Source organism: Sorex araneus, chromosome 6 (assembly GCF_027595985.1).
Source record: "Sorex araneus isolate mSorAra2 chromosome 6, mSorAra2.pri, whole genome shotgun sequence".
NCBI classification, from domain to species: domain Eukaryota; kingdom Metazoa; phylum Chordata; class Mammalia; order Eulipotyphla; family Soricidae; genus Sorex; species Sorex araneus.
Window position 1 is genome coordinate 67,101,597 of NC_073307.1, and position 1,033,239 is coordinate 68,134,835.

The 1,033,239-nt window shown below is 39.3% G+C and overlaps 5 protein-coding genes and 1 pseudogene across 12 annotated transcripts; 3 read left to right on the plus strand and 3 right to left on the minus strand.

Moving 5' to 3' along the window:
* Positions 1–112,448: 112,448 nt before the first annotated feature.
* TMEM117 (transmembrane protein 117) lies at positions 112,449–642,962 on the minus strand. The gene is made up of 8 exons (XM_055142141.1): positions 642,829–642,962; positions 630,736–631,040; positions 526,345–526,477; positions 354,304–354,403; positions 293,083–293,180; positions 220,040–220,199; positions 130,388–130,517; positions 112,449–114,142 (listed from the first exon to the last, which is right to left on the minus strand). Exons 2-8 carry the CDS (start codon positions 631,010–631,012, stop codon positions 113,496–113,498), a joined length of 1,545 nt encoding a protein of 514 aa, XP_054998116.1. The 5' UTR covers positions 631,013–631,040; positions 642,829–642,962; the 3' UTR covers positions 112,449–113,495.
* A 48,245-nt stretch (positions 642,963–691,207) lies between these two features.
* TWF1 (twinfilin actin binding protein 1) lies at positions 691,208–703,069 on the plus strand. 2 transcript variants are annotated; one of them, XM_055143197.1, is made up of 10 exons: positions 691,208–691,358; positions 692,693–692,770; positions 695,018–695,196; positions 696,578–696,673; positions 697,326–697,430; positions 698,268–698,288; positions 699,240–699,365; positions 699,574–699,724; positions 699,867–699,988; positions 700,953–703,069. In XM_055143197.1, exons 1-10 carry the CDS (start codon positions 691,334–691,336, stop codon positions 701,121–701,123), a joined length of 1,074 nt encoding a protein of 357 aa, XP_054999172.1. In that variant the 5' UTR covers positions 691,208–691,333; the 3' UTR covers positions 701,124–703,069. The 2 variants fall into 2 exon arrangements, with proteins under 2 accessions (XP_054999172.1, XP_054999173.1); XM_055143198.1 differs by lacking the exon at positions 698,268–698,288.
* Positions 703,070–721,222: 18,153 nt separating this feature from the next.
* Positions 721,223–770,826, minus strand: IRAK4 (interleukin 1 receptor associated kinase 4). 4 transcript variants are annotated; one of them, XM_055141608.1, is made up of 13 exons: positions 770,696–770,824; positions 765,040–765,245; positions 758,915–759,084; positions 748,193–748,338; positions 746,844–747,017; positions 745,931–746,091; positions 744,682–744,746; positions 743,521–743,635; positions 743,004–743,113; positions 738,376–738,559; positions 733,598–733,660; positions 722,832–722,990; positions 721,223–722,714 (listed from the first exon to the last, which is right to left on the minus strand). In XM_055141608.1, the coding sequence occupies exons 3-13, from the start codon at positions 759,073–759,075 to the stop codon at positions 722,679–722,681; spliced, it is 1,374 nt and encodes a 457-aa protein (XP_054997583.1). In that variant the 5' UTR covers positions 759,076–759,084; positions 765,040–765,245; positions 770,696–770,824; the 3' UTR covers positions 721,223–722,678. The 4 variants fall into 4 exon arrangements, with proteins under 4 accessions (XP_054997583.1, XP_054997582.1, XP_004617110.1 ...); XM_055141607.1 differs by having other exon boundaries at positions 765,040–765,248; positions 770,696–770,819; XM_004617053.2 differs by lacking the exon at positions 765,040–765,245 and having other exon boundaries at positions 770,696–770,826.
* LOC101547262 (RNA-binding protein EWS-like) lies at positions 755,759–759,037 on the minus strand. Its single transcript, XM_055141605.1, is given in 3 exon segments — positions 755,759–756,587; positions 756,589–758,078; positions 758,915–759,037. Coding segments are annotated over 2 exon segments (1,884 nt in total). The 5' UTR covers positions 757,807–758,078; positions 758,915–759,037; the 3' UTR covers positions 755,759–755,921.
* Positions 770,827–771,199: 373 nt separating the features above from the next.
* On the plus strand, positions 771,200–824,136 carry PUS7L (pseudouridine synthase 7 like). Of its 4 annotated transcripts, XM_055141602.1 has the most exons (10): positions 771,369–771,851; positions 772,401–772,530; positions 777,929–778,853; positions 788,001–788,160; positions 798,564–798,756; positions 803,823–803,921; positions 806,941–807,022; positions 811,417–811,691; positions 816,216–816,269; positions 822,350–824,136. In XM_055141602.1, exons 3-10 carry the CDS (start codon positions 777,944–777,946, stop codon positions 822,674–822,676), a joined length of 2,100 nt encoding a protein of 699 aa, XP_054997577.1. In that variant the 5' UTR covers positions 771,369–771,851; positions 772,401–772,530; positions 777,929–777,943; the 3' UTR covers positions 822,677–824,136. The 4 variants fall into 4 exon arrangements, with proteins under 4 accessions (XP_004617122.2, XP_054997578.1, XP_054997577.1 ...); XM_004617065.2 differs by lacking the exons at positions 771,369–771,851; positions 772,401–772,530 and adding an exon at positions 771,200–771,332; XM_055141603.1 differs by lacking the exons at positions 771,369–771,851; positions 772,401–772,530 and adding an exon at positions 771,320–771,332 and having other exon boundaries at positions 777,929–777,972.
* Positions 824,137–983,841: 159,705 nt separating this feature from the next.
* On the plus strand, positions 983,842–983,996 carry LOC101546998 (60S ribosomal protein L39-like; annotated as a pseudogene).
* Positions 983,997–1,033,239: the final 49,243 nt, after the last annotated feature.

Here is a 1,033,239-nt window from a genome sequence, read left to right on the forward strand (position 1 = left end):
CTCTCTGAAGACCCATCCCCATTCTACAGGTCTCAGGCTTCTGGGTCTTGTGGCTCTGTATGTGTGTGTGCTTGCCAACACTCCTCACCTGCAAGTCCCACAGTACTGAAATTCCAGTAGGAGCGCCAAATTAGATGGGAAAGTAACTGAGAAATCAACTAAACCCTACAATAGCAACAAAACAGTAACACAGACGGCACAAACAGCAACAGCTTAGTAAATTCTCAGGTAAGGATTTGAAATCCTGTGGTGTGATATAACAATTTGTACAAGTTTTCCTTTACTGAAGTATTTTTGATAATTCCTTCTGCACCTTGGCTGTAGCAAGCAGTATAAAACCAATTATTGTGTGCCTATTGAGGGGGCAGGCCTGAGGGCTGGCTGTAAATTGGGAAAACAGTGAGGGAAGGTCATAGTGGTGGGACTGGTGTTGGAACATTAAAAGACCCTAATAACTGTATTAGGAACAACTTTGTAAACCATGGTGTCTAAATAAAGTATTGTACTTTACTTAAGTATTCTACTTTTCTTTATGTAAGAATTAAATACATTTTAAAATTTTTTTTCTGTATTTTCATTTTCATCAGTTCTGGGCAATTACTAGAAATGGCCCTTGAATATGTTAATGTGTGTGTATGTATGTGTTTATTTAGCAGCATGTTCAGCCTCTAAATTGGAGCTGGAGATTTTTCCTCCATCTTCTTTTTCTTGGCTAATTTCTACATTTATAACATTTTAGCCTAAAAAAAGAAATTGAGCTTCCATGTGACCCAGAAATACTACTTCTGGGTGAAGGAATATACCCTCAGGGTGCAAAAACACACAGCAGAATGCTATCTACACTGGCATGTTCATTGCAGCACTGCACACAATAGCCAGAATCTGGGAACAATACCAGAGCCTGAGAACAGATGATTGGTTAAAGAAACTGGTTCATCTGCACAGCAGAATACTAGGTAGCTATTAGGAAAAATGAAGTCATGAAATTCACTTATAAATGGAAGAACATGGAAAATATCATGCTGATTGAAATAAATCAGGAGAGATGTAGAATGACTGCACTCATTTGTAGAATATATGTATAAAAAAAGCACATAGAATGAGACTAACACCCAAGGATAGTAGGAATTAGGACCAGGAAGAATGGTCCTAGGTTGGGAGCCTGCCTCAAGGCCTGGGAGTGAAGGCAGTTGGGACAGAGAAGGGACCATGACAATGATTGATGGTTGGAAGGGATCACTCGATGTGAGATTTGTGCTGAAAATTATCTTTATTGGAAATCATAATTCTCAAAAGGAGAGAGAGACAAAGAGAGAGAGACAGGCAGCCAGACAGAGACAGAGAGAGAGACAGAGAAGAAAAGTGAGTGCCATAGAGGCAGACTGTGGGAGGGGTGGGAGGAGGGACACTGGCAATATTGGTGGTGGGAGAAGCACACTGTTGGAGGGATGGGTGTTGGAACACTGCATGACTGAAATCAATCCTGAAAGCTTTGTAATGTGATGTAAGTTCAACTTTTTTTTAAAGGAATAAAATTTAAAATAATAAATTGAAAGAGACACACACAAAACTTTTTTTTTTTTTTTTTTGCTTTTTGGGTCACACCCATCAATGCACAGGGGTCACTCCTGGCTCATGCACTCAGGAATCGCCCCTGGTGGTGCTCAGGGGACCATATAGGATGCTGGGATTTGAACCCGGGTCTGCCGTGTGCAAGGCAAATGCCCTACCCACTGCGCTATCACTCCAGCCCCACACACAAAACTTTAAAAGAAGAAACTTGCTATGATTTTATTTATTTATTTATTTTATGGTTTGGGGGCCAAACCCAGCAGTGCTCACGTGTTATATGCAGCTCTGAGCTCAGGATTTTATCCTGGAGGTGCTCAAGGGACCATGTTGGATGCCAGCAACTGAACCTGGGTAGGTAGTATGCAAGGCAAGTGCCCTATCTATGTATTATCTCTCCTGCCCCAATTTCTGTTTTCAACTTTATAGATTTTTAAGTTATGCTTTATCATCTAATCTACCTTGGAGAATGTTCCGTGTGACTAGAGAAGAATTTGTACCAAGCTTTTTGAGGGTGAAGAATTATGTGCATGTCAATTGATATTGCTTTATAATTTCTTACTTAGAGATCTTGCTTCCTTACTATTATCCTGTCTCGTAGACCTTTCCAATGACGAGTGCGATGTTAAAGTCTCTTACTAGTAATGTGTTTCCATCTCAGTGCCCTTGTGGGTCTGTTTGTATGATCCCTCATGCAAACCAATCTGTAAGCAGTAAGGCTTTTCCTGTGATATGAGTTGTACTTTAGCAAGGAGTCTTATTTGCCAGTGTGTAATACAAAGTCCTGCATTTGGTAATATCTTCTTGGTATTTCTCCTTCTGTCTGACTTTTTAAGTAAAATTACTTCGTTATTATTTTACCTTGTGCAAATTACTTATAAATATATTTGATTTATCAGAACATTAAAGCCATTTTTTAAATTTTTGCCTATTAAAACCTGATTTAAAATTTTTATTTCTTATTTTATCTGATACTTTGCTTTTGTTTGTTTGTTTTGTGTTGGGTCATACCCAGAGGTGCTCAGGGCTTCCTCCTGGCTCTGCACTCAGAGATCATTATCCCTGTTTCATTTAATTTGCTATCCATTTTATCTTTTGCTCTTTATTGTCAATTCCATTGTCCTCTTCTATTATAGGTATTTGTCTTCTCCTAGATGTGAATGATTCTTATCTATATTTACTAGCAAGACTTTAAGCTCTTCGGCTCAATACTCTCAATGAATTGCTTGTCCAGATCACAGGATAAAACGCCTTTTGCCATTTTCTCCTCTCACGTGCCAGCAGAACTTGTGGTTTGACTTTTTCCACCATCCAGTAGATTCCAGTGGCCATTTGAATCTGGAAAACTGAACCATTTGGAGTTGCCCAGGAGGGGAACGGGAGAGCATGCAAGCAGCTGTGTTTCCAGAATTTCTTCCCAACGTTTCTCATTTTATGCTTCTACAAAACATTTTCAAAGAATTTATTCACTCCTCACTGATCTGCGTTAGTCAGGATTAGCTGTGTCACACCACATAGAAGAACAGCTTTCGTGGAACTGAATTGAGGCAGTGGCTCGGACACTTCTCTCAGCTGCATTTCCTTGGGGTGCAATTTGAAGTCTATTCATTCCTCTTGGCAATCTCTTCACTTCATTGAATCCTAAGTTAGAGTAATTGGTTGTCTTTCCCATCTAATTTTTCCATACGACCTTGTTTCAGGAGTTCCACGATTCAGTTTAAAGAGTTGCCATCTCCGGGAATCAACTGAGTTTTTGGGTTTTTTTGCATGCTTGTTTAGGGTGGAAGGGGAAAATTGGCTAGTGGCCAGTGATGCTCAGGACTTACACCTGACAGGGTTCACTCCTGACCATGCTAAAGGGTCGACCATATGAGGAACTAGAGATTGAATTGGGTCAGCCTCATCAAGGCAAGCTCCTTAACTCCTGTACTGTTTGTCTAGTCCAGGTTTCTTAATGCAGATATGACATTACCCAAATGTAGGAAACAAATTAATATTGGTTGTCAGTTATAGATTTCTCATAGGGCATAAATAAATATTAATCAATTATAGTTTTCTCAAACATCACAAAGAAAATATTAATCTCTTTGTTTTTTAATTTGTTTATTAATTTGTACATTAACAATATTAATGTACAAATATTAATTTGTACAACTTTACAGGGTTGTACAAATACTGTATTACTATAGATGAGGTTAATGGAACTTATCCAAGTTCATTTGACTTTTCAGTGAAAGCAAATCAACCTAGTTTGCCTGTCTTTCATTTCCCTGAAGCACAGGTGCTAGGTTTGGGTTTGAAGAAGTTTCAGAGTCACCTTGGAGCTCCCTCAGGGTAGGGAAGAACTGAAGTGGCTTACTTCAGCTTGAGCCAGCATGGTTCCATTGGAACAATGCAGCCGGAAAATCTCAGTAGACAGGAACAAGGGGAGAACTGATATTGAGGAAGGTATGTCTCACCTCCTTTACTTGGACTTCTGTTCTCCCGATTATTGTTGTATATCTACCTATGCCAGGTCATAGGCTGAAACATCTTTTCTCCTTAGATAATGCTGCCATTTTTTGTCATCCTTCTGTTTCCTCATTTCTACTATGAGCTCTAATATTCATTTTAACTGCTTAAGTATTACGAGATCACTGGGGGGGGGGGGCAGTAACAACCAAAGTTCCCAGAGTCCTCAGAGAGAAGATTAGCAAGCCTCCTCATCTGAGTAAAGTTGGGGTGATGCCCTCGAAGTTCCTAAGAGATAGTTTGACTTCATGAAAGCGAGGCTCTGACTCTTGCTTCTGACCCTCCCTCACCACACCTCGCCTTTGTCGGGGTCCAGTAAACCCCGCACACTGGAGTATGATCCCCCAAAGTCCCCGGACTTACTCCCCAGGGGAGATGCCTCTGCCCTGGCCCTCTTCGAACCACGAACCAGGAGAAAGAAAGCCACAGAGGGGGGAGCCTGGTGGTCAAGCAGTTCTCCGTTTATTGGCCCTTACACGCGGGTTTTTATACATCTATTCAGGGTGGGATTCTCACGTAGGACACATAGGGCACGTTCATCCCGTCGCACTCGTACAGATGTCAGCTAGTGATTTGCATATCCTGCTTAGAGCAGGGCCCTCATCCTCAAACAGGGTGCCCATGTGTGGGGAGTGCTGGAGCCAGCCCCTGGGCCTTTGCAAACAGGGCCGGCTCCTGCTCCCAGGGGCAGGGCACTTGGTCGAAGTCTCAGGCCAGCTGCTGAGACCCCAACAGTCTTGACACAACACATGCTCCCTCCTGGAGACTAGATGTCTGTCACTCACGACTTAACATGGTTATGCCAGCACATACTATTGGTGGCTCACAATTGAGTGTGGCTTAATTAACACAAACTACAGCACTGGAGTCGAAATATTTGTTTTCTCTCAAGGATATTAAGGAAAATTCTTGAAATTGTGATGACTCGGAAGCATCAGGCTGAGGCGGCTACCTTGAGCTTGGTCTGTTTCCTTACTCACCCTGTCATTTTTTTGCTTGTATTTTTTTGGGGGGGCACACACACAGGTGTTCAGGGTACCCAGGCATCACTCCAGGTGGGGCTCACGGGAACATAGTGGTGCTGAGAACCAAATTCTGATAGTGTGCTTACAAGGCAAGTGCTATACCCGCTATACCCACTGTTCTATTTCTCCAGCCACATTACCATACCACTCAAAAGGGCCTCGCCTTGAGGAAACGCAATTCATATTTTGGCATTTCTCTGTTATACATACCATAATAGGCAAGTGAAAAATTAAGGCTGTAAAATTAAGCCTGGTAGATGCATGCCTATCAATGACTGTCACTGTCTACAATTTATATATTCTATTTTTAATAATTTTATTTAAAATTTAATTGTACTAACCAAATAAAATATTTAATGGAGGTTTTTCCTGGTGCAAATTTCAAGTGGAGTTTTATTTATGTCCCTTAAATTACTAAAACTCATATGATTTACTGTTAAGACTCAAGCCCTAAAGGAGATAAGAAGAGATCTTGGGAAACATCAAAATTCCTAGTCGGTATTTCCTTTTCATTTTCTCTCTTTCTGATCACAAATGCCCAGTGATTCTCCTGAGGAAAGAGAAACGACAGTTTTCTTCAGTTTCAAATTAGATAGAGGTTCGAGATATCAGAATTTTATGTGTTCTGTCTGAAGCAGGCTGACTCGGTTCCCCTGGGAAAGTGCCTTAGTTGGTTTGTCCCAGTTCGTGTCACGCGGCGTTTAGCCGAGCAGTGTCCCCACTGTCGGCTTCCCTCCTGCGCCTCAGTCCCCCCTACTCCCCAGGACCCCGGGCTCCCATTCTGTGATGGCAGTAGAACGTTTTACCTAACTCCCTGCGCAAAGGGTCCCGAGGGTGGGAGTGTGTGTGCTGTGGCAGGGTGGGTGCAAGAATACAAGGCTCCTGGAGTCCAGCTGCCAGGGCTCTCTCTGAACCGCCTCTGTGTCCCTCTGACCGTTAGAACAAGCTCCACTCTCTGCTTGTCCAGGTGTTTACTCTTCCATTAATTCTTTTAGCAGTCTATCTCTAGGTCTGAGGGAAGCCCCCCTATCCTTTGCTCTCAAAGGAAAGAGCAGTACTATTCAATTAGGATATTTTGTTTGATGAAATGCAATAATGCAAGTTTGTAATTGTATCTCACAGTGATCCAATAAACTTATTTAAAAATAAAATAAACTGAACACATTTCCTAACCTCTTTATATCTGTTGCTCCGATTGCAAAATAACATTAATAGTCTGACTAAATTAGTTGATGTGCATAAATTGTTCTTCATGTTGTCTGGCACATAGCTAACTTACAAGTAGGTCTTTCAAGTATTCACTCAACAAACATTGAACACTGCTATGTAATAGGTGCAATATATTCAACTCTGAAAATAAAAAAAAAAGCCTCCTAAATTTTTAGGTTATTAAGGAAAAAATTATTTTGAAAATGAAATACTATGAAGATTATGACCCTGTCCCAAGTGTTTATTTTCACAGAAACTTTCACATTTAGCAGAATGATCTACAGTTTGAAATTGGGGAAGGTGATGCCACCTGTAAAACAATAAGGCACGCCGAGGGGCATGTGCACTCACGGGCTCTCCTGGCGGCTCTGCCTCAACGCTGCTGTATGTAAAAAACTAAAGCACGCCGAGGGGCGTGCGCTGTGTGTGCTGTTGGTCAAGGGCAGGCGGCAGAAGGAAGAATGAGGACCAAGCTGGTTGCTCAGTTTTCGGGTCCATCCTGCCACCCTGTGTCTTTTAATTGGTGCATTTAGCCCATTAATATTGAGAGAGATTATTGTTATGGGGTTTTGTCCCATATTTCTGTCAAAGTTTGGGGTATTTGGAGAGCTGGTCTTGTCTTAAAGTAGCCCTTTTAGTTGCTCTTGTAGCCAAGGTTTTGAGGCAATGAAGTTTCTGAGTTGTTGTGAAACCGTGTGTAAAGCTATGTGTTGTTCCTTCTGATATGAATGAGAGTCTAGTTGGGTAAAGTATTCTAGGTGGGGTGTTTATTTCATTGAATTTGTTCACTGTATCTCTCCACTGTCTTCTGTCAGATAGGTCTGCTGTGAATCGTAAGGTTGCTCCCTTATAAGAAATTTCTTTCTTTGATCTTGATATTTTCAGAACTTTATCACTGTCCGTGGTTTGGTCATTCTGATCAGGATGTGTCTTGGAGTATTTTTATTTGGACTTCTTTTAGCTGGAACTCTTCTGGCCCCCTGGATCTGGTTGCATGTGCTCTTCAGCTCTGGGAATGTCTTAGCAATGATGTCTTTGACAGTTTATTCTTTGTCAGGGTTTTCTTCCTGTCCCTCTGGGATTCCAATGACTCTTATGTTATTCCTCTTGGCTTCATCCGGATTTTCTCTTGACATCTGTTGGTATATTTTGAAGTTTTTTAAAACATTTTCTGCTGTTGTCTGGAGAGTCGCTGCACCTCATCTTGGAGCTCACTGATTCTATCCTCATTAGCTGTTACTCTGTTGCTGAGGCCTTCCACTGAGTTTTTCATTTAACCTATCAAGTATTTTTAGGTCTGTCATTTCTGCTTGCATTTTTGTTTGCATTTTTCTCACCTCCACTTTCATATCATCTAGTATTTTATCAGCAGTGCTGCATTCCATTGATTCTTTGAGCTTCTAATACATCCTTAAAAGTTATGTCTTAAATTCCTTATCTGAAAGGTTATATATAGAGTTTATTGTTACTGTTTGATTCATCTGGACTAGCAAATTCAATCATTAGGCTTGTTGAGTTTCTGTGTTGTTTTACCATGGTGACCTTTGTGTTTTGGAGTTTTATCTCCTGTTTTGTATGCTATGGCCCCTACAATCAGGCTATCTTTCCATGGCTTATTGATAGGTATGTGTGAACTCTGGGATAACCTGGGATAACAACCTCAAATGTGGGGTACAGAGAAAATAAGTGGTTTTGTCGTTAGGGGTTTAGAAGTTGTTCCAGATGAGTAGATTGCAGAGCAAGGATATGGGTTCACACACCTGGGATAGGAAGGTAGCGGCGAGACACTGGAGAGGTGGTGGCTGGGGACAGGGTGCATGGCCCATGGGATGCTGGGAGGAGTTTGGTCTGGGTTCCCAGGTGGGCTCAGGCTCAGGGAGTGGGTCATGGGCCAGGGAAGTTGACACACCTGGGAAAGGAAGTTGGTGGGGCAGTGCTGGAGGGGCTGCATGTAGGGGCATGATGCATGGCCTATGGGACGCTGGGAGGATTCAGGTCAAGATGCCCGGCTGGGGTGCATGCTTGGGGAGTGGCTCTCCAGCCAGGGAAGTTGACTCATGTGGTAGAGAGCGAAATGTGTTCAGTTTAATAAGAATAAATAGTGTCCAGCAGCTTGTCAGTCTAGACGTGATCTAAGAAATGGGAAATGCCTTAAATCATGTATTCTATTACTTGATATATGCTGCCTCTTTCATTTCAGTTCATTAATCATGAAACTGAATTTTTTTATGCATATAAATCTATCATGGAATAGCAGAACAGAAACTGAAATCTGTGTTCTGTTGTCTTCATCTCTATCTTTTGTTTTCCCTTTTTCAAAATTTGTTTTTGGCCATGGAAAACAGTGCTAATGGCTTACTCCTGGCTCTCTCCTCAGGAATCACTGCAGGTAGGGCTTGGGGGACCATATGGGATGCTGGGGATTGAACTGCATGCAAGGCAAGAGTCCTAATCAATGTAATGTCTCTCCAGATTTCTTGTAGCTATTTTAAAAATTGTTATACAGACATATATTTGGTGAGATATGAATTTTTGAGGAGAGCAAGTATTGTTATTTAATGAATATTATAATAGTCCATGGGCAGATACTTGATTTTAGAAAATATGAGAAAATGAAACTATTTTTCTATTTTATTTGCAAAGATGCAATTTCCATATAAATAATCCAGTTCCAAGACAGAAATTTTACACAGAAGAAACTATTCATCCTTGAGATTTTCTTTTAAAGAAAAATGTTGACGGTTACTAATTGGCTAATTAGTGCTTAACTAAAATGACTCAAAATTTGAGCACTCCCAGATGAACAGTGGAAAGTAAGCAGCAAACAAACCTAATGTGCTTGACGTGGGAGGCATGTAAGGTCAGTCAATAAGCAGCGGGCTAATGTTGCCCATCCCCTTTTGAGGCCAGGCTTTCCTAAAGTAATAGAAAATCCATAGAACAAAGGGATACCGGTGAACATAGCCGGCTCACTTTCCGCTGTCAGCCAATTTTTATTCCTACTCTACAGAGAGGATCTCAGGATACTCCATCTGTTATTAACAGAAATAGTGCATGTATATGCCTTTTGGGCAGCATCTTCCAGGCATAGGCTTGCTGTATGTTAGGTGACGTGTTAGACACTGAGAAAAGACTATAAGCTAACTGATCTGATTCCTGTTCTTATTGGCCTTATTGTCTTGTATAGGAGTGGATTTTACATCAGTGGTGGCCAAATCATCTTCATGATGAAAGCAGTGAAGATGAAGGAAAAGTTTAGAGAGGAAAGGAAGTTCAGACCAAGCATTTCCCTCTCACCTCCTTCCTTCACCAGCGATCTCAAACTTTCTTTGTGCAAGAAGCCAGGAACAGATGCAGTCTTGCCAGTGCTGGCAAAATCAAGTTGTATCTTGTTTTCAGGTTAGACTCAGAGCAATGCTCCCTGACAGTAGATGAGGAGTTACACTATGTTCCTACTGAGTACAGGTGAGGTCAGTCACTCTCACTGTCTTCTTCAAGAATTTGGCAATGAACTTGAAGCCTGAATCCAATTGTGTTTAGAATAAGCCAACAAAGAGTCGAGACAGCATCTTCTTTTGTTTTAATGTCATCGAAGGGCAAAGGGGGTTGCAGAGCTACCTTCTCTCTAAAAGTCCACAGGGATATTTTTAATCAAACATTGTTCTTTTTGAAGCACTGAGCTTTGGAGCGTCTTTATATCAGAAACACGGTGGCAGATAAAAGCTGTTTAATATTTGCAAGAAACTAAAAATATTTCTTAATAATAACTGTAAATGTTTAAAAGTTAATGTTATATAACATTAAAATATGGTTGTATGCCAACCACACTTTTTAAATTTTACCTTATTTTTTATAAAGTTGCTCATGATAAATTATTATGTTCAATATTCCAACACCAATCCCACCACCGTTACACCTTCCCACCACCATATTTGTAATGTTTCCACCTGACCCCCAAGCCCTGGCCCCAAAGCAAGACATACATTTTTTACTAATGAATCACCATAAGGCACAGCTATAGATTTACAAACTTTTGTGCTTATGTTACAGTCATACAACGATCAAGCACTTGTCCCTCCACCAGTGCCGATTCTCCACCACCAATATTCCCACTATCTCTCCCACTATCCCCACTCCATCCCCCCACCCCACCTCACCCCCACCTATATGTTAGGTACATCCCTTTTACTCTCTTTCTCTTTTTGGGTGTTGTGGTTTACAATACAGGTATTAAGTGGTCATCATGTTCGTCTATAGTTTATTTGCAGCACAAATCTCCCATCCCAAGAGGTTCCTCCAAGCATTCTTTACTTGGTGGTCCTTTCTCTATCTCAGTTGCCTTTTCTCCCAGCATGTGAGGACAGCTTCCAAGCCATGGAGCAATCCTTCTGATCCTTATCTCTACCATCCTAGGGTGTTAGTCTCCCATTCTGTTACTTTATATTCCACAAATGAGCGCAGTCCTTCTATGTCTGTCCCTCTCTCTCTGACTCATTTCACTTAGTATGATACTCTTCATGTTGATGCACTTATATGCAAATTTCTTTACTGCATCTTTTTCAACAGCTGCATAGTATTCCATTGTGTAGATGTACAAGGGTTTCTTTAATCTGTCATTTTTTCTTGGGCACTTGATTTTTTTCCAGATTCTGGCTATTGTAAATAGTGCTGCAATAAACATACAAGTGCAGAAGTTACTTCTGCTGTACTTTTTTGCATCTCCAGGATATATTCCCAAAGTGATATTGCTGGGTCAAATGGGAACTCAACTTCTAGTTTTTTGAGAAAAATCCATATTGTTTTCCAAGTAGGTTGAACCAATCGGCATTCCTACCAGCAGTGAAGGAGAGTCCCTTTCTCCCCACATCCACATCAACACTGGTTGCTTTTGTACTTTTGGATGTGTGCCAGTCTCTGTGATGTGAGATGATATCTCATTGTTGTTCTGATCTGCATCTCCCTGGTGATTAGTGATGAAGAGGATTTTTTCATGCGCCTTTTGGTCATTCAGATTTCTTCTTTGAGGAAGTTTCTTTTCATTTCATTGCCCCATTTTCTGAAGGGATTGGCTTGGCTGTTTTCTTCTTGTAGAGTCCAAACAGTGCTTTGTATATCCTTGATATCAACTTCTTATCAGATGGGTATTGACTAAATATCCTTTCCCATTCGGTAGGCTATCTTTGTATTCTGGTCACTGTTTCTTCTGAGGTACAGAAGTTTCTTAGTTTAGGAGAGTCCCATTTGTTTATTTCTATTTCCACTTGCTTGGCAGTGGCGTATCGTCTTTGAAGATACCTTTAGCTTCAAAGTCATGGAGGGTTTTGCTGACATTTTCTTCACTGTACCTTGTGGATTCTGGTCTGATATTGAGGTCTTTAATCCATTTGGATCTGACATCTGTGCATGATGTTAGGTAAAGGTCTGAGCCCCCCCCCACCTTATTTTTTTGCATGTAGCTGTACAGTTTTGTCAGCGCCATTTGTTAAAAAGGTTTTCCTTGCTCCACTTCACATTTCTTGCTCCTTTATCAAAGATTAGATGATCACATATTTGAGGATGTGTGTTAGGATATTCAACTCTGTTCCATTGGTCTGTGGCTCTGCCTTTGTTCCAATACCATACTGCTTATTTATTAGTACTTTGTAGTAAAGTCTGAGGTTGGGGAAGGCGATGCCCCCATCTTCTTTTTTCCAAGAATTGCTTTAGCTATTGTTTATTGTTCCGTATGAATTTCAGGAGTGTTTGATCCATTTCTTTGAAGAATGTCATGAGTATCCTTATAGGGATCGCATTGAATTTGTATAGTGCTTTGGGGATTATTGCCATTTTGACAATGTTAATTCTCCCAATTCATGAACAGGGGATATATTTCCATTTCCTCATGTTCTCTTTTATTTCATGAAGAAGTGTTTTGTAGTTTTCTTTGTACAGTTTCTTTACCTCCATAGTTAAGCTGATTCCAAGGTACTTGATGTACTGTGCATGATTGTGAATGGAACTGCTTTTTTCCATGTCACTTTCCTCTCTCTCACTGTTTTTGTATAGGAAAGCCATGGACTTTGGGTATTGATTTTATACCTCTGGAGCCTAGCCACAGCCATGTTCAAGGCCCCTCTCCACACATTCAGAGAAGCCTCACGCATGAAGGAACTGGCAGAGGAACCCAAGTTGTGTTGGACCCAGGGCTGAGACCTCCAAGCCTGCTTGGATCGGGACTGGGTCTCCTCCGCCCAGATTTCCCATTTCCCAGTAGCTAGGCAGTCACACCCAGGGACTGCTCCCGCACCGTGTAATCCTGTCAACGGCCAGCATCCAGAGACTTAAAAGCAAGCTCCCGGAAGTGCTCGACCTCAAGATATCTTATAGCCTGCTTCTCCCTTTGGGAGAATCTGGCAAACTACTGGGAGTTTCCTGCCCACATGGGACAGCCTCGCAAGGTACCCATGGTGTATTAATATGCCAAAACCAGTAACATGCTGGGTCTCATTCCCCTGACCATGAAAGAGCCTCCAGTACGGCATCACTGGGAGGACGAGTAGAGAGAAGCTCCTAAAATCTCAGGGTTTGGACGAATGGAGACATTACTGAGACCGCTTGAGAAATTCGACAATCAATGGGATGATGATGATGATGATGATGATTTTATATCCTGCAACTTTACTGTATGAGTCTATTGTTTCTAGGAGCTTCTTGATAAGACTTAAGGGTTCTCTAAATGTAGTATCATATTGTCTGCAAATAGTGAGAGCTTAATTTCTTCCTTTCCTATCTGGATGCCCTTAATATCTTTTCCTTACCTAACCGCTATTGCAAGTAATTCAAGTACTATATTGAACAGAAGTGGTGAGAGTTGGCATCCTTGTCTCATCCCTGATCTTAGATGGAAGGCTCTTATTTTTTCCCCATTGAGGATAATGCTTGACATAAGCTTGTGGTAGATGGCTTTAACTATATTGAGGAAAGTTCCTTCAATGCCCATTTCAGTGAGAGTTTTTTTATAATAAACCAGTGGTGGATCCTGTCAAATGCTTTCTCTGCATCTATTGATCTGATAATTTGTTTTTTATCTATTCTTTTGTTGATATGATCAATTATGTTGATTCATTTCCAAATGTTAAACTATCCTTGTATCCCTAGGATGAATCTCACTTGATCACGGTGTATGATCTTTTTGATGAGTTGTTGGAGTCTATTCACTAGAGGATCTTGGCATCCATGTTTATGAGGGATATTGGTCTGTAACTTTCTTTTTTTGTGGTGTCTCTGTTTGCTTTTGGTGTTAGGGAGATATGTGCTTCATAGAAACTGTTTGGGAGAGTTTTTGTTTCTTCAATATCCTGGAAAAGCTTGAGAAGAACTGGCAAAATTTCCTCTTTAAATATTTGGAAAAATTCACTATTGAACCCATCTAGACATGGGCTTTTGATTACAGTTTCAATTGCCGTGATAGTAATAAGTCTATTCAGATATTTCAAATCTTCTTGATTCCTCTGTGGGAGATTATAGGAATCCAGGAATTTATCCATTTCTTCTAGGTTCTCTTGTTTCGTGGCATACAGATTTTCAAAGTAGTCTCTGATGATCTTTTGAATTTCTTTGGTTTCTGTTGTGATGCCCCCCTTTTCATATATATATATGTATATATATATATGATATATATATACATATATATATATATCTCCCTGGCGGTGCTCAAGGGACAGTATGGGATGCTGGGAATCGAACCTGTGTTGGCTGCGTGCAAGGCAAATGCTCTACCCCCTGTGCTATTGCTCCAGCCCCATCCCCTTATTTCTGATTCAGTTTACTAGGGTTCTCTCTCTTTCTTTGTGAATTTTGCTAGTGGTTTATCAGTCTTGTTTATTTTCTCAACGAAACAGATCTTAGTTTCATTGATCTTTTGAATTTTTTTTTGGTTTCTATGTCGTTAATTTCTGCTCTATGTTTTATTATTTCTTCCCTTCTGCCTGATTTGGGCTCCATTTGTTGGTCCTATTCTAAGATATTGAGCTGTGAAGTCAAGTTATTTATGTAGCCTTTTCTTCCTTCCTGAGAAATGTTTGCAGTACTATGAATTTTCCCCTTAACATGGCTTTAGTCGCATCCCACAGGTTCTGGTAGCTCATATCTTCACTCTCATTTGTATCCAAGTACCTTTTGATTTCTTTCTTGATTTCTTCCCTGACCCACTCGTTGTTCAACATTGAGTTGTTTAATTTCCAGGTGTTTTATTTGCTTCTCTGTGTCTTTGTGTGATTAAGTTCTATGTTTAGTGCATCGTGGTCTGAAAAGATAGTTGATACAATTTCTATCTTCCTGATTCTATTGAAATATGTTTTGTGACCCAGCACCTGGCCTATTTTGGAAATGTTCCATGTGCACTGGAAAAGAATGTGTGTTCTTTTGGGGGGATGTAAATCCCTGTATAGATCTATTAGCCCTCTCTCTTCAATTTATTCCTTCAAAACCAGTGTTTCCTTGCTAAGTTTTAATCTTGTTGATCTATCCAGAAGTGATAAGGTGGTGTTGAAGTCTCCAACTACTATTGTTTTGCTACCAATTTCCTCCTTAAAATCTTAACAGTTGTTTTAAGTATTTAGCTGGTCCCTCATTGGATGAGTATATGTTTAGGAGTGTGATTTCTTCCTGCTGTACATATCCCTTGATTATTAAAAAATGGCCTTTGCTGTCCCTTCTTATCTTTATCAACCTGAAATCTATGTTATCGGATACTAGCATGGCCACCTGGGCTTTTTTGATGAGGGTGTTTGATTGCAGGATTTTTTCCTATCCTTTGACTTTGAGTCTGTGTTTGCTCTGACTGGTTAGATGTGCTTCTTGTAGGCAACAGAATACTGGGTTCAGTTTCTGGATCCATTTTGCCACTGTGTCTCTTCCTTGGTGGATTTAGACCATTGACATTGAGAGAGACTATTGTCATGGATTTTGTGCCATCTTTCTGTAGAGGTTTATTATGCTTGCAGGGGTTTGGCTTGTCTTTCAGTAGCCCCTGTAGTCCTTCTAAGTTTGATTTTGAGTCTATAAAGCTCCTGAGCTGTTGTTTATCTATTAAATAGTTTTTCTTTCCTTTGAGTTTGAGTGAGAGTTCAGCTGAGTTAAGTATTCTTGGTGAAGAGTTTGTTTTATTGAGTTTTTTCATTATACCCCACCATTGTCTTCGGGTTTGGAAGATTTCTTCTCATAAGTCTGCTGTAAATCTAAGGGGTGCTCCTTTGTATGTGATTTCCTTCTTTGACCTTGCTGTTTGCAATACTGTGTCTCTATCCGTGCCATCCATCATTCTGATTATGATATGTCTTGTAGTATTTTTATTGGGGTCTCTTTTGGTTGGCACCCTTTGTTTCCTTGCATCTGGATGCTTGCATTCTCCAGCTCTGGGAACTTCTCAGCAATGATATCTTTAACTGTTGCTACTTCATTGGGGTTGCCTCCCTGTCCTTCTGGTACTCCAATGATTCTTCTGTTGTCCCTCTTGAATTCATTCCCTATGTCTCTGATTCTCCCTAGAGCTATTTTGAGGTCTTTTCCCATTGTATGTTGTTACCTGTAAGCTTTCTGCAGCAGCTCATCTTCAAGCTCACTGATTCTGTCTTCAGCTATTGTCATTCTACTGTTGAGGGCACCCGCTGAGTTTTTTATTTCATCTACCGAATCCTTAATTAGTGACATTTCTGTTTGTAGCTTTCTTATTTATGCTCTCATTTCTTTCTGTATTTTCTTGGCTGTCCATTTCACTGCTTCTTTCATGTCCTCCTTTAATTTACTGGATGCCTGTTCCATCATTCCTTTGAGCTCATTGAACATTTTCAACATTTCAGCTCTGAATTCTTTATTGGTGAGATTGTATTCAACGGGTTAACCCTTATTGGTGTTTCTGGACTCTTTCTTCATTCTTTCCTCATGTTGGGGGGTTGCGTTGTTTCTTCATGTTGTTGTGATAGTATGGAGGTGGGATCTTCCAATTCACCATTAGTATTCCCCTCTTGCTGTGAGAAAGAATTCTGGATGAGCTTCGTTGATGGTGGTCACCTTTTTCCCCTTCTAGAATACAACCTTCCCCTTAGGTGCTCCTCTGTGACTTATGTGAGGCCTGTAGTGAAGCTTCAGAGGATGTGTTCTTGTATATTACGCTTTACAATTTCTTGTGTTCACCAGTATTTTGGTGAAATTGAAATACGCTAGTGAATTATTGGCCTATTGTGTTTGAGACAGCTAGGATATTCTCCGTGGAGTTAGGAAATGGAGATTGAGGTGTGAGTCCAGAGTGCTAAAAGGGGAAAATAACTGTGGCTGTGCGATTGGCCCCTGCCCCCGGAGGCCTTGACCCCTGCTGGTCCAGGGAGTTCAGATCCGGGTGGTGGGCTGGGGTGTGGGCACAGGGTTGGGGAGCCTCTGGGAGTCACACACCTGAGGAGCAAGCCGGAGGCACTGGAGGGGCTGTGCTGAGGGGCTGGATGTCAGTGCCAGGAAGCTGGGAGGAGTTCTGGTCTGGGTGGTGGATTGGGGCATGGGCACGGGGTCGTGGAGCCTGGGGGGAGGGGCACACACCTGAGGAGCAAGCTGGGGGAGGGCACTGGAGGGACTGTGCTGAGAGGGCCAGATGTTGGAAAATAATTTATTTTGTATTGCTTGTGATGAATAATCTGCTAGTGCTGATCCAAAAAATGTTTCCTCAGAGGAAAGTATGTGAAGATTGTTGTATTTCACCCTGGAGCCATTAAACCCTGGTCTAAGAGATTGTTAAACCCTGGTCTAAGAGATTGCTAACATGTTATTAAGGGCTGAGCCTTGTGAGCTTGTGTGTGTGTGTGTGTGTGTGTGTGTGTGTGTGTGTGTGTGTGTGTTGTGTGCACATGCATATATTTTTTTCTCTCCCTGAGATTAGTTGCCTTCTACTTTACACCTCATCAAATGTGTTGTGATACTCTTGGTCCATCTGTGGTATAGGGTATTAGATATCCAGGAATTCTAAAATTTTAAATACTGTTATACAGCTGAAGTTAATTTCAATTTTTTAAAAATTGGATGGTCACTTTGGTTATAGAAACATGTGTTCAGCGTGTTGTTCTGTGTTGCTCTCTTCCGAGAGATTTATTTGTGAGTCTGGATTGTGGATGTTAGTGAGTTTATTTATATGTCCAGCAATTGAGTTCTGGAGGTTTGTGTCTTCTGGGGTGCTGTTGGGGCAGGGAGGGGAACTCACTCATCCCCCTCCAGGTTGTCTTGATAAGACTGCCTGGTGCGGGGTCCAGAGGCATGTCCGTGGCATGTTGCCTACTTCAGGATATCTTGGAAGCAATTTCCCATGTCAAAAGATGTAACAAGCCAGGTAGTAAACAAGAACTACAGTTTTGTTGTTCCCATGTCTATGATTTGTCAGATCTGAAGTACTTAAATATTTAATTATGTCAGAAGAGTTTGAGTCAGGATCTCAAAATCATATATAATTTGAGGGTAATTCATTTTACCATATCTTGTAGGCAAGTTATATAGCTGTTTAGATTGCACAAAAAGTTTAAACTATATAAATTCTAAGATGTTTCCCAGTTGTCTCACTTTTCTGATTAAAATGGATTAATCTTCCTATTTACCTGGAAGAGTCTAAACTCATTTGATTTTTCTATTCACGAGAATACATGGAAAGACAAAGAGAAACTGATTTTAATGATGCCTAGAGGAAGCAATATTTAATTTTTTTTGTTATTTCAAAAGTGTTTTCTAATTCTATTTAGGCATTTTTATAGCTGGTTAAACTGAAAGCTTAGGAGGGAAATGAGTCCTTTTCAATGAATTTAAAATCAAATCCTGATGAGAGTATATTCTATATATATGAGGTTTGCAGTTGGGGTGGGTGGCAAATTTTTCCTTAACAAATTTACAGAAAGGTTAAAAAGTTTGCAATTTAGAGATAGCCCTTCCAAAATAGCTTGAATTCAGACCTCCAGCAAATTAAAATGAGTATTGTCCTCTCAGCCAGAGCATAGAATCAAGCTCAATTTTCTGCTTTATCCCAGATTTTTACATAATTTTTTAAAATGTCTCTTGAAATAATTCTTGAACATTTTATAGCTCCAAATAGAAAAAAAAATGAGTATTTTGTGCCTCACCAGAGGACTGTGAGAACTCCTTTTTTGTTTGTAAATGTTAATCAAATGATAGGCACGGAAGTCTGCAAAGCATAGTTTCTCTCTAATTAAAATGGCCAGGTTATTGACTAAGGTCTGAGTAATTACTGCAGCTGGAGTTAGATATGTAATTGGACCCATTCTGCCCTTTGCATTAATTTAAAGCTAGGTGGAAATTTGAGGGCATTTCGTGGAGACAAGGGCTAGAATGATTTATTTAAATTCTGACCATGCTTTCTAATTATGTAAATATTCAACCACTTCTTTGCTGACTCGACTCTTAAGATGTTGGCAACATTTTCTTTACATAAAAATGCGACTAAGATTCCTGGTCCCTGTGTATTAAATGTTATGAAAAAAATGTGTGTTGCAGTGGGAAAAAAAAGAGAATCAAGCTGAGTACTTTTCAATAATCTATCATTTTTCTGAGGTGAAAACTCCAGCACTTAACATTTCAAAATGCTAACTTTATATCCAACAATGCTTATGTTGTTTTTGTTCCCTAGAAAAGCTGGAAGCACCCCAGCTCCTGCCTTTGTTTGAATATGCTAACAGCTGTGTGCTGGTATCCAAGACAGAGGTAAACTTCTTTGGCTAATGGAGGTGCCAGGAAGAGGACACTTGTGTCTTGAATAAATTCATGCTGGTCAGTTTGGGATGGCCATTTTTTTCACATACCACTCTAAGAGAAAATAACCCAATTTTTCAAATCTATTTATTCAAATAGATTTCAAATTATTCAAATTTTTCAAATCTAATTATCATCATTATGTCCTGTTATCTCTTAGTACCTCCCAAACTTTCTAATTCCAGCACTCTAAATCTCTCTGCTCCCTGCATGGCAGCTAGAAAACGGAGCACCACCTTTCCCAATAATGGACCTTCCCTCGCCCCACTTCTCTATTATACTACTTTTTCCTGGTTTCTTTATTTGGTACATTATTTGATAGAATTTATTTACCTCTCTCTACTTCTTACCTTAACTTAGTCCTCCAAAACTTAGCCCAATCTGACACTTGTTTGTTTTATACATTTTTTTTGTTTTTCTTCCTCCACTGCATCCTCAATACTTAAAATACTGTAATCGTTCAGCATTTGCTGACTAATGGATGACTGATAAAAGTCTCTTCAACTTAACTCTGTGAAAAATGTCCCTGTGATCTAAAGCAACAATAACAAGCAACCAAGTTTTCAGCATGGCATTCAACATCTTCCAACTGTTGGATTCTAAACTTCAGATACAATCTTAAAGTCTCCCTTAGACTATGTGACATCTGTCCAATTCTTGAGAAGTATCAGCTGTTCTGGTGTCCACTCAGCATCTTCCAACTCTGTAGTTTCCTCAGGGTGTGTGGGGCATTTTAGATATTTGATTTAGTATTTAACTTTAAGTTTTTGTAGTCCTTTGCTATTACTAACAAAGTCCTAACAACTGGGTCACTTATACCCCACAGAAATTTGTTGTATACAGTACTTGAGGCTCAATATCTGACATCAGAACTTGGGAAACCTGGTGTCTACTGAGCTCTGTGGATAAGAAACTATTCCATACCTCTCTCTCCTTGTTTCAGGTGGTTTACCAGCAATGCTTGGCAGTTCTAGAACTCTGCCACAGTGCTCTCACCTCTCTATCTGTGTGCCTGTTTTGGTATCCAAATTTCTACTTTTTCACATCAGTTTTGCATCACATGTCACATTACTTCATTGCAATAAAATTAGTATTATTGATTTCAAAAATCCAAGATACCTGATTATATCAAATAATCTGATATGATACTGAAGTTTTAAATTTTTCCTGTTGGTCTCAGTCATTTATCTCTTGTCTTTTCATGGTTTGCTAAACAATGATTCTGTGTATGATTTTGGTTTAAAAGTGTTTCTATAAACAATTTGAGCCATAAAACTAAATTATGGTCTTCTAGGTTTCACTTGCTTCTACAGGTACTTGAAAGTGCTGACACTGGACTCATTTTAATCCAGTTTTAGGATGCATTTTTGGCTTGTTCTGAATAGTTTGAGAGTCAGTTGCAGAGATAGAGCTGACATACTTCTGGGCTACTCTTTCTTTTGAAAAATAGTTTGTGTTTTGTTCTACTGCAAAATTTAAGTGGTTTTCCAAACCTATCCTTGCACTTCCTACCTATTTAGGGTTGTGAAAATTCTGTTTAGACTTAGCTGTCTCCTGAGGATCAGCAAATGCCTCCAGGGAAAAAACAGTTATTAGAGAAAGAAATATCATTCTTGGACTGGTGGTTCCTATTGTGTGTTTTCTCTCTGAGTCTTTAAGGAGGCAGTTTCTATCCTGGATCCATATTTTTTAGTTGTTCTTCGTGACAATCCTCAGCCTGATCTAAACATAGCCCATCTTTACTAGGAGCTAAGCCATCGAAAAACGCGATGTAGAAGTGACAGTGCTTTTTTTTCTAACTCTAAAAGAATGGCCATCGGTTTGGGCAGATTTTAAATTAGCCAGAGAAGGATTCCTGCATTGCTTCCTGAGTTCTGAGGAATATTTTTAAAGCTACCAGGAAATGTTAATGAAATATCAGATTCTAAACCTCCAGAGTTCAGCCAAGTGTTGCCTCAATTTCACACTGATACAGAATATATTTAAGCTTTCATGCAAGTCAGTTTTAATTCTTTATAAATCTCTTTTCATCATGGTTATGATAAAAAGTGAGTAAGAATTAACACCAGAGCAATTTAAATAGCTTCCAAGTCCATTTATCAAAACATCAGGATTTGCATATAAGCAAAATGGGAAAAAAAAAGGACAATTGATGCTAGAAAGTCAGAGCCTAATGCAAGACTTCTTTCTGTAGAAACCTCAGGGCTATTTATTACTCCAACAAATACCCACTGGGGCCCTGAGCGTCCGGGTATGCTGAGTGTTCCTGGTGAGGGTTCCCCGGGTGGCTGATGGGAAGTGGGGAGAAGAGAACATCCTTGAGAGAGAATCTACCACTTCTCTCTCTCTGCACTTCTGTCGCCCAGAAAAGTGACATCTGGGAGATTTGGGACTGATGAAAGTCTGCAGTGAGCCCCTGCCTGGCACAGCACTCAGGCTCCGCCAGCCCACAAGCAGCCATCAGGCTGTGCCTGGCATCTACTTGATCTCCCCCACCCCTTTCTCAGGGAACTGTGACCTCTGGTTGCAGCAAGAAATTGCTTTTCGCAAGAAAGGAGCTAGTCCCGAGCTGACCCAGGCCTTTGGGCCCATGCTTTTCCCTCACAGGAAACAATGGCTGAGACACAGAGTAAGTATGACGAGCTTCCCAGGAACTCAGGAGAGAAAGACATAAATTGAGGACGTGCTCAAGAAAGAACACGGGCTCTTCACTGCTGAAGTGGTGGCCAAGGGAGAATAGGGAGCAGCTGCAGTTGATAATCAGGAGATGGCCCTGATGTCCAGTGTGGACCCTCTCCTCCCGGCCACCTCTCCGCTCAGGACCTCCCCTCGCATTGGCCTGGAATTCTGCATCTCAATACTTTTCTGGACTTCTGAGATGGGTCCTTTGGTTTTTGGGTTTGTTTCTTTGTTTTTTGTTTTTTGCAGTACACCTGGCGATGCTCAGGGGTTACTCATGGTTCTGCACTCAGTAATTACTCCTGGTGGTGCTCAGGGGACCATGTGGAAAGATGGGGATTGAACTCAGGTGCAAGGCAAACACCCTCCCTCCTGTACTATCTCTCTGGCCCAGAGATGGGTCCTTTGTGTCAAAGACTTCCATGCCTTCGTGCTGTTCAGGTTCCAGAGACTCTTTTTCTCAGCACATGTTACAGCTTAGGCCAACCCCCACCCCAACACCACCTACCTGCTTGCAGCATCAGGGTGGGAAGCAAACATCGAAACAGGAACCAGTGTGCACAATGCACAGCCCAGCACCCGCTTACTGTGTTAGCACTTCTCCAAGTCCAAGGGGCAGGAAAAGTGATAAGTACGAGGGCTTTTGGTTTTGTTTTATTTTGTTTTAGGGCGGGATACACCCAGTAGTGCTCAGGGCTTAGTCCTGGCTCTATTGTGCAGGGATCACTCCTAATGGGGTTCAGGGTATCACACGTGGTGCGGGGGAGTCAAACCCTGGTGAAAATACATAAGAACAAGTGCTTTTCCTGCTATACTGTCTCTCTGGCCCAAGTACGAGGTTTTAAGGTGCTTATCTTGCACGTAACAGAACTGGTTTGATCCCAAGTGAGCTAAGGACTACTGGCATAAAGGACTTAATCTTTATTACTCTCCATACCTGCCAGCAGGAAGGAAACATCTCTCTAAATGTCAGGTGTAACCCGTTAAGAAGAATAGTCCCCAAACAAACAGTTCAGCCCCCAGGAATCACTACACCACAACCCGAAAATCCCCCATAACCACAGGCCAGTTGTTTCCCATAACCTAAGCCAGCCTAACCGTTAATGAGCTGGTTTTCCTTCTATAACTTGCTTTGCTGATCACAGCCCTTGCAGCCCCTCACTCATTGCATCCATTGTTTGAGTAGGATGTGATTTTTGACTATTTAAACTCACCTCGGACTGTACTGGGGCTGTGGGTTCTTTTGGATGTTAGTCCATTCGTGGTTTCAGACTTCTTTAATAGACTCTTGATTTGGCCTGGACTGGAACGATAACATAGCACAGTGGGTAGGGCATTTGCCTTGCACATGGCCGACCTGGGTTCGATAACTTTGTGCCTCTCTGAGAGCCCGGCAAGCTATCAGAGTATCCTGCCCACACGCCAGAGCCTGGCAATCCACCCGTGGCATATTCGATATGCCAAAAACAGTAACAACAAGTCTCACGTTGGAGACGTTACTGGTGCCTGCTAGAGCAAATCAATGAACAATGGGATGAAGTGCTACAGTGTCACAGAGCAATTTGGCCTGGGAGGCACTCATCTGTGTCTCCTGAAACTTCCTTTCAGCACAAGCACCCCAGGAGTGACCCCAGGTGTAGCACTGTAGCACTGCAGCATGTGGAAGAATAGCGTTTCAAGAGAGGGGGGTTTTCTGCTGAGCCGGATGGTACAGGCAAGGAAACGGACGTGTGTAGCCACTCTGACCCAGTTTGCACTTCAGTTTCACTTCAGTGGTTTTCGTTTGTGTTGTGGATCTACTTCTGTGTTTCCCAGTGGAATTCATGCAGCTCTAAGAAATAATAATTTAAAAAACCACACAGTTTGCAGCAACAAGGATGGAACTAGGGTATATAACTGCTGAGTGAAGTCAGAAGGAAAGAGGTACAGAATGATCTCGCTCATATGTGGAATTTAAAGATGCACATCAAGAAAGCAACAATGGTCGAAAGGCAACACAAGAAGAAAAATAATCCACACAAATTGCTGAGGTGTGTGTGTGGCGGAAGGTTGGGTGGGGGGAGTTGAAAGGGAAGGATTTTTCGGTCTTTGGGGAAGGTGCGTACTCTGGCGATAGGTGTGGTGATGGAATATGTGCATAAAGAGCCATAATTAAGAGTACTGTAAACCACGGATTCTCAGTGTTTTTTAAAAGTAGATTTCTGGCAGAGTAATTTTCTGAATATAGGGTGGTAGGCTCAATAAGTTTGGTTACTTGGTCAACTTTCTGTATGAGAATTCTTTCTTCCATTTCACCTCTCTTTTCAAAATGACAAAGACAGGGTATCTTAGAGAGAGTTTAGCTCAGATGAGACAGCTATTATCTGCAGTGAGCTACAGACAAGACATGACACTCTTCCCTTCATCTTGTGATGCTTAAAGGCTAAAGGAAACTAAAAAATTTCAAGTTTACTGCCTTTACTTACTCCCTAAACCATTTCCAAGAATTCTAAATCTATTGAAGAAAGTCCTCTTAACCACTTCTTCGACACATTTTTTTTAAAGTTTTTATTTTATTGAATCACCTTGAAAAAAATACAAAGCTTTCAGATTTAAGTCTCAGTCATATAATGATTGAACCCCCATCCCTTCACCAGTGCACTAGTTCCACCACCAAGAACCCCAAAATACCCCCCTCCCACCCAGCCCCCACCTAAGTAGCTAATGATCTTCACTTTATTCTCTCTATACTTTGAATACATTCAATATTTCAATAGAGAACTCACTATTATTGTTTGGAATTTTCCCCCAACAATCGAGCCTGCTGAAAAGGCATAATTTAATTATTTCTTTTCATTGCTGAGAATGAAGACTCTGAACTTGTGGCCACACGTTTTGGGATTTCTGATATTTTAGCTCAGTTCACAGTCTAGATGCATTTCTGTAAGAAGCCGTTCTGGGTACCAAAATGGGTTAGAAGACCTCTCGGATCATAGTCTTTAGGAGCAGAGTTTCTTCAACGCTTTAAAAGCATTCCATGCTGGTTAAGAGGATGAAGAACCTCTGACTCCGGGCACATCTTTTCAACTCCACTTTTCTTCCTGCACTAAAATATGCCTCAGAGACCTGGGCCCTACAAAAACAGGATAAGAATACTATTCGGGTATCCCAAAGAGGAATCGAAAGAGCTATGCTAGGAGTGTCACATCTCACTCAAGTGAGAAAATGAATCTGGTGTTCTGACCTCCGTCGAGGGTCAAGAATAAGGGATGCTGTCTCGTTTGCCAAGGCACCAAAAATCAGATGGGCCTGACATGTAATGTGATTCAGAGATGACCGCTGGACTAAAGCTGTTACTGACTAGATTCCACAGGATGTGAAAAGACCGAGTACCACCCACCAATGAGATGGTCAGACTTCTTCTTCAAAACCTTGAATGAAAGGTTTGAGGCTCTTCCTGTTCCTGGAGAGAGCAGATATCATTGGGCTACACTAGCTCGAGACAGGGACAAGTGGAGACATTACTGGTGCTCGCACGAGCAAATTGAAGATCAATGGGATGACAAGTGATACAAGTCATTGAAGAAAGTAAATTTTCTAAGTATGAAACAGACTTACAAAGTTAAATTACCAAAATTCTCTAGAAATTAGTCAATATTAGGTTTTGCTTGTATTTCAAAGCAGTTTATGACTGAGAAGTTTCAAAGTATCTCTTTTCTCTCTGCATTTCTCTCTCTCAACCAAAATGACACTCCGTAGTGAAGTCCAAATATTTGTGAGTAAGTTGATAAGGAAAAAAATCCCACCTTCAATTTGTATGTGGAAGCTAAATTCAAACATGCTATACAGTTAGTTGATAGAAATAAATACTAAAATATTGTGGTGATACAAGTGTGAAAGATTGAGAATTAATGGGCAAAATATAAAAGTAAATACTACATTAACACACAATAATTAATTCATATTTCTTGAAGAAGCTAATCTGATATTGACGGTCTTGTACAGCCTTTTTTTTTACCCTAGGTTTTCTTTTATGTCAGTTAATTAAGTAATTGAAACTGAGCTTGCTTATTCAATTAAATTTTAATTAATACAAATATTGGAACTAGTCAAATAAAGCATTGCTTACCAGGAGCTCTTTGGGACCTGCTTTGATGACTAGATCAGAATGAGTTATAATTAGGTGTCAATTATTTACATGCAAATAATATTTCTAGAGGGCTAGAAGACATCTTGAAAATTTTATTCTCAAAAGGTTTCCCACCCATTACCTTACTTTATAAGTATATTTCTAATTTTATTGGCTGTGGAGAGCCACCATGGGACCATGCTTTGTAGCGCTCTTTGTAATCAACACCTGTGTGCTTCGAAAACAACTCCTAATAAGGAAACAGGATGTCTTGCCACGCCCATAAGCTGTGACTAACCTATCAGATGCGGACACGTGGGCATAAGCAGGCAGCGAGAGGTATATAAGGGGGAAGGTCACCTAGCTAGTGGGTTCTCCCTCATGCGTCCCTTTTTCCGCCTTACTCCACGTCTCCCCGTTCCTGATTTCTTCTCTAACGCATGAGAAAGTTCCTAAATAAATCGCAGCCAAAAGGATCTCCGAGTTGCGTGTTTCTTCGTTGGACGAAGCGGCGCGCGACAGCTGGTGGCCCGTACGGGGAACCCGACCTCCAGTACCCCCCCGGTGGATTCAGAACTTGCTGCGATTTATTCAGGACTAAGGTTCACGAGAAATCGTGACGATCAGGTTCCTGTGGTAAGTCAGGACTAAGGTTCACGAGAAGTCATGACGATCAAGTTCCTGTGGTGAGTCAGGACAATAATATCCATGGATGTGTATGTTTCGTTTGTTGGTTGGATGTTTGTTCGTCTTTCCCTTTGTCTTTTCATTTTTGCTTTCTATGCTTACTTTAAGGATCAGAAGTGCGATAAGGCCGTACAATCAGGACAAGTAGTGTTAGAAGACACAAGGAAGGACAGAGGCAGCCGTCATGGCATTGTAGCCTCTGAGCTAGAGGAGGGTTCGGACGTGGAAAGCGAGGCCTCTAGGGGAACCCCGCTGATGGAGGGACGCGCCCCAAAAAAGAAAGGAAGGCCCCAAGAACCATCCATGACCCGTCCGTCTCTTTATCCCTCGCTACGTCAATTTCAGCAGGGATGGGCTAACAGGGATTCTGACCCCCCTATTGAAGAGGAAGCTGCGACATATGATAGTGACCGATACTTACCACTAAAGGGCTCTGAGGATGACCCGCCCCCTTATCTTAACAAAGCGGAAGGCGGACTTTCTTTTGCAAAACCCAGGCTCTGGGCAGAAGTTAGGCGAGAGCTACAGTTAACTTACCCAGTTTTTGAAGATAATAATCAACAGCGATATCATGAGCCCCTAGATTTTAAAATAATTAAGACCTTGGCAGAATCAGTAAAGACTTATGGAGCCAACGCCGCATTTACTATAACTCAAATAGAAGGCTTATTCAGATATTGTATGACCCCAAATGATTGGCAACAGGTGGCTAGAGCGGTGTTGACGCCTGGACAATACTTGGACTGGCGCACCTTCTTAATGGAATTTGCAAATGAGCAAGCAGCAACCAATCTAGCCCAAGGAGGGGCACGAGCAGCCTGGGATAGGGACATGTTATTAGGACTTGGCAGATTCGCCAATCAGCAGACCGGGTACCCCCCAGAAGTTTATACGCAGGTGAACCAAATAGGATTGAAAGCATGGAAAGCTCTACCCAACAGAGGGGAAGTCCGAGGCAACCTTACTAAAATAGTTCAAGGGCCCCTGGAACCGTTTTCCGAATTTGTTGCCCGTGTAGTCGAGGCTGCCGGAAAAATCTTTGGAGATTCGGACACTGCGATGCCTCTCATAAAGCAGTTAGTATTTGAACAATGCACTGCTGAGTGTCGCAAGGCTATCGCCCCCTATAAGAGTCTGGGACTGGAGTATTGGATGAAAATATGCCGAGAAATAGGGGGTCCCCTAACCGCCACAGGCTTAGCTGCGGCTGTCATGGATATTACCAAGAAAGTTACGGGACTCGCTATAACCTGCTATACGTGTGGAAGGACAGGACACCTGAGGAGACAGTGTCCTGTCAATAACCAAGTTGTAGGACCACTTACACACGCTTAATGATTTCCAACGTTTGTTGGGAGACATTAATTGGATAAGGGGATACCTTAAATTACCTAACTATGACTTAAAACCTTTATTCAATATGCTTCAAGGTGATCCTTCTCTTTCTTCCCCACGGACTATCACACCCGAAGCTAGAGAAGCCCTTTGCAAAATTGAGCAAGCTCTTACTGCTGCTGGCAATACACGCGTGCAGCCTGAGTTTCCTATTTTACTTTGTGTGCTTTCAACTTATGGGCAACCTACTGCAGTCCTATGGCAGGAGGGACCCCTTCTGTGGATTCATCCTAGGGTCTCTCCGGCAAAAGCCGTGGAATTATACCCTGCAGCTGTAGCCCGTTTGGCTATGATTGGTATTCAGGACTGCTTGCAATACTTTGGAAAACTTCCAGATGCTCTTATTACCCCCTATAATTCCACTCAAATAGTTTCTTTGTGTAACTTACATGATGATTGGGCGATTCTCCGATTTTCTTTTCCCAATGTTATTGATAATCATTATCCCAAACATCCACTAATGATCTTCTTTAAAACCCATCCGGTAATTTTCCCCAAAGTCACCTCTTATGTACCCCTTCGGGATGTTCCAAACATTTATACTGATGGTTCAAGTACAGGCTGGGGGGCTTATATGATAGAGGGTCAAGATCCTATTCGTATGCAATTTCCAACTACGTCTCCTCAAGTTGTGGAACTCCGCATTGTCTTGACAGTGTTTGAGCATTGCCCCTTTGCTTTCAATTTGATATCTGATTCACGATACGTTGTAAATGCTCTTTGCTCACTCGAGGTAGCAGGACCCATAAAGGCCTCCAGCTCGATAGCCTCCTTGTTATCTGCTTTACAGCAAATTCTTTGGACCCGTGAAAAACCATTTTTTGTCACACATATCCGCTCTCATACAGGCCTTCCGGGTCCCTTAGCAGAAGGCAATGCTTATGTTGATGCACTCACTAGACCATCTTGTTTTGTTATTCAGTCTCCTTTACAATTAGCAAAAAATTTTCATGACCGTTTCCATGTTTCTTCTCGGACCCTTCAACATAGATTTCAAATCCCTCGAGCCGAAGCTCGGGCAATTGTTTTACATTGTCCACACTGTGTCCCTTTTCTTCCTGCCCCCTCCATGGGCATAAACCCTCGTGGTCTTGTGCCTTTACGCATTTGACAAATGGATGTTACACATTTCTCGGAATTCGGCAGGCTCAAATATCTCCATGTATCTGTGGACACGTGCTCCGGTATCATTCATGCCACTCCCCTTTCTGGGGAGCGGTCCACAAATGTTATCTCTCATTGCCTTGAAGCATGGGCAGCCTGGGGCATCCCAGCCCAACTGAAAACAGATAATGGTCCGGCATACACCTCTGCTAAATTCACCGCATTTTGTGCCCAGATGGGAGTCTCTTTATCTCACGGCCTCCCGTATAACCCACAAGGACAGGGCATTGTTGAGCGTGCTCATTCCACCCTTAAAGCATGCCTAATAAAACAAAAAGGGGGAGTTGGCCTGGGACGGCCCCCTCGAGAAAGAATCTCTATTGCACTTTTTACTTTAAATTTTTTGATCATTGATGATAAGGGCACCTCCTCTGCAGACAGGCATTCTTCAAAGATTCCTGTGTGCCAAGGATATGTTAAATGGAAAGATATCCTTTCTGGTGAATGGCATGGCCCGGACCCCGTGTTAACCTGGGCCAGGGGTTCTGTTTGTGTTTTTCCACAGGACAGGGCAGAACCAGTGTGGATTCCTGAACGTCTGACACGGAAGACCGCGCCTCCAGTAGACCAAGAGGTGGAAACTGGTGCTCCTGTTCAGCCTGGTTTCTGTGATGATACGAGCTGAAAAAGCAGCTTTTTGGGCCATTGCTACAACTTGGCCTGCTTTAATCCCTTCCATACCCACCTTAATAAGACCAGAGTAGAAGTCCCCTCTATTTTATAAAAGAGTGGGTGGGGTGGGAGTAGTACTATCCTTATTGCTTCTCGCTGCTTTGGGTTTTTGCCTGGTGTCTACATAAAATGCAGCAAGTACAACTATTTACAAAGGCGTGATATTTGCAGGTATCCCGGCCCTGGAGGCACAGCAATCCCCCAAGCTTTGGCTTGCAACTTCGAATCAATGATCTCGCTCAGAACAATCAGGTCTAGCTGGACGTAGCAAAAGGTATTATGCAGCTGAGAGCCCTTAACTGCAGGGGACCTCCTGTAGTTGAGGAGTTTGAAAGGGTGCATTATACCCACCTGACCCTTGGACCAACCTAAGACAGGGACCTACAAGCGAGAGGGCTCCCAATGACGGGTAAGGCCAAGGGGGCCGAGGTCGCTACGCAGACTTGCTGTTCTAAAACAAAAAAGGGGGAATTGTGGAGAGCCACCATGGGACCATGCTTTGTAGCGCTCTTTGTAATCAACACCTGTGTGCTTCGAAAACAACTCCTAATAAGGAAACAGGATGTCTTGCCACGCCCATAAGCTGTGACTAACCTATCAGATGCGGACACGTGGGCATAAGCAGGCAGCGAGAGGTATATAAGGGGGGAGGTCACCTAGCTAGTGGGTTCTCCCTCATGCGTCCCTTTTTCCGCCTTACTCCACGTCTCCCCGTTCCTGATTTCTTCTCTAACGCATGAGAAAGTTCCTAAATAAATCGCAGCCAAAAGGATCTCCGAGTTGCGTGTTTCTTCGCTGGACGAAGCGGCGCGCGACAATTGGCATGGCATATTCATAGAGAAAAAGCAAGACTATAAACCAAATTCTACTCTTGTTGATGCTAATGATGCACACCTAAAATTTCTATGAACTTGTTACATAATGTTACTACTATATAAAAAAGAACATGAAAGAAAGTAAGTAGAGACATTGCTTAAAGTTGGGAGAGAAGATAGATGCTATTTTATTTAATATGAAACATCCAATTTGGCTAAACTTATGGGAAAAGAGTTAGCAGAGTTTTCTTATATTTTGTTTAGCTTAATATTCTCAACAGGAATACCATTTATGCAAAGTATTGTGTCTATTTATTGAAAACAGTTTGACTAAATTAAATTTAAATCTGTATTTAAAAAATTTATTTGAAATATGGTGGTTTACAATATTATTAATGATAAGGTTTCATACATATACCATTCCAATGCCACACCCTAAATGCATATTTTTAATTTTTTTATCTAATATAGTTATTATTTTTTTTGCCACAGCCAGTGGTAACCAGCACTCACTTTTGGTTCTGTATTCAAGTGTTACTCATAGCCGGGCTCAGGGATCAACTGGTTCCACTGATGGCAAGACAAGCTTAAAGACATAATCTCAATGAACTATTCTTCCTTTTCCTTTCTTTATCCTTCTTTACTTACTTCTTATTGCTTTCCTGCTCTTTCCATCTCTTCCTTTTTTATTGCTGGACCTTTATGTTTCTTTGTGTAGGAGGACACATGAATCAAGAGTTTGTTTATTATAGTTTTTCACAAATATTTTTATGTTAATATTAAACTTGGAGGGATATTTTTCTACTTAATCTTCACAAATTTTGATATATTTAGAGATAGCTAATTTTACATTTTGTCACAGATAAAATCTCAGATAAACAAAGTAACAGACTCAAAATGAAAAGTTTTCACAGAAACAAATTATTATTAATAATTTATTAATTAATAACTATTATTAATTAATAAATAATTATTATTAACAACTATCATTACAATACCCTTGCCAGTGTTAACACATCTTATGTGTTTAAGTTATAAGTTTCCTAGGAAATATTTTTTTATTTCTATCAAATGCTTCTATATTCTGCAAAAAAGATCTTATGACAGAATCTGTTCCGCCTGCAAATATGTATTTCTCCATTCACTTTTTTTTTACTATGCTCTGAAGTTAAGAAAACATGTTAGATGAACTTAGACACTCTCCAGTTCTTGTCTCCAAATTCAGTATTCTCTGAAACAGAATCTAAAAAACTCAGTACATTTTAAAATGTCTACTTACTCACTAATTTTGCCTTCAAATCGTCTTTTTTTTTTTTTTTTTTTTTTAGCATTTTGGGTCACACCTGGCGATGCACAGGAGTTACTCCTGGCTGTGCACTCAGGAATTACTCCTGGTGGTGCTCAGGGGACCATATGGGATGCTGGAATTTGAACCAGGGTCGGCCGCGGGCAAGGCAAACGCCCTACCCGCTGTGCTATTGCTCCAGCCCCAAATCATCTTTTTTTGAGCCTCTGTCAAGACCTTTTATTTAATGTCTCTTATAAGACTTGGATCCTTATCCTAATATTCTAATGTTTGTTCTATAAGGCTGGAGGAAAGGATCACACAATTCAGATCTAATTTTAACGTGTATATTGATTAATGTCCTTAATGAGCCAGTGTCACCTTGCATATTAGAATTTTACACTTTAATTTCTGTAAGTCCCCTGGACTTTTTCTCTTAAAAAATAACTAAAATCATTTTCTCTAACAGGCATGTAATCTCTACAGCTTTTCTTCTAACCTTTCTGAAAATGTTAAAATGTTATGACTTGAAAGATTAGGAATTTTGTAATCTGTAGATTAACGTGTTCCCCACTAACCTAGGACAAAAATAGTTTATTCATTAAAAAAATCTGACAACAACATTCCACAGAAATATTTCTGAAGTCAAATAAAATCACTCTTCAAGAGTTAATACAAAAAATGGGAAATATTATTTTAAAATACACATTAAAATATATGTATATGCATTTATTTTAAGTAAATGTAAATTTAAACATATGCATGCAAACTAAAATAATTTTTCTCATGAAGTAAACATCTAAATATTATAAGTTTATATATTATATAACATGTTCAGATTATATATGTATATATATACATGCATATGTGCATATCTATACACATGCATATATGTAATATTCTAAGTTGCTAATTTTTCCTCCTAGGTAAGCATTAAAAATAAATGTGTTGCTTGATTTACTCAATAATCATTTGACAGAAGACAGAATGTTTTTAGTTAAGCTCATATCAATTGTTTTAATTGACATTTTGTTGCTAGATCTACAGAGACCCAAAATTCTATAATAAATGGGCATAGAAACAGTAGATACCTTAGAATCCTAGAATTGCACTGATAATTAGTGGAAGTTGATAGTTGTATACATTCCAATGACGTCAATTTCAATTATGGTCTAATTAAATTTTGTTCATCGTGACATGGGTATTTGTTAGCTAATTGGAAGTCCTACCTTATTCCTGTTTTCCCTCATAATGATACAAACTCTAAGGAGTATGTATAAAAGTTAATCTGCACTTCCTATGCATTTCCAGGTTGTAGATGGAAGCGAGTTGCAATTTATAAAGTTATAAGTTCTTATTTATAATAATGTTTATTGTATCACTGTCATCAGGAATTGGGAAGAAAAGCAGTGGTAAAACCACCCCCTAGGACTTTACTACTGCTCCATCACTTTCCAAAGATTCCTTTGGGCAACATCATAGCTTTCTTGTAGGTTCTGCCACTGCTCCATTCAGTGATACCCAAGAGATCACTGTCAATACCATACTCACAAACTGGAGATTAGCAGACAGGAGTCAAAGCTTCTCTTCCTTAGAGGGTTCTCCAAGCAGCCCTACCTGGACACCAACACTATCCAAACTTTTACAGAACTGCTTTTCTCAGTTTCATATTATGTATACTTCATTTTATTTAGAAGTTTTCCTCTTTCTGATCATGCTTCCAGGCTGAAGAAATTAAGTGACAGCCATTATATTTTATCCAAAATTCTTTACTTTTAATGACAAAGGTTTTCCTCCCAGAGCCTCATTCTTAATTTATCCTGTTGAGTGAAAAGTTTTCCAGAAAACTTCTTAGATCTTATGAAAATAGACTTGAGATGGAGTCATAGTATTCCGTGGGTCATAGGCATGCCAGAATGTTCACACTTAAATGTTTTAACTGAAGATAAAATCTTTGCTGCACATACATAAATGCATTTGTAAACTGATGGCACTAAAAGTCGATTGATACTCTGATGGTTGGTAAAAAATGAGGGTAATCCTGATTTGATCCCTAACTGCATAAGTTCCCTCAGGCATCATCAGGAAAGATCCCTGAACATAGTGAAGTGTAAGCCCTGCACACCACTGAGGATGATCCACCTTTGAACCCTTCACAGAAAAAAGGGAAAATAATAACTGTTTCAAAGAAGTGTAACACAATGCTAAATAGTCATCTTCTTTGAACAAAAACTAATTTGGAGTTTGCAGTTTAAAAGTAAACTGCCAAAGTGGGGGAGGTAATCTTAGAGTTAGAGGTCTGCTTCATCTCTTGTTATGAAATCCCTTATGTCTTTAATTTTCTCAACTATACAGTGGCAATTTCATGGAGAATACAGATAAAGCCATGAAATTTTATGTCTTATGGTCCTTTGTGGAAGAACCTAGCAGAGTGCTTACTTTAATCTATTTTTGTTTGTCAGAGATCACATCCCGGGCCTGATATATGCAAGACATATGTTCTACCACTCACTGCGCTATGTCGACATCAGAATGTAGCTTCCACAGCAACAATATGAGGCAGGCTACACATAAACATCTTTTAATAAAAGTTCTCTAAATCTAGTTTTCCTCTACTGGTTCTTCAGAGTGGCTCTCCTTGGCCCCTAACCGTGGCCTGCTTAGGATTTCTGTGGTTCTTCGGCATCACACCCCCCAAAATGCTAAAGGTAGAGCAGTCACATGATCCTGAGACCCTACTTTGACCAGCTATCCCAAGAATATAAAAACAAAACACACGCCATAGCCATGCCCCCAGATCCCACGTCAGGCTGTTTCATTCAGGGCAACCCGGAGGGTGATGGGTGAGGCCCTCCCCCACCCCAGCGGAGCAGACCCAGCAGCCAAAACCTTCCAGAACTCAACCACCACACGCTCACGGCTGCTCTCCACATGCTTGGGTCGAGCCTCCCCCATGAGTGAAACTATTCCTGGAAATCTCATGCTTTACACCACTGATATACCAAGAGTAGCACACCACATTTGATGGGGTTTAAAGGAGAAGACAACCAATCTTAGGGGGAAATATATTTTTACAGATATGTATACACACACACACACACACACGACTCAACCTTCAACAACGTGTTACTAATCTCATAGAAGGGCTTAATGGCTCCTGGGTGAAGTTCAATAATCTTCACACGTATTCTTCTAAGAAACAGTTTTGGATCATTTTTAGTGGATTATGATTATTCACAACAAATAATCAAAATAAATTATATCAGTTCTGCTTTGGGGGCAGGGGTTGGTGTTTGGTATAAAAACATCCAAAACATGGTGGTTGGAAGGTGGGATTGATATTTGAATATTAAATACAATGAAATAGTGTGAACTACTTTATAAAATGAAATGAAATTAAAAATAAATAGAAACATAATACAAACTTTTTTCACACCAATGTTTAGAGAAGCACCTTGAGAATATACAATAGTTAATATGTGCAAACAGCAAATAAATCAATAAAAGGAAATTTCTTATGATTGATTGCTATATGATTTTTAAAATAATATAAAGATCTTTTCAGAGATATCTAAAAGCTAGTAATGAAGGAATTCTATATGTGAATCCTACTCTGTAGCTTGAATATTAGTCATTTTTGTTCTCCACAGATTGGTTCATTTCACTAGTTACGAACTTTTAAAAATTTTTTATTTATTTATTATTTATTAGTTATGAACTTTTAAGTTGATATCAGTTAATATCACTTACCTGTTTGTGCAAGTTGTTAATATACATACAACTCTAAATAGTTAGGTCAGACGAATCAAAAGAAAACAGTATTTTTCCACTATGGAACTGGATATTGACCTCTCAAGATGGGGCCCCACTATCCAGACCACTGAGGCCTCTCGGTGTTTTAATAGTTACAAAATGAAAACAAAGTTTCGTTTCCTGACTTCGTTAAAAGAAAGAGAATGATCAAATGGTCAATTTTCTTCTTTCTTTTTGGGTCACACCCAGCGATGCTCAAGGGTTACTCCTGGTGGTGCTCAGGGGACCACATGGGATGGGGGGATTGAACGTGGGTTGGCGGCATGCAAGGCAAATGCCCTACCTCCTATACTATCACTCTGGCCCCAATACTCAAAGTTTTAGTGTAACATTTATCTTAAGTTTTATTCATATTTAGTTCATTTTTCTCAGCATCAAATTAGTATTTTCTTCTAATGAGAAATATAAAATTGACCCTGCATTAGTTCAAGTGAATTCAATGATTTCCTGCACATTATGTTTCAAATGTGTCAAATATCTAAGAATATTTATTTAATAAATATAATTATTTCTGCAAAACATATTAAAATAAAAACATTTTAAATCAATTTTACAAAGAAAACACAAACATTATAAAAAACTTAAATATATGAAAAGCATCAAAACATTAGAGAAATTATACTGACAGCGATATTAGGAATATATATATATATATATATATATATTGGAATTGTACGATAGAGTGCTATTAGGTACAGTCAAAATTAGTGGCAAGATACATGAACTTTGAGGCTGGGTTAAGAGCAATTGTTAGTTTTAGACTACTTGCAGATCAAACCAATGATATTTCATAATGTCTTCAAGAAAGCTTTATCATTCTTAGGTGAAAACAATCTAATTTCTGTGGTCCTTGGTAACTTGGTCATGAACAGGCAAATGATATGATTAAAAATCTTTACTTGGACGGCACAAGCTGGATTTCTCACCCACCGTCCAAACATACCCCGCTAGCTGTCACAGAATCATTTACCGTATATTGCTTGCAAGTATAATGGCAAATGAATTTGTCAAATAATAGTACAATAAGGTAAAACCTATGAAACTTGTTAAATCTCACAATGAGGTTACAAATTGTCTAAGGATTCACTTGGCTGGCTGAACTTCCTGTGTTACTGTTTCACTGTGACCTTAATAGGCTTCTCTGTAACTTTCCCATCAAATTTCCTGTCCTACTGGGCTGCCAGCACCGTGAAATCTGGAGTGCACATGGCAGCACATGCGGTGCACACCCCATCAGCTGTGGGACCGGGTGATTACACAAATTAGCTGTGGAGCTGGCCCATTTATAAGTGGAGGGTGTCTGGTGTGGGTGGGGCTGCAGGGTCTTTAGTAGGGTGGCACCTGGCCCCACCCTGAGGAAGGTCTCCCTGAGACAATTCAGTGACATGACATCTTATCAAGATTAGCTGCTAAAGTGTTTCCTTTTCCTTTTTTTAACAACTCGAATCATCTTTTTTTCCCCAGGTATTTACTTTTGCTTCAGGCAGGCAGAATCCCAATCTCAGGTTCTGGTTTTATATTATTCTCTTTATACAGATAAAGTGGTGACACATTTGTCCTTTCCCTCCTGCAGGTGAAAAATGTGCCACGCCCTGGTACAAGTCAGACCCCACAGCAGACAAGATGGAATTTCGGCCACGTTGTTTGTTCCAGACTGTTGGTGATAGTGGGGGAGGGGGGACAGGGTTCCCTTAGGTGGTTTTCTCCTAAATGGTCAATAACCAGGGATCCCAAAGCCATTTCAGGGCCTAGAATCTTCCCCTGGAGTTTCCTAGTGTCAAGGGTCACTGGAAATGGAATCCCTGAATTCTCAGCCTGCATTTCTTGGCAGGCGTAATTTTTATTTATTTATTTTTTTATTGAATCACCATGTGGAAAGTTACAAAGCTTTCAGGCTTAAGTCTCAGTTACACAATGCTCAAACACCCATCCCTTCACCAGTGCACATATTCCACCACCAATAACTACAGTAAACCTCCCCCCAAGCCCCCACCCCACCTGTGTAGCTGATAAATTTCACTTTACTTTCTCTTTACTTTGATTACATTCAATATTTCAACAAAAAACTCACTATTATTGTTTGGAGTCCCCCCACCCCTGCCCAAAGTCAGACCTGCTGGAAAAGAAGCATTTGATGATTTGTTCAAATGCTTCATTGCTGAGAATAAAGAGATATGAGGTTATGTGGCCACAATAGCGGCTGCAAGATTTTGAATTTCTGTATTTTAGTAACTAAGTCCAGAGAAGTTTCTGCCAGAAGTTGCATCATTGCAAGCTCGTACCTCTCTGCTACTTTATATTCCACATATGAGTGCAATCTTTCTATGTCTGTCTCTTTCTGACTCATTTCACTCAACATGATGCTTTCCATGTTGATCCACTTATATGCAAATTTCATGACTTCATCTTTTCTAAGAGCTGCATAGTATTCCATTGGGCAGGCATAAATTTTTGACATTTTATAATACTTGCTAATTAGTTCTACAAGTTGTAGAAATTTTCCCAACATCTAATTTTTCCTATAGCACAATAATCTTATCCTGCTCTTATTAAGTTTATCCTAGCTCTTATTTTTTCAATAGATTGTATGGCGTGAAAAAAATCAATTATTCCTTTTTTCATGCCAGTGAAACGAATATGCCCAGGACATATTTAAGTAAAGTTTCATGCATTTCAGATAAGGAAATACATGCATTAACCTATTTTAAACTGCAGAGTTTACAATCAGCAATTGACAGTTTTGCAGAACTTTTCAAGGTTGGATCTATTACAGAGCTCTTTAAGATCTTACTGAGTGTGCTATGAATGCTTCCTTAACTACCCTTTCCTGCCAAGTTTAATTCCATAGAGCTTACTATTCTTAAGTGTGCTCAATAAATGTTAAGGTTGGATAAGTAAGTGAAAGGAGGCTGTTAATCACCTGCAAAGCCAGGTGGTGGTGATTGAATAAAGAAAAATAGAAATAGTTTCCATATGCTAAAGGTGCAGATTTAGTGCAACTGTGCTTTTCATTTGTATTGATGTCAAAGTAGCATGGATTACAACCTTCACAATTCTGCTGATTGTTAGAGAGTGAAATAATGGGGGGAGGACTCATTTAATCAGAGCTGAAAGCTTTTCTCATACAATGGAGTAGATATTGCTATTACTACTTTTTCAATTTAAAAGAGACCATATTAGTAGCAAGTTACCTTGAAGCAAAATCTCTGTAATTCCTATACTACTTATAATATCAGTATGCATCTTCATTGAAAAGATGCATCTTTATTAAAAACAATGACTTTTACATAGAAACTGTAGTATAGTAGTTATAATCCAGAATACAATGGAAATGAATATCGCTAGGAGTAAGAAAATTTGAGAATAATCAGATTTTTGTTGTTTATTTTTACTACTCATTTTCACCTTTCCAAAGAAAAATGTCATTTATGACTTTCTTACTCCCTTTTTCTGAACTAAATCTTCCAGCTCTATAACTTTCATTGGATTTCCACTTTTTTATACTGAAATACCCCTTCCCAGAAACACAATTCTACTTAGTTATGTATGTAGTTTTATCTCTATTTGAATAATATCCTTTTTATTTCATAAAGCAGTCCTTTAAAGGCAGAGCTTTTTAATTCCAGATACACATGTAATGAAACTGAGATTCCAGACATGGAAAGACATGTGGCTATGCTAATATGCTAGTTCCCAGAAGATCGGGTAGGAAACATGTCACCACAATTATTTACCACAATTATTTTCTTCTAAGTAATTCTGCACATGTGACTCTGAACCATATGTATGAGTAATTGTTATAAATACCAATTTCTGGGCTTCACTTCAGAAGTATTGTATCTCTTGCAATACCAACCAATAATCTCATTTTAAATAATTGCTATCAGCAATTTCAATGCATTAGTGAGTTGGAAAATTCCCATGTAATATGCAATATTTGAGAAAGATCATTGAACATTAAACTTTCAAACAATTTGTGTCTGCTTTTATCATCAGAACAAACCTCGTTGTTCATAACACGTATTGATTCACTCCCTTTTCTCTTGTGCCTTCTAAAAAAGAGAAACTTAGAGAGAAGGGGAAAGTTATTTGCTTAAAGACACATAAAGTCCTAGATTTGAAAACATTTTTGCTCTTTAAATATAATATACTGCTACTGGAAGTCATTTGAATAAGATTTCCTTTTGTAGTGAGTCTGAATTATGATTCTGCCTTCTATACTTCTATACTTAAACTACTTATGTTTAAGTAATGCTCATTTCTGTTGTGTAATCTGTGCCACAGCAGACATTGCAAATGGAGTGTAGATTTTTCAATTATGAGCAAATCTTGACAGGAAAGGCAATAATGAGTTTCTAGAGCTAGTTTCTGCTCCAAGTTTCAATTGATTGTATTACTTGCTTAGGTCTCCAAAGGTCTAATTAGAGAAAAAAGAGGTAACAAATTCAAAGCTTCTGTGATGGGTCAAGAGAAATAAACTCTTCTGTTGTGACTGTGAAATTCAATGATCTTCCCATTAATATGAAGACATGGCTATTGACTAATACCACCCAGTAGTATACCTCCCTGACTCTGGTGTCACTTTTGAGAACTTTCCTATCTGTTGCTCTGAGGTTTAAAGAAATCAGTTGGATATTTACCTATGATATTTTTATTTTTTATTATAAAAGTTGGGTGGGATGAATAGCAAACTGCCATTTTAAAAGGGAAGAGGTAACAGAAAAAAAGAAAGAAAAAAGAAAGAAAAAGGGGCTGGAGCGATAGCACAGCGGGTAGGGTGCTTGCATTGCACACGGCCAACCCTGGTTCGAATCCCAGCATCCCACATGGCCCCCTGAGCACTGCCAGGAGTAATTCCTAAGTGCCGAGCCAGAAGTAACCCTTGTGCATCGCCGGGTGTGACCCAAAAAGCAAAAAAAAAAAAAGAAAAAAAGGAAGAAGTAAATCAGAAAATGGTCATACATGCACTTTTTCTTTTTTCTTGAATTGTTAAGTAACTCATCTCTTATGTCTTACTCCTCCCAAGGTTATTTCCCTTTCTGTAGGGTTCAAGTTCTTATTTTAATTTGGAGCAACTCTGTAGGGGCTTTTTTTCCCCTCTAGAGTTGGATGAGAGTTTTTTGAAACTTTATCATTGCTGTGTCCAATTCCGCTTGACTCACCACTGAAAGTAGACTTGAAGTGTCCTGCAGGCAAATCTCAGAGACTAACATGTAACTGAACAGTTATATTTCTTATGAACATTGTTGATCGTTCTCCCAAAATCTAATGAGGGGTGATAAAAATAATAACCAGGAATATAAATAAGGTAGACATTAGTGTGTGGGAAAGGTATGGCAATGAATTTTAGGAAGCCATAAAAACAAGAAATAATTGGAGACAAGAAATGATAGGGGCTGGAGTGATAACACAGTGGGTAGAACATTTTCCTTGCATGCAGCCAACCCGGGTTCAATTCCCAGTATCCCATATGGTGCCCCAGCCACCGCCAGGAGTAATCCCTGAGTCTATGAGCCAGGAGTAACTCCTGTGCAACAATGGGTGTGACCCAAAAAGCAAAAAGAAAAAAAGAAGAAGAAAGAAGGAAATGATATATAAAGGAGTTATTCTTTGGCTAATACTAGGATGAAGAATTATGATACCAGCTCAAACCAGAAAGCTCTACCTCATCCTAAGTTGATAAGACAGAAACAAAGATAACTATGAGACTTCATGAATGAAAATAGCAAAGCTATATTTTTTGTTGTTGTTTTGGGGCTACACTTATATTTTCTCAGGGCTTACTCCTGGTTCTGTGCCCAAGGACCACTCCTCGTGGGGCTTCGCTGGTTCCTGGGATTGAACCTGAATCGGCTACATGCAGGGCAGAGAATCTATCCACTGCACTATTGGTCTCACCCCCAAAGCTGTTTTCCTAGACCAAACCTTAGAAATGAGTTCTATCTGTGCCAAGAGTCCCGTGCCAGGCAGTTTAGGAAAGGCCCGGGTATATTATAGCTACTATAAAATCAATCCAGGCTCTCTTCTCTTCTCTTTTTTTTTTTGATTTTTGGGTCACACCTGGCAATGCACAGGGGTTACTCCTGGCTTTTCACTCAGGAATTACTCCTGGCGGTGCTCAGGGGACCATATGGGATGCTGGGGATCGAACCCGGGTCGGCCGCGTGCAAGGCAAATGCCCTACCCGCTGTGCTATCGCTCCAGCCCCAACCAGGCTCTCTTCTCTTAGGAGAATCCCACATTCTTTTTTTGGATGGATTTTATTTTATTTAATAAAACGCTTCTCACTTTCTCTCTCTCTCTCTCTCTCTCTCTCTCTCTCTCTCTCTCTCTTTATTGAATCACTGTGAGAACAGTTACAGGGCTTTCAGGATCAAGATTCAGTCATACAATGATCAAACACCCATCCCTTCATCAGTGCACATGTTCCACCACCAAGAACCCCAGCATACCCCCCCCCACTCCTCCCCTGCCTGTGTGGCAGATGATTTTCACTTTACTCTCTCTTTACTTTGATTACATCCAATTTTCGACAGAAACCCACTATTATTATCTGGTGTTTCCTGCCCAACAATCAGACCTGTCAAAATGGCATCATTAGATCATATGTTTTCTATTGTTGATAACAAAGAGCATATGATGTTGCATGGTTGTGAAAGCGGCCGGACAGTTTTTGGGATTCTGGAATTTTAGTAATTAATCCCAGAGGTATTTCTGCCAGCAGCCACTGCATTCCGAGATTGGTTTATGTGCTTCTGGGATCATGGCCGTTCAGGAATGGAGGAGCTGTTCGTGGGTGGCTGCTCGGGGTCTCATTTGGGCAGGGAGCAGGGCTGGTTCCGTCTCCCCCATCGCGAAATTCCCCGTGCATCCCATCACTGCGAGCTCTTACCTCTCTATCCAATTGGCGCTGAAAGGCGGCAGTCTCCATGCTGCCTCAAGGGGAAAAGGTCGAGGAACAAAATCTTTTCCCTCTCGGGGCTGCACGGGGTCATAGCTTAGTTCACAGTTCAGGAGTGTATCTGCCAGCAGCCATTGGGTTTCGAGATTGGTTTCTGTGCCTATGGGATAATGTTCACTCAGGGGTGGCAGAGCTGTTCATCAGAAAAGGTTTGGAGAAATGTTTCCAGTCCCACATACTGGCGCCATGTTAGTAGAAGCTCAGTGACACCGGGGCTCCATGTGGAGAAGGCGGGTGGCTGCACCTTCTCCATCTGGCAACCCAGTGTTGTAGGCCCGGTCTGGGGTCTGGAGCATTCTCCAGCTTGCGGTGCCCACCGGCCCAGATTCTTCACTTCTGGCTGCAGTGGCAAGATGGCCTCTTCTCACTTTCTTAATAAAACTGTTCTCACTTTCTTCTAAAACTCTTGTGTGTCTGTGTGTGTGTGTGTGTGTGTGCATGCGCATTAAAGACAAAGAATGTAAAACTCCATTGACTGAAAGTAGATCACTTGTGTCACTTGTCATCCCATTGATCTATGATTTGCTCTAGCGGGATCCAGTAACTTCTCCATTCGTCCCTGTCTCATGCTAGTGTAGCCCAATGGTATCTGTTCGCTCCAAGAATACAAAGAGTCTCAAACCATCTGTTCAGGGTTTTGATGAAGTCTGACCATCTCGTAGATGGGCAGCCACACGGTTGTTTGACGTCCTGTGGAATCCAGTCCAGTTGATAACAGCTCTAGTCCAGTGGTTGTCTCTAAATCGCATTACATGTCCGGCCCATCTGATTTTCAACGCCTTGACAAATGAGACAGCGTCCCTGATTCTTGATCATCGACGGAGGTCGGAACTCCAGATTCCTTCTCTCACTTGAGTGAAATGTGATATTCCAAGCATAGCTCTTTCAATTTCTCTTTGGGATACCCGAATAGCATTCTCGTCCTGTTTTCATAGGGCCCAGGTCTCTGAGGCATATGTTAGTGCAGGAAGAATGGTGGAGTCGAAAAGATGTGCCCAGAGTTGGAGGTTCTTCGTCCTCTTAACCACTTCTCTTACTCTCTTGAAGGTGTTCCATGCTGCTCTCTTCCTCCTGTGCAGTTATGGCACCAAGTCATTCCTCATGTTGAGTTCTTGACCCAGGTACTGCATTCAAAGACATTTGTTCCATTGAGAGTAAATGGAACGTCAGGGACTAGTTTGTTTTTCATGAACATTGTCTTGGTGAGATTCAGCTGTAGTCTGACCTTTCCACACTCATGGTTGAAGTTGGCCAGCTTTTGTGCCGCTTGGCAAATGTTTGGTGTTATGAGAACGATGTCATCAGCAAAGTAGAGGTGGTGTAGTTGCCGACCATCTTCACTCCCATTCCTTCCCATTCCAGTCATCGCGTGATGTTCTCTAGGATGGCACTGAAGAGTTTCGGTGAAATGGTATCTCCCTGCCGAACCCCTCTTTTTGATAATCACTCTCGTCGATGATCACTTCCTTTTAGAATGATGAGATCCTGGTGGTGAATCCGTAATACAGCTCGGGGAGGTTCTTGATGTACTGAGTTTGAACACCCTGTTTGTCTAGGGCTTTGATGAACATTTCAGTCTCAACAGAATCAAATGCCTTTTTTAAATCATGAACATTAGACAGAGTGGCATCATGAACTCTCATGAAACCTTAATGTCACTGTGTGGATATGGTCAATCATGACAAATTCTTTTTGGAACCAGGCTTGCTTGCATGATTGTCCTTCATCTAGTGTTCTTCCTAGTCTATTCAGGATGACTCAAGTGAACAACTTGTAGATGATTGACAGAAGACAGATTGGGTGATAGTTGCTGATGTCGTGAATGTCTCCCTTCTTGTACAAAAGAACGGTCCCGCTAATTTTCTATTGGGATAGAACCTTGTATTCGAACAGTTAGCGTGTAAAGAGCTGAGCCAGTGTATTGATGAGTACTGGTGGCAGATTCTCAGGTTTTTGGGTCTTACCTTGTCTGGACAGGGTTGTACGCCTCTTTACTGATGAAATGGCATGTTGGATTTTGAAAAGGAGAACATTGGGAACAAAAATATTCATCTTGCAGAATTTGGTATGTGGGGAGGTGGACGTGGCTGTCAAAGAGATCCAAGTAGAAATCGTGAATAATCCTCTCCATTACCCTTCTGAAAGATGCGAGGACATCGGAGGACAGTCATCTTGGTCTTGTAGTTGGCGAAGGACAGGTGAGCATTGCGAATCCTTTTCCCGGCTCCTGTCGCGTCGGCTGACAATGCTGCTCTTCTCTCCCAGTCCTTACACTGTCTGTTCGGCAGACAATTGCTCAGATACTCTCTCTCGAGTTTTGGGCGTTATATTTTGCTCGGATATTCCCACCACCATTCAAACCTGCCTTCCAGGGGCAGATGCTAGATCATTTATTTTCCATTGTTCACTTTCCTTATCAGGAAAGGTCACACTGTGCACTTTATAGGAACAGTTCTGTAGCCACATACTGGAGCCATGCCTGTAGAAGTTCATGGTAGCCAGGATTCCTTCTGGAGAAGGTGGGGAGATAGCACCTCTTCCATCTGGGACATCCTGGTGATATTGGCTCAGTCTGGGACCCGGAGAGTTCTCTGGTGTTGTGGTTACTGCTGGGACTTTTAACTGCTGTGTCTGGCAAGATCGAGCCAGGGGCAGTTTGAGGGTGCGACTTCCAGCTTCAGGGGCAGACTGGGGGCTGGGATGGAACTGAGAGAGCATATTTTTGAGACGAGAAAGGAGCAGGCAGGAGAAAGAGCAGTGCACGGTGTTTTTCCATATTCCAGGAAGATGCTAAGGTTAGTAGCTGTGCTCCGGTTGTTTTGATGTAATTCCATCAAGTAAAAAGGTCAAGGGGAATCAATCTAAGAATCACAGTTGTGGGACTGCCAAAGAAGATCCACTCCAGGACATAGCACCATGTTTCCCCCAGCTCTACAAGGGTTACTAGGCTGGATACTTGGTGAAATCTTATGAGGAAATTTCACTGGCCATTGCTTCAATCTGAACTCAGTCCTTATTATATACATATATATGTAATTGATTATATGTATATATAAATTATATGCATATATATAACGATCCTTAGTATACACATTCTTTTGTTCAATTTTTTCTCTTTTGTCTTTCTTCTCCAAAATCCTTTCTTTCCAAGCCTTCCAAGTTTTTATTCATTTTGTTAAGGACAGAAATTTAGCTAGCTCTTTATTTTACTCCTTATTTATGTTGCCTGTAAGCTTTCTGCAGCTCATCTTCAAGCTCAGTGATTCTGTCTTCGGCTGTAGCCATTCTACTATTGAGGGCAACCACTGAGTTTTTTATTTCATCTACCGAATCCTTTACTCGTGACACTTCTGCTTGTACCTTTGAAATTTCTGCTCTTATTTCTTCCTGTACTTTCTTGGCGTTCTGTTCCACTGTTTCTTTCATGTCCTCCATTAATTTACTGGATGTCTGTTCCATTTGAGTTCATTGAACATCAACAGTTCATCTCTGAATTCCTTATAGGAGAGATCATATTTATGGGTAACCCCTGTTGGGGCTTCTGGAATCTTTACTTTATCCTCTCCTCATGGTGGGGATTTTCACTGTTCCTTCATCTTGTCATGGGATTATGGAGGTGGAACCTTCCAGTTCTCTAACCCTATTCTCCCTTGCTGTGAGAATGGATTCTGGATGAGCTCAGTCGATGGTGGGTGCCTTTTTCCACTTCTAGGGTACTTCCTTGCTCTCCAGCGCTCCTCCCTGGCTTGTGGGAGGCCTCCAGTGAAGCTTTGGTGGATCTGCTCTCTTATACCTGGTTTGTGCAGCTTCTGTGTCCACTGATAGTTTGGTGGAATTGGAGAAGGCTACTGGGTTATTGACCCACTGTGGCTGAGAAGGCCAAGGTGTTCTCCACAGAATCAGGCTGTGGAGACTGTGATGTAAGTCCTCAGTGCTGGGAACGGAAGGGGAGGAGCTAGGGGCGCAGAGGGGGCTGGAACCTGGGGTCCTGGGGTGCTGCAGGCACTCTGCTCTGCTTGGTCGGGCGGAGCAGCTCCAGTGGGCGGGGCCTGGGGGTCCCAGCACCCGGGAATGAAAGAGTGGACTGTTTTACTCATTATTTATGACTGAATTATCTTATAAACTTTTTGATTAACCCAGAGAGTCTCTATTATTTTGAATACAGAATTTCTTAAAATATGTACAGAAATGCTTGAAGTTGTCTTTTTGTCTTTACTCAATATGGTTTTTTCTTATTCATTTACTTAAAGATGCCTTCAAGAAAAATGTGTTAGAAAAAGAAGTTCCCTGTATTTATTAAGTGTGCAGTGTCAAAATGCTTTTTATTACCATAATTTGGCATTGCATTTGACTGAATTAAATTTCTTAGCAATAAAGAAAAGAGCAAGTTTGAGACATATGAAGTATTGATATTCTGTAGTGAAAGTGTTTAAACAAAAATTTTAAATGACTTATGAGTTTATTACATGTGGCATTAAATAAGAGATGCTACAACCTGCAAAATATATATCATGTATACAAATGTTGTTAGTACAAATAGTTTTTCAATTCACATTCAATAAAGTATGAGGGCTTCACATTGAAAAAGCAATTCTGTGAAATATTGGAAAACATTGAACCTGGTTTCAAAAATATTAATTTTAATCCTAGTGCTACAACTTTGGAGAACTTTGTAAAAGTGGTTTTTATTGATCTCTCAAGCTACATTTTCCTTATCTAATACCTGCTTGTAGACATGTGTGTGAAATAAAATAAGCAAAATCAAAGTGCATAAATTTGCCTTTTTTAAACACCAATGTGTCTTAAACGTTAGCCTTGGAACAGGAAGAAACTGTGGCAATAAATTCCTCTGACAACTACAGATATTTTTCACATAGTATGTAATTACATTTCTATGTTTTGCACTTTATCTGTTACCTTCTCTCAGGATCTTACTACATTTCAGACAAGTAAAGTTAGATTTTGGGTCATGTATTCATCATGATTCATAGAGATCCATAGACTTTAAAAACAACAACAAAAATAAATCCAACAAGATTAGTATATCTCTGCCTAGATGTTTAGGAGGAGACCCAGCTAGCCTCCTTTTCTGAAGTGCTCCTGAGGAGTTAACCTGAGTCTCCTTTACTCTGGAAAGTAAGACATGTAGGCTTAAAAGATTTATAAGAAATGAGGTCTTTAATCCATTTTGATCTGACTTTTGTGCATGGTGACAGATCGAGTTCTAAGCCCATTTTTTTGCATATAAGTGGATCAACATGGAAAGTATCATGCTAAGTGAAATGAGTCAGAAAGAGAGAGACAGACATAGAAAGATTGCACTCATCTGTGGAATATAGAATAATAGACTATAAGACTAACACCCAAGAATAGTAGAAATAAGTACCAGGAGGTTGTCACCATGGCTTGGAGGCTGTTCTCTCATTCTGGGCAACTCAGAGAAGGGAACAGCAAGTAAAATGTGGTTGTTGATCATGTGGGGGAAAGATGATGCGGGCCAAATATAGACTAGAGACTGAACACAATGGCCACTCAACACCTTTATTGCAAACCACAACACCTAATCAGAGAGAGAGAACAAAAGGGAATTCCCTGCCATAGTGGCAGTGTGGGGTGGGGGGAGACGGGACTGGGGAGGGGGGGAGGGATGTTGGGTTTACTGGTGGTGGAGAATGGGCACTGGTGAAGGGATGGGTTATCAAACTTTGTAAGGGAGAAACATGAGCACAAAAATGTATAAATCTGTAACTGTACCCTCACGTTGACTCACTAATTAAAAATAAACTATTAATTAAAAATAAATAAATAAATAAATAAAAAGATTTATAAGAAATGAGGCAGAGCATTCTTTCTGGAACCTGTACAACTTTCCAATAAGCACACAGTTACAAACGCACCTTACTCTCACGGGCACACAAGGAAATACTAACTTCCCTAAAGTTAAATGTCTCGGTGTTTAAACTATAGATTCTCACAGGATTGGCTTTTAACTTAAAACTTAATAAATAAATTAAAAGATTTGTACTATTGATTCCCCAAAACTAAAGTTTAAAAATCAATAGAATAAATATTAGAAAGGAAAACCAAGGCTTGAAAGTTTCAAGGAATTAGAAAAGACTGAGAGGTCAGATCTAATACACGTAACATATATCATGGGGGTTTCATGAGAAGGAGATGGACTAGCTGGAAGAGCAGTTGCAATCGATTTATTTATCTTTTGGTGCAGGCCCGTTCCCAGGGATGCTCAGGGCTCGCTCCCGGCTCTAGACCCTCCTGGCCATGTGGGAACCACCAGATGCAGCGCCAGGAATTGAGCCAAGCTTGGCTGCTTGATCAGCTGGGCTAAAACTGCAACTTGAAAGAAATTATTTATAGGAAATATCCTTGAGACAAAGTGATAAATTATTGAAAATAAAACAGAATGGTTAGTTACGCTGGCAGTGTAAGGTAAGGAAGAAAGACGTCACTTAGGGGGGCTTTCCCGAACAGTGCGCAGGAGGCTCAGAAACCCCCCCTGCCCCGCCCCCTAGTGATTATTGGCCTTCAGGTCCCGCGGTTTCAAGCAAGGGCCCAAAGACACGGTGCTGCAAGGTCCTGCGGGCTGCCTCTAGACTCTTGTCTCTAGGGCTGCACCACAGTGTTCGAAGGACCATGTGGTGCCGGGTATTTGCACTTTAATCTCTGTTCATTCTCTCTAGTTTCAAGGAAGATTTTAAAGCTGCAAGTCAAAGATACTGCAATATCTTTTTGTAAAGGCAGTTAATGAAGTCAACATAATAGTGTAGTATATATAGTCATCAGTAACACTGCACTGCGGCACTATCATCCTGTTATTCGTGGATTTGCTCGAGCAGGCACCAATAATGTCTCTATTGTGAGACTTCTATTTACTATTTTTGGCATATTGAATATGCCTGGGTAGCTTGCCAGGCTCTGCCGTGCAGGCAGGACACTCTCGGTAGCTTGCCGGACTCTCCGAGACGGACACAGTAATCAGTACTGCATACAAATATATTCATAAATTATTATAAGTGCAAATAAAATATGCCACAAGTAAGATATTAACAGGAAATTGTAATATAATATTTTAATAACTAGACAAATGCTGCCAGAACAATATAAATAAGAATAGCACTCAGAGAAATTCAATAAAAAATAAATTACACTGGGGGCAGCTTGCCCAGCAAGCAAACCCTGAGAACTGCAAGACCCCCTCTCGGCTAAGGTGTGTGCTGAGCACATAGGCCAGAGGGGATTCAAGCAAGTTTTAGGACTGTGCAAAGAGTGGAGTTTAATCCTGCACAGGCACCAACGCGGCCATCTCCTCCACAGGTACAGCAGCTGCTAGGACCATGGCCTCCTGGGCAGCGGCAGCTCATGTGGCCACAGTTATTTTCCCCTTTCACAGAGCTTTGGACTCACATCTCAATTTCCATTACCTGATGCTGAGGATAACAGCCTCGCTATACCAAACACATTAGGCCTATAGTCCACTCGCCTATTTCAATCTCACAAAAATAATGGTGAACACAAGAATCTGAACAAGCCTAAAATAAAAGAACACATCCCCTGAAAGATGCACTAGAGGCCTCGCATAAGTCACAGTGGAGCACCGAAGAGGAAGTTAGTATTCTAGAAGGGGAAAAGGAGACCACCATCGACGAGCTTATCCAGAATCCTTTCTCGAAGTGAGAGGGGGACACTAATAGTGAACTGGAGGGTCCACCTCCGTACTACTACAGCAACATGAAGAAATAGTGCAAATCCCCTCGACGAGGAGTGGATGAAGAAAAGAAGCTAGACGTTCCAACAGGGAATACCCACAAATGCAGTCTCTCTGATAAAGAACTCAGAGATAAAATGTTGAGAATGTTCAAAGAAATGGTGGAACAGGCATTCAAAAAATTATAGGAGGACATAAAAGAAACAGTGGAACGGACAGGCAATAAAATACAAGAAGAAATGAAAGCAGAAATAAGAAAGCTACATACAGAAGTGTGACTAACAAAGGATTCAGTCAATGAAATAAAAAATTCAGTGGGTGCCCTCAACAGTAGAATGAAAACAGACAAAGACAGAATCAGTGAGCTTGAAGATGAGCTGCAGAAAGCATACAGAAAATAACATATAATTGGGAAAAAACTCTGAAAATAGTGTCAGGGCGAATAAGAGACCTAGGGGATGAATTGAAGAGAAACAACATAAGAATCATCAGAGTAAAGTGAAAGAAAAGTGAAAATTATCATTTACACAGGTAGGTGGGGGTTGGGGAGGTAGGGGGTGGGGGGAGGTATACTGTGATTCTTGTTGGTGGAATATGTGCACTGGTGAAGGGATGGGTGTTTGAGTATTGTATAACTGGGACTTAAACCTGAAAGCTTTGTAACGTTCCACATGGTGATTCAATAAAAGAATAAATTAAAAAAAAAAGAATCATCGAAGTACCAGAAGGACAGGGAAGCAACCTGAATGAAGCAGTAACAGTTAAAAATATCATTGCTGAGAAGTTCTCAGAGTTGGAGAATGCAGGAATCAGATCAGATCTAAGAAACCCAAAGGGTACCAGCCAAAAGAGATAAGACTCCAAGACATATCATCAGAATGACAAATACCACAGAAAGAGACAAAGAAGGAAATCACATACAAAGGAGCACCCCTTAGATACACAGCAGACTTATCAGAGGATATTGTCTAAGCCCGAAGACAACAACGGGATATAGTGATAAAACTCAATGAAATGAAAGCCTCAACAAGAATGCTTTATCCAGCTAAACTGTCACTCAAATTCTAAGGAACGAAAACCTATTTCTGGATAAACAACCGCTCAGGAAATTCATAGACTCAAAAACCAAACTTAAAAAAAGACTAAAGGGGCTACTGTAAGATAATCCCCTACGAGCATAACAACCTCTACAGAAAGATGGCACAAACCCCATGGCAAGAATCTCTCTCAATGGCAGTAGTCTGTCAATAGTCTGTCACTGTCACTGTCACTGTTATCCCACTGTTCATTGATTTGCTTGAGCGGGCACCAGTAACGTCTCCATTGTGGGACTTGTTGTTACTTTTTTGGCAATATCGAATATGCCATGGGTAGCTTGCCAGGCTCTGCCCTGCAAGAGGGATACTCTCGGTAGCTTGCCAGGCTCTCCGAGAGGGATGGAGGAATTAAACCCAGGTCAGCCATGTGCAAGGCAAATGCCCTACCTGCTGTGCTATCGCTCCAGTCCTCAGTGGCTAATAACTTGATCACTTGATCACTTGACATCCCATTACTTATCGATTTGCTCGAGTGGGTGCCAGTAAAGTCTCCATTCATCCCTGTCACATGCTAGTGTAGCCCAATGGTGTCTGCTCGCTTCAGGAACACGAAGAGCCTCAAACCATTCATTCAGGGTTTTGACGAAGAAGTCTGACCATTCTCCTACGTGGGCGGCCACATGATCTTTAGACATCCCGTGGAATCCAGTCGGTAACGGCTCTAGTCCAGCGGTCATCTTTAAATCGCATTATGTGTCCAGCCCATCTGATTTTTGACTCCGTGGCAAACGAGACAGTGTCCCTGATTCTCGATAGTCAATGGAGGTCAGAATTTCGGATTCCTTCTCTCACTTGAGTAACAGTAACAAAAATATCAATATAAAAATAAAAATAACAAAAACAGTAACAATAATGGGCCTCATTCCCAATGGATAACAACAACAGCAATAATCTCTGATTTATGGGAATACCAGAAGAAAAGAAAAATGTGACGGGGAAGAACAAGTGTGGGAGAGATTACAGCTGAGAACGTCCCCACTCCCAGAGGAAGGCAGATTACAGACTCAAGAAGCCTAAAGAGTACTAAGCAAAACAGACCCAAAGAGAACAACACTAAGACACATAGTAATCAAAATGGAAAAAAAATCAATGAGAGCAGACTTCCTAAAGCTTCTATTTACATTCTCACATATAGAGAAAATGACATAAGAATCTCAACAGATCTCTCATAGGAATGATATAAGACGGAAAATAGTGGAATGACATATTCAAATTACTTCCTGAAAAAAACTTTCAAACTAGAATTCATTACCCTGCAAAGCTTTTATTTAGATGGGAAGGAAAGATTAAAATTACTCTCAGACAAACAAGAGCTGACAGCATTTGCTAAAATTAAGCTGGCCCTGAATGAAATACTGAAAGACTATTTATATAAATCAAACAGCCAATTGTAGCAGCAACAACCCCACATAGTATAATGTCAACACAACCCTTTATATCAATAATTTCTTTGAAAGTCAGTGGACTGAAGTCTCCCATCAGAAGACAGAGTGGCAGTTGGATCAAGAAAAAATCTATTCATATTCTGCCTACATGAAACATTTAAAAATCACAGGAAAGATACAGATCAGAGTGAAAGGGTGGAATACAAATATACAAGCCAATGGTGAATAGAACAAAGCTGGGACATAGTACTTATATCAGACCAAATAGTATTCAATCTTAAGAAAGTAAAGATGGGGATGGATATTGTTCATTGGTTAAGGAAACAATAGATCAAGAAGTACTAACTTTAATCAACATATATATACCAAATGTAGGACTAAAAAAGTTTATGACTTTTGCTTGTAAACCTAAAAAATCATAGGCATGAAAACAAAGTCGCACTGGGGGACTTCAGACTCCACTGTTATTGCTGACAGACATACTAGACGAATGTCAGTACAGACGTAAGAGCTCTAAACGAAGAATCAGAAAAGCTGAGAACACTGGGCAGAGCGTACATCCTCAAAAAGCTGAAAAAGCTTTTTCCAGTGCACACGGAACATTCCGCAGGATAGATCACATGTTAGGGCATGAGACAAACCTACAGACATAAAAATCAGACAGCTTTCTGTCTAATCACAAGGCCAAAGGTAGAAAGTGATCATGAAAAGATGAGGAGGAGCACTGCCATCTGGAGACAGCACGGTATGCTACTAAATAGCAGCTGCATTAACAAGAGAATCAAGGAAGATGTTATAAAATTCATTGAGACTAATGATCTAAAGAAACAAGTTATCAAAACCTCTGAGACACAGCAAAAGCCATACTTAGAGGAATCCAAAGAGTAGCAGAAGGAAGAAAATAATAAAACCAAGAGCAGAAATCAATGATATAGACACAAAGAAAGTGATACAAAAATCAATAAAACCAGAAGCTTGTTTTACTAGTGATGAATAAATTAAGGTAAACAAATCTTTGACTACACATGGGCAAATTATTAAAAAGAACTCCAATAAATAGATCATAGAGGAAAGGGGAGAAATTACAACAGACTCTCAGAAATCTCGGACATCATGAGGGCTTACTATGATGGGCTTACTGTCTCCAGTTGAGTTGGAGAACCTCAAAAAAATGGACAGATTCTTAGAAACATAATCTTCCAAAACTAAAGAGGAAATAGAAAGTTTGAACAGATCATCACAAGCAAGGAAATTTAACGGTAATCAAGAATCTCCTCCAAACCAAAGCACTGGTCCAGACTGGTTTACTTATGAGTTTTAACAAACCTTCAACGACTTTCTGCCATTGATCCCGAAGCTCTTCCCAAATATTAAAGAATAGAAATCCTTTCTAACACCTCTACAAAGCTAACATTGCTCTGATACCCAAAGCAGATAGAGACTGTTCTAAAAAAGAAAACTTCAGATCTCCTCCTTGAGGAAATCCAAATTTATGCCAAAATTCTCAACAAAATCTTAGCAAACCCAACCCAACAGCATATCAAAAAAAATCATACTTCATGGTAAAGTGGAGTTATCTGAGGGATACAAGAATAGTTCAATATATGCAAATCAACATAGCACACCAATCAGTAAAAGAAAAGATTAAAAATCATATATCAAGCAATGTGGAGACAACTTTGGAAAATATTGAATATTCATTTATGATAGAAACGCTCAACACAATGAGTGGAAATAACTTTCCTTAAGATTGTAAAGGTTATCCACAGCAAGTCCACAGTGAACATTATTCTTAATGTTGAAAAAATGAAAATATTTCTGCTGAGATCAGGTAGACAGCAAGAATGTGCACGCCATTACTCTTATTCAACATTATGTTAGCAGCAGAAATCAGGCAAGAAAATGAAATCAAAGGGGTCCAAATTGTAAAAGAAATCAAATTATCCCTGTTTGCAGATGGTCTGATGTTATACACGGAATACCCAAAAGTATCTACAAAAACTTCTAGAACAGTAAAATAACACAGTAAAGAGACCAGCTATAAATACACAAAAATCCATAGCATTCTTATATACAAATCATGAACCAGGGAACAATAGTACAGTGGATAGGGCACTTGCCTTGCACACAGCTGACCTGAGTTCAGTCGCTGGAATCCCATGTGTCCTATGAGCAGAGCCAGGCATAATTCTTGATTGTAGAGCCAGGGGTAACTCCTGAGCATTGCTTGGTGTGGCCCAGAAACAAACTAAAAGAATGCATCAAAAGATAAAGAGATCAAATAATTTATCTACTCAAAATAGTGTCCAAGAACATCAAGTACCTAGGAATCAACTTAACAAGAGTGGGAAATGTATTCCAGGAAAGCTTCAAAAATACTTAAATAAATAGAAGACCTTAGGAAATAGAAAAATATTTCATAGTCTTGGATTGGAAGAATCATATTGTCAAATGATCATTCTATATAAACTACTATATAGAGTCAATGCAATCCTTGGGCAAATTTAGATGACATTCTTCAAGGACTTAGAAAAGTCCATAATAAAGTTTGTAAGGAACCATAAAAAACCCGGAATATCCAAATACATACTGAAAAATAAGAAACTGGGTGAGATCATCTCATTACCTAATTAGAAACTGTCCTATAAAACCATAATGATCAAAACAATATGGCATTGGAATAAGGATAGACTCTCTGACCAATGGATCAGAAAAGAATATCCAAGAACAAATTCCCACACACAAAGAGAGTTAATTTTTGACAAAAGAGATGAGAGCATGAAATGTAGTAAAGATAGTCTCTTCAACAAATGGTGCTGGCAAAACTGGATATTCATGAGTGAAAAATTAAAACTGGATCTATTTCTCACAACTTACACAATTGACAACCCAAAGTAAGATCTTTGAGATTAGACCAGAATCTATAAAATGCACTGAGGAAAATGTAGACAGAATGCTCCAAGATTTGGCTCTCAAAGATATCGTCAATGATACAATGCGACTGGCAAATTTGACAGAATCAAAAATAAGTAAATGGACTACATAAAATAATTTGAGAAGTTTTTGCATGGCAAAAGCAAGACAGTCTAAAACTAAAAAAGAACTAAACCTAATAGGAGGAAGTAATTGTGGTCAACATGTCAGATCAATTTTCAGAATACAAGTACACACAAATATCTACAGAAACACCCAAAATTCCATTAAAATTGGGGAAAGAAAATGAACAGCCACTTCTCTGAGTAAGACCAATTGGATAGGCAACAGGCAGTGGGACAATTTCTCATCAATACTTATTACGGAAATACAAATCAAGACAACAATGAATTACTATCTCACATCAGTGAGAATGGCACAAAATTTATGGGAACAATCTGTGTTGGCAGGGATTTGGTGAAAAATAAACTCTCACCCACTGCTGGTGGTAATGTTGTCTGGTTCAACAGGATTTTCAGCAGACATAAAATAGAGTTGCCATATGACCAAGAAATTTCAATTTTGGGTATCTGCCCCAAGGACAGAAAAACGTTTATTCAAAAGGACATATGCACATTGTTTACACTATTCATTGCAGCACTCAGTACAATCAATAGGTGTCCAACAGCAGATCAGTGGATCATGAAAATGTACTACATAGTCACAGTGGAATACTACACAATTGCAGGGGATGATGAAATCATGCAATTTGCTGCAACATAGAACAGTTATCAATCATGCAACTAGAATATATCAGGGTAAAAGAAGTAAGCCAGAACAAGGATAAATACAGGGTGAGAGCATTTATTTATTTATTTTTTTAGGGTGAGAGCATTTATATGTGGTATTTTGTTGGCTATTAACTCTAAGGGTTTTAGGCTTCATCAATAAATTGCTGTTTTCTCTTCCCAGACAAGTTTCTGCTCTTGCTAGCGTCCCTGACTTAGATAGAGTTTATCTTTAACTTTAACCTTTCCCTTGTGTTTTGCCTCTCATTGTCACAGTTCCCCAAGTCAGTCTTGGTTACTTACAAGCCAAAACTTTCTGGTAATTCTGGATTTTGTATTTGTAGTGAATTACTTGTTTTTCATTTTTATATATAATTTTTTATTTTATAAAGTAATTCAGAATATTTAATTACATTTAATATTTACCTACCAGTCCCACCACCATTATACCTTGCCACCACCATATTTTGGGTGTTCCTACCCCAAAGCCCAATCCCTGTCCTAAAGCAGAGCTGAAATAATATATTTTGTATTGTTTGACATGAAAACCTGCTGAAATGTCAGCAGTTGAACCTTGTGTGCGTATGTATATGTAGCACTGTAGCACCCCCCTGAAGCCCCATTGTTCATCGATTTTCTCAAGTGGGCACCAGTAACATCTCCATTGTGAGACTTGTTACTGTTTTTGGCATATCAAATACGCCACCTTGCCAGGCTCTGTCGTGCAGGTGGGATATTCTCGGTAGCTTGCCGGCCTCTCAGAGAGGGATGGAGGAATTGAACCTGGGTCGGCTGCTTGCAAGGCAAATGCCCTACCTGCTGTGCTACCGCTCCAGTCCATATAATGTATGCATATACATGTATATATACATATATGTATATATTTGTAAAAAAATATTTCCCTCTAAGATTGGTTGCCTCCTACTTTGAACACCATAAAATGTGGTGCAGTACTCTTGGAGTATAGGTAGAATGTGTGGTTTGAAGAATCTCACGATTGCGAATGTGGCCAGCGGTCAAGTAATGGGCTCACTCATGGGTGAGGTTCAGCCCAAGATTGTGGAGAGCGGCCGTGAGTGTGGCGGTGCTTGATTTCTGGAGGTTTTTGGCTGCCAGAGCTGGGTCCTGTAGGCTCTCACCCACCCCGCTCTGGGGCTCCCCAGAACTACTTGCCTTTTACTTCACCTATAGTCTTTTCATATTTTACTCTAGAGCAATGTTCTTTGCTTAAACACAGAAAGACATCAATGCCGTGCTCCTAATATTTGGGAGCTGATTGACTGAAATATATCTACTCCTGGGCATCTGTCATAATTACTTGACTCAGGCTTCAGTTGCTGTAGTTCCTAACACCCCAAAAGAGAGGTCCCACTGTGGAACTGGGGTGGATCCCAGGTGAATGACAAAGCTGCCCCGGCATCAAAATGGGACAGTCTAGAAAGCATAAGTGCATGGTCTTGATGTGAGCTGTTAGGACTTAAGAGACAGGACCGCCGTGGGGAAGGACAAGCTGACCTGACCTGCAGACTTAATCTGGGATTTACTGTAAAAGCCTTGCTTGCTCTCAGAGCCCAAAGAACTAATTTTTGGAATCTTTATCTCTTACTGTGCTTATCCAAATGACTGCACGTATTGATAAGTAGAATTAATTGTTTGACTATTAGACTTAATTGTTTAATATATACAACTAGAAGGAAAGAAAAAATCAATATAGATATCCCTGGGAGACAGAGCTTCCCCTTGAGTTTATCTCCCCCGGAGAATTGCCTCTGCTAGAATGTTTTACCTCTGCAAGTCACACAGACACACGGTCCTACACCTCTCCCCTCGGATGTTCTGTAAGTATGTTAGCAGCTCTGCACTAAACAGGCCATTTTTCACCATCATACTGTGGTCCCCATCTCTGACTCTCTGTTGGGGAGGCCTGGGAGGCCGGGAGGCATCTCTCACCCACCGAAATGCAGGCGTCACACAGCACCCACATATTATTTTTTAAATTAGTATTTAGAGTAACTAGATGAGTAAATGCAATGGTTTAAAGGGCGGATGCCTAAATTTCCCTTGTTTCCAAAGTACAAGGAGGAAAAGAAAGACAATGAGAGGAGGAGGGGGAGAAGAAACAGATGATAAACAACAGGCGTCACGGGGCAAGGTATGTTGACGGGGCTAAGGAATGATAGAGTCGTATATCCAAGCCACTAAGTCAACAATACTGAGATCATGATACCCAAACTTTAACAATCAACTAAGGTGCCTTTGTTGATGACAGGCTAGGGGTGGGGCTGTAGTAGAGGGGTCCTGGGAGCACTGGTGAAGAGAATTTGACACTGGTGGAAGGATCCATGATGGAAAATTGTATGTCTAAAACCCAGGTATGAATAATTTTGTAAATCATGATGATTTAGTAAATAAAATTTAGGAAAAAATAAGATCATAATAATTTGAGAAATAGTATGTTTTCTTAAATTAAGAACTCAAATTTGAAATTTTCTGAAGTCATTTAAAAATATAGCTCTTTAGGGCCAGAGAGATTATACAGACAGGCTTAAGGGACACACTTTGCCTGCAGATGACCCCTGTGTAACCTTCATTCCCCAATGCCACACGGTCCCCAAAGCATGGCAGTGCAGCCCTGGGGGATCCCAAACATCACCTTCCCAAGCAGCAGCACAATTTTGGTTCTCACATTGTTTGTTGAAAAAAAAATTTTTTTTAACCAATTCAGTGGAAATTTCATTTTTATGAAAGATGCTTAAAGCAAGAGAGAGAAGATCTGTGACCTCCAGGAGGACAACGGGATTGGGATTTAAAACAGTAAAGAGCAGGGGTGTACGATCAAGCTGGGTTTTGTCTTAACCTTGTCATCCACCAACTCGGGAATTCGCAGCTCACGTCTCCTTCCTGAGTCTCCTCTTCATCTGTAAACTGGTGCTCTAGGTGGTCCCCACCTTGGGCTGACAGATGTGTAGCCATCAGCCTAATGTGTGTTCTCATCATCATTTGGGCTTAGGCCTTCAGTACTGAATGTTTGATAGTGGATTCTCAGGGTGGCAAGTACTGTGGCCCTTGCTACAACCTTTCCCTTTGCAGCTGCCCCTTCCTATGAAGGATGGCTAGGAAAGAGCGAGACCTGCCCTAGGCCCTACGGGGAGGGAAGGGACAAGGGTCTGCCAATTGCTAAACAGCTTTTGGGCAGAAAGAATAGTGCCCCGGGGTGTGGGAAAAGGAGATTTAGGATTTTGTTCAGATGGCCTGATAACAACAACAAAAATCCCCAAACAGAAAATAGCAGCAAGAGTATGTATTCAAAACAAAAGCATTGCATTAGTAATCAAAGATACATAGAACAATTAAACCTTTAAGGGACTTTTTCCATTGGACTTTACAAAAAGATGAATGAGGCCAAGATGGTAGCCAGGTACTTAGGTTAGATTCTCTAGATTAGATTCATCGCTAATTCCCTCACTACAGAAAAACACACCAGAAATAGCCCCTGAGACCACTGAGTATGCTGTCCACTGTTGCACTGTCGTCCTATTGTTCATCGATTTGCTCGAGCGGGTAACAGTAACATCTCTATTGTGAGACTTGTTACTGTTTTTGGCATATCGAATATGCCACGGGGAGCTTGCCAGGCTCTGCCATGCCGGCGGGATAATCTCGGTAGCTTGCTGGGCTCTCTGAGAGGGACGGAAGAATGGAACCCAGGTCGGCCATGTGCAAGGCAAATACCTTACCTGCTGTGCTATCACTCCAGTCCTGAGTATGCTAACAACCAAGATAATACTAAATAAGGCAAATAAATAATGAGTTATAGTCAGAAAACCTGTCTTCAAAAGAACTCATTTCTCTGATTTCTGGAAGATTCAATATGTATGTTAACTATTTATTTTACATGTAGATATTGGGAGGTGTGCTGTTCCTGGGATAACCTCTCTAGGTTCATCCAACCCTGGAGAGAGTAACAGTAATTCATTTTAGCTCCTTGGGTCCTGCTTTGACCTGCTGCCCAGTTAGTTCAGAGTCGCTGGTAGGGCTCGCGGGCCTCTGGGAACCACTGGGAACACTGCACTCCAGCAGCAAAACTGAATGAGTAAATAAATGAAATTTAAAAATTAAAACATGTATTTTAAAAAATTATTTTAGTAATGTATCATCATTTTTTCATTTTTAAACATTCATTAGGTAACTTCTATTTTATAGGAAAGCTGCTATAATTAAATCTGAATTTGTTTTAATATATTCCTAACTTCTTTAAAGCCTTCTCCCTCTCTGTATCTATCTCTTTCTCTCTCTTTCTCTCTTTGAGGGGCCACACACACAACAGTGCTCAGGGCTTATTCTTGGCTTTGTACTCACGAATCACTCCTGGTGGAGCAAAGGGGACAACTGGGGTGTTGTGGATTGAACATGTGTTGGCACCCAGAAGGCCACCTTGACCCATGTACCATCTTTAAGTTTTGATTCTCCGTCATTGTACTTGATCTGCATTTCCAGTCCCATCATGCTTTACTTGGCTTCATAGTCAATCTTCAGCCAGTTACTAGTCCCTTCCATGTCCATTCCTTTCATTGTCTATGCTCTTGTTTTCCCTTCATTTTTAACAAATTCACTTGTTAAATTTAGGTTTCACCTTAAGGAATCCTTTACCCATAAGTTATGTTATTCTATAGTTAGACTATATGTACATTGCCTTTCTTACTTGACTATAATTCTATACCATGTCTCCTTATTTACAATCACCTAGGATTATAGCAATGTAGCACTGTAGCACTGTCTTCCTGTTGTTCATATTTTGCTCAAGGGGCACCAGTAATGTCTCCATTGTGAGACTTGTTGTTACTGTTTTTGGCATACCCAATAGGCCATGGGTAGCTTGCCAGGCTCTCCGAGAGAGACAGAGGAATCGAACCCAGGTCAGCCTCATGCAAGGCAAATGCCCTACCTGCTGTGCTATCGCTCCAGCCCACCTAGGATTATAACACTGTAATATTGACATCCTATAATATCCCTTATTTTGGGGTCTCAGTATCCTATTTCTTAGCATTTGGCTCCCTTTTGCATTTGACTCTCCAAAGGTACCTTTGCCATAAATGTGATAACTCATCATAAAATTTCAGCAACTGAGAATTTATGCCACCTAGTTTTGTGTTTCTACCCCTTAACTTTCTCAGCAGTAGTATAATCTTCCTAAGTACACACTCAGGCCACAAATCTTATCATAGGAAAGTCTATATGTATTAGTGATGATTAATGTACTATCTTCATAACATAAATTGAGGTTATCCACCTATTACCACCTCCATTTAGTAAATTGCTGTATGCCATCTAAATTTCACAACTTCTTTAATTTAATCCAAGAAGTACTATCACAATCACCTTTATACCATCTCTCAATTAGTCTATGTTCTCTCTTTTCTTCTTCAATGTTTAATCCAGATTTTATCACTTATTTTTTTCTTTTCATAAACTTCTTTCTTTCTGTACATCATATTTGTCTGGAAGAATTTTAACTCAAGTTTTATGTCAACTTCTTGTCAACATTTATAGAGTTTATGTTCATGTTTGAAGTTCAAAGACAGAACTATGTTGACTCTTCTCCCTTTAAACTCCGAACTGATCCCATGCTTCCTGCTCATCAGACAGTTTTCACAGTGCAGCTTCTCTCAAATCCTCTGAGAAAACTAAGTCACAAGATATCTTCTTTTATTTAATGCGAGTACCGCTCTCCCCTCTTCACTGATGAGCCTTACTTTCACTTTCATTGAAAAAATAAAAAAATTAAAATGTCCAGAAACTCATACCACATCTCCCTGCTTCATGAGGTTTAAACCCCTACATCTGTGCTAGAGTCTATTGGTGTGACTCTCCGTCTGTGCCTGGATTAGGCCCAGATGGTTTATCACCCCTTTAAGGTCTTTACTCACCTAATTTAAATTACTTCTAATTGCACTTGCTGGGATCAGACCTAGGGCTTCAGAAATGCAAGGCAACTGCTCCACTGCTGAGCCGCAAACCCCCGCAAACGTTTTTCTCTACAAGATATGCTTATTAAAATACAGCACATGGTAATATTTCCCATCATAAAAGATTCTTCTCATGGCACTAGCATAACTTCCAGATTCATCTCACTTTTTTTCCTTATATCAGAGGTGAAGAGTTGTAGAAACTCACTATTTCATCACCCTTCTCTGTTATTGTTTCAAAAAAATACCAACCAGATTTTCATTCTCACCATCCTAGCAAAACAGTTCTAATCAAGGTCAGTAATGATTCCTATCTTGTCAAATGTCATGATTCTCAGCTCCCATTGCTTAATCAATTCCAAGATTTGATACTCTGCTCACCCTTTTATAAAAATAATTAAAATGCGGTCGATGGAAACATCATTCTCTATGGGTCGTTTTGTTTTGTTTTGTTTGGGAGGGCTCGCCCAGTTGTGCCAGGGACTCTGCAGTGCACTGCTTTTGAGTTGCTGGTGTGGACCGTGCAGTACCTGGATCAAGAAGTCCTGCATGGAAAGCACATGCTCCCAGTCTTCAGAGCCATCTCCCGGGATGGTTCGCGCCCTTGACTCTGCTTGCATTTAGACTCACTATCATGTACTCACTCAAATCCTGAAGTAATCCTGATTTGGTGCTGGGGAAACTCCTCTCTCCTTTTGCCACTCCATTTTATGATTTCAAGTTTTTATTTCAACCATGGCAGTTTTCTCTAAATTTCCTAATATTCCACTTGCTAGGGACACATCTTTGGAGTAACTTTTTTACCTCTCCCTTACTCTCACGTCAAAAGTTTACTTGTTAGGGGTGTCCTTCCAGTTTTATTTATTTATTTATTTATTTATTTATTTAAATTTTATTTTATTGAATCACCATGTGGAAAATTACAATGCTTTTAGGCTTAAGTCTTAGTCATACAATGCTGAAACAACCATCCCTTCACCAGTGCCCATATCCCACCACCGAAGACAAAAAAAAAAAACACAGTACACCCCCCCCCCCCCGCCTTGTAACTGATAAATTTCACTTTACTTTCTATTTACTTTGGTTACATTCAATATTTCAACACAAACCTCACCATTATTGTTAGGAGCACCACTAGAGTCAGACCTGTTGTGAAGGGAAATGAGGTCGCGCGGTTTTGTATTTCTGTGCTTTAGCAACTAAGTCCAGGGAGATTTCTTCCGGATATATGATCGTTGCAAGCTTGTAAACCCCATCTGTGGTCATCATAATATGGCGGTCCCCACGCCCTTCATCCCCAGGAAGGGACAGGCGCGCGAGAGAAATACCTTTCCCCTCCTGGGCGGGCATGGGGTTGCGGCTTAGTTCTCTGGCTGGAGACAATCTTCAAGGAGCTGCCCATGTTGAAGTTGGTTCAGCTGGGTCTGGATTCATGCTTGTGCAGCTGCGGAGGAGCCGCATGCGCGTGCGGCCCCCGGGGTCACATCTCCCCAGTTTTATTTTTTAAGGAACCATTTTTTCTCCTTCTACATTGCCATCCCAATTCAACTAATTATGATCTCTTACAATTATTTCAATAACCTTGCTTTCCTGACTTTGCTTTTAGTTCATTTAGTAAATACTCCTTCTCCTTAATGTATCTTCCAAGGCATACTCTCTCTCCCTCTCTGTCTTTCTGTCTCTATCTCTCTCTCTCTCTCTCTCTCTCTCTATATATATATATATATATATATATATATATATATATATAAAATTTGTCTGTAGGGCCAGAGAGACAGCACAGGGAGTGAGTACTTGCCTTGCATGACGCTGACCTTGGTTTGATTTCTGGTACTGCATATCTTTCCCCCCCAGCACCTCCCAGAGTATCTGTGAGCATAGAGCTAGAGGTGAACCCAAAGCACAGTTGAGTGTGGCCAAAATAAGATAAAATTTAAATTAAGCAACTAAAATGAAAGAAAGTGGTGTGTGAACCAGGAAACATTGTGTACTATTTGATCAGAATTTAAAAGTTAATAAGAACCCCATGTGGTTCAGATGACACAATAATGAGAAGTACAGCTCTATGAGTGTGACCCCTCTGATGTCCCATACTTTCCTGAATTCCTTCCAAGGCTCCCACCTTATCCCTGTCCTCCATCTCCCTGAGTTACCCATTGGTGCCCTCGAGTATGTCGATTATGTGTCTTCTCATAGGTCTTTGTAGTAACTATTTCTTATCTTTGATATTCGCTTTTTCTAGGTATACTTTCCTCTGATTTGGGTTTTTATTTTTTGGAGGGTGGGGGTGTGCATGGCAGTGCAACATTCAGCCTACTCCTGGCTGTCATCAGAACCATTCCCGGCAGGACCACGTGCAGTCCATATCCAGAGACTGAAGCAGCGTCGGTGGCATGCAAAACAAACTCTTTAACCCTCTGTACTATCTTTCCAATCCTGCTGTGATTTTTATTAGAATTCTTGTTGGCCCTCTTAGAGAGACTTTTTCTGGTTACCTCATGTAACAGATGAAAACTGAACCTTATTCTTGGATTCCTTTTCCTTTTTGCTAACTTGCTTTGTGTATGTCTTTTCATATTAATTGTAAGGTTCCTCATGGATTTTTTCTACTAAGGGAGTGGCATTACTAGCATTTCATTAATAAAATATTTCCTGAATTAGTACATGATTATAACACACATCCTTGCCATGCCTGAATCTTTGCTATATCCAGTTGCAGACTATTCATGCTTCTTTTACTACCTTCTACTGAAATGCTATCTATACCCAAAAATTCTACTTATGCATTGCTTTTAAAAGAATTTGAGTCACCATGAAACACACAGTTACAAAGTTGTTTATGATTGGTTTTCAGTCAAACAATATTCAACACCCATCCCTTCAGCAGTGCGCACCTCCCACCACCGCCCATGTCCCCGGTTCCCTCCCACCACCCCAGCTCCATCTCTTGCCTATGGTACAGTAGGCACCCCCCCCCCCCGCTCTCTCTTTTCAGGCATTGTGGGTTGCAATACAGGTACTGAAGTGTTATTGTGTATATCCCTTTTTCTAAACCTTTAAAAAAAACCTTTTAACTTTAGCACTCAGTTCTTGTCCAGAGTGATCATTTCCATCATTGTCACTGTGGTCCCTTCTCTGTCCGAACTACTTTCTCCCATAACCTCCACTTGTGTAAAGCTTTCTTGGACCAGGCCTCCTGGTCCTCATGTGTACTGTCCACTGTCCTTGGGTATTAGTCTCATACTTATGTTTTTTATATCCCACAATGAGGAACGTCTTTTCTAATTTCTCTGGGTGAAAAGAATATTTCTCACCTCCATTTCTATTTAGCTTTTCATCATCATTATCATCATCATATCATCAACATCATCATCATCATCATCATCATCATCTCTACACTCTGCTCTATGCTTTGTATACTAAAATTACATTTAACTTTATTGAGGTATAATTTACATATAATAAAACACTCAAATTATAAGTTTGTAATATACATTCCATCTAACCACTAACTCAACTGTAGCAATTTCATCATATCAGAGATCTCTCGCATGCCCTTATTAGTGAGTTTCCCTGGTTCCATTGTTTCCTGCACTAGGTAAACAAAAATATGATTTCTATCACTAGAACTTATTTTGCTAATTTTAGAGTAAGAATAAACATCTAGTGAAACTATTTTTATTCCATGGAGCATTTGTAATTTAAAATCCATGCTATTTTGGTGTTAGTAGTTCAGGCTATTTTGAATACAGGAACAAAAAGATTTATGTATATGCCTTTTGAAGATATACAATTTCACTTATTTCATGTAAACAACTTAGAATAGATAGAAGTGAATTTTATAAGTATTTTTTATCTTCGTAAAAATTGATAAAATATTTTTGAAAGTGGTTGTCTAATTTATATTCTCCCCAGCAGTATATGAGCACTCATTCTGTATTTTATTGTGACTAATATAGTGATGCTATTGCCTTTCACAGACATTCTTTTGTGAAGCATTTATTCACGTACTCTTGCTTTATATTTTGCTAAGTTGTTACAATATTTATTTTTGATGTGTGTGTGCATATATATTCTGGATATAAGTCATTTGTTAGAAATTGCAAACATTTCTCCCAATGCTGCTTATCATTTATTTTATATAAAAAAGACCTGTTAGAAGCAGATATTTAAATAATTTTTTACTAGTAATTTTTATAATCTAAAAAAATCTTTACCAATTCCAATATCGCCACTTTAAAGTCATGAATTATTTCTGATTTAAGGCATTAGTCACAGGTATTCAGAAGTCTTGTTTATGCAAGTGTTGAATTCGTGGTTACTTGAGTTAGTGGTGCACAAATCAATAAAGTTACTTGTCCCCCACTTGCTTAGTTGATAATTAAGCACGTAGGTGCTTGGTTAAAACCATATGTAGCACCATCAAAATGTGATTCCATGGTATTGCATGTGTCATAGTATTTTCATTAATTATGATCTGAGAAGTTACTGTTCCACTAGCACCTAAATGGCATAAACACTATGTAAATTGCATTGTTTAAGCAACAGAAACTAGATCCATTTTGTTGTATTTTTTTACAACTGTTTTGTTAAATAAGTCTAAATTTATTTAATATAGACTTGTTGATTATTGTCAAGTAGGGTTCTAGTGCTGGCACATACTAGTAAAAAATATATAAAATTCTATTCCATATTCTAAAGTTTATGGTACTGGATATATTATAGAAAATATCAATAAATTTAATAAATGGAAATTTATAATATAATGGAATACTTATTAGTGACGATTAAGAGTTTTTCTTTTCTTTGGGAGGCCTACCTTGCATTACTCCCAGGTTACGATAGGCTCCACACTCAGGAAGCTTTTAGAGGACCATATGGGATGCCAGGGATTGAACCTGGGTCAGCAACCCTAGGTGTATCTTTTAATTTTGAATAATAAAAGTTAGCATCTAATTGCATATGTATAAATAGGGATTTTCCAGGCTGGGGAAGGTACTAGGTAAGAAAACTTAAAGATACATATTATAATATTGATATTTAAATTAAAGCATTAGTGGATATTTTCCATTATTTCATATTATCTAATATTATTTGCTCCCTATTTGTTACAGATATTGTATGTCTGTGAAATATATACAATTTAATCTGTCATCGTCATCATCATCATCATCATCATCATCCTGTTGATTGTCGAATTTCTCGAGCGGTCTCAGTAACGTCTCCATTCGTCCAAGCCCTGAGATTTTAGAAGCCTCTCTCTACTCGTCCTTCCAAGGATGCCGTACTGGAGGCTCTTACAGGGTCAGGTGAATGAGACCCAGCTTGTTACTGGCTTTGGCACATTAATACACCATGGGGACCCTGCGAGGCTCTCCCATGGGGGCAGGAAACGCCCAGTAGTTTGCCAGGTTCTCCCAGAGGGAAGAGTAGGCTGTAAGGTATCGCGTGGCCACAACGTGCTTCCAGGAGCTTGGTTTTAAGTCTCTGGATGCTGGCTGTTGACAGGATTACACGGCGCCGGGGGGGAGGGGAGGCAGTCCCTGGGTGTGATCGCCTGGCTACTGGGAGATGGGGAATCTGGGCGGAGCAGGCCCAGTCCCGATCCAAGCAGCCTTGGAGGTCTCAGCCCTGGGTCTCACACACTTGGGTTCCTCTGCCGGTGCCTTCATGCATGAGGCCTGTCTGAACGTGTGGAGAGGGGCCTCCAGCATGGCTGTGGCTAGGTTCCGGTGGTCTTTGGCGGGAGCTTTGCTTGGGGCCGGGAGGGAAGCTGGAGCCCATCCCCTCCTAGGGGCCCCAGGGAAGACAGCCAGGCGCGTGGGCAAGAGACTCTGAATTTAATCTTTATTCTTAAAATAATATCATAATTCTTTTCGTGTGTTTTGTTTTGGGCTACTGGAATGCTTGCAGGATCTCCTGTGATTTGGGAGATTTGAATTGGAGTCCATCACATGCAAGGCAAGCACCTTAACCCCAGACTATCACTCCAGGGTCATAATCCCATAATTTTTAAACTACCATTCAGCTTTTTTTGAAATTAGGCAATTGGAAGTTGAGAATGGTAACTTAGCTTATATGAAATTGGAGGACAGAATTTATACCAAATAAATTTTATTTTTGTCTCATATGTTTTATTCGTAATGCTATTCTCCATGCTTATAAAGATTTTGGTTTTTTGCTTTTTGGGTCACACCCAGGCATGCACAGGGGTTACTCTTGGCTCTATACTTAGGAATTACACCTGGCGGTGCTGGGGGACCATATGGGATGCTGGGAATTGAACCCAGGTCAGCCGCGTGCAAGGCAAATGCCCTACCCACTGTGCTATCACTCCAGCCCCAAGATATTTGAAATTGGAACCTCAAATGATGATTTATTATGTCTTCATCTACTTTCACATTATTTCAGATCTCTACCTTCATATGTGATAAAATCTACAAATGTCTCCAATTTGTAGAATGAAAATTACTTTTCCTATGTCCCTCACCAACACTTGAAAATAACTGGTCCATACCACAACTTAGGACTGATTATTTCTACTTATGGGGATAAGACTATTAGAAGCAATTATTGTATCTTGTACTAACTGATGAAGTGCTTCCCATTCATATTAAGTTAGATCATAAAATACATTAAACTGCATTTAAAAAGTTTTAGCAAATTAAAAAGTGTTGTTCTTCTGACCTCAAAAGCACTCAAGGAGTCACTGGTCTGGGGGTCAAAAGAAGATTCATTATTGTGGCTTGTTTTCTTCCATTAAGTGTTTATACTCTGTGTTCTACTTGGCAATAAGCTCAAGGTTACACTGTCAGTGCAAGACCATTAGCTTTACAATTTTTCAGAAAGTGTTTGCCTTAGCAAATGTTCATTCCAACTTTTGAACATGTTTATGTCCAGGTGTAAATCCTGTTTCTGGAAGATATGCTTGATAATTACATTGACTTCTGTTCTATATTTCTCTGTGCATGAGCTGGGCAACAAAAATTAACCAGAAATCCTTTCTTCCTGAACAATTGTCATGTGCAAAAGTGATCGTGCCTTGGTAAGAGTCTCCAAGGCAAGGTCTGAGGCGCGGTGCCCCCTCCACCCAGCATTATAAAGCAACTAACAAATGTTTAGTTATTTTTGGTTAAGGTGACGTGAGTTTCATTTAAGAACGTGTGCAGTGTGAAATGTATCTTTTTCCTTGAATGCATTTTGTAAAGAAAGTAGATATGGTTTGGTGGTGATGGTAACAATTGTGTTGCTTAGCAGATGTATATAATATTTAGAGTAACTAGAATATGGTAAAAACTGTGTTCATGGATTTAACTATAAGAATTACATGGTGCCAGACAAGGATATAAAAATATAGTGATATTATGTCTACCTGCAAAAATATCTATTAACAAACAGGAGAAAGACAAGAAAGGGGAAGGACAAAAATGGCATAAGGACAGTAGTGGGTGTCGTGGCTGCTTTGTGGAGGGCTGGGCAATAGCTCTGTGCCATAAACATCAGCATTAACCATATTACCTAAACTTTTTAAAAATTTTATTGAGTCACTTTGAGATAGTTACAAGCTTTCATGTTTGGGTTACAATCACACAATGATCAAACACCCATCCCTCCACCAGTGCACATTCCCCACCACCAAATACACCCTCTGCCCCCCTCCCCCCACCCCCACCTCCATGGCAGACAATATTCCCCATACTCGCTCTCTACTTTTGGGCATTATGGTTTGCAACACAGACACTGAGAAACTTTAATAACAATTTTTAAAAGTAACAAACTAAGGAGGAAAAAGGAAAAAAAACCCTCTCAGTCAAGGGGCCAGTAGACTTCATAAGAAATTACTGTATGCTATTAACACAACAGTGTGTTCTATGTCATGTAGCAGAATTAAATTTTACACAAGAGCAAAAAATAATGACTTCCTACTGAGAAGCACATTGTAGCAATGTCGTCCCATTGTTCATCAATTTGCTCGAGAGGGCACCAGTAATGTCTCCATTGTGAGACTTGTTGCTACTGTTTTTGTCATATCAAATACTCCATGGGTAGCTTGCCAGGATCTGCCATGTGGAATGGGATACTCTCAGTAGTTTGCCGGGCTCTCCGAGAGGGATGGAGGAATTGAACCTGGATCAGCCGTGTGCAAGGCAAACGTCCTACCTGCTGTGCTATCGATCCAGTCCTGACATTCAGAACACTGGGCAGATTAGATGTATTAATTCGTGTTCTCTAGACAAAGGCAGTGTGTGTAGGGGAGAGAGACAGAATGGGGGAAAGAGAGAAAATAGAGGGAGAGAGAGAATGGGGAAGAGAGAGAAAGAGAGAGAAAAGAGAGAGTTAGGTTTCATGAGTGTGGAACAGATACATCCCATTCTCTGTGGTCTACAAACTGGAAAACCAGAGCAAATGGCAGAAACACCATTTGTTTAGGGCAGCGGTCTCAGAGAGCAAACTCCTTGCCATTGCCTCTGCCTGTGTTCTATTCCGCTCCTCAAGGGTAAATCAGAGGGACCCAGCCCACCCTGCATCCCAGATTGTTGAAGGCGATCTTCTTTACTCAGTCTAGCAATTCAATGTCTCCCAGAAATATGCTCACAAACACATGCAGAAACACTGTTTATCATTTATCTGGGCATCATAAGACACAGTCAAGCTGACAATGAAGTTAACCATCATATAAACTTCTAGAAAGTTTCTTGTTTCTAGACAAAAGTCTAGAAGGATTTTTGTTCATCTCAGTGACCTCTGAGATTTGGTTTTGAATTTGTTGTGCTTTTCATATTTGCAACGTTAAATTAAAATTATTTAGCTACATATATATTGCTTTTTCCAAATTTTCTGTGAAAGTGACAAAAATGTATTTTGCTTCTTATATATTAAAAAAAAAAAGGATTGGGCTGGAGCGATAACACAGTGGGTAGGGCGTTTGCCTTGCATGCGGCCAACCTGGTTTCAATTCCCAGCATCCCATATAGTTCCCTGAGCACCGCCAGGAGTAATTCCTGAGTGCAGAGCCAGAAGTGACCCCTGTGCATTGCCAGGTGTGATCCAAAAAGAAAAAAATAAAAGAAATGAGCGCTAAAAAAAAAAAAAGGACTGGAGTGATAGCACAGTGGGTAGGGCATTTGCCTTGTATGCAGCCAACTCGGGTTTGATTCCTCCATCCTTCTCAAAGGGCCTGGCAAGCTACCAAGAGTATTCCACCCGCACAGCAGAGCCTGGTAAGCTACCTGTATTCAATATGCCAAAAACAATAACAACAAGTCTTACAATGGAGATGTTACTGGTGCCCGCTCAAGCAAATTGATGAGCAACGGAGCAACAGTGCTACAGTGTATCAAAAATATAATTATATATAAATTTATAATTATGTATGTTTATATAAAAATTAAAATAGCTATAGTTTCAATTTACAGATTTGCACAGTGATGCATAGAAAGCAATTAATTGAGTAGCTTACATCTACTAATAATTTTAGGTTAAAGTTTATATGGAGGCTCTGAAGTGGGTCAGAGGGGTTGGTCCAGAAACTTGTTAGAGTTGAGTCACAGGAATTACCTAAGGAGAACCGTATCTCAGGAATAATAAGTATATGTAAGTAGTGAATAATATCTAATGCTATATTAGGGGTGGTATAGGAATATGAACCAACAGAGCAAGGCTGAGAGAATCAGAAAGAGCGGTAATGAGGGCAGTGTCACTATTTTAAATAGGATACTTAGGTTCCATCTCTTTGAGAAGGGAGAATTTGAGCAGAGGCTTGAAGGTGATAAGAGCTGGCTGTATTACATTGGAAAAAGAAAATTCCAAGCTAGTGTTAAGGCACACACTAGTGCTAGACTATACACTAGAGATAAGGCACTTACAATTACAAAAAATGTGTTTGAGAAAAAGCTATGAGGCCAGTGACTGGAGTAAAATGTGAGCAAGAGATTTCAGAGAGGCGTTGGAATAACAACATAGGTGCAAAACAGAGAAAAATGCTTTATAGAGCTCTCTGGGTTAGTCTTCATAACAACACCACGAGGAGAATGCAGTTACCTGAATTTTACAAAGGAGAATAAGCTCCAGGGTTTTAAAGGATCTAATTCAAAATCCTGTTATTCATTAATTCCATTCATCCAAGGACTGGAAGAGACAATGAAGTGTTATGGTTAAAATGTAACTCCTAGGGCCTAATTGCCGCAGTTTGATTCCTGATTCTGCTTACTCAAAAAGTATTAGTCAGTGCATTGAATTCCATTCTGAGTATTTGTCTAAGCAACTACTGTAATTCTTTTTTATCTAGAAAATAGTGCTACCTATGTCATTTCCTAGTATACAGAGAAAGAGAAAATTTCCATGAGTTTCTTCAAATCTAGAAAATACAAATAATGTCTGATTAGGACAGATGCTGGTTAAGTGGAAAATAAAGTGATGGATGCAGGGTTTTCAGATTTAATTATATCGATAAAGGATATTCTTTGAAAAACTTCAGTCAGTGAAATGAGGAATAAAGGTGTATTGGTGAACATAATAACTTGTTAAGGATGTTAGAAGATATATAGAGATGTCAGATAGAGAAACTTTTAGCAATAATTTTCTAGAGTTCTAAGAGGGAGAATCTGAACCCAGATGAAAATAGCAAGGATGCCATTTAAGAAATACTGAGGAGACCATAAGTATGTGGACTAATGAGTGTCTCAGAGAAAGCGAATATCTCTGACAACTCCTATATTCACAATGAGCTTTTGGATGAACTTAGGTCCAGCCCTCAAACAGGAAATTGATGCTGATAATGTGAAATCAGAAGACTCGGGATGTTTTGGTAATCATGCTTGCTTCTGATGGAGCAGAATTAGGTGGTCGCTGATTTCTCTTATTTACTACCTTGCAGGATTGGAGTGATAGCACAGCAGGTCGAGCGTTTGCCTTGCACAAGGCCGACCTGGATTCGACTCCTCCATCCCTCTTGGAGAGTTTGGGCAAGCTACCAAGAGCATCCCACCCACACGGCAGAGCTTGGCAAACTACTGGTGGCATATTGTATATGCCAAAAACAATAAAAAGTCTCACAGTGGAGACAGTACTGGTGCCCACTTGAGAAAATTGATGAACAATGGGATGACAATGCTACAGTGCTACTACCTTGCTATGAGATAATGCATTCTTATAAAATCAAATTTTAAGACAAATTCTACTGAATGTCCAAACTCGATTTGAAAGAAAGCACAAGAGCAGTGCCAGGTTGCAATAAGACACCTGACTAACATTTTGCAGTAAGTCACAGGAGATTGATTCTGAGCTCTCTGGAAGGGCAGTCACTTCTATTCTGGTGAAGTGAGAGGAATAGATAAACGTCAGTGTGTTAGTCCAAGGCTCCTGCTGGGTTCATATGTGATGTTTGTGCCAGGGTAGTGGAAACTAGAATGTCCCTGAATAGTTATCTTTCTTGATTATATTTTCCATTAATGATTAAACACAGAATAAAAGTTTCTAACATCCCTTAGGTTAATTACATAATCTAGGGTCTCAAATTTTGATAATGCAATTTAAATGTTTAATAATAATCTGAGCCTGGCAAGCTACCCATGCCCTATTTGATATGCCAAAAACACTAACGATAGGTCTCATTCCCCTGACCCTGAAAAAGCTTCCAGTCATTGGGAAAGACGAGTAAGGAGAGGCTGCTAAAATCTCAGGGCTGGGATGAATAGAGACGTTAATGATGCCCGCTCGAGTAAATCAACGAACAACAGATGACAGAATAATAATCTTTGGAGCATGATTTTTGATGAGGTTCTTAAAATGATAACAAAATCCTTTATAAGATATAGAGCAGAAAAAGCTTGAACAATTAGTTAAAAGTTAAGAATACTTAATAGCTTTTATACAGAATTGTGTGTATAAAGGTGTGGGGAGCAGAGGTTAGACTGTATCTAGCTCTACTCAGTGTTTTACTCCTAGCTCTGTGCTTAGAGATCACTCTGAGAAAGGTTCAGATAACTACGTGCGGTATGAGGGATCAAATCCAGATCTGTTGCATGCAAGGTAAGTTTCCTTTCTGCTGTACAAAAATATTTTAATGTTACTTGTCAATATAGTGGGAAGGTCTTTGAAGAAGTTTTAAACACAATAGGTATTAAAAAAAACCCTATGTAGTCCATGAATATATATCAGTAGATATTTGTGTGTTTAAATGTAAAAATCAGATTTAAGGCTGGTCTCAGAAAAGATCTAAACAGAAGATCTAAAAACTTAAGCAAAAATAACATATCTGGTTATTACACAGATAATTAATAATTTGTTACTTAATCTATACTGCCTATATCCTTGATTTCTAGTTTTCAGTCATAACAATCATAATAGCACATTAACTACATGTGTTGATTTGTCTGTGTTCATAATAACCCTGAAGTATCACTTGTCATCCCGTTGATCTTCGATTTGCTTGAGCAGGCACCAGTAAAGTCTCCATTCATCCCTGTTGTGTGCTAGTGTAGCCCAATGATATCTGCTCACTCCAGGAACACGAAGAGCCTCAAACCATTTATTTAGGGTTTTGATGAAAAATTCTGACCATCTCCTACGTGGGCAGCCATGCGGTCTTTTGACAACCCATGGAATCCAGTCCATAAAGACTCTAGTACAGAGGTCATATCTAAATCGCATTATGTGTCCTGCCCATCTGATTTTTGACACATCGGCAAACGAGACAACCTCCCTGATTCTTGATCATCGATGGAGGTCGGAACTCCGAATTCCTACCCTCACTTGAGTGAAATGTGATACTCCAAGCATAGCTCTTTTGATTCCTCTTTGGGATACCTAGATAATGTTCTCATCCTGTTTTCGTAGGGCCCAGGTCTCTGAGGCATATGTTAGTGCAGGAAGAAAAGTGGAGTCGAAAAGATGTGCCCAAAGCCGGAGGTTTTTCATCGTCTTAACAACTTCTTCGATGCTCTTGAAGGCATTCCACGCTGTTCTCTTCCTCCTACGCAGTCTTGGCACCAAGTCATCCCTCATGTTGAGTTCTCGACCCAGGTACACATAGCTGCTGCATTTAAAGATGTTTGCTCCATTGAAAGCAAGTGGAACGTCAGGGACTAGCTCGTATTTCATGAATATTGTCTTGGAGAGATTCAGCTGCAGTCCAACCTTTCCACACTCAGGTCAAAGCCAGCCAGCATTTGTGCTGCTTGGCTAATGTTTGGTGTTATGAGAATGATGTCATCAGTGAAACGAAGGTGGTGTAGTTACAGACCATGTATCTTCACTCCCATTTTTTCCCATTCCAGTCATCACATGACATTCTTGAGGGTGGCACTGAAGTTTCGGTGAAATGGTATCACTCTGACAAACCCCTCTTTTTACATCGATGATCACCTCCTGGTAGAATGGTGAGACCCTGGTGGTGAATCCGTAATACAGCTCGTGGAGGATCTTGTACTGAGTTTGAACACCCTATTTGGCTAGGGCTTCGATGACCGCTTCAGTCTCAACAGAATCAAAGGCCTTCTTTAAATCGATGAATGTTAGACAGAGCAGCATCTTAAACTCTCGTGAAACTTCAATCAGCTTGGTCACCATGTGGATATGGCTGATTATGCTGAATCCTTTTTGGAACCCGGCTTGCTCGCATGGTTGTCCTTCATCTAGTGTTCTGCCTATTCTATTTAGGATGACTTGAATGAACAACTTGTAGACGACAGACAACAAGCAGATTGGGCCATAGTTGCCAATGTCATGGATGTCTCCCTTCTTGTACAACAGAACGGTCCTGCTGGTTTTCCACTGGGATGGAACCTTGCATTCAGACAGGTAGCGTGTGAAGAGTCGGGCCAGTGTATTGACGAGTACTGGTAGTAGATTCTTCAGGTGTTCGGGTCTGTCCTTGTCCGGATCAGGTGCTGTACTTGTCTTTACTGACAAAATGGCGTGTCAGATTTTGGAAGGGAGAACGTCGGGAACAACATATCCATCCTGCGGAATTTGGTATGTGGGCAGGTGGACGTGTTATCAAGGAGATACAAGTAGAAGTCATTAATAATCCTCTCCATTGCCCTTCTGGAAGATCTGATAGATCCATCAGGACATCGGAGGGCAGTCATCTTGGTCTTGTAGTTGGCGAAGGACACGTGAGCATGGCGAATACCTTTCCTGGATTCTGCCGCAACGGCCAACACTGCTCCTCTTCTCTCTTTGAGGTCTTCCTTTATCGCTTCTCTGTGCAGAGAACAGAGCATGTCCACCAGTGTAACACCCATGTCCACCAGTGTAATTTCCCAGCATCAGTGTCTTGCAAGCTGAGACGTTAGCTTGTGATTGCCTGAGGCTTGCGCCAAGCCACATTGGCGAATGAGCCCAAGAGTTTCTGGAGACAGGCGTCTGTTTGTGGCTTTCCCGTTCTCGGCATTCCTCGAGCAGTCATGGAGGTGCTAAACCAGTCAATCATATTCCTCGTCTATGTTGTCAAGGACTTCCCACGTTGCTGCAATAGTTAGTGCCAAAGAGCTCCCAGTTGGTGGTCATTCTGGGAGTTCTCTTCTTAAACTTAAACGTTGCAGTCTTTTCTCCCCGCTCTGTGAAGTAGAATTTTACATGAAGGAGATGGTGGTCTTATCCCATTTGGAATTTGGGACAACAGCAACATCAGTCAGGCAAAACCATTGATTGAATATGATGTGGTCAAGTTTGTGGTGGAACTGTCCACCGAGAGACTCCCATGTCCAACGTTTAGATTTGTCCTTCTGGAACTGTGAGTTACCATGGATGGTCTTTGTCAACTTGATGAACTCACCCTGTTCATTTCATTCTAGGCCATGGGTCTCAATGTAGAGTTCTTTGGGCGACTTTTTCGGTCCTATCCTGCATTAAAATCACCAACAATGATCTTATAGAAGATGTGGTCTTCTTTATAGAACTTCTCCAGCTCCATGTAGAACTTCTCAACTTCTTCTTCATTGTAGTTGGATGTTGGTTTTTGACGAAGACAAAAACTACCACTAGTGAGCCACATCTATTCAAGCGTAATCGTCCAGTTCGGGTTGTTGGCATTCGAATGAATCAATGCTGAAGTAGTTGAAGTAGTAAATGCTGAGTACTGAAGTAATTATTATTATTGCACTAATGTAATTAAAAACCAATGCACCAATATGTTAAGTAATTTGTCCACTATCAGTTAATAAAAAAATTATGATACCTATTAAAAGAAACACTTCAGCCCTCTAGCAATTATGACAAGGCAGGTGATTTTATAAGGTGGGTGAAACATGGGTTTTTGGAAAAAATTTCTTATTTTTAATGCAGAAAAGTTTACTTATTCTTTTTAAAAAGGTCATTGAAATCTCTTCTCCTAGGCCCAATTTCCTCTTAAAATTTAATGAGGCTTTTAAACTAAATAATGTGGTAATCAGAAAGTGGCATTTCTAAGTGGTAATGAAGCAGGAGGGTGGACTGGGGCAGTACACAGAGGCCAGGCTCTCAAGAAAGGATTCCCGAGCCTTCCCGAAGGGAATTAGATGTTTGTGAGGTCAGGCACTCTGGAGTAACGATATTTGTACATCAACTTCTACTGTGCCAACTTTGCTGAGCTCTTCTCTGTGGGTGCTGTGCTGCTTCTCTCTCTGCTGTATGCGAGGTATTGAACTAAGTATCTAGCCTTCTGTGGTACCCAGCTAGAGAGAACTGAAGCTCCTGGGCACAGTCATGAATCAATCCTAGTTCCACGGAGAGAAAATTAGAATGTGGGTTTTCCCTAGAGAAGTATGCTACTAGTGGTTGTGTCTTTTCTCCTTAAGGTGGTCTCAGCAGGAGGTTTCCTCTTCTATGTTTTTAAATTTTATTTTTATAGAATAACCTTGAGATAGAGCATTACAAAACAGTTCATGATCAGGTTTCAGCCATACAATGTTCCAACACCCATGTCCACCAGTGTAATTTCCCAGCATCAGTGTCCCCAGTTTCTCTCCCACCCCTTCCAGTCACCCCCTACCCCAGCCTGCCTCTATGGCAAGGCACCTCTCTTCTCTCTTTCTCTCTAATTTTTGGCATTATGGTTTGTGGTACAGATGCTGAAAGGTTATCATGTATATCTCTTTACCTACTTTCAACACTCAGTTCTTGTCCAGAGTGACCGTTTGTTGTCATAATGGACTCTCCTCTCTCTTAACCACCATCCACCCCCGACAGCCTTGTGATAATTTCCACCCATTGACAAGTCCTCCTGATGAGGTTTCCCTGGTCTTGGATATTAGTTTCATACTATTTTTTTTAATATCCCACTAATGAATGCAGTCATTCTATCTCTCTCTCTCCTAACTCATTTTACTCAGCATGATTCTCCAAGTCCATCCATTTGTAGACAAATTTCACTACCTCGTCTTTTCTAGCAGCTGGGTAGTATTCCATTGTGTATGTACCATGCTATGGATTCCCCTTTAAGCTAGCTCCACTCACCAGAAAGAGTTGAGAATATAATTGGTATCTCATCATCACAAGAGGCATTAATGTTAGACCCCTTCTTGTTCTTTTCATATTGTTTTATTCACCTGGTTAGAGACAGAGAGTCTTGAGTGGGAGATTATGCACATCTTCTAGGGATGAGAATGCAGCTTCATCTGCAAGGGTGTCACACCTTGGGCACATGATGTCAACTCTCTAGGACTAAATTTACTCACCAGCAAAACAAGGGCGTAAAAATAAATTAGATGTAGCAGTGGCTTGGTAGTTCCTAGGTAGAAGGTAATAATTATTCATTAAGCCTTAGCTGCTATCATCATCATCATCATCTACTAAACACTGTAAGATTGAGATGAGGCAGTCACCATATTTTACATCATGAATCACCTTTTCTCAATTTACTATAAATGAATGAATATATTTTACAAATCCTATTATCTGGTAAGAATTTCAATATAAGTTGTATAAGTGTATTTTTCTACTGAGAAAATTTTACCTAGGACATATGCTCCTTTGGGGATTATAAAGTATTTCAGAGTCCTAATTCTGTTCCATCTTTATTTTTTTATTTGAGTTAAATTAGAAGCGGGAGAAGGAGTTTCCTTAAGTGAACTATGTCCATGAAAACATAATTCTAATGTTTTAAACTGCTGAAAACTTTGATTTCCACTTATTTAAATTTTGATTTTTAAATTTTTCCCTAGCTTTTAAAAATATAATTGACATATAACAATGTAAGGGTCGGGTTCTATTCCTCCGCCCCTCTCGGAGAGCTCGGCAAGCTACCCAGAGTATCTTGATCGCACGGCATAGCCTGGCAAGCTCCCCGTGGCGTATTCACCATTCCCAAATCAGTAACAAACCAGCCTCACAATGGAGACATTACTGGTGCCCGCTCGAGGAAGTCTATGGATGATTCGCTCGAGGATGACAGTGACAGTGATAACAATGTAAATTTTTTTACATAAATATAGTGGTTTTAGGTACTTATGGATGTACAAATATATCGCAGAGTAATTAATATACTAAGTTAACGCATGCATCACTTTAATACTTGATTGGACATCAATACTATCAACTTTCAACTGAGTGGAAAAGTTTACTTATATCTCAAGTGAATCACATATCATTACAATATAATGTATTGTGGGCAATCTGTTACAGTCCTAGAAATATATAATCCAGTTGGCATTGTAACGTGAATGCGATGAGCTAAGATGGGGTCCAGCCGAAGGGTAAGAACAGTAGTTTTCTGAGTGGATAGTTTCCAGGTTCTCTGGTGTTGGAAGAGTTGTGATGCTTCTCCAGGCAAGGCCTCTGAAAGCAGCCGCTAAGATCTGGAAGAGGTTTTGGATACCCCATAGGCATAAGGTTTTAAGTGTCTGATACTGACTTGCTTCAGCTCCTATATCATATTGTGCCAGTTTATAGTATATATAAATGCTATGTGTATTCATAGAGAGTCTCTTGCCCGCACGCCTGGCTGTCTTCCCCGGGCCCCTCAGAGGGGATGGGCTCCAGCTTCCCTCCCCACCCTGAGCAGAGCTCCCGGCGGCCGAAGACCACCAGAACCTAGCTACAGCCATGCTCGAGGCCCCTCTCCATATGTTTGGACAGGCTTCATGCATGAAGGTACCAGCAGAGGAACCCAGGTGTGTGTAATCTCATCAACGGCCAACATCCAGAGAGACTTAAAAGAAAGCTCTCAGAAGTGATATCTTTAGCCTACTTCTCCCTCTGGGAGAAACTGGCAATATTCTGAGAGTTTCCCGCCCACATGGGACAGCCTTGCAAGCTTCCCATGGTGTATTCATATGCAAAATCCAGTAACAAGCTGGATCTCATTCCCCTGACCCTACAGAACCCCTAGTGCAACATCGTTAGGAGGGCCGAGTCGAGATAGACTTATAAGATCTCAGGGAAAGGACAAAATGAGATGTTACTGCGCCCACCCGAGAAATCGGTGATTAACGGGATTTTGTGATCGTGATGTAGATTCATAGAATTCATTTATTTTTATATCTGACCATTATACACAGCTAGGCCTTTATCTTAATTAATATTAAGTATGCTATGCTATGCTATTGCATAGCATAGTGGGTAGGGCATTTGCCTTGCACGTGGCTGACCTGGGTTCGATTCCTCCATCCCTCTCGGAGATCCCAGCAAGCTACTGAGAATATCCCGCCTACACTGCAGATCCTGGCAAGATACCTTTGGGGTATTCGATATGCCAAAAACAGTAACAAGAAGTCTCACAATGGAGATGTTACTGGTGCCTGCTCAAGCAAATCGATGAGCAATGGGATGACAGTGATACAGTGATACAGTGCCTAGTGTGTTTATCAATAACCTCGTAGGCTAGGGGATATCATGTCCATTTTGTTTTCTGTTCTTTTTTTATTGAATCACTGTGAGATATAGTTACAAAGTTTTCATGATTGAGTTCAGTCATACAATGATTAAACACCCATCCGTCCACCAGCGTACATTTTCCACTACCAATGTTCTCAGTATCTCTCCCGCCATCCCCACCCTACCCCACAACCTGTGTCTATGGAAGACAATTCTCCTTTCACTCTTTTTACTGTCTCTCTACTTTGGGGCACTATGGTTTTCAATACAGATACCGAGAGCCATCCTTTTTGGTCCTTTATCTACTTTCAGCGCTAGTCGTCTATTCCCGGGCACTTGGGTTGTTTCCAGATTCTGGCTATTGTGAATAGTGTTGCAATGAACATACAGGTGCAGATGTCATTTCTACTGTGATATTTTACACCCCCTGGATGTATTCCCAGAAGTGGTATTGTTGGGTCCTATGGAAGCTCAGTTTCTAGTTTTTTGAGGAACACCCGTATTGTTTTCCAGAAGGGCTAGACCAGCGGCATTTCCACCAACAATGAAAGAATCCTTTCTCCCCAAACCTGTGCCAACACTGAACGTTTCTGCTCTTTTTGATGTGTGCCAGTCTCTGTGGTGTGAGATGATATCTCATTGTTGTTTTGATTTGCATCTCCCTGATGATTAGCGATGTAGTGCATTTTTTCAAGTCCTTTTGGCCATTTTGTATTTCTTTTTTGAGGAAGTTTCTGTTCATTTCTTCTCCCCATTTTTCAATGACGTTGGAGGTTTTGTTCTTGTTCATGTTCATTTTAAATTATTTACAGTACTGTAAAACAGAATCTCAATCAATAAAAAAATTTCAATAGTGTAAATCATTTTATTTAAATTACTCCCATTTCCTAATCAGTCAGAACAGAATCAATAATATTAATATATTTAAGAGTTACAAATATTTTCAGTACCGAAAACTTGCAAAATTACTATCTTAGCACCTTTCAATACATCACAAAGTATTAGTAACTATGGTTGCCATGCTGCATATATTAATTTTTTTCAGTTTACTCATTGTTTAACTAGAGGCTTGTACCTTTTTACCACCAGTATTCATTTCCCCTATACTTCTTGCACTTAACAATGATTAATCTGATTACTGTTTCCTTGAGTTTGTTTAATATTCCTATGTAAGTGAAATGACATAATATTTTCATTTTCTGATATTTTTTTCCTTTTTTTTTAAATGGGGGCCACACCTGGTGGTGCTCAGGTATCACCCCTGGTTCTGTGCTCAGGGATCACTCTTAGAGGTGCTCACAAAACCAGGAATCAAAGCCAGGTCATCTGCTTGCAAGGTGTGCATGTTACCCACTGTACTATCTTTCCATCCCTCTTTCAGATATTTCACTTAGCTCAATTCCCCCATGTTGCTGCAAATGAAATTACATCCTTTAGTCACTTAAAAGGCACAGTTAGTCATGGGTCAGTTAATGACTTTCTGTTACTTTAATAAAGAGCAACTATGATGTGATCCCAATAGGCATACAATGTGGCCTAAGGATCTAGTGGATTACACTACCTAGGTTTCTATGAAATATTCACAAAGATAGCTTTTCCAAGCAACACATTTCACAAAGCATATCTCCAATTAAGCAGCATACATGTCACTTTCCCCTCATAGTCTTAACTTTTCAGAGTAGTTTTAGATGAACAAAAAAGACACCAGAACATGTTCTCATTCTTCATCCTTTAGTTCTCCTGACTATAAGTGTTTTACACTAGCTCAATACCATTAATGAGCCAGTAGTAACACATTATTAGCAATTAAAATACAAAGTGTAGATTTTCTTAATTTTTATCTAATGTTCTTTTGATTCATTTTCCAGAATCCCATTCAGGATACCAAATTACATTGAGTTGTCACATCTCTTTCTGTTCCTCTTGGCATTGACACTTTCTCACTTACTTTGATAGGTTTGAAGAGAACTGGTTAGACAGAATTCCCTCTGACATATTTCTCATGGTTAATCTTCAGTATAGGTCCTATAAATGGAGACTACAAAGGTATCACTTTGAGCATATCATATATGGATTATGAACATGACTTATGTCTGATTCTTCATGTTTACCTCAATCATCTGAGTATTATTTGTTGAGTTTCTCCAGTATTTCTCTAATACGCTTTCTGTGTTCTGTGTAATAGTTTTCATTTTTATTTTTTAATTTAATTTTATTTTTATAAAATTGTTCACAATAATTTTCTACCTTTAATATTACAACACAAATTCCACCACCATTACACCTCCCCACCACCATATTTCGAATGTTTCCATCCTGACCCCTAAAGCCTGTCCCTGAGCACAACCTAAAATTATTTTGTATTACTTGTTATGAGTAGTCTGCTGAAAATGATTCAGAAAATATTTTAGAGGACAATGTATGAGGAATGTATTTCACCCTGGAGCCAGTAAGTCCTTATCTTGGCATGAGTGGTGTAGAGTATGAGATGTTCTGTGCAGCTGCATGACCCAGGAATTCTAAAATTTAAATATGGTGATAAGGATGAGGTCAATTAATTAATTAATTAATTTTAACTGGATGGTGACTTTTGGGTCCAGAGGTATCTCTGCGGCAGGCTGCTCCCCTGTAGGTCTCTTCTGAGAGATTTATTTGCGAGTCTCTGGATCATGGCTGTTATGAGTTTAGATGTGCCAAACACCGTTCATGGGCCTGTCTGCCAAGCTCCCAGAAGCACAGGGAGATGGGGGGAGGTCTCCCATTCCTGGACCCCCTGCTACCCAAGAAATTTCAGTCCAAGTCCCACATACCTGGGTTTTGCAGCAGACTTCCTCATGGATGAGGTTCACTTGAGCCTGTGAAAGTTGCCCATGAGAATTGTGGCGATTAAGTTTTGGATGTTTTTGGCCGCCAGGGCTCTATTAGGGTGGGCGGGCGAACTCCCCTCCGTACAGGTTGCCCTAGGGCCTGGAGACATCTCTGTGGCATGTTGCTCTTTTAATTTTTTAATACTATTTTTAAAAGTTCTTCATAAAAGTTGTTCAGAGAGTCTCTTGCCCACACGCCTGGCTGTCTTCCCCGGGGCCCCTCGGAGGGGATGGGCTCCAGCTTCCCTCTCCAACCTGAGCAGAGCTCCTGGTGGCCGAAGACCACCGGAACCTAGCTACAGCCATGCTCGAGGCCCCTCTCCACACGTTAGGACAGGCTTCACGCATGAAGGTAGGTACCGGCAGAGAAACCCAGGTGTGTGTAATCCCATCAACGACCAACATCCAGAGAGACTTAAAAGCAAGCTCCCAGAAGCGCACAGCCACGAAGATATCTTGTAGCCTACTTTTCCCTCTGGGAGAAACTGGCAAGCTTCTGAGAGTTTCCTGCCCACATGGGAGAGCCTTGCAAGCTTCCCATGGTGTATTCATATGCTAAAGCCAGTAACAAGCTGGATCTCATTCCCCTGACCCTGAAAGAGCCTCCACTGCGACATCGTTGGAAGGGCTGAGTCAAGAGAGACTTCTAAGATCTCAGGGAAAGGATGAATGGAGAGGTTACTAAGCCCGCTTGAGAAATCGACGATTAACGGGATTTTGTGATTCGTGATTTCGTTCATAATGCGATTATTACAGATATTTGATGTTGTAACATTAATCCAACCACCAGAGTGACATTTCCTCCACCACTGTCTCCATTTTCCCAACTACCCCATAAACAAACTCACTTATCAGGCATAATTTATTTTATATTGCTGCTGGAGAGATAGCACAGTAGATTGGGCATTTGCCTTGCACACAGCTGACCCAGGTTCAATTCCTCTGTCCCTCTCAGAGAGCCAGGCATGCTACCAAGAGTATCCTGCCCACATGGCAGAGCCTGGCAAGCCAAAAACAGCAACAACGAGTCTTACAATGGAGACATTACTGGTGCCTGCTTGAGCAAATCGATGAACAACAGGATGGCAGCGCGACAGTGCGATTACAACTAATGACTAAAAGAATTATAAAAATTACTTCAATAGGGGCTGGAGTGATACAGTGGGTAGGGCATTTGCCTTGTACCTGGTGGACCCAGGTTTGATTCCCAGCATCCCATATGGTCTCCCAAGCACCACCAGGAGTAATTCCTGAGTGCATGAACCAGGAATAACCCCTGTGCATCGCCAGGTGTGACCCAAAAAGAAAAAAATGTTACTTCAGTATAAGAAAATTTGTGAAAATTATTATATCTCACCCCTGGATTGTTAAGTCTTTGTCTAAGGATTTACTAAACTCTTCATACTACAGCCTTCTGTTTTACTTATTTTTTTACTTTTTTCCCCGAGTTGAGTTGGCATCTGTTACTTTCCCGTCTACGTTGGCGTGCTTGTACTGGGATTTCTGTATTGTGGGATTTGACCCAGCTCCACTGCTTCACTCATTTCTGCAGAGAAACCAAACAGTGAAAATTCCAGTTGCTTGGGTGTTCAGGCTGAGAACTCTGAGGGCTTTCCAGAGAGGGGCCAGTCAGCCTTCCCCCACCCGCTGTACTTCAAGAAGCCCTGAAACCATGTCCCTTTCTCACAGCCACAACCAGGTGTCTCGGATCCTCAAATTTCTGGACTACGGATACAAGGCTGCACGACACCCCCAGTACTCTTTTCCTTCTTTGGCAGGCAGTCAGCATGTGTAGCCCACATCAAAGCGGGGAGAGTCATGCTTCAAACTGATTCTTGATGTTGCCTCTGCATGAGCATTTTGGATTTTTTTCTTTTCCTTACTTACCTGTTCATTCAATAATTCATTTTTATCAGCATAGAATCAAATATCATGCTTGGAGCATGATTCAATACTTTATTGGCCAAATTGCTTCAGCTTTGAGCACTGGAGGGATTTTCTTCCAGCCTTTTTTCCTTTTGTCACCTCTGCCTCTTAATAACCTGTGCCTGTCTTTATTTTTGTTGTGGTGGTGGAGGTACATTCTAGTCTTCACTCGTTCTGTTTGTTTTTGCTTTGTTTTGGCACTAAACGATGCTTCAGTCTCATATTGAATCTTTTCTTCTCCAGTCCTAGAACTATCCATTTCTCAAAGGAGCTTATTTCTTTTTATGAAAGAATAGCGTGTAAGTTATGACTTGAATGTATGCTAAGTGTGCCCTTGTTACTGATGGGTCATTTAGTTTAGGCCCTCTCAGATAACGCAATAAAATTGTTTACATGGGGGCCGGAGCGATAGCACAGCGGGTAGGGCGTTTGCCTTGCACGCGGCCGACCCGGGTTCGATCCCCGGCATCCCATATGGTCCCCCAAGCACCACCAGGGGTAATTCCTGAGTGCAAAGCCAGGAGTAACCCCTGAGCATCGCTGGGTGTGACCCAAAAAAGCAAAAAAAAAAATATTTACATGTATACTAACCTCTCTGTATGTCTGCATGTAAACATAATTTTGCTTTTAAAATTTTATTTTTCGGTCACATCCAACAGTGCTATCAGGATTTACTCCTGCCTCCAGGTTTAGTGACCATTTCTGGTGGACTCAGGGGACCATATGTGATTGGGGGATTGAACCCGGTTCAGCCGTATGTAAGGCAAGCACTCAACTAGCTATGTTTCCTTTCCAGCAAAATAGCATTTTCATATTACCATTTGTGATTTAATTAAATTAATTTGAGTTTATACTGCTCTTTCCAATCTAATCCATCAGTCCTTTGTTCATTATAACCTTCTCACCTTTTTTTTTGTCAATTTCAGCTTTAACAATAGAAGCTGAAATGGCTTACACCATTAGATAGACATATACCAAATCAGAATTGTTAAAACTGAGGCAAAATTGTTATGTATAATTCACTTTTCTTTTAATTTTATAGGATCCATTCATTACTAATATTACATAGGTCAGCAACTTTTATCACCAATTTATTTAGGATTATTGTTTTATAAATGTATATTATATTTTTCATATTATGCATTGTTTTATATTATGTTTCTTATGTTGTTTATGTTTCATACTATATTGTTCCATAAATTTGTGTTTCATTTTATGTTGTTTTTCAAATTTATGACAACTAGAAATTGATTTACTTTGTTACCATATTCGTTCTTTCAAGGGATTCCCAAAGCTCCTAGAATAGTTTTTAAGCATTTACATATGTTAAGCTTCACAGTTAAGTATAAACTTTAGTTGGCACCTATCCTACCCAAGGCAGTATTATTTATTTTTAACCTTTATTCTTTTAAGGTAACAGGGTTACAGTACTGTTAATCATACTTTTTAATTCATGCGTCATTGCAGTGCTGTACCTATCACTGGAGAACCCACTTCCCTCTACCGTGTCCCAGTGACTCTGCCCAAATGGCTCCTCTCTGCAAGGTCAGTTCTTTGGACAAACTCTTTCATCCCAGTGATATTGGTCACTTGTTGTTCCCTTGTTATGTTCCTTTTCATTCCACATATGGAGAAAGATCTTTTTTAAATTGTTGAGGTGGTATTAGGATAGATATTATCACCTAGAATTCCACAAAATTTTATTCAATAAGAAATAGATAATATACATTTTTTCCAAAATTCATTCTCTGTCACTGTCACTGGCATCCCGTTGCTCATCGATTTGTTCAAGCAGGCACCAGTAACATCTCTCATTATGAGACTTATTGTTACTGATTTTGGCATATTGAATACGCCATGGGTAGCTTGACAGGCTCTGCCATGAGGGCACGATACTCTCAGTAGCTTGCCGGGCTCTCCAAGAGGGGTGGAGGAATTGAACACGGGTCGGCTGCGTGAAAGGCGAATGCCCTACCACTGTGCTACATACATTTTAAAAAGTAATATTGAAAATAATTCCATGCTAATACTATTAAAAGTTACATGAAACAGCAAAATCCTAGAAATACAAAATCTAGTAAGAGTGAGAATAATCTAGTAAGAGTGGGGAAAATCTGAATAGGCCTATAAAAGTATAAAAATGTGTTTCATCTAAAGAAACGGTATTTATATTAGAAAATATTATATTATAGATACCGTTAAAATGTATGCAGTATAAAAGATTTAAATAATAATCTTGATGAATAAAATAATTAGAACATCTAATTAAATAAAATGTTAATTTTTGAAAATGTATTAAATTCCATGGCAACCTAGGAGTAAACATCTTTATGCCAAAGAGGGCAATGTAAGCGCCATCTGGTCTGACATATCTATGGCTATCCCAGGTTTATGGTCTAATTGACCATAAATTAGACCATTTATGGTCTAAGTGACCCCAATCATTATCCTGTATGATTATTTTCCACTCGTTCATCCTGTTTGTGTTTATTCTATAGCTATAGATGTCGTTCTTGGCATTGTGTGTTAGGCCTATTTTGAGCCTTTGTTATCTGAGCCTCTGAGCCTTTTGTTTCCATGTTCAAGTCTCACTTCAATGCCTGGGAATATTTTCAGCTATTATCTCTTCCATTGTCCTTTCTCCCCCTTTGTTATTCTTTTCAATTTAGATCAGTGTCACTGTCATCCCGTTGCTCATCGATTTGCTTGAGCAGGCACCAGTAACGTCTCCATTGTGAGACTTGTTGCTACTGTTTTTGGCATATCCCAAATGTAGCTTGCCAGAATCTGCCATTCAGGCAAGATACTCTTGGTAGCTTGCCGGGCTCTCCAAGAGGGACAGAGGAATCGACCCCGGTCAGCTGTGTGCAAGGCAAACTCCCTACCCACTGCACTATCACTCCAGCCCTTCAATTTAGATTATTAATATTATCTAAAGATGAGTCCTCTACTATTATTCATTAAACATTTTATATTTTTTATAAAATATTTATTTACCTATTGCCCCTTCTTTTGCATGCTATCATGTGCTGTGTATTCAGGATTATTGTTACATTTTTTAACACTCTGAACTCTGTTGCCATGGCTTACCACTGCATTCGTTGTTTCTATCCATTTAATTTCAATGTATTCTTTGCTATTTTGCATACATTTTTCTTTGAGTTGATTTAATTTCTCTACAGAGCATTCTATATTTCCTCTACTATCATAAAGGTGTTGCCCTGGGGCCTTCCCATGTGCTTTTTTAAGCAAAATTATTTGGATTTTCCATTGTTCTGTGCTTTGTGGGCAGTGACTCTGGAGCTATACATAAGGATGTACGTCCAACCATACAATGCCCAGCCAAGAGTGAAGGGTCCGGCTGCCAAAGATGGTGGGCCACAAGGAGTAGGACTCAGTCACACAAAGAGCAGTGGGTGGCAGGCTCAACAATTTAACAGGGGGAAGTCATCAGAGTGAGCTGAATATGTAGCGAGATCCAGTGGTATTTTAAGAGATACCTGAGGGTGAGCGGTTGAGCACATGAGGTTCGGGGGCCCACTTACACTGCCCTGTGATTCCTATCAGAGTTGGAAGAAGAGGTGCTCAACTGAGAGGGACACCACACTGCAAGGAATACTGATGAAGAAGCCAAGTAATAAATTTCTGTGTACTAACTATATCATTGCTTATATCCCCAGAGTAAGTGTATTCCCATCTGTAATAAGTTATATGTTTAGCAAGAATAATTTTATTAACAATAAAACAACTCTTCTGAAGAGTTTTTGAACGCCTGAAATAGATAGATGTGCATGAAGCTCAAATTGCATTCCAACACCCTTCTCTCCACCAGTGTACATTTCCCAGCACCAGTGTCCCCAGGTTCCCTCCCATCACTTCCTACCCCCACGCCCTGTCTGCCTCTATGGCAGGTGTTTTTCTTCTCTCTCTCTCTCTCTCTCTCTCTCTCTCTCTCTCTCTCTCTTTCTCTCTCTCACTTACCCTCAGCTCCACGCACACCTGTGGTTAGTTCCAGTCATTGGCCAGTTCTCCTAACTCCTATCTTCCCAGGCCATGGATATTAGTCTTATTATATATTTTTATATACCACAAATGTACATAGTCATTCTGTATTTGTCCCTCTCCTGACTCATTTAACTCAACATACTCTCCATGTTCATCCATTTATAGGCAAATTTCATGACTTCATTTTTCCTAACAGCTGCATAGTATTCCATTGTGTAGATGTGCCATAGTTTCATTATCTATTCATCTGTTCTTGGGCACTCAGGTTGTTTCCAGATTTCTGGCTATCGTGAATAGTGCTGCAATGAAAATAGGAATGCAGATGAGTTTTCTGCTGTGTGTTTTTAGGTCACCACGGTATAATCCCAAAGTGATATTGGTAGGTAAAATGAAAGCTCAATTTTTAGTTGTTTGAGAAATGTCTGTATTGTTTTTCAAAAAAGCTAGGCTAATCAGCATTCTCACCAACAGTGAAGGAGAGTCCCTTTCTCCCAGTATCCATGCCAACACCTCTTGCTTTTGTTCTTTTGGATGTTTGCCAGTCTCTGTGGTGTGAGGTGGTATCTCATTGTTGTTTTGATCTGCATCTCTCTGATGATTAGTGATAAACAGCACCTTTTCATGTGTTTTTTGGCCATTCAAATTTCTTCCTTGAGAACATTTCTGTTCATTTCATCGCCCCATTTTCTGATTGGATTGGATGATATTTTTTCTAGTAGAGTTCAAACAGTGCCTTGAATATTTATGATATTAATTCCTTATCAGAAGGGTATTGGTTTAATATCCTTTCCCATTACATTGGCTGTCTTTATATCATGATGACTGTTTCTTCTGAGGTACAGAAGCTTCTGAGTTTATGATAGTCCATTTGTTTATCTTTGCTTCCACTTGCTCAGTCAGTGGCGTTTCATCATTGAAGATACCATTAATTTCAATATGGTGGAGGGTTTTGCCTACTTTTTCTTCAAAGTACCTTATGGATTCTGGTCTGATGTTGAGGTCTTTAATCCCTTTTGACCTTACTTTTGTACATAGTATTAGGTAAAGGTTTGACCCCATGTTTTTGGACACAGCTGTCCAGTTTTGCAAGCACCACTTGTTAAAGAGGATTTCTTTGCTTCATTTCATATTTCTTGCTCCCTTATCAAAGATTAAATGATCATATATTTGAGGGTCTGTATAAGGATATTCAACCATATTCAATTGGTCTGCAGATAATGTATTTATTCCAATAGCATGTTGTTTTAATTATTACTTCTTTGTAGCACAGTGTGAGGTTGGGAAAAGTGATGCCTCCAATCTTTTTTCTCAAGAATTGCTTTAGCTATTAATGGGCACTTTTTGCTCCATATGAATTTCAGGAGTGTTTGATCAATTTCTTTGAAAAATGTCATGGATATCCTTATAGAAATCACACTGAATCTGTACAATGATTTTGGGAGTATCGCTACTTTGAATATGTTAATTCTCCTAGTCCATGAGCATGGGATGTGTTTACATTTCTTTGTGTCCTCTTTATTTTTTGAAGCATTTTGTAGTTTTCTTTGTATAGTCCTGTACCTCCTTAGTTAAACTGACTCCAAGGGACTTGATTTTCTGAGGCATGATGGTGAACAGGATCTTTCTGATGAGTCATTGGGTTCTATATGCTAATATTTTATTGAGCATCTTTGCATCTATGTTCATCAGGCATATTGGCCTGTCAGCCTGTAATTTTCTTTTTCTGTAGTTTCTCTGCCTGTTTTTGATAATAGGGTGATAAGTGCCAAATAGTAACTGGGAGTATTTCTGTTTCCTCAGTTTCATGGAAAAGCTTGAAATGGGCTGGGCAAAATTTCTCTTTAAAAGTTTGGAAGAATTCACTAGTGAATCCATCTGGACCTGAGCTTCTGTTTTTGGGAAGATTTTGGTCCCTGTTTTTCAATTTCCTTGATACTATAGGTCTATTCTGGTATTCTAAATCTTCTTGGTTCAACCTTGGGTTGTTTAAAGAATCCAGGAATTTATCCATTTTTTTCTAGGTTCTCTTCTTTCATGGCATGCAGACTTTCAGAGTAATCTCTTATGATTTTTTGAATTTCTTTGGTTTCTGTTTTGATGTCTGCTTTTAATCTCTGATTCGATTTATTAGAATTCTCTCTCTCCCTCTCATTGTGAGTCTTGCTAGTGGGCTATTAATCTTGTTTATTTTTTTCAAAGATCCAGCTCTTGGTTTCTTTGATCTTTTGGCTTTTTTTTTTAATCCAGCTTGTTTATTTCTGCTCTAAGTTTTATTATTTATTTCCTCCTGCCTGGTTTAGGTTCTTTTTGTTGATGATTTTCTAAGATCTTAAGCGGTGAAGTCAAGTTATTTATGTAGGCCCTTTCTTCCTTCCTGATAAAGGCTGCAGAGCTATAAATTTTCCCCTTAACACTGATTTAGCTGTGTCCACAAGCTGTGGTAGCTCATATCTTTATTCTCCTCTCTTTCCAGGTATTTTTTTATTTCTTCCTTGATTTCTTCTCGATCTTCAATGTTTGTTGAACATCGAGATGTTTAATGCTCAGGTTCTTGATTTGATACTCTGTTTCTATGTGATTAACTTCTATTTTAAGTTCATGGTGGTTTAAGAAGATAGTTGATACAATTTCTATCTTCCTGATTCTATTGAGGTATGTCTTGTGACTTAGTTTATATAAGGTCTATCTTGGAAAATGTTCCATGTGCACTGGAAAAGAATGTATATTCGATTTCTGGAGAATGAAAAGCTCTGTATACACTCTTGGACCTCTCACATCCTTTCTTCTTTCAGTGCCAGTACTTCCTTGCTGAGTTTTAGTCTTGTTGATGTATCCAGAGGTGATAAGGTGGTGTTGAAGTCTCAGACTACTATTGTGTTGCTACCAATGTCTTCCTTGCAGTCCATTAGTTGTTTTAAGTGTTTTGCTGGACTCTCATTGGGTGCATGTATGTTCAGGACTGTGATTTCTTCCTATTGTACATATCCCTTGATTATTAACAAATGGCCTTTGCTTTCCCTTCTAATCTTTTTCAGCCTGAAATCTGTGTTTTTGGATACTAATATGGCCACCCTAGCTTTTCTGAGGGAGTTGTTTCCTTAAAGGGTTTCTTTCCATCCTTTGAGTCAGTGTTTGCTCTGACTGTTCAAGTGTGTTTCTTATAGAAAACAGAATGTTGGATTCAGTTTTTTAATCCATTTTTTCCTCTCTGTGTTTCTTTATTGGTGCATTTAGACCATTGCCATTGAGAGAGATTCTTGTCATGGGGTTTTGTGCCATCTTTCTCTAGAGGTTTGTTGTGCTTGTAGGGGTTTATCTTGTCTTACAGTAGCCCTTTTATCCTTTTCTTAAGGTTGGTTTTGAGTCTATTAAGTTCCTGAGCTGTTTTTTATCCGTGAAATAGGTTTTTATTCCTTTGAGTTTCAGTAAGAGTTTAGCCTAGTAAAGTATTCTTTACTAGGCTTTTCATCATGAATGGGTGTTGGGCCTTTCAATGATTTCTCTGCATCTATTGATATGGTCACATGATTTAATTTACAAATTATCAAAATAATCCTATGTTCCTGGGATTAAATCCCAATTGACCATAATGTATTCTTATTTTAATATACTCTTAGATTCAAGTCACTAAATTTTGTTGAGGATTTTTGCTACTATGTTTGTCATTAAAATTAGTTCATCATTTTTTCCTGATGTTTCTATCTCCCTTTGGTCTAAAGGTAATGTTTGACTTGTCAAAACTATAGGGATAGTTTCTGGAAGAGCATGGACATGGAAATAGGTATTCTTTATGTTTGGGAGAATTTTCTGATGAACCTTCCAGAACAGACGCTTTTGTTTGGGGGGAGATTTTCTAATTTCAGTTTCCTTGCTAGTTATTGGTCTTTTCAGGTGATCTGGTTCACTCTAATTTAGTCATGGAATTACAAGACTCCAAGAATTTATCTATTTCTTCTAAGTTCTCCAATTTTGTGGCAAATTTTCATAGGCATCTCTGATGATCTTGTGAACTTCTGTAGATATTGTGATATCTCTTATTTCTAATTTGGATTTTTAGAGTTTTCTCTTTCTTTGAGAATATAGCTGATGACATTGTCATAGTTTTATTATAGCATCTTGTTTTGCTATATAGGATGCTATAATAAAAACACATAAAGGATGAGTTAAACAATATAGCATCAAATACAAAACTCTAAATACCATCTTGTTGAGTTAGATTTCAATATCTTGATTTTTGTGGCAGTGCAAGAGTTCTGTCCATAAAATATGCATGGGGAGGGGGCCTGGCTTCTGTGGCTTATTTGTGTTTCCTAGGGCCTTTCTGTGTTAAATACCAACTGTGCCACTTTTATCTTCTATTGAATAGCCAGTTCATCTCATTTTTATGACTGGAAATGACAGGATATACCCCATAATAAACCACTGGATTGTGAGGTCATGAGACACTCACTGCAAATATTCTGTCTCTACCAGATTTCTACTTAATAACATATCAGCAGTTGGTTTTGTTTGTTCTGTTTTGGGTCCACACCTCACGGTGCTCAAGGAATTCTGGCTGTTCTCTTGGTGGGGCTTGGAGAACCGTATGGTGTGTGGAGATGGAAACTGGGCCAGCTGCATACAAGACAAATGTCCTACTTGCTGAACTATCACTCTGGGCCTTAAGAATTTTTTAAAACATTTTTAAAATTTTCTGCTGAAGATGAAATTCTTTCCTTCAGAAATCCAAGGGATTCTACTTTCCATTTTTACTGGGGAATGGCACAGACTCTAATTAGCCTCCTTTTTGACCACTCACATCTCTAACACAATAAGGATTCTGGCTAAGTGATGGTGTAGTTTTTTGCTCTGCATCTTAGATCTTCTGCAGGTTCCTCTCTTATTCTAGATTTATAACAACTTTAGTAACTTTTATACTTTTTGGCATATGAACTATATTTGGGCTATATATATGGGTTATATTTCCTTTTTTCTTTTTAAAATTTTAAGAGCTATGATTAACAATGCTGTTACTGGTAAGGTTTTAAAGGTACAATGTTTCAACACCACACACTCCACCAGAGTGCTCAATTTCTTCCTCCACCATGGTCCCAATTCTCTGTCCCTAACCAACCAATTCAGTTTTGTACAGATCAGTTTACAAATTCTGTTGCCTTTGGAAATTTGTTATTTCCTTACTATTTCTCTTTACAACCAAGACAAATTCATGCAATTTGCTTCCACATGGGATCAGTCATGCGAAGTGAGGGTGGTCAGAAGAAGAGGGACAAATACTGAATAATTTCTCTTCCTAATGGCCATCTGTATGTCTTTTTCGAGGAGATTTCTGTTTATCTCTTCTCATTTGTTGACGAGGTGGATTTTTTTCCTGTTCAATTTTACAAGTACTTTATAAATCTAGTATGTTAGCCTTAGTCAGATAATGGGAAAATAACTTATCTCAATCTGTGTGGTATCATTTTATTCTGATCATTGTCTCATTTTCAGTGCAGAAACGTCTTGTTGGATGTACTCCCAGTTATTTATCTACTGTTTTCTTTTCCAGTGAAATTGAAATAATTGAAGATAAAGCTAGATTCAGTCCCATGATGATCTGCCTATGTTTTAGGAATATATTTTAGGAATTTCAGTCTAGTATTGAGGTTGCTAATTATTTTTAATTGACTTACGCATGGTGTAAAAAAGGAGAAAGAGTTTGAATTAATTTTTCCTTAAAGATGATCAGCCAGTTTTCCTAACACCGTTTGTTAAATATGTTATTTTTGTTCCACTTCATACTCTGCCCACTTGTGAAAGATTGGCTTGAGGATCTGTCTCGAAGTTCTCATTTCTATTTTATTGATCTGAGAACCTGCTTTCATTCCACTATACTGTATCATTTACTATAACTTTGCGGTATAATAGAATGTTAGAAAATTCAAAAATACCCTCTACATCTTTATATATATGTACATATATATCACTTTTATCACAGTCATCCCATTGTCCGTTGATTTACTCGAGCAGGCACCAGTAATGTCTCTATTCCTCCCAGCCCTGAGATTTTAGCATCCTCTTCTTATTTGTCTTTCCCAACGATCTTTTAGGGTCAGGGGAATGAGACCTATCGTTACTGTTTTTGGCATATCGAATACGCCACAGGTAGCTTGCCAGGCTCTCCAAGAGGTGTGTGAGTGTGTGTGGCATATTCAATACAAGTAGAGACGTTACTGGTGCCCGCTCGAGCAAATCAATGAGCAACGGGATGACAGTGTTACAGTATTATCATTCCAGCCCCTTAAAAAAACATATGAATGTGTGTGTGTATATATATATATATATATATGACTGCTTTTCTAGGATTTCCCCAGGATTCTTAAGATTGTATGTTTCAGTAACCTCATTGGCTCTGTATAGTTCTTAGGGTGCAGCTGTTATTTTGATAATGTCGATCCTTATGATTCATGACTAAGGCATGTGTTTCCATTTCCTTGTGTCTTCTTTTATTTCTCTTGGTAGTTATTTATAGATTTCCTTGTAGAAATCTTTTCACCTTTTATTAGGTTGATTTCAAGGTACTTGATTTTTTTAGATAAAACAATGAATGGGATTTTAAAAAATTATCTCTATTTGCTCTTTGCAAGTAGAAATATCATGGATTTTGATAGCATGACAATTTACCACATGAGTTTATTGGTTTTGGTAGCTTTTTCTGTATAATCTTTAGGATTTTCTATATATGATATCATACCATTACATTATGTCTGAAAATTGTAATAGCTTGATTTCTTTTCTAATGCAGATGCCCTTAATATCTCTTTCTTTCCTAGTTGCTATGGCAAGTATTTCCAACCCTACATTGGTTTGAGGAAACCAGGGTTTAGAGGAAATGATGTTTGCTGTGGGATCATAATAAACTACTTTATAAGTAACAAGGTTTACATTTCTATTTGTAGAACACAGTTCATAAGGGGTAATTCTTTCTTTCTTCTTTTTTTGTAAATAGGGGGTGTACTATTTACTAATTTGAAGGGGATTTTTCAGCATATTTCAATCATTGAACCCCCTAATCATTTTTATAAATATGTTAAGCTTCTGAATTTTTCCAGAGCCAATATCCATCAGAATGGAGAAATTATATTACTTACAATAGCATGTTATTCACTGTTTTGCTTAATGGCCCCTATAAACATACTGTCATTGATAAAATGAATCAATTCAAAATTCTGTAGGATGTTTAGAAAATCAAATTTTCTTTGGATTTTGTTTTGACTGAGGGAATATGAGTTATCTTTGAGTAATAATGCTAATAAATGGTTTTGCATGATCCAAAATAATTTTCCGATATACTTTCTGGTTAAGATAAAAGTAATGTATTTGACAAATTACTGCTACATACCACTTATCTGAAGACATATTAAACTGTACTAGCAAATAGACTGCATTTTGTGTAGCAGTTGAATTAAAACTTCAATTTAATGGGATTTGTAATGTTCTGTCTCCTCTAACATTCATTTTAGTCTTCAGAGGCTAGACTAATGAATTAGAAAAAATATGATAGAAAATTAGTTGTCTCCTTCGTCTAGAGAACTTCAATAGTAATATTAATTTTCTATTCCCCTCTGATGTTGTATTTAAAAATTTTACTATTTTGGCTAGGTGTTTGAAACAAAATATGTCTCAGAAACTTCTCTTTGACCTAACTATGAAGTTTCTTGACCTATTTCCTACGATAACTCTTTTTCCACAAAGGCCACAATGTGGAGGTTACTTCAAAGACTAGCATGTCAATCCCAATCATACATTGAGAGGTGAGAGAAATGACCAGACATCCAGATCCAAAACTGCAAGTCAGACTTTGTGCAAGACTCCACTTGTTACTTGGCCCTCAAATTCTCCCTATTTTAACAATAGGCAATTAAGACTCCTTGGGTCCCCAGGTAAAACTGTCTATTCAGATCTCGTGTCCAATAAATTCTTTTAGTAATACACATTCCTGTTGTGTAGTCATCAGTCTGATTTGAGAAAAGCTTAGTGGGATTATTACCTGACAAATAATATGTTTTCATTTTTTAATTTTTGTTTAATTTATTTTGAGAATCAAATTCAAGGCCTCACATAGGCATGGCAAATACTCTGCCTTAAACAAGCATTTCTGGTTCGTATGCTATGTGGTTTTAGGATACTCTTTCTTGGGGATCTAGTTCTTTCTTTGTTCTTAAACTTGACTTTACAGTATTGTGCGAGTGTTATGATTTATTAGGATGACCACATAGATTTTTAGTCATCAGTTTTTAATTTCCATTGAAGGGACAGTTTGAGTAGTAACCCATGAAGCTATTTGACTATGAAGCTATTTTGCCACTAAACAAATAACATCAACAAAATTTTGACTTTCTGGGTCTGCTGCTTAAGCCTCATTGCAATTTCTCTAAGTCAAGACCCTTTCTTACCATCAGCTCTGGTCTGCAGATGAGAGCATTTTTGCACCACAAACTTTAACAGGTGTGATTGAATCTGACATAACTGATGTAATGAAGCAATTATAGGTTTGGTGTGTCATCATTTGCTTTTAAATTGCACCATTGACTCTATCACTATGTATTCCTTTTTTTTTTTTGAGAATGGCATGTCTTCTGGAACGTCTATGGCACTAATTCTTCCAGTGACTCTTCTGGTCTTATATAGTTTTCTTAGTCATATATGTTTATTGCTCCAGAAAGGGTACACAGGTGACCCTCTGAAAGAGAAGCTGGCTCGGAGACAGTGTCAGCCAGAGGTGTGCACTCTGTGAGAGATCTGGGCAGCACATCTCCTTATCTCTAAATCACTAAAGGACTTTTATTAGTATTATTGTTAGTTTTGTGACAACTATTTGTAGAGCTGATTTAAAAAAATAGAATAGAGATAGAACAATAGCACAGTGTACTGGGGACTTGCCTTTAATATGATAGACTCAGGTTTGATCCTTAGCACCACATGTAGTTCCCCAAGCCCTGAAAAGAATTATCCCTGAGTGCAGAGCCAGAAGTAAGTCATGAGCACTTCCAGGTATGACCACCACCCTTTCCAAGTCAGAATGGAAACATGTTAGGGAGGTAAATAGCATGCTATCTGTGAGATCATGAGAGCATCAATATAGGACAGAGAAGTATAAGCAATATTAATAGACTACCTGACAGTGAATCTCCAAGTCAGACACCTGTATGTGATGGTAAATATCACCTATTTTTTACGACATGCTGAGAAGTTTCCTTCCATAGCTACAGCCAAGGGAGAGCAAGTGTAGATCAGCCCTAGATGACTGCTGAGAGATCTCTAGCTAATATATAATCTTTATAATATTTTAACCTATCTAGACCATTCAGTTTATAGTTACCATTGAAACCCAGGAAAGGGGCCGAGTACAGCACTTCAGACCCTAAGTATTTGTTTGGGAGGAGGTAAAAGGAAAGATGGAAGAAGTCTGAAACCATAAAAAGAGGTTAAACATAGTTTGGTGCTCCCTTTTTAGGCCCTCTCCTGCCCTATGCTTGTGAGAGTCTTCTCGCTGTCTTGTCTTTCTCTTAATAAACACTTTGACAGGCATAGAATGACTTGCACTCATTTGTGGATTATAAAACAACATAATATCAGACTGACACCCAAGGACTGACACCCAATATTTTTTGCTTTGTAAAAAATATTTTTATGTTTGTAAATATAAATATTTACTGGAGCAATAGCACAGCAGGTAGTTTTTGCCTTGCACACTGCTGGCCCAGGTTTGATTCCTCTGTCCCTCTCTGAGAGCCTGGCAAGCTACCGAGAGTATCCCATCCACACGCCAGAGCCTGGCGAGATACCCATGGCATATTTGATATGCCAAAAAAACCCAGTAACAACAAGTCTCACAATGGAGATGTTACTGGTTCCCGCTTGAGCAAATCGATGAACATCAGGATGACAGTGCTACAGTGCTATATTTGTAAGCAAATGGATCTGCTTGTGTTTTCTTATCTTAAGCACCAAGATTAACATTTTGAAGAGTGGCAACTTTGCTTTTATCTTAAATTTTATTGTACTTGGGGAAGATGGTTGTATTATTAAAATATTTGGTATTCTTCATTACATGTCAACATACCAAACCATCCCCCTCCGAGGGTGCCCCGGTGATGAGGGCCAGGCGCGGGGGGCAGGAGATTCTGTGTCGCTCTCTTCTGGGAACTTTGCTTTATAGTCTCTGGATCGTGGCCATTGATGAGGTTACATGGCGCCAGGTGGAGTTTGTGGGTGTGACTGCCAAGCTACTGGAAAACTAGGGATCTGGATGGAGGAGGCCCAGTCTCGATCAGAGCAGGCTTGGAGATCTCAGCCATGGGTCTGCATTACTGGGTTCCCCTGTCGTCTGTCATGGGTGAGGCTCGTCTAAGTGTGTGGAGCGGGGCCTTGAGCATGGCTGTGGCTGGGTTCTGGAGGTTTTCGGCTGCCGGGGCTCTGCTCGGGGCAAGAAGGGAAACTCAACCTGCCCCCTCCGAGGGGGCTCCAGTGAAGACAGCCTAGCCCCAAGTCAACTGAGCTGTTGACTTTCAGTGTTTATCAGGGTTTTTAAAAATTTAAAGATGATATATTTAGTGATACCATTTTCTACTTTAATTTCTTTGAAAGCTTTTATTACTATCTTGACAAGACAGTGCTGCAGGATAATGTCCAGGATGGAGGCTTTGAGCTAAGTTCAAAATTCCGTCCTAAAGAGCAAGACACTCACCATGTGAAAGGAAGCAAAGAACTGTCAAGTAAAATGACTGGATATCACCTTCTCCCTTGCAACCCCCCCCCCACCAAAATACCCATCTGAAAATTTTGCTTAAAAATAAACATCCAATACTTAGCTTTTTTTGGTGGTCTAATTTTTTTTCATATTTTAATGAATCACCCTGTGATTCAGTTACAGATTTACAAACGTGAATGATTCTGTTTTGGTCATGCAATGTTCAGGTGTCCAGCCCTCCACCCTGCCCATTCTCCATCACCAACATTCCCAGTATCCCTCCTGCCACCTTTTGTTTTTCTGTTTTGATGTTTTGATGGACCCCATCATCCCCCACACACTCCGTACTGTTTTATTCTGTACCCACCAGATCTCAAGCCTATTATTTCGTGGTGCAAAAACTGTGAAGATCAATCTGCTTGAGACCTTAGCCTCACCCTTCTCAAGTTTCTTTTGGTTCATACTTTCATTTTAGACTGGAACACTGCCAGGACTGGAGCTGTATTTCGCTTTTATGATGAACTGGGGCCAGTTCCCAGCCTCCCAAACTCTCCATTTGACTGTGCAGTCCCAGGATTATCCTTAAAATCAGATATAAATGCCTTTAGATAACTCAGCCTTCTAAAATATTGGCCAACTCCCTTCATATATTCTGGAACACTTAGAATGTCTGAGTTAAGTTCACTCCTTTCTCTAGTTTTCTTCTTAGGCCTTTTTTTCCCCTTTAACTCATGTCGATTCATACTGGGAAATCAATCCAGCAAAACCCTTCTGTAAGATATCTGAAAACTCACCAGATGCCTGACCCCTCAATCTGCAACCCTTTTTTAGACTAAGACATCCGTTCCTCCATTCCTTGTTTTCTATTGTAACCTGGCTTGGCTTCAGGTCTGGCTCCCTGGTGGATCTCATAACACTCCGTTTCAACTCTATTTGTAAACCAAAAATTTGTTGTTGCTTCATTTTGTCCTGTTTTGTTTGGGGGACCACCAGGGATACTCAGGTATTTCTGCTGGTTTTATTCCTAGAAATCATTCCTAGGGATTGGGGGGTGGGGAAGGGGACCACGTGGGTTGACAGGGATCAAATCCTCATGGACTACATGCAAGACAAGTGTCTTACCTGAGGTATTATCTCTCTGGCCCCTAATTTCATTTTCTTTGTGGGGAGGCTACAACAAAGGTACTCAGAGGCTACTATGCTTCAGGGCTTAGTGGTCACCCCACAGTGGCCTGCTCAGGAGGCCAGATGCAATGCTAGGGACAAGCTCGAGTCAGCTGCACACTAGGCCAGCAACTTAATCCCTCTATTATCCTTGCAGAACAAGGGTGAACGTTTTAAGCTTCCTGTGCCTGCCTTCGTTGATCTAAAGTCTATCATACTCTTGTCTTTCTCACTTCTAAAAATCACACGAATCACGAATCACGAAATCCCATTGATCGTCGATTTCTTTATCGGTCTCAGTAACCTCTTCATTCGTCCTATCCCTGAGATTTTAGAAGTCTCTCTCCACTCGGCCTTCCCAATGATGCCGCATTGGAGGCTCTTTCAGGGTCAGGGGAATGAGATCCAGCTTGTTACTGGTGTTGGCATATGAATACACCACTGGAGGCTTGCGAGGCTGTCCCCCGTGGGCAGGAAACTCTCAGTAGCTTGCTAATTTCTCCCAGAGGTAGAAGTAGGTTATAAGATTAAGCTTCTGGGAGCTTGCTTTTAAGTCTCTGGATGTTGGCCATTGATGGGATTACACACACCTGGGTTCCTCTGCTGGTACCTTCATGCATGAGGCTTGTTGAATGTGTGGAGAGGGGCCTTGAGCATGGTTGTGGCTAGGTTCCGGTGGTCTTTGGCTTCTGGGAGCTCTGCTTGGGGCGAGGAGGGAACCTGGAGCCCATCCCCTCCGAGGGGCCTCGGGGTAGACAGCCAGGCGTTCGGGCAAGAGACTCTCTAAAAATCCTTTTAAAAAAATAATTCTTTTTCCCATCTCTTAGGCATATTCATGGTTATTTTCCCTCAGGCACGAAAGAAACCCTTCTCCCTCTCTGACTTGGCACTTCCCTTAGCAAAGGAACATATGATGGTACCATGGGGTTTATTTCCTCCTTTTCTGAACTATCATCTCAGATCAAATCCCACCTTGACAAAAGAAAACTACCCACTTTGACCTATCATGGTCATTGTAATCAAAGTATGATCTGAGTCCTCTTTACTTCTGTAGCACTGTAGCACTTTCGTCCCGTTGTTCATCGATTTGCTCAAGCAGGCACCAGTTACATCTCCATTGTGAGACTTGTTACTGTTTTTGGCACATCAGATACACCATGGGTAGCTTGCCAGGCTCTGGCGTGCAGGCGGAATACTCTCGGGAGCTTGCCAAGTTCTCCGAGAGGGGCGGAGGAATTGAACCCGGGTTGGCCACCTGCAAGGCAAACACCCTACCCTCTGTGCTATGTCAACCAAAATGCACTTTAGGAGACAAAGGTAGGAGCCCTACAAAAATATAGAGCATAAGATATGCTTTGTTTGCATAATTACAAAAATAACCACTTAATTATAGCTGTAACAGGTACTATCATTACTCTTTTTAAAAAGTACTTGTAGTAAATTCAGTCATTCTTGCCACATCAATCCCTCAACCCCTGAGCCTCCTATTTCTTCTCCCAGAATGTTTTATGCTTCAATTTGGACTTTGAAAGTTTTAGCACAACTCGCAGCTTTTACCTATCTAGAGATTCTTGGATTAAGAGTCTTTTCTGCCTTCTTGGACATCCACAGTTTGAGTTTTCCAAATGGAAATGCATAAAAAGTACATCTTTTAGTTTTCTGACTCATTTTTTCCTTAATGTCCAGATATGTTTTTGTTTGGATCTGAGCAATAATATAATATTTGAGTCCCTGCATTTCAAAATGAAAAATATCTGTCCTATTATCTGGAAAGCCCTATAAGGAATTGGTTTGGCATACATTAGGAAAATTGCTTATTGTTAACAACTTGAAGAAGTGACTAATATTAAAATGTCATGGAGGTATAAAGAGAGAACATAAGAGAAGTTTTCCTTAATGTTTGGCTCTCGACCACAGCTATCACTCATGTTGCATCTCAGTCTGGCAGAATGGCTAAAATACTCACACTTAGATCTCACTCTATTGGTTCACTTCAGGTCATACACCAGTTTTCTTTACTAGCCTACACACACACACACAAAAATGGGTATTGCTGGTAGGTCTCATCAAATGCCGTTAAAATAGAACTCTTTCATGCATAACTCTAAACACTGACTCAAAGCAATTACTTACACGAACTATGTATTTCGAATAAGAAGAACAATTGATTTATAACATATAAATAAGCATCTAAAGGTTCTGAGGTACCAGTTCTAAGATGACAGTTATAATCACAGTTCATTTGAGTTTTAGAGCTTCTGACTTGTTTATTTTTCCACTTGGGCTTTTAGAGAATAATATGTAAAATCCTGCAAATGCGGGGCTGGAGCGATAGCACAGCGGGTAGGGCGTTTGCCTTGCACGCGGCCGACCCGGGTTCGAATCCCAGCATCCCATATGGTCCCCTGAGCACCGCCAGGGGTGATTCCTGAGTGCATGAGCCAGGAGTGACCCCTGTGCATCGCCGGGTGTGACCCAAAAACCAAAAAAAAAAAAAAAATCCTGCAAATGCATCTCATATCTCTTCGCTGTCTAGTCCTGGTGTGGAATATCTCAGTGCATTTGGTAACACTCGTAGAGTTAGGACCTACTCATAAAACTGTGTAGAATGGGAAGATAAATTTTCCTTAAAAACACCAGCATCTTAGGTTACAACAATCACCATGCTTACTTAATCACAGACAATTATCCCATGCAAATTTATAACATAAATAACTGAATGGTCATCTTTGTTTTAGAAACTAAAATAGTAGACTTCCCGTTGCTGCTCTGATTTGTTGCTCTTAAAATATTATCCTGGTTCACGTCTCAGTGACTGTAGTGAGTTCCTGTACCTGAAGTATAATTTGCACACCTTTGTTTGTAGTCAACTGTGATACTTCTCTTTAATTACTTTTTGGATTTATTATACTTTTCCCTTGTGAAATTTTAAATGTCAACTTAAGTGGGCCATGAGTGCCCAAATTCAATATTGCTTCTGTGTGTGTAGGGAGTATATGTAAGAGTAGCATCTGAGTCCACAGACTCAGTTGAGTAGATTGCCTCCTAATGTGACTGGACAGCATACAATTCTTTGAGGTATTGAGGAGGAGAACAAAGAGCAAAGGTAAGAGAAATTCAGACTTTTCCATCCCTAGTTAGTTAATCAGGCACATCTTAGCTCACATTTTGTCCTGAGTTGTCAGGCCTTCAATTTAACACTGACTTTCATCAGTACTTGTCTTGGGTCTCTAAATTGCACATGTAGATGTGAAGCTTCTTTGGCTTCCAATTTCCATGACCTAATTTCTAACAGTAAATTATCCCATATGGTGCCTGAGCACTGTCAAGAGTGACCCCTGAGTACAGAGCCAGAAGTAAGCCCTGCACACCACTGGGTGTAGCCCAGAAAGGAAAAAAATAATCTTTCTATTTGTCCATCCACTGTTATTTTTGTTTTGTTTCTCTAGAATCCTTGTATGAATCACAGCTTCCATATCAAATATAAGTAATGAATATTACTAATGATTCTGTCTCCCACCTACCCTATCTTATTAGTCTTACCCACTCTCATCTTGCGATGTACTCAAATCTATGTTTACAAGGAGACAACTCTGAAGTGCTGTAGCATTAGATCCTGGCAAACAAAGAAGTATTGTTTTGTTCCTGCTGGACAATTAGCTGTGCTGTGTGCAGGAGAGGCCCCGTGTAGCCCAGTGCCACGGCTCAATTCTTAGATTGGCCCAGTCACTCTCTTCTCAGTAGAGGCTCAAATTATTTTGTATATGTCTTCCTGATGAGGTATTCGTTTTGTTTAGTTTTGTTTTATATCCTTCACACTCTTATTTCTATCAGAATTTTATTTTATATATTTGCTATGGGCTGGAGTGATAGCACAGTGGGCAGGGCGTTTGCCTTGCATGCGGCTGACCAGGGTTCGATTCCTCCGCCCCTCTCAGAGAGCCTGGCAAGCTACTGAGAGTATCTTGCCCACACAGCAGATCCTGGCAAGCTACCCATGGCATATTCGATAGGAAATAAACAGTAACAAGTCTCACAATGGAGACATTACTGGTGCCCACTCAAGCAAATTGATGAGCAATGGGATGACAATGATACAGTGATATCTTACTCCATTCACATAATAATTTTTGCAACTTATTTTATATACAACTCATTCTCTTCCTACAGTTAGTTTCATATCTCTTTTTCAGCCAATTACCAAAATTAAAAAAATCTTTAGAAAACAAAAACTTTCTGCCCAAGCAATCCAGAGGCATGTAACGAAAGACTCTTTAAGACTGCGATCAAACCTGGATTGGCCACGTGCAAGGCAAGTACCCTGCTCATTGTACTATCTTTCTGGCCCCCAGATAAATTTTTTTTTTTTTTTGCTTTTTGGGTCACACCTGGCGATGCACAGGGGTTACTCCTGGCTCTGCACTCAGGAATTACCCCTGGCCGTGCTCAGGGGACCATATGGGATGCTGGGATTTGAACCTGGGTCGGCCGCGTGCAAGGCAAACGCCCTACCCGCTGTGCTATCTCTCCAGCCCCCAGATAAATTATTTTTAAATACAGGTTTTTTTTTTGTAGTGTGGTATTTGTAGTTTAGTTATCAAATGGATTATCCAGATAAAACTTGCATTCAAAGCAAATAAACTGAATGGAAAAAAATTATACCATTTTACAAAGTATAGAGGCTTTGGGAGAAAAATATTGCCTTGATACCATGGTTTACTAAAGTGGGCACTACCTAAAAATAAGGATTAGGTGACACCATAATTGAGAAATAGTTGCCTCCATCGTTTCCAAAGATAGCCATGAACACTGTGAAGTGCTAGGACTCGTGTATTTATTGCTTCTTGTTTAAATGCAGAAGACACAGACACTTTTACTTCAAGGTTGACAAAAGGTGGCAAATTACCAGTTCAACAAGAAAGTTCTGATTAGAGAAGCTGCTGAAGTTATCATAAAGGCACGCAAATGATTAAAAAAACCCTAGAGCGAAGGAACCCTTGGGAAATTAGTTTGGCTTAGCATCTGCAAGGGATTATGGCCATTGATTTCAGACAATTCAGTCACTTGCCTTAAATGGAAAGATCTGAACTGTTAAAAGTGAAAAGGGATTGTGCGGAGATTTTAGAGTTCAAAAGCAACTACAGGAATACAGAAAACTGTGTGCACACAACCTTATTATATTCTGCAGCTCTTGGGAAAGGCAAACTGGATGTCCACGTTGTCCAAACGTGGACAGTGGAGGTGCCTGGAGTTCGTCCTCACTGCTGGGAATTCCTTGTATCTGCATGGCTTGCTGCGACCCACACAGTGACTTCACATATAGTCTTTGTTGAACCTTTTCAAAACTGTGAAGTAGCTCATTTTGAGTACCAGAAATTATTTAATTGTTCAAGATCAGGGTTTATCCTGTCACAAAATAACCAGTTTACATTGATACAGAATTTGAAATAGTAGTAAATATTGGATTGTTATTTAATTTAAATTTAATTTAATTTTCAATTAAAAATTTAATTTTTTCTAGAGATAATATTTAAATTGTTCTTTCTAAAACTGTCTGCTAGATAATCATGCATCCTTGTTTGAATATTCATTTCCATCTATTCTTCCCTGATATTTACTTGAGGATGTATTCAAAATATGCAGAGAACCATTTTACCCCCTCCCCTGTGAAAAATGAAATGATGAGAGAGACCAATTCCCATGCTGGAAATATTATTAGGATGTATTTCTATTGGACTAGGAGCGATAGCACAGCAGATAGGGCGTTTGCCTTGCACGTGGCCTACCTGGGTTCGATTCTTCCATCTCTCTCAGAGAGCCCACCAAGTTACCGAGAGTATCCCGCCCACAAGGCAGAGCCTGGCAAGCTACCCGTGGTGTATTCGATATGCCAAAAACAGTAATAAGTCTCACAAAGGAGATGTCACTGGTGCCCGCTCGAGCAAATTGATGAACAACGGAATGACAGTGCTACAGTGCTACAGTATTTGTATTGCAGCTTTATAATTGTAGCTTAAATAGAAACATCAGGCTATGAACTGAATGTTTCTTCTATTTCATTCAACCATACCTATTTCAGTTATAAAATTTAGCTCATAATTGCATCCAGATAGTTGTCACAAATGATTTGACTTAAACTCTGGAGAGAAAACAGTTCTTAAGAAATAAATTGTCTTATATTGTAAATAAGTTCTTTGGGTAATCCTCACCAGAGTCAACATGAAATGAATTGTCCAGTTTGGAGTGAGCAGAAAACAACATGGCTTTGGCATCAGATAAAACTCAATTCTGCATTCTGTGATTTTGTGACTTTGGGCAGGTAAATGTAAATCTCTGAATTCATCATCTATAAAATGAAAGCAGTCGTACTTACCTTTAATGACTGAGAGGATTGAAAGGCATAATTTATTTCTACATAGAAAACCATTGAAAAGGGCTGTGCCATTTACATGAGTAAGTAAAGATCTGGAGAGAGTGGAAAATTTCTTAGAGTGAGGAGCATCTGTATATTTATGTAGCTACTATAGCACTGCCGCACTGTCATCCCATTGTTCATCCATTTGCTCCAGCGGGCACCAGTAACATCTCTATTGTGAGACTTGTTACCGGTTTTGGCATATCGAATACACCACGGGTAGTTTGCCAGGCTTTGCCGTGCAGGCAGGATACTCTCGGTAGCTTGCCGGGCTCTCCAAGAGGGACAGAGAAATAAAACCCAGGTTGGCCACATGCAAGGCAAATGCCCTGCCTGCTGTGCTATAGTTCCAGTCCTATGTAGGTAGTATTATTCTAAATTCTAAATTCTAGTGGTCCTTTCCAATAATGCAGAGAAGTCTTCAAAAATCCCGGGAGCTAAATTATTTGTTTCTAGGCCACAGGAAAGATCACGTTGGATGGCATAATTAAAATTAAGGCTGTGGTACCAGAGTGATAATACACCAGGTAGAGCCTTGGTCAGCTTTTCCTGGGCAGAGAGCCAGTAATAATGCACAGCTGGGTGTGGCCCGAAAACAAGAACAAAGAAAAAAATTAAGCCTGTAAAATATATTTTGTGTGCTGTGTATTCTTAAATAAAAGAACATACCTACACTAAGATAATGAACTGGAGCAATAGCACAGTGGGTAGGGTGTCTGCCTTGCATGCAGCCCACCCAGGTACGATTCCTCTGTCCCTCTCGGAGAGCCCGGCAAGCTACCGAGAGTATCCTGCCCTCACAGCAGAGCCTGGCAAGCTACTCGTGGAGTATTTGATATGCCAAAAACAGAAACAACAAGTCTCACAATGGAGAAGTTACTGGTGCCCGCCTGAGCAAATCCATGAACATCGGGACGACAGTGCAGTGCTACACTAAAATAATAACTGTGCTATATTATACGTGTTGAATGTATAATAATTCTTTTCTCACTGAAATTGTCAGAATGTCTCATACAGCATTTCAAGATTCTTTATCTCTGCTTTCATATGCTGGTGAGAAGCTTACTGACTTTGCCTCAATGATTGCTCTTCTGCCAAATACGTTTTAGTCTCTCTGAATCATTGTTAAATATTAACTTGGACACTCTATTCTCATGTGTTACTTCCCTGCTGACATGACATCCCCCCCCACACACACACATAGATGCACAATGCTACCTCTAAATACATACACATTTCCTTTTTCAGGTCGCACGATCCTTATCGAGACAGACAGAACGAACTTGAGACCCAGGGTGTTTAAGCTTTCAACTAACCAGTTCTTTAACCATCCTCCCATAACCCTCAACTATGTTGACTCTGTTCACTTGAGTCATCTCCCTGCGAGAAGATCCTGTATTCCTAACAGCTGTATGTTTCAATTCTTTCCCCTTGTTTGCCCTTTCTTTCTGAAACTCTAATCCCATTGATGCTAAACTTGTCATTTTTCATTTCCAAGACTTACTTACAGAAAATTCCATTCGCAAATCACCATCTACCTAACCTCTTTCCACAACAAATACCCATTTTTCCTATTAATTTCAGCAAGGGAACTTCTGAGCTACAAATGTTATATTTAAACTCTCCTGGTTTTTTTCACATTATAATACAATTCTAGTCAGGTACACATGGTAGTAGAAAAAAATATGTATATTGATAGTATTACCTATATTGATTCACATCAACCATAACCTTATAGTAAGGAATATGTTTAAAATGAAGGTAGTGAAAAAGTGAGAAAAGTGCCAGATAAGTTGTCACAAAAATAATTAATTTTCTCTTCCCTCTTAAACACATTAGTGACTAATAGAATTGAATTGGGTTCTGAGGGACAAAGGTAATGTGAGGAGGGTTGATAATCAAGATTTTTAATTTAAAATATTTGGTCAGGGACTGGTGACATGGCTCATGTGATAGAACATGTGATTAGTAAGTATGATGCCCTGAGTTCAATTCTAGATACAGCATGGTACCCCAAGCACTGCAGATGTGACCCCTATAAGAAAACAAAAATAAAATAGTGAGCTCATTGTGAAAACAGATGAAGAGCAAAAGTGGTTATGAATCTCTTTTTGGTGTTATTTTTTTCGGGGGGGGGGTCATACTCTGTGTTACTCAGGGTTTACTCCTGGCTTCATACTCAGGTGTCACTTCTGGTGGTGCTTAAGGATGTAAGTGGGTGCAAGGGATCAAACAGGATGTGTGTCTATTCAAGGACAATGCCTTATGCACTGCACTACCTCTTTGGCTTAAGTTGCTGATGACTATCCAAGATTATAAAAGAAAACATTGTACTTGACAAATGCTTAGGGACAAATGGAGAAGAAATACTTCACATTTATAATAAAACTCATTGATGATTGTAGATATGCAAAAGGATAAGTGAACATAATAAGCAACCACCATTCAGAGAGAGATAACTATGTTTATGTAATATAGATGGACATGTGGTGATGAGATTTATGTTTAGGCATATATGATCATGCATAAATGTGTGCTGTTTATTTAATTTTCTGTTTAATCTGATAACAACATGTTCTAAAAATAGAATACTCTAAGATTGTGTCAGATTAGTTCAAATTCTGCATTGTATTGAGGGAAATACTATATAATTACAGAACATAAGAAATCTAATTGTTTATAGTCCTTAAGCATCATTACAATTTAGATATCACATTTGTTATGCTTTCTTTACAATCTGAGGATTTTTAGTCCTTTTAATTTAACTTCTCATTTCCTTAGTTTTCTATGCATCTTAAAATTGTTCTTGATAGTGTATGATGTTTGATATTTAAAAAGACTGTCAAATTGTAGTCTACTGGCATATAATTCAGAATTCAAAACTAAACATAAATAAATCTGATTCTTATTTTGATTTTAATTCTTATTTTTGGTAAATATAGAGAAACTGGAATACACAATACATAATTCAAAAGGTGATGCAAAAGAAGAAAGGAGACTCATATATAGACAAAAGGCTAAGATTGGAATATACACTTGAATTATGGAGATCTTCAAGAGTTCAAGTATTTTTTGGTTTCAAAATGCTATCCCTAGTTGTAATTCTCCTAGTAAAGTCATGAATCTTTAAATATCTACTTCCATATCAGTTGATTACCAGTTTCCCTAGTAAATCCACAGAAATATATAAGTATTATACCTAAGGTTTGTTATTTTTTCCTGCACTTTTGCTGAAATTTTCTGAAATTCCCTCATTGAAATTTTCTAAAAATTAATTTTTAAATGCATATAAACATCTTAGATATTTTCAAAGTGAATGTACATTGATAATGAATGCACACTTTATAACTTTTCTGTATATGTTCTTTAAGACAGAAACTCTCATGATAAATAAAAACTGAGTCCTTATAGATAGCATCATTTTTTTGCTCATGAGTCAAAAGTTGAATATCTATGTAAATTTGCTGATGCTAATGTTACTATACATCAGCAACAACATGCCCAGTATAGGTTAACTGGTTACTATAGGAATTTGATCTCTGTGTTTCCAGTGTCTGGCATACCTCTGATTCTAAGCAGCACCGTGAGTGGCTATTGAAGGTAAAAGAAGCAGCAGGGCAGAGTTCCAGCTGTTCGGTAGCTATGTAGAAGGATGTTTATTGAAGCCAGGTCTCAAGTGACATACAGACATACTATGCACATGAAGTCAGCGTGTTGCAAGCATATGATAGATAACAATGAGCAAGATTTTTAACAAAATCATAAATGTAACATACAGCTATGTCTGTCTGTGGCAAGAAAATAATTTTTCTGGTGTGATCTCTCCCAACCCTCTTATGAAGTGTGTAACCAGTCTGTGGAGCAAAATTGAAAGTAAACTGGGAATACCTTATATCTTAAATTTCCTAGCATTAATTTTTTTAAAAAGACTTAAGATATTAAATGAGCTCCTGTTAAACCAAGATGCAATTCTTATTCCTCTAATAAATAAAAACCTGCACTACAAAATCACATTTATAATTTTTATTAATGTGAGGTGTTTAATTCTTTAGAAATCAAAAACAAACGCACACACATAACAAGCCACAAAACAGATTCTTTCATGCACATCTTTTTCTACCTCACAAGGCTGTGCTGCATGATCTGGAGGAGTTCCCTTGCTCGGGATTGGAATATGCTTTCAGTTCTCACTATTCAGAGCCATGTTTACAGAAAGATGTACAAATATTATAGATGGTACATTGTGAAACCCTCTCATGATTAAAACTTCAGTTCCTTGGTCTTCTAGGGCTTTGTGTAAATGCTAATAAATTTGGTAGTTCATTCAACTGTGCTTCTTAACCTTTGTCCCAAAGGTGAAGGGCAAGGATTTTAATCAAGTAGCAATTTATCTTTAATTAGGACAACATAATTAAGTATTATCATCTGATTGCAATTACTGGTTGGAGAAAGTCACATTTCACAAGTAGTGACCCATGTTGGATTATCATTCTCCTATTACTGAATTTTTGTGCCTGTATTTGTTTTTGGCAGACAGCCAATAAAATTCAAAGGCAATCACCATGCTCTCTACAGTTCAGCCGTCAAAGTCACTAACTCTGCAGCTGCATAAGAAACTAAGAAATACTTCCTGAGCCATGTCTTGACTGTATCTGTTTCCTGCTTAGACATCAAGTGTAGATCAAAATAATTGCATACAAAAACTATTCCACACTTCATTTCTGGTACAGTTAAAAACAGTTAATGTCTCAAGGCACCACTATGGTTGAACATCAGGTATGCAGGAAATGCGCTAACCTATGCTGTAAAGTCAGTGAGCAGCCTGTGCAGTTGTGAAGAGCAGTTTCTAGAGGACTGTTAGATATACAGTAGGCACATGTATCATAATACGAATAGAAGACAAGGAGTCCTAGAAAAAGCATGTTGAGCACCGTTGTGGCTTTGTTTGTATTTCTGAACCTAGTACTGCGTAAACCTTACATGTACAAAAGGAAACACTAACTTAAAGTTACACTCAAGGTTGCTCTGTGTGCTATCTTCAAGTAATGAGTGACTCTAGTTCGTAGGTGTACTTATAGAGATTGTTGGGTCTGGATCAGCTTCTATGGGGCCAGTAGGTTCATTCAAGTGTGAGCTCAGGTTTTCTGACGTTAGGTGGGAAGACTTGTAGACAATCTCATTGAAATCAGACCTGATGCTAACCAAAGGAGGGTCATTCAATGGGTCTTCCACTGAGGCTTGCGTGTTTTCTCGAGTGATCCCCATGTCTTTACTATGCTCTGATGGAGACTTTCTTTTCATGCGTGTGTATGTTTTGTCTTGATTCTCCATGCCTTGTTCATTTTTCCGAAATCGTCCAAAGAACCAAATGAAGAATCCAAACCACACAAAAGCCATCAAACTTGGAACAAAAGCCAGACACTTGACGTCGATACTAGCCCCAATGAATCTGCTGTGTAAGAACATGTCCCCTTCAACATATGTTTTATTAGTCTCTGGGTTGGTGTGATTGGATCTCCATTCCCAGGAGAGCTTAGTTCTGTTCAAATCCTTTAAGCTTTCTGAGTCCTTTACTGTATATATCTTCTGCCCTGGACCAACATACTGTCCATATTCGTGAGGTATATAAAATATCTGAGTCTTCCACATGTTAAGGTCCAAAATCAAGACGATAAAGATAATTCCATAGTTAAACCATTTACCTGCATGAAATAGAAATATTGTATTAGTCAAAATGATATAGATCTGTAAAATTATAATAGATTTTTCTTCATAATATGAATACATTATAATAGTATGAACTGTTAAAGTTTTCAACTTATAAAAATGTTTGTAAAGAGTCTTATGATGCCACTGAGTGAATTCGTCCAAATGAATTGAGTGAATTTGCAAAGAAAATTTGCCAAAGTAAATCTAGGCATATTAAAATTATAACATTCAGTCCCAGAAACAACAATTTAGAATTTTTAAACTAACCAGATTAAATATCCTTGCTTTACAGGCACCACTATATTCATATTTTTTTCATATAGGCTATTCTCTAAAACATTTCAATTAATGCTTGTAAAAAGTTCAAATAAAATTCTTACAGAAATTCAGTGGATGATTGAACATTTCTTGCAGTTTTATAATTATGTCTGGGCCAGAAATAAATCATTTGGTAATGCAAGCATGACAGCATATCAATTGAATTTATATTGCTATTTGTAGGTGACCTGTAGATTTAAACCATCAATTATGTGATTCAGATCGATAACACTGATTATTCAAGATGAAATAATTGCACTAATTCTCACTGAAGAATATATTTATCATACAAATAAATATAACCGAAGATAATGAACAGTTTTAGTTTTTTTTTTTAAATATGATTTTTCATATTTAAAAATCATATATGAATAAGATATTGTTTAGAAATCATTTGTCTATAACAGCTTTACAAATAAATGGAAAGGGGACAGTGTAGCAAGAGGCAACAGTGAACAGAGAGGCCTTATCTACAGCCACAGGTGCCCAGATGGCACCTAGGCAAAAGGGGACACCTGTGTTTTAAGAAATGCGCTGGGAGTGAGACTCAAACTGTAGTCCAGAATTCGAGCCATGCATGGCCCCTCCCCACCCCAAGGTACACTGGGGGCAGGGGACGTGGCCTCCTCGGTGGCAGCCAGCTGCTGCCAGTTTGATATTGGACCTCTATCCAATGCAATATCATATTCCTTTTGATGTTGCATTGGACCTATGTCTCGGCCGCCTACACCAAACTTAGGATGGCAGCCTGGCTACCCAAACCACATTAGGCCAATAGTCTACTAGCCTATACTGATCAAAATAACCCCAGATTCACCGAAATCACAGTGAACACAAGAATCTATATAACCCAAATCTAAAAGAACACATTCCCCAAGTCAGCCCTGGAGGCCCCATGCAAGTTACCCAGGAGACCAAAGAGGAAGGTAATATCCTTGATGGGGAAAGAGAAGACCACCATCCACCAAAGGCCCAGAGTCCTCTCTGGCAATTAGAGGGGCACACTGGTTGTGAACTGGAAGGATCCGACTCCAGACTACACGGGGAATAGCACAGACCCCCATCACAATCAAGAACTATGGCATATCTACACCATGGAATACCACAGCTGTTAGGAAAAGTAAAATCATAATATGTGCTTCTAAGTGAATGGACATGGAGAGTATCATGCTGAGTGAAACGAGAAGGCAAGGGACAGGTATAGAATGACTACATTCATTTGTGGTATATAAAAAATATACATAGTAGAAGACTAATATCCAAGGCCAGGGAAAACAGGTTAGGAGGACTGGTCAATGGTTGGAATCTACCACAAGTGTGTGTGTGTGTGTGTGTGTGTGTGTGTGTGTGTGTGTGTGTGTGTGGTGAAGGATAGGAAAGATAGAGAAGGGATCAGTATTACAATAATAGTTGTAAATGACCATATTGGACAAGATCTGAGTGCTAACGGTAGGTAAAGTGATATACACAAGAACCTTAAGATCTGAATGTTGAAAGTATGTAGGTAAAGTGACGTACACAATAACCTTTCAGTGGGGAGAGAGAGAGAGAGAGAGAGAGAGAGAGAGAGAGAGAGAGAGAGAGAGAGAGAGAGAGAGAGAGAGAGAGAAGAAAAGCGCTTGCCATAGAGGCAGGCTAAATGAGGAGGTGTTGGGAGGGAACCTGGGGACACTGGTGCTGGGAAATGTCCACTAGTGGAGGGATGGGTGTTGGAATACTATATGACTGAAACCTAATCACGAACAGCTTTGTAAGGGTCTATCTCACAGTAATTTAATAAAAATTGTTTTATAAAAACCCAAAACAAACAAATAAATGTAAAGAAAGTGAAAATATTTTGAACGGGTAGTAAATTCCATGATAATTTTCACTATAATTTAAATTTCATAGGATTAATGAGGCTGGAGCGATAGCACAGTGGGTAGGGCGTTTGCCTTGCACATGGCCGACCCGGGTTCGATTCCCAGCATCCCATATGGTCTTCTGAGCACCGCCAGAAGTGATTCCTGAATGCAGAGCCAGGAGTAACCCCTGAGCATCGCCGGGTGTAACCCAAAAAAAAAATTTCATAGGATTAAGTATATGATAGTAACACAATAACATCCCCCTCATAATTTTTGTAGAAAATCAAGATATATAATATGTTATAAAATCTTTATAATTATCAGATGTATTATGTCCAAATTACTATTATAATTATTATTATCATCAGTATTATTTGGCTTTTGGCCCACACTCAGCTGTGGAGTGATTACTGCTGGCTCTGCACTCAGTGATTACTCCCAAAGTGGGCTCAGATGACCATTTGTGGTGCTGCAAACTCCAGTCAGTTAATGCAAGATTCGTTCCTTTCCCACCTCATTATCTCTCTCATCTACTCTCAAAATTATTTTATTTTGTTCTGAAATATAGTGTTGAACATTATCTATTTACTGTTTCATATGATGATAGAATTCTTGGACAAGAAAGAGGTTTGTAGTCGAACATATTAAACCAAGATTGTAATTTTCAATTTGTATTTAAATGATAAATAAATATACAAAAATAAACTTATGAAAATTTAGTAAAATATTGATCATAATGATATATTTTAAACTATTTTCACTCAGGAGGCAAAATGATTTTAATTTTTATTTCAAAACTGTGATTTTGAGCTAGTTGTTTAAATGATCAAAATCTCAGTTTCTTTATATGCATTAAAATGATTTTAATTAAAATTATAATATTTTATGAGAGTATATGTGCTAAGTATAGTGCTTGGTACAGAATATAAGCTTTATGATAATAATTTACGTAAACCAACGTAAGGGAAATTATTATGCTGTTGTATCTAAAACCAATCAGTTATACAGAGTTCATATTTGTTAGTAGAATCTCTTACATAATGATTTTATTTTATTATGTTTTATTGCATTTTGGACCACACAAGCTCTGCGCAGGGATTACACTAACTTTGCTCAGAGATCACTCTTGTTGGGCTTGGGGACAATATGCACTGTTGGGAATTGAACCCCAGGGAGGCCGCATGCAAGGGAAACACCCAACCTGATAGACCTTTGCTTCAGCCCATGAATGTTTTTTGTTCTTTTTTTTGCACATCTAAATAAGAGGACTGGCCACAGAGGATGGGAACAGTAGCCCAGCAGGTAGGGTGTTTGCCTAGCACATGGCTGACCCGGGTTTGATTCCTCCATCCCTCTCAGAGAGCCCAGCAAGCTACCGAGAGTATCCAGTCTGCATGGCAAAGCCTGGCAAGCTACCCGTGGCGTATTTAATATGCCAAAAACAGTAGCAACAAGTCCCACAATGGAGACATTACTGGTGCCCGCTCGAGCAAATCGATGAACAACGGGATGACAGTGCTACAGTGCTAAATAAGAGAGTAAGTTGGAATATTAGAAATGTTTTTAGATACCATAAAATATTTATAACATCTGGCTCTATTAAGTTTGAACCTTTTTTCCCTCCTTGATCTACAAAACCAAAACAAATACACATTAAGATTCAACCATTAAAAAAAATAAAACTCAAGCAGAGAAATCTAATCAAATACAAAGATGAGTTCATTATCAAGCACTTATTATGCTCATTGTAAACTCTGTGAGATACCTTAGTGTATGCTAAGAATGTATGTCTCTGCTTTCCAGGAGGGAATCCATCATTGTGTGGAATTAAGACAGAGACACCAAAAGAAAGATAACAGGCCATATTTGAGAGGTGTCAAACAGTTACAGCAGTACTAAGTGCTAAAGATGCTGAGAAAGTGGAATAAAATTAAGGAAAGATTTCTAAATAAATGACTTTGTAGGATGTAACAATTTGTGTAGTTCTTGAAAGAAAATTAGGGAAAAACTGTCTTGAAATTTTAGTTTATGTCTTTATTATGTTGTAGATGTCATACATAAACAGATCAGTGCTGTGTAAGAGAGGGGCTGAGGGACAGAGAAGGAACAGAGTGGGAAATAATACATATATAGAGAGAGGTATAGAGGGGAATGGGGAACTGGTGCTATGGAACTACAGCGATTCTCACAACAAAAGGTCAAAGGCAACAGATTTGGAACTGGTCTACAGACCTGAGCTTACCATAGTGGAGAAAGTGATGGATGGGGCTCAATAGGAGATGGGAGTGGTGTTGGGACACTGTGTGCATGAAAGCACACCACTAACAGTATTGCAAATTATGGGGCCAAACATAGTTGTTTTTTTAAAAGAGATTTCCATCTAGTACTAGGGAGGCATTAGTTTTTAGTTTCCAGGACATAAATAAATTGTGAGAAGATATTTGTGTGTTTGTCTATTGTAGGAAATACATATTTTATCGCTCACTAGAAACTGCCTGTTATAAAATCAGATGGGATGGCAGGAGAAAAAGGTCCTTGATCTTGCACAACAGACCACCACTTTCATGACTCACACTTTCCTTTGGATTAAAACACACCTTTTCTAGGTCAATTTTTATGATTTTCTATTTAGGAAAACCCAGAATAAAGGGGTTTCTGTTAGTAGGATTTAGAGCATCAGAAACTGAAGATCGGCAGTTTCACAGACTTAAGGAGGAAAAAGATGACGGCTCAAGTACCTTAGCAAAGAGTGTTTTTCTGGTGGCAAATACAAATTAAACTAAAATGGAAGTGAATATACACAGATAAAAATAAGAAAGTATGATAGGATATGGAACTTTTAAATAATTTTTCTACAACCTAGTTCTGGGTGAACTTAACCAATGAACTTTAATGCTAAATAATTGCTTTCTATTATGTCTCACATAATCCTCATGTAATTATATGGAATGGAAGAAGATCAAATAAAAATGCATTGCATGACATCAGTTAATGGATGGCATCACCCTGGTCTACACATGTTTGCTGATTTGTTAGAGGGAAAGCCAAAGTGACCAAACAGTAGGCAGGAGGCTGGAGATCAGCAAGTGAAGATAACACTAAAATAACATTGACTGATCTGTTCAACCTCTCTACGCACTAAAATTTTTATTTTAAATTGAAGAAAGTGACCTAGCTGAATTCAAGTTCTATGATTTTTTTCTTTCCTTCATCCTGCTACTTATAGCCATATGAATCTGTTTTTTTCCATTATGTGAAATGGAGAATAATATCAGTGTAACTGTCTGCAAGGATTATTGTGAGATAAAATTGGATGTTGTATTTGAAATTTCTTTCAACTATATTGTTTTCCAGACTTGTAGATATAGTATTATCCCAATAATTTCACTCTACCTCTTCATTTCATTTAATGTCGTGTTTAGTAGAGAGAGAAGAGCATGTTAAGGTGATTATCTATCTCATTTTGATAAAACAACCTGTATGCATTACTGAAATAGGACTTGCTATCCAAGAAGGCCCAGGATGTAGTTTTATAAAATACGTACATATATATATATATATACATATATATGTGTGTGTATGCTTTGTGGATTACATGTTTGTATGCCCTATGTGTAATATATATATGTGCTTTATGCATTAGCATATTTATCATGTTAAAATAATTGTTAATCTGAAATTTTTCTACAGATTGCAGTAGGATTGGCATTGGAGAAAAAGGCTCTTAAATGCACAAAACCTGAAGCTAAAGACAGGAATAGCACTCATGCCCACCACCCCACAGCAGAGACTTTATCTGTAGGGTTTATAATACACGGTCTTTATTGAGGTGAGTTCTTTTTCTTTTTCTTTCTGGGGTTACTTCTGGCTCTGCACTCAGGAGTTACTCCTGGCAGTGCTCAGAGGACCATATGGGATGCTGGGAATCAAACCTGGGTTGGCTGCATGCAAAGCAAATGCCCTACCTGCTGTGCTATCACTCCAACCCCAAAGTAAGTTCTTTTTATTCTCATTTTATTGTGTTCTTTAAAATGATATATGGGTGTTGATTCTTGTTAAATGGTTTCTATGCACCTATTAATATTATCACAATTTTTTTTTATCTTATTGATGTGGTGCCCCACCTTAATTGACTTGTCACTTCCTAAGTTCAGGACCATTCCTTGAGGAAATAAAGTCAGTAGAGATAAAATTGTGCTAATGAGAAAAAAGAAAGAAAAGACAATGCTACTGTACTGGATTTTATGATCATTAGATTGTGATTTTAAGATTAAGAACTCTCATGATTTCTTTCTGTATTCCATAGATCCTCATATCTCTAGATATATATTGCCTCAGAAAATATTTGTTAACTAGTAGGTAAACATCAGAAATATTGTGTGCACAAAAATAACAAATAAAGTTCAGGTTGTTTAAATAAAATAAATATATGTATCCACAATTATGGGTAAAACTCCAGGACACAGCTACAATAGGATACAATCTATAAAATTTGGAAAAGCAAAATAGTCCTGTTGCAGAGATTGTGGTTTTAAAATAATATATTCAGTATTTTTTTCTGACTGTGAGAGCAATTCTTGTAGTATGCCTGAATTTTATTACAAAATCCTCACATACACAACAATATCTGCAAGGGCCCCTTGTTGAGTCTGAAAGCAATGACTGATTGGCAAAATAACTATAGTCTTGAAGAAGATAAGTTATGGACAAATAAAAAAATTCTGTTTTGTGTAGAAGTAAACATAAAATCTTGGAGCTGTACAAATGCATTAAAATTGGAAACTGCTTCAGAAAATGTTTCAAAAAATTCACAACTGAGAAAGGAACAAGATATCCTCATTAACTTTCTGTTGTGAACAAAATATAACATATTTTTCTATAATAATCCCTTTGCTAATTTTGTGAGACAGAAGAATCTGCTAGACAGACCACTGGCCTGTTCTCCCTGGCACTTGCCACGATCTGATTGACACAGGGGAGCTCCTTAAAGAACAATCACTAGAAACCCCTCTGCCAGAAATTATGCAGCTCTAGAAATAGAATCGAAGGGGTTTTATTCACGTTTTCCACATTCTCTCCTTCGTAAAGCACCTGTGCCCTCACACTGCTCAGAAAACTGAAATAGAACACAGACGTTTGGAGACTTGTTTACTGCAACATTTTCCTTTTTTGCCAAAAGGGTTCCCATGGGCATCATTGTGCCAACAGTGTGAATTCTCTGCTCCTGGATGCACAGGCCTTCCTTCTGGCCTTTCCCCCAACCTCTTCCTAATTTACTCAGATGATGACTACCAATGGGACACTTCCTTTGTCTGGCTGGAATGACAGATGGCAGCGCTTCCACGGGGATTGGCACTAATAGGGCTCCGAGGAGCTTGTGAGACTGAATTGAGAGGCTGTTTCTTTCTTGCCTCCAGAGTCTTAGTATATCACATTTTGACTCCAGCGTTTCACTTACCCTATAAGTAAAGAGGAAGAGGGCAGAGAAGATTGTTATACAGCTGCATTCAACATTTACTTTTAGGAAAAGAACAAAAGATTTGAGTTAAAAACGCTATCATGGCCTGATCACTAACCATTTATCCTCTTTGTCACTGAAGTAAAAGTTCCCAGAAAAAACATTGTATCACAGTCTTGGATAGAGATGATTTATTTTTATAAACTGTGGCCCAGATTATAAAATTAAAGCTCATACACAGTGCAGGAAACCATCTGTTAGGGGGATCCAGATGAGCTTAACAGATGCAACAATTCAAGCTACTTCTGACAAGCAGAATAAAACTAGCTTGGAATTAGAATTGAAAAATTCTCAAATACTAAATAAATGCTTTTTGAACGTCAATGAAAACTCATCAGTGTCATATAACCCTGTATATTCATATCATCTCATTGGGAGAGAAGTTGCTTTCCATTATTCCCTTCCTCCTTCTTGAGGACTCTTAACAGGAGCTTATAATAGAGAGTTCAGATTCATACTGAGACCCCTTTCTTAGGCTACCAAATGGTTTTGGATTAAGTAGGAAACAGAAGTTCTAGATGAATAATAGGAAAAGCTCTAGGTAAAAATAGTGAAAAGTTTTTCAGTGCTTTCTATATTTTAATAATCTTATACCTGTTGATTTCATTATTAAAATAATCTTGTGATATAAATCATATTACTGTTCCCATAGTTTTTACGAGGACAAGGAGTTTGTCAGCACTCAGGAGCGAAGTCAAACCTATATACCAAATCTTCTACATAGTAATGCTTCAGTACCAACGTAGTTTCCAGATCATAGAGGAAAAATGTAGGTAGGACCCTCTTAGATGCTGAGAGACCCCTGGTGTTCCATGCCCAATTTCTTCTGCTGCAGAACAAATATTAGCAAATAAATCAGACAACAAAAATACTGAGCCATCTGGTATCCACAGAGTCACTTCTGACACTTGCTGCCAGCTTCCTCTGTGGTCATCCCTAAGTTTGCCAATTGGGATATCATTTTTGGCCTTTGTTCTTAGAATAGTCAGTAAAGTCTGAATATTTTAGTTCCTAAAAGACTTGTTCTCACTGACCACCGAATTCTACTAAATTTGCATTCTTCATCTGGATTTTTCATTTTAACATTTTATACAAAAGAACAAACTGTGATGAAAGGGATTCTGATTATAGAACCTGTTTTATAGCAGCAATATTCCTCAAAGAGAAGAATGGTCCTCTGGCAGCTTGTGTGGGCCGTACCACCATGCATGAGAGAAGGGAAGTTTCCAGGCTCTTTTTCATATTTTAGGCATCCCATTCTGAGTATGTCCCTGGCATGCCTTTCAAAACAATGTTCAGGAAAATTCAGCTTTCCAGCTTCTCTACATGTTCTAACTTTGTCCCCTTCCTTAGCAGAAAATAATTTCAGTTGAAATGAAATTGTTTTATTAGAAAAATATGGAAGAATGAATAGAGGAAAGGAAATGAAAGGGAGAAAGAGAGGGGGAGAAGGGGGAGATTTATATGCTCAAGAGAGAACATGGAACACAGGCGACATGCTTCTCACAAAGGAAGAGCCACACAAATGCCATGGTGAGATGTGCATGAACCTCCAAGACAGAGCATGCCTTCTGAGAAAAATATTTTTATTATACATCTTGTGAGATGTACAAGCATCTTAGCACAAATAGAATTTAAATTGCCAGCTTGAAGTCCTTTACCCTCAAATTTACATGTGCCCTATTATATTTTTAGTTTTGATTTAAAAATTCTCAAAAACTCTTCTAGATACCCAACCATTCTGTCTTAGGGCAATAGTATGTCCTCTCCTTTGGCCTCCTGGAAAGAAAGGAGAAATTCCTAATTATCAACATCATGTGGAGAAGATTTTCAAAAGCCCTAATATCTTATCTTTCTTCAGATCTACTGGATTGACACTATTATGAGTGGACCCCGGCAATATGAAAATTTGTAAAGGTCTCCCATAACTTCACAAGCACTATACCAAGACCTTTACTAAACTATATTTTCATGTTCTGACAGACTTTATTTACATGTGGTCTCTATTTTAAAACCTGAGAATTACAGTATTCCTTTCTTTCAAAAATATTGGAAAAATAATGCTTGGTACAACAAAGGTTTTCAATAGGACATAGGAGACTTTATTTCCAAGATAATGACACTAAAAATTTTAGGGCCTCTTATTGTAATGGTCTTTAAAGTTGCCACTTCTTTAAAGGCATCTAATAAAATTTTAAGGTGCAAATTTTTGATAGTCTTAAATAGAACATGTAAATAATGTGATCATTGGGCACCAGAAATATGAACCATTGTGCAAATCACAGCATAGATAACAAAGTCATGCAAAACATGCCAACATTAAATGTTGCCAACAGATTGAATGTATTGTATGGTCTTTTAAACCAATGGGTTCTCCAAATATTTTTTAATCTCTTTTTTTTTTTAACCTGATGTTTTGCTCCCAAGCAGTACAATTTTTATAGGGATTCTGATAGTCAGAGATAATATTAGTGCCATAATGGCTTGGGACAAGAGCTGATCGCAAGAACAGATGGTTCACGCAAGAGCCCACCCAGAGGACTATGATGATGCCATGTGTGTTTTAGAAGGCCAAGAGGATCGCATGCTGCAGAGATTAAGCGGGGACTCTGAAACCACACTATGTGACCTGAACTCAAATTGATTGATTTATCCGGTGAATTTAATAGATGGGCCTCATTCATTTTGAATCGGAGAGAGACCTGCTGCATTTTCCCTATTCATGAGCTCATTCTCCAATTTAGGAAAGGTCGCCTTATGCTTAGAGCGAATAACAGCCTCCAAGTTGGGAAGCAATGTGTTTTTTCTTCTTACAGTACTCAGATGCTCAGGCTATTTTTATTCGACACCACAGTCGGTAGTGTAACCACAGATTTCTTCAGGATTTTTATTATAGCAGGTAGGCGATCCTAGGCCATTGTCCTTAAAACACACACACACACACACACACACACACACACACACACATACTCACTACTGACATTTCCACAGCTTGGAAGCTAATTACATCTATTATTTTTAATCATCCAACTGTCTTTCTTGTTACAAAGAAAGGAAGGAATAAAATAACTCCAGGAAACCTTTTTTTTTCAGATGAAAATGACTGAGATGTCATGAAAGAGTATTACAATAAATCACATCAGAACTCTTTCAAAGGGAGGGCATATCTAAAAAATGAAATAATTTAAGATCCACAAGAGAATCACTTGAGACAGACATGAGCTCTGCCACTCAGTTTTAATCAGATGAGAAGTGGCCCAACTCCCTGAAGGCAGATGGTCTGAATGGAGATCTAGGAGACCTCTATTTTTATTTCTACAGTAATGAAATCATAAAGAGGATGGATGTTGCAATAATATACTGAGCTATACGTGGTGAAAAGCAATCCATTCAGTGAAAAAAGCAAGATATAATAGCATTTAGGGTACAGCAGAGATGCTTAACCACCCCGAGACTGTGCCCTCTCCCCCCAGTTCTCATGATCAATCCTACACCAGCCTGGACACCATAACGGTCTTGCTGAGAAACCGTCCTCCTTTCTCCGTGAGAGTGGTGCCATCTGACAGTTACCGACAGCAGAATATGAGAGGAGGTAACATTTCCTTATCCAGATCAGCATGCTTTTGAAATAGGAAGGCCTTCTTACTACCTTCCCCATTCTTTTTATTCCCATTTGCCGGCTGCATGCGGAAGTTGAATGCGTTAAAAAAAACAACAGAAGCAAAGCACAAGCAGTTTAAATAGCTCAGATGAGCTTTAACTGCTCAGAATAGGAAGACAGGGCGGTGCTGGGGACAAGCAGGAAGACGGCCTGATAAGCTCTGGGGGAAACAGCTTCAGGTACCTGACCACGCCGAGCATCTTTCCCAGTGGGAAACCACTGTGATGCAGAATCCCAGGCTCCATGCAAAATGGTTTCTTGAGAGGAGAGGAGGCAGGGCCCCTGGAGAGAGACTCCACCACAGGAACAAGAGCCAGGTGGAAAAGAAAAAGAGAAAAAAGACCAAGGGCAGCCACAGGCCGGGCTGGGAGCAGGGAGGAAGGCGCTTTGGGAAACTCGAGCTTGAACAAAGGAGGAGCTGCCTGTGGGATGCCCGTGCCAGGCTGCCCAGGGCCACGCTACCGGGCACCTGTGGCTGGCACACAGTCACCTGCGTCTTCCCTGAGACGTCACCCTCAGCCTGCTCCTCTGGTCTGACAAGTCCTTGTTCTCTTTTTCAGCTTCCTGTTTTGTGGTTTGGGGTCACACCTGACAGTGCTCAGGGGTTACTCCTGGCTCTGTGCTCAGCCAGCACTCCTGCCGATGCTCAGAGGACCACATGCGATGTCAGGGATCAAACCCGGGTCGACTACATGCAAGGCAAATGCCCTACCTGCTGTACAATCACTCCAAGTCCCCACCTTACTCTCTTCTGACTGTGCGTTACTCTATCTCGCCTCTATCTTTCCCTCTCTCTCTGGTTTCATTATTAGTACAAAATCAGTGTTTGTTTCTATTTTCTATAATCTGTAATAATTTCAAGATAAATAAAAGAAGCTTATTCACAAATCAACATACACACATAGATATGTTGGTATAAATTTAGGCAAAATTTGTAGATTTCATGTGAAGAAACCATTCTAAATTATGGCTGGAAATATAAGAAAAAATATATATGCTGATAATGAGATTGAATATAAACAAAGTTTTGATTACATTAATACATATTTTGGTAAAATTGGCCATGAAAAACTTATTTTACTGTGTTGATACTGAAATTTATCATGAACCCACAACCAATATCGGTTATGCATTTAAAAAATGAATTTTTTAGATTTAGATTTAGAGAGCATCTAAAATATATAAGATTAAGGTAAGATTTCAGATAAACAATGGATGACAAATTCAGTAACTATTGGGCAGAGTCTCTTGCCCCCATGCCTGGCTGTCTTCACTGGGGCCGTTCAGAGTGGGTGGGTTTCCCTCCCTGCCCGAGCAGAGCCCTGATGGCCGAAGACCTCCAGAACCCAGCCACAGCCATGCTCAAGGCCACTCTCCACACGTTCGGACAAGCTTCATGCATGAAGAAACTGGCAGAGGAACCCAGGTGTGAGGGACCTGGGGCTGAGATCTCCAAGTCTGCTCAGATAGGGACTGGGCCTCTTAAGCCCAGATCCCTCATTTTCCAGTAGCTAGGTGGTCACTAGAAACTGCCCCCCTGGCGCCGTGTAACCCCATCAACCGCCAACATCCAGAAACTACAAAACCAAGCTCCTGGACATCTTATAGCCTAGTTGTCCCTCTCAGAGAACCTGGCAAGCTACCGAGAGTTTCCTGCCCTCATGGTAGAGCCTGGCAAGCTCCCAGTGGCGTATTCATATGCACAAACCAGTAACAATGATGGGTCTCATTCTCCTGACCCTGAAAGAGCCTCCAATGCGGCACCACTGGGAAGGACGAGTAAAGAGAGGCTTCTAAAATCTCAGGGCTAGGATGAATGGAGACGTTACTGAGACCATGCAAGAAAATTGACGATCAATGGGATGATGATGATTGAGACAAAATTCCTTATACAAAATTTACTTTTAGGTAGAACGTATATAAATAAAAGTGGAAGAATCTAAAAAAATAGCTTATTAATAAAAATGGGCAAATAATCACAGGCATGAACATTCAACCTCACTTACAATTAAGTAAAATTAAACAAAGATGTTCAGTTTTTACCTATATTACAATAAAGGTAATACATAAACCAGGACCACATAAACACTATGAATTTTCTGTGTTCTCTGCTTTTTTGGAAAGGTTAGGGAGGATCACCACAGCTTAGTTTCAGTAATATCTGTGGAACTTGCCTGCTTGCTTTGAAGCCAGTTTCTATCTACTTATACCCATTCCCTATAAAACATACATAAAACTTGGAGAAGAAACAGCTCAGTCTCGTATTTATAATCATATAATTGCTTATTATGAAGGTCAAGAATTTTGTTTCTCTTTAAAAGTAAGATATGGAGTAGTCGTCCTTGAAAAGGATGGAGTTGAGGGTGAGGACAGAGTCTACAGGTTGTCCAGGAATGGGCACCTTTATGCACACAGGGATACTGTAACTTCTGACCACATGAATATTCATATGTTGAGAGAAGCAGAACGTTTAGAACATGACTAAGTTGTAGTCCTGCTCTGTCTTTAGTAGGGAACTAGTTTGAGCTTGGATCAAGATACAGGCCCCACCTCCTGAGAAAGGTTTGTGTAGGATCCTGGAAACAGAAACAGTGATGATACAAGTGATTTGCAGTCATTCCAAGAACATGCACCCACGCAGGCTATACAGTTGAGTAAGGAAGAAACTACAGCACTTCATGGAAATGCTGTGGAAAATGGCGTTACAGAGTATTGGCTATGGTTTCAAATGATATGGCTGCAATGGAGAGGACGTGAAGGAAAACCAGTTTTACGACAAAGGAAAATGCTGAGGCCTCCAAGGGGGCTGCTGTGACAGGGACGGGCTCTGCCAACATGAGAGTGCTCAAAACTAGCCTCTTGTCAGAGTGAATAATGAGAATGGAAGTGATAGAAATCAAACTCTGGGCTTCTAGAGGCTATCACAACCCTAACTTGTATCACTGTAAGAGATCCTAGATAGCTAAAAAAATACTAATTCTAGATAACATTAATTACATGTATTAGTAGAATTACTAGAATACTAATGCATACTAGTATTCTAGACAAATACTAATTCTAGACTTGAAATAAGTTTTACAATTATAAGTCAGTCACCTAGTTTTCTCAATTATTCTGGATATCAGCCATTTATTTTTTTTATTTTTTTTTCTGCACACCTTAACCAATACTGATTTCACTATACATAGCCCTTGAGACTATGAGTTTGGTTTTATTTAGCTTAAATTTTTTTTAATGTAACAATATATTTTTGGAAAGCTTTTAACATTATTAGTAGATATTTCAAATTGAGCAGTTGAATAGGCTTAATTTTTTTTTAATTCTTTTCTTAAGTCACCATGTGGAAAGTTACAAAGCGTTCAGGTTAAGGTCTCAGTTATACAATGCTCAAACACCCATTCCTTCACCAGTGCACATATTCCACCACCAAGAATCATGATATACCTCCCCCTTTCCCCCCACCTCCCCAGCCCCCCACCCCGCATGTGTAACTGGTAAATTTCACTTTACTTTCACTTTACTTTGATTACATTCAATATTTAAACAAAAAAAATTCACTATTATTGATTTGGAGTTTCTCCCCCCCTAAAGTCGATCTGCTGAAAAGAAAGCACTTGGTAATTTGTTTTCCATTGCTGAGAATGAAGAGATATGAGGTCAGGAGGCCGCACTAGCAGCAGCATAGTTTTGGATTTCTGTATTTTAGTATTTTAGTAACTAAGTCCAGAGAAATGTCTGCCAGAAATCTCAACATTGTAAGCTTGTACCTCTCAGCTACTTTATATTCCACATATGAGTGCGATCTTTCTATGTCTGTCTCTTTCTTTCTGACTTATTTTACTCAGCATGATACTTTCCATGTTGATCCACTTATATGCAAATTTCATGACTTCATGTTTTCTGACAGCTACGTAGTATTCCATTGTATAAATATACCAGAGTTTCTTTAGCCAATCATCTGTTTTCGGGCACTCTGGTTTTTTCCATATTGTGATATCAGCCATTTAAAGCAGCCATTTAAACCACTTAAAACATCATTTGCCATGTCCACTTTTTATTACCCTTTCAATTTGGCTTTGCGCACTCTCTCTCTTCCCACCTTCCCTTCTCTCCCTCTCCCTTTCCTCTCTCTCTTCCTCTCTCCCTTCATCCCTCTCTCTCCCTCTTTCTATCTCTCCCCTTTTCTCAGATTCTCTAAATAATACTGCTAGTCTGCTACTGAAATTCTTTGGCAAAGCAATTGACCCAAAAGCTCCTTGGTAGGGTCTAAGTTTTTTTTTTTTTTCTGACTTTCCTTTCCTGCAAAGAGCAGTTTCTCAATCCAGCTCCTTGGGGTGGCAGGGCTAATTTCGCACGCAGCAGAGAACAAATGGACATCAAGCACAGTTTGATGACTGATAATGAGATTGAACATAAATAATGCTTTGATTACATTAATAAATAGTTCGGTAAATTTGGCTGTCCTTTTTTTTATTGAATCACTGTGAGATAGCTACAAGCTTTCATGTTTGGGTTACAATCTCACAATGATCAAACACCCATCCCTCCACCAGTGCACATTCCCCACCAGCAATATCCCCGGTATACCCCCCTTTCCCACCCTCCCCCTGCCTCCACGGCAGACAGTATTCCCGATGCTCTTTCATAGTCCGAGGTTTCCCAGTCTCCCTGGGGAGAGAGGCTGAGAGAGAGGGCAGAGATGGCCTCCTCCCGGCCGCCCGTCTCCTTCCCACTTCACACAAGTCACCAGAGAATCCCACTGACAACACAATCACCGCGCATCATGTGAAAAATAAAAGCATATTTTAGTTTTCTGTCTCAAAAATATCGCCTTTTTTTTTTAGCAGCCAACACGACTCTAGCTTGGAAATAAATTGTGTTGAAAATCACGACATACCTGTTATGCGAATACTATGTTCCTTTTTAAAGATCTTCCCGAAGAAAGGAATCTTGAACTGCATTTGAGTGGTGTGTAACCCAGGAAGGTTTACATCAACCATTCCCATGAAATGTGGAAATTCCCAGTCCTGTCAAGAAAAATCAACATAAAACTTGTTTGTGATGTGTCTTTGTTCTTAAGCAGCAAAACACACCAAAATTGACTCTTTATAAGCACTGATTTTAAAATCATCTCAGTTTGGCCAGCTGTTACATATATCAGTTTCATTCTGTGATTGTTATGTTATGTACATTAGGTAGTGGTGTGTATTCAAAATCAATATTTAGACACAGCTTATGTTCTCAGATTCTTCTTATTTTGGTAATAAGAAAGTGATACACATTTGATTTACATCTATATATGTTCTTTTCTTTCATGTGTAGAATCTTAAGTTTTATTGAATGTAAGTGATCCATATTTTATCAATACAAGGCAAGTTTTCCACTACTCTTAAAAAAGCATAAACACTATAGAAGCATATTTTTCTGGAGAAGATAAAGTAAAGATCTGATTTATCTAAGCAAGATCTTTGATCTATTTATTTTACTAATCACATATGCCAACAACTATATGAAATGTAAATTTTTCAAAGACTGCTATAGTTTAGCATCAATATAATCAAGTTATGAAGGGCCAGAAATGGTAGTGTGCAATATAAGCAATGGATTAATTTCAAGATTGTCATTAGTTATTTCCTTGCTGTCAAAACAAAATCAAGAAAGAGGACATTCTCTCTTGTTAGGAAGGAAAACAGATGCAACTGAAGATTTTTTTTTTTTTTTTTTTTTTTGCTTTTTGGGTCACACCCAGCGATGCTCAGGGGTTACTCCTGGCTTTGCACTCAGGAATTACTCCTGGCGGTGCTTGGGGGACCATATGGGATGCCGGGGATCGAACCCGGGTCGGCCGCGTGCAAGGCAAACGCCCTACCCGCTGTGCTATCGCTCCGGCCCCTGAAGATTTTTTTTAGATTTCTCACCTACTCTTGGATTTTGAATAAAGGCACCAGTTAAAAGTTTATAACTAGCATAGGAAGAAATAATATGCTAATATGCAGGAACATTTGAGGCAATTGATGTGTAGGCATCGACTGTATGTGTATATATGAATATGTGTATATCACTTTTTGCTAAATAAATGATCATTAGATTATTATTCATTTAAGTGTACATTAAAAATGACTTGAAAATAAAATTAATTTAATACTTAATCCAATTTCCCAGTATGAATAGGTCACATTTTTTCATGATTTCTGTATATGCAGCTGATATAGGACTTGAATATTTTAGGAGTTTTCACATTGTTTTGGTCCTTTTGTTATGAAAAATTTGTTAAAACCTTGAAGGGAAGGAGAAAGTGTGAACTGTGGTAACCAGGACAGCTTTCATTGTTTATTGCATTAATTTTATGATCTATAGATCATTTCTCTCACCAGCCCCCCTCTGGGGCGGCCCTAGTGGAAACAACCTGGTGTGGAGTCTGGTGGCATGGTTATGGGGCCTCATTTTATGCTCCCTTCCGGGAGAAACAGCCGTGAGTTCTGGACGGTGGCCAATAAGGAAATTATCTGGCGCCGGCAGGACGTGGCTTATGGACGTGATCCCTGGGTCACCAGGGGCTTGGGGAAGCAGGCAGAGGATCTTTGCTCCCGGGTCCCGTTGAGCCCAGAGTTCAAGGTCACAAAGTTCCGTATTACCTGGTTTCCGTGGGACTTCGTGCTTGTGTGAGGCTCTGCCTGAGCATGTGGGAAGTGGCATCGGCCACCATAGAGCTCCCGGCTCCCGGAAGGGAACATAAATGAGGCCCCCATAAACATGCCACTGGACTCCGAGCCAGGCTGTTTTCACTCAGGGTGCCCAGGAGGGGGCAGGTGAGAGCTCTCCCCTCCCCAAGGGACCCAGCCCCGGCAGCCGACCTCCACAACCTAATGGCCACCATGCTCCAGACTGCTTCCCACATGCTCGGGCCAAGCTTCACACACGAGTAAACGTATTCCTGGACTGCGTGGCCACTTTCACATCATAGGACACATCATAGGACACGTCATAAGACACTCATACTCATTTTCCATACCTCTCAGAGAGCCTGGCAAGCTACCAAGGATATCCCGCCCACAAAGAAGAGCCTGGCAAGCTACCCATGACGTATTTGATATGCCAAAAACAGTAACAATAATGGGCTCTTCAGGCTCCTGGAGTGAGCAGACACTATAGGGCTACACTAGCAAGAGATAGGGACGAATGGAGGCATTACTGGCGCCCTCTCGAGCAATTGATGAGCAATGTGATGACAGTGACAGTGACAGTAATAGATCATTTCAAGTAATAAGAAACAAATATATAAAAAGAAAAATAGTGATGTGATTTCATCCCTTCCTTTTTGCATGTATCTTGCTGACTTCATTATTATTTCCCTGTTATTTTTAGACAGAGCAGCAAACAGACATGTATTGAGGGATTATAAAAACCCAATGCATCAGAGCTAAATAAATTTGAAATATTAAAATATTTTATCTTCTTCCCGCTGCCGTCTGCGTCCCCTGAGTTTCTGAAGTCACTCCCTGCTCGCCCTGCGCACCCCGTCTCCCGAACCGGCGTGTAACTGCGCACATCCATCAGGTACGAGGACCATCCCTCGGCCACGCCCTCCCATTCCCCCACTTCCCGCTGCCGTCTGCGTCCCCCGAGTTTCTGAAGTCACTCCCTGCTCGCCCTGCGCACCCCGTCTCCCGAACCGGCTTGTAACTGCGCACGTCCATCAGGTACGAGGACCATCCCTCGGCCACGCCCTCCAGTCCCCCCCATCAACAGGAAGACACTGAGGGCATGGCCTGTGTCTTAGTGGGCGTGGTCTAAAAGTGGGCGTGGGTTCCTCTCAGAGCGGCCAACGCTAACGCGGCCGCAGTTATTCTTTGCTACTTCAGCTCAATCGGTACTGTGTATTCCTTTGAAAACTCACTTTTGCGATCTCAAACACTTACGCAAAATAGCCATTAGCTTAGGCTGACAGTATAAAAGCTATCAGTGAATAAGGGAAGTTTAGCACAATCGGAGCTCCTTCTTCCCACAAAAAGGAAGAGGAATAAATAACTACAAGGTTCCAACTCTACACTTCCGTGACAATATGAAGAAGCAGCAAAAATCCCCCCCGCGAAGAGAGGGGGAAGAAGAGATACCAGAAACCTCAACAGGGGCTTCTCACATCTACGACCTCTCAGATAAACAATTCAGAGAGGAAATCTGGAGGAGAGTCGACCTACTCCAAGCAAATATGGAACAGACATCCAATAAATTAAGGGAGGAGATGAATGAAGCGCTGGAACGGTCTACCAAGAAAATACAGGAAGAAATGAGAGCAGAAATGAGAGCAGAAATTTCAAACCTTCGAACGGAAGTCTCACAAATAAAGGAATCGGTAGATGAAATAAAAATCTCACTAGATGCCCTCAACAGTAGAATGACTACAGCCGAAGACAGAATCAGTGATCTGGAAGATGAGCTGCAGAAAGCTTATAGACAGCAACAAATCATGGCCAAAGACCTCAAAATGGCTATAGAGCGAATCAGAGCCCTGGGGGATGACTTCAAGAGGAACAACATAAGAATCATTGGAGTACCAGAACCGCAGGGAAGCAACCCCAATGAAAAAAACACAGTCAAAGATATCATTGCTAAGAAATTCCCAGAGCTGGAGAAGGCAGACATCCAGATACAAGGAGTCCGAAGAGTACCAGCAAAAAGAGACCCGAATAAAAAGACCCCAAGGCATATCATAGTCAGAATGACGGATACCATGGATAGAGACACAATTCTGCAAGCAGCAAGGGCAAGGAAGGAAATCACATACAAAGGAGCACCCCTCAGATTTACGGTCGATCTGTCAGAAGAAACCCTCCGAGCCCGAAGACAATGGTGGGACTTAGTGAAAAAACTCAACGAAATGAATGCCTCACCAAGAATACTTTATCCAGCTAAACTCTCACTCAAACTTGAAGGAACCATACACTATTTCTCGGATAAACAACAGCTCAGGAACTTCATAGACTCAAAACCAATCTTGAAAAAAGGTCTAAAGGGGCTACTGTAAGACAAGGAGGAGCCCCATAAGAACAACAAATCCCACAGAAAGATGACACAAAACCACATCACAATAATCTCGCTCAATGTCAATGGCCTAAATGCACCTATCAAGAGACACAGAGTGGCTAAATGGATCCGGAAATTAAACCCAACATTCTGTTGCCTGCAAGAAACACACCTGAACAAACAGAGTAAACATAGACTCAAAGTCAAAGGATGGAAAACAATCCTCCAAGCAAACAACCCCCTTAAAAAAGCTGGAGTGGCCATCCTGGTATCCGACAACATAGATTTCAGGATGAAAAAGATCAAAAGGGACAGCGAAGGTCATTTTCTGTTTATCAAGGGATATGTACAACAGGAAGAAATCACACTCTTAAACGTATATGCTCCTAACAAACGACCAGCTAAATATTTAAAACAACTCCTAACAGACTTCAAAGAGGACATCACTAACAGCACAATTATAGTCGGAGACTTCAATACGGCCTTATCGCCTCTAGATAGATCCACAAGAACAAAACTCAACAAGAAAACACTGACTCTGAATGAAGAAATAGAAGAGAGAGGCCTAATAGACCTATACAGGGCCTTACACCCCAAAAAGAAAGAATACACATTCTTTTCCAGTGCACATGGAACATTTTCAAAAATAGACCATGTACTGGGCCCCAGAACATACCTCAATAGAATCGGAAAAATAGAAATTGTATCAACCATCTTTTCAGACCACGATGCGCTGAAGATAGAAGCTAACCACCCACAAATACGGAAAATCAAATCAAACACCTGGAAATTAAACAATTCCATGTTGAACAATGAGTGGGTCAAGAAGGAAATCAAGGAAGAAATCAAAAGATACTTAGAAACAAATGAGAATGAAGACACGAGCTACCAAAACCTATGGGATGCAGCTAAAGCCGTGTTAAGGGGAAAATTTATAGCTCTCCAAGCATTCCTCAGGAAGGAAGAAAGGAACCACATAGATAGCTTGACTTCACGACTCAAGACCCTAGAAAAGGACCAGAAAAAGGACTCCAAACCAGACCGAAGGAAAGAAATAATAAAAATTAGAGCAGAAATTAATGACATCGAAACCAAAAAAACAATCCGAAAGATCAATGAAACAAAGAGTTGGTTCTTTGAGAAAATAAATAAGATTGATAAACCGCTAGCAAGACTCACAAAGAAAGAAAGAGAGAAAACTCTAATAAATCGAATCAGAAATGAAAAGGGGGACATCATAACAGAAACCAGTGAGATTCAAAAGATCATTAGAGACTACTTTGAAGGTCTTTACGCCACAAAAAAGGAGAACCTAAAAGAAATGGATGGATTCCTTGATTCCTACAATCTCCCAACACTGAAGAAAGAAGACCTGGAATACCTGAATAGACCCATCAATGTTAAGGAAATTGAAACTGTAATCAAAAACCTCCCCAAAAACAAAAGCCCAGGCCCAGATGGTTTCACTGGCGAATTCTTCCAAACATTTAAAGAAGACCTATTGCCTGTTTTCCTCAAACTTTTCCAGGAAATTGAAAAAACAGGAACTCTCCCAAACAGTTTCTATGAAGCACATATCTCCCTAATACCAAAAGCAAACAAAGACACCACTAAGAAAGAAAATTACAGACCAATTTCCCTGATGAACACCGATGTGAAGATCCTCAACAAAATACTAGCAAATAGGATCCAACAACTCATCAAAAAGATCATACATCACGACCAAGTGGGATTCATCCCAGGGATGCAAGGATGGTTTAACATTCGGAAATCAATCAACATAATCCAGCATATCAACAAAAGTAAAGATAAAAACCATATGATCATATCAATAGATGCAGAGAAAGCATTTGACAAGATCCAACATCCTTTCATGATGAAAACCCTCGCCAAAATGGGGTTTGGAGGAACTTTCCTCAAGATAGTCGAAGCCATCTATCACAAGCCTACGGCAAGCATTATACTCAACGGGGAAAAACTAAGGGCCTTTCCTCTGAGATCGGGCACAAGACAAGGATGCCCACTCTCACCACTCCTCTTCAATATAGTACTGGAAGTACTTGCGATAGCTATTAGACAAGAAAAAGAGATTAAGGGCATCCAGATAGGAAGGGAAGAAATCAAACTCTCACTATTTGCAGACGACATGATACTATATCTAGAGAAGCCTAAAACCTCTACTAAGAAACTCTTAGAAACAATAGACTTATACAGTAAAGTTGCAGGCTACAAAATCAATACCCAAAAATCCATGGCCTTCATATATGCAAACAATGAGGCAGAGGAAAGGGACATGAAAAAAGCAATCCCATTCACAGTCGTGCCCCAGAAAATCAAGTACCTCGGAATCAGCTTAACCAAGGAAGTAAAAGACCTTTACAAAGAAAACTACAAAACGCTACTCCATGAAATCAAAGAGGACATGAGGAAATGGAAACATATACCCTGCTCATGGATAGGGAGAATCAATGTTGTCAAAATGGCAATACTCCCTAAAGCATTATACAGATTCAATGCGATACCTATAAATATACCCATGGCATTCTTCAAAGAAATGGATCAAGCAATCCTAAAATTCATATGGAATAACAAACATCCAAGGATAGCTAAAACAATTCTTGGGAAAAAGATGATGGGAGGCATCACCATCCCCAACCTCAAACTTTACTACAAAGCAGTAACAATTAAAACAGCATGGTACTGGAACAAAGGCAGAGCCGTAGACCAATGGAACAGGGTGGAATATCCCTACACACAACCCCAAATGTATGACCATCTAATCTTTGATAAGGGAGCAAGAGATGTGAAGTGGAGCAAGGAAAGCCTCTTTAACAAATGGTGCTGGCACAACTGGACAACCACATGCAAAAAAATGGGTTTAGACCTTGACCTGACACCATGCACAAAAGTCAGATCAAAATGGATTAAAGACCTCAACATTCGACCACAAACCATAAGTACATTGAAGACAAGGTCGGCAAAACCCTCCACGATATTGAAGATAAAGGTATCTTCAAAGGTGACACGGAACTAAGCAATCTAGTAAAAACAGAGATCAACAAATGGGACTACATTAAACTAAAAAGCTTCTGCACCGCAAGAGATACAGTGACCAGAATCCAAAGACTATCCACAGAATGGGAAAGGATATTTACACAATACCCATCAGATAAGGGGTTGATATCAATGGTATATAAAGCACTGGTTGAACTCTACAAGAAGAAAACATCCAACCCCATCAAAAAATGGGGCGAAGAAATGAACAGAAACTTTACCAAGGAAGAAATACGAATGGCCAAAAGGCACATGAAAAAGTGCTCTGCATCACTAATCATCAGAGAGATGCAGATCAAAACAACCATGAGATACCACCTCACACCACAGAGACTAGCACACATCCAAAAGAACAAAAGCAACCGCTGTTGGAGAGGATGTGGGGAGAAAGGGACCCTTCTTCACTGCTGGTGGGAATGCCGACTGGTTCAGCCCTTCTGGAAAACAATTTGGACGACTCTCAAAAAATTAGATATTGAATTCCCATTTGACCCAGCAATACCACTGCTGGGAATATATCCCAGAGAGGCAAAAAAGTACAATCGAAACAACATCTGCACATGTATGTTCATCGCAGCACTGTTTACAACAGCCAGAATCTGGAAAAAACCCGAATGCCCCAGAACGGATGACTGGTTGAGGAAACTTTGGTACATCTATACAATGGAATACTATGCAGCTGTTAGAAAAAAGGAGGTCAAGAATTTTGTAGTTAAGTGGATGGGCATGAAAAGTTTCATGCTGAGTGAAATGAATCAGAAAGAGAGAGACAGACATAGAAAGATTGCACTCATCTATGGTATATAGAATAACAGAGTGGGAGACTAACACCCAAGAACTGTAGAAATAAGTACCAGGAGGTTGACTCCATGGCTTCGAGGCTGGCCTCACGTTCCGGGGAAAGGGCAACTCAGAGAAGCGATCACCAACTACATTGTAGTCGAAGGCCATGTGGGGGAAGGGAGTTGCGGGCTGAATGAGGGCTAGAGACTGAGCACAGCGGCCACTCAACACCTTTATTGCAAACCACAACAGCTAATTAGAGAGAGAGAACAGAAGGGAATGCCTTGCCACAGTGGCAGGGTGGGGTGGGGGGGAGATGGGATTGGGGAGGGTGGGAGGGACGCTGGGTTTACGGGTGGTGGAGAAAGGACACTGGTGAAGGGATGGGTTCCCGAACTTTGTATGAGGGAAGTATAAGCACAAAAGTGTATAAATCTGTAACTGTACCCTCACGGTGATTCTCTAATTAAAAATAAATAAATTAAAAAAATAAATAAATAAATAAAAATATTTTATCTAAATTTCAGTAGGAAGTAGATTGTAAATTCTTGTGTTTTATTTCTAAACTACTGCATTTCATTAGAATATATATTTTTTCTCCACTGGTACTATCTTGTTCTTTGTATGTGACTTAACTCTTGCAAAAAGAACTAAAATTAAATTTCAACTTTTTTTTTTTTTTTTTTTGCTTTTTTGGGTCACACCCAGCGATGCACAGGGGTCACTCCTGGCTCATGCACTCAGGAATTACTCCTGGCGGTGCTCGGGGGACCATATGGGATGCTGGGATTCGAACCCGGGTCGGCCGCGTGCAAGGCAAACGCCCTACCCGCTGTGCTATCACTCCAGCCCCTAAATTTGAACTTTTTGTGAACTATAAATGATCTCATCATTAACACTATGTAAAATTATTATTTAAAAATTTAATGTCATGATTTAAGAAAAAGAAATAATCCTACATTATTACAAGACAACATTATTACTGAGAAAAGAGAAGAATAGTCAGGGTGAGATATGGTCAGCTAATCTTTGATAAAGGTGTTAAAAAATGAAGTGGAGTAAGGAAAGTCTTTTCAACAAGTAGTGTTGGTAAAACTGATCAGATACAAGAACAAAAGATAAAACCATCTTGCATGTCTTAAGTCCAATGCAGAATATTCACCCATCCCCAGAGTAAAAAGAATATAAAGAAAATGCTTTGCATGATTCCTAAGCTTCCTACCTAAGAATATACAATTCCCCAGCTTCCCTACTCTACCCTTCCTGTTCTCAAAAGCAATAGCTACTGAATTTGCCATCTTCGTTGGGTCTTCTACTTTCCATCTTGACTTCCTGAAGACAAGAGCATGAGCAACACATTAATAATAGTAATTACACTAGAGTAGTACTGTTTGGAAGGACATTTATGGACTGTTCTCATTAACTTTTCATTTCATGATAGTAAATTTTTTGTATTGTGTGTGAAACTGCTTTTAGTTTGGAATTAATCTCTAGAGATAGCTTACAAACAATGATTAAAAGTTAAATTACCCCCCCCAAATTTTAGTTATTTCACACTTGCACTTGAAGATAGATGAATTTAGAAAATTCAGAATAGAAGATGTAGGAGAAAGTCTAGCTCTTTATATTATAGGAGATGAGAATGATATCTTTCTTTTTTTAAAAAGAAGGAATTAGAAGAATTAGGATACCCATGAAATTCTTCAAAGAAATGGATCAAGCACTCCTAAAATTCATATGGAATAATAAATGCCCACAAATAGCTAAAGCAATTCTTGGGGAAAAGGCGATGGGAGGCATCACCCTCTCCAACCTCAAACTCTACTACAAAGCAGTAACAATTAAAACAGTATGGTACTGGAACAAAGGCAGAGCCTCAGACCAATGGAACAGGGTGGAATATCCCTACACACAACCCCAAATGTATGATCATCTAATCTTTGATAAGGGAACAAGAAATGTGAAGTGAAGCAAGGAAAGCCTCTTTTACAAATGGTGCTGGCATAACTGGAAAACCACATGTAAAAAAAATGAGTTTAGATGTCGACCTAACACCATACACAAAAATCAGATCAAAATGAAGACCTCAACATCAGACCAAAATCCATAAGTTACATTGAAGACAAGGTCAGCAAAAGCCTCCACAACATTGAAGCTAACAGTATCTTCAAAGGTGACACGCCACTGACCAACCAAGTGGAAACAGAGATAAACAAATGGGAGTACCTTAAACTGAGAAGCTTCTGCACTGCAAAAGATACGGTGACCAAAATACAAAGACAATCTATCTACAGGATTGTCTTTGTAGAGAAAGAATATTCACCCAATACTCATCTGACAAGGGGTTGATATCGAGGATATACAAGGCACTGGTTGGAATCTGCAAGAGGAAAACATCCAACCCCATCAGAAAATGGGGTGAAGAAATGAACAGAAACTTTCTCAAGGAAGAAATACGAATGGCAAAAAGGCACATGAAAAAATGCTCTGCATCACTAATCATCAGAGAGATGCAGATCAAAACAACCATGAGATACCACCTCACACCACAAAGACTGGCCCACATTCAAAAGAACAAAAGCAACTGCTGTTGGTGTGGATGTGGGGAGAAAAGGACTCTCCTATACTGCTAGTGGGAATGTCAACTGGTTCAGCCCTTTTGGAAAACAGTATGGGCGCTTCTCAAAAAATTAGAAATTGAGCTCCCATTTGATCCAGCAATACCACTCCTGAGAATACATCCCGGAGAGACAAAAAAGCATAGTTGAAATGACATCTGCACTCGAATGTTCATTGCAGCACTATTTATAATAGCTAGAATCTGGAAAAAACCCGAGTGCCCGAGAACAGATGACTGGTTAAAGAAACTTTGGTACATCTACACAATGGAATACTATGCAGCTGTTAGAAAAGATGAAGTCATGAACTTTGCATATAAGTGGATCAACATGGAAAAGATCATGCTAAGTGAAATGAGTCAAAAGGAGAGATACAGACATAGAAATATTGCACTCATCTGTGGAATATAAAGTAACAGAATGGGAGACTAGCACCCAAGAATAGTAGAGGTGGTATTAAGTAATAAGTAATTAATAAGCACTAATTGCTTGTTAACTAATAAGTACCAGGAGGTTGGCTCCATGGCTTGGAAGCTGGCCTCATATGCTGGAGGAAAAGGCAGCTCAGATAGAGAAGGGAATACCAGGTAAAGTGTGGTTCGAGGACCCGCTGGGGATGGCAGAGGCATGCTGAAAGTGGACTATGGATCAAACACGATGGCCACTCAATACCTCTATTGCAAACCACAACACCCAAAAGGAGAGAGAGAACAAAAGGGAATGCCCTGCCACAGAGGCAGGGTGGGGTGGGGTATGGGATGGGGGGTTGGGAGCGATACTGGGATCACTGATGATGGGGAATGGGTAGTGGTGGAGGGATGGGTAGTCGAGCATTGTACGACTGAAACACAAGCATAAAAAGTTGTAAGTCTGTAACTGTACCTCACAGCGATTCACTAATAAAAAAAAAGAAGGAATTAGGAGAGGAAATTAATTTGGAATAGAAGTAGCTTGTCAGGCAATGAATAAAAAGAAAAGATTAATAAAACGATGCAATGTATACATTTTCTTAGATCACCGCTGTAAAAACATCTGGCAGCGGACGACTGGGAGAAGAGCCTGGGCAGTTCTCCCTGTCGGCCGCCCCCCGGGCCCGGGGGTTTGGTCCCGGGCCGCTCACCCAGCCGGAGCAGCCTGGGGCCACGGGGCGGATGGAGGAGGAAACGAGGGCCAAGCTGGTTGCTCGATCAGTTGCCGTTTATTCCATTCTCTCCTGACTCTCTCCGCTTCTCTCTGGACCCACCCTCACAGCCTAGTTAAATCCCCCAGCAAGAGGTTGTTGGGGCATACACAATCAACAGGGTTAAAATTCTTTCCCTCAGGGGATGCTGCTTCTAGGACAGATTCTCTTTCACCAGGATGACCCATCCGAAGGCAAATCCCATGAGTGTGTTTCTCCTCTCTTCGTCCAGCAAACACATAAGCATTCATAATATTAATCATTTTGTATGGACACAGAAAGAGATGCATTAAGCTTATAGAATTGCTCTCCTGGGGCCATCTCGATCTCAGACTACAGTGCTCAGGCCAGATTAGTCTTTCCTATTCCTAGCAGGGTCCTAGTCTCGTCGTTACTTTTGGACCATGACAGCATTTGTCTATGATCAAGCTCTTAACTTATAGTTAAGAATTAGGCACTTTGGCCAGGCCCATCTCGATGCCAGGGTAGCACACAACTCACCGCTTGCCCTGGGTCCATCCCGTTCCTCGTCGGGACCCTGCTTTTGGGGTGGTAGGAATTGAGGGCAACTGAGGCTTCAGTGCAGAAAGCAGATGCCCGGGAATAAATAATATTCGAAGCCAATTAAATCCCAAGTTACAAAAGCATAATATTGTCTTCTTGTGTCTATACAAAAAGGACATTGCTTTAAAGCAAACTATTCAGAAGACACAAGGAGAGGAGAAAGGCAATATTAACTTATAATATAAGTTCAGTGTCTGATTAGGGGGAAAAGCTGATTAACTGTTTGGGGAAGAGAGCATAGAGAAGTGGTTACAGATAGACAAAGGAATGGGAGTGACCCGGGAGCACCTTGATGGGTGTGACTGTGATAAGCCTAAGCTCCTTGTGGCAAAACGGGAAAGGACAAAGCAATGTCATCCTACACACCCATTTCACATTATTATTATTATTATTATTATTATTATTATTATTATTATTTCCTTTTTGGGTTACACCTGGCGATGCACAGGGCTTACTCCTGGCTCTGAACTCAGGAATTACTCCTGGAGGTGTTCAGGGGACCATATGGGATGCTGGGAATCGAACCTGGGTCGGCTGCGTGCAAGGCAAACGCCCTACCCGCTGTGCTATTGCTCCAGTCCCATTTCACATTATTTTTGATAATCACCACACATATTTTGGTTCTCAAAATTCTCTAGTCTGGTTCCATTCCCTCTCAAATTTGTCCCTGAATAACTATTTTGCTTTGAAAAATATAAGTACATTCCTGGCTAAAGAAACTGCTTTTGTTGAGTTTGCACAGTCTCTTCCAGTCTACGTGGAATTTTTTTCCCAGGATATTTCAGTTTCCTCCAATATATCAAATATTATGCTTCTTGGTATATCTAAATTCCCCTGCTGTGAACTTCTGAATTAGCATTGTGTGATTGTGTGTGTGTATGTGTGTGTGTGTGTAAGTGAGCTTGGCTGTGGAAGGGAGTCCTTTACAGAACTCTGAACTAGAACAAGTGGGTTAGAAATAAATCAATATGGATCATTGTTTAATATATAAAATATATGAATTACTGTTTCATATACTTTATGAAGTTGATGGTTCACCACCTCATCGTGGCAGGGGGTGGCAAGGTGCCAACCAGCAAGAGTGAACCAATAGATGCTGCCCAGAGATGCAGGCAGGTGTGTGTTTGTCACCGTGCAGATCTTTACAACATGCCAGTTGACCAAAAGCTTGCATTCAGTAGACTGTGAGCACGTGTAAGGGCGATTAGAGGCCACCCTAAAAGCCTCCACCCCTCTCGGAGAGTCCAGCAAGCTACTGAGAGTATCCTGCCCGCATGGCAGAACCTGGCAAGCTATCTGTGGCATATTTATTTATTTATTCATTTATTTTTAAATTTTTTATTGAGTCACCATGTGGAAAGTTACCAAGTTTTCAGGTTTAAATCTCAGTTATACAATGCTCGAATACCCATCCCTTCACCAATGCTCATATTCCACCACCAAGAATCCCAGTATAGCTCCACCCCGCCCCCTCACACCCCTAACCCCCCCACGCCCCTAGCTCCCCCACCCTAAGCCCCCCCCCGCCTGTGTAACTAATAAATTTCACTTTACTTTCACTTTGATTGCATACAATATTTCAACAAAACTCACTATTATTGTTTGGAGAGTCTCTCCCCTAAAGTCAGACCTGCTGAAAAGGAAGCATAATTTGTTTTCCATTGCTGAGGATGAAGAGGTATGAGGTCGAGTGACCACACTTAGCGGCCTCTCAGTTTTGGGTTTCTGTAATTTAGTATTTTAGTAACTAAGTCCAGAGAGATATCTGCCAGAAGTTGCATCGTTGCCAACTTGTACTTCTCAGTTACATTATATTCCACATATGAGTGCAATCTTTCTATGTCTGTCTCTTTCTTTCTGACTCATTTCACTCAACATGATACTTTCCATGTTGATTCTGTGGCATATTTAATATGTCAAAAAAAAGTAACAATAACGTGCCTCATTCCCCTGATCTTGAAAGAGCCCCCAATATGACAGCATTGGGAAGGATGAGCAAGGAGAATCTGATAAAATCTCAGGGCTGACCTACACTGCCAAAATGAAGAACTAAAACAGCACACGTACGCTGGCATCGGAAGCACCCATTGAGGACCTGATGGTGCAAACGCAGAAGATCAAGTACGACGTCATTGGGCTGACAGAAACAAGAAGGCATGATCACATCACACCGTTTTTGACACAGGAGAAGAACTGTTCCTCGGAACATGCGACAGTAGAGGTATCGGTGGTGTCAGTGTCCTCGTCAACAGGAACTTGGCCATGAGCTTTGAGTAGCTGGAATGCCTAACTACAATCGAGTGCTTACATTTCAATAGATGTGGCTAGACCAAGACGACTGCCCTTTGGCGCCCTGATGGATCTATCACATCTTCCAGAAGGGAAATGGAAACAGTTATCTACTCAGATCTCTTCTATACCCATGTCCACCTGTCCACATACCAAATTCTGAGGGATGCATATGTCATTCCCAGCATTCTCTCTTCCAAAATCCAACACGCCATTTCGTTGGTAAAGAAGCATAGAGCACATGGTCCAGACAAGGTCAAACCCAAACATCTGAAGACTCTGCCACCAGTACTCGTCAATAAACAGGCTCAGCTCTTCACACACTACCTGTATGAATGCAAGGTTCTGTCCCAATGGAAAAACCAGCAGGACCATTTTGTTGTACAAGAAGGGAGACATCCATGACATCGGCAACTATTGCCTGATCTGCCTGTTGTCTATCGTCTACAAGTTGTTCACTTGAGTCGTCCTGAATAGGATTGGCAGAACAGTAGACAAAGGACAACCATGCCAGCAAGCCAGGTTCCAAAAAGGATTCAGCACGATCGATCATATCCAAACAGTGACCAAGCTCATTGAGGTTTCTCAAGAGTGTCTGTGTTGCAAGCCATAATGCACAAAAATAGAGTGAGAATATGGGGAATATTGTCTGCCATGGAAGCAGGGGGAGGGTGAGGAAGGGGAGATATACCAGGGATATTGTTGGTGGTGGGGAATGTGCATTGGTAGAGGGATGGATGTTTGATCATTGTGTGACTGTAACCCAAACATAAAAGCTTGTAACTACCTCATGGTGATTCAATAAAATAAAAAGAAAAAAAAGTTAAGGCAAAAAAACATGCTGCTCTGTCTAACATTCATTGAGTTAAAGCAGGCCTTTGATTCTGTTGAGACTGAAGCGGTCATCAAAGCCCTAGCCAAACAGGGCGTTCAAACTCAATATGTCAGGATCCTCTTCGAGCTGTATTACGGATTCACAACCAGGATCTCACCATTCTACAAGGAAGTGATCATCGACATAAAGAGAGGGGTTCAACAGGGTGATACCATTTCACCAAAACTCTTCAGTGCCACCCTCGAGAACGTCATGCGACTACTGGAATTGGAAGGAATGGGAGTGAAGATAGATGGTTGACAACTACACCACCTTCACTTTGCTGATGACATCGTTCTAATAATACCAAACATTAGCTAAGTGGCACAAATGCTGACTGACTTCGACCATAAGTATGGAAAGGTCGGACTGCAGCTGAATTTCATGAAGACAATGTTAATGAGAAACAAACTAGTTCCTGACGTTCTGTTTGCTCTCAATGGAATGAACATCACCGAATGCAGCAGCTATGTGTTCCTGGGTCTAGAACTCAACATGAGGAATGACTTGGCACCAGAACTGCACAGGTGGAAGAGAGAGGCTTGGAACACCTTCAAGAGCATTGAAGAAGTTGTTAAGAGGATGAAGAACCTCCAGCTCTGGGCACAGCTTTACAACTCCACTATTCTTCCTGCACTAACGTACAGAGACCTGAGCCCTGAGGTCTGCAAACAGGATGAGAATGCTATTCAACTATCCCAAAGAGGAACTGAAAGCTACGCTTGGAGTATCATGTTTCACTCAAGTGAGAGAAGGAATCCGGAGTTCTGCTCTCGAGGATCAAGGATGCTTCCTTTTTTGCCAAAGCGTCGAAAATCAGATGGGCTGGACACATAATGTGATTTGGAGACGACAGCTGGACTAGAGCTGTTATCAACTGAATTCCACAGAACGTCAAAAGAACGCCTGGCTGCCCACCTACAAGATGGTCAGACTTCTTCCTTAAGACCCTGAACGAACGGTTTCAGGCTCTTCATGTTCCTGGAGCGAGCAAATGTCATTGAGCTACACTAACATGTGACAGGGACGAATGGAGACATTACTGGTGCCTGCTCGAACATATCAATGAGAATGGGATGACAAGTGATACAAGTGATTGATAACATTAAATGAGGATGTACTTTTCTTTAATTCAGCTTTACAAATTTTTTCATTATCATTATTTTTAAAATATTTGAAGGACAAAATTTCTAAATTGTTCTTTTTATTTAAAAAATTATTTCAACATTCTGATGAAATGAAATTATTTTAAGCACATCATTTTAAAAATGATGACAGTGTTTTTCACACATTAAACATGTCAACACCAGACCCTCGTCAGAGTGTCAGCTTCCCTCCACAACTGTCCCAGTGTCCACTACCCATTCTATCCCTCCACCTTCCTTTCTTACTGAGGACCAATATGAAGACATATTTCCTACTGAAGACCAGCTCTAATTTGCCTTTGGGCACCTGTATTCTCCTCGTATTTTCTTTAAATCCCACTTATAACAGACATCATGCCGTGTCTGCCCCTCGCCTTCTGACTAACTTCATGCAGGAAGATACTCTACAGATCCATTAATGTAGTAACCAGTTGCCTGATTTCATTTTTTCTTATAGCCAACTATTTATATGTACCATTGTTCCTTTAGATGCTCATCTTTTCAAGAACATTTGGGTTGTTTTCAGATTTGGGTTACTGTGAATAGTGATGCATTGAGAATAGGAGTGCAAATATCTTTTTTTCTTTACTTATTTATTATTTCTATTAATGAATCATCGTGAGGGTACAGTTATAGATTTACATATTTCCATGCTTGTGTTTCAGTCATACAATGCTCGAGTACCCATCCCTCCACCTGTGTCCATTCTCTTCCACTGATGACCCCTGTATCCCTCCCACCTTCCCATCTCACCCCCCACCCATACATTAGTTTAAAATAGCAGCATTTACTTGAAAATTCTTTGGGTCAACAATTTAAGCTAAACTCTGATGGATAGTTCTCCCTGCTTCATCCTGATTCCCTGGTAGCTCTTAGGTGAGCCAATGTCACAACGGGACTTGCTTAGGCCTCTGGCTCTGGCTTCTGACAGAGAGGCCCCTCGCTTGGCTCCAAGTGTTCTATTTTCATTAAGCAAGTTGCCTGACCTGAGGATCTTCGTGGAGAAGGAATGGAAACCACTGCCTCATTTTTGGTTTTCTGTTTTTTGCTTTTCTTTTTTATTTTATTTTCTTTTTATTTATTTTTTAATTAGTGAGTCACCGTGAGGGTACAGTTACAAATGTACCCATCTTCATTATCTTTTCTAATAGAGTTTTTGGGCTCTTGGGGAAGATGCCAAGAAGTGAAACTGTTGTATCATACAACAACATAGAATGCACAATTTCTAGTCTTTTAAAAAGTATCCTTCTTGTTTTCCAAAAAGGTTGAGCAGTTGACATTCTTAGCAGTAATAAAAAAGGGTCTCTTTTCACCCATATCCATGTGAACACTAGTTGTTTTTATGCTTTGTAATGTGTACCCGTCTCACTGAAGTGATAATTTATCATTGTCTTTTTAATTTGCATTTCTCTGATCAGTGATGCAGAGAATTTTTTATATACTTTCTAATCATCTGTGTGGTTTCTTTGAGGAAGTTTCAGTCTCTTTTCCCAATTTTTTTATGGGGTTAGTTGATTTTTTTTCTTGTAAAGTTCTATTTGTGTTTCATTTATAGCAGATATTAACCCTTTGTTAGATGAGTGGTGGGCAAATATTTTCTCCCAGTATGGGGTCAATCTTTTCATTCTGCTTTACATTTTTTTGCAGAGAAGTTTGTTAGTTTAATGTAGTCACACTTGCTTATCTAGTCAATGGCACTAAATCATTAAAGATACTTCTATATTTAATGTTATGAATTTCTACCTATTTTTCCTTAGTATAATTTATGGATTCAGTTCTGACATTGAGATTTTTTAATGCATGCTGATTTGAATTTTGTGTATGGTATTGGAAGGAGTCCACGTTCATTTTTTTGCATGTGGCCAATGATTTTTCCCTGCACCATTTGAAGAGGCTTTCCACTGCATGCTTTTTGATCCACTGCCAAAGAGTAACTCTTCAGATACCTGTGGATCTATCTCTGAATTCTCAATTCTATTCCACTAATGTAAAAGTATACCTTTATTCGAATACCACATTGTTTTTATGCTACAGTTTTATACTATAATTTAAAATTGGGAAATAATTCTCCCATATTTTTTAGGATCGATATTATTAGAAACTCTGGATTTTGTTAATGCATATAAAATTCAAAGGTATTTGATACATGTCTTAAAACAACATCACAAATGTTTTATACAGGAAATGCATTCAATGTGTATAGCAATTTTGGCAAGATCTCATCTTGACAATACTAATCCTTCTAATCTCCAAACAGAGATATATTTCCATTTCCTTGTTTACACTTTTTTTGAATGTTTTCATGCTTATTAAAATATTCCAGATGATATTTTTATGCATTTTTAATGCATATCTTACACTGAATCACTGTAAGATAGACCCTTACAAAGGTGTTCATGATTGGATTTCAGTCATACAGTTTTTCATCTTCCAACACTCATCCCTCCACCAGTGTACATTTCCCGGCACCAGTGTCCCGAGGTTCCCTCCCATCACCCTATCACCCTTCTCTCTCTCTCTCTCTCTCTCTCTGTCACTCTCCTTTTGGGAATTGTGGTTTTCAATACAGATACTGCTAGGATTTGTGCTTGGATGGGCCACCAGGCCAACCCTCCCCGCTCTGATTTACCCCAGTCTGTTCGGCCATGTGTGGGTCCGAGATTAACTGTCGTCTTTTACCTCTTCCGAGATTTATCTATGGGTCACTGAAATAAGGCCAATAAATAAACTTGTATCGCTGAGCCAGAGGTGGTTTGTGGGTGTGGCTCCCCATACCTAGCTTTTGGCTATTTTATTTCTTGATAAACTTGGTCTGAAGTTGTTAGGCACAGCAGCAATTTTGGGGCATTAGGAAGCCTGAAGGCACATTACCCACAGGCACAGGCTAACTGGTTGGCAGAATCATACCCCCTGCAAAATGGGCATTGAAGTCACTTTCCTCAGTGTAGTCAAAGCCATCTACCACAAGCCCATGGCATCATTCTCAATGAGAAGAAACTAAAAAGCTTTTCTCTAAGATCAGGCACAAGACAAGGTTGCCCGCTCTTGACACTCCTATTCAATATACTTTTGGAAGTTCTGAACATAGCAGTTCACTGTCACTGTCAGTGCCATCCCATTTGCTCGAGTGGGCACCAGTAATGTTTCCATTATGAAACTTGTTGTTACTGTCTTTTGGCATATTGAATACACCACGGGTAGCTTTCCAGGCTCTGCCATGCAGGCAAGATACTCTCGGTAGCTTTCTGAGAGGGGCGGAGGAATCAAACCTGGGTTAGCCGAGTGTAAGGCGAACACCCTACCCGCTGCCCTATCACTCCAGCCCCAGCCATAGCAGTTAGGCAAGAAAAAGATATCAAGGGCATACAGATAGGAAAGAAGGAAGAGGTCAAGCTATCACTACTTGCAGATGATATGATACTGTACTTAGAAAATCCTAAGACACTACAGAAGGGCTGGAGCAATAGCACAGTGAGTAGGGCGTTTGCCTTGCATGCACCCAACCTGGGTTCTATTCTCAGCATCCCATATGGTCCCCTGAGCACTGCCAGGGGTAATTCCTGAGTGCACAGCCAGAAGTAACCCCTGTGCATTGCCGGGTGTGACCCAGAATGCAAAAAAAATTAAAAATAAAATAAATAAATAATTTTTAAAACACTGTCCAGAGAAACTCCTAGAAACAATAGGTTTGTATAGTAAAGTGGCAGATTAAAAAATCAACATCAGAATATAATCAAAGTAAAGTGACAGTAAAGTGAAATTTACCAGTTGCACATGCGGGGTAGGGGGTTGGGGAGGTGTGGGCGGGAGGTATACCGTGATTCTTGGTGGTGGAATATGTGCACTGGTGAAGGGATGGGTGTTGGAGCATTGTATAACTGAAACTTAAACCTGAAAGCTTTGTAACTTTCCACATGGTGATTCAGTAAAAGAATAAAAAAAAATCAACATCAAAAAGTCCATGGCTTTCCTATATACAAATAATGAAAGAAATATAACGGAAAAAATTCCGTTCACAATAGTACCTCAGAAAATCAAGTACCTCGGAATCAGCTTAAAGAGGTGAACAACCTATACAAAGAAAATTACAAAACACTACTCCAAGAAATAAAAAATGCACTAGGATATGGAGACATATCCCCTGCTCATAAAGAGGGAAGATTAACATTATCAAAATGGCAATATACCCCAAAGCACTATACAATTTTAATGTGGTTCCTATCAGGATGCCAATGATATTTTTCAAAGAAATTGACAAAACACTCCTGAAATTCATATGGAACAATAAACCCCCAAGAATAGCAATCCTTGGGAAAAAGAAGATGGGTGGCATCATCTTCCCCAACTTCAAACTCTACTACAAGGCAGTAATAATTAAAACAACATGGTACTGGGCTAGAAACAGACCCACAGACCAATGGAACAATATTCAGAGTTGAATATTCTGTCACAGAATCTCAAATATATGATCACTTGATCTTTAACAAAGAAGGAAGAAGTGGAACAAGGAAAGCCTGTTCAACAAGTGGTGCTGGGAAAACTGTTCAGCTACCTGCAAAAAATAAACTGTTACCTCTATCTATCAGACACAAAAGTCAGATCCCAGTGGATCAAAGACCTCAATATCAGATTTGAATTCATAAAGTACATGGGGGAAAATGTAAGCAGAATCCTCCATGATATTGAAGCTAAGGTATCTTTTTTTTTGAAGCTAAAGGTATCTTTAAAGATGAAACACCCTGACCAAGCAAGTGGAAACACACATAAACAAATGGGACTACATTAAACTAAGAAGCTTCTGCACCTCCAAAGAAACAGTGACCAAAATATAGATAGAGCCCACAGAATGGGAAAGAATATTCACCCAATACCCATCTGACATAGGATTAATACCCAGGATATACAAGACACTAATAAAATTGTACAATAACAAAACTTCCAGCCCCATCTTAAAACTGGAGAGAACAAATGAAGAGAAGCTTCCTCAAACAAGAAATATAAATGGCCAAAAGGCACATGAGAAAATGCTCCATATTGCTAATCATCAGGGAGATGAAAATCAAAACAACAGTGAGATATCAGAGATATCAGATAACAGAGACTGGCACACATTCAAAAGAACAAAGCACCCAGTGCTGGCGTGGATGTGGGGAAAAAGGGATGCTCTTCCACTGTTGGTGGGAATGCCGACTGGTCCAGCCTTCTTGGAAAACAATATGGCTAATCCTTCAAAAACTAGAAATTGAGCTTCCATATGACCCCAAAATACCACTTCTTGGAATATATCCTGAGGGTGCAAAGAAGCACAGTAGAAATGACGTCTGCACCTGTATGTTCATTGCAGCACTGCTCACAATAGCCAGAATCTGGAAACAACCCGAGTGCCCGAGAAAGAATGACTGGTTAAAGAAAGTTTGGTACATCTATACAATGGAATCTTATGCAACTGTTAGGATAGATAAAGTTATGAAATTTGCTTATAAGTGGATGGCCATGGAGAGTATCATGCTAAGTGAAGTGAGTCAGAAAGAGAGGGATGGACATAGAAGGACTGCGCTCATTTGTGGAATACAAACTAACATATTATGAGACGGACACCCAAGGACAGTAGACACAAGGTCCAGGAATATTGCCCCATAGTTGGAAGCCTCATGAGCTGGGAGAGAAGGCAGCTGGAATAGAAAAGGGATCACTAAAACAAGGATGGTTGGAGGAATCATTTGTGATCGAGATGTGTTCTGAAAGTAATTAAAGGACCAACCGTGACAACCTCTCAGTATCTATATTTCAAACCATAATGCCCAAAAGTACAGAGTATTGGGTAAATTGTCTGCCATGGAGGCAGGGGGAGGGTTGGAAAGTAGCAGTACACTGGGGACATTGATGGGGAGAATGTGCACTGGTTGGGAATGGGACTCAAATATGAAAGCTTTGTAACTATTTCACAGTGATTCAACTAAAGGAAAGGATATTATGTTCCTCTTTGGTGCTCCTGGGTGACTTTCATGGGGGTTTCTAGGGCTGATTAAGGGAAGTGGCATTGTATAGAGCCTGTGTTCACTGTTATTTCTGTGACTCTGGGGGGGTGTATTATGATTGGAATAGTTTAGTGGACTATTGGCCTAAGGTGGTTGGGGTAGCCAGGCTGCCTTCTTAAGAGTTCGGTATAGGAGGCCAAGATATGGGTCCAATGCAATATGAAAGGGAAAAGGAAGTCAGGCCCCCTGCTGCTCCTTCCCCGGTGGGGTGAGGGGACATGTTCTCGAAGATCCTGGGTTACAGTTCGAGTCCCACCGCCTGTGTACTTCTCAAAAACACCGCTGTCTCATCTCTTTCCACACAGCCTCAGTCTCGGGTCCTCTTATTTCTTTTAATAGCGACGGATACTTTTCCTCGCATATGACTTTTACTTATTTTTATACCTTCTTATAGACATTGCTTGCCTTGCCTGTATGATTGTTTTCCTCTCTTTAATTCCTATTTTTAATATTTTCCCAGATTCATTATTGAGTCAGTAAAACTTCTAGCATTATTTAGGTTAGAGTGTAGTGCTAGTAATACCAATAGTAACACACTAGTAATAGTAATAATATAACCATAAGTAATACCACTGTTGCAGGACATCTGAGATTAATTTAAGTGAAGTTGTTATCTGATTTGAAGATGTCTATTTTACTAAGTAGAAAGAGAAGGTTTAGTGATATGATAAAGCTCCTTAAGTTTCAGTATGAGTTTTTACAATTTGAAGTTAAATAAACAGCCTCACAGGTTTCTTGGGAGTAGCTGAAGAAAGAGGAAGGTTGGACTAGTTCTGACCTTACCCACTGCAGTTTCCATGAGGTCTCTGACTGGTCTTTTATCAGAGCAGAGATCTCTCTCAGGGCAGTGGAGCAAAGCGTCAGTCAGTAGCGCCTCTCTCATAAGCACATGAGGCCCTAGTGAGGAGTGTGGAAGGGAAAGCAAGTTTGCTTCCCATACAATTCAAGTCACACTGTGATGACCTCCAGCTATAACTGTGGGAAAGGGGCTGGAGTGATAGCACAGCGGGTAGGGCATTTGTCTTGCATGTGGCCGACCTGGGTCCAAGTCCCAGCATCCCATATGGTCCCCTGAGCACCGCCAGGAGTAATTCCTGAGTGCAGAGCCAGGCGTAAGCCCTGTGCATCTCTGGGTGTGACCCAAAAAGCAAAAAAAAAAAAAAGGAAATAACTGTGGGTGACAGTAGGAGTACTACCTGTGCTGCTAGGAGCTGGCAATAGGCAACATGCCTAATCAAAAGACATGAACATCTGTGAATATTTGGGTTATAACTCACTGAGCAATTGGAATGGTTCTAGCACTGTCTTGGACCTTTCTTTATGTTTATACTTTCATAAAAATAACCCCCCAAGAATTATTATCATTTACTTATTTTTCTGGTAAAAATTTTGCTCAAGAGGTTGTAATAAAATCATGCAGCTGCAGAGACCAGCCCCCCAAATATAGAATTCTTGCTATAACATATTCTTTATAACTGTGAAAAATGACACAGCTCACTGTGCTTTACTCATCTCTGAAACAGTTTTACCCCTTGTGTCTTTTCTAGTTAAGATTCACTGCTGTCAGTCATCCTGCTATTCCTCCCCAGAGTGGCTCTGTAGTTTATGCCAATAATTCTTCCCTCCCCAACCACAGACATATGCACTCTCTCTCTTCCTCCCCCCTTCCTGTTTCTCTCTTCCCTCTTATCTGACCACAATTTTAGAAGATAAGTGAATCAACTGAAGATTTGTCTAACAGATAATTAATTACCGAGGTTCTCGTGGCATAGTATGGATGTATTATCTTTTTATACATAGATTGTATACAACTTCTATAAGTCACAGTGCTATTTCTGTATTAGTGCAAAGTAAGTATTTTGAACACAAGATCAAAATGCAGAGTCAAGAGATTGATGAGGTAAGATTTCTTTGGCTACCAAGATCAGGACAGATAAATGTAAATCCTGAGATTGCATATTATTAAATATTCATTTTTTAAAAATCATTAAGAGCACAGCAGGTAGGGCTTTTGCCTTGCACGTAGCCAACCTGGGTTTCCTCCGTCCCTCTCAGAGAGCCCAGCAAGCTACTGAGAGTGTCTCACCCGCACGGCAGAGCCTCACAAGCTACCTGTGGTGTATTCGATATGCCAAAAACAGTAACAAGAAGTCTCACAATGGAGATGTTACTGGTGCCCACTCGAGCAACTCTATGAACAATGGGATGACAGTGACAGTGATACAGACAGTGATTAAGAAATGTTATTAGTATTTAGTAATTCAAAGCCTCGTTACTACTCTGCTATTAAATTTAACAATAGCTTCAGAGAGCTATCATCTTCATGTTTCAAAGATGTGAGAATTACTTAAGCAAATTATATTAGGCACATTGCAGGTTTCATCAGTTTATAGTTATCTCCAAATTTTGTATCTTGATTCCTATAAGAGAATCAATTAATTTTAATTTAGTTGGGCATATTTCTCATATAAAAATAAATGAACAGTAACCATAGTGGTATGTATCTAATCTTATTTCTAATACACTATGGCTTGCCTCCCCCCTATAGCAATAAGAATCACATTTGGACACAGGCTTCCAAATTATATTTAGATATGTACTTATTATTGATGTATCTAAAGGCAATTCTGTTCAGTTGTGAGCCCGTTATTTATGGGTCACAATTGGACAGAATTTCAGGTTAGTGTCAAGTTCATAAGCATGATGCTGTTAGGATATTCAGGATTTATCCCTTCTACATAGCATCTCATTGAGAAGCTTGCCTGGAGCCAGTGAAAAGAGCCTCTACTATGCTGAGGAACTCAGGCTTGAAATCGAGACGGCTTTGAATCCCCAAGAAGCATTCAATTTCCTGAATCAAATAAAGAGAACTTATTTCTGTTTAGAGAAGCATGAGAAGAAAAAAAAAAAGGAAAAACACTGATTACTCTGCAAAAAAATGCCATAGTATTAGAACAAAAGTTACATCTGGTTGAACAAAGACTGGTTCTTGGTTTTTGAAGAAATTATGAGGCAAATTAGATTAAATTTTATTAATCAGTACTGATAATCATCTAGACTAGGACAGCAGATTTTTAAATGTTAATACCAGTATTTCCTGAGATAACAATTTGCATATTCAGGCATTAGCTTATTAAATTTTTAATTATTTCAAAAGTCCACTTTACAGACTCATGCTTTTCTCTTGGTTAATCTCTCTTTATCGTGATATTTCAGATATAATTTTTGATCCATCAATAGCAGAACATTATTCTATCCCAAACTGTTCATAGCTTGTAAACTGTCCTTAGCTGTTCTGGGATTTGCATTGTCCTAGAACAGGGTTTTAGATGACAGTGAGCAGTGGTAGCCTGAAAAATTGCATTCTGCTTTGGGTGATGTTTTTGTTTCTTATTAAGAAGTTTTACAGGGCAGAAAGGGTATGGCACTTATTTGCATGAAGCAATTTTGGTTGTGATTCTGGTTTGATCCCCAGAATCTCAGATTGTGTCCTGAGAGTTGCCATGTGTGACTCCTGATCACTGCTGGGTATGATCCAACATCTCTGCCCTGTGGCCCCCATCCCCCTACACACAAAGTAACTTGAGTGCTGATTTTCTTTCAGAAATTCCTATCATCTGAATGACAAAGTTGCTGGGGTACCACTTGACTAAATCATTACTTATTGGAAACCTTAACATATAGTATGTTTTTGTTATTATTGTTGTTGTTGTTTGCATAATACCTATCTCCCCCCACTGGAATGTAAGTTCTAGGAAGATTACAGGACGTTTTCCAATTTTGTTTACTGTTATGTCCTCATAACAATAAAACAGTTCATGCATGGAGTAAGAACTCAAACCCTTTTGAATTGAGTAATGGAAGATTTGCAGCAATTCCTTTTTTGTTTCATATTGGTAGAAATGATATAGATTTAAATAAGCAGGGATAATACCAGAAAAGTTTATGACATACCAGTTTTGAGAGTTATTACAAAAAATGTTTTGTTTATCATTTCCTATAAACTAAATATACTAGAATTATACAGAGTGGTGAAAGTGAAAGTGGACAGCTTATAGAAAGAATGTGGAAGCCAAACAGACACTGTTAAGTGAGATAGTTGGTGTTTGGGAGACTAGCAAAAATGTCTCTTATTCAAGATACCTTGATAGTCAAAACCTAAATGTAAAGTAGCTCAGAAGCATCTGACTAATTCAGAAAAGAAGAAAGAATATAACTAGAAGCTAGGAAATTGTTGTGCATGTAGGGGCATTTTCCACAAGTTGCAGTCTAGTGGTCAAGGTAAGAATGATTATGAGACTTGCTCTCTCAGTTTCGGCTGGTATGAGTAGTCGGAAGAATGGTGAGGTGAACTGGAGGCGACACAACGAATTGGTACAGGAATTGGACGCACTTGCATGGTGGTAAGGTGAAGTAGTCATGCACACCAGACTGGAAACACTAATTCCATTATAAACATATAACCTAAACTATAATAACTAAATAATAATAATAAAAGACTGTGGTAGAGGGTTGTCAGCATTTTGTTGAAAATACAGTTACTATCTACAGTCACTGTCACTGTCACTGTCATCCCATTGCTCATCGATTTGCTCAAGCAGGCACCAGTAACGTCTCTTATTGTGAGACTTATTGTTACTGTTTTTGGCATATTGAATACACCATGGGTAGCTTGGCAGGCTCTGCCATGGGGGCGAGATACTCTCGGTAGCTTGCCAGGCTCTCCAAGAGGGATGGAGGAATCGAACAAGGGTCGCTCTGTAAAAGGTGAATGCCCTACTGCTGTGCTATCGCTCCAGGCACTATGTACAGTAGAACTAAAAATGTTTATACTATTTTATCCATTTTAACTAAACTGTGATAACAAAAATAATAATATACCCAAGGGAGAGTGTGTGAAGAAACTATGAGTGATACTCTGAAGTAAATATACAGATATAATAGGATATAATATAAATATACAGATATAACTCTTGTCATAGAAATCCCTTGACAAATATATTTTTCTTGTATATTATACTCTTATTTTATTTTAACATTCACTCTTATTTCTTCCCCACAAGAGCAAATGAATTCTATAACCTTTGAATTTTTTTCTCAAATGTTCATATAAGCTATTTAAAAGATGTAAAAAGATGAGGGAAAAAACCTTAGCATTCTGGTTTAAGCAGACTCTTGTCAACAAGCAGTTGAGATGTCAGATCTCATTTGTCACTGAAATAAATCCAAATCAAACTGTAAACCTTAAAGTGTTTAAAGAATTTGACTCTTTCATAATACCAATGTGCTCTAAAAATAGTTGTTATCCAAATAAATTAACTGTCCTAAGGGCTTGTTTTTCAGGGTTGCCTAACGTGTTTATTCTTAAAATGATTGTTCTTACTGGGAAAAGATCACATATAGTTTCTTGAATAATTCTGAAGCCAACCAGCATCAATGGGATATAAATTATGGCTTATGCCTATAGAATTCAAATATATCAAGCCCGGATAAATTGTTAAAGTAAGTGCAGTTGTTAGTTTCTTTTTTAGATCAAGTATTTTTTCTTTAAGTCTTTGTGATGTGGGGGCCAAACGAGGTGGTTCTCAGAGGCTTGTTTTGACGCTATGCTCAGAAGACTTGAAATTACACAGGGATCAGATGCTGGAGATTGGACCTGGGTTCAGCTGTGTGAAATAAAGCACCTAAGTTCTTGTACTACTTTATTGACCAATAGTTTGTTGCTTTGAAGAGACCTTACATAAAGGATGGAAAGACAGTGATCTATTCTTTAAAAATGCTTATTTTTATTATATACACCTAGAAAATATCATTCCTATAAGCACCAAGGTAGATCAGTGTCTGAGAAATGCACTGTGCCTAATTTACAGATGTCCTTCCGTGGCAGACTAATGTGATAAAGGACAAAATAAAAGTCTATCTGCAACTAATATAAATGCATCATGCAGCATCTAGGAATAATGGGGAATCAATATTCATCACTAGAACAACATAGCTTGCCAGGCCACAAAGAAAGTGTCTTTGACATCTTAGAGACTCATTTGCATGTAGACAAAAACTTTGGTATGACAAGTTCTTTATAATTAAACTAGTGTAAAGTATGAATGTATTTCATATTACTGCAATACAGTAATAGTTTCTTTGGGGTAGAGTTTTCTTCAGTTATCAAGCAACTATTTGGTGTGTCTAGTACTTCTTAAGAAGAATGAATATTAACTATATAATAAATTGACTTTTTTTCTGAAATAAAAACTCCCGATAACTCATTTTTTCATAATAAACAAAATGACAACTAGTCAAAATATTAGACAAGACACTTTTGTGCTCTCTTTCAGACTCTAGCTACAGTTCAATAGAACATAATTCTTGTTGATTCTGTGCACATTTGGTACAAAATGTCACGCTCTAATATCTCCTCTGACTTTATGCATGCTGCCAGCAATGTTAACAATCCATTGTCTGATTTATACGATGAGATATAGAAGAAAATTTGCTGTATGCTGTAAGAAGAATAGATATTATTATCCTTGGTAAGATTTGTATTTAATATTGAGGCTATTTTTTGTGTGAAAAAATAATAGTGACAGTGGAGAAAAAAGATTTGGTATGTAATGTTCACTTCACAAAAATACAAAGTATTAAGTTGTCTAAATATCAGATGGGTGGTGGATATGAAATGTCTCTACAGTTTTTATAATAGGTTAATTGTATAAATAGGTTAATTTATACAATATCTGTTTCCCCCTAGGAATGTCTTATGAAGCACATATTCTAGCTGCAAGATAGAGAACTTAATCAACAAATAGCAAGACTTCAAATAATACTAAATTCTCTCAAGGAAAGAAGCAGGGTAAAGGGATACATAGTGATGCAGCCATGGGCCCTAGATTGTTAGTCAAAAGAAAAGTTGAGGGGTTATGTAGTTGGGAAGCTCAAGGAAAGATAAAGCTATCAAGCAGTTGAATAAATGTGACTCATGTTTTACCTAGTGATCTAAAGTTTTTTAAGCTGTATAAAAGTTTTTTAAGCTTTTAAAGCTGTATAAAACCACCTGGACAGTGAGTCCAGAAGGCCAGGAGGGTATAGGAGAGCACTGAAGGATGCCAATATTCAGAAGCTGGGAGCGGGTAAGCCAGTGATAAATGGGAAGAATCAATGGAAGGGAGTTCTAAGGGCTTCAGTGCATGCTTTGTATGCTGAAGTTCTGAGTTCAGATTCAGGTTTAGTCTGGTGGCTCCTTCAGGTGGTGCCCTTGATGGCCCTCAGATGCACAGGATCCCATAAGCATCACATTTCTGGGACTTCGAACAGAATGTCAGGCCCACGCAGTAGGCTAAATATTGGTGGACGTGGCCGTGGCCCTCAGTAAGGAAGGCAGGATGGCAGGAAGGGAGGCACGCTGGAAAGTCGTGTATTGCAAGGAAAGCAGTAGGAAGTGTATCTTAGAGACTGCATGAAAAATAAAATGTATTTGAGAAGGAAGGAATGATCAAATATGCTGATTGAAGCTGGAGCTTGACTAAGAATAAATTTTCAAATGAATTACAAAATTTTGCCATACAGGGGTTGTTTATTTTGTCAAATCTTGATTTATAGAACAAGTTGATATATATATATCTTGATTTCTAAAATAAGTTTATATATATGGACTGGAGCGATAGCACAGTGAGACAGTGGGTAGGGCATTTGCCTTGCACATGGCTAACCCGGGTTTGATTCCTCTGTCCCTCTCAGAGAGCCCAGAAAGCTAGCAAGAGTATCCTGACCACATGGCAGAGCCTGGCAAGCTACCTGTGACGTATTTAATATGCCAAAAACACTAACAATAAGTCTCACAATGGAGATGTTACTGGGGCCCGCTCGAGCAAATCAATGAACGACAGTGCAGTGCAGTGCAGTATCAAAATATTCAATTTTGGTAGAAGAGCGGTCTCTAAGACCTGACATTTCCTTGACTGTCTAGTGCTAAAATTTGGTGTGCACCAGCATGGATAATAATATTTGGCTATAGCTGGTGTTTATTCTGATGGAAAGTACCTCTTCTGTACCAGGAATTAAGTATATTGACTCTTTGTACATTTGTATTCTTTGTAATTTACTCTTTGAAAAGTCTATATAGGTGACTTTTGGTAAAAACAAAACCAATCACTGGTGGGTTAAGTCTAGTATGTTTGACTATAGAAACAATACGATACCATGTTTGGATATATAAACAATAGAAACAATAAGATAGATGCTTACTGTTCCATACCCACAGTGACGTCCCGTTTGTAAGGGGTTGTATGTTGGAAGCAGGGAGCACACCAGCCAAACTCAGGGCTGAATCCTGGCTCTGAGCTCAGGGATCATTCCTGTCAGGCTCGGGGCACCATATGGTATGCAGAGAAGGAATCCCGGTCAGCCACATGCAAGGCAAGTACATCCTCTACTATGGCTCTGACTGCAGAAAGTTCTTTTGTCTTCATCATTTTCAATAAAAACTTCATATTCCAAAAGACTCACAGATTTCCTACCCTGGCCTTTACAGACCTCCCAGTAATAACAAAGCAAACCTTTAGAGCAATGGATTTGAACTCAGACTTCCCACGTCATCCTCCTGTGAGTTTTAGGTCAAGAGCACTCATCTCATGAAAAATTATCAACCCTCACGTAAGAGAGCAAAGGCTAGGGAAACAAGATATGTAGATGCAGGCAGAGGGAAAGGACTGTTCCACGGCTTGGAAGTTGGCCTCACATGCTGGGGGATAAAGAAGCTCAGATAGAGAAGGGACCACCAAGTAAAGGGTGCTAGGAGGGCCTGCTCGGGATGGGAGATGTATGCTGAAAGTAGACTATTGACCAAACGTGATGGCCACTTAATACCTGTATTGCAAACCACAACACCCAGAGGGAGAGAAAGAGTAAAAGGGAATGCCCTGCCACAGAGGCGGATGAGGAGGAAGTGGGAGGGAGGGATACTGGGATCATTGGGGGTGGAGAATGGGCACTGGTGGAGAGATGGGTACTTGATCATTGTATGACTGAAAGGTAAGCATGAAAGTTTGTAAGTCTGTAACTGTACCTCATGGTGATTCATTGAAAAATAAATAAATAAATAAATAAATAAATAAATAACATGTTGCTCCTTGAGAATTATATTCTCAGTGAATTGAAAAATTTTCTGAAACCATTGTTAGTCCAGAGGTCAATGATCAAGAGAAACCTAAAATCTACTGTTTTCTTATTGACCAATAGAAGATATATTCTATCATCCTCAGGGTTATTTTGGAAAGCAAGTATAGAAGTCACTGTTTCGGGGCTGGAGCAATAGCACAGCGGGTGGGGCGTTTGCCTTGCATGCGGCTGACCCAGGTTCGATTCCCAGCATCCCATATGGTCCCCCGAGCACCGCCAGGAGTGATTCCTGAGTGCATGAGCCAGGAATAACCCCTGTGCATCACTGGGTGTGAAGCAAAAAAACAAAAAAGAAGTCATTGTATCACTGTATCACTGTCATACCGTTGCTCAAGCAGGCACCAGTAATGTCTCCATTGTGACTTGTTGTTACTGTTTTTGGCATATCAAATACACCACAGGTAGCTTGCCAGGCTCTCCAAGAGGGACGGAGGAATGAACCCGGGTCAGCTGTGTGCAAGGCAATGCCCTACCCGCTGTGCTATCATTCCAGCCCTTCATTTAGGTAGTTAATAAAAAAGCAAAATATGAATGAATTTAAAATAAACTTTTAGACTAAGACATATGCTCTGTTTTTAGTATGATTTCACCAGTCCTTGGAAATACCTTCTTAGTTAGGTTTTGGTTTTACATTTTGGGCCACAAACAGCGGTGTCAGGGATAATATGAGGCTCCCGTCTGCAAAGAGTACCCTCCAGTCCCTTAAGCTACCTGCCCAACTCCACCTGACAATCTGTTATAAACTGAACTAGAGGAACCGGAAAGACATTATTACGGATAAGGTAACAGTGCCCCCAGATGCAGCCCTAGAGTCTCCTGATTATACTGCCAGAGTGGCCCAGTTAAGCCCTGACAGAGCTGGTCCTCCCAACACAAACTCAGGCCCTTGCACTGAATCGCAAGTCTGGTTGGCAGAGAATTACCAGGACAGATCCTAGGTCTCCTGAGCACCATTTTGGAGACCCTCCCCAAACTGCAAAATAAGAATAAACTAGTGGAGAGGGCTGTTAAGATGTGTCTAAGGACTGAAGCATGTGCAGAAGACCCAGATTTTCGTTTTTTAAATGCAATATACAAATAATTTAGCAAAATTAGCAAATAAAGTCAGTCATTTTAGATTAAAAGAAAAACTGCATCACTGTATCACTGTCATCCCGAAATTCAGGGTGTAAAAAAGCTTACACACATGTAAGGTTTTTGTCTGTCTTTATGGTGTTATAATCCATTCAGAGAGCCTCAGGTGACTCAAGTGGACCCTTTAATAGTCTAAATTGGAAGAGTGAACATAAAATCTACATCTCTCATCAAACTTCCCACTAGACACACACATCTCCTCCATAAGAAAACATCATACAGCTACTCAGCTAATTAAAGAGTGACTCATTGCCTACTATATGCAAAGCACCTGCTTTTAAAAGACTAAAATAGTTAGTTGAATTTTTTTTTTATAATTACAAGCAATGAGTGTCAGTGAGATGACAGAAACCTTTCATATCAGGCAAAATATTGCTGCAGAAGATACCAAATGAAATTTAACCAGTAGCTCCTAAGCTGTATTGAACTGCATTCCCCTTACTGAAAACCCTCTAAAGAGGGGAAATTAAAATATTTAATGCTAAGAGTTGTTGCTATTCTGATTGGGCAGAAACACTGTTGTATCAATAGTTAAATAATCTATTTTTATAATAATACTAAGGTGATTGATTTTCTGCAAAACAGAACAATGGGATGTTTATTGTGCCATGAATGTATTAAAATTTTGGGAAAATGATGATTACGATTTAGGAAATAAAAATACTTTATATTCTAAGAAAATCATAATTAACCATGAGTGCATTTTGTCAAAATTTAATCAGCTATAAATCTATAAATCATATGTGAATATATACAGTATGTTGACTTTTTCTCATATGAAATAATAGATAATAGGATTCAGAAAGCAATCAACTAGCTTGTCCAAAACTATATATTTCTTACCAATAGGATTTATACTGAAATCTGATTGACCTCAAGGATTTTTTTACCATATAAAACTTTTTTGAGTTTCTTTCTATCAGGCTCTAATATTGCAAATACCTTATCACCTAAAAGTCAACTATCATGGTAATGTAAGTTTCTGTTTGAAGTTAATTATATATATAGGTATATATATGTATATGTATATATATATATATATATATATATATATATAAAATGAACGGGGTTTAGCCTAGTAATAGTCTTAGAACCTTTACTGATTGTGGATAATTGTCTTTAATGTAAAATGTTTCTGGTAATGGATATTACCTTCCCAATCTCTTTACACTTCAGTTTTCTCACTTGAGAATATTTCTAACAATACCAGGCAATCAAACTTGGCAAGTTCCTAAGAAGATACAAAAATTTAAATACAGTATCTTACTTATGATTTAAATACATCCGATTTTTCCAGTAGGAGTTCACTATCTTTGAAATCAGTGTACTGCAGTGGGATGACTAGGATTTTTATCTGTCAGCATTCTTTAACTTTCTTACACTTCTGAAAAAACACAACTTGTATATTTCTTTAGAAATTGTATGGTGGAAAGATTTGTGTTATTAATATACTGTGAACATACATACTGTTAAGTGATAAAATGTTATGTATGTAGGTAATGAGACAGAGTGAGAACAAATTAAATAATAGAATAAGTATAGTATATATGTGTGCATATATATATATATATACTTCTAATTAAAGATGTCATGCTTAGCAATGTTATAATCATCAGAAGCAATATAACAGTGGATTTTTATAAAGGTGGTAAAATTATAAAAATAATTTGGTGCTACCTAAGGATAATATCTCATAAAATTTTTGCTTATAAAAATTGGTGAGTCTATGGTTCTGAAAATCAGCATTAATGCACTGAAAAGCTATATTGAAGCAATCATAAAAGCTAATTAAAAGTAAAAAATAAAACATAATATCTTGCTGTAAGCATTGAATTTTACTTCATGAATCATTGGAAACTAAGAAATAATTACATTTTTTTGTTGCCAAAGGCTTTTTTATGGACATCTGAAATATGTGTATGTAAATCAATTAATACATTTTTCTATATAAATCCAGGTTCAGTTGGTTTATTATTTTTTACCAGGAAGGGAATCAACATCATTATGAAGCTACTCAAATAATAGGCTATATTCAGAAATTAGCTTTCTGAAAAAGATTCCAAATATTTTACTAAAATATTATTTGCTGATTGATGCTCACTCCCCAATCAGAGATACTATGAATTTAATATGCCTTTAATTGTTACACACACTGTTTCTCACTTAAATAAGCTGAGTGAAATGAGTCAGAGGGAGAGAGACAGACTTAGAAAGGTCACTCTCATTTGTAGCACATAAAGAAGCATAGTGGGAGAATAGGACACCAAAGCAGTCGAGACAAAGGCCAAGAGAACTGGCCCTTAGTAAAAAGAAGCTTGCCACAATATGGAGTGGCGTGGCCGGGACAGCGAAGAGACCGCCACGATAATGAGAGCTGGAGATGATCACGCTGGACAAGAACTGGGTGCTGAAAAGAGGTAAAATGGCATACATCATGCCCTTTCCATAATAGTATGACAAACCACAGAGCCGAAAAGTAAAAAAAAAAATAAATAAATAAAGTGTTTGCCATGCGCTGGGGGCAGGAACTGGGGAAACGGTGGAAGGAAGTGGACACAGGCGAAGAAATGGATGCTCAAACACTGTAGCATTGAGACTCAATCAGGAACAACTTAATAAATTGTACCTCACAGTGATTTGATAAAATTTTTATGTAGGTGTGAGATAAGGATCCAGCTTTAATCTTTTGCATGTGGTTATCCAGTTTTATCAGCATCATTTGTTGAAGATTCTATATGTACTCCATTTCAGCTCCTTTGTCAAAAATTAGCTGATCATATATGTGGGGATTTGTCCTTGTACATTCCTTGTGTACACTATTGTATATTCTATTCTACTCTGACTCATTGGTCAGAATATTCTTATTCTACTACGACACTTTAAAAATCACTGTGGCTTTATAGTAAAGTTCTAAGTTAAAAAAAAAAGGTTTAAGTTAGGTAGTGAGATACCTCTCAGTTTCTTATTCTTCACTATGATTTTGACTATTTAGGATCTTTTATTATTCCATGCCAAATTTATTATTAATTTTATAAGACTTTGAAGAAAATCATCTGAATTTGAATAGGGATTGAATTAAATCTATATATCAATGTAGATATAATGGTAATTTTGAAAAAATCAATTTTTCAAATCCAATAACAAGGAATAATTTTCCATTTTCTAAGGTTTTATAATTCTTTCTTAAATATTTGAAGTTTTTATGTATAGATATTCCATCTCTTTTATTAAATTGATTCCTAGGTACTTGATGTTTTTGGACACTATTTTGAATGTGATACACATCTTGGTCTCTTTCTCCTCTGATTCAGGATCTGTATATAAGAGTTCAACTGACTTTATTTTCTTAATCAAAAACATTTAAAAAAGACAATTACACAGTTTTGTGTGTTCACTTTGTATCTGGCCACTTCTCTTTATTGGTTTATTATTCTTATGAGCATTTTTGTGGATCCGTTAGGGTCTTCTATGTGTAATGCCATGTTACCTGCAAGTAAAGATAATTTGAGTTCTTCTTTTACAATTTGGACCCCTTTGATTTCTTTTTCTTGCCTGATTGCTATTGCTGTAATATTGCACCTGATCTTATTGGGAATGCTTTCAGTTTTCGCCAGTAAGGATAGTATAGGTTGTGACTTGTTATATAAAGCTTTTACTATCTCGAGGAAGGCTCATTTCACTGTATTTGATCAACAAGCTTGAGATCATACCAGAATCTATCAAATACATTGGAGAAAATATAGGCAGGCAGAATGCTCCAAGATCTAGACATCAAACGTGTCTTCAGTGAAATAATGCCACTGGTAAAAACACAGAACAAAAAAATAATCAAATGGGACTACACCAAGTTAAAGAGTTTCTGAATGGCAAGAGAATATGGTTAAAACTAAATGGTATCTAACTGAATGGGAGGAAATATTTGCTATCAACACATCAGATAAAGGTTGATATTCAGTATACAAAAAGTACTCAAAAAAATCAACAACAGAAAATCCAAAAACTTCATCAAAAACTGGAAGAAGAAATGAACAGGGATTTCTCTGAGAAAGACCAGCAGATGGCCAACTGTCACAAGAGAAAATGTTCATTATAATTTATTATTAGAGAAATTTAAATAAAGAAAACATTGGGATACCAGTGAAAATGGCATATTTCAAAAATACTGGGAACAATCTATGTGGGCAGGGATGTGTTGAAAAAAAGGAACTCTCATCCACTGCTGGTGGGGAATCTTGTCTGGTCTAACCCCTGTGAAGACAGTATGGAACACTCTCAGTAAATTTTAAATTGAGCTACCCTACTACCCAGCAATTCCAACTTGGGGTATCTACCCCAGGACAGAAAAATATTCATTCAAAATAACTATGCCATCCTCCTGGCCCTTGTATCTATGAGGGTTGCATAGTTCTTTTGGATGAATATTTTTCTGTCCTGGGAGTAAAGAAGAGATCACTACTAAGAAAATGATGGCTGGAGGAATCAGTCCAGATGGGAGATGCATGCTGAAAGTAGATAATGGACCAAACATGATGACCTCTCAGTGTCTGTTGTTGCAAGCAATAATGCCCAAAAGTAGAGAGAGTATGGGGAATATTGTCTGCCATGGAGGCAGGGGGAGGGTGGAAAAAGGGGGGTATACCGGGGATATTGGTGGTGGGGAATGTGCATTGATGGAGGGATGGGTATTTGATCATTGTGTGATTGTAACCCAAACATGAAAGCTTGTAACTATCTCACGGTGATATAATAAAATTTTTTTAAAAGAACTATGCATTATTATTCACTGCAGTACTCAGCACAATAGCTAAGATTTGGAATCTACCTATATGTCCAACAACAGATCAGTAGATCATTAAGATGTGTATAAATATACACTGGAATATTACACAGCTATGTAAGGAATGATGAATCATGCAATTTGCTGCAACATGGATGCAACTGGAATATGTGATAAATGAAGCAAGCTAGAAAAAGAGGATAAACACAGGATAACATCACTTACATGTGGAATTTTAAATAGCTGAATGTGGTAGTGTAATGGCTTAAAGGAAGCATGCCTAGATCACCCTTGGCCCTAGAGTGTTGGGAGGAAATGGAAAACCCCAACAGAGTTCCACAATCAAGCAGCTTAAATTTAAGGGGAGTGAAATGTAAAAAAAAAAAGTACCTTTCTTTACTTAAGTAAACAAAAGCCAGTGCTTCAGTCAAATAAAGAAAATAACTGTTAATAATAATGTGGAGTATGTATCCTAGGGACTGAGTAAGAAAATAAAGAGGAAACTCAAGAAAGGAAATGAAATGAGATGGTAAAAGCCTAGGTCTATTGTTCCCTTGGTCTATACTGGTGGAGGAAAGTTGACCAGAGTGTTGGGATTGGTGCAGCACTATAGTATGTCTAAACTCAACTATTAATAACTTTGTAAATCAAAGTGCTTTTTCATATTAATATTCAATATTATTGCCAGGCATTTAAGTATTCTGAGTATTTTTTACTTATTTAAATTTATTTATTATTTTTTTTAAATTTATTTTTTTAAATTTTTTATTAGTGAATCACCATGAGGTACAGTTACAAACTTATGAACTTTCATGTTTGCATTTCAGTCATACAGTGATTGTTTATATCCCTCTGCTAGTGCTTTAATAAAATTTTTTTTAAATGAAGTGGAAATTGAACTGTGAATTAGGATGGGAATGACCTAAGTCATGTGAAGAGTAGAGAATATTGAGAAAATTAAAAGGCTCAGTTACCTATTGTACAAAAGCCCAAGTGCACTCTTATTTCTTGGAATTTGTGGTATATCAGGGGAGTCAGACAAAAGTCAATTATGTAAAAAAGGCCTTCATAGTTGTGGGTTAACTTCTGCAAGCATGCCCACTGATCACTTCTCTTGACCATAATAATGCCACACCACCGCCGAGATGTGATCCCGGGGGCCGCATGCATGTGCGGCCTCTCCGCAGCTGCACAAGCGTGAATCCAGACCCAGCAAAACCTCTTTCGGCATGGGTAACTCCTCGCAGAATGTCTCCAGCCTGAGAACTAAGCCTCGGCCCCGTGCCCGCCCAGGAGGGGAAAGGTATTTCTCTCTCTCGCCTCTTTCTCTCCGGGGATGAAGGTCGCTGTGTCCGCCATATTAAGACGACCACAGATGGGATTTACGACAAAAACTGCAGCAAAAGGACACGAGGGTGCTCTTGGGAAGGTGGGAGGCACTGGCCCCTCCCACCGCCGAGATGTGATCCCGGGGGCCGCACGCATGTGTGGCCTCTCTGCAGCTGCACAAGCGTGAATCCAGACCCAGCAAAACCTCTTTCGGCATGGGCAACTCCTCGCAGAATGTCTCCAGCCTGAGAACTAAGCCTTGGCCCCGTGCCCGCCCAGGAGGGGATAGGTATTTCTCTCTCTCGCCTCTTTCTCTCCGGGGATGAAGGTCGCTGTGTCCGCCATATTAAGACGACCACAGATTGGTTTTTCAAGCTTGCAATTATCTAATATCTAGAAGAAATCTCCCTGGACTTAGTGTTAAAGTACAGAAATTCAAAACCGCGCGGCCGCTACTGCGGCCGCATGACCTTATTTATCTTCACAGTATGTCTGAATCTAGTGGGGTACTCCTAACAACAATAGTGAGGTTTGTGTTGAAATATTGAATTTTACCAATTCAATTTTACCAAAGTAAACAGAATGTAAAATGAAACTTATCAGTTACAAGGTAGGGGGTGGGGGGGCGGGATGGGAGGTGTACTGTGTGGGTTTTTTTTTTTGGTGGTGGTATATGGGCACTGGTGAAGGGATGGCTGTTTCAGCATTGTATAACTGAGACCTAAGCCTGAAAGCATTGTAATCTTCCACACAGTGATTTAATAAACTAAAATTTTTATTTAAAGAAAAAACAAAAAAACAATGCTACAGTGGGTAGGGCATTGCCTTGCACGTGGCAGACCTGGGTTTGATTTCTCTGTCCCTCTCAGAGAGTCCAGCAAGCAAATGGGACTAACTAATAATACTTAGTTATTTTCTCAGTGACAGTTAAAGAATCTCTTAAAGAGCTTCACAATAAATTATTATATGGTGTCTATCAGCTACATATTTATTTGCTGATTATACATTCCTGGAGACTACTATTCTTAATATCTTCATTAGTCTTTAACACAGTAAGTACACAGTAGGAAACAAAAACAAAAGATTTGTTTAGTCACAATAATTATTAAATAGCTGGAGCAATAGCACAGCAGCAGGGCATTTGCCTTGCATGCAACTGACCCAGGTTCGATTCCTCTGCCCCTCTCAAAGAGCCCGGCAAGCTACTGAGAGTATCCCGCCCACATGACAGACCCTGGCAAGATACCCGTGGCATATTCTGTATGCCAAAAACAGTAACAACAAGTCTCACACTCATTACTGGTGCCCGCTTGAGCAAATCGATGAGCAACGGGATGACAGTGAGACAGTGAGACACTATGATGCCAGAAGTTAAACAAGACCATGTCTTACAATTGATGCAAATACAAATTCCTGCCTCCAAGAAATGCATCTCCTATGGAAGAGGCCACTGTCACTGTCATCCCATTGCTCAACGATTTGTTCCAGCGGGCACCAGTAACATCTCTCATTGAGAGACTTATTGTTACTGTTTTTGGCATATCCAATACGCACGGGTAGCTTGCCAGGCTCTGCCTTGCGGGCTCCATACTCTCGGTAGCTTGCCGGGCTCTCTGAGAGGGGCGGGAGAATCGAACACAGGCCGGCCACGTGAAAGGCGAAAGTCCAACCGCTGTGCTATCGCTCCAGCCCCTTGGAAGAGGTAGGTAAGTTAAAAGTACTTATAGGATAACGCACAAGCATTACTATAAAGGCATGAAACATATTCCCTATAAACCTAGAAGGTAATGAGTGCCACTTTTAAACTGTGTGACAATGACTAAATTAATCATTCACTTTGTTCCATATTAAGTAACTGCAAGTTACTGAAAGTTTATAGTTGTCATCCTATATGTGTAGGATGTAGCTACATAAAAATCATTCATTTTTGTGTGATTTATGAATTTTAAACACAAGTCAATGAGAGTATCCTAAATAGTAGCTTTGGTTTGTTCACCTGACTTGTATGTGTTGTGTATATACACATATACATACATATAAAAATATGTATCACTGTATCACTATCATCCCGTTGTTCATCGATTTGCTTGGGCGGGCATCAGTCATGTCTCCATTAGTGAGGCTTGTTGTTACTGTTTTTGGCATATCAAATACGCCATGGGTAGCTTGCCAGACTCTGCCATGTGGGTGGGATACTCTCAGTAGCTTGCTAGGCTCTCTGAGAGGGGCAGAGGATTTGAACCCAGATCGGCTGCATGCAAGGCAAATGCCCTACCCTCTGTGTTAACTTCTTAAAACTCACTTATGCCTTCTACTGTAGGTCCTTATTTCTCACCTAGAGTTTTCCATAGCCTTAATACAAGAGTGTTCTACTCTAGTCCATAATCTACTTGTGCTATTGTTATAGGTAACTTCTTTAAAACAAGACTATATTATGTCAATGTACCAGTTTCAAATCTCTTTTTTCCTTACTGCATCAAGCATAAAAATAAAATTGCTATTAAAAATAAAAATTATTAGAGACAAATATATGTCTCTCAGTTTCATCCCCCATTTAATGTGACTTTGCTAGAATTCTTACCTTGCCTGTCTAAACCTGGTCCATTCACATCTACTCCTATCCTCTTTCAGTTTATCCACTAGAAATTTCTTAGCCTTCTTAGTCATCTTTTAAGCAGGGGGAAAATTACTGCAGGGAAGCTGCTTTCTAATGTTTTCTTTCTGTCTTTTACTCCTTACAACATAGCATTTGTGAGCATCTGTGTTTGTGAATAAAGGTGGAAGTGACCATTAAATGGCCTTCAATTCAGAAACTGTAAATACTGTTTAATATTCATTTCAATGATTTCTACTTATCAGTTATAAGATCTGCATTTTAGCCCTATATCTATAAACTTACCTATTATCAATAATTTGGAACACATTCAGTTGGAAATAAACAGAAGTAGAGTAGTGTATGAAGTAAATAATACCGACATGCTGTAATTTTTAGGTTATACATGAAAACCAAAAGATCCTGTTTCTAAAATTAAGAGGAAAAGCTTCCTCTCCCGCCCTAGAAATTCTTCCTCCCAGTTTGTCATAAAGGACAGTGTTCAGCCTATACATGGAATTAGTCCAATGCTTTGTGTTTGTGCTAAATTGTAGTTCTAATATCCCTGTGGTTTTATAAAATATAAATAACTATAATGTATTGTTTTTATATAGAGCCTTTCTCTAAGGAGTATAAAGTGCTGCATGTACATTATCTTATTAAATCTCACAGTACACTGGGGACATGGAAAATGCAGGTGATGTTATAACACCTTTGAACCCAGAGCTGAAAAGGAATTGCTTCAAACAAAAACAAATAAAAACAGGATTAAATAAGAGCAAGATTTGTAAGCAATATAAGGTTAGAGTTTAAAGGCAAGAATTGACTGTGTTAAAATTAAAGAGAAATTTAAAGTCAAATAAAAGAGATTGCTCTGTAAAGCAGTAAAATATTGACTGTGTACATAAATACTTATCTGTACAAAATTAAAATAAGATATTAATACTTCAAAAACCTGAAAAGAAGGGATTCTTAAAGCCATTTGTAGTTTTATTTTAAAACTAAACATTTTTTTGTATTATCTTCATGTCTTGCTAATTTTTTACTGTGTACGTGAAAGATTCCACCCTTATAGTCTTTTCAATTATATATTATGTATCCTTCACCTGACAATAAGTGATAGTAATCATAATTATAATCCTGAGTAATTTTTCAGTGTTAATATTGCAAAACACAATGCCCAAAAGGAGAGAGAGCTAGAGCGAGCAAGTGAGAGAGAGAGAGAGAGAGAGGGAGAGAGAAAGAGAGAGGGAGAGAGAAAGAGAGAGAGAGAGAGAGAGAGAGAGAGAGAGAGAGAGAGAGAGAGAGAGAAAGCGCTTGCCATAGAAGCAGGCAGGGGGTGGGGGTAGGGGGTGACTGCTGGGGCTGTTTGGGGCGGGGAGGGAAACTCAACCTGTCTCCCTCCGAGGGACCCCAGTGAAGACAGCCTGGCGTAGGGGTAGGAGATTCTGCATCCATGTTTTCAATACTTAAATAAATTTTACACTGATATATTTTCATATCCAGGTGTAATTCACTTTTGTTTTTCACTGATTATATAATTATTTTTAAACACTTAAAATTCATCAATGTAATTTTAAATGCCTGAAAAATAGTCCTGTGATAGCTATGTCATAATTTCCCAGTGATCTCCAATTAATAAGTATTGGGTTTGTCTATTTTAAAGTATTATTTAAAATATAGTAACACTTTTAATTTTATACTAAAAATTAAATTTTAAGGTGGAGTGATAGCACAAAATGTTTATTTTTAAAATAAAACTACAAATGGCTTTAAGAATCCCTTCTTTTCAGGTTTTTGAAGTATTAATATCTTATTTTAATTTTGTACAGATAAGTATTTATGTACACAGTCAATATTTTACTATTTTACAGAGCAATCTCTTTTATTTGACTTTAAATTTCTCTTTAATTTTAACACAGTCAGTTCTTGCCTTTAAACTCTAACCTTATATTGCTTACAAATCTTGCCCCAGCAGCGGAAAATCTCTGGAACCCAGCTACAGCCATGTTCAAGGCCATTCTCCACACACTCGGAGGAGCCTTACGCATGAAGGAACCAGCAGAGGAACCCTGGGGCTGAGATCTCCAAGCCTGCTCAGATCGGGACTGGGCCTCCTCCACCCAGATCCCCCATTTCCCAGTAACTTGGCAGCCACACCCACAAACTGTCCCCCGGTGCCATGTAATCCCATCAACAGCCAAGATCCAAAGACTATATAAAACAAAATCTCCTGGAAGCAATATAAAACAAAACTCCCACAAAGCAGCCTTTCGACCTCTATAGTCCAGCCCACTGATGTGCCTAAAGCAGCACACATGTGTTTGGTTTTAACATATGTGCTTGTATTCTCTGATATATATTAAACAACCCTCTTGGAGAGCCCAACAAGCTACTGAGAGTATCCCACCCACACAGAAGAGCCTGGAAAGCTCCATGTCATGTGGTGTATTCGATATTCCAAATATAGTAAAATAACAGGTCTCATTCCCCTGACCCTGAAAGAGCCTCCAATCATTGGGAAAGACGAGTAAGGAGAGGCTTCTAAACTTTCAGGGCTGGGATGAGTGGAGACGTTACTTGTGTCCGCTCGAGCAAATATCCATGAACAACGGGATGACAGTGATACAGTGATTGAAAACATATGTGGAACTGTTGCTGATGTCTCCGTAAAGTGGGCAGCAAGGGAGACTGACTCAAGAAAACAGTGCTTTTGCCTCAATCCACCTTAGACACCAGTGCTCAGCGAAATGCCTGACCTAGTTCAGGCTAGTCCCAACCTTGGCACAGGCATGGTGATCCATCATCTTTCTCTCACAGAAAAGAATTTTAGGAGGGAGTGAAAAGGTGAAGCAAGAGAGTTTTTACTGAAACTTATTAAGAAAGATGTGAGGGAGGAGAATGGAGAGAAGTGTGTCTTAGAGTGCACAGGCTGCCCCTGAGAGGAAACAGGCAAACAAGCAGGGTACCTGTTCGAGGGCAGACATGGGCTTGGAGAGCAAGCCCATTTTATTACTTTAAAATTCTGCATTTGATTTGATTTGATTCTTTGACAAGTGTGGTTCTTATGATACCTGTAGTCTTGCAATTTATCATTAGGTTCTTATGATATCATGCTGTTCTATGTTCAGCAGAACATTTTCGAAAAGAAAAAGAAACTTAAGTTCCTTGAAGATCTCCTATTCTTAAAAAATCTTATGATTCCTTTATATACTATTTCTGGAAAGTCAACTAAAAGGTCTCTCAACTGTACTTCAGTTCAGCTGTTTTTTGTCAAGTAGAATTATCTACTTTCCATTTATTTCCTGACTCACTACAATATAATATAACCACAATGAACTCCGGGGAAATGAAGGAAAACTACTGAAAATTCTAGTTAGCGTTTATGAAACTGTTTTTTTCTGCCACTGGAATTGCTTTCCTTGCTTCAACTAACTCATGCTAAAGATGTTTCCTGGTCTGCTTTTTCTCAGAAGGGCGTTTACACTCTTCCAGGCTTCTGCTGCAACCATTTTGGTCCAACACTCTCCCATTCTTCTTGAGCTATATATAGTAAACTTCTATCATGATTCAGTATATCAACTTTCTCTTCCTGTAGAATTCCATAATACTCTTCATTTATCTTGCAAGTGGACTTTGAGCACATTGATTTAGGGGTTCTACATATGTATTTGATTAGGTTTGACTCAAGATCCATTAGAGGTTGTATTCTAATGAATAATGTTATGTATCATCAGTGGAATAACCAGAATAATGTTTCTATAACCTTTCAGTCAATAGAAACAAAGTGCAAATAGTACTTAAACCATTTTATGTCTCACACTATGATTTTGAGAAATGCAAACACACTATCTCATTATTATGCTTAAATATAGGTTTTATCATTCTACTGAAAAATTAACCAAGATAGAGATACATTTTTAAACAAATACACAGCTGTAAAGACCAACTCATAAAAGAAAAAAATCATTTTTCCAATTATTGTGCATCATTTAATTTTTACAGAATCATGCATGAAGTTTTAGTAACTGTAGTCTTTGGAAATAATAATAAAAACAGCATCATATATTTATTTATTTTGGCTCTGCTGATTTTATTATCTTTAATCCTAATAAAAACTTGCAAGTACTTTGGTCACTTTAATTCTATTTGCATGCTTTTCTCAATGATTATGGTTGGTTTTGCAGAGAATTTTCAAAAAATTGGAAAAGACATAAAATTTCATCCCAATTCTCTTTATAGTTTAATTATACTAAAAAGTATATCTGCAAACTGAAAATACTTCTTTTAAATAAAACATTAATTGTATAACTTTTGCACGGCAGAGCCTGGCAAGCTATCCATGCCATACTCGATATGCCAAAACAGTAACAATGACGGTCCTCACTCCCCTGACTCTGAAAGAGCCCACAATATGCCATCGGGCTACACTAGCAAGTGACAGGGACTAATGGAACTAATGGAGATGTTACTGGTGCCCGCTCAAGCAAATTGCTGAACAACGGGATGACAGTGATACAGTGACACAGTGATTCTATAACTTTTAGTTATTATGTTCATATGTCGCACTGTTGCACTATCATCCCATTGTTCATTGATTTGCTCAAGGGGGCACCAATAACGTCTCCTTTGTGAAAATTGTTGTTACTGTTTTTGGCATATCGAATATGCCACAGGTAGCTTGCCAGGCTTTGCCATGTGGACGGGAGACTCTGGGTAGCTTGCCGGGCTTTCCGAGAGGGACGGAGGAATCGAAACCAGGTCGGCTGTGTACAAGGCAAACGCCCTACCCGCTGTGCTATCACTCCAGTCCATGCTCATATGAGTGTCTTTAAGGAGAAAAGAGAAAGGGAAAAGGCAAGAAAAGTGAGCAAACATAAAAGATAAATTTGTTTGTCAGCTTATTCTCTGACCCCAATGCAAAAAAAGGCTTCACTGGGGCGAATTGTTGGAAAAAGCCACTTCAGCATTTTTAATGCCTGGTGATATATCTACCAATGCCAGCACTGTGCAGAAAATAGGAACATAGTTCTTACAGAAATGCATCTGGACTGTGAGCTGTGCTACAACTCCGTGCCACCCGGGGAGGGATTTTCCCTCTCCACCTTGTTTTTCTGCGCAGAAAATGGCAGCAGCAGCAATATCCATGTGGCGAGAGCCACCTTCTAAGACTTCCCAACCCAGAGGTATGATTTTTGCAGTTTTGTGGCTCATAGGCGATCATGGGAAGTGGACGTTACCGGTACACCCTCGGCCCAGATAAGATCCGGAGCTGCTGAGCACGAAACAGACCCTCTGCTCCTTAAAGACTATGATCCCAGAGGTCTTCTAACCCATTTTGGCACCCAGAGTGGCTTCTTACAGAAATGCATCTAGACTGTGAACTGAGTTAAAATATCAGAAATCCAAAACCATGCAGACGCTGTTGCGGCCGTGCGAGTTCACAGAGTCTTCATTCTCAGCAATGAAAAGAAATTATTAAATGATGCCTTCAGCAGTCCTGATAGTTGGGGGAAAATTACAAACAATAATAGTGAGTCCTCTATTGAAATATTGAATGTATTCAAAGTATAGAGAGAATAAAGTGAAGATCATTGGCTAATTAAGGGGGGCTGGGTGGGAGGGGGTATTTTGGGGTTCTTGGTGGTGGAACATGTGCACTGGTGAAGGGATGGGGGTTCAATCATTATATGACTGAGACTTAAACCTGAAAGCTTTGTATTTTTTTCATGGTGATTCAATAAAATAAAAACTTTAAAAAAAAAGAAAATAGGAACATAATCTTAAAAGCAGTTATTTTTTCAAAAATCATTTGGGAAGGGTTATTGAAAGGACTCTAAGTGACATTCCAAGTACTGTAACTCACTTGTATTTTGACAAATGAATAATTTGGGCTAAATTTTTAGACAGATTTTTTTTTAAACCTATAAGCAGACTAAGATTTTCTTTATGGGACACAAAACAGATTATTGTATCAGACTAAAAATTTATTTGTATGCCTTGAATAAATGAAATATATGCCATTCAAGGGTTACCTATTAGAGATGGACTATTATGAACAGTTCATTATGAATACAACAAACTATTTTTGCAGACATAAATGTATGTTTTTCAGAAATTATCAAAGCGAGAGTCATATACTCTTTAGGTTAAAATTGACACATTTAGATAAGAATTGGGTCAAAAATAACACTTATTGACTGACCATGTCTGTTTTCTATTTTGTTTCCTTATATTGATATTTGGGTGGATATTTATCATGACTTTTGTGGATGCCATTTGTTTTTTCTGACTTAATTAGTTATAATCAGCAAATGGGAAACCGATTTTGTCTATTATATTAAATTGTAATAACTTAGACATAAGGACTGACTTTTTAAATATTATTAATAAAAGTTATAGACTGCTGAAACAGCAGTAAAATCAAAATGACTTAAAAATAAACAGGTGAATGAATGTGTGAATATACCATAAAAATTGGTGCAGTTTTCCTGAATTACAGATGAGCAGATTAAGACCTCAAGAGAGATTTTTCTAAGAGATTTGTTAGCATTTTCATGATAATCTAAAGATAGAATTAGGTATAAAGAAAACTTAGGACAAAAAATTGGGTTACACACAACAATCTTTAAAAAAAATTTTAAATGTATGTTTCTAAAATTAGTGCTCTAACCTACAAGGTACTAAAAACTCTTTTCTTCTGGTGTGTTCTCAAGTCAACCTTGATTTCTGAGACATTCTTGTTAAATAATTTTATTTAAGCCATCTCTATGGAAATTATTTATACAGTCATCTAAACGTGAAGCACAGTTACCCTCAAGTGTAACTCTTTTTCTGAGACATTGGATAGGATTCTAACTAAACACTAAGTCATGTACTTTCTGTTACTCCATTGTTCACTACTCGTTTGTGATTAATCCTCTGAATAAAGCATTAACAAGAGTTTGTAAGGCCAAGAAGATTAGTTCTAACCCACTGTGTCCAAACCACAAAGTCTGCAGACATCAGTAACTTTTAAAAACAAAGGAAATTCTAAGGTATAGTCAGATTTTGATTTATCGCTCTAAGAACTGAGTGCAGAAAAGTTTATCAAAAATTTCTGATAAAGGAGACTTAATGGTCTTAGAGTTATTTCTTTGTAGAAATTTAAAATGCATGGCTTTCCCAAGGGTAAGACAATATTCAATGGAAAGACACGTGAAACATAGAACTGTGTTATGAGGATATTATGTTATGAGCTGTGTTATGAGGATATAGAACTGTGTTAGGAGGATATAATGAAGACAACGAAACTGTATTATGAGGTATTAGGGAGCATGGTTGAAGGAGGGAGTGTCTTTGAATAATGGTTGAGAGATGCTGCCAGCCTGGTGGTGGACATGATATAGAAGTACTGAAAGTACTAAATAATAATATTGGGGCCAGAGAGATAATACAGAGGTTACGGCATTTGCCTTGATTGTAGCATAGCCTGGCTCAATCTCTGGCACCACATATGATCCCCTGAGCACCACCAAAAGTGGCTGCTGAGCACAGAATCAGGAGTAAACCCTAACATCATAGGGCTTGGTTGTGGGATGTTCCCACAACCAAGAATATCCATACAATTTAACATATTCAAATAACAAAAGTTAAAATTTCAAAGAAATAATTTAAAAAGAAAATTATGGTTGTGGAGGTTCTGGGACACCTCAATAGTAACTTTATGCCGGCTAGTTCAGCCCTTTTGGAAAACAGTATGGACGATTCTCAGAAAACTAGAGGTTGAGCTCCCATTTGACCCAGCAATACCACTGCTGGGAATATATCCCAGAGAGGCAAAAAAGTACAATCGAAACAACATCTGCACATGTATGTTCATCGCAGCACTGTTTACAATAGCCAGAATCTGGAAAAAACCCGAATGCCCCAAAACGGATGACTGGTTGAGGAAACTTTGGTACATCTATACAATGGAATACTATGCAGCTGTTAGAAAAAAGGAAGTCAAGAATTTTGTAGTTAAGTGGATGGGCATGAAAAGTTTCATGCTGAGTGGAATGAGTCAGAAAGAGAGAGACAGACATAGAAAGACTGCACTCATCTATGGTATATAGAATATCAGAGTGGGAGACTAACACCCAAGAACTGTAGAAATAAGTACCAGGAGGTTGACCCCATGGCTTCGTGGCTGGCCTCACGTTCCGGGGAAAGGGCAACTCAGAGAAGCGATCACCAACTACATTGTAGTTGAAGGCCATGTGGGGGAAGGGAGTTGCGGGCTGAATGAGGGCTAGAGACTGAGCACAGCGGCCACTGAACACCTTTATTGCAAACCACAACAGCTAATTAGAGAGAGAGAACAGAAGGGAATGCCCTGCCACAGTGGCAGGGTGGGGTGGGGGGGAGATGGGATTGGGGAGGGTGGGAGGGACGCCGGGTTTACGGGTGGTGGAGAATGGGCACTGGTGAAGGGATGGGTTCCCGAACTTTGTATGAGGGAAGTATAAGCACAAAAGTGTATAAATCTGTAACTGTACCCTCACGGTGATTCTCTAATTAAAAATAAATAAATTATAAAAAAATTAAAAAAAAACAAATAAAAAATCAGTAACTATGCAAATAAAAACCATTGACATGAATATTATTATCATATGCCTAAATGACAATAAATTATTTTTAAGAAGAGGAAAAGAAATAAAATTCACTTGTGAATAAAAAATCTGAAGGTACTTTAATATTGCATGACAGGGCTAATTCAAATATTCTAAACATTTACTTCAAATAAAATTTTTATTACTTTGTGTGATGAAAATAAGTAAATGAAAGGGTTGGTGAATCAAATACTTCTAGAGTTTGGAGGAAAATTAAAATTTTAATCTAAATATTTGCTGTGCCATAATAGATTATAACAGAAATAATTGAACTGCAATATTATACAATGAACAGAAAAGTTGCTTTTAACTAATGTTGAATGTGCGTATGTGTTTATAAAAAGGCAAAGGCATTTTGGATAAAAATGATCATGAAAATTGACAAATTATTTTGTCTTCAAAAACAATGACAAAATAGTGTACTTATTAGAAAAAAAATTAATGAATTGGCCTAAAATTCTCAGAGGGGCATTATATTCAATAATATACTTACTTAATACAGTCATTTGCAAAGACACAGCATTATCCTACTTCAGTCAACCGAAGATACCACTTTTATTTTAGCCTATGACTTATTTCTTCTATGTTGGAAAATGTCATCAGTTAAAATCCACACAGTTGGTCAATTACAGAGTAAGCACTCAACTCTGAAATCACTCTGCTGATGCAAATTGTGTTCTAGAGGAAATTGGTCAAGCTGCATTTGACACAAAAAAAGAACTCTGACATATGCTGAAGGAGCAGAGTCTGGAAAGGAGGGTCTAAGCACATCCTTTTGTCTTATATCTCAATTAACACAATGTGTGCAGGAATCTATGAGACAAATAGATGCTCTGGATATTTTTTTAATGAGAAAGGAAATTAAAAAATGAAAATGGGGCTGGGACTTGGGAGAATTCTTGCGTTTTAAGATGCCCAAGAACTGAGAAGAGATTATAGAAAGCCACACTGCATTTCAAAGAAGGAATGAGGAATTTGTTGCATTTTAAAGCAACAAATAAGGAATTATTTGTTTTATGTGTGATGGACATAGAATAGACATCACCATGTAGGAACTGAGAGATGTGCAGATATATTTATTTAGACTCTGTGTTTTGTAGAATACTACTAGCGATATTCACCATTATTATAGCAACATGGCATTTATAAATTAGATGCACTGCAAAGCATTTGTCCAAAGCAATAATTTCAGGAACATAATAAAAGGAGAGAATTGGAAACAAATAATAGAAGCCTTCTTTCTTAGCTAAGATCTAGCTTTAAAGTCACTGTCATCCTGCTGCTTATTGATTTGCTCGAGCGGGCACCAGTAACGTCTCCATTGTGAAAGTTGTTGTTACTGTTTTTAGCACAGGTAGTTGCCAGGCTCTGCGGTTTGGCGAGACACTCTCAGTAGCTTGCCAGGCTCTTTGAGGGGGTGGAGGAATCGAACCTGGGCCGGCTGGCCTCGTGCAAGGCAAACAGCCTACCCGCTTACCCGCTGTGCTATTGCTCCAGCCCGGATTTAAAGTACTCAAATGAAAATATTCAAACTAGGTGAGATGCTACAGCTGAGCTGTTCTAGGTCAGCCTGGCCTCAAGGTTGAGATCTCTGGAGCCTTCTCGGAATGGGGTGGGTCGAGTCCCCAGCTCACACCTGACTTTCTCCAGCACATCAATGGCCCAACTCCAAGAGCACGAGACTCTAAGAGATGCCCAGCTGCTGAACCATCTCAGTTCCACAGCTCCTGGAGCGTGTGGCTGTGTGACATCTCCAAATTTCACAGCACTGACAGCCCAATAGGAGAGCAACAAATTAGATAGGAAACTAGCGTAGAATCCCACTCAACTCAGTGACTGAAAACAATAACACAGAAAGCTCAACTGGCACCTAACATATCAATAAATCCTCAGGCAATGATTTTAGTAACACCATTGTAAGATATATGTTGCAGCTAGCAATATGATGTAAGTTATTTTGTATCAGTTAAAGGAGCAGGCTTGGGAGGTGGGTGGGTAAATGGGTACATTGGTGGAGGGAAGGTCGAACTGGTAGTGGGGTCAGTGCTGGAACACCTGAAACAACTTTGTAAATCAGCATTGGAACACTGAACACCTGAAACAACTCTGTAAATCATGGTGTTTAGACATTAAAAAATTAAAAATAAAGATATTTTTATAAATATTTGTATTTAAATAAAGACAAACATAATTTAAAGGAAATTAATAGTTTTAAAATCTTAATTCAGATATTTAAATTTCTTCCTTTGTTAAAAGAGAAAACTTCAGTAGATGATCTGCAAAGTTCCTTTAAGTTGCTTTCATGGGACAGGGAACATGGTTCCAGTGATAGGACATGGTCCCATATGGTAGAGTACACGACAAGCAAATGCAATTCAGCCACTGACACTCCACTTCTGAGAACAGTACAGTCTTGGTGGTCTCTTAGTACCACCTGCAGTGGTCCACATAAGAATATTTTTGGAGGGTATTTGATTTCTCTAGAAATGAGATATATGATCTTAATAGAGGAGAAAAAAAGTTACACTAATTGTCATCTTAGCTGTATAGCCATAAAGAAAGAGAACCCAGTAGTACATGGGCTCACTATTCAGATACATTCAACTTGAAAATATATAATTAATTACATCTTCACACAAAAATAATGATAACAATCAGAAAATAAATGATATTTGCCATGCATTGCTGTGCATTGCCGGCTGTGACCCAAAAACAAACAAACAAAAAAAGATAGTGACAATGTTGACTGGGTAAATGAATGGCAATTACTTTTCTATTCACCTTACTCTCCATGGTTTTATACTAGTTTGCTTGATATGTCGACAATTCTTCACAATATAAGTAACCATTATAATTCTGGTGGTATCATCATGCGTAGAAATCATTTTGAATCTAGGGGCTGGAGCAATAATACAAGGGCTGGGACTCTTACCTGCTACACTGCTGACTGGATTTGGTCCCTGTTATCTCATATGGTCCCTTAGCACTGCCAGGGGTAATTCCGGAGTAATTCCTGAGTCGCCCCTAGCACCACTGAGTGTGCTGTTTAATGTACCCAGCTCTTCTCTGATGCCTACCCTGATGGCTAGGGGGGATGTTAGGAATGAGGATAAAAGATGATGTTAACAGGAAGCACAATAGAAACAATAATGTCAGGTGAGAGCTGTAGAGAACCTTGAAATCCCAGGCCCATGGACTCAGGGCATTGGAAAGAGACCTTGGTGTTCTCCCTTCAGGGTCTCCGAGCATAAGTATGGCATCTATAGAGGGACAAGCATGTAAATAGGTGAGTGAGTTTCTATAAAACAACAGCCGACTTCAGGCTCTGCACCTATCTCAAAGTCACATATCTATGTAGCACTGCATGCCTCCTTCTCAAAGTCACATGTCAATGCAATATAGCATGCTTCCTTCTCTTGGTTCCTTCTCCTGTGGCTCCCCACTTATAGCCTAAACCAGGTGTGAGCATCTACCTTCTCACATTGCTATGATGTACTGTTTTATCCCTTTATTTATCTTGATTTTTCTTTGTTTGTCTGGTATTCTGATAACTGGGTACCATGAGTAGTGTCATTTGGGTATTGTAGGATAAGTTGGTTTGTCCTTTCCACCTTGCTACAGGGAGCTTAAGTTTTTTGGTTACTCTCATCACAATGCTCCTATTCCTCTGTGTTTATTTGTAACTTCTTTCTTTGTGCTCTGTTGACTTGTAAATATTGTTTTTCTTTTCCCCTTAAGTCATTTGCATAGCTAATTCAGAGCAATGTCCTTTTTGTATGGACACAAGAAGACAATGCTATGCTTTTTGTAACTTGGGAGTTAATTGACTCAGATAATATTACCTCCAGGGAATCTGTTCTCTTGACCTAAGCCTCAGTTTCCCTTACTTCCTAGCACCCCCAAAGCAGGGTCCCGATGAGGGACTGGATGGACCCAGGGCAAGTGATGAGCTATGTGCTACCTTGGCATCGAAATGGGCCTGGCCAAAGTGCCATAATGCTTAACTATAAGTTATGGTCATGGAAAAATGCTGTCATGATCCAAAAAACAATAACTAGATTTGGACCCTGCTAAGTTTAGGAATGATTAATCTAGCCTGAGCACTGTATTCTGAGATCTATAGCGAGATGTCCCCAGGAGAACCATCCTACAAGCTCAATGTATTTCTTATTGTGTCCATACAAAATAACTAATATTAAGAAGTAGAATTAAGATGTTAATTAAGTTATTAGACTAAGGAGAGCAGAAACACCCCTAAGAAGTATTTTGCCCTTGAGCAGAAAAAGGGCTTTTGATATGTTGATTTTGCTGCCTGATGGAGTGTGGCTACCCCCAACATGAGGAGTTGGAGAGAGACGGAGACCAGGGCAGCAAGCTAGAGTGTGGAGAGACTAGCAAGGGGGACAGAGGGAGAAGAATGTAGGGGAGGAATGCAGGAGCAGGTGCGTGGAGAGAAACCAGGCTGCGAGATGGAGCGCGGAGAGATGAGCGGGAGAGACAGGGGGAGACGGGAGTGAGGGGCAGTGTGGGGCTAGGAAGGGGGGCTCAGAGACTGGAACAGGCGCATGGGGAGAACAGAATATATGGCAACTGATCACCAACCGGCTTGGCCCTCGTTTCCTCCTTCATCCACTCATGGCATTGGGCCACCATAGGTGGGAGAGCGGTCCGAGTCCACCGAACCCTGGTGGCGAGGGAGAGAGCCGCCGGGGTTCACCTGGACACTCCAGAGATTACACAGGGTGTGGTGCTGACATATTTGGTTGTGGTCCTCACTGGGGGGTCATATTAATTTTGTTGCCATCCACTTGCATGTTCCAGCAATGGCATCCCCTAGGTCACTGCGATAGTCACACATTTACTCACCAGGAAGCTAACTGGTGAGACGCACACCATTCAATTTAGGTTGTGATGCTGTTTAGGGTTGCACACTTTTGGATGGTGCTTGCACACATCTGACTTCCATTGCAATTCCAGAGATCACAAACAATAGAGCTGCCCCACCCACGCTCCACACATGAGGACAGCACTGGACACCATGCCTATGGCCCCTGCTGTGATATTTCAGCTGAGGCGGTAGTTCTGATGTAGGCAGGCAGGTAGAAAGGATAGGGCCTCTGTGGCAATGGAATTCCTAGGACGTAATGAGACCATCTAACCCTACCGCCTTGTGAGCACAGGAGCTGAAGCCTGATTCGACTTTCGCCTGGCACCAGTAACAGGCCCAGAGAGGGCTGGACTTCACCCCAGGGAGAAGTTCCTGCAGGAATAAACGGCCAGGAAAGGAATTTCAAAGAGGACCATCAACCTCTTCCAACTCTACCCCCTTGGCAAGTAGTCTCGCAATGGACTCTTCTTACCTAGCGAGAAAACCCAACAAAAGCCACCTCGAACAAAGGAATGGTGCGCAGATGCTGCCTGAACACATGTGCTGCTTGTACCCACATGGCTGAGTGCACACGTGTTGCCCTCACTTTCCCTCTTGAGATGTGTACTGGGCTCTCTCATCTCTGGAGAAGCCTGCATTCTCCCCTGAGCACGTTACTCTCTTTGACTTCCTCTGTCTCCTTCCCTTTCCTCAAAGCCCTCCAAATATAATCGAATTTCCCTCACTGATGATCTACTCCTGAAATTATTTTCTCAAGGCAAGACAAGAGCCTGGTAAGACCAGTCCCGGGTGGCAGAGGCAGATTGGGAGAAAGTGACCATCTCTTTCATCTCAGCCTCACATAAGCAGTGGGCCCCACTGACCTCCATTTGATGCCCTGATCATCGCTAATTTGACTATATAATTTGGGGAGCCAGTACAACGTGTAATGCCGATCCTTTGTTCAAGAAAGCCACAGAAAAGTTTTTGTTTGTTTCTCCTTTTTCTTTGTCTTTTTTGGTTTTCGTACCACATCCAGCAGCTCAGGCCTGACTTCTCTATGCTCTGTGCTCCGGCAACAATTGTGGCATTGCTCAGGAGATCAGATGTGGTACTAGGGATCAGATTTGGGTTGGCCATGGGCAAAGCAAGCTCCCTACCCACTATACTATCTCTCCTGGTACCCACAGCAAGACTTAAAACAAGTGTGACTCTTTCTCTGCACATGACCATGCATCTGCATATTCCATACTTCTCTGAATGTGACACTGAATGCTGAGTGTCTACTTGGGATGAATAAAAAATCATATTGTTAGCTGGATTTCCTCTGCAGTTGTGTAGTTTTTTTAATTGGTATTTTTGGGGGTGGGGGGACACATCCAGTGATACTCAGGAATTAGTCCTGGCTTTGTGTTTAGGAATCATTCCTGGCAGTGCTTGGGGACCATATGGAATGCCACTGATTGAACCCGGATCAACTGTGTACAAGGCAAGTGCCCTACCCTCTGTGCTATAGCTCAGGGACCTGTAGTAATGATTTTTTTTTCTTATTGAATCACCATGAGAAGTTACAAAGCTTTCAGGTTTAGGTCTCAGTCATACAATGATCAAACATCCATCCCTTCACCAGTGCACATGTTCCACCACCAAGAACCAAGTATAACCCTCCTCCTACCCCCCACGCTGCCAGTGTGGCAGATGATTTTCACTTTACTCTCTCTTTACTTTGACTAAATTCAATTTTCGACAGAAAACCCACTATTATTATTTGGAATTTTCCCCCAACAATCAAACCTGCTGAAAAGGCATCATTAGATCCTTTGTTTTCTATTGCTGATAATGAAGAGCATATGATGTCGGAATTCTGGTATTTTAGCAATTAAGTCCAGAGGTATTTCTGCCAGCAGCCGCTGTGTTCCGAGATTGGTTAGTGTGCCTCTGGGATCATGGCTGTTAAGAGTGAAGGGGCTGTTCATGGGTGGCTGCTCGGGGTCCCGTTTGAGCGGGAAGTGGGGCTGGTTCCACCCCACCCCCCATTGGAATATTTCCTGCACGCCCACCACTGCAGGCTCCTACCTCTCTGTCCAATTGGCTCTGAAAGGTGGTGGTCGCCATGCTACCGCAAGGGGGAAAGGCCGAGGGACAAAATCCCTTCCCCTCCCGGGCCGTAGCTTAGTTCACAGCCCAGGAGCATTTCTGCCAGCAGCCGCTGCATTGCGAGATTGGTTTGTGTGCCTCTGGGATCAGGGCCACTCAGGGACAAAGGAGCCGTTCCTGAACCTCTTTTAGTGTATCAGGAGAGGTCAGGGGTCAGGGGCAGACTGGAATCTGGGATGGAACTTCCCAGTTCCAGTGCCCCCATGTGGTTTGGAGAAAGAATTCTTCTGGTCCTCACATACTGGAGCCATGTTTGTAGAAGCGCATGGTCACCAGGAACCATGTAGAGGATGCGGGGAGACTGCGCCATCTCCATCTGGGGCACCCCGGTGCTATCGGCCTGGTCTGGGGTCAGGAGCATTCTCTGGTGCATGTGCCTGCCGGCCTGGATTCTTCACTGCTGAGTGAGGCAAGACTGTGCCGGGGCAGGTTGAGGGCGTGACTCCCGGGGTCAGGGAAGGCTGGAAGCTAGCATGGAATTTCCCAGTTCCAGTGCACCCATGCGGTTTGGAGAATGTAGTTGTGATTTTTAATTCAAGCTTGCTTCTTTCCATTAGCTTCTCTATCGTTATAAAACCTACTTATTCCCCATAATCTTTGTGCTCAGCATTGCACAGTATGGGCACCATACCTAGACTGTGATGACTTCATTTGTCTGATCCCATGCGTGGTTTTAAACTCCTTATCATGATCTTGGGAGTTCTGACCTCACAGTAAAATTTTACCAACTTCTACCAGCCACACTAAACAATCAGCAGTGGGGTGGGGGGAGGGGAAAGGGACCCTGATCCACTGCTGGTGGTAATGTCCACTGGTTGGGGTCACTGTTTGAAAAACAGTATGACACTTCTAAAAAAAACCTAAGAATTTATCTTCCATAGGCCTGAACAATTCTACATTTTGGCATCTACCCCAAGGGTCCAAACACTCTATTAAGAAAATACATTTGCATGTTTATTGCAGCACTATTCATAATAGTCAAAATCTGGAATAGATAAAAACCCAAACAACAAACAACACATCTGTTATCCGAGAACAGATGACTGAATAAAACAAACTATGGTACATTTCACAGTGGAAAACTACTTGGCTCTAAGAAAATTTTAAATAATACAATTCGCTGCCGCATGAATAGATCTGGAAAGTGCCATGCAGAGTGAAATTAGTCAAAAGTAGAAGGACAGTACAGAATAAACTCTCTCATCTACAGGATATAAAGAAACAGTAAGGGAACAACTAAAGTCCAAAGGCAAAGGAACGTGAACATTGGTCTTCAGCAGGAGGCTTACATGGAGCCTGGGAGTGGAGGGAACACTAGGACAATGGAGGAGGGAAGTGGCACGCTGGTGGAGGATGTGGTTATGGGATGTTTATGCATGAAATTCACCAACAGTTTTGTAAAGCCTGGTGCCTAAAAATAAAGTTATTTTTAAAATTGGCGTGTTAAAAATCCTCCCATCCCAAATATGATTACCGTGGTGACTGCTACACAGTAAATGCAAAACCAAGGGATTTTTAGGCTGGTTACTACAATATTCTATTCCCTATGAGTAAAATATATTAGTTTTAATGTTAGTTATAGTTAAATAATATAAAATTAACCATTTTTTACTTAATTCTCAGTCTAAACTGGTTAGTGACTTGTTTCTGGGGATTTTTTGAAAGAAGTTGAATTATTTTTTTGTCTCATGCTAGTAAACAATCATTGTACAGGCAAACAACCTGTAAATCCCCCTTTGTGAGCTACTTAATGAATCTCCTTTTAGACTAATTAGCATCTTCTTTCTGCATTTTTCATTCTGAGTTCACTTTTTGTATTGGAAACACTTTGCCTAGATGTGCAAATCCATGCAGGATAACCTTGATGAATGGTTTGTGTTTGTGCAATTTAGATTAGTTTAGTAATTGTTTAGAACAGTGGCCAGAAACTCTCCCAGGAGAATTATAAACTCTCAGCACATGGATTTTGAGGAAGAAAAGGTGAGACCAAAGTTGTTTTACCGCCCCCAAGGTCATGGTTTCTCTTGCTGCTTATATGCAGCTGACAGGAAAAAAAAAAGGTGAATTCCTTACATTTTCCTGAAAACTGAGATGTGGTTAAGCTTGCTAACCTTTATAAGAAGGGGAAAGAGAGACAGTGGTGGGGGTGGGGGGGAGGAGTTACCACAAAGACAAATAGAAAGGGTAATAAAAAGTGGTCTTTAGACATGATAAGTGATACTTTCGTTCTGCTTTAAATGGGTGATATCCAGAATAGTTGAGAAAACTAGGTGACTGACTTGCAGTTCTATAAGTTATTTTAAGTCTATGTTGATATCTAGAATTTTTTTTTTTTGCTTTAGCTATCTAGGATCTCTTACAGTGATACAAGTTAGGGTTGTGATAGCCTCTAGAAGCCCAGAGTTTGATTTCTATCACTTCCATTCTCATTATTCACTCTGACAAGAGGCTAGTTTTGAGCACTCTCATGTTGGCAGAGCCCGTCCCTGTCACAGCAGCCCCCTTGGAGGCCTCAGCATTTTCCTTTGTCGTAAAACTGGTTTTCCTTCACGTCCTCTCCATTGCAGCCATATCATTTGAACCCATAGCCAATACTCTGTAGTGCCATTTTCCACAATGTTTCCATGAAGTTCTATAGTTTCTTCCTTATCCAACTGTATAGCCCGCATGAGAGTTGAGTTTCCCTCCCCGCCCCAAACAGAACCCCAGAACACAGCCATAGCCATGCTCAAGGCCCTTCACCACACATTTGGATGAGCCTCATACAAGAAGGAATCGGCCACACGATCTCTTATAGCCTAGTTCTCCCTCTCAGAGAACCTGGCAAGATACTAAGAGCATCCTGCCCACATGGCAGAGCCTGGCAAGCTCCATGGTGTATTCGATATGCCAAATACAGTAACAATGATGGCTCTCATTCCCTTTACCCTGAAAGAGCCTCCAATACGGTAAGACTGGGAAGAATGAGTAAAAAGAGGCTGCTAAAATCTCAGGGCTAGGATGAATGGAGACATTATTGGTGCCTGCTCGAGCAACTCAATGATCAATGGGATGACAGTGACACAGTGATACAGTGATAGCCCGCGTGGATGCATGTTCTGGAATGACTGCAAATCACTGCTATCATCACTGTGTTTCTGTTTCCAAGATCCTGCACAAACCTTTCTCAGGAGGTGGGGCCTGTATCTTGATCCAAGCCCAAACTAGTTCCCCACTAAAGACAGAGCAGGACTAAAACTGGCCATGTTCTAAATGTTCTGCTTCTCTCAACATATGAATATTCATGTGGTCAGAAGTTACAGTATCCCTGTGTGCATACAGATGCTCACTCCTAGACAACCTGTAGACTCTGTCCTCACCCTCCACTCCATCCTTTCCAAGGACAACTACTCCATATCGTATTTCATAATAAGCAATTAGATGATTATGAACGCGAGGCTGAACTGTTTCTTCTCCAAGTTTTACATAGATTTTATAGGGAACGGGTATCAGTAGATAGAAACTGGCTTCAAAGCCAGCAGGCAAGCTCAAAGATGCTACTGAAACTAAGCTGTGGTGACCCTCGCTAACCTTATCAAAAAACAGAGAACACAGCCAACTTATAGTGTTTATGTGGTCCTGTAAGCCTTATGTAATATAGGCTAAAACTGTACATCTTTGTTTAATACTACTTAATTATATTGATTAAGTAAATAACTTAATTGATTAAGTAAATAACTTAATTAGGTTGAACATTCACTCCTGTGCTTATTTGCCCATTTTTATTAATCAGCTATTTCTTTATATTCTTTAATTTTTCCCACTTTCATATATATTTTCTACCTAAAACTAAATTTGGTTTAAGGAATATTGTCTCAATAGTTACTGAATTTGTCATTCATTGTTTATGTGGAATGTTACCTTAATATTATAAAATTTTTTCTATGTATATTTTAGATGCTCTCTAAATATCTAATACATGTAGAGATTAAGGTAACACTGATATAGTATCAATCATATTGGTGGTGGATTCATGAAAATTTCAGTATCAGACATAATAACATACATTTTTTCTAGCCAATTTATCTAAGTATTTGTTAATGAAACGAAAAGGTTGTTTTTATTCAATATCTATTTATCTGTCTTGTTTGCTTTTTCTTATATTTTCCATCCAGAATTTATAGGGGATTCTTCACATAAAATCTACATATTTTTGGTTAAATATGATACCCATTACATATACATATCCATTATATAAACATATATATATATTTGTTTTTGTGAATAAGAAAGTTTATATTTAAATAGTTACTGATTATGGAATATGGTAAAAACATGATTTATACTAATGATGAAATTAAAGATAGTTCTAATTGTTTCTAGTAGCTCCTGTGCTGATTCTTTGGTTTCTAGCAATTTACCCATAATGTGATTTTGTTCCTTACTGTATAGTTGTTTATTATTGTTACTCATTCCAGAGTACTGTAATAACATATGAGAAAAATTTTAGATTCATTGTCATTTCATTTTCATAATGACATTTCTTTATAGAGCTAGAAAACCAAAACAATTGTCCCAAGTTCCTTTCAAATTGGATTCTAATTAAATCCAAAATTACTCACACCAAGAAGGTGAACACACGTGAGATCTGGAGATGAAAATTAAGTACATTGCGATGGCCTTTAATCTGCTGATTCTATAATCAAATAGCATCAAGTTTAGATAAGGGGGGAGTGGTTTAGCCATACAGAGAACCGATTCCCAATGCCTAGCTCGGTGGCCACTGAGTGACAGAGGACAGAGTATTTATTTTGCTATCACAGGTTATCCTTGAGATGGTGCTATTGTGGAATCAAAAGCCAGAGCAGTGATGCCCAAAAGATGCTATAGAGTACAGTAAGTAAGGCACTTGCCTTGCACGAGGCTGACCCGGGTTCAAGAACTTGAGTCTGCCAGGAGTAACCCTTGAACACAGAGACAGGATTAAGTCCTAAGTACCACAATGTATGACCCCAAAACAAAACAAACAAAAGTTTCTGATATATTCACCTGCTTCATAGTCACGTAAGTGGCTGCAAAGCAGGAGTGCCCCAAAATAGATGACTGGTTAAAGAAACTTTGGTATATCTACACAATGGAATACTATGCAGCTGTTAGAAAAGATGAAGCCATGAAATTTGCATGTAAGTGGATCAGCATGGAAAGTATCATGTTGAGTGAAATGACTCAGAAAGAAAGAGACAGACATAGAAAGATCGCACTCATCTGTGGAATATAAAGGAGCAGAATGGGACACTAACACCCAGCAGTAGTAGAGATTAGGACCAGGAGGTCTGCCCCACAGCTTGGAAACTGGCCTCACATGCTGGGGGAAAAGGCAACTGAGTTAGAGAAGGGAACACCAAGTAGAAGATGTTGGGAGGACCTGTTTAGGTTGAAAGATGCATGCCAAAAGTAGATTATAGACTGAACATGAAGGCCACTCAATACCTCTATTGCAAACTACAACATCCAAAAGGAGAGAGAACAAAAGGGAATGCCCTGCCGCAAAGGCAGGGTGGGGTGGTGGGGGATGGGGTGGGGGTATGGGAGGGAGGGATACTGGGAACATTGCTGGAGAATGGGCACTGGTGGAGGGATGTAATGAAATGCAAACATGAAAGTTCAAAAGTGTGTAACTCTACCTCATGGTGATTCATTAATAATTTTTTTTTCTTTTTGGGTCACACCTGGCAATGCACAGAGGTTACTCCTGGCTCTGTGCTGAGGAATTACTCCTGAAGGTGCTCAAGGGACCATATGGGATGCTGGGAATTGAACCCGGGTCGGCCGAATGCAAGGCAAATGCCCTACCCACTGTGCTATTGCTCCAGCCCCTCATTAATAAAAATTTTTAAAAAAATGACTGTAGCCCTCTTAGCAAGCTTGATGTTGCTACTCAGGAAACAGATGAGAAAACTATTATTACGGCTTGATCCACTCGTGCTCACAACTATTTCACAACTGATTCGCCATGTGATCTTGTCGTCTAAATTACCTAGATTGGATTCGATAGAACATACTTATCTTGTTTATAATTTAAGTGATACTCCTGTGTGTATGTATGTACATATACATTTGCACAACGTTTTTCAAATATTTTAAAAATTATTCATTTAATTACATCCATGGTCACCATTATTAACTTGCTAGTAACTAGTCATTATCTCCTATATTTTCGATTTTATAATTTTCGGTTATAATTTTATAATTTTTTATTATCTCCTATATTTCTCCTATATTTTGATTATAAATTTTATATATAATTTTATATTTTTATATCTCTTATATTATCTCATATATTTTTATTATAATTTTATAATTTTCTATTATCTCTTATATTTTCTCTTGCCTGCACCGCCTGGCTGTCTTCCCTGGGGCCCCTCGGAGGGGATGGGCTCCAGCTTCCCTCCCCACCCCGAGCAGAACTCCCGGTGGCTGAAGACCACCGGAACCAAACTACAGCCATGCTGGAGGCCCCTCTCCACACGTTTGGACAGGCCTCATGCATGAAGGTACCAGCAGAGGAACCCAGGTGTGTGTAATCCCTTCAAGGGCCAACATCCAGAGACTTAAAAGCAAGCTCCCAGAATCTTGTAGCCTACTTCTCCCTCCGGGAGAAACTGGCAAGTTTCTGAGAGTTTCCTGCCCATATGGGACAGCCTTGCAAGCTTCCCATGGTGTATTTATATGCTAAATCCAGTAACAAGCTGGATCCCATTCCCCTGACCCTGAAAGAGCCCCCAGTGAGATATCTTTGGGAGGGCCGAGAGAGACTTCTAAGATCTCAGGGAAAGGATGAAATGAGAAGTTACTGAGCCCGCTTGAGAAATTGATGATTAACGGGATTTTGTGATCATGACCGTGATTTTCGATTTTATGGTTTTATTCCTCCTTGGTTCCCTAAGAATCTTCCTTTGGTAGTCAATTTACATTCAAATCACTTTCTATTCACCCATTATTGAATTTTGTTAACATGCTAACTCTGGAGAAGAGGAGATTGGAGGCACACCAGTGTTGCTCAGAGATCAAACCTGGGGTTCTCCAAGCTAAAGCATGTGTTCCAGTCATTTGAGTTATCTTTCTGCCCCTACATATTAATTTTAAGCTTATTTTTTTCTAATTTGTGTGTAGGAAAATATGAAAGGATAGATAAAGACTAGTTATAACTGACTTCATTGTTTCAGATTCAAGCTATAGTTTTATAATGCAATATATTTTATATGCCTGTCATATTTGTCTTGTATTTTTGACTAGAAATGAATTTATAATTTATTTTTTTAAAAAGAATGTTAAGCAGGAAAAGTCTAAAGTGAAAATCTGCTGAAAACCTTTAGAAATCAGTGTAATGCAGCTGAATTTCTAACACCACGTGGTTCCCCCAAACCAGTTTATAGCCTGAAGAACCCTCAATACTTCCTTCCATTGCCCTAGGGGCACCCTAGGCACTGCTGAGATGCCCAGGGTGATGCCAGCAGCTGCCAGCCTCTGAGAGTATCAGACCACACCTCTTACGTCTACCAAGAATCACAGCACCCACCTCATCTGGCCACCCCTGCCCCAGGGGCCCTGCATACCAATTTTATAGACTGACATTATTTTTTAATTAGCATAAGCATAACCTTTTATCAGTTATTTTAATGTAGGAGTACTGCTTTTTATTCAGCCATTGATTATGCTGATTGAATAGGGCATGAACTCGATTATGTTTCCTTTAAATTTTTTTAATTGAATATCTGTGTTCTTCCGCCCCTCTCGGAGAGCCCAGCAAGCTACTGAGAGTATCGTGCCTGCACGGCAGAGCCTGGCAAGCTACCCATGGCATATTGGATATGCCAAAAGCACTAACAATAAGTCTCTCAATGAGAGACGTTACTGGTGCATGCTCAAACAAATCGATGAGCAACGGGATGACAGTGACAGTGACAGTGAATATCTGTGAGATAGACCACTACAAAACTGCTCATAATTGATTTTCAGTCATACAATGATCAAGCACCCATCCCTCCACCAGCGTACATTTCCCACCACCAAAGTCCCCAACCCTGTACCCCCCACCCCAAGCCTCCCTCTATGGGAGACACTTTCCTCTTGCTCTCTCTCTCCTTTTCCTTTTGTGCATTATGGTTTGCAATACAGGTGCCAAGAGGTCATGATGTTTGTTCAGGACATTCAGTATTTTTATCGAGACATTAAGGCTGGAGTAGCTTTGCAATTGGGTGGCCACTTTGAGGTGTGGATGTGACTGCCATGGCTTCTGGAAGTACAGGGAGGTGGGGGAAGGTAGTCCATCCCAACCCCCAAGAAAGCCTGGAGATTTCAGTCACAAAACCCACATACCCGAATTTTCAGCAGATTATTTCTTGGTGAGATTGGCCCTGAGATGGTGGAGTCAGGCCGGGGGTATGGTGGCAATTTTGGATTGTGGAAGCAAGCAGCTGCTGGAGGCTCTGCTTGGGCAGGCACCAGCCTAACCCACACCCCTTCGATTTACCCCGGTCTGTTAAGCCATGAGCGGGTTTGAGATTAACTGCAGCTTTTAATCTCTTTTGAGATTTATTTATGGGTCTTTGAAATCACTGTATCACTGTATCACTGTCATCCCGTTGTTCATTGATTTGCTTGAGTGGGCACCAGTAATGTCTCCGAAATAAGGCAAATAAATGAGCTTGTATAGTTGAGTGGGAGGCAGTTTGTGGGCGTGGCTCCCACCTACCTAACCTTTGGCCATTTAATTTTTTGGTAAACTTGGCCCCAAGCTGTTGGGGTCTGGCAAAAGGCACAGCAGCAATTTTGGGGTATCAGGAAGCCTGAAGGCACCATCAGGCTGTTGATACACTCGCCCTGCAGGTATAGGCTGACCTGCTGGCAGCACCATACCCTCTTTTATCAGTTTTAAATTTGCCAACTTTTGTTTATATTTACCTCAATTAAGATTAGGAAATAGTGTGAAATATCTTAAATAACATCAATTCCCTAAAAGACTAAGATCTACTTTTTAAGAGGGAATTGTTTCAATAAAAGTTGAAAAGTAATTCATATATACATATAATGGTGCCAGAGAACAAACCTGGGGTTTCACACATAGAATGCAAGTGACCCCAAACTGAACTATATCCCAGGTTTTTTGTTTTTGTTTTTTTTTGCTTTTTGGGTCACACCCGGCAATGCACAGGGGTCATTCCTGGCTCATGCACTCAGGAATTACCACTGGCGATGCTCAGGGGACCATATGTATCCCAGGTTTTTATAGGTATGTTTTTAATGTAGGTGGCCGTCCACCTACGAGATGGTCAGACTTCTTCATCAAAACCCTGAACAAGCGGTTTGAGGCTCTTCGTGTTCCTGGAGTGAGCAGATACCACTGGCTACACTAGCACTCAACAGGGACGAATGGAGATGTTACTGGCGCCCACTCGAACAAATCAAAGATCAACCTGATGACAAATGACAAGTGATACAAGTGTTTTTAAACAAGATTGTGGGTTAAAGCTGGCAGATTTGGACAAAGAAGATAACATGAGAGATAAGTGGGATAACATTTAGAGGAACTTCATTTGCATTTACATCACAGGGATTAAAGAACAGGAGAGAAAGGAACAGAATTCTCATTTGGGAAGAAAATATTTTCTGATCTAATCTTTTCTGATTCAGGAAGTGTGAAGATTTTTAAATAAAGTAAATATGAACAGATATATTACCATGACTGTATATGGATACATCTGATATACCTATGAGTATGGAAGTATATAAATGTGTCCACATCTAATCTATACAATTCCATTTCTCCACTCATCCATCTATCCATTCATTTATCTATCAATCTATTTACAGAAACTGACATGAAAACAATACAATCTCAACCCTTCTTGTGAAGATAAGTGTCATATTTTCTCAGTCATAAAACATTGTTAATTAAAAGTTATACTGAAAATTAGTTTATTAAAAAATTAAAAATTAATAAACAGAACGAATGTATTAAATGATTGATAACTTGTGAGATTCTCTGATGTGAAAAATTCCATGGTAGAATGGATTACATTACACGATGGATCTTTTGAAGGACTTGTTGTCTTCAAATATGTGATACAGTATTTTTATTCACAAACATCTGTATAATTTGGCCTTTTGAAAATATGGGACTTACTTTTTTCAGTCTGTAGTTATCCTTCATTTCCTTTTATTCCTATATGACAGATGCACTACATTATGATTTTCCTATTAACCACTAGGTATTTTCCACAAGACTCCAAAGTTGCAAAGAAATATAACAAAAAGGAAATAAAAATGATTGAAAATAATTCTATTTCAAATAACTAAAAAAATTTAAATCTTGATTTTTATTTGTTAATTTGTCTGCAGCTTCAAGTTATTTTTTTCAGGAACTCCTCTACTTAACAATGGGTTAATTTTACATTGTTGTAAATTAAAGTCGTAAATGTAATTTACAACTTTACATTGACTATAAAGCTTATTTACATTTTTTAAATAAGTTAATTTGTATCAGCTGCAGAATACAGTATGTGAAAGGAAGAAGGGCAAGATAAATCTAGATTAAAACACAAATACTCGCCCACCGCTACCGAGATGTGACCCCGGGGGCCACATTGAAGCTAAAAGCATCTTTAAGGATAAAACAGCACTGACCGTGCAAGTGGAAGCAAACATAGACAAATGGGACTACATCAAACTAAGAAGCTTCTGCACTTCAAAAGAAACAGTGACCAAAATACAGAAAGAGCCCACAGAATGGGAGAGAATATTTACCCAATTCCCATCTGATAAGGGATTAATATCCAGGTTACACAAGACAAGGGTAGAATCGTACAAGGAAAAAACCTCCAACCCCATAAGAAAATGAGGAGAAGAAATGAACAGAAGTTTCCTCAAAAAAGAAATACAAATGGCCAAATGGCACACGAAAAAATGCTCCACATTGCTAGTCATCAGGGAGATGCAAATCAAAACAACAATGAGATATCATCTCACACCACAGAGACTGGCACACATTCAAAAGAACAAAAGCAACCAGTGCTGGCATGGATGTGGGGAAAAAGGGACGCTCTTTCACTATTGGTGGGAATGCCGACTGGTCTAGCCTTTCTGGTAAACAATATGGACAGTCCTTCAAAAACTAGAAATTGAGCTTCCATATGACCCTGCAATTCCATTTCTGGGAATATATCCCAAGGGTGCAAAAGAGCACAGTAGAAATGACATCTGCACCTATATGTTCATTGCAGCACGGCTCACAATAGCCAGAATCTGGAAACAACCCAAGTGCCTGAGAATGGACGACTGGTTAAAGAAATGTTGGTACATCTAATTTGATGCTAGAAAACCTGCAAGACTCAATCCATATTGCTCCATGATAATAAAGGAGCAAATTATATACTATATAATGGAAATAAAAATAATTCACTAATGGTTACAACAAAATATTCTATTAGCAAATGCTAAAATATGTAACATGCTTATTATTCCAAGAAATTCAATATATATATATCCCTGTTGTTATGTATATTTATCACTGTATCACTGTCATCCGTTGCTCATTGATTTACTTGAGTGGGCACCAGTAATGTCTCCATTATGAGACTTATTGTAACTGTTTTTGGCATATCAAATATGCCACGGGGAGCATGCCAGTTTCTGCCGTGAGGGCAAGATACTCTCAGGTAGCTTGTCGGGCTCTCCGAGAGGGGTGAAGGAATCGAACCAGGTCGGCCATGTGTGAGGCAAACGCCCTACCCGCTGTGCTCTCACTCCAGTCCATGCAGCTTCTTTATTGAACACTATAAGGATAGCTAGGCACGTGAAGGTAAGCATGTCTCTCAGTCAACAGATTGTATAATGCCAATCAGAACCTCAGTGGAAGCACAAACATATTTTACTTTATCATCTTAACAAAAATTCTATTGTTTATTCAGACAAAAACTGTTACTCCTGCATATAGCTCATACAAGTTTTTTTTTTAAATTTTTTATTGAGTCACCATGTGGAAAGTTACAAAGTTTTCAGGTTTAAATCTCAGTTATACAATGCTCGAATACCCATCCCTTCACCAGTGCTCATATTCCACCACCAAGAATCCCAGTATAGCTCCACCCCGCCCCCCATACCCCTAACCCCCCCCCCGCCTGTGTAACTAATAAATTTCACTTTACTTTCACTTTGATTGCGTACAATATTTCAACAAAACTCACGAATATTGTTTGGAGAGTCTCTCCCCTAAAGTCAGACCTGCCGAAAAGGAAGCATTAGATAATTTGTTTTCTATTGCTGAGGATGAAGAGGTATGAGGTCGAGTGACCACACTTAGTGGCCTCTCAGTTTTGGGTTTCTGTAATTTAGTATTTTAGTAACTAAGTCCAGAGAGATATCTGCCAGAAGTTGCATCGTTGCCAACTTGTACTTCTCAGTTACATTATATTCCACATATGAGTGCAATCTTTCTATGTCTGTCTCTTTCTTTCTGACTCATTTCATTCAACATGATACTTTCCATGTTGATCCACTGATATGCAAATTTCATGACTTCATGTTTTCTGACAGCTACATAGTATTCCATTGTGTAGATGAACCAGAGTTTCTTTAACCAGTCATCTGTTTTGGGGCACTCTGGTTTTTTCCAGATTCTGGCTATTGTAAACAGTGCTGCAATGAACATAGAAATACATATGCCATCTCTACTATACTGTTTTGCCTCTCCAGGATACATTCCCAGGAGTGGTATTGCTGGGTCAAATGGAAGCTCAATTTCTAATTTTTTGAGAATCGTCCATATTGTTTTCCAAAAGGGCTGAACCAGTCGGCATTCCCACCAGCAGTGAAGAAGAGTCCCTTTCTCCCCGCATCCACGCCAACACCGGTTGCTTTTGTTTTTTGGGATGTGGGCCAGTCTCTGTGGTGTGAGATGATATCTCATGGTTGTTTTGATCTGCATTTCCCTGATGATTAGTGATGTGGAACATTTTCTCATGTGCCTCTGAGCCATTCGGATTTCTTCTTTAGGAAAGCTGTTCATTTCATCACCCCATTTTTTGATCGGGTTGGCAGTTTTCTTCTTGTGGAGTTCAACCAGTGCATTGTATATCCTTGTTATCAACCCTTTATCGGATGGGTACTGCATAAATATCCTTTCCCATTCTACAGATTGTCTTTGTACTTTGGTCACTGTTTCTCTTGAGGTGCAGAAGCTTCTTAGTTTGAGATAGTCCCATTCATTTATCTCTGTTTTCACTTGCTTGGCAAGTGGCGTGTCAGCTTTGAAGATACCTTTGGCTTCAATATCGTGGAGGGTTTTGCTGACCTTGTCTTCAATGTACCTTAGGGATTCTGGTCTGATGTTGAGGTCCTTAATCCATTTTGATCTGACTTTTGTACATGGTGATAGGTGGAGGTCTAAGCCCATTTTTTTGCATGTAGCTGTCCAGTTTTGCCAGCACAATTTGTTAAACATGCTTTCCTTGCTCCACTTCGCCTTTTTTGCTCCCTTATCAAAGATTAGATGGTCATATATTTGGGGGGATGTGTCAGAGTATTCAACCCTGTTCCATTGGTCTGCTGCTCTGCCTTTGTTCCAGTACCAAGCTGTTTTAATGACTACCGCTTTGTAGTAGAGTTGGAAGTTGGGAGGTTGATTCCTCCCATTTTCTTTTTCCCAACAATTGCTTTAGCTATTCGTGGGGGCTTATTGTTCCATATGAATTTCAGGAGCGCTTGCTCCATTTCTTTGAAGAATGACAAGGGTATCCCTATAGGGATCGCATTGAACTTGTACAATGCTTTGGGGAGAATTGCCATTTTGACAATATTAATTCTTCCAATCCATGAGCAGGGGATATTTTTCCATTTCCTCATGTCTTCTTTTATTTCCTGAAGTAGCGTTTTGTAGTTTTCATTATACAAGTCCTTTACCTCCTTAGTTAAGCTGATTCCGAGGTAGCTCATACAAGTTTAATAATTTTTTTAATTTGTCCTTGTAAACAAATTTTTTGTATCTGGATGCTCTGCAAATTAACCCATATTTTAATAACTGCTAAAATGGTAATTATGTACTGGTTGTGAGTTGCTCTCTTTCAAACAGTCAAAGAAATTTTCTCAATCTTTTCTAGTTGTTGGTTCTAAGATGTTGAGTATATTAGAAAATGCAAATTTACTCTTCTTTATAGCCCTAGTAACCATTTAAATACTCAGTTAAACATTTTAGTAACTAATTTGTCCAAAAAAGGTCACTCTAGTGAGGCTCTAGAGATAATATTTAAAATAATTAGACTTCCAAGACTTTGTCCTGACTCTCAGATTTTAGGCAGGCCTCTCCAGTAAAGAAGTGAGCTTGTGAAATTCACATTTTAGAGGTGGGAAATATTTGTGAACTTGTGTATATCTCAGAAACGCCATGCAATTTATTTGAATGACACATTTGTAGTAGCCATTCAAATAAAGTAGCATTGAAATGAAAAGAAGGACATCAACTGAGTCTTAATTGAGTGGTCTCATAGACAATGCCATCTAACAAAGTCACAAAATGATTAAAACAAAGAAATGACATGATATTTTACAAAGAAAAATGCCCAACGTATAGCCTCTAACAAATATATAATTTGACAGTGGAAATGCCTCACACATTTCTCTTTAAGATTGTTCTTCAAATTATATATCCTTATTTTCTCTATTATTCATATATCACTCATTCTTAATCTTTTAGCATTATGGTTATTGCCTTAGTTTATCAATGTCTATTTTAAAATACAGTGCCCATAGTCTAACCTGAAAGACAAAAATGCCAAAGAAAAAAACGTATTGATTTCATCCTGAAAACAACGACAAATCCTACTGTGGACCAAAATGTGTTTCTCTGTTTCTGAATCTCATTTGAACTTCTTAGATATAGATTTTAAGTTTCATCTTTGCCTTTTGCATCAAGTTTTCCATAACAACATTCAGGGATCGGCATTAAACATATAAGTACACAAACATGTTCATAAATGCACAGCCAGCCCAAACTGTATAGGCACTAGCAGGTGATTTTGGGACAGATTCGACTTTTCACAATATGATCAGAAAAACTGATACTATTCTCTAAAAGTACGGCCTGGGTCTGGTAGACAAGAAGAAGGTACTCACAGACTTCTTTGAAGCCTTTTTGAATGTAGTAAATGGAAAGAAAGGCATGAGAAAACTAGAGAAGCAAGTCTCATAAAGGGCCTGAGTGCATTTCTACTCACTCAGCTCTTTTCAGGTAACCATCTTGCATCTCCATCTTTTTCACCATCACCATCATAATCATGACCATAATTTTGTTCATGGCTTAAGTCATGTGTAAATCCTAACCTCTAGAATCAAGAATTTGATTGGAGTGGGAAACAGAACTGTGGGAAGGTATTTTAGTTACAATAAAGTTCTAAGTTTGAGCCTTACTCTAACCTAATTCCAACTCCTTTGATTTTTAATTTGAATGCTTAATTTTATTTTACCTTTTACTTTTTATTGATCAATATTCTGTGGATTTCTATATTATTCATAATGTTTAAGAATTTAATTCTTATGTGAAGAAGAAATCTCAACACCGATGTGTGTAGGAAAGGCAATGCAAAGAAAAAGGAACAAGATAGCTTTCCACCAACCAAACTGAGAGACCATAGCCGAAGCCAATCTCTTCAGTGTGTACTTGAGTCTCCAGAATGAGTATAAATTGACATTAATTAATTTTTAAAAGATCCAAAAGACCCACAGAAACAAAATAAGCAATCAATTTTAATAACATAAAATGTTAAAGCATTATTTACATCATCTATAACAGAAAACTGTGCATTAAACATAGACCTTATACATGTGAAGCATGTGGTCTACCAATGAGCTACTCCCCAGCCCTAAAGTAATATTTTTAATATTTTATACCACAAGCTGATAAAGATAATACATATTAATTTAAAAATGAGCAAATAATATAAATCACCAATTCACAAAAATATAGCCAGTAGACTTAAGAAAAAATTCATCTTACTACACATTCAAGAAACTTATTTTCAATTGTGAAAAACTATCTTAAAAAACAGAGTTATTTTGCATCCTTAAACTAGTCCTGTAATTATGGAAGGAAATGGATATTAAATATAAGATACTATACATTATAAGTAGAATTTTAATTTTGATGTTTGATTGTTAATGTGACTCATCATTATCATAATTATAGTTTAAAGTATATTAATATTATACTAAATTATAAATACATTGTTGACCTATTTTTATCATATGATCTTGACAGCACTTATGGAAAATTTCAAGAATTAGCTTGCTATTTAATCATTATCAAATACTTCAGCATAATTGTGTTAATTTGAATATTTTAATTACAGGTTCAACAACTCTTTTAATATGTTAATTAAACTTTTTAGTGAGATAACTCATGATTCAACATAAGCAATATAATATGCAGCTATCCAGATACAAAAAAATCTTTTAATATAGATTGTGAGGGGATTCAACCTAAAATTAGAAATTTGAGGTAATATATTTATTTTTTCTTCCTCTTTAAATATAAATCATTTTTTCTTGATATGCTAAAATATGAAGCAGAGAAAGAGGATGTCCAATAATGCGTTGGATAACATGGAATGTATCATAAACATCTCCCATCTACTAAAATGCTTCCAGACCACTGCAAAACCCAGAGATTTTCAAATCATTTGTAGAAGTAATATAACTTGATAAAGGTTACATAAAAAAAACTACACATATAACACTTAGAAATATTAATGTGCTGTATAACTGATACTTAAACCTGAAAGCTTTGTAACTTTGCACATGGTGAATCAATAAAAGAATTTAAAAAAAAAGAAATATTAATGTGAAACTTTGAGGGACCAGCTTAATCTCCCCAAATCCAGGTACAGGCCTGGTGGTGGCACCGTCCAAAGCTACGTGGCCAGGCTTGGGCAGAGCAGGTTTTTAACCCAGACTTCCAGGGGATGGGAAGCCAGACAGACTGCCAATAGGAGACATTCAGCAGTGTGCTTGACTCCCCCAGCCAGGTACAGGCATGGTGGAGTTATTCTCCCCCATTCATATCCCTCAAGAACATAAATTATCCTCTTAGGTTGAACTTTCACTAGGGCAGTCCAATCGCGAGAAACACATTGGGCCAATAATTCATTAGCACCCACCTCAAGTATATTACACCAAAAAAAACCAACAGTAACAGTGAGTGTGAAAGTTTAAACTGCACGGGTCACAATGGTGAAGCAACACAGAAGCCCACCAAGCTTAGTGAGTGAAGAAACTAGCCCAGAAGACCCAACTAGTAATGAAGCGCTAGACAACCACTTCAACAAGGAATTAAGGATGCAGAGGGAGCTAAACGAAACAATGGAACACACCGCCAATAAGAGGATTTGAGAGCAGAAATGTGGAAAACGTAAACAAAATTATAAATGGAAATGACAGACCTGAAAATGGAAATGACAGACCCGCTAGAGCAAATCAATGAGCAATGGGATGACACTGATACAGTGACATAGTGTTATATATATATATATATCATATATAAAAATATACCTTTAAGTATATATAAAATAAAATGTTTTATTTTATATAAAAATATAAAATTATACATATATATACATAAATGTATACTTTTTCATTTAGGTTGAACACTTCAATTATTCTGTTAAGATATAGAACAATAAAGTTATTAATATCAAGCATTTGGAAGTTGAAAAACTTATTTTTATAAATTATTACGGTATCACAATTTATGAATAAATTTAAGTTTAGGAGCTTTTAAAGTTTTAGTTCATTTGGGGTAATCTCCTCACTGATAATAATAGAAGACAACTCTTTTCCTCAACTGATTTATCATTTTTTAAAATTTTTTAAATTTCTATTGAATTACCATGTGAAAAGTCACAAAGCTTTCAGTTTTAAGTCTGTCATACAATGCTCAGACACCCATCCCTTCACCAGTGCCCATGTTCCACCACCAAGAACCCCAGTATACCTCCCATCTCACCCCCACCCCCATCTGTGTGGCTGATGATTTTCACTATACTTTCTCTTTACTTTGGTTACATCAATATTTCAACAGAAAACTCACTATTATTATTTAGAATGTTCCCCCAACAATCAGACCTGCTGAAAAGACATCATTTGATAATTTGTTTTCCATTGCTGAGAATGAAGAGTCTATGCGGTTTTGGATTTTTGGTATTTTAGTAATTAAGTCCAGATAACTTTCTACCAGAGGTCGTATCACTGCAAGCTCGTACCTCTGTTTAGTGGGCCTTAGAAGATGGCGGTTGCCACGCCGCCGGCGAAAGGAAAGGTCGAGAGAGAGAGAAACCTTTCCCTTCAGGGGGTGGCATGGGGCCAGAGCTTAGTTCACAGTCTAGAGGCATTTCTGCAAGAAGCCCCTGGGTGCCGAAAGTAGTTAGTGGCCCTCCGGGATCATGGGCGTCCAAGAGCGGAGGAGCCGTTCGTGTGTGTGCGGCCACTCGGGGTCACATCTGATTTATCATTTTTATAACTGATTTTTGTCTCGTAGCTTATAGTGGTACTGATGCTGTTACTTTACACTAGCAGTGCTGCTACATTGCAGCTACCACCAGTGTCAAGATCCTCCACCATTACCCCAAAGTTCCTCTGGAGCATCCACTTTACCCCAGCATATTCGGTTTCGAGTTCTACTGGCAGTATCTCAGGGTTTGTCCTCGTTAGAGATTGTCTGACCATGTTATTACTCTTACAGAGCCAGTCAGTAATTGCAGACCTTCACTCCGTTCGTAAGGGAGCAGCTCTGGGGGTTGGTGCCTTATGCCTCCTAGTGATGGCGAGGTCCTAAGTCAAGGCAAAGTTCAGCTCAACAGGATCTGCCATTCCCAAAATCTCTTCCTGATGAATTTGTGATCATCTCCCTAACTTGTTTCACAGTATGGGGGGAATAACCATAAACTCAAATTTTATGGTTGATCAAGTATCTCCAGGAATGGGTCCCAAGGCTCCCTGAGCACCACTTGAGAGACTGCCTAAAATTTATGGCCTGAGGAGATGACTCAGAGGGGTAGGGTGCAAGCTTCGCATGAAGTAGCTCAAGTTCATTCCCCAGCACCACATAGTTCATGAGCGCCACTGTGAACAACCTCAAAGAAATGAGCCAGCAGTAGTTCTTGAGGACTGCTGAGTGTGTGCAAAACCCCAAACAAAATAAATAAAATTAAAGCTACATGAATCCCCCCACATTTTGTCACTCTTTTAGTCTTTTAGGTGTAAGTGCGTGTGCGTGCTTGTGTGTGTGTGTGTGTGTGTTTGTGTGTGTGTGTGTGTGTGTGTGTGTGTGTGGTAACCAGAGGTTTACCAATTGTTGCTCCAGAGATCCAAGGGCCCCACTGATGATGCTCTGTGAAGGCCATTGGTTTCAGCTCTGTGGCCAGAGGCTGTAATTCCATCCCTGCATAGCTGAGCTGGGGTTACCTGGGTTATCAACATGGTGCTGGGAATTACAGGGCCATGCCTGGTGGTGCTTGGGGAACCATATAGTACCTGGAATAAAACTTAGGTCAGGGGTATGCTAATGCTAAGTACTCACCCTAACGGTACTATCACCTGGCTCCTAATGTTTGTTTTTTTTTTTTACTTAAAATACTGAGTTTGTAATATAACACAGTTAAAACAATTTTTTTTGTTGTTGTTGTTATTGTTGATTGGTTCTGGTTTGAGATTATACTCTTTTTTTTTCTTTTTTTCCCCTTTTTGGCTTTTTGGGTCACACCCGGCAATGCACAGGGGTTACTCCTCGATCTGCACTCAGGAATCACTCCTGGTGGTGCTTGGGGGCCATTTGGATGCTGGGAATCGAACCCAGGTCGCTTCGTGCAAGGCAAATACCCTATCTTCTATGCTGTCTCTCCAGCTGCTGAGATTATAATTTTAAATGCCCAGGGCTTCCTCCTGGCTCTGAGTTCAAGAATCACTCCTGACAGTGCTGGCGGATCATATGGGTTGCCAGAGATTTAACCTGGGTTGGTTTTAGCCAAGGCTGTATTGTATCTCTGGCCCTCTCATATACTTAACTGTACAACTTTAAAGTGTATTATTATTTAGATTACTTACATTACCGTTGAAATTTAAGGCTTTGATGTATAGTTTCCTCACCTCACCACCGCCAAGACCCCCACCAGCAGAGTTCTAGCTTTCATTTATCAATAGAGTTTGACCCCTCTCCCCCTCTCTCTGATTTACCAATCTTTTCCTTCTTTCTTTCCAATAACCATGATTATTATACTACAATTTTATGTTGTTTATTTACCTACCACATGAATAATATTAATGATCATTTTTATCTGCATGACTTATTTTACTAAGTACATTTCCATACTAGGTTCAATACTAAGTTCCATACTAAGTACATACTAAGTTCAATCTACATTATTGCAATATGCCATCATTTCAATAATCCTTTTTGGTGAGCAGTATTTCATTATGTTTATTTTCATTATTCATTCATATGTTGATGGATAGTTGATGTTTCATACTTGGTTATGTAATGGTGTCACTCACAATGGAGACTACATAACTCTTTAAATTAAGACGTTTGTATACCTCAGATAAGACTCCATTAGTGTGATATCTTCATCACATCAAATAATTTAGTAATCTATTATTGGCTAAAAGTACTAGAAACAGCTGCAAACTCTATAGTATAAAAGACTTACTACAGCCACCACAGTTTGAGGCCATCTACCACCAAAACAACTCTTTCCACTTTACCTTTCCTTCTTGTATCACCATAGATTTTACTAAGTTTAGGAATTAGACTTCTTGTTTTTGTTTTGTCAGCTCATTTTCTTCATAGACCATAAATAATTAAAATCATTCATTGACTGTCTTGCACTTTTTTACTAAACAAGTATAAAAACCTCTAATCTCACCATTTTATGGAGAAAGGCATAATTTCATCTTTTTCTTAATCTATTTATATATAAAAGTATATCTATTAGGTATGTATCTATTAAGTATATAAAGTATATAAACTTTGTCTAGTCTGTTAATGATAATTTAGGTTAATTCCATGTTTTGACCATGGTGAATTGTGATGATAAAAATATTGGACACACTATACTAATACTTAGAGGTGCTATAGTTGTATCTCATGGTAATTTCATTTCTTGATTTTTCTAAGGAATATCTGTGCCCTGGTCCCTATAGGCTAAACAAGAGCGTGTCAGTGTTCCCTTTTCTCCATGTCCTTGCCAACACTTGTTTCCAAACTTTTTGACATAGGCTAGTCACACCTATGTCATATGTGATGACTCAGTCATTTTAGCTTGAATTTCCTTAATAATAGATGTTGGACATGTTTTTATATGTCTGTGAGATGCTATGTATTCTTTGGATTAATGTCTATTTAACTTTTTATTAGGTTGTTCATTTATTATTGAACTGTTTGAGTTCATTTTATTTTTTTTAATTTGTTATTTATTTATTTGTATTGGTTTTTAGGCCACACTTGGTGACACTCAGGGGTTACTATTGGCTCCACACTAGGGAATTACTCCTGAGTTCTTTTTATATCTCGGATATTAAATCCTTGTCAGATGTTTGATGTTCAATAAATGTTTAACTTATCTTTAAGGTAATATGGCGTAGAGTGGAATTAATATTTGTTTTAGGTATACAAGTTTAGTGTTCCACATCCACAACCAAAATGCCTCCACCACTGTCCATAAGTCCCTTTTACAATTGCTAGCCTATCTTTTTTTTTCTTCAGTAGTTTATTTTTCTATGCAAATTTTTAAAAAATTGATGTAGTGCAATTTCACATGGGCTTTCCATTCTTAATATTTTAGGAGTATCTACAATAACTAAGTCAATTTACATTCCCACTAAGAGTATTAAAAACATTTCCTAATCCACATCCCTACCAACATTTGTTGCATGTTGTAATTTCAGTAACAGTCCATTTTCACAGGATTAGAGTGATATCTCATTTTTATTTTCATTTCCCTATTAATAAGACCCAATGAACTGTGGGCCACTTATATGTTTTCTTTGGTGAAGTTTTTATTCCTATCATCTTCCCTTTTATTTCAGTTATGTCCTTCATTTCTTTATTCTCATTATTATTCAGTTTTGGATATTAACAATTTCTTTGATATGTAATGGCAAATATCTGCTCTGATTCAGTATCCTGCCTTTTTTTAAATGAAAAGAGCTAATTGTTTATCAGGGAGATATTAAAATAGGGACCAGGGGTCAAAATAAACTTTCTGCTCTGGATCTATGATTGTTCTACTTTATACTAAAACAAAATCAAACAATATTGACTTCTGGATCACTGTATCACTGCCATCCTGTTGCTCATCAATTTGCTCGAGTGGGCACCAGTAACATCTCCATTGTGAGACTTATTGTTACTGCTTTTGGCATATTGAATATGCCATGGGGAATTTGCCAGACTCTGCTGTGTTGGGACCTCTGGATACTATCCCAAATTTAATACACAAATTTTCTAGGTCAATATCTTTTATGTGCAGACCATGGGGTCCCATGCACATCCCCCAGTATATTCCAGGGGCAATGGGTAAAGCTGCAAGTGCTTGTCATAGCAGTGGGTTAAGATTTGGAAGACCCAGATTCTAGACTGGATCCAGCCATTGACAAACTTTATGACCTCACGCAACTTTTAAAAAATCACCAAGAAAACTTCATTTGTAAAATTTTCTTTTTTTTAAAGAAACAGTTACCTTTATTTATTTATTTTTTCTTTTTTTGTCACTCCTGGTGATGCTTAGGGGTTACTCCTGGCTCTGCACTCAGGAATCACTCCTGGCGGTGCTCAGGGCACCATGTGGAATGCAGGAAATCAGACCCAGGTCGGCCTCGTGCAAGGCAAACGCCCTACCCGCTGTGCTATCACTCCAGCCCTCATTTGTAAAATTTTTAAAGTAACCATATAATCCCAATTGCTTTTCCTATTATGAAATTCTATAAGATCTAAGGGATTACTAAACTTTTCCGTAAAGTGGTTATTTATTACTTCTTACTTTATGCACTAATTTAAAATTAATAGTCCAGATTATTAGGGACTGTTTTCACAATTTCTTGTTATTAACAATTTTTTTAACTTTTTCATTGGATCTTTAAAATTTAATAGAGGAACTAATAAAGATATCTCATAATCTTAGACATTCCATATAGTAGTTATAAAGCATTGACCTACCTGATCAGGAAGATATTTAAAATGATCGTCAGTAGAGCTTACATTTTCTATCACTGGAAGAATCTGAGTTATAATCATGCTCTGAATCTGAAATCTGCTCCAGACAAATTAAAGGCTTGAAAAAAATGACAGTATTCTCAGGGAGGTATTCAGTTCATTGAATTTTTTCACTATCCCTAACCACTGTCTTCGGGCTCAGACAGTTTCCTCTAATAAGTCTGCTGTAAATCTAAGGGGTGGTCCTTTGTATGTATTTCTTTCTTTGACCTTGCAGTTTGCAGTATTGTATCTCTATTTGTGGCATTTGTCATTCTGATTATGACATGTCTTGGAGTCTTTTTATTAGGGTCTCTTTTAGCTGGTACTCTTTGGGATCTTTGGGACTGGGTGCCTGCATTCTCCAGCTCTGGGAACTTCTCAGCAATGATATCTTTAACTGTTGTTACTTCATTGGGGTTGCCTCCCTGTCCTTCTGGTACTCCGGTGATTCTTATGTTGTTCCTCTTGAGTTCATCCTGTAGGTCTTATTCTCCCTAGAGCTAATTTGAGTTCTTTTCCCATTGTATGTTGTTCCCTATATGCTTTCTTTTTTTTTTTTTCTTTTTGGGTCACACCTGGCTCTGCACAGGGGTTACTCCTGGCTCTGAACTCAGGAATTATCCCTGGCGGTGCTCAGGGGACCATATGGGATGCTGGGAATCGAACCCGGGTCGGCCGCATGCAAGGCAAACGCCCTACCCGCTGTGCTATCGCTCCAGCCCCCCCTATATGCTTTCTGCAACTCATCTTCAAGCTCACTGATTCTGACATCCTACTGTTGAGTGTTCCCACTGAGTTTTTAATTTCATCTAACAAATCCTTTATTAGTGACACGTCTGTTTACAGTGAAATCAGAGCACTTCTTATTTCTGCTCTCATTTCTTCCTATATTTTATTGATTGTCCATTCCACTGTTTCTTTCATGTCCTCCTTTAATTTATTGGATGCCTATTCCACCATTTCATTGAATTAATTAACCATCCTCAACGTTTCATCTCTGAATTCTTTACCAGAGAGATTGTATTTGTGGGTATTCCCTGTTGAAGCTTCTGAGCTCTTTTCTTCATCCACTCCTTGTGGTGGATTTTCACTGTTCCTGCATGTTGCTGTGGTAATATGGAGGTGAGACCCTCCAGTTCACTCTCAGTGCCCCCTTCTCTCTGCGAGAAAGGATTCTGGATGAGTTCAGTCGATAGTGGTCACCTTTTTCCCCTTCTAGAATATCAACTTCCTCTTTGGTGCCTTATGTGAGTCCCTAGTGCGGCTTCAGAGGATGTGTTCTTTTAAATTAGCCTTGTTCAGTTTCTTGTGTTCACATTTATTTTGGTGAAATTGGAATAGGCTAGGGGACTATTGGCCGAATGTGTTTGTGACAGCCAGGCTGTCCTCCTCAGATTTAGATAATGGAGAGTGAGATGTGGGTCCAAAGTGCTGCGAAAGGGGAAGATAACTTCGGTGCCTGAACAGACGTGACCCTGGAGGCCAGGCCCGCGGCCGCCACTGTACCTGAGGGGGAGTCAGCCACGTTGGTGCCTGAGCAGGATTAAAGTCCGATTTCTGATGCCGTCCTAAAATTTTCCGGGGATGGCCTCTGGCCTGGGTGCCCAGGGGGCACTTTGGCCAAGGGGAGTGTCTTGCCTCTTCCCAGTTTTAAAATCATGGCCTGTTCTCTTTTTTCAAAGTACCTCAGGGATTGAAACATTTAAATTGTGATAAAAATTGTGATAAAAAATCTCTATTTTCCACTTGCTTAACCAAATCTTATAATTTTTTCAAGCAACATTCTTCCCACATCACCCATAGACAAATGATTTCTCCTGATCACAATAATCCCTCATAGATTATGACTGTTTCAAAATTGAGATTTATATCAGATTCTAATGAGAGTACTATTAGTTTAATTCATGTGATTGTTTTTGTCACTTTGGTCACTCTGTTTGGATCTTAGTGCAGTGTTTCTGATGGTTTAGGGTTTGTTTTTAATTTTGTTTATCGAATAATCCTCAGTGTTCCTTCAGCAAAGCTTTGATACCCTAAGTCACATACCAAGACATGATCTATGGTATCGTCTAGAGATAGATTCCTTACTCTGTCAAATTCCTTCATACCACATTAATATGGCTTAATGTGGTAAATGTGTCATCAATTTAGGGATACCAGTTGTAAGACTTCTAATAAATATATTGGAACCCCTTTCCATTATTCTCTTGAAATATCTTCTCCCCACTAAAGCATAAAATGCGAACAGTAAATAAATTACTTGATTCACTTCATAGACATACATCACAAAGATGGTAGATATTTTTTGTTAATTCAGGTATTACTAAATCACAAGTCTTTATTTTGTGTCAATATGTGGAATCTAAATCAAGCATTATATTACTGCATTTTCATACTAGGGTGTAACCCCTCAGTAAGGAAAAAACACAAAGCATATTTGAACAATGTTTAAATTACTATGAAGAAAGTTACATTAAACATTACAAAGGCTGAATAAGTTAAACTTTGTCATATATTTAAAGAACTTTTTGTTCTCTGTAGCCTATAAACAAGATTAGTTAAAATAATTTATCCTGAAAATATATACAACTTGTCAAAGAATGATGACTATTTAATCAAATTAAGTTCATGCTTGTTGCTCTACCCCATTTCTAAAGTGATTGATTCTGCTTTTAAAAGGTACTGCCTTAGCAAAAAGTAGTCTAATAAAGTAAGGTCAACAGACTTTTAAAAATGGAGTCTATAAAAAATCCTGTTTAATTTTAAAAAGCTGTCAACTTACTTTTGATAATCATGCACAATTTTCATTTTATTTGGTGTATACAATGAAATGTTTGTATATGCAATTCTGTGTTAATATTTTTATGTACTAAGAATTACTTTTTAGGAAATATCAGTTCTTTCTACATATATTTAATATCACTATGTATTATATATAATGAGATCAAAATATTTCTTAACATTTAACAGAACTTTATTCTGAATTTTATTTATATGTTGAACTACTGTAACATAACACTTCAGTAGAAAATATCTAATCTAATATTAGTGGTTCAACCTCCTGCCATTAGTAAATCTATTATTTCTTTTGAAAAACTCTCATGTTTTTTGACTTTTTCTGAAATAAAGTTATGTTAATATACTTATATACAGCAGGTAAAATATAGCAAAATTCAAATGTAAAGAGTATAATCAAAGTGTTGGAATAAAAATGTTTATCTTCTCACAGGACTCAATAAATATGTAGATATATAGGTATAAAATTATATAAATTACAAGAAAAAAAATGGGCTGGAGCAATAGCACAGTGGGTATGGCGTTTGCCTTGCACGCGACTGACCCAGGTCCGATTTCTCCGCCCCCCTCGGAGAGCCCAGCAAGCTACTGAGAGTATCTCGCCCGCACGACAGAGCCTGGCAAGCTACCCGTGGCGTATTCGATATGCCAAAAACAGTAACAATGATGGGTCTAATTCCCCTGATTCTGAAAGAACCAAACAAGGAATGAAATTTTCCTTAAAACTCTCTCCAATCTTTAAGTTTCTCATCTAAAAGACTTCTAATTTTGAATATCCAGGTTAGTATATTTCATTTGCCTAATATGTGCTTTACTATATTGAAATATGGATGTATATGCATAAGATTATGAGAAATGGGAGAATCAATGCATACTTCTTTGATCCACTTATGAAACTCCACAGTTATTGAATTGTACCTATGTTGATACCCTATATTTACATTATGTAAAGCATTCGTGAGAAACATCATAAGGCCGAAACTTAAAGATAGAGAAAGCTTCATGTGTCCACAAGCTCATTCCTTCCACTTCACTCATACACACGCCCTGAACAATGGCTTTGATTCTTTTGTCCTCCTCCCCTTCTCCTATCCTCTTTCTTTCTTCCCATTTCAATCTCTATTGATTAAAAGCACAAAGAAAACACACTAATTAGCTAATGAAGTGACATGTCCTAGCTTCCAATACCTTTATATCACAATACCTTTCTATCTCAGAGTTGAGAGGGCATAATTTTTCTACAAGAATATTTCTTATTTCATTGTGGGGGGGTCACAATCAGTGGTACTTAAGGGTTCCTCCTGGCTTTGAGCTCAGGAATTACTCCTGGTGATGCTTGGGGGACCATATGGGATGCCAGGGATCAAAATACGGGCCAGACAAGTGCCCTTCCTGCTGTACTGTGTCTCTAGTGCGAGAATATCTCCTCTTAAACAGGTATTCCTAGCATGAAGATTTTTTTGAATACATTTTTCCAAAAATGTCTCTCCTGCTCATATTTATTCTAAATTATGGATTCCTCTATACTCTATGTAACTACAAACTCACTTTGGGGAGAAAGTGGGGACACACCCAGCAGTGCCCAGGACTTATGCACTGAGGTCAAACATGAACACTGGCAGTACTCAGAAGACCATGTATGGTGCTGGTGATGCAAATTAGGTTCTCAGCGCCACAAATATAAGCTACTGTGGACTGTGTCATTTATCTTTAATCTCTTTTACCGCTTCCTTTATCCCCTCCACTAAATTTGATGCACATTAGAAATGTATTCATAAGTACTAAGAACTAAACTGAGATTTTACTTTCATGAATTCTGTGCTACTTCCTTGGATTCAGGGATAAAGGAGGTGGCAGAAATATATTTGTATAGTAAACTAGTTTCAGTTGGAAAAAAATATTCTGTTTGCTGCTCTGTCTTTTTAAAATTCTCACTGCCTGACTTTTTAGTCTAATCTCTTCTCTAACTTTTCACTGTTACTCTATCCACACTGCTATCTATTTCTCTTCCTCTCATCCCTCTAATCCTCTATTTTAATAGTTTGTTATATAACATGGACTGGAGCGATAGCACAGAGGGTGGGCCGTTTGCCTTGCACTCGGCTAACCCAGTTTTGATGCCTCTGTCCCTCTCAGAGAGCCCGGCAAGCTACCGAGAGTATCCCGCCCAAATAGCAGAGCCTGGCAAGCTACCCGTGGCGTATTCGATATGTCAAAAACAGTAACAAGTCTCACAATGGAGACTTATTGGTGCCTGCTCGAGCAAATCGATGAACAAGGGGATGACAGTGCTACAGTGATTATATAACATTATATTTTTATCTCTTCTCTGTCTTATATGTAGCTTTCTTTAATCTATCATAGATGATGGGCAAAAGAGAGAAAACTGAAAGTTACTTAGGCAACAAATTAAAGAAGTATATAAAAAACAAATTACATATTTATAAAAGTTAAGCAGAAATTAATGTAAGAATTCCTCAGAGGACAGTGTTCTTTATAATTCCACAGTAATGTTTTATCTACATATGAGACATAATTTATCTTATTACCTTATGAGCATATATTTGTTCTAGTAACTTTATAAAAAGTGTAAAAAAAGTTGACAATAAAATATTTTCATAATAATATGTAGCAAAAATCTCATCCAATAAAACTCATAAAATATATCTTCTCTTAAACTATTCAAATCGTATAATTGTGTTAACATTTTGATAGCAAAAATAATAATATTTTTATTTTAAAACCAAACCACTAAATATCTTTCAGTGGTATAAGTTGAATTTTCGTACTATTTGAAAAATCTTGAGTCAATTGCTTTTAAAACAGTTAAATTTTCTTATAAGATCTTTGAGGAAAACATTTAAGGATAGTCTCTTGCCCACACGCCTGGCTGTCTTCCCCGGGGTCCCTCGGAGGGGATGGGCTCCAGCTTGCCTTCCCGCCCCAAGCAGACCTCCCGGCGGCCAAAGACCACCGGAACCTAACCACAGCCATGCTGGAGGCCCCTCTCCATACGTTCGGACAAGCCTCACACATGATGGTACCAGCAGAGGAACCCAAGTGTGTGTAATCCCATCAACGGCCAACATCCAGAGACTTAAAAGCAAGCTCCCAGAAGATATCTTATAACCTACTTTTCGCTCTGGGAGAAACTCGCAAGCTACTGGGAGTTTTCTGCCCACATGGGACAGCCTTGCAAGCTTCCCATGGTGTATCTATATGCCAAAGCCAGTAACCAGCTGAATCTCATTCCCCTGACCCTAAAAGAGCCTCCAATGCGGCATCCTTGGGAAGGCCGAGAAGAGAGAGGCTTCTAAAATCTCAGGGATAGGACGAATGTAGATGTTACTGAGACCACTCAAGCAACTCGATGATCAACGGGATTTCGTGATTGTGATCGTGATCATGATTTAAGGAAACTACGTCACTACTGAAAGAGGAAGCCTCAGTAGACACTTGTTATCTGCTGGGAACAATCCCACTTTTGGCTGGCCCATTCTACATTTTTCACTCCTTGCAAATTCCTGGAATTTTTCTGATAAACAGGAGTTAACCATTGTTTGTTATAAAATTCTCCCCTAGAGCTTAGGCAGACAGGGAGACTAAGATAATGAGCAATATTTGAGACAGATGGCCAGAAAGACTCACACCAACCTGACCACCCTGTAGATGCCCTACATTCTGTCACACAGACACCTGGTCTCACTAAAAGAGCCATAGTTAAATTAGTCCTCTACTAAGTTCCTCCCCACTTGGGGAGCTCCTTTTCTTTTTTCTTGTAAGCAGAAGAAAGATAATCAATGAACATTTCTACTTTGCAACTCTGAATCTTCAAGAATGAAAAGGAAACCAGGAGTCGTGGACGAACAGAGACACACCTGCATCACTACTGTTAACTTTCTGACTGTTCTTCTCCTTCTTCTCTGAAAGATGTGACTCTGGAGTGGAGTTGATTATAGTTTAATGTGCTACGGATTTGTTAGAACACTTACACATAGGTTTTGTGTCTCAAATATCTATGTCTTGTGGAGTTATTTGCTTAAATTTAGGTTGTTCGCCAATGTGCTCTTTCCTAGAAGTTCAATAAAATACTTTCAAAGCAGGGTCAGAGACTGCACTAGACTACTGAAATGAAAATGTTCCCATCCTCATAAATCAGTTATTATTCCAATTTGACTGCTGTACGTGTAATTTACTGAACAAAGTAAGCCATAGATAATTAAAAGCCATGTGATCTGCTAGTCATAACAGGAAAAGGTAACATGCTAATGTTGCAGTTGTGTAAAAACAAAACTTCTGTAGGAGCCTCAAGGAAGAAGTAATAATGAATTTAATGAAGGATACTCGACATGCAATTTACTGGTTTGGTTTAGATGAGCAGAGCAGACACACACGGGGAGGGCCAAGAGACTCCCAGGCACCTAGCAGGAGGCGCGAAGGCGGGCGTGTCTCACACCCTGGGTCTGGGCAAAGTTGCAGTAAGAGAAATCAGCAAAGGCACTGAGCAGAGTTCCCAAAGCCTAGAGTTTGTTCTTGGATCATTCAGGAGTTACTTTTTTTTTTAATTTATTTTATTGAATCACCAAGTGGAAAGTTAGAAAGTTCTCAGGCTGACAATACCTTGGCCTGGAAGTGTAACATGGGATTTTAGTCTGGAATGCTTAAAGCTCGCGCTCTTTCAAGTGTGGGAACAAGAAGCTACATCTAGGAGTTAAAGTAAGCTAAGTGTGGAAGCTAAGGTTTCACAGATTACTGTGTAATAGCACAGAGTCCAGTCTAAAGTGGAAGCAGGGAAGCTGGGAGGAAGAATTAGATTACACGAGACTTAAAAGAGAATAAACAGCAAGGTCTTGCCGGGTGACTCTGTATCGGGATGAAGAAAAAGAGGCCACGCTTGTTTGCCTTCTTTGTCTTAGACCTTCACTGTTTGGGCTGTGATGACCAGAATTACATAACTTCTTGTGGGAGACTGTCAAATCTCTAGAAAGTTCAGCTGGGCGCAGAACAGTCCTGCCCCTGCAATACACCCCAGGAACCTGGAATTCTCACCTCTAAACAATGGTCCCCCACTGAAGTGTTGCTTCTGACCATTTTTTCCCCATGTGAACTGAATAGATGAGAAATCTGTCTCTTACAAAAAGGAGACAGATATATAGCCTGCGGATGCTTTACTCTCAAAGTCCAGCATCCCATATGGTCCCCTGAGCACCGAGAGGAGTAATTCCTGAGTGCAGAGCCAGGAGTAACCCCTGTGCATCGCCGGGTGTGACCCAAAAAGCAATAAATAAATAAATAAATAAATATTCATTAAAATAGTAATTGCTCTGAGAACAACAGTTCTGTAACTAGTACCCCAGCTACCAACTAAGAACATTATTCTATTTTTAGGCACTGCAAAATATATTTTATAAAGGTCTCACATTCCCTTTGGCAATAAAAATAATAATTCAGTCTCCCTGAAATCTGATGCATGTGGAGTTCCTTTTCCTTCAGAAATGGCAGTCTTTGTTCTGATGACTTATAATGTCTCAGGAGGAGAAAAGTCAGAACTGTCCCATGAAAGCAAAATGAAAATGCTTAGAAAATGTATGGACATTTATTGAGTAAGAGAAAGTGCCAAGAAATATTTAATGTCTTCCTACCAAATTCAAAAGAACAGTCCTAAGAGCCCGGCTAGTGTACTCAGCAGATTACATGAATGGCACTGATTAGTGTGATGCTATTGCACAAACAATCTGTTGCTAAACATTACAGAAATATTGTTTACATCAAAATGGAATGATCTCTTGTGAATACTAGAAGTAATAATTTCCATAATCAGAAAAGGCATTTTTATAACATTTTTCTTCACTTTCAATAGAAACTTGGATTGCTTAACAGTTTCTTATCACTGATTTTATGGCTTTATAACATTCTTAATTTTGCAGCTTTTCAAAATTCACTAAATAAAATGATGGGTCTCTTTTGTTTTGTCGATTTCCCTGATGCCTGGGCAAACACCCACCATAGGAGGTTCCTGGGAGCCTGTTCTGCAATGCTGGTGATTACTCTCCCTGTCTGCGAGAAAGCCCAATTGGCTTTAACTCCCATTAAAGTCACTGGAAGTATAATCAGAGCAAGTGTCATTAACAGCAGCTGTAAACTCTGCACCTTCCTATCTAAACAGACCCTTTCACTGGATAGCGTTTTACTGAGAACAAAGCAATGGACAGCTTCTGTGAGCTGAGAGACATGCAGACACTCACCTGCATTACAATAAGGAGGTCAAACACCAAAATGAAAGAAGCCAGGAATGCTCTGGAAACTTCATCACTGGGCAAAAACCCCCTGTTGAGATGGTCCCAGCTGATCCAGTCTGTTGTGATGATAGTTACAACCACTGAAGTTAGAGTGAAAAGAACTGTCCTGGAAGAAACAGGAATCATTAAGAAACATTAGATGCAGGAGTGCACACTATCTGCATTGTATCAAATGTTTGCCTGCTGCTAAAAGTTACCCTGAGGCCAAGTCACTCAAAAGAAGGGTTGGTAGTAAATTAAGTGATTTTTTTTCTAAGCAATTAAAAATATGTATAAAAGCATTTTTTAAATTTCCCTAAATATTATTAAAATAATTATTGCAGAACTAACAATTGACAAAGAATTACAAATATTCTTGAGGAGTAGTACTGTAGCACTGTAGCACTGTTGCCCGGTTGTTCATTGATTTGTTTGAGCGGGCACCAGTAACATCTCCATTGTCAGACTTGTTGTCACTGATTTTGGCATATTGAATATGCCACAGGTAGCTTGCCAGGCTCTGCCATGCAGGCGGGATACTCTCGGTAGCTTGCCAGTCTCTCCGAGTGCGATGGAGAAATCGAACCTTGGTCAGCTGTGTGCAAGTATAGCATATATTCCAAAGAGAATGGTAGGGTGTAACTGTCATTATAGGACATTGTTTCAATGAGGGTAGCAGAAATAACATATGTAAATGATGAAGTTCTCTGTCCTGCTTTTGTCTTATAGAGTTGTATAATTAAGTTAACCTACCATTGTCCAAAGAATAGCATCTCTAAATACCAAAATATAGTCTTTTCTCCTAGTAGAGATGCCTTGTGGTTGAGAAATTGTCTATATTACACTATACCTATTGGCCCATTTTTTGCTATAAGATACAAGGAACTAAGATTTTCTCATATGCCTTTATATCTTCACGAATCATTGCATGATTATATGCATATGGGAATCAAAGAGTGTTTGTTAACACTGTAACAATTATCAATTAAAATTTTGTTCAACTAAAAATATCTATTGTTTCCTCAAATATAATAACTGAATCACAAAAAATAACAATAAGAGTCATTCTAGAATTGTCATTTCAGTTCAAGTATAGATTTTTAAACCAAATTTTTGGTTTTCCTTTTAATAAATTGATTTTTTAAAAGTTAAAAACATGAATTAAACACTTGTCAAAGAAAGGCAGTTTGGCAGTAGGCACATAAAAATTCTCAGCATCATTTATCAAAGAAATTCAAATTTAGATGACAATGAGATATCATCTCACACAAATGGCACATATCAAATGGTATACATCAGAAATAGTAGGAGCAATCTGTGTTGTCGGAGATGTGGTGGGAAAGGAACTCTCATTCACTGATGGTAAGAATGTTGCCTGTGGGGGTATACTGGGAACATTGGTGGAGGAGAATGGGCACTGGTGGAGGGATGGGCAAACTATCACTGACTGAAATGCAAACTCGAAAGTTCATAAGTTTGTGACTGTACCTCACGGTGATTCACTAATAATTTTTTTAATTCTTATTTTTCCAAAATCACTTGGTATTGCTCCATATACTCTCTATTAAGTGTTGGAAAATTGTCTTTGAAGATTTAAAGATCAACAAAACTATGAGAATTGTTAAAAATAAAACCATCACAACATGAAAAAAAGAGAATATTGCCTGGTCCAAACCCTGTGAAAAACATTATGGAGAGCTCTCTGTAAACTTAGAATTGAGCTGCCATATGACCCAGCAATTTCACTTTGGGGCATCTACCCCCAGGACAGAAAAACACTCTCTCAAAAAGGACATATACACAGTATTACATATTGTTGCACTCAGTACAGTAGCTAAGATATGGAACAACCTAAATGTCTAAGGACAGATAAATGGATTATGAAGAAGCTTTATATATGTGTGTGTATATATACATATATAGGGTATATATATATACATAATAGAATACTATGCAGTTGCAAGGAATGGTGAATTCATGAAATGTACTGCAAATTGGTTGGAATCAGAAAATATCATGTTGAATAAAGTAAACCAGAAGAAAGACAAACAGGTTGATCTCACTTATCTGTGGTGTATAGAATGCTGGATGGGAAATGTACTGTTGTAAAAGCGGGGTGCCTAGATCACTCTTGCCATTGTTCAGAGAGGAGAAGGACAGAGAAAGAAAGAAATCTAAAGGGGAAAAGAAAGACCTAAAAAGAAGTAATGGGTAACAGGCATCAGAGCTTCAGTTATACTGATGATATCAATGAGTGGTATAGCCATATATCCCAAACACAGACTCAACAAAATTGAAAACATGAAATCTAAGTTGCAACCACTGAAACTTTGTAATGTGTCTATCAAGATGACAGGGGGGTGGGGTGGGGCTTGGGATGGGGATGGAATATGGAAACACTAGTGGAGTGAAGTTGACACTGGTAGCAGGATTGGTGCTGAAATATAATTCTAAACCATTATACAATATCTTTTTTTTTTTAGGATTTTTTAAAAATTTATTTATTGAATCACCATGAGAGCTTTCGGCAGATCTGAGTACTTGGGTAAAATCAGAAATTAGGATTTTTAAAAGGGTGATTATACCTACTTATAAATCGCAAGAGTGAATATGCCCCATAAATACCCATATTATTTCGCTTATAAAAATCTGTATTTTTATAAATTGAGCCAATTTATAAAATCAGTATTCATTCCACATCTGTAGTACATATGTGTATATATGTGTATATATACATGTATACACATACATAAATATACATATTTATGTACTATATATGTAAATCTACACTTTGAATATACAAAAATGAGGAAAAATATTGTACTCTGAAGTACTTAGTAGAATGGTATCTTTAAGTTTTTCTCTTTTAAAACATTCATGAATAGAAAATATATATTATTATTAAATAATAATTTCATCCAAAGACTGGAGAGATAGTACAGGGGTTAAAGTACCTGTATTGCATGCAATCAACTCTAGTTTGATCCCTGGTACCATATAATCCCTGAACATCACTGAAATTTGATCCCTGAACACATATTCTGAAGTAAGCTCAGAGGATTGCCAGATATAACCCAAAGCACCCCAAAAAGAGTCATTTAAATATATTAACTTTATTTAATTTATAAGTTTTCAAAATGTGGCCAATCATCTCCAAATATGAATTATAAATTGTTTCTGCTACCTTTTAGGATGGGTTGGAGTGATAGCACAGTGGGTAGGGTGTTTGCCTTGCACGAAGTCGACCCAAGTTTGATTCCTTCACCCCTCTCAGAGAGCCTGGCAAGCTATGAGAGTATCTGGAATGCACAGCAGAGCCTGACAAGCTACCCGTGGTGTATTCAATATGCCAAAAACAGTAACAACAACTTTCACAATGGAGACTTTACTGATGCCCGCTCGAGTAAATCGATGAGCAAAGGGATGACAGTGACCTTTAGAATAGCTTTAAATATTCCCATATATTCAGATGGATTAAATGTGCATGGGAAAATTTCTTAAATAATTATTGTAATTTAATAGAAAAAACTTGCAGATATTATAGAGCCAAACAGATATATTGTAATATAAAAAAATCTCTTCAGTTTAAATAAATTTTAAGAGCCTGAGAAAATCAAAACCAATACATATATAGAATCATTTCAATTAACTTTGAAAACAAGAAACATGAAGAGTTATATTCATGAAGAGTACACAAATATTGATTATTCTATAAATATATTTTTGGAAATTAGGGTATCACTTGCATTACTTGTTGCTCTTAGATTTGCTCGAGTGGGTGCCAGTAACGACTCCATTCATCCCTGTCGCATGCTAGTGTAGCCCAATGGCATCTGTTCTCTCCAGGAACATGAAGAGCCTCAAACCGTTTGTTTAGGGTTTTGATGAAGAAGTCTGACCATCTCATAGGTAGGTGGCCACACAATCTTTTGATGTCACATGGAATCCAGTCAGTAACAGCTCTAGTCCAGCGGTCGTTTCTAAATCGCATTACGTGTCCGGCCCATCTGATTTTTGACGCCTTGGCAAACTAAGATAGCATCCCTGATTTTTGATCATCAATGGAGGCTGGAACTCCGGATTCCTTCTCTCACTTGAATGAAACATGATACTCCAAGCATAGCTCTTTCAATTCCTCTTTGGGGTACCCGAATAGCATTCTCATCCTGTTTTTGTAGGGCCCAGATCTCTGAGGTGTATGTTAGTGCAGAAAGAATGGTGAAGTCGAAAAGATGTGCACGGAGCTGGAGTTTCTTCTCCTCTTAACCACTTTTTCAACGCTCTTGAAGGCATTCCACGCTGCTCTCTTTCTCCTGCGCAGTTCAGGTGCCAGTTTGTTTGTCATGTTGAGTTCTCACCTAGGTACACATAACTGCTGCATTCAGAGATGTTTGTTCCATTGAAAGCAAATGGAACATCAGGTACTACTCCATTTCTCCTTTTCTCATGAACATTGTCTTTGTGAGGTTCAGTGGCAGTCCAACCTTTCCACACTGAAGGTCGAAGTCGGCCAGTATTCATGCCGCTTGACTGATATTTGGTGTTATGAGAACTATGTCATCAGCAAAGCAGAGGTGGTGTAGTTGCCGTCTGTTTATCTTCATTCCTATTCCTTCCCATTCCAGTTGTCACATGATGTTCTTGAGGGGGGCACTGAAGAGTTTCGGTGAAATGGTGTCGCCCTGCCGAACCCCTCTCTTTACATTGATGATCACTTCCTTGTAGAATGGTGAGATCCTGGTGGTGAATCTGTAATACAGCTCACAGAGGATGTATTGAATTTGAACACCCTGTTTGGCTAGGGTCTCGTTGACCACTTCAATCTCAACAGAATCAAAGGCCTTCTTTAAATCAATGAACATTTGACAGAGCGGCATCTTGAACTCTTGTGAAACCTCAATGAGCTTGGTCACTGTGTGGATATGGTCAATTGTGCTGAATCCCTTTCAGAACCCAGCTTGCTTGCATGGTTGTCCTTTGTTTAATGTTCTGGCAATCCTATTCAGGATGACTCAAGTGAACAACTTGTAGATGCTGGACAACATGCAGATGGGGCTATAGTTGCTGATGTCGTGAATGTCTCCTTTCTTGTACAACAGAATGATCCTGCTGGTTTTCCATCGGGACAGAACCTTGCATTCAGACAGGTAGCATGTGAAGAGCTGAGCCAGTGTATTGACGAGTACTGGCGGCAGATTTTTCAGGTGTTCGGGTCTGACCTTGTCTGGACTGGGTGCTATATCTTTTTTACCGATGAAATGGCATGTTGCATTTCGGAAGAGAGAACACTGGGTATGACATATCCATCCTGCGGAATTTGGTATGTGGGCAGGTGGGCATGGCTATCGAAGAGATCCGAGTAGAAGTTGTAGATAACCTTTTCCATTGCCCCTCTGGAAGATGTGATAGATCCATCAGGATGTTGGAGGGCAGTCATCTTCCTCTTGTATTTGGCAAAGGACAGGTGAGCATTGTGAATACTTTTTCTGGCTTCTGCCACATTGGCCAACACGACTGCTCTTCTCTCTTTGAGGTCTTCCTTTATCACTTCTCTGTACAGCTTTGCGAGCTCAGACGTTAGTCTGTGATTGCCTGAGGCTGGCACCAGACCATGTTGGCGGATGAGCTGGAGTTTCCAAAGACAGGTGACTTGTTGTGGCTTTCTCTCTCTCTGCATTCACTGTACAATCGTGTAGGTGTTGAACCAGTCAATCGTGTTTCTCGTCAATGTTGTCAATAGTGGCATCTTCGCATATTGCTGCAGTAGTGCCAAAGAGTTCCCAGCTGGTGGTCGTTCTGGGAGTTCTCTTCTAAAACTTTGCAGCCCTTTCTCCCCACTCCTTGAAGTAGAATTTCCCATCAAGGAGACGGTGGTTGGATCCTATTTGGAATTTTGGGACAACAGCGACATCAGTCAGGCAAAACCATTGATTGAATATAATGTGGTCAGTTTTTTTGTGGAACTGTCCACCAGGAGACTCCTATGTCCAATGTTTAGATTCAACATTCTGGAACTGCGAGTTACCACGGATGGTCTTGGTCAACACTATGAACTCAGACAGTCTCTCACCCTATTTGTTCCATTCTAGGCCATGGGTCCTGATGTGCAGTTCTTTGGGTGACCTCCTAGGTCCTACCTTGGTGTTAAAATCACTGACAATGACCTTGTAGAAGGTGTGGTCTTCTTTATAGAACTTCTCCAGCTCCGTGTAGAACTTCTCAATTTCTTCTTCATCGTAGTTGGATGTTGGTTCATAGATGACAAAGATAGAAACTGCCGACAACAAGCCACATCTATTCAAGCATAATTGTCCAATTTGGGTTGTTAAGTATTCAAACAAATCAATGCTCATGGCTAAATTCATGTTGACAAGGACACCAATATCACCGATGCCTCTACTGTCGCATGTTCCAAGGAACAGTTCTTTTCCAGTGTCAAATACAGCGTGATGTGTTTGATGACTTCTCATCTCCATCAATCCAATGACCGATGGTAATTAGGGTATCCCCGCATTAGTCAGCTTTTAAAGTGTGTGTTCCACATCATGCTATGAAAAGAGACACTTTTAAGGCCTGGGAAATAGCTCGTAGGGCTGGAGCACATGTTTTGCATGTAGGGGACCTGGTTTCAATCTCCAACATCTCATGATTTCCTGAGTATTGCTGGGAAGAGACCCAATGGAGTGAAATATGATCAGTAGTCCCTGACACTGAGTGTGCTCCCAAACAAAACAGAGACACTTTCTCACAAGAGAGATGTGATTATTATAGGTTGGTAAGCATCTGGTGTCTTTACTCACACATGGTCCTTCTTTGTCTTTGTCTCCTCAGTCACTTTCATAAAGCAGCCCCCACCCTGCCCTACACCATAGGGTGAAACTGATGTAAAAAAGCAAGGGTAGTTCACATATGTTATTCAACCCTATTGTCAATATTTTAGTGCTAACCTGTGGACAACATATTGCATATTAGTATTTTTATGTCACCCCGAACATATTGCATATTAGTATTTTTATGTCACCCCGCACTTTTATCCCTGACTCATTTTGTGATATAATTGATTATATATGAATTCATAATATTTGTAATATTACTTCACTGATCTAATATGTAAACATATTATAAAAATTAAATACTCATTCTGAGGCAAATTTACATGTCAAAATATGAGAAGTATAGGATAAACATCTGGTGAGGAATCAGAGTTGTCTTTTATTAGAAAATTTACACAGGTTTTATTCCTATTCGTGTTAATAAAGTCAATAAAATATTAAAATTAATCATCAAAAGTACTTGTATATTTATCATAGGATCTGTTCTGTGAAAGCTTCCTGCATCCAAGTCTGTACCAATTTATCTCTTGAATTTTTCTATATTCAGTATATTTCATTTATCTAATGTGTAATTCTTTTTCTAGAAGTATCTTTACAGTGTTTTTCTGACATTACTGTGTAATTATTATTTGATGAAGATTCTAGCTACAAATCTCAGGGAAAATACTGATTATATTTTATTACTTATAAGTGAAATTGAAGGAGTCACTCTGTTATATAATGTTATGTTTAAAATTAAAAAGAACTAAATATGGCAATATGTGAGCACATATGGCTCAGAGAAAAGGTCCTAAAACTAAAGTTACTCATTGTTTTGATTTGTTTCTCTAATGCTAAGTGATAATAAACAGGTTTTCATTTGTTTACATGTCTCTTTATGGAGTTTCTATTCAAACGAGTGAGAAAGACATATGTCAAATCTGGAAATAAGTATCAGCGAGGATATGGCCAAAAGGAAGTCTCTTTCATTGTGGTCCAGCCTTTGTGGAAAACAATATGGAGATTTTTTTTCAAAAGGTAAAAATGGAGCTCACATTTTACCCCACTGTCCTACATCTTTTTTTTTTTTTTTTTGGTTTTTGGTTTTTGGGTCACACCCGGCGATGCACAGGGGTCACTCCTGGCTCTATACTCAGGAATTACCCTTGGCGTTGCTCAGGGGACCATATGGGATGCTGGGATTAGAACCCGGGTCGGCCGCGTGCAAGGCAAACGCCCTACCCGCTGTGCTATCGCTCCAGCCCCTGTCCTACATCTTAAACACAAAAAGTTTAATTCAAAAGATATATGTATATCTATGTTCACTGCAGCTTTTAGTGCAATAGCCAGGATATTGAAACAACCTAAGTGCCCAGTAACTGGTGAATGAAGAAAGAAGTTGTGGCATTTATGCACATAAGTTGCTGCAAAGCCACAAAAATAAAGGTCTGCTGTTCCTGGCAACTTGCATGGAATTGGAGGGTACTATGCTGAGAGAAACAAGATAAAGCAGAATGAGAAACAGAGAGATCTCAAACATCTGTGATATATGGAGGAATACTTCAGGTGCATGGACAATACCAATCAATAATGAAAATGGGTACCGGCTTAGAGAGAGAGCGCAAGATTGCGATAAGGTTGACTGGAATTATCACAGAAGCATCAGTGATGAGTCTGGGGCACCTGCTTGGTGGCTAAGGGAGGTAACCGTGCATTCAAATCACAAATGTCAATCCAAAAATATAAGCGGGGCACAAATTTGCCCCCCAGAATGACAGGGGTGGGACCCTTTGGTGGTGTAAGTGTGAATCAACATTGTACATGAATAATATAAACTTAAATACTATTATTTCACTGTTACCTGAATTGTGATAAAAATAATATTTAAAAAAATTTTAGAAACCACTAAAGCTTCATGGCTTGGAGGTGCTTGCCTTGGAGGCCTTTGACTCAGTTGAATCTCCTGTTCCACACATATAAATTCTTCGGAACACACCCAGGAGCAATCCCTGAGCAGAGCCAGGATTAAGCCACGAAGACTGTGGATGTGGTTCCAAGATAAAAATAAAAATTAAAATTAAAAACTAAAATTTCAAGAGAATAAAAAACCAAATAAAATAGACCAAAATGTTTGTTAGTCTATATTCAAAGTTATATTCACATTTCTTTATCAAGGCATGACTAAGGAAGAAAATGTATGTGGTTCGGTTTTGAGTTACTTATATTGATAAACTAAATCATGTGATGAAAATTCAGTGAAAACAGCTAGTTTAAAAGTACCATGACTCAGGCTATACAAAAAAAATTCTATGAAAGAAATGATAGTAGTAAATTATTATTACAGTTATATGTATCCTACAATATGCCAGGTACTAGCATAAGCACTTAAGCATTTTAACCAAATTAACTTAAATTATTATACCAGTGCAAATCCGGAATCTCCTGTATGCAAGGCGTGTGCTCTATCACTGAGTCATATCCCCAGAAAACTCAAAAAATCTTTATTACAACTCAATTGCTATTTAGAAATATGGAAACAGAGTCACAGAAGCATCAGTGAACCAAAACCTAGTAAGAATCTTCATAAATTATGTAATCTATAAGCAATATAAATGATTCAAACCCAGGTTTAGAATACAGCACTCTATGCCCTAACTATTGCATATGCGGGCACTCATAGAAAGTGAGTATATAAAATTAAACATTACCTTCCAGTTACTAAATTTGTAGCTAAATTTCCTTTTCCAATTACAAAGTGAAAACTATAAATCAATGCTAAAATAAATAGAAAAAATACACCAGTGAAAAGAATGAATTGTGTTTCTGGATTAGAGGAAGCAAAATTGTTAAAAATGACTGCCCTGGGTCAAAGCAATAGTACAACAGTTTGGGCATTTGTCTTGCATTCTGCGAACCTGGGTTTGATCTCTGACATATGGTCCCCCTGAGCTCGGAGCCAGGAGTGAGCCTTGAGCAACCCTGGGCGTGCCGCCTACCCTTCTCTCTCTCCCCCCAAAATAGCCCCAAACAAAACAAAACAAATAATTGTCCTGCTCAAAATACCATACAGATTCAATGCAATGTCTATTAAAATTCTCAGTGACATTTTTCAGAGTTGGAAAAACTCTACTAAAATTTGCATGGACTCCCCGAATAACCAAAGAAATCTTACAGCAGGAAAAATAATGGGAGTCAGTGCATTTCTCAACTTTGAACCAAGCCACAAATCAGAATTGCATGGTACTAGAATAAAGATAGATCTGTTGGTCAATGGAACAGAATTAAGAGTCTAGGTTAAACTCTCAGATTATTAGACAATTAATCTATGACAAAGAAGTAAATATATGAAATGGAACAAAAAAAACCCTTCAAAACTGGTGCTGATAAAACTGGATAGCCACATGTTAAAAGTAAAGGTCAGAAAGATAGTACAGCAGGCACCTTTTTTGCCTTGTATTTAGCCAGCCTGGCAAGCTACCGAGAGTATCCTGTCAGCATGGCAGAGCCTGGCAAGCTCCACATGGCGTATTTGATATGCCAAAGTCAGTAACAAGTCTCACCATGGAGATATTACTGGTGCCCACTCTAGCAAATTGATGAACAACGGGACCATAAGTGTGCTACAGTGTTATTTTTAAATTAATAGGAATTGAAATGTAAGACCAGAAAGAGTTAACAGAGGTTTTCTAATATAATGGTTACCAATCTCTAGAGTGAGTGGGTTCCTCGGAAGCACTGAGTTATTACTGAGGAAGTGTGAATTAATACACACTCTAAGGGTTGGCAGTAAAGCTATCTTTAAATTATTTCTGCAAGATCACATGCATGGTTTTTAGAGTGGAGGTCATTGTCACATAAAGACCTATACCTTTTCCTGGACCTCCCCCACAAGGCTAAAGATCACCTGAGTCTAAATTCCATGATGGCCTTGAACTTCAAGGCGAAAAGTGTTAATCTCCAATTCTAGAAATCAAGTGGAGGAAGGTGTGACTCAGAAGTCACTTTATGAGAGTTGCATGGTGATTGCCTAAGTAGCTCAGGTACTCGGCCAGACCCTCCCCAACCTCCACAGCCCCTCGGAGTTTGCTTTCTGCTAACACAATTATAAATGTTATAATTCTTTCTGATCATGCTGTCTGATTATTGTAGCAGCTAAAATAAAGTAAAAATCACTTTTATTTCTTTCTATAACTCTTATGTAAAAATGTTGAAGTTCAGTAAAAATAAGTCAGCTCATGTTTCATAATTTCTCATAACAAAATAAAATTCTGAGTCTCATTAAAAGTGAAAATTTAAGTTATTACTTCAATAAAATGATACACCATGGACAAATATATCAAATTAAAATTTAAAGTATATTTTTATATTTGATATAAAAGAATAGTTTGTATTTTTTCATATTTCAAAGTGCTGAATACATGATATAAAATGTAGCAATTCAATATCATAATTCATAATTATGCTATCTGAAGGGATAAACAGTAGCAGACATTAGCTGAACAAAACTTTTCTCCACTTTTTGTTGCAAATTAGTTTGAATACCCATATTCTCTCTGAACGCCAAGTACCAGGACGTAAAAGTTACAGATGGCCATGAGAAAATTCTAACACTTTCACTTTGGGTGTCTTAGTTATAATGTTGCCATTGTAACTCTGAAAATCAAGCCAGCCAGAACGTGTTCACCCTCTTGAGCTTATTCAGTAGCGAAGTCTAGTTGTTGTGGTCAAAGGAAAACCAAAAGGAAATGGCTTCGTGTGCTTCCTGTCTCCTACTACTGCATTCAGGAGGTGCTAAGGAAATATAAAAGTAGCATTTGTTGCATAATCTAGTGAAATTGCTAAACTTCTCCACATGGCTTTCATTAAAGTAAAGGCAGTGCTAGCTGTTGACCAACCTCAACACATTCACTAGGATAGAATGCCTAAGAAGAAGGTGAAGTCATTAACTCATCTCATTTGTTAATCCTTCCGGATCAGGAACCTATAAGGGACATTATTAGACTGGTGGTGTCCATTAAAATATACATTTTTGTGCTATTGGACTTAATCTACTACTCCCTCAAAAATGCTCTGAAAACAGAAGAAATTGAAAAAATAATGAATAACCTGAGATAAAGAAATTGTCGGGTAACTCATATTCCTGAAAGTTTATGAAAGAGAGGATTGAAGAATTCCTCTGGTTTTAGGGGAATAATACTAATGAATTTTGTGATTTATATGAAGAGTGTCCTGGCATTCAAATTTATATAAGCAGTACCTCTTTGGAGTACCTTAGTGTAGAGCATTGCAACCTGAAATGTGGACCTATGTCATCAGCAGTCTTTATGGAGGGGCTACAAATGAAATGACCACATTTCCTGACACAGATGTAGCTCACTGGTGAAGCACATGTAATGCTCTGGGCTTGATCCTGCACCTTTCTTCTGCAAAATTACCAGGTTCCTCTGTTGACTTGAATTCCTCTGAGTATACTTAGAAATATTAGTTTACTGAGAAGCACTGAAAAGTAGCTCACAAATGTAGAGCATAGTTAGTATCGGTCAAAATCTTTTGTGTTTTCAGGTGTAAAGTAAAGCACTGGGTCTTAGGAAAAATATTACTTAATAAACTGGGAAGTCTTTGGGATACAAGCTGTATCTTTCATTACTGCTTAACATTGACTAGCACAGAACCGGTACTTACAGGTACCTGTAAGTACCAATTAATAAGAAAAAGTCTTAACCTTCACAAATTCACAATCTACAGTTGATAGTAATTATTACAGTGTTTAAAGGAGGCTTCACAAAACAAATTAGATTGTATGAACTTAAAGCGCAAGTTAATTCTATGTTTTATAAACTAACCACTTGCCCAAATATTTTTTTTAGTGAATTACCTTGTAAATACTAAATAATTTACTTATGAAGAAGAGGGAATTTATGAGACACACTCTACTAATCTATGCTTACTTATTCTGGTTATAAAATATTACTATAAACTCAACAATAAAATAATTAGGATAGTGTTATCAAAACACCTTATGCCTATTATTATTTATTTAATAAAAATATAAGTAGAGTTTGTATACATAAAAATTCTTTTTACTTTAAAAGAGCAATTTAGGATGTTTTTAAAATAAATATACCAAGTAATTTTTCTGTGTAGAAATATTCATATATACATATAGATGTTCTGTGATCCCTGGGGGCAGCAAACACAAATCCCCCCTATTTAGATAAGTTGGTGCTGCCTTATTTGATTGGTGGCAATTCACATCATCAAGTCTGGTCAGCTCAAATTGGAGAATTTGGAAAGTTTTTTAATATCATCAAGAATTTAGAAAATCAACTATGAAAAGTACCCTTTCAAGTAAGTACAATATTGGCAGTATTATGTAAGAGTCATACTGTAATGCATCCCGGGACACAGAGAGTTCAGCCATTTGTAAATCTTCTACCGTGCCAAAGGCACACAGGTAAACTTAAGGGACACAGGAAAGGTCTCTGCCCCTAAGGAACCTTTCACCACGTAGAATGCCAATACAGACAAAAACGATTATGCCCAAATTTAAGTAAAAAACATGATTTTGTGAAAGTTTCCAGGAATATTTGATTTATGTTTAATTAGGTATGAGGCTGGTTGAGATATCTAAGAATATTAGATAACAAATGTTTACAGTGAAAATGTTATTACAGACAGAGGACACACTTGAAAGAAAACATGCCAATGGTAAGGGCTGGGTATGAAGCAAGGGAAAAGTGACAGGTTTTCCCAAAGTTTACTGATTGTGTTGTAATAAGAATTGTGAAGCCAATAAATAAAATGGGAAATAAAAATGAAAGCAGGAATTAATATTATGAAGTATTTGGGGATACATGAATGAGTTTATAAGGATATATATGTACATGTATGAATATTTTTATATCTCTATCTGTAGGATAACATAGCCTCAGTAGTTTAGGTTTATTGGGTTACTCCCGTTACAGTGCTCCTATTCCTCTTTGTTTATTTGTAGCTTCTTTCTTAGTGTTCTGTTGACTTGTAAATAATGTTTTTCTCTTCTCCTTGAGTCCTTTTCATAGTTTATTCAGAGCAAGTCCTTTTTGTATGGACACAGGAAGACTTAACAAATGTTATGCTTTTGTAACCTGGGAGTCATTTGACTCTACATGATATTTTCCTCCTGGGCATCTGTTCTCTCGACCTAAGCCTCAGCTGCCCTTACTTCCTAGCACCCCCAAAGCACGGTCCCGACGTGGGACAAGAAGGACCCAGGGCAAGCGGTGAGTTGTGTGCTACCCTGGCATCGAGATGGGCCTGGCCAAAGTGCCTAATGCTTAACTATAAGTTAAGAGCTTGATCATGGACAAATGTTGTCATGATCCAAACAGTGATAACTAGATTCGGACCCTGCTAGGGTGAGGAATGATTAATCTGGCCTGAATGCTGTGGTCTGAGACTGTGGCAAGATGTTGCCAGGAGAGCTGCCTTGCAAGCCTCAATGTATCCCTTGCTATGTCCATACAAAAATAACTAGTATTAAGATGTTAATAAGTTCCTGGACTAAGGAAAAGAAAAAACCTTAAGAGTGAGGAAGGGCTTTGGAGTGCCCTGCCCTCAGGAAGGGCTTTCTTATGTTGATTTTGCTATCTGGCTGGTTGTAGCCTAGAGGGCAAGGTGGGAGAGAGAAGGAGGAGGAGAGAGAGAAGCCAGAGAGAGGCAGCAGCAGCAGTAGATCGAGAGAGAGGCTGGAGCTGGGAGTGCGGGAGATGAGATAGATGAAAGATTGAATAAACGGTAACTAATCAGCAACTAGCTTGGTCCTTGTTCTTCCTTCACCTGTCCTTGACCACCGGCCGTCCCGATCCAGTCCACACACTGCAGTTCCAGAGCACCGAACTCGGGTGGTGAGACAGAGCCGCCTGGAGAGCCCGTGAGTGCACTCGCCCCTCAGCGAGCATTAGTTTTTTACATCTATCTATCTACCTATCTATCTCTAGAGAGAGAGAAAAGAATGAATAACAGCCACTAGAGATTGGCATCAAAGCTAAAGAAAAGTCAGATCCAGAGTTTTGATCCATTCAAACATAAAATAAGAAAGAAGAATGATATTTTAGGTTGAAAATAAAATTAAAATTAGAACAGGTAATCAATTACAGAATCTTAAAGGTCATATATTTTTATAATATATCAAGAGAAGGGGGAGGGGGTTGCCCCGAGGGACCCAGCCCCGGCAGCCGACCTCCACTACTCAACCATAGCCACGCGCCAGGCCGCTCTCTGGACTACCTGGCCGAGGCTCACACAGGAATTAAGTCCAATGGAACCCAGATAATGTGGAACTTTGTGATCTTGGACTCTGGACTCAACGACCCAGAAGCAGAGATCCTCCACCTGCTATCCCCCAATCTCCGGTGACCCACACCAGGCTGTTTTCACTAGGGGCGTCCCAGAGGGGGTCAGGTGAGAACCCTCCCCTGCCCAAGGGACCCAGCCCCAGCAGCCGACCTCCACTACCCAACCACCGCCATGCTCCAGACACATTATAAGACACTTCCTACCCATTTTCCATAATTACCTCACCATAGTTGATGGAGTTCAGACAGTAGACAACAAATCATAGAATTATATATATATACATATACATACATACATATATATATACACACAGACACACATATACCTCTCAGAGAGCCCGGCAAGCTACCAAGAGTATCCTGGTCACACGAGCAGAGCCTGGCAAGATAGCCATGACATATTCGATATGACAAAAACAGTAATGATAGGTCTCATTCCCCTGACCCTGAAAGAGCCTCCAATCACTGGGAAAGACGAGTAAGGAGAGGCTGCTAAAATCTCAGGGCTGGAAGAATAGAGACATTACTGGTGCCCGCTTGAGTAAATCAATGAACAATGGGATGATAGTGATACAGTGATACAGTGATCAAGAGAAGGATGGTGGTTGATAATGTCAGAGATATACAATTATCAGAAGTCTACAAAAAAAAGAAAAATAATTGTTATATTAAACAAAAGATTAATTTCCAGAATAAATTGGCAGGCAAAACCTCTAAATACTACTCTACAAAGATTTCATGGAATAAAAACTGAAGATGACCACTATAATATACTTCTTTCAATATGAGCACACTGAAATTGCAAAAGTGGATGCAAACACAGTTTCAAATATTTTCCTGTCAACTTAGATGTGGTACTACATTGTGCTCTTCTCCCAGTGTCTCTACTATATGAAATGATCATCTGATTAATTAATTTAAATAATTTGGCTGTCATGTCTCCAGACTGTGATCTAAGCTTTTGCCCCATACCGGCTAAGGGGGGAAATATCCTTCTTTTTTCTTCCCTCTAAGAAGAAGCGGCGTGGCGTCTGCCGTATTATGGGACTTTTAAACAGGTATGAACTTGGTGGTGTGGGAAAAAAAAATGTGTTTTGAACTTGAAACAGCGGGACGCTTGGGCAGTCTCTCTCGGGCCGGGGCTGATGCCGGCTCGAGCTGTGCCGAGATTTGACCCAGATGGCCATGCGTTTGCACGGCCGCTTTGCTGCTGAACGAACAAGATCCAGAGCCAGCTGTATTACTGAAATCCTAAACCGCGCGGCCGCGGTAGACTTTATATCTCTTCATTCTCATCAGTGGAAAACTAATTATCAAATGTTTCCTTGTCAATAGGGCCGTATTTTGGGGGGATAAACTCCAACAAGAATAGTGAGTTCTGTGTTGAAACTCCAACAACAATAGTGAGTTTTGTGTTGAAATATGGAATCTAATCAAGGTAAAGAGAAAATGAAGTGAAATTTCTCAGTTATGCAGGTGGAGGTGGGGAGGTTGGGGGATGGGGGGGTGGGAGGTGTACTGGGTTTTTTTTTGGTGGTGGAATAGGGGCACTGGTGAAAGGATGGGTGTTTGAGCATTGTATAACTGAGACATAAGCCTGAGAACTTTGTAACTTTCCATGGTGATTCAATAAAATAATAAATAAATAAATAATTTGGCTGAAATTGCCAAACATTTAGTTGTTTTAAATATAAAATATAAAATAATATAAATATAAATATAAATGAACTGGAGCAATAGCACAGCAGGTAGGGCGTTTGCCTTGCACAAGGCCAACCTGGGTTCGATTCCTCTGCCCCTCTTGGAGAGTCTGGCAAGCTACCGAGAGTATCCCTTCCCCACAGCAGAGTTTGGCAAGCTACCTGTGGTGTATTCGATATGCCAAAAACAGTAACAACAAGTCTCACAATGGAGACATTACTGGTGCCCACTTGAGCAAATCGATGAACAACAGATTATAGTGCTACAGTGCTATGAATATAAAATATAAACAATTAACTATATATAATTAAATAAAATAAATATCAAATAATACATTCATCATTTTATCATTTGTACTTTACTTATATATGTATCTACTTTATACATATACATATATGTACGTTATGCATATATATACATGTACTTTATATGTGTATTATTTATATAAGTAATTAAATATAGAGATGAATTATAAAACAATCTATTATTTTTATCATTTGTAATTTATTATTCACAGGTTATAAATATATTTGTGATTCATTTTGCTGAATATCTTCATGAAAGGTATTTATTTATTTTTGTTTTGGGGTCACACCTGGTGGTGTTTGGGGCTTACTGTGGGTGTGTTCAAAGTAACCACAAGGATGTCCAGGGTTCAGACCCATGCAAGGCAAATACCTTAGCTGCTGTTCACCTTTTCCTTCCCAGGTAAAGCTATTTAACACGGGACTGCTCTTGTAAGGTTTTACTGGTGCCCACTCGAGCAAATCGATGAACAACAGATTACAGTGCTATAGTGCTACAGTGCTATGAATATAAAATATAAACAATTAACTATATATAATTAAATAAAATTAATATCAAATAATACACTCATCATTTTATCATTTGTACTTTATTTATATATGTATCTACTTTATACATAAATAAATATGTTTATTTCATATAAACATAAACATCTTATCAAAAATACTTTACCCAACTAGTCTATCATTCATATAAGAAGGGAGAAGTTTCACAGACAAACAACAACTCAGGAACTTCATAAATTCAAAACCTTAATTACAAAGACAAATAAATGGGCTACTTCAAGACAAAAGCCCCTCAAATACACAAATTTTGACAGAAAGAGGGAACAAAACCCCATAACGGTAATCTCTCTAATGTCAATAGGCTAAACACATCAATTAAAAGACACAGAGTGGCAGGATGGATCAGAAAATTGAACCTAACATTCTTCTGCCTGCAAGAAACACATCTGAACTGTCAGAGTAAACACTGACTCGAAGTCAAAGGCTGCAAACCAATTCTACAGGGAAGCAACTCCCTCAAAAAAGCTGGAGTGTCCATTCTGGTATCAGAACATATTGATTTCAGACTGCAGATCACAAGAGACTGTGAAGGTCTTTTCTTATTGATCAAGGGATCTGTACATCAAGAACTTGCACTCTTAAAAATAAATGCACCCAATGAGGGAACAGCTAAATACTTAAGTACTTAAAACAACTTCTAGACTTGAAGAAAACAACTTCTAGACTTGAAGAAAGACATCGATAGCAACACAATACTAGTGGGAGATTTCAACACTGCTTTATCACCTCTCAGTAGACCAGACTCAAGCTTAGCAAGGACATACTTTATCTAAAACCACTGAACAAGCAAGTGGAAGAAAATCTAAACAATGAAACTACATTAAACTAAGAAGCTTATTCACCTCAAAAGATACAGTGACTAAAACACAGAGAGAGCCCATGGAATGGGAGAGAATATTTACCCAAAACCCATCTGATAAGGGGCTAATATCCAGGATAAAATACACTAGTAGAATTTTTTTCTTTATGGGTCACACCCAGAGATGCTCAGGGGTTACACCTGGCTCTGCATAATTTCATTAGGAATTACTCCTGGTGGTGCTCAGGCGACCATATGGCATTCCGGGGATCAAACCCAGGTTGGCCGTGTGCTAGGCAAACACCCTACCCACTGCACTATTGCTCTAGCCCCATATTTTCTTCTTTTTGGGCTCTAGTATAATTGTATAAGAAAAAATCTCCAGCCCCATCAAAAAATGGTGAGAAGTAATGAATAGAAACTTCTTCAAAAAAGAAATACAAATGGTCAAAAGTCAATGAAAAAAATGTTCCACATCACTAATCATCAGGGAGATGCAAATCAAAACATCAATGAGATATCATCTCACACCAAATAGACTGGTATATATCAAAAAGAACTAGAACAACTAGTGCTGGCATGGATGTGGAGTGAAAGGGATGCTCTTTCACTGTTGGTGGGAATGCCAACTAGTTCAGCCTTTTGGGAAAACATTATGAGTATTCCTTTAAAAATTAGAAATTGAGCTTCCATATTGACCCAATTTTTTTCTAATTAGTGCTTTTTTTGTTTGACAGATAACTTGGAGTGAAGTACCTGAATCATATAGTAGGTCTATTTTTAATCTTTTGAGAAATATCCATACTGTTTTGATAGAAGCTAGATCAATTTACATTCTCAATATCTGAGAGTTCCTTTGTTGCTATCCTTTTTGATAAAGGCAATTTTCTGTAGGTACAGAGAATGCAAATCATTTTCACGTTGATTTGCAATACATGATACAGGATAATGAGCAATTTTTCATGTGTCTATTGAGCATCTGTATATCTCCTTTGGTGAAAGTCTATGATTCTCCCTCTTTTTTAAACAAGGTTGTTTTGTTTTTGTTTGATTTGTGAGTTCCTTTATATAACTTGAATATTAGACCTTTGTCAAAAGTATGGTGCACATATATTGTCCCTCAATGCTGTGTTCTGATTAAAATGACAGCCTCTTTCACCATACAGGAGCATGTAAGTTTGACTTACTGTCTTATGTTTCTTTTTGCTTTTCTTTCACTTCCCATTGGAGTAGAGATCTTAAAGTCATTATTGCAGCCAATATCATGGATTGTTTTACCTAGTTTTTTGAATCTATTTTAAGGAATCAGGCCTACTATGCTAGTGTTTAATCCATTTTGAGTTTTTTTTATATGAATGGTATGAGAGAATTATCCACTTTCATTTTTTTGCTTGTGGTTAGCCAGTGTTACTAGTTCTCTTTACTCAGGGAACTAGGGGTGAATCATTGGGCTTCTCTGGAGCACATTGTGGAAAGTTTCAAGATTTTTTGGCAGTAGGTGGATCTGGGGTTAATGTTGATGCCCTACTTTAAGGATGGTTCTCCAGGCCTCCCACCTCAAGCTGAGATTTCCTGGTCCCCTTAAATACCCACAGGACAGTTTGGCATCACTTACCTCTTTCTATTTCTGACCATATTTACTAAAGTTTTTTTTTAACTTTAGTTAAGCTAAGGATTTGTAGCTTTGTTTTATCATTTTGAAGAGTTAGTCCTTGGTTTTATTGATTTAATTTTTTAAAATTTATTTCTTTATTTCTGTGGGCTGGAGTGATAGCACAGCAGGTAGGGCGTTTGCCTTGCATGCTGCTGACCCAGTTTCAATTCCTCTGTCCTTCTCAGAGAGCCTGGCAAGCTACTGAGAATATCTCGCCCACACAGCAGAGTCTGGCAAGCTACCCGTAGCGTATTCGATATGCCAAAAACAGTAACAACAAGTCTTACAAGGAAGACGTTACTGGTTCCCGCTCAAGCAAATCGATGAACAACAGGATGACAGTGCTACAGTGCTACAGTGCTACAATAACATAATATGAGACTGACACCCAAGGACTTTAGAGACAGGGCCAGTAATATTGCTCCATGGTTGGTAGCCTGCCTACTGAGCTGGGGGAAAAGGCAACTGGAATGAAGAAAGGATTCCTAAGTCAATGCTGGTTGAAAGGACAGTTCAACATGGGAGATGTGTGCCAAAAATAGATAAAGAAATAAACATGATAGCCTCCCAATATCTGTATTACAAACAATAATGCCCACAATTAGAGAGAGAGAGTATGGGGGAGATGGTTTGAGCAATCGTTGGATGGGAGATGTGTGCTGAAAGTAGATAAAGGACCAAACATGATGGCCTCTCACTATCTATATTGCAAATCATAATACCCATAAGTCAAGAGAGAGAATAAGAGGGAAACTGCAGTAGAGGCATGGGCAGGGTGGACCACACAGTTGGTGGGGGGAGGGGGATACTGGGGATATTTGTGGTGGAAAATGTGCACTGGTGGAGGGATGGGTGTTTGATCATTGTATGACTGAAACTCAAACATGGAAACTTTGTAAGTGTAGTTCATGATGATTAAATAAAAAAAAATTATCAAAGTAATCTCTGATGATCCCTTGAATTTCTGTGGTTTCTGTTGTTACAGCCCCTCTTTCATTTCTGATTCTGTTTATTAGGGTTCTCTCTCTCTTTGTCTCTTTGTAAGTCTTGCTGGTTATTTATTTTCTCAAAGAACCAACTTTTGGTTTCATTTAAGTTTCAGATGTTTTGGGGGGATTCTATCTTGTTAGTTTTGCTCCAGATTTTACTAGAAACTTCCTCCAGCCCAGTCTGTGCTCCTTTTGCTGGTCAGTTTCTAAAATTTTAAACTGTGATGTTGTTTTTCCTTTATTCCTTTCTGATGAATGCTTCCAAAACTATAAGCTTTCCTCTTAACACATCTTTTTCCTGTGTCCTGCAAGTTCTGGTAGATGTGTCCCTATTCTCATTTGTTTCCAGGAATCTTTTGATTTCTTCTTTGATTTTCTTCTAAGCCATTGGTTGATCAGTAACCAGCTGTTTAATGTCCAGGTGTTTGATCAGATTCTCCATTTCTGTGTCTGATTGAATTCTTTTTTCAGTGTATTGTGATCTGAATAGATCACTGTATCACTGTCATGCCATTGTTTGTCGATTTACTCGAGCAGGTACCAGTAACATCTCTATTACACTCAGCCTGAGATTTTTAGCAGCCTCTCCTTACTCGTCTTTCCCAATGATTGGAGGCTCTTTAAGGGTCAGGGGAATGAGACCTATTGTTACTGATTTTGGCATATTGAATATGCCACGTGGAGCTTGCCAGGCTCTGCCATGTGGGCGGGCTACTCTTGGTAGCTTGCTGAGGTTTCAGAGAGGTATGCATATGTCTGTTACTGTATTTTGGATATCCATATGTCACAGGGAGCTTGCCAGGCTCTCCCAGTGGGCAAAAGATTCTCAATAGCTTGTCAGATTCTCCAAGAGGGAGAACTAGGCTATTAGTTGTCTAATAAATAGAGCTTGGTTTTATGGTCTCTGGATGTTGGCTGTTGATGGGGTTACATGGCGCCAAGGGCAGTCTCTGGGCGTGACTGCCTAGCTACTGGAAATTGGGGGATCTGGATGGAAGAGGCCCAGTCCCAATCTGAGCAGCCTTAGAGATCTAGGCCCTGGGTCCTTCATACCTACCCCATGCGTGAGGCTCATCTGAACGTGTGGAGAGTGGCCCTTATCATGGCTGTGGCTGGGTTCTGGAGGACCTCAACTGTCGAGGCTCTGCTTGGGGTGCGGGCGAAACCCATCCTCTCCGAAGGGCCCCAGTGAAATTGAAATGGTATAAAAAGTCTCCCCAAACACAAAAGTCCTGGCCCAGATGGATTCACTAGTGAATTCTTCCAAATCCTTAAAGAAGACTTACTCCCAGTTCTTTTCAAGCTTTTCCAGGAAATTGAAGAATCAGAACACTTCCAGATTCTATGAAGAAAGTTTCACCATTATACCAAAATAAGACAGAGATACCACAAAGAAAGAAAATTACAGCCTGATATCCCTGATGAACACAGACCTAAATATCCTCAACAAAATCCTAGCAAACAGAATCCAACAACTCATCAGAAAGATCATATGCCTTGACCAAGTAGGATTCATCCCGGGCATGCAGGGATGGTTTAACATTCTGAAGTCAATCAACATAATATACCATCTCAAAAGAAATGATAATAACCATGTGATCATGTCAATAGAGGCAGAGAAAGCATTTGACAAGATCAAGCACCCGTTTATGATGAAAACTCTCAGCAAAATGGGCATTGAAGGAACTTTCCTCAATATAATCAAAGTCACCTACCACAAGCCCACTGCAAGCATCATTCTCAATAGGAAGAAACTAATAGCGAAAGCATTCCTTGGGGGGAAAAATATGGGAGGCATCACCTTTGTAGTACATCTTCAAACTGTCCTACAATATGGTAGTAATTAAAGTACTGTGGTATTGGAACAAAAACAGACCCACAGATCAATGGAATAGCCTTGAATATCCTAACACACAACCTCAAATATATGATGATTTAATCTTTGATGAGGGAGCAAGAAATATGAATTGGAGGAAGAAAAGCCTCTTCAGCAAGTGCTGCTAGGAAAACTGAGAAGGTACACATTAAAAAAAAAAAGAAGAACTCAGACCTCTTTCTAACACCATGAACAAAAGTCAGATCAAAATGAATTAAAGGCCTCAACATCAGACCTGAACCCATAAGATACACGAAAGAAAACATAGGCAAAACCCTCCAGGACATTGAAGCTAAAGGCACCTACAAAGATGAATCACCACTGATCAAACAAGTGGAAACAAAGACAAATAAATGGGACTACATGGAACCCAGAAACTTCTACATCTAAAAAGAAATGGTGTCTAAGATTAAAAAAACAGCCTACAGAATGGGAATGTTTATTCATGCAATAACAACAAAATAAAAGGTTAATGTCAACTTTATATAAGACATTGGTAGAACTTTACAAGATAAAAACATTCAACCCCATCAAAATATGGGGAAAGTAAATGAATAGAAACTTCCTCAAAGAAGAAATTCAAATGGCCAAAAGGCAGATGAAAAAATGCCCTCCATCACTAATCATCAAGGAGAAGCAAGTCTAAATAGTATCTCACACCACAGAGACTAGCACACATTCAAAAGAACAAGAGCAACCAGTGCTGGCGTGGATGTGGGGAGAAAGGGGCGCTCCTTTATTGTTCATGAGAATGCTGACTGGCCTATTCATTTTGGAAAAAAGTATGGACATTACTTAAAAATAAGAAATTGAGCTTCCATTTGACACAGCAATAATCCTTCTGGGAATATACCCTGTGAGACCATAAACACGCAGTAGGAACACCAACTGCACTCCTATGTTCATTGCAGCACTTCACAATAGCCAGAATCTGGATACAACCTGATTGTCTGAGAACAGATGACTGGATAAAGAAAATATGATCTATCTACATACTTAAATACTATGCAGCTGTTAGCAGGAATAAAGTCATGAAAGTTGCTCATAAATGTACGGACATGGAGATTATCATGCTGTGTGACATGAGTCAGGAGAGAGATAGACATAGAATGTTTATGCTCATTTTGGGGATATGAAAAACAGTATTACAAAGGATAGTAGAAACACGGGCGAGGAGAGCTTGCTCATGTTCGGAAGCATGCCTCGAGTGGTGGGGCGGTTATCCGGCTTGTACGTTTAGCTACATTCAGCATGCAGTTCTTATGCAGAGTGATCGTTTCCAACTATCATTGGCTTACTGGTCCTTTCTCTATCCAAACTGCCTTCTCCCCAGCACTTGCAGCATGCTTCCAAACTTGGGATTCTAAAATGATTGGTTATTGAAAATGTTTCCAGACCAGATATAGAAAAGATATGCTTAGCTCTTAATACATGAAAAAGAATGAAGATACCTAAAATCATTATTTATCCATAGCAGAAAACAGGCCTAGACTTCTATTCTCAGGAAAATACTCACCGAGTCAGAAAGACAAATTAGCCTTAAAAGAAAATATGGTGGGTAGGGCATTTGCCTTGCATGTGATTGGCCCAGATTTAACCATACGCATCCCATATGGGTGACATGTTTTACTAGTCTCTCAATATATTCCCTTTCTTAAGAAAAAACACAGTACTTTTACAAGCCTATTTAGATATTCCAATTTAAATTTTAATTATCCTCATTCTTACTAAATATTAAAGCTTTGACTGTTTCATGTAGAATATTTTAACAAAGAATTTTTAAAAGTATTATTAATGACAGTGAAGATGGGATTATTACCACAATGAGATCCACATACAAAAGTTAATGCAACATAATTTAGATACTAGAGTTCAAAAACTTATCTGTGTAAATGAGGATAGGCATTGGATTATATTGTATACAATTATTTCAATTTCTTTATTTTCATAGGTTAACATATAGCTATCAAGCGCCACAAATTGGCTTTTATTGATTTATTTTGTGCTAATTGCTTTTGCCATTCTTCTAGTTTTCTTGGAGCGAGTAATATGAAGTCAATTTGTTTCATGCCTGCTAAAGAGTGTGGCTAAGCAGCAGGCAGGACTGAGGACACTGGGTGAGAACGAGACATGGTGGTGGGGCTGGTGTTAGAAAACTTAGGCCTAAAAAACTGTATTCTGAATAATTTTGTAGATCATGGTGATTTGAAAAATATATTTAAAATTTTTTACATAGAATGCTTATTAAAAGACTTAATTTAAGTATTTAAGTCCAAAACACTAGGTTAAGAAAAATTTTTCCTTCCAGTGCAGAGAGGTAGAAAGCTGACATGAGGCATTGATTGTGTTGACTGTGTTACTAGAGCACAGTAGGGCTTGTTTCAAACACATAGGCAGTGCTCGCCTCAGCAGCACATATGCTAAAACATACATGCACAAAACTACATACACATTACATAAAACTACATACCACATACACAAAACTACACACAAAAACAATTTGGTAGGTGAAGAAAAATATCACCAAAATACTGTAAGGAAAGGGAAGGTTGGCAAGAAGTAAAGTTTCTATAAGTATGTTAGCAAAGACCTCAGGATAACATACATATTTATTTGTCCATTATAGGACATTCCTTTAAAGCCATATCAGAGGTGTATGCCTCTGCATATGAGTCTGCATATCTGAAAAATTCTAAGTATAGAGGACTGCTACAGAAGAACAATGACAATTTTAATGAAGAGTCTTATAGTATTACTATATCACTTTCATCCTGTTGTTCATCGATTTGCTCGAGCGGGCACCAGTAACGTCTCCATTCGTCCCAGTCCTGAGATTTTAGCAGCCTATCCTTACTCGTTTTCCCAACAATTGGAGGCTCTTTTCAGGGTCAGGGGGAATGAGACCTGTCATTGTCACTGTATTTGGCATATTGAATATGCCACGGGGAGCTTGCCAGGCTCTGCCGTGCGGGTAGGATACTCTCAGTAGCTTGCCGGGCTCTCCAAGTTGCAAGTCTTACAGTACATTTTGTAATAACAAAGGATGTGTTCAACCCTTGAAGAGTGTTTGTATTCACTTTCAGATACTTCTCAAAAAGTTAGTCTTTGTATGTGGCCAGCAGAACGTTCCTTCTAGTCAGATGCAAGTTTGCTTCATTTTCCAATACCACAAGCAATATTAAAATGAATGCTTTTCAGAAAATATTTTGTCCAGCTCCTTGCTTTGAAGTGCTAAGTGAAATTGTTCAGGGGTCTGGACTGATCGCCCAGCAGGTAGGCCACTTCCTTCGCACACTGACAACCCAGTTTCTGTCCCTGCACCCCAGATAGTCTCTCCAGCCCCACAAGAGTGCTCCCTGAGCACAGACCCAGTAGTAATCCCTGGCCACCACCAGGTTGGACTCCAAACCCCAAAATATTGTGCAGGAAAAGTGCGACATATTTTCATAAAATTTAACAAGGAAGAATGATGTTTTTACAGTATTTTCAGGCATATCAAAATGCTATTTAATATCCAAATGCCTATTCATTCCTTTAAGTTTATGTTAAGTACCATAGTCCTAGAAGATTAACGTTCAAGATGTACTTTATGAGAAAACAAAATAGAAGAAAGCAGAAATGAAGGATGAGAGGAAGAAAGAAAGGACTGTTCTTTCTGTTGGAGGACAGAAAGGAACTGTTTTCTAATCTTGTCTGATGCTATTTGTTTCTATGCACACGGAAAAATAAGTTGTCTTTTGTGATGATAATGAATATGGTGATGGCTCTATAGATTCAAGTAACTCAAACCAATATAACAAGATAAATACTATTAATCACATTATTTTCAAAAGGTATATTCAATTTTTAGAGAGTTTCTAGTATTACAAAATTTAAAACTATGGAACTAAGAGTTAAATCCAAATCTCTAGGTGCTATCACCTAGCTTTTAGTAACTATGCCATTCTGACTTAATTTTTTTTTGATGTTCCATAGGCTGAATAAAGTGCCTGTAAAATAGTGAAAATTGTAAATGTCATTATATATCAAAAACATTCTTTAGCTTTCTTTCTCCAAATTGTTTAGAAGATACTGAAAGATTAATGTATTACAAATTTTCTCACTCATATATAACTGTGAGAATTTTCTTTCAAATTATCAGTTGTTTTATTATAAATAATGAAGTTTGATCAACAAAACAATATTTTTTGTTGGCAATAATTCTGTCTGTTTAGTTTGGTAGCATGAAGTGAAAAAAGAGCTTAGGAGCCAGTCATATGCTGGCATAGGCATAGAAATATCTTATTTATCCCAAAAGGGACATGAAGAGTATCATTTTTCAATTTAGTAAAATGAGGTAATTTTAAAAAATTATTATCATTATATTATGATTATTTGCAGAACATTTAAAGGGCATGGTGCACTGCCAGCCACTGAGAGTTACTTTTTAAAAGCAAAGCTTTTTTGTTGTAAAATATATACAACTTGGATTAAGTAAATTCACCAATTCAAAATTATAAATTTTAATTAGCTTATTGGCCTCATACCTTAGGGCTACAGTGTAGGGACTTAGTGCTCTACCAGCATCTGTTTTCTTACTAAGAATAAGGCTGTCCAACTCTGTCAGCTTAATCAATGGCTGAATAAATAGCAGTACTCCTACATTAAAAAAAAAAAAGAATAGGGCTGTCAAATGATATACTTTCATGTGTTCCAGTTTAGAGATTTCAGGTCAGGGACTGTATCATCCCATTTCCTTCATTCCCTATGGTACTTTTACAATATTTTGGGGTGCCTTGATCCTTTCAAATTGGTGACAGAAATTAACCACATATTTGCTGACTACATGTTGGGTGTAGAAATTAATCGCATATTTACTGACTACGTGACTAGATGTTGGGACTACACAGGATTTAATCTCCTAAGCAGAAACTTCCGAATTGTCACACTTTTTATCTTCATAGTAGTAGTTCAAACTGCTCACTAGAGGAATAAAATGCAAAACTAAAACGTGGTACTAAATGTTAAAACTTTTTCTTCCTATTTTACTCCTGGCAAGCTACCCATGGCATATTCAATATGCCAAAAACAGTAACGACAGGTCACATTCCCCTGACCCTGAAAGAGCCTTTAATCATTGGGAAAGACAAGTAAGGAGAGGCTGCTAAAATCTCAGGGCTGAGTGTAATAGAGACGTTACTGGTGCCCGCTCGAGTAAATAGACAAACAACGAGATGACAGTGATACAGTGATTACTCCTCTACTAGATCCCATAATGTCCACTATCATGAAGAGAAAGTTGTGTAGAAGCAGGAAGTAAGGAAAGCTATCATTAACTACAGAACAATGTGATATAAGAAGAAAAACCACAATGATATACAATGGAAAGTATTTTTTCTCCTTCTTTCTACTTCTTAGAGGATTTTTGACCCAAACACCTTAATCTATGCCTTGATAACCAAATAAAGTGTGACTAGGCTCCTCTTCAAGTCTTTACAAAACTTAAATTCTTAGGTATTCATACTTGTAAAAAAAAGTATACATTTTTTACCTTTCCTACTAGGAACCCTGTTGAAGGGGAGATATAATGGTGGATATCCAAAGATTTTACTTTAAGATAATAAACAGTAGTTTTATAACCCCCAAACCCAATCAAATCTATATTTTAATGGTAGCACTGTAGCACTGTCATCCCGTTGTTCGATTTCCTCGAGCAGGCACCAGTAACATCTCCATTGTGAGACTTGTTGTTACTGTTTTTGGTATATAGAATACACCATGGGTAGCTTGCCAGGCTCTGCCGTGCGGGCTAGATACTCTTGGTATTTTGCTAGGCTCTCCGAGAGGGATGAGGGAATCAAACCTGGGTTGGCCTCGTGCAAGGCAAACACCCTACCCACTGTACTATATGTGAAAAAATCCACAAGTAATGAAAACATAAGTTAAAGATCTTGATGAATTTTCAGAAAAAGATGTTAGATTTGAATATAAATAAACAGAATGAAGCAAGTAGGTTTGGCTCAGTAGAGAAATCTCCTTTACAGTGATGATCCAATGATGCTCAAAATAATAAAATTGCTGTGTGAAAAGCAAGAAGAAAAATACAATAGAAGTAAGGGTGAGAGATTTCTCTTTGTTTTCTTCTTTACCTATTCATAATTTAGGACAACCAATTGAGTATAGAGAAGAATATCTATCTGACCTTGACATTGGATACATGGTTTTCTAGTTGAACAGATGTAATGGTATCACTTAATTACATGGGCATTCTTATTATTTGTTTTTAAATTGAATTAGAGAATATAAGATATAATTTAAAAATCATCAATGGGTTTACAAATGTTGAAGCAAATCAATAAACAAAACATGGAAGGCAATTATATTTCCAGTGATAGAATATGCAATTAACCTTAACAGTGTAAAAAAGAAATACAGTTATAAGAATTTTGGAGTGTGAGGAAGAAAGAAGAGGTAGAAAGAAATATGCAGTCCTTACTTAAGAGTAAGAAATTGAAGAACGAAAGTTAAGATAGGAATTAAAAAACCATTGCAAATAGTGGCCAGAAGGGGAATTAAAAGATCTGAGAACAACTTTGATAACTTCTAATAAACAGATTCTGTTTAAATTTTATCAATAAAAATAAAATCATAAACTTATTTAGGAATCGACAAAACACAATTTAAACAATAAAGTTTTGAATGATCACAGAGTTGTAGTACTAGAGGCAATATTGGTTTAAATTTCACCATAAGTATTTTACTGAAGTAAAAAAAAAATGAACAATAAAGTAAAAAAGAACATGTCTTGGATTTCGATAAAAGAGAAGGAGAAACTTAGACATTAGATTTCCATCAATTATTTACTAGGAGCGAGGATACCGTACAGCAAGTAGGACGCATGCCTGGCACGTGCCTGACGAGGGTTGGTTCACAGTTTCACAGGGTGCCCCCATCACGAGGTGCAGTTGTGGAAGTCCCAAGCACTAAGGCTGTGTTCGAGTGGCTCTGATTGCAGCATCGCATTTTCATGCCCTTACATGAAACTGTGGCCCCGTAGGACAAGAATCACTAGTGGGGGGCTGGAGCGATAGCACAGAGGGTAGGGCGTTTGCCTTGCATGTGACCGACCCGGGTTCAATTCCCAGCATCCCTTATGGTCCCCTGATCACCGCCAGGAGTGACCCAAAAAGAAAAATAAAAAGAATCACGAGTGGGATCCTGAACCTCCAGAGAACTTGTTAGGAGTAGCCCTCAACTAATATTTTATTTCCTAGGATAATGCTCATTCGATACTTTACTGCATCTTAAAAACAGCAAAACAATTAATTTAGCATGGAAAAGTTATCATGGTCATTGGTGTTCAAGAAAATTAAAGCTTAAATCACAATAAGTATCTTTACACTGCTACTAGTTTCACAGGAGTATGAAAAAAGAACATAGAGTAGTCGTGTGGACCCAATTACGATATTTTAATTGCACAACCAGAGCAGACTGCCTGCCTTGCACACCCTAGACTCAATTTGATGCCTTGCCCCTATGGCTTCTGAGCATTGATGGGTTTTCCCCTGGTGGCACCCAATACTACCCCACCAGACCTACAAATGAACCCCGAGTCTGCACTGCTGGGCCTTCCTTGTATGGCAAGGCCTGTCCTCTCTTGCACGCATATGTACATACATACACAAGTTGCTACTACCTCTTTGGAAAGCTATCAAGTATCACATAAGAAAAGTGAAAACGTAATGTAATATCAGTGTAATAAAGTATTAAATGTAATTGTTGTATTAATTTTATCCATAATTATAATAAGCAATAGTTGCAATTAACTTGTGTTTAATACACTTGCATTTATTAATACTTGTGTTGATTTTAATAAAGTATTAATGTTATTAATAATGAAATAATAACTTTATTAGTAGTAATAATTACCCTACTAAATAATCACTGTATCATTGTCATCCTCTTGCTCATTGATTTGCTCGAGCGGGCCAATAACATCTGCATTTGTCCCTGTTGCGTTCAGGGTCAGGGGAATGAGGTCCATTATTGTTACTATTTTTGACATATCGAATATGTCACGGGTAGCTTGCTAGGCTCTGCCCTATTGGCAGGATACTCTCGGTAGCTTGCCAGGCTCTCTGAGGACGGAGTAATCGAACCCGGGTTGGCCGCGTGCAAGGCAAACTCCCTACCCACTGTGCTATCGCTCCAGTCCAAACAAAATTAAAAATAAAAAAAAATTCAGTCTATTATGCACCAAATCCAAAATATATGTGTAATGAAGACCACAAATTTCAAATTAGCTTTCACTTTTCATAATATATTTTGGATCAAAGAGCGTAAAACACTAGTTAAATCAACTTACATTTAAATCTGTTTCTGCTATTCATGAATTCTATGAAAAAAGAGTGAATTATCCTCTGAGTTTCATCATCATGGTTGGGGGTATATTTGGCAGTGTTCAGTCAGGGCTTATTTCTGGCTCTACAATCAGGAGCTAAGGGACCATGTGTTCTACTGGGAATGAAACAAAGGTCTGGTGCTTGAAAGCCAAGTGCCCTACCCACTGTACTGTGTCTCTATGCACCACAGTATCTTCATTTGTGAGGCAGTGATACATCCACCTCAGTCATAAAGTTGCTTACTTGAGTAAATCAAAGTGATATAACACAGGAGTTACTAAATAAGTGATATTTCTTTTTTGTTTTGCCTTTAATAGAAAATTTCATATATTTTATTGTGGATGAATAAAAATGTAGTTTATTTTAAAAATCATACACTTAATATTAAAAACATAAAACTACAAAACTATTTCAATGTATTCAATTAGATTGTAATAAAAGAAAGAATATCCTATAAATTCTAATATGCAACTATAATTAAAAACTAATAATTTTTAATTAGCTTTCAAAAGTGTTCTTCCTAATTTTACTTAGGAGTTTGTTTAAGATGCTTAACCTCAAGATTTATGCTCATCTCTTCTCCTCTGACTGCCAGGATCTTTGATTTATGTAAGGCTGCTCACTACAGAATTATTTGGAGTTTGGGAGTTAAAATCAGCAACAACAGTTGACTAAAATAATCTCTAACCATGAACAAATACACCCTCACTTCTAATGTGCATAGTCCCATATATGTTAAGGCAAATAATGTTCACCAATTGTCAGATTTAAAAGAACTTTCTGTATCTCTCCAACAATATCAAGTAAAATGATGAAACACTCGTTTTGGTTTTGTTCTTGCTGTGTGAGAGATAACAATATAACTGATGGATTAAAAACAGGATATTAAGGATCTGAGAATCTCTTCAAGGCAAAAGGTGCAATGCCTGGCAAAACTGCTGAGTTCACTTCAAGTCCAAGCACCATCATGTATGCCCAAGTGTGATCCCTGGGACCACAACAAAGTGTGCAGTACCTGATGAACCAAAATTTAGTGTACGGGACCACTGCTACTAAAGGCTATGTACTCTGAAACACTGCAACCAACTTTGTAAGTTCAGTGAACAAGGCCAGTTGTGTGGCCTCTGCTCACTGCAACAAGAACAAAAACAACAGCATAAAGGGGAAAGGAGAAGAAGAAAGCCTAAAATAACAAAGTAAAGCATAAGTAGAGAATATTATAAAGTAAGTGGAAGAAAGAACTTTTTTTTTAACTACAAATAGCTTCTTTCTGGTGTCATAATTACAGTGTCCTTCGAGTACGATTTCTTCTCACAGGACTCTCAACATTAAGAGTCTTTAAGTCTGTGTACCATGAACAAAAACATTAATGAGGGGGAGGGGAAGGAATAAAAATACCATAAAATCAAACAAAAATTAACATTTAAGTAAAAGACTCTGTAAATGTGTGTGCCTGATAAATAAAGCAGATCTCCACCTACCAGGAGATCAAAATCACAAGTGAAGACATCAGGCTCTATCTCACTGGAATGAACATTGTAAATGCACTGATGCTCTCAAAAGGCACCTGTTTATCCACTTAGAAAATATTTTATAGGGACTGGAGCAATAGCACAGTGGTTAAGGTATTTGACTTGCACGCAGCCAACCCAGGTTCGATTCCCAGCATCCCATATGGTCCCCTGACCACAGCCAGGAGTAATTCCTGAGTGCAGAGTCATGAGTAACACCCATTGCTGGATGTGACCCCAAAAAAGCGATATATATATATATGTATATATATATATTTAAATAAACTAATGGATTTTATTTTTAGACTCACTAAATATTAGTAGTAGTAAATATGGACAAAGGCATAAATATTTTGATTAGTGTTAAAGTATTTTAGTTTCTAATGCCTTGTCCTTTAAAAAATTATTTTAGTTTTAGATGGAAATTTTATTTTTAACATGACTTATCCTATCATGCAATCATTGTGATTGTAAGCATGCACAGAAATCGAGTGCCCACTGCAGTGAATACTATGATTTATTATTCTTGAGGTACTTAATTTAATTGCATACTGATTTTAGAGCACCTAATGTCAGAGAGATATTACATAACTGCTACCCACAATCATTCTATTCACCATCACCCTTCCCAAATATCATTATTACTTGGCATTACTTTTTGATAGAAGTTAATATCTTGATTAATTTCATGAAAGATATTGAGATATGCAAAAAAGGAATTTTACACAGTGGAAAAAGAATAAAGAATAATGATTCTCAAATTTTATTTGGAATCCTGAACTAGCAGCCATTTAGTAAATTTTTAAATATTAGACACATTTTCAAGTCATCTGAGAATCAGTTTCATTGTCTTAAAATTGGTATTATAACAAACATTTCATGGAACATTATGAAAATATAGATAATTTGTGTAATTCACCAAGCACATTTTAGGGGCTCATATTGTGAGTTGCTATTTTACTGAAGAATTTCACACAGGGTTGGAGACACAGTACGCAGCAGGGTGCTTGCTCTGCAGGCACAAACCCAGGTTTGTTCCCAGATATTCCGTGTGATTCCCCCAAGCATGGCCAGGAGTAATTCACAGTGCAGAGGCAGGAGTAACCCTGAAAATCGTCAGGTGTGGTGCAAAACCAGAGCGAAAACGGAAGAAAATAAAACAAGGACATTGAACAGGAGCAGCTTAGCCCCAGAGAATGCTGGCTGTCCCTGAGGGATGCTCCGAGCCACGCCAGGAAGGGGCTGTCAAAGACGTCAGCTGCTCTCAACTCTTCCCTTCGCCACTGCCTTAGCAAGGGAAATGGGCTTAGTCAGAAAGCTCCCTGTTGGGGGAGGCTGGGAAAAATCACATAAAAGGTCAATTTGAAAAACAAAAACCAAGAACATTCGACATAAAGTTTGCCACCTCAAGGTAAGCTAGTTTAGCCCATTAGGGAGCACCTCTATTTCATGCATGAGTAATACATGACACTGTCACTGTCATCCCGTTGCTCATCAGTTTGTTTGAGCGGGCACCAGTAACATCTCTCATTGAGAGACTTACTTGTTACTGTTTTTGACATATCTAATATGCATAGGTAGCTTGCCAGGCTCTCCGAGAGGGGCGGAGGAATCGAACTCGAGTTGGCCGTGTGAAAGGCGAACGCCCAACCACTGTGCTATCGCTCCAGCCAAATACATGACAATGATTTGAAAATGCTACTGACATAACAAAAAACCCACATGAAAAAGAAGCGTTTATCCAAATGATTTGCACACAAAGACAGACATAATACAAGGCACAAATATGATTTACACACATAAAATTTGATTTCTAGCAACCACTTTTTAATTTAATTTTAATTTTTTTTTGGGGGGTTACACCCGGAGATGCACAGGGGTTACTACTGGCTGTGCACTCAGGAATTACTCCTGGTGGTGCTCAGGGGACCATACGGGATGCTGGGAATTAAACCCTGGTCAGCTGCATGCAAGGCAAACTCCCAACCTGTTGTGCTACTGCTCAAGCCCCAAATTCAATTTACTTTTCATTTCTTTCTTTTTCTTTCTTTCTTTTTTGGGGGGGAGCAGCTCTGGGCACACTAGGGAGTGTCAGGGTTTACTCCTCTGTGCTCAGAGATCACGCTTGGCAGGGCTTGTGGGACAGTATGTGTTGCCAGTGATTGAACCTGGGCAGGCCACATGCAAGACAAGAGCCTTACCAACTATTAAGATCTTTCTGGCAGTAGCCACTTTTTTTTAAAGAATAAGAAACAATTGACATTCACTTTAATAATTACCCTAATGCATCTAAAATATTGTCATTATAACATAAAATTATGCTTTTAAGTTTTATATTATTATTATTATTTACTAAATCTGTGGTATCCACTGTGAATGTGTAACTTGCAGTTGTCATACATCTCAACTAACTATGACTAGGCTACATTTTAATTCCTGTGCCCACAGCCCCATCTTGCTGGCAGCGCCCTTACTGAAAGGCAGGTGGATGAAACACCTGGATAAATGGACTGAAATGATCAGCATTTATCCCTGTATTCCTGCAGTCTGTGAGCAGTGCCACTAACTACAGGCTTGCGAATTCTGTGAGTTTCAGATGTTATTCTGGATAAAATCTGCTTTGTTAAGATGCCTTAAGAGAAACACTGACTATTGAATTGTGAAAAGCTTTCCAAGGGTAAATGTAATTATAAATGTTCAAATCCCCCTCTTTAATGTTTCTTCAAACAAGCTTGAATAAATATGGATTCTTTCATCTAACAAGGTTGATTTTTTCCTATAAGTGTTTTAAATAAAAGAAATGTCAAAACACTCTAATGTTTTTTGCCTCAGGTGATGTTTTAATCTTAAAAATATTTCCCTCAAATACACACCACATGTCATCAAGGAGAAGAAAAAAACATTGGAAGTGAATTGAACTTCATAATCAACATATTAGCATACAAGTCTTCCAAACTATTCAATGAAATAGGACAGCCACTATTCAATGAGCTGTATCTTAGGGAGTAATCATATAAGTTAATAAAGGGCTAACATCCAAACAAAAAACATAAACATTTAAAAAACAGTAATGGATGTATGAGGGAGGATGGTTTTTATGTTTTGGAGGCTTCTGTGTAGCCTCAAGTATTATGTCGTTGATGCATTCTGTCCAGAAATATGTACTTACTAGTTTTGTGTCTCCTGAACTGATTCATGGGCTAAGATAAATCATGGCAAAAAGTAATTAAATTTATATTCTAAAAGTAATTTCTGGGACATGACAGTGGGTAGGTCATTTACCTTTACATAGAGAACAGATTTGATCTCAAGCAACACGTGGTTCCCTGAGCCTCATTAAGGGTGATCTCTAAGCACAAAGCCAGAGTAAGCCTGGAGCACCATGGAGTGAGGGCCCCAAACCAAAAAGAAAAGGTAATTAAAACTATTTTTATAATACTTTTATTTTTTATTATTAATTCTATTGACAAAATTACATATACTTATTATATACAACTTGGTATTTTGGTATACAAAAATATTGTGCAATTGTTACCACAAGTAAGGTTATTTACAAGCCTACCACCTTACATAGCTATATCTTTAGACAGGATTATTTAATATCTACCCTTGTAATTAATTCAAATATGTCATACAACATAATGAAGTATTGTTGCCATGATGAAAATTGCATTTCTAGAACCTATTCATACTTCGTGTACAGTATTTAACTGAATAATTTACGCTATTATATAGTCATTGCAGACTGGAGCGATAGCACAGTGGGTAGGGCATTTGCCTTGCACGGGGCCGACCCAGGTTCGATTCTTCCATCCTTCTCAGTATGGAGAGCCCGGCAAGCTACCGAGAGTATCCTGCCCAAATGGCAGAGTCTGGCAAGCTACCTGTGGTGTATTCGATATGCCAAAAACAGTAACAACAAGTCTCACAATGGAGACGTTACTGGTGCCCGCTCGAGCGAACGGTGAACGACGGGGATGACAGTGTGCCAGTGCTACAGACACTGCATCCTGTGTTAAGAAATACCGGCGTGTGAGGCCGGGAGGTGGGAGGAAGGCTCTCGCCTTGCCTGCAGCCGAGCCCGGCTTGCTCTCAGCTGCCCACTTTGACTCAGAGCACTCTTAAGAGTCATCTCTGAGCATAGAGCTAGGAATAAACTCTAGCACACTGGTGTGGCCCTTCCCCCCCTAAAAAAAAAAAAAGAAAGAAGAAAGAGGGCAAAAAGAAAGAAAGCAAGAAAGAAGGAAAGAAAGGCCAGTGTAATTATTTTCGAAAGCTTTTACATAATGGTGATATCCTACCAATTTATGAAAAAAAAATCCAAAACCAAAAAATATATATAATCTACAATAAAATGTAGTAAGTAATTTTTTTCTTGCTTTTTGGGTCACACCCAGCGATGCACAGGGGTCACTCCTGGCTCTGCACTCAGGAATTACCCCTGGAGGCGCTCAGGGAACCATATGGGATGCTGGGAATTGAACCCGGGTTGGCTGCATGCAAGGCAAATGCCCTACCTGCTGTGCTATCGCTCCAGTCCCTAGTAAGTAAATTTTTGTATCCTTTCAACCAGTATTTATTTACTCATTTCAAATTGTGCTATTATATGAAAGACAATAAATAAAAATAACATCCAAGTTTTCTGTATCTCCTTATTTTAAAAATACAGGATTCAAAATATTTCCAAGAATAAAACTATCAGAGTTATGACTGAATATCACTGAGTTAAGAATTATTATGGCAGAAATAATACTGGCTTAACCAGAAAACATGTGCACATTATGTACTTTACTTGAAATATAATATTATCAAACAAGTATCTTTCTGCATAAGGTATCTCCTTGTTCAGAGAAGAAAATGCAAAACAAAATATTTCTCTTAAATGAATAGTTTTCTTGATTAGCCCTAGAGATATGGGAATCAAATAGCATTTAGGTTGGAGGAGTTACTTTGAGAAGGAGAAAATCTCTCATTTGTGTGATTCATCTATGCCTTTTTTTTTTCTTGGTTATTTGTCATTCTCTCAAATGATCTAGTACATGGTATATTTGAGAATTTGAGGACCCAGTTAAGAGCATATGGGTAATGAATAGTTCATAACATTTTGCTTCTAGATAAGATTAGATAAAAGTCATTTGCTGGTGGCAGCAGAAACCCAGTTATAGATCTGTTAAAAGAGAGGCTAAGTGTAGAATTCAGCTACTTTATCTAAAAAAATATCAAAGTTGCAATATCCTTTGAAAAAGAAAGATTGCTTGATCCATTTCTTTGAAGAATGTCATGGGTATACTTATAGGGATCGCATTGAATCTGTATAATGCTTTAGGGAGTATTGCCATTTTGACAACATTGATTCTCCCTATCCACGAGCAGGGTATATGTTTCCATTTCCTCATGTCCTCTTTGATTTCATGGAGTAGTGTTTTGTAGTTTTCTTTGTAAAGGTCTTTTACTTCCTTGGTTAAGCTGATTCCGAGGTACTTGATTTTCTGGGGCACGACTGTGAATGGGATTGCTTTTTTCATGTCCCTTTCCTCTGCCTCATTGTTTGCATATATGAAGGCCATGGATTTTTGGGTATTGATTTTGTAGCCTGCAACTTTACTGTATAAGTCTATTGTTTCTAAGAGTTTCTTAGTAGAGGTTTTAGGCTTCTCTAGATATAGTATCATGTCGTCTGCAAATAGTGAGAGTTTGATTTCTTCCCTTCCTATCTGGATGCCCTTAATCTCTTTTTCTTGTCTAATAGCTATCGCAAGTACTTCCAGTACTATATTGAAGAGGAGTGGTGAGAGTGGGCATCCTTGTCTTGTGCCCGATCTCAGAGGAAAGGCCCTTAGTTTTTCCCCGTTGAGGATTATGCTTGCCGTAGGCTTGTGATAGATGGCTTCGACTATCTTGAGGAAAGTTCCTCCAAACCCCATTTTGGCGAGGGTTTTCATCATGAAAGGATGTTGGATCTTGTCAAATGCTTTCTCTGCATCTATTGATATGATCATATGGTTTTTGTCTTTACTTTTGTTGATATGCTGGATTATGTTGATTGATTTCCGAATGTTAAACCATCCTTGCATCCCTGGGATGAATCCCACTTGGTCGTGATGTATGATCTTTTTGATGAGTTGTTGGATCCTATTTGCTAGTATTTTGTTGAGGATCTTCGCATCGGTGTTCATCAGGGAAATTGGTCTGTAATTTTCTTTCTTAGTGGTGTCTTTGTTTGCTTTTGGTATTAGGGAGATATGTGCTTCATAGAAACTGTTTGGGAGAGTTCCTGTTTTTTCAATTTCCTGGAAAAGTTTGAGGAAAACAGGCAATAGGTCTTCTTTAAATGTTTGGAAGAATTCGCCAGTGAAACCATCTGGGCCTGGGCTTTTGTTTTTGGGGAGGTTTTTGATTACAGTTTCAATTTCCTTAACATTGATGGGTCTATTCAGGTATTCCAGGTCTTCTTTCTTCAGTGTTGGGAGATTGTAGGAATCAAGGAATCCATCCATTTCTTTTAGGTTCTCCTTTTTTGTGGCGTAAAGACCTTCAAAGTAGTCTCTAATGATCTTTTGAATCTCACTGGTTTCTGTTATGATGTCCCCCTTTTCATTTCTGATTCGATTTATTAGAGTTTTCTCTCTTTCTTTCTCTGTGAGTCTTGCTAGCGGTTTATCAATCTTATTTATTTTCTCAAAGAACCAACTCTTTGTTTCATTGATCTTTCGGATTGTTTTTTTGGTTTCGATGTCATTAATTTCTGCTCTAATTTTTATTATTTCTTTCCTTCGGTCTGGTTTGGAGTCCTTTTTCTGGTCCTTTTCTAAAGTCTTGAGTCGTGAAGTCAAGCTATCTATGTGGGTCCTTTCTTCCTTCCTGAGGAATGCTTGGAGAGCTATAAATTTTCCCCTTAACACGGCTTTAGCTGCGTCCCATAGGTTTTGGTAGCTCGTGTCTTCATTCTCGTTAGTTTCTAAGTATCTTTTGATTTTTTCCTTGATTTCCTTCCTGACCCACTCATTGGCCAACATTGAATTGTTTAGTTTCCAGGTGTTTGATTTGATTTTCCGTGTTTGTGAGTGGTTAGCTTCTATCTTCAGCGCATCGTGGTCTGAAAAAATGGTTGATACAATTTCTATTTTTCCGATTCTATTGAGATATTGCATCCAAGTATTGGTAAAATCAACATTATGTAGAAATGATTGGAGAGTTTAAAAAATAAATTAAGGATCTTGATATTTAAATAGAATTATTTTGGGGTCAGCATGAAAAAGTAACAGAAGACTGACCTTCATGTATCCCTCAAAGAGTTAAGAAGGTGAAATCTCTCTGGGGGATATTGCAGACAGAGAGTGAGGGGACAGTAGCAGGGAGCTCGGGAAATAATTAAGCTTTAGACGAAATGGACCAGCCTGAAGTAGCCCAAAGGCATGAACATTGCATCCGATTAAGCTGAAAACCCCGGGCCCTTTGGAGATGGGAAACCTGAGACACCAGTCAAAGACAGGCGTGCATCCTCAGAAAGGAGAGGCTACAGGTCAACTTAATGGTCATTATAAAAAATAAAATGGAAAGATTATCAGAAGTGCAAGATTTTCCCTCTGACAATCCCCAGATTAAATTTTAGGTAGGCAGAGAACTCCAAGCCAAGACAACTTAGAGAAACTATATGTCACTATCTCCCAAAAGCCATTTTCTCTTTTTTCATTCTGTATAATCCAATATTCTCTCTTGAACAAGTTTGTCTCTATCTCCCTTCACATCTCTCTCAATTCTTTTAATACAACTATTTTGTTTTAATTTTTTTAAAAAAGGTAACAATAGAAAACAGTTAATCCATTTAAAAATGAAAAGAAGTGAACAGAAACTTCCTCAAAGAAGACATACAGAGGGACAAATACGAAAAACATGCCCTGTATCCATCAGAGAAATGCAAACTAAAACAACGAGACTTCACCTCACACCAATGAGATAGGCGAGATAGGCACACATGAAACAGAAAAAAAATCAATGTTGGTGTTGTGTTGGTATTGGGGAAAGGGAACTCATATCCGTTGCTGGTGAGAATATAAACCGGTTCAATCTTTTTGGAGAAAAGTAATGGGCAGTTCTCAAGAAACTAATAGTTGAACTTGTATATTATCCAGAAATTTCACTTCCAGGGATGAACCCCCACCAGTCTAAACGCTACTCTGAACAGATGTTGTGCGATGATGCTCATGACAGCAAGGTTCACAAAATGTGGAAACAAGTCAAGTGTGCAAGAGCAGGTTACTGGATAAAGACTCTATGCTAAATATATGCAGTGGAATACTAGCTGGCCATAAAAAAGATGAAGCGTGCTATTGCTGCTGGCTGGATGACTGGATCCAGAGAGTTTCATTCTAGATGATATAAGTCATGTGAAGAGGGACAAATGCAGAATAATGTCCCTCAGACTTAGGATATAAAGAAATATAATAAGGGGCTAAGAAATGGCCAAAGGCAACAGAATCTAAGAACTGGTCTACAGAACTTACTTTATGGTAGGAAACAAAGTGAGGGTATGTTGAGGGTGACAGTCTGGTGAAGAGTGTGGCGTTGGAACATTATATAAAGCCCTGCCACTAACAATACTGCAAATCATTGGGATTAAATTTTTTTTTTCAGGTTGGTGAACTAGAATGTCTACACGTGCATCCATATCAGACCCAAATAAAAACAGAAACTTCTCACAAGTGAGTGTCTGATTATTCTTTTTTTAAAAAAGAAACTAGGAATATCATAAAATTAAAGAAGAAAAAGAATTATGAAAATACACAAGAGAACTAGATGAGTAATATTCTCATCAGTTTTGGGTTTTGCGGGTTTTGCATGGAGAAAAGAGATGGGGGGAAAGTATTAGTTGAAAAACACTCTAGAGGAAATATGTTAAAAGAAAAACAATAAGCAATAAAATATTTCACCATATCCCTCTCAACATCATACAGAGCAAAGAATCCCCAGACCCCTCAAAAATACCCCCAAAATCTATTTGGGCATGACAGCCTTAAAGGAAGAAATAGGAGAGTTGAGCTTAATAGAAAACTAGATATGTATAATAGGGGTGTGTATTTGTGTGTGTGTGTGTGTGTGTGTGTGTGTGTTTCCCCAAAGCTTGGGCAATTCTCTAGGATTAATGACATACACAAGCAAGTCCTCATAAATTTTAGACCACAATGCTATGAAGTTAGAAATTAACTACAAAAGGAAAGCTAGGAAAAATTCACAAATGTGTAAAGTCAAAATATTATTGAACAATCATGGAGACAATGATAAAAGCAAAAATACACCTAGAGATAAATGAGAATGGCAGCATTAAGTACCAGAAGATATGGAAGACAATAGAAGTTGTAATAAGAGGAATACTTAGAGCAATTTAGACTTGTGTCAGAAAATAAGGAAAGGCTTAAATAAGCAACTTAAGCACATGCTTCAAGCTACAAGAGAAAGAGTAACCAAGATCAAGGTAAATAAAATAATAAAAATTTTTAAATAGAACAGAAATTAATGATACAGAAATAAAAAATACAAAAAATACAAGATGAAGCTAAAAGCTGTATTTTTCAAATGAATAACAATGTTGACAAAACATCTTATAGACTTGTGAGGAAAAACAAAAATAAAACTAATATATGATAGAGAAATGAAAGCAGATATTACAAGGTACCAAGGAAACACAAAATACTACAATGCATAAATCTATGTCATCTCATCCAAGAAGCTCAATAAAATGGAAGTTTATTTTTGCAATCTCGAAATATTCCAAGACTAAATCACAAAGAAGAAGAAAACATGAATAGATCAATTAAAAGCACAGAAATAAAAACAGTAATTAACAGTCCTCTGCAAGCAAAGGCTTAGGCTCAGATGAATTCTCTAGTGAGTTCTCCCAAACTTCGAAAGAGGCATCGTCATGCCATAGCAATAACAGTACAGCGATTGCTCCTGTTGCTTGCACGCAGCCATCCCCAGCCTCATTCCTGGCACTCCAGATAATCTCCCAAGCACACCTGACTAATCTCTGAGAACTGCACTGTCCTCCCGCTGTTCATCGATTTGCTCGAGCGGGCACCAGTAACGTCTCCATTGTGAGACTTGTTGTTACTGTTTTTGGCATACGGAATAAGCCACGGGGAGCTTGCCAGGCTCTGCCTGGGGCGGGATACTCTTGGTAGCTTGCCGGGCTCTCCAAGAGGGACAGAGGAATCGAACCCGGGTCGGCCTATATCCCAAATAATAAAAAATGAATGAATGAAAAACAGTTCACTGCATTCCTGCTTTCCTGCTTTGTCTTCTGGAAGACCAAACTCCAGTCAGGTCCAGGGGAGCTGGCCCCCCAAATGCCTGCTCCCTGGTCAGCTGTACATGCTACCCACAGACCTTTGTGTCCCTATTTTCCTCTAGGCTGCTTAAAAGACAGTTACTCTGGGGGCCAGACAGGTAGTGCAGTGGGTAGGGCACTTGCCTTGCACACAGCTGACCCAGATCCTATTCCCAGCATTCCAAAGTCAGATGTGACATAGGGTCCCTGAGGATCTCTAGATGTTACCCCCGCCAAATAATGACCCTGAAAGCCGGTGCTGAGGATGCAGGTGAGCGGGGTCAGCGGTGGGGTGAGCCAAGAGGGTCAGCAGTGGCCTCGTGAGGGGAGGGCGAGCCCTGGGGTCTGCTGGGGAGACCAGCTCCCTACACCAACCCTCACCACCTCTCTCTGACCCACCCCCTAGGAGGCCGAGTGCCCTGCAGCGACCACCGGCTGACCCCCGCCTCCCCGCACGGCCTGGAAGCAGAAGTCGGAGACCTCCCGCCGGGCCACACCTGAGCATCCTTCGGGCAGACGCGGGGTCCCCAGGCCATTTTCCACCCATGAGCCATTCCAGAGAACAAACCCGAGGGGAGAGGGTGGGCTGGACCCACAGCCAAGGGGGTCGCGGCCGAAAACCTCTGGGTTCAGGTTTGTGAGTGAGTGAGTGAGTGTGTGTGTGTGTGTGTGTGTGTGTGTGTGTGTGTGTGTGTGTTGGGTGGATGTGTAGGTGAGTTTTATGGCCAATTCAGAGAGGCAGGAAAGGAACCGGCTCACCCCCAAGCCAGGAGCCAGGAAAAAGCCCTGATCACAGCTGGTTGTGACCAAACACCAAACAAACAAAAAAGGGCTGATTACTACATTTTTCAAGCTTTTGAGAAAATCAAAGAAACAAGAAGTCTTCCCATGAATTTCTAAGAAGTCAATACCCTGACCTAATTCAGACACAACTAAAAAAGGAAAATTGCAGATCTACGTCCCTGATGAACATAGAAGTAAAGATCACAAAACCTTAATGAACAGAATTCAACAGTATTTAAAAGTATCTTACACTGTGATCCACTAGAATTATTCCATAGATGTAAGGATCTCTCACAACACTAAATCAATTCATATGATACATCACATTGATAAAATAAATGATAAAAAAATCACATAGTTATATTAATAGACAGAAAATTTTATGATATATATCCAGTGTGAATATTAATCTTTTAATACTAATTGAAAATATATTTCTTCATGATTTTGTATGAAGAAATGGTTTTGACAAGCAATTTCTTCATGGTTTTGTGATGTTCCTTGACAAAAGTGTCTTTTTGTTTGTGTGGTGTGCAAGAGGAGAGCTGTCAGTTTAGCACAGTGGCTTCTACACATGAGATCAGATACAGCTGTGGTTCTTCCATCTACTAGCATATGGCATCAAAAATACTTAGTCTCTATGCTCAAACTTTCTATGTATACAATTTGGGTAATAGTGTCATACTAATAAAGATGCTATTTTATAGGTACTATGAAAAGACTCTAAAGTAAGGTAACCTGTACGTAGTAAGTACCACCTAGCCTAGGAATAAAGCCAATCAAACAACCACATGTTTTAGTCTCTTGGGATACACTCCTTAGATTTATTTGTGGGAAAAGCAGTTCATTGCAAACATCACCAGAAGCAGTCTGCCTTGTACATTTCAATTTAAGAAAGTTTATATAGATCTATCTCCATCCCTTCTTCACCAGGCCCATATTATTTTCAAGAACAAACTTTGTCAGCTCATTAGTATAACATTAAAGACACTTTTGGTCCAATCCTTATTTGCATCCCTATTGTAACTCTTGACACACATTAGCTCTATTTTTTACTTTCTGTGGTTTGATCAGACAGCTGCTTCTCACATTCAGGTATACAGTGAGAATTGCATAAATCATAGGAGCTTCCTTCTTAAACTGGTCAGTCTGAATATTCATTCAAAATATGATGAAAATTTTAGCGCTATATAATACCTATATACATTTGCATACTTCTTAGTCATTAATCATTACCAAAATATTTACTTTAGTTGCGTAAACAAATTCTAATGAGTCTTATGTATCACACATATATTCACCTTATTCAATGTTTGGTACTCATTTTTTTAAATTCTTACTTATTTCTTTCCCATGGTTTGACATGTAATCTTTTTTTTTAAATTTTTTTATTAAGTCATCATGTGGAAAGTTACAAAGCGTTCAGGTTAAAGTCTCAGTTATACAATGCTCAAACACCCATCCCTTCACCAGTGCACATATTCCACCACCAAGAATCACGATATACCTCCCCCCTTCCCCCCACCTCCCCAGCCCCTCACCCCGCATGTATAACTGGTAAATTTCACTTTACTTTCACTTTACTTTGATTACATTCAATATTTAAACAAAAAAAATTCACTATTATTGATTTGGAGTTTCTCCCCCCTAAAGTCGATCTGCTGAAAAGAAAGCATTTGGTAATTTGTTTTCCATTGCTGAGAATGAAGAGATATGTGGTCAGGAGGCCGCACTAGCAGCAGCATAGTTTTGGATTTCTGTATTTTAGTATTTTAGTAACTAAGTCCAGAGAAATGACATGTAATCTTAAGAGAAGAGAAAAATGAGTTTAGATATATCACTTTAAGATATGGTTCAATAAATTAATTAATTCTAAGTTGCTTTCAAACATTAGTAATTTTTTTGATTATCAATTAGAAACTGCCCCCAATGCTGTGTAATGCCATCAATGGCCAACATCCACAGACTTTAAAACCAAGCTCCCGGAAGCTGATAGCCTAGTTTTCTTCTTGGAGAATCTGACAAGCTACCAAGAGTTTATTGCCCGCATGGGAGATGCTGGCAAGCTGTGGTATTCATATCCCAAATACAGTAACAGATATATACAAACCTCTCAGAGAGCCTGGCAAGCTACCGAGAGTATCCCGCCCACACGGGCAGAGCCTGGCAAGCTCCCCATGGCGTATTCAATATGCCAAAAACAGTAACGATAGGTCTCATTCCCCTGACCCTGAAAGAGCCTCCAATCATTGGGAAAGATGAGTAAGGAGACTACTAAAATCTCAGGGCTCGGAGGAATAGAGATGTTATTGGTGCCCGCTCAAGTAAATTGATGAACAATGGGATAACAGTGATCAATTATAATTACTCTTTCCTTTTTCATCCATGCCACTTCTATCTCCCTTCCTTCTTTATTGTCATTATCGTCTTCTTTTAGCCACTGTGATAGTGTTTTTGTTGATGATAATTACTATCAATAGGAATAGCAAAAATCTCCCTTTGTAATGTTTATTGTCTTTATTTATTTTATGGGGAACACAAAATGTTCTTTCTGAACAGGGCTGAGCCTGACATTATATCAGTGCCTTTAATGCCTATTCTGGGTCAAGGATTAAGTGTTTTCCGCAGCGCTGTAAAGACAAGAACTGTGTTTTGGAGGATTTGGCTGGAGAATGTATTCAATTTACATGACAAACAGCCTGTGGATATACATACAACTCAAATACTTGCAAATATTTTTAATGTAAGAATAAATAAAGGGACGTGAAATGAAAACTACAAAGAGCACTGTTTATATAATAGAGATGAATTTTAATGGCTTACTCCATTAAAAATTAGTTTTAAGGGCCAGAGAGAGAGGGAGAGAGAGTATAGTGGGTAGGTCACTTGCCTTACACACTGCCTACCTGGGTTGCATTACTGGCACTGCAACATCACAGCTACAAGTGACCCTTGAGCAGAGATTTGGAAGTAAGCCCTGAGCACTGTCAGATCTGTTCTAAAACAACAAAAAAAGGGGCCATTTGTGGTGTTTTTTTTTTAATGCAGTACGTTTAATAGTGTAGGAAAGTGAAAAAAGTCTTTTAGGCAAAGGTGAGCAGTCAGGGTATTCTTCTCTCTGGTGACTCTGACCATGGAGAGGCTGTGGGTTGTTCAATAAATACTGAAGTATAGGATGTCAATAGACATCAAGCTGAAAATTGAGTACTGCCATATGATCTGAGCCTGTCAAAATTTTAACAATCTAATGCTCTCAATGTTTTGATTTGTTACCTACTGTATGTGAACTTGAAAATTTGTGCTAATCTTATTTAGAGGTGAATGACTAGTGTCATTTCCTCTACCACCCAGGATACAGAAATGCTAACGCTTTAGGGATTCAGTAGATTTAGTATCAGCTCATAGTAAGATTATTCAATATTTCCAATTATTCTGTGCCCTAGGTTACAGGTTGATTCAACATAGCTTAAAAATTCTACCTAAGTAAAAATGAGTGAACTGTGAGACATTTCCTCAGTGACCTAGATGAGGGGTCAGTCTACATTTGATCTCATATTGCTATCACTGATGATTTAATACCAAGTCTCAGGGGTGCTTCATCTATCCTATGTATATTTATACCTAGGATTTCTTTCAGTATAATAAAATAATCCAATTGATGGTCTTATAGGCCTTAAATACCAGTATTGTGAAAGAAGGTTGGAGAACACATAACTTGCACAGCTCATAAATTGGTCGTGGCAGATCTGTCAGCAACCACCTTTTAAATGCCTCCCTGGGACTTCAGGTTTCCACTTTAGAAAGCCTGTTTTCATTTTATATCCAGTTAAATTATGGTGATGCTTCAACCTTTTCTGTTAGTGATGTTGTAAATCTATTTCAAAGATGAATGCCTGTTCTTTGTAGTTCCTTCATCAGAGCTGTCATTCACATTGGAATATCAGCTCTTGTCCCAGTAATGTACTGATTCTGAGGATAAGATTATATGTCATGGGGATAGCATTAAGACATCAACCCAAGAAATCGTGTCACTGGAAAACTGCTCAAAATATTCACTCCTCAAATGTTTTACCCATTTTATGGATTCTATTTGCTTTCTAATTCATTTTCAAGTAGACTTCGGCCGAGAATAATAAGCAAATTCTCTCTGTGAAATAATTTTGTGTCCCACATACATTGGAACACAATGACCACTAAAGACAGAACATAATATATTGTCCTTCTCTATTCAATAATTTTATACTCTTTCTAATTAAATTAAATAGAAGTACATAGAGACACAAAATGTTTCTATTGCTTCTGTTTCTATTTTCCCTGAAAACATTTTTAATAGCTGATTTAATCAGTAATGCTATATTAACATCATTACTCACTAATGGCATAAAATGCAGCTAGTGACAACCATTCAGGCCTTTCTTTGTCAGACAAAAGGCAATGATCTGAAGATGCATATTACAGTAATAATGAAAGTGATTTGCAAATTTGAAGTCCTGAGTGCCCCTGTAGTGATTCGAACTAAGAGTTTTCATAGTGCTGATATTTTTCATTGAATTGGTCAAAGATTGTCTGACATACTCCTACTGGTGCCAAATTTATTAATGAGGCAGTGTTTGGTACTGAACACAAAACTCAAACTCTCAACTCTCTTCTCTCCCTGTACCTCTTGAGATGATTAAAAATAACTACTGTTTCCTAGCGACTGTCAGTTAAAACTTTGTATAGGGTACAGTATGCACAGGGCTACGATGTTTTAGATTACCAAGCATCAGCTCACTGAAAGGTGCTGAACAAATTAAATGGGAAAAAATATATAAACTCCAGGTTGATGCGTTTGAACTTCTCAGAAAACATTCTTCATCCATATTTAATTGCTCCATTGAGACTGTCACTGCTTGGAGAGGCTCCAGGCATTATTTCTATCCCATTAGAAGCTTGCAGGGTGTCTACTCCATAAGCCAAAATGATTGATTCTATAAATGTCTTCCTACTTACCAACCTGAACACTAATTGAGTTTGTGTATATATTAAAAGAAAAAAGTGGGTTTTTAGGAATTCTTCAACATATATTGCTGTAATTTGAATTTTCTGTAGCTGGAGAAAATGGTATATCTAAATGATGACACTAAATTTCTTATCTGAATTAGCTTCTCAAAAGATGGTGTACAGCAAACAGAGCTTTTATAAAAGCTGGGAGGGGGAAAGCAACCAAAATATAATTTCCAATGCAAAACCAGATTGTCTATACTTTAAAAATGAATATATGTATGCAAATATTTTAATATCTTATTCTGTCATATCCTTCTATTCATTGTATGGTAAAGATATTTATCGTGATAAAATATAAATTGTTTGCATTTTGTAATGTAAAGCTAACACAGAGGATATCTTATATGGCCTACTCAAAAGGGAAATCTAAATGTTATCAAAGATCAGAAAGACCAAAAGATGGTGAAGAGATAAGTAAAAACACCTACTTTTGCACATAGGTCAATAGATAAAATATAGCTAGTCAGTACTATTTTCATGTTATTTACCTTAATAAGCTGATGTTATAAATTTTATATTTCTTTAAACATTTTAAACTTTAAACACTGGTTTACAAAATTGTTCATAATAGAGTTGTTTCAGAAACTAATAAATCTTGCATTTATTCGCTTAGTTGATTCTGTAGAATTTGTGACCAGATTGAAATACTTATATGAGTAGTCTAATATAGAATAAGTAAAAGCAGTTACTATACATGATTCATTTATAATTCTCTCAACTGTGCATAATGGCTTTTTTTTTCTTTTTGGGTCACACCCAGTGATGCACAGGAGTTACTCCTGGCAGTGCTCAAGGAACCATACGGGGTGTCAGGGATTGCGTCCAGGTCAGCTGTGTGCAAGGCAAACGCCCTACCCACTGTGCTATTCACCCTGGTTCCAGGTTTTTGGAGTCTTGATAATAATGATTTTGGGTGTTCTATTTGAGTCTGTTTTGTGTTGTGTTCTTTTGGCTCTACAATCTCTCTAAAAGCTTCTATCCAGAGACTGGGGAAGTTGTGAGCTATTCTTTCTGACACCAATCATTCTTTTTATTTTTCCTCTCCTTCTGATATTTCTATAATTCAGAGATTATTTCCCTTGCTGTTATCTATCAAGCAACATGTTCTCTTCCATTCTTTTTCTTCTGTCACTTCATTATGGATGCTGGCTTATATTTTGTCTTCAAGTTCACTGTGCCAGTGTTTCTCCACTTATCTGCATTCAAGATTCTGTTACCAAGCCTGCTCCTTCTTTAGCTCCCACCGTTTCATTTGTATGGATTCTTTCACACTCTGAATAGATTCTTTTAGCTGATTGAATTTCTCTTCTAGTGGCTGCTTCATTTCAGTTGCCATTGCAGAGTGCTGATGACGTCCTCTTTGACCACTGAGCAGCTTGGGGCTTGCCTGGCCCTGTGTGTCAGTGCAGCTGAGATCACGTGTCTCCCCACTGCTCTTATTTGTGGCTACTGACAGTGGAACTTTAGCTCCAAGGTGGCCTGACTGCTAATCTGATCATTTGTTTTTTAAAAATTATTTTTGAACTGTTTCCTTTTCTGTGGTTTATAATACTATTAATGATGGTTTTTCTGTGTCCATAATTCTACCACCACACCCATCAAAGCATGAGTGGAGCAGTGAAATGACAGGTGAAATAGTTCATTTATTTTGTCAGTTGAAATCTTGCACATCAAAAGGTATACAATCGAAATAGATAATGAGATGGGTGGAGGAGTCTGTCGGGCTGGGAGGTGACAGCAGATGAGAGGAAGCCCCTCGTTACCTTCTCTCTCTCTCTCTCTCTCTCTCTCTTTCTCTCTCTCTCTCTTTTCCCTCTCTCTCTGTCTTCCTCTCCCTTTCTCTGTCTCCACACTCACCCATGCTCAGACAGACAGCAGAATAAGGTAGGGCTTGCAGCTTTCACCCCTGGCCAGAAGGCAAAATAAGTTAGGGTTCAGAGGTCAGATGAGAAAGTAGAACCACACAGGGCTCTTCCGCTCGCAGAACGCGGGGGTGGGTGCGGACAGGAATCTCATCCCCGCACATGTGGTCATGGCCAGAGACTGACGGAAAACAGACTTCAGGGAACAACTGGCCTACAGAGGCCAGCAACAAAATTTCAGACTAGGAAAGCAAACACTGGGTAGAGAGCATCATGGGGAAATGACCAGGCCACTGAACACCAGAGGGAAGCACATGGTGAGGAATGGGATGTGGGAGTGCATGCTGGACCAGGCACAGAGGGACAGGACAGGGACAGTCATAACCCAGTGAAAGAGAGGTCTAGACACTGGGCAGAAACCCATCCACATTGACTTGAACTGAACGATAAACTCTAACTTCTCAACCTCTGACTTCCGTAAGAAGATCTTTCATATCGTTCACTGGCACGGGAAGTCTACTTTCGCATTAGCGTCTCCTGTGCAGTTATTTATCCCAATGAAATACTGCTGATGGCTCTGTTATTCAGACTATTTTCATTACCATGTGATCGCATTTGCGCAGGAGAGAGAGGAACCATTCTGGTTCCTCTTAGTTCATCATTAGGACAGTGCTGAGGGTGTTCTGTCACAAAATTTTGTCTCTTTAGTTCACCACAAGGCCACAGAATGTCTGGGAGGAGTGGAGTAACACAGCCGCATGGATGTTAACGCATCTGTGTGATTCCAGATTTTGGTGTGACCACTGTGTCTAAGGGACGTGGCCATGTGGTCTGGCAGAGAGGATGGGACGGTTACTCTGTTTCCTCAGCACACCAGGTTGCGTTGGGTGTTTAATATGGATGTTGATGGCAAGAGGACTGAGGCTGGAGGGTAGGCAGATGCAGACACATGTGCCAGCAGGGCCCCGGAGTCATGGCATGCAGGTGCCCAATGGCCAGCTGATTACGGGGTTGGCTTCCCAATTCTCTTTAGCAACCTGGTTTGAAACCACCCACACTTGAGCATCATCCTAAAGAAGGTAATGGTAAATATTGTGAGAGTCAGCCTCTTCACATGATGGTATGATATCAAGCATGCCATTACCACTGTCAGTCTGTTTGCTCATGTGCAAAATTGAAGTAATATTACTATTTCACAGATCTAATGTGCTGCTTAGAGATAGTAGAAAAACACTTTGCTCAGATTGTAATAGGGCTTGACATTAAATCTGGGACTGAAATGAAGATAACAGGGTGCTTTTAGTAATCTATGAGAAAGCATATCATTGGAACATACATCAGAAATGGGACTGCAAGTATTGTCACTTAAAAATTAAGGGTGAGGCAAGTAAAGGGATATAGCTGAAAAGCTTTCACTATCTGTATTGCAAACCATAACGCCCAAAAGGATAGAGAGAGACTGAGGGAGAGAGAGAGAAAGAAAGGAAAGATACATCAGGATTATAATAATGTTCATGGCAAGCGTCTGGCCGAAAATGTTCCAGCAACACACCCTCCACAATAACGTCTGCTTTTCTTTACCATTGTTCCAGGGTCCCACAATTCGAGTTCCTCCACATCCTCCCTGCCCTGGAAAGCTTCCTACTAAAAATCAGATCTCAGTTTCTGTTGCCCAACAATTTCTTAGAGTGAAATTAGTGAAATATGGGTATTTCTATAGTGTTAAATGTTTATTTTAAAGGCAGGTGGGGCTGGAGTGATAGCACAGCGGGTAGGGCGTTTGCCTTGCATGCGGCTGACCCAGGTTCGATTCCCAGCATCCCATATGGTTCCCTGAGCACTGCCAGGAGTTAATTCCTGAGTGCAGAGCCAGGAGTAACCCCTGTGCATTGCCAGGTGTGACCCAAAAAGCAAAAAAAAAAAAAAAAGGCAGGAGGCAAATATGACGGAAAGGATGCCAGAGATTAGTTGGAGGCAAGAGATTATTTCTGGGAAAGTGAGCAATGGAAACAGGGATGGCACCGACATTGTTGCTTAAGACATCACACTGCCCTGTGTGCCCTTCGTCCAGGCTGGCCCTTCAGCTTCTCACCCATGGGTCACCTGGAAGCCTCATGCCAGCAACCGAGAGGGGCCAGAGTGGGGTGATTCTACTCACTTTCAAATACAAGGTCTGGGCTTAGACTCTTACATTAGTATTTATTTGACTAAAGTTAAACAACTCTAACAAATGCTTTATTAATATGTGTAATGAGTTAAATAGGCATCTCAGTTTAACATTTCTAGTTTATTACTCAACTAATAAAATACAGCATTTTTATTTCTATTTTTTCTTGCTATTTGACATAATCTTCCTATTTGACATAATAACATTGGTATTTAATAGATCTTGTACGAAGAAAAAGCCTGACTCTCATCTCCAAATCTGCACTGCTGCCTACTTTGTATCCCTAAAAGATATCATTATCTTTCCAAATACTCATGGCTAAACAAGACAAATAACCTTTGAAACAAGTCTTTTACTCCCAAACTCTATTTTCTCTCCAATTCCTTTGCTGAATATCTCTTCAGCTACACTACTAACACTTTGGCCCAAGCCAATACCATGCATTTCCCAAATCACTGCTTTTTTTTTTTTTTTTTGCTTTTTGGGTCACACCCAGTGACGCACAGGGGTTACTCCTGGTTCATGCACTCAGGAATTACTCCTGGTGGTGCTCAGGGGACCATATGGGATGCTGGGAATTGAATCTGGGTCGGCTGTGTACAAGGCAAACACCCTACCTGTTGTGCTATCGCTCCAGCCCCCAAATCACTGTTTTTAATACTTTTTATGATTAACTTTAAAAATCTCTCTCCAAATAGCAATACTCTTATTTTATTAATTGACTGAAATTGTGTACTGGCAACCTCCTATCCAACCAAAGGCAATCCACAAAGCTCCACATCATATCTTGTCCTTTACTAATCTTAGACATCAGTAATCTCAAGTGATGCTCCACCTTTCTCATTTCTGTAAGACACTCTGCTTCCTTGCTGTCTTGGACCACACCGAGAATGTCTCCAACTCAGACTGCTTACATTAATTATCTCTTCTCCTGGCATGCCTTTGCATAACACTGTTCTTGCCATTTAGTTGTCCATTAACAAAAATTTACATGGCCACACAATTAAAGTCAGAATCTTTTTTTGTGACTTTATAAAGAGATATCATTATGGGCTTTCAATCTGTTTGTGTCTATCTAACATACCAAAAAGTAAACTGCAGTTCTTGACAGCAGGAACCTTATCTGTTTCTTTTCTATATATACTCATTTGGTGGACTGGAGTGATAGCACAGGGGGTAAGGCGTTTGCCTCGAATCTGGCCGACCCAGATTCAACTCCTCCGTCCCTCTTGGAGAGCCCGGCAAGCTACCAAGAGTATCTCGCCCACGTGGCAGAGCCTGGCAAGCTACCCATGGTGTCTTCAATATGCCAAAAACAGTAACAACAAGTCTCACAATGGAGATGTTACTGGTGCCTGCTCGAGCAAATCGATGAATAATAGGACAACAGTGCAGTTCTACAGTGCTACTCGTCTGGTAAAATAGTTGCCAAAATATAATAACAAAAAAATTTGTCATATTAAGAAATAATTCCCCAATGTCCGAAACATCAGCAAATTTTCTTGGTTTTCCACCCGAATTGAATGTTATCAATTGACATATTTTCACTTCATTGGCTCCTCTAGGATTAAAGCCACCAATATCTACTTAAGAGTGTTATAATGTCTATTTATTTGTTCTCTTTGCTATCCTTAGCAGCAATAGTGAACTCTAAAGATGAATGTAAAATTACACAATGCATATTTGAATCTATAAAAATTCCATGACTTTTTGTCTGCATTAAAATAAAACTGCAACATCTAAAATGGTCCAGCATCTGACGGCCCAACAACTTGCTGGGGTTACCCTGCTTTCCTATGCCATCTTCTAAGTTATGCTGTTTCTCCCTTATTCTATATGTCAACTCAATTTTCTGAATGTAAGGTGATGCATTTAAAAATTACTATTTTTAGGGGAGCAAAAGAAGTTCTATGAGCACCTACTGGACACCTACTGTGTACCAAGAATTTTTCTCATCTTTGCAATCAGAAATCTGAATAGGCTTACTGTCTTGAGTTATTTATTGTCTTTAAGGAGATCAACATGCAAGTAAAAAAATTACATTATGATGCAGAGAAAGTCATATCAGAGGGAAATCTGAGTGACCAGATCAAATGGTATTAAATCTATTGGAAGAACCCTGTAGGCATCCCAGAAGAGGGGGATAATACTCATTAGATAAAGCCCCGTGTAGATTGTCAAGGACATTAAAGATGCAAAGTGCATAAAATGGTATTGCTGTTTCGGATACAGAAATAAGCATGAGGTTTGTTTTCAATAATGTTGACGCTGCTTTTACTCACGATTAGGCAGAAAAAGCTGTCTCAGTAAACGGAATTTCTAACTAACCTTAAAACCCATTTTATTCTAACTTGCAAGTATTTCTAAAATCTAATAATCCATTTCTTGCTTTTGTAAGTGTAATAGACTAAACAAGATCCAATCTTCTCTCAAGACTGCAAATAATATGGTGCCCCAAGGTCATGTTTCTGCCAGTCAACTCCTGCTGTGACTCTGTATTGCAAATACTGAATATGTGGGAGATTAGGCATAACAAACATGCAATGAGCCAAAGCCATTGAGGTCCTAAAAATCGCCTGTGTAAACCCTACAATACTGGGTTGCTTGTGTAACTTGTTTTAAAACATCAGTTGTTTGGGGTTTGGATGAACTGACTGAAATGTATTATATTTATATTATACTTGTGCATTAGTTTGTTAAAATTGCAGTAGCATGAGGCACATAGCTGGTACAATAAACGACAAAAACGTTTTTGTTTCAATCCAGAGGCTAGAAATATGAAATCAGGGTGTCTGAAGAGTTGGATTCTTCTGAAGATTTTCTCTTTTGTTTTTCTTCTTGCTTTATCTTTGCATGGTTTTCCCTGTGTATGCATCTGTGCCTTAATCCCCTCTTCTAATAAGAGCTTCAGTCATATTAGGTTGAGACCCATATTAAATATAATTTTACATTCACTTTAATTTAATGACCATCTAAATTACCCTGTCTCCAAGTTCAGTCATAGTTATAGTTACTGAGGTGTTATCAATTAAACATATGAATTACGGAGACATACAGTCTAAAACAACATGCATATGTTACGTATGCTACATTGTGCATGTATTACATAGTATATGACACTACATGCAGGTATTTCTAGATAGATATATACATGATAATATATATAATAAAGGAATGTCTAGGTAAATATAGTAAATTCAATAACATACATATATGTTCATGATTTCACCAACTGAGTAAAAATATCCCAATTTCAGGATGAAAGAAAATTTATGATACTAAATACAAGTCAGTCTGCTGGTTGCATTATTATCCTTTATTTAGAACAAAGTAACTCATTCTAGATATACATTTCAATGATATCTCCAAAATTTCGGTCTCTCACTATCCTGCTCTAACTCGTATCTGGAAAGAGGACGTACTACCCATTAAAATGCCTACTTCCATAGAGAAGATGGCAATAGTATCTGAACAGATTTTGAAAAGGGGGCTTCAATAAGGAAAAGTTCTCAATAAACATTAGTAGAAACTCTGCCTAAATATGTACTGTATTTTGTTTTTTCTTTTTTAAAAACATAAGTTAAAACAGCAACCTTAACAGAGATTCCAAATTATTATTACTTTCCTCATTCACCCCATCTAGTTCATTGACCATTCCTCCTTTAAAAGTGAATGAATCACCATGAGATATACAGCCATAAAGCTTTTAATTTTTCAGTAACTGTCACACACTACAGAGCTCAGGCCTAGGGCCACTCCCAGCAGTGCTCCCAGGACGGCAGCGCTGGGGGGTTGGGCCAGCGCCTATCACTAACCCAGTGATTTTATCTCACTGCATATACAAATTGTTAACCTTCCATTGCATAGAAAATTAGGAACAGAGAGCTACCATAGTGGGCTGTAGTGCTTTGCATGTGGGAGACCCACATCAGATCTGGTATCATAATAGTCTTCTGAGAACTGGAGGGTGTGATCCCTGAGTACAGAGTCAAGAGTAATTCCTAAGAACTGCTGGTTATGGTTTAAAACCAAATCAAAAGAAAATCAGGCAGAGTTTAATTGAAGTGAATTTTCACTGCCTACTTTATATTTACAATAAGTCACTGTCACTGTCATCCTGTTGCTTATCGATTTGCTCCAGTGGGCACCAGTAAAGTCTCCATTGTGAGACTTGCTGTTACTGTTTTTGGTATATTGAATATGTCACGGGGAGCTTGCCAGGCTCTGCCGTTTGAGCAGGATACTCTCGGTAGCTTGCCAGGCTCTCCTAGAGGGGCGGAGGAATCAAACCCTGATCGGCCGTGTGCAAGGCAAACGCCCTACCCACTGTGCTATCACTCCAGCCCTTACAATTTAGTAGTGATAATCAATGTCTGATCCAATAGTCTCAGAGAAATGCACTAAAATATTTCACGCAGAAAAAATTACACTGTGGTAATGTCACGATAAAGATACAAGATAAAATTGCCTTAACAGAAATAAATAATCAAGTACCTTTATACAATTTTTGTAGAATGTTGATGTCTAATTAGAATTGAGTTTAAGATAATATAATTTCACATATATGGATAGATAAAAATATACTATTATGATAAAAGAAAGAACACATTGATTCATAGGAGAAAAAAAAACACAAAATTGACTTTGATAGTTTGAACTTTGGCACCATTCTGTTATTTCCATTCCAGCAACTCCATTACTGTACTATTTTTATAATGCAACTGGAGTAATGTAAATATATGCCAAGTACATTTTAGTGTAGTTTTATGTCAGGTTTTTGGCCTCTCTTTCCTTTCTCTGATACTCAAATTGCATTTCATTAAGCACTAAGTTATTTCATGGCATTATTACAAGGGAATCAATATTTTAGCAGTGTAAGGAAACCTATAAGTGCAATGTTCTTTCTCATTTGGCTAAAAATATAGTTGTTTACAATTATTATTTGTCCTCCGCCATACCACTCCATAAGAAGACACAGAAAAATACTGTGCTAAAAATGATAACAGTAATTTTATTTACCCAAAGTTGTAAGTGTGAGTTAATAAACAATGTACATTCAGGGAGTGCCACACTCCCTTCACCTAGGAACAGGGATGAATGTAGAAACTTCTTACAGGTTGGAATTTTCCTCAAGTTTTCTTAAGAGAGCTTTGGGATAGGAGATAAGGATAGGATTAAGAAAATTGAAATGAAGCATCCAGGGATATCAAAACTCTGGTGTTTTTTTTTATCTCCATTCATCCTTGGGGAGTTACACTCACTAACTTATCACAGTAAATAGCATTGCCTCTGATATACTTTGCTTACTGGAGGAATTCAAAACAAGAGAAACTTTACAGAGAACTCCAAACACTACTTCACATTTTTCTAATATTTAAAATTTGTACAAAGTGAATTTTCCTTTAGATAAGACTGATAACAACATATAAACTTAAAACCTCACTACCTATTCCAAGGTAGACTGAAAATAAATAGCTATAGCTTCTATAGTGGGGGGGGGTAGGAATATTAGCAATAAGTAAAATCTCTGAAGGATAAAATTGATATTAGTGTGATATTAGTATATGAATAAAATATAATTTTACATGAGTCAATAATGGGCTGGAGCAATAGCACAGCGGTAGGGCATTTGCCTTGCATGCGGCCAACCCGTGTTTGATTCCTCCGCCCCACTCGGAGAGCCTGTCAAGCTACCGAGAGTATCGCACCCGAACGGCAGAGACTGGCAAGCTCCCCGTGGTGTATTCGATATGCCAAAAACAGTAACAAGTCTCACAATGAAACGTTACTGGTGCCCACTCCAGCAAACAGATGGGCAACGGGATGACTGTGACTGACTGTGAGTCAATAATCAAATGGCCATGCATTAAGGACTACAGTATATTCAATATACTTATGTCCAAATACATGTGTGAATGTTCACAGGTGTGAATTTATGTGTATATTTGTGTGTTCAAAAGATGTCTGTCCACATAAGTGTGAATGTTCATGCATGTGAGTACATGAATGAGTATTGTAAATGTTCTTAAGTGTTTGTAGGAAGTCAAGGAAGAAACAGGTAGATATGGAGCAGGAATGAAAGATGGGAAGTTGGAGGGGGTTGCATTTATCAGAAAATAACCAAGAACATCAAACTTTATAACAAGTACCAAGTTCAAAAGATTTGGGAGGATACGGAACTGGGGTGAATGGGTCACATCCCAAAGAGGCCCATCAAAGTATAGGGACTTTTCTTGATACTGTTGTCATACTCAGGTCTTATTGGCCTGAATTTTTATTGTTTTGTTACATCTCACATGTCAGTTAGTATAAGTTATGGTTTGCCAAAAAAATTGAGATAAAATTTCCAAAGTGCACAGCAGAAGGCAGAAAGAACACTAAACTTGTAGGAAACATGATTTAGGAAAACAGAGTGTATTGAATTTAAAAATGTGTGGCTCGATCTTAGCAATGGAAGTGACAATTCTACAAAATGTAAGATATTTTTATTATTGTCTAAAAGCTACATATATGCAATCATCTAAAATTATTTCTGTAACCATATATTTATATATTAAGGTAAATGTGGATATATGATTCTCTGACTCGAATTTGATACTACATTATTCATTATAGGCAAACCTTTCACCTCCACTTATCTCTAACTGCCTTCTTCTAAAGTGACAACCCTGTTTTACATCTTCTACCATTTGCCTAATCCCATTATATACATAAAGCTAATTTAGAACTTGTAACCCATAACCCTAGAAGAAATAACTTTAACATCTACTTTCCTTTGTCTGTGATCTTTCAATTCCCAGTCAAAACATGATTCTTCAAAGTCTTTAATACCCATATCTTTTTTGTCTCCACTTCTCACCTCACCAGCCTGTTCAATCACAGCCTCTAATTGCTGGATTGTGTCCCATAAAATAGCATAATAAAGTGAATTTAATAACTTTCTGCATCCTGAACTAGTTTGTGGTGAGATGACTGTACTCACCAAGAAGATGGGGCTTGTCTATAAATATGGAACACGTTATCTTATTCCTTCTTGAATATGATGAAGAAAATTGAAACCATCCAACATGCCAAACACACTTCCTTCTTTTGCAGCTAGGCCAAGATGAAGAGACAGGCTTTGGGCAGCTGGCACTGTCATTCATACAAAGAAAAAAAATAATCCCTGTGGATGGAACCTAGATCTGTGATACCACTCTGCCATGACAGCCAATTCAGCTGTTAGAATACTATAAGATGGAAGATCAATAGAAGATTTGCCATTTGGAACATTGCCAGCCTAATACAAATGAGCTAATGTTAAAAAATGGAAGGGGATTTGATGAAGCTGGAGAAATAATATACTGAATAGTGTGCTTGTCTTGCACATGGCTGACCTAGGTTAGATCTCCAGCACCACATATGGTCCCCTGAAATTCCGATAGGGGTGATCCCTGAGTACAGAGCCAACAGTAAGCCAGCGCACAAGGGGTGGAGCCCAAAAACAAACAAGAAGAATTCAATACTCGTCTTTTTGCTTACTTTGTTTAAAAGTACTCTTAGTTGGTTTAATTATTATTAGGAGCACTTAATACCTCTCCAAATACAACGATAATATTGGACTAGAAAACAACAAAAAGTCTTCAAAATTTTAGAGTTTAGAAAACTTTGGTTACTACTATTATTGCCATCAATGTTAGAATCGTCGATCGGGCTGGTATTTTTCTTTTTCGTGTGATCACTGAACTCAATGTTCTCCAAGGAGTAGAGCTCTTGTTTGACTGGCTATATTTATTATGTTCTTACTTCTAGTGTTCTCTTTGTTGTTGTGATTGTTAATACCAGTATTTAGAAAATAAATTTAAATCTTTATTTTATAATTTGTAAATATGTCTTAAAAATTAATTTATTGAAACTAAGAAAAACTAGTAAGATTAAGCAAACAAGAAAACAATTGACTGGTCATATAAATATCAAATAAAGCCTGTTCATCATGCTTTATTGGAACATTCAGCTATATGTTGTACATTGTTCTTGCCTAATTTACATAATTAAGAGAAAATGACACACAGTTGCATCATTTTCACTATACAGAATGTTCTAATTATTACTGTTACCTTCACATATACAATCAGCAGTAAATTCTTTGAATTTTATCTAAGTTTTAAAAAAGTGACAAATTGATAACCATGTGACAAAGCAAAAATAATTAAACCAGAAATAAATATCCCTGGGAGTTCACTGTTTTAGAGACATTTATTTTGTGACCTCAGTAGGTCACCTAACTGATTTATACTTACATTTCATTTTATTTTCTTTCCATTTTTATTTTATTTATTTCTAATTATCTGGAGCTATAGTACAGTGGGTAGGTTATTTACCTTGTACATGGCAGACCCAGGTTAGATTCCTCCTTCCCTCTCGAAGAGCCCAGCAAGCTACAGAGAGTATCCTGCCCACACAGCAGAGCCTGGCAAGCTACCCCTGGCGTATTCAATATGCCAAAAACAGTAACAACAAGTCTCACAATGGAGACATTACTGGTGCCCACTCAAGCAAATCAATGAACAATGGGACAACAGTGCTACAGTGCTATGATAAGGTCTGAGCAAGGTAAAAATACCTAATATCACTCAAATGCCTGAAGGGAGGGAATTAAAGAGTATCACAGACTTTTATATAGATAGAAGACAGTATAAATGATTTTGTGCATTATAAGGAATTTCCTTTTAAAAAATGCACTGAATTTTTAAAACTCTATTAACTACAATAAAAGAAATAAAAGTATTAATTTTCATACTTGGTCAAGGTAATGATTCTGGCAATAATATTTTAAATGAGACCCTCCTCACCAGGACATCATTCTAGAACAATGTCTTCCCAAAATATTATAAGATCCTGGTTTTGTTTTCCAAGAAATATTATATTCCTCATAGCATCAGTATTTAATTTTTTAATTAAATAATTAGTAGACCCTAGGAATACTGTGAACAGAATACTGTCTCTTCCCTTGACTCACAGTAAACACCAGTAAAACTAGAAAAATTTAGGTCTTGATGTCATAATTTGAAATAAAAGTTTAATCTGCGCATTTTTTCTCTCGTGGGAATTAGAGGAAATTACCAATCACTTGCTCTATCTCATTTGACTCTATAGTGGACCAACATTGTTGCTTATCTTGTTCTGAGACTGGAGGTTGGCTCTGGCCAACAGATTTTTTGTATTTTAAGAAACAGTCTCACATTTTCAGATAAGTCCTTTATAAAATTAACTTTCTCTGAACCTTGATGACTCTAAGAACTTACAGATATTTCCTGATCTGAACCCTCAATTCTGTGACAAAGTTCCTACTGTTGTGGGCAGTATTTTTTTATTTCTGGGTTCCTTAGAACACAGGTTCCTCCTGTAAAAGTTCTTCTAGTACTTCTTTCTAGAGTTTCCATCATCTGAAGATTTTAATTTTTGCGTATTCTTAACCTCTTGCTTAATAAGGAAACAAATAAGACCAACTTTCTCTGTGATTACTTCCACAATAACCCTAATTCTCTTTAGTAATGTTCCATCTCCAAATGACATTCAAGATCAGAATAAAAGAATTTAAATTCTGGCCATGATCCATCTTATGATCTATGCAACTCATTGTGCAGAGACAAATTTTAGTTGCCCAAATTATTTGGGAAGTTTTTGAGAGTTGAAAACATGATTTATATTTCTCACCACCACAATTCTAGCTTAAAATGAACTCCAATTTTGGGAATGTACTGAATATTTGCTTAGAGGATAGATGATTCTGAGCTACATAAAACAAAAGGACAGGTCACAAAAGTTCACTAAATCTAATATATTAATCAAGAATATCAATTTCGAATTGCTATAACTGCCCCCACCATTAAATCAGTGTCTCAAGCTTTCACAGGACTGGAGTGACACTTCAAACAGGAGACCAATTGGTTTGGGAGCAGAATGGAACCAGCTTCATTCAATACTACTACAATTATTTGATAAGGACACAATTCAACTAGGTCAAATTCACACTGACATGTCATGCATGGGAGGAGAGCTATTACAGAGAAAGCCGCTATCTAGTTATCAATTTCTGAATGTATAGTTATAAGAAAATGTCACACCACATGATGTGTTGTCTAAAAGTCATCAAATATTGAAAAAGTTCTGATAAATATTCATCAATGAATATAATAATTTCTGTTCAGAACCCTTAAAAATATCTCAAATACCCTGCTATAGATTGAAATATTAAGTCTTCATTGCTAAATCTAAGACAGATTTCTGTATTGAGTACTGAAATACATGAAAACAAAGATCGTTTCTGATTTTGTTATTTGGCTCCTTTTCTTTGCTTTAAAGAATATTGGTAAGTTTTGACTAATATGTGCAAATTGAAGTATTATGTTGATTGATTGCCTGATTTTGATAGCTGGGATGTGGTTATGTTATGATGCCATTGCTTTAGGAAGTACAATGAAGTACTCATTTCTAAAATGAAAAAAATTGAATAACTCCTTTTCTAGAAGGGCATTCCTTCACAAGTGCTCACATATTTATTATCAAAATCATGAAATTAATACTGACATATTATCTACTTATACAATGAGAGTGAGAAAGAATGTAAGGTATGCATCATACAATATCAGTGAGGAATAAGCATGAGAAGAAGTTTGTTTTGCACGTTGCCGACCCGGATTCGATTCCTCCGTCCCTCTCTGAGAGCCTGGCAACCTACCCGTGGCATATTCAATATACCAAAAAACATTTTTTTTCCATAATGGAATGCAGTCCTACTAGACACCATTGGATAGAAATGTTTACCATATTAGGACACTGAGAAATGATAAACATAAGCTAAATTGGGTATGCATGTATAGAGGACTGGAGTGATAAACAGCGGGTAGGGCGTAACAAGAAGTATCACAATGGAGACATTACTGGTACCCGCTCGAGCAAATAGGTGAACAGTGCTACAGACAGTGCATACTTGTATTTTATGAGTTGGAAATGTTTCAAAATAATACATTAGATTTGTGATTAAAACTATAAATGGTATCACTGTATCACTGTCATCCCATTGTTCGTCAATTTACTCGAGCAGACACCAGTAATGTCTCTATTACACTCAGCCCTGAGATTTTAGCAGCCTCTCCTTACTCGTCTTCCCCAATGATTGGAGGCTCTTTCAAGGTCGGGGGAATGAGACCTATTGTTACTATTTTAGGCGCTTCGAATATGCCATGGGGAACTTGCCAGGCTCTGCCATGCGGGTGGGGTACTCTCTGTAGCTTGCAGGGCTCTCCGAGAGGTATGTATATATTTGTTACTGTATTTGGGATATGTTTGGACGGACCTCAGGCATGGAGGAGCTGGCAAAGGAATACAGGTGTGTGGGACCCAGGCCCAAGATCTCCAAGGCTGCTTGGATCAGGACTGGGCCTCTTCCACCAAGATCCCCCAGTAGTTAGGCAGTCACACCCAGAGACTGCCCCCAGCATGTGTAATGCCACCAATGGCCAACATCCAGAAACTATAAAACCACGTTCCCGGAAGCGACATCTAATAGCCTAGTTCTCCCTCTTGTCTATTGCCCACTTGGGAGAGTCTGGCAAGCTCCCCATGGAATAATTCTATTCTACCGACTGCTACACAGAAAAACTGTAGAGTATTAGAAACCTTTATTAAAAGTAATTTTCTTTCAAAGATTTATGAATCTGAGAATTGTTCTTAAGTTCAACATCGCTGCTCTAGGTTTTAGCAATTGGAAAGAAGGCGTATAACAGGGAAGCATATTAAGCAATTTTTTTTCAGTTTTTAAGTTCATTTTTTAAAAAATTTTTATTAGTGAATCACCATAAGGTACAGTTACAAACTTAAGAACTTTTGTGTTTGCATTTAAGTCATACAGTGACCGTTTATCCATCCCTCCACCAGTGCCCATTCTCCTTCACCAATGTTCCCAGTATCCCTCCCATCACCCCCACCCCATCCCCCACCACTTCATCCTGCCTCTGCATCAGGACATTCCTTTTTTTTGGGGGGGGTCACACCCGGCGATGCACAGGGGTTACTCCTGGCTCATGCACTCAGGAATTACTCCTGGAGGTGCTTGGGGGACCATATGGGATGCTGGGAATCGAACCCCAGTTGGCTGCATGCAAGTCAAACACCCTCCCCTCTGTGCTATTGCTCCAGCCCAGGATATTCCCTTTTGTTCTCTCTCCTTTTGGGTGTTGTAGTTTGCAATAGAGGTATTGAGAGGTCATTGTGTTCGGTCTATAGTCTACTTTCCGCATGCATCTTTCAACCCGAATGGGCTTTCTTAAACTTCATTTGTCTTTAATAAAAAAGATTCTTAAATCTTTCAGGATCAGTATATAAATAATGTTACATAACTGCTAACAGTATTTTCATAAGTTTCTAATTGTATACCAATATTTATGGAGCATATCTATAGAGTAGAAGAGTCTGGCAGGCTCCCTGTGGCGTATTCAATATGCCACATACAGTAACAATAACAGGTCTCATTCCCCTGACCCTGAAAGAGCCTCCAATCATTGCGAAAAATGATTAAGGAGAGGCTGCTAAAATCTCAGTGCTGGGACGAATGGAAATGTTACTGGCACCCACTTGGGTAAATCGATGAACAAGGGGATGACAGTGATGGACTGAAAAGCAATTTGGGGACCAAGATGATTTTTAAAGTACTTAAAATTAATATTTCAGTTTTTCTTAGAAAATAACTCATAAGCACACTAAATATTTTTATTGAGTTTCATTTAACCATAAGTCATAATAATATTAAGTATCATGTTACAATTTTCAATGAAAGGCATTTGAAATTCCCATCTAAATAAATTTTCAGAAATAACAGAGGATAGGAGTTTAAAAATCTTCACCAAGGTAACTAAGAGAAAAGAATAAATTTAATATTTATTGTGTGTTAGGCACTGTGCTAATTTGGAAGGACCTAGTAAGAGGTCATTTCCATTTTTGAATAATGTGATTTAGGAAAAAATATGGAGAGAACTTAATCACCATTTGATTGAAGAACATTTTTCTAAACTTTAATAAAGGCTTTTAAAGTATTAAAACTATTATTTTTCTATATTTTAAAAAATGATCATCATATATAGCAAATGGACACCATAAAATTGAAGTTTTCATTTATTACCTACGTCAAAAATTTTAAATTGTCTTCTTTTAAGATTTGGACAAGCTTTATTGTTTTTTGTTTTTTCTTTTTAAATTTTATTGAATCACCGTGAGAATTACAAGCTTTCATGTTTAGGTTACAATCTCACAATGATCAAACACCCATCTCTCCACCAGTGCACATTCCCCACCACCAATATCCCAGGTATACCCCCCCTTTCCCACCCTCCCCCTGCCTCCATGGCAGACAATATTCCCCATACTCTTTCTCTACTTTTGGGCATTATGGCTTGCAATACAGACACTGAGAGGTCATCATGTTTGGTCCATTAGGTTTGGACATGCTTTGGATAAGATAAATAATAAGACAGCAAAAGGAAGAAAGGTAATCATCTCTAATTTTGTCCTAGGAAACATTATTTCTAAATATACACATGCTTTTATATTTTTATCTCTTATGGTTATATTTATTGTTTTGACTTCCTCATGTCTGTCTCGACCCAGAAAAATCTGGTTTCTATCAACAGCCTCAAGAAAATGATTCCAGTGGCTGAAGCAATAGTACAGTGGGTAGGGCACTTGCCTTACACTAGCCCACCACATTCAATCCCAGGTCTACATGGTCCCCCAAGGCCCACCAGGAATGATCCCTGAGCACCACGGAATGTGACTTAAAAAAAAAGAAAAGAAAATTCCAGCCAAATACCACCACACAGCATGAAATTCCATAGACACTATGTATTTTGGATACACATGTATTTTTAGATCATTTCAAATATAGCCAGCATGACTATTGAGCAGTGCTGTCTCTTGGTATAAAACATTCTCCTGAATTCATACACATATCTTTCATATTTTTAATGCTTTTTGTCCCATTTTAGTCTTCTTTGTAACTGCCTCTTCTCTAAGAAAACAGCTCTATGTGACCTCATTGTCTTATTTCTAGCAGTACAAAAAGTTAAGCATGAACAGGTAAGTAATCTTTATTTTCCCACAAAATATGTCTCCAATAAGTTAAAATAGTTAATTCCTTTCTTGAATTCTCCCTTTCCCTCACTCCAGTGATGCAATTATCATTACGTTTCTTCCTTGTTGGTTCCTGTTTATTGTGAGATTACTTTTTGACTCAAGACAGATTATAGAACTGGAACTGAGGAGTTGAGACATACCTCAATAGTAGCCTTCAAATATTTCCTTAGATGTGTGAGGCCGTGGGTTTGATCTCCAAAACATAATTGAAATTCATTTAACATCATATTGAAGCACCCACACCCCAAATTGATATCCTTCTTATTTCCCCATTCCATAATTTTTTAGAAAAAATTATGCTGTCTTTGTCATTTTCTCTTTCAAAGTTGTATTCTCACATATGAAGAGCACTAAGACCAAGGAAACTGCAATCAGAGCATTAAAACTAGTAGAAACTAGGGCTGGGAGCGATAGCACAGTGGGTAGGGCATTTGCCTTGCACACGGCCGACCCGGGTTCAAATCCCAGCATCCCATATGGTCCCCTGAGCACTGCCAGGAGTAATTCCTGAGTATAGAACCAGGAGTAACCCCTGTGCATCACCGGGTGTGACCCAAAAAGAAAAAAAAAACAAAAAACTAGTAGAAACTAATATACAATAGTAAACAGATCAAAAGTGAAAGTCAGGAAATTGACAAAAAGAGCATATAGTCCCAATTATTATTTCAGATTATCATCAACACTAAAAAAGGCATTTACTTTAAAAACTTAATATAATAGAACTTATTTAATTTAAGGTAGTAAATTATATGTAGGAAGCACTGTGATTTGAATAATGCTCAGGTATAAACATTGATTGAGAGTTATAGATCTCAGGCATAAATATAGAATTACCTTTTAAAATAAAACTGTCTGTTGGGATTATATACATGAGAAACCATCATTAACAATATTATAAATCACAAAATCTCAGTCAATAAAAATTTAAATAAAAAATTAAAAGAAAAAATGAGTAAATAAAATTATAATTTAAATATTTTAAATTTAAGTGGGTTATATATTATTTATGGGTATTTTGAATTTTTTATCTCTTTTACCTTGACATGGTAATTTTAGAGGTTGTCTTCATAATTCCGAAGACATTTATTGAAATTTTACCATGTGTAAAAAATAATTCATTACATTATATTATGGTAAGCAGTGTTATGCATAAAATAGAACATTAAACAAATTAGTGGTAGTGGTAATGGGTGCAAACACAAAGAAATTTAACTTTGTCTTCACCATCACCTAAAATTTGATTAAATTCAAAGACTTTCCTTCTTCCCTTCAATGATTTTTGATTGCTCACACTAATAAAATTCTTTCATTACTATGAAAATACAATAATGCAACTTCAATCACTTTTTAATACAGACTATGAAACTCATGTAGAGCAAGAAAACAAATTGAATAATATCTTTAAATATTTCTAATTAGAAGAATTCATACATTATAATTCATATTGTATGAATATAATTATACTATCATTGTATATTATTAAAGTATTAGAAGAATTCATAATTATAATTAGAATAATTCATAATTATATCATACATACATTATAGCTTGTCCTTACAGTAATGTTTAAATTCAAGGTACTGATTGAATAGGTATAGTTATCAAAAGTTCTATGAATATTCTTTTCTATTTCCTTTAAAATTTTTGAAGACAGTCACAATTTACTCTCCTCCCATATATAAAAGCTCAAATGCTATATAAGCATTATATTAGGACAATTGCAGAAAGAAAAAAACTATTTTATTCAATCTAGAGATATATCTCACTGATAATTACAAAGATCTCAACCATGCAGTTGAGAAGAAAATAATTTCTTACAGACATTTCTGAGTAGGAGAGGCACTAAGCAAAGGGTTAGTTGACTGGTGTAAGAACACGTGCCGAGGGCTGAGCCACAGTAAAGCGGGGGAGTGTTTGCCTTGCAAATGGCCAACCCAGATTCGATCCCCAGTATGCCGTAACTCCGGGAGTAATTTCTAAGTGCAGAGCCAGGAGCAACCCCTGAGCATCACTGGGTGTGTGGCCCCAAAAAACAAAAACAAAAACAAATTTAAAAAAATACATGCTGTAGAAGTAAGCCACTGCACATAACCACAAGGAATATATTAAAGGTTTTCTTTTCAAAATTTTTTTTCTACATCACAAGCTTTCACGCTAATTTCTCTTTCCTTTACTTCAACAACCAAAATGGAACACATATTTTCCAGTGCGTGACATATAGTATGTAAATAGTCTTTGATTTATTTAAAACCCCATAAATAAAATATTTCCAAACAATACAGACACACACAGATATACGCACACACACACCAAAAACTCCACTAATTCAAAAAAATATTATCAGGTTGTATGCCAAGATCTGGACACAATTCATATCCAACAACAGGTGAATATATATAGAAGATGTGGTATATATGCACACAACAAAACATTACTCCACTATATGAAAACAATAAATATTATCTTTTGATACATCAGGTTAGAATTGAGGATGTCATACTAAGTAAATAAAATAAGCCCAAAGAAGATAAATACCAGATAATGTAATTATTATGTAGTATTTAAAGAAGCAAAACAATATAATGGAAACAAATTTTAGATTCTATCAACAAAAGTGAGATTATTTAAGTGGATGGAGAACTGAAAGGGCCCAAATACCATGGCAAAGGGTATTAACACCTTGTTGGGAGTATGCCACAGTGACATAGTACTAAACACACACTCTTTTAAATCTGACTTCAACAGAGATGTAGTTATAAATTCTTTTACAACAAGAAAATATCTTCTTTTGAATTATAAATGTTAAAAGTACAGTAGAGTACAGATTGGAATGATTCTTCAAAATCTCGCAGTCTTGTCTAGATTGATCATGTAAAATTGACTAAAGATAATATTTTGAAAATTTTCACATGGATGCACCTCTGTTCTGTATGCTAAGAGCGAGGATTAAGTACTAGATCTGTTCCAGATGCTACTGTGAAATGGTTAAGCACGAGTGCAATAAGTTCTGGAATCAGAAGCCTATGTTTACAATAATATCAACCTCCTTATAGAACGGTCAAGATTATAATGCATATATATTAACTATCTGACACAGAGTCTGGGGCAAATCATACACTCACTGAATATTGACGCTAGCTATTTACTGACACAGCTGTTTTAACTATGCCTGGATAAAATACATAGGGACTTCACAAATATAAAAAAAGTTTTGAAAAATTTAAAAAAAACAGGCTTTCACTCAGGGACAAGAGGTGCAAAAACATTTATAAAATCAGATTAATTTTTAAATTATTCAGGAAAATCAACTTTTGTTTATCTAATATAAATTAGGTTTAAAATGCCATATTGTAGGATAACATTGGTTTGTCCTTCCTCCTTGGCCAGAGGGAGTTTAGGTTTATTCGGTTACACCCATCACAGTGCTCCCAATGCACTCCCATTCTTCAGTTTATCCTTAACCTCTTCTCTGGCTCTGATTCCCCAGTCAGTCCATCACCTCTATCCCCACATCAGACTCTGTTGACTTGTAAGTTCAAATCTTTCTAAGGACTCTGGATTTGGATTTGCAAGTGAAATATTGCTTTTCTCTCATGTCTTTTACAGAGTTTACTTCAGAGCAATGTCCTTTTTGTGTAGACACAGGAAGACAGCTAATGCTATGTTTGTATAACTTGGGAGTTAATTGACTCCGAGTAATATTCACTCCTGGGCATCTGTTTTCTCGACGTAAGCCTCAGTCTCCCTAAGTTCCTAGCACCCCAAAAGCAGGTCTGACAAGGGACTGGATCGACCCAGGGCAAGCCGTGAGCTATGCTGGTGTCGAAATGGGCCAGGTCAAGTGGCATAACACTTAATTATAAGTTAAGAGTACAGTCATGGCATATCTTGTTGTGATCCAAAGAGTAACAACTGGATTAGGACCCTGCTAGGGTTCAGAAAGACTAATCTGGCCTGCGCACTGTAGTCTGGGATCTATAGTGAGACGCCCCCTGGAGAGCCACCCTACAAGCTTAATGTATCTCTTACTGTGTCCATACACAATGACAAATATGAAGAAGTAGTTTAAGGTGAATGTTGACAGGGTTGTTGGACTAAGGAAAGGAGAAACACCCCTAGATGGTGTTTGGCCCTTGCGCGGGTCTCCTGGCTGCAGGAGATCTCTGTCTTAGATCTCCCCTCGGAAGGAAGGGCTTTCATATACCCATTGTGCTGCCTCACTCAGGTGTAGTCGCTACACAGGTGCTTGGATGTTGGGCACAAGACCAATGCTGTGTGACGGAGTGACAGCATGGGGGACAGGAGGAGACTGGAATGGGAGCTTGGTGAGACTGGAACAGGCGCGAGGGGGGAATGGAACAAACGGCAACCGATGACCACCCGGCTGGCTGCCATGTGCCTCCTTCATGCGTCTGCTGTGGCGGCTGCAGGCTGGGTGGGGGAAACAGCTCATGGCCACCAAGCGCACGCGGCGGGCAAGAGAGACGCCACCGTGCCACATTCACTGATTTATTTTGGGAATACACGCCAAATAACTAGTAACATTTCATTAAAATATAAAGATAAAAATAGCTTAAATACATACAGCCCTCCTAGGTCCTAATTACTATGATTTGTGTTACTGACATTTTGTTGATATAAAAAAAAAATAAATTCTCAAAATTTAACTGTCACTGTCACTGTCATCCCGTTGCTCATCGACTTGCTTGAGCAGGCACCAGTAACATCTCTCATTGAGAGACTTATTGTTACTGTTTTTGGCATATCGAATACGCCATGGGGAGTTGCCAGGCTCTGCCATGTGGGCGAGATACTCTTGGTAGCTTGCCGGGCTCTCCGAGAGGGGCGGAGGAATCAAACACGAGTCGGCCGCGTGAAAGGCAAACGCCCTTCCACTGTGCTATTACTCCAGCCCCTCAAAATTTAAATCTAAGGATAAACACAAAAGTTATAAATTTAAAAGTATTAAAAATTATAAATTAAAATTTTGATTGTAAATTAAAATTATTAAAAACTATAAATTACAAATTTATATCACAAAAGGAAAGTTAATAATACATAATCACCATGTTAATAAGTATAGTGTAGCTTTTTTATTACTGTACATATCTTTTATATATTAAATATTTGTGTATATGTTACTACATTTTTATGTCTGTTCAAATGTACATAAATATTGGTGATACCATAAAATGCAAAATTCTATACACATGAGTTATTTTTAATTGCAACGATTGTGCTAGAACTGAAAAGGAAGCTATATGAAGAAATGCTAATGAGCCAGACATGATTTGGGAAGAGATACTCTTTCCATGTAACTTCTTTAGAGCAAAATTATATCTTGTCAAATATATTTGAAATTTAGTATTTATTGAAGACATTTTTATATCAGATTCACTGATGAATATTATAGCTTATTTTTACTTTACTGAGTCAAAAATCAAATTACCTATGGTAAAATCTTATATACCTCACTATCTTAGCAAAACATAATTCTTCTAAATGTATATAGGCAACATCATGCATGCAGAAATTAATTCATAAAATAGCATGCAGAAATTAATTCATAAAAAAATCAGAATAATGGTTTTTAATCATTTTAATGGAGCATGTGTCTAATGAGATGCTTCTCTAAATATAAATACATATAGGCTCAATTACACTCAACTTAAGTATTTCGGTGAATGAGGTAAGACATAAATCAATACATAAAAAAGTCTCTTACCAGAATAAAATGATCCTAACTTGCCCTTTCTTCCATAAAGCTCTTGCAGCCTTTGCCCAGTGAGGGTAAGCGGTGTCCTGAAGCATCATATCAGTGACCTGCAGAAAATAAAATCAGCTATTTATAGCACTTTCAGAAGCCTACACCGAAGCTTGAATACACATGTGATTTGCATTTTACTGTAAATAAAGTGTGTATTTATGTTAGTCTTAGAACATATTCAGAGATAAAATTATAAATACTTCTCACAGTTAAATTTTTATTAGTTCATTTAACTTTATGTAATAAATGTGCATATTTGAAATCATTCTGTATGCAAAGCATTAAGGATGATTTTTATTTATTTCTATGTATTTATGAGCAATTAAATATGTAAATTCATATTAGCATTTTGATAAACCAAATACCACAATCACATAAGAAATAGGGATAAAGAAAGATATTCAACCATTGGCTTGTGTTTTTCAAGGTTTTATTTTATGGCACCCTACTGGGGCCAGACAGATGCCTCATCAGCCAACCTCCACTGCCTCTACGATTCAGCCACCTCCATGCTCCAGGCCGCTTTCCAGACCACAGGGCCACTTCACATCATAAAACACTTAATACCCATTTTCCATAATTACCGCAACATATTTGATGGGGTTCAAATATGGTGTGAACCATGGCAACACCTCTAAGGGCGATTAGAGGCCGCCCAAAAAGCCTACATCTGTCTTGGAGAGCCCGGCAAGCTACTAAGAGTATCCCGCCCACACGGCAGAGCCTGGCAAACTACCCGTGGCATATTTAATATGCCAAAAACAGTAACAACAATGGGTCGCATTCCCCTGACACTGGAAGAGCCCCGGATATGGCAGTGTTAAGAAAGATGAGCAAGGAGAGGCTGATAAAATCTCAGGAACAAACTAGACTGCCAAAACAAAGAAGGACTAAGATGACTGTCTGTACTTTCATCCATCTGTTTCAGGTCCTCGATGGATGCTGGCATCGGAAGCATCCATCGAAAAACTGATACTGCAAGCACAGAAGATCAAATATGACATTATTGGTATGACTGAGACAAGAAGGCATCAAACACATCATGCCATTTTCGACACTGGAGAAGAACTGTTTCTCAGAACATGCAACAACAGAAACTGTCACTGTCACGACACAGAGGTGTTGGTGGTGTTGGTGTCCTTGTCAACATGCACTTGGCCATGAGCATCAATTCATTCAAATGCCTAACAAGGCAAATCAGACGATTATGCTTGAATAGATGTAGCTCACTGCCAGCAGTTTCTATCTTCATCGTCTATGCACCAACATCCAACTACAATAAAGAAGAAATTAGAAGTTCTACGTGGAGCTGGAGAAGTTCTATAAAGAAAACCACACCTTCTACAGATCATTGTTGGTGATTTTAATGCCAAGATAGGACCGAGAAGGTCACCCAAAGAAGTCCACATTGGGACCCATGGCCTAGAATGGAACGAACAGAGTGAGAGACTGTCTGAGTTCATCAAGACCATCCATGGCAACTCACAGTTCCAGAAGGCTGAATCTAAACGTTGGACATGGGAGTCTCCCTGTGGACAGTTCCACAATGAAACTGACCACATCATATTCAAACAATGGTTTTGCCTGATCAATGTCGCTGTTGTCCCAAAATTCCAAATGGGATCGGACCACTTCATGCAAAATTCTACTTCATGGAGTGGGGATAAAGGACAGCAAAGTTTAAGAAGAGAACTCCCAGAATGACCACCAACTGGGAGCTCTTTAGCACTATTGTGGCAAAGTGGGAAGATGCCATTATTGACAACATTGACGAGGAATATGACTGACTGGTTCAGCACCTCCATGACTATGCAAGGAATGCTGAGAGTGGGAAAGCCACAAACAGACGCCTGTCTTTGGAAACTCTTGAGCTCATTTGCCAACATGCTTTGGCATGAGCCTCAGGCAATCACAAGCTAATGTCAGAGCTTGCAAAGCTGTGCAGGGAAGCAATAAAGGAAGACCTCGAAGTGAGAAGAGTGGAAGTGTTGGTTGATGCGGCAAAAGCTGGAAAAAATTTTTGCAATGCTCACCTGTCCTTCACCAACTACAAGACCAAGATGACTGACTTCTGATGTCCTAATGGATCTATCACATCTTCCAGAAAGGGCAATGGAGAGGATTATTCACGATTTCTACTCGGATCTCTTTGATAGCCACGTCCACCTGCCCACACACCATATTCTGCAGAACGGATATGTTGTTCCCAATGTTCTCCCTTCTAAAATCCAACACACCATTTTGTCGGCAAAGAAGTGTACAGCACCCAGTCCAGACAAGGTCAGACACAAACATCTGAAGAATCTGCCGCCAGTACTCTTCAATACACTGGCCCGGTTCTTCACACTCTACCTGTCTGAATGCAAGGTTATGTCCCAGTGGAAAACCAGCAGGACCGCTCTGTTGTACAAGAAGGGAGACATCCATGACATTGGCAACTATTGCCCCCATCTGCCAGTTATCCATCATCTATAAGTTGTTCACTCAAGTCATTCTGAATAGAATAGGCAGAACACTAGATGTAGGACCACCAAGCGAGCAAGCCAGGTTCTGAAAAGGATTTAGCACAATCAACCATTTCCACACGGTGACTAAGTTTATTGAAGTTTTTCGAGAGTTCAAGATGCCGCTCCATCTAACATTCATTGATTTAAAGAAGACCTTTGATTCTGTTGAGACTTAAATGGTCATTGAAGCCCTAGCCAAACAGGGCATTCAAATTCAGTACATCAAGATCTTCCCTGAGCTGTATTACATATTCACCACCAGGATCTCACCATTCTACAAGGAAATGATCATTGACGTAAAGAGAGGGGTTCATCAGGGGGGTACCATTTCACCGAAACTCTTCAGTGCCACCCTAGATAACGTCATGCAGCAACTGAAATGGGAAGGAATGGGAGTGAAGATAGAGGTCCGCAACTACACCACCTCCGCTTTGCTGATGACATTGCTCTAATAATACCAAACATTAGCCGAGTTGCACAAATGCTGGCTGACTTCGACCACGAGTGTGGAAAGGTCGGACTGCAGCTGAATCTCACCAAGACAATCTTCATGAAAAATAAACTAGTCCCTGATGTTCCATTTGCTCTCAATGGAACGGACATCTCCCAATGCAGCAGCTATGTGCAGCTGGCTTGATAACTTAACATGAGGAACGACTTGGTGCCAGAACTGTACAGGAGGAAGAGAGCAGCGTGGAATGCCTTCAAGAGCATTGAAGAAGTTGTTGAGAGGATGAAGAACCTCCAGATCTAGGCACATCTTTTCTAATCCACCATTCTTCTTGCACTAACATAGGCCTCAGAGACCTGGGTCCTATGAAAAAGGACGAGAACGCTCTTCAGGTATCCCAAAGAGGAATTGAAAGAGCTATGCTTGGAGTATCACGTTTCACTCAGGTGAGAGAAGGAATCCAGAGTTCCGACCTCCATCAACGATCAAGAATCAGAGACACTGTCTCATTTTCCAAGTCATCAAAAATCAGATGGGCCGGACATGTAATGAGATTCAGAGATGACCACTGAACTAGAGCTGTTACCTAGTGGATTCCACAGGACATCAAAATACCACATGGCTGTCCACCTATGAGATGGTCAGACTTCTTCGTCAAGACTCTGAATGAATGGTTTGAGGCTCTTCCTGTTTCTGGAGCGAGCAGATGTCATTGTGCTACACTAGCATATGACAGGGACAAGTGAGACATTTCTGGTGCCCACTCAAGCAAATCGAAGATCAACAGGATAACAAGTGATACAATTGCTATTTTATTCCAGATAATGTAATTTATAATCCTGTTATTGGTAGAGTTACATGCATATAACATTCTAACACCACATAGTCTACCTGCTGCTTCCATCTACCACTGTTTCAGTGCCTCCACTGCCACCCCCCACCCACACACATACACGCACCATTCTATGCCACATCCACTAGTCATGGAAAATTTCATAGAAGACCAGTTCTCAACTTCTGTTGCCTTTGGACATCTGTTATTCCCCTATGATTTTTGATACCCCACCTAAGACAGAGATTATTTGATATGTGTCCCTCTCACACTAACTTCATTCAGCATAATTCTCTCTAGATATGTCTATGTAGAAGAAAATTTCATTGCCTTTATCACAACAGCATAGTATTCCATTACGTATGTCAATTGCTTTATATGAAGAATCATCTGTAAGATACAGTTAGTCTCTCTATAGGAAAAACTAGTTTAAAGAATCATTCTTTTTTTTTTCTTTTAGGGTCACACTCAGGGATGCACAGGGGTTACTCCTGGCTCATGCACTCAGGAATTACTCCTGGCGGTGCTCAGGGGACCATATGGGATGCTGGGAATCGAACCCAGGTTGGCCGCATGAAAGGCAAATGCCCTATCCACTGTGCTATCACTCCAGCCCCATAAAGAATCATTCCTTTAAAAGTTTATCAAGGCAGTCTCAGCCCGGGCGGGAGCTCGGGCTCTGGCCGAGTTTCGACCCGGGTGGCCATGCCTTTGCACAGTCGGTGGATGTGGAACGAGCGGGAACCAGAGACAGCTTTAGGATTTGGGGTTCCAGCAAGTGCATGTATGGAGACTGTGAACTAAGCTTTTGCCCCACACCGGCTAAGGGAGGAAATATCCTTCCTTCTTGGTCTCTCTCCCCTCTGGGAGAAGGCGTGGTGTCCGACATTTTGTGGGCCCTTTGAGCAGGTATGAACTTTTGGCGCGGAAAAAAAATATGTGCTTTGAACTTGAAACAGCCGCGGGATATCGGGGCAGTCTCAGCCCGGGCGGGAGCTCGGGCTCCAGCTGAGTTTCGACCTGGGTGGCCATGCCTTTGCACAGCCAGTGGATATGGAACGAGCAGGAACCAGAGACAGCTTTAGGATTTGGGGTTCCAGCAAGTGCTTGCAACCATGTATGGAGACTGTGAACTAAACTTTTGCTACATGCTGTTCCAGGAAGGGAAATGATTCATTTTCCAACTTTAATCTCCGTGGACTTAATTACTATAATACAGAAATTGTAAACCGCGTGGCCGCTACCGCGGCTGCGCAACTTTTTATCTCTTCATTCTCATCAGTGGAAAACATTATCAAATATTTCCTTGTCAATAGAATTGTATTCTTGGGGGATAAATTCCAACAAAAATAGTGAGTCTGTTTTGAAACTCCAACAACAATAGTGAGTTGTGTGTTGAAATCTGGAATGTAATCAAGGTAAAGAGAAAAGGAAGTGAAATTATCAGTCACGCATGGGGGGGGGTTTGGGGGTGAGGGGTGGAATGTATACTGTTTTGTTTTTGTTTTTGTTTTTGTTTGTTTTTGTTTTTATTGGTGGTGGAATATGGGCACTGGTGAAGGGATGGGTGTTTGAGCATTGTATAACTGAGATATAAGCCTGAGAACTTTGTAACTTTTCACTTGGTGATTCAATAAAATAAATTTTAAAAAAAGTTTATCAAAATTAGAAATTCAAATCCATATATTTTCTGAGGGCTGGAGCGATAGCACAGCAGGTAGGGTGTTTGCCTTGCAAGCGGCCGACCCGGATTCGATTCCTCCGTCCCTCTCAAAGAGCCTGGCAAGCTACCGAGAGTATCTCACCCACGTGGCAGAGCCTGGCAAGCTACCCATAAGGAATTCGATATGCCAAAAACAGTAACAACAAGTTTCACAATGGAGATGTTACTGGTGCCCGCTCGAGCAAATCAATGAGAAACAGTGCAAATCAATGAGAAATCCATATCACAGAGATGCAGTGGTATTTTCTGATGTGTCTATATTTTATCTATGTTATCAGTCATAGTATTACTTTCTCCTCACTTTTCCTTCAGTGATATGAGAGATGTGTTACACGAACTGTTCTATAGCATATTCATTCTTGTTACCTAGGATTCTCCCTTTTTCATTAAACAGTAATTCTACCCTTTCTTCCAAATATATTTTACCTCCTTTCTTCACAAGCCCAAATTTAGCCATTCTTCGTAGGCTAGGTTGTGTCATCACAAAATAAATAAGTGAGCACGGCAGGGGTGGTAGTCTCTCTCGCCTGCCACCTGGGTTCCGTGGCCATGTGCGTTTCGATGGCAGCTGCTGCCAACAGAGCATGATGGAGGGAACAGGGCTGCCACTCTGCTTGGTGATCAGTTACCACGTATTCCATTCCCTAGGCACCTGTCCCAGTCTCACTGAGTGCCCCATTCCAGTCTCACACTGCCCCGCATCCCCGTCTGCTCCTGTCCCCCCGTGCTAGAGCCTCTGGACTCCGTCTGGAACCTTGGTCTCGCAGTCCACTTCTCCGCATTGGGGGTAGCAACTGCACCTAGTGAGGTACCACAATCAATATTTGAGAGCCCTTTCTTCCGAGGGGGCTCTTCCAAGGTAAGACAAGATCTCCTGCAGCCAGGAGACCCGCGCAAGAGCCAAACACCAACTAGGGGGGTGTTTCTCCTTTCCTTAGTCCAACTACCATTTCAACATTCATCTTAACTACTTTTAATTATTAGTCATTGTGTATGGACACAGTAAGAGATACATTGAGCTTGTAGGGTGGCTCTCCTGGGGCGTCTCGCTATAGTTCCCAGACTAGCTCAGGCCAGATTAGTCTTTCCTTACCCTAGCAGCGTCCTAATCCAGTTGTTACACTTTGCATCATGACAGAATTTGTCCATGATCATACTCTTGACTTAGAATTAAGTGTTATGGTGTTTGAACCAGCCCGTTTTGACGCCAGGGTAGCTCATGGTTTGCACGGTTCGATCCAGTCCCTTGTCAGAACCCTGCTTTTAGTGTGCTAGAACTAAGGGAAACTGAGGCTTAAGTCAAGAAAACAGATGCCCAGGAGTGAATACTAGCAATGTCATAGCACTGTCATTCCGTTGTTCATCGATTTGCTCGAGCGGACACCAATAATGTCTCCATTGTGAGACTTGTTGTTACTTTTTGGCATATTGAATATGCCACGGGTAGCTTGCCAGGCTCTGCTGTGCGGGCGGGATACTCTCGTTAGTTTGCTGGGCTGTCTGAAAGAAATGGAAGAATTGAACCCGGGTCTTCCGCATGGAAGGCAAACACCCTACTTGCTGTACTATTGCTCCTGCCTGGAGTGAATATTACTCGGAGTCAATTAACTCCCAAGTTACGAAAACATAGCATTAGCTGTCATCCTGTGTCTATACAAAAAGGACATTGCTCTAAAGTAACTATGCAAAGGACATAAGGAGAAGAGAAAAGCAATATTTCACTTACAAATCCAAATCCAGATTCCTTAGAAGGATCTGACCTTACAAGTCAACAGAGTCTGATTTGAGGATAGAGGTGACTAACCAGTTGGGAGGCAGAACCCAGAGAAGAGGTTAGGATAAATTGAGGAATAGGAGTGCCTTAGGAGTACTGTGATGGGTGCAACCCAATAAACCTAAGTTCCCTCTGGCCAGGGAGGAAGGATAAACCAGTGTTATCCTACATTGGCTATTCTTCTGAGACCAGGTAAAGCTATTCTTCTACTTTCTCTTTCCTTCACTTGTAGTTATCCATTTTTATTTTTAAATAAACACTAGTAGATAATCTTTATTTTTAATTCCTTTATAATTTAGGCAATGTGGTTTACAATACATAATGCGATGGGTCAAACAATGTTCCAATGCCATCCCCACTACCTGTGTCAGCATCTACCCACCAAGGCACCCTCCAGACCTCTTCCCGGTTTAAGTTATATTTTTCAGTCACAAATATGCAAAAGTGTTATAATTAATGGTTTTGATGGAGTTACTTCACATCAATCCCAGAAAATTATCCAAACCCCCCAACAGTAACCTATTCCAGTTCACCTTCTCATCCCACTGCCCCAGTCCCTCCTTATTTGGCATTTTTTATTATGTAATCTAGGGTCAATAGTTATTATTTGAAACCTTTCCATTATTTTATATATCTAAATAGCATTGACATTACATAATGAGATCATAATGAGTTCATACCACCCTTCTCCCTCTAATTTACTTTACTTACCATTTTACCCTTAAGTTCCCTCCAAATTGCAACGAACTGCATTATTTGATAAACGCACAGTATTTCTTCGTATACAGCAATTTTTTTCAATTCACCTCTGATTGGATATTTGGATCTTTTTCATATTCTGGTTATTGTAGTAAGTGCTGCAGTGAACACAGGTGTTGATTTTTTTAATCACTATTTTAGTGTTTTGTAGGTCGATCCAAAAATATGGTATTTTGGTTAATCTCTGCAAGGTGATGGATTTCAGAGTTTTAAATTATTTGATTCCACTGGCAAAGCTAAAAACAGAAATAAAAGGATTTACATGAAATTTAAAAGATTTTATGGCAAAAGAGCCATGAGCTAAAATTTTTTTTTAAAAAAGCTGATAGAATGGGAAAAGACATCTGCACACAATACATCCTACAGCCCTACAAAAATTATATATATAAAGCTTTCACAAAGTTCACCAGCAACAAAGTTAATAATCCCATCCAAAAATTGGATGAGGTGATGAACAAGACACCTCCATATTGAGGTATGGCCAATAGACATATATGGAAAAGTGTTCATCATCACCTTTTATTAGGGAAATCTAAGTCAAAATGACATTGAGATATTATATCATGACCACTCATTACTGAAATACACTTCAGATGGCTCAGGAGCCTGTCCTGGACATTCGTGGTCAACTCAGGTCAGCATTTCAGTGTAAGGACTTGAGGACGCCATGTTGCTTGATGGTTAAAGGCCACTCAGAAAACCAGGTGGTTCTATGGTGAAGCCCAAAAGTGTTCAAATCTTTCCGAAACTGCATCTGATAATGCTTGGGAGACTGTACCAGGGATAGAACCCAGCTGACCTGCATGCATTTGCCTTACCCTAATGCTATGTCTCTACTCTCAATTCTTTATACTCTTTTGAGAAATCTAAATCACGTATACTACTGGGCATAAAGAGTTTTATATCATAACCTCCCTTAAGTTAAGAACTGCAATCACGGTAACTCTAAGTGTCCTTCACTATTCCTTCATAATTTTCTTGAATAACAAGGTTTTTTAATCAAATTTCTTTTATATTTTTTTGGGGGGGAAGAACTCAATGGTAGGGAACCTCTACTTGCTGCCACAGCCTACCAGGTGAGATTAACCTCTCATCACCATACTTAATCTCTGCTATTTCACCTCCTCATCAAATTTCACACTACTTACAGTCCTTCAATCACTGGGTGAAGACAGGCAATGGAAAAAAGGACAATTTCCAGCCTAGTTCCTCTGAGAGTCCCAGGTGACTAACTACAAAGATTCACCTTACCATAGCAAACCCAATTAGGAAGATTCACAAAGGCCCACCGAGTTCAGTGTGCAAAGACAGTAACAGAATGAAGAAGTAACAAAAAAAGTAACATTTAGCACCGGCCTATTCAGTAAATTCTCAGAAAATTATTTTAGTCGAAGCATGTAAGGATGTTTAATAAGTTCAAGGAAACAATGGAGATCAGTGGATAGTCAGCAAAGCACAAAATATGAGAGCTGAAATGAGAAAACTACAAGCAGAAATGAAGAGTATTATAGGTTACAAAAAAATCCCAATAGAAACTCTGGGCAGCAGAATAACAGAAGCTGAGGAAAAGATAGAATTTTTCTCAGAAGAGATGGAGAAAGGCACTACAAAATAATACAAGATCTCAAAACAAATATGGAATGCACTCAAGAGGAACATATAAGATTCATAGAACATGACAGCAAATTTGATGAAGAAACAATAGTTAAATAATTCATATATTAGAATTTCCCAGAATTTTGGCATACAGGCACAGAGAACCAAGAGGCCCCAAGGGTGCCAATGGAAAATGGACTCAAATAGAAAAACTCCAATACACATTGTGCTCAGAATAACTAAGACTGGAAGATACAGAACATTGATAGCAGCAAGATCAAAAAAGAAACTTACATCCAAAGAAAAGTTCACAAGATTCATAGCTAGAAGAAAATTGAGGGAGAGAGTACAAAAACTCAATGAAATGATACATTTCTAAGAATACTTCATGCAGCTAGATTTTTTATTCAGATATAAAGGAACAAAATGGAGCTTTTGGGACAGGCAAAAATTTTGGGAATTCATAGTCTTGAAACTATCTTTCAAGTAGCATAAAAGGGACTTTTCTAAATGGCAAAACGAAATTCCTCAGCAGTTGGCACTGAATTTGGCACAGTGCTTTGGGTTCTCTTCTATTAGGTTTAGAAAGGTTTACCTCTGTCCTGCTAAGGAATTGTATGCATTCACAATAAAGAGTTAATATTTCATTTGTACTTAATATGACATGTTTGGCCAGGTACTTTTTTATGTTCATTGATATTTTATTTCACTCCTTTCCTTATTAATGCATGCTTAAACAATGTCCACAGTACTTGCTAACAGAAAATTAATATTCCCTTTATTATGATAAAAACACACCTTTTTACATTCTATAGGTCTCATCACTCAAAGTTTTCTTAATTTTCTTTATCCATACAAAATTTTAAATATGTAAGATTTATTTATTTATTGTAAATCTTAAAATATAACAATACAGAATCATTCACAATATTACTTTTTAATTTGGGAGTGTGAGGGCTTGTGCACACTGGTTCTCAGCACTACTCCTGGCTCTGTGCTCAAGGAGCACTCTGGCAGTCTTGAGGACCATATGGGGTGCCAGGGATTGAATCTGGACTGGCCATGTGTAAGGCAAGCACTACTCACATACTCAATGTTTATTGCCCCAGGTCCCCTAATTTTAAAACTTTATAACCCTTTAAAAATACATTTTTGCTGAAAAAGTTACTTTATTAAGTTATCATTGATTTACAATTATGTGGAATTCTAGATTAGTTCTAATGACCTAATTTGTAGGTTTAACCACTACCACAATTTAAAAAATGAGAGAAAGAAATGTATCTCAAATACTAGATTCAATAAAAGGAATATAGGCAAATAGTCAAAGACATAAAAACTGAAAATTTTGTCTACAAATATGAGATACATGAGTGGCAGGAGATGGGAAGGATACTTGGGAAACTGTGGAGGGAAACAACACTTTGTGGTATGATGTGGTATTTGAATGCTGTATCCATAAAAAGTAGGATGAATAGTATGGGAAAATCTTGGTATCTCAATGAAAGTTTGCAATGAAAAAAATGAGGTTAAGTACTTAACTAAATATTTCATGTTTCACCAATTTTAACAGATCTAATTATTTTCCTCAATGTTTATACCGTTCCAGAAAGAATTTTCAGGGCAATAAATGTTCTGCAGAAGCAGAATGATTACTGGGTAAATTTTATTCAATATTCATGTTTTCTCCAGGGCACTTTCTGGGAAATATTTAGTATATTTTCTCGAAGGAAGCAATCTACTATATGACCAATTACTACAGCAGCATGTTTGGTAAAAAAGTGGCATTCAAAGACCAGAGACTTTACCGGGCCAACAACACCGGGGAGCCAGAAGGAGAAGGTACAGCCAGTACGCCTTCTCCAGATGGAGCCCCTGCGACACTGAGCTTCTACTAACACAGCTCTGGGATGTGGGACTGGGACATCTCCAAACCACACAGCCGCATAAGCGGCCGCGCCACCTTTCCTGAAAAATGAAAACATACAATCTAATAATGCCATCCAACATGTCTGACTGTTGGAGGAAGACCTCCAAATAATGATAGTGAGATTCCTGTTGAAAATTGAATATAATCAAAGTAAGGAAAGAGTAAAGTGGAAATTGCCACACAGGCAGAGGGGGAGTGGGAGGAGGGTATGCGGGGGTTTTGGGTCATGGATCAAATACAAAAACTTTGTAACTGTAGTTCACAGTGATTCTATAAAAAATAAAATTAAAAAAAAAAACAAACACCAGAGACATTTTTTCAGAAAAATGGAAAGATGGGGGAAAAAAATGAAAACTTTCCCCGGACTTATACAACTGGTCTTTTTCAGCTCCCTAATTTGACTCTTTTATTTTAAGTCATATTATCAGATCAAGGTCAAGTTACTTGCAGCTAAATTGGCAGGAGCAAAGACAGTAATTAAAGAAATGCATTAAATAAGGAAAAATCCCATTACTTTCTGTAGTAGAGAAATCAAATTCACTTCTGATGTTGGTCAATAAAGCCTTTGTGGGGAAAATATGCAAAGAAAAGAGGGAAGTGAAAATGAGTAAAAGATTGAAGTATAACATTAATTAATACAAAAATTGTGAATGCCTCTCCCACAAAAGACTATTAGATTTTTGAAGTTGCAGGCCTTTCTACATTGAGACTATTTTAACTCTTTGAATCTACCACCTTTCCTACCTTTTCCCTCACTTTATTAGATCTTAGGACAAAACTTGTAATTTTATTATACATATTCTGGTATTCTCGACAACAGAGTAAAAGCTATTTTAAGGCATAGGTATTGTACTATCTGAAAAAGTACTTGCATATTGATTGTTAAAAGAATCAGTAGATTATTAAAAGAGAAATTCATATGTACTGAAATCATAAGCCAATATGATGTTCCAACAATAGTAACATGAAGATGCAATGACCAGTCATATATTATTTAATACAGTGTTTCATGGATTCTGAAGCTCTTTAATGCAATTTTTACTGTTAAGCTTATAAGTTAGTGGGAACAGAGTGATAGTACAAAGAGCTTGCCTTGCATGGAGTCTACCTGGTTACAATCCTGGACATTCTAATGATACCCAGAGCCCTGCCAGGAGTGATCCCAAAGTGCAGAGCCAGGAACAGGTGCTGAACCTAGCAGAGCGTGGCCCCCAAACAAAACCAAATGAAAATCATTTATAAGTTAAGTCATTACTGTCCACATTTCACCAATAAAATATGAGAAGTTAGGTTAAATGACAGAATCGCATACCTGATCTATTGTTATGAGCACGAAGCTCAAGAACCCCCCTGCTGGGTCCTAACACCACCTTTTCCTTTCTGGGCCTCGGCTTATCATCTATCACTAGTATAGGCTCACAGTACATAGTAGTAGGAGTTAGAGTCAATTTTTATTCATCATTGTCGATGTCATTTTGTTTCCTATGTTAAGTAGGTGGTTTTGTATCTTGTAAAATTTTTAATTTTCCAGTAGTATATTCTTACCTTAATCTAAGCACTGATATATATGTACAGACTATAATAAAGTATATTTGATACAGTTTTATTTTAATATGTTTAATGTGTTTGCCTTGCATGCGGCCAGCCCGGGTTCGATTCTCAGCATCCCATATGATCCCCTGAGCACCGCCAGGAGTAATTCCTGAGTGCAGAGCCAGGAGTAACCCCTATGCAGTGACCCAAAAAGCCAAAATAAAATCAACTCTTCCTCACACCATGTGCAACAGTTTATTCAAAATGAATCATAGACCAAAACTGTAAAATCCCAAACAATAAAACTTCTAAAACAAGATGTCTATCAACAAATAACTTTTGGTGAACATTCACAGGCAACTTTCCTGAACTTCTCAATTTAATCCCATATTTTTAAGGTTAAATTGTAATCAAATTTCACACACCTTGGAATCAACATCACAAATTGTGCAGTGTGTTGGGTGAGCATACAGTGTGTCTGAATTTGGAGTATTTCCAGTCTTTTCTAGCGATCTGTTTTGTTGGCATTTTTGCATCCATTGTTGCATAGTAATAGTTTTTCTTGTCCTTAGTTTTAGTTATAGGTTACTCAATATGTTAAGCCTAGAATGTATTTCATGAGAATATAAAGTATAATGTGAGCTTCACGCATGATGGAACCGGCAGAAGAACCCAGGTGTGCGGGACCCTGGGCTGAGATCTCCAAGTCTGCTCAGATCAGGACTGGGCCTCTTCCCGCCCAAATCCCCCCTTTTCTAGTAGCTAGGCAGTCACAGCCTCATTCCATGTAATCCCATGAATGGCCAACATCCAGAGACTATAAAACTAAGCCCCCGGAAGTACTTTGTGGCCATGCGACATCTTATAGCCTAGTTCTCCATCTAGAAGAACCTGGCAAGCTACTGAGAGTTTCCTGCCCACATGGGAGAGCCTGGCAAGTTCCCCATGGCATATCCATATGCCAAAACCAGTAACAGTGATGGGTCTCATTCCCCTGACCCTGAAGAGCCTCCAATGTGGCACCATTGGGGAGGAAGAGTAAAGAGAGGCTGCTAAAATCTCAGGGCTAGGACGAATGGAAACGTTACTGAGACTGCTCAAGAAAATCGATGATCAACGGAATGTTGTTGATGATGATAAAGTATAATGAATGGGATTCTTTTCTTTGATGTGAGTTTGTGCGCAAGTATATATAGTACCAAATATTTAACTAGAAACAGTCCAGTACTATATCTTAAGTCTTGAATGAAATTATTCTCTTTGTTGACCCCACCTTCATTAAACATGTTATTCCACATACAAACACAAGCATATATTATCATTCTTCCACAAAACTTCCATCTGTAATGAAAAGATATTTAATACATAAGGAAAAAATGCATAGCAGCATGGAGGAACATTACCTGAGATTACAATTAAGTTAAGTAGAAACCCTAAAATGATTCACAACTACCTAGCAATACCTTAAATGACTTGCTACAAAAGTATCTGATATTACTGGCAAACATCCATCGGTAAACATTAACCCCGGAATGCATCCTTCTGCTGTTTAGAAGCACAACCACAATTTCGTAAATCACGAATATTAATGTGTCTGCTCATTATCTCCAATGATAGCCTACACTGCTTTTGTGATATATTGCACCTTAATGCCAGATCCCCACCCATTTACAATGAGTCAAGGATGTTTTATTATTAAGTAAAAAAGCTGGGCATGTCCTTGAATACAGAAAGATTCAGAAAAAGATACCTGAATCACATCAGAATGCAAAAATACATACAATCAGAAAGTATCTTCCCAGTCAACCTCTGCAAAGTTTCAAGTAGTGTGCTTAAAACATGCAAAATAAATATGAAGTGCTCCAGAAAAATTTGCTTCCACCACATTAAATTACAATTTAGAGTCAATGGAAAGAATGAGAATTATTACTGGTGTTGTGAAGCAAGTTCCAGCAGAAAAATGTTTATGCCATTTCTGGAATTCTATTCCTTATGAGTGGCTAAAATAGAAAAGTGGGGTAGGAAATGTTGTTTGTATGAACATTTTCTTCTGGTTTGCTGTTTTGCTTGAAATAATTAGTTTTTAATATACATAATTACTCAATTTATTTGGCACAATTATTTAGGCAAATGGATTATAAAAATATACAAAATGATGGTTTTGTGTCTATTGGCGGAATGTCAATAGGAGGAGAAATTTTAAGTTTTTATAGAAATGTAATTGTAAGAATCATTATTCACAGGAGTTCTGAAAGGACAGAAAAATCAGACATCTCCTTACACTTTCCCAACCAGATTTAAAATCAGATCCTCTCGATTTTAAAACCAAAACCAAACTCTGATTACCCAGGCGGCATAAGGAATAGTGCTTTTGTTTGTTTGTCTGTTGTTTGTTCTGTTTTTAGTTTGGGGGCCACACCTTGTAGTGCTGAAGGCTTAGTCCTGGCTCTTCATTCAAGAGCCTTCCTGGTACATTCAGGGATCTATAAAGAGTGCTGGGGGCTAAAGCTGGGTAGGTTACATGCAAGATAAATCTGGCTGTTTAGAGTCTCTTGCTCCCACACCTGGCTGTCTTCACCGGGGCCCCTCGAAGGGGGTGGGTTGAGTTTCATTCCTGGCCAAGGACCTCTGGAATCCAGCCACAGCCATGCTCAAGGCCCCTCTCCACATGTTCTGACCTCCGTCGATGGTCAAGAATCAGGGATGCTGTCTCGTTTGCCAAGGCATCAAAAATCAGATGGACCGGTCATGTAATGTGACTCAGAGACGACCGCTGGACAAGAGCTGTTACCGACTGGATTCCACGGGAAGTCAGAAGACCGCCCACCAACTAGATGGTCAGATTTCTTCGTCAAATCCCTGAATGAACCATTTGAGGCTCTTCCTGTTCCTGGAGCGAGCAGATATCATTGGGCTGCACTAGCACACAACAGGAACAAATGGCAATGTTACTGGCGCCCGATCGAGCAAATCGAAGATCAATGGGATGACAAGTGATACAAGTGAAGTTATGATATCTAACAGTCACATCCATGTTGCTACAAATGGCATGACTTTGTTCTTCCTCACATCTTCATAGTATCCCATTGTGTTTATTTACCACAACTCCTTGATCCATTAATCTGTAGTTGGCATTTGGGTTGTTTTCATATCTTGGCAATTATGATAGCTGTGGTGATAAACATAGGTGTGCACATAGCCTTTGAAACCAACGTTTCTTATATTGCTTTCTGCTACTTGTTTGGATTATTTCTTTCATTTTTTTATCAATATCTCTTCAAGTTTGTTAATTCTCTACTTCAGTGCTTTCAGATTTTTGAGCATTGTTATGATTGTTGTCCTGAAGGCTTCCTGACATATTAAAAGTATTGCATGATTATTCAACAAGAGTCCACTACCCTGAAAGGCATTCATTCAGATTTGGAGGGATAAAAATAATCTCAGGCAAAAGGCAGTCAAGGTATTTGTAAGACCCAAGCTAGCCTACAAGGAATCCTGAATGGCATCCCCGCTAATAAAAAGTCAAATGTTAAAAATAGTATGAATATTTATATAAATAAGATATCTAATTCATTTCAATAGCCTTAGTAAATATGAGTGGGCTAAACTCTCCTATCAAAGTCACAGAGTGGCTGGATAATTCAGAAAAAAATAATATGCTGCTTATGTAAATAAGCAAAGAACCCTTACAAAAGTAAGGGTACTTTCAAGAAGCACACGACAAACACTCTTGACATGAAAGGATGGAAAACACCACACAAGCCAAACATAGACTAAAAAAATTAGGGACAGTTATACTTATGTCAGGCCAAACATATAAACCAAGTTTTAAAAAAGTAATGGGTAAGGGATCAAATGATCAATAGGACTTGACTCCCAATTATGAACCAAATGAAGAGGTAGCCAAGTTTCTAAAAAAACCAACAAATCTAAAAAAACCACGCAGTGGTAGTGGAAGACTTTAACTCTCCACTTTTATCATTGATCAACTAAACAGAAAATATGTAAGAAAGATAGAACTTTAATTGAAGACTTGAAAAAAACTAGTATTAGTGAACATACGTAGGACCATCAATGCTCAATTTTATATACACATTCTTCTACATGGAACATGGACCATTTTCATAGTGCACATGGAACATGTTCCAGGACAGAAGATATGCTGGGGCATAATAAAAGTATTCATAGATTTCCAAAATTAGAAATCGTATCAGATATATTTCCAGACCACAACACCCACCATAAAGGTAGAAATTACCACAAAAATTAAGTGGGAGAGAATGTCAAAATTTAGAAACTAAACAATACATTGCTTAATAACTACTGTAACAAAGAAGTCAAAGAATAAAATATTCCCCAATGTGAATGATAATGAAAACACAAACTATCAAAATTTGTGGGTCGCCAACAAAGTAGTATTAAGGGATAAATTCATAGCAATACAGTATTACATTAGTAAAGAAGAAAAAATCTCAACTCAACAACTTAAACATATATCTAAAACTATAAGAAAAGAATAGCAAATGAATTTCAAAGTCAGAAGGCATAAGAAAATTATAAAAATTTGGAGAAATTAATGATATAGGAATCAAAAAAATACAGTCAATAATCAGAAGCTGTTTTTTATAGAATAATAACAATATTAACAAGCCCTTAGCTTGACTCAAGAGAAAAGAGAAAAATCACAAATAAATCAGATTAGGAATGGAAGGGGAAAAGTTACAACACAAATGCAAAATATAAAAGAAGGTTATTAATAAACAGCTCTTTTCTGAGCTGGAAAATCTAGATGAAATGGATGAATTCTTAAAAACTTAATCTTCCAGTATCGAATCAGATATAAGTACAAATTCAGAACAGGTCAATCATAAATAAGGAAATTGAAAGAGGAACAGAAGAGGTCCAGATAGGTCCACTAATGAGATCTACCAAATCTTCAAAGAATATTTACTACACATATTCCTCAAGCACTTCTAAAATATCAAATAAGAATACTTCATACCACTTTCCAGGAAATAAATATCACTATAAAACCAAAATCAGATAAATATGTTATTTAAAAATTATAAATCGATGTCCCTTATTAATGCTGGCGCAAAAATTCTCAACAAATTCTTTGAGAACCAAATCCAGTAGCATATTAAAAGGATTATATACAATAACCAAGTGGGATTCATTCCAGGGATGCAGGGATGGTCCAATATATACATTATAAACCACTCTAATATCAATAAAAGGAAAGATAAATATCATGAGTATATTAACTAATGCATTCAGAGAAGGCTTTTGGCAAGATTGAATGTCCATTCATGATAAAAAACTCAAATGTCCATTCATGACAAAAACTAAAAGTTCCATTCATGGAACATTCCTAGAGAAAATAACAGCCATCTACAGCAAACTCACAACCAATAATACACTTACAAATGAAAAAAGTGAAAAATTTTCTCTTATATAAGGTGAAGATATGACACAGACATTGCTTGCTTTTATTTTTCTGAAAAGAAATCTAAGTAACTATTTTCATTGAGAATATTTTTCTAATTGATGCTATTTAATATAATATAATATAATATAATCTTATTTTAGTACATGAAAAAATGTTATTTTCCTGGTCTATACTGTTGCTTATTAGAAACAAACTTTACGTTTGTTTCTAATATACATAGAAAAAGGTAGTCTGTCTTTTCTTTGGAAGCTTTGAATATTTCATATCTTGAACATTATTATGGAAAAATATATTTCATATATACCTTATAGTTCACTAATTATATATCATAATAGCGCCATAGCATTGTCGTCCTGTTGTTCATCGATTTGCTCGAGTGGGCACCAGTAACATCTCCATTGTGAGACTTGTTGTTACTGTTTTTAGCATATTGAATACACCATGGGGAGCTTGCCAGGCTCTGCCCTGCGGGCGGGATACTCTCAGTAGCTTGCCAGGCTCTCTGAGAGCAATGGAGGAATTGAACCCAGGTCGGCCATGTGCAAGGCAAATGCCCTAGCCGCTGTGCTATCACCCCAGTCCATGCTCTGTATAGTTAATTATAAAACTTGAAATATTTATTTGATTCTTTCAGCTGCTATCACCCTTGATATTTTTTTCTTGTGTGCTTGTAAATTTTGATTATGGAGTTATGTTTGTTAATATTTTACTTGTTTTTAGGAATGATTTGATAATGTGTCCCTCCAGGTAAAATTTATGCTTTGTTCTGTTGAGGGTTTGAAGAAAATTCTAGCCTGGGACCTTAAAAATACATTCTTACTGTGACTTTAAAATACATTCCTACCGCAGGCATTTCTAAAACTTGTAGGTATTGATGATTTAGACCTTCTGGTTATACAGCTACTGTTTATAAACTCTCTGGTGAAATTATATCTGTCCCCTCTCTTCAGAAGGTATGACAACATGTATTAACCAAATTTCTAAGGCGCCCTTATAGTTACAACAAATTTTTTCAGTCATTACTTCACTGAAAATGAAGGTTTTCTGTATTCCTCTCATGCAGGCTATTTAGGTTTTAGCAATATACCTTATGTGGGTCTTCTATTTTTTCTCCTTTCTCTGACAGGAATATACATAAAAGCTCTAAATCACCAATAGTTTGTAGATATTACTAGTCCAGTCAATCTATCACTCTTTAACTATCTGAGTTTGACTCATATTTTATTTATTTTTAAAGATACCTTCTGTTCTTCTTAAAAGAAGATCATATTTTTTATAAAAAATGCTACTTAGTCAAGATTTTTTGTAGTAGGAGGTGGTGATTGTTTACTGTTGCTATTGCTGTTTATTATTATTTTTTATTCTTGCTATCTAATTCATTACATTCTGATGAAAAGTTCAGCTTTTCTGCATCAGTTCTGTTAAATTGCATAGAAAAATATTTTAACAAATAACTCAGTTTTTTATTGTTAACCCCAATAAAATATGATTAACAACAGAGAGATTATCATCTGAGATTTTTTTAAAGTATTAAGATAGTCAATAATTTTCAAGTGTGCTCATCACAGCTTTTTATTAGGAAAATCTAAATCAAGATGACAATGTGATATCATCTCAGACCAGTGAGAATGTCACATATCAAAAACACTGGCAAAAATCTATATTGGCAGGGACATGGTGAAAAATAAACTCTCATCCACTGCTGGTGGGAATGTTGTCTGGTTCAACTTTTATGAAAAACAGTACAGATATTACTCAGAAAAGTAGACTGAGCTAGCAATAATATATGACCCAGAAGTCCAGTTCTGGGTACTATCCTCAGGACACAAAAATGTTTATTCAAAAGGATATGCGCACACTGTTATTTATTGTAGCACTTAGACTGGGTTCCTAAGAACATAAAAGTAGATTATGAATGTGTGGTGTTATATTATATGGAATACTGTGCAACTTCACTGAGCAATGAAAACGTGCAATTCTCTTGGGTGAAACTGGAAAACATCATGCTAAATGAAGTCAGAAGAAAGACAAATGTGAGATGACTTGAGATTTATCAAATAATTGTAGGAGGGAATGTAATATATAAAAGGTAGATCAACCTTGAACAGGGAAAGGAAGGAACTGAAGGAGTAACTATTATTTAATAATAATTCATTATTTAGTCACAATGAATTACAATGTTATTCATGAATGGATTCTGTGCATAAAATGTTTCAACACCAATTTCTTCCCTAGTGTCCATCTCCCTCAGTCAGTGCCCCCCCTCCCATTTGGCCCCTAGGCATCAGTCTGCCTCTGTGAGGGGTGCTTTTTAAATAATTTTTGAGACAGTCATTTATATTATTGTATCTGGTAACATGTAGGTAAATTTCTTTTTTAAGTTTCTTGAAAACGCTCAATAAAATATTAGTAGCCTAAGGAAAAGCAGGCATGTCCAATTCCAAACATCTAATTACTACACTGTACTGCATGTCTACTTTATTAATATTTACTGTTCTTATTCATGGTATCACTGTCATCCCATTGTTCATTTATTTGCTCAAGTGGGCGCCAGTAACATCTCCATTCGTCCCAGCCCTACGATTTTAGCATCCTCTTCTTACTCGTCCTTCCAAACAGTGCCGTACTGGAGGCTCTTTCAGGGTTAGGGGAAAGAGACCCATTATTGTTACTGTATTTGGCCACAGGGAGCTTGCCAGCCTCTGCCCTGTGGGCGGGACAGTCTTGTTAGCTTGCCGGGCTCTCCAATTACTATTATTTGGTTTGGGGCCATACCCCGCAGTGCCTAGATGATGACGTGCCCCTCATCCTGACCTTGGATAAAGCGGGGGGTGCCCCAGTGGCTCCCTGCAATGGCCAGGAAGAGCCCGAAGTAAGGGAGGAGGGGGGTTGCCCCTGGAGGCCTTTCCCAGGGGCCTCGGTGTTCTGAGAGTTGAAACTTCACCCTTGCATCCGGCTCCACATGCGGCCCCACATTCTGACTTCGAGATTGCTGAGTCCTGGTTCCCTAGTTTGTGTACCCACATACAGGTACGTGGGTGGGTGGGGTGGAGGTGGGGGGTCTCTGCCCTACTGGGGGCCCTGGCTCCCCTCTCCTGCCTGACACTTCCTACCTCTGATCAGGGATGCTGGGAGGGGGCACTCCTGAAAGCCAGCCAGCTCCCCCTCCCCACTGAACGGGCTGGCAGGCTTTGGGCTTTGGGCTTCGTCATCCTTTTAAGCCAGAGCCTGCTCAGAGCAAGCCCGAGAGAGGCTGTGAGCTCGAAGCTGTTCTTGTTACAAGTAATAATCTATCATGTATTTTTAAAGTTTATTTTAAAGTGTATTTTAACAAATCAATTCATAAGCTTCACCTCCATTAAATATGCAGTAGCTTCCAAGGAACTCTTAGAAGGATTGACTCGTGTGCATCCATTGTTGTTGCATGCCAGACAGGTCTGGCAACTGCAATTGTACAGTGACGCAGACATACAGAATTTACATCTCCAGAGCAAAAGGAGATTATTTCATTCTTGATATTCTTCCTACGTGCACATAGAAAACTATAATGCCCTTATAAAACCACCATCTATATAGGGGGCATGCAGTGTGTCCTGAAAGAGTTTAATCAGATCACCAAGCTCCAGATGCAGGGAACTTTGAGGTTGTGTGGTCCCCTGCTTCTTCATTCCCAGAGGAAATGAGATTTACAGGCAAATACACTGACAAACAACATTTAAAGTAAGTGGACCACTCCCCAAATACAAAATTGCTTCCTTCCCTTTCAATACCCTCAAACTCTGATCCTTAAAATATATAAATGTCATATTTTGCTAGACGGACACAGCTATAGTTCACTCCTGTTCACAGTATGTAGACCAACCAAGGACTCAGACCTGCTCCTGCTGTCTTCTTTGCTTACTTAATTCAGCAATTTATTCGACTTTCAGCATAAGTCCATGAACCTGAAGAGTTTTTTATTGCTGCTAATCATTTAAAAAGAGGTAATCTCAGAGCTTCATACAAAATTTTTGTCATCTAATTTATCATGTACTTTCCACAAACTTTAGAACAAATGTTTTGAACTATAGGTTTTTAAAAAGTATATGTATTTTTTAAAAATAAAATCACTTCTGCATCACTTTTCATATGTCTTTACTTTGTAATGATGTAGAAAAGTTAATATAGTACTTTAAAATTTTTGTAGTGTTAAAGAATAGCAGGACTGTTATTAGTTAACTAGTTTCTTAAATAATTTCTTTAAGAAACTTAAATATTTTCTATGCCTACTTAAGGTTTCTTAACATTTTGCCCTTTATCTTCTACACAAAAGACATTTAAGCATTGAAAGTCACTGAAAATTTTTTGTTCTTATTTTGAGTAGCAAAAATGTAGTTTTTATAACATTTTAAAATGCTTCTAGCAGAAATTGCACTACAAATTCTTTGATACTGAATAGAGTAGTGCCATTATGATGAAAATGTTATTCTCAATAAAAGTTTTCCTAGTACTTGATTAAATTATCATGAATAAATATATATTTGAAATAAATATTAAAACCAAAATAATTTTCCTAATTATGGCAGTATAAAGACATGAAAATAATTTATTCTTAAAATGAAGTTACTGAGAACAATCTGGATGCTTTAGATCTAAACCAAACCACTTAGGTGCTCAGTTGCTCTAAAAACCTTTGTAACCTGTCCAAACTTATATTTTGCCTTTTTATCAAATTAAGTCTCTTGAACCAATTAAGCAATAGGATGTAGCAAGACTAAAAACAGTACCAGCCAAAAGGCCAAGCCTAGTTGTTAATGAAAGATGACTAATGAATTGAAAGGAAGCAAACGGAACTTAAGCTAAGGGAAGAGTGCAAATCATGCAAAGTAAAGTCACATATGCAGGGGTAAGTTGATATTTATCCAAGTACTGACATTTTCTTTTTTTTTTCTCATTTAGTCCATTTATTTATTTATTTAAATTTTATTGAATCCCATGAGATAGTTACAAGCTTTCATGTTTGGGTTACAATCACACAATGATCAAACACCCATCCCTCCACCAGTGCACATTCCCCACCAATATTCTCCGTATACCCGCTCCTTTCCCACCCTTCCCCTGTCTCCATGGCAGACAATATTCCCCATACTCTCTCTACTTTGGGGCATTGTGGCTTGTAACACAGACACTGAGAGGTCAGTAAGTTTGGTCCATTATCTCCTTTTGGTACAAATCTCCCATCCCGACTGATTCCTCTAGCCATCATTTTCTTAGTGATCCCTTTTCTATATTTATCTGCCTTCACCCCTCTGCTCATGAAGCAGTCTTGCAGCTACGGGGCAATCCTCCTGGCCCTTGTATCTACTGTCCTTGGATGTCAACCTCGTGGGATGTTATTCTATACTCCACAAATGTGTGCAGTCCTTCTATGTCTGTCCCTCTCTTTCTGACTCATTTCACTTAGCATGATACTCTCCATGTCTATCCACGTATAAGCAAATTTCATGACTTCATCTCTCCTAACAGCTGCATAGTATTCCATTGTGTAGATGTACCAAAGTTTCTTTAACCAGTCATCTGTTCTAGGGCACTTGGGTTGTTTCCAGAGTTTGGCTATTGTGAGCAGTGCTGCAATGAACATATTGGTACAGAACTGACATTTTCTTTAAAGTCTGAGTATATGCATTTTTCAGCACTGTCTCCCCATCTATTTTAATATATTTGATAGCTTCTCTAACCAATATGTTCTATAAGAAAATCTATGTGCACTTTCTCTCTGCAATCCCTGGGCTGGAGTCTCTGACTTGTGTCTTTACCATCCTCAAACCTAATCTCACTGTCACTGTCATCCCATTGTTTATTGATTTGCTCCAGTGGGCACCAGTAGCATCTCCATTGTGAGAATTGTTGTTACTGTTTTTGGCATATTGAATATACCACGGGTAGCTTGCCAGGCTCTGCCATGCGGGTGGGATACTCTCGGTAGCTTGCCGGGATCTCCAATGGGGGCGGAGGAATCGAACCCAGGTCAGCCGAGTGTAAGGCAAACACCTTACCCGCTGTACTATCGATCCAGCCTTCTCAGACCTAAAAAAGTTTCATTTTATCAGTTTAGACTTTAAAACAGGTTTAATTTTATCAGTATTTTCTCTAAATAGAGTGAGCTATATTGATTCTTTCATAGTGAATAGATCAATACTAAATAAATGATTAGAGTTCCATGAGTCAGGTCAGATCTTGCAGTCTTCTGAATTTCTGTTTAATAGTTGTATATGCCCTCCCTTACATAAAACAGCTATCCCCGAAATGCTGATGGCCAAATGTGTTATTTCAAGGCAGAAACATTTGATATGTTTTCATACCAAGATGTAGAGCTCTTCTGGAGAAGCTGCTGATTTCTTTAATTTAATTCTATCATCAACCCAAATACAACATTGCTCTTTTCTCCACTAGACTGTGTGCCATTCCATGTTAGAAATCCTATTTTATACAACCTGAATCCCCCAATACTTTGGTACACTGCATGAATCCATGAAGTGATCCTGAGTTTCAAGCATAAAAATATATACCATTTTGTCTTTCAGGGACTTTTAAATCACTGTCACTCTCACTGTCATCCCATTGCTCATCAATTTGTTCGAGCGGGCACCAGTAACGTCTCTCATTGTGAGACTTATTGTTACTGTGTTTGGCATATCCAATACGTCACGGGTAGCTTGCCAGGCTCTGCGAGTACTTTTAAATAACAAATTATTAAACCCATTAGGATTACTCAGATCCTAATGGAGTAATAATTCTTAATTTTAAAAGTGTTAATATGACAGAATGTACACAGTAAAATATAATTTTACAGTATACAAAATAAACATTCAGAAAATATAAAAATGAGAATTCTGAACTTACAAATATACAATGTCCAGAAACCTAAGGATGGTACTCCAAGAAAATTGGTCTAGGGAGAATGGTATCCTGTATTTGACAAATTGTTTTTCATTTTATAACCAACTTTTCAAATTCTCTCTGAGCATGAAGTAGAGGTAAGCATGTTGTGACAAAAAGAGAAAAACGGTAATAGCACATGAGGACCTTAAATTTTTTTCTACATATGTCTAGGTTAGATGAATATGAGAGGAAATAAAGATGCAATTGAAAAGCTCAAATTCAATTAAAATGCACATATATTGGGTCTAGGCAATATTACAGCATTTAAGGTGCAAGGTTAGTACATGTCCAAGCCAGATTAGATTCCGGCACCACGTGATTCCCCTGAGAATCACTGAGTGTAACTCCAGGGGCCACCCAGCTTGTTTGGGTGTGCCCCCGGAGGATTCAGCATCACCAAGGTGGCATGGATTATCCGTGCCAGAGTAACATGTATGAGAATCACTATATCACTGTCACTGTATCACTGTCATCCCATTGCTCTTCGATTTGCTTGAGCAGGCACCAGTAGCGTCTCCATTATAAGACTTGCTGTTCCTGTTTTTGGCATATCGAATACACCTCGGGTAGCTTGCCAGGCTCTGCCGTGCGGAAAAGATACTCTCAGTAGCTTGCCAGGCTCTCCAAGAGGGAAGGAGAAATCGAACTTGGGTCAGCCTCGTGCAAGGCAAATGCCCTACCCGCTGTGCTATCATTCTGAGAATAACTTAAATATTAAATAAAGAAAATTCTCAAATAAAAAATACTGCTGGGGCTGGAGCAATAGCACAGCGGGTAGGGCATTTGCCTTGCACGCGGCCGACCTGGGTTCGATTCCCAGCATCCCATATGGTCCCCTGAGCACCGCCAAGGATAATTCCTGAGTGCAGAGCCAGGAGTAACCCTTGTGCATCGCCAGGTGTGATCCAAAAATAAATAAATAAATAAATAATATTGCTTATGTAGCAAGATTATTTTATATATACACCCAGGCTTTCTCACTGTTCAAATTGCCCCAGAACAGTGTTATGTTAGACTATGCTTAGAGACAAGGTAAACCCTTTAGACCATGAAAATGTCACTGTCTGCTAATATTTTCATAAACTGAATTTGTCAAATGCAGCTAAAATACTGAGAACAATGCGTACAGCAATGGTGCTTTGAGAGACTAAACTGGAGATGGAAATTGGAAGTACAACTAATTTTGCTCTACAAGTACCATTATAGTCTAAACTAGTCCTAGCTTTTGTTCCTTTTCAGGTTTTTCACAAAAATTTTAAAGTGATAGATTAAAAGGGAGCCTTTTAATTGGGAACAGTAAAAATTAACCTTTCTGGATAAACCCAAACTTATGTTAAATTAAGTAGTTGGTGGATTTTACTAGATCTCTTAAACATATGTTCATTACAAAAATAGGCTATTGTAATAGTAAATCATTCTCATTCTCAACTACCTCATTCCACAGGAAAACTGGTTCAGAGTGACACAACATATGGGGATGTTTGGCAGTAAGCAAATCACACACACTTGCCTGCCTCTTTGTGTCTTTTCATGTGCATTTAACATCTCAAAGAGAATTAGCAGTTGGTTGTAAATTAATTTTTTCAAGTTGCAGAGAAGATACTGCTTTTGCTATGCTGTGTTTTTGTTTTTGTTTTTTTCTTAGCCAACCTGTCTCTATGAAATAAAATGCTCCTATTTCTTTCAAGGAGGCAAAAGTTTCAGCAGGAAGACAGGTCAACAGTGGTTCCTTCTCTCTACCTGTTGGGATTAGAAGAGCAAGGACTTGTGATGACACCTGTAAGGGCAGATGTCCAGATCCCAGTCAAGCTGCATTAACACAGTTCCCAGAGGTCCTTTTCACAAAAGTGGAGGCATTGGCAGAGATTCTTCTAGTCAGATCTCCAGATCATCGTGCATTCTGACTAGCTGAAAAGCTTTAAGCATTTCGACTGATATATGTACCATTTTCTGCCTCAAATTTCAGTTGGACATTCTGATGCCAGTTTTAAAAGTGCTGCTTCCCATTGCTATTGACCATATGTTATTCTTCACTATAAGCGTCTTTTATTCCACATATCAGAGAAATATTCTATATGTGTCCTTCTCTTTCTAACCAATTTCACTAAGCATGGAATTTTTTTCACATGGTGGTGAATTGCATGATTTGACCTTTCCTTATAGCTGAATGATACTCCGCTGTGTGTATATGTCTGTTTCATTGTCCACTCTTCTGTTGTTGAGCTCCTGTCTCCAAATCCTGACTATTGTTAATAGCAATGCAATAAAGATGGGGAGAGGGGACACGGGGGCATACATGAAGAATCGCTGACACAGCTGCTGAGGTGCTGAGGAACAATACTCACCCACCGTGTGGGGGGAAACCCATTAACTAACAGCACTGCAGATCACTGTTCCTCAATGAAAGTTGCATAATAAAGTGGAAAAATTATATAAACAAAAACGCAACTACTAGAGTTGGAAACTATATCTTTACTATAGGGAAAGAGGAGGAAGGGGGGTAGAAATGTATAAAGGATCTTTGTAGATATGGAGAGGAATTTTGGTTGTGGGTAGAATTAGTTTTATACACATGGAGAGGCTGAAAGCAATACTCTTGAAGTTCTGTGGTGCTGTCAATTAATAAAAAATCAAAAACCTAAAGAACTAGCCAATGAAAACCACTCAGTTGTGTGTGATTGGAAATTGAAGCAAAATATGACCTCTGTTTTTCTGTTGCTGTTTTCACAAAATCAATATAGGGCATACACAGTGCTTTTCATTCCAAGAGTTTCTACTTCTATTTTTTTTCTTGTTATTAACAGGACTGATTTTACTGCAGCTGTAGGCCTGGATTCATTTCAGAATGCACCCGCAGCTCGAGACGCAACTTTCCCCTAGCCCCACTTCTATATCTTAAGAGAGTAATGGTGGTCCAACTCCCTCCATCCTTTAACTTTCTTGAACCCACTTTCTCCATAATTTCTTCTGTTTCATTTCCCAAATGGATATTTTATGTCATTTTTAAGGAATCATGTAATTAGTTTGAGTAATCCATATAATGAAAGACCAATACCTGACTTTCAGATTCCACAATTAGTAACCTTAATTCCATCTGAAAAGTCCCTTCAAGTAGTATCACTAATTGATTAGGTACTGAAAGCTCGAAAATCTTGATAGAACATTTTTATATTTCATATAGTACAGCAGTGGTTTTTTAAAATATTGATGTGGAAAAGTCTCAGAAAACATGAAGGAAAGTATTATGTAATCAATACTTTTATAGTGGAGGAGATTCTGTTAAATGGGAGCTATTAACTATCATCTCATTCACTTCCTAGGTGCCAAAACCAAGGGCAAATATGTGAGTTAGTATTTCCCCTCTTTTTATTAGAATATTATTCAGTTTTATGTTTATCTGTACTTATTTTATTTCTTATCTAGATTACATTTGATACTAGGTTTTGACCCATTTTCATTTGCCCAAACAATGTTGTGTGTTCTATAGATCTGATTACATTACTATGGGACTCTGAAGTAAGTTCTCCTAACCAGTTAGTAAAGAACACAACACAGCTTTTCTGGAACTATTCAGTTTATGCTATTATCAAAGCAACAGTGATAACAATGGGGACATCAAGAAATAGGCAAAAAACTCTACAGGTACCAGAGTGATACCATACTAGGTAGGGCAGGGAGTAATTACTGAGTGCAGAGTCAGAAGTAAGTCGGGGGAATTTCCAGGTGCGACAAAAGAACAGTAACTAAAAACCCCATGTGAACGAGTAAAAGAAATGAAAGGACAGTCAGATTAGCAATGAACAGGGTTCTGTGATGCGTGCAACAACACCACATCAAATTAGAAACATCTGAATTAACAGTAATATATCAAATTATTGTAATATACTTGTTAATAGTTCTCCCATATTAACAAAAAATACTAGAAATATATACATTTTAAAATATGATCTTAGGACTGTTAGTAAAATTTTATTTTTTTCATTTTTCCTTTTACATCTATAAGTATATCTTAGACCTTACATAAAAATATGGTTTATTTTTATGTAACCCAGGTGTGTGTAATCCCATCAATGGCCAAAATCCAGAGAGAGACTTAAAAGCAAGCTCCCAGAAGCGATATCTTGTAGTCTACTTCTCCCTCCGGGAGAAACTGGCAAGCTTCTGAGAGTTCCCTGCCCACATGGGACAGCCTTGCAAGCTTCCCATGGTTTATTCATATGCTAAATCCAGTAACAAGCTGTATCCCATTCCCCTGACCCTGAAAGAGCCTCCAGTGCTACATCATTGGGAGTGCCAAGTCGAGAGAGACTTCTAAGATCTCAGGGAAAGGATGAATGGAGAGGTTACTGAACCCGCTCAAGAAATTAATGATTAACAGGATTTCGTGATCGTGGTCATGATGGTTTATTTATATAAAATAAAAATTTGCTGAATATATATATATATGTATATATATATATGTGTGTGTGTGTGTGTGTGTGTGTTGCACTGTATCACTGTCGTCCCACTGTTGCTAGAATGGGCACCAGTAATGTCTCCATTGTGAGACTTGTTACTGTTTTTGGCATATCAAATAGGCCATGGGTAGCTTGCCAGGCTCTGCTGTGCAGATGAGATATTCTTGGTAGCTTGCCAGACTCTCCGAGAGGGATGAAGGAATAAACCGTGTTGGCTATAGATGAAATTTAGGACAACTTTAGAGATGTCGAAAGGGGATTTAATTATCTACTAGTTTCGAGGCCGGAGTGATAGTAAGGCGCTTGCCTTGCACATGGCCAGCCCAGGTTCAATCCCTAGCATCCCATATGGTCCCCCAAGCACTACCAGGAGTAATTCCTGAGTTCAGAGGTGGCCCAAAAAGTAAAAAATAAAAATTTTCTATTAATTTGTATTATTCTTGATTTTTAAGAAAAATATTATATTTCAATCTTCTAGTATATAGAGAGAGCACGGTAGAATACCAAGTAGTCCTATTAGAACTGTAGACAAAAATCACCGACACGTTAAAGGAACATAGGCCATGTACAGTTAAATGAGGACATATTGTTATTAATGGTAATGGTTTGTGCTGGATTGGTAAACTGTCCACTTCAGTGATCACTTATGAACACTGGTCAGTTGTGCCCAGCCAGGAACTTCTTTTACTGTAGCCACAATAGAGTTAGCATGGCCATATGATCACATCTTATGGACGAATGAGTTAAAGTCATTTATTCCACTTTTGAGCAAGAGTATTATGAAAAAGGAATGCTTTCCATACTTTTTTCTTGTAAGAAACACTTATTGAGATGTGCTTCACATACAATTGAAAGTGTGCAACCAATTGGGGGCTGGGGGTGGCACTCTCACAGTGCTCAGGGGACCACGAAATGTCAGCAACAGAACCTGGGGCATCAGCATGCAAATCATGTGCTCCAGTCTGCTTCAACTTATGTACTTCAGTTAAACAGCATGGAGGGAGGTTGCCTTGGACGCGCCGACCCAGGTTCGATTCCTCTTCCCCTCTCAGAGAGCCTGGCAAGCTACCAAGAGTATACAGCCCAGATGGCAGAGCCTGGCAAGCTACCCATAGCATATTCGATATGCCAAAAACAGTAACAACAAGTCTCAAGATGGAGACGTTACTGGTGCCCGCTCGAGCAAATTGATGAACAATGGGACAACAGTGCTATGAGAGTGCTACATTAAAAAAAATAAATAAATCACTATGAAATTCATAGTTCGAAGGTTGTTGATAATTGAGTTCCAGTCATACAATGTTCCAATGCCTATCCCTTCACTTGTGCACATTTCCCATCACCAAGGTCCCCAGTTTCTCTTTCACCCACTAACCTCCCAACCTCTACAGCCTGCTTCAGATACTTTACTTTTCCTTACTTCCCCTCCCTCTCCCTCTCTCTCTTTCTCTCCCTCTTTCTTTTTCTTTCTCTCTCTCATATATTTCCTTTAGATACTGTGGTTTTACAATACTGTTACCGCAAGGATATCATACTCTTTTATTTTCTTCTCTCAAGATAAAGAAAACACTGAGATATTAGGGAATGTTTGAACTGACAAGAATAGCCTTGGCTTAGGCTCTCTTCACTGGGGCACCTCGGAGGGGTTTGGGTTGAGTCTCTCTCTCAGCCCCAAGAAGAACCCCGGCAGCCAAAATCCTCCAGAACCCAACCGCCACCATGCTCAAGGTCACTCTCCACATACTCGGATGAGCCTCATCCAAGATGGAATGAACCTCACTCGGGAGCAGACTGGCAGGAAACCCCAGGTACATGGGAACCCGTGAAGATCACCAAGCCTGCTTGGATCGGGACTGGGCCTCCTCCTTCCAGCTCCCCAGTTTTCTAGTAGTTTGGCAGTTACACCCACCAACTGCCCCCAGCGCCATGTAATCTCATCTACGGCCAAGACCCAGAGACTATAAACTAAAGCTCCCAGAAGAGAGCACCGCAGAATTTCAGGAGCACACATTTGCGGTCGCGTGACCTCATACTCTACCTCACTTACTTATCAAAAGTATCACACATTTTTTTGGTTTCTAACATACTCGCTTGCATTCTCTTATATTCGGGCTTAAAGGGTTTCAGAATGAAATATAACATCCCTCACACACTTCCCTCTTATTGTGGTGGGAAGGTGCTCAGTTGTGGGATTGGTGTTTGAACATTGTCTGTAATGAACTATTGTGAACTACTTTTATGAAAATAAGATATATACCAAAAAAAGAAAGCCTTGGTTTCTGAATCACAAGATGGGGAAGAAAGCCCCCTGCCACGCAGGAGAGTCCACATCAGAATGCTAGGTAACACTAAAATCATGGGGTTGTTTGTTACTGCAACTGGTAAACAACACAACAATAAAGATGACAACTATTCAGCATTTATTATGTGTCCATCTTTTTGTTTACAGACTCTCAGATGTATATATGCTCTCTATTTAAAGGTAAGAATATTATAATGCAGAAAGATTGCATAATTTATATATTTTATGTGGTAGATTTGTGAATCACGTTTAGGATCTCTTGAGTTTTCAAACTATTCTGTCTAAAACAATGTGATATTTACAGGTTTTAAATTGGTTGAATGACCTTATCCAGAGAGGTTGATTAATGCAACATGTCTGCCTAGAGGGAATTCTGAGGTTTAATATATCAATCAGTAAATCAGATAGATATGTACAGTTTCATTTTTCAAACCTGTAGGTTACAGGAATATGGAAGCCAGAGTAGACTAGATGAGATGAAAAGATCAAAGTGTACATAAAAGAAAGAAAAATAAGAATCCTATGTCATAATTAGATATGGTTGGTTAAATGTAGGTTTATCAGTAGCTTATGTTACAAACAATAATTGTCAGTATTTCTACATGGATCAACATAAACTAGCAATTATAAAAACAAAAATTTATAGTTTTTTTAAAAAACCAATAGTGGCTTATAAAATATAAATGTTTATACACTTTCAGTCTATGATATTACCACAGCACTCTCAACAGAGCACCAGTCCCTTCACCAGTCCATTGGGTCCTTTTAGCACTCTACTTCACTCACTTCACTTCTAATTTGTGGTCAGAGAAGGGTTTGTTTTCCTTGGACTTTCATTACCTTTCTCTTGCTTTTGCTTTGCTTACATACTACAAAGGAGTGATATATGTATTTGTCTTTCTTCTTCTGAATTATTTTGCTAGCACAATCCTAAAATGAGTAAAATATTAGTTACTTAACAGTGTATTTAAAATAGATTGGTGGGGCCAGGAAATAGTAGTTTATTACTTCTCATGCCTAGAATGTGCCTAATCTGAGCATTACTTCTGGAATCACAAAGTCTCCTGAGCATTTGAGATGCATATCTGAAGGCCACAGGGCACTGCTGAAGTAGTCTTAGAGCCTCCACATGAGTGGAGTGGCCTGGGGATTCTGGGTACCACAGAGCCTGGACAGTATTGCATCTTGGGTCCTTGCTCGAACTGCTAGTGCAGTTGACTGACTGGCTTTTGTGTCCCCTACACCTCCTGAGCATCATTTGGGAGACCCCTAAAACAAATACTTTAGATTTTAAAATGGAACAGGTGACACGATCGCTTTTTTAATGGGTTAGTTGGGTCACAGCCAAAATAACTAAGTGGTAGAATGATAATTTCAAGAAAAATATTGAAAAGGGATGACAAGTAGAGACCACTGAAAGACAAGGTAAGGGGGAATGACGAGAAAAGGAGCTGCTCGCTCATTCTTATGTAGGCAAAAACCCTTATTTATATTAGTCTATGACTTAGTTTGGGAGAGAAGAGATTTGGGCCCTACCCATCTGTGCTTAGGTCATCTTTCTGGCTCTGTGTTCAGGGATAAACCCTGGTGGGTGTTAGGAACCATATGAGGTATCGGGGATCAAAACAAGGTCAGCAGCAGGCAAGAGAAACACCTTAACCATTGTCCTTTCTCTCTCTGTCTGTCTGCTTCCATCTCTCTCTCCCCCCTACGCGCCACACACCCTCTCCCATTTTCTGTGTCTTTAACTACTTTGACTACAAAGACTTGGCCATAGCAAGAAATAACAATGGTCAGCAACCATAGATTTAAAAAGTTATACACAGTCACTAAGAGAGAGAAAAAAACCTCCAGTTCCTGCATGTGAAGAGTTAAAATAAACTTTTCCATGAAACAATAAGTTCTCCATCACTAAAGGCATACAGTCTTATTCTATGCATTTCATTGGAAAAGGTTTTGCAGCGATCGTTCGAGTAACTAGTGAAAATAGTTTACAATCATTATTTTATTCCAAAACTGAGAAAATACAATTGAACAATGATTCATAAAGAATTTTTTTCAATTAACAATCAAATCAATTCTAACTTAATGATTTTTTAAAAGTCAATTTTTTTTTATCACAGTGATGTACACAGTTACAAGGTTGTTCATGATTGACCCACCCCTTCACCAACGTAATTTTCCTACCAATGGTCCCAGTTTTCCCTCCCCCCAGCCCCTGCTTTCCACTATTACAGGTACTTTTCTTCTCTTTCTCTCCTTCTCTCTATATATTTATCTCACTCTCTTCTTACTTTTGGGCCCATCGTCTGCAATACAGATAATGAAAGGTTATCAGGTATATTCCTTTATCTATTTTCAATACTCAATTCCAGTCCAGATGATCATTTCCAACTATTATTGTCATGTAGGTCCCATCTCTATCCTAACTGCTCTTGCCCCGCACACACTCTTGTGGCAAGCTCCCAACCATTGACAAGTTCTCCTGGCCCCTGTTTACCACATATCTCAAATGAATGCAGTCATTCTATACCTGTCCCTCTCCTCTGACTCATTTTCCTCAGTATGATACTCTCCATGTCCATCTATTTATAAGAAAATTTCATGACTTTATTCTTCCTAACAGTTTTGTATAAGTTGAATTATTAATAAATTTATCAATAATGGTGAATTGGGTAAGGCAACGATCTAAGAAAAAGAACTGATGTGAGAGATTTTATCCTGAGTGTATCTTGTTCACCACCATTAAGTTTTAAATAATACATTTTATCCACAGAGGTACAATCGCCTACAGACAAATGTAGTACAGAAACTTCTAAGTAAATAAATATTTCGTTTTTTCCATATTTTTAATTGTTTGTAAACAATAAATTGTTCATCATACAGGTATTATTAATCATTTATTATGTTGCGAAACAGTCTACTTCCTAGTATACAGCAATGAACAAAAGATGCTTTAGAGAAAAGGTTTGGAGTACGTGCTTTCCATTAGGGAGCGTGCAATCTAATCTCCAGCTAGAACTACCCCGAGATGAGTCAATGGGAGCAACCCAAACACTAAGTGGATGTAGTAGTTTCTGAGTACCATTGTTTGTGGCTTAGAAACAAATAAAAATATGAACGATAGCTAAAAATTCCTTCTCTACCTGTAACAGAGTTTAAATTACAGTAAAAATAGAAATGTTCTCATCTCTTTAGCCTAGTGAGGATTAATAGTGGAAACACAAATTAGCAATGATGTTTAAGAAGAAAATTTGAAGTATAGTTAAGATTGAGCTTTTTTCTAAAAATAAAACAAGCCAAATTTTTCTATGCCAAAGATATAGCTCAGCAGCAGAGTACGAACTGTCTTTCGTGTGCAAAGCCCTGTACCGGAAGGCTGGTACTCAGTTGGTTCTGGTGATGAGGACGGGTGTTGGAAAATTGTACACCTGAAACTCAACTATGAATAACTTTGTAAATAACAAGGCCTCAATAAAAACTTAATTTAAAAAATAAATCTAACCTTCTTTTGTCCCATTTTGTGCATATTTTCTGTATTAATTTATTTTGGGGTCAGGCCACACACCTGAATGTACTCAGTGCTCATTTCTGACTCTGTGCCCAGCTATCACTCCTGGCAGTACTCGGGCGCCATAGGTGATGCTTGGGAGCAAATTAGAATCAGCCCCATGCAAAGCAAATCCCCTTACACTCAGTAATGCATCTTCTACCTACTATCTTTTCTTTAAAATATTAAATAAACATTTGTTTGTTGTTCTCTATCCTTCTACTTCACCTAAACCAACTATCTCTAATTAAAATCTCTATAACTACTGTATTTATTGCCTTCTATGTAAAACCCAGGCCTATCCATTCAAATGAAAACAATAACTACTTTTCCAGGATTTTACTTACATGCCTTGTCAGCAGTATGTGATCCCTGAGTGTAGAGCCAGGAGTAAGCACTAAGCGCCACTGGTTGTGGCCCCTAAACAAAAATAAAATAAAATTCCCTTTGATTAATCTCACTATTCCCTTTTTATTCCATTTGTAGCATCAGTTTTTACTAATTAACCTAAAAATCAACTTTTTGAGCCAAAATTCTGGTATTCCCCAAGCTCATCCTAGATTATCGTATTTGCCTCACACTCGGGTAAATTTACCAACTCCCATGTCTGTTAGTCATGGATATTCAGCTTGACAAGGCAGAAATAGTCTGGGATTGTCCTTAGTTCTCTACGATTCTCAATATTACTTAGCACCAAGTATTTTCAAAGTGTCCCTGAAATATATCCCTCTATTTCTGTCAACATAATAACCACCTTAATAACTACCTAAGCTTTATCCTCTCTAGTCTGAACCCGTGACACTTCAGTGTTGACTCTTCATTCTCTCCATGTTATGAACAAATTATGAAGTTGCTACACTGCAATAATGACCAGAAGAAAGACATCTCATACACCAGGATGAAATATCTGCTCACCACTCATCTGATAGAGTTAATATCCAAGTTATATAAAACACTTGAAGACTGAACAAATACTACAAAGAACCAATCAGTGCCATCAAGGTTTGGGAAAATAGATGAACTGAAACCTCCTCAAATAAATTATACAGATGTAAAATGAGGTATATAAAAATGCAAATTAAAAAGATGATCAGGAAATGCAAATTAAAAAGAAAGGTATGTCACCTCACAGCAGTGAGACTGGTACACAACAAAAAGAATAAAAACGAGGGACAGAGATGTACATCAACATGCCCATGGTGAATGTATGTTCAACTCCTAGCACCCAAAAGTTCTCTCAAACACCGCCAAAAGTGATCGCTGAGCGAAGAGCCATGAGTAAGTTCTGAGCACTGCAAGGTGTGACCAATAACCAAAAGAAAGAAAGAAAAGAAAAAAGAACAAAAACTATCAGAGTTGCCAGGAATGTGAGAAAATAAGAATATCTGGTGACTGTAAGTCAACTGGTTCAAACTCTAAAAACAATATGGATAATTCTAAAAGAAATCTAAGAATTGAACTTCCATATGACCCAGCAATTAAATTTCTTTGCAACTACCCCCAAGATCCCTAAAGCATTCCAAAAATTATATTTGAAATCTTATGCCCACTGCACTACGATTCACAATAGTAAAAATCTAGATACAATCCGAACAGGATGAGGACATCAAAACGAGCTAATTCAGCCAGAAGAAGGACAACTACAGAATGAACTCACTCCTAAGTGGGGTATAAAAATACATAGTAAGGGAATAACATGACCAAATGACCAATGATCACTTATGATGGCAGGGATTTGGTGTGGTGAGGGAAGGGTGGTCTCAGTATTGCCCCTGAGACAATGGTGGAGGAATGCAAAACAGTCCTGAGGGAGGGGTGCAATAGAACACTCTAAGCATTGAATCCTATTGTCAACATTAATTTAAATACATAGATTAAAATTTAAAAATTAATGGATTAAGATTTAAAAATTAAATAAAGGTGAACAGTGATCTATAAAAATTATTTTGTATTGATATTTGTTCCTTTCCACAAATGTCAGGAATTGTAAAACACTGAACCATTCTGCTTTGTTACCTTGAGACTATGTACCTGCTGACAAAGTTGCTCTGAAATCTAATACTAACATTCTTTATACTCTAATGCTATCATTTTTTCAGAGGACTTATGTAACATCAATTTAATCCAGGATTTTCAAATGGGTGATGTCATTAAATAAGTTATGCACAACATTTATCAAAATTCTCAACACATTTTAATATGTACATTTTCTATATTTATTATAAATTCTATGAAGGTGAAATCCATGTGTAATCTGTTTTTAAGTATATTTCCAGAAAATAACATATCACTAACTATAAAATAGGTACTATTTTTGCTTAGTTATATAATTAGTTTTAAATAACGTATTTAAATTCAGGCCTAAGACACCTCAAAAAAACACTGTAGACAATCAAAAACAAAAACAACAAAAACAAAAACCTAAAACACTAAATATTTTAGAACAGAAGTAGGAAAACTTTCTCGATAAAAATTTCAATAGTAGAGCAGTGAAGAATCGGGGCCAGTGGGCACCGCAAGCTGAAGAATGCTCCGGACCCCAGACCGGGCCAACACTGGGGTGCCAGACGGAGAAGCTGCAGCCACCCACCTTCTCCAGATGGAGTCCCGGTGACACTGAGCTTCTACTAACATGGTTCCGGTATGTGGGACTGGCACATCCCCAAACTGCAGGGTGGGGGGGCACTGGAACGGGGCGGCACCAGCCCAGCTTACAGCAACCCCTGCCACCAGAAGTCACGCCCTCAACCTGCCCTTGGCAGCCAGCAGTGAAGAATCTGGGCCAGCGAGCACCGCAAGCTGGAGAATGCTCCGGACCCCAGACCGGGCCAACAACACTGGGGTGCCAGACGGAGAAGGTGCAGCCACCCACCTTCTCCAGATGGAGTCCTGGCGACACTGAGCTACTAACATGGCTCCGTTACGTGGGACTGGGACATCTCCAAACTGCGTGGCCGCTTACGCAGCCATTCGACCTTTCCTGATATACAAAGAAAAAAAAAAAACCAAACACCCCTGAGCGTCCATTACCCCAGAGGCACAGAAACCAATCTCAGAACACAGGGGCTGCTGGCAGTTATACTCCTGGACTCTGAACTAAGCTGCGGCCCCGTGCAGCCCCGGGAGGGGAAGGGTTTCCGTCCCTCAGCCTTTTCCCCTTTGTGGCAGCATGGCAACTGCCACCCTTCAGAACCAATTGGACAGAGAGGTAGGAGCTTGCAGTGATGGGACACATGGGGAATCTCGAGATGGGGGGGTGGGGTGGGGCAGAACCGGCCCTTCTTCCCGCCCAAATGAGACCCCGAGCAGTTGCCCATGAACAGCTCCTCCAGTCCTGAACAGCCATGATCCCAGAGGCACACAAACCAATCTCGTAATGCAGTGGCTGCTGGCAGAAATACCTCCAGACTCAATACCAGAATCCCAAAAGTGGGCAGTCACTTTCGCAACCGTGCAACATCATATGCCCTTTGTTATCGACAATAGAAAACATATGATCTAATGATGCCATTCCGACAGGTCTGCCTGTTGGAGAAAAAACTCCAAATAATGATAGTGAGTTTTCTGTTAAAAATTGAATGTAATCAAAGTAAGGAGAGAGTAAAGTGAAAATTATCTGCCACACAGGCAGAGGGGGAGTGGGAGGGAGGTATGCTGGGGTCCTTGGTGGTGGAACATGTGCACTGGTGAAGGGACAGATGTTTGAGCATAGTTTGACTGAGAGTTGATCCTAAAAGCCCTGTAACTGTTCTCACGGTGACTCAATTAAAAAAAATAAATTATTAAAAAATTTAAAAATAAATAAAAAAGTAAATAATAAAAAATAAAAAATTTTTCAATAGTAAATGCTTTTGGACTTTTAGTTTGTTTGTTCTCTGTCACAACTTCTCAATTCTGTCAGTGAGCCATAAGAGCAACCATAAACAACATGCAAACAAATGATGTGGCTATGTTTCAATAAAACTTTATTTATGGGGATGGAGTGATAGCACAGTGGGTAGGGCATTTGCCTTGCATGTGGCCGACCCGAGTTTGATTCCCAGCATCCCATTTGGTACCCAGCACCCCCAGGAGTAATTCCTGAGTGCAGAGCCAGGAGTAACCCCTGTGCATCGCTGGGTGTGACCCAAAAAGCAAAAAAAAAAAAAAAACTTTATTTATAATTTAGTCCCACACCAAGTTCCTCTCAACAAGGGGAATTCCTTTTCCTTTCTCTTCTCCTTCCAATAAACTTTTCTACTTTCTAAAGAAGAAAAAATAGCAACTTTATTTACAAAAACAGAAATAATAAACAAATACAAATAAACAAAGAAAACAGTGGGGGGCTGTAGATACAGTAAAGGGATAAGAACCTTGCGTTGAGTGTGGCTCACCCAATTCAATCACAGACATCACAGATGGTCACCTGAGTACTGTTAGGAGTGATTTCAGAACAGAGGGCCAGGAATCAGCCAGTCCTAGAAACAGCAAGGTCTGGCAAAACAAACCGACAAACAAAAGCAGCAGTAACTACAGTAGTTCTTATGGGTCAGAACAGATGATGACATGTATAGCAGATCAAAACAAACCAACAAACAAAAGCAGCAGTAACTACAGTAGTTCTTATGGGTCAGAACAGATGATGACATGTATAGCAGATCTAAAAATTATTTTCAGTGTGTTCCATAACATGCTAGGATAAAAATAATGAGATGCTATAAGTTGTAAATAGTTATCTTTATATTGGTCTTTAATTTATATAGTAATAAACCCTCAAGATAAATAAACCAATCACTAAAAATAAACTACCACTGGATAATAAATGCTTAGCAAGTTGCTTTTTCTTTGAGCTTTTCTGAAATATTTTAAATATTAACCATTTCTTTCATATTAGAAAGGGAATGTGATCTATAAAAGTGAGGGAAGAAAATAAAATATGTCCAACAGAATCAATCACAAACTTCACCAACACCATCTAAAAAAGTGGTTATAAAAAGCTTTTCAATAATTTTTTAATGTAAATGGCCTGAACTCACCAATCAGGAAGCACTTTGTGGCTAAATAGATCAGAAAACTGAGCCTAACTCCTGCTTGCAGTCTGTATACCTGAACTGTGGTGACAAAGACACCTCAAGGTACAAGACTAGAAAACAATCAGACAGCAAACAGAAGCCAAGTATGGCTGATAGTGACATACTGACAGCAAAGAAAACTTTAAATTAAAAGAGGATGTTGGGATAAAGATGGACATTACAAAGTGACCAAAGGATCTATACATTAATTAGACAATACATTTTACTCGATGAAGGAGTATCACATATATTAAGCCACTACCAAGAAGTGTGAGAAAAGATATAAAGAGTAATGCAATAATGATGATATTTTTTTCATTGAATAAGGTTTTGTGATTTACAAAAATGTTTTTGGTAGTTTCTCTCTGATCACTGGATAGACCAACCATAGCCCCCAAAAAATGTTAAGTAAATATTGTACTTTAAAGAAGAAATAGAGTCTCGGGCCGGGGCTGGTGCCGGCTCGAGCTCCGCCGAGATTCTAACTGGATGGCCATGCCTTTGCACAGTCGCTTTGCTGCTGAACGACCAGGATCCAGAGCAGCTATATTACTTACGGTCCCAGCAAGCCATGTCTCCAGACTGTGAACTAAGCTTTTGCCCCATGCTGGCTAACGAAGGAAATATCCTTCTTCCTTGGTTTTTCTTCTCTCCGGGAGGAAGAGGTGTGGCATCCATCATTTTATGGGACTTTTAAGCAGGTATGAACTTGGTGGCACGGAAAAAAAAAAGTGCTTTGAACTTGAAACAGTGGGACACCTGGGCAGTCTCGGGCTGGGGCTGGTGCCGGCTCAAGCTCCGCCGAGATTCGACCCGGGTGGCCGTGCCTTTGCACAGCCGCTTTGCTGTAGTGGCCGTGCGACTTTATATCTCTTCATTCTCATCAGTGGAAAACTAATTATCAAATGTTTCCTTGTCAATAGGGCAATATTCTTGGGAGATAAATTCCAACAAGAATATTGAGTTCTGTGTTGAAACTCCAACAACAATAGTGAGTATTGTGTTGAAATATGGAGTGTAATCAAGGTAAAGAGAAAAGAAAGTGAAATTTATCAGTTATGCAGGGGGGGTGGGAGGTGGCAGTGGGGGGTGAGAGGTATACTGATTTGTTTTTTTTCTTATTTTGATGGTGGAATATAGGCACTGGTGAAAGAACGGGTGTTTGAGCATTGTATAACTGAGACATAAGCCTGAGAACTTTGTAACATTCCACATGGGGATTCAATAAAATAAATTTTAAAAAAATAAAGAAGAAATAAGGTGATGGAGAGATTGTAAAACAAGTAGGATGCTTGCCTTGCACGCGGACAATCCCAAGCCAATCCCTGGAATCCCATATGGTCCCCTGAGCACTGTCAGGAGTAATTCCTGACTGTTGAACCAGGAGTAAGCCCTGAGTGCTGCTGGATGTGACCAAAAAAAAAAAAAAGAAAGAAAAAAGTAACAAAAATAATTATTGGGTTCTCCAACCCCAAAATAGCCAAGTATACATTCTTTTTCAGTGCATATTGGACATTCTCCAGGAAATATCACCTGCTGGAATACAAAATAAATGTTCATACAAAAAAATAGAAATTATGTTAATTATCTTCTTAGACCACAGTGCTCCAGAGATTAAAAAAAATAAAAAACAAACAGAAAGCTAGGAAAAATTTAAACATTTGGGAACTAAGTAGCACATTAATGAACAATGAATGGACCAAGAGGAAATCAAACAAGAAATAAAAAAGATTTCTGAAAATGAAAATGAACACACAAGGTACAAGAAATATGGGACACAACCCAAATTTCTCAGTGCAAAATTCACAGCAGTGAAGGAATTCATTTATCAGATAATTTATAAAGCTCACATAAATAAACTAACAAGGAAACTAGCAAGAGTAAAAAAGTACAAGTTTTGAAGAGGAAAATAATTAAAATAAGGGCAGTAATACAGTAATCAACCATATTAAAATGAAAACCAATACCAAAAGTCAATGAACAAAGTTGTTTTATTGTTTGTTTGCCTGGTTAGTTGGTTTTAGATTTGGGGCCAGCCCCGGAAGTCCTCAGGGTTTAACTCTGCACTTAGCGGTCAGAGCAGACCAAAAGGACCATTGTTGGTGCTACGGGTTAAAGCCAGTTGGCCACGTACAAGGCAAGTGTCCTAGCTGCTGGACTATATCTCTCCAGTCCCAAAGGAACTTTATAGAAAAAACAGAAGAACTAATAATACCAAAAGAACCTTAGAAAGATTAATATAAATAAAAGAGAAAACTAATAAATCATATAAGAAAGAAAATCAAAATGCTTATAACTAACCATTAACACTGGAAACAAAACACATCAGTATGAACAAATTTGTGCCACTTATTTAGAATTAATGAATAGATTTTAGAAACCCATAACCTCCCAATCCCTAATCAGGAGAAAGTGGAAAGCTTGAACAGACCAGTTGCAAGTCATAAACATTAAAACGGTTAAAAAGAAAAAAAGTCTTGGGGCCAGAATGATAGTACTTCGGGTGGGCACTTACCTGTGCATGGTCCTCCATCCCTACCAAGAGTGATTCCTGATTGCAGAGCCAGGAGAAGGCACTGCAAGCACACAGGTCTAGCCCCTAAACAAACAGAAAGACTATATAAAGCCAAAAGTCGCGATCAGGCAGGTTCGTTGGTGAACAATTGCAAATCTTCAAAGACATATTTCCTATTTTTCTTAAGTTCTTCCAGAAAGTTGAAGAGATAGGATTTATCCAAACTATTTCTATGAAGACCACCTTACACCAATACCAAAAGCAGAAAAACCCTTCAAAAGGAACTGCAAGTTAACAGAACAGGAGCTGAATTACAAGAACTAAGCCTAAAGTGTGTGCCTGTCAAGAGGGCAGGCTAAGAGGTGGGAAAGTACTCTGTGACACTGATAGAGGAAACTACACCACCAGTGATGCAAGTGGTGTTAGAACATTGTATGCTGAAACTTTATTAGGAACAATTTTGTAAATCACAGAAACTTAATTTTTAAAAATTAAATAGAAAAGAAAACTATAGGCAAATAATCCAAAGAACATAGACACAAATATCAATATCCCAGTGAACTAAATTGAACAATACAAAAAAAGGATTATATGCCATAATAGAATGGAATTTATCCGAGGGGTGTACAGATGATGGTTCAGTAGGGGTAAATCAATTAATGTGATACACCACATAAATAAATGGAAAGATAAAAATAATGTAATTACATGTATAAATCAGAGAAAATATTCAGCAATATTCACCACCCATTATGATTAATAAAGCACTCAACAAGATGTGAGAAATAATTCACTTCCATCACTGTATCACTGTCATCCCATTGTTTGGCGATTTACTCGAGCGGGCATCAGTAACGTCTCTATTACACTCAACCCTGAGATTTTAGCAGGCTCTCCTTACTCGTCTTTCCCAACTATTGAAGGCTCTTTCAGGGTCAGGGGAATGAGACCTATCGCTACTGTTTTTGGCATATGGAATATGCCATGGGTAGCTTGCCAGGCTCTGCTGTGCAGGAGGGATACTCTCAGTAGCTTGCCGGCTCTCTGAGAGGTATGTATATATCAAGGCCACTCTCCACACATTCGGACGAGCCTCACGCATGAAGGGACCAGCAGAGGAATCCGGGGCTGAGATCTCAAAGCCTGCTTGGATTGGGACTGGGCCTCTTCCGCCCAGACCCCCCATTTTCCAGTAGCTAGGCAGCCACATCCACAAACTGCCCCCAGTGCCATGTAATCCCACCAACGGCCAACATCCAGAGACTATAAAACCAAGCTCCAGGAAGAGAGCAACGCAGAGTCTCTTGCCCTCCCGTGCCTGGCTGTCTTCCCCGGGACCCTCAGAGGGGACAGGTTGCCTTTCCCTCCCTGCCCCAAGCAGAGCCTTAACAGTTGAAGACCCCCAAAATCCAGCCACAGCCATGGTCAAGGCCACTCTCCACATGTTTAGACGAGCCTCACGCATGAAGGGACCAGCAGAGGAGCCCAGGTGTGTGGGACCCAGGGCTGAGATCTCCAAGGCTGCTCAGACTGGAACTGGGCCTTCTCCACCCAGACCGTCCATTTTCCAGTAGCTTGGCAGCCACACCCACAAACTGCCCGTGTAATTCCATCAATGGCCAACATCCAGAAACTATAAGACCAAGCTCCCAAAAGCATGGGGCTGCTTTGCGGCCGCGTGATATCTAATAGCCTTGTTCACCCTCTTGGAGAACCTGACAAGCTACCAATTCACTTCCATCCTTACATAAAATAAAGACAATATATTACAAACCCACAGCAAATATCATAATCAATGGCAAAAATATTGGAAGTCTTTTCTCTAAAATCAGGAATTAAAAAAAGATATAATTTTCACCACTATATTATTCAACACTGTATCAGATATCCTTGTTTTAGCAGTAAGGTCAGAAACTAAATGGATATTAGTTGGAAAAAAAAGAACTCAAATCATCAATATTCACAGATAGCTAAATATACAAAGAAACATAAAAAAATGCAACCAAAAAACTTTTAGACACAATAAACCTCTATAGTGAAGTAGCAGACTAAAAACTCAAACACTGAAATTTGTTGCATTTTTTATGCAATGAGGAAGAAGAGAAAAAAGTAAATTCCTCTTGCAATCATGTCCAAAGCATTTAGAAGAAGCTTTAGCACAATATTTCAATAAACTTAATATATTATTATTGTTACTATGGGAATTACCATAATTTGATTGGAACTACAATATGAATCAGAACATTGATAATAATTTTTATAATAGTACAAGGTCATTATAAATGGTCTTATGTGTAAGAATATAGCATCATTTAATAGCTATATTCCTAGAAAATGATGTATGTCATAATTTCTAAAATGACAAATGATGATATTCAGATTTATTCATGGATTATTTTGCACTGTAATAGATCATTTCCTGTCATCATCTTGGCGTTAATGGATAATAATATTGTTGACAGGAGTGTAAATTGGTCAAGGCTCAACAGAAAGTATAATGGAGATTTCTCAAAAAAAATTGAGAATAGAATTACTGTATGCTCCTGTAATTTGGCTTTCTGGTATTTATCTAAATACTACAAACCATTTAGATACCTAAGAATCAAATTAAACATATTCTCTGCAACATGATTTACAGTAGCCAACATCTAAAAATAACCGAAGTGCCTATCCAGTATCACATGCATAGATAAAGAAGATGTGTCATATTTACATAGAGGAATACTACTCAGCTATTATGAAATATATAATCTTATATTTCTGCTGCAATGTAGCTAGAACTGGAGTCAGATCATAATAAGCAAAAAGTCAGAGAGACAACTATAGTACAACCTCACTCATGTCTGGTAAATAAGCTAAGTAAGGGAAGAAACAATGGCCAATTGGAGAGAAGAACCTTAGAATTTTACCACAAGCTGAGATTATCAATGGGAGGGGAAAGTGAGCTAAAAGGTCTCAATGAACTGTAGTGGAGTTCTATTGGTTTTTTTGGTGGTAGGCATGGGGGGGTAATATTGTACCCTTAAAATATCAACCCTTACATATTTGTAAAAAAAAGTTGCCTCAATAAAGTATAAATTAAAATATAAAATGCACTATATAAGAACATAGAGAAGAATCTATACATATTTTAATTTCTTTTTTTGTATCATTTTCATTTGGGGAACATGTCCATTGGGCACAGGGTTTACGCCTGGAGGTTCTTGGGGAGTGGATATATACCAGAGGAATCAAATCATGGTTGACTATGTGCAAGCAAGTGTCTACCTCTTTTTTTATATGTGTCAATGTATATAATTTAATAATAAAACAATTTAGGTGCTGAATAAAATTAAACAATTGGCTTGGTGACTCAAGAGTCAATGATGTTTGCAAACGTATGAGCCTTCCTCCAGGGAGTGACTTGGACATTTACAATTTTTCCATATTTATTTTCATCCTGGAACACCTTCTGGAAATGTCATGTTGTTTCACAGATCTTGCTAATTTACAATCTGCCACTTATCTTTCAATCTTCCTTCAGTCAAAGTTTTTGTACCTTTATCTACTTTCTGATTTGAAACTAAAAATCTGGGCATAGATGAGCATTACCCTAAGTGGCCTTATCTTTTTCTGTACTTTCTTTATCATTTAGCATCAGCATTTGTTTATCATCAAGCACCTGGTAAAGTTGATTATTTTTAAAGTTACATTTATTACTCCAAGAACCATCTGATTTATTTCATCCTTTTAATAATTTCAACAAGTTCAATAAAAACAATTAATTATAATCTTGTCAGCACTTTAACTTCTAATTGTATGTTATGGACAATATGTATTTAAAGTATCAAATAATTCATAGAGATAGAGAAATTATATGCCTCACAGCTGAGTCTAAATCGTGCAATTATCTAAATCATACGTTATATGCATAACCAAGCATAAATAGGCAAAGCATCATCAAAAATTATGAACTCACTATTTGGAGGGTGGGAATACTAGCATCAAAAGTGAGGCTGATATTTGGTAACCTCTCAAAAGCACAGCAGCCCTACAATTATTTCAGCCTGATTAACCATTCATACCTACACATTTGTTTTAGAAAATCAAACCATCTGCAGGATTTTTTTCAATGAATTTTAGAAAGTGATGGAATTAGACAATACATTGTATTGTTTCTTCACGTAAATGATGACAGGCAGAGTCCAGTATAGGAAAATAAAGTTACTCAAAGGACATGAAAAGTGAAAAGGCATGGATTTTAAGATGGCAACAACATTGCACTGAGAAAAAGAACCAAACATTTTTAAGTTCTATAGGTTTCAGCCTACACATTTAGAAAAGTTGTTGTGATTAATAAAGATTAACACTTACTGTATCCACCGCTCACGTGTTGTTATTCAAAGACCTAAAAAACCTTAATTACCAGTCTCTCTATTTAATGTTTCATTTACCCTACATTACCAACTATTCCAAGGTTTAATAGAACTTTCCAGAAGACCCCCTTCCTCTCACCAGCACTAGTGATCACACACGCATGACCCCAGTCTCTTTGGCTTTTGGAATTGTGTGCTATGCATTCCTACTGCCTTTCTTCTCCACTTGAACATTAGCTACAATCTGTCAGCCACATCACAGCAAGGGTGCTCAAGAATGAGGCAGACACTGACTCAACGGAAAACATGGTCAATGATCACAATTCCTGCTGTGCATAATCTCCAAAATTGACTTTTATATGGCCTCAGATATTTTGAGGTTCCAAATGCAATTTAATTTTTATAATAACATTCTAAGTTTGCTATTTTCAACTTTTACGAAAACACCCTATACTAGATGCTTAAAACTCAAATTTTGATTAATTTTAAGATGCCATGATAATCAAATATTAAATTTAAATAAAAGAATAAAAGATTACAACCTTTCTTAAAAATCTCTATACCTAAAAAAAATTAATGAAATCTGGGGTAGAGTATTGTCAAACATATTCAAGATATGTCAAACTGCAGTTTTAACCATGGATTTTGCTTAATTCCTTAAGACTTTATCTTGGTTTATGTTGACAAATCTACCAGTGCTTAAATATTAGGGATCTGAGCATCTGTCAAAAACTACTTCACATCAAAAGTTATTGTTATTTGTGCAAATCTTTTCTCCAAACATCTGAATTAAAATCTGTACTTATCATACCATATGATTTCCCCTTGTCCTGCTGTTGATTTTTATATAGTCACACCTTAATTGACTTCAGGCTTTACTGTCATAGACTAGTCAATGAACTACTGTAAAAATAACACCGAATAAGAGGGAAATATAACAAGAGGCTGCTGATAGTTATCCTTGACTAGGATAATCTCATTTTTTCTCACCTAACTTCCAAGTTTGCTCTTCAAATAGCATACTTGGTCCTAATTTGCTCTCTTTCATGCTGTTTTTTGTTGGGGTATGTAATCCACATTAGAGAAAAGACAATGTTTAATATTTTATTAAATCTTATTTTATTAATACTTTAATAAAGTATGTGATTTGGACTATATAAATTTAGAAATGGATTAAAACTATTTAAATTGATAAGGATACATGGAATCAGGGGCCAGAGCAATAGTACAGCAGGTAGGGCATTCGCCTTGCACGCGGCCGACCCGGGTTCAATCCCCAGAATCCCATATGGTCCCCCGAGCAGCCCCAGGAGTAATTCCTGAGCACAGAACCAGGAGTAACCCCTGAGCATCTCGGTGTGACCCAAAAAGAAAAAAAAAGAATACATGCAATCACCAATGGCAATAATCCCAAGACATTGTCAATAAAACTGTGGTGTGAATGTGTTGGGTAGAGGAGGAGGAGGTGATGTTGAGGGAACTTGGTAGAGAGATCCTGGCACTGTGGTTATGGGCATAGTGTAGCAAAACTACAAGTATAAAATTATGACACTGTATTACACTATTTAAATATTTAAATATTACACTGTTTTAAAATAAATAAACAACAAATATTTAAGCTAGGGTCTTATTTTGTCCTCATAAAGGAAGACTAGTACTATTTGGAACATAGGCTTATCAGAAGTGAAAGTAATGAAGCCACGTTTTATGGATCTTAGAAGTTCAAATTGTTTCCTTTGTCAAGATTGTATTTGAAAGAACAGTGTTTTCCATCACTACTTTTCATTCACTGCCTTAGGGATATTATTTACTCACTTAACACAGTCTTGCAATTTTTTTTGAAAACTATACCTTAAGCATAAATATTTCTTAAAAGATGTAAAATTTGGTTGCGAATTTCTGTCACAAATTTATTTATTATTAATAATAATTACAAATCAGGGAAATTCTAGTAAATTTCCAGATTTGGAAATGGAAATAAACTTAACATCGGATATGTTTGCAATTTAGAGTGACCCTTAAAATTTGAGCTCAATAAAGCTCTAACTTGATTTTTCATTACGTAAAATAGTGAATGCATTAGTTCATGTTTAGCAGTGTTGTAGGAATGAAAATAAAACACATAAAAATATGTTAAATTTAGTTAAAAGTTCTCATTAACAAAATAAAAACTGCAAACTCCATTTTAAGATGTTTTTATTATGAAACAAAAAATTTTAAATTAAGTAATATTAACAATATAGTTATAATCTCTCATGATTTATTCATTGTGTCCTCAGGCCATATTCTATTAATAATCACAAAAAGCAACACACTGTATGAGAAACAGCAACAATATTTACTATTGTTTCACAAGGATGTTATCAAATGGCAAACTTGGGGCATCTGATTCCAGTGGGAGATTGAATCTAAAGGAATTTTATGCAGATAACCAAATTATGGCTTGATTGTAATTCATTTCTTTAATTTTTGGTTTGGGGGCCACCCCCAGCGATGCTTTAGGGGTTACACTTGCCTCTGCACTCAGAAATTACTCCTGGCCTTTCTCAGGGGACCAAATGGACACTGGGGATCCACACAAGTCCGCCACACGCAAGGCAAGTACTTCACCAGACTTACTGTCTCATTGGCCCCTGACTTTAATTTTTATTGTCTGGGGTGCCAAAAGGTAGCAAGAAGCTTGCTTGATATCTTTATAGAAAAACTTTAATAATCTGAGCCAAAGACTAGGTACTTTGATATTGGCCAGTTTTTCAGCAAGGTGATTCCTTTAGTGGAGTCCACTAAATTTATCCTTTTATCAGAAGGAAATCACAGTAGAAGTTATTTTGTAAGACTTCCAAATCAGGGTCCAGAGAAATATTTTGTAATTACTAATGGGGAAATTTCTTGCCTTATTTGATTCCTAGCACCACATTTCATTCCCAACAGCTGCCAGGTGTGATCCCTGAGTAAAAAATAAGGAATAAACCCTGAGCATAGCCAGGTGTTCCTGTCCTGTCTCCCCTCCTCCCCGAAAAACAATTTCAAATAAACTTTTAAAGGCTCTGTAAATTTCATTTAGTCTTTAAATTTCCTAAAATAATACTTGGGCCCCTGGGATGCTGTACCTTAGCAAAGAATTCGGCCTCTATTCCTTGGTATTCATCCCTGTTTCTGTTGTATATTATTCTATCAGCACTAAAAGATTCCTTCCTTTACTTTCCCTACAGCTTTAATATTAAATGGTTGCAACCACATGGCATAAATAAAAATAATCCCATTCCAAAATTTATACAATCAGTTTAGAGATATGGTCCCAAACTTGCCTCAAATTAGTGTCCCTGGGAGCCATTTAAAAACCGCAATGCTCTAGCTGCTGTCCAAAGTAAGTACCATCTGTAGGCTGGGGACATAGAAATAAGTGATCTTTTATGCTCACCGGTGATTTGGGAAAAGGGAAATTTGGGAACACCATCTTATGGAATTAAGATGAAAATTGATTGGGGTAACCAACTAAACGGGCTGGAGCACAGCGGGAGGGCATTTGCCTTGCAGGCGACTCACCTGGGTTCGATTCCTCCGTCCCTCTGGGAGAGCCTGGCAAGCTACCGAGACTATCTCGCGCACACAGCAGAGCCTGGCAAGCTACTCGTGGTGTATTCAATATGCCAAAAACAGTAACAAATCTCACAATGGAGACGTTAATGGTGCCCACTTGAGCAAACCGATGAACAACGGGAAGACAGTGCTACAGTGCTACAACCAACTAAACACCCTGGTTCACTATACCTTATAGAATCTATGAGCTTTATAAAGACAAGTACTTACTAATATTTGTATTCATCCAATGTTACCATGGAGAGTTAGTAGTAGGAAACGCACTTCCTTTCCATCTAGTCAGCCTGTGTTTGAAACCCTGACCCGCCATATGGTCCTCTGAGAGTACCACCAGGAGTGATCCCAAAGTATGGAGCCAGGAGTAAGCACTGGGTGTCACTGAGTTCTGCCCCCAAACAAAAGAAGCCACAAAAATGTAATAATAATAATAGTAATATTATTAATAATAATAATTCTATGTTGCATATTCATGAAATAACCATCTGCACACCATTTCCTGATGGCAAGCCCAAAACAAATACCAGATGAGCTTTAGCTTTTCTGTTTACCATGCTAGTAATAGCTATCCTGACCACGATTACATGCATTTCATTAACACTTAGAAAGGTGTTACTATGAAAATGTTCTCTGAATTAAACCAACTCTTTTGAGGCTGAAAATCATATATATTTGTATATGATAAAGATTTTACTTGTCCAAAATTCACTCCAAATGCTAATCTTTGACCTTCCACTATTTCTGTCACATGTTAGCCTCTGACTTGTTAGCAGGAAGCAGATGAGTAGTGGGAAGAACTTTTGCTGAAGTGGTATCTTACCCTGCATTTCTAACATTATCATGTTTTTAATTTATTTTATCAAGCTGGAATTTGGTCTCATCCGGCAGTGCTCAGGGAAAACAGCTGACTCTGTGTGGGTGACACTCCTGGTGGTACCTAAGGACCATGCAGTGCTCGGGACAGAACCTGGGTCTCTAACATGCAAGGCACGTTCCCAGCCTTTCAAGACATCCTCCAGGTCCTGAGCTTAATTTTACTGCTCTTTGTAGACAATGTTTCCTGCTTCAAAACAGATCCTATTGCCCCGGAATACACTCATTTTATCTCATACAAGTAAAAGCTTCACTCTTTACTAGATTGACCCAGCCCTTAGGGCATTTCAGTCTGCAAGTCCAGGATGCATTATTCATGCAAGTTTAACAAAGAAAGCCTCTGCCACTCACTGAATCTCCACCACAACATGATGACGCAGACTACTGAAAGTTGAAAATATATGAGTAAGCCAAAAAGAACACCGATAAATCTTGTGATTTATTGGTGTTGTGATGCATCTCGCAGAGCAAAGGATTAAGGAGGGCCCACTAGTAAGAGGAAGCTTACTTTAAACACAATGATAGTGTTACTCCATTTTACATACTAATGCATTCTAAGTAAATACCTATTCCATTGGCACTTAATATATATTTATTAAGTGACTAGATTAATAAATGAGTAAGACCCTTAGAAAGATCTTGGACTATTAAAGATCCATACTTCGCAGGATCAAAATTTAATAACACATTCTAAAGTGATACATAAATACTACATATTGACAAATTTTACATGTGAAAAATTGTTATTTGAATGGAGGAAAAAAATGATGATATCTAAGGAAATACTGGGGTTAAACACTACTAAATAAATGTATACAACCATCAATTAGTAAACTACATTCTGAGTTTCCCATGTACTTTGACACTAGGAAAACTATTATCTCAAAATATTATGGGGTTGAAAAGAGAGCTTTTCAATTGAAAAGTGGGCGGTGCATGTCATCTGTTTTCAGTCCCTGGAACTTCATGGTCATTCACACATTATCAGGAAGAACCTGTGAGCAGAGAGCCAGAAGAAATTTGGAATTTGGAGTAGTTTGGGATGTGACATAAAAACTAAATATGCATATACTGATCTCCAGTTAAAATCTATTGAAGAGATCAGTGATTTCAGAAAAAAAAAACACAAAAGCAAACTATCTTAAAGGTGTGTATAGCTAAAAAGATAAAGTATACCAAAAATTTTAATATGAATGAAATGCATTATTTCTATATACTAGAAAAAATAACTTTAAATCATCTTTGAAGAAATATTTTACAGCTCTATTAAATTGTAAGGGCTGGAGCGATAGCACAGGGGGTAGAGATTTGTTTTGCATGCGGCCAACCTGGGTTCAATTCTTCCATCCCTCTCAGAGAGCCTGGCAAGCTATCGAGAGTATCCTGTCCTCACTGCAGAGCCTGGCAAGCTACTCGTGGCATATTCAGTTTGCCAAAAACAGTAACAACAAGTCTCACAATGGAAACATTACTGGTGCCCGCTTGAGCAAATGATGAACAACAGGACAGCAGTGCTACAGTGCTTCAGATATATAAGAACAAAGAAGGATTCTACTAATTATCATTCATTATCAAAATATTTTCTCTCCCCACAAATGTTTTAATGTCTTATAACAGGATGTGGTGTTTTTATGGGGGGAGTGAGGGGTGCTCAGAGGACCGTGCAATGTTGAGAATCATTCAAGGTCAGCCACAAACAAAGCAAGCATCTTACCCCCTGTATTACGTCTCTGGTTCAAATTGTGGTGTTTCTTAGAAAGAAATGACAAAGTCTAAGCACTAGGAACTTACAGTTATCAATTTATTCTTATGTTTATATTCTATTATAAATCTCACATACATTATGAATATAAAAATCTTTGGTGCACTGAAAATCCTTGGACAAAAAATTGCTAAAGGATAGCAATTTCACACAAAGAAAACACATAGTGCTTAAGTAATCGCAGATCCCAATAATAGTATAATAGTATCACTGTATCACTCCATCACTGTCGTCCCATTGTTCATTGATTTGCTCGAACGGGCACCAGTAACATCTCTTGTGAGACTTGTTACTGTTTTTGGCATATCAAATATGCCACAGGTAGCTTGCCAGGCTCTGCCATGCGGATGGGATATTTTCAGTAGCTTGCCGGACTCTCCGACGGAGGAATCGAACCTAGGTTGGCCGAGTGCAAGGCAAATGCCATAGCCACTGTGCTATCGCTCCATTTTGCCTTCCAAAGCAGTATAATAGTATAATAGATAAAACCGTTTTTTTAACTTTCTTCTAGTCCTAGAAATAACATGCTATCAAACATGCTATAGCTGCCAAAGGAATAGAAATAGTTAAGTTTTCTAAAGCTTAAGAACAAGAGTGTGGTTAGAATGTGAGGAACTATAACTTTGCATCTGCAAGGGTATGGATCATAGGTGAAAATAGAGTATTTACCCATGTATTTATAGGCTATTAGATAAAGTATCACTGTCACTGTCATCCCATAGATTTGCTCATGCAGGCACCAGAAGTCTCCATTGTGAGACTTCTTGTTACTGTTTTTGGCGTATCAACTATGCCACGGGGAGCTTGCCAGGTAGCTCGCTATTCAGGCAAGATACTCTTGGTAGTTTGCCAGGCTCTCTGAGAGGGCTGGAGGAGTCAAACCTGGGTCAGCCGTGTGCAAGGCAAATGCCCTGCCCACTGTGCTATCGCTCCAGCCCTCTTTTTCTGTAAATACAATTCAACATAGTTTCCTAACTTTTATTTAGATATGAAATTTACAATATTGTTAATAATGTCATTTGATCATAAATAATAATTCTCTAACTCCAAACTCACCATCAGTGTCAGCATCATCAATTTCTCAAGGTGCCTTCCTTGAGAAAAACTTACTTCAAACTTAATGCCTATATTTTGATTCACCACTGATTTTGTTTGTTTTCACTGTGCTTTTGTTCTGTGGCCACACCTGGCAGTGCTCAGGGCCTACTCCTGTCTTTGGAGCTCAATGGTAACTCCTAGATGAGCTCAAGGGGGCAATATGGGGTGCCAGAGATCAAATCCAGGTTGGCTGTGTGAGAGGCAAGCACCCCACCTGCTGGACAATCTCTTCAGTCCGAGTCATCCCCCTACTCTTATGTTATTGACTTTCACTATTAAAAAATATAAAATTCCTCCTTGGTTTTAATTTAAATTTCTTCAGACAAATGATTGATAGATAATTTAAAGGTATAGAACACTATGTCAGTAAAAGCATTAAAATGAATGTTTACATAAAAGGGTACATGCCTTGAGAAAATGCCAAGAAATATAAATAAAATATAATTGAATTTAAAAATGCAAAAACTAAACTGGGAATAGGAAGGATAAAAAGTGAACATATCCTGCCCTTAATAGGAATATCTATGAGAGATGTCATTAACATCTTTCATACAGATAAATTCAAGATATTTTCCCTAGGTGCCTTTCAGATTTAGAGTAACATATTTCATAAATGTTTAATAAATGAATATAAATCACATATAATATACCTATAAAGTATTATGGAATTTCTAAGATATAACGAATTTAGAAGAATTATTGCAGAGGAAGAATTTGTGCTTCTATTCTTAAACATGCTAAACATGCTAGAAAACATTCTTGTTTCACATCACATTCCATTAATATATTAAAAATCTAGGAATCCTGAAAATTAAGACTATCATCATTATATTATCTGAAAATATAAGTTAGACTTTCCTGTCTTATTAATTTTTTAGTGAGAAGTTATTATTTTGAAGGAACATGAAACACGATGCTAAAATATTTATAGATATCTTAAAATATTTATACATGCAAAAGCCCATATTTGGTTTTCCTTATATTTTCTAATGAGTAAAAAGGAAATGTAAATATTAACTTCTCCCATATTCTTTGTTTCAATCAAATCATCAAATAAACTGACAATGGGCTCTATCAGGTATGGGTTTTGTCTGGGTAGTAATCAATGTCGGTGCCCTCCCTAGACCTCTGCCCTCTGCTGGACTTACTCCTTTCCCACCAAGAAGTTAACAGGTACCCAGTGGATTTACCCAGAGGTAGGTACTAACGTCGTGGGAGCACATTCCTGCCATAGCCTGTCCCCTCCCCGTCACTCTCATCTCCCTATAGATTTCCCTTGAGGCCTTCCTCAATAAATCATTTGCCCCCAAGATGCTGAGACATACTCTCTTAGGATTACTCTCAAAAATTGTAGAGCTCTATTATACTAAGTAGTATGGAGTTTTAGCTTCACTACGTAAAATACAACAAACAACATACACATATAAAAATGCCATTAATTAATTAAGAAAATACACTGAATTAATTAACCAACTCTAAGAAAGAACAGGCCAAAAAGAGCACAACTAAATTTGGATTATATATACATTACGTATAATGTATATATGACAGTTCAAAAAACAACTAAATTTAGATTATATACATTATGTATAATGTATATATGACAGTTCAAAAAACAACTAAATTTATATATTATATATTCCAAATTTAGTTGTTTTTTGAACTGTCATTTCATGGTTGTTGCACACTTTAAGGAAAGTTGTTGATTATGTAAGTTGTTTTTGTTTAAAAAATCTGGAGTCTGCTCACTTAAATTTTTCTTTTATATACTTTCCAGAAATTTGTGTACTAGTCTAAAAATGCTGTTTGTCAATGAACAATACCCTGAAATATCATTGACATAATATCCAGGAAGTTATTTCGTCTGAATTTGAGTTTTGATATTATGATTAATGTCAATTTTCTAATTATTTCTTTTCCACTGATATTTAAATTATTTAAAATGATTCCATATATTCATTTTTTCTCTAGAAGGAATATTTTATTATCAAATAATAGATACGATTTTCTTACACTATTCTGTTCCAGATTTTTGAATAAATACTAAATCCAGAATGCTATAATTTATTTTCAAGTACACCCCACTCTTTAATTCTCTCTGCCACCGCCAACTGAATGTTAACCAATTTTCTATTTTATGTGGCAGTAGCTCTGCTTAAGTGGATGGAAGGATAGATCTGAACCAGACTCCTCCCGAGCTGGAGCCTGGAGCAGAACCACACAACTAACAGTAATAATGACTTTTTAAAGACCACTTTAGCAGGATGTGAAACGTTCAATCTGCTTTACCAAGGAATGTCTTATATACTCAAAAGTTACATCACCATTCAGGGAGAATTTTGTAAAACATCTGTTACTTCCATTCAAGGATCCTCACAAGCATATATCCTGGTTACAGATACATGTTGAGCAGGAACCAGTGCAGAACCTTATTAGTGGGCAGATGAATAACAGCCTCCCTTGAAACTTTTTATGTCCAAGAATCCCCATTTTATAGCAGTGTCACAAGCAGAGCAAGGAGACAGACACGTAACTCAGCACCTCAGTTTCTCATTGCGTATCTACATGCTCTTTAAATATTTCTTGAGCATCTCTCTTCTGTTGTTTTGGTTCACACTTAGCAATGCTCAGGCGTTGCTTCTGGTTCTGTACAGAGTTCGGGGAACTCTATGGGGTGCCAGGGACCCAATCTGCGTCAGGCACATACAAAGCAAGTGCTATATCCACTGTACCATTCCTCCAGACCCAAACATCTTAATACTTGTTATTATCTTGGAGGATAGTAATATAATTTTGAGATGACTGGCTCTACATCTCCTTTCAAAAGGCTTGCAGTCAGGTAAACAAGAAAGTTTTGCCTCATAATCAAGCAGGTTTTTTTGAAAAACATATAGTAGCACACATACATTTTAATTATTACATCTTTAAAAATATAGAAAATGTTCAAAAAGCAAGAAGAATTTTGCCACGCAGACATTCAGAGAGATAATTTATGTCACATAAATAGGCACAAATGGGGCCTGAAACACAGTACAAAGTAAGGTGTTTGCCTTACGAGATTGACCGGCATCAATCACAGCACCACCAGGACTAATCCCTTAGGACACAGCCAGGAGTAATCCACCAACACTGCCTGGTATGGCCCCCAAACAAGCAACAACAACAAAGTGGGTACAGATAAGATAGAAAAATAAGATATTTTTATTTTATTTTGTCTTGAGGGCCATAGCCTGTGGGCACTCAGGGCTTATTCCTGGCTCTGAACTCAGGAATAGTTCCTGGTGGTGCCCAGGGGATGGTAAGTCGTGTGAGGATCGAACCCAAGTTAACTGCGTGTAAGGCATGTTCTATAACTGCTATACTAGTTCTGGCACCAAGAGTAGGATATTAAAAAAAAAAGCTTTGAAAAATAATTTCCTTGATACAGCTTTAATAAAATTAGTCAAATTTATTTTTATTTCCTTTATAATCCATCCACAAAGTCTATCCTTATAAATGTAAAGGCATTTTCAAATGAAGTGAGTTGGAAAACTAAGTTATTTCCTGTGTACATAGTATTGCTTCATGAAGGAAATTTTTCCAGGAGTGATATCACTGTATTACTGTTATCCTGTTGTCCATCGATTTACTTGAGCAGGCACCAGTAACATCTCTATTACAGTTAGCCTTGAGATTTTAGCAGCTTCTCCTTACTTGTCTTTCCCAATAATTGGAGGCTTTTTCAGGGTCAGGGGAATGAGACTATTGTTACTGGGCCTCTTCCACCCAGATCCTCCATTTTCCAGTAGCTAGGCAGTCACACCCAGAGACTGCCTCCAGCATCGTGTAATCCAATCAATAGCCAACATCCAGAGACTATAAAACCAAGCCCCTGGAAGTGCGCAGCCACAATGTGGCCACAACATCTAATAGCCTAGTTCTCCCTCTTGGAGAACCTGACAAGCTACCGAGAGTCTATTTCCCACTTGGGAGAGCCTGCAAGCTCCCATGGCATATTCATATCCAAAATACAGTAACAGATATATACATACCTCTCGGAGAGCCCGGCAGGCTACCAAGAGTATCCCGCCCACACAGCAGAGCCTGGCAAGCTACTCATGGCATATTCAATATGCCAAAAACAGTAACAATATGTCTCCAGGAGTGCTATACATATACAAATTCCTAAAAATAATCCTGGGACTATGACAAAGCCAACAAAATGTAACTATTTCTTAGAGTTAAATACATAGTATGTGATTTTCTGATTAAAAGATGCTTTATTATGACATTATGACCTTAAGAGTAGAATTCTCTTCTTTCTTTTTTTTTTGGCTTTTTGGGTCAGACCCAGCGATGCACAGGGGTTACTCCTGGATCATGCACTCAGGAATTACTACTGGCAGTGCTCAGGAGACCATATGGGATGCTGGGAATCAAACCCGAGTCGGCCGCATGCTAGGCAAACGCCCTACCCGCTGTGCTATCGATCCAGCCCCAAGAGTAGAATTCTTTTCTGTAGGCCAAGGCTAATGACATCACTCTCATGAAGCACATTGCACCTACTGTTGTTAGAAATAAGCACTAGAGCAGGAGGTATTTCTAAGAGGAAATAATTTTTCCCTGTGATATAAAAGAGAATAGAAGACAGGATCACTGCAAATGTTTGCATATCCACTGCCACTTAAACCTCAGAAGAGTCTATGACTTCTGTCACCCGAGGTAAAAAGATAAAATTGGAAAACATTGCTACAGAACTGCCAAGACTCCTAAGCTTCTTACTAAGGGTATGGAGAAATGTATGGGCACTTGATTACTGAGAGGTCGGCAAAGCATGGCGGAAGCCATCAGGCACTGGTTTGACACATAGATTCCTGACAATGTAAAGTCAGTTAACAAACGAAATACTAACAAACGAAATGGTTTATATGCATATTACATTGCTTCAGGGTACAAATTTTGCCGATAATTTCCAGATATATATCAGATTCCCACAGACAATCCTGGACATATGTCAAAGTCATATAATGATAACTTTGGGTCACACCCAACAATGCTCGGGGCTTACCCCTGGTTCTGAACTCAGGGATCACTCCTGATCACACAGTCAAACCAAAATACAGATAATATTAATAGTTAAGTACCTAGCACATTATTTTATGATGAAGCAACTATGCTTATTTTCTCTGCCCTTTCAATACATAAAAGACACACACACAATCAGGGAGATATATAAAATTTAGCTTGACAGAGTTTGATGCGCAATAGAGAGAGAACCAAAGTATTCGTCAGACTGCTTAAGGTCAGTCTAGTTCGTGGATCTCACTCACACTTGCAATATGTGTCTAAAACTATGGGACGTTTTTGAATTGTTTTTGAAAAGTAAATTTCTCCATTTCAAAATCACATAACAAAGCATACTTTGGTTGGAAATGTAAACAGTCACTTGCTTTCCGTGACAGTCATTTGGTCATTGATATTCATTTCATGATGATAAATCTATAGATAAATGAAGGTCAAAGCTACCTTAGACTCATCTTACAAGAAAAAACATTCTTTTTAATGTTTTAAATGAGCACATAAATTGACATATAAATATTAATACAAAAATGTACTGCTTCATCAGTAAATAGAAATGGCAATAAAACTGATGTGGTCCGGGAATCCTCCCTGTATGACTGTATTTTTAAATAAGAAGAATGTGTTTCATTAGCATTTCTACCTATATATTGGGGAAAGGTCAGTCTTTCTTGCAACATAAGCAGAAAGGGTCTCTGACTACTCTGTTAATTTACAGAAAGGAAAAAAATAAATGAAAGCACCAGAAAGTTAAGTGACTTTTCAAATCATTGGGTGGAAACTTTTACATTATTTATTTTCAATCAGCTCTATGAAGAACTGAAAGTATTGGAGTAATAACGCATGGTACATTAAATGTCTTAAAAAATGTTAAAAGAAAAGTTACCAGATTACCTAGGAGACACTATAAAATGCAATAATAGATTTTGGAGAAACTATGAAGGTAAGAAGAACTTTAGAAATACCACAGCGTAAACTATGGAGTTGCCTGAACATCCCTTAAAATCACAAGAGTAGAACTCTGCCTACCTGATGCTACACAGTATCCTCCATGAGATGTTTGAAAGGGGTGAAATCAAAAGTTCTTACCATCCACGCGGTCACAAAGTCGCCCATCCAGGTCCCCACTGCAGCTATTTTCATGAAATTTTCATTTCGTAAGCCCATGAAATCTGTGATGATGTATGCTCTGTGGAAGCAAACACACAACATTGTCCAAATTCAGAGAGCAGTAGAGCCGAAGTTTGCCATTTCAGTGAGACCTAAAAGAACATGGCCCCATCAGCAAGCATTCCAGGCTTCTGTCTCTTCATGTATACATAAAGATCTGAAAGGCTGGGGAGAGTTCTGAAGATGTATATATCAGTTACAAATAGATTGTAAGAGTGGCTGTGTTGATATCAATCATCCTATGCTTTTTATTTTGAGCTGTAAGCCTAGCAAAAGCTTTTGAAAAAAAATCAAACAGAAATACTTAGCAAAGGAATTTCATGCTCACTCAAGTATAAAGACAATAGAAACAATTCCTGAGTTAGAGTGACTTGAAAGGGAAGAGATGAACTAAACGTCCTTTGGCGGAATTAGTCAGAACTACAGAAAAGACTACAGAGATTGGGACCTAGAAAGTCTTTCACACCTGAACAATGTTTAAAATCATCACATTGGTCCAAGTGATAGGACACTAGGTAGGGTATTGGCCTGCCAAGTGGCTGACCAGGATTTGACCCTTGGCATCCCATATGATCCCCTGAGCACCACCAAGAGTAAGTAATGAGTACAGAGGCAGGAGTAACTCCTAAACATCACCAGGTTTGGCCCAAGCAACACACACACACACACACACACAAACACACACAAAGTAATCATATCAGTATTTGAAAAAACATTCCCACACAAGTAAAAATATAAACTTTGATTCAAATATCTATGATTTCATCCATAGTTCTCAATGACTATTCCTCACTATGTGCTCAGGACTGAACCCTGCTCTCCACAGGGCACCATATGTGGTGCTGAGGGTCAAAACAGGGCTGAGGGAAGTGGTCACATAGAAGGCCTACCTCCTGTACAACATCTCTGACCCTGAACAGAGGATTTTTAAGGCAGTGAAATGATTCTCTGCAATACTGCAAAGGCAGGTCCAATTTTTGTGTACTTGATAAAACCCATAAAAAGTTTCAAAATGAAGAATGAACCCCAGGGTAAATAATGGGATTTTCAGAGATCACAATGTATCATTATAGATTCATTAGTTGTAACAAATGTATATCCTTCGTTCAGATACTGGTACTGTGGGTGTGAGAGTGTAGGCATATACTTAGAACTTTATCTATTTTTTGTTCATTTTTCATGTGAACCTAAATTTCTCTAAAATATAAAACTTATGAGGGTGCAGGAATTCCCTCAGCTTCACTTACTCAATGCTTAGCCCACTGATCTCTGACAACTGTGATGTTTACTGTTCTTGGACATAACTTTAAAATGTTTAATTTCTTTGATTTTAGAGTTACACACAGTGATTTTCTGGGACTGTTAGGTACCTAAAGCCAGACCTAGAGCCAGACTGCAGCCATGACAGGCCACAGCTAACTTTAAGTTTTGACTAGGCCTCCTGTTTCGGTTTCCAATAAATTGAACTTGCAATGGATACAATAAATTGTATTATAAAACTGCAGTAATCAAAACAGTATGATATTGGAATAAAGAGTCTCAGATCATGAAGTAGAATTGAGAGTCCCAGAATAGGTCCTTAAGCATAATGTTATCTCATTTTACAAAGAAGTTGAAAGTATGAATTGAAGAAACCTTTTTAAGCAAATGTGGCTAGGAGAACTGATCATGTGAAAAAAATGAACTCAGACCCTCATATCACACAAAAATCAATTCAAGGACCAAATACCTCAATATGAGACCGAAATCCATAAATTATGTTGAAGAAACCACAGGAAGAACTCTTTATGACATTAAATCTGGAGACATTTCAATAAAGCACTAGCAAAACTTAACAAACAGAACGACCAAAACCATCCAAAATGGGGAGAAAAAGAACAGAAACTCCGTCAAAAAAGATGTATAAATGGCCAATAAGGATATGAAAAAATGCTCTTCAGCACTGCCACCAGGGAAATGCAAATCAAAACATCAAAGAGATACTACTTCACAAGTGATATCAAAAAGAAAAAATAGGGATATCAAAAAGAAAAAATAGTGATATCAAAAAGAAAAAAAGTGATATCAAAAAGAAAAAATAGCACAGCGGGTGGGGCGTTTGCCTTGCACACGGCCGACCCGGGTTCAAATCCCAGCATCCCATATGGTCCCCTGAGCGCGGCCAGGGGTAATTCCTGAGTGCAAAGCCAGGAGTAACCCCTGTGCATCGCCAGGTGTGACCCAAAAAGCAAAAAAAAAAAAAAAAAAGCAAAAAAGAAAAAATAACAGATTGGCATGGATGTGAGAAAACAGGAACCCAGGGGATGGAGAGATACCACAATAGGCAGGGCATTTGTCTTGCACAAATTTGATCCCTGGCACCTTATGTGGTTCTCTGAGCCTGTTAGGAGAGATCCCAGGAGTATGCCCTGAGCTCTGTCTGGTGTGGGTCCCTCCTCCCCCCAAAAGGAAGGTTTGTCCACTGCTGGTGGGAATGTCCACTGCCTCAACCGCTTTGAAAAACAACATGGATATTTATGGAAAAAAATTAATTTTCATATCAATAAGAAATTCCACTTATTGGTATCTATCCCAAGGGCCCAAAACTCTACTTAGAAAAGACATTTGCACTGCCTTGTTCATTGCAGCACTCGTTACAATATCAAACATCTGGAGACAACCCAAGTGTCTGAGAACAGTAAAGAAACTGTGCCATCCCCTAGCCCTGTGGCCCAGCGCACTGGCTTGTTCTGTAGGTGGGTTGGAGGAACAGATCCAGAGACAGGTGAGCTCTCACGCCCTGTGGCCACCACCAGACCCCAGCACCCTCCAGCTCTCCACAACCATTTCCAGCTCTCCTAGCCCCACAGACCCAGCGAGCTGCCATGTCCAGGCCTCTAAGCCAGGGGTGTGGCCTCTGAGGCAGTGGGCGTGGCCTCCTGTGGGGTCAGGGGCTGCTCACTTGGCCGCAGTTATTTTCCCCTTCCCAGCACTTTGGACACATATCTCCACCTCCATCATGTAATTAGGGGAGAGTATCCTGGCCATTTCAAAGACAATAGGCCATAAGTCTAAGTCACAAGTCTCCTAGTTTATCCCAATTGCACCATAATACCCGTAGAAACAAGAACCTGTGCAAGTCCCACGTACAACTCCCCTGAAGCTTCACTAGAGGCCTCACATAAGCCACAGAGGAGCACCTGAGAGGAAGCTGCAACTCCTGAAGGGGAAAAGGCGACCACCATAGACCGAGCTCACCCAGAATCCCTAATCGCACCAAGAGGGAAAACTGATACTGAACTGGAGGGTCCCACCTCCATACTACCACCACAACATGAACAAACAGTGCAAATCCCCACCCCGAGGGGAAGATGAAGAAAAAGGTCCAGAAGCCCAGACAGGGGCACAAACACGATCTCTCCGATAAGGAATTCAGAAATGAAAGGTTGAAAATGTTCAATGAACTCAAAGAAATATTGAAATAGACATACAGAACATTAAAAGAGGACTTGAATAAAACAGTGGAACAATCAGTCAACAAAATACAGGAAGAAAGGAGAGCAGAAACAGAAAAGCTACAAACAGAAGTGTCACAAGTAAAGGGTTCAGTGGATGAAATAAAAACTCAGTGGCTGCCCTATACAGCAGAATGGCTGCAGCCAAAGACGGAATCAGTGAGCTTGAAGATGAGCAGCAGAAATCTTACAGACAAAAACAATCCGTGAGAAAAGACCTTAAAATAGCGCTAGGGCAAATTAGAGTCCTAGGGGATGAATACAAGAGGAGCAACATAAGAATCATCAGAGTACCAGAAGGACAGGGAGGCAACCCCAATGAAAAAGCCACAGTTAAAAATATCATTGACAAAAAGTTCCCAGAGCTGGAGAATGCAGGCATCCAGATCCAAGGAGCCAAAAGGATGCCAGCTAAAAGAGACCCTAATAAAATGACTCCAAGACACGTCATAGAATGATGGATGACATGGATAGAGACACAATACTGCAAGCAGCAAGGTCGAAGAAGGAAATCACATACAAAGGAGCACCCCTTAGATTTACAGCAGAGCTTTCAGAGGAAACCTTCCAAACCTGAATACAATGGGGGGATATAGTGTAAAAACTCAATGAAATGAATGCCTCACCAAGAATACTCTGTCCTGCTAAACTCTCACTCAAACTCTAAGGAACCATACACTATTTTGCAGATAAACAACAGCTTAGGAACTCCATAGACTCAAAATCAAACTTAAAAGAAGGACTAAAAGGGCTCCTGTAAGACAAGAAAAACCCCTACAAGCACACAAACCCCTACAGAAAGATGGCACAAAAACCCTTGACAATAATCTCTCTCAACATCAATGGTCTAAATGCACCAATCAAGAGACACAGAGCGGCAAAATGGATTTGAAAGCTGAACCCAACATTCCGTTGCCTACAAGAAAACATCTGAATGGTCAGAGCAAAGACAGACTCAAAGTCAAAGGATGGAAAACAACAACTTCAAGCAAACAACTCCCTGAAAAGAGTCAGAGTGGACATACTAGTATCCGACAACATAGATTTCAGGTTGAAAAAGATTAGAAGGGACAGCAAACGCCATTTTTTACTAATCAAAGGATATGTACAGCAGGAAGAAATCACACTTCTAAATGTATATGCACCTAATTAGGGACTAACTATTAAAACAACTTCTGACATATTTTAAGAACATTGCTAGCAACACAATAGTAGTTGGGGACTTCAATACTGCCTTATCACCTCTATATAGATCAACAAGAATAAAACTCATCAAGGAAACACTAGGTTTAAAGTAAGAAATAGAAGAGAGTGAGCTAATAGATCTATACAGGGATTCACATCCAAAAAAAGAAAGAATACACATTCTTTTCCAGTGCACAAGGAACATTTTCCAAAATATACCATGTGCTGGGTCACAAAACATACCTCAACAAAATCAGGAAAACAAATTGTATCAACTATCTTCTCAGACCAGGATGCACTGAAAATAGAAGTTAACCACACACAGACTCGGAGAAGCAAACCAAACAACTGAAAATTAAAGAACTCAAGGCTGAACAACAAGTGGGTCAGGAAAGGAATCAAGGAAGAAATCAAAAGATACCTGGAAACAAATAAGAACAAAGACACAACTTACCAAAACCTATGAGATGCAGCTAAAGCAGTGTTAAGGGGAAAATTTATAGCCCTGCAAGCATTCCTCAGGAAAGAAGAAAGAGCCCACATAGATAACTTGACTTCACAGCTCAAGACCTTAGAAAAAGATCAACAAAAAGAGCCCAAACCAGACAGAGGGAAAAAGTAACAAAACTTAGAGCAGAAATTAACAACATGGAAACCAAAAAAAAAAAACAATTCAAAAGATCAATGCATCCAAGAGCTGTTTTTTTGAGAAAATAAACAAGATTAATAAACGACTAGCAAGACTCATGTAGAAAGAGAGATAACCCTAATAAACCGAATCAGAAAGAAAAAGGGGGATATCACAACAGAAAGCAAAGAAATTCAGAAGATCATCAAAGACTACATTGAAAGTCTGTATGCCACAAAACAAGAGAACCTAGAAGAAATGGATAAATTTCTGGATTCCTATAATCTCCCAAAGTTAAACCAAGAAGATCTAGAATACATGAATAGACCTATTAATTTCAAGGAAATTAAAACTGTAATCAAAATCTTCCCAAAAACAAAAGCCCAAGTCCAGATTGATTCACTAGCAAATTCTTCCAAACATTTAAAGACCTATTGCCAGTTCTTCTCAAGCTTTTCCAGGAAACGAAGACACAGAAACTGTCCCAAACAGTTTATATGAGACACATATCTCCCTAATACCAAAAGCAAACAAAGACACCACAAAAAAAGAAAACTACAGGCCGATATCCCTGATGAACATGGATGCAAAGATTCTCAATAAAATATTAGAAAATAGAATCCAACGACTCATCAAAAAGATCATACGCCACGACCAAGTGGGATTCATCCCAGGGATGCAAGGTTGTTTTAACATTGGGAAATCAATCAAGATAATCCAATATCAACAAAAGAAAAGAAAAAATAATATGGTCATATCAATAGATGCAGAGAAAGTATTTGACAAGATCAAGCATCCATTTATGATGAAAACTCTCACCAAAATGGATTTTAAAGGAACTTTCCTCAATATAGTCAAAGCCATCTACCACAAACCCATGGCAAGCATTATCCTCAATGGGGAAAAAATAAGAACCTTCCCTCTAAGAACAAGACAAGGATGCACACTCTCACCACTTCTGTGCAATACAGTACTGGAAATACCTGCGATAGCGATTAGGCAAGAAAAATATATTAAGGACATCCAGATAGGGAAGGAAGAAATCAAGCTCTCACTATTCGCAGATGATATGATACTATATTTAGAGAACCCTGAAGCCTCAACTAAGAAGCTCCTAGAAACAATAGACTTGTATAGTAAATTTGCAGGCTATAAAATCAATACCAAAAAAGTCCATGATTTTCCTATACGCAAATACTGAGAGAGCAGATAGTGACATGAAAAAAGCAATCCCGTTCAAAATCATGCCTCACTGAACACAATGGCCACTCAACACCTTTATTGCAAACCACAACACCAAATCAGAGAGAGAGAACAAAAGGGAATACCCTGCCATAGTGGCAGTGTGGGGAGGGGGGAGACGGGACTGGGGAGGGGGGGAGGGATGTTGGGGCTTACTGGTGGTGGAGAATGGGCACTGGTGAAGGGATGGGTTATCAAACTTTGTAAGGGAGAAATATGAGCACAAAAATGTATAAATCTGTAACTGTACCCTCACGTTGACTCACTAATTAAAAATAAACTATTAATTTAAAAAAAACAAACAAAATCATGCCTCAGAAAATCAAGTACATTGGGATCAGCTTAACTAAGGAATTAAAGGACCTGTACAAAGAAAACTATAAAATGCTACTCCATGAAATAAAAGAGGACATGAGGAAATGGAAACATATCCCCTGCTCATGGATTGGAAGAATTAACATTAACAAAATGTCAATATTCGCCAAAGCATTATACAAATTCAATGAGACCCCATAAGGAGACCCATGACATTCTTCAAAGAGATGGAACAAACACTTCTGAAATTCATATGGAAAAACAAACAATCACGAATAGCTAAAGCAATTCTTGGGAAAAAGAGGATGGGAGGCATCACCTTACCCAACCTCAAACTCTACTACAAAGCGGTAATAATTAAAACAGCATGGTACTTGAAAAAAAAACAGAGCTACAGACCAATGGAACAGGGTGGAATATCCTTATACACATTCTCAAAATGTATTATAACCTAATCTTTGATAAGGGAGCAAGAAATGTGAATAGGAGCAAGGAAAGCCTCTTTAACAAATGGTGTTTGCACAACTGTACAGCTACATGCAAAAAAAGGACTCAGATCTCTACTTAACACCATGCACAAAAGTCAGATGAAAATGGATTAAAGACGTCAACATCAGACGAGAGTCCATCAGGTACACTGAAAAAATGGTCGGCAAAACCCTCCACGACATTGAGGTTAAAGGTATCTTTAAAGAGGACACTCCACTAGCCAACCAAGTGGAAACATAGATAAACAAATGGGACTACCTCAAACTGAGAAGTTTCTTACCTCAAAAGATACAGTGAACAGAATTCAAAGACAATCAACAGAATGAGAAAGGATATTCACCCAATACCCATATGACAAGGGGTTGATATCAAAGATTTACAAGGCACTGGTTAAACTCTATAAAAAGAAAACATCGAACCCCATCAGAAAATGGGGATGAAATGAACAGAAACTTTCTCAAAGAAATCCGAATGGCCAAAAGGCACATGAAAAAATGCTCTTCATCACTAATCAAGGAGATACAGATCAAAACAACGATGAAATATCACCTCACACCACAGATACTGTCCCACATCCAAAAGAACAATAGCAACCGGTGTTGGCATGGATGTGGGGAGAAAGGCACTCTCTTTCACTGCTGATGGGAATGCTAACTGATTCAGCCATTTGGAAAACAATATGAATGATTCTCAAAAGATTAGAAATTGAGCTCTCATTTGACTCAGCAATACCACTTCTGGGAATATATCCTGGAGATGCAAAAAAATATAGTAGAAATGACAACTGTACTTGTATGTTCATTGCAACACTGTTTACAATTGCCAGAAACTGAAAAATACCCAAGTGCCCGAGAACAGATGACTGGCAAAAGAAACTTTGGAACATCTGCAGAATGGGATACTATGCAGCTGTTAGAAAAGATGAATCATGAAATTTGCATATAGATGGATCAACATGGACAGTATCATGTTAAGTGAAATGAGTCAGAAAGAGAGGGACTGACATAGAAAGATTGCACTCATTTGTGGAATATAAAGCAACAGAATGGGAGACTAGACCTAATATTAAAGATAAGTACTAGGAGGATTACTCCACAGCTTAGAAGCCAGGCTCATATACTGGAGGAAAAGGCAGTTCAATTAGAGGAGGGATCACCAAGTAAATGGTGCTAGGAGGATCCGCTCGTGATGGGAGACGCACCCTGAAAGCAGACTATAGACAGATCATGATGGCCACTTAATACCACTATTGCTAACCACAACACCCACCAGGAGAGAGAGAGAGCAAAAGAGGATGCCCTGCCACTGTGGTGGGGTGTGGGGGAGGCGTACGGGGTGAGGATGGTGGGAGGGGGACCATTGCTGGAACCATTGGTGGTAGAAAATGGGCACTGGTGGAGGGACGGACACTCGACCATTTTATGACTGAAATGCAAGCACGGACGTTTGTAAGTCTGTAACTGTACCTCACAGTGATTCACTAATAAAAAAAGAAAGAAAGTACATATAGGGGAATAGATATGGAAAGTATCATGCTAAGTGAAATGAGTCAGAAAGAGGGGGACAGACATAGAAGGACTGCACTCATTTGTGGAGTATAAAATAATATAACATGAGACTGATACCCAAGGACAGTAGACACAAGGGCCAGGAAGATTGCTCCATAGTTTGAAGCCTGCCTCATGAGCAGGCGGGAGAAGGCAGCTGGAATAGAGAAGGGATTACTAAGAAAATGATAGTTGGAAGGATCACTTGGGATGGGAGATGTGTGCTGAAAGTATATAAAGGACCAAAAGTGATGTAGTCTCAGTATCTGTATTGTAAACCATAATGCCCCAAAGTAGACAAAGAGTATGTTGGAAATTGTCGGCCATGGAGGCAGGGGGAGGGTAGGAAATGGGGGGGGGGTATACTGGGGAGATTGGTGGTGGGAAATGTGCACTGGTGGAAGGAGGGGTGTTTTAATATTGTATGATTGTAACTCAAACATGAAAGCTTGTAACTGTATCTCACAGTGATTCACTAAAATAAAACTTAAAAAAAAATAAGAAACTGCGCCATGTATTCACATGTAATACTATTTGGCCACAAAAAAAACATGAAATCATGAAATTTGTCACTGGATATATGAAACCATAGGGTACATGCTGAGTGAAGTCCCAGAAGGAGAGGGACAGATACAGAATGACAGAGGACAGATACAGAATGCCCTTTTTCCTATGTGGAACATAAAGATACACAATAAGGAGATCATAAATGACCACAGGTTGCAGAATCTGAGAGCTGGTCTACATAAACGAACTTACCATGGGAGGAGATGGAGGAGGTGAGGGAAAGATGGGGTCTCGGGGACAAGGCCTGAGACAGTGGTGGAGAGTGTGCAGTGGAACTAAGTAAGAAACCTTATTATTAACAGTACTGAAAATCGTGGGAAATAAAATTAAGTTTTTAAATAGTCAAAGGTAGCAGTGATCTATAAAAGTGACACTGATTTGTTACTTTCCACAACTGTAAGGAATTATAAAGTGAAGATTAATCATATAAATTCAGTAACTAGCTCACTTATTAACATAACACTTCCATTGAACGATACTCACAGCTCAGCTTGTGAACACTAGTGAGCACACATTTGAATCAGCAACTTCATCCAATTTTATTATCTTTGAATTTTAAAGGAAAAGTGAAGTTGTGGAACTTCATATATAGTGGTTTGGTGAGTAATTAAGAATTGAATTTTATTTGGGCTAGAGTGATAGCACAGCTGGTAGGGCGTTTGCCTTGCATGTGGCCAACCCGGGTTCAATTCCCAGCATCCCATATTGTCCCCCGAGCACCTCTAGGAGTAATTATTGAGTGCATGAGTCAGGAGTAACCCCTGTGCATTGCCAGGTGTGACCCAAAAACAAAAAAAAAATTGAATTTTATTTACTAAAAGGCCCCATTAAAGTTTTGGTTTTGTTTCTAGATTCAGTTAAATATTTCAACTATTCATGCATATTTGTTTTGCTTATTATTTTAGACCACTATTTTCACTATCCACATATATAAAAAAAGAAAACTTGTTTTACCATACTTTCAAGTAAATATTCATTATTGATATCTTCTTTAAATATTTTAAATGAATTTCTTTTTAGGCTATACCTTAATTTTATTTTTCTTGATATTTCAAATTTGATGGTTGCATCCAAAACAAATGTGAGGGAATTTGATATGTAAGATCTTGGAACAATTCATAGATATCCAACAGTCTGACAAGATAAATTATCAAGACTCCCATAGCCAATGAAATCAAACTGTGAGCTAGCCATAATCTGAACAGGCTAACTAGGACAAAACAGTCAATAAAATCATAATGTAATAAACTGATCTTACAGGTTAGAGAGTCTTGATCACTAGCAAGAAAATTTCCAGTTCACTTCAGTAATTTGCTTATATATAAGTGGATGCAGTGATTTAGGAGTTGAATCTCTCTGAAAGTTTAACAGGAGGCAGTAAACATACATCAACAAACCAATATGTATTCATGCTTCACTGAAGATCCATCTGTGCCCAGATAGATGATAATGCACAGCTGTCTCTTCCAGCCATGGCTGGGTAACATAAACAGGATTGAGGGCTTCATCTCCAAGTAAATTATGAATAAGGGGTTGATGTTCATAAAAAGACCTATATTAAATACACTAAAATTAAATTTTAAAAATTCTAAGCATGGCTGGAGAGACAGCACAGAGGGTAAGATGCTTGTCTTATATGCAGTCGACCCCAGTTCAATCCACAGAACTGCATATGAGCCTCCAGTGCACTACCAGGAGGGATCTCTGAGCAGGAGCAAGCCCCAAGAAGAGCTAGGTGTAGCCCCCAAAAGTCTTAATATCTTTAAGGTTCTGAGGTAAAACTCTCATAAACAAATATAGATTTATTATATTAACATTTTTGTCATTCTTTTTGTGTTTGTTGTAAAATGGTTAATAGATTATAAATCTAGCCACCTTATCCAGTCACTGTATATATATAGTGACTATATTATCAAAAAAACTATGTTTTCAGTATTTTCCTTAAAATTATTAATTATTAGACTTTGAAAGAATCTGATGTAGTTCAATACATGCCTATCAACTATATATAAAGTATCTAAAGCTGTGCTATAATATTTACCAGAATGTCAAATACATTTTGAACAATTGTTAAACATAGCCTCAAATGATTAAGATTATGATTAAGATCTAACAATGTTCACAGATAAGTAACCTCTCAAATTTCTCAATACTATTCAAAGCTATTCTCAAAGCTATTCATTCTCTTTCATTTCTATGAGGGAAGTATACAGGACTACAGGAAAGTAAACCCACCTTGACTTGTAAATATATTTATCAAACATCAATTCTTCCCTTCATGTTTTATCTTGCTTGAGTTCATTAAATTAAACTCATTTTCTAGAGATAGAAACCCTAGCATGATTTCAAGTCATGTACTCTCTTGTACTCTCAGCATCTGATTGAATGTTAAAGTAACTGAAATGTTTTTCATTGATTTGTATGCTGATTTTTTCCATTATCACTACTATCAGTGTCTAAATTGGGTTCACAATTATCTGAAATAAAGCAGTAGTCTCCTTTTTCCCCAAGTCTGCTTAAGCCTTGTTAAAGACTCCTACTGACACCTCAGTGATTTCTGTGAAAGCAATAAGGTATTCCAGAGAAATAGGAGTCCTGAAACCAGAACGTACTGGACTTGTAAACTCAGTGACAGGGACAAAGAATCAAGTCAATAATAACCTGCCCTTTTTGATGCAGAAGGCAGATAAGAATATTTTTTCTAAGAATTTTCTGAGAATTACATGAAATAAAGTATGTTGTTTTTCCTGTATAGTTGTTTAATAATAGGCATGCAAAAAACATAACAGGCCTCTGGCTACTGACTTCCATATTTTAAAAATAAAGTAGTGATTCCTACTGTCACAGAGTGAGGCATAAATATGAAGAAACTCCCCTCCTTGTAAGGAATTTTTAAGTAAATCTCCTTTCATTTCAGTATTTTCCCTTGTCCTCCTTTCTCCTATTCAGCATCACCAGCAAAATCAGTGTCACCAGCCAATCATTCTATAAAGTACCTGAACATATTTTTATACATTTCTCTCTTTTCTGGAATACCATACCTTTTTCTGTGATGAGATTATTTTTTACTCAATTAATATAGACTATATACAATGATACAGTTTCCCTGGTGTGTTACTATAGTACTTTAAAATGCACTTATATGTCCAGTGAGTTCCTCCAAAGTGCTTCTATGATTTGTTTTCTATGCTTCACTCTCCCACAAGTCTTAGAGCGGGAAGGGTGAGTAACATGCTCATTCACCTAGGCAGGTGAAATTCTCTGTCCAGTGGGTAGATGGTTTAGGAATACAACAGCGTATAAGTGAACTAAATAGTCAAGTGATTATGTAAGTTTATCTGGCACGCGTCAAACTAGAAAGAGGATCAAAGAATAAATAAAGCATGTAGACCCTTATCTCATGCCATCACAAAGATAAATCCCAAATAGATTAAATACCGGAAAGATATTAAATCTGCCTCTGTAGAATACAACTTGGAAAACCTAAGCAGTATTCTCCAAGACCTTGACTCTCAAAACAGTCTTTAAAAAAAGAAAGAAAAGAAAGGAAGGAAGGAGAAAAGTGAGTCACAGAGACAGGCTGGGAAGTGGGAAGGTAACAGGATATTGTTGAAAGGAAGTGGACACTGGTGAAAGGATGGCGTTGGAACATCATGTGCCTAAAAGTCAAACATGAATAACCATAAATCATGATTGCTTAATAAAAAATTTTTAAAGAAAAACACTTTGAGATAAAAAAGAAGTCTTCAAAGTGACCTCATTAGCAAGAGATATAGACAAGTGACAGCACATCAAACTAAGTCTTCTGTACTGCAAAATAAATGAGACCTAAACTAAAGACATCTCACTGATTAAAAGAAAAAAATGTTCACCATATATCAAATAAAGGGATCATTATCTAGGATATATAAAGCATTCTCAAATATCAACAACAGTGAAACAAATAAAAAAATGAGAGAAGATGATGTTAAGAAAGTTTATAAAAAATTTCATCTTCACCAATTATCAGGAGAATATAAATCAAAACAAATGCATATTACCTCACCCCAGTGAAAATGGTCTATCCGACCAAGATTTGATTCAATACGTGCTGTCAGGGATGTGTAATAAAGGAACTCTCATTTTCTGTTAGTAGAACTGTTACATGGTTTAACTTCTCTGGAAATCTCTTTGGAGACTCCTCAAATAGAAGTTGCATAAGACCCTGCAGTCCAACAGCTAGAAATCTACCCCAAGAACACAAAATCATTAACGCAAAAGACATATGTACACCTATGTTTATCGCAACACTGTCTACAGCAGTCAAGATGTGGAAGTCCAAATGTTGAATAACAAATTAGTGGATAAATAATTGCACACATATATACATATATATATGCAGGTGAAATTTTGTAGTTTTCTGTAACTTGGATGGACTGCATGGTGTCAAGCTAAGTGTCAGAAAGTAAAACATAAAAACAGAATAACCTTCATCATTTACAGAATATAAAGAAGCAAATCAAAGGATTAGAAAGTCTCTGTTGAACATAAATCCTGAGACATAATCAATAGAACTCGTAACTGAGGAGGTGGGTTAGGGGAATAGGGAAGGAACTGTGGGATAATGGCAGAGGGATCTGGAATTATAAGTGGAGGGAACTGGTACAGTGCTCTTCACCAATATGGTTTAATATTATTGTAAATTATAATCACTGTAGCACTGTCACTGTCATCCTGTTGTTCATCTGTTTGCTCGAGCGGGCGCCAGCAACGTCTCCATTGTGAGACTTGTTGTTACTGCTTTTGGAATATCTAATACAACAGGGGTGGCTTGCCAGGCTCTGCTGTGCAGGTGAGATATTCTTGGTAGCTTACTGGGCTCTCCGAGAGGGACAAAGGAATCTAACCCAGGCCGGCCGCATGCAAGGCAAACACCTACCCACTGTGCTATTGTTCCAGCCTGTAAATTATAATATCAAAATAAAAGCAATTTTTTAAATAATAAAATTTAAAATATTATTTATAATATAGATAAAACATCAAAGAGTGTTGCTTTACAATTGAAATATTGCAACAAAATTAGAATCATCTTATCACAACATAAATTGTATTATCTTTTCTAGAATAAAACACAAGAGGATAGGATGTAATCAAATAAAAATTAAGAATACTTCCTTGACTTTTCACACTCATAAAGTTAAATTTTAATATATGATTAATAGTGAAGAAAATAAAATATTAAAAAATCTGTGCCTGGTATGTTTTAAAATAATACTTTTAAGTAAGTCCAGATACTAATATGCAATTTATATAATAATTTTTGAGCACAATTTAAAGGTCACATTACTTTCTTCATTTTATTTTTGGCCACTCAAGCAGTGGCCCAGGACCACACCTACAAGTCTAGCCAATTGGGCCTGTGTTCACTGTGAAATCTCTACCGTGCTGGGATAACCTGGGCCCTCCACTGCCTCCAAGATTGCACCTGCCCATGCAAAGGAGACATGGAGTATCAAGTAACAAACTCAGGTTGGCTACCAGCCAGGTACGTGCGTTAGCCTGTATTATTCCATCAGTCCCTACATATATTTAATTAGGAATAGTATTCAAAATCGACACATATTTTATGCATATGAAAAAGAAAAAATCTGTCACTGCCTTTCTAATGAATCTTGACAAACTTCATTTGTTCTTTGTCCTCTAATGTCAAAATTTAAAAGTTTACAAACACATAATATCACCTCAAAAATAATTTTAAAGAAACAATTTTTTCTGGGTATACCCTATTTCTTTCATAGTTCAATACTAGCCTTAATTTTACAGACACTCCCAAAATATGCAATGTAACTGAACTTTAAAAAACAGGCCAGGGCAAGCATTATCCTCAACGGGGAAAAACTAAGGGCCTTTCCTCTGAGATCGGGCACAAGACAAGGATGCCCACTCTCACCACTCCTCTTCAATATAGTACTGGAAGTACTTGCGATAGCTATTAGACAAGAAAAAGAGATTAAGGGCATCCAGATAGGAAGGGAAGAAATCAAACTCTCACTATTTGCAGACGACATGATACTATATCTAGAGAAGCCTAAAACCTCTACTAAGAAACTCTTAGAAACAATAGACTTATACAGTAAAGTTGCAGGCTACAAAATCAATACCCAAAAATCCATGGCCTTCATCTATGCAAACAATGAGGCAGAGGAAAGGGACATGAAAAAAGCAATCCCATTCACAATCGTGCCCCAGAAAATCAAGTACCTCGGAATCAGCTTAACCAAGGAAGTAAAAGACCTTTACAAAGAAAACTACAAAACGCTACTCCATGAAATCAAAGAGGACATGAGGAAATGGAAACATATATCCTGCTCATGGATAGGGAGAATCAATGTTGTCAAAATGGCAATACTCCCTAAAGCATTATACAGATTCAATGTGATCCCTATAAGTATACCCATGACATTCTTCAAAGAAATGGATCAAGCAATCCTAAAATTCATATGGAATAACAAACGTCCAAGGATAGCTAAAACAATTCTTGGGAAAAAGATGATGGGAGACATCACCCTCCCCAACCTCAAACTTTACTACAAAGCAGTAACAATTAAAACAGCATGGTACTGGAACAAAGGCAGAGCCGTAGACCAATGGAACAGGGTGGAATATCCCTACACACAACCCCAAATGTATGATCATCTAATCTTTGATAAGGGAGCAAGAGATGTGAAGTGGAGCAAGGAAAGCCTCTTTAACAAATGGTGCTGGCACAACTGGACAACCACATGCAAAAAAATGGGTTTAGACCTTGACCTGACACCATGCACAAAAGTCAGATCAAAATGGATTAAAGACCTCAACATTAGACCACAAACCATAAGGTACATTGAAGACAAGGTCGGCAAAACCCTCCACGATATTGAAGATAAAGGTATCTTCAAAGGTGACACGGAACTAAGCAATCTAGTAAAAACAGAGATCAACAAATGGGACTACATTAAACTAAAAAGCTTCTGCACCGCAAGAGATACAGTGACCAGAATCCAAAGACTATCCACAGAATGGGAAAGGATATTTACACAATACCCATCAGATAAGGGGTTGATATCAAGGGTATATAAAGCACTGGTTGAACTCTACAAGAAGAAAACATCCAACCCCATCAAAAAATGGGGCGAAGAAATGAACAGAAACTTTACCAAGGAAGAAATACGAATGGCCAAAAGGCACATGAAAAAGTGCTCTGCATCACTAATCATCAGAGAGATGCAGATCAAAACAACCATGAGATACCACCTCACACCACAGAGACTAGCACACATCCAAAAGAACAAAAACAACCGCTGTTGGAGAGGATGTGGGGAGAAAGGGACCCTTCTTCACTGCTGGTGGGAATGCCGACTGGTTCAGCCCTTCTGGAAAACAATTTGGACGACTCTCAAAAAATTAGATATTGAATTCCCATTTGACCCAGCAATACCACTGCTGGGAATATATCCCAGAGAGGCAAAAAAGTACAATCGAAACAACATCTGCACATGTATGTTCATCGCAGCACTGTTTACAATAGCCAGAATCTGGAAAAAACCCGAATGCCCCAAAACGGATGACTGGTTGAGGAAACTTTGGTACATCTATACAATGGAATACTATGCAGCTGTTAGAAAAAAGTAAGTCAAGAATTTTGTAGTTAAGTGGATGGGCATGAAAAGTTTCATGCTGAGTGAAATGAGTCAGAAAGAGAGAGACAGACATAGAAAGACTGCACTCATCTATGGTATATAGAATAACAGAGTGGGAGACTAACACCCAAGAACTGTAGAAATAAGTACCAGGAGGTTGACTCCATGGCTTCGAGGCTGGCCTCACGTTCCGGGGAAAGGGCAACTCAGAGAAGCGATCACCAACTACATTGTAGTCGAAGGCCATGTGGGGGAAGGGAGTTGCGGGCTGAATGAGGGCTAGAGACTGAGCACAGCGGCCACTCAACACCTTTATTGCAAACCACAACAGCTAATTAGAGAGAGAGAACAGAAGGGAATGCCTTGCCACAGTGGCAGGGTGGGGTGGGGGGGAGATGGGATTGGGGAGGGTGGGAGGGACGCTGGGTTTACGGGTGGTGGAGAATGGGCACTGGTGAAGGGATGGGTTCCCGAACTTTGTATGAGGGAAGTATAAGCACAAAAGTGTATAAATCTGTAACTGTACCCTCACGGTGATCCTCTAATTAAAAATAAATAAATTAAAAAATATAAAAAAAACAGGCCAGGGCCGGAGCAATAGCACAGCGGGTAGGGCGTTTGCCTTGCACGCGGCCGACCGGGGTTCGATCCCTGGCGTCCCATATGGTCCCCCAAGCACCGCCAGGAGTAATTCCTGAGTGCAAAGCCAGGAGTAACCCCTGAGCATCGCTGGGTGTGACCCAAAAAACAAACAAACAAACAAAAAACAAATAAAAAGAAGGCCAATCCTTGACTTCTTTTTTTTGATGAAAAACATTTATCTGTTTTAGTATTTAATTAAATCATCTTGAGATACAGTTTTACACGGAAGAGACTGGCAAGCTCCTCGTGGTGTATTCGATATGCCAAATACAATAACAATAACAGGTCTCATTCCCCTGACCCTGAAAGAGCCTCCAATCATTGAGAAAGAGTAAGGAGTGGCTGCTAAAATCTCAGGGCTGGGACGAATGGAGATGTTACTGGTGCTGCTCGAGCAAATTGATGAACGAGATGACAGTGATACAGTGACAGTGAGATACAGTTTTAAAGTTGTTCATGATTGAGTTTCAGTCATACAATTTTCCAACACCCATCCGCTCATCAGAAAACATTTGCACCACCAGTGTCCCCAGTTTCCCTCCTGCCTGGCCTCCAATTACCTCCTCCCCGTCCCCCCAGCCCCCCAATCTGCCTCCAAGGCAGACACACTTTTCCTCTGTCTCTCTGTCTCTCTGTCTCTGTCTCTCTGTCTCTGTCTCTCTCTCTCTCTCTCTGTTTTCCTCTCTCCCCCTCCCCATTTTAGGCACTGTAATTTGCAAATACTGAAAGGCTATCATGCATATCACATTACCTCCTTTTATCACTCAGTGTGTGTCCGGAGTGATCATTTCCAACTATCATTGTCAGAATTCTGATGAATTAAACAAAAACAACCCAGATATTCATGTATTGTTAACGCAATTCATTTGAGAAATAACAGAAAACAAAAAGTCCACATTTTAAAATTCAGAACTTGTCAATAAGAGAAAACAGAATAAATCCTCATGGGAATAGAGTCACAACTTGCCTAAAATTAATTTCATATCTAACTCATTACATTTCAATGATGAAATAGCATTTGCCATGTTTATAAGTATTTGCTTAAACTATATGTGAATTGTAAAAGTGAATACAAACTGAAATAAAATGATTATTAATGTACATATTTATGGTTCATATCATATTAATTAGAAAAGCATAAACTAATTTAATATTCTTCTTAAATCCTCCTCAAATTAGGACAAGAAAACAAGTCTCATTTTGGTAGGTGTATGTTAGAAAAATTTTGAGTTCTTGCTCATTAAGGACAAAATAAATAAGAAATAATGGAATAAAAAATGGTGTGACACTAATACAATAACTTCAGAACAAACTGTAATTTTTCTTCAGCATGTAATAAGATACACATTACAATAAGACTTTTAATTTCCTACAAAATTTTCTATTTTGAAATGTAATTGCTTTTTGGTACTGAGACAGCTTTCCTCTTCCTTCCCTTTGCCTCTCGCTCTGTCTTTTCTTGCTTTGCCTCCTTCTTCATCTTCCTATTCTCTTCATCTATGTCTACCCAACCTATTTCCCAATCATTGGGAAATATTCCCCATAAAAATTATTATTTTTATTAAAATTTCATACTCTAAATGACATAAAGTAGACTGGAGAAATTTTATTTGATCATATATTTATTTCCTGAATCCAATGACCCTTTGATTTATTTTAGATAAGCATATGTCCTAATTAGCATTTACTTCTCATTAGAAAAATTGTTACTGATTCTTCACTGTTAGATAAGGAGCCTAACAGTGAAATTAATATTAATAGACTATTTATATTAAAATCGCTATAATCACTGCAATCCCATTGCTCATCTATTTGCTCGAGCAGGCACCAGTAAGGCCTCCATTGTGAGACTTGTTGTTACTGTTTTTTGGCATATTGAATACACAGGGTAGCTTGCCAGGCTCTTCAATGCAGGTGGGATACTCTCGGTAGCTTGCCGGGCTCTCTGAGAGGGGCGAAGGAATCGAACCAGGGTTGGGCCACATGCAAGGCAAACACCCTACCCGCTGTGCTCTCACTCCAGGTGATATTAAAATTAAATTTTAATATATATAAACTCAGAAATTTTAAAAGCAAAGGAAATTGATTTTTGTCCGTGGTGTGAGCAAGAGATCTAAGCTTGCTGTTTTACACATGACTGACCAATTTTCTCAATACGATTTGTTGAAGAAGTTTTCCTTGCTCCACTTCATACTCTTTTCTTCTTTGTTGAAGATTGGTGGTCCAGAGAATCTGTGGTCCAGAGAATTAGTGGTCCAGAGAATTAGTCGTCCAGAGAATCTGTCTCTGGGTATTCAATTCTATCCCACTGATCTAAGATATTGTCTTTATTACAGTATCTTGCTGTTTTGACTTCATAGAATGGTTTAAAGTAGGGAAAGAATTTTCCATCTTCTATTTTGCCTAGGAATGCTTTGGCTGTCTCAACTGAGGAGCGCTTATTACTCCACATAAATTTCAGAAGCATTTGTACTATGCAAAACATCATGGGTATTTTATAGGGACTATATTGAATAGTATATAGCTTTAGACAGTATTGTCATTTTGTCAATGTTATTTATTCTAATCCATGAACAGAGGATGTATTTATTTTCTTTATATCAGACCTGAATCCATAAATCATATTGAGGATAATATAGGCAGTACCCTTGGTGACATTGGATCTAGAGGCATTTTCAAAGCCATTGACCAAGCAAACAGAAGCAAGGATAATGGAACTATACCAAAATAAGATGTTTGTGCATCACACACACACAAAATGACCAGAATAAAATGACATCCCACAGGTTGCAAGAAACTAGATCCCCACTACTAATTTTAAAATGTACTACTCTCCAAGATAAATAAAGTACTTGCAAAACTTAACAACAACAACAACAAAAAATCACCCACATCCAAAAATGGGGAGAAGAGAGGAATAGAAACTTCTTCAAGAAGATAATAATTGACAAAGAAATAAATGGAAAACTCTGCATTATTATCATGAGGGGAATGCAAATCAAAATAACCGTGAGATAACATCCCATACCTGTGACACTGGCAAGCAAGCATCAAAAAGTGCAAAGCAACCAGTATTGACATGGATGTTGGGGAAAAGGAACACTTATCCACCACTGTTGGAAATGTCAAAGAGAAGTTTCAACCTCTTTTGTAAACAATATGGACACTTCTCAAACTAGAAGCACGTGAGCTTCCATATGAACCAGCACTGCTACTAGCCTTCTACCCCAAGAACCCAAAAACTATTCAGAAAAGATATTTGTTCTCCCATGTTCTCAAAAGCAAAATTCTGAAAATGACCCAAATATCCAAGAACGGTTGAACAGTAATGAAAGTGGTAAGAACCATAATGTCTATAAGGGAAAATGAAATTATTATGTTTGCTGACATGTGTATGGATCTGGAGAGTATCATATTAAGTCAAGTAAGTCAAACTGAGACGAGCAGATAAAGAATGACCTGTCTCAAATGTGAGATGTAAGAAATCATAGGACAGAAATAACAAAGAGCCAACAATGACCAAACCTTAACCTTTAGAACTGAATTTACCATGGTCCAGGTTTCTGATGGTGTGGAGTAAGTTGAAGGGGTGAAACTCTTGTGAAAAGCGGGGTGTTGGAACACTGTATGGATGGAAGACTACCATTAAAATAATGCAAATAATAGTGCTTAAAATAATGTTTTTATTTTAAAAAAATCAAAGGAAATATACCACAGCTAGTGGTAACTCTGAATGTCTTTCAACACAAGTTCTATAATAATTTTCTCCTTCCTATGAACCACTGTCCTAATTCACAGTTCTAGGAGTTTATAGACACTAATGATAATGCACCCTATTACAGACACCATCCCCTTTATAATATAGAAACAAGAACAAAAACAGAATGACATCTTCTGTTTCAGCAAGTTGTTTTTTAAATCAATTACTGTTGTTCATGATGGATGGATAGATAGATAGATAGATAGATAGATAGATAGATAGATAGATAGATAGATAGATAGATATCACTGTGTCATTGTATCACTGTCATCCTGTTGTTCATCGATTTGCTCGAGCAGACACCAGTAACGACCCCATTCGTCCCAGCCCTGAGATTTTGGCAGCCTCTCCTTACTCACCTTTCCCAACGATAGGAGGTTCTTTCAGAGTCAGGGGAATGAGACCTATTATTGTTGCTGTATTTGGCATATCAAATACACCACAGGGAGCTTGTCAGGCTCTTCCATGTGGGCACATAAATATAAATATAGATATAGATATAGATATAGATATAGATATAGATATAAATTACTTGTGAACTGTGAAACCAAAGAGATAGTAGATTGCATTGAGGTAAATTGGCTTGTGCGAAGGAAGAAAAGGAACATAAGTGAGAATATTGATGTGAATTATAATTCTGGTGCCCTCCAGACACTTTTATTATAGTTTGACATTCATATTATTGCAACGTTTTAAAATCACCATTGCAGTGTTGTTAATGACAGGTCTATTCCCCCATCTTTGTTCCTAAACTAATTGTTTTTGTTAAAGCACTTTCAGAAAAGAATAAAAAAAAGAATGAAAAAGAAAAAGAAAAGAATGATACTGAATTGGCTTCAAGAAATTAATCTGTGTGACTAATAGAAGTTTGTTTTTAAATTACTCATGATGAATGACAAGCCTATCCTTTATACTTCTTCCCATGAAAATAAGAAAACTTTTATTTAAATATTAATGTATTATTTATATGTAAAAGTGCTGTAGGTGTACTTAAATTCAAAATATCAGTTCTACCCCAACTAAAAAGCATTAATTAAAATAAATCTGTTAATTGTCAAATGTCTCGATTTTTTGAGATGTGGGGCATGCTATGAAAGTCTGTCAAAAAAGTGATTTTTAACTTCAGGGGAATATCTTTGCATTTAGATAAAGAGACTACATATCTTAGTTTCCTGAAGGGAACTTAATTTTAGAATAAGAAGTGTTGAAAGAAGTCAAAATAAAGAAAGATAAAATACAGCTTAGAAAAATGTAGTGGAGGCTGCATTTCTGACAAATACAAGATTTTTATAGCTCTGCTTCTGTCAGGAGTAGGGAACAAGAACAGATTAAGCATCCCTTATTGTAAAATATAGAGAACTACATAGAGCTTCATAAGACTGAGAGAAGAGCCTTATAATTGAGTTTTCTAAGAACATAAGTAACTTTAAAAGGCAAAGATAGGACTTGGAAATGTTTTCAGGTACTAAATGCTACTGGGATGCTAACTAGCACAGCCCTTTCCCCATCATGCTGGGCTTGCAGCTGTGTAAGGAACAAAGTCGCGGGGTGGGGGTGCATTTCTTTATTGTCATGATGCCTAATTAAAAATTATTAATATGCCTAAACCCAGTAAACCAGTGTGATAGTTTTTATACTTCCACAATTTGGCTCTGCATTGTGGGATAGCATCATTTGATTTAAAAATAAAGAATTTTATGTCTGCTTTTGCAACATCAAACCAGTTGATGGCTCAAAAAAATAAAGCAAAAGTTCCTACCCACTGTGAGTATTTAGGCAGTTGGGGTGGAGAAGGGACCACTAAGTCAATGCGGATGGAGGGCTCGCTTGGGAAGGGAGATGTGTGCTGAGTGTAAACAAAGGACGAAACATGATGGCCTCTCACTATCTGTACTGCAAACCATGATTCCCCAGAGAGAGTAAGAAGGAAAGTGCCTGCCAGAGGGGGTGTGGTGAGTTGGAAGTGGCGGGAGGGATACTGGGGACATTGGTGGAAATTGTACACTGCTGGCGGGGTGGGTGCTTGATTTCTTTGTATGACTAAAACTCAATCATGAAAAGTTTACAACTGGATTTCACAGTGATTCAACACAAATAAATAAGTAAATTTGTAGATATGCATATTAAGAATAAAAATAGTCTATTACGTTTACCTCAAATGATTCCATTGGTTTTCAGAGTTTGATTTATGCTGCTAGAGCTAAAACTTTTAGTTACCACAAGAATATTTTCCTGACGACATGGCTCTTCTCCCGGGAGGGAGCATAAGATGAAGCCCCGAGAGCCATGCCACCAGACTCTGCGCCAGGCTGTCACACGTACACCCCAGAGGGAGGCAGGTGAGAGACTTCTCCGCCCCAAAAGACCCAGTACCAGCAGCCAAAAAGCTCCAGAACCCAACCACTGCCATTTTCAAGGCCTCTTCCCACACGTTCAGGCCGAACTTCACGCATGAGTGAACATACTCTTGGATCACCCGGCCACTTCTGCGGCCACGAGACACGTCATGAGACACTCCCTGCCCATTCTCCAGAAGAACCACACCACATTTGATGGGGTTCAGATAGTAGGCAACAAGTCATAGAGGGAAATATATATATTCATATATATTTTTTCATATATATGCATATATACATATTTTCATATACATATATATGAAAGCTCATATCACTCAACCTTTAACCTGAAGAATATCTTTATGGCCCCTGCCAAAACAGAACAATCTCCACACTATTTCCTATATGAATATTTTTTCATAAGCATTTTCAGTGGTTCTTCATAACACATAATACAAAATATATTATTTCGGTTGTGCTTTGGGACAGGGATCAGGTTTTGAGATGGAAACATCCCAAATTTGGTGGTGGCAAGGTATAATGGTGGTGGAATTGGTGTTTGAATATTAAATGTAATCAAATATTGTGAACTACCTTATAAAATAAAAAATTAAAGAATATTTTCCCTTGTTTAATTCGGTATAATGAAATCCTAGACTGGAGCGATAGCACAGCAGGTAGGGCATTTACCATGCACGCGATCAGCCCAGGTTCGATTCTTCTGTCCCTCTTGGAGAGCCTGGCAAGCTACCGAGAGTATACCGCCCACACGGCAGAGTCTGATAAGCTACCCATGGCCTATTCGATATGCCAAAAACAGTAACAAGTCTCACAACGGAGACGTTATTGGTGCCCACTTTAGTAAATTGATGAACAGTTGGATGACAGTGCACAATGAAATCCTATTGATAGAGATGTTAAAGATAGATATATAGATAGGCTTATTTTATACTGACATCCACAAAAGTTTGCTTTTAAGTTACTCAAGTTGTCTGTGTTGCCAGTTTCCAAAAGTATTGACTCTGTACTAAGAGCAAGAGAGATTCTACTTGAATAGAACAAATACAACAAAATAGAACAAGTTCTATTGTTGTAGTCTATACTATCTTGACTAATTCTAAGATGAATCACCAATACATTAATACATTGTAGTGCAGTGGGATGGTCTCTTACCTGTGATTCATGAATAAGTCCATATTACAAGAAATTAAATACCTTGTCTTATGTTCATAATGATTTATTCTATGTCAATATGCACCTATTGTCTTTAGTTAGATATTCTTGCATTATCTGTCTCTTAGATTTATTCCCCAATAGTCTTTTTGGTGGCACACATTGTAGCATCCTAGAGATGACAAAAAGTTGGTAGAGTGAGAGTGAAATGCCTGCATTTTCCAAAATCTACTAAAATGATGAATACAGAGGTAAAAGAATAAACATTTAGTTGATGAGAAGAGATTAAAAAAATGTGGGATTTTTTTAATTGTGAGGAAGAAAATTAAAGAATGATTTAAGGCATGGTTAAAATTCACACCTTAGGGAACCGCTGCTGGAATTAGGCCATAGAAAAACAACCAGAAAGATCACCACTGCCTCTGAGTCCCAACTCCTGCTGGTCAGTCTCTCTGAAAATAAGAAGAAGGGTGACACTAGAAACAGTTGAAAAATCTTATTTATTGAGATATTTCGGCTCTCTTCTATCAAGTGTATCAGGAAATCACTTTCATTGCACCTAATGTAGATTGTTAGTTGCTCTTTGAAGATTTTCAAGTAGAGAATTAAATGCCATAGTGAAAACAAGAACTTTAAAGCAAGTTTCTTTTAGTATTTAAATGAGATAACATTACACACAAAGTTGCTTATCTCAAAGAAAATTAACAGCTTTACTGCACTCATGGATTTATTGACAAATTTGCTAAGAAATTAGCAAACCAGCCCCTCTGCAAAACAATATGGACGCTTCTCAAAAAATTAGAAATTGAGCTTCCATTTGATCCAGCAATACCACTTCTGGGAATATATCCTGGAGAAACAAAAAAGTATAGTCGAAATGACATCTGCACTTATATGTTCATTGCAGCACTGTTTACAATAGCCAGAATCTGGGAAAAACCCAAGTGCCCGAGAACAGACGACTGGTTAAAGAAACTTTGGTACATCTATACAATGGAATACTATGCAGCTGTTAGAAAGGATGAAGTCATTAACTTTGCATAGAAGTGGATCAACATGGAAAGTATCATGCTAAGTGAAATGATCCAGAAAGAGAGAGACAGACATAGAAAGATTGCACTCATCTGTGGAATATAGAACAACAGAGTATGAGACTAATACCTAAGAATGGTAGTATATAATACCAGGAGGTTGTCTCCATAGCTTGGAAGCTGGCCTCACACGCTGGGGGAAAGTCATCCCAGATAGAGAGGGGAACACCAAATAATACGTGATTGGAGATCCTGCTCGGGAAGGGAGATGCATGCTGAAAGTAGACTAGAGACTGAACAGGATGACCACTCAATACCCCTATTTCAAACCACAACACCCAAAAGGAAAGAGGGATATCAAATTGGAATGCCCCGCCACAGAGGCGGGGTGCAGTGGGGGGATAACTGGGAGGGTGGGAGGGATACTGGGTTCACTGGTGGTGGAGAATGGACACTGGTGGAGGGATGGGCTCTCAAACATTGCATGAGGGACAAACAAGAACAAAAATGTGTGAATCTGTAACTGTACCCTCACTGTGACTCACTAATTAAAAAATAAATTTTAAAAAATTAGCAAACTTTATTAACTACAACCAATGTTCCTTTTAATCTAGTTAAAAACTTCTCTAAACACAGACCACCCACTGTTTAAAACAAATAGACTTCACATATATATTTCAGGTAAACTCTCATAAGAAATTAAAGCCAAACTTTTTTTAAAAAGATGTGGAGAAAGTAAAATGCAGAAATAAGGAAGATTTAAAATTAAGATACTCTTCGGACCAGCAAACTCAAAATTCTAGTATATTGGTTCAATTATTAAAAATACATCTAAAACTGGGGCTGGAGTGATAGCACAGTGGATAGGGCGTTTGCCTTGCACACAGCCAACCCGGGTTCAATTTCCAGCATCCCATATGGTCCCCCGAGCACTGCCAGGAGTAATTCCTGAGTGCAGAGCCAGGAGTAACCCCTGTGCATCACCGGATGTGGCCCAAAAAACAAACAAAAAAATACATCTAAAACTAAGGGTTTAAAAATATTGTGAAAATAAAATACTTTTTCTTTTACTTCTATTTAGATGCCATGATTTATTATAATAATAGAATATCAGGCATTAATGGTTCGAGCACCGCATCCCTCACCCATGAGGCCTCTTTAAACCTCAGCTCTTCAAGTTGACTCCAAACCCTCTACTTAAATCCACATTGTAGCAATTGCAAAATTCTATCTTTACTTTTCTCAGTTTTATTTTATAAATATATTATAAACATCTGTAAGATAGTCACTAGAAAAGAGATAAAGAAAAAATAAAGAGAATTTTCAACAAATTGAAAATGTTTGATTTCATAACTAAACATAGGAACAATTCAACATTTAGATCTATTTTCTCTATATATAAGTAGCATTACTTTATGTATGCTCACCACCATTTCTTTAGCCATTTATCTGTTCTTGGTCTCTAGAGTTTGTTTCCAGATTTTGGCTACTGTGAATAGTGCTGAAACACTACTTACAGGAGTGCAGATAGCTTTCGAAGTGGTGTTTTGGGGCCCTGGAGCATACTCAAAAAGTGGAATTTCTGGGTCACATATAAGCTTAAATTCTATTTTAGGCACTGTGATTTACAATATTAATAATGGCATGGTTTCATGCATAAAATATTTCAACACTACACCTCCCACCAGTGTCAATTTCCTCTATATCATTGCCCCAGTGCCCCCCATCTCCCGACAGCAATATTTTTCCTTAAGTTTGAATTTATTGAAAAGTCTCAATACTGTATTCCATAGAGGCTGAACCCGACACCATCCTGCCAAGGGTGGATGAAGGATCCTTTTGCCCCACATCCCTGCCAGCACTGGCTGTTTCTACTCTTTGTTATACGCCAATCTCACTAGTCTGAAGTGAAATCTTGCTGTTATTTTGATTTTCATTTCCAAGCTGACAAATTATGAGTAGTGCTTTTTCATATAACTACTGGACATTTATATGACTTCTTTGAGAAGTTTATATTCAGTTCTTCAGCCCACTTTTGATGTTGTGTGTTTGTGTGTGTGTTGTTCGGAAATTTGCAAATGCTTTATACAGTTTAGATATGAACTCTTTTTTTAGATACATGATAAGCAAAAATTCTAGGTACTGTTTTTTTGTAGCATAGAAGCTTCTGAATTTTATACAATCCTAATAATTTATGTTTGCTTATGTTTTCTTGGTTAATGGCATTGAGTCATTGGAGAAATCTGTAGAGAAAATATGTAGAGTTCTGCTATGTTTTCCTTGATGTAATTATTAGAGTCAAAATCAAATATTAGAGTCAAAATCAAGTAAAATATCAAAGTTTTTGTATGCTCTATTAATTTTTTGCTGTATGGTACGAGATAAGTATCTAGGATAATATATGTGTAGATATTTGTATATGTATATATTGCATATTCATATTTGTATATGTATATATTCCAATGTCATTTGTTAAAGGGGACCTCTTTCTACAAGTCATACACTTATATTCTTAACCAATGATTAGCTGTCCATATATTTGAGAGTCTGTCTCTGGGTTCCCAGTTCTATTCAATTTTCTAAGAGTTTGACTTTATTTACTATAGTAGTATAGTGTAATTTGAAATTAGAATGATAAAAGTCTTCCTTCCTCAAGAATTCTTTAGCTATCAAGGGAGCTTTATTACTCCATATAAACTTTAACATAATTTGATCCATTTCCCAAAAAAATTCGAGGGGAATTTTTATGAAAGCTGTACTAACTTTGGCACCATTTTATCCATGTCTTTAAAAAATGCCATGGGACAGAGATGGCCCTGGACTTCGCAAAAGGTTTTCTCCGCTGGGCTGCTCCAGAGGGGGGTGAGTGCCGTCCCTCCACCTGCCCTCTAAGAGCCCCAGTGGTCGCCAGAGAGAAGCACCAGGTACTAGATCACAGTGGTGGCAAGATGGTAAATCCCAAGTCTTTCAGAATAGGGGAGGAGTGGACCGTCCCTTCCCCCCTCCCCCGCCCCAATGGGACGCTGAGATGATGTCACATCCGCACACCATGGACATAAACTCCCACGTGGCCATGATCCAGAGACACACTGATAAATCTCTGACCGGAGCAACATGCTGCAGTGATTTCTTCAGATCCAAATTATTAAAATCTTAGAATTCCTTGAGCACCCGGCCACAATAGTATATTATATCCATAACAAGCAATACAAAACACATTGTCTAGCATTGCAGTTTTGGCAGGTATGAGTGGTGGTAGGACTGGTCTCGAAAAATCGAAGGTAACTAAAGTAGAGAAAGAGTACTTTGCAAACTGTCGCCACACAGGCAGGGGGAGGTGTGGAATGGTGTGTGTGGGGGGGGAGGTGAATCTGGGGATTTCAGTGGTGGAAGGGATGGGTGACCATATGATCAAAGTTCAAACATGAGATTTTTGTCTAATAAAATTTTTATTAGAACCTTTAAGGTTTTCTGAGTACAATATCATGCCATCTACAATTAGAGATAGTTAAACTTTTCCAATCTGGGTACCCTTTTATCCCTTTCTTCTCTATTTATAATGACGAAGCTCCCAACATGTCATTGAGCTGAGAGTAGAACCCTTGAATCTTAAAGGCTTTCAGTCTTTCACAACTGAGTGTGACATTAGTTGTGAGTTTGTGGTAAATAGTTTTAACTCTTCAGAGAAAAGTTTTTCCATTCCCATTATGTTGGTTTTATCATGAATCATATTAGTCAAATGCTTTCTCTACATCTACTGATATGATCATAAGGTCTTAATATTTCCTTGTACTGATATGATGTGTTTATTTGTATATATTAAATCAAACCTGTATCCTGGGATAAATTCTACTTGGTCATGACATATGATCCTTTTAATATATTTACATGATTTGTCACTATAAGATCCTTTTAATATATTTTAGACTTTGTCTAGGGTGTTGTTAAGAATCTTTGAATCTATGTTCACTAGGATTTTGATTTGTAATTTTCTTTTCCACTGATGTCTCGGTCTGCTTTTGGTAGCAGGGCATTATTAGTCTTATAGAACCTGCTCAGAAGAATCCTTACTTCTTTGATTTTTCTGGAAGAGCTAGAATGGGATAGAAAGTGTGTCTTTCTTGAAGGTTTGTAAGAACTCAGCAGTAAATGCATCTGGGCCTGTAATTTGTTTTGAGACTTTTGTTTGTTATTTCTATTTCTCTGTTATTGATTGGCATGTTCAGGTGTTTGGTTTCTTCCTGAATAAGCCTTAGGAAGCTATAGGATTCCAAAAATTTATTCATATCTTCTAGATTCTCCAATTTTTCAATTTCATCAAATTCTCCAATTTCACAATTCATAAAATTTTTTATAGTAATCTGGGATGTTATTTTGTTACCTTTTGTAGCTTTCTCATTTCTGATATAGATTGGTAGAACCTGCTCTGTTTTTTTTTCCTTTGTTAATCTTACTTATTCTTTAGAAAAATAACAGTTCTTGGATTTGTTTACCTTTTTTTATTTGGGTGAGGGCTCTTGGTTTATATACTAAGTTTTATCCTTTATACCCTACTTACTTTGAGTTCTCTTTATTGATCATTTTATAGAAACATAAGATAAAGAGATAAATTTACTTGGTTTTATTTTCTTGTTTCCTGATAAATGCTTGTATTGTTATGAACTCAAAAAAGCTTGTATGCACTGGACAACCACATGTAAAAAAATGGGCTTAGAAATCGACCTGACACCATGCACAAAAGTCAGATCAAAATGGATTAAACAAAAAGCAAAAAAAAAAGGGGGGGGGGCTGGAGCAATAGCACAGCAGGTAGGGCATTTGCCTTGCACACGGCCAACCTGGGTTCGATTCCCAGCATCCCATATGGTCCCCTGAGCACCGCCAGGGGTAATTACTGAGTGCAGAGCCAGGAGTAACCCCTGTGCATCGCCGGGTGTGACCCAAAAAGAAAAAAAAATGGATTAAAGACCTCAACATTAGACCACAAACCATAAGGTACATTGAAGACAAGGTCAGCAAAACCCTCCACGATACTGAAGATAAAGGTATCTTCAAAGACGACATGGAACTAAGCAATCTAATAAAAACAGAGATCAACAAATGGGACTACATTAAACTAAAAAACTTCTGCACCGCAAAAGATACAGTGACCAGAATACAAAAACTATCTACAGAATGGGAAAGGATATTTACACAATACCCATCAGACAAGGAGTTGGTATATAAAGCACTGGTTGAACTCTACAAGAAGAAAACATCCAACCCCATCAAAAAATGGGGCAAAGAAATCAACAGAAACTTTACTAAGGAAGAGATACAAATGGCCAAAAGGCACATGAAAAAGTGCTCTACATCACTAATCATCAGAGATATGCAGATCAAAACAACCATGAGATACCACCTCACACCACAGAGACTAGCACACATCCAAAAGAACAAAAGCAACCGCTGTTGGAGAGGATGTGGGGAGAAAGGGACCCTTCTACATTGCTGGTGGGAATGCCGGCTAGTTCAGCCCTTTTGGAAAACAGTATGGACGTTTCTCAAAAAACTAGAGGTTGAGCTCCCATTTGACCCAGCAATACCACTGCTGGGAATATATCCCAGAAAAGCCAAAAAGTATAGTCGAAATGACATCTGTACTTATATGTTCATCGCAGCACTGTTTACAATAGCCAGAATCTGGAAAAAACCCGAGTGCCCTAGAACAGATGACTGGTTGAAGAAACTCTGGTACATCTATACAATGGAATACTATGCAGCTGTTAGAAAAAATGAGGTCATGAAGTTTGCATATAAGTGGATCAGCATGGAAAGTATCATGCTAAGTGAAATGAGTCAGAAAGAGAGAGACAGACATAGAAAGATTGCACTCATCTGTGGAATATAGAATAATAGACTATAAGACTAACACCCAAGAATAGTAGAAATAAGTACCAGGAGGTTGTCTCCATGGCTTGGAGGCTGGTCTCTCATTCTGGACAACTCAGGGAAGGGAACACCAAGTAAAATGTGGTCGGAGGTCAGGTGGGGGAAGGGTGATGCGGGCCGAATATAGACTAGAGATTGAACACAATGGCCACTCAACACCTTTATTGCAAACCACAACACCTAATCAGAGAGAGAGAACAAAAGGGAATACCCTGCCATAGTGGCAGTGTAGGGTGGGGGGAGACGGGACTGGGGAGGGTGGGAGGGATGTTGTGTTTACTGGTGGTGGAGAATGGGCACTGGTGAAGGGATGGGTTATCGAACTTTTTATGGGGGAAACATCAGCACAAAAATGTATAAATCTGTAACTGTACCCTCACGTTGACTCACTAATTAAAAATGAACTATTAAAAAATAATAAATAAATAATATGCCCTTAAAAAATAAAAAATAATAAAGTGGAATATTTAGGCAACGAAAAAAAAGCTTGTATGCTCTAGATACTTATATATTCATTGTAAAATTTTTACAAGAAACTTTTGATCTTTTCTTTGATTTTATCTTTGATCCACTGATTGTTCAGTAGTAAGTTGTTCAGTTTACAAGTATTTGAGTTTTTCCCCACTCCCTATTTGTTATTAATTTCTATTTTCAAAACTTCAAGCTCTGAGAAGATAGTTGGTGTGATTTCTTCTTGATATCATGGAGAAATGATTTGTGTTCCAGCATGCGGTCATCTTGGAGAATGTCCCATGTGAATTAGAGGAGGAAGCACTTTTGGGGGTGGATAACTGTAGACATATCTGTTAGACCATCTCTTCTATTTCTTCCTTTTTTAATTAAAAAAAAGTTGGAGGGGGTGAGAGGTTTTGCCACACCTAGTTGTGCTCAGGGTTATTTCTGTTTCTGTGCTTTGAGATCATTCCTAGTTGGGATTGGAGGGCCATGTGTGGTGCCAAGGATAAAATTTGGGTTGATTGAGTGAAGATATGTGATGCCTAGGATGAAATTTGGGCCAAAGGGATTTGGGCTGATTAAGTGCAAGAGAGATAGCACAACAAACTAGCTGTGCTATCTCTTCACTCCCTACTTCTTCTTTGAAGTCAATGTTTCATTAATTGATTTTTGCTTAGTTGACCTATTCAGTGGTGAGAGAGGGATTTTTTCATCTATGATTATTATTGTATTGCTGTTGATATCTTTCTTCAGTTCTATTAGAAATTGTTTTATAAATTTTGATGGTCCTACATATAGGGGTCTATATGTTTTTGAGTGTAAAAAATTCTTTCTATGCAGATTTATTTATCTTGTTTTTATCCTTTATAGTTTTTAAAATTTGACTCTTTGAACAACTACGGTTGTTCTGACAATTTTAGGTGATTATTTACCTGAAAGATTGGTTTTTTAGCCTTTGACCTTGAGTCTGTGTTTATTATGGCAGCTCAGGTATGTCTTCTTTAGCCTGCCCAAAGATGGGTTCAATTTTCTAATACACCTTGCCACTCTGTGCCTTTTGATTGGTGAATTCAGACCATTAACATTAAGTACGGTTGTTAAGATGGACGTGATTGCTATCATTTTGTAGAAATTATGAATATTTGTGAAGTTTATCTTGCCTTTTAAAGTACGATGTTTAAAGCTCCTTGAAAAGATGGTGGAATCCTTAAGTTGTTGCTTGTCCACAAATTTTTTTAACATTCCTTCACATATCTTTGTAACATTGCTTTGATTTAAATGACAACCTGATTAAATAGCACATTCTTGTTGAAAAGCCCATTTCATTCAACCTATTTGCCATATGTTACCATTCTCTTCTGATCTGTGAAGTCTCATTTGATAGATTGAATGTGAATCTTATGCGGGATTACTTATATATGTTACTCCTTTGCTCTTTCTGCTCTCAGAATACTATATTTGTCTTCTGACATTTTTCACTTTCACTACAGTGTATCTTCAAGTTCTTCTATTTGCGTTCATTTTAACTGTAACTCTTTGAGGTTTTTGAATCTTGGTGCATGACTCAATTTTTAGATGAGGGCATTAAATTCTTAGATATAATTTCTTTGACAGACAATTCTTTGTTGATCTTTCTTTCTTGCTCTTTGGAGACTCCTATAATTTTCATACTGCTCCATTTAAACTCAGCTCATAATTATCTGGTATATATTTTTATTTTTTAGGTTTTTGTCCAATTTCATTATTATTGATATTCTGATATGGTCTTCAAGCTACTAAGTCTGTTTCTCATTTTTTCATCACTCTGCCTACAGAGTTCTTTGAACGATTTTTTTATCTCATCTTTTATTGTTCTTCAGTTCTGACTTTTGATTATAGTTTTTACGTATTATATACTTTCTCTTTATTAGAGGACTGTATTATCACTGCTTTTAGATTGTTAAACAGCTTCATCACAGTCACTCTGAAGTCACCTTTAGTGGTTGACAGAGCTGGAGGGTGCCAGGGAGCTTTACAAACTACTTCTTCACCCATCAATTTTGGAGGCTCCTACACTTCTACATCATGTCTACTATGTAGTGAGGGCTATGGTTGAGGGGCTGGTTTTATGCAGGCTTGGGAAGTAGTATAAGGCTCACATTCACTATTCCCACTCAAATTCTACATGACAATGTTATGCTGTATCCAGCCACTGCTGATCCTTTTTGATACAGATCTGTAACTGTGCACATGCTGCTTTTATAAAAAGTTCCCAGCAACTCACTTTGCCCCTGTTGCTTCAAGTCTGCACCTGGGTATATGCCTGTCCTGTAATGCAGTTTGCATCAGGGTACAATATTTTTCCTTTTTTTCTTTTTGTATTTGATTAACAACACCGATGGTGGCTGGCTGGAGGCTTCTGTGCTTGTGATCTCGTTTCTTAGCTAGGCCGTGTGTAGAAGATTTTGTAAAGCTGTGGGTGCATCTTCAGCCCATGAATTCACTCTCCCTGCTCAGTCAGCCTCCCACTGCTGCTGTAGCCTGTGCAGTTCTTCATTTGGCTTCTTTGCCCCCTTCCCAGTCTTGCAGCTCAGAGTCCCACTTTGTCTTGTATATCAGTTATTCAGCATTTATAGAAATGGCCACAGAGATTTAACCAAACTACAGACACCCAGGCCACAGAGATTTAACCAAATTACAGACATCTTAGGGATCTTCCTGTGGATCCCTCAGAGAATCCTCTAATCATTTCTGTTTTGTTGCATTTTCAACCCAGTAGGATTCACAGTACACTCTTCACCATCTTTGAGAAATGTCTTAACTCATAAAGAAGATATAATGTGCACTCAAACATATAAATTAAAATAAATTTTCAGAGGGTTATAAAAATTAACTGACAATGAAAATGAAAATGTGATTTATCAATATATTTCTCTTAAATAGAGTAAAGAGAAGCGATAAAATCTCAGGAGAAGGATGAATGGAGACAGGAGTGGCGCCCACTCGAGCAAATCGATGAACAACGGGATGACAGTAATTCAGTGATCTCTCTTAATAACTAGTAAAACTAGCACACAAAAGTCAATACAGGCAAAAACATTTGAATTGGTAGATTGGCAATCTCTAATAGACATATGAAATAACTCATTTCACAGATATATCTAAGTTAAACAATAAATACTTTGAGATAATGACTATAAACAAGGCCATAAAGCACATCTCAAACAACTTAAAAATGACTGAATCATAGGAAGATAATTGTTTTGGGGTATGGCGCTGCCAGCAGGTCAACCTGTACCTGTGGGGCAAGTGCATCAGCTGCTTGATGATGCCTTCATACATACAGATATCCCAAAATTGCTGCTGTGCCTTTGGCCAGACCCCAACAACTTGGGGCCAAGTTTACCAAGAATTAAATGGCCAAAAGTTAGGTATGTGGGAGACACACCCACAGACCACTGCCAGCTCAGCTTATATAAGCTCATTTATTGGCTTATTTCAGACACCCATAAATCTTGAAAGAGATCAAAAGATGCAGTTAGGGCCTATAGCGCAGAGGTAGGTGCGAACCCATAACTGAGAGCCCCAGGCTCACCTGGATCAAGACTCAGCTTCCTTCCCCCAGTTCCCCAGTTTTCCAGTAGCTTGGCAGTCACTCCCACAAACTGCCCCTGGCGCCATGTAATCTCATCAATGCAATGGCCAAGACCCAGAGACTATAAACTAAAGCTCCTGAAAGAGAATGACACAGAATTTCCTGGACATTATACTCTATCCATAACAAGCAATATAAAACAAATTGTCGAGCATTGCCTTTTTGGTAGATTTGAGTGGTGGTGAGACTGGTGTCAAAATATCAAATGCAACCAAACTAGAGAGAGAGTATGGGGGGAAATTGTCTGCCACACAAGCAGGGGAAAGGTTGAAATGGGAGTGGGGAAATATTGTGGATTTGGGTGGTGGAAAGTGTGCACTGGTGAAGGGATAGGTGTATGATGATTATATGACCAAAGCTCAAACATGAAAGCTTTGTAGCTGTATCTCACAGTGAATCAATAAAGGGGGGATAATAATAAAATAATAAAATAAAGTTAACATTCAGCATAGAATAAAAAATATAATGTGGAGTTCATACCCAACTCAATCAGCTTAATCAATGGCTGAATAAATAGCAGTTTATTTATTTATGTTTTTTTAAAAAAGGTAATGAGTTATAGAATTGACATTAAGATTCTACCTAAAACAATTATTCTGTTTATTTTGAATTATAACTTTAGTGAGTACCAGGGTACCAGGAAATTCAGTTTTCCTAGAATTCCTCAGATTGTGTCATTATAAATTCATTTTTCTACATTTGGGAAATATTTTGACTTTCACAAGATCCCTGTTTAAAACAAGTGTCCCTGGGAAAACAATGCTTTAGCTAATATGTAAACCCAGACCTCTAACAGTATTATATTTACAATCAGTTAAAAAAAAGTAATATGTAAACCAAGCAATGTAATATGTAATGTAATGTGATATGTAAACCAAGGACTCTACCAGTATCACATTCACTATCAGTTAAAAAATAAACTGCATTCCCAATATGAATATATGCATTTGTTAGTGTCCTTGCATTTATAACAGTCCTTAACTCTGATTCTGATTCAAGTGTGCTTCCTCAGAACAACAGGCTAGGGCCTAGAGAGACAGTACAGGTGTTAAGGCAGTTGCCTTGTACCTTGCTGATCCTGGCCTGATCCATGTTTATGGTCCCTTAAGCCTCTCTCGAGTTTATACCTGAGCATTGGCTGCGTGTGGCAATTGCCCCCCAAAAATCCCCCCAAATGCCTACCTACACCCATAATCATATCCAGTTCTCTGCTTCTTCTGCAGTTTTGTCCTATATTTGGATGAAGCAAAGCTTAGGACCATGCTTAAAAAAAAAGAAGGATAAAGAAGATATTATTTGACATAATTAAATTATGAATTAGCAATCAAAGATAACTAACAGTTTCCAGGTCTTTGGAAACTAAGAAATGAATGTTCAAATAATGTATGAGTAAAACAAAATATCAGTGGGACAGAGAAAATATCTGGAAACAAATGATTAAAATATTATTGTAAGAAAAACTTAAAGCTACATTTAAACTTCTCATTTACATGCAAGCATCAGAAAAGAAGATGTGCTCAAATTAAGTAAACTAAGAATTTTTCCCATCCACCACCAAAATTAGAAAGGCAACAAAATAAACCCCAAAAGGTAAAACTATTTTTTAAAAAGATTAATGGAATTTAATTAAGTTAGTAAGACAGAAACATACACTACAAGGGAGAACTGACTGCTATCTAGTGAGACTGACAAGAATATGAAGAGAGGATGACATGAAAAGCCAGTGTCAAAAATAAAAAGGAGTTTACTATTGTAGACTTCAGGGATTAAAATAAAAATAAACAAAAATTAAGAAACGTAAATGAAATCAACACAATCTCAGAGAAACATTTACAAATTGTCTAACCATTCAGAGGAATAAATCAGAATTAGAATTATAGACCTATAACTACTCACAAAATTTAATTTATAATTAGAAACTTTCCCACAAGAAAATTCCAGGCTCAGATGTGCTTATGGGCACCAACAGGACTTTGCAAGACTGTTTATAGAATCATTATTCATAATAGCCAGACTGAAAATGGCCTGATTTTCTATCAATAGAAGAATGGATAAACATAATATGGTATAGTCATACAATGAAAAGTATTCAACAATGAAAATGAACAAATAACCACAATCTGAAGCCTAAATGGATCTCAGAAACTAAAACATAAAGGAAGCCAAACCTCCTGAAAAACTAGAGGTAGGGAGAACATACTGCATGATTACTAGAATATAAAACAAACTAAATCATAGTGATAAGGAAATTATTATAATTGGCAAAGCTATAAAGAAAGCTAGAAAACAAAGAACATAAAAATGCGATGCTTGTTACTGTAGATACTGAGCTGTTATTTCACTAAGAAAGACCCAGAAAGTTTGTGAGCATTTTTTCCTTAATTATGGATTCTCACTTTAAATATTTTATAATAATTTGCTTTGCAATAACTTAATCTTCCACTGTAAATTTATTTGCCAGTCATTTATTTCATGAGATGAGGCCAAAAGTCACCTTAAAGCAAATGTTCCCTTGGTTCTCTGAGGAATGATGAGGATAACGTATTGGTAATGTCCTGAAAAGGGGTGAGAAAGGTGATTTGGAAATAACGCAATACATTTCTGTTGCTTGGCAAAGCTATCCAATACCCTTACAATGCAGAACTGTTCACTTATTGGGAAGTGGGTCCACTTTTTTCTTAAGAAGCATAGAGACCAATATGTATCTTGCCTAATAGCCAGTGGGTAGATCTGAACCATGAGGTGTATCTAAACAGAAACCAGAGGGAAGTGGGTGGTCACAGACGGCGAGGGCTCCTGTGAAGGAGATCTGTCCCTAGTGCCCTTGATAGCTGATGAGGCCTCTGCGAGGTCTGGGACAGGGAAGAGACTCACGCTGAGGGGGTGGACGGAATAAGAAAGTACCAATATAGCACAGCTTTCTTTATGGGTAATGTTTTAAAAAGATCCCCAGTGACCCCACACTGGACTAGGTAATGGCACCAAAACGAAGATGGATTGTACTGAAAAACTTCCAAATTGATGAACTCTTGGCTAAGAGATGCTCCTCAATTCACTAATTATAAATGAAAGCTTTCTACAGTGTTCTGAATCATTCTTGCCATTGACATAAGATGTCGGAGACTTCTGCATAGTCATCTGAACAGTTGACTAACACAGAACGCATCCCCCACAGATCCTGAAAGAATAGGTGCTGGGTAAGAACTAAATTTTATTGAAATAGTGGTTTTAGTTCATATAGAGTATTCTCAGCCAGGAAATAATAGCCACTTAAGGTGCCTTCCAGCCATCTACAACTTGACTTGAAGCAGAGGCTCAAGGATTTATTCATTAGTTGAAAAATAACTATTAGGTACAATCTTTATGTTATATAGATTGCATATATATAACAATCAAAGATGAATACGTCCCTTTTATGGCAGGGGCGGGGGCTTGTGTAAATAACGTAAATAACAACAAAGTTTCTGTGGGAAAGTGCTAGATGTGGAGGATGTCTCCTCCACGTGTGAATCCCAACCCCAACCAATGTTTTTGTTATTGATTTTTTTGTGAGGGGTTTTGTTGTTGTTGTGAAGAAAAGGCAGAAGAGAAAAGAGCAGTCTTGACGGAGAAGGGACAAAGGAAGAAAACCCTGTTTGAAATAGCAAAGGGAGCTAAAAGGCAGGATAAGTTAAAGGCGGGTACAAGGACAGCTGGAATCTGCTGCCAGAATGTTCGTGAAAAGGAAACACGGCAGGAGGAAGCAAAGGCTGCAAGGGGAGGCCTTGCACAGGCTTAACGAGGGGTTTGAAAACATCACAGAAATTGGAACACGGCAACTACAAATCCTACTTTCCTCTCACAAAATCTGCCTGACTATTTCCGGGTTCATATCCTCAAAATGCTTTCCACCACTGCTTTAGAAACAAAGCTAGTAGGAGACAGATAGATAGAGGATAGATAGACATAGAACGAACAGACACATATACATACAAATGCACATAATTTATATTGGATTTAGTAACTGACAAGACTGAAGTCTATAAGGACAGACTTGTAGTCTAGAATTTCTTATGGAGTCACTGAAGTTAAAGATCCTAGAAAGAATTTCTTGTTTCCCTGGGAAACCTTTTTATGCTATTAAAGACTTTAAACTGATCAAATTGTTTTAGCACATTATCTATCTACCAAAAACTCCTCAACTTAAAGTCAGCTAATTTTATTTTTATTTTATTTTTTATTTTTTAATGAATCACCACGAGATGCAGTTACATAATAACAAACTTTCATGATTGCGTTTCAGTCATACAATGATCAAATACTCATGCCCCCACCAGTGCCCATTCTCCACCACCAATGTTCCTGCCACCCCAGCCCATCCTGCCCCCACCCCTGTGGTGGGCACATTCCCTTTTATTCTCTCCTTTTGGGTGTTATGGTTTGCAGTACAGGTAGAAAGTGGCCATCGTGTTTGGTCCATAGTCGACTTTCAGCATGCATCTCCCATTCTGAATTAGCCTCCCAACATCATTTACTTAGTGGTCCCGTCTCTATCCCAGCTGCCTTTTCCCGCAGCCTGTGCGGCCAACTTCCAAGCCATGGAGTGATCCTCCCGGCCCTTATCTCTATTATCCTTGGGTGTTAGTCTCCCAGTCTGTTACTTTATATTCCACAGATAAGTGCTGTCATTTTATGTCTGTCCCTCTCTCTCTGACTCATTTCACTTGGCATGATACTCTCCATGAAGTCAACTAATTTTATATTTAAACAAATCTACAGAAGACCTTCACAACACTCTTAGATTCATGTTTGTTTGGTAGGGTCAGCAGAGGGCTTGGGCCACGCACTATCTCTGGGGCTTCACCATGCAGTTCTAGGAGCCAGTCAGTCCAAGGTGACCGCACAACAGGCAGGCACCTGCAGCTTGGTATACTGTCTCTAGTCCCTCCATTCAAGGTAAATCGTGCCAAGTTGACACAAAAAACAAAAGCCATGCTCCCTAATTTGCTTCTAAAAATATACTTGTTTGGGGGGAAAAGATATAGTTGCAAGGACTGCAGTGCATGTCCTGAATGCACAAAGCCCTGCGTTGTAATGTCGATAACATGTGGGCCCCTGAGAAACACCTCAGTGGCCCTGGAGGTCCTCCACACTGCAGAGCCAAGTGTTATCACATTGTCAGATGGAGTATCAACTGTTAGGTCCAGCCGGCTGAGCATCACCAGGCCCTCGGAGTATTACCAGAACCCTGGCTGGTAGCCTTACAAACTGTAAATATAAAGACTTGTTTTACAAAAAGCCATACTTTCCATCAATATCTGAAGCAACATTTTAAAACATCTATGACCTTAATTTAGAATTTAACATTAAATTCCCTAAAATTGCTTCCACTTTCCCCGGAACACATACAAACACATGCAAACAGTCACACACACACAAACACAAACACAGAAACACACACAAATCATCTAAATACAATATAGATTTATCATCAATACTCTAATTGAAAATTGAATATAAATCTAATTTTATCAATAGAGCAAACTGAGATTTCACAATATTTCTGAAATATTAGTATTATTCCTATAAATCCTTATTTATATCTCAATCTCTAATGGAGTTTGGTTTTTTCAACATAAGAGTGTAAATTCTAGTCTCCTTCTAGTTCTTTGATTCTTTTTTGGGGGGGTGTATGGTGGGGTATTGTGCCAAACCCAGCGATGTTCAGGGATTAGTTCTGGCTCTGCACTCAGGCATTACTCCTGGTGGAGCTCAGAGCACCATATCACCTGCTGGGGACCTCACCTGGGCCAGCCGCATGCAAGGCAAATGCCCTGTCCTCTGTACTATCACACTGCTCCCTCTTCTGATTTTTCACTCCAGAAATAATGTCTCAAGCATCAGATTCCTGCTTTTTAAATTTTACACAAAGTACAAAATATTATCTATTCGTTTGATACCCAAAACTATTCGCCTTGGTAAGGGGTTGGGAACATGGTGGAGAAGGAGGAAACAGGGCAGCATTGGGATTTGGGGCCACACCTGTAGATACTCAGGGATACCCCTGACTATACCCCGGAATGACTCCTGGTGAGGCTCAAGTATTTCCGGTGTCAGGGATCCAACTGAGGTTGGGCAAAACCAAGCCCCTTATGCCTTGTACTTTCTATCTAGTCCATCTATTTGCCTTTAATTTAATTTAAAGTCTATGAATGCATAGACCATAGTTACATTGCATATTTTTATCAAATGACTTTTCTTTTAAATTAATAATAGACTATCTGATAAAATACTATTTTTATGCATACCACAGTTAACAAAACACTAATTAGACACTAGCCTATGAATAATATCATAGAAAATTTAACAACATGAAATTACTGACAATCAAAGCCTTGAAAATGAGAAAGCATGTCTAGAATTTTAATAGTTTGATAGTACTTTATAAACACCAGCAGAATTACTGACAAAAATTCCATAACGGGGAGAAACAAAACCTGCTCAGTTGGAAGGATAAGGAAGAACTAGAAGGTGATATCTAACTAGAGTATTACTTACATTGATGTTTAATTTATTGATATAAAGTCAAATGTTTATTACAAATTATAAATTCTCTTAAGCACAAAAGTGTACTTTTTACACATTATCAGAATCCTTAACTGAAGAGCCACATTACTTGTAAGCTGGTGTGAATTCAGGGCAAAATAAGAAGATTGGGTCACGGGATGATTTTGTTGGTTTGTTTTGTTTGGGGATCACATCCAAAAGTGCTGGGGGATTATGCTCAGTGTGGTGTTTGGGAAATTATATGGTGCTGAATTTTCTGCTGCTAAGTATGCATTCATCCCATTGGGCTATCTCTCTTGCCCACTTTCTGAATCTTTATCACTAGTGGCTACATACATTTTCCAACAATCAAAAAGCAAGAGGGCATCCAGAGCAATCACTGAACTCTAATCCCCAGTCTAGGCAGATAATTAAGATCCATTTACGACTGCTCTATCAGTTGAAAAAATGAAATTATTACATCCAGATAAGCGACTTTTTTCAACCGATGAATTTTTTAGGTATACTGGTTTATAATGGCATTAACAATATTGTTTTATTCTTAAACAATACTGCACTACACCCTCCACCAGAATGTCAGTGTCCCCTGGTTCCCTCCCCGAGGTGTACTGCTCAAAGGTCACTTCCCCTCTACTGAATACCACTTGACAGTCTTAGTTATCGGTTCTGTCGAAATAACTCCTGGTTGTTCCACTGGACATTATTTATCCCCCCTATTAAAATAAATCATGGACATCAGGGAACAAAATTAGATAATGCCTATAGGCAAGAGCAAAGAAATCAGGTCATAATTTCTGAAATGGAAACAGACCCTCTAATCGCACACACGGCTATCTTGCATTCAGCTCCTAGAACTAGAGCGAAAGCTGCTTGGTGTACTTAAAACTGGGTGAAAGATAAGCGTAAGGGATTTCTCTGCATGAATACTGCTGTCTGTGCCTGGTGAATCTTGCTGATTTTTATAGCAAAGTTGTACATGCAATGGCAAGCAGACAAATGCTTGTCTAACAATGCACTTGTAAATATGCAGTACTCAAACCACTTGCAAATCAGCAATACACAAAATTAGAACTGAAGAGACAAACAGGAAAACTATAATTTCTACTAATTTGAAGTATTTGTAATCTACTTAACTGAGTTAACTTTTGTTTTTCTGTCCTCTCTCCACAATATGACTTCGTTTGCCCTGGATAAATATGTTGTAGTTGTTCCAGTGCTCTGAACAACTTTTTTCTCTTTAAGTCCTCCAGTCCTAATTCTATTCACTGTATCCCCGACTCTTCTAAAAGCACGGCTGGCTCATGTGAGAGCTATCTGGAGTTTCACTTCCCTCTTACTCCAAGTCCTGCTTCCAAGATTTCAATTCCTTTTCCTATTACCAAAAAGTCAGCATAACTCACTGGCCCTTTAGTCCTGAACTACATTCTGCTCATTTTAAACTCTAGATAACAGTGGATTTCCTGGGGATCTGTTAATAATTCTCATTGCCTGGACCCCCTTCTCAATAGATTTTGACTTAATAGATTCTGATAGGTGCATAGTATTCTTTTTTTTTTAACTTACAGTGTTAACACATGGTGACACAAAAGTGCCATACTTATAACTAAGGTTTTTACACTTCCCATGGAATTTGGCGGCAAAAGTGCATTTCTTAATATTATATTAGTATGTTTCTTAGTTTGATCTGTGAGATAAAGAAGCAAGAGAATTATGAATTACTTCTTGCTTATCACAGAGCAACATTTTTGTGTTGAACAAACTGTAAAAATACAATGGTCAGCAATTACTGTTAATTTTACTAAGGTATATGTAAAAATGATACTATCTGACTCTCTTTAAAATATTTTAAGTTCAAAGGATTTTGTAAATAGCTTTCCTTTATTGATTTCTTGGGATATATAGATTACTAGTTATTTGTAAATCACTCCATACTTTATTTTTTATTAAATCATCTAATTTTATAAAATTTCTCTACTTTTCTGTCACTCTAAGCACCTGGTGCAATGCTCATCGGTCATTCTCAATTAGCTCAAAGGATCATGTGGTGCCAGGTATAGTACCTGGGGCTTCTGCAACCAAAGTATGTGCTCCAGTCATTAGATTAGCCAAGTTTAGTCTAGTTTAAGCCATTGAGATTTTCCTTATGTTTCCATAAGGCATCATAATAAAAATAAATTATGTGCATGTGTCAGTTTTTCCAGCACTGTTAATTGCTCTTTGCACCAATTCAAATATCTAGCTCTTCATCATAAATTAACAGATTAGACAGATCTGGGTTCTCATTTCTATTCCATTGGGTTCTCATTTCTATTCCATTGATCTGATGAATTGATCTACTTTTGTTCCCTTATCATGGTATTTTGATTGCTATAGTTTTATAGTAAATATTAAAGTTTCTGAGATCTATATTCATTTTATAGAATATAGATATTCATCTTACTGAATGAAAATTCATTCATTTTACAAAATCCATATTCATTTTACTCACAATTACTTTGGCTATTCAGGGAGTGTTTTGCTTATTTTTGTTTTGTTTTTATTTGGATTTTCTTGTGGGCAACACATGGAATAAGCTCAAGACTTGTTCCTGACTCTAGACTCAGGGTATCACTTCTGGTGGGGGACCATCTGTGGTGGCAGCAATCAAACTTGGGTTGGTCACACATAAGGTAAGCTCCTTAGCCATTACATTATCTCTTTGAGGCCCTACTTGAGGAGTTTAATGCTTACATATGAATTTAATTTACTTGCTGCATGATCTTTAAAATATACCAAGAAAAAAATGCCCAAAAAATGCGCAAAGGTGAAATTTGGTACAACTTAGATAGAGGTGGAGAAAGTCATGCTAAGTGAAGAAAGTCAGAAAGTAAAAGATAAGTATGGGGTGACATTGCTAATATGCAGACTTACAATAAATGAAAAAAATGGATTGAAAAGTGCCTAACTGAAAAAAATTCTGAGAAACAGCAAATAGAACTGAAGACTGAGACAGAAGGTTGGGACAGAGACATGGGATAAGGGTGAAGAGGGACAGGTATAGAAGCTTGAAACTCTAAAATAATTACCAGCAACATTGGAAATGTCTCAGTTATACAAAGCTCAAACACCCGTCCTTTCACCAGTGCCCACATTCCATCACCAAAAAACCCCAGTATACCTCCAACCCCCTATCCCCCCACCCCTGCCTGCATAACTGATAAATTTCACTTCATTTTCTCTTTACCTTGATTACATTCCATATTTCAACACAAAACTCACTATTGTTGGAGTTTTAACACAGAACTCACTATTCTTGTTGGAGTTTACCCCCCAAAAATACGGCCCTACTGACAAGGAAGCATTTGATAATTAGTTTTCCATTGATGAGAATGAAGAGATATGAAGTCGTGTGGCCGCGGTAGCAGCCGCGCAGTTTAGGTTTTCTGTATTTTAGTAATTAAGCCCAGGGAGATTTATGTTAGAAATTGCATCATTTCCCTTCCTGGGGCAGTATGGGGCAAAGGCTTAGTCACAGTCTGGAGACATGACTGCAAGCACTTGCTGGGACCGGAAGTAGTGTAGCTGGCCTCTGGATCTTGATCGTTCAGCAGCAAAGCGGCCGTGCAAAAGCATGGCCACCCGGGTCATATCTCAGCAGAGCATAAGCTGGTATCGGCCCTGGCCCAAGACTGCCCAAGCCTAAACTGTTTCAACTTCAAAACACACATTTTTTTTCTCCTTCCCACACCACCAAGTTCATACCTGCTTACAAGTTCCAAAAAAAAATTATATTTGTTTTAAAATAAATGAGAAAAATGTTTCATGGACATAACTGGGGTTATAATTTCATGATGGAATGATGAGTGTTTTAAATTTTCAATAATGTTTATTAAGAGATTACATTAAGAGATGCCCACGGAGTTTTAATTTTAATTTGAAATTAATAAGTGCTATATTATAGATCACACAATAAGAGAAAGATAACTTATGCCATAAGTAAACATTGTCCAAACTTTTTAAATTTCTTTTATTTTTGAAGATACTAATATCTAAATTTTCTTGTATTTCTTTTATTCTTGAAATTCTTAGTTGCTGAGATGCTTTGAGAGTAATAATGATGGGGGAAATAAACTTCATATTTGAAGTGCTAGAGGGAAAAACACTTTAGAAAGTGTATCTATGAAAGAGAAAGTAAACTGAAATTTATCAACTACACATTCGGCGGGGGAGGGGGGACATATACTGTGATTCTTAGTGGTGGAATACGTGCACTGGTGAAGGGATGGGTGTTCGAGCATTGTATAACTGAGACTTAAGCCTGAAAGCTTTGTAACTTTCCACATGGTAATTCAATAAAAAAAATTTTAAAAAAAGAAGTGTACCTATGAATCATTTAAAATTAGTCATATAACAAGTCTTCAGGCTCTCACAGAGTTGGGAATGGGCAACCTTGCCCCATCTCTCAGTTCCTCAGGGAACTTGGCAGTCACACACACGAACTGCCTCTGGCCATACTAAGTTCATTAAAAGCCGTGATCCAAAGATTCACATATAAATCTCAGAAGAGATTCACAAGCTGCAGAGATGCCTCTGGACCCCAAAGTAGCCATCCAGTTAAAACTTTAACTTGAGGTATCACCCTATTTAAAATTTTTAAATTCCTGGAGTGTGGCTATGACATCTCACCACACGGCAGAACCTGGGAAGCTCACCGTGGCGTATTCGATATGCCAAAAACGTAACAACAAGTCTCACAATGAAGACGTTACTGGTGCTCATTTGAGCACATCAATGAGCAATGGGATGACAGTGATACAGTGATACAAGTAGTCTACCACTATTTTAGAAGTGTTTGTATAGAAAACATATTCTACATGCTTTCCTGCAGTTTTTTTTCAGAAATATTAATGGAGGATGGTCTGAGATTGTTCTCTATGAAATAATTTTACTTCCTTTTAACTTTCCTCAGATTTTTTCTTCTCTGGATCATTTCTTTACTAGTATTTCATAGTTTTAATTTTTTACAATTCTGATTATCTTTAACGATTTCCTAAGCACTCTCTTCAAATCACAACAAACCCACTTGAGTAATGTAATGATATGAACAACAGTAAACATATATAGACCATCTAAAATCACATGTAAGAAATAGTAGCAGTTACTCAGACCTTACTTCTTAAAATCATTATAATGATTTATAATATCTCTCTTACAGAGATATTACAGGTACCTCTATTATATCTAGACATAAAGACCAAGGCTCAAATTTTTTCTCTAAAATTTACCAACTCTGTGGTGGTAAGAATTTTTACTTCAATTCTATTATTTTTAACATGGTATTTGATGTCAATTTCTACTTGAGGATATTTTGTAGCTAAGTGACATACATTCTAGTAAAGCACACATCACTATGCATGATCCCTAACAAATAGTGTTTATTGTTCATTTTACCATGCCATCATCAACTTTACTGACAGATAACCAAGCAATTTTTCATTCTAATTACCATGCGAGGGAAGATTTCTTGAAGTATAAGGGATTGAATTTAAATAGAGTGAAAAGAAAAAGGAACTTAGAATAACAAACAAAAATACTGCATAAGATCAATTTTTAAAAATAAACACCACATTTTTGTGGGTTTCTAGCAACCTCAAAAACTAAGATAATAAGCATTACATGTACATTATAACTCATCTTTTTCTCTGTATGCAAAATCCTCAGTAGCTATGGCTTTGTCAATAATTGATATTAGTTATTGCTTTAGACTATGTAACCACAGAAAAAATTATCTATGCTTCAAATGCATTTTCCATAATATGTACTTTTTGCTTAAAATAATAATGGCATATATTTATCATTTAGGTCAATGGACCAAATAGAACAGCTAAATTATATTAATTAGAAATGAACTAATTTCATAAAATCTTAGACTCATAGTCATGTTTAACATCAGGAAAATCATTTAGTATCTTTGAAAACTGTCTGTTTTCACATTTTTTAAATGAAGACAATATCATTCACAGAGTTTTATGGGCCTAAAATTAATAAATATGGTAATTTAGTAGCACAAATAGGATAGGCTAAATGCATCTATGTGGGAGAAACTAAAACTAATTTGTATTGAAAATATTTTGATTAAATTGTGTGTACTAATAATAAAAAATAAAGAAAGACAGAAAGAAATAAAGCTGTGTCCTTGAAATTCTATAGTATTAGAAGATAATAGCAAACCAAATTTTTTATAAGACTGGCCATTTATTCACTGGTAACTCCATATCAAGTGTATAGTGCTTCTTTCTCTTCTCTCAATTCTTCTATTGAACCTCTAGAGAAAAAAATACCAATTTCATTCATTTCACTGGAACTTATATTGTTCCATCAATATAAGTTGCATCACAGTGAACTTGTGATAGTGTACGTTGATTGTTCTCTTCAACTACGACAGGAGTGTTATCGGAGCAAAAAAGTAAAATGAAAGGAGCAAAATAAAATTACCCAATATCTTCTAACTTAACACGAAAACCTAGTAAAAAAGCAGATCTTTACAAAAAAAGTCAATAATGAGGTATTGTATTATCTCAAGAGAAAAATAAAACTATCAATTCCATTATAACTTTCTCACAAATTTTATGAAATCTCATATTGAAACCTCAGTGCTGTCTGGATTCAGGGGCACGTGATTGAACCAACACATCAAGTGACAAAATACTAGAGTCGGTTCATCCTTGAACAGCCAATCTCAAATAGATAGATAGATAGATAGATAGATAGATAGATAGATAGATAGATAAAACAAATTCTTCCCAAAATCTGAAGATTAGGAGGGGAAAAATGCAAAATTATGTAGAGGAAAAATACGAGGGAAGGACAAAGACTGCCACCCACATAAACAAAGGGGCGGGGCATTACACATACAATAATACGACAAACAATGACAATTCACTAAATTCTGTGTTATAAAGTGAGCCTTTAAAGGTTTTGTTCAAAGATGAGAAGAGCGTTCTCTGGCTCTTGCTCCTCAGAGCACTATGCTGATTCATGTCCATATCAGGTAGCACTGTAGCACTGTTGCACTGTCATCCCATTGTTCATCGATTTGCTCAAGTCGGCACCAGTAATGTCTCCATTGTGAGACTTGTTACTGTTTTTTTGCTTATCAGATATGCCACGGGGTGCTTGGCAGGCTCTGCGGTGCAGGCGGGATACTCTCGGTAGCTTGTCAGGCTCTCGGAGAGGGATGGAGGAATCAAGCCCTGGTCAGCCTCGTGCCAGGCAAACACCCTGCCCGCGATGCTCTCCTCCAGCCCTCCATATCCATATCAGGTACTGGAGAAAGTTTCCTGTTAGTTCTCCAGTAATATGTGCTGTTCACAGCAATTGGAAATGCTCTTCCCAGAAGGAAAAAAAAAAAGGAAAACATGTTATAGGAGGAAAATCTCAGAAATTAATGTTGTTGAAATATGAGATTTTATTTGATTACAAAATATTTGTGATACTGTCAAAAATAGAATGAATTTAAGAAAAGTAGAATAACAGTATTTAAACAGTTTCTGAAAAACTTTTGCTGATATTGCATATTTGGGATTTTAAAGATAAAAAAACTATTTTTGAGACAAAACTAGTAAGGTGAGAGAAAGATAAAAGAACAAAGAGAAATAAAAATAGAAATAGTATGACAGAAAGCCACTTGGAGATATTTAGAGAGAAATTCAGCAGTTACAAACAACTCTTGACCATTATGGTTGCTCCTTGTTATAGACTTTGCATTTACCTTGATGGTATTACCATGGAAATGGAATAATGTTAATTAAACACATAGATTATTAGTGAGAGAAGTGGAGGGCAGAGACTTGGGCAGACAAAAATTCAGAGGCAGACTTGGTTATAGGAAGGAAATCTGCTGTAAAGATTTGGGTTGCAAAGCAGAACAAAAATTGGAAGCAAGACTGAGTGGAATTATGTCAGTACAAGAATTTGAATTTTATCCATTGGAAAGTGGCTATTTTACAAGAAGGAGCAAGCGACTACTGTGACCAATTTGGTGTGTAATATATAAATGATAGAGAGCTCTATGCCCAATAATTTATGAAGACAAAGGGAAACACGAGTTCATTAAAGAGACTGATAAAAGAAGCATAAAGAGCCGAGGAGAATAACAAACAGGGAACGCTAATGAGCGGACGAGGAGCACAGAGAATGCAGCTAAGCTCCAGAATCCTCAAGTCAGGCCAGGTACCCTGATGAGGCTGATTCTGCTAAGCAGAGAGCAAAGGACAAACTGTGGTAAACTGAAAAACAGAGGATAAAAGTTACTCTGTCGAGAAGTTTTATGGTGATGGTAAAAAATGAGATAAATTTGAAGGAAACTGAAAAGGCAGAGGAGTTTCACTTCAGGCAATGTTACTGACGGAAGAGACTAAGCAGAAGATGAAGCATCATTGTGCATTATGGCTTTATGGGTGAAGACTCACCATCTTTGGCAACTAGTGAGCACTGGATAAAAACAGAAAATCTGGCATCAAATATTCCCATCAGATGAGTATCTGAGCACTAATATATGCAGTAAATTTGATACAATTTAGAGGTTTAAATGGAATTTAGGGTGTGTGTGTGTGTGTACATGTGTGTATGTGTGTGTGTGCTTGTGTGTGTGCACACGCGTACACACAAATAGTTAAAAAATATAAACCATACAAACAGAAAGATTAAACTTCATTTTCTCACTATATATGGTGCTATATTATTATTCACATATTTTTAGGTAAAAGCTAAAGATTCACATGTGGCATCTGTATTGGGCAAGTTTTTATTTTTTATCTTCAGCATTATTTTCAGTAAACTAAATACTGTAAAACTACTAGCAGTGTGTCTGGGCCATTATAGAGGCTAAATAAATTGAATTAAATTTTGTCACTATTTCGGAGTCCTGATGGGCATGAATTGTTTAAATTTTAATGAAATATTAATTTTCAGTTGTATTTTTTATGTTCCCCTGCAGTCTCTAGTTATTCTATCATTATCAGTTATAATTCTTCATGCCCGTCCTGGCATATAGCTTTCTCAGCTCCTGATTTGCTGACTTTTAGGTTTAGTTTAGTCTTCCTAGTAGTAGTAGTTTATCTTAGGGCCATTTATAAAGTACTCCTCCATTACACATAGAAAATAACATTCTGCATATTTTTCCCATTGTTTCTTTCATAATTAACATCTGACACTGGAAGACTAAGTGCTGTATTTTGAAATTCTTTTAATGGAGTTCTATTCAGACGGCCAGCTGACTCACCACCACCCAGACTCAGCTAGCGTGTCTAACTGTACCAGGTTCCTCATAGTTTATTGAGAAACATGATCGCACTGTTAGCGATGCCAGAACCATACTATGAATACTTTTTTAAATCATGGTGCCTTAATAACTAAAACTAACTTAAAAATTAAAAACAATGAAACTGAAAATAATAAAACTACTGTTTTAACATTTCAGGTATCTTATTGTATAGATTTATTTTCTGAAACAAAAAAATTGTGTACTTGAGAGATAGTACTTTAGTAGAGCACTTGCATTGCACGCATCCACCTTGGCTCTATCCCTGGCACCCTATCTGGCCCCCCAACCCCACCAGGAGTGACTCCTGAATAGAAGACCAGGAGCACTCTTAGTTATAGCCGCAAAACAAACAAAAGGAAAAACAACCCAAAAAAACCTGTAGCATTGTAGCACTGTCATCCCATTGCTCATCGATTTGCTCGAGCAGACACCAGTAACGTCTCCATTGTGAGACTTGTTACTGTTTTTGGCATATTGAATACACCACGGTTACTCTCGGTAGCTTGTCGGGCTCTCCAAGAGAGACGGTGGGATAGAACCTGGATCAGCTGCATGCAAGGTAAATGCCCTACCCACTGTGCTATTGCTCCAGCCCAAAAATAAACTAATTTTAAATAATTAAACTTTCAAGAGAAAATGCTTACTATGACTTTCCTATTGTGACAATTGATGGGAAATACATAGTAGAAATTCTAATTTCCTCAGCCAAAGTGTCTGTGAACTATAAGATCATTTGGGTCATGAAAGTAAAATACGACTGGAATATTCAAAACTCAGTGGTAAAAAGAGGTTATTAATCATCTGGCAAAAATCTATGTAAGTATTTTGTGCTGGAGCATTTTTTAAAAAGTAAGAAGAAAAAATGCTAACACCAAGAAAGAAGGGTTTGTTTCAGGATAATTAGCAACTTATTATTACTTAAAAGCTTTTTAGAAAACTAGAGGTAAATTTAGACTGTTTTGGTTTTGTTTTTATTTTTTATGTATATCCTGAATATGACTTTGCTGATAACCAGATAATATTAGCAGACTCCTACAAGTAAGAGAGAATCGGGTGTCAAAAAATGAACTCAGAGCTCTTCCTAATGCCATGCATAAAAGTCAAATCAAAATGGTTTAAAGACCTTGATATCGGATCTAAATCCACAAGGATATCCACAAGGAAATCTACGTAGAGGAAAACATAGGCAGAATCCTCCATCACACCGAAGCTAAAGGCATCTTCAAGGAGGAAACACTACTGACCAAGTGGAAGCAAAGATAGATAAATGGGACTAAGTATATCAAGAAGCCTCTGTTTCTCAAAAGAAATGATGATCAGGATACAAATACAATCACAGAATGGAAGAAATTACTTACCCAACATTCATTTGATAAGGGGTTAATGTCTAAAATATATAAGGCACTGGTAGAACTTTACAAGAAAAACACATCTAAGCCCATCAAAAAATGGGGAAAAGAGATGAACAGAAACTTCCTCAAAGAAGAAATACAAAGGGCCACAGGTACGTGAAAGACTCTTTACATCACTAATTGTCAGGGAGATGCAAATCAAAAACAATAATGAGATATCATCACACACCCAGAGACTGGCTCACATCAGAAAAGAACAAGAACAACCAGTGTTGGAGTGGATGTGGAGAAAAGGACCCTCATTCACAGCTTGGAGAAATACCAACTGTTCTAGCCTTTCCTGAAAACAATATGGACATTCATAAAAACCCAGGGAATTGAGCTCCTATTTGACTCAGCAACTCCATTCCTTGAAATATACCTACAGGAGCCCCAAAAGAAAATGGAAAAAAGATATTTGCATCCCTACGTTCTGCAGTACTAGTCACAATACTCAAAATCTGGAAATAATCCAAGTGTTCAAGAAAAGATGACTGGATAAAGAATCTATGTACGTTTATACAATGGAATATTACTGGGCCATGAGAAAATATAGTCATGAAATTTGCTGCTACACGGAGGGTATCAATCTGAATGAAGTTAGTGGGAGAGGAATCAACACAGAATGACCTCTCTCATATGCAGGGCATAAAGAAACAGAATGATGGAATAACAAACTCAGCAAGGAATGGAAACAGGACAACATAAGAACTGATATTCAGTAGCAAATATGTCACTGGAGGGGCCTGGGGGATAGAACGGAGAGAGGGCGATGTCTATAATACAGGGAAGCATTTCATCAGGAGGAGGTGGCGGTGCAAAGTGGCAAGGCGTTATATATGAAAACCCATCAGCAACAGGACTGCAAATCACACTGCAAAAATGTATACAAAAAGAAAAGGCACTGCTAGTAAAAGTGGGAAGCAGATGGGGTGGGGATGCTGGTGGGGGGAAGTGGACACTGGTGACGGGATCGTTGTGTGCCTGAAATGTGTCATGAATAACTTTGTAATTTCACAGTGACTAATAAATCTAAAAAAAAAAATAAAGAAATCTCAGGAATTCCTGGTAAGACCATTCCTGTCTCTGAGTGTAGAAGTCTTGCCATCAGATAAGCTAGTTCTTTTCCAGTCGAACTTGAGGGAGAAGATGCCTGGGCTAAGACAGGGCCCACACAAGGGTCAGAGCGATGACACAGAGATAAGAAATGCACTTGCCTGCACGGCGCTGATGCCAGTGAGATCCCTAGCTCAGCCCAAGGTCCCCTGAGCACTGCAAGAAGTAAGCTCGTAGCACACCTGGGTGTGCATCCACCAAAAACAAACCAAAACAAGACATTAATGAATGATGGAAGGGTGCTCATATGAGGAAAATTAAAAAAGGGTTCATCTCACCTTTACAAAGAAAACTACATAACGCTACTCCATGAAATCAAAGAGGACATGAGGAAATGGAAACATATACCCTGCTCGTGGATAGGGAGAATCAATGTTGTCAAAATGGCAATACTCCCTAAAGCATTATACAGATTCAATGCAATCCCTATAAGTATACCCATGACATTCTTCAAAGAAATGGATCAAGCAATCCTAAAATTCATATGGAATAACAAACGTCCAAGGATAGCTAAAACAATTCTTGGGAAAAAGATGATGGGAGGCATCACCATCCCCAACCTCAAACTTTACTACAAAGCAGTAACAATTAAAACAGCATGGTACTGGAACAAAGGCAGAGCCATAGACCAATGGAAGAGGGTGGAATATCCCTACGCACAACCCCAAATGTATGACCATCTAATCTTTGATAAGGGAGCAAGAGATGTGAAGTGGAGCAAGGAAAGCCTCTCTAACAAATGGTGCTGGCACAACTGGACAACCACATGCAAAAAAATGGGTTTAGACCTTGACCTGACACCATGCACAAAGTCAGATCAAAATGGATTAAAGACCTCAACATTAGACCACAAACCATAAGGTACATTGAAGACAAGGTCGGCAAAACCCTCCACGATATTGAAGATAAAGGTATCTTCAAAGGTGACACGGAACTAAGCAATCTAGTAAAAACAGAGATCAACAAATGGGACTACATTAAACTAAAAAGCTTCTGCACCGCAAGAGATACAGTGACCAGAATCCAAAGACTATCCACAGAATGGGAAAGGATATTTACACAATACCCATCAGATAAGGGGTTGATATCAATGGTATATAAAGCACTGGTTGAACTCTACAAGAAGAAAACATCTAACCCCATCAAAAAATGGGGCGAAGAAATGAACAGAAACTTTACCAAGGAAGAAATACGAATGGCCAAAAGGCACATGAAAAAGTGTTCTGCATCACTAATCATCAGAGAGATGCAGATCAAAACAACTTTGAGATACCACCTCACACCACAGAGACTAGCACACATCCAAAAGAACAAAAGCAACCGCTGTTGGAGAGGATGTGGGGAGAAAGGGACCCTTCTTCACTGCTGGTGGGAATGCCGACTGGTTCAGCCCTTCTGGAAAACAATTTGGACGACTCTCAAAAAATTAGATATTGAATTCCCATTTGACCCAGCAATACCACTGCTGGGAATATATCCCAGAGAGGCAAAAAAGTACAATCGAAACAACATCTGCACATGTATGTTCATCGCAGCACTGTTTACAACAGCCAGAATCTGGAAAAAACCCGAATGCCCCAGAACGGATGACTGGTTGAGGAAACTTTGGTACATCTATACAATGGAATACTATGCAGCTGTTAGAAAAAAGGAGGTCAAGAATTTTGTAGTTAAGTGGATGGGCATGAAAAGTTTCATGCTGAGTGAAATGAGTCAGAAAGAGAGAGACAGACATAGAAAGATTGCACTCATCTATGGTATATAGAATAACAGAGTGGGAGACTAACACCCAAGAACTGTAGAAATAAGTACCAGGAGGTTGACTCCATGGCTTCGAGGCTGGCCTCACGTTCCGGGGAAAGGGCAACTCAGAGAAGCGATCACCAACTACATTGTAGTCGAAGGCCATGTGGGGGAAGGGAGTTGCGGGCTGAATGAGGGCTAGAGACTGAGCACAGCGGCCACTCAACACCTTTATTGCAAACCACAACAGCTAATTAGAGAGAGAAAACAGAAGGGAATGCCTTGCCACAGTGGCAGGGTGGGGTGGGGGGGAGATGGGATTGGGGAGGGTGGGAGGGACACTGGGTTTACGGGTGGTGGAGAATGGGCACTGGTGAAGGGATGGGTTCCAAACTTTGTATGAGGGAAGTATAAGCACAAAAGTGTATAAATCTGTAACTGTACCCTCACGGTGATTCTCTAATTAAAAATAAATAAATTTAATAAAAAAAAAGGGTTCATCTCTTTTATCATTGGTTTAAGGGCGTTTACCTCAGATTCACACTCATTATTACTTAGAAAAGCTTTATAAGACCTATCTGTTCCAGATATTTTAAGACACAACAGAGGTAAGAGAGACACTGAGTGCACAGGCATCAGGAGGCTGTTATGCTGCTCTACCAATCTCTGCTCTAATGGAGATTATACACTCAGGAGTTACACCTTTACATTGGTATTCCTTACTTCAAAATGCACTTGTGAATGCATATTAGATTTGTCCAAAATTATTGCCAATGGTCATTTTTAATTATTGTAGATTATTTTATTTATGGTTGGTATAATTTCAGTTTGGGCTCCAATGAAGATCTGAATGCAAACTAGCTGTAACAACTATAAATTATGGTTTTTCCTGTTCATCTCCAGTGATTTATTCCCCCTATTATCTTTTTAAACTAAAGGGGAACCTCCTTTTCTTTTACCAACTGCTATAAAAAAAAAAAACCTCACTATCCATCGTCCATTACTTCACAAATTTATGAAGTAATTTTTATTTCTCCTTTCTTTTCCTATGTAATTCTGTGAGGTTCCTTCAGACTTTTATCTACAAATTATCTACCCCATTCATTTAAAATTATCTTCACCAAAAACTTTATCCAAGATGACTTCTCAGTCTCTATCATTGAATGAGTTTGTCTATTTATCTCAATAATAGTCCCGAGGAATTCTTTGTTTTGAATATTAAACGTACAAAAATAAAAACATACAAAAATAAAAAACAAAAGATTTTATGCCAAAGCCTCAGGGTTGAAACAGTCTGCATTAGTTATTCTACTTCAGATATTTCACAAATTCTCTTTCCTTTACACTAATTACAATATTAAAGAAGCCTAAAAGTAGACTGCAGTAACTTAAAACAATCACTTTATATTTAATAAGATGTTTTTCATAAATCCAGCTACTACAACAAAAAAGTTTTATGAGTATGGCAATATCGTAACTGATTAATCTTGGTAAGATAGCATGATGAATACAAAAAATATAACAGCTTGCCAACATGAAATGATACAAAATACTTCTTTATAAGAATAGTGTCTAACTGAGTCCTTGAAATAGAATAGGAACTTCTCAATTTTTATCTACTTTCTTCCTTTTTAATTGAATACTCTTGATATGCATATCCAGTGGAAAACCAGCAGGACCGTTCTTTTGTACAAGAAGGGAGACATCCACAACATCGGCAACTATGGCCCAATCTGCCTGTTGTCTGTCAGCTACAAGTTGTTCACTCGAGTCATCCTGAATAGGATTGGCAGAACACTAGATGAAGGACAACTATGTGAGTAAGCTGGGTTCCAAAAAGGATTCAGCACAATTGACCATATCCACACAGTGACCAAACTCATTAAGGTTTCGTGAGAGTTCAAGATGCTACTTGGTCTAACGTTCATCGACTTAAAGAAGGCCTTCAATTCTGTAAAGACTGAAGCGGTCATCGAAGCCCTAGCCAAACAGAGCGTTCAAAGTCAGTCCATCAAGATCATCTGAGAGCTGTATTACGGATTCACCACCAGAATCTCACCATTCTATAAGGAAATGATCATCGATGTAAAGAGAGGGGTTCATCAGGGTGATACCATTTCACCAAAACTCTTCAGTGCCACCCTTGAGAGCATCAGGCAATGACTGGAATGGGAAGGAATGGAAGTGAAGATAGATGGCCAGGAAATACACCACCTCCGCTTCACTGGTGACACCGTTCTAATTACACCAAACATTAGCCAAGCAGCACAAATGCTGGCCGACTTCAACAGCAAATGTGGAAAGGTCAGACTGCCGCTGAATCTCACCAAGACAATGTTCATGAGAAACGACTAGTTCTTGATGCTCCATTTTCTCTCAATGGAACGAACATCTCCAATGCAGCAGCTATGTGTACCTGGGCTGAGAACTCAACATGAGGAATGTCTTGAAGCCAGAACTGCACAGGAGGAAGAGAGCAGCGTGGAACACCTTCAAGAGTGTCAAAGAAGTTGTTAAGAGGATGAAAAACCTCTGGCTCTGGGCACATCTTTTCTTTCTTTTATTTTTTTAATTACAAAAATTTATTAGAGAATCACTGTGATGTACAGTTACATCTTTTTGACTCCATCATTCTTCCTGCACTAACATATGCCTCAGAGACCTGGGTCCTACAAAAACAGGATGGGAATGCTATTCAGGTATCCCAAAGAGGAATCAAAAGAGCTATGCTGGGAATATCACATTTCACTTAAGAGAGAGAAGGAATCCAGAGTTACGACCTCCGTCAACGATCAAGAATCAGGGACGCTGTCTCGTTTGCCAAGGTGTCGAAAATCAGATGGGCCAGACACGTAATTCGATTTAGAGACGACCTCTGGACTAGAGCTATTGCCGACTGCATTCCATGGGACGTCAAATAACCGCATGGCCGCCAACCTACGAGATGGTCAGACTTCTTCGTCAAAACCCTGAACATACAGTTTGAGGCTCTTCGTGTTACTGGAGCAAGCAGATACCATTGGGCTACACTAGCACGAGACAGGGACGAATGGAGACATTACTGGTGTCCGCTCAAGCAAATTGAAGATCAATGGGATGAAAAGTGATACAAGTGACAATTTATATGTATTTATGGTGGTTATGTTCCCTCCCAAAATTCATTCAATTAATTAATTGAGAATGAGTTAATTCTAACAAATTTAGATATGGATGCCATGGATATATTTTCTTAGTAGTAAATGAATATTGTTATCTTTGCAAGAATGACAAGAAGTATTGGATATTAAACATGAAAAAATTTAAAAGGATGTTCCTATAAATTTATGATCTTTTGTGAGCTATCTGGACTTGCCTTTGTACTAAAGATGTCAAAGATAATTTTTAATACTTTTCACTAATGCATTTTCTTCATCACTCCTTCTGGGGCTTTCCATATAATTAGCAAGCTGGCCAAAATAAAAATTTAGGAACCATTACTATTAATAAATGCAAGCTCCTGGGTAAAGTGTCAAAACATTTCTGAAGGGCTAGATTTTATCCACAATTCATTCCATTTTCTTTTGTCCAGTTACAAAATGCACGCTATTCGAAGTGAGGCACACATTTTTAAAGTTTGACATTGACATGCACCACACAGAGATCAGAACTGGGCACAGACCCATGTCTTACTATGATTTATATTCTGTCATTGAAGCTAATGCATAGTGAATGGCTGAAAAAAACCTCTTCCTTTACTTCATTTCTTTAAATAAAACTGAGCACAGCCACAATATTAATTTTAAAGTTAACTTACTCTAATTGAATGGCAATACTGATTTTTGTCATGTATCAAACAAAGACCATAATATATCATGAGCGACGGGGCTAAAATCAATCTTTATATGGTTTGCTCAATAGCAATTTAAATATTACCATTTATATATTAATATGCTCGGTTAGCAAATTGACATTACTAAATACCTCTATACTAGCAACAATGTCCCTAAAGCATGCATAATGATATGGAGACTAGTTTATTCTTCTTCAAACAGATATTCCTATATTACAATAATCATAACTAAAACATTCATAAGTGGTCACTGTTTATATGCCTTCTTCAAAAAATCTATTTCCCCTTGGTTAGCCACTTTCTCTTTGGGATAGTTCTATCTCTTAACAGTATTCAAGATAAAAAGAATGGGTTAGTAATTATCAGGGCACAGTACAGCATCATTAACAAACACAATTTTGTACCAAAGAGTCCAGGATATTTCTATAAGAGAAACACCCAGTGGTGTCCAAGGGCCAATAACCCTCACCTGACAGTGATCAAAGGGCCATAAAATAGTGAAGATCATTCCCAGAGTGTTGCAAATGCTTGGCATACGCTCTACCACTTGTGTTATCTCCCTGCCCCCAAGTCCAGAATTTTTTCTTTTTGCATAACTGAAGGTTTTTACTCAACTCCTGTTTTACTCTATCCCTGCCTCTAGTGATTGCTGATCTGTTTTTGGCTTCTCTGGGTTCTAATATACATATATGTATATATATATATATATACCTTTATATACTTTATATAAAAGTGACTTATAATTTAGCTATTTTGCTGCTACAAACTTATCCAAAGCATAAGAAAACACTAATTTGAAAAGATACAGGCATGCCCCAATCTTCTCTGTATCATTCCAATTTTAGCATAGGTGAAGCTGAAGCAAGCGACTGGAGCCATAGCACAACGGGTAGGGCATTTGCCTTGCATGTGCCCGACCCGGGTTCAATTCCTCCATCCCTCTTGGAGAGCCCGGCAAGCTACCAAGAGTATCCCGCCTGCACAGCAGACCCTGGCAAACTACCTGTGGCATATTCAATATGTCCTCAGTTTCCCTCCTATCCCTTAAAGCCAAACCCCACCGCTGCCTGTCTCTATATCAGACGCCTCTGTCGTATGATCATAGCGTGATCATAGGTAATAATTTCTCAAACTGAAGGAGTACTGGAACTGGGACCCAAGAAAAGGGTCCCAGTGAAATCGGTTCAAACACATTGTGCTCAGAATGACAAAATCAAAATGTAGAGAAAGAATGCTGAAAGCAGCAATGTCAGAAAAGGAACTTGCGTACAATGGAAAGCTTATAGGATTCACAGCAGCTCTATCAAATAACACTAGATATACCAGAAGAGAATGGAGAGTTCTCGTACAAAAATTCAACAAAATAAACATGAAGGATACTACACCCAGCAAGATTCTGATTTAGTTCAGAAGAAAAAACTCAGCTCCAGAGACAGGAAACAGCTGGAGGAATTCATGCCCGTGGAACCGTCTTGCAAGAAGCATGAAAGAAGCTTCTCTCGGAAGAGATAGGAGCTAAGCTGATGCAAGTCACGCTGGTCTTCAGGCTGAAAACTCTGGGGCACTCTGGGGAGGGGACAGGCCAAGTCCCTGCCTGGCTGAGCCCTGGCGGCTGCACATACACCCATAACCACTATCATTCAAAGGGCCCAATGTCACCAAGTCACGACTAATCTCTGCACATGCCAAGCAGACAAAAGTCCCCGGGTACACCAGTTTTCAGACCGAAATCTCTGGAGTCTTCTTGAGTAGGGGAGGCAGCCTCCCCCATACTATCCTTAAACAAAGGCCTCGATGACCCCATTGTGAGATACAACAATTTTCAAAATATTTCTTTTACTGAGGTATTTTTTGGTAATTACATTAGTCATTTCGTTGTAACAGGCAAAATTTAAAATGTTTTAAAAAATTGAAAGCTGATTTTACACAAAATATTTGAATGTCTGAAACATATTTAATGTGCCAAAATTTATTATATACTATATTATGAAATGCTATTTTAAAGGAAGCTTATAATGTAGAGGAATAAATATTAAACAAGGGCATGAAACAGTAAGAAAAAAGTGACCTTCCCACTTCTATGGTAATTGGCTTCTAGTCACAGTAGGTGTTCCAAAAGATGAGTTGGCAAATAATGACTCCTTTATATATTATAACAAATTATCTGTAGATGACTTTATTAGAAGATAACTATGTTCAACTGTTTGACTATGGTCCAAGACCATTTTGCAAAGCAATACAATTGAATATTTGGAACACACACATTATGACACCCAGTGAGTCTGAAATATTTACTGTCTTTACAGAAAATCTTTGCCAACCCCTATTCTAGAAGAGTAGAGAGAGAAATTGGTCTGCACTAGACTGGTGGAAAGAATTCAACAATAGGAAGAAATCAGTGAAGGAAGAAAATAATTTGAGAGAATTGGAGAAACTTTTTGAACAAAAGTGGGTCATGAGATGGAGTAGGAATACATTGTTAGGAATGGGTGTCTAGAGAGATGCAACCATGTAAACAACGGTTTTGAGTGCACATGAAAATAACAAGCACCTAAATGCCAAATGGAAAAAAGAAAAAGTGAACTTTCCACAGTTAAAGGAGAACTTAGTTGTTAATATTTTATTGTGCTTTGTTTACAGCAGCTGAACAAAACAATAATAGATAGAATTTAGAAAATATTGCCATTTTCTCAAATATATTATCTTATCAGGGCTGGAGCAATAACACAGCAGGTAGGGCATTTGCCTTGCACACAGATGACTCGGGTTTGATTCCCAGCATCCTATATGGTCCCCTGAGCACTGCCAGGAGTGATTTCTGAGTGCATGAGCCAGGAGTAATCCCTGTGCATCGCCGGGTGTGACCCAAAAAGAAATATATAAATATATATATACACACATATATATATATCTTATCTCACTAAAGTTTACTTCAGAACAAAGAAAATAATCAAACAGCATTTTCCCCATACCATCTACATAAATTCACCCTTCCTTTTAATTCATTTTCACTGTCACCGTATCACTATCATCCCATTGCTCATTAATTTGCTCGAGTGGGCACCAGTTACATCCCCATGTGAGACTTATTGTTACTGTTTTTGGCGTATAGAATACACCACAGGTAGCTTGCCAGGCTCTGCCCCTCTGGGCGAGATACTGTCAGCAGCTTGCTGGGCTCTCCAAAAGGGTTGGAGGATTCGAACCTGGGTCAGCCGCATGCAAAGCAAAGACCTTACCTGCTATGCTATCGCTCAGCCATTTTAAAGAAAATTTAACTATAAAAATTGAGTTTCTGATCCAGGACATATTTGTGTTCCTTACACCTGTGCTCCATATTTTCGTCCTGTTTAATACTTAAAGAATCAAAGTTCCAAGATGTCACACAGATCAAGAACCGTCTTTGACCCTGTCTGTTTTGATTTACAGTAACTATGGTGCTGTCATTTTGATTTGCCCAAAGGTTAAAACTTAAAGGCGGTACAGAAAATACTATCCTCCAAAGAGATGAATATACCAGGTCCAGCTCTAGGCAAACGGCATTTGATACTTTTGCTCCTGGTTCTCTGTAATCATAGCCTGGTACTGGCGGTTATAGGTCAGCCGAGCAGAGGCTTGGTGAACCTGTCCAGGTATTCAGTGACCCCGATGCTGTAGGCCCACTGCAAATGATCAGGCTTAGCTAAAAACTCCTTTGTGATCATTCAGAATACTTGCAGGTGTCACTCCAGAAGAACCCAGGATTCCATTGTGAAACCCCAGGAAGACGTAATGCTAAGCAGAATAAGGTAGAAGGAGAAAGACAAAGAACAGATGATTTAACTCATCTAGAATATACAAAAACAAAACAAAAAGACAAACAAAAACTACAACAAAACCCAGCAATATTATGTCCAAAATGTTTTCAACAAAAACAAACCTTTAAACTCTGATCACAGAATAAAAGTTGCTAAGTACAGGAAGGAGTGGGCTGAAACATAATGTGAACTATGGTTTGGGGATACTGGTATTTTGCTTGTTATGTTAACATTGTACCTTTAAAATCTATCAGTATTTAAACACACGTAAACCAACATTTCCTCAATAAAAATAATTAAAATTATAAAAAATAAACAGACACCCTTAAATATTCAGGTTACTCTTGAACCAACTCACTTTTCTTGGTGTCAGCCAGGAACAAATTAGACATCATAGGATCAAATCAGAAGTTAAATGGAGATTTAAATTCTGTTTCAAGTCTCACTAAGAAGAGTATGATGAACCTAGATTTAATTCAACTAATCTAGTTTTATGATAGATTTTTAGTATTTATAGACAGGAAGAAAAATAATGAGTAAAATTCCAGACTTTGAAGTTGGAAGATATGAATTTAATTTCACTAGCTGTGTTCCCTTGAGCCAATCACTTTATTACCCTCCACATATTTTTTTTCCCTATAAAAGCCAGGGGAGGCAAATAAATAACATTTGTGAAATCAAATTGCAAAAATCATAAACAACTCTACAGGTATTTTTTATTACCTTTTTACGTTTCATGTAGCAGTTTCTAAAACATCTGTAGGCAATGGAGGTGTCAAAACTCTATCAGTTCTGCAATAAAAAAACTATATTTATAAAAACACTAAACTGTTATTTAACTTTTCACTTTAATTTTCCCATGTACATGAGAGCTGTCCATGGAAAGAGCTGATGACATTACTGCATTAACTGGTATGTTAGTGTGTTTCTGCACATTTATGTTTTCCAAAATTTTCTAAAGTGAATATTTTGTTTTTGCAATGACTGTTAAGTATATCATGGGATTATTATATAAAAAATGACAACTATTGTTTATAAGTTCTTCTCTCCTGAAATATACTTTGGAAACAAATAAAGCACAAATCACTCTTTTGGATGATATATGATAGAGAAAGGAGTATATTTAAACTTCATATGCATTTGACCATAACAGTTTAAAAATAATAAGAGTAGAAAGAAAAATATTTCGTTTTTTTCTTTACTTGAAGGCATTAGTTGAGTAATTTTATATTTGGAATATTGCTCTAAAGTCTGACACACATTTGCTTTCTGTTCAAAATTTTCTATTTCAGAGTGGAAAGATAATTCAATGGACTGGAATGCAGGCTTTGCCTGTAGAGGCTTCTAGTTTTGTTTTTCAACCTCACGTGGTCCCCTGACTATCTCACCCCTCCTCGAAAACTTTCTAGCCAAAAGGCTCATACATTTGTTAAAGAATGGGCCTTACCTAGTTAAAGAAAATAAAAGGGACTCTTTAAAATACAAGCCACTTGATTCTCCCTTGCAGAATTCACTGGAAGAAAACAAAATGACTAGCTTTTTTTCAAATCAAACTGCAAGTTAGTGTGCATAGTAAAATAACAAACATATTTATATTACTGCCAGACCCTAAGCCAAGTATAATCATGGCTTAAAAAAACTAATAAAGTGGTAAAGGAGTTTTGTTTGTAGTCACAGCTTATTATAAGAGATTTCCTAAAAATCAAGGTATTAAAAATCTCAGCACAATATATAGAGTGAGGCCTATTTGGTATACTAAAGTTTTATGGGAAGTATCATAACTTAAAAGTGTTCATCCTTCTTAGTATATAAGATAATTAGGCTGGAGCAATAGCACAGCTGGTAGGGCATTTGCCTTGCACGCAGCCAACCCAGGTTCGATTCCTCCATTCCTCTCGGGGAGCCCAGCAAGCTACCGGGAGTATCCCGCCCACACAGCAGAACCTGGCAAGCTACCCGTGGCGTATTCAATATGCCAAAAACAGCAACAACAAGTCTCACAATGGAGACGTTACTGGTGCCCGATCGAGCAAATTGATGAGCAATGGGATGACAGTGACAGGGATACAGTAGTATGTGTCATCATCAAACTGATTGGAAGCCATAACAAAAAAATTATATTACAGCTATTTCAAAAGTTAGGTCTGAATAGTTGCTCTAGCACTTTTGTTCAAAATAGAAAAGAAAAACTTTAGCCTGCAATGATTAGAAGAGCGGTATTTTTTTTTTCATTTGTGGTGTCTGCAAAGAGTGAGAGTATGAGGACAAAATTAGCCATAGAAGAATGACTCATACTGCAGAGTAGAGATTTCAGGTGAGGTAGGATGGCTGCAAGTGTAAATTCTAGAATCAAGTCAGCCATACCCTGAATGTCATTAGTTACCTCGTGGCCCTGAATTTTTCTGTTTCAATTTCCTTTATGATAAATGGGCATTGTGACAGTGCCAGCCTCATTAGATTAAAGAAAAGATTAAATAATCAGAGGTATTTAAAACCTGGTCTGTAATAAGCATTTGATCAATGCTAACCTTTTTAAAATGTGAAATCAGGGACTGGAGCGACAGTACAGTGGGTAGGGAGTTTGCCTTGCACACGGCCGACCTGGGTTCAATCCCCAGCATCCCATATGGTCCCCTGAGACCACCGGGAGTAATTCCTGAGTGAAGAGCCAGGAGTAACCCCTATGCATAGCCAGGTGTGACCCAAAGAGCAGAAAATATATAAAATGTGGAAAATGTGAAAAAAGTTAATCATAGTTTATCAATTCTAGAGTTTATTAAAATTTTTTTTCTAAAATATATATATCTTTACACATGACATTAAAATATTTGTGTTTCCAATGTCATTATAAATGCCCTACAATGGTATTTTGAACCAAATTTTTAAGCCTCAATATATTTACAGAAAAAAATTCCTCTACTACATTTAATATGAATTTTTTGGAAGTACCTCTCTGAGAATGAAGAACAATGTCATATGTTTCCTCTTGGTGTCATAAAGTCTTATGTTGAGTTCAATAGATCTATTCATAACACCCTGATGTAAAATTAAATGCTGAAATGTAAGCAAGTAAAAGCAATTACATAAAGATAAAGGGTCATAGAAAGAGAGAGAGAGAAAGAGAGAAAGAGAGAGAGAGAGAGAGAGAGAGAGAGAGAGAGAGAGAGAGAGAACAGCAAGCAAGACCTTGCATGCAGCCAACTCAGGCTCAATCAGTAGCAGCCCAGGTCCCTGCCAGGTGTGATCCCTGAATGTAGAGTCTAGAGTAAGCCCTGATCGCTGCTGGGTGTGACCCCAAAACAAGCAAAACAGCAACTACATTAAATTTTGAGTCCAAAGGACATCCCTTGCTGCCAACTCAATCACGTGTGTGCTCCTGAGCTCATGGTCTGCCGAGGAAAGGACCCATTGTGGCCGAACCAGCTGCACTGGGTTGGGAATCCAGTTACAGAGAGGGGCTTCTCCTAACACTAAGGACTTTATTTCACGTGTGCTACATGACTATGATGCTCAGTCAGCTCATTCAATTTAAATTATTTGGTACATCTTAATTAGCGGCTACAATATATTAGATATTTCCATGAGATCTTAGATATTTATGCATAGTAGTCATATTGCTCTGCTACAAAATCATGACTGCAAAGCTGGGTTGAAGACAAAAACAAAGTGTCAATACTACAAAAGTGTCTTTTAAACAAGTATTGCTGCATTTGTTAAAATTTAACTGTTGGGATATTGTATTTCTTTGATTCTGATATTTTATCACCATAGATGTTATGATAACTTAATTCCTATCACCTTCCTTTCAGAATTCTCTCTTGTTTTTTTTATCTTTCTAGTTACTTATAGTGAATATCAAAAAAAATTCTTGTTTCTTTTCATCTCTCAAGTTTCTTTTCTGAGTATGTCTATAACACCCTACTTTAATATCAGAGAATTTCTAAAGTTTGTCATTTAGAACTAAAACTTTTTTATGAATTAAAAAAAATATGAACCAAGAACCTAGAATTGTCAGAAGATAAAAAAATAAGATTATGCTGTCGAAACCATTTGTGTAGGTTGAAGAATTCTGCCAAACCACGAAGCAATCATATTCTGTATCTTTTTTAAGGTCATAGAGGCAAGTGAAATTGTTTTAATGCTACTAAGTTGTTCTTGGAAAGGTACTCTTTATTTTTTCAAACAACAATCTTAGTACGTAATTTTGTAATTTAGCAGATGGTATTTCAAAAGATGAATAAAATCTTCCAGGAGATATTCCTTCCATAACAATAAAGGTACACTGAAATAACAAATTGGGCTGAACAGTATTATAAGGTAACTACGAAAATACTTGGTTCAGGACGCTGGGTTTGGGGTTAAACAGATAGTATATCAGGTAAAGTGCTTGACTTGCACCCAGGTTTCATTCCTGGCACCATAGATGGTCCCCCAAGCCCTACTAGGGGTTGTCCCTAAGATCAGAGCATCGATGAGTATGGACCCCTCCAGAAAAAAAAAAAAACCTGACCCTCAAAATTTTGACACTTGTTTGGGAGGGAGACTGGGGGCTTGTTTGTTTGTGTTTTGGTTTGGGGACCATCCAGAGTGCACTCAGGGCTTACTCCTGGTTCTGTGCTCACAGATCATTTCTCACAGTACTTGGGAGCACAGGAGCTCATGTGGGGTTCCAAGGATCCAACCAGGGCCAGCCGGGTGAAAGCTATGTGTCTTAATATCTCTCCAGTCCCCACACAATAATTATTAATTGTCTACATATTAGAAATAGCTCAGATCATTTCAAAGTAAGTCAAAATAAATTTCTTTTTGGTATTTTTAAGTGGTTGAAATATTAAATGAAAACAAAGGCTTCTACATGCTGCATAAATTTAATACCACTATTTTGACCTGACTACATCAAGTTGAACCCTTGTAAATGTTAGCGGTAGAGTAGCAACCAATAAAGAAACATGGGTTAGGAGGTTGACGTAACTGTGACTCATTTCAGCAACTGTTCTAATGAACACTTCCCACTGCCTTCAGCAGGTTAGGAAGATTAGTGTTTCTATGCTCCGGAGCACGCCTGCATATTTTCCATTTGTTGACTCTCCAGGAACTTGCTGTGATGTCTCCTGGTGAGTATGACAGTGCTACATTCTGTAGTTGCCAACTGATACCAACAAAACACCTGGGCATCGAAGGAACTTTCCTCAATATAGTCAAAGCCATCTACCACAAGCCCTCGGCAAATATCATTCTCAATGGGGAAAAACGGAAAGCCTTCCCTCTAAGATCGGGCATAAGACAAGGTTTCCCACTTTCGCCACTCCTATTCAATATAGTACTGGAAGTCCTGGCCATAGCAGTTAGAAAATGAAAAGATATCAAGGGCATACAGATAGGAAAGAAAGAGGTCAATTTATCACTATTTGCAGATGATATGAAACTATGCTTAGGAAACCCTAAAGATCCTACAGAAAAGCTCCTAGAAACAATAGGTCAATATAGTAAAATGGCAGGCTACAAAATCAACACCCAAAGTTCATGGCTTTCTTATATAAAAATAATTAAAGAGAAGAAAGAGACATTTAAAAAAAATCCCGTTCACAATAGTACCTCAGAAAATAAAGTACCTTGGAATCAGCTTAACCAAACAGGTGAAGGACCTATACAAGGAAAATTACAAAACACTTTTTCAAGAAATAAATGAGGACACTAGGAAATGGAGACACATCCCCTGCTCATGTATAGGGAGAATTAGCATTAGCAAAATGGCAATACTGCCCAAAGCACTATACAAATTTAATGTGGTTCCTATCAGGATCCCTATGACATTTTTCAAAGAAATAGACAAAATACTCGAAATTCATATGGAACAATAACCTCCCATGAATAGCTAAAGCAATCCTTGGAAAAAAGAAGATGGGTGGCATCACCTACCCCAACTTCAAAGTCTACTAAAAAGCAGTAGAAAAACAGCATTGTATTGGGCTAGAAACAGACCTGCAGACCAATGAAACAAAGTTGAATATCTTGTCACAGACCCCCAAAGATATACCAACTTAATCTTTGACAAAGGAGCAAGAAATGTGAAGTGGAACAAGGAAAGCCTCTTCAACAAGTGATGCTGGTAAAACTGGATAGCTACCTGCAAAAAAAAAATGAACTCTGACCTCTGTCTAATGCCAGGCACAAAAGTCAGATCAAAGTGGATTAAATCCCAATATCAGACACGAATCTATAAAGTACATAGAGGAAAATGTAGGCAGAATTCTCCATGACATTGCAGCTAAAAGCATCTTTAAGGATGAAACAGCACTGACCATGCAAGTGGAAGCAAACATAAACAAATGGGACACATCAATCTAAGAAGCTTTTGCACTTCAAAAGAAACAGTGACCAAAATACAGAAAGAGCTCACAGAATGGGAAAGAATATTTACCCAATCCCCATCTGATAAGGGATTAATATCCAGGATATACAAGACACTACGAGAATTGTACAAGAAAAAAAACCTCCAACCCCATCAAAAACTGGGGAGAAGAAATGAACAAAAATTTCTTCAAAAAAGAAATACAAATGGCCAAAAGGCACATGAAAAAATGCTCTACATCACTAGTCATCATGGAGATGCAAACAAAAACAACAATGAGATATGGTCTCACACCACAGGACTGGCACACATTCAAAAGAACAAAAGCAACCAGTGCTGGCGTGGATGTGGGGGAAAAGGGACGCTTTTTCACTGTTGGCGGGAATGCTGACTGGTCCAGCCTTTCTGGAAAACAATATGGATGGTCTTTCAAAAACTAGAAATTGAGTTTCCATATAACTCCGCAATACCACTTCTGGGAATTTATCCTGAGGGTGCAAAAAAGCAAAGTAGAAATGACATCCGTACCTATATGTTCATTGCAGCAGTGTTCACAATAGCCAAAATTTGGAAACAACCCGAGTGCCCTAAAACAGATGACTTGTTAAAGAAACTTTGGTACATCTACACAATGGAATACTATACAGCTGTTAGGAGAGATAAAGTCATGCAATTTGCTTATAACTGGATAGACATGGAGAGTATCATGCTAAGTGAAATGAGTCAGAAGGAGAGGGACAGACATAGAAGGACTGCACTCATTTGTGGAGTATAGAATAACATCACATGAGGCTGACACCCAAGGACAGTAGATACAAGGGCCAGGGGGATTGCCCCATAGCTGGAAGCCTGCTTCATGAGAGGAGGGGAGAGGCAGATGGAATAGAGAAGGGATCACTAAGAAAATGATGGCTGGAGGAACCAGTTGGGATGGGAGATGCATGCCGAAAGTAAATAACATACCAAACATGATGACCTCTCAGTGTGTTGTAAGCCATAATGCCCAAAAGTAGAGAGAGTATGGGGAATATTGTCTGCCATGGAGTTAGGGGGAGGGTGGGAAAGTGGGGTATACCGGGGATACTAGTGGTGGGGAATGTGCACTGGTGGAGGGATGGGTGTTTTATCATTGTGAAATTGTAACCCAAACATGAAAGCTGTAACTATCTCACGGTGATTCAATAAAATAAAATAAGAAAAAACACCTAGTCAAGGTGTTTATACCATATTTCTTCATGGAAGGCATGGCGGACTGAGAAATTTGCTTCTCCATTTGATCTGTTTTTATACTTTTACATTTCTCTAAGTGTCAAATCAATTGTTTATTCAAGAGTTAACAATTAATATAGTTCTACCTTTAACTTCATTGCTTCCAGAAATGACTGGTGGCTGTTTTTCTTGTTTTTGTTGCTTTTGCCTCCCACTTTGAGCTAACCATTTTACAATTTGCTACAATGTATGTATCATTATGTTCTCAAGTGCATCTTTATTCTTTGTATTCTTTACTCATCAATACAGGAATCCACTGCTTTTTTTCTACACACAATCAGGAATTAACATAAATTTGTGGAGACTTGTCCAAATACATGTAGCAGCCCTCCCCGCCCCCTGCCCGCCTCGGCTTGGGGCTTCTCCTGAAGCCCCCGCCTGGCACCTTTCTGCCGCCGCCGTTGGATCCTGACCAATCTCCACCCTGCAGGTAAATAGGCAATCCCTTGGAGAGCCTGCCTCAGCGCGGAGAAGCCCCCGCCCCGCCCCCTGCCCGCCTCCGTTGGGGCTTCTCCTGAAGCCCCCACCTGGCACCTTTCCGCCGCCGCCGTCAACTCCTGACCAATCCCCACTCCGCTGGTTAGGGGCGTGTCCTCATCTTAGGGGGCGTGGCCTAAAGTGGGCGTGGCCTCTTTCCAGAGCACAGGCCGCTAACGTGGCCGGAGATATTATTTTTACCATTCCATGCATTGTCCTTTGGCCACAATTGATAGAATTCATTCCTCCAAAGAACTCCCCGATCATCTTAGTTACTATATGTTAATACTCAACTAACCTAGCCTATCCTAACTTGACGAAAACTGTCAATGAACACATCAACTTGCACACAAAAGTCCTTTGTCAAAGGAGCATAGCCCAAAATCTCCAGTTGAGGTTCCTCCCAAGCTAACGAGAGCTCCCGATAGTAAAGCCCATAACAACATGAAGAAACAGAGAAAATCCCCACCACCAGGAGAGAAACAAGAAAACATGTCACTAACCTCAGCAGCGACCTCCCAGAAATACATCCTCCTCTCAGATAAAGAATTCAGAGAGGAAATTGTGAGGATGGTTCACGAACTCAAAGAAACTATGGAACGTTCATCCAATAAATTAAGGGAGGATATGGATGCAGCATTGGAACGCTCCACCAAGATAATCCAGGAAGAAATGAGAGCAGAAATTTCAAAGCTACGAACAGAAGTCACACAACTAAAAGAATCAGTAGATGAAATTAAAAACTCCATAGGAGTCTTCAGTAGTAGAATGACTACAGCCGAAGACAGAATCAGTGAGCTTGAAGATGAGCTGCACAAAGCATATAGGCAACAACAAATAATGGCAAAAGACCTCAAAATGGCTCTAGAGCAAGTTAGAGTCCTAGGGGATGACCTCAGGAGAAACAACATAAGAATCATGGGAGTGCCGGAACCACACGGAACCAATCCCAATGAAAAAAGCACCATTAAAGACATCATTGCTAAAAAAATTCCCAGAGCTAGAGAATGCGGACATCCAGATCCAAGGAGTCTGAAGGGTGTCAGCTAAAAGGGACCCAAATAGAAAATCCCCAAGGCATATCATAGTCAGAATGATGGATGCTGTGGATAGAGACACAATACTGCAAGCAGCAAGATCAAAGAAGGAGATCATATACAAAGGCGCACCCCTTAGATTCACAGCAGACCTTAGATTCACAGCAGACCTATCAGAAGAAACCCTCCAAGCCCGAAGACAATGGTGGGATATAGTGAAAAAACTTCATGAAATGAATGCCTCACCAAGAATACTCTACCCGGCTAAACTCTCAGTTAAACTTGAAGGAACCATACACTATTTCATGGACAAGCAACAGCTCAGGAACTTCATAGACTCAAGACCAAATTTAAAAGAAGGACTCAAAGGGCTACTATAAGACAAGGAAAAAGACCTATAAGAACAACAAACCCTACAGAAAAAGGGCACAAAATCCCATGACAATAATTTCTCTTAATGTTAACGGGCTAAATGCACCAATCAAGAGGCATAGAGTGGCAAAATGGATTCGGAAACTAAACCCAACTTTCTGCTGCCTACAAGAAACGCATCTGAATAGTCAGAACAAACACAGACTAAAAATCAAAGGATGGAAAACAATCCTGCAAGCAAACAGCCCCCTCAAAAAAAAGGCGGGGGTGGCCATACTAGTATCCGATAGCATAGATTTCAGGCTGAAAAAGATCAGAAGGGACAGAAAAGGTCATTTTATATTCACCAAGGGATATATACAACAGGAAGAAATCACACTCCTAAACATATACGCACCTAATGAACGACCAGCTCAATACTTAAAAGAACTCCTAACAGAATTTAAGGAGGACATAACTAGCACCACGATAGTAGTTGGAGATTTCAACACTGCCTTATCACCTCTGGATAGATCGACAAGAACAACACTCAGCAAGGAAACGATGGCTCTGAAGGAAGAAATAGAGGAGACAGGGCTAATTGACCTATACAGGGCTATACACCCCAAAAAGAACGAATACACATTCTTATCCAGCACACACGGAACGTTTTCCAAAATAGACCATGTTCTGGGCCACAAATTCTACCTTAATAGAATTGGGAAGATAGAAATTGTATCAACTATCTTTTCAGACCATGATGCACTGAAGATGGAAGTTAATCATGCACAGACGCGGAGAACCAAATCAAACACTTGGAAATTAAACAACTCACTATTGAACAATGAGTGGGTCACGGAGGAAATCAAGAAAGAAATTAAGAGATACCTCGAAACAAATGAGAATGAAGACACAAGCTACCAGAACCTATGGGACGCAGCTAAAGCTGTGTTAAGGGGAAAATTTATAGCTCTGCAAGCCTTCCTCAGAAAGGAAGAAAGGGCCTATATAGATAGCTTGACTTCGCAGCTCAAGATCTTGGAAGAGGACCAGCAAAAGGAACCCAAACCAGATCAAAGGAAAGAAATAATAAAACTTAGAGCAGAAATTAATGATATGAAACCCGAAAAACAATTCGTAAGATCAATGAAACAAAGAGCTGGTTCTTCGAGAAAATAAATAAGATTGATAAACCGCTAGCAAGACTCACAAAGAAAGATAGAGAGAAAACCCTAATAAACCGAATCAGAAATGAGAAGGGGGACATCACAACAGAAACCAAGGAGATTCAAAGGATCATGAGAGACTACTTTGAAAGGCTGTATGCCACGAAGCAAGAGAACCTAAAAGAAATGGACGGATTCCTTGACTCCTACAATCTCCCAAGACTGAGCCAAGAAGACGTGAAATACCTCAATAGGCCCATAAATATCAAGGAAATCGAAACTGTAATCACAAGTCTCCCCAAAAACAAAAGCCCAGGTCCAGACGGATTCACTGGCGATTTCTTCCAAACATTTAAAGAAGACTTGTTGCCAGTTCTCCTCAAGCTTTTCCAGGAAATTGAAAAGACAGGAACCCTTCCAAACAGTTTCTATGAGGCACATATCTCCCTAATACCAAAAGCAAACAAAGACACCACTAACAAAGAAAACTATACACCAATATCCTTGATGAACACCGATGCGAAGATCCTCAACAAAATACTAGCAAATAGAATCCAACAACTCATCAAAAAGATCATACACCATGACCAAGTGGGATTCATCCCGGGGATGCAAGAATGGTTTAACATTCGGAAATCAATCAACATAATCCATCACATCAACAAAAGTAAAGATAAAAACCATATGATCATATCAATAGATGCAGAGAAAGCATTTGACAAGATCCAACACCCATTCGTGATAAAAACTCTCACCAAAATGGGTTTTGGAGGAACTTTTCTCAAGATAGTCAAAGCCATCTACCACGAACCTAGGGCAAGCATTATCATCAATGGAGAAAAACTAAGGGCTTTTCCTCTAAGATCGGGGACAAGACAAGGATGCCCACTCTCACCACTTCTCTTTAATATAGTTTTGGAAGTATTAGCAATAGCCATCAGGCAAGAAAAAGATATTAAGGGGATTCAGATCGGAAAGGAAGAAATCAAGCTCTCACTATTCGCAGACGATATGATGCTATACATAGAGAAACCTAAAAGCTCTAGTAAGAAACTCTTAGAAACAATTGACCTATACAGTAAAGTCGCAGGCTATAAAATCAATACCCAAAAATCCATGGCCTTCCTATACGCAAACAATGAGACAGAGGAAAGGTACATGAAAAAAGCAATCCCGTTCACAATTGTGCCCCAGAAAATCAAATACCTTGGAATCAGCTTAACTAAAGAAGTAAAGGACCTCTACAAAGAAAACTATAAAACTCTACTCCATGAAATCAAAGAGCACATGAGGAAATGGAAACATATCCCCTGCTCATGGATAGGGAGAATAAACATTGTCAAAATGGCAATACTCCCAAAAGCATTATACAGATTTAACGCGATCCCTATAGGGATACCCATGGCATTCTTAAAAGAAGCGGAGCAAGCAATCCTGAAATTTATATGGAACAATAAACGCCCACGGATAGCTAAAACAATTCTTGGGAAAAAGATGATGGGAGGTATCACCCTCCCCAACCTTAAACTCTACTACAAAGCGGTAACAATTAAAACAGCATGGTACTGGAACAAAGGCAGAGCTACAGACCAATGGAACAGGGTGGAATATCCCCACACACAACCTCAAATGTATGATCATCTAATCTTTGATAAAGGAGCAAGAGATGTGAAGTGGAGCAAGGAAAGCCTCTTTAACAAATGGTGCTGGCACAACTGGACAACCACAAGCAAAAAAATGGGCTTAGAACTTGACCTGACACCATGCACAAAAGTCAGATCAAAATGGATTAAAGACCTCAACATCAGACCACAAACCATAAGGTACATTGAAGACAAGGTCGGCAAAACCCTCTACGACATTGAAGATAAAGGTATCTTCAAAGATGACATGGAACTAAACAATCTAGTAAAAACAGAGATCAACAAATGGGACTACATTAAACTAAAAAGCTTCTGCACCGCAAGAGATACAGTGACCAGAATCCAAAGACTATCCACAGAATGGGAAAGGATATTTACACAATACCCATCAGATAAGGGGTTGATATCAAGGGTATATAAAGCACTGGTTGAACTCTACAAGAAGAAAACATCCAACCCCATCAAAAAATGGGGCGAAGAAATGAACAGAAACTTTACCAAGGAAGAGATACGAATGGCCAAAAGGCACATGAAAAAATGCTCTACATCACTAATCGTCAGAGAGATGCAGATCAAAACAACCATGAGATACCACCTCACACCACAGAGACTAGCACACATCCAAAAGAACAAAAGCAACCGCTGTTGGAGAGGATGTGGGGAGAAAGGGACCCTTCTACACTGCTGGTGGGAATGCCGGCTAGTTCAGCCCTTTTGGAAAACAGTATGGACGATTCTCAAAAAACTAGAGGTTGAGCTCCCATTTGACCCAGCAATACCACTGCTGGGAATATATCCCAGAAAAGCCAAAAAGTATAGTCGAAGTGACACATGCACTTAAATTTTCATCGCAGCACTGTTTACAATAGCCAGAATCTGGAAAAAACCCAAGTGCCCTAGAACAGATGACTGGTTGAAGAAACTCTGGTACATCTATACAATGGAATACTATGCAGCTGTTAGAAAAAAATGAGGTCATGACGTTTGCATATAAGTGGATCAACATGGAAAGTATCATGCTAAGTGAAATGAGTCAGAAAGAGAGAGACAGACATAGAAAGATTGCACTCATCTGTGGAATATAGAATAATAGACCGTAAGACTAACGTCCAAGAATAGTAGAAATAAGTACCAGGAGGTTGTCTCCATGGCTTGGAGGCTGGTCTCTCATTCTGGGTAACTCAGGGAAGGGAACACCAAATAAAATGTGGTTGGAGGTCATGTGGGGGAAGGGTGATGTGGGCCGAATACAGACTAGAGACTCAACACAATGGCCACTCAACACGTTTATTGCAAACCACAACACCTAATCAGAGAGAGAGAACAAAAGGGAATACCCTGCCATAGTGGCAGGGTGGGGTGGGGGGAGACGGGACTGGGGAGGGGGAGAGGGATGTTGGGTTTACTGGTGGTGGAGAATGGGCACTGGTGAAGGGATGGGTTATCGAACTTTGTATGGGGGAAACATGAGCACAAAGATGTATGGATCTGTAACTGTACCCTCACGATGACTCTCTAATTAAAAATAAACTAATAAAAAAAAACAAATACATGTAGCAATATTGACTAACTGAGGCCATCATTGACTTTCTATTTATATTTGTTCAGAGACTTAACATTGGTTAACAATTTTATGATTTTTAAAGATTTGACATTTATACATTCATATGTGTGCAATTGCTACCAGCCACAGTTCACCACCAGTAGGACCTTTCTACTCACTCTGCCTGCATCCATCTCTTCCTTTTTCACTACTCTGGACTTGTTTCTTATCAATTCACTTGCCTTAGCAATTCATAATGCACAGAAAAATCAGGTTATCTGATAATAGTCTTTCACTTCCTTAATTACTTCACATTAAGTTCCAACCATTTGGGAGCCAGAGTGATAGTCCAGGGGCATGTGCCTTGCATGTGGTCTACACTGGCCTTATCCCCAGTAGTGAAAGGTGTCCCAAGCACTGCCAGGTGCAGCCTTGGAGTCCCAGAGCAAGTTTGGGATGGGCCAAGTAATCTCCAGAGCCACAGGACACCACTGAGCAACACTGCCCCCTGCGCCCGGAAGCCTTCTCACTGGACCAGTCTGGGTAGCAGAAAGTCTTGGCAGGGTCTTCCAAGGCCCTGAGAGCACCACGTGGAGGCCCCCCAGAAAGACAAAAATTAAATAATTCTACCCACTTTGTCCTATACGAACATTATCATTTTTCATCTTTTTAAATGGCAGAAAAGCATTTAATTGAGTATGTATAATACAACTGATATTGAGACTGATTGCATGCTTAGGCTATTATGAATAATGCTGCTATAAATACAGAGGTACAAATATCCTCCTGAGTTAGTAATTTTCTATGCTTCAAATAAATGCCTAGGAAAGGTATCACTGAAGCATATGGAATTTTTATTTTTAGTCTTGAAAAATTTAATTATTATCGTTTCAGTCACATATTTATCAGAGGGTAAATCGCTATGGTTTTGGCCGCCTGCGTCCCCCGAATTTCTGAAGCCACTCCCCGCCCGCCCTGCGCACCCCGTCTCCCGAACCGGCTTGTAACTGCGCACGTCCTTCAGGTACGAGGACCATCCCTCGGCCACGCCCTCCCGTCCCCCCCATCAACAGGAAGACACTGGGGGCATGGCCTGTGTCTTAGTGGGCGTGGTCTCAAAGTTGGCGTGGCCTATTTTCGGAGCCGCAGCCGCTAATGCGGCCGCAGTTATTCTTTCCTACCTCAGCTCAATCGGTACCGTGCATTCCTTTGAAAATTCACTTTTGCGATCTCAAACACTTACGCAAAATAGCCAGTAGCTTAGACTGACAGTATAAAAGCTATCAGGGAATAAGGGAAGTTTAGCACAATCGGAGCCCCTTCTTTCCACAAAAAGGAAGAGGAATAAATAACTACAAGGTGCCAACTCTATACTTCCGTGACAATATGAAGAAGCAGCGAAAATCCCCTCCGCGAAGAGAGGGGGAAGAAAAGATACTAGAAACCTCAACAGGGGCTTCTCACATCTACGACCTCTCAGATAAACAATTCAGAGAGGAAATCTGGAGGAGGGTCGACCTACTCCAAGCAAATATGGAACAGACATCCAATAAATTAAGGGAGGAGATGAATGAAGCGCTGGAACGGTCTACCAAGAAAATACAGGAAGAAATGAGAGCAGAAATGAGAGCAGAAATTTCAAACCTTCGAACGGAAGTCTCACAAATAAAGGAATCGGTAGATGAAATAAAAATCTCACTAGATGCCCTCAACAGTAGAATGACTACAGCCGAAGACAGAATCAGTGATCTGGAAGATGAGCTGCAGAAAGCTTATAGACAACAACAAATCATGGCCAAAGACCTCAAAATGGCTATAGAGCGAATCAGAGCCCTGGGGGATGACTTCAAGAGGAACAACATAAGAATCATTGGAGTACCAGAACCGCAGGGAAGCAACCCCAATGAAAAAAACACAGTCAAAGATATCATTGCTAAGAAATTCCCAGAGCTCGAGAAGGCAGGCATCCAGATACAAGGAGTCCGAAGAGTACCAGCAAAAAGAGACCCGAATAAAAAGACCCCAAGGCATATTATAGTCAGAATGACGGATACCATGGATAGAGACAGAATTCTGCAAGCAGCAAGGTCAAGGAAGGAAATCACATACAAAGGAGCACCCCTCAGATTTACGGCCGATCTGTCAGAAGAAACTCTCCGAGCCCGAAGACAATGGTGGGACATAGTGAAAAAACTCAACGAAATGAATGCCTCACCAAGAATACTTTATCCGGCTAAACTCTCACTCAAACTCGAAGGAACCATACACTACTTCTCGATAAACAACAGCTCAGGTCCTTCATAGACTCAAAACCAATCTTGAAAGAAGGTCTAAAGGGGCTACTGTAAGACAAGGAGGAGCCCCATAAGAACAACAAATCCCACAGAAAGATGACACAAAACCACATCACAATAATCTCTCTCAATGTCAATGGCCTAAATGCACCTATCAAGAGACACAGAGTGGCTAAATGGATCCGGAAATTAAACCCAACATTCTGTTGCCTGCAAGAAACACACCTGAACAAACAGAGTAAACATAGACTCAAAGTCAAAGGATGAAAAACAATCCTCCAAGCAAACAACCCCCTTAAAAAAGCTGGAGTGGCCATCCTGGTATCCGACAACATAGATTTCAGGATGAAAAAGATAAAAAGGGACAGCAAAGGTCATTTTCTGTTTATCAAGGGATATGTACAACAGGAAGGAATCACACTCTTAAACGTATATGCTCCTAACGAACGACCGGCTAAATATTTAAAACAACTCCAAACAGACTTCAAAGAGGACATCACTAACAGCACAATTGTAGTCGGAGACTTCAATACGGCCTTATTGCCTCTAGATAGATCCACAAGAACAAAACTCAACAAGGAAACACTGACTCTGAAAGAAGAAATTGAAGAGAGAGGCCTAATAGACCCATACAGGGCCTTACACCCCAAAAAGAAAGAATACACATTCTTTTCCAGTGCACATGGAACATTTTCTAAAATAGACCATGTACTGGGCCCCAGAACATACCTCAATAGAATCGGAAAAATAGAAATTGTATCAACCATCTTTTCAGACCACGATGTGCTGAAGATAGAAGCTAACCACTCACAAACACGGAAAATCAAATCAAACACCTGGAAATTAAACAATTCAATGTTGAACAATGAGTGGGTCAGGAAGGAAATCAAGGAAGAAATCAAAAGATACTTAGAAACAAATGAGAATGAAGACACGAGCTACCAAAACCTATGGGACGCAGCTAAAGCCGTGTTAAGGGGAAAATTTATAGCTCTCCAAGCATTCCTCAGGAAGGAAGAAAGGACCCACATAGATAGCTTGACTTCACGACTCAAGACCTTAGAAAAGGACCAGAAAAAGGACTCCAAACCAGACCGAAGGAAAGAAATAATAAAAATTAGAGCAGAAATTAATGACATCGAAACCAAAAAAACAATCCGAAAGATCAATGAAACAAAGAGTTGGTTCTTTGAGAAAATAAATAAGATTGATAAACCGCTAGCAAGACTCACAAAGAAAGAAAGAGAGAAAACTCTAATAAATCGAATCAGAAATGAAAAGGGGGACATCATAACAGAAACCAGTGAGATTCAAAAGATCATTAGAGACTACTTTGAAGGTCTTTACGCCACAAAAAAAGGAGAACCTAAAAGAAATGGATGGATTCCTTGATTCCTACAATCTCCCAACACTGAAGAAAGAAGACCTGGAATACCTGAATAGACCCATCAATGTTAAGGAAATTGAAACAGTAATCAAAAACCTCCCCAAAAACAAAAGCCCAGGCCCAGATGGTTTCACTGGCGAATTCTTCCAAACATTTAAAGAAGACCTATTGCCTGTTTTCCTCAAACTTTTCCAGGAAATTGAAAAAACAGGAACTCTCCCAAACAGTTTCTACGAAGCACATATCTCCCTAATACCAAAAGCAAACAAAGACACCACTAAGAAAGAAAATTACAGACCAATTTCCCTGATGAACACCGATGCGAAGATCCTCAACAAAATACTAGCAAATAGGATCCAACAACTCATCAAAAAGATCATACATCACGACCAAGTGGGATTCATCCCAGGGATGCAAGGATGGTTTAACATTCGGAAATCAATCAACATAATCCAGCATATCAACAAAAGTAAAGATAAAAACCATATGATCATATCAATAGATGCAGAGAAAGCATTTGACAAGATCCAACATCCTTTCATGATGAAAACCCTCGCCAAAATGGGGTTTGGAGGAACTTTCCTCAAGATAGTCAAAGCCATCTATCACAAGCCTACGGCAAGCATTATCCTCAACGGGGAAAAACTAAGGGCCTTTCCTCTGAGATCGGGCACAAGACAAGGATGCCCACTCTCACCACTCCTCTTCAATATAGTACTGGAAGTACTTGCGATAGCTATTAGACAAGAAAAAGAGATTAAGGGCATCCAGATAGGAAAGGAAGAAATCAAACTCTCACTATTTGCAGACGACATGATACTATATTTAGAGAAGCCTAAAACCTCTACTAAGAAACTCTTAGAAACAATAGACTTATACAGTAAAGTTGCAGGCTACAAAATCAATACCCAAAAATCCATGGCCTTCATATATGCAAACAATGAGGCAGAGGAAAGGGACATGAAAAAAGCAATCCCATTCACAATCGTGCCCCAGAAAATCAAGTACCTCGGAATCAGCTTAACCAAGGAAGTAAAAGACCTTTACAAAGAAAACTACAAAACGCTACTCCATGAAATCAAAGAGGACATGAGGAAATGGAAACATATACCCTGCTCGTGGATAGGGAGAATCATTGTTGTCAAAATGGCAATACTCCCTAAAGCATTATACAGATTCAATGCGATCCCTATAAGTATACCCATGACATTCTTCAAAGAAATGGATCAAGCAATCCTAAAATTCATATGGAATAACAAACGTCCAAGGATAGCTAAAACAATTCTTGGGAAAAAGATGATGGGAGGCATCACCCTCCCCAACCTCAAACTTTACTACAAAGCAGTAACAATTAAAACAGCATGGTACTGGAACAAAGGCAGAGCCATAGACCAATGGAACAGGGTGGAATATCCCTACGCACAACCCCAAATGTATGATCATCTAATCTTTGATAAGGGAGCAAGAGATGTGAAGTGGAGCAAGGAAAGCCTCTTTAACAAATGGTGCTGGCACAACTGGACAACCACATGCAAAAAAATGGGTTTAGACCTTGACCTGACACCATGCACAAAAGTCAGATCAAAATGGATTAAAGACCTCAACATTAGACCACAAACCATAAGGTACATTGAAGACAAGGTCGGCAAAACCCTCCACGATATTGAAGATAAAGGTATCTTCAAAGGTGACACGGAACTAAGCAATCTAGTAAAAACAGAGATCAACAAATGGGACTACATTAAACTAAAAAGCTTCTGCACCGCAAGAGATACAGTGACCAGAATCCAAAGACTATCCACAGAATGGGAAAGGATATTTACACAATACCCATCAGATAAGGGGTTGATATCAAGCACTGGTTGAACTCTACAAGAAGAAAACATCCAACCCCATCAAAAAATGGGGCGAAGAAATGAACAGAAACTTTACCAAGGAAGAAATACGAATGGCCAAAAGGCACATGAAAAAGTGCTCTGCATCACTAATCATCAGAGAGATGCAGATCAAAACAACCATGAGATACCACCTCACACCACAGAGACTAGCACACATCCAAAAGAACAAAAGCAACCGCTGTTGGAGAGGATGTGGGGAGAAAGGGACCCTTCTTCACTGCTGGTGGGAATGCCGACTGGTTCAGCCCTTCTGGAAAACAATTTGGACGACTCTCAAAAAATTAGATATTGAATTCCCATTTGACCCAGCAATACCACTGCTGGGAATATATCCCAGAGAGGCAAAAAAGTACAATCGAAACAACATCTGCACATGTATGTTCATCGCAGCACTGTTTACAATAGCCAGAATCTGGAAAAAACCCGAATGCCCCAGAACGGATGACTGGTTGAGGAAACTTTGGTACATCTATACAATGGAATACTATGCAGCTGTTAGAAAAAAGGAGGTCAAGAATTTTGTAGTTAAGTGGATGGGCATGAAAAGTTTCATGCTGAGTGAAATGAGTCAGAAAGAGAGAGACAGACATAGAAAGATTGCACTCATCTATGGTATATAGAATAACAGAGTGGGAGACTAACACCCAAGAACTGTAGAAATAAGTACCAGGAGGTTGACTCCATGGCTTCGAGGCTGGCCTCACGTTCCGGGGAAAGGGCAACTCAGAGAAGCGATCACCAACTACATTGTAGTCGAAGGCCATGTGGGGGAAGGGAGTTGCGGGCTGAATGAGGGCTAGAGACTGAGCACAGCGGCCACTCAACACCTTTATTGCAAACCACAACAGCTAATTAGAGAGAGAGAACAGAAGGGAATGCCTTGCCACAGTGGCAGGGTGGGGTGGGGGGGAGATGGGATTGGGGAGGGTGGGAGGGACGCTGGGTTTACGGGTGGTGGAGAATGGGCACTGGTGAAGGGATGGGTTCCCGAACTTTGTATGAGGGAAGTACAAGCACAAAAGTGTATAAATCTGTAACTGTACCCTCACGGTGATTCTCTAATTAAAAATAAATAAATTATAAAAAAATCGCTATGGTTTTTATGTATATAGTTACCTTACCTCACTATGCCCGAAGGGCCTTTCTTTTTTTTTTTTTTTGCTTTTTGGGTCACACCCAGCGATGCTCAGGGGTCACTCCTGGCTCTGCACTCAGGAATTACTCCTGGTGGTGCTTGGGGGACCATATGAGGTGCTGGGAATTGAACCCGGGTCGGCTGCATGCAAGGCAAATGCCCTACCCGCTGTGCTATCTCTCCAGTCCCCCGAAGTGCCTTTCATCACTGTTTTTAAGTTACTTCTGGTCCACCTTATCGTTCCCTCCAACCTACTTACTTACTTGGTATTCTTACTTCTATAATGCAGATGCAATGGTTTGTTATCATTTGATCCTGTATGTTTACTTATTTTGTCTTTTATGTCATACATATGAGATTGTCGGGTATTTGCCCTTATCCTCTGGCTTATTCTACCTAACATCATACCATCTAGCGCCATCTAAGATGCAGTACACTGCATGGCTTCATCTTCTCTTACAGCCATGCCATATTCCATCATGCATATATACCACAAGGTCCTTAACTATTCATCAGTCTAGTCACGTGGACCCTTTGGCATTTCCATATCCTGGCTATTATTCTAAGTACTGCAGTGAGCATGGGTGTGCATATATCTTTTCAAGTTAATTTCGTGTGTTTGGGGAGTAGGTCCAAGTAGTGCAATCTCTGGGCCATATGGGAGCACCATTCTCACTTTGTTAAAAAGTTTTCCATATTGTTTCCCATGGAAGCTGGATGGACAGCTTTCTTAGCAACAGCAAATGGAAGTTCCTTTATCAACACAGCACCACAAACACTGGTTGCTCCAGTCTTTTTGATACATATTTTTCTCATTGAAAGGAGATATCTTTCATTTTCACTTCTGCATAATAAGTGACCATGAACACATTTTTCATATGGCTGTTGGCTGTCCTTATGTCCTATTTGTGGATCTATTTATCTTATCTTCCCACTTTTTCATGAAGTTGTTAGTTTTCCTGTTGCTAAATTTTATGAGCACATTATATGCTATTGTTGTCAACCCTTTATCTGATGTAATGTGGGCAAATATTTTCTCCCATTCATTAAGTAGCATTTTATACTAACCTGTTTTAACCTCTTTTGCCAGTTTTACTTTGTAAAGAATCTCTCCACATCATTTTCCATAATGGTTGTACCAAATTACATTTCTATCAACTGTGTACCAGAAACCGTTTTACTACAAATACTTGCCAGCACCCACTCACTCCTTCTAATCTTTTTGATACAGGCTTTTTTCTCACAAGTGTGAAGAAGGAACTCACTATAGTTTGATTTGCATTTTCCTAATGAAAATTTACTATGGACATTGCTTTAAACTTACAGTGTAAATATGATTTAATCCTAATACCTTGCATATTAATTAACTCATATTCAACCTCATGAGCTGAAAAGTTTGAGCAAGAAATAAAAACCACAGTAATGATTATTGTTTATATCAAGAAAAGCTGCAATAATACATGTTTACTAAGAATTTTTTCCTTATTCTGGTGGTCAAGTCATTAGCTTGAGGATTTATAAGACTGAAGGAGTCAGCTATAATATAGTACAGATGTTAAGGCATTTACTTTCTACACGGCCAACCCCTGTTAGCCCCTGAGTCCAGTCAGGAATAAACCCAAAACCAAATGCAGATAGATAATGCCACGTAAGGTTTGCTTAGGACCCAATAGCTGCCGGCTGATGAAATAATGACAAGCCCCAATCAAAGATATGCCTGTCCACAACGAGGAGGGCGGGACTTATGGCCCTTCAGGCGACAGGAAGCCTCCAGGCTGCGTTCCATGCGTGCTCACAGGAGCCCTCTACCGACACCAAAGGTAGCACAAGTCTCTATTTCCTTTCCTGCCCAAGACAACTTAAAGAGCCCGCGTCTCTCCCAGGGCGGGCTCTGCCCAGCCTCCTAGAGGTGCGGATGGTTTGCCCGGGCGCGCACCCCAGTAAACTCCTATTTCTTCCCTTTATTAGTCTCTGCCCTTCTGCTTGGGGAAGGGTCTCTAGATCTGTCAAGGTATAGGTATAGATACATAGCTGAAATCTGATTCTTTCCAGTATCAGTTGAAGAAATCAAAGAGGCGTATAGGACAAGGTAACATCACGAAATCACACTAATTCAAATCAACAGTTCCAAAATTTATCAAAACCCACATTCCTCTAATATTGTTTCCTCACAATATTTTTAAATGTCCCTGGCACCTTAAAAAGTCCATTCTATATAAAGTAACAGAATAGGAGACTAACACCCAAGAACAGTAAAGATAAGGACCAGGAGGTCTGCCCTACGGCTTGACGCAGGTCTCACACGCTGGGGGAAAAGGCAGCCACCAAGTAAAGGGTGCTGGGAGGACCCGCTCGGGTTGGGAGCTGCCGAAAATAGACTATAGACTGAACAAGGTGTCCACTCAACAACTCTATTGCAAACCACAATACCCAAAAGGAAAGAGATAGCAAAAGGAAATGCCCTGCCACAGAGGTGGGGTGGGGAGGAGGAGGGGGCAGGGGGGTGGGAGGGATACTGAGATTATTGGTGGAGAATGGGCATTCGTGGAGGGATGGGTAACCAATCATTGTATGACTGAAACACAAACACAGACGTTTGTAAGTATGTAACTGAACCTCACGGTGATTCACTAATAAAATTTTATTTTAAAGTCCATTCTAATTATTCCTCAGAGTGCAGGAAATGTTTCACATTTTTAAACACCAATTGCTTTACCAGTGTCCAAGTTGTTCCACCAATCCTCCCTCAGGCCCCGTTTCTCTCCTACCCACCCTCCTGCCTCCACGGGAGGAATTCAAAAAAGTGATAGCTTCTGACACTGTGTTTATGTTGGCAAGAGTGTCTCATGCATGACGCTACTCCCTCCCAACCCCCTTTCTTCCTCCCAGCCGGACACGTCCCTCCTTTATTGTCGCAGTGTTCCTTTCCCTGTTCACTCCCCCTCTCCTCCAAGAGACATACTTTTCTGAACTCTGAAAAAGCACTGCACTATAGCACTGTCGTCCCGTTGCTCATCAATTTGCTTGAGCGGGCACCAGTAACGTCTCCATTGTGAGACTTGTTACTGTTTTTGGCATATCGAGTATGCCACATGTAGCTTGCCAGTGAAAAAACAATATTATTTTTCTCTTTATTATTCACATCATCACAGCTTCGAAAAAGTATTTTGGGTCATTTGAAAACAAGTCACCTGCATAGTCATAAACTAAACAGTTAAAAATCATAGAGTCTAGATTTCAGTGGCCGTATCCCTTGTATTTCCCTTTCTGCTTATTCTAACCCTCTAAGATAACTTTGCTACAAGTCTTTGGAAGAGTCAAGAAAAGTAATTTTGTATGGCAACTAGCTTTCATCACTGCAGTAGACCCAAGATAACATAAACATGTCAAGACTGAGAAAGTAAGTCTAAGTTTTTGAAACACAGAGTTCCCTGCAATCAGCAATGGCTTCAAAATAGAACAAGTGACATGGGTAAACCAAAACATTCAGTTTGTTCACTCTGACACACTAAGTCAGCAAAAGATTCAACAACTCTCAAAATGGTTCCAGATGCTGGGGTTGGAATGATAGCACAGCAGGTAGGGCATTTGCCTTGCACACATCCAACCCAGGTTCGATTCCCAGCACCCCATATGGTCCCCCAAGCACCGCCAGGAGTAATTCCTGAGTGCAGAGCCAGGAGTAACTCCTGTGCATAGCCGGGTGTGACCCAAAAAGCAAAAAAAAAAAAAAATTGTTTCAGATGACGCACAGCACAATGTCCTTCGATTCAAAAGCCAATTCCCATGATTTCATTTAATTATCCCTCAGACCCTATTAAGATTCCTCATCTGACTGTTCTCAAAAATTCTCATTGTATCCAAAATGTATTCACATTTTACTTCAAATTTTCACGTGATGTTCTTTAACAGAATTAACACAGGGAGTGAGATCATCATATAAAATACAACACTAGTGAAAACCCTGATCCCACTTTGCTCAAGTTCAACTGTATTTGTTTATCTGCACAGGGATGGTGTTTCTTCTCTATCTAATTTTTATGTTCATTGCTCACATGAACTCATTCTTCCTTTCTTATCGGGATGAATTCAGTCTTGTACTATTTTTTTAAAGTCTGATTACTTTGCATGGAATTTTACCATACAAATATGATTTTGATGGGTATTATTTTATTTTAGCATGGGGCTGCATCAGTACAGTCGTGGCTTCCTCCTGACTGTGAGCGCAGGGTCTTAGCAGAGCTCAGGGGACCTTGTGTGGTGCTAGGCAAGGCTATGTCTTCTGTATCTCTCCAGCCCCAGATTTCTTCCAAATATCATCCCAAAATCACATTTACATTTACTTATGATCTACTTATCCAATTTCCCAAGTAACATTTACTGAACCTTAAATATATTCCAGGAACTGCTCTGGGCCCCAGGAATAGTACTGAATAAGACTGATGACTCTGTTTCATGGAAACATAGTTTATTTCAAGCTTACAATTAGTCTTACATATGGATTTAGGTTTATTTTATTAGATGATATTACTAAAGATAAACTTAATGTACTATTCATGTTTAACCCAAAATTAAGTTTAAGCTTCCTATTGTTTAATACCAAAAAGAGAGAGTCTTTTTTAACATTGATCTTGGTAATTATATTATTAAAAGTTAAGTGAGTTTAAAATGAATTTTAAAGGGGGCACATGGATAGGACGAATTGTAAGGTTGGCGCAGTAGATAAGATGAATGAATTGTAGGATAAAATGAATTGTAAAGAGATGTCTCAACAGCTAGGACACTTGCTTGACATGCAGTGGACCAGATTCTATCCCCAGTACCATAAGCGGTCCCTTTAGCACTGCCAGGCAACACCCCTGAGCTCAGAGTCAGGAATAGACCCTGAGCACTACAGTGTGACCCCAGAACAAAGAAAAACAAAAAAAATGGATTATAAAGGATTGATTGTTCAAATATGTTACCCAACAGCAGACTGACAGAACATGAACAATCCTTTAAGAGTTACTTTCACAAAATCCAGAGTCTGGAAACAATCCAAGTGCCCAAGAATAGATGACTGGTTAAAAAAAAAAAAGAACTTTGATACAGCTACACAATGGAATACTATGCAGCTGTAGGTGAAGTCATGAAATTTGCTTATATGTGGATGGTCATGAAGAGTATCATGCTAAGTGAAATGAGTCAGAAAAATAGGGACAGATATAGGATGACTGTACTCATTTGTGGAATATAAAATATCATGATAAGAGACTAACACTCAAGGACAGTAGAGACAAGGGCCAGGAATATTGCTCCATGGTTGGAAGCCGGCCTCATGAGCTGGGGGAGAAAGCAGCTGGGATAGAGAAGGGATCACTAAGTCAGTGATGGTTGGAGAGTAAGAGGGAATTTGTCTGCCATGGAGGCACAGGGAGGGGTGGCATGGGGAAGGGGCGAAAGGACATTAGTGTGGGAAATGTGCACTGGTGGAGGGACAGGTGTTCAATCATTATATGACTGAAACTGAAACATCAAAGTTTTGCAACTGTAGCTTATGTTGACTCAATAAAAAAAATAAAAAGAGCTACTTTTGATACTTTTTATTTAACACTTTTCCAATTAGAACCATATATATTATGCAAATAGCTTAACATAATATAACCTCAACATTTAAGCAATGATCTTAACATTGATAAGACCAAACAGAAGCAGCATCAACTGATCGGCACTGCCATGGCTTTACAAAGAGACCTTCTTCACAACTACTCATTTTAAATTTATTCCAGAATTTTTTTCTCTCTCTATAAGGAATTACTTCATACTTTTTAGTGTTTGATCCAGCAAAAACTAGGTACCTTTCTATAGTGGCATCTGAGTAATCTTTTCAAAGAATATCCCCAACAGAATTCTAACTTCACCTTAAGAAGCAAATGTTTCTTCCTTTTTCTTTTCCTTTTTTTTTTTGTTGGCTTATTGGTTTGAATTTTTTTTGGTTTGGGAGTTAGTTTGTGAGCCACACTCAAGTGGGCTCAGGGCTTACTCCTGCCTCTGCACTCAGGGATCACTCCTAGAGGAGACGGGGGACCCCATGGTCTGCCTAGGATTGAATCTGGCTCAGCTAGATGCAAGGCAAAATCCTTGCACTGTACTCCGGTCCCTTTCCTTTTCTTTTTCTACAAAATAATTTTAACCTACCAGGAGAAGAGATTTTAATAAATTATTTCATATATAATACTTGCCAGCTGACTAATTCATATTTTAAAGGAGCAAGTCTATTCATTTACAGGACTCTTTATGTGCTACACCTAGCAACCACCTTTAGCAATCTTCCTCCTTCCGAGAGCTTTATCTTTTTTAATATCAAAATATTGCATATAACTTTAATTGGCTTTATATTAGATCTCTCAGGAATGAAACAAAACAAGAAAAATTTGCAAAGAAACAAAGTCAAGACTGACAAATCTACAGACTAACCACACAGAAAAGATATTTTTTTTCTGGGCAAGTAAATTGGAAGTTACATTGAGCATATTCTAAGTGCACTGCAGTCTGAAAAGAAAACTGGCATTGGTAATAAAGGACAGATTCTATGTTGCACAGAAAATACAAACTATCACTGCAGAGTTTAATGGCTGCAGCTCACTCTCATACTTCTAAAAATTTCTTCTTGATTCAACATAGAAATAATTCTATGCTAAAAGATATTCTAGTACTCATTCCTCCTGTTTTAGTAAAGAAAAATGGCAAAAGATTACTGGAGACAGATTTTCCGTCTCAGCGTTCCCTTGTGAGTCCACCAAACAGTTATTTTCTACAGAAAGAAGACAACGCTGTTTCTGCTCCAGCTGAACACTGCCTGTTCAGTTGAGAGCCTGCGTGTTCTCCTTCACAGGTACACTGCGGCACTTTGTCCAAGAACTGGAGAGGTAAAACCAGATGTTAACACTCTATTTTTAGAATGACATTATCGGGGTTTCGTCATTTAGAAAGTGAGCCTGGGATAGTGGCTACCCCACCACTGTGGCTACACACAGACCTTCCCTCATCTTTTTCATTATGGTAACCACTTGCAGTTTCCAGTCTTGATAACCTGTTCACTAACTATTCCAGGCACAATCACTATTTCATATAAAAATGCTGCTCAATATTTTCACATCCATCATTTTCCCTTTTTCTGGGGGAAAAGCCATTCCCTTTACATATAAGCTATAAGCCTATTTTTTAAGTCCATCTAATCTTACTTCTGGATCTTCAATTTCCCATTTCACCCTGCCTCCTGTCTCTAAACCCTATATTTACTAATTAAAAAATTCTAGCCTTACAGTGACCAAAAAAAAGCCATTACAAATAAAAATACTTGTAATATGGGCCATCCACCTCATGGAGTGTCTATTTCAATACTTAACCAAGATATTTATACACATCTTGCATGAAAAGAAAAATAATCCTAAATATCTAGTGGATTTTTTAAGTTTTACTAAAAGTCTAAGGAGCTTTTATATATTCAAAGTATATACTGTCACTCAGAAAAATCACCATGAAATAAAACTCTTTCCCTCATTGAATACCACTGCTGTGTCTTGCCTTGTAATCATACTATTAGGCTTCCTAAATCTCTCTCAATTATCTTACAGAGTATATTTTTTGCTTCAGTATAAAATATCACTGTAGCACTGTCATTCCATTCATCGATTTGCTCGAGCGGGCACCAGTAACATCTCCATTGTGAGACTTGTTACTGTTTCTGGCATATCAAATACGGCATGGGTAGCTTGCCAGACTCTGCTGTGTGGGCGGGATACTCTCGGTAGCTTTCCGGGCTCTCCGAGAGGGATGGAGGAATCAAACCTGGGTCTGCCGAGTGCAAGGCAAACGCCCGACCCTCTGTGCTATGGCTCCAGTCCCAAGGTTCTGTATTATAAGAATAAAAATGCCAGGGGGGGGGGCCCAGGAGTGGGAGGGAAGAAACGAGGAGGCAGAATAGTGGTTGCATCAGAGTAAGGGCCAAGTATCTTGGACACTCTGGTGGTGTAGATGTGAGATAACTGCATGTGGCTCAAACAATAATCCTTAATCGTTTTAAGATGAATTTGCTAAGGAGGCAGGTGGGGGAAGAAGGGAACTTTGGGACTTTGGTATAGGGCATTGTCAAGGGTGGACCACTGAATGCCTGAAACTACACTCTTAAACAGATTTGTAAATGATGGTGCATAAATAAAAATAGAGGAAACAATTATCACTCATATTTTAAAACTGCAATTAGTTTAGCAAGTAAAATTACGGAACAATTTCCCCAGTGCCTAGAAGATAAATCCATAGTCTTCTGAGTATTCATATTGATATCCCATACCATCAACCTTCACTTCCAGTTCGCCCTTCATTGCACCCCAGAAACAGATGCTAATTCCCATTCAATCTTTGTTCTCAAAATCCCTCTTGCCTAGGATATGTTCCCATTTATTACATTTTTGAGGGGGGGGTCACACCCAGCAATGCACAGGGGTTTCTCCTGGCTCTGCACTAAGGAATTACTCCTGATGGTGCTCGGGGGACCATATAGGATGCTGGGAATCGAACCCGGGCCAGCTGTGTGCAAGGCAAATGCCCTACCCGATGTGCTATCTCTCCAGCCCCACCATCTTTAACTCAAGTTCCAAGTCCCTTCCAAGACCAAATTAAGTTCTACTTCTCTCTAAATTCTTCTGCAGTTGCTCCAAACTTTCTCCATGAATGTTTGTAATAGTTACTGATACCACACCTTTCCCACTTCACATCAGTTTCCTCACAGAGTTTGGTAAAAGAAAAGAAAGGTAATGGTGAAGGAAAAAAGAAACTCTCATGTATCCCAATCACTGGGACAGGAGCCTTCGGGAATCTTCACAATATTTCCAAGAAGTAGATATTATTGTTGCAAATATAAGTGTTCCACAGTTACGAACCTTATATATGTCATATTTGGAAATCTTTTGAGGATACTTCTCTTTCTCATACATTGTTTTAAATTCTCAAGTTACTTGGAATAGTTTATGCCTAAAATGTGTCATAACACAATTATACAGTTATCCATCAGCTATTTCAGTATGTTCTTCTACTAATTTAAGCTGTCACCATTTAGCCAAGTGAGAGGCTGGGTCTCTAACTTTAGTCCATAAAGTTTTCACTACCATCCTTATGGCCAATTTACAGTGACATGTCCAGAGGCATGTCAAGAAAAAAAACATATAAATGTCATAGTCAAATAGTTGGTGTCAATTTATTCTGCTTTTTCAGTTGCTATAATTTTAATGAGCATGCTGCAAGTTCTCATGTGGGATCTGAAATCCATTAGAAAATGTAGCTTATATACACTATGAAGGCATTTGCCTGTCATATAGAATTTGCTGACAAAATGAAATTATGCGTTATTTCTTCAATGTGACAAGAGGTAAAATGGTGCAAAATTTGTAAATTATTTACAAAATGGATGTTGTAACCCATTTACACATTTTTTTAAAGTAAGGATCCCAAGACCCCCACCTCCCAAAAAACAAGTTTTCACATGTTCTAAAACTAGTTCAATACAATTGCAAACACAAACGTTTGCAGAATTGTCTGAAACAATCGAGCCTTTAGACTCATAACAGTGAAGACCCTGTAGCTATATAATGTTTTATTTATTAATTTGCATTTTTCTCTTTATTTAAAGATACTTTTATTAAATAACAAAAAGGTATAAAGCTATAAGTCACTTTCTTATCAATTTTCCAGTTATTCAAATTTAGTTCTGAACTGTAACTACCTTGAATAAACCAAAATGCATTATTTTCCTCTTTATTTGTCCAGTTAGTTTCTCCAATCTGCAAAAGTTACACAGGAAAATTTACAAAATACTTATATAATACAGTAAAGAAGAAACTAAAGAAAGGTTTAAGAGCTAAATTCATATGTTTGCAGATGTTAGATTGTGTTTGCTTCCTAGCCACAATGCAGACTATATTCTACAGTAATTATAGAAACCGCTCTCCTCCCAAAAGAAAAAATCACTTTCAAAATGAATATAATCATTTGACTATTTTTCAAATCACCACAACAACTTTACTCCTTTTGTATATAAGCTTGTTAACTGTTTGAAACAAGATTAAGGAAGAGCAGGGTGATTATAAAAGTAATGTTTGCTTCATCTTTAAATTTATATTGCAAAAAAATCATAAAAACAAATGAGGAAATTCTTACATTGGTATATACAGCATGGAAAAACTGATACAGGTAATATCACCTGCAATGTCTTCCTGACTAATACCTGGTGGCAGTTTCTGTTTTGGTTACAGAAGATCATGTTCAGAAAGAAAATAATAGATTTTTAGATTTCTGCAATAGTAATTTGACTACTATTGCATAAGTGAGCTTTCGTTTTTGACTAGAGGCTGCTAAGATTCTTGGTGAGTATATTGTTTTGTGCAGGTAAAATTGCACTGTATCTGACATCAATAACAAGTCTGGTGATTGTTCTAGACAAGAACAATCCCTATTTCTACATCTTTATAGTGTTTGTTTCTCCAAATTTAGTATTAGATTAAAAAGAATGAAACACAGCATTTCTCAAATGGCTTCTTATCAATGCAAGTGGCATAAAATAAATGTTTTCAGCAATAATTTACTTTTTTTTTAGCAATAATTTACTTTTACATAGAAATATCTCAGCTAAATAAAATTGGAAAAACTGGTGAAATTTTGACATTAGGAACTGAAGCTGTTACAGGCATTGGGTAGACTGTACTGAATCACCATTGTTTCAAATACATACTACTCAATGCAAGACATTCAATCCCATATGCTACACACACACACACACACACACACACACGGCGCCACGTAAAGCAGTCCAGCCCATATTCAAAGTTCATACTTGTGTATCTGAACTAAGATTTTCCTAAAATAGTTCAGAAAAATCATACAGTGAGCAGGGCACTTGCATTGCATGTGGCTGACACGTGTTTGGATCCCTGGCGCTGCATAGAGTACCCTAAACACCACCAGGATGATCCCTGAGCACAGAGCCAGGAGTAGGCTCTGAGCACAGAGCCAGGAGTGATCCCTGAGCACAGAGCCAGGAGTAGGCCCTGAGCACACCCAGATGCAGCTATCCCCCCAAAAAAACAGTTACCCTTCACTTTCATGTGTAACCGAATTCTAAATAAGATTCTTCTTGTCTCACTTCTGGCTAGTCTCTTTACTAGAAGCGCAAATCACTACCCATCCTAAGATGGCAGTTACACATACAAACACACACACACACACACACACACACACACACACACACATTCTTGTGTTTCAGTCACAAAGCTACAAAAACTCTTGAAATTTCTCAGTGGTAGAAAAATATTTTGAGTTTTCATTTAACATTCTTTCCACCATTAGAATTTTTAGAATTTTTTTTTTTGGATTGGTGCTTAGGTCTTACTCCTGGCTCTGTGCTCAGGGGATCTCTTCATAGTGGCAGACAGAATTTTTTTGGTTTGTTTTGTTTTTCTTTTTGGGTCACACCCAGCGATGCACAAGGGTTACTCCTGGCTTTGCATTCAGGAATTACTCCTGGCGGTGCTCGGGGGACCGAGCATATGGGATGTTGAGAATCAAACCCAGGTGGGCTGCATGCAAGACAAACGCCCTACCTGCTGGCCTATCACTCCAGGCCCAGAATTGTTATTGTTGGACACTCAGTTTGTGCCAGAAATCAATTATAAGAAATTATTATTTTCCTTGGGTTCAAAAATGCCCTTGGCACCAAAGGAAAGTGATACTAAAAAAAAAAAAGTGATACTGAGAGATTTAAATGCTTATTCCGTTGAGTTGATCCATGGAGCAGAGCTTCCTGGGGGAAAGGAAGAATAGTAGGATAAGGATAGTTTCGATTGGAAGGATATTGGGGTAGTGAAGTGAGCACTTTGGTAGTGGTAGTGGTGTTGGAGCAATAAAACTATCATTAGTGGTATGTTAAGTCACAGTACCTCAGTAAAAATGAGGAAGAATGTTTCTTCTACTTTATGTTTTCTTTTTCAAAATTGTTTAGGCACTGTGATTTTCAATACTGTTAATAATAGAGTTTCAGACACACGATGTTCCAACACATCCAAAGTGTCAGCATGCCTCCACCAATGGCTTGAGGTCCGTTCCCACCTTCAACCCTCCCTGGTGGCAAAGTAAGCTCTGCAGGTTGAATCTCAGGGAATGCACGACTGATCATCTTCACTAAACTTCTTCACATTCCAAATATGAGATATTATTTTCTCTCTGTTCCTCTTCCTGTGATAAACTTCAGTCACCATGATACCCTCTAGTTCTATCCAAATAGTAGTAAATTAAACAATTTCATCTTTCCTTATAGTTGAGAAGTATGTCATTAAAATTCACACATCTGTTCTTGTATACATGGGTTGTTTCAAAATCTTGGTTACTGTGACTAACACTGCTATGAGCATAGGAGAGCAAATAACTTTTCAGATAGCATTTCGGGGCTATTGGGTGTTGCCTCTCCAACTTTAAAGATTAATATTCCAAATTCTACAGAAATTGAAATTAGAACATACTGAGACACCTGAGTTTTTTTGATACTTGCATAACTTCTTATCTTATATCAAAACCAGCCTTCTCTGAATCCAAAAGGAGTAGAACATATGTTCCCTCTTTCATAGTGCAAAATCAGAGTCTTGGATGAGCTAGGACATTGAAAGGAGCTTGAAACACAGTGAAAGAAGAAGTCTGTGAAAGATGGATCCCTCTGTGGCACTGTCTGAATATCTGTGATGTGGTGCAACAAAGTATCTTGCTGGTGCCACTACCTGCAAGCATTGGAAACCTTCTGTGGCTGTGAAAAAAATTAACTAGAACACTGTATTCTACTAAAAAAGCAAATAGTAAAAAAGCTCAACCCTGTGACAGAATAAATTAATACATGAATGAGAAAGAAAAATCTTAAGAACTCAATATTAGCAACACAAATGGTGAGTTTAAAGGAACTGTAGCACTGTCTTCCCCTTTAAAGGAACAGAAATTTAAAATAGCTATGATAGGGACTAGAATGTTTGTACTGAGAGTGGGGCTCTTATTTTGCATGCAGCAGACCTGGATTCAATATATGACATTCCATATGGTCCCCCAAGTACCATTAGGACTGATTCTGAGTGCAGAGCTAGGAGTAACACCTAAGCATCCCTGGATGATGACTCAAAAACAAAAAATTAAATAAATAAAATCAAACAATAAAATAGCTATGACAAACAAGATACATCAAATGCACTTTAATACATAATAAAGAATAAAAATAGCAAGAAGTAAAAATAGTTCTTTGCCAATATATATTGAAACTATAAAGAATTCAAAACAGAAACGCAGAATATGTAAAGCTAATGAATAAAATTTAAAATGTCCATGAAAAAATAGAGAAATCAGGCTTGATCTCGGAGGGAAAAAATATCAGCAAACATGAAGATAAAATTCCAGATATGCTGCATAAGGAAAACAAACAAATAGATTTCGAAAAACAACTAGAGAAAACCGAAAAGCATTACTAGCTTCCATTAGAAATGTAACAAAGTTTTCCCACCCTCTTGGATTCTCAGGAAACCTGGGCTAATTAAACAGCAGAAATGGCTGGAAGGCTGTGATCCAAAGCCACTTTTGGTAGCTGGAAGTGGGGTCTCCAGAACCAAAGGGAGCACAAAACCCTTCTTAAAATTGAACATATGTATGCTCAGGATGAAACAATTCTATCTGGGCAAAAGACGTGCTTATGTAAATAAAACAAAGAACAACATGCTGACTCCTGATGACAAACCGAACAAAACCAGGATTATCTGCAGAAAGGTAACTGACGCTCATGAAAACAGTGTTACGGTTTGAACCAAATATTGAAGCAACCTCTGTGCTAAGGCTATTGGTCATAATGTTCATATACCCTGTACCCCTCAAATATTTATTACTAAAGAAGTAAATATAGTGAAGATAAAAAAGAAATGAAAGGTAAAGATAACAGAAGAAAAAGAGAACAATAATCTGTTCAAAAAATAATAGATGATAATTTCCCCATAATTCCCCAATAAAAAGCTATATATTTATTTACATACACTTTTAATATAAATGTATATATGTATATATCAATACAAAGCACCATTAGCTTATCAAAAACAATCCAGTCAGGCTATTATCAGATTCCTCATCAGAAACCCTTCAATTTAGAATAATAAAATGACTTATTTCTAATGTTGACTTGCCAATCATGTATCCATTTTAAAAAATACATTGACAAAATGAATAATGATTATTAAATCCATGATTTCTTCTAAGTAAACTACTGTATATTCAGGTTCAGTTGTATCTACAGTATCTTGAATAAGTGGGGGTGCATGATAGGCACAGTTTTCTGGAAACTGATACCCCGTACTGTCCTCACTTCCTCACCATTGTCCAATTGTCTCTGCTTACCATTTATGCACCTCAACTTCCTTATCAAGCTAATATCAATTGCACAGTCAATTTTATCATAGAAAATCTAAGTAGATGCCCATACGTAGTTTCACCATCTATTTGACAGACGAGGGGAAATACTTAGTGAAAGAATATATATATACACAATTTTCCTTTTACAACTCAGTCATGCCAGACCCTAGTTTTACAATAATTTTAATTATATACATCCAGGTGTCAAATATATTTTATAATTCATTTATTCCTGAGAAATAAAAAGAAATCAGACAGTTCTTGCATATATACATAACATAGTTTTTCCTGCTCTTGCTTATTGTAACAGATGTGGATATTATTTATAATGATTATGATGCTGATCACCATTATTCTCCCTCCAGCATAAATTGCTATGCCATTGAGTTGGGGAAAAGGATTGCAACATACCTGACACTAACCAAGATTCATACTGTTTGAGACTACAAGTTCCTCTAAGACATGAAGGGCATCTATGTGTGTGTCTAGCACATTTCGATCACTATTGCAAATCTCTTCATCCTGAACTATATTTATAAGCAGTCTGTGACACACTTGGGAATCATTCAGAATGAATGACTCCATAGTATATGACACATAAAGGGGCTATTATTGTTGTCCTCAATTATCTCAAATCCCAAAGATCTTAATAAATGAGACTTCAGGAATAATGAAATAATAAATTTTCATTTAGAAGAAGTTGCAATCTTAATACCTCTAATTTATGCCATCAGTCTTCTAAACTTCCTAGGACATAGATGATATTGCCCTTGAATGCCCTCAGGGCTGACAGTAAGATTAAATCTCCAGAGTTTACTGATGTAAATTGTAACTCAAGGGACTTAAGACAATCTTTTTAAACAAAAAGTGACAGATAAAAGTGACTTACACATACTTAAAATAAGGACTTTCAGTGTGGGAAGGTCCCTGGTAGAGGAAGCAGGCAGCTGGGCGTGGATGTAGAATTATAATAATTTATGCATAAAACTAAGAAATTAACAGCATTGGAAGTCACATTACCTCAATAAAAATGGAGAATAAACAAGTAAATACATTCTACACACAAGCACATTTATTGATATTAGCAAAAAATAAATGGTTTAAGAAATCATTTTTTAGCCATTTATATTTCTTCTTTGGATGTTTCTGTTCATTTATTTCCTCTCCCCATTTTTAAAATTAATTTATTTTTAAATTAGTGAGTCACAGTGAGGGTACAGTTACAGATTCACACATTTTCGTGCTTGTTTTTCCCTCACACAATGTTTAAGAGCCCATCCCACCACCAGTGTCCATTCTCCACCACCCATGAACCCAATATCCCTCCCACCCCCCCAGTCTCATCCCCCCCATCCCCTCCCCCACCGCCTCTCTAGCGGGGCATTCCAATTTGGTATCTCTCTTTCCTTTTGGGTGTTGTGGTTCCAAATAAGGGTATTGAGTGGTCATCCTGTTCAGTCTCTAGTCTACTTTCAGCACGCATCTCCCTTCCCGCGCAGGATCTCCAATCACATATTACTTGGTGTTCCCCTCTCTATCTGGGATGACTTCCCCCCAGCGTGTGAGGCCAGCTTCTAAGCTATGGAGCAGACCTCCTGGTATTATATACTACTATTCTTGGGTATTAGTCTCCTACTCTGTTGTTCTATATTCCACAGATGAGTGCAATCTTTCTATGTCTGTCCCTCTCTTTCTGGCTCATTTCACTTAGCATGATACTTTCCATGTTGATCCACTTATATGCAAAGTTCATGACTTCATCCTTTCTAACTGCTGCATAGTATTCCATTGTATAGATGTACCAAAGTTTCTTTAACCAGTCATCTGTTCTTGGGCACTCGTTCCTCTCCCCATTTTTGATGGGGTTGGATTGTTCTCTTGTAAAGTTCTACCAGTGCCTTATATATCTTGGATATTAACTCCTTGTCAGATGGGTAAATATTTTTTCCCATTCTGCACTAATCATCAGGGAGATGCAAATCAAAACAACAATGAGATATCATCTTACACTGCAGAGACTGGCACACATAAAAAAGAACAAGAGCATCCAGTGCTGGTGTCGACAGCGGGAGAAAGAGACTCTCCTTTCACTGTTGGTGGGAATGCCGATTGGTCCAACCTTTCTGGAGAACAATATGAGCATTTCTCAAAAGGCTAGAGATTAATCTTCTTTACAACCCTGAAATACCATTTCTGGGAATATACCCCAAGGGCTGAAAAACACACTACAGAAACGCCATCTGCACTTCTATGTTTAGCACAGCACTATTCACAATAGCCAGAAACGATCACTCTGGATAGGAACTGTGTGCTGAAAGTAGGCAAAGGAACAGACACAATAACCTCTGTGTCTGTGTTGCAGACCATAGTGCCCAGAAGGAGAGAGAAAGAGAAGGAAAGTGCCTGCCATCAGGCCATGGAGGCAGGCTGGGGCTGGGACGGGGGGTGGGGGAGTAGGAGGGAAACTGGGGTCACTGGTGGTCAGAAATGGAAAATGGACACTGGTGGAGGGACAGGTGTTGATCATTGTACGACGGAAACCTGATCATGCACAGCTTTGTCATTATGTGTCTTAGGGTGATTCAATTAAAAAAAGTAAAAAAATCAATAGATAGATAAATAATAGGGGCCGGAGCGATAGCACAGCGGGTAGGGCGTTTGCCTTGCACGCGGCCGACCCGGGTTCGATCCCTCCCCGGCATCCCATATGGTCCCCCAAGCACTGCCAGGAGTAATTCCTGAGTTACCCCTGAACCAGGAGTTACCCCTGAGCATCGCTGGGTGTGACCCAAAAAGAAAAAAAATAGATAAATAAATAATAAAGAATTTCTTAGAATTATACTAGCAACGTATCTCCAAATGGTTCTCTTACTGATTAATTGATCCTGAAATCATACACCTGGCAGGCCCAATACCTCAAAACGTGCTTGTTCTATTACTATTACATATTTTTAAATATTTTAAAACAAAAACAAACAGATTAAGAATGATGGAAAAAGAAAACAATAAAAAACTGATAGTGACAACCCAAGAAACAAATACTTCATCAGCATCCCCCATAACCTAGTAATTGGTTCTTTTCATACTCACCTAACTTTCTAGCAGCCCTCCAAAGTCACACCCTCATTTCCCATCATTTTGTAACAGAATTATGAATGCTGGTTGCTTTCACATTTTCTATCTCTTCACTGGCCTAATTGACCAAGCACTGATTAAAGTTAACTTTCCCATAAAGCTGGTCAAAATGCTTTATTATTCACAGAATACTAAACATATTATCTCTAGGAAAACTATTTGCAAGGTGGTAAAATCTAAAATCAATTTTTTGACCTTACTGTTCAAATAAAATACCAGTAGCTCACTGTTTTGAGGGCACAAATGAGTACATTTGATGTCATTTTTCTCAAATGGTTTTCATAAATCTAGATAATTTTTGTTTCCATTTTCCATGTTTCCCATACCTTAATATTTTGTTTTATATATATAATTTTGAATTTATTATTTCAATGGATCCTTTCAAATATCAAAATCTGTAAGTAATTTGATTATTTTCCTAATAGGAATTCCAAAAAACATGAAAGATTATCGTTTGTAAAATATTTTAATTTGTACTCTGAATACATCATGTGAGGGAAAATAGTTATTAGAGACAATTTGAAATTCTATAATAATATTTTTCCAATAAAAATTCTTATTATCTTGGGTTAGGGAGATAGTACAGTGGATAAGGTGTTTGCCCTGCATGTGACTGACCTGGATTTGAACCCTGGTACCACATATGGGTCTCTCAGGCACTACCAGGAATCATCCCCGAGCACAGAAACAGGAGTAAACCCTGAACATGGTCGGTGTAGCCCCCCAAAAAAGAAAAATAAATTATAATATCTAATACATGAATACATAAGTACTTATTCTTACTTTCCTACAACAAATCAAATGAAAAAACAAACACACAATAAAAGGCTAATACAAGGTGGCACAAAAACCAATAATTAAATAGATAAATAATAAAGGTTAGCATTGAAATTTTTCAACAACCAATAAACTAGGATGGAATTATCTATTGCATAGTACATATTTTCTTATACTGATTATGTATTAACTAAGACTATACTATCCAACCCTATCAAAAATTGGGGAGAAAAAATGAGCAGAAATTTTCTCAGAGGAGATAATCAGATACTCAATAGGTGGGGAAAAAAAGAATGATAAAGAAAATTGATGAGAACATAAAAATAGGTCTTCTTTATAAAACAGTTGTTAATAGAGCTGAGGAGATACATTAATGATAACACAACTGTTATCATTAGTGGGGACTTCAACGTTACACCACTGTAACTTTATTACACCAGTACAACAGTAGTGGAGGATTTTAATGTTATAAACCCACTGTCACCAGACAGAACACCAATAGAGAAATGAGTCCTGCATGAGGAACTGGAAAAAATAAATTCCTGACTATTTACGGTCCTATCCCCTCAACCCCTGCCCCAAATAAGCTGAATTCACATTCTTCTCCAGTTTACACCCTTCCAGTTTCTATTTTTTCAGAAGTATAAAACAGTATTGACAACTGTTTAGCTAGTTTCGTGAAATAAAAAAAGAAAACAATCAAATAAATTTAGTCAGAGATAAAAAAGGAGAAAGCAGTCACCTCAGAAACATGAAGTTACTTTATGAGAGGTACATATAAACAACTTTATGGCCTTTGCTAGAGAACTTAAAATAAATGAAAAAGTTCTTAGAATCATCAACCTCTCAACATTTAATTAGGAGGAAACAGAAAACCTGAAGAGATCAACCATGAGTAAGGAAACTGAAAGATGTTAAAAACTTTCCCAGGAACAAAAGCCCTGGTTCCAGATGGGTTCACTAATTAATTCTACCAAAACTTCATAGAAGACATACAGCCAACTCCCTAAGCTCACCAAACTATAAAGTATATGGAATCCTTGTTAAAAGTTTCTATTAAGTCAAAAAAAAAGTTTCTATTAAGTCAACATTATACTAATACCTAAAGCAGATGGATCTGTCATTTAAAAATTAATTATACATCAATATCCCTAACTAATATCAATATAAAAACCTTCAACAAAAACTGGGCAAATCAAATCCAATATTATATCAAAAGAACTAAGATCAAGTGCAATCCCTAACAGGGATTCAAAGATGGTTCAATATATACGCTAATCAATTAATTTAACACATCATATGAACAAAAGAAAAGCACAAAAACACATGATCATACAAATATATGCAGAGAAAGCTCTTGAAAATATTCAACATTATTCATAGTTTTAACAATTCAACAAAATAGGGATAGAAGAAACATATGACAAAATGTTTTTTTTCTGCTTTTTTTTTGGTCACACCCAGTGATGCTCAGGGGTGACTTATGGTTCTGCTCTCAGGAATTATTCCTGGTGGTGCTTGGGGACTATATTGGGTACTAGGTATCAAACTTGGGTTTTCTGCATGCATGGGAAATGCCCTACCCACTATATTATCACCCTGGCACCTCATATAACAAAACAATGATGCCATTCTACAACAAACCCATAATCAACATCATGCTCAATGGTGAAAACTTTGAAGCCTTCCCCCTTGAGAACAGACACCTGGAAGGAATATCCACCTTTTCCACTTGTCTTCAATATAGTTTTGAAAGTCCTTCCCAAAACCATCAGTGAATAAAAGGAAATCAAAGGAATCCAAATTGGGAAGGAAGAAATTAAACTATCAATATTTGTAGATGATGTGAAAATATACATAGAAAATGTTAAAGACTACACCAAAGACTCATAAACAATAAACGAACATATAAAAGTAGAAGACCACAGGATCAGTATCACTGTATCACTGTCATCCCATGGATTGTCAATTTGCTCGAGCGGGCCCAGTAACGTTTCCATTCGTCCTAGCCCTGAGATTTTAGCAGCCTCTCTTTATTTGTCCTTCCCAATGGTGCCACATTAGAGGCTCTTCAGGGTCAGGGGAATGAGACCCATCATTGTTACTGTTTTTGGCATATGAATACACCACGGGGAGCTTGCCAGGCTCTCCTGAGCCCAGAAATCAACCTTCTGAAAATGCAGGTATGTTGGTGACAGATGTGAAAATATTGTATTTTCTATTGGCTAGTAGGGCATTTTTTGTTTCTGGTTTGCTTTTTAGCAGTGCCTGGGGTCAAGCCCAAGGTCTTCACACATGAGATGAGTGCTGTATCACTCAGCTGTGTCCCCAGCATTGAGCATACACAAGTGAAATGAGTCAGAAAGAGAGGGACAGACATAGAAGGACTTCACTCATTTGTAGAATTTAAAATATCATACTATGAGACTGACACCCCAGCACAGTAGACACAGGGCGAGGAATATTGCTCCAGAGTTGGAAGCCTGCCTCATGAGCTGGAGGAGAAGGCAGCTGGAATAGAGAAGGGATCATTAAGTTAATTATGGTTGGAAGGATAGTTCTGGATGGGAGATGTGTGCTGAAAGTAGATAAAGAACCAAACGTGATAGCCTCTCAGTATCTGTATTGCAAACCACAATGCCACCAAAGTAGAGAGAGAGTATGGGGGAAATTGTCTGCCATAGAGGAAGGGGGAGGGTTGGGCAGGAGGAGATGCTGGGGACATTGGTGGTGGAAATGTGCATTGGGGGAGGGATGGGTGTTTGGTCACTGTATGACTAAAACTCAAACATAAAAGCTTTGTATGACTAAAATTCAAACATAAAAGCTTTGTAGCTGTTATCTCATGGTAACTCAATTTAAAAAAATTTTAATTAGCATACAATTAAATACTTAATTGCATTATTATGTTTTTATTATTTATGCTGAGTTTATTTATGGAAATTGTTTCTTTCTGGTGAGTACCTCACATCTCTTCCCAACTTCACATTCATAACAGTCATCTGAAATTGGCTATGGTGGGGAAATTTGCACAATGAAAATTAACAAACTCTATCATTCCCTCTCTCCCCTTAACCAGAAAATTTAAATGGTTACTAGTACATCACTGAATCAAGAAATCTAATCAATCAAAATATGGCAAAGATCTTATGGGGAAAAAATAACTTTGATAATCAATTTACTAAGTACCTACTAACATGATTCCAGAAAGCAACTAAACAAATTAAAAAATTATTATTTGTATTATATAAAGACTAAAAATATAAGATATAAGGTAAACATTATTAGTTGACTATAATCACTTTAGAAAAGCTCTTTAAAAGGGCTGGAACAATAGCACAGTGGGTAGGGCATTTGCCTTGCATGTGGCCAACCCGGGTTCGAGTCCCAGCATCCCATATGGTCCCTGAGCACTGCCAGGGGCAATTCCTGAGTGCAAAGCCAGAAGTAACCCCTGTGCATCGCCGGGTGTGACCCAAAAAGAAAAATGGGGTTTTTTTAATTGGAAAAGCTCTTGATCACAATTTTAATTAAGTTGAATAGGAAATACCTTACTGACAAAAATAACGAATATGTTAAATCTCAATAATTTAAAATATTCATCACAAATTCAATTTCTCCATCACTGTATCACTGTCATCCCATTGTTCTTCGATTTATTCGAGCGGGCACCAGTAATATCTCTATTCTTCCCAGTCCTGAGATTTTAGCAGCCGCTCCTTATTCATCTTTCCCAATAACTGGAGGCTCTTTCAGGGTCAGGGGAATGAGACCTATCATCACTGCTTTTGGCATACTGAATACACCACAAGTATCTTGCCAGGCTCTGTCCGTGCGGGCGGGATACTCTCAGTAGCTGGCCAGGCTCTCTGAAAGGTTTGTATATACTGTCATCCCGTTGCTCAACAATTTGCTCGAGTGGGCTCAGTAACGTCTCCATTCATCCTAGCCCTGAGATTTTAGCAGCCTCTCTTTACTCATCCTTCCCAACGGTGCCACATTAGATCCTCTTCAGGGGAATGAGATCCATCATTGTTATGGTATTTGGCATACGAATATGCCACGGAGAGTTTGCCAGGCTCTCCTTTCGAGCAGGAAACTCTCAGTTGCTTGCCAGGTTCTCTGAGAGGCAGAACTACACTATAAGATGTAGCACAGCCACAAAGTGGCCAAGCACTTCGGGGGAGCTTGTTTTTGTAGTCTCTGGATGTTGGCCATTGATGGGATTACACGGTGCCAAGGACAGTTTCTGGGTGTGACTGCCTAGTTACTGGGAAATGGGGAATCTGGGTGGAAGAGGCAAAATGTATGTATGTATTCTGTATGGAAGAATTTCTCCACACATGTATAAACAAAAATTTCAATAGTTTTCAGTAGAACCTGTTATTCTAAATTGTACACAAAAGATCAATGTTGTAATGGTAGTCGATACTTCTAAATAACAAAGCTAGTTTATTCTTACATACTAATACCAATATGATAAATTTGTAGTAATTAAGACAGCATTCTATTAGTGAAGAAATAGTTCAGAATATTCTGAACATTTAAAGATAGACTAGAGGGTTCAGAAATGAAGTTTTACAATAGTGGAAAATTGATATTGATAGAGATGATGTCAGAGATTTCCTGAGGGTGGTTAGAATCTAGTGTAAGTTGCACTAGGCAAAGAGCTAACCTTACTTAAAATTAAAACAGACTGTGGCCAAAGAGATAGCATAAATGACAATTAATTTTGAATTAACATTTCAATTTAACTTGCTAGATTAAATTCAAACAACAATCAATAATTTTTTTGACAGGTACCAGCAATGAATGGGAAGACTCAGCAATCAGAGTTAAGCCCGCTCTAATACAACAGCCTCCTAACTGGTCTCCTTTACTCATTTCTTTCATCCGTCCATTCTACATACATTTTTAATTAAAATATAACATTATCCTAATTGTTTGTCTCTTGCTTCTATCACTTAAACCCTAAGTTCCTGGAGAACGAGAATGAAATCCTGCTCATCTTCAGACACCAAACAGGAGACACACAGCAAATACTCAACAACATTGGAAGGAAAATGAAATGAACATCTATTTTCTAAACTCTTCACCTCTAAGATGATAACACTGAGGCCACAGAGACTTGTAACAAAGTCAAGAAAGTTGTTTTGTATAGAGATATCACAGTAAAAGCCATAGACATTTAAAGAATCTTTATGCCATGAAACTGTGGAACCTAGAAGAAATGTACATTAAGGACTCCTTAATTCTAAGGATGAGTAAAAAGTAATGGAGCACCTAAACAGGTCAATTGATCAAGGAAATCAAATGACAGTCAAAAGTATCCCCCACAGAAAAAATACTTACAGGTCCAGATGAGTTAACTAGTGAGTTCTCTAAACCTTTAAAGAAGACATACTCCTAATCCTTTTTAAGCTCTAAGAAATCTGGAGAAATGGGCCAGAAAGAAAATACAGTGGACAAGAGAGTTTAAGGAGGCTGACCCAGTTTGAATCCTCAGCACCTCAGCCCTGAGCACCACCAGGAGCAATTCCTGAGCTAGGAGTAACCCCTGAGCATCACCAAAGGTGATCCAAAACCAAAATTGCAGCAAAACAAAATTTGTTAAAGAAAATAAATTTGAAAAAACAGAAATCCCCCAAAACTGTTTCTATAAGACAAATATTATTCTAAAGGCAGACAAAGATACCACCAAAAAAAAGAAAAAGGAAAAACATAGACCTCTTTCTTTGGTGAACATAAATGCAAATATCCTGAACAAAAAAAAAATGTAAAAAAACAAATCCAATAACACATCAAAAAGATCACACATTATGTCCAGGGAAAATTCATCCCTAAAACAAGGACAGTTTAATACACCAGTGTCAATCAACATAATAAATCATATCAATACAAGAAAAAATAAAGATAATTATTATATTAATAGATGGAGAGAAGGCACTTGACAAGATCCAAAACTCAATCATGCAAATAAAAGAACCTCACAATTAAATGGGAGTTGAAGAAACTTTCCTCAACATATTTTAAAATACATTATAGTCATTTACCACAAACTTACAATAAACATCATATTCAGTGGTGAAAAACCTTCACTCTAACATCAGGCATAGACAAGGTTGCCTACTTCCACCATTACTATTCAGTATAGTATTACAAATCCTCACCATAGCAAATAGGAAAGAAAAACATATTAAGGGCATCCAGAAAAGAAAAGAAGTCAAACTCTATTTGCAGATGACATTATGCTAAACTTAAAATATTCTAAGGACTCCACAAAAAAAAATCCTAGATACAATATATTTGCACAGTATAAAGTGGCAGGCTATATAGTAAGTACACATAAATCTATGGCTTTTCTATATGCAAATAATGAAATAAAAGATACATTTTAATACAATACTAATTCACAATTGTGCATCAGAAAATCAAATACTTGGGAACAAAATAGGTGAAAGACATATAAATAAAACTATAATGCAGTACTAGAAAAGAGGGCATGAGAAAATGGAAATATATTTTCTATTCATGCATTGGAAGTATTAATATTGTCAAAATGATAATTTTTACCCAAACTAGATTAAGTGCAGTCCCCATAAAAATATCCATGACAGTTTTTAAAGACATAAATCAAATGCTCTAGATATTTGTATGGAATAATAAATCCCCCAAATAGTCAAAGCAACTCTAGAAAAAAATGAAAATGAGAAGCTTCTCTTTCCCCAGCTTCAAACTATAATACAAAACTGTGGTAATCAAAACAGTGTGGTACTAGAATAAGGACAGATTCCCAAATCAGTGTAATAAAACTGAATCCACAGACAGAACTCAGGTATATGGACAGTTAATCTTTGATAAAGCAACAAAAAGTAAAAATTGGTGCAAGAAAAGACTTCTTAACAAATGGTGCTGTAAAAGTGGCTGTTCTTAAGTAAAAAAAAAAATGAATTCAGACCCTTTTCTAATACCATGCACAAAAATCAAACCAAATTGGATTAGAAACTTCAATAACAGACATGAAATAATAAATGATGTTAAAGAAAACACAGGTAGAATATGTAATGACACTGAATGTAGAGATGTATTCAATGATTCAGTACCATTGGTCAAATTGAAACAAAGATCAATAAATGGGAATATATCAAACTAAATGGTTTCTGCACCATAGAAGAAGTAATAGCCAGAATCAAAAGATGCCCCACTCTCCACAGACTGTGAGAGAATATTTCCCCACCACTCATCAGATATGATTTATATCTGATATGTAACATACATATCTATAATCACTAGTAGAACTTTAAAATAATTCAATAAAAGAATGAGGGGAATAGATAAGCACAGAAACATTATCAAATAAAACATACAGATGACCAAGTAATATATGAGAGAAAAGTGCTGTTATCACCTATCATTGAGGTATGTAAATAAAAGCAACAATAAGATTTCATCTTACACTATGAAATGACTGGCACACATCACAAAGATGTGTTTGTTTAAAAATGGGGAAATTCATCCTCATTCATGGCTAGTGGGAAGGTCACCTCATTCAGCATTTTGGAAAGCAATATGTGCACATAAAAAAACTAGACATTGAGCTTTATATGACCTAACAATTTCACTCTTTATATCTATCCCAAGGTCCCCAAAATACTTTTCAAAAAGGTTATTTTAACATCTACATTTGTTGCAGCACTATTCACAATAGGCAACAATCTGGAAACAACCCAGTCAGTGTCTAAGAACAGATGACTGGTGAGGAAACTATGGTGCATATACACATGGGAAGCTTGATTTTAAGGAAAGATTAAATCATGCAAATTGCTGCTCCATGGATCTATAGTTTCCAGCTGAGTGAAAGAGAGAAAGACAGACACAGATATCTCATATTCAGGAATAAATAAACATAGAAGGGGGGTAACAAATGTCCCAGTGGTACAGCAACTGAGAACTTGTTCCTGTTGGAATCTTACTGTTGAGGGAAGGATTGGGAGAATGAAGGAGGGAAGCAGGCACTCTTGCGGAGGGTGTGGAGTTGGAATGTTTTATGCGTGAAAGCCTACCATTAACCATTTTTTTTAAAACTATGATGCCTAAAATAAAATTAAATGAGTAAAAAGTAAAAGCATATATTATTAAGTACTATCTTTCCCCAGAACAGCATATGGCATTAAGGACTATCTTTCTGCAAACCATAGGTAGTTTGTTGATTTTGCTCTTATTGTAACAGAGATGTCATGGATGGTACTCATGGACCATCTGGTGCTAGGGATTGAACCCAGGGGCTCATGTCAGAGAGAAAGTATAACAGGTACTTGGATACAGTTGACCTAGCTTTGATCCTAAGCACCACACATAGTCCCCTAAACTCTGCCAGGAGAGATCCCTGGCACAGAGCCAGGAGCAAGCCCTGAGCACTGCCAGGTATACCCCAAAACAAAAACAAAAACGAGTCCAGGGCTTCATACACGAGGATCATATACATCTCTATAGATCTATGAGAGTGGGTCTCGGTTTGAACCCTGGCAGAGATTGGACGATGTGGAGACAAGTTGCTGGGGGAGGAGGAATGCAGGTGAGGGCATGCCCAGGAAGTGGATGAGACAGAGACATCACCGGTGTTTCAATAGATAACAACCGGTGATGTCAACGTCTAAGTATATCTCTCTCAGACATATGGTATAGCATGTGCTAAGGGCCTCAGGTTTTTAATCACAGTCTGAATTTACAAAGAGAAAAATATGGCATCTAAGTACCAAATCAGCAAGGATATAAAATTACAACTGTCGTGGCATTATTTAGGACATATGAACACATTTCTGAAAAAATAATACCACTGAAAAGAACTAGAAAACAGTCACAGAAAGTCCATACCTTTCACTAGAACGAGTTAGAATAATAGCAATAGTAGGAAATGTTCATCGAGTTTGCTCAAGTGGGCACCAGTAACGTCTCCACAGTGAGACTTGTTACTGCTTTTAGCATATCGAATATGCCACGGGTAGCTTGCCAGGTTCTACCGTGCAGGCAGGATACTGTTGGTAGCTTGCCAGGCTCTCCGAGAGGAATGGAGGAATCAAACCCGGGTCAGCTGTGTGCAAGGCAAATGCCCTACCCGCTGTGCTATCACTCCAGTACAGTAGGAAATGATCACTGTATCACTGTATCACTGTATCACTCTCATCCCGTTGCTCATCGATTTGCTCGAGCGGGCACCAGTAACATCTCCATTGTGAGACTTGTTGTTACTGTTTTTGGCATATTGAATACACCACAGGTAGCTTGCCAGGCTCTGCTGTGTGGGCGGGATACTCTCGGTAGCTTGCCGGGCTCTCCGAGAGGAATGTAGAAATCAAACCTGGGTCGGCCATGTGCAAGGCAAATGCCCTACCCACTGTGCTATCACTCCAGTCCAGTAGGAAATGATAAGCCAAAAATATTAGGATCACCTACTATAATATCAAACCACCCAATATGTTTTATTTTTACAATTCAAAGAATAAGAAAGCATTGCTTTAACCTTACCTTGTCGACAACTGAAGAGTAACCACTCATAAATTAGTTTTGAAAAAAGAAGTGTTAGTGATCTGAGCCATATAAAAGTTGCTCTCCAAGCAGATCTTTGCAGAAAGAAAAGTGTTCATTGGAATGTGGTGAAGCAATATTGGCATTTCTTTGGTGGTTATGGTAATAGTAACAATGTTTTAAAGAACTGTTAACTGAAACTCCTAATATTTCCAGTTATGTAAAATAATGGCTTAGATTGCCAATATAATCATGTCATCAGTTAAAAAAAAGAAATATTTTAACTGGTTATGAGAAGATGAATATTCTTTAGTCTATACCTGAATTTCACAAATTTTACCGTGAAATTCTGTACTGTGTAAAATCTAAATTTGGATTTTGATCACATATGCAATTGACAGAGATTTGAAATGCCATCTGCTATCATATTCAAACTTTATAAATATTCTCTAGAAATGTTCCTTTTCTCAAGGAAAGAAAGCTCTTTACCATAGGTTTAGTGGAATAAAAAATTAGATTTTCTAGCTGCCAGCAACACTTTTTCCTAAAATACAACATAGCTGAATTCATAAGGAATTTACAAATTGTTCAGCATTTCATTACTACATATTCCTAAAGTCAAAAATCTTTTTTTAACACCAGTCAATATAGTAAGATAAAAAAATTTCTTCCTGCATTCTTATTTTTAAGAGTAACAAACTCAATATTAACACATTCTTTTATATACATATATATCATTGACATTTATTCTATCTAGTTTATTTGTCTAAATTTCCATGTGCCAAAATTTTTATTCCCCCTACTTCCAAATTAGCAAGAGAAACATAAACCACGTGAGTGTTTTTAAAAGTCATTCAAATCTAGAAGAAAGAACAGAAGTACAGCAGGTAGGGTGTTTGCATTGCACATGGCCAACCTGGGTTTGATCCCCAACATCACTAGCGATTGCCTGAGCACTACCAATAGAGATCTCTGAGTGCAGAGCCAGAAGTGTCCTGAACACTACCTGACAAAAAAAGTTATGCAGGGGCTGGGGCAATATCACAGCGGGTAGGGCATTAGCCTTGCACACAGCTGACCCAGGTTCGATTCCCTGGCAGCCCCCCAAGCACCGCCAGGAGTAATTCCTGAGTACAGAGCCAGGAGTAACCACTGAGTATGGCTGGGTGTGACCCAAAAAGCAAAAAAAAAAAAAAAAGTTATGTACATCAATACTTTATGCCTATATGACTAGTGGTCAAAGTAACATTTCATTCACTATCATCCTGTTGATCAACAATTTTCTCGAGTGGGACCAGTAATATCGCCATTTGTCCTAGCCCTGAGATTTTAGCAGCCTCTCTTTACTTGTCCTTTCCAACAGTGTTGCATTAGAGGCTCTTACAGGGCCAGGAGAATGAGACCCATCATTGTTACTGTATTTGAATATGAATGCTCATGGGGAGTTTGCCAGGCTCTCCCAAGTGGGCAATAGACTCTGTAGCTTGTCAGGTTCTCCAAGAGGGAGAACTAGGCTATTAGATGTTGTGTGGCCACATCGAGGCCACGAGCTTCTGGGAGCTTTGTTTTATAGTCTCGGGATGTTGGCCACTGATGGGATTACATGATGCCGGGGGCAGTTTGTGGGTGGAATTGCCTAGCTACTGGAAAATGGGGGCTCTGGGCAGAAGAGACTCAGTCCCGATCTGAGCGGGCTTGGAGATCTCAGTCCTGGGTCCCACACACCTGGGTTCCTCTGCCGGTTCATTAATGTTAAGAAATTCTTACAGGATGGGGCTGGAGCGATACCCCAGTAGATAAAGCATTTGCCTTGCACACAGCCAGCCTGGGTTTGATTCCCAGCATCCCATATGGTCCCCCAAGTACACTGCCAGGAGTAACCCCTGTGCATCAACGGGTGTGACCCAAAAAGCAAGGAAAAAAAAGAAATTATGATAGGAAACATTTGAGCATTTGAGTCAACCTAATTCTCAACCACCAGTATCCTTTGATGTGATTTCACTTATTTGTCTTCCCTCCCCCCTTAGTCTCGACCTTCCTTATTTTAATTTATTCAGTGTTATCCTGCTTGTACCCCCACACACAAATACCTATAACATAGCTATTTCTGTCATGCAAATAGACACTAACTGCCTTGCTTTTGTTTCTCAATAACTTATTCTCATCAATACATGTGATCAATTCATGGTCTCTAGACTATTTATCACAGAAATAAACACTAAATTTTATTAGTGCTCCATTCATATCTGCCCGCCAACAATAATATTTTATCCTATATATTGTTCAAGTCACTTTACTTTGATTCCATTCCCATCAAAAACATTTCTGTTGCTCAGCATATAGTCTAAGAAAATATTTCAATTGCCTTCTTCATTTAATTGTTGTCTCTGCTGAATGTTCCTTTAATGCAGTAGACCAGGACTGTCATGTACACCTACTTATAGCTTCACTCAGTAATGTTATGAACTAGCTAACATAGAGCAAATGTCAAGAGTTCATTGTGAATTCTGATATCACTTTGCTATGCTAGTCTTCTGAGCTTTCTAACCTCATGTGAACAGTTTTAGGAAGAGTAAGTCACCTTCTCATTGTCATTCAAGCAAGACTTTGCTTCTCTGTTAAGAAGACGGGGTTCATCAGTTCAACATGAGTAGAAGCATTCAGCACCATGTTGGAGCCACTGAACCCTATCCTAGCAATAAATCTGCTTTTTCTATTTGTAGCCTTATATTAGATGCTAAGCCTCATTAATGTAATTCATTGTCTGGGAATGAAATTAAAACAAGAAGCCTCCTCGTGTCTTTATATCCCTCTCTGTACGTAAGTAATATTTTTGTGGTTTGAATATATTTGTATGTGTGTGGATTATGTATAAGGAACATATTACAATTATTTTGATTACTTGAGGGTAGTTTTATTTCTGATCACCAACTGTTCCTAAATTTTCAAATTATATACATTTTGGTTTTTTCTCAAAAATTCAGAATTATCATCTAATGTTCTACGGCTTTGAGAACTGAATATCATGGTTTCTGTATTGTGTTCACAATTTCTTGTGATACCTTTAAATGACTGTATGATACTTATACAACATTTAATCATTGAAACATATATAATGCATTTTATGTCTATGCATTAGAAACAGTTACATAATTACTTGATCTTTGAAGCAATTCAATATTAAAACAATAGTATTGTTACCATCACCTGATAATAAATTAAATAATTGGAAGTTCAGGAAAGTTCCCCCATGTCACTTAAGTGGTATGATTTTAAGAGAGATCTTATCCTTTTAATGACACTGTATTTTGGAGTTAACCAAAATTTTTTTGCACATTTTCTGTAAGCTCTATATAATAGCAAGGTCAGTAAAAATAACTGTAAATAGCACACCAGTATTTTATAGTTCTGAAACTAAACACTAAGTAGTTTGGCCAAAGTCACATAATAGTAAGCAATCAAAGGCAAATCAAAATTTAACTTCTTTTCTGTTTCCCATATTATGTTTTCTTGTGTATTACATAAAAAGAAGAACAAAATTGCTATCTCATACCATGAAAATTTGCTATAAGAACGTGTGTTGATTTTGTATGTGTTCACTTTCTAGAAAAACTATGAATCCAGTTGTAATAGATGGGCCTGTATCAAATGAGTTTTTGAAAAAAAAAAACTAATTAGATGAGGGGCTGGAGAAATAGCACAGCAGGTTTGCCTTGCACACGGCCAATCTGGGTTCGATTCCCAGCATCCCATAAGGTCCCCCAGCACCGCCAGGAGTAATTCCTCAGTGCAAAGCCAGGAGTAACCCCTGGTGTGTGTGACCCAAAAAAAAAAAACTATCTAAATAAAGTTCCTGTCATCCAAAAGCTGTACCACTTACAGTCTTTCAGACAAAAAACAATTAAACAAACAAAAAAAAATTACAAGCTATTTGGATTGACAACTTACCTCCTTCCTTGACCTCTGACTCAAACTGAGAACCACTGAATTAGATTATGCCTAGTTATGGTTAAGTGCGGCTACAAAAATATACAGCTAATTGTCAAGAATGAGTTCTGGGGAAAAAAGTAATTGATAAGATCCTAGTGGATATTCAAAATACATCACAGTTGGAGGAAGTCATACATTTATTTAACTAATAGAATAAAAAGTATAAAAGGTGAGTTTATAACCTAAGAGTGTGATTTATTATCAGAATAATTATTCTCTAAATTACTGTGGCTATCTATGATTAACATTCTTTCAATGTTTTTCACCTAATCTCCATTATTCACTAAAAGCTTTAGAAAAGTTTTAAGTTTGAGGGTTCAGTGCATGTTATGGTTTCTGAGAATTTACTAGGTGTAAGAGACAGTTTTGACTTTTCCTTAATGTAAATATATCATTGTTTAATGATCTGAGAGAAAACACAAAGCCAGGAAGGAAAAAGAAAATGTAAGTAATCACCTGAATCAGACAACCATGGATTCAGTGGATCAAGATTCTTTTTTATCTTTGTGACCATCCTCAAAAATCTAGTTGACTAAGTAGGTTTAAAAAAATTGCATGTGGCCCGCCCTGACGAGGTCCCGAGTTGCCGCCCACGAACTGCTCCTCCGGCTCCTGAGCGGCCGTAATCCCAGAGGCACACAAACCAATCTCGGGACCCAGCGGCTTCTGGCAGATCCCTCCAGACTTATTACTGAAATATCAGAAATCCAAAATCATCATATGCTCTTCATAATCAGCAACAGAAAAAATTATTTAATCATGCCTTTTTGGCAGGTCTGACTGTTGGGGAAAATAATAATGGTGGTTTTATTGTCAAAATATTGAACGTGATCAAAGTGGAGAGAGAGTAAAGGGGAAATCGTTTGCCAGACAGACAGGGGGAGGGGTGAGATGGGGGGTATACTGGGTTCTTGGTGGTGGAAAATGTGCACTGGTGAAGGGATGGGTGTTGGATCATTGTGTGACCGAGACTTAAACTGGAAACCTTTGTAACTGTTGCTCATGGTAATTCAATAATTTTTTAAAAAATTGCATGGGGGGTATGAGGTTGCCAACAGGTCAACCTGTACCTGCAGGGGAGTGCATCAGTAGTCTGATGGTGCCTTGAGGCTTCCTGACACCCAAAATTTGCTGCTGTGCCTTTGGCTGGACCCCAACAACTTGGGACCAAGTTTACCAAGAAATTATATGGCCAATAGTTAGGTATGTAGGAGCCATGTCCACAAACCACCTCCGGCTCAGCTACACCCATAGATAAAACTCGAAAGAGACCAAAAGGTACAGAGAATCTTGAATTTGCACATGACTGAACAGACTGGGTAAGTCAGAGGGGGCAGGTTGGCCTGTGCCTACCCAGGCAGAGCCCCCAGCAGCCACTTGCTTCCACCGTCCAAAATCACCACCATACCCCAGGCCTGACTCCGCCATCTCAGGATGGACCTCAGCAAGATATCTGCTGAAAATTTGGGGATGCAGGTTTTGTGACTGAAATCTCCAGGCTTTCTCAGAGTTGGGGTGACCTACCTCCCCCCACCTCCCAATACTCATGGAAGCACTGGCAGTCCCCATGAACCAACCCTGCACTACTCTGTAAACTCTATTACTGTCCTTGTTTCAGAGACCCCGAAATAAATCTCAAAAGAGATTAAAAGCCAGAGACAAAGCAGCAAATCCTGGAAGACATCACAGAACCAGAGATCTCTCCGGGCCCCACACCAAGCCAGTTTCACTAGGGCACCCCAGACGGAGCAGGTACAATGTCTCTGCCTACTCCAGATGGAATCTGGGGACCAAGAGCTTCCACAAGCAAGGCCCAGGTATGAGGGTTCCAGGACTAAATCTCCATGCCTTACGGTGGCAGAGGTGCTGGGCTGTGTCTCCTCAGCTCCATGCCTGCTCCATGCCTGGCTGTAACCCCCACAATGTGCCTCCGGGTGCCACCTTAGTGCACCAACAGCCCTGATCCAGAGACATCCAATTGAATCCAAAAATAGACTAGTGCCCTACAGAAATGTCTCTGGAACCCAACCATTTATAATCTAGGATTCCAGAAGCATGTGGCTGTGGCACCTGAGATATTCAAAATGGGCTTGAATGGTCGTGGGAAAGTTTGAGCAGAACATAATGCCCACAAGTAGAGAGAGAGAGTATTGGGGAAGTTGCCTGCCATGGAGGCAGGGTGAGGACTGGGGTGCGGGGAGGGCATATATTGGGGACACTGGTGGTGGAAAGTGTGCTCTGGTGGAGGGATGGGTGTTCGATCATTGTACAGCTGAATCTTGCACATGAAAGCTTTGTAACTATATCTAACGGTGATTCAATTAAAAAAAATGTGGAGTTCATGCCCAATTCAATCAGCTAAATCAATGGCTGAGTAAATAGCAGTACTCCTATGTTAAAAAAAATTCCATGTGGTTTCTTGTTTAAATTCAAGACAAAGGCAAAAAAAAAGTTGCCCCCGGGCACAGCAACATTGCACAGCAACATTGCACAGCAGGAAACTGGACCTCAGCAGAGCGGCCGTCGCCAGGGCAGCAGCACACACCAAACTGGGAGTGAGTGATGCCCATTCCACCGACCAGGTGGTCGAAGGGAATAAGAAGCTCAATTACCAATGAGGGTGTCAGCTGTGTGAAGAGAAGCATTAGAATTGTCCATGCTAAAAAGAACACTGGGGGAAAAAAAACGGTCACATCAATGTATACCTTGAAATTAAGTGGGGGAGTGCTAATTATTCTGGTCAAAATTTGTCTGGCCAAAACATGCACTGAAGACTCATTTTATTTTTCCAAAACAAATACTCTAATCCTATTTACTTACATAGGATAATGTTTCTTAATATCATGAATGGCTATAAACCCCCAAATAAAATAGTTTTTGAAGTTTATGTCTGGGAGGGGATAGGTAATTTAGTTCCTACTGTCCATTTAAATCACAGCACTTTAAAAGTTAGAAGCTGTACACTTTGGTTTTCACTTCTTATATATTTATTTTCTGGATACATAGAAAACTATAGTTTCAAAAATAGCACTGTAGCACTGTCGTCCTGTTGTTCATCGATTTGTTCGAGCAGGCACCAGCAATGTCTCCATTGTGAGACTTGTTGTTACTGTTTTGGGCATACTGAATACGCCACGGGTAGCTTGCCAGGCTCTGCCATGCGGGCGGGATACTCTCGGTAGCTTGCCGGGAGGTACTCGGTAGCTCCATCCAAGAGAGATGAAGGAATTGAAGCTGGGTCGGCCGCGTGCCAGGCAAACGTCCTACCTGCTGTTCTATCGCTCCAGTACAGTTTCAAAAATAATCTATTCTATTTGCCAATCCAATGACAAACATTCAGAATTATACAAATCTCCATGTGATTCATTGTTCTTTGGGGTTAAAGATGGGAATGAGTAGGAATGAGATCTGATTTTAGAAATTATATAAGATTTGTCTCCACTACTGTGAGATTTGAAAGCTTTTTTTTTTGGCATCTATAGAAAAAATACCATCTGTCTCCTCATTAGGCTAAAAAAAGGAAAGAAAGGAAAGGAAAGGCTTGACATGGCATACTGATGACAACCTTTAGTTTTAATTATTTATTATCTAAACATACATACAGAAGGCTTCATGAATAATGCTTTCTCCTTTTGTGAAAGTGTAGGTGGAAATACTACATTTATACTGCTAAATGGGCAGATCAGTTTGATGTCCATCTTCACAAAATAACACTTTTCCATACCCTCACCAAAGAAGCCAACAAAATACCTTTCCTGTCTCCTTGGTGATAGTGACACATTTGCAGCTTTTAAAAAGCAAAAGCCCCTAAACAAAAGATAACACTCTAAAAATCACAATACATTCACTTGAGAGGAGACTTAGGATGCAGATCCTATTGCATAATTTATCAATGTGGGGCCTGAATAATATCCTAAAGGAATCATGCAAAATCGTGCTGCTATTGACAAAGCAATTCACTGCTTTCTGTTCCACGAAAGTGGAAATCTGCATTTTCGCAAGCGCTTCCTGATACAACCTCATTGATGAAGGTGCTTTATCGTCTTAGGATGCTTCTCCACTACTTTTCACAATATGAAAGAAGCCTCTCTGTTTGACATGCTTTTCATCCCTATACTTTCAGTCATCTTTTTTTTTTTTTCTCACCATTCACTTCTTCATCCCCAATATCTGAGAAGAGAGACATCTGATTTTCAACTCTGGCTCAGCATGAGCCAGCGGGGTGAGAAAAGTCATGCTTAATTTTCCTTCTAGTCTTAAATACCCATAGGTTTAAGTGGTGAGTAATGTAGTGAAAATCCTACAGGGGATGAGGCTGGGGGGAGGATGGGGAACTCTAGAGAGGGAGAGAAGAGGCACTATTTCTAGGGTAAAAGAAACAAAGGGGAAAATATTCAGACTTTGCTATGTGTGTAGGAACCTACTCCCACCTGGAAATTAGATTAACGAATTTTCAAAATGGAATCTTGTGGAGAGTAAGTTAAATGAAACTGCCCTTGCTGCCTTGAAGAGAAGGAAATGCTTACCCAGCACCCGAGGCTGGCTAAACATCTAGACAGACTTCAAGACAAAGGGGGGAAAGCAGAAAACAACAACAGTGGAAGCAGAGAATGTCAGAGGTCCAGATCATCAGAAAGGGCAGCAGTCAAGCAGGCCAGAGGTTGAGGAAGAACCGGGCCAAGAACTTGACAGCAAGAGAGGGGAACGGGAGGGGAAGGGGCAGGAGCTATTCACTGAGGGCAGGAGAGGGACCCGCAGAGCAGTTGATTGTTGATCAAGACTTTTATACTTTTTGTTTTTGAAAAATGTAAGAATTGAGTTTTAATATATTTCTAAGTCTATAGGCTTCTACGATTAAACCTGTCCCCAAAATAACTTTTACATTCATATTTTGACATTCAATTTTTTTATAGCCCTATTAGGTCCTATTCATCTAAATGAGTTTCATAATTCTATTGGGTTTTTATTTTTCTTATTGCTTAATTTTATACAGCAAATAAAACTCATTATAATATATATTTAACGTGCGATTGGGAGTTAACTTAAGAACATACCACTACTGCTTTTATTGTTTCTATGAGAAAAATTCATTCCAAGTTTCTTAGAAGTGACTTCACCACAAAATTTTGGATCAGTACATATGGGTAACTGGGGACTTTCTGTACAACTAAATGCAGGCAGCAAGAATCCCTGTAAAGATATTTCTGGTACAAATGTTTGTCCACAGTGCCCTCTAGCAGTTTTAATTGTAATTTCAAAACACAAACAAAAAAAGCCAAAGCTTTTTAATATTGTGAAATGAAAGTACAGTTTTTAAAATCAAAATCAAACAATACATGTTATATGTGTGAAGTACTAAAAAATAACATTTGAATTTATTATAGATAAAAAATTTATCACTATTCACTTGATCATGACACAAAAGAAATGCTCCTTGAGGTACCAATTTTTCAAGGATTTCCTTGTATATTTGTTCTTTTAGTCTTTAAAATTAAGGATCTCACTGTAGCACTGTCTGTCATCCCGTTGTTCATCGATTTGCTCGAGTGGGCACCACTAACGTCTCTATTGTGAGACTTCTTGTTACTGTTTCAGGCATATCGAATATGCCACAGGGAGCTTGTCAGGCTCTGCCATGCGGGCAGGATACTCTCGGTAGCTTGCTGGGCTCTCTGAGAGAGGTAGAGGAATCGAAGCCGGGTCGGCCACGTGCAAGGCAAATGCCCTACCGCTGTGTTACCGCTCAGTATAAATATAAAATTAAATGATATCAAGCATAACATTTTTGTTATTCGATTTTTCTAAGAACATATTTTCTTTTTTAAAGTGATGCATGATTCCTGAACAGGTATTTTTACTAGTACAAGAGTCAGAAAAAAAAATCCCATGGTAACTTCATTTGTGTCTGAAATCTGAAATATCTGATTCATACTTTGTTACTGAAGTCACACAATTTGTTTTTACTGAACGGAATTTCCAAAGATTTTTCTTTCTTCTTTTTTTAAGGTGTTCCTTGAAATATAAAACTTCCTATATGCAGTTGATAACAGGAATTATGGTGGGGGGTTAGGGACAGAAACATAGAAATTATAGCATTTTACAGTATCCTAAGGTGAAATACAAGATAATTCGCCTTACATTTAATTTATTTTCATATACTCATTAAAACATTTCACAGAACCTGAGGAGAAAGACAAAATAATGAATCACATTTCCAAAGGAAGAACAAAGGGAAGGTAATAAAAACAAAAAAGAGAGAGAAAAGGGCCAATATAATACACAATCTTAAAATAATGCAGTAATCAGGAAATATTAAAACAAATGTCCATTTTCCTGCTACATCAAAGTACTGGAGCAGGGCAACAGGCACCAGAGCAGACACGACCTCTCCCTACAGAGGGACCCAGTAGGGAGTGTCTGGGAGCATATTTTAAAAAATTTTACTGAATCACCGTGAGATAGTTACAAGCTTTCATGTTTGGGTTACAATCTCACAGTGATCAAACACCCATCCCTCCACCAGTGCACATTCCCCAACCCCAATGTCCCCGGTATACCCCCCTTTCCCACCCTCCCCTGCCTCCATGGCAGACAATATTCCCCATACTCTCTCTACTTTGGGGCAACATGGCTTGCGACACAGACACTGAGAGGTCAGCATGCTTAGTCCGTTCTCTACTTCTCAGCACCAGGTATCCGGTGTCGAGCCCCACCCCCCAAGAACTGCCACCTAACTGCATTCCTGGCTGCAGCATCTAGCCTTATGGGTGGGGGGAGGGGTTTCTCCGAGCACCCACCACCCTTCGCCCCGCGCCTCCCAGGCTCAGTGAGCAAGTGTCTGGGCACGCTGGGGAAAACTGTTCCCAACATGTGTTAATCTCTGGAGCTGCATATTATATTTTTATCATGTGCATAATAAATTACCAAAAAGAATAAGGTTAGGATAATAGTACTGACACAGACACTTTGAAATATAGTGGTTTTCAAAGTGTGACTCCAGAATGATTACCATTGTCATCACCTGAGAATTTGCTGCAATTCCCGGGTCCCACTCCAATTATCTTTTGTTATTTTTATTGTTTGGGGGTCACACCCAGAAATGCTCAGGGCTTACTCCTGGCCCTGCACTCAGGAATCACTCCCGGCAGGCTCAGTGACCATATGTGATGCCAGAGGTTGAACCTGGGTGAGTCGCGTGCAAGACAATCACCTTACCAGCATGTTGCCAGCTCTTTCTGATGCAGAATATCCAGGTGTTGCAAGTTCTCTAGGTAAAGTTTGAGATCTATGATCATAGTGGATTAAATATTTACCTTAATGAAAGACGAATTCAAAAGATAAATTCTGAACATTTTGTCTTAAATTCTGTGATGAATTTGAGCAGCTTTATCTTAGGTATTATTTTCTGCATTTAAAAAGACAATAATACTTATGTCATACAGGTAGAAAACTACTTAAGACCTGTGGGTTTTTTAAGACTAATAATTAATTAATTAAATGGGTTTACTGAGCACCTACTGTGTGTCAAGAACCATTACAGGTGTTAGGGATCTATCATTGACTAATCCACATGGAACAAAACACAGGGTTTTTTAAATTTATTTCCATGAAGTTGTTCACAATAATGGATTACATTCAATATTTTGACACCAGTCTAACCATCATTGCACCTTCCCACCACCATTATTTTGAATTTTCCTGCCACCACTCAAACCTTCCGAAAAGGCAGATGCTAGACAATTTATTTTGTATTGCTTGTTATGACTAGCATAAGATGGTGCTCCTGGAATTCTAAAATTTTACATGATTAGGGTCTGGAGAAATCTCTTTCGAGAGCTGCTTGGTTCCAAAATTCTTTTGTGCATCTCTGAATCATGGCCGTTCCAGAGCTTAAACAGCAGTTCCTGGGGTGACCCCCAAGCTCCCGCAGAGACGGGAGGCCTGGAGTTTGGCATCATTGCTCCCCGGTACGTGGGCTTTTCACTGGGTTCTGGAAGTTGCCGGCCACTGGGATTCCTCGGGAGCTCCTGTCTGAGGCACCCAGGTGAAACCGGCAGGACGCAACATCTGGAGGCATCTCTGCAGTGAGCTGCTCAGCTCTGAGACTCTTGTGTGTGTCACAAAACACAGTTTAAATAAGAAACAAGCAGCATTAATTTGGAGGGGCTGATAAAAAGTATCACAACCGGTGAGCTTAAACAAGACACCTAATGCTTCCTAGTCCTGGAAATTAGAAGTCTGAGATATCTCCTATAACCTGATTATTTTTATAAATGTCATATTTCCAAGTTATATTCTGAGGTGCTGCAGGCTTTCCAACACTTTTCGGGGGTACAAGAAGAAGGAGGCAATACAATTGCAGGCTTCTTTAACCCAATATAAAGTCATTAAAAAGCGTAATTGAGATTTCTCTAAGAAAGAATAAATTCTGCTTCAAAATGTCAACATTAGATCTCGTCAAAGAGATGGCAAGCAGCCAATCTATTCTACGTTTTTCAACCTTACCAGTCCCACAGTTACATGCATGAGCCAATTCCTTGTATTATTTTATATACATAATATGTGATGTGTATTTTATAGAGAGAGAATATTTCCACTAGTTTTTCCCTCATCCTGTGAAGAAGCCTGTCACACATTTCCCCTACAACTCTTCTCTCTCAAACCAAACCTGCACCTCTCAGAGCTCCAGAGCTCATCCCAAAGCCCCTTCATATTGGCCATTAATAAATGTTGCTTCCTATAAGAATAAAAACCTTATTACAACTGAAAATACTATAGATATATTTTGTAATTTTATAGGGCTGGAGCGATAGCACAGCGGGTTGGGCATTTGCCTTGCACTTAGCAGACCTGGGTTCGATTCCTCCGTCCCTCTGGGAGAGCCCGGCAAGCTACTGAGAGTATCTTGCCCGCACGGCAGAGTCTGGTAAGCTACCCATGGCATATATGCCAAAAACGGTAACAAGTCTCACAATGGAGACATTACTGGTGCCCGCTCGGGCAAATTGATGAGCAATGGGATGACAGTGACAGTGACAGAAATTTTTTAATATGACTCAGCATCTGTTTATGATAAAAATTTAAAAATCTCTCACTAAAAGGGGAATGGAAGGAATGAACATTCCTCAATTAATAAAGACTATACATAATAAGGCACAAGACAAAGATGTCACAATAGAATGTTTCACCTCATTCATACAGTACTGGAATGCAGCCAGAGACATCAACAAGAAGGATTATATGGGGATGAGTGGGAGGGGTGTACAAATTGAAAATGAAATACAGACATCTTATTTACATATGATGTGATTATATACATGGGAAATCCTAAAGATTCTTCAAAACAATAAACCAATAGAACAAAGTAGCACTCTTCGAAATCAATAAACAAAAATCAGTTACATTAAAATGTTGCAAGCAGGGCTGGAGCCATAGCACAGTGGACAGGGCATTTGCCTTGCATGCGGTCAACTCAAGTTTGATTCCCGGCATCCCATATAGTCCCCCGAGCACCGCCAGGAGTAACTCCTGAGTGCATGAGCTAGGAGTACACCCTGAGCATTGCCAGGTGTGACCCAAAAAGCAAATAAATAAATAAATAAAATGTTGCAAGCATTTAAGTAGGAAAAAAATAAAATTTTAAAACCTGAGGTCACAGCAATACCACTTCTGGGAATATATTCCAGAGATGCAAAGAAGTATAGTAGAAATGACATCTGCTCTTGTATGTTCATTGCAGCACTGTTTACAATAGCCAGAATCTGGAAAAAACCCAAGTGCCCAAGAACAGATGACTGGCTAAAGAAACTCTGGTATATCTACACAATAGAATATTATGCAGCTGCTAGAAAAAACTGAAGCCATGAAATTTGCACATAAGTGGATCGAAAAGAAGTGTATCATGCTAAGTGAGCTGAGTCAGAAAGAGAGGGACAGACATAGAAGGACTGCACTCATTTGTGGAATATAAAGTAACAGAATGGGAGATTAACACCAAAAGATAGTAGAGATAAGGGCCAGGAGGATTGCTCCACAGCTTGGAAGCCGGCCTCTCATGCTGGGGGAAAAGGCAGCTCAGATAGGAAGGGAACACCAAGTAAGGGTGCTGGGAGAGCCTGTTCGGGATGGGAGATGGATGCTGAAACATGATGGCCACTTAATACCTGTATTGCAAACCACAACACCCAAAAGGACAGAGAGCAAAAGGGAATGCGACTGCTACAGAGGTGCCCCTCCCCCCAGGTGGGGCTGAGTTGGGGGGGAGGGGCGGGGGTGGTGGGAGGGATACTGGGATCACTGGTGGTAGAGAATGGGCACTGCTGAAGGGATGGGTACTTGATCATTGTATGACTCAAACGTAAGCACAAACATTTGTAAGTCTGTTACTGTACCTCTATGTTCATTCGTTAAAAAAATAAATAAATAAAAGCCTGAGGTCAATCCCTGGCACCCCATATGGACCCACAAGCCTGCCAGGCGTGACCCCTGAGTGCAGTCAGGAGTAAGCCCTGAGCACTCTCCGATGTGGCCTCCAAAGAAACAACAACACGAGACAATGTAACGACTAGAAAATTTTGGAATGAAAATTCTAATATATACCTTATATATCTATGTATGTTACATATAGAATATATCTTATATTTTATATAAGTAGACCAGGAAAGACAACCCCATGACTCAGTGATGAAGTGAATTTTATGACTTTCCCAAACAGTAAAAAATTACACTAGATCTCCACTGCAGTTACAGTTACCATATTCTCCTCAAACTGACACCCTCTGTAATGCACCAATGTCACTGGACAAAGAAATAACTACTTAAGCACAGTGAGAACATTTGATCACTCATATTTCCCCAGAAATCTAATTAAAATGTAATAGCAAGAAAGAGATATTTTATTAAATTCCTCAGATCCATTTTAATTTCCTAAAACAGTGAGCATGCAATAATGCTCTAATTTTCATGGACAATGTACCATTTTAGATAGAATAAAAAATATATTCAAAGGAAAGGTTGAAAATCTTTCAGTCAGGAGATTATGTCTTTATTGCTTTTCTACAGTCAGCCTACTTTGGGAATGTAAACAAGTCCCCTAAGACTTTTCTTGGTTTCATTTGTACCTCATTTGTAAAATAAAGAATAATACTAATAACTATCTCATAGGGTTAGACTGAAAAAGTAATAAGCTATCATATACAGAAAACTGCTTTGAGATCTTTAAATCAAAATCCACTACCTTAAATGTTAATTAATTTTAATGAATTCAAGATGAACTCAAGTACTATTAAGGTATACACAATATAGTTATATTATAAGCATTATGAAATTTTTACATGTAAGATATCAAATAAGGCTATTCTCACCTTTTAGATTATTGGCCAATAGTGCTAAATTTCATCTTCTGGTAATACATTATTGAATATTTTATATATATATTATATATAAAATTTTGTTTGTTTTTGGCTCTGGGGGCCATACCAGCTGTGCTTCAGGCCTACTCTAGCTTCAAGCTCAGGGATCGTGCCTGGTGCTGCTAGCGGGAGCATACAGGATGCTGAAGGTTGAATCCAGTTCAGCCACGTACAAGGCAAGTGCCCTATCTGCTGTACTATTAATTTGGTCCCTTGTAATAAGCATTTTTAACGAAATAACTACCTAGAAGTAACTTATTAATAATAAGATGATTTATTTTCTGAAACTCCGAGAAAAAATACTTTTGATTCACTTGACTCCTAGAACCTATGTCTACCCACTGTTCATCCACATTTCATGTGAATTAAGCAAGTTAACAGATACTAGGATTGATATAGCAGTCTGAGATCTGATCATTCATTGCTCTAACATCCTTCATTCTAAAAGTTCTTTAAAGATTTTTCAAACAAATGTCTTATAATTTTCTAAGGCAGATAAACTAAGCTTAACATATATATTTTAAATATTACCAGACGTCAGGTTTCCAATTTTGGAGATACAGTCAAATACTACAATATTGTCTAAGGCAAATATATAATGTGGTCATCAGCTCATTCAGACATATTGCATTTATGCTGTATAGAAATAATCAAAACTAAAAACTATTTCTTAATTGTCAGCAAATGCTTCTGATCCTGAAGATAACTTTCAGTATACAGATTCCTATAAAAAAAAGGCTAATTATTTCAAATTGCTAATCTGGGTTTGAAATATTAGGGAGAACCAAAAATAATAATTATAATTACTATTACTATAAAATAATAATTTTATTACTATTCTGTGCAGGTTCTATTCTAATTCTATTCTGGGCAGAGCTATAATTATCTTAAAAGAGTTTTAACATTCTAGAAGGCTTACGAACTTAGAGAAAATTCTCTGAAAAATAAATATTTTCACATTAAAAGAAGTTAACAATCTGAGTGGAATCTATAAGAAATTTGATTTAAAAAATGTCTACTCAACATGTTACAACTTGTTATAATTTTCAAGTATGTAAAGTAACATAAGTTAAAATGGGACTCAATTTAGTCCACTGCAATACTTTTAACTAACTTAGGGCAGTTATGACACTCAATAAATAAGGTAATAAGTAAATAAGTAAAAAAAAAAAATGTGACATCAGTAGATGCTTGTGAAGTTGGCCTTGAACCTGCCTTCCTCAAAAAAACAAAATAAATACAATAACAATAAACATAAATTCAGTAACAATTTGGGGGAAAAAATCCCATTTTTAGATAATCAAAACTAGCTGAGAAAGTCCAACAGTCTGGCAATATGCAAAACCAGACTCAATCATTGAAGGTAGGAGGGAGGTTTGGGACATCCTCTTGCCAGAACCCCATGGTCTGTATGGTGCTAGATTGTAGGATAACTCTGGTTTGTCCTTTCTCCCTGGCCTTGGGGAGCTCAGTTTTATTGGGTTACAACCATCACAGTGCTCCCAAGGCACTTCCGTTCTGCTATGTTTATCTTTTAGCCTCTTCTCTGTACTCTGCTTCCAACTGGTCAATCTCCTTTATCCCCTAATCAGACTGTTGACTTGTAAGGTCAGATCCTTCTAAGGACTCTGGATTTGTATTTGTAAGTGAAATATTGCTTTTCTCTTCTCCTTATGTCCTTTGCACCATTACTTTAGAGCAATTTCTTTTTTGTATAGACACAGGAAGACAGTTAATGCGACGGTTTTGTAACTTGGGAGTTAACTGACTGAATAATATTTGCTCTGGGGCATATGTTTTCTTGATTTAAACCTCAGCTGCCCTTAGTTCCTAACACCCCAAAAGCAGGGTCCCAAAGATGGACTGGATGGACCCATGGCAAACCGTGAGCTACCCTGGCATCGAAACAGGCCAGCCAAGCACCATAATACTTAACCATAAATTAAGAGCATGATGATGGACAAATTCTGTCATGACACAAAGAATAAGAACTTGATTAGGAGCCGGCAAGGGTTAAGAGACTAATCTGGCCTGAGCACTGTAGTCTGGGATCTATAGCTAGATGTCCCCAGGAGTACCACCCTACAAGATTAATCTATCTCTTACTGTGTCCATACAAAATTGCTAGAAAGATTATTTAGAAGTGAGTAAATCTAAGATGGTTTGGACTAAGGAAAGGAGAAAGACACCCCTCAGTGGGACAAGCAGATCTCCTAGCTGCAAGAGGTCTTTGTCTTTTCAGTAGGAAGAGCTTTCATATGTTGACTGTGCTACCTGACTTAGGTGTAGTTGCTACCCGGAGCGGTGGAGGGTAAGACCCAGGCTTCGTTGAGATGGAGGGCAGAGAGACTAGCATAGGGGACAGGGGAGGGGAGAATGAGGGCTGGTGTGAGACTGGAATGGAGAGCTTAGTGAGACCGGAACAGGCACGAGGGGAGGATGGAATAAACAGCCACTGATCACACACCAGCCTGGCAGCCCTGTTCCTCCTTCACCCATCTGCTGGCGGCAGCGGCTGCAGACCGAGGCGGGGAAGCAGCTCATGGCCACCCTCCCCTGCTCAGCACTGAAAAACCAGGTAAAAATTCCAGTCCTGTTTTTGATAGTGTCCATGTTGTTTTCCATAGAAACTGGACAAAATGACATTCCCACCAAGCTGAGGGTTTCTCACACCACTGACACTGTTTCCAGACTTCTTGACATGTGTCATTGTCACAGGCAAGAGATGACACATCTACACAATGGAATACTCTGCAGCTGTTGGGAGAGATGAAGTCATACAATTTGCTTATAAATGGATAGACATGGAGAGTATCATGCTAAGTGAACTGAGTCAGAAAGAGAGGGACAGACATAGAAGGACTGCACTCATTTGTGGAGTATAGAATAACATCACAGGAGACTGACACCCAAGGACAGTAGATACAAGGGCCAGGGGGGTTGCCCCATAGCTGGAAGCCTGCTTCATGAGTGGAGGGGAGAAGGCAGATGGAATAGAGAAGTGATCACTAAGAAAATGATGGCTGGAGGAACCAGTCAGGATGGGAGATGTGTGCCGGAAGTAGATAATGGACCAAACATGATGACCTCTGAGTGTCTGTGTTGCAAGCCATAATACCCAAAAGTAGGGGCCGGAGCGATAGCACAGCGGGTAGGGCATTTGCCTTGCACGCGGCCGACCCAGGTTCGATCCCCGGCATCCCATATGGTCCCCCAAGCACCGCCAGGAGTAATTCCTGAGTGCAAAGCCAGGAGTAACCTCTGAGCATCGCTGGGTGTGACCCAAAAAGCAAAAAAAAAAAAAATAATGCCCAAAAGTAGAGAAAGAGTATGGGGAATATTGTCTGCCTTAGAGGCAGGGGGAGTGTGGGGAAGGGGGAATATACCAGGGATACTGGTGGTGGGGAATGTGCACTGGTGGAGGGATGGGTGTTTGATCATTGTGAGATTGTAAGCCAAACATGAAAGCTTGTAACTCTCTCATGGTGATTCAATAAAATTAAGAATATTTTTTACAGAAAGATGACACTTCATTTTTTAAATCATATACATGACAAACCATTAATAACAGTATCATAAAATACAGAATCTCAGCCAAAAGAATTTTAATTTAAAGAAATTCCCGCCCTTAAGTGATATAGTACAGTGGGCCGAGCACTTGTCTTGCATACAGCCCACCTGCACTTTATCCCAGTAACCACACATAGTCCCCTGAGTCCCACCAGAAGTGATCCCTGAGCACAGGACCAGGAGTAAGCCTGAGTTTGCATACCGCTGGGTATGCAAACCCCCCTCCACCCCATACAAGTGAAAATGAAAACCTTCAGCCGTGACTTTCTTTTAGGGAAGAAAACTTGATCTGTCTGAAAATCCACCTTCTTTGAGATGATCTCCAAAGATACAACATGATCTTGTTAATCTAGAAGCTCTAATGGGGATCCTGCACAATCCAACGGCACAAGAGAGAATAAGCAAGAGCATAAAGAACTAGAATCTGGGGCCAGAGTGTTAAGAAAGCAGGTAGGACTCTTGTCTAACATGAGGCAGTCTCTGTTAATCTCCGGCATCCTGAGGCCAGGAGGCCAAGGGTGACCCCTGAGCCCAGAGCCAGGAGGAAGCCTTAGCACGTCTGAGTGAGACCCAAAAGAAAAAAATAAATAACAGAATGTGTATAATGTCCCTACTGACTTTAATGAGTGAGTGGCACAGGATTCACCTTCACCTTGTTGGGAAAAGCATTTTGATTAATTTTTGGTTTACTCAAATAGACAATTCTGGGAACTATTGCTGAATCAGTGTATTTGTTGGAGGAAGAAAGGACCAAGGCCTCCTATTCCATCACCTCACTACTTGGTACCTATTTTATAGTTACTTAAATTATATATATAATTATAAATTATATATATAATTATATAATTATAAATTATACTTAAGAAATTACTTAATTTCTTAAGAGTTTAATGTACCTAATTCAACTTAAAAGATTATAATTTACCTTACCCAGCCATTACAAAATACAAAACAAATAAAATATAAAGAGAACTTGCATTTATAACAAAAATACTTAAAGTATATACAGCATAACTACTTCTAAGTATATTAACCATATATGGTTCTTATTCTTGATAATTATTTAAATTTTCTATAATGAACCAGTGCTATTCTTTTTTAAATTTTTATTTTTATTGAATCACCATGAGATAAAGTTACAAAGCCTTCATGTTTGAAGTTCAGTCATACAACGATCAAACACCCATTCCTCCACCAGTGCACATTTTTCACCACTAATGTCCCCAGTATTCCCTTCCCCATCCCCGCCCTCCCCCTGCATCCATGGCAGAAAATTTCCTCCATACTGTCTCTCTACTTTTGGGCATTATGGTTTGCAATATAGATACTGAGAGGCTATCATGTTTGGTCCTTTATCTATTTTCAGTACACATCTCCCATTCTGAATCATTCCTCCAACCATCATTGTCTTAGTGATCCCTTCTCTATTCCAGCCGCCTTCTCCCCGAGATCATGAGACAGGCTTCCAACTATGGGGCTATATTCCTGCCCTTTGTCTACTGTCCTTGGGTGTCAGTCTCATAATATGTTATTTTATGTTCCACAAATCAGTGCAGTCCTTCTATGTCTGTCCCTTTTTTTTTTTGGCTTTTTGGGTCACACCCAGCGATGCACAGGGGTTACTCCTGGCTCTGCCTCAGGAATTACTCCTGGTGGTGCTCAGGAGACTATATGGGATGCTGGGAATCTAACTCGGATTGGCCGCGTGCAAGGCAAACGCCCTACCCGCTGTGCTATTGCTCCAGCCCCAAAGAGTTTTCTTTCTTCTTTTTTTTCCTTTTTGGGGTCACACCTGGCGATGCACAGGGGTTACTCCTGGCTTTTCACTCAGGAATTACTCCTGGAAGTGCTCAGGGAACCATATGGGTTGCTGGGAATCGAACCTGGGTCAGCCGCGTGCAAGGCAAACGCCCTACCCTGCTGTGCTATCACTCTAGCCCCTGTCCCTCTCTTTCTGACTCATTTCACTTAGCATGATACTCTCAATGTCTATCCACATATAAGCAAATTTCATGACTTCACCTCTCCTAATAGTTGCATAGTATTCCATTGTGTAGATGTACCAGAGTTTCTTTAACAAGTCATGTGTTCTCAGCACTTGGGCTGTTTTCAGATTTTGGCTATTGTGAGCATGCTGCAATGACATACAGGTTCAGATGTCATTTTTCTAGTGTGGTTTTTTTTGCACCCTTGGGATATATTCCCAGAAATGGTATTGTGGGGTCATATGAAAGCTCAATTTCTAGTTTCTGATGGAAAGCTCATATTGTTTTCCAGAAAGGCTGGACCAGTCAGCATTCCCACCAACAATGGAAGAGTATCCTTTTTACCCACATCCACACCAGCACTGGTTGCTTTTGTTCTTTTGAATGTGTGCCAGTCTCTATGGTGTTAGATGATATCTCATTGTTGTTTTGGTTTGCATCTTCCACTACGATTAGCGATGTAGAGCATTTTTTCATGTGCCTTTTGACTATTTATATTTCTTTTTTGAGGACGCTTCTGTTCATTTCTTCTCCCCATTTTTTGATGGGGTTGGAGGTTTTATTCTTGTACAATTCTACTAGTGTCTTGTATATCCTGGATATTAATCCCTTATCAGATGGGTATTGGGTTAATATTCTTTCACATTCTGTGGGCTTTCACTGTATTTTGGTCACTGTTGCATTTAAGGTGCAGAAGCTTCTTAGTTTGATGTAGTCCCATTTGTTTATGCTTGTTTCCACTTGCATGGTCAGTGGGGTTTGATCTTTAAAGACGCTTTTAGCTTCAATGTCATGGAGGGTTCTGCCTACATTTTCCTCCATGTATTTTATGAATTCATGTCTGATAATGAGGTATTTAATCCACTTTGATTTGACTTTTGTGCCTGGCATTAGACAGAGGTCAGAGTTCATTTTTTTTTTTTTGCAGGTAGCTGTCCAGTTTTTCCAGCATCACTTGTTGAAGACTTGTTCTACTTCACATTTCTTGATCCTTTGTCAAAGATTAAGTGATCATATATTTGAGAGTCTGTGACAGAATATTCAACTCTGTTCGATTGGTTGGCGGGTCTATTTCTAGTCCAACACCATGCTGTTTTAATTACTACTGCTTTGTAGTAGAATTTGAAGTTGGGGAAGGTGATGCCACCTATCTTCCTTGTCAAAAGGATTGTTTTAGCTATTCGTGGGAGGTTATTGTTCCATATGAATTTCATTAGTGTTTTGTTTATTTCTTTGAAGAATGTCACATGTATGCTGGTAGGGACCACATTAAATCTATATAGTGCTTTGGGGAGTATTGCCATTTTGATAATGTTAATTCTCCCTATCCGTGAGCAGGGGATGTGTCTCCATTTCCTAGTGTTCTCTTTTATTTCTTGAAGTAGTGTTTTGTAATTTTCCTTGTATAGGTCCTTCACCTCTTCAGTTAAGCTGATTCTGAGGTACTTGATTTTCTGAGGCACTATTGTGAACGGAATTTTTTTTAAATGTCTCTTTCTTCTCTTCATTAGTTGTATATAGGAAAGCCATCAACTTTTGGGTGTTAATTTTGTAGCATGTCACCTTACTATACAAACCTATTGTTTCTAGGAGCTTCTCTGTAGAGTCTTTAGGATTTTCTAAGTATACTATCATATCCTGCACACTTGGGTTCCTCTGCTGGTTCCTTTATGTGGGACCCGAGGCTGAGATCTCCAAGCCTGCTCAGATCGGGACTGAGCCTCCTCCACCCAGATTTCCCTTTTCCAGTAGCTTGGCAGCCACACCCACAAATTGCCCCTGGTGCCACGTAATCTCATCAATGGCCAAGATCCAGAGACTATAAAACAATGCTCCCAAAAGAACATGGCCACATTCTGCAGCGCGACCTCTTATAGCCTAGTCCTCCCTCTCAGAGAATCTGGCAAGTTACCGAGAGCATCCTGCCCACAAGGCAGAGCCTGGAAAGCTCCCCGTGGTGTATTCATATGCCAAATACAGTAACAATGATGGGTCTCATTCCCCTGACCCTGAAAGAGCCTCCGATGCAACACCACTGGGAAGAATGAGTAAAAAGAGGTTGCTAAAATCTCAGGGATAGGACAAATGGAAATGTTACTGGTGCCTGTTCGAGCAAATCGATGATCAATGAGATGACAGTGACACAGTGATACTATCATATCGTCTGCAAATAGTGAGAGCTTGACTTCTTCCTTTCCTATATGTATGATCTTGATATCTTTTTCTTGCCTGACTGCTAGAGCCAGAACTTTCAGTACTATATTGAATAGGAGTGGCGAGAGCAGGCAACCTTGTCTTGCACCCAATCTTAGAGTAAAGGTTTTTAGTTTCTCCCCACTTAGAATGATGTTTGCCGTGGGCTTGTGGTAGATGACTTTGGCTATATTCAGGAAAGTGCCTTAAATGTCCATTTCGCTAGTGTTTTTATCATAAACAGGTGCTGAATCTTGCCAAATGCTTTCTCTGCATCTACTGATATGATCATATGGCTTTTATTATTTCTTTTATTAATATGATGAATTATGTTGACTGACTCGCGAATGTTAAACCATCCTTGCATCCCTGGGATGAATCCTACTTGGTGGTGTATGAACTTTTTGATGAGTTGTTGGATTCAGTTTGCTAGGATTTTGTTGAGGATCTTTGCGTCTGTGCTCATCAGGGATATTGGCTTGTAATTCTCTTTCTTGTGGTATCTCTGTCTGCTTTTGGTATCATGGTGACTTTTGCTTCATAGAAACTGTTTGGAAGTGTTTCTGATTCTTCAGTTTCCGGAAAAAGCTTAGATGATTGGGAGTAAGTCTTCTTTAAAGATTTGGAAGAATTCACCAGTGATTCCATCTGGGTTTGTGTTTGGGAAGTTTGTGTTTGGGGAAACTTTTTATTACTGTGTCAATTTCCTTGATGGTGATAGGTCTGTTTTGGTATTCCAGGTCTTCTTGGTTCAGCCTTGTGAGACAATAAAAATCCAAGAATTTATCCATTTCCTCGAGGTTTTCTTGTTTCGTGGCATAAAGCTTCTCAAAGGAATCTCTGATGATCCTTTGAATTTCTGTAGTTTCTGTTGTAATGCCCCCCTTTATGTTTCTGATTCAGTTTATTAGGGTTTTCTCTCTCCCTTTCCTTGTGAGTCTTGTTAGAGGTTTATTGGCTTTGTTTATTTTCTCAAAGAACCAGTTCTTGGTTTCACTGATCTTTGGGATTGTTTTTTGGGCTTCCATCTCATTAATTTTTGCTCTAAGTTTTATATTTCCTTCCTCCCGCCAGGTTGGGATCCTTTTGTTGGTCATTCTCCAAGATCTTAAGCACTGAGTTAGGTTACTTATGTGGGCTCGCTCTTACTTCCTGAGGAATATTTGTAGAGCTATAAACTTTCCTAACACAGCTTTTGCCATGTCTCATAAGTTCTGGTAACTCCTCCTCATTTTCATTCATTTCCAGGAATCTTTTGATTTCTTCTTGGATTTCCTTTCTAAGCCACTGGTTGTTCAGTAATGAGCTGTTTAATTTCCAGGAGTTTGGTTTAATTTTCTGTTTGTGTGTGTGATTCACTTATATTTCCAGTGCATCATGGTCTGAGAAGATCGTTGATACTATCTCTATCTTCTGAATTTTATGGAGGTATGTTTTTTTGTTTGTTTGCTTGTTTTGTTTTTCGGGGGCGGTTCACATCTGGCAATGCACATGGGGTTAATCCTGGCGTTGCACTCAGAAATTACTCCGGGTGGTGTTCAGGGTACCATATGGGATTCTGGGAATTGAACCCGGGTCGGCCGCTTGCAAGGCAAACACCCTACCCACTGTGCTATCACTCCATCCCCCAATGGAGGTATGTTTTGAGGCCCAGCATATCTTGGAGAATGTCCCATGCATACTGGAGAAGAATGTGTATTTAGCTTTTTGAGGATTAAGTGTTCTGTATATATCTAATAAGCCCCTTTCTTCCATTTCTTCCCTCAGATAAAGTATGTCCTTGCTAAGCTTGAGTCTGGTTGATGTATCTAGAGGTGATAAAGCGGTGTTGAAATCTCTCACTAGTATTGTGTTGCTATGGATGTCTTTCTTCAAGTCTATGAGTAGTTTTTTAAGTACTTTGCTGGTCCCTCATAAGGTATCTATATATTTAGGAGTGTGAGTTCTTCCTGCTGTACTGATCACTTGATCAATAAGAAAAGACCTTCACTGTCTTTTGTGATCTTCAGTCTAAAATCAATGTGGTCTGACACCAGAATGCCACACTACCTTTTTTAAGAGCATTGTTTGCCTGTAGAATTGTTTTCCATCCTTTGCCTTTGAGTATGTGTTTGCTCTGACTGTTCAGATGTATTTCTTGCAGGCAACAGAATGTTGTGTTAAATTCTCTGATCCATCCTGCCACTCTGTGTTTTTTAGTTAGTGCATTTAGACCACTGACATTGATAAAGACTATTGTTATGGGTTTTGTCCCATCTTTCTGGCGAAGTTTGGTGTATTTGAGGAGCATATCTTGTCTTAAAACAGTCCATTTAGTTGTTCTTGTAACCATGGCTTTGAGTCTATGAAGTTCCTGAGCTGTTGTTTGTCTGTGATACTGTGTGTTGTTCCTTCTGATATGAATGAGAGTCTAGCTGGGTAAAGTATTTTTGGTGAAGCATTTATTTCATTTACTTTTTTCACTATATCACACCACTGTCTTCGGGACCTGAGAGTTTCATAAGACAAGTCGGCTGTGAATCTTAAGGATGCTTCTTTATAGGCAATTTCTTTCTTTGCTACTTTGATCTTGCTACTTGCAGAATTTTGTCTCTGTCTAAAGTTTTCATCATTTTGATCAGGATGTGTCTTGGGGAAGTTTTATTTGGATTTCTTCTACCTGGCACACTTCAGGCCTCTGGAATCTTGGTCGCATGTGTTTTTCAGCTCTGGGAATGTCATACCAATGTTGTCTTTGACAGTCTCTTCTTTGTCAGGGTTCTCTTCCTGTCCCTCTGGAATTCCAACAATTCTTATGTTATTCCTCTTGGCTTCATCCCAATTTTCTCTTGACATCTGTTCATTGATTGTGAGTCTCTTTTACATCTTCTGCTGTTTTCTGGAGAGTCTCTGCACTTCATCTTGGAGCTCACCGATTCTGTCAGCAGCAGCTGCAACTCTGCTGCTAAGGCCTTCCACTGAGTTTCTCAATTAATCTACCAGATTTTTCAGTGCTGTCATTTCCGTTTGTATGTTGTTCACATTTTCCACATTTCTGCTCTCAAATCCTCTTGTATTCTATTGGCAGTGCATCCTATTGCTTCTTTTAGCTCCCTGTGCATCCTTAGTAACTCCCGTCTAAATTTCTTTTCAGAGAGTTTGTTTAATGCTTCATTACTGTTTGGGTCTTCTGGGATAGTCTCTTCACTAGCTAAGCTCGGTGGGCTTCTGCGTTGCTTCACCATTGTGATCTGTGCAGTTTAGACCTTCATGCTCACCGTTACTATGGTGTTTTAGGTGTAATATTAATTGATGTGGGGCTAGTGACTTCTTGGCCTAATGGGCTTCTGGTGATCAAGCTGCTTCTTATGGGATATGTAGACCCACCAAAGGAGCCAGTTCCTAGACAGGAGAAGGAAGGCGGTTCCCGGAAGGTTGGCTGCTATTGACGCAGTCCATCTGGGTTCCTGTCCCCTACAATTCTGGCCTTAAAAACCGGCTCTGAGCAGGCCCAGTTGGTCCTGCAGGTCCCAGTGGGCCAGTACCTGGACAGGGGGAGTGAAATGTATTTTTCTTGGTGTTTTTCAGTCGGATCCAACTTTTCAGATGTTGGGTATTTTTTTTTTCCAATTAGAAAATATTTTCAAAACAGTGGATATTTTGGTATTGTAAAAACTTCTGTGACAATTGCCCAGAAAACAGACTCAGGGAACTGCAAGAACACCCACACCCCCTTGGCCAAGGTGCCCCCAGGCACCCCAGCCAGAGGGCTTCCCCGGCAAGTTTTAGGACTGCATCAGAAGTGGAACTTTATTTTTGCTCGGGCACCGACGTGGCAAACTGCCTCAAAGGTACCGCAGAGCAGCAGGGGGCATAGCCTCGAGGGCCATTTTTCCCCATCCCAGCACTCTGGACATGCATCTCAATCTTCATTACCTTGTTCTGAGGAAAACATCCTGGCTATCCCAATCACAACCAGGATGTTCTCCAACAGTCCAGTAGGCTATTCTAATATCACCAAAGTAACAGTGAACACAGAAACTGAACAAGCCTAATATGAAAGAACATATTATAAATATGTTCTAATATTTCTATTAGACAGCCAAGAAACTTAATATGAAAGAATATATTATAACAACAGAGCAACTAGCTCCATTGAAGTTGCCCCTGGAAAGATCCTTAACCCCTGTCCTCTCTCCCCAGCCCCAGAGTAGGGCTCTGATTGGGTGAGTATGCTGGGGTTGCCCTCTTCTCGCAGGTCCGAGTCATTCCATAGTTCCCTATGTCTCAGCACTCTGAGGGGACTCAGATGGGTCTCCTGCATCTTGCTCCCTGCTGAAGCTTCAGTAGAGACCTCACATAAGTCACAGAGCAGCACCAAAGAGTAAGGTAGCATTCTAGAAGGGGGGAAAGGTGACCACCATCGACGAAACTCATCCAGAATCCTTCCTCGCAGAAAGATGGGTATACTGATAGTGAACTGGAGAGTCCCACCTCCATACTACTACAACAAAGTGAAGAAACCGTGTAAAACCCCAACACGAGGAGTAGGTGAAGAAAAGAGTCCAGAAGCATCAACAGGGATGACCCACAAATACGATCTCTCTGATAAAAATTCCAGAGATGAAATGTTGAGGACGATCAATGAACTCAAAGAAACCATGGAATAGACAGCCAAGAAAATATAGGAGGGGGCCGGAGCGATAGCACAGCGGGTAGGGCGTTTGCCTTGCACGCGGCCGACCCGGGTTCGATCCCCGGCATCCCATATGGTCCCCCAAGCACCGCCAGGAGTAATTCCTGAGTGCAAAGCCAGGAGTAACCCCTGAGCATTGCTGGGTGTGACCCAAAAAGCAAAAAAAAAAGAAAAATATAGGAGAAATGAGAGCAAAAATAAAAAAGCTACAGACAGAAGTATCATTAATAAAAGATTTGATACATGAAATTAAAACCTCAGTGGTTACCCTCAAGAATAGAATGACTACAGCCAAAGACAGAGTGAGTAAGCTGGAAGATGAGTTGCAGAAAGCATGTAGGCAACAATATCCAATGGGAAAAGACCTTAAAATAGCTGTAGGGTTAGTCAGAGAACTAGGGGATGAACTCAAGAGGAACAACATAAGAATCATCAGAGTACCAGAAGCAACCAGGAGCAACCCCAATGAAAAAGCCAAAATTAAAAATATAATTGCTGAGAAGCTCCCAAAGCTGGAGAATACAGGCATCCAGATCCAAGTAGCATGAAGGGTACCAGCTAAAAGAGGCACTAATAAAAAGACTCCAAGACATATCATAGTTAGAATGATGGATACCACGGCACAATAGAGGCACTATACTGCAAGCAGCAAGGTCAAAGAAGGAAATCACATACAAAGGAGCAACCCTTAGATTTACAGCAGACCTATCAGAGGAAACCTTCCAAGCCCAAAGACAATGGTGGGATATAGTGAAAAAGCTCAATGAAATGAACTTCTCACCAAGAATACTTTATCCAGCTAAGCTCTCACTTAAACTCAAAGGAATGATACACTACTTCATGGATAAACAATAATTCAAGAACATCATAGACTCAAAACCAACCTTAAAAGAAGGACTAAAGGGGCTACTGTACACAATAAAGACCCCCTACAAGCACAATAAACCTTTACAGAAAGATGGCATAAAACCCCATGACAAGGATATCTCTCAATGTCATGATATAAATGCACCAATTAAGAGACACAGAGTGGCAAAATGAGCTAAAAAACTGAACCCAACATTCTGCTGCGTACAAAAAACATAGTAAGAAGCAAACATAGACTCAGAGTTAAAGGATGGAAAACAATACTGCAATCAAACAACTCCCTCATAAAAGTCTGGGTGGCCATACTAGATTTCCGACAACATAGATTTCAGGTTGAAAAAGATTATAAGGGACATAAAAGGCCATTTTTCATAATCAAGGGATATGTACAGCAGGAAGAAATCATACTCAAAAACATATAAGCACCCAATGAGGTACCAGCTAAGTTTTCAAAACAACTGCTAATAGACTTCAAGGAGGACATTGGTAGAAACATAAGTAGTCAGAGACTTCAACACTGCTTTATCACCTATGGATAGATCAGCAAGATTAAAACTCAGCAAGGAAGTACTGGCTTTGAAGGAAGAAATAGAAGAGAGAGGGCTAATAGATGTATACAGGGCTTTACATCAGAAAAAAAAAAAAACGAATACACATTCTTTCCCAGTGCACAAGGAACATTTTCCAAGATAGACCATGTGCTGGGTCACAAAACATACCTCAACATAATCAGGAAGATAGAAATTGCATCAATTATCTTTTCAGCCATGATGCACTGAAGATAGAAGTTAATCACATACAGACTCGGAAAGTCAAATCAAACACTTGGAAATGAAATAACTCAACGCTGAACAATGAGTGGGTCAGAAAGGAAATCAAGGAACAAATCAAAAGATACCTAGAAACAACTGAGAATTAAGACATGGACTACCAGAACCTGTGGGACACAACTAAAGAGTGTTAAGGGGAAAATTTACAGCTCTGGAAGCATTTCTCAGAAAGGAAGAAAGGGCCCACAAAAATAACCTGACTTCACAGCTTAAGATCTTGGTAAAAGGCCAACAAAAGGAGCCAAAACCAGGCAAAAGGAAAGACATAATAAAACTTAGAGCAGAAATTAATGACACAGAAACCCATAAAAAAATCCAAAAGATCAATGAAACCAAGAGCTGGTTCTTTGAGAAAATAAACAAGACTGATAAACCACTAGCAAGACTCACAAAGAAAGACAGAGAGAGAGAACCCTAATAAACCAAATCAGAAACTAAAAGGGGGCATCACAACTTAAACCAAAGAAATTCAAAAGATCATCAGAGATTACTTTGAAATTCTGTATGCAATGAAACAAGAGAACCTAGAAGAAATAGATAAACTCCTGGATTCCTATAATCTCTCAAGATTGAACCCAGAAGATTTGGAATATCTGAATGACCTATTACTAACAAGGAAATTGAAAATGTAATCAAAAGTCTTCCCAAAAACAAAAGCCCAGGTCCAGATAGACTCACTAGTGAATTCTTCAAACATATAAAGGCACTTATTGTCAGTACTTTTCAAGCTTTTCCAGGAAACTGAAGAAACAGAAACACTCTCAAAGAGTTTCTATGAGGCACATATCACCCTAATACCAAAAGCAAACAGATATACTACAAAAAAAGAAAGAAAATTAGAGCCAGATATCCCTGATGAACATGGATGCAAAGATCCTCAACAAAATATTAGCAAATAGAATCCAGCAACTCACCAAAAAGATTATACACCACAACAAAGTGGGATGTAAGGATGGCTTAACATTTGCAAGTCAATCAATATAACTCATCATATCAGTAAAAGAAAAGATAAAAACATATGATCATATCAATAGATGCAGAGAAAGCATTTGACAAGATTCAGCACCGTTTAAGATGAAAACTCTCACCAAAAATGGGTATTGAAGGAGCTTTACTCAATGTAGTTAAAAACATCCACCACAAGCCTATGGCAAGCATTATGCTCGATGGGGAAAAACTAAGAGCCTTCCCTCTTAGATCAGGGTCAAGACAAGGATACCCACTCTCACCACTTATATTCAATATAGTACTAGAAGTACTTGCAATAGCAGTTAGGCAAAAAAAAGATATTAAGGGCATCCAGATAGGAAAGAAAGAAATCAAGCTCTCATGATTTGCCGATGATATGATACTATATTTATAGAACCCTAAAGCCTCTACCAAGAAGCTACTAGAAACAATAGACTTGTATAGTAAAGTTGCAAGCTATAAAATCAACACCCAAGAGTCCACGGCTTTCCTATATGCAAATAATGAGAGAGAATAAAACAATATAAAAAAGCAACCCCGTTCACAACCATGCCTCAGAAAATCAAATACCTCAAAAACAGTTTAACTTAGGAGGTAAAGAACCTGTACAAAGAAAACTACAAAACTCTACTTCAAGAAATAAAGGAGGACACGAGGAAATTAAAATATATCCCTTGCTCATAGGTTGGGACAGTAAACATTGTTAAAATGGCAATACTCCCAAACTGTTATACAGATTCAATGTGATCTCTATAAGGATATCTATGACATTCTTCAAAAAATTGACCAAACTATCCTGAAATAGGATAGTGGAACAACATGGAAAAACAATAGGATAGTGGAACATATGGAACAACAAGTCCCCACAAATAGCTAAAGCAATTCTTGGGGGAAAGATGATGAGAGGCATCACCTTCCCCAAACTCAAACTCTACTACAGAGCAGTAATAATTAAAACAGCACATTATTGGAACAAAGGACAAGCTTCAGACTAATGAAACAGGGTTGAATATCCTTGTACACACCCTCAAATATATGATCATCTAATCCTTGATTAGGGAGCAAGGCATGTGAAGTGGAGCAAGGAAATCCTCTTTAACAAATGGTGCTGGCAACACTGGACAGCTGCATGCAAAATAAAAATGGGCTCAGGGGCTGGAGGGATAGCACAGCGGGTAGGGCGTTTGCCTTGCACGCGGCCGACCCGGGTTCAAATCCCAGCATCCCATATGGTCCCCTGAGCACGGCCAGGGATAATTCCTGAGTGCAGAGCCAGGAGTAACCCCTGTGCATCGCCAGGTGTGACCCAAAAAGCAAAAAAAAAAAAAAATGGGCTCAGATCTCTACCTAAAACCATGCACAAAAGTCAGATCAAAATGGGCTAAAGACCTCAACATCAGACCAGAATCCATAAGGTACATTGAAGAAAAGGTCAGCAAAACCCTCCTTGACATTGAAGCCAAAGGTATCTTCAAAGATAAAACACCACTGATCAAGCAAGTGGAAACAGAGATAAACAAACGGGGCTATCTTAAACTAAGAAGCTTCTGCACCTCCACAGAAACAGTGACAAGAATACAAAGACAGTCTACAGAATGTGAAAGGGTATTCACCCAATACCCATCAAATAAGGGGTTAATGTCAAGGATATATAAGAAGGCACTAGTTGAACTCTACAAGAAGAAAGCATTCAACACCATCAAAAAATGGGGCAATGAAATGAACAGAAACTTTCTCCAAAGGCACATGAAAAAATGCTCTTTATCACTAATCATCAGGGAGATTCAGATCAAAACAACAATGAGATATCATTTCACACCACAGAGACTGGCCCACATCCAAAAGAACAAAAGCAACTGGTGTTGGCGTGGATGTGGAGAGAAGGGGACTCTCCTTCACTGCTGGTGGGAAAGCTGACTGGTTCAGCCTTTTTGGAAAACAATATGGACATTTCTCAAAAAATTAGAAATTGAGCCCCCATTTAACCCAGGAATACTACTCCATATCCTGGAGATGCAAAAAATACAGTAGAAATTATATCTGCAGTTGTATTTTTTTTTCTTTCTGGCCGTGCTCAGGGGACCATGTGGGATGCTGGGATTTGAACCCGGGTCGGCCGCGTGCAAGGCAAACGCCCTACCCGCTGTGCTATCTCTCCAGCCCCATGCAGTTGTATGTTTATTGCAGCACTATTTACAATAGCCAGAATCTGGAAAAAAACCGAGTGCCCGAGAACAGACGACTGGTTAAAGAAATACTGGTACATCTACACAATGGAATACTATGCAACTGTTAGAAAAGATGAAGTCATGAAATTTACATATAAGTGGATCAACATGGAGAGTATCATAATAAGTGAAATGAGTCATAAAGAGAGGGACAGACATAGAAAGATTGTACTCATATGTGGAATATAAAGTAACAGGGAGACTAACACCCAAAAATGGGAGACTCACACCAAAGGACAGTAGAGATAAAGGCCAGGAGGATTGCTCCAAGGCTTGGAAGCTGCCCTCACATGCTGGGGGAAAAGGCAGCCGAGATAGAGAAGGGACCACCAAGTAAATGATGCTTGGAGGGCTCACTCAGTTTGGGAGATTTGTGCTGAAAATAGACTATGGACCAAACACAATGACCACTTTGTAGTGCCCATACTGCAAAACATAACACCCAAAAGCAGAGAGAGTAAAAAAGAATGTGCCTGCCAAGTTGGGGTGGGAGGGGCCCATGGGGGGGAGGGATACTGGGAACGTTATTGATGGGAAATGGGCACTGATGGTACAAGATCATTTTATGACTAGAACATAATCATGAAAGTTTATAAATCTGTAACTGTACCTCAAGGTGATTCATTAAAAAAATTTTAATATTAAAAATTTTTTAATATTAAAAAATTTTTAAAAATAACTTCTGTGACACAAAACTGGCAGTCTAAGAGAGCTGGACAATGAATTTAATTTAGGTATAATTGAATTATACAATTTCATTAACAAAATGTTATTAAATCAACAAACTATGTAACTTTCAAGCCAGGCTGTCCTGTCAGGATCCCTTATGTTGTGTCAGAGTGTGATAATGAACCAAGTAGAATTCCTTTAGAGAATCTTTCTTGTTTGGGAAAAGTAAGATTATTTGCTACTTTCTTTAAATAAATTTCTTTTAATCATCTTCATTTTTCATTTTTATTATTTTAATATTGACATCTTGATTATAGTATATGTGGCATTAGTTATTAACTGGTTATAGTTGCTAAATCTTCCCTTAGAAATCAATACTCCATATGAAAAATATTTGAAAACTGAATCAGTAAGAAATAATCACATCACAATTGCTTTTCATAAGCTCTTTTAAAATAAAAACTACTATAGCAAACATATTATGTGCTTTATTTTAATTGCTCTAATAGGATGATTATAAAACTAGATCATGGAAAATGAAATCTGATCATTTTTTCATTCAGTATATTGTTGGAAAATGCCATATTTTAGAAAATACCAGCATCTTTTACAAACATTACTTTTATGTAAATAAATATTGAGCTTTGACCTTATAATTTCCAACGTTTCCATGTAATTATACTGGCATTAGGGTTCTCGTAGACTCATGCTGTTTTCTTTGAAATAAAATGAATTTAATTTTCAGCCCAGACTTTATTTTGTGATAACAGAAGATAATGGTTTTAAAAATATCGAATCAATCTTTAATGCATGCTTCAGAATTGAAATTACTGTGCACGTAGAGATTCGTAAGACTTTATGGACATATCCCCACTATTACTTTCTGTCAAATTTGTCATCGTTTATCAATTTTCAGACTTTACTCATTTTGAGTAAGTATGAAAAAACAATCTCAAAGAAAGAATTTTCAAATAAAGTAAGAAACAGAAACTTATTTCTGCTCAAAAAACCTTCCAATGGAAGTACTCCTATTTTATTTATTTTTTTTAAATCTCTTTCCTGGGGCTGTAGCGATAGCCCAGCCCCAGGGGTAGGGTGTTTGCCTTGCACGAGGCCGACCCGGGTTCAATTCTCAGCACCCCATATAGTCCCCTGAGCACCGCCAGGTGTAATTCCTGAGTGCAGAGCCAGGAGTAACCCCTGTGCATTGCCGGGTGTGATCCAAAAAGAGAAAAAAAAAAAGTCTCTTTCCTTTCCAACATTTAATGACAAGATTCTATTTTGCAAATAAGAGGAGCATTGCAGGATGTGGGCCAAATTAAAAATGAACATACCATTTTGCATGATTGAAGAAAAATTATATTAACAAAGAAATAGTAATAGATGTTACAGATGCATTCCTCTTATTTTTTTCAGACACAAAATAATTGAGTAACATATGCTTCTGATAAAACCCACAGCATCACATTCAATCTATTTTGGTGTCTCTTTTGTATCTTATCAGTTTCTAAAAGAACCTGTCGATAAAGGAAATTTATGTCCTAATCTCTTATTTCAATGGATGACAAGTGATACAAGTGATCTCTTACACCATAGAAGATCAAATTCTTCCTAAAGTCATGATTTTCTTTAAATCCCAAAGAAATATCAGTAAATGCTGATGAAAGATATTAACTGTGGTGGAAAAGGTCAGCCGCTCATCAGCTGATTAAGGTACTGTCAGTAGTTAAGGCACACCTTTCAGACAAATAGGAGTAGAAAAATAATAGTATGTGTTTATTACTTATGGTTATGAACAGTCTAGATCCACAGGCTTGTAGGATGTAATATGGGATAAAAGAATCACCTGTCAGCATTTTTATAAAAATTTATGTATGGCAAGAATTCTATTATGCATAGTGAACTAACATACAAGTAGTACATGAGACAATCTCTACTCGTAATGTGCACTTTTAGTGACATTTTCTTCTAATTTTATTTTTATAAAGGCATTGAGATCATTAGACTGAAGTGGGACTTGCTAATTTTGACTTGAAACAATTTATTTATTCAATGGCATCTCAATTTTCAATTTTCTCACTAAAATTTTACAAAATTGCAATAAAATGTGAAGTCTTAGTATATTTTATATTTTGCATAAGGTCAAACTTCAAACTATGCTGACCAAAACCAAAAATTATAAACACATAAATTATAAAGATGATTATGACTCTTAATTCATCACATCTTTTCACAACTTTGCATGACCTTCTTTCTCACCATGTGACTTCCTTTGAACAATGAGATATAAGCAAATGCAGCAGATCAAAACATTATTTATGCATTGCTTGCCTTTGCACTGCTGGAACTCTCTCCTGTGTCTTTTGGAACACTGCCATCATGTAAACAAGCCTGTAAAAGCCTGCTGGGGACGTGGGGTCCAGCTGACTGCAGGAACACACACACACAGACCCGTGTGTAAGGCCATTCTGAAGTATGACAGACAAGCAATGGAAACCCAGCTAAACGCAGCTTGAATTGCTGACCCATAGTAAATGAGCAAATAAAACAGCTGTTTTACTTAAACTACTAAATAAATTGGCTTTAAGCCACTAAATCCTGGGTTGGTTTATTGTGTTGGCTCTCTTAAGTCCAAGGCTATTTTTAACAGTGTAGTAGAATTTAATAATTAGATTTGTCAATAGGATTGTGAAAATATAGATTCAGAAAACCTGGAACTCTGTGGGAAAATGAGTCAAAAATTTTCTCTAGAAAGTTCACATAGTTCAAGTTCTTGGTGATTGGGGTCCCTTAAAAATATATAATGGATACTTCTGTTTTTAAAAATACATAACACCTTAAATGTTTTGGAGAGAAACTTGCAGGGCATGTAAAGGAAGAAATATTCCACTACCCAGAACAGATTGTGACTGAGAAATTTGAGATGTGATTTTTTTTTTGAAGAAAAGATGAGACCAAATGATTTTTAAAAAGAAAGAGATACTTTTCCCAGTATTAGTAAGGAGGAAAATATTAAGTTGCTGTCTGAACACCTAGTCAAGTATACATAGGAAAATAGATCAAATAATTATACTAATGTGGAAAAATTAAATCATAGGTTCACTATCATTTTTTAAAAGAATTTCATCACCAGTCTTCCTAGATACTTTATAGAAACTTGATCAAGACAATATTTTAAATTCTTGATCATATTCTAAATTTACATATATTTTGAATTGATTGGGATTATATGATTTGCAATACTGTTGATGATGATGTTCCATGCACATAATTCCAACACTACATCCATGACCCATGGACCCCCAACATCCCTTCCTTCAAGCTCCTCCCCAACCCCCCCCCCCCGCCTGACTCAGTTGTGTGGAGGAGTTCTCCTGCCGTGTGGCCTCTGCCCTTTGTTGCTACCTTGTTAAGTATCATTAGTCACATATTTGAAAGAGATTATTCTGTATCTATCCCTTTCCTTCTGACTGACTTCACTCAGCATAATATCCTCAAGTTCCGCACATACAATTGCATGATTTTTCTTCTTTCCGAGAACTGCAGTTTCCATTGTGTATATAGACCACAATTTCTGATCAAGTCATTTTAAAAGTATGGATAATAATCACAATCTAGTGGCCAGAGCGGTGGTAGGGGGTTTGCCTTGCATGCCACCGACCCCAGTTTGGTTCCTGGCATCCCACAGGGTCACCCGAGGGCCACCAGGAGTAATTCCCAAGTGCAGAGCCAGGAGTAACCACTGAGCATCGCCTCCTGTGACCCAAAAAGCCAAAAAGGAAAAAAAATCACAAACCATGAGAATTTTGATCAAATAAAATTGAGTCCAAACAGCAAATATGGTATACAAGCAAAATAAAATATCTTAAAATTAATGACTCTAAGACTCCAATATTTGGCCCAGACAGTGTAGCTGATAAAGCGCTTGTCTTGCATGTGGCAGACCCAGGCTCAGCCCCCGCTCCCCATAAGACCTCTCTCCTCAGCCTGCAGGAGTGACCCCTGAATACAGAGCCAGAAGTAAGCCCTGAGGGGAGCCAAAAAGAAAACAAAAAAGAAAACCAAACTATGGAATTTAGTTATGATTTGACTCAAGGTATTATTTCTTGTGTGTTTAATTTTAATAAAAATTACTAGAAAATAAGTGTAGGTATATGTCTTGGATAAGCCCACTTTTCACTTTCGCTGGCAAAGAGAGCCGAGGTAAAATCGGGGTGCATACTGAATATGCATGGCTGATATTGTCCTTTTGTGGAGATGAAATTTTATGTGATTAAATATTCAAGTGTGCAACTATTGCTCTTTATTCAGATTCAGATTCACTTCTGAGCCCTCGAATAACTGATATTCAAAATTTTATTCCTTAAAGGAAGCCTTTTAGGGGGCTTGGGGCCAAGAGCGCTTTCTTCTGGCACACTTGGAAGAATTTATGGGGTGCCTGGGATTGAACCTCAGTCAACAGTGTGAAAGGCAAACAACCTACCCACTGTACTGTTTCTCTGCCCTCCCCCTTAGGAAAACTTCTAAGTTAACTCAAGCATACAGTTTTCCTGACATTTGCAATTTTTTCTTAAAATAGTATTTGTGCTTCTATTTATAATAAAGAATTTCAAATATTTATTTGCATAATAAAAAGCAGTATCTATTGTAAAGGTCATGTCTGTGATGAAATCCATTTTTCCCTTTATTTAGACTTAATTTTACAAGGCAGATATTCCTCTATACCTTTTAATAATATTAAAGAATTCTGGATTTAGGAAACATTAAAATCATCACATCTAAGCAGTCATCAGAGCAGAAATGTTTGTTATAGTATCCCAGACAGGCTGTTTATATCAGATCTGCTCAACACTTCTACAGTGTGGAAACTAACATTTGTTTCAGATGGCTTTAATAATTTTTTTAAATTTCTCGCTTACATTAAGCTTAAATTGATTCTCTATAACTTTGATTCATTCATATATCTGTCCTCGGGTTAAATCTACAGATTAAATCTACCAATTGTACATGACAGATCTTTTTTTAAAATAAATATATATATATATATTTCTTTTTGGGTCACACCCGGCGATGCGCAGGGGTTACTCCTAGCTCTGCACTCAGGAATCATCCCTGGCAGTGCTCAGGGAACCATATGGGATGCTGGGGATCGAACCTGGGTCAGCCACATGCAAGGCAAACACCCTACCCGCTGTGTTATCGATCCAGCCCCTTAAAATATATTTTTTCAATATTAACGAGGACTGGAGTGATAGCACAGAGAGTAGGGCATTTGCCTTGCATGCCACCGACCCAGGTTCGATTCCTCCATCCCTCTGGGAGAGCCCAGCAAGCTACTGAGAGCATCCTGCCCATACGGCAAAGCCTGGCAAGCTACCCATGGCGTATCCATATGCCAAAAAGAGTAACAACAAATCTCACAATGGAGATGTTACTGGTCCTGCTCAAACAAATCGATGAGCAACAGGAAGACAGTGCTACAGTGCTACAAGTATTGGAAAGGTGAAGAAGTAAGCGAAGTAGAAAGATTTATTAAAGATGCAAAGGTGAGGAAGAGAAAATTTTATTTATGGAAATAATGTAAGCCTTTGAAAAAAAAGTAATGGAATCAGAGAATAATGAGGTAAGCAGGGGGTCATACGAGTAAGATCCAAAGCATGGAAAGAACTTGGACTTTATTAGGATTATAATTTTTAAAAAATCTTTTAAAGAGGTCCAGAGGTTCAAAGGGTTAACTGTGCCTGCACACGTGGTCCTGTGAGCCAGATGTGACACCAAAAATGCCCCCAAATAAAAATCTACTAGAGTTGTAAGGACATCTGTGTCTTGGAGGAATTGGTACTACGGTACATGAAAGACAAATATTGCAGTAATGGAAAGAAGAAATTATAGGGGTGATAGAGTGAAAAATGAGAAAAACTCAAAGGTATACCCAAGAACTTTGTGATTCACTACATATTAAAGATAAGGGAAGATAAGAATTATCAATATCTGACCTTCCAGCCGCCTCAATAACTGAAAATACTATTCAATGACAAGGAACGAAGGAGGTGAGCACCGGTGATGTGTGCCGTGTGGAATGAGGTCACTTTTGAATATATGGAAGCTAAATATTATTGAAAGATTCAAATAGATATTTATGAATGTTAATATGATTTAAGTCTATTTTTTTCTCCTTTTTTCTCTTTTTTATATGATTTAAGTCTAGAGAAAAATGAAGATAAGTAAAATTATTTTATTGTTATACATATAATAACTAGTCCATCATGCCAATAACATGGGTCTCATACAAAGTCTGGGGAGACTTTTAAAAATTATTTGAGAACCCTGAGCTACTAATAAGAGCATAAAGAAAACTACAAAACAACATATTCAGGAGAGAGGAGAAAGAGAGGGTAATGCATAGAAACAGAAACCGAGGAATTGAATTTCAATCTAGGAATTGTGCTAATTCCATAATGCAGGAAGAAGAAGTTAAATAAAAACTCATATGTATGCACTGAATGATCATGTGAATTTAGCGTACAACCATGTTAATAGCAAGAATTGTAGCAAAGAACAGGATAGAAATGTATTGAAGCTTCTTATTTAAATAAGATATAACAATCAGCAAGTTTCTAGATGACAAAATGTAAGAAATAGAAAGTGAAAGCCAGAAACCTCTAAAGGTTTTCCTTGAGGGTAGGGGTGTAATTTTAAATTAATTTTAAAGAGATGATAATGCATCTGCATTACACATTAAATACATCTAATATAAATAATTTTTGCTTCTTTTCTTAAAACCATTAAAGAGGATGTTCTGCTTCTTCCTGTAAAGTAAAAACCTATTTCTATTGCTATGTGGTGCTTTCTTTTAAAAGGGATACTCTAACATTACTAGCTAAAAGAATTTTATCATGTATTTTTATATTTCTACTTGAAATATAAGTCTTCTTGAAGTAAAACTCAAATTTATTTCCTACTAAAAGGATATACATATAAATCACTGTCACAAAAAGCTTATGAGAAAGTGTTAAGTGATTTTAGTAAGAATTATTTGCGGTGGGGCTGGAGTGATAGTACATCGGGTATGGCGTTTGCCTTGCACTCGGCCAGGTTCGATTCCCAGCATCCATTTGGTCCCCTGAGCGAGTAATTCCTGAGTGCATGAGCCAGGAGTAACCCCTGAGCATCGCCAGGTGTGACCCCCCAAAAAAAAAAAAAAGAATCATTTGCGGGGCTGGAGCAATAGCACAGCAGGTAGGTACCTCATCTCATACTATCTCATACTAGTGAGAATGTCACACATCAAATAAAACAAAAACAATCATTGTTGGCAAAGCTGTAGGGGAAAAGGAACTCCCATCTACTGTTGAGGGAGAGTCAACTGGCTCAACTTGTTTGGAATACTTTGACTTACTCTTGACCCTCTGGGAAAAATGTGAAAATTTTCAAAAAATTAGGAATCGAGTTTTCATATGACCCAGCAAATCCACACCTTTAACATTTATTTCTCCACTTCCAACTACTACTATTTTCATTTTCACACTTTAATATTACCAGTAAGAAAAGAGGACCCTGTTGCCAAGACAACTAAGAATAATGCATAAATTCAGCCTCAATTCAATCCTCTATTCTAATTTGTCAAATTACAATTGCATTCTTAACTCATCTCAATTTTTAGATATATCTCTTATTATTATATAATTTGTCTCTATAAGTTTCCACTGACACTTTTCCTTGGATTTATTTAATTCATTTATTTAATCACTTATTTTTCCATTAATTCATTTCTTCATTATTCACTTCATTTATATTTTAAATTAATTTACTTATTTCTACTAACCAAGAATAATATTCAAAGCATTTTGAATAAAATGTTTATGCATGACAAAAGAGTCACCAATGTGAAAGACTGAATTCATTATATCATAAAGCTTATTAATTGAAGACAAGAAGTGAACCAGAATATACTTGATACCAATCTACCCAAGTGTCTAACTTATTTGATACCATTCCATGTTTCTATAAAAAACTTTACACTTTTGATCATTTAGGGCATATTTATCATCTTGAAAACAAATTGTTATTATCACTTTACACAGGACTGGAGTGATAGCACAGCGGATAGGGCATCTGCCTTGCACGTGACAGACCCAGCTCGATTCCTGCGTCTCTCTAGGAGAGCCCAGCAAGCTATCGTGAGTATCCCGCCCACAGGGCAGAGCCTGGTAAGCTCCCCGATAGGATTTCTGTATTTACTGTATTTACTTTTTATTCATGAAAGATAAGAAACAGTTGATATAAATTCATAAAGAAGCATACAAGACAGGTTTCGTGTATTTTACATAGTAAAATTCCACTAATTTTATTCTGTAAGTCAAGTATAGTTAAGATGACATAGTGTTGTGATATAGAAAGTTGACATTATTGAAAATCTGCTGCATTCACTTGTATATTTTGTATAAAACTAGTTATAATTTCATGGTAATAGGAAAAGTTAAATTAAATACTTTAAATACATTGCTACTATAACAACATTTATTGAGAACTAAAATATTTAAAAACTAAAATATTTTTCTGTCATTTGTATTAACAACTTACATCAGGGCTTATTATATGGTGAATGCCATACGAATTTTTTGCATACTCAGTCTTCTTTTATTGTTAGAACAACTCTAAAATTGATCTTAATTTCACATTTTACAACTGAAGAAAGTATAAGAAATTATAATTTACCTAGTAAATTAATTCCATTTACTAGGGTCACAGACACAAAGGATATCAGGACAAAAATGTGTGCTATTTCCACTATTCTACATTCCTTCCAGAGAAAATAGAATTGAAGGGAAACAACACTTTTAGCGATTTTAAGTTAGTTTTTCCATTTTAAAAGCAGATGTTTCTTCCAGATTAATTATGATGATAATGATGATGAAGAATATATTAACAAGCCTATAACAACCATTCATTTCCCAAAATAACAAAAAAAAAAAACCAACAAACAAAATAGGAAAGTGAGGGGGTGTTGGTTAGCCATACTTGGCAATGGCTTTACTACCTGTTCTACACTCTGGAAAAACCACTGGCGGGGCTGGGTGGGCACCCTGGAAGATGCCAGGAATTCAGGATTGAACCTGACTAATTGCATGCAAGGCAAATGCCCTACCAGCTGTACCCCACCCCAGGAAAATAACTTTTATAGGTTAATTTTGCCAATAAGTTGCTAATATGACCTAAAATCCAGATATCCTGATTCCTGCATCAGCATTTTTCCTCAATTAAAGCTGAAAATCTATTCAGCTTTTTATTGAGGAAAACTATTGACTATTTACCAACAGTTGAAATAAGCAGCAATAAGCAATAACCAGAGCTGTAAATGTATCAAATTGATGTCAATTTCGGACAGTAGAAATATACTCTGCAGTTTAACAAGGGTACAACATTGATTCTGTTTTATCATTAATATTTTAAAACTCCGTCGACTCTAACAACACGAATGTAAACTTGCAATAATTTGGATGTTCTTTATTATTTTAACTTTATACTATTCCAAAATGAGTCGGGAAAAATCAATAATATTAAAAGCAGTCAAGTACAGTTGGTGCAGTATTGATTGGCTGAATAAGGACTCGCACCCTTCCCACCAAGCCCACCTCCCTCTCTCCTCCCCCGCGCCCTCCTTTCTGCCCCTTAACCTCTATGCAAGTCTTCCTCTCCCAGTGCCTCACTGGATCCTACAGTACCTAGTGACTTCTTTCCGGCATTTCTACCAACCCATTCTCCGCAAACAGTTCAGTCCCTTACTCCCAGCCTTAGTAATTAATTGTACTATTATTGTAAATTAATTATACAGCAAGCCAATGTTTAGACTAATTAAGAGTGAAGCCAACAAATTATTTAAAGCGCCACTCCAGCAGAATTTGCATTTTTGCCTTGTATGAGGAGTCAATCAAGCTTCTCAGCGACTGATTCAAGCACATCCAGGCTTTATGTACAGTTACAGAAGCTGTTTTCTCCTTGCCACAGGGTGAGGAGGATCTGACGCAGGCCTTTTGTTCTTAACCCACTTGTAAATGTGTATTCTAGAATAAAAGCATATGTTTTTTACACTTGTTTCAATTTACTTCAGCAATTTTTTTTATCTAAGTCATATAAAAATTGTGTAGTTGGTTCAGAGAGGTCGTGCAGGAGTTAATACACTTATCTTGAATATAGCCAATCTCAATCTGATCCCAAGTATCACATGACCTTGAAGCACAGAGCTGGCATAGCCTCTGCGTACCACAAGATGTCACCAAAATCAATCGCCCGCCCCTTCCCCCCCCAAAAAAAAGTATAGTTGAAGACTATTTACAAATATTTAAATTTTTACTTGATGTCTCCCAAAATCAACTTAGCATCACAACGAACAGACACATAAATATTTCTCAATTGAAACAATGTTACCATTGCAAACTGTGGTGGTAGGTCAAACAACTTTTTACGTGAACAATGGCAAGTGAAATTGTGGCTCATAGCAGTTGAAACATGTACTAGGACTTCAACTTCAAGATCAGTGGAGAGAATTAAAAAATAGTCTTCATAGATTTTAGAACATTAGTGAAGGTTTTAAAAAGAGTGAGTTTCAATGAGTCAGAAAGAGAGGGACAGACACAGAAGGAAAGCACTCATTTGTGGAACATAAAGTAACATAATGGGAGACTCACACCCCAGGATAGTAGAGATAAGGGCCAGGAGGATTGCTCCATGGCTTGGAAGGCGGCCTCACATGCTGGGGAAAAGGCAGCTGGGATAGAGAAGGGAACACCAAGTAAAGGGTGCTTGAAGGACCCACTCGGATAGGAGATGGGTGCTGAAAGTAGACTACAGACCGAGCATGGTGGCCACTCAATGTCCGCATCGCAAACCACAACACCCAAAGAAGAGAGCGAGTGAAAAGGAATGCACCTGCCACAGAGGGAGGAGGATAGGTGGGGGGGAGGAGGAGGGATACTGGGAACATTGGTGGTAGAGAATGGGCACTGGTGGAGGAATGGGTACTCAATCATTATATAACTGAAACATATGCATGAAAGTTTGCAAGTCTGTAACTGTATCTCATGGTGATTCAACAAAAATATTTTTAAAAAAAAATCAAAAATAAAAAGAGTGAATTTTGCAAAGAAGAAAGTACTGCTTAGAGTGAAATTTCACCCTAATTTTGTTCTATTCAAGGGTAATTTACTTTTGTACTAAAGTGCTCAAAACTCGCCCTTGTGGATCCATAAGGTACCTCGAAGACAAGGTCAGCAAAACCCTTCACGATATTGAAGCTAAAGGTATCTTCAAAGATGACACGGAACTAAGCAATCAAATAGAAACAGAGATAAACAAATGGGACCATATTAAACTAAAAAGCTTCTGCACCGCAAAAGACACAGTGACCAGAATTCAAAGGCAATCTACAGAATGGGAAAGGATATTCAGCCAGTACCCAGCTGATAAAGGGTTGATATCAAGGGTATATAAAGCACTGGTTGAACTCTACAAGAAGAAAACATCCAGCCCCATCAGAAAATGGGCCGAATAAATGAACAGAAACTTTTCCAAGGAAGAGATACGAATGGCCAAAAGGCATATGAAAAAATGCTCTGCATCACTAATCATCAGGGAGATGCAAATCAAAACAACCATGAGATACCACCTCACACCACAGAGAATGGCAAACATCCAAAAGAACAAAAGCAATCGCTGTTGGAGAGGATGTGGGGAGAAGGGGACCCTTCTCCACTGCTGGTGGGGATGCCTTCTGGTCCAGCCCCTTTGGAAAACAATATGGACACTTCTCAAAAAATTAGAAATTGAGCTTCCATTTGATCCAGCAATACCACTTCTGGGAATATATCCAGGAGAAACAAAAAAGTATAGTCGAAATGACATCTGCACTTATATATTCATCGCAGCACTATTTACAATAGCCAGAATCTGGAAAAAAAACCTGAGTGCCCGAGAACAGATGACTGGTTAAAGAAACTTTGGTACATCTATACAATGGAATACTATGCAGCTGTCAGAAAGGATGAAGTCATGAACTTTGCATATAAGTGGATCAACATGGAAAGTATCATGCTAAGTGAAATGAGCCAGAAAGAGAGGGACAGACATAGAAAGATCGCACTCATCTGTGGAATATAGAACAACAGAGTACGAGACTAATACCGAAGAATGGTAGTATATATTACCAGGATGTTGGCTCCATAGCTTGAAAGGTGGCCTCACACGCTGGGGGAAAGTCATCCCAGACAGAGAAGGGAACACCAAGTAATATGTGATTGGAGATCCTGTGTGGGAAGGGAGATGCGTGCTGAAAGTAAACTAGAGACTGAACAGGATGACCATTCAATACCCCTGTTTCAAACCACAACACCCAAAAGGAAAGAGTGATATCAAATTGAAATGCCTCGCCACAGAGGCTGGGTTGGGCAGGGGGATGGGACTGGAGGGTGGGAGGGATACTGGGTTCATTGGTGGTGGAGAATGGACACTGGTGGAGGGATGGGTTCTTAAACATTGCATGAGGGAAAAGCAAGAACAAAAATGTGTGAATCTGTAACTGTACCCTCACTGTGACTCACTAATTAAAAAAAATAATAAATTTAAAAAAAAACTCGCCCTTGTGGAAGAGAACTTAAAGCTGTAAAATAGTCTTTTTTTCAAAGCCCCGGGTGTTGGGGACTGCTCAGAACCCTGAACAAAAGAGGACCCCGAAACCTTTACCCTGGACAAACCGGAAAATTCCATTACCAGCTTTACATGACCTGAGGCAAAGGTGCCCTTGTGACAAAGGAAATAGCTAAACCCAAGAGGTAAAAGTAGCCCAGGGCAGTTAACTAAGAGACACCATAAAGCCCTAAAGTAGAATGCCTTCCTCTACACTAAAAGCCTTGTGCATTCCTCCTGCCAGATGCTCCTGCCAGATAAACCCTTGCCTTCCCCTCCCCACTATTTCTCAATCTACTCTTGAAGAATGTTGTAAGCCCACCTAATACACCCCGAACCTTTCCTTATTTGGTCTGAGAAGACACTTCCCTGATGATTGACAATTTATGTACCAACCCCCTGCTAAGAAAAGTATAAAACCAGCGTGGCAGTTAATAAAGTTGCCCTTGATTGGTATGTGTCGTCTTGGGCCCCCTGTTTACTAACCTCACTAGTCTTATTTCAGGTCGGGACCCTCACAGAATCCACCCAATTAGGAGCGCTTTCCACTGTTGTCTCTCTGCGGGCAGGAGAGATCTCCAGGGGAACGTGCACCCGGGGATGGCGTAGTGATGAAGAGCTTGCCTTGCAAAAAAGCATGAAACCCCATGCTTGATATGCCAGCAAATGCAGTCACACATCTTGGTAGTTTGGGAGCCCTGGTACCTTAAGAGGGTGTGTGACCCACAGAGAGAGTGCGGCACACCCCGTGAGCAAGCGCCACAACTAAGAGACTGTGGCACAGCCCAGTGTGGATGAACCCCAGTCATCACAAAAACAACGGAGTCCTTCCCAATGCAGTGATAAAACGGACTATCCATCATTCTTATTAAAAAATGGATAAAAGTATAAGAAGCTAAAACCTCGTAAAGCTGTGCACATGGACTTTGTACATACAGCATCATCCCGTTGATTGTCGATTTTCTCGAGTGGCCTCAGTAACGTCTCCATTCGTCCTAGCCCTGAGATTTTAGAAGCCTCTCTTTACTCATCCTTCCCAGCGGTGCCACATTGGAGGCTCTTTCAGGGTCAGGGGAAATGAGACCCAGCATTGTTACTGATTTTGGAATATGAATACGCCACGGGGAGCTTGCCAGGCTCTCCCACAAACCCTCTCTGTGCTTCTGTGCTGCTGACAGCCAATGGTCGAAGACCCTGAGACTGGGAGTAGAGAACTGAGTTAGGTGGGTGAGTGAACTCAAGACAATGCACACACATATCCTCAAGAAACCCCTAGTACACAGCCAGGAGTAAACATGCAAGCCGCTCACGGTGTGCACAACCTCCTCCAAATAACAAATAAAATCAATATATCATGAAGCATTTTTTCCAATCACAGGTATCTATGCTGTCTTATTTTCCCTCCACACCCTGGTCTGCTTTGTCTACCCCCTCTCACATAGAGACATATTTTAAAAGACTTTTTAAAGTTTATTTTAAACTTTAGTGTTTAAACTTCAAGTGTACTTAAAGTTTAGAAGAGGGGCGACTTCAAATACTCCAATCCAATCAGCCTTATTTCATCCCACCCACTGAGGGAGTTCCCCATACTCGAACATCCACCTACACTTTCTAAATCAGAGCTCATCTGTGTGGGCCTGATGGCTTCTGTGCCTGCTCAGCAGGTCTCGGGGGCCACCAGGGCCACGCTGGAGTCACGGGTCAGACCCAACCTCACACGGGCTGGGGCTATGCTCCACCCCATGGCTATTGCACTGCCACTTGTCAGACACGTACTAAATGCCTCATACAAATTCTTACCAAAACTTACAAAGTAAACCAGAGAGACCTTGTTCTATCTCCATTACACCAACATCTTCATTTGTCACATTGTACCAGCCCTTCATTTTTTCAGGTCTTGAATATGAATACTAATATTTATTTGCAAAGGTGTCTGAATCATTTTGTCTAATTTTTCAATTTTTATCTCTGAAATACCTAAGACATGTTGATATGGTAATTAATATTTATTAACTTTTCTGAAAAGGACTTTTCAGGAAAAATAAAACTGTCCTTTATGATTAACTCTGCAAAACAACAGCTTCTTCATATCCTGCTCTAGATAATGTACAATCTTTGGAAGCTTATTTCAGTCCACAGAGGAATTTTTATCAGAATTAAGTGTTCAACTTCTTCGTGGCTAAAGACTACATTTGTCCTTTTGCCACTGGGATAAGTCTACAAGCACACAGATGTATCTGTCTGCATATACATACGTATATATACTATTACTTAAATTTGTTGCCAAGTACAAAATAACTGTTTATTACACAGCTTATCACTGTATCACTGTATCACCATCACTCTGTTGATCATTTGCTCGAGCAGGTGCCAGGAACGTCTCCATTTGTCCTGGCCCTGATATTTTAGCAGCCTCTCTTTACTCATTCTTCCCAGTGGTGCCTCACTGGAGGCTCATAATGTGGATCTATTTTTTAATGAATTAAAAACCAAGAAGGTGATCTGGCAGAAATTTCTCTGGACTTAATTACTAAAATACTAAAATACAGAAATCCAAAACCTCGCAGCCGCTATTTTGGCCACACGATCTCATATCTCTTCATTCTCAGCAATGGAAAACAAATTATCAAATGCTTCCTTTCCAGCAGGTCCGACTTTGGGGAGGGGGGGAGAGAACTCCAAACAATAATAGTGAGTTTTTTGTTGAAATATTGAATGTAATCAAAGTAAAGAGAAAGTAAAGTAAAATTTATCAGATACACAGGTGGGGGGGGGGGTTCAGGGGGCGGGTGGTGTGGGGGAGGTTTATTGTAGTTCTTGGTGGTGGAATATGTACACTGGTGAAGGGATGGGTATTCGAGCATTGTGTAACTGAGACTTAAGCCTGAAAGCTTTGTAACTTTCCACATGGTGATTCAATAAAAAAAAAAAACTTAATTAAAAAAAAACAAGAAGGTGATTCTGAGCACAGCGCAGGGTCCGCGGTTTTCCTGAGCGCAAAATGGAGACGCTGAGCGGGCTGAAAGAGGACGCGCGGGCCTGCGGGAGGCCCCAGGGGGCGGGGGCGGTGACCCCTGCCCATCGCAATAGATACTTAAACCCACCTCCCCCACGTGTGCTTCCTTTTGGATCCTGCTGCGGAGCGAGCACGATGGAAGAGCCCAAGGAAGTGCCCTTGGACTCCAAGCTGCCCACTGAACTAATTCCGGCACGGGACCAGAGACCCCACGGCGCTGAAACAGTGGGAACCGGGCATCCCCCAATTCTTTTAACCTCTCTCTCTCTCAACTCCTTCTGAGCACAGCGCAGGGTCCGCGGTTTTCCTGAGCACAGAATGGAGACGCCGAGCCTCTCTCTAGGTTTCAGCATCTTATGAGCACCATATAAGGGTAAAAGTTTGTCGTGATGTTATTTCTGGTTGTACTTTCCCTGGACTTTATACACAAACCCAAAACCGCGCGGCCGCGCCTAATGTCATCAACCGCAACCTAATGTCATCTTAGCATCAGCAATATGTAATGGTTCCTCTTTAACAGGTCGGACTTTTGTGGGAGATCCTATCAAGAATAGTCTGTTGCTGAAATATTGAAGGCAATCAAAGTGGTAGCCATCTCTCTAGACTGAACTAAGCTATATCCCCACGCCGGCTGAGAAGAAATATCCTTCTTTCTCGGGAAGAAACGCGGCGTGGTGTCAAACATAGTGTGATGTCCATTAAGCAAACAGACCTGGTGGCGTGGGAATGGGAAATAAGGGGAAAAATTAGGTACATGGACCAGCGGGACGCTGGTGGTATCTCGAGCTGGAGCCGATATCAGCGCAAGACCTTTGGTTCCAGAAACTGCTTGCAGACACTCTACTAGACTATCAACTAAGCCAGAGCCCCACGCCTGCTGATGACGGGAAATAACCATCCTTTTCGGTTTTTTTTTCCCTTGTCAGGCAGCGTGGCGATTACTAAACAGGCGTGAACTCGGTGGCGCGGGGCAAGGGGGAAAAAGAAAAGTTAGGTAACAAACAGCGGGACTTAATATCTCTATATTCTTAGCAGTGGAGAACTATCAAATGCCTCCTTGGCAATAGGACTGCTTTTCTTTTTTGGGGGAAACCCTAACAACAGTAGTGAGTTATGTGTTGAAACATGGAATGTAATCGAGATAAGGCGTAAACGAAGTGAAACATCACTTACAAGGGTGGGGACTGGGGAGGTGGGAGGGGGCGGCAGGTATACTGGGGGGGTTGATGATGGAAGATGGGCACTGGTGAAGGGAAGGGTGTTTGAGAATTGTATAACCGACATAATCCTGAGAACTATGTAACCCTCCACATGGTGATTCAATAAAATTTAAAAAAAAAAAAACAAGAAGGTGAATATTTCAATGTCAAATTTCAAAAATTCAAGAGGACAGACATTAATATCAAAATGCAAAACATTAATATCAGTACTGAAAACATGCCCTTTGCTGCCATCAAGTGGTTATTTTGAAAATTTCTTTGTGAATTAAAACTGGTGTGCTTAACTGCGTTCCCACCATTTATCCTTTGGGCAAAAGTGGTATTTACAAAGAAGAGGAAGAAGAGAACTTTATGCAACAATCTATAATGATAATTTTTAAAACACATAACTCAGAGTTCTTTATAAAGCTACCTCAAAGGAGATGTGAAGAATCTGAACACTGAGTTTGCTTCCTAGTACTGCACGATTCTCTCAGTTTCAGTCAGTTCAGACTTCAGCCTGACCTTTTGCAACATGCTTACTTATACCAAACAGATAAGTTCTATTTATGTTTATATACGTTTACCCGTATAGCTGAATACAGGTGGGTATTCCTCTAGAAACATTTGTAGTCAAGCTACATAACTGTGGTGAAAACGGCATCACATTCCTTTTCTATATTGTCACTGTCACTGTCATCCCATTGCTCATTGATTTGCTCATGCGGGCACCAGTAACATCTCCATCATGAGACTTGTTGTTACTGTTTTGGGCATATCGAATACACCACGGGGAGCTTGCTAGGCTATGCCGTGCGGGCAGGATACTCTCGGTAGCTTGCCGGGCTCTCCAAGAGGGGCAAAGGAATCGAACCGGGTTGGTCACGTGCAAGGTAGATGTACTATCTGCTAAAGAAACCAAAAATCTAATTTCTTCTCTACTTGCTTCAGTTTTCTGACAGAAACGTCATCTCAGGGGCATTGACAACAAGACGCAAAGCCCTCAGCAGGCCTTCATTTCAGAGGGAGACTCAGAGAAAGGGGCGCAGTTACACTGCATCTATCTTTTCCTCATTCCAGGCAAGTTTTTATACTTTTAAGACTTGTAATTGGGTTCTGACTTCAAGGATCCAGATTAATTTCTTTCATCTCAATAGTATTTAATCACATCTGCAAAAATCCTCTGAGCATGAGAAAATAGCACAATCAGGAGTTCTGGAATACAAAACATGTATCTTCTTCTGGGGGTATCACTACTGTACATACTTACGCCTGCTACATTTGACTATGCACCACATGTTAGTGCTTTATCATTATCATGACCATCATCCTTCCTTTACTGGCACTAACATGGTCATATACATGAAGGTTTAAAGCTAGGTATTTCATAGTGACACAGGAGTCCAAAATACCCCATACCATTTATTCCTCAAATGAGGAATTAGAAACTAAAAAATGCAAAGTGTTTTACTAATAAACATTCAGTTGTTGCTGATTTTGTGTAGTTCATAGATACTGACTCTACTTACACGGTGCATAGAACTGCAATCTAAAATGTGTATACCTAATATTTATACCCAATTTGAAATTTATTTTTGACAGAGACAAAAAATCTAACTAAATGACTTATTTTTGCAAAACTATGAGCATAAAAATATAAAAACAATAGCTGTCTATTTTAGATAGAATTTTTTTGAAAATGTATTAGAGAACTAAATTTCACTTAAGGGAGGTTAGAATCTTAATTTGGAAAACATGAAGTTTTAGAGCATAAATGTTGTATCTATGTCTATGTTTTTGCTTGCATGTTTTTGCTCTCTCTCAGTGGCTCTCCACCGGGAGTATCGGGACGGTCATTCCCCCGGGATGTTCAGGGCCTGTCTTGAGGCCTCTGCCCGGCTTCCTGCCACCTGAGCCCCCCACCTGGATCCTGTTTGCCTTTTCTATATTCATGATTTATTCTCTTGATATTTTCATCCTGAATGAATGTTATACAGCATATTGTTCAATTGATTACTATATAACCCTAATTTTAACTTAGTTGATTCCTTTGCTCCTTTTAAAGTGTTTCCCTCCTCTCTCCCAAGAGATAGTAATTAATCATCTGCTTGAATGAGAGTAAAAAGAATAACTGCTGTTTAAAAGCAACACAAAGGAAGAAATGAGAACAGAAATAAGAAAGCCACAAACAGAAGTGTCACTAATAAAGGATTCGGTAGATGAAATAAAAAACTGGGTGCCCTCAACAGTAAAATGACTACAGCTGAAGAAAAACTTAGTGAGCTTGAAGATGAGCTGCAGAAAGCATACAGAGAGCAACATACAATGGGGAAAGTCCTCAAAACAGCTCAAGAGCTAGTCAAGAGTCCAAGGGGATGAACTCAAGAGGAACATAAGAATCAATGGAGAACCAGAAGGACAGGGAGGCAACACCAGTGAAAAAGCAACAGTTAAAGACATCATTGCTGAGAAGTTCCCAGAGATGGATAATGCGGGCATCTGGATCCAAGGAGCCTGAAGGGTGCCAGCTAAAAGAGACCATAATAAAAAGACTCCAAGACATATCATAATCAGAACAACGAATACCACAGATAGATACAATACTGCAAGCAGCAAGGTCAAAGAAGGAAATCACATACAAAGGAGCACCCCTTAGAATTACAGTCAACTTATTAGAGGAAACTTTCCAAGCCCAAAACACTGGTGGAATATAGTGAAAAAAAATCAATGAAATAAACGCCTCACCAATAATACTTTATCTGGCTCAACTCTCACTCAAACTTGAAGGAACTTGAAGGAATTGCATGGATAAACAACAGCTCAGGAACTTCAGCGAATCAAAGCCAACCTTAAAAGAAGGACTAAAGGGGCTATTGTACAACAAGAAAAAAAACCCTATAAGCACAACAAACCTCTACAGAAAGATGGCACAAAACCCCATCACAAGAATCTCTCTCTCGTGCTCTGCCGAGATTCGACCCGGGTGGCCAGGCTTTTGCACGACCGCTTTTCTGCTGAACAACCAACATCCAGAGCCAGCTACATGACTTCTGGTCCCAGCAAGTGCTTGCAGCCATGTCTCCAGACTGTGAAGTAAGCTTTTGCCCCATGCTGGCTAAGGGGGGAAATATCTTTCTTTCTTGGTTTTTCTTCCCTCTGGGAAGAAGTGGCGTGGCGTCTGCCATATTATGGGACTTTTAAACAGGTATGAACTTGGTGGCACGGGGGAAAAAAAATGTGTTTTGAACTTGAAACAGCGGGACGCTTGGGCAATGTCGGGCCAGGGCCGGTACCGGCTCGCACTCCACCAAGACCTGGGTGGCCATTCGTTTCACAGCTGCTTTGCTGCTGAACAACCAAGATTCAGAGCCAGCTACATTACTTCTGGTCCCAGCAAGTGCTTGCAACCATGTCTCCAGACTGTGAACTAAGCTTTTGCTCCATGCTGCCCCAGGAAGGGAAATGATACAATTTCCAACTTAAATCTCCCTGAACTTAATTACTAAAATACAGAAATCCTATATCTCTTCATTCTCATCAGTGGAAAACTAATTATCAAATGTTTCCTTGTCGATAGGGCCATATTTTGGGGGGATAAACTCCAACAAGAATAGTGAGTTCTGTGTTGAAACTCCAACAACAATAGTGAGTTTGTGTTGAAATATGGAATGTAATCAAGGTAAAGAGAAAATGAAGTGAAATTTATCAGTTATGCAGGTGGGGGTGGGGAGGCTCGGGGTGGGGGGGTGGGAGGTATACTAGTTTGGTTTTTTTTTGGTGGTGAAATATGGGCACTGGTGAAAGGATGGGTGTTTGAGTATTGTATAACTGAGACATAAGCCTGAGAACTTTGTAACTTTCCACATAGTGATTCAATAAAATAAATTTAAAAAAATAATATTTAGCACAAAAAAAAGAAATAAAAACTCACCCTCACTAACCCAGCTTGAATGAAAAAAAAAATCTCTCTCAATGTCAATGGTCTAAATGTACCAATTAAGAGACAGAGTGACAAAATGGATTCAAAAACTGAACCAACATTCTGCTGCCTCCAAGAAACACATCTGAATAGTCAGAGCAGACAAAAACTCAAGGTAAAAGGATGAAAAACAATCCTGCAAGCACACAACTTCCTCAAAAAAGCCGGAATTGCCATACTATCCGACAGCATAGATTCCAGGCTGAAAAAGATTAGAAGGGACAGCTAAGGCCATTTTTTTTATTAATCAAGGGATATGTATAGCAGTAAGAAAACACATTTCTATACATATACACACCCAATGAAGGACCAGCTAAATACTTAAAACAACTGCTAATAGACTTCAAGGAGGACATTGGTAGCAACACAACAGTAGTCAGAGACTTCAACACCACCCTATCACCTCTGGATAGATCAGCAAGATCAAAACTCAGCAAGCAAACACTGGCTTTGAAGGAAGAAATAGGAGAGGGTAATAGGTGTATACAGGGCTTTACATCACACACACAAAAATAAACACACACACATCACACACACACACATGAATACACATTCTTTTCTAGAGCATAGGGACATTTTCCAGGATAGGCCACATGCTGGGTCACAAAACATGCCTCAATATAATCAGAAAGATAGAAATTGTATCAACTGTCTTTTCAGACCATGATACTCTGAAGAGAGCAGTTAATCACACACAAATGCAGAGAACCAAATCAAACACCTGGAAATTAAACAGCTCAATGTTGAACAAGAAGTGGGTCACAGAGGAAATCAAGGAAGAAATCAAAAGACCTCTGGAAACTGAAGAGAATGAAGACACAAGTTACCAGAACCTGTAGGACACAACTAAGACCGTGTTAAGGGAAAAATTTATAATTCTACAGCACTTCTTAGGAAGGAAGAAAGGGACCACATAAATAAATTTACTTCACAGCTCAAGATCTTAGAAAATGACCAAGAAAAGGAGCCCAAACAAGGCAGAAGGAAAGAAATAATGAAACTTAGAGCAGAATTTAATGACAAGGAAACCCAAAAAACAATCTGAAATCAACGAAACCAAGAGCTGATTCTTCTAGAAAATAAACAAGATTGATAAACTGCTAGCATTATTCATAAAGAAAGACAGAGACAGAACCCTAAAAAACCAAATCAGAAATGAAAATGAAGACATCAAAACAGAAATCAAAGAAATCCAAAGCATCATCAGAAATTACTAAAGTCTGTATGCCACAAAACAAAAGAACTTAGAAGAAATTAATTCCCGGATTCCTGAAGCCTCAAAAGGCTGAACTAAGAAGATTTGTAATATCTGAATAGACCTATTACTATCACAGAAATGGAAACTGTAATCAAAAGTCTTCTGAAAAACAAAAGCCCAGGTCCAGATGGATTCACTAGCGAATTTTTCCAAACACTTAAAGAGTACCTATTGCCAGTTGTTCTAAAGCTTTTCCAGGAAACTGAAGAAACAGAAACCCTCCAATACAGTTTCTATGAGGCACATATCTCCCTAATGCCAAAAGCAAACAGAGACACCACAATAGAAAATTACAAGCTGATATCCCTGATAAACATGGATGCAAAAATCCTCAACAAAATATTAGCAAATAGAATCTAACAACTCATCAAAATAATCATACACCATGATCAAATGGGATTCATCCAGAGTATGCAAGGATAGTTTATCATTTGCAAGAAGGAGGAGAAGAAGAAGGAAGAAGTTTTAGAAGGAGAAAGAGAAGGAGAAGAAGAAGGAAGAGGAGGAGGAGGAGGAAAAGAAGAAGAAGAAGAAGAAGAAGAAGAAGAAGAAGAAGAAGTAGAAATTATTAAAGTGTTAATTTTTCAAAGACTGAATTATGATTTATAGCAAATTTTTAGAAGGATATCACACTGAATTATGATTTATAACATTTGGGGTTTTTATTTAAAATGTGATTAGCAAAGTTGTTTGAATATAGTTGTTTAAGTCATTCAATGTTCAATACTAATCTCACTACCAGTGTGACCTTCCATCCACCAATGTGCCCAATTTCCCACTCACCCATACCTGCCCCCATACCAGGCACAAACAAACTCATTTCAAATCACTTGTTATAACAAAATGGAAATAAACTATAACAAAATACATCAATAAAACTCAATTTGTGATCAGTATTATATCTTAGAGTTGTGTTACTAAAGACAATGATTATTTACAGAACTCATTGGTGCTGGCTGAGCCTTCTGCAATACTGTTTTTGCTCATTGGATTTGGTGAGCCTCTCTGCAACTTTCCCGTCAAATTCACTGTGTTCCTACTGGGCTGTAGTATTATGAAATTCAGAGCCTGTCCACCTTGTCAAATGAAATTCCTCATAAAATATCTAGATGTAAAATTCTTCCAAAGATCAGGATTTTTTTTGCACTGGAACTTTTATCTACAATTCCAAATACCTTTTGAAAGATAAATTTAGATTCACATTGGTGACCTAAAGAAAAAAAAGAATGAGTAGCATTTCAGTGACGTGAGATACATAAGAGTTAAAAAATGAATAAATGGTGAAGAGAAAATTTTTTCTTAGGTGGTAAGAAAAATGAGTTCTCTGAGTTTTGGGCCCTTTCGAGGCCCATCTCCTCATGGATCTCCTTCCCTGTCTATCTTCCTCTTACTGATTCGCAGCTGAATTCCCCAGGGATAAGGCCACAAGACTGAGTACACACTTGAGGGAATTCACTACAGTGAGAAAACCAGAAGCAGGCAACTTGACAGAAGTGAGCAATCAAGTCAGCTGACTAAAATTCTTAAGGTTCTAATCTGTTCTTTGTGAATTTATTCCTAATCACAAAATGGGGAGCAAATTATACTAAAAAAGAATTTTAAACCACTTACCTTAGAATTAACTCTGAAACACTTGAACATAGTTCCAGCCATCAAAGAAAATCCTTGAAACCCTCTTAATCATGGTTCTAAAGGGGTCAGAGTGATAGTACAGCAGACAGGGTGTTCTCCGTGCATGCAGCAAACTTGGTTTCATTTCTGGACACCCCGTAGTGTCCACTAAGCACCACCAAGATTGATCCCTGAGCAAGCCATGCTCACTGCCATGTTTGGCCAAAACAACAAAACAAGACAAAAATAATGGTTCTAGATCACTAGAGAAATCCACCAACCAGGACACGTTGGAATTCCCACTGCAAGTCATATTCCACAGAATCCTGAATTCCCCTCAACCACCAGCAATACTGTAATACACACCAGGTCTCATCCATCTGTGTGCCCATGTCCTTTCTGTGCACCCAATAGCGTCATCATTTCTAGGCCGACAAGTATAAGGCAATGCCTCAGATAAGTCAGTACAGATTAGAGAATTCCAAAAGCAAAATTGTACATGTTATCTCCTCTAAAAGTTTATATTCAAGGATTGACTAGTTCAAATGGCATTTATTATGTAAGCTGTTAATACATCATTAATAGCAATTTAATATGTAGCAATGTAATGTTTTATCTGTGAAACTAAGCTATTTGTTTTCCAACAAATAGAAGACATATTGACAAAAAAAGTTCAGTAATTATATAAGACTATGGAATACTGTAGTTAGCCTGGAAATAATGCTGTATTTAGCCTGGAAATAGAGAGAATTACACTCAATTTTAGTAAAGAATGATATGTATAAATTCTAGTATATATGTCTCATTTTCTGTACATATCTGTACTTCTTTTAACCTTCAAATTCAGCCTTAAAGATAAAAATATAAAGTTTAACAGGCATTTGGTGACTGAGCAGCAAAATTAACCATCAACTAAATTTGCTAGCCTAAAGTAGGCTTGATTTTCTGAATTCAATTTATAACATATTCATACACATGAAATAAAATATCTGTAGCTCTCAGTTCCTTGAGCTGTAATACAGAGATAATAAAAGTACCTACTGCAGAGCCATTGTAAGATTAACTTCAGACAATCTGTACCTGGTGCTCTTAGCTCTCATTTAGGCCAGATTAATTATTAGCTATTGAATGTTTTACAGTATATAACTTACTATTAGCTATTGAATGTTTTATTATTGCCTTAAAGTAATTGCTTCAAATATGATTCTTTCCTAACTTCTAGTTAGCATAAACCTTATTAGCTCCACATTAAAAAAAAATAGAATTGGACAAAATCTCTACTTGAGCATAGGATATATTTTATGTATTATAATATATATAATAATATTTTGTATATTATTCAATGTATCTTCTGGTCCCTTCTGGTCCCACTGCTCAGAGTGATTAACACCTTTCAGAGAAACTCTTAGTTGTTTTAGTTGATTCCAAGTGTACCACTCTCTCCATCACTAAGGCACTGCTCTAAGGCTGAGGGTTCTTTTAATTAGCCATGGGTAGTCTGTGACTCTACTATATGGAAATAGAAGTGGAATTAATGATATTATTTCAGTCCAATGAGTGATAAAGTATTTAACAACTTCCTAACACCTGAATATTTTATCTAAATCATGTTCTTGAATTTACCACTTGTTATGAACTAAACTCTTGTGAAATTTCTGTTTTTACCATTATTATTTCCGTTTGATGGCGGGATGAGTAAAATGTGTACTGAGCTATCCTTTTCAGCATTGGACAATGATGACTAAAATTAGTACAAAATACCAGAACTTTAAACCATGGACTTGCTAACAATCTTCTCTACCTTTGATTTACCCCCCACAAAGAAAGATAACAGTATGCCATCCAATTTACTGAGGATAGATTAAAGCCTTCTATAATAACTATTTTACTGAACAAAAACACTATGTAAAGTGATTTATTTTTGTTACTACTATAATTCTTAATTCTAGGACAAGATGATCTTATTTTGTAGCCTTTAAACTTATTAAAACAAATCAAGAACTACAGAAAGTTTTTAAATGCACCATTTATTTGTGCTAAAGTAGTTATCCATGTAATTTAATTATTGATTTTATATTATCCTGGACTTAATACAGGATAACTTACTTTTAAAATGACTCATTTTGATAAAGCTTTTTCTTTTCACAATATCGAGTGAGTTTTAAAAATACTTTTCAAATATTTTTTGACTTAGCAGGCATTTTAGATAGAACAATGAAATTGCAAACCTGGAGGCCTTCTTTTCAGCCTTACTCTAATAATCTTGTAATCTTGTAATAAGCAAGTCAGAAATATTGCCTGAGTCTCATACAATCATTCTGACTGCCCCTTCTAATGTACCTGCTCTCAAAACACTCACAGAGATAAATAAATGCAATAAAAGCATTGTAAAAAGTTTTATGGAAAAAAGATTCATTTTCCCTATGTGTCTTAAGAGAAATGCACATATTATTCATATTAGGGTAGAATATTTGTGAATAATATTTAGGCTACTACGAACTCATAATTCTTCATGAATTCCATTTCAAACATAACACTCACCACAATAGAAAGGGGAAAGATAACCTACCCCATGTTCCCATCCATTAGTAGAATCATGTTGTATATGTGAGAAAATATGAAGAGGAAGAGGATTGTGCTGAAGAACATCGTCATCCATGATCCATGATCCTTTCTAAACATTTTTAACCGGAGCACCTGACCTGAAATGCAAACAGCAGAAAACAGCTTACATTTTCAGTCAAAATACATACAAGCATTGCTTTCTTTTCTTTTCTTTCATCTTATTTATAAATGCCAAGGGATTATGTACCCAAGCTTACTTGAATAAAGACATAAGGAGAAAAAAATAATTTTGAGACTCATAAAATTATTGAATTTACATTGTAAATTTTTTTAAATAATAATGTACACTTTATTTTTGCTCTCATTCATCTATTTGGAATCCACCTAAACTTTCCTTCAGTCAGAATTAAAATATGACACTATTAAGGCTGCCATACTTTCATGTTCTTCACAGATCTTATGACACTTTAATATAAAGGGGGATTTGGTGTCATAGATAGTCTTTCTGAACACCTGTATAGCTCTTCCTTGTGGTAGCATTAATTTTCTTAAAACTAGTTGACTTGTTTCTCATTTTTCGTAAATATATTTGTTGTTATGGACTAAAATAAAACCTTGTGGAATTTCTGCTCTATTATATTATTCTCCTTTAGTGGTGGGGGAAAAAATAAAATTTTAACTCAGCTCTCCTTTTTGCATTGAAGTTATGACTAAAATCCACACAGAATTCCAAAACATTACACAATTGAACCCGATGACATCCTTGCCTACTCTTGTTTACAAGAAAAGGATAACAGTAACCTAACTATTTTACTGCACAAAAAAGTATATAAAACAATTTATTTTGTTACCAAGATAATTAATAATTAATTAAAGAGTTTTTAATTGTTTTTCCACACAATTGAGTCAGGGTTGGGAAATTTGAAGAGAGAGGTGTTGGGATCCTTGGCGGAGTATGGGAAATCTCATCACCACATACTCTCAATCAGTAACATTTTTTTAAAGCTAGTTGACTTTCTTCCAAGTGTACTGGCATGAATTCATTTTAATAAAACTCTATTTTTTCACAAAGATTCTAAAATCCTTGCCATAGGACCACTGTATAGGAAAAGAAAATTCTACTGCAGCGATAGCACAGTAAGGTAGGGCGTTTGCCTTGCACACAGCCAATCTTGGTTCTATTCCTCCACCCCTCTCAGAGAGCCTGGCAAGATACTGAGAGTATCCCACCCACATGGAAGAGCCTGGCAAGCTACCTGTAGGGTATTCGACATGCTAAAAACAGTAACAATAAGTCTCACAATGGAGATGTTATTGGTGCCTGCTCGAGCAAATCGATGAACAACGGGATGACAGACAGTGCCCATTTTTGTTATTTTGTAAGTAAATGATGATAGCTGGAGTCCAAGACTCCCATACTGTCAATCCCATACTGTCTCAGATAAAGCTACTAGTACTAATATGAAAATATGCTTCAAAGAATTACTCTTATTTATTATGCTAGCATGAAAGCAAGATGAATTTGATGACTACTATTATTATTTCCTATTTCACAAAAAATGTTTTTGATCCATACTGAAACTACTTAAGACTAATGAGTTTAGGCTGAGCCTGAAAACACTAGAGAACATATTTACCATTTTCCATGATATGTCCAAGTTATTATTAGATTGATGGTAGATGATAGATAGATAGATAGATAGATAGATAGATAGATAGATAGATAGATAGCCTCTCTTTCAGAAACTAGCTATCAGATACATTACTGGGCATGGTATAAATGGTATAAAATTATTAATATTGAGCTACTAAACTTTTAAAAATATTGACAACCTTGGATAACCAAATTAATGAAACTATTATCCTATTAAAACATAAATAGAGTTAATAGGAGATATCTGGTTACATCATCTATTTGCTTAGCTGACAAAGAAAAGCAAAAAGCAAATCTCAAAAAGTTGAGGTATGAATATATAGCCAAAAGAATGAGAAAAACTTTCTACTGAAACAAGTTATACTAGCACTACAAATTACAATCTCATCAACCTTTTTAGTTAATGAAATCAATATGGTAATCCAGGATTCACAAGACCCTACAGAATACAACAGGAATATTGTAATTGCAAATTAAACTTAGAATACTTGAGAGTGAAAAATACATGCCATAAATCTCTTGAAGCAAACAACAAAAATATTGTTTATTCATTAAACAAGTATTTTGTGGCTGCCTTTTACATGCTGGCCATGCTTTTAGGTGCTAAAGATACAGCACTGGGCAAGGCAGGAAGGTGCCTAAAGTCAATCATCATTGTAGTCGCTAACAAAAACTGTGAACTTATTTTAGACTCATAGATTCTCTTTGTTCGAAGATTCCCTTTGAGCAAATCTTTTCAACTTCAAACCAAGACCTATTTATTTAACTCGGCAAGTGATATTGAAGAATTGCAAAGACTAGCAATTAGAGTTCATTGAAAATTTAAATATGACTTCCCTTCTTTACATATGCATGTGTCAAAAAATCACTAATGGAGGTTCCTTAAAAGTCTAATAATCATGCTAGGAATTTGAGAATGCTTTTCAGATAAAACACTGTGAATTAACTGTACATTGGCTAAAATAAATGCAAAGTTAGTAAAAAGAAAAATGTGACAGTAGCATTTATGCTGTCACTGCCAAGCTCATTGTCTGGCACTAATTTCAGTCATTAGAGCCATTAGAACAAAGTGGCACATTAACATGGCTGAAATTCATTAGAAAGCACAGCAAAAGTGCTGCAATATATTAAGGTGAGATGTGGTATGACCCAAATATTGAGTTAGATCACATTATTAAAATTTCCCACAAGTTAAACTAGGTAAACTCACCAAGTGTCCATCTTAACGTTAGAAATATATATATTGGGCTGCCGTCAGCTTAGAACTCTTCAAAATACTCCCCTTATAGCTGATCAAGTCAAAACTAAGTTATCTGATGATGTCACATGAAAATACATTCTTTCTTTTATGTAGAGAAACCATACCTTCAAACTGCCTGAGACAGCTGTAGTAATTAGTGATTGTCTCCCTTCCCTTTTGTAAGTGTGCAAATTTGGACAATTAATTATATGCCACCATGCTAGAGGTCACACAATTCATAATTTCATAAAGTTTACTTTTAGAGGAATTTCAGGAAATAACCAAATCCTTGTAGGTCAACAAAAGTAAAGCACATCACAATAATATACATTTCTGACAAGGGCATAAATGATTTTTTTAAAATATATATATTGATATATTTAAGTTTGTATTTATATTATTAATGAAATATATCTTGTACAATATAAATGACCATCATCAATAGTCAAAGTAGCTAAATTAAATCTTAGAAAAATCATAAACATTAAGATATCTACAAATTGCATGTGTGTAAAAATGTTAGAACTAAGGATTGGCAGTTATAAATGTTTACTAAAGTCAACTTAAATAGCATAAAGTTAAAAATATTTCCTGAACATATAGTACATGTGAGAATTTTACAGATAAGTAAAACAACATTAATGGAATACAACATGAGCTAATATTTGTTGTGAAAATAGAGATGTGTAAGATAATTGTGGAAAACTATTTGGTTTCTTGATTTTTTAAAAATTTTTGCTTCTGTCTTTTCACCAGTGAAAGACCAGAAGGGACATTTCTCTACTCACAGTCAGACTTCTATCATAAATTTGGCTCCCTTTTCTTCAAAGGAAATTCTGAGAAGAGGTCTCAAGCAAAGAAGTAAATGAAGCAATCTCAGAGAAGCACTTTTGCTTGTAACTAAGAAATGGGGTTAGCCCTTCTCTTGGGAAGATGCTCAAGTAGAGAACTGGCTAGAACAAGGACTTCTAGGTTCACAGAGGATACCGAGAGTTTGGCCTTTGAGGTGACAGATTCTCCCATGGGTCTGATTAGCTGGAGTCTTAGAGAGGCCACAAGCCCCTGAACAAAGGCTGCCCCAACAGCCCCGCTCCTTTGCTGGGAATGCTGTGGACTCACAGCACCTCAGACAGGCTGACAGTCCCAAAGGTAGCAAAAGACCATCACTGAATCAGCATAGAGACGACAAGAAATCTGGCTTTGTTTCCAAGATAACTTAAGCCCTGCGACTACTTTAAACTTTAGAGATTAAAAAAAGAAAGTGATCAAAAATACTATCACTATTGTACAGTCTGCTTATCTGGATGAGCAGGAACTCATAGTAAGATATATTTTCAAATTGAAAATGACATTATGTATGAGGCCCTTAGCAGAAAATACAAAAACACAGATGAATGTGACATTTTATTCAAGAGGACTGCAAACTGAAATCAGCACTACATACATCAGTCTTCTGCTTCAAAATCTCCTGTATCTGATGTGGCCACTCACAAGAGGCATCTACAGGAAACATAAATACGTGAAACAAATACAATCTAAGGCTAAAGTCACGTTTCTAACTTGTTGGGGTTCAAAGTCAGTGAAAGTCAGCATAGCATGATGTTTACATATCAGTAAGAATGCTCTTTGTTACAAATAACGAATAAAAATAGGAGTTGGGAAGGTGGCACAGGGACTAGTTAACTAGAGGAATGAAATGACTTCATGCAAGGCTTGATCAAGCAAACAAACAATATTATCAAGTCTTGATCTATCTGTGTCTACATTTTTATCCTCGAGGAAAACATGTCATTTTCCTAGAGTTCTAGTGAGTCATGTAATTCATTAATTTAAATGTACTTGTTCAGGTACTAAGCCAATCACCATAGCCAGAGTTAAAAAAGTAAACCACAGGTGCTGGGGAGCGACAGCATAGTGGGTAGGGCATTTGCCTTGCATGCGGCTGACCTGGGTTCAATTCCCAGCATCCCACATGGTCCCCTGAGTACTGCCAGGAGTAATTACTGAGAATGTGAGCCAGGAGTAACCCCTGTGCATCACTGGGTGTGACCCAAAAAAGAAAAAAAAATAAGCCACATGCTTTATGCCTATAATCTAATGAAAGTAGTTCCTTTGCACTACATTGATTCACAAGAGCACCTTAATTATGGCAATATTGCGCAACATAAAATACATAACATGAAATGAAAGTTTCATAGGTCACAAAATTGCTGCTAAACTTGGGTTCCCGTTATACTTGGGAATTAACTCACATTAACTCAATTTCACTGCTGCCCTTACTACCTTCCCTTATTGCATAGAGCATGAAGAGCTTCTCCTCTTTATTTTTTGTAATTTTGGTACCATGGTCACAATAGTGTTTTTGTGGTTTTGATTTACAGAATTACAATACAGTCAGCAGCACAAGTGCCCGAAACCCCATGCCACTGACCTCACATCTACCTCCCCTGGCCCCTTACCTTGCCAGCTGAATTCTCCCGACTACTCAGTAGCCTCTCCATTGTAATCAAAGACAAAGTGTTTGTTACTATTTGATACTGTCTCTTGCCTTGGTTTGCTTCTCTATATACCACAGAGCCAGACAGTCTTTGCCTTTGTCCCTCTGAGTTATTTTGTTTAACACAGTGGCCTCTAGCTTCAACCAGCTGAGGTGAACTCCATGGTGTCATCTACACCGCAGACTGAATAGCTCCAGCTGAGACTCTTCCTTTTGGTTAAGCTATTTGGGGTTTTGTTTTCATCTTCTACAGTTCTGGGGATTGAACTCAGAGCCTCAGACACGGAAGGCAGGTGGGCTCCCACTGAGCTGCCTCTCTCGACTCTGCTTCTGAGCTCCAACCTGCACCTGGCTGTCCTGGCTATTCCACGACATGTCGAATTCTGTATGCCAAAAACAAAAAGCTCCACGAAAGTTTAAATCTCTACTCTTCACCCTAACACATAAAATACCCTCACTTTTACGTTCATATTTTTCTTTAAATATCTTTATTATAGTGTTGGCAGTTACAGTTCTGCTGTCGGCACCAGAACCTACGCTATCTGGGGGGTTCCTCGGGGCCCAGGGTCGGAGGCTTTGTGGGGCCTGGCCATGGGGCGAGGGAGGAGGTGGAGGAGTTCCGGTGCCAGAAGCACACTGAAACCCAGTTTTAATCTCTACTATCACACACGGGCTAGGAGCGCTGCCAGGAGCGCTCCCTGAGCACAGAGCCAGGAGTAAGTCCTGAGCAAAGCTAGTGCACCCCACCTACAAAAAGGAAGAAAACTGATTTCCTTAAATGCTATAGAAGATAATATTTGACTAGAACTTGGCATACCCCTCCCTGCTCATCACAGCCTTCACTCTAGCTCCATCAACATTTAAAATACTGCAGTCGCCTATGTCATGGCTAAACCCTCACTGGCATACTTTTTTTTAACCTCCATGTAAACTTGACAACCTCTGGTATTTCTCATGGACCTTAACAAAATGGGTGGTAGGGGCTGGAGCAATAGCACAGCAGGTAGGGCATTTGCCTTGCACGTGGCAGACCCGGGCTCCGATTCCCAGCATCCCATATGGTCCCCCGAGCACTGCCAGGGGTAATTCCTAAGTGCAGAGCCAGGAGTAACCCCTGAGCATCGCCGGGTGTGACCCAAAAGGAAAAAAAAAATGAATGTCAGAGATTATCCCCTGTATGATGTCATCTCCATTGCTACACACTTCACATGTTATAGTAATAGTCTGAGAGAACTAATGGGGTGGATTGTCATGAGGAGAAGTAATTCCCTTTGGATTAGATTAGAAGGAATAGCACTGAGCAGCCTGCAGGGAAAGGGTTGGATTACATGACATTGAAGATCAAGTTCAATATTTGGATGGTATCATTTACTTTGGCAGTATGAAATGAGTGAGAAACTTTTTTTAACTCAAGAGACCTGTAGTTTTTAAAAAGGAAGCTGTTCTTACTCACAAAGAAAAAATATTTCTGTTTCCTCTAGCACTGAAAGCCTCTCTAACATATAAAATGAACCCAAAGTAGCATGCTGATAAAATTCTTTATAGGTCTAGTTAGTATTTAACATTTTAAATATTAGAATACTTGACTATGAATGCAATCTCTATTTTTCATGACTACAAAGAATAAAAGAACAAAGCATAAAATAAAATTGAATCAAAGTACTTAAAAATCAACTGAACTTTGCTTCCAGTTAGACTAAATAGATATATGAAGTATTTATTAAAAATATATTTAGAATTTAGAAGACCATAATTTTCTTAGGGTCTGCTTATTCAAAAATTGCAACAGCGGGGCCGGAGCGATAGCACAGCGGGTAGGGCGTTTGCCTTGCATGCGGCCGACCCGGGTTCAAATCCCAGCATCCCATATGGTCCCCCAAGCACCGCCAGGAGTAATTCCTGAATGCAAAGCCAGGAGTAACCCCTGAGCATCGCTGGGTGTGGCCCAAAAAGCAAAAAAAAAAAATTGCAACAGCAAAAATAACTAAAATAAGAAAACTATTCCATAAATGTAATATCAAAATAATCATCTAACAAACACATCAAATATCATTAGAGAGAAAGGATGTTCTAGTAGACAAACATGGTTTTATACAATAAGCCAAACATGGTTTTATATAATAAGCATAAGATCATAAATCTTTTTTACCTTAAGGGTACCATCACATTAATATTCAGATTAAATCCCATTATTTCACTCTACAAAGAGAATTTTAAAACACTAAACAGATGGTTATCATTCCTTTTAGGACTGGGAGCTTATACAAAAGATGTTTGGTATTTACTGGATGTGACAGAAATCAAATATTGGAAACCAAAATATAATATATAAAATACTAAAGACATTTATCATAATATGTAATTCAAAAGAAGTTCTAGAAAGAAAGGAAAATAGATTCATGTTTAAAGACCAGCAAAAATAATAGTGTCTTCAGATCCAGAATTTAATGTCAATATAAAAGGTGTATGTATTATGATGAATTGTTATAAAAATATATATCCCCAAAGTAAACCCATGAGGATATAAGTCATTCTCTAAAGGGAAAAAATGTAATAATTTTTTTCATTTAATTGGGAAAGGACAAATATCATAATTTACTATTACAAATGACTCTTTTCATTAAACCATTGTTAGGACTACTTGACTTAAATTGCATGTTGTTATTGTTCAAGAGAAAAATGCATGAATCCAATATGAAATAAAAGGTACTTGTCTGTGGGGCTGAACATCATAGAGCACAGAGGTACAGAGGTTTCACTGCACACAGTTTGGTCTCTGAGCACCAGCAGGAGTGATCCCAAGTACAAAGGTACAGAGTACAGAGGTACAGAGCTTTCACTGCACACAGTTTGGTCTCTGAGCACCAACAGGAGTCAGCCCAAGCAGACCTAGGCTTAAGCCCTGAGCGTCACTGAACGCAGCTCAGAAAGAAAGATTTGGCATTTTGTTCATTATTATCAGTTACTTTTCCTTTAAGCTTCTTGCCATGAATAAAAAGAATGTTGCATTTTTCTTCACCGACAACCCAAGATTAACACCACAATTTGTGTTTACAAATAAATATGTAGTTTAAGTCTAACATATCTGAAGTTAAAAACTACAGAAGGATCTAGTCATTCACATGCCTGTGAATGATCCCCCAGAAACTCAACCTGAGTTTATATTAAACATTAGCACTGTCGCACTGTCATCCCGTTGTTATCGATTAGCTCGAGCGGGCACCAGTAACGTCTCCATTGTGAGACTTGTTACTGTTTTTGGCACACCTAATACGTCACGGGCAGCTTGCCAGGCTCTGCCGTGTGGGTGGGATACTCTCGGTAGTTTGCCGGGTTCTCTGAGAGGGAGGAAGGAATCGAAACCAGGTCGGCCGCATGCAAGGCAAGCGCCCTACCCGCTGTGCTCTCGCTCCAGTCCATATTAAACATTATAGGGAAATATTTTGGTGCTTCCTTCAAGTTTCCTTTGGGCAAAGAGGAAAATATGCCATTCTACATTGGTCCAAATTTTTTTCCCAGGTGAAGCTGTTTTACCAGCTCTATTTTTCTGAACCTAAATATTGGAGCTTAACTGACCCAGGGAAGGAAATATCCACCATCTGAATTAGTATTCTTTCTTCCTAAGAGTGAAATAAGGAGGAACTAGAAGCACCTGTGAAACTCACAGTTCAGGACACACAGGCTTACAAAAACCCGAGACCTGAGCATAAGACGCTTCACCCCCGTCTGACACCACTTTACTGATTTAAAGAAATTCTTTCTATTATGCTATGAAGAAAAAAATCACAAATCATATAAAAATCACAATTTGAAGGGAAAGCAAATATCAAACTCAAACATGGCAGTGTTGTTGGAATTACCAAATTACAAATTTAAAATTATTCAATTTAATGTGCCAATGTCCTAATGACTAAAGACATGGCTGTAAAAAAATATATGGGCAATATGGGGATCCTAATGAATGATTTTATTTTATCTTTTACTTTTTTATTGAATCACTGTGAGATAGACACTTACAAACCTGTTCATGACTGATTTCAGTCATACAGTGTTCCAACGCCCATCCCTCCACCGTGTGCATTTCCCAGCACCAGTGGCCCCAGGTTCCTCCCATTGCCCACCATCCCCCACCCCTTGCCTGCCTCTACGGTAGGCTCTTTTCTTCTCTCTCTCTTTCTCTCTCTCTTTCTCTCTCTGCCTCTCTCGCTCTCTCTCCCTTTCTCTCTCTTTACCAACTTCGAACCCTCAGAATATTCCTTTATCAACTCTTAACCCTCAGATCTTGTCCAGTGTGATCATTCCCAGGCATTACTTGTCATATTGATCTCTTCTCTATCTTACATGTCCTCTGCTCCCCCCCCCCACACACACACACACTTGTGATTAGTTCCAACCACTGACCACTTCTCCTAGCCCCTATTTTCCCTGGCCATGGATATTAGTCTGCTACTACATGTTTTTTTTTATATGCCACAAATGGATGTAGTCATTCTGTATCTGTCCCTCTCCTTTTGACTCATTTCGCTCAGCATAATATTCTCCATATCCATCCATTTAAAGGCAAATTTCATGACTTCATTTCTCCTAACAAGTTCATAGTATTCCTTTGTGTAGATGTGCCATAGTTTCTCTATCCATTCTTCTGTCCTTGGGCATTCAAGTTGTTTCCAGATTCTGGCTATGGTGAATAGTGCTGCAATAAACATAGGAGTGCAGGTGGCGTTTCTGCTGTGTGTTTTTGAACCCCAGGATATATTCCCAGGAGTGATATTGTTGAGTCAAGTGGGAGCTCAATTTCTAGTTGTTTTTTTTTTTTTTGAGAAAGGCCCATATTGTTTTCCAAAAACACTCGGCCAGTCACATTCCCACCAACAATGCACCAGAGTCCCTTTCTCCCCACATCCACGCCAGCACTGGGTGCTCTTGTTCTTTAGGATGTGTGCCAATCTCTGTGGTGTGAGATGATATCTCATTGTTTTGATCAGCATCTCCCTTACAATTAGTGATGAAGAGCATTTTTTCATGTGCCTTTTGGCCATTCAAACGTCCTCTTTGAGAAAGTTTCTGTCCAATTCATCGCCCCATTTTCAAATAGGACAGGATGTTTATTTCTTGTAGAGTTCAACAAGTGCCTTGTATATCCTTGATATTAACCCCTTATCAGAAGGGCACTGAGTGAACATCCTTTCCCATTCTGTGGGCTGTCTTTGTACCCTGGTCACTATTTCTTTTGATTTGCAGAAGCTTCTTTATAGTCCCATTTGTTTATTTTTGCTTCCACATGCTTTGTCAGTGGCATTACATATTTGAAGATACCTTTAGCTTCAATATCGTGGACAGTTTTGCTGACCTTTTCTTCAATGTACCTTATGGAATCCGATCTGATGTTGAGGTATTTAATGCATTTTGATCTAACTTTTGTGCATAGTGTTAGAGATCTAAGCCCCCCTATTTTTGCATGTAGCTATCCAGTTTTGCCACCACTACCTGCTAAAGAGGCTTTTCTTGCTCCCTTTCATATTTCTTGTTCCATTAACAAAGATTAGGTGATCACATATTTGAGGGTTTGTGCCAGGATATTCAACCCTATTCCACTGGTCTGCAGGACTGTTTTTATTCCAATACTATTATTCCAATACAAAAACAGTCTGCAGGACTGTTTTTATTCCAATGCTATTTTAATTATTACTGCTTTGTAGTACAGTTTGCAGTTGGGAAGGGTGATGCCTCCCATCCTTTTCTCTCCAATATTGCTTTAGCAATTTGTGAGCGCTTATTGTTTGAAATGAATTTCAGCAGCATTTGATCAATTTCTTTGAAAAATACCATGGGCATCCTTATAGGGATCATATTGAATCTGTATAATGCTTTGGGGAGTACTGCCATTTTGACCATGTAAATTCTCCCAATGTGTTTCCATTTCCTCATATTCTCTTTTATTTTTTGAAGTAGCATTTTGTAGTTTTCTTTGTACAGGTCCTTTACCTCATTAGTTAAGCTGATTCCAAGGTACTTAATTTTCTGAGGCGTGATTGTGAATGGTATTATTATGAATCATTTCCTTCTCTTTCATTACTTTCATATAGGAAAGGCATGGACTTCTTTTTTTTTTCTTGGATTTTTGGGTCACACCTGGTGATACTCAGGGCTAACTCCTGGCTCTGCACTCAGGCATCACTCCTGGTGGTGCTCAGGGGACCATATGGTATGCTGGGAATCGAACCCGGGTCGGCTGCATGCAAGGGATGTCTTTCTAAGATGAACTTGTTTCCTTCCCACGGAGGCTAATGGGGACAGTCTTCTCTTTAAGACCTTTGGGGTTATACATTTCACTCTAAACTCAGGCATTGCCCTACTACCTCCAAGGCAGTGAGCCCTGCCCAGGCCTTGAGCTGTTTCCTTATTTGTAAGAGTTCCTAAAATGAGGGAGCCCTGCTGAGAACAGGCATTGCAGAAGTGCAGTGAGCTCAAGTGGTGCTGTGCTAAGGGCACCGCCCTAGAGCTGAAGAGGGCCTGGAGGGGCAGGCTGGCAGTGGCCTGCCCTCTGGCCACCAAAAGAACCTGGGCAGTGCTGTTCAGGGTCATCTGAAAGCCGAAGGCTAGTCCCAGCCTATCCAGGAGCCTGGCAGCTGAAGGAGGAGCATTCGAGAATGAGAGAATGTTCTTTACTCCACTAAAGATCCCTGCGGTCTCTGGACTCCTGGATCCAGAGATTCCTGCAAGTACTAGATGGTAAAGCGGAATCCACTAACCCACGCAGGCCACGTGCCCTCAGGGACGGGAAACAGGCTTCTGAAGACCAGCAGTGGCACGGAATCTCGGGATTGGGTGGAGTGAGCACCACAATGCCTGAGAGAATATTATTTTCAAACTTCTGAAAATCAAACACAGAGAAAACAAAAACAGGGGAAATACACCTTTCATTCAAAGGAACAAAGAGAGAAATTGCTTCTGACAATAATGCAAAACAAAAGAGAGATTAGGGTGAAATATTTGAAGTGTGACAGAAAAAAAGATCACCAACGTAGAATTCTGTGTTTTGAGAAAATTATCGAAATTAAAAGTCCAAAAGAAGCAAGAGAAGCAACCAATGTGCTTCTCTTGTAGGTGAATGGATTCACTGTAACATGCCCTAGCAACTGAAGTTTACTCAAAGCTTTCACACAAAGGAAAGAGAAGCTGGGCTTGGGAAGCTGGGTGCTGTGGTTTTGTGGCCACACCTGTCCGTGCTTCAGGATTCACTCCCGGCTCAGGGAATAATAAACCTAGTCAGATAAACCCAGTCAGCCACTTCAAAGCAAGCACACCGCTTACCATTGTACTAAATCTCTGGCCCACGAAGACTCTTAAATGTGCATTACTAAATGATGCACTACGTACTGTATGAAATGAACTATAAAATATTCAGGGAAAGGCAAAATTGTAGATGTTGGAAAACTCAGTATTTCCAGTTCCTTAGGAGTGGGTGAATTAAGAGGTAGGGCACAGCAGGGCTTGGCCCACCCTGGGTGATCCTACAAGAAGGAACACGTGCCATTGCATTGATTCTTTCAAACACAATCTACAATTCCCAAATTTAAACTATACCTGAGTGATCATAAGGTGTCAGCAGAAATTAATCAATTATAATAAATACACCCTCTGTTAGGAAATGCTGATAATGAAAACGTAAAGCATGTGCATGAGCAGAGAATATAAAATAATCTCAATAGATTTTGCTTCTTTTTTCCTTACACCTAAAATTGCTCCCTTAAAATGTCACAGCATATAAATATAAAGGACATTAGTATCAAGCACAGAGCTTTTATAGTGGCTCTGTCTGAGGTAGGGAATTGAGAGAAAAGGCTTGAAGGTGACACTGCAGTGCAGGTGTCTAGGGCCGGTGCCAGCTTTGAAACATGTGCCTTGGTCAGTGACCTATCTCACTAACCCAATTTTTTTTTACTTTTGAATATTACCATTAAAAAATACTTTCAATTCTTTTTTCTATATATAATTTTTTTTATTTTATTTTTTTTTATTTTATCACCATGTGGAAAGTTACAAAGTTCTCAGGTTTATGTCTCAGTTATACCATATTCAAACACCATCCCTTCACCAGTGCCCATATTCCACCACCAAAATCCCCAGTATACCCCCCGCCCCCGCCCCCGCCCCCACCCCAACTGTATAACTGATGAATTTCACTTCATTTTCTCTTTATCTTGATTACGTTCCATATTTCAACACAAAACTCACTACTGTTGTGGGAGTTATACCCCCAAACAAGATAACCCTACTAAGGAAGCATTTGATAATTAGTTTTCCATTAAAAGATTGTATGTTTTCAGGTTTTAGAAAAGGTCGCGTGGCCACTAAAGACATTTGGGCTCGGATGTGTCCCAGTCCCGAATCCCGGAGCCGTGTTAGTTGCTGCTCAGTGTAGCCAGGGCTCCATCTGGAGAAGGTGTGCTGGCTGCACCTCCTCCGTCCGGCTCCCCGGTGTTGCTGACCCCAATTCGGGTCCGGAGCATTTTCCAGGCCTCATTGCTCACCAGAATGCCTGGCCGCTTCTCTATATATAAAATTTGAGCTCACTGTGATCACTGTCATTCCGTTGCTCATCAATTTGTTCAAGCAGGCATCAGTAACGTCTCTCATTGACAGACTTTTTGTTACTGTTTTTGGCATATCCAATACGCACGGGTAACTTGCCAGGCTCTGCCACGCGGGCTCAATACTCTCGGTAGCTTGCCAGGCTCTCCGAGAGGGGCAGAGGATTCAAACTCGAGTCGGCCACGTGAAAGGCGAAGGCCCAAACACTGTGCTATCACTCCAGCCCAAAATTTGAGTTAAAATAGATTAAATTATTCCCCATAACTCATAAATTAACACAGAATTCAGTATTCTGATACATTTTTAAATAAATTAATAAAAATCCAGGCATTATCATTTTTTTCAAATCAAGAGTAAAAGCCCTTTGAACAATAACTAATAATTTTCTAAACACATTATGGTATAATAAGTAAATTTAGCAAAATTTTGTTGACAAATACGTAAAATAATATATCTGCTTCAGTTAAATTAGAAAGTAACAGTGCTGAAAAAAATTGGTCTCACTTTATGAATCAGATCTAAATAATTAAGGCTGCCAAAGAGGGTTTTTTTTATCATTCAAAATGACTTATTTCACATATTTTCTTTTCTGAAGGATTTTATAATCCCTTGTAAAACCTAAAATTAGAATTTCAAACATACATAAGTTTCTTAATTTGTCTAATCTTTTCACAATAAAAAATTATTTGCTACCCATTTGTTGAGTATCTAAATTGCAAATGTAATGAAGAATAATATAAATATAATTGCAAAAACATAACAAATAGGCATTTTTAAGCACTTCGATGGGGAGTAGAAAAGAAGAATAATAAGCAGGGCTGGAGCAATAGCACAGCGGGTAGGGCGTTTGCCTTGCATGCGGCCGACCCAGATTTGATTCCCAGCATCCCATATGGTCCCCTGAGCACTGCCAGGGCTAATTCCTGAGTGTAGAGCCAGGAGTGACCCCTGTGCATCATCAGGTGTGACCCAAAAAGCAATATACATATATATATATATATATAATTAAAAAAATAAGAGTAGTAAGCTAAAATTCAAAGGATTCCAGTGAACAAATTTAAAATTCAAGGATATGTGAATACATTACGTCCAGTGGCCCTGAAAAAAATGAAATAAAACTAATCCTAGTAGTATCACAAATTGCAGGCACTACTCCTATGTAAATCAGGATTGTCCAAAGAGTTCAGAGTTTTCCCAAACTATAGTTTCTCCTGGATTGCAAAATTGGCAAATCTTTTTTTTTTTTTTTAATAAATATGGAAATATCATGTTTTTTTTTTTTTTTTTTTTTTTGCTTTTTGGGTCACACCCAGCGATGCTCAGGGGTTACTCCTGGCTTTGCACTCAGGAATTATTCCTGGCAGTGCTTGGGGGACCATATGGGATGCCGGGGATCGAACCCGGGTCGGCCGCGTGCAAGGCAAACGCCCTACCCGCTGTGCTATCGCTCCGGCCCAAAATTGGCAAATCTTGAAGAAAACAAGCCTAACTTAAAACCTCAAAATTCCCATAGGTTATATTATTAAAATATAAGTTCAATATATAGAACACACAAAACTTACTGAGTATATTTGACAAGAACAATGTGCACAATAAGTAAAAGTTGTAAGCTATATGAGAACTTTAAATGTTTGAAATTATCAATATAAGGTGTGTCACATCTGCTATGTTTCAACTTACATTTATTTTTTCTTTTCAATCTTAATGTAGACACCATGACTTACAACTATTTTAACAATGGAGTTTTAGTCATATTATATTTATGTGCCGAAATCCACGTCATATTTTATATCATGTCATTTTAGTTAGAGCTTGATGTTGATATTACCAATCGAATAAAAACTGTTTATAGGAAAACAATAAGCAATAAAGCATTACAACATACATGTCAGGGTTCCTTCATCTTCAACAATGTAGGCAAAATTGCTTATAATTTTAAATTTATTTATCCCAGAAAAGGAAAGAGTAAACAAGCAAACAAATAAGGAACCCACATAATACTCTGGGTTGCCAAAATATATCATCTAAAATAAAAGAGATTTTTTTTAAAAAGCAGTAGAGAAGCTGGAGTGATAGCACAGCGAGTTGCCTTGCACACAGTCGACCCAGATTCGAATCCCAGCATCGCATTTGGTCCCCTGAGCACCGCCAGGGGTAATTCCTGAGTGCATGAGCCAGGATTGACCCCTGTGCATCGCCAAGTTTGACCCAAAAAGAAAAAGAAAAAAAAGAAAAGCAGTAGAATCCATAGCACCATTTTAACTTGGAACCCTACTCCTTCTGAATTCTTTATTTAATTCTTACTTAACATAAACACATAGTTTTATCATTTTCTATGCTGTTTTATAGGTGCTTCATTAAAGAAAATTTATGTAGTCATTATCCTACACTTTAATAGCTACAATTAAATATAAATATTTATATACATATATAAATTTATATAAATATAATATATAAAATATAAAAATATTATATATATTTATATAAATATAAATATTTATGTACATATAAATATTTAATATTTATATGTACAAGTGTCCTTGTCTTCCATCCACTGTAAATCTCCATAACGCACTGTTGAGCATAATTAACATTTATTTTTCTGTATTTGAAATCATGAAAAAAATCTGTGGTAAAAAAAACTGTTTATAGAAATATCTTAAGTTCTTCCAGTTCAAAGAACTATCTTTCCTTGGATAATAGTTATAGCTATACAAAATAACTATATAAAACGTATTATGCTCGGGGGCTGGAGAGATAGCACAGCAGGTAGGGTGTTTGCCTTGCACGCAGCCGACCCGGGTTCAAATCCCAGCATCCCATATGGTCCCCTGAGCACCGCCAGGAATAATTCCTGAGTGCAGAGCCAGGAGTAACCCCTGTGCATCGCCAGATGTGACCCAAAAAGCAAAAAAAAAAAAAAAGTATTTTGCATTACTAACTTAAATTATCAATGCTCATGGCCATGTTCATGTTGACAAGGACACCGACACCACCAACGCCTCTACTGTCGCATGTTCTGAGGAACAGTTCTTCTCCAGTGTCGAAAACGGTGTGATGTGTTCGATGCCTTCTCATCTTGGTCAATCCAATGATGTCATACTTGGTCTTCTGCGCTTGCACCATCAGGTCCGCGATGGATACTTCCGATGCCAGTGTACGTGCATTAAAAGTGCAAACAGTCATATTAGTCCTTCTTCGTTTTGGCAGCCTAGTTTGGTCCTGAGATTTTATCAGCCTCTCCTTCTTTGTCCTTCTTAACAGGGCCATACTGGGGGCTCTTTCAGGAATGAGGGCCATTGTTGTTATTGTTTTTGGCATATCAAATATGCCATGAATAGCTTGCCAGGCTCTGCCATGCAGGCAGGAAACTCTCGGTAGTTTGCTTGGATCTCCGAGAGGGATTGAGGTTTTTAGGGTGGCCCCTAATCACCATTACAGGTGTTCCTATGGTTCACACCATATTTGAGCCCTGTCAAATATGGTGCAGTAATGATGGAAAATGGGTAGGAAGTTTTTATGATGTGTCCAGAAAACGGCATGGAGCATGGTGGCAGTTGTGTAGTGGAGGTTGGCTGATGAGGAATTTATCTGGCACTGGGAGGGTGGGTCTTACGGGTGTGACCCCTGGGTCACCCGAGATTGGTGGAAGCAGGCAGAGGATCTCTATTTCCGGGTCCCATTGCACCTAGAGTCCAAGGTCACAAAGTTCCATGTTACCTGGTTTACCTGGTTCTGTGTGGCTTCACTCATGCAGAGTTGGCCATGAGTATTGATTCGTTCGAATGCCTAACAGCGCGAATCAGACACTTATGTTTAAATAGATGTGGCTCACTGCCTGTAGTTTCTATCTTCGTCATCTACACACCAACATCCAACTATGACGAAGAAGAAATTGAGAAGTTCTACATGGAGCTGGAGAAGTTCTATAAAGAAGACCACACCTTCTACAAGGTCATTGTCAGTGATTTTAATGCCAAGATAGGACCTAGAAGGTCACCTGAAAAACTCCACATTGGGACCCATGGCCTAGAATAGGTCATGAACATCTTTCATCAGGATAAGAGACTGAGTTGATCATGTCGACCAAGACCATCCATGGTAACTCATAGTTCCAGAAGGCCAAATCTAAATATTGGACATGGGAGTCTCCCAGTGGACATTTCCACAACAAAATTGACATAATATTCAATCAACAGTTTAGCCTGACCCATTTCACTGTTGTCCTAAAATTCCAAATGGGATCAGTCCACCATATCCTTCATGGGAAATTCTACTTCACGGAGCAGGGAAAAAGGGCTGCAAAGTTTAAGAGAACTCCCAGCATGACCATCAACTGGGAGTTCTTTGACACTATTGCACAATATGGGAAGATGCCATTGTTAACAAAATCAACGAGGAATACGATCAACTGGTTCAGCACCTCCATGATTGTGCAAGGAATGCCACAAAAAGTCGCCTGTCTTCAGAAACTCTTGAGCTCATTTGCCAACGTGGTCTGGCTCAAGCCTCAGGCAATCACAAGCTAATGTCCCAGCTCACAAAGCTGTGCAGAGAAGCAGTAAAGTAAGACCTCAAAGAGAGAAGAGCAGCAGTGTTGGTCAATGCAGCAGAAGCTGGGAAAAGTATCCACAACACCCGCCTGTCCTTCGCCAACTATAAGACCAAGATGACTGACCTCCCATGTCCTGATGGATCTATCACATCTTCCAGAAGGGCAATGGAGAAGGTTATCCACGACTTCTACTCGGATCTCTTTGAAAGCCACATCCATCTGCCCAAATACCAAATTCTGCAGGATGGATATGTCATTCCCAGTGTTCTCCCTTCCAAAATCCAACACGCCATTTCATCAGTAAAGACGCGTACAGCACCCGGTCCATATAAGATCAGACCCAAACACCTGAAGAATCTGCCACCAGTACTCGTCAATACACTGGCTCTTCTCTTCACATGCTACCTGTATGAATGCAAGGTTCCGACCCAGTGTAAAACTATCAGGACCATCCTGTTGTACAAGAAGGGAGACATCCATGATATTGGCAATTATCACCCGATCTACCTGTTGTCTGTCGTCTACAAGTTATTCACTCGAGTCATCCTGAATAGGATTGGCAGAACACTAGATGAAGGACAACCATGTGAGCAACCTGGATTCCAAAAAGGATTCAGCACGATCAACCATATCCACACAGTGACCAAGCTCATTGAGGTTTCGTGAGAGTTCAAGATGCCGCTCTAACATTCATTGATTTAAAGAAGGCCTTTGATTCTGTTGAGACTGAAGCAGACATCAAAGCCCTAGCCAAACAGGGTGTTCAAACTCAGTACATCAGGATACTCTGTGAGCTATATTACACATTCACACCAGGATCTCAGCATTCTACAAAGAAGTGATCATCGATGTAAAGAGAGGGGTTCAGCAGGGCGACACCATTTCACTGAAACTCTTCAGTGCCACCCTCGAGAACAGCATGTGATGACTGGATTGGGAAGGAATGGGAGTGAAGATAGACGGTCGGCAACTACACCATCTCCGCTTCACTGATGACACCATTCTAATAACACGAAATATCAGTCAAGAGGCACGAATGATGACCAACATCAACCATGTGTGTGGAAAGGTCGGACTGCAGCTGAATCTCACGAAGACAACGTTTATGAGAAACAGACTAGTTCCTGATGTTCCATTTTCCCTCAACAGAATGAACATCTCTGAATGCAGCAGTTATGTGTACCTGGGTTGAGAACTCAACATGACTAATGACCTGGCAACTGAACTGCGCAGGAGGAAGAGAGTGGCGTGGAATGCTTCAAGAGTGTCAAAGAAGTGGTTAAGAGGATGAAGAACCTCCGGCTCTGGGCACATCTTTTCAACTCCACAGTTCTTCCTGCACCAACATATGCCTCAGAGACCTGGGCCCTACAAAAACAGGATGAGAACACTATTTGGGTAACCCAAAGAGGAATCAAAAAAGCTACACTTGGAGTATAACATTTCACTCAAGTGAGAGAAGGAATCCAAGTTCTGACCTCCGTCAACAATCAAGAATCAGGGATACTGTCTCGTTTGCCAAGGCATCGAAAATCTGATGGGCCCGACACATAATGCGATTCAGAGATGACTGCTTGACAAGAGCTGCTACCAACTGGATTTCATGGGACGTCAAAAGACCACATGGCCGCCCACCAACGAGATGGTCAGACTTCTTCGTCAAAACCCTGAATGAATGGTTGAGGCTCTTCATCTTCCTGGAGCTAGCAGATGCCATTGGGCTACAGTAGCACACGACAGGGATGAATGGAGACGTTACTGGCCCCAGCTTGAGCAAATTGATGAACAACGGGATGACAAGTGACAAGTGATCAAGTGAACTTAAATTATAAGAAAATAACCTTGGAAGTTTTTATTTTATTAAGTATACAATATACAACTTCAGAGATTAGAAAGGAAATCTTTCTAAGTATAAACCTTTTGAATTAGTATCTTATAAAGTTTTAGAAATGGGTATTTGTCACTGCCTGAGGGAAAAAATAACTGAGTGGTATTGAATACTAAATTTGTAGCAGGCTAGATGCTATTGCGATTTGTCATTAAAGCTTTTTTTAAAAAATCAGTGATGACTACTGCAAAAATATACTGGAGATCAGGGTATATGATCAGGTATTAGCCTAGTTTGCATATCAAGCTGATAAGGTGCTATGTTTATTTGCATATCAAATGCATTTAAAAATATTTTTTGTTTGCGTTTGCAGTTTGGGGATACTCAAAGAAGTACTCAGGCTTTACTCCTGTCTGTGCACTCAGGGATCACTCCTGGCAGGGCTGGAGGAACTGTACACAATGGCAAAGACTGAACATGGGTCAACACATGCAAGACAAGAGCCTCGCTATTTCCCCAGATTGATAGTTTTTATTGTTTGTTTGTTTTGTTTTGTTCCTGAGCCATGCCCACTACCAGGTGTGGCACAGGAACAAAACAAAACAAACAATGCTCAGGGTTCTGAGCTTCTGGATCTGTACTCAAAAGTCACTCCTGTGGGTGCAGAGGCTAACATGTGGTGCCGAGATCAGATCAGGGTCAGCAAGTGCAAGGCAGGTGTGCGCCAGCTCTTCTGTGTCTCTGGCTACCCGAGGGTCTTTAGATGTAAAGCGTTTACCTGAGAAGATATATTGGTTTAAATTTATTATAACTGATAATAACTTTTTCTAAAATCGAATTATCACTGAGGATTAGCACCGTCAGATGGAGATCAGTTCCCAAGTTCTATTTGTTTCCCTACCAGCTGTATCACTCTAATCTAACTCCACTTCCAAGGCCAAATCAACTCTTCTGATTGATCACTTCAGACAAGTAAAATTTATGTGTCAGAGAGCCTGGCAAGCTACCGAGAGTATCCCCCACACGGCAGAGCCTGTCAAGCTACCCGTGGCGTATTCAATATGCCAAAAACAGTAACAAGTCTCACAATGGAGATGTTACTGGTGCCCGCTCAAGCAAATCAATGAACAACGGGACAGTGCTACAGTGCAGTTCAAACTGTACCTTAGTACTCAAACTGTACTAAATTACTCAAAGAGTACCTGAGTACCTTATCTCTAAAGGCCAGCTCTACAGAATAGCCCCTACTCTTCTCTGTCATGGATAACACAAGTAAATACAGGTATGACTTGGAACTTGGGAAGCCTACTTAATTTTGGAGTTTAATATTAGGTTACCCCCTTATTGGTTGTAAGCCTCATTCTCCAGTACACAGCCCTTAAAAATAAAACTAAAATGTTCATCACCATAAGTTTGATTTCTCTTGTTTCTTAATATATTTAGAAATTGGGCAGAAGAGTATTGGATACACTAAAGAATCTAAGAATATTAGTGATGAGAACAAAATAGTTTATTGAAAGACAAAATACACCCATGAGACACTAACCAGATTTTTCATGAGTTCCAAGTTCACTATCTATGTAAACTACCTGCATTATTGGTATTACAAGAGAGAGAGAGAAAACTTGGGGACCAGAACTATAGTACAATGGATACGACGATCGCCTTGCACATGGCTAACACTGGTTAGATCCCTGACATTCTATATGGTTCCCCAAGCCCGCCAGGAGTAATTTCTGAGTGCAGAGCTAGGAGTAACACCTGAGTATGTCAGGTGAGCGCCCCCCCCGCCACCAAAATGCCAAGAAATAAAAAAGAGAAAGATAAACAGAGAAAGAAAGAGTCAGTCGAAGAATTTAGGCAAAGGGGAGAAAATAAGTTAGTTAATATCACTTCACCAAGAAAAACTCAAAGCAAGGTGACTTTCAGACCAAGTACAACATAATAAGGTAATGTCATACTAGCTTAAGATTGAAATTCATCATTTTATTGCAATGGCCTTAGATCACAAAATAAAGATATTTAAATTATTAAATTTTATTAAAACACAGCACAAACAAGACTATAGTTTCCTACGTGCTAATTTTAAATTCAAAAGCCTTCGCTGGAGGCTCTTAGCACCTTGGCAGAGGTGAGGACGACTCGGACACCAAACCTAAGCATTACTATTATAACCACATTACCTAAACTACAATAAAATTTTAAGGCATTTCCTGTTTCCTATCACTATCAAGAAAGAAAATCCATCCATGAAATTTTAATTTCCTTATGCTTATTTTAATAAACTTAATGTGCCTTTATTTATTTTAATGTCTTTAAGTCCAAACAAAAAATTAAAAAATTAGAATATGTAACCAAACTTTATAATCAGCTAAGTTACTACTCTAATTTCCTACTCTATATCCTTTCTTTTAAAAAACTCCATTAGGACCCTCTGTGCCTAAAGACTTTGATTCCAGAGGCCTATCACATTTGGGCATCCAGAGCAGCTTCTTACAGCAATGCACTGGGACTGTGAACTGGGCTACAACTCCGTGCTGCCTGGGGGTGGATCTTTCCTCCCCACCCTGTCTCCCTGCATGGAAAATGGCAGCGGCAGCAGCATCCACATGGCAGGCGCCATCTTCTAAGACTCCTAACCCAGAGGTATATGATTTTTACACTTGGGGCTCCTAGGGAATCATGGGAAGGGGGTGTAACCGACACGCCCTCGGCTCAGATAAATCTGGAGCTGCTGAGAGTGAAACGGACCCTCTGTGCCTAAAGACTTTGATTCCAGAGACTTCTTACAGCAATGCACTGGGACTGTGAGCTGGGCTATGCAATATCTGGCAGAATTATCCCTGGACTTTATACAGAAATCCAAAACCGCGCGGATGCGGCAGACTTAACATCTCTTAATTGTCAGCAATGTGAAACAGTTCCTTTTTAACAGGTCTGACTTGGGGGGGAAACTCCAAAGAATAACAGTGAGTTTTTGTTGAAATATTGAAGGTTATTAAAGTAGCAGCCATTTCTCTGGACTGTGAACTAAGCAACAGCCCCACGCTGGCCGAGGAGAGGAAATATTCCTCTTTCCCAGTTGTTTCCCATTATCAGGAAGAAATGAGCCTCGGGAAGGGGGATGAGGGGAAGAAAAAAAAAAGGAAAAGGAAAAAGGAAAAAATAAAGGGTTATATACTTGAAGCAGTGGGGCTACATATCTCTTCATTCTCAGCAATGGAAAAATAATTATCAAATGCTTCCTTGGTAGTAGGGCTGTCTTTCTTGGGAGGAAACTCCAACAACAATAGTGAGTTTTGTGTTGAAATATGGAACGCAATCAAGGTAAAGAGAAAATGAAGAGAAATTCATCAGTTATACAGTTGGGGGAGGGGGCGGGGGTATACTGGGGTTTTTGGTGGTGGAATATGGGCACTGGTGAAGGGATAGGTGTTTGAATATTGTATAACGGAGACATAAACCTGAGAACTTTGTAACTTTCCACATGGTGATTCAATAAAAATTAAAAAATAAATAAATAAATAATAAAAAATAAAATAAAAAACTCCATTACGTATCTATTGCCATCTAATACAAAGAAAAGGAGATATTGAAAGAAAAAGTTTGAGAGATACATATAACTAAGTCCAATGAAAAACTTCCTTATTTTAAATTTTCTTGGTCCTATGATAATAGGTGCCTATTTATCATATGTGTACCTTAGTACTTTATGGGCAATTTGAAGAAAGGGTTAGGAATACATATAACAGATTCAGGAAAAAGGGTTATCTTGAAAGCCTTAGACTAGAGGGTATTTTAATAACCTTACAAAAACATAAGAAAAGTCATCAAACAGAACTAAAGACAGAAGCACAGTCAACTTAGAAAATCAGCAAATAGAAGGGTTGTTAGCTGAGCAAATAGAATTCATGTACTTAATAAAAATTTATTGAGCATTTCTATATGTAAAACTTAACCTTAAGTGCTGCCATGAATAGAAAATTATTCTTTACCTCAAGGAACTTGACATGTAATTGGTCAGATAACATAAAAATTGTAAGAAAAATCAACTTTTCTTAAATAACATAAGGGAAAGAAAGCACTTAAAATGATCACAACACCTTTACGTATACAACTATGTTTTTGTTCTTCTGAGTATACACATGAGTGCCAGAGAATAAAAGTCAAAAAATCAGATGTCTACGATTTTGAATCTTTTAGGGTAGGCTACAGAGAGATGGGTCAATGAAGAGATGATAGACAGACAGACAGACAGACCAACTGACCAACAAATCCAATATCTCAGCATGTGGTAAGAGAGATTCCATAGCAAAAACCTGGGAATAATTTAGGGTTTAAATGAAGAAAGACTGCATTATTTTAGCAGTCAATAAAGATAGGATAAAACATGGAAAGGGGTCTAGAGACTGCTTTATGAAGAACATGAAAAACAACATAGATGTGAAAAGCAACTCTAAATAAAGCACTAAAAATTTAATAATTAATTGAAGTCTATGACACAGATAGTAAATTACAGGTGAAAACAAGAAATAAAAAAAAGAGAAAAGGAGCCAAACAGGTGATTCAGGGACTGCAGTGCCTACGTTACGTGCAGCTGACCTTGGTTTGATCCCCAGAACTACATGTGGTCCTGGAAGCCCCTCAACACCTCCCTCCTGGATTCCTGCACTGAACCCATCTGGCTGACTCACAATTTCAGGAAGGTTTCCAGGCCTCCTGAGCATCACTTGAGGGACCTACTCCCCGCCAAAAAAAAGCAGAAAGTTAGATTGAAAAATTCTTCAAATATCTGGAAAATATTTTCGTTTATATACAACAAGCAACTGGATTTTAAGAAGAAAAAAACTCCCTAAAGTTGAGAGATAAATTTATGCAAGTACTTCCATGACAAAGTATGAACCATGGAGTACTAGAATAGCATAGTGAAGAGCATGCTAGCATTGAACCAGTTTTATAGCAAAAAGAGTGAAAGAGAAGGAGAAAATGAGCATAGATGTTTAAGAAATAATACCTGCAAAGTTTGCACTGGATATCCAGTTGGGTGCAAAGGATCATGAGATGAAAGAATAGCTTTTAGTTTTACAAATGTAAAGAAACTGAAGAACGATAAAGGCAGCAATAAGGGGAAGAGTCCAGACAGCTAGTTGGGGGGGGGGGGGGTTCTGGAGGGGGAAGGAACCACAGCATTTTCCGAATTTAAGTTGCAGTCCAATATCTTGGTGGAGAAGCCTTAAGAAGAGATAAAAGCTTAAACTACATTAGCCCATTTCTAATCTGAATTCTTGTAACTGTACTAGAGATAAAAGCTTAAACTACATTAGCCCATTTCTAATCTGAATTCTTGAGAGTAAATCATCACATAATAGATGGCGTAAAGCAAATAACAAGAAAAAGGAGAGGACAAGAGACACAATTCACCCAAGGACAGTAGATTCGAGGGCCAGGAGGATTGCCCCATAGCTGCAAGCCTGCTTCATGAGTGGAGGGGAGAAGGCAGCTGGAATAGAGAAGGGATCACTAAGAAAATGATGGCTGGAGGAATCAGTCGGGATGGGAGATGCATGCCGAGGGTAGATTATGGACCAAACGTGATGACCTCTCAGGGTCTGTGTTGCAAGCCAAAATGCCCAAAAGTACAGAGTATGGGGAATATTGTCTGCCATGGAGGCAGGGGGAGGGTGGGAAAGGTGGATATACCTGGGATATTGGTGGTGGGGAATGTGCACTGGTGGAGGGATGGGTGTTTGATCATTGTGAGATTGTAACCCAAACATGAAAGCTTGTAACTATCGCACAGTGATTCAAAAATTTTTTTAAAAAAAGAAAAAAGAGAGAGACACAATACAGGACTCCATGAACTGTATAAGGAGCTGACACAGATGGGTCACTAAAATCAATAGCAAACTGGAATTTTTTTTCAATTTTTTATTAGTGAATCACCATGAGGTACAGTTACAAACTTACAAACGTTCATGCTTGCATTTCAGTTATACAGTGATCGAGTGCCCATCCCTCCATCAGTGCTCATTTTCCATCACCAATGTTCCCAGCATCCCTCCCACCACCCCCACCCTATCATCTCCCCACCCCACCCTGCCTCTGTGGCAGGGCATTCCCTTTTGCTTGCTCTCTCTCCTTTTGGGTGTTATGGTTTGCAGTTGAGATACTAAATGGCCATCATGTTCGGTCTATAGTCTACTTTCAGCCCACATCTCCCATCTCAAACAAGTCCTCCAAGCACCCTTTACTTGGTGTTCCCTTCTCTATCTGAGCTGCCTTTTCCCCCAGTATTCGAGGCCAGCTTCTAAGCTGTGGAGCAATCCTCCTGGTACTTATCTCTACTGTTCTTGAGTGTTAGTCTCCCATTCTGTTACTTTATATTCCACAAATGAGTGCAATCTTTCTATGTCTGTCCCTCTGTTTCTGACTCATTTCATTTAACATGATACTTTCCATGTTGATCCACCTATATGCAAATTTCATGACTTCATCTTTTCTAACAGCTGCACAGTATTCCATTGTGTAGGTGTAACAAGGTTTCTTTAACCAGTCATCTGTTCTCAAGCACTCAGCTTTTTTCCAGATTCTGGCTATTGTAAACAGTGCTTCGATGAACATGTAAGTGCAGAGAAAAAGACTCTCCTTCACTGCTGGTGGGAATGCCAACTGGTTCAGCCCTTTTGGAAACAGTATGGACGCTTCTCAAAAAATTAGAAATTGAGCTCCCATTTGACCCAGCAATACCACTTCAAGGAATATATCATGGAAATACAAATAAATACACTAGAAATTATATCTGCAGTTGTATGTTTATTGCAGCACTATTTACAATAGCCAGAATCTGGAAAAAACCCGACTGCCCAAGAACAGATGATTGGGTAAGGAAATTTTGGTACATCTACACAATGGAATATTATGCAGCTATTAGAAAAGATGAAATTATGGAAATCATATAAGTGGATCAACATAGAGAGTATCATGCTAAGTGAAATGAGTCAGAGAGAGAGGGACAGATGTAGAATAACTGCACTCATTTGTGGAATATAAAGTGGCATAATGGGAGACTAACACCCAAGGATAGTAGAGATAAGGGCCAGGAGGATTGCTCCAAGGCTTGGAAGCCGGCCTCACATGCTGGGGGAAAAGGCAGCTGGGATAGAGAAGGGACCACCAAGTAAATGATGGTTGGAGGGATTGCTCGGGATGTGAGATGCATGCTGAAAGTAGACTATGGACCAAACACCATGGCCACTTACTACCTGTATTGCAAACCATAACACCCAAGAGAGAGAGAGAGAGAGAGAGAGAGAGAGAGAGAGAGAGAGAGGAGAGAGAGAGAGAGAGAGTAAAAGGGAATATGCCTGCCATAGAGGAAGTGGGAGGGATGGGGTGGGGGTGGTGGGAGGGAGGGATACTGGGACCATAGGTGGTGGAGAATGGGCACTGGTGGAGGAATGGGTACTTGATCATTTTATGACTGAAACATAAACATGAAAGTTTGTAAGTCTGTAACTGTATCTGATGGTGATTCATTAAAAAGTAAATAAAAATAAAAAGATGGTGAGAAATTAACATAGTTTTGAGTGTTGATTATGGCACGCAGCTATGGAACACCAGAGAAAACAGAATGATTCACAGAGCTCTGGCAATGACCACTAAACTAATGACATCAAGACGTCCTTGAGAGACCTGGACCAGGTAAGAATTAAGTTATTTTTCCTTAAAAAGAGAGAAAGGAAAATAATTCAAATAAAAGGTTAAGAACCTGGAAAATATTTATCTTGAAAATAAAAATCTGAGGTTTTTTCTAATTAACTACTCAGTTATACAAAATTTACCAAAATTATTAGCATGGTGAAATAATCTTTTGTTCAAGCAGTGGTAAATTCTAAAATGAGTTGTAAACTGTTAAGTTGAAATCTTTATAGCTAGTCTTTGTAAAAAGTTGATAATAAGATGACAAGTTAAAAAATAAAAGTAAAAAAATTTTTCATAACTCGCAGAGATTTTCTAAAAATAAAACAGAAAATATAATTGCCAACTGTTGGAATATTTCCCCTTTTCCAGCTGCCTTCTGGAGTTTTGTCACAGAAACCTTTTGTCACAGAAACCTAGCTGATCTTTGACCTGCAGATCTAAGGTGCTAGCCAGCTTGACTTGACTTTGTAGATTCCAGGCTCTGGCCCAGCCTAGTCTTTGGGATGTAAATTTCAGGTGCTGGCTAGTTTGTAATTGACATGTAGATTTCTTGCTGCAGCCCAGCCTGGTCTTTGGGATGTAAATCCGAGTGCTTTCAGCCCAAAGAAGGCTTTGGTTTTGTTTTTGTATCTTCTTTCCGGGGGGCCTAGATTAAGGGTCTGCAGATTCAAGAGAATTATGTTGCCTCAATGTTCTGCCTGTAAGATCTTTTGGTGCCTTTGGTGACGTCAATGTATTGCGCCCTTTGGAAGGGCCATGATCAATAAAAGGGGTTTGGAGAGAAGGTGAGGGGGGTGGAAAGTGTAAAGAGGGGCGGAAAGGTGTAGAGAGGACGGAGAGTGTATAGAGGGAAGACTGGAATAAACTGCAAGTGAGACCAACCATCATGGCTCCGTTCCTTCCTTCGCCTGCCACATCTTCGCCATCAACCTCCCCGGGGTGGGGGAAGTGGCCGGAGGCTACCGAACTCGGGTGGCGGGAGAGACAGCTGCTGCCCTAGGCCCTGTGCCTGGCTCGGTGCGGTGAGGCGTCCCTTCCCTCGCCCGCGCCTTTTCTTTTTATTTTTATACAGCCAACAATATAAAAATAACCTTCAGTTTTCATCTAACTATACCAGATGGAGCCTGAATGCCCCAAAAGGGGCACTCTCACTAATTATGAAAGTTTTTTTAAAGGAAATATTCACCCAAGAACAGAATTATGTTGCTCCTAACAGCTGCAATCACCATTCTGTGGCGAATGCTATGCAGCATGTAGGCAATATTTTTGTCAAATTATGTGAGTATATCTTACTGCTGAATTTATCACAGATAAGAATGTTCTGGTGGAGCAGAAATAGTAACTGAAAGTTTATCTTATGGCACCACCAAATTATCAATCTAATGTACTAGTGGGGATGACTCAGTGCCATGGACCAGCTGACTGTAATAGAGATGAGAGCAAAGAAGATAAATCTAAATGAACCTCAATGCTTGATGTCTAAAATGACAACCAAATTCTGCACAACTAGATGTTAAAAATAGGGCATTGCCACGATCACTCACTCCAGCTCATTCTTCAAGCTCAAAATATGAGCTCAGAAACCCTCATATAAAAGTTTGTTTTTGCTAGATAAATATTTAGAAAATACCTTAAATAAGATATATATATAAAAGATAATTGGTTTGAAATTTACAGTACAATGCAAAGTATATTCTTGTTTTTATTTTAGTATAGAAACTTTAAAATAATTTAAATAGTTTAAAAATAAACTTTCCATCTTCTTGTTCTCAATATTGCCTTGGCTATTAGGGATTTTTATTATTTCATATAAATTTTAGTGTTACTTCGTTCACGTTCCTAAACAAACGTCATGAAGATTGTTTTTTTTTTTTTGCTTTTTGGGTCACACCTGGTGATGCACAGGGGTTACTCCTGGCTTTTGTACTCAGAAATTACTCCTGGCGGTGCCCAGGGGACGGACCATATGGGATGCTGGGAATCGAACCCAGGTCAGCCGCACGCAAGGCAAAGGCCCTACCCGCTGTTCTATCACTCCAGCGCCAGTCATGAAGATTTTGATGGGGACCACGTTGAATCTGTTTAGTGCTTTGGGTAGGATGGTCATGATAAAAATGTTAATTTTTGCAATCCATGAATGTCACTGTCACTGTCATCCCATTATACATCGATTTGCTCGAGTGGGCACCAGTAATGTCTCCATCATGAGACTCGTTGTTACTATTTTTGGCATATTGAATATGCCATGGGTAGCTTGCCAAGCTCTGCCGCGAAGGCGGGATACTCTCGGTAGCTTGCCGGGCTCTCCGAGAGGGATGGAGGAATCAAACCTGGGTAGGCCTCGTGCAAGGTGAACGCCCTACCTGCTGTGCTATTGCTCCAGCCCAATCCATGAATAAGGATATGTTATAGCAGGATCAGTTTATGTTATAGCAGACCCAGCCTACACTAAATGAATAGAGAACGACAATATATTTATGCATATTTATTTTGAATCCCAACACCTTAATTTATAGGTTTGTGGTTTCTAAGAGTTTTGTTAGTGAAGTCCTCAAGGTTTTCCAAGTATAATATCGTGTCATCTTTGAATAGTGAGGAAGTGACATTTTTTACAAGTGGAGTGACCTTAATAGATCTTTCTTGCCTAATTACTGTGGTAAGGATTTCCAGTATTTTTCATGTTGAATAATACTGATGAGAGTGGACATCTTTGTCTTGTGACCATTCTTAAAAGAGAGTCTTAACAGACTCTTAAAAGAGTCTTAAAAGAGTGTTTTTGCTGTTGAGTATGACGGTATGTGTGTCTGTGAAATAGGATCTTATCTTGAAGAAAAGTTCTGCTATATCCATTTTGTTGAGAGTTTTTTAAATCACACTTGGTTAGTGGACATTTCTCTATCTATTTATTGATTATATGATCGCTTTTGGCAGGGCTCAAGAGATCACACGTGGTGCTCAAAATTGAACCTGGCTACATGCAAGGCAAAAGTACTTTCCTTACTTTTTTTATCTGCTTTACTCTGGCCCTGTTTGGGAAAATATTCACTGTCACTGTATCACTGTCATCCTGTTGCTCATCAATTTGCTCGAGGGGCACAAGTAACATCTCCATTGTGAGACTTGTTGTTACTGTTTTTGGCATATCGAATATGCCATGGGGAGCTTGTCAGGCTCTGCTATGCAGGCGGGATACTCTGAGTAGCTTGCCAGGCTCTCTGAGAGGGGCGGAGGAATGGAACCCGGGCCAGCCATGTGCAAGGTGAACGCCCTACCCACTGCACAATCACTCCAGCCCGGGAAAATTTTTTTTTATTTCATCTTTGGCCCACTCGTTGTTCACTAGTAAACTGTTAAGTTTAATACTAAGTTTCCAAATACTTGAGTTATTCCCAGTTTCCATATTGTGGTTATCTTCTATTTCCAAAGCATTGTTGTCTGAGAAAATAACTGATATGATTTCTATCCTTTTGATTTTATGGAGACTGTCTAGTGACCCAGAATATCTTGGGGTGTTTTCCATATACACTGGATAAGAACGCGTACTCAACTTTTGGAGTGTGAAGATCTCTATACCTGTTTATTAAACCCATTTCTTCTTTGAAAGATAAATTTTCCTGATTGATTTTTGCCTACTATATCTATCCAGTGATGAGAGGGGAATGTTTAAAAACATTCCTTAATAATGTTTCTGTCTGTATCTTTTCTCGGGCCTACTAGTAATTTCCTTAATAGTCTGTCACTTGCTGCATGTATATAAATGTCTGTTGTCTTCTTGATATGTAGATCTCAATGATTATATAATGTGGATCTTTATCTCTTTTAACCTTTTTAAAATCTGAAGTCTCTTGTGTAAGTGTGTCCTTCCTGGTTTTGTTTTGTCTGGATTTGTTTTGGTTTTGAGTAACTATGTCCTTTATGTTTGCGAAGTTTTCTTCTTTGAACATCTTTTTTTCTTCTGCCTTTAATTCAGTGTTCAGGTTCCAATAGCCTATTTTTAATTGTGTCTTCTAACTATGTTTGCTTTGAGATTACCTTACAATAACTGGCCTGTGAAGTTCTTAGTCTGTATCCCCCTTAACTTAGCAAGTGAGCCCTGTGTGCATTACACTTGACTGCAGTCCTCTCTCCTCCATCCCCCCAGTTTATGTTTTTGGCAACTTGTCACTCTACAATACATGTTTTTGCTTTAAAGGAGGCCATTTAGTGCTTTTTGCAAAGCTGGTATAATGGCCATGAATTACTTTAGCTGTTGCTTATCTGTAATGCTTTTGTCACTCAATTGAATGTGAATGCTAATCTCCCTGTGAGCTTTAATGGGGATTCCTTCACATGTAAATTTCTTGTTTGGTCTTCCTTCTCTCGAAATTAGATATATTTTGCTTTTTAAAATTTTAATTATAATTAGTCTTGGAGTTCTTCTATTTGCATTTATTCATTTATGTTACCCTGAGGTCCTTGGATCTAAGTGCTCAAATTTGGGAACGTTCTCAGTATAATTTCTTCAATGAATAGTTCTTCACGATTCTCTCCCCACCATCCCTCTGACTCCTGTAACTCAGATACTGTCTCTCTTAAATTATCCTTATAATTACAGTTCTCTGACATACTCTCTATGTTTATGAAGTACTTCCCCTTTCTCTGTTCCTCTCCCTCAGGACTACTATAATTTGATACAGTTCCTCTTTAAATTGTGCCATAATTCTCAGGCACTGTCTTCATTTTTCTTTATTCCTTCTTCTGTTCTTTATTAATGGGTTGCAATACCTTACCCTCCAATGCAGTGACTCATTCCTTGGCTTCTGTTCATTCTGTTCTTCAGTCCCTCTAATGAGTTTCCTAGTTCACCAGCCAGTGATCTTCAGTTCAGTGACTTATGACTGCAGTTTTCCCATCCTCTCTCAGTTTCTCTTTCTTTCCTTATTTGCAGGTATGTCCTATTATTTCCTTCAGTTTATTGACCAGTCTTACCCAGTCACTTTTAAGTTACCATCTGAGAGGTATAGAGTTGGCAGGTGTTTGACCTTCACCCATTGACTTTGGTCGGCTTCTCTGCTCCTTTTTCCTACTGCATCGTCAGGACTAGGATGAGAGTCTAGTTTTTTTTTGTTGTTTTTTTTTTTAATTAATTAATTTATTTTTAATTCGTGAATCACCATGAGGGCACATTTACAGATTTATACACTTTTGTGCTTATGCTTCCCTCATACAAAGTTCGGGAACCTATCCCTTCACCAGTGCCCATTCTCCACCACCAGTAAACCCAGCATCCCTCCCACCCTCCCCAATCCCATCTCCCCCCACCCCACCCTGCCACTGGGGCAGGGCATTCCCTTCTGTTCTCTCTCTCTAATTAGCTGTTGTGGTTTGCAATAAAGGTGTTGAGTGGCCACTGTGCTCAGTCTCTAGCCCTCATTCAGCCCGCAACTCCCTTCCCCCACATGGCCTTCGACTACATTATAGTTGGTGATCCCTTCTCTGAGTTGCCCTTTCCCCAGAATGTGAGGCCAGCCTCCAAGCCATGGAGTCAACCTCCTAGTACTTATTTCTACAATTCTTGGGTGTTAGTCTCCCACTCTGTTATTCTATGTACCCTAGATGAGTGCAATCTTTCTATGTCTGTCTCTCTCTTTCTGACTCATTTCACTGAGCATGAAGAGAGTCTAGTTTTTTGCACACTGGGGCCACAATCTAAGATTTGCTCACTGTTTAGAACCAGTGAGAATGTGGTTTTGTTGCTTCAGGCTGCTGCTGCGACTTCGCAGAATAGGTGAGTGCTCCCTCACTCCCTTAGTGGTAGCCAGTGTCTCACCTTGCTTTCATCAGTCCTTGAATTTGGCAACTGCACCAAGAACCTGACTTCTTTATTTCTCAAACAAAACTCCTAAGTCTAGGCGACTGACTGTTTTCCTGTGTTCTTTAGGGGAAATTATTGCCTTTGTCTTCATCTGAAACTGCCAGCGCTTTTTTGCATTCTACTTCAGTCTAAAGTGCTAAAGCATTACAGATGCGTGTCCACTGTGCAAGAGCAACCTGGGGTCCTGCCGCAATCTGGATTTACCTCTTTTTTTATTTTATTTATTTTTAATTGAATCACCATGTGGAAAGTTACAAAGTTCTCAGGCTTATGTCTCAGTTATACAATATTCAAACACCCATCCCTTCACCAGTGCCCATATTCCACCACCAAAAACCCCAGTATAACTCCCGCCCCCGCCCCCCAGCCCCAACTGCATAACTGATGAATTTCACTTCATTTTCTCTTTACCTTGATTACATTCCATATTCCAACACAAAACTCACTATTGTTGTTGGAGTTTCCCCCCAAGGAAGACAGCCCTACTACCAAGGAAGCATTTCATAATTAGTTTTCCATTGCTGAGAATGAGGAGATATGTAGCCCCACTGCTCCAAGTACATAACTCTTTTTTTCCCCCTTTATCCTTTTCCGTTTTTTATTTTCCCTCATCCCTCTTCTCACGCCTCATAGTATGGTGGGCGCCACGCTGCATTTCTCCCCGAAAATGGAAACAACCGGGAAAGAGGAATATTTCCTCTTCTCAGCCGGCGTGGGGCTGTTGCTTAGTTCACAGTCCAGAGAAATGGCTGCTACTTTGATTACCTTCAATATTTCAACAAAAAACTCACTGTTATTATTTGGAGTTTCCCCCCCAAGTCAGACCTGCTAAAAAGGAACCATTTCACATTGCTGACAATTAAGAGATGTTAAGTCAAGCGGACATGGCAGCGTCTGAGCGGTTTTGGATTTCTGTATAAAATCCAGGGAAAATTCTGCCAGAAATCGCATAGCCCAGCTCACAGTCCCAGTGCATTGCTGTAAGAAGCTGCACTGGATGCCCAAATGTGTTAGGTCTCTGGAATCAGTCTTTAGGTGCAGAGGGTCCGTTTCACTCTCAGCAGCTCCAAATCTATCTGGGCCAAGGGTGTGCCAGTTACACCCACTTCCCATGATTCCCTAGGAGCTCCAAGTGAAAAAACCATATACCTCTGGGTTAGGAGTCTTAGAAGATGGCTCCTGCCATGTGGATGTTGCTGCCACCGCCATTTTCTGTGCAGAAAGACAGGGTGGAGAGGAAAGATCCATCCATCCATCCCCACATGCAGGGTGGGGGGGGTGGGGAGTTGGGGGGAGGGGGGAGGTATACTGTGATTCTTGGTGGTGGAATATGTGCACTGGTGAAGGGATGGGTGTTCGAGCATTGTTTAACTGAGACTTAAACCTGAAAGCTTTGTAACTTTCCACATGGTGATTCAATAAAAGTATAAATTAAAAAATATTTTTAAAAAAAGATCCATCCCCAGGCAGCACGGAGTTGTAGCCCAGCTCACAGTCCCAGTGCATTGCTGTAAGAGTCTGCGCTGGATGCCCAAATGTGTTAGGTCTCTGGAATCAGAGTCTTTAGGCGCAGAGGGTCCTGGATTTACCTCTTACTTAGGACTTGCACACTGGAAGGTCAAGGAGCAATGGGTGAAATTTCAGCTTCTTTTTTTTTCCATCCTTGGGCATGGTATGCCTGACCCTGGGATAAGCCAATGTGATGCCTTACTCTTTGGAGGTTCCTCACAATAAAACTCTCTCAAAACTGATTGTTGGTCTCTCCATCTCTCCTGTTCTTAAGTCCCTCTAGTAAGTTTCTTAGTTCACATACTCTGAGACTGCTTGCCACAATGGCAAGCCATTCTTTTTCTGGATCAAATACGACAGTTGGTAGTGTTGGTGATTGGGGAAGAAATGAAAAGACAATGCTTGCAGTAGGAACCATGAAGCATGGTCATATATTCTCATTGTTCTGAGCATCATCTTTACCTCCTCTGTAATGTGATGAAATTACACACACACACACACACACACACACACACACACACACACTCAATGAATATTAGGCTTTTCTTCTTTTTCCTTTTCCCTATTCCTTTTCTCTTATTTCACTCCCTTCCTTCCTTCTATCTATCTTCATTTTGTAATAGAAGTAGTCCTCTGCCCTCCTAGGCATTACCAGAATTGTTCTCTAAATTAATCCTCTAAGCCCAAGTCAAGGACTGGGAGAGACCCACTATCTTGGGAATAAAATAAGAAGCCCTTTCTGACCAAGCAAGAGAATCAACTATACAATGTTAGTCACCGAATAGGATGGAGACCAATTTTCATGAAGAATATTAAATTTGAAATTAGGGATGTTAATAGTGGTAGACAAGACAAGGTCATGTGACAAGGCAGGATAATGAAGTTTTAGAAAATAAAGTTAGCTTAAGGCAAGAAGGGCTGTGGCTTATAAATTAGGCTCAATACAAGATGTCCATGGCACCAGAGAGACAGAACACAGATTCAGGGGCACGTGCTTTGCTTGCATGAGACCCCAGTCAAACTCCTGGAGCCTTATGGCATTTCAAAGCCACCATATACAGCCCTGCAGGTCCCTACACACTGTCAAATGTGACCTTAGTGACTCCTTAACTCTTCCAGGGATGAGCATCATCAAATCCTTGTGCCCTAACTGAGCCATCCAATTCAGGAATTTCTATGAGAGGCCTAGGACCCCATGAGGAGTCTTTACCAAAACTATAAGGAAATGTCAGATATTTGAAAGCTGTCAAATATTCAGGGACACCATTGGCCTCATTGAGGTTAAAAAAAATCCCTGACTTTAAAAACAAAAATTAATTTTTAAACTCTGACCTCAGAACCAAGGTCGCCAGAGTACAAGGAGAGAGGACTGGTGGGAAGGAACGAGGGTGAGCCAATGAACTGTGGCAGAGGGTCTGGATACTTTGGTGGTACACATGGTGTGGTCAACAAACATTTGAAGGTTATGTGTGGATTTATACCTCTAATACACCTAGACTTATAAATGAGTGTTGCACCAATTTTTAAAAAACTGATTTAAAAAAATCACAGGCAATTAAAAGTATTCATTTTTTCAAAGTATTTCCTGTTGCTCAAAATATGCTTTGAACTTTTCCTCTGAAACATTTCAAAGCTGAGGCAGCCTTTATAAATAATCTCTGCAATGAGTTTTCTTTGGAAAACTGCTTTGATTTTTTAAAATCATCCAAAATCATGATAGGAAAAAATGATAGGTAGATTTTAAACTGCATAGACTATTTTTAATTAAAATGAATATGTGTATAGAGTGATAAGACTATTATTAGAGGACATAAATATTATTCATCAATTGACAATTATAGAAATGCACCAATAAAAATATAAGTAACTTAAGATAATGTTCTCCAAAGTGAGGGATCAGAGCTTTTTTTCCATTCATTTAACATATATTTGAAAAATCTACTATGTGTCAAACTCTCATAACTCCTGGAGATCCAGATAAAAATCCCTGCGTTCAAAAAATTTTGATTATGCCATTTTTGCAGTTTAACTCATCTGACTTACATACTGATCCATTTTGGAAAAGTAGTAACAGCATAAAATATAAAAAGTAAATAGAAATTAATATAAAGAATGTATGTTATAGAAAAAGGTTGTACAGAAAACCACTAATGTCAAAATATTCATCTGACTTACATACTGATCCATTTTGGAAAAGTAGTAACAGCATAAAATATAAAAAGTAAATAGAAATTAATATAAAGAATGTATGTTATAGAAAAAGGTTGTACAGAAAACCACTAATGTCAAAATATTCATAACAGTTAAAGCCTTCTGATAAAAAGAAACTATTTTGTAAATGGGCTGGAGTATAGCACAGCATGTAGGGCGTTTGCGTTGCACGTGGCCGACCTGGTTTCGATTCCTCCATCCCTTTTGGAGAGCCCAGCAAGCTACCAAGAGTACCCTGCCTGCACGGCAGAGCCTGGCAAGCTACCCGTGGCGTATTGGATATGCCAAAAACAGTAACAACAAGTCTCACAAAGGAGACGTTACTGGTGCCTGCTCGAGCAAATCGATGAACAACGGGGGGACAGTGCTTTGTAAATATGAACAGAATCACTGTAGCCAAGAGAGAAACAAAGAAGCAAACAGGCTCTTCAGGAGGAGGGGGGCAGCCTAGTAGGGGCAGGGCGGCCCCAGCTCTAGCTCTGAGCAGGAGGGCGACGGGGTCATAAAGTGTCTGCGTGAGCGACTGGAAGTGCCTTGACTAGTGTCTCCCTAAAGGGCGGCCTTAAGGGGACCCGCTCTGGCGCCCACGGCCGAGGCAGGGCATCCGGCCACCACGTCTTTCCCGGACCACCCTGCATGGCCAGTGCCACCTGCAGCATATCGGGGGACCCTCCCTGAGCACGACTGCCTGGAGCCTGGGGATGTGGGCATGACCCCCTGGTCAGGATCTGCCGGGCCGGTGGCTGCGGCCCACCCGGAACACCCGCCCCTACCGACACTAATCCTGGTCTCAGTCTTGGTCCCTTTTGGGCCCGCGGCTGCAGCGCCACAGGCAGGCCAACCTGGACAGGGAGGGCCAGGACGGCAGCGGCCTGATGGTGACCTTGGACGTCCTGACACCCCCGAATTGCCATGATGCCTCTGCCCAGACTCCACCGACTCAGGACCGAGTTTTCTGAGAAACTAAAACTCCAGAAGTTAGGTATGTGGGGGCACAGCCACAAACCATCCCCGCTCAGCCCTGCTGGTTCCTTTGCCGACCAAGCTCCAGAGACCCATAAATAAACCTGAACGAGATCAAAAGCCGCAGTTAATCTGACCCGCACAAGGCTGAATAGGACTGGCTAGACCAGAGGGGGGGGGGGGGTGCCTGTTGCCCGCCCAAGCAGAGCCCCCAAAGCCGCTTGCTCTTGCAGTCCAAACGGCCGCAAGCCCCCAGCCAGACGCCACCACTTTGGGACGACAGGCACAGGGGCTTTAACCTGCTGAAAATTCAGGAATGCGGGTTTTGTGACTGAAATCGCCAGCTTTCTGGGTTTCAGGATGGGCTACCTCCCCACACTTCACTGACCCCAGAATCCCTAGCAGTCACATCCACACTGCAAAGCTGCCACCCAGTTAAAAATATCTACACCAGCTGTACCGCCCCAATAAAAATACTGAATGCCTTGAACAAACAGAATGACCTCTTAGCACCTATATTGCACACCATAATGCAAAAAGGGAGAGAGAGAAGAAACCCATAGAGAAAGTGTGGGTGAGGCAAGGGGGAATGGTGGTGGGACGGGAACTGGGAATATTGGTGGTGGGAAATGTACACGGGTGGGGGATGGGTATTGGAATAATGTATGACTGAAACCCAAACATGAAGAGCTTTGCAATGGTCTATTTCACGATGATTCAATTAAGAAGACAAACAATAAAAAAAGAAGAAGCAAACAAAAACAACAGAAATATTTTGATAACAGAGTGAAAAATAACTCACTGTGAAGGCAATGAAAAATAAGGTAGTCACTCACTTGTGTTTAATTCTTTATCCATAAAGTGTAAGGATATGTCAGAGCAAGATATAGAAATTTGTGGACAAAAATGTTCCAAAACCAGGCATAGTAACATTCCTAAATTACATGAGTAAATTAGTCCTTATCAGTCTTCAATATGAATACTTTAGTTACTTCAACATACTAATCTGATCAAAGAAGCCAGATATCTCAAAATATTCTAGCTTGTGTACCAAGAAACTTGCCTGGTATATTTCAACTGAAGCTTGCTTCTGAAAGTTTTTTCTCAAGCTTTAGGGAATCAGAAATCTTGAGAAGGGACACACAGAACTTTTAATATGCAAATATAAAAACGAGTGCTATTTTGGAATGAAGAAACAGGACAAAAAGGGATGAAACTACCCAGTATAATGAAACAAAGAAATTGGTGTTGGGGGGAGGGGAGGGAGAAGGGCAGTGGGAGAATAGAAATCCTGGTACAATTGCTTTACTTCTTCAAATAAGGAAAGAAACAGAATGATGAAACTCAAGGCACTTAGTGGGAAGTAATAAAATATCAACTAAGATCCAAGGGTTAAAGGCAGGTAAGGGATATTCTTGATAGCCTTCAGTATCGGTATTGCAAACGACAATACCCAGAGAGAGAGAGAGAGAGAGAGAGAGAGAGAGAGAGAGAGCCTGCCAAAGAGGCAGGTAAGGGGTGGGGGGTGGGGTGATGTGAGGGAAACTGGGGATACTGGTGGTGGGGCATGTACACTGGTGAAGGGATGCGTGTTGGAATATTATATGGCTGAAATTCAATCATGAATGGTTTTGTAATGCTCTAATATTATTTTTATTTTTTTTTAATTTATTTTATTGAATCACCAAGTGGAAAGTTACAAAGTTCTCAGGCTTATATCTCAGTTACACAATGCTCAAACACCCATCCCTTCACCAGTGCCCATATTCCACCACCAATAAAAACAAAAACAAAAGCAAAAACAAAGCAAACAAACAAACAAAGAAAAAACAGTATACATCCCACCCCTCACCCCCCAACCCACCCCGTAGGTGAGTGATAATTTCACTTCCTTTTCTCTTTACCTTGATTACATTCCAGATTTCAACACATAACTCACTATTGTTGTTAGAGTTTCAAAACAGACTCACTATTTTTGTTGGAATTTATCCCCTAAGAATACAGCTCTATTAGCAGGGAAATATTTGATAATAAGTTTTCCACTGATGAGAATGAAGAGATAAAACCGGCCGCGCAGTTTACAATTTCTGTATTATAGTAATTAAGTCCGCGAAGATTTAAGTTTGAAAATGAATCATTTCTCTTCCTGGAACAGCATGTAGCCAAAGTTAGTTCACAGTCTCCATACATGGGTGCAAGTACTTGCTGGAACCCCAATTCCTAAAGCTGTCTCTGGTTCCCGCTCGTTCCACATCCACCGGCTCTGCAGGGGCATGGGCGCCGGGGCCGAAAACCCGGCCGGCCGGAGCCGAGCACGGGTCCCGGCTGGGGCTGGCCCTGTATCCCGCGGCTGTTTCAAGTTCAAAGCACACATTTTTTTTTTTTTTCTCGCCACAAGTTCATACCTTCTCAACGGACCCACAAAATGTCGGACACCACGCCTTCTCCCGGAGGGGAGAGAGACCAAGAAGGAAGGTTATTTCCTCCGTTAGCCGGCGTGGGCAAAAGCTTAGTTCACAGTCTCCATACATGGGTGCAAGCACTTGCTGGAACCCCAATTCCTAAAGCTGTCTCTGGTTCCCGCTCGTTCCACATCCACCGGCTCTGTGTAATGCTCTAATATTAATAATAATAATTTTTTTAAAAATATCAATCTAAGCAACAAGGCTGGCTCTTGCCTAGAAGAAAGACACCCCTCTGAAAGGGCATTGTGAGAAGTCCAGAAATGATAACAAAAATCAAGTTTGCACTTATGTCATTATTGTCTTATGTATAATCTTCAGTCTTGATTTTAAATAAACACAGACTTAATTGGAATATAAACATTTCCCTGAACTGGGTAAAGAATTTTCCTCAGGTATTAGAGACTCAATGACAAGAAGATTAAATCTATGTCAACAGACTCTGTGCAAACCTTTTGAATTTAGAGACAATAATATGCTGCCAAGTTATGAATTTTTCCCCTTTAATTTCAAAGTTAGTTTCAATCACATATGGAAAGTAGAGCATCAAATCTTTTAAAACCCTGTTCATACTATGAAATGGTTGCACATAATTCAAGGTGTACTGATATTTCTATTTGAAAGATGAAGATAAAATTTTAATTACAAAAAATCACAAAAGACTTTAAAAACAAAAATTGTTTTTAAGAATATCATGTTTCTTTTAGTGAGCTACCTAGAGAATCTGAAAAGAAAAAAATCTTTTTAATCTATTAGAATGCCAAATCTCTAAGGCAATCTGATCTTGGAGAAAAATTAAAATACTCCTTAAATTATGCTATCCACTGAGATAGAACACAATACTCTGTAGATGTTTGATCACTAAATATGATAGTAGTGAAAGCTAAAGAATAGGACTTTGTTCTATTTTGTGGAAGAAAAAGTTCAGGCATGAGGACGATGGTATTTGAGTACATAAAGGAGTCATTGAGCAGAATTAAACACTTGCTCGACACTCTTGGTAGTAGGAAGGGCAGGACTCCTGCTCCAAGAGGGCAACAACCAGTTTACTATGGCTGCAGAGAAATGACCCTGGCTGAGCTGAGCTGACAAGGAATAATGCTATTTTCAGTTTAATAATCTTTAACCAAAAAAAAGGATAGCAGAAACTTTTTAAAAAAGTACAGTTGTATCAGACATATTTTACATTTTTCTCAAAGGTCAGAATACCCCAAAAGCCAACACCTCATGCTATCTGTAAATACACCTTTATCAACAGCTTTTTCAGTTTATGTTTATCTGAAATGAAACTTGTCAATTTTTGTGAATTATATGCTTCATCTATTAAAACTATTTAAAATTAACTTTAATGCAGTTATCAAAAACATGAAAATAATTCTAATAAAATTTTCTTCTATACTGATATTCCCGGAATATCAAGCATCTTGATATTCAGATATCAAGGGCTGAGTGTAATAGAGATGTTACTGGTGCCCTCTCAAGTAAATCAGCGAACAACGGGATGACAGTGATACAGTGATACCGATATTCTCATTTTAAAAAATAGTAATTCAGAACTCAATTTTTAGATAAATTCTTAACATAGAGGAAGAGTCAGCAATTAGTAAGTAGTGCATAATGATCTCTTACTATCTAGAAGTACAGAAATTAGATTTTCTTTTTCATAATTTTGTGATATCTACTTTTCTTGACTTGAAGCCAAACACCAACAAATGAAGAAACAACAATTTATTCTGAAAAACGCCTGTTAAGCAGCACCAAGACGGGTCTAATAAGTATCTTATTCCCTAAATGCTATCAAACTCTACAAAATAAAGGAAACTTTAGGAGACAAAACAATCAAGAATAATCTTTCTGATGTCTCAGTTTTAAAAATTCCAGCAATACCTCATGAGTTTCAGGAAAAGACAAACCAAACTATAAAGCTCTTTAATTCTTTGTGGTACAACTTAGTAGAAATAATGTATCTGCAGCATTTGTTTTTTAAAAAAATCGCTTGTCATGTATTTGTCCTTGTTGATCTACTGTTGGATTTTGGTCATTAAGCTAGGTTTTTCAAAATAATGTTGAAATCTTATTTCCTAACAATCCTAAAAGCTATTTTTATGTCATTTAAGAAACAAATGACTTTTCTAATTTATTCTAATTTATCACTTTTTGTGTTGAATAGCACTAAATCTACTCCTCTGTGTCAACATATTTCCCTCTAACAAAAACATTTGCAAGTCAGCTTTGTGTGATACTTGTGCTCTATCTAGCTGCAAAACACTGCCTCCCCATGCCTTCTTCCTCCACAATAGAACCACTTACTCTCTCCTGGATGTGCAGTTTTATCTCAGACTTTCGACCAACAGCATTCTCACCCAAAAGGAATTTAGGGCAATAGAAATCAAGTCAACCGTACTATTAGACCAACTCTGAAAACCAATCTTTTGCAAAGTTTTGACAATAGCTTTCTGTATTGTTCCTGAAACCAAGTTCCAACTGATCTAGATGTGGTAACTGGGTCCCTAGTTCATTCAATTCCTTGTAGATCCTCTCCGTCCTCATAAAACCATTACAGTATGCATTCACTCCAGGCCAAGGTCTATAATCATGTCTTGATCCCATATCTCATACTCAACCATTTTCATGCAGGGTTGCAGGTCATCCCTAATTTTTTCAATTCCACTAAAATTAACAATATTATTCTTAATTACCTCAAATATAGAATATACCTGTAAATTCAACCACATAATGTATATAATAGGATACATATAATGTACATAAGTTGGACAATCAATAGCCTTGCCAAAATCATAAAATACTATTTACAGCATTGTTTTTTCTATATGTCATCATTATTGTCACATATAAAGTATAAAAGTACAAAATTTATATTATGTACTGAGAAATGAAACATTTGTTAAATAATGTCATCCTATGGAATTCAAAAAATTACTAGACAAGATTTGAAATTTCATGGATATATTTATTTTTGCTTTGAATCAGATTTTATACATGCCTTCAGATACTTTTTCTATTCTTTATAGGAAGTTAGTTGATAACTGTTATGTACCAGTCTCTCTTCAAATACTAGTATAAATTTATTTTGCAATTTTATTTAAAGAATACAATAAGTGAAAATTAGTTGAAGGGTGATCTGTTGTTGAAAACATCTGAATTAACAAAACTCATATGATACTAGTAGAAATGCAATCTGTTTCATTGTTTTCAGAAATACATTGCAGTTTCCAGAACTCTTAAAAGTCAACTTATTTTGACATAGTTCTCTTTTTAGGGGCCTTCCCGCAAAGCATATGTATATCAATGAGGAAAACAAGAATCGATCTAAAAACACCAATGGAATTAGACTCAATAAATAATATCATTTCGGGGCTGGAGCGATAGCACAGGAGTAAGGCGTTTGCCTGGCAGGTGGCTCACCCAGGTTCGATTCCCAGCATCCCATATGGTCCCCCTGAGTACCTCCAGGAATAATTCCTGAGTGCATGAGCCAGGAGTAACCCCTGTTTATTGCTGGGTGTGACCCAAAAAGAAATAATAATAATAATAATAATAATAATAATAATAATAATAATATCATCATCATCATCATCATTGCTACATGATGGGAAAACATGTAGATCAAAAATTATAATTCTTTATGAAGTAGAAAAAATTTCGATAAAATTATATTCTAGTTAGTTAGTAAATAGCAGGAGAATGATAGGATATTTTTATTTTCTTTTCTTTTTCATCTCTATCTCTATATTTGTAGCTCTCTTTTATTTGTCTCTGTGGTTTCCAAATATTCTATAGCAAGCATGCATTTCTTTTAAAATAAAAAATAATGGAATAAAATACATAGAAATAGAGGTAAGTAAGATAACTTAAAAGCATGAGTCTCATCAAATAAAATAATGTGAGAATCTAATTGATTTTTCTTTTTAATTTCTTAATATATGAAAAGTAATCATTTCCCTGAGTTGTTGTCTGATGCTGCAGTTTCTTAATTTATGCCTGCAAGGTATAGATTAATCTGCTCCTATGCTCAAAGCATTGTTCTAACACACTGTAAGTGTGGATTTTAAGAAAGAGCAAGCACTCAAACAAATATACTTTAACAAAAGATATCTGAGTACTTTAGCCAAATATACTACTCTGTAGAAAACCAGCAAACTCCACCAGACTTTTACTACCACTTTGTAAATCAGACACTTTGAGAACAGACTCCAAAGTAAGTAGCATCCACATGTCAAAATAAAAACTTATGTTCAATTCTTACCCAATCAGTTCAACAGGAAAAATAAGCATAATGGGATCCTTATCACTTTTGACCAATTTTATATTAATATACAGAAGATAAAATGAATATATGTGAATTCTTATGACTGTCTCTTCAAAGATAAGAGTGCAGCTTGTAAAAGGTCATGTATCAGTGTAATAAGAAATCTAGTTCTGACTGTCTCTGATGCTCATTTTCTTCCTAATACATTGCTTAAGACAAATGATCCTGCAAATTTGAGACAAGACAATAAAAGAGAATTTGTCTAAACCAACTTTCACTGTTCAAGGCACTTAGCAAGTGTTTACTGAATGGCTTGATTGTTGAAAGTTAGAAACTTTGGTATATTTTCACTTCAAAATATATTTAAAATATGGGAAAACAGATCTAATGTAAATTGGAAAGTCTTCTATTTACTGAGTTGGCTTATTTGTAAAACAAAGTGCAAATTGCCTTGTTATTGTACAGCAGGTAGGGCGTTTGCCTTGCACTTGGCCAACCCAGATTGGATCCTTTCGTCCCTCTCAGAGAGTCCGGCAAGCTACTGAGAGTATCCCGCCTGCCCAGCAGAGCCTGGCAAGCTACCTGTGGCATATTTGATATGCCAAAAATAGTAGCAAGTCAACAAGTTTCACGATGGAGACATTACTGGTGCCCGCTCAAGCAAATCGATGAGCAATGGGATGACAGTGACAGTTACTAATGTTTTAAAGATGTTTATCTTTTTCTTGCTCTTGTTTTTTGGGGGGACATAATGGTGCTCAGGGCTCACTCCTTGCTCTTTGCTCAGAGATCATCACTCCTGTCTCTTCCTGGAAAACCACATGCTGTGTAGATGCAGGAACCAGGGTTTGCCACATGCAAGGCAAGTGCCCGAACCCCCATAGTATCTATTTCACTGGCCCCATTAAGTTTATCACTTTGATAATCCAGAAAACTGTTCAGAATCTTTCAAAAGATTTTAACATAAATTTGAGGTCTACACACAACCAAAATACTTGGTAATTGTATAACTGAGACTTAAACCTGAAAACTTTGTAACTTTCCACATGGTGACTCAATAAAAAAAATTTTTAAAATAAAATAAAATAAAATAAAAAACAAAATACTTGGTAAAAAACTCTAGATAATCCAACTTTTACTCTATGCCCTACGGAACCCCTTACTATTAGAATGCCTTCAGCTGGAGCTATAGGAAATATCTTATGCTTTCTAATTAAACATTATCAGAAACAGACTATGAGTCTGAATAAAACACAATTATTGGCTGCATTTAGGCAGTTGAATCAGCACTCGGATTGACATCTCAAGAGCCTTAAAAGTTCTTGAGCACAGGCAGGGGCTTCATTCTCAGGGTCGTCTCGATTTTGCCATAATGATCTGTTACTTGCACATCACTTTTGATTCGAACAGACAGCCACTTAATGCTGTCCCTGGCCGACAGGCAGAAGAGTGCTACAGTCTGTGACTGAAGAGAGGAATCGGAAAGTTTTCAATCAAGTAGGTTACTTTTCCAGCCCAAAAGCACTTGTGAAGCCAATCCTAGTTTCTGTAAATCTCCTCAGATTCTATTTCTATTGAAAATGCTAACAAATCAGTGCAGGAATTGAATTTCAAGAAAAGGGTTATGTAAATAGCAAGCTGTCAGCGTACAATGCCTACCACTGTGCCGGCACTGTGGAGTGAGTCATTCAACACCTACACTACATGGTGCTCTCACCCACAGAAAAATGCTTAGCGGATATTATTAGGTCAGCAAGATCACTTCACTTCACTCCTGATACTCTGAAGTCATTCTTCTCCTGCATCCGAGGTATCGAAAATGGGCTGAAGATTAGATCAAAGCAGTTTCTCATCCATAGCTAGATATAGACCATGTTTACAAATCTGAAGTCCTTAAAGGTCTACTATTAATAATTAATCTACTTTTAATCATAAAATAGCCTAAAAGTCTAGCTAGACACTGAAAATGCCCACAGAGGTATTTTAAAATGAACATATTATTAAGAGAAAAATGTGCCATTAAAAGCAAAATTTAAATTATGAGAACCTGATGCCAGTATAGGAGTAAGACCCATGCCTTCCAAAAGAGGTCAAAGCAAAGTATGCGTTTGTGTATAATCTATTTATTTGTATGTTTAACATCTTCACAGTGACAGCAGCTGATAAAATGAAAACACAACAGAACAAGAAAGAAAGCATTGACAAATAGATGAAGACCAAGTGCAAACTCTGAGAGTTAGTAGGACAAATAGAAAAGCAAGTATTGGAGAGGAGATGTAGAATAATAAGCATCTCAAAGCCAAAGAAATCACAGGTTAAAGCAGTTTAAAATGCCGAGAAACTGAGGACAGGCTGAATCTAGCAATATTTCAGTCAATGCATTTTGACTTGCCAATGAATTAATATTCAAGTAAATATTTAATTATTGAAAGGCCAATTAAAATCACTGAAATTTAGTCTTGGAGGAACCAAGGAACCAAGTCTTTAACATGATATAAAGTGACTAAATTATAGACCCAGAGGTATCAAAAATTCCTTTAACTATTCCTCATCTATGTTAGGAGTCTGAAAAACTTCTTCATATGCTTCAGAGAGTTTGCTATAGACAAGTTCATCAAAACTGATCTTTAAAGAATATATTCAGAAGAACATGGAGTCTGTATGGATGTTTGTGATAAATAAGCAGGGTCCATTATTAAATGCACCCCTGGGAAATGTTAGGCTATACATGTTCAACAAGGGTTTTTTTCCAGTATTTGGACCATATCCGGGCTGCTCAGGATTTACTCCAGGCTCTGTGCTCAGAAATCACTCCTGGTCGGGCTGGGGGGAGCATAGGGGGTGCTTGGGATTAAATTTGGGTTGGATGCATGCAAGCAAGCACCCTACTCTTGTACTCTCTTATACATTAACAAAATGTCCTTATTTCCAGGATTTTCATATCACACATGAGCTTTGAGTCTCCAAGTAAGTAGTATATTACAAATTTAATTGAAACAATATGTGCTACTATTCTAGCAAGAATATTTAGGGAGGGGCTGATCTTGTGAGTGAACATGCAGGGACTGAACTTTTGAATAGCAGGAGAGGGGCTCGATTCTGTCATTGCCGAATTGGGAACTGGGAGATGTTTGCTTCAGGCTTTATTAATCCCATTAGGAATGTGAACTGGTCTTACTTTCTGTGGCCTGGTGAACGGAAGCAAGTAATAGAGGAGTTGTAGTCCTGTGACTTCCTGTGGCCACCTGGGTCACAGCTGGTGTCGTGGGGGCCTGCAGGCTTCTGCTGGCTATGCAGGGGACCTGCAGTCTAGCTCCTGGATTCTTGTTACCTGGGCGTCTCCTAAGAACAGCCCTTTAGGCATCAATAACCAGTTTCTGAGAATGGGGAATTGCATGGAAAATGTGGGGACTTTTTCTGACTATATTGTTAATCAGTCTGTCCAGTTCTTGAAAATGCATGCTACTATGATAACTTTAGCACAGTGGGTAGGGTGTTTACCTTGCACGTGGCTGACCCGGTTTGATTCCTCCGCCCCTCTCGGAGAGCCCACAAGCTACCAGCTACCGACAAGCAAACGAGATAACATTCAAAGATATCTCACACAGGGCCCACACAGCAGAGCTGGCAAGCTCCCCATGGTGTATTCGATATGCCAAAAACAGTAACAGGTCTCACAATGGAGACGTTACTAGTGCCCACTCGAGCAAATCGATGAACAATGGGACGAAGTGCAGCAGTGCGACAGTGCTACTTCAGAGAATTGTAAAGAATAAGACTTTAAAGCATATGTTGAAGATGGCGTTACTAATCATTGGATTCCCACAGCACCCATTAAGTAACTTTACCTAGCAAATACTTACTACTGTATCTGAAAATTTAAAATTGTGCAAATGTAAGAAATATTTGCTCCCTACACTTATTTAACCCATAGAACTTACTTTATCTTGAATAATTTGGGGAAGGGCAAACCTGGAAGTGCTCTAGGCTTACTCCTGACTCTGCCCTCAGGATCACTCCTGACAGGGCTTGGGAGAACATATGTGCTACTGAGGATCAAACCCTGCCCACTGTACTCTCTCTCTGGCCCCGAAAAAATTATTTGTTGAACTAGATTATTTTTCCACTTTAAAATAGATTATCTGAGACTACTGCCAGGTCAATTATATTCAAGAAACGGGTCTTGAAAAATCTGTAATGTGCAAAACAACAGAATGGACACTAAGGAAACAGAAAGATTACCCAGTCATTCTCAACCTGAAAGAATCTCCAATCTAGTTATGAACATGAGACCTACATACAAATATATATGCAGACACATCAAACACCAAGAACTGGGAAAGTAGAAACTTGAGTAATTACCAGAGTGTTCAAACCATCTCTAAGATGGCAGGCAGCCTTCCTTTCTTTTCTCCCAGTATGTCTGTATCGTGCTGTCAGCAAGTAATGAGCCCTTCCCTGCTCCCTTGAAACACACTGCCTGGTGATTTTAATAGCAGAGTGAGATCAAAGTGATAGTGTGTCAATTTGAAGATGGGTTCCTTGTACCTTGGTCTCTTAAAGATTCTAGCTTCATACAACCATGTGAGACCCAGCTGGTTCACATGGTGAGAAACCAAAACCCTGAAGGATAAGGTGCCATGTGGTGATGGAGAAGGACCAGGACGCATTGAGGGGTTCAAGTTTTTAGACAATAAGGAATTCAGAAGATGGACTCTCCCATTTCAGTGACTCTGTCCCCGAGGCAGATGAACTGCAGTTATGAGCCTTTATGATTGCTGACCCATAAAATCCTTAGCATACTCAAGTTGTCATTTTAAAGCACAGAATTTAGGTTAGAAACTTAGAATATAAGTAAAATATACTGCTCATTGTTTCTTTTGTGGGGTAAAAGTTTCTTAATTTGGTGTAATTTCATTTGTTTATCTTTGCTCCTGTGACGCTTGTCCTATGACATTGAATCATTGAAGATGTCGCTAGATTCAGTGTCAGGAAGGATTATATGTTTCCCTCAATATTATAGATTCAGCTCCTATACAGAGAGAGGTCTTTGTTTTCTAAACTTTTATTTATTATTATTTTTGTTTTGGAGCCACACCCAGCAATGCTCAGACTTATTTCTGATTCTGCATTCAGGGATCTCTCCTAACGGGCGAGAATCTCTCTCAAAATGGGCACTGGGGGTTGAAACCAGAGTGGCTGTATGCAAGGTAACACTGTTTACAAATACTGTATACATTGTATATACATTGTATTGCCGCTGCACTGCGGCTCCAGCCAAATATTGGGTTCATTAATCCATTTTATTTATTTATTTTGGAAAGGTCCTACTTTTATTTTTGAATTTTTTAATTTTGTTTTCACAAGGTTTCTCCCATTAATTGATAACATTCAAAGATATCTCACACAGGGCCCAAGAGATAGCACAGATGGCGGGGCACTAGCCTTGTGTACAGTGACAAAGGTTGGATCTGTGGCACCACATATGGTCATCTTGGAGCCACCAAAATCTGATCCCTGAGAGGAATAAGCCCTGAGTATTGCTGGGTGTCTGCCACTTACACCTCTCAAAAAAAAAAAAAAAAAGAATTTCCCAAAACCCTCTTCAGAAAGGATACTTGAGCTTCTATGTTCATTGCAGCACTTTCCAAAAGCACGTGGTTGAATAAAGAAACTATGGAATATGTACAGAATGGAATACAGCTGGGCTATAGAAAAAGACAAAATTATTCAGTTTGCTACAGAAAGCTTAATGTGTAACATCTTAGGAATCTCTTTTACTAGGACTTAATGGCTTCAAGATGAGATTCAACAATCTTCATTAACTTTCTTCCAATTAAAAATTTAATGATAAAAATTTTGATCATTCTCTTAGAAAATTGATAACAAGCAATATTAAATAAACTACTGAGGGCCTGCTGTGGGAGCAGGCATAAGAGGTGGTCAGGAAAATTGGAGAGGATACTGAAGGGAAGGTGTCACGGTGGTGGGGTTGGTGTTGGAACACTGAATGCCTGTGACAAATCATCATGAACAACTTTGTAAACCACGCATTTATATAAAGTGTAAAGGTGAAGTTGGAAAATGTAAATAAATTAATTAAATGGCAAAAAAGTAAGTAAAATATATGAGACCACAGAAAATGAATTCATTCCAAAGCAGAAAATAGAGGAGTCATAGAAATTTAGTTTTGAAGAGCATAGCACTGTCGCACCGTCACACTGTCGTCCTGTTGTTCACCTATTTGCTCAAGCAGGCATCAGTAACGTCTCCATTGTGAAACTTGTTACTGTTTTTGGCATATCAAATACGCCACGACAGCTTGCCAGGCTCTGTTGTATGGGCGGGATACTCTCAGTAGTTTGCCTGGCTCTCCAAGAGGGACGGAGTAATCGAACCCAGGTCGGCCATGTGCAAGGCAAATGCCCTATCTGCTGTGTTATTGCTCCAGTCCTTGAAGAGTATATAATACTTAAATCACAACCAACTAAAGGAGAGTCAAGACAGGGGTTAGGGGGCTTGCCTTGCACATTCAGCCCCTCAGGTTTCTTTGCAGATGCTGCTTCCATGCCCAGCACCACAGATGCCCCCCAAGCAACTCCTGGAGTGATCCTAAAGTCCAGAGCAAGGTGTAAGCTGTGAGAAACACCTAGTGTGTCCTGCATCACTCCATTCTTCTCCCCAAAAGAGAGAAAACAGAGAGCTAAAGGAGATCATCATATTTCACAAAGAGACGAGTTTAAAATGAATCATTAAAGTAAACAAAAAAAGTCTAGCATATTTAAGTAATAGAGAGTTGGGTTAATTTAACTGTGGAATATAAAGAAGAAATTCTGAGACTGTTTTGTGGGAAGTTTAGTGGGAAGAAGAGTGGTTCAAGATTAAAGAATGTGCCCTGAAAATCAGAGTAAGGTGCCTGAATTGCACGCAGTAGTCAAGTGGGCGAGTTTGTATTTCTATTCCTAAATTTTTATCCTCTTGAAGTAGTTTCAGATATAGCAACTAATATGATTAATTTAAAATACAAATAAGATTATTCCATTTTTATATATTATTCCCTTCTTTGTTATTATTCTGTTACATTTTCCAAGCTTTAAGTACCCAACATATAATATTCACTCAACAAATATCTGTGCACTGATGAGTTACAGTTTTAAAATACAGATAAGTTTTGGAATATAGAAGAAGAAGACTGGAGGAATGTCAGATATAATTATTTCATATCTCAGTAAAGATACTCCTATAAGGTAGAATGGTTATTGAAGATAAGACAAAACCCATGATCATGTCTCTGGAAAAAAATATTAAGAAATCAATAAGAGAATAGCAAGACTAAAGCAATATCTTCCTACCCAGATTTCCTTTTAAATTGAAAAATATTCCAATAAAATTTTTCAATACTTTTACAGTGCACAGAACATGATGCCTTACTGAAGAAAAAAGTATTTGATGAATTTCTTATCTCACCTAAAAACTGATCAAAAAAGAGCTACTTTTATATTACTTTGCCTAAAATGGCAGTACACACAAATGATATTCACCTGAATTAAGAGATAAGAGCTAATTTTAGGGTAAGAATTACAGAACAAAATCTGAAACAAAATGTGGTATAGAAGTTTCAAAGGTAATTTTTGACATTTGAAAGAAAAACAGAACAGTTTATCTCATAACGGTCTTGAAAACAACATGGAGAATAAATTCTTTGTCCTATGTTAACAGTGCTACACGTTGAATGTTATTTCTTTTTTCTTTTCCTAAGTTACATATCACAGAGAGTATCGGGGTCTTGGGCTACACTTTCCATATCCCTCTTCCAAGAATGAAGGATTTCTATTCCAAACTGCTGGGACAGTTTCCAGCCGACCAATCTGAGCTTCCCGCCCACTCCAGAATGCTTTTTTTCCTGGAGAGCTGCCTCTCTCCGGGTACTTCCTTCACAGAGCAGGTATAAAATATAAGGGAGTCTCAGTAATTTTTCCACATTTTTAGCAGAGTAGCCATTATCTTATGCCCACCAAAAATTCTTTTCTCACTAAATTGTTATAATTAACAATGTTACTAAATTGATAACATTAAATCTTCCCTCCTCCACACTTCGGGACTTTGGTTGTGGTGCAGTCGAGTCAAGTGCTGGACCCACACTTTCACAACCAGTGCTGAAAATGTCACAGAAACAGCACTTAGAAACTCCACATCCCACAGGGGCATCCTAGGGGGTGGAACTCAGTTCCTGAGAAACATGTACTTTGCCAACGAACACAACGAAAAGGGCCATAAGAGATGCGGGCCAGCAATGCCCGGGCGTGTGCGCAAGCTAGCAAGGCCTTTGAAAAGCCACCAACGCAGCTCAGCCACCAGTGAATCCACAGTGCTCGCTCGACACCTGGAGAAAAGACTCCGAGCCACATTGCCGAGGTTTCTCTGTCCTGCCAGCCACAGGTCAGGGCTGAAAGCAAAACCCAGAAGAAGACCTCGGGGCTGCTGCACTATCAGCACTGGACCAAGCTCCTGCCAGTGCCCGGTCCCCCACCAGGGCTCTTTAAGAGCCTTCTGCCAGTTTGGGGAGGGGACCAGTGGGACCCTGTGCTGCTCTAGTGTGTGGGTCCTCCTGTACTGTTTGCAAAAATAAACCCGTGAAACAAGATCTGCCAAAATAATAACAACAAAGTTGTTATAACAATAAACTAAGATGATCTATAGAAAAGTAGGGCTTAACTGGTACCACAAACTTTCTCTCCATTAGTCACCAACTAGGCATGAGTTTACTGTTGCTCTATCATATACTGTCTTTATCTGCACTGATGATACAAATCCCTAATAATGAATAATGTGTAATTATAAAAACTTTTCACATATAAATAAGACGTTTGTGAATAAGGTAAGCAAAATATTATCCTATGTATGCTCCAATACATAACAGTGATAGCATTTACTGAACATTTACAATATGCCAGGTTTTATATTTATTTACTTCTTAAGATAACACCATTTATCTCTTTGGCACATATAAAACTGGTGATGCACAGAGAAACGTAAATTGTTCAAAATTATGTATTAATAAATAGTGGAATATATAACATCAATATCTGAATTATATTACCAATATAATATCTGAACTGAGTTTTTCTTCATCCAAGTTTTTGTGTTTTTACTGCATATATTTGTATTAAATGGAGAATACTGTGGCATACCAGTTAAGCAAAGACTCGTAGGGACATCTTAGGGACCATACCCAGAAACCACAGCAGAAAGAACTTTCCCTGTGCTTTCACCTTTACCGAGAAGGAAGTAAATAGATTCACCTCCATTCAAGTCATTTATTCTCAAATTCCATACCCCCTTGCTTCCACACTCAGGCCATGGGATATCTGTCACCAGAGTCATCCCAGAGTAATAGTTATGTTCCAGACTACTGAAGCTCTCCGCAGCCTTCATTATGATCTCAATGAGAAGGGACTTCTCCTGTCCCTTCCTGACCCCCAGATGTGCCCACAGAAATGGCCCTTCAGGCATGATGAATACAGAGTTCTTGCCTCTCCTACTGCCTAGGTTCAGGTTCCGGAACCCCATGTTCACACTGCCTGGAAGGCATGGTGACAAAGCAGATCAAACACCAAGGCAGACTTTTGCAGCATCTCTTTAAAAGGATATTGAGTATAATTTTTTATTAAAATAGCTATAATGTCCACGAAAACTTACTTTCCAGCTGATTGATTTCATTTGATCTTTGATTTTATTAAATTTTGCATGCTATATCAACAACCTACAATCACTTTTTTTTTTTTTTTTTTTTTTTTTTTTTTGCTTTTTGGGTCACACCCAGCGATGCTCAGGGGTTACTCCTGGCCTTGCACTCAGGAATCACTCCTGGCGGTGCTTGGGGGACCATATGGGATGCCGGGGATCGAACCCGGGTCGGTCGAGTGCAAGGCAAACGCCCTACCCGCTGTGCTATCGCTCCGGCCCCTACAATCACTTTTTATTCAGCGTTGTGTACACCGCAGACAGAGCAAAAAGCATATTCTTTCTGCTCCGCCTGCGTTAAGCACTCCCACCAAAGACACTATTTGCATGATGTCAAATACCACTTTTCTTGGGAAAGCTCTTCCCCATTAGACTACACCTGTGTCCCGAGGAGAAGCTCGACCTCTGCTCTGGTCGTGAACGGCAGCAGGTGCCAGCACTCAGGCCGCACTGGGAACAGATGAGGGCTTCCCATCTCTATCCAGAGCCGGGAAGAGGGAGGCCCAAAGCGCTGTCCCTTTGAATTGCTCACGCGTTGAGAGCAACCCTATGCCAGAGTCGGGAGCTTCACGCCCGTGTCCTCACAGAACCTGTCCTTTCTGGGACCAAACACACAGAGCTGAATTGTTGACACCGAAAGAGGCCAGTGAGCATCAGCTCTCAAGTGACTGTGACCCTGCTCGTCTCTCAGGGGAGTTTCGGCCACTGCCTTATCTGCGCAAGTGGATGGAGAACAAAACACCACAGGCTGGGAACAGGAGTGTGGGAGATAGTAAAGACAGTTGCCTGAAAGATTCCACCTGAATAGATAATTCCCCACAAGAGAAATCATTGTCTTCCTGAGAGAACTTCGAGTCAAAAGCCCTCATCAGCTGACTTTACTGAAGACACATTTCTTCAGTAACTTTTCTTTTCTTCAGAATATTTCTCCAGTGAGGAAAGCACCTACTTCTAGAAATGCAAGTATAAAGTGAATAACATTTATCATTAAAACTAATATGGTAAAGTTAAATGTATATTCTTTTGGAAAACAGAATAAAATTTATTTTAATTCTCTAAGTAATTTATCTGTGAATTTCTGTTCCTTTTGCTGTAAGTAGGTCAATCTTTCTGCTGCCTCCTTGTATTTGCCTTGGCAGCCTTCTTGAGTCTTCCTCATCATGCTCTCTGCAGATGTTCTCATAAACAGAAATTTTTATCAAGGGCAGGATAGCTGAGTGGTAAGAGCACATGCCTACCTGAGTGACATGCTGTGTTCAATCTCTGGCAGAGCACATGCCTGAAGCAGTGCCCGCTGGGGCCCTGAACACCGCAGTGTTTAACCAAGAACTGAACTGTCAGTCCTGCAGCCCCAGGATGTAGGTGGGGTGGGGTCAGGGGTGCATTAAATAAATAAATAATTTTACGTTGTTTTTCCTATTGTTACAAGAAAGTGTAATGTGCATAAAACAACACAATTTTAGAAAAGGGTTGCAAGTGTCCTCTGCATGACACGAAAATATAACAGGTCCAATTCCTTATAAATATTCTTACACTCTCCTGCATCAGCCTTAAAAGGCAATCAAAGGCTTTGGCAGCTATTTTGACAAGCTCTGGAGAAGAAATGTGGTGGTAAACAATATGCACAAAAAATCATATGTACATATAACATGTAAATAAGCTTTTAGAAAGCAATTGCTTTCTAAGCCAATTTCCCTTTCTTAACCGTTTCTCTTTGCTTTGTGACCACACTGGATGTGCTTGAGAGTTCCTACCAAATCAGTCTGCAGGGGTCATTCCTGGCAGTGCTCAGGGGAACAGGCGATGCTGGGGGTCAGACCCACGACTCCTAAGTCCACAGTCTGTGCGTCAGCCCGTGAAGCTGTGACCCAAGCCCAGCTTCCCTGTGGAAATGCATATTTACAAATAACCAAAATGAGATGCTATGTATTTTTCTCATTTACCTAATTAAGTAAACTAATTAAGTACAGGGCTATACTAGCACGAGACGGGGCCGAATGGAGACATTACTGGCGCCCCGCTCAAGCAAATCAAAGATCAACGGGATGACAAGTGACAAGTGACAAGTACAGGTTAAGTAATTTAAATACTCCTGAATTTTATAGAATAAGGGGCAAAATTATAGGACTCTGCTTTATTTTATAAAGAAGTACAAAAACCTTGTATCATTGTAGGGGGTGGAAAGTTCAAAGGAGAGTATTAATTTTTTAAAACATTCCAAACCAGAATGTTTGTTTCGACTCAGTATCACTTAACTCAGTAAGTAAGTGCCAGAGTTGATATGAAATCCATGTGGAAAGAGTGAAGAAAGGTGTGACAGAGAAGTAAACATCTTTGTGATTTGTCTCAGGTGTTTTTCTCCAAGTATAAGAAATAAATTATCTGACAGCGCCAGAATCTTCATCAATCTATGCTGCTATGTGCAGTATTGCCACAAGACGGTGCCCTTTCTCTGGAAGAATCTCTTCTACATAAACAAACAAGTTATACAACATTTAAGTCGACCCAAGTAAACTTAAAATAGACTTTTAGTAAATGAAATCTCTATAATGTGAACTCTGGAAGCAATTCAAATAAAAATTTTGATAGGAGAAAACAAAAATTAATACTTCCAGAAAGTACAAATTCTCTTTAAATGGCCTTCAAATTCAGGGGTGAAGTAAGGTAACTGTTAGAAAGAAGGGTCTAAACATAATGCACCTACTATGTATACACACATATATATGCACTACCAAGAGGAGTACTATGTAATAGATACATGGATCTAATATTCAACTGTAAGTGGTTTAGTAACCACACTAAATTTTTTTAGTAAAATTGATGTTAACAATATATTCAAAATGTCATTTCAACACGAGATCAATATAAAATTATTATTAAAATATAATGCATTTTTCCTTTGTACTCATTCTAGTATGTATACTTCCTTTTCCTAGCCTCATTTCAGCTGTTCAGTAGCCACACAAGGCTACTATATTGGACAGGGCATACTATAAGATTCTATCAGTCTCTCTTACCCTCAAACAATTTTTAATTAAAAAACTAAATAATCAGCCTGCCTTCTTAGGTCGCATAATATACGCAAACAAAAACACAGAGGATTTTCTACTGTCTACCACTGACAAGTAAGAAGGTACAGATGTTTTGTGCTATAAATCATCTGTAAATAATTTGTCTACATTCCATTTATCACTATAATCTTTTTACTAAATAAGCTATAAGTAGCACCGTAGCATAATACCCAAGCATATTAAAGCAAAAGGCCACAATGGAGACATCACTGATGCCCACTCAAGCAAATCGATGAACAATGGGATGACAGTTGTTCATAACCCCATTGTTCATTGTCCGGTTGTTCATCGATTTGCTTGAGCGGGCACCAGTAATGTCTCCACTGTGGCCTTTTGCTTTATTATGCTTAGGTATGAAACCAAGTCTCTCTCTCTCTCACACACACACAAGACAAGTGCTCAACCATTGAATAATCTCTCCTTACTGGCCCTTCAAGTAATATCTATTTTACTGACATAGGCAAGAACAAAATGTAAAGGAAGTCAAAATGGACCAAAAGTTCAAATTCTCAGTACATGAAATGGTTAACTCATCACATGTATAAAAAATAATTTCGAATGAATTTTCCCTGTATGGATTTTAGAATTATCTATTTAACCAATTCTGCCTGCTAGAACATTCTAAATTACAGAGAGCAAAACACAAATGGTCTATGTGTGACCCTGAGTCTCTTCATAACATACTGTACTTCTACATGAAGAACTGCAAACTGATACAAAAGCACTCTTAAGTAAATGAAAGGGTTGTCTTTCTCATTAAGTAATAAGGTCCTGAAAATAGACTGAGTTCTATTTTTCTTGCCAAGCAGAAGCACAAGTTTAAAAGACAACCTTGCTTCTTTTCCAAAATGTGTTTATGAGACAGTGAAATATAATCACTTTGAGAAACAGTAGCAGGCTGAGGTCAAGCCGGGTCGGCTGTGTGGGAAGAGGTAAGAACACAGGGAAGTACAGGCTCACTGTGGTGAGGGCTTCTTCAGACGGCTCTCACCCAGTTCCAATGTCCCATTATCTGAAACTGGGGAAGACTGTACCCTCAGGGTCCCGGAAAGTAGCGCACTGCTACCTACATGCACCAGATGCCTGACTGCAAGCGCCACACGCCACAACCCCACCTTAAACGCTTCCTGGTGCAGACCTGGCCGCCTCCATGTTGCGTGTCAGAGAACTGCTGAAGCATGAGAACCGGGATATAACTGCAGTAGCACAGAGCCCAGTGCATGTGACATCCTGGGTTCAATCCTTGGCACCACACACACACACGCACACACACACAAAACCAAAGCATTGTTAGGAGTGGCCCCTAGATGCCTCCACTGGCAGCACCAGCTTTGGTCCCTTTAAAAAGTAAAATAAATTATAAATAAATAACCACACATACGCAAGGAGTTGGTTTTCATCTGCATTTCTTTATGATACTCAAGTTTCTGCAAAGCCACAACTACTTAATTCAGCAAGATAATTTTAACATTGGACCTAAGTAACTGATACTGATTTTCTTTCTGCACTAGAAAGGTTAAAGGAATAAAATATATATATAGTTATAAAATAAATTCATAAGTGTCCTCTAAACCTATAGTATTTTTACTTTTGTTATATTCAAATAATAGTATATAGTTATAAAGGTAGCAGAAAAGAAAAAACAAACCACACCAAGAAAGAAAATAATGCTGAGTGAGTTGCAAATTGTAATTTATAAGAACATACTTTATATTATATAAATTTATCATTTACAATGAAGGTACTTTACATTCCTCAATTTGATCCTCACAAAAATTTGGTCCTACAAAAACTGAGAGCATTTTCACTATTTCTTTATTCTTTAAGGAAGAAAGTTAAAGTCCAGAAGTCTATCTCTGAATCTCCAACTAAAAGCTGATAAAAGTTTAAACTATTGTTAATGTGGGTTAGGCATATGGCTCCAAGGGCTGAAGCACATGCCTTGCACATGTTCAAAGCCCAGTTCAATCCCTGGCCCCTGCCCCAGGCACTCCAAGGTGTAGCCCTGCTGGCACACGCAGCCCCACCAAGGGAGGCTCCTATCAGAGCAAACTGGACTTGAGAAATATTAGAGACCTTCCAATGAAGTGAACAACCTTTTGCTTCTATTTCTTAAAAACGATTCATCTGTCTTGGTGGAAAAAAGATTTCCTTGCTCAGGGTCTCGTGGTATCTGTTTCTTTCCTTCCAGCCAGCTGGAATCACTTTCAATCTTGCTCAAGTAAAGGGAGTGTCTCGGCGACTTAGCAGCAGATTCTGTAACAATCTGGCTCTGCCTCCCCGCAAGCTCTCAATTATTCACGATAACACAGAAAGGCCTGAGGATAGATTACTTCAAATGTAGCAGAAACAAATTAACAGCGAGCCGAGTTAGACAGCCTGAATGAACATGAGCGAATGTTTGGAGCTGCATACTGATAACATGGCTGGTGGAAGCCGCAGCGTCTGTTCATCTGTATCAGCTGGATACAGAGGACAGTTTGGAACCACATGACAGAGATGCCACGTACACCTCGGACTCAGATGCGGGGAGCTGGAGCTGTATCTTTCTGCATGTTAGCAGAACCCACCAATAAACTTACTTCACCCGACAGTGGAGCACATATTTACATTCTACCTTGTGGTCCACACCGGAACTGCTTTGAAAGTTTGCTCCAAAGGAATCAAAGGACTAGACTTACATACTGAATATTTGGTGGTCACAAATAGCTATGTGAAAACTTTCCCTGGCATTGAATAAAATGCTTTCTTTTCTTATAAAAATTTTTAAAACATATCATGAAATCTGCCTTTTTAATGAATCTGTTACCACCTTTACAACCTATGATAAAATTAGAGTATAAATTCTGAGACTCTTAGAGAAGTAGAAAAATATTATAATAGAATTTGGATAAAATAAATATACACCTGGGGCTGGAGTGATAGCACAGTGGGTAGGGCGTTTGCCTTGCATGTAGCCAACCCGGGTTCGATTTCCAGCATCCCATAAGGTACCCTGAGCACCACCAGGGGTAATTCCTGAGTACAGAGCCAGGAGTGACCCAAAAAGAAAATAAATAAATAAATAAATAAATAAATAAGAATACACCTAAAATACACCCATCTCAATATAATATTAACATGAAAGAAATTTCAGTTTCAGTATCTATCAATGCTTGATAACGTTATTCAAAAGTCAGCATGCTAAATTAGCTTTCATGATTACTATTTGTAATGAAAAGCACATATATTTTATTTGTTGGCTAATCAGGTATAAGTACAACTTTTCAGGAACACTTTTTTGGGGAAAGGGGGCTTACTCCTGGCTCTGCATTCAAGGATCACTCCCAGTGGGATTCAGGGGACCATATGTGGTTTTCGAGATTAAACCCAGCTCAATAATGCTCAAAGCAAGTGCCCTACCCCCTGTACTAGCCCTCTGACCCTCAGAACTTTTCGATGTTTTCAAATTACCACCTGTACAACTAATCTGATCACCTGCTACCATGTTTAACTCACAATATTACCTTCCTCTTCAGGGACGTCAAACATCATTTTACCCATAAGCAATTTTACTTTTCTAAATAAAATTTTTCACTTAAAAATGTTTTGAATATAGTTTGTAACTGTATGTCACAGCAATTCACTAATAAAAAATACAAAAAAAAATTTTAAATTAAACTGCTATTTGGGGAAATGAATGTGGTTTGAATATGGCTTGAATATGGATTGAATACGGTTTCCTGCCTGCTGCTTCCCAGTGGCTTCTTCTGCAGCCGCCAACAGATGGAGTTTCATCAGGTCAGCGCACAGGCGGAGCCAGCCTGAAGCCCACCCTCCACCAGGAAGTCTGAGGGGGACGGCGGGGAGACAGTCTCCGGGCGATGGTGGGGCAGCCGGCTCTGGTGGAGGAAATGGTGCTGAAACCCTACCATTAATGTTATTGTGAGCCTTTTTTATTCTTTTTGAAATTTATTCCAATCTTTATTTAGGCATCAAGATGTGCCATACTGCTAATAACAGTCTCATGCATACAGTGCTCCAGCTTCACACCCACCACTCGTGTGCAGGGACCCTTGGTACTGTCTCCCAAACTCCTCCATCCCTCCACCTCACCCCCAGGCAGACTCAGCCCTGCAGGCCTCTCACAGGCCAGCCACACTGGCCGCTCTTCCTTTCCTTACTGTCGCCCTAAACTCCACATCTGAAAAGTGTCATTCTGTACTGGTCCCTCTCCCTCCACTGACTTCAGCAGGAGACCCTCTATTTCCAGACACGCAGCAGCAAACTTCTGTAGGTCATTTTGTTCTCTTTTTTTGGCTGAGAACTAGCCAGACCAAGAAGAGATGTATGGATGAAACAAATTTTCATTTTAAAATAATTTTACATGGTGTTACTAGGCTTAATTTCTAACACACAATTGTTTCCCACACACTATTAATTTATTTTTTTGCTTTGGGGCCATGCCTGGAAGAGCATGGCAGCATTTATGGTGCTGTGTTCAGAAGATCGCGGAGTGCCAGGGATCACAGCCTGTGCTCCAGTCCTGGGGGCTAGCTCCCTGACCACCTTTTCCTTTGAATACCCTTCTCCCTTAGGAAGAGAACATTTCAAGAATAGTCTCCATGAATTGATTTGGGGCATTAATTCAGCAGGTAGGGTGCTTGCCTTACACGCAGCTGACATGGGTTCAATCCCCAGCACCACAGAAGTCTGCAAAGCCCTGGCAGGAATCATCCCTGAGTACAGAGCCGGAAGTAAGCCTGGAGCACTACCCAATCTGCACCCCCCACACACAAAAAAATAAACAAATGCGACCAGTCAAATGAGTTATCAAAAGAATACATAACTATGCCTATTGTCCCCACCCTATTAGATTCTATTTTAGCTGCACAAAATTAGTTCCTTCCTCTTGTCTACTGATAATTATAGATTATTTCTGAAAACAATTATCCAAATAAATACGCTATTTCATACTTAATTTCTCTTCTGAAAAATTGTGTGACGGAAACCAAGCGAGGATGTGAGCTGATAACATTTTAGCTGTCTTTCTGAGAATGATTATCACTCAGAGTTTCAATAATTGGAGAAATTTCAATAATTTAGATGTTCTGTTATGTAAAATAACACACCAACTAAGTATAAAAAATCATTCTGACTTCAGGACAACTCTTCAAAGCCTTAAAACTCCTCTAGAAACTGCAGGAAGCTTTGAAAAGTCTTTGCAAAAATGTCAGAACAGTTTGTTAGCATTTTTTTCTGGGAATTTTTTCTTTATTTTTGCTAACATTTTATTGTAAAAGTAATATATGAAATGCTCACATACAATGCCTTAAAGTATAGTTTAAAAAACTTAAGAGTATCCTTTTACAACTTTTTCTACAGTCAAATAAGTATATAAATATGTATAATTATATAATATAAAGTATTACTATGCTGCTTGACTCTTGCTTTTACAGAAACAGATCATATGATATTCATTACGCTGTGATTTGTACTTCTCAGTATCATGGACATTATCAAGGATCAGGAAATACCATATTTAGGGCAGGGACAGTTATCTGAGCTCAATTCCCAGCACCACATGTGGTCCCTGAACACAATCAGGTGTAAACCCTCAGCAATGCCGGTGTGATCAAAAAAATCAAACAAAAAAGAAATAGATTATTTGGGGGGTTGGGAAGGCAACAACCAGCAGTGCTCAGGGCTTCCTCCTGACTCTGCATTCAGGGGTGACTCCTGAAGGGCTCAGGTCCGAACTTCGGTTGGCTGCTTGCAAGACATACCTGATATATTATCTCTTCATCCCCAAATGCATATATTTTCATAGTTGCATATTACTATATCATTTGGATGGTGGACAACTTGTTTAAACGTTTATGGGGCGTGGTACAGAGACAACACAGAAGGTAGGAAACATGGGCTCCATCCCCAGAATCTCATATGCTACCCTGAGCTCCACTAGGAGGGGTTTCTCAGAGCAGAACCCTGAGCACCAGCAGGTGCGCCCCACCCCCAAAATTTTATTTTTGGTTATTCCCACTTACCCCAACTATTTGTGCTACTTAAGCTCTATCTATATATATTTTCTCATTTTTCTATAGGATACATTTTTACAGTTAATGGGCTAATAAAAGCGTCTTCATAATAAACGTTTTTTTTTCCAAACTGAAAATTAAAATTGATAAGACAAGTTCATAAAAAAACATCCACTAAAAATTTTTTTATCCTTTGACTCAAAATACAAGTATTAGGAAGTTTTCCTAAATAATAGAGCAAACTAGCATGTATTTTTAAATCAGTGTACATAGATATTATTTAAAATGTTTATAAAAAGAGAAAAATAGAAAAAGACAGAAAAATAGAAAATTAAAAACATTCAATTTTTAGATATACCCAGAGGAACATTAAAATTAAGTTTATAATATGCAATAACAATTTTAAAAATATGTAACTGGTAAGAAAACTAAGGTTAAACTTGCTTAAACAGTCTACACCTATATACCGGGTACTATGCTAAACTAGTATTGAAAATGTAGCAGCAACGAAAATGACTTTGTGAGGGCAGATGGAAAACAGAAAAGGTCAAGTCAGGAGATTTAGGAGATGTCTCGAGAGGGCAGGTCATAGGCTCAAAACAACCCTTTACACTGCACAACTGGGGCACAGGAAAATCATATAAGGATTCAGAGGCACGCCTTTTATGAGTGGGACCCTCACCCAGTCCCCAGAATCGCATGGCACCTGAGAGATCTCCAGCATCAGAGCCAAGATTGTATCACACCTTCAAGCCCTAATAATGAACCGAGTGGCCAGTTGATCAAAAATCCTGGGAGTGGCTCTGAGTTCCCCAAACACCTCTTGGGAGATTTCCCCCTCTAAAATTTTATTTTCAAAAAAACCTAAAAAGATATTAAGACACCCAGTACACTATATGTTTTACATATAGTCTGTTTACTGAGAAAATAATTAACAGAAGAATAAGACTTAGTACTTAAAATTCCAAAGCTCTCACCAATAGAAGAGAAGTAAAAATAATGTAGGCCTTCACTACCCTCTCACTCTCCATCTTGCAACTGGATAGTAATGGGCAAGAGAAACTTGAAAAATCACATACTCTCAGCTTGTTTCCTAAAAGGTTCTAAAGATGACAAAATTCTGCCAAACTGAGTTGAAAGTTCAATGCCTGATGAGGCAAAGAAGAAGTGAAACATCTCGGGCAGGATCCAACAGATGAATCATCAAAAACTCAAAGAACAAAATCAAGCAGGGACTATCACCACAGCTGAATAAACGAAGACAAATCACAAGTTACACCAGTGTGATCACAGAAAAAAACAACAAAACAAACAACAACTGGAAGACAAAGGACAAAGCCATGGATACAAAAAGAATCATTAGACAGCATGCATATCACGGAAGGTATGCTCTTCTACCACATCAGGGTTTTTTAACTTGAACTGAATTTCTCAGTGTCTTTGCATTTTAGTCATCTAGGTGATCAATCAAGATAAAGTCATAGAAAGAAGAGAAACAAAAAAAATATTAACTTAGAAATAATTTTGTTAAAATATATTGTATATGATAAAATATGAATGACTTTTAGAAAGAAAAGTAGAAATACCTCTACTAAGTTAAATTGCTTAAGCTACTAAAGCTTAATGTAGTAATATAACTTAAAATCTCAGATGTAGGGGATAGATATGTGACTCTGTTGCAAAGTGCATGCCTTGAATGTATAAGAACTGGGTTTGATCTGTAGCAGTGTGCGCACACACACACACACACACACACACACACACACACACACACACACAGAATCTCAAATGTAAATTTCAAATATCTGAGAACTCAGGAAACTGCTCCAAAATTCTGAGCATGTAGAACTGTTAATAGTAAGAAATATGCCATTACTGGATCTCCTACAAAACTTATCTTAGGTTCAACCTCTTATGCTCATCTTGTCCTAGCAGAATCTGATTCATTTTGTATACATCACATACATACAATACACGTGCCACATATACATACATATACTCATGTACACATACAACCAGGCCCTACAAATGCATACAAAAATACTTCCCTGAAATTCTTTTCAACCCCTTGGTTTGGGCTTTTATCTAAGCTGAAGGCTGCACAAAACTGTATTTCTCTATTTAAACAACATTGTAGCACTGTGTACTGGATTTGCTCCAATGGGCACCAGTAACGTCTCCACTGTGAGACTTGTTAAGTGTTTTTTGGCATATCAAATACACCACAGGTAGCTTGCCAAGCTCTGCCGTGTGGGCGGGATACTCTCGATAGCTTGCCAGGCTCTCTGAGAGGGACGGAGGAATCGAACCCGGGTTGGCCGTGTGCAAAGCAAATACCCTACCCCCTGTGCTATCGCTCCAGTTTTATTTATAAAATAATTTGGGCACTTATATAATAAAATGGTAAAGAAGTCACTTCTTACAAAGAAAAGTCAATATAGTTTATATTAATTGAGTCACTGGGTAACAATATGAAAAGTATCAAATATTAAATGTACTTGCTAATAAGAAAACATAATTCTAACCTCCTTCCCCAAAGACAATTCGGTCACTTTGGCTTCACTCCACCCCATTTCATATCCAGTTATACTCCCATAGATAAAGGGACTAAGTGTAATTTAGTGAAGATATTAAAACATTATATATTAACACAAATAAACTCAACTTATATGCAGAGAATATTTACTGTAAGTTGAGTACTAAAGAAAAAAAACGCTTAAACTGAGAATAAATCAGATAATAAAAACACCAAAAATGCAATATTTACTATTCATAAACCAGAGCACTGTAGCACTGTCATGCCGTTGTTCATCAGTTTGCTCGAGAGGGTACCAGTAACGTCTCCATTGTGAGACTTGTTGTTACTGGCTTGCCATATCAAATACGCCATGGGGAGCTTGCCAGGCTCTGCCATTCAGGCAAGATACTCTCAGCAGCTTGCCGGGCTCTCCCAGAGGGACAAAAGAATTGAACCTGGGTCGGCCGCGTGCAAGGTGAATGCCCTACCCGCTGTGCTATTGCTCCAGTTCTAGATGAGGCTGTCTTACAAGAACATGGTTTATGATGCTTGTTCAACTCCACCAAAAAGAGACAAATTAAGTTACTAACTCCTATTTATTATGATAGAAGAGCAGAAAGCTCTCACTTTATTTTTTATTATTTTTTAATTTTTTATTTGTCCCAATAAAGTTATAAAGCAAAAAAATTCAGGAGAACTAGTCCAAATTTTAAAAAATACCAGAAATTATCAAAGAGAAGCTAGAATAAAACAAAGAATAAAGTTAATCTTTTTTAAGTAAATTAAAAAACACTAGTGGATATTAAATGAAAACACATGGATTTTTTTTTATTTTAGATTAAAAGCAAACTAAAACAAAACAATTATAACTGAATAATTGAAATGACAAATGAATAAAATACAGAAGTGAAAGAAAAAATCTGCATATAATTTTAAGGTACAGCAAAAATAAACTAATACATAAAAATAAAATTCAAAACTTAAGTTAGTATTGATTAAAAAGCAGTAAAAAATCCCCAAAATAAAACAGAGGAAGTCACTGTAAAAAGGAAAAGAAAATCTAGCTAGATAAAAATATGCAATATCTTACCTACCTTCTGCCCCATACACACTTGTGGTGGATTCCAACCATTGACCAGTCCTCCTGGCCCTTGTTTTCCCTGGCCTCCTATATATTTCTTATAAACCTAATCATGAACAGTTTTGTAAGGGTCTATCTCATATGATGCAATTAAAAAATAATAATAAAATATGCAATAAAAATAAGTAGAAAGAGTAAAGCAAGAAAATATCTTTAAAAGATTAAAAGTGTGCCAATTTTATCCTCGTACTGTCACAAAATTAGCAAGATTGTTTCCCCTTCTCAGTACATTAATTTTTATATAGTAATAACATATTCAATTTTTAATTACATATTCATACAAAAATAATTAGTTAATAAGAGCTCTATTATGAATATGCTTGTAAAACATAAATATAATTTCTCTATAAAATATTTTAATTAAGAGAGACTCTTGAACTTTTACTTTTTAAGTAATTCTCATGCTATACAATACTTGTTTAATGTACCTCCTTAAATTGTAACTAAGCTTGGTAATAAAAGGATAAAGAAGACTTTGCTCAAATTTACATGTGGTAGAATCCTGAGAACTCAAGCCTATTAATAATTATTCAAAAGTAATATAGAAATGTATTTGATTACAAACTTTAGTCTCTATATCTATCACATTTAATTACTCTTTCTCTGCAACATTGTTAAAATGATCATCTCTATTGAATATTCACTTCTTTTTTTATAACACCTGTGATTTACAAAGTTGTTCATGATACACTTATTTCAGGCATTCAATGTCCCAATACCAATCCCTCCATCAGTGCGACTTTCCATTCATTTCCCCAGCTGTACACCCACCCCAAACCTGCCACCTTAGCAGGCACAAACAAATTTACTTTTTATTGCTTGTTAGAACAAAATGGTAAATGAATTTATAAAAATTAGATCAATTTGTGATCATTATTATATCTCACAATGATGTTACTAATGTCATTGAGGATTTATTAAACCGGTTGGTGCTAGTTTCGTCTTCTCTGTTGTTTTTGTTTTTGTTTGTTTTTTGTTTTTTGCATTTTGGATCACACCCGGCGATACACAGCGTTACTTCTGGCTTATGCACTCGGGAATTACCCCTGGCGGTGCTCGAGGGACCATATGGGATGCAGGGAATCGAACCGGGTCGGTGGCGTGCAAGGCAAATGCCCTACCCGCTGTGCTATCGCTCCAGCCCCAACACTGTTTTAATTCTCTGAGTTTGGTGGTCTCCTATACAACTTTCACATCGTCTGCTGCTCTCTTACTGGGCTGTCAGTACTCTGAAATTTGGAGGTTATAGCTCCAGGAACTGTGGAACTGGAAGGTTTATGTGCCAGAAGGTGTCTGGTGTGGGTGGGGGTTAGAGGCCTAATAGCAGGGAGCGAAACCTGTCAACCCCCATTCTGCAAAGCCCCCGGAGTTTTCAGCCCAAAGACGAGTCCACCTGGGGCAATTTAACGACAGCATGTTCTTTTCAAGATTAGTCGGGGAAGTGGGCGATTTCTAAGTCCAGGACATCAGGTACGGGTGGGAGCTGCGGGGCCTTCCATCGCGGAGGGGAATCTGTCTGCCCCCACTTCGAGAAGGCCCCAGAGTTCTCAGCCCAGGACCTGTCTACCTGGGGTGGGTCAGTGATTTGGCATTCCTTCGGAGATGAGTTGTCAAATACCCTCTTCTTAAATTTGCATTTCCCCTGGCATTGTTGCTGCAGTCCTCTACTAGCCTCTCTCCGTTGTCTTGACTACTGCCCTAACCTTTGGAATTCTACACCACATTTCACTGCAATAGTTGTGAATTTTATGTTAATTTCTGTTTTTGCAAAAATGTGAGATAGTGGTACAGGGATCTTGGTATTCTGGTAGTGAGAATTGGTATGGCGGCACTCCAAGTATAAAATTATAATATTGGTACTCTTGTAACAAATATAATATTTGTTGTATGTTGTTGGCCTGGAGAGATAGTACCAGGTCTAAGGCACTTGTTTTGTATGTGGCCACCCCAAATTTGATCCCTGACACCATATGGGATTCTCTACTGCCAGAGGTGATCCCTAAGCACAGAACCAGGAGCAAGGCCTTAGCGCCACCACATGTGGCTCAAATCCCACTCCACACACACAGAGCAAAAAAAAAAAAAATGAGAGGTTTAAAACATATTTAAATTCTAATACTAAAGTTCAACTATTAGCTAAAGAGACTAGGTAACATGTCTATGATAGTACTGACATGTGTGGTTCTCACGTCGAGTTTCCACAGCTCATTCCCACCAGCACACCCACTGCCATCCGCCAATGTCCTTTCAGCATTTCTAGGCTAGCTCTTCTCCTTCTCCGCCCGCTCCTTGCTGGGTAATCTCAATTTAGTCCTTTCTATTCTTTTTTGTTTTGTTCAGTTTGAGTCTTGGCACCACATCCAGGGGTGGTCAGAGTTTACTCCTGGCTCTGTGCTCAGGGATCACTCCTGGGGGCCTATGAGGATCATACAGGGGTCCTGGGGATCAAACTTGGGTCTGTCAAAAGCAAGATAGGAACCCTGACCTCTGCCCGCTGCACTGTCTCTCTGGCTTGATAAGCTCAATTTTTAACCCACGGCCAAGGATTTGTCATCACTTAATACTGTTTAGTCCTTGTTTTGTTTCTACAGATGAGTTTCCACAGGGATGTTTTGTTATATCTGTCACTGTCATCCCATTGCTCATCTATTTGCTCAAGCGGGCACCAGTAACATCTCCATGTGAGACTTGTTGTTACTATTTTTGGCATATCAAATACATCACGGGTAGCTTGCCAGGCTCTGCCATGCGGGCAGGATATTCTCGGTAGCTTGCCGGGGTCTCCAAGGACAGAGGAATTGAACGTGGGTCGGCCTCGTGCAAGGTGAGTCCCTTACCTACCATGCTATCACTCCAGCCCACAGATGAAAAAGATGATCTCAGAATGCCCTCCCTCCAACTTATTTCAATTTACATATACACTCCTGTTGCATCCATTGCAGAAAAGTGCAATATTTCACCTGCTCTTATAGCTGTGCTATATTCCATTGTATTTATATACCACAAAGTCTTTATCCACCCATCTATCATTGAACATTTGAGTTGTTCCTATGCCCTTACAACTATTGTTGTAAGGGATGAAGTGAATGTAGGTGCATAAGTTTTCAAACTAATGTTTATATGTTTAGGGATGGGGTAAATGCCAAGAAGTGGAATCACTAGATCATATGGAACTTTTGTTCTTGATTTTTAATAAGTTTACATAATGTTTCCTACAATGTTTCAGACAGTGGTCCCACCAACAATGAATTGTTCCTTTTTCACCATAACTCCCACCCCAAACTGTTTCATATTTTTGATAACTAACAATCTTACTGGTGTGAGATGATTTTATTTTGACTTGTATTTCTCTGATGACAATTGACAATGAATCTAGATAAGTGCTTTTTTATTGTCTACTGGGGCTGGAGGGATAGCACAATGGTTGGGCATTCACCTTTCACGTGGCCAACCCAGTTCAATTCCTCCGCCCCTCTCAGAGAGCCCGGCAAGCTGCCAAGAGTATCAAGCCCGCGAGGCAGAGCCTGGCAAGCTACCCGTGCGTATTGGATATGCCAAAAACAGTAGCAATAAGTCTCTCAATGAGAGACATTACTGGTGCCTGCTTGAACAAATCGATGAGAAACGGGATGACAGTGACAGTGACTGGTCACGTACATGTCCTCTTCTAGGATCGAAAGCTATTTTTTTGTTTAAAAAAATAAGTGCAGGTATAACTTTATAAAGTTATCACTGGGGGCTGGAGCAATAGCACAGCGGGTAGAGCGTTTGCATTGCACAAGGCTGACCAGGCTCAATTCCCAGCATCCTACATGATTCCCCCAAGCACCACCAGGAGTAAATCCTGAGTGCAAAGCCAGGAATGAACCCTGTGCATCGCCCAGCTGACCCAAAAAGCAAAAGCAAAAAAAAAAAAAAGTTATCGATGGAGCGATAGCACAATGTGTAGGGTGTTGCCTTGCACGAGGCCAACCCAGGTTTGATTCCTCCGTCCCTCTACCGAGAGTATCCCCCCCGACAGCAGAGCCTGGCAAGCTACCCATGGTGTATTCGATATGCAAAACACAGTAACAACAAGGCTCACAATGGAGACGTTACTGGAGCCCACTCGAGCAAATTGATGAACAAAGGGACAACAGTTCCACAGTGCTATAACTTTAAAAAGCAGTTTGCAACAATTCTGGGGTAAAACTCTATAACTTACTTCTGGAACTATCCCCTCCCCCTTCTCCATCTCCTTTCCTCTCCTTTTCGATCCAATCGCACACTCTGTACTGGGCCACTCTGTACTGGGGCTAGAGCACGTGTGTTGTATTGCTCAAGTCACATCCCCAAGCCCCGCAATATGTTACAGATTACTTCCTAGTGAAGTTAAATACCAATTTATGTCCTTTCTTTTCTCTCTTTCTTTGCCAAATAACTGGAAGGTGGATGCAGGAGAGACAGACCAGCGGACAGGGAATCCGCTCTGCATGCAACCAGCCCAGGTTTCATCTCCAGCACCCGGGAGGGTCCCTGAGCACAACCAGTGTTCGTCCCCGAGTGCAGAACCAGAAGCAAGCCCTCAGCACTGAGGATGTGGCCCGAAACATTCAAGAAAAGAACCCTAGAAGATGGAGAGACTGAACATGCCATTGCAACTGGTGAACTGTCATACTCAGCCTTGCTCTATACTGCATGCAATGTAATGATTGAAAATTTCTCATCCTTATTATTGAGTTAGCTATGTTTCTGCAAATATTAAAACATAAAAGTTCTGCAACAAAAGGCATTTAGAATTTTCAAATTACTAAGTCATATGCTTAATTTTTTAAAATAATTTCTATGCTCTTATACCTATTCCTCTAATTCCTCTAATTTCCTCTAATATCACTGAGTTGCACATCAACTAAAGAGATGCAATGCCTAGAACTTCTACGGTTAGAAGCAGAGGCAATTTCCTTTCAGTTTAACTTTAGAGGCAATTTCCTTTCAGTTTAACTTTAGAGGCAATTTTCTTTCAGTATCTGTGATCTATATAATAATGATAATCTGTGCCAGTACTGTTTTCAGCCAATCCTTCAATATTATAGGAAGCAAGCAAAAATGGAAAGGCTGTGATTGATACAGGAAGTTCTGAAGCTAGGAAGCTGGAAATGTCTTTGTCCCAGCTAACCCCCTGTAACCAAGGGACTGCCACGCTTATTTACATCATTAACCTTCCAGCAGTTACCACTGTAAGATTAAGTAAAATTATATATTTAAATATCAACAAGAATATCCCTTAGGGAATTAAGGAAGGACTCAGGAAGCTCGTAAATTTATTTTTCATTATCAACATAAACTGGAAGCTTTGCTGAAGATCCCGCGGGGCTAAGTGCTGGGCTCTCTGCACACAAAGGGAACAAAAGATTCTTCGTCAATTCTTGAAAAACAAATTCCAATTAGTCTTTCATGAAACATTAACTTCTTTTTGTCATACAATAATCGTAAAATCAATACGTCAGTGCCAGAAGGGAGATAAAGCAGCTGCTTTGTAGGTGGGCACCATGCAGGGAGCCCAGTTCAAATCCTTAGCACCAAATATGGTCCCCTGAGCACTGCCAGGAGTCACTTCTGAGCACAGATCCAGGAACAACCCCTAAGAAACACCAGATGTGGCCCCAAATCAAATAAAATCTATTACAAGTCAACCAATCAAGTACTGCAAAATTGTTCTAGAATATAGCTTCGATAGGGTTTTTAACTACTCGTGACTGTTGTGCAAACAAATAAGACAACATTAAGTGAACATCAGTCACCGGTTTCAAAACCATGATGCCAACTGAAATTGAAACTGCAATGGAAGTTGCTCTTTCAGATATGTCATGGTACAAAATAGACAATTATGTTCATTCAATAGAGTCCACTTGAGAAATGCTTATGAAGCCCCTACAATATGCAAAATGGTAAGGATTTATACAAAGACAAATAAGGGACAACATCTGAAATAAATTTCAAGTAACATAAAATTCTACATTTTGTGATAAAAGGGAATAGATGGTACAGCAAGAGTATGAAAGGATATAAAAATAAGACAAAAAATATTCTAATTCGATCTGCAGTTTGGGTTTAAACAATTGTATTCTGTTCTAAATGCTCAGAGAAAACAAAAAAGACACTGATAGATTGTTTTTTGCCATCAAAGTACACATTTGAAAGCATCCTGCAATTAGTCCAACCATGGGCAGAAAAGCAGCCAAAAACATTCAGTTCTGATGAGCACATAGCCTTTGGTATAATAAATGCTCATTTCTAAAATGTACCTTCACCCCCAAAGTCCTTGCTATATGATACATGTCTGGGAAAAATGTTAATATTTGTAAAATGCTCAGAACAGTGTCTGGCACATATCGTACAAGTATTAAATTCAAATCTAAATGGATCCTTGATGTTCTCTTCTACTTTTGAAGTAGCACCTACAAGTTCCCAAAGACTGCAGCCCATTAAATCAGTGGTATTTAACTTCACCCATTCATAGGTGCAGCCCAGCAAGTGTAGAAAGGTTGAAAGTCACTGACGGGTGGTCTTGGTTAGAAGTGCCAGTCTGTGCTCTGCTCTGCAGGACAGACACTGGTTCGCAGGTGTTAAGAGGAAGAAGGATGGTGGGATGGGCAGAGTCAGCCCTCAGAGCTCTGCAGGCCAGCAGAATCGCCTGACCAGCCCTGGGACTGTCAGGCAGACACATGCTTCCCCTTGGCGGCTTGCAGCCCACCTACCTGAACTGTCTGGCCTGTAATGGTGTTATGAATATCCAAATGGCCCTCGGCATAAAAAAGTTTCTCTGCCTCTGGTTTTGAGAATTCTTTTTTATGTATAGTGATATTTTTCTATAGTGAATTCAACTTCTTATGTAACTATCAAGTTCTATCTTCCTATTTTTAGGGGTTTTTTATGTCTTTCAAAAATTAATCCACGTAGTACAACAGGTAGGGCATTTGCCTTGCAATGACAGCCCCCCCCTGGTTCAATCCCCAGAGCCACATACAGTCCCCAGAGAACCACCATGAATGATCTCTGAGCAGACTCAGGATTTAAGCCCTGAGCACAGCCAGTTGTGGCAGTTTAGAACCTAGAATGAATGTCTCTAACTCTTGATATTAGTGATTTGTGTTTTCTCTCTTTGCTTTTTGACCAATCATAACAGCAATGTCAAATCTAGTTACTTTTTGGGGGGGGTCACACCTGGCAATGCACAGGGGTTAACTCCTGGCTCTGCACTCAGGAATTACTCCTGGTGGTGCTCAGGGGACCATATGGGATGCTGGGAATTGAACCCAGGTCGGCCACGTGCAAGGCAAACGCTCTACCCGCTGTGCTATCACTCCAGCCCCCTAGTTAATATTTTTAATCAGTAGTTAATTTTCTCTATTGTATACTCATTCCTATTGCTTTCTGCTATAATTTTCATTACTGCCTTTCTTCTTACACTTGATTCAATTTCCTTTTTCTAACCTCTGAGTAAGAGGACTAATATTCACCAAAGCATTACACAGGTTTAATGCAATCCCTATAAAATACACATTTGATTTTTTAAAGAGATAGATCAAACTCTCCTGAAACAGATCTGAAATAACAACCGGCAATCGTAGGGAAAAAGAAAATGGGAGGCATTGCTCGTACCAGGCTCCATCGAAACAAACAACTGGGTCAGTGTGAGCAGAATTCAGTACTAGGGCCCAACGTCATGAGGCTGCTCAGGTCCTGTGGTGCCAGGGACTCTTAGGGGCCACCAAACTTCTACTCCTCAGTGTGACTTTGGTGGCCCCTAAGAATGTCCAGGGATATGCCTCCAAAATGTTTGGATGCACCCCTGACCCTTTTGCTATCTCCCTGTATTTTTATCTTTAATTTCTCTGTAGTTAGAAAACATGAATTTTTTATTTGAAATTCAGTTAGACACAATTTATGTGTCCAGTATAGTGCAAGTACTAAGTAAACTGAATAAATAAATTGTTCATTTCCTTTTTCTTAAAAAATATAAAATTTCGGGGCAGGAGCAATAGCACAGTGGGTAGGGCATTTGCCTTGCACTCGGCTGACCTAGGTTTGATTCCCAGCATCCTATATGGTCCCCTGAGCACCGCCAGGAGTAATTCCTGAGTGCAGAGCCAGGATTAACCCCTGTGCATTGCCGGATGTGACCCAAAAAGCAAAAAATATACACATACATAAAATTTCATTTTGGTGAAGGACTGGAGAGATAGTCCAGCAGGTAAGGCATTTGCCTGGCATATGCCAGACTTGGGTTAGATTCCCAGAATCCCATGTGATTCTCCAAGCACTTCCAGGAGTAATTCCTGAGTGTGGAGCCAGGAGTAGCCCTGAACATCGCCAGATGTAACCCATAATTTATTTTTTAAGTTTCATTTTGGTGAATCGTCCATTTCATTTGTAAAGAAGTGTATTTTGACATTTTGTTGGTATGTATCACACATTACCCTGTTGTCATATCAAGGCTTAAGTTTTTCACATTACTCATGTTTATTAATTATCTAATTATATTCTAGCAATTATTACAATAGTAACAATAAATAAGGCTGGGGAATTCAATTCCCAACACTGCATGACCCCCCAAAGCATTCAGTCAGACGCACTGACCACTACTGGATATGGTACAAAAAAACAAACAAAAAACAACAAAAAAAAAATCACCTCAATCTTGATTATGAATTTTTTATCTAATCATGGTAGTTTTAGTTTTAGATGTTCAAAATATCCATAATTAGACACATCTGTATTTATGATTTTTTCTTTTTTTTGCTTTTTGGGTCACACCTGGTGATGCACAGGGGTTACTCCTGGCTCTGCACTCAGGAATTACCCCTGCCGTGCTCAGGGGACCATATGGGATGCTGGGATTTGAACCCGGGTTGGCCGCGTGCAAGGCAAATGCCCTACCCGCTGTGCTATCTCTCCAGCCCCTGTATTTATGATTTTTATAGCTTCAGATTTCATCATTTTGTAATGCCCACCTTGGCTAGTTAATCTAATACTAACATATCCACATCAATTTTATTATACTATTCATGAAAACATTAATCTGTTTACTTAGATATCTATATTTATATTTAAAACATGTTTTCTGTAATTATAAAGGCAGTTTAAGCAAACTTTTTTATTCAGCTTGACAATCAGTCTTTTAATTCGAATGCTTCAGACCTTTTGGGTTTTTTTTTTTTTTTTTGAGCTCATATTGATGGTGCTCACGGTTTACTCCTGGCTCTTCACTCAAGGATGCTCTCAGCAGGGCTGGGGATAGACTGTATGTCAGGACAGGGATCAAACCCAGGCAAGCGCCTTACCTACCATACTATTTCTCTGGCCTGTTGAGGTGCTTTGTTTTATGCAGATAGTTGTGTTTAGTTCTACCTCTCTGCTATTTCTTTTTATCATTTTCTCATCTTTATGCTGTCACTCTATCATGCTTTTCCTGCTTCACTCTGAATATTCTGCAATCTTATTTGCTTCCTTTTTAGATTCCATTTATATCCTCTCTTATTTTTTGTGATTTCTTAAAAGATTGCAACGTTTCTCCATATGTGAGAACTAATGTCACCCCATGTAAGGTAAAAACTCTCACAACAACATGATTTCATTAATATCTTCATGCTCTGTGTTATTGTTAACATGCATTTTTCTGTTCCCTTTTTCTGACTTTAGGTTCATACCTGATGATTTTCAGGGGTCATATCTGGCTCTGGGCTAAGGAGTAACCCCTGGCAGTGCTCAGAGAACCATCCGTGGTAATGGGGCATTGAAGGTTAGTCAGACGCAAGCAAAGCACTTACCCCAGAGCTATCTCCAGGGCCCCTGTTGTGATGTATTTTCCATCATCATACTCTATTTGCATACTCTATGTGAAATATTATATATTTTTAAACATTTTCTTTAAACAGAGAGAAAATAAATGAAATAGTTTTTAAATTATTTCCTGTGTGTAATTTCCAATACTCTTTATTATTTCTTATGCATTGAATCGTTTCTATCTGGATTAATTGCTATCCAGTTTAAAGAAGTTTTTGCAGTCTACTAAAAATAAATATTTATATGTTTGAACTTTTTAAACTTCACCTTGATTTTGGAAGTATATGCTGGCTTAATATAGAAATCTGACTTAATATTTTTCTTTCAGTATTTTTAAATATTTTCTGACTTGTTTGTGGTAAAAATTTAGACTCATTTATATCATTATTTCTTTATCCTGCAACATGAAACATGACCTCAGTTTCCTATGTTTTTGACATCAACTTTTTTTTTGTTTTTAGAAGTTTGACTGTGGGGCTGGATCGATAGTATAGCAGGTAGGGCATTTGCCTTGCTTTCGGTCGACCTGGGTTCAATTCCCAGCATCCCATATGGTCTCCCAAGCACCGCCAGGAGTAATTCCTGAGTGCAGAGCCAGGACTAACCCCTGTGCATCGCTGAGTGTGACACAAAACGCAAAAAAAAAGAAGAAAAAAAGAAGTTTGAGTATGAAACTGCTGTTGGTCTCCTTTGCATTTCTCTATCTATGAACAATATGAATAAAAGCACCCCTTTACAGCTCCGAACTACTAATTAACTGATGGTGTTTATTTCCACTAACTGCTGTTTTCTTTAAAGTCACTGTCACTGTCACCCCATTGTTCATAGATTTGCTCGAGCGGGCATCAGTAACGTCTCCATTCTAGCCAAAACAAGGGTATTATCTAATGCTTCATGGATGTGGATGAAAGTTGGATGAAACTTCTAGAAATTTGAGTTTTATATTTGTTAGAATATTCTAGCCATAGAGAATTTATCTAAAAGAACTCAAGGGGTCAGAGTTCAGAATAGTACAGGGATTAAGATACTTGCTTTGCATGTGACTGAACTGTTAGATCTCCAGCCCAGATTACGGTCCCCTGAACACCATCAGATGTGACTTTTCTGTTTCTTTGTTTGGGTTGTTGGTTGGTTTTGATGGGCACACCAGCTGTTCTCAGTGCTTTTTCCTAGCTTTCTGTTCAGGTATTGCTCCGGACAGGTTTGGGGACTTTATAAGCTAAGGGGGTCAAACCCGGGTCAACTACTTGTAAGGAAAGTGACTACCCACTGTACTATCTCTCTAGCCCCCGCCAGGAGTAACTCTGAGTACCACTGGGTATGACCTCAAAGCTTCTTACCCCTCACCCCTAAATTTAAATTAATTTAGCTTAATTTAAAATTAACTTAATCTAAAAATTAGAAATGAAAAGCTGGGAGTGTAGCTCAAGTGGTAGAACACATGCCTTGCATGTGCAAAGCCCTGGGTTTGATCCCCAACACCACAAAAAATAAAACAATAAATTTTTACTTATGTTTTATTTTGGGGAGACCTCTTATAGTCTAGCCCACTGATGTGCCTAAAGCAGAACACATGTGTTTGGTTTTAACATACTTGCTTGTATTCTCTGATATACATTCTCCGTCCCTCGCAGAGAGCCCAGCAAGCCACCGAGAGTATTCTTTGGAGTATGGATCACATTATTGTGATGATTTACCACAAGAAGGCTTATCTGATTGGCACCGTTAACCTCTGTCCAGCAAGGTCACTCCCAAAGAATGACACAGATTCAGCCTGGAGCATGTTCTTGTTCGGGTCTATTAAGCTTCCACCTGTTGCTTTTCATGGGTTTCTGGAAGATTCCATCTGGAGTGTATAGCTTATTTAGATGTGTCATCAAGGACTAAGGCAGAGTTCATACATAAAATTTGTGTCTCCCAACTATATGAGTCAAATGTTTCTAAAAATCTCCTTAGTACTTTCCAAATATTGAGCCAATCCTCAACTTCACATTCTGAGCCCTAAAATTAAAAGCTTTCTAAAATATGGAAGCAACACAAATTCCCAAATACAGATGAATGGATCAATAAATTATAGTATATATACGCAATGGAATACTCCATATCTCTAAGAAAGAAGAAAATCATATGAATTGCTGCAATAGGGGTAGAACATGAGGACATCGTGCTGACTGAAGTCAGTTATTGAGGGGAAAAAAGTAATAGATACAGAATGATTGTCCTCACATGTAGGAATCAAAAATATTCAGTAAAGTAGCAACCAAGGGCCAAAGACAACACAACAGAAAAACTGACTCACACAACAGAGTTTGTGGTTGCATGGGGTGGGCGTGGGTAGATACCTTGGAGGGGCAGGAGGACTGAAAGGGATGAATGTTGGGATCCTTGGGGGTGGCGGGGTAGATGGTGGCACTGGGTGTGGTGTTGGAATTATGGGCATGGAAAACAATCATTAACAGTGTCGTGTTATTGTATATCACAGAACCTCAGTAGAGTTTTAAGAGAGAGATATCATGACTTTCTGTTGTAGTGAGAGCTACCTCCATCTTCAGCAGAGCTAAAGAAAGGTCGCTTAAGGTTAAAACTATATGTATATGGCTTTTACTAGTGTTCCTTTGATCAGTGTTGAGTCCTCCTGTTTTTGCTTTGATTTTCTTTGGAGAATTCATCCTGGAATTGTGCTCAGAAATTACTCCTGGCCGTGATCAGAGGAAAAGGGTGCCAAAGATCAAGCCCGGGTCAGCCACATACAAGAAAAGTATCACACCTTCTTTATTATCTCGCTGTCCCAAGTATTCTTTTATTGATTATCCAATACCTTAAAATTTCTGTAATTGAGAAGATAAGAGGTTGTCATTTTGGTGAATCTTTCTAGCAATGCTCAGGTAGTCTGGGATTCCATAAGGGATTCTCAGCGAAACACACTGGCACACTAGCTCAGAGGGCTGACAGTGTGATGCTGCGGTCCTCTGTACTGCTGGATACACCTGGGGCCCCAATACTGGCCACTTTCAGTACTTCCCAGGAAGTGGAATAGGTTAGAATTTTTATTTATAAAAAATTAATTTTATAAGAGCTACTTCATATTAACAGAAACAAGTTCCCAAGTTGTACAGAATAAACATAATTTCACAGATGGAACTTTCAGATTCAATGTATGCAAAATATGAACTGGACTTTTATCTGAGGGCCACACCCAGCTATATTTAGGACTTACTCCTAGCTCTGTGCTCAGGGATCACTCCTGCTGAGGCTTGGTGACCATGATCAGTGGCAAGAATCAAACCCAGGTGGACCACCTGCTAGGCAAGCATCTTGTTCACTGTAATGTCTCTCCAGCTCAGTTTTTCACTAGTTTGAAGATTATCAACTCCCCTATATTCATAGCAACATTATACTAAAGACCCAAGACATGGAATCACCCTAAATGTCCATCAACAGATGACTGGGCAAAGTTGTAATGTATGCATACTCAGTAGATTACTTTGCCACTTTTAATGGTGAAATTATGCCACTGGGAACAAAAGGAATATGTCTTGAGATGCCTACGGTAATGAATAAGAGAAAGACAATTATCAGATTGTCTCGGTCATACAGAATATAAATAACTAAAGCAAATGAACTACCAAAAAACATTAAAACTTACTCCTCTACTCAGTGAAAACTAAGGTGGTTATCAGAAGAAAAAGGGTGTGAGTAAAGGGGCCTTTTGGGTGGGAGGGTGTTCCTGGAACTTTAGTGGTGATCACAGTAAATCCTACAGACACAGAAAAGTCTTAAATTATACATATCTTGAGCTAGTTTATAATAATTAGTTATAAACCATTTAAAAGGGGGGAAGTAAAGTTTAGAAGGCAATGCAAAAAAATGTTTAATTTCTTGTAAGTTAGAAAAGTACAGGTCACAGTATAAAATAAATTAAAATTCATAACAGCTTTAAATAACAAATTTTTGTGAGGTTTTTCTTTTTTCTCATACTACAAGTACACAGAGGATCAAGTAAAAATCTCTTTTCTACATTACCATCACTCTTAGATTCTGGAAAATGTGAGCACATCTATCTGAAACAAAGTTGGCTGCCAAGGAAAAGAGAAGAGCAATCTGAAGGGTCTTGCATGTGCAATCAAATATTCTAGCTGAGAAGTATCTCCTCACACTCAACCAGCCATGAATAATTCCAGAACTAGGATGTACAATGCCATCATTCCAGAGATAAGTGAAACAAAAAAGTAACCTTCAAGAATAATCACAGTTGCAAATATTCCCCACATGATAGTGTATGACATGAAAACAAGAACTCTGAATATTTTTGCTGTTTCTATTATTGCTCACTGTTACATTCTCATAGCCTAGCCAGAGTCTCCTGGAAAACAAATACTAGAAATTCTTGAATTAAAGCATTGTACTTCTTACATTAATCATTTCTGTATATGTCTTAGGCTAAATTGTTCTTACACAAAGTGCTTGTGTAAAGATCTTCCTTCACCTACTTCTGATAGGTTTCTCAAGAAAAGTGAAAATATTCCTCTTTCATGTTCAACTTGATCCTTCATGGAGATTTCATCTGGTAAGTAAATTCTAGTGTAAACATATTCTTGCTTATAAAACTCAGCGGAGGCGGTTGGAAGCCTGCCTCATGAGCTGGGGGAGAAGGCAGCTGGGCTAGAGAAGGGATCACTAAGTCAGTGATGGTTGCAGGGATCACTCGGGTTGGAAGATGTGTGCTGGAAGCAGACTTAGGACCAAGCACGATGGCCTCTCAGTATCTGTATTGCAAACCATGATGCCCAAAATTAGAGAGTAAGAAGGAAGGTGCCTTCCACGGAGGCAGGGAGTGAGGTGGGGTTAGGTGGCGGGACAGATAGTGTGGACACAATGGTGGAAAATATACATGGGTGGAGGGCTAGGTGTTCAATCACGAAAGCTTTGTAGCTTTCCCACAGTGATTCAATTAAATTTTTTTAATTAATAAAAAAAAACCTCAGTGGAGGGCACAGGTTCACTCACTATTGGGTTAGGTAATAAATAGAGGCAGAAATAAAATTTATAAATAAAGATATAGGATCATTTTTCATGTGATTATCCTGTAAGGGTGAAAATGGAGGAGAGGGACTGGAAAAATCTGCAAACTTCTGTCTCAATAAAATACCACCCTTCCACCTGGTGGGCAGAACGTCTATTTTTTCCTAATGGAGGGAGATGTCTTTCTTATATCAGAATTTTAAAGACAGATGATCGGGACAACCACAACATGTGCTGCCTCCAAGAGCATTTCCACACCTTCCACGTCTAAAAGTACCATCACAATGAGCACTCCCACTGCGATGGAGACAGAGTAGAATCATTCTAGTATTATTTAAATTACCCACCATAAAATGCTGTTTTCTTCACCTATATACCCCACCGATGGGAGTAAGGTAGAGTGATCCCCCCACTATAAATGAGTCAAAAAGGGAGTTTAGAAAAATAAATAAATGAAAGGATGAAAATCATTGATTATGAATTAACTCAGAATAAATTAGGAAGCAGTGCTCAAGAATTTCACTACCAAACATCTGCAGTACAGTAGTTCTATATTAGAAGATAACTTCTTCAAGTTATATATTTGTTTATTCATTCTTTGCATTTACTTCGGAAAGGGGGCATTCTAAGGTGAAATATGCGCATGATCTCACTCTGCCATCTCAACCTGCTTCTATTCTCTTCTCTCTTCACCCTGAACCAGTCATTGGTCTCTTTACTACTCATCAGACTACACGTTACCGTTCATCAAACCACATGATTGCTTCAAAGCTTTTACAATTGCACTTTTTTAAACTGTGGGGCTATTTTATCACGCTTAGACGCCTTAGACTTGCTTTTCTCACCTTGAGCAGTGCTCCCTTTCCACTGCCCACAAAGCAACCTAAGTTGCTCCTCCATCTGTACATCTTCACTTAAATGTGACCTAATCAAAGAAGGAATTCCTTCACAGATCCCTCCTTAGTTCTCTAATTTTTATTTGTACCACAGCATTTATTGCCCTGATATATGTGTTGACTTGTTTATTGCAAATCATTTCCAAAGGAATGTAATGTTATTCAAGGCAAGAACTGTTTTGTTCAATTCTGAATTCTTAGGTTCTAGAAAATTCTCAATATGTATTTCTGAAATGAACAAAATCAAAAACTATATTATTAGAGCTCTTATACTTTGCAAGTGAACTGAAATAAGTCAATAAGCGTGCTCCCAAAAAAGCGAACAAATTTGGACAAATACTGTGTCAAATAAGAAACTGAGTAGTATTAATATCTTTAAAGCTTAATTTATTATGTATTTATAACTCTTCCTTTTTTAAAATCTCTTCAAGAGCTATGAATAACCAAGATGAATTTTTTTTCAGCAAACCTGGAAAAAATATGCTGTATGTTGAGTAATAATGGAGATGGATTTAGGGAATAGAAATAGTTAAAATGAAGAAAGTAACTTTTTTTTTTTTCGTTTTTGGGTCACACCCGGCGATGCACAGGGGTTACTCCTGGCTCTTCACTCAGTAATTAACCCTGGTGGTGCTCAGGGGACCATATGGGATGCTGGGATTAGAACCCGGGTCGGCCACGTGCAAGGCAAACGCCCTACCCGCTGTGCTATCACTCCAGCCCCGAAGAAAGTAACTTTTTTAAAAGTGTTAGTCCTAAGGTCTTCCTTCATACCTTCTCTAGCTTTTCCCTGACACGCACTCTATCCTCAGTATCAGGTGCACCAGGGAATTGCAGCCTATATCCCCACCCAAGGCCAACTCATCCTACCTTCATCTTTCTTGTCCTTACAGCCAAGATCAAAACAAAAAATTTTCTTTTTTGATTGTATCTACTCTTAGAGTTACTTTTCCAGATTAATAAGCTTAGACTACGTATGTAACTTACACTTTAAAAGAGAGAGACAGGGCTATAGAGCTGTAGAGATCGTTCATGGGATAAGGTGCTTGCACTGCCCACAGCCCAACCCTGTCTGATTGCAGGCACCAAATAAGGACCTCTGAGCACCACCAGGAGTGATCCCTGAGTACTGATTTGTGTGGTCCAAAGAAGAAAGGAAGGAAGAAGGAACGATGGACAAGGAAGGAAGGAAGGAAGGGAGGGAGAGAGGGAGGGAGGGAGGGAGGGAGGGAGGGAGGGAGGGAGGGAGGGAGGGAGAGAGGGAGGGAGAGAGGGAGGGAGAGAGGGAGGGAGGGAGATACATTGTTTCCTATAGTTCTCAGAATGAATTTTAATGAAATTTAATTAATTTCATTCCCTGACTCCACGCTACCTGCTGATTCAGAAAAAAATGATCCATTCACATTCTATGCCCAAACACTTTGTCATTTCTTTTACATTTCTGCCAGTGCTTTCCCTAGCACAGTATTCCTTTTTCCCTCTCCAATAAATTCTACCAGAGTTGCAAAGCACTGCTTAGTTTCAGACTCAAGATTTTTTGCCAAAACAGTGATCAGAGACATAATTCTTAGAAGTCAAGTCCACCATTAATAGAGGTACTGAGAAACTGGCTGAAAAATATAACAAGGAAAAACTCACAAGTCCTTTCACCTTGACAGCCTAGGTTCCATAAAGCTAACTGTTATCATCTTTATTAGTTTATCAGCCTTCCCAAATAACATAATACTTTAACATTATGAAATTATCCCTTAAGAGTCATTCTAGGGGCTGGAGCAATAGCACAGCGGGGAGGGCATTTGCCTTGCATGCGGCCGACCCAGGTTCGACTCCTAGCATCCCATATGGTCCCCTGAGCGCCGCCAAGAGTAATTCCTGAGTGCAGAGCCAGGAGTAACCCCTGTGCATCGCCGGGTGTGACCCAAAAAGAAAAAAAAAAAAGAGTCATTCTAGTTATACAAATGAGTGAAAGAGAAGAGAAAATGAATTAGAGAAAAACTGTTCCAAAGGCTCTCCCCTCCTGGTGCATGAAACCCTGAGGGTCCATTCCCACTGCCACATAAGGACCAAAAGATCAAGGGACAGGTCAAAAAACAGTTGTACTGCCACACAGAGGCAGTCAAAAGGTGGCAGATCCATACTCTCAGGGTAACTATAATGGGTGCATGATCTTAAGAAGCAGTTTTAATGGAAAAGAGGACTGGGAAGCACTTTTTAGGAAGGGTGGCTTGCAAACTGGTGGGCCAGAGAGAAACCAATAAAATCGCTTTGGGCGGATCCCCTGAGATACACTTCCTTCTGATATCACTGTCATCCCGTTGCTCATCGATTTGCTCGAGCAGGCACCAGTAACATCTCCATGTGAGACTTGTTACTGTTTTTGGCATATCGAATATGCCATCGGTAGCTTGCCAGACTCTGCCGTGCAGTCAAGATACTCTTGGTAGCTTGCCAGCCTCTCAGAGAGGGGCGGAGGAATCGAACCCAGGTCAGCTACATGCAAGGCGAATGCCCTACATGCTGTGCTATGCTCTGAAATGCAAATTAAAACTTCTGATTAAGGTGTAAGATAACATTGGTTTGTCCTTCCTACATAGCCTCAGGTAGTTTAGGTTTATTGGGTTGTTCCCATCACAGTGCTCCCATTCCTCTATGTTTATTTGTAACTTCTTTCTTTGTGCTCTCTTGACTTGTAAATATTGTTTTTCTCTTCTCCTTGAGTCCTTTGCATAGTTTATTCAGAGCCATGTCCTTTTGTATGGGCACAGGAAGAAGTAGTAAATGCTATGCTTTTGTAACCTGGGAGTCATTTGACTCCAAATGATATTTTCCTCCTGGGCATCTGTTCTCTTGACCTAAGCCTCAGCTGCCCTTACTTTCTAGCACCCCCAAAAGCAGGGTCCCAATAAGGGACGGGACGGACCCAGGGCAAGCAGTGGGTTATGTGCTACCCTGGCACTGAGCTGGGCCTGGCCAAAGTGCCTAATGCTTAACTATAAGTTAAGAGCTTGGTCATGGACAAATGCTGTCATGATCCAAAAAGCAATAATTAGATTCGGATCCTGCTAGGGTTAGGAATGATTAATCTGACCTGAGTGCTGTAGTCTGAGTCTGTGGCAAGATGTTCCCAGGAGAGCAGCCCTACAAGCCTCAATATATCTCTTAGTTTCCATACAAAAATCACTAGTATTAAGATGTCAACTGAGTTTTTGGACTAAGGAAAGGAGAAAAACACCTTAAGAGGTATTTTGCCAGAGGGCAGTCAGGAAGGGCTTTGAAAGACCCCTAGGTGGTGTTTCTGCCTTTGAGCCTGCGGGCAGTCAGGAAGAGCTTTCTTAAACTGACTTTGCTACCAGGCCAGTATTGCATGGGCCCAGAGGGCAAGGGGTGGAGAGGAGTAGGGAGAGGCAGAGAGAGGGCGTGAAGGGGTTGCTGGAGAGAGAAGCAGCTGTGAGAAGGAGCGGGAGAGAGAGCGGGAGAGACAAGAGGAGGCGGGAGTGAGGGGCAGTGTGGGGCTAGAATGGGGGGCTCAGAGAGAACAGGCGCATGGGGAGAACAGAATAAATGGCAACTGATCAACCAACCGTCTTGGCCCTCGTTTCCTCTTCTATCTTCCCCAGGGGGGCGAGCAGCCCGGGACCACCCCCCCCCACCCGGGGCACTGATGGGGAGAGCGATGTGGGGAGCTGCCAGAGCACTCCCCCCCCCCCCCCCCGCAGCCCTGGGAGATGGTTTACAGCCAATAAAATTGCTTTGGGTGATTCCCCCAAGGTACACTTCCTTCTGATATGAAACTGCAAATTAAAATTTCTTATTAAGGGGGCAGAGCCATAGCACAGTGGGATAGTTCAACCCCTCTGATTCCTTATGGCCCCCTAAGCATTGCCAGAAGTTCTTCCTGCGTGCAGAGCCAGGGGTGGCTTCTGAGCATCACCAAGTATGGCCCCAAATCAAAACAAAACCAAAAGCTCTGATCACGGTTTCCTGTTTTTTAGGACAAGATACAGGGAACATTGTCAACCATCCCTGCCCAGGTAAGTTTTCTGATTTCTAATAATGAACTCAACTCTTAATTTCCTTGCTGGGCTTCACTGCGCTTCACTATTATTTGGACAACAAGCAAATTCATGAACAGTCCCTCTCATTCCCTTTCATGAAGGTGGGAAATGAAAAGAAGAACTAGAGGCAATGATAAGACCTGATTCTAATAACAACAACAGGAACAGGGAGGTGGGGAGAGTACCTTTGCCAGTTAATGATTCTATCAAGTATAATAAAAATTACCTTAAATAGTACGCTGGTTAATAATTGCTTAATTACAATGCTCTAGCCTGAGTTGGTTTTATTAAGTCCTTGAAGTATCCTTCTACAGCATCTGATTCCACTACCCTAGGGGACTGGAGCATAGTACACTGAAAGATGCAGCTGATTGCCCTTTAGTGCCAATGGATGCTCAAGTGACTGCAATACAAAGTAATGAAGGTACTTAATAAGCAAGTGTGGGAGGAAAAGACCCTACAGGGCCCTATCTTCCTTCTTATTTTGTGAGAGAGAAGATTAAAGTAACAGCATAAGAGTTTTTTTCTGTAAAGACTTACCAGGCTCAGTCACTCTTGTATATTTTTCAACACTATACATTAGTCATCTCCCACCTTCCTTTTCCTAACTTTTGTTAGGGGGAGTTTAATTTTCTATAACTTGAATTCTGCGGTAACTTCTAATTAAAATTATTTATTATTTAACACTACAAGAAAAAAGTATATGCTGACAGTTCAATTGTCAAGGAAAAATAAATATGCTGGCACTCAGAATACAATGACTGTGAGTGAAGATGAGACAAGAGAATCAGTAATATCTATCCTGAGAATCAAATGCCATATTTTACGAGGAAAATGTCCAACTAAACATATTTCTATTTAAGCAGAATTTGGCCATATATATGTATATATATATAATTTTTTCAAGTGATTTCTCTAAAATAAGGTATTTATCACAGATAGTGCAATATATATAATAAGCAATATATAAGCAATATATATAATAATCAATTGTTGACTAACACTGAATATATAATACATATACATATATTTTCATATACTATCAACTCAGTAAAAATTGAGGGTTATTTATACTATTCAGCTATTCAGATCTCAAATTAGCACAAAAGAAATAAATGCTCATATTATTGCATTAAAATGTTTTCCTTCTTAAATATATAGTTAGATCTTCTTCCCCATTCATTGATATTCCTGGATCAGCATCACTATCTTTTCTACACTTTCTAGATTGTCTAAATTTTTCTAATTTTGAAATGACAAAATTATAGGTATAACTTAATTTGAAAAGATTTTCAAATTAAGCTTGACTGAGATGAAAAACAAACACTTAACTTTATTAAATTAATTAAATGAAAAATTACTGTTGAGTAACAGTATTTTAGAGAAGACAGTAAAAATGGAAAGTAAAAGCCTTAGAATTTATCTTCTAAAATTTCTGGAATTATTGAAAATGTTTTATTCTAAACTCTGCTGAAAACTGAAAACTGACATCAATTTGTATTTATTTATTTATTTATTTATTTATTTATTTATTTCGCTTTTTGGGTCACACTCGGTGATGCACAGGGGTCACTCCTGGCTCTGCACTCAAGAATTACTCCTGGCAGTGCTCAGGGGGACCATATGGGATGCTGGGGATTGAACCCAGGTCAGCAAACGCCCTACCTGCTGTACTACAGCTCCAGCTCCTTGACATCAATTTTTAAAAGCTCTTAATACTTTACATGATATAAAAACAAGAAAATAAACTTTCAACATGTATTCTCTTGTAGGCATACAGTTATGAGGCCACTCATTACCACACACATCTAACAAAGGAATCATGAATCTTATACTATTGATTATCTTGGGGAAAATAAAAGATGAATTTGAAGTATTGCTTCAAGTCAATTACAGGTCCATTATTTAATTTCTATAATTCTGAAATTCAAAATTCAAAATATTTTAATTTTTACAATTATTTTCTATCAACATCTGACTAAATGAACTTGAATTCATTTAGCAACACAACCTACACTGAACTGGTTTAAGACCATTTACAGTCTTTATTTATTCATACCACTTAACGTGAATTAATATATATTCAGCTACAGATACATTGTTTTTAATAATAAAATACTTCCTCAGTCCCTTTGTACAAGCTACTAAATATAGGTACATGGAATGAATTCTGAAATATCTGAATAAGGTTTGAATAAAAAATGGTGGGCCTGGGTCCAGGAAAACAGTTCAACAGATACTGAACTTCCAAAAATAAAACCTAAAATATCAAAGAAGTAATGGATTCATTTTGTAAATCCAAACTGTGTTATTCTGAGATCAATTCAGGGCAAATGGTCCATCACTTCTGTTCTCATTACCTGAGCGCATTGTTTACTGAATTCATTATCCTCTAACTGGATTCTCCAGATGACTTTCTCTTTATTTAACACAATAATGACTTTCTCCATCGCTTGGTCCAATCTTCCTAGTTACCTATAATTTTACCCCTAATCTCCCCATCTCATATTGCAACCATTGTTGAAGCTTCACAAAGTCCCAGGATTCTTATCCTACTGCACATTATCCCACTCCTGTTTCACAGATCTCAGCCTGAGCTATCTCATGTTTGTATTACTGCAAAATCTCCAAAAATATTCCTACTTCTTTTCTACTTCCTAGTCTCTCCCTCCCCATGACCCAATATACTCTGCCACAAATTAATCTTCTCATCATTACACACCTTACTTACTCAAATAGTTTGCTCAATTCACATACCTCCATGGAAGAGAGGATATCTTCCTCTAGTTACATGACTAGCATTTCAATACCAAAGACAGGTAATTCTTATGCAGCTCCTACTCTTTTCTAATATAAGCCATCACTCCAGTCAAAATGAACATGTCCTCCTCAGTTTTTTCCCCACTCCCAAAATTGCTAAGTTGTACTCATCTTTTTTGCTCACACCATTAATGTCATGAATTCTTTGCATCCTATCTGACTATTTCATAGGGGTGGAGGGGCTGGGGGTAGTGAGTAATGGGCTATAGTGCCAGGAAGGAACCCGACCATTTATACTTGCAAGGCAAGTGTCCTACTGCTGGGGGATATTCTCTTCCCTGTATCTCTGACTACAGAACTTCAGAATTCAACTGAAATCCAATAACGTTCACTCTTGCTTTACTGGCTCACCAGCTCTCTCTGAACTCCTAGAGCTTTCACAGTCAATCTTATTTGAACAAAGCTTTCATCATCGGTAGTTAATATGTATCTTTGTGTTATAAACTATGCATATGTATGTTGTGTCTTTAAGAAGATTTCATATTCCTTGAGAGCAGAGGCCATGTCTTACACTTTATGAATATGAAACAAGTACCCTTCTATAACTTACAATAAAAAGGCAGTAGCAGCAGGCAATATAAAAATATAAAAGGGCATTAATCCATTTACTATTCAAATTTATCTACTAATTACTATGCTCCAGACATTGTTTTAGGCACTGAGAATTAAAAGGCAAGCAACGTAACAATCCCTTCTCTCATGAAGCTTATTTATAGTAGGACACTGGACATTATTAATAAATTAAAATAACAAACAAAAATTGTTTTTAAAGGAACTATGAAATATTAAAATAATTTTAATACACTATATCTGTCATTTCATTATGCCTTGGCTGATCCTCCATTCACATTTAAGAACAAAGTCAGAAAACATATAAAAGGGCCAGGGGTGTAGCTCGGCCACAGAGCACTTGCTTTGCATGTGTGAGGCCTGGATTTGATTTCTGGTACAGCAAAAATAAGAAAAGGAAAAAGACAAATACCTTGCTTGTGAAATAAATTTGCTAGGCTCTTGATATCATAAGAGGTTTCCCTAAATAAAGTTATTTAATTAGAAAGCATTACTCCAGACCACTTTACCCTTCTTCATAAGGTTACTTTCCGGGGTAGCACTGTAGCACTATAGTCCCACTGTTCATCGATTTGCTAGAGCGGGCACTAGTAACATCTCATTGTGAGACTTGCTGCTACTGTTTTTGGCATATCGAATACGCCATGGGTAGCTTGTAGCTTGCCAGGCTCTCCAAGAGGGGTGAAGGAATCAAACCGGGGTCGGCCGCATGCAAGGTAAATGCCCTATCCACTGTGCTATTGCTCAAGCCCAAGATACAAGAATACTAAATTCATTTCTGCATTTTCCACCTCATTATTCAAGAGGTGAATTAAAAAAAGCATAGAAAAAGAAATAAATTCTTACATTTATTTGTTAAAGAAAATTCCAGAATTTAGTGAAAAGAAAATATTCTCTTTGGAAATTGCAATTTCATCACATCCAAAGTTATGCAATATATCACACTTCTTTTTCCTGGGCTCCAAGGAAACTCAAAGTCAACAAAGTAATAAAACTCATGAAAACATTTTATTTTCCCTATTTTTTTATTCTTTTTGGGTCACACCCATCAATACACAGTGGTTCACTGCTGGCTCTGCAGAAATTACTCCTGGCAGTGCTCAGGGGACCATATGGGATGCTGGGAATCAAATCCAGGTCGGCTGCATGCATGGCAAACCCCCTACCTGCTGTGCCATCGCTCCAGCCCATCCCTTTTTTCTAAGACCCTAATTTTCTATTCTTATTGTAGCTAGCACACATTTTCATAAATAATTTAAATTTATTTTTAAAATAAAAATTTCTTGATAGGTTTAAATCCTCTTTGAATATAAATATTTTTGTTAGCACTATAATTTCTGGCTTCTCAATGAGTTGGTATCTCTAAAGCATAAGCCTCCAAAGTCAGGATATATTATTTCAACATGTGCTTAATTTTTTTTCATAAAATTATCCAAACAATTTAGGGGGGAAAGATATAATGAGAGTGAATTGACATTTTGATGAAATCTACTTTTTAAAAGCCCAAGTATTTACCTCAATAGAGTTTATTGTTAGACTCAAAGAATTTTTTTAAAATTTTATTGAATCACCGTGAGATAGTTACAAGCTTTCATGTTTCAGTTACAATCACACAATGATCAAACATCCATCCCTCCACCAGTGCACATTCCCCACCACCAATATCCCCGTTATGCCCCTTCCCCTTTCCCACCCTCCCCCTGCCTCCATGGCAGACAATATTCCCCATACTCTCTACTTTTGGACATTATGACTTGCAACACAGACACTAAGAGGTCATCATATTTGGTCCATTATCTACTTTCGGCGCACATCTCCCATCCCGACTGGTTCCTCCAGCCATCATTTTCTAAGTGATCCCTTCTCTATTCCATCTGCCTTCTCCCCTCAGCTCGTGAAGCAGGCTTCCAGCTATGGAGCAATCCTCCTGGCCCTTGTCTCTACTTCCTTGGGTGTCAGCCTCATGTGATGTTATTCTATACTCCACAAATAAGTGCAGTCCTTCTATGTCTGTCCCTCTCTTTCTGACTCATTTCACTTAGCATGAAACTCTACATGTCTATCCACTTATAAGCAAATTTCATGACTTCATATCTCAACAGCTGTATAGTATTCCATTGAGTAGATGTTGAGACTGTTGAGACTGAAGCGGTCATCGAAGCCCTAGCCAAACAAAGTGTTTAAACTCAGTACATAAAGATCCTCCACAAGCTGTATTGCGGATTCACCACTGGAATCTCACCATTTTACAAGGAACTGATCATTGACGTAAAGAGAGAGGTGCAGCAGGGTGATACCATTTCACTGAAACTCTTCAGTGCCACCCTCAAGAACATCATGCGATGACTAGAATGGGAAGGAATAGGAGTGAAGACAGATAGTTGGCAACTATACCACCTCCGCTTCGCTGATGACATCGTTCTAATAACACCAAACATTAGCCAAGAGGTACAAATGCTGGACGACTTCGACCGTGAGCATGGAAAGGTCGGACTGCAGCTGAATCTCAGCAAAACGATGTTCATGAAAAACAAACTAGTCCCTGACGTTCCATTTGCTCTCAATGAAACGAACATCTCCAAATGCAGCAGCTATGTGTACCTGGGTCGAGAACTCAACATGAGGAATGACTTGGCACCGGAAATACACAGGAGGAAGAGAGCAGTGTGGAATGTCTTCAAGAGCATCGAAGAAGTGGTTAAGAGGACAAAGAACCGCCAACTCTGGGCACATCTTTTCAACTTCACCGTTCTTCCTACGCTAACATATGCCTCAGAGGCCTGTGCCCTATGGAAGCAGGATGAGAATGCTATTTGGGTATCCCAAAGAAGAATCGAAAGAGCTATGCTTGGAGTATCACGTTTCACTCAAGTGAGAGAAGGAATCTGGAGCTCCAACCTCCATCAACGGTCAAGAATCAAGGATGCTGTCTTCTTTGCCAAGGCATCAAAAATTAGATGGGCCGGACACGTAATGCGATTCAGAAATGACCGCTGAACTAGAGCTGTTACTGACTGGATTCCATGGGATGTCAAATGACCACATGGCCACCCACCAACGATATGGTCAGACTTCTTCGTCAGAACCCTGAATGAACAGTTTGAGGCTCTTCCTGTTTCTGGAGTGAGCAGATATCATTGGGCTACACTAGTACATGACAGGGAAGAATGGATACATTACTGGTGCCCGCTCGAGCAAATCAAAGATCAATGGGATGACAAATGATACAAGTGATACAAGATGTACCAGAGTTTCTTTAACCAGTCATCTGTTCTAGGGCACTTGGGTTGTTTTCAGATTTTGGCTATTGTGAGCAGTGCTGCAATGAACATATAGGTACAGATGTCATTTCTACTGTGCTTTTTTTGCATCCTCGGGATATATTCCCAGAAGTTGTATTGCGGGGTCATTTGGAAGCTCAATTTTTAGTTTTTGAAGGACTGTCCATATTGTTTTCCAGAAAGGCCAGACCAGTCGGGATTCCCAACAACAGTGAGCGTCCCTTTTTCCCCACATCCACACCAGCACTGGTTGCTTTTGTTCTTTTGAATGTGTGCCAGTTTCTGTGGTGTGAGATGACAGCTCATTGTTGTTTTGATTTGCATCTCCCTAATGACTAGTGATGTGGAACATTTTTTCATGTGTCTTTTGGCCATATGTATTTCTTTTTTGAAGAAACTTCTGTTCATTTCTTCTCCCCATTTTTTGATGGGGTTGGAGGTTTTTTTCTTGTACAATTCTACTAGTGTCTTGTATATCCAGGATATTAATCCCTTATCATATGGGTATTGGGTAAATATTCTTTCCCATTCTGTGGGCTCTTTCTGTATTTTGGTCACTGTTTCTTTTGAAGTGCAGAAGCTTCTTAGTCCGATGTAGTCCCATTTGTTTATGTTTGCTTCCACTTGCTGAGATGCAAACAAATTCTTTTTGAAATGTTTCTGATGTCATTGTGCACTTAAATTATTTTCTATATGTGGAAAATTTGGTATTTTGTAAACTGTCATAACTGATAATAATGCTTATATGTAGGAAAATAAACTTATTATCATAATTATACAATGAAAGTGAAATAGGGTAATACCAATGCATTTAATCATTTGTGTTTGATAATATACAACCAAATTTCAAGAGCCATTATTAGTTGTTTTTTTGATTCACATGAATTAGTTATTTATTATTGTGATTCAGGCCTACAATATTATCCACACTAATCCCCTAACCAGTGTCAACTTCCCTCCAGCAATGTACCCAGTTTTCCCCACCAACCTTCACGTTTCTGTGGCAGAAGCTTTTCTTGTTCTTTCTTTCTGTTTTGCCACTGACAGGGCATCTGACAGTTTTATTGCTGACAGGATACCATGCATAACACCTTATCACCTTTCAGCACCCGATCCTATATGAGAGAGTTCATTCAGTATTATCCCTCTCCTTCTGACTAATTTCACTTAGCATATTTTTCTGGATTTATCCGTGTAGCAGAAAATTGCATAACTTCATCTTTTTTACAGCTGTGTAATAGTCCATTGTGTCTATGTTCCACAGTTCCCTCATCCAGTCATCTGTTCTTGGGCACTTGGGCTGTTTTCATATTTTGGCTATTGTGAATAGTGCTGCAATGAATACAGGAATGCAAATGTCTTTTTCTGCACTATGTTTTTCAGGTCCTGTAGGTATATTCCAATGAATGGAATTGCTGGGACATATGGGGGTTCAATTCCTAGTTTTTTTGAGGAGTGTCCATATTGTTTTCCAGTAAGGCTGTATCCGTTGCCATTCATACCTGCAGCAAATGAGTCTCTTACTTCCTTTACAACCAAGCCAAGACAGGTTCTTTATGTTCTTCTTGATGTGTGCCTTGAGGCAGGCTACCCACTGTATGATAACACAGCCTCAGGTAGTTTAGGTTTATTGGGTTACTCCCATCACAGTGCTCCCATTCCTCTGTGTTTATTTGTAGCTTCTTTCTTAGTGTTCTGTTAACTTGTAAATATTGTTTTTCTCTTCTCCTTAAGTCCTTTGCATAGTTTATTCAGAGCCAAGTCCTTTTTGTATGGACACAGGAAGACTTAGCAAATGCTATGCTTTTGTATCCTGGGAGTCATTTGACTCCAAATGACTCCTGGGCATCTGTTCTCTTGACCTAAGCCTCAGCTGCCCTTACTTCCTAGCACCACCAAAAGCAGGGTCCCAACGAGGGACGGGATGGACCCAGGGCAAATGGTGAGTTATGTGCTACCCTGGCATCGAGATGGGGCTGGCCAAAGTGCCTAATGCTTAATTATAAGTTAAGAGCTTAGTCATGGACAAATGCTGTCATGATCCAAAAAGCAATAACTAGATTTGGACCCTGCTAGGGTTAGGAATGACTAATCTGGCCTGAGTGCTGTGGTTTGAGTCTGTGGCAAGATGTTGCCAGGAGAGCTGCCATGCAAGCCTGAATGTATCTCTTGCTATGTCCATACAAAAATAACTAATATTAAGATGTTAATGAGTGTTTGAAGTAAGGGAAAGAGAAAAACACCTTAAGAGTCAGGAAGGGCTTTGGAATGCTCCTAGGTTGTGCAGCCCTCAGGAAGGGCTTTCTTATGTTGATTTTGCTACCTGGCTGTGTGTAGCCTAGAGGGCAAGGTGGGAGACAAGTAGGGGAGAGACTAGTGAAGGAGAAGGCTGCGGTAGATCCAGAGAGACGACGGAGCTAGGAGTGCAGGAGATGAGAAAGATGGAAGACTGAATAAATGGTAACTAATCAGCAACCAGCTTGGTCCTCGTTCTTCCTTTGCCTATCCTTGGCCAACAGCCATCCCGATCCAGTCCATACACAGCGGTTCCAGAGCACCAAACGCGGGCAGTGAGAGAGCCGCCCAGAGAGCCCTCGAGTGCACACTCCCGTCGGCCTGCCTTAGTTTTTTACAATCAACCATGGAGCAATCCTCCTGATCATTGTCTCTACTGTCTCACATTATGTTATTTTATACTTCAGAGATGAGTGCAGTCTTTCTATGTTTATACCTCTCTTTCGGACTCATTTCACTTAGCATGATACTCTCCATGTCCATCCACTTATAAGCAAATTTCATGACTGTTTTTTTCTAACAGCTGCGTAGTATTCCACTGTGTAGATATACCAAAGTTTCTTTAACCAGTTTTCTGTTTTTAGGTATTCTCAGGCACTCGGGTTGTTTCCACATTCTGGCTACTGTGAACAGTGCTGCAATGAACATACAGGTGCCGGTGTCATTTCTACTGTGCTTTTTTTGTACCCTGGAGATATATTCCCAAAAGTGGTACTAGCAGTTGTTTTAACTATTTTCTGGCCCCTCATTAGGTGCATAAATGTATAGAAGTTTGAGGCCTTCCTGATGTACAAATCCCATAATCATTAAGAAATGACTATCTTGGGGCTGGAGTGATAGCACAGCCGGGAGTGCGTTTTCCTTGCACGCGGCCGACCCGGGTTCGATTCCCAGCAGCCCATATGGTCCCCTGAGCACCGACAGGGGTGATTCCTGAGTGCAGAGACAGGAGTAACCTCTGTTCGTTGCCAGGTGTGACCCAAAAAGCAAAAAAAAAAGAAGAAGAAGAAGAAGAAGAAGAAGAAGAAGAAGAAGAAGAAGAAGAAGAAGAAGAAGAAACGACTAACTCTGTCTCATATCAATTTTAGCTTGACATCTCTTGTTATATGACATAAGACTGGCAACCCAGCCTGTTTTGTGGGAGTCTGTTTGCTTGAAATATTGTCTTCCAATACTTGACTTTGAGTGTGTATTTTCCCTAACTATTCAGATGTGTTTCTTTTAAGCAACAGAAGGTTGGTTTCAGTTTTCTAATGCATCCTGCAACTCTGTATTTTTTGATTGGTATACTTAGGTGTTGACATTGAGTGAGATTATTATCATAGAAGGAATAGCTGGATAATGCTTTCTTCATTCCCTGGCAAAGCTATTTTGATAAGATCTATTGTCAACAACCAGTTGTTTAGAGTCCCATGTGCTGATTTCAGGAAGGTTTATGTGTCATTGATCCTGGGCCTAATTCACTTACCATTTTGTTGTAAATAAACAATATAAATTTATTTTGTGCCTGATAAGGAGGCAGCCTTGAGGGTGGGTGGGAAACTGGGGGCAATGATGGAGGGATGGCCACACTGTTGAAACACTGAACGAGTGAAATAACTACATGATTAGCAACTTTGTAAACCACAGTGTTTAAATAAAGGTAAAGGGGGAAACAACATAGGATTGGGGGTGAGGGAAGTTTGAAAAGAAATGAACCACGGGATGAGTTTAACAGTTTAACGGTTTAAGAGCCATCAGTCTTGAGTAACAGGAAGGCAAATTTTATGAATTACCGGTGGGCTGGAGAGATAACACAGCAGGTAGGGATTTACCTTGCATGCGGCTGACCCGGGTTTGATTCCTCTGTCCCTCTTGGAGAGCCCAGCAAGCTACCGAGAGTATCCCGCCCACCCGGCAGAGCCTGGCAAGCTACCCATGGTATATTCGATATGCCAAAAACAGTAACAAGTCTCACAATGGAGATGTTACTGGTGCCTGCTCGAGCAAATTGATGAACAACAGAACAGTACTACAGTGCTACCAGTTAAAGAAATCACAGGTAAGAATTTCCCATAGCTGAGAAATGCAGGCACCTAGATCCAAGAAGCTGGAAGGAAACCAGCAAAATAGACCCAAAGAGAAAACTCGGAGGAACATTGTACTCAAAATGACAAAAGCCAAAGACTGAGACAGAATATTAAAGCAGCACGTCAAAAAAGGAAGGTGGAGGGATGTATGTGCAGTTGGGAATGCCGGGAATGCCGGGGATCCAAGAGCATCTCTGCAGCTGTGGCTCTCTCCTGAGAGTTCTGTATGAGTCCCTGGGTCATGGCCATCAATTGGAGGATACCATTGGCTTGTCCTTTCCAACTTGCCACAAGGAGCTCCAGTTTATCGGGTCACACCCACCAAAGTGCTCCCGAGTCACTCCCATTCCTTTATCTGTAACCAGTCTCTATGCTCTCTTCCCCAACCAGTTAATCAGCCTTTCCCCCTAGTCAGACTCTGTTAACCTGTAAGGTCAGATTCCTTAGAAATCTATGATTTTATATTATGAGTGAAATACTGCCTTTCTCCTCTCCTTATGTCTTTTGAATAGTTTAAAGCAATGTCCTTTTTGTATGAACAAAGGAAGACAATTTTATGCTTTTGTAATTTTGGATTTAACTGGCTTCAATATTATTCATTCCTGGGTATCTGCTTTCTCGACTTAAGCCTTAGTTGCCCTTAGTTCCTAGCACCCCAAAAGCAGGGTCCTGATGAGGGACTGAAAGGACCCAGGGCAAGCTGTGAGTTACCCTGGCATCGATATGGGCCAGGCCAAAATGCCACAATTATTAACTATAAGTTAAGAGTTTAATCATGGACAAATGCTGTCATGATCCAAAAGCAACAAGACTAGGACCCTGCTAGGGATAGGAAAACTAATCTGGCCTGAGCACTGTAGCCTAAGATCGAGATGGCCCCAAGAGAGCAATTCTATAAGCTTAATGCATCTCTTACTGTGTCCATACAAAATGATTAATATTATGGAATGCTTATATGTTAGTTGGACAAGGAGAGGAGAAACACACCCATGGGATTCCGCCCTCGGGCGGGTGGTCCTGCTGAAAGACAATCTGTCCTAGAAGCAGCATCCCCTGAGGGAAAGAACTTTACTCCTATTGATTGTGACCACACCTATGTGTAAGCCCCAACCCCTCATGCTGGGGGATTTAACTAGGCTGTAAGAGTGGGCTGGGGGCGTGAGATCAGGAGAAGCCAGATCGAGATCCAGATCCAGAGAAGAGGGAGAATGAAGTAGCATGGGGGAAGAAGAAGCGGGAGGAGATTCAGAGGAGAATGGAGATGGGAATAGAATAAACTGCAACTGAGACCAACCAGCCTGGCCCTTGTTCCTTCCTTCACCTGCCTCATCATCACCACCAACCTCTCTGGGGTGGGGGAAGCGGCTCGAGACTAGAGAGAGAGAGAGAGAGAGAGAGAGAGAGAGAGAGAGAGCACGTGCCGCTGCCCTGTGCCCCCCCTTTTTTGTGTTTACACAATCATACACAATTATATGGAGCCAGAAGCAGTTAGTGGGTGTGACCACCAGGCTTTAGAACTACAGAAAAATATGGGGGGTGGGGGGTGCCGCCCATTCCCAACTCTGGGAGAGTCAGAGATTTTGGTCACAAAAGCCACATGCCTGAGTAGATTCATTCTGATGCTCGAGGGGCTGGTCCTGAGCCCGTGGGACTCGGCGGGTGAGCATGGTGGTGACTGGGTTCTGGGGGGTGTGGGCTGCTGGGTTTGTACTGGGGCTGGGCTGGGCTCCTCTTCCCTCTTGGGGGCCTGGAAATGAGAGGCAGCCTGGTGGGGCTTCTGGAGACATCTCTGCAGCTGTGGCCCTACTGTTTTAGATGGGATGTTCTTTCTGTGTGTTTTCAGATGACTTTCTTACACTATAGAAAATTTTATTAAAATATTTTACTCATTATTGCAGATACTTAAGACTTATTTATAATATATTCTCATAACATAAGCTTCAACATTCTCTTTTTGATAAAAAAAATACTTTTATAGGAGCCAGTGCAACAGTACAGCAGATAAGGAACTTGTCCTGTATGCATCCAACCATGGTTTGAATCCAGACACTCCATATGGTCCCCCAAAGCCTGCCATGACTGGTCCCTGAGTGTAAAGTCAGGAGTAGGCAGGGAGCACCATTGGGTGTGGCCCCAAAACCAAATCAAACAAAACAAAAACACACTTCTCAGATTTTTCTTAATTTTTTAAGATTCTCTCTGCTCATACTGACTAAATTATAAATTTGCTTAGATTGAATTCTGTGATCATAAAGAGATTTAGATATCAATAACAAGAATTTAGTCACAATGAAATATTCTAGTGGCAAAATCCAGAATATATCGAAGGAGTGGGGAACTAGAAGGAGTCAATTATGAAGAGACCCAGAAACAAAGGGAAAAATATTGGCCATGATTAGATTAGAATTCATTAAATAGTTTAATCAAGAGTGCAGTTATCTTGTGCATTTATTACCAAGATTTATAGAAGTTTGCTAATTCTTTTCTGATATTCCATATAATTTCATAGGTTTTAAGTAAGAATACTTCAGTAATCTTAAGTAATTACTTAAGATTTTAAGTAAGAATAAGTAATAAGAAAACTGACATGGAGAAGAGATGAAGCTAACTATCTATCATCAGAGACTCTACTGTAAGCAAAAAAGAAAAAAACTGGCATGGCTTTGCATCATTTTTAAATAACTTGTACTCAGTCCACCACCTGTAGTCCCCCAGCACTGCCAGTGGCTCTCCGTGAGCTCAGAGTCAGGAGTAACGCCTGAGCACTTCCACGTGTGGCCCCCAAAATAAATAATGTAAGACATGAGAGTTGGACAGGAGGTTTGCTCCATGGCTTGAAAGCCGGCGTCACGTGCTGGGGGAAATGCAGCGCAGATAGAGAAGGGAACACCAACTAAAGGGTGTTTGGAGGACCCGCTCTGGATGAAAGACGCGTGTCGAAAGTAGACTATAGACCAAACACGATGGCCACTCAATACCTCTGTTACAAGCCACAACACCCAAAAGAAGAGAGAGATCAAAAGGGAATGCCCTGCCACAGAGGCAGGGTTTGGGGGGGGGGGGTGGAGGAGGGGAGGGATACTGGGATCATTGGTGGTGGAGAATGGGCACTGGTGGAGGGATGGGTACTCAATCACTGTATGGAGGAAACACAAGCACAAAAGCTTGTAAGCCTGTAACTGCACCTCACATGGTTCACTAATAAAAGTTTTTTTAAAAAAAAAAAATAACACGGGGGGTGGAGAGATAGTAAGGGGTTAAGGTGATTGTCTTGCATATGGCTGACCCAGCTGAATCCCAGGTAGCTCATATTTCCCCCAGCACCACCAGGAGTTATCCTTGAGCACAGAACCAGGTGTAAGAATTTAATACTACTGGGTTTATCCAAAAGCCCAAAATAAATAAAAATAAGGCGTGATTTATTTATCACTGTACCACTGTCATCCCATTGTTCGTTGATTTACTTGAGCAGGTACCAGTAATGTCTCTATTACACTCAGCCCTGAGATTTTAGCAGCCTCCTTTACTCGTCTTTCCCACCGATTGGAGGCTCTTTCAGGGTCAGGGGAATGAGACCTATCATTACTGTTTTTGGTATATCATATACGCCATGGGTGGCTTGTCAGGCTTGCTGTGTGCGTGAGATAGTCTCGGTAGCTTGCCTGGCTCTCTGAGAGGTATGTATATATCTTTTACTGTATTTATGTATATTATGTATATTTATGTATATTACTTAATAAAAAAAAAAAAACCACAAAATCATGCTTGCTCAATGTTTGATGAATGCCCTCCCCCCAAATATCCATTTCCCAGATACCTTCTGTGTAAATAACCTCCCTCTCTTTCCTTTTTAACCCCCACTCTCTAAAGACCACATCCTGAAATGCATGCTAAAAGAAATGGCTATACTTATTTTATTCTACTTTTTTGGAGGGGACAGAAGAAGAAGATCACATCTAGTGGTGCTCAAGAGTTACTTCTGGCTTTGCGCTCAGAGATCATTGCTGGTTGTGTTCCAGGGACCATATGAAGTGCCAGGGATTGAGCCCAGGTGCACAGCAAGCACCCTACTCACTGTTCTATTGCTCAGGCCCTAAGTAGCTACATTTTTTTACAACAGGTAAATAACCATAGTCATTTGTTGTTTCCCTGCTCTTATTCCCATTCCACCCATTTACTTCTATCCAAATCTTCAGGCCTTAGTCCATTCATTTCAAGTAATAATTGTCCTTACCTCCTTTCCATATCCAAACAGAATCCCCTATAATCCAATAATTAATTCTTATTAACACCCTCCTTCCATCCTTTATTTTCAATATAGCAAACTTGAGCAGTCATCACCCAGATGAATCACTCTCAAATTGTTTTAAGCAACTTAATTACAGAGAAAATAATTCAACAATTCAAACTTGAATCGATGGTGTCATTCAAATATATAGTAATACACATGCTTATGTGAGTTCATTTGTTTCTTCCTAGCAATCTGTTTCTAACCAAACTTCCCAACACAAATACCCAGAGTAAGTCACCTATTATTTTCTTACTGCTAAATCCACAGTTTTATTAATAAGGTCTCTTCCAAATTGGCCTAGCAGTATCAAAAACTCACCTTCTCCCTGAAGCACATTACTTCTTTGAGTGTTTGCATCTTTTTCACTTTTGTAGGATATAAATTTTTACAAGGCAGATATCTTGAGTTTTTGATTCACTACTTAGAACAGTGGTTGACATACATAAGGGATCATTTGGGTAGATAAATAGCACCTAAATCCAGACAGAAGTTGAAACCACACTCAAACTAGAATCAACTTCACTAGCTTCCTGAGAGTTTGTCGGGTTCTGAGTATATACAAACTGGGATCAGAGTGAACAAACCTGCTATGATAGAGAAGTCAGACTAATAAGTCTGGCTAGTGGGGCTGGGGAGATAATACAGTGATTACAATACTTGCCTTTCCCACAGCCTGCCCGTGTTCAATCCCCAGCATCGTTATGTTACTCTGAGCCAGGAGTGAACCCTGAACACGGCCAGGAGTAAGCTCTGGGGACAGCCAGTTGTGGCCCAAACCTCCACTCCAAAACAGAAATCTGGGTAGAATTTAAGCTCCTTATTCTATTTATTGCATTTATTATCATAATAGCATCTATCCCTGATTTCTGTGATATATTCTTATACCCTTATAATAAGTTACATTTCTAACTTGAACTAATGCAATCTCCTTTTCTGCAGTTTACTCCCAAGAGATTCTTTCCTAATATATTTATCTGTGGTGGAAAGACAACAAGATTTTCTTAATGGGGCAGGGGAAAATGAAGGTAAAATGATTGAGTTCCTATCCTTAGTCCTCAAGTAAATAATATGTGCAAACATATAAACAATGACTAGTTTACTTTAAATGAAAATGTGTGATATGCAGGTATCCTCTTTTGATTTATTAACTCTTTATGATACCAGACAGGCACTACTTAGAGCAAAAGAGCTATTTTCACTTCTTATTTATATAACACATTTATATTAGGTTTAAAGCCATTTAAAACCAATTTTATGCTAATCCCATAAAAAGATACTCCATTAAAGAATAGTTAAAGAACAGAGATGTAAACATGTATAACAAATTAAGACTGGAGGTCAAATTAAACTGCATCTTAAATTGGCATTTAGAAATAATAAAGCTCTATCCTAGAGAATAGAAATTAAATAATTATCGACGTTATATTTCATGAGCACTTACCAAACAAACGCTGATGGAACAGGAATTTGCCAGCTACCAGTCCTAAGAGAATGGCAAGTAGCCATAGAAGCACCTTGAGAGTCCTCCAGGCAGCTTCTCTAGGGTATTTATTTGTTACAAATGATATACAGTTTCCAACAACAATAACATTGGCTTCTGTTTGACTGTGAGAAACTGGGTCCTCCGCAAATATTAAGAAGTTAAAGAAGATCACCAAGTAAGCCACGATCATGCGAGACCAGGGATGCTGGAAATAATAACGGAAGCCTTTACCCATCCTTCAAACCTTTAATTCCAGTGTTTACCTGTAACAAGAAAAAGTTACAAAGATTTAGAGGAAACAAAGATCGTCTCTATGTCTACTTAAAGTATCAGACAAATCTGAAATTGAAGGAATGTAATATTACCCCTTCTATATTACTAATATAACTCCAAGAGTTTGGAATGTAGGAAATAAGAATAAAAGGTAGGAGAAAAGAAGAGACATGAGGTGATGAATGAAATATATAAAGATGATATCTTGGGAGAAAATGCAGAACAAAAACATAATAGTAATGTGTTTCTTCTTTTAGAATACCTTCATGTTACAATCACAGCAATTACTTAAAAATCAATGCAACCCAATGATAAACTAAGCACATATTTTTATTATTTTTTTTCTTTTTGGGTCACACCCTTCGATGCTCAGGGGTTACTCCTGGCTCCGCACTCAGGAATTACTCCTGGCGGTGCTCGGGGGACCATATGGGATGCTGGGGATTGAACTCCGGTCAGCCACATGAAAGGCAACCGCCTTCCCCACTGTGCTATCGCTCCAGCCCCTAAGCACATATTTTAAAAGTCAAGATATCCCTCTTTCCAAGTCAGTTAATACTCAATCATATTTGCATAAGCACACTTCCAGATCTTTTATACATAATGTCAAATATGTTTGCATATAAACATTCACTAAAACGTTCATGATCTAGGACTAGAGAGCTAGCAGAGTGGGTGAGACACTTGTCTTGCATGCAGTGGACCTGGGTTCAATCCCTAGCACCATCAAGGGTGATTCCTGTACAGAGCCAGGAGTACACTCTGAGCACATCTGAGAGTGGCCCAAGCCCTTCCTCCAAATATTCACAGTACAGTTGTCTAAGAATTTCAACAACGAGTAAATTTTGTGTAATAGTTCTCTAGGACAGATCAGTTTCACCTAGGACTGGGATAATAGCTTATGGGAGTGACAAAAGAAGGGACGGATTCACATACCTAGGACCGAGACTGGAGGGTTATAGGATTCTCCCCCAGGTCTCGAAGACGAGGAAGCTCAACACATGCATATGAAAAAGTCACAGAGGCAATGCAAATCATGCAACCTGCAAATGAGCGTTTGTCCTAGCCTTCTGTTAGTACGGAAACTTTCTTAACTGTTGATCCAGGATCCACTTTCAACATCTTGCTCAGCTCCTCTCTCTTTCCTTTGGGAACAAGCTTGACCCAAAAGAGCATAAATCTGCCTAGGGAGTACACCAACATTGTTGATCCAGAGAAAAAGTCTAACTCAGATTCTGGTATGTATATTTGATGTATATATTTATGCGTGTATGTGTATCAACTAAAGCTCATTTAATCTGGTATAAAATATTATTTTACTGGAATTCTAATTCTTTTTTATACTCTCTCAAGTTATTCATAAGTTATAAAAGAGAGACCCTTCCACTTGATATCCATGCTCTTTGTTGGGTGCCAGCACCTATAACGTGCAGGTCATAGCACCACTTCAAATATGGTCATTATCACTCCCATCCTTCAGTTTCTAGAGAGAGCTCTGGGGTTCAAACAGATCACTGAACAGAGAGTTCTGCCCAGAGCCTCTGAAGTCTGACCCTGGAACATGATTGCCACGTCTTATAGACGGTCAGATCAATTCCATACATTCATTTTCCCTGTCTGAAAATGCCAACTCAAGGCCTAGACACAGGAAGTCATTCTTTCAATGCCTTTTGGAAATACATTCTTCTCTACAAATATATTAACTCCATGACGTATACTTCAATAGTTCAGGAAAAACAGATTAAGTGAAAGGATCCTTCACTAAGCACTGGAAAAGAAGTAGTTATTGACAAATGGTATTATTTTACTAATAACTGAAAATACAAAAATCAAGCCATAAACCTGAAACAACTCCAATTCCACAGACCTGAGAATATGCCCAAAGCTGTGAAGTCCTAATCCAATATTCAGGGCTGATAAATGCCAATTAAATGCACAATCTGAGTTAATGAAGATTTGTCTTAACTGTTTTAGTAAAGCCTGAAAAAAAGCCTGGCAATAAAATTGAGCAAACTAAAGATTCAATGTGTCTTGGACTCATAAACTTTCTAAGCAATTTCAAGTCTCTTGTGATCTTCGTGAATACTCTTAAATATCTGTTCCCCAAATCCATGCCACATATCACTTAGACATGATAACTATCATAAGATTTTTTTTTTAATGTGAGGTCCATCACTCAATATAGTTACAGAGACCTGTGTGGTTCTAACACAAAAGAGCAGAGAAAGCACTGAGGAGCAAAAATGAACATCATGCACTTTTGTGATGTTCATTTTGTTCATATTCATGATGTTCAAGTGTTGGGGCTGGAGCAATAGCACAGCAGGTAGGGCGTTTGCCTTGTACGCGGCCGACCCAGGTTGATTCCCAGCATCCCATATGGTCCCCTGAGCACCACCAGGAGTAATTCCTGAGTGCAGAGCCAGGTGTGACCCCCAAAAGCATGATGTTCACATGGAAATGCCATTATTTGATTCACAATAATGCCAGAATAGGACCAGGTATGAACCCAATTTTATATAGCATTTTGGAAAATGTCCAGAAACCACCTCTGTAACATGGCACACAGAAATGACCTGAAAGTTCAAGCGGGGGTGGGGGATGGGGTTGATGGGAAGGAACCTGAGGACACTGTTGCTGGGAAATGGACACTGGTGGAGGGGTGGGTGTTGGAATACTGTGTGATAGCTTTGTAAGGGTCTATCTCACGGGTGGGCCAGAGCGATAGCACAGCGGGTAGGGCGTTTGCCTTGCAGAGGGATGATTCCTCCGTCCCTCTCCGAGAGCCCTGCAAGGTACCGAGAGTATACCGCCTGCACAGCAGAGCCTGGCAAGCTACCCACGGTGTATTCAATATGCCAAAACCAGTATCAATCTCACAATGGAAACGTTACTGGTGCCTGCTCAAGCAAATCGATGAGCAACAGGACGACAGTGACAGTGATCTCACAGTGATTCAATAAAGTTTTTAAAAAAGAAAGAAATGATCTGAAGGCCAAAGTCTTAAAGCAGAAATGGTTCTATATATCTATCAGAACAGGACAGAGATATCCTTTAAGCCACATCTAAATCAGTTATGAGACTTCCTTTACCAATAAGGAATCCTTGGTGTCCTTGTTCCAAAATCCACCCTCCAGCAATAAATAATCAAAGCAGCATAATTTAAAAAACTGAATGCATATAGCATTGACCCTTTTCCAATAAATGTTTTACAAAAATTGACACGTTTGCTTTACTGTGTCTTTTTTATTGTGTCAAATCTTGTTTTGTAGGCAATGCCATGATCATGTGCCAAAAGTAAATTATAATACTGAAACAATTTTAGGGATAGTTGTTTTATTCCAGTGTTTTTTGTTCTGAGAGAAAACCATCTTAATGAGCAACTTAGTGTGTTAGTACATATCTTAATTCCAAGGCAATGAATGCTATATAAATGCCACTCTCAGCCTCTATTAGGAGTGGGGGCAGTATTCAGAGTACTTTACTCTTGTTTACCTCACATACTCAGGAAGCAGAAAAGCCAGCCCTTGAATCCGAATCAATTCCTCATCTTTAGTACCTCTGGTGTAGCATAGAACTGGAAGTGTTTCTTCCAACAAAATCCTTCCATATTTATAGCTACTCGTCATTCCCACTAATATTCAGTCACTCACATACCAGCTGAATGAGCAGAATCCTGCTATTTATCATTTGCTTTTTTAAACTTCCTGCTAAACAAAGCACAAAGTGTTTGTGCTGATATGCACTCCGGCTTTGTATTCCAAAACTGGATTTATATGTTTTAGGAACTCCCCCTATCAAACCTCTATAATCCACGGTATAAAATACAGGCTCAGCCCTGCTTCCCAACTTCTCCCACAGATCTCCCAAACTCTGCTTAGTCATCCTGGCCCTGTTTCCCAGTCCCCAAGGGACACAATGTCCAGGACGCCAAAAACTGCTCTTACCTCTTTAGATCATGTAAAGCATATTTGTGATGAATCTGATTATTAGGAGACTCTATCATTAATAATCCAGGATTGACCTTATCCAAACTGATTATCATATACAATGCACATTGTCTGAAAACCCTTTCAATTTTCTTAAATTCAATTCTGCAACTTAAATAAATGTACTTTTACCTTAGCTCACCATATCACAGTAAAATGATCTGTTTATGGGCTTTTCTCCCTCACTGGATCATAAAAGTCCTCAGGGAAGGGGCTATTCCAAGGCCTATGCACAGTCTGAGCTCACAGTGGGCAACAAATAAATACCTACTGAATAAGTTAAATGACTCCAAAAAGAGAAAAACCTCTATCAGTGTTTCTAAGACTAACATTTATTGAGCACTTACTATATAACAGGCACTGTAATAGAGAGTGTTAGAAACATTTCATTTAAGCTACATAGTTGTCCAATGAAAGAAACATTCTTATTTCATCCATTTTCACAAATGTTAAATAAATCTGACACTTAAGAGTTCAGTGACATACCAAACAACAAAACTAGTCTATAAGAGAGCTGGGATTCAAATTCAGATGAGCTGGCTTCAACATTACATGCCAACGGTTTTTAGCCACTGGTCTGAGGGTAGTGTCATTCTGAAGGAATTTATTGCCATCTGCAAAAATGTACTGCCAATTATCATACGGTATGCCTGGACCATTAAGTGGCACTATTTTAAATACTGTCATAAATATTAATATATATTATTGTAACTTTTTTTTTCTTGGTGGTACACAAAATATTTCTATTTTCACCAGTCTGCAGGTGTAAAAAACTGAAAACCACTGCCATACATCTTCCCTACAAAGTTATAAAATCTAAAGTCTTTTGACTTTTATATTGTTAGAAAGTTACTGATAGTTGAGGAGACTTTTCCAAAGAGATTCACGAAGGTGCTGGCTCACATGCTTCATACAGGGGAGCCCGAGTTTTCCATCTCCAGCACTGCACAGTCCTTTGAGCACTGCTGGGAATGACCCCAAACAACACTGGTTGTGGCTACCCCCAAAATTGTTGACAATAAAGCTGACAGATGTAAAATATTCACCGAACATCTAGAATTAACTAACCTACTAGGACTATTCAAACAGACTTCAGTTCAAAAAGAACTGGAATGATGTAACTTATTACAGGATTTCTCAGCTATTCTTCTTTGTGTATTTAATGAAGTAGCTGAATTCAACTGATTGTCCTCCAATGAATGACTATTGTTTATTCTGTGGTTTGCCAGCTACACTTATAGAGAACAGTACATCTCTGCAAACTAAACTAATGCAACATTTAATTCCCTCTTACAGGTAATGACTTTCAGTATGTTACTTTCAATATCTTGAAAGACTCTTATTTTTCAGATAACAGCAGTGAAGCTTATGTTAGTAATTACAGCTGAAACTTTATACACCGGCTAATATGCCATACGCTTCCATTATAATTTCCAAATCTAGAGGGATTAATATTTTTACTAAATACTATGAATACTACATAGTTTACTGAAAGCCAGTATTTTCCCTGGTCCTAAAGGCTGCGAGTGGGGATATAAGTAAGAATTACAATGGAAGAGAGGTCAGGAAACTCAAGCTGGACACAGAGTCTAAGAGGAAGCCGGCGAGAGTACAGTGGGTAAGGCTCCATCCCCAACACCCCAGGGATGCTCGGGGATCACTTCTCCCTGGGCACCAGCAGAAGTGATTCCCTGAGCAAAGACCCAGGAGCAGTTCCTGAGCACTCCTGGCCCTAAGATATTTTTAAAGGTATATATCAGGATATGTGTAAATCAGTTCTGAATGGCTATAACACGGAGTGCTTAGTGACAACTTTTGAAAGTTACGGATAACTTGAAGCAAATTAAAGAAAAAGTTATAGAAAAATTAATCTTCTGTATGTTATTAAATAGATAATAATAAATCAGTGCTTCGGGGCAGGAGAGTGATATGACTGATTTGAGTAGAATTTTGGAAAGATTGCTCTGCCAGTTTATAAAATGATCAATTGTTCTAAGGTATGATGAGAGTGTGGATATTAATTTAAAGACAATTTCAACAGTTTTAAAAGATGGTCAGGTCCTAGACCAAAACAATATGGATATTCCAATAACTGTTGAGTAATACGATTTACCAGTGTACCACGACCTCATTATGTTTTAAGGTCTTTGCAAATAAATGAAAATAATCAAGGATTCTAGTAGTGTGAATTTCATTTTTCAAAGCAATCACTCTTGATCAGGCAATTTTTTTTGCAATTGACAAATTAAATAAAAATAAAATGTACTTCATTCATACAGTGATGCAAAATTGGAGATTTACACATAGGAGTCCTTAATAAACTAATATGACACAACAAAGACATCACTACCAGCCAAGTAAACCACACACAAAACACAGTTCTGCTAATGTAGGTCTTGACATTTATGAATAACTAAGTAACATGAACAGATTATTTTCAAGGTAGAATATTATTTTAATAATCACTGTATCACTGTATCATTGTCATCCCGTTGCACATCGATTTGTTCAAGTAGGCACCAGTAACGTCTCCATTGTGAGACTTGTTGTTACTGTGTTTGGCATATCGAATACACCACGGGTAGCCTGCCAGGCTCTGCTGTGCAGGCAAGATACTCTCGGGCTCTCCGAGAGGGACAGAGGAATCAAACCCGGTCGGCTGCATGCAAGGCAAACGCCCTACCCCCTGTGCTATCGAATGTCAAATAATTCACCTGTTAGCCTTCCTAGCTCTTATTAAAGATAGTGAAGACTGACAAGAGTACAGAATTCATCAGTCATTTGGAATCCATTTTTTTTTCTTTTTTCTTTTTTTTTTTCGTGGTGGTGAGGACACACCGGGAAGTGTCCAGGGGCTGTTCTGGCGGGATGCTCGGGCGGGAGCCGCTGCCGGTGCTGAGGGAGACCACGTGCTGCCGTGAACTCGAACTGAGGTCAGCAGGCTGGAAAGCAAGTGTCTCTACTCCCAGACTTTGCCTCAAACCCGAATCCAATTTCTTGAACAATAATTTTTAAAAATCACCTCTTGCACTTTATTTTTTGGTAGGCAATGTGAAGCATGCGGCTATGTTTTAGACATTTCTTGTTTGCACTGGTACAAGAAATAACTAAAAGTTACTTTCTTCAGCTTTTGAGTTGTCATTTTATAATAATGTATGTAAAATTCTCTGCAATTAATTGCACATTTCAGCAGCTCTGTCTGGCCCAAGGAATATAACAACTTTAGATAGAGATATAAATTATTTAATATTTTCCTTAGAAGATAAATAATGGCAAGAGCCTATACTTAATAAGATTTCAACTCAGTGCTTCTAATGGGCAAAAGCATGCTATTAGCGTATAATCAAAGAAATAAGAGATCTTTGTTTTTCAGAAAGCAACCTAATGTGATATAAAGAATATGGTTAATTCTACTTGGCTCTGCTACTCACTAGCTCTGTGCTGCTGGATAAGGCCCTGGTATCTTAATGATTCTATTTGTTCACCAGTAAAATGCTAATAAAAGTACTTTTTTCATAGGTCTTTAGTGAAAACTAAAGATTTCATTTATAGAGCATCTGGTCACTTCCAACCCGATAGATCATTGTCAAATGCAAGTGACAAATCACCAGTCCCATCAAAATGAGCATTAAACATATTAATTATATATTTATTGAGTGTTTTTTTTTTTTTTGCTTTTTGGGTCACACCTGGCGATGCACAGGGGTCACTCCTGCCTCATGCACTCAGGAATCACCCCTGGCAGTGCTCAGGGGACCATATGGGATGCTGGGATTCGAACCCAGGTCGGCCGCATGCAAGGCAAACGCCCTACCCGCTGTGCTATCACTCCAGCCCCTTATTGAGTGGTTTTAGATGCTATTTTCAGGGTTACAGCATTTCAAAATGACTGTACAAGAAAAGGATGAATGTTTTACTTAAAATATTAAAACTGAATCTCAGAAAGCTATTTGTACAAAGTCACATATAAAAATTGATGAAGTCCAAATTTGCTAATTCCACAATAATATTATAATACCATATTATTCATATTATATGAATCATATTATATCATATTGTATTATGAATATTGATATTATTATGATACCATAATATTATAATGCCATAATATTCTTCATCATTCCATCTTTGCTGACGACTTGTTTTTGCCAGGTAAATATGAGGGATACTAACAGATCCCTTGCTGTCTTGAATATTACTATTTCACTGACAGAGGCTGACATTTAAAAAAATCAAAGTTGGGTCCAAGCCCTGAACACATGGTATGCCCCCTCCAAAAAAAATTAATTGAATAAAAGTATAACAGAGTAGTATTCCATTGTTCATAAATGTCACAATAAGTTTACCCAGGGGTCACTTTGGTTTTCCAGGTCTGGACTGTAGTGAATGGTGCTACAGTGAGCACAGAGCACAGAGTCTTCTCAAAATGGTGGGTTTGGGCCTATGCAGTGGATGCTGAGAAGCAGAATTACGGGCTCTTACAGAAACTGAATTCTTAGTTTTGGGTTTTGGTTTAGGGACACATCTGTAAGGCTCAGGGCTTCCTCCTGGCTCTGCACGGAGATCATTCCTGGCTGACGACACCATACAGTACGGAACCCGGGTCAGCCGCACACAAGGCCAACACCTTACGTCTCTGAAATTTATAGGGTTTTTGTTTGTTTGTTTGTTTGTTTTGAGAAGGTCCATGTTGTTTTCCAAAGAGGTTGAAACTTCCTGAGGAGGGGCTAGGGTATGGGAGGGGTCCCTAGGACACTGCTGGAGGGGACAGGCGCTCTGGTGGTGGGTGTGGTGCTGAAACAACATGTACACAAGCTACACTGACATTATTGTAAATCACTGTGCAGATTATACGCTTTAAATTACACGTAGTATTTTGAAAAGTTTGAAGTCGATGGACAAAGTCACTTATAGATGTGAAAGAAAGGAAGGAGCCGAGCAGACTAAGAGAAAGAGGAAATTCAACAGAAGGACAAAACGCTGCCAAGATCTGTGTTAGGCGCGTGGTCAGTTCACTTAAGGAGTATCAGGGAAGCAAGGGCTGGCGCGGACGTGGGGCGGAGGAGCATGAAAGGAGATGAGCTCTGAGAGCAGCTCATCAGACCGGACGCCATGTCAAAGTAATGGTTTTCAACCCAGTTAGATCTTATAGACTGATATGTCACATAGTGTGATCTGATTTACATGGCAGAAAAACTACTCTGTCTGATGGTTAAAAACAAAGGCCATGGGGCTGGAGTGATAGCATAGCAGCCGACCCGGGTTCGATTCCCAGCATCCCATATGATCCCCTGAGCCCCGCCAGGGGTAATTCCTGAGTGCAGAACCAGGAGTAACCCCTTTGGGCCAGGTGTGACCCAAAAAGCAAAAACAAACAAACAAACAAACAAACTGCAGGGATGGAGGCTGGCCCATCAAAACGAATGTGCTGGAGCACATGACTTGCATGTGGGAAGCTCAGGCACATTCCTAGTTGGAAGTCAACCCTGGGCAGAGTCTGTATGTGCCTCTGGGTACTGCCAGCTGTGGCCCAAAAACAAGAGGAAGAAACAACAAGATTTATTGGTAGGTTAGATATAGATTTGACTTGGTAAAACTCAGAATAAAATGCCATTTCCTGAAATGGTAGTGCATTTCTTGAGATGAAAACCACCGATGCAGAAAGTGCAAACATAACGTTTTTAAATTGTTAGTGTTTTTATTTGTTGAAACATGAGAAACACGTTTAATGAGATCATCAATTAATCCTTAGGATTTTCCTGTGAAGAAATGGAGATTCAGAACAGTTATAATCTGCCAAAACTTACACAGCTGCCAACTGGCAGAAGCAGACAGAACTACTCTGTATGGCCTGAATCTCTACTCTTCACTTCTCCTGTGTTTCCTGAGCTGAGAAGCATAAAATACAAGACAAAATTCCTATGGGAAGGAAGTACGAGAACTACTGACTTGCACTCAAATATTTGCTGTTGGATGAACAAATGAAAAAGAAACCAATGGCTGGATGACGAATGGATAACAGAGAAGTCTTGAGTAAGAAAAATGGAGTGACGCCTCCATGCTAAAGAAAACAGATTACGGATAATGGAATCCAGGTCTGTGAGAGGAAATAAGGCATAAAACTGGAAAAAGGAAAGTATATTTTTGCCTGTACAAATCCCGATCTAAGGGCACATCTTCATCTATTATCTTGGTGGCATAAGTATTGTGCAGATGGAAAGACAAGCAGGAAGAGATAAACAGAGCATTTTACATAATGCAAGTGCTTCATACATTTAGAAACACAAAAAAAGCAATAATAATGAAAGTTGAAACTTTTTAATTTTTAGTCCAATGAAATAAACCACACAGCCTTTTAAATAAAAAGAAATCCTTTAAGCCAATCACTGAAACTACAATAAATGCCTTTCTATTGATGCCACACAGTGTTTGTGGTACCCTAGGAGATTTAGAGGATCACCTCCACAAATCACTTCCCAGACTTTCTCATCATAATATTTCAATAGTTAAGTGATTTTCTTCCCTTGTGTTTTATCCTTCAGTCATTGGGATAAGAAAGCATTAAACCAATTCAAGTTTTTAAAACAGAAAAGAAAACTTTGAAAGCAAAGGTTTGAGTTCCCCTAACAAAGATACCAGTCAACTTTTTTAACTTTTTACTGAAATGAAAATATTGGTGTTTCAGTGTTACAAGACTGAAAAATAACCACAATGAATTTCTTTAAAATGCTCTGAAGTCCTTTTCAGTAATAACTGTTTATGATTAAGACTGATTACTACACTCATATTTTAAACACAAAGTCAAATTAATGAATGAAATAAAATTTGTTATCTAAAATTATTTTTTAACTGATGAGCAGTTTCAAGAATCAAATTAAAACTAAAAAGTACTGCTCTCTGATCACAAGAATGAGATGGAGGTGGGATGGTGTGGGGAGAAATAACTGATTCAAATGTCAAAATCCTTAATAACCTTTAAATGACAAAAACTGGGTGAAGATGTAGTTAGAAGGTGGATGCATGACAAAAAAACTCAGTACTTGGCAACACACAAAGCTTTTACAGATATATGTTTTTATATTCAGTAGTTAAAAGAACTTTTTCAAAAGATCAAATGAAATGTTTAAAGCTTCCTCAAGTCCTACTGGTGTTAGACCTTACACCTGGGTTAGGTGGGGAGGGGGCTGTTACTCAACCTACTTTGGCTCGCGAAATATTTGGGTTTGTGAGCGACATCCACACATAACTGCTAAAACAAACACGTGTTGTTCACACGCCGCGCGCGCACACAGACACACACAGACACACACACACACGCGATTGTGCCACCTGTGTAGACCTGCAAATGCAGGCCCCGTGCTACCTCGCACACGGGTCAGACGCATCTGAGGGCCTGTGGCATTTCCAAAAATAGGAATCAACAAACAGCTTTAGCAAACAGCCAAGCATTCAAGTTTTGGGGCTCGGTTCCTCTGCTGGGTGGGTGGGCCGGGTCTGTGTATTCGCGGGTTTGGGGGTTTGGGGATCTGGGGGGGGTTGTCTTAAGGAAACCCCCGGGAACTGCAACCTGTTCGCGGAGCTGGCGGACTTGGGGCCGGAGCCGCCCGCCGGGACCCGCCGCGCCCCTGCAGCCCGGGGTCCGCGCCGCCCCCTCCCGCCCCCTCCCGCCCCGCGGCTCGGCCGCGCCCCCGCCCGCCCGCCCGGCCCCGCGGGGGCGCCGGGCCCCCACCCCGCAGGCAGCGCGGCTCGCGGCCACTCGCGCCCCCGGCCCCCGCCCCGCCCGACTCACCGAGGCGGCGTCTGCTGGCGGCGCGGCCGGCTGCGCCATGCACCGCGCGGGGAGTGGACACGAGCGGCCGCGGCCCAGCCCCGGCCACTGCGCACCGTCCGCGGCAGCCGGGCCGGGCCGCGCCGCCAGCTGTGCCGCCGCCCCCGCCGCTGCAGCGCCGCGCGGGAGGGGGAGGGGGCTGGGCCGGCGGCGCGGGCGGCGGCTGCGGCGGGGGGGGGCGCGGGGGGCGGGCTCGCGCTCGGACCCCCGCCGCCCGCCGCGCCCACGCAGGCGCCCGCGCCGCCGCGCCCGCTGCAAACTTCCTAGCGCAGTCCCGGGGGCGCGGCGGGCCCGGGCGCGGGGCTGGTGCGGGGCGCGGGCTGCGGGGCGCGGGGCGCGGGGCTGGTGCGGGGCGCGGGGACGGGCGGGCACCGCCGTGCCAGGCACACGCGCCGGTGCGCCGCGCCGGAGGCCTGTTGACGAGCCCACGCAGACCCTGGCGGGGACGCGGCGGCACGCGGGCCCGTCTGCGGCGGGATGCTGGCGTTATGTAACGCGAGTGGTCCGCGGACCGCAAGGCGGAGGAAGCGCCTTGAGCACTGTTGCAGACTCCTCCGAGCCCGGTGGACCGTCTTCTCCGTCCTGTCTGCAGGTTTGGGCCTTTCCGTGCCCGGGGACACTGCTCTCCCGGTTTACCGCTGGTCGGCGATGCGGCGAGAGCCGCTGCCCGCCGTAGGCGTGTTCCAGGGATCACTGGTGTGTGAAGTTCAAGTGGACACTGGGACAGCTCACACTGTGCCCACAATAGTGAATTGAGAGGGGCAAACTTGGCCCTCTCTCCCCAACGACCCTCATGATTCAGGAATGGCTCAGGAAATGAGAGAACGAAAGAGCCGAAACGTCAGCAGATTTCGGATGATTGGGCCATTCCCAGTCCTCCACAACGTGCGTTGCCCCACGTTTCTCACCAGTTTGATGTCTTTTCAAGCATCAGCAAATGATCCCATATCATAGCTCTAGTCAGTTTGTGATCATCAGAGGAAAGTGTAAATCCTCATACTTCATATGATGTGGGATCATAGTTCACATAACTCAGTGTGATCTCTAAAGCGAATCTTCCACAAGTTTTCTCGAAATAAGTCGTTTCCTATACAAGCTCTTTGTATGTTCTAATATGTTTTCAGAATCTGTAAACAACTTGAGTGCCTGATAACAGATGACTGGATAAAGAAATTATGATACATCTACCCAAATGGAATACTACACAGCCACAAGGGAAAATAAAGTCATAAAATTAACTTATAAATGAATGGACATGGAGAGTATCATGCTGAACAAAATGAATCAGAAGGAGAGGGACAGATGCAGCATGGTTGCACTAATTTGTGGGATATAAAAAAAATTATTAGACTAATGCCCAAGGACAGTAGAAACAAGGGTCAGGAGGACTGGCACATGGTTGGGAGCTTGCCGCGTAGGGGTAGGAAGGGAAGTCAGAATAGGGAAGGGTCTATTATGACAATGATAGTTGGAAATGATCATGCTGGACAAGAATTGAGTGCCTAAAATAGGTAAAGCAATATACATGATACAAGCTTTCAGCATCCGTATTGAAAACCATAATAAAAGGAAAAAGAGCGATAGAGAAGAAAAGTGCCTGCCATAGAAGCAGACTGGGAATGGGAGAGGTGGAAGGAGGGACACTGGGGACTCTGGTGGTGCAAAATGTTCACTGGTGAAGGGACAGGTGTTGGAACATCATATAACTGAAATCCAATCATGAACAACTTTGTAACTATGTATCTCATGGTGATTTAATAAAGCTACTTAGGATGTCCAGTTCATATCACATCTGAAGAACTAACCAGGGAAACAGTCACTAAACTTGATCTTAGTCACAAAAACATGTATTGACAAAATATCAACTTACTGAACTTATTGTGTAACCAGACAATTCCATTCATGTATTAAAGTTTTTCATCTCTGCAATAGAACTGAGATAACTACTATTAGTATCACTTCCATGTGCCTTAGAGGAAAGAAACACAACAGAATCAATGTCTATAAGTCCACAATGACTTATCTCTTTCCATTCCATTCACTATCACACAGAGTTTTAACTTCCCAAATCTAAGGTAGATATATAGAGATATCCACACACACACACACACACACACACACACAAAATCAGTTGCTTGATAAGTGTTCAATAAAGAGCATTCGTCCTATCAAACCTCAAATTCTGTGCAAACTCTTCTCATGTAAGTATCGCTTGGTCTGCTGCAATGGCAGCGATTTCTTACCCATAAACATTAACTAGCTCTTTATTCTTGGTCAGCAATATCTTAAAATAGTATAGATAGATGCTCCACAGAAGAAAGCAAGATGGGTGAATTTCAGATTTCCCACTCCCAAATTTTATCTCACAAATTTGAATATGTATACTTTAACCCAAACAATCCTACTTCCTTTCTATATTGAAGTTCAGTCGGTCTATATTGGTCTAAGTTTACACCAGAATTTCAAGCAGGGAAATAATTGCCGAAAAAAAAAGTTAAAAATTTTTAAACTTTTCAATCATCAACCTTACCTACCTGCACATAGAAAGACAACCCTACATATAGGCTCAAAATATGTCTTATTAACATAAACTTCTTTTCAAAATCTGATTAGAGTACAAAATTAAAAGTAACCATATAGGGAGTATGGTGCCACCAACAGGTCAACCTATACCTGCAGGATGAGTGCATCAGCAGCCTGATGGTGCCTGCAGGCTTCCAGACACCCCCAAATTGCCACTGTGCCTTTGGCCGGACCTCAACAAGTTGGGCCCAAGTTTGCCAAGAAATTAAATGGCCAAAAGTTAAGTATGTGAGAGTCGTGCCCACAAACCACCTCTGGCTCAGCTATACAAGCTCATTTATTGGCCTTACTTCAGAGACCCATTGATAAATCTTGAAAGACATCAAAAGCCTCAGTTAATCTCAGACCTGCACATGGCTGAACAGACTGGGGTAAATCGAAGAGGGGGCGGGTTGGCCTGTGCCTCCCAAGCAGAGACCCCAGCAGCCACTTGCTTCCACAATCCAAAATTGCCGCCAAATCCCCGCGCTGACTCCACTATCTTAGGACGGATCTCACCAAGATATAATCTGCTGAAAATTCGGTTATGTGGGTTTTGTGACTGAAATCTCCAGACTTTCATGTAGTTAGGTGGGCTACCTCCCCCTACTTCCCAATACACATGGAAGTACTGGAAGTCACCCCCATGAACCAATTCCAGCACCACCCTGTAAGCTCTATTACTGGCCCTACTTCAGAGATCCCTAAATAAATCTTGAAAGAGATCAAAAGCCAGAGACACAGCAGCAAGTCCCGGAAGACACCACAGAGCCAAAGATCTCTCTGGGCCCTATACCAAGCCAATTCACTGGGGCACCCCAGATGGAGCAGGTGCAGTCTCCCCGCCTACTCCAGATGGAATCCCAGCGACCAAGAGCTTCTACAAGTAAGGCCCAGGTATGCGGCTTCCACGACTAAATCTCCATGCCGCATGGTGGCAGAGAGGCCAGACTATCCCTCCCCGGCTCCCTGTCCACTCGTCGGCCTGGCTGTCACCCCCACAATGTGCCTCCAGGTGCCATCTTAGTGCACCAACAGCCCTGGTCCAGAGACATCCAATTGAATCCCCAAATGAATTAGTGCCCTACAGAGATATCTCTGGAACCCAACCATTTACAACCTAGGATTCTAGAAGCACGCTGCCATGGCACCTAAGATTTTCAAAATGAGTGATGGACAATAAATCATCTAGCATCTGCCCCTGGCAAACAGGCTTGAATGGTGGTGGGAAAATTCAAGCAAAACATAATGCCCAAAAGTAGAGAGAGAGTACTGGGGAAACTGCCTGCCAAGGAGGCAGGGTGAGGGCTGGATGGGGGTGGAGGGAAGATATACTGAGGACTCTGGTGGTGGAAAGTGTGCTCTGGTGGAGGGATGGGTGTTCAATCATTGTACACCTGAGTATCGAACATGAAAGCTTTGTTTTGTTTTTTTTTAATTTTTTTTAATTTCTTGTCCCCCAGTGAACATGAAAGCTTTGTAACTGTATCTCATGGTGATTCAATAAAAAAAAAAGAAGAAAAATGTAATGTGGAGTTCATGCTCAATTCAATCAGCTTAGTCAATGGCTGAATAAATAGCAGTATTCCTACATTAAAAATAAAAAAGTAACCATATTAGATGTTGTTTTTCAGCTCACATCACATATCCAAGTAGTTTAGCAATGTATTATGTTCTACTAAAAAGCATGCAATTTCAATCTTTCAGTACCAAAAATTTGTGAAAACGTTATGATAAAAAATGCATCCTCTCTAAATAATCCTTTTAAAACAAAAGAAGTTATAACTGGAAGATTCAGTAATTTCTACCAAGTTGAAAAGGAAACATCTCCATCAGCAATTTGATGAACTCCAAGTGAAACTATTTTTAATACCCAATAGATCAATTAAGATGAATCTAATTCCATACTCCAAATATAAACATAATTTAAGCATCCAAATATAAGCATAACTTCCTTATTGCTAAAGAGGCAAAAATAAAAATTTCATCACAGACCTGACTTTATTTTTTGGTTCAGAAAGGTCAATTCCTAATTGTGAATGTCCATTTTCATTGTATCCAATGCATATCATGCATTCCTGAAATTTGCTTTGAAAAAAAATGGTTATCACATGTTTACTATTTTAAATACTATATTAAATGCTCATGATCTTGGTTGAACATCACATTGTACCAGGGCAATACTAAGCAGATTATTTAGTAGAATCTGCCATATATTTTGTTAGAGGGCATTGAATTATTTTTTAGCAATTGATCTGGCACATATGGAGTTTCTATAAATGGTGTCTCTTCTTACTAGCATCAGTGTTCATCTTATTTTTGCATATTCCGCAGGATTTTATTTACCTTTGCCTTCACCTTAATTCTATAAACAGCTTTGTCAAGGAATTCTGCTTCAAGGGTATTTTTTTTTTCTCTTCCTAGATTTACTTGTGAGTCTCTGGATCATGGCTATTAATGGGCTTATATGGCACCAGAGGCAGTTTGTGGGCATGTCTGCCAGGGTCCCAGAAGAACAGAGAGATGAGAGGAGGTTGCCCATTCCCTAATCCTTGGGTCACCAGAGATTTTGGTCACAAAACACACACACACACTTTCTCAACTGACTCATTCTCATGGATGGGGCTTGTGCGCAGCCTTTAGAGATCAGCTGCAAACACTGTGGAGATTGGGTTGTGGGGTTTTTTGGCACGGGGGCTCTGCTGGGACATGTTATGGGATTCACCCGCCCGCTCCAGGGAGCCCCAGATGAGACTCAGCCTGACACCGGGTCTGACACTGCCGCATAGTTTTAAAAGCACCGGAGTTAATGCAAGCAGAAAGACTGGTGGCCATAGCAGAAGCGGGTCAGCGTCCTGCTTGGTAGCCAGAGTCACCCCTAGCATAATCATCATGACTACAACAGTCCCTTAAATAGGCTATTCCTCTATGATGACAAAGACAGGCAGTTACTTCCCCCAGTCCCCATCACTTCATTTCTGTCTCTTCTCGACCCACATGCACTGCCTAGACAAAGGTCCTGAAGCTGACCAGAGCGGCACACACCTCTCAGGCGCGGTGGTGGATCATGATCCATGATTGCCGGCGACCTCATCCACTGGAATGTAGCTGCAGGCAGATTTCTTTTTAGGCAAGTTTAAGATCTCTCTCCTTCTTCCTGCTTGGTTTCTCCTAAAACAAATAACTTTTTTTTTTGTCTTTCAAATTGTTTCCAACAGACCTAGTAAGACAAGTTTGATAAACTGTCACAAAGGAGGAGACTTCATTTCAGGGAACACAAAAATATGCTGGTCTCTAAGAGCTTGTGATTTCATATAAAATGTCAAATATACCACCCAATCAATAAAAATGTTCAAAACAAATAGATCATTAGAACACTGTAAGGTACTGAGGTTTCAAATATATGTGCAATTTGGTTGCTTCTTCAGGGAATTTGTGATCTAAATAAAAGTGGCTTTTGACCCTAGAAATAGAATACAAACTGACATATAATCAGGACCAAATGCACTTTTCTGACCATAAGGACTAGAGAAATTGAAAATGGAGAAATAAAATTATTCTTAGAAATTTCTATAAGATGAGCTGGAAGAACTTGAGGCAAACACTGAAAGATAATGATATTTTTGCTTAAGTAGTAGAGTAAGACAAGAGAAAGTCGAGCAGAAAGGGACAGCAAAGAAACAAAATGCGTTACCCAAAAAATTCTCAGTAGAACTGAAGCAGGAGAGAATACAAAGAAGGTGGCAGGAGAGAAAAGAGGGGAGTGAAGGAAAGAGGCGGAAGCAGCAGAAATGATCTGGTCCATTTGCAGCAGGCAGACAGTAGGTAGCAGTGAAATGCCTTTTCAAGGGACAAGGAAAACCAGGTTGTGGAGAATTTTCTAAGTTCCAGATATTCCAAAAGTAAGAGGGTAACAGCACAGAGACAAGATTGGGGGAGAACAGACAGAAGATGCAATCGCTAGCACCGGCGTTCTTTGCGGGGTGCGGTGGGGTGGGCGGTGCAGACGGGAGGTGGGTCACACTCCGAAGTGCCCAGGGCTTATTCCTGGATCAGTGCTCAGGGAATGATTCGGGAGGGGTGGGGGGCTTCAGGGCCCATAAGGAGTGCTGAGGATTGGACCAGGATGAGCCACGTGTAAGACAAGCACCTTAACCCCTGTACTATCTCTTTGGCCCCTAACATCAAACTTTAAGTGAGGAGTAAAAATGATTCACTTCTATATTCAGAGGTAGTGCTCAGTGTTTTCACATGATCCTGAAGTGGAAAATACTAAGTCCCATCCTTTAGCCATAGACCAGGAAGGCTGCTAGACTTGCTCTCCCCTCTCCCTGCTTCCTTCAGGAATTGGGGTGAGGAGAGCAACTTTTTTTGCGCCCTTATTCCTAATTCTTATGAAGAAATCAGGGAAGAGTTTAGAATGCCTTCATCTTGCGTCTGGAGCTCTCCCAAATGCGCAGCCAAGGTGCCCACTCCTCTGAGTTTTTTGACACCGTTACATTGCAAAGGTGACGCTCACAGAGAGTATTATATGCATTACATGCACACAGGTGCATTATATGTCCTAACTATTATAATAGCACTTTACAACACTTGATGGCACAATACACATAAACTGTGGATTGAGTAAGCAAGTATCTTCTACCTTCACTGGATTAGTTTCCCAGGCTACTATACAAATAACTTAAGACTGCAAAGCTTTCAATTCCTAAAGTTTGGGGAGGCTCATAAAATAAGATGTCAGCAGGATTACATTTGCTTATTTTTGTTTTTTTGGTTTGGGTTTTTATGTGTGCTCAGAGCTTACTCCTGGCTCTATGCCCTACCTACTGTTATAAGAGTTCAAATTTTTTTACAGTTTTTATTTACCATTGTAATCTTGACATCTTTAATGATAAATAGCTGTAATGACCCTATTCTAAATAAGATCCCACTCAGAGATTATGGGAGAAGATAAATGTTTTTATTAAATGATTCAATCTTACAAGTAGCCCTTGTCTAAATGTTATAATTTTACTTGCAGTGCAAAGTTGTTTCAATATTGGGCAAAAATGCTTGGGAGAAGTCATTTCCTCAATCAAAAGGAAAAATCTTGATAATGTCTTAATATCGGTATTGCAAACCATAATGCCCAAAAGGAGGGAGAGAGACAGAGACAGAGACAAAGAGAGGCAAAGACAGAGAGAGGGAAGTGCCTGCCCCAGAGAAATGCTGAGGGGCAGAGGGAGTGAGTGGGAGGGAAACTGGGGATATTGACGGTGGGAAATGTACACTGGTAGAGAGATGGGTGTTGGAATATTCTATGACTGAAACCCAATCAAGAACAACTTTGTATCTGTATATCTCACTAAAAATAAATAAAATAAGTAAGTAAAATAAAATAAATCTAATCACTAACTGCTCTAATAACACAAATGATATATAGACCACCAGATCAAAGCAAAGCATATCTCAGGGTCTGCAGTAAGCTTGACTAATTAGGATTAGTTTTGACAGTCCATTCAAAAAAAAAAAGAGGTTATCTTTGTTGGTGGTGGTTGAGGTTCTGTAATTTACAATGCTGATAATGATGTTTTCTCATGCACATAATTCCAACACCACACCCATCACCAGTACAATTTTTAACAAATTTGCCTTTACAAAAAATATCCAAATCTCTTCCATTTGACTCCAATTTCGTCCTTCGCAGGTCTATGCCAGGTGTCTGAATGCCAAAGTGTTGCATGCTAGTTAAGCTTCCATTCCAACATGTGTAGCTCTGACATTTAGAAAATATATCTGTTACAAATAGTTTGAGATTTTAGAGATATGGTGCTAAAAAATTCTCATATAGTCTACTCTAGGGCATATTTATGTGAAACGATTAAGTTGGTGTTTTAAAACCACAATTATTTTAATCTGCTTTCTCTACTGCATTTTTATGAGACATGCTAAACAGTAAACACACCTCAAATATAATCTTCCAATAATATAATGGCAAGTTATATATTACATAATATAATAATAATATAGAATATATCACATATTAATGTTATAATAGTATAACAGTACACACACCTCAAATATAATCTTCCAATAATATAATGGCAAGTTATATATTACATAATATAATAATATAGAATATATCACATATTAATGTTATAATAGTATAACAGTACATACACACCTCAAATACAATCTTCCAATAATATAATGGCACCCCGTTTAGTCCCCTCCATCCCACCTCCCTTTCTTTTATAGTTACAGTTGTCCCAATGACAAGGGTCACATTCATGACTGACTGGTGCTACACATTTTAGCCAGTATGCTCACTTCTAGAGTTGTGTCCGGTGCTCATGAGGGCTTCTGACAACTTTAGTTGTTATGCTTTTACACATGCCAGCTGCAGTGCTCGCCAGTACTTGCCCAGAATCACACTTCTCGCCATGGTGCTCACACACCGCTGGTAGCCTCTGGTTGAAGTACTGAAACATGAGTGGCTGCAGTGTGACCAGGACTTACTTGTTCCACGGGATCACAAACAGCATAACTACCAAGCTCACAAAACTGAGCCCCCAGCGCCATGCTCAGTACATGTGACAACACCAGGGATAAAACTCCAGGCCTCGAGCCAGCAAGCCAGTTCCTCAAAGGCACCAGGCCAGCCTCTGGGCCGAGCTTTTGGCAAAAGTTTTGCCTTAAGCCACTTAGCTTCCATAGAAGGCATATGTGGTATCTGTTTTTATCTCCAGTAGCATGTGCCTGTAGCTGTGAGAGTGGCACCACCAAACTCTCTCCCCAGGAGCTACTCGGTACAGATTATGTGTTATTGTGTATTATGTATTAAGTATTATGTATTATTGTGTTCTCATTTTTATAATATTAGCATTTTTTGAGGTTTGTGTGACCTTTGGTATAATTTGGGTTTGGGGGATCTTTGAACCCTCAGGCAGTTTTCCATATAAATTTATGATAATTACTTCTTTGCTTTACACTATTTTAGCCTAGGACACATTCTGTAGGAGCTGCTCTTCTTTTGAATAGCAAGAAATGCCTATAATCTTAATTTTGCGTCAAGGAGGTGTTCTGGTCATTATATCACCAACAAATCATAGAACTATATATCAGTGAATACCCATTAAAAATTGCTGTTTACTAAAATTTTAAATGCATTCAGGTACAGGAAACACACAGACAAAATCTTCTGTATATGTGCCGTCTCTGCTGCCTGCCCCTCTCTCTCTCTCTCTTTCTTCTCTTCGTTTCTTCTCTTCTCTCTGTTCATGTGTGCATCTATACTCTTTTTCTAAACAAAACTGTTTTACTTCAAAAAAATTCTGCAATGTATATAACTCCCCTAGAGTGAAACTGTTATTCCAGAAAACTGAAGTTTAACCCCCAGCTCTAACTTGTATTTGTCCAGATTCCTTAGGACTTCCTTATGAAATTAGCAATTTCCTAATTCCTTAAGGATTACTTCTAATAATCCTTAGCAAATTATTTTATAGTTTTGGCTTCAGTTTCCAAATCTATAAATGTAAGGAAACTGAAGTACAAAATATCTGAGCACCCTTCTGACTCCAGCACTCTACTGCTTCACTGTTTTAAAATAGGAAGTAGGTCAATTTATCCTAGCTATCATAGCTAAGGGGACATATCACACATGATTCCAATGTCCCTGAAACTCATGAGCAGAGAGCAATCATGAGCAGGCAGCTTAAACTCTGGGATCTGTGACTATGTGGGTAGTATTATTATGGGAAGATTACATTATCTATTTTAAAGCTCAGGTCTCAGCTGACAATTGGAAATACACAAAGCAGGTCTAGACAGAGAAGGTAGGAAGCTACCAATAACTACATAGGAAATTCAGTGGCTTTTGGAATTAATACATGTGGAACACTTAAAAGAGTGCCTGGCACAGAACAGACCTCATGAAAAACAATTTATTCCAAACAACATAAATACCATTAGAACATTAGAAAGCCAAAGTGTAATAACTAAACACACACGTGGTAAGGCTTGGAGAGGAAGGCTCTACTCAGTGAGCGCGCGGTGCTCACTCACATGCTTCATGAATGCTAAACTCTCTCTCTCTCTCTCTCTCTCTCTCTCTCTCCTTCTCACTCCTTTCCCTTTCTCTCTTTCACATACATGCATTTCAAAACGAGTAGATGCAAATTTTTGACTTAAGCAACTAAGTCTATGATGACACATTTCAAAAATATGAAATATATCTCTGCATAAGCTTTGAAGAAAAATAATAAATTTTAATTTAGACAATGATAAACTTAAGATATCTAGGCAAAAAATACTGGATATTTCCAGGAAGCAGTTGTATATGCAGAGCTATAACTTAAGCGAGAAACTAGAACTGAAATAGCATATGTGCCAGCCACCAACATCCATTATGAGTCAGTGTTTCCAAAATGTGGTCTCCAGGCCATCTGTGTTACAGTAAACAAAGGTGGATGTTCAGAACCAACTCCAGACGCCGTCTACTGAACCTGAATCTCTCGCAGTGAAGATGAGTGACCATTTTAACTGATAGTATGCACCTTTTAGTTGATTTTTATAATTCCTTAGTGATCTTTATCTACATGTAAGTTAGAGAAACAGTTTAAGGGAATTATTGATGTTATGGCTCCTTCTAGAAAGCTGTATAAGGACAAAGTAGGAGAAAAGGAAGCCAGGGAGGCTTTTTTGGTTTATCCTGTGATACCTAGAATTCAGTTACTACACATCATTTGTTGAATAAACTGAATCCCAATTTTACATTAGGGAAATACAATGCAGAGAGCCCATTTTGGACCACTCAGAACTGTATCTTTTAGAAATGGGGGGAGAAAGGTAGGGGTGAGGGGTGGGAGTAAAAGACTGGGGTGAGAGGCGGGAGTGAAGGGCAGGGATGGGGGTGGGGATGAAAGGAAGGGGTGAGGAGTGAGAGTAAAGGATTAGGGTGAGGAGTGAGAATGAAAGGCCCCAGGTGAGGTGTAGAATAGGAGTAAATGGCAGGGGTGAGGGGGGGAGTGAAGGACCTACTGAGGTGAGAGACCAGAGCGGGTAAGTGTGTCTCAGGAAGTGAGGTCAAGAGTGTCCTGTGCTCTGTGGTCAGCTAGGTGACCCTACCAAGTCAATTTAAAAAAAAAGGAGAAAGGGGGAAAATGGAAAAAGAAATGAAGGAATGGAAACAGGGTTTTTACCTCCAAAGCCCCTCAATGTTATCCCTCTACCAAACTTTACAAATTAGTGACTACTTGACCCACAAGATTACCTGTTCGAGTGGGCACCAGTAACGTCTCTCATTGAGAGACTTATTGTTACTGTTTTTGGCATATCCAATAGGCACGGGGAGCTTGCCAGGCTCTGCCTCGCGGGCTCGATACGCTTGGTAGCTTGCTGGGCTCTCCGAAATGGGCAGAGGAATCGAACACGGGTCGGTCATGTGAAAGGCGAACGCCCAACCGCTGTGCTATCACTCCAGCCCACAAGATTACCTGTAACTCTCCATATTTTAAAACTTTAACTTTGTTGAAAATATTCAGAATCTAACAAATCTCACGTCTAAAACCCAAATTTCCAGCTTCACAAGGAAACTTGAAGTACTGACCATGTTGAACTCTACGGCCTTCTGCAGTCATTTAAACTAACTGCCTGAAGTTATTTTAAGGAAAGCAGCCCACTGAATGAGAGAGAACATTTGCACACAATATATCACATACACGGCTAATATGTAAAATACACAACACACTTACACAGCTCGGCAACGAGACACTAGTGAGCCCATTTTAAAGGGGAGGCTGAATGGACTCTACCAGGCAGAGGAAGGACATTTGGGCGGCCAACAGGCATGTGTTTATGGGAAAGCTTTTTTGGTTTTTTTTTTAACTTTTTAAAAAAAATTTTATTAGAGAATCACTATGATACACAGTTACAAACTTTTGAACTTTTGTGTTTGCATTAAAAGTTTTTATCCTCGGGGCTGGAGCAATAGCACAGCGGGTAGGGCATTTGCCTTGCACGCGGCCGACCCGGGTTCTATTCCCAGCATCCCATATGGTCCCCTGAGCACCGCCAGGGGTAATTCCTGAGTGCAGAGCCAGGAGCAACCCCTGTGCATCGCCGGGTGTGACCCAAAAAGCAAAAACAAAACAAAAAAAAAAGTTTTTATCCTCAGTAAACAGGGAAATGCGAATGATAACTACAATGGAATATGATCTCACACAAATTAGAATCACATATATTAAAAATAAAGACTGGAAACAATCTGTTTAATAAGGATGCAGTGGAAAAAGAACTTTCATTCACAGTTGGTTGTAATGTTATCTGATTTCGCCTTATAAAAACAGTATGGCTATTTTTCCAAACAAAGTGAGAATAGGCTGCCATATGACACCATAATCCCACTTCTTGTCTCTACATCCCGGACACAAAGACATTAATTTATTTATTTTTTAAATTTTTTGAAGTAAATAGATTTTATTTAGAGGTTTCTGAGGAAAGGAGGAAGGGATAAGTAGGAGGGAGAATAGTGAAAATAATGCACTCAAGAGAGAACGTGGGCTTCTCCAAGGGTGGAGGAAGCCCCTAGATATAACCGAGGTTTAGACACAAAAGTATGAAAGTATACATCTCAAGAGGGAAGATGCGGGCGACACATGTGCTCAGCCACGTGGGCTCAAGCAGCACATGGGCTCAGGCAGCATATGCGCCTATTTTTAAAATTTTTGATATAGACAAAGCCATAACTGTTGCTCTGGAGTTAAAATTGATTTTATAATACAGCTCCAATATCAAAATTAATAAGTTTAAAAATCAGTTTTTTTATGTGAAAATTGTTAAATTAACAACTCACTGTGAGGTGAAGTCCTTGTCTAAGGGTTTCCTATGCTGTTTGGTGCTAGTTGAACCTTCCGTGTTATTGGCTTTGCTCATTGAGTTTAGTTGGTGTCTGTGCCACTTTCCCATCTTATATGGTGCGATCCTGCTGGAATTTCAGTATTGAGGAATTTAGACGCGTCAAAACCCAGAAGCTTCACTATTTATGGTCCAGGCCAATGAGTTGACAAGGACTAGGCTGTGGGAAGTGGAGAGTCATCCTTACTTATGACTTAGAAGCCATCATACTTCTAAGAGTATGATGGGGGCAGCGGGGGCTGGGGGAGGCTGCCTAAGACATGAGCTTTAAAATACACATGCACACCTGTGTGCATTGCAGCACTGAAGGCAATACCCAGGGCATGGGGACAACCCTAATATTCAACAACAGGTGAACGGGTAAAAAAAGTGTAGTATATACACCTTGGAAGGCCATATCACTACAAGAAAAGATGAAATCACACAATTTGCTGCAATTAGATGGAACTGGAAGGTGTCATGTTGAGCAACGTAAGGAGAAAAGAGAGGGACAGATAGCAGATGACTTCACTCATTGGTGCTATGTTGCAGAAGACAAGGGAATGGGAGGTCCCCTAGGCTACAGTACAGTACAGTACCCCTTTCATTAGCCTCTCGGTACTGTAACCTAGGGGACAATGAAAGGGGGTGTGGAAGGGAGAGATGACGAGCTGACTGGAGGGAACACAAGGGCATTGGCCAAGTGCTTGGAACATTATAATCGTTTTTTTTCTTAAATAAATCATCTATTTATTTATTTGGTTTTTGGGTCACACCCAGCGATGCTCAGGGGTTACTCCTGCCTCTGCACTCAGGAATTACTGCTGGCAGTGCTCTGGGGACCATTTAGAATGCCGGGATAGAACCCAGATCAGCTGCTTGCAAGGCAAACGCCCTCCCCACTGTCCTATCCCTCTGACCCAATAGTTAAAGTTTTAAATTCAATTGTCTAAAGGTGCCCAGGACAAAAAGGTATAGTAGAGATGACATCTGCATTTCCATGTTCATTGCCGCTCTGTTCACAATAGCCACAATATGGAAAAAACCAGAGTGCCCGAAAACAGATGATTGGCTAAAGAAACTCTGGTATATTTACACAATGGAATACTATGTAGCTGTCAGGAAACATGAAGTCATGAAATTTGCATACAAGTGGATCAACATGGAAAGTATCATGTTGAGTGAAATGAGTCAGAAAGAAAGAGACAGACATAGAAAGATTGCACTCATATGTGGAATATAATGTAACTGAGAAGTACAAGTTGGCAACGATGCAACTTCTGGCAGATATCTCTCTGGACTTAGTTACTAAAATACTAAATTACAGAAACCCAAAACTGAGAGGCCACTAAGTGTGGTCACTCGACCTCATACCTCTTCATCCTCAGCAATGGAAAACAAATTATCTAATGCTTCCTTTTCAGCAGGTCTGACTTTAGGGGAGAGACTCTCCAAACAATAATAGTGAGTTTTGTTGAAATATTGTATGCAATCAAAGTGAAAGTAAAGTGAAATTTATTAGTTACACAGGCGGGGGGGGGGCCTAGGGTGGGGGGGCTAAGGGTGTGGGGGGGTTGGGGTGTGAGGGGGCGGGGTGGAGCTATACTGGGATTCTTGGTGGTGGAATATGAGCACTGGTGAAGGGATGGGTATTCGAGCATTGTATAACTGAGATTTAAACCTGAAAACTTTGTAACTTTCCACATGGTGACTCAATAAAAAATTAAAAAAAAAAATAAAGGAAAAAAAAAAAATAAAGGTGCCCAGGAGGGGTGGGAGAGGCACCGGGAAAGGAATGCTGACAGAGGTAGTGAGTTTGGAATTGGAATATTTTGAGTCTGAAAGTTCAGTATAAAGAAAACTATAACTCACACAGACTAAATAAGAATAAAATGAAATAAAAAGTGATGTGCCTGGGGTTGGAGAGACAACAGGTCCTGCTCGCTTTCCACGCAGTTGGCCTGTTTGGTCCCCAGCACCGGGAGGTCCCTGAACACAGCTGGGTGAGAATCACCAAAAAGTCCTCTGGGTGCCACTTAGGAAACCCACAAAATTTTTTGTGCCTAAGCCTGGCTACCTCATCTTTGATGGTTTATCACCTGTTTCCCACGTGCTTCTTCTCAGTCCCAGCCCAGGTTCTAGCCACAGAGATCAAAATCTCCCTGATTCTGAGAGCTTTAGGAAGCACAGAAAACAGAGACTGATTTATCTTGTGCTTTTAGCATCGGATTCTAGAGCCCATTTCTTGGAGCGGTTGCCAAAGTCTCAGGTCTCTAAGAGAACCCTTGCACCGGCCCTGGAAGTATTACTCACCTTGGCCAAGCTGAAGGCTGACACTGATACTCAGACTTCGACTTTCTACTGATTAGCGAGGCTCTCCACTAACCCCAAATCAGCGGGACACCGAGAGCTCCCAGCCTGAACCCTGCGAGGCCCTCACTCAGGGACGCTCCCCGCGGGAAAGACATAGCGTAGCGCGCTTGTCTGGCTGGGGAATCTAGGTTTCTGTTGACTGGATTAGTGAGAGGAATTTGAGAAATGTGTCCCTCCCTCCAACAAGGTATTTCCTCACATTTCTTTAGTTTCTTTTATATCCACATTAGCTAATGGATTACTCATTTTAAATATCAGTGCTAGAATAGTATATATTTAATGTAACCCCTCTCCAAGAGCCCGCAAGCTACCGAGACTATCTCATCTGCACGGCAGAGCCTGGCAAGCTACCCGTGGCATATTCAATATGCCAAAAACAGTAACAAGTTTCACAATGGAGATGTTACTGGTGCCCACTCGAGCAAATCGATGAGCAACGGAATGACAGTGATGACCGTGATACAGAGATAACCTATTGTTACTTAAAGTTCATTGACTGAAACAAACTGCTTCTATTATACTGGGAAAATAACAGGGGGAAACCTGTAAATTAGCATTTGAACTAATGTTGAAAGTTTTCAATTCATTTGATATCAGAATTTTAAAGTGTGCAACAAAACTCACTTGGCCAATTTACTTTGAAATTATTTTTGACCTTATCTCTCCTAAAATGTAATTATTCTTTTCTTGCATATATCATTCATTTTCCTTGAGTAAATGTTTATTGTAATAGAAATTGAAGGGTTTTTTTTAATTTAGATAGGCCTGGATTTACATCCTACTTTTCTATGTACTTTATGTGAAACAGATACACCATGTAGAATATTTGGCTAATAATATATAACTATGGACTATAACATAAAAGAAATATACTCATAAAATCTAAAAAATATTACTTCATTTCCAAAATACTATTGTAACATAAAATTTATCTTAAAATTTTGTTTTATTTTGGGTGTTGAATCATTATCTGGGCTCACACAAGAGTTTTGTGATTATCTTCTAGAAGCTGATCTCAAAGAGGTCAACTCTTACATGTATCTTAATAAAAACACACATGCACCATGGGCTGTCTTGAGTGCCAATAAAAAAGGTTTTTAAATATTACATATCAATTCTATGTCAGTAATATGTAGATATCCTAGGATTAAAAAATTTATCAAGGCCCATAATCTTTTGAATCTGCATTTAAGACCATAGTGATAGTATAATGAATAGGGTTCTTATCTTGTGTGCAGCCTACCTAGGTGAGATCAGCACTCTATATGGTTCCCTGAGCCTGCCAGGAGTGGTTTCTGAGCAAAGTGTCAAAAATAATACCTGAACACAGCCAGGTATAGCTCACAACCACCCCCCAAAGTCTGTGTACCTACCTCAAGAAAAGAGACAAAAAAGATCTTAGGCAGGGGCCAGAGCTATAGCACAGCAGGGAGGGTGTTTGCCTTGCACGCGGCCAACCCGGGTTCGATCCCCGGCATCCCATATGGTCCCCCAAGCACTGCCAGGAGTAATTTCTGAGTGTAAAGCCAGGAGTAACTCCTGAGCATCGCTGGGTGTGACCCAAAAAGAAAAAAAAGAAAAGATCCTAGGCAATACCTATAGGGTCACATTATAGGTTTAGGTATTGCAGGTAGGTCACCTAGGGTTGTTGCACTATGCCCTTATGACTGATATTCCAGAAATGCCAAATAAGATGAAATATTTTGAAAATTTATATTTCTTGAAGTGGTCCAAAGCACTGCCTTTCTCAACTTAGAAACATGATGATAATAGTAGCATGGCACATAAACACAGTTGAAGTAAAACAAAAAAACAGTGCGAACAGGAAAAGGGGTTTGAGCCAGCCCTGCCACTGCCAATCTTCAATTTACCTTGGATGAGTTAATATCTGGGACTTTGGCAACATAACACATTTTTATAAACTTAAGAGCTTTAGGAATTTGAGAGTATTAAATTGATATTCAGGATTTGATGATCTGTCTTCATGCACCAAGGTTGCACTCAATATGCTGAGGTGTCTTTCTATTTCTCACATAAAGATAGGAGTCTTGGGTGAAATTTTAAGTCACTTTTATCTCTGTGTAGGTCTGTCTTATCTTTATGAGTAACCATTACTCTTTCCTCTTCTGTCTCCTGCTTATAAGTAGACAAGAGGCATGAAATTGCACATCTTAGTAATGCTGACTACATTCTTTTCAACTGCACTACATTAATTCTATTTGGAAAACACACTGTTGCTTATATGCGCTATTGGTCAGAGATTTGAAACATATGAAAAATCTGCAGTAGAGAGAAGTTTTAGGTTCCTCCCTCATTTTTACTACGTATTACAACTTCTTTGTTTTAGAAATATAGTCTTAGATCTTTTCCATCTAGCAAAGGCCTCAAAAGTATTAGGATGAAAATACTTTTGAGTACCTTTCTAGAATTCAGCATCAGCCTACAATTACATATTATAAGATACATATTTAAACTTAAACACCCAGTCATGACTGATAATAGAGAAAATCAATGCTGTTGGGTCAGACATCCCTTCTGAAATATCATGAGGGGTAATACAATACTGAGAAACAAGATAGGGAAGTTCATCTTACAATGGTGTCTGACACAAATGAAGTCACTGATCAAACCTTTATAATCCTAAGTCATAAAAACCTGCAATAAATAGAAAGTCTAGGGGCAAATAGAGGCATCCATTATTTTCTTCATATTCCAAACCAAGAAAAAGAAAGCAAGTAAACTTTTGGCAAAGAATGAGTCTGCAAACTCGATAGAATTTAAGTTATCATGTTAACAATCAAACAACGGTTTTGGCAAGCCACTGGATCCCATATATTTAGAGATTTGTGGTTCAGATCTTATTGCTTTTCCCCTTAAAAGTCTCTTTGTTCCTCTGAATGTTTGTTCACTCCGTGTTGTCAATTTAGGCAGCTTGTTTCCAAACAATTGTGGAAATCACAATTGCTAAAGTTGGGGAAATAAATGACATGGAAGGAAAATGGAAGTGATGGAAAGAAGTAAAAAATGAGACAAAGTATTACGAAAATGATGTAGTTTCTTAAAATTATGGACATGTCTTGGATTCTGTCTCAGAACCACAAAGTCCCCCAGCACCACCAGAGCAACCCTGAACACAGAGCTGAGAACAGCCCTGAGCACCCCTGAGTCCTCAAACCAAAATTCATTCACTCATTCATTAGGGACGTACATAGCCTTCTGATTCACTCTTTCCAGAAGTGAGAAACACTATCCCACAGGGGCCACTGGAATGATCCAAGGTAGAGTAGTAATCACATGAAATTAGAGGCACTTTCTGTTTGTATGCTTAAAGGGAAATTCTAAAGGATATTGGCTGGTTGTTTTTATTTTACTTTTCCTGGAAAGGGGTATTTGACCAAATAAGTTTAGGAGCGTCTATTCTAATGTAGTTCTTATCCATCAAAAATATCAAGATCTGAATTGAGACTATATAGATGGTCTCACATTGTTAAGGGTTAATTTTTAAAAGGAGAATGAAAAATAAAAGTGGGTCCACAGTAGTATATATAGATTGTTTATAACTTAGAAAACAAATATTAGTTTAAAACTTCATTTTAGTCTGAGAGATAATGCATTGGGTAATGCACTTGCCTTGCACACAGTTCACCAAGCTTGATGATAAAGTATTTAGTTTCCACTGTTTTCAGGAGTCATTGTATAACTTCTAAATTCATTCTAGTCATTTAAGATCACAGATTAAGAAACTGGAGAGACAGTAGATTAGGTAGGACAGTTGCCTTGCCAGCAGCTGACCCAGGTTCAATTATCAGCATATGGTTGCATTCCCACATATGGTCCCTTGAGTGCAACCAGGGGTAACTCCTGAGCTCAGAACCAGGGCTAAGCCCTGAGCACAGCTGATATTTGCCCACAAACAAAAAAATAATAATAAATTTAGACTAGAGAGATAGTACGGCTGGTAAGGTCTTGCTGTGCACATATGTGGCCAATCCCAGTTTGATCCCTAGAATCCCATATGGTCAGTGTAGCCCATATGAGCGCCACCAGGGATAATTCTTGAGTGTAGAACCAGGAGTAAGCCCTGAACATTGCCAAAAACCAAGGGAAACATTACAAATTAATATTTCATTGTTGTCAAACCAGGGTAACAAGTGCCTGTAATCTTCTCAATCATACAACCAAGGGAGTATCTCCTAACTTATCATCATTTTATCCCAGAAGGACTTTGTAACCAAGCATTATGTTTTAAAAATAAAAGTCTGGACTGAGAATATAAATACCCCTTCTACATAAAACCATATGAATTTATATGCAGTCTTGTCATTTGTTCTTTAACAGTGCATTTTAAAACTGAACACAAACAAGTTCATGGACTTAGAGAATAGAGCTGCAGTAACAAGACAAGAGGGGGTAAGGCAGGAAGGACTACGGAGATGAAGTTAAAGCTCTTGGCCACAGTTCAATCTCTGGCTTCACAGAAAGTCACCTAAGCACCACCAGTAGTGATCCCTGACCGAAAAGCCAAGAGTAAGCCCCGAACACCTCCGAGTGTGGCCCAAACTATCTCATTTACTTGAAAGGCAGGTGGGATTGAAGTGGGAATGAGGATCCAATGGACTTTTCTGAGGTTGTGCTGTGGTGTCACATACTTTGAAGAGGCATCAAAATGTTAAACAGTAATAGAAGGTTATCAATAGAAATAAGTGGCCCCAGGGAATATAGCTTAGTGGCTTAAGCACCTGATATAGGTGTGAGGCTGAGTCCAATGCCTGGTGCCAGGACATGGCTATCCTGGTGGGTTCCCTTGTTTGTGCCTGGAAGCTCTGCTCTCTGTAATTCCAGGGTCCACAAGCAATTTCTTTCCTCTACAGTTATTGTGTGCCACACTGTGCCACACCACACACACACACACACACACACACACACACACACACAAAACCATGTGGGAGCGTCACGGAAATACTGTAACAGTAAGGTGTTTGCCCTTCATCTGCTAACTGATTGGAATCCCCAGCATCACGCATGGCCTCCTGAGTACTGCCTGGGTCATTCCTGAGAACAAAGCCTTGACAAAGTATGAAGTCAAGCCCCAAAGCTCAAAATGAAAAAAAAAAATCAAATAGCATTACAGGTGTGAGCATCAAAACCAGGAAGTGTGAGGCCTGGGGAGCGCGTTTCATAACCATAGCAACCCCCAACAAGCACTGCAATGCTTCAGCACCAGAGGCAGGCATGCTTATAAACACCTGCTCATTGCAACAGCAAAGGAATGAAGGGGAAGAGGAAGAAATAATTTAAAGCATATTTTTATAGCCAATCTAGATTTATGTCAGTATGGCCTTCTTAGGGGACTTTTATCTGCTCAAATGGGGGTGGGATCCAATATGCTCTTTGAGGAGCAATTTCAGAGTCAGTGAAGCTAGGATTTTTGTTTTTTTGTTTTCTTTGGGGACTTTACCTTGCTTTGTGCTCAGGAGTCACTTCTAAAAAATGCTTAAGGGACCATATGGGGTGCCAGAGATTGAACCTGGGTCAGCTGTGTCCAAGGCAAGCACTCTACTCACTATATAATCACTCCAGTCCCTGAAGCTAATATATTTCTGTGATCTTGTACAGCTCCAGCTTTTCAAATCACTGTATCACTGTCACTGTCATCACTGTTATCTCGTTGATCATCAATTTGCTCGAGCTGCGCCAATAACGTCTCCATTCGTCCCAGCCCTGAGATTTTAGCAGCCTCTCTTTATCCATTCTTCCCAGCGGTGCCACATTGGGCACTCTTTTAGGGTCAGGGGAATGAGACCCATCATTGGTGCTCTTGGTAGCTTGCCAGATTCTCCAAGAGGGAGAACTAGATACTAAGAGGTCTCGGCCACGTGCTTCTGGGAGCTTTGTTTTTACAGTCTCTGAATGTTGGCCATTGATGGGATTACATGGCGCTGGGGGCAGTTTGTGGGTGTGACTGCCAAAATACTGGAAAATGGGGCATTTGGGTGGAGGAGGTCCAGTCCCGATCGAAGCAAGCAGAGTCTTCTGCCCCCATGCCTGGCTGTCTTCACCAGGGCCCCTCAGAGGGTGGCAGGCTGAGTTTCCCTCCCTGCCCCAAGCAGAGCCCCAGCAGCTGAAGACCTCTGGAACCCAGCCACAGTGCTCATGGCCACTGTCCACACTCTCGATGAGCCTCATGCATGAAGGAACCAGCAGAAGATCTCAGGTGTGTGGAACCTGGGGCTGAGACCTCTAAGCCTGCTCAGAACTTTTCAAATAGCTTCATTCTTTTCTAAATTTTAATGAACTTCAGATTGTATGAAATATTAATTAAACCATTTTGGTTTTTATTTATTTATTTTTATTTTATTGTGAGATGGTTACAAGCTTTCATGTTCAGGTTACAATCTCACAATGATCAAATAACCCATCCCTCCACCAGTGCACACTTTCCACCACCAATGTCCCCAGTATATCTGCCAATACCCACTCCCATCCCAGTCCTCACCCTGCCTCCATGGAGGCAATTTCCCCAATATTCTCTCTCTACTTTGGGGCATTATGTTTCGCTCGAATTTCTTCACCACCAATCAAGCCTGCCTGCTGGGGCAGATGCCAGATCATTTATTGTCTGTTTCTCATTTTAAATATCATAGGTGCTGCAGCCACATGCTTCTGGAATCCTAGGTTGCAAAGAGTTGGGTTCCAGAGACGTTTTGCAGGGAAATAATTCATTTTGAAGCTCATTTGGGCATCTCTGGGCTGTTAGTGTGCTAAGATGGCACCCAGAGGCACATTGTGGGGGTGACAGCCAGACCGACGATTGGGTGGGGAGCTGGGGAAAGACAGCCCAGCACCTCTGCCACCATAAGGCATGGAGATTTAGTCCTGGAACCCACATACCTGGGCCTTGCTTGTGGAAGCTCTTGGTCACCGGGATTCCATCTGGAGTAGGCGAGGAGAGTACACTTGCTCCATCTGGGGTGTCCCGGTGAAATTGGCTCGGTGTGGGGCCCGGAGAGATCTCTGGCTCTGTGGGTCTTCTGGGACTCGCTATTGTGTCTCTGGCTTTTGGTCTCTTTTGAGATTTATTTATGGGTCCTTGAAGCACGGACAGTAATAGACCTTACAGGGTGACACTGGAGTTGGTCCGTGGGGGTGACTGCCAGTGCTTCCATGTGTATTAGGAAGTGGGGGGGAGATAGCCCACCCAAATTCTCTGAAAGTCTGGAGATTTCAGACACAAAACCCGCATAACTGAATTTTCAGCAGATTTTTATCTTGGTGAGGTCTGTCCTGAGATGGTGGTGTCAGGCCTGGGGTATGGTGGTGATTTAGGATTGTGGAAGCAAGTGGCTGCTGAGGTCTCTGCCTGGGCAGGCACAGGCTTACCTGCCCCCTCTGATTAACCCCAGTTTGTTCAGTTATGCATGCATCCGAGATTATCCGTGGCTTTTGACCTTTTTAAAGATTTACTTATGGGTCTCTGAAATAAGACCAATAAATGAGCTTGTATAGCTGAACCGGAGATGCTTTGTGGACATGGCTCCCACATACCTAACTTTTGGCCACTTAATTTCTCGGTAAACTTGGTCCCAATTTGATGGGGTCTGGACAAAGGCACAGCGGCAATTTTGGGGTGTCAGGAAGCCTGAAGGCACCTGATGCACTCGCCCTGCAAGTACAGGTTAGCCCTTTGGTGGCACCATACCCCTCACTGTTTCTTTTGAGGCACAGAAGCTTCTTAGTTTAATGTAGTCCCATTGTTTATAAAGGAGCAAGAAATATAAAATGGAGCAAGGGAAGCCTCCTCAACAAGTGGTGCTGGGAAAACTGGGCGGCCACATGCAAAAATTAAAAAAAAAAAAACCGAACTCAGGCTTCTCTCTAATGCCAGGCAGAAAATTCAGATAAAAATGCATCAAAGACCCCAATATCAGGCCTGAATCCATAAGGTACACAGAGGAAAATGTAGGCAGAACTCTCCATGAGCCTGAAGCCAAAGGCATCTCCAAAGATAAAACACCACTGACCAAGCAAGGACAAGCAAATGGAGACGTAGTCCTAAAAACCCTCTTTTTAATTCAGTTGAAGTTCTGAAGTCAGTGGGTTATCATGAAACAAGCAGGGCAGCTGCAGCACCAGACCGAGGTCCCACAATAAACAGGCAGTGCTCCAAGGCCTCAAGGCAGGGGATTCTTCTTAAATCAACGACCAAAGTGAAAGATTGTCACAAGAGTAATTGTCTTGGGGGCTGGAGCGATAGCACAGTGGGTAGGGTGATAGACTAGCACACGGCTGATCCGGGTTCGATTCCCAGCATCCCATATGGTCCCCTGAGCACTGCCAGGAGTAATTCCTGAGTGCAGAGCCAGGAATAATCCCTGAGTACCGCTGGGTGTGACCCATGCACTGTAGCACTGTCTTCCCATTGTACATCGATTTGCTCGAGTGGACACCAGTAATGTCTGCATTGTGAGACTTGTTGTTACTGTTTTTGGTATATCAAGGACACCACAGGTAGCTTGCCAGGCTCTGTCTTGCAAGCGGGATACTGTTGGTAGCTTGCCGGGCTCTCCAAAAGGGACAGAGGAAGCGAACCCGAACCCGGTCGGCAAGGCAAACGCTCTACCCGCTGTGGCAAGGCAAACGCTCTACCCGCTGTGCTATTGCTCCAGTCCTGTGTGTGACCCATAGAGGAAAAAAAAAGAGTAATTGTCTTTTCTTTCTTTGTAACAAGTTTCCAAATTCAGAATTTACCTAACCCCTTGTGCTACTAAATACACCTCCCCCATCCACCTCCTTCTCCTATTCCCAGCACAGTGTTCGGGGTAAACTTATGGTATTAGGGATTAGACCTGAGAATCCTACATGCAAAACATGTTTTCCTGTCCCTTCTGACATTTCCACGGCCCTTACTAGGTACTCTTTAATCTCAACCATGTCTCCAGGGTTTAAGAGTGTTGTGCATCACTCATCTGCACATGTATGTTCATCGCAGCACTGTTTACAATAGCCAGAATCTGGAAAAAACCCGAATGCCCCAGAACGGATGACTGGTTGAGGAAACTTTGGTACATCTATACAATGGAATACTATGCAGCTGTTAGAAAAAAGGAGGTCAAGAATTTTGTAGTTAAGTGGATGGGCATGAAAAGTTTCATGCTGAGTGAAATGAGTCAGAAAGAGAGAGACAGACATAGAAAGATTGCACTCATCTATGGTATATAGAATAACAGAGTGGGAGACTAACACCCAAGAACTGTAGAAATAAGTACCAGGAGGTTGACTCCATGGCTTCGAGGCTGGCCTCACGTTCCGGGGAAAGGTCAACTCTGAGAAGCGATCACCAACTACATTGTAGTCGAAGGCCATATGGGGGAAGGGAGTTGCGGGCTGAATGAGGGCTAGAGACTGAGCACAGCGGCCACTCAACACCTTTATTGCAAACCACAACAGCTAATTAGAGAGAGAAAACAGAAGGGAATGCCTTGCCACAGTGGCAGGGTGGGGTGGGGGGGAGATGGGATTGGGGAGGGTGGGAGGGACACTGGTTTACGGGTGGTGGAGAATGGGCACTGGTGAAGGGATGGGTTCCCAAACTTTGTATGAGGGAAGTATAAGCACAAAAGTGTATAAATCTGTAACTGTACCCTCACGGTGATTCTCTAATTAAAAATAAATACATTAAAAAAATAAAAAAATAAAGTACAAGAATATAACAAACACCCATGTATTCACTACTCAGAATTAACAAATGTTACATTGTCACTTAGTTTCAGATTTTTTTAAAGGAAATAAGACATTAAAAAAAAAGAGTGTTGTGCATCACTAATCATCAGGGAGATGCAGATCAAAACAACAATGAGATATCATCTCACACCATAGAGACTGACCCACATCCCAAAAAACAAAAGCAACCGCTGTTGGCATGGATGTGGGGAGAAAGGGACTCTTCACTGCTGATGGGAATGCTGACTGGTTCAGCTCTTTTGGAAAGCAGTATGGACGCTTCTCAAAAAATTAGAAATTGAGCTTCCATTTGACCCAACAATACCACTCCTGGGAATATACCCTGAAGAGGCAAAAAGGTATAGCAGAAATGACATCTGCATTTCTTTTTTTTTTTTCCTTTTTGGGTCACACCCGGCGATGCACAGGGGTTACTCCTGGCTTTACACTCAGGAATCACCCTTGGCGGTGCTCAGGAGACCATATGGGATGCTGGGAATAGAACCCGGGTCAGCCGCGTGCAAGGCAAATGCCCTACCCGCTGTGCTATCACTCCAGCCCCGACATCTGCATTTCTATGTTCATTGCAGCACTGTTTACAATAGCCACAATTTGGAAAAAAAACTAGAGTGCCCAAAAACAGATGACTGGTTAAAGAAACCCTGGTACATCTACACAATGGAATACTATGTAGCTGTCAGAAAACATGAAGTCATGAAATTTGCATATAAGTGGATCAACATGGAAAATATCATGTTGAGTGAAATGAGTCAGAAAGAAAGAGACAGACATAGAAAGATGGCACTCATATGTGGAATATAATATAACTGAGAAGTACAAGTTTGCAGTGATGCAATTTCTGACAGATATTTCTCTGGACTTAGTTACTTAAATATTAAAATACAGAAATCCAAAACCGTGCGGCTGCTAGTGCAGCTGCTTGACCTCATATCTCTTCATTCTCAGCAATGGAAAACAAATTATCAAATGCTTCCTTTTCAGCAGGTCTGACTTTAGGGGGGAGAAACTCCAAACAACAACAGTGAGTTTTTTGTTGAAATATTGAATGCAATCAAAGTAAAGTGAAATTTATAAGTTACATAGGTGGGGTGGGGGGCTGTGGAGGTGGGGGTGAGGGGGAGGTATACCGTGATTCTTGGTGGTGGAATATGTGCACTGGTGAAGAGATGGGTATTCGAGCATGCATAACTGAGACTTAAACCTGAAAGCTTTGTAACTTTCCACATGGTGATTCAATAAAAGAATAAATAAAAAGAAAAAAGACTGTTGTGGGTAGTGGGCATGAAATGAGTGGATATAATTAGAGGAAACTGTAGCTTAGAGTGGGAGTGGAGTGACACTGAGTGTAATGGGAGCAGAATAGAGTATGACAGACACTAGAGCGCCTCACAGCACAACCAGCATTTTTTCTATCTCCTTCCTTTGCCTAAAGCTGGTAATATGTTATTTGAAGTAGAGTCAGGTATTAAGGCATTGAGAATCCTTCATAACTTGCACATAGAATAAACACTGAAAGACTCTTAGAAAATAAAAACAACTTACAATAGTAGGAGCCCTAGTCAGTGTAGAACAATATGAAAACAAGTAGATGTTTCATTTAGGCATTCTTTAGTTCGACATGCTAAAATTTGGAACCAGAGATGGTGGAAAAGTACAACATAAATTTAGGGAGCAAAAGATGGAGAGTTTTAGTCCCACCGTTTCTTGCACTGACCTTCTGCCCTTGTGCATGACTTGTCACCTGGTCCCTCCACTTCTCATTGCCCTCTGTGTTCACAATAATGCTACTGATGGCTGACGGAGTAGTTCTGTGTGTGTGCAAGCATGGCAAAAAGAAGATTGCACGGCCAGCAGTTCTATTCATCTGGAATATTCAGGAGGGCATTTCATTGGTTTATGGCTATTGTTAGCAATTTTCACAGCCTGTTACTTTGGGCTCTGCACCTTATATGCTACCTGACACCTCGGCTCCAAACAAGTGACCTACTTTTCACTTCATGATCTGCTGTTGCTGTTTCCTGGCTTTATATCCAGACTGTCCCATCTGAAAACATACCTCTGTGTATGTTGTATAACACTTTATAACACCTCCTTATAACACTTCTCCTGTGTTTTCAGCAATTCACTGTACTTCCATTCCTCAGACAATTGATAGTGGGTGTTTTCTTGTCTGAAATGATGTAAGAGATGAGGAAAGGCTTCCCTAGCTCCTGAACTGTCCCTCACTAACTTTTCACAGGCTTTAAAATTACTCTTGTGTAAAATTCTTCTTACAGTTCTTAAAACTGCAATAAATGTTAAATTTATTTAACATTTATTGCAGTAAATGCAATAAATGTTAAATAAAACTTCTCATAAATATGTGGAGGCAATTAATTTTATTGCCATTTGTTATCTAATTATATAAGAGCTTGTCTCTCTATATAGTTGTTCTTAAGTTACAAAAAAATTCTGAACAAAGCAATCATTGCCCCATCTTACATATGAGAAATTGAAATTTCTGGAAATCAGTGTAAATTTTTACAGGACAAACAATCTAGCAAGGACTGATTCGTACTCAGGATTGTCTGCTCCAGGGCCCAAGGTTGCCCTAGAATGACGATAATGCAGCCAAGTGGCCTGACTAGCCATTCATACCCAGCACAGAACCTACTCATAAATGTTTTATGAACCTGTGAATGAGCTTACTGTAAGGTAGTTTACCAGATTGGTTTTCAGTTACCTGGAAAGTATTCTGAAGTGAGAGCCTGGACAAGTTAGCTGTGATAGAAGGACAAAAAGGGGGCATTTAAACTAGAGGTATAAATGCCATCAGGAGACTCCAATCAGAGAAGCCAGAGAAAGATCATCAAACCACCAGAAGGAAAGAAAACAATCTAAAAACACCTAATAAAAGTGAATTCTAGGTTATCATGTTTAAAATGAGTGAAAGTGGTGTTTGCTGGGCTCATGCTTTGTTCTGTGAAAGAATTCAGAAACACTAGCCAATGAGGAAGGGCTATGAGATGAATTTCACTGAGAAAGAATGTAATGAAGAAACTGATATGATCCATGTAAGATGACAACACCAAAGAGCTAGACTGTGAAGAAATAAAATATGATAGCTCAGAGAAGTGGGAAAAAAAAAGAATTTAGGGTAAGACAAAGGAATATAAACCAGTTTATAAACCTGAATCAAACATACTATCCAGGGCCTGGAGTGCTAGTACAGCAGATAAGGCACTTGCCTTGCATGTGTCCAAATCAGGTTCAATCCCTGGTACCACATATTGTACCCTGAGCACCAGTAGGACTGATCCCCAAGCAGAGTGCCAAAAGCAATCCCTCCTGGAGCTCTGCCTGGTGTACCTCCTCCCCTCACCCACCAAAAAAAAAAATGAAGCACCCAGGACTTTTAAAAAGGCTGTTAAGGGAGTAAAGTGTTAGGGTAATTGGAATGAATTATTGAGTAAGTCAACATACTTCAGAAAGAACTGTTCTATAGTGAGGCTAAATAAATGAGAGCTGGGAATCAAAATGGCAGATTCAGAACTCTACTTCTAGGTCAAATACAATTTATTGGTTTATTAAGATTATTGCTCATAGATGGCCACTTAATACCTGTATTGCAAACTACAACACCCAAAAGGAGAGAGAGAGCAAAAGGGAATGTGCCTGCCACAGAGGCAGGGGGTGGGGGTGTGTGGAGGGAGGGATACTGGGATCACTGGTGGTGGAAAATGGGCACTGGTGGAGGGATGGGTACTCAAGCATTGTATGACTGAAATGTAAGCACAAAAGTTTGTAAGTCTGTAACTGTACCTCACGGTGATACATTAAAATAATAAGAACATCAAAAAATTTAAAAAATCATAAGATAAAATAAATTGTTATAAATCAAAACAAAAAGCAGGTAAACAAACAAACCAATAAAAAAAAGATTGCTCAGAATGTTTAAGTTGCAAGGTCTAATGATGGAAGTATACGGTTAGCTCCTGAAGTCTCTGCCAATCTTGTAATTGAATAGCACAAAAATAAGAGTTTTTCATTTCTCTTTCCACTTACTGTAGCAAATATAAAGTGAGCATCACTTGTTGCAGTTCAGGGAGAAAAGAGAAAAGTGGAAAGATCCCCATGATTCTGATAATGCCTTGGTCAATTCTAAGACTTAAGACTGGAGTAACAAAGAATGAAGTTCAAACCAGGATTGTAAGACTGCATCATAAATTTGGAAAGGGAAAATAAATGTCTTTTCACCATACTGTTCAACAAAATAGCTAAAAAGTAAGCTTCCAGATATTTTTTGTTTTGCTTTTGGGTTTTTTGTGGGTTTGAGGATTTGGCTGTTGGTTTACATCCAGTTGTGCTCAGGACTTACTCCCGACTCTGTACGGAGATCACTCCTGGTGGGGCTTGGGAGCCACATGGAATGCAAGGGATTAAACCCACATTGGCCACAAATATCACTGGAGTTTCCAAATGTTTTTTAAGATAGTAAAGACTTTGAATTCATATATAATACTGGATTTAGGCTATATTTGAGAAAATTTCCAAATTAAAAAATTAAACTATTTCAACTACCATAAAATTACTTTACATTAAAATTTGAAAATATATTCATGTAATAGAAACTTTTATACATTTTGAAAGAGCTATAGTATTAGATCTTTATGAGTATAGAATTAGAGCTCTGAACATGATTAAGAATACAGATTTAGGAGCTGGAGAGATAGTATAGTGGGTAGGGCATTTGCCTTGCATGCGGCTGACCCAGGTTCAATTCCCAGCATCCCATATGGTCCCCTGAGCACCACCAGGAGTAATTCCTGAGTGCAGAGCCAGGAGGAACCCCTGTGCAATGCCAGGTGTGACCCAAAAAGCAAAAAAAAAAAAAACAAAAAACAAGAAAAACCCAAGAATACAGATTTATCTATTGTTCAAAAAACACTTAGAAGAAGGATTATTTGCTTCTCTTGTTTATCAAAGCAATAAAAAATATTGCCACCACTTATATGCATGGGATATAATATATTGACTAGCCATACTATCATTTTTAAACTCTATGTGTTTATTATTGCACAATTATCACTAGTTGCTATAAATATCATGAATAAAATACATTTGGATGATAAAACATCTCTTACTAAAAATATGCTTTATTATTTCTCTCTGAAATAGGGGACTGTAAAAATGGAATACTCCTATGTAACAACTTTGCTGAAGAAAGTACTTCATTTATGAAATATATTTGACTGCTGGTAACAATGTCTTGAAATAATAGTGGCATAAATAGGATGGAAATTATTTTTCTTGAATGTAAAAATTTCTAGAGCAAGGTCTGGTATGGGAAAGTCACAGTCAAAAGAGACATATCATAGATTTCCGTTGTTTTTTCTTTTCCACCATCATACTTGTGATTTTTATCATCATGGTTGGTACCTGTTCAAGACGATTGTTGTCATCTACAGTCTAGTATAAAACAGGGAAATGGGGTGACTTTAAACCTGGAAAAGGAAAACAAACTTCTCTACCCCTGTATCCTCTTTTTAAACTGGCTTTTCAAGTAGATTTACTCCTATTTCCATTTCATTGGCCCAAACATATATAATCATACATATGACCATATGTGACCATATATAACATAAACATTAATAACTCACATCTTATTTGGTGTGACAAAGTACCCAGCTAAAAAGTTACATTTCTACCTTTGTTGTAGTTCTATGTGGCCACATATGATTATGTTATATTTATGTTATGTATGGTCACATGTGGAGAGTGGCCCCGAGGATGGATGTCCTCAACTGTGGAAGCTCTGCTTAGAGTGAAATATTCCTCGGGGAGGAACCCAGGTGTGTGGGACCTGGGACCGATATCTCCAAGGCTCCTCGAATTGGGACTGGGCCTCTTCCACCCAGATACCCCATTTTCCAGTAGCTAGGCAGTCACACCCAGAGACTGCCCCTAATCCTATCAATGGCCAACATCCAGAGACTATAAAACCAAGCTCCTGGAAGCGACATCTTATAGCCCAGTTCTCCCTCTTGGAGAACCTGACAAGCTACTGAGTTTCCTGCCTGCATGGGAGAGCCTGGCAAGCTCCCCGTGGCATAGTCATATGCCAAAACCAGTAACAGATATATACATACCTTTCAGAGAGCCCAGCAAGCTACCAGGAATATCCCACCCACACGGCAGAGCCTGGCAAGCTACCTGTGGCATATTTGATATGCCAAAAACAGTAACAATAGGTCTCATTCCCCTGACCCTGAAAGAGCTTCCAATCATTGGGAAAGACGAGTAAGAAGAGGCTGCTAAAAGCTCAGGGCTGAGTGTAATGGAGACTTTATTGGTGCCCGCTCAAGTAAATCAATGAACAACGAAATGACAGTGATACAGTGATACAGTGATGTCACATAGTGCTACAACAAAGGTAGAAATGTGATTTTTTTTAACTAGGTACTTTGTCATACCATATAAGATCTGAGTTATTAATTAAGAAATCTGAATATTGGATTGTAGCTGTCACCTCAACAAGAACCATTATTAAAACACTGAAAATATATATTATCTAATGCAATGCCCTTCTCTGACCTTTTTTTTTGGCTTTTTGGGTCACACCTGGCGATGCACAGGGGTTACTCCTGGCTCTGCACTCAGGAATTACCCCTGGTAGTGCTCAGGGGACCATATGGGATGCTGGGAATAGAACCCAGGTCGGCCGCATGCAAGGCAAACGCCCTACCCGCTGTGCTATCGCTCCAGTCCCCAGCCCTTCTCTGACCTTTGTTGTTGTGATGCCAAAACTTGTACAAGCCCCAGGGAGCAGAATGCCTGTCTGCAACAGGAACTGCACTCAGCAACATGAGGAAATGCCAAGAATAAAACTCAAGACCTCACACATGCAAGGCAGGCACTCTGTCGCTCAGGGACATTCTTGTTCCACAATATAATAATTTTAATGACTTTTCAACGGTCCCTTTTCTGGTTCAGTATATTACTGTTCCGTGATTAATATCTTAAATTATAAGCATTAACTCCCTTATTGGGACATCACTAAATAAAGGTCACAAGCTAGTCTAATCCCCATGCCATCTCCCAAAACACCTTAAAAATACTGGAAAATTCGGTATAAATTATTTGGGAGCCATACTTACTATAAGATTGATGATTTTGGATACCAACTAACAATCTAGAGCTTTTAGGCATCTCCAAAGAGTATTTAGGATGGAAGGTACAAGGATTTTTCCCTTAATACTTTCCATAATCTCTTCTTGTTTATTAGCCTCACAAACCTCCCTGACGCATACACAGACAGAGACACGCATTCTGCGGTGGAGTCTCAGCTTCACAGTGCTCCTTGAAATGGCTTCCAAGCAGATAACAGATTCCACCCGTATAGTCCTCTTGCATGGGGGTTCCGGAGTGCCTCGGTTTAACTATGAAACTAAAAAGTACTGAAAAGGTGGCTCCTTTTGTGGACCCTGACGTGTAGTACAATGGGATTTGTCTACTGCATTTTAACTAGCTTTAAGGTTAATTATTGGAATAATTAAGAGAGTAAAACAGAGAAAGAGCACTGTTATTTCAAAGTGACTAGCAAATGTTGAGCTATTTAAAGATTTCTATCTATGAAGATATTGGATATAATGAAGGAGGTTCAAGGCACATTGCTAATACACTTCTTCAAACCAGGGTGAAAATTTGATTATAAATAATACATTAATTTTTGTTACTTTGTTAAAAAGTTCTAGTTACTTTGTGCTTTCCTGTCCTTTCATCGCAATAGGCATGCTTATCATTTACCAACACCACTCTTTTGAATTAAAGTGTTCCCTATGTCTTTCATTAGAAAGTACATATCGCTTATTAAGATTATTTTAGCCTAGATTTCACTCAGAGAAGCATAAGAAAGTAATTTTATTTTCCTGTACTTATATTTAACTTAAACACTTTGTTCTGGTTTTTTATGTGACTAATTCCAACCGCACAGATTCTGAAAAAATGAATTTTATGTAGATGTATTATATTGTGTTATGAATTTTAGCAGTCTTGCCAGATATTTATTATGGATTAGCATGTTATAATTACCTGTACATAAATTGTTTTTGTAAAGATATGTTGCTGTGTTGCTTAGTGCTTGACCTCATTTTTAAAAATTATTTTTATTTGATTAGTTCCGTAAGTTTAAGGACACAGAAGTTAACAGTGATATTATAATTCTACAACCTGTAAGAGAAACCATCTTTGGGTCATTGTTTGAAGGGGTGCACACCAAGCAGTACTAAGGGCTTCTTCCTTGCTCTGCATTCAGAAACATTTCTTGTGGTGGTCAGGGGATCATTTGGGGTGTCAGGATTGAAACCAAAGAGTCTACTTGCACAGCAAAGGCCTTACCTCAGCCCTATCTCTCTGTCCCTGGGTCACAATACTTGGGGAGGAGGATTTGGGTCACACCTATCTGTCCTCAGGAATAACTCCTGGAAAAGCTCTGGAGATCATATGGAATGTCAGGGGTGAATCCATGTCAGCTGCAAGCAAGGCTAGTATCTTAGCCCTGTACCATCTCTCTGACCTCATTACTTTTGAAGCTTGGAAATTTTGTCTAACTTTGTTTATTTGTTTTGTTTTGGGGCTACACCTGGCTGTGATCAGGGCCCATCCTGGTTCTGTAATCAGGAACCTGTACGGGGTACTGAGGATCAAACTCTGGTCGACCGTGTGTAAGGCAAATACCTTAGCCCCTGCCCTATCTCCCTGGCCTCTTATTTGTGCTTTTTAATAATATGAATTTTTATGAGGTTGACTCCATAGCTTGGAACTTGGTCTCACATGCTGGGGGAATGTCATACCGAATGGAGAAGGGAACACCAAATAAAAAGTGATTGGAGATAAAATAAATAAATAAATAAAATGAATTTTGAAACAAACTATATAGTCTATGTAAATTTATTATGTTGTTTTTATTTCTAGCTAGCAGATATGAAGCCCAACAACACTGTATCACTGTATCACTGTCATCCTGTTGTTCATCAATTTGCTCGAGTGGGCACTGGTAACATCTCCATTCACCCTTGTTGCATGCTAGTGTAGCCTGATGGTGTATAGGGGGCTCTTTCAGGGTCAGGGGAATGAGACCCATCGTTACTGGTTTTAGCATATGAACACACCATGGGGAGTTTTCGAGGCTCTCCCATGTGAGCAGGAAACTCCCAGTAGCTTGCCAGGTTCTCCCAGAGGGAGAATTAGGCTATAAGATGTCATATATATACCCGGGTTCAATTCCTCTGCCCCTCTTGGAGACCCCAGCAAGCTACCAAGAGTATCTCACCTACACAACAGAGTTTGGCAAGCTACCCGTGGCTTATTCAATATGCCAAAAACAGTAACAAGAAGTCTCACAATGGAGACATTACTGGTTCCCCGTCAAGCAAATTGATGAGCAACGGGATGACAGTGGTTTGTTGCGTACTGTCTGAACACTATCAAATATGTTTGATATGTTCACAGGAATATGTTCACTCATATGTGAGGCTCGGCCAGAACATGTGGAAAGCAGCTGGAGCATGGCGGCAGTTGGGTTGTGGAGGTCGGCTGCTGGGCTAGGTCCCTTGGGGTGGACAGGGCTCTTACCCCCTCTGAGGCACCTCGAGTGAAAACAGCCTGGTGCAGGGTCCGGTGGCATGGTTATGGGGGCCTTGTTTTATGCTCCCTTACGGGAGAAGCAGCCGTGAGTTCTGAAGGCCCAACATACATTGAACATTTAAGATGTACCAGAAGCTTTAGAAAATATTTAATTTGATATCCATGTCCATCTTAAGACTTGAATAACAGCATCAGATGACACTGAAGCTCAGAGAAGAGAACACGTTTGTTCACGAGACTAGAGAGATGGTTTAATGACTAAGTCACATGTCTTCCAGTGGGAAGCTACAAGTCCCATCCTCAGTGGAGCTGCATGAACCTGATCCTGGAAGTCTACTCCTTTAACCTGTCAGCTCTGTTCTCTGTGTTCCCAAGTGAGAAGAGTCACTATATCGAGGTGTATGAAATCCCTGCAACCAAATGCTGTGCGGGCGCTGCGGCCAGGAGGGTAACAGTCTGCTGAGCACGTGTGTGGTCACCAAAGCACCCACCAGAGAACACCACGGCCAAGACGTGTTAGAACATCACAACTTGTGTTTGATTCCTGCTGAATACTACAACTAAAAACAGTGTCACCAATAGAGTCCAGCATTGTGTGAACATTGGTCATGGAGCAACAGTACCAACAGAGGGCTCAGGAAGGAAATATTTTGTTTATGCTACTCTAGCTTCTGCCATCTTTTTTTCTCATTAAGGTACTTTCTTCTTTATGAAACCTAACCCAAATAGCGTGGTTTTCTCACAGACCAATGGACACACACCCTCAAATATATGACCATCTAATCCTTGATAAGGGAGCAAAAATTGTGAATTGGAGCAAGGAAGGCCTCTTCAATAAATGGTGCTGGCAAAACTGGACAGCTACATACAAAAAAATGGGCTTAGATCTCTACTTAATGCCATGTACAAAAGTCAGGTCAAAGTGGATTAAAGATCTTAACATCAGACGAGAATCCGTAAGGTACATGGAAGACAAGGTTGGCAAAACCCTCCACGACATTGAAACTAAAGGTATTTTAAAAGATGACACTCCACTGGCCAAGCAAGTGAAAACAGAGATAAACAAATGGGACTACCTTTGGGGCTGGAGCGATAGCACAGCGGGTAGGGCATTTACCTTGCACGTGGCCAACCCGGGTTCGAATCCCAGTATCCCATATGGTCCCCTGAGCACCGCCAGGAGTAATTCCTGAGTGCAAAGCTAGGAGTAACCCCTGTGCATCGCTGGGTGTGACCCAAAAAGAAAAAAAAAACAACAAATGGGACTACCTTAAACTAAGAAGCTTCTGCACCTCAAAAGAAACAGTGACCAAAATACAAAGACAGTGTACAGAATAGGAAAGGATAGTCACCCAATACCCATCTGATAAGGGGTTGATATCAAGGATATACAAGGCACTGGTTGTACTCTACAAGAAGAAAACGCACAACCCCATCAAAAAATGGGGGGTGGAAATGAACAGAAATTTTCTCAAAGAAGAAATCCTAATGGCTAAAAGACACATGAGAAAATGCTCTATGTCACTAATCATCAGGGGGATGCAGATTAAAACAATGAGATATCATTTCACACCACAGAGACTGGCCCACATTCAAAAGAACAAAAGTGACATCCAAAAGAACAAAAGTGACCGGTGTTGGCACGGATGTGGGGAGAAAGGGACTCTCCTTCACTGCTGGTGGGAATGCCGAATGGTTCAGCCCTTTTGGAAAACAATATGGATGCTTCTCAAAAAATTAGAAATTGAGCTCTCATTTGACCCAGCAATACCACTTCTGGGAATATATCCTGGAGAGGCAAAAAGGTAGAGTAGAGATGACATCTGCATTTCTATTTTCATTGCAGCACTGTTTACAATAGCCAAAATCTGGAAAAAAACCAGAGTGCCCAAAAACAGATGACTGGTTAAAGAAACTTTGGTATATCTGCACAATGGAATACTATGCAGCTGTTAGAAAAGATGAAGTCATGAAATTTGTATATAAGTGGATCTACATGGAAAGTATCATGTTAAGTGAAATGAGGCAGAAAGAGAGGGAGAGGCATACAAAGATTGCATTAATATGTGGAATATAAAATAACAGAGTGGGAGACTAACACCCAAGAGTTGAAGAGACAAGCATCAGGAGGTCTGCCCCACAGTTTGGAAACTGGTCTCACATGCTGGGGAAAAGGCAGCTCAAATAGAGAAGGGAACATGAGGTAGAGGATGTTGGGAGGACCTATTTGGGTTGGAAGATGCGAGCTAAAAGTAGACTATAGACCGAACATGAAGGGCCACTCAATACCTCTGTTGCAAACTACAACACCCAAAAGGAGAGAGAACAAAAGGGAATGCCCTGCTGAAGAGGCAGGGTGGGGTGGTGGTTAACGATCACTGTATGAGTGAAATGTAAACACAAACATTCATAAGTTTGTAACTGTACATCACAGTGATTCTCTAATAAAAAATTTTTTAAAAATAATGTGGCTCTCTATGATACAATTGTAACTTAATTATCTCACAAAGTAAGAAAAAATAATTCCCTTTCATCAAGTTTCCAGCTGAAATGAGAGACAAAACAGATGAGTGACTCTTAGTACTTATATGTGTATACTCATTATACACAAACACAAATACTATTCACATTCATGTTGTTTACATGAATTCTTTTCCAATGTATAAAATATTTATGGAGGATATTGAGTTTTCGAATCTTGTCATTTGACAATTGACCCACAGATTTGAATCAGAAGTATCAAACTAACAGCTAGTGAAAACTGATCCAAGGTCATAGATTTTATTTTGTTTCCTTTCTCATTTAATTGTTTTCATATAAAATTTAAATAGTTTTGGCTCTCTGCCCAGATGAGATCTGGAGCAGCCGCAAGCGAAACGGCTCCTCTGCTCTTTAAAGACTATGATCCTGGAGGGCTTCTAATCACTTTGGGCACCCAGCGACTTCTTATAGAAATGCATCTAGACTGTGAACTGACCTACAACCCATTGCCATCCCGGGAGGGGAAAGGTTTTACTCTCACAACCATTTCTTTCAGTGGGAGTGACGGCAGTGGCAGAAGCGGCACCCACGTGGCGACCGCCATCTTCTAGAACCCCACTACCCAGAGGTACGACTTTGCAGTGACGTGGCACGCACAAGATCTTGGGATGGGGGTGTTACTGGCACACTCTCTGCCCAGACGAGATCTGGAACAGCTGCACATGAAACTGTGAACTAAAATAAAATATCAGAAACCCAAAACCGCGCAGCCGCGACAGCTCATATATTCTTCATTCTCAGCAATGGAAAACAAATTATCAAAAGATACATTTTCAGCAGGTTTTGATTATTGGGGGAAAATTCTAAATAATAGTTTTCTGTTGTAATATTGAATGTATTCAAAGTATAGAGAGAATAAAGTGAAGATCATTAACCACACAGGTGGGGGGATGGGAGTGGGGTATACTGGGGTTCTTGGTGGTGGAACATGTGCACTGGTGAAGGGATGGGGATCTGATCATTGCGTGACTGAGACTTGAACCTGAAAGCTTTGTAACTTTTTTCACGGTGATTCAATAAAAATATTTTTAAAAAATTTAATAATTTACATAAACCCCAAATTTCTGAATTTACTTAAAAACCAAAAGGTTGGAGCAAAATGGACCCTCTGCGCCTAAAGACTTTGATTCCAGAGGCCTAACCCATTTTGGCATCCAGAGCAGCTTCCCACAGCAATGCACTGGGACTGTAAGCTGGGCTATGCAATTTCTGGCAGAATTTTCCCTGGACTTTATACAGAAATCCAAAGACTTAACACCTCTTAATTGTCAGCAATGTGAAATGGTTCCTTTTTAGCAGGTCTCACTTTGGGTGGAAACTCCAAACAATAACTGAGTTTTTTTGTTGAAATATTGAAGGTAATCAAAGTAGCAGCTATTTCTCTAGACTGTGAACTAAGCAATAGCCCCATGCCGGCCGAGAAAGAGAAAACAATCCCGGTTGTTTCCCATTTTTGAGGAGAAACGCTGCGTGGCGTCCACTATACTATGAGGCGCAGGAAGGGGGAGGAAAAGGGAAAAAAAAGGAAAAGGGAAAAGGAAAAAAAATAGAGTTATGTACTAGAAGCAGTGGGGCTACATATCTCTTCATTCTAAGCAATGGAAAACTAATTATCAAATGTTTCCTTGGCAGTAGGGCTGTCTTTCTTTGGGGGGAAACTCCAACAACAATAGTGAGTTTTGTGTTGAAATATGGAATGTAATCAAGGTAAAGAGAAGATGAAGTGAAATTCATCAGTTATGCAGTTGGGGGTGGGGGACGGGGGCGGGAGGTATACTGGGGTTTTTGGTGGTGGAATATGGGCACTGGTGAAGGGATGGGTGTTTGAGTATTGTATAACTGAGACATAAACCTGAGAACTTCGTAACTTTCCACATGGTGACTCAATAAAAAAAAAAAATCCAAAAGGTTGGCTCCACTCCTGGTTAATTCTAAGGAAGCAACATTAGCTGGAAAATTATTTTTTTTTTTAGGTAAAACTCATGTTCCACTTGAGTGCTACAATCTCAATTTGTCAGTTTGATTCATTTATCTTATTTAACTGACCTATGTATGCATTTAATTTTTGCTTTCTAAGTTAAGTTGTAAGCACCAGCTTCACAACATTGTAAAAAATAAGATTCTAAGATCCATGCCCCTCCTCTGATAGTTACTATCTTGTTCATGGGCAGTGTATTGGGGATAAACTTGCTAAGGTGGCTAAACAAGATCCATCACACGTCCTAAATATCTGGGCCTTCGACTTTTTTTTTCCCAAAATCTATAGAATTTCTACATGTATCTGGAAGTGATGGTTAACTTGGGAAGCACATTTGAAATGTTGAAAAGCAGAGATAGCAGAAGAATTGAGCCATTTTTTTTCTAAGTCACACCCAGCCTTTGCACAGAGGTTACTCCTGGCTCTGCACTCAGAAATTACTCCTGGAGGTGCTCAGGGAACCATATGGGATGCTGGAATTGAATCTGGTTTGGCTGAATGCAAGGCAAATGCCCTACCCTCTGTGCTATCGCTCCAGCCCCGAACTGAGCCATATTTTAACAGCACAAACATTCCACTTACAGCGAGAAAAGCAAAGACGAAGCTAGATTCTTGAATTCATGTGAATCTTCTGTATACCTATAATAAGCCCTGTTATTATATTGTCTTGTTATTATATGGCTCTGTCTCAAACACTTTTCCTTAAAATCTCCTGATTTCCCCTCTCTCCTCAATACACAGATTTAAAAAAGCTAAAAATCAATCCTGATTATATCTTGTTCAAACAGTCAGATGGGATTCCATCAGTGCATAGTTTGACACTCAAAGACCTTCGCAATGTCTTTCCTAAGTCTCTGCCCTGCAACGCTTATGCAAATCAAAGATACTATTATTATGATAAATTCAATACGCTTTAATAACTGGGGTCACGATAAAGAAAAGTAGGGGGAAATTCAAGATTAAATCAGAGGATTGTGTTTTTTTAAATTTTTTATTTTATTGGGGCTGGAGTGATAGCACAGTGGGTAGGGCATGTGCCTTGCATGCAGCTGACCCGGGTTCGATTCCCAGCATCCCATATGGTCCCCCGAGCACCGCCAGGGGCAGAGCCAGAAGTGACCCCTGTGCATCATCGGGTGTGACCCAAAAAAAGCAAAAAAAATTTTATTTTATTTTAGTAAAGTTGTTCACAACAATTTATTATATTCAATATTCCATCACCAATCCCATCACTATTACACCTTCCCACCACCATATTTAGAATTTTTCCACCCTGACCCCAAAGACTGCCCCCAAAGCGGGACCTAAATAATTTATTTTGTATTGTTTGCTCTAAATATTCCACTAGAAATGTTCCAAAAGTTTCTTTAGAGGGAAGTGTTTGAAAATTTTTGGATCTTAGCCTGGAGTCATTAAGCCCTTGTATAAAAGACTACTAATATGTTGTTAAAGGTTAAGCCTTCGTGTGTGTGTGTGTGTGTGTGTGTGTGTGTGTGTGTGTGTGTGTGTAATCGAGATTGGTTTCTTTCTACTTTATATCACATCAAATATGGTGTGCTACTCATGGTACATCAATCAGTGGCATACAGTATGCGATATCACTCCAAGAATTTTAAAATTTTAAATAGGTGATTTAGCTGGAGGTAATTTTTTAACTGGATGGTGACTTTTAGGTCTGGAGCCATCTCTGCAATGTGTTGCTCCCTTCTGAGATTTATTTGTGAGTCTCTGGATCATGGCCATTAATGAGTTTATATGGTACCAGAGGCAGTTCATGGGCGTGACTGTCAGGATCCGGGAAGAACCTGGAGAACGGGGAGGCCGCCCATTCCTGACAGTGAGAGTCTGTAGATTTTATTCACAAAACCCATATAAAAAAAAAAGCCGGGGATTGTTACACATAAATAATAGGAAACATGAATTCTTAAGTTTATAGGGTTCAACGGTAAAGTATAATTGTTTAATTGTTTTTTCTTTTTGTTTATTTGTTTATTTTGTTTATTTGTTTCTAATTGTTTAATTGTTTCTTTGTTTTTTGGCTATACTCAACTATGCTGAAGGGCTGTTCCTGGATTTGCACTGAGGAATTACTCCTGGTGGTGTTTGGGAAACCATATGTGATGCCAGAGGTGGAACCTAAGTCTTCCTCAACAAGGCAAAAGTCCTATCCAGTGTGCTATCTCTCCATCCCTTAATTGGATTAATTTTAAACACAAAGATGAGAGCTTACAATTTTATAATTGTCTAGGAAGTCACTTTAAAAAATATAACTACCCCCAAATTAAGTAAAAGCAAATTAATGCATTCTAAAGAAATTTTTATAATACAGGTATTTCAGAAGATATATTTAATACATAGGTGAAATTTTTTTCTAACAGTTGCTATAGAGCAAATATGTAATCATTTTAAATTATAAAACATGCTATTTAATCACTTAAAAATTTATGTAAAACTAGTCAGCACTCTTATTTTATAGTTCCACTGAAGATAAGTAGCTCAGCAATATTCATTCTCATATGTATTCCCCAAAATCAAGACTTTAAACAATTTCCCATTTCAATGACTGGAGATAGCACAGGTGATTGTGGTCTTAACACATGAGATTACTGGAGATCTCACTCTTTGGTTGTGGTATGCCCCGGGTGTTGGACACTTTATTTGTTGTGCTTCCATATTTGGTTGTGGTTTGCCAAAGATTCTAAAGACTAAAGCTGCTGGGATCATATTCAAGCACGTTGTGTGGTGATGGGAATTGAACTTGCAACCTCACCAGCCTCATCACTGCAGAGCAGAGATGCTTTTGGAAATTTGCTATCCTGGAGTCCCAGAAATCAATTGAGACATTTTATATTAAGAAAATGTTTACAGGGGCTGGAGAGATAGTATAGTGGGTAGAACATTTGCCTTGCATGTGTTCAATCCAGGTTCAATTCCTGGCATCCCATATGGCCACTCGAAAACTTCCAAGAGTAATTCTTGAGTGCAGAGCAAGGAGTAACCCTTTAGTATTGCCAGGTGTAGCCCCAAAGCAAACCAAGGAATGTTTACAAAGGCTGAAGTTATAAAACAGTGGGTAGGATACTCGTCTCGCATGCAGCTGACCCAGGTTCAATTCTTGGCACCTCATTACATCTCCTGAGCAACACCAGGAGTGATCCCAGAGCACAGATCCAGGAGTGAACCCTGAACACTTCTGTGTGTGACCTCAAAAATAAATAAAACAAAATATTTATAGGCACATATGCTGCCCGAGCCCATGTGCTGCTTGTGCCCATGTGGGCAAGCACATGTGTCACCCACATCTTCCCTCTTGAGATGTGTGCTTTCATATATAATTCTGTGATGTACGTATGTATGTAGGGGCCCTCTCTGCCCTTGGAAAAGACCACTCTCTCTCTCTCTCTCTCTCTCTCTCTCTCTCTCTCTCTCTCTCTCTCTCTCTCTCTCTCTCGGGCATGTTACTCTTTCTCTCTCCTACTTACCACTCCCTCCTCCCCTTCAAAACCCTCCAAATAAAATCAGTTTTACTTAAAAAAATGTTTATAGAGCATTGTGATTATGATTATCCTCCAATCTGATCTCACTTAATGTAACAAATGAAAGAATATATGAATAAATGTTAAAAATATATGAAATGCAGCAAGGAGTAAAACTTCTGATTTCAGGGACAACACAGTGTAATGAGAATACTAAATTAAGTTCATGTATATCTTTGTGTATCTTTGACTACAGGAAAGAGTCAGAAAGTGATAGTAGTACAGGACTAGAGTGATAGTACAGTGTGAAGGATGCTTATCTTGCACACGGCCAACCTGGTTTCTATGCCCAGTATCTTATATTGAATCCTAAGCCCCACCAGGAGTATCTCTGAACTCAGAGCTAGGAGTAAGTCTTGCTGGGTGTGACCCAAAACCTAAAAACAAAAAACAAAAAAAAAAATAGAACAATGTAAAATGATAAAGGTATTTAAATAAACAAGACTTTGTATGTAGTTGAAACTGAGGAAAGGCTTCATAGAAGTTTATATGATTCCAAAGGACAGGTTAAGTACTGAAAAGCCGATGTAGCTGAAAAAATATTTAGAGATATAACTTGGAAAGCGAGAACTTGTCTCCCAGGTGAGGAAGATAGCATGATAAATAAAATACAATATAGTTTTAAGGACACTGTGTTCTTTTAAATGGAGCACAGAGAGCAATTAGGAAAGACAGTGCAGAAGACTTTGGTTGCCAAACTGAAAAGCCTGAACTAAGTTGACCTTATAAAGAGATTTCAACATGACCATTTAGCTGCTTAGTGAAGACCCAAAACAGGGACTAGTGTAAGGTTAAGAAAAGGAAAACAGAGAAAACAAGAAACCCTAAGAAATGTTTTGTTTTCGAGAAGCAAAACCAGTTGAACACATAAAATTTTAAAAATAACTGAACATATTTGAAAGAGGGATAGAGTTAATGAAATAATTTATTTTATTTTACATTCCCTTCTGCTTAATACTTCAATTAACATTGTTAAATAATTACAGGTGATTTAATTATTATCAAAATTCACTATTTTATATTACTTAAATTCAATTATAATCAATAATACATAGTATAATTAATGATGAATATAGATGACAATGAATAAGGCTGATTTCTTGAGTGTAGAAGAGTGGAACCTCACAGTTATACATTTAAGCTTTTTCATTATCATCCAGGTTACTTTTATAACCTATTCTAGCAATATGATTAATATAAGCAGATTCTCTCAGATATGGAAACAGCTATGGTAGGGTGGCTTTTTAATGACATAATATGTTAAATACTGGAGAAATAGAAAATAACTGTTTTGATGATAATATAAAAAAATCATCTTTTTAAACACATATTGACAAACTGAGTTATAAAACAGAGAAGTTAAAGGTTATTATCAGGATTCTTTAGAGAAATAAATCAACACATAATATTGGTAAAGATTCCAATAAATTGGAATCTTGGCTGCTGGAAGGAATATCAAATAATATAGGTATGTTGCTCCACAAACTAGTCCTTAAACAGAGAGCTCAAGTATTCACATAAGAAAGAGGAAGATAAAATTAGTAAGGTACAAGTACTTTTAATGAGTAAAGGAAGTCAGGGCGAGAGCAATAGTACGGAGGGTAGGGCTTGCACACGATTCACCAAGTTTCATTCGCGAAACTCCATATGGTTACCTCAGTCTGCCAGTAGTGATCCTTGACTGTAGAGCAAAGGGTAAGCCCTGAGCACCACCAGGTGTGTCCCCGCCCCGCAAAGAAAAAGGTTAAGGATCTTAAGAAATATGAAATAAAAATGGGTAGATCTCTACACTGCCCAATCACTAGTTTAAAATTTATATTCAAACATTAATTGGATTGGATCACCTACTCAATCTAGATGGTCTCAACAATACCTTGTTCTCCCAAAGAGTTCAACATTAGCAGTGTAGAGCTGTGGCATATTTATATATCTGAACTGCTGAACCAACAGAACTGAGAGCACAAGGTTCAAACAACCAAACAAAACGTGGTACAACAACCAAACTTAAAAATATGCCTGTCGAGGAGGCAGGTTTGGGGGTTGTAGGGAAACCAGGGACATAGGTGGAGGGAAGTTCCACTGGTAATGAGATTGGTATTGTAAAATTATATGCCTGAAACTTAACTATGAATCACTGTATCACTGTCATCCCGTTGTTCATCGATTTACTCAAATGGGCGCCAGTAATGTCTCCATTCGTCCCAGCCCTGAGGTTTTAGCAGCCTCTCCTTACTCGTCTTTCCCAATGATTGGAGGCTTTTTAGGGTCTGGGGAATGAGACCTGTTATTGCTACTGTTTTTGGCATATCGAATACGCCACAGGGAGCTGGCCAGGCTTTGCCCTGCGGGGGCGATATTCTTGGTAGTTTTCCGGGCTCTCTGAGAGGGGCGGAAGAATGGAACACGGGTCGGCCGCATGAAAGGCGAATGCCCTACTGCTGTGCTATAAATACATATATAAGTACATATATATATTACATATAAATAATCTGAAAACATGCTAAGTTAAATATGTCAGTCATAAAAAGATAAATACTATATGATTCTACATTGAGAAGTTTCTAGGAGTAGCCAAATGCATAAAGACAAAGTAGAAAATAGTTTATCCAAGTGAAGGTTAGGTGGGAAAGGAAGTTTAATGACTATAGTTTCTGTTATACAAGATCAAAATATTTTTTGAGAGTAGTTGCTCTACAAGGAGAGTATATTTAACAGTACTAATCTATACACTAAAATGATTAAAATTTTAAGTTTCATTTTATACAAATTTTAACACAGCTTTTTAAAAGTCAAGGAGAGAAATATTTGCATTTCTCTTGTAATCTGTTCTCTTAAATACAAAATAGGCATCCCTAGCATACTATATAATCAATAACACATTTCTCTAACGTTAGTACAATGCTTAAATTTTAATCAAATCTGATAAGCTTCATATATATCAGTGAAATTTAAATTTAAATGAGTCTATTGTTTGGTACATACACAAAATATAGTAAAATAGAGAAAAGTGTAAGTAGGAAGAGTGAAAGTAAAACCAGCACATTTTGGCTATGTTATAGTATAACAAATATTTTTCCTTTCATATTTCCTGTGTTTCTCTCAGAGGAATTCTTGTTTTTTCTTAAACAATGCCAAATTTAGATAATTTGAGCATATAAGCCAATAATGCAGCCAGTGTGGAACACAGACCTTTCATATATGAGGACCTCTGTTTGATCCCTGACACTGTATGGTGTACTCACATGGCCAACATTATTGTCACCTAGAATGATTTTTTTTTTAACTAAAAACAATAGGATCCAGAGAGAGAGTATGGTGGGTAGGGCATACAAGGCAAACTTTGTATGCTGTTGATCAGGGATCAATCCCCAGCACACATACGGCCCCGGGGCCTGCCGGGTGTGGCCCCCAAAACAAAACAAAAGTAAAAATAATTTTTACATGTCCCTGCAAGCTTATCCTCAGGGTTGAGAATAACATGGCCCTTTCTAAGTACGACTACAGACAGATACTCTTTTTAATCAGTATTTTTGTGCAATACCAATTACCTTATGTAATTTTCCCTAGTGACAGTATATGAATCAGACACACACACACACACACACACACACACACACACACACACACACACACATTACCAGATGAAAATTTCTATTTTCTTTGTGCTCAACTATACTGTCAAACCAGTAAATCAGGGTGAACTGCTTGCTGTGTCAGGGAAATTCTGCTTCCTGCGAAACTTTGTGTGCTTTTTTTTTCTATTGCCAGGATCTCACACATGTGAGGCATGTACTCTGCACTGAGCCATAGCCCTGCCCCTCCCATTATTTAAGTCCAAACAAATCATAAAGCCCGTTTTAATTTGGCTTACTCTGCAATGTGAAGACGTGTTTGAGAAATGGAACAAACAAGGAACAGAACAAAACAACTTTACTTGTTCTGATTCTGGCAAATTAAAAGCAAAAAAATCACAGACCTGTTACTAAATAACAGCAAAAGTACATTGCATTTGAATAGTAACTTTGCTAAGTTGTACTTAGAGATTTTTTTCTGAACAAAGCATTTGCTACAGATTGTAATTTTGTGTATTTGGCAGTTCAGGGTATAATTTTTTTGTGTTTGTTCAAAGGCCCTACAACAAAATGCCCAGTTTTGCATGCAAGATAAAAAAAAAACCGAAAAATCAAGAAGTAGCAGGAAAGTAGTTAAAAAATTATCTTTAGAAAGGGGCATGTCAAAAAAAAAAAAAGGCAGGAAAAATGGGAAAACATTTTTAATAGCATGTTGTTGTTACCTTATGAATTTACCCCCTGATAATCTCAAGTCATTATTTGAGTACAAAAAGGCAACCCACGAGAGAATACTCAGGATTAGCTTCTTACTGTGGCTGTCTCCGGAATGAAGAGAAAGGAAAACGTGATCCGTATGACCCAACTGGCAAAGAAAAGTTAGCCATTTGAAATTAATTTAATTTAAAAGAGGGGCAAATTTTGTGGGAAGCAACCTATCCATTATCATTTATAAAAATGGAGCAGGGAGGCTGGGACGGTGACCGTGGGCAGGCACTCAGTCAGCTTGCAGGAAGCCCACCTGGACCCCTCTGCGCCCCCACAGGTGACGGCTGGGTGCAGAGCCCCGACTCCCCGGAGACCGGGCGGGGCAGGGCCCGGGCCAATGAATGAGCAGCCACCGCACGCTGCCTGCGGAGAGCATCTCTCCCAGACCACGGCTCACTCCTTTCTGAAACTGGAAACGGAAACGCTCACTTGCGAGCATCGCAGCGCGGAGCCACGAACGGCGCCGCGGTCACGAGTGGGCCAGGCCCACATGCTGGCGCTGGGTCCCCGGAACCGGCTGGAGAGGGGCGGACGCGCGGCGGCGGGGACCCGGAGGATGGGCGGGGCGGGGGCCCCGGGGCAGGTGGGCGGGGCGGGCTGGGGACCCTGGGAGCCGGCAGCTGGGCGCAGAGGCCCGGGACCCCGGGAGCAGGTGGGCGGGGCCGGGAGGCGGGGGCGGGGTCTCCGTCTTCTCCCTGGGCGGGGCGGGGCGTTCCCGGAGCGGGTGGGCGGGGCCGGGCGGAGCAGGGCGGGATCTCAGGCTTCCCCGCGGGGCGGGGCGCCTGCGCGTCGCGCGCCGATGACGTTTCGGGGCCGGAGGAGCCGCCGCCACTTCCTGGAACCGCGGGCCGGGCAGCTGGGCGCAGAGCGCGTCGGCGCGGGAGCTCGCGGCCGCCACCATGTCCCACCAGACCGGCATCCAGGGTAAGGGCGGCGGGGGCCGAGCTGACTGCCCGGCGGGCGGCGGCGCGGGAACGCGGCCTCCAGCGCGCCCCGGCCCGGGGCCCTGGGCCCCCGCGGGCCGCGCCACGTTGCAGACGCCCCGCGGGCCGCGGGGGCGCGGGGGGCCTGCCCGGCCAGAGCAGGTGCCCGGTCGGCGAGGGGCAGGGGGCGGCCGGGGGCCCGCGGCGCGCGCGGCCCCGCGAGTTTCCTGGTCCCGGCCCCGTGGCACGGGTTCCCGTCCGTGGGCCGGAAGGGAGGACGCGAGGCTTCGCTCTCGCCGGTGCCCCGGGCCGCTGCGCCTGTCGCCGCACCCGGGGGCGCAGACGGGCCCGGGCCGCTTGTCCCGGCGAGGGACTGTCACCCGCCGCACCCGCCCGCGGCCCGCCGCACCCCGCCGCACCCTCCGCACCCCGCCGCAGCCCGCAGCCCGCGCGCGGACACGCACCGCGCCGGCGTCCGTCTGTCCCCGCCGGGCGGGCGGGCGGGCACCTGCGGGCGGGCACGCGCCCCCCAGGCCAGGTGCCCGCCGGCAGCGCCCCCCGCGCGGGCCCCGACTCGCCGGGAAGTAACGGGGAAGCCCTGCGGGCAGCCCTGCGGGGGGCGGGCGGCTCTGCGCCTAGCGAGGAGAGGCAGGGGTGGAGGAGGTCGGGGCGCTGGGGGCCAGTCGGTTCCAGCGTCTCTCGCAGCTGTCACGGTATTTCCAAACCGCGGTTTGAACCAAAGCCCCTCTAGCCTCACGCCGGAGAGAGAAGTACCGAGTGCCCCGAGCAGCCACGACCTTTAGCACCTACATTGCGAACCACGGAGCACTCAGGGAAGAGGAGGGAGAGAGCACAGAGGGAGGAGTCTCGGGGGGAGGCCGGCCCGGCGGGGTGTGGGAATGTGGGGGGAAGCGGGGACACTGGGACTCGGACCCTGGTGCAGGCGTGGGTGCTGGGTCGCTGTGCGGCCGAAGCCAGTTGCGAGCAGCCTTGCAATGCTCTGTCACGGATATCCGCTTAAAAATATATTTTTAAAGTAACGCCGAGGTCAGTCAGCTTGATCAGTGGCTGGACAGATAGAACCACAGTTTTAAGGAATTGTGGCTTGTTCTCTAATGGGTTTGAGGTAATTTTGAATTGTGTAGCTGAAAATTAGAAGCAATGCGTCTATGTTTCTTAGCTGGACACAAATGTCCTCTCGTCTCAAATTTTATAATTTAAGTTACTGATAATAATGAGGATGGCACATGCTCAGTTTTTTCTTTGTATTATAGCTTTTTTCATTTTAGTGACATGAGAAATTACTTAAGTATTAAAATAGATTTTTTTTCACAGCAAGTGAAGATGTGAAAGATGTCTTTGCCAAAGCAAGAAATGGGAAATACAGACTTCTGAAAATATCTATTGAAAATGGTTAGTTATGTGTTTTAAATTATTTTGTCCTTGGGTGTTACGATTTTCCAACTTCTCAGTCCTTTCAGTGAGTTGAGTTGAGGCAAGTTCAAAGCTTGCCTGTCTTTCGGTAACGTGGATCCCATGCATTTGGGGGTTTTTCTCTGCTTTATCTTCAGAATTCTGAAGTTGGCTACCCGGAAAATAGAAGGACACATGTCTTCCAAATAGGATGCCTTCCTCTGGGTCTCAGTTTCTACATTACAATCCATGTTTAATATTCCACTGCTCCTATCAGAAAGGAAATAAACTAATAAACTCATAGGTAATAGGGAAATAAGCTAGTAGGTAATTTTTCAAAAAAAGGAGTTGTGAATTGTTATCCAGTTTTGAAGTAGGGGTAAGATTTCATACTCTCATTTCACCACTTGTGAAGACTTTGTGCTGTAGAGCTTTTCCCCTTTATTTTAGGAAAGTTCTGAGAATATAAAAAACTTTCAAAGTAATAATTTCCCCTTACAGCAGAAAATTTGGTGGGTTGGGAGTTCTTTAATTTTTGAATTTGAACACTTAATATCAGTTACTTAATCATGAATAAGTGCTAAAATACTCCATTGGCCTTATTAAATATTTTGAAATACATTGCTATGTAAAAATAGCTTATGCTTTCATAAACTGGACATGAACATCATTTGTTTTCTATTTTCTACTTACTAAAAATATAACACTAAAAAATAACAATTTTGGAAATATGCAAATGTTCGATGTATGTTTTTATAGTCAGTAGGAATAAATAAATACCATGATACTGTAGTTTAGAAATACTGAGCTCAAAAAAAAGCCATCACCTCTGAAGTGTTTCCGTGAATATTTTAAAGAAAGAAAAGATGCACTGCTTCTTCAATCATTATTCTCTGGTTTTGTTTTTGAGGTGTTTTTTGGTTTTCTTTTTTCTTTCTCTCTCTTTTTTTTGTGCAACACTTGGCGGTGTTCAGGGCTCTGCCAGGCATCATCCCTGTCAGTGGGCAGGGACCATATACGGAGCCGGGACTGAGCCTGGCTTGCTCTGTCCCTTGTAAGGCAGATGCCCTACCATCTGTTGGCTGCATTGTGCTCCGCCCCCCCTTTTATTATCTGCTTTTATGTTATTTGTATTTTAGGATCGAATTTTAAATGAGAAATTATAGACGAGTAAGTGATGCTTGCTTTAGACCTTTCTGCAGTTTGATTATGTGTTGTGAATATCCACTTTTAAGAACTTTTCCTGACCTTTCCCGGCGGCAGCTAGTTGAGTGAGATATTAGTTTGTAATTTGTGTGCTCTGTTTATACGCACTCCTAAGTAGCCTAAGGTGCCACTTTGAGGTTTGTTTGGGTTTGGAGGCCGTACCTGGCCTGTTTTTGAGTTTTTTTTGTTTTGTTTTGTTTTTGAGTTTTTAAGTTCACATAAACTGACATTTTGAATCTCTTTTATGTACTTTTTTATAATCAGTTTGATGGAGAATTTAATATTTTTAAGCTGCAAATAGACTTTTGTGACAATATCAGTGATTAACTTGTAGGCTGCTTTCAGTTTTCATTGTAGTTCGAGATGGCCTCAGTGAATACCTCTGCATTTGTTATGTAAGAGCTTTATGTATTGTGCATACAGTTTTCCTTGACTTTCCCCATTAGTCGCCTCAGAGTAGTTGTAGTAATTTATGCGTTGGCGCAAGTTTTAAGACTTTTTAATGGCCAAATAGGAGCTCGATCAAGTTTTCTTTTCTGTCTCTTACTATAGAATTTAGTGTTGCATTACACTGTAGCACTGTCCTCGCAATGTTCATCCATTTGCTCGAGTGGGCATAGTAGCATCTCCATTGTGAGACTTGTTACTGTTTCTGGCATATGGAATATGCCACGGATAACTTGCCAGGCTCTCCGAGATGGACAGAGAAATTGAACCCGGGTTGACCTCATGCAAGGCAAACAATTCAGTGTTAATTTCAGAAATGATTCCTTTGACTGGTAGTGCATTTCATTAAATACATCTTGATTAATTTTTAGTATAATTATTTTGGGAAATAGAATATAATCACTCATTCGTTAGCCATCCACTTAACTGTGATTATTTTTGTTTTATGCTGGTCATAAAATCATCTGTCTTTAATACTGTCCTTTCAACTTTTAGTTATGACTAATAGTAATTTGGAAATAACTATTAATTCTGTTTACCACTATCATTTGTTATTTTAAACCATGTGTTTTTTAAAAAAATTGTTCTTTATAGAGAAACTTGTGATTGGATCATGTAATCAGCCTTCAGAGTCCTGGGATAAGGATTATGATTCCTTTATTTTACCCCTGTTGGAAGACAAACAACCATGCTATATATTATTCAGGTTAGATTCTCAGAATGCCCAGGGGTATGAATGGATATTCATTGCATGGTCTCCAGATTATTCTCCTGTAAGTAATTTTTTTTGTAATTTGTTTACATTAAGTGCAAGGGAAAAACGTTTCTGAAATAGTCCTAGACTAAGAAAAACTTAAGGCACAGCATTGATTTCCTGTAAAAAAGGTGTGATTGTGGAGAGAATTCTTAGTTAATGTGCAGTTGGGAGTAATGTGCTTAGACTCAGAGGACTTTTCTTTGAAATCAGTAGTATTAATACTGAATTTAAATTTTTTAACTTGTGATTAAGTCAGGCATTTAGTTCAGTGGTAAAGGAAAGAAAAGCTGTGGTAGTTATAAATGACTCTGATCTCCTAAGGAAAAGGACTACTTTGCTCTCAGAGTAGTAGTATTAAAATTCATAGAAAAACACTGATCATTAATTTGATATACATTTGAAACAACCATTTGAGTGACGGACACAACTGTTTTAAGTAAAGTTAATAAACTAAGGAGAAAGTAAGATTACATGTGCTTACTACTTAGGAGTTTTTACAGTTAATTCTGTTTTACATAGAAAATAATTTTCGAATTATCTAGATATCGTTCTTCCCCTTTAATTCCATATACTTATGGATTTGACCATATGGATTATGAAAGGTTTATGTTAGTTGGCAGTTTTCTTTAGTAGCTTGCCATGGATGCTGTTTGATTCTCTAATAGCATATAATGTAGTTCCTTTGTTTGTGTGCCCTCATAGAGTGTCTGCGCCATAGGTTTGCCATGAATATTGGCTTCTTTACTTGTGGGTGTGGGCTACTCCCAGGCTCCGTCAGAGGGTTGTGTTTGGTGGCCCTTGGAAAACTGCTGTGCTCAGCTCGAGAGGGGCTGCTTGTGTGTCAGGCCACCCCCATACTCTGCCTGTAGCCTGAATGTTTGATTCTTCTCTTAAAATTAAATTTGGGGGGAGTGGTGTGCCACACCTGGCAGTACTTGGGGCTTACTACTGACCAGAAGGGGTGCCGGTGATTGACCCCAGGTAGGATGCGTCTGGCCCTGGAACACCTGATTCCTAATGCATTATGTATGATCTAGATTGACTTTGAGTGAAATGTCAGTATCAGAGTTTCCTCATTTCACTGTTTTCTTTCTTATATTTTAAGTTACTGTTTTAAGTGGTTTTAAATTTTTTAGTTGATTTTGTACTACGAAATATGATTCATTTTTGTCAGTTTTATTTTTAAACATAACATGTTGATGTCAACATTAATATTTAGGCTCATATTATATGGTGACTTTGTATACATATACTTCAGGATATTATCGGCAGTAGATTTCAGCTTTATCACAGTATAGTCTTAATGTGCTTGAATATTTTATTACACTTAGTGCTTGCTTTTGTAACAATTCAACTGTAGGAAGTAAACTTCTAAGTAAACTTTCACAATGTAACAGGTCCGACAAAAGATGTTGTATGCTGCAACAAGAGCAACTCTGAAAAAGGAGTTTGGAGGTGGCCACATTAAAGATGAAGTATTTGGTACAGTAAAGGTACAAAACATGTTTATGTATGTTCTTTATTTTGCAACTAAAATATAAGCACTCCTAGGTCAGTGACAGGAATTCAGATAGATGAATCTGTAAACATCAAAATAATGAAATAGGAGTTGGGGGTGTAGCTCAGCTGTAAAGCACCTCCCTAGCATGTGTTTATTTGTTAGGGTTTGACTCCAGTACCTTAGAAATAATTTTAAAAAGAATGTAGAATCGGTATGGTTCATATAATATACACGGTTAATGATTATGTAACTAAATCCTTTATGCCAACTTATTTAATAATTATAATAAAGAGGTACTGTAGCACAATTATCCTTTTTAAATACGTTGGAATCAGCGTTGTTAATTCATGATTATAAACTTCTCTATACACAACCCAGAATGGGAGTATTTTGGTTGTTGAATACAGGACGTTTGCTCTAGAAAACGAAACTGCTCTATAGACTTGGGGATGTGACCAGATGTCACCACCACCACACTTGTGTGAAGTTCAGGAAATGGGGAGTAGAGTTGACTTTAACATTGTCGAAACTCTAGGATAGGGAATTTATGAACCAAAATACTTTATTAATACTTTCATTACTCGTGAAAGTTAATATCACTTGGACTCTTAGAGAAGATCTGATAAATATTTCTGTGCTTGCAGGAAGATGTATCATTACATGGCTATAAAAAATACTTGCTCTCTCAGTCATCCCCTGCCCCCCTGACTGCAGCTGAGGAAGAATTACGACAGATTAAAATTAATGAGGTAATTTACAACTGTGGAATCATTGTAAAATATTCAGTCTTTTTAAAAACCATGTTTTTTAATTAGTAGATGTGGAGAAAACTAGAGAATAAATAAGTTTGGTAGATTCTATTTCTCTTGTTTAGAGATCAGATGTATGTTCTTAGCTCACTGCCTTTTCAGGAAAAGCTTAAAAATGTTAAGCTTAATGCCAATTTCTGAAATAACTTAGTCTTATCTCCACAATATATGTGTTAGATTAGTAAACTTCCTGTTGGAAGCACAACTTTGGACTTTGAATAAAAGTAAATGAGGGAAATATATGTAACCTGTTCATAGCACAGAACACTATATCTTAAGATCACCTGAAGCAGGTTTGTTTGTTTGTATGTTTTAGATAATATTGATGTAAAGAGGGTAAAGTAGAAATATCTCTAGGGTATTTAAGATTTCTAGAACCTTTGTAAATTAACTTCTGTGAACACTACTTGAATGGATGTGCATATGTAAGTAAGTACAAATAGGAGATGGTTGAATATTTGTTTAACATTTGAGTGGATAAATTTCATCCATATTGTAGTTTGTCATATTTATGTCTCCTTGAACAATTTTAATTACAAGTTTGAAAAGTTATGACATCTCTGCTGGGATTTTATAGAAAAGAGCCTATAGTAGAAATCTTTATTCACTAGCTTGAGTTACTCATAGTCTGGAAAGCAATTAAATTTTATTTGATATTAACCTTGACAACTGGCTCTATCATATTTAAGAGGGATCTTTATGTGTGTGAGTGTTTTTGTTTTTGTTTTTGTTTTTTTTTTTACAAGTTTGATAGTTTGTTTTATTCCTTGCAATCAGAACCCAGAGGATCGTATTGGGGTATGCATTTGCATATGTTCTATGATGTTCTCATTATCCAGTACCATTTATGCTGTAGAATCTCCATTCATTAAAAAATACAATTTCTACTTGGTTTTCTGTTGTAGCACTGCAAATGAGATCCTATCCTAGCTATAACTTACTGACTGTAAGAGTCCCAAACATGTGCCATGTGCATTGAAGAAAACACCCTAAAAATATGTTCTTCATGTTTGTATACATCATGGTCTACTCTGTTTCCCTTTCTCTCACCTTTGAAGCCACATACTGGCAATGCTTTGGGGCTGCTCCAGCTGAGTGTTTGGGGATCACTCAGAGTGGTGCTTACAGGGTGGAGCCCAGGTCTCCTGTGCGCACAGCATGCCCAGCCTCACGGAGCCGTCTCCCCCGTCCGCACAACCTGTGCTTAGCGAAGAAAGCTCTGAGTCTGGAACTTCTGCAGTAGTTAAGCTGTCTCGTGTCTATATATTGTTTGTTTTCCTTTCAGTTCAGTGCATGGCATTGTGTTGCATTTTATGTCCAGAAGAGCAAAGTTGTGTACTTTTTTGTATATCACAGTGTTCGAAAATTTTATCAAGTAAATTACTGTAATTAAAAGTCTTAACCTGAAGTTCTTTCAAAGAGCTTGTGTAGCTCATTGCAGTTGTGCCAAACCAAACATAGAAACAAAAAACCCCAAAGCCCCACTAACACTAGTCAGATTTCCATTCAACATTTTGTAAAGATGTGTTATATTGTTTGTACACTCTGCATGTTGACAGTGTGCTAACAGGACATGAACAAAAGTGGGAAATTATTTGCTTTTTAAGTCCAGTATTTTAAGTGTTAATGTTATTAAAATTATGGGCGTGGGTGGAATGACATGTACTTTATAAAGGTTGGGTTTTGTTTGCCATTGCAATGTTTACAAATACTAAACAGTCATCAATAAATGCCATCTGTCATACTTAGGTACAAACTGATGTGAGTGTGGACACTAAGCATCAAACACTACAAGGTGTAGCATTTCCTATATCAAGAGAAGCTTTCCAGGCTTTGGAGAAATTGAATAACAGACAGCTCAACTATGTTCAATTGGTAAGAGTCGTGTAATGATTCATTAAAGTGACTACTCTCTTTGATGGCTTAAGTTTATATAAGGCATTACTATTTTTAAACTGCAGAAGCAATATATTTTCATTGTGAAAAAATCTGAATGTTTCCCTAGGAGAAACTAGGGTTTTTATTGTAAAATTAAAATTTTTGTGTATACGTTGTAATGGTTTTATTTTACTTTTGTTAACAGGAAATAGATATAAAAAATGAAACCATAATTTTGGCCAACACAATAAATACAGAATTAAAGGACTTGCCAAAGAGAATTCCCAAGGACTCAGCACGTTACCATTTCTTTTTGTATAAACATTCCCATGAAGGAGACTATTTGGAATCCATAGGTATTTGTTATCCATGTTTTTAATGTTTCATTCCTTTCACTTAGTATATTAGCTCTGTGTTCTTCTTGCTCAGCGAGTTTCAGTCTTATAAAGCTTAGTGTATAATCGATATACTAATTCTAGTTACCATTTTAACTTACAGTGTTTATTTATTCAATGCCTGGATACACATGTAGTATAAGAGAACGGATGCTGTACTCCAGCTGCAAGAGCCCTCTGCTGGAAATCGTAGAGAGACAGCTACAGATGGATGTGATTAGGAAGGTAATCACTGAATTGTTCATCTAATTTATCGTATTTATTGTCTTTAATTTTCAGTCTTCTATTTTTATTATCTTTGTCATATAGTTCATAATGTGCTATGACTTACATAAGTGAATTTTGTTCCTAAAAAATCCTTTTTATTTTCAAGTGCCCAAAATGAGCTGTTACAAATCTAATTTCCCTATAGATCTGTGCTTTCTAATATGGTAGCAGCAGCTGCTTATGGCTATTTAAATTAAAAATTAAGTAAAAGTTAAAATTTGGTATCAGTCTCCCTAATATCTGCTACACTGTAGCTGTTGTATGTAGCTGCTCTCTTGGACAGTACAGAACTTAGACAGCGTTTCTCTCGCAGAAAGCCCGCTGATTAGTGCTGTTAGAGCTCGGTCCTTGGTTAAAGCAAAACCTAATAAGGAGCTACAGTCTGTCTCCAACTATGAAGTATGGGATGGCTGAGAATACAGGGTTTTTTGAAAGGAAGAAATGATCATAAACATTACAGTTCGGGGAGCACTGGAATCATGGGGAAATGTATGGTTTATTTTTAGATCCTTCAATTCTTAAAGTACAGTGTTTTTGATTCTTAAAGGAGTAGGAGCCTTCAAATCTTAATCACCTTCTATAGCAGGAGTTTGACAACTTTTTAACAAGGGATCAGATAGTGAGGATTTCAGATCTTGCCCTGCCATAAGTATGAAGTATCAAAGCAGGAAAACTTGAGAAAATAGTGGTGACTTTTACTTTCAAGTGTTTGTTAAATAGGAGAAGAGGAAACAAAATAGAAACTTAATTATTTTCCTCGGACCTGTCAATGAAAGTGCAATACTAGGTTGTGATCATTGATTCTCTCACTGGAATGAATCTGTGGACTTTGGAACATTCTCACCTGGAAAGTGATGTGTTGCGTCTGTTGGGGTTTGAGTGATTGCACGGTGTCACCTGTTGCTAATGTGATCTCTTACAGATAGAGATCGACAACGGGGACGAGCTGACCGCAGACTTCCTTTATGAAGAAGTCCACCCCAAGCAGCACGCACACAAGCAGAGCTTTGCGAAACCAAAGGGCCCTGCAGGCAAACGAGGAATCCGAAGACTGATTAGGGGTCCGGCTGAAACCGAAGCCACTACTGATTAAAGTCACTGTATTAGGTATTATGATACTAGTTTTTTTAAAAGTTCAGCTTTTAGTACAAGAGAACTGAAATCATTCCATGTTGATAACTAGTAAGGGGAAAATTGTACTTTTAAAAAATAGCACTTTTCACTTCTGTGTGTTTTTTAAAATAATGAAATAGAAGACTCCTGATTTCTATTTTTGAGTTTAAACTAAAAAAGGTTCAACAAATGTTTAATTTTATCACACTGTTTTCATAAAGTGGTGATTCCATGCTTTCACATAATTCTTAAATTTTATAGTTGGCCAATACCAGAAAGTCTAGTATCTTGAAGATACACTTCTTACTGATCTTTGGTAAAGACAGTGAACTTTTTCTTTGAGGGAGAGATAACAACCTTAGATTATTCATACTACTATAAATATATTAAAGGTCAAAATAAGATTATTTTGTAATTGAAAACACTGCACCAAGAGAATAGTGGAAAGTTGGTTTACTCTGTGGCGCAGGGCTCTCTGTGGGGAATCTGGCCTGCAGCTCGGAACCAATGCTTCACTGCAGCCATCTGTCCTCACCTTTGACTTTGGTTTCATAAACAGCATTAAAATTTCTAAAGATCAGCTCACTCCTTAAGGATACCACATACCATATTTTCATACTGCGTGGTTTGTGATGACACTGAAAGACACATATAAACAGCTTTAGTAAATTCTTTTTAGTATTTTAGAGAAGTCCATTTCAAGTATAAGACATAACCGGAGTGTGAAGCCAAGTATGTTCAGAGTGACTATTAAATTAGTTCTCAAAGGTAGGCAAAAGTAAAGTCAGTCTTGAAGAGATTTTGAATATCAGGATATCTCTCCCAAACCATGTGCTCACAGACAAATTGTTTTCATTATAACTTTAGAGTAAATATTCAGGTTTTTTATTGTTTTAAAACAGTCTGGTACTTACGACCCTAATATAAACACTTCAGAATCTTGTTTCAATATACATATATTATTTCAAACTACACTTAACTATTTTCTAAAGCTTTGCATTTTCATTATAGCCTACAGAGGCTTAACTGAACTTAAAATGAGATTTTTGAGCCTCGTTTTCTTTGATACTTGAAATAGAGGGAGCTAGAATACTTCATATTTAATCTGTTAACCTGCTGCAAGAGCCATAACTGGGTTTTCTAAATGACTGTGGGTTTCCAGGATTTAGAATTTCTTGTTCTAAACTTTATGCTGCATAAAACAAACACTAGAAATGCACATTTCATAGTATAAAATATGAAGCACTTGTTTTTATACCTTGTTATCTAAGGAAATATATGCACCTTCAGAATTCCAGTGTGTTCAAGTAAAGCTTATTAGAGTAAGGGGTGGACAGACTTTTTTCCCCCTATAATTAAGAGTATTTGTGTGGTTTCTTTTGTTTACAGATAATCAGACTATAATATTTAAACACGCAAAATAGCTGACAGTAAAGTTATGCTTGTTTACTAAAAATATTCTTTTAAGTCGTTTCATGGGTGCACCCTTAAACTCACTTAAACAAAAATTACTGCATTGAGAATCCTGGAACTGTGCTGTAGATCAGAGCTGAAAACTAATTTTTCAGTCAAGATAAATCTTAACTTGTCATGAAGGTAATACAGTGATAGTGAATGTTTTTCTTTATCATCCATGTGCAATTATGCTCTAAATTCAAGTACACTACATGAAAGTAAATGGACATTCCAGAAATAGATGTGATTGTATAGTCTTTAATTATTATTAAACCAATGATTGCTGAAAATCAGTGACACATTTGTTATAGAGTGTAACTTATCGTTTACAGTATGTTTTAGGTGGCATCATCATAACAATAGGTGAATACGGTATTACAAATAAATTTATATAGCAGTGAAGAATCCATGCCTTCTGTGGACGTTTTATAAGTGCATTTTATATCACAATAAAAATTTTTTCTCTTTAAATTGTGTCAAATTGGCTTCCTAGTATAAATGGTTAGATTACGAGAAATTGAGAACTTGCATTCATTTAATTTAGTTGTTAAATAGGCTGTCCAAATCAGAAGGATTTTTAACTTAAAACCTAGGCAAGTTGTGTCAAGTGCTAAATTGAAACTTGCCTCGTTATTGCAGCACTAGTGAAGGTGCAATGAGCTGGGTAGTTAAACTTGACGCCAAACTCTTGAGATTTGTTGCTACTCATCCAGAAGTTAAGTCATTCATTCAATCATCTCACATTATTTAAGTTATGTAAGATGTGCAGTTCAGTATAAAATTGAACCTTTTTACTTAGAAGTACATTATGAAATGGATGTCTTTGGTAGCAGTTTGAATTTTGTTTGGGGCGATACCTGGTGGTGCTCAAAGCTTACTGTTGGCTCTGGGCTCAGGGATCACTCCTGGTGGGCTTTGAGGACCGTATGGGACTTGGAGATTCAAAGTCAGGGTAGTTGCATGCAAGACCAGCACCCTACATGCCCTGCTCACTGTCCTATCTCTCTGGCCCTTTGGTAGCAGTTTAACAAGATGGAGAAGTCATTAAATGATTTTAAAATATTTTTAAAAGTTGATTATTTGGAAGGGTTATATACTGAATACTAAAATAATGAGCCGGAGGTACCGAATGGTTTGGTTTGTATACTTTCCCACATTTTTTTGCATATATTGTTCATTATAAGGGTGTGAAATGTTTTTTAAATTAGCTGGTGTACTTGACCTAGTGATTCTGGTATAATACGGTAAAACCAGGAATCACGCTGTTTTACAGATAATTCATTTGGACTGATGATTGGGTACAGTTTAAACAATATAAATTTTCTCCCAACATCATTCAACTCATTTCAGAAGTGTTACTGTGTACTGTTACAATGGTATGGTTAATGATAACATAGACTCAAATCAAATCCTGTGGGTGTGCCCACAAGCTTCTCGGTGGCTTGGCCCGTGGTGGTCTCAGCTGCTGTGGTCAGTAAGCCCAGCTCATCTCTGGGGACTGAGCACTCTGTTGGGTCAGGAACACTGAATGTGCTGCTTTCACTGTGGTTCACTTGAGTCCAGTATCTACTTGTATCACTCTCACATTATGCAAGTCTGCTTAGACTGTCTTGTCTAATCTGATTATACTCTTTTATTTCCCCCCCAAGTATTTATCAATTACATTTATGTGTATATTGTGTCTCCACGAAACTAAGGCTAAATAGGGGAAGTGGGCCTGATTTTATTCACTGCTGCATCTGCAATATTTTGAACGGTGCACCGACAGTTGACTGTAGAATGAGTGAGTAGGGGCTGGAGAGATAGTGCAGTGGGCGGGGTGCTTACCTTGCACAGGGCAGATGCAGGTTCCATCTCTCGAAACGCATCTGGTCTTCAAGCACTGCCAGGAATGAGCGCTGAGCATGACCAGGTGTGGCTCACAGTTATTACACTTTTTCCTAAAAAACTGCCAGGAGAGGAGGTTGTGGTGGGTGCAGAACAGAACACCTGCCCACTTGGCGGTAGGGAATCTCACTGGCCGCCTGTTGTGATCTGAACGCTGTTCTAACCACGAGAGACATCAGTAGGAATTCATTCTTCATTCTGGAAAGTTATTCCAGTAGGAACACTTGTTTAGCTCACTCTCCTCGGGAGAGACCGGATAGCCTCTGCCAGGGTTGCCCACTACCATTGGCATCTGCTAGTTGAACTCTTCTTGGCATTAAGTTGTATTTGTTTCTGTTATCAAGTTTCCTGGACAGACTGGGTCCTAATTTTATGTTTTTGTACCTGTGTGTGAAGTGCTCCGTGCACCCAGTTGTCCCAGCAGCTGCCTCTATTCAAAGACTTTCCCACATTGATTTTATCAGACCTATATACTCAACTGGCTGTCTCATTGTTTTTGTCATGTATTGCTACCGTTCTAATATGTAACAAACTGCCCCCAAAACCGTAATGGTTGAAAACAACACTCATCATTCTCACGTGTCTCCAGTTGTCTGGCCTGCTCTCAGACATCTCCGGCCAACTGACAGGTGGCCGGTCTCGGCTGATCTCATCAGAGGTGCCTTGTCTCTGTAGCCTTGTCTCAGCAGTCTGTCCAGGCCTGTCCTCAAGATAATAACAGTTCCAGCGGAGCACTGTTGAGCTCTTGAGGTCTGGCATAGAACTGAGATAACAGTTTGACCGTATTCTGCTGATCAAACTGAAAATAGAAGGCCTTTCTGGGTCAAAAGAGTAAGAAGATTTTACTCATCTCTTTGATGGATGGAAAGGATTACAAAGTGATTTTTATAGAAGGAATGCACTAACAGTATTCAGGAGAACAACGAGAATTGTATGTAAAGGGCATGAATGTAGAATTAAGTGGAGAATTGTGATCTTGTCATCACAGTGGACACAGGAGTAAGGAAAAGAATAAGACAAATTCCAGTTGTATTTTTTTTAAAAAAAATTATAGGGCTTACTTCTAGAGCTTCCTGCTCAGGAATCATTCCTGGTGGTGCTTAGAGGACCATTCGTGGTGCTGGGGTCAAGGCAGAATCAGCTGCATTTGTTTGCAAGACAATTGCCATAACCCTATACTGCCTATCTGGCCCCAGAGTCACGTATTTTTTAAAATAGGTCACATTCTAAACACAATGCCTGGTGCAAAGACTAGCTGTCAGCAAATGATAGAGATGACTATACTCCTATGACAACGTAGTACTCAAGGTTACAGACTGATACCAGAGGCTTGAATTCAAAGTCCCCACTCAATAATTTACTAGTTATATAATCCCAGGCAATTTGCTTAGCTTCAGTTTCCTCTTTGTAAGCTGTGGATGAATAGTTCTATAGTTCGAAGTTTCTAGAATTGTTATGCAAATTTGATAAATAAAGGCATTTTGCGTAATGCTCTAAGTACTTAGCAACAAAATAGAAGAGGGGTTGTAGAGAGTATGTACCGGAGTTCAGGCACTCGCCGTGCACTCTGAAGACCTGTTCCATCCCTGGCACCACAGAGGGTCTCTGAGCACTGCCAGAGTGATCCCTGAGCACAGACTCAGGAGTAGGCCCCGAGTGTGGATCAAAAGCCAAAACCAAAAAGAAACCAGTAATACAAAATTAAATTGCTAAAATACCACACAGGATATTAGTTGTAGTAATAGTATCTTATGATAATATAGGAAACCACCTATTTATACCTTAGGATTTAGGAAAAATTTTGTGGGTACTTGTACTAAGTCTTTTTTATTTTTGTCAAACAAGATAGTTCTTTATTGAAAGATTTAGAGAGATGTGAGAAGAAAGACCATGGGCTTCTGGGGAGGGGGTGGGGGAGCAGATAGTGATTTTAGAAACAAGGTTATATAGTTTCTCCAATTGTTTTGGCCCCAAGTTTACCAGAAAAATCTCAGTGTTGTCACAGGGAAGGCCTTGGGCTCTGGTGGTCCTTTTATATTCTTAGTAATACCTTTATATTCTTTAGTTCCTCCTTTTCTGAGGGTGTCTACTTCCTCTCTGGATGGTTCCTTAGTTTCTGCACATGGATGGTGCCCCTGTTGCCCCGCTGTAAGATAACATTGGTTTGTCCTTTCTCCCTTGTCACAGGGAGCTTAGGTTTACCAGGTTACATCCACCACAGTGCTCCCATTCTTCTGTGTTTATCTGTAAACTCTTCTCTGTGCTCTCTTCCCAACTGTCTACCACCTTTCCCCCAATCAGATTCTATTAACTTGCAAGGTCAGATTCTTCTAAGGACACTTGGCTTGTATTTATGAGTGAAATGTTGCCTCCCCCCTCTCCTTACGTCTTTCGCATAGTTTAAAGTATGTCCATTTTTGTATAGACACAGGAAGACAATATTATGCTTTTATTACTTGGGAGTTAATTGACTGAATAATATTCACTCCCGGGCATCTGCTTTCCTGACTTAAGCTTCAGTTGCCCTTAGTTACTAGCACCCCAAAAGCAGGGTCCCGATGAGGGGCTGAATGGACCCAGGGCAAGCCGTGAGCTACCCTGGCATCACAATGGGCCAGGCCAAAGCACCACATTACTTAACTATAAGTTAAGAGCATGGTCATGGACAAATGCTGTCTTGATCCAAAAAGTAGCGACGCGATTAGGACCCTGCTAGGGTTAGGAAAGACTAATCTAGCCTGAGCACTGCAGTCTGAAATCTATAGCAAGATGGCCCCGGGAGCCAATCTTAATAAGCTAATCTACATAAGCTTAATGTATCTCTTACTGTGTCCATACAAATTGATTAATATTATGAATATTTATATGTTTGTTGGACAAGGAGAGGAGAAACACACCATGGGATTCCGCTCTTGGTGGGTCATCCTGCTTGATGAGAATCTGTCCTGGAAGAAGCCTCCCCTGAGGGAAGGACTTACCTCTGTTGATTGTATGGGCCGCACCTGCGTGTAAGCCCAACCCCTCATGCTTTGGGATTTAACTAGGCGTAAGAGTGGGCTGGGGGAGGCAGAAGCAGGAGGGAGAAGTTTGAAGCAGCAGGATCCAAGAGAGGGATGAGGGCCCAGAAGAGGGGGATCGGGAGGAGGAAGAGAATGGAGATGGGAATGGAATAAACTGCAACTGACACCAACCAGCCTGGCCCTCATTCCTTCCTTGGTCCGCCTATCGCCATAGGTGTCCCTGGGCTAGGGGAAGCAGCGTGAGACCACGGAACGCAAGCTGCAGTAGAGTCGCTCGGCCCTTTCCTAAACACAGACCCCATCTCCAGAGAACTCAGTATTTGCATCCCCAAAGGATATGTTCCTCAAATCTTGGTTTTAGGGCTAAGCACCTTCTTAAATTTTATTATTTCTGGGGCTGGAGCAATAGCAGCAAGCACGGCGTTTGCCTTGCACGCGGCTGTTCGGGGTTCGATTCCCAGCATCCCATATGGTCCCCCGAGCATTGTCAGGAGTAATTCCTAAGTGCAGAGCCAGGAGTAACTCCTGTGCATCGCCTGGTATGACCCAAAAGCAACCCTTCCCCCTCAAAAAACTTCCAAATATATTATTTTCCCAAGTCTCATTACCAGTCTCTTCCCTCCCTGCCCACTCCCATCTGTTTCCATAACATTCTCCCCTAAAGATTTTACCCCCTTAAAATCTTTTAAGTGGTGCGTGGATGAAGACCTGTTTTCTGTGATTCAGTCACAATAGGCTTTTTTAAAAAAAATATGGACTAGTATATATATGGCTTTCATTTTTCTTGTATTTATATAGTTTCCTACATTGACTTGAATATTTAAATCTATGACTTAACCCCTGTGATAAATTCTACTGTATCACGGTATATATTCTTTCTGATGTATTGTTGAATTCAGTTTGCTAACATTTTGGTGAGTGTTTTATGTTAGAGTTCATTGGGCCTGAGATAAAGGCCTTTAGCTCTCCTATTTAGTGATTCCTTTGTCTTCTTTTGGTTTTGATAATATTTTTCTCATAGGAACTGTTTGGGAGTATTCCTGCTTCTTTGACTTTCTGAAAGAACCTGAAAAAGATTGAAATAGGTGTGGAAAAATTCACTGTTAAACCCAGTTGGGCCCAGACTTTTGATTTTTGGGAAACTTTAGATTACCATTTCAGTTTCCTTACTAGTAATTGGTCTTTTCAGGTGCTCTATATTGTCTTGATTCAGTCTTGGAAGGTTATCAGTCCAGGAGTTAATTGATTTCTTCTAGGTTCTCCAATTTTGTGTTGTAACAAGGGGTCTGTGCCAGGCTGTTTTCACTCGGAGCGCCCCAGAGGGGGCAGGTGAGAGCCCTCCCCGCCCCACGGGACCCAGCCCAGGCAGCCGACCTCCACTACCCAACCGCTGCCACGCTCCAGGCCGCTTTCCAGACACATTATAAGACACTTCCTACCTATTTTCCATAATTACCACACTATATTTGATGGGGTTCAGACAGTAGGCAACAAATCATAGAGAGTAATATATACATACATATATATATATGTATATCCCTCTCAAGAGCCCGGCAAGCTACTGAGAGTATCCTGCCTGCACAGGCAGAGCCTGGCAAGCTCCCTGTGGTGTATTTGATAGGCTAGGCCTAAAACAGTAACGATAGATCTCATTCTTCTGACCCTGAAAGAGTCTCCAGTCGTTGGGAAAGACGAGTAGGCTGCTAAAATCTCAGGGCTGGGAGGAATGGAGATGTTACTGGTGCCTGCTTGAGTAAATCAACAAACAACAGAATAACAGTGATACAGTGATTTATTGTGACTGAACCAGAGAAGATACGTGCTCAGTTTTTTTCTTCCTAGACCCCTGTGCAGCACACAACACGTCTCACTTAGTTCAGGCCCTGCCTAATGTAGCACTGCACTGTAGCACTGTCATCCCATTGTTCACCGATTTGCTCAAGCGGGCACCAGTAAGATCTCCATTGTGAGACGTGTTGTTACTGTTTTTGGCATATCAAATACGCCACGGGTAGCTTGCCAGGCTCTGCCGTGCGGGCAGGATATTAGGTAGTTTGCCAGGCTCTCCGAGAGGAATCGAACCCGGATCGGCCGTGTGCAAGGCAAACGCCCTACCCGCTGTGCTATTGCTCCAGCCCTGCCTATGTAAGGGAATGAAATCTCATGGTAATTTAGTATTAGTGAGAGCCAGGCAGTGGTTTACAGAGTTTCAGAGTTGTCAGTCTGAAAGACAAATCAGACAGATTAGACAACTTTTTAAACATCTAGGCCCTGGGGAAGAGAAGCTTGAACGTTAGCGTTTATTCCTTTCTTTTATATCCTCATGAGTCTGTGGTAAAATAAAGTGTTTGTTTTGCTTTTATTTGACATCTGTAAGACATTCAAAATTAATAGACATTTAGCTTTTAGTGTTGAGTTTTCTTAAAAATTTCAAGTCTGAAATGGGTTCGTCATAGCAGTAGTTTGATCTGTTGTCTGTTGTATTCTGATTACTGAATGACATATATGAAGCTGGGTTTTTTTCCTGGAGAGATAAGCCCAACTAGAAATTTCATTAAGGTTTTTTTTTTTTTTTTTAAATATGGGTATATATTTATTGTGACTGAACAGAGAAAATAGAATTTAAAGATGGAGTGATAGTACAGTGAATAGGGTTTTGCCTTGCATGCCACTAGCCTGGATTAAATTCCTGGCATCCTACATGGTCCCCCAAACTCTGCCCAGGAGTAATTCCTGAGTGCAGAGCCAGGAGTAACCTCTGAGCATTGCTGGATGTGGCCCAACCCCCACCACCAATAAAATAAAATATTAAGATATCTAAAATATAGGTTAACATAAGTAACACATAACCATATTTTTCAAAACAAAAGTGATAAGGGAGACTGCCTTACACTTTCATAAATCATTCAGTTTCTGTCTTAGTAGAAAAGAACTGGATTCTAATGTCTTTTTGTATTATAACTTCCATATTTCATAACGACAGTGGAAACATCAATTCTGAAAGAAGAGAACAGAACAATGGTATATAATTTCTTAGTATTAATATTAAATAATTCTGACCTGGTCCCTGTCTGACGGGGTCTCAGTGATTCCCAGGAGTCCTCAGTGCACTCTTGGAGGACCACTTCTCTGGCCTGAGGTTGCTAACAGCCAGGTCCTTGCTATCGTTGCATCTTAGGTTCCCAGAGGGAAGAATGAATGCAGAAGAATGAATGAATGAATGAATGCCTGAGGTTGATAACCGTCAGTTCCTTGCTATGGTTGCATCCTAGCAGCCCAGAGGAAAGAATGAATGCAAAAGATACATACTGGTTTCCTTATTCCTAGATCCCGGGGCTGCTCACATCATGTCTCATGTAAGTCATATGCTGAATCCAAAGTAGAAGGGAGACAGCAAAGTATAGTCAGTGGTCAGGTACGGCTTGGCTACAAAATTCTTTATTTTTATTTATTTATTTATTTATTTTTTATTTGTTTGTTTGTTTGTTTATGCAGTCACCTTGAATTCTACAGTTTTTCGTGATTGGGTTTTGGTATATAATATTTCAAAGCCAACCCCTTCACCCAGTGTCTACTCCCCTCCACAAGTTTCCCTCCCACCCATCAGTTGCCTCTCTGACAGGCGTTTTAAGGAGTCAACACCATTGGCTAAGTAAATAAAAACAAGGATAAACAAATAGAACATTAAATTAAGAAGCTGCATCTCAAAGGAAATGATGACAAGAATACAAAAATACTCCACAAACTTGGAGAAAATATTTTTCCACTGTTCATCTATCTGATAAAGGGCTAATATCCAAGATATATTACGAGATATATTACAATTTTACAAGAAGAAAATTCCATCAGTCCCATCAAATAAAACGGAGAACAGATGAACAGAAACTTTCTCAAAGACATCCAGATGGCTAAAAGGCACGTGAAAAAATGCTCAGCATCACTAATCATGATAAAATGCAAATCAAAACACTATCATCTCAAACCAGAGACTGGCACACACACATAAAGAAAAGTAAACAATTTGTTTTGGCATGGATGCTCATTCACGGTTGGCGGAATGTCACCTGGTACAGTTCTTTTGGAAAACAATATGGGCACTGCTCAAAAACTAAGAATTAGGCTTCCATTTGACCCAACATTTCCACTTCCCGGGATATATCCCATGGGCCCTAAAACACAATGCAGAAAAGCAAATTGCATGCCTATGTTCACTGCAGCCAGCACTATTCACAATAGAAAAAAAAAATCTGGAAACAAACAACCCAAGTGCCCAAGAACAGATGACTAGATAAAAAGGCATGGTACGTACACACGATGCAGTGTTAGCTGGCCAGCGGTAAGGAAAGATGAAGCCAGTCTATGTTGCTGAGTGGGTGGCTCTGGAGGGTATTCTGCTGGGTGAGGTCGGAAGAGAGGCCAACACAATGCGCTGTCTCAGATGTGGGATGTAAAGGAACATAGTAGGGGAGCACAAATGCCCAGAAGTAATAAAAATAAAGAACAGGGAAACTTTTCAAACTTTTGTGTGAGTGGTTAGAACAGGGAAGAGGACACTGCGTCAATGGGGGAGAGAAGTGGTCAGTTGGGAAGAGGAGGGGTTGAAAGGTATGCATAAAACCCTATTAGTAACTAATGTAAACCAGTGCCCTCCAATTTTTAAGTTGTAACAAATTCCAATTGTTTTACATATTCTTCTCCATACTTCACTGCACTATATTTTTTTACCTATTTGACATTCCTTTCCTTACATATTTCTTTTCATATTCATTACATATGAACATGAAAGACTAAGAAAGAATATTTAGACTATTTAGAACCAGCATAGATACTGGGACTGGAGCGATAGCACAGCAGGTAAGGCATTTGCCTTGCATGTGGCTGACCCAGGTTTGATTACTCCATCCTTCTTGGAGAGCTCAGCAAGCTACCGAGAGTATTCTGCCCACACGGCAGAGCCTGGCAAGCTAGCCGTGGCGTATTCAGTATGCCAAAAACAGTAACAACGAGTCTCACAATGGAGACGTTACTGGTGCCCGCTCGAGCAAATCGTTGAACAATGGACGACAGTGTGACAGTGCTACAGTGCTATAGGTACTTACCCTAAGTCAACCAATTGGCAGGTTCTGTCATTTTGAGCTCAAGTTTCTCCAAGTGAGGCTGTAGCTTTCACTTTCACCATTCTGGGCAGACTCACAACAGCACCCGCAGCTTTCCAAGCCCCTCTAGGATCTGGCTGTTGCCAAGTTTCACCTGGATTTTCCAGAGGGATATCTTTTAAACCAGACCCACTAGAATAAACTTGTTCAATCACCTCTCTGCACATGTTACCTCTACTTTCACAGACTTTCTCAGGGAGGGGAAGAAGGGTTGCTGGCTTAAACGCCTGACAAATCCTAAGAGTTAATCCTGGAGAGTCTAACATTAGGGCATGGGACTTTGTCATTCTCCCACAAATCAGGCATTGATGGCTTTTATTTCCAGATTAGGTATTATCAAGTTTGAAGCTATAACTAAATATCTTGAAAGAATTTGAAATGGCTAGAGGTTTTGCTATAATGTCATAGCTGGATATCCAGTCTACAGAATCCTGTCATGCCCCAAAAGAGTCCTCAATTGCTTTATAGTTTGAAAGCTTGAGAATAATGTCCGAATGGTCTCTGAACAGAGATTAGTCCTCACGAGTAAGTACTTACCCTAACTATTTAAACTTTCCACTTGGAAAACTGTGTCTCAGAAGGGAAGATTCTGTGTCCTCATCCATCCCCTCCCCATCTCCGCGTAAAGTTTAACCTCTATGTAATTAGAGTCTGACTTCAACAAAAAGACATTACTGGAAATAGTTTTCTCTCCTCCTTTACCAAGTGGTTTATTTTTTAATAAACTCAGCTAGTTATTTTGCATAAATACAGAAAGATTAGAGAATTTACCATTTGGGGGAATCTCATAATTTGCTGAGAAGTTCTGGAGATTGGCTAAGGACCAAGCAGTGACATATGATAAAGACAATATTTCACCTGTCATATGAAGGTTACCCAGCCTTGGCCAATGCAAAGATGTGAAGATTACGTCAGCACAGAGTTAGGGGTGACCTCAGGGCCTTTCAGTCTTCCCAAAGGAGAGGCTGGTGAGCATGATCCAGCCCATCCCAAATCTTAGGGATAACAGGCCAGGGGACAAGGAAGAAAGGGCACCTTGAGGGTAAGAAGAGACAGTACACACAAACACACAAAGAACGTGTTGTTTGAAGTTCTAGAATAATGGTTTGGCTGTAAGAAAAGCATTGTCACAGACTAGCTGCCCAAAGTTAAAGACTGGAGTAGCTTTTTAACGGGTGGCAGCTTTGGTGTGTGCAGGTGACTCCTGAGGCTTCCAGAAGTACAGAGAGCTGGGAGAAGGCAGCCCATCTCAACCCTGAGAATGCCTGGAGATTTGAGTTACAAAACCCGCACAGCAGAATTTTCAGCAGTTTATCTTTGTGAGATCCGTCCTGAGATGGTGGAGTCAAGCTGGGAGTATGGGGGCAATTTTGAACTGTGGAAGCAAGCAACTGCAGGGTGCTCTGCTTGGGCAGGCAACCCCCCTCCCTCTGATTTACCCCGGTCTGTTTAGCCATGTGCAGGTTCAAGATTAAATGTGGCTTTTGATCTCTTTTGAGATTTATTTGTCTCTGAAGCAAGGCTGGTAGAAGAACTGACAACGTAGTGCTGGAGTTGGTTCATGGGGGGTGACTGCCAGTGCTTCCATGTGTATTGGGAAGTGGGGGGAGGTAGCCCATCCCAATGCCGAGAAAGCCAGGACATTTCAGTCACAAAACCTGCATGCCTGAATTTTCAGCAGATTATATCTCAGTGGGGTCCATGCTGAGATGGTGGAGTCAGGCTGGGTATGGCAATAATTTTGGGTTGTGGAAGCAAGCGACTGCTGGGACCTCTGCTTGGGTAGGCTCCAACGCTGACCTGCCCTCCTCTGATTTCCCCCGGTCTGTTCAGCCTTGCACGGGTCTGAGATTAATTGCGGCTTTCATCTCTTTCGAGATTTATTTATGGGTCTCTTGAAATATGGCTGATAAATGTGCTTGTATAGCTGAGCCGGAGGTGGCTTGTGGGTGTGGCTCCCACACACCTAACATTTGGTTGTTTAATTTCTTGGTAAATTTGGTCCCAAGTTGTTGGGATCCGGCCGAAGGCATAGTGGCAATTTTGGGGTATCAGGAAGCCTAAAGACACCATCAGGCTGCTGATGCACACACCCTGCATCACTGACCTGCTGGCTGCACCATATCCCCGAATACTTTCTATTTTTAATCAGCGAGTGATTTTACCATGCGTGCTTGATTTTGTGAAATGCTTTATCTGAGTAGGACCAAGTGTTTTTTGTCTTTTCTTCTACTATGTTATATTTAATAGCATCATTTACCTGTTGAATCAAAATAATGTATTCCTGGAATAAATTCTACTTGATTTTGGTGTGTAAATGCTTTTTATATGTTGCTGGATTCAGCTTACTAGAATTTGGAAGGAGGGTTTTTTTTTTTTTTCCCTATTTTGTATGCTTTGGGCACTGCTTTTTTTTTTTTTTTTTTTTTTAAAGAAATATTTTATTGAACCACCGTGAAAACAAGAAAAAAAATACAAAGCTTTCAGGTTTAAGTCACAGTCAAATACTGATTAAACCACCATCCCTTCACCAGTGCACCCGTTCCACCACCAAGAACCCCAATACACCCCCCTCCCACCCCACCCCCCATCTAAGTAGCTGATGATATTCCCATTATTCTCTCTATACATTGAGTACATTTCATATTTCCATACAGAACTCACTATTGTTGATTGGAAATTTTCCCCAACAATCAGGCCTGCTGAATAAGCATCATCTAATAATTTCTCTTCCTTGGTAAAAGTGAAGATTTTGAGTCCGCGCGGCTTGGGTTTCTAATATTTTAGCTCAGTTCACAGTCAAAATGCATGGCTGCAAGAATCTGCTCTGGTGCCAAAATGGGTTAGGAGACCTCAGGATCACAGTCAGTAGGCGGGAGGCTCTGCTTCTCGTGCCGCGGCTCTTGGTTCATCTCTGGGCGGAAGGCGCGCCGGGAACACCTCCCCTCCCAGGATCACCTACAGGCTACGTCACTAAAGAAAGTCCTACCTCCTGGTGGAGGGGTCTTAGAGGGTGGCTCTCACCGCGTGGCTGCTGCCGCTGCCGCCATTTTCGCTCAGAAAAATGGGGTGGAGAGGGAAAAAAATCCCTCCCCGGGCTGCACGAGGTTGTAGTTCAGTTCACAGTCAAAATGCATGGCTGCAAGAATCTGCTCTGGTGCCAAAATGGGTTAGGAGACCTCAGGATCACAGTCAGTAGGCGGGCTGGGCACTGCTTTGATGCATAAATTTTTTTTTTTTTTTTTTTTTTTAAATTTTATTGAATCACCATGTGGAGGGTTACATAGTTCTCAGGATTATGTCGGTTATACAGTTCTCAAACACCCTTCACTTCACCAGTGCCCATCTTCCATCACCAACCCCCCCAGTATACCTGCCGCCCCCTCCCACCTCCCCCGTCCCAACCCTTGCACATGATATGTTTCACTTCGTTTACGCCTTATTTCGATTACATTCCATGTTTCAACACACAACTCACTACTGTTGTTGGGGTTTCCCCCAAAAAAGAAAAGCAGTCCTATTGCCAAGGAGGCATTTGATAGTTCTCCATTGCTAAGAATATAGAGATATTAAGTCCCGCTGTTTGTTACATAGTTTTTCTTTTTCCCCCTTGCCCCGTGCCACCGAGTTCACGCCTGTTTTAGTAATCGCCACGCTGCCTGACAAGGGAAAAAAAAACTGAAAAGGATGGTTATTTCCCGTCATCAGCAGGCGTGGGGCTCTGGCTTAGTTGATAGACTTGTAGAGTATCTGCAAGCAGTCTCTGGAACCGAAGGTCTTGCGCTGGTATCGGCTCCGGCTCGAGATTCCACCAGCGTCCCGCTGTTCCTTGTACATAATTTTTCCCCTTATATCCCATTCCCACGCCACCAGGTCTGTTTGCTTAATGGACATCACACTGTAGTTGATGACACACCGCGTTTCTTCCCGAGAAAGAAGAAAATTTCTTCTCAGCTGGCGTGGGGATATAGCTTAGTTCAGTCTAGTGAGATGGCTACCACTTTGATTGCCTTCAATATTTCAGCAACAGACTTACTATTAGGATCTCCCACAAAAGTCCGCCCCATTAGAAAGGAACCATTACATATTGCTCATACTAAGATGACATTAAGTCGCGCGGCCGCGGCAGCGGCCGCGCGGTTTTGGGTCTCTGTATAAAATCCAGGGAAAGTACAACCAGAAATAACATCACTACAAACTTTTACCCTTTTATGGTGCTCATAAGATGGAGAAACCTAGAGAGAGGCTCGGCGTCTCCGTTTTGCGCTCAGGAAAACCGCGGCCCCTGCGCTGTGCTCAGGAGGGAGGAGCCGAGAGAGAGACAGGCCAAAAGAATCGGGGGATGCCCGGGTCCCACAGCTTCAGCACGCCGTGGGGTCCCACAGCTTCAGCACGCCGTGGGGTCCCTGGTCCCATGCCGGAACTAGTTCAGTGGGCTGCTTGGGGTCCGAGGGCGCTCCCTCGGGCCCCTCCATCATGCTCCCTCCACAGCCGGGTCCAAAAGGAAGCACACGTGGAGGAGGTGGGTTCAAGTATCCAACTGCGGTGGGCGGGGGTCGCCGCCCCCGCCCCCTGGGGACTCCCGCAAGCGCGCTCACGTCCTGTTTGGGCTGGATCGGCGTCTCCGTTTTGCGCTCAGGAAAACCGCGGCCCCTGCGCTGTGCTCAGGAGGGAGGAGTTGAGAGAGAGACAGGTTAAAAGAATTGGGGGATGCCCGGGTCCCACAGCTTCAGCACGCCGTGGGGTCTCTGGTCCCATGCCGGAATTAGTTCAGTGGGCTGCTTGGGGTCCGAGGGCGCTCCCTCGGGCCCCTCCATCATGCTCCTTCCACAGCCGGGTCCAAAAAAAAGCTTGATGCATAAATTTTGTTGTAGGTTTTAAGTAACTTCAAAGTACTTTATCATTTCTCCTTTATTCATTGGCCATTTAGGTGTGTGTTGTTTATACGTATTTGTGAATTTCATAAATTTTCTTCTATAATTTTTAATTTTACCTATTTTTAGGCTACATATTTTATGATTTCAGTCCTTAGAAATTTATCCTAGATTTGTCCTGAGATTTGTCTTAGATCCTGCAGAAAGTGTATCTTTATAAATATAATCAAGTTAAGAATTTTGAGATATTATCTTGAATTTTTACGGTGTACCTAAATATAATATATATCCTCATAAGAAGGAAGAGTTTTGACTAGAGAGAGGTAAAAAAGGTAATGTTTTTTTACCTCAATTCAATGGAAGCTAAATTGAAGTAATATGGTCACAAGCTAAGAATGCTGGCAATTAACAGATACTGCAAAAGATGGATTTTTTCCAAAGCCTCTGAAAGGAGGCAGCCCTGCAAGCACCTTGATTTTGGCCCAGTGATTCTCTTCGATAAAGGCTCTATCTTCTTTTTCATTTGCTTTTGGGCCACATCTGCAATGCTAAGGCCTTACTTCTGGCTCTGCACTCGAGGATCACTTCTAGCGTGCCAGGAATCAAACCTAGGTCGGCCACATACAAGGCAAACACCTACCTTCTGTATCATCACTCAAGCCCACTCACATTTCCTATGGGCCAGATTTTCCATAACACTTTGAACTGTTCCTTATCTTTGTCATATTTTCTCCATCATTCTCAAAGGATGCTTTAGAATATGCATATTGAATGTATCGTTTTACTGCCTCTGAACTCCATGCTTTCTGATTAAAAAAAGAAAAAGCCCACAAGTATCTGACTCTGAAACTCATGAAGAATTTCCTTAGGCTGCTTTGTCACTTTTCTTGCTTTTTTAAGATTTTATGTTCTTGACAATCATGTGCCTTTTTGCTTACCCTACTTGCAACATTACTTTCTTGTATGTGTGGATAATTGCTAATCAAAATAGGAAAATGTGGCCATTATATAATGTTTTTCTATCATTTTCTCATCTCTTTTATAGGCTCACTTTAAATAAGTTTTAAGATGTTTCACAGATCTCTGAGACTTTACTTGTTTTTTTCTTCATTTATTTTTGTTCTTCAATTGACTTAACCTTCAGGTATGTGCATCCTCTTTTCTCTGTGTGTTCAAATCTGGTTAGACCCTCTAGTGATTTATTATTTCAACTACTGTAATATTAAACTTTGGGATTTCTATTTCCCTTTTATAGTTTCCATCTCTAATGGTATACTTCTTATTTGGTAAGACACTTGTCACATTCATCTTTAATTCTTTTTTTTCTTTTTAAGTAAATAGATTTTATTTAGAGGTTTCTAAGGGAAGGAGGAAGGGATAAGTGGGAGAGAGAATAATGAAAATAACGCTCATGAGAGAACGAGGGCTTCTCCAAGGGTGGAGGAAGCCCCTACACATAACCGAACTTTAGACACAAAAGTACGAAAGCATGAAAGTACACATCTCAAGAGGGGAGATGCGGGCGACACATGTGCACGAGCGACACGTGCTTGGCCACGTGGGCACAAGCAGCACATGGGCTCAGGCAGCATATGCGCCTCTTCTTTAATTCTTGAGACATGATTTTCTTTGGATTCTTGGAATTACTTAAGATAACTGGTTTAAAGTTATTGAAAGTTTTATAGAAATTCAAAAATGTGGCTTCCTCAGCTATATTTTTTTCTGGCCAAGGACTATAGATTTTTGTTCTTTTGTATGTCCAGTATATTTTTGTTGAAAACCAGGTATTTAAAATAAAATAATGCTAGACTGGGATTGTACATGCAGGGTCCAAGTTTCCACCCAGCACTACATGTCTTCCACCCCAAGGCATGTGGTCTAGACAGCTGGCTGGGTGTAACCCTGTTGGCCCCCAGGCACGGCCAGGTCTCGGGACCTGGGCCTGAGCACCCCAGCCGTTGCCGATTTGGGCCCCCCACTCCATGAAGTTAAAATGGCGCCTCTGGAAACCAGACACACCAGCTCCCATAGGTTTGCCGCTCTTTTAGCTATTATTTATTCAGTGGCTTTAATTATGCGAAGTCATCATTCTTTGTGATTAGGGACAATGTACTTAATTTGTTATTTAGTTAACAATAAATGACATAATAATAATAGACAATAACAATACACAAAACTTGTTTTTTAATTCATTAGTTAAAAGCTAATAAATAGACATATATTTTCTTAAATATTTGAAAACAAACTTCCTTTCTTTGCCAGGGTCTGGACTGAGCAAAATTCTTTGCTTTCTACTAATAATCTCAAGATCAGGCAAAGGTGAGACTTTGGGGCCTTTTTAGGTCTTTTCTTTCTTTTATTTTTAGCATGTGTATGTGTACGCACTTACACAAGTGCTTGATTTTCTAGATTCTTAGGAAATATCTGAAGGTCCAAACTCCTAATGAACATCTAATTTTTTGGCAATTCCCTTAGTTTTTCGATTAGTTTACTGTTTGCCCTAATTATGATTCATTACCTCTGGTAGCTGTGATTAAACATTTGACCGTAAATATTTTTGACAAATGACTCCATAGAGAGGCTATTAGCAGTAGGTGAATTTAGTAAGATTAAATAAAGATAATCCTTTAGGAGCAACAAATGTGAAGTGGAGCAAGGAAAGCCTCTTTAACAAATGGTGCTGGCATAACTGGACATGCAAAAAAAATGAACTTAGACCTTGGCCTAACACCATGCACAGAAGTCAGATCAAAATGGATTAAAGATCTCAACATCAGACTAGAATCTATTAGGTACATTGAAGACAAGGTTGGCAAAACCCTCCACGATATTGAAGATAAAGATATCTTCAAAGATGACACACCACTCATCAACCAAGTAGAAACAGATAAACAGATGGGACTATATTAAACTAAGAAGCTTCTGTACCTCAAAAGATACAATGATCAAAATACAAAGACAATCTACAGAATGGGAAAGAATATTCACCCAATACCCATCTGATAAGGGGTTGATATCAAGGATATATAAGGCACTGGTGGAACTCTACAAAAAGAAAACATCTAATCCCATCAGAAAATGGGGTGATTAAATGAACAAAAAGTTTCTCAAGGAAGAAATACGAATGGCCAAAAGGCACATGAAAAAATGTTCTTCATCACTAATCATCAGGGAGATGCAGACCAAAACAACTATGATATCACCTAACCCTAACCCTAACCCTAACCCTAACCCTAAACCCTAAACCCTAACCCAAACCCTAACCCTAACCCTAACCCTAACCCTAACCCTAACCCTAACCCATGTTGTTGACTGGGTTTCAGTCATACAATGTTCCAATACCTGTCCCTTCACCATTGTACATTTCCCACCACCAATGTCCCATTCTCTCTCTCTCTCTCTCTCTTCCCCCTACCCCTTTTTTGGGCATTATAGCTTGAAATAAAGATACTGAATGATTGTCATGTATATATCCCTTTACCTACTTTCAGAATGATCATTTCTAACTATTCCTGTCATAGTGGTCCTTTCTCTATCCTAACTCCCCTCTGCCCACGCTCCTCCCCCCCACATACTTGTGGTAACCTCTCAACTATGGACCAGTTCTCCTGGACCATGTTACTCTCTATGATACTCTCCATGTCCATTCATTCATGAATTTTCATAACAGCTGCATAGTATTCTATTGTATAGTTGTACCACAGTTTCTCTATCTAGTTGTCTGTTCTTGGGCACTAGGACTGTCTCCAGATTCTGGCTATTGTAAGGCAGCGTTTCTTAACCAGTGGCTGTATTCCCAGGATTTCCAAAAGGGCTACAACTAAAATTCACATAAATGGAGGATCACGGCAAGAGAGGGTCAACCAACAGAATGAGGCCTATGAACTGGAACAAAGGCTAGAAGAGGGGAAAAGGTTAATCAATACTGACTTAAGAAAAACTTAGATTAACAAATTTTAGCAGTCTAACTAGCCAACTAATGGATCAGAAATATGGGAAGAAAATAGTTTTTCTGGAAACAGAGTAGTATAGTGGGTCTCTCTCAGTCATGCTGTCACTGATCACTAGTCTGGTACAGACACTTGCTTTAAGCAACATTAAAAGTTTGTATCAGGGGCTGGAGCAATAGCACAGTGGGTAGGGCGTTTGTCTTGCACGCGGCCGACCCGGGTTTGATTCCCAGCATCCCAATATAGTCCCTTCAGCACCACCACGGCTAATTCCTGAGTAGAGAGCCAGGAGTTACCCCTGTGCATCTCCGGGTGTGATCCAAAAAGCAAACAAAACAAAACAAAAAACAAACCAAAAGTTTGTATCAAACTTGCACAGCCTCTGTCATTAATTTTTTCAAAAATACTGCTGAGGTGTCAGATAGACAGGATAGGGGTTAGATCACTTGCCTTGTACGAGCTGAGCCTGGTATGAGCCACATATGGTCACCACCCCCCTTCTGAGAAGCTCAGAGAGCCCTGAGCACTGTACGGTGTATTTCTTCCACCAAATCAAACTTCTTGTCTAATTTTTTCTGTTCTTATAAAAGATTAGGGGAAAACATTCCAAACAAACTTTAAAAATATTTCAACTAGACATTATAAATTAAACAGAGACCTTTAATTTCTACTTAGTAGGAAATGGTTAAAAAAGGGCATATACATTATTCTTCTCAAAACAGAGGGCAAATCCTACTCAGGTGAAAACTAGGAACAGTTCCTTTGCTGTTCTTTCCCCAAGTAAGTGAGTCATGCAAACGCAGAGTTCAAAGCAGCCAGAGATTCCCTAAAGCTTTCCAGTCAATTAATGGTAAAGTCAATCAGCATTCTTTTAAACAAAGTCCAGTAATTTTTTTCTAACCCTGTAGTTCTTGATCTGCAGTGAGCTTCAAGGATATGGTTTAAGAATTACTGTAAAAAATAAAATAGCTTCTTGCAAAAAAAATAAAAGATTACTGTAAAGTTCAAGGTAATAAGGGTAGACCTAAATACAAGGACACATAACAATACTTTTGGTTGTTCTTCATGTTGGGGGTGCTATACAAGTTTCAATGATCATTGAACTGCACTATGCTTCTTGATAGAGGCAAACCATAAAATATACAAAAAGTTCATAAAAAGATTTAAATGGGCATACGAAGAGTTTCCAAGTCCTAAGATGCTGTAATATTTTGCAGTAGCTCTTGAACCTTTCACAAAGAAAGAGAAAAAGCAGAAAGAATTGGTTAATAGTTGCTTTGAAATACCCACAATAAAAAATGATCAGCCCTATTTCTGTCACTTTTTAAACAAAAATGAGAAATTACCTTTGTAATAGTTGGTCGCTTATTTTTCTTTTCATGTAGACACTGACTAGCAACAAAGTACATGCTTTCAATGGAAGACGAATCAATGTCATCCATCTTCTTATCAATATAATCGTCTATAGTTTTTTCTTCATCTTCGATTTCTTCCTTAATATCTAGCTTTAAAATGAATGTAAAATGTTCAGTTTCAAATAAAATCAAAATAAATCAGAGTACAAATTTTACTTACAATAACAAGTACATTTACTTTACCACCTGCTTTTATAATGCTATTAAGAATTTAAAACATACAGGAGAAATTCAGTATAAACGTACGTATACATACACACATCCTAGATACAATCAGCCTCTGCTCTAAATTTTTATTTTTCAGTTTCAGGGATATATAATCCTGCCTTGTAATTTTTACATTTATGTTACTGACTCCACATTTTTCACATTCATTTCATTTCACATTCATGTGCTAATATACCACATATATTAGTAGCAAGAGGATGCCAGCAGAGGGTGTTCTATTTCTTGACTGCTTCTGATAATGCGGTTCCAACTATGGGAACCAGATTATTCCCCATCCCTTGCACAAGCAAACTTCTTTATGGGTATTTAAAATTTCAAGACAGAGTGGATGAAAGAAGAGACAGGAGCATGGTGAAAAAGTATAAATAAGGAGAGAAGTAAAGGACTATGAAGGCATAGTGGTTCGAAAAGTACATACTCAAAAGAAATATCCATGTTCTCATCCCCAGAACCTGTGATGTGATGTTATATATAGAAAAAGTTCTTTGCAGGTACAATTACTTTAAGATGAGATGACCCTGGATTGAACTTAATGAAAAATGTCCATCCAAGAGTCAGAAAGACACCCATGACAGGCATAAGGAGAAGACGACACAGAGTCTGGGTGACGTCATCAACTGAGGAACAGAAACTGCCAGCAGAAACAGATTGTCCTCTAGAGGTTCCCAAACTCATTTGGCCTAAGTGCTCCCTTTTCAGCAAAGAAATCATCAGCAGCTACCTTAAACGGACAAACAGAAAGTGCTCACCTCGTGGTAACAGAGGCTACTATTGCTCACCACCATCATTCCAGTGCCCCCTGGAATCACTGAACTAGAAACACACTAGATGTAACATAGCCCTGCAATGCCGTCCTTTCAGACTTGTGGTTCCCAGACCCAGGAGAGAATGCATTGCTGTCAGAGCTTACTGCTGACTCTGCTCAGGAATGACTCCTGGTGGTACCCAGGAACCCTACGCAGTGACCAAGATCAAACTGGGTTGGATATATGCAAGGCAAGCACCTAATCCCTTGTACTATTTCGCTGGTCCCTCTTTTCTTCTCTTAATCATAACTAATACAAATGGAAACTAATACAGATGAAAGAAGAATTTATTGAGGTGGACTGTAAACACTCCAGAAACTGTTTCAGAAGATACATCTTTAAAGACAATGGCAGGATGGAGTGACATAGAGTTCTCTCAAAGGTGACTCTCTGTGATCAGGACAGTCATTTGGTTCAGTGGCCCAGCAGGCAGGCAGAGACTGTTTCTGATCCCAGCACTGCCTCCTGGTCCTTATTACTATCACTGGTGCTGCTGCCAGTTTGACTGCAGCCACCTTCGACCAAGACTGCAGCCCTTTTTGTTGTATCACATAGACAGCAACAAGATAAGGAGGGGTCACAGATAATTCTTAATTTTAAGCTGTATTTGTATTAAACACTATTTTATACCTTAAAAATTAGAAAGAGCACAATCTTCCCTTAAGTTTAATAATTTTCATTATTAATTAGCCACAAACCTTCTGACCATGATGGATTTAATATTTTTCTGTATTTCAAATCACAATTTTGAGGCTTTTGTAATATTTAGAAGGGGGGAAAATGTTTAGGAAAAAAGGACAGAAAATTAGACAAGTCTTGCTTTAAAAATGTAAGTTAGGGGCCAGGGTGATAGTACAATGAGTAGGGTGTTTGCCTTGTACGCAGCCGACCTGGGTTCGATCCCCGGCGTCCCATATGATATCCCCCAAGAACTGCCAGGAGTAACTTCTGAGTGTAGAGCCAGGAGTAACCTCTGAGCATCGCCAGGTGTGACCCAAAAAGCAAATAAATAAATAAATAAATAAATAAATAAATAAATAAATAAAGTGTAAATTGAATACCCAGTTTTCCAGGCAGCTCTGGTTTGATCCATGACACTGCATGGACCTAAGTGTGATCAAGGGTCCCCCTGGACACAAGAGTACAAGCCCCTGCGGTCTGCTTGGTGCTGCAAAAGCTTCCCCGCCACTAACCCGTTCCCCACATTCAGCCTCGTACTGAAGTTCATCTGTATCCCTAGTTGTTATTTTTTTTTTTACCCTCTAAATTATAATCTTAATTATAATCCCACTTTTGGTGGGATTATAATCTATTACATACTTAAAACTTTCTTTAGGCCTATAACAAATGACTCACATCCAGTATCTCCAGTTCACGTTTCTTTCCTGACCACTGTCAACCAAGAGATGAGAATTTTATTTTGAAAATAATAAAATTTGAAAATAGTTTTATTTTAAAATCCCCAAGTTTGAAAAGTTTATACAATAATATTGTGTTTTACAGTATACTTTACATGAGATACTGTGTGTCATGGGCGGAAGCGATAGCACAGCGGTTGGGCATTTGCCTTTCATGCAGCTGACCTGAGTTCGAATCCTCTGCCCCTCTCGGAGAGCCCGGCAAGCTACTGAGAGTATGGAGCCCTCGCGGCAGAGCCTGGCAAGCTACCCGTGCATACTGCATATGCCAAAAACAGTAACAATAAGTTTCTCAATGAGAGATGTTGATGTTACTGGTGCCCGCTCGAACAAATAGATGAGCAACGGGATGACTGTGTATCATACAATATTACACTGCAATGCATTTAGTATACCAAGCATATTTATAGCAATGTCATAAAGATATTATGGTAATTCTTCACAAAAGGGGCAAATTAATTGTATCTTTTGATTTTTCTTATATCCATTCTAGGGAAATAATTTGGCATATGTGTATTATCTAAATCTGTCAATAGTTTTGTCCCATCAGAATATGCAAATTACCATAAAATTTGTGTAGTGATTTAATTTAGGAAAACCTTGTGTGACAGAACAGGGGTAACTCAGCAAGTGAATGGCAAAGCACATACCCTGTAAACATGCTATCTGGTTCTATCAAAAATAAACTTATACGCAATTAAAGGTATTTCCTTCATTTTATATAAAAACGGTACCCTTCTTAAAATTTACTATTTTTAAAAGAATGGGCATAATACAATTTTCATATTGTGTTAACTTTCAGTGGAGTCTACGTAATTTTCAAGAAGTGCCTAACTCAACAAACTGACTAGCATCTTATGTAAACTTACATAAAATATTCTATAAAATTTTGCTAACATTTATACTGTGATAAAAATTTGAATGGAAACATTTTGTTCTTTCTGATATTGTGGGGACCACCAGGACCATACCCAATAGTGCTGGATCATACGGTGCCATGATGGAATCCAGGGCCTTGCACGTGCCAAGCATGTGTGCTACAACTTGAGCTACACTCCCAGCCCTTATAAGTCATTTTTCATCTCTGAGTTAAAAAGACTGTTTGGAATCACTCTGAGAGTAACAAAATAAAAATAGACTGGAGAAGAATTCATGTATCATCTCGTTCTATTCCACACACAAAGGAACTGGAATAAGAACATGAGTGATCTTTTCAAGTTGCATTAAAAACTTCATGGCAGAGCTTAGAAAGAAAGAGAAAGAGATCTCAAAGAGCTGAGTTAGAAATATTTGTTTTTTTTCCATACATTACTGTAGGATAACGGTTGGTTTGCCCTTCCTCCCTGGCCGCTGGGAGCTTGTATTTGTTGATTGCCCCCCAAGCTGTCAATTATCTTTGTCTCCTGATCAGAGTCTCACCTGTAAATATTGTCTTTCTCTTCTCCTTAATGTCCTTCACATGGTTAGTTATTTCAGAGCAGTTGTTTTCTGTATGGATACAGGAAGACCGATAAAAAGACAAGCCTTTGGCTTGGGAGTTGACTGACTCCAGATAATTTACCTCCTGGATATCTGCTCTCTCGACTTAAGCCTCAGTTGCCCTTACTTCCTAGATCCCTCAAACGGTACTGGATGGACCCAGGGCAAGCGGTGGGCTATGAGCTACCCTGGAATCGAAATGGGCCTGGCCAAAGTGCCCTAATGCTTAACTATAAGTTAAGAGCTTGGACATGGACAAATTCTGTCATGATCCAAAAGTAATAACTAGATTTGGATCCTGCTGGGAATTATATTAGGAATGATAGATCTGGCCTGAGCACTGTAGTCTGAGTCTGTGGTAAGATGTCCCCAGGAGAGTCATCCTATAAGCCTAAAAGTGTCTATTACTGTGTCCATACAGAATGGTAAATATTAGGAGAATTAAAGATGCTAATTAAGTTGCAGGTCTGAGGAGAGGAGAAACACACCTAAAGGCCATTTTGCCCTCATGGGCTGCAGGTGGCTGAAAAGTCTGGAAAAACAGTTTTGATCACACGTCACATGGGGAGGTGTGGTTGGGGAGGCGTGGTGAGAGGATATAAAGAGCGGCTGCTGGGGGCAAGGGGGAATTGATTGGAGAATTGGATTGATGTTTGTAGGGAGAAATGGATTCATTGATTGATGGTTTGAAGGAGAGATGGTTACAAGACACCAGAGAGACAGAAAGAGGAGATGGGTACAGTGGGAAGAGAGAATTGCTTGGTTAGACAGAGACAGACACATATACAGAGAGAGAGAGAGAGACAGAGAGACAGAGAAAGAGTTGGAGCGAGCTGGAAGAGATGAGAGACTAAATAAATGGCAACTAACAGCAACTAGCTTGGCCTTCATTCTTCCTTTGTCTGTCCAAGGCAACAGCCTTCCCGAGTGAAGAAGGGGCTCAAGAGCACTGAGCGCAGGCGGTGAGAGAGAGCTGCCCGGAGAACCTGTCAACATCCTTTCATGAATCATCCCCGCGCTCATGAGGGGCTTACACAGCCCTGCGGTGTGGGAAATTTTCATAGCCCGCGTGGAGAGCGCAGGATTTGTTTTTATGTTACTCCGTAACTGACAATGGGAAAATAAAAAAATGACTTCTAAGTGGGGGAGGGTCAAGATAGTGGAAAAGAGCCATTTGAGAGTCTCCTGGGATCGCACACAGAAACCGCACCAAAAGCAGAATGAAACACAGCATCCTGCATGGAATCCAGCCGAGAAGGTTCACAAGAGAACCCACTCTCCGCACTTGGGAAACTCTCAGGCGAGGACCAGTAGTCAGCCTGAAAGTGAGGGAGAGTCCTGCTGAAATTCGAGCAGAAATGTCACTGGATCCCAGGTGGTCCTACGAGAACGTCATCGTGGAATTACAAACAGCTGCGGCAACAAAAATGCAGCATTGAATTGTGCAGACGAAGGTAGTTGTGCAGTGTAGGTGGGGGTGGAGGCGGAGTGCGGGAGGAGCACTGGAGAGCAGAGATACATGGGCCTCAATGATCCTGAAGTTCCTTCAGCTGCAAGCCTCAAAGATAGAGGAAAACAGATGACGTGATCCTGAGCAACAAGGTTGCCCAGACACCCAGCTCTGATTCGCACCCAGTGGGTGAGAAACAAGCGGCTGGACACTAGGAGCTAGAGCTAGCACAGGACACTGACCCTGTCGCTTTTTATCTGGACAGGGGCCACCATTCCTGACTAAGCTCTCCCCATTCAGACCAGTAGTAGAGCAAGACACACACCTGCTTAATCACGCCACTGGATTTGGACTCTCCTAGCCCAACACTGGCTGCTAGTAAACAGGTCATACGTTCCAAAGCGCTTTTCCAGCCTGCAACACGTGGGTGTCCAGTTTAAGAGGACAGTGCAGTAATGGCAGTGCCAGCTGCCTATTGCGCCCGAGACACCACAGAGGTTTCCATCCGCACAGAAACCTGTGCAACATAGGGAAGAGGGGCCCTCCCAGGCTCTGGTGGTAAGGCGCCCCCTGCTACACACGCTACCCTGATGTGAGTGGTGCGAAGGCACACGCCCAAGGTGCTAATGAATATTATTTCTAGGTATCGAGCAGGTCAGTCAGATTTCAGCTTCACATCCACTGCTGGGTATCAGGGTCTCTGTGAGACCCGGTGCTGCTGGTTAGTAGCTAACCACAAGCCCTACTGGGAATGCAGGCACACAGTTTCAGAGTCCAAGGCGCTGACTCTATCTTGTGAGCAAAGCCTGTTGTCCCTATGGACAGCTCATTCTTAGATCTCCAATCCTAAGCTACATGGAGCACCAGGCATAATGCAAAAACGGAGAAATTTACTCTTAGTAACAGATGGGGACAAAGTTCATGACAGTCCTCAAATACACAAGAACTCTGTGAGGAAGCAGTCAGGCAACAACCCTGCCAATATTAAATGAAATAAAGAAATAATTAATGAGACTACCAGTATGCTTGGGAAAAGATGAAACAAACTTGGAAAAGCTCCAAGCAGACATGAGAATGCTAAAGATTACAGTCACTGAGCTACAAAGCACAATAGCAAGATCTGGCAGTAGAATGATAGAAAGCAAAAATTAAATCAGTGACCTTGAGGACATTGTAGATAAAATTATAGAAAAAGAGAAAAAAGAAAAATAATTAAAAAAATGAAGAAAGGATAAGAGATTTGTGGGACAGCATTAAGTGTAACAACATTTACATTGAGGTTCCAGAAGAAGAAAGAAATGAAACAGAAGAACATCTGCAGAAGAAATGATAGTCAAGAATTTCCCCAATCTGAGGAGGGAGACATAAACTGATTCAGGAATCCCAAAGAGTCCCAAGCAAAATAAACCAGAACAGAATACAACTATCACTGTAATTAAAATGGCAAGAACCATAGGGAAAGAAAGCAAGAGAAAAGCTAAAATTTCCAAAAGAATCCCCAAAAGACATTAAATTTGTCAAATAAAACTCCACATAGCCTAGAAGGGAATTTCTACTAAGTATTCAAAAAGGACTTCTTATCTATCCTGATGAAACTCTTTGAAAAAATCGAATAAATAATAATTCTTCCTAAAAGTTTTTAAGAGGCCAACGTTACCCTAACACCAAAAGCAAAGAGGGACAGTACTACAAAAATTTTCTAAGACAAATAGCCCTGAGAACAAAGATGCAAAGGTCTTCAACCAAATTTTTGTGAACCAAATGGGATCATATACATGCTCAAGTAATATCTATTCCAGGGATGCATAGATGGTCAGTTACTGTGATATATCATCACAACAAGGAAAGATAAAAATCATATAATAACATCAATTGTTGTAGAAAAAGCTTTTTTTTAATTTAAATTTTTTTTAATTTAAATTCATTTATTTTTTAATTAGTGAGTCACAGTGAGGGTACAGTTACAGATTCACACATTTTCGTGCTTGTTTATCCCTCATGTAATGTTTGAGAGCCCATCCCTCCACCAGTGTCCATTTCCCACCACCAATGAACCCAGTATCCCTCCCATCCCCCCAATCCCATCCCCCCCACCCCACCCCGTCTCTGTGGCGGGGCATTCCAATTTGATATCTCTGTCCTTTTGGGTGTTCTGGTTTGCAATAGGGGTATTGAATGATCATCCTGTTCAGTCTCTAGTCTACTTTCAGCACGCATCTCCCTTCCCACACAGGATCTCCAATCACATATTATTTGGTGTTCCCTTCTCTATCTGGGATGACTTTCCCCCAGCGTGTGAGGCCAGCCTCCAAGCTACGGAGCCAACCTTCTGGTATTATATACTACTATTCTTGGGTATTAGTCTCCTACTCTGTGTTTTATATTCCACAGATGAGCGCAATCTTTCTAAGTCTGTCCCTCTCTTTCTGCTCATTTCACTTAGCATGATACTATCCATGTTGATCCACTTATATGCAAAGTTCATGACTTCATCCTTAGAAAAAGCTTTTGACAAGATCCAACACCTACTTTTGATTTAAAAAATTAACAAAATGGGGACTTTCTGCATATAAAACAAATCCTCTGCTAATGTCAATCAAAGATGGGAAGACACAAAACCTTTCTTCTAAGACCAGTCACACGGCAAAGATAACTACTTTCAACAGTAGTATTCAGCATAGTACTAGATAGAAGACCTAGTCACAGTAATCAGGCAAGAAATTGCAAACAAAGTTAAACTATATTTGTACATGATACATAGTAAACCCCAAGACTCCATCAAAAAACCTTTTAGAAACAATAAATCTACATAGTAAAGTAACAGACCTCAAAATCAATGCAAAAAAAATAAGTTGGATTTCTATACACAAACAATGAACAAGGTAATATTTTTTTAAAAAATAACCCCAATTATAATTAAAAACGAACATTAAGTACCTTAGTAAAGAAAATGAGACTTACACATCAAAACCTACAACATGATTAAAAGAGACAGAAGACATAAGGAAAAGGGAAATAATTAGTCCATGCTCATGGATCAGAAGAATTAACATTGTTAAAATGAACACCCAGCCCCATGATTACAGAGATTCAATATAACTTCTGTCAAATTTTCAAGGTTAATCCTCAACAACATGTAACACATGATTAAAGTAAGTATGGAACCATAAAACTGATTATCCAGAGCAATTATAAGAAAAAATATGGGCATTCCTTGACTTTAAACTTCACTTTTAATCTACAGTATTAAAAACAATTTAATATTGAATAAAGGACTGGAGCAATAGCACAGCGGGTAGGGTATTTGCCTTGCACGTGGCCGACCCGAGTTTAATTCCTCCATCCCTCTCGGAGAGCCTGGCAAGCTACCGAGAGTATCCCACCCGCATGGCAGAGTCTGGCAAGCTACCCATGGCGTATTTGATATGCCAAAAACAGTAAAAACAAGTCCCACAATGGAGACGTTACTGGTGCCTGCTCGAGCAAATCGATGAGCAATGGGATGACAGTGACAGTGACTGTTTACGTGAACCTCTATTATGAACAATTTTGTAAATCAGTGCCTTAATAAAAAAATATTTTTAAACGATGAGAATCTTTCTAAAAGTAAAAAGATAACTATTATAATATGAACCAGCCAATTCTACTCCTTGGCATTTATCCCGACACTAGATAACATTCATTTTAAAAGATAAAATTCATCCTTGCATCCCCAGGATGAATCCCACTTGGTTGTTCTGAGAATATATCCCAGAGATGCAAAAAAGTATAGAAGTGACATCTGCATTTGTATGTTCATTGCACTGTTTACAATAGCCAGAACCTGGAAAAAACCTGAGTGCCTGAGAACAGATGACTGGGTAAAGAAACCTTTGGTACATCTACACAATGCAATACTATGCAGCTGTTTTCTAGAAAAGATGAAATCATGAACTTTGCATATAAGTGGATCAACATGGAGAGTATCATGCTAAGTGAAATGAGTCAGAAAGAGAGGGACAGACATAGAAGGACTGCACTCATCTGTGGAATATAAAGTAACAGAGTGGGAGACTAATACCCAAGGATAGTAGAGATAAGGACCAAGAGGTCCTCCACAGCTTGGAAACTGGCCTCATATGCTGGGGGAAAAGGCAGCTCAGATAGAGAAGGAACCACCAAGTAAAGGATGCTTGGAAGGCCTGCTTGGGATGGGAGATGTGTGCTGAAAGTAGACTATAGGCCAAACATGACAGCCACTTAATACCTGTGCTGCAAAACACAACACCCAAAAGGAGAGAGAGAGTAAAAAGGAATGCACCTGCCACAGCGGGGGGAAGGGGTACTGGGAACTTTGCTGGTGGAGAATGGGCACTGGTGGAGGGATGGGTACTCGATCATTGTATGACTGAAACGTAAGCACGAAAGTTTGTAAGTCTGTTAACTGTACCTCACAGTGATTCATTAAAATAAATAAATAAATAAATAAATAAATAAATAAATAAATAACACAATAAAATAAAGAACTACATGCAGAAAAAAACCAAACCAAACTAAAAAGATAAAAGCACATCAATGTTCACTGCAGCACTGTTTGTAATAGCTTAGATCTGGAAATAAGTCAAATGCCCAAGAACATGTAAGTTAGATAAATAAACTGTGGTATTTATATGCACAATGGAATAATTGTTTTAAGAAAAGACCATGTCTTGCCTTTTGTTTCAACATGGAAGAAAGTAGATGAAAGTACTCGCTGTATCAAATACAGTAAGTCACAGGGAGAAGGGCAATGCTGGATCATTTCACTTCCATGTGTTACATAAAGAATTAAAGGAAGATAATGAACAAATGTCCAGTGAAAATGAACCCTTGGCCTCTGACAAAAGAACGGAGGTTACCAGGCTGGGGCTGGGCTGGGGAGAGGAGTGGCAGAGGCTCAGTGATGAAGGGTTCGGGGCACTTTGCTCACTAAGGAGGCCTAGAAACTCTACACACTGAAAGCATCAACATTAACACCATTTAATATGAATTGTTACAATAATAAAATTTAAGAAAATAAAATGATTTTTATAGATGCTAAATTCACCCACATAAATTTATATAGTAAGTGTAAAAATAAAAAAGGATTTGTAGGGGCTGGAGTGATAGTACAGCCGGCAGGGCATTTGCCTTACATGCGGCTGAGCCAGATTCAATTCCCAGCATCCCATATAGTCCCCCGAGCACTGCCAGAAGTAATTCCTGAGTGCAGAGCCAGGAGTAACCCCTGTACATTGCTGGTGTGGCCCAAAAAGCAAATTAAAAAAAAAAATTGGTAAAAATAAGTGTTTTAGTCACCAATAACTGAGGGTCACGATGATCATCCACAGGTGGAAGTCCAGTTATTATTTCTAGTAAAACCTATGAAGACAAAAAAAAAATTCTTTCAAGACAACATATAGAAACTAAAAGGAATACAGATTTTCCCTGCTATCCAAATATAGAAAATCCTTAATTATATCAATAAGGCTTTGGTAGGTCATTTTCTAAACTTGAGAGAACAATTACCATTAATTATACACTTTTTTTAGCATTTCAGGGACCCCCCTCCAAATAACCTATTAAATCAGTTTCCCAATTTATTTGGACAATCATTCCCTTATTAAAAAAGTCACTCAGTGTCCCCCTGGAATTCTACCTTCTTTAAGGGAACAAAAGCACTGCCCAACTGCACTGAAGGCTATTACCACATAAATGCATCATTCCTGCACCCACTTTTGGGACACCGTACTGTCATATCAAATAGGCATGTTCTGCTTTGAATCATGGGGAATCATATATGGAACTTGATTATGAGATCAATTATTTATATCCACATTCAATAATATGTCTTCTAGGAATTAAACTGGAAAAAAAAAAAAAACAAGAGTGATGGTCATTCCTCACCTTCCTTCACGGACACCTTGGATTTCACCCAAGCCATTTGTTTCTATTAGTGACTTACTGAACAGTGAGTCTATCCTACATGTGTTCTTGAAACTCCCACCCCTTGTCCTGCCTTGCAGAGGTTTATTTACATCAATAATCTTGTCTGGCTCTTAGACATTGAAAATTATTTCCTAAATTTCAGAAATATTCTACAACTCTGTGCCTTAATTTTACAGTGCAGTGAAATTAAATTTCCTTGTATAAAATACATCTGGACAAGAAGTAAAATGAAGTCCCAATTTCTCTAACCACCCACACACTTTTCATCCCATCTAAAAAGTCATTGGGACAAGGGGCCAAAGAGATAGCACAGAGGTTTAGGCACTTGTTTTATACCTAGTCAATTGTGGTTTTATCCTCAGTACCACATACCCTGAGCACTGTGAGAAGTGATCCTTGAGCACAGAGACAAGAGTAATAAGCTCAAAGCACAGTGGGTGTGACCTAAACAGACAAAACAATCGCTGAGGACAACAAAAAGTCACTGGTGCCAGTGCGGTAGACCAAAAAGTATATATTCTTTAAAAAATACCTAATTTTAGAAATATCACAATAAAATGTAAACTGTATGATTTTATGTACTGAATTTTTTTCATACTATAGAGAAAAATGTAGTTAAAAAATCCTGTCTTGCAGCAATTTTTAAAATTGAAGGTTTTTTAAAATTGTGAGGTTTTATAACTTGCTCATGTAATACTGAGTAATTTATAACTTTATTTAAGAGAGCTAAGCAAGATAGGCATACTCAAAATATCCTATTTAAATTTCCTATTTAAAATATCCTATTTAAATTGTGGCAATTTCAGCCACAATGATTATAGTTTGTAGGATAACATTGGTTTATGCTTTCTCCTCTGCCACTAATGACCTAAATTAATGTAAAACCCGTTTTCACCTTTTTGGAAAAGTCAATATTAAGTTGGTTAATAAAAGTTAATAAAAGTTAACCAATGCTACAAAATAAATGGAAGGAAAGTAAAGATTATCAATACTGCCAAAATGCTCTCAGATAAAGTACAATTTTTAAAAAAATGTCAGCTGAATATTTTTTTGGAGAAGTTGACAAGCTGATCCTTCAATTCCAAGGAAATGCATGGACCATGACTAGCTAAAATCAATTCTTAAAAAATGATTAAAACCAAAGTCAGAGAACTCATTATATGTTCTCACGTCAGAAATTACTTAAACCCAAAGTCATCAAGACTTTGAGGTACTGGGGATGGAGTGATAGCACAGTGGGTAGGGCGTTTGCCTTGCACTCGGCGGCCGACCTGGGTTTGATTCCCAGCATCCCATATGGTCCCCTGAGCACTGCCAGGGGTAATTCCTGAGTGCAGAGCCAGGAGTAACCCCTGTGCATTGCCGGGTGTGACTCAAAAAAACCAAAAAAAAAAAAAAAAAAAAAAAAAAAGACTGAGGTACTGGCAACGACAGACATAAAGATAAAAGGAATAGAATTGAGAATAGCAAAGTAAACCTTTACATTTATGCTTGTTGCTTTTTACTTATTGTGGTTTTTCAGCCACACCTGGCAGTGCTCTGTGGACCATGTGGTACTGGGGATTTAACTTGGGCCTTCCACATGGAAAGCATGTGTTCCATTCTATGAGCATCTCCCCAGGCCTTGTGTTCACTGGTTTCTGACAAGAATGCCAATAGGAAAAGAATACTGTTTCATCAAATGCTTCTGGGACAGTTAGATATTCGCATACATATATATGAGGCCAAACTCCTACCTCATCCTATACATAAAAATGAACTCAAAATGTATAGAAAACCATAAATGTGGGCCAGAATGATAACACAATCAATAGAGCACTTGCCTTGCATGTGACTAATCCAGGTTAGAACCCCAGCACCACATATGGTCCCTGCAGCCCTGCCTGTAGTGACCTCTGAGTACAGGGCCAGGAGCATGTCCTGAGCACAGCCAGATGTAACCCCCCCGCCTCCCCACCAAACAAAACAACAACAAGCCAAACACCTAAATATAGGAATTAGAACTTTAAATCTAGAAGAAAACATAGCTTCAAGCCTTTGTCACTTTGGATTGGCAGTGGATTTGTAGATCTAAAGTAAAATATAAGTAATTAGATTTCATCAAAATGAAAAATTTCTGTGCTTCACAGAAACCTGATAACATGTGAAAAATGGACCAGGGATATGATTCAGTGGTAGAGCACAGGTGTACGTGCAAGGCCCTAGGTTCAATTGCTAGCACAACAAAAACATAGTTGTGTGGATACATGTGTGTCTATATCCATGTATGTATGTATACATACAATTGACTCATAAGCATATGAAAAAGTACCCAAGATCATTAATTCTGTTCTTTTTTTTTGCTTTTTGGGTCACACCCAGCGATGTTCAGGGGTTACTCCTGGCTTTGCACTCAGAAATTACTCCTGGCAGTGCTTGGGGGACCATATGGGATGCCGGGGATCGAACCCGGGTCGGCCGCGTGCAAGGCAAACGCCCTACCCGCTGTGCTATCACTCTGGCCCCTAATTCCGTTCTTTTCACTACCAACTTTTAATCTTCCCATCCTTCTCTCTTCCCCTTTTTATTGAAAACAATAGTTTGTTCTCACCAAATATCATTAGTAGGATTTATAGTTTATTAAAACGTATTTAGCCAATGAACTAGAGTGACAGCAAAGCGGGTAGGGTGTTTGCCTTGCATGTGGCTGACCTGGATTCGATTCCTCTCTCCCTCTTGGAGAGCCCAGCAAGCTACGGAGAGTATCCCACCTGCACGGCAAAGCCTGGCAAGCTACTCATGGTGTATTCAATATGCCAAAAACAGTAACAACAAGTCTCACAATGGAGACGTTACTGGTGCCCGCTCAAGCAAATTGATGAACAATGGGGACGACAATGCTGCAGTGCTACCCATCACAGTGCTCCTTGAAGCACCTCCATTCCTTTGTGTTTATTGGAATGTAGCTATAAACATTATAGGTAACACTGGTATGTCCTGTTTCCCTTGCCACAGGGAGCTTAGGTTTATCACATTGCTCCTGAGGCACTTCCATTCCACTGTGTTTACCTGTAAACTCTTCTCTGTGCTCTCTTCCCCCACTGGTCTATCACCCTTTTCCCCGTAATCAGACTCTGTTAACTTGTAAGGTAGATTCCTCAGACATCTATGATTTTATATTCATGAATGAAATGTTTCTTTTCTCCTTCTCTTATGTCTTTTTGCATAGTTTACTTTAAAGCAATGTCCTTTTTGTATAGACACAGGAAGATAGCTAATATTATGCTTTTGTAACTTGGGAGTTAACTGACTTCGAACAATACTCACTCCGGGGCATCTGCTTCCTTGACTTAAGCCTCATTTGCCTTTAGTTCCTAGCACCCCAAAAGGAGAGTCCCGACGAGAGACTAAATGGACCCAGGGCAAGCTGTGAGTTACCCTGGCATCAAAATGGGCCAAGCCAAAGTGCCACAATACTTAATTATAAGTTAAGAGCATGGTCATGGACAAATTCTGTCATGATCAAAACAGTAATAACAAGATTAGGACCCTGCTAGGGTTAGGAAGGACCAATCTGGCTTGAGCACTGTAGTCTGAGATGTATAGCAAGATGGCCCCAGGAGAGCAATCCTATAAGCTTAATTATTATCTCTTACTGTGTCCATAAAAAATGACTAATATTATGAATGTATGTTTGTTGGACTAAGGAGAGGAGAAACACACCTATAATTTGCCCTTAGGTCAGTCATCTTGCTGGATGACAATCTGTCCTAGAAGAAGCTTCCCCTGAGGGAAGGACCTTACATCAGCTGACTGTATGACGACCCTATGTGTAATTGTTACCCCAAGACCTCATGCAGTGGGGATTTAAATAGGCTCTAAGAGTGGGCTGGGGAATCCAGAAGGAGAATGAAGCAGCATGGGGAGGAAGAAGCAGGAGGAGAATCAGAGAAGAATGGAGATGAGACTGGAATAAACGGCAACTGAGACCAACCAGCCTGGCCCTCGTTCCTTCCTTTGTCCATCCATCGCCATCGACCTTCCTGGGTGTGGGGGAAGTGGCACGAGACCACTGAACGCAGGCAGCAAAAGAGAGAGCCACTGCGAGGCCCCTTCGTATTTCATTTTTTGAATACACAATAGTTAATTATTGTAAAAATGAAACTTACTACGCCAAAACTGTAGATGTCAGATTTAGGTGTTATTTCTCCTCGAAGAGCTTCAGGTGCCATATAGGCAGTTGTTCCCACAATTCTACTAGTCATCACAGTTTGGGTAATTTTCTCAGAAGCCCGTGCAAGTCCAAAGTCAGATATTTTAGCTGTGAAGACTTCATCTAGTAAGATATTTGCACTAAAAGAAAAATTGCAATTTGAAGAAAATATGGTTTTCAAAAAAAGTTAGAAAATGTCCTAAATGGAAATATATATACTTATGTGCATACTCATTTACAAAGAAAATAATTTTATTATACACCATAAAAAACTGAAATTTTAATAAATACAGAATTCATATTAAAGTTAAATAAAAGTAGTTGTTTTCTTTTACTTTTTTTCTGAAAAAAAGTTTAGGGGAAAGAAAAATGAAATAAAACTTATCACATTAGTGGTATTTTTTATAATTACCCAATTTATTATAGGTTAACTTCCCTCAGTGTTTCCTGAAGCACCACTCTTACTTTCCCACTACTTCTCATCTCATTTAAAAAATTTCCAACCACAGGGGCTGGAGTGATAGCACAGTGGGTAGGGTGTCTGCCTTGCATGCAGCTGACCTGGGTTTGATTCCCAGCATCCCATATGGTCCTTTGAGCATCTCCAGGAATAATTCCTGAGTGCATGAGCCAGGAGTAACCCCTGTGCATCACCAGGTGTGACCCAAAAAGAAAAATAAAAAAGCCAAATTCACCTACTCATCAGCAGAACACTTCCATTTACTGGTCAACAAATGATTTTGATCACATACACTAAAACTGTCTAATATGTATCTTTAACATATATGTGATTATTATATAATAAAATTTTTAAAAATTTCCAACCACAGAATCTCAAATATTCATTGCTGTATTTTTTCCCATCTAAATTCTTTTGCAGAGGGAAGCAGATGGCTAAAACATCTTAATTCATTCCTTATGTAAATTCATTTCATACTCATGTTTTAATGCAATAAAACTTTATTACTGAGGACTCCTCTACATGAATCTCGTATGATAGCACAGCGGTTGGGCGTTCGCCTTTTACAAGGCCGACCTGAGTTCGATTCCTCCGCCCCTCTCGGAGAGCCCGGCAAGCTACCGAGAGTATGGAGCCCTCGAGGCAGAGACTGGCAAGCTACCTGTTCGTATTGGATATGCCAAAAACAGTAACAAGTCTCAATGAGAGACATGACTGGTGCCCGCTCGAACAAATCGATGAGCAACAGGATGACAGTGACAGTGACTCCTTTACATTTTAGTAAGCTTAGGGGGAGTCTTTTTTTTTTTGCCATATCCAAGGTTCAGGGGACTATATGGGGTGCTAGGGAGCCTGATGACTGAAACCAAGTTGGCTGGATGCAAGGCAAATGCCCTACCTGGTGTACTATTGCTCTGACCCCTCTTGAGAAAAGTCTTTAAATCTTGTATTTGACAAAAATATACAAGTTATTTTTAAAAGCATACAAAATATTCCATAAAGGTGATAATACGTAGAAAATACTGAAAGTGCACTTGTACCAGGAAGAGTTGGGAAAATTCTAAAGAGAAACTAAAATTTAGTTTTGAAGGAATATTAGAAGTCATGGTTTATGTAAACAAACTTTAGGCAATGAAGCAACAAGTACAAAATTATTAAGAAAATATGTTCAATTTTAAGAAGCTAGTATCACTGAAAATGAATAGATCTTGGATTTTATTTTTTTTTTGCAATAGGATGCTAAATAAAATTCATAACAGGGAACTGGTATACCACCAAATTTAATTTTTAGTGTCATAACTTGATCATAGTAGTAAACGGATAAGAACTAGTACAAACTACTGAAGGTTGACTATGAAAGTTAGTGCTAAGGCAAATGAGAAACAGTTAAAAGATCAAAAAACAAAGGCAGAGGGCAGAGTACTGGGGAAAAAGGAAGAAGCAAATTTTGATCTCATCCAATATAACTTCAATATTATTATTAGTATAGTATTATAATAAGTACTATATAATGTTATATAGTATTATGGTATTATGTAGTATTATAATAGTAACAATAGAATTATACAGGGTATGAGCATATCTTTAGGAAATATAGGAGGAAAAGTTAAGTTTGATTTCTTACATGTTGGCTTGGAGAATATTATAGGACATTGAGGTTAAGTATTTTTTGTATAGAGGTATGAAAAATTCAGCATTTGGGGCTGATGTTATAGACCTGAGGGTCATATACAGTGATATATTGAAGCACTAAGTCATCTCATTTCTCTCTTCTATGAAAACATCTCCCTTTCAATAGAGATATCGACATGATATATCCTTGTCATCTTTTAAAAAAGTTTTCAGAATGTCATGTTTTCATTAATTACAAATCATCAGCTATTATTTTAAAAGATCTGTCTGTCATTCACACATCAACTCTCTCCGATTTCAGCTCCAACTCTCTTTTTAACTAAAAACAAGACTTCTTACTCAATTACTAGATGAAAAGAAGGTTTCCATAAGTCACTAATGATCTCCACAGCACAAAACACATGGTTGTTTTCTGGTGCTCATCTTGCTCCATAAGAAGCGGCTCCTGGGGCTGGAGAGATAGCACAGCGGGTAGGGCGTTTGCCTTGCACGCGGCCGACCCGGGTTCAAATCCCAGCATCCCATATGGTCCCCTGAGCACGGCCAGGGGTAATTCCTGAGTGCAGAGCCAGGAGTAACCACTGTGCATCGCCAGGTGTGACCCAAAAAGCAAAAAAAAAAAAAAAAAAAAAAAAAAAAGAAGCGGCTCCTCCAAGGAAATATTGTTTCCTTACTTTCAGTTAGTAGTATTCTTGTTTTCATCTTACTGGGAGGTCATTCTCCTCTAATTGACTCTGAATTTGAAATTCCTCAGGATTTAATTTTGGGACCTTAAATCACTATTTTTCTTTAAGCAAATGTAATCATGTGACAGCTTTCTTCAATTCTAACCTGTATGCAAAAAGTTCAGACTTCTTTCTGCTCCAAATCTGTGTCTCAGTTTAAGATTTCCACTTCTATATCTTAAAAGAAACTCAAGCACAAAATGTACAAAAAAAATTAATTCTTCATCCTTTTAAGTCCCACTTCCCCTTCTGGTCTACTTGAAAGTACTTTCTTTCTTTCAAGTATGAATGAACACAGTATAGTCATTTCCAGAGTGAATCTGAAAAGTCATAAATCTGAGACAGATGTCATGAATGACATCATGTCATGTTTGACATGACATGTCATAACTGACATCTCTTACCCTGACCCATCTATAGTCAAGATGTCTATAGACATCTTAAATCTCTAAGTATTCTCATTTATTTTCCGATAAATTCTCTGATAGACTCTAACTACCCCTCTTACAAACTATTCTATAACTAGTCAAAATAATCTAAAAATTTAAATATAATGCCACATTCCTACTTAGTATTTTTCAGTGGTGTCTCATTATATTTGTGATAAAACGAAATCTTTACTTTGACAGGACCAACAAGTCTCAGTTGTGCCTACATGTATAGTTTTATTCTATAGTAATTACCCCTTCCAATTCTGTATATTATCATACTACATTAGATTCTCTTCCTGGAAATTATCATGTTTCTATGCTGCCTCTCACTGCTGGTTGTACAGATGTAATACCTTCAGCTTAAACTGTTTTTCTCACTTTTCATAACTTTCTTCAAATTATACCCACTAGGACCAGAGAGACTGTACAGGGGTTGAGGACCATAGTTCTATCCTTGACATTGTATACAGTCCCTCGGGACACTGCCTGGAGTGACCACTTACCGAAGAGCCAAAAGCAAGCCCTGAACACCACACGGTTTGGCTCCCCACTTCCCAATAAAGCCTTGCAAACTGCAACTTATTTCCTTCTCAGTTTTAAAACTTCTGAAGTATCACTTCCTTGGGGAATTATTATTCATTTATACTCTACACAAAAATTCTATTACTTTGTGATTATTTGACTGACATAAAACTTTATAAGCATGACTTTTTGCTAACTATAGCATCTACACTACGTACTGAATAAAACTTTGCTATTTTTTTTTTTGCTTTTTTTTTTTTTTTTTGGTCTCATCCGGCGATGCACAGGGGTTACTCCTGGCTTTGCACTAAGGAGTTACTCCTGGCGGTGCTCAAGGGACCATATGGGATGCTGGGGGATCGAACCCGGGTCGGCCGCGTGCAAGGCAAACGCCCTATCCATTGTGCTATCGCTCCAGCCCAAACTTTGCTAATTTAATAGATACACAGAAAGGAAAACTGAAAGTACCTATGAAGGATAAAGATGATTCAGAAAAGATGACCCTGGAAATAAAAGTACATATAATTTTGTTAAGGATAGTAGAACAAGTATAGTCAAGCATAGTAGTATAGTCAAGTATAACAAGTATAGTCAAGAATAGTAGAACAAGTGATATATTTTTTTTAAAAAATGGTAAAGTAGAATGAGTACTGGAAACAAGTCACTGGATTTAGAATAAAGGATATTATAGATGTTGTAGTGAGGAAAGCTTTCACAGAATGCTCTAAGTTAAGATATGTCTAAGAGTAGCGAATATAAGTAAAAACAATTATCCTTTAAATAATTTGTGAAAGATTTTAACAGCAAACTTTACCTTTTAATATCTCTATGAATATGTTGGTTTTCGTGTAAATAACTGATACCATTAGCTGAGCCCTGAGCAATCTTGCATCTTATGTGCCATGAAAGTGGTGGAGTATTATCCTTATAAAGATAAAAAGCAATTTTTAAAAAAGAAAGGCAGAAAGTATCTAAAGAAAATATACAATATATTTTACCAATTTCTAAAAGTGATATAAAAAGAACTTGGACTATAGTTTGAATAATTGTTAAAATTAATCTCTAAATAAAATGAAATCTGAATTAGCATTCCTCATTTGAAAGTAAAGAACATAAGAACAACTTCAAATTCTAGCCTTCATTTATACTGATGTGATCAACTACAAGAGTGTAATTCTCAGCTGTTCACGTGGAAACTATATACATTTCACAGAGCAAAAAACAAACACCTACTTAAAATGAATGCAGTTTAACTGATTCTGTTACAACATGAACACAGTGTTCCAACACCAAAACAGAAAGTCAAACGACATAATAAAGGAACATCCTACCAAACAGGCCAGTCTGTCCAGCAATGAACCATTAGGCATGTAAACATATACTAAGCACAGGTCATCTCCATCATTCGAGAAACCAAGCAGTTCTACTAAGTTTTCATGTTGACACCTGTGAAAAAAAGATTCAGAATTTTCATTATGTTCTACTGAAAGTTAATAAGAACATTAATGGGGTAAAGACTGATATAATTTTCATATGTATTAAAATATATAATACTAACAAATGTTTCAAAACTGCTTTTCATTGCATTTTATATGCATTTAAATGAAAACAATAGCAATGACTGTCTCTATATGATATATCTGAGTTGATTTTTATTATTTAAAACTATCTTCTGTATTTTCCAGATTATCTAATTTAAACATTTTACTTTTAGGATTGGAAATAGGGGTAGGCATGGAGAGAACAAATCCTGAGGTTTTGGAATTTTGAAAATATCAGCGTGCACTATTCTTACTAAGCATGAATTAATTCCAGTCTATTACTCTCAATCATACAGATCTGCATTTGAAACTGAGAGCTAATATTAATTAATGGCCTTGAGCAAATTACTTGATATTTCTGACTTTCAATAAAAACAAAGGAGGGAGGGTAAAAGTGTAACAGTTGTTGTAAGGATTACAGAACACACTGCAATGTGACATTATTGTATACAGAATAAACTTTCCAATTACTTTCTCCTAATCTTTTTGATGATGTCCAAAATTTTTCCTAGACTGATAGGTAAATTCCTCCTAAGCACTTTTTTCAAATAACACTTCTCTCATTTATGGATACTATTGTGCTATAAAAAATGTGACAATGGGGTTGGAGTGATAGCACAGTGGTAGGTTCGATTCCCAATATCCCATGTGGTCCCCTGAGCACCACCAGGAGTAATTCCTGAGTGCATGAGCCAGGAATAACCCCTGTGCATCTCTGGATGTGAACCAAAAAGTAAAAAAAAAAAAAAGGTGATAATGGAGATAGTTGAAATTTCCTATTTTAAAAAATGCTGTTTAAGAAACAGGGACATCAGCATATGTTTATCATAAAATTATAGGGTAAAAGTTCTTTTAATTGCCCTAATCTAAACCTTTTATTTTAATATTACTAGTCCATGGCATCTTCTGCATAAGAAACCAAGTCCTTGTTCTATTCTTCAATTAACTTACTTTGCCATTACTTTTATTTCTTGATCAAACTGTTGTTTCAGTTCTTCAGTACTAATGTCAACCATCTGAAAAAGTAAAATGTACAGTATAATACAATATAATAACTCCAGGGCTCCTATACTTAGAAGGAAATGCAAAAGATTGGCTGATTACTTTTTTAAAAACTGTAAGTCATTCTTCTTCCCATTTTATAGAACAAAGAAATAAAAATATTAGTTTGAGGTTTCATAGCTAGTTTAGTGAAAGAAGAAAACCTATACCATATAGCATCATCAAATTACTGTGTAAACAAAATGAAATAGTATGATATTTAACTGTATAAACATTCTGGAGAAAGAAATTTGTGTAACAGAAACATGAAATTTCCAATCTTTCATCTAATGTATATTTTCTAAAATTTAATTTATGTTTGTTTCAGTTTTTGAGCCACACGGATGTGCTCAGGCATCTTGTCTGGTGTGCCCAGGGGACCAGATGTAGTGTTAAGGATAGAACCTAAGTGGGCTGCATTAACTTTATTTTTAAATAATATTTTTGATAATTCCTTTAGCCTCTTAGCTATAAAAAGCAATATAAAATAATTTTCATATGGTTACGATGGATGCTGGCTTGGGGATGGTTGGGAAAACAAGTACAGTGAGGAGGGAAGGTCAGTCTCGGTGGGGTAGGTGTTGGCACACTATAGCAACTGGATTATGAACAGATTTGCAAACCATGTGCTTAAATTAAGTATTTTTAAAAAGCTGTCCAAAGTAATAAAAAAGTATTAAAAAGTTTTGTTATAAAATTTAGTATACTGCCATTTAAATTTTGATTATGCATGAAATACTGGTAGAGCAGGTTACCTTAATTTTATTTTTAATACAGAAGCTTCAAAATTCTATGTGTAAAGTTATGAATGTGAGCAAAACAACATCCTGAAGAAAATAGGGCCCAGAGATTTCAACATTTTTGTTTGGGAGCCACACCCAGTGGTGTGCAGGACTTACTCCTGGCCCTGCACTCAGGGATCACTCTTTGTGACCTTGGGGGACCATATAGAATGCCAGGAATCAAACCTGGGTTTACTGCATGAGAGGCAGAGCCCGACTTGCTGTACTATAACTCTGGCCTTCAACGTATCTTTAAATGCTAAAACTACATACTTAAGATGGCATTTATTTAAAGGACACAGTAAAACGATCTATTTCCTAAAGATTAAAAGTAAATGCTTCCTTCAATAATTTTCATTCCTGAAAATTTAACTTACCGCAACAAGCTTCTTCACTGCTATGGCTCTGTTGTTCACAAAGCCTTTGTATACGACTCCGAATCCTCCCTCCCCCATTTTGTTACCACCAAGAGAAATGGGTCGTTCATCGAAGTTATTTGTGACATTCTTCAATTCATAAAATGAAAAACTGTAAAAACCTGTATCAATAAAGGGGGAAAAGTTCTTCAGTAGAAAAATTAATTGGCTTTAATAATTTTAATTTTTTTCTCAATTTAATATTTCACATATTAGGCAAAATGGTAGGGAATAAAAGTATTTTTGCGAGTATAGAGGATATGGTGCTTGCCTTGCATGTGGCCATTCCAGGTTCAAACCCTGGAACCCCATATGGTTCTGAGTCCAGAGCCAGGAGTCAATCCTGAACATCACTGCGTGTGGCCCATAAACAAACAAAACAAACAAAATCCAAAGAACTATTTTTCAAAGACCAATTTACAATTTGTTGGGAGAATTTTATTAGGTACTCCTCCATTTAAAACTCTAGTCATTTACTTTCTTTATAAAATGAGACTTTCAAGTATGAAGTAATTATTTTCATAGCTTTGTGGTTATTTATATATTTAGTATCTCTGTTCACTAATAGCACACTAATATAATGAAGCGGATTTAAAAAAGGAGTGGGGCCGAAGTGATAGCACAGTGGGTAGGGCATTTGCCTTGCATGCAGCCAACCTGGGCTGGATCCCCAGCACCCCATATGGTCTACTCAAGCACCGCCAGCATCACTGGGTGTGACCCAAAAAATTAAAAAAAAAAATCAGGAGTTAAAAAACAACAGAAGAACTACTGCCAGTATGTACAAACAAAAAGACATTTATTAAAATTTATTTTAAGTAACAGTAATTAACAACAAACTCACTAATGGCGAGGAACCGCAAATGTTACTTACATGTATCGTTCATTTCTAAACTTCCTTTTTCTGGATTTGAGGTATCAGATGGCATATGGTTGTGTTCAAGATTTTGCACAGGTATCATAGATGTTCTGTTTTTGTCACAGAGAAGTATCTGTGTCTGCTGAACTACGGCAGCTTCTCTAGAACTAATGGTTTTAGGAACAGCATCTGTCAAATGAAGTAAGATATGTTGTCCTCAGTACAAGAAATGTTTCCATAAATGGACATGAAAACTTCATGTAAATGCAGGAAACCACCAAGTAGGAATTTATAAGTTTAACAAAGATGGGTAAATAGTAAGGTGCTGTTTTCAAAAAGATGCACTGTATTACTTGTTAAAAAACAGACTGTGAGCCAAGTTCCAGATTATTTATAATGAGGTATGAATAAAGACCATTCTTAACAAGAACCCCAGATGACTTTTTTGTATACTAAACAATGTAATACAAATGACTGCAAAGAGGAAAAGGTAACTAGACACTTATCAGAATATAATTTTAGGAAATAAGGATCACAGAATTCCAGTAGGGACTGATACTGAAAAGAATCAAGAACTCAAAAGAAAAACTAATTTCAGATATACAGCTTATACTGTGAGCTATGTAGCACTGTCGTTCTGTTGTTCATGGATTTGCCCAAGCGGGCACCAGTAATGTCTCCATTGTGAGACTTGTTATTGGCATATCGAATATGCCATGGGTAGCTTGCCAGGCTCTGTGTGAGCTATATATCACATATATGTATTATGTAATATACACATATGATCACTGTATCACTGTCATCCCATTGTTCGTCAATTTACTCGAGTGGGCATGTGGCATGTGACATTAATGTATACTAATTTATTAATATGTATGACTAATATAGAAAACTTATTATATATACTTTTTAACCCCTATACTATGTGTTTATATATCCCACTTCCTGTTCTACAAAACTAATTTATGTCAATGGCAGCATCAAATAACATCTCGGAGATAACATATCTTCAGCATAACACATCCCTATGTTTGGGATACTTACTAAAGGGTTGAACAGGGGCTGGAGCGATAGCACAGCGGGTAGGGCGTTTGCCTTGCACGCGGCCGACCCGGGTTCGATCCCCGGCATCCCATATGGTCCCCCAAGCACTGCCAGGAGTAATTTCTGAGTGCAAAGCCAGGAGTAACCCCTGAGCATCGCTGGGTGTGACCCAAAAAGCAAAAAAAAAAAAAAAAAAAAAAAAGATAAAGGGTTGAACAGATTTGAAAAAGTAGAAAAGGTTTCAAACAAAAGGTTCATCTATTTGAAAAATAAGTAAGAGTAAGAAGAAATGTTACTGTGACACCTTAGTCACACCTTACCTGGTAGCAAAAGACTTGCAGGAGCAAAAAATTCATTTTGGACCAAAAGATCAACGAGATCACCAACTGTGCAATTTGTGGTGCCCCAGTCAAACAGTAATTCAGAAGTAGGACTTTTCCCTGTCTGAAGTAATGCTTCAAATCTCCTTAAAAGCAAGTAAGAAATAAACAAATTTAGCATGTAAATGGCATTAACAGGAATTATTCTTCCTTACCTGTCTGACGATAGCACCTCCAATAATATTAAAGGCTAGCAAGAAAAACTGCATGAATTAACTGCATGAATACATGAATGCCTGAAAAAACTGCATGAGTATAATTAAGGAAAAACAACTGAAGATTGTACTGAGTACACACTGTAAATCTGCTTAGGGTGTACACACACAGGTTGCACACACATAAACTCATCAATATGCAAAGATATGCTGATTATTATACTTACTAGTGAGAAAGTCGGGTTTGGAAAATGAATCATCCCATATTGGTAGAGCTGAAAAGCAATCTTCACTGAGATTAACATCTTAGCTGTGAAATTCACATCTTCATTGACATTGTGTGCTCCCAATCTACTCAATTTTATGAATTAACTCTGCTAGTCATATGATTTTTTAATAAACCAGACTGCTCAAAGAAATTGACAAAGCATGAAGTGAGAGATTTATACCCTCAATATAAATATTTCCATTAGTTATTAGAAAACAAACTATTTGAGCATGAGAGACAGTACAGTGGCTAAGGCACTTGTCTGGAATGTGGCTGCCCCTAGGTTCAATCCCCAGCATCCCCTATGGTCCTCTGAGCCTGCCAGGAATAAGACCTGAGCACAGCTGTGTGGGCCACAAAAGTAAAAGAACCAAACAAACAAATAACCAATCCTAGAAATTTTGACAGATGTAACAATACTACATTGAACAGATATTTCTCTGTGGTCACAGTAGCATTAGTTACAATAACCAAGATATGGAAAAATCTAACTTCCCATCAGTAGCTGCACAAAAAAGTAACAGTATACACATTCAGTTAAATGTTATTCTATTAAAAAATGAAATTATGCCTTTTAAAACAAATGGAAGTAAAATACAATGATCACATGTGGAATATAAATAACTTATAAACAACCAGACAAGGAATAACAAAACTAACTCCTATACTCGGGGAAAACTAGCTGTTATTAATAGGGAGAATGAAGTGATAGTATGGAAGAATGAGAATAAAGGTGCTCTGAAGGGTACCAGAACTTAGGTCGTGGATGTGATATGATTTATACACATATACAGGTATAAAGTTATACCTGTGAAAAGTTCATAAAATTAGTAACCAATGATAAATAAAAGCAAATTAAAAATTGAGGATTAAACAAAAAAAGTCTGATATACTTTTTTCCTCCAAAATTTTAGAAATTCTAAAACCTAAAAAAAATTTGAAAAAAAACCCACACCAAACCCTTCATCTAGATTTACCAATTGACTAATAGGTAATATTCAATTTTAAAATTATTTAATTTTAGGGTATTTTATTTTTTGCCACATTCAGGGGGCACTCAGGGACTATTCCAGGTTCTATTCAGGGGTCACTCGTGCTGGTGCTCAGAGGACCATATACAGTGCCAGTGATAAGACTGGAGTATGTCATATATCAGGAAAGTGTGATCTTTTCATTATTTACTTTTTTTTTTCTTTTTGGGTCACACCCAGCGATGCTCAGGGGTTACTCCTGGCTTTGCACTCAGGAATTACTCCTGGCGGTGCTTGGGGGACCATATGGGATGCCGGGGATCGAACCCAGGTCGGCCGCGTGCAAGACAAACGCCCTACCCGCTGTGCTATTGCTCCGGCCCCTCATTATTTACTTTTAAAATTTATATAGTTTAGGTTACATGTTTACAATAGTGTTAACATTTATCATTTTGATGTAGAGTTGCCTCACTTCCCCACCACCAAAGGGTGCAAGACTCCATAACTGCATTTACACTACTTCCAGTTCACCTCATTATCGTCCCCCCAACCAACTCAGCTCCTAATTTAGTATTCTTATTTCTGTAATCAAAAACGAAGGTCTTTTTAAAATGATATTGTCTAGGGGTTGCAGCGATAGCACAGCGGGTAGGGTGTTTGCCTTGCACGCGGCCGACTCAGGTACCATTCTCAGCATCCCATACGGTCCCCTGAGCACCGCCAGGAGTAATTCCTGAGTGCAGAGCCAGGAGTAAATGTTTATCACCAGGTGTGACAAAAAAATAAATAAATAAAAGCAAAAAAAAATACGGTCTATTTTTCTATATGCTATAAATGAGATCACCTGATATTTATCCTACTTCCTCTGCTTTATTTCACTCAAAAGATACTCTCCAGTTTCATCCAAGGTGCAGTGAGTCCCCTGGTTCCACTCTTTTCTTTCAAATGCACTGAATTTCATTATATGTAATACACACATATACACAAGTGTGTGTATATATGTATATACACACATATACACATATGTGTGTGTATATATATATATATATGTAATCACAATTTCTATATCAATTACCTGAATTACCTGTCACTGGACTTTTTTTTTTTTGCTTTTTGGGTCACACCTGGCGATGCACAGGGGTTACTCCTGGCTCTGCACTCAGGAATTACCTCTGGCGGTGCTCAGGGGACCATATGGGATGCTGGGATTCGAACCCGGGTTGGCCGCGTGCAAGGCAAACGCCCTACCCGCTGTGCTATCACTCCAGCCCCACTTTTTTTTTTTTTTTTAAATTCTGGCTACTGAACTAAGTGCTGCAATGAAAACAGATGTGCATTTATCTTTTCAAATTAACCTTTTTGTGTTTGGAAGGTAGGTGACAAAGTGGAATTGCTGGGTTATGTGGGAAAGTTACTCTTATATTTTTTAAATACATCCCTGCCAATATGATTATTTTCAGTCTGATATTTGTCATTCTCAACATTGTGAGATAAAACTTGTTTTGATTTGCATTTCCCTAACAAATGCCAGTGATGACTTTTTCATATACCTAGTGACTGTATGTTTTTATGAAATTGTTCATCTCCTCTTCCCATTTTTTGGTGGGTTTACTGATTTTTTTGCTAAAATTTCTGAATTTTAAAAATATATTTTGGATATTATCTCTACCCGGGCTGGAGCGATAGCATAGTGGGTAGGGAGTTTGCCTTGCATGGGACCGACCGGGTTCGGTTCCTCTGCCCCTTTCAGAGAGCCCAGCAAGCTACTGAGAGTATTGAGCCCACGTGGTAGAGCCTGGCAAATTACCCATGGTGTATTCAATATGCCAAACACAGTAACAACAAGTCTCACAATGGAGATGTTACTGGTGCCCGCTTGAGCAAATCGATGAGCAACGGGATGACAGTGACAGACAGTGATCTCTTTACCCAATATATTATATACAAATACCTTCTTTGATTTTATAGGATTTTTATTTTAGCTCATTTCCATTGTCATGTGAAGCTTTCTAAATTATTTTGGTTATTTTTGTTATCCTCATCAATATAATAGAAAATCAGGAAATTCTGAATCCAGATCCTGGTGAGCTCTGCTTATGTTCTCCTCAATGCACTTTATGAATTCTGGTTTTATCTATTTTTAATTAGCTTTTGTACATAGTATGAGTGTGAGATATGGATCTAATTTTTTAGCCTATCTTTATTTCAGTAGCACATTGTTTTGATTACTATAGTTTCATAGTACAATTTAGTCAGGAAATGTGCTACTGCCCTTTTTTTCTCAGGATGACAGAATATTTAGGGAGTTTTATGAGTAAATACAAGTTTTAGTAGCAATTGTTCTTGATTCTTGAGGAATGTCATGAGAATTTTGATGGGAGCTGCAGTGAATTTGTGTAATGCTTTGGGTCACTGTCATTGTCATCCCGTTGCTCATCGATTTGTTCGAGCGGGCACCATTAATGTCTCTCTTGTGAGACTTATTGTTACTACTTTTGGCATAGCCAATATGCCACGGGTAGCTTCCCAGGCTCTGCCGTGTGGGCGCAATACTCTCGGTAGCTTGCCAGGCTCTCTGAGAGGTGCGGAAGAATCGAACGTGGGTCGGCCGTGTGAAAGGAATGCTTTGGGTAGGATGAACATTTTGAAAGTATTAATTCTTCCAATTCATGAATATGGAACTTTTTTTTCATTTATAGTGCCTTTCAAAACGGCAGATTTTATTTTTTTCTTTTTGGGTCACACCTGGCGATGCACAGGGCTTACTCCTGGCTTTGCACTCAGGAACTACTCCTGGCGGTGCTCAGGGGACCATATGGGATGCTGGGAATCAAACCTGGGTTGGCCGCGTGCAAGGCAAATGCCCTACCCGCTGTGCTATCTCTCCAGCCCTGGCATACGGTTTTAATATATGTCTTTTACATCATTTGTACTACCTGAGCATAATTTTTTTGGATACTATAAGTTTCATTTTTGAGTTCTTTCTCTTCTAGCTTTTGCATACAGAAATGCAACAGACTTCTATTTATGGACTGTGGAGGCTGCTACTTTGTTGTACTGGCTTACTATTTCTAAAAGTTTTCTAAGTGGAAACTTTAAAGTCTTCCACTTATATTTTCATGTCATCTGCAGATAGTGATAGTTTAATTTCCTCTGATTTATTTTTCTGGCATGACTACTGCAGTAAGGACTTCCCAGACTATCTAGTGTTAGCCACAGTGGCCATCTCTGTCTTATGCCTGATCTTAGAGGGAAGGCTTTCGGCTTTCTGGCAATGATGTTGGCTATGGGTTTGTTTTAAACGGGTGTTATTACCATTAGGACACATGTTATAACAGTGGTGGATGTTACAGTTTTGATCTTAACAGTTACTTCACATTTATACCAAAGTGGCCAAGGCCCTTGTGTTACCCAGCCCTTCCTATCCCCCGCTATCCACCCCATCTTCCTCGACAGTCTCTTTTCTATAACCTGGGGCCAAGGATTTTCCCACATTGATAACTTCCATTACCTTATCAAGCCATTCTAAAATAGTAATAACAAAAAACTATCTTTAAGATGGCTTATTTTTAAGATGGTTTTCAAGATTCAAGCTTAAATTTCTTTCTAGTAACTTCAGTTGCTCATTCTTAGAGAGGTAATATTTCTTGAAAGAGATAATGCATGAACAAAGATTTTAGGATTTTTTTGTTGTTGGGCCACACCCAGTGATTACTCCTGGTTCTGCACTCAGGAATTACTCGGGGAAATGATTGGTGGCCCATATGGAATGTTGGAGACAGAACCTGGGTTGGGTTGGCCGCATCAAGGCCAACTACACTCTATCCACTATACTATTGATCCGGCCCCAAGATTTTAGATTCTTTACTAATAATAAAATCACATAAAAATCTTTCTTATTTTTTTATATTTCTCTTCTTTTCTTTTTTTTCTTTGCTTTTGAGCCCCATCCAGCAGTGTTGAGAGATTACTCCTGCTTTTGTGCGCAGGGACCACTCCTGTGGAGGCTTATGGGACCATCTGGGGTGCTGATGACCGAAACCAAGTTACACTGTACTATTTCTCAAGCCCTCTTACTGCTAAAGATTTATCTTTATATGAATTTAGACTGCAATTAGTTAATAAAATCTGTACTTACATTTTATCCTAAATCAAACATAGGATTAGAGAGGAAGAATAGAAAATATATGAAGATAGAATTTAAAATTCTAACTGAAGACAAAGAATTCATATATGTATAATTCACAATCAACTTTAAAATATCAATGTAAAGAATTCAAAAAAATAATGTAAATGTGCATTAGATATTCATATGCTTAAGAGGCTTCACATGTATCACCTGTAGTCCTGTTGATTTTCAATTTGCTCGAGCGGGCACGAGTAACGTCTCCATTTGTCCCTGTCACGTGCTAGTGCAGCCCAATGATATCTGCTTGCTCCAGGCACAGGAAGAGCCTCAAATCGTTCATTCAGGGACTTGACAAAGAAATCTGACCATCTAGTTGGTGGGTGGCCACGACATCTTTTGACGTCCGGTGTAATCCAGTTGGTAACAGCTCTAGCCCAGCGGTCGTCTCTGAATCACACTACATGACCGCCAATCTGATTTTTGATGCCTTGGCAAACGAGACAGCATCCCTGATTTTTGACCATCGATGGAGGTCAGAACTCCAGATTCCTTTTCTCACTTGAGTGAGACATGATATTCCCAGCAAAGCTCTTTCGATTCCTCTTTGGGATACCCTAATAGCATTCTCATCCTGTTTGCGTAGGGCCCAGGTCTCTGAGGCATATGTTAGTGCAGGAAGAATGGTGGAATCGAAAAGATGTGCCCGGAGTTGGAGGTTCTTCATCCTCTTAACCACTTCTTCGACGCTCTTGAATGCATTCCATGCTGCTCTCTTCCTCCTGCACAGTTCTGACACCAAGTCATTCCTCATGCTGATTTCTCGACCCCAGTACACATAGCTGCTACATTCGGAGATGTTCGTTCAATTGAGAGCAAATGGAGCTTCAGGACCAGTTCGTTTTTCATGAACATCGTCTCGTTGAGACTCAGCTGCAATCCGACCTTTCCACACTCGGGGTCGAAGTCGGCAAGCATTTGTGCCACTTGGCTAATGTTTGGTGTTATGAGAACGATGTCATCAGCAAATCGGAGGTGGTGTAATTGCCGACCGTCTATCTTCACTCCCATTCCTTCCCATTCCAGTCATCGCATGATGTTCTCTAGGGTGGCACTGAAGAGTTTTGGTGAAATAGTATCACCCTGCCGCACCCCTCTCTTTACATCAATGATCACTTCCTTGTAGAATGGTGAGATCCTGGTGGTGAATCCACAATACAGCTCGAGGAGGATTTTGATATACTGAGTTTGAACGCTCTGTTTGGCCAGGGCTTCAATAACCGCCTCAGTCTCAACGGAATCAAAGGCCTTCTTTAAGTTGATGAACGTTAGACAGAGCGGCATCTTGAACTCTCGAGAAACTTCAGTGAGTTTGGTCACTGTTTGGATATGGTCTATCGTGCTGAATCCCCTTTGAAACCCGGCTTGCTCGCATGGTTGTCCTTCGTCTAGAGTGAGAAAGCCACAGACGCCTGTCTTCGGAAACTCTCGAGCTCATTCGTCAACGTGGTTTGGCGCGAGCCTCAGGCAACCACAAGCTAATGTCCAAGCTCACAAAGCAGTGTAGAGATGCGATAAAGGAAGACCTCAAAGAGAGAAGAGCAGCAGTGTTTGCTAGTGCAGCAGAAGCCGGGAAAAGTATTCACAACGCTCGCCTGTCCTTCGCTAACTACAAGACCAAGATGACTGCCCTCCGACGTCCCAATGGATCTATCACATCCTCCAGAAAGGCAATGGAGAGGATTATTCACGACTTATACCCAGATCTTTTTTTTTTTTGACTGTTTATAAACATTTGGAATTTTATTTTTTTTTTTAAAAAGAAAAGAAAACATCACAACCATGAACATTGTTATAGTTAGAGGCCCTCTTGGTTCTCCACAATGATACTGCGCATGCTCACAAAGGGCTCCCATTGTTTAGTCTTAGTTAAACAACCATCTTTTAAAAGGAAAAAAAAAGACCTCAGCACACTACCATTTAACTTGTTTTAATGTTTCTTCACAAATGGTAAAAAATACTAATGTACAGACAAGGAATAATCATAATGTTGCAGCCAATATTATAAATATAGAATTATAAATTTAAAACATTTTCTGGTTTAAAAAATAAATCTGGTAGTCAATGCAGCTCTTCAGGGTCTCTGCATCTAGTAGGGCTGGTCTCTGCGTTCCTGACGGTGCTCGTCATTATCCATTTTTCCAGGGCCTCCACAGCCACCTCTTCTTCCTCCCATCTGTTCCATCAAAGGCCCAGGGGGTCCCCCAGGGCCACCTCGTCTGCCTCCACCAAAGCCACCTCGAAAGCCACCTCTGTCTCCTCCACGACCACCTTTGAACATTCCTCCAGGACCCTCATGGTCCATGAGGCCACCTCTTCCTCCCCGCATACCGCCAGGGCCACCTCTGCCCCGGTCACCAGCCGGAGGTGGGAAGGGTGGCGGGAGAAAACCTTCAGGCTTTGGGGCTTTACACTGGTTGCATTCTGTTCTCCAGGCAAAGTTCTGGTTTCCACATCCCGGATTGGGGCGCTGCCAGTCTCCAGCTGGATGTTGGACATTTTCTCCTCCTAATGGGTTCCCTTGGGAACCCCCAGTCCCTCTTGGGGGAAAGCCTCCCCAGTCTCCTCCTCGTCCTTCCATGCGACCCATGGGTCCCCCTGGACCTCCATGAAGTGGTGGTGGCATTCCACCTCGCATGTTCATTGGTGGCTTCTTCCGAGCAAGAGAAAGTTTGCTTCCTTGAAAATCTTTCCCATCAAACCACTCCACGGCAGCCTTTGCAGTTGGTGGGTCTTCATAGGACACTGTGGCATCCATCACCTTTGAGCTTTCCGGTTTCCTTGTCCAAGTAGATATGAATCATGGGTTGTCCAGTTCTTTTGTTCATTTTAACAACTCCACACTGCTTAAAGAAGTCTGCCAGATCATCTAAAGTCACATTGTCATTTAATCCTTGCACATAAATTGCACTGCTGTCAGAATCTTCATGTGGATCTATAGGTGGGCCTAGATCAAGATCTGGTCCTTCATCCATGGGTCCACCAAGCTTATTGAAGCCACCTCGCTCTCCAGCGCTGACCATTCCACTGTGTCCTCCTCCCCGCCCACCTCTGCTCATGCCTCCATGATCAAATCCCCCTCTTCCCCTGCCCCAGTTATCAGGGCCACTCATGCTCCGGTTCTCTCCTGGTCTGGAAAATCCTCCAGACTCCTGTCCATAAACACCCATGCTACTGGGGAGGTCCTGTCGGAATGAACTCTGCTGCCAGTAGCTGCTGCTCTTTTGGCTATATTGACTTGGAGCCTGGCTGTAGGATCCAGTTTGGCGGGGGTAACTAGTGGGCGGCTGTTGCCCATAGTTACTTTGTTGACCATAGCTGCTCGGCTGCCCATAGGTGTTCTGCTGAGAATAACTGCTCTGATCGTAACTAGTCAACTGTGTAGAGGAATAGCTGGTAGGTGGATAGGACGGTGGTGCTGTCACTGGTTGCATGGGGTAGCTCCCAGGTACCTGGGGATAACTGTAGTTACTTTGTCCATATCCTAGGCTGGGTTGGCTGTAACCCCCTGTGCTAGACTGAGGTCTACTAGTCTCAGTGGGATTGTTACCGTCCTATGGACTTGTAGGCGTGGTGGTTGCTGGCTGCTGCCCATACGCTGGATAAGCAGGCTGAGTGCCATACGCAGACTGAGCTGCATAGGTGGCCTGGGTGGTAGTGACTGTAGCAGTGGTGGTATCATAAGCACCAGTGCCATAACCCTGGACAGGCTGACTGTATGCCTGGGGGGCAGTCGGAGTAGTATAACCAGTGGGAGGCTGTCCATAAGAAGTTGCATAGGCGGTCTGCCCATAGGCTGCAGTGGTCTGCGCCCGGGTATAGCTGACATCAGTGGGCTGTCTGTAAGTTCCATAACTCTGTTGCCCATAAGCCTGGCTGGTCTGTGCATATCCTTGAGTGGGCTGGGCGGTGTAAGCACTGTAGCCCTGCTGGGCTGCAGCTTGGCTGTAGGTACTGTAATCCATGGACGCCATTTTCTCTCCTTCCCTCTCGTTCTCTCAATGTCCGTCTCCCTCTCTTGCTTTCTGTCTATTTGGATCTTTTTGACAGCCATGTCCACCTGCCCACATATCAAATTCCGCAGGATGGATGTGTCGTTCCCAACGTTCTCCCTTCTGAAATCCAACACGCCATTTCGCTGGTAAAGATGGGAAAAGCACCTGGTCCAGACAAGGTCAGACCCGAACGCCTGAAGAATCTGCTGCCAGTACTCATCAATACACTGGCCCGACTCTTCACACGCTACCTGTATGAATGCAAAGTTCCGTCTCAGTGGAAAAACCAGTAGGACCATTCTGTTGTACAAGAAGGGAGACATCCACAACATTGGCAACTATCGCCCAATCTGCCTGCTGTCTGTTGTCTACAAGTTGTTCACTCGTGTCATCCTGAATAGAATAGGCAGAACTAAGAGGCTTAAGCTCCAGAACTTTACTAGATATTCTTTTTTTTTCTTTCTTTTTTGGGTCACACTCAGTGATGCTCAGGGGTTACTCCTGGCCCTGCACTCAGGAATCACTCCTGGCAGTGCTCAGAAGATGATATGGAATGCCGGGGATCGAACCTGGATTGGCTGCGTGCAGGGCAAACGCCTTACCCACTGTACTATCGCTCCAGCCCTGATATTCTTAAAATATTCTTATACTGCTTCAATCTGGAAATGAGAAGCAGAGTAAACTACATTGGTTATCAAAATAGAGAACTAGAGTAAGAGTCAGAATCCTAAATAGCCTATTTGTAAGATCACAATATTATCCGACCTGCTCATAGAGTAGAGCAAAAATTATTTGTGGGTTTGGGCCCACAAATGGCAACGTTTGGGTGTTATTCCTGGCTATGCACTCAGGAATTACTCTGGGTGGTGCTCTGGGAGACATAGGGATGCTGTGATTGAACCCCATTTGGTCACATGCAAGGTAACACCCTACCTTCTGTACACTCTCTCCAGCCCCATATTTTAAAGAAATAAGATAATTTATTAACAATCTCAACTGGAGAGAGGCCTTACTTTATGAGCTGCTACACTAAACTTTATCATTTACAGACTATGATGTAACAATTTAAAAAGAAAAAAGGTATTACCTTATGTGAAACTGATTGTATCTATCATCACCAGACGGTTTTTTAATAGCTACTGCTAACTTTTTCCATCCTTCTTGAGGATCAATAAAATCTGCTAGTTTCCTAATTAATCCAACATTCAGGCAGCGCACATATGTTGACGGCGTTATAGGTTTGCTCATCTTCAATTCCTAAAATGGAAAATATGGAAAATTCTCATTAAAATTTTACAGTAATGTTTACATGGTATTTGGAAGCTTATAAATCATACTATGTTCCAATGTGTGATAAGGCAACCTGTTATATAAAGAAACACTTCAAGGTCAATTAGTTCATATCCTAGTAAGAAATTTAATCTATCTTAAAGTTTTGATGAGGTAAACACAAGGAAATGAAAAAAAAATCCAATTTAAATTTGTCTTTTTTCAAAAAAAATTTTTTTTGGTGTGTGCTATGCCTGACAGTGCTCCTGGTGGTAATGAGGGTCCCATGTGGTGCCAGATGCCATATTCGGGTCTCCTGCATGAAGACCATGCGCTCCACCCCTCTGATCCACCTCCCAGTCAGATCCGCTATTGTTCTTATTGTTATGTGCTCATTTTCTACCTATAATAACAAATGCAAAATTTAGTGACAACACTGATATATTTTGAGAGAACTATATATAGGAGCAAAAATGTTTTGAAAATGCATGTTTACCTTGCATGTGATCAATTCAGGTTCAATCCCTGGCACCACATATGGACCCCTGAGGACCACTAGGGGGTTCCCTAAGTACTGCTGGCCGTGGCTCCAAAACCACTCCAGCACACAAAAAGAAGATATAATCTACCAATTTTTCTACAATCTACCAATCTACCAATTTTTCTACAATCACTGTACTTTCTAACCCCTCCACATTTTGGGGACTAATAAATTTCCTATGATGAAGAAGAAATTGAGATGTTTTACATGGAACTTGAGAGGTTCTATAAAGAAGACCACACTTTCTACAAGGTCATTGTTGGTGATTTTAATGCCAAGATAGGACTGAGAAGGTCACCTGAAGAACTCCACATTGGGACCCATGGCCTAGAATGGAACGTTCAGGGTGAGAAACTGTCTGAGTTCATCATGTCGACCAAGACCATGCATGGTAACTCACAGTTCCAGAAGGCCAAATCAAAACATTGGGCATGGGAGTCTCCCAGTGGATAGTTCCACAATGAAATTTTACCACATCATATTCAATCAAAGGTTCTGCCTGACCGATGTCACTGTTGTCCCAAAATTCCAAATGGGATTGGACCACTTCATGCAAAATTCTCCTTCAGAGCAGGGAGAAAGGTCTGCAAAGTTTAAGTTTAAGAAGGGAACTCCCAGGATGACCACCAACTGGGAGCTCTTTAGCACTGTTTCGGGAACGTGGGAATATGCCGTCCTTGACAACATTGACAAGGAATACGATTGACTGGTTCAGCACCTCCATGACTGTTGAAGAATGCCGAGAGTGGGCAAGCCACAAACAGACGCCTGTCTTTGGAAACTCTCGAGCTCATTCGTCAATGTGGTTTGACGTGAGCCTCAAGCAACCACAAGCTAATGTCCAAGCTCACAAAGCTGTGCAGAGAAGTGATAAAGGAAGACCTCAAAGAGAGAAGAGCAGCAGTGTTGGCTGATGTGGCAGAAGCCGGGAAAAGTATTCACAATGCTAGCTTGTCCTTCGCCAATTACAAGACCAAGATGACTTTCCTCCAATGTTCTGATGGATCTATCACATTTTCCATAAAGGCAATGGAGAGGATTATTCACGACTTCTACTGAGATCTCTTTGACAGCCATGTCCACCTGCCCACACACCAAATTCCTCAGGATGGATATGTCATTCCCAACGTCCTCCCTTCCAAAATCTGACATGCCATTTCTTTGGTAAAGATGTGTACAGCACATGATCCAAACAAGGTCAGACCTGAACACCTGAAGAATCTGCTGCCAGTACTCATCAATACACTGGCTCGGCTCTTCACATGCTACCTGTCTGAATGCAAGGTTCCGTCCCAGTGGAAAACCAGCAGGACCGTCTGTTGTACAAGGGAGACATCCACAACATTGGCAACTATCACCCAATCTGCCTGTTGTCTGTCGTCCACAAGTTGTTCACTCGTGTCATCCTGAATAGAATAGGCAGAACACTAGATGAAGGACAACCATGCGAGCAAGCCAGGTTCCTAAAAGGATTCAGCATGATCGACCATATCCACACAGTGACCAAACTCATTGAAGTTTCGAGAGAGTTCAAGATGCTGCTGTCTAACATTTATCGTCTTAAAGAAGGCCAAATAATGAAGGCAAAAACACTCGTCATTTTTCAAGTAGTCTCCTGTAAGTCTATTGTTCCCCCTTTTTAGTGAATCACCATGATAGTTACAAACTTGGTCATGACTGAGTTTCAGTCATACAATGTTCCAACACCTGCCCATTCAGCAGTGCATGCAAATTTCCTACCACCAATGTCCGGTTTCCCTCCCCACCACTCCAGCCTGCCTCTATGGCAGACACTTTTCTTCTCTGCGTCATACAGAAATTCAATTTCAATTCAAATTCTATTCCTTAAAAAAGGAATAGCCATATTGTTTCCCAAAAGGCTGAACCAGTTGGCATTCCCACCAACAATGAATGTGAATCCCTTTCTGCCTGCATCTGCACCAGCACTGGTTGCTCTTGTTCTTTTTTGATGTGTGCCAGTCTCTGTGGTGTGAGATGGTATCTCATTGTTGCTTTGATTTACAGCTCCCTGATTAGAAATATTTTCATGTGCTGTTTGGCCATTTGTATTTTTCCTCTGAGGAAGTGTCTGTTCATTTCTTCTCTCCACTTTTTGATGGGGTTGGATTTTTTTTTTTTGTAAAGTTCTACCAGTGCTCTATATATCTTTTATATTAACCCCTTATTAAATGGGTGTCAGATAATTCTTCCCATATTGTGGGCTCTCTTTGTATTCCAGTAATTGTTTCCTTTGAGGTATGGAAACTTCTTAGTTCAATTATATACCATTTGTTTATATTTACTTCCACTTGCTTGTTCCACAGTGGTGTTTCATCCTTAAAGATATCTTTAACTTTGATGTCATGGAGAGTTCTGTGTACATTCTCTTCTATGTACCTCATGGATTCAAGTCTGATATTGAAGTCATTAACCCATTTTGACTTTTGTGCACAGTGTAAGAAAGAGGTCTGAGTTTACTTTTTTGTATGTAGCTGTCCAGTTTTTCCCAGCACCACTTATTGAAGCTTTCTTTGCTACATATGAAATGAAAATATAAATGCATTTTCTTGCTTCTTTATCGAAGATTAACTGATTATATACCACTGAAGATTAACTGATTATATACCTGATGTTCTGTCTTGGAACCAACTCTATTAGTCTGAGGGTCTGTCTTTATTCCAATACCATGCCGATTTAATTAGAACTGCTTTACAGTTCAGTTTGAAGTTGGGGAAGGTGAAGCCTCCCATCTTCTTTTATCCAAGTACTGCTTTAGTTTTAGTTTTAAAAGAAATCTGATATATTTCTTTTAAAATGTCATGGGTATCCTAGTAGTACTGCACTGAATCTGTATAATGCTGTCGGGAGTATTGTCATTTTGTGGTTTTCTTTGTATAGGTCTTGTATCTCTTAGACTGACTGAGGTACTTGATTTTCTGAGGCACAATTGTGAGCAGAATTTTTTAAAGAGTATCTCTTTTTTCCTCTTCCACTATTTGTAATTGGATAGCCATGATTTTGGTGTACTGATTTTGTAATCTGCCAATCTACCACACACATCTATTGTTTCCAAGAGCTTTTTGTAGTCTTTAGGATTTTCTAAGTATAGTATCATGTCACTTGTGAATAGTGAGAGTGAGAGCTTGACTTCTTCCTTTCCTATATGGATGCCCTTGATGTCTTTTTCTTGCCTAGGCAAGTACTTCCAGTACTATATTAAATAGAGGTGTCAAGAGTGGGCAACCTTATCTTGTGCCTGATTTTAGAGGGAAGGCCTTTAGTTTTCCCCCACTGAGAATACTATTTGCTGTGGGCTTGTGGTTTTGACTATATTAAGGATAGTTCCTTTAACTCCCATATAGTTGAGGTGCTCTCTTTGTATCTATTGATATGATCATATGAGCTTTTTTAAAAAAACTTGATATGGTATATTATTGAAACTATTTTTATTTTAAAAGTACAAGTTTTCATGTGGAAAAAAATTCATAAATCATAAAAGAATAAAAAGCAAAAAGTAACCCTATAGTCTATGCATCTAGCAAGTAATGTCTTTGGTATTCTTTGACAACTACAGCCAGGTGTTATTTACTTTCAATTTTTCAATCTAATTATCCTTCAGTATTACAAAATTTGTTTACTTATTGAAAGATGTTCCAAGCAGTGTACAGGAGGTTCAAAGTCCCACCAGCAATTCTTGATAAGGGTTGAAGGATACTGTGCCACTTGGACCCTCTGCTGCTGAAGATACCTGGGTCACTCTGGTGATGCAGGGGCCACTAGGGTGACACCAAGTGATGCCTGGGTAAGCAAATTATGTTTGGACTCAAACCTGGTGGGAAGTATGTTAAGCCTGTACCCTAACTACTGCATTATCTTGTGAGCCCTGCAGAATGTGTATATAATCCTATATTTAGCTGTTTACTTTAAAAACATTTGTCTCCCTTCATCATCGTCCCATTGATCGTCGAGTTTCCTGAGCGGTCTCAGTAACGTCTCCATTCATCCTAGCCCTGAGATTTTAGAAGCCTCTCTCTACTCATCCTTCCCAACGATGCCACACTGGAGGTTCTTTCAGGGTCAGGGGAATGAAACCCAGCTTGTCTCCCTTATTAAATTACAAATACTACAAGGTCTCTAAGACTATAAACATAAACTTAGAGACTATGGTCATTTTAATCACTATCTATACCTAGTGATTAGCACACTGTAGTTACTGATGTTTTAAAGATTCAGAATAAACAAGTTTCTTACCCAGTATTGTGCTAGGTGACATACATTTTAGATAGTTCTCACAAGAACTAAGGCAGTTTACCATCTCTGTTTTACAAACACAGTATGCGAAAGACCTAAGATCTGAAAGCATAACAGACTCCAATATTTATGCTATGTATCTACTTCTATCACTAACCGCATTGTTTACTGTGTGTGGTTTTTTTATTTTTAGATTTAAAAAAAACCTCATTTCTGGGCCAGAGAGATAGCCCAACAGGCTAAAGCAGAAGGCTCCAGTTTGATCCCCCACAACTGCAGGGTCTCCTGAGCACCAAACCAGAAATAGTCCTTGAGAACTGGTGACTGTGCTTTCCTATTTCCCCACCGTGCCTGGCAAAAAAACTGCCAATAATTTTCCTCGATTCATTCAGACACTCAACACAAATGTATGTCAGACTTTATATTAAGTGATGGGAGCTCGAGAGTAAATTGTTGTTTTTAATCTTCTCTACAGAGAAGGATACAAATGAGTGATGAAAAATTATAAGAAGTGTTATAAAATCAAGAGAAGGAGTGGCAAGAAGAGATAGTTTGGAGTAGACATATCATGGCAAACTGATGGGTGGAGACTAGAAGGACGAAGGAAAAGGCATGAAAAATCCCAAAAGAAATTCCAAGTATAGGGAATAAGATAGGAAAGCAAATATTCAGGCAAGGACTTTGCTAAGGTTATATAGTATAAAATACCCTAAGATGAATGCCATTAGGTATTAAGAGATATGATTGGGAGAATTGAGCAGGGTCGAATTTTGTGCCTAATATGCTGTCAAAGAGTTTAAGCTACACTAAAATTACAGAAGAGGTCCAGTGGCACGGTTCAAATGATTAATATGCAAGCTTATGCTTTGTGTGCCAAGATGCAAGGGTTTGATTACTGGGACTGGATGGTCCCCTGAGCACTAGGGAGTGATCTCTCCTCCCTGCCAAGCATAGTCCCTGAGCACTGATGAGTAAGGCCCAAGACACAAAGTTACAGAAGACTTATTTAAGACTTCTAAAGAAAAAAATTATTATATTTTACTTGGCTAATAAGTTTTCTTTGGATTGAAAAAAAATCCAAGGAATGGGTCCAGGAAATTGTACTGTGGTTGGAAATAGTACTGTGGTTAAATCACACATCTAACATGTACCTAATCTGGTTCAATTCCTGGCACCACATAGTCCTTTGAGCATCTCCGGGTGTAGTTCTGGAGACCCCCAGGCACTGCAAGTGTGATCCTGAGGCCCCCATCCCTGGAACTGGAAGGTCTGAGCAGCATCATCAGATCCTGGGACCCCTTGCATTCAGTCGCTGGACTGTTTGGCTGTGCAATTCACTGGCAGGGCCTCCTGAGCACTGCTTGGAAGGCAAAAAAAAAAAAAAATTAATTCCAAGTTTGAAAACTCTGAAACATTCTAGGTAAGCAGAAATAAATTTTTTTAAAAAGTATAGCATGAAGGCCAAAACAAATAAAAAGAAATTTAATCCTACAAAGTTTTTGCTTACATCAGTTATAGCTACTATAACATTTATTATTAGAAACTGGCATTGAGAAATTTTGAAATTATGTATTAATTCATTAAAATAATCAATGTACAATAATCAATGTACAAGTTAGCATACATTTAAAAAATTGTTTCCAAAAGAGTGACAACTCTAACTTTTTCAAAATTCATTTAACTTAATAGAAAACAGCTGATTCTGATATTTGCATCCGCATGGAATTTGATGCTCTATGTTGTTTTTGTTGACATATAGAATCCAACTTCATAGAAATATGTAAGTGGAAAAGGAAAGAGTATTATAATAGCCTCTTCACAAAGTAGTTACACATTATACTTCTTGGGAACAAAAGAGAGAGTACAGTGTGTAGATGGTACCCATACTGGGTATTTGCAAATTTGCCATGCCTACATCTAATCTGGGTTCAATCCAGGGTACCAAGTTTGTTCCCCCACTAGTAAACCCTGAGCACCGCTGGGTGTGGCCTAAAAACAAACAAAAAATGAACTGTAATGTATTAAAATCTATTGTACTCTTTTTTGGGGGGCGGGGGGGGTGGGTATCCAATGGTGCTCAGGAATAACTCCTAGCAGTGCTGGGGGGAAGACATGCAGTGCCAGGGATTGAACAAAGGCTGCTCATTGGCCATGTGCAAAGCGAGTGCCTTACTCTGTGCTCTCTCCAGTCCTCTATTATACTCTGAATGAATTTTCCCAGTACGATTTTATTCTTACCAACCTCGAGAGGCTGGGGTATTGCAGCCATAGTCTGAGATTTAAGGTTTAAGACTTATGTTTAGCTAAAGATAAAGAAGTAAGAATGAAGAATATAAAAAAGTCAGAATGAATAGAATAACAGGTGAAGAAGGAGTCAGCCTCATCTTTATCTAAAAACGAGGAAGCACAAATTTGAATAGAGATATACTGTAAGGGAGGATTGCCACCTGTTAAGACAGTAGGCAAAACAAAATCCCAAGTGCCTTGAGGATCACCTGAAAGACACTTACTGTTTTTTCAAGTCCAATGCAAAACGCAGAAAGCATTCTTGGCTTTCCTGGACAGCCATCTTTTATGTTCCAAACTATAGACTAGCCATTTGGGTACTTTTATTGCATTTTGCTGGTTCATGTATCTACTTTCTCTTCTAAAAACTGTGCTTCCTTGGGCAGGAATCCCTATGAATTTTGCAGTTACTCCTTCAAATTATTTCATTACTTATTTATATTTTTCTTCACAGTAAGACATACAAAGTGATTGACAGCTGTTAAAGAGAGTCTTGCTATTCTTGCTTCTGGGTAGCACCTCAAAAGCTAGAACTAAGATGAGGAAAATTTAGAATAGAAACTATCTATCCTATATCCTATGACTAGTGTAAATTCTGTGCCCTCCTGCAGCCAGAATTCTAGGTGAAGTGATTGACAACAATGAATGCCAGAAGGAGTCTTCAGACAACTCTGTACGTATATGACTATTTTGGAAATTCTAAAGACCTAAACACATCTGGAGAGATAATACAGTATGTAAAGTACTTGTCTTGCACACAGCGATCTGGGTTCAATTCCTGCTACCACACGTGGTTCCCTAAGCCCCACCGGAAGTGATCCCTAGCAAAGAACTGGGAGTAAACCCTGAGTACCACTGGGTGAATCCTGCCAAATTTATAAATACTTAAGCATAAAATGTTACTTTAGACATAAATTCTGGTATCACCTCCAACTAATATTTGGGAGAACATACACCAAAAAGTTAATTGTGGCTGTCTCTTTATCTATTTTTGGTCCATACCTAAAAACAGTGTTATATTTTTAGGTCATCATAAAATAATATTGAGGGGCTACTCCTAGCTTGATATTCTTGGGAATTTTCCCAGCGATGTTTTGGGATTAAACCCAGGGCTCCTGTATGCAAAGCATGTGCTCCAGCTCTTTCATTTATCTAACTCATGTGGTTGTCTCTTGATGGCTATTTTTATAGCGTATCTATTTTCTTTTCTGCCATTTTAATAATGAAAATAAATTATTTTTAGGGGCCAGGGAGATAGCACAGTGGGTACAGCACTTGCCTTGTATGTGGCCTACCTGGGGATGAATCCCTGGCCCATATGGTTCCCGGAACCAGTCAAGAGTGATCCCTGAGGGGCTGGAACGATAGCACAATGGGTAGGGCGTTTGCCTTGCACGCGGGTCGAACTGGGTTCGATTCCCAGCATCCCATATAGTCCCCTGAGCACTGCCAGGGGTGATTCCTGAGTGCAGAGCCAGGAGTAAACCCTGTGCATTGCCAGGTGTGGCCCAAAAAGAAAAAATTAAAAAAAAAAAAAAAGAGTAATCCTTGAGCACAGAGCCGGGGTCATTCCTGGTCATACTGGGGACAAAATATGAGATACCTGGGATCAAACTGCAGCCAGCCCCACGCAGGGACAGCGCCTCAACTCCTGTATTATCTCTCCTGGTTCTATTTTAATAGGAAAGTCACAAGCATATTACACATATTCAATGCAAGTTCTGAAGAAATTTTAATGCCTGTTTTTAAGAATGTAGAAATGAAACATCTAAATAGTCAAGTAATTCTTATAAGAAAGAAGAAAAAAAAACAGATGGGAGGCCCTGTAGTACTAAAAACAGTCTGGAATTGAAATAAAAAGAAAAATTCAAAACAATGAAATAGAAGTAAGAATCCAGAAATAGGCCCTCATGTCTACAGATACCTAATTTAAGGCAAAGGAATGAAGAACATAAAATGGGGGTGAAAAGACTAACACACTGTGCTGGGAAAACTGGGTAGCCTCATGAAAAGGAATGAAACTGAATCACCATCACAGTATGTGCTAGGTTAAATCAAAATGGAATGAACTGCTAAATCTAAATCCATAAAATATATTGAAAACATAGGTAAAATACTCAGTGTAACTGTCCTGTGAATGAGCTCCATTGTCAAGGAAAATAAAAATTAACAAATGGGCATAAGTCAAACTGAAAAGTTTTGTGCTGTGAAAGAAGCTATCATTAAAATGAAGATATATTCTATGGCAAGGGAGAAAATATTCACACATCGTAGTTTTGACAAATGGTGAACATCATCCATATCCAAGATCTAGAAAACATTCATGAATCTAGTAACAAAAAAGAAAACAACTCAACAAAAAATGGAGGGATGGAGAGATAGTGCAAGAGTTAAACACTTGTTTAACTTCTGGTATATGCTAGGTGTGTATGTGTATGTGTATATATGTGTGTGTGTGTGTGTGTGTGTATATATATATATATATATGTATATATATATATACACACAGCACCAAAGGTATCCCAAGTACCACCAGTAGTGATATTTGAGTACAGAGTCAACACTAAGCCAAGAGCACTGAGAAGTTTGGCCCAGGATCCAAAAACAAAAAGCAAACCCCAAACAAAACAACAACAAAAAATGGAAAAGTTGAATTCTTCTAAGAAGACATACAAACGGCCAGCAGGCACATAAAAAGTGCATATTACCAGTAATTTTAGAGAAATGTGAATCAAAACTATGAAATATCACTTCACACCAGTAAGTATGAAAAACAGGATGGAAATTTCTGAAAAAACTTGACATTCCACTCCAAAGAACACAAATTCCACAGCAGTTTTGCTCCTAAGAACAAAACCCACACTCAACACAAAAACACTAATCCCCCAGAAAAAAAAATAAGAACACCTATATTCACTGCAGCCTTATATTTCAACATCCTTGATATGAAAATAACCCAAGTCCCCAAAGACAGATGAGTGGATAAAAAGCTGTGGATATACATACACACAATGGAATAGTATTCAGCTATCTCATCCTACAGTTTAAATATTCCTGCAAATTCCTGAGCTTTTCTGAGACTGGGGAGCTCACAACTTCTCCAAACCATAAGTTCTAACACAGACCTTGGGTTCACAGGAGGCTGAGGCAACTGGGCAATACTTGGACATATGGTAAAATACATAGCCCAAAAGATTATAAATAGTCCTCAACAGTCAATGAGGTAATAAATACGTTAATCTCATCATAGCAATACAAACAGCTCTAAATTAACAAGACATCCCTGGGAAACAAATGCAAATTCTCTGATAACCTTGCTAAGTAACAAAAAGACCCATTTTACCTATTCAAGACCCCACCAAAGGAGTCATACTTTCTTGGTTCTGTACTAAGTTCCTCCCCTGCTAAGGAGTTTCTGTTCTACTTACATTCCAATAAACTTCTATTTCTTAACACTCAGAGTATGAGCATCTTTATTACTCAATATTGTCATTCTTGAAAATAACAAGGAACCCAAGAGCTGTGGATGAACACAGGGTCGCAGCTTCTGCTAGGGAGGAGAGAGTCCTTTAGACCAGGTGGCACTTTGGTGGTGGGTGGTATAGTAACACTGCATCCCTAAACGGAGAAATATTTGAACCCTTGTAAACAAACTTTCACTGTCATATCACTGTCATCCTGTTGTCATCGATTTGCTCCAGCGGGCACCAGTAAGGTCTCCATTGTGAGACTCGTTGTTACTGGTTTTGGCATATCGAGTACCCCATGGGTAGCTTGCTAGGCTCCGCCGTGCGGGTTTTCGGAGAGGGGCAGAGGAGTCGAGCCTGGGTCTGCTGCGTGCAAGGCAAACGCCCTACCCTCTGTGCGATCTGCTATCGCTGCTATTAAATTTAATTATGAATTTATGGAGGTAAACAAACTTTACCTCCATAAATTCATAATTAAAAAATGTAAGTAAAACACATCAGTTAAAGCCAGTGTCAACTGATTAGAAGTGTGAAGGAATGAGAAAGCCAGCCACTGGCACATCGGCAAGAAGTCTCTGGCAAAAGGGCAAGAAAAGGTCGGAAATGCACCGACTGAAAAACAAGATGGGAAGGAGAGATCAGAAGAAGCCGGAGAGGGCGTCCGCGGTGGGCGTGTTTGCGTGACGTGAGACGACGGCAGGAGGGTTCAGACACTCAGTGCAGGGTAGGAAGCGAGGCCGCGGCTGTGGATGCTGGCTCCGGCGGAGAGGCAGGCGGGCACCCGAGAGCTCCCCAATCAGGCCGGCGGGGCGTGCCCAGGCAGGATCCCGGAGAGCCCGTCAGCGAGGAAGGGGGACGACGTGAGCTCCTGAGGAAGCGGGAGGCTGGGCCTCCCCAGCACGGAACCCGACTCCTGACACGCACCGCGAGGGCGCCGAGCACGGAAGGCGCGAGCTCGACGCTGAGGCCCTGGAGGCGTGTGTGGAGACACACCAGGAAGTGCCTCCGAGGCCTCCCGCGGCCCGGCCACCGGCTCCGCTCGGCGCAGACTTACCTGCGCGGCCTGCGTCGCCGCGGCTCAGGAAGGCGGGGAGCAGGAGGAACGCCCTCCTCGGGCGCCCGGCAGGCTTCACGCGCGGGGCGGCGCCGAGTCCGCCCGCCTCCCTCCTAGAAACTCGGGCTTTCGTCGCGTTCTCTGAGCCCTGCGGGGAGCCTCGGTGGGCCGGGGAGGGCGGGGGCCGCCTCTCCGCTCCGTTTTTCCTTAGGTCTGACAGGACTTGGAACTCTAGGGACGCGCCGCAGCTCGGGCGAACGTTCTGCTCGCGCGACGCCGCACTTCCCGCTCAGACTCTTTCGAAACAGCCCTAGGGGAGGGGCCCCGGGCGGGCGGGGGGCGTCCGAGACCCCGCCAAGGAGGCGGAGCAGGGCGAAGCGCGACGCACGCTCCCGGACTCCAGCGGGGACTGGCGAGAGGGGCGTGGCCTGGCGAGAGGGGCGGGGCCGAGGCAGATACGCCCCCGCCTCTTCGCGACGGCGGGCGGGCCCAAGCCGTGAGCGATTCACGGGCTCGCTGTCGGGGCTTTAGGAGGGCACCTGCCCCTTTAATTGTGACTCTGTCGGTGGCGAGCGACATGAAGGCTTCCGGTCGTGCGTGCGACGGAGGGCGGAGCTAACCTGCTTCTGCCTCCGAGGTAAGGAGGGTCTCCTGATGGCGGTCGGCGCGGAGCTCGGTCTCGGCCGCTGGGAACCGGGCCCGGGACTAGTCGGTCCCTCCGCGTGAGGGTGGCTCGGGAGGGAGGCGGGAGAAGGAGGTTCCTGCTTCTCTGGAACCTCAGGCTCTCCGCCACCCAGAGTCTTCTTGACCCTCGTGGCGTCCTGACGCGCACAGCTCCTGTTTTGTACTCGTTTTTATTTTTATTTCTGTTTGGGGGCGCTGTTTGCTTTTTGCTGGGGGGCCACGTCCTCCTGGGTGACTCCTGGCTCTGCCCTCAGGAACTGTGCCTGGCGGTGCCCTCGGAGCTGTGCCTGGCGGTGCAACCTTTAGGGGATGCAGAAGACCCCAGCAGGGTTTGCTGCGTGCCAGTCGCCCTATTCGCTTCGCTGCCCCTCGGGCCCGGCATTAGTTCATTTATTTAGCAGTAACGGATGGTTGTGCTGATATGTGCTTGACACTTCCTTAAGTGTGAGATGCTCTGCAGTGCGTAGGGCAGGTGAGCTTTTTCTCTCTATAGCCAACATTCTACTTGGATATTTAAAACCGGTAGTGAGGAAAGTTAGAAATACTACGCAGGAAATTAGTTCGAAAGAGTGACTCGCTTGTTCCTTTATTGATTGACTGATTGATTGGCTTTTTGGGTCACACCTGGCGATGCACAGAGGTCACTCCTGACTCTGCACTTAGGAATTACTCCTGGCGGTGCTCAGGGAACCATATGGGATGCTGGGAATCGAACCTGGGTTGGTCGCATGCAAGGCAAAGGCTCTCCCCGCTGTGCTATCACTCCAGCCCCATTGCTTATTCCTTTAAATTGGGTTTCCTCAGCCCTTTTCTGACTGAACCGCTTCTGACTTTTTTTTTTTATTTGAACAGTACACCTGCCAGTTCACCCCTTAGTTTTTTCACCCAAGGGCAGTTAGAAATATTCTGGGTTCTTTCAGGGGGCCTATATTGCCCCGGGTTGAAAAACCTACCTTAGATTATTACTGAAGGGAAGATCTCTGTGAAGTTGTGACTGGGAAAAGAACAACTTATATCGCAGGAACAGTTTAAAGCACAGATGAACTGGAAAAGGATACTGAAGCTGCAATGTGATGGGGAAAGATTAGAAGATAAATTTGGACAAAAGAGTTCAAAATCTTAGAAGTTGGTCTGGAGAAACAGTACAGGAGGTAAGGCTTTTGCCTTGGTTATGGCCAGTCTTGGTTCAGTACCTAGCACTGCATTTGTTTCCTTGGATACCACCAGAAATAACCTCAGAACACAGAGTCAGGGGCAAGCGCTGAGCACTGCTGGGTGTGACTCCAAAAGCAACAACAAAATACAAAATGAAACAAAAACTTATCGAACAGAATCTTAGAAATCTTTGAACACCAGTCATTTGGGTTTATTATAAACATGATTATAGGTAGGCAGAGTGGTAATACTATGTGTAGAGCACTTGCTTGCAGGCAGTTATCTTGGGTTTGAGCCTGGGTATTTTATTTGGTCCACCAGGCCCACCAGCAGAGATCTCTGACACAGCAGAAGAAAGCAGTGATCGTCATTGGATATGGCTTCTCCCCAAACAAAAATAAATAAAATTTTAAACTTGATTAAAATCTTTTAAATAGAGCTGCAGTAGGATTTAATTTATCTTTTAGATGATTGTTCTGACTATTGTGTGGGAATATATTTTGTGGAAAGGGATTAAAGACTTTAAGATTAGAGGTATATAAACAGATGAGAGACACTGTATAATGTAGAGAAAACATATAAGAATTGAATAGATACCTGGAAAGAGAAGTGATGAAAGGATAGTAGAGTGACTTATAGAGAAAATGCTGATGCATTTTTTTAATGAGGAGAACTTCAAGGGTATGACTGGCTGTGAATTCAAAATGTGGGTGTGTGACTTGTGTACATTGGCTGAGAACTGCCTCCCAGCAGGGAAACAAAGAGACAGGGACCACAGATTGAGGGTGAAAATGGCCTGCTGTTAGCATGCTGTAAAACATCTGAAGGGTTTTGAGGTATAGGACTGCAGACAGATGTGATAGATCATTAACAGAGGTAAAGCTTTTTTGGGAGGTAGTTCTTGGGATTAACTCAGGAAGACACTGTCTTCCTGGGACATCTGTGTTGCTTTTCTCTTTCCCTTTAGTTGTACATATTAAACAACTGAGTTTTCTTCTTAGTAATACTTGGAGTTATATGGATACACATTGAAAGAGATACAGGTTCCAAAACTTAGTTCTCTGGGTTCTAAGGGCAAGGCTGCTGGACTTCTACCTTAAATCCTAGACCACGTCCTGAGGGTGGTTCACCTTATCTTTCCCCATGGGGTCTTTCTCTTAAATCACAACAGCCTGCATCAAGACTGTGCCTTTCTGCTTCCTAGATTGTCCCATTTCATTGCCAGGGTAGCTTTGCCACTCGCCCCATGTCCATCCCAGCCCCACAGTGGGAACTCCCTCTGTGGGATGTTAGGAACTATACCAACTGAAACCCACGTCAAGCAGTTATGACAGATGCCCAGGAGTAGATGTATTTCAGAGTCAGTCAACTCCCAAATATCAGGAGCATAGCATTAATGTTATTTCTGTGTTTAAGCAAAGAACATTGTTCGATAGAAAAATATGAAAAGTTTTCATAGGAAAATAGGAGAAAGCGTAATTCACTACAAATCAAATTCCAGAATCACCAGAACTTTTGACTTCTAAGTAACTAAGACTGACTTAGGGAATGTAACAATGAGAGGTAAAGCACAAAGGAAAGCTTAGAGATAAACACAGGGAATTAGGGGTGCTGGTAAGAGCACTGTAAGCTTCTCTAGGGGGAGTAAAAGGGGCAGCTCACTGATGAAGCCTACAATACTTAGGATTAATGTCCAACAGCTGGCCATGTTTATGGATGATTAAGATGAAATGGAGGAGGAAAGTCGTGGGTGATACAGATGAACTGAGAGACCATGATGTAAAGTGGATGTCCATATGGCTGGTGATGGAAATGCTGAATAGGAAGATGCTGAGCAGGTAGTTGAGTACTCACCCAGTGAAGTATATAGAGACCAGAAAGAATGACAACAACAACAACAAAAAGAAAGAAAGAATGACAACAGGTGGCAGAGTCTAATGGCATATGCTTCAAAGGAACTAGGGTTTAGGGAAGTAGAGAAAGAAATTTGGGAAGAGTTATAGCACAGCTAGAGAATATTTATAACCACCCGCTCTGAGGTGGAGGTGAAGGAAAATAGCCTTCACTTGAGAAGACTACAGGAACAATAAAGAGAAATGTAAGTTTCAATTAAAAGAAGAAAAGGAAGAAATCATAGGATCTAAAAATATCAAACATGGACAGTGGAAAGGGTGTTTTCAGATTGGTTCAGATAAGTAGGAATTACAGAGTGGAAGGGAAATACTAATGATGATAAATTACCTACAGAGCGTGGTTAAAATTGAGTAGTAAAACACCCTGGATAAGTTCTCTTATTGTTGCTCCATTTGATATGATGGCTCTAAGTTGTGTGAAGAGTGATGAAGTATGTAAGAACTATTTTCTTGTTTACTGCCCTTTAATGTCAGTGTTACCGAATTTTTTTTCTGAGTAATCCCCCCAAATTTATTTCTGCAGAAGTCTGTTTCTGTCTTTTCAAGAAGGCTTAAGATCTGGGATTGATTTCAGCATACCTTGAAACGGTCAAATTGCAAATTAGTATTGGAATTTATTTATCCATTTGGACTATTTCTTACTGTCTTTTCCTCATTCCTATCTCTTAACTCCTTGTATATAAAAGGGCCAGGGAGGTAGTAAGGTGGGTGTGGTCTGAAAACCAAAACCAACATCCCCTTCCCCTCAAATCTTTCCTCATCTATAAAAATACTGTTGATGGTGGGGCTTGAGCAATAGCACAGCGGGTAGGGTGTTTGCCTTGCATACAGCCAACCCGGGTTCAAATCTCAGCACCCCGAGCACTGCCAGGAGTAATTTCTTAGTGCACGAGCCAGGAGTAACCCCTGTGCATCGCCGAGTGTGACCCAAAAAGAAAAAAAAATACTGTTGGTGGGAATGCCAACTGGTCCAGCCTTTTTGGAAAACAAATGGACTTTTCTCAAAAAACTAGAAATTGAGCTCCCATTTGACCCAGCAATACCACTTTTGGGATACCAATATACTTTGGGGCCCCAAAACACAGCAGAAACAACATCTGCACTCCTATGTTCATTGCAGCACTATTCAACATAGCCAGAATCTGGAAACAACCTGAGTGCCCAAGAACAGATGAATGGATAAAGAAACTATGATACATCTACACAATGTAATACTATGCAGTTAAGAAAAATGCAGTGTTAAAATTGGCCTATATATGGATGGACATGGAGAGTATCATGCTGAGTGAAATGAGTCAGAAAGAAAGGGGCAGATATAAAATGACTACATTCATTTGTGGTATATAAAAATATATATATTTATCTACTATATATATGTGTGTATATATATATATATATATATATATAGTAGAAGATTAATATCCATGGCCAGGGAAAACGGGTTAGGAGGACTGGTCCGTGGTTGGGACTAACCACAAGTGTGTGTGGGGCTGAGGGTAGATAATATAGAGAAGAGACCAGTATGACAATAATAGCTGAGAATGGTCACACTAGACAAGATCTGAGGATTAAAAATAGGTAAGGGATATTGTTGATAACCTTTCAGTATCAGTATTGCAAACACAATGCCCAAAAGGAGAGAGACAGAGACAGAGAGAAAAAGGGTGTGTGTGTGTGTGTGTGTGTGTGTGTGAGAGAGAGAGAGAGAGAGAGAGAGAGAGAGAGAGAGAGAGAGAGAGAGAGAGAGAGAGAGAGAGAGAGAGAGAGAGAGAGAAGCACCTGCTATAGAGGCAGGCAGGGGTGAGGAGTGGGTGGTGATGAGAAGGAACCTGGGGACACTGGTGCTGGGAGATGTGCACTGGTGGAGGGATGGGTGCTGAAATACTGTATGACTGAAATCCAATCATGAACGGCTTTGTAATGGTCTATCTCACAATGATTCAATAAAAATTTTTTAAAAAATAATAGTTTAATTTTGTATTATAAAGTGAAGCATTGAATGGGTAAAAAGTTGTTATAAATTGTAGGATAACAGCCTCAGGTAGTTTAGGTTTATTGGGTTACTCCCATCACAGTGCTCCCATTCCTCTGTGTTTATTTGTAGCTTCTTTCTTAGTGTTCTGTTGACTTGTAAATATTGTTTTTCTCTTCTCCTTGAGTCCTTTGCATAGTTTATTCAGAGCAATGTCCTTTTTGTATGGACACAGGAAGACTTAGCAAATGCTATGCTTTTGTAACCTGGGAGTTGTTTGACTCTACATATTTTCCTCCTGGGCATCTGTTCTCTTGACCTAAGCCTCAGCTGCCCTTACTTTCTAGCACCCCCAAAAGCAGGGTCCCGACAAGGGCCGAGACAGACCCAGGGCAAGTGGTGAGTTGTGTGCTACTCTGGCATCAAGATGGGCCTGGCCAAAGTGCCTAATGCTTACTATAAGTTAAGAGCTTGGTCATGGACAAATGCTGTCATGATCCAAACAGTGATAACTAGATTCGGACCCTGCTAGGGTTAGGAATGATTAATCTGGCCTGAGTGCTGTGGTCTGAGTCTGTGGCAAGATGTTGCCAGGAGAGCTGCCTTGCAAGCCTCAATGTATCCCTTGCTATGTCCATACAAAAATAACTAGTATTAAGATGTTAATGAGTGTTTGGAATAAGGAGAGGAGAAAAAACCCTTAAGAGGTATTTTGCCTACTGGCAGTCAGGAAGGACTTTGGAATGCCCCTAGGTTGTGTTCCCTTTGAACCTGACAGCCCTAAGGAAGGGCTTTCTTATGTTGATTTTGCTACCTGGCAGTGTGTAACCTAGGGGCAAGGGTGAGAGAGGAAAAAGGGAGGAGAGAGATAGAGAGAGGCTGCAGTAGATCCAGAGAGAGGACGGAGCTGGGAGTGCGGGAGATGAGAAAGATGGAACATTGAATAAACAGTAACTAATCAGCAACCAGCTTGGTCCTCATTCTTTCTTCGCCTGTCCTTGGCCAACGGCCGTCCCGATCCAGCCCACACACAGCGGTTCCAGAGCACCGAACTCGGGCGGTGAGACAGAGCCGCCCAGAGAGCCAGCGAGTGCACATGCCCTTTGGCGTGCCTTTGTTTTTTACAATAAATCAAAATTATAAGAGAAAACTTATTGGTTTATCTTGGTATAGGAGAGTCAAGCTGTACATAATAAATATGTATTGAGTTTAAGTTGTTTTTGTTTGTTTTAGGGCAATAATGAGAGGTGCTCTTGGCTATGTGCTCAGGGCTTACTCCTATCTCTGTGTTCAGGGTTCATTCCTGGCCATGCTCAGTAGCCATAAGTGGTGCCAGAAATTTGAACTGGCAAACCTTCACCCCTATCCGATCTCCTTGGCTTCAGATTTGAAGTTTTTTGAGAGGGACTCAGGACTGAAAAGGAGAAAGAGAAATAAATTCCGCAACATTTCTTTTTCTAACACACCTTATCTTTCTGGAAACTGACTTCCTTTTTATTTATTTTGTAGGCATTGGTGTTTAAAATGGAAGAGGATACAGATTTTAGAATCAGGTTTGGTTCTTTATGTTTCATCACAGATCATGTTGGATTTCATGGTACTGTTAAAAGCTCACCAAGTGACTTTGTTGTTACTGAGATTGATGACCATGGACAATTAGTATATAAGGATACTGATAAACCTGTTTATGAGATTAATAAAGTATTAGTTGAGCCAAATGTTTTAGCCAAAAAAAGAAAACAAGATCTTCAAAATTTATCCTTTGAAAAGAGAAACAATCAAAAAGTCAATCCTTTGACTAAGTGCTCTGATGGTAACCAAAATCATCATTCTGGGTCAGATAAAGAAGATATTCTCAATGACAGAGCTTCCAAAGATGAAGAAAAAGTTGATGTACTAAGCTTTTTGTTAAATGAAAAAACTAATGAGTTACTAAATCAGTTTGCATGCGAAATAAAAGAGAATTGGAATTCTAAAACTGAACAACTTGGACCATCTCCTGAATTCTCATTAGGCAGAATACTTGACAAAAATCAGAGGGCTAGTTTGCATAGTGCTGTTAGGCAGAGATTTCCTTTTTTAATTACTATAGGAAGAAATAGTGAAATTTTTGTAAAACCAAATCTTGATTGTAAAGAATTTTGTCATTTGGTATCAGAAGAAGAAGCATTTGACTTTTTTAAATATTTGGATGCAAAGAAAGAAAATTCTAAATTTACCTTTAAACCTGATGCAAACAAAGATCACAGAAAAGCCGTCCACCATTTTGTCAACAAAAAGTTTGGGAATCTCGTGGAAACCAAATCTTTTCCTGAACTGAATTCTAATGCCAGTAATCCAAATGCAGTGATAACGGTAAGGTTTCGAGAAAAAGCACACAACTACAGGAAAAGGTCTCTTCTTCAGTGTCAAGAAAGAAAAGTTGAATACACAGGTAAATTAATAAATCATTGCCATTTTTTTGGGTAAACTTATGTTGAAGTTGTCTGCAAAGTGAAGAATTTCAAATAGAATAGATTTGTCTAGAGAGGCACTGGAGTGTTTTTAATGGAAGATAAAGCTTCTCGGATGGAAGATAAAGCTTCTTGGAACTAAATGTAAAAATTAGGCTTAGTGATGAAAGCTAGGTTAACACAGACATAGCTAACATAATCTCAAAGTGAAGATGATTTTTTTACATGTTTGTTTTTATAGTTAAATCTTAACTTCATATTTGGAAAGTTATCTCAAAGTATTTGTCAATAATTAGGATATGTTTTCTATATTTGGATGAGAGAAGAGCTTGTAATCTAAACTCCTGTTAAACTTGTCCATAGTGCAGTAGGTGGGATGCTTGCCTTACAAGCTTACCTGGGGTTGATCCCTGGTATTCCCATCCCGTCCCCGAATCCCTTCAGAATTGATTCCTGACTGCTAAACCAGTAGTAAAGCCCTGAGTACCACTGGCTATGGTCCAAAACCTAAAAACAAATAAAAATAAACTTGTCTACAGTTATGTTGTCCCATAATCCCATGTAGGAAATTTAAAATCTCATAAGGCTCTTTTGGTTTTCTCAGTACTCTCAGAAGAGAGGTTCTCAAACTTTAGCTCACATTATGATCACCAAAAGACTTGGTAAAACCGAATTTTGAGCCTTGCTCCCAAAGGTTTTCTCTTTTGTTTTTGTTTAGAATCACATCCCACAGTGCTCAGGACTTACTCCTGGATCTCTACTCAGTGATTTCTCCAGGCTGGTTCAGGGGACCATATGAAATGCTGTTGTACTATCAGTCAAGACCCACTCCAAGAGGTTTTTTTAGAAGGGTTGGAGTAGGTTTTTTACAAGATCCGTTTTTTTCTGCGGTCTTGGGAACACCAAGTTTTGAGCATGCTTTTAGGTATATATTCCTGGGATGAAAATGAAGTGATAATATCTCACTCTACACATTTGAAGTTACTGCAAGAAAGTTTTTAATGAGAGTTTCAAGGGAAGTCAGGAAAGTATTTTTACCTAGAAGAAAGGAACCCCTGTTATGTAGCGGGAGAAAGTTTAGCTGCCTGCAATGTAATGCAGAGTGTAAATTAAACATAAAGAAAGGAGACTTGTATGGTGCTGGAGTGGACCTTCTGGGCCTCCAAACGAGCAAAGTAAGAAGAAAGCCAGCACATTTGTTTTCTGGGGGGATGAGGGCTTCTAAGCCGTCCTCAAGGGTTGCCGGAGCCTTTCCTGATGATACTCAACTGAGCTGATAGGTTCAGTGCTAGGACCCAGGAGTGCTGGGGAGCTTTCAGCACCACACCCAGCCCTGCTTAGCGGTACCATGAGGTGCCAAGGGGTCAAACTCAGGGTTTCATGCACACAGGCATCGAGACATGTGTTCTGGTGCTTTGATACTGTCCGGGTTCCACAGTGTTTCTTGGCTTATTTATTACCCACCCCCCCACCCCCCGCAGAGATATTCCCAGTTTATAATTAGTCTCAGTTTTTCTCTCATTCTCTCTCCACATTCCCCAACCCCCAAGCCAGAATGAATCTGCAGGAGAACCGAACTTTGTCTCATTCACAGAGCCTAACACACTGCCTGGCTCACTGTAGGAGACATCAACCACTATTTGCATGTCGAGTCTGGAACCCAGCTAAGATGTGTCAGTGGCATGGGGTGCAAGTGGTGGTATGGCTTAAGCCCCCAAGAAGAATTTGTGCCCCCAGGGAATTTAAAAAGAAAGGTACTTTAAAGAGATTTGTAGAATTATCACTGGACTTTGTTTTATTGCTTATAGTAAAATTCTAAGGGAAATACTATTATATAAAGGAATCAGGACTTCCTGGGTTCAAAATAATTTAAAAATATTCCTAGCCTTGGGGCTGGAGCGATAGCACAGCGTGTAGGGTGTTTGCCTTGCATGTGGCTGACCAGTTTCATTCCCAGCATCCCATTTGGTCCCCAAGCCCCAGGAGTAATTCCTGAGTGCATGAGCCAGGAGTAACCCCTGTGCATCACCGGCTGTAGCCCCAAAGCCAAAATATATTCCTAGACTCTTCAGTTGGCACATAATTTTTAAGTTTTAAAAATCAGCTCTTGCCTTTTTTTTCCCTCTGAAGAAGCCATGTTCTCTCTGAAACTTTAATTTCTGTCTTTCTCTCCCCTCATACTTCTAAATTTCTTTCATTACAAACTAATTTGCTTCACTGATCAATGTATCACTGTCATCCCCTTGCTTATCGATTTGCTCTAGTGGGCACCAGTAACATCTCCATTGTGAGACTTGTTGTTACTGTGGCATATCGAATATGCCATGGGTAGCTTGCCAGGCTCTGCTGTGCGGGTGGGATACTCTCGGTAGCTTGCCAGGCTTTCCGAGAGGACAGAGGAATCAAACCCAGGTCAGCCGAATGCAAGGAAAACGCCCTACCCCACTGCACTGGTAGGGCTGAATTCTACTAAAGGAATTGCTCCAGTCTGTTTTGCTTCACTGGAAAAAAAGAAAAAAACTTCCAGGCAAGAGAAAAACAGGTGATATCAGGACAGAATTTAGTAAGGCAATTTAAGGTGTGGTGTAATAATTCTTCTCTTAAAATTTTATCTTTAGTAGTGTCTCAGAGAATGTTCTGACAAAAGGTTGTAGGGACCTCAAGATTCACGGTCCATTGTTAAATAGTAATTATTTCAGGAATTAGTTTCCTCTCAACATCAAAGTCCCTTTGTAGAAAAGATCTTGACAAAATTTGTGTGTCTTTGTGCTACAGAGGGATCTCAGAAAAGCCTCACACCATTGCAAAAACTATATTCTATAGAAAAGGGATTCAAGCTGGTAGAACGAGACCGAGAGTGAACTTAAGAGCCACACAGCAGTCACTTCCAGTTATTGATAGAGCTGAATTTTTTTCTTTTTAACTTTTTAATTTTTTTTTCATAAAGTCGTTCATAATAATTGTTTACATTCAACATTTCAACACCAATTCCACCACCATTACACCTTCTCACCACAATTATTTCGAATTTTCTCACCACCACTCACACCTGCCCCATAGGCAGATGCTAAATAATTTATTGTGTATTGTTTATTATGAATAGACTGAGATGTCGTGTGGTTGCAAAAGCGACCACACGCTTCTGGAATTCTAAAACTTTTTAAATATTTGGGGTCCGGAGGTATCTCTGCAGCATACTGCTCTCTTCTGAAATTTATTTGTGAGTCTCTGAATCATGGTGTTGATGTGCTTAAATGGCTTGATTTTGATCTCTTTTGAGATTTATTTATGGGTCTCTGAAGCAAGGTCCATAAGTGAACTTGTATAGCTGAACCGGAGGTCTTTTGTGGGCGTGACCCACATACCTAACTTTTGGCCATTTAATTTTTCAGGAAACTTGGTCCCAAATTGTTGGGGTCCAGTCAGAGGCACGAGGCAATTTGGCAGTACTAGGAAGCCTGAAGGAACCATCAGGCTGCTGACATACTCACCCCACGGGTACACTCCCTCCTCCTGCTGGGAAGCACCGTAACCCCAGGTCGAGCTGAATTTTGTTTTGGGGGCCTTTAAGGATCCAGGTACCACCTCAGTGATAGCTGGGCCAGTGGTATAGGCCTAATGCTTGGGTCCAGTCATGCCATGAGGTCCCACACCCTTTGGTGTTTGGGGGCCTCCAGGGCTATACCTGGTGATGCTCATGAGAACCCATGAGCCAGAGCTGAAACTTGGGCCTTATGCATGTAGGTCCGTCTATTCAACTATCTCTCTGGCATTGGTAGGGCTGAATTCTACTAAAGGAATTAACTATATGTCCCTTACTTCAGATTTGTCTCCTGTCACATCTTTCAGAAGAAGCGAAATTGTATTTGAAAATTCTAATTCAAGAGCATATATATATATATATATATATATATATATATAGAGAGAGAGAGAGAGAGAGAGAGAGAGAAAGAGAGAGAAAGAGAAATATGCCTGCCCTGGGGGAGGGTGGTGACGGGAGGGAAACTGGGGACACTGGTGGAAGGATAGGTGTTGGAACACTGTATGACTGAAACCTAGTCATGAACAGCTTTGTAAGGGTCTATCTTACAGTGATTCAATAAAAAAAATATATTAAAAAAACAAAGAATATATACCCAAGGAACCTTATCTACATCTGGATCTGACTTAATTGGAGAAGGGAAGCAGCTAAGATTTGAGTATGTTTCAGTGGCATTGGAAAGTAACTGTTTTGAATGGGAGTGGGACATAAGGTAGTAGAGCTAGAAGGCAAGTGCCTCAGAAATGGATCCTTCAACTCCTATCAGGCTGTTTATAGCTGCAACCCTAGCCACATCTCATGTTTCTCGTGAGAAAGCTCTTTAATATTGAGCGCTAGAGTATACATTATAAGCTGTGAAGGTTTGGGAAGTGTTAGACGGCATTAGATAAGCAACTCATAGCAATTAATCCTGGGCATGTGCATATTATTAGTGGCAAATTAAAATAATTGCTTATTCAGATTTCTGTACCAGACTCTTCAGATTTCTCTGTGTAGTTCCTCTTGGACTGGCGCGATAGCACAGCAGGTAGGGTGTTTGCCTTGCACGAGGCCGACCTGGATTCGATTCCTTCATCCCTCTCAGTTCCCAGCAAGCTACAGAGAGTATGCTGTCTGCACAGCAGAGCCTGGCAAGCTCCCCATGGCGTATTTGATATGCCAAGAACAGTTACAACAAGTCACAATGGAGGCATTACTGGTGCCTGCTTGAGCAAAGTGATGAACAACGGGACGACAGTGCTATAGTGCAGTGCATTTTCCTCTTACCTGTACTCTGCCTCTTGAATTAGAGCCCATTCAGCCTTCCTGAACTCCAGCCTCTGCCCTCTACTCAGCAAAACACTGTGCTCCACCTATTTTCCTCCTCCTGGTGCTGTGGTCAATATACTGCCCCTACATACAAAATATCTTTATTAATTGGGAGGCTTCCAAACTGTAAAAAGGGGTCATTCCCTAAAATATTTGGCCAACTGGAATAGATGGTTTAATATTAAGATCGACCAGCCAGTGCTGTTTGGGCCCAGTGGTGACGAAGGCCACCTGGGCCATACCTAGCAATGCTCACAGGCAACTAGGACTATATCCAGGGCTAGTGGACAGAATGTGCATCCTTGAATGCATACAGGACATGTGCCTCTGATCTCAAACTATCTCCCTGGTCCCAGAAAACTACATTTTTCAAAAAGGACTTGCCTCTTGTTTTCTTTTGAATTATAGTTCTGTACTGTTCACTAATATGTATATATTATATAGTCTAACATGTATATATTATATATTCATATGTGTATCTGTCCCTGTCAACCCGTTTCTCATAAATTTGCTCAAGCGGGCACCAGTAACGTCTTCATCGTGAGACTTGTTACTGTTTTTGGCAAATCGGATATGCCACGGGTAGATGTTATATAATTATATGAATATTTTAAAAATATATGTACATAGGGCTGGAGCAATAGCACAGTGGGTAGGGCGTTTGCCTTGAATGCAGCTGACCTGGGTTCGATTCCTCCGCCCCTCTTGGAGAGCCTGGCAAGTTTCTAAGAGTATCTCACCTGCACGGCAGAGCCCCGCAAGCTACCTGTGGCGTATTCAATATGCAAAAAACAGTAACAACAAGTCTCACAATGGAAACGTTACTGGTGCCCGCTCGAGCAAATCGATGAGCAATGGGATGACAGTGACAGTGATATATGTACATGTATATTTAAGAAATAGGTGTTTCATATGTCTTGTCTAATTTTATGTTTACAAGGAAGGTCAAATCTAGTACCAGTTGGTCCAACATGTCTAGTAGTGGAAATGTCTAAACCTGAATTTTAAAATTTTGCAGTTTATTATCTTCAAAAATAATTATCTTAACTATCTTCAAAAATAATTAAGCTATTCCGGAACCTTAGGTCAATTTTTAGTTTTCTGTATACTCCCATATATTTTTTAGTATCTTCATGAGATTTCTGTGTTAAAAGACAAATTTAAATCAATCAGACCTTTTAAATTAGAATTATAATTAGATTTATGTTTTATTCTCCTAATGTTCTAAGTACATAAGATTCAGCAACACAAATATTAAGATCATGGATTTGATTTTCAAATATTTCTTTTCTAAACTCCAAATCTTCATGAATGAGAACTGCTCGAGTGCTAAGACCAATCAGCAACAAAGTAATATAATCTCAAACAATTTGAAATTTTCTTCTCACGTCCTAGTGACCAGAGTAACAAGCCCAGGTGGGCCAGGATGAAGTTTTCATACACCGAACCCTAGTTATCAAGTGAGGATTAAGTCTCTGAAGATTTTGTCTTAGCCCTCTTCCCTTAATGAAGTATACTTGACTCTCAATTTCTTTGAAGTTTGAAACTCCTATTATGGCTGCTGCAACACTTGATTGAATATTGCATTTCTTTTTTTTTTTTCTTTTTGGTTCACACCTGGCGATGCACAGGGGTTACTCCTGGCTCTGCACTCAGGAATTACCCCTGGCCGTGCTCAGGGGACCATATGGGATGCTGGGATTTGAACCCGGGTCGGCCGTGTGCAAGGCAAACGCCCTACCCGCTGTGCTATCTCTCCAGCCCGAATATTGCATTTCTTTAAGATATTTTTGTGATTTCATGTAGCCCCAAAGATCTTGTTTTTGTGAGGGCCTAATAACTTTTTTTTCTATATTATGTTATTTGGTTCTCAAACTTTTTGTTTGTGGGAATCCTGAAGAAGTACATTTCATAAATTATCTTGAACTTTAATCAGTTTTTCTTTGTGCAATTAAAATTTTTTTGTGTTTGTCTTTGTTTTTGCATTACACCAGTGATGCTCAAGGCTTATTCCTGACTCTGTGCTTTGGGATCACTCCTACGCTTGCCTTCCTAGGCAAGGCAACTACCCTAACTTCTGTACTACTTCTCTGGTTCCAATTAGAGCGGTTTTAAAATATGGGTTTATTTAAATGATAAATGTATTACTGTTACCGTACCAACTTTTTTTTTTTTTTTTTTGGTTTTGATTTGTTTTTTGGGCCACGCCTGACAGTGCTTAGAGTTTATGTCTCGTTCTGTGTTTCAGGATCACTCCTGGTGGTTCTTGGAGGACCATCTAGGTGCTGGGGGTTGAACCAGGTTGGCTACATGCAAGACACACACCCTGCCCACTGTATAATCTCTCTGGCCCTAACATACTACCTTTTAGATGAAAACAAGCAATATTTTTAACATTTTCAACTGAAGATACTAAAAAGCGTTGAAGATTTAAAAAATTTATACATGTACATGATTTTAAAATTTTATTTTTGTTTGTAGAGATTAGAGGATAAAGAATACATAATTGTCCTTTTTTAAATAAAAAACTATTTAATAGATTTTGAACTTTTAGATTAAGAATAGATTTTGAACTTGTTTAGCTATTTGTTGTTAGATTTCACCCCCTTCTACTTGCTGTGTCATGTTTATGTTTAATGTGATTTCTTGGTGAATTCTTCAGAAAAGGCCCACAATTTCTGCTGTTCTTTAATTACTTCAGTTCAATAAAGTTACTATAAAATTATTGCAGTTGAACAAAGTATAACATAAAAGTGTATTTAAAACTGGAAGTTAGATGAAAGATAGCGTGCTTAAGAGCTAGGTCTCCTCTGCTGCTTGTGCCCCCCCACCCCCCACTGCCAGATGTAGTCCTGCATCCCCCTGAAGATGCAAAGTTAGCTTTTAGGTTCACATAGCCAGGGTAGGTGGCACTACATTGACCCTTGGGCACATTGCTTGAGAGTCCCTTTCTGCAACAGATTTATTCTTCAAAGAAATGACTGAATTTTCACCATAATTTGAGTAGAGAGGGAAGTGCTTGAGAGGGAAGTTGATTATATGTAAATACTGTAGTAGGGAGGACATACATGAAGAGATACAGCACATTGTTTTGTGTCATGAAAATAGATTATAACTTGTGGAGTCATGCCAGATTACTTAATTCCTTAATAAGTCAAAATATATTTGAATATTTATTTTATGCTAAACTGCATGCTAAACTGAGGGTATAATGGGCAATAAAACAAAATCATCCCATGCCTTGGGAGTATTCAGCCTTGAGATACTGGAAAAAACTTTTTCTTTTTTTTAAAACAAAAATAGGCACCATCAGGGCTGCAGCGATAGCACAGTAGGAAGGGCATTTGCCTTGCACGCAGCTGATTGGGTTTGATTCCCAGCATCCCAGATGGTGCCCTGAACACCGCCAGGAGTAATTCCTGAGTGCATGAGCCAGGAGTAACCCCTGTGCATCGCTGGGTGTGACCCAAAAAGCAAAAGAAAAAAAGCACCATGACTTACAAAGTTTTCATTTCTAGAAGTAGATACCTCCAAGCTTTTTCCTGACTCTGCTCAGTCACTTGGTGTTGCTTAGCGACCATGTGTATCTGTGGGTCTGTGTACAAGGTAAAAACCTTTATCTCGACCTCTCTGACCCCTACAGAACTTTAAATAACCATCCGGGTATTAAGTGTTCATTCTCCAGATGCACAGCTACTGCAGTGTCACTGCAGCATCACTCCACGGGCCATCCTTTCCCCGTCCTACCTCCTGAGCAAACTAATTCTGTAAAATTTGCTTATTAAAGTTTGGATCCATGCTTACAGTAGTGTTGACTCTTACATTTTGGTGTACATATCTCCTCATTTCTAAATCTCCAAAATGTCCAAGACCCTGACCAGTGCCTGTATTTTGTGGCCAGTCCATCTCCCCAAAACCTAGACTATCTTTTTTTTTCTTTTTTGGCTTTTTGGGTCACACCTGGTGATGCACAAGGGTTACTCCTGGCTCTGCACACACTCAGGAATTACCCCTGGCGGTGCTCAGGGGACCGTATGGGATGCTGGGAATTGAACCCAGGTAAGCCGAGTACAAGGCAACCGCCCTACCCGCTGTGCTATCGCTCCAGCCCCAAACCTAGACTATCTTTAAGGAGGAGCTTTTGCTATTGAATTGTGGAGAGTGGATAAAAGTTTGACAAGTAAAGAACATATATTCAGAAATACTGATTTATTATACTATTTTGTTTGCTAATAATTGATATAGTGTTTCTTGTAATCTAAAATTATTTTTGTTTTAGCATTTACCCTACGAAAGGAAAATCTGGAAATGTTTGAAGCAGTTGGTATTTTAGCTGCCAAACTTGGTGTGATTCCTTCAGATTTTAGTTATGCGGGCCTTAAAGACAAGAAAGCCATCACCTATCAAGCAATGGTTGTTAGAAAAGTAACTCCAGAGAGGTAATAAAATATTACTTTATAAGAGAAAATTCACTTTATTATTGCATCAAACAAATAGATATAAGATTAATAACTCAGAGTAACACTAGGGGAACACATTAACATCACTGTCAACTTTAATTAAAGACTTACTAAGCACACATTTGATTTCATATAATCATTTTCTAGATAGATTTTAAATAGAGTTATGTCTTAAATTTACATTGAAAAATGAATTTAAAGCAGAATTTTGAGCAGTGGATTTTAATTTGGCTAAATCATTTTTAAAAATGTTTTACCATATCAGATATGCTTTATATGCAAGACCGTGTTTTACAATTTTTTTTCCTAATTGTTTTAATACTTTTATATTTTTCCATCATTATTTCTTACATTTGAAATAAATCTGTCAAATATAAAAGTATAAAATGATATTCAAAGTCACTAGTAATTTTACAATTAATTAAAGAAGATGATAGCATTGGGAGAGGTGAGAAAAGACTTTCCAAGTAGTGCCCTAGGGTCTTGGGGGGGTCATTCCTGGCGATTCTTGGCCAATGGGGCCATTCAATTGAATGTTAGGGTTCAAGGATATGGTGGTGCACTAATGCATTCTGATTTATTTCCTTTCATATGTTTCAGACACTGCTATATATTGCATTTCACATACAGGCATCTATCTTTATCACTTGTTTTCCCGTTGATCTTCGATTTGCTCGAGCGGGTGCCAGTAACGTCTCCATTTGTCCTTGTCGTGTGCTAGTTTAGTGCAAATCTATCATTCACACATTCATTCATTCATTTATCTATATACATGAAAATAATACTCTATATGAAATTTATGTTGTATGAAAATTACTTTATAAATTATTTCAGAATGATGTTCATTATATAGGCATTATATATTCCCCTAGTTTTGGCAAAGAAATTCATTTCAGTTTTCCATTGTAAATAATGCTGTGCTTAATATTATTGCATTGTTAAGAGCTTAGTCCTGGCTCTACACTCAGAAATTACTCCTGGAAGGTGCTCAGGAGACTGTATGGTGTATAAAAATAAAAATAAAAAGAAAAGGCGCGCAGGCGGCGAGGCAGGTGAAGGAAGGAACAAGGCCAAACTGGTTGCTCGATCGGTTTATTTCATGTCCATCTCCATTCTCCTCTGATTCTCCTCCTGCTTCTTTCTCCCCCATCCTACTTCATTCTCTCTCTCTCTGCCTCTCTCCCGGCTCTCGGTCTCTCTCTCTCGATCTGTGGATCTGGCCCCCGTGGATCTGGCCCCCGTGGATCTGGCTCCCATGGATCTGGCCCCGGTGGATCTGGCGCCGTGGATCTGGCTCTGGCCCCCAACCCACTCTTACAGCCTAGTTAAATCTCCACAGCATGAGGGGGTTGAGGCATACACATAGGTGTGGTCAGCAATAGGGTAAGGTTCTTTTCCCTCAGGGGATGCTTCTCCTAGGACTTAATTCTCTTTCAGCAGGAGGATCCACCCAAGGGCAGAGTCCCATGAATGTGTTTCTCTTCTCCTCAGCCAGCAAACATATAAGAATTCATAATATTAATTATTTTGTATGGACACAATAAGAGATGCATTAAAGCTTATAGAATTGCTCTCCTGGGGCCATCTCAATCTCAGACTACAGTGCTCAGGCCAGATCAGTCTTTCCTAGCCCTGGCAGGGTCCCAGTCTCATAATTACTATTGGATCATGACAGTATTTGTCTATGATCAAGCTCTTAACTTATAGTTAAGAATTAGGCACTTTGGCCAGGCCCATCTCGATGCCAGGGTAGCACATAACTCACCGCTTGCTCTGGATCCTTCCCGTCCCACGTCGGGGACCCTACTTTGAGGTGCTAGGAACTGAGGGCAACTGAGGCTTAAGTGGAGAAAGCAGATGTCCAGGAAGGAATATCGAGGCCAATTAAGTCTTAAGTTATAAAAACATAATATTGTCTTCTTGTGTCTATACAAAAAAGACATAGCTTTAAAGTAAATTATTCAAAAGGCATAAAGAGGAGAGAAAGGCAATGTTATAATATTCAGTGTCCTAGGAAGTTCTGACCTTACCAATTAACAGAGTTTGATTAAGGGAAGAGCAGATAAACTGGTAGAATTGGTTACAGATAAACAAAAGAATGGGAGTGACTCGGGAGCACTTTGATGGGTGTGACTGATAAACCTAAGCTCCTAGTGGCAAGGGGGAAAGGACAAACCAATGATATCCAACATCTCCCCCTTTTCTGTTTACAAAATTACAAAAATTTGAAATAGAAAGAGGAACAATCCCAAACACAATACAGTCTTATAAATTGTAGTAAAATTTCAGTCCAACCCTTGGCCAGAGCAGTGCTTGTAGTAGTAAAGCGTCCAATTGTCCTGCACTGTCCAAGGGTGAGGCAAGTCACCAATGATGAGAGTCAGTTAGTCCCATTCTGAAGAAATGAAGTGTCTGGATCAGAATTGAAGAGTTGTTTCTGCAGCAGCAGCAGTAGTGGTCACAGCAATGAGTCCTAGAGGAGCAGCTATAGGAGTCTGATGAATTTCATGAAGTACTGGATCAGGCAGGGAGCACTGGAACAGGAGCATCACAACTTCTGTCAGGAGTCCTTCAGCAGAGGGATGCAGCCATTCTCTGGTCAGGTTCACCGGCAGTCATATCTGTGCAACCTAGCTTATGTTTGGAAAAAATACTTTTTAAAGTTATTAGAGGCTTCGACCATTGGGGTTTGGTACATCTCCACGCCTGTGGATAAAGAGACAGAGGAAAAGCTCCAATACAAATGGATATCCTAGAGAGAAATGAGAAGGTGTTCCTGTTAAAAGTCATTCCTTCCTCCTTTGGAAACTGAGGCACCTGTGAATTCTAAGGAAAGGGTAAAAGTAAAGAATTATTAATCCAAAATATGGGGTCCTGGCGTTTTCCATTCTACAACCTGTAAAAGAAGGATACAAGGAATGCTCTTAATGTGACCTCATGATATGTTAGAGGAGTTAGAGGCCCTTGCTGTAGGCCTTCTGATGCAAACTCCTCCTCTGGTTTCCTTGTGGCTTTCGGCTGAAATCAGTTTGGCGGTGGCTTGTGGCTGGAATTTGGAGGGTTGTAAAACTGCAAAGTTCTGGAAGTTAAAGCAGGCAGATGAATTCGGCTCCTGACGAAATGCAAAACGGGACTCAAAGTTTCTTGGTGGAGATATCTGTTGAAAGAAAAACATAGCCTTTTCCTCGAATGAGGAGTCTCCCTGCTATCCAATTTTTGTCAATTTTAATCTAAATAGGAGAATTAGTAGTTTCTTGAGCCTGTGCATTTTCCTGAAAATGCCTTTCAGCTGCTGTATATTGCTCTCTTTGAGGTAAATTAAAAAAAAATTTAAAGATAACAATGACAAGGACAAGGAGTCAAACCAGGCATACCTCCTTTTTTTTTTTTTTTTTTAAACTGTGCTCAAGTCATAGATCTAGTCAGACCAGAATGAGATCAGATAAGAGTAATAAAGGAAAAGGAAAAAAAAATTCAAAGCACTTTTGTAAAACAGCTTGTAGCTGCTGAAGCAATTTTTGAACTATAGTGTTTGATGCATTTAAAGACAGTCATAATACCAGGGAAGAAACCAACAACATAAACTGAGTTTGAGATGATATTAGCCAGCCCTGGCACATGGGCAATGAAAAAACCAATGTGGCAAGTTACAGCCTTCATTGGAAGCTCTTTTCTGGTATCCAAAATAACCTGCTTCATAACCATGCACACACACAAGCAGAAGTATCCTAGTGACAATGCCTTCTGTCCCTCACCAGACTCAGCATCTGTAGTGGCTGAGTGGGTGAGCACCCAGGAATGAGGCATCTCTGTGCCTCCCGGGTCAATAAGCAATTGCTGAGTGGGAGAATAACCACGTACCCACTGGCCCTGAAGCCGTTTTCCTAGAGGTGGCATCTCATGAACTAGAAGTAGAAGTTCACTTCCCCAAAAATAAAACTGTACCAGCCTGAATTTTTGAATAATCTTCTTTGGAAATAGCATATCACCACAGGTTCTGATAAAAAACTTGAGACTCAGTTGTCCAGACTGAGTTCCTGACTGATGGTCTTTGGAATTAAGACTAGAAACTAGACAAGGCTTTCTCCACCTCTGACCTGACTGAGGCCTCTCAGGGTAGCTGAGCCCTTTTATACAAAGTTCTGCTTGGTTTGCCAGCGCAAATTCACCAATAGACACAACTCTTTGATTCCAAATTTCCTTACTTTTATCCTGGCTCAAAACCTGATGCCCATTAGGTACAGAACTCAGCTCCGCATATCCCATACGCGGGATAGCTTCCTGTTCCCTGAACTCAGCCGCTTGTTGCTGAGATTCTAGATGCACTCCATGAGTGGAGTCAGAGATTGGCGACGCCTTTACCTTCACTGTCAGGAAATCCTCCAGACAACCATGAAAACCTGATGTGCTGCTTGCAAGGTTCACTTGAGCAAGCTCCCTTTCTACCTGGGGGCTCAAATCTTGTCCCTTTACACCAGAATTTAATATGTCCGGACTCTGAGTGGGGCAAATGGTAACTGTATCAGGGCAGGGAATATCCAAGGCATTGCTCCCTGCAGTGGCTGGTTGTAGTGAATCTATTGACTGGAGCTCTGAAGCTCCACACTGGGGAGAAGGGCTGCAGCTGGGAACATCCCCTGGTTTTTCGGGGCCTGGGGCTGGCCCCACTGCAAGTTTCCCGAATTGGGGTCAGCAGCCACGCCAAGATTGGAGGGACAATCTCTTGCCCAATGGTTTCCCTTACGGCATCGTGGACAAGGTCCAGGTGGCGTTCTCACAGTGGCACGGTTTGGAGGTGCCCTGCAGTCCTTACGGAAATGGCCTGATCTCCCACAATTAAAACATTTGCCCTTATCTTGCCTCTGTATGGCATAGGCTTCAACAGCGTTAATACGTGCTTGATGTTTGATAGAACCAACATTCCTACATGCCTTCAAGTACCCCATAATATCCTCCTTCTCCTTAATGGGGAGCAAAATGGCCTGGCAATACTCATTAGCATTTTCAAAGGCCAATTGTTTGGACAAAAGCTCCTGAGTTTCCTTACCCTTCACCTGCTTTTCTATGGCTTCCATCAGTCTCCCTATGAAGTCTGCATAAGGTTCTGAGACTCCCTGAATAATCTTTGTGTAGCTTCCCTTGAATTCAGCGTCTGCATCAATCCTCTCCCAGGCCCACAAAGCGGCGTCGCGGACATGAGCAAACACAGCACAAGGCAAGGTGACTTGCTTTTTAGGGTCGTGCCATTTCCCTTCACCTATTAACATCTCATAAGTCAATTTAATCCCTGAAAATTTTCGTCCAGCGTGGCCTAGGCTCTGTAGTTTTGCCTTGGCCTCATCACTGAACCACATCCTCCACTGCATATACTGAGAAGGGCTTAAGCACGTCTTAGCAACCACGTGAAAATCTTGAGGTACCCAATGAGCCTTTTTGCTCCAGCCTGTAAGATACTCCTTACAGTACGGAGATGTAGGTCCGTACAAGGCACAGGCCTTTTTAAAATTACTGAGTGAGTCCATTCCTAACCCTTCATAAGATGGAGACTGATTTTCCTCTAGCTGGATGGGAAAAAAGAGACGGAGCTCATGGGGTCTGGGTGGAATTGACCATTTACGGTCGAGAGGTCTCAGCTGTAAGCTTCTGTCGGGAGCATGTCCCGAGCGACCTGGAGGCCGCGTGGTTGAAGGGCGGCGGCTCCTGTGAGAAGCCTCCTCTACCATGCCGCTCTCAGACTCAGAATCTGAGGAAGTGGTAGCTGGCTCATCATACCCATCACTTTCCTCTGATTCACTAGAAGTGGAGTCATACAAGGGAGGTGGTGGTCTCTCTGGTCTAACGTCAGTAGAGAACGTTAATTCATCAGTGGCAGAGTGATTTTTGCTCTGAGAACGTGTCTGCACTGGAAACGCCTTGAGATGCTTTCGGGGTTTGGGTACGGGAGCAGCCACGCATTGAGCAGCAGGCTTCTTTCTAGGCTTGGGTATGGGAGGAGCTGAGGGTAGGGCTCTCTCCGTAGTAGAAACTTTCTTTACTTCATCCTCAAATTTAAAATCCTCTCTGTTTAACTCCTGAGGAAAGCCTCCCATAGCATGTCTAATTTCCTCCTCCTCGGGGGTATCTTCCAAAGCTTTGAGAATGGAATTAATGATTTCCCAAGTTACCCAGAATTGTTTGGGGATTTTAGCCCCTCCTTTAAATTCCTTAAAGACATTATCCTTAATTTTTTCCCAAACCTTAGGCTCCAAAGTACCCTTATCTGAAAACCAGGGATGAAACTTATAGACAATTTTTAAGCAGGACCGGAGTTGGTCCCGAGAAACACGATGCCCAGTTCTCTTTGCAAAATGCTTAATTAATTCAATAAAAAACTTGCCACGTTCAGTTTGGCGCGAAAAATTTTGAGCAGGCTTCTCTCGGCACTGTTTTTGTCCCATCTTACTGGGGCAGTAAGTCTAGTATTTTAATTCACTGCACCACAAAATTCTGTTCTCCCACCAAACTTTTCTAGAGTGGAATTCTACCGAACGCTATTCTTACCTTTAGTTGCACACCGGTTGGAGGTTCGTGCACGCACAGGGACGCCAGTTGTATAAAAATAAAAATAAAAAGAAAAGGCGAGGAGGCGAGCGAGGCAGGTGAAGGAAGGAACAAGGCCAAACTGGTTGCTCGATCGGTTTATTTCATGTCCATCTCCATTCTCCTCTGATTCTCCTCCTGCTTCTTTCTCCCCCATCCTACTTCATTCTCTCTCTCTCTGCCTCTCTCCCGGCTCTCGGTCTCTCTCTCTCGATCTGTGGATCTGGCCCCCGTGGATCTGGCCCCCGTGGATCTGGCTCCCATGGATCTGGCCCCGGTGGATCTGGCGCCGTGGATCTGGCTCTGGCCCCCAACCCACTCTTACAGCCTAGTTAAATCTCCACAGCATGAGGGGGTTGAGGCATACACATAGGTGTGGTCAGCAATAGGGTAAGGTTCTTTTCCCTCAGGGGATGCTTCTCCTAGGACTTAATTCTCTTTCAGCAGGAGGATCCACCCAAGGGCAGAGTCCCATGAATGTGTTTCTCTTCTCCTCAGCCAGCAAACATATAAGAATTCATAATATTAATTATTTTGTATGGACACAATAAGAGATGCATTAAAGCTTATAGAATTGCTCTCCTGGGGCCATCTCAATCTCAGACTACAGTGCTCAGGCCAGATCAGTCTTTCCTAGCCCTGGCAGGGTCCCAGTCTCATAATTACTATTGGATCATGACAGTATTTGTCTATGATCAAGCTCTTAACTTATAGTTAAGAATTAGGCACTTTGGCCAGGCCCATCTCGATGCCAGGGTAGCACATAACTCACCGCTTGCCCTGGATCCTTCCCGTCCCACGTCGGGGACCCTACTTTGAGGTGCTAGGAACTGAGGGCAACTGAGGCTTAAGTGGAGAAAGCAGATGTCCAGGAAGGAATATCGAGGCCAATTAAGTCTTAAGTTATAAAAACATAATATTGTCTTCTTGTGTCTATACAAAAAAGACATAGCTTTAAAGTAAATTATTCAAAAGGCATAAAGAGGAGAGAAAGGCAATGTTATAATATTCAGTGTCCTAGGAAGTTCTGACCTTACCAATTAACAGAGTTTGATTAAGGGAAGAGCAGATAAACTGGTAGAATTGGTTACAGATAAACAAAAGAATGGGAGTGACTCGGGAGCACTTTGATGGGTGTGACTGATAAACCTAAGCTCCTAGTGGCAAGGGGGAAAGGACAAACCAATGATATCCAACAGTATGGTGCACCAGAGATGAAAACTGGGTTCCCACATGCAAGGCAAGCACCCTACCAATATACTATCACTACGCTGCAAAATAAGATTTTTTTAAAAAGAAGGATTTTAGACATTAAAAGAAGCTAGAAATTAGTTTTAACTAGCACACAAAAAATTGTTTCTATGGGGAGAGGATGTTTTGATTTTTCTTATAGGTTTGACATGCTATTGTTTTTTATTTTGTCATTTAATTTATTTTGATGGAAGAACCCGGCAAGCTCCCCGTGGCGTATTCGATATGCCAAATGCAGTAACAATAACAGGTGTCATCCCTGACCCTGAAAGAGCCTCCAGTTGTTGGGAAAGACAAGTAAGGAGAGGCTGCTAAAATCTCAGGGCTGGGACGAATGGAGATGTTACAGGTGCTCACTCAAGTAAATCGGTGAACAATGGGATGACAGTGATACAGTGACACAGTGAATTTATTTTGAATCAAAATAGTTTTATTGAAAGAAATTTGGAGAGCTCTGATGGAAGAGAAAGAGAGAGATGTGCTAGGGAGAACACAGGCTTCGCCAAAATTGCAAACAGCTCATTTTATTTTATTTAATTTTAATTTTATTTTATTGAATCACTGTAAGACAGTTACAAAGCTTTTATGATTGAGTTTCAGTCATAAAATGGTTGAACACCCATCCCTCCACCACTGCATTTTCTACCACCAATGTCCCCAGTATCCCTCCCACCACCACCACCCCCTGCCTCTATGGCAGACAATTTCCTTCTTACTCTCTCTCTACTTTGGGGCATTATGTTTGCAATACAGGTAGTGAGAGGCCTTTGTGTTTGGGTCTTTGTCTATTTTCAGCATGCTTCTCCCATCCTGAGCGATCCCTCCAACCATCATTGACTTAGTGGTCCCTTCTCTATCCCAACTGCCTTCTCGTGAGGGAGGCTTCCAACTGTGGAGCAGTCCCTCTGGCCCTGTCTCTCCTGTTCTTGGGTGTTAGTTTCAGACTACGGTATTTTATATTACAGGAATGAGTGCAGACATTCTCTGTCTCTCTGTCTCTCTCTCTGACTCTGTCTCTCTCTCTCTCTCTCTCTCTCTCTCTCTCTCTCTCTCTCTGACTCATTTCAGTTAGCATGGTACTTTCCATGTCTATCCACTTGTAAGCAAATTTCATGGCTTCATCTTTTCTAAGAGCTGCATAGTATTCCACTGTGTAGATGTACCAAAGTTTCTTTAACCAGTCGTCTGTTCTCAGGCACTTGGGTTGTTCCCAGATTCTGCCTTTTGTGAACAGTGGTGTAATGAATGTACAGGAGCAAATGTAATTTCTACTATGCTTTTCTGCACCCCCAGGATATAATCCCAGAAGTGGTATTGCGGAGTCAGATGTCAGTTCAATTTCTAGTGTTTTTGAGGAATGCCAATATTTTTTTTCAAAAAGGCTGGACCAGTCAGCATTCCCACTAACAATGAAAGAGAGTCCCTTTCTCCCAAATCCACGCCAGCACTGGTCTTGTTCTTTTTGATGTGTGCCAGTCTCTGGTGTAAGATGATATCTCATTGTTGTTTTGATTTGCATCTCCCTGAAGATTAAGGATGTAGAACATTTTTTCATTTGCCTTTTGGCCATTTGTATTTCTTTTTTAGGAAGTATCTGTTCATTTCTTCTCCACATTTTTTGATGGAGTTGGAGGTTTTTTTCTTGTACAATTCTACTAATGTCATAAATATCCTGGATATTAACCCCTTCTCTGATGGGTATTGGGTAAATAATTTTTCCCATTCAATGGGCTCTCTTTGCATTTTGGTCACTGGGAGAGAGCTCATTTTAAGTAAAAGTAAGATTTCAGCAGATGCAGAAACCTTAGAATATATTGAGAGAGGCAAAATGTTAGATTGTCTATAAGTATGAATGTGAAGAAAAGTTTACAGTTTTTACAAGACCTTAATTATACTAAAATAATTGAAAACTATCCTTTAGATAGTTTTGGGGAAGAACTGAAAGCTTGAGTTAGAAAGTGTTCAGTGCATAATTTTGGGAAAATCCTCTGGCAGTAGCTTTTCATATTTACTATTGGTAGGAGGGAAAGAGCAAAGGCAGGAAGAAAAGAACAGTAAAAAGTTTCCATCACATGAGTTAACAAGTCAGAATGTACAGAACAACATTAGAAATATGATTCTCTCTTTGACCTCCTTCTCCTCCTAATCCTCCTCTTTCACTTCCTCCACTTCTTTCTCCTCCTCCTCCTTCCCTGGCCCTCTCCTTTTCCTCTCCTTGGCCTCGCTTTTGGCTCTGCACTCAGGGCTCACTCCTGGCAGGACTTGGGAACTATATCTTCTACGAGGATCAAACCTGGGTTAGCTGCATGCAAGGCAAGTGGTTTATCTGCTGTACTGTGGCGCTGTCCCCATGGTCCACTTCTTAAAATAATTCTGTTAATAGTAATAGTGGTTTTATTCATACGTGGTTGTTGTAATAACTTTCTTTTGAACATTCCCCAAACTTTTACATTTTCCTATTCTCATTTAAGTGGCTGCCTAGCAACTAGGCAACTAACCCTTATATTAATTTTTAAATGTAAGATTGAACTCTGTCTCTGTATTACTTGTAGGCTTCAGAATATCGAAAAAGAAATTGAGAAGAAAAGAATGAACGTGTTTAACATTCGGCCTGTGGATGGTGCTCTTAGACTGGGTCAGCTCAAAGGAAATCACTTTGATATTGTCATCCGAAATTTAAGAAGCCAAGTAAGCGATCCTGTAGACTTGAGAGAGAGAATTTTGGAGGCCATAGAAAATGTTAAGGTATGAAATTTAATACGGAGTGTTAAAGAAAAATCTTTGTAGTTTTCTTTCTTTAAGTTGAAGAGGGACACTTTTTCTTTCATACCCTTTTTATTTGCAGTATAATTAATTTAGATGATAGGGTCATTGACTAAATGACCTAATTTTATGTTCTTAGTACAATTTTTATTAGAAAAACAAATAGCATAATTAAAAAATATAATATATAGGGTTCTCCAGATGGGTGGGTGAGGAAAAAAAATTGCAAGATTTCCTTTTTAGCACCTGCCATATAAAATAGTAGAAATTTAGGCAAAAGAGTTAATTTTTAGGTGAATTTTTTTGTTCCGTAATATTTTTGGAAATCTTTAATAAATAGATTACATTGCTTTTCCAAATAATATACAATATTTTTTTAATCTAGTTTTGAATTTTTCAATGTGGCACTGTAGTATGTCATCTGTTGCTCATCGATTTGCTCGAGCAGGCACCAGTAATGTCTCCATTGTGAGACTTGTTACTGTTTTTGGCATGTTGAATACACCATGGGTAGCTTGCCAGGCTCTGCCGTGTGGTCAGGATACTTTCGATAGCTTGTCAGGCTCTCCAAGAGGGATGGAGGAATCAAACCTGGGTCAGCTGCGTGCAAGGCAAACACCCTACCCACTGTGCTATCACTCCAGTCCTTTTCAATGTATGCATATGATAATATATTTTTGTATAATATTATTCAGTATGTTTTTAAATGACATTTGTCAGTCTTCTGAATATTACATACAATCATAGTGTTTATTCTCATCATTCTAGAAAATAGATCAGTGAACGTTTTTCTACAAGATAGATAATAAATATTTTTGGCTTAGAGTCTGTTTCTGCCACTGTATTGCCATGTGTGGCAGTAGTCATTAGTGATATATAAACACACGCGCATGGCCATATCTTGATAAACTAATTACAAAAACAAGCATTGGTCCAAATTTAACTGTAGGCTATTTGTAGTTTGCCAACTCCTGATCTAAATCTCAGAGGTCTATCTTCATTCCCAAGCCTATTAAATAAGAAGAGTGGGTATAAAATTCAGACATCAGTACTTAAAAAAAAATCTCCCATAGTGATTTTAAATTACAACTAATATTGAGAAATACTGATCTAAATTTCTTATCAATAAAATATTTCCTCACAATTCTTTGCCTCCCCAGCAGAAAAGTGAACAGAAAAGAGTTGTAATCAGTTTACCTGGCTAAAGTTTTATTTTTTTTTCTCTGAAAACTGTTACTAAAATTATACTATCCCTTAAAATAAGGTTAGGGGCTTCTCTGAACTTTTTATTGCTTTTTATTGCATTTATTGCCTAACTTTAATTTCGTGTTTACAGATAAGTTCAGTTGTCCATTTTAAAATCCCCATTATGAATAATCTGAGCTTTAGCTGACTTTAGTTCCAATAATATGGAAAAGAATTTGAGAAGTTTTGAAAACAAAGAAAAAGAAAAAAAAAGTCTTTAGAGTTCTGGTTTAGAGTTATAGCCATGGCTCTATACAACTTTAATTTTCACTCCTAAATAGTTTTCAAGTATACTTAAAATTCTTTTAGTTATTCTAGGGTATTATTTTTTCATGGACTGGAGCGATAGCACAGATAGCACAGCAGGTAAGGCGTTTGTCTTGCACGCAGCCAACCCAGGTTCGATTCCTCCATCCCTCTCGGAGAGCCCGGCAAGCTACTGAGAGTATCCCACCCGCATGGCAGAGCCTGGCAAGCTACCCATGTTGTATTTGATATGCCAAAAAAGTAACAAGTCTCACAATGGAGACATTACTGGTCCCCGCTCGAGCAAATCGATGAACAACAGGACGCTAGTGACAGTGACGGTGACAGAGATGCTCAAATATACGATCATATAATCTTTAATAAAGGAGCAAGTAATATGACGTGGAGTAAGCAAAGCCTCTTCAACAAGTAGTGCTGGGAAAACTGGGCAGTTAAGTGTAAAAAAAAAACCTACAGTGCTGTTTTTTCAAATTTAAAATTATGAAAAATGCTTGACTGAGATTAAAGTACAGGTAGTATTTATTCTTCTACAGTTGGCTTTTGTGGATGAGACAAGGTCTGGGTGTCATCCTCCTTTTCAGGGACAGGGGGCACACCTTCTAGGACTCTGGTGATATTCTTTGTTCTCTGTTTAGGAGTGACTCCTGGTGATGCTCAGGGAACCAACCATTTGTAGTATCGGGAGCAAACTGGGGTTAGTGACATGCAAGGCCTGCATCCTACCTCTTGGACCCCCTGTGGAATCAGAGCATTTTGTAACATCCGATGCACAAAACTTTCAGCATCTTTTTTTTTTGCTAAAGGGGGGGACTTGTTTGGGGGCCATACCCGGTGGTGCATGGGGCTTAGTCCTGGATCTGTACTCGGTCACTCCTGGAGGCCTGGGAAACCACATGGGGTGCTGGGAATTGAACACGGATTGGCCTCTTCCAAGGCAAACACCCTACTTCCTGAACTATCTTTCTGGTCCCCAGAAAGAAACGTTATTTTGTTTATTTGGTTTTGGTTTTGGTTGTTTTTTGCTTTTTGAGTCACACCCGGTGATGTACAGGGGTTACTCCTGGCTCATGCACTCAGGAATTACTCCTGGCGGTCCTCAGGGGACCATATAGGATGCTGGGAATCGAACCCAGGTCGGCCGTGTGCAAGGCAAACGCCCTACCCGCTGTGCTATCACTCCAGCCCCGAAAGAAATGTTTTTAACATTGTTTATGGAATATTTTCAAAGTTTATTCTCAAAAATAATTGTTGACAAAATAAATATATATTCCACATTGTATGATTATGGATTTTTTTTATTGTTCAAGCAACCATCCAGGTTTGGTGTTTAATTTGTGTGATCATATTTAACCACTGACCATTATCTTTTAAAGGTTATAATACAAATTTTTTATTGCTGCTAAAGTAATACCATGTCATTGGTTAGACCCAACTAAAAATTGACTTGGTACATATATAGGGGCCAGAAGTTGCTTTGGTTTCAAAGGAAATCTGTTTCTTATTCCAAGTACTTTCAGATAACAGAAGAATCTGACAGTCAGAAAGTACTAAATATAGTTACCAATTCATCCTGTATTCCGTAGAACACCCACCACCGAATTTCACTTCAGTAATATGAGTTAAAAGTTTGTATATTTTTAAGAAATTTTCACTGATCTTTTTCTTCTTTTTTTTAGTTGCTTATTCTCTGTTTTTGTAATGATTAGTGTTTCATGGACCCTTTGCTTCTCATGAGTCTCTTGCTGAGTACATAATTGTTTCATTAAGACAAATAAAAGAGAAAGACTTAATGACCTCTTCTTATAATTATGTTTGTCTTAGTTTGAGGACCGTAACAAAGAGCTGGTTTTTTTTTTTAATTGAATCACCGTGAGATACAGTTACAAAGCTTTCATGTTTGAGTTTCAGTCATACAATGATCAAACACCGATGTTAGTTCTCAGTCGAATGATCAGTTGGGGATGCAGAGACAAGGTGTGCGGAATGATCAGGCACGGAGGGCTGCAGCCCGCTCAGGCTGTCCAGCACTGTTCCACAGCCCCCTTTTATTGTAATAGGATACACGAAGGCATACATCACACATTCAGTCATCTGCGTTCCTGTGTAGCCATGATGTTCTCATACTTTCACGAGCGGCGAGTCATTGTCTAAGCGAAGCAGCTGCAGTCCTCCCTGCTGACCACCGGCAAGGCTGTGTGGTCCTCATGCCGCCTGTTTGCAAGGCTGTGTTTGGGGAACTCTCAGACGTCGGTCTGTAGCCAGCACACCCGTCCCTCCACCAGTGCACATTCTCTACCACCAGTGTTCCCAGTATGGCCCCCTCCTCCCAGCCCTCCCCCTGCTCTGTGGCAAACAATTTTCCCCATGCTCTTTCTCTACTTTTTGGTATTATGGTTTGCAGTATAGATACTTAGAGGCTGTTACGCCTGGTCCTTTATCTGCTTTCAGCACACATTGCCCGTCCCCAACGATTCCTCCAACCATCATTGGCTTAGTGATCCCTTCTCTATTCCAGGTGTCTTCTCCCCCAGCTCATGAGACAGGCTTACAACTATGGGGCAATATTCCTGGCCCTTGTGTCTACTGTCCTTGGATGTCAGTCTCATGTTATTTTATATTCCACAAATGAATGCAGCCATTCTAGGTCTGTCCTCTCTTTCTGACTCATTTCACTTAGCATGACACTCTCCATGACCATCCACTTATAAGCAAATTTCATAACTTCGTCTTTCCTAACAGCTGCATAGTATTCCATTGTGTAGACGTACCAAAGTTTCTTTAATCAGTCATCTGTTCTTGGGCACTTATGTTGTTTCCAGACTCTGGCTTTGTGAACAGTGCTGCAATGAACATACATGGGTGTTTGATCATGTCACTTCTACTGTGCTTTTTTGCACCCTTAATATATATTACCAGGAGATGTATTATGGGGTCACATGGAAGCTTAATTTCTAAGTTTTGAAGGAATATCCATATATAACACAAACTTTTAAACAAAACCATTGTGTTTCCTATAGTCCTAGAGGTTGGAAATCCAAAATTAGGGTGAAAGCATAGTGTTTTTATACCTTTCTCACTTGTTAGAAAGAGAATGACTTACTACTATGACTATTTTATAATGCTTACAGTAATTGTGCTGAGTGCTTATAGGGATAGCACAGCAGTTGGGCATTCGCCTTTCACGCGGCTGACCCGAGTTCGATTCCTCCGCCCCTCTCGGAGAGCCCGGCAAGCTACCTAGAGTATCGAGCCCACGCCACAGAGCCTGGCAAGCTACCCGTGGCGTATTGGATATGCCAAAAACAGTAACAATAAGTCTCTCAATGAGAGACGTTACTGGTGCCCACTTGAACAAATCCATGAGCAACGGGATGACAGTGATAGTGACAGTGACAGCTTATAGGGATTAGGTATCATAACCTGGTCATCTTTTAAATACCTGGAAATTGGAATTTCAGCAAATGAATTTGGGTCTCACATATGCATGTCGCCCACAATGATCTGCTTTTAACTAACTGATTTTATTGTTTCCATAGGCTAAAGGGTTTGTGAATTACTATGGACCACAGAGATTCGGGATGGGGAGGCGAGTTCACACCGACCAAATTGGATTGGCCTTGCTGAAGAGTGAAATGGTAATGAGGAGCTTTAGATATATAAAACCTTCCTTTGTCATCACACTACACAAGGCACGTATGCTCAGATAGCCTCTGAAATTGGTGAGAACTGCTCCAGGTCCGAATGCCAGATTGCAGACGTCTGTGGGACGTCTTAGAGGCTTAAGTCCACAGCTACAAGCTGCCTTGTGTTTCTTTGGGTGGTGCAGCCCTCTCCTTTATATTCTCTACGTCTCAGCATTCACCCCAGGCACCAAGGAAAACGGAATTTTTCTTCCCTGATAACCCTGTATCCTCTTGTATTTCCCATATTAGGTTGTTTTTTGTTTGTTTGTTCATGTTTTATTTTCACTTTTGGTGCCACATCTTCTGGTGGTGCTCAGAATTTTTAGTCCTGGCTCTGTGCTCGGGGATCAATTCAGGCCTTGGTTTGGGTACCAGCATATTGTGACAGAAATCATACTATCTCTCTGGCCTCCACATCAGGTTTTATTATACCTTATTGGTGGTGCTTATTCAGTCTTTTCCAACTAACAGTTACCATGTCTCCCTTGTGCAGAGCTGTTTATACTGTCTGCTGTGCTTAGGGCATGCAGGTGCTTATTAATATTTTTGAGTGAGTGAATACTGTGAAGCAGGTGTAGGCGAAGATGTATGTTCAATGCCCTGCTTTAAGATCCTTCCCTGCTCCTGAGAAATATATAGAAATGAGTTGCCGTGTTATGGATAGTGATAAAATACAGGGAACTAGTAGATAGCATTTTTTGAAAAATGAATACCTCATACTTTATTTTAAGAGAAAATATTAAAGTTGAATACTTTTTGAACAACTCTTTGTAGTTTTTTTCAAGACCAAGGAATTATGGGGCTGGAGCGATAGCACAGCGGTTGGGTGTTTGCCTTTCACGTGGCCGACCCGAGTTCGATTCCTCCGCCCCTCTCGGAGAGCCTGGCAAGCTACCCGTGCATATTGGATATGCCAAAAACAGTAACAATAAGTCTCCCAATGAGAGACGTTACTGGTGCCCTCTCGAACAAATGGATGAACAACGGGATGACATTGACAAGGAATTATGAAGATTTGACAACATGAATGAAATTAGTGGCGTGTTATTATCTTCTGTATATTTCTCACCTATTTGTGTTGGTTAAGTTTTCTTATAATTTTATTTTTCTTTTTGGGTCATCCGGCGATGCACAGGGGTTACTCCTGGCTCATGCACTCAGGAATTACTCCCTGCGCTGCTCAGGGGACCATATGGGATACTGGGAATAGAACCCGGGTTAGCTGCTTGCAAGGCAAATGCCCTACCCACTGTGCTATCTCTCCAGCCCATTTTTTAAATTTTTAATATAAAACTTTAATAAATAATCAGGTGACATGAATTTCAATTTCCATTTAATACTTTTAAATGGAAAAACAACTAAAAATTTAAATATCTCCAAGACTTAATATATATATATATATATATATATACATACATATATTAATTAAAACAATTGGATGTTTTTTAGATTATTAGTGTTTTTTTTCTGAATCAGAAAATTTCTGAGAAATACAGTGACAGAGTTACTCATGGTTGTGTTTAAGTTATACTATGGTTGTGTTAATTAAGTTAGACTTAAAATTTTTTTATTTATTTTGAGTTTTAGGTTACACCCAGCAGTGCTCAGTCTTATTCCTGACTGTGCACTTCATGCAAGGGAGCACTTTATCCGCTCTACTATCTCTCTGGGCCTGAAATTTGATTTTTTTTGTTTTTTAAAAATCATCATCACACTTGCTTTCATGGCTTGATGACAGTGGAGGAAAGAAAGACAAGAATAGAACTGTAGAAGCGAAGAGAATAGTTTTCTAGTCAATAATATCTTAAACTTAGGTATTGATTTACTTTAATTTTTTTATTTGATTTTTTGGACTGCACTCAGTGGTTCTTAGGCCTTCCTCCTGCTCTGTGGTCAGGGACCACTGCTGGCGCTGCTTGGGTCCCACACTGACCCAGATCAAGCACGTGTAAGACAAGCACCTCCCCTGCTGTACTATCTTTGCAGCCCTTAAATTTACTTTAACTAGAATATTTATTTCTAATAAGTTTCAAAACATTACTCAAATGTTGTTTAATTTTTGAAAGCTTAAGGATAAAATTATTGCATCAAATTCTATCCTGTTTTTAAATTTTTAAATTACAGTTCCTGCCACGTGTTTATAATACTTTACGGTTTTGATACAAGCTGTCTCCCTCAGCACCACCAAAGTGCCCAAGACTCTCCACCAAAGTCCTTATATTACTTCTCCTCCTCCTCTTCATTTCCCATCTTTACCTTCCTCACCCCTTTGCTTGGTAATCTGTTTTGTAATCCATGGCCAAGGTTTTGTCATTGTTCGATACCTTTCCTTTGTGAGTGAGGTTATGCTTCTTTCTCTCACTTACATTGCATAGCATGTCATCCTTGAATTCTATCCAAGTTGCAAGGTTTTAACCTTTTAGAGCTGTATAGTATTCTGTTGTAGACATATATTTTAACTTCTTTTTTATTTTTCGAACATTTGTGTTTTTTACATATCCTGGCTATTGTACACTAAGTGCAAGTGTACATATGATGTGTATGCATATTTTTTAATGAATTTTTTTTTGCATTTGGGGGTATATGCCAAGAAGTGGAATAAGTTCCTATTCTAAACTATGTGCCTAAACAGTGCCAGAAAATGTGTGTGTCTGTGTGTGTGTGTGTGTGTGTGTGTGTGTGTGTGTGTGTGTGTGTGTGTGTGTGTATTATATTTCTTCCTTGGGAGACATGATTGGGCCATACTTGGCAGTGTTTGGTGATTCTTCGTAGCTTTGTAAGTTAATACCTGGAGGTACTCAGGGGACTGTACACCATGCTGATGACTAAATAAGGTTCAGCCACATGCAAGGCAGTACTGATGGGTATATTTGAATTTTAATTTACTTTTATTGTTATATTTTGTATATATATTTAAAAGTGAGTAATGTGTCATATTCATTTGACATGTGTGCTTGCTTAATTTCTAAAGGTGAAGGCAGTAAAATTATTCCTTACACCAGAAGATTTGGATGATCCCGTGAATAGAGCAAAGAAATATTTTCTTCAAACTGGTATGTAAAATTTTCTCTATCCTATTCAGAGATATAGAGATACATGATATAAATGTTATATCAGCAAGGAGGGCATTTATTCCAACTTAAGAGAGATGGATGACAGGGCCTGGTATCACATGCCGTTCTGAGCCTAGGATCTCCTAGTGTGGGACACCACTTTGAAGCCCACCCTTCTAACCTTCCCCAAACAAATAGATTATAATATATTATTTAATCGTTATATTAAATATGCGGGTTACGTACTTCATTTTTATTTACTTATTTGTTTTGGAGCCACAGCTGGCAGTGCAGCTGGCAGTGCTTACTTTGGGATTTGCTCTCAGGAATCGCTCCTGGCAGAGCTTGTGGGATCATGGGATGCCCAGGATCAAACTTGGATGTTATGTGCCCTGTCCACTGTACTATCTCTTGGGCCCATATTTATTTTTTATTTAAAACTTTCTTAAGTTTTATTTTTCACAAATTAAAAATGTGTTGATTGAGATTCTGTGGTTTACAATACTGTTAATAAGGTTTCTCTGGCACCTTATTTCAACACCACACCCATCACCCATGTCCCCCCGCCCCCAGGACCTAAAGCCCCTCCCTTTCATTCTGCCCTCCCCCCAACTCAGTTATGTGTATCGGCTCATCACTTCTCCCGTTATGTTGCCCTTGGACCTTTGTTGCTACGTTGTTTGTGTATCTTTGAATCCCACATATGTGGGTACTTCATTTTTAGCCAGACCGAGGACTTACATTTGTTCTAACTCCTGCTTATGGGGTGGTGATAAACTGATTTCAGACTAGGTAATATTCAAGCTAAAGAAAATATGAAACATAGGAAGAGACATTATATACTAGCGTAGGGATTGATCAAGGAGACTTAACTCACATCAACGGGTATGCTTCAAATGACGTTTGTGGCAAGCCTTGAAGAGATACATCTATAACAACACATTAGTAATGGAAGACTTTAATAGACCACTTGCATCAGTGGATAGATAGAGCAGACAAAATAATAAAGAAGCACGTTGGGCAGAAGAGATAGTTCAACAGGGAGGGCGCTTGCATTGAATATGGCCAACCTGGGTTTGTTTCATGGAATCCCATATGGTCCCTGGAGCACTGCCAGGAGTAATTATTGAGTGCAGAGCCAGGTATACTCTTTGAGTATCACTGATGTGGCCTCAAAATAAACAAGAGAAAGAAAGAAGAAAGTGTAGGATGACATTACTTTGTCCTTTCCCTCCTTGCCACAAGTAGCCATCTCAGACTACAGTGCTCAGGCCAGATCAGTCTTTCCTATCCCTAGCAGGGTCCTAGTCTCATCATTACTTTTGGATCATGACAGCATTTGTCTATGATCAAGCTCGTAACTTATAGTTAAGAATTAGGCACTTTGGCCAGGCCCATCTCGATGCCAGGGTAGCACATAACTCACCGCTTGCCCTGGATCCGTCCCGTCCCTCGTCGGGACCCTGCTTTTGGGGTGCTAGGAACTGAGGGCAACTGAGGCTTAAGTGGAGAAAGCAGATGCCCGGGAGGGAATAATACTCGAGGCCAATTAATTCCCAAGTTACAAAAACATAATATTGTCTTCTTGTGTCTATACAAAAAGGACATTGCTTTAAAGTAAATTATTCAAAAGCCACAAGAAGAGGAGAAAGGCAATATTAACTTATATAATATAAATTCAGTATCCTAGGAAGGTCTGACCTTGCAAATTAGCAGAGTCAGATTAAGGGAAAGCCGCGGATTAACTGTTTTGGGGAAGAGAGCATAGAGAAGTGATTATAGCTAAACAAAGGGATGGGAGAGATTCAGGAACACCTTGATGGGTGAGACTGGGGTAAGCCTAAACTCTGGGGAAACCGGGACAAGCTACTTGTGGCAAGGAGGGAAAGGACAAAGTAATGTCATCCTACATCAAAGGAAGAGAGAGAGGAAGGAAGGAAGGAAGGAAGGAAGGAAGGAAGGAAGGAAGGAAGGAAGGAAGGAAGGAAGGAAGGAAGGAAGGAAGGAAGGAAGGAAGGAAGGAAGGAAGGAAGGAAGAGAAAGAAAGAAAGAAGAAAGAAAGATAGAAGAAAGAAAGAAAGAAAGAAAGAAAGAAAGAAAGAAAGAAAGAAAGAAAGAAAGAAAGAAAGAAAGAAAGAAAGAAAGAAAGAAAAAGGGAAAGAGGGAAAGAGAGGAAGAAAAGAAAGAAGAACCCTAACTGAGGAATTGGAAGGACTGGGTTTAATAAGACTGGGTATATCCTCAGACAGTGACTGCCCATTCTTCTCCTGTACAAATAGAACGGTCTCCAGGATAGGTAACCTGCTGGGATACAATCCATAAAAATCACTAAAATAGAAATCATATCAAGTATATTTTCAGACAAAAAAGATAGAAATCAGTTATAAAGTTGTAAAAGATCTAGTATTTGGAATTGGGTAACCTGCTAAATAATGATCAAAAAGGAAATTAAAGAAGAAGTGAGGGGCCAGAGCGATAGCATAGCGGGTAGGGCGTTTGCCTTGCACGCGGCCGACCCGGGTTCGATCCCCGGCATCCCATATGGTCCCCCAAGCACCGCCAAGAGTAATTCCTGAGTGCAAAGCCAGGAATAACCCCTGAGCATCGCTGGGTGTGACCCAAAAAGCAAAAAAAATAAAAAAATAAAGAAGAGTGAGAAGATTCTTCAAAACAAACAAGAATGAAGACCACAAACTATCAGAACTGATAGAAAGCAGAAAAAAATAGTGTTGAAGGGGAGGTTCAAACCAGTCAGACTCATGGCAGGAAAAGAGGAAACTCAAATCAACAACTGACCTCAAATCTTGAAAAACTTAAAAAAACAACAAATTAATTGCAATGTAAATATAAGGCAGGAGGTAATAAAAAATGAGAGTGAAGAACAATGCAAGGGATCAAAAGGACCAGGAACTGGTTCTATGAAAGAATAAACAAGATTGACAAACCCTTAGCTAGTCTCTTAAAGAAAGAGAGAAACCAAAATAAATAAGATCAGAGACAAAAGAGAAATAACAAAGTTATCTCAGAAATACAAAAGATTTTAAGAGGTACTTGTGAACAACTCTGTGCCGCCAGCTGTGAGCGCCTAAAAGAAATGAGTTCTTATAACCTTACAGACTGCCAAGATCGAGCCCAGAGGAGTAGAAGGGAACGAAGCAGCCACTTTGCCCACTGGACTGTCTCTCTGGCTCCTAATCTAATTTTTAAAATCATTCCATTAAAAAGGCTTAATAGTATAATCAAAGAATTAAGCATTTATTATTAGAAGAAATTTTATGTTATCATTTATAGTATATCTTTAACGCTCTAGGCAAAATTTTAATTTAATCTTTTTTTCCCCAAAGAACCTCTGTGTATTATCACTCAGAGGAATGAAGATAATTTTCACTCCATTCTGAAGTATACCGTGAGTGTGGAAAGTTCGGACTGCAGTTGAACCTCAGCAAGATGATGCTCATGAAAAGCAAACTAGTCCCTGATGCTCCATTTGCTCTCAATGGAATGAACATCTCTGAATGCAGCAGCTATGTGTACCTGGGTCGAGAACTCAACATGAGGAACAACTTGGTGCCAGAACTGTGTAGGAGGAAGAGGACAGCATGGAACACCTTCAGGAGCGTTGAAGAAGTGTTTAAGAGGACAAAGGATCTCCGGCTCCGGGCACATCTTCTTGTTCTTCCTGAACTAACATATGCCTCAGAGACCTGGGCCCTATTCGAACAGGATGAGAACACTATTCGGGTATCCCAAAGGGGAATCGAAAGAGCTATGCTAGGAGTATCACGTCTCACTCAAGTGAGAGAAGAAATCCGGAGTTCTGACCTCTGTTGATGATCAAGAATCAGGGACGCTGTCTCGTTTGCCAAGACATCAAAAATCAGATGGGCCGGACATGTAATTCGATTCAGAGAGGACCACTGGACTAGAGCTGTTACCAACTGGATTCCACTTGACATCCACCGCGTGGCCGCCCACCAACGAGATGGTCAGACTTTTTCGTCAAAATCCTGAATGAACTGTTTGAGGCACTTCCTGTCCCTGGAGCAAGCAGATTGGGCTACACTAGCACGCAATAGGGACAAACGGAGACGTTACTGGCGCCCGCTAGAGCAAATCAAAGATCAATGGGAAGACAGGTGATACAAGTATACCATACTAATATTGTGGTTTTTGCTTTTTTTTTTCAGCAAGGAAAGTGAATGAACCATATGATTAATGATCCTTATTAAAGAAACAGATTACCTCTTCAGTTATAGCTAGATATCGGCATCATCTTTATATTTAGGTTATGAGAAAAGATAATTCACTATCTCTCACTGAAAAACATAATGAAGATCTTTATAGCTGGCCTTTGAATGAAAGTGGATGTTTAACTGACTTTTTCTTCGTTTCAGAGGATGCTAAAGGCACGCTTTCACTGATGCCTGAATTCAAAGTTCGAGAGAGAGCATTGCTGGAGTCACTGCATCGCTTTGGCCTGACCCACGAAGGTTGTGTCCAAGCCTGGTTCTCTTTTCCTCATTGTATGCGCATATTCTACATCCATGCTTACAGCAGCAAAATTTGGAATGAGGCTGTATCTTATCGACTTGCCACATATGGGTCAAGAGTAGTGGAGGGTGATTTGGTCTGTCTGGATGAAGATACTGATGACGAGAATTTCACAAAAGTAAGTACATGTTATCACAGTTTTCCAAGAGTAGTTAACATACTAAAAACATAAATTTTCAAAAGTCCTTATAAAGCATGTCTTTTAATTTTTGCTTATAGTTACTTATCAGCTGTTTCCAATCCTGCCAAACTTGGTGCATGTCTGTAAATGAAATAATTAAAAATAGGCAGTGTGAAAATAGGCATTAAAAATCTAATGTAGGGGGCCGGAGCGGTAGCACAGCGGGGAGGGTGTTTGCCTTGCATGCAGCCAACCCAGGTTCGATCCCCGGCATCCCATATGGTCCCCCAAGCACTGCCAGGGGTAATTCCTGAGTGCAAAGCCAGGAGTAACCCCTGAGCATCGCTGGGTGTGACCCAAAAAACAAAACAAAACAAAAAAATCTAATGTAAAAGGCACTGGATAGTAGACTCTGCCTTTTAAAAAATGCACGAGAACCCTGGAGGATGGCTTCGAAGACTTTCCTGTGGAGCTCAGTTCAGTCCCTGGCACTTGGTACCATCACTGAAGGTAGTCACGGAGGGCCACTAAGTGTTGTTTGCCTGCAAAAATTCACAAATCAGGCATAAAAGTTTCCTTCGAAATGACAATTGAAATATTATAGACAGAGCTAATTCCTAACACCACTTTATTAGGATTTCCTCGTCCTCCCGAGCAGTTTGACCTCTGTTTGTTTAGTTTGGGATCCTTCCTGGGGGTGCTTCTGGGGATTCAGCTTCTCCACCTGCACTGAGGCAAGAGCCCTCTCTGCTCTGCTGTTGCTCCCATCCCTCAACCACTTTTCTTTTCTTTTTTGGCTGCTATCACATGTACTTCTAGACCTCCTCTATTACGTAAATCGCTGAATAAAAATAGATTTTTGTTCTGTTAGTTGACACTGAGAAAAGAAAAGCCTTGATGGGGCTGGAGAAAGAGTTTAGGGTCTAAGGTGGTCACATGGAATGTAACCCACCCTGATTGAGTGCTGGCACCACATCTGGTCCCCTAGCACCAATGGGTGTGGCCCAGACACCCTAGCCCAAAAACTAGAGAGAAAAGGAGGAAAGAGAAGAAGGAGAGGAAGGAAGGAAGAAAGGGAGGGAGGAAAGGAGGGAGGGGAGAAAGAAAGAAAGAAAGAAGAAAAGGAGGGAAAGAGTGACCCACATTAGTACAGGATGCTGGAGCATCACTTTGCCTGCCAGGTTCTATCTGTGGCATCACGTAGTCCCTTGAGCTCAATGTGAGAGTGACCGCTAGCATGTCCAGGTGTCACACCAAAGCACTCCCTAAATATAACAAACAACGCCCTTAAATTCTACTTTTAAAAAATAAGATTGATACCAGCATATAGAGTGCGTATTATATATTTCTTTTATATAAAACTTGGTCCTTTTTTCATTTTCTCCCTATCCAAATACTATTTGTATTTCTGTGGGTAATTCCATTGTGTAAACTCAACAGAATTAATTTCTCTAAATTAAGATATTTAATTTTGTAGTTAATAACATCTAATATTAAATTTAAAATTGAGTAAAGGGATTTAAATAGTGCTTTAAATGCAATGTGCAGTCATTTAATTTTAGAAGAACAGAGGATTTTGGAGCTTTTTCACTTTTTATATAAGTGGAAATTGAAACACAAATTGGAAAGGATACAGGTTGACAGAAGTTGCAGAATTTTAAAAACTTAGTTTTATGACTCCTTTCCCCAAGTGATGTCTATTAGAGAAATCATAGGATATAAAAAGAAATCTCCATATTTAGAGAACAAGAATATGATTCCATTTTTCAAAAATGAAGACAAATAGACTAAATTCAACATAGAGTTGCTTTATTTAAGTGAATGGCAGATTTCTGGATGTATGAAGGAGGATGTTTTTGGTTTTTGTAACTGTGACACAGGACTGGAGAGAGACCATGGTTGACTCAAGCATAGCTGTAGTCAGTGGCTTACCTGGCTGGTCCTGAATCATCCAGCTCATTTATCTTCTCTCTCTGCTTTCCTCTGTATTATATTCATTCACAGTCTGCTTTATTCCTTTGATTGACAAATGGTTATTCACAATTCTAGGTTAATTTGTTTGGCAGGTTCTCCAGGAAATAGTTTAATAAAAGCCATGAAAATGAACCTCAGTGGCTAGGAATAGCCCTACCTGGTCTGCATGTCACCAGACAGTTTGGACGGGGGTATGTGGTTGGCTGATCTTTGTTTGAAGAACTCCTTCTGGAACCACACCACCCAGGAAAATGCGAGTGCCCCCACCATGCTGGAGGTGTAAAAGGCTGGGAGAGCCTTAGCAGTAGCTTTCACAAGTTACTACTCAGTGGGTGGAAAGCCTGTGGCTCGGAGACGCAGGTTACTCAGCTGCCTCCCAGGCTTGACTTCACTTCATGTGAATAGGGATAGAGATAACGCCAGTGATCTCCTTTGGGTAAATAATGAAAAATGTGTTTTTAAAAACACCTTCTAGCAAACACATCCACTTAAATATTACCTGCATAACTATTAATATGACTTGACGTATTTAATGATCCTAGCCAATTCATATTTTCAGAAGTTAAAAATTACGCTGATAAGACACAGCAAAAATTCCTGGAGTACATGTGTTATAAGACTTCTCGGTTCAAAAACCTTTGCCTTAGCATATAAATTCAGATGATGCAGTTACTTGGGAAATGAGAGGGAGCAGCAAGTCATGGTTTGGGGCATTTTGGTGGTGATGGGGTACAGTGACTTCATACATAAATATCAAATATAATAATCATCATGCTTAAGCCTTCCTTTATTGACAAAAACACTTTATTGACAAAAGTGTTATGTATTTTAGGAATAGTCATTTGTGCTTTATTAGGTATCACTGAGAAAATTATAAGACAGGACTTACAAACTAACAAATGCAAAATTTTGAGCTGGAGAAATAGTGCCCGAGTTTGGATGCTTGCCTTGCATGTAGCTGAGTCCAGTTCGGTCCCTGGTTCTGTCTCCACGAATGGCCCCAAACTGGGGATGGCCCAGGAATAAACAAACTAACTAAAAATGTAAAATGCAAAAAGTGAAAAGACAAAAAAATAATCTGAATGCTTTGTTAATAAACATGTCTGTGCATCTGCAGTTAGAAGTTAGAGAAATCTGCATGGTTTCTTTTCTCCTTTTTTGGTTTAGTTTTTTTGTTTCTTATAGATTACCAGACTAACAAGTTTATCTTTATTTTAAGATACTTAGTAAACTCTCTTACAAAATCCATAAGGAAAAAGATAGAGAAATGTGAGTTATACAACTAAAAAGTTACTTGAGGTCATATTTGGGAGTAATATATATAGCAAAGGAATGTTTGCCAATTAATAGATTCATACCAATTTGGATACAGTTCTTTAATGATTAAACAGTCTTCCGTACTTGATTGTTTATTATTTTAATAAATTACTAAAGTATGCTTATGAATTTGAAAAGGACAGAAAATTTCAAATGATTCAAGAAAGACCATAGTTTGCATACAAGTGGATCAACATGGAAAGTATCATGCTGAGTGAAATGAGTCAGAAAGAAAGAGACAGACATAGAAAGATTGCACTCATATGTGGAATATAATATAGCTGAGAAGTACAAGTTTGCAACTATGCAATTTCTGGCAGATATTTCTCTGGACTTAGTTACTAAAATACAGAAATCCAAAACCGTGTGGCCACTAGTGTGGCCACTCGACCTCATGTCTCTTCATTCTCAGCAATGGAAAACAAATTATCAAACGCTTCCTTTTCAGCAGGTCCGACTTTAGGGGGGAGAAACTCCAAACAATAATAGTGAGTTTTGTGTTGAAATATTGAATGTAATCAAAGTAAAGTGAAAGTAAAGTGAAATTTATCAGTTACACAGGTGGGGTGGGGGGGTGGGGCTATACTGCGATTCTTGGTGGTGGAATATGTGCACTGGTGAAGGGATGGGTGTTCGAGCATTATATAACTGAGACTTAAACCTGAAACCTTTGTAACTTTCCACATGGTGATTCAATAAAAGACAATTAAAAAAAAAAAAGAAAGACCATATTCCCATGAATTTTGGACAGAAAAATAGTACTTGCCTTGCAAATGTGAGACCATGAGTTCTGTCCCTGGTGGTGACCACAAGTGCCAAGTACAGTTCTTGTTGCTGTTCTGCCTGGGAACCCTGGCAGTGCAACCAGGTATGTTATCTGGGAAGTACCCCAGTCAGGTGTCGTAAGCATTGCAGCTAAAATGTATGGGGAGAAGGAAATAGTATAAAAAGGGGAGTTGCTGACTGGATCACCTGACAGTATCACCTCAGAGTGTTAAACTGCTGAATATTCTCCATGCGTTAAAGCTGTGGTTATGAGTGTTTATATGTGGAAGAATCATTCTAGTTTTTATGCAGTTCACTCCTTCAGAAACAAATTGTAAATCTATCTTGTTTGGGTATACGTATACTCATCATAAGAGTCTAATTATACATAACAGGTTTAGCAAAAGTTGAGGTAACTGGAACATTTGGAGTCATCTTACATCTTCATTGTGTCTTTAAAAATAGGTTCATGTGGTAACAGAAGAAGAGGAGTCAGCTAATACATATGGAATGAATCAGGTAAATTCCCCACTTTTCTGGCTGCTTTTTAGTTTAGGTGTAATTTCATTTAAACAGGAGCATGTTTTATCCCTACACACAATCCCAAATGTATGACCATCTAATCTTTGATAAGGGGGCAAGAAATGTGAAGTGGGAGCAAAGAAAGCCTCTTCAACAAATGGTGCTGGCATAACTGGACAACCACATGCAAAAGAATGGGCTTAGACCTTGACCTCACACCATGCACAAAAATCAGATCAAAATGGATTAAAGACCTCAACATCAGACTACAATCCATAAGGTACATCAAAGACAAAGTCGGCAAAACCCTTCACGATGTTGAAGCTAAAGGTATCTTCAAAGATGACACGGAACTAAGCAGTCAAGTAGAAACAGAGATAAACAAATGGGACTATATTAAACTAAAAAGCTTCTGCACCGCAAAAGATACAGTGACCAGAATACAAAGGCAATCTACAGAATGGGAAAGGATATTCACTCAATACCTATCTGATAAAGGGTTGATATCAAGGGTATATAAAGCACTGGTTGAACTCTGTAAGAAGAAAACATCCAACCCCATCAGAAAATGGGCCGAAGAAATGAACAGAAACTTTTCCAAGGAAGAGATATGAATGGCCAAAGGCACATGAAAAAATGCTCTGCATCACTAGTCATCAGGGAGATGCAGATCAAAACAACCATACCACCTCACACCACAGAGAATGGCGCACATCCAAAAGAACAAAAGCAACCGCTGTTGGAGAGGATGTGGGGAGAAAGGGACCCTTCTATACTGCTGGTGGGAATGCTGACTGGTCCAGCCCCTTTGGAAAACAATATGGACACTTCTCAAGAAATTAGAAATTGAGCTTCCATATGATCCAGCAGTATCACTTCTGGGAATATATCCTGGAGAAACAAAAGAGTATAGTCGAAATGACATCTGCACTTATATGTTCATCACGGCACTGTTTACAATAGCCAGAATCTGGAAAAAACAAGTGCCTGAGAACAGATGACTGGTTAAAGAAACTTTGGTACATCTATACAATGGAATACTATGCAGTTGTTAGAAAGGATGAAGTCATGAACTTTGCATATAAGTGGATCAACATGGAAAGCATCATGCTAAGTGAAATGAGCCAGAAAGAGAGGGACAGAGATAGAAAGATCGCACTCATATGTGGAATATAAAACAACAGAGTAGGAAACTAACACCCAAGAATAGTAGTATATAATACCAGGAGGTTGGCTCCATGGCTTTGAAGCTGGCCTCACACACTGGGGGAAAGTCATCCCAGATAGAGAAGGGAACACTAAGTAATATGTGATTAGAGATCCTGCGCGGGAAGAGAGATGCGTGCTGAAAGTAGACTATAGACTGAACAGGATGACCACTCAATACCCCTATTGCAAACCACAACACCCAAAAGGAGAGAGATATCAAATTGGAATGCCCCGCCACGGAGGCAGGGTAGGGTGGGGGGGATACTGGGTTCATTGGTGGTGGAGAATGGACACTGGTGGAGGGATGGGCTCTTAAACATTGCATGAGGGAAAAACAAGCACGAAAATGTGTGCATCTGTAACTGTACCCTCACTGTGACCCACTAATTAAAAAAATAAATAAATTTAAATAATAATAAAAAAAGAAACAAAATAAATAAACAGGAGCATGTTTGGTTTTTAGGCTACAGTAGTATTACACCCCCCACCCAGTTTCAATGGGTCTCCACCACAGTTCACTGTCTGAAGGCCTCTGCTCATCCCGCTGTCCCTTAGCCACTTTCACCTCCCACCATAAACCACTTGATATCTATTTTCCAGCATTTGTCCTTCATCTTTGACTTATTTCACTTAACACGATGCCCTCTGATCCTTCCCTCTCCTCCTTCCTTCCCTATTGTAGCAAAATGCAAGATCTCATCTGTTTCTTAGACCTGAGTAGTATTCCTCTGTGTATGTATATCTGACACAGATTCGTCACCTACCAACCAGTTTGGGCTCATGGGGTTGTTTTCAGATCTTGACTATTGTAAATTGTACTGCAGTGAACATAGGTATGTGAGTATCTATTCTGAATGAATAGTTTTGTGTTTCAAAGATAAATACCGAAGAATGGTATTGTTAGATCATGTGAAAGTTCTATTTTTATTTACTGATTTGTTTTTGGTCCACTCCCAGGAGTACTCAGGACTTACTCATGACTCTGTGCTTAGGGATTACTCCTGGTAGTCCCCAGGGGAGCACATGGGGTGCCAGGGATCAAATAAATATATCAGTATATAGAGGCAATAACCTTAACACTTGTCCTATCTATCTGATCCTGTAAGTTCCATTTTTAAATCTTTTTTGTTTTGGTTTGATTTCGGGGGGGGGGGGGGCACACCTGGCTGTGCTTAGGGATTACTTCCACATCTAAGGAAAGTGCCCTACCCACTTTACTATTTTTCTGGCCTTTATTTTTAATTTATTTTTCTGTCTTCTGAATTGAACCCAGGGCCTCACATATGCAAAACAGGTATTCTACCACTGATCAACATTCCCAACCAAATGGTCCTCTTCCTCCTCCTCCTCTTCCTCCTCCTTCTCTTCCTCCTCCTCCTCCTCCAGCTCACCAGGGTCATAATTATGCTTGGGTGATGCATGTGGTGCTAGGGATTTAAGTTAGTGCTTTACACATGTTATATACACACTGTAGTACTTGAGCCATATACCCAGGCCTCTATTTTTAACTTTTGAGGAATTAATTATACTGTTTTCCAAAGTGACTGAACCAACTTACAGTCCCACCAACAGTAAATGAGGATTACTTTCTTGATGCATCTCTGCCAATCCTGATTATTTGATTATTTCCAGCTTTTATTTTGGATAAAAACAATTAGATTTTTGGTTGAGTTTTGAGAATGTCTTATGTATCCTGAGTAGTAATCCTGTATCAGAAAAAATAGTGTGTATTGGTTTTCTCCTTTTCAATGCCTTGTCTTTTATTAGCCATAATTTCTTTCACAGAGAAGAAAATTTTTAGTTCTGTATAATTCCATTTGCTTATTTTTGATTTTGTTTTCTTCGTCAATGGATTTAAGTCCTGAAGACAATGATATTTTAGAGTGTTGATATTTTAGGGTTCTGCCTCTGCTTTCTTCTATGTAAGTTATGGGTTTAGGTCTAACATAAAGGTCTTCAATTTTTTAGATAACCTCTGTGTATGATGTGTAATAACAGTCCAATTTTTGGGTCTTTTTTTAAGGGCTAAGGGGTGTGGTTGACCAAACCCAGTTGTGTTCAGGGATGACTCCTGAAGGTGCCCAGGTAACTGTTTAGTGACAGGGATTGAACCAACGTTGGTCTTGGGCAAGGCAGGAGCCTTGCGCACTGTACTGTCTTTCTAGTCCCTCATTTTTTTTTTTTTTTGCATGTGCCTAACCATTTTTTCTTTTTTTCTTTTTCTTTTTTCTATTTTGGGTCACACCTGGCAATGCACAGGGGTTACTCCTGGCTCTGGACTCAGGAATCACCCCTGGCAGAGCTCAGGGGACCATATGGGGTGCTGAGAATCGAACCATGGTCAGCCACGTGCAGGGCAAACGCCCTACCTGCTGTGCTATCACTCCAGCATCTTTCTTTTGTTTTTTGAAGAGGCTTTCATGCCTCCATGTCATGCTGTTGACTTGTTTGTTGTAAATTAATTATCTGAGTGTCTGAGGGTTTATTCCTGGGTTCTCAGTTCTGTTGCATTGGTCTGAGTGTCTGTTTTTATTCAGAATAACAGTGTCTTGTTTACAATACCTTATAGTTTAAAGTCAGGGACTGTGATATTTTTATTCTTTCCCCCCACTCTTTTTTCTCAACATTCCTTTTGTTAGTCAAGATGTTTTTCAGTTCTATAAAAATAAATACTAATATATAATAAAATAATATTAATAAAAATGCTAGTAAAAAGTAAATGCTAATTTTGTATTATGTGTTCTCCATCCATGAAGAGTATCATCATAAATTTGGTAGAAATTTCACTGAAGTTGTATGATGATTTGGTTTAGTTGGTCATTTTCACCAACTAAATTCTTTCAATTTACTGTTAAGTTGATTCTTTGTACTTTTTTTTTAATGCAACTGTAAATGGGATTTTAAAAATTTCTCTTTTAAGTCATTGTTTACATATAGAAGAAGTGCAATGGATTTTTTTTTGTTTTTATTTATTTTTTTTATTAGTTTATTTTTAATTAGAGAGTCATCGTGAGGGTACAGTTACAGATCCATACATCTTTGTGCTCATGTTTCCCCCATACAAAGTTCGATAACCCATCCCTTCACCAGTGCCCATTCTCCACCACCAGTAAACCCAACATCCCTCCCCCGCTCCCCAGTCCCGTCTCCCCCCACCCCACCCTGCCACTATGGCAGGGAATTCCCTTTTGTTCTCTCTCTCTGATTAGGTGTTGTGGTTGAAGTGCAATGGATTTTTATGTATTGATTTTATAGCCTAACACTTTACTGTTTATATGGTTTCTAAGAGGTTTTTTATGTAGATTATCATATCATCTGAAAACAGTGATAGTTTAGCTTCTCTTCAAGTTTGAAAGTTAGTTTAGTTTCTTTTTCTTGGCTAACTGTTGTGACTAGGACTTCCAATATTATGTTGAATAACAGTGATAAAAATAGGCGTACTTAATCTTCGTGGAAAGGTTTCCTATTTTATATTTTGGTTGTGTTTACTATAGGTTTATTGTAAATAACCCTTACTATTTGAAATAATTTCTTTCTATTACCATTTTCTTATTATATATGGGCATTACATCTTGTCATAAGCTTTTGGCATCTGTTGATATGATCATGCGATTTTTATCTTTTATTGATGTGGTATGACATGTTAATTTGTATATATAGAACCACCTTATAATATCCTTGGAATAAATCTCATTTGGTCATTGTACATGATCCTTTGAATATATTGCTGAATTTGGTGTGCTAGTATTGAGTTGAATCTTTGTATCTTTTTTTATCTATCTACCTATATTTTAGTAATAACTGTCTGCTTTTGGTATTAGGGTAATGTTGACCTATAAAAACTGTTTAGATTATATGACTGAAATTCAATCATGAAAACTTTGTAACTGTATCCAATGGTGATTCAATACAAAAAACTTAAAAAAAAACCCGAAATTTTCATGTAAAAATAAAAACATAAAAGTTTAGAATTTTGTGTTTTATGAATTTTCTGGAAGAACTTCAAAAGGATAGGTAATGTCTTCTCTGAAGGTTTCGTAAAACTAGTAAATCCATCTGGACTTGGCATTTGTTTGTGAAAGATTTTTTTATTATTGTTTCAGTTTCCTTACTTCATCAGTCTCTTCATATTTTTCATTTCCTCCTGATTCACTTACAGGATATTGTATTCTTCTAAAAATATATACACTTATTCTGGTTCCCCAATTAAGTCATATAAAGTTATTCAAAGTAATCTTAGGATGTTAGGCATTTTTGTGGTCTTTTAAAAGTTTTATTTCTGGGAATTTCATATATGAATATTATTTCATCATTTCAGTTTGTACTTCTACAAGTTTTTTTTTTTAATCTAGAAGTACCATTGAACCCCCCCATAATATGCAGTGTTTACACAGAGGCATCTGAGAAAACCAACTTATTATTTGCTGCTAGTTTTTTGCTTGATAATTTTTAAATGAAGAATGTGAAATACCAATTATGTGATTGGGCACCACGGGAATTTTTGTATTGCAAAAAAATATTTGCTTTGGGAGTTATATAACTGCATGGAAATTAAGTTTTTAATGGCTAATTAAATAACCAAAACTGATTGCATTTCTTCTATATTAACAGTTTAATAGTAGCTGATTTGAGCTCATTTTATTAGTTCATGTCAGTCTCCTTCTTTAGTTACTTTTCTCTGAGTACCAGCATTTAAAATAGTCAAAGTAGGATAGTATTCATTAGTATGTTATAGGCTGATTGAAATGTTTAGATTTGAGATTATCTTTAACAGATTTAGGTTCAAGTAATAAAAGTGAATTTAAAACTGTGATTATATGGTTCTTTTCTGAAAGCTGTTTCATGATTGTTTCCCTTCCGTTGTGCAGGTGGTTCTTCCAGTGCTTGGGTACAATAATCAGTACCCAAAGAACAAGGTGGGGCAGTGGTACCAGGAGACACTCATCAGAGATGGACTGCAGGCGTGCAGGTTTAAAGTACCTGCTCTGAAGCTCAATGTCCCGGGATGCTATCGACAGATTTTGAAACGGCCTCGTAATCTCTCATACCAGCTCATGGAAGAACACAACATTGATGTCAAAAAAGATGATTCCCACATCAGTGAAGCAGCTTTGTCTCTTTTGGTCTCTTTTGATCTTGATGCTTCATGTTATGCTACAGTTTGTCTGAGGGAAATAATGAAAGATGACTTTTGAAACCGATACTCTTGATATAATTGTGTGTGTGTCATCCTGTAAAAGAAAGGAGCTAGAATTTCTTGAGCATCACCATGTGGGGATCTTTATAACTGTCACCTCCTTGAATTATGCAGCATCCCGATGAAATAGATATTTGGTGCTAATGCCCCAGAGGACATAGGGCTATCAAGTGCCAGGTTCTGAACTGAGGACTCCAACACCTATGTCCTTTGTATTCTCTACTGTGTCAGTGACCTTTATTTATGCGCCACAAAAGGTACAATATTCCTGGAATATTTGGAACGTATAATACTCTCAGATAATTGTTAATAAGAACAATTTTGAGTAATTTTTATATACTATAGCTCATTGCTGAGAATGTAGGAGAAATTAGGTGTTAAGAAAACATTGTTGGATAGATGAAACATTTTGTTAAATTCTTTTAATTTTGATAAACTCTTTTAATTTTAAATTTTGTTAAATTCATTCTTTCCTATTTTTTAAATTATCTATCAAAGTTTCTTTATGATAGCTATCAGGGTAGTTTATCCCCTTCTGAGGTGTAAATTAAATAGTCTTGAATAAGTATTGAGATGATTTTTATATAGCTTCTTTATCTTGATATACATTTTTGTAATTTTTTCTATTATTCAAATCAGAATTTAGAATTGGACAAATTAGTTCCAGCTGTGACTTTTATTGGTGACTTTAAATATGTCATTGAATCTTTTGAGGTTCATTTGAAGAATCTAGGTACCCCAAACTTACAAGGAACAAATAATAAAATTTATCTCCATTCTTTTTATGTGTGTATATGGTGCAAGGGAAAAAAATTTTGTCCACTTTAAGATATATTTATGTCACATCATAAATCACCCTTGATAATTTTCTTGCTGGTTAAATTTGTGGGGGGAAATGATATGTATTGATTAGGAAGAACTAAGCGTTCTTTCACTGTTGATAGAATAATGATGAAACTTGTGAAATAACAGAGCACTACATATCATGAATGTGGTCTTTTTTATTATTGTTGCCCTCTACAACATGAATGAGTTATGACTCTTGCAGTGGCAAATCCATGGCTAACTGATTTATTCAGCCTCTGCTTAAGTTCTGCATACCAGGATTCAATCCGCCAACCTCCTAGGCAAGGTTGTGAAGCACAAGTAGAAAAAAAATCCATGTATGAATAAAGTGGCCTGTACATTTCAAATCTGACTGCTCAAGGGTTGACTGTGTTAAGTCATTAAAACCTCTTAGACACTTAGCATAAAATTAAATTTAGAAGGAAAAAGAAGCTGTGTGTAAGCAAAAATGAATCTATGTAATGTAAAATATGCTTATTTTTAGCATTTTATGTTACAAAAATGGAAATACTTTCAGTGACTAGCTTTAGGTAAGTGAAGTAAATAAGGAGTATAGACTTTGACAATAAACAGCATTATTAAAAATGATGATGTTTTGGGGCTGGAGTGATAGCACAGCGGGTAGGGCGTTTGCCTTGCATGCGGCTGACCCGGGTTCAAATCCCAGCATCCCATATGGTCCCCTGAGCACGGCCAGGAGTAATTCCTGAGTGCAGAGCCAGGACCCTGTGCATCGCCAGGTGTGACCCAAAAACCAAAAAAAAAAAAAATGATGATGTTTTAGGTAGATGAGAAAACATTTCCTCTTGAAAGCAGATCATGGCTCTGACAATTGCAGCCTATACTCTGAATGCAGTTTGTAAAGCTGTGTGGTACTGTAGCTAACAGGTTTTTTTTTTCTTTTTGGGTCACACCTGGCGATGCACAGGGGTCTCTCCTGGCTAATGCACTCAGGAATCGCCCCCTGGCGGTGCTCAGGGGACCATATGGGATGCTGGGATTCGAACCTGGGTCAGCCGTGTGCAAGGCAAACGCCCTAAAGCATGGACATTGAAGCATTCTCCCCTACTCTGGTCTCTGGGCAACACTAGGTGGTGCTTAGAGCTTACTCCTGTTCTGCACTCAGGGACCACTCCTGGTGGGTCAGGAGAACCGCAGGGGATGCCTGCATCTAACAAGCACTTGGCCCTCTGCACTCTGGCTCTGAACTTTGGCCCTCACTTAGAGCAGTGAGTCTTTGGTTTCAACATCTTCACAGTGAGGACTTATGAGGACTATGTACTTACCTCATAAGTTTACTGGAGATTTACTGAGGTAATATGGCATGTAAAATAATTTGGAAAAGTTCTCAACATTTAGCTATAGTTAAATAAGTGCCCACAGATGCAAGTTTGGAAGGAAACAGAAAAAAGTGAAAATGTTCTGTTAATACAATAGGCTCTTTGAATTTTTACTATTATATATTTTAATAATAAATATATCTCAGAACACAAAATTGGTGATTATAGTTTTTAAAGATTGATTTTAATGTTTTTAAAAATAAAATGATGCTATATTAAATAGAAATTTTAAAAAATATCTTTATATATCTATATATTAAAGCAGGCATTAAATTATGTAAATTAAGTCCTAGTGTTTTGATATATTGACTAGCAATTAGAAAATATGATAGCACTAAAATGTGCTATCATTGATACTGCTATTTTTTGCCCATAGATGGCACTCTAATTTTAGATCTTTGTGTTATTTAATACTTCTATAAAAAGATTCCCTAAACTATTTTCAGCTCTCTGCACAGATACTGTACATATGATACATTCTTTTATGTCATTAGTTTATATGATAACATTTTTTTCACTTTAATATTTATTAATAACTTGTTTGGACCAAAATGAGTTTTTTAAGCACCATGATTTACAATATTACTAATTATGGAGTTTCGTTATACCATGTGTCAGCACTGACCCCAGTTCGCCCCTGCTGGGCCCCACACACTCCGCCCTTTGTAAGCTCTATTAGTGGACCAGTTCTCAGGTTCTCTTGTCTTGGGCCACTTACTGTTCCCTTGCTATGTTTCGTTGTATCCCGTATGTGAAGGATCATTCCATACTGTCTCTCTTCCTCTGACTGACTTCATCAGTATGATACCCTCTTGTTTCAAGGTTTTTGCAGTTTTACTGAGGTCATTTAAGACCTACAGAAGGATAACTTGTACCATTTTCATTTTCAACATGGTGTTTGAAACTAAGCAATAATGTCTCAAGATCACTTAGGTTAAAATGTCTTTTTATTAAGAGAAAAATACTTGGATTTTTTTATGAGCTTGTAATAAATTGAGTCATATGTTACTTGTATTTTTAAAACTATGAATTTTTTATCTAGGTAATTTTAGTTTACAAAACTGTGTTTTAGAAGTACAGTTTCATACTTCTTGAAATACATTTTTATCTATCATACCTACCATTTAAATACCAATGTCTCCCCATCACAGTCCATTGGACCTTTTCTTTTTGTCTGTGGGGGCCACATTTGGCAGTACTTAGGGCTTATTCCTGGCTCTGCACTCAGGAGTTACTTCTGGCTCTGTTCAGGGAACCATATGGGATGCTCTAGCCCCTCCATTGGACCTTTCCTTTCTTTTTTTTAAAATTAATTTTACTTTTATAAAGTTCACGAAATCCCCGTTAATCATCGATTTCTCGGGCGGGCTCAGTAACCTCTCCATTCGGCCTTTCCCTGAGATCTTAGAAGTCTCTCTCGACTCGGCCCTCCAAGGATGTCGCACTGGAGACTCTTTCAGGGTCAGGGGAATGAGATCCAGCTTGTTACTGGATTTAGCATATGAATACACCATGGGAAGCTTGCAAGGCTGTCCCATGTCAGCAGGAAACTCTCAGAAGCTTCCCAGTTTCTCCCAGAGGGAGAAGTAGGCTACAAAATATCTTCTGGGAGCTTGCTTTTCAGTCTCTGGATGTTGGCTGTTGATGGGATTACACACACCTGGGTTCCTCTGCCGGTACCTTCATGCGTGAGACCTGTCCAGGCTGTGAAGAGGGGCCTTGGACATGGCTGTAGCTAAGTTTCGGTGGTCTTCAGTCACCAGGAGCTCTGCTCGGGGTGGGGAGGGAAGCTGGAGCCCATCCCCTCCAAGGGGCCCCCTGGGAGGACAGCCAGGCGTACGGGCAAGAGACTCTTATAAAGTTGTTCACAGTAATTCATTGTACTTAATATTCAAACACCACTCCCACCACCATGCACCTTCCCACTACCAGGAGAGGGAAGTATGTGAAGATTGTTGTATTTCGTCCTGGAACCATTAAGCCCATGTATACATCACTGGGGTAGTGTAGGATAACATTGGTTTGTCCTTTCTGCCTTGCTGCAGGGAGCTTAGGTTTATTTGGGTTGCTTCCATCACAGTGCTCCCATTCCTCTGTGTTTATTTGTAATTTCTTTCTTTGTGCTCTGTTGACTTGTAAATATTATTTTTCTCTCTCCCTAAGTCCTTTGCATAGTTAATTCAGAGCAATGTCCTTTTTGTATGGGCACAAGAAGACAGTAAATACTATGCTTTTGTAACTTGGGAGTTAATGGACTCTCAATGATATTAACCTCCTGGGCATCTGTTCTCTCGACTTAAGCCTCAGTTTCCCTAACTTCCTAGCACGCCCAAAAGCAGGGTCCCGATGAGGGACTGTATGGACCCAGGGCAAGCTGTGAGCTACCCTGGCATCGAAATGGGCCTGGCCAAAGTGCCATAATGCTTAACTATAAGTTAAGAACATGGTCATGGGCAAATTCTGTCATGATCCAAAAAGTAATAACTAGATTAGGACCCTGCTAGGGTTAGAAATGATTAATCTGGCTTGAGCACTGTAGTCTGAGTCTGTGGCAAGATCATCCCAGGAGAGCTGTTCTACAAGCCTCAATGTATCTCTTACTGTGTCCATACAAAAATAACTAGTATTAAGATGTTAAGTTATTGGACTGAGAAGAGGAACATCCCTGGATGTGTTTCCCTCCTTGAGCCTGATGGGCAGTTAGGAAGGGCTTTCTTATGTTGATTTTGCTACCAGGCTGGGTGTAGCATCAGCCCAGAGTGCTAGGGGAGAGAAATGAATTGTGTAGAGATGAGAGAGTTGGAGCTGTTGGGTTACAGAGCAGGGAGCAAAAGAGTGCGGAGAGATGAGCGGGAGAGACAGGGAGAGACGGGAATGAGGGGCAATGTGAGGCTAGAATGGGGGGCTCAGAGACTGGAACAGGCGTGTGGGAAGAATGGAATAAATGGCAACTGATCAACCAACCGGCTTGGCCCTTGTTTCCTCCTCCGTCCGCCCCTTAACTTGGGCTGCCCCAGCTGGGCAAGCGGCCGAGACCACCCGACCCGGGCAGTGAGGGGAAGGGCCATCGGCGCTCCCCTGGCCGCTTGGAGATTAACAGGGTAGAGTATGAGACGTCACTCCAGGAACTCTGAAATTTAGACTATGATTATAGAACAGAGTCACTCATGGGTGAGGCCTTTGTCACTCTCTTCCAGGAACTTAGTTTCAGAGTCTCTTGGATCTTGGCTGCTAATGAAATTATGTGGCCAGAGGCAGTTTGTGGGTGTGACTGCCAAGCTACTGAAAAACTTGGGAGCTGGGGGAAGGATGCCCCATCCCGCTCAAGCGAGCTTGGAGATCTGTGTGACGGGTCCCTCATCCCTGGGTTTTTCTGCAGTTTCCCTCATAGGTGAGGCTTATCCGAGCCTGTGGAGAGCGGCCTCGAGCATGGCTTTGGTTGAGTTCTAGAGGTTTTCAGCTGTGGGGTTTCTGCTGGGGTGGGGAGGGAAACTCAACCGCCCTCCCCCCACACTCAGAGTTGCCCCGGTGAAGACAGCATGGTGCAGGTCAGGATGTTCTTTTCCTGCCTTTCAGTTTTCCTCCACTTTCCTCCACTAACTTCAGTAATGTCAGAATTCAAGGTTTGGTTTGGTTTTGACTTTGCATGTTTCTCTGTTTTGTTTCTTTTATTTTGACTAACATCTTCTGTTATTTTTTCCCCTTCTCTGACTTATTTCATATGTGTCTCTTGATGCAAGTAACAGTTACTAACCCTAATCCATGAATCTACTGTGTAGGTGGTTGTGTGTAGGATGACATTACTTTGTCCTTTCCCCCCTTGCCTCAAGGAGCTCATCCCGGTTTTTCCCCCCTGAGTTTAGGCTTACCCCAGTCACACCCATCAAGGTGTTCCCGAGTCACTCCCATCCCTTTGTTTAGCTGTAATCACTTCTCTATGCTCTCTTCCCCAAAACAGTTAATCCACTTTCCCCTAATCTGACTCTGCTAATTTGTAAGGTCAGACCTTCCTAGGACACTGAATATTATAATATTGCCTTTTTCCTCTCCTTATGCCTTTTGAATAATTTACTTTAAAGCAATGTCATTTTTGTATAGACACAAGAAGACAATATTATGTTTTTGTAACTTGGGACTTAATTGTCTTTGAATATTATTCATTCCAGGGCATCTGCTTTCTCCACTTAAGCCTCAGTTGCCCTCAGTTCCTAGCACCCCAAAAGCAGGGTCCCAACGAGGGACGGGACGGATCCAGGGCAAGCGGTGAGTTATGTGCTACCCTGGCATCGAGATGGGCCTGGCCAAAGTGCCTGATTCTTAACTATAAGTTAAGAGCTTGATCATAGACAAATGCTGTCATGATCCAAAAGTAATGACGAGACTAGGACCCTGCTAGGGATAGGAAAGACTGATCTGGCCTGAGCACTGTAGTCTGAGATTGAGATGGCCCCAGGAGAGCAATTCTATAAGCTTTAATGCATCTCTTATTGTGTCCATACAAAATGATTAATATTATGAATTCTTATATGTTTTCTGGATGAGGAGAGGAGAAACACACTCATGGGACTCAGCCCTTGGGTGGATCCTCCTGCTGAAAGAGAATCAGGCCTAGGAGAAGCATCCCCTAAGGGAAAGGAACCTCACCCCTTTTGATGGTGACCACACCTATTTGTATGTCCCAACCCCCTCATGCTGGGGGGATTTAACTAAGCTGTAAGAGTGGGTTGGGGGGTATTATCCAGAGATCCTGAGAGAGATCAAGAGCCAGGAGAGAAGCAGAGAGAGAGAACAAAATTAACTGATCGAGCACCCAGTTTGGCCTTCTTCCTTCCATCGCCTGCCCTTGACCGACAGCACACACAGCGGTTCCAGAGCACCGAACATGGGCGGTGAGACAGAGCCGCTCGGAGAGCCTGCGAGTGCACATGCCCGTTCAGTGTGCCTTAGTTTTTTACAGGTGTGTTTTCTTTAATTTTGCAGATGAGAAACTAGAGTTGGTAACTAATCCATACAGGTTAAGCAAGACAGTTTGTGATTAAACTTGATTAGACTTCATAGGTCAGTATTCTTTTGATCTACTTAACATTCACCTTTTGAAAGCAAGGTTTTGTTTTGTTTGTTTGTTTTTGGTTAATAATTTTCATTTCCACTAATTTGATTACATTTGAGATTCTAAAATCACAAGGTATCAGGAAATCCCAAAATCGGTTTGTGGCATTTCCTAGGATATTGTGGGATTTTTATCACAATGATAAGCAAAATCATTTTAGGTTATGAGAGGTTATTTTAAATGATACTTGGCAGCATGTTAAATATTGATAAGTACAATGAGAAAACTGTTCATTTTTAAAATTCTTTTTCAGTCCTTTAATCAGTTTTAGACTTACACTACTTACATATCTATTAATATTGATTTACCTTTTCTTGTTTGTTTTTGTTTTGAGGTCATAGATGGTGACGGTTAGGGTTTACTTCTGTTTTTTTGCTCAGGGGTCGCTCCTGGAAGGCTCAGGGTACCATTTGGGGTGCCAGCAATTGAACCCAGGTCAGCCGTATGCAAGGAAATTGCCCTACTCACGATACTATCTCTCCAACCCAACCTGCCTTTTGTTTGGTGTGGGGGGGAAGGGTTGTGGGGGTCACAGCAGCAATGCTTAAGGGTTACTCCTGTCTCTTCACTCAGGAATTACTCCTTGTGGTGTTCAGGGGACCATAAGGGATACCAGGGATTGAACCCCAGTCGGCCCTCATGCAAGGCAAAGGCCCTACCCTCTGTGCTATGGCTTTGGCCCGCCAACTGACCTTTTCTAATAGAGGCAGCGTAGGCCTCAGACTCAGAGTAACCAGAAAGTAACATTGTCTAACTAGAATTGGTTGGATTTATCGTTCCCAGCTGACTTTTGTGCATAGTAAACACATGGTTTTCCATTTATTCTATATAATTGTTTTAATAGCATTAATTTAGGAACTTGGGAGATAGCTCAAATGATGCATGCTTCGATCCAGGCATTGCTTGGCCTCCAAGCCCTGCCAGCTCTAGTCCTGATAAACTTCAGCATTGCTGGGCCCAAGCAGCATTGCTTTGCATTCTTATTTCTGGGTCCCTGCATTAAGCCATTTGGCACAGTTTACCAGTGATCATTGGAAGTGGCCCTGGGGCCCCCGTGTGTATTCCTTGGAAGGCCCCCTGAAAATAAATTTAACCAAAAAATTTTAAATAAAATCTGAAGTAATGTGAAGTGAAGATATAATGAACTACTAGTTTATTATACATAAGAGTAAATACTGGAATAACTTAGTACCCTTATGCTTAGAGTTCTACCAATGCATTCGTCTAAAGGGTTAGTGTCCCACTGAATTTCTCTGCTGTAGTGTTAGTAAATGTGAAGTAATATTAATAATTACTTTTTAGTCCAGGACAATATTGCAGAAGACAAATACTGGAAAATAAACATATTGTAATAAGAAATTTTGACTCTTACGTGTCATACATCTAAAATCAATAATGACTTTTAGAAAGTCTTATGAAATACCAAGAACAGTATATGCCACCTAATAAATACTCAAATTTATGTGTTGTTATAGTTAATATTCTTTTCTCTGCTCTCTGCTGACAGTTTTGTAAGTGGGTTATTAACGACCTTTACCCTGAAATTTGATCTGGCTCTGTCTTAGTATAAAATAATTATGATTTCTCATACTTCTAAGATTTTTTAAAGTGAAAAATTACTTTCTAAATATTGGGATTCAGCAGTTTCTTCAAATTAAGATTCTCAGATATAAACTAGGACAATGTTTTTCGATATATTCCACCTAGGAACTACTATTAAAAGATTTTTCTCAAAAATGGTACTTCATGTAACATTGCAAAGTTTTCTTGCTTTTAGTTTCTGATTGTTGGGCCACACCCATCTGTGCTCAGAGCTTGCTCCTGGCTCTGCACTCAGGAACGATTCTTGGTGAGGATCAAGCCCTGTCTGCTGTGTGCAAGGCACTCACCTTACCTGTTACAGTGTTTCTCCTGCCCCAAGAGCTTCTTGCTTTAATATAGGAGTAGATGAAGATATGAGGCTGCAGAAAAATGTATTTTTTTCCTGTTTAATTCTGAAAGGTTAAAAATCTAACCAGGAATATATTTGTATATTAATTGGCAATTCAAAAACCCTGATGGCTGCTTAAAAATTTTTAAAGAGACTGGCACACATCAAAAAGAACAAGAACAGACACGATGAAACGACTCCTCTGCTCCTTAAAGACTATGATCTGTGAGGTCTACTAACCAATTTTGGCACCCAGCGGCTTCTTATAGAAATGCATCTAGGCTGTGAACTGAACTACAATCACATGCACCCCTGGGGAGGGGAAAGGTTTTTCTCTCTCGACTTTTTCTTTCAAAGGGGGAGGAGGCAGCGGCAGCAGCAGCGGTGGTACCCACGTGTCGACCGCCATCTTCTAGATCCCACTATCCAGAGGTATGAGTTTGCAGTGACGTGGCGAGCAGGAGATCTTGGGATGGGGATGTTACCAGCACGCTCTCTGCCCAGACGTGATCCAGAGCAGCCGCACACAAAATGACTCCTCTGCCCCTTAAAGACTATGATCCTAGAGGACTACTAACCAATTTTGGCACCCAGCGGCTTCTTACAGAAGTGCATCTGGACTGTGAACTGAGCTAAAATATCAGAAATCCAAAACCGTGTGGCCGCTGTTGCAGCCGTGCAAGTTCACATATTCTTCATTCTCAGCAATGGAAAACAAATTATCAAATGATGTCTTTTCAGCAGGTTTGATTGTTGGGGAAATATTCCAAATAATAATAGTGAGTTTTCTGTTGAAATATTTAATGTATTCAAAGTATAGAAAGAATTAATTGAAGATCATTAGCCACACAAGTGGGGGTGGGTGGGATGAGGGGTATGCTGGGGTTCTTGGTGGTGGAACATGTGCACTGGTGATGTTCCACCACCAAGGGATGGAGGTCTGATCATTGAGTGACTGAGAATTGAACCTGAAAGCTTTGTAACTTTTTTTTTATGGTGATTCAATAATAAAAATGAAAATCTAAAAAAAAAAAAAGAACAAGAACAATCAGTGCTGATGTGGATGTGGGGAATTTGGACTCTCCTTCATTGTTGGTGGGAATGCCTACTGGTCCACCATATTGGAAAACAATATGCAAATTCCTCAAAAAACTAGAAATTGAGCCCCCATTTAGCCCAGTAATGCCCCTTCTGGGAATATACCTTGGGGTCCCCAAAACACACAACAGAAACACCATCTGCTCTTGTATGTTAATTGCAACACTATTTGCAATAGCCAGAATCTGGAAACAACTCAAGGACCCTAGAATAGATGACTGGATAAAGAAACTATGATACATCTACACAATGGAACACTGGAATACTATGCAATGGTTAGGAAAAATGAAGTTTTGAAAACGCCTAAGAATGAATGGACATGGAAGTATGCTGAGTGAGATGAGTGAGGAGAGGCTCACATAGAGAATGACTGTATTCATCGCGTGGGATATGAAAACAATAGCATGAGACTAATACCCCAGGCCAGGAATAACAGGGGACAGGAAAAGTGGTCGATGGTTGGAAGCTTGCCAGAAGTGAGTGTGTAAGGAGTGCGGGGGAAGGAGGTTGCAGTATGGAGAACGGATAAGGGTCCAGTATGACAGTAACAGGAATGATCACTTTGCGAGGTCCGTCCCGAGTCACTGGAGTTTGGCAGGGGGCATGGTGGCGATTTTGGATTGTGGAAGCAGTTGGCTGCCAGGGGCTGTGCTTGAGTGGACATTAGGCTGACCAACTCCCTCTTCTGTTCAGTCTTGCGAAGGTCAGAGATTAACTGCAACTTTTGAACTGTTTCAAGATTGATTTATGGGTCTCTGAAGCAAGGCCATTAGAAGAGCTTACGTGGTGGTGCTTGAGTTGGTTCGTGAGGGTGACTGCCGGTGCTTTCAAGATCTGCTGAAAATTTGGTTCTGCAGGTTTTGTGACTGAAATCTCCAGGCTTTCTCAGGCTCAGGATGGGCTACCTCAAGAACCCCTCCCCCGCCCACATTTCTGGAAGCCTGGCAGTCATGTACATACTCCAAAGCTGCTGCCCAGTTGAAAAAGCTACTCCAGCCTTACCTTCCTGATAAAAATACTGAACATCCCTAACAAACATGATGACCTCTTAGGACCTGTATTGCAAACCATAAGGCACAAAAGGAGAGAGAGAAAGAAGTAAAGTGCCTGTCATAGAGGCAGGCTGTGTGTGTGGGGAAGAGGACGGTTGGAGGGAAATGGGGGGCATTGGTGGTAAATGTATACTGATGGGGAAGATGGGTGTTGGATCATTGTATGATTGAAACCCTATCATGAACAGATTTGTAATGATATATCTCACGAATATTCAATTAAAATTTTTTTTAAAAAGAAATGACCACTAAATAAAAACTGAGTATTGAAAGTAGGTAAAGGGATATACATGATAACCTTTTATTATCTGCTTTGTAAACCATGTCCAAAAGGGTACGTAGGGGAGAGAGAGAGAGAGAGAGAGAGAGAGAGAGAGAGAGAGAGAGAGAGAGAGAGAGAGAGGAGAAAAATGCCAGCCATAGAGGCAGGTGGTAAAAGTGGGTTTGGAGGAGGACAAGTAGGGACACTGATGGTGGGAAATGCACACTGGTGAATGGCAGGGTATCGGAACATTATATGAGTGAAACCCAATCATAAAAAATTTTGTAACTGTGTATCTAACTGATTCAATTTAAAGAAAATTTAAAAATATGAATAGAGGAAATTCTATTGTAAATAAAGGAAATGGATTGATTATGATATTTTTCCTGAATGGTCCTTGTGTCTCATGCCAACATATTTTCAGAGAAATGTATCAAACTTTTTAATAATGATAGTACAGTTGCTAAAAATAAAATAAAATTAAGTGCCTGTGCAATGATACTACTTTCAAATTCAGAAAGAGTATGTCTTCAAGATACCTTACTCCCATATAGCACTGTTTGAGTATATTCTTTCGAAGGCCTTCTGCAATTTGTAATTTTGATAGACCACAAATCAATCCTAAACATATGCTATCATCAGCAAATATGTGAGTACCCCTAAGTTAAAATGAGTAGTTCTAAGTTAAATCACAATGTAATGTGTTATAGGGAAGGAAAAATTAAATCAGATAATATCCTTGCTCCAAGATATTGTCTTACATCCTTTAAATTATCATTTGGTTTCAAATGCCATCCACAAAAAGATAATGCAGAAATGGTACCGAGGAAAATAAGCAGTGTGTTTCCACTTCACTATTGGCTCATTAGAGGAGCAATTCTATGTTACTTGACCTCTTGGCACACCATTCTTAATCCTTAAATTATACTCATATTTGCATTTCTCAGCACTTTGAGACCTCTTAAATATCCTTTGAACTGTTCAGTCTAAACCATGTTTCCTAGAAAGCTACAGTTTAAATGCTGGGAGATTGAGTTGATGGAGCCCACTTGCATAATTTAAATGGGCCAATGGTAATATCTTTAAGTAAAGAAAATGACTATTCTCAAGCAGTTCTTTTTCCCATCAACTTTGAAGCAAGTCTTTATTTTCCTTTGTCTATACACATAGATGGGCCTGAGCGATAGCATAGAGGGTAGGGCATTTGCTGTTCATGCAGCTGACCCGGGTTCGATACCTCCATCCCTCTCAGAGAGCCCGGAAAGCTACCAAGAGTACCTAGCCTGCATGGCAGAGCCTGGCAAGCTCCCTGTGGCCTATTCGATATGCCAAAAACAGAAACAACAAGTCTCACGATGGAGACATACCTGTGCCTGATCAAGCGAATCGATGAGCAACGGGATGATAGTGATAAAGTGATACACATAGATCTGACTTCTTTTTTGTTTGTTTTTGAGGCCAGACTGGGAAGTAGTCGGGGCTTACTCATGGCTCTGCACTCAGAGATCACTCCTAGCTGTGCTCAGGGGACCATATCAGGTTCTAGGATTGAGCACTGATTGCCTTCCCTGCTGAACTATGTAACCCCAACTTATTAAAGAAAAAATAAGTTCTATGTCAAAAAGTTAGGTTAACTATGAAATTATTTTTTTAATTATTTTATTAATTCACCATGTGGAAAGTTACAAAGTGTTCAGGTTAAAGTCTCAGTTATACAATGCTCAAACACCCATCCCATCACCAGTGAACATATTCCATCACCAAGAATCACGATATACCTCCCCCCTTCCCCCCACCTCCCCAGCCCCCCACCCCGCATGTGTAACTGGTAAATTTCACTTTACTTTCACTTTACTTTGATTACGTTCAATATTTAAACAAAAAAAATACACTATTATTGATTTGGAGTTTCTCCCCTCTAAAGTCGATCTGCTGAAAATAAAGCATTAGGTAATTTGTTTTCCATTGCTGAGAATGAAGAGATATGAGGTTAGGAGGCCGCACTAGCAGCAGCATAGTTTTGGATTTCTGTATTTTAGTATTTTAGTAACTAAGTCCAGAGAAATGTCTGCCAGGAATCGCAACATTGTAAGCTTGTACCTCTCAGCTACTTTATATTCCACATATGAGTGCGATCTTTCTATGTCTGTCTTTTTCTTTCTGACTCATTTCACTCAGCATGATACTTTCCATGTTGATCCACTTATATGCAAATTTCATGACTTCATGTCTTTTGACAGCTACGTAGTATTCCATTGTGTAAATATACCAGAGTTTCTTTAGCCAATCATCTGTTTTCGGGCACTCTGTTTTTTTCCATATTGTGGCTATTGTAAACAGAGCGGCAATGAACATGGAAATGCAGATGTCATCTCTACTATACCTTTTTGCCTCTCCGGGATATATTCCCAGGAGTGGTATTGCTGGGTCAAATGGGAGCTCAATTTCTAACTTTTTGAGAATCGTCCATATTGTTTTCCAAAAGGGCTGAATCAGTCGGCATTCCCACCAGCAGTGAAGGAGAGTCCCTTTCTCCCCACATCCACGCCAACACCGGTTGCTTTTGTTTTTTGGGATGTGGGCCAGTCTCTGTGGTGTGAGATGATATCTCATTGTTGTTTTGATGTGCATTTCCCTGATAATTAGTGTTGTTGAACATTTTCTCATGTGCCTCTCAGCCATTCAGATTTCTTCTTTGGAAAAGTTTCTGTTCATTTCATCACCCCATTTTTTGATTGGGTTGGCAGTTTTCTTCTTGTGGAGTTCAACCAGTGCATTGTATACCCTTGTTATCAACCCTTTATCGGATGGGTACTGCGTAAATATCCTTTCCCATTCTGTAGAATGTCTTTGTATTTTGGTCACTGTTTCTTTTGAGTTGCAGAAGCTTCTTAGTTTGAGATAGTCCCATTTATTTATCTTTGTTTTCACTTGCTTGGCCAGTGGCATGTCAGCTTTGAAGATACCTTTGGCTTCAATGTCGTGGAGGGTTTTGCCGACCTTATCTTCAATGTACCTTAGGGATTCTGGTGTGATGTTGAGGTCTTTAATCCATTTTGATCTGATTTTTGTACATGGTGATAGATGGAGGTCTAAGCCCATTTTTTTGCATGTAGCTGTCCAGTTTTGCCAGCACAATTTGTTAAACATGCTTTCCTTGCTCCACTTCACATTTCTTGCTTCCTTATCAAAGATTAGATGATCATATATTTGGGGGTGTATGTCAGAGTATTCAACCCTATTCCATTGGTCTGCAGCTCTGCCTTTGTTCCAATACTATGCTGTTTTAATGACTACCGCTTTGTAGTAGACTTGGAAGTTGGGGAGGTTGATTCCTCCCATTTTCTTTTTCCCAAGGATTGCTTTAGCTATTCGTGGGGGCTTATTGTTCCATATGAATTTCAGGAGCGCTTGCTCCATTTCTTTGAAGAATGTCAAGGGTATCCCTATAGGGATCGCATTGAATTTGTACAATGCATTGGGGAGAATTGCCATTTTGACAATATTCATTCTTCCAATCCATGAGCAGGGGATGCCTTTCCATTTCCTTGTGTCCTCTTTTATTTCCTAAAGTAGTGTTTTATAGTTTTCATTATACAAGTCCTTTACCTCCTTTGTTAAGCTGATTCCGAGGTACTTGATTTTTTGAGGCACAATTGTGAACGGGATTGCTTTTCTCAGTCACTTTCTTCTCTCTCATTATTTGCATATAGGAAAGCCATGGACTTTTGGGTATTGATTCTATAGCCTGCAACTTTACTATACGAGTCTATTGTTTCTAGGAGTTTCTTGGTAGAGGTTTTAGGGTTCTCTAGGTATAGTATCATATCATCTGCGAATAGTGAGAGCTTAATTTCTACCTTTCCTATCTGAATTCCCTTAATATCTTTTTCTTGCCTAATCGCTATTGCAAGTACTTCCAGTACTATATTGAACAGAAATGGAGAGAGTGGGCATCCTTGTCTTGTCCCTGTTCTCAGAGGGAAGGCTTTTAGTTTTTCCCCATTGAGGACAATGCTTGCCATAGGCTTGTGATAAATGGCTTTGACTATATTGAGGAAGGTCCCTTCTATACCCATTTTGGCGAGTGTTTTCATCATAAACGGATGCTGGATCTTGTCAAATGCTTTCTCTGCATCTATTGATATGATTATATGATTTTATCTTTTCTTTTGTTGATATGATGGATTATGTTGATTGATTTCCGGATGTTAAACCATCCTTGCATCCCCGGGATGAATCCCACTTGGTCGTGGTGTATGATCTTTTTGATGAGTTGTTGAATTCTATTTGCTAATATTTTGTTGAGAATCTTCGCATCTGTGTTCATCAGGGATATTGGCCTGTAGTTTTCTTTTTTTGTGGTGTCTTTGTTTGCTTTTGGTATTAGGGAGATATGAGCCTCATAGAAACTGTTTGGGAGGGTTTCTGTTTCTTCAATTTCCTGGAAAAGCTTGAGAAGGACTGGCAAAAGGTCCTCTTTAAATGTTTGGAAGAACTCGCTAGTGAATCCGTCTGGACCAGGGCTTTTGTTTTTGGGAAGACTTTTGATTACCATTTTAATTTCCTTGATGTTAATTGGACTATTCAGGTACTCCAGGTCTTCTTGGTTCAGCCTTGGGAGATTATAGGAGTCGAGGAATTTATCCATTTCTTCTAGGTTCTCTTGTTTCGTGGCATACAGATTTTCAAAGTAGTCTCTGATGGTCTTTTGAATTTCATTGGTTTCTGTTGTGATGTCCCCCTTTTCATTTCTGATTCGGCTTATGAGGGTTCTCTCTCTCTCTCTCTTTCTTTGTGAGTCTTGCTAGTGGTTTATCAATCTTGTTTATTTTCTCGAAGAACCAGCTCTTGGTTTCATTGATTTTTCAGATTGTCTTTTGGGTTTCCATGTCATTAATTTCTGCTCTCAGTTTTATTATCTCTTTCCTTCTGCCTGGTTTGGGCTCCTTTTGTTGGTCCTTTTCTAAGGTCTTGAGCTGTGAAGTCAAGTTATTTATGTGGTCCCTTTCTTCTTTCCTGAGATATGTTTGCAGAGCTATAAATTTTCCCCTTAAAACTGCTTTAGCTGCGTCCCACAGGTTCTGGTAGCTCGTGTCTTCATTCTCATTTGTTTCTAGGTACCTTTTGATTTCTTCCTTGATTTCCTTCCTGACCCACTCGTTCAATATCGAGCTATTTAATTTCCAGGTGTTTGATTTGGTTTTCTTCATCTGTCCACGATTAAGTTTTATCTTCAGTGCATCATGGTCTGAAAAGATAGTACAATGTCTATCTTTTTGATTCTGTTGAGGTATGCCTAGCGCATGGTCTATTCTGGAAAATGTTCCATGTGCACTGGAAAAGAATGTGTATTCCTTTTTTTGGGGATATAAAGCCCTGTATAGATCTATTAGCCCTCTCTCTTCTATTTCTTCCTTCAAAGCCAGTATTTCCTTGGTAAGTTTTAATCTTCTTGATCTGTCCAGAGGAGACAGTGCGGTGTTGAAGTCTCCAAATACTATTGTGTTGCTCACAATGTCCTTCTTAAGGTCTCTTAGCAGCTGTTGTAGGTATTTAGCTGGTCCCTCATTGGGTGCGTAGACGTTTAGGAGTGTGATTTCTTCCTGCTGTACATATCCCGTGATTAATAAAAAGTGGCCTTCACTATCCCTTCTAATCTTTTTTTTTTTAAATTTATTTATTTTTAATTAGAGAATCACCGTGAGGGTACAGTTACAGATTTATACACTTTTGTGCTTATACTTCCCTCATACAAAGTTTGGGAACCCATCCCTTCACCAGTGCCCATTCTCCACCACCCGTAAACCCAGTGTCCCTCCCACCCTCCCCAATCCCATCTCCCCCCCACCCCACCCTGCCACTGTGGCAAGGCATTCCCTTCTGTTTTCTCTCTCTAATTAGCTGTTGTGGTTTGCAATAAAGGTGTTGAGTGGCCGCTGTGCTCAGTCTCTAGCCCTCATTCAGCCCGCAACTCCCTTCCCCCACATGGCCTTCGACTACAATGTAGTTGGTGATCGCTTCTCTGAGTTGACCTTTCCCCGGAACGTGAGGCCAGCCTCGAAGCCATGGAGTCAACCTCCTGGTACTTATTTCTACAGTTCTTGGGTGTTAGTCTCCCACTCTGTTATTCTATATACCATAGATGAGTGCAATCTTTCTATGTCTGTCTCTCTCTTTCTGACTCATTTCACTCAGCATGAAACTTTTCATGCCCATCCACTTGACTACAAAATTCTTGACCTCCTTTTTTCTAACAGCTGCATAGTATTCCATTGTATAGATGTACCAAAGTTTCCTCAACCAGTCATCCGTTCTGGGGCATTCGGGTTTTTTCCAGATTCTGGCTATTGTAAACAGTGCTGCGATGAACATACATGTGCAGATGTTGTTTCGATTGTACTTTTTTGCCTCTCTGTATCCCTTCTATTCTTTTTCAACCTGAAGTCTATGTTGTCCGATACTAGTAACGCCACCCAGCTTTCTTGAGGGGGTTGTTTGCTTGCAAGATTGTTTTCCATCCTTTAACTTTGAGTCTGTGTTTATTCTGGCTATTCAGATGTGTTTCTTGCATGCAGTAGAATGTTGGGTTCAGTCTTTGAATCCATTTTGCCAGTCTGTGTCTCTTAATTGGTGAATTCAGACCATTGACATTAAGGGAGATTATTGTTATGGGATTTTGCACCATTTTTGTGCAAGGGTTCGTTGTGCTTGTAGGGGTTGTTCTTGTCTTACAATAGTCCCTTTAGTGCTTCTTTTAGGTTTGGTTTTGAGTCTATGAAGTTCCTGAGCTGTTGTTTATCCCCAAAGTAGTGTATGATTCCTTCTAGTTTGAATGAGAGTTTGGCCGGATAAAGTATTCTTGGTGAAGCGTTGATTTCATTGAGTTTTTTTCACTATATCCCACCATTGCCTTCAACCTTGGAGGGTTTCCTCTGATAGATCTGCTGTGAGTCTAAGGGGTGCTCCTTTGTATGCGATTTCCTTCTTGGCCCTTGCTGCTTGCAGTATTGTGTCTCTCTGGATGACGTCCATCATTGTAACTATGATATGTCTTGGGGTTTTTCTGTTAGGATCTCTTTTAGCTGGCACCCTTCGGGCACCTTGAATCTGGATGCCCGCATTGTCCAGCTTTGGGAAGTTTTCCGCAATGATTTGTTTGACTGTGTCTTTTTCGTTGGGGTTGGTTCCCTGTGGTTCTGGTAGTCCAATGATTCTAATGTTGTTCCTCTTGAAATCATCCCCTAGGACTCTGATTCTGGCTAGAGCTATTTTGAGTTCTCTTGCCATGGTTTGTTTTTGCCTGTAGGCCTCTTGCAGCTCATCTTCAAGCATACTGATTCTGTCTTCGGCTGCAGTCATCCTATTGTTGAGGGCAGCCAGAGAGTTTTTGATTTCATGTACCGAATCCTTCATTTCTTTTTGAAGGTTTTTTATTTCTGCTCTCATTTCTTCCCATATTTTGTCGGCTGTCTGTTGTATTGTTTCTGCCAGGTCTTCCTTGAAGTTGTCTATCTTTGCATTGAGTTCATTGAACATGTTGAGGATTTCAACTCTGAATTCTTTCACAGAGAGGTCAAGTTTGTAGGAAACGCCCCTTGAGGTGTCCGGACTCCTTTGATCGTCCTCTGCTTGCACTGGAGATTTTCGCTCTTTCTTCATGTTGTTGTGGTATGAAAGAGGGTCCTTGAAGATGAGTATCCCCGTTTCCTTTTGTTGCGAAAAAGGATTGTGGATAGGCTCAGTTAATAATGGTTGCCTTAATACTTGCCGTTTGTAGAACCTGGTCTCCTACTGAGATGTTTCCTTCAATTCTTATGTGAAGTCTTGTGTTTTATTGTCCTACTGCTTGCGAATAGCTAGGATGTTAGTCTTGGATAGGATGTTGAGGAAAACTATGAAATTATTAAGATTTAGATATGAGAAAACATTACAAGTGATTTCTATGATCAGTTTTCATAATAATGCCCGACTCAATTGCAACATATAAAGTCCTATTGCAAGGAGAACACTTAAGCGTGGAGTCAAAGCAAGAGCTACTTGGTTGTTTTTAGTGGAGATGAAAGAGCTGCCCGCTCCAAACGGATGCTTGAACAGGGAGTGGGATATGGTGTGAAGGGGCGTATATACCCTTCGTGTCCTCATGGAGAAACTTAACTGGCAAACTCTGCCACCAGTCTCCCGGAGACTCTACTGTGGACAAGGAGCAGTGGCCCCGTGGAAAGCTAAAATATATGATTCCAGGAAGGAGAAAGTGTGGCAAAGAGACTGCAAAGATGAAGAACCTTGTCCTGAGAGAGAAAGGAGGAGACCCAAACCAATGTCCGAGCCTTAAGACTCATACAGATCTTGACTTGCAGGCAAGAACTAGCTGGCACTAGGGCCAAGGTCAGCAGGTCCCCAGTGACAACGGGGAGCTTCCTCGGCCGTCTTCAGGCTGAGGTGAGCTGGGTCTTTCAGCTACCTGAAGGCGTAACAAAGTGGGCTTCTTCCCAACTCCGTCTGACTCTGGAAGCAACTAAGGAAAACTTTCTTTCGTTGCCTCCAGTCAGAGCTTGCAGAAATTGCAGAATTTGGTCAGCAAACTTGCATCTGTTGTGCCTATGTCCAGCCTTTGTTTGAATAATTGAACTTTTGATTGGACCTCAGGCCTGGTTGAACATAGGGTTGGACGTTTTTTTCTGGTGGGCCTAATCCTGGCAATACAGAGACTGAGAGGAGGGCGTAAATACACGTACCCTGGTAGGTAAAGGACTGTTTGGTGTCACAGGTGTTCCGGCCCTCCTGACCCCCGCGGAAGTTAGCGCCACAGCTGACATCACACACCACTGCTGCGAAAGCTGGAGGACGGCAGCAGTCGGCTTCACTCTCAGCAATCCAGTTCTCACAGTTGGCTTGTGATGGCAGATTCCTAACAGTGCTCCCGAGCAACACACGCTCAGAGTCTATGGGTAACTAAGTACAGACCACAAACTGCTGCCAAGGCCTTCATGAAACCAAATCTTCACCTCTAATAACAGCCAGACACAGTGAACAACCTGGCGAGTTCACCCGCACTACAGGAATAAAGCCAAGAAGGCACAGAAGCACACAGGAACGCCGGATGCCCTGGTTAGAACTTCACAGGGACAGTGTGGTGTATATTTACTGGCTTGAGGAAAGCAGCAGAAGAGGGCCAACCTGAAAGTAGAAAGTATATGAGAAAATTTAAATAGAACTCACTGAGCTGAAGGAAATAGGTAAGCTGAAAGAAAAAAGAGAGAGGGACTGGGGTGATAGCACAGCGGGCAGAGCATTTGCCTTGCACGCAGCTGAACTGGGTTCGATTCCCAGCGTCCTATATAGTCCCCTGAGCACTGCCAGGGGTAATTCCTGAGCCAGGAATAACCCCTGTGCATTACCAGGGTCTGACCCAAAAAGAAAAAAAAAAGGAAATAAAGAAAAAAGAGTGAGTTCACTGCAGAGTGACATCAAACAAGGAACAAATTGGTGTGCCTGAGGATAAGGTTCATGAGATCACCAAAGAAGAACAAAAGGAAAAAAGAATAACAAAAAAAATACATGAGACTATATCCCTTGATATATTCCCATTTGCATGATGGGAACTGGGGAAGGAGAGGAAAGATTACACTGATTGTATAAATAATTGAACTTTTAATGTGAGGACTGATTCATCTTTTCAGGTCCTAAGCGCTCAAAATTACAAAACACTAAACCTAAATAGAGAAATATCAAGAGACATTGTAATTTAATGGTAAAAGACAAGGATGGAGATAGAAGAAAGTAACAGAAGCAAAGCGGAAAAAAGCAAAAATAAGAGAACTCCTGTAAGACGCAGTGGTCTATCACTGTAGCCCTGTAGGCCAGAAGGGTGTGGTAGAATATTGTCAATCTGTTGAATGAAATAGGCGTGAAAACGAGAATATGTCCTCCAGCTAAGCTGTCACTTAAATTCACAGGAGGGACACAGAGTCTTATGGGACATAAAGTTTTAGAGACAAATAACTGCTACGGAAGTTTGTGGGTACTAAACCAGTCCTGGGAGCAGCAATAATGTTCTTCTAGAAAAGGCGAAGAACTTTAGCAGTGAGATATGTAAAAGCAGAACATGTCGGAAAGGCATAGAATAACAATGACCTTATAATGAACATGAAGCTCTCTTGTCTGGAATTTAAAAGAAAAAATTCTTATCAGAGAATCACCGTGAGGTACAGTTACAGACTTACAAACTTTCGCGCTTGCGTTTCAGTCACACAAAGATTGAGTACCTATCTCTCCACCAGTGTGAAATTTAAAAGGGAATATAAGTTTAGAACCTCATAGGTAATTTTCATGGTACCAATGAAGCAAATATACTCCAAATATAGTAGCAAAGCAAATATACAAATTAGAAGATGCAAATGGAACCTGACCACTAAATAAAAGGCAGATATGAAAGTACATATTTTATTTTAAAATAAAAGAGGGCAAAGAAACAAACTTTACAAACATCCAGAGTCTATCCTGAAGAATTAAAATAAATTCTTTTTTTTTGTTTTGTTTTGTCTTTTGGGTCACACCCTGCGATGCACAGGGGTTACTCCTGGCTCTTCACTTAGGAATTACCCCTGGCGGTGCTCAGGGGACTATATGGGATGCTGGGAATCGAACCTGGGTTGGCTGCATACATGGCAAACACCCTACCCTCAACAGTCTAAACTCACAGGTCAAAGGCACAGAGTCACTGAATGAATCAGAAAACTAAACCAAATCCTCTTCAACTTATAAGAGATAAATCAAACTATCATTGCAAATAAACAGCTCAGAAAATGTCTAGAAAATAATTACTCAAGTGAACAGTAACCCAAAATAAGCAGAAATATTTGTATTAGACTAAATAGACTTCAAACCTTGAGGTAATGGAACAGACAACATTATAATAATTAAGGGATCTCAAACTAATATAATAGAATTGAGGCCTATAGTCAAATCCTTAGATGTATGGGAAAAACTAATTACTATAAAAGAACTAAGAACTAAAGGTAGAGAAAAAAAAACCTTTTCAAAGAATGACAATGGGAAAAATGATAGTCACATGCAAAGAAATAAAACTAAATCCCTACCTCACACTGTAAACCAAAGCCAATTAAAAATCTATTAAAATTTTTCATGTTCAACCCAAATCCATAAAATTCCCAGAATAAAACATGGGTAGAACTCTCCATGACATTGCTTCAGAGGCACCTTCAGTGATTTGTTGTCACTGGCTAAGAAAACGAAAGTAAAAATAAGAAAATAAAATTACATCAAACTCAAATCTTTCTGAATTGTGAAATGATGGCTATAATAAAAATACACTCTCCTGAGTGATAAAAAACATTCTATCTACACACATGTAAGGGTAAAGATCTTAGATTCACAAAGCATTCACATAACATAACAACATAAAAAGAAATATCCCATCAAAAATAGGGAAAGGAAATGAACAGACACTTCTTCAAAGAAGACATAGAGCTAGCTAATAGGTATATGAAAACTTCTCTTCATCCCTTATCATTAGGGAAATGCAAACCAGAATTACAATAAAATATTACCTCACACTAGTGAAATCAGAGCACATCAGAGTAGAAACAGCCAGTGTCGGAGGGAATGTGGTGACCAAAAAAACCTTGCTTGTTATTGGTGGGCCTGTTGTCTAGTTTAGGCTCTATGTAAAACAGTATAAAATGGGATACGCTTAAGAATAGAGCTTCCATATGACTCAGCAGCAATTACACTTCTTGGCATCTACCCCAAGAGCACAAAAACATTAATTTGAAAAGATAGTTGTACTCTATGAAGATAGATATCCATTGCAACATTATTCAAAACAGCCAAGATCTAAATATCCAACACAGATGATGATATATGTACAATAGAATACTTCTCAATAATAATAAAAAATGAAAACATGAAATGTGGTGCTTTTACCTCACGCTAGGTAAAAACTTGCATAGGACTAGAGGATGTCATGTTGAGCAAAGTGAGTCAAAGGAAGGACAACTATTGAATCTTCACTCATATGTGGAGCGTAAAAAGCATAATGAGGAAATAAACAACGGCCAATGATAGCAGACCCTGGTGATCTAGCTATAGAACTGAGTTTTAAGTCAGTGTGGAGAAGGGTGAGATGAGAGAGGACACAGAGATAGTGGTAGAGTCTTGCTGGTGATGGATGTGGTATAGCAACACTGTATTCACTGTATTTAGGGAAACTATAGTAATATCGTAATATAGTACTATAATACGTAATATTGTAATATAGTAATCATGGTGCCTAAATTTAAAGAGACCCCACTATATTCTTTGACTATTCCATGTTTATTCTAGACTTTTGTACTATTATATATCATAGTAAATTTTTGACGAGTACTGTAGGCAGATTCTTCAGGTGTTCAGGTCTGATCTTGTCAGTACTCGTCAATACACTGGCTCGGCTCTTCACACACTACCTGTCCGTATGCAAGGTTCCGTCCCAATGAAAAACCAGCAGGACCGTTCTGTTGTACAAGAAGGGAGACATCCATGACATTGGCAACTATCGCCCAATCTGCCTGTTGTCCATCATCTACAAATTGTTCACTCGAGTTATCCTGAATAGAATAGGCAGAACACTAGACGAAGGACAACCATGTGAGCAAGCCACGTTCTGAAAAGGATTCAGCACGATCGGCCATATCCACACAGTGACCAAGCTCATTGAAGTTTTGCAAGAGTTCAAGATGCCACTGTCTATTGTTCATCAATTTAAAGAAGGTCTTTGATTCTGTTGAGACTGAAGCGGTCATCGAAGCCCTTGCCAAACAGGGCGTTCAAATTCAGTACATCAAGAACTCCGTGAGCTGTATTATGGATTCACCACCAGGATCTCACCATTCTACAAGGAAGTGACCATTGATGTAAAGAGAGGGGTTCAGCAGGGTGATACCATTTCACCGAAACTCTTCAGTGCCACCCGTGAGAATGTCATGTGACTACTGGCATGGGAAGGAATGGGAGTGAAGATAGACGGTCGGTAGCTACACCACCTTTGCTTCACAGATGGCATCATTCTAATAACACCAGCATTAGCCAAGTGGCACAAGTGCTGGCCAACTTCGACCACAAGTGTGGAAAGTTTGGACTGCAGCTGAATCTCACCAAGACAATGTTCTTGAAAAACAAACTTGTCCCTGACGTTCCATCTGCTCTCAACGGAACAAACATCTCCAAATGAAGTAGCTATGGGTACCTGGGTCGAAAACTCAACATGAGGAATGACTTGGAGCCAGAACTGCACAGGAGGAAGAGAGCAGCGTGGAACGCCTTCAAGAGCATGTGGTTAAGAGGGTGAAGAACTTTCGACTCCGGGCACATCTTTTCGACTCCACCTTTCTTCCTGCACTAACATACGCCTCAGAGACCTGGGCCCTACGAAAACAGGATGAGAACGCTATTTGGGTATCCCAAAGAGGAATTGAAAAGGCTTTGCTTGCAGTATCATGTTTCACTCAAGTGAGAGAAGAAATCCGGAGTTCTGACCTCTATTGATGATCAAGAATCAGGGACGCTGTCTTGTTTGCCAAGGCATCGAAAATCCGATTGGCCGGACACGTAATGCGATTTAGAGATGACCGCTGGACTAGAGCTGTTACTGACTGGATTCCACGGGACGTCAAAAGACTGCATGGCCACCCACCTATGAGATGGTCAGACTTCATCAAAACCCTGAAAGAATGGTTTTGAGGCTCTTTGTGTTCCTGGGGCAAGCAGATACTATTGGGCTACACTACACTCGACAAGGACAAATGGAGACATTATTGGCACCCGCTTGAGCAAATCAAAGATGACAAGTGACAAGTGTGATACAAGTACATTTTTGCTTATTCACCATTTTATTAATTACTTATTTCTTATTTATTACAGTTTAGGTAGTTGACATAGTGTTAAAGATTATGGTATTGGGGCTGAAGAGATAGTACAGCAGGTAGGGCACTTGCCTTGAATGCACCCAACCCAGCTTCCATCCCCAGCACCCCAAATAGTCCCCCAAGCCCCACCATGCGTGATCCCTGAGTGCAAAGCCAGGAGTAATCCTGAACAGTGGCAGTTCAGGATTACTGAACAAAAAAAAATTCTGATATTTCTGCACAAAATTATTGTGCCCCACAACCATCAAAGTGCCTATTATCCCCTATGACTAAGTCCACGTGTTCTCTAGTTTGGCCTTCTGTACATTCTCTCATCACATCACTGCTTCGTGATTGGTTTTGTACCCACAGTGAGGCTTGTTATTGTTCAGTGTGGTCTATTCTCTTGTTTCATCGTCTGTATTCCACAGATGAGTGAGATCTAGTGTTTGTCCTTCTCCCTCTGATTTACTTCTCTCAACATGACACCCTTCAGTTCCATCCAAGTAGCAGGAAACTGAATGATTTTATCTTTTTTTTTAATAGCTGCATAGTTTTTTTATTGTGTGTATATATATATATCTCTACATATATATCTCTATATAATCACAATTTATCCATTCTTCTATTGTTAGACATGTGGGTTATTTACTTGTTATTGTACTAAGTGCTGCAATAAATATAGGAATGCCCATCTTTTTTAATTTTTAAATTATGTTTATGTGTGTTAGAAGTGGGATTGCTGGGTTATGTGAGAGGTCTATTTTACTTTTTAAATTTTTTTATTTTTATTTCTTTTTCTTTTTTTTTTTTTGAGAATTCTATGCACTGTTTTCCATGGAGACAGAGCCAGATGACATTCCCATCAATAGTGAATGAAGGTTCTTTTTTTTAACCACATCTCTTCCAACACTAGTTATTTCCAGTCTTTTTTCCCCCTTAATATGTATCATAATAAATTTTAAAGCAAAAATAAAGGTGCCAGAGAGATAGTACAGGGTGTTGCTGTACCTGTAGCAGACCCCCGTTTGATCCCTGGAACTGTAGTGCCCTGAACTCCACCAGAACAAGGCGAAGCAGAGTCAGGAGAAGCTCCCAGGCATTGCTTGCATGATCTGAAATGCATAAATAAAGCAAAATTAATATTATAAAATACCCTTTGGATTTTGGAAACTACCAAATTTGTTAACAAGCCTTTACATTCTATTAAAATGCTGTATTTTGTAAGGCTATTTTGCTTTCATTTATTTTGCTGTACTCAACTTAAGAAACATTCTAAATTGTTTACTTAAGTCTATTGGGGATGCAGTCTATAGGGAAAAAGTTGTAAATAAAATAAAATTTTCCAGCTTTCAGTTTCTTAATTTTCTCTTTCTGTGGTTTTTAGTCCATAACCAGTGATGCTTGGCCTAATTCTAGTTCTGTGCTTGGAGATCACTTCTGTAGTTATCATCAGACCATGTGGTTCCAGGGATCAAATCCAGACCTGCATGCAAAGCATGCTCTCAGCCCTTTGAGCTATCTCTCCAGCTCCAACGTCTAATAGCCTTGTTCCTCCTCTTGGAGAACCTGACAAGCTACCAAGAGTCTATTGCCCGCACAGGAGAGCCTTGCAAGCTCCCCATGGTGTATTCATATCCCCAGTACAGTAAAAGATAAATACATATGTCTCAGAGAGCCCAGCAAGCTACCGAGAGTATCCTGCCCGCACGGCATAGCCTGGCAAGCTACCCGTGGCATATTCGATATGCCAACAACAGTAACGATAGGTCTCATTCCCCTGACTCCAATCGTTGGAGCTCCAATGGTTGGTAAAGACGAGTAAGGAGAGGCTGCTAAAATCTCAGGGCTGAGTGCAATAGAGACATTACTGGTGCCCGCTCGAGTAAATTGATGAACAATAGGATGACAGTGATACAGTGAAGAGAAGGGATTACATTGAGAATGATTTTTATTTGATTTCACTATATGAGATTATTGTAATATTTCTTTTACAAATTTAATTTATCAAGGTCTCTTGGAATTGATTCATTTGCTTGACGTTTTACTTTAAATATTAAGCATAAATTAAAGAATAAAAACTGTCTTTGCTGAATCATTTTCTTCTCTCTCTCTCTCTCTCTCTCTCTCTCTCTCTCTCATGAGGAAAATGCAGGTTTGGGAACCCAGGACTATTTCCAGGAATGTTCTGCTAGTGGTGTGGGTGACGCAATGTTGCCAACCCATACTATCTGGAAACTCTCTGGACTATACCTCGCAGTTCTGGGTGTAGAAGGGTAGAGGGGAATTGGAGGAGAGCATGAAATGCCAAGTATCAGAATGTCTACTCCACTACCGAGCTGCATTTGGGGTTCTACATTCTCCATCCCTCTCAGAGATCCTGGCAAGCTACTGAGAGTATCCCACCTGCACAGCAGAGCCTGGCAAGCTCCCCGTGGCATATTTGATATGCCAAAAACAGTAACAATAATGTGTCTCATTGCCCTGACCCTGAAAGAGCCTCCAATACAGCACCATTGGGAAGGTCGAGTAAGAAGAGACTGCTAAAATCTCAGGGCTGGGACAAATGGAGACATTACTGGCTCCCTCTTGAGCCAATCAATGAACAAAGGGATGACACTTATTGTGATACAGTGATGCTTGACTCCAGAAACCACATTTAGTTCTGGCTTTCCAGATAAGGTCAGTGGTATTTCACAACTTTGTTACCATTCTTATTTTGATCCTCATATAAAATAAGTAATTCCTTAGTACAAGGCACTTATTTTCAATTTGTGAACTCAGAATCCTAATCCTCTCTCAGAATCTCTGAAGTGAAAATCAGTTTTTCTTTAATATGGTTCTATTTGCTGAATTTTTCAACATTATCAGAGTCATGCACTTTACAAAGGTCATAAAATGTGTGATATAACAATGGATTCAATGCAAAAGCTGACATTGAAGAATAATCCAAAGTTTTTTCAAACTTGACATTAAAAAGATTTATAAAAATGTAGAGTGATGCTTCTATTTTCATTAATCTTTTGTTTTTTCTATATTTTGTGGAACTTTTTCATATTTTTTTATATTTTTAATGATTTATAACAAGCAGGTTATTACTGTTCTTGTAAATAAACTAATATATGGCACATTTATCAATTTTAATGTGTATTCAGTATATGTTGATGGGATCTAACAACATGTAAGCAGCTCTTTAAAATACTCAATAATTTTCTTGATTGATTTATTAAAGTCCAGGTGCCATGGTTTTGATTTTAGAAATCATTAAGCCCACCATAATCAAAAGCAGGACTTGAACCTCCCGACCACTGTCCTTTGTTACCTGTAGTCTACCTCTTCCTTCCAATAATTCTGAAAGGTATTTTTCCTGAAATGATAACCACAGGTACTAAATAAAGTGTATCTCTTATTGAATGGTGTGCATAAAATATAATCATAGGTATGCATTGAGACACAAAATGAAAACAGTTGATGACTCTGCCACAAGAATTTAGATCTAAATTAGACTCCTAATTGTGAAACTTGATCTATAATTGCCTCCAGTTGTTTGCATTCTCAAAGTCACTCCAACTTCAGATGTCACCAAAAATATCCCTCTACGTGGTTTATATTAGTAGCTGCTATAATAATTTATGACATTGTGTTAAACGATTAAAGGTCTTAGTTCAACTAAAAACATTGCCTTACAGAAAATAGATTATTTTTATTTTTCTAACCAGTATGTTAGAATATAAGGTAGAGCAGTGGATGTGCTTCCTCTTACCCTTCCAAGCAGCCAGAATGTTCCCATTGGTCACTGTTTTCATGTGCCATTTCGCTTACAACTCCTTTGTGGAGCTTGATCATGATTTCTGAAGTTACCAAGAGTACAAGTAGGATGAGCTGTAGGATAATGTTGGTTTGCCCTTCCTCCCTGGCCCCAGGGAGCTTGGGTTTGTTGGTTGCTCCCCCAGCCTGTCAATTGCCTTTGCCTCCTGATCAGACTCTGTTGAGTTGTAAATATTGTTTTTCTCTTCTCCTTAATGTCCTTTGCATGGTTAGTTACTTCAGAGCAATTACATTTTGTATGGACACAGGAAGACAGTTAAAAAGACAAGCTTGTAACTTGGGAGTTGATTGACTCCAGATAATATACCTCCTGGACATCTGCTCTCTTGACTTAAGCCTCAGTTGCCCTTACTTCCTAGATCCACTAAAGCAGGGTCCCAATGAGGAACTAGATACACCCAGGGAAAGCTGTGAGCTACTCTGGCATCGAAATGAGCCAGGCCAAAGTGCCATAATATTTAACTATAAGTTAAGAGCATGGTCATGGACAAATTCTGTCATGATCCAAAAAGTAATAACTAGATTTGGACCCTGCTAAAGTTAGGAATGATTAATCTGGTCTGAGCACTGTAATCTGAGTCTGTGGCGAGATGTCCTCAGGAGAGTTGCCCTACAAGCTCAAATGTGTCTATTACTATGTCCATACAGAATGGCAAATATTAGGAAGTCGAGTTAAGATGTTAATTATGTTTCTGGTTCTAGGGAGTAGAAACACACCTTAAGTGCTATTTCGCCCTTGTGTGCTGCAGGTGGTCAGGAAGGCTTAATGAACATTGATTTCGCTTCCTGGGAGGAGGCATGGTTTTGGGTGGTTGGTGAAGAGGTGGTTAAGGTGGTTGGGTGGGAAGAGTAGAGAAACAGTCAGTGAGTGAGAGTTGAGGCCAAAGGTGGAGAGCGTTGTGGAGCGAGCGAGAGAGAGGGTTGGAGAGAGCTGGGGGCAAACTGGGGAGCAAACTGTGAGAGTTGCTGGAGGGAGTCTGGGAGAGAGGAGGGATAGAACAGCTTGGCCTCGTTCCTCCTTCGTTGGCCCAAGGCAATGGCTGTCCCGGTGGGAAAGAGGCTCGAGAGCACCGAAGGCGGGTGGCGAGAGACAGCCGCCCGGAGAGCCCACAAACATCCTTTAGTGTGTGATCACTCATAGTGTCGCCTGGGCTAAGGAGTTTGCACAGCTCCGGGAAAAGCAGTTACACAATGAGTTTTCTTCTTCATGTAATGTGCTCAGCAGAGCTAAAGAGTTGCTTTGCCACCAGGACACCTACTCGAACAGGAAGTTTCAGGATGTGTGTCTGTGGACCAGGAATCTCTAAATGTACAAGGCACATTTGTGCTCACACGTGTGACTAGTGAAAGTCTGGAAGAGGTGTAGCTTCATGGAAGTCATATTTATCCATATGAATATGAAATTTTTCTACTGTGTATTTTATTATTCAAATTCAGTTGACGATAAATGTACTAGAAATCTGTGTTCTAATAATTAAACCTTCACTTGATAAGGAAGTTTGATATACCTAATAAGAAAACATCTGACTGCAATTCTTAGGGAAAAAAATGATACGGGGGGCATCATCTTCCCCAACTTCAAACTACAAATCAGCAATAATTAAAACAGCATGGTATTGGAACAAAAACAGATCTGCAGACCAGTGGAATAGGGTTGAACATCCTTACACATACTCTCAAAGATATGACCATGTAATCTTTGATAAGGGAGCAAGAGATGCTAAGTGGAGCAAGGAAAGTCTCTTTAACATGAGCTTAGTGGTGCTAGCATGAGCTCAGACCTCTAACACCATGCACAAAAGTCAGATCAAAGTGGATTAAAGACCTCAACATCAGACCAGAATCCATAAGTTTCATTGAAGAAAAGGTCAGCAAAATCCTCTACGACATTGAAGCTAAAGGTATCTTCAAAGATGAAATGCCATTGATCAAACAAGTGGAAACAGAGATAAACAAATGGGATGATCTTAAACTAAGAATTTTCTGCACCTACAGAACGGGAAAGGATATTACCCCCAATACCCCTCCAATAAGGGGTTAATATCAAGGATATATAAGGCACTGGTTGAACTGTACAAGAAGAAAACATCCAATCCCATCAGAAAGTGGGGCAGTGAAATGAACAGAAACTTTCTCAAAGAAGGAATCCAAATGGCCAAAAGCCACATGAAAAAGTGCTCTTCATCATTAATCATCAGGAATCATCAGGGAGATGCAGATCAAAACAACAATGAGATACCATCTCACACCACAGAGACTGGCACACATCCAAAAGAACAAAAACAACCCATGTTGGCATGGATGCAGGGAGAAAGGGACTCTCCTTCACTGCTGGTGAGAATGCCAACTGGTCAGCGTTTTTGGAAAGCAATATAGATGTTTCTCAAAAAACTAAAAATCGAACTTCTGTTTGACCCAGCAATAGCACTTCTGGGAATATACCCCAGAGATGCAAAAAAGTACAGTAAAAATGACATCTGCTCTTGTATGTTTACGGCAGCACTGTTTATAATAGTCAGAATCTGGAAAAACTTGAGTGCCCAAGAACAGGTGACTGGTTAAAGATACTTTGGAATATCTACACAATGGAATACTAAGCAGCTGTTAGAAAAGACGAAATCATGAAATTTGCATGTAAGTGGATCAACATGGAAACTATGATGCTAAGTGAAATGAGTCAGAAAGAGAGGAACAGCCATAGGATGACTGCACTCATTTGTGGAATATAAAGTAACATAATAGGAAACTAACACCCATGGACAGTAGAAATCTGCATTAGGAATATTGCCCCATGCCTTGTAAATTGATCTCATGTGCTAAGGGAAAAGGTAGCTGGGATGGAAAAAGGAGCACTAAGTAAATGATGGTTGAAGGGCTTGCTTGGGATAGTAGATGCGTGCTGAAAGTAGACTATGGACCAAACATGATGGCCTCTTGATACCTGTATTGCAAACCATAACACCCAAAAGGACAGAGAGAGTAAGAAGGAATGTGCCTGCCACAGAGGCAGGGGGTGGGAAGGGGTGGGGGTTGGGGGAGGGATTCTGGAAACATTGATGGTGGAGAATGGGCACTGCTGGAGGGATGGGTACTTGAACGTTTTTGGACTGGAACATACTCATGAAAGTTTGTAAGTCTGTAACTCCACCTCATGGTGACTCATTAAAATTAAAATAAATTTTTTAAAAAGAAAATATCTGACTAACAGAATAGCTTCCATTATTGTGAAAAGTTTGGATACAGAATCTTCAAGAACAGGAAGACCTGTGAGTTTCTTAAAAATAGTTTGTAATTTACCTGTTGTAAACTTCAAATGATTGTAAAAATGATTTAAATATTTCTAGAATTATAGTATTAACATATAGCATTTACTATTTTCTTGACACTGCCGCATTCACTTAATCATAAGTTTTGACAGGGACATGAAAAATACAGGCAGTCATTTACACACAAAATCTATTATTGAAACATTATGGTCAGTGGCCAGAGAGATAGTATGTGAGTTAAGGTATTTGTCTTCCACTCGACTGACCCCACTTGGATCCCTGGCTCTGTCTGTGACCCTCTGAGCACAGAGCCATGAGTAAGTTCTGAATCCTGCTGGGAGTGGGCGGTGTGTGTAACCAAAACCCAACAAAACCCTTCCCCAAGAAACAGAGTAACAAACAGCAACAAAAATATATGATCAGAAAAGAAGCTCAAATTTCTCATTGAAATTTTAAAAATTATTTTCAAACTCTATAAATTCAATATATAATATCTTTCTTGGTCATTTTCTTATCATAATTAAAAAAAGATAATTATTATTATCACTAACTTACTCCCCTAAATTCTCTTCAACATGCTTTAATATGACCCATGTATTTTCCACATGTGATATGAAGAAGTTAAGGAATGCTACAATAAATGGAAACATAAAATATGGAAAAGTTATGAAGAGGAAAATCCTTTTATCCTTAATCACTCTGAATTTTAAGTCTACCTTTAAAATTTAGAAATATATGCACCACACATATTTATTGTGTTTCTACTCTCTCTCTCTCTCTCTCTCTCTCTCTCTCTCTCTCTCTCTCTCTCTCTCATTCTCTCTCCAGTTCATGCCCCCATGCTCTTAGCTTTCCATTTGACAAGTGGCTTGATCAGTTCCAAGCTGCAAAAAAGACATGAATGGTAGGCTTCATAAGATACTTCTGTGACCTTTGTAATGATGGTTACTTAGTATTCCCCAAAGAAAATTCCCCGGGAGCCAGCCTTCAACTTCAATGCCTGCTCTAATTTCACAGTGAAATATATCCTTGTACTTCTAACCTCCATCTAGCTAATCTGACTCTGCGAGGTATTCTTTTTTATGCCTTAATGCTTTAAGGAAAACTTGGGTTATGCTAAAAATCTTTTCTGCCTGCTTTAAGATTTTTTTAAAAAAAATAACTTTGTAAAGAACAAATCAAGCATAATTAAAAAAAAGTCTTATTAATTGCAGTTGAATAGAAGTTCTCTTGGTAGAATTAATGAGAATTAATACTCATGTTCATTACTGAGAAAAATGAAAGAACTTAACATTTAAGTCCTTGATTACCATTTACAACGGGCTATTTTATCTAAGATTGCAGATAGAGTGTAGTACCATAAGAGATAAGTTAAAACTTAGGTATCTGAACAAACACTTTCAGGTCATTTATTTGAATGTCATTCTGCAAGTTGATTTTCCTTCCCTCATTCTGGAAATTATAAAAAAGAAGGAAAAGAATTTTTAATACTTATAAATAAGTATCATTAAGTTCAGGCAAGAACTACCACTATTAGTTCATTTCTATAATAATTTGCATGGTAGAAAGTTAAGGAAAGAAATAGCAAATCTCAAAATCAGCAAAAAAACAGTATTTATTTTCTAAATATGAGGGGCTTATCCTCAAGACAAATATGTGCATCTCTTGTTTGTAGGCGATTAGAAATGGAGTAAATAGGAATGAACCAGATAGTGGAATAATGAACCATAAAAATGATGTATTTGTTGAAAGCAAAAAGGAGAATCTTTGAGTTATAAATTATAGAAGATTAAAAAAAAAGAAGGAAAAAAGAAAGAAATATATAGAGATTATCTTAAGCTATTTCTCTTAAGGGCATTCTGCAAGTAGCTGGTCCAGGAAAATTTAACTCATTAAATAATGGGTAGTAATTGGCATAGCCTCAATATAGAGAAACTCTAAGATAAACATCTAGAAAAGAGCAGCAATTATTACTAACAGACTCAAAAAGGTGATTATAAGAATGATAAAATTTATGACATGCACTTTTATTCCTTTTTTGTAACTTCCTTGAAAAAAAAGTACCAAAAAGGAAAAAAATAGGAAAAAGAAAGAAAAGAACCTAAGAGCAGATTTCAAGATTCAGAAGACATATTGAATGTAATCAAAGTAAAGTGAAATTTATCAGCTACACAGGCGGGGTGGGAGACTGGGTGAGTAGGAGTGTGGTGGGGGGTATACTGTGATTCTTGGAGGTGGAATATGTGCACTGGTGAAGGGATGGGTGTTCGAGCATTGTATAACTGTGACTTAAACCTGAAAGCTTTGTAACTTTCCACATGGTAATTCAATAAAAGAATAAATTAAAAAAAAAGATTCAGAAGACAAAGCAAAACCCCGATAGAAATAAAGATAAAAATTGTAATGCAAAAGTAATAATAGGCAATGAAAACCTGAAAAAGGATGAAAACAACAAGAGAATGGAACTGTGCTCGGAGGATCAGAGACATGTACAAGAGTTCAGGCATGTGGCCAGCCAGGTCAAATTTCAGCCACTGGATCTGGTCCCCTGAGCACTCTCCGAGAGAGCCTAGAGCACCAGAGCCAAGAGTATGCCCTGAACACAGGTACGAAACAACTCTTCCCCAACTCCCATAAAAAACAAAACAAAACTCTCCCAAGTATTTGAAGATTCAATATTTTGAAGATTGAAGCACACAAACTCTTTTTGTGCCCATTCCCTGCCCCCACCTCCGAATTATACACACAAATATTAATGGCCACAAAGGCAGGGATGTCATATATCTTTGAGATCAGAATATAAAACTGTCTTTAATATTTTATTGAGTCAATATGAGATGTAGTTACAAGTTGTCCATGATTGTCAGTTATACAGTGCTCTGACGCCCGGCGTTCCTTCACCTGCGCGTGCTTCCCCTGCCAACGTCCTGCTTTCCCTCCTGCCAGTCCCCACCCGTGCCCCCCGAAGCGTGCCTCCACGGCAGACACTTTCCTCTCCCTCTTCTTTTCCTTTCTAAAGATGGAGAAAATGACACAACGCCCAAAAGGAGAGAGAGAGCAAAAGGGAATGTGCCTGCCACAGAGGAGGGGTCAGGGGATGGGTGGGGTGGGGGCAGGGGGGGGGAGGGACGCTGGGACCGCTGGTGTGGAGAATGGGCACTGGTGGAGGGATGGGCACTCCATCATTGCATGACTGACATGCAAGCATGAAAGTTTGCAAGTCTGTAACTGCAACTCACGGTGATTCACTAAAAAAATTTAAAAATTATAAATAATAAAGATGGAGAAAATGAGCCACCATCCAGATGCAGGAACTGAGGCACCAAACAGAAACCCTGGACCCCTTTCATGAAAGAGAAACTTAGAGGGAAGCTAAAGATTAAGAAAGGGTCAAGAAAAGTCAAGAAACTTTTTTCCTTAGATAAATAAATAGCCGCTGTCACCCAACCTTACACCAACCACCGTCTTCATCGGTCACCAGTAGGTATCAACATGGAGGCAAAACCCCTCCACTGGCAAAAAAGATTATTATCAATGAAACCTCAGATAATGGTTATCATTTTGTAGCAATGAATTTTTTTAAGTTAAATACTTTTAAATTTAAGCATAACATGATTGCACACTTCACAGATGTAAAACTTTTATATGCCCTGAGAAATAAAAACAATTCAAGGATCTCACTTTATGGTGACGAGTTGCTTTGTGTGTTGGTCGGGAGCCAATTCTATTGTATTTTTGAAGCTAGCCTATTAATCAAAAGAGAAAATATTTATTTTGATGGCATGAAGAGATGCTTCAAATGCAGGTGGCTGTTAAAGAAAAAGGATAAATAAATTTAAAAATGGAGTTAAAGAAAATTTCCTCCTAAAAACAAAATTTTGAATATGTGAATAATATATCTATAGTTATATCTATAGTTAATTTAATTTGTAAGCCTAAGTTCCTGAGCCAAAAATAATAAATTATTTAGTATATCCCTGGTGCCTGCTCGAGCAAATCGATGAAACTGATGAAAAGTATAATCAGATTTATTCCTGTAAGACAGAAGTCTTTCTGGAGGAAGAGAAATGCTATGCTCATTCTTTTATTTACCTATATACTCAATAAATATTTACTTTATATGAAGGACTCTCCACTAAGTTAAGTACATAGTAGTTAGAGGAATATACTAAGTTTCTGTCCTAGAGGAACTCAGTCTGGTAGATAACAGCTTTAGAACTAATTTATTCTTCATTTCCAATATTTTATGTCAAGTATGATCATATGTTTAATAATAATATATCATAGAGCTCTCCAAAGTCTTTTTTTTTGTTTTTTGTTTTGCTTTTTGGATCACACCTGGCAATGCACAGGGGTTTCTCCTGGCTCATGCACTCAGGAATTAACTCCTGGTGGTGCTCAGGAAACCGTATGGGATGCTGGAAATTGAACCCGGATTGGCAGCGTGCATTCAAACACCCTACCCGCTGTGCTATTGCTCCAGTTCCTCCAAAGTCTTTTTATATTTAATACATACCGCACAGATGTCGACTTTATTTTATGGACAAAAAAAGAAATTAAAAAATCTTGTGTAGATTTATTTATTTCCTCTAAAAAATAGTTGTGTTTCCTGTATTTCAGGAACTTTTATAGATGTTGGAGGCAGCAATGCAGAATCGAGAAGGACCCTTTCACAAGTTAGTGAAAGAGATAATTTTTTTCTTTTTGCCAGGGTGAGGCACACCTAGCAGTGATGAGTCACTCTTGGCAGGCTCAAGGGACATATGGGACACTGGGGATCAAATCTGGGTTGACCACATGCTAGGTAAACACCCTAACTGTTGTACTATCCCCCTAGCCCTCTTTAATCTAAATTAAAATTATCAAGAGAAATATTTAATTTATTTTATTATTATTATGAATGAATCACCGTGAGGTACAGTTACAGACTTACAAACTTTCATGCTTACCTCTCAGTCATACAATGACCGAGTACCCATCCCTCCACCAGTGCCTGTTCATCATCACCAATATTCCTAGTAAGGAGAAAAATTTTAATAGTTCTAAGCGTTACAAGAGAAATTGAGTTATAATTAGAGAGACTGTGTAGAGAGTATTCAAGGAAGGATACCCTACTGTGGTAAGAGCAAAGGACCACTAATTGAAAATGAGTTAGACCAACTATTTAAAGATTCAAGGAATGCATTCAAGGGATGTATAAAAATAAAAAGAAAAGGGGCGCGCAGGTGGTGAGGCAGGCGAAGGAAGGAAGAAGGCCAAACTGGTTGCTCGATCGGTTTATTTCATGTCCATCTCCATTCTCCTCTGATTCTCCTCCTGCTTCTTTCTCCCCCATCCTACTTCATTCTCTCTCTCTCTGCCTCTCTCCCGGCTCTCGGTCTCTCTCTCGATCTGTGGATCTGGCCCCGTGGATCTGGCCCCCGTGGATCTGGCTCCCATGGATCTGGCCCCGGTGGATCTCGCTCTGGCCCCCAACCCACTCTTACAGCCTAGTTAAATCTCCACAGCATCAGGGGGTTGGGGCATACACATAGGTGTGGTCAGCAATAGGGTAAGGTTCTTTTCCCTCAGGGAATGCTTCTCCTAGGACTTAATTCTCTTTCAGCAGGAGGATCCACCCAAGGGCGGAGTCCCATGAATGTGTTTCTCTTCTCCTCAGCCAGCAAACATATAAGAATTCATAATATTAATTATTTTGTATGGACACAATAAGAGATGCATTAAAGCTTATAGAATTGCTCTCCTGGGGGCATCTGAATCTCAGACTACAGTGCTCAGGCCAGATTAGTCTTTCCTATCCCTGGCAGGGTCCCAGTCTCATAATTACTATTGGATCATGACAGCATTTGTCTATGATCAAGCTCTTAACTTATAGTTAAGAATTAGGCACTTTGGCCAGGCCCATCTCGATGCCAGGGTAGCACATAACTCACCGCTTGCCCTGGATCCTTCCCGTCCCACGTCGGGGACCCTACTTTGGGGTGCTAGGACTGAGGGCAACTGAGGCTTAAGTGGAGAAAGCAGATGCCCAGAAGGGAATAATATTCGAGGCCAATTAAGTCTTAAGTTATAAAAACATAATATTCTCTTCTTGTGTCTATACAAAAAAGACATAGCTTTAAAGTAAATTATTCAAAAGGCATAAAGAGGAGAGAAAGGCAATGTTATAATATTCAGTGTCCTAGGAAATTCTGACCTTACCAATTAACAGAGTTTGATTAAGGGAAGAGCAGATAAACTGGTAGAAATGGTTACAGATAAACAAAGGAATGGGAGTGACTTGGAGCACTCTGATGGGTGTGACTGATAAAACCTAAGCTCCTAGTGGCAAGGGGGAAATGACAAACCAATGATATCCAACAAAGGGATATATTAAATTTCAGGCAACACATAGGATAAGAAATTGGTATCTTCAAAGGAGTAAAAAAACATATTGCTCTTGCTGGAGAGATGGGTTCCATGTTATGAGATATGTTTCAGAGAGGTATGCATATAATCATGCTAGATCTTCTACACCATAGATTCTATTCTGTATACATTGAGATGTATGTGGAAAATTAATAATCAATGCAATTTACTTAGCATGAGTACTCACGGATGAGTATTCCTTGGTATTAAAAATAGAAGTAAATAAAAATAATGAGATGCATGGATGGATCCAAAATGGTCAAATAGGGAGAAATTGGTTTACCTCCTCTCGTGATCACAAAAAACCTACACTCAACATGAATTACCCTACATAGAAGTAAATGTAAAGTCTGTGCAAATAGAGATTCCACACGGGATTAAAAGGCAGCACTCAGTTGGACAGGAGAGACAGAGATACACTCTTGCCAAAGAAGCGAACAGCTCAGTGCAATTAATAAGCAAGAAAAGAAATCTCTAAGGTGTGGAACTTTTTGTGAAGAAGATGCCATATAGCACCCCAGTCTTAAGATCGTAGAACAAAGATAAGGCTGTGGAAACTTGACATTAAGAATTAGAGGGGGGGCTGGAGCGATAACACAGCGGGTAGGGCATTTGCCTTGCACACAGATGACCTGGGTTCGATTCCCAGCATCCCATATGGTCCCCTGAGCACTGCCAGGGATAATTCCTGAGTGCAGAGCCAGGAGTAACCCCTTTGCAGAGCCAGGTGTGACCCCCCCCCCAAAAAAAAGAATTAGAGGGAATACTGGGATCATTGGTGGTGGTGAATGGGCACTGGTGGAGGGATGGGTACTCGAACATGGTATGACTGAAAGGCAAGCATGAACGTTTGTAAGTCTGTAACTGTACCTCACGGTGGTGATTCAGTTAAAACTAAAAAAAAAAGTTAAAAAAAAGAATTAGAGGGAAATGAGCATAAGAAAGCTGAAGAATAAGGTCGGGACTACCAATCAGCTCAGAGACTCTTAAGCAGATTCCACAGGCTTTGGGATAAAAAACATAAAAGATCTGAATGATGCCTTTTATTCAGATCCATAGGTGAAGGATTCCATAAAGATCCTGATAGTGTTGGCCTGGGAGGCAAGAAAATTTAGGGAATAGCTGGAATCGGAATCACTTGGCAACCTCTCACACCTTCGCTGATAACAGCATGAGTGGGTGCCACACTGGAACCTATTCTCAAAGCCCTGCAGGCAAATTCCTGATGGAAGCTTCACCCACCCCTGGGAACTAACTGAGCTAGTTGGAGGCTGAGACATGGGCCGGGCTGCCTGTTCCAACAGGCAAGCTACCCTCCTACAGCCAGCAGGTACCCGGTAGACCTCTCGAAAGATGCCATCTAGCAAGGGGGTCTGAATAGCTGTTTCACTGCCCTGCCAGTCCCTGGAACCAGGCCCCGCCCCTGCCAGAGCACTGTGCAGCCAGCAGCTGCTGTGCAGGGCACTTGAGAGTTTGGAATGCTTCCCCACTCCCTTCTCCAGGCCTGACAAGAATGGCACATAAAGATAAAATTGTAGGCAATGTCTCTGTGGAATGTAAGTAGAAATATCCCCAACAAAGTAATAGCAAAATAATTCAACAATATATTGCAAATAACATACACATAATCAGGTGAGATTTATTCACGGACTATAGCTGTGTATGAAGTTTCTGTGGGTTTGGGCAATAATTAGGGGCTCATGGCCCCCCAATGGCTTGTAGCTTCTAGGCTGCCTCATTCGCTAAGGCCCGAACATAGTGGTGGGCAGCTGTGCCCGGTGGTTTGAAGAGGAGGCCGGTGTCCCAGCCTCCGGAGCAAAGCAGAGTTGAGTCTGACTGGCCTTGACCTGCCCATTTTTTAATGAGGTTGCTTTTTTGGTGTTTAGTTGTGGAAATTCTTTATATAGCTGGTTTATATTAAATACAGGATTTGAAAATCTATTTTCTCATTTAGTAGGCTACCTTATTGCTTTCTTTGCTTTGTCTGGGTTTAGGGGCCACACTCAGCATTGCTCGGGATCACTCCTGATGGTGGTCGGGAGATAATCTACAGAGTTTGTGTGTCGGTCATCTACACGCAAGGCAAGCACTTCTATTTATCTAATCCAGACCTCACTACTTTTAAACAATTTATTTCCTTTGCAGAATTTTTTTTTACTTTGAAGTACTCACATTGTTTATATTCTCTTTTGTTTCTCTTGCTGTTGGAGATAAATCTTCAGGCATCAGAAAGTTTAGTGTTAAAGAGCTTTTAGCCTATGTTTTTTTTTTTTACATTTTTAAAAATCAGGTCTTTGTGCTGAACACGATGGCCACTCAATACCCCTATTGCAAACCACAACACCCAAAAGGAGAGAGAGAACAAAATGGAATACCCTGCCTCAGAGGCGGTGGGGTGAGGGGGGACGGGATTGGAGGGTGGGAGGGATACTGGGTTCATTGGTAGTGGAGAATGGACACTGGTGGAGGGATGGGTTCTCGAACATTGTATGAGGGAAACACAAGCACGAAGATGGGTAAATTTGTAACTGTACCCTTACAATGACTCACTAATTAAAAAATAAATAATTTTTTTTAAAAAAGAGAAAGTCATACTGGAGGTGTTGGAACACTAGAGCTGAAACAGCTGTATAATGAACAACTTTGTAAATCACGGTTTTTTAAAAAAAACTAATGCAAAAATAACCAACCTTAAAAGAAAAAAATCAGGACTTTGTGTCTTTAGTCTATGTGAATTAATTTTAATATGCCATGTAGTAATGACCTAGTTTTATTACCTTTTTTCAAATTGAATCACGGTGAGCTACACGTACAAAGCTTTCATGTTTGAGATTCAGTCGTACAATGATAGAACACTCATTCATCCCTCCACCAGTGTACATTTTCCACCACCAATGTTCCCAGTATCCCCCCCTCCAACTTCCAGTCCCACCACTCTCCCTGCCTCTATGGCAGTTTCCCTCTTACTCTTTCTCTACTTTTGGGTACTATGGTTTGCAATACAGATACTGAGAGGCCATCATGTTTGGTCCTTTATCTACTTTCCACACACATCTCCCATCCTGAGAAATCCCTGCAACCATCATTGACTTAGTGATTCCTTCTCTAACCCAGGCGCCTTCTCCCCCAGCTCATTAGGCAGGTTTCCAACAGTAGAGCAATCCATTTTCTCAGCATCATTGAAGAGACTTTGTATTTTCTATAGTATTACTTGCTTTTATCTCCTTTCCCCCCCCCTCTCTCTTTTGATTATTATTCTATGTGTGTGGTTTTGTTTCTGGGCTCAGTTCTATTGCATTGATTGGTGTGTCTGTCTTATTCCAATACCATACTATGGCATTTAGTTACTACAGCTTGGTAATTTAGTAACAACCTAGTTCAAAGTCAGAAAGCATGATACTTTTATTTTTGTTTTCTTTTCCCCTTCCAAGATTGTCTTGGCTACCTAAGGTCTGTTTTTGTCCTAGATAAATTTTAGGATTTCTCATTGTGTTTCTGTGAAGAATGCTAGTATTGCCTTACTAGAGATTGTCTTAGGTGTACATCTTATTTTAGATAGAGCAGTTATCTTGATCATTCTTTGAACTTAGTTGGTGTTGGAATTCCATGTTAAAATCCATTTTCTTGGCTATCAGTTAATATTTCTGCTTAGTTCTTGGGGGCTGGAGAGATAGCATAGCGGGGAGGGCATTTGCCTTCCATGCGGCCGACCCGGCTTCGATTCCCAGCATCCCATATGGTCCCCTGAGCACCGCCAGGAGTAACTCCTGAGTGCAGAGCCAGGAGTAACCCCTGTGCATTGCCAGGTGTGATCCAAAAAAGAAAAAAAATAAATAAAAATATTTCTTCTTAGTTCTTATATTCTTTATTGGTACACATTAATTCTGACTTGCATATGTGTTATATATAGATCAATAAGATGTTCTAGCATATAAAAATGATCTATATACAGAATTTGTTATAATCTTCCCAACACACTTGCTTTCTAGCTAATTATTGAAGCAATGTCTCAATGTTTCAAATTTTTTTAAACTATCTTCTGATTTTGACAGGATATGAAGACGTGAATGCTTAGGTACTCTGTGTTCTAAATCTGACCCATTACCTGGAAACTACAATATTATAGCCCAATCTGAACTACTTTCTCTTTTAAGTTTTGAAATATTCCCCAAATATTCCTGCCTTTCTATGTAATCTAATGCTTCAGGTAGTTACAGATTTTGTTTGTATTTTGTAGTGTTTATAATTGTTCTGAAAGAGTGATAATGAAATATGAACTCACTTCACCATAGAAGTAGCACTCTCGATTAAATACAAATCCCTTACAATAGTGTATGAGGACTCTCAGAGCTCAATTCTATCTACTGCCATATCCCATCTTGCTCCATTCACCAAACACACTTTCTATGAACTAATTCTAATTTAAGAACTAAAGCATGACATCTTCCATCCAGATGGCCTCAGAATGACCTTCCATTCTAAACTAGTTTTTCTTAGATAACATTTTGGGAGACAGTGCCTCTCCAGTGATGCTTAGAGGTTCCAGAAGGGACACTGGAGGTAGTCTTAGCTAATGAGGCTAGCAGTTCAATCCAAGGGTCCAGAGCTGCAGAGCTGCTTGGACCCTACAATGCCCAGGCAATGGGCAATCCTTAGGCCCTCCAGGCCTGCACCGGCAACGCTCAGGAGATGATGTGAAGCCCATAATCGAGACTGTAATTGGTTGGGTTAAAGCATGCACCTTTACCATGTAAGGTCTTTTCTGCCCCTTAAGAGCTTCTTTTTTGCCATCTGCATAATTTCGATACAAATTATTTACTTACAGGGTTGCTCGGGGCTGGAGCGCTAGCACAGCGGTTGGGCGTTTGCCTTTCAAGCGGCTGACCGGAGTTTGATTCCTCCACCCCTCTCGGAGAGCCCAGCAAGCTACCGAGCGTATCAGGTCCGCGCGGCAGAGCCTGGCAAGCTACCCGTGCATATTGGATATGCCAAAAACAGTAACAATAAGTCTCTCAATGAGAGACGTTGCTGGTGCCCGCTTGAACAACTCGATGAGCAACGGGATGACAGTGACATGACAGTGACAGGGTTGCTCATTTTTCATTGACATATTATATATCAAACATAAAAATAAAATACAAAACACAATTAAAATAGGCAGAAGTTGTAAATAAGCATTTAGCTGAATAAGTCATGCTTACACATGAGAAGATTTTAAGCAATATTTATCATTAACAAATGCAAATCTGAGGGAGATTTACCTCATGCTAGTTAGAATAATTATAACAAAGAAGCCAAGAAATGAGTAAGGGTATGAAAAAAAGAAACTCTGAGGCTCTGAAAGTAAATTTGTGTGGTTAGTGTGAAAAAATTTTTGGTGGGTTTCTAAAAATTAAAAATCCAATTAAAAATCAATATTATCCATTGATTCTGCTTTGGGGCATTTATCCAAATAGGAAAACCCTATTTCAAAAAGATATATTCATTGCCATGTATATTTCAGCTTTAATTACAATAGATAAAAGCAGAAGCAGCAGAAATATCCATTGATCTGAAATGTGATGAAGATATACAATATATACATTTAGCCATAAAAAGATTAAATCTTACCATTTCTTGACCTTGGGCCTTGAGAATATTGTACTAAAAAAACAAGCCAGAAGTAGAGATACCATAATTTTCAATTAGTTGTGGAACATAGACATATGAAACAAATTAACAAACACAAGAAGAAAAAGCCCTCAAATTTTTTTATTCTCAGATAAAAGAATGATATTTTCTAGAAGGGATGGAGAACTGGAACTGATAAAAGGGGCTGATTAGTTGGTGGTGGATTATCTCGGAATAATTGTGACTACTGGGCATGGTATGATATATGTAGTTGCTAAGGCAAAATTGCATGCCTGAAATAGTGTGATAAACTAATATTACCCCAGTTAAAAATAGAAAGGTATAAGAAAGCAATTTGGTTTATACTTGAGTCCAATGAAACATGGACTCAGTAGAAAAGTTAAGAGTGATTATTTGCAGTTAAGTTTGGAGTTAAGTTGGACCCTTACTGAAACTGAAAATTTCTCAAGTTTCCTAAAAGGCATTAAGTGGCCTGGTATACAGACTCCTGTTAAATCTCTGGCATCACACAATCCCTCAGACCTTGTAGGATATAGCCCTGGAGGCCCCCAATCCTGTGCAGTGCCAAATCTTGAAGTTCTAGCACTGAACCATTGACTATCACTGGATTCATCACCTCAGGCATGCTTAAAGTGATCTTCCTCCCCAAGTGTGCCAAATACAGGAAGAGTCCCTGAGCATCAAGTGTCCCCCTGCCTACATCCCACCCAAGTAAAACCTAAGTATGTCATAAATACACTAAAAACAACTTCAACAGAGCAAATATGTTCCTCTTTTGGCCTACTCATCAGCGAAGTCATACAAATATAGCCACAACTCTTATTAATATCTGAGCAGCCTTGGCCAGGAAGACCTGGCAAAATGCGCTGAGATAGTCAGGCTTGACTTCTAATTTTGCTCTTCAGCTTTCACATTCTACAAGCTGCTTGTGTGTTTTCTCCTGATTTAACTAGCTGGGCTTGCTTTCTGTTTCTCGTAACAAAAGAACACTGAATAATAAGCTCAGGCCATGTTAAGGCCTTATCGATACTGAAAACCCCGTATCAATGAGGTGAAGAGATCCGGCAGTGATAGACACATAGGTCATAAAACGACAAGCCACAATACCTCGCACTTTCCTACTTTTTCCTTTCCTCCTTTTGGGGTCTGTGTGTATGTGTGAGCACTCCTGACGGTTCTGGGGGCCAAGCAGCACCAAGCAGCAAACCCAGGCCTCCCTCAGCAGAGTACTCTCCAGCCTTGATTGCTTTCCTCCTGACTTCTTTTCTGGAGGCCTGAGACTGAGGAGGTGGTCCAGGAGAAGGGGTACGGTGAGGGGTTCAAGGAGACAAGCCTGAAGATGAATGCACTCCTGTCCCTCTCTCCTGTGGTTTGGTTTCTTCAGAATCCTTCCTGTAATTTTTACTACCCTTTCTGATGTGAATGTTCTTCATCTATTTCCTATTGTTCTAAATAAATCCTGTAGGGAACTAAATCCTGCTGAGGAAAATAGATAGTTCAGCAGATAATAAACGTTAGTCATGGTTTTAAGAGCGGAATGCATCATTCCTGCCAAATGCTATTTGCATTTTTATAAGAAATGCTTTACTGTGAGAAATGTTTTGGTAATAATATGGTAGACTCATACCAAGAAATAACCTAGCGACCTATGAGGTAATATTTGTCTCCCTTTAGCACAATAGACATAGTGTTCACACCTGAAACTTTTGAAGCATCAAAAGAGCAAAGAGAATTGCAGAGATAAAGAGGCAAGAATTAAAAATTTAAAAAATTCCTGTGTTCTAAAAGCCATTAAAAATGTTAGTGACCTGGTATATAAACTCCTGTTAAATCTCTGACACCACACAATTTCTCAGATCTCCTGGAGGCCCCCAGTCCTGGGTATTACCAAATCTTGAAGTTCTAGCACGGAACCATCAACTATCGCTGGGAGTGGCCCCCTACCCTCTGTTTACCTCCCCATCAACTTTGTGTTTTAATTCACTGTTTTCAAGGTTTCCATTAAATAAGTAGAGATATATGGTACAGAATTTAAATTCTAAAAGACTGTAATATGTTATAGTTCAATATTTTAATATATAAAAGATCTCATTTTCTTTTCTTAATTTCTTTCAAGGTAAATGAAACAAATACTTACAAAAATTGTTAATAGTGCTAAAATTTATGGTACCAATGCACAAAATCATGATACCCAGTCGTCATCAAAGTGTCCATGACCCTCCAGTACCATCCCTAAGTCACCTCCAGCCTGTATTCTCTATGTTTTCTTCTCCCCCCACTGCTTGGTAATTAGTTTTGTGTTCTAAGTCCAAAGGTTTGTCAGTCCCTTATTTTATCTTTCATGAAAGATATCATCCAGTATTTGTTCTTTTCTCCTCTGTCTTATTTTGAGGAATACTTACATGATAGCTTCATGTCCATCCACACTGCTTAAAACTTCATTTCATCAGTTATAACAGCCGCATTTAATATTCATTTGTGTATATATTCCATTATGCAGATATATATCACAATTTCTCTATCCATGAATTATCTGTTGTTGGACATTTTGATTGTTTTCATGTCCTGGCTTTTGTACTGAGTGTCGCAATAAACATAGGAGTACACAGATCTTTAATATTGATGCTCTTGTGTTTTTGGAGCAGGTGCCATGAAGCAGAATCTCTGTGTCATATGGAATGTTTATTCTTATTTTTTCGGAAGCCTCCATACTACTTTCCACAGAGGCTGAACCGGATTTATTCAACAGTGAATGACAGTTACTTTTTAACTGCATCCCCTTCAAAACTGGTTGTTTCCATTCTTTTTTACATATGATATTCTTGGTGTTGTGAGATAATATTTTATTATTGTTTTGATTTTGCATTTTTCTAGTAATAAGTGACGATCACTTTTTCATATGCTTACTAGCCATTCATATTTCTTATTTGGGGAAGAGTCTGTTCATTTCTTCTCTCTATTTTTGGTGGGTATTATTGAATTTTTTTTCTTGTTTATATTTGAGGTCTTTATAAATCTTGGATATTAGTCCTTTATTTTATATATTGTGTGCAACTATTTTCTCCCACCCAGTAGGGTATGCTTTTATTTTGACTTGAGTTTCTTTTGCCAACTCAAACTTTGATGTAGCTTCATTTGTTTATATACATTTTTATTATCTTTTGCCTCTGGAGTCAAATCATTGAAGACACCTCTGAGGTTAGTATCTGGAGAGTTTTGCCTATGCTTTCCTCAATGTATTCTATGGATTCCTTTCTAATCTTGAGGTCCTTACCATACTTTGAGAGTTAACTTTTGTGAATGGTGTGAAATACAGTTCCAGCTCCTTTTTTTCACATGACTCTCCAGTTTTTATACTACTATTTTTGGAAGAGACCTTCCTTGTTCCACTTTGTATACCCAGATTCTTTGTCATAGACCAACAGTCCATAAATGTGGGGATTTAATCACTGCGCTCTCACTTATGTTCTCTTGGTCTGAGCCTACTTTATTCCAGTACCTGATAGTTATGAATATTATAACTTTAAAAAACAATTTAAAGTCAGAAATGGGAAACCTCCCATTTTTTCATCTTGGGACTGTATTGGCTATTTGGGGAGTTTTATGGTTCCATGCACACTTTAGTAGTTTGTTCTAAGTAAAAAATAAAAAAGCATTTTGATTTAAAAAGTCACCAAAAGTGACTTTTTAAAATATTAAGTCCTGAATATGCATTAAAAGGATTTGATATTTTTAAAAGTCTATTTTGGTTTCAAAATGAGTTTACTATGTTGATATAAATGTTTATTTAATTTTTAATAAAATTTATTTTTAAAATTATTCTCCATATTTATACATATTATGCATGGCAGAGCCTGGCAAGCTATCTGTGGCATACTTGATATGCCAAAAACAGTAACAACGAAGGTCCTCATTCCCCTGACCCTGAAAGAGCCCCCAATACACCATCAGTATGAGACAGGGAAAAATTGACACATTACTGACACCCGCTCGAGCAAATCGATGAACAACAGGATGATAGTGATGACAGTGACGATGCATTAAAAATCAGGAATATTTTAAATATTTTTTTCCAAATAGTACTACTTTATGCAAAGATAGATACACAGTGTTTGTGGTGCTCACACACTTGATTATGTATACTGGGGAAAATTATTTTCATTTCAAAAAAGGTTGTAATTAGGCTGGGAGATGACTCAATGTGCTAGACTTCATACTTTGCATGTGAAAATTCTAGATTAATCCTTGGTACTGCATAATCCACTGAGCATTGCTAGTAATGGTGAGGTTTCTTTACCCTTCAAAAAAATTATATTTGTAACTGTTTTAGTTTTCACTTTCTTTTATTGTCTTTTGGCCCTCGTTATTATAACCCACAGTCATTTTTTTCAATCATCAGAGGTAATTTCTTTTTTTTTTTTTGTTTTTTTTGGGTCACACCTGGTGATGCACAGGGGTTACTCCTGGCTCTGCACTCAGGAATTACCCCTGGCCGTGCTCAGAGGACCATATGGGGTGCTGGGATTTGAACCCGGGTCGGCCGCGTGCAAGGCAAACGCCCTACCCGCTGTGCTATCTCTCCAGCCCCATCAGAGGTAATTTCTTTACTATTTGCTATTTAAGTTGTAAATAGCAAATTATTCAAAGAACTTAATTCTATTCCTTTTAACTGATATTACAATTATTTTCCTCCATTTTAGTAAATATTAGAATTTTCCATTATGATCATGTTTTAATTATTTTGTTTATCCTAGACTGAGCATTATGTGTTGTAGTTTTAGCATACTTATTTTTATAATTCTTTATTATGATTAACCACATACAATCATCCTCATAAACACAGAAAGTATTTTCTTTCTGTGAGTCCTCTAAGAACATTCCAGTATAAATCTCCCTGTCTCTAAAACTCATCTAAAACAGGACTATGGGTTTCCTATATGATGTTTCTTGTTGTTGCTATTATTCAGAATTGCAAATATTTCCTCAACTATATTAGAATTTCTCTGAAACCAGGCAATGGTGTAGTTCCGCCAAACAGTTAAGAATCCCACGCCCTTTAGCTACACTGCTGTGGGTAAATTTTATTGCCCTGTGGGTATGTGACTCAATTATTTAAGTAGTTTTTCCTACTGATTAAAAAGAATCTAAGAATGTCTGCCTTGATTTTTTAATAATAAAAAGCATCATTTACAGACATTTTAGTGCAATTTATTGGATTCAACCCCAGTATTACTCTATTAAATTTATAATTATTATTTTACAGAAGAGAATCCCCTTTTAAAAGAATCTAGAGATCATACAAAATAATATTGCAAAAAATGGAACAGGGGTCTTGAATACAGTTCAAAACTCATGCTTGTAGAAATGAACATGGCTGTGTGTAGCCCATTGGCCCCAAAACCCCTGGGCCCAAACAGCACTGCGTCTTTAGACCTATGCACTGAGACACAGGTGTGAAGGCCAGGCTGAGTATTCCAGGGAGTGTCCCCTGTGCTCCTTGAGCACCAACTGAGAAATATACATAAACAGTGGAGCCAAGGTTTGAACCTAAGGACGTTTCTCCATGCTACAGTCCTTCGTGTTCTGAAGGCACAAACTTTTATGACTGATGAGTTTATTTTGATGTTGTTATTGCTTGGAAATTTTCCTTACTTGGACTCACTTACCTGTTAAATTCTTTCTGTTTTCTCTATTCATCTCTCAGAAAACATATTCTCTTTTCACTTTAAGAATTCAGAACATGAGAGGGCTAATTATGTATCAGCACATTTCACTATGGCTAATTGAACCCTGAAATTTAATGTGAACGTTCCTGCTTGACTTACAGCAGATACTTTAATATCTACTCATTTTGTACTTTCCATCCTCATATTCTCTTGATCACCTTTCTGTAGCTGGGTAGTTGAGACGCTCTTTCATGTTCACTGTTCCATCACTTCCTTTCTTTCCCTCAAGCTATTACATATGTCTTTCCTTAAAAAATATGTTTCTTGTTGGTTGAATCTGTTTTTAATTCAAGTGTTGAGTCATCCTTCATTGCCTGGAGTACTTACAGCTTTCCCAAAAGCCCATTTGTAATTCTATCTCTTGACTTAAAAATTTCTAGATTTTTTCAATCTTAGTAATCTTGTTGATTTTCTGTTGATCTATTATCTCTATCTATTCCTTGTTTAAATATTACTTTTCTGTGCTTTCTATAGCATAATGAGTTTATCTGTTAATAATCAAGCATATATCATTAGACTTTAAAATGTATATGTTAATTTGAAAATGTATCTATTTTTATCAGTATAAATTTAAAATGTAGGATTTTGTTTTGTTTTCATGATTACAGAATTTTAAGAATAGGTAAAATTCAGGTGTGGGAGAAATTCATATAGACAATAGAGGAATGTTGAGTCTACTCAAGAGAAATAAAATTTTGGCAAAAAAGAATGAGTCATGTAGCTGTATCTCATGGTGATTCAATAAAAAATGAAAATAAAAGAATGATTCAGAGACTGTAAAAGACATATCTCTCTGTGTGACATAAAAGCAGTGCATGAACTGCCTATCTATCTCTCGAATGTTTTTTCTCATAGTAACATTCAGAATAGCTGGATATAATGATCCAAAGTGACTCGACTTCTTGTATTGAAGGAATATTATCACATCTGGAATCAAATGTTTTAGGTTCTCAGTAATAGTACTGACAACAATACACATACTCAGGAAGATACAAGATAGGTCAGCTATAAGAAAATAAATAAGAATGCTGTGTTCAACAAAACTGGCCTGGTTCTTTTTAAATATACAATTAAATTTTTTTTATTTAATAAGGTGGTTCACAATATTTGATTTCAGTTGATACTCAAACACCAATACCACCACCATTACACCTTCCTGCCACCAAATTTGGGATGTTTCCATCCCAAACCCAAGCCCTGTCCCAAAGTACAACCAAAATAATATATTTTGTATTGTCTATTATGGAAAATTGCTGACAATGCTACAAAACAGTATCCATTGAGGAGAAAGTGTGAAGATTGTTCTATTTTGCAGGGGCCATTAAAACATTCTTTAGAATATCACTAACATGTTGTTAAAGATTGAGTGATGTGAGCTTTCATATATATATCTGAAACTATGTATATATGCATATCATCATCATCATCATCCCATTGATCGTCAAATTTCTTGAGCGAGAAATATATGTACGTATATATATATATACATATATTTTCATCTATGATTTGTTACCTACTATTTGAACCCCATCAAGTGTGGTGTGGCACTTATGGAGAATGGGTAGGGATTATTTTATGATGTGTCACATGAAATGCGACCACGCGGTCCAGGAATATGTTTACTCATACGTGAGAATGGCTGCTTCTTGATTTTAAGGAATATTAATTTCACATTTATGGACTTGCACTTGACAAAACACTATTATGTTAATAAATTAACTCATAATTCTCTTACATATCTGAAACTTAGATCCTCATATCATTAATTGTTTTATTCTCCAGACTCTCCCTTTCTTCTTAATTAATGGTATTTGCATTTTTGTGCCAGACTCTTGCTCTGAAACAAATTCTAACCCTCAGCCTACAAGGATTCCTAGTTACACAGAATTCTAGGCTCACAGTACAGTCAGCTCAATAATAAACCACATTTTTACTGGTGCGACACATTGTTATTGCTCAAAGCTTTCTAATGGGAACATAAGCCCTTGATATACATCTCTTTGGCTTCCGTTTCTGATCTGGTATTGTTCAAAATATCTCGTCTTTCTTCATAGTCTTCTAGCATAACTTCCTATACTTGCAGATACCTGATCTACCTGATTTCCAGTTAGAATCCAGAATACTTGCAAATTCTAACCTGGCTTTGTTAATTTTCTTGATTTGAATCTTTGCCTGATCTTTTCCTTTTGGTGTGGGGGGAAGGGGCTTGGGTCGGGCTGCACTCGGCTGTGCTCAGGGCTTATCCCAGGCTCTGTGCTCAGGTGTCAGTTCTGGTGGACTGACGGGGACTGTATGGGGTGATGGAAATTGAACCTGGGTCAGCCACGTGCAAGGGAAATATGGTACCTCTGTCTCTATGTATCCACTATCTCTCTGGCTCCACCAATGTCCCAAGAACTCCTCCCACCAGTGTCTAGTTTTTGTTTGCTTTGTTTTGGGCCAAACTCAGTAGTGCTCAGGCATACTCCTGGATCTCTGCTCACTGACCACTCCTGGTGGACTTCAGGAACCAAACATGGTGCTGGAGAGAGAACCTGGGTTGCTCATGTGCAAGTAAAGTATCTTCCCTGTAGATTAACATTGCTTTGTCTTTTTTCCCTGGCTACAGGGAGCTTAGGTTTATTGGGTTACACCCATCACAGTGCTCCTGAGGCACTCCCATTCCTTTCTGTTTATCTTTAACCGCTTCTCTGTGCTCTCTTTCCCAACCAGTTACTCACCATTTCCCTCTAAGCAGTACCTATGGCTTGTAACGTCAAATATCTCAGAAATCTCTGATTTTGTATTTGTAAGTGAAATATTGCTTTTCTTCTTCTCTAATGTCCTTCTGCATAGTTTACTTCAGAGCAATGTCCTTTTTGTATAGACACAGGAAGACAGTTAATGCTATATTTTTGTAACTTAAGAGTTAATTGACTCTGAATAACATTCACTCCTGGGCTACTGTTTTCTTGATTTAAGCCTCAGTTGCCCTTAGTTCCTAGCACCTCAAAAGCAGGGTACCGGTGAGGGGCTGGATGGACCCTGGGTAAGCTCTGAGCTACCTTGGCATTGAAACGGGCCAGGCCAAGAGCCATAATACTTACTATAAGTTAAGAGCATGGTCATGAGCAAATTCTGTCATGATCCAAAGAGTAACAACTGCAGGGGCTGGAGCGATAGCACAGCGGGTAGGGCGTTTGCCTTGCATGCAGCCAACCCGGGTTCAAATCCCAGCATCCCATGTGGTCCCCTGAGCACCTCCAGGGGTGATTCCTGAGTGCATGAGCTAAGAGTGACCCCTGTGCATCTCCGGGGGTGACCCAAAAAGCAAAAAAAAAAAAAAAGAGTAACAACTGCATTAGGACCCTGCTAGGGTTAGGAAAGACTAATCTGAGCACTGTAGTCTGGGATCTATAGCAAGATGTCCCCAGGAAAGCCACCCTACAAGCTTAATTAATGTACCTCTTATTGTGTCCATACACAATGACTAGAAAGATGACTTAGAAGTAAATGTAAGATGGTTGATGGACTAAGGAAAGGAGAAACACACCCCTAGGTGGTATTTTGCCCTTGAGCAGATCTCCTGGCTGCAGGAGATCTTTGTCTTCCCATGGAAGGAAGGGCATTCATGTGTTGATTATGCTACCAGACCTAGGTGTGGTTGCTACCCCGAATGCTTGGAGGATGGGCATGAGACCAAGGCTGCTATATGGAGCGCAGAGAGACTAGTATGGGGGTCCGGAGGAGATGGGGACGAGGGGCAGTGTGAGACTGGAAGGGGGAGCTTAGTGAGACTGGAACAGGCGCGTGGGGAGAATGGAATAAATGGCAACTGATCACCAACAAGCTTTGGTGGTCTTGTTCCCTCCTTCATGTGACTGCTGGTGGCAGCTGCAGGCCGGGTGGGAAAGCGGCTCATGGCCACCAAACACACGTGGCAGGTGAGAGAGACCACGCCACCACCGCCGCCACACTCACTTATTTATTTTGTGTTACGCATTCCCTACTGTACTATTCCTCTGGCCATCTTCTCTTTAGTTTCAATATGGTTAAATACTTTTCTGGTTGAATACTTTTCCTAGGCATTTTTGCATATATGTTAAACAAAGAAATACTGTCTTTTCCAATACATAACCTTTGTAATTAGTCAAATTCAGTGCTAAATAATAAATCAAAAGAATAATGGAAACCTATGTTAAATGAATCAATACAGAAATTATCCACAATTAAGAAATGGTGACATAACTGTAAATTCAAATTTAATAAATTAATATGAATATTTTAAGTAGACTCACTGAACGATTATCTGAAAAAATTTTCTGATTTATTTTAGTTATAAGTCATAAAGGGAAGCTATAATTTGTGTTGTTACTGAAGTTATTGCTTCCCTTCAAATATAACATTTCAGTGTCATGGCAGAGATTTGTCTTATTTAAATGCATACAAGTATAAATCAACATGGAAAATAATGTGAAAGGTTTATTGCATGTTCAGTGAATAAATGAATTAATGATTCACGTAATAACATTACCTTTTCATGTTTTGCTTTTGAAACTAATTATTGTTATGTATTGTCAATTTTGTATTTTTGTTGTTGCTGTTTGTCTTTTTTCACCACTCCTGGCTTTGCACTCAGGGTTCAGTCCTGGCAAGACTTGGGAGACAGTATGTGGTGCTAGGGATAGAACCACAGTCTGCTGTGTGCAAGTCAAGCACCTTATCCACTGTGCTATCATGCCAACTCTCAAAGTATTATTTTAAATAGATCTTTTCTGAAGTTTAATGCGGTCACTTTTTGAAATATTATGCTTATTCTTACATTTGAATAAAATCTTTGCTTTGGAATTTCATATGCAATTTGTTCTAGAAATTGTGTATATATGCATAAATGTATAAGAAAGCAGATACAGAAATTTTTGCTCTTGTATGACTTATAAGAACAAAATCACCAAGTTCTACAATTGTGATTGTTTTTGTGTGAGAGATAAAAAGATAAATAAAATAGAGAGATTTTGTAAGAACTAAATACTGTTATGATGTTGTATCACTTGTATCACTTGTCATCCCATTGATCTTTGGTTTGCTTGAGTGGGTGCTAGTAATTTCTCCATTCATCCCTGTCATGTGCTAGTGTAACCCAATGGCATCTGCTCGCTCCAGGAATATGAAGAGCCTCAAACTGTTTGTTCAGGGTTTTGACGAAGAAGTCTGACCATCTCGTAAATGGGCAGCCACTCGGTCTTTTGATGTCCCGTGGAATCCAGTCAGTAACAGCTCTAGTCCAGTGGTCATCTCTAAATCACATTACGTGTCCAGCCCATCTGAATTTCGACGCCTTGGCAGACGAGACAGCGTCCCTGATTCTTGACTGTCGACAGAGGTCGGAGCTCCGGATTCCTTCTCTCACTTGAATGAAACAAATATATGGGACATAGAAAAACTGGTGTTCATATAATTTCAAGCAATAAAGGAATTTCTGAGCATGAAAGGACTCAGATAATAGCTTAACAGCACAACTTAAGCAGCTAGAGAAAGGTCGACAAAGGGAACCCAAAGCATAAGAAAGGAAGAATAGTAAATTAGAGCAGAAATCAATGAAACAGAAACTAAAAAAACTGAAAAATAGTTAAAAAAAATCAAACCATTCTTTGTTCTTTGAAAGAATAAACAACATTCACAAACCATTGGCTAGAGTCATGATGAGAGAAAACTAATAAACGTAACCATAAGTGAAAGGGGGGAATCATAGCAGTTATCACAGAATTTCCACTTTATAGAGGTATGCAAATCTCTACACTATAAAATTAAAACCTAGAATAAATGCAAAATTCTTAGACTTTTAGCCTTCTAAGAACCAAGAGAAAAAAGGGCTACCTGCTGACGGCACACACCTCAAAGGAGCAGAGCTTCTTAATTTAACGTAGCCCCTTTCATCTGTCTTTGCTTCTACTTGCTTGGCCAGTGGCATTGTAACCTTAAAGATGCCTCTAGCTTCAATATCATGGAGGATTCTGCATGTTTTCCTTTTTTTTTTTTTTTGATTTTTGGGTCACACTCGATGATGCACAGGGGTTACTGCTGGCTCATGCACTCAGGAATTACCCCTGGCAGTGCTCAGGGGACCATATGGGATGCTTGGAATCGAACCCGGGCTGGCCGCATGCAAGGCAAACGTGCTACCTGCTGTGCTATCACTCCAGCCCCAATTCTGCATGTTTTCCTTAATGTAACTTATGGACTGTGGAAATTCATTCCCTCACAACAACATGATGGAATACTACGCAGCTCTAAGAAGAACAAAATCATGCAATTTTCAGGAACACTGCTAAGTGAGTGAAATAATGTAGTAGTATACAAAATCCACACACAGAAATCTATGGCATTCAATGAAGTAGAAGAGACAGAAGAAACAAATCCATTCACAACTACACCTCAAAAATTCAAGTACCTGAGAATCAGGTTAACAAAATGTCAGAGATTTATATAATAACATGACATATCATTGCTAAAGAAAAATAAAATATACAAGGAAATGGAAATATGGAAACACCATTATTTGTTTTGAAGGATCAATATTGTCAAATGATAGCCTTACCCAAAGCAATATATTGATTCAGTGCACTTCCTATTCAGTGCAGTTCCTATAAAAATAGTTTACTCTACTGTATCACTGTCATCCCATTGCTCATCGACTTGCTCGAGCAGGCACCAGTAATGTCTCCATTGTGGGACTTGTTACTGTTTTTGGCATATCGAATACACCACGGGTAGCTTGCTTGCCAGGTTTTGCCATGGGGGCAGGGTACTCTGTAGCTTGAGCAGGACAGAGGAATCGAATCCAGGTCAGCTGCGTGCAAGGCAAATGCCCTACCTGCTGTGCTATCACTCCAGCTCCTATAAATTTACCCGACATTTTAAGAGACATAGACCAGTTGCTTCTGAAATTCATATACAGTATAATCCACACAGCCTGCACCTCTAATAGTCAAAGCAATACTGGGATAAAAGAAGATGGGGGCCTTATCATTTTCCCAAATTTAAATTAGACTATAAATACATAGTAATCAAAACAGTGTGGTACGGGAATAAGAACAAACTCCAGGCCAATAGAATAGAGTTAAGAGCCCGGAAACAGGACCTTAAGTATACTGTCACCTAATGTTCGACAAAGGACTTGTACAAAGTGGAGCAAGGAGAGATTCTTCAGCAAATGTGCTTTTGAAAACTGTCAATAACATGAAAAACTAATCATGCACACTTGAACTGTCCAAGCTTTAGGTTCCCTGGGCAGCCAGGATGGGCTTACAGGCTCCCGGTCCCCACTAGGCTCCCAGTGGACTGGCCATTGTTGATGGAAACATTAAGGGCGGTTATTAAGCACGTCAACATTCAATAGGTACATGAAGATCAGAAGTTGGAGTATTTTACATATCTATCAGAAGGAACTCTTAAAATATAAAGTCCTGAGAGTTTCCTATTCTATTTTTGCCCTTATAGTCCTTACATGTAACAGATCCTAACAGTCCTATTCTATACTTGCCTGGCACATTTTTGTGGTCAGCATAAACTGTTACTATGCTACTCTTTTTGGCTTCATTACTGCTTCCAGGGTGCAATTTTTGCAAATTCCTGTAGTCTAACACCTACCAGTGACAAATACCATCCTTGTATTCTGTTGCTGTTGTTGTTAGGGGATGAATTTCCACAGTCCATAGGTTACATTGAGGAAAACATGCAGAACCCAATGAGAAGTGCAGGTACGGGGGTTCAGTGACGGCAAACTCCAGGCCTCAAGAGATAGCGTATGGGCCATCCATGTCATCACCTCCCCATCCCCATGGGACCCTGGAGGCCACACTCACAAACTTAAGCTCTTTAATGGCCATGATCCAGAGACACACAAAAGAATCTCCAAACTGAGCAGCTCGCTGCAGAGATTTCTCCAGACCTTAATTATCTAAAATTTTTGAATTCTAGGAGCATGTGTCCTCTTCTGCAGCCACGCAACATCTTATGCTGTTCATAACAAACAATGTAAAAGACAGTGTGGGGAGATTGTCTGCCATAGAGGCAGGGGGAGGAATGGGATGGGAGATACTGGGGACCTCGTTGGTAGAAGATGTGCACTGGTGGAGGGTTGGGTGATCGATCATTTTATGACTGAAACTCAAACAGAAAAGCTTTGTAACTGTACCTCATGGTGATTAAAATAAGGATAATAAAAAATAATAAAATAAAATTAACATTCTGAATTTAAAAAAGATAATGTGGAGTTCATGCCTAATTTAATCAGTTTAATCAATGGCTGAAAAATAGCAGTTACTCCTTCATTAGCACTGTAGCACTGTCGTCCCATTGTTCATTGATTTGCTCAAGTGGGCACCAGTAATGACTCCATTGTGAGACTTGTTAGTGTTTTTGGCATATCGAATATGCCACAGGTAGCTTGCCAGGCTCTGTCATGCAGGTGAGATACTCTCGGCAGCTTGCTAGGCTCTCCTACATTAAAAACAAAAGAAAGAAGTTCTGCTCCTTGAAGGAAACCCAGGGATAGAATACAAAGACAGTCCACAGACTGGGAGAAATTATTTGTTTTGACTATTCGGTGGAGGGCGGGTGTGTTATACTATATATAAATTTCAGTCTTCTGATAAAAGATTAACATCCAGATATCTGGTACTTTACAAGAAAAACATTCAATCCCATCAAATAAGGAGAGAGATGAACAGAAACTTAAAGAAATGCCCATGGATAAAAAGAAATGCTAATGGCCAGAAGGCATATTTTAAAAAAAAGCACTGTACCACTCAGCAAATAAGAATTGGCACGGAAGTGAGGGGACAGGAGAGAGAATACATTCACTGCTGGTGCGAATGTTGATTACTTCATCCAGTCTTCTTTGAAAAACAATTTGTCATTTCTCAAACTACCCCCTCTCCCAACCAAAGAAAAAAAAACTGAAATTGAGCTTCCAGATGATCCAGCATCCCACTGAAACACCAAAGCCACAAAAACACAATTTAGAAAAGACATCTCCACTCTGGTATTCTTTGCAGTACTATTCACAACAGCCAAAATACAGAAAAAACCCAAGTGTCTAAGAGCAGATGACTGGGTAAAACTACTATGGCATATGTACACAATGGAATACTACAGAGATGTAAGATAAGATGAACTCACACAATTTTCTGACCTGGAGAGTATCATGCTGAGTGAAGTTCATCAGAATTTAGTCAGAGGGCGAGGAACAGACAGAATAACCTCTGTCATATGTGGGGTATAACTAAACATGGCTGAGAAATAGCAAATGCCAAAGGGCAGTAGAAATGATGACCATGAGAACTTGTCTTCAGTGGGAATCTTGTCGCCGAGTGGGTGGAGTGTGTGCTCTCTGGCAGGGAGACAGGTCAGGGAATGGAACACCCTGACAGTGGTGCAGGAGAGTGGGGACTCTGGAGGAGATCTGGATGCTGAAAGGAGGTATAGAGATATTCGAGATACCCTATATGCAACTCTATTGTAAAAAAACACAGTGTTGAAAAGAAAAGAGGAAAAAAACAAAAAAGAAGGAAAAAGTGCATGCTATAGAGACAGGCTGGAAGGGGTGTCAGTCAGGAGGGAAATGGAGGATACTGGTGGTGGGAAATAGATGCTGATGGAATGCCTGGAACAGAACCATGAATAAGCATCTACCTTTTTGATTCATGGTGATTCTATAAAAATTAATACAATTTTAAGAGGATTTTCACTATAGAGAAATTAACTGTAATATCTCATGACCTGATTTTCCTGGGGACTGTAAATGATATGTTCCTGCATTTCTTATGATTTCACAGTAGCATTAAATAAAGAATTGTTAGTTTGATTTTTAAAAAATGACAGGGCATCTACCTGACTGGAATATAAATAGAAATTCTTGATTAAAGATGACAGAAAAACTCCTTAATCAGATATCCAGACTAAAGGCAATGTAATTTGTTGTTTTCCTGTTGAAAATACTCTTTATTCAAGACACTTGGAGAGTTGAATGAATAATTTAGGTATTCCAAAATCCTTACTCATACATAGCACTATAATTTTGGTTTGTTCTTTTAAACACAGAGAAGTTTGGTTTTAATATCAAAATGGAGAGGCAGGAGGATAAATATTTTTCCAAAGTAAAATGAAAATTAGCTGTCTATTTTTTTCTGGTATGTTGTTAGAAAAGCAAACACATAAAAGAGCAATGACAAAGCAAAGAAATATGTGTGTTTCCAAAACAGAAAGTTTAAATAAACGGTTGAAATGTCTCAGGACTAGATTTCTTTGCACTGTCACTGTCATCCCATTGTTCATCAATTTGCTCAAGTGGGCGCCAATAATGTCATTTGTCCCTGTCGTGTGCTAGTGTAGCCCGGTGGCATCTGTTTGCTCCAGGAACACGAAGAGCACGTTGTTGGTACTGTTTTTGGCATATCAAATATGTCACGAGTAGCCTGCCAGGATCTGTTGTGCAGGGAAAATATAAAATAAAATGAAATAATTAAATTTAAAAAAATAAAGAGGCCACGCTTTGCACTAGGTAGCTTTACTTTCTTATATATGAAGCTTTGAGTGTAAAAGGTTCCTGAATTAAGTTGCCACTATGATTATTATTAAAGACAATTGAAGATTAACAAGGGCACTTTGATAAACAATAAATATACTTTTATAAGTAATCTATCTCTTAATGAGGTGGAAGTAAAACTACTTCCCTTTATTTAATGATTGTTTTTGCTAGGAAATTTCCTAAAACAATATAACCTTCTAAGATTTACAATAGGTGAGTATTATATCTTTTCTTGTTAGGGAGAAATTGTTGCTATAAAAGTAAGTTTGGGAAAGGGATTTTTGCCTGTTTAATCAAACGTACTTTCTCTGAGTCTTCAGTGTTTTAAAATCCTTATACAATTTTTATTCTTTTAAAATTAATCTTTCTTTTTATTGAGTCATGGTGAGATACAGTTACAAAGCTTTCATGTTTGAGTTTCAGTCATACAATGATTGAACACCCATCCCTCTACCAGTGCACATTTTCCACCACCAATGTCCCTAGTATTCCTCCCACTGACCCACTGTCCCCGTCCCGCCCCTCCCCCTTTGTCTATGGCAGACCATTTCCCTCTTACTCTCTTTCTACTTTTGGGCAATATGGTTTGCAGTACAGATAGTGAGAGGCCATCATGTTTGATCCTTTATCTACTTTCAGCACACATCTCCCATCCTGAGTGATCCCTCCAACCATCATTGACTTAGTGATCCCTTCTCTAGCCCAGCTGCCTTCTTCCCCAGCTCAGGCTTCCAACCATGGAGCAATCTTCCTGGACCTTGTTTCTATTATCCTTGGGTGTTAGTCTCATATTATAGTATTTTGTATTAAGATAGAAGTAACAAATTAAAAGATGATGGAATGAGTGAATTAAGTAAAGTATAAAAATTCATCAATTAATGAATTCAGTAAATCTCCCAAGTAGAAAAATAAAGCATTGGGGTGCAGAACATATTTTTTTAAAGATTTATAAGTGGTGAGGCAAGACAACAGACCTAAGTAAGATTTAAAGAATTTGCAAAGTTAGGATTAGTCAAAGAGAATTAAAGGAAAGACAAATTTTAGTTCAATACAAACAATATAATTTCATCTGTATGCAGCTGGATATGGAAAAAAATTGACATGAAACTCATTGGAGTGTATGAAATTGCAAAGTAAGAAAAGTCATATATTTATAGGCCTTAGTAAGCATGAATAGAAAGGAAAGTACTTTGTGAGCTAAATACTGAAATCACTATAGAAGAAAGAGATGATCCTAAAAATAATAGATGCTAATGTTAAATGGCATAAAACAAGTTTTTTATTGATGATGGCAAGAAGAATACTGCCTTTTTTACCCCTGGGTGCTAAAGAGTATATAAGGTATGAGCTAATAGCACTATAGCACTGTCGTCCTATTGTTCATCGATTTGCTCAAGCGGGCACCAGTAACATCTCCATTGTGAGACTGGTTGTTACTGTTTTTGGCATATCGAATATGCCACGGATAGCTTGCCAGGCTCTGCTGTGTGGATGGAATACTCTTGGTAGCTTGCCAGGCTCTCCAAAAGATCAGCCGCATGCAAGGCAAATGCCCTACCCACTGTGCTATCAAGCTAGTTCCTATAAGGTATATATATAATTCAATTTGAGGACTTTTTCCGTTAAAAGAGCAAGAAACTAAATTCATAAAACTTCTTTGAAGAAATTTTGAAAAGTAATGGAAAGAATAAAGATACACAAAACATCAGGTTTGTGTGAGAAATCCACCAGAATTAGTTAGATGGTATTGTAATTAATTGATTGTTCTGTCTGAGAGGAAAGAACTTGCAAAAACTTTAGTGTTTTTGACTTACAAAAATATTGTTTAGGATTTGAAAAAAATTATTCACTTGTTAATAATTTTTGCTTATAAATTGTCACTTGTCACTTGTCATCCCGTTGATCTTTGATTTGCTCGAGCGGGCACCAGTAACATCTCCATTTGTCCCTGTGGCATGCTAGTGTAGCCCAATGGTATTTGTTCGCTCCAGGAACAGGAAGAGCCTCAAATCGTTCATTCAGGGTTTTGACGAAGAAGTCTGAGCATCTCGTAGGTGGGCAGCTACTCGGTTTTTTGGGTTTTTTTTTTTGCTTTTTTTGGGTCACACCTGGCTATGCATAGGGGTTATTCATGGCTCTGCACTCAGGAATTACTCCTGGCAGTGCTCATGAAACCACATGGGATGTTGGGAATCTAACCCGGGTCGGCCACGTGCAAGGCAAATGCCCTATCCACTGTGCTATCGCTCCAGCCCCAGCTACGCGGTCTTTAACCTTCCATGGAATCCATTTGGTAACAAGTCCAGTGGTCTTCTCTAAATCGCATGATGTGTCTGGCCCATCTGATTTTCAACACCTTGGCAAATGAGAAAGCATCCCTGATTCTTGATGTCAACGGAGATTGAAACTCCAGATTCTTTCTCTCACTTGAGTGAAACGTGATATTCCAAGCATAGCTCTTTCAATTTCTCTTTGGGATACCTGAATAGCATTCTCATCCTGTTTTCCTAGGGCCCAGGTCTCTGAAGTGTACGTTAGTGCAGGAAGAACAGTGGAGTCAAAAAGATGTGCCCAGAGCCAGAGGTCCTTCACCTTCTTAACAGCTTCTTTGATGCTCTTGAAGGAGTCCCACACCACTCTCTTCCTCCTGCATAGTTCTGGCGCCAAGTCATTCCTCATGTTGAGTTCTTGACCCAGGTACACATAGCTGCTGCATTCGAAGATGTTTGTTCCATTGAGAGCAAATGCAACATCAGGGACTAGTTCGTTTTTCATGAACATTGTTTTGCTGAGATTCAGCTGCAGTCCAACCTCTCCACACTCTCGGTCGAAGTCTGCCAGCATTTGTGCCTCTTGGCTAATGTTTGGTGTAATTAGAACCATGTCATTTGTGAAGCAGAGGTAGTATAGTTGCCGACTGTCTATCTTCACTCTCATTCCTTCCCATTTCAGTCATCTCATGACGTTCTCGACAGTGGCACTGAAGAGTTTCAGTGAAATGGCATCACCCTGCTGAACCCCTCTCTTTACATCAATGATTACTTCCTTGTAGAATGGTGAGATCCTGGTGGTAATACAGCTTGAGGAGGTCTTGATGTACTGAGTTTGAACGCCCTGTTTGGCTAGGGCTTTGATGACCGCCTCAGTCTCAACAGAATCAAAGGCCTTCTTTAAATGGATGAACGTTAGACAGAGCGGCATCTTAAACTCTCACAAAACTTCAATGAGTTTGGTCACTGTGTGGATATGGTCAATTGTGCTGAATCCTTTTCAGAACCCAGCTTGCTCACATGGTTGTCTTTCATCTAGTGTTTTGCCTATTCTGTTCATAATGACTCGAGTGAACAACTTGTAGGTGATGGACAACAGGCAGATTGGGTGATAGTTCCCGATGTCGTGGATGTCTCCCTTCTTGTACAACGGAACGGTCCTGCTGGCTTTCCACTGGGACAGAACCTTGCATTCAGACAGGTAGCGTGTGAAGAGCCAAGCCAGTGTACTGGCAAGTACTGGTCGCAGATTCTTCAGGTGTTCAGGTCTGACCTTGTCTGGACTGGGTGCTGTAATGTGTCTTTACCGACAAAATGGTGTGTCGGATTTCAGAAGGGAGAACTTTGGAAACAACATATCCATCCAGCAGAATTTTGTATGTGGGCAGGTGGACGTGACTATCGAAGAGATCCGAGTAGAAATCGTGAATAATCCTCTCCATTGCTCTTCTGGAAGATGTGATAGATCCATCAGGACGTTGGAGGGCAGTCATCTTGGTCTTGTAGTTAGTGAAGGACAGGCGGGCATTGCAAATACTTTTCCTGGCTTCCCGCATTGGCCAACACTGCTGCTTTTCTCTCTTTGAGGTGTTCCTTTATTGTTCTCCGTATAGCTCTTCGAGCTCAGATTTTAGCTTGTGATTGCCTGAGGCTCGTGCCTGTGGAGAGCCTCCACAGGACCGGGTGCTTCATAAACAACACCTGTTCTTGTTAATTTCACCGTGCTTTGAAAAACAGGATGTCCTGTCACGCCCACAAGGTGTAAGAAAACAGGATGTCCTGTCACGCCCACAAGGTGTAACTAGCCTATCAGCTGCAGACACTTGGGCGTAAACAAGCAGGAGAGGTATATAAGGAGGGAAGCTGCCTAGCTAGTGGGTTCCCCCCTGATTCCTCTTCCTTCGTTCGTCCTTCGTCCAGTCTTCGTTCGTCCTCTTTTCCGTTTGCATGAGAAGGTTTCTTAATAAATCGCTGCAAGAAGAATCTCCGGGTTGCGTGTTACTTTACAGCTGGCGTCCCTGGGTGGGCCCGAACTACCGACTAAAGGTAAGAATAAGCGTTTGGTGCGCCCCACTCTAGAAGGTGAGCGGGAGATCAGGATTTTTTTGTGTGTGTGTTGCGGATTAGAATCCGAACAGCAATCCCCCACTAAGATGGGGCAGATTCTGGGCCTTTTCAAAATCTTTAATATTTTCTCGAGCCAGACTGAAGAGGGCAAGTCATTTATGAATTTGATTCAGTCTCTCTCCCGCAGAATAGGAGACCCGGAACTCTACATTTCCAGAGACCAACTTCGGTCCTGCCTTAAAGTAGTTTATGAGGTTAACCCATGGTTCCCAGACGAAGGAACTCTAGAAAGCAGGATTTGGAGACAAGTTAGGAAAAATGTCTATAAGGCATTTAAGAAAGGGACTAAGGTCCCCTGGGAATTTTGGACTACATGGGAGATTGTTAATTCTATTCTCCTATTTTTGAATAGTGCAATTGATGTGGAGAACATTAGGAATAATACGGCCTCAGCTCCTCCCACACCTAAGTCTCTAAAGGGTTTTCATAGGAAAAATACTTCTGAGGCTGGTGAATATAGCTCTACTTCCAGTGTATTAGATGGAAGTGATGTGGGTTATGAGTCTGCTGCCACTTACTCAGATTCTGAGTCCGAGAGTGACTCAGCCAAGCGGCCTCCAGACCGCTCGGGACATGCTCCCAATCGCCCAGTCCAGGCAGAGAAGAAGCAGCATCCATCTTGTCACAGGTTAAGGATGGATTCTCTCAGTCGTTTCAAACAGGCCTGTGTCTCGTACGGGCCTACATCTCCGTACTGTAGGGAGTATCTTGCATACTGGAGTAAAAAGGCCTACTGGGTACCTCAAGATTTTCACATGGTTGCTAAGACATGCTTAAGCCGTTCTCAGTACTTGGAATGGAGAATGTGGCTCTATAATGAGGCCAAGGCAAAGCTTCAAGGCCTACGCCATGCTGGACAAAACTTTTCAGGGATTGAGTTGACTTGTGAGATGTTAACTGGTGAAGGGAAATGGCGCGACCCAGAAAGGCAAGTCACCTTGCCTCATGCTGTTCTTGCTCATGTCCGTGAAATAGCCCTGCGTGCATGGGAGAAGGTTGATGCAGAAGCAGAATTTAAGGGAAGTTTTACAAAGATTTTCCAGAGAGCCTCAGAACCTTATGTAGATTTCATAGGAAGGTTGATGAAAGCCATTGAAATGCAGGTTAAAGATAAGGCAGCTCAGGAACTGTTGACTAAACTATTAGCCTTTGAAAATGCTAATAAGGATTGCCAGGCCATTCTGTGCCCTATTAAGGAGAAGGAAGACATATTCGGGTATTTGGAAGCATGCAGGAATGTTGGCTCTGCTAAACATAAGGTACAGGTCTATTCCTTACAGAGACAAGCTCAGAAATGATGTTTTAATTGTGGAAAACCAGGCCACTTTCGTAGAGATTGCTATGCGCCCCCAAGCCGTGCTACGAGAGCACGTCCTGGGCCCTGTCCCAGGTGTAAGAAGGGAAACCACTGGGCCAGAGACTGCAGAGCCAGACTTACACCTCCTGGGCCCTGTCCCCGGTGTAAGAGGGGAAATCATTGGGCCAGAGATTGTCGCTTTAATTTTGATGTAGTGGGTGACCCCAACTCAGGACACCTGAAAGGGGGCCAGCCCCAGGCCCTGCAAAATCAGGGGATGTTCCCAGTTTCAGCCCCTTTCCCCAGTGTGGAGTTTCAGAGCTCCAATCAGTATAATCGCTGCAGCCAGGGACGGCAGGAAGCGCAGCCTATTCCTTGTCCCGATACGGTTACTACAACTCCTTTTCAGTATAGAACACTGCGGCCTTAAGCCCACTACCTCTGCATTTTCAGTGGACATATGGAATGTTAAATCAAATACAAAAAGGAGGTATTTTCTCACTTGAATGTAGCAGGAAAACTCCTCATTCGAGGAAAAGGCTATGCTTTTGTTTCAACAGATGATAACCCCGCTAAGAAACTTTGGATCCCTTTACGTCTTATCAGAAGCAGAATTCAAGCACCTGATTTGGATCTCAGACCACCAGAGTCTCCTGATTCATCGCCAAACTGATTCCACCTATACCCTTTCTGGTGGATGGCACAGCCCGGACCCCGTGTTAACCTGGGCCAGGGGTTCTGTTTTGTGTTTTTCCACAGGTCAGGGCAGAACCAGTGTGGATTCCTGAATGCCTGACACGGAAGACTGCGCCTCCAGTAGACCAAGATGTGCAAACTGGTGCTCGTGCTCAGCCTGATTCCTGTGATATGAGCTGAAGAAGCAGCTTCCTGGGCCATTGCTACAACATGGCCTGCTTTAACGCCTGTGCATAGATTTCCCCCTTCCTTACCCATCTTGATAGGCCCAGAGTAGAAGTCCCCTCCATTTATCAAAGAGTGGGCGGGGGTGGGAGCAGTACTGTCCTTATTGCTTCTCGCTGCTTTGGTTTTTTGCCTGGTGTCTATACAAAATGCAGCAAGAACAACTATTTACAAAAGCGTGATATTTACAGGCATTCGTGGCCCTGGAGGCACAGCAATCCCCGCAGCTTTGGCTTGCAACTTTGAAATAGTCTCGCTTGGAACAATCAGGTCTAGCCGGATGTAGCAAAGGTATTATGCAGCTGAGAGCCCTTAACTGCAGGGGACCTCCTGTGGTTGAGGAGTTTGAAAGGGTGCACTATACCCCACCTGACTCTTGGACCAACCTAAGACAGGGACCTACAAGCGAGAAGGCTCCCAATGACGGGTAAGGCCAAGGGGGCCGAGGTTGCTATGCAGACTTGATGTTCTAAAACAAAAAGGGGGAACTGTGGAGAGCCTCCACAGGACCGGGTGCTTCATAAACAACACCTGTTCTTGTTAATTTCACCGTGCTTTGAAAAACAGGATGTCCTGTCACGCCCACAAGGTGTAAGAAAACAGGATGTCCTGTCACGCCCACAAGGTGTAACTAGCCTATCAGCTGCAGACACTTGGGCGTAAACAAGCAGGAGAGGTATATAAGGAGGGAAGCTGCCTAGCTAGTGGGTTCCCCCCTGATTCCTCTTCCTTCGTTCGTCCTTCGTCCAGTCTTCGTTCGTCCTCTTTTCCGTTTGCATGAGAAGGTTTCTTAATAAATCGCTGCAAGAAGAATCTCCGGGTTGCGTGTTACTTTACAGTGCCAAACCATCTTGGCGAATGAGCCTGAGAATTTCCAAAGACAGGCATCTGTTTGTGGCTTTCCCACTCTCAGCATTCCTCGTACAGTCATGGGGGTGCTGAACCAGTCGATCATATTCCTCATTGATGTTGTCAATGATGGCATCTTCCCACGTTGCTGCAATAGTGCCAAAAAGCTCCCAGTTAGTGGTCATTCTGGGAATTCTCTTCTTAAACTTAAACTTTGCAGTCCTTTCTCCCTGCTCTGTAAAATAGAATTTATTATAAATTATTTATTACAAATTATAGACAATGAATTAAGAACCTTTGCACAAAACAGTAGGAATATCGAAGTACTGAACCTAAATGCATGCACAAAGACAACAGATGCATAAGTATTTTGTCTCTGAAGAGTAAGTTATAGCTCTTGTGTATTACCTTTAAGTTCAGACTTTTAAATGTAATTGTTAGGTTTCATCTTGATTTTTATCACTGTATCACTGTCATCCTGTTGTTCAATGATTTACTTGAGCAGGTGCCAGTAACATCTCCATTCATTACAGTCCTGAGATTTTAGCAGCCTCTCCTTACTTGTCTTTCCCAATGATTGGAGGCTCTTCAGAGTCAGGGGAATGAGACCTGTTATTGTTACTGTTTTTGGCATATCAAATACACCACGGGGAACTTGCCAGGCTCTGCCATAAAGATAGCCTCTTTAACAAATCGCTGTCACTGTCACCATCACCCCATTGCTCATAGATTTGCTTGAGCAGGCACCAGTAATGTCTCCATTGTGAGACTTGTTATTACTGTTTTTGGCATGTCGAATACGCCACAGGTAGCTTGCCACCCTCTGCCACGTTGGCGAGATACTCTTGGTAGCTTGCCGGGCTCTCCAAGAGGGATGGAGGAATAGGACCTGGGTTGGCCGCATGCCAGGCAAATGCCCTACCAGCTGTGCTATTGCTCCAGCCCTTTAACACATGATAGTGGGAAAACTGGATAACCACATTTGAAAATTAAAATTAAAATAGTTTGTGCCGGGGGCCTCTCCCAGGGTGCTCTCCTCACTCCTGCCTTGGCCACCCTCAGAGGGGCTCTCTTCTGTCCATCCCAACTGTCCCTCTGCCCAGCACACCTGTCGCCCACAAGCCATCACCACAGCGCAGAGCTTCCAGTCAGGGCATCCCTGGAGTTGCCCGAGCTTCATTTGGCTACCCAGCCCAGCACCAACAAAGAGCCCTTGCCGGGGCTAAGTAATTCCGTCCCCTTAATTTTGTTCTCCTTTTTAAAAATTAGGTTATAAGGAAAAGATATTTTTGAAGGAGAAAGCAACATCAGAGTAGGACTGGGTGGCCTGCCGTGCACCGCGGAGGGCAGCTGGTCTTGGGGCCCGGGGGACCCGGACACCGAGGGCCTGAGCAGCACCGGTGGCCAAGGATCACAGCAGTGTGCCCAAAAGTAAACAAATAAGGTAGGATTGCTTTAATTGCTTTATGCAATAAGAAGCTAAATTTTGGAAGCTGCCTAAATCCTATCTTCAGATTTAAAGTAAAATTTAAACACGGAATATGTGGTGGCCATGTTAATAATCTAAAACAAGTACAATTTTTTTAATTTTATTTTTTTATTGAATCACCATGTGGAAAGTTACAAAGCTTTCAGGTTTAAGTCTCAGTTATACAATGCTCAAACACCCATCCCTTCACCAGTGCACATATTCCACCACCAAGAATCACGGTATACCTCTCCCCTTCCCCCCACTTCCCCAGCCCCCCACCCCGCATGTGTAACTGGTAAATTTCAATTTACCTTCACTTTACTTTGATTACATTCAATATTTCAACAAAAAATTCACAATTATTGATTTGGAGTTCCTCCCCCCTAAAGTCGACCTGCTGAAAAGAAAGCATTTGGTAATTTGTTTTCCATTGCTGAGAGTGAAGAGATATGAGGTCAGGAGGCCGCACTAGAAGCCGCACAGATTTGGATTTCTGTATTTCAGTATTTTAGTAACTAAGTCCAGAGAAATATCTGCCAGAAATCGCAACATTGTGAGCTTGTATCTCTCAGATACTTTATATTCCACATATGAGTGCGATCTTTCTATGTCTGTCTCTTTCTTTTTGACTCATTTCACTCAGCATGATACTTTCCATGTTGATCCACTTATATGCAAATTTCATGACTTCATGTCTTTTGACAGCTACGTAGTATTCCATTGTGTAAATATACCAGAGTTTCTTTAGCCAATCATCTGTTTTCGGGCACTCTGTTTTTTTCCATATTGTGGCTATTGTAAACAGAGCGGCAATGAACATGGAAATGCAGATGTCATCTCTACTATACCTTTTTGCCTCTCCGGGATATATTCCCAGGAGTGGTATTGCTGGGTCAAATGGGAGCTCAATTTCTAACTTTTTGAGAATCGTCCATATTGTTTTCCAAAAGGGCTGAATCAGTCGGCATTCCCACCAGCAGTGAAGGAGAGTCCCTTTCTCCCCACATCCACGCCAACACCGGTTGCTTTTGTTTTTTGGGATGTGGGCCAGTCTCTGTGGTGTGAGATGATATCTCATTGTTGTTTTGATGTGCATTTCCCTGATAATTAGTGTTGTTGAACATTTTCTCATGTGCCTCTCAGCCATTCAGATTTCTTCTTTGGAAAAGTTTCTGTTCATTTCATCACCCCATTTTTTGATTGGGTTGGCAGTTTTCTTCTTGTGGAGTTCAACCAGTGCATTGTATACCCTTGTTATCAACCCTTTATCGGATGGGTACTGCGTAAATATCCTTTCCCATTCTGTAGAATGTCTTTGTATTTTGGTCACTGTTTCTTTTGAGTTGCAGAAGCTTCTTAGTTTGAGATAGTCCCATTTATTTATCTTTGTTTTCACTTGCTTGGCCAGTGGCATGTCAGCTTTGAAGATACCTTTGGCTTTAATGTCGTGGAGGGTTTTGCCGACCTTGTCTTCAATGTACCTTAGGGATTCTGGTCTGATGTTGAGGTCTTTAATCCATTTTGATCTGATTTTTGTGCATGGTAATAAATGGAGGTCTAAGCCCATTTTTTGCATGTAGCCGTCCAGTTTTGCCAGCACAATTTGTCAAACATGCTTTCCTTGCTCCACTTCACATTTCTTGCTCCCTTATCAAAGATTAGATGATCATTTATTTGTGGGTGTGTGTCAGAGTATTCAACCCTATTCCATTGGTCTGCAGCTCTGCCTTTGTTCCAGTGCCATGCTGTTTTAATGACTACCGCTTTGTAGTAGACTTGGAAGTTGGGGAGGTTGATTCCTCCCATTTTCTTTTCCCAAGAATTGCTTTAGCTATTCGTGGGGGCTTATTGTTCCATATGAATTTCAGGAGCGCTTGCACCATTTCTTTGAAGAATGTCAAGGGTATCCCTATAGGGATCGCATTGAATTTGTACAATGCTTTGGGGAGAATTGCCATTTTGACAATATTAATTCTTCCAATCCATGAGCAGGGGATGCCTTTCCATTTCCTCGTGTCCTCTTTTATTTCCTAAAGTAGCGTTTTGTAGTTTTCATTATACAAGTCCTTTACCTCCTTTGTTAAACTGATTCCGAGGTACTTGATTTTTTGAGGTGCAATTGTGAACAGGATTGCTTTTCTCAGTCACTTTCTTCTCTCTCACTATTTGCATATAGGAAAGCTATGGACTTTTGGGTATTGATTCTATAGCCTGCAACTTTACTATACGAGTCTATTGTTTCTAGGAGTTTCTTGGTAGAGGTTTTAGGGTTCTCTAGGTATAGTATCATATCATCTGCGAATAGTGAGAGCTTAATTTCTTCCTTTCCTATCTGAATTCCCTTAATATCTTTTTCTTGCCTAATCGCTATTGCAAGTACTTCCAGTACTATATTGAACAGAAGTGGAGAGAGTGGGCATCCTTGTCTTGTCCCTGTTCTCAGAGGGAAGGCTTTTAGTTTTTCCCCATTGAGGACAATGCTTGCCATAGGCTTGTGATAAATGGCTTTGACTATATTGAGGAAGGTCCCTTCTATACCCATTTTGGCGAGTGTTTTCATCATAAACGGATGCTGGATCTTGTCAAATGCTTTCTCTGCATCTATTGATATGATCATATGATTTTATCTTTTCTTTTGTTGATATGATGGATTATGTTGATTGATTTCTGGATGTTAAATCATCCTTGCATCCCCGGGATGAATCCCACTTGGTCGTGGTGTATGATCTTTTTGATGAGTTGTTGAATTCTATTTGCTAATATTTTGTTGAGAATCTTCGCATCTGTGTTCATCAGGGATATTGGCCTGTAGTTTTCTTTTTTTGTGGTGTCTTTGTTTGCTTTTGGTATTAGGGAGACATGAGCCTCATAGAAACTGTTTGGGAGGGTTTCTGTTTCTTCAATTTCCTGGAAAAGCTTGAGAAGGACTGGCAAAAGGTCCTCTTTAAATGTCTGGAAGAACTCGCTAGTGAATCCGTCTGGACCTGAGCTTTTGTTTTTGGGAAGACTTTTGATTACCATTTCAATTTCCTTGATGTTAATTGGGCTATTCAGGTACTCCAGGTCTTCTTGGTTCAGCCTTGGGAGATTATAGGAGTCGAGGAATTTATCCATTTCTTCTAGGTTCTCTTGTTTCGTGGCATACAGATTTTCAAAGTAGTTTCTGATGATCTTTTGAATTTCATTGGTTTCTGTTGTGATGTCCCCCTTTTCATTTCTGATTCGGCTTATAAGGGTTCTCTCTCTCTCTCTCTTTCTTTGTGAGTCTTGCTAGTGGTTTATCAATCTTGTTTATTTTCTTGAAGAACCAGCTCTTGGTTTCACTGATCTTTCGGATTGTCTTTTGGGTTTCCATGTCATTAATTTCTGCTCTACATTTTATTATCTCTTCCCTTCTGCCTGGTTTGGGCTCCTTTTGTTGGTCCTTTTCTAAGGTCTTGAGCTGTGAAGTCAAGTTATTTATGTGGTCCCTTTCTTCTTTCATGAGATATGCTTTCAGAGCTATAAATTTTCCCCTTAAAACGGCTTTAGCTGCATTCCACAGGTTCTGGTAGCTCGTGTCTTTATTCTCCTTTGTTTCTAGGTACCTTTTGATTTCTTCCTTGATTTCCTTCCTGACCCACTCATTGTTCAATATCAAGATATTTAATTTCCAGGTGTTTGATTTGGTTTTCTTCATCTGTCCACGATTAAGTTTTATCTTCAGTGCATCATGGTCTGAAAAGATAGCTGGTACAATGTCTATCTTTTTGATTCTGTTGAGGTATGTTGTGTGGCCCAGCGCATGGTCTATTCTGGAAAATGTTCCATGTGCACTGGAAAAGAATGCGTATTCCTTTTTTTGGGGATATAAAGCCCTGTATAGATCTATTAGCCCTCTCTCTTCTATTTCTTCCTTCAAAGCCAGTATTTCTTTGGTGTGTTTTAATCTTCTTGATCTGTCCAGAGGAGACAGTGCGGTGTTGAAGTCTCCAAATACTATTGTGTTGCTCACAATGTCCTTCTCAAGGTCTCTTAACAGCTGTTGTAGGTATTTAGCTGGTCCCTCATTGGGTGCGTAGACGTTTAGGAGTGTGATTTCTTCCTGCTGTACATATCCCGTGATTAATAAAAAGTGGCCTTCACTATCCCTTCTAATCTTTTTCAACCTGAAGTCTATGTTGTCCGATACTAGTAACGCCACCCCAGCTTTCTTGAGGGAGTTGTTTGCTTGCAGGATTGTTTTCCATCCTTTATCTTTGAGTCTGTGTTTGTTCTGGCTATTCAGATGTGTTTCTTGCATGCAGCAGAATGTTGGGTTCAGTCTCTGAATCCATTTTGCCAGTCTGTGTCTCTTATTTGGTGAATTTAGACCATTGACATTAAGGGAGATTATTGTTATGGTATTTTGCACCATTTTTGTGCAAGGGTTTGTTGTGCTTGTAGTGGTTTTTCTTGTCTTACAATAGCCCCTTTAGTGCTTCTTTTAGGCTTGATTTTGAGCTATGAAGCTCCTGAGCTGTTGTTTATCCCCAAAGTAGTGTATGGTTCCTTCAAGTTTGAGTGAGAGTTTGGCCGGATAAAGTATTCTTGGTGAAGCGTTGATTTCATTGAGTTTTTTCACTATATCCCACCATTGCCTTCGGGCTTGGAGGGTTTCCTCTGACAGATCTGCTGTGAATCTAAGGGGTGCTCTTTTGTATGCGATTTCCTTCTTGGCCCTTGCTGCTTGCAGTATTGTGTCTCTCTGGATGACGTCCATCATTGTAACTATGATATGTCTTGGGGTTTTTCTGTTAGGATCTCTTTTAGCTGGCACCCTTCGGGCGCCTTGAATCTGGATGCCTGCATTGTCCAGCTGTAGGAAGTTTTCCACAATGATTTGTTAGACTGTGTCTTTTTCGTTGGGGTTGGTTCCCTGTGGTTCTGGTAGTCCAATGATTCTAATGTTGTTCCTCTTGAAATCATCCCCTAGGACTCTGATTCTGGCCAGAGCTATTTTGAGGTCTCTTGCCATGGTTTGTTGTTTCCTGTAGGCCTCTTGCAGCTCATCTTCAAGCATACTGATTCTGTCTTCAGCTGCAGTCATCCTATTGTTGAGGGCAGCCAGAGAGTTTTTGATTTCATGTACCGAATCCTTCATTTCTTTTTGAAGGTTTTTTATTTCTGCTCTCATTTCTTCCCATATTTTGTCGGCTGTCTGTTGAATTGTTTCTGCCAGGTCCTCCTTGAAGTTGTCCATCTTTGCATTGAGTTCATTGAACATGTTGAGGATTTCAACTCTGAATTCTTTCTCAGAGAGGTCAAGTTTGTAGGAAACGCCCATTGAGGTTTCTGAACTCCTTTGATCGTCCTCTGTTTGGAAGGGGATTTTCGCTGTTTCTTCATGTTGTGGTGGTGGTATGAAAAAGGGATCTTGAAGATGAGTATCCCTGTTTCCTCTTGTTGCGAAAAAGGATTGTGGATAGGCTCAGTCAATAGTGGTTGCCTTTTTATTTCCCGCTTGTAGAATCTGGTGTCCCACTGAGATGTTCCTTGAATCCTTCTGTGAAGTCTTGTGGTTTATTTTCCTACTGCTTGCGAATAGCTAGGATGTTAGTCTTGGATATGATGTTGAGGACAGTATCTGCCGCCGTGTTAGCGGCCGGCCAGTAAAGAGGTACGCCCTCTTTCCTTAGGCCACGCCCCCTGACGATTAGGCCACACCCCTTTCCCACAACCCGACAGCGGTCAAGGGGTTGGGGTTGTCGTGCTGGCCACTCCGCCAGCAGTCCGGAGGGGAGAGAAGCCTGGGGTGCTCAGAGCCGAGGAGCAGGCTTGGTCCAAAACAAGTACAATTTTAAAGGGCTAGATAAACAGTCAATGGCAATGGATTTTGTGGGCACTTATTATGTATGTTTGTCTATATCAGTCACAGTGGGACTGGAGCAATAGCACAGAGGGAAGGGGTTTGCCTTGCATGCGGCCAACCTGGGTTTGATTCCTCTGTCCCTCTCGGAGAGCCCAGCAAGCTACCAAGAGTATCCCGCCCAAACTGCAGAACCTGGCAAGATACCTGTGGTGTATTTGGTATGCCAAAAACAGTAACAAGTCTCACAATAGAGATGTTACTGGTGCCCACTCAAGCAAATCAATGAACAACAGGACCACGGTGCTACAGTGCTATTATAAATTATTTTCATTTTATATTGTTTAGAGATGAAGCAATCTGACTACTGAGGTATCTAATCTATAAAAATCTAAAAAATAAAAGCAAGTTGTAAAAACTATTAATTAAAAAATGCGTAGTATTCTACTACCGAGAATATATCCCAAGATCCTAAAAACACAATGCAGAAGAGACATCTGTACTCTTGTGTTCACGGAAGCACTATTTATACCACCTGGAATCTGAAAGCAACACAGGTGTCCAAGAACAGTCGACTGGATAAAGAAGCCATGCTACATATACACAATGGAAAACTACTTGACTGTAATAAAAGATGAAGGCATGCATTGCTGACATACGATGGATCTGGAGAGTATCATGCAAAAAGAAATAAGTCAGAGGGAGAGGGCCAGACAAAGAATGACCTCACTCATATGTGGGATATAAAGAAACATAGGAAATAACTCAAGTCCAAAGGTAATAGAAATGAAGAGCAGGAGAATTGGTCTTTAGTAAGAAGCTTGCCACTAGGTGAGGCGGGGGTAGGTTGGGGAGGGAGGTCTAAATAGGCCAGGAAATAGGCCACTATTGCATTCATATCCTTTAATATCCTTTTAATAAATTGGTGATCTAGTATGTAAATAGGTGTTCTGAGATCTGTGCTATCTGAGGAAGGTGTCCATCTCTGATTTGTAGTCGTTTGGTCAGAAGCACAAATGATAATCAGGGTTTATGAAAGGCACAAATGAGGAGGGGATTGAAGGACATTCCCATCCGTAGCTAGTTGGTTGGAAGACTGGAGCTTGCAGCAGGCATCTGAAGTGGAGGCTAGTCTTGAGACAAAGCCCTTTTCTCTAGGACTGAAGTTTCTGAGTCGAGTTGTCAGAATTGAGTTCTGTTGGCATACAACAACTGACTATGGGTGTGATGAAGCCAGACTACCATATGTACGTAGACTTTAAAAAAGTACTGAGTACTTTTATCATTCCTTTTGACTAAAAGAATGGAAAAAATGGTTAGTTACTGATATTTGTTATTGAATGTGGAAGAAATTAACTCATGATTTACTTAAACTAATTTTTGTGCTTTCTGTCTAGATGTAAACTTTAAAAATATACCTGTGACTCCCCAAGGCTCTGGTAAATTATGAATGGTATGACTATTTTGTAAAATAGAAAAAAATCTTAATCACTTGGAATATTCAAAACTATGAATCTGAAAATGGGAAAAGTAGTGGTGTCTTTATGTTAGGGTTTCAAGTCATATTTACATATGACTAACATTTCTAAAGAGCTTTTGTGTCAGTACAGAATGCTATTCCAAAAGTAGCTTGGGGGTAATGGTGGGAAAGAGGGGAAAGTGTGAAACATCTGTTAGTTTCCACTCCATAAAATCTCACCTTCTTTATTTTTCTTCTTCATACATCAATTCAGGGGGCACTAATTCTCTTCAACCCTGTCACTCCTATAGACATTTGAGATTTTGTCATTATCCCAGTTTAATGTCTGAGACACGAAGGAATTCAACCAGTACATTGGGTTAAATTTCTATGTTTTAAACTAACACATACAATTCTGTTTAGCCTAACTCAGAATTAATAGTGACCAATTCATTAATGGAAAATGTTCATTCCAAGCTTGTAACAATAAAATGTAACAAAATAATGCCTCCAGCAATCAAAAAATAAGTGCACTTAAGCTTTGGCATTTTATTAAAACAGATTAACAACACTATCAAAGAAATTGTATTGCCCCACATAAGCAAATTACATAAAAGCTTAGTTTCATTGACTCAAATAACAATCTATTGAAACTTCACCTGCTTCACTCCCTAGAGTTCTCCCTTTTATTTGAATTAGTTCCAAAGGCAGCTCTGTGACTTACTGCATGAGACAAACATGCAAATAACTACTAGAATGCAAAGAATAAATTTGTACTGTTAAAGATTAAAACCTATTAGTATTTGGACAGATATTGTGAGAGAATTGGCATTTGCATTACATGTTGCATTTAAACCATGGGATTTTTTAATAAAAAAAGAAGAATGTAAGTGAAGAAAATAAAATTCCTTTATTTTTGCCTCTCTCTAGAATGATCATTTGGCTAAAAATGATGCAACATTACATAAAATAGATTCATAGTTTATAGAAAGGCTACCCTCTATGTTAACTTGTCATCAAAAGAAAAGGATGAAATGTTAAATATAAACAGCCTTAATATAAATATAAATACACTTAATTACTGCAAGATTTGCTCAGATCAAAATTATGTTAGATTGCCCAATTTTCTCTGCTCATTATTCTTTAACTAGTTTAATTCTGATATTCACTGAAATTTTCCAAATTTATAAATCCAAGAGAATTAGATCACAAGCCAGATTCACAAACCACATCACAAACCAAATCACAAACCACAGGAGACCAGATCACCAACTACTCTGGGCTTTTTGTATACAGTGAAATGAAGGGGTTGGATTGGAAGATCATGAATATTTTTTCAAGTTTTAACACTGATTCAATGTGAAGAAATGAAAAAATTTAATCAACACTTATTCTCTTGCTCTCTCATTCTCTCTCTCAACCTTTACACTTTCCTACTTTCCTCTTGATATATATAAAACAAAATTTACGAAAATACTTTAATCACAATATTAAAAAAATTGCTTTTTTTCTTAGGCTGTTCTTACATTTTTATTCAGAGAAATTTTGCATCTACGTGGATGCTCTTATAATATATTTACATATGAGTTTGTAATACCAATTTATGTATATATTATTATACATGTATAGTATAATTGCAAAAAACTTAAGTTATGAGATGATTAATGTTTGATTGGGTCAAATCAATTTACAAACTGGAGTGTCAGAGACTTTACAGAGAAAGCCTAGTAGGTTAGTTTTTCAGTAGCCTTCCTAAAACTCATGAGAATTTTTTCTTGCCTCCAGAATTCAGTTTTAGAGTAGTGGTTAGCAGTTAGGGACTTCTAAGAGGCAATGAATGTGCATAATACTTCTTGAGGCCTCACAGAAAAATAACATAAATTCTCATCTTTCATTAGAAAGTTCATCTGTGGTTATCCTGAAACCAGGGTCTGAAGCACTTTTAGGACAAGTTTTAGGGTGGATAGAACTGGTATTAACTCATAATTCAGAAAAAGCACTTCTATTTATACCAGTCTGAATAGTCAGAACCCATATAGTGACAAATATTTTTATTACATGCTTCTCCTAAATGCTTAATCTACAATATGATAAATAAGTTTTGCATAGTGCCATGATAAATAATAGTCAAAGCAATAATAATAATACAAATAATAATAATATAATAATACAGTAGTTAATAATAGTATTAACTACTATTTAATAATAGTAACTCTAGTAATAGAGATTTATACAATAGACCCTTTGTATAAAAAGACAAAAAGACACAACATATGCTTATAGAAATATTTGTAACAGGGCAGAAAAGCTTGATTATAAATCTTTATCAGTAAATATCAGTGGTATATATAATTTTAGATATTTTAAATATTATGACTCAGAGGATTTTAACAAACATTGCCTTTCATCTGATGTCTAGTACATTGGTAATAAAATATATTCCTGGGAGAGATATTTAAATTGCACTGGAGCAAAACAAAGTCTTTCTAATCAAACAAACCACACTATAAACACACTCTTAAAATTAAACTAAGCAAATTTTATAGAATTGTTAGATTAAACTAGCCTTTAATTATACCAAGACTATTAGTTCTATGATGATGAAATTATGGGTTGTCAGCATTCCTTTTAACTCCTTAAATTTAGTAATTAATAACTTGATCAAGAAATTTTACTTTTAGCTAAAGATGGACATATAATGACCTTAATTTATTTATACAGTGACAACAACCTTCACCAAGACAGAGACTCAGATAGAGTGTTCTTGAAATTTAGCTTACATTCCTTTTTCAGTTTTTTCCTCTTAAAGTTAACTTCCTAGTACTCAGGTTGGGTTTATGTGTCATACTTATAAAATCAAGTTTAGAATAAATTCATAAATAAAATTGTGTTTCCATTAATAATTTATGTGCATAAATGGTAAGTTTGCAAAGTTAAAATATGTCACATATACATTGTAGGGAGAAAAATAATAATTTATTTCAAAGTCAGAATTAATGTACTTTTTATTTAATAAAGAACTGGGCTTTTGTTAAAAAATATTTTGTTAAAAGATTTTATTAAAAAATCATTTGAAGAACATGTGGTATTTAGTATAGATTACTATAATTTTTTAAAAGCAGAGCTAAATTTAAACTTTAAACTGATAGAATTCTTTCAAGTTATTTTGGCTTCTTAGGAAACACTGTATCACTGTATCACTGTCATCCTGTTGTTGTTCATCGATTTACTCGAGTGGGCACCAGTAACATCTCTATTCCTCCCAGCAGATTTTATTCCTCCCTGAGATTAGCAGGCTCTCTTTGCTCATCTTTCCCAATGGTTGGAGGCTCTTTTCAGGGTCAGGGGAATGAGAGCCTTACTGTTTTTGGCATATCGAATACGCCACAGGCAGTTTGTCAGGCTCTGCCCGTGTGGGCAGGATACTCTTGGTAGCTTGCCGAGCTCTCCGAGAGGTATATATATATATGATTTGTTGCCTACTGTCTGAACTCCATTAAATATTGTGTGTAATTATGGAAAATGGGTAGGAAGTGTCTTACAATGTGTCCGGAAAGCAACCTGGAGCGTGGTAGCGGTTGGGTAGTGGAGGTGGAGGTTGGCTTCGGGGTCTGTGTCCCTTGCGGTGGGGAGGGCTCTCACCTGCCCCTCGCTGGGGTGCCCCGAGTTAAAACAGCCTAGCGCGGAGTCCTAGGAAACACAACTTTTTAAAATTTATTATAAATATGTTAACTACTCAGGGAACAAGTATTAACTACTATTTAGCTGCTTTAATAGGGACCTATATTAAAATATATTAGAAAAAAGAAGAGTTCTACCATGTCCAAAGTCTAGGAAGTTATTTTAACTTCTGTCTTTTATAGTTTCCATCCTAGAAAATTTTTTTCAGAAAACCTAACAGGATCATAGTGATAATTACACTGTCCTACAATAATATGAAGACAGTGACTTAAATATTTGAATAATATATGTTTTGTGGTTGTTTTAAATCTAGCCATCTTGAGTTCTCAGACCATATAATTAATTCAGATTAAGAAAACTGTTCAAATAACTTACATTTTCTTTATATGAAACTAAGATATAGAGTTTGTGCTTTCTTCCCAAATTTTCTTGCTCATATCATTCAATTGCTTGGCAACTTGGGAGATGAACTGAAGAAAGTAAAGAGAAATATCACAAGATGATATTGCAAAATAGCCCATGCTATGTTTTTAGGCTTGACAAATGAGAATTGATATCAGCTGGGTCCTTTTGTAGAAATAGATAAAGGATAAAGTTCATTAAGATAAGAAAAGAAATTCTTACCAGGAACCAGTGAGAGGAAGACACATCATTTAAAAAGAAGCAGGGCTAAGCAAATGATTCACATATAGAACTCTCAAGAGAGTAAAGGGAATGATTTTTAACTCATTTCATGTAGCCCACAGATGAGGAAGCTTCTAGATCAAAATCTCACAACATAATGGAAACTAGTTCAATACTATCTAAAAACATCTGTCAAGGGCTTAATGTGAAAATAAATGAAACACTTAGACTTTACAGACTCTACACTATTGTGTAATACTATAGTATTAAATAAGAACAAAAAAGACCTGTGTCCTTTCATGATGGTACTTTATAATGGAGAATAAAAGCATGCCTTGCCTGGCAGAGAAAAACAAGGCTAAGGCAAATGCGAAAGTAAATGTTCTGTATTTTGTAGGAGAGGTATTGGGGCTCAATTACAGGACCTCATATATATTCAGCAAACATTCTTCTACTGCAGCACCTACATTATACTTTATACAAGAATTTGCAGTGTCACATCGCTTAAGAAAGAGATAGAAGAACTTAGGAAATGGAAAAATATTCCATGCTTATAGATGGGAAGAATCAATGTCAAAATAACCATCCTACTGAACTTATTATATAGATTAAACTTTTTTTTCTTTTTTTTTTAAATAAAAATTTTATTTTATTAAATCACTGTGTGGAAGATTACAATGCTTTAAGGCTTAGGTCTCAGTTATACAATGCTGAAACAACCATCCCTTCACCAGCACCCATATACCACCACCAAAAAAAAAAAAAACCCACACACACACTTCCCATCCCGCCCCCCCACCCCCCCGCCTTGTAACTGATAAATTTTACTTTCTGTTTACTTTGGTTAGATTCAATATTTCAACACAAACCTCACTATTGTTGTTAGGAGTAACCCACTAGATTCAGACCTACTGTGAAGAAAAATGAGGTCAGTGCGGCCGCGCGGTTTTGAATTTCTGTACTTTAACAACTAAGTCCAGGGAGATTTCTTCCAGATATTGGATCATTGCAGGCTTGAAAATCCAATCTGTGGTCGTCTTAATATGGCGGACACAGCGACCTTCATCCCCGGAGAGAAAGAGGCGAGAGAGAGAGAGAGAGAGAGAGAGAGAAATACCTTTCCCCTCCAGGGCGGGCACGGGGCCGAGGCTTAGTTCTCAGGCTGGAGACATTCTGCGAAGAGTTGCCCATGCCGAAAGAGGTTTTGCTGGGTCTGGATTCACACTCGTGCAGCGGCGGAGAGGCCGCACATGTGTGCGGCCCCCGGGATCACATCTCGTCGGTCTAGATTCAACTTTTTAAGACCCATTTCACCAAGCTGGAAAAGTCTTCACTGGCTCTGGCTTCCACTTTGATTAGTCCTTTCCTCTTTGTTTCTTCTCAAGCTAATCCTTCCCACTTCAAAAGTCTTTTCGTGGCTTCTTTTTTTTTTTTTTAAATTTATTTATTTTTAATTAGAGAATCACCGTGAGGGTACAGTTAGATTTATACACTTTTGTGCTTATACTTCCCTCATACAAAGTTGGGGAACCCATCCCTTCACCAGTGCCCATTCTCCACCACCAGTAAACCCAGCATCCCTCCCACCCTCCCCAATCCCATCTCCCCCCCACCCCACCCTGCCACTGTGGCAAGGCATTCCCTTCTGTTCTCTCTCTCTAATTAGCTGTTGTGGTTTGCAATAAAGGTGTTGAGTGGCCTCTGTGCTCAGTCTCTAGCCCTCATTCAGCCCGCAACTCCCTTCCCCCACATGGCCTTCGACTACAATGTAGTTGGTGATCGCTTCTCTGAGTTGACCTTTCCCCGGAACGTGAGGCCAGCCTCGAAGCCATGGAGTCAACCTCCTGGTACTTATTTCTACAGTTCTTGGGTGTTAGTTCGTGGCTTCTTTTGTCTTAAATCCTACTAATTTATCATGAGTGGGATCAAATTTTAAATCTTTCCTGAGTTTTCCTATCATTTAAAAATAGACTTCTGATCTCGGGGCCAGAGAAATAGTACAGTGAGTAGGGCACTTTCTTTGCACATGGCTGACCTGAGATCAATCCCTGGTATCCCATATGGCCCCCAGAACACCTAGAAGAGTAATTCCTAAGTGCAGAGCCAGGGGCAACTCCTGCGCATTGTTGGATGTCATCCAAAACCAAAACCAAACAAAACCTTAAAAAAATAAACAGAAACCCTGTTGTGATCTCTATACTATTCATCCATTTATTTGGTACTCATTCTAATTATTTTTATCTCTGTAACTACATCACAGACTTCTTCAAAGCAGTGTAATTTTTTACTTATTTGTATTTTGAAAAATCTGGCAGTTTAGTGCCAAACTCAGGCCCAGGGATCTGCAAACATATTTCCTTGTTATATTATTATCATTTTTATCCAAAATACTCTTCTTTTTAAAAAAATTTTTATTGAATAACCATGTGGAAAGTTACAAAGTTCTCAGGTTTATGTCTCGGTTATAACACCCAAACACCCATCCATTCACCAGTGCCCATATTCCACCACCAAAAACCCCAATATACCCCCCGCCCCCGCCCCTCCACCCCTAATTGTATAACTAATGAATTTCACTTCATTTTCTCTTTACCTTGATTACGTTCCATATTTCAATACAAAACTCACTATTATTGTTGGAGATTCCCCCCAAGAAAGACAGCCCCACTACCAAGGAAGCATTTGATAATTAGTTTTCCATTAAAAGATTGTATGTTTTCAGTTTTTAAAAAAGGTTGAGAGGCACTAACAAGGCCGCGCGGTTTGGAGTTGTCCCAGTCCCGCATCCCGGAGCCCTGTTAGTTGCTGCTCAGTGTCACCGGGGCTCCATCTGGAGAGGGTGTGGTGGCTGCACCTCCTCCGTCTGGATCCCCGGTGTTGCTGGCAAAATACTCTTCTTGTATTAATATTAATTATGGACTCCTTCTTTTGAGGCATCTGGTGTCCACATCCACTCTAAAGTTCGCAGCTTTTGACTATGAAAGTTTGGGCCCACTGGCCAGTTGCACCAGCAGTCGCCACTGTTTGAACTTTATCAGCTTTAGAGAATATTTTAAGTAAAATGTTTTTCCCTATTCTTTATTAAAGCTTATTAAGCAGTATCCTTAGTATATAGTTATGAAAAATAATAGTATAGGGAACTTTTGGGTGCTTTGTTCTACATAATAGAATAATTTACCAAATTGGGAATTATTCAAGAAAATAATTTTTACTACTTTAAACTGTTTTCATAAATTTATGTGTATTATAGCTTTACTATGTGTGCATATATGTATCAATATCTTTCTGGGTAAGGACACTCTTAAATTAGAGTTTGATTTTTCAATTTTTTTGTTGTTGTTGTTGACAAAATGACCTTGTATTAAGTAATGGTAGTAGTTAAATATGGCTGTTAACTTAATAGTTTTATTTGCAAAACAAAAAGTTGGCAATTCAAAAAAAATTTCAAAACATCCACTCTCACCAGAATCTTAAATACGCTTATATATTTACATAACCTATATGTATATGTGCAACTCAGGTCTGGGGTTTTCCAAATTCTACACATTAAGAGAGCCTTAGGGTTGGTCATTGCTTAGCTTCTAAAAGATAATTTATAAGGCCTGGGAATATCCAACATGATCAAAGCGACTTTGTAACTGGGCTTTGGGCCATAATGGACACTCTGCTAACAATGTAGTTTATTGTGAAATTCTATTGTTTGCCGAGACCTTCAACTACTCTGGTTTTTAATTTCACCTGGAGAAAAAACTAGAGTAGCTAATAGATACCTAGTAACTAACTCAGGTTTAGGAGCACTCTATGACTGTATGACTAAAACCAGAACTAACCCTGCATACCAAAGATTCAGCGTGTTCCCCAGTTAGCCACACATGTCAGATGACTGCTAGGATCACTAAACAGTCTGCTCTCTGTGCAGCTCTACTAGAACAAGAAAACTGAAAACGAGTCCTGTTTCTCCTAGATCCCACTTCATGTGTATTTTTCCATTGACTATTTTATTATTTTATTTTATTTTATTTCACTTTATGATTATTTTATTTCATTCAAATTTGGACTGGAGCAATAGCACAGCGGGTAGGGTGTTTGCCTTGCACATGGCTGACCCAGGTTCGATTTCTCCGTCCCTTTCGGAGAACCCAGCAAGATACTGAGAGTATCCTGCCTGCACGGCAGAGCCTGGCAAGCTAACTGTGACATATTCGATATGCCAAAAACAGTAACAACAAGTCTCACAATGGAGACATTACTGGTGCCCACTTGAGCAAATTGATGAACAATGGGACGGTGTGCTACAGTGCCACAGTCCACCAAAATATTAGAAACCCCAAATACCAAAATTTAGTATCACGATCACGAAATCCTATTAATCATCAATTTCTCGAGGGGGCTCAGTAACCTCTCCATTCATCCTTTCCCTGAGATCTTAGAAGTCTCTCCTGGCTCGGCCCTCTCAACGATGTCGATGTCGCACTGGAGGCTCTTTCAGGGTCAGAGGAATGAGATCCAGCTTGTTACTGGATTTAGCATATGAATACACCATGGGAAGCTTGCAAGGCTGTCCCATGGGGGCAGGAAACTCTCAGAAGCTTGCCAGTTTCTCCCAGAGGAGAAGTAGGCTACAAAATATCGCTTCTGGGAGTTTGCTTTTAAGTCTCTGGATGTTGACCGTTGATGGGATTACACACACCTGGGTTCCTCTGCTGGTACCTTCATGCATGAGGCCTGTCTGAATGTGTGGAGAGGGGCCTCAAGCATAGCTGTAGCTAGGTTCCCGTGGTCTTCAGCCACCGGGAGCTCTGCTCAGGGTGGAGAGGGAAGCATAAAGCTCTTTAATATAGAATTTATGATCTCCACTGAGTTTTGGGTAAAATTTCTTTACCAAAAATGAGACCATTTTTAAAAAACACTTTTTTTTCCCCAAATAAAATCCCGTTACCTTTTTGTTATGGTGAAGAGTGGGTCTGTGAAAGGCAAATAATTAATGTTCTTTGGCAGTCAACTGCAACCTGATAGAAGTAGCTAAATAATTTCATTTCTTGTTAGCTTTCCTAGAATGATCATGATGCAAAACTGCTTTAGCATGATTCAGAGAGATAGTATAGCTAATGCAAGGCAAGCAGCTTACCCACTGTGCTATCACTAGCACAGCGGTAGGCGTTCGCCTTTCACATGGCCGACCCGAGTTCGATTCCTCCGCCCCTCTCAGAGAGCCCAGCAAGCTACCAAGAGTATCGCGCCCACATGGCAGAGTCTGGCAAGCTACCAGTGGTGTATTGGATATGCCAAAAACAGTAACAATAAGTCTCACAATGAGAGACGTTACTGGTGCCCGCTCGAACAAATCGATGAGCAACAAGGATGACATGACAACACAGCAGTATAGCTAATAGCTAGCTAATAAGGCACTTGCCTTGCACCCAGCCAACAGGGGTTCAATTCCCGGCACCAAATATGGTCCCAAATATCACCAGGAGTGATACCTGAGAGAAAAGCTCTTAGTAAGTCCTTAGCACCAGTGGTTGTGGACCCAAATACACACTCACATGCATTTGCGCGCGCACACACACACACACACACACACACACACTGCTGCAGGATGAGAAATTGGCTTAGAAAACTGAAGCACTGATTTGCATGCAGGAATGCAAAAGCCCAGAGTTAGGTCCCTGGCTTGTTCTAATTCCTGAATCTCGACAGGAGTGACCTCAAAACAAAACACACCAAAGAAATATTCCCCTCAAAAAAGTTGTTGCCTTCTTTGAAAGGGTGTGCACACTGAATGTACAAAGACTAGGTAAAGAGTGCCATAATAGCACCTGCAATGTCTGCTTGAGTAAGTCTGAGCACGATCAGGAGGTATTTAGACGGTCTGTTTCCATTAACGATAGACTAAAGCACAAGATGGGCGACTGCCTTTGTTTATTTACCCACCTCAGTTTACCCTGTCAATCTTAACGCAACAGATTTTTCTCTTAACTGACAATGAGAATATGTGCTCCACTACTAAACCTTATATTTTAGCAATGAATTTCTGAAAATATAACAGAAATTGGTAAAATGAACGAGGCAGGAACGAAAATTGAGTCAGAGTATCATTTTGCTAACATTAGTCTTGTTTGTGTGTATTCCAGGTTTCTAGCTTGGCCCTTGGTGGAAAAAACAAGGCGAGGGGTGAGGAGAGGGGTAGGGGTGTGGGGACTATCTCTTTGGTTCCTTCTCATACCCCTTTGCTCCACACACTTCTCCCTCTCATCTTCCTAGTCAGCCCTGCAACCTCTTCAAGGCAAACCTGTTTCCCATTAAAATTGACTTTCTCATTTTTCAACTGCCTCTAGTTCTTAAGATGAAGTTCAATAACCTCTAGTCCTTAAGATGAAGCAGCAACTGTAATAGATTAACGCATTCTTTAATTTTTTTTTTTATTTTATAAGGTAGTTCTTATGTAGAGTGTCTTGCCCGCACGCCTGGCTCTCTTCCCCGGGGCCCCTCGGAGGGGATGGGCTCCTTGCTTCCCTCCCCATCCCAAGCAGAGCTCCCGGTGGCCGAAGACCACTGGAACCTAGCTGCAGCCATGCTGGAGGCTCCTCTCTACACGTTTGGACAGGCCTCATGCATGAAGGTACCGGCAGAGGAACCCAGGTGTGTGTAATCCCATCAACGGTCAACATCCAGAGACTTAAAAGCAAGCTCCCAGAAGCAACAGATATCTTGTAGCCTACTTCTCCCTCTGGGAGAAACTGGCAAGCTTCTGAGAGTTTCCTGCCCCCATGGGACAGCCTTGCAAGCTCCCCATGGTGTATTCATATGCAAAGTTCAGTAACAAGCTGGATCTCATTCCCCTGACCCTGAAGAGCCCCTAGTACAACATCGTTAGGAGGGCCAAGTCGAAATAGACTTCTAAGATCTCAGGAAAAGGACGAAATGAGATGTTACTGAGCCTGCCTGAGAAATTGGTGATTAACGGGATATTGTGATTGTGAAGGTAGTTCAGAATATTTGATTACATTTAATATTCAAACACCAATCCCACCACCATTACACCTTCCCACCACCAAATTTGGGATGTTTCCATTCCAAGCCCCAAGCCCTGTCCCAAAGCACAACCGAAATAATGTATTTTGTATTGTCTGTTATGAAAAACCAATGAAAACGCTACAGAAGAGTATCCATAGAAGAAAAAGTGTGAAGATTGTTCTATTTTGGCAGGGGTCATTAAGACATTCTTTAGGATATCACTAATATGTTGTTAAAGGTTGAATGATGTGAGCTTTCGTATATATATCTGAAAATATGTGTATATGCATGTATATATATATTTCCCTCTATGATTTGCCTACTATCTGAACCCCATCAGATGTGGTGCGGTATTCACGGAGAATGTAACCAACCAATGTAACGTCGGTACACTAAGGGGGTGTCTTATGATGTGGCCATGTGGTCCAGGAATTTGTTCACTTGGGGGTGTGGCTCGGCTTGAGCGTGTGGGGAGTGGCCTTGAGCGTGGTGGCAGTTGGGTTGTGGAGGTTTCCGGCTGCGGGGCCTGGATTCCTTGAGGCAGGGAGGGGTCTCACCCGCCACCCTCTGGGACGCCCCAAGTGAAACAGCCTGGTGTGGAGTCCAGTGCCATGGCTATGGCGAGCATCACGTTGCTCCCTTCCAGGAGAAAAAGCCGTGTGATCTGAATGGTGGCAGAAGGTGAGATTATCTGGCGTGACCCCTGGGTCGCTGGAGACTGAGGAAAATGGGCAGAGGATCTCTGCTTCCAGTCCTGTTGAGCCCAGAGTCCAGGTTTTCGGCTACCGGGGCTGGGTCCCTTGGGGCGGGAGGGCTCTCACCAGCCCCCCTCTAGGTCGCCCTGATAGATTAATACATTCTAATGGAGACAGAAAAGCCTATAATTGTCCTTTATTCTTGCCTCGGTAATAATGACATTTTAGCAATGATTTGAAGTAATAAAGATCAAATAAAAAAGGGAAGCATTCTGGATTTAGGTGAAATAAGTATTTTTCCCCTTTCAATTTTACCTCCTGTGTTAATTTTTTTCTATTTACTCCTAAGATTGATAAACTATCACAGAAAAAGCTAAAGCTAAGTTTCTCTACATTCTCTGAAGTGGATTAGGTAATTTCTAATCTATGTAAATTGTAAGTTCCTCAATTTTATTATTATTTTTTAATGTAGGAGTACTGCTATTTATTCACCATTTAGATTAAGCTGATTGAATTGGTCATGAACTCCATATTACTTTTTTTTAATTGAATCACCATGAGATATAGTTACAATGCTTTCATGTTTGAGATTCAGCCATACAATGATTGAACACCCATTCCTCTACTAGTGCACTCTTTCTAGTGTGTCACCCCAGTCCTCACTCTGCCTCCATGGCAGGCAATTTCCCCAATACTCTCTCTCTACTTTTGGGCATTTTTTTTTTGCTCAAATGTTCCCACCACCATTCATATCTGCCTGCCAAGGGCAGATGCTAGAACATTTATTGTCCATTGCTCATTTTGCATATCTTAGTTGCCACGGCTGCGTGCTCCTGGAATCCTAGATTGCAAATCCTTGGGTTCCTGAGACATTTCTGTAGGACACTAATCCATTTTGAGATTCAATTGGGTGTCTCTGGACCAGGGCTGTTGGTACACTAAGATGGCACCTGGAGGCACTTTGTGGGTGTGACAGCCAGGCTGACGAGTGGATCGGGAGCCGGGGAGGGACAGCCTGGTGCCTCTGCCGCTATATAGCATGGAGATTTAGTCCTGGAACCCGCATACCTGGGCCTTGCTTGTGGCAGCTCTTGTTCGCTGGGATTCTATCTAAAGTAAGCGGGAAGAGTGCACCTGCTCCATCTTAGGGTGCCCCAATGAAATTGACTAAGTGTGGGGCCCGGAGAGATCTCATGCACTATGGTGTCTTCTGGGACTCGCTGCTGTGTCTCTGGCTTTTGATGTCTTTCAAGATTTATTTATGGGTCTCTGAAGCAAGGCCAGTAATAGAGTTTACAGGGTGGAGCTGAAGTTGGTTTGTGGGGGTGACTGCCAGTGCTTCCATGTGTATTGGGAAGTGGGGGAGGTAGCCCACCCCAACTCCATGAAAGCCTGGAGATTTCAGTCACAAAACCTGCATACCTGAATTTTCAGCAGATTATATCTTTGGTGAGGTCTGTCCTGAGACAGTGGAGTCAGGTTGGGGGTATGGTGGCGATTTTGGATTGTGGAAGCAAGTGGCTGCTGGGGGCTCTGCCTGGGCAGGCACAGGCCAACTTGCCCCCTCCAGTTTACCCCAGTTTGTTCAGGTATGTGCGGGTCCGAGATTAACTGTGGCTTTAATCTCATTTGAGATTTATCTATGAGTCTCTGAAATAAGGCCAATAAATGAACTTGTATAGCTGAATCAGAGGTGGTTTGTGTGCAGGCTTCCACATACCTAACTTTTGGCCGTTTAATTTCTTGGTAAACTTGGTCCCAAGTTGTTAGGATCTGGCCAAAGGCATAGCGGCAATTTTGGGGTGTCAGGAAGCCTGAAGGCACCATCAGGCTGCTGATACACTTGCCGTGCAGGTATAGATTGACCTGTTGGTGGCACCATACCCTCAGTTCCACAATTTTAAATGGAGCATATAAAATTATCTAATCTGTAGAGTTTTGCGCAGAGCAAATTTACATGTATATAAACTTGAAAATTGTTATAAAAATTTTGGTTTTATAATTTGAGAAAGCCTCCAATGCGGCATCATTGGGAAGGATGAGTAAAGAGAGGCTTCTAAAATCTCAGGGCTAGGACAAATGGAGACATTACTGAGACTGCTCGAGAAAATCAACGATCAATGGGATGGTGTTGATGATGAATTTGAGAAAGCAAGCCCCTTCTAGATCTGTTTTCTGACTAACTTATATGCCATGATCTATTTCTGCTTTCAACTAGTAATAGATTCTTCACTGCCACATTTTTACTATATCTCTAGCTCAATAAACTGGTTATATCTTTCTAATTAGACATTATTAATATAATCTTTATAGAAAATAACCAGTAAGAACAATTAAAAGTCCCTGACATATGGCACAGCAATCATCATTGAAACTGCATTTGGTCAAAGTGAAGATAAAATGGTTTAATCTTTTTAAGACAAAGCAAACTATATTGTTTATGTGTCAGAGAAGCAGTGTAGTTACAACTGCCACCTTCAGGCATAGCTGTGGGAAGTAGGGAAAAGTGCAACAGATCATCCAATTTTCAGGAAGGCCACGACAAAAGAGCAGGGTTTGAAAGTGGGTTGGAAAGATAATACAGTGGGTAAGGCATCTGCCTTAACACAGTTCACCCGCATTCAACAGTGGCACTCCACATGGTCCTCTGAGCACTGCCAAGAATAGTCCCTGAATGAGAGCCAAGAGTAAAACCTGAGCACCGCTGGGAGGGTGTAACCAAACTTCAACCCCCAAAATATGATTTGTAAGGGCCAGGAAATTTCTCAAAGGGCTGGAATAATGTTTTGCACGTGAGAAGTCTATATTCTATCCCAGCCTGCATGGTCTCCACACTACCTCACAGGACCCAAAAAACAAAAGAAAAAAGAAAAAAAATGTTGTTAAGTTATGAACTGGACAGGCAAGATCAGCATTTTTCTTGAATATGTTAATTTTTTTCTCTCTTAATTTTTATTAATATAAAAATTATGTTAATAATTGTTTTTTTGCTTTTTGGGTCACACCCGGCAATGCTCAGGGGTTACTCCTGGTTCATGCACTCAGGAATTACTCCTGGCGGTGCTCAGGGGACCATATGGGATGCTGGGAATCGAACCCGGGTCAGCCGTGTGCAAGGCAAACGCCCTACCCACTGTGCTATCACTCCAGCCCCTGTTAATAATTTTTTAACATCAAAAGATATGTTAAAGTTTTTGCTCTCTCTCCTCTCTCATATATCTCCCAAGGAAAACTTTTACTTAAAAAAAGAGGAAAGAAAAAGAAAGGTGATTTTATATATAGATACCAAATTTCTAAGGAGTCATAATAATGTCCTGCAGTTAATTTTGACACTTAGGTGATATAAAAGAATGTATTGTTGAAGTGGAGCGATGCTTCAAAGGGCTAGAACATATGTTCTGCATGCAGAAAACTCAGGTCCAGTCCCATACACGTGCGCCATTTCCACACATAAAATATGGAGCACCAAGTGAGGAGTATCCCCTGAGCACAGCAGGTTCTGGCCCAAAACAAAAAAGATGGATTGTCACAAATTGATCTGAAAAGTAGCACTTAAATTTTATCTATCATTTTATTATTATTTATGATATATGGAGTGAAAAGATGGCACAGTGGGTAGGGCATTTGCCTTGCACAAGGCCTACCCAGGTTTGATTCCTCCATCCCTCTCGGAGAGCCCAGCAAGCTACCGAGAGTATCCCGCCCACATGGCAGAGCCTGGCAAGCTACCCGTGGTGCATTCAATATGCTAAAAACAGTAACAACAAGTCTCACAATGGAGACGTTACTGGTGCCCGCTCGAGCAAATCGATGAACAATGGGACGGCAGTGCTACAGTGCTATGGTATGTGATAACATATAAACAAAATATTATTTACTTACTCTCATTTTACTATGAAGATTCTAAGAACTGTTTTCTTATTAATAATATTATCATATTATTAATATTATAGATTATTAATACAGATTATCAATCTGTATAATTTCTTTGGTAATGAGAAAGATGGCTGACTATCTACACGATCACGATCACGAAATCCCGTTGATCGTCGAGTGGCTTGAATGGTCTCAGTATCCTCTACATTCGTCCTATCCCTGAGATTTTAGAAGCCTCTAAAGGCTTCAGGGTCAGGGGAATGAGATCCAGCTTGTTACTGGCTTTGGCATATAGATACACCATGGGAAGCTGCGAGAGGCTGTCCCATGTGGGCAGGAAACTCTCAGAAGCTTGCTAGTCTCTCCCAGAGGGAGAAGCAGGTTATAAGATATCACTTCTGGGAGCTTGATTTTAACTCTCTGGATGTTGGCCTTAGATGGGATTACACACACCTGGGTTCCTCTGCCGGTACCTTCATGTGTGAGGCCTGTCCGAACATGTGGAGAGGGACCTCGAGCATGGATGTAGCTAGGTTCTGGTGGTCTTCGGCCGCCAGGAGCTCTGCTCGGGGCAGGGAGGGAAACTGGAGCCCATCCCCTCCGAAGGGCCCTGGGGAAGACAGCCAGGTGTGCGGGCAAGAGACTCTGCATGGCTCTCTTCTGGGAGAGCCCCCCCACCCCGCCCCGGGCTGACTATCTTGAGGTCACTAATTCTGAGAAAACTTATAAAGATTTATTTTCTTAAAACAATATTTTGTTTTTCTGAAGCACTATAATTTATAATATTGTTAATAAAAGCATTTTATGCACACAGCATTCCAACATCATACTCTCCACCAATATTTTATGGTCTCCTCTGATGTACCTCCTGGCTCTCTGGCCCTTGGTAAGCTTGGTTCTGTAGACCACTTTTCAGATTTTCACACTAACTTAAACATCTGTAATTACGGTACATATTTGCTTCTCTTAAAAAAAAACTATTATCAAAAATATTATTCCATTTTAAAGTCCAGATGGATGAAATTTTATTTTTGAAACTGGATATCCTTCACTATGCCTTGTTTCCATAACAAAATTTACTTATCTTAAAGATCCATGAACTATATAAGAAAATACTTTATAATAACTTATGTCATCATCTGTTATACATTATATTTCTGGAAACATTCTATAAATGAAATAATAAGGTTACATTACTTTGGTTGCAGTGTTGTTTTAACTGCCTTGAAGATTATAAAAAACACTTCTGGTTTACATAATGCCCCAAAGTAGAGAGAAAGGGGGAAATTGTCTGCCATGCAGGCTGGGAGAGAGGTGGAATGTGGGGCGGGGGCATACTGGGGACATCAATGGTGGAAAATATACACTGGTGGAGGGATGAGTGTTCAATTATTGTATGAATGAAACTCAAACATGAAACCTTTGTAACTGTCACAGTGATTAAAAAATTTATCACTGTATCACTGTCATCCGTTGATCATTGATTTGCTCGAGTGGGCTCCAGTAATGTCTCCATTCGTCCTAGCCCTGAGATTTTAGCAGCCTCTCTTTATTTGTTCTTCCAAGCCTTGCTGCATTGGAGGCTCTTTCAGGGTAAGGGGAATGAGACCCATCATTTTTACTGTATTTAGCATATCGAATATGCCACGGAGAGCTTGCCAGGCTCTGCCGTGCAGGCAGGATGCTCTTGGTACCTTGACAGGTTCTCCAAAAGGGAGAACTAGTAATCCCATCAATGGATAGGATCCAGAGATATAAAAAACAAAGCTCAAAAACTTAAAAAATTAAAAAATTTAAAAAATGAAAAATGCTCTTTTTTAAAAAATAAAATAGAAATGGAACAATGACATTACATTAGAAAAAAAAACCTTCTGGTTTCAATAAAAAAATAAGTGAATGTGTTTTTGTATAACCTTTTATAAAAATGAACTCATTGCTTAAACAGCATAATTTGTATTATTAACATTTTATTCAATTACTTAACTATTAAAAATTATTTGTTTTATTTTCAGACTTCAGATAGAATAATTTTCTACCTGTTGGGATTGGGTGGATGTGAGTCTCCCAGCAGTGCTCAGAGCGCTGGGAGCCCCTCTAAAAGACAGTGAGTGGACTGGATCAGTTGGTAGAATGCTTGGGTCTAGAGATGCAGGGCTGCTAGACTGGTGCTGCTGAAGGTAACCAGGGCCACAACCGTGAGTGTCCGGTTTCAAATTGAGGTCCCTGTGGATGCAAGTCTCGGTCCTCTGACTCCTGAGCCATCTCCCTTGTTCCCAGGTGGAACTTTTCAAACGGGAGGAAATGAACACACTGGTCTTGCTGGCTGAAAACTCTGGGCACCCGAAAGTGGGAGTGGTCAAGTCCCTGCTTTGTCCAAGTCCTGGAAGCCCCACCCATACCCCATTGGAAGAATCTCTGCAGACTGGTCCCAGTTATACAGATCCTGAAGTTTGTGGACACCTCTAAATTCCACAGGACTGAAATCCCACTAGTGATGTAGGCAGGTAGATAGGGAAAGGCCCTTGGCAATGAAAATTGAGATTTAACAGAGTCTCTGGAAAGGAGACTCTTAAGACTTGCAAATTCAAGAAAACAAAAGACCAGGAGGAAACCATGTGGGTGGGGACCCTGAGGATAATGGACCCCTCCCCAGGAGGTTCCCCAAAGAAGGCCAGCACCACTCCCAACCTCCCTGGTATCCTTAGCAACGAACTTTTACCTGGAAAGAATCCCCAGGGGGGGGGGCAGGTTGAAGAAACCCTATAAAAGACACCCTGAACAAAGGAAGGGCGTGCATATGCTGCCTGAGCACAGGTGCTGCTTGCGCCTGCATGGCCGATCACATGTGTCGCCCGCATCTCCCCTCTTGAGATGTGTACTTTCATGCTTTCATACTTTTGTGTCTAAAGCTCGGTTTTGTGTAGGGGCTTCCTCCACCCTTGGAGAAGCCCGCGTTCTCTCTTGAGCACATTATTTTCACTATTCTCTCTCCCACCTATCCCTTCCTCTTTCCCTCAGAAACCTCTGAATAAAATCTGTTTACTTCACTGCTTGTCTACTCCTGAAATTCTTTTCTGTGAGCGAGACAAGAACCCAGTAACTGCGGGTCCTGGGTGGCAGAGGCGGATGGGGAGAAAGTGACCGTCTTTCTCCTCCCCACTTCACGCAAGTCCCTAGGAGCACATCAAATTAGATGAGAAAGTACCCTAGAAGTCAACTAAACTCAGCAAACAGTAACACAAAAGGCTCACTGGCAAGGAACGGTCTAGTAAATCCTCACACAAAGACTTATCACCCCCGTGGTGAGATATAAAAAGTTTCACAAAGCCTCTGTCCCTCTCGAAGAGTCCAGCAGGCTACTGAGAGTATCCCACCCACATGGCAGAGCCTGGCAAGCTACCGGGGTGCACTCAATATGCAAAAACAGTAACAAGGAGGGTCCTCATTCCCTTGATCCTGAAAGAGCCCCCAATACGCCATCAAGCCACACTAGCACGCGACAGGAATGAATGGGCACATTACTGGTGCCCACTCGCAAATTGATGAACAATAGGATGGCAGTGATACAGTGATTATTTTATTGTAGCATTTTTGATAGTTTCTTTAGCCATTTGGTTGTAACAAGAAATATAAAACAAATTATTGCTTTAAAACAAAATATTGCCTGCAAACAGGGCAAGCTTGGGGAGTGGCTGGGAAAATGGGGGCTACAGTGGAGGGAAGGTCACGAAGGTGATAGAATTGGTTTTGTAATATCAAAATTCCTGTAACAACTGTATTATGAACATCTTTGTAAACCATGGTGTTTAAATAAAATTTAAAAAAATAAAATTGAAGACATACAGCTTGACTTCTCATTGAGCTATAAATATACTCATTATGGAAAAATCACTGTGTTGTTAACTGTAGGAGTTTAGAATAACGGTACAGGATTACATTAATAAGGTCATGATTTACCAAAAATAATGTTCCAGGACCTGACACATAGAAGACATGTGCTCTTCTCAACCAATGCACTGACCCAAAATACATTCCAAATATTGAAAATAAGTAATTTTTATATGTTTCACAGAGAAAAAATAGCTAATTAAAGGATCAAAGACATTTCATTATAAAACATTTGGGAGATCTTTGACAACCTGGCAGAATTTTTAAATGAACATAATAGAAATCCAAAAACCCAATGACAATTTCAATTGGGTGATTGTATGTTATTCAAGAATCCCAAGAATATTGAAACAATGCAAACAAGATTATATATAAAATCTGATAAGAAGCAGTAAACTTTATTTTTTCTTATACAGTACAGATAATTTGTATGTAAAACTAACAAGAAAATAATTACTAACACACTACTCACTATTTTAAAAGATTTCATGCATATTTCATATTTCTTACCTCTATGATTTTTACTTAAAGTATGCACAACACAAGGTTGTATTGTGCATACTTCTCACAGCACAAAGTCTAGAGCTTTCCAATCAAGAATATGTGGTCAAAAAAAAAAAGAATATGTGGTCAAATGGATCAGATACAAAGATTTCTAAAAACACTTCCATATTAGTTGTGCTGGCATAACGATGCTTTCATGTTTACTTGTTTCTCCATCACTCCAAATATTCTCTAAAGTATCTAAGTTATATTTTGTAGCATATGAATATTTTTAATGCAAAAGAATAGAGTTATGAAACAAAATATTGGTAGTATATGATTGATTTTTTCATGTATCATCAACAAAAATGTCAAAATGCCATTAGTTTGTTCTGATCAGAGATTATAAATACTATTAATTTATTTTATGTATTTTACAGGTCAAAAATAGGAAAGACAAGATAATGCAATGTCAGGGAATTATAACAGAGATTATAAATACTATTTATAAATAGATCAGAGATTATAAATACTATTAATTTATTTTATGTATTTTACAGATCAAAATTATAAATTTTGATAATTTTGATAATAAATTAAGATTATAAATACTATTAATTTATTTTATGTATTTTACAGATCAAAAATAGGAAAGACAAGACATGACAATGTCAGGGAATTATAACATTTAAATGGACTTACTTTGGAACTAACCAATAAAAATTTTTATTATAACACTATCTTTTACAAAGTTGTTCATAATACAGTTGTTTCAAGCATTCACTGTCCCAAAATCAATACCACAACTACCACGACTCTCCCTCCACCAGTGTCCCCAGTTTCTCATCCAACACAGACGGAATTAAAGGAGCTAAAGTACACACTAGCAAGCCACACTAGTGAATTGCACAAAGGGAGAACCATATAGACAAACCTGAAGACAAAATACACGCCAGAATTGATAAGGAAGTCTAAAAAGAAAAGAAGAGCAGAAGAATGGAAGAAACACATAAGGTAATTAATTAATGAACAAGAAGAATCATCTTTGAATTGTAGGAATATCAGGATGTGAGTATAAAGGCAAAGGGAAAGAGTGAGTGATATAAGAGATAATCGCTGACGACTTCCCCCACTCTCTGGAAAAAGGCAGCTACACAAATTCACGAGGCCAAAAGAGGAAAGATAAAAATCATATGATCATATCAACTGATGCAGATAAAGCTTTAGACAAGATCCCAAACCTGTTCGTAATAATAGTAGCCTTTACTAAAATAGGGAAGGAACCTTTCTCAAGATAGCAACAGTTATCAATAAAATCAATAAAAAGCCTATAGACAATATTATTATTATTAATATAACCTTGAAGCATTCCTCCTAAGATCAGGCACAAGGCAAGAATACACACTGTCTTCACTTTTATTCAATATTATAGTAGAATTCCTAGCAACAGCAGTCAAGCGGGAAAAGGAAACCATAGGGATCCAATTTGGAAAGGAGGAAATCAAATTATCTCTGTTTGCAGATGAATGATGATATACACCGAAGATTCTAAAGAGTCCACAATTAAAGCTCACAGAAATAATAAACCAATACAGTGAAGTGCCCAGGAATAAAATTACTACAAAACAGCTGCATAGTATTCCATTGTGTAGATGCAACAAAGTTTCTCTAACCAGTTGTCTGTACTCGGGAAATCGGAAAGTTGCCAGATTGTGGGTATTGTGAGCAGTGCTGCAATGAACATAAAGGTGCAGATGTCATTTTCTACTGTGATTTTTAGCACCCCTGAGATATATTCCCAGAAGTGGTATTGCTGGATCATATGGTGGCTCAATTTCCAGTTTTTGAAAGAATGCCTATGTTGTTTTCCAAAAAGGTTGGACCAGTTCGAATTCCCACCGACAATGAAAGAGAGTCCTTTTTTCCCCACATCCATGCCATCACTGATTATTCTTGTTCTTTTAAAAAGAAATATTTATTTATTTATATATTTTAGTGAGTCACAGTAGGGTACATTACAGATTCACACCATTTCGTGCTTGTTTTCCCCTTATGCAATGTTCGAGTACCCATCCCTCCACCAGTGTCCATTCTCCACCACCAATGAACCCAGTATACCTCCCACCCCCCGATCCCGTCCCCCCCAATCCCACCCCACCTCTATGGCAGGGCATTTCAATTTGATATCTCTCTCTCCTTTTGGGTGTTGTGGTTTGCAACAGGGGTATTGAGTGACCATCGTGTTCAGTCTCTAGTCTACTTTCAGCATGCATCTCCCTCCCCCCACAGGATCTCCAATCACATTTTACTTAGTGTTCCATTCTCTATCTGGGATGACTTTCTCCCAACATGTGAGGCCCTCTTTCAAGCCATGGAGCCAACCTCCTGGAATGATATACTGCTATTCTTGGGTGTTAGTCTCTTACTCTGTTGTTCTATATTCCACAGATGAGTGCAATCTTTCTATGTCTGTCCCTCCCTTTCTGGCTCATTTCACTTAGCATGATGCTTTCCATGTTGATCCACTTATATGCAAAGTTCATGACTTCATCCTTTCTAACAGCTGCATAGTATTCCATTGTACAGATGTACCAGGGTTTCTTTAACCAGTCATCTGTTTTCGGGCACTCGGGTTTTTTCCAGATTCTGGCTATTTTAAGCAGTGCCATGATGAACATATAAGTGCAGATGTCATTTTGACTATACTTTTTTTGTCCTCCAGGATATATTTCCAGAAGTGGTATTGCTGGATCAAATGGAAGCTCAATTTTTAATTTCTTGAGATGCGTCCATATTGTTTTCCAAAGGGGCTGGACCATTCGGCATTCCCACCAGCAGTGTAGAAGGATCCCTTTCTCCCCACATCCTCTCCAACAGCAGTTGCTTTTGTTTTTTTGAATGTGTGCCATTCTCTGTGGTGTGAGGTAGTATCTCATGGTAGTTTTGATCTGCATCTCCCTGATGATTAGTGATGCAGAGCATTTTTTTATGTACCTCTTAGCCATTCGTATCTCTTCCTTGGAAAAGTTTCTGTTCATTTCTTCGGCCCATATTCTGATGGGGTTGGATGTTTTCTTCTTACAGAGTTCAACCAGTGCCTTGTATATCCTTGATATCAGCCCCTTATCTGATGGGTATTGGGTGAATATCCTTTCCCATTCTGTAGATAGTCTTTGTATTCTGGTCTCTGTGTCTTTTGTGGTGCAGAAGCTTCTTAGTTTAATGTAGTCCCATTTGTTTAACTCTGTTTTTACTTGATTGCTTAGTTCCGTATCATCTTTGAAGATACTTTTAGCTTCAGTATAGTGAAGGGTTTTGCTGACCTTGTCTTTGAGGTACCTTATGGACTGTAGTCTGATGTTGATGTCTTTAATACATTTTGATCTGATTTTTGTGCATGGTGTCAGGTTGAGGTCTAAGCCCATTCTTTTGCATGTGGTTGTCCAGTTGTGCCAGCACCATTTGTTGAAGAGACTTTCCTTGCTCCACTTCACATCTCTTGCTCCCTTATCAAAGATTAGGTGATCATACATTTGGGGTTGTGTGTAGGGATATTCCACCCTGTTCCATTGGTCTGCGGCTCTGCCTTTGTTCCAGTACCATGCTGTTTTAATTGTTACCGCTTTGTAGTAAAGTTTAAGGTAGGGGAGGGTGATGCCTCCCATCATCTTTTTACCAAGAATTGTTTTAGCTATCCGTGGCATTTATTGTTCCATATGAATTTCAAGATTTCTTGATCCATTTTTTTGAAGAATGTCATGGGTATCCTTATAGGGATCGCATTGAATCTTTATAATGCTTTGGGGAGTATTGCCATTTTCACAATGTTGATTTTCCCTATTCATGAGCAGAGGGTATGTTTCCATTTCCTCATGTCCTCTTTTATTTCATGGAGTAGTGTTTTATAGTTTTCTTTGTAGAGGTCCTTTGCTTCCTTGGTTAAGCTGAATCCGAGGTATTTTATTTTCTGGGGCACGATTGTGAACAGGATTGCTTTTTTCATGTCCCTTTCCTCTGTCTCATTGTTTGCATATAGGAAGGCCATGTTTTTTTGGGTATTCATTTTATAGCCTGCGACCTTACTGTACAGGTCAATTGTTTCTAAAAGTTTCTTAGTAGAACTTTTAGGCTTCTCTAGATATAGTATCATATCATCTGCGAATAGTGAGAGTTTGATTTCTTCCTTTCCTATCTGAATGCCCTTAATATCTTTTTCTTGCCTAATGGCTATTGCTAGTACTTCCAGTACTATATTGAAGAGAAGTGGTGAGAGTGGACATCCTTGTCTTGTCCCCGATCTTGAGGAAAGGCCCTTAGTTTTTCCCCAGTGATGATAATGCTTGCCATAGGTTCGTGGTAGATGGCTTTGACAATCTTGAGGAAAGTCCCTTCTATACCCATTTTGACAAGAGTTTTCATCATAAACGGGTAGTGAATCTTGTCAAATGCTTTCTCTGCATCTATTGATATCATATGGCTTTTATCTTTACTTTTTTATTTTTTATTTTTTTAATTTACTTTTTAATTAGTGAGTCACAGTGAGGGTACAGTTATAGATTCACACATTTTTGTTCTTGTTATTCCCTCATGCAATGTTTAAGAGCCCATCCCTCACCAGTGTCCATTCTCCACCACCAATGAACCCAGTATCCGTCCCACACCCCCAATCCCATCCCCCCATCTCACCCCCCCTCTGTGGCGGGGCATTCCAATTTGATATCTCTCTTTCCTTTTGGGTGTTGTGGTTTGAAACAGGGGTATTGAGTGGTCATCCTGTTCAGTCTACTTGCAGCACGCATCTCCCTCCCTGTGCAGGATTTCCAATCACATATTACTTGGTGTTCCCCTCTCTATCTGGGATGCTTTCCCCCAGGGGGTGAGGCCAGCTTCCAAGCTATGGAGCCAACCTCCTGGTATTATATACTACCATTCTTAGGTATTAGTCTTGTACTCTGTTGTTATATATTGCACAGATGAGTGTAATCTTTCTGTGTCTTGTTCCTCTCTTTCTAGCTCATTTCACTTAGCATGATGCTTTCCATGTTGATCCACTTATATGCAAAGTTCATGACTTCATCCTTTCTAACAGCTGCATAGCATTGTATAGATGTACCAGGGTTTCTTTAACCAGTCATCTGTTTTCGGGCACTCGGGTTTTTTCCAGATTCTGGCTATTGTAAACAGTGCCATGATGAACATATAAGTGCAGATGTCATTTTGACTATACTTTTTTTTTTCCAGGATATATTCCCAGAAGTGGTATTGCTGGATCAAATGGAAGCTCAATTTCTAATTTCTTGAGATGCATCCATATTGTTTTCCAAAGGAGCTGGACCATTCGGCATTCCCACCAGCAGTGTAGAAGGGTCCCTTTCTCCCTGCATCCTCTCTAACAGCTGTTGCTTTTGTTCTTTTGGATGCATGCCATTCTCTGTGGTGTGAGGTGGTATCTCATGGTTGTTTTGATTTGCATCTCCCTGATGATTGTGATGCAGAGCATTTTTTCATGTGCCTTTTGGCCATTCGTATCTCTTCCTTGGAAAAGTTTCTGTTCATTTCTTCGGCCCATTTTCTGATGGGGTTGGATGTTTTCTTCTTATAGAGTTCAACCAGTGCTTTATATACCCTTGATATTAACCCTTTATCAGATGGGTATTGGGTGAATATCCTTTCCTATTCTGTAGATTGCCTTTGAATTCTGGTCACTGTGTCTTTTGCGGTGCAGAAGCTTTTTAGTTTTAGCTTCAATATCGTGAAGGGTTTTGCCGACCTTGTCTTCGAGGTACCTTATGGATTGTGGTCTTACTTTTGTTGATATGATGGATTATGTTGATTAATTTCCAAATGTTAAACCATCCTTGATCCCAGGGATGAATCCCACTTGGTCATGGTATATGATCTTTTTGATGAGTTGTTGGATCCTATTTGCTAGTATTTTGTTGAGGATCTTCGCATCGGTGTTCATCAGGGATATTGGTCTTTAGTTTTATTTGTTAGTGGTGCCTTTGTTTGCTTTTGATATTAGTGTCTTGTACATCCTGGATATGGGTATTGGGTAAACAGTTTTACCTATTCCGTGGTTTCTCTCTGTATTTTGTCACCATTTCTTTTTCTTTTTTTCCTTTTTGGGTCACACTCAGCGATGCTCAGGGATTACTCCTGGCTCTGCACTCAGGAATTACTCCTGGTTGTGCTTGGGGGACCATATGGGATGCCGGTGATTGAACCTGTGTTGGCTGTGTGCAAGGCAAATGCCCTACCTTCTGTACTATTGTTCCGGCCCCTCTTTTTCTTTTGAGGTGCAGACATTTCTTAGTAAAATGTAGTCACATTTTTTTTTTTATCTCTGTTTCCACTTGCTCGGTCAGTGGCATTTAATCTTTGAAAATACCTTTAGCTTCAATGTCATGTAGAGTTTTGCTGACCTTTTCTTCAATGTACCTTATGGATTCTGGTCTGATGTTGAGGTCTTTAATCCATTTTTATCTGCCTTTTGTGCATGGTGTTAGGTAGAGGTTTGAGCCTATTTTTTGCATGTAGCTGTAGTGTTTTGCCAGAACAATTTGTTAAAGAGATTTTCCTTGCTTCACTTCACATTTCTTGCTCCCTTATCAAAAATTAGATGACTATATTTTTCAGAGTGTGTGTAAGGATATTAAATCCTGTTCCATTGGTCTGAGGATCTGTTTCTGTTCCAATACCACGTTATTTTAATTATTATTGCTTTATAGTACAGTTTGGGGTTGGGGAAGGTGATGCCTCCTATCTTCTTTTCCCCAAGAATTGCTTTGGCTATTCACGGGGGCTTGTTGTTTCATATGAATTTCAGAAGTGTTTGATCAATTTCTTTGAAGATATTGATCAAATATCTTCTGTCATGGATATCCTTATAGGGATCGCATTGAATCTGTATAATACTTTGGGGAGTATTGCCATTTTGACAATGTTAATTCTCCCATTCCATGAGCAGGGGATATGTTTCCATTTCTTCATGTCCTCTTTAATTTTTTGAAGTAGCGTTTTGTAGATTTCTTTGTACAGGTCCTTTTCCTCCTTAGTTATTCTGATTCTGAGGTATTTGATTTTCTGAGGCATGATTGTGAACAGGATTGCTTTTTTCATATAGCTTTCTTTTCTCTCATTATTTTTGTATAGGAAAGCCATGGGACATTTGGGTATTGATTTTATAGTCTGCAGCTTTATTATACAAGTCTATTGTCTTTAGGAGCTTCTTGGTAGAGGTGGATTGGTTCTCTAAATATAGTATCATATCATCTGCAAATAGTGAGAGCTTGATTTCTTCCTTTCCTATCTGGATGCCCTGTATATCTTTTTCTTGCCTAACCACTGTTGCAAGTACTTCCAGTACTATATTGAATAGAAGTGGTGAGAGTGGGCATCCTTGTCTTGTCCCTGATCTTGGAGTGAAGGCTCTTAGTCTTTCCCCATTGAGGATAATGCTTAATAGGCTTGTGGTAGATGGCTTTGACTATATTGAGGAAAATTCCTTCAATACCCATTTTGGTGAGAGTTTTCACCATAAATGTCTGCTGGATCTAGTCAGATGCTTTCTCTGTATCTATTGATATGATCACCTGGTTTTTATCTTTTATTGATATGGTGGATCATGTTGATTGAGTTCTGAATGTTAAACCATCCTTGCATCCTTGTGATGAATCCCACTTGGTCATGCTGTATGATCTTTTAGATGAGTTGTTGGATTCTATTTGATAATATTTTATTCAGGATCTTTGCATCCGTATTCATCAGGGTATCAGTCTGTAATTTTCTTATTTTGTGGTGTCTCTGTGTGCTTTTGGTATTAGGGTGATATGTGCCTCATACAAACTGTTAGGGAATATTTCTGTTTCTTCAAATTTCTGGAAGAGCTTGAAAGTACTGGTAATAGGTCCTCTTTAAATGTTTGGAAGAATTCACTAGTGAATCCATCTTGACCTGGGTATTTGGTTTTGGGAATACTTTTGATTATTACAGTTTCAATTTCCTTGATAGTAATAGGCCTATTCAGGTATTCCAAATCTTCTTGGTTCAGCCTTGGGAGATTATTTGAATCCAAGAATTTATCTATTTCTGCTAGTTTCTTTTGTTTCATGGCATACAGACTTTCAAAGTAATATCTGATAACCTTTTGAATTTCTTTGGTTTCTGTCTTGATGTTCCCCCCCTCTTTTTATTTCTGATTTGGTTTATTAGGGTTCTCTTTCTATTTGTTTATGAGTCTTGCTAGTGGTTTATCAATCTTGTTTTCTCAATGAACCTGCTCTTGGTTTCATTAATCATTCAGATTGTTTTTTGGGTTTCCATTTCATTAATTTCTGCTCTTAGTTTTATTATTTTTTTCCTTTTGCCTGGTTTGGGCTTCTTTTGTTGGTCCTTTTCTAAGACCTTGAGTTGTGAAGTCAAGTTATTTATTTGGACCCTTTCTTTCTTCCTGAGAAATGCTTGCAGAGCTACAAATTTTCCTCTTAACATGGCTTTAGCTGCGTCCCACAGGTTCTGGTAGCTCGTGAATTCATTATTATTTGTTTCCAGGTACCTTCTGATTTCTTCCTTGATTTCCTCCCTGACCTGCTTGTTGTTCAACATTGAGTTGTTTAATTTCCAGGTGTTTTATTTGGTTCACCGCATCTGTGTGTGATTAACTTCTATCTTCAGTGCATTGTGGTCTGAAAAGGTAGTTGATACAATTTATATCTTCCTGATTCTGTTGAGGTATGATTTGTGAGACTGTACATAGTCTATTTTGGAAAATGATCTGTGTACACTGAAAAAGAGCGCATATTCTTTTTGGGGAGGATGTAAAGCTCTATATAGATCTATTTACCCTATCTCCTCTATTTCTTCCTTCAAAGCCAGTGTTTCCTTGCTGAGTTTTAATCTTGTTGATTTATCCAGAGGTGATAAGGCGGTATTGAAGTCTCCAACTACTATTGTGTGCTACTTAAAGTCTATTAGTGGTTGTTTTAAGTATTTAGCTGATCCCTCATTGGGTGCATATATGTTTAGGAGTGTGATTTCTTCCTGCTATACATATCCCTTGATTAGTAAAAAATGGCCTTCGCTGTCACTTCTAATCTTTTTAGACTGAAATCTATGTTATCAGAAACTAGTATGGCCACCCCAGCTTTTATTGAGGGAGTTGTTTGCTTGAAGGACTGTTTTCCATCCTTCGACCTTGGGATTCTGGATGAGCTCGGTTGATGGTGGTCACCTTTTTCCCCTTCTAGAATACTACCTTCCTCTTCGGTGCTCCTCTGTGACTTATGTGAGGCCTCTAGTGAAGCTTCAGAGGATGTGTTCTTTTCTATTAGGCTTGTACCACTCCTTGTGTTCACCGTCAGTTTGTTGAGATAGATTGGAATAGGCTTAGTGGACTATTGGCCTAATGTGTTTGAGATAACCAGGATGTTCTCCACAGAATCAGGAAATAGAGGTTGAGATATGAGTCCATAGTGCTGGGAAAAGGGAAAATAACCTCGACCCCCGAGACCAAGCTCCCTGCAGGACAGTAGGTCCTGCGGGATGCTGGGAGGTGTTGCTGTTGGGGTTCTGGGTTAGGGCTCATGCAGGAAATGTATTTCTATATTTCTACAAATATAGAATATATAATTTGTTTATTCCAGTTTCTAAATAGTTACATTTTGAGGCACATTTTTAATATATGTTTAATATATGAATAGGTTGGGGAACACAATTTATTCAATAACATCGTGTCAATAGTAACCTTGTATAGGAAAAATGCATAAATTGAAAAGATTAATCTAACAATCACTTATTTATCTCAGCTTAGATTAGTAAAGATGCTAATAAGTATTGAGATATCAAAATAAGTACAATAGTAAAAAGTATGCACGCACAAGGATGTGTGTTCGCGGGTTCTCTGGGTGGCTCTCTCTCACCTCCTGCGTTCAGTGCTCTCGACCCACTGTGTATGGACTGGATCGGGATGGCTGTTGGCGATGGATGGGTGAAGGCAGAACGAGGACTAAGCTGGTTGCTGATTAGTTGTTATTTATTCAATCTCTCGTCAAGCCACAGACTCAGACCACAGTTCTCAGCCCAGATTAATTATTCCTAACCCTAGGAGGGTCCAAATCTAGCTATTACTTTTTGGATCATGACAGAATTTGTCCATGAGCATGCTCTTAACTTATAGTTAAGCATTATGGCACTTTGGCCAGGCCCATCTCGATGCCAGGGTAGCACATAGCTCACCGCTTGCCCTGAATCCATCCAGTCCCTTGTCAGGACCCTGCTTTTGGGGGGCTAGGAAGTAAGGGCAATTGAGGCCTAAGTTGAGAGAACAGATGCCAGGAGGTAAATATCATTGGGAGTCAATTAACTCCCATGTTACAAAAGCATAGCATTTACTGCCTTCCTGTGCCCATACAGAATGGACATTGCTCTGAATAAACTACGCAAAGGACTTAAGGAGAAGAGGAAAACAATATTTACAAGTCAACAGAGCACAAAGAAAGAAGTTACAAAAAAAACACAGACGAATGGGAGCACTGTGATGGGAGTAACACAAATAAACCTAAGCTCCCTGCAGCAGGGCAGAAAAGACAAACCAATGTTATCCTACACAATAGTCTCTTGGATGTGACAAAAAATAAAATTATAAAGCAAGGATATTATTATTATAAATCAAAGTTAGAATGATTATAATTTAAAAAGTATCATCTAACACCAGAAAGGAATGGAGATGAAAAGAATGAGTAAAGTCATTAATGAGAAAATTTTAGATTGTTTTAAATGATGTAAAGAAGCTTAAAAGAAAAAATTGGAAAGAAAATTTCAGTAGAGGGAATATATGTGTTATTATGTATAAGTTTTTTAGAACAGAAATACATGTTTGAAAGTAGGTAGGGAGTCTAAGAAGATGTTGCACAAATGAATACTAGTGAATTCTTTTACATAAATAAATAACACTTAATATAATACCCTGAAGGCTGCTTTAAGAGAAATTTGGAAAAGAATTGTGGGAAATTTCCCCCCTAATAAAAACCTCAAGATTGAATTATTCCTCTCGGTAAAATAGTTTATGCCTTAGAATACAAAAAAAGGCTTATAAACATGCATCCAAGAAAGAAAAGAATAGTAAGAAAGAATAGAGTAGGTGACAAATATCTGCTGTGCCAGACAAGCATAGATAAGAACGTTTAGGGTATTTTAGATATAGAAGCAATGTGGGCAAAAACAAATAAGAAACTATAATAAACTTTAAATGTTAAGGGTAACTTCTGAATGTCTATGTAAATACTCCAGCCTCTGTTCTTCATGTACCTATTGAATGTTGATGTGCTACTAAGTGTCCCGAAAGTCTCTGTCAGCTTAAACAATGGTTCACCTGTTGGGGTTCTGGTGGGTGGGTAGGTGGGGAGCAATATAGCACTGTAGCACTGTCCTCCTGTTATTCAGCAATTTGCTCGAGCAGACACCAGTAACGTCTCCATTGTGAGACCTGTTGTTACTGTGTTTGGCATATTGAACATGCCAAGGGTAGCTTGCCAGGCTCTGCCGTGTGGGCGGGATATTCTCGGTAGCTTGCCATGCTCTCCGAGAGAGATGGAGGAATCGAACCTGGGTCGGGTGAGTGTAAGACAAATGCCCTATCTGCTGTGCTATCACTCCAGTCCATATCACCCTATTCATATAAACAATAAAAGTAAAACAAGCTTATGTACGTCCCTGATATTTCCCTTTTGAGGTTGTCTTTAGCATGCTACAAGCCATCTAAATTTGAACTACTCTTGACATAGATCTCCTCACTGAAGTGGCCTTACAATTCTAACAAAGTATCAAAGTTAGAAAGGGAACTGGCAAGTGAAGTAACCCAGCTGATGTGGAAAGAAAGTCCTCGCAAACTCCCCACATGCTGTATTCATATGCCAAGACCAGTAACAATGCTGGGTCTCATTCCCCTGATCCTGAAAGAGTCTCCAATGCGGCATTGTTAGGAAGGATGAGTAAAGAGAGGCTTCTAAAATCTCAGGGCTAGGATGAATGGAGACGTTACTGAGACTGCTTAAGAATTCGACGATCAACAGGATGATGATGATGATGATGATGATGATGATGATGATGATGATGATGATGATGATCTCACAAATGAGTATGATCATTTTATGTCTGTCCCTCTCCCTCTGGCTGGCTTCATTTGGCATGTCCGTCCATGTATAACCACATCTAATGATTTACAGCTGCATAGTATTCCACTGTGTAGATGCACCATAATTTCTTTATTCAGTCTTTTATTCTAGGAATTGTTCCCAGATCCTGGCTATTGTGAGTAGTTCTACAATGAACATAGGTGTGTAGATGGCTTTTCTGCATTGTTTTTGGCCACTAGGGTCTATTTCCAGGAATAGTATTGCTGGGTCATATGTGTGGGTTCAAAGTGTTGGTGTGTGATGTGTTCAGTGGCTGAAAGTCACCTCGCCGGCCTCCCCAGCAGAGGAACAAAGAGACAGGGGACCATGGATAGGTTGTCAAAATGGCCCATTTAATGCAGAACTGTTAGCTTACTTATAGAACATCTGAAGGGGATTAAGGACTGCATGTACGTGTGATTGATCGTTTACAGAGGTAAAGTGTTTCAGCGGAGGCAATTCTCTTGGGATTAATTCAAGGAGGCACTTTGTCTCCCAGGGACATCTATGTTGCTTTTCTTTCCCTTTAGCTGTACATGTTAAACAATTACATTAACTTGTTATTAATGCTTGTAGTTATTTGGATAAACACAGTATAAAGGTTCCGAAACGTAGTTCTCTGGCTCTGAGGGCAATTCTGCTGGGCTCCTACCATCGATTCCAGACTAGGTCCTCAGGCAGGTTCAGCTTGTCTTCCCCATGGGGGATCCTATCTCTTAAGTCATAATAGTATGCACGAAGACCGTGATTTTATGCTTTCTATTCCATTTTAATGCCAGGGTAGCTTTGCCACTGGTCCTTCCCAGTCCCATAGTGGGACCTCGCTTTGTGAGGTGTTAGGAACTACTGCAACTGAAACCTGAGTCAAGTAATTATGATGGATGCCTAGGAGTAAATACATTTCGAATCAATCAACTCCCAAATATTAGGAGCACAACATTAATGGTCTTTCTGTTTAAGCAAAGAACTTTGCTCTATGATAAAATATGAAATGGCTATGGGGAAGATAGAAAAGTAGTAATTCACTTTAAATACAAAGTCCAGAGTTACCAGAAGTTTTGACTTATAAGTAAACATGACTGGTTTGGGGAATTGTGACAATGAGAGGTAAAGTACAAAGATAAACTCAGGGATTAGGGAGGAAAAGGAGCAATTCACTGATGAAAACTAAAGCACTCAGGGTTATTATCAACAATATGGAGGTTCTGTTTCTAATTTTTTTTAATTTTATTGAATCACCATGTGGAGGGTTACATAGTTCTCAGGATTATGTCAGTTATACAATATTCAAACACCCTTCCCTTCACCAGTGCCCCTATTCTATCACCAACCACCCCAGTATACCTCCCGCCCAGTATACCTCCCGCCCCCTCCCACCCCCGCCCCGTCCCCGCCCTTGTAAGTGATAAGTTTCACTTCGTTTACGCTTTATCTTGGTTACAATTATGTTTCAACACATAACTCACTATTGTTGCTGGAGTTTCCCCCCCCCCAAAAAAAAAGACAGTCCTACTGTCAAGGAAGCATTTGATAGTTCTCCATTGCTGAGAATGTAAAGATATTAAGTCCCGCTGTTTGTTACATAACTTTTCTATCTTTTTCCCCCCTCGTCCCGCACCACCGAGTTCACGCCTGTTTAGTAGTCACCACGCTGCCTGACAAAGGGAAAAAAAAAAACAAAAGAGATGGTTATTTCCCGTCATCGGCTGGCGTGTGGGGCTCTGGCTTAGTTGATAATCTGGTAGAATGTCTGCAAGCAGTTTCTGGAACCAAAAGTAGTGCGCTGGTATCGGCCCCGGCTCGAGATTCCACCAGCGTCCCGCTGTTCCATGTACATAATATTTTATTCCCTTGTATCCCATTCCCATGCCACCAGGTCTGTGTCAGCTCAATGGACATCATACTATGGTTAACGCCACGCCGCGTTTCTTCCCGAGAAAGAAGGATATTTCTTCTTAGCCGGCATGGGGATATGGCTTAGTTGAATCTAGAGAGATGGCTACCACTTTGATTGCCTTCAATATTTCAACAAAAAACTTACTATTCTTGTTAGGGTTTCCCACCAAAGTCCGACCCGTTGAAAAGGAACCATTTCATATTGCTGATGATTGGATGATATTAGGTTGCACGGCCCCGGCAGCGGCCGCGCGGTTTTGGGTTTCTGTATAAAGTCCAGGGAAAGTACAGCCAGAAATTACACGTCACTACAAACTTTTACCCTTTTTTGGTCCACCCAAAGTCCAACCCGTTACTAAGGAACCATTTCATATTGTTGATGATTAGATGACATTAGGTCGTGCGGCCGCGGCAGCGGCCGCGTGGTTTTGGGTTTCTGTATAAAGTCCAGGGAAAATTCTGCCTGCAATTCTATCGCTACAATCTTTTATCCTTTTATGGTGCTCATAAGATGGGAAAACCTAGAGAAATACCAGGCCCCCGCAGGGGCAGCCTGGCGGAAACGCTCAGTTCACATACTGCAAGTTGTTCAGTGGGCTGCTGGTGTCCAAAGTAGCTCTTTTGGCCTCCTCGGTCATACTGGAGCGGCGGCAGCAGCAAATGGGCTCAGTTTCTAATTTTTTGAGGAATTTTAATGCAGTTTTCCAAAAAGACTATCCAGTTGGTATTCCCACCAGCAATGAGTATGAGTCTTTTTCTTCCTGCCTCTCTGCCAGTACTGGTTGTTATAGTTTTTTTTTTTTTTTGATGTGTGCCAGTCTCTGTGTCCTAAGTTGATATTTCATTGTTGTTTTGATTTGCATCTCCCTGATGATTAGTCATGTAGAGCATTTTTTATGTGACTTTTGGCCATTTGTATTTTTTCTTGTGGAAGTTTCTGTTCAACCCGTATTCCCATCTTTTTTTGATAGGGCTGTATGGTTTTTTTCTTGTAAAGTTCAGCAGTACCTCATATATCTTTGGTATTAGCCCTTCAACAAATGAGTGATGGGTGAAAATTTTTCCTGTTCCATGGGTTGTATTTGTATTCTAGACATCTTTTTGTGTGTAGAATCTCTTAGTTTAATGTAGTCCCATTTGTTTATCTTTGCTTCCACTTGCTTGGCTGTCCTTAAAGATGCCTTTAGCTTCAACGTCATTGGGAGTTCTGCCTACACTTTCATCTAGGTACCTATGGATTCATGCCTAATATCAAGGTCTTTAATACATTTTGATTTGAGTTTTGTGCATGGCATTAGAAAGAGGTATTTGTTTGTTTGTTTATTTATTTATTTATTTGCATGCAGCTGACCAGTTTTCCCAGCACCACTTGTTGATAACACTTTCCTTACTCCATTTCATATATTTGCTCCTTTATTGAAGGTCATATCCCTGAGGGACTGCCTCAGAATACTTTATTACATTGCTCTGAGGGTCTGGCTTTATTCCCAATACTATGCTGCTTTAATTACTACAACTTTGTAGTTCAGTTGGAGGTTGATGGAAAGGAATGTCTCCCATCTTCTTTTTCCCAAGGATGGCCTTAGATATATGGGAATGGGGTGGGGTGGGGATTATTGTTCCATAAAAATTTCAGGAGTGTTTGATATATTTCTTTTAAAAAACTACATGGGTATCTTTATTGGAACTGCTTAGAATTGGTACTATATTTTGGATAGTATTGCCATTTTGATGATATGAATCTTCTCAATTCATGAGCAGGGGCTGTGTTTCAATTTCTAATGTCCTCTTTTATTTCTGGAAGTAGTGTTTTGTAATTTTATTTTCACCTGTTTAGTATCCCACCCACACAGCAGAGCCTAGTAAGCTACCCGTGGCATATTCAATATGCCAAAAACAGTAACAACAAGTATCATAATGGAGACATTACTGGTGCCCACTTGAGCAAATTGATGAACAACAGGATGACAGTGCTACAGTGTAGTGTAGTTAAGCTTATTACAAGGTGCTTGATTTTCTGAGGCACAATTGTGATCAAGATTGGCTTTTAAAGAACTCTTTTAGTTCATTATTTGCATATAGGGAAGCTATGGGCTTTTGTATGTCAGTATGGGCTGTTGTATGTTGTAGGCTCCCACTTTATCATACAAATTCTATTGTTTCTAGGAGATTTTTTGGTAGAGTCTTTGAGATTTTGTAAATATAGCATCATGTTATCTGCTAATAATGAGAACTTGACTTTCCTATCTGGATGCACTTGATATCTTTTTCTTACCTGATTGCTATATTGAATAGACATGGCAAGAGAGGAAAACTGTCTTGTGCCTAATCGTAGCAGGAAGGCTCTTAGTTCTTCCCCATTGATGGTGTGGACTTGTGGTAAATGTTTTTGACTATATTGAGAAAAGTTCCTTCAATTCCCATTTTGTTGAAATTTTTTTCATGAATTGTTACATTTGATCAAATGCTTTCTCTGCATCTATTGATATGGTTTAATTTTTCTTTAAAAATTTTATTCATTTTATTTGTATATATCAAAATACATTACATTTTTATTTCCAAAATAGTATATTTTCCAACTAGTTTTATGCAGAAACAAGGTCTGCTCAAATACTACCAGTAAAATCCACACGGAACAGTAGTTGTTCCATATTATTATTATTATTATTTGCATTTTGGGTCACACCCAGCGATGCACAGGAATTACTCCTGGCTCTGCACTGAAGAATTACCCCTGATGGTGCTCAGGGGACCCATATGGGATGCTGGGAATGGAAACTGGTTAGTGTGCAAGGCGCCCTACCTGCTGTGCTATTGCTCCAGCCCCAGTTGTTCCATTTTAGATACAACAAATAAATTACCTAAATACAAAACATGAAAATATCAGAGACATCTATTTCACCATTCTTCACAGGGACCCAAACCTCAAATATATCATCAATAGCACCTCTAACGCTTGTGTAATTTTTTCTTTTATTGATACAGTTTATGGGCTGGAGCGATAGCACAGCGGTTGGGCTTCTGCCTTTCCCTTGGCCCACCCGAGTTAGATTCCTCCGCCCCTCTTGGAGAGCCCGGCAAGCTACCAAGAGTATCGAGCCCGCGCCGCAGAGCCTGGCAAGCTACCCGTGGCGTATTGGATATGCCAAAAACAGTAACAATAAGTCTCTCAATGAGAGACATTACTGGTGCCCGCTGGAACAAATCTATGAGCAACGGGATGACAGTGACAGTGATTGATACAGTTTATTACATTACCCAGGGTCTGGGTGGGTACCACGTTTGGTGAGGCATTCAATTCATTGATTTTTTTCCCACTGTATCCCATCACTGTCTTTGGCCCAGAAGGTTTCATCTGATAAGTCTGCTGTGAATCTTAAGGACGCTTCTTTGTATAATTTCCTTCTTTGATCTTGCTGCTTTCAGTATTCTATGTATATGGTTTTCAATCATTCTGATTAGGATGCATCTTGGAGTACTTTTATCTGGATTTCTTTTTGCTGGAACCCTCCGGACCTCCTGGACCTGGGTACATGAATTTCTCAGCTCCCAGTGATAGCTTTGCTTTGACTGTTGCATCTCCATCAGGCTTATCTTCCTGCCTATGAGGATTCTGATGTTGTTCCTCTTCAATTCATTCCAAAGTACTTTTATCATCTGTTGATTTATTTTGAGACTTTGTTCTACCTTCTGCTGTTGTCTGGAGATTTACTGTACTTCATTTTGGGGCTCACTGATTCTGTCCTCAGCAGCTGCTATTTTGCTCCTGAGGCCTTTCAGTGAGTTTTTTATTTCAACTACCAGATTTTTCAGGTCTGTCATTCCTGTTTGGATTTTCCTCATTTCTGCTCTCATATCCTCTTGTGGTTTTTTGGCAATCTGATCCATTGCCTCTTTGAGCTCCTTATGCATCCTCAACAATTCCTTTCTAAGTTCCTTATCAGTGAGTTTAAAAAGCTCATTGGTTGGGTCTTCTGGGCTAGCATGTTCACTCCCTAAGCCTGGTTAGTTTCTTTAGTGTCTGCATTCTTTTACCGTTATGTTATCCTCAGTCTAGTGTTTGTTTTTCTGTGTATTGTTGTGTGGTTAGGTGCCTACAGTTATGATGTCTTTGTATGTTTCTGGCTCTGCAGCTGTGCTCTTCATGAATAGGGGCCGATTCTGATCTCAGGGGTGCAGATCAAAAACAGCAATCCTGTGTAATATGTAGGTCCCCAGACATCTGGGCTTCCTCAGTTCTTAGGGCAGATTCATCTTGAGACTTGATGTAGACGAGATAGGCCATCAAAGAAACATGATTTAGGAATAAAAATAATTTGGTTTTAAACATATTGAGTTTGAGAAGCTTATGAGTTATTCAAATGGATAATAGTATTTATATATTATCTTACCAAACATATGGAGAGCCATTTAGCTACCAAGACTGTTTTTGGTGAATAGATTAGATTATGATGTTTTAGTGAAAAATAAATGATGAAAATATGACCCCTGTTTTATAAACAATATTATAAATTGTTTTGAACAAATTCAAACTGTCAAAAATTAACAACCCAAGAAATTAGAGAGTATCAAGAAGGGGAGATGCTTAATAGTATCAAATTCCATTGTAAGAAAATTTTTAAAATTTCCCCTGTTTTGCCTTTTTATTTATTTTTTTTATTATTCAAACATTAAGCAACATTTATTTGAAAATTTGCTGTGATTTGTAGTTTTTCAGATTATCCAGTTAAATTTACTTTATTTTTTTTTTAATTCTTTTATTGATTCACCATGTGGAAATTTACAAAGCTTTCAGGTTAAAGTCTCAGTTATACAATGCTCAAACACCCATCCCTTCACCAGTGCACATATTCCACCACCAAGAATCACGGTGTTTTTTGCCTTTTTAATTTTGTTTATTATTATTATTTATTTACGCACTGTGACTTGCAAAATTGCTGACAAAAGTTTTAGTGTTCAATGTTCAAACTCCAGACCCACCAGTAGTGGTTTTCTTTGTTTTATTTATTTATTTATTTTTGGTTTTTGGGTCACACCCGGCGATGCACAGGGGTCACTCCTGGCTCTGCACTCAGGAATTACTCCTGGCGGTGCTCAAGGGACCATATGGGATGCTGGGAATCGAACCTGGGTTGGCCGTGTGCAAGGCAATGCCCTACCCGCTGTGCTATTGCTCCAGCCCCAGCCACTAGTAGTGTTTTAATCCCTCTACCAATGACCTACAGTTTCTTCCCTCTCCCCACCATTAACAATTTTTTTTTGGTTTTGAGTCATACCCAGAAGTGTTCAAGGTGTATTTAAGTGTTCAAGGCCCCTGAGCTCAGGGATCACTCTGGTGAGCTTGGGAGATCATACTGGGTGCTGGGGATTGAACCGGGGTTAGCTGTGTGCTAGGCAAGTGCCATGCCTGCACTACTATCACTCTGCCCACCATTTTTTTATGGTTTGATGCACATAGTTAATTCACCTCCATGTTATCATAATGACTAAAACTCTCATATTATCACCATCTCCTCTTTTCACCCAGCCCTCTCACTCTTTCCATGAAATTCTCATTTCCAAACTATTGAATTCTTTTAAGTTAATAAATATCATTTAAATACTACCCTAAAGGCTGCTTCAAGGTGCTTTTGAAAATAGTAATACTAGAGCCAAGGACGTCCAGGGTCACCCAAGTCCAAGAATTTGCCATACTTGATACCTCCCATTCCCTTTTGTTATTCTATATTTCACAGATAAGTGAGAACATCTGGCATTTGTCATTTCCCTCTGACTAATTTTACTTACATGTTATACCATAGTTCCCTTCAGAGTGCAGTGAACTTTGTTACTTCCATCTTTTCTTATGGCCATATAGTATTGCACCATGTTTTTTAGCACAACTTCTTTACCCATTAGTGTACTATTAGATATTTGAGTAGTTTAAAATCATGGCTATTGAGTAAGCACTGGAATTAACAATGGCTGTGCATATATTTTTTCAAATTAACGTTTTGATGATTTTGGGGTAGATGCCAAGAAGTGGAATCATGGAGTTATATGGGAGTTTTAATGTTAGCTTGTTTAAGTAACTCTATATTTTTCATAAAGGCGGAGCCAGACATTACTACTAGCAGTGAATGGGGTTTCATTTTTTATTATATCTTCAACAAAACTAGTTGTTTCCCTTGTTCTTGACATACGCCATTCTTGATGGCATGAGCTGATGCCTCACTGACATTTTATTTGTATTTTTATGATAGTAAATGATAATAAAAAGATGATGAACATCTTTTTATAAACTTATTATAATATAAACAGACATGGAAGTGTTCATCTCCTCTCCCCATATTTTGATGGTTTCTTTATTATTGAGTTTTGTGAGGGTTTGATATATCTGGAATATTAGATATTTATCCAATTTGTTGTGTGAAAATATCTTCTGTCTCTAGGGAGTGGGTTCGTTTTATTTTCACCTGAGGTTTTTTTTGCCATGCAGAAACTTTTATTTTGATGCATATTTTAAATGATTTGTTTCTGTTATTAAGTTATGTATTGAAAATAGTGTTGAGGTCTAGATCCTGGAGCTATCTGCATATATTTTTCTCTATGTATTCTATAGATTCTGGCCTATTCTGGAGATCACTGTATCACTGTCATCCCATTGCTCATTGATTTGCTCAAACGGGCACCTGTAACGTCTCCATTGTGACACTGGTTGTTACTGTTTTTGGCATATCAAATATGCCACGGGTAGCTTGCCAGGCTCTGCCGTGCAGGTGAGATACTCTCGGTAGTTTAATGGACTCTCTGAGAGGGGTGGAGGAATTGAACCCAGGTCGGCCGCATGCAAGGCAAATGCCCTACCCGCTGTGCTCCAGCCAGATATTTGAAATTTGAATTCAAATGAAAAACATTAAATTTACCTTTGTATATGGTGTAAGATATTGATTATCTGTTTTTGCTCCATCCCTTCCTCCCATCCTCCTGCCCATTCTCCCTCTCATTCTTCCTCCCTCCCCCTTCCCTCCCTCCCTCCATTCCTTCCTTCCTTCCTCCCTCCCTCCCTCCCTTCCTTCCTTCCTTCCTTCCTTCCTTCCTTCCTTCCTTCCTTCCTTCCTTCCTTCCTTCCTTCCTTCCTTCCTTCCTTCCTCCCTCCCTCCCTCCCTCCCTTCCTTCCTCCCTCCCTTCCTTCCTTCCTCCCTCTCTCCTTCCTTCCTTCCTTCCTCCCTTCCTCCCTCCCTTCCTCCCTCCCTTCCTCCATCCCTTCCTTCCTTCCTTCCTTCCTTCCTTCCTTCCTTCCTTCCTTCCTTCCTTCCTTCCTTCCTTCCTTCCTTCCTTCCTTCCTTCCTCCCTCCCTTCCTTCATCCCTTCCTTCCTTCCTTCCTTCCTTCCTTCCTTCCTTCCTTCCTTCCTTCCTTCCTTCCTTCCTTCCTTCCTTCCTTCCTTCCTTCCTTCCTCCCTCTCTCCTTCCTTCCTTCCTTCCTTCCTTCCTTCCTTCCTTCCTTCCTTCCTTCCTTCCTTCCTTCCTTCCTTCCTTCCTTCCTTCCTCCCTCCCTCCCTCCCTCCCTCCCTCCCTCCCTTCCTTCCTCCCTCCCTCCCTCCCTCCCTCCCTCCCTCCCTCCCTCCCTTCCTTCCTTCCTTCCTTCCTTCCTTCCTTCCTTCCTTCCTTCCTTCCTTCCTTCCTCCCTCCCTCCCTCCTTCTGTCCCTTCCTTCCTCCCTCCCTTCCTTCCTTCCTCCCTCTCGCCTTCCTTCCTTCCTTCCTCCCTTCCTCCCTCCCTTCCTCCCTCCCTTCCTCCATCCCTTCCTTCCTTCCTTCCTTCCTTCCTTCCTTCCTTCCTTCCTTCCTTCCTTCCTTCCTTCCTTCCTTCCTTCCTTCCTTCCTTCCTTCCTTCCTCTCTTCCTACCTCCCTTCCTCCCTTCCTCTCTCCTTTCCTCTCTTCCTTCCTCCCTTCCTTCCTTTCTCCTTCCCTCTCTCCCTCCCTTCCTTCCTCCCTCCCTTCCTTCCTTCCTCTCTCCCTTCCTCCCTCCATTCCTTCCTTCCTTCCTTCCTCCCTCCCTCACTCCCTTCCTTCCTTCCTTCCTTCCTTCCTTCCTTCCTTCCTTCCTTCCTTCCTCCCTCCCTCACTCCCTTCCTTCCTTCCTTCCTCCCTCTCTCCTCCCTTCCTTCCTCCCTCCCTCCCTCCCTCCCTCCCTTCCTTCCTTCCTTCCTTCCTTCCTTCCTTCCTTCCTTCCTTCCTTCCTTCCTTCCTTCCTCCCTTCCTTCCTTCCTTCCTTCCTTCCTTCCTTCCTTCCTCCCTTCCTTCCTTCCTTCCTCCCTTCCTCTCTCCCTTCCTCCCTCCTCTCTCCCTTCCTTCCTTCCTTCCTTCCTTCCTTCCTTCCTTCCTTCCTTCCTTCCTTCCTTCCTTCCTTCCTTCCTTCCTTCCTCTCTACCTTACTTCCTCCCTTCCTCTCTCCCTTCCTCCCTTCCTTCCTCCCTTCCTTCCTATCTCCCTCCCTCCCTCCCTCCCTCCCTCCCTCCCTCCCTCCCTCCCTCCCTCCCTTCCATCCATCCATCCTTCCTTCCTTCCTCCCTTCCTTCCTTCCTTTTTTTTTTTTGCTTTTTTTTGGGTCACACCCGGCGATGCACAGGGGTCACTCCTGGCTCATGCACTCAGGAATCACCCCTTGCGGTGCTCAGGGGACCATATGGGATGCTGGGATTCGAACCCGGGTTGGCCGCGTGCAAGGCAAAACGCCCTACCCGCTGTGCTATCACTCCAGCCCCCCTTCCTTCCTTCCTTCCTTCCTTCCTTCCTTCCTTCCTTCCTTCCTTCTTCCTTCCTTCCTTCCTTCCTTCCTTCCTTCCTTCCTTCCCTCCCTCCCTCCCTCCCCTCCCTCCCTCCCTCCCTCCCTCCCTCCCTTCCTTCCTTCCTTCCTTCCTTCCTTCCTTCCTTCCTTCCTTCCTTCCTTCCTTCCTTCCTTCCTTCCCTCCCTCCTTTCCTTCCTTCCTTCCTTCCTTCCTTCCTTCCTTCCTTCCTTTCCTTCCTTCCTTCCTTCCTTCCTTCCTTCCTTCCTTCCTTCCTTCCTTCCTTTCTTCCTTCCTTCTTTCCTTCCTTTTCCTTCCTTCCTTTATTATTTCTACAGTTTTGCAAGGGTTCTTGGGTTCTTCCAGAAAATATCTGACCACTTCAAATGGGGTAATGGTAACTAAGAGAACATAGAGGTAAGAGGGGGAGAGAGAAAGAGAGACAGAGAGACATTGAGAGATGTAGCTGTATGTATTTCACATACTTACCAGTGATCTCACTCACATATCTTGAGTTGTGGTGTTCACACAGATTGCATACTCTTGTAGCACTGTAGTGGTGGGCATGTACTAAACAATAGAGCTGCTGCAACCAGGCTTGGTGCATGTGGGTGACCCTGGGCATCAAGCTCATGGCCTATTCCTGACAATGCTGCAATGCTACTCCCTGGGTCTTTTGCTGGGTTTATAAAAGCTTAAGTGGATGATCATAACTGTCTGCATTAGATGTAGATACTAGCATTGTTCCACAGCCTGTCTCTAAGGCTTCTCTAGTAACCTCTGAAGGTGGCAAATAAAATCATACTGTGTAAAAACTAAAGCACGCCGACGGGCGCGCGCACTCTCGGGCTCTCTGGGCGGCTCTATCTCACCGCCCGCGTTCGGTGCCCCGAAACCAATGTATGTGCTGTCGGTCAAGGGCAGGCGACAGAAGGAAGAAGGCCAAACTGGTTGCTCGATCAGTTTATTTCATTCTCTCTCTCCGCTTCTCTCCCGGCTCCCGATCTCTCTCTGGATCTCTGGATCTGCCCCCCAACCCACTCTTACAGCCTAGTTAAATCTCCCTAGCATGAGGGGGTTGGGGCATACACCTAAGTGTGGTCACAATCAATAGGGTAAGGTTTTTTCCCTTAGGGTATGCTTCTCCTAGGACTTAATTCTCTTTCAGCAGGAGGATCCACCCAAGGGCAGAGTCCCATGAGTGTGTTTCTCTTCTCCTCAGCCAGCAAATGTATAAGAATTCGTAATATTAATCATTTTGTATGGACACAATAAAAGATGCATTAAAGCTTATAGAATTGCTCTCCTGGGGCCATCTCAATCTCAGACTACAGTGCTCAGGCCAGATTAGTCTTTCCTATCCCTAGCAGGGTCCTAGTCTCATCATTACTTTTGGATCATGACAGCATTTGTCTATGATCAAGCTCTTAACTTATAGTTAAGAATTAGGCACTTTGGCCAGATCCATCTCGATGCCAGGGTAGCACACAACTCACCGCTTGCCCTGGATTCGTCCCGTCCCTCGTTGGGACCCTGCTTTTAGGGTGCTTGGAACTGAGGTCAACTGAGGCTTAAGTGGAGAAAGCAAATGCCCGGGAGGGAATAATATTCGAGGCCAATTAAATCCCAAGTTACAAAAGCATAATATTATCTTCTCGTGCCCATACAAAAAGGACATTGCTTTAAAGTAAATTATTCAAAAGGCACAAGAAGAGGAGAAAGGCAGTATTAACTTATGTAATATAAATTCAGTATCCTAGGAAGATCTGACCTTACAAAGTAGCAGAGTCAGATTAAGGGAAAGGCTCGAATTAACTGTTTTGGGGAAGAGAGCATAGAGAAGTGATTATAGCTAAACAAAGGGATGGGAGAGATTTGGAAACACCTTGATGGGTGTGACTGGGGTAAGCCTAAACTCTGGGAAAAACCTGGACAAGCTACTCATGGCAAGGGGGGAGAGGACAAAGTAATGTCATCCTACAATACTGGGGTAAACTTGTGTGTACATCAAGATCAGAGATTTGGCTTTTATCTTTCCAGGGAGTTCTTTCTTCTGCATGACGTATCTAATGTTTGGTAGCACAGTTTCTCAGATGCCTAAGTTCAGGTTTAGGGTCTTTATGATACCAGTATTTTCCTCTGCTCTCCAACACAGAGCAGATTTAGTTACCTTTCTCTGCGATGGAAACTAGGATGACTTAGGTTTTTCCTTTTTTCTTTGACCACACCTGGCAGTTCTCAGAGCTTATTCCTGGCTCAAAGCTCAGGGGTCACACCTAGCGGGGCACAGGGGACTATATATAGTGTCAGGCATGGAATCTAGGTGGGCCACGTGCAGGACAAGTGTTCAACCCTCTGGACTGTTGCTTGGGCCCCTGATACGGGTTTTTTTCTTAGAGAGTATACTCTTGCCAGCCTTTCAGTACATATTTGCTATTCTTTGTTGTGGTCTTTAGGTTTTTTTTCCTTTCCTTTTGTTATTTAGTAAGTTCACTCCATTTCCTCTCTCCCTCTTCTGAAAACTACATATCAAGTGGGTCACTGTCATATAAGCAGCTGAAAGCTTCACATGGGGACCTTAAACCCCATTCTACATCTGTGGATATCCGTTTGGAGGTTTCAGACACCTCCTCCAGCAAGTAGTGGCTGAGAAAATGTGGCAGCAGTTGGGGAAAGTGGGTTCTAGGTTACCACTGTGTCCCAGAGGTACCTGGAATCTGCCCGTGTTTATATGAACAGCAGGGCTTCCGAAATGTTATGAAATTAACCATGAAGTTTTCTATCTAGAACTGCGATTTCAGCACTTGTTAATGTTCGCAGTGCTTTCTTTTCCTTGGTGATCCACAGATCATCGTTGTTGGAAAATGGATAAATTTGTTTAGACCATTTCCTGCCACTGCTGCCCAGTGTTTGGCTTGGTACTTTGGTACTTTGTACTTTGTACTTTCAGTGTACAGTTCTTTAGTGTACAGTACACTTGACATAGACATTTTAGTGGCCTTAATATTGTACTATTGTAGAATTTAATTGTTGACATTTAATAATTTATTTATAGGATGCAGAGGTGGAAGTTTGGGGTCCGTTGTTCACTCAGCAGGTATTCACCAGGACAGAATCTATATAGAGTAGAAAATTTAAAGCACTATATAAAAAATCAGAGTCCTATTTTATGCTAAAATCTGTTCACTTAATGAAGTTTTACTTGACTTCAAATTTTCCAGTAAAGTTTATTAACAGTCTTTGAATTTGATACTTCATTTGTGTATTTTGCACACGGACTATAAATATAAATTCATCTCTATTATATATGCTAAGCAGATTACATTAAAATGGTCACATACATACGGTCTCTGTGTGGTCAAAATCATGAATGTGTAAGATTTTATTACAGCAAACTAGCAATGGAGCTTTGTGGAAAGTAACAGCAATTCAGACAGTCTAACATATATTTATAGTTGGCATGACTTACTGAGTCTTTCTGCCTCACTTAACTCTGGAATTAAGATTTGAACCTGATCTCCTTGTCTCTGAGTTTATCTACTTGTTTTCAAGAGAACAAATGGTTTCTGCTTAAAGTTAATTATAATTTACATGCAGTACATTTGCTAAATTGCTTCCAGATCTTCATGTTGAAAGAATCTGACTAGCAGAAACTATTCTTTCTTCAGAAGAATCTTTGTGTTTGACTAAATGTCCATCTTTGTTTGTTATTTATGTTTGGTGAATGCTAAAGATAGCACTTAAAAAAATTTGGAAAAGTTAGATTGGACATTGCTTTCTCAGCCATTTTTATAGAACTGTAAATTTGTAAAAATGAGCAAAACACAACTTTCAGGAAAGTTTTTTGTTACTTATGTAATTAAGAGAGGGCAAATATACATTAATAGCAAAATCTGCTACTAATCTGCTACTCATGTAAAGGGAAAATAAACTTTAGTACACCTCCTCTTTTGACAGTGATTTATAGGCAGTCTGCCTTTGGGCACTCAACTTAAGAAATAGGAGAATATTGAGGTGTAGGAAGTGGGTAACAGAATTCAGTTAAGTGAATTTTTCTGTATGCATGCAATGGGAGTTTTTAATGTAAGGTATAGCTTTCATTCTGGTACTAATATAACAGAAGAAGTGTGTATTATTTCTACTAAAAACAAGCATATATGTAATATGAAGATAGAAAATAACTATATATGCTATATGTAATATGATGCATATATTTGTATACATATTCTCATGTATGACTTTATTAAACTTTCTGATCTACTTGGATATTGTATATATAATATGTTTCCTGAGCATTTAGATAAAAAGAGAATTAGCTCATATTTCTTATTTTCGGTTCTGAAAACATCTGAAGAGAGAGCAAACAGACTCAGAGCAAACACAGACTCAGAGTCAAAGGCTAGAAAACAATTCTACGGGCAAGCAAGTCCCTTGAAAAAGCTGGGGTGACCATTCTGGTATGAGACCACATTGATTTCAGACTAAAGAAAGTCACAAAAGACAGTGAAGGTCATTTCATATTGATCAAAGGATATGTACAGGAAGAACTCACACTCCTAAATGTATATCCACCTAATCAGGAACCAGCAAAATACTTGAAATGACTGCTCATTGACTTGAAGAAAGACATAAGTGGTAACACAATACTAGTGGGAGATTTCAACAGTTTTATCACTTCTTGGTAGACCAACTAGACTCAAGCTTAGCAAGCTTATATGAGGAAAGAAATGGAGGAAAGTGGCTTAGTAGATATATGCAGGACATTTCATCCTCAAAAAGCTGAATACACATTCTTCTCAAGTGTGAGTGAGGCATTCTCCAAAATAGACCACCTGCTTGGTCATAAAACTCTGTAAAATTAAAAAGATAGAGATTGTATCAACAATCTTCTCAGACCATGATGTACTGAAAATAGAAGTGAAACACACATACGAACAGAAAGTCAAATCAAACACCTGGAAATTAAACAGCTCACTACTGAACAACAAGTGATTTAGAAAGGAAATCAAAGAAGAAGTCAAAAGATTCCCGGAAACAAATGAGAATTAAGTAGTCTACAAAATATTATAAAAGTAATCTACAAAAATGTTTGTAGATTACGTATAGTAATCTACATAGAAACTCCATTAAAGTTTTTGTTACGTAAGAAAGATCTACTAACCAAGTACTAGAAACAATTATTAAGTTTACCAGTCACAAATCCTATCAACGGCCAAGATCCAGAGACTAGAAAACAATGCTTCTGGAAGAGAGTGATGCAATTTTTTCTGTTGCGCATGGCTGCATTCGTGGCTGTGTGACCTCTTTATTTTTATTTATTTATTATTTTTATCCCTGCACAACAGAGCCTGGCAAGCTACCCGTGACGTATTTGATATGCCAAAAACAGTAACAACAATGTGCTCTTCGTGTTTCTGGAGCAAGCAGATGCCATCTGGCTACACTGGCATGTAACAGGGGCAAATGAAGACGTTACTGGCGCCCACTCGAGCAACTGGATGAACAATGACGACAGTGATACAGTGATACAGTCATCACCATCATCATCATCATCATCATCATCCTGTTGATCATTGAATTTCTCGAGCAGTCTCAGTAGGACGTCTCCATTCGTCCTAGCCTGAGATTTTTAGAAGCCTCTCTCTACTCGTCCTTCCTAATGATGCCACATTGGAGGCTCTTTCAGGGTCAGGGGAATGAGACCCAGCATTGTTACTGGTTTTGGTATATGAATACACCATGGGGAGTTTGCAAAGCTCTCCCATGTGGTCAGGAAGCTCTCGGTAGCTTGCTACGTTCTCCCAGAGGGAGAAGTAGGCTATAAAATGTCCGGGAGTTTGGTTTTAAGTCTCTGGATGTTGGCCCTTGGTGGGATTACACGGCACTGGGGACAAATCCCAGGTTGTGACTGCCTAGCTATTGGAAAATGGGAAATCTGGGTGGAAGAGGCCCAGTCCTGATCCAAGCAGGCTTGGAGGTCTCAGCCCCTGGTCCCTCACACCTGGGTTCCTCTGCCGGTTTCTTCATGCGTGAGGCTCATCTGAACGTATGGAGAGGGGCCTTGAGCATGCCTGTGGCTAGGCTCCGGAAGTCTTAGGCCGTGGGAGCTCTGCTTGGGGTGGGGAGGGAAGTTGGAGCCCAACCCCTCCAAGGGGCCCTGGGGAAGACAGCCAGGCGTGAGGGCAAGAGACTTTCTGTGATACGGTGATACAGTAAATATGTATATATTGAGTATAATGTTAACAATCAATTTAATTTATAAGGATTTTTATTTCGTGAAGACTTTTTTATCATAAATATGATGAAAAGTTGTCAATTTTAGCATTTATTGATATGATAATGTAGCACTGTTGTCCCATTGTTCAATGATTTGCTCGATCAGGCAACAGTAAGTTTTCCATTGTGAGACTTCTTGTTACTGTTTTTGGCATATCGAATACTCCACAGATAACTTGCCAAGATCTGCCATGCGGGCGGGATAGTCTTGGTAATTTGCTGAGCTCTCCGAGAGGGATGGAGGAATCAAACCCGGGTTGGCTGCATGCAAGGCAAATGCCCTATACACTGTGCTATTGCTCCAGCCCAGATATCATATTTTATCATATCTTCCACCTTTCGAGATATTGTCATATGTAGCAATTATAATTTTTCTTGGTGAGGTTATATGTTCTCTGTTACTGGAGTGGAAGGAGTTGCTTTTATTGTACATTTTTTATTCCTTTGCTTTATTTTTTTGTATGTTATGTGTAACATACAAATCAGTTTTTGATTTTCTCCTTCTGACTTATTTCACTTAGCATGATTTTCTCTAGTTCTATTCATTTTATTTCAAATGGCAAGCACTTTTCATTAGCACTTGCTAATTACAATATTTGTGTGAAGAAAACAAAAACTTGATGAAAATTATCAAGGAAAACGAAATGAATTTAGAGATACTCTATATTCATTGATAGGAAAACTAAATATTGTCAATATCTTTTGTTTTTGCCAACTTGAAGTAAGATTTAATACAATTCCAAAGTTCCTGGCAACTTTGTTGATATAGAAAAATTGATTTTGAAGTTTATATGTAGAGGTACAAAACCCTGTAAAACTAATGAAATATCAAAAGAGAATTAAAAAGTGGGATAACTGATACTACCTAACTTTAAAACTTACTCTAAAACAGGGGCTTAGGGGTGTAGCACTTGGCTTAAAGGCACTAACACTACTCCACATGTTGAGCGGAGTCAGCTGACAGTGCTTGGGGGGATACCTGATGTTACGATAAATGTTTGTGATCTCTGGTATACTGAACCAAGTGTGTACAAGAACAAGAATACCGCAACCATTGTGTGCAAGTGAATCACAACCAAATATCTGAGCACTGCAATGAAGTGTGTAAATGCTGGTCATACAGCAGCAGCAGCAGAAGGAAAGCAAACTTGCTCCAAAGTCATGAAGGCAAAGTGATATTGGCAAGAGGACAAAGAAACACATCAATGGAAAAGAACAGACTGAAAGAAGCCACAAAGAAAGTCAACTAATATTTGACAAAGAACAAAGGTCATAAGATGGAGCGGTTAGTCTTCTCAACAAATAAGAACAATATTCAAGAAAATCTGCAGGATAGGGACACCTGGGCAGGCTCAGGCCGGGGCCGGAGCTCGGGCTCCGGCTGAGATTCGACCTGGGTGGCCGTGCCTCTCTGCACAGCCGCGGGAATGCCGAACGAGCAGGAACCAGAGGCAGCTATAGGACTTGGGGTTCCGGCGAGTGCTTGCAACCATGTATGCGGACTGTGAACTAAGCTTTTGACCCACACCAGCTAACGGAGGAAATATCCTTCTCCCTTGGTCTCTCCTCCCTCCCGGGGGAGAAGGCGTGGTGTCCGACATTTTATGGGTCCTTTGAGCAGGTATGAACTTTGTGGCGCGGAAAAAAAAAATGTGTGCTTTGAACTTGAAACCGGGACACCTGGGCAGGCTCGGGCTGGGGCCGGAGCTCGGGCCGAGATTCGACCCAGGTGGCCATGCCTCTGCACAGCCGCGTGAATGCCGAACGAGCAGAAACCAGAGGCAGCTATAAGATTTGGGGTTCCTGAGAGTGCTTGCAACCATGTATCCAGACTGTGAACTAAGCTTTTGCTCCATGCTGCTCCAGGAAGGGAAATGATTCACTTTCCAACTACAATCTCCCTGGATTTAATTACTAAAATACAGAAATTGTAAACAGTGGTAGCGGCCGCGCGACTTTTTATCTCTTCATTCTCATCAGTGGAAAACTCAATATCAAATATTTCCTTGTCAATAGGGCTGTATTCTTGGGGGATAAATTCCAACAAAAATAGTGAGTCTGTGTTGAAACTTCAACAACAATAGTGAGTTTTGTGTTGAAATATGGAATGTAATCAAGGTAAAGAGAAGAGTGAAATTTATCAGTTACCCAGGCAGGGGTGGGGGGTGGGGGTGGGAGGCATACTGGGGTTTTTGGTGGTGGAATATGGGCACTGGTGAAGGGACGGGTGTTTGAACATTGTATAACTGAGACATAAGCCTGAGAACTTTGTAACTTTTCACATGGTGATTCAATAAAATTAAAAAAAAAACTTCGTAAAAGCAAACCAAAAAAAAATCTGCAGGATATTTATAAAAATCTAAAATTGAATTTAGTAATGCTACAGTACACAAACTTCTTATAGGAAATTCTCATATCCTTATATACTTGTCAAAAACAAGGACAAAAATCTAAAAAAAAAATTTTTCCCAAACAGCACTGTTACCATAAAATTGGCTAACTCCTGAATATGAATCTGTAGTTCCATATGTAAAATTAGCATACAAACTTCAGATATTTATAATATTAGTTTCTTTATTGAACAGTTTAAGAGTTCTAGGTCCCTCCCCAATGTCTGTATGTCTCTCTTTGTTTCCTGTACACAGTCACCCACCCTATCTCTGAGCTTTCTTCCCTATCTTCCAAGTGAGCAATGTCACTTATGCCTAGCTGTCTTCTTGTTCCCAATGGATGATGTCACTGTTGTCACCTGCTGCTCTGAGACGCTGTATGTACCTCCCTGTCCATCTTGCCTGAGGTCTGTAGCACTGTTCTGTCACTGGAGCTTCATAGATAGTCTCTTGCCCTTCTGTTCTTTGTCCTTTTTTCTTTGTTTTCCAGCCACATGGGTGAGAACTGCTGCTTTTCTTCCCATCTGCTCTGGCACAGAGACAGCCAAGACAAAGCTGCCTGACTACTCTTCAAAGAAGTCTCCTTTTAAGCATTGCTGTCTTCCCCCTGCAGACACTTTCATTATCTCTCTGTCTGGCTATCTGACTGGCTATCCAGGCAGGATTTAAATTAATATTAAATAAACCAGATCACCGTACCCCTCTTTCCTCTCCCTACCTTTCCATCCATATTCAGATTTCCACCTGAATATCACTAAACTACTTCCACCCAAATTAAAATATAAAATATCTAGGAAAATATCTAACAAAAAATGTCCCAAGCAGTAACAATAAAAACTGCAAACATTTCTCAGAAAATTAAGACATGCTGCATAGTACAGTTACAATCAAGACCCAAAGTTCCTAAGATTTTTTTGTTATTATTTTTAGGTTTTTTTTTTACTTAGGAAACATGATTTACAAATTTAAATTAAAACTGAGACTTCATGATTTCAAAAGCTGTCAACACAAGAGTTTCATATAGACACTGTTGAAACACCAATCCCACCACCAGGTCAACTTCCCTCCACCAAAGTCCCCAAGTTTCCACCAGTCATTTTTACTTGTTTGGGGAGACTATATCCAGTGATGCTAAAGACTTCTTCTGACTCTGCACTCAAGGGTCACTCCTGACAGTGCTGGGTACCATATGGGTACTGCAAGGCTCACTATACCATCTCATACTTTACCCACTATACCATCTCTACGCACTGTACTCTCTCTCCCTCTGGTCCCAACAGGCACATTATTAAGCTTAATCATTATAGTTTGCATAACATGATTACAGTAGTGTTAACTCTGTGGCTTAAATATATACACATACCTTGTCTCTATACCAGCAATGTGTCCAAGACACATTGTGTCCTTACCATCTTCCAATATTCTAATATTCCTTCCAATATTCTTAAGATTCCCAAACTGATCTATAGTTTCAATGTGTTCCTAATCAAAACTCCATTATATGTTTACTAAAAGTTGAGACAATATTTTTACAGCTTCAGTGGAAATGAATAAACTTTAATAAAGCAATATGGTAACAAATTTGAAAGATGTGCCCTTCTACATGTAAAGAACTTGTTATGGTATACATATGGTGATAAAAATAGGCATATATTTCTGTAGAATAAATCAGAAAAACTTCAAGTAAAGCTATGTAAATCAATTTATTTGTGACAAGGCAATTAATGGGAGAAGTCTTTTCAATAAACTGTTTCAAATTGTGAATGTGGGAAAAAACCCTACTGTATATCATACATAAAATATTAGTTTAGTTCTGGGATATGGTTCAGAGCTAAATCACATGCCTTACATATATGAAAGTCTGAGTTCAATACCCAGCAATGAATAAAAGAAACAAGCAAAGGCAGCTGAGATTTTAGAAATTCTACAAGAAAACATATAAGAAAATATATTGGGTTATAAAAACATTTCTTAATTTGAAAAAAGCATGAGTCAAAATTTTAAAAAATCTATAAATTGGACTTTATCAAAATGTAAAACTTTACTCTTCAAAACATTATTAAGAAAATCAAAATTCAAGCCATGAAGTTGCAGAAATTATTTGGAAATCATTATTTACAAAGAAATTATTTGCAATGCTCAAATAAAAGACTTGTATCAGTAGGGATATGGCTCAATGGTAGAGTACTTGCCTTGCATATGTGGGCCCCTGGTCTTAATCCACAACACTGAAAAAACCTTTTGTTTCTCAATAGAATTGTGTAGAGTAAATAAAGCATTCTTGCAAATAAATAAGACAACTTAATAGGGGGATAAATAGGTGCTCAAAATTATAGTAATAAGATAAATACAAATTAGGACCACAAGGAGATACCATAACCCACACATTAGGATGTCTATGTTTTTATAAACTGACCAATCAAAATAATGGGAAGGGTGTGGATGAACTGAAATTCTACTATAGTGCTATAAGGAAGGTAACATAGTATAGTCATGTTTCTTAAATAAACACACACAGACCATGTCATGTTTCTTTTAATTCTTGAGATGCTATTCAATAGAAATGAAGTTGATGTCAATTCAGAGCATTTCCATTTATTGCAGCCTTATTTCTAAAACCTGCAAAGAGTAAGCACTAATCAAAAGAATATATCAGCAAGTTATATAGCCAGACAGTAGGACATAACTTAGCAGTAAAAAGGAAATAATACATAAAACATCAGTGAATCACAATATCATTTTGGAGAGTTAAAAAAAATTGAAAAAGTAATTGATTTGCTTGTATTCTCTCTTGAGCAATTTCTCTCTTTTTTCCTCTGCCTCCTGCCTGAACTTCCAAATAAATACCGTTTTGTTGTTGTTTTTGTTGTATTTTTTGCTTTTTGGGTCACACCCAGCGATGCACAGGGGTTAACTTCTGGCTCTGTACATAGGAACAACTCCTGTCGTTGCTCAGGGGACCATGTGGGATGCTGGGAACCGAACCCGGGCCGGCCACGTGCAAGCCAAACGTCCTACCCGCTGTGCTATCACTCCAGCCCCATAAATTCTGTTTTTACTTAAAAAACAGTTGATTCCATTTATGCAAATTATTTGAAAATAAAAATTATAGTCAGAGTATTGGGTATAATGCAATAGATTGCCAAAGGAGTGCATGGAAACATTTGAACATGATGGACAGGTCCTTCTCTTGATTGTGCTAAGGGTGGAAAATTTTGTCAAACTGATCGAATTACAAAATTCAAACATGAAGTTCATTGATCTCACTTGAGTTCTAATTATGAAATAAAATAATATGAATTGTCCTTCATTACAGTTCTATAACAAGTAAAATCAAAGTTTTTCCTTGATTAAAATAAATGGAATGCCCCCATCATGCATATATACAATATATATGTATGTGTGCATACATATATAAAACTTACAAAATAAGTATACAGTTAACCTACTACATTAAAATGTAAGCCTCCAAGAGGTTAAGAACCATAACATTTATATTTCATCTTGGGTAAATATATATTTTTAAATTTATTTTATTGAATCACCAAGTGGAGAGTTACAAAGTTCTCAGGCTTATATCTCAGTTATACAATGCTCAAACACCCATCCCTTCACCAGTGCCCATATTCCACCACCAATAAAAACAAAAACAAAAACAAAACAGTATACATCCCACACCTCACCCCCAACCCCCCCCCGTGCGTGAGTGATAATTTCACTTCCTTTTCTCTTTACCTTGATTACATTCCAGATTTCAACACACAACTCACTATTGTTGTTAGAATTTCAAAACAGACTCACTATTTTTGTTGGAATTTATCCCCCAAGAATACAGCTCTATTAACAAGGAAATATTTGATAATAAGTTTTCCACTGATGAGAATGAAGAGATAAAATGTTGCGCAGCCACTACCAAGGCCGCGCAGTTTACAATTTCTGTATTATAGTAATTAAGTCCGCGGAGATTTAAGTTGGAAAATGAATCATTTCCCTTCCTGGAACAGCATGTAGCAAAAGCTTAGTTCACAGTCTCCATACATGGTTGCAAGCACTTGCTGGAACCCCAAATCCTAAAGCTGTCTCTGGTTCCCACTCATTCCACATCCACCGGCTGTGCAGAGGCATGGACACCCGGGCCGAAACTTGGCCGGAACTGAGCACCGGCCCCGGCTGGGACTCTTGGGTAAATATATTTTTAACATTATAGATTATGTTTATGTTTTGTACTAGCCTTGAACTTTGGTAATAATTAACTGTTCCAATAATTGGAGAATATTTTATTGTAAAATGAAAACTTTAGTATTTCCTCTATTGTTAATTGGTTGTGATTAATTTATAAAACTCCCCAGTGCTTCTGTATTTACCAGCATGTGTATCATATTTGATATTTTCCATTCATACCTGAAGGTTTGAGTTTCAATCTGGTTTTACTTTTTCAACCTTAAGAATGTTTTGTAGTGTTGGGGCTGGAGTGATAGCACAGCGGGTAGGGCGTTTGCCTTGCACTTGGCCGACCGAGTTTGATTCCCAGCATCCCATATGGTCCCCTGTGCACCGCCATGGGTAATTCCTGAGTGCAGAGCCAGGAGTGACCCCTGTACATCACCGGGTGTGACCTAAAAAGCAAAAAAAAAATGTTTTGTAGTGTTTTTGAAACGGGGTTCTGATGGCAAATTCTTGTATATCTTTTATTCTCACATTCATTCTTTTTTTAATTTTTTTAAACTTTTTATTAAATCACCATGTGGAAAGTTACAAAGTTCTTAGGTTTATATGTCAGTTATATAATATTCAAACACCCATCCCTTCACCAGTGCCCATATTCCACCACCAGAAACCCCAGTATACCCTCCGCCCCCACCCCCTACCCCCTACTGTATAACTAATGAATTTCACTTCATTTTTTCTTTACCTTGATTACATTCCATAATTCAACACAAAACTCACTATAGTTGTTGGAGTTTCCAACCAAGAGAGACAGACCTACAACATTTGATAATTAGTTTTTCATTGCTGGAAATGAAGAGATATGTAGCCCCACTGCTACAAGTACATTACTCTCTCTCTCTCTCTCTCTCTCTTTTTTTCCTTTTTCCTTTTCCCTTTTTTTTCTTTTTCCCCCTCATCCCCCTTCCCGCGCCTCATAGTATGGTGTACGCCACGCCGCGTCGGCCAGCGTGGGGCTTTTGCTTAGTTCACAGTCCAGAGAGGTGGCTGCTACATTAAAAACCTTCAAAATTTCAGCAAAAACTTACTGTTATTATTTGGAGTTTCCCCCCCAAGTCAGACCTGTTCAAAAGGAACCATTTGACATTGCTGACAATTATAAATGTTTTGGATTTCTGTATAAAGTCCAGGGAAAATTCTGCCAGAAATTACATAGCCCAGCTCACAGTCCCAGTGCATTGCTGTAAGAAGTCTCTGAATTCAAAGTCTTTAGGCGCAGAGTGTCCGATTCGCGCTCAGCGGCTCCGGATTTATCTGGGCCGAGGGCATGCCGGTTATGCCCCCTTCCCATGAGTTCCTGGGAGCCCCTCTCACATTCATTCTTTTAAAAATATTTTTTTAAAAATAGAATTTGGGGGTGATGGTTTTTTATTTAATTTTTATTTAATTAATTAATTTATTTATTTTTTAATTAGTGAATCACTGTGAGAGTACAGTTACAGATTTATACATTTTTGTGCTCATGTTTCCCTCATACAAAGTTCGAGAGCCCATCCCTTCACCAGTGCCCATTCTCCACCACAAATAAACCCAGCATCCCTCCCATTCCACCCAATCCCATCTGCCCCCACCCCACTCTGCCACTGTCACAGGGTATTCCCTTTTGTTCTCTCTCTCTAATTAGGTGTTGTGGTTTGCAATAAAGGTATTGAGTGGCCGTTGTGTTCAGTCTCTAGTCTATTCAGCACACTTCACCCTTCCCCCGTGTGGCCTCCAACCTCATTTTACTTGGTGTTCCCTTCTCTATCTGAGTTGCCCTCTCCCCAGCATGTGAGGCCAGCTTCCAAGCCATGGAGTCAACCTCCTGGTACTTATTTCTACTATTCTTGGGTGTTAGTCTCCTACTCTGTTATTCTATATTCTACAGATGAGTGCAATCTTTCTATGTCTGTCCCTCTCTTTCTGAATCATTTCAATTAGCATGATAATTTCCATGCTGATCCACTTATATGCAAAGTTCATGACCTCATTTTTTCTAATGGCTGCATAGCATTCCATTGTATAGATGTACCAAAGTTTCTTTAACCAGTCATCTGTTCTAGGGCAGTCTGGTTTTTTTCCAGATTCTGGCTATTGTAAATAGTGCTGCGATGAACATATAAGAGGTTGGGGAGGTTGATGCCTCCCATCATCTTTTTCCCAAGAATTGTTTTAGCTATCCATGGGCATTTGTTGCTCCATATGATTTTTAGGATTGCTTGATCCATTTCTTTGAAGAATGTCATGGTATCCTTATAGGGATCGGGTTGAATCTGTATAATGCTTTGGGGATTATTGCCATTTTGACAATATTTATTCTCCCTATCCATGAGCAGGATATATGTTTCCATTTCCTCATGTCCTCTTTTATTTCATGGAGTAGCATTTTATAGTTTTCTTTGTAGAGGTCTTTTATTTCCTTGGTTAAGCTGATTCCGAGGTACTTGATTTTCTGGGGCACGATTGTGAATGGGATTGCTTTTTTCATGTCCCTTTCCTCTGCCTCATTGTTTATATATAGAAAGGCCATGGGTTTTTGGGTATTGATTTTGTAGCCTGCAACTTTACTGTATAAGTCTACAGTATCTAAGAGTTTCTTAGTAGAGGCTTTAGGCTTCTCTAGATATAGTATCATATCGTCTGCAAATAGTGAGAGTTTGATTTCTTTCTTTCCTATCTGGGTGCCTTTAATCTCTTTTTCTTGTCTAACAGCTATCGCAAGTACTTCCAGTACTATATTGAAGAGAAGTGGTGAGAGTGGGCATCCTTGTCTTGTGCCTGATCTTAGAGGAAAGGCCCTTAGTTTTTCCCCATTGAGGATAATGCTTGCCGTAGACTTGTGGTAGATGGCTTTGACTATCTTGAGGAAAGTTCCTCCGAAACCCATTTTTGTGAGGGTTTTCATCATGAATGGATATTGGATCTTGTCAAATTATTTCTCTGCATCTATTGATATGATCATATGGTTTTTATCTTAACTTTTGTTGATATGATGGATTATGTTGATTGATTTCCGAATGTTAAATCATCCTTGCATCCCTGGGATGAATCCCACTTGGTCATGGTGTATGATCTTTTTGATGAGTTGTTGGATCCTATTTGCTAATATTTTGTTGAGGATCTTTGCATCGGTGTTGATCAGGGATATTGGTCTATAATTTTCTTTCTTAGTGGTGTCTTTGTTTGCTTTTGGTATTAGGGAAATGTGTGCTTCATAGAAACTGTTTGGGAGAGTTCCTGTTTTTTCAATTTCCTGGAAAAGCTTGAGGAGAACTGGCAACAGGTCTTCTTTAAATGTTTGGAAGAATTCGCCAGTGAATCCATCTGCACCTGGGCTTTTGTTTGGGGGGAGATTATTGATTACAATTTCAATTTTCTTAATATTAATGGGTCTACTCAGGTATTCCAAGTCTTCAGTCTTGGGAGATTGTAGGAATCAAGGAATTCATCCATTTCTTTTAGGTTCTCTTGTTTTGTGGCATATAGACCTTCAAAGTAGTCTCTAATGAGCTTTTGAATCTCACTGGTTTCTGTTATGATGTCTCCCTTTTCATTTCTGATTTGATTTATTAGGGTTCTCTCTCTCTCTTTCTTTGTGAGTCTTGCTACCGGTTTATCAATCTTATTTATTTTCTCGAAGAACCATCTCTTTGTTTCATTGATCTTTTGTATTGTCTTTTTGGTTTCCATATCATTAATTTCTGCTCTAATTTTTATTATTTCTTTCCTTCGGTCTGGTTTGGGTTCCTTTTTCTGGTCCTTTTCTAAGGTCTTGAGCCATGAAGTCAAGCTATCTATGTGGGCCCTTTCTTCCTTCCTGAGGAACGTTTGGAGAGCTATAAATTTTCCCCTTAACATGGCTTTAGCTGCGTCCCATAGGTTTTGGCAGCTCGTGTCTTCATTCTCATTTGTTTCTAAGTATCTTTTGATTTCTTTCTTGATTTCCTTCCTGACTCACTCATTGTTCAACATTGAGTTGTTTAACTTCCAGGTGTTTGATTTGGTTCTCCGTGTCTGTGTATGGTTAGCTTCTATCTTCAGCGAATCATGGTCTGAAAAGATGGTGGATACAATTTCTATTTTTCCGTCTATTGAGGTATGTTCTGGGGCCCAGTACAGGGTCTATTTTGGAAAATGTTTTATGTGTACTGGAAAAGAATGTGTATTCTTTCTTTTGGGGGTGTAAAGCTCTGTATAGATCTATTAGGTCTCTCTCTTCAATTTCTTCTTTCAGAGTCAGTGTTTCCTTGCTGAGTTTTGTTCTTGTCGATCTATCCAGAGGTGATAAGGCGGTATTTAAGTCTCCGACTACTATTGTGCTGTTAGTGATGTCCTCTTTAAAGTCTGTTAGGAGTTGTTTTAAATATTTAGCAGGTCGTTCATTAGGTATGTATATGTTTAAGAGTGTGATTTTCTCCTGTTGTACATATCTGGGGGTGATGGTTTAAATTTTTTTCTTTTCTTCCCAGTGTATTTTGCTTCACTGTCTTTGAATCTTGATGTCTAATAAGAAAGCATTGTCCCTCAAACTATTTCTCTTGCATACAATGTGCCACTTTTGTCTCAAGATTGTCAATATTTTTTCCCTTTATCACTTTCATGCATCTACAATTTTCTTTTTTCAAATTTAACTTTCTTTTTTTTTCTATCTGACTGTACTGGAAAGAAACCTTAACATAGACAAGGGAACTTTCAAGTAAAAAATGAAGTAGAAAGAGGTGGTGACTTATTCAGCTTGTTGTTCTACTGCCAGCACTTCTATAGCTCCCATGCTCATCTGGAGTGCTATGGCTACAGCCTATAGCAGCACCAAGAATTTCTAATTCACAGACACTCAGAGGTTCCAGGGATAGCTCAGCAGTTACTCCTTCGTAAGCTCAGTATTTAGTGCTGCTCACATAAGTCAGGCATAATTCAGAAACCCCTGCTGTCCAGGCCCTCCAGTGCTGCAAGAGTGTGCAACCTCTAACAAGACCCAAACCTGAGCAAGCGTTACAGCCAGCCTACCCACTCTGGCAAGCAAGTGGACAGCCACAGCTGAAGAGTACAATCCCCTGAAAGCACTGAGATCAAGGTTGCAGGAGCAGTAAACAGATGTGCAACCCCCTGGAGAGCAATCAGCCAAGAGCTTGAGAACCCCAGTCATCACAGCAGTAATAGCACCAACCGAAGTGGGGGAAATTACTAATTTCTAAACTTGAAGTAACAGTTTAGAGCGGATTTTGAAAGCTAAAACATACGCATGTTTGAACATACAAATGTCTTAGTACTTGCACTTACAAATCAATATATAGAAAGTCATCAGACTTGTGAAACCTGACAGAGTCAAATCAATGAGAGGAGTTTTAAGAAGTGAACTGTAGGTGATTCCAATGTTTAATGTTTAGTGTATAGTCTCTTCAGTATTTATCATCTAGCTATTTAAAAAGAACAAATATGTAAACTATGTGAACATTAAAAAATTTAAATAAAAAATAATGAACTGTTAATGCCCTTTTAAAAAAACTTTCATGGAGTATGAAAATACTGTGAATACAATCCCATCTTTTCTCTATAAACATCATTGAAGATTGTTTAAAAGAATAAAATGCAGACAACACATCTTATGATGAAGAAACTATAGGAATTACCTGGGAACTTATCAGTAGAAGAAAAACATTTATCTGCTAAGAGAAATATATTCTCAGGACATGAACTTACAGAAACCTTTCAACTAAAATACTCACACACACACACACACACTCATACACACAAACAAACACACACACGCACACACCACTTTTATCTTTGCAATAAACAAAAAGAATCATAAATTGGAGACCCCCACACTGTATTTAAAAGCAACCTACAATTAACTTTAGAGCAAGTTACTTTATCCAGACTAACGGAAGGGTAAAGGCTTTGAAAAAACCCAGCTGCTCCAGTCAGTACTTCTATGCATTTAAGTAATGAGGCATGCTTAGAAATGCTTTATTTCCTGCCTATACCAAGAACATTTTTTATGCTTCTACCTACCTGACAACTACTTCCTGCACATTTAATATATTTGAATTCCAGTTGAAGATCTCTTAATCACTTACATTTTTCCCCTAGACTTTTGTTGTTGTTGGTATCTTTTGGCTGATGATCTCTAAACAGAAATTTAGAATTAATTATCTAAAAGAATAGTTTTCTCCTAATGGAAACTATTTGGTTAAATCTTCCCCATTATTAATTTTTAATTTCTTTGGGTGGCACTGGAGAGACTAAAGCTTCTGGATTGGTTGCAAAATAGAAGGTATTTGTATATAATTTTATTGTATACAGCATATTAAATACTTCAAATTCCTAAGTGCTGTTATAATTTAAAAATAATACATCACTGAAATTTAGTCTTAGTGTAGAACATTCCAGTCCTCCACAAACATTTATGAGTTTCATTTTTTTCTGCTTATTAAATAGGAGTCTTCCTGGCACATACATAGTACTTTGTGTCCTAGCCAAATAAACCACTGTCAAAAGAAATTAAAATCTCATGATTATCTTATGCAAGGTTGCAAAAATATTAAACGCACGTTCTATAAGTAAGATCATTTGATGCCAACATGTCAAACCAATCATCTTGAATTTTTAAATCTCAATTATTTAATTAAAATATATTTGGAAAATTATTGTGCACTTTGATTGCCATTAGATCGACTGATATGATACACAGAGCGATCTTGCAGCTGTGGAATGGATTACCAACAGCCTAGCCCTGCCAAAGGTTACCATTCCGAAAGAGCATGAATACTCCTGTCCGTCGCTCCTCGTTAACAGAAACTTATTACACTGAGCTTCCTTGGATCTCAGTCACCTTTGAACTTTGTGGGTTGCTCAGGCTATAGAGAATGAAAGAGCAGTTGAGTGAGTACATTTCGATATCTGTGTTGCAAATAATTTCCCTGAAATAATTATACTGAAAGAAAAAGAGGGAGCAGGGACATACTTCCCATTCAATCCTCATTCTCTTAAAACTGAAAGGAAAAGATTATGTATGCATTTTAAAAGTTCAATCCAGGTATAGCATCTAGTTTGCAGTTAACAGACACTTTCTATTTTCTTGGCTCTCCTCCTACATGTACATGTAGAAAGTATGTAAAAATTCAAGTAATATGTGTAATGCTTGTGAATTTGCTGCAAGAAACTTCAAAGAAGCAGAGCAGAGAACTCCTGATTCTTTAGTAAGGCTGGAACACACACACTTTGTATTCTGTGGGGTCACAGTGAAGGGACTCTCTGGAGATCACTGTTAAAATTTTGTTTTGTTAGCGGAGATGTTTCTGATGTGGCAAAGGGAACAAACCTATCCTACAAGATACAAACCTATCTTAGAGCACTCATAGACCACAAGCACCATGCAAATTTGTCAGTTACACTGTTGCCATTTGTCAGAAAGAAATGGCTTAATTTCTTTAATGAAGGTTAAAACTATTCATGCACCCTACCCTTCACCCTACTCTCCTTTATACTCCTCTTTCTTCAATTATTATTTTATTGAAACCCCCACTGTAATTTTTCTCTTTGAAATCATTTTTTGTAAAGAGTAACAGAGCAAGGAGAATTGAAAGGGACTTTGGAAATTATCTAATTTAATGTTCTGATTTCACAGTTGTAAAAAGCCAAAAGACTTTATCAATTAAGTTCTTCACTTATTGATAGAGAACGAGCACATGCCACCTCTATGAGTTCCCAAATCAGTAATTTTACTTAAAGCCACTTTTCTTCTATGCTAGCCATTATGCAGGGAACTTTCACCATTAGGTCATCAACTATGATCTATAGTTATGAATAGACACTGGATTCAACTGAAGGATTTGTCCTATTAGTACTCCTACATAGATTTTGGCAAATGGATAGTTGATTCTTTAGTCCTAACACTTTGACATTTCTTAATTCCAATTAGTCTAATCAGTAAAATAAAAATTGTAGTTATGGGTTCTTAGGATACTAGTTTCCAATCCTGAAAACTATGTAAATTTCTTATATAATGTCTTTTAAGTATGTAGATTGCACAATAGTTACAATAAAGAGACATTTGTTACTGAACTGTTTAGGAGCAATTAAAGTGATAAGAATACATTGGAAAATTTATTTAAAAATTGATAGGAAATAAACACTATGTAAAGAGGAGAAGAGTGAGAAATTAAGTCACTGAAATATAACATAAAAAATTGTTATAGATTTGTGTTTTTTCTTAACTTAAACTAGCCTAAATGAAACACTCTACAAACAGATGGAACCATTTGAGTTGTCCAAGTTAATAAAGGGGTTTAGAATTGAAACAATTTCATTAGATTTTCAAGTGAGATATTTCAGTCTATAAGGATAAAGGAATGGTAATAAGATATTATCTAAAATAGGAATAACATTCATAGAGAATTTATGAGCTTGAGGCATTGTTGCAAGTTATGCTTTTCTGGTCTATGAGTGTCTTTTTTCAGAAAAGATACTGATTTATGATTCCTCTTTGCCTCATCTCTGTAGGAAATATGCAAGATAGGTATACATTCCTTTTAAAGAAATGCTTGTGTAGGGTGAGCTCACAGTAGGATGATTTCCTTAATGCAAATATTTTAATTAACTTCCTTTTCCTTAAGCTATATTGGGATAACTCATTTACTTCTCTCTTTCTCTCTCTCTCATTGATGTTGGATATAACACACCAGGTTGCACTGAGGGTTTACTTCTAGCTCTGTGCTCAGGATTACTTCTGGTCATGCTCAGGGACTATATGAGGTTCTGGGAATCAAATCAGGATAATCTGTATTCAAGACAAGCAACATAACTCCTGTACTATCTCTCCAGCACATTATTTTCTTCTAAGGAAAAAAAATTGACTTATCAGTTTTCCTTTAGTTTGACACATTACTGCTTAAAGATCATTTTAATATAATGCTTTTCAAATTTTAATATGTATAAGAATAACTTAGGGATATTACTGAAATACAATGGTAATACTATGTGTCTGGAGTGGATCCCAATAGTCTATATTCCTAATTAGCACTTCATTATATTAGTACAGATCATACTTTGTATACCAACAATACCAATACAGTAACTCATCTCTAGGACATCAGGAGACAGTTTATCTAGTTAGGGTAAATGCCTCGCCTAATTTTAAGTTTAAAATAAAGAATGGGCTCTGAAGAAATCTTGAAAGAGATCAACAAGTCATACAAGACTTTTTCTGGACACCAGCACCTGGATGAGTTACCAGGAACACCCCCAGAAGAGGGCGGGTCGCCCAGTGCATGCCTGAACAGAGTCTCCATTGCTGATTTCTTCCACACTCCTCAATTTCCACTGTGCCCTGAGCCAGGGTCCACTGCCTCAGGGACTGAGCCTCATCAGAAATTAGCCTGAAATCTTCAGGTATGCAGGTTTTGTGACTGAAATCTCCAGGCTTTTATGGAGTTGGAATGAGCCCCCTCTCCCATCTCTCTGTACTTTCAGAAACCCTCTCTCTCTCTCTCTCTCTCTCTCTCTCTCTCTCTCACACACACACACACACACACACACATACACACACACACACACACACCACAAAGCCGCTATCCAGTTAAAAATTTAACTCCAATTGAATCAGCAATATCTCAAACTCTCTACACTGATAAACCAATTGTGAAACACCAGATTGGATGGGTTGTAACGGAGAAGGCAACAATCAGGATTAACAAAACATAAACACAGAAGACATAACCTGTAACAATATCTTAGTAATCGCCTTTTTAAAAAATACTGAATCACTGTGAGATAGAGTTACAAAGCTTTCATGTTTGAGATGCAGCCATACAATGATTGAACACCCATCCCTCCCTCCACCAGTGCACATTTTCCACCACCAATGTTCCGAGTATTCAGCCCCCACCACATGCCATCCCAGTCCTCACCCTGCCTCAATTGCAGACAATTTCCCCAATACTCTCTCTCTACTTTTGGGCATTATGATTTTTTTAAATTTATTAGTGAGTCACTGTAAGGTACAGTTACAGACTTATAACCTTTTGTGCTTGTGTTTCAGTCATAAATGATCAAGTACCCATCCCTCCACCAGTGCCCATTTTCCACCACCAATGATCCCAGAATCCCTCCCACCACCCCCAACCTGTCCCCTCCACCCCACTCCACCTCTGTGGCAGGGCATTCCCTTTTTCTCTCTCTCCTTTTGGGTGTTGTGGCTTGCAATAGAGGTATTAAGTGGCCACCATGTTCAGTCTATAGTCTACTTTCAGCCCACATCTCCCATCCTGAGTGGGCCCTCCCAGCACCCTTTACTTGGTGGTTCCTTCTCTATCTGAGATGTTGGGCATTATGTTTTGCTCAAATTTTCCCACCACCATTCAAGCCTGCCTGCCAAGGGCAGGTGCTAGATAACTTAATTTCCATGGCTTATTTTGAATATTATGAGAGCTTGTGTGGCCCCCAAAGCAGCTGTACACTTCTGGAATTCTAGATTATAAAATTCTGATTGGGTTCCAGAGACATCTCTGTATGGCACTAATCCATGTTGGGATTCAATTGGGAGTCTCTGGACCAGGGCTGTTGGTGTGCTAAGATGGTACCCAGAGGCATATTTTGGGTATGACAACCAGACTGCTGAGTGGGTGGTGATCCAGAGAGGTACAGTCCAGGTCCTCTGCTGCCATGCAGACTGGAGGTTTAGTCCTGGAACCCGCACATCTGAGCCTTCCTTGTGGAAGCTCTTGGTCGCTGGGATCCCATCTGGGCTAGGGGGAGAGAGTGCACCTGCTCCATCTGGGGCGCCCTGGTGAAATTGGCCTAGTAGGGGGCCCAGAGAGATCTCTGGTGCTGTGGTGTCTTCCGGGACTCACTGCTGTGTCTCCGGTAATCTCTTATACAAGGATTTAATGACTGGATGGTGAGATATGAAGATTTGCACTAACTTTCTTCTACGGAAACAAATCATTCTTTTTGTAAATTATTGATAGCAAGCACTATAAAATAAATTTTTGAGGGCCTGTTATGGGAGCAGGCTTAGGGGGTGGTTGGGAAAATTGGAGACAATGGTGGAGAGAAGGTGAAATTGTAGTGGGATTGGTGTTGGAATATTGAATACCTGTAATAAATCATCATGAGCGACTTTGTAAACCACAGTGTTTATATAAAGTGTCTGGGCAAAATTTACATATGTAGGCCTTTCCTACTTCATGTAAACTCCAAAATATATTAATAAAGAATTGCTTAAAAAGAGTTATGACACATGAGACATAATTATTACCATAATGACATCAAAATATAAAATAAAATTTAATATAATACACTTTAGATTTGTTGAAATCATATATATGTAAATGAGAATAGGCATTTTATTGTATTACATTAAATAGTTATATTTACATAGGTCAAAATCACATAGTACTCACTAATTGGCTCTTATTGATCTATTTTCTGATCATTCTATCTGCAATTTCTTAAAGTTTTGTTGGAATATGCAATATAAAATAAATTTGTTATGTGCCTGGGAGGGCAGATTGGGATTGGGAAGAAAACTGGGGATATAGGTGGAGGGAAGGTCACACTGATGGTATTGGAAACCTGAATGCTCGACACAACTATATAATGAAAAACTTTGTAAATCATGGCATTGTTAATACAATTGATCTTAAAGAAATATATTATTACTATGTACTGTTTCAATTAATGATAGTTCACATTGTTTATGTTTTAAGGGTTAATTTTCATGAAGGTAATGAGCAAACTCAATCTACTATGATACAGGAATGACAGCAGTAATTATTTGCAATAGACAATTAACTTACAGATTTCCACAATGGATATAAATTATTTATTAAAAGTAACCATTAAACAAACCTTCAAATACAGAAGCATTATATTTCTTTGTTTAATAACATGCCCAAATTTAACTTGATGGTTAAGTAAAGAATAGGTGTATATTTAACTGTAATCTAAAATTAGTGGAGGGTAAATAATTTCTAAATTTCTATTGCCAATAATAATAGCTTTTACATTTTCAAACCATTTGCATCAATAATTTCACTGAATATTTTTCAGTAAGCACCACTGAAATGTATGATCAATCATTTCCATTAGAATTTTAAACATGGCTCAATAAAATAAAATGATCTTTAATTAAAAAAAAAAGAAAAGAATGGACTCTGACAACTGTAATTCTCCCCTGATGTCTTATCACCACCAAAGTGAAAGAACAGTCCAAATAATTAGACTGTTACCTATAATAGGAACTAATAGCTTATAGCAATATAACAGCTGTAATTGGATTCAGCGTCTGGGGTGAAGTTTGAACAAATTACATGCAACAAAGCTTTGGCAATAATTATTAATAACAGTGATTCACATTGATCCTACAGAAGAATTTTATTTATATTTAAAATCTTTCTTAAAAGATGATAGACTATTCTTAAAAAGTAAAATTTAACTGAGATATATCCAAATTTATTGGTATAAATGAACTTTCTCTATTTTCAACTGAAAAGTCTCTAACCATACCTAAGGACTAAAGAAGTAGTGCAGGAATTAAAGTACTTTTCTTTCATGCCGATGACCTCAGTTCTATCCCTAATGCCACATATGATGCCCTGAACACCACCAGGAATGACCCTTAAGCACAGAGCAGGAGTAAGCCCCTAGTACTACCGGGTGTGGCCCACTTCCCTCAAATATATATAATACAGATAAATATGATATGAAAGCAGGAAAATGAACATGAACATTGTTAAACTTTCTCTTTTCTCATCATGCATCATTTTTGTGCACTCCAGTAATTTTTGCCTAACCTGAGAAACCACATAGTAAGATTAGTGTACCAAGATGGTTCTTTGATTAAAATGAATCTCTGGATTAAATTTATTAAATAGAGTGAAATATTTGCTATAGATTATACTAATGCCATTCTTTAGTTACAACATATTTATATCATATCAGGGATATGATATAAAATTTGCCAAATTACAAATAAAATAAAAATTCATATTTTTCTGTTAAGAACATTGTATTTAGTGTATTTTGATTCAGCAACAAGCAAATATTTGCTTGAAAATATACTGTGAGTTTATACCTAGAACTATCAAATAATCTACAATAGCACATGTGAGATGTCTAGATTTGAGAGACAGAAAAAAATTCAGAAGAGTCATGATGATACCGGTGTTCAGGATAGTGAAGAGAGATGAAGAAGACTCATCTCCAGTTTTTCCATTAAACTTGATGGGGACAGGTGGTGATGGTGATGAAACTCGTAGGGCAGAGTACCCTGGAGAAAAATGAGGTGGGGGATTCAGTCGTATTTGACCTGTGGAGTGAGCCATGTGGGACACTGAGCTGGTAATTGCTTGAACGGCTCTGAGCTAAAGTGAGGAGACGAGAATAAAGAAAGACCTATTAGAGCAGAATGAATTCCTCTCAAATTCATTATAGAAGCAAAAATGAATGGTGTTCACTGAGTGTCTTCTGTTTGATCTAAAAATATAATACAATAATTAGGGGTATAAAGGTCATCATTAGATCCCAAAATGTCTCTGTCTAGACAGTATTTCACAGTAGCCAGTTTTAAAGTGATGTGGGCTAATTTTCCTTTTCCACAAACTGTTTGGTGACAGATATCTGTGCCTTGAGCCAAGAACAAAGAATAGAGCTGTGAGAGAAAAACACTGGACTTCATTTGGCAGTCCCAGTGATCAGCTTTTAAGATAGGGCAGTGGTGGGGGGGGGGGGCGGGGGGGATTGTGACACAACTGCACCAAACCTATCACGGTGCGTCTATAAATAGTATGATCTACTTTTTAATTTTTTCAATTTTCATAAAAATTGTTCATAGTAATCGATTATATTCAAGATTCAACACCAGTCCCACCACCATTATACATTCCCTCCACCATTATTTTGAATTTTCTCACCACCACTAAAGCCTGCTCCATAGGCAGATGCTAAATAATCTATTTTGTATAGCTTGTTATTAATAGCATAGGATGTCACAAGCTGCAAAATCACATGACAACACGCTCCTAAAACTTTAAATAATTGGGGTCTGGAGACACCTCTGTGCAAGCTGCTGTCTTCCAAGATTCATTTGTAAGTCTCTGAATCATGGGTGCTAATGTGCTTAAAGGGTGTCCAGAGACAGATTGTGGGTGACAGCCAGGACAACTGGATGGTTGGGTAGATCCACACCCACCTCCACGTGGCCTGGAGTTTTCAGTCACTATTCCCTGTACCTGGGTTTTTTTTCTGGAGGTTTGTGGCTGCCGGGGGTTCATTTGGAGTAGGCGGAGAGAGAACGCCTGCTCCATCTGAGGCTCCCCAGTGAAATCAGCTTGGCATGGGGGCCCGAGACATTTCTGTGGCGAGCTGCTGTCTTCTGAGATAGGGTGGTGGGGAGGGGGGGATTGTGAAACAACCTCACCAAAGCTGTCACGGTGCATCTATAAACAGTATATACAGAACGATTCTGTCTTCTCTATGACAGTTTATTTATGATTACCAAATAATTTTAAAACATTACTTGTTTTTTCAAGTATAAAGTGGGTTATTTTTATTTATAAACAGGCTATAATGGATACCATTTTGAAATAAGATATTTCTTTCAAAATAAATTACTTTTATTTCAAATTAATTAAATTAACTATTCGAAATATAGTTTAAAAGACGTAAAATAATGTACAATTTGTTTCTATACTGTGAAAAAAATTTTAGATACAAGTGGTAAAATATTTTAAACCACAAGTCTGGGAAATTAAAAATATTTCCCATTATTTTTAATTTCACTGCATTATTTTTCTTTTTTAAAAAAATTTTATTGAACCACCATGAGATCACGAATAACGAATCATGAAATCCCGTTGATCATCGATTTCTCGAGCGGGCTCAGTAACCTCTCCATTCATCCTATCCCTGAGATTTTAGAAGCCTCTCTCTACTCGGCCTTCCCAACGATGCCGCATTGGAGGCTCTTTCAGGGTCAGGGGAATGAGACCCAGCTTGTTACTGGCTTTAGCATATGAATACACCATGGGAAGCTTGTGAGGCTGCCCCATGTGGTCAGGAAACTCTCAGTAGCTTGCCAGTTTCTCCCAGAGGGAGAAGTAGGTCATAAGATATCGCTTCTGGAAGCTTGCTTTTAAGTCTCTGGATGTTGGCCGTTGATGGGATTACATACTCCTGGGTTCCTCTGCCGGTACCTTCATGCGTGAGGCCTGTCTGAACATGTGGAGAGGGGCCTTGAGCATGGCTGTGGCTAGGTTCCGGTGGTCTTCAGCCACCGGGAGCTCTGCTCCAGGTGGGGAGGAAAGCTGGAGCCCATCCCCTCCGAGGGGCCCCGGGGAAGACAGCCAGACATCCGGGCAGGAGACTCTCTGCCACCGTGAGATACAATTACAAAGTTTTCATGTTTGATGTTCAGCTATTCAATGATCGATCACCCATCCCTCCACCAGTGTAAACCTTCCACCACCAATATCCTTATTATCCCCCCCACTTCCAACCCAGTCCTCACCCTGCCTCTACTGCAGACAATTGCTCAGATACTCTCTAGTTTTGGGTACTATATTTTGCTCAGATATTCCCACCACCATTCAAGCCTGCCTTCCAGGGGCAGATGCTAGATCATTTATTTTCCATTGTTCACTTTGCATACCAGGAAAGGTAGCGCGGCCCGGCTTTGGAGGAATAGTTCTGTAGCCACATACTGGAGCCATGCTTATAGAAGCTCATGGTCACTGGGATTACTTCTGGAGAACTCGGGGAGACTCCGTCTGGGGCACCGGTGATATTGGCTCGGTATGGGGTCCAGAGAATTCCATCACTGCATTTTTCATAGCGCTATTTGAACCCAGGTTCCCAGTTTGAAAAGGATGTGCATAAATCCTCTTTTAGCTGTCTCTTTGGAGTCTAAATATTGTTTTTATTAAAGTGAAGGTCAAGAACAGTTGGCTTCAGTTTGACATCTTCAAACTTGGTAGACCGTAAGTTGAAGTATGAATGAGTCTTGCTACACTTAATTTATTTTTGTCTGTTGTTAAAAAAGAGCAGGACATCGGACTCACAAACCAGACCCTCCATGTCACGTGGGACGAAGGAGAGATTTGGAGATGGGTGATGTTGAGAAGGGCAAGATTTTTGCCCAGAAGTGCCTCAGTGCCACACTGTGGAGAAGGGCGGCAAGGACAAGACCGTCCCTGTCTCCACAGTTTGTTTGGGTGAAAGGCAGGTAAGGCCCCTGATTCTCTTATACCAATTCCAACAAGAACAAAGGCATTGCCTGGGGGAAGACAAGCTGATGGAGTGTTTGGAGAATCCCAAGAAGTACATCCCTTGATCAAAAATGATCTCCACTAGCATTAAGAGGACCAAAAGGGCAGAGTTGATAGCTTACCTCAAAAAAGCTTGTATCACTTGTCTTCCCGTTGATCTTCGATTTGCTTGAGCGCTCACCAGTAACATCTTCATTTGTCCCTGTCGTGTGCTAGTGTAGCCCAATGATATCTGCTCACTCCAGGAACAGGAGGAGCCTCAAACCATTCATTCAGGGTTTTACGAAGAAGTCTGACCATTTCATTGGTGGGTGGCCACGTGGTCTTTTATTGTCCTGTGGAATCCAGTCGGTAACAGCTCTAGTCCAGCGGTCGTCTCTGAATTGCATTACATGTACGGCCCATCTGATTTTTGATGTCTTGGCAAACGAGACACCATCCCTGATCTCAGAAAAGCTACCCATGAATAATAGTTGGCACCACCTTATTTATTACTAAACAAGTGTCTCGTGACTTTTTTATGTGTACCATACTTAAATCCATCTCATTCACCAGAATTCAGCTGATGAATGGCTGATAGCATACATTTGCTGGGCAGCTTGATTTAAATAAGATTGGCTTGTGTTTTAAAAAAGATTGCTCTTAACTTACTGGAAAGTATTTTAATGTGATGTATGTATAACATCAAATAAAGGATGCTTAACACTTCTCACACACGCAAAAAAATGAGTGTCTATTTTGTTTAGTATAACTCCCTTACTCAGTACCTCCTTGTTGCTCTCACCACATCTTCCATTCCAGTGTAGATGAATTTCTTTCTCTTTAAATTGTGCTCAATATGTAAACAGTAATTATTTCCCCCATATGTGTGATAGATATACAAACTATGTTTACATAAATATTTTGCTTGCATATGTGCACATCTATGAATTGATTATCATAGATAAATATAACGTAATAGATTTTATTTCAGGGACTAGATCATTTGAACGAACTAGTCCCTGACATTCCATTTGCTCTCAACAAAACGAACATCTTCGAATGCAGCAGCTGTGTGTACCTGGGTCGAGAACTCAACATGAGGAACAACTTGATGGCAGAACTGCCCAGGAGGAAGAGAGCAGCGTGGACTGCCTTCAAGAGAGTTGAAGAAGTGGTTAAGAGGAAGAAGAAACTCTGGCTCCGGGCACATCTTTTTGACTCCACTGTTCTTCCTGCACTAACATACACCTCAGAGACCTGGGCCCTAAGAAAACAGGAAGAGAACGTTATTTGGGTATCCCAAAAGGGAATTGAAAGAGCTATGCTTGGAATATCACGTTTCACTCAAGTGAGAGAAAGAATCCAGAGTTTCGACCTTCGTCAACGATCAAGAATCAGGGATGCTGTCTTATTTGCCAAGGCATCGAAAATCAGATGGGCTGGATACATAATGCGATTTAGAGATGACCGCTGAACTATAGCTGTTATTGACTGGATTCCATGGGATGTCAAAAGATTGAGTGGTCGCCCACCTACGAGATGGTCAGACTTCTTCGTCAAAACCCTGAATGAATGGTTTGAGGCGCTTCGTGTTCCTGGAGCAAACAGATGCCATTGGGCTACACTAGCACGTGACAGGAATGAAAGGAGACATTACTGGCGCCTGCTCGAGCAACTTGAAGATCAACGGGAAGACAAGTGATACAAGTGATACAAGATTTTATTTGGGATGAGACTCATCCGAATATGTAGAGAGTGGCCTTTAGAATGGCTGTGCCTAGGTTCTGGAGGTTTTTGGCTGACAGGGCTCTGCTTGGGCCCAGGAGGGAAACTCAACCTGTCCCCCTCCTAGGGGTTCCCGGTGAAGACAGTCTGGCATGGGGGCAGGAGATTCTCCACACGCTCGGACGAGCCTCACCCATGAAGAAACCGACAGAGGAACCCAAGTATGCAGGACTCGGGGCTGAGATCTCCAAGCCTGCTTGGATCAGAACTGGGCCTCCTCCACCCAGACCCCCAGTTTTCCAGTAGCTTGGCAGTCACACCCACAAACTCCCTACAATAGCCAAGATCCATAGACTATAAAACTAAGTTCCCAGATGAGAGCAACACAATTTTTCCTGGAGTGTGTGGTCGCTTTATTTTTATTTTTTTTCAGCACAGCAGAGCTTGGCAAGCTACCCGTAACATATTTGATATGCCAAAAACATTAACAACAATTTGTTCTTTGAGTTCCTGGAGCAAGCATATGCCATTGGGCTATACTAGCACGTGATAGGGACAAATGAAGACGTTACTGGACTCTCCCATGCAAGCCAATGAACAATGGGATGACTTTTGTAACTAAAGAAGAATCCTTTAAAATTCCTCTCATTTTCCTCAATCAATGTGTAAAGCTGTCAGTTCACACCAGAAATATACTTTGTTGATATTATGAGAATAATTAGAAGAAGAGCTTGGGCTACACAAATATAAGACAAATACTAATATTTTGTTATTGGAGAAAGTCATGAAACAGCGGTAAATTTGAAAGGAAATGCTTCGACTGAGAAGTTAGAGTTACTGTTTATGATAAATGCAAATTATTTTTAGTAGAAACATTACATATTGTATTGCTGCATGTATCTCCTCTTCCAATCAAGTCTGCTTACGTTGCCAAATATATAAACATTGACTATTATTCTTGGGAGATGGGGAAGAACAAGCTGATAATGTGTGTGTGTGTGTGTGTGAGAGAGAGAGAGAGAGAGAGAGAGAGAGAGAGACAGACAGACAGACAGACAGACAGACAGGTAGAGAGACAGAGAGACAGAGAGAAGAGACAGAGAAACACAGACACACACAGAGAAAGTGAGGAGAGAGGGAGGGAGGAGGAAAGAAAGAGAGAGAGATAGAAATAGAGAGACAGATAGAGTGAGCTTCCTTTCCTCCAAATATTGTTTTAGGTAAAAAAAGGAGGTAAAAACGTTTCTTTTTTTTTTAAATTTGATTTTTGGGCCACAGCTAGCAGTGCTCAGGGATTACTTCTGCAAATTCAACTGAGAGTGTAGTATAATTAGCAAGCTTAAATTTAGATATTATTTAAATAGTTGCTAATCATTTTAATTAAACACTAGTTCAAATCTCACAGAGAATAATTGTCTTATTCTATTCAATACACATATGTATTGAATGCATGCACACGCATGTATGCATATTCAGAGATCATACCTGGCTTTGTTCCGTGTTCAGGAGACAGTATGTGGTGCTGATTTAAACTAGGGTTCTGGCTGCAGCCTCATTTTAGATAAGCACAACAACACAGTCATGAAACAGATGTTAGGAGGTAAAGAAACACATTCCTTGCTCCAAAGATTGTCCACTTTCTGGAAGTATAAACTTTTACAATTCCTGAAACTAGCGAGTTTGACCATTCATAATAGTGACTGACATAAGGCTAAAATAAAATTATTGATATAATTTTCCTAGGCGTCTCCTCTGGACTGGAGCGATAGCACAGCGGTTGAGCGTTCGCCTTTCACGCGGCCAACCCGTGTTTGATTCCTCCGCCCCTCTCGGAGAGCCCGGCAAGCTACCGAGAGAATGGAGCCCGCACAGCAGAGCCTGGCAAGCTATCCGTGCATATTGGATATGCCAAAAACAGTAACAATAAATCTCTCAATGAGAGATGTTACTGGTGCCCGTTTGGACAAATTGATGAGCAACAGGATGACAGTGACCAGTGACAGTGCGTCTCCACTGGTTTCGAGCCAGAAAATCAAACCTCTGGTACAATACTCTTTGATTTCAGATATGCATCTCTTGTATTTTGTGGGTTTCAACATATTGTTGAACTTTGTTTCTTCCTTGCCTCTGACATATTCTAAAGACTTTTTTAGTATGTGCCTAAAAAATACCAGGAAGAGGTTAGCTCAAACCTTCTCCTTGACGGGAGTATGATATTTTGGTAAATTAAGTGACAGGTAAAAAATAGAACTGTAATATAATGAAACAAGTGTTCTACTGTTCATATGTGAGGTGTTCCTCATTCATACACGGTGATGTAATGAACCCCATAAGGTGTAACCACTATTAATTTCCTCCCCTTAGAGCTACATATTTATCTCTGCACCTTGTTATTCTTCCATTCACCTTACAAATATTTATTATGCAACTACCATATGCCACCCACTCACTGCTACCCTCCACCGTACAGTTATCTCTTCTGCTTTAGGCTACCACCCAGGCTTTGGAAAAGCAATATGTAGTAGTAATAAAATAAGTGGGGCTAGTATTCCTGGCTTCAAACTTGAACTCACAGTGCTATGGGAGTTTGTTTCTTCAGGTATAAAATGAGCACAACTACAACCAAAAAATCACAACCACTTATCTCCTAGGAACATGAAGGTTTATATAGCTCATACATCAAAATCCTACCACAGTGCCTGCATAGTTTAGGTAAATATCCACTATTTTATCATCTTTAATAGGTCTCAACCTTTCTAATATTTTCTACTTTGTTGCATATTTTATCTATATTTTAACTATTTTCCTATTTTACAATGCCAAAAACATTCTCATATTTTATCAAACATGCTAATCTTTGTATCTTTCTAGTTTCAACCCAAATTAATCTTCTTTCCTTGGTAATCAGAATTCTTGTAGTTATTTTCATTGCATTTAATTTGCTTTTAAGCCCTATATTGCTATATCTGACTTTATATTTCTAAGTGATTATTTTATTCCATATAAATTATGTGTCCTACTATACAGTTCTTCAGTTTTTCTTCTTTTTGGCTTGTCACATTTATCGTCACTCTTTCTGACGATAATTTTCCACGTTTAAAAAATTTTTAATTTTGTAGATTTCTCTCCATATATGCAAATTGTTTATACATACATTATATATATTAATTAAATCACCATGAAATACGGTTACAAAGTTGTTTATGATTTGGGATCCAGTCATACAATGTTCCAACACCTGTCTCTTCATCAGTGTACATTTCCCAGAACCAACATTCCCTGTTTTCCTTTCTGCCACCACCCCCACCCTCAGACTCCCAATACGGCAAACACTTTTCTTCTCTCTCTGTCTCTCTGTCTCTATGTATCTCTGTCTCTCTCTTTCCCTTTCTCTTTCTTTTCTTTTGGGCAGTATGGTTTGCAATACAGATATTGAAAGGTTATCATGTTTGTCCCTTTACCTACTTTCAGCACTGAGTTGTTGTCCAGAGTGATTATTTCCAACTTTCATTGTTATAGTGGTCCCTTCTTTAGTTCTGATTAATACATATCAGTTTAAACTTTATTTTCTAGTTTATACATTCTCTAGTTTATGCATAATTTTTACTTTTTTTTGTATGTGGATTTGGGCCACACCAAGTAGTCATCAAGGATTACTCTTGGATCTCTGCTCAGGGGTCACTGCTAATGTACTCACAGGATCATATATGGTGCAAGGGAATCTCTGACCTTCTTTTTCTGATTTTTTAAAAAAATCATTGCAGTAATCTTTAAGTTAGTGCTATAGCTTAGTTTCTTACCTCCACTGCATTATTTCCATTTCCTATACAGTAGTGATTTTTCTGACATACAAGCGTAATTAATACACTGCACGTTTCCCAGATTAAAAGTGTGAAGTTTAAATGGGCACATCTTATAATTAAGATAGTATATCTCCTGAAACCTCCTAAACAAACTTAATCATGAGAAAAACATTTGGATATGCTTGTTAATATAAATAAATCCACTAAACAAAAGTACTCTGAAGTTAAGAATATCATGGATTTGAGTAGAGATTGATTTAGAATCAATTGAGCAATTGGTGTCTTCATTATGACAAGGTGAATTCCACCTAAATGAAATCAGGAAGCAGATAGAAAGCAGGTATCTACATTCTGAAATTTGTTCAATAGGGTCCAAGAGCTTACACTTGGGAAATATGAAAAACACATTTCTATGAAAACAATTAAGGAAATTTAAATAGACAATGGAAGAATCAAAGAAAGAATTAACTCTAAATACCTTGATCATTTATTAATTTGTGGAGGAAAGTTCAAAATTCTAGGCACATAAAAGATGTCTAAAAGTAGAGATAGAGAGAGACAGAAACAGACAGAAAGAGAGAGAGGGAGAAGGAGAGGGAGAAGAAGAAGAAGAAGAAGAAGAAGAAGAAGAAGAAGAAGAAGAAGAAGAAGAAGAAGAAGAAGAAGAAGAAGAAGAAGAAGAAGAACAAAGAAGAAGAAGAAGAAGGACAAAGAAGAAGAAGAAAAAGAAGAAGAAGAAGAAGAAGAAGAAGAAGAAGAAGGACAAAGAAGAAGAAGAAGAAGAAGAAGAAGAAGAAGAAGAAGAAGGACAAAGAAGAAGAAGAAGAAGGAAGAAGAAGAAAGAGAAGAAAAGAAGAAGAAGGAGGAGAAGGAGAAGAAGGAGAAGGAGAAGGAGAAGGAGGAGAAGGAGAAGGAGAAGGAGAAGGAGAAGGAGGAGGAGGAGAAGGAGAAGGAGAAGGTGAAGGAGGAGGAGAAGGAGGAGAAGAAAAAGGAGGAAGAGGAGGAGGAGGACAATAAGGAGGAGGAGGAGGATATGAAGAAGGAGAAGGAGAAGAAAGGATAAGTGTCTGCTATTGAGGCAGGCTGGGACAGGGGATGGCAGGAGAGATACAAAGATTATTGGTGGTGGGAAATGTACACTGGTGGATGGATGGGTGTTGGAACATTGTATGACTGAAACTCAGTTGTATAAAAATAAAAAGAAACGGCGCGGGAGAGGGAAGAGATACCTCACCGCACCGAGCCAGGCACAGGGCCTAGGGCAGCAGCTGTCTCTCCCGCCACCCGAGTTCGGTAGCCTCCAGCCGCTTCCCCCACCCCGGGGAGGTTGATGGCGAAGATGTGGCAGGCGAAGGAAGGAACGGAGCCATGATGGTTGGTCTCCACAGCATGAGGGGGTTGGGCATACACATAGGTGTGGTCAGCAATAGGGTTAGGTTCTTTTCCCTCAGGGGATGCTTCTCCTAGGACTTAATTCTCTTTCAGCAGGAGGATCCACCCAAGGGCAGAGTCCCATGAATGTGTTTCTCTTCTCCTCAGCCAGCAAACATATAAGAATTCATAATATTAATTATTTTGTATGGACACAATAAGAGATGCATTAAAGCTTATAGAATTGCTCTCCTGGGGCCATCTCAATCTCAGACTACAGTGCTCAGGCCAGATCAGTCTTTCCTATCCCTGGCAGGGTCCCAGTCTCATAATTACTATTGGATCATGACAGCATTTGTCTATGATCAAGCTCTTAACTTATAGTTAAGAATTAGGCACTTTGGCCAGGCCCATCTCGATGCCAGGGTAGCACATAACTCACCGCTTGCCCTGGATCCTTCCTGTCCCACGTCGGGGACCCTACTTTGGGGTGCTAGGAACTGAGGGCAATTGAGGCTTAAGTGGAGAAAGCAGATGCCCAGGAGGGAATATCGAGGCCAATTAAGTCTTAAGTTATAAAAACATAATATTGTCTTCTTGTGTCTATACAAAAAGGACATAGCTTTAAAGTAAATTATTCAAAAGGCATAAAGAGGAGAGAAAGGCAATGTTATAATATTCAGTGTCCTAGAAAGTTCTGACCTTACCAATAAACAGAGTTTGATTAAGGGAAGAGCAGATAAACTGGTAGAATTGGTTACAGATAAACAAAGGAATGGGAGTGACTCGGGAGCACTTTGATGGGTGTGACTGATAAACCTAAGCTCCTAGTGGCAAGGGGGAAAGGACAAACCAATGATATCCAACACTCAGTCATGAAAGCTTTACAACTGTATCTCATGGTGATATGAGTGGTTCAATAAAAATTGTTTTAAAAAAGATTAATTTGCAGTGGTTTTAAGTAAACCATGAAAGTCAAATAAAATGGAAACTTCCCTTTGACTGTGAAGTGTCCCAGAACCCCTGCCTATCCACAGTTTGTCTCTTGCTGTACCCAATTACAGCAGTTATAAACACCAAGGTAAATTCTCCATCTAAAATGAAATCTTAGGCTCTTAATTTGCATTTACCCATATCTAAAATGGTTCCTTCATCAAAAATATTTCCTGAGTTCAAAATATACAATTAGTTGTTCAGCCAAGATACTATGAATTACCATATGCTCCTCAAAGACTTCATTATGTTAATTTACTCTCTTAGTTGCTTTATGTAATTCCTGAATGTAAATTTTCCCCTCTAAGGACAAAAGCATGCCTGTTTTAACTCTATATAAGTGGGAAGCATTCTTGGGTTGAAGGGCTGGAAGGGGCCAGGAAAGGCACTAAATACAATTCTTTCTTTGTTGGTTTCTTCCTGAGGCAGAACTTAGATTTAACTGTGAAGATTTTAAGTTCTTTTCTTTCTTTCATACAGTGGTGATTATTCTAAATTAGTTAACAGCTAGTAATGATTTAGCACACTCAGTTTTGGAAAAAGACTCTAAAAGAAATAATAGCTAAGTAAAATTACTCTATCCAAAACACCAAAATAAAAAGAGAAAACAGATTTTCTATCTCGCTGAAACTCTGTTTAAGGGTTTTGTAACCTTAAATAATCCTTTTTTAAATTTAAAAGAATTATCGTGGGCTGGAGAGATAGTCCATGGGATAAGATGCTTGCTTTGCATGCTGAAGACCTCAATTCAATCCCCAGAACTGTGCCTTCTTCCCTACCCCCTGCCCCAACACTGTATGACCCCTGAGCATAGAGTCAGGAACCTTGAGCACACTTGGGTGTGCCCCCACAAACAACAACACATATAGAATTTTTTGAATTTCTCATAACAATTCTTAGAAACACTTTTTAGGGTCAGAGAGGTAGTGCAGGAGGTAACACATTTGCCTCTTATGCAGGTGAGGTGGCTGCAACATGGCAGTAGAAAAAGGCCCTCTGAGCACCACCAGGAGTCACTCCTAAGCACAGAGCCAGGAATAATCCTTGAGCAGTGCGGGGTGTGACCCCCAAACTGGAAAACAAACAAACGAAAGGCAAGATTCTGGGTCTTAGAGATATTATGGCATATATGTCCCTTGCCTTGTGTGCAGCCAACCATGTTCAATCCCCAGCATCCTGTGTGGTCTCCCAACCCTGGCAGTGGTGGTCCCTGTGCATGAGCCAAGAGTGATCCCTGAACACAGCTCTGTGTGTCCCAGAAACAAATAAAAAGTAAATCAAAAAGGTTTTCAGTAAGAAACTTGATAGCCTAAGCTTTGTGTTGTGAGAAGAATGTTTCAGTTTGTAGCTTGGATGTCAAACTCTCAGTACTATAACAAACTTTAAAATGTGCCTGTCACTGTGGCAGGCTGGCAAACTCTGGAAAAAAAACCAAGTGCCCAAGAATAGACCACTGGTTAAAGAAACTTTGGTACACAAGGAAATACTATGCAACTGTTAGAAAAGATGAAGTCATGAAATTTGCATATAAGTGGATCAACATGGAAAGTATCATGCTAAGTGAAATGAATCAGAAAGAGAGAGACAGACATAGAAAGATTGCTCTCATCTGTGGAATATAAAGTAACAGAATAGGAGACTAACACCCAAGAATAATAGAGATAAGAACCAGAAGGTTTTCCCCATGACTTGGAAGCCGACCTCACATCCTGGGGGAAAAGGCAACTCAGATAGAGAAGGGAACACCAAATAAAGGGTGTTTGGAGAACCCGCTTGGGTTTGAGATGCACGCCTAATGTAGACTATAGGTCAAACACAATGGCCACCTAATGACTCTATTGCAAACCACAACACCCAAAAGGATAGAGAGAGAGCAAAAGGGAATGCCCTGCCAAAGAGGTGTGTGTGGGGGATGGGATGGGGGTGGAGGGAGGGATACTGGGATCATTAGTGGTGGAAAATGGGCACTGGTGGAGGGATGGTACTTGATCATTGTATGACTGAAATGTAAACACGGAAGTTTGTAAGTATGTAACTGTACCTAATGGTGATTCACTATTAAAAAAATTTTTTTTAAACCCTGAAAGTGGGGCTGGAGCAATTGCACAGCTGGTAGGGTATTTGCCTTGCATGCGGCCGACCCAGGTTCGAATCCCAACATCCCATATGGTCCCCTGACCACCGCCAGGAGTAATTCCTGAGTGCATGAGCCAGGAGTAACCCCTGTGCATTGCCGGGTGTGACCCAAAAAGCAAATAATAATAATAATAATAATATAGTAAAAATAAAAATAAAAACCCTGAACGTTAAATAAAAAGGTGGCAGGCTGAGAAATGAGTGGGAACCTGGAAACACTAGTGGAGGGAATTGGTGGTGGGATTGGTGCTGGAAAACACCACTGCTAAAACAAGCATCAGTAATTTTTCAATCACTTTTCTTTAATAAAATTAAGCAGAGTGTTGCAAATGTAATGGTTCATCATCATCATCATCATCATCATCATCATCATCATCATCATCATCCTATTGATCATCGAATTTCTCGAGTGGTCTCAGTAACGTCTCCATTCGTCCTAGCCCTGAGATTTTAGAAGCCTCTCTTTACTCGTCCTTTACAATAGTGCCGCATTGGAGGCTCTATCAGGGTCAGGGGAATGAGCCCCAGCTTGTTACTGATTTTGGCATATGAATACACCAAATGTAATGGTTAGACCATTAGATAATTTTGAAAAAGACTAATATTTCTTTCTAAGTTGTAGTCTAAAATCATTCTGATTAGAATCTATACTCCTGTGCATACTAATGGTCACTTTTGGTGGGGCTTGGACAAGGGGCAGAAATAAGTCATAGGGCAAAGAGATGTCCATTAGTTTTATTAAAAATATCCATATTTTCGGGGGCTGGAGTGATAGCACAGCAGGCAGGGCATTTGCCTTGCATGTGACCGACCCGGGTTCGATTCCCAGCATCCCATATGGTCCCCCGAGCACTGTCAGGAGTAATTCCTGAGTACACGAGCAAGGAGTAACCCCTGTGCATTGCTGGGTGTGACCCCAAAAGCAATAAATAAATAAAATAATAAAAATATCCATATTGGGGCTGGAGCGATAGCACAGCGGGTAGGGCGTTTGCCTTCCACGAGGCCGACCCGGGTTCGATCCCTGGCATCCCATATGGTCCCTGAGCACCGCCAGGAGTAATTCCTGAGTGCAAAGCCAGGAGTAACCCCTGTGCATCGCCGGGTGTGACCCAAAAAGCAAAAAAAAAAAATCCATATTTTCCATCACCTAACCTCCACCATTTCAAAGAACCAAGATCCACAGTCCCTGACACTCTGCTCACTGCCACACCCTTCTAGTCGGAGTACAATAAACCTAGCGGGGAAAATGTATCAAAGTCTACCAAGCCGCGTGAGTGGGAACACAGAAGGCTCAAAAAGGGCCAACCAGCTCAGTAATTCCTCAATGACTTTAGTGACACCATTGTGAGGATGTCTAATGAGCTTAAAGAAACAATCACATGGGTACTCAGCAAAGCAGCAAAGCACAAGTATCAATGCTGAATTGTGTAAACTACAAGCAGAAATGAAGAGTATGGTAGATGATATATAAATAAAAATCTGAACAGATGCTCTAAAAGCTGATTAACTGCTGCCAAACAAAAGATCTAGGAGTTCCAAGATAAGATAGAAAAATGGCTAGTGAATAACGGAAGGTGTAAAGTGATCTGAATACAAATTAATAGCATTCCAGAGAATTTTGGGATGAGTTCAAGAGGAACAACATAAGAATTATCAGAGTCCTCTTTCTCTCCTTTCCTCTGCCATCGTCGCAGTGAGAACGTGGCGCTTCGCCATGTCTTTCCTCAAGACTTTCAGGATCAAGCGGTTCCTCGCCAAGAAACAAAAGCAGATTGGCCTATTCCTCAATAGATTCGGATGAAAACTGGTAACAAGATAAAGTACAGCTCCAAGAGGAGGCACTGGAGAAGGACCAAGCTGGGTCTGTAAGGGGACTCACAGGAGACACGTGCACATTTGCTGTGATAGGCTGCTAGGATCTTGGACACGCAGCAGGCAGAAAGGCACCACAAGTCTGAAGTCATGCTTCTTTGACTAGAGAATCTCTTCCTCTTCTCTAGCTTCTGTACCTTGGTAATAAATTTTGTGATATCGTGAAAAAAATTATCAGAGTGCTTGAAAGGCAATTTTGATGAAGAAATAGCAACAAAATCATCTATAAGAATTTCTGAGTTGGGCGCCAGAGAGCTAGTCCCTACAGCAGGTAGGGAACTTGCCTTGCATGAAGCCTACCTGGGTTTAATCCCTGGCATTTCATATGATCCTCTACGGCCCACTGGGAGCACTGCTGAGAGCAGAACTGGAGTAAGCCCTGAGCACTGATGGATTTGGTCCAAAATCAAACAGAAATATCAAGCAAAAAATGAATTTCCCAGAGTTGAGGAATAAGGGCACAGACATACAAGAAGTGTGAAGGGTCCTAGTGAAAATAGACTCAACTAGATAAGTCCAAGGCACATTCTATTCAAAGTAACAAGTTCTAAAGATAGAGACAGAATATGGAAGGCAGCGAAAATGGCAAGAACAAAAATGGAATTTACACACAAAGGTAAGCCCATTAGATTCAGAGCAGGTCTATCAGATGAGACTCTACAAACCAGAAGAGAATGGAGGAATACAGTACAAAATCTCAACAAAATGAATGACTCACCAAATACTCTATCCAGCTCAAATACCATTCAGATTTGAAGAAATGATACAGAACTTCAGGGACAGCTAACAGCTTAGGGAATTAATAAACTTGAAACCAGTTTTACAAGAAGCATTAAAAGAACTTTTTTATAGGATAGGACAAATTTTCTAGCATGTGGCATTGACTATCGTACTAATTCCTTGTGCGTATGGTTGCCCTCTTCTATATAAAGGTATACTTACTCCTAGTTTGCTAAGGAATTTTATATACTTTCAGTATTAAATTAATGTCACATTTATTGAATTGGTATGTCATAAATTATTTTTATACATGGAGATTGTTTTCACAATCTTTTATTTATTAATGCAGACATTTAAGAAATATCTACAACATAATATTTTCTCATATAAGACCAGTGTTCTCTTACTTGGGATAAACACTATACTTTTATAGGCCTATTAATATTTTGCTGCTTAAATTTACTTTGTTCTTACTAAATTTCAGAGTTGTAGGCTTTCTCTATTCTATCTAATCTTCAAAATTTGGTAGAATTTTTTAAAATTTTATTTTTATTAAAACACCACGATATGCAAAGTTGTTAATATATAGTTGTTTCAAGCATTTAGTGTTCCAGCACCATCAGTGTGACCTTTCTTCCACAAATTTCCCCAGTTTCCCTCCCAACCCAGCCCTTAGATGCATAAAAAATTTACTTCATATTGCTTGCTACAAAAAGACCATTAAAGAGATGTCAAATAAAATGATCAGAAAATAAATGAAAAAAATCCAATTTGTGATTACTATATGATTTTAACTTATGTAATTAAGGAAATTAAAACCACTTAATACAATATAATAACATGTCCCCTTTTAAGTCCACAATAAAATTTAATACTATATATTTTAGGTGCCAGAGTTAAAAACTTATTTGCATAGATAGACTAGGTGTTCTCCATATTTGCATAATTTGTATCTTTATATATTGTACTAAATTATTTTACTTTTTTGTATTGTATTAAATTATTTTAATTAATTTATTTATATAGCTCAAAATAATATAGTTATAAATCTTCACAAATTCATTATCGCTTTGTTTTCTGATAAATAAATTTTAACATTCCTTTAGGTTTTGTTGGAGCAAGCAATATGAAACAAACTGATGTGCCTGCTAAGGGACATAAGGCTGGGAATGGAGATGGAAATTGGGGATATTGGTGAAGGAAGATAAAGATCGTGGGATTGGTTTTGGAAAACTGTATGTATACCTAAACCAGTTTATTATGAACGACTTTGTAAATCATGGGGCTTTAATTTAAAACTTATCTGCAAAAATAAAGGAAATAGCTCAAAGAGCTGAGCACATGCTTTGTCTGTGAGAGACCCGGATTCCAACTCCGGCAACACACAGTGTCTGAAACGGCTTGGAACAACTCTCAAGTACTAGTGGGGGAATCCCTAGAGAACACCCAGGTGTGTCCAGCCCCCCTAAATAAAAAAATATTTATGTCCCTTAAAGTCTCTTTTTTTTATTTTATTGAATCACTATGTGGAAAATTACAAAGCTTTCAGGCTTAAGTCTCAGTTATACAATGCTGAAACAACCATCCCTTCACCAGTGCCCATATTCCACCACCAAAAAAGAAACAACAACAACAACAAATAAAACACCCAAGACCCAGTGTACCTCCCATCCTGGCTCCCCCCTCCCCCTGAACTGATAAATTTCACTTTACTTTCTCTTTACTTTGGTTACATTCAATATTTCAACAAAAGAGAGAGAGAGAGAAGCACCTTTCCCCTCCTGGGCAGGCATGGGGCCGCTGCTTAGTTCTCAGTCTGGAGACATTCTGCTAGGAGCTGCCGATACCAAGAGTAGTTTAGCTGGCCTCTGGAGTCATGCTCGTGCAGCTGCGGCCCCCGGGATCACATCTCGGTGGCGAGCCTGTCCCTTAAAGTCTCTTAAAGCCTAAGAATTTTTTGTAGAATTTTATTATAGGTATTAGAATTTTAGTGCCACACTCTTTAGAGCTAGCTGAAATTATGCTGGGTTAAATTATCCTAGATGAAAGGTGGATTGTGCTCAGACTTCACTAAGAATTTTCTTCTTAATGCTAAATCTTTTCTCAGACTTTTCTCAGAGTGAAATTACTAATTCTAATTTCACTCTTGAATGCTTAATAAAGACTCAAAGAAATGGCTGCAGAATTAGCTCAGGTAGTAGAACACCTATCTAACATTTGCAAAGACTTGAGTTCTAGACCCAGTCTCCTGAATACAATCCATGAACTGCTGGATAAGACCTCCCTGGGTTGGTGGCCCCAAAGCACTTAACCGGGCTAGAGTACTTCAGTGCTGGCTTGGGCACAAAACCTGCACCATGCAGTTTCTTAAGGAGCTAACTTTCTCTCCCTCCCTTCATGCAAGAAAACAAAAATGCTATTCTGAGTTCAGTTAGCCATTTAAATAAATCTTTTTATTAACAGCACAGGTATTTGAAGACATTAGTATTACGTACATTGCATAAGTTGTTTTTATTCACTGTATCACTGTATCACTGTCATCCAGTTGTTCATCGATTTGCTCGAGCGGGCACCAGCCTAATGGCGTATTAGGGGCTCTTTCAGGGGAATGGGGACTGTCATTGTTACCGTTTTTGGCATACCGAGTATGCCACGGTAGCTTGCCAGGCTCTGTGGTGCGGGCAGGATACTCTCAGTAGCTTGCCGGCCTCTCCGAGAGGGACAGAGGCTTTTGGGGCAGCCTCTAGTCACCTTTACAGGTGTTCCCAGTCTACTGAATGTACTGGTATGTTGTAAGAATCTGCACCCTGACAGACACACACCTGCCTGCGACTCTGGGCAGCACTTGAGACATCTGCGGCCCCAGGTTGATCTCCTTGAGGTTGATGGAGTGCGCCCGGAGGTTGTTGAGCAGCTGGCAGAGCAGGACCCTATCATAGGGGGTCTGTGCCAGGTCAAACACCTGTGCCAAGTCCCACGTCACCTGGTGGTTGGCTGACAGCACCTCACAGTGGATGAGCCACTGCATTCACTGCTGCCACAGCTCTGCCGGGACAGGCGGCAATGCTCTGGCTGCTATTGTGGTTTCTCTATGCCCCGCCAATGCCATTCTGTCTGAATCTTGCAAAACCACTGGTGATGTCTATTGGGAATAGAGTTTCAGCAGGGATCACGCATAGAGTTCTATGCCTGGTATGCTGAGTCACGCATTGTCTAAGGCGAGATGGTGAGTCGGGTTCGGGAGAGCGCGAGAGGTTTGGGTGATGACGGTGCCATCTTGTCTCCAATCAAATATGGTGTGGTAATTATGGAAAATTAGTAGGGAGTGTTATGATGCGTCAAGTGGCCACAAAAGTGGCCGCGTGGTTTAGGAATATGTTCACTCATGCATGAGGCTCAACCCGAGCATGTGGAAAGCAGCCTGGAGAGTGGCAGCAATTGGGTTGTGGAGGTCGGCTGCCGGGGCTGGGTCCCTCTAGAGCACCCTGAGTGAAAACAGCCTGGCACGGAGTCTGGTGGCATGGTTATGGGGGCCTCATTTTATGCTCCCTTCCGAGAGCATAAACAAAAATGTTTAAAAATGTAATAAAATATTTTTACTACATTTTATAATTATATGACCTTTAGATTAACTTTATGACCTTGAATGCATTTTTGTTGCACAGGATACAACCTGGTTTGTTATTTTATATGTGAGGGAAGCAAGCAATTTGGAACAGATCATTTACATGAATTATTTAAGAAGATAGAACCCAATTAGGGCAATTAATGCTATTTTAAAGTAGTCAAAAGTATTCAATATATTAACACAAAGGTAAAATTAAGCTATGATTATTGTGCTAAATTATGTGATGTATAAATCTATTCTTTAAATTTGAAATCAAACCTATCTTATATTATCATATTAGGATTTAGTTTGCTATTAAACTTAAAATTTACTTTTGTAAGTTACTATTTTTTTTAAATTAGCTTTTTTGATTTACAATCGAACAATAATTGTCAGTGGAAGGGTTTCATGTATGCAACATAACATACCACACCAGTTCCTCTAAAATAAAGACAACTTCCCTCCACTGTGGTCTCAGGGCTGCCCACTCGCATCCCCTTGCCTTGCCATCTCCTCTCCTCGAACTGTTCTGGTAAGCTCCATTCTGTGCATCGTTTTCAGATTGTCTTGTCACTTGTTTCCTTTTTTATGTTCCACAAACAAGAGAGATAATTCTCTGTCTCGCTCCTTATGGCCGACTTTACCAAGCACGACACTCACCAATTCTGTTCAAGACCATACCCAGCAGTGCTCAAGGCTTACTCCTGGCGTAACACTCGGGAATCACTCCTGGTGGTACTCTCAACATTTTGTCCCTGTCTTTGACATTAGTCTTTCTGGTTTAGTCATTCTGTCTTGTAGTATTTTTATTTGGTTGCCCTGTGGGTCTCTTTAATCTGAGTGCATGCATCTTTCAAGTTCTGGGAATATCTCAACTCTGATTTCTTGACTGATTTTTCATCAAAACAGCTTTTATATATATATATTTTTGGCTTTTATATTCTTGAGGGATCCCAGTGATTCTTATATTATTCCCCTTGAACTCATCCCATAGTGCTCTGTCAGTCCTTACTCTGTCAGTTTAGAATATATGTACAACAAATACAATCAACTTAATTCCTAAGCTCTTGGTACCATGATTCTATTGCTTTAGTACTAATTTTCTCTCTTTGAGTGTAGGAAAGATAAAAAGAAAATAAATGCCAGAGTACTTGGCCCTCAGGAAGAGGAACTTAAAAGGTTCAGAGGGTAGATGCTGAATGTGCATGTGGATGACTGTTTCAGGAGTCCAACTGAGAGCATGTATTTAAAATAGCATAATAATTAAGCTAAAATTTTTGCCTTCAGTGTGACCTTTCTAGAAAATATAGTTGGATTGAACTTTGGGGTAATTTATTTCAATGAGCTTGAGACCTTTTTAGAATAAAGCTACATATGAGAAATGTAAAATGAACAGGGTTACTCTCCTTTGAGAGATAATGTTATATGCTTTGTGATGATAATAAAGGCTATCAAAAGCCACTTCACTTTGCATTTTATGTCATTTATTTTCGTAATGATTATATTCTAAACTCTCAAAACTACAGAACAAAATTATAATTAAGCTTAATCTTATAGTTTAAAAAACATTGGAAGATATATTATCTAGATAGAAATTAAGTTCTTATACTTGTATCACTGTCATCCCTTTGTTCATCGATTTGCTCAAGCGGGCAACAGTAACATCTCCATTGTGAGACTTGTTGTTACTGGTTTTGGCATATCAAATACGCCATGGATAGCTTGCCACACTCTGCCGTGTGGGTGGGATACTCTTGGTAGCTTGTCGGGCTCTCCGGGAGGGATGGAAGAATTGAACCCTGGTTGGCCACATGCAAGGCAAACACCCTCCCCGCTGTGCTATCACTCTGGTCCCAAGTACTTATATATAAATTATAAATGGTGAATTCCTTGTCTCAAATACCAAAAAAATTTAAAAAATTATTGTTGCATTGAAGAAATGAGGTGTACATAGCCTCCTGTTTAAAATTAATTAACTATCCACATGTTTTTACTTTTACAGGAGTTTTGCAAATATATACATTTGATTCAGATAAAATAAATGTTAGATGCTATTCTTTTGGAATAAAGTTGATATATAATTTTATATGTAAAAATACTCATATTGTCAATTTAAGAGATCTTAACTGTTTTTAAGACATATGGATTTCAACAACCAGCCCCTAGCTGACACTTGAGATAAACACTTTAGAAGTGTGTGAGAGTTTAATGTTATGTTCTGGCATGGAGTCAAAATCTCTTATTTTCTTACCAACATTTGATTTCCCTGAACTTTAAAAGAAGTGACAGGTTATTTTGTCTGTTAATGGTGGTTATTTTCAACTTCAAAAACTTCTGTGATCTTAAAACCTTATAATTTTTTCACAGTTACAAGTTAATACAGGCACCAAACAGCATCTGTATGTAATTTTAGCTGAGAGATATGGTGGGAACTTTTAGCCATTCAAAACTTATTTCAGTTTACATTCTGTTGCAAGTGTAGTGTGACTTAGTTTAACTCCAATCTATTGGTGGAGATGTGAACAATTACATATCTTTTGGGGTTCTAGTGGTGTTCCACTTCAGGTTTGTCTTGTGGTATGGAGAATTGAGGAAAGAAAGGAAACACCTAAACAAGAGTTAAGTATGTCAGAGTCTGCAGAATGCATTCTCAGATGTTTGCATCATTTAAGAATGACGAACATTGCACTTCTCCTTTGACACAGCATCTTTTCAGATACTTTCCTGAGTGCCTCTGCGATGCTCCCTCTTTGGGTCTGCTCTTTCTGAGAAGTGATGGGCTTACTCAGCTCTTTCCCTTCCCTCTCTTCTCTCAGATACTTCTCTGTAGTATAATTGTACGCCTATGGAAATCGGCTTGTAACACCAAATAGTCTAGAGAGAAAATAATATGTTCATCAGGATCTTCCTCAAGCAACACAAAGACTTGGTCTATTTACACATAGATCAATTCCATGAACAGTCATCAAAGAGCAGAACATTTCAAAAGTAAAGTAGCAGAAGTTTTTTTTAGAGCCATTTCAGTTTTTGCTGAAGTGTCAAATATAAAAAAATTAAAATGAGAGTATCAAACTTTGTAATAAAGTACATAACCATTTATGCACTCTTTTCATAAGCATGGGTGATACAAATTAAAAATTCAGGTTGGAGAGAAAATATGAAACTCTTTACATTTTCTAAAACTATCTGCCTTATTATATAGTTGTCATACTTGCAACTGTGTCTAAATATGAAGAGAAGTGATTAAATAAAATTTTATCAGATACAGTTTGAACAAATCTATTAGGACGAAGGAGCCTCTTTGCGGAAATCCAAAGGAACATCTGTCATTTAAAAACAAAAGCAGTGATTCTCCTTGTTATTTTCCATGTAAGAAATTTTTATTTTGGCTGGCAAGAAGGACAGAAACAGGGATTCTTTGTGGTGGCAGGAGAAGGCTGGCTGTAGAAACTGTCTAACAATGCTTCTATTATCTGTTTCCAATTCTTGCAGCATAGAGCTGGAATCCAGGAAATCTGCAGCCTTGAATAATTCAACTTTCAAATATGTTGGTTGTTCATGACCATTTAAATTTATTTTCCTTTAACATTTAGCATCTTCCTAGTGTTGAACCCTCTGGTTTAAGATCTTAAATATTAAGAATCAGCGACCTGATTTTCTTTAGAACTATTAAGTAAGACTATCAAGTCAGAAAAATAATAAAAAAATATGAGAAAACTCAGAAACAATTTCTAAAATAAGGAAAACTCAGCCTGAATTTTTCAAAGTTTATTACTTTTTAATGACTCTCTTACCTTATTCTAATGTTTTAGGAGAGATGTAGAGTTCACTACTTGCCTGGAATCTATTTTGTAGATAAGAAACTTGACACATTTTAAATACTTACAGTGGGATTCCAGTGTTACAGAAATGACCTCAGCTTCTGTATTATAAATCTAGAATCTTCATTAGTTTCATACATGGTTACAGAGTAGAAATAAACAGTCTAAAATAGGCAAGACTAGATGAGTTAGAAGATGATAAACATTCACATGTCTTCCCATACATGTGTTCTAGTATATATATATATTTAATATATATATAATACCTACATATATATATGTAATCTAGTAGGTTACTGACTGGATTCCACGGGACGTCAAAATACCTCCCGGCCGCCCAACTATGAGATTGTCAGACTTCTTCATCAAGACCCTGAATGAACGATTTGAGGCTCTTTGTGTTCCTGGAGCAAGCAGATACCACTGGGCTACACTAGCACGTGACAGGGACAAATGGAGACTACTAGCTCAAGCAAATCGATGAGCAAAGGGATGAGAAGTGATACAAGTGATATATATATATATGTACATATATATATGGTTTGTGTTTTCTCTTAAGAAAGTAAATTTTATTTAAAGAGCATGAAATTTTAATAAAGAACATGTACATTTAAAAATGTATTTTTCCTAGGAAAATTTGTAATTGCAATTTCTTTTTCTGCACCTTCCCACCCTTACTTTGTCTCTCCTTTCTCTGTCTTTCTCTGTCTTCTCTTTCTGTTGTGTCTGTTGGCCAATTTCTCTCCCTTCTCACACACGTCCCAGCTATTATCCCCCTCCCCCACATACCTCCAAGTTTGATTTTGCTGGCCTTTGTTCTCTTGTCTCTCAGGCTGGTTGTCTCCAAACCTCCTGAACCTAAATGGGAGAAGCAGCTACAATATGTTGACATGATAATTTTATGACTCTAAGGAAAGGGTGAGGAATATATGGCCCACTGTCCATATAAGACGCTTGAAATTATATGGTCTGACCCTGTGCATGACAGTACAGATATGTATCTCTTGGGATACACATGGTATAACTGCCTATATTATATAATCTGCAAATGATACACATTTTCAAATTATTCTTGGCAGAAAAATTTCACCACTCCTGCTCTAAGGAAAGGCAGTACTTTTCTCTTTTCTTTTTTTTAAATTTGCGTATATGATGCATCTATAGAATAATGCTGAATAATCATGGTAGAATATTGTGTCACTCCTTCATGCAATGACTGATGCTGGAATAATAGAGCCCTTTGAATAGTGAATTTGGCTCTTCCTCTGTGCGAGGAAGCCCACTTCTCCCAAAAAAGAGTGTGTATTTACTACCAAAGGTGGAAAGGAATATTCAGCAGATGTAGATTTCTACTGCATGAAAAATTAAGAATATAGTAAGAAGCCCAGATATAGTCATCTGTGAGAACTAGTAAATCTTGTACAGAGATAGGCAACACTGGTACTTATTCAATAGACATTAATTGTATGTAAGTGTAGTCTTTAACAGAAAGTGATTTTTTTCTATACTGGGGTATAGTTATAAAATGTAGTTTAGACTCAATTCCAAGTCCTTTTATTTGGTGAAGTTCTCCTATATTCTTTGTGACATTTAGAATGTTCCTTGGACACACAAGAGATTGTTCCAGTAATTTCCAATTATTTCTGTAACTTTTCCACTGGTATTGACATTCCAGAGAATCACAGTCACATTTCCCATTGATTCCAGTTTTCTACTATGTGGACAGATTGAATCACGACTTGGAGTTTGGCATTTTTCCCTTTCATACCATGTTCATATTCTCATGTTTGTCAATAGTATTTATTTTTTGCTATCACTTTTTATCTTTAGCTGAAGAGATCGTTTCTTTCTTTATAGAACACTTAACTAGCTCCCAAAAAGCAAGCATCACTTTCAGTGCTATACAGTGCTAAAATAAAAACTTTTCATGGACTCAGTTTCTTAAAATTTGTCCTTAGCGACTTCAATATTTCAAAAATCTTTGGAGCTAGAATTACTTACTACTTGACCATTTAGTTAGGTCCCAGGCACATTTCTGTTAGTGCTCCGTCAAACTACTCCCACAAGTCCTAGGGGTTCTTAACCACTTTTTTTTCAAGCAGCCTCTTTTTTTAAAAAAAATTTATTAGAGAATCACTGTGATGTACAGTTACAAACTTATGAACTTTTGTGTTTGCATTTTACTCATACAGTGATCATTTACCCATCCCTCCACCAGTGCCCATTCACCTCCACCAATGATGCCAGTATCCCTCTCACCACCCCCACCCATCCCCCACCACCCCACCCTGACTCTGTGGCAGGGCATTCTCCTTTGTTCTCTCTCCTTTTGCGTGTTGTAATTTCAAGCAGGCTCTTAAACTTGCATGAGATTAAAAATCTTCCAGCTGCTTTTACTTTACTTCTAGACTTCGACAGAAATTTACAATGGATAAAGCTGTTCATTTTATCTTCCCGTCTTACGCTTTTGCTGTACAACCAACTATAATATGAAACAGCAATACAAAGTCTAAAAAAACCAAAAGCATACTGTAAAGTCCAGGGTTATACAGAAAAAGAAATAACCAACTCCAACTGGGGAATTCAGATAACAATTTTAAGTTGATATTTGAATTGAGCTTGAGGGTGGGGTTGGGTTTTCATTGCTTATGTGAGAGGATTTTAGATTTAGATACTGGATATAAGTTTGGGGAAATAAAATGCACAGTCACAGAATTTTATTTTTTATTTTTTTTAAATTTATTTATTTTTAATTAGTGAATCACCGTGAGGGTACAGTTACAGATTTATACACTTTTGTGCTTATGCTTCCCTCATACAAAGTTCGGGTACCCATCCCTTCACCAGTGCCCATTCTCCACCACCCGTAAACCCAGCATCCCTCCCACCCTCCCCAATCCCATCTCCCACCACCCCACCCTGCCACTGTGGCAGGGCATCCCCTTCTGTTCTCTCTCTCTAATTAGTTGTTGAGGTTTGCAATAAAGGTGTTGAGTGGCCATTGTGCTCAGTCTCTAGCCCTCATTCAGCCCGCAACTCCCTTCCCCCGCATGGCCTTCAACTACATTATAGTTGGTGATCCCTTCTCTGAGTTGCCCTTTCCCCAGAATGTGAGGTCAGTCTCCAAGCCATGGAGTCAACCTCCTGGTACTTATTTCTACGATTCTTGGGTGTTAGTCTCCCACTCTGTTATTCTATATGCCATAGATGAGTGCAATCTTTCTATGTCTGTCTCTCTCTTTCTAACTCATTTCACTTAGCATGATACTTTCCATGCCGATCCACTTAAATACAAAATTCATGACCTCCTTTTTTCTAACAGCTGCATAGTATTCCATTGTATAGATGTACCAAAGTTTCCTCAACCATTCATCCGTTCTAGGGCATTTGGGTTTTTTCCAGATTCTAGCTATTGTAAACAGTGCTGCAATGAACATACATGTGCAGATGTCGTTTTGATTATACTTTTTTGCATCTCTGGGATATATTCCCAGCAGTGGTATTGCTGGGTCAAATGGGAGCTCAACATCTAGTTTTTTGAGAATCGTCCATATTGTTTTCCAGAAGGGCTGAACCAGTCGGCATTCCCACCAGCAGTGTAGAAGGGTCCGTTTCTCCCCACATCCTCTCCAACAGTGGTTGCTTTTGTTCTTTTGGGTGTGTGCTAGTCTCTGTTGTGTGAGGTGGTATCTCATGGTTGTTTTGATCTGCATCTCTCTGATGATTAGTGATGTAGAGCACTTTTTCATATGCCTTTTGGCCATTCGTATTTCTTCCTTGGTAAAGTTTCTGTTCATTTCTTCGCCCCATTTTTTGATGGGGTTTGATGTTTTCTTCTTGTAGAGTTCAACCAGTGCTTTATATACCATTGATATCAACCCCTTATCTGATGGGTATTGTGTAAATATCCTTTCCCATTCTGTGGATAGTCTTTGTATTCTGGTCACTGTATCTTTTGCGGTGCAGAAGCTTTTTAGTTTAATGTAGTCCCATTTGTTGATCTCTGTTTTTACTAGATTGCTTAGTTCCGTGTCACCTTTGAAGATACCTTTATCTTCAATATCGTGGAGGGTTTTGCCGACCTTGTCTTCAATGTACCTTATGGTTTGTGGTCGAATGTTGAGGTCTTTAATCCATTTTGATCTGACTTTTGTGCATGGTGTCAGGTCAAGGTCTAAGCCCATTTTTTTGCATGTAGTTGTCCAGTTGTGCCAGCACCATTTGTTGAAGAGACTTTCCTTGCTCCACTTCACATCTCTTGCTCCCTTATCAAAGATTAGGTGATCATACATTTGGGGTTGTGTGTAGGGATATTCCACCCTGTTCCATTGGTCTACGGCTCTGCCTTTGTTCCAGTACCATGCTGTCTTAATTGTTACTGCTTTGTAGTAAAGTTTGAGGTTGGGGAGGGTGATGCCTCCCATCGTCTTTTTCCCAAGAATTGTTTTAGCTATCCGTGGGCGTTTGTTGTTCCATATGAATTTTAGAATTGCTCGATCCATTTCTTTGAAGAATGTCATGGGTATATTTATAGGGATCACGTTGAATCTGTATAATGCTTTGGGGAGTATTGCCATTTTGACAACATTGATTCTCCCTATCCACGAGCAGGGTATATGTTTCCATTTCCTCATGTCCTCTTTTATTTCATGGAGTAGCGTTTTATAGTTTTCTTTGAAAAGGTCTTTTACTTCTTTGGTTAAGCTGATTCCGAGGTACTTGATTTTCTGGGGCACGATTGTGAATGGGATTGCTTTTTTCATGTCCCTTTCCTCTGCCTCATTGTTTGTGTATAGGAAGGCCATGGATTTTTGGGTATTGATTTTGTAGCCTGCAACGTTACTGTATAAGTCTATTGTTTCTAAGAGTTTCTTAGTGGAGGCTTTAGGCTCCTCTAGATATAGTATCACATCGTCTGCAAATAGTGAGAGTTTGATTTCTTCCTTTCCTATCTGGATGCCCTTAATCTCTTTTTCTTGTCTAATAGCTATCGCAAGTACTTCCAGTACTATATTGAAGAGAAGTGGTGAGAGTGGACATCCTTGTCTTGTACCTGATCTTAGAGGAAAGGCCCTTAGTTTTTCCCCATTGAGGATAATACTTGCTGTAGGCTTGTGGTAGATGGCTTCGACTATCTTGAGGAAAGTTCCTCCAAACCCCATTTTGGTGAGGGTTTTCATCATGAAAGGATGTTGGATCTTGTCAAATGCTTTCTCTGCATCTATTGATATGATCATATGGTTTTTATCTTTACTTCTGTTGATATGATGGATTATGTTGATTGATTTCCGAATGTTAAACCATCATTCCGGGGATGCATTCCGGGGATGCAAGTCACAGAATTTTAGAAAATAATTCTATTCTCAGAAAGCCATTAAAATTTCACTAATTATAACGGGCACAAGTGTTAGTCAAAATTCTTATATGTTGGGAAATTAATGCAGAGTAAGAATTACTGAATCAATATATAAATATTAAATTCAGCCAATAATGAAGATTAGTTAATAAAATCTTAAGAAAGGGTCTGGGCATACATTTAAAAATATTACTAAAAGTTATGTTGGATGAAGAATTTCTAGACTGAGTATAAGGTGACTAGGTAAGAAAAAACTGCAGACCAAGAGTAAACAAGTATATTAAATAGCCTGAATTCATAAACAATGACTATATCTGGAAATAATTTTGGAGGTCAGGAGAAAAATCCCTGTTATTTGACGATTAGTGTCTCCTGTAGGGTAGATTTATCAATTATTATTTTAATCTGATGGGGACTTTTTAAAAAATTATTTTTCCCTTCAAAAAGATATATTTTAAATTTTGGCACTGTGGTTTACAATTGTGCCCATAACGGAGTTTCAGGTATACATTATCCCAACACTAATTCAAAAACTCATGCCAACTTTCCTTCATCAAACTACCAAAATTTTTAAAATATGCCTGTTAAAGAGGCTGACTGGAAACATTGATGGATGCTTTGTGCCTGCCTCTAAGATCCAATGGCAAAGGTAGTACAAACTCTGCATTCACTATCACCAATAACAGGTGATACTTTCTCCAGCTTACCTTTCATGTCATCTCCATATTTTCAATGTTTCTTTCTTGCAGGTAGAGCCCCATACTACTTTCTCCTTCTTATTCCATCAGGGAATTCTCATAGGTAGAGGTGTACAGGCAGACAGATCCCTTAATCTAGAATCTGGCTTACTTCAGTAACATTATAACCTGAGGTCATTTTAAAGGTATGACTTGGTCAATGGAACCTTTTGCTCTGCTGACCACTTTATTCTACTCACTTAGCAGTCAGAGGTCTGGGGTCTTATGGCACCTCTAGGCTGTTCCACATAAGCAACATATACCTAGACTTTACTTAGCAAATATCAGAAATTGTAGACTCTTTCAAAAACACTCATTCTTCAGACATAATATAGATCAGAATGAGCCATGAAGTGCTGTGCAAAACCTACATGGTAGAGGCGCATACGCTGCCTGAGCCCATGTGCTGCTTGTGCCTATGTGGCCGAGCACATGTGGTGCCTGAGCACATGTGTCGCCTGCATCTCCCCCCTTGAGATGTGTACTTTTATGCTTTTGTGTCCAGTGCTAGGATGTGTGTAGAGCTTCCTCCACCCTTGGAGAAGCCCGCATTCTTTCTTGAGCGCGTTACTCCTACTGTTTTTTCTTTTCCACTTATCCCTTCCTTCTTCCCTCAGAAACCTCTAAATAAAATCTATTTACTTCAAAAAATAACCTACATGGTAGAAGAATAAAATATCAGTTTACTTTATGCATGGTATTCTTACCAATTTATCAAATTACTTCCTTTTTTATCTTTATTACCAGGAATTCACCCTACTGTTTTCTTAGAAGGAATTTCTCTATAATAAACTTCTAAGTTTACCTCCCACAAACTAATATAGTAGATAGCTTCTGGAGAAGTCATAAAATTACTTATAAGTCATAGGATAAGATATTATTTATTTAAATTGAGACACGTCACTTTAAAATTTTAATTTTGTAACTTTTTGCTAAAATATAGCATTTATAAAATATAGCATATTGGGGCCGGAGCAATAGCACAGCGGGTAGGGCGTTTGCCTTGCATGCGGCCGACCCGGGTTCAATCCCCGGCATCCCATATGGTCCTCCAAGCACTGCCAGGAGTAATTCCTGAGTGAAAAGCCAGGAGTAACCCCTGAGCATCGCTGGGTGTGACCCAAAAAGCAAAAAAAAAATATAGCATATTAAGGGGAATTGTATATTAAGACCAAATAGAGCATGTCTGTGAGTATAAAAAGAACAAGAAACAACATACAAGCGCTCAAAATTCCCCTTCCAAGTCATTACCCAAACCCACATTCAATTTGAACACTGTCTTGGCTTCTGACAACACAAATAATTTTACCAGGATTTACATTGCATAAATAGAATCATATAATACTTTGCATTCATTGACTCAGCTCTGGGTCCACAACTGAAAATTCAAGAAAATTAAAGATGTTCTTTCAAAAATTCTTTTATGTTCATAAATATGAATGTGAGTGAAAAAGTCCTTAGTACAAGTGTGGGTTGTAGACTCAGAGAACAACATTCAAATTCATAAAATGCCACTTCCTGTGTAAAAGAAATTATGAACATTTAATTTTCCAACGGTAAAATGAGGATGTTAATGTAATTCCCTTTTTCTGTATTACAAAACTGTGATAATTAAATAAATTAGCACAGAAAGAGTTTAGATTATTGCTTGAAGATATTACTATTTAGCTAGTACTTTTCCTATTTTTCAGGATTTTCCCATATTATTATTTTGGCTTTTGGGCCACAACCAACTATGCTCAGGGCTTACACCTGACTTTTTGCTAAGGGATCACCCTGACAAGACTGGGAACCATTTGGGATGCTGGGGATCAAATCCAGGTCGGCTGTGCAAGGCAAAGGCACTACCCACTGTGCTATGTCTCCAGCTACCTCCATATTATTTTTATAGTAGTCTTTCCTTCTTGGTATTTTCACTTGGTGATACTTAGGGAATAGTGAGCTGCATGTGATATAATTGATCTCAAATATCTGAGTTTAAAATATTTGGGGGGACAGATAAGATAGCAAGTAGGGTGCTTGCCTTGCAAATCGCTGACTTGGATTCAATCCCTGGCACCACCAATATTTTCTCTTGAGCATAGTCAGGGGTGATCTTTGAGCACAGAGCCAGAGGCAAGATCTGAGCACTCCTGATTGTGCCCCCAAAGTGAAATGAAATATTTTCCTACTTAAGTGATGAATTAAGTTAGAGCCATTTCAGTTTGGTCAGAGTTACTAAGATGGAAAGGGAATAAAGACATTTAACTGATGGGGAAATTGTGCTGAGTCAGCGAATTGGAACTGGGTAAAGTTTCAAATACTAGGAGCTTAAATAATCACAATTTAGCTTTCAAGTCTGATGTTGAGGTCTTTAATCCATTCTGATCTGACTTTTGTGCATGGTTAGGTAGAGGCCTGAGCCCATTTTTTTGCATGTGGTTGTCCAGTTGTGCCAGCACCATTTGTTAAAGAGGCTTTCCTTGCTCCACTTCACATCTCTTGCTACCTTATCAAAGATTAAATGATCATATGTTTGAGGGTGTGTGTAAAGATATTCAACCCTGTTCCATTGGTCTGCGGCTCTGCCTTTGTTCCAACACCATGCTGTTTTAATTATTACCACTTTGTAATAGAGTTTGAGGTTGGGGTAGGTGATGCCTCCCATCTTTATTTTCCCAAGAATTGTTTTAACTATTAGTGGGGGGTTTGCTGTTCCATATGAATTTCAGGAGGGTTTGATCAATTTCTTTGAAGACTGTTATTGGTATTCTCATAGGGATCTCATTGAATCTGTACTTTGGGGAGTATTGCCAATTTTACAATGTTAATTCTCCCATTTCATGAACAGGGGATGTGTTTCCATTTCCTCGTGTCCTCTTTTATTTCTTGAAATAGCGTTTTGTAGTTTTCTTTGTACAGGTCCTTTACCTCCTTAGTTAAGCTGATTCTGAGGCACTTAATTTTCTGAGGCGTGATTGTTAACGGGATTGCTTTACTCATATCTCTTTCTTCTCTATCATTATTTGCATATACCAGAATCCATAAGGTACATTGAAGAAAAGGTCAGCAAGACCCTCCACAACATTGAAGTTAAAGGTGTCTTCAAAGATGAAACACCACTGTTCAAGCAAGTGGAAACAGATAAACAAATGGGACTATATTAAACTAAGAAGCCTCAAAAGAAACAGTGACCAGAATACAAAGACAGTCTACAGAATGGGAAAGGATATTCCAACCCAATACCCATCTGATAAGGGGTTAATATCAAAGATATACAAAGCACTGGTTGAACTCTACATCCAATCCCATCAGAAAATGGGGCAATGAAATGAACAGAAACTTTCTCAAAGAAGAAACTCGAATAGCCAAAGGCACATAAAAATGCTCCTCATCACTAATCATCAGGGAGATGCAGATGAAGACAACAATGAGATATATTCTCACACTCAGAGACTGGCACACATCCCAAAGTACAAAAGCAACTGGTGTTGGTGTGGCTGTGTGGAGAAGGGAATTCCCCTTTACGACTGGTTTAGCCTTTTTGGAAAACAATAGGGCATTCCTTCAAAAACTGGAAATTGAGCTCCAATTTGACCCAGCAATGCCACTTCTGGGAATATATCCTGGAGATGCAAAAAAGTACAGTAGAAATTATATCTGCACTTGTGTGGTTATTGCAACACTATTACCAAAACCAGAATCTGGAAAAAAAAACCTGAGTAACCAAGAACAGGTGACTGGTTGAAGAAACTCTGGTACATCTATACAATGGAATACTATGCAGCTGTTAGAAAAGATGAAGTCATGAAATTTTCAAGTAAGTGCATCAATACGGAGAGTATCATGTGAAGTGAAGTGAGTCAGAAAGAGAGGGACAGACATAGAATGACTACACTCATTTGTGGGATATAAAGTAACACAATGAGAGACTAAGACCCAAGGATAGTTAGTGATAAAGACCAGGAGGATTCTTCCACAACTTGGAAGCTGTCTTCACATGCTGGGGGAAAAGGCAGCTGAGATAGAGAAGGGACTGACAAGCGAAGGATGCTTGGAGGGCTCGCTCGGGATGGGAGATGCGTGCTGAAAGTAGACTATAGACGGAACGTGATGGCCACTTATTACCTGTATTACAAGCCATAACACCCCAAATGAGAGAGAGAGTGAAAGGGAATGCGCCTGCCACAGAGGCGGGGGTGGGTGGTGTGGGGGTGATGGGAGGGATACTGGGAACATTGGTGATGAAGAATGGGCACTGGTGGAGGGATGGGTTCTAGACCATTGTATGACCGAAACGTAACCATGAAACTGTGTAAGTCTGTAATTGTATCTCACAGTGTTTCATTAAAAAATTTTAAAAAACAATTTAGCTTTCAAGATATTTCTGGGCTGAAAATGAAAAGAATGGAATTAAATTTTGGATTCAACAATTAGCACACAGTGTGAATACACTGTGTTCTCTGGGCTGGGAGAACACAAATCACTTTTGAGAAATGAAGGGTTGCAGTGTATGCAAAGACATGGTGATGGGTGTGAATTGTTTTAATAGAGAAAACTAGGGCATACATACACGTTCTGCCATTTAACAGATCTTAATTATAGACAAATATTTCACCTCTCTTTTATTTACTTATGTGCAATGAGATGTCAATAACATCTGTCTTTCTGGGTTGTTATGTGGATTAGATAATTTATCTAAGTTCCAGTCTCATAATATTGCACACAACAGGTACTCTACATATTATTGCAATAAAATTTAAATTAGTTATTAGCAGTTAACTATTATTTCTAGTTTTATGACTGAGTTCAGGTAATCATCAAGGATGCAAACTTTTTATTTGTATAAACTGTCTTTTCTTTTTTGCTATGTAGGAGTACTGCTATTTATTCAGCCATTGATTGAGCTGAATGCATTGGGCATGTACTCCACATTACTTTTTTTTATTGAATCACTGTGAGATTCAGTTACAAAGCTTTCGTGTTTGAGTTTCAGTCATATGATGATCAAACACCCATTCCTCCACCAGTAGACACTTTCCACCACCAGTGTCCCCACATATATCCTCAGTCCTCACCCTGCCTCCATGGCAGACAATTTTCCCAATATTCTCTTTCTTCTTTGGGGCATTATGTTTTGCTCAAATTTTCTCATCACCATTCAAGCCTGCCCTTCAGGAGCAGACACTAGAAAATTTATTGTCCTTTGCTCATTTTGAGTATCATTGGTGCTGCGGCCGCGTGCTTCTGGAATCCTAAATTGTAGATGGTTGGGTTCCAGAGACAGTTCTGTAAGGCAATAATACATTATGGGATTCAATTGGGTGTCTCTGGACCCGGGCTGTTTGTGGGCTACAATGGTGCCAAGAGGCACATTGTGGGTGTGACAGCAGCCAACGGGTGGGCGGGGAGCCAGGGAGGGACAATCCAGCGCCTCTGCTGCCACCAGGCATGGAGTTTTAATCCTGGAACCCACATGCCTGGCCTTGCTTGTGACAGCTCTTGGTCGCTGGGATTCCACCTGGAGTAGGCGGGGAGAGTGCACCTGCCTTATCTGGGATGCCCCAGTGAAATTGACTCAGTGTGGGGTCTGGAGAGATCTCCGGCTCTATGGTGTCTTCCAGCACATGTGGCTGTGTCTCTGGCTTTTGATGTCTTTCAATATTTATTTAGGGGTCTCTGAAGCAAGGCCAGTAATAGAGTTTACAGGGTGGCACTGGAGTTGGTTCGTGGTGGTGGCTTCCAGTGCTTCCATGCATATTGGGAAGTCGGGGGAGGTAGCCACCCCAACTCCGTGAAAGCCTGGACATTTCAGTCACAAAATTCTCATACCAGAATTTTTAACAGATTATATCTTGGTGAGGTCCTTCCTGAGACGGTGGAGTCAGGCCAGGGGTATGGTGGCAATTTTGAATTGTGGAAGCAAGCGGCTGCTGGGGACTCTGCTTGGGCAGGCACAGGCCAAGCTGCCCCCTCCGATTTACCCCGGTCTGCTCAACCATGCACGGGTCCAAGATTAATTGAGACTTTTGATCTCTTTCAAGATCTATCTATGGGTCTCTGAAATAAGGCCAATAAATGATCTTGTATAGCTGAGCTGGAGGTGGTTTGTGGGCATGGCTCCCACATACCTAACTTTTGGCCATTTAATTTCTTGGTAAACTTGGTCCCAAGTTCTTGGGGTACAGCCAAAGACAAAGCAGCATTTTGGGGATGTCAGGAAACCTGAAGGCGCCATCAGACTTCTGATGCACTTGCCCCACAGATATAGATTGACCTGTTGGTGTCATCATACCCCCATAAGCTATCTTTTCTCATGTCAACCTCCCAGCAGTTGACCACTGCCTACTTCTGTTGTTCATTTGATACATTAGGTACAAGAATTTAGTATTAGATGGTGCTTTTAAGTCTCATTTAAGTGCAAATTCTTGTGAAAATCTAACAAATTAGAATTACATGTAAGTACATAAGCAAAATTTTAGTAAAAAACCTGATTTTTTATTTAATATAAATATATTAATATCAATATACTTTGCATTCATATACTAATATTTTATACCAATATCAAGATAATGCTTTATATCAAATTTTTGAAAATTCTGGAATTCAAGAGGTCAATGTTTCAATTCATAGAGTTTGAAGTTATTTATGCACTTAACATTGACTTGATAAGGATTTATCAGTACTTACTAAGTTTGAAATATACTGGACTGATGGAAGTTTTAGTAGTCATGTATTTCAATAAGCTTTTAAATATGACAAAAACTACATAATTTTTGTCAATTGGTATGATTTCAAGAGTCCTGAGTCATTTGATCTTCCCCTAATATCTTCCTTAATGGGAGACTAAGTTCCAAAGAACATTGCCTAAACAGGAGTCCATGGCTTCTCAATACTTCCTGGTTGTTCATTTTTTTAAAAAAAGGAATTTATTTCCAGACTGTATTTAGGCACTGACATATACAATACTGTTGATAATAATGCTTCAGGGGTACAGAGTTATGCCACCACACCCACCACCAGAATGTAACACCACTCCACCAATGTCTCTCTGTTCCCTCCCATGTTTATTCATCCCACTCTCTCTACAGACTCAGTTATGTGAGATGACTTTCAGAGTATGGTACATTTGCCATATGTTTCTTTATAGTCCACATATAAGAGAAATAAATAATTCGGTATTTCCCTCATCTCACCAGTTTCACTCATCATGACACCACATAGCAGCAGGTAACATATTTGCATCTTTTCTTCTTGGTAGTATCTCATTGTATATAAATACAACACAGTTTCTTTATCCACTCATTTCCTTTTGGGTTCATGAGTTGTTTCAGTATCATGACTATTGCGATTATTGTGAGTAGTGCTGCAATGAACATAAGAGTGCAAATGTATTTTCAAAAATATTGGTTTTGGGCCATTAAAGTAAATACCAAGAAGTGGAATTGCTGGGTCATATAGAAACTCAAGTCTTAATTTTTTTGAGATGTCTTTATATTATTTTACACAATGCCTGAAACAGATAGCATTCCTACTAATAGTGGATGAGGGCTGTCTTTTTCCCACATCCCCAGAGTATTTCTACTCTTCTTGATATGTGTCAATTTTATGAGAAATATTTCATTGTTGTTTTGATTGCATTGATTGATCTGCTCTTCTTGACGCGTCCTCGTGTGATGCTCAGAGAACCATATGTAGTACTGGGGATTTAAATCAGGGTTGAGCTTGACACAGCTGCCCACAAGGCAGCCTTACCTCCTGTACTCCTGTACTGTTTCCTTAAATTATATATCATTTAAAGTTGAAAAAAGAAAAACTTTCCATATTTTCCCCCAAATTGCTTTAGCTATTTGAGTAGTTTCATTACTCATATAATTTTATGAAGATTGTATTGAATCTGTATATTGATTTGGGGTGAAATGTAGCACTGTAGCACTGTTATCCCATTGTTCATCAATTTGCCCGAGCGGGCACCAGTAACATCTCCATTGTGAGACTTGTTGTTACTGTTTTTTGCATACAGAATACGCCATGGGTAGCTTGCCAGGCTCTGCCATGCAGGCGGGATACTCTCGGTAGCTTGCTGGGCTCTCCAAGACGAACAGAGGAATCAAACCTGGGTCGGCCACGTGTAAGGCAAATTCCTACCCACTATGCTATCATTCCATTTTTTAATAGATAATACTTTCAATCCATAAACAGGAGACATGTTTCCATTTCCTGATGTCTTCTTTTATTCATTTAATTTTTGCTTTTTTAGGTCATACCTGGCGATGCATAGGGGTTACTCCTGGCTCTGCACTCAGGAATTACTCCTGGTGGTGCTCAGGGGACCATATGGGATGCTGGGAATCGAACCCAGGTCAGCCGTGTGCAAGGCAAATGCCCTACCCGCTGTGCTATCACTCCAGCCCCATTTCTTTTATTTCTTATAGTAGAAACTAATTTAAAGAAATAAGTCAGTGTTAAATGCTAATTTCCTTAGTTTGGGGGGAGGGGGATCAAAATGTACCTAATGGGATATTTTTTCTCCCTCTTTTATTTTATTGTTTGTATGTAGAAAACTACATTCTATTCCTTGCATGTTGATTGTGTAGCCTGCAACTTTACTGTATAGGTTTATTGTTTCTATGAGTTCTTTGTTTTGTGTTGATTAGGGTTTTATAAGTGTATTATCTGCAAATAGTGATAGTTTGACTTCTTTTTTTTCCAATCTGTATCCTCTAGATACATCTTTCTTGAGTAATTGCTGTGGCAAAGACTTCCAATACTGTCTTGAATATTAGTGGTCAGAGTAAACATTCTTGTAGTGATCTTAGAGAAAAGGCTCTCAGTTTTTCACCTTAGAGTATGCTGCTAGCTATTGGTTTATGTAAATGGCTAGAAATATGTTGAGGATAGCTCCTTATATCTCCATTTTGTTGAGAGTTTTTTTTAAATTTGGTCAAAAGTTTTCTCTTTATCTATTGATATAATCATGTGTTTTTCAAATAATTAAGATATATTTCCTTTAAACATTATAAAGAGCAGGTCAAATATAAGTCTTTAAAGATAGCACAGAGAAATAAATGACCCTTAAAATTATTTGAATCTATCAAACAACAACTCAAATATTTATGCCCAATAAACAGTATTGTCATAAAAAATTAAAAAGTCATTGATACAGAATGCTACCCCACAGAATGGGTTACCCTACAACAGAATCAAAACCAAAACCCAAAAATGTGAAAACAAAAATTCAGTGTTAAAAAAAAAAAAGAGAAACCTGGTGTCTCGTATTTAACCACACGACTGATTGAATCATTTCATAAATAACAATAAATATTACCATATATGAAATGCTTGACCAAATAAATGCTGACCCAATAAATGCAGGAGACAGTGGGGCTGAAGGCTGTGGAGGACCCAAGGCCAGGTTTCCAAGTCTGGCTCATATCCAAATATATATTATCGATTAGCTGGCAAGGAAATCAAATCCAAACATAGTTCCTACAGAATTTCTCTCAAAGTCAAACCGGGTTTCTGTGTGCCACCTGGGTTCAACTTGCTTGGTGGTTTTGCTGCTAAAGTTCAGTTTTGTTTAGACTCTTACTGGCTCAAGGCAATATGAAACCCCCTCTGTCTCTTATAAAAGGGTTCAGTCCAGCAGAACACTTTCTCCATTCCTCACTGACCAGAGGTGGTGGGTAAGATGGAGAGAACAAAGGCTTCTGCCCCGGAAGCTGTGCTTGACCATTTCTGGTGGGAGCCACAGGAAACCGTTCTATTCATTCCAAATGGCTCCATACCATTGCAGATCTTTGCATCTGCAAGTTTTAGCTTATCTCATTCCAAGCCCGCAGTTCCTGGTGAGGTGTGATAAGATTCAGGAGTGCATCTCCTGCAAAGCAGCAATAAGCCTGTTTGCTTTAAGCCAGGAAAGACTGTTCTGGGGGTTCATAGCCAGAACCCACACCCACTCAATTTTGATTTTTGTGATTCAGGTGACAGAGGGGTAATGGAGATCCTGAAGGAAGCTTCCTGATGTCTCTTCTGAAGGAGCCTGGAACGGGGCATATCTGCTCAAAATCTAGAGTGCATCAAGAAGTGGCTCATAGGTTGCAGCCAGGTAGAACCACACAAACAGCTTTCAAATTAACACCCTGGGTCACATCTTGAAGTGAATAAGCAGCACTCTCAACTTGAAGTACCTCACTTCCAGAGGTGGATGAAGGTACTACTCTCCCCTATTCATAAATTTTCAGATTAATACACAATGCACAGGGACTCAGGTTATCTATAGGTTGTTCTGGACTTGAAAAGGCACTGCTGGGTCAGGAACTCTACATCCTGTTGCTTTTTAGAAAGCATAATTTTTTTTTAAGGAAATTGCTTTCTCTACATAGAGCATTTGCCCTTCATTGAGGAATCCATCATCCTTGAATGTTTGAAACGTCTTGGTCTTTTCCTTGTTACTTTCCCAGGCAACAGTAGAAATGCTGAGGTGATACTTGCAGTGTCTGAACACATTGCTGTTGCCCACAGTGTAGATTCCTACTATCCATAGTTAAACTGTACAGGCCCATGGACTGCACGATAGAGCACTGTTGTGGTCCTCCACCATGATCTGTGGGTATTACATTTTTTCCTTTTGGGGTCACATCTGGCAATGCACAAGGGTTACTTCTGGCTCTTCACTCAGGAATTACTCCTGGCGGTGCTCGGGGGAGTATATGGTATGCTGGGAATCGAACCCTGCTCGGCTGCCCGAAAGGCAAACGCCCTACCCGCTGTGCTATCGCTTCAGCCCCTGTGGGTATTACTCATATACTTTAAGTAGCCTAATCTCTCACTGGCAACAGCTCTTTTTTAAGGCAAACTATGAACGTGAAGTGTTCTTTAATCTGGTTATCCTTGTCAATCCCAATGCTTTCCTATTGATTTACCATGAGGCAGTACTCCTTAAACTTAAAGTGACTGTGGAGGTTCCCCGTAGGAAAAATAGGCCACAAAGAAACATTTTCAAACCATGCATCTCCTCCAGGTTAACAGTCTGGGATTGGTGGGGGTGACAGCCTGGGTGGTGAAGTGGTGGGTATTGTTGAAGATATGAGTGTTCACTTTTATCTTGCTGTGTGTTTTAAAGTAACCTGGTATTAGCATGGCAGGGACAAGGACATTGCTCAGTTCATTGACTACACGGTCACCTTCCGTATTAGCTAGTGGGCTCAGATTAAGTATAGTGGGCTATACTTTATGGCTCAGGAAATGCTGGTACTGAGCAGTGCCAGTGGTGTTTCCACCAGCGTGCTGGTAAAGTTAGATGTCATGTCCTGGAGTGATGGTGGCAGTGGCAGCAAGATTTGATATAATTTTCATCTTTCCTTATATTGATATGGTGTATTATATTGATTGACTTGCATACATTAAATCATTCTTTTAGCCCTGGGATATATCCCACTTGATCATGGTGTATGATCTTCATACTTATTATTGAATTTAATTTGTTAATTTTTTTTGTTAATACTTACATTGTTGTTTATTAGGGGTATTGATCTATAATTTTCTTTTGTAACTATGTCTCTTTCTTTGGTATAAGGGCAAAGTGACCTTAGAGAAAGGATTCCTATTTCTTTGACTTTCCAGAAGATCCAGAGGAAAAAAGAAAGTAGGTCTTCTTTGAAAGTTTGGAAGAATTCACTAGGAAACCATCAGGGACTGGGCTTTATTTTGGGGGAAATTTTGGAAATAGATTTTCTTGTTAGTTGGTATGTACAGCCATTCTTCTTTTTAACTTAGTCACGAAGGATATAGGATTCCAAAAATGGAATTTATCCATTTTTTATAGGTTCTCCAATTTTGTGAAATACAGTTTTTCATAGTAATCTTTGATGATTCTTTGAATTTCTGTGACATCTTCTGTAAGATCTTCCCTTTCATTTCTCTTCAGCTTATTATAGCTTTTTCTCTTTTTATTTTGTGTATCTGGTAGGAGTGTCCTGGATTGTTTTAAACAGTTATTTGCCTATAGGATTGTTCTCCAGACTTTTACTTTGAACTTGTGCTTATCATGACTGTTCAGAACTTTTGTAGAGGCAGTAAGAAAGTTGGGTTAGTGTTCTGATCCATCTTGCCATTCAGTGTCTCTTTATTGGTAAGTTCAGGTAATTGACATTAACAGATCATTTCAAGTGAAATTGTTATCAATTTGTAGATATTATGAATTTTTTTAAGTTTACTTTGACTTTCAAAGACCATTTAATGATTCTTGCAAAGCTGGTTTCAGTGATGCAATTTTTTTAGCTTTTGCTTGTTCATGTGGCAGAGAGTCTCTTGCCCTCGAGCCTGGTTGTCTTCCCCGGGGCCTCCTCGGAGGGGATGGGCTCCAGCTTCCCTCCCCACCGCTAGCAGAGCTCCCAACGGCCAAAGACCACCAGATTCAAGAGGCCCAAAAATACAAAAAAAAAAAAAAGATTCAAATGTAGAATGCCAGACACATAGTAATCAAAATGGTAAAATCAAATGAAAAAGACAGGCTACATAAAGCAACAGAGACAAGAGAACCCTCACAGAATGTGGAAGTATATGACATCTTACAAGCAGGAAAATGTGGAATGACAAAAAGTACAAACTGAAAGAATCCCAGCCTATGGTCTACTATCCTGCCGAGCTATCATTTAAACTTGATGGAGGGATTAGAAATTTTTTTAGAAAACCAAGAGCTGGTAGCATTTTGAACAACTAAATCATCCTGCAAGAGTTACTAAAAGGCTGCTTAATTTCAACAGAGTTGATTTGGCACCTTGCTTTTTGCTCAGGTCTGTCATTTTGCTTCCCCTACCCCCACAAATCAGGATTTTCCCCACCTATGAAGTGGATAAGGATGGAGAGAGCTGCTTAGCCAAGTTGACTTGGCTCCACCCAGTCTCAATTCCAGGAAACTGAGAAAGTTCACAGTGTCAGAGACCCTGTTTTTCACTCAGGAATGCCATTTTGCCTCCAGCATAGGATTCCACACAGCTCTAAAAGCACGGCTATCCCACAAGCTCTGTGGTTGCACATTTTCTTTGCCTCTCCATAACTCGCCATGAACATACAAAGACATCCTATTTGTAGGCGCCTAAGCACACAGCAACACATAAGAAATTACTCCAGATTCAATGGTCACAATGGTAAAGCAAAGCAGAAATCCACCAGGTTCAGTGAGTGACGATGCTAGTCTGGAAAACTCAACCAGTTTTGATGGGCTATATAACCTCTCTGATAAAGAATTTAGAGAGGAGTTGTTAAGGATACATAAGGAGCTCAAAGAAACAATGGGACACACAGCCAATAAAACATGAGAGATGCTAGTCTGGAAAACTCAACCAGTTTTGATGGGCTATATAACCTCTCTGATAAAGAATTTAGAGAGGAGTTGTTAAGGATACATAAGGAGCTCAAAGAAACAATGGGACACACAGCCAATAAAACATGAGAGGATATGAGAGCAGAAACGAGGAAAATACAAACAGAAATATCAGAGCCGAAAAACCTGGGAGGTGGAAGGAAAAACTTACTGGAAGGCCACAGAAGCAGAGAAACAGCTGCTGAGGACAGAATCAGTGAGCGCCAATAAAAGGGGCATAAAACCTCCAGACAACAGCAGAGAGGGAAAAAGAGCCTTGAAGTAAACAAACAGCTGACAAGAGAACTTTGGGATGAATTCAAGAGAGATAACATATGAATCATCGGGGTCCTAGAGGGGCAGGAAGAAGCAACAGGCAAAGTTATCATTCCTGAAAAGTTCCCAGAGTTGAAGAGTTGAAGAGTGCATGCATCCAGATCCAGGAGGCCTGAAGGGTACAAGATAAAAGATACCTCAATAAAAATACTACAACTCCAAGACACATTCTAATCATAATGACAAAAAAAACCATAGCATAGAGAGATAAAATACTGAAAGCAGCAATATCAAAGAAGGAAATTATATACAAAGCAGTATACTTAAGTTTTACAGCAGACTTATCAATTGAAACCCTCGGAACCTGCAGACAGTGGTGGTATATAGTAAAATCACTCAGTGAAAATGAATCCCTCACCAAAGTACTTTACCCAGCCAGGCTTTCATTCATATTTGAAGGAACAATACAGAACTTTACAGATAATGAGCAACTCAGTAACTGAATACTATCATTATAAGGCTAAAGAACTAAACAGATACTTTAAAACACTGTGCAGCTGGTGGGGAAAAAAATGAAGTCATGAAACTTGCTTATAAATAAATAAACATGGAGAGTATTGTTTTGAGTGAAGTCAGTTGGAAAGAGAGGAGCACTGTCTTCTCGTTGCTCATCGATTTGCACGAGCAGGCACCAGTAACATCTCCATTGTGAGACTTGTTGTGACTGTTTTTGGCATATTAAATACACCATGGGTAGCTTGCCAGGCTCTGCCATGAGGGTGGGATACTCTTGGTAGCTTGCCGGGCTCTCCGAGAGGGCCAGAGGAATCGAGCCTGTGTCAGCCGTGAGCAAGGCGAACGCCATACCCACTGTGCTATCGTAATCACACTAATTTGCTAGGTATAGAATAAATGGTATGTGAATAATAGTCAAAGATAATAGAAACAAGAACCAGGAGGGCTGGTCATGGTGAGAAGCTTGCTACAAAGGGGAAGGGGGGAAAGCAGTTTAGGACAGAGAATGGACTGCTATAACAATGATAGTTTACAAAGTTCACTCTGGACTAGAACTGAGTGCTGAAAAGAGGTAAAGTGATATGCATGATACCCTTTCAGTAACAATATTGCAAACCTCAGTGCCTCCATGGAAAATAAGAGAGACAGAGCGAGACAGAGTGAGATAGACACAAAGAGAGAAGAAAAATATGTGACATAGAGGCTGGTTGTGGGGGTGTAACTTGATAGTGGGTGCAAGCAGGAGGGAATCTGGAGACACTGGCAGCATGAAATGTGCACTAGTGAAGGATGGGTGCTGAAACATTTTTAGGACTGAGACTCAATCTGAACAACTTTGTTACTATTTTTCTCACGGTGATTCAACTAAAAAAACACGTTAGTATAAAATTCTAAAGAAAAGTAGAACAGAAGTAAAATTTGAAAGAGAAAATCAAATAGAAAAAAGTTACTTGGTAAAAGAAGACTCTTGCAATAACAACTGGAATACACACACTCAAAAGCCACACAACTCTTGTAGAGACAAGGATTAGGAGGTCTGTCTCACAGCTTGGAAACTGGCCTCACATGCTAGGGGAAAAGGCAGCTCAGATAGAGAAGGAAACACCAAGTAGAGGATGTCGGGAGGACCCATTCGGGTAGGAAGATGCGAGTTGAAAGTAGACTATAGACCGAACGGGATGGCCACTCAATACCTCTATTGCAAACTACAACACCCAAAAGGAGAGAGAACAAAGGGGAATGCCCTGCCACAGAGGTAGGGTGGGGTGGTGGGGGATGGGGTGGGGGTGGTGAGAGGGATACTGGCATCATTGGTGGAGATTAATGGGCACTGGTGGAGGGATGGGTAAATGATCACTGTATGAGTAAAATGCAAACACAAAAGTTCATAAGTTTGTAACTGTACATCATAGTGATTCTCTAATAAAAATTATTTTTTAAAAGCCACACAACTCTTTATGTCAATAATCTTTCTGAGTGTCAATAGAATAAACTCTCCTATAAAAGGCATAGAATAGCTGGATGGATCAGGAAAGAAAATCCATTTGTTTGCTGCTTACAGAAAATATATCTAAAAACAGAGGATAAATACAGATTTAGAGTAAAAGTATGGACAACAATTATAAGAGCCCATGGAAGACAAAAAAAAAAAAGAGGTGGCTGGAACAGCCATACTTAAAACAGACAAAATGCTATTCAATATAAAGAAAATAGAGACAATGATAGACACTACTTATTGATCAAGAGAATAATGTATCAAGAAATATTGTCATTTACTGTCAAATACTGACAAAAAAAAGTCATCAGCATTTATGCACCAAATGAAGGATCAGCAAAGTTCACAGAACTTCTGCTCCCAAACCTAAAGAAACACATTGACAGACATACAGTGGTGACGGGAGACTTGAACACACCGCTTTTCCCATAGATAGATCAGCTAGTCAAAATATCAGTAAAGAGACAAGAGGAGCTGAAAGAACCAGAATTGTAGGATATATACAGGATTATGCATTCCTCAAAATAAAAATAGACATTATTTTCTAACACACATGAAACATTCTCCAGGAGAGATCATATATTAGGGCATACGTCAAACAAACAAATTCTTCCAAAATCTAGAAAAGTCAACAATAAAGTTTACATGAAATCAGAAAATACCACGAATAGCCAAACCTCTAATAAAACATAAGAAATTCGGACTTATTTTATTATCTAATCTGGAACTGCATTATGAAGCTATGGTGATAAAAACTGCATGGTACTGAAATAAAGATAGACTCTCTGATCAGTGGGTGAGAATCGAATACATTATGACAAAACTCCATATATATATGCAATTAATTTTCAATTAGGGAGCTAAGAACATGAAACGCAACAAAGGTAGCCTCTTCAACAAATGGTGCTGGGAAAATTGTATAATTATATTAAGAGATTAAAGCTGGAGAGAGAGAAAGAAGAAAAGTGCCTGCCATAGAGAGTGAGGGAGAGGAAACTGGGGATATTGGTACTGGTACAAGGATGGCTGTTGAAACATTTTATGGCTGAAATCCTTCTCAATAAATTAAAGCTAGATCCATATCTTACACTTTACACAAAAGTCTATTGAAAGTATATCAAAGATCTTGAGGTTCAACCAAAAACTATAAAGTACATTGAGGAAAATATATGCACAATGCTTCAAGATTTGACCTTCAATTAACTGATAGCACTGGCAAAAGCAACAAAGTAAAAAATAAATAACTGTAACTGCATAAAATTAAAGAGCTTCTGCATGACAAAAGAAACAAAGGCTAAAACTTAAAGACAACTAACTGAATGGGAAAAATATTTGCATTTAACACATCAGATAAAGGCTTGGTATCAAGGATATATAAAGTATACACAAAGAACAACAACAAAAAATTCAAAACTCCTATCAAAAATTGGGAGAGGAAATGAAGACAATTCTCAAAAGAATGTAAGAAGATGACCAGTTGGCACATGAAAAAGTGTTCAGCATCACTTATCATTAGAGCAATCCAAATCAAGACAACAATGAGATACCATCTCACACCAGTGGAAATGATGTGTATCAAAAATAGTTGTAACAATTTATGTTGGCAGGGATGTTGTGAAATAGGAACCCTCATCCACTGCTGGTCAGAACATTGCCTGGTATGACCCATGTGAAAACAGTATGCAGAGTCCTCAGTAAAATTAGACTTAAATTGCCATATGATCCAGCAATTCTGCTTTGGGGCATGTACCTCCAGGACATAATACATTCAGAAGAATATACACACATGTTCATTGCTGCACTCAATACAATGTCTAAGATATGGAATCACCCATTGACAGATTAATTGATTATGATATGGTATATATACACAATGGAATACTAATCAGCTCCAACGAATGATGAAATCATGCAATTTGCTGCAATGTTGTTGGGACTGGAATATTTCATGTTGAGTGAAGTAATCCAGAAGAGAAAAGGCAAACACATGATAATCTAACTTATTTGTGGGATATAGAACACTTGATGAGAAAATGTGTTTTTGTAGAGAGGGTGCCCATATCACCCTTGACCCCAGTTTTTAAAGAGAAGGAAAGAAATCAAGTGGGAAGAATAGAATGGGAAGTGGTGGGTGAACAGGGATAAGGCTCTAGTTATCCTGATGATATTGGTGAGTGGTGCACATATCCAAAACTCAGACTCAATAACACTGAAAACATGAGATTTAAGCTGCAACCCCTGGAACTATGTAATGTGCCCGTCAGTTAACAGGGGAAGGGGATGGAGTGGGGGTTGGGGTAGGGATAGAATAGGGAATACCGGTAGAGGGATATTGACACTGGTGGTGGGATTTGTGTTGAAATATTTATTACATTCCTATAGTTCAACTATCAGTCACTTTGTAAATCATAGTTCTTTATTTAAACAAAAATATGAAACAAAAGCTTTGACACTGTTGGGGGAGGGCTCAACAATATCATTGAGTATCATTGAGTGTCACTTTAGTCCATGTATTATAAAATAGCTGGTTATGTTTTTAGTAAGACAATTGAATGAATATTTAAATGAAAAGTCCTAAATAAATTTTGTTTTGTATCATATTCTCCTGACTACAGATTTTTTTCTTGGCTCTTTGCAAATGCAACACTAGAGTCTTATTTTTAAATCTTCAATCATCATCATGTTAGCTTGATGGATTTCTGGGCTAGAAGTGAGTTATATTATTAGCTCCTCCCATTGCTTCCAGATTTTTGTAATTCGAGCTGGACAGATTAAGAGCACTCTTTACTTCTGCACTTGGGGTGATGCCATCACTCCATTTTTGGACTTTTAAAGTCTCCTTGCCTTATTTCACCACATCCTCATAGTGGTGTTGGCATTCAATTATATCACAGAGATAAATTTCAAGACTAGCTCCTGTAGTCCCCAACGTTTTGTGTTTTTTCTTGCAAAAAAAAAGCTTACTGGTTATTTCATGTCAGAGTGTCCATATTCAATATAACACAACCCCCCAAAAAGTACTTTTTAAAATGTGTTATATCTTTTAATTAGTATAGATTTTTAAAAATGTCTTAATGGTAATAATTCTTTTGACAATATTTCTTCCTAATAGAAATTTGGCTTCATTAGCAAAATGAAATTCAGAATACTTTTTAAATGTTTAACCTCGGAGATATCTTTTAAATGTAGGAGTTCTGCTATTTACTCATTCATTGATTTAACTGATTGAATTGGCATGAATTCCACATTACTTTAACAAAATTTTTAATTGAATATCTATGAATAGAGCATTACAAAGCTGTTCATAATTTGGTTTCAGTCATACAATGATCCAGTATCCATCCCTTTACCAGTGTAAATTTCTCACCACCAATGTTCCCTGTTTACCTACCACCATACCCCAACACCCCAACTCACACCACAGCCTCTCCCTATAGGAGGCACTTTTCTTCTTGCTCTCTCTCTCCTTTTCCTTTTCTGCATTATGGTTTGCAATACAGGTGCTAAGAGACCATGGTGTTTGTTCAGGACATTCGGTATTTTTATCGGGCTGGTAAGGCTGGAATAGCTTTTTAATTGGGTGGCTGTTTAGGGTGTGGATGTGACTGCCGAGGCTTCTGGAAGTAAAGAGTGGTGGGGGGAGGTAGCCCATCCTTACTGCGAGAAAAGCATACTGGTATCTCCAGCAGACTATGTCTTGGTGAGGTCCATCCTGAGACAGTGGAGTCAAGCCAAGGGTCTGGCGGTGATTTTAGATTGTGGGAGTAAGCGGCTGCCAGGGACTCTGCTTGGGGGGCACCAGGCTGATCTGTGCCCCCACCCTCTGATTTACCCCAGTCTGTTCAGCCTCATGCGGGTCTGAGGTTCACTGTGGCTTTTGATCTCTTTCGAGATTTATTTATGGGTCTCTGAAGCAAGGCCAGCAGTAGAGCTTACATGGAGGTGCTGGAGTTGGTTTGTGGAGGTGACTGCCAGTGCTTCCAGGAGTATTGGGAAGTGGGGTGATGTAGCCCATTCCAGCCCCAAGAGAGCCTGGAAATTTCAGTCACAAAAACACATACCCGAATTTTCAGCAGATTATATCTTGGTGAGTCCATCCTGAGACGGTGGAGTCAGGTCGGGAGTATGGTGATGATTTGGGATTGTGGAAGCAAGTGGATGTCAGGGATTCTGCTTGGGTGGCACCAGGCTAACCTGTTCCCCCTCCCTCTGATTTACCCTAGTCTGTTTAGGCATGCATTCAGCTAGGAGAATTTTTATTTGTACATACTGTAAAGCATAAACTACCAATTTGTTTTCAAGATTCTTTGACCAAAATACAAGTTTTCAGGACTTAGGCAGATTTCTCTATCAAAATTTTATAATTCCAACATAATGAATGTTTTAATATATACCATTTTATAATTATTTTTAAAACCTCATTTTCTTTTTATTTTTTATTTTATAAAGTAGTTCACAATATTTGATTACATTTAATATTCAAATACCAATCCTACCACATTACATCTTCTCACCACCATATTTTGGATGATTTCATCCCAAAACCCAACCCCTGTCCCAAAGTAGAACTGAAATAATATATTTTGTATTGTTTGTTATGAAAATTTGTTGAGAAAGCTATAAAAAACTATCTTTAGAGGAAAGAGTGTGAGGATTGTTGTATTTCACCCAGGGGCCATTAAACTCTTCTATAAGAGATCACTAATATGTTGTTAAAGGTTGAGAGTTTTGTGTTTTATATGTACATATATATGTAAAAAACTGTATATTTCCCTCTAAGATTGGTTGCCTACTATTTTGAACCCTATCAAATGTGGTGCAGTAATCCTGGAGTATGGGTAGAATATTTAGTTTGAAGTATTGTGTGGCCACATTTGTGGCCGCGCAGTCCAGGAATAGATGCACTTGTGAGTGAGGCACAGTTCGAGGATGTGGAGAGCGGCCCTGAGTGTGGTGGTGGCTGAGTTGTGGAAGTGTTCCGCTGCCAGGGCTGGGTCCCTTGGGGTGGGGAGGGGTCTCACTCACCCCTCTGTGGTACGCCCTGAGTGAAACCACCTGGCTTGGGGCCTGGTAGCATGATTATGGAGAGCATCATGTTGCTCCCTTCCGGAAGAGAAGGACATGCGATCTGGATGGTATCCAATGACGTGATTATTTGGTGCCAACCAGAGGTGGGTTATGGGCATGACTGCTGAGTCACCTGGAGAGGGGGATACAGGAGGGGGATATCTGTACCTGATCCTAGTGTTCTCAGTCACAAAATCCTGCATACCTGGGTTTTCTGGGTATCCACTCATGGGTGAGGCTCAGCTGGAGCGTGTGGAGAGTGGCCATGAAAACCTCATTTTCTGAAAAGGAACTTAAAATTATTTAAGTTGCTATATAAAACCTATAGAAAATAAAGATTACTTCAAATGTAATGATCTGATACTCTTTCAACTTTTTCTATAGAGCAAGTAAATATTTTTAATAATTTATATTATGTGTTACTATATTAGATATATAAATATAGAAAAATGATATATATTATGATTTAAAATAAACAAGAGTACATATATGAAATTTCACAACACATACTTGTACTATCAAAACCCAGACCTAGAGATATTCTAGAAATCTACCTGTGCTTACTTTACTCTCTATTTCTCCATTCCAACTTTTATTGGGGTTGAAATTAGTCAGAAGCATAAAACTTATATCTAGCAGTTTACAAAACAATTGAAAGTTTATTTTCAGCAGTTCAGGAACACTAGGAACTTATGTTCAACAGAAAACAGGAGGTATAACATTCTCTGACTTCACACTATGCTATGGGGTATAGCAATCAAAACAGCGTGACAATGGTTTTTGTTCCAGATTTTGGCTATTGTGAGCAAAGCTGTAATAAACATAGAAGTGAAGATATCTTTTTTTGCACTGTGCTTTTGTACTCTTGGGGTATATTTCTAGATATTCCCAAGGACAGATGCATGAAAAAACTATGTACGTACAATGTACATAGTACATACAATGTATATACTATGTACATGCAATGAAATACTACTTAGCCACAAGAAAAGATGAAGACATGTAATTTGATGCTATGTGAATGGATCTTGAAGGTATCGGGTTGAGAAAAATTAGTCAGAGGGAGAAGAACAGACTCAGAGCAAACCCTTTATTTTGTGGAATATAAAGAAACTCCCTAGGGGCATATCAAAATTTCATTAAAAGTTTCTCTTAGAGTGCAATATCTTTCATGTTGATCATTTTTCATCAATTATTTTGCACTAATATGTCTTTACAATTTTAAGATATATATACATACATATATATGTGTATCAGCAGAGCCTGGCAAGCTACCCGTGCATATTGGATATGCCAAAAACAGTAACAATAAGTCTCTCAATGAGAGACGTTACTGGTGCCCGCTCGAACAAATCGATGAGCAATGGGATGACAGTGATAGTGATAATATAGCGCCACACTGAATTGTGTTCAGGGCTTACTCCTGACTCTGCACTCCTTGTGGGCTCAGCCCACCCTAGGGGGTTCCAGAGATCAAAACCAGGCTGGCCACATGCAAGGAAATCACCGCATTAACTGTGCTACTGCTCTGGTCTCAGCAATAATGTTTCTGCTTTGCTTTTGTTTTTGTGTTTTGGGGACACACATGACTGTGCTCAGGGATTACTCCTGCTCTGTGCTGAGGGGTTACTTCTGGTAGGGCTCAGGGGATCATATCGGGTGGAGGAGATAAAACCTGGGCTGACTGCGTGCAAGACAAGCAATCTACTAGCTGTATTATCTCTTCAGTCCCTAAATTTTTATTTAACTCATTTATTTGGTGTGTTTTGCATCAGCAACGATTTCAAATATAAGTATTATATCTCTAAAGCATGTTTTTCTACACATATTTTCTACCTAATCCATTTGTCCTTCCTTCCTTCTTTCCTTCCCTCCCTCCCTCTCTCTTTCCTTCCTTCTTTCCTTCCCTCCCTCCCTCTCTCTTTCCTTCCTTCCCTCCTCCCTCCCTCCCTCCCTCCCTCCCTCGGTCCCTCCATCCCTTCCTTCCCTCCTTCTTTCCTTCCTTCCTTTCCACCCTACTTCCTTACCTTCTCCCTCTCTCCTCCCTCCCTCCCTTCCTGCCCTCCTGCCGTCCTTCCATCCTGCCTTCCTTCTTTCCTTTCTCTTTGCTCAGCAGTGCTTAGGGCTTAATATTAGTTCTGTGCTCCAGGATCACTGCTAGGAGACCTGGGGGGTCCATGTCAGGTGCCCAGGACGGCTGTTCTATTTCTCCTGCCCCACTTTCCTTTTGCTTTATTTCCATTTACGTGTGGTTGCTTTCCACAGTTTTTCAATATTCCTTTTCTCATATTTTATATTCTCTCTCATGCTGTTTTCAATTTATTGTTTTATTTTGCCTTTCTATTTCTTCCCTATATTCTGCTGGGTTGTGTATTGTATTTTTCATGCTAACTTTGGATATAATTTTTGACTTACTGAGTTATATTTGAAGTATTATTTCAAAAGGGAATTTCTTATTTAAGAACATTTATGACAAAATGTTTGGTCACAATTTTTATATGTTTCCTAACAACATTTTTCAGATATATATTCCTGATCTACAGGTAAATTTTCATGGTTCTCCCTTGTGTTTCTTGCAATACAAATGCATTTATTGCATGAAATTATTTTTTTCAAGCCCTAAAAATTTATACTTGAAATAGATGTATATTTCTGGTCCAGTCTTTGGTTGGGGATGAGAGGAGCAGAAAAGGTTTCCAGATATGTTATTTCTTTGTTATTACAGAGACAGAGTGTCTCTGTTTCTGGCTCTCCTTTGTCATTGTTTTTATAGCAACCACTCACCTTTAAAGATGAGTGGTTGACTTTTTTTTGACTTTTTAAATTTTAAAATTTTTTGTAGTGTCTCTTGATATTTGTGTCTTTTTTTATTTTAACTTTTTTTAATTTTTAAATGAATCACTGTGAGATACAGTTACAGACTTACAAACTTTCGTCCTTACATTTCAGTCATACAATGATGAGTACCCATCCCTCCACCAGTGCCCATTCTCCACCACCAACTATCCCAGTATCCCTCCCACCACCCCAAACCCATTCTCCTCACCCCACCCCGCCTCTGTGGCAGGCTCTGTACCTGTTAAAAAAGTAGTGATTAAATTTGCATCTCCATAAGTGGACATGGAGAGTATAGAGGGACAGAGACAGAAAGATTTTATTCATTTATGGGATATTTTACCAAAAAAGTAGTAGTAAGTGAGTAATAACCTACTTTCCTTATTTTAACATTCCCTTCAACATAGACTGACATACCAGATTTTCTTTCCTGCATCTTCCTTTATGCATTCCAAAAGTATTTGTTCTTCCTAATGTTTATTTTATTTGATATTTGTGTCACTAAACTTTCTTGATATTTTCTGATTGTTTGCTTTCTAGTGCACGGTTTTTACACTTCTTTATGGTTGATTCCATTCCTTTTAAAAATATTTTTCTTTATATAGTATAGACATTTTCTTATACTTAAAAATAAGAATATTTCAATCTTTAAGAATCTAACATGTATAAGAAGAAATTCCACAAGAATATGGAGGCCATCCAAAAATCTTAAAAGTAATGATGCCCTTAGCTCTTACAGGGAAAGTGATAATATAGGTTGCCACTTATAGACTAGAAAAGTATTGAATCATGAAAATTGGGTAAAGTACACAGAAAAATCTTGTCTCCATAGTGGAAAATGAAGCAGTGGATTGAGGGCTATTTCACTCCCAATTAATGTAATAATCTTAAAGGCAAGTTAAGAAAGTACATATTTGTAAGCAAGCTAACTGAATACAAAAACAAAACTTAAGAAGATATGTGGAAATTGCATACATATTTCCAGCACCTAAAAAGGCAAAGTATACAGAGGGTGACATCCAATAAGGACTGCAGATATAGGATAGGGTTGAAAGCACACCACTTGTATGTTTTTGACCCCAGTTTAATCGCCTGCACTGCACCTTGTCTCCCCCAACTCCAGAACTGCCAGGAGTATTACTGGATAAAGAAATAGGAGTAATTGATATGCACAATTGGGATGACTCAACACAAAACAAAAAACAGAAATTCAAAGAATCAGAAAGAGTATGACTAATAGTAAAGAGGAAACCAACAAGTCAAAATGAAGAACTAATCAAAACAACCCATATGATAGTATGGACGTATCAAATTAATTATAATTGCACTCCATATTTTCAAAAATTTGACTTAAGGTATACAAGATACAAAAAAGAATAACCCAAACTAAGTCCTAGAGATAAAAGCTACCACATGTAGTGTGAGATATATTGACTAGAAAAAATGACATTACAAAAGAAATTATTAATGAATTTAAATACGGCAATTAAAGTTATCCAAAAGTTGTTGGTTGGGCCACATCCAGATGTGCTCAGGGTTAATTCTGGCTCTGCAATCAGGAATCACACATGACTGTGCTCAGGGGACTCTATAGAGTGCTGGGAAGATTGAAACTGGACTGGCTATGTGCAAGGCAAGTGCCCTAATTGCTCTACTTTTTCTCCAGCCTGAGAATTTTAAAAATAAAAGTTCATAAACAATATCAAAATGCACCATAAATGCTTAATTGGATTTTCAGAATGAGAAGGCATAGAAAAACAAAAATAGATTTAGAATATAATAGCCTAAAACTTAATGAAAATAATAAACTCACAGTCCACAAAACTTAATAAGCTCCTAAAAGAAGAAAGGGGGGAAAATCAAGATTGGCCATAATTGCATAACACTTGTGAGGCCAAGGAAACCTTAAAAAGTAGTTTAAACAAAAAGATATTCTATGTACAAAATATGAGAAAATATATCCTGTGTGGAAAAAATAGTGTGGGCAGAGTAGAGCAACATCTTTGAAACACAAGCCGGGAAATGCCCTCTAATCTTAGGATTCTATGTTCTGGAAAACAGTTTTCAAAATGGAGGTAAAATACTTTAAACATGAACGTTAATACAAGTCAACTCTGCAGGTCAAACAGACATGCAACAGAAGAAATGTTAAAGAAAGTTTTCAGACAAAAAGAAAAGTATGCCAGAAAAAGAATTTTCTGAGATGTGATAGATACGTACTATCTAACTGCACAGGTTAGACATAAAAATTTTATATTGTTATAAATCTTAAAGTGATCTTCACATTCTAGTTATTATTTTCTTCTGATGAGAACTTAAAAATTTAGCAACCGTCTAGTATGTAGTACAGTATTAGCCATCATTATGACCCTGCATGTTACCTCCTCATGATTTATTTATATATTTATTTTTATTTGGGGGCTACAAATGACAGTGTTCCGGGCTGACCTTTGATTCTATGCTCATAGTCTTCTCCTCTTGTGTTTCTTGAAGTACAATCGCATTTATTGTGTGAAATTCTTACTTCTGGAAGTGCTTAGAAGAACATTTGTGGTAACAAGTATCAAACATGGATTGGCTGTGAGCAAGACCTTAATCTCTGCATTATCTTTCCAGCCTGATTTATTTATTTTATAAGTAGAATTTTATACTTTTGAACCATTCATCTACAGCAGAAAATGTAAATTAAACTTATTGATAGCATTTAAAATTTTAACTTTTGTATGTTTTTTAAAATTCTTAATTTATGTTTTACATTGAATCACAGTGAGATACACATTTACAAAATAGTTTCTGATTGAATTTCAGTCATCTAATGTTTTAACACCTAAAATCCCTTCACCAATGTACATTTCCTACCACCAGTATCCCCAGTTTCACTCCCACACACCCCCACTTCTATCCCCACCCCCCATAGCAGGGACTTTTCTTCTTATATTGATGGTATTTAAAGCAGTAAATTTTTGTATATGCATGTAGGTGTGCTGGACCCGGGACCGAGATTTCCAAGGCTGCTTGGATCAGGACTGGGCCTCTTCCACCCAGATTCCCCATTTTCCAGTAGCTAGGCAGTCATACCCAGAAACTGGCCCTGGAGCTGTGTAATCCCATCAACGGTCAACATCTAGAGACTATAAAACCAAGCTCCCAGAAGAGAGAGGCCAAAGTCTCTTGCCTCCGCACGTGGCTGTCTTCACAGGGGCCCCTCGAAGGGGGCAGGTTGCATTTCCCTCCCCATCCCGAGCAGAGTCTCGGCAGTTGAAGATCTCCAGAACCCAGCCACAGCCATGCTTAAGGCCATACTCCACACATTCAGACGAGCCTCGCACATGAAGGAACCGGCAGAGGAACCCAGGTGTGTGAGACCCAGGGCCGAGATCTCCAAGGTTGCTCAGATAGGGTCTGGGCCTCTCCCACCCAGATTCCCCATTTTCCAGTGGCTAGGCAGTCATACCCAGAAACTGGCCCTGGAGCTGTGTAATCCCATCAATGGTCAACATCCAGAGACTATAAAACCAAGCTCCCGGAAGTGCGCAGCCACAATGCGGCCTCAAGACATTTGATAGCCTAGTTCTCTTCTTGGAGAACCTGACAAGCTACCGAGAGTTTATTGCCTGCACGGGAGAGCCTGGAAAGCTCTCTGTGGTGTATTCATTTCCCAAATACAGTAACAGATATATGCATGCTTCTCGGAGAGCCCGGCAAGCTACCGAGACTATCCCACCCGCACGGGCAGAGCCTGGCAAGCTAACCATGGCGTTTTTTCAATACGTCAACACAGTAACAATAGGTCTCATTCCCCAGACCCTGAAAGAGTCTCCAATCGTTGGGAAAGACGGGTAAGGAGAGGCTGCTAAAATCTCAGGGCTGGGAGAAATAGAGACGTTACTGGTGCCCACTCAGGAAATTCGACAAACAACGAGATGACAGTGATACAGTGATATGTTTTAAATATCATATTAAATAATTTTAAATCTTATGATGATAACAGCACAAAGACTGGGAGGATGAAATTGAAAGTAGATAGAAGTAAGATAGCGGGGCTGGAGAGATAGCACAGCGGGTAGGGAGTTTGCCTTGCACGCGGCCAACCCGGGTTCAAATCCCAGCATCCCATATGGTCCCCTGAGCACGGCTAGGGGTAATTCCTGAGTGCAGAGCCAGGAGTAACCCCTGTGCATCTCCAGGTGTGACCCAAAAAGCAAAAAAAAAAAAAAAAGAAGTAAGATAGCTTTTCTATAATCCAAATCCTAGGCAACAAGCTAAAAAAATTAACAAAATTCATTAAGTAGATTAATAAATGTAAGCAGGTAATTCATAAGCAAGTAGAAAAAGAAAAATAGGAACAAATAGAATACATGACAATTAGAAAAACTAGGAAGATGAGAGACTGAATATAAATAAATATATAAATATATAAATAAATAAAATGTAAATTACATAAATTGTCTAATTAAAATGTAACACGGGGTAGTGATTTGCCTAATTGTTTTAGATTATATAAAATTGAATTTTAGTTTGTATTATTGCAACTAGTATTTAATGAGAGGTGCAGTATTTGGTGGAGGAGATGCTGTCTCAAAGAGCATCTTTGCTCTTGAGGGTCACATGTAGACCCTCTTTATGTGACCCTCACAGGTGGTATTCAATACAAACAAATAAATGATTAGAAAATGAAACACAGTCTTTGGGGGTCTCTTAGAAAACCCATCTCTATGTATTTAACATTCCCCCAAGTCTTTCTTTCTGTTGGTCATGGTTTTCAACTGGCGTCAATTTTCTTGTAGGGGAATTTAGAAATATGTCTGGGTGTCACAATGCGGGTGAGGTATTACTGGCATCAAGTGAATAGAGGTTAGGGATACTGTTAAAAATTCTACAATACACAACTCCACCCCCAACAAGAATTTTTGCCCCCCAAAAGTCAATAGTGTCTTGATTGAGAAATACTGAATTTGGATAGCTAATTCACCCTGCTCTGCACAGGAATTCTCAGGCTTTAGTGCTGAGAGTCTTACATTTTAAGAATGCTCAGTCCCAGGTTAAAAGTGAAGATCAGTCACCTTATTTCCTACTTAGTAATTTTAGAATGTCTTCTGTTTTCAAATTGTGTATTTATTTATTTATTTATTTATTTTTAAAAATTTTATTGAATCATTGTGAGATTTTTTTTTTTTGCTTTTTGGGGTCACACTTGGCTCTGCACAGGGGTTACTCCTGGCTCTGCACTCAGGAATTATCACTGGTGGTGCTCAGGGGACCATATGGGATTCTGGGAATCGAACCCGGGTCGGTCGCGTGCAAAGCAAACGTCCTACCTGCTGTGCTATCTCTCCAGCCCTGCTATCTTACTTCTATCTACTTTCAATTGCATCCTCCCAGTCTTTGTGCTGTTATCATCATAAGATTTAAAATTATTTAATATGAAATTTAAAACATATCACTGTATCACTGTCATCTCGTTGTTTGTCGAATTTCCTGAGTGGGCACCAGTAACGTCTCTATTTCTCCCAGCCCTGAGATTTTTTTCTTTCAATGCCCATTTTGTGAGAGTTTTCATCATAAATGGGTTCTGGATCTTATCAAATCCTTTCTCTGCATCTATTGCTATGATCATATGGTTTTTATCTTTTATTTTATTAATATGATGAGTTATGTTGATTGACTTGCAAATGTTAAACCATCCTTGCATCTTCAGGATGAATCCCACTATAACATGATGAATGATCTTTTTGATGAGTCTTGGATTCTTGCTAATATTTTGTTGTGGATCTTTGCATTCATGATCATCAGGGATATTGGCCTGCAATTTTTTTTGTGGTGTCTGCCTGCTTTTGGTATGAGGGTGATATGTGCCTCATAGAAACTGGGAGTGTTTCTGTTTCTTCAATTTCCTGGAAAAGCTTGAAAAGTACTGGCAATAAATCCTCTTTAAATACTTGGAAGAATTCACTAGTGAATCCATATGGACCTGGGCTTTTGTTTTTGGGAAGATTTTGATTACCATTTCAATTTCCTTGATACTGATAGGTCTATTCAGGTATTCCAACTCTTCTTGAGTCAGCTTTGGGAGATTATAGGAGTCCAGGAATTTATCCATTTCTTCAAAGTTGTCTTGTTTCGTGCCATATAGCTCTCAAAGTAATCTCTGATGATCCTTTGGACTTCTGTAGCTTTTTATTGTGATGTCCCCTTTTTCGTTTCTGTGTCTGTTTATTAGGGGTCTCTCTCTCTCTTTCCTGTTAATTTTATTTATTTTTTTCATCCTGGCTGGTTGGGCTTTTTTTTGCTGGTCATTCTCCAAGATCTTAAACTGTGAAGTTAAGTTATTTATGTGGACTCATTCTTCCTCCCTGAGGAATGCTTGTAGATCTATAAACTTTCCTTGTAACACTGCTTTTGCTATGTCCCATAGGTTTTGGTAACTCTTGTCTTCATTCTCATTTATTTCCAGGAATCTTTTGATTTCCTTTTTGATTTTCTTTCTAAGCCAATCGTTGAGCAGTAGTGAGTTATTTAATTTCCAGGTGTTCAATTTTAAATTTCTGTTTTTGTGTGTTATTCACTTCTATTTTCAGTCATCATGGTCTGAAGAGATATTTGATATAATTTTTATCCTCTTTTATGGAGGTAATATTTGTGACAAAGCATGTGGTCTATCTTGGAGAATGTCCCATGTGCACTTGAGAATAATGTGTATTTAGCTTTTGGGAGATGAAGTGTCCTATATATATCTAACTAAACCCATGTCTTTCATTTCTTTCCTCAGATAAAGTATGTCCTTGCTAAGCTTGAGTCCGGTTGATCTATCGAGAGGTGATAAAGCTGTGCTGAAATCTCCCACTTGTGTTGTGCTGCTATCAATGTCTTTATTCAAGTCTATGAGCCGTCATTTTAAGTATTTTGCTGGTTCCTGATTAGGGGTATATACATTAATTTGTGTGAGTTCTTCCTGATGTACAGGTCCTTTGATCATTAAGAAATGACCGTCACTTCTCTTGTAATCTTCTTCTTCAGTCTGAAGTCTATGAGATCTGATATTAGTATGGCCACTCCAGTTTTCTTAAGGGTGTTGTTTGCCTATAGGAATTGTTTTCCATCCTTTCACTTTGAGTCTTTGTTTGCTCTGTCTGTTCAGATGTGTTTCTTACAGGCAGCAGAATGTTGGGTTCAATTTTCAGATTGATTCTGTCATTCTGTGTCTTTTAATTGGTGCATTTAGACCATTGACATTGAGAGAGGTTGGTGTTATGGGGTTTTGTCCCATATTTCTGCCTAAGTGTGGTGTATTTGAGGGACTTGTCTTGTCTTAAAGTAGCCCATTTAGTCGCTCTTATAGCCATGGTTTTGAGTCTATGTAGTTTCTGAGTTGTTTTTCTATGAAACTATGTGTTGTTCCTTCTGATATGAATGAGTCTAGCTGGGTAAAGTATTTTTGGTGAGGCATTTATTTCATTGAAGTTTTTCACTATATTCCACCACTGTCTTCAGGCCCTTAGGATTTCATCAGATAGGTCTGCTGTGAATCTTAAGGATGCTCCTTTATAAGCAATTTCTTTCTTTGATCTGCTGTTTTCAGAATTTTATCTCTATCTATGGTTCTCTTCATTCTGATCAGGATGTGTCTTGCAGGATTTTTATTGGGATTTCTTTTAGCTGGTACCCTTTTGGCCTCCTGAATCTGATCACTCTTTAGCTCTGGGAATGTCATAGCAATGATGTATTTGATAGTTTCTTCTTCGTCAGGGTTTTACTTCCTGTCCCTCTGGGATTCCACTGATTCTTTTTTTTTATTTATTTTTATTTATTTATTTATTTATTTATTTATTTTATTTTATTAAATCACCGTGTGGAAGATTACAATGCTTTCGGGCTTAGGTCTCAGTTATACAATGCTGAAACCACCATCCCTTCACCAGTGCCCATATACCACCACCAAAAAGAAAAAAAAAACCCACACAGTACACCTCCCATCCCGCCCCCCACCCTCTACCTTGTAACTGATAAGTTTCATTTTACATTCTGTTTACTTTGGTTACATTCAATATTTCAACACAAACCTCACTATTGTTGTTAGGAGTACCCCACTAGATTCAGACCTACTGTGAAGACAAATAAGGTTTTGAATTTCTGTACTTTAACAAGAAGTCCAGGGAGATTTCTTCCAGACATTAGATAATTGCAGGCTTGAAAACCCAATCTGTGGTCGTCTTAATATGGCGGCCACCGCGCCCTTTATCCCCGGAGAGAAAGAGGCGAGAGAGAGAGAGAAATACCTTTCCCCTCCTGGGCGGGCACGGGGCCGAGGCTTAGTTCTCAGGCTGGAGACATTCTGCGAGGAGTTGCTCACACCGAAAGAGGTTTTGCTGGGTCTGGATTCACACTTGTACAGCTGCAGAGAGGCCGCACATGCGTGCGGCCCCCGGGATCACATCTCGGCGGTCGGGATTCCACTGATTCTTATGTTATTCTTCTTAGCTTCATCCCAGTTTCCTTTTTACATCTGTTGGTTTATTTTGAGGCTCTTTTTCATTTTCTCCTCTTTTCTGGAGATTCTCTGCACCTCACCTTGTAGTTCACTGATTTTTGTCCTCAGCAGCTGATACTCAGTTGCGGAGGCCTTGCACTGAGTTTTTGATTTCACCTACCAAGCATTTTAGGTCTGCCGTTTCTGCTCGTATTTTTGTTTGCATTTTCCACATTTCTGCTCCCATACCCTCTTGTATTTTATCAGCAGTGTGTTCCATTGTTTCTTTGAGATCCTTATACATACTTAAAAGCTCCACTTTAAATTCCTTATCTGCGAGGTTATATAGCTCATTATTACTGTTCAATTCATTTGGCCTAGCAATCATTCAATCATTAAGTCTGATGAGTTTCTGTGTTGTTTTACCCTTGTGACCTTTCCGTTTTGGAGTTTTTTTGATCATACCGTTGTATGTTTTTGCCCCGCAATTGGGCTATCTTTGTGTGTTACCATGACTTATTGATAGGTAAAGATATGTGAGACCTGGATTAACTAGTGCCTAATATGTGGTGAGTAGTCACAGCAATTTCTTCGCGCGGATGGTTCACATCTGTGTGGGTTTGTGTTTCGAGACTTTGAGGTATGCCGTGATGGATGGGTACAGGGAAGCGACACTAGGGGTCCACACACCTGTTCGAGGAGTGGGTTTGGTGCTCTGGCTAACAGGGGAGGGCAGTTCCAGGTGAGATGCTGGGCGCAGGCGCTTCCCTTGGAGTTGGGGGATAGGGTTGAGGCGGGTGTCTGGGTGCAGCCAGGAGGATCAACAAACCTGTTAGAGGAATGGGTTCCATGCTCTGGGGGTGCACTGCTGACAGGGAAGGATGGTTCCAGGCGAGATGCTTACCTTGGAGTAATCATTCTATATGTATAATTTCTTTTTGACTGACTTCACTCAGTGTGACACTCCCTAGTTCCATGTATATAGTAATATATGGCTTGATTCTGTCTTTACAGCTGCATAGTATTCTACTCTGTATCACTGTATCACTGTCATCCTGTTGTTCATCAATTTACTCGAGCGGACACCAGTAATGTCTTTATTCCTCCCAGCCCTGAGATTTTAGCAGCCTCTCCTTACTTGTCTTTCCCAACGATTGGAGGTTCTTTTTAGGATCAGGGGAATGAGACCTATCGTTACTGTTTTTGGCGTATCGAATATGCCATGGGTAGCTTCTCAGGTTCTGCCCATGCAGGCAGGATACTCTCGGTAGCTTGCCGGGCTCTCTGAGAGGTATATATACCTCAAGCAGCTGTTGAAATCTGGAGGGTGGCCAATGAGGTGATTATTTAATACCAGCAGGGTGTGGCAGAGTGTGGCTTATGGGTGTGATCCCTGGGTCACTGGAGATTGGGTGATAGCAGCCAGAGGATCTCAGCTTCAGTAGCTGCTCCTCTCAGACGGGTGTATAAAATGAGGCCCGCATAGCCATGGCACTGGACTCCGCTCCAGGCTGTTTTCACTTGGGGCGCCCCAGAGAAGGGTAGATGAGAACCTTCCCCATCCCAAGGGACCCAGCCCCAGCAGCCAACCTTCACTACCCAACCACCGCTGCCACGGTCCAGGCTGCTTTCCAGGCCGCTTTCTGGGATGCTCCGGCACAGCCTCACGCATGAATGAAGTCCCACGGAACCCAGATAATGCGGAACTTTGTGACCTTGGATGCTGGACTCAATGGGACTCGGATTCTACTGTGTATATATACCTCAAATTATTTATCCACCCATCCATAGTTGGGCATTTAGATTGCTTTCATATAATGGGTAATGTCCTAATGCTGCAATGAATACAGGTGTGGATAAATCCATTTTTTTGGTGTGTTTTGGTGTTAGGTTCCAAGGAGCGGTATTGCCATCCTATATGGGATTCTTGGTCTTCTTTTTCTTTTTCTTTTTTTTAGAAATCACTATATTGCTTTCCAAAGAAGTTTAACAAGACTTTATTTCCACCAACAGTGAATGAGGGCTCGTTACTGACCCAAACCCCACCAACATTGACTGTTTTTAGATTTTTAATATATACCATTCTCACTGGTATGAGATATCTCATTTTTGATTATACATATTTAAAAAACTTTATATTATAGCATTTTTATTACACCCTAGGTAATTTGGTAGCAATAGAGTTTATGCTAATGTTTATAGCATGATTAATGATACCACCCCTAAAGTGCCTGAGATAGGATGTCCCACCTACCCTCCCACCACTGTCCTCATATCATTTCTGGTTTATTCATTTCTCCATTCCTTCTCTTTTACACTACCTCCCACTTAGTAATCTCAGTTCTGTATTTGGTTGTCGTATTTAGATACTATTTCCTAACTTTCTCTATGAGTGAGATCATCCTGTGTTTGTCATCCTCCCCCTAACATACTTTGTTTAAAAGGAACCCCACTCATTATAGCATAAGGCAAGATTTTATCTTTTCTTATACATAAGTAGTAATTTATTGTGTATGTGTGCCCTAAGGACCTCCTCCTCCTCTTCTTCCTTTTCCTCCTCCTCTTCTTCCTTCTCCTCTTCCTCTACCTTTCTTCTTCTGCTTTTTCTTTTTCTCATTTTGTTTGTTTCTTTTCCCTTCTTGTAGAGCTCAGGATTTACTTGTGGATCTATGCTCAGAGATCATTTTTGCAAGGGCTTGAAGGACCATATGGGGTGCCAGAGACAGAACCTGCATTGGCTGTGTGCATGGCAAGTGCCTTACCCAGTGTACTCTCTCTCCAGCCCCTACCATAACTTTTTTATTCACTTATCTGCTGTTGAATTTTAATAACCCTGTTTTAAAACCAGAGATTCAAAAAAGTTAGAGCAGGTTAAAAGTAGAACAATTCTTTGCAAGTCCTACTTGAACATGCGTTGGAGCTGAAATATCTATTTTGTCTGCACTCAGTAAATTAAGCAAGTGCAGTTTGTGTACTGGACATTTTCGTGAAAGTAAAT

Bases quoted from the DNA above. Each gene is read 5' to 3' on its own strand.
- TMEM117 (XM_055142141.1), bottom strand. From the start codon at position 631,012: ATGGGTAAAGGCTTCCGTTATTATTTCCAGCATCCCTGGTCTCGCATG. The intron at 220,200-293,082 runs GTAAGAGACTTT...TGTTTCTTCCAG, and splicing joins GTTAGGATCATTTTATTCTG to GACAGTTCTTTTCACTCTAA. The intron at 130,518-220,039 runs GTGAGTGTCTGC...TTTTCTTGACAG, and splicing joins ACCTCCTTATTGTAATGCAG to GACTGGGAATTTCCACATTT.
- TWF1 (XM_055143197.1), top strand. From the start codon at position 691,334: ATGTCCCACCAGACCGGCATCCAGG. The intron at 695,197-696,577 runs GTAAGTAATTTT...ACAATGTAACAG, and splicing joins GGTCTCCAGATTATTCTCCT to GTCCGACAAAAGATGTTGTA. The intron at 696,674-697,325 runs GTACAAAACATG...CTGTGCTTGCAG, and splicing joins AAGTATTTGGTACAGTAAAG to GAAGATGTATCATTACATGG.
- IRAK4 (XM_004617053.2), bottom strand. From the start codon at position 759,075: ATGAGCAAACCTATAACGCCGTCAACATATGTGCGCTGCCTGAATGTT. The intron at 748,339-758,914 runs GTAATACCTTTT...CTTGCTTTTAAG, and splicing joins TACAATCAGTTTCACATAAG to GAGATTTGAAGCATTACTTC. The intron at 746,092-746,843 runs GTAAGTAACATT...TTATTGATACAG, and splicing joins TTTAGAAATGAACGATACAT to GTTTTTACAGTTTTTCATTT.
- PUS7L (XM_004617065.2), top strand. From the start codon at position 777,944: ATGGAAGAGGATACAGATTTTAGAATCAGGTTTGGTTCTTTATGTTTC. The intron at 778,854-788,000 runs GTAAATTAATAA...TTTTTGTTTTAG, and splicing joins AAGAAAAGTTGAATACACAG to CATTTACCCTACGAAAGGAA. The intron at 798,757-803,822 runs GTATGAAATTTA...TTGTTTCCATAG, and splicing joins AGGCCATAGAAAATGTTAAG to GCTAAAGGGTTTGTGAATTA.